Raw genomic sequence first — 1,104,824 nt, 5'->3', positions numbered from 1 at the left:
TTTGCTTCCCCTTTCCCTCTTCTCTCTTAGTTTTATTCTCCAGCTAAGCTGACAGAGGCAGCCTCTGAGGGGCATGAAGTCAGTCCTTTGGACCTTGCCCTGGAGAAGGAGGCTGAGGGGATGGGGAAGGAATGGCCTTTAGCCCCGCATGGGAAGGAGGGAGCCTGGTAGGGATGAAGGGATGGGAGTGGAAGCCGTCTTTCTGGGTCAGAATCCTTTTGCTGACCAGAGCTACCCATGTCATAGCTGCTCTTTTAAACCAATCGAGATGGCCAACAGTTTTCTGTAGGTGGCACCAAAAGTGCTCTATTACAAGAGAGTTTTTTTTTTTTTAAGGTTTTATTTATTCATGAGAGACGCAGAGAGAGAGAGAGAGAGGCAGGGACACAGGCAGAGGGAGAAGCGGGCTCCCTGCAGGGAGCCAGATGTGGGACTCGATCCCAGGAACAACTCAGGATCACACCTGAGCCAAAGGCAGACGCTCAGCCGCTGAACCACCCAGGCGTCCCTGAGAGGTGTCCTAAGCTTACGGATATGAAGGGCATTTCTCTGGGATCAAGTGTTAGCAGAGGAAGTGTGTCCCGGGGTCTGTTTCGTTTGTTTCTGAAGAATACGGAGTCATCCTGAAGCACTACACATATTCAACTTTAGGAAAGTCAGGGGTGGTCCAGACTATGCTGGCCTTGACTTAATGCACCGACTTCCAGATCTCATGGGAACCCTGGCCCCTCTGGGCACCTCTGTTTGCTTCTTTAACTCTTCGACTGGCGAGTGTGCATGTCCCACGCTGGATTGCCAAGAGAGTTTATATTTTCAAAAAAAAAAAAAAAATTTTTTTTTTGGTGGTAAAACACACCAATCCTTTAGATTTCAGGTAACAGCTTCTGCATGCGTCTATTACTCTAAATGTTTTATTTCAAGAAGAAACTTTCTATATAATGACTCACTCCTTTGACAGTGATCTGTTCTGGAGGCTTCAATGAGGCTTGAGAAAACCTCTAATTAGATCCACGGAGGCTGTGGTCAGAAAGACAGGCCCCAGCCCACACGAGACCCGTGGCCCCCGGCCTTCCTGTCCCCTGTCCCCCTTCCCCTCAGCTTGGGGCAAATGGGCTGCCTCTTGAGAGTCTGTGACTTCAGAAAACAACCCGAGGAAGAGGCTGACAGAAGCAACCGCCTGGGGCCGTCCGTGGAGCAGGGTTTTGGGCCTGAGGTGGGGGTCCAGGAGCTGGGCGCGCTGCCTTCCAGACGGCGGGGCCCGGTGGCGCAGACACGGACGCAGCCATCGCAGAGAGCCTGGCTTGGAGACCTAGTTTCCAGCATGTTCTTGTGGTGCATGGTTAGCCTCCGGGCGCCTCAGGCTTCTGTGCTGAGTAACACGGGGACATGACGGTATCAGGCTTCCGGGCTATTATGAAAACTACCTGAAGCGACAGATGAGAACCTAAGCTCCAAGAGGACAAGGACATTTGGTTCATTTGTGCTGTCACCCTAGTCCTCACGCTCACACCATCGTTCGTGGTGCTCAAGTATTTGCTGGATAAATGACGTAGGCAAACCACTTAGGCCAGGGCCTGCAGCGCGGCCAGTGCGTGTAGGGTCACAGGCGCGGTTCCTGTCCCGGGGTCCCTGCCCCCTGCTGCTTCCCCATCAGAGCATCTACCCGGAGCTCCTGGGCGCACTCGGGGGGGCGGCTGAGCTGAGGCCGCCCCCCCGCTTGGTCAGGGAGTGGGCTGTTTCCTTGTGTAGCTGCCCAAGACGGCGGACCCAGGCAGTGGGACGCGGGGGCCCTCGGCCTGCTGAGGACCAGGCCTAGCCTGGCTGGGGTGCCACACGGAGGCATTGCAAACAGCAGGGCCCTTGGAATGCTTGAGGCAAGGCTGTTAGGTGCTGAAGAAGGGGTACCGGGGGGAAGTGGCAGGAAGCCAAAGACACCATGGGCCTGGTTTGTTTGAGGAACTTTCCCAGGACCAGTCCTGTTCCCAGAAAAGCAGAAACATTTTTCTTTTCTTTTTTGTTTTCTCCTCCCTCCCGATTGTGTGGATTCCATTGTCAAAACACGGAACCCAGCCTAGTGCGGTTAGCTCTACAGCTGAGCCCTGGTTGGGATTCTGGGGGCTCTTTGCTATTTGGAGAGAAGTCTGAACCACCCATTGACACATTGTTTCCATGAGAAATTCATTCCCAATTCCAAACAGATGATTAATGGCGTAGGTCTCAGAATGAAACCCATTCTATAGCCTGTCCTGGAATCCTGACAAATCAGGGCTTGATGTTGGTGGGGGGATTGGGGAGTCCTGTTTGCATAAGAAAGACTTTGCAGACCCCCGGGGAGAGAGACCGCAGACTCTGGGGTATCCGCTCCAGACAGATAATTCTTGAATTAACTGGAAGGATCCAACGGAGGCCAAAGGCACTTCTGCTGCTTAACATACTAGAGAGTGTTCTAGAGAGTGTGGGGTAAGGACTCCACCTGAAGAGAGAGCGCAGATGCATCGGCTGGTCCCGAGGGTGGCTGAGTTTCTGCAGCAAGGACATCGGGACAGTGGCCCTCTAAGTGTTCATACTGTCTCCCAGCCAGGTTCCCTGAGGGAGCCTGAGGCCCGTCCCTGGGGCAAGAAGCTTAGTGAGTGCGCAGAGAAGGCCATGGAAGGTGTGCACCCTAGGAGTGGTATGCAACCGAGAGGGGAGTCCTTCTGGAGGTAACTTACCAAAGGTTATCATGCTGGATAGAGAGCAGTGAGGGGGGTGCGCCGGGGTTGGGAAGGGGGAAGAGGCCCGATCACTCTTTGGCAGCCAAGGACTGACCTGTCAACCAACGGGGTGCGGGGTGCTGGGAGAGAGGCCAGAGGAGTCCAAGTAGCTGGCAGGACGGTGGGTGCCCACAGCCCCCTGGCTGCCCAGGGTCCCTCCCCGCCCCACCTGGATGTGACCTTCTTGGCTCCTATCAGAACCAGAATTACATTGACAGAGACTTCTGGAAGACACAAGGTTTGAAATTAGGGGATTCAACCTATAGATTTCAGCTTGGGATTTCCTCCCATCTTCCGTCTAGGGAGAGAGTGAAAGAGGGGTCTGAGGAGCTGGCCAGAGAGGCGCCAATGTTAATGGACCAAACAGGTTACATCAGGTGTTTCCAGTTAGTTCTCTGCCCCCCGTATTAGCTACAGCCTAGTGATCTGACAAAGCTTGGCCCAAAGGGCAGCCAGATGGCGACCCACGGCCTCCTGCCCTCAGCCAGGAGGCTAGACCTGCTGCCAAAGGACCAGAGACCAAGAAATGGGCCGCAGCGGGTTGATCCGGTGCAGCGGGCTTTTCAGGAGCCACCCAGATGGGGTTTTTCTGGGGCACTGCCGCGCGTCCACCGCTAGAGGATTCCATGGCCTGGCCTGTTACACGCAGCAGGAGGGCCAAGGGGGGCTGAACCAGGGACGTGCAGGGGTACTGCGCCCCCCCAACTGGCTGCACCCCCACCCACCCCCGTGGAGGCTTCCAGGCCCCAGGTGACTGTCCCGATCTGCAGGGAGGGGACCGTGGCCACCGCGCTGGCGCAGGAGGGCCTCACCGGTCCAGCACCTCTGTCCCCTGCTGAACAATGCGGTTCCCCACACCTGTTTGCATCTCGATAAGGAGAGAATCCAAGCAAAGCTAAGAGGCCTTGAAGGCCCAGAGTGGATTTCCGCAGCAGGAGCGCCTTCCTAGCCTTTGTGTGTCATGCCACAGGCAAGGACAGTTGTCAAAAATAGGAGGGAAGTTAGGAGCTGGCGGCTGGGAAATGACAGGCCACCTCCTCCTGGTTCTGCAGGAGCCTGTGTTCAGTAGATAAAGCCTAGCGGGCCCGTCCCCATGCTCCAGCTCGTGTCGCCAGCCCTGTGGCCACAGCCTGAAGCCCCCGGATGACACCAGGCAAAGAAGTGTCCTCAACCGACTCCTCTCAAAGGAGGCCAGGAATTTTGAACACGGGTGTAGTGTTCAAATTCATCTTCTAAGATGAATAAGTTTTTTTTGTTGCTGTTGTTTCTTCACCATCCACCTCTTTGTCTTAGGTTTGGTATGACAGTTGTCCCAGGCTTTAGTTAAATTGCTCCCCCTCCAGCCCCCAGGCAGGTTGGGTCCGTCAATGGACACCTGCTGTGGGGCTGCCCTCCAGAGAGCCTGCCCCTCCCGCTCCTGTCTCAGAAAAGTGATGAAGAATGATGCAAAAAGTCTTTCCTATAATCATGTTTAGCCCGCGGATTCCCCACGCCCGTTGTCACATCCAGTTATAAGGACATGCGGGCCTCCGAGGTGCCTCCCTCCAGGCCCACCTCCAGGGAGCAGGCGAACAAAGAGAGAGGTATGGAAGCCAAAGTGATGATGGGGCCCCGAGTGACAGGATGGAGAGACTGTAAGGAAACCATCCGCACAATTAGAGGCCTGGCAAGTTTACAGACATTACTCAGCAGGCCCCCCCACGAGCTCCCTGAATACACTGATGGGGGCTTTGTAGCAAACATTAGCTTTTTCTACATCGCGGCAGCAATGAAAATAGAGCAAGTGCAGTTGATTGACGGAACCGAGTAGAGCCTATTTATCCATTCCCCGGCTTTTGTTAGACGGGGGAGGTGACAATGTCTTCAGCTCTCCGTGGTCCCTGCTCCTCGTTGAGACCCCAGCCATCTCTCTCTCCAGCTGAAAAGTGCCTTGGCTCCAGCACAGGGAGGTCAGTGGGAGAAACCAAGTGAAGGTCAAACTTTTTCTTTCTCCTTTATTTTTTGTTAGTCATGGTTAGTGGCTGAATTTTTAAAAAGATCCAAAAGCATGAAGTGGGCAACTTGAGTATTCTCATTTGCATATTCATGTCAAACCTGTGTTGCCAGCCCTCACTTATTTCAAAGGCTGTTGCCAAGGGCCTGGGCGTTGAAGGGCCTCTGCACTGGGCTTCGCAAAATGAGAGCACCCCGCCGCTCCCCTTCTTTCCGCTGCTCCCTGGGCTTCCCCCAGTGGAATGAACTGCAGCTTCTCCAAGTGGCTGACTTGCCCCATCCATGCTCCTTTCTCCAGGAAGGCACTGAAGCTCAGTGAGCTGTGGGTACAGGACGTTGGAGATGGGGGTGACTTTTCTGTGATGCCTGTGCTTGTGATCACCTGCTTGGTTTTATTATTATTATTATTATATTTATCATTGATTGCGTCCAGGGTTTTCTGGGTTATGCTGGAGGTTGACAATCGCAGAGCTAGCAGCAGCAGGGCTGGGGCGTGATGCTTTTCCACCGGACACAGGACACAGGGGACCTGTCCTTTACTCTGATCTCACAGCGACAACCTAGAGGAATGCCGGATTGAGATTGTCTGAAAGGAAGAAATCCAGAGTAAGAGGAAGCTATTGAACAGAGAAATAGTTTGTTTTGAAGCCTGGTAGATTTCAATCCATTAGAAGTGATGTCTCCTAGAGGTAGAGGGACAGCTTGTGGTCCTTCCCTGGAAGAGCAAACTGGCCTGCAGGACCCTCCCTGGGATCCCCTGGGTTTCATGAGCACCGGGTGCCCCCTAGTGTCCAAATGGCTCCACTGGGCTTTTATCTTGACAAAAATGGAGCACAGGTGAGGGAGTGAGGAGGGGAAATCTCACCCAATTTCCATTTGTTCCCTGGGTGTGGGGTGTTGCAGGGACAGGTTTCAGGAAGCAGCAGTGTCTTGCCCCCAGACCAGTCGGAGAAAGGACCCACCACGTCTAGGGCTTCCTTAACCAAGGATCACCATGAGAAGAACAGGTCCATGCAGGGGAAAGTGGCTGGATTTGGGAATGAAGACACTAGAGCTCAACTCCCAACTTAGCCACTGATCGACAGTGTGACCTTGGACTGAGTACTTAGTCCTTCTGATGGTGGCACCTTTTACTTGTTGGCAGGAAGAAGTGTATTTAAGGGTTAGGAGGAGAATGAGAAGTATTCGAGGCACATGCTGCCGCTCAGCGAACCCTGCCCCCCTTTGCCTCTTGCCTGTCCCTCCTGCCCAGTTTGAAACCGTTTCCCAGGTCCAATTCACTTGACATGCAGCCACATGGGCTGGCTTCATGACTCTGCTAATTCTATCTATAAAAATACTACAAGGTTTTGTGGGGTGTTTTTTTTTTGCCCGTTTTGCAGCTTTAATTGATTTTAAAAAATAAATCTCCCTTACACTTGACCCCAAAACAGCTCATGCAACCATTTTCAGGTGAGATGTAGCCATTGGCTCTTGGGGAATTTTAAGAAACTGCTGAGCCTTCCAGCCTGCGCCACCTGCCGGCCAAATGAGGAGATCCACTAACAGGTGGCGGTGGGGGGGTGGGGGGTTGGGGGCACCTCCAGGCAGTGAGAAGTCTCCTCTCCTGATGGACAGCTTCTGGCTTCCTTGAATGTCGTGAATACATTCTCCTAGCGACCCACTCCAATGTAATATCAAAATATTTTCCTAAGAAATCTCGGATCTTCTTAGCTTTTCTCTTTTAAAAAAGTCTTTGGGGAAGCTTTCTTTCTTTCTTTCTTTCTTTCTTTCTTTCTTTCTTTCTTTCTTTCTTTCTTTCTTTCTTTTTTAAATCACGGAAGAGTTTGGATTAATTAGAAAATACTCTCCCGCTTTCCATTTTTACTATGGAGGAAGAAAAGATTATGGGTAGTTTAGGTAGCATAGGGAAATGTGAAAATATTTTATAGACTAACTTCTCTTACCATAGGCTTAAGTCTTATTCACCTAGAAGAAAGGGCAATAAATTAGAACATGTGAATAAGTCATTTTGAAAATTTGCGTGTGAGGGGAAGGGCAGGAGGAGTGTAGACATCCATAAGTCATCCATAAGTGTCTGATGAGCCGGGAATGAGTTCCACATCAGTCCCGTCAGGTGTGTGTGTGTGTGTTTCCTTGGGCATGACTCTCAGATCTCTGGTTTTCTCATCTGTAGCATGACTCATCATAATAGCACCTGCTGCACGGTTGTTGAGAAGATCGTATCAGATAAGGCATTGTAGCACGCATTTGCATATACAAACATGGTGTATCTTTCTACTGTTATTCATTCACTTTCTTTCTGCACTAGTGTATTTTAGGTTCATAATGGACCTTTTGCAAGCTTCCTTGGCAATTTACAGAAGGAACAGGTGGTCTTCACTTCCTGCTGAAATGGAAGAGCAGTTGCTACTTTAACCATCTAGGGATGAGATGTAGAGGGAGACTTATGCAATCCTGCAAGAGGACATCTTGCCAGCCCTCAACTTGGCTCTGAAAACAGAAGACACTCAGGAAATGCTCATGGCCTAACTTAGAGCCAAAAACAATGCTAACCACTAGGAAACATGCCAGTAGTGACACATGCAGGTATCCTCCAATGTAGCCTCCTGTTAGCATACTGCTTCTGGAAATGAGGGGTATCCCAAGTGGAGTCCCCTGATTTGTTTCTCGTTTTGGCTTTAAATGGAGACATTTGGACTAAAGAGCCATAAGTCAGGTTCCCCAAATGATGTTTCTGTTGTTCAGCATCCCCAGGCTGCTTTGTCACTGAAAGAAGGAGCCAGACCTCCCAGTTATGTCACGCCCATTTTTCCATTTCACAGAATGCTTGTTGCAGTGTTCAGGTTGACTGTATGGCTCAAGTTCAAAACCCAACCACAATATTTCCTGCGGTTTCCACTGCATTTCACTACATGATGCTAAATAAGTACAAGGGGGAAATACTGCTGTGTCATTATCTAGGAGAAAAACAACGATTTCAGCTTATTTATGGTGGCACAAAGATATCAGACCTAATCTCATCAAAGACTTTGTTTTAAGAATCTGTTCTCACATCAAGATGATCATGGTAGTTCTTTTTGATGGTAGTTTCCATAGTTGACAACTCCATATGGAAGACCAAGTGAATCTACTTCACTCATAAAAGGTAAGACTTCTCATTGCTGTGGCTTAGATATTCTAAAAACATATACGCAGAAAGCAAGATGGACCCTCACTAGCATCTGTTGCTGGTGGCTACCTGGTGGCTGTCCAAAGTAGGAGCAGATTGTCCTGACTGCTGCCTCCTAGCTCTACATGCTGAGTGTCCTATCTGAGCTCTACTCTTCTTCATAAACAGAGTTGTTGTGTGAGGATTAAATGAGGTACTTATGCATGCAAAATAATTAACACAGTGCCGTGCATGTAGTAGTTGCTCAAATATTGGTAATATCGTCATCATCATCATCATCATCTCATTTCTGCAACTCTTCAGGGATGATGATGTTGGAGCTCTTAGATCTCTATGCATCACTGTCTACGGTCAGTCTTCCTTCTATATAACAGAAGTCTCTTATCCTTCTTGCAAAACAAGAGACCCATGTCTTATCTGAGCTTTGTTTTATTGTGAAAATAACAGATAATCTTGTTGCAGTCTTCCTATCTTTCAGGGCTTCTGTTCCTTTTTTTTTTTTTTTTTTTTTTTGAAATTAGAAGATGAGTCAGGGATCTGAAGGGCCTTGTAACTCTGCTACTCCAATTCTAACACATGTCTTAGCAACTGCAGGCCTTGTCAGGCCGGTCCTCCATCTTTGTCATAGTACCTTAGGCAGGACCGGGTCTGTATTGAGAGAATAGTGACCAAAGGATGTTTTGTGTGGTTGTTTTTCTCTCCCACAGATCTTGCTTCTTGTCCCTGTCATTCTGAATGCTCTTCTGTGAATCCACTCCTTTCTTATCACACTTAACTTATAAAATTGGGAAGAGCAAAAATCAGAATATTGCTCTCATCCTTGTCTTTGGCCAATCCATTCAAATAACAGACTGTGGTGGGGCTGGCCTACAGCTCAGTTCTGCCATGAACCTCAGCCAATTGGAGAAGGTGCCAACAAAATAAACAGAAACAACAGCTAACATTGATTGAGCACTGTGCTAAGTTTTGACTTGCACTTACTAATTTAATTCTTGTAACTGTCTGAGGTAGGTACTCTTGTTATCCCCAGTCTATAGATGAGGAAAGCAGGGTTTAGAGAAATTAAGTACCCACCGATGGTTAAGCCAGCGCTAAGGGCAGAACTGGGTTTTGACTCCAGTAGCTTGCCCCAAGAGTCTTTGTTCTTAACCACATATGAAACACTTCTAGGCAGATGTATCACAGTTTCTTTTTAAAGGTATTCATCTGGGAAAGATGCTTAGGAGCAAGAAGGTGGACTAGATGAGCTTGTAAGTATTGCTTTACTCCATGATTTTGCCCAACCAATGCCATGTTAATACCATTATATGGTTCTGTAACAGAGTAGCACAAAGTTTGGCTTAAACAACAGAAATTTATTGTCTCCCAGTTCTGGAAACTAGAATTCAGAAATCAAGACATCCGCAGGGTTGGTTCCCCTAAGATAGCTGTGAGGGAGCGCTCTGTTCCAGGCTTCTCTCATTAGCTTATAGATGGTTGTCTTCTTCCCCTATCACTTCACCTTGCCTGTGTGCTGGTCACTGTGTCCAAATTTTCCTCTTTATAAGGACACCAGTCATATTGGACTAGGATCTAACCTAATGACCTCACTTTAACTCAATCATCTCCGTAAAGACCCTATCTCCAGCTAAGGTCTGGGGCTCCAGCATACCTAGTATTGTGAAGGAACAAAATTTAATACAAGACTGCTCCCCTCTGTCATTTCAAAGTAATGATTAGCATTGTGACTCCATTTCCCCACAGCAAGGAAGTGGTTTACTCAACAGAGAACTGTCCAAGAGGGTTAGCTTTTGGAATTAAACAGGGCAACTGTGTTAGTGCCTCTTTTGCTACTTTTAGCCAATAGTCAAGTAAGTAGATCTCTGGGTCTCATCTACAAAAATAGAAAGGACAAGTTTAAGAACTAAAGAAAGGAAATGAAGGTTTTAGTCAGTGGCTAACATTTAGAAGCCCCTGACTGTTGATGACATGTAACAGACTCTCAGTGAATCAAATGCCATTCAAGAATCAGATATCTCAGTTTTCTAATTGGTTTCCTAAAAGAGTTTGTTAACCTCTCAGAGAAGAGCAACTTACCTTCAGGACCACTTATTAATGCATTCGAGATTCCACATGCAACCATTAGTGTCAATAAATAGTGCTATACTCTTAAGAACTGCATATAATCAATGCAAATATCTCCTTTTAAATTTTATCCAAGGTAAGGATCATTGCTGCACTCAATTAGAGAGGAAACAAGGGTGTAGGAAATACAAATTTTAAGATATATTTAATGAAAGGATAACAACACCATGATTTGATGACTTTATACGTTGGTTAAGTCAGGGGCTGACGAAGTAAAATAATGGAATCACAGCTGTGTATGCCTCAAGCTGGACCAGATTTAAAAAGGAAGCTGTCTTTGGGGTAAATACCTAGTAGTGCAATTGCTGGGTCATAAGGTAGCTCTGTTTTAACATTCTGAGGAACCTCCACACTGTTTTCCAGAATGGCTGCACCAGCTTGCATTCCTACCAACAGCGCAAGAGGGTTCTCCTTTCTCTACATCCTCGCCAACATTTGTCATTTCCTGTCTTGTTAATTTTAGCCATTCTGACTGGTATAGGGTGATATCTCATTGTGGTTTTGATTTGTATTGCCCTGATATGAGTGATGTGGAGCATATTTGCATGTGTCTGTTGGCCATTTGTATCTTGTCTTTGGAGAAATGTCTGTTCATGTCTTCTGCCCATTTCTTGATCAAATTATTTGTTTGGGGGGTGTTGAGTTTAATAAGTTCTTTATAGATACTATATATACTATATATAGATATAGATATAGATATAGATATAGATATAGATATAGATATAGATATAGTTATAGATATAGATATACTAGCCCTTTATCTGACATGTCATTTGCAATATCCCATTCTGTAGGTTATCTTTTAGTTTTGTTGACTGCTTTCTTTGCTGTGCAGAAGCTTTTTATCTTGAAGTTTCAATAGTTCATTTTTGCTTTTGTTTTCCTTGCCTTTAGAGATGTATCTAGCAAGAAGCTGCTACAGCCACGGTTGGAGAGGTTGCTATCTGTGTTCTCTAGGATTTTGATGGATTCTTGTCTCACATTTAGGTCTTCTACCCATTTTGAGTTTATCTTTGTGTATAGTGTAAGAAAATGATCCAATTTCATTCTTTTGCATGTGACTGTCCAATTTTCCCAGAACTATAGGTATTTACCCCAAAGATAAAAATGTAGTGATCTGAAGAGACCTCTGTACCCTTGGACAATGTTCATACTTAACAATGTCCACAATAGCCAAACTGTGGAAGTAGCTGAGATGTCCTTTGACAGATGAATGGATAAAGAAGACTATTACTCAGTGATAAGTTACCAAATATTGGGATATTATTCAGCCATCAAAAATGATGAATACTTGTTATTTACATTGATGTGGATGGAACTGGAAGGTATCATGAAATAAGCCAATTGGGGAAAGACCATTATCATATGGTTTCATTCATATGTGGAATATAAGAGACAGCCCAGAGGATCATAGGCAAAGGGAGGGAAAACTGAATGGGAAGAAATCAGAGAGGGAGACAAGCCATGAGAGACTCTTAACTCTGGGAAACAAACTTAGAGGTACTGGAGGGGTGGTAGGTAGGGAGATGGGGTAACTGGATTATGAGCATTAAGGAGGATGTGTGATGCAAAGAGCACTCAGTGTTATATGCAACTGATATATAATTGAACACTACATCTTAAACTAATGATGTACTATATGTTGGCGAATTGAATTTACACTTAAAAAAAAGGAAATTGTGAGCATTTGTTTTAAATATTGCTACTCTTTTGTTCATTGAAATTTGAACATATTATGGAGAAAAGTGGAAAAAATCTGTTGAGTCTAACATTGCTACCATTCATGTAAGAATGAGTGCAAGGAGAATATCTATGTGTTAATATTTATCAAAATGTCCCGAGAAAGACACACAAGAAGCTCCCATCTAGGACGAGACATTTAGTGGGAGGAGAGCTTTATTTATTTAAACCATATCTATTTTTACAAGTCAGTCCATGTTTTGAATAACTGCACACATACAACTGGTCAAGGACACACAGTTTCCAAGCTTCTTCCAGCCTCCCCTTCCCTGTGCTGACTCTGGGGCTGCCTCTGGCCACTGTCTGGAGTGTGGTCTAAGTTCATCTGGAAGTCTATAAATGTGACTTTGGGCACCTGTCTCCTTTATCCTTGTCAGGCTAAGGTGAGCTTTCAAGGCTTGAAGAAATGAAATTTCAGACCTTTTGAGAAGTGAGGTGAGAGGCATTTGGCTTGTTGCTCTGTCAGGCTTTAGGGACCAGAAGTTCTTAGTTCTCATATGTGTCATATCTGAGAAAAAACCCTTGCCCCAATAATAAAATCATAGGTTTGTCTTGAATGACAACCAAGTCGACCACCCTGGCTGCACCATTCTCCAGCATCTCCACTCCAATGGCTGTCTTTATTGTGATTGCCTACCAGCCAGGCTTGCTCTTCAGTCAACTCTTCCTGGCAAAAAATCTCCTTTTATGGTGCTGAACATGAACTCTATATAACTTCCACCCTTGACTCTGGCCTTACCATTCCATGCCTCCTGAAACAAGTTTAATTTCTGCTTCCCAGGGAGGACCCTTCAAGTGGCTGCCCTGTCTCCTATTTCACAGGCTCTTCTTTCAAATAACTCCAGTCTGCAACTCTCCTTCCACTAAACTGACCTCAGATAACCTTGATCTCTTGGCCATCCTCTTTGGAATGTCTGTGACTATGAGAAACTGGGGTTCCTAACAGTGAAGGCAACATTTTCCTGGTGCTTTGAGCAGTTGAGGGGGTATATAGCCATCACCAACATTACTCTATATGTTGCAGATTTAAAATTTAAACCAAGACCAAAAGATCATTTACTTATTTTTTCCTTGCGGGAGTGGTGGGCGGGGGTGGGCAGTTACATCATACCATTACAGCACATTGTTGACTGGCTTTGAGATGACTGTTGCATAATATGCCTCAGTATTTCTATAATGTGGCTCTGAATTCCATGCTTGTTTTTTTGGAACCACAGCAGAACCCTGCAACCTTCCCTATATCGTTTCATCTTATTAGCCCATGGTTAGAATTCAGATTTTAAACCCAGATTCTATCTTCTTAGGTATTCCCCTGGTGGGTTAATAAATTTGCCTCTGTGTCTTCATCTAAATCAGTGATAACAAGTGCTCCTCTCAGGGACAGAACTCAGATCAGATTCAATTCTACTTTGGAAGTGAAAGAGTGGCCAGTGTGGGGAGGGAGCCCACACAAGACTGGAGTACTTGGAGAGTTTCCTGACCAGATACTTATGTTTATCTCATTCAGAATGAGTACTGGAGTTTGTAAAGTATGGAGATAACTGCTTGTATTTTGCTCATGTTAAGAAAAGCCCTGTTTTTAGAAAGATGTTAGCAGCTAGGGGTGGAGAGTGTGTAGAAAAATGAGAAGAGCCTGCAGACCCTCACCAATCATTTCTCTCAAGGGCTTAAGAACATAGAGAAGGAGCCTAGGGATCACTGGCCAGGAGGTTTGTCTTATGCTTTCAGCACTCAGAAATTTAGTATCCTAATTTCACTTAGGATGGCTGTGGAGTTCCAGATAGACTTTAAGAAAGCATTTTAAGTTTTAAAATCTACTAACTTTGCTTTTCTTCTTTTATTTTTTTCTTGGGAGCTCATATTTTAGGGACTTAGGGAGAATTTAGGAATTATAGATTATTAGAGTTGAATGAATCTTGGCTATTAGGCTCCTCATTTGTGAAATGAGACAGTAAAAGTACATGTTGTGTAAAAGTTGTAAGGACTACATTAGAAAATACATGGACAGTACTGTGAGTGAATGCTGGCTCATTTTAAAGGTTCAGTGAACATGAACTGTTATTATCATGATGGTTACAGAACTGATGGCCCTTTCTCCCTTCTCTTTTCTCCACTGACAGATTTTGGCTCAAAAATAATAAAGAACATTCTATTAACTAGAGCTGATCAACAAGGTAATCAGGATGTGGTAATCTTATCATTTTTCAGTGGTATTGGGGCAGAAATTTGTCATACTGAGAATGTTGTTAGTGGAAACATCTCTTGAAACATACTAGGCTCCATGTCCTCTTCCAATCAAGTTGGAATGTTTGGCTACCTACAGTATTATCTTGCATCGCAGTGTGTTAGCACTGGAAGGCCCTGACCCCAGTCCAGCTAAGATCCCCTCCTTCCTCTCATTAGTATTTCCAGGGCTAGCAATAGCCATGGTGACTGGGACAGTCCACCCCAATACCTCCCTATGGCACTTTCAGCTTTAGGTCTCTGCATTGACAAAAATACAACTATAGGGAAACAGTATTTGTGAGATTCTGGTCCTCTGTCCTTTTTCCTTTTTTTGATCCTAAAAGCTTAAAGAATCAAAGAGTTGGTCTTGGGTCAAGACAGATGGTCTAAGGCCTTTATTGAAATTAGCAAAAGCTGATAACATATAAATTCTTGAAACAACTAACAATATGAACAATAAATAAATAAAATCAATAACAACAAAAAAGAAAACAAAGAAGGAAAGAAAGAAAATCTAGGAATTTAGGTAGAAAACTTCAAGGACCTGAAAAATGGTGTATAAATGCTTTTGTCATTTTTATCATGAGAAAATTTTTAAATTAGAATAGAGGGGAAAAAAAGAGTCTATATATATGCTCAAAATAGGCATCATTCTTATGCATAATATTATTGCCTTGGCAAGATTCATGTTAGATTAATTTAGTAACGTTATTTTTACAGGCCCATATAAAGGTTTAGAAAAGCAGTCTTTAAGATAGTTTCCATATAGTGGAGCACAGTAGTTCTGTGTGTGAGCTCTCGCATTAGATGGCCCAGGTTTGAACCCTGTCCCATACTTATTAACAGTATAAGTTTGGACACATTGCCCACCTCTCTAGTGGCTTCATTTCTCCATCTCTAAAGAAACGTATCTAATATCCAAAATATATAAGGAACTTCTTCACCTCAATAACCAAAAACAAATAACCTGATTAAAAAATGGGCAAAGGCCTTGAATAGATGTTTCTTCAAAGAAGATATCCAAATAGGCCACAGGTAAACAAAAAGATTCTCCACATCACTCATGACCAATGATCAAATAATGCAAGTCAAAATTACAGTGAGATATCAACTTATACTCATTAGGATGACTATTACCAAGAAAGGAAAAAGTAAGCATTGGTGAGGATGTGGAGAAATTGAGACTCTTGTGTATTGTTGGAAGGAAAACAAAATGGAGCAGCTGCCACAGACAACAGCATGGTGGGTCCTCAAAAAGCTAAAAAAAGAAATATATGATCAAACAATCTCACTTCTGGGTCTTTATCCAAAAGAATTAAAATCAGGATCTGAAAGAGGTATTTGTACTCCCACATTCATTGCAGCACTATTCACAATAGCCCAGATGTGGAAACAATCTAAATGTCTACGAACAGATAAATCAACAAAGGTGGTATACACCTACAATGGAATATGTTTTAGCACTAAAAAGTAGGTAATCCTTCCATATGTGACAACATGGATGAACGTGGAGGACATTATGCTAGATGAAGTAGGCCAGTCATAGGACAAATGCTGCATGATTCCTTCTACGTGAGGTATAGACAATAGTCAAAGTCATAAAAGCAAAGAGTAGGATGGTGGTTTCCAGGGACTGGGGGCAGGGGAAATGGGGAGTTGCTGTTCAACCAGTACAAAATTTCATTTATGCAAAATGATTAAGTTCTAGGGATCTACTGTACAACATTGTGCCTATACTTTATAATACTGTATTGTACACTTCATTTAACAGAGTGGATCCCATATGAAGTATTCTTACCACATTAAAAATAAATAAACAATAGTTACAACCACAAAATATACCTGAGATATGGTAAGGGTTAGATTAAATCATTTGTGCGATGTCCAAATGCATAGAGAACCTGATGTGCACTAAGTATTAAATAACCATTGATACTATTTTCTTATTATACCTGTGAGATTGCTTGGGTTACTAATCCATATCTCAGGCTCCACCACTCATTGGGTGGCTTCATACTCAAGTTCCAGCTGCCATATCTAAGAGGAAAAAACAGACCCAGATGGCTGAAAGCAATTGTACCAGCCCCACCACCTCCACCCAGCGTGGGACTAAATGGTCTTTCCTAGGGCTTATGCTACGTATCTAGAGTGGAACCCTTTCCATGTCCAGTTTCTCAAAAGAAACTGAAATGGAACTGTTCAGGGCTGTTGCTCATTGTAGAATGTGACAGATTGCTATGTTACCTTGCCTGACCTATTTCAGGCCAGAGTGATGTTTATTTCTAGGGACTAATCAGGCAAGAGCTGTAATCTGATTCTTTCTCAGGCAGGTGCAGTGTGCAAAGAGAGCTTGGAGATTTGGCTAAACTAGAATCTGCACTAGAGCCCTGGTTATTTTAGTGCCTCATATATATAGTAGGATGGAAATTGTTCATATTTTCTTTTTGAAAATGAGTCACAGAGTTGAGGAAGAATGTCAGTATTATGAATATCAACAGAATTGTCTTATTTTTTAACAGCCAAAAATTCACGAAACTGTTGACCAGCATTGTCCTTATAAACTGTGGCTTAGATTAGATTGTTACAAATAATTTCTAGATATTAAAAGCCTTTCCATTTGAGACTGTTTAGTCATTTCCTCAATACTGATGGGACTCTGATCTCTCATATTCCTGAAACTTATTGAGATTTTAATAGAGAGGAAAGCCAAAATTGGTCATTTTTCTTAGAAGTTCCTGGCAATTTTCCTTATTGAATATTAGCAGGGTTGCCCAAGGAAGTTATGGAGTTCCTGGAAAGATTTTATTTTATTTCATTACATTTCACCTCATTTCATTTCATTTTTTAGAGGAGGAAAGGGGCAGAGAGAGAATCTTAAGCAGGCTCCATGCCCAGAACATAGTCTGACCTCATAACCCTGAGATCATGACCTGAGCTGAAATCAAGAGTCAGATGCTTAACCAACTGAGCCACCCAGGTGCCCCTGGAGAGATTTTAAACTGAAGTGGTTTTCTTTAGTCTGGATGGCTTGCGTACATAGTGCCTATAGGTGGAGAAGTGGATGAAATGGTTCCTGATGCTCCCTGTTCTGTGACCACTGAGCCCAGAAAGACTCGACATGGACAGAGGTTCGTTCACAGTGTCACTGGACCATTGATCATGAGAAGTCACCATGGCAACTAGTTTCTGAAGGGAAGCTTACAGAAGAACCAGAAGTAGGGAGCCCTTGTGGAAGTAGTCAAAGGTTTAAGGAAGCTACAGGATTCTAATCGAACTGCTTTTTTGATAGCACAATTAATGGGATTGGCAAACCCTATCTTAAGTGATAGATTACCCCCTAGTTGGAAAGGCTCATAGAGGCTAATTTCTGAATTCACTCAATTAATATTTTTGAATAGTGGTCTGTGTGCCAGCAATGTGCTAGGTAAGGGAATAGAAAGATAAGCAAAGCATCATGGTTCCTGAATTCATGGAACTTAAAGTCTGGTTGGGGAGACCTATATTAACTAACTAACCACACAAATATGTGATTAAAGACTATGATAAGTGCCCTGTACAAGACAGAAACAGAAACCTGGGTGGGATACAAAGACTGGTCAGAATTTGGAACTGTATAGGTTTCCCTTAGGAAGCGGCTGAGATCTACAGGATGAGGAAACTAGATAAGCAGGTAAGATGGAAACGTTCTAGGCAAGAGCATGGGCAAGGGCTCTGAGGGGGCTAACCTCAGAATAACCTAAAATGAGGCTGATGAGGAGTGCTGGGGCAACATCATTTATGTTATGCGTTCTGGTCCTTAGCCAAAATGCAATGGGACACATTGAAGGGTTTAAGAAAGCAGCGGTGGGGAGAAGAGTAGAATAATCAGATCTGGATTTTGAACAATTCTGACTGCAGTGAGGAGAAATCATTGAAGGTATACAAGGGTAAATATGCTATCCTTGAGCTAAGAGATGATGAAAGCCTTAACAGATGATTGCACTGGAGATAAAAATGAGTAGACTTGTGGTATCTCCTTAGGGGATCAAATTGATAGTAGTTGGTGTTTGCCTGGGAAAGGGTAGGGGGGTGAGGAGATGGAAACTCTAGATTTGAATACCTTGTGGATGTCCAGATAGAGCTACAGAGGACATAGTGGGATTTTTAGATCAGATCAGAGGAAAAGTCTGAAAGGTTCTCCTGGTGCCTCCAAACGAAGTGAGGAAAGATCTCATAACCGAGAGGTGGTAGAAAGACAACATCTCAATTTATCTTGGCCATAGTTTCCTGGAGAAGTTCTTCTAAGGCATCCTGAGTAGTAACCTCCGCCTTTGGATTATACCAAGTTCTATGAAGGAAGGGACCATGTCATTCCTTACTGTAGGCTAGGACTTGCAGAATGCCCAGTAGATATGCCCAAATAGTATAGATAAAAATATGATATGTTCCCAAGAGCACAGAGAATATCAGAAGTGACAGCAAGATGGCGAGAAGTCTAGGCAGCCGTGCTCCAGACTCATGGTGCAGTGACCTTCTGATGTCCCTTCCTTCCTCTCTCCTTCCCTCTCTTCCAGGTCTTGTGCTTCTGTTGAGACAATACCTTTATATTCTGCTGTCTTCTCATTTAGTTAAAAAAGCTTTAAATATTGCTTCGGTGAATATACTTGGTTTTATTTTGAGATGGTACCATATTTGGGAGCATTCGTTAAGGTAGAATACTTTTGGATGGAGTGAAACAGGAATTTGCCAATTGTAGTTACTTGGAGAAATGAGCAAAGAATGGAGGTTTAGGTAAAATAAAGGAAAAAACACCTTTAGGAAGACCCAAGAACACAACTGGAATGGTTTGAAGTTCAGCAAAGCAGGTTCCTGAAGATTTTAAAAGCCTTGGCAGCCGCAGATGTCAAGAAGATCAGGGAACACCAGGCCAGACATTTTTAAAACAGCGAAACATTTTTTAAAACATCCAGGATCTGGGAGTTCAGGGTGTGAAGGAAGAGGCCCAGCAAACAACCCTGATGAACTTCAGCAACAAGGACAAGCTGTGCAAGGGGTCCCTACCCCACAGGTGGTTAATTGCAACAAGAAGAAATTAGAGATCTAAGGTGAGCCGTCTCTGGAGCTAGGGCCAAAATGGAGAGGACTTCATGGGTAGGAAGTGACAAGAGTTTAGATAACTTTACCTGAGAATTCTGATTCTTGCTGTTATTTTCTTCATTTTCATGTAATAAAGATGAGTGTATTTTCCCCTAAAATAATAACATTATGTCCAGGTGGACTGACACCATTGGAAATTTGTTTTTTCAAAGTCATTAATATGCTGTAAATGTGAAAGGTGGAAATTATCTCACAAACAGATGTTTCCAGAAAGGTGAATAAAAATGAATAGAATTACTGATATCTTCAAATAGGTATTGTTTTATGAAGCAGATATTAAGTATTTTCTTCACAATAAGCATGTGTGTGTGTGTGTGTGTGTGTGTGTGTGTACACTCTGTCATTTTCCTGGCTCTTTCATTCTATATTATTTAGCAACAAATACTGAATTTTGGCTCTTCGGGCCTTTTCACACAAATCTTCAACCAACCTAAGTGAGTGATACTGGGTGCTGGCATCTGGGAAGCATCCGTTTAGAGAACTTATTTTTGGAGGAGATGAGCCAGGGTCAGTCCAATTTAGGACCATGGATGTGAGCAAGGAGCAGACCTGCTGTCACAGTAACTGTAGGTCAAAGAGAGTCTTAATTTAGCTCTATATCTTCATGGGGCTTCAGAGACACATCAAATGGAAGATCTCCAACCATCTTGGGTGTAAGTTGTTTCAGATATTCTGGGTCTTGTTGTATTTACAATCTCCATAGTCAATATAAATACCCCACCTTTTTCTTCCTTAGAATGACTGGTTACTCTGCTGTTACCAGCTTTCCAAAGACAGCTGTGTAGGCCTCAGTGTTCACAGTGACTTTGAATAGACTGTTCACCCTCTAGAACAGGCAGGCTTGTCTTGGAATCCCACTCCATCCACTTCCATACTGGTTTCTTCTTTTCAGTCCTCTGTCCTTCTGCTCTTTTCCTACCTTCCTACTTGCGATCCTACCTACTGTTTCTCTGCTCCCCTTAATTTGTACCTGTCACATAATGCTTCCTCACCCTTCCTTCTCCTGACCTACCACAGCTTGCAAAACTGAGTTCCAGTCCTTCAAAGTCTTCTTTTCAGCAAAGTGACACATCCAATCCACATGAAAGTGTTCTAGTTATCTCTGAACATTTTGATATGGGACAAATAATTAACATTCTGGAGTTCAAGGGGTGGGGGCTAGAAACATGCGGCTGGTGGTGGTAGAGATCATTTTGGATGGGTAAGGCTTTCAATTTCCCTTACATTGTACTAAGCAGGCAAAGTCTAAATATTGGGCAGGTGCCATCCTGGCCCTTCTACGTGATAGGTCATCACCGCTTTTCTTTTCAAAGAAGGCTTAAAAAGGGACTCTGGGACATTCCTGGTGTTGATGGGACCCCTTCATTGATCAAAAGAAGCATGATTTAAACAAGTCCAGGTCGGATTAGGTAAGGAATGAGACCAAAAAGGAGATGTGTCTTTGAAAGCAGCCAATCTCATAGCCCGGGGGCAGGCATTTGTTGTCAGCTGCGTCAGACGGCTTTGGGATTAGCCAGCTCTACCTTCTGTTTCAACAATAGAAAGTCTTGCAAAACTGCTGGCATGTGAGACAGAGGAATCCAGAAGGTCTTGGCATCTCTTCCAGCAGCATAACGGGTCTTAGGGAAGAGACTTGTGAGAGCGTGGTCCATGCACTCCACCACCAGGGAGAGGTCCACGTTCACAAAGGAAGTAGTGTCTTTCAGTTTGTCTAGACCTGCAGAAGGAGACAAAAAATACATTTACTCTTTGGAAGAAGGGGAAAAGGAGTGTGTGAAGCCAGGGTGTAAAGGGGCGAATACGCATGTGGAAATTTATTTTGAATTTGCCATTATAAATGGAGGCCCCTTGTGGTGGGTTTCTATCTATTTCTCCCAAAAGGATGCAGCAGTGCTTTCGTTAGACCACTGGCTCTCGAACTTGAGTGGGCAGCAGAATCTCCTAGAGGGCTTTTAAAGCCCAATTGCTGGATCCCACTACCAGCTTCTGACCCAGGAGGTGTGAAGTGGCACCCAATAATTTGCATTTCTATCAAGTTTCCAGTTGATACTGACCGGTGCTGTTCCCAGGACCAAACTTTGAGAAGCACTACTTTAAAGCAATGAGGGAAAGATACTTTATTAAGTCTATGAGGCCCCTGAGCCCAGGAAGTTATGGGTTTGATTTCAAATTTATTTTAAGGATTACTAGATTTATAGGAAATGTGGATTGCATGTGTGCTTGTGCATGTGTGTGCATGCGTGCACTCACGTACCATGTGCCTCTTATTCAGTGAATAAAGAGGGAATCATCCCCCAAAGTCTTGACTCAGAAAGTTAAACATATCTGTGTTATCAGGCAGATGAAATGCTTGAGTAATGAGCTAGGATGGCTTTAAAGAGGCAGGTATTTTATCAGAAGATTGATAATGGCTTGGAGCATTCCTCTTGTGCTCTTAAAACATACCTGGGTTGTGTCTTCTCAAGAGAAAATCTATGATTTCAAATCTCCCTTTCAACTTCAGGCCCCAGTAGCCACAAGTTGCTCAAAGAACCTAATTGTGATTACCTAATAAATCTTAGTGACTATTTTAAACTCTTACAACCATAGCCTGGGAAATGACAGGTGAACTTAAATAAGTGGTCTGCTTTGGAACTGAGTCTGGCTGATGTCCAAATTGGAAAACTAATAAAAACAACTAGAGCAAAATTGGGCTCAAAGACTTTTGGTACTTCTGAGAGAGGACACCTGAGCCAGCAGCCAAGTCAAAAATAATTTTGAGATGCAGGTTGATGACATATTCATGGGCATTTAGAAAGTATCAATATCAATTATCAAACAGAGAAAGCTCTTTTAAACGAGGGATTTTGTTTCTGAACCTACTAAGAATCTTCAAAGTCAGTAATGAGTAAGAAACAGAGTATTTAATGGCAGTGATTCTCAGCATCTAGTGACATAGCACTGGGAGGTTTGTCAATGTTCTCATTGATGTATGTGTATCTGTGTGCGTGTGTGTGTGTGTGTGTGTGTGTGTGTGTAATGGGGTTGGATGGCTGAGGGAGTCTGTCATTCTAAAAACCTCCCTGGGTGGACCTGACTTGGATTTTGGCTCCACCTCAAAAACTCCCAGCTTTGAACTTTGCCACAGTTGGCTGTCTTACAAATCCCGCTGATGAAGAGGAGTTTTGAGGTTAGAATGACACCAAGTTAGGTGGGGCCCTGTTTGGCTTAAAGCAGGAGCTCAGTAAGTGTTTGAGGAATGTTGACTAAGCTTTTCACAGGACCAGGAAATTGAGGTGGAGGTGGAGCCCTGGTACAGGAAGTTCCACCAGCTTCTTAATGCCTTGCTCACCTTATAGTGCTGGACCCGAGAATAAAAGGCAAAGTCAGGCTGTCTGGGTTCAAATCTAGCTCCTCCACTTACTAATCGCAACACTGGGCAAGTTATTTCTCTGTGCCTCTGTTTCTATAAAACTCAGGTCATATCTACTTCTTAGGGTTTATCTGGGCATTTTAAATGAGACAGTCTATGTAAAGCACTTAGAACGGTGACAAGTACATAGTAAGTGTTCACTGTATGTTAGTCATACTCTATCTATTATTTCTCCATCCCTGACTCAATCTGACTTATGTTACTTCTCCTTCCGTCTCCACCCCTCATGCATTCCTGTTCTGGAGACCTTCCACCCAAATAATTCCTTCCTGTCCTTAAGGGCTTACTCAAAGGCCACTTGACCAGCAATGCTTTCAACCAGTTCTGAATTCCTTGGGCAATTAGAGACTGTACTATCTAGCACCCTATCTGGGCTGTTGGGTTCTGTCTAAGAAGTACAGGATCAGTTTGCTGGCATGCTGCACATCTCATTGCTTTACAATCTCACTTGGTTACTCTTTCTTGTCCACTAGACTGTAAGCTTGTTAAGGGTCAGAGTCCTTATATTTTGTAACCTCCATAAATCCTTGAACAATGTTTAGTGAGTGGTTGGTGTTTACCAAAAAAGAGGAGGCTTGTGTAGAGGTGAAGACTGTGAACTCTAATCTGGGCATGACCAGGAGGAGGTATATAGCTTTGGGTAGAACATTTACTTTTCTAAGCCTCTGCTCACTACTCCTATGGTTCTTTTAAGAAGGAAATAGTAGAATTCATAAGGTGTTTAGTATAGAATTTGTCATTTGGTAAATGCTCAGTAAATGTTTATAAACACTTGAAGTAAGAGATGGCACTGGAATTAATAAGGATCTCTGATCCATATCTAAAATTCCTATTGGTATATTATTATAAGAACCTTATTTCTTTAATTTTTAAAAAGATTTTATTTACTTATTTGAGAAAGAGAGAGAGAGAGAGAGAGAACATGAGCAGTAGGAGGGGCAAAGGGAGAAGAAACAGCAGACTCTGTGCTCAGCACAGAACCTGATGTGAAGCTTGATCCCAGGACCCTGAGATCATGACCTGAGCCAAAGGCAGACTTAACCAATAGAGCCACCCAGGTGCCCCTATTTTTTTGTTTATATTTGAGTCTCCAGGTTGCCTATGACAATAAATGCCAGAGGAACCCTGCGTCCTTCCAGAGACTTACTTTTTTCAATGTAACTTTCTCCATACTGTTGTTTGATATCAGGAGACAGGTGCTTCCAAATGGCAAGTTTTTTCTCAGTGGCTTTTATTGGATCTGATAATCCTGTCTTGAATAATCCTGGTTCGATACATGAAACGTGCACACCAAAAGCTTTCATGTCCCGCCTGTGAAAAGAATGTTTGATGATGTTTAATCCAAGTTTGTTTGGAGAATGTTTGCTATTTGGGTGATTATTTTCTTATGACTTTTTTTCATGCGATCACAGAATTGGGTGGGTTGGAAAGGAATATCTTGCTCTACACTTTCAGTTTGCAGTGAGGAGGTTGACATTCAGGGTGTGAAGGCTGCTTTAGTGGCAGAATGGGAAAAGGACAGACCCACTTCTAGTCTAGCGCTCCCCACTAAGCCATACTCTCTCATTAAATTGACAAGTAGTTGGGTTAAGGACAGATTTCCTCTCAGTAGGCAATGTACATTATGGGGAAATGGAGTAATGATTGGCCTGGATGGACAAGTTTACCTCCATCTTAGGAATGTGAGGAGATTGCGGCACAAATGAGGATAGGCTGAAAGACACAGTGTGACAATCTCTGATGTGGCTAACCTGCTCCCTATGCTGCTCAGCAAGCTCTTTCATCATGTGGCCTCAGAAAACCAAAGGTTTACTGATTTATTGGGCAGTAAAGTTTTAGGGGAACCATGATGCCCCCCCCCTTTAAAAGCAAAATGAAGAATTGCAAACAATTATATAAATAATTATTTCCTATATTTAATGTATATTTCCACCTAGAATATATAAGGAAGTAACTACTCACTTTATATAAACCTTTGTCATAAGATTTTTAAAGAACTCTACCAATGAACTTAAAATGTGATTTATCTTAGGTTCTGCCTTTAGCAACATACCTATTATTTAGTTTGCAGTGTATCTTACTGAAAATGCAAATTAGCTTGGTGTCGAAAGATTTTGAAAAGTACGTTGCTTGCATTAAAATTTTTTATTTCTTTATTTTTATTTTTTTAAAAGATTTTATTTATTTATTCATGAGAGACACAGAGACACAGGCAGAAGGAGAAGCAATCTCCATGTGGGGAGCCTGACGTGGGACTCGATCCTGGGTCTCCAGGATCACACCTCAGGCTGAAGGTGGCACTAAACGGCTGAGCCACCCAGGCTGCCCACATTAAAATTTTTTAAAGCTATTTTCCAACTTAATTTACTTTACTCACCTATCTTCTGAGTTTCTTTCGGTTTTTGGGAAATTTTGTCTCCTTATCCACTCAAGAAATAACATATAGTCTAGGGACAAATGGCTTTAAGTCACCCAACTAAGCTTACCAGGTAAGTCAAACCATATGAAACCAGTATGCTTGTTGGGCAAATAACTTTAAATAACCCCAGCCCTCTCCCAGTTGGACCACTCCTATGTATAGAAAGTCTGGAGCCACCACTGGACTGCGGCCTGCAGGCACAGTACCATTTCCAATACCAGTTCCATGATTTAGAAGAAAACCACCACCACAACAACCGCATATTTTACTGAGTAATTTCAGGCATGGTATATTTAGCTGCATGGCAAACACGCAAGCCCTTCAGTTAATTCCCTTTTTAAAAGTGGTAATTAGTCTCTAAGAAGGTGGGAAGAAATCCTGTTGCTTTTCATCTCCCTCTCTCCTCCCATGATGTGGCGCTGTATCCAGCACACATGTGGGAAGTAGTTGGCAGAATGGGGTAGCTTCTAGCTGGAGGGCAGTCCCAGGAAACAAGAGAGAATCGGAAAGATCAGAGAGAGAGGTGCTCAGGAAAGTGATGCCATAGCATTGTTTATGCACTGCACGCATGCATGTGTGGATCTGACTTAAAGAAGCAAGCTCTGGGACAGCCCTGTTCCACATCCCCAACTGGCCACTGTGTGATACATCTGCAGAACAAATCTGAATAGCACCATAAAGTCTTTAAAAATCAAGCAAACCTTGAAATATCAAAGTAAACAGAATGACAGTTAGCAGTCATGACCTAAACACAACCTCACCAATTGTTTGCTAAAACAAAAATATTGGGGTGCCTGGGTGGCTCAGTCAGGGAAGCATCTGCCTTCAGCTCAGGCCATGATTTCAGGGTCCTGGGATCAAGCCCCACATCAGGCTGCTGGCTCAGCCACTCCCTCGACCCCTCCCCCCAGCTCATGTGTGCTCTCTTTCTCTCTCTCAAATAAATAAATAAAATATTTTTTAAAAATAAAATAAAACAAAAATATCAATCTTATCCATAAGACTTAAATGAGACCCATAATCTCATATCATTCTAAATATTCAGCATAAAAAATAACTGGAAAATCTCAATTCACATGGGAAAAGACAGTGGCCGATGTTCATGCCAATGGATACAGATGTCGTAATTATCAAAGTCTTTAAGGCAGCTATTATAAAAATGCTTCAAATACAAAGGAAAATACTTTTGAAGTGAGTGGAAACTTAGAAAGTTAGAACGCTTCCCAGAAAAAGAAAAGACAAAGAACCTAATGAAAATTTTACACTTGAAAAATACGATAACCAAAATAAAATATTTCTTGGTTGGATTCAATAGCACAGTGGTGATGGAGGAAAGTTAGTGAGTTTGAAGGTAGATCATTGGAAATTTTCCAATCTGCATAACAGAGAGAAAAATGAGAAAGTGAACAGAACCTTAGGAATCTGTGGGACAAAACTGAAGGTCTAACATTTGTGTAATAGAGCCTCCGAAGAAGAGAAAGAATAGATTGCAGAAAAAAATGAAGAAATAACAGCTCATCAAAAGACATAAACCTATAGATTCAGGAAGCCCAAAAAACCCCAAATGTTATAAACCCAGAGAAATTCATGCTTGGGGGCATTGAGTTAGGGCCTTTGTTTGCTAAATAGGTCCTTTGTTTTGAGCTCTAGAGTTCTTTGATAACACACAGCAGAAAGTCAGTGCTTTTTTGTGGTCAGTGCTTTTTTTTTTTTTTTTTTTGTGGTCAGTGCTTTTTTGTGGGAGCAAAATTTTCATCTATGATTAGTAAATTTCTATTCTGATTTTTTTTGGAAATGGAAGCATCAGAGAAAAACTATTTTTTGCCCTTGGGGTGGGGGTGGGGATGGGAAAGTTATCCATTTAGCTGTAGTGTCTGAAATATATAGAAATTTGGGTCTGGAACTTGGAACAAAAGGGGGAAAAATGCAGCATAGCTGAGTCATTATTTTGTGATAATTACATTTACTTTACCAGATAATTTTCTACTGATGGTTTAAATAAGATGGTATTATTGTGTCTGCAAGCAACAGTTATACCAATGGAGAGATCTACCCTAATTTAGTCTCTCTATATGATTCCCTGACTATTTAACAAACTGACCTGTTGAATATAAATTCACCATCTCTGTCAGCATCATGCATTAATGCAAAAAGTGAAAAAAGACTTAAATAGACTTAAGTTCAAATCTCAATTGTACCACTTAACAGCTGGGTGACACTGGGCAAGTTACTTAATCTCTTTCTTTCAGTGGTTTTGTCTACAAATTGGGAATAATTTGGGGCACCTGGGTGACTCAGTGGTTGAGCATCTGCCTTTGGCTCAGGTTGTGATCCTGAGCTCCTGGGATCGAGTCCTGCTCCTGGGATCAAGTCCTGGGATCGAGTCCAGCATTCTCCCTCTGCCTATGTCTCTGCCTCTCTCTGTGTCTCTCATGAATAAATAAACAAAATCTTAAAAAAAAATCAAGTTGGGAATAATTTTGAGCAATAAATAGTGTCTAGTACATAATAAATATTCAGTAAGCATTAGCAGCTATTATTTCCTAACATGTCAATATTTGATTTACCTTAAGCTGTCATTGAAGCCTTCTACTGCGTATTTTGAGGGAGTATAGCCCCCTCCACTAATTGCAAGCCGACCTCCAATGCTGGAGACATTGATAATCCTTCCTCGAGCTTTTTTGACCAAGGGAAGCAAATTTAGTGTTACATTGATGAGTCCAAACAAGTTCACTTCAATAGGTTCTCTGTAGTCCTCCACTGTCAGCCAGTCGGTGGGAGCCAGCACACCGAGAACACCTGCATTGTTGATCAGACCCCAGAGACCTAGAATAGAGAGGAAAGAAAGGAAGCATGATAGAAGATGACACTTATATGAGCATCTTTGATGGAAGTACAGCCCCTGCTTTACACAACTGTGCCATTTCCTCCTTCTAACCACATTCTTGCTTTGAAATGCTTTATAGTTTTGGGAAGTAACTACTCTCAGAGAGGGTAGGAGGCTAAATTGAAATAGTTGAAGCTCTGTTACTGGAAGCCAATCTCACAGAAACTCTATTTCTGGTTCTGAATGTAAAATACTGACATTGTCTGAATGAGTCTTTTGCTTTTTCATCTTAGATGCAGAGTAAATTGGTCTATTTTTCCCACTGCTAGATCACAAAACCAGAGATTATTTATTTACAAAAGGCAATATCAATCGACTTCACATCTGTTTTTGGTGAAAAAAAAAATCTAGTCATCAACTATTTTATTTTATGATGGAAAACATTTAATATTGTTAACGTTTGGACTTCAAGCATTAACAATTGTCTGGAGCATTATTAAACTATTGCTTTTGAGCAATGGAGTCTCAACTGTATGATGAAGATGTGATAGAGAAAAATCACATACATTTGTTTATTTCTTTTTTGGATTCTGACATCTTCATTAATGAGAATATTTCAAACTTCATTCAAGCCAAGAAAAGTCCTCTAGTTTGGAATGATGCCATCTTAGCAGAAGCTGATGCAGAATGAGGTCCAGTGGCTTACTAGTCTGCCACTAGACTACTGCTAGTCTATTAAGACACCTTTACTCAGATTTTCAGGCTATTTTCGATTTTTTTCCATAGAAAATGTAAGAGTTATGGAATCATTTTATAGTGAGAAGTGGGTTCCAGGTGGCAATTTGGGGATTGTTTCCATGATCTCCTGAAGCTTTTAGTCCCAAGTTCCTTTGCTGTGAATTTGGTTAAACCAGAATTTCATGAGAGAAGAGCAGGAAAAGTCAAAACCTCCAACTCAGTTCTAAATTTGCCTACTGGGACGTATGACTGAGGATAACTTGGGCTGTGTCTCTTGTGCAAACCGGGAGCTTGCAACTTGAAACTATTGAGGGCTCTATCCTAAGATTTTTCCAATATTCTTCAGTACCATAGCTGGTATTTTGGAGACATTTTCTTGAAAGGCCATTTAAAATCCAAACACATTTTATTTAGCTATAGCTACTTCACAACACCCCCTCCATTCTTCCCACCCCCATATCACTCACCTTTTTCCCCAACTTGATTTTTCACCCACTGGGCAGTCCTCTTGACATTCTCTGGGTCAGTTACATCCAGAAGCACAGTATGAAGCCTTTCGGAGGTTTCCGCTTTTAAAGCTGTTGATTCTGATTCAGTCAGACAGGCAGCTATTACATGAAATCCTTTTTTATCAAAAGTTCTGGCTGCTAAATTTCCAAAGCCCGTGTCACACCCAGTAATGAAAATGTACTTATCAGTGATGTCTGCAATCTTTAGTTGTCTTTTATAATTCCATAGAAAACCACAAAGGATTAGGAGGGCTAACACCCAAAAGAACATTTTTTTTTTCCTGTATATGATAGGGACTCTTCTTTCTTGAACAATAAAAGAAGACAGTGACCTGAGTGTTCAAAATTAGAAAGAAAATTCAAATTAGAACCATTAAGGCACTATAGCCCAATATTGATGAACTACAGATATTTTAATGCATTTGAGTGAATTAATAGTTTTAAAAAATTACTATTATTTGGTTGGAAAAATGGCCATTTAAGTGCTAAACCATTCCTCTAAAGTAACGCAAAAACTAACCAAGTGATAGAGAAAGTAAACAGAAGAGAGGGTCCCATGACAAAGCTGACACTAGTAATTGGGTTGACGTGACAGTAATCTCATGTATGAATTCACCCATCTAAAACATGGGCTGTCATGGTAAAATCTTATCTCTTGCTACTTCATGAAATTCAAGGGTAGAATTAGGAAAATCTATTAGAAAATGTTCAATTCTAATTGATTGATTAGATCCTTAATTATTTTTACACCATCAAGCAAAGTAGTTGTCCTATGAAAATATTTCCAAGTGGCTTCCATTTTCTTATTTTCAATGGGCTATTATCATTCTTCAACCCAACTCTGAGACCATCAGAACTTTATTCAGAGAATATGCAAGTGCACAGTCACCAGAGAGTTCATGGAGAGAAGGGGAGATGAATGGGTAGAGACTGACGGATGATGCCTGAAGGCGCAGCATCCCAGAGAAAATCAAGAAGCCTCAGATTCTGTTCTCTTTGGATACTAGCTTTCTGTGAGAAAAAGAATCACAAGACCTAGGACTAAGAAAAGCAAATTCTTTCTGGAAAATCATGAGACTTTGACTGTAAGTATAGCAGAATGACTTGGCAAACTAATTTTTCAAGGCTAGAAGCAGGCTAGAACTTGAAATCAAACAGATGGAGGGCTTCCTTTTCCTTTCCTTAGGAGACTGCCACTTGTATTTTCCCTCAGCATTTATTATCTTTTTATCTTTTTCTAAATTAAAAAAATGTATAATTTCAGGTAGCCTTACTGTATCAATTTAGAAATATCACACTTGTTTTTGGATTAAAAGTAAGTGTTAGGATGGTTGAGTCTCTGCCTACAGCTCAGGGCATGATCCCAGGGTTCTGGGATTGAGTCCTGCATCAGGCTCCCCCGGGGAGCCTGTTTCTCCCTCTGCCTATGTCTCTGCCTCTCTCTCTCTGTGTCTCTCATGAATAAATAAATAAAATCTTTAAAAAAATTATTCATTTTTTTCTGCTTATAGAAGTAACTTATGCTTATGGTAAAAAAAAGTTGACAAATACAGAAAAAATTAAAGAACAAATTAATGATTATCATGTTTGACTCTTAATATTTTTGGTACATTTTCTTCCAGTTTTTTTCCTTTTTATGTAAATATTTCTTTCCCTAATAAGGAATATAAACATACACACAGATTGAATTATACACACACACTCATGTACACTCATGTGTACTGCTTTATAAGGAATAGATTATTTCAGATAAAAAAACAACTCAATGTAATATATCTTCTTCACTTCTCAAGGAAATTTTGGGCTTTCATCTTTCTTCCTGGCACAAGATCTATAACTAAAGAAAGAAGAACTGTCCATTGATAAAATTAAGTCAGACTTAAATATTCAAATATGGTTTGAGCAAACTGGTTGATTCTTTTGATATAGCTGTGCCTACTTCCAAAGCAGTCAAGTTTTAGACAATCGTGGCTTAATAATTTGGTATTGTTTACCAAATATTTCCTGTGTAGGAATTATTGATTTGTGGCAAATTAATGTCCATGTAGTAGAATTTTCCCTTTTCAAATATATAAATACATTTAAAAATGTATACTTTTGAGGTGAAGTGTTGGTATAACTACCTCTTGTGAAATTTCATGTTTAGACATTTTTAAGGAAATTTCATATTTATAAATTCAATTAGTGTAGTGTTTTGTTTAGATATGGCCTCAATAAATTGAATAATTGAGTAATTAAGTGTTGAATATTTTTTCTGAATGAATTCTATAGCTTTCACTGCGATTAAAATCTCATGGAGGGACACCTGAGTGGTTCAGTGGTTGAGCGTCTGCCTTTGGCTCAGGGCGTAATCCCGGAGTCCTGGAATCGAGTCCCATGTCCGGCTTCCTGCATGGAGACTGCTTCTCCCTCTGCCTATGTCTCTGCCTCTCTCTCTGTGTCTCTCATGAATAAATAAATAAAATCTTTAAAAAAAATCTCATGGAATTTTCTGAAAACGGTAAATGTTCGTGGGGCTTAATGTTTCTGAGATCAGAGAGTAGAAACTTTCTATGTCATCATATTTTGTTGGGGGCAAGCATAAGAGGAGTTATAGTAAAAGAGCAGTTTATTTGTGAAGCATTCTACACTGCACTTTTACATATAGATCTCATTTGATTTTCTTCACAGCCTTTTGAGTTAGAGAGGGCATATTATTTGCCTCATTTTATAGAAGAATTAATATGCCAACTAATAAATGGTAAAAGAAATGATGGAATTAGAAAATCACCTTTTGGCAACTATAATAGTAGCGATTATATCAGGCAAGAACAATCAATGTATGCTAAAACTAGTAGGTGAAATCCTGATAAGAAACTAATTAGGGATGCCTGGGGGGCTCAGTGGGTTGAGTGTCTGCCTTTGGTTTGGGGTGTGATCCTGGAGTCCCAGAATCAAGTCCCATATTGGGCTCCTACAGGGAGCCTGCTTCTCCCTCTGCCTATGTCTCTGCCTCTTTCTCTGTGTCTCTCATGAATAAATAAATAAAATCTTAAAAAAACCCCCATAATTATAGAATCTCAAAAAAATCTCCCCATGAGATACATACTAATTAAAAAGAGAGCAATAATAATTTCACAGTGGAGAAGCCTGAGAGATACCACCTTAATCAAGTGATACAAATTAATACCACTAGTTGTGGGACAAACCAACATCATGTGCCTCCTGGTATGGTACACTGGGAAGGACACAGCAGCACTTTTGTGCATAAATGGAAGTTAAGCCTGCATAGAGACAAATCTTCCAATTTCACACAATACATGGCCTATACTCTTTAAAAATGTCAAAGTCATGAAGGAAAAGAAAGATTGAAGACTGCTCCAGATAAATGGAGACTAAAGAGATGTGACAACTCAATGCAATATGTAATAGTGGACCAGGAAACTATTTTTTTCTTTGGCTAGAAACAATATTATTTGGTCAACTTGTGAAGCTTGAGTAAGATCTGTTGATCTGATAAATAATATTGGATTCTCAATAAATACTAATTTCTCAATTTTATTTTATTTTATTTTTTTAAATTTTTATTTATTTATGATAGTCACAGAGAGAGAGAGAGAGGCAGAGACACAGGCAGAGGGAGAAGCAGGCTCCATGCACCGGGAGCCCGACGTGGGACTCGATCCCGGGTCTCCAGGATCGCGCCCTGGGCCAAAGGCAGGCGCCAAACCGCTGCGCCACCCAGGGATCCCTAATTTCTCAATTTTATAATTTACCATGACTATTTAGAAAGTGTCCCACTTTTTAGGAAATACACACTGAAATATTTAAAGATTAAGTGCACTATGTCTTCAGCTTATTCTCAAAGTTAAGAAAATAATAATAATATTTATATAAATTAATTAGCATATTAAGAAAGCAACCTAAGTGTCCATTGATAGATGAATGGATAAGGAAGATGTGATTGCCAAACCACGAACAGGTGGTTGCCTGGGCAGTGATGGTGGTGGGGGAATGGACAAAATAGGTGAAGGGGATTAAGAAGTACAAATTTCCAGTTATGAAATAAATAAATCTCAGGGATAAAAAGTAGAACATAGGAAATATAGTCAATAATAATGTATGTATGGTGATAGATGATGAGCATTTTGTGATATATATATCATACACCTGAAACTAACATCATATCGTATACCAACAACACTTCAATTAAAAATAAAACAGCAGCAACAAAACCCCCACATACATATGGATGTAAAGAGAGAATGACAATGCAAGGGTGGTGAAATGTTAATATTTAAAGATTCCAGGTTGTACTATTCTTTTAACTTTCCCATAGTTTGAAATCATTTCAAAATAAAAGCATAAAAATTTGGCAAGGGAAAATATAACATTTTTTTTTTTTCTAAGAAAAGGCTTCAGTAGACCCAAAGGGGTTTCATGCACAAAATAGGTCAGAACTCCAGCACTTCAGGATTTAGTGACCTTGGAATCCTACTCTTTGGTAAGTTCACCTTCATAGCCACTGGAGAAAAATAAAAATTCAAACCAAAGCAGACTCCCTCCTCCCTCCTCATGGCCTCCACGTCCCCCTTACTTCCTCCATCCCTAGAGACAGAGAAGAGCTTCTTAGTTGTTAAGGATGGGCTCCCATTAAAATGTGTTGTCTTTATTAGGTATCCCTCTGGGCTGAGACCTCTCAGATGCTGGTGTCCCAGCCCACAGCCTGAAACCAGGGGACTACCAGCTTTGAGCTAGAGTTTTGCATACCCTGTTCTTACCCCAAATATTACTGTCCAAAAAATACTGGTTCTTCAATTCCTAAGGTTCACCTTCCTCAAGGTCATTTGATCGAGTCAGTCACAAATCAACACATGCATACCTTTGACCTCTAATCGTATTTGAGCCAAGGTTCCATGTGTTGTCATGTTTCCTAGCAGCAGCCTTTGGTCAGAGTTACTGGGAAAGCGACCTGTACACAGAAGCTGATTGATGGCCGATTGGTTCATTGACCGCCCAGAGGTAAATGAATGACTGCAACTAGTATGGCTGCCTCAACCATATTCCACTAGCCTGGCCACCTCCACATGGCTCCTCGGTCCCGAAAATTCAGAGACTCAGGGGCACTGACCTTAGTTGCTTGGGCTGTTTGCTTATTTGCTTTGTCTTCCAGGTTATCTCATAACAAAGTGCTTAGCAAGGGGTACACATCACTTGGTTCAAGGCAAGAGCACTTCATCTACACCAGTCCTCTTAGGATCCAGTGGCTGTGAGCCTGTGGTGTTGTCAACGCTGAGGACAGAGTAAGGGAAAGCCGATCTGCATTCCCCACACCCCAGTGCATGAGGACTGGTGCGACTCTAAGTGTACGTCCTCTGAACTGCGCCTGGAGATTTTTCCTAAGCCACAACAAACACTAGTCACTTGGCTAGTAAAAATAAATGTGGGAAGTGAGGACTGAGGACACACACACACCAGCAGGGCAGGGGTTAAGAGCCCAGGTCTCAGAATCAGGCACGTAGAGGTCCAGTCCCAGCTCTTTGATCATCAGAGGTCTTTGGGCAAATTATTTACAATTTCTTAGCCTCCATTTTCCTATCTGGAAAATGGAAATAATAACTTCACCATTGGAGAGTACCTGGTAAAATAAAGTGACCAATGCCTACCGCATAGGAAGATCCTTATGGTGGGATCAGTCACACTCAGTTATGAGCATCCTGCTCATACTACAGCATGGGTTTCTCACCCTTGGTACTTTTTGCTATTTGGAGTAAAATAATTATTTGTTGTGGGGTCTGTCCTGTTTACTAAAGGATGTTTAGCAGCACCCCCCGGCCTCTACCCCCTCGATGCCAGGAACACCTCCTCCCCAATTGTGACAACAGGAAATGTCTCCAGACATTGCCAGATGTTCCCTGGGGGACAGAACTGCTCCCAGTTGAGAACCACTGGTCTAGAGCCTCCTTGTCTTGGGAGTCCAGAACTTTACAGTATCAGAAGTTCTTTTCTGAAAACTCAGTCATTGGTTCAAGAACTAAGGATAGAGCCACATTGATGAGAGTTCATTTATTTATTTTCTTATGGCCTTACCAGAAAAGTTTTGTTACTTAGAAATATTTCTCCTATCCTGCTACTGTAAGCATTAGTTTCTGTGATTTGAAAAAAGTGCCTCTTTGTCATCAGGAGGATAGGAGGCAGGGAACAAAGTCAAATTTAGAAATTACCAAGTTAGCACTCACAGCATTTGTGAGGCTTAAGTTCTGGCTAAGACTTTTCCATTAGGGCCACTACAGGTTCCTCTGGGGAAGCCCATCTACTGGGTTGCCAGTTGATTCTACAGAATTCAGAATACATCCCAGGAAAACCATGGTACTCGGGATTCCCAGATCACCAGGTCAGGAAGGGACAGTCGTAACTGCTATGGTTTATTGAGTGCTTGCTGTATTCTAAGCCCTCTACTAGGGTCTATAAATATTTCTTACATAAGCCTTACGGTAAAATTATCTTCATTTCATAGAGAAAGAAACAATTTCAGAAATACAAGTTAATTGGCTCAAGAGACAATTGTAGTGCTGCTTTGGGGACTGATACTCAGGCCACTTTAATTTGACTGTTCATCCTTTCATCCTCTGCTCCGCTGCCACCTTCGTTCCCACTCAGCTCTGGGAGTCTGGGCTATATGTACACTTCTCTACAACCACCACTACTTACATATACTTGGCATTAGGTAAATAAATGCTGTGAAGGAAAGAAGGAAGAGAAGGAGGAAAAAGTTTCAACTCTAAGCCCAGGGTTCCGGTGATAATTGGATTAGTCTTTGAACCCTCTGAATCATCAGACAAAAGGATAATAATAGCAATATAATATTCATACTTCCAATTTAGAGAACTTTAGGAATTTTTGAAACGTGCTCAAGGAATATTTATCTCATTTAATTGTCAAAATATTTCTGTGAGCTAAGTGGAGTAGGTATCACACAGAAAGTCATTAGCCAGAGAATGCCTAGAGCTAAAATTCTCATCTTTGAACTCCCAAAGGAGTAGGAGAAGAAAGAACTGCAAAGAAATTGATGCATTATCAGGTAATAGGAGGAATGAAAATACTTGATCAAAAGCCTTGATCATGTCACAAAGATTCAAAAGGAACCAAGAAAGGGGAACTAATTGCCTCTTTCATTTACTATGCAAAATGCTTAAGTGTAAACATGTGTTTGCAGCTGTAGGAAAATATTGCAACTCGATTACCATCCTTTCTCACTTCTGCTTTTTTTGAATTGTCTATACCTGGGTTTCTTTTCCTACTAAAAAATCAAAAATAAGATCCTTTGATTTCACTTCTCTTATTCATGTTCCCCTGCCCTTTAAAAGTGAATGACAGACTTAAAAACAAACAAAAAGAACTGAGAATAATGTCTCCAATGTCTCAATGTCATTGTGAGCTCTACTTTTCATAAGAAAAACGGAATTCTTTCTAAATTCCTTCCTCCACGCAACTTGATTTTATTTCCACGTAACTCTCTGAAGGGCTTTGTTCAAGGACAAAATACTAAAGGTAGGCAATCACACTGATTGATAGGAATTTGTAGAATTTGTATTTACTTTCAATTTGTTGCAATCTTGGCCCAAGTTGAATCAACAACTAAGTAGTTTCTTTAAAAAACAAAACAAAACAAAAAAACATCAAATAACATTTAGCAGTAGTTTTCTCAAATATTTTCCTTTTGAAGTTCTCTTGCACGACTTAATATCGATGGCATTCTCGACATGTATGTCCTTAGTATATTTAATATTGTTAACCTAGCTAAGTTACACAGAATTCTTTTTTATTTTGGCTTTTTCACTGAAGTAAGAAATTCTATTTGTTTGGTTTTTTTTTAACTCAAGTGAGCTTTCACAGATTTCTGCTGCACTTTTAAGAAAAATAGTTTGACCTAATGACACAAACTAATTCATATAATGAATAAATACATTTCTCTGAAAAATATGTTCAAGTTGGGCACCCGGAAATCTAAGGACATTTTTTTCAGTGGAGCCAAGAGATCCTATATGAAATATGCTTACATGAAACCACAAATGCTTCTTTGAGGGTCTGATGAAAATAATAGTAATAATAATAATGATGCTGCTAATGATATAATCGAGGTGGTATTCCTCATTATGGAAACAGTAAGTTCCATCACTTGATGGAATGAAGAAGCTCCTCCACCAGTTACATTTTCCTTGAACCCTGCCTCCTCCGGGAGGGAGGTGGCCTGTAATACCCAGAGTGTCCTTTGCATGGTGAGACCAGTGAGGCGTGGAGGAGTGCGTGCTTCCTTTGCAGACTCAATCATTCAGAAAATCTCCTAGAAGAGGTATGGCAGCCATGTCTAACATGGGGAAGACCTGATGGATTTGTCTCACCTCTGATTTTCTTTTGCCTTCTCTCAAAGCTTTGAAATTATAATTCACCATTATATCCACAATTATTAATTAATGAATTATTCCCTGTTCCCCCTAGCTTGATTACTTTGCCAATATGCTTCCTGGTAGTATTGGCAGGTTAAGAATTATTGTTAAAACCGTGATCTCTTTACTCAAGAGAGCATATATTGTATATGATTATAGCTGCTTGTCATTACAAGGCTTCAAAGAAAGCTTAGACGGGTGCTCAGCTAGGTCAGTTGGAAGAGCATGCAACTCTAGATCTTGGGGTCATGAATTCAAGCCCCACATTGGGTATAGAGATCACTTTAAAAAAAAAAACTTAAAAAAACAAAGAAAACTTGGAATCTGGGGACAACATTATGTATAGATGCAGAAAGTACGTTCAACATTTCAGTGTATTTCTTTCATACATGGTTACCTTTGAGCAGATGGGAAGGTCTGAGTTTTTAGTCTGTACCTTAAGAACATTTGTTATAAGGGTTTTAAGACCACTTCCTGCTTTCCTCATGAAACATATAACATTTTTTTTCTTGTATTTAAATATTAGGATTTGTTCTAAAAATTGGACACCCTTTTCAAATCTCAAAAACCCAAGTTGATTTTTAATTTAGATATATGTTTTATTTAAACTTTTTCCCCAACTGCTAAAAATCAACCCACTGAGGGAGCACACCATGCCACCATTTAAATCATAAAGCCTTTAACAAGGGCTGCCAGGGTTAAGTGGCAGGGAAGCCATTGAACTACCCATTGTATTTTGGGAATCAAAGTGAAAACAGACTTGGACTTGAAGGAAAGCCCAATGTCTTCCAGGTAAAATGCCAACACAGTGATCATAAAATGCAGAGTAAATATCTGAAACAGGCTTATTGCTGTCATTTTAGTATCCAGGAATCAAATGTGCATTGTGAGGAAGTACCCTGCTTCCTTCTGACCTAGAAGGTGTTTTTCTCACTCACTTTGCTGAGCACGCGTGCATTCGCCTAAAGTGATGTCTGGTAATACTAGCAAAGCAGGTAGACAAACAGATCCGACCTACAGCTAGTTGGTAGCAAATCTGTTGCTCCAGTAAGAAACTTTTTGGAACCCCTCCCCCATCCAGTTTCCAGTTAATTATAAGATTTGCAGATGGTGTCAAAGAGGCACAGAGACAATAAATAGATATAAATTTGATTATAACTCTAGGATGTCAAAGAACATTCAAAGAGACACCTGGGGGAGTTCCAGGCAAGGATCCAGGCAACACTGGGATCACTTTTATGAGAGGATGGACTCAGTGCCCATCACAGCCTTCAAACATTATTATTATTATTACTATTATTATTTTATAGCATGAAAAACAACTTGACTAATTCTCCAAAAGTGAGGAAAATCAAAGGGAGTTTGAAGACTGACATGAGAAACGGAAGGATAAATGATAGAATTCGGTCACTGGTTACCTTACTGAAGATGCACTGGAGTTGGAGAAGCTGTTGGGGACCTGAGGCCGAGGGCGGTCTGCCCGCTGTGCTGAGGAAGGAAGGATTGAGCCACCTGACCACACCGTCCTCTGGAGGTGGAGATTTCCTGGGCTTCCGTCAAGCTCTGAGTACATGCATGTCTGAGGAGCCTGAGGTTCCCTCCTCATTCTGAGTCACTCTAGTGTGACACTAGCTGATGATTAAATCTCTCTTCAGTGCATGAATGGAGCCAAAAAGCCGTGGGCCATGTGTTTTTGAAGGAATTGGTAGTATCTTCAGTAAATTAAATTCAACAACTTTCATGAAGGAACTCAACAATGATTAATAACATTCCTACTCTGAGTGCAGTCTCTTGACCAAATTCAGCAGTTGAAATAATGTAATATGGAAGCATGTTGGAAACTGTCCAGTGCATTGTTCTAATCAATTAAGTTTGAATTATGATTACCTTTCATAGTGTCTAGGTTGGTTTTTTTCTCCCTGTTAATATATCTTTGCTGATTTAGTACTCCTTCCCTCCTAAGAGAGTAGGTAGGGCACATCTGTCTTCAAGGATTCTCTTTCTCATTTTTTTAAAAAGGATTTTATTTATTTATTCATGAGAGACATGCAGAGAGAGGCAGAGACACAGGCAGAGGGAGAAGCAAGCTCCTTGCAGGGAGCCCAATGTGGGACTAAATCCCAGGACCCCGGGATCACACCCTGAGCCCAAGGCAGATGCTCAACCGCTGAGCCACCCAGGCGCCCCTCATTTTTTAAACATTGATGAGCAAGGAGATGAAAACAATTTAATGACATGTGGTCCTCTACTTACTTATGAGTCTTAATTTGTATTTGAAGGTATGACAAGGAGAGCTTACTGAAGTGGTATCTGGAATGGAAAAGGATCCCCCTTCCCTCCCCAGAGCTGGTCTGTTCCAGAGTTGATCACAACCGACCTGCCGTATCTTGGGACCGCAATGGGAAACATTGAGGCTGCAGGTGGGGAAGAGGAAGAGACAATGCTAATATGTACACCTTCCAGGCTACCACCTCTCCTTTGGGCACACAACCAAGTACAAACTCCACTGATTGCTTACTTTCGGTTTCCTTTATATCAATTTATTGCTATATATTAATTTATTGCTGTATGTCTCAGATTTCCCAGCTTCTGTCTTCCCTCTTTGAAAATGCAACTTATTATGGTTTAGCTGGGATGAGTGAATGGGATGAGACTGTATCTGTCTAGGTAGAGTTTAGACACAGCTATCACGCTGTAAATGAAATGGGGATCTTTTTTCTCCAAAAGAATTAAAAACCTAGACTGAAATTTACAGGGGTAAAGATGTAGGAACCAAAAATATGCCACATTTACTTCTTTCCCTTCACATTCTGCAAATCAAAGTAAGGCTCAAATAGAGAAATTTTTTAGAGAAGTAATACATTGACTCAGATCCCCATGAATAAAGGTGTAGATGAGTAATATCAGACCCTTCCTGCAAGCAAGTTATTGTCACTCAGAGATGGAGAGAGTCATAGGCACCTGGGTGATCTAGGAGGAGAAAGGGAAAGGGGTAAAGAAAAGGCTATAAAGTTAGTTTCTCCCCTTGTCAGATGGTTCCACATAAGGGTTCAGTTAATGGAATCATTTGTCAGTAGTGCCTTATCTGAACTGTAACTATTTCTACATTCAAATTCACATCTTAAGAGCTATTTAGCTCTTTCTTTAAGGAAATTTTCCCTTTCATTCTATTCTTACTTTAACAAGGCAACCTGTGAAAGTGCTACTTGCTCAGAATTCTCCCTATGTTAGATTTCTGGTCATCAAAGGTAACATAAAAAATACAGAACCAAATTGCCATTCTATTTATTTCTTAGTTCCTTTTTGAAACAGAAGATTGCATTGTGGATTTTATTCAAATGTAAAAACAAAACACTAAACATATGACTCTCCTTTTCCTTTTAAATCTCTATATCGCTCATATTTTCCCCAGTTTCTCTCCAGGGATGCTTTTTCCACATTTCCAGACACCAAGCAGAATGTCCAGATTCAATTATCTCAGGCGACATGGATCAGGCTTCTTACAACTGCACTGTGCTGGGTTCCTAGCCAGAGATAACCCTGAAATTAGGTCAAATGAAGAAAAACACTTACCCCAGCACTGAGATCTGTGATGGGTCTAACTCCTGGAGTATGGCTGGTGTCACTCTTGTAAGGGTGGCTGGGTGGGTGTGGGTATGGGTGGGGCTGGGGCAAGGCTGTTTATGGAGAGTGCAGTGGAATGTATCTCTCTGAAAAACTATGAATTGGTATTATGACTTCCTATTTTTAAAAGTGTACATTGTAATTTGTATTTCTTCCTTTTGTCAACAGACTGCTCTTTTATTTTCAGTATAAAGATCCCTTTACTACACCAACAATGACTTTGACATTCGAGCAGCTTAATGATTCCCATAAATGCATAGCTAGGCTTGGTCAAAACTAGGAGCTTTGTTACTCATTTGGCATTTCCTAACTCTCCCAATTGTAAGATGAAGCTGGGCTAATCTTTTGTTCCCTTTACTGTAAAATCCTTAGGACTGAATTGTGAGAACATTTGGTAGATTCTTTGAAAAAAGATCTTTTTTATTTGCAGAACACACAACCTTTTACCTTATTCAAACAAAAGGTCTTGGCTTGAAAGATGAGGTGAGGAGTATCATATTAGGGAGCATTGTCCTGGAAAGGCAAAAGGAGCAAGAGAGATGAATGAAGGCTTAATAAGAAAAATGTGACTCTCACAGAGGAGGGGAGGTGGGTACTCCTTTTGGTGTGACCATCACATGTAGAGCACTAAAAAACCAGAATGTTCCATGACTTAGGAATGATTCTCTTGAGCCAAGTTTCCTGGTTTTTCCAATGCAAGACAACTTCTTTTTTCCCAGAATTTTAGCTGAGATGGATAAAGACTCAAATGAAATTAAGAACAGATGTTAAATACATTCTATTGTATAATTTGGAAGTACCACCCAGTAGGAAAGAACTCACTGGGATCCATGAAATGGAGATGCTTTAGAGGTAACTTTTAGCAGTCAGAGATAACTGTCTTCAGACCCTCTTTGGGGGATTCTGAATTGTTTGTTCTGTGCCAGGCCTCATCATGTTAGGCTCATGAGATATAAAGACGAATAGGGCATTTTCTTCTGAAGAACCACTTACCATTAGCTCACTGATTGCTGATTAGGGGATCCCACAGAACTTTTCCTCTCCTTGAATGACCCCTGCTCCTTGCTGGCTCCCAACATGTAACTCTCATTTATGAATGTTTCCCACCCCCACCCCCCGCCCGCTCCTTGAGACTGGGGTGGTGGATATGTGAACTGCTACAGCCTTTTTTGAAAGCTAACTGGAAACATCTACTAAAATAAAGTATACATAATACTTTTTGACCCAGCAATCTCACTCTTGGGAAACCCATCCTATAAAAACAAAAGCCAGGATATATGTATAGATGAACAAGATATGGCAACAAGGTCTAGGTACAAAGCACTTGCCAACTGAAATAGGATGGCTGAATAAATTGTGGTAGCTGTGCACATGGAGTATTACTTTGGAGCCATTAAATAGAACAAATTAGAGCTCTACTATTTGGCTTGGAAGGCTTTTCACGATCTCATTTTTGTAAAGCAAACAGAACCTTTGCACATGCGTAAAGATATTTAAGTGATCATGGAGAAAATATGGAGGGTTATGCATTGGATTGTGAATATGGGTCAAGGTAGTTAGATGGTATAGGTGAAACAAGAGAGGATAAGGCAAGAGAAAGGGAAAGGAATTTTTTTAAGATGACACAGAGAATGAAGTGATCCAACACAGTGGCAACTAGGGAGAAGTCCTACCCACCCCCACTACCCCCTAGAAAAGCACCCAAACCTAAGAAATGTGAATCTAATAGTCTTTACATCCAATCACCAATGTATAGGAAATACAGAGAATGGAGGAAACAAATTAAATTATACCCTGGAGATCCCATCAGCAAACCAATGGAGGGAATTCTAAGGACAAACAACTTGATTTATTCAATAGAAATAAATGACACACACAAAAATGGTGAGGAAATCTATTGATTAAAGGAGACTTGGGGATCCCTGGGTAGCTCAGCGATTTGGTGCCTGCCTTTGGCCTAGGGCATGATCCTGGAGTCCTGGGATTGAGTCTCACATCGGGCTCCCTGTGTGGAGCCTGCTTCACCCTCTGCCGGGTCTCTGCCTCTCTCTGTGTGTCTCTCATGAATAAATAAATAAATTTTTTAAAAAAAATAAAGGAGCCTTAAATAAGATATGATAACTGTGTGCAATATACAGAAATTATTTGGATCCTGATTCAAAGGAACATACTTTAAAACAACAATAAATCCATTTCTAGCAATTTTTATGATACGACTGGCAATTTAAATAATGGGTAGTTGATTCTGTTAAGTATTCTTAATTTTCCAAATATGATGATGATATTAGGGTCATCAAAAAAGAATTCTTGTGGTTTAGGTTAATTACTGAAATATTAATGGACGAAAGAATATGATATCTGGGAATTGTTTCAAAATACTGCAGTAGTGGGAGTAGCTTTAGAAAGACTTATTTATATATGTGTGTATACGCGCACACACACATAATCAATGTTCTTCTGAGCTAAAGTTCAAAATTGAATTAAAGCATTGTCGAGGAGGAGAGGGGCAAACTGAGATTAGCTTCTGGTTTCATAACCTGTGCCTGGAAAGAATACCTTATTAAGAACAGACGGCTCCCCTAATAGAAGATAAGGTTTTGCTGTAGGTTTTTTTTATACTTCTAAATATGCTTTCAAATTTTCCCTACTTCTTTGTCATGATGATATTTAAAAAGTAAGATACTTCATTGCTATTTTATGAAATGATCAGATGCTTCCCTTATGGTCGTGGAGTTGCGGCTGTATTTGCATGCACTCAAATGTCAATTCAAGTGCTTTGGTTATACATCAACAAAACCACGCAGGCCCCAAGTATTTCTTGTGCAAAATACTTTGCCAAGCCCTCTAAGAAATACAAATAATAAGGGAATAGACTTGGCCAGCAACAAGCTTGCAACGTCTGGAACAATTGTTGCTTTTAAACCTAAACATCTTTATCACCTAGATGCACCAGATTCATTTCGTTTTCAAGATACGTGGACACTATTATAGTCATTGAAATTTGTGGAATGCTATTAGTCTTTCTGATTTTCTGAATATAATGTTCTTGTCCTGCTTGAATATAATTAAGTAAACTTGGCTTTTTGGTGGTTGTTCATTTTGAAATGTGAATTATTAGTTTGAAAGCAAACTGCCTATAGGCTAATTTGAGCGCAAAACATCACATCCTGGGAATGGAAATGTTGTTATTAATGTTATTAGTGAAACCTACCAAAAATAACTATACGTTCTTGTTATAATAGCCTATTGAAGTTGATTGGCTGTAGACACAGTAAAAGATCCACAGTAAAAGATGAGGTTTATCTGGCCTAACATTGGTTAGCTTCCAGGGGCCCTCTGGTGTCTCTCTTAACATTTGTTAAATAATTGTCCCAACTGAACTTCGTTTCTTATCTTTACAATGTGCTGCCTGCCAGCTTCTTAAAGCAGGGGGCTGGCTTCTCCAGCTTTTCCCAGATCGAGAGCCTTTCCTTTGCTGAAGTGGGGCTACAGAACTTGGGTTTTGGCTCTGTTCTGTCCGTATGGAGGCTTGTTTAACATTTAAATGAAATCCCAATAATTCCAAGACAATTTTTTTTTTTACTACTCCCTTAGTGTTGTTATTAAATGAAAGTAATTTAATCTCATCGGAGAAGATAAACAGAAAAAACATTCTTTATTTAGCAAATCAGAGTAATACAAACAAAGTTCAATTTAGTTTGCTAAGCATTACACTGCAAGCATTAGCCTCTTTAATCCTCATAACAACCCTAATAGTTGTTAAACTGTAAACTAATTTATAGTTGAGAAAACTGAGACCAGAGAGGTTAAGTATTGATGCAATTTACTTACCTAGTTATGCAGACCTAGATCTTTCTTACTTCAGAGTCCATATTAGCATAGTCATAATTCCCACTATGATTTCTCATATGATGTTTGTGTGTCTCCGTGTTTTACCAAAACACAGTATCTCATATATATTATTTTTCTTTTTCTTTCTTTCTTTCTTTCTTTCTTTCTTTCTTTCTTTCTTTCTTTCTTTCTTTCTTTCTTCTTTCTTTCTTTCTTTCTCTTTCTTTCTTTCTTTCTTTCTTCTTTCTTTTTCTTTCTTTTTTTCTTTCTTCTTTCTTTCTTTCTTTCTTTCTTTCTTTCTTTCTTTCTTTCTTTCTTTCTTTCTTTCTTTCTTTCTTTCCTGTACCAGCAGTGGGAAGGGGCAGGGAGAGAGGGGTAAGAGGCTCCCCCTGAGCAGGGAGCCCCATGCTGGCTCAATCCCAGGACCCATAATCATAGCCTGAGCCAAAGGCAGTTGCTTAACCGACTGAACCACTCAAACATCCTTGTCAGCTGCTTTTAAAAAATTCACCATAAACTTATCTGCTATCAATAAATATACCTTTGTTCAGTAAAAAAAAAACCAAAAAGTTGTCTTGTAGTCCATCATATGGGCTTGCTTCCTAACCTCCTCATAAATTGGGCATTTAAAATCCTTCAATTTTTCATTATTATGAATAATCCTTCAAAGAACATGTTTTTTTAAGAATTTATTTATTTATTTATTTGAGCGCACACACAAGAGCCTGTGCTAGTGGGGGGAGGAAGAGGGACAAGCAGACTCCATCCTAACCCAGACCCGAATGTGGGGCTTGATCTCACCACCCTGAGATCATGACCTGGGCAGAAATCAAGAGTCTGCACTTAACCGACTGAGCCACTCAGGTACCCCTGAAGAACATCTTTGAATGAACATCTTCACACACCTCTGTTGTTAACTTAGAATAAATGCCTAAATATGTACATTTAAGCATGTGTATATGGTTGAAGTTTATGGTAGCCATTGCGAGAACAGACAAGCCTCCCCATATCCATTTCCATGTGTGTAGTCTCTTCCCATATTGACTCTGGGTTTGGCCATGTGACTTATTTTGGACAATGGGGCATCAGCAGAAGTGATACAAGGGCAGGGTTGAAACTGGTGCGTTGGAGCCTGCCTGTTTGTAGTGCTGTCACCATATAAAATCCGGGCTCAGTTGCTAGAGTCCTATGAGACAGCTGTCTGCGAACCCCCAACCATCAAACCCCTGAGCCCGTCTCAGCCCATCAGTCTTCTGTTAGTACTTGAGACCATCAGCCATCAGATGACTGCAGCCTGGTGCATGATCCCCCGGTGGGCGAGACCTCTCCACCACCCAGCACCACTCCCACCGCTCAAGCCAGCAGAGCCCGCCCCAATGCTTACCCCACAGAATTGTCGTTAAATAAAATGATGTTTTCAGCCATTAAGCTTTGGGGTAGTATGTTATTTAGCAAAAGCTAACTGATATATTTTGAATAGCAGATACTTATTTTAATGCAAGGTCATTTGCAAGTCCAAGATGGAGAGGACGCTGGGAGGGCTTGATAACATTACACCTGGTAGTAAGTGTTTTCTTAGTTTTTCTCATTATCAGGTCATCTAATATGATTTTTAAATATGCAAAGTATCTTTTAATTTCCTTGGCATTTCCATTAACTTTGCAGTAAGTTTATATGTTTACCTATTAAAAAAGCAAATTATTTGTGGTTTTCTGGACAATGTTCTATATTTGCAAAGAGTTAAAAATTATTTAATTATTTCTATAATAACACCGATAACTTTTAAAAATGACTGTCAGCCATGGAAAGTAATCTCACTCAATGAGAGTTTTAAAGCTTAACTTTTTTTTCAGCCTGGAAGCTTTCATGACTTTTCCCCCTTTGTCCTTATAATTTGATTTTTTTGGCCAGAAACTAACCAGATACGGTTTTGTTTTTGCTGATCTTCAATCTTTATACTTCAGAATTGTTCAACTCCACATGTTAATTTATTTCAATGATGACTGCTCCAGTTTTTTTGGCTGTTTCTTCCATGGGGAGACTTATAATTCTTATCTTGTCTCTATTTTCTATCACTCTTTATTTATAATCTCTATTTCATCATTTTCATATTTTTGTTTTCTTCCTTTACAGTCTGGAATAATTTCCACATTTATGTAATATGTCACTGATTCCATTTCCTATAGTGTTGGCTCATTGTTTATTGCTTGCAATAAAGATTTTAATTCTGATAATACATTTTTTTAGTTTCTAGTTTTTCTTCCTTATCTCGATCTATTATCTTTCCAATCATTGTTTTGTCTCCTCATATCTTTTACTTCTATTTCACTTAATCTGTGTCTTCCTATTTCTTTTCTTTCTGTTCAAATTGCTGAACAGTTCTCTCAATTTGTGTGTGTGTGTGTGTATTCTGTAGAAAGTCACTTTCAGATCTGTGTACCTGTATTAGTTTGCTAGGGCTGTCATCACAAAATACTACAAACTGGGTGACTTCAACAACAGAAATGTATTTTCTCACCATTCTGGAGGCTAGAGGTTCAAGATCAAGGAGTGGACAGGGTTCCTTTCTTATGAGGCCTCTCTCATTGGCTTGCAGATGGTCACCCTCTCTTTATGTCCTCACGTGGCCTTTCCTCTTTGCTTGCTTAGACATGATGTCTCTGTGGGTCCAAATCTCTTTTTTATAAGGACATCAGTCAAATTGGATCAGGGCCCACATTAACAGCTCCATTTTAACATAATCACTTCTTTAAAGGCCTTATCTCCAAATACAGTAACATTCTGAGATACTGGATATGAATTCTAGGGGGACACAATTCAACCTGTAACAGTACCTCAGTTGTAAAAATGATGTTCCTTTTTCCTCGATGCTTAGCCATGAAGCAAGAAAGCTAGGTTCTTGTTTCAAGTTGTTGAAGAATGAACCTCGCGGATAAAGGAGAGTGAGTAAAGCAACAGAGGTTTATTAAGCAAGGATACAGAAAAAGAATCTACTACTAGAGACTCTTCTGGGTTTTAATCCACATTTCTGACAGTCAGCTTTTAATCTCTTGTTGATAACCCCTTCTTTGGCCCAACCTTAAATGATGGAGTCCTTCAGGGAACAATTGCAGGATTTTTTTTTTTCTCATTTTATGCTCTTCTAGGGGGGTTTTAGATCCTTCCAAGCCTGTAAATACCACGAATGCTCCAATTATTCCAAAATTAACATCTCCAGTCCTGTTACATGTTGAATTCCAGACCCAATTGTTACTCAACATTTCTCTTACTATCTCACAATATACCAGAATAAACATATTAAAAACCAAATACTTAGTTCTCATTTTTACAGTAATTTTTCTCCTTAGTGCTTTTCTGTGTCACTAAATGACACTTCTATCCATCTAGTCATTTCCTCCAGGGATTTTGGAGTCATCCCTGACTTAATACTCCTGACCCCCCAAAACTGTTAGAGTTAATAATTAATAAATAATAATTAATCATATATATATATTTCTTGAAAGTGGCTAATTCTTGACAACTCTACTACTATCAGTACCATAGGCTGAGCTTCCATACCGTATTTTTGCTTGTATTACTCTAATAGCCTTCTACCTGTGTCTCTCCTTCTCAGCTTGCCACGCACAACTCACCCTGTCATTATCGTGAGTGTTTAAGAGCACAAGTCAGATCACATCACTCTTCTATTCAATCATAACTCATTAATGTGGCTTTTAAGGTCCTTACACAATCAGCCTTCCACATACCTGTCCAACCATAAGCCATGCCATGCTCTCCTTTTGTCGCCACTCTTTAGCCCTAGTGGTCTCTTTTTAGTTACTTTAATCTACAAGTTCTCTCCTGCCTTAGGATTTTGTATGAGCTATTTTCATACAACTCTTGTCTTCTTCCTCCCACTCTTTTCCTGGACAATTCCTTTGGCCTCCCTTACCTAGGCCTTCTCTAAATTCTCAATCTAAGTGAAAATGCTCTGACTCTCCCACAGCCTCCTGGACTCTTTCCTAATGGATCTTATGACCTTTTCTATGGTTATTTGTATGATTATCACTTATTATTGTTTCTCCTTAGGACTATAAACTTCATGAGACCATGTCTTTTTCTCATCTCTATCCATTGTGCCTATCAAGATGCCAAGTTAGTAGTCACTGATAAATATTTATTGCATGAATAAATTAAAGAATGGGTAGATTAGGGGCCAGAAGCAGTCTTATCCTGGTTGTTTCCAAGGAGTAACAAGCAATAAGTGTTTCCTTTGTGCCTGATTCCAGCAACGAGAATAAACCCATAATTTCCCTTGTTTTTCTCCCCCTCATATGTGTCAGGAATGTGGTTTGCTTTGTTCAAAAACTTTGCCCTGGGATGGTGGAACTTAACACCAAGATGAGCCAAGGGTGAAAGAGGACTCAAGATGAACTGGTAATGGCCAATGAAGAAGGAGAAAAGCCATTGGATTGCTTAGGAAGTTCAAAAAGCTATGGGTTTATAAAAATGATTTATCAGAAGTGTTATAATAATATAAATGAAACAAAAAGACAGAAAAGGACACTGGATTTAAGACAAAACTCAATAGCTGTGTCAAAAAAACGTAGCTGCAGATCCTTACAAGGGGCAATAAAGAAATGTGAATCCAGTGGGAGTGTGAAGAAAAGAGAAAGTAGTTTCTCAGAGTTGGAAGTTATCAATAGTTTCAGGGCTTAGAGATTTAAGGGTGACAACTGAGAAGCAATGCTGAAAATCATGAGAAAGGCTGTGCAAATTGCATTGTTGTGAATTTTGTCCCTATTATGACATTTACATGTGAATGTTTTAGAATTTATGATATAATGGAAGATACTAAAAGTTATAAATGGGGTTTCACGCATGAAAAAGAATAGGTATTTTTTATTACACTTTATTCAGATACCAGTTTGATCACACATGGTCCAAGAACACTCAAACAGTACACTGAATATGACCAGATGTTAACGATCGGTCCTCAGACATTATCACCAATGATGCCACGCTTGCCCGTGATCTCACTGATATAAAACCACAAACATACTTTAGTGGTCACCAAACCAGTCACCACTTCCTTACCTGTGAGCTGTTGTAGCTACCAGGTTGAGCACTATTGATGATTATTTTTATTTTTTTCTTTTTAAAGATTTTATTTATTTATTCATGATAGACATAGAGAGAGAGAGAAAGAGGCAGAGACACAGGCAGAGGGAGAAGCAGGCTCCATGCTGGGAGCCCAACGTGGGACTCGATCCAGGACTCCAGGATCACGTCGTGGGCCAAAGGCAGGCGCTAAACCACTGAGCCACCCAGGGATCCCCAATGATTATTTTTCAAGCTGTAAGTAGTTGCAGGAATCTCAGCAGGGTTTGGAGGAACTAGCTCAACCTTAAAGTTGTGCCAAAAGATGGCTAATCCAGGCTTTGAGTGAGTCACAGCAGCATTTACCAGCACCAGAGCCTTCTCAGTGAGGTTTAGGACAAATAACACTATGGTTCTAGGATGAAAAGTTTGTCACCCTGAGTGGCTGGCTGATTAGGTATAGATATATTCCAAGATTAGTTATTTTGCAAAACCAATAATAAGAAAGAGTTCCAGGAAACAGGTGTGGGGGAGAGAAAAGCTTAATGCTTCAATGGTAAACTTGAATTGGCAGTGACACACCAGGAAACAGGGTGAGGGATGAGGGGGAAGTCAATAATCATTTAGGTGGGGGCTCACTTGGAAAAGCCATGTTAAGTGACTGGAATGAAGATTTGAGATGAATCATCAAGGAACTGTTGTGCCCAAGATTGCGAATCCGAGAAACCACCAAGGAGCCGACACCGATGCAAGCACATGAGGGTTTATTAGCAAACTCGAGCTTGGGTCCAAGTATACCCGACACAGTGGAGCAGGGACTTGGACCCTGAGGGGGGTTCCAGCTGGGGATTTTGGGCTGGTCTAGGGGATTTCCAGAAGGGGTGGAGGAATTTCTTCATTCCTATATGGGGGAAAGGGTGGGGGAGTATCTTAAGCTCCGTTTTCATTCCAATATGGGACTTTCTGTCAAGGGCATTCGGTCAAGGGCATTCTGCGGTTTTCCCTGTAACTGAAGTAGGGTGAAGATCAGCTCTTGTCACAGGGGCCTGAGATGGCTGCCGAAGCTAAGATGGCTGTACTTGCGCTAACGCTAAACTTGAGGTGGAATGGCCTTAATTTTCTCGGCCTCCACATTTCCCCCTCTCAGAGGAACCTGAGGAAGGACCCAATCATGGGTCCAGGTTGGCTTCAGTAACAAGGTCCAGTGGTTGGTATTGCTGTCTGAGTACCATGAGCTGAACTGTACCGACTCTGTCTCCGACAGAAGTAACTAATCTATTGATAATGCAGGGCCCGAAGGTAAGGAGGAGAAGGAGGATAATGAGGGGTAAGTGAGAACGGCACAGTCTTAGCTTTAGGGGATTGTCCTTGTCCAGTTGGCTTTTCCATTCTGGAACAAAGTCCTTGAGAATGGCGTGTGGGTCAGCTGGCCGGACGTGGGTGTAGTGGACCCAGGGAGTGATCCTGGCGACCTTGAGAGCGGTGGGAGTGGTCAGGATCATGATGTAGGGTCCCTTCCAGCGAGGTTGAAGTGTCCGGTGTTGGTATCTCCGCACGTACACCCAGTCACCCGGCCGATAACGATGGGGGTCCGGGGGTGGCCCAGTCTTGTAGAGGGCCCTCAGCTTAGGCCACACCTGCTCATGGGTTCATTGTAACATTTGGAGGGAGAAAGGGAGTTGGTGATCATCAAACTCAGCAGTGCCTCAGGTTTTAAATTGGGGATAATAGGTGGAGGAAGGCCGAACATGATCTCGTAGGGGGTCGTTCCCATCTTATATGGGGAGTTCCTCACCCTATATAGGGCGAAGGGGAGGAGAGTCATCCAGTCCCCGCCAGTCTCCAGGGCTAATTTAGTTAAGGTCTCCTTTACTGTTCTGTTCATCCTCTCTACCTGTCCTGAGCTCTGGGGCCTATATGCACAATGTCATTTCCAATCTGCCCCAAGTACTAGTGCCACTCCCCGTGTTACCTTAGAGACGAGTCCTGGTCTGTTGTCTGATCCAGTCTTAACAGGAAAACCATACCTCGGTACGATGTCTTCCAGCAGTTAGTTTCTTGGTCACGGTCTGTGCCGTTTCATGTTTGTGGGAAATGCCTCTGTCCATCCTGAGAAAGTATCTACAAACACTAGTAAATACCTGTATCCGTATTTTCCAGGTTTTACCTTAGGGAAGTCCACTTCCCAGTAGGCTCCTGGGCAGTCCCCCCAGACTGGTGCCGGGGTTAGATCCATGGGCGGTGGCATTAGTTAACTGGCATGCGCGGCAGCTTGCCACAATCTGCTCCATCTTTGCTTGAGAGTCTTTAATAGTGATCTTTGCATGTCATATGAGGTCTTCCATTCTTCTTGTCCCCATGTGAGTACCCCGAAGCATCTTGGACAGGCCTCGCCATCCTGGTTCCTCTGGCAGGATGATGCTGGAGTCTGCGGCCCTCCACCAGCCTCACAAGCACTGGGTCATAGGCAAGCGTTTGATCCAGGGTAAGTCAGCATCAGTATAGTTGGGGGTGTCGGGCAGGGTGGGTGCCCCCGATCAGGTCTCCGTTTCAGTGGCTCCGGCTGCCCAAGCGTGTCTCACTCCTCGGAGGAAACTGCTGCGGTCCGTGTACCAGGTGACGACCGCGTTCTGCAGTGGCTGGGCGGAGAGACCAGCTCGGATCCCGTGCACCTGGCTGACCGGCTGCGGCTGTGGGATCCTCAGGACGGTTGCCTTCCACGCATCCGTCAACCATCTCTGTCCATCCTTTAATTTGTACCCTAGGTAGCTCACCTCTGCTCTGCAGACCTGGGGAAATGTCCCCGAGGTGTGGGCGTGGGGTTGGAGCAGTTAAATGCACTGGGGATGGGAACAGCCACCAGGGGGATTTGCCCAGGGCGGCCCAGAGGAAACAGTGGGACAGACTGCCCATGCCGCCAAGGCTGGCGAGGGAAGTCTCATCCAGGACAAGGGGGCCTGGTCCTGAGTTGGGTTAGTCTGTAGGTGGGTTTGGAGAAGTTGTTCCTGTGCGCCTATGGGGTGAGTTTGGTTACATAGGGTGGTTTGGAGAAGTTTGTTAAAACCTTAGAAAGTTTTTTTTAAATTATTTTTTTCCTGTATATTAATTTTGGTTTTTGTTTTATTTATTTATTCATTTGTTTATTTATTTTTAATAAATTTATTTTTTATTGGTGTTCAATTTGCCAACATATAGAATAACACTCAGTGCTCATCCCATCAAGTGCCCCCCTCAGTGCCCGTCACCCAGTCACCCCCCACCCCCGGCCCACCTCCCTTTCTACCACCCCTAGTTTGTTTCCCAGAGTTAGGAGTTTCTCATGTTCTGTCTTCCTTTCTGATATTTCCCACTCATTTTTTCTCCTTTCCCCTTTATTCCTTTTCACTATTTTTTATATTCCCCAAATGAATGAGACCATATAATGTTTGTCCTTAATGTTATATAATATATAATATTAATGTTATATAATATTATATAATGTTTGAAATAAGTCAATTTGCCGATTGACTTATTTCACTCAGCATCATACCCTCCAGTTCCATCCAGGTCGAAGCAAATGGTGGGTATTTGTCATTTCTAATGGCTGAGGAATATTCCATTGTATACATAGACCACAGCTTCTTTATCCATTCGTCTGTCGATGGACACTGAGGCTCTTTCCACAGTTTAGCTATTGTGGACATTGCTGCTATGAACATCAGGGTGCAGGTGTCCCGGCGTTTCACTGCATCTGTATCTTTGGAAGGTTTATTTTTTTAAAGATTTTATTTATTTATTCATAGAGATGCAGAGAGAGAGAGAGGCAGAGACACAGGGTCCATGCAAAGAGCCTGACGTGGGACTCGATCTAGGGTCTCCAGGATCATGCCGTGGGGCCGCAGGCGGCGCTAAACCGCTGCGCCACCGCCACCGGGGCTGCCCTGTATCTTTGGAAGTTTTAAAGCACACACCTAAATAGGATTAAAGACCCGATAAAGGAAAAACATACAAACTGGTTTTTCTGGGCAGGCAAAGAGAAAACAACTCTTTAGATTTTCTCATCAAGAGCAGACCAACAAATCAAGGAAACTTTTGAACAGAAAGCCGACTTTCAATCTTACACCCTTGTATTTTAAAATCCATTCACTTCGATCTTAGTCTGTCCTGACCACACCTAAAATTCCTTTCCAAGGATTTCCCTTCACCAACCTTCTATACCTTCCTTTGCATTCAGAATTTGTCCCTAGCCATTTCTTTCCAGTCAGTCTCATTTAGTACAAAATTGCTTTTTTACCTTGAACAAAAATATATTCCCATTCCTTATATTTTTCTTACACATCTCCTTTTCTACATACAGAGTTGCTTCCTTTATTGCCATCGGTCTTATTTTGGCAGAGGTGTTCACTCTTAGAAACCTTAGTCTCCAGTGAAAACTAAGGAGCAACCGATTTTGAACTGTTACACCAGAACTCTTTAAACGGCAAATTTATGAAACAGTTAAGTACAAAGCATGTTCTCCAACAGATTCAAATCAACGTTTCAGAACTTTTTCCTGTTTGGAAAAGACCTAGATGTCCAGTGAATTTAATCCCATTTATCATTAAAGTGTAACTAAGGTTTCAGGTTACCAAAGACTTTGAAAGGTATCTTAACAATTACCTATAAAACTTGGAAACAGACAATTAACCATAATTTTAGCCATTTTTTTACTAACAAATTGCAAAAAGATAACAGAGCTTATATGACCTTCAGTAAACCTCAATAGAATAAAAGTTTCAGGCTTAGTAGTGATAATTTTCAAGACCTATTTACTATGTCCCACCTGGATCCACTTAAAGTCAATCAATTTACTCCCTATCATCAATTTTTACCTGAGACACTGGTGGGGGAAATTGGAGGGGGCAGTGTTAAGTAATTGGTGGTCTTCTTGCTCCTGGCCGGGGAGGGGAGAAGGAGCCGCTATGGTCTGGAGCAAGTCCCTAGTGCCTCGCAGGCCTGTGTCCTGGTCCTCCACCACCAACAGGATATCATCTACATATTGCAATAAAGTCAAATAAGGGTGCTTGGAACAGAGCTCACCTAAATCTTCATGTAAGACCTCATCGAAGATGGTCGGTGAATTTTTGAATCCTTGTGGTAGTCGAGTCCAGGTGAGCTGGCCATTGTTGCCTTTCTCGGGGTCTGTCCATTCAAAGGCAAAAAGGTCTGGGCTCTTGGGTGCTAAAGGCAGGCTGAAAAAGGGGTCTTTTAAATCTAATACCGTACACCAAGTTTTGTCCGGAGGCAGGGTGGAGAGGAGGGTGTATGGGTTGGGGACCGTAGGGTGCATGTCCTCTACTCGCCGGTTGACTTCCCTTAAGTCCTGGACTGGCCTGTAATCATTAGTGTGGTTTCCACACCGGCAGCAAGGAGTGTTCTATGCCGATTGGCAAGGCCTCAATATACCCGAGTCCAGTAGTTGCCGTATGTGGGGTGTGGTTCCGCTATGAGAGGCATGGGTATTGGCGGGCCCTGACAGGGTCTGCCCTGGCTTTAGTTCTACGTATATGGCCGGTCGGTGGGGACCAGCCCAATTCCTCCAGTTTCTGCCCAAGCTTGGGGAAATTCCCGCAGCCAATGGTCAATTTTTTTTTTTTTAAGTTTTCAAGTTTTATTTATAATGGGAGAATAGTTCCAAGAGATGCCAAGCTTCCAGATGTATTATTGGCTATAAAAAAAAAAAAGGCTACATGGCTGGATTCAATCTGCTAATATTTGTTAAGGAGTCTGCATCTATTTTCATGAGACTGGCTTCTAGTTGCTTTTTTTCTTTCTTGTAATTTCTTTCTCAGGCTTTAGTATCACGATTATGCAAATAACTGTCAGGGTGACAGTTAATCTTGGGTGGGGGTAGAAACTGTCCAGAGATGCAAGGGGACTTGCTTGGCACTGGTAAGGCCTTTCCTTAATCTGTATGCTGCTGACCTGGGTGCGTTCTCCTGATGAAGTTTCATGATTTGTATGCCGATGAAATATGCACTCTTCCACATGCAGGTGTGGCTGGCCTGGTCTCTAGGAAGAAGACACTAAGAAGGAATGTGCAGGGTTTCTAGGGGGGGTGTCTGTGAGGGATGATGGGAGAGGGACCCCCCCGCAAGTGTGTGGGGCTTTCGGACTGCAGTACAGGCTGACGTCTGTGGAAGGGGCTGAGGACGTTTGATGGAGATGGTATTCGTCCTCTAAATTCAGGACAAGCACCTGAATCAGGTGACCCTCCTTGTTTAGGATTTTTGCCCCTTTGGGGTGGAAGCAAATTTGTGCCCCCATCTTGGTGAGCAAGTCCCAACCTAACAATGGGTAGGGACACGCAGGGATGACCATGAACGAGTGGGATACCTGGCCCATGCCGAGATCCCCAGTTCTTCGGGTAGTCCATGAGTACTATTTGGTGCCCGTGGCCCCTTGCACCCGTGATGTCTTGCCTGCCAATTTCCCTTGGGATTGTAATAAAACCGAGTGTTGTGCCCCAGTGTCCACTAGGAATTCAATGGGTTGCCCCTCCACTCTGAGATTTACCTTGGGCTTGGGGAGAGGTGCCGAACCCCGACTCCCCTAGTCGTGCAGCTCCTCCATTTCCAAGATCTTGGCAGGGGCCTTAGGTCTCTTGTTAGGGCAGCTTTTCACCCAGTGGCTTTTCACCCAGTGGCCCTCTTCTTTGCAATAAGCACATTGGTTTTTGTTCAGTTTAGGGCGTTCCCGATGGGGACCAGGGCCATCCTCCTTACCTGTCCCTGAAGCCAGCTTCTTCAGGTACCTCGTCTTTCCTGTGGGTCATCCGTGGTTGTGGCCAGCAGGATCTTGGCCAGGTTTCAGGTATTCCGGTTGCTTAGTTTAGTTTGTTGTTCTTCCGGACTTCCTCTATTATTATAAACTCTTTCTGCTACTATTACTAAGTCCTGCAGGCTCTTCTCTCCTAGTCTCTCTACTCTTTGCAATTTTCTTCTGATGTCTGGAGCGGCCTGGTTAACAAAGACCGTGATAATTGTGGCCTTTGTTTCTGGTGATTCTGGGTTCATGAGGATGCACTGCCTAAAAGCCTCTATGACTCTCTCTAGAAGGCTGCTGGACTGTCGTCCTTACCCTGTCTCACACCATAGACCTCGGCCAGATCGGTAGGCTTGCGCGGCAGCCTGGAGACCTGCCAGTAGAGTCTGGTGGTGGACCCGAGTCTCTCCTTACCTTCAGCTGAGTTGTGGTCCCAGGTGGGGCGGGATAAGGGGAAGGTGGTGTTTATGAGGTCTGGGTTTTGAGTTGGCTGTCTGTCCTCTCCCAGGACAGACTTCCAGGCTTCCACCTGAATTCGTTCTCTCTCTTCGGTGGTGAAGAGAACCTGCAAGAGCTGTCAGCAGTCCTCCCAAGCAGGCTGGTTGGTAAAGAGAACAGTATGTAAAAGTCCAATTAGATCTTTCGGACTATCCGAGAACTTGGCATTCTGGGTTCTCCAATTCTATAAATCACTGGTGGAGAATGGCCAGTATAACATCGGCTGTCCATGGGTCTCATCGGGGGCGTGGAGGGAAGGGCGGTGGAGTCGCCGCCCCGGCGTTAGGGGATGGGGGTGCCCGGTGGGTCCCTCCACGTGTCCCTGCTGCCACCGTCACACAGGGAGGGGGGCGTCCCTTCTGCAGCCCCCCCGGTGCCTCTGATGGGGGGTGCGAAGGGGCAGGGGGTGCCCAGTAGGGCGGCGGGAAAATCAGGTCCTCCGGGAAGGAATCCTGCAAGACCAGATAAAGGGGCGCTTGGGTCGTAGAGTCGGTCTCCTTCTTGGCCTTTTGTGGGGCTAGAATCTTGGGAGGTCCTGCTTTGGGGGGTAAAAATGGTTTTAGCCAAGGAGGAGGATTCTTGATCATGTCCTGCCAGGCCAGGATGTAGGGCACCTGGTCAGGGTGGCCGTTTGGTTTATCCCTGAATATCACAGCTTCAACCTGTAAGATAATAGGTAGGTGGAAAGTTCCTTCTCGGGGCCATCCCATGCCAAAGGTTGGCCATTCTGTCAGTAAGTTTGAAATTTCCCTCTCCGTATGTCTGTGCTCAGATTGTGAGCTCTTTCCCTAACATCAGAGAAGTGGGGGAGCATCAGAGACAGGGGGTGGTTTGTGTTTGTGTCTGCCCCATCATGTCCCCGTCCACACCAAGGCACAGTTAGGACAGTTAACACACAACAGTTAACACAGCAACTCAGACAAATGTTCCAGTGCGGCCGCGGAGACAAAACATAAAGTCAACCGAAGGGCTGGCTGTCGGCCCTCCTCACAGATGAGGACCCCGTCCTCCCTGCAGGGGCAAGGGACCCCTGGTCGTCACTGAGCCAGTGTCGACCTAATACAGATTGGAATTCCTACAAGTAGAAATACGGTAAGGAGCACTCAGAGAATATGCGCGCAACAGGTGGAAAAAGTTGAATGCTCACCATGCGTGGGACCCTCCGGGTGGGGTCCTGGGGGTCTCTCGGATCCCGGACGAGCCCCCAAATGTTGTGCCCAAGATTGCAAATACGAGAAACTACCAAGGAGCCCACACCGATGCAAGCACTCGAGGGTTTATTAGCAAACTCGAGCTTGGGTCCAAGTATACCCATCACAGTGGATCAGGGTCTTGGACCCTGAGGGGGGTTCCAGCTGGGGTTTTATGGGCTGGTCTAGGGGATTTCCAGAAGGGGTGGAGGAATTTCTTCATTCCTATATGGGGGAAAGGGTGGGGGAGTATCTTAAGCTCTGTTTTCTTTCCGATATGGGACTTTCTGTCAAGGGCATTTGGTCAAGGGCATTCTGCAGTTTTCCCTGTAATTGAAGTAGGGTGAAGATCAGCTCTTGTCACAGGGGCCTGAGATGGCTGCCGAAGCTAAGATGGCTGTACTTGCGCTAACGCTAAACTTGAGGTGGAATGGCCTTAATTTTCTCAGCCTCCACAGGAACCATTTAGTTGGATTGTTTTTTCCTTATTTACTCTTCTTACTTAATTTCTTATGTCATATTCTGAATTCTCTATGATAAAATCTGCAGAATGTATAAAATTATGTGTGTGTATGTGTGTGTGCCTATATTTCCTTGAGAAGTAATGATGCAGTGTAGTTTCTAGAATGATCTAGTAATGTTAGGAGAGAGATCAGTTAGCATATATCTAGCTGCATATCCTAGTAATTGGTGACATTAGTAATAAGAGCAATTATTTCACGTTATGCGAAATATGGAGGTATTTGGTTTCAGATTGGTTCAGTGGCCTAATCCTATCATAAAGGCCCAGGGTCTTTCTATCTTTTGCCCTATTATTCTCAGCATGTCGCTCTTCATTTTTTGGTATGTCACCTCATGGTCACCAGATATAATTCCTTGAGGTCTGATTTGGAGGGAAATACTATAACTTAGAATATAATGTGTAATGAGTTGTGCTTCTACTTGTTGCTCTTGCGAGTACACCTGTGCACACACACACACACTCCATACACATTTACTTATACTAAAAGACGAATACAACAGTCCAGAAGAAAAAAGAACTAGTAAGAGTGATTTGTACATGCCCATAAATGACATGCCCATAAATGACATGCACATATGTACATGCCCATAAATGACAAAGTCCCAAAATGAATTTCTGAGAACTTAGGCAGCCACCCTTCCATACTCAATAAGGAAGTGAGGACACCCCAAGTCAGTTAAAGTGGGATGGGCTGTGGTCTAAAGGGTAAGCATGCCTGACCACATCCTGGAAGAGATAAGTTATGGACTCTGCCATGAGGTCTACTGAAAGCCCTGGGCTGAACTGGAAGATTCCCTAGTGTTATGGCAGCAACTCAACATTTCTAGCAGAGTCAGATGTAGGTTTAATTTGGCTGCAGGTCCTTTATTTTATCCTACCTTAGTTTGAGGTTTGATGCTCATGACCCGGGTTCCCTAATTAATCACTCTTAATCATTGTTGTTTAAAGTTGGGGCATTTTAAAATGTGTGCCTAGACAAGTGTCAGTGAGAAACAATGAATTAGTGAATCAGGTGTAGATAGCTCCTCACTTTAAAGCAGTGTTTCACAAACTAAGTTTCCTGTGTATTAAGGAGTCACCCCGAGCTAGTAAGAGTGGAACAGGGGAACTCTGAACGGCCATTTGCAAGAGAACAATAAAAATAATGTGCCTTCAATTTTTTCTTCTTAAAGCTAAAAATATTAGGATACCAACATCCACTTGGATTGAAAAGCTTACTGAAAAGAGAAGTGGATTTTGGTTTTACGAGACTATTAGATAGTTGCCCAAAGATATGATTGACTAATTTAATAAAACTGGTTCCTTGTTGCCAAGGTATGTTGTCTTAAGAATGAATTGCCTTGCATTAAGCTAAGGAGTAGTAGAGACTCTCTTACACTCACACATTATTTGTAAACACTTGGAATAGATCATTATGACCTGCTTGACTGTGGTTTCTGAGACTGATATATATATATATATATATATATATATATATATATATATATATATATAATCACTTTAAGAAAGGGGGTGTCCTGGGTGATATTGAGACATGAAAATCCAATCTTCCCAGAACCTCAGCAAGCTTGTCCCTCTCCAGTGAGAAATGAATTCATTTTACAGTTCAAATGACTATTCGATGCCATAGATACAATCACTCAGTAACAAATGTTCTGTAGCAGGATTGTCTCTGATTTTCTTTCTCTCTCTCTTTCTTTCATCTATTCTTCTCCCTTCTCCAGTTACTAATGTTCCCTCATAATTCTTATAAGCCTTTAGGGAAAGATACGAATGAGCACGCTCAAAGGTATGAAAAGATTTGCTCATGAATGAAGTCTGCATTTTTGTATTAGTTTTCCTCATTAGAGAGGGAAACAAAAATAGAAATTCTGGCCAAGTACTGAGAGCTGAAGAAGATAAATAGTTGTGGATTTCAATGTATTCCATCAGAGAATTGTGCGCTACTACTTGCTGAGGGTGTGATGAAAAAGTCTCATTTGGTGTTGTTAATTCTATAGGGGGAGCATAAGACATCTGAAAGTATACTGAGGTGACCCAATTCACTATTTTTAATTCTTATCTCCACAGCCATCTTAAAGGAACATGACTTGAAGACCATCATGAAGTGTTTTATGTGCCAAATATTTTACTCTATATTGCTAAACAAGTGGGGGTCTGGAGGAGTCCCAGGAGCCAAAGCCAAATATGCCATAGTCTGTTGGCACAGACTGTACAAGGAGCCAAATGGGACCCCAAGGGCTGTTCAGATCAGAGCCAGCTTTTGGGAGAAGTGGGGCCAAGGGCACAGGTCTGGAGTAGAATGGGGCTGTCTCTTGATTTAGGACCATTGGGCCACACCACCGAGGAAGAGCTTCAAGCATGACCCCATGGGACTGTTCTGTGTTAGGACAAACTAGGTTGCAATGCAGAGACTTCGAATCCACAGAAATTTTGCCTGTGATATCCAAATGAGGAGTCCATATTTTTTGCAGACATTAGAGCCTTCATGGAGAAAAGCATTGACTGAACCCCAGCTAATATTTGGAGAGCTTTCAAAACCTCCAGATATATTAAAAAAATTTTTAGTAATATAAATTCTATTAAGCATCCTTATAGGGATTACTTTTTGTCATATACTTTATTCTTTTCATTTAATAAATTGTTTATTAAAAATAGTTTGCTTTTATTGTATACAGTTTAGAAGATGCGGGAAAGCACAAAGGAGAAGATAAAACTCATCCACACTGACGTTTTTATAACTTACATATTATCACATTTATATTCTCATGTTTTTTCTTCTTGTCTTCCTTAAATGGCTACAAAACAAAATTAGGAATATGCTGATTTTGGTTGACACAAAATATACAAAATTCACCTAACTGCCTGCCTGGAGAGGAATCACAGGATAAGGAAAGGGGAGGAGAAAAATGCACAGGTCATTGGTTTGCAGTGTTCCTACTACACTAACACTGAATCATCCCTGCATACTCAGAGGACCGATCTTTTTTGGATATCACTGACTTATTTGGAAGGGTTTCTGGGGAAATTGTGCTATGAATATCTAATCATGGATATCAATCATGGACCCCTTTGACTAGACAGAATGAGATTGACAAAGTTCACTTAAAAAAAATCTTACACCCGTATTTTTCAGGGCAGAGCCAGCGAGACTCATGGTGCAGTATGATTAATCATTAGCATGGGGCATGTTGGGTGTGGGGTGAATATCCCACATGCCATCCAGATAGACTGAAACAGACTGACATCTCGGACTCAAAAGGAAAACTTACCCATTCCAGGGCACACTCCTTGGAGGTCAGATCAACTGGCACTCCTGCTGGAGGAGAAACTGCTCTGCCCCACATCCAAAATTCTTTCCCACATGCAGCATGTTTGTCCAGGATCTGTGGCACAGGTGAGTTCAGGCAGACTTTATCACCCTGTAAAGATGGTATCACTACTTCCATTTTACTGATGAAGTAACTGAGGCTAGTGGAGATTAAGTAACTTGCCCGAAGTCAAATGACTGGAAAGTGAATATAAATCGTTGTGATTCCCAAGCCCATCTCCTGAGATTGGCTACCTTTTAACCAAACCTCCCGAGTACACAGCTAAATCTCACCTCCTAGTCTCTTTAGCAGTTAGATGTGACCATGTGACAAAATCCTGGCCAATGGTTTATGGATGCCACTTCTAGCTTTGGCCTGTGGAAACTGTCCATACGTAATACTCCATATTTTCTCCCTGGCTGTGTGATGGCTAGACACCAATGTCTAAGACCTAGAAAGTCACCCGTTGAGGAGAGCAGAGGCTCTGTCCGCCTGGGTCCTTGACTCGTGGAGCCGAGCACCTTCTCTGGCCATCAACTTCTCTTCACTCAAAGACTGTTGAACTTGATATGAGTGGGAAATGATTACTAGTATCATTACCTTAATTAAATCTCATCACAAGTAAGTGACAGAAGCAGGATATGAACCCACAGAGCTTGCTTCAAAAACAGAAAGCTACCCAAGGAAGTGCTAATTCAGACATTTTCTCTCTACTAGTCTTTATGCCATGAAAACAAACCCAGTTATATTATGCCAAGCTGGGTTTTCACAATTAATACTGATTTTTCAAGATGGTAATAACCAAGCAGAAGGGTCTGTCATTGGCGTACATGTGCAAGACTTCCTCGGGACTGAAGCTCCAGGCTTAGACTCTCTGCAACTTGTCTTACTGGCATTGAAAACTCTTCTTTGCCTGTCCTCACCTACCTCAGTGAACTTAGAAGCCACTGTTTGCCAACAAACAAAACCTCCCACGGTTGGTTTAATAGTCTCGTCTCTCATCTGGTTCTTCTTAATATTGTCTGTGTGTGTTCTACACCCATGCGCATACTGTGTTCCTGACCACACCCTCCTCATATTCTGAGACACAACTCAAATTCCCTCTCCTCAGGGACTCTTTTTCCTGACCCCAGTGATGTGTCATTTTTAAAAAAATATTTAAGAGATGCATTGAACATTCTGACTTTTGATGCTGTTCTGCTTTATTTTATTCTTAATTGTTTTTTATGTAAAGCTTTTTCTTCCCTTTAAGATTTGTATGTTTTCAAGGACACTGACTCAATATGTACAAGTTGGCAACCAATGAAACAATTGATGTGGTATCTTGCAAATAGAAGATGCTCAATAATTTGTGTTTGAATGATTCAAAAAATGAAAGTAATAGTGTTTTCTTTTGTTTCTTCCACTGTGCCCAGAATGGTTCTCAATACCATTTCTCCCCCACAGTACAATTGTTTTTGAACAATTGTTGGCTGAATTCTATCTTCAGCATTTGGGGCCTTCCCTGAGGCGTTTTTGGGTATGAGTTTGAAATATGGTCCAAATTGGTCTAAAGTGACCTCCAAGGTCCTATGATAGGGGTTCTCAAACTTCAGCATTCTGAGTGCTACTCCAAGAGTGTTTATTCAGGATATGAAGGATGGGCCCCAGAATTTATATTTCTAACAGCTAATGCTGATGCTGCTGGTCTAGTAATCACACTTTGAGAACCACTGCTCTACTGCCATTGCAATGATACCATTGACTACTGCTCCCTCTCTTTCTTACTCTGCTCCAGCTATACTGACTTCCTTGTGGTTCCTTAAACATAGCAGGTGCTCCCCTGCTCCAGGGCTTTTGTACTTACTGCTCCCGTAGATTCTCATGTACTTGGTCCCTCACCTCAGGTCATTTCTCATATATCACCTTCTCCAACCACCTGGTTTAAAATGGCAACGCTCCTGCTCACCTCACAAACACATGTTCGCACATACACATACTCCCTTATCATATTCCTTTCCTATAATGTTTTTCTCCATAGTATTTATCACCATCAGCACATATGTTGTGCTTGTTATTTACTATCTACCTCTCCGCCCACCCACACCAGGATATAGGATTCCTGAAGGCAGGAATTCTCATCTGTTTTGTTCATATTTGTATCCCAGAGGTTAGAACAGGGTTTGGCACACAGTAAGCACTCAAAAAGTGTTTCAGTTAATGTTTTAACTGGAGGACAGTAGGGACCATAGCCCTACCTATTTTTAGACCATAAACCATAAAGAAAGCTCACCTGCTGCTGAAACACCATAGGAATGATTAACTTGGCATTCAGCCTGTCCTGGTTGGTTGAGAGCCAGAGTTGAAGGAGCAGAAAAAGATGTTATTAAACCTCCAAGGGGCTCAGGACAGGTCATTGCTCTGTCCTCAGTTTTTGCATCTACAAGATGATGTGGTTGAACCAAATACCTGCAATATTGTTCCCAGCTCTAGAACTCTCTTTCTGTCTTTAATCTTCCTGTACATCTACATGTCACACCAAGGAAAGGCTTAGGTCACTAGGACCAGTGAGAAGCTCCTTTTCATCCTGTGGGTGTTATCAACAAATTCACCAGAACCAAGGACACAAAATTCTACTGAAAATCTCCTCCCAATCAAGGCTACAAACCCACAGTTGTGCTATCCTTTTGGTTTTATGTAGCGCAAATTTCTTTGTTCTGAGTCTTAACTGGTGCCAAACCCAATATTACTATATACATTTGTGTTGCCTCAGAGGTCAACCTGTCCCAGGGCTTCTCAAACCAGCAGACAGAGGAACATCTTAGAAATCTTTCCTATGTTTGCTAATCTTGATGTATGGGAATTTTATTATATATATATTTTATATTTATTAATATATATTCATATATTTAATATATAAATAAATAAATATTTATATATAAAACATATATAAAATATAAATATAAAGTATAAATTATATGTATAATACACAAAATTTAGAGCCAAATCATAAACCATCCTATATATATATAGATTCCAGTAGAGACAAATGGTAGTGGATTTTTAAAGTTCATGACTAAAAAATTTTAAGTTGTGAAAATCTGATCTTATCATTATTTGATTTTCTTTTCTGCAAACTGAGAAGCACTGGCCCATCACCTGCATTTTAGAGCCTGGGATAGGTTAGCATAGAGTGGTTAGGAGCACAGGCTCTACACCTATTAGTTGCAAGACGGTGGGTGGGTTATTTAACCTCTCTGTGCTTCAGTTCCCTCCACTATAAAATGGAGATGATGATGATGATAGCACCTAACTCCTATGGTTATTGAGAAATCCAAACAAGGGAATTTCAAGAAATTCAAATCAAGAAATACAAACTAAAACTCTCCAGCTGAACCAGACACCCAATAAGAGCTTGGCCAATGTTGGCTATTATTCTTATTTTTATTTTTAAGACTTTATTTACTTGTTCATGAGAGACACAGAGAGAAGCAGAGACATAGGCAGAGGGAGAAGCAGGCTCCAAGCAGGAGCTCGATGTGGGACTCGAACGTGGGACCCCGGGATCACGCCCTGAGCCAAAGGCAGATGCTCAGCCACAGAGCCACCCAGGCATCCTGGTGTTGGCTATTATTATTCATCGCTGCAGGCCAGACTGAGGTGCCCTTAGGAAGAGGTCAGCTCAGCCAGGGAGAGATTAAAAAAATAAGTGCATTTGAGAAAATAGAAGAATTAACAAGGGAGAGGAACAGATAACGGAGAGCAGAAAGCCACTGGAGAAGCTATATGTGTTTATTTCACTTGGATTTCTGTTCATTTAAGCCTTTTAAAAAATCATTTCTCTCTCCTTACACAAGGCTTCCTCTGGTGGGCAGAGCCTGAGGTCATTGACTGTGGAGGCCAGAGTGCAAGGGTCAGGTGAGTATTCAGTTTTGAGCAAAAGGCTGTTTCAGGTGTTGTTCCAAGTTATCTATCTCCATGCAACCCTGGGCCTGGGGCAGGAACACCGGGGGCCTGCAATGTAAGGATTTCCCAAAAGTAGTCTTTCAAATCAACGGGAAAAGTTTTGAGGGTTTTTTTTTGCTTTTGGTCTTGTTATGTTTTAAAGTAACTTCCTAAGACTAAGTCTATGGAAAGAAGAGCTGGACGTGGCCAGGATCAACACTCTCGCAGGCTGGGGGAGGAAGGGACGCCAGGGTCTGTGTCTTCTTTCAAGGGAATCTGCATTTTCCGAAGCCTGTTGGCGCCCTCACGCGGCTTCCCAGGCATACTTTGGGCTTGGGGTTATTGTTTCCAGTGTGTTCAACCTTTCCTCAGATGTCCCTGAACTGTGCGTAGGCTGGCCTTTGGGGCATTGACCTGTCAGCAAATAGATAATGTTTTCAAAAAAGCTTGAATTCTGTTCAGCGTTTTATAAGGATGAAAACTGAAGTGGGAAAAGGTTGTAAAACCCTTTGACTCTCCATGGTGGAGTGGCTCGTTTCTCCGGCTGCCTCAAGTTCATGTTCACAGGTAAGTGACTTCTACCCTCTACAAAGTTTGAGGACTACGTTCTGCAAGTCCACGTGCTCCAGGTTCTACTTGGTGGGGTGTTGTGTTTTGATCCACTAAAGGCTTGTCATGCGATAAACAATACAATGATGCTTCAATAGGAACTTGCCGAGTACGTCGATGATGTCACAATGTGATAGGTGATACAGATGGCTCTTGGTCACTGTCTCATTTATAGCAATACTACTTTATGCATCAATTCTCTCGAGAATGTGCGAGTGGGGGTGGTATATGGGGTGTGTGGTGCAAATGGGTGAATGGATTGAATAATCTGCCCAAAATAAAAATACTAGTGAGTGTTTAAATCTTGGTTGTATGAAAGCACAATTCTGTTTGCACAGAAAACAAATTCCTGTCCCAAAAGCTGGTGCTGGCTTAATATAGGATTATGCCGACTTGATCTTTTCTCCCACACCATGCTCATTTGCTCATTCTCCCAGTTTTCAATAATTTAGATACTAAAGAATATGGGCTCTGCATGCCTGGCTGGGGGGTGGGGAGTTGGTTTCTAGAATCTTAATTTCCCTCTTGTAGGTTTCCCTAGCTAGTAGAAATGTTGCTGCTGATTTGAACATATCAGTCAAATATCATTCACATTGAAGACTGGGAATAGAGTGTGGTATTTCCAAGTGTTTTGAGAAGAATAGCTTGCTAGACATATTAGAAATGACATGGACTGTACACAAAATTCTTAATATTGGGATCCAACAATGGTTATTATACTTGTGAGGTGTTAACTTATTTACAAGTTTTTGTTTAATAGAAGTTGTTTCTGTGTGTGCCCCCCTCCCCCACCTCAACCCCACACATCCCTCACCCCTGTAGACTTGGGTACCCTCCTCCTCTGCTCTGTAACCCTCTGCCATTATCTCTGGAGCCTCTGTTTCCCTGCCTGGGAGTTCCTGTTTACATGCCCTGCCCCCTACTTGATTGTAAGGCCCTTGAATAACATGTGTGTCCTTCTACTAAGGGTAATGGTGACAAATATTTGCTATGAATGTTGCAAATAGGTTAGGAAGTCACGTAGGAAAAAAACCCTGCTCACTCAGTGGTTTTAAAAGACACTGAAATTGAAAAAAAAAAAAAAAAAAAAGAAGAGAAAAAAAGCCCAGGTTCCATTGCAAGAATCAAGGGTCAGAGTTGTGTGTTGCTTTGCACAGATGGGAGAACTATGGGCGTGGAGATCAAGAAAAGCTGGGAGTAATGCTGACGTTAGACTTTCTTGTTTGAGTGCAATTCTTCAGTCTTCCATTTCCTTTCTTTCCCTTGTCCATCAGCTGCAGTCCTCGAGGCTAAAGGGGCCTCCTTTTTATCCTATCCTATCTTCCACTTTGTTGGAAGGCATAACCCGCTTACCTGCAAGACAGTATTTTCCTATTTTTCTACTTCTTAGCATAAACTAATATTTCTTTCCTCCTTTTAATGATCCTTGGGATAAACAAATCATTTGCTGGGTTTAATAATATCAAAAGTGTGCTACCTACATTTCTGCATGTCAGCGTGAAAGACATTTAAAGAGCTTTTTAAAAAAAATCAGAATTTGTGGCTTAGGAGGTAACTTTCAAATTCAAGGGAACCAGGAGCAGTTCTGCTTTTCTGAGAAGCCAAGGAAGGGGAGTATGTGGTGTTGGTGACCTTGAAAACTTTTATAAAAGGAGAAACCTCACAAGAGAAAAGCCAAGGAGAATATTCACCGTGTGATGTGGGGTGGGGTGAAGGCCACTCTACTCCTGAGCCTGGCCTAGTACTCCTCGCCGTCCCTCCAGCTTCTCAATGGCCATTAGTGCATTTAGATTCTCCTTATTATCTTGGCCTGGATGTAGAACAACCTCAGCCTCTTCCTCCTGAGTCCAGTCAAAGCAAGGCCAACATGTTTCAAAGATAGTAACTGGGGGGAAATGAAATGGAAAGCAGAACCAATCTCCCCAGAGACAACTGAAAACCTGGTACATGATATAATAGAGAAAGCATCTCCTAAAGTGACAAGAGCCTGGGCACCAATGGCTTGGCTCTGGGGCAACAGAAACCTATTTCTTTGGGTCACCTCCGGTCTATCTGCCCGAGAGTGAGGTGAACTGTCGGGTCTGTGCTCTACTAAACGAGGGTGCCTGCTTGCCTGGCCTGGAAGAATTTTTGTCCTTCCCAGCCAGATTTCCTAGTCCCTGTGCGTGTGGGCTCTCAAGTTCCAAGCCTTATCAGAGTGTTGGTGTTTTTTTTTTTAAGTGTAAAAATGATCCTATCTTTATTTTGCCTAAAACTCTTTATTAGTTTCCTTGCCACTGGGATAAGGTCCCAAGTCCTCACTGTTAGAGATGAGCCCCGAGGAATCCAGCAGCCACATCCTTCAGAGATGTGCATCCACTTTCCCTCACGCTCACTGGACATTCTTCTGTCCTAAACCTACGTGCTCTGTCTCGGGTCTGAGCCTTTTCATGTACTCCTCCCTGCCTGGGAAGCTGTTCTCTCTCCCGTTTCCTTGGCTAATTTATCACCCTCATCTCCTATGAGGAGATATCCCAGGATGAAAATGCTCTAGCTCCAAAGTCTCCTCCAGTTGCCCAGACAAGGGCAGGGCCTCCGCTTGAGGCTCGTGGAGCTACCCATGCTTCCCCTTCCCTCACAGTCACCACGCTTGTCCTTTCTCATATAGCACCTGTATTCCCTGCTGCACTGTAAGTTCCATGAGGACAGGGCACATTAGAGGGCTGGTGCCCTCCATATAGTTTTAGGTTGGGTAGGTCAGGTTCTCCAATATTTCTCCCCAGGCACCAGAACTGTCTGGAACTGACCTCATAATACAGGAATCGGCAAACATTTCTGCAGAAAGCTACACAGTAAATTTTTTTAAATTTTATTTATTTATTCATGAGAGACAGAGAGACAGAGACAGAGACAGAGACACAGGCAGAGGGAGAAGCAGGCTGCATGCAGGGAGCCCGACGTGGGACTCGATTCTGGGTCTCCAGGATCACACCCCGGGCTGAAGGCGGGCGCTAAACCGCTGCGCCATCCCGAATGCCCTAGAAAGTAAATGTTTTAAGCATTGGTGGGGGGTGGGGGATGTAAGTTTATCTCTGTCACAACTACTCAACTCTGCCATTGTAGCACAAGAACAGCCAAAGACAATATTAAAACTAATGGACATGATGGTGTTCCAATAAAGCTTTATTTACAAAAACAGGCAGTAGGCCAATGCTCCTATTATAGCTGTATCTTCAGCCTGGAAGGATTCCAGCCTCTGAGAGAATTATTCTTCCTGATGTGTTTCTTTTCTCTCCTCTTTTCCTTTCCTTCTTTCCTTTCTTTCCTTTTCTTTCTTTCCTCTCCTTTCCTCTCCTTCTCTTTCTTCTTTCTTTCTTTCTTTCTTTCTTTCTTTCTTTCTTTCTTTCTTTCTTTCTTTCTTTCTTTCTTTTTCCTTCCTTCCTTCCTTCCTTCCTTCCTTCCTTCCTTCCTTCCTTCCTTCCTTCCTTCCTTCCTTCTTTCTTCCTGTTTTCTTTTTCCGTTCTCCTGCAGCATCAATAGCCAGACTTTTGTCTTGAAGTTACACTTAGCAGCCTTGATGTATTGGCCCATGGTGGGCACTGACATTTTGTATTCATTGGATTTTTGGTTTAACCCTGACATGGTTTATAGAACTCTATCTCGACCAGTTTTGATAACCTCAGGCGCCCCATCCCCCATAGCACTTCTTATTTATCCCTCTTTCTGGGATTTGTCAATGTCCTCAGTTCTCTCAGGTGATCCATCCAGGATCTCCTCCCCTCAGTGGTCTTCCAGAATATTGTTGCTAGTGTTCTAAAGTAGAAATATCTGAGATGTGTCTACCAGGAAAGGTCAGGAGACTGTCCTCTATGTTGATAAGATTACACATTTAATCAAAGAAAAGAAAATGTCAACCCTGGATAGTTAAACAGAAGCACAGATAGTCTGCACATAGACCACATGCCATTTTAGTAGAGAGGGACAGTGATGCTGGTGTGGACATTTAAGAATTCTTGGGGTTTCCACAATTAGGTGGCCAAAGTCTGCCAGCCAGTGCTTAGAAATCTTGATTTCTGACTTTCAGCTAGACTTTCTGGGTTTATTGGAAGACCATCCTCCGGGAAGACTTGAAAATCCTCAATCTGTTTCCAAAGAGATTTTTTTAGAGATTAAAATTATTCAATTTATGAAAAGACAGAGTGAAAAGGAGATAGCATAGTACCTTATTTTCAATTCTGAGTTCTTTTGTGTTGGTTAAAGTGAAACTTTGTTATGGTAAATTGTTAGGAAACCTTAATTAAAGGTTCCTGCAATGTGTGATACCCAAGAACCCTTCACACACTTTAGGAAGCTCAAGAACAAAATTGTTAGCTTAGGGTACTATAGATAACAGCTGAGAGAGTAGAATTAGATGACATTATGTCTGCTGATTAGGGTGGGGAAATAATGTGTCAAAATACCAGAGCATGCTTAAATCATGGAATGTGCCAGGTGAGGGGACACACTCTCACAACCCTGTGAAACAAACCTGTTTATTACTGACAACTAGATTCTCACTATGTTTCCAGGGTTTCAGAAACTATCAGAGATATTCTCCAGCATCTGCTATGTTTCCCAGGATCTCACTTAATTAAAAAGTAACTAACCAGTAAAGAAAACATGGTCTACAGATATACCAGAATTTCATTCTGTGCTTATAATGATATGAGGCAATTCATCTAACATCTGATTCTGGAAACATTGCCTTTCCTGGAAAAATATCACAAGCAAGGCTTTTGTTTATTTGTCATAGAAATTTTGGTATCTCATTGCACTTTCCCAGACTTAGCATTATAAAATTGCCACTGCCTTTGTGGATGCATGCAAGTCATCAACTTTTTCAACACAATGGCCTTCAGAATTCATCACTGCCATTTCTGACCTGGGCAGAGATAAGGCAACTAGCTTCAATTTCTGACTGAGCAACCAATCAAAGGGCCAAGAACCAGCAGCAATGATGTCCAAGGCCAGGAAAGGATGGATGTCCCAGCTAAAGTAGAAGAGCAAATTCATCCTCTTCTGGCCTTCAAAAAATTAATTTATTTTTTACTCAGAAGTATTTGACATACAACATTGTATAAGTTGAAGGTATACAACTTGTTGCTTTGATACACTTATATATGGCAATTTGAATTACCACCATAGCTTTAGCTAACACCTCTATCATGTTACATAATTATCATTTCTTTTTTTGTGATGAGAACATTTAAGATATAGCCTCTTAGCAATTTTGAAGTATACAATACAGCTTTGTTGACTATAATCATTATGTTGTGCATTAGATCTTCAGAATATTCTCATCTTCTAGTTGCAAGTTTGTATCCTTTAACATCTCCCCAATCCCTCCACCCCTCAGTCTCTGGTAACCACCATTCTAGTCTCTGTTTCTACAAGTTCAGCTTTTTTAGATTTCACAGATAGACAAAATCATACAATATTTTTCTTTCTCTGTCTGGCTTATCTCATTAAACATAATGCCCTCAAGGTCCATCCATGTTGTCACAAGTGGCAGGATTTCCTTCTTTCTTATGGCTGAATAATATTTCATTATATGTATGTGTGTGCATATGTATGTGTGTGTATATGTATGTGTGTGTACATATGTACATACAAAGTTTTTTTATATATGCTATATACGTGTGTGCATATATACATATGTATATACCACATCTCTTTTAATCTATTCATCCATTGATGGGCACTTAGGGTTGTCTCTGTATCTTGGCTATATTGAATAATGCTACAGTAAACACAGGAGTGCAGGTATCTCTTCAATAACCTATTTTAATTTCCTTTGGGTATATACTCAGAAGTGGGATTGCTGGATCATATGATAGCTGTATTTTTAATTTCTTTTTTTGAAAGAGAAAGCACGCTCACGAGGGTGCACATGAGCGGAGGAGGGCCAGAGGGAGACAGAGAAGCAGACTCTTCACTGAGCAGGAGTGGGAATCCCCATACGGGGCTCCATCCCAGAACCCAAGATCAGGACCTGAGACAAAGGCAGATGCTTAAAACAAAACAAAACAAAACAAAAAACAAAAAAACAAAGGCAGATGCTTAACCATCTGAGCCACCCATGTGCCCCTGTATTTTTAATTTTTTAAGGAACCTCCATACTGATTTCCATGGTGACTAAACCAGTTTATTTTCCCATCAACAGGGCATGAGGGTTCCCTTTTCTCAAAATCGTTACCAACACTGGTTATTTAATGTCTTCTTGATGATAGTCATTCTAACAGATGTGAGGTGATATGTTATTATGGTTTTGATATGCATTTTCCTGATGATGGGTGATGTTGAGCATCTTTTCATGTATCTATTGGCCATTTGGATGTCTTCTTTAGAAAAATGTCTTTTAGTTTCTCTGCCATCAACTTCTCTGCCTTTTTGTTTTAGTCAGGCCTTCAGGGGATTGAATGAATAATGCCCATCTGCAGTGATCAGGGCAGTCTTCTACAGATTCGAATGCTAATCTCTTCTGGAAACACATTACAGACATACCCAGAAAAAATTCTTTACAGCTATGTGGGCATCCCTTAGTTCCCTCAAATTGATACGAAAAAATAACTATCCAACCAACCTCAGACAAATTCACTATGAATCAGGTTAAAAATGAAGCAAAGTAAAGCCAGTCCATAATTTTGCCCAAACACAGATAAAAACAAGGTCATTGTGCAACCCACAAAATACTAAACATCCTCTCTCATCCTCATCCCTCTCTCTTGCTATGAGTGATTGTTTCTGTACCCAGTCATGAAAATTGCTCTGGCTTTCTGGCAGCATCCAATCTGAAGCAAACCCCCATTTTCTTGGATCCTCTTCCAATAACCTAACTGAAGCCCAAGTCCTATAATAGGTTCTTTCTAACACTCTTTTACTGAGACATCCCATGGTTCCTACCGTGTGTTCCCCCTCACTGCAATTTAGTAATGAATCCAGACTGTTCGACTATAGTTGTGTTCCTGGTGGTCATTGGATGAAGGCAGTGTCAATGCTACGGGGATGGAGATCCATGATATGCATGAATTTTGTGTTTGAGAATGTTACTCTTTAATAGTAGAGATCACAAAAGTCACTGTATTCAGAAAGAAGCAAAATGTAAGCAAACTCAATATGAAAACAACTATAGAATTGCAGAGGGCACAGAGAGGGAAAATGAAGAGAGTAGGTTAGTTGATCATCATTCTCCTCCTTAGTACCACCATCACCACCACTGATCTGAAGGAGAATTCAGAGCCTGGAGAGAGGTTAAAAAATGTATCCAATAACATGGAGTGAAGCCATAGGATCTGTAAGACTGAAGTTCATGGACAAGACACGACACCACTAGCCTCTAAGTGCTGCCAAATATTTGCATGCCAGTGAAAAGAAACCTTTTTAAATGAAGAGCTAAGCCAGGAAAAAAATCATTGAACATTGATTTTTTTTAAAAAAGTCTTATTTTAAAATGAGGAGATGTAATATTACAACTATCATTGAAGTTTTCTTATTTTATCATGATCAAAGAATTTCTTTCTTTGCCTTTTAAAAAATAAGTTTTTGGTTAAAATTTCAAAAATGATATAATCTGTGAGCATTGCATTCTCTGGGTGTAATACTGCTATAGTAATAAACTGTTGTTGAATAAAGTAAGTTTGAATCTAGTTCATGTAGATTTTTTTATTTTACTGACCTCCTAAATTGATTAATAAAATAATGTTTCTCACTCTACTTCTTAATATTGAATTTATTTTTTAAAATTTATTTTTATAAATCATGTTGGTTGGTACTATTATGTCAGTAGTACTTTTGATATGATGTAATGAGGGTACTTCACCTAGGAATAAACCTAACAAAAGAGGCAAAGGATCTGTACTCAGAAAACTATAGAACACTCATAAAAGAAATTGAGGAAGACTTAAAGAAATGAACAATGTTGCATGCTCATGGATTGGAAGAACAAATACTGTTAATATGTCTATGCTACCTAGAGCAATCTATACATTCAATGCACTCTTTATCAAAATGCTATCAACTGGGCAGCCCGGGTGGCTCAGCGGTGCCTTCAGTCCAGGGCATGATCCTGGTGACCCAGGATCGAGTTCCACATCGGGCTCCCTGCATGGAGCCTGCTTCTCCCTCTACCTGTGTCTCTGCCTCTCTCTCTCTCTCTCTCTCTCTCTCATGAATAAATAAATAAAATCTTTAAAAAAATAAAAAAGAAAACCAAAACTGGTGGCACTACAATTCCAAATTTCAAGCTCTATTACAAAGCTGTAATCATCAAGACAGTATGGTACTGGCACAAAAACAGAGATAAATGGAATAGAATAGAGAAACCAGAAATGGACCCTCAACTCTATAGTCAACTCATCTTTAGTAAAGCAGGAAAGAATATATAATGGAAAAAAGACAGTCTCTTCAACAAATGCTCTTGGGTAAATTGGACAACCACATGCAGAAGAATAAAACTGGACCATTTCCTCACCCCATACACAAAAATAGACTCAAAAAGAATGAAAAACCTATATGTGAGACAGGAATCCATCAAAATCCTAGTGGAGAACACAGGCAGCGACTTCTTTGACCTCAGCCACAGCAATTTCTTACTAGACATATCTCCAAAGGCAAAAATGAACTATCTTGACTTCATCAAGATAAAAAGCTTTTGCACAGCAAAGGAAACAGTCGACAAAACCAAAAGATAATCAAAGAAGATATTTACAAATGACACATCAGATACAGGGCTAGTATCCAAGATATACAAAGAATTTATCAAGCTCAACACCCGAGGAACAAATAATCTTAGTCAAGAAATGGGCAGAGAAGACAGACATTTCTCCAAAGACGACATACAAATGGCCAACAGACACATGAAAAAATGTTCAACATCACTCAGCATCAGGGGAAAAGAAATAAAAACCACCTGACACAGGTCAGAAGGCTAAAATTAACAAGTCAGGAAATGACAGATGTTGGCGAGGATGCAGAGAATGGGGAACCTTCTTACACTATTGGTAGGAAGGTAAGCTGGTACAGGTATTCTGGAAAACAGTATGGAGGTTCCTCAAAATGTTGAAAATAGAGCTACCCTACAACCCAGAAATTGCACTACTGGGTATTTACCACAAAGATAAAAATGTACTGATCCAAAGGGGCATCTGTACCCAAGGTTTATAGCAGCAATGTCCCCAATAGCCAAACTATGCAAAGAGCCCAGATGAGCATCAACAAATGAATAGATAAATAAGATGTGGTATATATATATATATATATATATATATATATATATATATATATATATATTACTCAGCCATCAAAAATGAAATATTGCCATTTGCAAAGATATGGATGGAACTAGAAGACATTATGCTAAGTGAAATAAGTCAATCAGTGAAAGATAGTTATCGTATGATCTCACTCATATGTGGAATTTAAGAAACAAAACAGAGGATCATAGGTGAAGAGAAGAAAAAATAAAACAAGGCAAAATCAGAGAGAGAGACAAACCATAAAAGACCCTGAATCATTGGAAACAAACTGGGGGTTACTGGAAGGAAGAGGGGTAAGGGGATGGCGTAACTGGGAGATGGACCTTAAGGAGGGCACATGATGTAATGAGAACTGTTATATAAGACTGATGAATCACTGACCTCTACCTCTGAAACCAATAATACATTCTATGTTAATTAATTGAATTCAAATAAAAATTTAAAAATTTATTTTTTATAAACCATGTTGATCGGTACTATTATGTTGATAGTACCATTTATATGATGTAATGAAAAGAATACTTTACCCCTGTGGTTTTCCTCCCCCAAATATACAATCCTTGTCTAATCCTGAGAAAAATCCTAAGAAAAATATCAGACAAGTCCCATTTTAGAGGACATTCTACAAAATAACTGCTCAATACTCCTCAAAACTGTCAAGGTCATCAAAAACGAAGAAAGTATGAGAAACTGTGAGAGCCAAGAGGAGCTTAAGGAGATATAATGGCTTAATGTAATGTCTTCCCTCTACATCTTCGCAATACTTTGTACTACTAGATATTTAATCTTTGCCAATATTTCAGCTAATGGATCTAGTATTTGCTGCTGATCATTACCCAAAATCTATTCATTGGAGTTGCTGATAATGATTTCTTTAATCTTATAGGATTTTAGACGTCAGTAATGAATATTGATTTTTACTGAATACTTTTTCTGAGTCTATCAAAATGATCAGAATTTTTCATAAAACCATCATTGTATTCCTGGGATCAACATTGCTCATTACATTTTTTCATGAACTGCTAAATTCCACTTAACATATTTAGCAATTTTTAATCTATTTTCAAGAATAATTATATTTCTATTTTTTCTTATACCATTCTTGTTTGTTTTGATGTCAAGGTTACACTTGTTTTATGAAATGAATGGGTAGTTATTTCCCTGGTCCACACTGGACTCACCATATCCTCAAACTAGGAGTTGCATTTACATAGGAGCACTGAAGTCTATCCACCAGTATTAGGTACTGTCATTCCACTACATTAACCCAAGAATATCATCAGTTGGTTGTGCAGTTCTAGTGGTTTTAATTTTTACTCATGGAAGGGAGGAAGGAAGGAAGGAAGGAAGGAAAGAAAGAAATAAAGAAAGAAAGAAAGAAAGAAAGAAAGAAAGAACAAATAAAAAGTAACTATCCATTCATCAACTAGGGGAAAGCCACAATCAATGGTTTGCCTTTTCATTCCCAATAAGTAGAGTCTTTCATGGAGTTATTGATCAATTAAAAAATCTGCTTTTTAGTGAAGATTAAAATTGTTAGTGAAAGTGATTTCTTCTACCAAACTGTTCTTTCATTTGTCTACTTTGCTTAAAGAAAAATAATTGCAATGACTATTTTTATTTTATAGGGTTATTGACTGCAGATTGCAATTACCATGTCTGATGCAGTAATTCTTCGTAGTGTGAAGAAATTTGGAGAGGACAATTATGGTTTTGAGTCAAACACATTCTGTAAGTGGCCTTTTTCTCTTACTGTCACTTATATAAAAAGAGGTTAGAGCAAAAGTGGACAAGCTAGTGAAGTTTCGAAGGGCAGAGTCAAGCCACAATAATATGGAGAACCATTACGGGATGCACTTCTCACCCACAAATGGGTGGTTCTCTCCAGAATCCATATAATGGAATGTTTGAAAATGCTAGGTAAAAACACATGAACTGTACATTGAAGGATATAACCAGTGGAATTGGTATCTTTTGCAAGATTAAAATCATGACAAGTCCAGAAATGGATGCCCAAATCCATTTCACTGATATTAAAAAACATTTCAACTCTTACACTCTCACAGGTGGAATGAATTGGGTACTGACCACATATGAAGGCATTGCTTTGATGATCTTATACTTCAAGTTAAGGTCTACAAAAGCACCAACTGTGAAAGCCACATAAGTGGAATTTAAACTGTACCTCACCTGTTAAGTTCCCATGCCTGGAGAAGCTAATGTCAACTCATCATGTGATAGTTTGTACAATAAATTTTGATCCTGGGAAAAAACCCCACAAAGAGTGGGTGAATGAAAGTATGTTATCTATAAATATCTCTTTCCCAGTAAAGTAGTGTTGTTCCAGCATTGGTTATTATTATTGCCTTTATTCATCTATCATTATAATTGATTACAGTAGTGATTATTCAGTGAGAAACTACCGAGACTGCTGGCCAGAATGAGATGATGGGAAAGAGGACCCATAGCATTACTACTTAACATCTAGTGAGCACAAGTGATTCCAAGCAATTATTATTATTTTTAAAGACTTATTTACTTATTTGAGAGAGAGAGAGAGAGAGAGCCTGAGCAGGGGGAGGGGCAGAGAGAAACCATAGGGGAAGCAGACCCCCCGCTGAGGGGGAGCCATACTGAGGAGGGGTCTTAATCTCATGATCCCTGAGATCATGACCCGAACTGAAACTGAGAGTCAGTCACCTAACTGACTGAGCTGCCCAGGTACCCCTAAATTATTATTATTTTTTTAAAAATCCTATGATTTTACAATTTACAGAAGAAGAAAATGAGACTTAACTGTCTCTTTCTTTCTTTCTCTCTTTATATATATATATGTGTGTGTGTGTGTGTGTGTGTGTGTGTGTGTATATATATATACATATATATATATATATATTTAAACTTGGCAAAGATTACAGGAACAATAATTAATGGATCCATTATCCTAATCCAGTTCTGATTCCCAAACCCAAGATGTTATCTCTATCTATTCTATAATGCCTCTTTACTCTTACTTAAAGTACATAATTAAAATGCCAGAGAATCAGGATGTGCTGTCCCATGATGATGGTTGACATTAGCACCCTGAATTCCTTTCCCTGTTGTTTCCCTATACTCAATGACCTTGCATCCTCACTTTCACTTCCTACCCTTCATTTGCTAGCCTGGAGAAAATCACATCCAGCTCAATACTGTGATTTCTCCTGGCATGGGAGTGTCAACATCATCTTCTTGTTTAGTTAATTTGTGGTCTCAATTTTAAATAGATAAATTCTGATGTTTCCAAGGAACCAAACAATAAATATTCATTTTACTTGGTAGTTCAAAAAATTAGATTTTCTTTAGCTAATTTAAAAATGTTGGTCTCCAGTGGACATTCAGAAAATACAAATATCTCATAACTTGTAGAAATGTCGAAAAATGTAGTCAAGCCAGCAGTCCTGAACCTGACAGGGTATCTTCTTGTGTAATATTAAGGAGACAGAGAGAGAGAGAGAGAGAGAATGAAGTTAAAAAAAAGGAGAAAAAGGCGAATAGTCGTTTTGCAATGTTCCATGAATAAAGCTAATTTATGGGAATGTTTTTCCAGAGCAAAATTGTTAATGACTATGTCGTTGTGTCATTATTATTAACTGCTTTGTGCATTGTTTTTATCCTGACAGATAACAATGACAAGAATTCAAGGTAAGTGACTATTTCAACAATACATCACCTTTTCTGGAATAACTTCCTAATACTCCTTTTAAAGGCACAAAGCAGACATAATATTTTCATGCATATTGTACTTCCTATAAAATGGCATAGGTAATCCATTTCTTTTCTCTTTAAAACACTGCTGTAATTTGTTTTCAAAAACCTTTTAGAATACCCCTCTGGATTAAGTCCACATCTCCCCTATGTATCCAGCAACACCATAGAATTTCAAACCTAAATGGACAAAGGAAAAGTTGAATGAGTATGATTTCATGAGCACAGGGGAGATCCCTAAACCTCAAATTCTTCCCACAGGCAAATAATAGAAACCTGAAATTTAATTATTAGATATTTCTCTTTAGTTTAAGAGTTTACATTCTCATATAAAAAATGTCAGTTAATCATACATTGGTATAAGAGTAGGATTAGATTGAATTTAATTTAGAAGACACAAGGCAGGCACCAGGCAAGTTTCTGCAAAAGAGGTGGTGGAAAGGCAGAGGTTGAAGTTGTTAAGGAAATTTTAAGTAATTCGCAGTAGAGAGGAGTGTTGGATATGGTAACATTAGTGTCAGACTAGGAGTGCTAGGGTCAGCCTGGATCTAGAAGAATCACACTTTTCTTACTGGGTAGAAAAAAAGATGAAAATGAGCATAGATGTAGATGAATGGCAAGGAGAGAACGCACAGGAAGTTTGAGTTAATTTTTCAGTTTTTAGGGATGATTTTATCTTCTGATAGATGTGGTAATGTAGAATAAGAAGATCATGGTGAAGTTTGAGAAAGCTATGGAGAGAAATGGAACAATCTGTAGATAGATGAAGTACAGTGATGTAAATTGAGCTAAGGCTGGAGACCATACTCGTTTGTTCATTCATTTCACAAATATTAATTAAGTGCCTATTAGGTATCAGAAACTATTACAAGTGCTGAGGATACAGAAAAGAACAAAATGGGCAAAAATCTCTGTCCTTGGGGAGCTTACATTTTAGTAAGGGGGACATAATAAGCACCGTAAATAAATACAATAAATAGCATGGTAGCTTGTAATAATCTATCACTTTCTTTCTAAGAAAAAAGCAAACATGGAATGGAGATATGAAAAGGTGTGGAGAGGAAGTTGAAATTTTAAAGGTTTTGGCCAGGGAAGATCTCATTGAGAAGGTGACTTAGGAGGGAAAATCTGAAAGAGATGAGGGGGTTGGCCGTGCAGGTATCTGAAGAAAGAGTATTCTGGCAAGAGGAAATAGCAAGTGCAGATGGTCAGAAGTGAGAATAAATTTGATATGAACAAAGGTCAGCAAAGAGGCCAGATGCTTGGGTGCCGAGAGCTGGAGTGCAGTAGGAGGAGACAAGGTTGGAGAGCCAGTTGGCTAGACCATGGAGGCCCTTGGACATCTCATTAAGGACTTGGGATTCTACTCTGAGCCGGAGGGGAAGCTGACTTCCTCAGGCATGGCACGGGTTGGCATGAGTTCACAGGGTGAAGAGTTTGTCTCCAGCAGGCCCCACAGCTTGGCTTTAGGAGGAGAGGGGCAAACAGCTGGATGGATGCAGAGTTGAGTTTCCAAAGATAGAGGCAGAAAAGGATTAAGGAGGATGGTAAGAATGTAGTCCAAGTGGTTTGTGTGAGATCTGGGATGCCTGGGGAAGGAAGTACAACCTTGATGGGGTGTTGAGAGTTATATAGTAATGAGGGTTTAAGGGACTGCACATTTCAACTGGGATGACAAATAGGTGTATAATGAGGAAGGACGTGACAAAACAGGATACATAGGCAGTCCCAGAATGCCAATGGAGTAGAGCAGTTTCTGCTGAGAGAAAGGTCCAGGGGGTGTCCATGAATGGTGAAGTAGAAATCTCTGAAGTTGCAAAAGTCAAAGATGGTTAAATACAACTTTATGAGAGATGAAATGAGTAAGAAATACTAAGGAAATATGATTTTATGGGAAGTATGGGAGTTTTTAAAAACTTTCCATCATATTAATACTATTTAATGTAGTTGTAAAATTTTTAAGTGCTAAAAGGAAGCTTTAATCAGCTTATCCAACCACCTCAACTTATAAGGAAATATAAGTAGAAACAGGTTGAGGGTCAAGCCTGGGGTCCAATAGTTACATGTTAGTATAACTGGGAGTAGAGAGCACTTTTTATTTTCTTTCAATACCTCTCAGAAAAACTTCGCTGAATCTCTGCTGAATATGAAATATAGCTATACTGAAATCTCTGGAAGAAGTAAATCTGAACGATAAAAGCTTGTTTTTAGGATTCCAGGTTTGGCAAGAATTTCTCAGTCAGTGGGGACTTTATTTCTTACTAAAGGATGACTCATAAAATCATCACCTAAGGAGAATTTCTCTTTGTTTTGGAAAGGATGGTCTATAAATCCATATGTTTTTCTCCTCAGGTTACAAGATGAGAGGAAAGGTGACAGCAGCCAAGTTGGCTTCTTTCAATTGGTAATAAAACTGTGCTGATTTTTGACATAAATTTTACAACCGCAAATTGTTCAGCTCATGGAGGGAGTGTTAAATCTTCAGTCACTGGCAGGTTTTTAAGTACAGTGTTCACTTTTTCAATATCTTTTCAGTAATAAACTTTGCCTATGTAATAACATGCTAAATGGCAATTAGAAATATATTGGTAATTAACACATAAATCCTGGGGCGCCTGGATGTCTCAATCTGTTAAGCATCCAAGTCTTGATTTTAGCTCAGGTCCTGATCTCAGGGTAGTGAGATTGAGCCCTGTGTTGGCCTCTATGCTGGGCATGAAACTGCTTAAAATTCTTCCTCTCTCTCTCTCTCCTTGTGTCCCTCCCCACTCTCCCCCCCCCACATAAATAAATAAATTAATTAAAAAGTACATAAATCCTATCTGGTAGATCAGAAAAGTTTCCTGGAAAATAATCACTAAGCCCATAATTATTTTAGTAAGGAAAATCATTATAGTAATCATATGGTGTATATTTATCCTTATATGTCTTTAGAAATTCCATAGTTTAGGTCTTTTCTCCAAACTTTCACAAGGTAGAGGCATTTCTAGGCACTAATAGGCACTCGTTTGTCGATATCAGTTATGGGATAAAATTTATGCTATTGCTGAATGCTTCACACAGTATTTCTACAGGGCAATGGCATCAATGCTAATGATCACTTCTCACTGAAGTTGTGAATCAGTGGCAAAGAACTGAAGCCAGTTCTTGAGGTGAAGAATGAATTCAGAGACTAGGAAATAAGTAACATAAACCAACAATGTAAGAGTCTAGTGTTTTAGATAATTGAGATACCACTTATTTTGATATAATTAGTGAAAGCCCTACTGTTCAATTAAGATGATTCCCATAAAATTTGGTGCTGAATGCTATCTATCAGAATCTAGTAACTAAAATTAAATAGTCCTACTTCTCCTGCTTTTCACCCATAGATGATCTCTGAATCCTTTGTTTTTCAAGTTTCGATTTTCTTCAACGACTGACATTTGGCTGATGTTTGTGGGAAGTTTATGTGCGTTTCTCCATGGACTATCCCATCCAGGCGTGCTGCTCATTTTTGGCACGATGACAGATGTTTTTATTGCATATGACACTGAATTACAAGAACTCAAGATCCCTGGAAAAGCGTGTGTAAACAACACTATAGTCTGGATCAACAGCTCCCTTAACCAGAATGTGACAAATGGAACACAGTGTGGGTAGGCTGCTATTTCTTATTTTTTACTTTTTGTGGTTCACATATTAAATTATAATTCAAAATGTGTAAATGGGATTTTATTAGTTGAACTGAAATGATATCCAACACAGAGTGAACAGAAACATAAATTTAACCCATATTTCTACAAAATACTCTGCCTTGAGTGTCTTCCTATCTTACCAGGTTTTTAAATACTAACAAAAAAAGAATTGGAAATTGCTCATTAAATATATCACCCATATTTAAGCACCTGGTAGACTATAGGCTTAAGGACAAACATTACCATATACTAGGAAAGTAAGCCATGAATTTTACTTGAGTCTTTGTCATGTCCCATGTCTACTATGCAAGACTTCTTTGTATTAGTTCATAACACCTTTCTGTTTCTTAACTTCTGTGGTTGTGGCTAATGGTCCACTTGATCTTCAGCCTTCTTTCTATAATGGGAAATTCATTAGTGTACTACAGCACTTGGAGTAGGGGGCTGCTGGCCTTTGTAGTTGAGTTTCTATGGAAGAGTGGTACAGTGCTATAAAGAGAAGGGAGCCATTCAGAATTAGCCAGAACTCACTCTTGATAATTAACTCATTTTGTGATAAGTCCAATAGGTAGCTTTGTAATAAGTGAGTCTGTAGTATTCACAGTGTTGACTCGCTGTCACAGCATGGACTTTGTAGCCTTTCTTGCACTGCCTTGGGCCAGAACAAGCTCATTTGCATGTATGAACCCACACACTCTGGTTCAAGAGTCAAGGGCAGGACACACTCTAGCTGGAAAGAACTTGGAATAGCTTCCCTAGGCAAATTTATATTTTTCCACTTCACTTAAAAATTTTTCTACGTATTTGATTTAGATTATGAACAAATCCTCCTCAACCACTGATACTCTTCCATGATATTATCTACTGTTCGGGTTTTTCATCCATTCACTCATTCAACCAAAATTGTTTGAACACCAACTACATACCAGGAGCTTGTGTAAGTCTTAAGAATCAGTGGTTATCTTGAGTCATGGTCCTTATCTTCATGGTGTTTAGGTCTAGTCGATGTAATCATCATTAGATCAAAGACATTCAAATAAACATGTAGATACAGCTAGGTAGTACTTGACAGAAAAATACAGGACAACATACAATGTGCAGAATTACCCTTTAAAAAATAATAAGCTGGGCAGCCTGGGTGGCGCAACAGTTTAGTGCTGCCTTCAGCCCAGGGCATGATCCTAGAGACCCAGGATTGAGTCCTACATTGGGCTCCCTGCATGGAGCCTGCTTCTCCTTCTGCCTCTCTCTCTCTCTGTCTCTCATTAATAAATAAATAAAATCTTAAAAAAATAATAAGCCCACTCATTAGAAATAAATTTTCTAATGTCTAAATATATATGTTTCTTTTCTAAATGTGGAAGTAAGATTCAGAATAGTTGGTATAGAAGAGTTACTGTTGTCCACGACAGTCTTTTAAGTCTTTCATTTATCTTGGAGGACAAAAGTGAAATGCTTTTTACAGAATACTTTGACTACAAAATGTAATGTTAATTACTTCCCCCTTTGAAAAAAAAATGCATTCAGATTCATATATGATGTAAATTGACCCAAATCATTAATAACATTCAAGAAGGTAAAATTTTCTAGGGAAAATTCCTGAAAATATATCCTGTTATACCTTGAAGTTTGGAAATAAATGTTAGAGGACCAAAATTTGAGACATATCTGTGGTATCACATGCTCAAAAATATTTATTAAGTGATTTAAAGAATGAATCTACTATTAACTTCTGCATTACTAACATCCCATAGAAAAGAGTTTACTGTGGCTACCCATTACACTTTATTTATTCTTACTGGGTCATATACTTGAGGTGAACAGATAATGAAAAGCAAACAGGGGCTTTCAGAAGCTCATTGGCTTTTGCTGAATTCATATGATACAGAAGATGTAATAGATATATGTCCTTTCTAAAATTTCATATGGGTATCTGGAGTTGTGTAGACCACGTCTTTCTCAAGCCTTTTCTTTACCAGGAACTCCTTTGATGAGTTACACACTTTAATTGTGGACTATTACGGTCCCTGACATGACTACTGTTTTACCTCTAGGTAGATGTTTGTTTAGCTTTTATGTAGTTAAGATCACTGTGAAAGTGAATTTGGGTGGGACAAAAGAGAAGGGAGTGGACATTTTCCTACCATGTAAGTAGTTAACGTGCCTCCAGAATTACTCAACTCTTTTTTGCAACTTTCATTCCTGGAAAAGTGTATCATTAAAAGTGATAAAAGTGATAAAAGTGACTTTCTCCACCTATTAGTCTTGGACAAGGTTATGATCTTATCAACGTAAACATGCATGTGTAATGGTAGGAGTGGGTTTTTCTTTTTCATTTCACTGATTGGTTTCAATATCAATTGTAATCCATTGGATGGAATTTTTCAGCAAAGTCTTCCAAACTGCTCTCAGTGCATAATGCTGAAAAGTATTATGGAACATCAAGCTTCCTGATTAGTTTATCCGAATTTATTTGCTTAGAATAGTTGAAAAATAAAGCAAAATAATGAAAGATGACTGAAGGGGAAGTCTAAAGAGTCCAAATACCACAGTGCAGCTTCTTTTTATTTTCTTTTATCCAATTAATGTGTAAAAATTCAAATGGAAGCCACAGAGCCTTGTGACTTAATTGTGGAAGTGACATACCATAATTTCTGCCATTTTCTATTGGTCGCACCACCAACCCTGGTACAATCTGGGAAGGGACTATACAACAGTGTGAATACCAGGAGACAAGAAAGATTAGGGGCATGGAGGCTGACTACTGCTGCCATTGAGAAGGTGGATTCCTTATTTCCCCCGCATGTGAGTGCATCAAAGTAGAACTCAGCCTGCACTCTTTCTTAGATTTCAGTCTGTTTTCTTAGCAATGTACAGTTAGTGTACACATTCAAGCACTATGTTGAAGTTAGACATTGCAAAACTATACAGCTTTATTTTATTTTATTTTATTTTTGAACAGCTTTATTGAGATACGATTCACATACCATAAAATTTACCAATTTAAGTGTACAACTCAATAGTTTTCAGTATTTCAGTTGTGCATCTATCACTACAATCAATTTTAGAATATTTTTATTATGACAAAAAGAAATCCTATACCCCTCAGCTATCACTGCCCAATTCCCCATCCCCCTCAGCCCTAGACAACCATTGATCTACTTTCTAGCTCTGTATATATGCCTATTCTGGACATTTCACACAAATGGAATACCACAATATGTGGTCCTTGGCTTCTTTAACTTAGCATAATGTTTTCAAGGTTCATCATATTGTAGCATGAATTAGGACAGCCAAGCATCTGTCTATCTTGGAGGGTGCTCCAGGTACACTTGAGGGGAATATGTAGTCTGCTTTTATTTGACAGAATGTTCAAAAGATGTCTGTTAGATCTAATTGGTTTATGGTGTTATTCATATCCTCTATTCCTAATTGTTCTATCCAATACTGAAAGTATGGAGTTGTAATCTCTATTATTATTGAACTATTTCTACTCTTGAATCTGTCACATTTTGCTTCATGTGTTTGGGAACTATTTTTAAATGCATATATATTTAAAATTGCTATAATCTTCTGATTGAGCCTTTTATCATCACAAAATGATGATTTTTTAAAGTTTTTTTTTTTTTATATTAGTAGAGCCACTCCTGGCTTGTTATGGCTGCTCTTTGCCATGACATGTCTTTTTCCATATTACTTTCAACTTGTTCATATCTTTGAATCTAAAATGTGTCTCCTATAGACAGCCTACAATTGGAGTTTGTGTTTTTTAAAAATTTATCCAATCTGACAATGTCCGCCTTTTGACTGGATTAATTAATCCATTACATATAAAACCAACCTACCTAGTAGTCTGAAAGAGTGGATAAAAGAAGGTTAGAGATCTTAGGGCCCAAATAATGACATGGTTGAGTTCCTTGGGTTTTCTTTAGGCCTCATATGTACTAGATTGGGTGTTGCAAAAACTGCAACCTAGAAATACCAATGAGCACAGCCCACAAAGGACCTAATAAAATTCTGCCCTCTCTAGATAATAGACCACAAAGAGGCAGCCTAACAGAAGAATTTCAGGCAACAACTATTCTACTTTAGCCAACACCACAGAACAAAACAACATACATATAACCTTACTCTTACCCATGCCAGCAAAAGTTGAGTTGGGACTTAGGCTTCCATCTTTGCCAGGTATCAATGAGCCCCAGCCATGTCTCTTCCCCATCCAACTCCTGTGGTGTCACTGAAGAATATGTGGAGGCCTGAACCACCCCCACTGTAATGAGAAACCTCTCTCCCTACCTGCTTGGGTAAGATCAGAGAGTCAGGACATTTATCACCATTCCCATAGAAGAGAAAATCAAGACATTTTCAGATGAGGGAAATGAAGAGAATTTATTGCCAGCTGACTCACCTAAAAGAATGGCTAAGAGAAGTTCTTTGAACAGAAAGGAAACAATAAAAGAAACCTTGGACATTTAGAAGGAATAACATGGTAAGCAAAACCATGGGTAAATGTAGTAGACTTTCCTTCTCCTGAGTTTTCTAAATTATGTTTGATGGTAGAAACAAAAATGCTAACACTGTCTGATATGGTCCTATTGTAACATTGCCTGAGGTGAGTATGATTCAGAAATATTAAAGACAACTATATTATTAACAGGGGAGAGTAAAGGTATATAAAGGGAGGTGGTGTTTTTATATACCCTGTGCAAACTGGTAAAATGACAACACTAGCAGACTATAATAAGTGATATACCTATAATGTAATTCCTAGAGCAACCACTAAAAAACTATACAAAGAGATACACTCAAAAACACTACAGATAAATCAAAATTGAATTCTAAAAAAATGTTTAAGGGGTGCCTGGCTGGTTCAGTCAGTTAAGCATCTGACTCTTGATCTTAGCTCAGGTCTTGATCTCAAGGTTGTGGGTTCAAGCCCTGCATTGGGCTTTATTTATTTTAAAATAAAATAAAGTTAAATTAACTTATAATTTTAAAAATGTTTGAGTAGCTCATAGGAAAGCAGGGGAAAGGAAATTAAAAAAATAAAAACCGAGAGAAAAACCTGAAAACAAAAAATAAAATGTCACATTTGAGCCCTAATATACCAATAATTATATTACATTTAAATGATTTAAATTACCAAATAAGACAGAAATTGGCAGAATGGATTTTAAAACACCCAACTACATGCTATTTATGAGAAAATCACTTTAACCATAATAATATAGGCAAGTTGAGGAGCACTTGACCTGGCTCAGTCTGACTCTTGATTTCAGCTCAGGTCATGATCTCAGGGTTGTGAGATCAAGCCCCATATTGGGTTCTGTGCTCAGTGCTGAGTCTGCTTGAGATTCTTCTCTGCTTCTCCCTCTGCCCCTCCTCCTGCTCTCACTCTCTTTATATACAAATAAATAAAATCTCTAAAGAAAATAATATAGGCAAGTTGAAAGTAAAAGAATGGAAAAAGATGTATCGTTCAAGCATTAATCAAAAGAAAGCAGAAATGACTACACTGATAGGAGGTAAAATAGACTTTGGAACAAAGAAAATTACAGGGACAAAGAGGAACATTATACAATGATAAAAGGGTCAATCTGCCAGGAAGACGCAGCAATCTTAAATGTGTACTCACCAAACAACAGAGCTGTAAAACATGTGAAGCAACAATTGACAGAACAGAAAGGAAAAAGAGACAAATCAAAATTATAGTAGAACTCTTAAAAATCCATCTCTCACTGAACGATAGAACAGCTAGACATACAATTATCAAGTATATAGAAGAGCTCAACACCAGTAACAAACAGGATCTAATCAACATCTATAGAACATTCCATCCAACAACCACATACTACACATTCTTTTTAAGTCCCTACAGAGCATATACCAAGACAGACCATACCCTGAGCCACGAAACAAACCCCAACAACCTTATATACCTGAAATAATAGAGTGCGTTCTCTGACCACAGTGGAATCAAACGAGAAATCAGTAACAGAAAGATCATGGAAACCCCCCAGATTTTTGGGAATCAAACAATACACATCTAAATAGTCTATAGGTCAAAGATAAAGTCACAAGGGAAAAGTTTTAAACATTGAACTGAATGAAAAGGAAAACAGAAAATGTAAAGACCTATGGGACACAGCTCCTACAGTGCCGAGAGGAAAATTTATAGCACTGAGTGCATACATTACAAAAGAGGAAGCACCTCAAATTAAATATCTAAGCTCTCAACTCAAGAGCCTAGAAAAAGAGCAAAATAAGTCCCCAGAAAGCATGAGAGGATAAAATAAACCTAAAACAAGTAAATGCAGGAAATCAGTGAAGCAAAGAGTTGGTTCTTTGAAAAGATCAATGAAGTTGACAAAACTTTATCAAAATTGATAAAGAAAAAAGGGAGAAGACACAAATGACCAATATTGAGAATGAAAGATGAAATATTACTGCAGAATTTGTAAGCATCAAGAGGACAACAAGAAAAAAAAGAGGACAACAAAGAACTACTATAAGCAAGTCTATACACATAAACTTGACAACTTAAGAGAAATGAAACAATTGCTTGAAAAAATAAACTACCACAACTCACCCAATATGATATAAATAATTTGAATAGCCCTATCTAAGAAATTGAATTTATAATTTTAAAATTCTAAAAAGATAAATCTCCAGGCCAATGTGATTTTACTGGAGAATTTTATCTAGTGTTTAAAAAGAAATAACACCAGCTTTATATAATATTTTCTAGAGTATAGAAGGAACCACTTCCCAATTCATTTTAGGAAGCTGATATTACTGTGATACCCAGACTATACAAATATATTACAAAAAAGAAAATCACAGATAAATGTCCCTTATGAATACAGATGCAAAGTATTAACAAAATACTGGCAAATACAATTTTAGCAATATATAACAAAGAATTACACACCATGACCAAGTAGATTGTAGTCTAGAGAAGCATACATGATTCAGTATTAGAAAAACAGTCAATGTAATCTACCATGTTATCAGGCAAATATAGAAATCCACGTGATGTAAAAAAAGAAATCCTCCATCGATGTCAAAAAAGCATTTAAAATTTCAACATCCATCCATAATAAAAACTCTCAGAAAACTAGGAACAGAAAAGAAATTCTTTAACTTAAAAAAAAAATCTACAAAAAAGTCCTATGGCTAACGTTATACTTAAAGGTAGAAAACTGAATACTTCCCCCTAAGACTGGAAACAAGGCAAGGATATATGCGTTCACTTCTATTATTCAACACAGTACTCAATGTTCTAGCCTATACAATAAGGAAGGAAAAGAATACTGATTTAATACTTAACACTACTGAAATGTACACTTAAAAATGGTTAAGTTGGTAAATTTTATGTTATGTGTTTTTTACTACAATCAAAAAATTTAAAAGAAAAAAATACAGATCTAAAAGGAAGAAATATACCTGTTTATTTTGGAGATATTATTGTCAACATAGAAAATCCCAAAGAATCTACAAAAATATCCTAGAATCAATGAATGAGTTTAGCAAAGTCATAAAATACCAGATAAATATACAAAGTTTAGTGGTATTTCTACATACTAGCAATGAACATGTGAGCACCAATATTAAAAATATAATGTCAAAAAATAAAATAAAAATAATATCATTAACAATTGCTCAAAAAATTTATTTAGGTGTCAATCTAATCAAACATGTACAGGATTTATATGCTGAAAAGTGAAAAACGCTGATGAAAGAAATCAGAGACCAAAATAGATGGAGAGACATACCTTGTTAATGAATTGGAAAATTCATATAGTAAAGATGTCAGTTCCCCCAAACTAATTTGTAACTTTAATAAAATTCCTATCAAAATCTCAGCTAGACATTTTTGTGGATATAGACAAGATTGCTCTAAAGTTTATATAAAAAGGCAAAAGAACTAGAATATCTAAAGCAACTTTGAAAAAGAGGAATAAAATGTGAGGAAACAGTCTACCCGATTTCAAGACATATTATATAGCTATAGCAATCAAAGTTGTGTAGTATTGACAGAGGAACAGAACAGAGAATTCAAACATAGACCCATGCAAATTGATTATTGACATCCAGTTGATCATTGACAAAGGTGGAAAAGAAATTCAATGGAGAAAATATAAACTTTTTATCAAATAGTTGAATGACTAGTTGGATATCCATAGGCAGAAAAATGAACCCATACAAAAAATAGCTCCAAGTGGATTGTGGACTCAAATGTAAAAAGTAACCTGTAAATTTTTAGAAAGATATGTGGGTGACCATTTTCATGTCAAAGGCTAGACAAAGAGCTCTTAGACCTGACACTAAAGGTGCAATTCATAAAAAGAAAAATTGATGAATTAGACTTTATCAGAATGAAAAATGTTTGCTCTGCAAAAGATCCTGAAGAGGAAGAAAAGAAAAGGTACAGACTGGTACATCATATTTGCAAATTATATGTCTAACAAAGGACTAGGATCTCGAAAATATAAAGAACTCTCCAAACTCAATGGCTAGAAAAACACCAGTTCGAATAGGGAAAAACACACGAACAGACATTTCACTAAGGATATAAAGATGGCAAATGTGCACTTGAAAAGATATTCAGCAACATTAGTGGTTAGGGAATGCAAATTAAAATCAAGATGAGATATCAGTACAAATATATCAGAATGACTAACATAAAAATTGTGATAACACCAGAGCTGGTGAGGATACAGCGAGACTGGATCACTTATACTTTTCTGGTAGGAATGTAAAATGGTGCAGCCACTATGGAAAATAGTTTGGAAATTTAAAAAAAAAATAAATAAATAAATAAATAAATAAAAATAAAAATAAATCAAACATACAAGTGTTATACAATCCAGAAATCCTACTCTTGGGGATTTATTCCAGAGAAATGAAAACCTATGTTCACATAAAAACCTATACACAAAGGTTATAGAAGCTTTGTCTGTAACAGACAAAAACTGGAAACAACTCAGACTATCCTTCAATGGGTGAATGGTGAAATAAGCCATGATACATGTATACCACGGAATAATACTTAACAATAAAGAGGAACAAATAATTTATGGAATTTTAAAGAAATATGCTGAGTGGGAAAAAAAAAAGCCACCAACACCAAAAGGTTACATACTGTGTGATTCCACTTACATAATATTCTTCGAATGATAAAACTGTAGCAACAGAGAACAGATGGATGGTAGCCAGGGATTAATGGGGGAGTGCAGGCTGGATGGAAGCATGTGGAGATGTAAAAGGGTGACTTGAAGAATCACTGGGGTGATGAGAACATTCTGGTCTTGATTATATTAATGTCAACATCCTTGTTGTGATATTGTCCTTGTCGTTTTAAATACCAGAGGGTGTATATGTTTCTATATTATTCCTCACCAGCGCATGAGAATCTACACTTACCTCAAAATAAAAAGCTTTATGAAAAACAAACAAAAAATAGCTTCCTGGGTGAAAAAAATTGTCACAGATTCTCTGAAAGGTAATCCTAGCCATTCTGGTAGTAGGCTACCATAGTGTATGGGTATCCTGTAAAGCAGCTTTACCCAGCGATCAGCCATTTGTCTATAGGTTGATGTCCTTGCATTAAGAATTCAGAGCCTCCAACATTCTGAGAGTAGGACATAAGCACGTGTCTCACCTGTGATGCTCATTTAGGAGTTGACACTAATGTGACTCTAAAGTGTTACTGGGTGGATAGTGCATGAAAACCATGGAAAGGATAAGTCTGTGTTAAGCAATGCACCTTGTCATGAAGACCTCCTACATATTTAAAATGAAAACCCTATGGCTCTAGTAAATCGGAAATCCTGAGGTATAAATTGAGTACTTTGATTTTATGGTGCATTTCTTTTTCATAAAAAGCAAGGTAAGAATTCTCATATCTCAATAATTTGTAAAATATCTCTTACCGTTCCCTCTAATTGTCATCTTTCTGCCCCCTTCTCACTTCAACAAATGAGCCAGGGGAATCTTCATTTAGTCAAGTAGATGTACGTCAATGTTGCTGTTAAAAAGAAAGGCGCCCATTTGGTGAGCCAAATCACTTGCACACTTGAAAGAATCCTTTCTAGGATTTTATAAGCACAAGAAAACTTTCAATCGGATGATAAAAAAATTTGATGTGCAGTCGAAGGAGCCAAGCCAGCCTGCTCTTTTCCTTCCTGTCAGTTTTTCTGGTACGTTTCTGGAACAATATGTTGTTCCAGAAATATTCTCAAGTAGTTTCTAAAACCCTAATAACTTCTTATCCCAGAGAATAAAATAAAAATGAGTTAACCATTCATCTCTGGGGTGCCTCGGGAGTGAACAGAATCATAAACTACACATGTCCTTATCCACACCATCCAGCAATAATATAATTCTGAAGTTTTCCCCAATAAATTCTGGTGCTGGGTCAGTTCTCGGTACTTTCAATCTGAGTAGGTTTGTTTATAACTTAGGCAGCTGCGTCTTTCATGGCAGGCATTTTATCGCTTTTGCCTAGAGCGTGTGTAGAATGAATGCACCACAGGAAATCTAAGTAAAACTTTTTGAAAAATACTCATAGTCCTCTCTTTTTTGAACAGAGTTGTCAAATGACAATTGCCATTTCACAAACAAAAAAACTAAGAATGTGGCCTCATTTTCACATTAGAATTGTCTTACTCCATTATGCATCCTATAGAGAGATACTTAACTTTTGTGAGAACCTCTGATTGTGGATATTTACATATAAGTTTTCTAGGTCTTGTCCATTCTTGGGGTTCCCTTAAACCATCAGGAAAGACAGAAGTGTGGTGAACAGATGTATTCGTTGTTTTGGAAACTATCCATCCACAGAGGGGTTTACGGAGGCAATTATTTCCCCTTCCTTATAGGTATTTTAAAAGTCAGAGCAGAATATATAAACATTTATTGAGGTATTGTGTCTGCTACGTGTAAGGTATTGTATAAGGCTTCGGGCAGTGTGAGCAAGCAGCTTAAATCAAGCCCTTGCCCTCAAGTGGCTTGCAATCTAGCAAAACAAACATAACTATATTCAGTATAAATAAGTTCAATGAAGGTGTTGAATAATAGTGCAAGATGGCAATAGAATCTGTCATGGAATAATAGTTTGTTCTGAATTAAAGAAATTATACTTCAACACTTGACCTAAGGCTTGGGTCACAAAAGGAAGAGCTGATAGAAAGCAGAAAGCGTGTAGGATGAGAACACCTCTGCTGGAGGTGTTGCTTTCTGATTTTCTAAAGAAATAGACTCTATATCATTTAGAGTATCCTCAGGGGTCAGAATTGTTATCAACTGACATGTTAATTTTCTAAGTATAAAATTCTTTATTTTCTGACAGCAATCTCAGACTAATTTGTGCCTTCCCTCCCCACCCCTGCCAATCCCAAACCCTGTGCTGCTGCGTATAGTTGCGGCGAGAAAAAAAAAATGCTATAGAGTTTTCTTGCTCTTCCCCACGAATTCTTAGGCTTCATCTTAGAAAAATGTCCCAGAGAGTGAAACCCCTTGGGCTGCAGTCGGCAGAAGGACTGGGCTGATAAAGTATTTTTCTCCTTCTTTGGGATGATGACACACACATTTTTCAGTGTCTCCTTAAGATGGAAGAGTTGAAAATCTGGCTTAGATTCCTGGAGGAGGTAACAGTGAGCCTCCTGATATACAGCTCATGCTTCTCTACCAATGTCTTTGCAGACACCAATCTGGCTTTGTAAAATCTCTCCCTAGCAGTGATGGCTCCGTCACTACCTAAGGAGCATGAGTGACGGCCTCGGTAGACAGAGCACTGGGCTGCCATCTACTGCCCCTGGCTTCCAACAACTGCCAGTGAGTTATTCCTGCCTATAAAAATGAAGACGGTAGGCATCTTTGCTGAGTTTGGTACTGTGAGGTCTAGGTGGAAATTTGGTTGGATTGATTATAATTCTACATACAGAAGATGCTTACCCAAAGTTCATATTTTAATTTCTTCTGTACCCACAAATGTAATCTTTGGCAAGCTTGACCCTACTTCTGAATCTTAACATTTTCTCCCCTCTTTTGAAGGTTGCTGGACATTGAGAGTGAAATGATCAAATTTGCCAGTTACTATGCTGGAGTCGCTTTGTTAGTACTTATCACAGGATATATTCAAGTGAGTAGCGCCTCCATTTTATTGATAGATCAACATCTGGGTTCAGAGATATTACAATGAAATGCAAGCTTTTGAGCTGTTCAGAAGCCCTCAGGATACAGTTTTATTTGGAGGTGGAGTGGGGTGTGTGAGAGAATGGGGAAGGATTCTTCTTCTCAGATGAGGAGGAAAATACATGCAGTTATCTAGAGAGAAGGAGAATAGACTTTGAATTTCAATGCTCTGTCCTCCCCTTCTCCCTCTACTTCATCTTCTAAACTCAAAAATAGGCAGTTGTGGGAGTGTTTGTAAGGGGAGCATGAGCACCCTGGAGAAAGCCAGGCAGGAGGTGTTGGAGGAAAGCAATCTCTTTCTTTTTCACTTTCATTGCTAAAATCTCACCAGTCTGTGTTTCAAACCAAATTCTGTAAACTGAATCTAGAGTGTACTCTAGATTTAAGCCATGAAAAGGCTTAGAGTTACTTACCCCTTAATAAAGAAGTAGAATATTTCGTCTTTTACCCACTTCTCTAGAAAAAATAATGAAGCCCCTCAGCCCCCATTCATCCAAGAATTCCAGGAAGTTCGTGTTCACTTTAAAGAGAAAGGAATCAAATTTTCCCATGCTGGTACTGAGAGTTTTAATGACAGCCTGACTTTGCTTGGTTGGAGGCAGTTATCAGTAGATTTATTCCCTGCTTCTGTCATAATTTTTGTTTTACTTGCTCTGAAAATTATTGTCCAACAGTCTGAAAACTATGCATACATGCTTGTTGTCAGGCCTCTCAGGGGGAAAACAATACACCCAGAAGCATCATGCAAAAATAGGTACATATGAACAAGAATTTCTTTTTGGCTCTGTCATCCTTTACACATGTGGAAGGTGAAGCTCGGTAAGGTTAGATCTATCAGTGGCAAAGCCAAATTCACACCCAAACCTTCTGGCTCCCCTGGCCACAGCTGTTCTGTTCAGCCCACTTTCAGCAGCAGGTGCCAGAGCTCACCGTACCTCCCATGATGCAGCTTTCTGTGAATCACTTTCTTCTTTTCCTCAAGGCTTACATGGAAAGTATTTTCTTCTGCAAAGAGAAGGAATTAACAAACATTTTTTTAACATCACAGTGCCAAACATTCCTTGCTCCATTTTCAGATATGCTTTTGGGTGATTGCTGCAGCTCGTCAGATACAGAAAATGAGAAAAATTTCCTTTAGGAAAGTAATGCGAATGGAAATAGGATGGTTCGACTGCAATTCAGTGGGAGAGTTGAATACAAGATTTTCTGAGTAAGTGGCTGGTGGGCGGTTTTTATGTACGTGTGAGTTTTTGATGATAGAGCCCTTTTTTCTAAATTAAATAACAATTAGAAACACATTTTCAGTTATTTTGGATGTATTTTGTCTCTTAAATTGGTCTTTTACAGGCAGCATAGTTTTTTCATAGGTGACATTTTATCTGATATGATCATTAAAAATTGAAAGGCAGGATACTACAGTTTATTTTTTGTAGGACCTTAATTAAGATACTAGAAATGAAGTATTACAGAAGAGTGTTAAAAGAAGTAGGGCTATTTGGCCTCTAAAAGAAGACTGGGGGATGTCACAACCCATTGATCTGTAAGGAAAAACAATGCAATTAGAATGAATTATCTTGCCTTGTCTGTTAAGGCCATTTCTATGCATAAAAACAAAGACAAAAAATTCAAAGTAGTTCAAGAATGATTTGAACTAAACAACTAGATTTAAATCTAGTTTATAACTAAAGACCAGTTAGAGCCATTGATGGCCCTCCTTCCCTCCTCCTTCAGGTATTTTGAATGAGCCCTGAGTAATTAGAAGTACTTGAATCCTATTGAACAGAAATTTGGGGTCCTGTGAGGGCCCATGAGAGAGTGTGTAGTATAGGGAAGAGCAAAGACTGAATGTTGAGATACTTAGATTCTAGCACTCATTCTGCCCCTTACTTACTGTGGCCTTGCACAGATACTTAACCTTGCTGGGATACAATTGTCAGCTCTGTGGGTAATATCTTAGTCCTTTTTTTTTTTTTTTTTTTTTTTGCTATTGGGTCCTAAGCCCTGTTTGCTCCATCTGAGCAAGAGATTATGGGAATGTTCCTAGGAATATGAATTTTTTTAAAGATTTTATTTATTCATGAGAGACACTGGCAGAGACACTGGCAGACACTGGAGAAGCAGGCTCCCTGTGGGGAGCCCAAGCAGGACTCGATCCCCGGACCTTGGGATGACAACTTGAGCCAAAGGCAGAAGCTCAACCACAGAGCTACCCAGGCATCCCTCCAGGAATATGAATTTAATGTTACTATATTCAACTAATATTTTGGAGGGCTTACCCTAGGCAAGCCATAAAGATAAACCACACAACTCCTGACCTCAGGGAACTCACCATCTAGTAGGAGGGATAAAAGGTGCAAGCAAATAAATAATCAGAGCTGACACATGGATAGCTTACTATACTGTAGGCACTGTTCTACATACTTAACATACATTAGCTAATCCTCATTACGATCCATGAAGGCAGGTTCTGTCATTGTCCCCATTTTATAGATGAGGAAATTAAGGCACAGAAAAGTTAAGTAATCTGCCCAGGAAAAGCTCGTGTTGAAATTCAGAGTCTGGCCCCAGTCTGTGCTCTTAACCAACTCCTATTCCATACTGCCGGTAGGCTGAATGCAATAATCGCAGACACAGATTCATTACGTTGGTTATGCAAACACAGGGAGGAAGAGATTACCTTTTCCTCAAGAGTTTTTATGAATTTGGTGGTGTGTGGGTTGCAGCTCGAGGCTGAAAGGATTTAGCAGGAATAACGAAGGAAAGGACTCCACAGGACAGACCAAAGATATGAGCTATAAGAAAGAAAGAGACAGGGCAGCCTGGGTGGCTCAGTGGTTTAGCATCGCCTTCAGCCCAGGGCATGATCCTGGGGACCCGGGATCAATTCCCACATCAGGCTCCCTGCTTGGAGCCTGCTTCTCCCTCTGCCTGTGTCTCTGTGTTTTTTGTGAATAAATAAATAAAATCTTTTTTTTTTTTTTTTTAAGAAAGAAAGAAACAAATAAGATGGTTTCTGAAAGTCTTTGTCAACATTGAATGGACACCAGTTGGGAAAACTGGGCTGAGGACAAACTTACTTGGCTATGAGGGAAGGAGAGGCTCCATGACCTCACCAGCTGCAGCAAGTTTCTTCAAAAGTGAAAGGCTCTTATGTTTCACAGGCAATGGGATATGGCGATGCCAATAGAAGGGAAAGGCTGGGATTTCTCAACAAGACATTTGAATTGACCAAATTCAGTTTTAGTGATCAAAGCCTCTCCTGTTTCTAGCGATATTAACAGAGTCAATGATGCCATTGCCGACCAAATGCCCATTTTCATTCAGCGCATGACCACGAGCATCTGTGGCTTCCTATTGGGATTTTACCAAGGTTGGAAACTGACCTTGGTCATTATCTCTGTGAGCCCTCTCATCGGGATTGGAGCAGCCATCATTGGTCTGGTAAGAATGTCTTCTCACTTCTCTCCAAGATATCTGCACTGAGAAACAGCCAGAAATGTGAAACTTGATTCCTTTTTTCCTATTTATGTTTAGTCAGCATTATTGTCACTGTTTTGTTGTGTTTTGGTTGATTCTTCCGTAGTATCAAATAACATTCCATCAATCCAGGGATTGATGATATTTTAATAACGTAAATATTATTGCATTAATAACAATAGCAACTACGTTTGTTAAGGTTTTGCTATTTTGCCAGGCACTATTAGGAACTTCATATATATTATCTCTGATCTTTACAACGATCTTATAAAGTATTAATGTCATTTAAACATAAGAAATGGAGACTCAGAGAGGTAAGGGACTTGTCTGGGGTTGCACAGCTAGCGAGTGACAAAACTAGATTCAAATACAAGGGACCCTGACTCCAAATCCCCACCCACTCTCTCATATGCCTATTGCTTCCCATGGTCTCCCAAGCTCAGATATTTTCTTCAAAAAGGCCCAACAAATGTACCCAGATCAGTAACAAACACATAAACGGGATTTCTGCAGTCACAGCTGTGTTCTCCATGCAGTAGGATCAGTTTCAGAATGAAGTGACCTGGCCCATTCTGAGTAGTATCTTGGCATGCAGGCCAGGAAACATGTAGCAGTAGGAGTTTGGGGTCATCCCAGTTAAATCCCTAGGATTAATAAATTATTATATCATACTTTTAGAGCACCTGCTTTAGATAGCAGCAGATCATGAGATCTGGCTCACTAATAGTTTACTGTAAGTGAGCATAGATTTCGGGTGGAAAGCTGCACGCCCTCACATCATGGAGCAACAGGGAACCAATCTCCATAAAATTTTCTAGCAAAATATTCTCTACAATCCCTTGGCTATATTACTCAAACGTTTCCCAGGTCGTACAGAGTGACAATGGCAAAGAGTTCACTCCTCTCAACTGGCCACTAACCTGACTCTACCAACTGGCTCAAGAAAGATATATTTAGCCTGTCAAAACTTTTGTTTCCTCATCTTGAAGATAAGGATAATGCCTCCCAAAAGCCACTGTGATGACTTAAGGCATAATCCATGTTATCCACTCAGCATGGCATCTGGCACAGAATTAATTGCTAAAGAGATAATAGTTTTTACTTTTTCCAATCCACCATGTTGTGCAAGCTTTATAACAATCTTTCCTATCAAACACTTTCTAGCTTCACTCCAGAAAAGCCTCACTCTCCACAGGCGATCTTTGGGGATTCTGTGGAGAATTCCACAGCTTTTTTGATTCAGCTTTTTTCCGCTAAATACACTTAATCTCTTTTCTCAAACCTGTGATTATTTAATATTCATACTTAGATGGGCAATATGTTACATTTCAACATGGTGGAGATGTAGCCTGGGTAACCTGATTTGCACAGGCTTAGGGGATGGTTTCTCTTACTATCCCAGGGCCCGTATTTCAAGTTCTTGTTAATGTGTCACTGATTTGGAATGCTGTAGCTCTGCACTGGTTTCTTCCTGAATTCAAGTCTGTGCATGTTTGTGTAAAATGATACAAGCAACCTCACTAGGCCCAATTCAAAAGCAGGACCAAGAGAAAAAGCAGGAGGGGGCACCATATGACATGTTACATGTTAATGAGGGATTTGTATGCCTGTGTCGGACTTTAATATTTACCATGAGAAACATGAGCTATCATTAAATATTTTCCAATTTACATCTTTTAAGCTCCTGTGTCAATTTAACAGAAGTATCCTGAGATTATTTAATATGCAATAAATTACAATAAAATTATTAATATTCATAACTACTTAGTTTCCTCAATACGTAATTTAGAAATAAATTAGAAGAGGATTGTGGTAAAAACTACAATGTCCATAACATGTAAATTCAGATTTTAATGTTGATGAAAATAGCCCTACTTTCCTTGTTGTTGTCTTTTCAATTCACAACTTTTAGAAAATGTGGACTTGGGACATAAATATGTTGTAATAACATTTACTTATTTTATATCTTAGAATTATGTTTAAGACTGTGTTTGAGAAGAGTTCTGCTACTAAAAGTTTGGAAATTCTTGGAGGATAAACTTCTTTAGTCTGGATACTATATATATTTTAGATTTTTGAGTTGTTGATCTTCTATAATATTTGCTTGTATTCATTCCGGTGTCTTTATCTGTGCCAGGGATTTCTTTGGTGATTAATTATAATTACAACTCAATCTAAGTCCAATTTTAGAAAAAGTAACTTGTTATATATTAAGGGCAATGTCTTTTTTGTTCTTTTTGTAAGAAGTAAAGCTAGTTAGTTGAGCCCCTACATTTGAGTCAAAATGCTTTGATATTTATCTGGAGCTTTCTCTTGTGTGCAATTACCTCTGCAGCATCACGAGTCTCTGTATGGTCAGGACCTCTCTCTCATTCTATACTCTGAGTAACCTCCAGTCTCTGACTCTGGTGTTTGTCTGTAAGCTGTGCGAACATTCTGTAGTCAATAGCAATGAAATGTGACATGGTTTCATTTGAAAATTTCATTAGTATCATAAGTGAAACACTGTGGTCTCACAGAATCCCCTCTTTGGGACTCACTCTGTGAGAAGGTTCTTGGGGCTGACTTCTAAGGAAGTCATTTTGATATGCTAACAACCAAACACTCATGGGTGGGGCTTAACATGGGTCAGACTTGGACCAGATTCTTTCCTTGGTGAACCGTTATAGTGAGAATCCAGTATTAAATCGCACTACATGTTTACTCTGCTAAATGAATCACCAAATGGCAGGCTGACTTACTTCATTGCCTGGTCTTCATGTTTTGTTTTCTTCTTTTGGATTTTAGAGTGTGTCCAAGTTTACTGACTATGAATTGAAGGCCTATGCCAAAGCAGGGTCAGTGGCAGATGAAGTCATTTCATCTATGCGAACAGTGGCTGCTTTTGGTGGTGAGAAAAAAGAGGTTGAAAGGTTGGTTTATTGAAATGTCTACCATATTCCTGAATTTCATCGTTCAGCACATTACCCTAGATCCTCCCCATTTTGTACAAAGTGGCAGACGTACCTTGGTCTGTTTACCCTGAAAGAGCTTTTGTTCAAGAGTTAGCTGAGAGTGATTAGTTGGGCACAGTGCTGCAAGGACCCCTAAGTCTTTAGCTGTGTGTTTTTTAAAATGTTGTAGTTGGAGATTTTTAGAAAGCTATCTTAGGTTAGGTATGTATTTCAACTCTGGTGGTGTGTGTGTGCTCGCATGCTATACACATCATAGCGGTCGGTAACACTGTTTGCTCCATGATCTAAAATGCAGTTCCACACATTTTTATTCGGTGTCTTTTATTCAGCTACTGTACTACATGCTCTTTATAAAGTCTGATAAAATTTCCATTTAATCATTGTTTGATTAAATTTTGTTAATTTATCACTGGGTATATTACAGACCATCATTCTAGGAGATTAATTCTTAATGAAAATAAAAAACCTAAATGACCAAAACAATACAGCTGTCAAAATTTTGATTTTGTTTTTTTCTGCCTTTTATCTAGTATTTATTAAGTGCTTACCATGTGCCAGGTGCCGATTTTATAAAATAGCCACCAATTTAATTAAACTCTTATTTCATGAGTTGTAGATCTAGTATGATGATGCCATTCTCAGTTGCTACCAAATAAAAAAGAGAATAGAATTCATAATCTCTAATTATTCTCTTTTCCTCCCCCCCCCCCTTCTTTTGGTCTATAAAGTGAAGTTACCTTGTTTCTCACAAAAAAATTCAGTAGCATACTTCCTCCACCATAAAAGATGTTAATGTTAATAATAGCAGCATTGTAAATGTTTTGAAAATAGTACCAAACATAGGATAGACCTTTACTTTGTCCTATGAAATATTAAAAGTATGCCATGAATTTATGTTTTGAGATAAAGGCAGGTACAGAATGTCTGAACTTTAAGACGATGCTAGTTATTAATACCTAAATCATAGAATCACTGAAGGTTAGTGCTTTGATTGAATTTCTACGTAGTTATCCATGTCTCACAGCTCTGAACCCAACTGGTCGTGTTACAACATAGTATTCTTGGTTACAGGGCAGATGAGTGAGTGTATATGGAGATGAGTCAGCGCAAACACTGGTTTTAAACCTGGGGGAAAACAGTTGCATCATTTTCTGATAGAAAGCATGCTGTGTGACTTGATAAAAATAATGTAAGCACAAATAGTACTAAATCCCTCATGTTCAAACATTTGTGTTGAAAATTCTTTTCTCTTGGGATAAAGTTCTCACTTTTCTCACACTATTCTTTTTTTTTAAGATTTTATTTTATTATTAATATCACAGAGAGAGAGAGAGAGAGCACAAGCAGAGGAACAGCAGAAGCAGAGGGAGAAGCAGACTCCCCACTGGGCAGGGAGCCCAATGCAGGGCTCAATCTCAGAACCCTAAAATCATGACCTGAGCCAGTCAGCCACTTAATCAACTGAGCCACCCAGGCACCCTATCTCATACTATTCTTTTCCGAGAAGTAATCAAGTGTGAGGTTTTGTTAGACATTGTTCCTCTAACACATTTCATTGCCAGGTTGAAACAAACTAAATAACAACATGGAAGTTTTTGTCATTTTCTTTCCCGAAAGTTGCTGGGTGGCTTGGGTGATTTTATGATAATTGAGTGGGAGCACTGCATTGTGGACTGTTTTCAACATTCTAACTTGCACTGTTGCTGCTGCTGCTGCTGCTGCTGCTGTAGACACAAATGCTTTCTCTTCACAGGTACGAGAAAAATCTTGTGTTTGCCCAGCGTTGGGGAATTAGAAAAGGGATCGTGATGGGATTCTTTACTGGATTCATGTGGTGTCTCATCTTCCTCTGTTATGCATTGGCCTTCTGGTATGGCTCCAAACTTGTCTTAGAGGATGGAGAATATACAGCAGGAACCCTTGTCCAGGTACTTTGGTCTCAATGACCTATACATAACATTTCCTACTAGTATCTTGGAAAAGCCTACAGTTAAAGCATTTTGTTTATTCCTTTAGTGTCTGAGGGAGGAGAGCATCAATGACTTGACGGAGTCCATCTGCAGAAACAAGCAATACCTATACATTTTATAGTAAAGGAACACTGAGCATTTGAATTGACGAGGCCAGCGATTTAATGATTTCCAATTAACTGAAGATTTTATAGTTATAAAACTATGATTTTCTGACTGAGTCCAAAAGATAATATGCTGTGAAAATATAAGGTAGTGAGCTCTCAGCTAAAAATTAACAGCGCATGTAGTTAAGTTTAATAATAGTACAAGATATGTGCTAATGGACCTATTTGTGAAACATGATGAGGTACTAAAATACAAAACCAATAATATCCTCAACTGAACAGGTAATACAACCATGTTTTATTGTTCACTTGTGCTATAGCCATGCTATCACGGATGCCATGACTACCTTAATTTTCAGTATTTTTTCAGTTGTTCTTTCAAGAATTATTGAGCATCTACTATATGCCAGACCCATACAAAGCACAGAGGATTCAATAATGAACAAAAGATATGTGATCTTTTCCTGATGCAATTTATAGTTTAGTGGGGGAAAAGAAACAATAATTAAACAACCACATCAATGCCTAATGACAGATGAAAACATGTGCTATAGAAGACAAGGAATATTAACAGTGAATTGCAGGGTAATCAGGTGTGGCCAGAGTCAGAGAAAGCTCTTTCTCTTGCTCATTAACCCAATGTCCTTTCCTCCTTAGTTTACAGCTCCTCTCATTTAAGCTGGACTCTTGTCATTGTTCTCATTCTCAGCTGAATGGCCCCTCCCCAATAAGGCCTTCCATGCTCATTGAGTCTTTTATTCTCTTGTATGGCTTGCTGAACTTTTCCTTTAGAGCTCTTGAGTGAAATTGAACATTTGGGTTTATTTACATTTGTTCCTACCCTTTCCTGTCCTCACACCGGAGGTGTGTGCCCGTTACACATGAGATCAGTGAGATAAAACAAGAAATACATGTTTCATTTGGCCTATTAATTATTTAATTAAGTATATGAATTTTAAAAGATTCTATCTATCTATCTATCTATCTATCTATCTATCTATCTGAGAGTGCCTGTGTGTTAGCCAGGGGAGGGGAAGAGGGAGAGAGACAGAATCTCAAGCAGACTCTGTACTCAGCACAGAGGGTGAAGCAGGGCTCAGTCTCTTGACCCTGAGATCATGACCTCAGATGAAATCAAGAATCGGGTGCTTAACCAGACTGAGTCACCCAGGTGCCCTATAATTAATCATGTTAATATTAAAAGCACGGAGATAAGAAGCAGTTTCATATAAGATTCTTAAATAAAATATTTTGGCTCAAGATTCTAGGTGAGACAGCACCAATTAAACAATGAGAAATGCCAAAATCTGATATGCCTAAAATTTGCTAGCTGATAGCTTATAATTTGAAGTCTACTGCTTTAATATAAATACACTTGTAGGCAAAGTTGAATGGAATTTTATTTATTAATAGAGATGATTATCAGAGGTCAAATTATAGTCAATCTAAACTACTGACTTTATTTCATTAACAGTTTGAGAATACACTAAGAACAGCTTTTTAAAATTCAGTTCTTTGCAAGATGAACAGGCATCACTTGAACTTTGTTTTAAAAAATTAAGTATGATAAGACATGTTAAAGTGTCTTTTGAAACTATAGATGGAAAATGTTGCTATTATTGTAATTTAACCACTTTCTTAACAACTCTAATATAGCTGTGAACATTTGAAAAACCAGTGAAAATATTACAGATCTGAAACCTGACTATGAAGTCCCTTGTCTTTACTGATCTAATGGCTGTTAGGAACTTTCAACATTTAGTAGTTGACTTTAGTCCCAGCTGCTTATATCTGCTCATTCTGCAGAAAAAGATGTGCTGAGAAAAGACATCCTTCCTTTCATTCCATGCCTGCAAGGAGAGGACAGAGATGTGCACAAGTAACAGTTCAGAGGGAAAAATGGATTGACAAATTGGAAGTCAAATAATACACAATTCCAATTGTAAATGCTGAATTTAAAAACCCTTTGATTACTCTCTCTAGCAGGAATCCAATTTTATGGTTCTGTTAAAAGATAAACTGAGGCATATTAAAACTTTTAGAAGATTTTTTAAAAAGATTTTATTTATTTATTCATGAGAGACACAGAGAGAGAGTGTAGGAGATTTTTTTTAAGCAAAAATAATTCCAATCAGGCAGCACCAGGCCAGAAGTGATGAGAGGCCACTCTCTACCCACAGGAGCCGGGGAATTATTTTTATAGAGGAGAGGCAGAAGCAAAGCAAAAAGATTGTCTGATCTGTTCAGTTTAAGCAGTTGCCTTGCCTGGGGGAGCGTGATTGACCATTCGTGATCGCTTTTCCTCAGGTTTTTTTTTTTTAATTTCTTAATGGAGGCATTTGCGCTTAGATTTTGGTTTGCTCATAGAAGCTATTGAGGCAATAAATCAACCTCAGCCTAATGGCCTCCTCGTTTAACTAACTAGACACTCCTCAGCTTCAGGTGTCCACTCTTGTCTATGTCTTCTGTAAGTAATTTGGCTGAGAGAGTACTTAATATGTGCAGATGTGACATCCCGTGTGTCTCTAATATTTTAATCATCAATTATTAACCTTACCTCTTATTCCTAATGCCTTCCTGCAAGCCTCTGCTTACACCTTAAGAAATATGCCTTTGGGAAAATGAGAGATCTCCATTAACAGTATAACCATTGATTGTTCTTTCTCTTTCTCTCTCCCTTCCTCTGCCCCTTCATCTCTTTCTTTGTCTCGCTCATGTGTGCAAGCACATTTTTGGTCATACTTCTGAGTAGCAAACTATGAAGTCTGAGTGTACATGAGCCGAGTTGAGTGTATTAATCCACTAAACTAATTAATAATTAGGTTAATCAAATATATTTTTTTGGTACACAAAATCATTATTGGCTGTATGGTAACTGAGCATATATGGTAAATGGTTCATGTAAATGACTGTGATTAGTATCACTTGCACACAGACTAAAAAACAAACTCTGTGATCTATTAGGAGAGAAGATGAAAGGGAACTGAAGAGTGCAGAAGGCTGCTCTTTCATGCTTGCCAGGTTTCAGGACTCAATAATCAAAAATAATATCAGGAATAAAGTAACATGTATAAGGTACCAAGCGCTCAGTGACATATTTCATACAAATACTATATGTCATATCAAAATTTCATTCTGTATTGATGTCATTATACTACTAATTAAAAACAAAATGGAGCCATGAGGTTGAAAAATATGTGCTAAGGGGTTTGGAGTGGGATATAAACACACGTGCCTGTGCCTCTTGGGTCTGACTCATTAACCACTGTTTTCCTGCCTCTGGATCCTGCTTCCAAGGAGCCACTGAGCCCCTTTTCCTCAGCACAGCACACCCATAGATATATTGGTCCCCAGTGGTCTCTTTTGCCTTTCTTCGTTCCACATTGCTGTCCAAGGGGCTAGTGTACAACGTTTAGGGTGGGAAATGATGGTCTGGGATGGGTGCTAGCTTTTTTTTTTTTAAAGATTTTATTTATTTATTCATGAGAGATACAGAGAGAGAGACAGAGACATAGGCAGAGGGAGAAGCAGGCTCCTAAAAAAATAAAAAATAAAAAAATTAAATTAAATTAAACTAAATTAAATTAAGAAAGAAGAAGCAGGATTGTTGCAGGAAGCCTGATGCAGGACTCAATCCCAGGACCTCGGGACCCTGACCTGAGCCAAAGGCAGACACTCAACCACTAAGCCAGCCAGGTGCCCTGGGTGCTAGCTATTGTGATAATATTAGGTACATACTTCTGTCCTGTCTCACTCATTCTCCTGAAGTACCCTGAGGGAGACTTTTGCCAAGCCAGGCTGAGCAGGGTTTGACTGCCAACCTCAGCTTAGGTCCCTCATGATTCAATCTAGAATCTAGAGCAGAAGTCTGCAAACTATGGCCCGCCAGCCAAATCTAACTTGATGCCTGTTTTTGTGAATAAAGTTTTATTGGAACACAGCCACAACTATTTGTTCATTCTTGTCTCTGGCTGTTTTTATAGTATGTAGCAAAGTTGTGTAATTGCTTTGGAGCCCTTATGGCCTAAAAAATCTAAAATATCTATTATTGGCCCATTATAGAAAATGTTTGCTGATCCTTGATCTAGGACATGTGAAAGGTTTCCTTTGCTCAGGTGGTCTGATAAAGGTGGTCTTAACCCAATTTAGAGAAGGACTGTGCTGTCTATTCACCGTATCATTTCCTCGTGTGGAATCTTACTTCTTTCAGCATCATCACTATTATTTATGTGTCTAACACTGGATTAATCACCTTTCAACTGATCATTGCATTTAATGCTCATAAAAGTCCCATGGGTTATATGCTTTTAGAACTCCTGTGTTACGGATAAAGAAATTTAGGGCTTGAGAGATGAAGTAATCTGACCATGGGAAGAACTACCTGCTGTAATTAAGGAAAAGGAACAAGAATGATGAAGAGAGAATATCCCACACGTGCAGTGGGGAATTCAGGGAGAAGGCAAGAGGGGACTGGTGCACATCATCATGATATGTGGAATGCAGGTTACTGGAGAGGAAGGGAGGTAGCTGGGAGGCTCTGAGGAGTCTCGTGGTCCAGACACAAGACTGAAAGAAAGCAGGGAAGCCATTATAGGCTAGGTTCATTTGACTGCCTGAAGAAGACTACATTCAGGCAGCAGCCAATCTTCAGCTCAGCAAGTAACTCCTGTCCCTGACGGAGGGTGCCCAATGAAACATCCTCCGTGAGCTTCATGTGACTAGCATCCATTTGGTCAAAAGAGTCTTTTGCTCCTCCAAAGGCACGTGACAATTTGCCCCATTGCCTCTTCCTTTATAAAGAGCACTGATAAACACAGAGTGCTATTTGGTAGGAACATCTGCTCATGCTCAAGTTGCCTTCCCCTAATTTAATGAAATGACAGGGTTGGTGAGGTAAAGGACAGCTTCCTCAGCATTGCATAAGGACCTGGCCATAGCAACTGCATGTCATGAGCAGCAGAAGGGCCTATTTGTAGGACAGAATGTCAGTCAATAGCCTGGGTGCAAATACTGCTCTACCACTTAATATATGTTGTAATGTAGGGTCAGTTAGGGAACCTCCATACACCTTGGTTTTTTTCTTCTGTTGCATAGATTAGCTGAAGTAACACAGATAAAGAGCTTAGAAATATACCTTAGCAAAAGTAGTAGTAGTAGAAGTTATCCTAGTAATAGTCCACTAGTAGCAATAACACAGCAGTAGTAGCAAGCCTGTATTACAGGTACCAATCTCTAGGAAAATCAAGCTAATCATACTGTCTTTATTGAAGAAGGCTACATAAGGCTGTTTATATTACAAAGTGAATTATCCTATCACTACTCTAACTCACTTTGTGTCTATATGCTGCCTTGCTTAGACCTCTTACTCATTTCAAAATATGTTCTTTTTTGTAGAATAGTGATCTACACTCTTATAGTGTAGTGTTCTACACATAGGTGTTCAATTAAAAATAAATGTAGTCTCTTAAACCATAATAATAGAAAAAATGGAGATACTTTACAGCACCAAAACTATTCAGGTATTTCTAAAGAGCTATTTAGGTTTCAAACTCCCATGGAGGAATATTTCTGAGAAACATCTGAGCTCAAATGATAGCACTATTTACAAATTGACAAAAACACATGAAAACTGTGTTTATCTCTTTTCATTTCAGATTTTCCTCAGTATTCTATTAGGAGCTTTAAATCTTGGCAATGCATCTTCTTGTCTGGAAGCCTTTGCAACTGGGCGTGCAGCAGCCACCAGCATTTTTCACACAATAGACCGGGTATGTAAAAGCCAAAAAAAAGGCCATGAGCAGATTGAGCGTGGGGAGAAAAATGGATTTCTGAGGAATTTACCCTTAATATTAAAAAAATATGAGGGAATACCACAATGCTCTTAATTCAGCAATACTTAATAAGGGTAGTCATGAGCCAGATCCCATACTGAGTTGGGACTGCGGAAGTGAAATAGAATGAATAAGGCCCTTGCTCTCCTATCATACTGGAAAATAGGCAAAAAAGAAGGAAGCACATTTATGGATCTAGAGGGTGTTTTGCTTAGTGAAATAAGTCAGAGAGAGAAAGACAAATACCACATGATTTCACTTATATGGAGAATCCAAAAAGCAAAGCAAATGGACAAACAAAATACTAGAAACAGACTCATAAATACAGGGAACAAACTGGTGGTTGCCAGAGAGGAGGAGGCTAGGGGCATGGAGTGAAGGGGATAAACTTCTAGTTGTAAAATAAATAAGCCACAGGGATGAAAAGTACAGCATAGAGAACATAGCCAATAATATTGTAATAACTTTGTGTGATGGCAGAAGGTAATTACACTTACCTTGGCCAGCATTTGGTAGTGTGTGTCATTGTTGGATCACTATACTGTACACCTGAAACCCAACTTACTTCAGGGAAAAATGGAAGTTAAAAAAAGACATAAGTACACTCAAAGATGGGATAATGTTAGTACAATAAAGGAAATAAAATAGGGTGGTAACAGTTAGGGTGGGAGGAGGAGTCTTTAGGTGTCAATAATGTCATCTCTGAGGAGGTAGTATTTGCCCTGAGAAGCCCAGGAGAGTCAGCCAGGCACAGTGAGGTTTAGAGGAGGAGCAGTGCACGGGAAATGAGAGCAAGGAGGCTGTTCCTGCAAGAGATGCCCCCTGGTTGGAAGAGGATTGGTGAATCCGAGGACCTAAAATGAGGTCACTGTGTCTGAGCAGCGTGAATAGGAGCACAGAGGCTGGAGAAAGGAAAGGCCAGATCATGCAAGATTGTAAGGCCAAGTTCATAAGTTTGGATTATCTTCTAAACGTGACAGAAAGTCTCTACAAGCTCGTATAGGATTCTGGTAGCCTAGCTAGGATTTTCCTGGGTAATCTACTGAAGCACATTGGAAGTCTAGCCAGAAAGTCAAAATCCAAGAATAGAAGGTGGAAGAGGGCAAGATGTTCTTCTCTGGAAGCCCTGGAAATCCAGAGGTGTTTCTTTAGTCCCCTAAATCTGAAATATTTATGAAGCATATAACCTGCCCAGGGAAATAATTCATCACTTTGTTTTATATTAGAGAGTTTCACATATTGGAGTATAAACAGATTGTTGAAAACCACATAGACGCATTGAGCTATCCAAATTCTACCTCATTCTTAGGGTTGTTATATGCTCAGATAAGATGGTGAGTCTAAAAGGCCTTTGAAACTATTACAAAAAACTAAGCCGTTTAATAATTGCTTTATTATCTTTACTAGAAACCCAAAAGGAAGACAGCAGATTACACTCTTGTCCCAAATAGAGATATGGTCATGAATTTCTTTCCCGAGTGTAGAAGGGGAATGAAACTGACCTTGGAGTGTTCTGGTAGCAGGAGATGGCCCTCACTCTTTTCTGATTAACTAGAATGGTTAAATTCCAGATGAGGCTCACACTACTAACAACAACAGAGATGAAATTCAGCATAACAACTGAAGGTTGGTAGTATTTGAGGGACCCATTTAAGACATTCAGTTAGTTTTAATCATCATTTATGATAGGTACTCAGTTGTAGAGTACTATTGGACCCCAGCTTGGCTGACTAGTTGTGTGGCCTTAGGAAAGATATTTAACCTCTCTGAGAGTTCTCATCTTCCTCAATTGAAGAATTGAGCGTATCACCTGTCTAGTTAGGTTATAGTGACAATTACATAAATGACAAAACCACATTTAAATACCTTGTGAATTGTCTTCTATGGGATCTCAATAATATAATAATATATAATAATATGAATATATTATATACTAATATAATTGTAGATAAATATTGTATATTATATTATTATATTGTTATTATGTATTATATTATTAATATCATGTATTTCTAATATAAATATATTATGTCATAGTAGTATATCAACAAATAGTAAAATTAAATTAACTAAACGTAATTAATGTGAAGTTATATATAAATTATATATTGACATTACATATTGATAACTAATTATAAATTAATTATGTGTATATGTTTGATTACCTATTAATATATTATATATGTAATATAATATACCAATACTATTAATATCTAGTAATATAATACTTCACATTAATATCTCAGTAACTGTTAGTATTATTACTATTATTAATTAATAGTTAATGTGGAAGCAACTTTGATGTAGTGTTTTACCGAATTGTTTTTCTGTTTTATGAGTAAATTCAAACCAAGATGGACAATAAGTGCATATATATGTGTTGTTGCTGTATTCCTTTTATATTCTGCTCCAGAAACCCATCATTGACTGCATGTCAGAGGATGGCTACAAGCTGGATCGAATTAAGGGTGAAATTGAATTCCATAATGTGACTTTCCACTATCCTTCCAGACCAGAGGTGAAGGTAAGAGTTCATTGTTTTCCCAGGAACAGCAGCATTTTTTCTTCTTTGATGATTCATATCCAGGGCCACAGATTAATCATTTTTCTAAAGCATGACAATTTCCAGGAAGAAGGATCAGAAGCACGTTCCTCTGGAAGTATCCTTAGGCATCATGTCATTTCACAGTCAACAAGTCACATTCCTTTACAGCAACAACACTGTGCAGATTCCTCTGGTGAGGACATTCAGGTTAGGTCAGGTGAAGGAGGCTCCTCTGCTGAAGTGAGTGGCAGGGCCTGTCATTGTAAGTATAAGCTGAAAACAAACTACAAGGCAATCAGAACAATCAAGAAGTGCAGGTGTAGACGTCAGAACACTGCGTGGGCAGGGTACTTCTGGCAAAGAAAAGCTGGTGCCTTTGTAGTTTTTTACTTCCTGTGTATAACTTCACAAAGGTCATTAGATCAGTCATGGGAGGAAAGGTAATCTTGTGACCTCATGCTCATGTGTCTTGTGCTACGTGATTGCCAGGGCACATGATGAAGAAAATTTAGTTTTCCTACAACTACACAGCAAGTATCTTAAAAAAAAAAAAAAAAAAGATTTTATTTATTTATTCATGAGAGACACAGAGAGAGAGAGAGAGGCAGAGACATAGGCGGAGGGAGAAGCAGGCTCCACGCAGGGAGCCTGATGTGGGACTCGATCTCAGATCACACCCTGGGCCGAAGGCAGGCGCTAAACTGCTGAGCCACCCAGGAGTCCCCCACAGCAAGTATCTTTAAAAGCAATTAACTCTCCGGGAAAATCAGGATCTGCTCTCCTTGAATAGCTTGACTTCGAAATGAGAATTTTTCCTAATTTTTAACAGAATACCTCTAGCCATCCTTTCTTAATAATATTTCTGTTATGGGAACTAAATCCTATGCAACTTAATTCTGATGCTACATACCTAAAATGTAGGTAAACACAGACATATACACACACACAAACATACACTCATACATTAGACATATATATATATATATATATTAAATTGCTGAAATATATCTTCTGTTACTGTTACATATCACATACATATGGAAACATTAAATGTCACAACATATGTTAAAGTACCTTGTGAAAGGTAAACCACTAGGTAGTATTCACTCAGTAAAGATTTTTCAATGGATGCTTAAAAACTTGCTTTATAATATCTATTCAGAACCAGCTCATACTAGCTGTTTCACAAATACCAGTTGAATGAAAATACATTTATTTCATTCTGGTTTTACCGTCTATTCCCAACACCAGGAGTTTGTTTTAATAAGCTCTTATTTAGACCTGTGCGTGCTTAGCCCTGCTGGGTGCCACACTGTACTGGGCTGTAATGAGGAAAGGCACACATAGTGCCTACCCACCCTAAGAGGAAGATTACAGTCCAATACGGTCCAGTAGGTGAAGGTATATTTGCAAGCCTGACTCTCTAGTGTGAATTGAAATACGTGAGATTTTGTCACATGAAGGACCCCAAGCCCCCTTTACATGGTAAGGATAAAAATTACCACTGAATGGGTGAAAACATCCAACAGATGCTTATGAATTAGCTACTTGTTCTTCCCTTTCTAGATCTACCAGCAGTTGGTCTCTACCGTTAACAAAGCTTTAAATGTAACAAACACACCACAGATACTTGTTAGGGAAAGTTTTTCAGATATGTTCGCACGCAATACAAATGTATGATAGCTTAAAATTTATAAATTAGTTTATTGTTAATCCACAATCAGTAAATTAGTATTATATTTCTAACTTGATGGCTCCTGTTCCTAATTGGGACAATCTCCTTGAGGCATCCTAGTATATCAGAAATTATTTATTTATTTATTTTTATTTTTTTCAGAAATGTTTTAAATGTAGATTCTGGAACAAGCTTTTATTTATTTAATTTTTTTAAGATTTATTTATTTATTTATTCATTTGAGAGAGACAGAGAGCACAAGCCAGGGTGGGGGAGGCAGAGGGAGAGAGAAATAGACTCCCCACTGAGCTGAGAGCCCAATGTGGAGCTCAATTCCAGGACCTGGAGATCATGACCTGAGCCGAAGGCAGACGCCCAACCATCTGAGCCACCCAGATGCCCCTGGAGCATACTTTTAAAAGTTGGCATGGCTTATTTACAGTGTTACTACATATCATTTTATTTCTTGGACCCACCATTGGTTTATTAATGAGTCATGTGCTGAACGCTCAAACCTCATCCTAGGCACTGTTTACTAAGTTTCTGGTTATTTTTTTTTTTAATTAATTTTTATTGGTGTTCAATTTACCAACATACAGAAAAACACCCAGTGCTCATCCCGTCAAGTGTCCACCTCAGTGCCCGTCACCCATTCCCCTCCAACACCCGCCCTCCTCCCCCCTTCCACCACCCCTAGTTCGTTTCCCCGAGTTAGGAGTCTTTATGTTCTGTCTCCCTTCCTGATAAGTTTCTGGTTATTGATGGATATGGATAGTTATGGTTTTGAGGGCATAAGTAAACACAAAGGTGGTATCTTCACAAAGCATCCAAACTTACAAGTCTAATTGCTGACAATCCAAACATTGTTCTGTTCTTTCCTCTACAGATTTTAAATAACCTCAGCATGGTCATTAAGTCAGGGGAGATGACAGCTGTGGTAGGGTCCAGCGGATCTGGGAAGAGCACAGCCCTGCAGCTTATTCAGCGTTTCTATGACCCCAGTGAAGGCATGGTGTGTGTCTTCCAGAAACTTCTCTATACATGGGGATGGGAGAGTGCAAATGGAGATATCCTGGTCAAACACAAAGGCCTAGCACACACTGAGACTGTTCTGACCCTTGCAGAGTTGACTGAATGATTTTTGACTGAGTTGATTGGACTGATTTCCTGCATGGTGGCCATGTTTAATGAATGACCAGCCTGTTCATTCAGTGATGTAACTAAATGTGCAGATACATTCAAAATGGTATTGCTGCCTCTTCAGTGAACTCATATTTCCATTTCCTTCTTTGTGTTATAACAAAATCATTCTTGTCTCTTGAAGTTTTCCAAATGCTAAGTATAGGAAAGGTTGCATGGCCAGAATGAACAGAGTGATTGATTACTGCTTCAAGAATTTAGATTTTAAAGAAATCATGTAATCTCACAACCTGCTTGGTCTCTTTTTTCCCTTGTGTTTATTTCCCTATAAACATAGAAACTAAGAAAATAAATATACAAAATTGCCATTTGTTTATCACATATGTCAAGTACTTTATGAAAATGAGTACTTATTTCCAAAATGACCCCCAAGGTATATATGCTCATTTTATAAATAAGGAAGCAGAGTCACAAAGATTGAGACTTGCCTCTGAATTGAACCCAGGTTTATTAGATGCCAAAAGCTCTGTTTTTTCTAGACTCTCAATGTCATTCTTGTCAACTTCTCCTTGATCCCTTGAGATAGAATCATTTGACTATATATCAAGTGGCTTCAATGCAAAACGTTCTCTATGATGGATGCACTGTTACACTGACATGACAAACATAATGGAACTCTTCTTTGGGACACACATTTCATCCTCCGGGTATTCTTTATTACATACCAGCATAACTACACTCTGAATATATAAAAATCATGGTTTCCTGATGTAAGATTTTTGCTTTTTTTCTAATCGTAATTTTTGCTTATTCCACTTACAGTTTCAATTATTTTTGAACAGCAAAGTGCTATTTGATGAATCTGGCCAGAAAGTAAGAGTTACTGTAAAGCAGTGCATACAAGATAAGGATCATTTCTTATTTTCTCTGTAGCTTTTGAAGTCCATTTGAGGTCACAAGTCAAAAGATAATAAAAATATTCAAAGCATGGTGAATAACTGACTTGACTCTATTGAAGAATTAATTTCTTTTCCATTCCTGGGCCAATCATTTAAATTAAGTGACCTTTACGTTATTTGTATTTTTACAATGAATTATTTTATCATTATACTTGATTTCAACTATATATCGTCATTCCTATATAAAAACCTCTTTATAGGAGGAATTATTTCTGCTATCATCTTGTGGGTCTCTGTTATTTCTCCCCATAGTCAAGTACAACCTAACATTTTGATTCAGAACCCTGAAGGACTCCAAGAGATGTGATGTCATGCTTATGTTCTCTAGGTAACTTTGGATGGCCATGACATTCGCTCTCTTAATATTCAGTGGCTTAGAGCTCAGATTGGGATAGTGGAGCAAGAGCCCGTTTTGTTCTCCACCACCATTGCAGAGAACATTCGCTATGGCAGAGAAGATGCAACGATGGAAGATATAGTTCGAGCTGCCAAGGCAGCCAACGCCTACAACTTCATCATGGACCTGCCACAGGTACCCCTAGCCTCTCATCCCAGGGGGGGGACCCAGAAATTGTAAAAGGAAAAAAGAAAAAGTTACACAATATTATGCATTTCTTTTTCATTTGAATCCTAAATCATTAAATTCTTAATGCCATGTCAGGTTTCATTCCTGGAAAAGTACCATGAGTCTTCCTCTTTGCCTATAAACATATTGTTGTTGATACTTTAAAAATCTACCAAACAGGAAAACTTTCTTTTAAAATCTCCCTTTGACATAGACACAATCTTCTTACTCCATCTGTTAAGCATTTGTCTAAGCAGTTGATAAATTTGTTATGTGGCAATGACTTACACAATGCTCATTTGATGCCTACCAATGTCATTTTTTAAAATTTTTCTTGTGCTTAGGCAGCTAATACTATGCTTAGACAGCTAATACCTCAGTACTCTAACATATTCAAAAATTCCTCATTTATCTTCATTTTAAACAACAGTGACAACAAAAACCAACTCCGTATTATTATACATATTTTATGGCCATTGGTCTGCTAGGTCAAAAAAGAGCTGTTATTACCACTTAGCATATCTATAGTGCTTACTACCTACCTACCAGACACTGTTCTAAGCACTTCACATCTCATTTAACCCTTACAACCATCCTGTTGGCAGCTACGATTATTATTTCTGTCTATAAAGAGAGAACTAAGGTTCTAAGAGGTCAAATAATTTGCTCAAGGCAGAAGAGTCAAGGTTCACACCCACGTGGTCTGTCTCCAGAGTCATTTCCTATTCATCCTTCTAGATTACCTGTGTGAGTAGGATCACTGTTGTGAGCACAATATAGTCTAATGATAAAGAGTATAAAGCTTTGAAATCAGACTGCCTCCACACAAATCCCAGTTTCTCCATTTGCAAGCTCTAGAAACTAGGGCAAGTCACTTTAGTCCTTTATATCCCAGCATTTCCTTAGTCATTGATTTAGGAGAACAGCAGCACCTACCTCATGGGGCATCTGTGAGGACTAATGAGGTAGTAAGTGTAAAGAGCTCAACTTCCTACTTTATACATGGTAAATGCTCAACTCATGTTGGCTAATAATAAACAAGACAAGAGCTTGACACCATTGTGAGATTCCAATATAATGCTAGACATGAAAGATGCTCAGTAACTATTTGCTGTCAATGGTAAGGATTGTTCAGCTAGTTTGATCTTTCATTTGCAAAATAGAGACAGCTTAAGTGTTGTGTTTTTCTGTGTTGCTTACCTAGAGAAAAGAGGGAAGATTTGATAGGTGCCTTAACCCTTTAAAATGGGTTTTCAGGGCCCTGATAAACTTTTAGTTTGGTGGAAACTTTTTTTTTTTAAAGTAGGCTCCACACCCAGTGTGGTGCCCATCACAGACCTTGAATTCAGGACCCTGAGATTAAGATCTGAGCGGAGATCAAGAGTCGGATGCTCAACCAACTGAACCACTCTGGTGCCTCTACCTTGGTGTAAACATTTATTTGAAGTTGAGCTGGGGAGAGACATACAGCCCAGTGAATCTGGGAATGAAAGAATAAATCAGTTTCTTTTTTTTTTAAGATTTTATTTATTTGGCAGAGAGAGAGAGAACGCATAAGGTGGGGGAGCAGCAGAGGGAGAGGGACAAGCAGATCCTCTCCTAAGCAGGGAGCTTGACATGGGGTTCCATCTTAGGACCCTGAGATCATGACCTGAGCTGAAGGCAAACGCTTAACAGACTGAGCCACCAGGTGCCCCAAGAATAAAGTGATTATCTTACACACAAATATCGATCAGACAGTAACATGTTTCAGGAAAGGGTATTTCTTTCAGTGAAAGTTGGGCCTGTAAAAATTCATGCTTGAGAAGGAAACTAGAAAGGATCTTGTAATGATTACTGCCAGGAGCCACCAAGTTGTTCCTCTTCATTATCGGTGTCACCTTCTTCCTAGCAATTTGACACTCTTGTTGGAGAAGGAGGAGGCCAGATGAGTGGTGGCCAGAAACAAAGAGTAGCCATTGCCAGAGCCCTTGTCCGAAACCCCAAGATCCTGCTTTTGGACATGGCCACCTCAGCACTGGACAATGAGAGTGAAGCCATGGTACAAGAGGCGCTGAATAAGGTTTGTTGAAAAGCTGAGTTTGTTTTACAAGACCATGTGGAGATGTGTTGTAGGAAAGGCAGCTCACTGACAGAGGAGGGTGAGGGAAAAGGGAGGGATGGAGAGAGGGAGGGAGAGAGAAGGACTGTGCGGGTCAGCATATCCAATGTGACTGTTTAGAAAATCCTGACTGACTAGAATGTTCTTCACAGTCGAATAGAAGTCAGTAAGGTTTGTTTCCAAAAGCTACAAATGCAAAATTTTTAATCTTATTAAATCTTGTTAAACTTATAATATGTGATTTCAAAAATTCCCATTTTGTTTTTAGCTATTGATTGATAGCTAGCAACTGGACCAATGTACAGGGTGTTTGTGGCCTTGATAAAGTGTGCTGGTCTTTGCTAATGTCTGCAGAGTGCATTTGAGGGTTTTTCCAAGGACCAAGGCTCTGACTCACTTATGGATTCTGAGACCATCCAAAGGTCAACGTCAGCTCTGTCTTACTGTTTGGCTAACAGTGCACTGTACATTCTTGCAGATTCAGCAGGGACATACGATCATTTCGGTTGCTCATCGCCTGTCCACAGTCAGAGCTGCAGATGTCATTATTGGTTTTGAACACGGCACAGCAGTGGAAAGAGGCAGCCATGAGGAACTGTTGGAAAGGAAAGGAGTTTACTTCACTCTGGTGACTTTGCAGAGTCAAGGCGAACCGACTGCTAATGCAGAAGGCATAAGGGGCAAGTGTCTTTCCCTTTACATTTGTACACTCTATAAAGCATTATGTTTGTTAACTCTAATAGTTTCATGGATTTCTATGCATTTTAATATACACTGTCTTATTTGTTCTCCCAAAAGTCCTTGAAGGCATCATATAGAAAGAACAGAAGCTCATGAGGTTCCATTACTTGATCAAGTCAAAGAGCTAAAACCCAGGTTTTGTGTGGAAGACAATTTTAATTTCACCTCCCTAATTCCCTGCCCCCTACTTTGCAAGTAGGAGAGCCTTCCTAGAGTGTCTTGCACACAGTGGGACCTGTGTTCTTACTGACCGAGTAAATTAATCAATGACTAAAAACCGTGATGCTTATTTTCATTAAAGCAGAGGTACTTCAGTCCCTAGTGCTTCCTTTTTTTTTTAAGTCTGAATTTTCAGATTTAGTAACTTATCCCAACCTACATTAATCAACCACTCCAAGCTTTCTCTACCATATCATATCTCGATTTCTAAACTCCACTGGGTAAAACTACTGCATATATTTAATACATGTGATTTATTCTGAAAAGTTTTTTTTTTTTTTAATTTGGTGAATCTACCATAGAAATGGTCTCCAGTGGGCTTCCCTTGAGTTTTTTATGATTCATGCTATCAGATATCTATTTGTTGGAGATAACACCTAGGGTATCACACAGTTCAAGAGAGTCAATCCTACTGAGTATTTTTAAGTTTGTTTGTTTGTTTAAGTAATCTCTCTGCTCAGTGTAGGACTGGAACTCATGACCCTGAGACCAAGAGTTGCATGTTCTTTGGAATGAGCCAGCCAGGCACTTCCTACTGAGTATTTTGAATTTTTTTTGTTAGAGGGTGTTGGATAGGTGCTAAGTTTTACTTGTCACAATAAAGTTAATAAAATGTTTTAGCACCAGATATAATAATGATAGGCCAGGCAAGCACAGTAAGTAGTTTTACTTTGACATGGTTCTCCTTATTGTATACACTAAGGAATTGTTGATGTCGTATTAAATAGGAGAAGAAGAAACTGATGGGGTCTCACTTGACAACGAACAGACCTTTTGCAGAGGGAGCTACCAGTCTAGTTTAAGGTAAGCTGAAGCCATGGGACAGATTTTAAGGTTTTTAAATATTCTTAGGAGCCCTCTGCACCTATGATCCTCAGACAATATCTCAGTCAGCGGAGCCTTGAGCGTAGTCATGTCATATGAACATGCAAATGAGTCCTTGGTTGCTAGGTTGACATTTCTGTCTCCAATTCATGGGGATTTTTTGGTTTAACTTTGACTTCTTATCTTACTGTGGGTAGGGCCATGATAGAGGTGCTTTACAATCAAAATGTTGTCCATTGAACTGAGAAAGGGTATTTAAAAAAATCTGTTTGGTCTTGTCCACTACATCTAACCATGTATAAAGCACTGTTGTACATGGAGGTCAAGTTCATGACTTTAAGTACGTTCTTTCACCTACTGAGATACAATTGAATTACAAATATTCCCGCTTCCAGAGTGACCCAACGGAATTCAAATCATTTCTTAACTAGATAAAATAAAAATGTATTTTTTTAGCATTTGAAAAGAATTTCTTTAAACCCCAGCTATTTATTTATTTTTAATAAATAATGAATGAATGAATATTGGATGAATATAGGGGTATTGATTTTCAAACATATTTTTGGAATATGCTATTAGCAAGACTGTAAGTTTTAGTCTTTTGTCTTGACTTAAAAGTTTCAGTAAAGTAGTTCTTTTAATGTTAAAAGTCGCATATTAAGAAGAATTCTGCCCAAAATCTTTGTTTTTATTCATGAAAGATTTTTTCCCCCTAAGTTAGGAGGCTGTTCATAAACAATGGGTGACAGCAGATTTCCTTACTGTTGCCTTTACCATTTCTAGGATATTTAATTCAAGGCTGTACTCTTAGCAAAGGCTCAGTTATAAGACTTGCTTTTTCAAGGGAGTATATTGCTTATTGAAAACTGGTTTAAAGAGGCCTAAAATAAAACATGTAGGTAACAACTCCAAGTAATTCAAACACAGATTTATTTTTAATATTCAAAGAATCACATATGGAAAGAGGAAATGATGTATTTCATGGTCATGTCAACAAGAAAATAAATATTTTCTTAACTTTTCAATTGAACACAATTCTACTTGTTCTAAGTAGTTTACTTCCAGTTTATTGTTAGGACCAAATAACCATTTTTAATATAAACATTTCCTATTTGGCTATTAGTTCTCAAAAATTCTACATTTTGGTGAGTAGGTTGAGAAATCCAGACATACAATCTACACCCAGAAAGTAGCTATTAACCTCCTGCAGAGAAAGATTTTTAAGTTTGAGTAAGAAAGTCTGTTAAAAATATCTCATTGTGTATGCTGACAGATTTTTTTTTGTTAAAAGATGACTACATGAAATGTTAATTTGTATCTTATTTCCTTGGCTTTGGTCTTTCTGACAGCTCAGTTTTTCTTTAGTAATATATTTTAGATTCGAGAACAATTTAATGGATAAGAGTAACTAATTTCCTGAATAATAATGTTTAGAAAGAGAGAGAGACAAAGTGGGAGAGATATTTAGCCCCCAAATTAGCTGTTTTTATTTGTGGCAATAAGTGGTAGGCAGCTTCTGAGAAAGGGACTGGCCAACTTTTTCAGTTTCTAAAAAGACCTGCAGTAGAACTTTAACCCTGGTGTTTAGGGTGGACCAGAGGGAGCCGGCAGGTAGGCCCATGATTTCGGTGGGACAGCCTATGCTAGACAGGTGGAGTGGCCTGCGAAATAGGGAATGAGAGAGAGACTTAAGAAATAGAAGATTAAGCTAGTAGAAATCAGAAGGAACAAGGATATATGTTTTGCCATGCTCAAAACTGGGAGGATGTCAACCATATTTCCTTTTCCGCATACTCTACCATGGTTTCCAGTGCTCTGGGCTTCTCTGTAGGCCCATGACCTTGCATCTCAGCATTACCATGCACTCCACTCTGTCCAGTTGACACATGCCTGTTCCTCATGCATTTTGAAGAAGACTGCTTGACCAGTTAAGTAACCCAAAGAAGTGACTCTATTACTGAAGAGTCTCAGACCAGGTAGGAGGGAGTTGGGATGTTCCAGAGAGCAGTTTGGTAGGAGGGAGGCAGGGTGAGGAGTGGTTTCAGGTCTGACCATAATGAGATTTGGCAAGAGTGTGAATGTGCAAGGGCAGGAAGAGGTTAGACTTGAGATACATGCCCCTGTTGAACCTAGGTGACTAAGAGGGTGGCAGTGCCACTAACAGGACCTGGGAACAGAGTGATGAAGGTGGTGTGTTAGTGCCTTCTCAAGAAGGCCAGATGAGCGTGTATAATAGGCAAGCACCACCTGATGTTGTCTTCATCCACCTTCACCTGGATACAAATGAGGGAGAGAGATCATGGATGGGTCTCTCTTTCCACTTTCTTACTTTAGATTAGGTGCTTTGATAATGTACACACCCTGCTCTCAAGTCTTCAGCATTGCACCTATCCCTTAAGACTCCATTTGCAGGGCAGCCCTGGTGGCACAGCGGTTTGGCGCCGCCTGCAGCCCAGGGTGTGATCCTGGAGATCGAGTCCCATGTCAGGCTCCATGCAGGGAGCCTGCTTCTCCCTCTGCCTGTGTCTCTGCCTCTCTCTCTCTATGTGTCTCTCATGAATAAATAAATAAAATCTTAAAAAAGAGAGAGAGAGATTCCACTTACAGATGACCAAAAACTTAACCGGCTTTCACTTTTAAAGGGAGAGAATCAGCTTACCTAACCAAGTTGTCCAAGGATGGCTTGGCTTCAGGCAAGGCTGGAGCTTCAACCAGGTGTCTAACATACATGCAGTTTCTCTTTCTTTCTCAGCTCTGCTTTTTTCCCCCTTCATTTTGCTTCATTTTTTCAGGCTTCTTTCCTTAAAGATCTTGACATTATTCATTAAGGGTCTTGACATAATAATGCTGCCTCCTTTGATGTTTAACCTAGAGGCGAGTAGGAGTCTCCTCAGAAATCTCAGGAAAGAAACCAAAACCACCTGAACCAATCTCTTCTATCTGCACTGTACTAAGTATATGGACTAAGGAACCATGTTGTCTCCTGTCTCCATGCTTCTATCTATACTGTTCTCTCCATCAGAAATGCTTTTCTTGCAAAAACCCAAGTCCTACTGTAGCCACCTCTTCCAAGACACCTTTCATGGAAACACCTGCCACATATTTATTTTTCCTTTAAATTTTCATACTTTCTATTCAGACCTGCTTTACAGCAATTACTGCATTCTTTCTTCCATCAGAGTGGGGTACATGTTTTACTCTTCTGTGAGATTTGAAACTCCTTGAGGGAGGAGGCTGATTGACCAGTCTCTGTAATCCCACAGCACCAGGCATTGGTCTGCATGTCGTACATGCCCAACAAGCCTCTGTTAAATGAATAAATGAATGAACACATCACATAAATTTTATTTCAATAAGGTATTTGTTAACTATGTAAATTTTAAGGGCAGTACATAGCCTAAAGAAAATCTCACCAGGGACCCTATTTTCTTCCTACTAGCTTATTTATATCCAGGTGACCTTACACTACAGTAAACATCAGGTATAACTAGAGAGAGAAACAGGTATCAAGATTACAACCTATAACCAAAAGGGAGGTAAAGGCAGTGGGCCATTGCTATGATAGCAATTAATATACCATATGGATATGGAATGGATTTGAATTTTGGACTTTTTTTTTTTTTTGGTAGACTGGTAGGACAGCTTTCTTCTCCTTCTCTCCCTCCCTCCTTGAGCACATTCTGAATCAGAGGGCTAGCTTGGGGCCCAGAGTATCCAATTTAATTAGCAATGCCACAAGAATAGTTCTGTGGAACCTAACCAGGAAGCTCCCTTACTTGGTTACTATGTGACCTATCAACCATTTCTGTTTATTGGACACTTGTGACGTTAGCTGAAACACCAGTTAAGTCCTGTTCCAACCTGCCCATAATCTACAGTCTCTTTCATTCTTTCTGTTTATTTGCAGAGCTTCACTCCGACAACGCTCCAAGTCTCAGCTTTCTTACCTGGCACATGAACCTCCACTAGCTGTTGTAGATCATAAGTCTACTTATGAAGAAGACAGAAAGGTCAGGCACCAGTCGCTCTTGGGGATTGGAGGCAGTCTTTCCTGGGGACTACTGTATGACCTTTAAACCTGAGAAAATGAGTCTGCAAGGCATCCAGTAATGTTAATTAAGTCAGATTAAATGGGAGAACCCATGAGGACCTGATGAAAACTCTAAATTCTACAAAATATCTTAAAAGAAATGCAGATTAGTTAATAACGTTAAGAACGTCTCGTAACTGAAACTGGACTATAATGGTTAATCAGTAGTTTTTAGGTGAACCATTGAACAGACACAGGCAAATAATATGTACTTAGGTTATTTGATCATGTGTGTATAATTTTAAAAGCTTTTAAGAAAACAATTTCTTGAAAACAATTTCTCTCAAATTTTTAAATCTCCTCCTTAAATTATAATAACCTTGGCAAGTGCTTATTCAACAAAGGTACCTGGAAAAGTTAGCTCTTATGCAAGTTATCACAATTTTTGAAAGGATAGAAACTAATTAGGTTTTATGGACAGTTGTTTACTTCACATGGTTTTACCATAATTTTTTTAAAGATACATCTAAAATAACACTATTCATGTTAATATAATTCAAAAACCACAGAAACGAAAGTGATAGGAGAGGAATCAACAGATACAGCAATATTTCTTCTTCCTAAGGATGCAGGTCCTCAAAGCTGTTGTGGACACCCTACTTCCCCTTAGATGCCCCTCCTCAAAGCCTTTCTTAAAGTCTGCACTTCATTCTTCAGCCCAAGAGTGTCACTTTTAGTCTCCCACTACTCTTCATTTGAACCTTTTCATGACAGCTTTCTTATTGAGTCTCATTTGGAGTCATGTTGTCTTATTCTCTTACTAAATAATAAGCTTCTTAAAGTTAGTGACTATATATTATTTATGTTTGTATCACCTCGGGCACTTAAGTAAATGCCCTATACCTATTAGGATATTGGGAGATTTTAAAAGAGGATGATAAATTGAATTTCCACAATTAGATAAAGCCCAAATCACAAGATTTATCAAAGCAACTCAGTCAGAGGATATCTCAATTATGAGCACATCCATTAGACATGATGACATTTTAAACTGTCCTTAAATTTTTTTTAATGAGAATCCTTTTGGAAGTAATTATAAACCTTTGTTCACAGTGACAAATGTGGAATAAAGTACATCCTCCTTATGATCTTGCGACTATGACAGAAGGATTATTAAGGCTCTCTCTTGGTTCTAGTACATTAGGAATGAATAAATGTCTCCATATTCAATAGAGTTGGTTTAAATAAATTTCACAGAGAAACAATTTTTTCTCAGGAGCAGCAGGATGAATCACAGAGAGAGGAAACATATTTAGCAAGCATGATTGCTTACTGCATCTTGCCATTAAGGATTCAACTCTTCTTCTAGACCTAGAGATAGATACTTAATTTACGTACACGGTGCTGCCACTAATAATGACAAGATGCCTCCTATAAGGAGTCTGGTAAAGCTCCAAGGGGCAAAGAACCACATTGAAATTTCAAATGTAACAGTGCCAATCATATTTGACTTTTGCCTTTTTTATGTTTTTTTTTTTTCTAGTTTCTGTAACTATTTGGCAACAAAAGCAAGGGAGAAAGAAAGAAAAAGAAAGAAAGAAAGAAGAAAGAAAGAAAGAGAAAGAAAGAAAGAAAGAAAGAAAGAAAGAAAGAAAGAAAGAAAGAAAGAAAGAAAAAGGAAGGAAGGAAGGAAGGAAGGAAGGAAGGAAGGAAGGAAGGAAGGAAGGAAGGAAAAGAAAATCTGATTCTGCTGTTGCTGTTGAAACTGGCAGGTAGCCCAGCACAGCAGCAGAGATCAGATTCCTGGAGATCTGGAAATCAGATTCCCACAGGGTTCTCATAATGCTGAGGAAACTCAGAAGGGAACTATTTAAGATGAAAACTAAATCAAACATAAAGAGTAGTTTTAGAGAAATAAAAATGCTTCATATGATAGTCTACTTATCTAAAGTCTTGTAAATTAGAATGGAGTAATTAAACCCGATTGAATGTAAACCAGTATAATGTTTAAAAGATACCATTTTATATTCTCTCTCCAGTTAAGAGAGAAAAAGGAAGAGAGGGAAAAAATAACAGGGAAGCCAGTGTGATCTTGCTCAAGCTCCAAGAAAATAAGATCTTATGCTTATATTAATGCTGCTCATTTGTATGGTAACAATATGAGAGTTTTAAATTTTTATTTACTTTTAAAAAGATTTTATTTGACAGAGGGAGAGAGTGTGAGCAAGCACAAGCAGGGGGAGCAGAGGGAGAGGGAGAAGTAGGCTCCCTGTTGAGCAGGGAGCCTGACATGGGGCTTGATCCCAGGGCCCCAGGATCATGACATGAGCCAAAGGCAGCTTGTTAACTGACTGAGCAACACAGGTGCTCTGATATTAGAGTTTTTAAGATTTAAATTAATAACTTTTTATTTAAAATTTTTTTTTAAGATTTTATTTATTTATTTGAGGAGGGGGAAGGGGCAGAGGGAGAAGGAGAGAGAATCCTCAAGCAGACTCCGTGCTGAGCACAGAGCCCAATGTCGGGCTTGATCCTAGGACCCTGAGATCATGACCTGAGCCAAATCAAGAGTTGAATGCTCAAATGACTGAGCCACCCACGTGCCCCAACTCATTTTCTTAAAAAAACAAAACAAAACAAAAAAAACAGTGGAATTAGGGTCGATACCATTTAATTTATGAAATTTCTAATCCCAAATAATATTTTAAAGCACTTTAAATATATAATCCCAAGTAGATTTTAAAGCATTTTAAAAGTTAACTGAATTCCACAAGCCTAAACACTGGCAAAATCCTTTCTTTTTCTCATTCTATGGAGGAGTTCTAACCTCAATCTGTTATTTGGGAAGTGTTCTTCTACTGCAATGCAAAAGGTCTACTTATGTAAAGGAATTATCTCCACCTTGTGGTCTCTCAGAGTTTTGACTGAGCATATAGAAGAGATGGTTGCATGAGAAGCTTGTCCTTCCATATGCTAAGTGGGGTTACTGGAATCCCAGGTCTCCTAGTTATCTGGGAATAGAACTAAGACTCCAGTTTCTTTCTTCCCACTCCCCAGGCTGTGCTTTGGGCTTCCAGAAGTGGAGTCAGATCTTAGTTATAATGCTGATAAAATTCGGTGGAAGATGAGGGGAAACCTGTCAGTAGTCTCTGGTATCAAGACCTCTCTCTCAGGGAAACTAACAAAGTAGAATCTATAGGAATTCAAGTCAAGGTCAAAGGTTTGAAACCCATCATTTCATCACAGCTGACTTAGAAGATAGGGTTTGAGCATTGCTTATGAGGACAGAAACAGGATCCTTACAAATGACTTTCAGTATATGACCATTTGGAGAACATCTGCCCCTTTGTCATAGTTACCATCTATTATCATCAAATCTTAAAGTCATTATCGAGGCAGGAGACGCTTATGGATTAGCATGCAGAAACCAGTGCAACAAAGTATAGAAAGCAGGACAAAGATTTAAGTAGGAAGTTCTATGAAGGAAACTGAGGAAAGCCCAGTGTCTACCACTGAACCACATTCATAGTAGAGAACTCAGTATTTTTTTTTAAAATAAATGTTTTGTTGCATGTATGCACCATGGGCATAAAAGTTTCACTTATTCTTTCATCCAATAAATATTGATTGTACATCTATTGTGTGCCAGGTATTGTGTTATGGATGCAAAGATGAACAAGAACCACTGTCCCCTCCCTGCACTAGGGTTCCTAGCAGGATACTTCCTTACTTGTGCACATGTGCAAGGTGCCACTTGACATTGCTACAATAAAGGCAGGAACTCTACAGTAAGGGAACACATCAACTTTTATAATTTCTCCTCTCTCTGTGAGTTACTGGTTTGCCACAAATACAGGGAAGATGAATAAATCATCTTTAGCCTTTTTTAGATGACTAAATCTGTCTTCAGCTTTGCAAAAATCAAAGGAAAAAATCTTCTATACATTATGGCTTTATAGTTTGTTTTCTTCTTCTACTCTTCTCCTTTTTTAAAAAAATTCTCCTACAATTTTTTTAAACTATATCATATAAGTCAATCAGAAGTCAATTACTCAGGGACAGATTTTCTAGTTTTTGCATCATTCAGGCTTGATGGTGCACCTATGTAGGGGTCAGGGGACAGTTTCCCTTAAAGTCAAACATCTAGTGAAAGGGGACAAGAGAAAATTATTCATATCAATTACATTTGCCTCTTATTAGTTTATCTTGGAATGATAATTACTAGGGAAAAAATCACTTCATATTATTTTTAAATGTCTCAGGTATTGTTATTTAGGGCTAGGGAAACCTTCAAGAATCAGAAGGCCAGGGAAATTTCTGTCATGTCAAGGTTGTGAGTGGGCTGTTTCGTGGAGCAGTGGTTCTGGGAAATGTTGGAGTTTACTGTGTCTGGATGGTACAGCACAGCTGACATTTTCCAAATTCATAACCATGGATTCATGATTATGAATTTCAGCTCCAGAAAGAGTCTTGGAGATTACATACTCTTGGGAATCTCACAGACTGGGCTTTATTACTAGAATTACCTGAGGAGGAGGGGTGCCTGACAGGCTCTATTGGGTAAGCATCTGCCTTCGGCTCCGGTCATGAACTCCGGGTCCTGGGATCGAGCCCCATGTAATTTTATAACTCTTGGCCAGTGTAGTAACCAGAGTATATCATTTGCACTGGTTCCCAGCCCAACCCCCATATGTAAAGAGGGCTAGATGATACCAGCAAATGAAGGGGATGTGTTACAGGAGAGGAATTCTGATATGGGGGAGCTTGAGTCTTTTTTAATTGGCAGTAAACACATCTGGTCTTTTCTTGGGATGAAGATCTCATCTCTCTTCTCCAGGGCTATTTGCTATGCAAACATCCTTGAAAAAATAGTCTGGGGATCCCTGGGTGGCGCAGCGGTTTGGCGCCTGCCTTTGGCCCAGGGCGCGATCCTGGAGACCCGGGATCGAATCCCACGTCGGGTTCCCGGGGCATGGAGCCTGCTTCTCCCTCTGCCTGTGTCTCTGCCTCTCTCCCTCTCTCTCTGTGTGACTATCATAAATAAAGAAAAATTTGAAGAAAAAAAAAAGAAAAGAAAAAATAGTCTGAATAAATGCAGTCGATGCCACTGCATAAGATGTACAGAAACACAAGAGACCCACAGAGAGTTGTCTTCCCCAACTTAGTCCAACTATCTCATTTGGAGGATGAAGTAACTGAGCCCCGGAGAGCTAAATTGGTTGGCAGTGTATTCCACAGGTGGCTACATTGGGCTCATCCAAGAACCCTGTTCTTTCTATGCTTGTTCTACTCATGCTTGCCTAGGCACCCCGCTTCCTTCCTGGAATTGATTTCCTAGAGTTAGTAAGTTGTCAGAGGCGAAATTATTGAACAGAAGGATTTGCTGCATGAATGTATAGTGACAAGTGTAAATGTTGAGGGCAGGCCAAGAGAGAATTTGAAATGGAGGCAATAAGAAATCCAACACCAGCCAAGCTACCTTCCTCCACCCTATTTGGCTTGCAATGATAATGACATAACATGACACAAGACTTTCTTTAAACTGAATTAGTAATGTGGTCTTTGACTTTGGAAGCAAAGAGAAATTATTTGAATTTTCTTGCTGTTGTCTGTTCCTGACATTCTACTACCTAAAGGTTAAATTGCTATGCATTCATGCAAGAGAGCACTAATTAAATAGATTTGTAGTTAATTTGTTATAATACTTTTAGTATATTTTAATAGAAAAAGTAAAAAAATGCAAAAATCTATATAAGCCACCTAAAATCCTTTCTTAAGTGAAGTCAGTAATAAATTTAACAAACGATTGAACCATCAGTTTTAAAGATCAAGCACTGAATAATATCTGTAGTGAGGAAAAGTGATAGTGAACATGATAGGATTCTGAGTACAATATTTTCCTTCAAGAGGATAATAATTTGTTAGTTCAGACACTTCAATGACAGCTAAAGGGATCAAAATAGGGAAATATCAAAATAGTTTTCACTTCTTGCAAAGAATATGTAAAGCTTAGAAGCCCCAAATGGATTACTATTTACTTCTGGGCACTAATTAAGGAAAATTTTATAGAAAGCATGTAAATGATAACTGTTGACACCATTTAATACATTTTGATGATTACTGTGCCTTGTTTCAGATACACTGGCCTGCCTCAGAGCTTCAGTCAATTACTAGACTATAGAACTTTGCCATTTATGAAGGATATACCTTGAAAGTGTTACAAGTCCTCAAATATGTGAATACTACCATAGCACAAAAAACTTTTTTAAATTGGAGGGGTTACTTTTTTCAGAGATCCAACATATTTATTACGCCCTCAGAGTTAACATATATCTAATTGTGAAATGAAAACCAAATGCTCACCTTTAGATGAGTGCTCATCTTGTGTGTCCCTTCCAAGTCACAGCATGGTCTCAAACAATTCAAATCCATTTCTTACAAAACAATTATCACTACATCTCAGAGACCTTTGAGGTCACTTATAACCAGTCAAACCATGATTTTTGGATCTGTGAATACCAAAGAATCTGCTGTATCACTAAAGAACATGTGCAAAAATGTCTGAGTATACCCCAGGATGACTAGTATTACCCTTCTCTCCTCAAGGACAAGGACATTCCTGTGGAAGAAGAAATTGAACCTGCCCCCGTTAGGAGGATTCTGAAATTCAATGCTCCAGAGTGGCCCTACATGCTGTTTGGGGCTGTGGGTGCTGCTGTCAATGGGTCGGTCACACCACTTTATGCCTTTTTATTCAGCCAGATTCTTGGGGTAAGCAAACAACTGGATTAGCTTTATTCTTCTCATACTTTTTTTGTTTTTCTATCAGTGGATATTGTCATTTTTTATAGGTTGGCTCTGTATTTTAATGGATTTAGCTTTCTTTTCCTCATCTTTAAAGGATTCAAAGTGCCCAGAATCTCCATTACACAGAAGGTAAGAAAATGAAGCTGAGTGATCTCAGTTGGGCTGGCAGGGCGCGTCTCTAGTCATCGTGTCTGTAAAAAGCTGTACTGTGGCTGCAAATTTAGTGTAAGGAGAGGGCAATTTCCATATATGCAAACAAAATCATAATGCAAAGCAGGTTTGTTGAATAATACAAAAGGAATTTAGGACGTTTTGATCTTTTAAAAAATTTTTATTTAAATTCAATTAATTAACATATAACACATTATTAGTTTCAGAGGTAGAGGTCAGTAATTCACCAGTCTTATGTAACACCCAGTGTTCATTATGTCACGTGCCCTTCTTAATGCCCATCACCCAGTTACTCCATCCCTCCACCTCCCTCCCCTCTAGCAACCCTCAGTTTGTTTCCTATGATTAAGAGTCTCTTATGGTTTATCTCCCTTTCTGATTTCATCTTGTTTTATTTTTCCTCTCTTCCCCTATGATCCTGTTGGGGCATTTTGATGTTGCTGAAACAGCTGAGGTGCGAAGTTTGGCTTATATAAGCAGGTGCAAGTGCACGTTGTAGAATTGTCTGCTCTGCTGATTGCACCATTGAAACAGCAAAGTGGGAGAGGAAACAGGAAAAGGAAGAGAGAAGTAAAATAAGACATGGATAAAGGATAATAGCTTATTTCAATTTTTCACTTCCTAGGAGTTTTGATATTCTTCATCTGGCTTCACAGCTACAATAAAAAATAATAACTACAAGCATTTATTGACACTAAGCACTTTATTTATAATAGTTCACTAAATTTTCCTAGTAACCACCTGAGGTAGGTATTCTTATTGTTCCCGTTTTACAAAAAAGCGAACCAAGTTATACAGAACTTAGGTAGCAAATGATGGATCTGGGATTCAAATCCAGTGTGACTGGAGAGCCAGGTTCTAGTAAGACTCTCATTGCAAAATTCGTTATCAAAGTTCTGCCAAGTTCTTTAGTTGAAATTTACCTACACACACAAATCCCATGAGATAAACAGGGAGGCAAATCTAGAATCTAGATAACTTTATTAATTTGTTCATGGTGAAACAGGCATCAGGCAGTAGGGTCAGTGCTAGAACCCAGCTTTTCCCAAGCCTAGGCTAAAGGATTTGTCAGCACACCACACTGTCAGGGCTTACTAAGAGTCCTGAGTTTTAGTTTCCCCTCTACTTCTCTTTCTTTTGTGGCCTCTCTGGAAGAGGTTCTGACCAGAGAAATGTCCCCACAGGCATGATTTATACAGAAAGACTGTTACAGTTTACAAACAAAATCAAGTCAAATGTGTAGTAGGGAGGGCCTCAGCCACCGCTTAATTTCCATACTACCCCCTTGTGGTAAGTGAAGAAATCAGGTTAAGTTCAGATTGGAAATTGGAAACAGGGCCCTTCAACTCTGGTAAATTGAATTTCTGGTTTTGTGAAATCCTTTATGATGACAATCTTTTAAATAATTAAAATAATTAAAAGTAATAATTAAATTAATTAAAATACGCTAAATATTTTAGGATGTTTTATTTAAATTCAATCCAAACATTCAATTCAAGAACATTCAAGAAATGTTCTTTTATTCACTCAACAGATATTTGTTGATTACCTCCCATAGATACTGTGCTAGGGACTGGGGATTGCATTCAGTCATGCTGCCTTCTCTAATAGAGTTTCCAGTCTCTGAGAAAGACAGATATTAGACATAAAAATCTATTCATAATTCAACAAATATTTGTTAATCACTTATTATTTGTCAGACATCATTGCTGGGATTGAGGATAGTGTGAGGAATAAGAAAGCCCTCCCTGCTCTCATAAAGCTGACATTCTATTAGGAAAAGGCTCTGGAAATGCATCCCATTGAGCAGTGATGAGACGTAGAAGGTGTGGCGGATAGGGTTAAATTTTGTAAAGACCCAACTGTACCCTAGATCTTTGCTTTTGAAAGAAATCTGGGATACCAGTTTTTTTGCTGATCACCACTTTCTTATAAAAACACAGAAAAGAATATACTAACTCAGCTTTACCAAACCCTGTACATGAGCTGCTATGTAAAGAGTGCTGGATTCCCAACCAGGAAATCTTTATTTATTTATTTATTTATTTTTCCTGAATCTGGCTCTTCTAGATAGTTAGTAAGTAATACATGCCCTAGGATCACACCATGTCATTTCTCTTGGCCTTGGGTTCCTCAACTATAAAAGGAAGGATTGACAAAAATGGTTTCTAAGATACCTTCCAGCTCTGTTAGTCTATGAAATGGCCAAGTCAGAAAAAAAGTGATAATTCAGCCAAAAACCCTGCTCTCCTAGAGCACCCACCAGTTGTTGATAGTGAGACTAGTCTCTGTGATTGTTCTGGTCACAACCAGGAATCCTAGGAAAAACTGAGCTTGAGCAATTAGACTTTTCACTTGAGGGCTGCAGTACCAGAGTCATAGGATCTAGTTGGTGAAGTCCAAAGTCTGCTCATGGTTAATGTTCTCACAGGGTTGTATTTGCTAAGCAAATGATGCTAAAAGAAGTACTATTTTCCCTCTCTGATAAAGAAGATCATTTCTGTTAGTCTCTTAGCATAATTATCAAATATTCATCAGTAGATTCATGATACTTTCATCTCACAGGGTATAATCATGAGTCAGATAATACTCTGTTTGTAATTGCGCTATTTTCATCCTGACATACCTAAAGGGCATGATACTCACATTTGGTGTATTGAGACCACAGTTTGGAACATAGGCCCAGAAAATGATTGGACACTATTAGGAGCCTGGTTGCTAATCTACTGAAGCATCAGTACATACACAAAACATAATTTATCTGATTCGCTTTCCATGGCTCTATTTCACTTAGAAAGTGTACAAGTGTCCCAAACACAGCAATGTGGATGTAGCATGCTGGGGAAAGCATAATCTTTGGAGCCAGCCAGCCCTGGATCTGTAGTAGGTCTCTGTTCTGTATTCTCTGGGTGCATTTGAACAAGTGGCTTTTCCTTGATGAAGTCTTAGTTTCCTCGTCTGTAATGCAGGGTAAGAAAATGTTTTAAGAAGCCCAATTTAAGGAAATCTTAATTTAAGTTAAAGTAGGTTAAGCAACACATTTGGCATCTGGTAAATAGCAATAGTTTAGCGAATGTTTCTTTTCTCCTTAAACAGACTTACCATTACAAAAATGGCGGCGATGTATCATAGAGGAACCTATGGATGGGTAGCTTCTGGGGTTGCATTTCAACAAGAATATATAAAGAATAGAATTTTGTGAATAAAAAGGTTATGGATAGACAGATGCACAGTCTTGAACTGGGCAGTTGTGTGGATTTAACACTAGCCAAATACTTTAACACTGAGAAGATGAGTAATGCCAAGAGCCAAAAGAGCCTGCCAAGAAGAAAACCACTGGAATCACAAAAATAGACATTTCCTTGTCTAATGATAACCACTAGCTAAACGAACTGGGAATTGTGGCGTCACAGTTTGGGGCTTGGGGGATTTGTATAGTGATTTTTAAAACCAAACTGAAACAGGTCTTTAAATCCCTAAACTTGTAAACTCTGTAAAGTAAACATATGAGTTATTCTATGGTGGGAAGAATGACTGTAGAATCTTCTGAACCCACTTCCACCTGTATTAAGAAACATGAAGACCCTGGAAACTGTCCTTAAAACAGTAAATCTTATTAATCTAGAACCCCTCCCTCCATTTTGGAATTTGTGATTTTTGAATAGGTTATTTTGCTTTACAAAAAAGGGTTTGTTAACAGGGTAGTATACATTGTTTGCAAGATGTATGTGGCAGGCACTAAATAAATATTTATTGAATAAATGGTTTCTTTTGAGCATCTGCTTGTTAGCATTGTTCTAGTTACTTAAATTAATTTAGAATAATAAATAAGGCTGTCTAATGCATACTTTTTTGGAACTCAGAGTTCCCTCACTTAGCCCAAGTTAAGAAGTTTTGTTGTACCTGAAATCTATTTCATTATAGGGTAATGTCATTAGAATATGCAGCTGTTCTTCCCCTTGTCTTATTGCAACAGCTGAGTCCCCAATCGGTTACTGAGCATACGTCTGCAAGTTCAGAATATACTTATAAAGTATAGTTTACTTCTCATTGTAGACTCAAAAACCCCATTCACAACTTTCATAGTTTTCCTGGGGGCGGGGGGGAAGGCATGTTTTCAACTTCTTCTGATTTAGAAACAACTTCAGTCTCAGGTGGATGGAAAGTGTTTTTTCTCCTAAGGCAATTCCAGTTAATGCCTTGATAGCTAGTTACTTTTTTAATGATGCTATTATTCATCAATATGAATATATATATATTCACATATATAATTATATAATTCATATTATATAATATTATATATATATATATCCCCTGTGGCTCAGCGGTTTAGCGCCGCCTTCGGCCCAGGGTGTGATCCTGAAGACCTGGGATTGAGTCCCACATTGGGCTCCCTGCAGGGAGCCTGCTTCTCCCTCTGCCTGTGTCTCTGCCTCTCTCTGTCTCTGTGTGTGTGTGTGTGTGTTTCTCATGAACAAATAAATAAAATGTTTAAAAAAATAAAATAAAATAAAATAAAATAAAATAAAATAAAATAAAGTAAAATAAAGTAAAATAACAGGGTACCTGAGTGGGAAGATCATCTTTATTGCTTCTATTTTTTGAGAAGGACAGAAGTCATGATAATACTCATCTTCCTTCCTTCCTTCCTTCCTTCCTTCCTTCCTTCCTTCCTTCCTTCCATCTTTCCTTCCCTTTTTCTTTGCCTTATTACATAAAGGATTGGAGATATTTAATCATATTTCTCATCTGTATCAATGAAAAGCCGACACAATTGCCTACATCAGGTTAAAAAACAAGACGAAAATTCTGCAAATTGTTGCTATTGGTTTTCCTTTGCCAACCTTCCTTTCCCACGGGGAATTAAAGTACACATATTCATGGCTAACTTTGGTTAAATTTCTAGTATGTTTTCTTAGCCCAATGCTTAAGAAAATGTTCTTTTAAATATATCTTAAAATTTGAAATTTCTTTTACATATATTCTGTTTTTTTGCTATTGTTTATAATAACAAAGTAATATCTTTGCTTACAATCTTGCAAAGACTTTTTCGCTTCCTGATAAAGAAGAACAAAGGTCACAGATCAATGGTGTGTGCCTGCTGTTTGTAGCAGTGGGCTGTGTATCCCTTTGCACTCAGTTTCTACAGGTAAGGAATTTTATTTTTTAGCAAGTGATTTCACAATTATTTCCTCTCTTTTCGTGTTAAAATATCACTAAAGGCTCCTTTATGTTTCAGGGATATGCTTTTGCTAAATCTGGAGAACTCCTCACAAAAAGGCTGCGTAAATACGGTTTCAGAGCAATGTTAGGGCAAGACATTGGCTGGTTCGATGACCTCAGAAATAGCCCCGGGGCATTAACAACAAGGCTTGCTACGGATGCCTCCCAAGTTCAAGGGGTAAGCTATGGGGAGAAGTCAGGGGTGTTTTTAATGGAGGAAACATTCTTTCCTTTGAGCATTCTGGTAATCACCTGTATGTTTCCCGTGAAATAGGAACTCACGGGATTCAGATGTCCCAGAGCCACATTTCCCACCATTTCCAATGCTGACAAACAGCAGTGTCTCCCAGGCAATGTCCAGAATCGGTGCCATAAGTCCAAATCTGTCAGGGTTTCAGATTTACTGGAAGTCTAGCAAACTGAGAGCTTTCCTGAGACTCATTCTCAGATCCTTTTCAGGCCCAGAGACTCAGATTCTACAAGACTTCATAGCACCCCCTAGAGGGTGGAAGCAAAGCCTCCTTACACAGGTGCTCAGCTTGCAGGCAGTCTCAGGAAAAGAGAAGATCTTCTGGGTTGTCTCTGTAAAAGCCAGTCAGGAAACTGAAGAAAGGAAGTAAATGATTGCCATCTAGAATCCTGAGGCATTCGAAGAGCAAAGCTGTGGTTTCTGAACCTCAGGACCTGTAGCCTTGTTGAGGTGACTCATTCTTGTGTCACCTGAACAACGATGAGGCAATGGTTTTAGAAAACCAGGGGTTTGTATTAAAGTGAAGAGAGTTGACTGTGTTGTCTAGCACCTCTACTCACTTTCTGTGGGAATAAAAGAGAGAGAGAGACAAGGAAGGAAGGAAGGAAGGAAGGAAGGAAGGAAGGAAGGAAGGGGAAAACCACAATCTGTGAGGTTCTTGGAAGAACTCCCACCCCCACCCCAGACTGAAAAACTGAGTGCCATTTGTCTTGACTCCTAGCCAGTTCAGCCAAAAATATGGACAATGGTATGGGAGACTTTCAGAGGAACATGGGATCCTCTTCCTCAGAGCTTTTTTCTAAGTATACATGTGTTTCTCACAGACCTTGGGTCACACTCTACATGTTGTTTTGCAATCTTTCTGTTTTCCCCCCACAACAATCTGACATAAGCATATTTTGGTTATTATATATTCTTCTAGAGTAGATTTTTGATGGTTGTATAATTCATCATTTTAATGCATCATCATTAAAGAATTCCTTATTTAAATGTTCTTTTTGTTTTTCTCCCTTATAAGCAACTTATATCATTTTACATCAAGCTTGGCATATCCCTGATTATTTTTTTTTCTTGTTCTCAAAATATAATCACTGGATCAGAATGTATAATCATTTCGAAGGGTTTTAATGTGTGTTGTCTCACTGCTTGAAGAAAGTTTGTAGCAATTTCCCTTTTACCGTCTGAGTATTCTAGTGTCCAATTTACTTGACTCGAGCTTAGGTTAAATAAATAAGCTATCACCTTATTTCTTCTATTTTTGCATCCTTCAATCTGCAAAGGCTTTTCAAAGTTATTCACTCTCACTTGAATTCAGAGAGTAGCATCTATTCATCTTACAAGAATTTTTACTTATCCTTAAAAAAAGTTTCTAAGAGTTTCAGTAATATTTTCATTAACCTTTTTTTTTTTTTAAATAACATTGCTTACTCAGGTCAAATTTATTTTAATAGTAAAGTAAGGTAGAAATCTGGCTTTTTTTTCCTCCAAGCTGGATAGAAAATATTCCCCCACCAAATTTTAGTGTAGATTTCATTTTCCAGCTATTTGAAATCCTCCTGCCCATTGTGAATACCAATTTACCACAGATGCTTGGAGCTATGGGGATTCTCTATTCTTTTTCATTGATCAGCTTGATTTATTCTGTGCTGGGACCTTACTCTTTTAGTTATGTAACTTTATAAATTTTTATTATCTGGTAAGGTAGATCCTTGCACAATAATTTTTCCTTTTCAAAATTCTTTTATTTATTCCTAGACATTAATTATTCTAATGTACTTTAAAATCATCTTGACTTCTTTGAAAATTTTATTTTGATTCCAACTGAATACATCCATGCAGCGACACCCACCCCCCCACCATACACACAAGGATTACCATTGTGGGGATACCAAAAGTCCCCTCTTGAGAGACATACAAATAAGAATCTTTAGTTTTTAGCAAGATATATAGGACATAATATGCCATATACTATGTAGAGTATATATAATACACAGATATATTAATGCATCACTCTATCTCGTCCATTCTTTCTTATGTAGTTTTTCACTATTTTGAATGAATATTCTAGATTGAGATTTCAGCTACTAGTTTTTGTATATTTATCTTATGGACATCCATTTTTTCAAGTTTTCTTATTAACTAATTATTTAAAAATGTAATAGAGTCTTTGGGTTTTCTAGATATATAATCAAATTATATTCAAAGAAAGATTATTATATCTCTTTTTTCTTTTTCAATACTTATACAACATCAGGTATGCAAATTCTCTACTAAAATTCATATGAGTAAGTTCTCTCCTATTTTCTGACAATGTGCTTCCAAGGGTATTTTTATATTGATCAAAACATTAATAAAATTCCCTGGAAACTACCTAAATATTCACCAGTAAGAAAATAGTTGAATGAATACATCCATTCTAAGGAAAATTAGGAAGCTACTTTAAAGGTATTAATGTCATGATCTGGAGGGATGGTTGTTACACTGAAAAAAACGAAGTTCAAAGTAAAATCTAGTCTGATCCCTTTTTTGTGAAAATGTTTATAGTTACATATGTATATATATTTTATGTATCTTAAGCCATATTACTTTTTAAATTTTCTAAATTTGTTTGAATAAAATGTAAAAGAAAACAAAATAATGACATCCCAAAGAACTATGCGGCTATTTTCCAAATTCTCTATAATGCCTGACTGTCATTGTCAACTAGAAATTCTTTTATTCCTTTTAACTGTGGTAAAATATACAAAACATAAAATTTACCATTTTAACTATTTAAGTGTACAAGTCAGTGGCATTAAGTCTATTCACATTGTTAGGCAACCATCATGGCACTCTCCATATCTAGAACTTTTTATCATCCTAAATAGAAGCTCTGTACCCATTAAATACTAATTCTCCTCCCTGCCCCCATAAGCCTTGATAACCACCATTCCACGTTGGCTCTAAGAATTTGACTATTCCAGGAATCTCATATAAGCAGAATCATACAATATTTGTCCTTTCATGACTGGTATATTTCACTTGGCTTAATGTCCTCCAGGTTTATCCATGTTGTAGCATGTGTCAGAATTTCATTTCTAAGGCTTGAATAATATAACATTGTTTGTAGAGACCACATTTTGTTTATTCATTCATCCATCAGTGGACACTTGGGCTGCTTGTACCTTTTGGCTGTTGTGGGTAATGCAGCTATAAATATAGGTACACAAACAAATTCCTTTTTAAAATTTTATTTAAATTCAATTTGCCAGCATATAATATAACATCCAGAGCTCCTCTCATTATGTGCCCTCCCTAATGCACATCATCCAGTTACCCTATCCCCCTTATAAATAAATTCTTAATTTACCTTTTCATTTCTATCTTCGAGGAAGTTATTACCCATACAGGAATTTGGGGGACCACAGGGTTCATATTCCATTTGAGTCTTCAACACAGTATAACGGTGCAAATTATTCTTGCATAGCACTTCCTTAGTACCTGTAGTTACTTAATAACTTACCTGTGGTTGTTTTGCATTCTTTATCTTTTAAATAATGCTAAAGTCTCTACAATACTTACAAAAATCCTGCAGTTGTACCCATGCAAGTCTTTTCTACACAGAAGGCATCAACCTTTGGTCACATCTGCATAGTTGCAACTGAAAGAAGGGGTGGAACCATCAAACAGTTTTGGATATAGATAGTAATTACCACAAGTATCCACTCTCCACCTATATAAAGACTGAATCCATTTTGTCCATTTTGTGTTGACTGAACAGCTAGTTATTAAGTCAGCATGTGATTTTGTATCAATGAGAATCAAAGTGGTCTCCTATAATAATAGTCTTGTACAAATTTCAAAACTGTAATTATAGGACAAGCATCAATCCACTAAATAATCAGAAATATTACCATCAGACCAATGTATGGGTATTTTCAAGCAGACCAAATGCATAGCCACCAGACACACATGCCGTCCATGCTTAGGGCTGAATTAATCTCATACTGACTGCTCTAGCTCACCCATGAAATGAGATCTGTCAATAGATGAGCTTCCGAAAAAGTTGTGGATAAAATAGACTTTTATTAATCCAGGCTCCAAATGCATTAGAGAGCTCATTATTTTAAAAAATATTTTTAAACATAGAACTACCAAATGACCCAGTAATTCCACTCTTAGGTATATATATATATATATATATATCCAAAGGAATGAAAGCAGGGACACAAACAGATATTTGTATATCAGTGTTCATAGCAGCAGTATTCATATGGTCAAAAGGTGAAAACAACCCTAGTGTCCACAAGCAGATGAATGGATAGACACAATGGGATATATATATTTATAATGAAATATTATTCAGCTTTTAAAGGAATGGAATTCTGATATGTACTACAACAGGGATGGATCTTGAAAATGTTATGCTTAGTAAAATAAGCTAGATACAGAAGGATGTTGTATGATTCCACTTAGCTGCTTAGAAGAGGCAAATTTATAGAGACAGTAGAATAGAGGTTATCAGCAGCTGGGGAGAGGGAGGAAGGAGGATCATTATTTAATGGATACAGATTTCTTGTTGCAGATGACAGGAAAATTTTGTGTATAGATGGTGGTGATGATTACACAACAATGTGAATGTATTTAATGCCACTGAATTATATGCTTATGAATAGCTAAAATGATAAACATCGTGTCATGCATATTTTATCAGAATAATTTTTAAAAAATGATCCTTTTGTTATAAAATTGCCTTTTCACATAGTGGTACTTGGTAAAAGAGACTGCATGTCTCAGACCCAGTGATTGCTTTTGGTTTGCAGGCAGCCGGCTCTCAAATCGGGATGATGGTCAATTCCTTCACTAATGTCACTGTGGCCATGATCATTGCCTTCTTCTTTAGCTGGAAGCTAAGCCTGGTCATAATGTGCTTCTTCCCCTTCTTGGCTTTATCGGGAGCCTTACAGACCAGAATGTTGACAGGATTTGCCACCCAGGACAAGGAGGCTCTGGAGATCGCTGGCCAGGTAATCTTACAGACCCAATTTTCAAACTGCTTGCTGCTAAGTGGCTGTCAGACAAACCTAGAAGGATGAGTTAGTACAAAGAGACTTAAGGAAGCTGTTAGCCTACAAATGTTCATCCTTGGAAACGTCCCACTAGCCTTTTTATATGTGCCATTGCCTGAAGGCTATGATAATAAAACTCTGATGCTGTGTGAACAGGTATAGAGAAACGGCAGGGCCAACACAGAGGGTTACGTATTCAATTTCCTTTCCCTCCAATGGTTATTTTCTCCACATCCTGATTCAGTGTATTCTTATTCGCAAGAGTGGAGACTTTGGTTTTCTGTCTGCTTGGGTTTTTTAACTAAATGGTTGCCCCGGGTCACGCTGCCCGGGCAGAGAAGAGCTATCATTTTTTGAATGGCACAGACTTTTAATTTTCATACTTTAGCATCTGCTAGACTTAGATGTCTTTCTCAACTAGAACTGTGACATACAGTTTAGGTCTCAAATACTCTTAGGTTTCAGGGGTGCACTTTTAAAATCGTGTTCTAATGAAATATCTGGTTATCAGGGGTATATAAGGAGATGGTAGTGTAGACATTTATCAGGTGTAAGAAATCGTGCAGACACACACACACACACACACACACACACACACCTTTACTCTTTTAACAGATTTACTGTTATCTAGGTTTTGTATCTTAAAGGAGGGAATGTGAACATTGCCCATGTAGACAGAAGCCAAGAAGATTTCATATACCGGTGGGAGAAAGTAGCCCATCTTTGTGCTACTTTAGGATAGGATGCTAATTCAGAAACAGTGATTATTTACCCTAGTGTACAGATCGAAACAAGTGCAAATTCATAGTATAGACTAAAGATAAACTTTATATTTATAGAATATTTGGTCAGATTAATTTTTTAAAAAAAATAGAGTCATACTTTGAACACATATTATTAAATATCTTTTGTCTCAGAAGACATCTAAAGATATCATTTTAGACATTTCAAATAAGTTAACTAAAAAGCTAAAAAGTTTTCAAGGATAAGTGTGTGCACATTTTTTCCCTTCTCTCTTCTACAACAAGTGGAGGCAACAAAGCCATGTTAGTAGAACTTGAGTTTAACTGACTCATGATCCAGGTAAGTTGACTTCCAACACCTTGTTTGTGTTCCCAGATGATGCCTCCACCGTGGATTAGTACCACCTTCTGCCACAAGATCCAGTCCATGTAGTGGCTGAAATGTCACCGGAGTAGTTCTTTCTACTTTTTTATTCCTAAAACTCTTTTTCATTTTTCAGATTACAAATGAAGCTCTCAGTAATATCCGCACTGTTGCTGGAATTGGAAAAGAGAGGCAGTTTATTGAAGCATTTGAGGCTGAGCTGGAGAAGCCATTCAAGACAGCCTTTCGAAAAGCCAATGTTTATGGATTCTGCTTTGGTTTTTCCCAGTGCATAGTGTTTGTTGCCAATTCTGCTTCCTACAGATATGGAGGTTACTTAATTCCCAATGAGGGGCTCCATTTCAGCTATGTGTTCAGGTGAGGATTATCAGGCCAAGGTCATAAAAGATCCACACTCCAGGGAGGAATAGCCTGGCTCTAAGGTAGCTTTTGCTGCTTACCAAATCATACCAAACTTGGTGTCTTAAACAGTTGGGGTTTAGTATTTCTCAAGATTTTGTGGGTTGTCAGGATGATTCTTCTGGACTGGACTGATTTAGTCAGGCTTCTGCATGGCTTGTCTCCACCTGGCTTCTCTAGCAGGTGAGCTTGTTTTCTTCATATCATGGTCTCAGTGTTCGAAGTACGACAAAAGCGAGCAAGCCCCTTGCACTTTTCAAGTGTACTGTGTGCATTACATTTTCTATTATCTCTTTGGCCAAGGAAAGTCATACAACCAAGCCCAGATTTAAAGAAAAGAGAACAGAATCTACCTTTTGATGAGAGGAACTGATTGTGTTTCTCCTTTACTGTCACAGTACTGTCACACACACACTTCTGACCCCTGGTGTGTCAGAAGTTCAACTTAATTCTGATACCATCTACCTGGAGGTAGCATTGGATCCCACAGGTTAAGGGCTCAGCCCTGCAAGATTGCCTGTATCACCTCCCTAGACCCTCCAGATACCCTTCCTTTCCCTGGAGGTGGGGGGCAGGGATAGGTCTGAAAGTCCTACCCCTCTAATTGTATGGTTGCTTCACCTGGCAATCAGCTCCCAACGTTAGGTTACTAGGGACCATCCAAAGTCACTTCATTAACAACAAAGGAGACCTTGGTCACTCTCCAAATATAGGAACTTCCGAGGATTTAAGAGCTCTGTGCCAGGAATGAGAGCCAAAGACCAAATATATGTTTCTCACCCTGAATCACAATATCACAGAGGAGTAATAAAGTCCTATTGCAAAGGGATGTGTACAGAGTAAGAGGATGAATGAACCATTTACACAGTCTGCCATACTGGTTAATGCGGAAAAAATCTAGAGAACTTGGATCAGAAGATGCACAGAACCATCTTACTGGAACTCTTGCAGGAAGGGCATGTTTCCAGCTGAATCCTCCTAGGTGGAGACAGCAAAGGCCAGGACAGGGGAATTATTTCCTTTCTTTGCTGATAACATTAGCTTTGAATCCAGTTTTCTAGGGGTGAAAACCAAAGGGTGTCAGGGAAAAGGGCCTGGGAGTGCAGTATATGACTGTAGTAGAGTGGGGTGGGGGATGTTAGAGGGATGAGGGGGAGGTGGTCTGAGAAGGCCTTGGAAGACATTAGGAAAAGTGGTCCCAACAGAAATCTGTTCTTTTGAATTCATTCTCAAGCCATGAGCTCTGTCTTCTTGCCTTCTAGATTTCTTCTAGAAATACAGAGGAAATTTTTTCTCCTGCCCCACTATACCCATCTCAATCAGGAAAGCCTCTTTTCTGAATTTTGGCATATTGAGAGCTGTTAACCCCCAAAGCAAAAATTGCAAATTTCTGTTGACTTGTTAGTTTATGAGATATTTGAAGAATATATAATATTTTACATATTTCCTGTAAAAATTGGGTAACTATAGAAAATTCCCAGCTTCTAGCTTCTTTTTAAAAACTGAAAGATCACCTTCCACCATCTCCCATTTTATTCCAGGTGCTTTTCATTGCTTTACGCTCTGGGATGGGCCCCTAGAGATGTTTGAGTTTGCAAGTCTGGCCTAAAAGAATTCCTGCTTGTGAACTGAGCAGTAAAACACACAAACACACTGCCCTCCGCCACCCTGAGGCAGGCCTTCTGTGCATGGTGATGCAGGTGATCAACTAGAGGATGCCCCTCGCACCTTCACCTGTACAGCACCGGAGCTCTCTGTCACCACATTTATCACTCAATATCCACTCACCCATTAGCTCATTAGTTTTGCATATGTTGAATATAGATAGAGGATGTAGAAGCAAACAGACAATTGTATCTTTCTCACGGTGTCTGAAGCATGAGTGACATGCATGCTTGATACAGAATGATGTTTATATCACTAATCATTGCCTTTTACACTCTTATCATAGATCCAAAAAATGTTAGCTTTGCAAGAACTCAACCCAATCTGGTATCCTTTCAAGCCCCGCCCCCCTCCTCTTTGTTTCTTTTCAAGAAGTCTTTTTTCCCAAACAAGTTTTTGAAAAAGGGGATATTGTAGTTAAAGCAGGGTTTGGACTTGTGAACACCCCTGGTTCAATTCTCCCATCACCATTTTGACTTGACATACAACACACTTGAAAACTGTTGGTCTCTCCAAGCCCCCATTCCCAGGCAAATCAAGGCTGCTCTGTTCTTTACTAGCAGACTAGGGCTGCCCCCCCACCACACACATACACAATGCCTGTCTCCTAGGCTGTCATACCAACCACCCCACACTCCTGCTCTATCCGGGTGTCTACTCTATTGCAGGGTGATCTCTTCAGTTGTGTTGAGTGCGACAGCTCTTGGAAGAGCCTCCTCTTACACCCCCAGTTATGCCAAAGCTAAAATATCAGCTGCACGCTTTTTTCAACTGCTGGATCGACAACCCCCAATCAAGGTGTACAGTAGTGCAGGTGAAAAGTGGGTAAGTACTGAGGGGGGTGAGGGGTAGTGTGGGAGGGCTGTGCGTGCGTGTGTATGTGCATCCCATTGGGGATGTCCATAGGATACCACTTAGCTTTTAAATTCCTGCAGTCTATGGGTTCATTCATATGCACTCAGAAAGCACAGACAGTAGATTTATAAGTGTAAAGGAATGAAGTAAATTAGCATTAAAATTATTCATAAAACTGGCATTTGAATAAGGCAATGATATTCAGTGAATGCTAAATTCTGTGTAATGTAAAACACACTTAGTTCCAGAATGAATGAAATGTGGATGGATGAACGAATGGATGATGAATGAAGGCTGGATGTCTTTTGAGACCTACTTGACCACCATGTTTTCTACTAATGTTCTGGTACAGGATGTAGAAAAAACAGTTCTTCCTGTCCGATAATATTGATTTAGTTCATGTTTACCCAGGCTCAACTTTTAGCTCATGTGGACTCCCAGAAAACTAATTCAATCTCTACAAAATATCTTTTCTTCTGATAGTCCTCACAGGTGTTTTTTTAAAATCTTCCCTGCCTATTTTTTTAAATATCCCAGGGCCAAACAAAACTAAACCCTAGGAAAACTGAACGAAATTCAGAAATCTTTGTAAATTGATCAAGCGACCTGTTCCTCCTGTTGTTATTAAATACTATCCTCTTGATAATTCATAATTCAGATAGCACAACCTTTGCTATACAGGCTGCGAGTAACTTTCTGAATTATTTAAAGTGTAATGCTATTATTTGAAATCTTTAGGGGGAGCAGAACTATAGGGTTTTGGACAGTTACTGGCTTCTGTGATGGAACCATTTCTTCTAGTTGGTCTTTTCATTCAGAATGTCAAAGAATGGGTGACAAGGAAATCCCTCTAGGTGAGAATGAGAATAAGAGGTCACGTATCTTACATTTCACTGCTCAAACCTCCCTGTAGTCTACACCTGCCAGAACGGGGAACAGAATGCCATTTCATCAAGCAGCTGTCTTTAGACTTGCTCTATGGCAGTGTGCTGTTGAAGATATCTTAAGCAAGGACCTAAAACTCAGATTCAGGCGCGTTTTCAGTATTCTAGGTTCTAGTAGAACACTGTTCTACTGTTACATATAATAGGAACATATGTAAGCCCCATCTTCCCATCCACAGGACAACTTCCAGGGCCAGGTTGACTTTGTCGACTGTAAATTTACGTATCCTTCTCGACCTGATACGCAAGTTCTGAATGGTCTCTCGGTATCCGTTCGTCCAGGCCAAACGCTGGCCTTTGTGGGAAGCAGTGGATGTGGCAAAAGCACCAGTATTCAGCTGTTGGAACGTTTCTATGATCCTGACCAAGGGAAGGTGGTAAGCAGTGTGAATGCTCTGGAGAATTCTGCTTGCTGCAGAGTGTCTCCGGCCCTTTCAAAGTAGTTTCAAGATCACGCCTTGCCAGACTCACTGGAAAGTTCTTGCCTTGGACACTTACCCCTACGGGTATTGTCCAGTTCCAGTCATTTGCTGGTTGACCTGATTCTACCTCTCACTTTGTAATATCGTACTCTTCCCGGTTCCAGATGGTCTGCTGACCAGTTAAGGAAAACTGGGCACACTGCAAAGCTGAAGATGAGTGTGTTTAACAGGAGCGTTCACGTATCTGTAAATGGAGCAGAAAGTGCAAACTAATCAGGAAACTGATGACCTCGAATGGAAAAACTGAGTGGGGTGATAAGGAACGCAATGATAAATAAGCAAGAGAAGGGGTTTCGTACGACAAATCTGACACAATCCTGGTTCGAGAAGCTTAGGTCTAAATGATATAAAGAACTCAAATCAGTAGTTGTTGTGCCATAAAGCTTTGGCAGGGAGATTTGAAAAATTGGTGAATTGCTTATTTTCCAGAGCATTTTTTTCTCCTTTCTTTCCTTCTTCTTTTCTTTCTTTCCAAATAACATGCAGAGGAAAACAAAATAAAACAGGAAAGATTCGTAATAAAAAGCAACCTCTTATTCTTACCCTTACCCTTCTCACCGCTCCCCCATTTCTCTGCTCAAAGACAACTATTTTTACCTCCTTGATGTTTTTAGATCCTTCAATGATTACTTCAATGTCTCTAAATAATATGATTATGCTGCTGTTTCACGATTTAACAAATTTAGACTCTCTGTTGACTTATTCTCAAGAGATGGAGATTTAGCTTACCCTTCCCACTCCTCCTGTTTTTACGCACCTCCTCCCAGTATGGATGTATAACTTTAGAAAGTTTCTCTGTTTGTAAGTTTAATCAATATAATTCTGTTTCTGTTCCACCACCTACAGATAGCATCCCTTGAATTCTCATTTTCTAAGATGAGAATAGTAGCAATTCTATATTTATTTTCACCTCTTCTTCCTCCTTTTATTTCTCTGGTACTAATAACAGCACTTTTCTATTACCAAAATGCAAAACACGACCTTTCTGTTTATAACATTTATGATCTTTCATGTTTTCACTCTCGACTGACTCTAAAAGTTAAAAATCAACTGACAACTTTTGTTATGATTATGTAATATTGTTCGTCCCATAGCCAAGTGGTGAGGTATATCAGCATTGCATTTTCTTTCTGGAGGGGAAGGCTTTCTGAAAGACTTTCTTTTTTATCCCCTGGCTTTATAAAATCTCTACATTCTTCCAATGTCTCTATCCTGCTACCTTTTTCTGAGGGACCTGCTTCTGTCTCTCTTGCCTGTCACTGCCTGGACTAATTACAACCTGTGCCTGCTGAACACTTGTCACCCTGTGAGTTTCCTGCATGTTTTCTTGGATTAGATCCATTATTTCCTAGTTCCCATACCTTCCTCTTTTTTGGGTTTCACTTTCATTTTGTTGGAATGTGTGAACCAGTAGTTTTCTAAGAAATGATTCAGAGGCATAGGTCTGAGAATGTTTTATTCTGCTCCACACCTGACTGTTTAATCCTAATATTTTGAAAAAGGCCTTTTCGAATTCCCTGGGTAGTAGAATCTTCATTGCAATGAGGACAGGTCACATTATGATGAGAAAAGCTGAAAGAAACTCAAAGGAGGCAACTAAAGATTCCCTTGCCTAAGCCAAAGCAAAGAAACAAGTGAACGGATATTGGTAGAATCCAGGAAATTATGCAAATAAAGAGTAAGAGTTGATTATACATAGTTTATAATTACTTTGTTATTAATTTTAGGCACTTGTTTACAAGTATATAGTGATTGATGAATCTAGAAAGCACATTGCACTGGGCTCTGATTTCTGCAAAGGAGAGGGTCTGGTTTTCCAAAAGGTCAGATTATCCTGTTATCACCCCAGGTAGATTGTGAACCATGAGACATACAGGGACCGAATCCTCCACGTTTGACCTTTCCAACAATAACATATACATTAAGTATATTTCTCTCACTGTGCACAGTGCCTGTTCTGGTCATAGGGAGGAAGCAATGCCCATGAAGAAATCAGCATGATTCCTTAAATCTCATAAATGCAATATATTTTGTTATACCATTGTAAAACATTTCTAAACCTTTTTCAGGTAAGAAAAATACCACCTTTTATGCAATTTTAAAATATTGTCTTTGCTCTTAAGGAAGCTACCAAATGTAGCTTTCAACGGTGTCAACATTTCATTCCTGTGATATGCAGTACTGTGTTCAGTAGGCCCTGTGGTAGATTCTAAGGAGCATGAAGCATGTCTTCTGTCTTTTAGGAGCTTACAATACTAGCTCATGTACAATAATTAGCAAACAGCTCCAGTATTTAATGAGGTATTAAATTGTGCTTTGCAATCTATAAGTACTATGGAAAATGAGAAGAGGAAGATGAGCCAGGGCTAATTGTTGAGGAATGCCCTACTTTTTCTCCCTCTGGTGTTTGCTTTTTCCATTGCTGAGAATTTATCTAAAATATACTATGTTCACAGCATTTAACATCATCTTTTTCTGAAATCATATTTACAGTAGTATGTTAAACATACTGTACCTTTACTATTTTAAGGCTTTTAAGTGAAACAACTCAAATGGTAGATATTTGAATTCCTGTACTTGTGTCTAACTAGCCCACAGATAACTAGAACACAGAGATTATTTTTTTCCTTATATAGCAGACAAAAGACTGCCTAGCATGGTGCCCTTGTGGCAGAAAATTCAATATATGTTTGTTGACTAAGTGAATAGATGCACTCCTTTCTTAGTTGGGTCTATTATCTCATGTTAGTTCCAGTAAAATCAAGGAAATAGCTTTGATTATTATATTGTCCAATAGCTTTACATAGAAAAATTGTTTCATAACCTGTGAAGTCTCAAAATTGAGCAATTCTTCATACTTCTAAGGTCTGTGCTGCACCAAAGTATAAGGGGAAATTTTTTTTAACAAAATACTATCTCAAGTGCCTTTCTCATTTGGACTACCTATAAAGCTAGAATATGGGAAACAAATAAACAAAACCACAATCTGATTATAACTTTGACACCACTCCTGACATGCATTAACTCCAGAGGTCAAAGACAACATAACATATTTATAAGATTCCTGAGATTTTTATCTCGTAAGCAAAGCAAATGTCTTGTATAATACTGCCTCTAGAATATGAACTTTTCTCACGGCTGGAATTCTAAAACTTAACGCTCTGTTTGTCACCTCTATTGGCAGATGATAGATGGGCATGACAGCAGAAAAGTCAATGTCCAGTTTCTCCGCTCGAACATTGGGATTGTTTCCCAGGAACCAGTGTTGTTTGCCTGTAGCATAATGGACAATATCAAGTATGGGGACAACACCAGAGAAATTCCCATGGAAAAAGTCATAGAAGCCGCAAAGCAGGCACAGCTGCATGACTTTGTCATGTCACTCCCAGAGGTGAGGACTAGGTCAGAATCTTTCCCAATGGGAGATGGGGATGGATAGAGGTAGAATGGCCAAAAAAGGATTATGACTATGGCTCAAGGAAAGGGTCAAAGGCAACACAGGTTATTTCCTGGTGCCCTGAGATTGTCTCTGTCCTTTAAGCAAAATAAATGTCAGCATACTCTTTAGCTTTGGAAAGTATTGTATTATCCAGTGCAAAGGATGCCATGGAACTTATTGTACATAAAGCAGCACTACACTGAGCATTAGTGTAGCGTGGTGGGAAGCAATCCTGAGACGTGGAGCAGCTCTAGGTTTGAACCCAAACTCTGCCACTTACTGTGTAACTTTGGGACAATTACTTATCTTTTCTGATACTTGATCATCGGCAAAATGCAAAAAATAACATTAAAATGTAAGAATATGCATAATAGCCATACAAAGAAAGCTGCTGCTATTCTTATGGCCATCATCATGATTGCATTATTTGGCAGCATATCTTGTGCGTGGTGGGGGTAAGTTGCATCTGCTTTGGAGCTTCTCACTCCTCCAGAGCCAAGTCTGAACTTAGTACAATATCAACTCTGCGTTTTTCCATCCACCAAGAGCCTCTTAGTGGTTGATCACAAAGAAAATTAACACATGAAAACGAAATTTTAGGAACCAAACTTTTAATCTTTTCCTCTTCTTTTAAATACCACTGGAAAATTACTTTTCTTTGTAAGTGATTATGTTTATAAATTTTGTGCTGTTTGTGGTGGGCTTTAGATTCGCACCTAGATTCGCACCTAGGCTTGTGATCCAGAATGATGCCTCCTCAATAAGAGGATGGACCAGAAGATCTCTCAAAGGGCCCTTGCATTCGTACTGTCATTCCATCTTGGAAAGATCTTCCAGACAGTAATTTGGAAATCAGGGAATCTTAAATCAGAGAGCTCTCACAGACAGGGAGAAAGAAAAAAAAAATACAAACCTAAAATAAGTGCAGAGTAGGGGATATAAAATCCCCTAGTTTCCCAACAAACACTATATTTTTCCTATATTCCTAAATGGATTTGACATCCTTTAGAGAAGGATTTATTTATCTTTCCAAAGTTTAAAAGAGAAAAAAATTGTTTAAATCCATAGAGAGGTCATTGATGTGGGGTCTCCATACAGCATAGGGGAAATGACTGTTTCTGGGTCTCAAACTTACCATACTTTTTCCAGAAATATGAAACTAATGTTGGGTCCCAAGGGTCTCAACTATCTCGAGGAGAGAAACAACGTATTGCTATTGCTCGGGCCATTGTACGAAATCCTAAAATCTTGCTACTAGATGAAGCTACTTCTGCCCTAGACACAGAAAGTGAAAAGGTATGTATTGATTTTCTAATGTCTTAGATCATTATAAATGAATCTTTTGCTGTAATATATTCCCTTATAAAATGACACTATTTTGGGATCCCTGGGTGGCGCAGCGGTTTGGCGCCTGCCTTTGGCCCAGGGCGCGATCCTGGAGACCCGGGATCGAATCCCATATCAGGCTCCCGGTGCATGGAGCCTGCTTCTCCCTCCGCCTGTGTCTCTGCCTCTCTCTCTCTCTCTGTGACTATCATAAATAAATAAAAATTAAAAAAAAAATATGTTAGACTCATTTAAAAAAAATGACACTATTTTCAATTTTCTGATTCATTGACAGTATAAATGGCCACTATTAATGGAACAAAAAGACAATAATCTAGAGGACGTGAGTCAAAATAGGGTGTTTCAAATAAAAAATATATTTTAACTTTAAAATAAGAATTGCTTTTAAGATACACTTTTTAAGAGTATATTCCAAAGGTAGCTTTCTTAAGTGAAATAAAGTAATCTAGGTCATCTGTTAGGTGTTTCATATTTTATAATTTCAACGTTACATGGCAGAGCTTGTAGACAGCATACAACACTAAGTAAAAGGTGGTATCTGATGCACAGCTTGCGTGAAACGAAATGCAATTGTGCAAGACAAAATTATGAAATTTACCATTTATAATTAACACCTTAAAAATCAGGATTCATTTGGAGAAAACTAATATGTCCTCAATGAAGAACTGTATCAGTAATGACCCGTTAACTGCTACCTTACCTAACGGTTTCTCTGGTCTCATTTTTGCCAACTAGACCATCAAGCATTGTAAAATTACACAGTGACCTCTAGTTTGGTTCAGTCCTGCTTCACTAAAATTTCTCAGCCTGTAGAGGGTAATTGAAATCATTGATGCATTGCAGTCAGCAAATACTTATGTAATCCTCTCTCTCTTGTCAGGCTTTTGGGTTTAACCCCTGGATATAGTAATGTTACTCAAGTAGTGTTAAGCAGAATTCTTGCAATGCTGGACCAGGGAGCCAACATGTGTCTTTGCATCAACTTTCCACTTTGTCTTTACAGACGGTGCAGGTTGCCCTGGACAAAGCCAGAGAAGGTCGGACCTGCATTGTCATCGCTCATCGTTTGTCTACCATCCAAAACTCAGATATCATTGCTGTCATGTCACAGGGGATAGTGATTGAAAAGGGGACCCATGAAGAACTGATGGCCCAGAAAGGAGCCTACTACAAACTAGTTACCACAGGAGCCCCCATCAGTTGACCTGACTTAAGAATTTCATATACAAATGATACACCAATTACAGGAGTGCCATGGTTTTTTTTTTCTTCAAGGAGAAATGATATTTTGCTTTTACAGACATTATCATCTGTTGGGATCCAGGCTAATTTTTAATGACTTTCAATAATAATTTAGTTTTAAAAATCTGTATATAGAAAATGAAAGAAACTAGGGTTAGTGTGAGTGAAATTCCAATGTCAAGCAGACGCTCAGCCATTACCCAGTGGCTTTCTCTATCCAGAAGCTAGTCCCAATTACTATATGGGAATTAACAAGAAGTCATAGACTAAATGAGACTTTTAATTCCTCAAGGGCAGAGAATTATCCTTTGCCTATTTGAAACTTCAGTGTTCACAGAGCCTAGTGCACTTATAATAAGCACTCAATGAATGTTTATCAAACTGGACCAAGGTCATATGCAAAAAGACCAGGAGGACTGACAACCATCTATTTCTTGACTTAGGTTTTCTTGCAAGTGAAAGCAGATCCATTCATCTCTAAAGATGGGGATTGGAAAAGGAGGACTTTAATACTCTGGATGCTCTCAGGCTGGGAAAGGCAGAAAGGAGCAAGTATTTGTAAGGACTTACCAGTTAGGAATGTGGATTTATAGATTCAGGGTATAGAAGGTGAGTGGAGAAGTCACCACTTACAGGACTAGAATCTGCCAATGTGGCTTTTTTGTATAAAACCAAATGAAGCTACAAAAGGTAAAATGCACTATTTTCATTTCATGAATAGACTTTGGAGAAACAAAGGACAGCAGTCTGGGATAAAGGCTCTATCCCAGATCTTTAATCCTTGTCACCACCCTCCACTTCTATTGCCTGTATGAAAACAGAAGTACACACCCCGCTCCTGAAGCAGGATGGCTGGCCTTCTCTAAATGTCTAGCAAAAGACTGGATGGGGAAGCTCACTGAGAAGCTTGGACTTAGAGACACTAGTCACATTTGAACGGGTAGCTAACATACAAGAGGCAAGGAGATTGAATAGAAAGCTATATATGAACAGAAAAAAATTCCAGCCCCCTCCTTCTCTAGCAGGAGATTTTAGGAGTAGCCTCTGGGGAAACTGGCCAATTCAAGAAAAGAGACCAATCAGACCAATTCCTGAGATACTCCAAAGAAACTCCCCAACCAGATAACTCTACTGTGAAGCCCCACCAGCCAACATGTACCCACTGGCTTTCCAGTGTCTCATTTTCCATATGAATAGACTATCAAGAATCACCAGGCATTGAGGAAATATTGTAACACAAAAAGCAAAATGACAACAATAGAATGCCCAGAACAAGGGTGTTAGAGGTAACAGAGCCAATGCAAAGATTCAGAAAACATTCAAAGAATGCTAACAAATTTACATAATGAGATGAGAAGATATTCCTATCTATTTAAATAAAAACAAGAGTTCATAAAAACGAACATACCAAAAAAAAAAAAATACAAGAAAGAGCTCTTGATAACAGAAATGAAAAATTCAGTAGCAGTTCCTATCACATTGTCCTACTATCAAGATGTCTTTCCATTCTCTCTCTTTCTCAAATGCACTTAAAGCATAGATTTTTTTTTCCTCCTATGGCCAACAATTGAAATTCTGCCTACAAATTAAGCCTAAGCTCTTGCATATTGAGGTATGTTATTTATGTGTCTGTCCGGTGTTTCCTAGTAAATAACCATAAACATGGTTTAGCAAGTTAACTAGTTAGATCAGAAAAATTGATGGTTGCCAACTCAGGGAGGGAGAGGGTGGAGGACAGTACTCTAGGTAAGTCATAAAAAATGGCAGGGACAAGTACATTACAGAATAAAGATGCCTGCAAGAAGGAATTAAATTTTGCAGTATGCATGTGCTCATCCTGTAATATTGAAGAAAGAAGACCAAAATCCATTTGTGTAAGTGTGCATTTCAAAGAAGAACATAAGCTCTGTGCCGGGAGGCTGCCAGTTTCCTGGAGTGGAATGTGTGGGGTGTGAAAAATGAATGCATAAGAATTATTTTTCAAATAAGGTACTTGAGAGTTATTGATGAGTGGGAAAAGGTTGCTGACAGAGGGTTTGACAGAATGTGGGAAAACAATTGTCTCTTGAGGCTCAGTGACAAGGCGAAGGACTATAACCTTAAAAATATAGAAGTACATAAAGTTGCAAATTTATTTTACAACACCAGGGAGTACCAATGTTTCTGTATCTATCCCACATCCTATATCACTAGCAAGATTTGGTCTCTGCAAATTTTACATTATTAGTGTTTCTCAGATAACAAGGGTACTTGCATTCTCTGTTCTGTATGACACTTATCTCAAGTCTTTCTGTAATTTCTAATGTTTTCAGGATGGATTCATGCTATGATCAAACTAATCCCATAACCCCAAATAATAAAAAAGTTTACAGGAGAAAAAAAAATAGAAGGATTAGAAGATAAAGTTGGGGAAATTTCCCTGAAGGTAGGACAAAAATAGAGAGCCAAAAAGTAGAAAAAAAAGAAAAAGAGAAATTTTAGAGGAACAACCCAGGAGGTATAATAATTAGCTAATTGCTGTTCCAGAAAGATTAGAGGGGAGTAGATTATTAAAGAGCCCAAAGATAGTTCCTATAACTAAAGGATATGAATTTTCAACCTGAAAGGATTCAACAAGTATTGAATATAATAAATAAGTAAAGATCCTCTGTGGACACACTACTATGCAATTTTAGAAAACTGGCCAAAGAAGATACTCAAATTTTCCAGGAGAGGGGGGAACATGGTACATATAATAAAGAATCATAATGACATAGGATCTCTTGACAGTAACACTAAAAGTCAGAAGATGTAAACATTTGCCTTCAAAATTCTAGGGAAAATTATTCCATATCCAGAAAACTATTCCATATCCAGAAAACTATTCTGAAGAATGAGAGAAGTCTAAAGAAACTCTCAATCATGTAAGGTTTCAAAACTTTCCCTCCCCATACATCTTTTCTCAGGAAGCCGCAGGAGGGTTTTCCTAAAATAAAAGTGAATGAAGAGAGAGGAAGATATGGGACCTAGGAAACAGGTGATATAACTCAAGAATGAGGTGATGGGAATGTCCAGGATGATTAGGAGGAAAAATCCCAGGATAACTGGTCTGCTAGAGAGAGTGAGTGGCCAGCCCAGACTGAAACAAGGAACTCAGGTTCCATGATGGATGTCTTTAGGAAAAACATGATGCTGCTAGACTGTGTAACATTCCTCCTGCCAGAGTTTTCTGGTGAATTAGTGATGCGTATACAGAAAGACAAACAGATACGAAGAGAGACAGAGAAAGAGAGAGAGGATTATTAGCTATTAGCTCTGGAGTAAAAGAAAGCTTATACATGAAAGGAAATATATTCATATTACACTGCACGACCCACTGAGAATGTTATTTGCAAAGCCATGTCAATGTTAATGCTGAATGCTAATCTCAACCCAAATTAGAGACAGGTTATGGAAAGGGAGAGAAAAGACGTGGAGAAGATTTGCATAGGGGATAGGATATGGGTGTATTCCTCATATTCCCTGGTAGAAATTAAACAGTTAAAAATTTAAACAAATACCAATAAAACATATTACTTTAAGAGAGGAAGGTAAACATAATCTTATATGTCAATTATATCTTAATAAAGCTAGAAAAAATTACAATTTTTTTTCAAAAGATGAAAGTAAATACCAAAAGAAACAGCAGAAAGATTTATGCGCATGTATATCTTTAATTTTAAAATAAAGTTAAAAAAATTAAAACAAAAGGAGAAAAATGTAGCACAGAGACACAATAATTAAAACAGTAGATACCAAAACTGGATTTGAAAGCCACATAACAGGATAAGAGAGTCCAGAAATAGATTCACCAGGAATTCCATTTCTCATAGTTTATTTTAATTTTCTAATCACAAAAGTGTGCATGGTTGTCTCTTCCTGCGTTACCCAGAATTACTTGGAAACAATCTAAAAGTTCAAAAAAAGAGGATCCCAGAAAAGGTAAAATTAGTTGAGACATATATACAGTGATGTTTACCATGAAGCCAATAAAATGATATTGACCTATGTGTGTTGTTTTTGCGGAATGTTGTCCATTATATGTTGTGTAGAAGTGAGTTTCTAATCATTATAGGGGTATGATGCCATCTGTCCACCTCTCTCTCTCTCCTCTTTACATACACACACACACACACCCCTCACACCTGACACCTTACGAACCTGTTATGTGTATCGATGTCTGTGTTTATATGTACCTATATGTGTAAAGGTATACCTGGAAGGATATCTACCAAAATTTTGATAGCCTTTATTTCCAGCCATTCATCCTCTAAGTGGCCAGAGCTCCCTGCACGTACTAAATGTCTATGGTCCTTGAGGACAGGCACTGTGTAGTTCCTAATATTCCCAGTGCTTTACTCAGTACTTGGTGTATGGTGATGGCTCAATACATCTTGGTGGAATGATCATTTTAGATGTATACAAGTAGTCAACACTTTGTGAGCCCCAAGACAACTAATCCATGTTAGGGCAGTGTCTTCCAATAAAAATATGAGTCACAAATACAAATACATCTGTAATTTTAAATTTTCTAGTCACATCAAAGTAGAAAGAAACAGGTGAAATCAATGTTACTAATATGTTTCACTTAACCCAATATATACAAATATTATTATCACATATAATCAATATAAGAATTATTAATAAGAGTTTCTTTTTTCATATTAAATATTCAAAATCTGGTGTGTATTTATACTTACAGCATAGCTCTGACTAGCCACTTGTCAAGTTCTAGAAGCTACCTGTGACTAGAAGCTACTATATTAGAAAGACAGGGATAGAATATCCAGTTTCATGTATTTCCTGATCTGAGCCTCCATTGTCCCTATGTGATTTGAGTCTTATAAAAACATGAGTCCAGCTTCTCCCTTGGAACATGTTCTTATACTATACTCAGAAACTTTGTAAAACTTGTTAGATTAAAGATCATGACTCATTTAGACTAACAAGCATCATATCATGATAGAATCTGGTAAAATCAAACATTCTGATGTCAGAGTTATGAAGAGAATTACATTGGCCCTTATCAGAATGTTTAAAATTGTTTACATCATTTTTTTAGTTTTATTTATTTATTCATAGAGACAGAGAGAGAGAGTGTCCCGGGGTCACGCCCTGGGCTGCAGGTGACGCTAAACCACTGAGCCCCCAGGTGCCTCCCCTCAGGTGCACAGGTGTCCGTGCATGGGTGTTGGAGGAGGGGAGCTCTGCACCGGCGCTGCCTCCTCTGCGTGTGGCTGCACACGCAGGGGGTGTATCTGCGGTGGGAAGACACATGTCAGAGTGCAGAGCGTGCAGTTGGGAGACACGGGGCAGGGGTGAGGGAGAAGGGAAGTGAGCGGGCACTAATACTGACCATTATGTTGATGCCAATCCTACTGAGCGGCTCTGCCAACCCGACGTTGGAAGGGCAAGCAGAAAATCTACTAAAAAGTGTCCCGCAGGCACGAGTGATGGTCTGCCCGACAAGCCACATCTCCTCCCCGCTTGCAGGCAGAATTTGGCCCATCCTTGTTCTACATGGACCAGGAAAATTCTGATGAGGCCAGGCTCACCTCCGTGCTCTGTTTCCCAGTAAGACTAAGGCGTTTATAGGACCTACTAGGGTCCTCCTATATCAGAATCCCTAGGAAAATGGGGATCTTCCTGCCTATGATTTTGAGTTGTTTATATAGGTGGCTTTGTGAGCTGTGTTAGGACAGGGCTGCTTCAGGATGTCTGGAAAAGATAATTGGGGCCTCAGAAGAAGATGCATGGGAAGAAGCGGTCTCCCTGCAATGGGGGACGTTGGCGTGTGTGGTTTTGTTCTTGCCGCACACATGCACACGTACACACCCAAGACTTGCTGGGCATAGAGTCTGAGTGTGCTAAAACTGAACATGGAGAGCAACAGTGCCCTTGTTGTATGAGCTGATGGTTAATCAACTGTGGAGACTCCATATATACCAGCACACTTTATTAAGGGGCATGGCAAATTTATGTGAGCTAATACATTTTCCTTATAAATGACTTCTTCTGGACTTGAGTTTCCTGAAATTTAAAGCCACAGTTCTCTCAGTGTGTAATGGAATGGCATCGTAGACCTACCCAATTGAGAAATTACATTAAAAAGGGTAAAACAGGTGAACTGAAGGCTTGGTGACTTTGCCATGATTGGTTTCGGTGTTACTTATATGAATACAAGATAAATTGCTGTAGATTTAGGGGTGAATGGAAAGTGCAAAGGTAAAATGTGGAAATTTACACTTCTTGTTATTCCTCACACAAGTTTGGTTGTGAATGAAAAGATACTGGGGGCAAGCTAGAGAAAAGTTCTAGTCAAGGTATTTTGTTTTGCAGTCTAGATCATTTTGCCGTTATTTTTATTGTTGCAGGTTGTTAGTGGGATATCTAGTATGTCTGAGTGTTGGGAAAGATTCACTAAGAGCGGGAATGCTTGATGGGGATATAATCAGTGGAATAGAAAAGCAGGAAGGGATACTCTAGAAGGAGAGGTGGAGGGACTGACCTGCCCTCATAAATCTGCACCTTTGGATTATGTCCCTTTGATGCAAGGTTGTCATGGAACGACTCAAACTCTTCTCATTAGAACACTATTTTTTCCTCAAAGGGTTAGGGGTTTTGCCCCATTTAATTGTCTTCTGCAATCAACACCACTCTGGCCATTGGTGGACACCTGTGGAGGACCGTAAGCATCTCATGACAATATTCTGGAGCGTCAGTGACTGATGAACACTGATGGAGACACTGAAGGTAAGCCACCCTACAGTTCTTCTCTCACCATGTCCCCACCAGCTCAATCCACCAAACGTTGAAAGAGGACCCTCCGAATCTACATTAAGCCTTCTTTCAGGACTCATTCATGGATTTTCATGCTATCTTCCATTATTGGATACTGACCATTATGTTGATACCAATCCTACTGAACAACTCAAGGTGGAAACTGTGCATATGCATCAGAAAGGGTGGAGGGCAAGGGTTACGGGAACTTCCTGGGAATTTCATAGAAACTTTGGTCTGTGTATTCAGAGATAGATATCTTTGTTAAAGCGTTTTTTACACTCACCATATGTTTAAGGTGATCTGTGAACCAAAAGGTAATTATGAATGATTAAAGTAGAAAAGGATCATCTCTACTTTAAAAAAAAAATGACACGAAATAACTGCAAAAAATGTCATTTGATCTAATCTCCTTGAGTTCTCTTCTCAAGACAAGTTTTTGTCTAATTTATAAAAACCTATTATGATTTTTTCCTATAAACAGTTCTTATAAATAATTGGAGCAGCATGTTTCCAACTTATTTAGAGAAGAGATCCCGAGTCTCAAAATCGCATGAGAGATAACCGCCAACCAGATATGCTATTATTTGAGAAAAAAGTAGAATAGACCTTTAAATCACTTTGTCTAGAAACTCTTCCATATAGTCACTCTGAGTCTACTCTACATATGCTCTTAGGAAACTATTTCCATGAAAGGACACTTTGAATTTAGTAATGCATTCATGCATACAGTTTTTGGCAATTATACACTCACTTAAAAATGTATACCCTGGGATATTTTGATATTGTGTCCTGAAAGAGGAAAATACATGGGATCATAATTAGGTATAATTTGCCACATATTTATTCATGAATTAAATGTAAATTTCCTATTCTAAGAAAATACCAGAACATTCCCATCAGGTTAGTTTAGGATCCCACCTAATATTTCCAACTAAGGTCTGGAATTATAAATATCTCTTATGTATGCAGAATCTCTCTGTAATCAGGTCACATAAGTATGTTGGTGGAGATAAAAAAGTTTCAAATTTGGCTGCTGTTTCCAAACACATTTTGAGATAAATTTACACATGCGTGAGTATCATTATAAAATAAGCATTTAGTCCATTTGTATTTGCTCTAAATTTCTAGATTGAGTGAATAATCTCACCTGCCTATAAGAGATGGGAGGTGAAAATAACTTAAATAAACTTTAAAACTCAATTCCAATTTCTTTCACACTGTGTTCAATTAAATGCCCAATTAATTTAAATGGATAGACTGTAAATAAAGCAGTGCACATGATTATCATCTAATTAGCACTGGCCAGCATTATAATGTGCTCATTAGTGAGTTGTCTGGTATCCTAAGGCTCATAATGAGTAATCAGAGTACACGAGATTGGCATGTAGCTGTCTGGATGCAACTACTCAACCCGATAAATCAGCACCAAGACAGAATGTGCAGTAGAAAAAGGGAAAAGAATGCATGGTTGGTGAATTGGCAGTTCTCTCCTTTGTATGATTCAGGTACAGCTCCAACTCTCAGATACAAAAAGATAAACTCAAGAATAAGAGTTGGCTGGAGATAGGAAGGGAAATGTTCACTCCAGGTGACCAAGAACAAGTCATTACAAATGTTTACAGGAAAGAAAGAAACTACGCTGAATTTATTTGTCGAGAGTACGTATTTCTAATATACCAAGTACGGATTCAAAATAAGAGATGAGCGATGTTTTAATAAAATTTCTTGGAAGGTGAAAATTCAATCAATCATTTAAATCTACCCCGTGATAACATTCACAAAGCATTTTATAATTGAGAAAGTCTTTTGCTCTCATAATTTTTGTATGTTATTATGAAACCAGTTAGCAGGCTGCCAGATAAGGAATGCAGCTGTAAGTTGCACTAACTGTTAAATATGTGAGAAGTTGCTATGGTGAGTATCGTAGGCTGGCTTGCTTGACACCCGATTCTACATCCCTTTCCCCTGCTTGCCTCTGTTACGGAGGTTGGAAACTAGTCTTTACCTTTCCAGACTCGCTAGGAGAGGCCAGATGATACTGGTATGATTAGTGAAATACAAGCTCAAGTCTCTTTGGAGGCTGTTTCCAGAATAAAGCCTGGGTTGAAGAAAAGCTGTTTTCTTTCCTCATTTCTTCTCTCCTGGAGGCACAGCAGGCATGCTGGGGTCATCTGGTCGGAAGCCAAACACTGTGGATGGCAGAGCAAGAAGACAGACTGATCCTGATTCCTGGACATCCTTGAGCAGCTGCTCCAGCCTACCCACCTCCAGCCAGTCTGCCACATGTGAAGAAGACAGCTCTCATTTGTTTCAACCACTGAAGTATTTTGTGTAGTTGTATATGTTGCTGTTAACTATGGATGGACACCATCTTAATAGATAGCTATACCTCTGTTAATAAAAATATTGAAATGTGGGGGATCCCTGGGTGGCGCAGCGGTTTGGCGCCTGCCTTTGGCCCAGGGTGCGATCCTGGAGACCCGGGATCGAATCCCACGTCGGGCTCCCAGTGCATGGAGCCTGCTTCTCCTTCTGCCTATGTCTCTACCCCACTCTCTCTCTCTCTGTGACTATCATAAATAAATAAAAAAATTAAAATAAATAAATAAATAAATAAATAAAAATATTGAAATGTAAGTACAAGTGATGCCATGTTGAAATAGTAACACGTGCTTAAATAACTTCAAAATATGACCTTGATATCTAGAGGTATTCCAAAAATATCACTTGAAAGAAAGAATTAATCACAGTCTTTTTTCAGTGTCACTGCAATGAAAAGGAGATATCACTGGATGGAATTCCTTGCAGCTCATTCCAGGGGTTTCTGAGAAGATTTCAGGTACTCTGCTTTATTATGCTTCTAGTGAAGCAGGCTTTCACTTAGAGACTTGCTGTTTTGTGGCCATGCTTTCTTGTCCTCTCACATGATTAAATTGTTGTTAGTCACGGAATGATCTGGATGCTACTGGCAAAATATAGCCAGACTCGAAAAGACAGTGATTGAATAAAAGGATGAATCTGAAACAGGGTAGGTCGGAAGAGATGTGGAATAATGTTACCATATAATCTGTAGCTAGATATAGTCTCAACCCAATTCTTCCGAACCCATAGCCCAGTGACATCCCTGGTGTCCACCCAGAGCTACAATAGGCAAACCTAGAACCTGAAGATCTCTCACAGGGAAAGTTCTATGTTGAACTTACCCTTGCATCTCTGGCACATAATGGCACTTAATAAGTATTTGTCAGGTGGGTATGCAAGAGGATTCAAGAGAAAATATAAGCATGGACAGAAGAGGTCCTCTTTGAGCTTGAGAAGATCTTAGGAGGTATTTGAAATAGTATCTCTAATTTTTCTTTTAGCATCAGAAATCTTGGCACCATATAATTTGGTGTTGGAATTGTGTCACATTCAAGAAGTACATTTCAATAGCCATAACGAGTTAAAAACTAAATTTTGTCATTACATCTTTGGGAGATCCATAACTAATCCACAACTCAACCTACTAAAATACTATTTCAAGCTTCTAGCCACTTTCTTCACACAGCACAGTTGTTAAGCACTGCCCATCCCTCTGCCACAAAGCAAACTTCCCTTCTCCTTCCCATCTTCTCACTCAGCCTGTTATTATTATTACGTGTTAGATCCCCTTAGGATCTCTACCTGCAAGAAAAATTTCCTCATTAGGATGTTGAAGAAGGAGAAATGGAGCTGGTAATTTAATTATAGGATGTCTTTTGTAAGATAGGTAAGTGGGAAGTCTGAGTAGTCTCATGTTAATTTTGCCCAGTGACATCAGTTAGATTATTTCATGTCTCCATGGATCTCTTTTCATGGCTATAAAAATCGGATTCTAATTGGAATAGAATGTTTTAAAGATCAAAATGTATTACATGAATCTAAAATTGTTTATTAAAGTAGCAAATTAAAAATGGAGTATTTAAAAAAATTTACAGCCTTTTTCATTGCATCTGAGTAAAACTTAATATGCTCTGGCTCTTCTTCCTATTTGATTGAATGGGACCCTCAGGATTGCAGAATGTCAGAGCTGGAATGCATGAACCATCCATTCTAAGCATATTTTAAGCCTCCCACTTGAGAAATTACTGAACCGAGGCCTCCAACGTTAACTGGCCTCCCAGCATCAGAGTGGTTAGATGCGGAGACCCACTAGACTAGACTAGAACGCAGGTCCCATGACTCCAGTCCAAGGAGCTTGTGGCCAAATTCCTAAAAGTCTTTCAAACATCTCTATCTGTCTTAGAATTTGCTAGCACCTACCCCACTGTGTTCTGACACCCTTTGGGATCCACACAGGGATACGTGACACTGCCTCTTGATTGGCCAGAATAAGCAGGGCGTCAATATTTCGTCACTAAGAGAATAAGATGCACAATAACATCTCAAAAACGCAGACAGGAGTACTTAACTCTCCCTTTGTTAAGTCAATGCAACCTTCATATAGAAAGATAGCAACACATCTACCATTTCTTTCATTCAAAAAAATGTTTATTAAAAAAAGGTGGAATTTGGAATGATTCCATAGAAAACGAAATCTCAAGAACCAGGTGCTTTAAACGTGGAATTATTGAGCTTGAGGGCAAGGCTGGTATCTAGGAAAGGCAGTGATATGTAAATGCACCTTTAGAAAACCTTCCCATTAATGGCAGTATGTGTGAGCAAGGATGACAATCTGGCCACTACTGTTCATAAGACACAGAGTGAATCCAGGGAAAAGTCAGTTCTTGGAACAGAAGTTAGAGCGTGATTGGCCCAACTGATGTGCAAGGGCAGGTGACAGCTAGCCGAGGAAAGAAGCTCTTCATCTTAATGAGTTCTGGCTCTTTCCCAGGCACACATATGGCCTGCTGCTCCCGCAGAGTATGCAGATTGTCCCGGGGAAATGGTTTCTGCTCTCACCTGAGCCAGCCCTGGAAACGGGCCAAGATGCTGCCTGAATGAACGCTCCTCTTGGTGGGCCCTGATCTGGGCCCCAAACCCCACCCCGCAGGACCACAGCTGCCACCCTTTGCTCATTACCTTCCCCTGTCCTGGCAGCTTCTTCGGAACATAGTGATCTTTGGGGAAATGTCACAATTCTTGAGCTGAAGACAGATTCCTTTTCAGTATCATACGGTGAAATGTTAGAATAAAAGAAAAAAATCTAAGATATTTAAAAATTCAAAACAGAAAATAATTAATCGGCTTAGCACTAACCTTTATAACCTCAATCTTTGAATTTTCTCCCTCCTTGAGAGCAATCACTTCTCTGCTGCCAAAAGAAATGAGATGTAATTCCTCCCAAGTCATTACTGTGATCTCCATCAAAGACCAGCAAAAACAGTAATTAGTGCTCCACACCAAACCAGCCTCCAATTTGACAGACTGCACTTGTCCTTTGCACAGCTAACGTGAAGCACTTCTAACTCCTCAAATTTTCCCATCAATTGCTGTCACTTGACAGAAGTTTCCAGAATCGTTGCTTCTTGTAGACCTCTCCTGCTGTCAACACTTCTTTCTAAGGAAAAAAAAAGTCTTTTTTTTTTTTTTTAATTAACAAGTGGTACCACATGACTTCAGTGTGAAATCACTATCAGAAAGCATTAAAGGTGAGGGAAGAGGAAAAATTTAAAACGTCACCTTGGTTTCTTGGCAGCACTGAGGTTCACGTATTCATCGAGAAAACTGGTTTGCAATTTCCAGAGTGGCCAGGACAGTCATTCAACTAGGAAAAATCCACAGGTGCAACTGGACACTAGGGATCTTTTTTCTAACAGTTCCTGAATACACATGGGAGTGCTAGTGTCCAGCATACAGGTGCGGTAGACCCAGATAAGCAGGAAAACTCGGTCAGAAAGTCATCCAAACTTCTAGACTGTGGTCATGAATATTGGGTAAAACTCTTCCTAACTTTGTGGCCCTGAGAGGGTTCCAGGACACAGTGTAGGGAGAGGGAACCTAGCTGGACCCCCAGATTTGAGGCCACAGAGAGCTGAGAGTCCAGGGAAAACAGGGTGGCTAGAGTTTGCAGGACAGAGTGAGAGCAAAGGACACTGCACAGAGAGAGCGTCTTAGATCTGCAAGGGGTCTCCCTGGGAAATGCAGCAGAGTCTGCTCTTTAGTTTCTTTAGCCACATGTCAGTCCTTCCAGCCCCAGAAATGTTTAGGGTCAGTTACCACACAAAGTTGATTTTTAAATTTTATTTATTTATCTTTTTAAAGCTTTTTTTTTTAAAGATTTTATTTATTTATTCATGATAGACCCAGAGAGAGAGAGAGAGAGAGAGAGAGAGGCAGAGACACAGGCAGAGGGAGAAGCAGGCTCCATGCAAGAAGCCTGATGCGGGACTCGATCCTAGGACTCCAGGATCACACCTGGGGCAGAAGGAAGACACTCAACCACTGAGCCACCCAGGTGTCCCGACTTTTTTTTTTTTAATGGGTAAAGTTCACAATGGGATTTTCCCATCATCATACATGTCTTAGACTTTGTTAACAGTAAATTATTTTTTTCATCTGGAAAATAACATCCGGGGGTTAATTAAAGATTTCTGGCCAGGACACCTGGGTGGCTCAGTGGTTGAGCATCCACCTTCGGCTCAGGTCGTGATCCTGGAGTCCTGGGATCGTGTCCCACATCGGGCTCCCTGCATGGGACCTGCTTCTCCCTCTGCCTGTGTCTCTGCCTCTCTCTGTGTGTCTCTCATGAATAAATAAATAAAATCTTAAAAAAAAAAGAGAGAGATCTCTGGGCTGGGGTAAACATACCTTGTCCATGTTATATGAGCAAATCACTGATGCTTCACTTTCTTCATGTAAAATAAAGCAGTTAATACCATTCATGTTGTCTCACACAGGATCATGGTACAGGTAACACTATAAAAAATACTTTTTTTTTTTCAGGGAAGAGCACTATGAGACTTGATCTGTGCTGCCCAATTCAGTAGCCACCAGACATACATGACTATTTAAATTCAAATTAATTTAAAGTAATCTAAAACTTTAAAATGCAGAGGATCCCTGGGTGGCTCAGCAGTTTGGCACCTGACTTTGGCCCAGGGCGCAATCCTGGAGTCCCGGGATCGAGTCCTGCGTCAGGCTCCCGGCATGGAGCCTGCTTCTCCCTCCTCCTCTGTGTCTCTCTCTCTCTCTCTCTCTCTCTCTCTATGTCTATCATAAATAAATAAATATATATTTAAAAAAAAACAAACTTTAAAATGCAGTTCCTCAACTGCATTAGCTGCATTTCAACAGTCCAAGAGCCACATGTGACTAGTGGCCATCATATTAGACATCACAGATATAGAACATTTCCATCTTTGTCAAAAGTTCACTGAAGAGTGCTAGAATGTATGGTTTTATAATACTTAAGAAGTGAGACACATTTTAAAACCAAGTCTTTGGGGATCCCTGGGTGGCGCAGAGGTTTAGCGCCTGCCTTTGGCCCAGGGCGCGATCCTGGAGACCCGGGATAGAGTCCCACGTCGGGATCCCGGTGCATGGAGCCTGCTTCTCCCTCTGCCTATGTCTCTGCTTCTCTCTCTGTGTGTGTGTGACTATCATAAATAAATAAAAATTAAAAAAAAACAAATAAAACCAAGTCTTTGACTTTCTCTTACATGAAGGTTTTTTTATATATGCATGTACCAATTTGATCTTGAATTTATTTACAGATTATGAATAAATATAAAGCATTTAGAGATATAACTTTAAGGGCATCTTAATATATTTTTTAAATCTCCCTTCTGTTATACTGAAGTAGGTCTAGAGAAGGCACCAATTTAACCTAAAAGGCAGATGTCCAATCAATAGGTTGTTGGAGGAAAGGGATTCAACGCTCATCTTGAGAGCTAGTTTTGACAATAATAAATTACTTTGCTTTTCTATTCAAATGTACTTTTGATTGGACAGCTTTTCAAGTCGCTTGTCTTGATTTTCTCATTCTGAAAGCTCATGATATTGACATTTTTCTCCCAAATATATGTGTAGACATTTTGAATGTATGGATAGATTAACAGTGAGTCAAATGAGCTCAATTCCACTTACATTTAGCAAATAAATTGGAAGCAGAAGAGTCTTTTCCATCATTATTAAAGGGAGACATTTTCTCCAAGGCTGTGAGACGCTGTTCCTCTTGCTGCCTAAGCAGTTTCCATTGCAAAAGCAATTTGCCACCATATGGATCCCTCCAGGAAACTTCAACTAGAGTAAAAAGGGAAATCTCATCACTTGGGGACTTTCAGACTTTATGGCAGATAGGGGTGGAATTGTTGGGAATTAATTATAGAAAATGAATTCACATCCCATCCTATTTGCCTTCCAAGGACTACATGTCACCTGAAAGATAGCGCTTACTATGGGTGGCCGAAGAGAACTTCTCTCTGGGAACTGAGGAGGGATGTCTGATGGAGTGAGCATTGGAGCAGAGGCCCCTGGCTCTTAATGCTCCAGTTTTCTCACGCTTGGTGACAGCAGTCTGAGACTATATTGAGATGGAGGATTCCTCTAAACTAACATTATCAATCTCAAATAAAACTTTGACAAAGGGATCCTAGACAGCAATGAGCTCTCTGACAGGTGCAGAGGAGTATGAGATGAGACAAATGCATCATAAAGTGTGAAAAGATTGAAGTGAACTCCTGAGGACAACACTGGGGTAGGAGGCCTTGAACCAATGACCAAGAGTCACCAGCTCAAGAACCATTCTTTTCTCCTTTCCCCCAAATGTCCCATCAACACAAGACAAATTTCATTCTTAAGATAATCTGTTATCCCTCAGCTTCTTGCTTAAGGAATCACCTGACCACTGAAAGGTTTTAATTACCTTTAAAAACAAAGCTGTTACGTGTGTTTTATAAAAGCAACAGCATATGCTCTATAAATACATTTAGAAAGGAAACAATAATTAGTTTGATTTTTAGGGATTTTGTTATCAGCTAATATTTTGCCAAATAGTACTTGCTTTAAGTGTTATGTTTTCATAAGTATTTATGGAGAGTTTAATATATCATCACCTAAAACAATTCATGTATTGATATTCTTGAGAAGAGTTACATAAAACTTTGTGGTGGACCCTACGTAACTAAGATGTATAGCAAAATCTGACTCAAAATGTACTTGATTGAAATGACATAATTATCAACTTAAAGTCCAGAATTGCCAGATCCAATGAGGAAAAAAAGAAAAAAAAAAAAACCTTGGTGAGAAATTCTTAGTATAATATTAATATTCTTTCAATAATAATCTCTTAAGGTAGAGCTACAGATTTCCATCAGAGATTAACCCAATTAATGGTTTTCTTGAGTTGGAGCATGACCTTGAAGAAAGCACTTGATTTCCTTGGCTTTGAAAGACTGGTAAATAATGTTCTAAGCAGAGCATCTTCAGCAGCATTTATTTAAATATTGGAAAGCATACTGTAAAACAGATATCAAGAGTTAAGCAGAGGTTCAAGTCCAGACAATAACCTGACCTGTTTCCCCTGGATATGTAGCCATATCTAGAGGCTTGCTGGCCCCATCAACACCCTGCACGGTCTAAGTAAAACAGGATGTGGGATTTGAATGACATTTCTAGAAAAGCAGCGGATTTACATGGCAATCATCACAGAAGCATTCACTCTTAACAGATTTTTACTTCTTAAAAATGAAGAAACAAAGCAGTGTAATGGAAATGCACATCAGAAAACCTGGGTTCTAATTCCTGTTCTGACAATGGTGTGACAAAAGCGAGTTCTTTCATAGCCCAATGAACTCCCTTTCCTTCTCTGAAAACTGATGGGATTGGATTTGACTGGGGCTCCCACTAAAATGCCCACGGGAGCCATAAGTGGTCTGACCTTCCTATGGTGAAGGTAACTGATACTGAGGCTCCTGTTGGGACTGTGAGAAAATGGAGAATGCTGCTTCTTACTGGGGACAATCGGTGAGCAATGGTACATTGTTTCCAGGTGGGAAAGCAGGCCCTAAGGTACCATATTGTCAGATTTGTCAAGAAAATGCAGAAATTCAGATTTTTATGACAAGTATTCTAGTTTTCAAATGTTGGCAACTAATTTAAAATGGGGGTGGGGCAAGGACACCACGGTGAAGGCCAAACTAAACATAGATATGGTGGGATGGAGCCTGTGGCCACAATTTTGTGACCTCTGGAAGCCTCCCATCTGCCCCTGCTCTGTGGTTCTGCTGGAGGATGGAGGAGGAATGTCCTGCTGGGACCACAGAGCACTAACCCCCTGCACAGCTCTAATTAATCTTCTTTTCACTTGGTTTCATTAACATATGAATACAGTAGGGAATCAGAGCAACCACAGTCAGTGGGATGGATGCACTTTTACAGAAAGACAGGACATAAAATAAATGCTCTGCATGAGTAGGGATCTTGATGAAATGGTAGAGCTGCAGCGTCATCAATGAGGCCCCTGCACAGAGTAGCCGGAAACTCAGCTTGTAGCCATTTTCTCCTCGGCAGCTCCTAAGGAACATCTCTGAGTTGATTGCAAAGCCCAAGCCAAAGAGCACCCCAAGATTTCTCACGAGTCCGGCAAACGGTGTGGTGTCAATGTGGATCCAGTCAGGGTTGGCACACCATTTCTTGGCTATGGGCACAGACCACAGCAGGTCAATGTCAAGCAGTCTGAGGAGCAGGTAAAAGCCCAGTGCAAACAGAAAGAGGAAGAGGTTGGTCTTCAGATACGTGCTCAGGCTGGCTGTTTGGATGCCTGGAGTGTGTTCAAAGGCCTCTGCCACAAGCATGCCTGGGGATTGAAAAAAGACACTGAAGATGACCATGTGCCCTTCAGCCCCTCAGGAATCATTCCTCTCTGCATTAAAGAATTTACCATCGTGTGCGTGATAAAAGGCTTCAGACATCTAGGTTCTACTTCTTTTCCAAAGCTCTTTTCCTACACAATAACTAAAATACTTGTCCCATGGTCTTTTCACCATCCATGCTAGCACAAGCGAATCTGTCAGGAGTCCGTGGCACTGGGTGACAAACACTTTGTAGGCAGAGCACTGATCTAGGTGCTCACAATGAATATTTCAATGGCTGTAGCCAATTAACTGAAGAGCCTTTGAAAAGGTATGTGGGGCTGAATCGTGAAAACTCAATCATGGAGAACCCTTCTTCAGCTAAGTAAAGTCCGTGGTCATGTGATAATCACTTCAGGTGTATGGATGAAATGGTGTAGTGTGCGGCTAGAGGGCTGTTATGAAGTCCCCCAAACAAAGACATAAGCAGACTGTCTGAGCTGATAGCTTGGGAGTTGGACTTGGCTCTAGCCACACTTCAGAGAAACCCCATCTCACTGAGAGGTTTTGTATTTATGCCATCGAATGAGACTGTGCCATTGTGTACATGGAGGATTCGAGCAGTGTGTTGAACCGCTTATGCTCCCAGGGTAGCATTTGGTATTAGTGGCTTGACACAGTTACCTGAGACTGGGGTACTGACTACCGGGGAGAATCTGATGACATAAAACAAATAACACTAAAGCTTTCCAATGATACAACTAAAGGTAAGTGATCATATTTACCACCAAATACTCCAAGAATAACTTGATGAGGAAAATGTGTTGCTATGAATACTCTGGAGATGCAGACACTGATTTGAATCAACCAAAAAAGACTCCAAAGAAATGACCAGGTCAGTCTACGATGGAAGAATAGATATAAGCGTGAAAAGCAAAGAAATTCTATCACTCATAAAATTAAGGCGGGGTGGGGGCGGTGACACCAGATGATCTTTCTCAGAGGAATCCATCTAACTATGACATAACGTTATGATTTTAGAGTCTTTTTCCCCAAAAAATGTTTCCATGTGCTCCATAGGATTTGAAAAACTTTAATGGAGGTTTCTACATTTAGCAATGCATTAAGCTTAACCAGTGCAATACCCTGAGATTTTAGTAAGAGTTATAAAAGGAAGCCAGTTTGACATCCTGATAATTATTTTAATGGAGTATGGGCAATTCAAATTTGGGGGAATTACTAATATCCAGAATGACCTAGTATGGATCATATATATTTTTATTTTCTGTTGTGTGTGCTTCCTCTTTATCATCTCAACTTTATTTTTTTTTCTTTTTTTTTTTTTTGGTCTGGAGAAAACTCCCTGGAGAGGCATCTACCACTCTGATGAAAATCACATGAGCATTTCATCAAGGTAAAATCTTCATTGGGTTTTTTTTTTTTTCCTTTAGGTTTAATTTCACAGACTCTCAAGAGTCCTGACTCTTTGTTTTTTGACATATAGAAAATAAGAGACAAGGGAATTGATTTAGACATTGTATACTTTGGATTAGAAGCAGCAGTGTGCAAAAAGCTTACAAAAATATTAAAGTCCAAGCTCATTATTTTGATAAAGAATTAGCAATATTCAGTCATAGGAATCCTTGGGGTTCTGCTGTGAATGTTTGTTCCTGACAATTGAACCAAACTGGTTCTTAAAAAACTAAGAAATAGAATAAAATTTTCTAAGGGGAAGTAAGCAGAAGTTATCCGCAGGGAAGAAGAATAAATAGGGATTTGATAATATTAAGAAGATAAGGAGTAGGCACTCAATAAATAACGATGGACAAAGGAAATGTTGCAGCTGCAAAAATCTTAAGGGAATTTTAGAGTTCTTTTCAAAAGAAACAAATTTTTTTCAAGGTCTGGAAGTTGAGGAAGAAATGAACTACAGAGAAAAAGGCGAAGCTTGTTTAGATTCTTTTTTGAAAACTTGTCCGTGGATAGAAAATGTTAATTTCTTTCAATTAAAACTTTTTACTGGGCAGCCCGGGTGGCTCAGCGGTTTAGTGCCGCCTTCAGCCCAGGGTGTGATCCTGGAGACCCGGGATTGAATCCCACGTCGGGCTCCCTGCATGGAGCTTGCTTCTCTCTCTGCCTGTGTCTCTGCCTCTCTTTCTCTCTGTGTTTCTCATGAATAAATAAATAAAACATTAAAAAAATAAAATAAATAAAATAAAACTTTTTACTTGTTGTTTGGGGTTGGATAACAACACATTAGGGTGTACAAGTTGCCATCTTATTAGAATAAACCTTGAAAATACCCAAATTTCTTTGGTGGTTGGTTTCTTATATTGTCCAGTACTACTCTAAAAAGTGGAATATGTGATAGTTCTTGGAAATTTTTTATTTTAGAAAAACTTCTGTATAATGATATATGTTATAGTATTTTTTAATCAATTAATTGACAAATCTTATCTCAGTGGCCTAATAATGTGTGATTAATGTAGTGCTCAGAATTGTTTTAATAATAGTTAGGTATTTCAGGAGAAAAGAGAAGGAAACATCCCAATTCCTATAAGAATTATGAATAATCTTATATTAAAGTTCTAGGTCTTTCTCAACATTATGATTCTACTACTAACACTACATTTACTAATATTCAAGTTTAAGTTTGCCTTTAAAAATATTTTAATTAAAAAGGTTGTATAGTCTTTAAATCTAGCATATATGTTACTGATGTCAAAAACACTGGCTATTCAAAGAAGAACACATAATTTTTCTAAATTGATACATTTAAGGGCAACGTTGATTTCTAAAGCTTCTTGTGAATCTTAAAGCAAGGGATTGAGCGTGTAAAAATACGTGCTTATATAATTCTAGATGGCTTATTATGAGATGCCAAAGTGATTATTGTATTATGGAAACGTAAAGGCACTTCCAGCAACTCATTTATCAATTAAACATTTCCAATGTTATAATGTGGCAATAGCTCTGAGCTAATGAGGATATTATCTTAAAGGAAAATATTAACTTACTATTCATTTTGCTATTTTGGCTATGATAGAATAGAATAAGCACATTTCAACAACTAAAAATATACCAAAGTAAATTTTTTAAAAAGCCTTTCTGTATTCAATACTTTCTGAATTCACATTCCAGTGGTACAGAACCTAGAGCAAAGCTGACCTGTGCAGATAAGTGGTAAGTGACTTATCCATCCGACTGACAGTGTGGCTCAGGGCAGCTGTCACCATGACATACCAGACACACGATGAGCCCATTGCATGGCCAGATGGACTTCCTGCAACAACAAAGTGCTGATCCATTTGAAAGGTGGTTAATAAAGTATCCGTATCAGAACTGAATAGCATATTAGCCTTGAAAGTTACAAATAACTCAGAAAAAAAAAACTCACAGTCTACATGTAATGTTTAGAAATAGAAATAAAAGAAATAAAGTCAAATTGGGGCTCAAAACACTATTTCAAGAAAAAATTTTTTCAGATTTTTCAAGTTCATCAAATTCCAAAAATCACAATGTTCAAGGCTAATTAAAAACTTAGGCTATTGCACCAAAATATGCCACCTCCTTCTATATTTTTCACACCAAATTGTTTTTAATTGATGAGAAAGTACTTGCATTGGATCCTGTATCAGTTTATTTTGCTTGGGCTGAAAATTCAAACATCTGACATCATTACTAAGTTCTGCTTACCAATCGATTTACAAAGGACTGCTATGTACTAGCAGCTTCCTCTGTGCCTACCTGTGGCTGGCCGCTGCAATAGGGGTCTTGTCATTAAATAGACAAAGGAAGCTGTAAAGGGCATTAATCGTAACAGAAGCCTGGAACCCTTTCTACTTCCATGCTTTCCCATGCTGCTTGATTTTTTTTTTTTAATCATTTACTCTGATGTTCGCCACGAGTTTGTACCAAGTAGAAGTTTATTCAGATTAAACACCAATCTCTTTTTGAAAAACATTACATTAAACAAAGACAATCTGTTTCTTATAGATCTAGTTCTTTCAAAGATACATCTTACATAGTATTTTTCAGAGCCTATTATATGCTTACATGAGTTGTAAATCTTTAGAGCGAATGTAGAATACAATCTCTCTCCCTCTCTCTCTCTCTTTTCCAGAAAATGTCTTATGAGGTAGAACATTCTAGGATAAACCAAAGTAGCATTTCAATTGCATCAAAGGTTACCGATCCATCCGTCCACCCAATCCATCCACCCATCCATCCCACATTGGTTTCAAAAAGATAAATACACACCATCCCTGTCCTGATGGAATGCTCAGTCTATTGGAGGAGCCATGTATATGTAAAAAATTAATTATAGTACACCATGATAAATAATATAACAGATGGATGAATACTTTTATGGGAGCAAGAAAGAAATATATTCAGAGAACTCATTAGAAACTACACATTCACTATATTCAGGTGTTAGTTTCCGAATGTCAAATGGCAAGAATTTTTGCTATGTAACAAACTGTGGTAAGGTACACACATTCTTATAAATTAAAATAACATGTAATTTTACTTTATATACATATATAATTAAAAATATTTTCATAATCTTAAAGTCAGCTTTCACAGTAAAGGGTTTATACTCATACAGAATCTTACGTATAAAAGGAAGAGGACCAAGAAGTCTGCTTATATGCCATACACACAAAAGGAAAAAGAAGTTTGAAAGAAAAAATTCTAAGATTAGAAATAATCTCTATTGGCAATAATAAAACGAGGAAGTCCTTACCTCATTCATGAGCTTCTCAAAAAGATCCATAACAACTTTGAAAGTTGCTCAGCAACAGATAAATCAACATTTCTAGGATTTCAATATAATTCTTTTGGAATTTCTTCTAGCTACCTGTTTTTTGTTTGTTTTTAGAATCAAACCATTACATTCTTCCAAGAAATAAATGCAAAATATAAAATCATTTGGAAAGTAGCCAACTTACCCTTTTACAAAGAACAAAAGGACTGTTCATAAAACTTCTTTCCTTTTCATTAGCAATTTTTATGATTGTGAACTTTCAGCATCCTCACCCATGACATTTTCTCTAATGCCCTATATAATATCATATAGTAATTAGGTAATAATCATACATAATGATTCTCTGTTGGAGTCTCTTTAGTAACACGAGGCTGCTATAATTGCTTACCTGGACCAGTTTCACATGTAGTGGGGAACTGTTCAAGGCATGGACTTGAGTGATTTGGGTAAATCTGAGTTTCTTGGACCCACCAGTAAGGCCGATGACCAAACAATATCCTGTATTTAAAGAAATAGAAATATGCATACATACGTAAACACACAACTAGTGCGTAGCTGGAGGCTAGCTATCTCTCCTATGAAAATGACTCAAGCAGAGGATTAATGGGGAAAACTCATGATTAAGAGACTTTGGTTTGGGTTCTGGTCTGTCTCTTATTATAGAAGATGACACAGTCCTTTGGAATTTCGGCATCCTGGTTCCCAATAAAAACAGACTTTTTTCCTTGTAGGGAAACTTCCGTAGGTGCTGTGGATCCTTAGACTGGGAATATCTAAGTGGTCCCTGGAGTTACCAATCCATTCATTATGGTGCCGCTCATTTAACTAACTTCTTGTTGATTCACAGCATATGTGTTATAGCGTTTAGAATTTACTTACAAGTCAGATAAAATATACATTCCTATGCTTTCTGTAAGTTCTATTTATGAATAGGTGTTTCAAGTTAACTGACATGTTCGAAAGATTTTCCAAGTAAAACTACACACGTCTGAAATGTGATCATTAAGCCAAAGCTACAAATTTAAGAATAAGCTTTACGAAAAATAAAACAAACAGAAGGCTTACCATTTAAAAATAAGATTGAACCAGTCTCCAATGACTGCTACCCATATCATCTTGGTTCCAATTGTCTGATTAAGTTGAAACCAAAGTGGAAAATAAATAGAAAAGATATTCCGGGGATCACCAACATTGGACATAAAATTTAGAAAATTGTAGTAAGCTCGGTAGTCCTTCTGCAAATGCTGAATAGCAAGCACTCCATTCCTATGAAGGAAATCCATCTCAAAAGAGGGGCAATGCTAACCATAGAGCACTCGGAGCTGAAGTGCTCTGAGTCCCACTGCTTTTATACACTACCCTTAAGGCGGGTCCAGCCATTACTGCAACCTGTGACTGACCATCTGTGAGAGGGCATGTCACCCCTCCTCTGCCGAAAAGCTCATCTGTTGATGATTTTAATTGGTGCCAAAGTGGTGAAATACATGCTGAACTGTGGCAAGTCGAGGGGAAATTTAGATAGAGACACAATGAATTTCTTATGCAACCTCCCTTTTATGTGCACAGTTGGATCGTGTTTGCTTGAAATTTTTTGCACAGTTCATTTCCTTCAAGGGCAGAGACACTGGCAATTTCTATGCTTGGCTATAAGACTACGCAAATAATTACTGCATGTCAAATAGCCCTTAAAGCCATGCATTTTAATTTAAAATAGACTGTGGCTCTTTGACTATTTTTATTGGGTCTTTGAGAAAAATGGATGAGTAAACATCTGGACATGAAAAATTTATGCGATATGACAGGTTATTTCCAGAGTGCAGACTTTTAAATAAAATATTTTGATATTTCTTTATTAGCAGAGAGAATATGATATATACAGGGCAGAGAAGGAAATACATGAAATATATGAAATCTGCAAGGAAATCTATTGTTTTTTTACCATAGGGCAAGAACGTGGACACAGAGGTCACTTGGGTAATAGAACTGTGTTAGGAATGAGTCATCTTTTTATGGACAAGAGAATACAACTGAGAACACCAGAGAATCACTCATGTGGCAGGAAGATAAAAATCAACTGTAAAGGGCCTTTCACCAATTAGGAAAATGGTTTGTTGAAAACAGAGCATTCAGCAGAAGTATAAGGGAAGAACCCAAACAAATAGGTCATTTGGGAATAAACAGAAGGGCAGCTCAGAGAGACCCAGGGGGGCTCAGAGAGACTCTTTGTCAGCAGTGAGATGTTGGAGTTATAAGGCAAAGTCTACAAGGATTCCAGGGTCCCTGCAAAGCAAAGAAGCCCCACCCAGAGGCGACGGAGGGAGAAAGTAGATCACATGTTTGCTCTCCTACCGCTCAGGTCCTTATCTTCTCGCAGCATAGCCTCCTCACTGGGAACCTTCTTCACTGGCCTATGAATGGTACCTTGGATTTCTCTTGGAGTCCTGCCCCATCATTCCACAGCGCCATCGTCATAGGATCCAGTGTCTACAGGCACCTTCCCAGCCTCTGTTGACGCTCCTGGAGGAAATACTTTGACTGCCCATTAAAATCTTTTGGGATTTTTTTTTTTTTTTAATGCTGAATCTTTGTCCTACTCCAGACAAATTAAGTTTCTGGTGATGGGCCCCAAGCATTGGTAATTTAAAAAATACTTGCCAAGTGATCATTACTATAAAGAAATTGATACATTATCTCTTCTCCTTTCAACTCTGCCCAAAGTCAACCTGAAAGAAACTTCAATGACATTGAATATGTAAATTATTGTATATAACTGCATTTTCCGGTGAAGTTCAGTTTTTACACCGACTGATTATCTTCTCAAGACTTCAGAGAATCTCTCTAGAATGAAAGAAAAGCCTAATCTAGTGAGAAATTTGTGAAGCTGGTAACAGTTGTATGCACACTTGGTATTGTGGCCCAGAAGAGGTGAAGCAATGGTGACAACTGAAATGCATGCGTCCTAAAGCAGGGAGTGCTGATGGTAACCTCCTTCATCAAGTTTGCTCATCTGGAAGGAGGCTAAAAAACAGCCTGGTTTCTGTGGATGGGAATTCTGGTTTAACAGTAGAGTGGGATTGCAAGTGGCACCAGGTCATTTTTCAGAAAGTGACTTTATTTTTTTATGTTATTTATTTGCATGAGAGAGAGAGAGAGCATGAGCAGGAGGAAGAGAGACAGAGGGAGAGGAGAGGAGAAGAGAGGGGAGGAGAGGGGAGGAGAGGGGAGGAGAGGAGAGGAGAGGAGAGGAGAGGAGAGGAGAGGAGAGGAGAGGAGAGGAGAGGAGAGGAAAGGAGAGGAGAGAGGGAGAAGCAGACACCCTGCTGAGTGTGCTGAGGCAGGGCTCTCCATCCCAGGACCCAGAGATCATGACCTGAGCTGAAGTCAGATGCTTAACCAACTGAGCCATCAGGTACCCCCAGAAAGTGACTTTCAACGGCTACCAGGAAATGAATATTAATCTCTGTCCACAGTGAGAGACTTACCAATCTCCTTTATTATTCTTACCATTTCAGTAGGCGGAGAACCAGAAGACGTCAGCCTGTCCTGGCTCTCCCCAGGTGGAGAGTTTTGCTCTTCCCCCAGGTGGCCCAGAATTACACCCCTGGTTCTCCCCCTAGTGTTTAGTCTGACCTGAGTGATTTATGTGTTGGGATAAAATCAAATGTGCTGAAAATTTCTGTTGTGCTTGAGTATGCCTTGCATTCATACTCTTCCAGTTATTTGCCTTTAAAAATACTCTATTATCCAATTTTCACTTCACAGTAGTTCAGTAATCCTTGTTGTAGTGATGGAAAAATGTGAATCATCCAGGCCCAGGTCATTTCTTTAGTGTAGAGGCCCCATTTGGAAACAAAATTTTATGTCCAGACCAATCTAAGCTGTGTCCAGTTTGTTCAAAGCCAACATTGGTGAGATTCTAAGCAGTGGCAAAACAGACAAAAGTTCATGCTATGACCAGCTTATTTCTAATGTTTTCAACCACCCAGACCTCCAATTCACCTGTAACATCGTTCTTTCTCTGAAGCTTTTCTGCGTAGGCCTGAGGGAAAATCGGTTGACACAGAAGCACATCTGGCCAGCTGCCAGAGAGCTAGAAGAACTTCATAGATATAATCACCACCTGAACTTCTCTTGGATGGCTTTACCCATCATTGGACAGCAGGGCCACTGTGGTCATGAGGATTCCGTGGTTACTGTTACCTTCCCAGTCTCTACATCTTCTCTGAAAGAAGAATCAGGTAGCACCAAGATGGACACCTCAGAGCTTAAAGCTGATTCTGATTCCCATCCTTTGTGACAGCCTTGCCACCCAGCAGACATCTTCTTCTCTGGGAACAGACAAATATGCAAATAATGAAAGCCACTCAAATGAGAACAAACAGAGGCTATTTATTCTCAGTTTGTTATGGCAAGAGTCAGCTACCATCACTTGCATCTGACAAAGATTCAGAAGCAGGCGGGGAGTAGAAAAGCTCTACTGTAGAGCGGAAATAAGGGAGGCCTCACGTAAGCCCTGATTAGAGCACAAGCAAGCTGGAGACGAGTTAACTAGAAGCAGCACATTTTATGTGATTAGCTTGGGGAGCATATTTAGCATTCTCTGGTTGATCCTGAGTAGGAGGCTGGGGCAAAAAAATAGGGAAGCTGACAGTCGTTTACCAAATCCTGACCATTCTGGGCAAATTATTTCAGAGGTTTTGCATCAAAATTCTGTTGCCATATTCGGTTTGGCCATTGTCCATTTGGATATCCAGTCTCTCACAAAACGAATTGAATATGTACGTGTCAGAAGCAGTCGACGTGGCATCTCACCAAGAAATAAGGGAATCCCTTGTCTGTCCTCTAATTCTTATTATTCATTGGGTGCAAAAGAGAGCATCGACTTGCTTACCAAAGATAAATGAAGTTAGTCAGGTATGCACACTCTGTATGAGGCATTACCCTTGACTAATCAGAGTCGGTGCTTCCGGCTTTTTTGTTTTGCATATTCAGGTTCTATACTTTCCATCATCTCTTCAATGAGCCATGAGGAAGGACATTACTTCTCTTTATTCTGTTTCTGAGAAGTGTTTAAGCTACATATTTCATCATATTCATTTTCTCCAGAAATATTCCTAAACCAGAGTGTGAGTGATACCAAATACATTTTGTCTTACAATTAATAATTCAGCTTCCTGCTCATTCAATCCTTCAGAGTCTGTGGACTGTGATGAATTTAGCTGCACATTAGTTTTTCATCTTAGGTAGTTAATTTAGAGAGACCGACTGTCTCCTGAGGACTACCTCGTTCTACAGACCGTGGTATAATTAACTGAAGTAAAAGCACCTTGATTTCTTTTGCCTTTTCACAGGATCTACTAAGTCATTTATTCCCTACAATTCATCATTTTTAGTCTTTTCTCAGTTTATTTGCACTTCCTTAGAGATGCAGTCTCTAACCAGCATCTTTGCCATTCCCCTGACAATGATTTCTCTCAAAGACTCTTGTTTTAAGGGATTATATTAGTCTGCTAGGACTGACACACTGAGAAATTTATTTTCTCACAATTCTGGAGGCTGCAAGTCCAAGATGTCAGCAAGAATAGCTTCTTCTGAAACCTCTCTCCTTGGCTTGTAGATGCCATCTTCTTTCTGGGTCTTCACATGGTCATCCTTCTGTTGGGATGTCTGCCAGTCATATTGGATTAGGTCCCATCCTAATGACCTCATTTTGACTTAATTAACTCTTAAAAGATCCTCTCTCCAAATAGTCCCACTTTGAGGTACTGGGGGTTAGGACTTCAATATACAAATATACAAATTTTGGGGGATCAAATTCAGCCCATACCAGGGATTTAATTATAATTTTTAACTGAGGATTTGATTTGAGCTTATGTATTTAATCTCTCTTTCCTGAACCATAGTGCAAGCTCCATAAAATAAGGGATCATGTTTGCTTTGTGTGCCAGCCACTAGCATAGACTCCAGCACAAGCCCATGCAGGGGCTGATTTCCCAGGAAGCTTGCACAGGCCCCTGCCCTGGCAGGTTATTGCTGGGAGCTTCTGGGAGTTGTATAGCATATTAATCGTTTTATATTCTTTTTTATTAAAGAGAGGGTCCAATATTAGAAGAGCTTTATTTCTCGCAAAACCTGGACCTGCACCTGAGCCTTTCCTAGTTATTCCATACATGTCTCTTAAATGAATGAATCAATTATTAAACAAAACTTAAGGAGAGTGCTAACTTCTATTAAGAGGCTTTTAAAAAGTATGTGAGTTCTGTGAGTCTAAACTCAAATGCATTTTTTCCACAAAGATGTTATAAAGTGACTGGGTCAACAGTGCTTTTTTAAGATGGAGAAAATTATATATAATGTTTAAGAAAAAAGTAACATATGGGAACCTGGGTGGCTCAGTGGTTGGGCATCTGTCTTTGGCTCAGGGCGTGATCCTGGAGTCCTGGAATCGAGTCCCACATCGAGCTCCCTGCATGGAGCCTGCTTCTCCCTCTGCCTATGTCTCTGCCTCTCTCTGTGTGTGTCTCATGAATAAATAAATAAAATCTTTAAAAAGAAAAAAGTAAGATATGTACACATCTGCTTATGTTTAAAGAGAATAGAAGAATAAACAATTTTTTAAAGTTCTCTAAAAAGGAAAGAAGAGGATGGACTGGAGAGAATGGGAAAAGCTAGACTTCTTTAAATATACTTATTTTCTAAGATTTGACTTTGAAACCATGCAAATATTTTACATAATTATAAAACTAAATTAAATGTAAAAAGCAGTTAATGTAAAATTTTAAAAATGAAATGAATGAGAGGAATGAAAACGTTTACTTGACCCATCATATTTGTGAACTAGTCACTCCTAGCTCTACAGAACTTACACACATTTTATGATTTTTGTTCCCTGTGAGAAACTTTTTAAGCATTTCCTTAGTCCTCCTCAGTTTGCCATCTGCCACCAGAATTGTCATAGCTTGGGTAGGGATGCTCTCCAATACTTTTCCTATGTGGCTCATAGCAAGAGAGAGGCAGGAGTTGGTTCTTTTATGGTACTAATAATTTTCAAGAAGAGCTTTTCCCTTCAATAACAGAGTGTGCCTCATACACTGAGTCATTTCAAAGTCAAGGTTGTTAGGATTAAGGTCTGTTCCAAATCAGTTCATCAAATGATGGAACAAAGCCATGTCTAACTTATGCGACCCAAGGTCCAAAAAAGGGTAGATCTTTATCTCTTCTTCTCCTTTTGAAGTTGTGTTTCTCAAAGTGTGGTTTATGGACCACCTGCTTCCTGCCACCTGCATATAGATTCCCAGGCCCACTCCCGACTATGGAATCAGACTCTTTGGGATTGAAGTCCAGAAATGTGCATTTTAGTAAGCTTCCTGTGTGGTTTGTATACACATCAAATTGTAGAAGCTCCATCTTAATTCATCTCTGAATGAATGATGAATGATGATAGAAGGTGTCATACCCCTCTTGTGTGTCTTGTGTGTAGGAGACCTTTTCTTATATTACTGTCTCAACTTCTACCCTAAGGCATTTTTTTCTCAGCTCCCTTATTTGGAGTTTGTATTATTCCACCTTCATCCCCATAGAGGCAGATTTGATGTGTTTTTGTTTCCCTCCTTTGGAATCTCTTCTCCATTCTCTCAGTCTCTTTCTCTTTTATTAAAACCCATGGTAAACACTCCAAAAATATTAACTATAATTAACATTCATTATTCTTATTTTGCCAAATAGTTTGTAGAAGTGGAGTTGACCTCCAATCCTGAAATCCTTGAGCAGGGTAGAAGTAGGACAAAGTGAAAAAATTTCAATTTTATACACAAGTATTCTGTTACTTCTCCTTTGCACTCTGCCTTTTCCTCCCTCCCTCCCTTTACTCTCTCCTTCCTTTCTCTCCCCTTCTATCTCTTTCTCCTGCTAAATCCATCCTCCCACTTCTTTATGCTAAATACTTACCAAGTTCAGTCTAAGAATTAGTCACAGACTTCCCCGGTATCCTGAGAACAAAGACAACTTCAAGAGAGCAGAGCCAAATCTAACTGTTCACCACTGCATCTTTAGAATCAAGCCAGCTGTCCTCCACATAATAAAGGTCTTCAGAAAATTGCACAGCCACCATGCCCTTTAGGATCAAGACCTTTTCTTCCTGCTGTGATGAAACTCTCCGTTTAATTCCTCCATGTTCTGTTCAAGGACTAGAACTCTAGTGTGCCAGTTAAAGCACTTTTGAGTGGGAGAAATCTTTAAGAGTGTGTAGTTTGGTTTTAATATTAGTTGAATCTCTTTGGCCACAAGGCCAAGAGTCCATGACCTCAATTTGACCTATTTAGAGTCATCAAACTTTCTGAAATCATATGCAAAATATTAGTGCATGTGCACATTACTTGGAAGAAGGCCATGGTTTCATAAGATTCTCAGTGGAAGTCCTGACCCAAAGGAGTTAAGTACAGCATAAGGTTTACTGGAATCCCATCTAATTTCCATGATGCCTATGCCCAGGATCCTCTCATGTCCTGTTTCTTCAGAGGTATATTCAGTACTCCAATCTCCCCAGCATGATTTACTTGTCTGAATGACTTTTTAAAAATCTTTTAATACTATAGCCAGTTTCAAAGCTAGCTCTGTACTGTTGCCTTCTTTCAGCAAATTCCAATAGTTGAATAATTCCAGTTCTTTCCAAAACTTTCTTACTCTGATTCATTTAGGGTTTCCTGAGGTTTCCATTGGCAAACAGGCAGCAAATCCTGCCTGTTTTACTTAGATTGCAAACCTGTAGGATAGAGGCTAGAATTTCTTTAAATATGCTCTGCATGCCAAATATATAACCACAAGATATATTCTTATCATAAGATGAACCATTCATTCATCTCTGAGGTATAGTGCTCATTGCAGTTCAACATCATTTGGAGATATTTGACTTTAGCTGTGTCACTGGTGCAGTGGTAGTAAACAAAACCATATTTTGGAGTCATTGACCTTTATGTCTTTGTGCATGGTCATTATCCTTTTTACTACAAGCTTATCTGCCTGCTGTAAAACAACTTGTATTTGAAATCTCTCCAGTGTCACCTTGTAATGTAAAATGGATTTATTTCAGACTGAGTTGAGACCCTAGTGACTTTCAGAAAATAATTACTTCCATTCCGGCTAGGATTCTGGGGATATTGGCATTCCATGGTGACACTATTATAAGTGACCCGGCTATCAGTCTTCTAGGTGCCCCTTCCACTTGTCTCATTGTACATTCTTTTCTAGAAATGATCATGAATTATACATTCATAAATTTTTTCTTGGATCACCAAAGGATCCAACAGAGTGGCCCATGGGCAGTACTATTCATTTTCTTCATAGTAGAGTTAAGACACTTTGCACCTGGGTTCCCATTTTATAGATGACCTAAAGAATACCTCCTGTATGTATTCTCAAATTTACTGAATCTTTATCACCATGTGGAATGTCTTTTGTGTATTTGGAAAATGTACACTTTCTTTTCTTTGAAGTGCTGACATCCTTCATATTTTTTTATTTTAACAATTTTGACGGGGACACCTGGGTGGCTCAGCGGTTGGGCACCTGCCTTCAGGTCAGGTCGTGATCCCAGGATCTGGGATCGAGTCCCGCCTTGGGTTCCTTACAGGGAGCCTGCTTCTCCCTCTGCCTATGTCTTTGCTTCTCTCTCTCTCAGTTTGTATCTCTCATGAATAAATAAATAAGTCTTTAAAAAATTTTTTTGAGGTATAAACAGACAATTTGAGAGATAATTTATGTATCATAAAATTCACCATTGTAAAAATACAGTGTACAATTATTTTTAGTAAATTTATGGAGTTGGGCAGCCATCACCAGAAAGCAGTTTAGAATGTCTCCATCACTGTGGAATGTTCCCTTGTGCCCTCCTGCAGTTAATGTTTGCTTCTACTCTCAGCTCCAAGCAAAGACTAAATTGTCTCTGATTTTGCCTTATCTGGATATTTAATGCAAAGAGAGTTACATAACATGTAGCCTTTTGTCTCTGACTTCTTTCACTTAAAAAATGTTTTTGAGCATTTTTTTCCCTGAACAAATGCTTCTTAGTTTGCTGTAAGCCTGTGGTTAATTCCCAGGACACTAAAATGGTTGTTTTTGATCATTTTGCCCAGTTTTATAGTTACTTTTTGGGGGAAAGGATTTGATCACTTCTTCACTCCATCATACTGGAAGTCCTAGCCCTTTTTGAAATTTTAGGGAGGAAGTGAAAAGTCCCAGGTGGAATCTGGCACTAAAGGTTGACTCCAGTTTGAGTATACTGTGCTTTGATCATAGCAATCATCAGAAGAAGCATTTTCTTGAATCATCTTTTCCAGTGACTCCTGACATAGGCCATGCAGAGATCTAGAGAATTTAAAGTTTTTGTCCAAGAGTCTTTCAAATATAAGGATTTTCTCTTACCTGTTCTTAATCTGGAATCTTCCCAAAGAGTTTTCCTTGCTTCTGGATTCATAGTAACTTTTAATCATTTTTAATTTTCTCAGTGAACAGTTACTAAAAGTACAGGTACTAGTATTTTGGGAGTTCAGTATAAATGAATATGTCATAAAGGGATCCTTATATCCAGAAGAGTGGAAAACTTTTCATTTTAACCATTGTATTGCTCATTTTAATACTGAGCTCTGTCCCCACGATGGAAGGTATCTACTCAGCAAAGGTATGTGCCATAGGGGATGATGACCTTTCTTCTTATACCCCATGACCCTTTACCCACTGGATGAAGAAACAAGTTTTCAGAGAAGGAGCAATGAAATTTTCAATCAGTCTGACCAAGGCTCCTATAATTATGGCTCAGAAACACCTCTAAACTGGAAATACGTGGTTACTTCCTACTCCCCACCCTACCCATATATCCCAGATAATGGGTTAGAAGCTCAATAATGGCACATAATAGAGATCCCAAAACTCCTGGTTGGGTTGAAATGAAAGGCAGGTATGTATGATGATAGTGATGACAGTGGTGTTGTATGGGGATGTAATGGGGGAACTTCTGCTTTTCCCTTTTTAAAGCTGAGGAAGCGGTGCTAAGCAGAAAGAAAGCTGGTTGTTTCTAGCTATGATTGGTGGTATAGAGAGAAACCATTCACCTGTTCTAGAGAGGAGCATTTTGACAAGTGAGACAGAAGTTTCTCCCTCATTCCTTGGTTGGTGATGAGCCCCGAGAAAGAACAAAAGACAATGAACACCTAGGAGCTGCCCTAAAGTCTGTGCATAAGTGGGAAAACCATTTGCCCTAGTCCAAAGTCCAGTAAGTAATTCATCAAGCTGGTGGTCCAGACAGCACCCCTCCATGAATCTTGTTAAGTATTGTAAGTATCGGGGATCCCTGGGTGGCGCGGCGGTTTGGCGCTTGCCTTTGGCCCAGGGCGTGATCCTGGAGACCCCGGGATCAAGTCCCACATCGGGCTCCCGGTGCATGGAGCCTGCTTCTCCCTCTGCCTGTGTCTCTGCCTCTCTCTCTCTCTCTCTCTCTCTCTCTCTGTGACTATCATAAATAAATAAAAATTTTAAAAAAAGTATTGTAAGTATCTGGACCAGTGAAAACCCTAGAAATGAGCACCATTATACACTCAGCTCAAGTTATGAAATGTCAATAGATACAATTTTGCTTTAAGATAAATATTACCATAAAACAGATGTCCTTGGACAAATATCTGTGAAATGAGATATTATAGCAAACTATATGTCTGAGCTTATTGATAATAGTCCCTAGCCTGGAAGCTGACTTATGTTGTGATGTGTTAAATGTTGATGATAATTTGTCCTGATTTAGTTGATCTGAATTAGCTCTTAGGATAGAGCACCCGATATCATGTACCCCAGAACATGTTATTTACACATATGTTTTATTGTTGGTATTTGAACCCCTAATGATAATGAAAGAAAATAGTAGTAAAGACTTTTTGGCCTATAATCAAGGGCTTTTTCACAAACATGCTATGGTCAGAGATGAAAATAATAATTTTAACTCCATAATACAAGCCATATATATTTCCCATTCTTTAAAGTGCATATTCTCTGTGGGGTTTTTCCCTATTTTTCCTTTCTTCCTCAGCTTTATCAAGGTTGAAAATAGTGAACAATTTCATTTACTTGGAATTCCTGACCAGTACAACTTACCTGCTTCTTGTTCATCCTTTTTTTTTTTTTTTCTTTTTTCTTGTTCATCCTTTAGCAAATTTAAGTTGAATAGCGTGTGCCTCTTTCTGGTCCTCAAGGAATATAGCAGATGATTTTAATAGAATTCCAGTTCCTTCTAGTTTGAAGTTCTGCAAGATAGCAATGTATTGTTCTCATAGTCACTCCCCCCCCCCCCCCCCCCCGCAATATTGTTAGAGAAGCTGGAAGAGTTGAAAAGAAAAGATCTTCTGTAAACCATAAGAATCTATTCTGAGGACTACCAGGATGTTTCCACCCACTAATAATTGGAGTCAACATAGCAAGAGTAATCCACTAAAGAAGGCAGAAAATTGAGTCAGCTGCAAGATGTTCACCTTAGTCTAAGAGATATAGTTGTAGCCTTGTGTCAGTGGCAAATATCTCAAAGTCTTGCTAATAAACTCCCTTTTCCCCCATTTTGCTCATAGGTTGGTCGTGCTTTGCCAGATTCTATCAGGAATGCATTAGAGAAATGGTCCAAGCATTATTCCAAGCTGGGGAAATAATTTATTACCTTGAAATAGTTATGGCCTAAAGTAATTACTGAAACTGTTTTCAGACTATTGTTTGAAATTTAGTACCCATTGTGTTGAAAGTAAAGTTGTTATATTTGTGAAATACTGGCAAATTGCTTAATGGATAAATAACCACACCTAACTAATTCAAGTTGGATTGGGTGGAAGGGATGTATTCTGTTCTTATCCAGACAGCAGAGTGCATGTTTCCTCAAAATCATAATTCAACAAGTAGTGTGATTGTCTTATAATGGGAGCCATATGCATTGTTTAAGTAAAGTGAGTACTCAATTGCAAGAATTTCTCTATTTCTTTGCCAACTTAAGATTTTATTTTATTTTTATTTTATTTATTTTTATTTTTTATTATTTTATTTTATTTTATCTTATTTAAAGCTTTATTTATATGTGTTTTAATTTGACAATCTATTGCATACGAAGTAGGTAGGGTATAAAATCATACATACAAGAAATCATTTATAGACTTATGTTATAGGGGGACCTCTTCTAAGGCATTTACATTTATTATCTCTTTTAGTCTCCACATTGGGTATATGAAGGAAGGAGTTATTATTATTATTATTATTATTATTATTATTATTATTACCCTCACTTTACAGATGAGGAAACTGAGGTCCAATAGGCCAAGTAACTTTCCCAAGGTCAAATTTAGTAAACAATGGAGCCTGGATTTCAAACTCAGGCCATCTTACTGCAGATTTGGAGCAGTTAGCCACTGTTGAATTAACTAGAGAAGTAACACGTCTATGGGATATTAACACTTAAATCTCCCAACAATATCTTCTCTAACTGAGCACCCCAAAATCCACCTCCCTGCAACAACCCTCCCCCAACACACCAACACACCCAAGAAGATGTTTTCCATTCTGCCAACAGCATCACCCTTCTTACAAATATCATGGTTAAAAGCTTTGAATTACTTCTGGCTTCTTTTCACTTTTATCTGCAACAGAGACTAATCAGAGAGGGTAGGTACCAGGAAACTTGTCCACAAAAAGTTTGGTGTCATTGAGTTTCTACTGGGCTAAGGAACACCAGTACTAGGTACTGCGTTTTTGTTTTTTGTTTTTTGTTTGTTTGTTTCACCTGGTCAAAAACAGAGACTTAAATCTTGGAAATGTTCATATTAGAAGCCAATAAACAGTAATGTTCCAACCACTGCCCACTGAAAAGTCATTAAATGACAAGACAGATTAAACAATGGCATTTTTATTAGCTTCATTTTTTTAAATTAAGCTACAGGGAGTGTTAAAGAAGAGGGTAAATACTTGGCAACAGGATGAGATTAAAGTTAAATATTTATATTGCAGATTATTTGAAACTGATGAAAGACTTGTGCTGGGGGGAGCCCTCGGGGGAAGCAGAGCTGAGAGTCCGAATGTGCCTCTCAGAAGAAAACTACAAATCCCAGAATGCACTTTCCCCTATCTTTTCGCGAGAATGCCGGAGGGCCAGCTCAGCCAATCCCTTTGTGAGGAGCATAGCTATCAGCCAATCCGAAGGCGAATGGACGCCCGGGGGGCGGGACGAGCAAGGCGCCCTGAAATTTGAAAAAGGAAAGTCGGCGCGGTTGCAGGCCCTGGTTCTGGAGGCCTGGTTTTGGCTGGAATTGGCTGAGGTCCTGTGTGGGTACGTGGCGGGGCCTCCTGGAGAGGGCGAGGGAGGGAGGTGGGGGCCGCTTGTCGCGATCAGGGAACCGGGGCTGTGAACGCTCAGCTTGTTTGCACGGCTCAGCTTCGCGGGGTGGGCGGCGAGGAGGCCCAAGGCCCGCGGCCAGGGCAAGGTCTGTGGCCGGCCCGGGAGGCTCCAGGGGACTGGGATGGGTTTAGGTTACGGAAGACCGATGGGGCCCGCGGTCTTGCCGGACAGCAGAGGACGCGGAGGCCCAGAGCGTTCGGGTGGCCCGTGCCTGTCCTCGGCCGAGGGAGAGGCAGGCTTCATGTGAGAGGAGCCGTCCACCTGGGACCTGCACCTGGGACCTGGCAATCCAGGCCTGAGGTCATGTGCAATTACATGTTAGGTCCCCAGGAGGTGAAGGTGTCCACCCTTGCTTATTTTCTTATTTAAGAGAGACAGACGCACAGAGGGAGAAGCAGGCTCCTTGCAGGGAGCCCGACGTGGGTCTGGATCCCGGGTCTCCAGGGTCACGCCCTGGGGCTGAAGGCGGCCCTACACCGCTGAACCACCCGGGCTGCTTGGGAGAGGCTTGCTTCTTAACTGCAGTGAAGTGCGGTGGGAGCTTGATCTGCCCTGGAGTATCTGGAGTTAAACCGTTAAACCTAAGCTTGTATTTTCTAGCAAAGCTCAAACTGCCAAAATATGCTTGATTGGAATAAGAGCCTTATCCGATTTCAGTTAACTCGAAGATATACAACGTTCTATTTGTTTTCGTAGCATTTTTTCTTCCAGAATGATAGATGACGAACTGGCGCAGTTTGATAAAAGCATCAGTGAATTCTGGAGTAAATTCAAAGGCACCGTCAGCGACACTTCCTCTCAGATGGTGGGACTGAGAGAGACCTACAAAGACTCCATCAAAGCGTGTGCGGGTAACGGAAGTCAGCTTGTAACATGCTGTTTGGTTGTCCTTGTTTTGTTTTGTTTTGTTTTTATGTTATTGCAGCTGAACTGAAACTTCAATTCCAATTTCTCTTTCAGAAAAGTTGTCTGTGAAGTTAAAGGAAGAAGAACGAATGGTTGAGATGTTTCTGGAGTATCAGAATCGTAGGTGACAAACTGTAGATTTTTTAGAGGTTTTTTTTAGATGGAACATCTTTATGCAAACCCTCATCCAAGTAAAACAATGTTGTGTGTCTGTATATACACACACATACACATCTGTAAAAAGCTAATAGACACTTATGCACCTACAACCCAGCTTAAGAAATAGACCATCCCATGTATACTCTTTTCTTCTCTCACCTTCTCTCACCTTCCAGAGCTAACCTGTTAGTAGTTAGTACTGTGTTTTTGAACGTTATATAAATAAGCATTGTATTTTGTGTTTTCTGTCTCTTTTCTTATTCGTCAGTATGCTTGTGAGATGTGTGAATGCAAGTTATTTGAAAAACAAGTTTGTTTTCCCATTGGAAATCAGAAGCTGGGGTAGGGTTTTTCTCCATCTTTTTCTTGTTGTTCTTGCCCTCTCATTTATACCACCCCAGGGGTTTCATGGTGTATATTTAGGTTTTATTGAATTTTTTACACACGGATCACAGACTTGCCATCATAGGCCACAGGCTAAATTTCGTGGCACCATGTTTTAAGCACTATTAATGGAATGTGTTTACACGTGTGTTCTTTGCGATGATTCCCAGTAGTTTCTTTGGCCCTGTTTTGCCCACTTGACTCATTATCTGGCCCCTGAAGGCATTTGATCTTGGAACCCTGGTAGGCTCTTATGCTAGACTTTTACCCGTGTTTGCTTTCTAAGCTGCCTTGAAGCTTCCTTGCCCATGTACTGCTTCCCTCATTTCCTCTGTAACCACAAGCAGAAAGGAAAACCATGAGAGAGAGAGAGAGAGAGAGTGTGTGTGTGTGTGTGTGTGTGTGTAAACATCCTTAGTTTGTAGAATTGCTGGGATTAGAAATAGAAGTTTGAAACTCTCAGTTTTTACTATTGTGAGTCTCATTGTGCTCTCAAAGGTTACCCGTAGTGAAAATGTGCTCTAAATAGTCCGAAATCTAAAAGCATTATCAATTGTTTTTCTTTATTTTTAAAAAATTTATTTATTTATTCATGAGAAACACAGAGGCAGAGACACAGGCAGAGGGAGAAGCAGGCTCCCCCCAGGAAGCCTGATGTGGGACTGGATCCGAGGACCCTGGGATCACAACCTGAGCCAAAGGCAGACATTCAACCACTGAGCCACCCAAGCGTCCCAATTGTTTTCTTTTTTTTTTTTTTTATTTTTTTAAAAGATTTTATTTATTTACTAATGAGAGATACAGAGAGAGAGAGAGAGAGAGCGTGCAGCAGAGACACAGGCAGAGGGAGAAGCAGGCTCCCTGCAGGGAGACCACCGTAGGACTCCATCCTGGGTCTCCAGGATCACACCCTGGGCTGAAGGTGGTGCTAAACTGCTGAGCCACCTGGGCTGCCCTTGTTTTTCTTTTAAAAATCAGTTTATACTTGGACAGAAATATAATTTACTTAATTTTAATTAATTCAGTGAATATTTGGCTGATACTTGCTTAGCATGATACAGTTGAGGAGTAGGCAAGCTTGAGGGAACTCATTTACTCACCACATATTTGTTGGGCAGCTACTATGTGCCAGGTACCCTTCCAGGAAGATACTAGAGAGAACAAATTAGCCAAAAATTCTGGCCCACCTGGAGCATCTGTTCCTTCTATTTATCACAAGGAGGGAGATCATTGGTTCAAAGTGAGAGGCATTTACTATGGATCAGCCTCTAAAATCCTGAAATCCGGGCAGCCCCGGTGGCGCAGCAGTTTAGCGCTGCCTGCAGCCCAGGGCGTGATCCTGGAGACCCTGGATCAAGTCCCATGTCAGGCTCTCTGCATGGAGCCTGCTTCTCCCTCTGCCTATGTCTCTGCCTCTCATGCTCTGTGTTTCTATGAATAAATAAAATCTTAAAAAAAATGAAATCCTTAGAAGGATCCTTACAAGACAGAAATTATTCCTTTTTTTCAGATGAAGAAATTGAAGCTCACTGAGGTTAAGAAACATGGCTAAGGTCAGACATTTGATAGATACCAGGTCCAGGTTTGCAGCCAAAATTGTGTGTTCTTTCCAGTATATCATAAAACAACATTTCCATGTGGAAGGAAAATTCAAGGGAAGGTTTTTGTAATGAGTAGTAGTGAAAGTTTGAAATACCTGCCTTAGAGAATAAAAGAGACAGCTGACTCCATACACATAAAGTAATAGTTGATGCAACATCACGAGCCCTTACGTTTGTATTGGCACAAATCCATACAGTTCGTTCATTATTTCTTTCTTTCTCTCTCTTTAGTCCATTTTGTATACATATGTATGTGTGTATATACCACAATTTCTTTATCCACTCATCTGTCGTTGGACACATAGGTTGTTTCCTTATCGCTATTGTAAATACTAAACACGAGAGTACAGATATCTTTTTCAGTTAGTTTTCATTTTCCTCTGATAAACACCCAGAAGTGGAATTATGGGATCATATGGTAGTTTTATTTTTAATTTTTTGAGGAAACTCCATACTGTTTTACAGAATGGCTGCTATAGAAAAATGCTAGTGAAACAAAAATTAACTATGTTGTATGACAGAAGAGATGCATATTTAAAGTCCAAAGGTCCCAGTTACATTCTGACTCCCCAGTTGTCACCCAAGGATGTTGGTCAAATTACAACTTTGGCAACTGTTGTAAAATAAGGATAATAATGGCTGCCCCATTTATTTACTTTGCAGGGTTAGAGTATCCAATAATAATAATAATATGGAAACTTTTAAACTATTAAATGATACATAAATATCATATACCAGAACATATTGGGGGTTGCCAGAAGCGGAGGTTGGGGGAAGAAATGGCTGAATTGGTTTTGGTTTTAGTTTAAATTGAATTTCTTTTTAAAAGCATTTTTCTTTCTGGTAATTCTGATAAAATGTCTATTTTTAAATTATGCTTGACATCATATATGATCATGTCCAGATTCTTGGAAAATACAGAAATGTAAACAAATTATCAAACGTTGAGAACCACATTTAACAAAATGACATACTTTTTTTCTTTTTCATGTACTATGTATATTTGACATAATTTTGTTCATGGTGTCTATATAACTTTTTTTTCTTTAGAGTATTTTCCCATATTACTAAATTCTTTGAAAATATTCCACCTTATTAATATGCCATATTTATTTAAGAATTTATTTGTTAGCCATTTAGGATGTTTTCAGTTTTTCACCATTATAAATAGTACTGAAAATTTTTTGTGTATAAATACTTGCACACATCTTGTTTTCTTAAGGTGACTTGTAAAAATGAAATAATCAAAGGAGATGAATATCCTTAAGACTTGTTTTGCAATGTCAAAATATGCCACAAGGATTCTAGTATTTTGCATTCTCAACACTAGCTATTATTTTTGTAAACATTGTTGTAATAAATGAAAATTGATATGTTACTGCTTTATTTGCATTTCTGTGATTACTAGTTAGGTTAAATTGTCTTTCATATTTATCAACCATCTGCAGTCTACATTTCCTCTGTTTATTCCTTTGTCTGTTTTTGTCTTAGGGTTTTATATTTGTGTCTTCTCTAGATTAAGAACACTTGGAGAATATTTAATGCTCAAAAGCATGGCCTTTGAAGTTAAGTCCTGAGTTTGAATTCAGGTCTTACTATTTATTGCACCCCAGCAAATAAAGCTTTGGGCAAATTAGTCAACTGCTGAGCCCTTTTCCTCTTTTAAATTAGACCGACAAAATGTATTATAGTAAAATTAAAGTAAATTTATAGCAATATAAGGTGTTGAACAAAGTTCCTAGCATATGGTAGAATTTAATGCTTATTTGAATCAAAGGTGAGGTTTTTTTTGCCCACTTATTAACTTTTATGTAGCTGGTTTTATGTCTTTCTCTTTGATTTCTTTTTGCCTTTGAGTAAAAAGATCTTTCCTTGTAGAATTAATTTTATATTCAGATACTGCCCTTTAAGGTTTTGCAAGATTTCATTTTATATTTAAATATTTAATAAAATACGGATTTTTTTAAAGATTTATTTATTTATTTATGATAGAGAGAGAGAGAGAGAGGCAGAGACACAGGAGGAGGGAGAAGCAGGCTCCATACCAGGAGCCGGACGTGGGACTCGATCCCAGGACCCCAGGATTGCACCCTGGGCCAAAGGCAGGCGCTAAACCACTGAGCCACCCAGGGATCCCCTAAAATATGGATTTTGGATTTCAACACAGTTTGGGAACCATCTACCCACTTAATTTATGATATTGCATTTTTCATATTAATTTCCTAAATATACCAGTGTTTGGTAATGCCTTTTTGTTTAAGCTATGTGTCATTTCTTCAGCTGGTATCCCACTATTGTATTAAAAGTGTTCTAATCACAAATGTTAAATTTGATAGGACAAGCCCCTTGTTACTATTATTTTTAAAGATTTTATTTATTTATTTATTCATGAGAGACACACAGAGAGAGAGAGAGGCAGAGACACAGGCAGAGGGAGAAGCAGGCTCCATGCAGGGAGCCCAACATGGGACTCGATCCCAGGTCTCCAGGATCACGCCCTGGGCCAAAGGCGGCACTAAACCCCTGAGCCACCCAGGCTGCCGGACCCTTATTATTATTATTATTATTATACCATATTTCCTTAACAGTTCTCACCTGTGTATTCATCAGATAAATTTTATAATTACTTTTGTTAGACCCTCCCTATCCCTTCCCTCCAAATTCCATTGGGACTACTTTAAATATAGAAATGAATTTGGGAAACATTGACATCTTTATAGATGTCATTAGAAGCATAAAATGTCATTTCCATACATCCAGGTCAAATATATGTCTTGGAGAGGTTTTGCCCTTTTTTTGTACAGGGCCTACATATTTCTTGATCTAGATTATTTCTGGATGTTTTGTTTGTTACCAGTGTAAATAAGATTTCATCCTTCCTACTCCTCCATCTCCCAGCCTTTTTCCTTCACTTCTTTCTGTCTTTGGTATCTTCCAGAATCATTGACATAGCATTAGAATGAACTGTTTCTGTTTCTTTAAAGCACTGTGTAAAAACGTCCAGATTTTGGTTGTCTTTGGTGGTGAGCTTTATTTATATATTCATTTGAAGAACAGAGCTGCAATGGTCATGATCTAGTTTTCTTGATTTATTTTGGTATTCTCATTTAAAAATTTTTTGTCTGATCATTTTTATTTTCAAACACAAATAGAAAATAAAACGATTTTTTCTTCATAATTTTTGAACCATTAGAAAACACTTATCAATTAAAACATTATTAATCTTATGAATGTCAATATTTCTTACTGTGATAGATGTTAGAGAGCAAAGTATATTCTAGCTAATACTTTGTGCTTCTTACAGAAATCTGTAAGCAGAATAACCTCATTCAAGAAAAAAAAGAGAACTTGTTAAGGTTGGTTGCTGAAGTAAAAGACAAAAAGCAAGAACTGGACGTACTGACTGCAAATATTCAGGATCTTAAGGAAGAATATGCTAGGAAGAAGGAAAGTAAGTTTCTGATTGTACACATTTTAAAACATTAACCTAAATGTCAAAGTGGTGATGGGTCACAATTCTCTCTCTTGCCTTCTCTCTAGTTCATTACTAAATATGATAGCATACCTCAGGGGCATAGCCAGCCACTCATTTCTGCAAGGAAGCTGTGTGAAGTTAACTAAGTGGGTTTTATTTTCTTTTGTCTTACTTAAAGATCCTTTGGATTTCTAATATAACCAGAGTCATACTGCAATTGATATGGGAGCTTAATTAAGCAGAGTGGAAGACAGTTTCACTAAATGAGATTTATCTGGAGAAGCCATAGTATAATTTATGCAAATAAGTTATTGATCACATATTCTCTGCCAGGAACTATTAAGCGCATTCTTTATGATATAAAGTCTCTTTGTCTAAAAAAATTTTGTATTCAAATATGTGTTTTTTTGTTTTTTTTTAATCATAGCTATTTCTGCTGCCAACAAAGCTAATGAAGAGAGGTTGAAAAGACTACAGAAATCTGCAGACTTATATAAAGACCGACTTGGACTAGAAATTCGAAAAATTTATGGTACGTATATTAATGTAAATAAACATTGAGATTAGAAAGGTGTATCTTAAGTAGAGAATTTTAAAAGTATTTTCAAATAAAACAATGACAACATTATTAACTTTTTAGAAAATAAGAAAGAATTTAAAAATTTTTATCACCCTAACAATTACTGGTCCCTTGGTTATTTATCATCCATTATTTCAATAAATGTATTTTTGCCATGATTACCAACATGAAAATAATTTTTGTCCTTGTTCTAACTGATATTATATGATTAGCATTTTCCCAGTTGCTATAGTTTTCATATGGTAATTTTTAACTGGTGATGCAAGAATTCATTCCATTAATGTATCTTAATTTATCAAATATTTTATCATTTAATACTACAGGCCTGTTTCTAACTTAACATTTGGATTCTTCCTGTTTTCAGTTTTAGAAGTACTAAAGTGAATACAGACTTTTCCATTTCTTTTGTATAACTTCCATTGAAATTCCCAGAGAGCCATCACTGGGTTAAAGTATATATAAATATTTTGATGGCTATTATGTGTAGCATATGTGCCAATTTATAGCTCTATTCACTGTGTTGAATGTGAGTCCCTGTTGAATCTCAGTCCCTGAGATCACTGTCAGGTGTGGTGACTCCCTAGAAGGACTTGTTACAGGACTCTGCATACAGTCCTATTCATAGCTCAGATTTATTGCAGATAGGATACAAAACAAAATCAGCCCGAAAAAGGCACTGGGGCGATGTCAAAAAGAAACACTTCTTCAGGCATAATTTTTTAAGAATCTTAATCCAGCAGAGTCCCACAGGATGTGCCTAATTCTTTTAGCATTGAATGTGACACTACTTGTAAAGTGTTGTCTACCAGGGAAGCTCAGCAGAGTCTCTTGCAGCTTGTGCTGGTTTTTCCTGGACTTCACCCCAAGTGGTTTTCCCTTTGCTGATTTTGCCATAGCCTTTTGCTGTAATAAATCCTAGCCCTGAGTATGACCCTCTGGGGAGTCCTGGGAGTCCTCCTAGTGAGCCTGGGGTTCTCTGGGGGGGGCCCAACAAACCAGTCAAGGACCAGCTTGCAAGCAGGCCTTTCTAAGATTCTTAACGATAGCAGTGTTAGGCCTGCCATATTAATTCTTTTATGCACTGCAATGTAGAGAGTACCCATTTTATTGTATTCTTGCCAGAATTGTATTTTTTTTAGTTTTTTTAAGTTTGTGTTTGTTTTTTGTTTTGTTTTGTTTTGTTTTGTTTTGTTTTTTTGGCAGTTGACTAGATATAATTGGAGCATTTATTTATTTATTTTTTTAAAGTGACACTCTTTTTTTTTTTTTTTTTTAATTTTTATTTATTCATGATAGTCACACAGAGAGAGAGAGAGAGAGACAGAGGCAGAGACACAGGCAGAGGGAGAAGCAGGCTCCATGCACCGGGAGCCCGATGTGGGATTCGATCCCGGGTCTCCAGGATCGCGCCCTGGGCCAAAGGCAGGCGCCAAACCGCTGCGCCACCCAGGGATCCCTGGAGCATTTATTTTTAAGTCCATTTCATTTCATTATTAATGAAAAGGGAAACATTTTTCTGTTTACATAATTACATTTCATTGTCTGGGCTCTTCATACATCTTCTAGTCTTGTTTCTGCCCCACCCTGCCATCTGTTGGTATAAGCTTTTTTTTTTTTTTAAAGATTTTATTTATTTATTTTTTTTTTATTTTTTTTTAAGATTTTATTTATTTATTCATGAGAGAGAGGCAAAGACATAGGCAGAGGGAGAAGCAGGCTCCATGCAGGGAGCCCGACATGGGACTCAATCCCAGATCTCCAGGATCAGGCCCTGGGCCCAAGGTGGCGCTAAATCACTGAGCCACCCGGGCTGCCCTGAAATAAGCTTTTAATAAAAAGTATTAACCTTTTGATTAGAGGGAAATAAAAGGTCTGACCCTGCGTTTTTGATCCACTGGACTTACTGTTATCCTGAGGTACTTTTTTGAACCAGAAAGCTTTAAAATTATTTTAGATTTAAAAATAGATAGAACTTTCTCATAGCCCTCAAAGTCAGGGAATAATGTTTTTTAAAGAAGAGAACCCAGATCAAACCCTTCACTGTCTTATAAAGTCTTTTTTTTTTTTACTTGACATGCATCCCTCCCATTGTTATTAACACTTCAAAATATCTAGCTTAGTGGAGACACCTAGATGGCATAGTCAGTCAGTTAAGGGATGGACTTGTGGTTTTGGCTCAGGTCATGATCTTGAGGTTGTATGATAAACTCTACATTTTTTATTCTGGTAAAACCATATTACATATAATTTACCATTTTAACTATTTTCAATGATAGAATTCAATGACATTAATTACATTCACAATGCTGTGCAATCATTACATTTCCAGAATTCTTCATCACTTTAAACAAAAATTATGTACCCATTAAGCAATGACTTCTTACTCCTTCTCCCCAGCCCCTGTAATCTCTAATCTTCTTCCTGTCTCTCTAAATTCACCTAAGTATTACACATAGGTGGAATCATATAGTATTTGCTTTTTTGCATCTGAATTATTTTACTTAGCATGTTTTCAAGGTTCATTCATGTTGTAGCATGTATCAGAAGTTCATTCCTTTTTATGACCAAATAATATACCATATTTTGTTTATCTAGTCATCTGTCAGTGGACACGTTATTATCACTTTTTTGGCTGCTGTGAGGGATGCTGTATAAATATTGGCAAAGCTTTCTGAGTCCTCATTTTCAGTTCTTTGAGTATATACCTTGTAATGGAGTTACTGGGTCATATTGTAATTCTTTATGTAAACTTTTTGAGGAACTGCCAAACTGTTTTCCACAGCTGTGCCACCATTTTACATCCCCGCCAGCAGTGTTCTAATTTCTCCACGACTTCTTCCACACTCTTCTTTTCTTTGTTTTGATTTGTTTTGTTTTGTTATAGCTGTCCTGGTAGGTGTAAAATTATATCTTATTGTAGTTTTGGTTTGCATTTCCCCAGTGATTAGTGGTGGTGAGCATCTTTCCATGTGCTTATTGACCACTTTTATCTATTCTTTGGAGAAATACCTATTCAAGTCCTTTGTCCATTTTTGAGTTGGGTTGCTTTTCTTTTTAGTTCAGTTGTTTTAAAAAATATATCCTATATATTAAATCCATGTTAGAGATATGATTCCAAATATTTTTCTCCCATTCTGTGGTTATCTTTTCACTGTCACTAATACCCTTTGAAGGACAAAAGTTTTTAATTTTGATGAAGTCAAATTTATCAGTTCTTTTCTTTTGTTACACGTGCTTTTAAAAATCATATTTAAACTACAATTCATTCAAAACTAATTTGTAAAAAAAAACAAAACAAAACAAAACTAATTTGTAACTTGTGCGTTTGGAGGCTTGGTTAAGTGTGTATATATATTTATATACTTATTTATTTATTTATTTATTTATCAGTCTGGATATTAAGGATAGAGGTGAAAAAGCTCACCTCCACTGAGAGCCTTGACACAATAAAATGTCCTCATACCAAATAATTTTTAATCTCTCTTTTCAGGTGATAAACTGCAGTTCATATTCACTAATATTGACCCGAAGCATCCAGAGAACCCATTTATGTTTTCCCTCCACCTAAATGAAGCAAGGGAGTATGAAGGCATGTATTCCTATCTCTTAACTGGTATTTAAGATCAGCATCCCCAAATGTTACTAATTCCGCATATAAAGTAATATGAAGGAAAGTAATTCCCACAAGGTAGTGCTTTCTTTGCCAGTCTCACCTCATGGGATAGTGCCTTCTAAAGGCTGTGAGTGTCACTTTGATTTATAGTTATTAGGTGGGATCTTTCTCTTCAGGATGGCATAGTGCCACAGTGGCAGAAAAGTCTTAAAGACCACTGCATTTCATACACAAGTATGAATTATCCTTTTAGAGAACTTAAAGCTAAAGCTATAAAAGATAAAACTATGTAAATGTGAATATTATAATTTATTCAAGTAAGTGATTTTAAAAGCAAATGGTAAGTCATTAGAATGTGATAATTTATCTTCCCAAAAATCAATTTAAGAAATATTACCCTCTCCTGAAAAATCCCACACATTGATAATTTAGCTCACTTACTGATTCTCCAGCAGGCCAGGAGGTCATCAATTTATGGGGAATATATATGATTGATAGTAGGGAGAGCAAGAAGATAATGGAAATATATCTCTTTTTTATTCTTCTAATACCCCTTGTAAAGTAATTTTTCATTTACTGGAATTCAGGAAAATGGTTCTTAGCTCATTAGACCTGTGTTCTCATCTTAAGACATTTAGAGCATACACACACTCAGGAGAACTGCTGAGTTGGCTCCCTCATATGCCCTGGTGACTTGTTCCCCATCCTCATGGAATTTATATTTTAGGAATGTATTTTTTTTTAAAGACTTTATTTATTTATTCATCAGAGACACAGAGAGAGAAAGGCAGAGACACAGGCAGAGGGAGAAGTAGGCTTATGCAGGGAGCCCAATGTGGGACTCGATCCTGGGTCTCCAGGATCAGGCCCTGGGCTAAAGGCGGCGCTAAACTGCTGAGCCACCCGGGCTGCCCTATATTTTAGGAATCTAATTCACATACAGATTTTTTTTCCTCTCTCAGTAAATATCTTTTAATGACTACTAAATTTTAAAAAGCAAACTCAGGGCGCCTGGGTGGCTCAGTTGGTTAAGCGACCCCCGCGCAGGTCATGATCCCAGGGTCCTAGAATCAGGCCCCACATCTGGCTCCCTGCTCAGCGGGGAACCTGCTTCTCCCTCTACCCTTCCCCAGGGTTGTGCTCATTTTCTCTATCTCTCAAAAATAAATCTTTAAAAATAAAAAAAAAATAAAGAGTAAAACCCAAAAACCACATACCTAGATTTGTATTGTTCTCTAAATTGTATATAATCTCTCTTGCTACATAGTATCACAGTATTTGATAGTGTATTAAAATAGGATCTACTGTGTGATTTTGAACCAAGTGCTCCTTGCTATTCTTTCTCATGTGGTCATGGTCCTTGTTTCCTAAGCAGTCTTAGGCCAAGAGCTGGAAATCTAACATGATTGAATTTCTTCTCCTTGGACAAAGGACCAAATTGTTGGGAGAGAGAGCTGGATCATTCCTTTCCTTTGACCACCCTCACTGGAGATTTGCTCCCAAGATGTATCATTTTGTATAACTACATGTGAAAGCCGCCATACTGTTATTGTGACTTTGTGTCTCATTTGATTAGTAAACCCTATAAATACCACTTTTAGAATAGCAATTACATTTTTTTTAAAGATTTTATTTATTTGACAGAGAGCACAAGCAAGGGGAGTGGCAGGCAGCAAGAGAAGGAGAAGCAGAGCAGGGAGCCCAAAGTGGGGCTCCATTCCAGATCCCTGGGATCACAACCTGAGCCGAAGGCAGATGCTTAACCAACTGAGCCACCCAGGTGTCCCACAATAACATTTCCTAATGAAAAATTACAAAAGTCTAAATTTTTTTCCCATAATTCTAAATTACTAAAAGTTGGCATTGAAAGTTCTTTTTGTTTTGATCCAGTGAATGGAAACTAGAAGTCAAACCAAAGGTTTAGAGAGAAAACTGATTTAATGGTTTAAAAAAACAACTCACCTGTTAAAACACTTTAGGTAAAGCAAAACTTACAGAAAGATGTTGGGAAGTGGCATCCTGTTCTTCATTACTAAGCTCTTCAATCCCTTGACTACCATCTGTTTAAATTTAAAGTAAGATTGTAGTACTTAAGATTTTAATATTTAGAGATTAAACAAAGAACAGGTCCAAAAGATAGTTAGGATATGAAAATCTAGTGTATCTATTATTCTGTGCTCAAAGCATTTCAGTAAAATGGAATTGAAATGATTTGAATCAGATGAAAGCATCTAAATTAGAAACACTTCTCCATAAAAAAGTCTCATTCAAATTATCTTCTTTTTTATTCTAGTGTCAGATAGTTCTCCTCATCTTGAGTGCCTGGCACAATTTCAAGAGAATGTAAGGAAGACCAACAATTTCTCGGCTTTTCTTGCCAATGTTCGGAAAGCTTTTATGGCTATGGTTTATAATTAATGAATGTATGAATAGTGTATAAAAACTTTATTTTTCTTCCCTATTGCATATCTCTCTTTTTTTTTATCATCGTGTATCTCTTTTAAAAAGAATTCTCATTATCCATTGTTTGCTTATAATTTCTTTGTATTTTTGTAATTTCTTTAAATTATTTTAATTAAAATCTTAAGAAATAAAGTTTATAAAGTCAATTGTGTTCTTTTTAAAATGAAAGATAGTGTACTATGTATGTGTGTGTGTGTATGTATGCATGCATGTATATTTTTTTAATGGTAGGCATGGGTAGTGTAAAGGCTAGCCTGGGAATGGGAATTTATACAGCTGACCTGTGCCTCTGGTTTCCAAGCTTTCTAAGGTCATGGAGTAGTAATACCAAAAAATTCAGAATGTGGGCCCAACCCAAGGTTAGCAAGTTTTAAATGTACTTGGCAAAATAAATACTACTAAATACTACTATCTACTGTTATTCTAATATCCTAAAGGAGGGAGTATTTTTTTTTTCCTCACACCAAAAGGAATCTATAGGTAAAGTAAAGGGCAAACCTTAATATCAGGAGAAGGTTGGCAGGGCTCTACTAAGATACTCAAAAAAGGACATGTTTCTGAAAACCCAAATGTAGAACATTTACAATCCCATTTTCATTTTATAACATTTATACTGTTTAATTGTGGTCTGGATTTAAGTTGTACCATCTTGGAATCTTCAACACAGACTAGAGTTTATTTATTTATTATTTTTTAATTTTTTAATTTATTTATGATAGTCACACAGAGAGGCAGAGACACAGGCAGAGGGAGAAGCAGGCTCCATGCACCGGTAGCCCGACGTGGGACTCGATCCCGGGTCTCCAGGATCGTGCCCTGGGCCAAAGGCAGGCACTAAACCGCTGCACCACCCAGGGATCCCCAGACTAGAGTTTAAATGTCAACTTGTTATAAGATTCTCTTTTTGTCACTATCCTTTACTTGTGAATTTAGTTGTTTTGTTTAAAAATTTTATTTTATAAAGAGCAAAGCAGGAGGAGCAGCAGAGGGAGAGGGAGAAGCAGGTTTTCCACTGAGCAGGGTGCCCAATGCAGGGCTGGATCCCAGGACCCTGAATCATGACCTGAGCCAAAAGCAGATTCTTAACTGACTGAGCCATCAGGCACTCCATGAATTTGGTTGTATTTAGGTATGCTGTCTATAACGAAAGTCACATAATACTGGTTCAAGATATCTTGGACACAACTAGAAGCCATGGAACAATGGCCTCCATGCCTCCAGTTCCTTCTGCTACTCCCTAAAGTCGGATTTTTCCAGTCAGTTATCTGGAAGGAAGAGAGTTTCAGAGCACTTCCCCTCAGTTCCCTCTTGTGCCTAGTACTTGGCTCAGAGCTCTGCTCACTATGATATAGCAGAATTTATATGAGAAGAATGCTACAGGTTGGTGAGAATGTTGTCACTGACCCATCCCAGTGTGCGGACCAGCTTTTAGGAACCATTGGTGTTCTCTCTGCAGAGATAAAGGCTAATGAACTGCCCTAGAGATTGGAATGTGTGCTACTAACATTTTATTTCTTTAATATTAAAAAGTAGGTAAATATTAAACAACATACTAATATACCAATAAGAAATCAAATAAGAAATCAAACCTCAAATCAAAATATGTCAAAACAAAAAAGATGAGACCCCTGGGTTTCTCAGCGGTTGAGGATCTGCCTTTGGCTCAGGGTATGATCCTAGAGTCCCGGGATTGAGTCCTACATCAGGCTCCCTGCATGGAGCCTGCTCCTCCCTCTGCCTGTGTCTCTGCCTCTGTCTCTCATGAATAAATAAAATCTAAAAAAAAAACAAAAAAAAAAACACAATATTCCAAAACCAGTGAGATGAAGCAAAAGCAGATGATAGGTGAAATTTATCCTATAAATGCTTGTATTAAGGGAAAAAAGCTCAAATAAATGACATTATAATCCAAGGAACTAGATAAAGAAGAAATAGCAAATTTAGTAGAGGAAGCAAATAATAAAAATCAGAAATAAATAGAATAGAGACCAAAATAAGCAATAACATAACACTGGAAATAAGGACCAGTTTAAAAAAAAAAAAATTGGCAATGCTTTAAGCTAAGAAAAAAAAAAAACCCAAAATGAAAACTAAAAATAATATAGCAGATGCCACAGAAATACTTAGTGTGATAACAGATTACTATAAACAAACCAGTTAATTTAGGAGAAAAAAAGCAGATAATTCTTAAAGATGCACAAGTTACCAAGATTGAATCATGCATGAATCTTGAATCTAAGAAATAGGAAATCTTAGACCAAAAAAAAAGAATGAAAGTTAAATTAGGAATGAGAATCTCCTAGCACTGAAAAGCCCAAGACTACATGGTTTCACTGGTAAATTCTACCAAACATTAAAAAAATATTGAAACATTTATTAAAATATTTATTAGAATCTTACAAATAATGAAATACACATTCAAAGTCATTCTATAAGCCAGTATCACCCCAATACCAAAGCAGGATGAAAACAATACAAGAACAAAAAGGTCTAATTTGTCCCAGATAAGTATTGCTATTCTGGTTTCCTCTGAATATCCATTTGCATGATATATGTTTCTCCATCCCCTCATTTTCAATCTGCAGATGTCTTTAGGTCTAAAATACGTCTCTTGTAGGCGGCATATAGATGACTTTGTTTTGTTTTTATCCAATCTGATACCCTTTGTCTTTTAATTGGAGCATTTAGTCCATTTACAAAATAATTATTGATAGATACGTATTTATTCCCATTTTATTACTTGTTTCTGGAGATTTTCTCTGATCCTTTCTTGTCTTCATCACTTTTGGTCTCTCCCTTGCACTCACAGTCCCCTTTAATATTCCTGCAGGGCTTAGTGGTCATGAACTCATTTAGTTTTTGTCTGGGAAACTATCTCCTTCTATTCTGAATGATGGCCTTGCTGGATAGAGTGTTCTTGGCTGCAGATTTTCCCATTCATCACTTTGAATGTATCATGCCGCTCTCTTCTGGCTTGCCAAGTTTCTGTTAAGAAATGTCCAGTTAGCTTTATGGATTTCCCTTGCAAGTTAAAGACTTCTATTGTCTTGCTGCCATTTTTTTTCTTTAGATTTTATTTTTTTATTTATTTGACAGAAAAAGCACAAGCAGGGGGAGTGGCAGGCAGAGGGAGAGGGAGAAGCAGTCTCCCCACTGAGCAGAGAGAGCCCACTGCAGGACTTCAACCCAGGACCCTGGGATCATGACCTGAACCAAAGGCAGCTGCTCAACCAACTGAGCCACCCAGGCATCCCTATTGCTGCTTTTAAGATTTTTTCCTTTATTATTAAATTTTGAAGATTTAATGAGAATATGTCTAGGTGTTGGCTTGCTTTTGTTGATTTTTATGGGAATTCTCTGTGCCTCCTGGATATGGATGTCTGTTTCCTTCCCAGATTAGGGAGGTTTTCTACTATTATTTCTTGAAATACGTTTTCTGCCCCCCTTTCCTTTTCTTCTGGGGCTCCTATAATATAAATTTTATTACATTTGATTGAGTCACTAAATTACCGAAGTCTTTTCTTGTGTTGCATAATTCTTCTTTCTTTTGTTCAGCTTCATTATTTCCCATTATTTTGTCCTCTAGGCCACAGATTCATTCCTCTGCTTCTTCCAGCCTGCTGTTCATTGCATCAAGCCTGTTTCCAATCTCATTTATTGCATTCTTCATCTCTGATTCTTTTTAAAACTCTTTTATTTCTGTGGTAAGGGTATCATTGATGTCTTCTATTTTTTTCTCAGGCTCAGTGAGTATCCTTATGATTTAAATTCTCCATCAGCAAGTTACTTATACTTGTTTCACTTAGATCTCTGGCTGTGACCTTATCTTGTTCTTTCCTTTGGGATAACCTTTTCCATCTTGGCATTTTGTCTAAGTCTCTGCCTTCTTTTCTATGCTAGAAAAGCCAGTTATGTCTCCTGCTCCTGAAAGTGATGGCCTTATAAAGAAGAAGTCATGTAGTGCCCAGAGCCTGGCACTTTACAGAGTGTCTCCAGTATATGCTACGTGCACTCTGCTGTTGTGTTTTGGCTGCTCTGTCCTCAGGCCAGTGGTCTGCAGAGGTTCTCCTTGACCGCTGTGGGCAGTGTTTGATCCCTGGCCTGAATGTGGTGAACTTTAACTAGGTGTGCTCTAGTCTGCTTGTGAAATGAGACCTGACACTAATGCCACGGAACTCTCTGGACAGGGGATTTGGTGTGGGCATAGGTTTGTGCTAGTCTTCTGGAGGAGCAGCCGACCACACTGGGACTGAGACAAGCTTGTCTGAGAAGGTAGTCCCACCAGAGCATGGGGTGAGGTGGGGGACTTAGTATAAGCAAGTTAGTGTCCAGAATAACCTGCTTCTCTCAGGTGGCTCTGTGTTTATGCCGAGGAGTAGAGCAGGGAAATGGCACCAGTCAGCTCCCTTGTTCCTAGAAAAGCATCTGAGGCTTGTGCTTAAGAAAGTCCTATCCCATTTTACCATGGGCTTGGACCAAGGTAGTATTTTAACAGTGGCAGTATAATGAGCAAAAATACAGTTTTCCTAAGCAGATCTTCACATTTGGCCTTATTTCTTTTGATATAATGACATTTAAATGAATACATAAAATCACATCAAAACTCAATTTCAGTTTTTGTGGACCTAGCTTGATTTGGAGCTCAAATTATATTAGCAGGATCCATTACTTAGCTGTTTTTCTGGGTTAAGGCCCTAAAGGGTAGACGCCAGCAATTTCAAGCTTGTCCCAATCCCTGAACTAATCACTGGTGATCACAGGGTAAATAAAGTACATACTTTGGATTAGACTAGCTCCCTGCTGAAACCCAGAGGTGGAGGCAGATTGACCTCAACAACAGAGCCAAGTAGGAATGTTCTCTAAGGGAGAAATTAGATATTTGACATTAAAAAAAAAAAGCAGATAACTACTACAGTGAGCATATATTTACTGAATTCCCTACCTAAAATACATCTATAAGGAATAAACAACAAACTTGAAAGATCTTTATTCACTGAAACTAGAACTACAAACTCTTTTTTTTTTAAGACTTTATTTATTTATTTGACAGAGAGAGAGCACACAAGAGAGGTCAGAGAGAGGTTCAGGCAGAGGGTGAGGGAGAAGCAGGCTGGCTCCCTGCAGAGCAGGGAGCCCAAAGAGGGGGTTGATCCCAGGACTCTGGGATCATGACCTGAGCTGATAGCTGACACCTGACTGACTGAGCCACCCAGGCGTCTCTCATACCACAAACTCTTGATGATATAGTATTTTGAACCACACAGTGGAGAGGACATTGACCTGGCTCACCTTGGCAAGAAACTCTGGAGGATTCCTTTCACCTGAAAGTTATAGAAATGAAGATTGGGGATGAGAGAAGAAATGAGTTCTACTTAAGGCCCTTTTCTCTTCAAGGGCAGCCATGCTTCATTTCTAACTGGGGTGGAGGTAGGGCAAGATCCAGGGAACAAGACCAGGTAGTGGGAAAGTCCCAAAAGGACAGTGTAGGAACTAGCTTTACTCCTGGGATCCAAAGAAAGATGCACAAAGAAAAGTTCACTATCATAACAAAACAAAGAGCCTTAAGCCGTGGAACTTTAGGGTGATTTGTTTTCTCAGCTGGGAAGTTGATTCATTCTAAAATTGGAATTGGTTAGGGCTGGCCACCTTAGAATAATAGTGATTACTTTTTAAAAACCTTTATGCCCTCAGTACTGTTCTAAGCCATATATATCTACTCATTTATATTTCCGCATTAACCTGTGAGGTAGATCCTAACCATAACCTTGCTCTACAGATAAGGAATCCAAGGTACCGAAAGTTTAAGCAACTTCAGGTCACACAGCTGGTAAGCTTTAGAGCTGGATTTCATACCCAGGTGGAAGTCTGGCACCTAATCCATGAGCCTCACCTGGACAGCACCTTGCATTTCTGTGCTGTATTGCAGGGAAAGTATGTGAAGACAAATTCTTAATAAAGATTCTAAACAACTTTGAACTTCAATATAATAATATATAACTTAGCTTTTGTGCTTCTATAGAAGTATAATGATTAAGAGAAAAAAAGGTAAACTGTCTTAAAGGAAAAGAATATATTTTGTCTAGATGTTTAGGAGATAGCTTCACTAAAATGACAAAGCAGCCTCACATTTCAAGGAAACAATGAGCAGAGTATGTGGCCTTTGGGAGCTGGATGGCTCCCTGAGAGCAGTCTCTAGGCCTGTGGACTACAGTCATCAACCCAGGTCATTATGGAAATGTCAGAGGGAGGACTGTTGACTAATGCAGAAGTCTTTATCTGTTCAAACATAAAGATTTTAATTTTTGAGGGCCACTGTGTGCCAACCAGGAATATTCTGGAACTGATATTATTAATACATTAGTTTATATTATAAAGTTGAAAATTTCACTTTGAATAAAAATACACATGAAAGGCAAACCAACTATCTCATTCAGGTTCTTCTTTTTATACATTGTATTTATGATGGTATATTGCAAAACTAAAATAATTTTAACCATTTATAAAATCTTCCTGATAAAACACAAAATCCAAAAATAGATTTTTCTAAATTAAAAAAAATATGCACAAGCAGTAAAGTTGATTGAAATGGAATCCAAAAGGAGTAGACTAATCTAGTCCACATTTTTTAATAAAATGAATAAATGAGATCTTTAAAAGTTAAATTCATTTACTAAATTGTTTAAGAAAAGGAATTGGCACAAAATCTGCTAGAATGTTCTAATGGATAAAAAATTTCAATTTCCCACCTAAGGAGGATTACAAAGTATTTTCTTCCAATTCAGAACATTCCTGTACGGAGACAATTAGTTCTGTTTTGATTCGTGTACCGTGACAGTGAATTGCCTATTTTGCTATCACTAGCATAGTGTCTGGCACATAGTAGAAGCTTAATAAATATCTGTTAATGTTGAACACATTGTGCAGATTCAATAGAAAATTTAATAGGAAATCAAAATTATACCTCTGAAAAAGAGCTGACTTGTTCAACAATACCTGCAGGTGTGTTGCTGCAATGTTCAGCCATTTTTAGATGGTAAAGATGGCTCTACAGGGTTTTCCTTTTTTATTTTTTTTTTAAGATTTTATTTATTTATTCATGACAGACACAGAAAGAGAGAGAGGCAGAGACACAGGCTGAGGGAGAAGCAGGCTCCGTGCAGGGAGCCCGACGTGGGACTCGATCCCTAGTCTCCAGGATCAGGCCCTGGGCTGAAGGTGGCACTAAACCACTGGGCCACTGGGGCTGCCCGTTTTCCCTTTTCTTAAAGATCAATTTATTTATCTTAAAGAGAGAATGAGAGTGGGCAAGTGTGGGGAGGGACAGGGGTACAGAGAGAGAGAATCTTCAAGCAGACTCCCCACTGAGTCCAGAGCCTGACACTGGGCTTGATCCCAGGACCCTGAGATCATGACCTGAGCCAAAATCAAGAGTCAGACACTTAACCACCCAAGCCACCCAGGTGCCCCTGCGACCGGCAATTCTTGACTTAATGACGAGCTAATAGAGAACAAGATTCTTTCTGAATAAAGATAAGGGCTTTATCTAAGTAGAAATAGAGTCTACTTTTTAAGTAAACTGGAGGAAATATAAGCTATTTAAAATCATCTCCTTTCTTGGTATCGTTAAATATGTCATGGTGAGAAGTATAAACAACGTACAACACGGTACGACATGAAGAATGTTTAGACTTTAGACACATTATTCCTTTCTCTTAGCAACTAGCTGGAAGCAGCTGAGGATAAGGTCTTTAACTGGAAAGACGAAATATTTGAGACTCAAATAAATGTGGTCTGTGTAATGGTAAATCTTGAATACTCTAACTTGTTTTGTAAAAAGTTCCATTTTCCAGGATCAGAATGGTATTGCGGAAAAATCCGAGAATTAAGATGTGGTCTGGTCTACGGGACATGACCTTAGGCAAGTCATTTAACCTCTTTGAGCATCCGCCATCCGGTACTATGAGCAGTTTCCCAAACTTGCCAGTTTACTTTCTGTTGATCAGGCCAAGGAAGTTCGCTTCTCTTCTAGGTTAATTAAAATAATTACCATGAATGTTTGTTAATGTTATGTTTTTTCTGCATCTTTATAGCTTTTCATCTTCTGTAAACATGGTGATTTATATCAATAGATTGTTTAAAAATGTTGAAACAACCCTGCCTTCCTGGAATAACTCCAATTTAGCCATAATATGCAATTCTTTTTTTTTTTTAAATAGCATAAGATTCAGTGAATATTCTTTTTTAAATGTTTATATGTATAGCCAAAAAAATGAGATTGGCTTATAATTTTCCTTTATATGTTAACTTTGGTTTTGGCATCAAGTTATCCTAGGTCCTAGACCCTTGAAAATAGTTCAGGTGTGTTCCTTTTTCCTATTTCCTTAAAAAGTCTGAATGAGATTATCTGTTTTTGAACTCACATAAAACTATCTGGGCCTGTGCTTTCTTTGTAGGATTTTTTTTTTAACTACTCATTGAACTTCTTTTAGTAATTAAATTATTGAGTTATTCTATTTCTTGAGTGAGTTTTGATAATGCATATTTTTTGAGAAATTTGTCTTTTGGGCTTGCTTTCTTTGCAAATGAATTGGTGTAAAGTTGTTGATAATATATGTTTAGCTTTTTGGATATCAGCTACAGCTGTAGGCTGTCCACTCTTTCCTTATAAATAACATTATTATTTATGCTTTTTTCTCTTAATCTTGCAGAGGTTTGCTTAATTTATGAATCCTTTCAAAGAACCAAAAGATAGCTTTGTTCAATATTTTATTTTGCTCTATATTTCATTAACTTTTGCTGTTTCTTTTCATTTCTTTCCTTTCTTTGGGTTGATTCTGCTATTGTTTTAATAAATCCATAGTTAGGATGCTTCGTTCATTAATTTTAGCCTTTCTACCTTTCCATATAGCATTTTTTAAGCTGCTTTCCTAGAACTACAGGTTGTAATATGTAGTAGCTTTCTTATTTTTTATTTGTAATATTTTCTCATTTCCATTAAGATTTCTTCGTTGACCATGAGTTATTTAGACGTTTATGTGTGCGTTTTATGTGTACACACATACATGTGCTTATGTGCATGTAGGTGCACATATGTACGTGTTCTCCAAATGCAAGTGGTTTTTAAATTATCCTTTTCTTAACGATTTCTCACTTGTATCGTGGTCAGACAATTCTAGAGACTTGCTCTGTGGCCTAGTGCATGGTCAATTGTTGTACGTGTGTATTTTCCAGTGGTTAGGTGTGGTGCCTTCTTTCTCAGCTTCCAGTGGCTCTCCTCACCTTTTTCATTTGCTAAGTGCTCCTCAGCTGACTTTCCCCCACCTCCTCCATCCTGATTAATGCCCCTCCTAAATGTTCTTATAACCCTCTCGATGTGCCCCCATTATAGAATTTATCACATTGTATTGTGTTTGTTAACTGTTGTGTCTCCCTCACCAAAGTGAGACTGAGGGCTCTCTGAGGGAAAGGACTTGTTGTTAAGACCTAGTATTTAAGTGCCAGATCTATAATGTTCCAGCCACTCTGTACAGTAACTTCTTCTTACCTTTTCAAATTCAGCTGGAAGACCCTACTCTTGACAATGGTGATGTGAGAAGGCTGGACTATTCGGCCCCACAGAAACCATATGTAAACTGGCAAATTATTAAAATGACCATTTCAGGATAAGCAACAACCATTTCAAAGGCAAGGAACAACCTGGGAAATGTTTATTCATGAAAAACTGCTAATGAATTGGATGAGAATGGCGAATTCATAGTCAACAAGCACATGGAAAGATGATCAGCATCATTAATCACTAGGGAAATGCTAATTAGAACTACAGTGAAATTAAAATACACCTGCTAGAATGGCTATAATTTAAAAGAGTGATATTATCAAGTACAGACAAGGGGATGCAGCCTCTGGAATTCTCATACATTGCTGGTGGAAATGCAAAATAAAATAGCTACTTTGGACAACAATTTGTAGATTGTTTTTAAAGTTAAATACACAGTTAACAATTCTACTTCTAGATATCTACCCAAAAGACATGAAAACATTTCCCCAAAAAATTTGCTCATGAATGTTTGTAAAAACATTATTCATATGACCAACAAAATGTTGTAGTTGCCCCCTTATCCATGGGGATATGTTCCAAGACCCCCAGTGGATGCCAAAATTGTATGTAGTACCACACCCATGATAAAGTTAAATTTCTAAATTAGGCATAGTAAGAGATTAACAAAATAATAATAGAATAATCATAACAACATACTATAATGAAAGTTCTGTGAATGAAAGTTACAGTCTTTCTCTCTCAAAATATCTTACTGTGCTGTACTCACCTTCTTGTGATGATGTGGGGTGGTAACATGTCTGCGTGATGAGATGAAATGAGGTGAATGACATAGGCATTGGTGGCGTGGTGTTAGGTCACTATTGACCTTCTGATCACAGGTTAGGAGGAGGTTTATCTATCCGCTTCCAGACCATGGTTGGTGGAGTAGGGGGTACAGAGGAATGGAATGTGAGGAAAGAGCTGTTTGCTTCTCATTCTCTTGTATCAAGAGAGGCCCCATACCAGGCTTTCCTTTGCCAAGGAGATTATCAAGTGAGTGGCTGAGAAAGAGGAAGGAATCTCTTGGGAGAGAGTGTAATGTAGAGTCCAAAGTATTCCCTTCTCCCTGGGCCAAGGGTCAACATGAGAAAGAAGAAGAAAACAGGCCTTTAGGTGGAGCAGCCCCCGCAAGGGAGAAAGACTTCTTCGACAGCGTCCCCAACACCACTCATCTTTAAAAGCTTATTAGATCAGGAGCACCTGGGTGGCTCAGTGGTTGAGCATCTGCCTTTGGCTCAGGTCATGATCCCGGGGTCCTGGGATCAAGCCCTGCATCAAGCTCCCCGCAGGGAGCCTGCTTCTCCCTCTGCCTGTGTCTCTGCCTCTGTGTGTCTGTCATGAATAAATAAATAAAATTTTAAAAAATAAATAAATAAAAACTTACTGGATCAAAGGAGTTTTGATGTTTTGGGGTTTTTTGTTTGTTTTTGTTTTTGTTTTAGAGCTGACTCCCTGGGGATATGGTATTTCTCCACTTTCTCCTTCAGCAGTGCTCCTTCCCTGGAGTGTCTGCTGTAGTTTAGACAACTATTCTCAGGATTCACTCGAGTAAGCAGTGGTTCTCAAACTTGAGTTACAATCACCTGGAGCGCCTGCTAAGCCACAGATGGCTGCATTCCTGATGGAGTGTAAAGTGGGAGCTGAAAATTTGCACTTCTAACTTAGTCCAGGGTTCCATCAATGCTGCTGGTTCCAGCACCGCACCCGGAGATTGCATGGAGTGAGCATTCAGCCTTTTGCCCAGTGTCAGAAAAACTCAAGTAGCAAACCAGTGAAACTGAGATGAGCCACGCATTTGCCACGGCAAACCCCAGTCCCTCCTAGGCACTCCCTGGTGTGACTCCCTTTGTGTCCTCAGCTCTCCATGTGAGCCCTCAGCTGTGACACCCAGGCCTCTCTCCGGCCAGTTGAGCTTGCTTCCTCTCCCAGGTCAGCCTCTCCTTATCCCACGGTTCCTCTGAGAAAGAGTGTTTCCCTGGAATTCTGGGCAAGTCTCTTTAATCCAGTCCCAGGCCAAAGTTGCTTTCCCCCTATTCCCAGGCCCCCCGGGGGGGGGGGGTGGCCACTGGGCTCTCCCCCGAAGGCAGATCCCCCAGCTGCAGGCACCCACGTGCATCAGCTCAGTGCGATCTGGGCTCCCACCTGCATGAGCACAGCCTGGCTCCCCGGCTTGCTGATCTCTCATCCCTGGTGCTGCCCCGTGGAAGGCGTGGGACCCGGCCCCTGCTCTGGATCGCAGCTTGCTGGAATCTCTGACACTGTCCATGCAGCCCCATCCTTGTAGCTCCACTCCCTCTACAAAGGGTTCCTGCTCTTCCCTTCCCTTCCACCCTGGTCCAAGTTCAAGTACCACCTGATCTTGACCCTCCCACCCCCCACCCCCAAGCCCATCTTCCCAGGGTTATCCACTCTTCCTGTGTAACACTACAAAGGACAATAGGACATGTCATTTGATTCTAACACACTTTTCTTGTTCTAAGTCAGGCTGATTACCCGCTAAAGCCATCAAGACTCTTGGGGAGGAGGGGGCTTTTTTGGAGAGAGGAACAAAGTTACACTATACTCAAATTACTTATCAGTGAAAGCCTTATGATACTATGCAATAAAATTTACTTTACCCCAAACTGGATATTATATTACTTTTTGATAGATCAAAAGGCACTTTAAATGATTAACGGGGTTTTATTATAAGTGTTAATTATTATGGGTAATTGAAAATGAAAAAAATGAAATTAATAGATCTTTCTGGTTGATAGTATGATGGATATATCAGCTTGTATTCTATTAGAAAGAAGATAAAGTACAATAACGCCTTCTGATGTTTTCAGTGAAAATCTGGCTCAGACCTCCACTGCTTATATTTCAGGCTGTCACTGTTGCTAAAAATTTTCCTGACATATGGAACTGGATAGTGGAGTATAATTATGAAAGCCCAATTAAGAGTTTAAAAGTATTAATATTAAAAGTTATTTTATTCTCTGTGGAAGATCTGTGTACATCATTAATCTTCACAATCTTAATTTTTATCTCAATGTAAAGGATACCATTCCCACTTGTCCCATCAGAAAATTCTTGCCCTACTAAAAAGATATTCAGCAACTCTATCCTACCCAACTATATTTGTACATATACTTTGACACTATTTCCTTGAACATTAAAAATTATATGTCACGGATGCAAAAAGAAGTTGCAGCAATGTTACAAAACAGAAAAGCCATTTATATTTTCACAGCGTAAAATGGATTTACGAAAGTAGACGGGCATCTTTCTTTGAAAATTGCTTCCAATGAGTTTCAGGGCCCAGCCACCATTATCATCACTTTTTCTATACAAATGATCCGTTGTAGGCTGCAGTCAATTTCTACGCAATTTTTTATACATCAAGGCTTAATGGAAAGAAGGAAGATGAAGAGGAAATATAAATTCAAATTTTCTGTTCATGGTCTAATGGCCTATTATTCAGCCAACTTTCTACATGTAGAAAGCCTTCATTAGTACACCATTAAGGATGACATTAAAACTTCTGATCTGTTCTTCTAGGCTGTAAGTTATGTCTCACATAACAAATTTTACTTGAGCTCCTTCAGGTCTGGTATCTCTATCTATAAATACCTCTATGTGATCATTATATCCTGCTATAGGAGTGTAATGGCACAGAGTATAAAAAATATATGTACCTTGGCTTGAAAAACTCCTTTTTGAAAGTGTGAATTTTAATAAATAAATAAATTTAAAAAGAGGTAGGTGGCACAAGAGTAATGGAATGGATTTTAATTACTCTAATGTCACGCTATTTGGCACAAGAGTAAACATGCCTGGATGCTTCTATCAACACTTTAACCCTCCATTCAGCTGAGTGTGATCTCCAGGATGATTTAGGTCATTATCTGATAGATGCTGCTTGCACCACTTCTCTCCATTCTAAAATGTTCCCCTTTGGGAAAAATCTGAGACGTACCCTCTCTAGTCTCAATCTTTTCCCATTAAAGGGCATTTGGGGAAACAGCATGACACTGCTTCTCTCTAAGTATTCCATTTTAACAGTAAATGTTGGTTTCTAGAACTTTCTAACCAGAGAGACTCATTAGCATGTAAGGTTCCTCTCACTAAGAAATCGCTTAGGGTATTCCTTTCATAATGACCTACTAGGGAAGTGTAAATTTCTTATCTCGAAATTGGTATATGAAGTTTCCGAATGGACAAGGGTGCAAGAGATTTCAGGCACCATCTCCTTCCTAGCCATTTCCTATCCACTTTGCTCTTGCTCTCAGATCCTGGGCCCTCACTTGCTCACCCCTGACCTTACTTCTACGAGCAGTTCTGGTTGTGCGTAGGTGATAAATAAGAAGCCACCGCCTTGGAAGATTGTTGTTGGCTCAGAATGAAACTCCGTTCCACACTGAGCTCCTCCGCCCAGTCTCGAGACCTCTCATCTACCATGCCCTCATCTGATCACAGGGACTCTTGGCCTCGGCTCTCGATCCTTTATTGTCCCTCTCCTAACCTGGGTCTATCTCCCTGGGGTCTTACCTGGCAGGCTCTGCTGAGCTCTTCATCCCCAGTTCTTCCTTGCCTCCCAGGCCCTTCTGGGCACCCCCTGACCCCCGGCCCAGGCCTGCTCTGGCCCGTTGCCACACAACCCAGCTGAAAAGGACATCAACGTCCTCACCTCTGTTGTGCCCCCAGAAAACTACGTGAGTTCAGGCAAGGGGCTGAAGGATCTGAACTCTGCCTCTCTCCCTGTGTGACACCAGGGGCTGTGTCGGGGCATCTCTAGGGTCTCTTAGGAGTTGAAAACTCTAGTTGCTGCAGGGCCTCTTTCCTGCCTCCCTGTGCTCTCCGTCTTCTGACTCTGTTTCAAGCAAATACCCGGGAGTGCAAAGTGCGTGACGCGCAGGTAAGACTCCATGGTGTATTGTAAAGGTGACAGCTTTTATCTTTATTTTCAGTGCACTGTACGGGTTCCTGAGGGAGGCGGTGTGGTCGGATTCTTGTCTCAGGCCTGGGTGGCCGGGCTCCCGGCATCCCAAGGGAGCTCCTCCACATAAGCAGCAGGAAAGTGGCCCCTTTTTCCGTTCACAGATCCAAACCACCATCCTTCTTCTTGCTTCCTGTATATAGTCACAATGTCGCCTGTGAAAATGCACATTTAGTTAGACAAACGGGGCCCTGTCATTTAAGCACATCCCAGGGACGCCCGGGTGGCCCAGTGGTTGAGCGTCTGCCTTTGGCCCAGGGCCTGATCCTGGGGCCCTGGGATCGAGGCCCACGTCGGGCTCCCTGCATGGAGCCTGCTTCTCCCTCTGCCTGTGTCTCTGCCTCTCTCTGTGTGTGTCTCTCATGAATAAATGCATAAAATCTAAAAAAAAAAGAAAAAAGAAGCACATGCCTGAGCCCAGTCGGCAAGACAGTTTTAAGGAGATGCCGTGTTCAAGGACTTACTCGGCGGCACTCTCTGCACACGATCCAGATGAAGCAAAATGTACTGACCACCTCGGTACAGGCAGGCGGAATGCAGAGAATAAGGTAATGGGCAACCGACTTGTGGCATGAGGTAGTTTCATTAAAAACAGAATCCCATTTCCCTCTCGCGCCGGATGGCTTACTTTGGATACAGCCAACTTGTTACCAAACTCTTTCTCCGTGTCTGTGTTTTAAGGGTTTCTCATGTTTGTGACCGAGATAGTCTGGTAGGGTGACTATTATGAGTATGTCTCAGCTCCCAGACTTTTCTTTAGCTCAAGACAGCTTCTCTCCATTACATGTGCCAGTTGTACAGTCCAAAGTTCCAATGCACGGCTTTGCACAGGATCATAACTCTCCATTCAACGACTTAGATAACTCGAATCAAATATTGATTTGAAGACCCTACTTTTTAAAGCAAGGATTCAAATCCACAGAATTCCTAAGAAACACACGGCCCTTCTCTAATTCTCTCTCTTTTAAAAAATCCTATTATGATATTAATAACCCTAACGCTTAACCTATTGCCCCAAATCCTCTGGCTAAGTCCTTCTCTTGTGAAAAAAAAGTTCTTTCCCTCCGGCTGCTGCCTGCACATCAAAGCAGAAACTTCCTCGTCTTCCTTCAGGATCCAACAGCTCTTTTATCTTGAGCATCCTTCTGAGGTAACTTTTCAATCTTTCTTTCTTTCATTCTCCTCCCCAGTTATTTTCTTTCTCAAAGGAGACTGTCCACCCTCCTTTTTTCTCCTCTTACTCATAAGTCACTTTTTAGCCTTACAGGAGATCATTCTCAGCCTAAGGTCTACTCCAATGAGTCCTCTCAGGTCAGCAGATCTCAGGTCAGCATGTTGACACAGCCTACTGATAGGAATTCAAACAAATAATTTAAAGTCTTGTTGCCAGCTTCCCAAAGTCTCCAATGGCTCCTTTTACTTACAGAACCCACTTATATTATAAAGTATAAGTAGACTTTGCTGCCAACAGAGAACTGAAGACAAAGAAGATAATCAATTTATTGTGTAACTACGTAACTCAAACTCAGGCCCTCGGGTCTAGGTGGCATCTTGGAAATGCGTTTTTTATTCACAAAGAAAGTGGGAATACAGCGCTTCTCTTACTCACTGCTGCAGGTAACCCTAGGATGACATCATGAGGAACAGGGTGACTTCCGGAACACTTCCAACTTTTAAATAAAGGCAACGTTGATTTAAGATGAATGGAGGACAGGGTTTATTTCCTATTTCCTTTTCTCTTATCTTTATTTATTTCTGAGCTAGAAGGAAAAGTAGTTGCTGGAAGAAATCTGACTGGCAAACTGAAAAGGAAGCACCCATTAACCGATAGCAAATATGTGGTGTCCCTGTTGTACAGCTGCAAAATGCATCATGACTTCCTGTTGGCTCTGGGTGCCACTCCTGCTCGTAGGTAATGAGCTCCTTCCTACAAACACAACCCTTTCTCACTAACCTTTTGACTTCCGGATCTCTGCCTTAGCTCTAACATCCAAACATGGTTGCTAAGTGGACACACAAAGAAAGTTGAGGCTGGTGACTTTCTTATTTAATGTTGAGGTCTACATAACCATGACAGCGTACCCTTCCATGTTCAACAAAAATCTGTGGTACAGGGGGTCATTTCCTAGATTGGCCATAAAACACTTTTCTGAGAGGCGAGTGGGAGAAACATTAAGCTGGGAGTCCTCTGACCCTGCTTCTAGAACTCACGCTTACCCTAAGCCATGAAAGGAAACCATTTCACATTCCTGTGTGTTCAGCTTTCTGAAAAAGAAAAAGGTGGGGCTACCTTTCTAATAACTTTCCATTCCTGACACTCTACCCCAGGTTAGCACTGTGATAAGAAGCATGACTCTGGGTTTCTGAGTTCAAAGCCTGCACTATCACTTCCTGCAACTTCAGCCAAAGTACTTAAAACCTTTCTATGCCTCAGTCTCCTCAGCAATAAAATGGGGATAAACAATAAAACCTACCCCCCCCAAAGGGCTTTTATGAACATTAAATGGGGCAATGTGTTGGGATGCCTGGGTGGCTCAGTGGTTGTGCATCTGCCTTCAGCCCAGGGTGTGATCCTGGAGTCTCAGGATGGAGTCCCACATCAGGCTCCCTGCGAGGAGCCTGCTTCTCCCTCTGCCTATATCTCTGACTCTCTGTGTCTCTCATGAATAAATAAATAAAATCTTTAAAAAAATAATAAATGGGGCAATGTGCTTGCAGCAATGTCTAGCACTTAGTAAGCTTCGAATGAATGTTAGCTATTTTTATTGTGTAACTTTTATCTTCGATGAGCCTTATCTTTATAAGGATGATTATAAACCTGAGATGATTTGATGTTGTAGTCGCTTGTAAGGCTGTCATAACAAAGACAGAGTTTTATTCAAGTGAAAGATCTCAGCATGGTAAGGCAATCAAACTATTTGAAAATGATTCTTACCTTTCTCCAAGTTTAATTCATCATCTTGTCTGGCTTGAAAAGAATATAAAGCCTTGCAAAGACCACTGCCAATCTGGACCACACCGGAGGCTGAAAGTTGGATCCAGTTATAATTACTAACGCTGCATCAGTAGGCAAGATGAACATGATGGGAAGCTCTTGAGTTATTTAACAATGTGGTGCCCAGCCTAAATATACTGACATCTTCTCAAAAGGAAAATTTATAATTTCATGTAATATTCATTCGTTGGTGTAGGAACCATTTGTGACATACTACTATGTGTAAGGACCAGGTATATTATATATCAAAAACTATATGATAATGTGGAAAATAATAAGTCTGGAGAAAAAAAATAATAAAGATGATAATTTAAAACTGTTTCCCACATGAACTTCTTTATCAACATCTGCTAGCTAATATATGTGGTAGTTGATGCATGTTTTGGAAAACACACACCAGTTTTGCCATTCAGGTATAGTTAGGGGCCACTTAGAACCCATGCTTGTTTCTATCACCCTACGGTTCTGATGGGACTGTTTCTTAAACAATGTGATGATGATTATTTCCTACACCATGTGGACCATTATGTCCCATCCTGTGTTTTCTGGAAATTCTTTTTGCCAATTTCTCATCAAGAAACTCGAGAATGAAGGTTAATGAAACTATAGTTAAGCAAGGGACAATGACACGTGTGTGTGTGTGTGTGTGTGTGTGTGTTGAAAGGTGGGTGTAGGTTGGCAAATGGCTAAGGTCAGGGGGCTGAATAAAAAGAGTAGATAGGTCTTAGGATCACCACGTTTCTCACAGAAAGGACAGGATTTCCATGGAATTTTGGAAGAGACTGTGGAGATAGAGCTTCTCACCATGGTTCAGAGGTGAATGTACAGACAACAAATTGCAGACTGTCTGAATAACATGGATGCCAGTCACCTAGGGGACCTTCCCATAATGTATGATATCCTGCAACTTCAGCCAAAGTACTTAAAACCTTTCTCATACATTTTCCCCCCAACCCTCCACTTTTTGACTCCTTCCCACATTTTGGATTCCATCTGCACAGAAAGCTACAAATGCTAACAAATTAATCATTCCTAACTGAAATGCAAATTTCTTTGAGCTGATATATGCCCATGTGACTGTGAAAATAAAATGTAAATGTCACAATGCGCTTTACCCATAGAACCCAGCCCCGTCATTGTGGGTATGGGATTACCTGTCGATGAAGAACTTGGGAGTCTCTGCCCCCCAAAAGATATTTTGCTCACAACGTTCTCTAATCTCTTCATCAGAAAAGGCCGGGATATTTTTACATAACTATGTGTCTGTTGCTGTTTAAATAGTTAAAAAAAAAAAAAAAAAAGTCATTTTAACAGTCCCATCATCCAAAGTATTTGCGAGAAGTAACTCCTCTGCAACTGTTTTCCTCAGGAATTTGTTTTTTAATTTTTGGGAGGAGAGTCTATCTAAACTCTACTATAAATCTTTCTTGTTTCTGAAGCCATAATGTTTTCAGAATTGGACAATTACCGTATTTTATAGCCTGTGTTTGCAATCCTGACCTACAACTCAAGGTCAAATAATAACATTCATAGCTTTACTTCCTCAAATTCAACTTTAATTGGCTTTCATGCAAGTGAAATTGCTGTGACCGTCTAAATGATTGAGACGGTTTTAGAGTTGAGTCTCATGGAAAAAAAACCATCCCTTTATCACAAGATGGTGACAGCTCCCTCTTCTGACCGGAAATGGAGAACAGCTGCAAGCAGGAGCTACCCCTGTGTATTCACGTGCTCGTCATCAGTTCCTCTAGTGTATCACCGGCAAAAATACACAGGGGTGAAGTTTTTAAATTGTACTCACGCTTTACCCATCTCGTGTACCATGTTAAGTGGACGGGACTACTGCATATCACAAAATCTTACAATTTAGGTCTGTATGAAATTTTACTTTACAAGCATATTCAAAGAATAAAGGTATGAGGAGGAAGAAGGAATGCAACGTGTTCTGAGTTCCTCATATTTAGTCTACCAAGAATGTATTCATTTGTGATTAGCTCTTGTTACTGCACTCGAAAGGAATACAAATAAGTTTATCTTAAAATTCCACGGTTGGGATTTGGATATATGGCACATATGGTTCAGAATAGCTTTTTTTTTTTTTTTTTTTTTTTTTTGCCCTGGTACTACTTGAAGCCACTCCATACAACAAGCCCAGTCAAGAAATTACAAACAATCTTAAATTTTTACCTTTTCTTTCCACCTGAAGATGGAGTTACTACAGGGATGGCTGGGCTGAGGTCTTTGCTCAAGTTCTGCTAACACCGATGCCAGTTTGTAGGAGTTTGCTTGCAAAAGATCTAGTTTCAGATTGGTCTGTGGATACATCATTTGGCCATGTGAGTAAATTTCAAGAAAATGAAGCACAACTGGGTGGGTAAAGGGATATCAGGATAACTTCCAAGGTGACAAAGAGGTCTAGAAAGGTACACATTCAACTCATGCAGACAGGCGCAGAAAATGCTAAAGAGAACAAAAAGTGGAGTCTTTAAGCAGCTTAAAGAGAAGCCTTAGTTGTGGAGCGCCCCTTATTCTGCACTCTTCTGAACACAAACTGGAAACCTAGAGATCAGTGTTCTGTGGCAACAAACAGCATTTCTCATTTTCTGTTGAGGACTGAGAAAGGGAATAGTTAAGTGTTGATTATAGAAGGCAGGCTTTTGAGGGCTTCGAAGAGAGGCAGTTGAACATAGTGCCCAGCACTGGGAACATAACCAAACTGGTACTAAATAGGATCAAACTAAAATGGTGTGAGGTGGGCTTTGTTGCTGTTGCTGCTGATGTCACTGTTTTTCTTAAAAAGGTGAGGTCTTACATTACCCAAAACGTTTGTAGTTAACACTTCTGCAAACTGGAAACAATATTCTGAGGTATTTGGGTGTAAAAATAAATAAAGCTAAAGATACACTCCTAGTTCTCAATTTGACCTCCTGTTCCCCATTTGATCTTGTGCTAGAAACTTCATAATAGCTTCTTTTTTCAAGCTGTGTTCAGTCCGGGTAAATCAAATAATGGAATCTAACCAATGGAAGGGATCTACTTATCCCATCTCTTCCTCACCATTATTTCTTCCTTTTCCACACCTCCAGCATGGGGATTCCTAACCCTAACAGCCCTGCCGAGGGCCACAACCATAGACTGAACATCTCTGATCAATGGGGAACGATCCACTGCATGGTGGGGCAGGCTTACCTAAGATGATGAAATCAAAACCCACCGCAGACCGTCTACCATTAGACCTGGTCTGCACTGGAGGCCATCGTGGGGCAAGTCTCCTTCTCGTCTATGTGGTACGCTCCTTCCCATATCTGAAGACAGTGTCTACTCTAGATACATGCCATTTTTGCAAAAATTTCTCATAGAACATGCCTTGCCAACATTCTTGCTCTAAATATGGCACTTGAAGGACCAAGAGACAATGAATTAGGAAGAATTTCAATGAAACAGAGTTTCCTCCTGTAAGAGACCTTCCCTGGGTAACACAAAGTCTACCAGTAGTTGCCCTCCACCAGATGCAGGGTGTGTAATAACTGAGTTACATGCATGTTTGGCATCCACTACTTGAAGGTTCATGTTGGCTCCACTCACAAACACCATGAGTTCAGGGGTCAGTCCCTCTCCGACCTTGCACCCTCTGCTGTGTGAATCAGGCCAGAGTGTTCCCAGATGATCCCAAGACGTGTTCTATGCTGGTAATGACAAAATGCTATGCCAGAACCACCAAAGAAATCAACTTAGAACCTGACACCATCATAAAATGCTCCATATATGACTTTATTTTGGTAAATATTATTTGCATAGACCATGTAAACCAAACATTTCACACCGTCACAGAAAATGTCCGACTGCCCTGTAATTTCATATGAACTGCCGCCATGTTATGGGCCTCTGTTCCCAATTGAACAGAATTCAGGCCTTTCTTTTCATGAAGATTGTTAGGTTTGTTTTTACAACAGCTCCCGCACTAAAGGAGGCCTCTGCTGAAAAACAGATTAAACTGTACCTGGCTATACCGGCCTCCTTTCCTCCAAAGAACTAGTGGAATTGCCTGTTTGAACACAACTATTAGGTACCTGCTCTCGCAAAAGAATTGGTTAGGCTACAGTCAAGGTATGAACAGCTGGCCCAGCTTCCTGTGTCCTTCAAAACATTGCTAAAGATATTTTGTCTCTTCCTGAATTCTTCTCAGGTGAATCCCAGTCAACTTCCCCCTCTCTCTAATCACAGCAGAAGACCTATATCTAGCCACACGCAGCACCTGTTTGTTTTTGTTCCTATATAAAATCCACAGGCCTTTGCTGACCTTTCACAGTGGCTTCCTCTGGAGCATTGTCCACTGCTCCCCCCCCCCCGGGGGGGTGCTGCTGTGGTCCAGGCGCTCAGCAAACAGGCCCAGAGGTGCCTCTCCCTGGCCTCTCCTGACAGTACCTCCCCTCCCCTCAAAACCACCCCAGCCTCTAAACTTTTTTCCCCCTTTGCTCAAGAGTTTGCCGCACAACCTAGACTACCCTCTTCCTCCTGTGTGGCCAGTTTTCTTTTGTCCTGTTACTTTCAGAGGCTCCTAAAAGCGAGGGGATAAATGAACAATGGACTCTGAATAGTTTGCAGGATTTCAGCTCTCCTCTGTGCACGGCGCTGGCACTTTCTAACTCACACCGTATCATCACAACAACCCTTGGAGGTAGGTACCGAGAAAACTAAACTTGTCCCAAGTCCCTGTAAACGGCAGGGTGAGATCCAAATACCGGCCTTCCCGAATGCAGGCCCTGTGCTTTTGATCACTTTTCTTAACCGGGTTAAAGTACACAGGGTTTCCAGACCCGAATGGAATTATTCTATTTTGGGGAATTCTATTTCAGGCACAATTGGTTTCCTGGAAGGAGGCTAAAGCAAACATTTCTAAGTACAATTTTTCCAGATCCCTCAAACTGCCTGTCAAGGAGGCGACTATAGAAGCTCTGACCAGATTGTTCTGTATCATGAGAAAAGAAAAGCAAGCAGAGGTCAAATGCGCCCAGAAAACAAGCATTCTAAAAATAACTCTTTCATCATTAAATCTAGGAAAGCGGACTCTGCAAATATTTACCTCGTCCATCAAGGCTGCTGTGATTTTTTGGCTCTCTGCATCTGGGAAGGTGGAGTCCTTGGAGTAGGATTTCAGCATCCGTTCCAGGCCTGACAATGAAATCATCCTCTCAGTCACCGCTGTCCATCCTGTCCTGGAGGGACACAGCTGAGAGAGGGCACGTGCTGGGGGAGCCTGAGCCCAGAAGGGACACCGAGAGGATACCCCAATGGCTGACTCTCTTTCTCCTTGTAATTGTTACTGACTTTTACTGAAGCGGTGGCCTGTACCTTTGTTTAATGAAAGTTGAGAAATTCTGGTGCTTATAAAATCTTGATTCCCATTTTTGAAGATGAGCTTTCGAATCCTCTTTATGGACCCAGTCCATGGTCAATTCCCCAAACCATCACAGTGTTAGACTCTCACTCACTACAGAATTTATGTTTCTAAACATTTCACTCTCTTGGGTTTCCTATCAGGAATTACATTTCAATGTTTTGTTCCAGTCCATGTAAAATAAGCTCTACATATCAGAATCACAAGCACGGGGTAGTTTTTATTTTCCGTATCACTCCAGATCTGCTTCCCATTCTGACATCCCTAACTCATTTAGAAAGATAGCTTCAAAAGGAGTAAACAAGAAAACCAAAGGCTGTGTGCAAAGGAGGTTTACCATATATTAAGCCAAATGAGCTGTCCCTCATTCCAGCCAATTTCAGATACACGGCAAAATGCTATTATTTCTGGAAATGGAGACATAGTGCTTGCATAGCTCTCTCAAATGGACCAAAATGTCATTTTCAATCTGTTTGCACTTCCCTTTCTCCTTTCTCCTTTTTCTTTATTCACACAAATTAGGCTTGATATATGAGTCTTTAAATTAAGTGATCCCTGCCCCAGTTAGCAAAAATGGAATCACCCGAACTTTGAATGAAACCTCTAAGTAGAATACTTTCCCTTATCAGGCCATTCATAGATATAATTACACACCTTCCCGGTCTCTTAAGGCTTTTTCGATATCTTTTTGCAGTCTCAACAGTTTTGATTTCAGTGAAGACTCTTGTCGCTCTTTATTCATTGCATTGTTGCGATCTTCTTCCTTGAGGAGAAAAAAAAATGATGCTTAACAATTTAAGGAGAAAAAGTAAGGTTTGCTATTCCTAGTTGCACTGAGTTTTCACTGACAGCTGTTTTAGTAGTAACTTGAGGGAAGAAAAAAAGTAAAGCCAGGAAAATCTTTGGTTTTATACAGATTGCTCTATCTGTTCCAGACCCACTTAATAGGAAAACATCTTGTCCATAACTTGTAAGTACCCAGCTGAGCACTTTCTTTAGTAGAACACATCCTTGTTGGAGAAAGTCTTATTATAGTTATTTCATAGTTTCTTGATAAGTAAATCTATTGGTTGGATACTTTATGGTTTTATCTTGCTTCAAGTTAGAGTTCCTTATTTTTTTTAAAGATTTTATCTAATAATTCATAAGAGACATGCAAAGAGAGACAGAGACCTAGGCAGAGGGAGAAGCAGGCTCCCCGCAGTAAGCCTGATATGGGATTCGATCCCAGGACCCTGAACTGAAGGCAGATGCTCAACCATGGAGCCACCCAGGTGCCTCTAGTTAGAGTTCTTTAAAGGTCCAGATGTGGCCTCATGTGTTTGTCTGGAACTAGGAGTGGAACAAATGTTCATCGTGTTCTGTTCTGGATTAGCTGGCCATTGAGGACATATGAGCTCTTCCCAGAATGCGTCTGTAAGTTAGTCAGGCCTTGAGCACAACATTCAGACTCCTGGCCGTTCAAGGCCACGTTCATTTGTGAGTGGCACAGACAGGAGTGCCTGATTCAGCCGGGGCCAGGACATGAAGGTTTCCAGGGGGCTGGGAGACCGAACCAGAATTTTTCGGTCAGGGGTAAGGAGAGCAGAGGGTTCACTGAGTAGGGGAAGTGGTGCAGCAAAGGGCAGAGGGAGGACTGCAGGATAGGTACCGGGAAAAATAAAGGCCAGTTGCTTGAACAATCATGGTGGAAGGAAAAGTCATCTTAGTAGGTTAGGCCAGATTTTCAGGCTGAAGTAGGGATCTTATCATATGAAATGTGAGAAACTGTTAACAATATCCGAGCTTTCACATACATAATTTCAAGGGTCGAATGAAAAAAAATGAGGATGTCAGGGTTGGGTGGGGAGGTGACTGAATGTGAGTGTAGTAGACGGACAAGGAGCCCCTGGAGAAAGAGGGGACACTGGCGACCGAAGACAGAAGTAGAGGAGTCAGGACTCTGCTGATACAGAAGGAGAAAAACTAGGATCCTGAAAGCTGGGGGAGAGATTAGCTTTAGATCCACCGCCCTGAAGAAGGGGAAGCGTAAGGAATTAGGGCAAAGCCAATAGCCTTTATAGGAATAATTAAGGTATAGATTAAAATATTGTATTTACACATTGCGAATTACATATTATAAAAGTTGACATCTTAGAGCACCTGGGTGGCTCAGGGGTTGAGTGTCGGCCTTCGGCTCAGGGATCAGGGTATGATCCCGGGTTCCTGGGATCAAGTCCCACATTGGGCTCCCTGCAGGGAGCCTGCTTCTCCCTCTGCCTGTGTCTCTGCTTCTCTCTGTGTCTCATGAATAAATAAATAAAATATTTTAAAAAATAAAAGTCAGTATCTTTATTACATGTGATTCTTACAACAACTCTAGGATATTGGTTTTATTTTCCCCATTTTCGCTGTGACACTCCGAAAAATACATGAAGACCCAAATGAACCAGTTTGAAGCCCAGGTCCTCTGAATCCCAGGTCTCTTCCCAATCTGCTCCTGCACAGGCCCGGGCCCCTGGGGGCCAGCAGCCCCCACACCAGCCCCGGCTGACCTGCAGGCTGCCTAACTCCAGCCCTCAGGCCCTCCTTGCTGGAGAAATGCCCATCATAATCCGGCTCTGGCTCCGTGCCAGGCCCAGACTGCATCTGGGTTGTTTGGGGACACCTATTGTTTACAGATGTATTTCCAGAAGGGCATCACTACTGGCACAACTCTATACTGCTATCCTGTACGTTTCTTAAATTCATTCTTCTCTTCCAAAGATTTTCCAAAGATCAGTAGTGAAGGTGGCATATGAAACTGCAGATACAATCTCCTTTACAGTAACCTCACGAGTATTTTCACACTGGCCACCAGCCCCTCGGTATCTGCACTCGGATTGTTCTTCTGTTTTACCCTCGTCCATGTACATTTCTTGGCAACCAGATGTAAACCAGTCTACACTTATTGCCAATGTCTACAAAGTCAGATTTGGGGCATGTTTTGCTTTGAGGCTATTAAGGAAATTCCATTTACCCATTTGGAGATACAGTCCATTCTTTCAGACAACAGATACACAGTCATCAGCTCCAGAGCACCGATGTTCCACAGAAACCAAAAACCCCCATGGGCATGTCAATTCAAGATAAACTGTCATGGTTGCCTCCTTACATTTCACTAGAAGCCTAGTCAAATTTTCAAGGAGAATGATCCCTATTTTACTGACAGGTTAGTCAATAGGGGCACTTTCATAAAAAAGTAACAAACACATTTTATTGGACATTTTTCCCATCTCAGGGGTCACCTACAGTATTTGGAAGGGGGGAAAAAAAAGAAGAGCACTTTCCCTGTGTAATCAAATCTTCTTTTCCACTCCCATTGCTACCTTGCTTCTACTTCAAACAGACATTGCTATTGCTAATTAGCTTCACATTTGCCAGAGGAGGAAAAAAGATTTTTTTTTTTTAAGAATTAGGCCTTTTTTTTAAAGACGTTATTTATTTATTCATGAGAGACGACACAGAGACAAGCAGAGACACAGGCAGAGGGGAGAAGCAGGCTCCCTGCGGGGAGTCTGATGAGAGACTCAGTCCCAGGACCCCGGGATCACACCCTGAGCTGAATGAAGGCAGATGCTCAACCACGGAGCCACCCAGTGCCCCAGAAAAAAAGATTTAATTAAAGAAATAGGTGGCCACTTACTGCTGTTTGGAGGGTGGGGAAGGGAGAGCTGGGCAGGAGCCACTGCTGTGTCTAATCTAACTGCCTTTCCTCCTTCTCCTTCATCTCTTGTTCCCTGAGCAGGACCCCTGGGATGTTGACTTCAGCTACACTTTTAAGCCTATAGGAGGCCGTGACCAATAGGCTAGTTCTCTGGACCGGGGGGAGAGGGGGAATGAACCCTCCCAATATGGACCTCCAAAGTCTGGATGAAATACAGCAGAGGAATCCTTCCTGCAGATTCTGGTAATTAATGAGCAGCTCCTAGAACACTACAATTAAGACTAACAAGAGGGGAGCAGAGGACAAAAATCTTTGAGGCGTGGCCCAGGAAGACAAAGAACTTCCCCCAGATGTCAAAGGAGTGAGATGCCTGGGTTGTGACCAGGAACTCTGATTGGTTTTTAGCATGTTCCATATAATAGTAGAATCACCCAAATGCCTTGAAAATAAGCTTCTGTAAGAGGGTGTGAGGTTTTCAAAGGCGAGGATCATGAAGAACATTGATAATATTCCCACCTTCAAGGAGTCTTCCTTTCGTTTGATCCCCTCTACTTACACTTACTGACTTGTACTCACACTGTAGGGCTGCACTTATCGACTGGGTTCTAACAAATAGAATACGAAGAGATGTCACTTCTGAGGTCAGTTCGAAAGACTACAGTTCCATCTTGGACACTAGCTCCGTCTCTTTTGATCACTAGTTTCTGGGGGAAGCAGGCTGGCCTATTGTGAACTCCCTGCGGAGGAAGAGCCCCGCATGGCAAGGAGCTAGTATCTGCAGGCAGCGTTTCAGCAGGGGCCGGAGGCCTGCCATCAGCCACATGAATGAGTTCCAAAGCAGGCTGTCTCCCAGGAGAGTCCTGCCACATCCGCACTCCTGGCTGACACCTCGATGGCAGCCTTGTGAGGGACTCAGAGGCACCCAGGGAAGCCACACCTGGAATCCTGACCCACAGAGACTGTGAGATAGTAAGTGCTTGTTTAACCTGTTAAGTTTGGGTATAATTGTTATGCAGCAATAGACAACCAAGAGGATGTACATTGATTATTTATAGGTCATGAAACATGCCTGTCTGGCATTGCTCTAGAAGACCGAGCATAACGATTCAGTCTAGAACCCCTTTGGACTTTCTTCCCTTCTAGAGAACACCAGAGACATATTTCTATTGCCTAGTTTGTAAACCACATGCTGTTTTTTTTTTATTTATACAGACTATGAAGAAAATCTATTTTCATTACAAAACAAGATATCTCCTTTACAATTGCTTTCAATTTTCTTCCAAATGCATCCCTCAGAATATTACTATGGTTCCCCATCAGTGGAATTTTCTTCCACCCCATACTTACAAAGTAATCTGTTAATAGGAACTCAGATTTATTTTCTGTGGACGAAACTGCAGTTTCTTCCATGAGAGCCTGGATATCTTTTTCAACATCTATCTTGCTGATGGCACAGTGAATCTGCGTGTGGCACTGCAATGCCAAGAAAGCATAACAAGGTTGCTGGAGAATGTTTCCTGTGAGTTCTTACCATGCTTATCAGAAATAGAGAAATCTGTACTACTCACCGTGGTCAGGGTTTGGCCAAAAACAGAAATATGTTGAGTGTACTGGTTTAAGTTATTGTACAAAAGTTTAATTCTTTCCTTCTCCAGCTCCAGGATGCTCTGAAAAGGTCGGAAAAACCACATAAGATTTGCCAGTTGTCGAAAACTAAAGTCACCCACTGACATACCCCAAGTCTGAGTGAAGTGTCATGTTAGTGCCTTTCGATTATGTCATACCCAAGATGTCCAGGACAGGAATGTGATTTGGTATGTGTCGTGTTTGTTTTTATTTAGGGTTGGTCTAACTCACAAAATTTCCCCAGGCTGTTTTGTCCCAAAAGACATATAGGCTGATGTTATATGTTACCTGGCTTTCACAAAGAAAGGGGAGGAAAGAAATCATTTGAAAAGCTCCTCTGGGTTCTAGGGAAGGAGCACAATGCCCAGTAAAAGCCATGTCTACGTCTTGGAAATGCATTCAGATCCTAAATATTTTTAGAATTGTTTGTGGTGCATACAAAGCATTCTGCTAGTCTCTGCCAGGGAAAGATGATGAACTGCAAAATCTCTGCTTAAGGAAACTATTTGACAAGAGGAGAACCCCAGTCTCATCAACTCATAATCCCGGCCTAAAATTAGGCCTGGGGGGCGGTCAAAGACCACTGCATGAAGGTGGGAACATAACCTCTCCACTTGGTGTGAAATGATTAAAATTCCACTCTCAGAGTTTCACAACTGGTAAGTAAGAAAGTGAGGGATGTCACATTTCCCTTGTTAGTCATTGACATTTTAGAAAAAGTTAGTTATTAGACTTCGCCACTCTTTGCTGGCTGAGCTGCTGACTGGTTATTTTGAGGGTGTGCGGGGAAATTCAGCAGCTAAGCGGTGTGTGAAAGGGTTGGGCCAAGGGGCATTCCTAGGCCAAGTAGGGGTGGTGGGAGGCTGCTGGGTATGTGATCAGAGGACTTCGGGCTTTAACAGAGATGGCAGGTATCCAAGGAAACATGCTTTTCATCCCATTTTTGTGAGGACAAGGCCTGGGCATTCCTCCTTCATCCAGGCTGGTTGCTCTCATCATGCCTGCCATCCCACCCAATTCCATGCCACACAATAGAGAGGACTCAGCTATACTTTTTCATGAAGAAGGCTTTGGGGAAATTGGTGGGTAGCATTACCATAGGAAGTAAGAAGACTGACTACGTATCAAGGCCTTTGGTAGGGTGGGGGTGGTGGGGGCAGAGTCACAACGATCATTGGGTTCTCCCATCTGCCTCTCTAGCACATCTGCAGGACCTACTGGCCCGATACAGCATGGTGGCACCTTATATCTCTGTGGTAGACTGTATTCATATTCAGCCGCTATTTTATCAATGGCATATAGTCACTTTAAACTTTTTTTTGGATATATTTTACTTACATTAATTAACATATACTGATTATTGGTTTTAGAGGTAGAGGTCAGTGATTCACCGGTCTCATAGAAGACTCAGTGCTCATTACATCAAAGTGCCCTTCTTAATGCCCATCACCTAGTTACCCCCATTGCCCCACTCCTCCTCTCCAGGGGGCCTCAGTTTGTTTCATATGATTGAGAGACTCTTAATGGTTTGTCTCCCTCTCTGATTTTGTCTTGTTTTATTTTTTCCTCTCTTCCCCTATGATCCTGTTTTGTTTCCTAAATTCCACATATGAGTGAGATCATACGATAACTACCTTTCACTGATTGACTTATTTCACTTAGCATAATATCATCTCGTCCATCCATGTTGTTGCAAATGGCAAGATTTCATTTTTTTGATGGCTGAGTAGTTGCCCATTGTATATATTTACCACATCTTTATCCATTCATCTGTTGATGCACATCTGGGCTATTTCCATAGTTTGGCTATTGTGGACATTGCTGTTAATAAACATTGGGTGCAAATGCCCCTTCGGATCAATACATTTTTATCTTTGGGGTAAATACCCAGTAGTGCAATTGCTGGGTTGTAGGGTAGCTCTATTTTCAACTTTTTGAGGAATCTCCATACTGTTTTCCACAGTGGCTGCACCAGCTTGCATTCTCACCAACCCTGTAAGAGGGGTCCCCTTTCTCTGCACTCTGCATCCTCTCCAACATCTATCATTTCCGGACTTGTTAATTTTAGCCATTCTGACTGGTGTGAGGTGGGATCTCATTGTAGTTTTGATTTGTACTTCCTTAATGTTGAGTGATGTTGAGCACTTTTTTCATGTGTCAGTTGGCCATTTGTATGTCTTCTTGGGAGAAATGTTTATTCATGTCCTCTGCCCATTTCTTGACAGGATTATTTATTCTTTGGGTGTTGAGTTTGAAAAGTGCTTTATAGATTTTGGATACTAGCTCTTTATCTGATGTGTCATTTGCAAATATCTTCTACGATTCTGTCAGTTTTCTTTTGATTTTGTCAAGAGTTTCCTTTGCTGCGCAAAAGCTTTTTATCTTGAGGAAGTCCCAATAGTTCATTTTTGCCTTTTAAAATTTTATTTATATTTTTTAGTTGTGGTAAAACTTGCATAACATAGAATTTACCATTTTAACTATTTTTAAATGTATACGTCAGTGTCATTAAGTACATTCACATTGTTGTGCAACCTTAATTATCATCCATCTCCAGAACTTTCTTCATCTTGCAAAATGGAAACTCTGTACACATTAAACCAAATTCACCTAGGCCCCTTGGTAACCTCCATTCTACTTTATGTCTTCTATGAACTTGACTACCCTAGGCGTCTCATACAAGAAGAATTGTAGAATATTTGTCCACTGCTAATTTCACCTAGCATAATGTCTTCCAGGTTCATCCATGATGTAGCATATGTCAGAATGTCCTTCCTTTTTAAGGCTAAATAATATTTAACTCTACGCATATACTGCATTTTGTTTATTGGTCTACACTCATTTTAACACTGCTATTAAACGAAAGCAGTAAGAGGCTCAGGCAGTAACTATGAACATCTATGTCAATCACACGCAAATTTTAATTCTATGCCAAGTGTCCTGACACTCAAAGCAAAAGGTCAGAGCTCTGCTTCCCCATGATCACTTCTGTATTGGGTCAGAAGCTGTTCAACTTTTCTAAGTTGGTGGGTGCTAAAACTTTTGTTTCTGTTCTTGGTCCCTTGAGTCTTCAGTATTGCCAGGCACCAGCCATTGGAAAGTGGTTGTGTGCTCTCACGTAGTGAGTAAAGACATAGAAGAGTGGCCTAGCAAACGTGTTGCTTCTTCAAAGGACAGAGATAGACGCTTCCTAACTAATATATAAAACAAATTCTGCTCAGTTGCTTGAACTTCAACTGGAACCATCTTCAGAAAGAGACTTTACACCTTTGAGAAAGTTCTAGAAAGCAGCTGTTCTAGTTTAGCACCATGAACAAAGGACAGGAGAAATAAACGAAAGCTGGGTTTTAGGAACACATTGTATCCTAGTGAGCAGCTATGTCCTTATTTTGACAGGAGCTGAGCCACCAGTATCAATCTGCTACTAGAATATCCAGTATCCCTTGGAGGAGATGGTAATGGTTAAGAGGTTTTAATTACATTTCAGGGAAATCATTAAAATGATCTATGTTTGCTCATGAAAAGAGGCAGAGATAAATTCCACTGTGCAAAGGGGAAATCTATATCTCATTTAATGAATTATTGCTTTCTATTATCTTGTTCTTTTTGTATAAAATTGGCAGTAGAGAAGCAAAATACTCTGGAGAACATAAAACTGTTCTCTTGTGCCTTTATGATAGCACATATATGAGAGCGTGGTCAGAGTTAGCAGGGAACAGCAGATCTGGAGACTGGTCGGGGCCCAAGGACCGTGATCATTCATAGTTTTCATTCATTTTTTTTCCTGTCCTGCTGTTCTGTCCTTGGAAGGACTTCATTTTCATCTAAATTGCTTCCATAAAACTGATCAAAGAAATATCATGTTCTTTCTAGAGCAAGAACTCTCAAATTTCAGAATGCTTAGCAATCACCTAGACCCCTTCTGAAAATTATTCAGAGGTTCTGATTCATCCCTTTTAGGGAGGTGCTCAGGAATCGGAATTTTAACAAGCACGCTAATTGCTTTGAGACATTGTCCTGGGACTCTAAAGGGCCACAACAAAATTTAATTTGAAAAGTATTTATAATTCTTCCACCCAGAGATAACCCGTTAGCATTTTGATGTATTTCAGTCTATCTAGGTATGTGTGTATGTACTATTTTATTTTTCTAGTTACCTAGCAAATTATTCACATTGGTATCGTTTTTTCACTAAACAGTGTACAAAAGCGGTTTCTCATGTTGTTCATCTCCAGAAACATCATTTAAAATAGTCCACTGTGTGGGATTGCACACAGCACATTTGATTCATTTAGTCATCCCCTAAAGGTTAACCATTTGAATTGTTTCCTCCCTTTTGCTTTTAATGTATTTTGAATAGAAATTGTTTTTTTTTTTAGCTATTTCCTCAATATATATTTATAGAAAGAAAATTATGTTTTTCACCACAAGTGCTGGGAGAGAGTCAAGCCCTACTGTCCTGGGGAATCCGTTGTATGCCATACATGTCACCGTCTCCCCACTGCACCTAGAGAGGTTCGGTCACCAACACCCCTGGGGGAGCTGTGAAAACATTCACTCAGATTATTTTCTGTGTTATGTGGTTCAGATGAGGAACACTGTTGAGAAGGCGAATATTTTTAATGCTCTTGACACGTATTGCAAATGCCTCTCTAAAATAATTCCTTGAGTGCTTACTGTCGGAACCAAACACATGGCTCTTGGTAATTCTTAGTAGCAGGGCTATTATTTTTCAAAATATATTATAATTGCTTTCTACCAACTGAATGGTTTGTTCTTGGAAGGGAGGAAATGTGACTTGAGCATAGTATGATTACAAATAGTAAGACTGCCATGTGGTGTGTGGAATTGGTTTTATTACTTCATAACGACACTTGAAACTTGACATTTCTCAGTATCTAGTAAACTGCCTTGAAGGCAGCTCAATGAATGTTCTCTGAAAGAATTGGTAAATCCAATTTGGAGAGAAGAAGGGGTAAGAGGATGCATTATGGAGTGTTTAAATGAATTCTTATATCCCATTTTCCACAGAAGAATGGTGGGAGAAGAGAAGGAAAAATGAAACTGAACAACCCTTGTCACATTTCCACATCTCACACTTATAATAAAATCCCCCTCAAATTCAATTCAGCCCACTTTTGTTATGTCTTCATGAATATAATATTCTACTTCTGAGTTTGTAAACAATAGAAGATCTAGAACACACAGTGTAATATGTGAGTCAGTCACTTGGAGGGGGGGGGCAGACTGAGGGTACCCAAGCCAAGGGAACACAAAGTAAGGAATCGGTCTTGGTTAGGGCGAGGCGAGGATGTCTTGGCAGAAGTAGTCTCAAGTGGGTCTACAGGGCTGGGCTTGTGCTTGGGAGGCAGAAGGCAGCTCTGCGGGAGCCACAATAAGAGAAAGTACGAGAACGGAGAATGGAAAGGGAGAGGGGCCGGCATGGCCTCTGGCATGGTGGCAACAACAAACCAGGGCAAGAAGGGTGAAAGGAAATTTTTCTTTTCCTTAAGGAGATTCTGATTTTTAGTAGATTCTCCATGTGACTTCGATTCTAATAACAAAAAACAAACAAACAAACAAACAAAAACCCTAGGCTTTTAAATATTTTTAAAGCTAGTTGAAAGAGATTTTTAAAAAAAAACTTCAAGTATAATTAACATACAGTGCTATACTAGTATCAAGTATACAAGATTATGATTCAACATTTCTATATATTACTCAGTGCACGTCATGACCAGTGTCCTCTTAATCCCCTTTGTCTGTTTTCCCCATCCCCCACTCACCTCCCTTGGGGCAACCGCCAATTTGTCTCTGTGGTTAAGAATCTCTGTTTTTATTTGTCTGCAGAGACATCTTTTGAAATACAGATAAATATATATCTTGTCACCATCAGGGAGACTTTATAAACAAAAAAGATAACTTTCAGGATGTTTTGATATAAAACTTGGGGCTGCTGAAGGTGGGTTGGGAGGAAAAGTGTAGGAGGACCCTACCAGGAAAAAAGAAAACAGAAAAAGGAGAGACAGACCTAGTAAGCGCCTCTGAGAAGGGAGTTGGTAATAGCGGTACCTGAGCCGTTTTGAAGGTCAGCTGGAGGTCAGCTACGCCAGACATGCTGGCCGCCATACCAAGTAAGAACCATAATGATCCCCCATTGCTATGATGTGGAGAGATGAGGGGGGTGGAGACATGGAGGTTGAGTATTTCTCTCATAGCCCTTGAAGGGCATCTGGAAGATGGCCTGGGAGCAGCAATTTCTCTCCCATAATCTAACAGGGTTTCCAAGGAAGTCAGCCCCTGTGGAAAAGCCACAGGTCCACTGAGAAGTCCCAGGGGGTGAGGCAAGACCAGACAGAGGCCAGGTTGGAGAGCCAGGTTTCAGACGGACAAATGTGGAAATGAAATCCTTGGGCCCGGGCACCTGGGTGGCTCAGCGTTTGAGCATCTGCCTTTGGTTCAGGGCGCGATCCCACAGTCCTGGGATCAAGTCCCGCATCGCACTCCCTGTGGGGCCTGCTTCTCCCTCTGCCTGTGTCTCTGCCTCTCTCTCTCTCTCTCTGACTCTCACGAATAAATAAATAAAATCTTAAAAAAAAAAAAAAAAGAAAAAGAAATCCTTGGGCTTTTCTCATTTTCATCTAAAACCTATCCAAAATAAGAAAGGAGAGTACCAGGATCCTATGTTTGAGGGCATAAATTAAAGAAGGGTTTATTCTCATTTCGTTCTCTCCTTGACTAGTTTTCATCTCTTCTTTAATTTCCCTACTCTTCCCTAATTGCATCTATCCTACCTTGAGAGCCAACAGCAGCAGATTAAACATGCTCTTCAATTTCCACTTGCCTAGGTCCTATTAGCGCAGAAGCAGGGAGTAGAGGTCAAACCGGGGCATCAGCCTGCCTAGGCTAATCCTGTTGCCATCCTGGGCAAGATACTTCATGTCTCACTTCCTCACTATAAATTAGGAATAAAATTAAGGCCTCATCATGATGTTGTGATGGATACAAAATAGAATGCAGTGAACTGTCCATAAGCAGCACCTGTCTCACACTACTGTGCTTATCAAACTGCATCATGATTGCCTCTTTTTGCAATTGTACCTTGCTTTAAACTTTTTTTTTTAACTTAAAATGTGGAGGAAAATAAACCAAAACATTCATGTTCTTAGCACCCAGAACTGAAAATTATTTAAGTTGGACATATTTATGTTGACTTAAAAAACAGAGAGCTAAGCTATTCTGATTATGGTAGTTGGAGTAATTTCTGAGCCTGGGTTTGCTTTGTCCTTCGTCAGGTTGTCCACACACCGTGTGGCTGTATGTGGCAGCTCTGTTGAATTCTCACCATTTCCCTCACGCAACACAGATTCAATCTCTATGTATAAGTTTACAAACACACACGAAAACTCCCTGTAGTTTGGAATGTGAGTTTTTTAAAATGCTTTAATTTATATAGAGTGTATAAATAGCATGCTTTTCTTCAACATCATGTTTCCGAGGTTGATTTGTGTTTATATATAGTTTTAATTAATATTTATTGCTAGATATTGGTCTACTTTTTAAATTAGAGCACGTTTAAAGAGTAATTTCTCTATTGATAGGAAGATTGTGTACATTTTTTTCTCATCATGCAATTATAAACAATTCTGCAATAACCATTTTTATACATCACCCTCGGTGATGTATACATGCACATTTCAGTTTCACTAGATACTCAAGTTATTTTCACTCGAGAAGTATAAAAATTCTTGATTCCCAGCAATTCTTGTTGGACAACATGGGATATTGCCACTTTTTAATCTTTGCCGAATGATTGAGCATCTTTTCATATGTTTATTGGTGATTTTGATTTTCCCTTTTGTGATCTGCTTGTTCATACTCTTTAATTTTTATTGGATGATTTGCCACAATTCCTTCTTTATACATCTTCTTTGCTGCTAAACTGTACACCTCCCAAGTCGAGATGGGATCATTGCTCCAGCGGAACTCTGTAAGTTATTACCGTATAAATGAGCTCTCAGGCCTAAAACTCATTTCTAAGTATCGAATACTCAAGCCTTAATTTACACTTCACTTGGACAGCACTTTTGGAAGTTAGCTGAGTGCTATTGTGTACATTGAGGATTAGAATCTGGCCAATGATATTCAGTAAATATTCACTGGTTATTGGATCCACAGAGCAATGGAAACAATTGGAAGTTACATGGTCTCTCCAAAGTCACAGTAGGAGTGAGGGTCATCACCAAGGACAGAGATCATCAAGTCATGTAATTGTAGACCTGACCTTCATTTTCAAGGCGTCACAAAGCTCCACAGAAGAAGAGAAAATTGCCAGCAAACGACTCACCTGGTAGCAGTTTTCCAGGGTATTTTCCCACTTCAGTCTGGCAGCACAGCCAGCTAGGTTTTTTTGGTAGTAGCTTTCATCTTCTTTTGCCAATTTCTCTGTTGATTTTTTCAGTTTGCTGAGGAGCTGAAGGAAAATGTCATTGTTACATACTCATTAACACATGTGTCAAAGCCTTTGGTGATCCCAGGTAAAGGACTGCAAACATCCCAGTGATATGGTTCCCATCTCCCAGCTCAAGTCAGCAGCAGTAACTATAGATGACAAAATCAAAAATCTTTCTCAGAGAAAAGGTGTATTAGAGCTGAAAGTAGACCTACGGGTCTGTCAGTATGATTCCTTCCATTGTTCACATGAGGAAACTGAGGTCCTTAAGTGGGATGTGATGTGCCCACGTTTATCAAATCAAGGAGGAGGCCAAAAGACTGGGGAGGGAAAGCAAGCCCAGATTGGGAAACTCCAGATCAAGATTGTAACCCACTAATGATTCCTGTACTCTTTTTTGGTAAATCCTCTGTGTCCGAGCATCTCTTACCAGGACAGGAAGAGATTGCAAAAGTGCATAATTTTAGAACTGGCTCACTTACTGGTGAAAGGCCTGAGGCACAGGCCAATGTTCACTACAAGCTGTGGACTGCCCAACAGCTGCTTTCCCCTCATCCTGCTCCCCAGTGATCTGCTCCTTCACGAAGAACCCCCTCTTGCCAGCCACCAAAAGTGGCCATTCTGATTATGAAGCCCGATTATGAAGCCCTCCAGAAAATCAAAGTGATAATAAAACTCTCTGTACCGGGGTAGCTAAAACTGATTCTCAGAATGCTCAGACAAGTAATTTCACATCTTTGAGAACAAAGTAAGTTGTTGTACATGAATGATTCTCAAACTTGAATATGTTAAGGAAGGACGTGGGTGCTTATAAAATTGCAGATTTTCAGGGTCCCACAAGTAGCAATACTGATCTAGTAGTTCTATAATGGGATAAGGAATTTTGAATTTCACTACTTCTTTAGGTGATTCTGATGTAAATAGATTTCAAAGCACAGTTCAAGGAGCACCAAAGATCCCTCTGACTTAAGCAGTTTAGGAGTTTCAAGGACAGAGACAAAGGCTTTTAAAAATGACCTTCTTTATGCTTACGGACATTTTGACTAATGTTTTAGTAATGAAGGACGGTCATCCAAAATGGTGAATATTAACACCACTTACTTTATTTTTTTTTTTAATTTTTTTTTAATTTTTTATTTATTTATGATAGTCACAGAGAGAGAGAGAGAGGCAGAGACACAGGCGGAGGGAGAAGCAGGCTCCATGCACCGGGAGCCCGACGTGGGACTCGATCCCGGGTCTCCAGGATCGCGCCCTGGGCCAAAGGCAGGCGCCAAACCGCTGCGCCACCCAGGGATCCCCCACTTACTTTATTATTCCAATTGATATGCTAGCTGTTCAACTGTCCCTTGGCTCTGATGTATGACTTACACAGGACACATTTGGTTTTGTATATCAAGTGTAATGAACCACATTTATCTGGTTGAAACATGAGCTTGTAGGGATCCCTGGGTGGCGCAGCGGTTTGGCGCCTGCCTTTGGCCCAGGGCGTGGTCCTGGAGACCCGGGATCGAATCCCACGTCGGGCTCCCGGTGTGTGGAGCCTGCTTCTCCCTCTGCCTGTGTCTCTGCCTCTCTCTCTCTCTGTGTGACTATCATAAATAAATAAAGAAAAAAATTTTAAAAAAAGAAAAAGACCTTCTCTATTTAAAAAAAAAAAAGAAAAAAAAAAAAAAAAAAAGAAACATGAGCTTGTGAATTTTAACCTGATAATAATAGAGTGAAAAAGCTGAAAGTGTGCCATGGCTATCCTTTGCTAAATCATCATCCTTAGATTCAGACTTTATTTGAGGACATCAGGAAGCCTCTATGGCCTTTAAGAAGAGAATCATATGCTCATATTTGAGTTTCAGAAAAGTCAGAGGAGTCCATAGATGGGAAATAGATAGAAGGAGGCAATGCTGAAAGCCAGGAGACCAATCTGCCAAGTACTCCACACGATGGTGATGTGGGTGGGCCTGGAAGAGAACAGTGGCAAGGGAGAAAAGCACAAGCAGCAAAGTTCAAGAAGTGTTTGGTTCAGGAGGTGTAACCTCGAGGATATGTTAGATGGTAATATTCAAAGATATAGAAAACACAGGAATAAAAGAATTTTTTTGGTAGAGAGAAATTATGGTTCCAATCTTGGATGTTCAGTTTGAGATGCTAAGAGGCAGTTTAGAGACTTGTTGGGCTGGAGACATAAATTGGGATATTATCAGCCTGGATATGGTAGTGGAAGCCTTGAGAGTATATTTATTGAGTACTGGCTATTTAGTGAGTACCTGATTTGGAGAATACTGTGTCGGGCCTGGAAGTGCAACAATGAATAAAACAGAATGAGTCCCAGAAGAGAAATAATCAGGAAAAGCAATATATAAAGGTCGGGAAGAAAAAGAGAAGTCCATAAAACATTGCTAGAGAGAAAAACCAAAAGAATAAGGTGTTGCTGAAATCAAAAGACAAGAATTTTCTAGAAAGAGGAAGTCAATACTCCTTAATGCTTCCAAGAAGTTAAATAAGATAAGGGCTGGAAAGTACACATTGGCTTTAGCAACAAGGACGACATTGTTTTCCAAGCAATAACACTCTTCGTAGAATGGAGGAGGAAGCTTGGTTGGTGTGGATCGAGGAGTGAACAAGGATTTTCAATAAATCTTATTGAGAAAGGAAGGAGAGATGATAAAATCTGGAGAGGAACAGGAATAGGGCCATGGAAAGGTGTCTCCCTGACTCTTCCTACTCTCCCAAGATGGGATGGAGAGGGACATGTGGACTGACGAGAAGTGACTATTAGAGAGAGGTATGTCCAAGATACAGGCGAAAGGGAAACAATCAAGGGGAGCATCTCTGAGAGGCAGGATGGGCTGGGAATCCAAGCACACAATAAAGAATTGGCCTGTCCCACTGCACATAGGACTTTAGTAGCCAAGTGGCTGAGCCAACTTCTATTTACTCTGTGAGGAAGGAGGCAAGATAGTCAGTCTGCTGAGAGTGGGTGGTGAGGATGGAGGTGTGAGAAGAATGGAGGTCTAGATCCGCTTCTGCTGAGAACAGGAACACAGGAAGGACTGAACAGGGCAGAGTCAGCTCTGTTCAGGTTGGAGATGATGGGCACTTCTTCAAAAAAAAAAAAAAAAAAAAAGCTACCAGATAAAGCGATGAAGATGGTAGGGGTCTTGATATGATATAATGACAGTCAAAGTTCCATGGTTACAGGATCAGAGGAGGGCAGAGGAAGACCATGGGCTTCGACCTCCCAGGGAAGCTGCTAATGAGGGAAGGAAGAGGGAATCCACCATTTAGCCGCCTAGTGCTTTTCTCTTTGTTACTGCTTGACATCAATGAAGAATAGCTTCTAATGAGGGCTCCCAACGGCTGTGACAGGCCCCCGGTGCTCAGCACTCTAGCACACCCTGGTGCCGCCTCCTCAGAAGCTGCCTCATTATTCAATACTTGTTATGATCATTTCAAACTGTGAAGATTGACATGGAAAGAAATAAGAACGTTGTAAAATGTTGCTAACAATGAACTTAAGTTATTCAACTAATAGTTTGTTCAGACGAAATGGTAGCCTTACTTGCAATGATGATTTTCTTTTTCTTTAAGAATGTCTTGTGATGCTGTGGTCTGCATTTCCTTAGGGGGACTCCAGCTTTGGGGGAAGATACTGACCATTTCAGATGTTTCCAATTTGGAGCACATACCACAGTAGGTGGGCAAGGTAATCTATCGTATCTCCAACATTATTTGTGTTCCTTTTTGCCTAAACACAAGCTTACTCTTATTTGACATATGAGTCTACACTGGTGCCCATTCATGGACAATTGTGTGCTTCTTTGGGGGGTGGTGGATGTGAGTTTTACAACCTAAGGAACTGACATGGGCTCTCACAAATGTCTTCACTTTCGGTATCCTGGGACATGTGGCCATCCGCACGTGTCTGGGTGTGGGGATTTACAGATTTATTATCTAGCTTTAATCAGGTCACACACACAAAATTAACAAATATCTTTAAAAGATTTCTGCTAAGCTGTACATTGACATGAGTACTGCCAATGAAAGCACAGGAAAGCCACAAGAAACTGTGAGAGCTGATGCCTTCTCCTGCTCCCGGTTATGTGTACATAACAAAAACTGGGATGATCTGGTGAAATCTGGAAAGAAGTTAACCAAAAAAGTTTTAAAATTATCAAGAGGACTATTAGAAATATGAATTTACATTTACTACAGTCAAGGCTGAACCTTGCCCAAGTGCATATTTTGCCTGGAAATGTCACTCAGTGATCATATGAAGGCATCATGATTAGCTAATCGTTTAAAATATTATTTCATCTTCATCTCATCCTTCAAACACTTTTTTGTGTCTTATAATGTTCATAACACATTAGTATAACAAAGTACTACGTACGGTACACGATACTGGTAAAGTACATTATATAATTCATTATATATGTACATATATATTTTACTTACTTGGACTGAGAGTATTTAATAGGGTCCCTGTGGAAAAATTTGGACACCCTTGGTCTAATTTATCATCTGTCAATAATACCTTTTAAAAATATATGTGGACCAGGAAGGATTTAGGATCCCTCTCATAACTGCGCCACATGACAGCTCTGCAGAGACCCCACACAGAGCAGCGAATCAGCCAGTTCTCTTGTGTTCATAGCTCAGAGGAGGAAATCCATCTCTAAGCCACATGCATGCAGCCGACCATGACGGGTTACCTTCTGCTTCTCCTTCTTAGTCACAGTTTGCTTGGAGCTTTCTACAAGATGGGAGAGTGCCTCATGCTTCTTGGTACTAACCATTAATTTTTTTTTGGCCTAGAGTCAGAAACATACAAAAAAGCAAAAAGGGCTCAGAAACAGATATCAAGAGAAAACCCCTTCTGTCCTGGAACAAGTCATGTTCATGTGCTAGCTTAAATGACTGTGTAATTCTAGTTCTTTATTTCTGCCCTGACCTCAAAATCTGCCTGGAACATCACAGTGGCTAACATTTTGCCCTGAAACCACTGTATGTTTTTTCATTATATCGAGTACACTCAAGAGGGTTATACATTTCTCCAAATCACAAAGGCCCACAAGCCTCCAAAGCATTGTTCTAGCTAGCATCAGGAAGGGAACGGCTTTACCACAAAAACATCGCAGCAAACATGGAAGACCACCTGCATCATTCTTCTAAATCGGCCTGAGCCACAGTTGAGGTCATTTTAAGATGCTCTCTTGAAACTTAGAGCAAAGAGATTATTTCATTCCTGATACCCAGGCTTCAGGGCTGCATTGGCAGTGGGGGGCAGGCCTGGGGGGTTGTTAGGAAGGAAGAAGCATTCGAAGTCCTCCTACTCCAACCTCAAAGTGGGTTACGACCCAGGTGATCGTTTCCTATCCTAAAGAGTTCCAACTTGGCAGAAGCTGGTGCTCCAGAGATAAAATGAACAAACAGAACTTGGTTTGAGTTGGATCCAGCCTGTTCAGGAGCTGGATTGATTGAAAGTGTGTTCAGTTTTGCACATCAAGGTCGTAAGGACTGTAAAACCAGGTAACAAAGGAAAAAGTTCCCTCTCTCTTTAGGAATCAGAAGCAAAGCCTTCCAAATGTCTCTCGCCCCACGAAGCTTCTGCAAAAGTGAATTCAAGGGACAAGGAGCTCAGGGACCCTCTTTCTCTGCCTACAATCACATGGCCACAGAGAAAGGAGAGCATGAGGGAAGCTTTGGGAACTTTAGGGCTGCCATTTCTGTCTCCCAGATAGATCACACTTCATTACTGACATGCTGAAACCATTCAATTGTAACGGGGGAGAAAATCATTAGAGCTCAAGAATTTTATGTTCTCCAATTTCTCTGTCACTCTTCATAAAAAAATAAAATCATTGTAGTTAGAGAAATTACTTGGTGGCAACTGGGAGGCAATTATAGCTGCCGAGCATGGTTTCTCTCTTTCGGTCCATTATCTTGAATTTCCTGTGAAAGCTGAATATTTGGAGAATGTATTTTTAAAAACAAGTTCTGTTTGGGGTGCTTGGGTGGCTCAGTTAAGCATCTGATGCTTGATCTCAGCTCAGGTCTTGATCTCAGGGTTGTGAGTTCAAGCCCCATGCTGGGCTCCATACTGGGTGTGGAACCAACTTAAAAAATTTTTTTACACAAACTCTGTTTAAGAAAACTCATAAAATCAACCAAGAGCAAAACTAAAACTAAATGCCTGGACACTGATTATGGGACTTTTAAACGTTAATTATAAAAGTGATTCTCGTGAGCATTCTTTTACCAGTACTAATGTTGTGGGTATAGAAATCCATTTATCTCAAACATTTCTTATTAATGTCCTTGGTCTTATGGAGTCCTTGATTTCAGCAGGAGCTTCAAAGGCAACAGTGAGGGCTGAGTTGGGGCTGCCTATTTAATTTGAAGGTCTCTCTGGTTCTTGCCACTAGCAGCTGTCTGCTGGGGAAAGTTCTCTTTAGGCACCGACAGTCTGGAGATGAAAAGGGAGTTCAACTTTCGGAGCACAAGTTCTCTCAAAGGGGGATCAGTGGGTTTTCTTAGCAGAGTCCTTCTCTGCTGGCCTCTAGTTCTTTTAACTTGAATTCCTCCTAAACGGGATTGTTCTAGAATTATCTTCTGTACATATATATGGGTTCCATCTGTTATTCTCTCTGCATAAGAACCTGTAATGATATGCTCTAAATTCTCACACCAGATCATAATTCCTCTCCCTAGAATTCATTTACTGTTTCCTGCCCATATGTTATCTAGCCAACTACATTTTAAATTACTTGAAAATAGGAACCATGTCCTAGTACAGGGTGGAGTACAAGAAGTGGACCATACATATTTGTGGGATCAATATATGTATTCCCCTTTACATATGGCTACTCACCCTTCACAGTACTCCTCTCGCTAGCGAGACAGAGATCACGAACGCCCTTCTACAAATGATAAATCCAAAACTCAGAGAGCATTTATCACTTGCTCTAAGTTACAGATTATACAGAGAGGCGGTCAGTGTAGTGTAATGGGTAAGAGTAATGACTCTGGAACCCAACGACTCGTAACAATTCTTGGTTCAACAGTTAACCAGCTTTAGGCAAATTACTTATCTCTCAGTGTCTCAGTTTCCCCACCCATCTGTCAAATGCGACATGCCACATTGGGTTGGCTTTTTTTTTGGTGGCAGGGGGTGGATGGTGGTGGTGTGGCGGTTGTTGCAATGGTTGAATATATAAATATATAACATTTGGCACACAATAAATGCTGTCTGTTAGCTATGAATAATAACCATATTTAGAGCCCTGCTGTGCTATCAGTTTAGTTGAAAGATATATCTACATAATAATTCAGGTGAGGAAACATTTTTCTCTGCAGTTAGCACTCAGAAATACTAACACCAAAACACACAATCACATTTGTGCAAAAGCAAAAAGATTCAGTCCTAAAAACTGAGTTTACATAAATAGCATTCATATGTATACTTGCCTTGATCTGTTGATTCCAATTGCCAATGACAAGATTCGCTGCGTTTTCAACTTCGTTATCAAGCTAGGAACAGAAAAAAAATAAAGATGATTTCTTTTGCTGTCTTTCTGTTGAATCACGGTGCTGGCTTGTTTGTTAATTCTGGTACAATCATTATCACAATCCATAGGAATTCCAAAATCCTACAATGGACGTATATCCTGAGAAAAGTAGGCAAACTACCTTTCCCCCATGTCAAAAATCTCTGGACAGGATTTAGCTTGAATGCATTTGGTAAAATAACCCTTTCCATGTAAACCAGGTAACTATATAAAAACTTGTAAAAACAACATCAATGTGCAAAACTTGCGTGGAGGGAGTCTTGTGTGATTTGGGGTCATTTCCAGACCTACCACTTCTTCAGCATCATTCCATGTGGCCCAAACTTGAGCACTGTGACAATCCGTACGGTCCTGGCCATGCTAATTCTAAGTGTCTCATTACCCTTGAAGTGAATCCTGTTGTAATTGCAGAGATTGAATTCTTAATCATAATTAACTTTTCTCCTGCTTTTTTTTTTTTTAAGATTTATTTATTTATTCATGAGGGACACAGAGAGAGAGGGAGAAGCAGGCTCCTTGCAGGGAGCCCAGTGTGAGACTTGATCCCAGATTCCAAGATCCCGAGATCATGCCCTTAGCCGAAGGCAGATGCTCAACCACTGAGCCAACCAGGCGTCACGTTTTCTCCTGCTTTAAACAGCCAGAGGGATGGTAACAATAATAATAAAAATGTATCTAGGCAACCCCCTCAAGGAGATCAGACTTAAGTGAGAGCAAACCTTTTTTTCCTGGACCATAGATTTTTTTTCCAGGCCCACAGATCAGCAATCACTCAACCACATGGGATGCCTAGCAATGCCTCCCTTTTATTTTGTCCAACTGATTGAATTTGGAATATACAATTTATTTTAACAAGCACAATGAAAATAATTTTGGGCATTATGTCACTTTTGACTCTACGTAAAAGGCAGAACAAATTCCCTTAAAACAAATTCTCATCTTTCCTTTTTTAAAAATAGGCTTCATAACCAATGTGGGGCTTGAACTCATGACCGTGAGATCAAGAGTTGCATGCTCTACTGACCGAGTCAGCCAGGCATCCAGAAAAAAAAAAAATTCTCCTCTTTTATCTTCTGTGAGTGAGTGGACCAGGGTGGTAGGGGTGCAGCAGGGAGGGGTAGTGCTGAAATAAAGACTATGAAACTGGACCAGCAGTTTGAGGGATCACGACATTAATTATTCAAAGCACTATGATAATGATCGTGTCACTGGGCCTAATTTATGGTAAGTACTAAGGAAATGCTGGTGATAATCATATTATTATGGGATATGAAAAATACTTTGTAATTAATGAAATACATAGACTGGTGTTTGGTTTTTATTAAGTTGGTTTGCAAAGGTGGAAGATTATATTACTTAGTAATAATTACTATAAATTTCCCTCATCACCCCAGGCCTCAGTAGAACATCCATTCTGGTACAAACACACATATGTCCACACAAACATCAATTCCATTGCCTGACTCACTTTAATGAATTTGAATAAAAATGTTTTTATATCATTTCTCTTTCATCAGGGCTTTTACAGATTCCCTCATCTTACTAATTTATTACCTTAAGGAGCTCCTCTATCTGGCTGTGGTCACTTGAAACCGCCCCTAGCCACTGCCCCTTCCCTTCACAAAGTGCCACCAAGGGGTGACTGCTTCTGAACTTCTTACCTGGACCTGGCCTTGAGACAATTGGAACCATGACCTCACCCTATCGGAATTGAGTTGTGTTTATTAAACATCCCTTTATGTCAACTAAAAATATATTTTAAAGTGCTTAATGACAGTATAACACACAAATAAAAAGAACAATAAGTCTATCAGAGAAAGACAATTATCATATAATCTCACTCATATGTGGAATTTAATAAAGAAAACAGAGGAACATGGGGGAAGGGAGGGAAAAATAAAATAAGATGAACTCAGGGAAGGTGACAAACCAGAAGAGACTCTTAACTACAAGGAATAAACTGAGGGTCACTGGAAGGGAGGTGGGTAGGGGGATGGGGTAACTGGGTGATGGACATTAAGGAGGGAAGGTGATGTGATGAGCACTGGGTGTTACAGAGGACCCATGAGTCACTGACCTCTACCTCTGAAACCACTAATAATTTATATGTTAATTACCTGAATTTTAATTTTAAAAATCAATGTTAAAAAAATAATAGAAAAAAGATGAAATTGTCCTGGAAGGAAAGAGACACAGGAAGACTAGACAATATGCTAGACAAGAAGACCAGGTGCTCCCAAAAGAATTGCTTAATTTTTTTTCCCTTTTTTCCAATTGTAAGACAATTTGAGGACTATATCTATTATTGCCTTTACCTGATCTTAAACTGTTAAGCACAGAAAAACATGTCTTTTTAAATATTGCATTCTTCTGTTTACAAAAGGAATATCTATTTATTGAAAAACAATGGAAATACAAAAAGTGCCCTAAAAATAAGATGAAAATAAGCTCGAATTGCACTATCTAGAAATAATTCTTATTAACATTCTGGGGAGATTCCATATATTTACTTTACAAAATGGCGATCATTTTTATTTAACACTATATAGTGAAAAAATTTCCATGTCATTAAATTCTGCTGTCACAAGATTTTTACTGGTTGCCTAATATTCCATTGCTTGAATTTATCATAATTTATTTTTGGATGGTGAAGAGGTTTCTGGTCTTTCAGTATCATAAACAATGTTTTAACAAACATCTTTGTACATAAATCTTGAGTTTTTTTTTTAAGATTTTATCCATTTGTGTTTTATGAGAGACACAGAGAGAGAGAGGCAGAGACACGGCAGAGGGAGAAGCAGGCTCCATGCAGGGAGCCCCATGCGAGACTCGATCCCAGGACCCCGGGATCATAACTTGAGCCAAAGGCAGATGCACAACCACTGAGCCACCCAGGCATCCTGAATTTTTGTTTCTTTTTATGACCAATTCCTGAAAGCTAGCATCACACTCGATCACTGTTTATTCCTTGGGTTAAAGGCAGAAACTTGCTTTAAGATAGATTTAACTCACTGATTTTCTCTTCTTTTCATGTACACTCAGGACTTGATGAGTTGGTTTTATTGCTTCCAACTCAATTGCTTTGCCAAGTTTTCTGGAAATAGAACATAAAAGACACACAAGCATAGTATTAGGATTTATATCTACTTTCCAAATTATTTTCTGGGGAAATAAAACGGCGTGTTCTAGCCTATCTATTCAGGGCAAGTTTGGAGAGGAATATTTGTAGCGCCCACTGTAAATGTGCGTGCCTCCCCTTAGGGTTGCAGCGAGCCCGGGTGGAGCACTCACTGGTGTAGGTCCGCCGCTGACTTCATGCCCTCTGAGACCCAGGCCCAGGCACTGACGAGACAGCTGGAAGCAAAAAGGGGCGGGGGGGAGGGGACAAGAGTGGGTGTCATTTTTCCAGTAAAGTCTGAGAAATACAGCATCACCTTTGATTCACTACATACAGAAATTGCACTCATTTCCCTAGTCTTATTTCAATTTGTCCACAGGACTAAATCCTGCCAACTTATTGACTGCACTATAGTCGTTACATATACGGCTTTTTTTCTGTCGTTTTTCATTTCGATTTTCATTTTCCATTTCATGCCTGTAGGAAACCAGGGAAATAAAGTAGCCAAAGGTGATCAAACATGTGGTCTGGGTGGAAGCTGGTGTGCGAGGTAGGGGTAGGGAGGCCTAAAGACACCCTTAGCAAAAAAAAAAAAAAAAAAGACACCCTTAGCAGGCTCCTCATTTCACCAGCGAACAAGCCGAGCTGGGCTCAGAAGAGTCAAGTGGTAGAGGACCCAAGGGCCCTGGGATGTCCCACGTGCTGCTCTTGGGGCTGGGGCCCAGCTACCATTCCCTGCTGGCTCTTAGGACAACAGCTCAGATATTTTGTCGTCTCATAAGCAGGGTCTCCATTCAGCCAAAGGAGAACACCGCCCTCTCCTAGGGTCCCAGGGTGGGGATGAGGAAGACTGATGCTCTAGTCTCCCAGAGAAGGGGCATAGCTCGCAGCAGCCCACATCACTGGCCTTCAGAAGCCAGAAGGATCAGTTCAATTGCATCAATAAACCTCAGGAACAGAGGCCTGTGTAGACGTGGATGGAGGGGAGGGGACAGATCCGTGCCACTACTGAAATCAGGAGGGTGCAGAGGTTTTGCCTCCAAGTGGCTTAGCCTGCACCCTGCAGTCAGAGAATCGGAGAGCTAGACCAGAGGGTACCAGATTCTCTGCGCATCCAAAGCCAGACACAAGACAAGAGACGATAGACTACTTAGTATAGACTTCCTGTTATAGGAAATTGCAAAAAGCACAAAACAAATCTGTCTCGATAGGAAGTAGATCAGTGGTTGCCTAGGTGGGGAAAGGATTGCAAACAGGCACGAAGAATCTTTTGATGTGACGAAAATGTCTACCTTTTGATTTGGGTGGTGCTACATAGCATATACATCTATCAAAATTAACCAAACCATACACTTAAGAAGGGTGCTGGTTACTGCATGTAAATTAAACTTTAATAGAGTTGATTTTTAGAAAAGGAACCCAGGCACCCTTTTGGAGAAGAGAATCTGGCATTTGGTCCTCAGAGGAGCTGAGCAGCAGAGCAGAAAGCCTAGAGCTTCGGCCTCAGAGGTGTCTGCGTCTTTGTTTCCTGTGTGACCTTGGAAAGATCACTTGATTTCTCTGACTCTCTTTCAACTGATCTTTTAAAATAGGAATAAATCAGGTTATGTATACAACACAGATTTGGGTATAGATAAAAGCCAAAATTACTGTTTATTATTAAATATTATTGTAGTAATCCTGGTTAACTAAACTTTCTGGATATGTCAACTCTTTGGGAGCATCATGCCAGATGCTAGGATTGCAGCACAATTAGACACACGCCCCTGCATCCCTACACCTCTCATTCTTTAGCAAGTAATTAGAATCAAAGTCATAATGAACCCCATGCCAGGTGTTAAACACATTTGTTGTATTATCTCATTTAATCCTCGTGGCAATTACATGAGGTAGGTCCTATTTCCATTTTAAATACACACCAAGAGATAAAATAAATTGCCCTAATTCACCCACCTGATAAGGGGTAGAGGTAGAATTTAAATCAGGGCAGTGTCAATAAAGTCTATACTCAACCATTCTGCTATACTGGCTGCTTTGCAGTCTACTTACAGACTATCCTAAAAATCAAGCTCAAAGTCAAACAATTTCAAAGCCATTATTTGCTGTTACAGACGATGCCTAAGGAGGAGTAAGAATGTGAGATCCAGAAGGCTTCTTCTTTCTTTCCCTCTCTCTTTCACCAACAAAAGAGGTCTTTGCAATGGCACTGCCAGTTTGCGGTGACATCTGCGAGCATCGGTCAAGAAGCTTTGTAACAAATTATCGTTAATGGACCATTTATAGAATATCTTTTAGAATATCCAGTATCTTTCTTCTCTCCCTCAAAAGAAAAAAAATCAACTTCATTCTGAAATATAATAAGGAAAATGTGAAGCACCGGTTTTTCAGGACCTGATGTGCTAATCTCTACATATATGATCTCATATAATATACACCCCCACACACAGACATGCGCACATATATGCCCAATGAAACGCATAGCACTACTCCATCTAATGTATGAAGGAAATCAAGGCGCAGGGTGGCCCGGATACTTGTCAGAGGTCATGGAGTTGAGATAAAGCAGGATTCAGACTTCTTGACTCCAAGACCTTCCAACGAAATGGCACTGCTTCCAAAGTAACATATCATCACCGAGGCTTATTATGGATACAGGCTCAGGAGTCATAAGGGCACCAGATTAGTCCAGTTCTACCACTTATTATCTGTGTAATTGGGGCCATCTTCTTAAACTCTCCAATCCTCAAGACCTGGTCTGTAATGGGAACAATAATAAGACTTGCTAAGAGTTGCTGAGAGGATTAAAGGAGAGTATCTGTAAAAGCACTTAACGCAGGGCCTGGCACACAGTGAGTGCCCAAGAACTGTAAGCCAGGCTTCACATTACGCACCCCGTTTTATAAGAGGAAGCTGGAATCGAACATATGTCATTTTTCATAACTTTTTTTTCAAAGATTTTATTTATTTATTCATGAGAGGCAGAGACGTAGGCAGAGACATAGGCAGAAGGAGAAGCAGACTCCCCATGGGAAGTCTGATGCAGGACTTGATCCTAGGACCCCAGGATCACACCTGGAACCATAGACAGACGCTCAACCACTGAGCCACCCAGGCGTCCCACTTTTTATAACTTTTAGTCATCATTTTTGCCTTACCTGTTTCATATACTTACTTTTTTTGTGTGCTCTGTAATACTTTGCTGAACTTGACTGCCAGTTTCTGAAGTCCTTTGGCATAGCTAATCTCCAAGTTTGCCCTATTAGCAAAGGGATAATTGATAGATAGGATGCTGTGGCCAGATGTCAAACACACACACACACACACACACACACACACACACACACACACACACACAAATGAGTGAGGGCTCAGGCTGACGATGCAATATCTACACAAAGAAAAGAGATAATTTCTTTACTCTAAGGATCCTTTTGTGAAATCCTTAAGGATCTCCAAAAGAACCCTACAAAGGGAAAGTTTTTAATTTAACCTCCTTGGACACCTGTGTTATGGGTTGAATCGAATGCCCTTCCCACTCCCACAAAGATGTTAAAGACTTCACCCCCAGAGCCTGTGAATGTGGCCTTATTTGGAAATAGGGACTTTGCAGATGATCAAAGTAAGATGAGGTCCTCAGGGTGAGCCCCAATCCAAGATGGCCTTAAAAAGAGAGGAAAGTTGGACATAGAGACCAACATGTGGGGAGAATGCCATGTAAGAGATGAGGACAAGAGATGGGACGTCTTGTCTCAACAAGAGTTGGGACGTCCCAAAGATTGGCGGCAAACCACCAGAGGCGAGAGAGCGGCAGGGACCAGGTTCCTCCTCACAGCCCTCAGAAGCAACCAACCTGGCCAACGCCTGATCTCAGACATGGTCCAGTCTCCAGAACCATGAGACAATACACTGCTGTTATCTGACATGGCCAGTCTGCGGTACCTGTGATGGCAGCCCTAGCTAACCAATTCCCGGAGTAAGCAATGGAAGGCTTTCCTACTTGTTCTGGGACATCAGCACCATCGGGTTAGTTTTGGATGATAATAGCTGGCAATAAAGTGATAAATTATGATGAAGGAGTAGGGTTTTTTTCTTTCTTTTGTTTCTCACTGCCCTTGATCAAGTCTTTATTCAAAATTAGCTGTCTGAAATGACTCCACATTTACAGAAGAAACAAATGTAGATTTATGCAGCGGGCTTCTTGTCTTCGGGGTGGGTTTCTTTTCTGCAGGCCTCTCAGCTGCTGGTTTCTTGGTCGTGGCAGCCTTTTTCCCACCAAAGACTTCTGCTCCTTAACACCAACAGGCGTCTTTCCTTTCTTTCCTACCACAGGCTGCTTGCTGGGAAGCCCCTTCTCATCTGATTTGGCTTCTAGTGATGTTGCCGCCATACGCACCCAGAGTGTGTGGCGCCTGACCTGGCAGAGAACAGTGTTCAGGCACATGGTCCTGGCATATGGGTTTCCCATCAACGGGATTCTCAGGTTCTTCAGTGGATTGTTTTTCAGGACTCCAAGATGAATCTTCTTGCGGGGTGCTCGGAGGGCTCTTTGGATCTCTGGGCTTTTCAAGATTTGGCTAAGGTGTGTATCAAGCATCTTGTGCATGGGAAGGGTATAGTCACTCTTGAGACAGGAGGCCTTACACCAAGTGCCATACAGATCATCTAACTTGCAGAAAGTACTTTCAGTCCAAATCTGGAAACATCCCATATACCCACCATGAGGAAGTTTCAGAAGGTTCAGTTTGCTGACATTAAGTAGAGTAATTCCAGGGATGTTTCTGAAGGCCTTGGTGACACCATTGTCCTCATTATAGATAATGCAGGGTCGCCCACATTGGATATGATGATGGTTTCCCATTTTGCCATTTCCAGGTCTCATGTGTTAACACACATACTTTTTTGATATCATTCCAGACCTTAAGTTTCTGAAGAAGCAAAATAGCCTCCTTGGTCTCATTGTAGCCTTCAACTTAATTTTTAGCCATCAAAGGGAGTTTAGGAACTTCCTCATTACATCCTCCTTTAGACAGGAGCAGCTCTGGTAAGGCTGAGGCACCCAGGGCACAGCAGATGACATATCGCTTCTGGATTTGTTCACTCAGTGGTGCCAATGGTGCCAGATTTTGGATGGTGCAAACATGAGGACCCCATGACACATATTTCCAAAAGTACCCTGGCTGCAATAGTGAATCCCAGTGCCTCAGGATGTGGGCATTCAAGCCATAGCTCTGCCAGTACTCGGACACTCAACACTTGTTTGATGCCCTGCTAATTCACTAACAGTTGGGGCGCTGTCTGTTGTTTTGGCACAAGTTGGTGTGAACAAAGTTCACAGTCTCTGGCGGAATGGGGGCCTTGAACACAGTAGGCAATGTGGCATTTTTGCCAGATGACTCCCCCTTTTCAGAATGCACCAATGCCAAAGGACGAGCACACATCGTGGCAGGGAGAAGAGAGGGCCGAGCTCCTCTCAACCTGGCGGCTCTTCGAAAAGCAAGAAGTAGCATTTTAATGGAAAAGTGCAGCAGTGGACAAAACCAAATTTAGAAAATGAATTTCTGTTACTTTGTATGCAGGACAAGACCCAGTAGGGAATCTGGGCATGCCTCCAAAAGCAAACTCCTTGGTTCTTTTGAATAGATTGAATCACTGTTATCTTAAGCTGATTTTACCGTGTCCTACTTATAGGCCCATCTATAGATAACATAAAGACATACTCTTATTCATCTTCTCACTTTCACTAAAGATAACACAAATGTAGGAAATTAAGTTCAATTTGTATTGTTTTCCTTCTGAATTGGGGCCAGAGCAGGGTTTTTTTTGTTGTTGTTGTTTTTGTTGCATAGATTTTAGTCTTTGAATTCTTTTTTTATTATAACATATCTTTAGAATTATTTATGACTTCATTTCATTTGAAAAACAATCCCAGAGCTCCCTAGTAACTAACTTAATACCTGCATTTTTTTTAGTGCAGTGAAATTAGATTCAGTGTTATGGATTGAACAGAGAAAGATAGCTCTGTTTCATAAAATGGAATCCAGGGAACATGAGCTATTGATCTATTGCTAAACTTCTATTCAGCTGTCCCTATTAGTACAGCTGTGTTCTCCTTTTTTTAGTTTTTTACCACTTTTTGAAAGAAAGAAGGCCACTGTAGAGTGCATGTTAAGGCCTAGGTGCAGAAAATGACATTTGGAATCAGAACTTGCCCAAGAATGGAGTGGGTATGGCAAATACTTTAAAATAATGAAGCCAATAAATATCTCATTCCATTTAAAAATATTTTTTTCTGTGCTCTAGGAGTATGTTCCAGTTGATGGAGAGAGAGAATGCTGGTCAGCAGCAAGCTGGGAAAGACCATCACCTTGATGGAATCTAGATGCTCTAGAAGCCCAGACCTCCACCTCTGGAGTGGCTTTAGACACTGCTGAAAGGGAGTAATCACACCTACCTCAAGAGGTTTTATGATGATTAAAATTGTGATCGAAGCCTAGGAGGGGCTGAACGACTAGATCAATTGCTGGACTGACCTGCATAACCTGACTCCTGGCTCCCTCTCTGATTTCCCCTCATCCCCTTGCTCCTCCTTAGTGGCCAAAGGCCATCCTGCCTCAGGGCCTTTGCACTTGCTGTGGCTGGGTAGTTTTTCTGCTACATAACCACATGGCATCTTCATATAAACCCTAACAGGTCTTGTGCAAACAGCACTAGCTCAGAGGCTACGCTGTCACTCTCCCCTATGGCTTTATTTAACTCCTAGAATTTACCGCTCTCTTACATCACATGCTTTCAGTGTATTTCTATGAACAATTCCATGAACACCTCTGAAATGTAAGCTCCACGAGGGCTAGGATTTGTTATGCTCACTGCTATATCTCTAGACCTAGAACAGTGCCGGCACATAACAGGCACTCGGTGTGTATGTCTTGAATGAATAAATCAATGAACGGACTTCCCATCAGATCTTGGCTAGAATTCTTACCTGGTCTCTGCTATATTTGTTTTTCCCACCTTTGAAAACTTTAAACCATTTAGATATATTCCTGCCCTGATGCATCGCTCAGGGCTTTCTAGCCTTTACAGTAGCTAGACACAAACCCTGTCCTAGTCCATCGCTAACCAGAGGGCTTTCCAGGACTTTCTTTTCCAGCTTTCCATTCTTACTTGGAAGCAGCACAGAAAGCATCAATATGATGACGCATTCCTACTGCTCAGCTCCGTGCTAGGCACCAAACAAGTTCCTAATAAATAGTAATTTTTCTGATTATCACATACCAAAGTATCTCTAAACACTCTGAACACCCCAAATATACAGAGATGGGAGGTATGGGGGAAAGAATCCAGTTTGCTCATCCACCAGCTCCAGGACAATTCAGCATGGCTTCTAACAGGATAGGTAACGCCGTGGGGCACAGCCTTTTCCTCGGAATTTGGTTTCACTCTCAGAATGTTCTCGCAGGCTGGACAAGGAGTCCCAGGGGCCAAGCAGACAAAAAGAGGACAATTGCCAGAAGGAAGTGTTGCTTTCCTTAAAATTGTTAACTTAATCAGAGTCACCTGGGGGGTGGGGAGAAGCTGTCAAGAAAGGAAGAGGGTCCTGCTGGCTTTGCAGCCGTGGCCCCTGCGCGTTGAGCCCGGCCTCTGCTCCAGGCCCCAGGCCCCCCGGGGCTTGGCGGGAGCTCGGGGCACAGCAGCTAGAGGTGCGACTGCCATGCACAGCACCGGGCAGGGTTTGTAGTTTTTCAGTGTGGGGCGGTGCTTAAAAATTTCAGGTGTTTTTTTTTTTTTTTGTCTCTGGAAAAATGTGTTGCCATCCTTTGTGACACGTGGCTGACACTTGGCCTGCGTTCCGTCTGCGCCGAAGCAGCGACAGCCAAGGTTTCCCCGGGCACTGCAGCGCGCCAGGCACCGACCCAAGGGCTTCAGGTCCCTGTCCTCCTTAGGCCGTGACAACCCCCACCGGGCTGGCCCCTGTCCCCGACCTGTTGAGCGACACAAGAGCTCAGCCCGCGCACCTGCCTAGGGCCGCCCAGGGGACGGTGTGGGGGCTCCGGGTCCCTGCCTCTGCAGGTGGGGGGGGTGCTGCAGATGCAGACGGAGGCCGAGACCCCGGCGGCGGTGCCGGGGTCACCGCGGGGGACCTCCCTGCACCCCGAGCCCAGCTGAGCCTGTTTTCAGGCCTGGAGGCGGCTGGAAGCGGGGAGCCGGGCTATCAGCTGTCACCCCTGCAGCTCCCCGAGGCCAGGCCCAGAGGGACGGGGCACCACACCGTCCCCGCCTCTCCACCCGCAGCGTGACCGGGACCGTGACCATCCCCGGCGGGTTGTGTAGACCTAGCTTCCGAACCGACCTAGCAAGGCTACCAGCACCTGCTCTTGCATTTTCCACCCTAATGACCCGGTCAGAATCCTGAGCGGAGGCCCCTGCCAAGGGGAAGGAAGTGAAAGGCAACGGGTCAGGAGGATGGGTGTGGGGGGGTCAGGAGGATGGGCGTGGGTGCGGGGAGGGTGCCTGCGGCCTGCGGGAAAGGCCTGCATCTTAGCAGAGGTTAAGGCTCAATCCCTCCCCAGAGACACCTGCTCCAGGAAGCCGCTATCCAACTGGCCAGCACAGAGCTTTTGCTTTTACCAGTGGGAACATTTGTAAATCGAAACAAACACTGGCATGTGGCTCCTCTGAGCTTATGTCTAATAGTGTGTGTGTGTGTGTGTGTGTGTGTGTGTCTCCTTCCAGAATGCCTGCTAGACAGAAAGGAACTGACCCCGAGGTTTCCCCAAGGCCAAGGTGGCAAGGTGCCCCCCTACCTACGTTGGTGTCTTCTGGGTCCTGTGAAGGGAGCTGCTGTATCATGATGCCCGCGTGCAAGGGGAGCTGAGAGAGGCTGGGTGAGCCTCAGAACTGAGACAGAGAATCTCATTCTCTCATTAAGATCATCAGAAACAGGCTTGTAAGAACACCGCTGCGCTTGATGTTCTAGCCCTTTGGCTACCAGAGAGGACAGGAGTTGAGATTTCTTCTCCAAGCAATTGTCTTGGCACATGTAAAATTGATGATGTGTGTATATACGCATTTCGATGGGTAACTCAGGCTCAGAATAGTCCAGGGAGCCCTAAAGATCCCGAACCAGGGAAATGGCATGCACTGATTTTTAATCCATTTATATTCTGATTCCCTCTCAGCATGTGGAGCCAGGTCAATAAATTTTCATTAGTGATAATAAGGACCAACCAATAAGTCAAAGACCAACATTTGTCTTAGATTTTAAAATAGATAACACGTTTGAAAGAAAGGAGAGGGGGGGAAAATAGGATTTTAGATAGAGCACAAATTAAACTGTGAGAATATAAGTGACCCTGTCACCAATTTTAGCAGATCCTGCTCTAGTACAATTAAGATGATAAGAAGTGATACAAAAAGAAAGGAAGAAAGAAAGGCTGTGGCTGGCCCCTGTGTCTATGAGGAACTAATTAAAATTGAACGAAAGCTTTCTTGAGCTTGGAAGCAGCAGGTGACAGAGCCATCCCTTCATTAGGAATTAAGAAGGAATTTTAGTAATCTGCAATCTTTGTTCGTGAATCATCCCCATTTCTGGTTGCCTACTTTCCACCAGCAGCACCTTCCAGCGTGGGGGGCTGGTATGCTGAGATTTTCCACCCCAGGCTTAGCTGTCGGCCTTTTGAAAGACAGACCCAAGCCCATCATACAAATAGGCTATATTTAAAAGTTATTAGCCACTTAAAGGACACTATTACACGGAGGCCCTGTTATTTCAAGCTCAGGCTAGCCTGCTTTGCCCACTTCCTCAGACTGCCTTAATTCTGGCTGCTAAGAACGTTCTGAGAAGCTGAAATGAGAGAAGCAGACCTGGACGACCCCTCCTTGGGTGTCCAGGGTGAAAGTGCCGCTCAGTTGCCACCCATTTCCCACCCAGGGAGTGCATAGCTCTCCCTGGAACTTCAGATTCTCCATGCCTGGTAATTCCTGAACCAAGTGAGGTCAGTGGAGCCAGGTGCAAGTGCTATCTTGGCAGGAAAAATGGACAAGAAGGGCCCTATTCCAAACTTTTGAGCCCGAAAACAAAATTTTATACAGAATCTTAACACGTCATAGAAATGCTCTTCTGATATCATGGCAGTGGCAGGACAGGGGAGCTGAGCCCTGCCCATCTAACTTCTCCTCACTCCCTGAAGTGGCCCCTGAGGGCTCCCACTGAATCCTGTGTTACTAGGTTTAGAAGCTATTGGGCTTAGCAGCCACTGCTGTCCCTTCCCATGGAGGACCTTAAGAAGGGAGCTGGACCAGGACCCTTGCACATGTTGGAACACCGGCAGTGGTGTGCCCCACACTGCCTGCCCACTTGGCAGATGCCCTACACCAAGCCTGGGCAGAAATCAAAATGGATCGTCTTTCCCACATCCCCATTTGTATATTATGAGTGGATGACAGCACATTCACACTGCACTGGGTTGTGAGAATTAAAGAAATAAAAGAGGGATCCCTGGGTGGCGCAGCGGTTTGGCGCCTGCCTTTGGCCCAGGGCGCGATCCTGGAGACCCGGGATCAAATCCCACGTCGGGCTCCCTGCATGGAGCCTGCTTCTTCCCCTGCCTATGTCTCTGCCTCTCTCTCTCTCTCTCTCTCTGTATGACTATCATAAATAAATAATTAAAAAAAAATAAAAATAAAAAAATAAAAGAGACCAAGTATAAGGCACATGTAACACAGTGCCTAATCTGAAGATTGTGCTGGAGAAATGGTGTCTTCAGTGTTTTTGTCCTTCTTTTCTAGCTTTTGTTCAAAGTAATATTCTATTTACCATGGAAGTAAATTTCTTTGACACTTATCGCTCCTCAGAGATAGCCTAACTTGAACTTCTTAAAAGTGATGAGCGCCTGAAGTCATTCCTACATTAACACACTCATTCACTCAGTGAACATCCATGGAATGTCTGCTCTGTGCCAGGCTCTGTGCTGGTCATGTGGGATACAGAGACTCTCAAAGAGTTCAGCCTCCAGTGGAGGAGACAGGCAAGTGAACAGATTATAACAGTATAGGGAGGTAGGATCTAGAGCAGAGATGAGCACTAGTTCTATGCATCTCTGATGGGTGCCATTTTGAGATGGGAGGCTCACATGAGTGGGATAACCAAATCGTGAAGATGCATTGAATGGGGACTGGTAACCAAGGTGAAGAAGTGTCTACCAGACAGAGGATACAGCATGCACAAATTCAGGGACCCATGATGGTGGGTGGGAGTTGATGGGAGAAGTGGAAAGGACCCATGGTGGGGGGCAGGGGGTGGCAGTGACTGCCAGTGGTTGAATAGATGCAGAGGGGTGGGGCTCATGGATAGATGGAGAGAGACAAGCTGGATAAGAAGCCAGGGCCTGGATCTCAAAGGTCCTTTTATAAAATATCATGAGGGCTGAATTTTATACTGAAGGTCTGGAAGTCATTGAAGAGTCTGAAAGAGGGTCATGGCCACAGAGTGGAAGATGCATTAGAGACACAGGGACAGGGCCCTCGCCAGCTCCCTCGTCCAAATAACTTTGTTTGGATTAGAAAAAGGAGATCCCCTGAAAAGACACAGCTCGGAGCCAGGGTGCAAGGCTCCAGGGTGCAGAGTGGGTTAGATTTCTGCCTTCATGCAGCCCTTCAACCAGGTGCCTTTGTGCATATACAATCTATGCAACTTCAAGACAGTACTCCTAGACAGAAGAACAGGTTAAGAGATTTTTTTTTTTTCCAAAACAATGACAGAGGTCATGAAATGAGAAGAAAGCTATAGATATAAAAGGTGTTTAAAAGAGAGAAGCTTGATCTTGAGGTGTGATAGAAAAAGGAGTCATGGGTGGCTCCCAGGTATTGGGCTGATTGGGTGGGCAGAGGTCCCAGACATCATGGTGAAAAGCTTTGGAGAAAAGCTGCTAAGCTCTGTTTTGGATAGTTGACTTTGCCATTCCATGGGACACCCAGATGGAAATATCCAACAGAGTGTTGATATACGGCTTGGAGTACAGATAAGACATTTGGCCTAATAATACGCATGTGCAGGTCTTCAATAGGGAAAAAAGAGCTGAAGCTGCTGCAGAAGTTAAGATCACCCAGGTCAGTGGTGGGTTAGGATTTATCAAGGTTTCATTCCAATCATTTCTTCATCATTGTGGACAGCATCCACAATGAACCCTGGAGGGAACAACAACCAACTACACTTCCTTCCTTGTTTTATTCTTTTCTTTTTATTTATTTACTTTTTAATGTCCAGCACAGTGGTATTTGCCATTTGAAAAACCGATCTTAAGCTTCTTTACAGAGGAACAATTGATTTTCCCATGAAAGCCTCTTTAAAGCCTAGCGGTGAGGGTGCAGGGGACCAAACCTTCATAAACCGTTCCTGGGCATGTGCCTTTGTCCCTTAAATCCGATCTGTGATTGTGTTAAAGTGAACCCGATGACTGACATCAGGCATCCTAGGAGCTGCTGTGTGTTTCTGGCTACTACAAACAAAGGGAAACTGAAGCCCCTAAATGGATAAAAGAGGCTAAGCATGACCACGAATTGCAGAATTACCAGGCAAAATGATGTTTCGGTAACAACTGCGCTTTTCCATGGCCACCAATTAGAGCAGCTGAGCTCGGAGATGCAGCATTACCTGGACTTAAAGCTTGATTGTGAGGCTGTCTCTTGTAGCCAAGTGCTAATGCGGACCTGCCATGCAGAGCCACATTCCAGCGGATTCGTAAGCACCGTGTCTGGAGCTGTTGCTATCCAAGGACAGGAAAGACCTTGCTCTAGTAATGTAGGGGTGATAATAAGAATATAAACCCTTAACTATCTTTCATTTATTTATTCATTTAACCTACAAGTACTCACTGAATGTAGTTTATAAGACCGATACCCTTAGTTTCAAAGAAGCCCCGTATGCTCCCTCACTATATCTTTTATTACGCTGGCCACTGGATTTGTCCTCACAATTTTCGATGTCATAACCTTCGATGGAAATGCTCTACTCCATGTATTCCAAGAACACCCTTTACTTGCCTGATGGCAAGATTTTATTTATTGATTTGACACAGAGAGAAAGCGCACAAGCAGACAGAGCGAGGCAGGGAGAGGGAAAAATAGGCTCCCTACTGAGCAGGGAGCCAGATGCGGGGCTCGATCCCAGGTCCCCAAAATCATAACGTAAGCCGAAGGCAGATGCCCAGCTGACTGAGCCACCCAGGTGGCCCTAAGCAGGGACTTCTGTAACTTTCTTGACTGAGTTAAGGGCGCTCATTGTAGCCTAGTCACCACCTTGAGGCATGAACACACCCAGTATTGAGACAAGGTGATATTGCAAATGGTCACTTTTCATTCATCAGACATTTATGGAGAGTCAAAAGCCCAGACTCTAAACACTCAGGACACAAAGAAGAACAAGACGTAGCCCCTGCCCTTGCAGGGGTGACAGAAACGTCAACTCATACCTGCCATCGCTGTGGGAAGCACAATAGTGGCGTGCACATTAGGCACCGCGGAGCGCCCCAGGAGTGGGTGATAAACTCAGTCTGAGAACTCAGAAGAGACTTGACTGAGCCCTCCCAAGCAGAATTACTTCCTGTTGTTTCCTGATTTTTGTGGTACCCAAATGATAAATGTGCAATAGAGGAGAATCACCCTTCAAATCAGTCTCTCAAGTACCAGAATATAACACCGAGTTCTGGAAGGTAGGACAGCTTGTAATCACTCCTCCAGTCACATCGCTAGCTGCAACTAAAGAGGAAGAACTGTTTATTGCGAACACTTTGTACCTTTGCTGAAGAATGGATGTGACCTGCTTGCAGAAATTCTCTCCATTTTGAGAAAACTCCTTTAGGTTCTTGTACACCTTATTATACTGAAAGAGAAAAGATGTACACAAGGGTTATGAGCACCTCCAAAGATAGAACTCCTATGAATTCAGACTGCTCTGTGATGATGCCTGTCACTGTGAATGATCCTGCAGCTACGGGGATGCATACCTTTTGGAGGAGCTCCTAAAATAAAGATTAAGTCTCTTCTGCCTGGATATGAAATATCCTGGAGAACTTCTCAAAAATAAAGCTAGTCTGTCTGTTTCTCCCCAACGACTCAGCAGTGGGGTGATTTTGAAGTCTGATTTCCTGTCACTTCCATTGTTCCCAGAATGGTTAAAAGTACATTCTGAAACACGTACGCAGAGTAATAATTTTCTGCCTCCCCCCCCCAGCTTCACAATAATATTCCTCAGTGTCAGACCCCAAACTCACTCAAGTGAATGTATTTTGGGGCTGAGATACGAAGATGTAAGTGAATAGCTTTTAGTAAACTGTGTCCCGGTCCTCCTATATCTCATCTAACTCTAGTAATGAGAATGTTATAGCTATGAGTTGAACATTTTTGTTGCAGCAAACTTTTATATGTGTATGACTAAGCCTCTAGAAATTCATTTCTCTATGAATTTAGTCTACAGACACAAGAATTCCAAGGAGAAGATTTTGTCACTTGATGTAGCACTCCACAAGGTCACTCTCAAAGTTCTACTCGTAAAGGTAGCATTGATGACAATAAGTTTTAAGTGTTCAAATGGAGAGAGTAAATGTGAATGAATTCACAGCTTTCCTGACACAGAGCAGCCAAGTCAGGTGGTGGGACAGTCCCCAGCGCACTCCCTCAGAGTTTCCACCTGGGACATATGATATCTCATTGCATTTTTGAAAATGCAATTTTGCAGAAGAGGATGAAAGTTCCTATGAAACAAGTGCATGCCATAGCTCTCTGCTGGAGTGATGAGCCAGCGTGTTCCAGCACTCCAGGGGCACTCAGCTGGGCACGGCGCTGAGAGCTCACACTCAGTGAGCACGACTATGCAGCCTGCAGGGTCACACAGGAGAATCCTCAGGGCCGAGGTGACCTTTCAGCTGTCACAGCAGGACCCGGGGTGTGGTGCTAGCAGAGTAGCAAACAGAGGACATGGGGCCATGGAGGAGGAAAGGACGTCACGAAATGACCTGACCTGGTCCCTCCCTTCAGGGCTGGAAAGAACCGATACCTGGGATATTAGAAACACAGTCCTCTAGAGACCAAATTCTTTCATCTTTTTGCGGTGGTTTTACTCTCCTCTGAACTTAGCACAGAAGGCCGGGGCAGGTTCTGGTAGACACACAGGAGCAGTCAACAGCTTCTACGAAACTGCCTTGGGCTCAACTGTGGTCAGGGAGCAAAGCTCTTTATAAAGACATGGTTAACTCCTGAAGCGAGGTCTGCAACGTCGTGTGACTGCAGGCTCCTGTCAGCACCCGAGAGTGAGGGGGGTGTGGGGTGGGGTGGGGGCGGCCAGGTGGGGAGACGCTGTTCCAACAGCTCTGGGCCCACGAGGCCACACAGTAAGGGTTGTCCCAAAAAGCTGAAACAGGGATTGGCATCTGAAACATGAGTTTCTACAAACAATTGTAGCAAACAATTTGCGAAGTGTAAAGCTCTCTGCAGAGCGAGCAAAACATACCTAGAGTGAGGCTGTCATGAGGAAAGGATTCTCCTGAGTTATGAGAGTGAAATCACTATTTGACAACCAAGCCACACAGATAACTCGGCAGATGAATGAAAGGATGTTACAAGGCCTCCTTCCTCCCCTTTCAGGCACAATGGGAAAGTTTAAGCGAGCACCTTAAAATGGTTTAGCTTTTTTTGTTTGCTCCTCTGTTGCCCACACATTCTCCCTGGATGGAGTTCCTCCTGAAGCTTTTGTTGTCTTCCCACACCACCAAATAACGTCCCACAAGTCACACAGAGGTATCATGAGAAAAATACAGGTAAATGTGTAGCTGGGCACATGCCCCTGGAATAAAGTGATTTCTCAGTGTCTCTCCCTTAGGTGTAGCCATGGAACTAAATGCTTCCCAAAGAAACATGAGTGAGAGTTTTGTGTGGGATTTCAGTGAAGTCTCCTTCCTCCTCTTTCCTGACACCTGAACTTAGAAACGATGGCTGCCCCAGTGTGTATGGCAACAGTGTCCACAGCAGCCTAAACATGGAAAGAGCCCAGATGTCCATCGACGGATGGACGGATGAAGAAGATGTGGTGTATCTATGCCACGGACTACTACTCAGCCATCAGAAAGAATGAGCTCTTACCATTTGCAATGGTGTGGATGGAGCTAGGGGGTATTATGCTAAACAAAGTAAGTCTGTCAGAGAAAGACAATTATCCTATGATCTCACTCATATATGGGATTTAAGAAGCAAAGCAGATGAACATGGGGAACAGGAAGGAAAAAATAAAATAAGGCAAAAGCTTTCAGAAAGGGAGGCAAACCATAAGAGACTCTTAAGTATAAGAAACAAACTGAGGGTTGCTGGAGGGGCAGTGGGTAGGGGGATGGGGTGACCGGGTGATGGCATTAAGGAGGACGTTTGAAGTAATGAGCACTGGGTGTTATATGCAGCTGATGAACCACTGAACTCTACTTCTGAAACTAATAATGGTGTGTGCTAATTAAACTGAATTTAAATTTAAAAGAAGAAGAACAAGAACAAGAAGAAGAAGAAGAACAAGAACAAGAACAAGAAAGAAAGAAACAATGGCTGATGCTGATGCCATAAGGCGATCTTGAGGGTAGACGTCATGTGCTAAGACGGTAGAGCAGAAAGAGAAAAAGAGCCTGGGTCCCTGATGGCCCTGGGGACCACCACACAAGCCCCTCAGCTCTCTACTCTTAGACTTAACTTATGTGTGAGAGAAATACAGTAAGAGAGGTTTTTAAAAGCCACTCTTATTTTTGGATTTTAAAATGTGCAGCTGAACATAGCTCTAACTCATACACAGTCTTTTAACTTTTTATTTTAAATTATGAAACATTTTTATGTTTCATAAAACAATAATGATGCAGATAATAATAATGATACCCATTATGAACTCACTACCTGAGTTATAGAGATATTTAACACTTTGCTTCTGCTTTCTCTTTTAACGACTGTTTTTTCCTTTTCATAATTTCTTTGGCTATACTTGGGCACTTATTCTTCCCCATGAAGATTTATCTAATTACATTTTTTAAAAATCCCCGTTGGGATCCTAATTGGAATTGCATTACAAATATATCAGTTTGAGGAAATTGACTTTTTTATGGTATTTAGACTTCCATCCAAGGACATAGTAAGTCTTTTCATGTGTTCAAATCTTATTTTATGTTCAATAAAATTTTATGATGTTCTTCATAAGTCCTATAGCTTTCCTATTTGATTTATTCAGAAATATCTCACAGTATTAAATTGTGAGGTTTTTTTTTTTTTTAATGTAATGTCCTCTCTGCTTTGCTCTCCTATGTAATGTCCACATCAAAGCAGAAACAAAGACCCAACAAAAACACCAGGGGACCATGTCCCACAGAGAAAGATTCAAAAGCATGCTTGCAGAGTGAGCTCTCCTGCTCTGAAACACTATGAGGCTGGGGCTGGGGGAAGACAAAGCAGAGACATAGATTAGAGAGGATTCTGGAGGTTTCAGAGAGGAGTGAGAAGAACCTCCCATCAAGAGAGCCAGGAGCTCAGGGAAGAAACTCTGAGCTGAGCTGTCCTAGGGGATGGGCCCACACCAGCACCATCACCTGCAGAGTCTGCATCCAGAAGTCCTGGGAAAGAATAGGGTTTCTCAGACCCCATGTGTGAGAATGGGGTCTTGGAGGGGAAATCTTGCCCCTAGTGAATGAAGGTGGAAATGAGCAGAATCAGTCGAGAATTTTTCTATGTGCTCGGCTGCAGGGGCTGCTGCATTTCTCAAATTTATCAAGCCATCAAAACTCTCCAAGACATGTTTTTAAAATACTATATCCGGGGAACTTGCACTAGGAGGCCAGGCAGCCCTGAAAGTTTTTAAGCTATTGATCCAAAACTCAGTTGTTTTGGGGGAAGTTGGAGACCTTGGGAGAAAATGGAGAGTCCCTGACTTCTATGAGAAAATGGAGAGTCCCTGTCTTTCCCCTGTCATTCAAACTCAACTTTTTAAAGCAAGAGGCTGCTCAAACAAGGCACAGCTTATGCTTCAATCGACCCTGGCCCTGGAAGACGATTTCCTGTTACTTAACAGACTGGTACTTCCTAACGTTTTCACATCATGGCACACCTAGAAAATCATATTTGGGGGCACCTGGGTGGCTCAGTCAGTTAAGCATCAGACTCTTGGTTTTGGCTCAGGTTGTAATTTCAGGGTCCTGAGGTCAAGCCCCTCATTGGGCTCCATGCTCAGCATGGAGTCTGCTTAAGACTTTCTTCTTCTCCCTCTGCTCCTGCCCCTGCACACACACACTCTCTTTTTAGTTTAAAATTTTTTTAAAAGATCTTCTTTATTTATTCATGAGAGACACAGAAAGAGAGAGAGGCAGAGACATAAGCAGAGGGAGAAGCAGGCTCCATGCTGTGAGCCCGACAGGGGACTAGACCTCAGGACCCCAGGATCATGCCCTGGGCCGAAGGTGACGCTAAACTGCTGAGCCACCCGGGCTGCCCTCTCTCTCCTTTAAATAAATAAATAAATACATACTTTAAAAATATTATTTTATTATATATTTATGTATTTATTATAATAAATATTTAAATAAATAAATATTTTTAAAAATAAAATAATAATTAAAAATAATGATATTTGTACTGGTTCAGTATGTGGTAAATGGACAAAGTTGTTCAACGCAGAGGACCTGGCCTGTGATCTCTGCCCCCCAGCCATATCTTGCCAAGATTCATGTCTCAAGTACACCCATAACCCATCCACCAGGGTGCCCGAGCACACACTAGTCCAGGACTCCTCAATACATTATGTTGTTGTTAACTTAGTAATCGGATGACAGCAGGATGTTCTTATTACAGCAATGGAGAAAATCTTTATCTTTGACCCCATGTGCAGTGTACCAGACACTCCTCGACAAACCCTGATCTACCCTGAGATAAAGGTGACATTGGTAAATAAAAGAGTTGCCAAGAATACTCCCATTAGTGCAGCATAACCCTTTCTTTTTTTCTTTAAAGATTTTATTTATTTATTCATGAGAGACACAGAGAGAGAGGGAGAAGCAGAGACTCAGGCAGAGGGAGAAGCAGGCTCCATGCAGGGAGCCCGACATGGGACTCTATCCCAGGTCTCCAGGATCACGCCCTGGGCCAAAGGCGGCACTAAACCGCTGAGCCACCCGCTGGGCTGCCCGCATAATCCTTTCTTTACAAAGAGTGATTCTGTACCCTTCATCATGTCCCATCTACTCAGACTTAAAGACAAAATCTGTGGAAAGCAGACTTGCATAAATATCAAAGCAGAACCAGCGCAGTCTTGTGTGTCTGTGTGTGTGAACGTGCGCGTGGTGATCAGAAAATTTTGGAACATATCTACTTTGAGGTGATGAATCTCTTGACCTTGGCTTTGGCTTCCCCTTTGCTATCCTACCTCTCCTTCCCAACACATTCTCATTTACCAGAAAGGCCACTGAAGGGATTCCATGGATCACAGCTTGAAAGCCAATAAAGTCTAATCCCTTTATTTTATACTTAAGCAGCCAAAGAGCTGAAAGTAACTTCATTAATTAAGGACAGAACCGTGATTAGAAATATTAGGTTAGCCAATCAATGAGAGAAGCCATCAGAAATAAATATATTTAATTATTAATAAACATATAGCTATACATTTATTAATAATTAAATATTATAATATTAAATATATAGCTATACATTTATTAATAAAGTATAATAATGTATAGCTATAAATTAGCTATAAATAGCTAATCAGTATAATTGCACTAAGTATACTCAGAGTAATAGTTACCTTTAAGTGTTATAATCAATACAAATGGCTTCCTAATGTCATCAACCAGCACAAGAAGTGTTTTCTCTAGTCAAAATCCGATAGAAGGTGAATTTTTGGTGTTTTTTCCCCACCCATTGAATTTTCAAATTACCCATCCTTTACACATATTCATTCCAGGAAAAGAACCTACTATTGATCTTACATCTCCATATGCATTTTTATTAACACACCGTCTCTCCTGGGTCTCATTAATTACTAGGAAAAAAGTTAATGTATTTGGGGATCCCTGGGTGGTGCAGCGGTTTGGCGCCTGCCTTTGGCCCAGGGCGCAATCCTGGAGACCCGGGATCGAATCCGACGTCGGGCTCCCGGTGCATGGAGCCTGCTTCTCCCTCTGCCTGTGTCTCTGCCTCTCTTTCTCTCTCTGTGACTATCATAAGTAAATTAAAAAAAAAAAAAAAAGTTAATGTATTTTTTCCCTGATAAAGGGAGCTCAGGCTAGTGGTGGAATATTTGGGACATTTCTGAGCCCCTAAAAAAAACTCTTCACAAAGAAAACTGGTACACACAGGCATTTCCCATTCAGTCTTTAAAAAAATATTTCTGCCCAACATTTGTAAGCAAAATCTGTTGTATAAATGTTGTCATCACCAAAAATGTATCAATCAAAGTAACGGGCATGTGGAATAATTAGATAACTTCTAAACAATATAAAATGCACTGTATCAACCCTGGATTAGCTGTTCTTTCTGATTTTCTACAATTTGAATAATTAAAGTTAAATTCAGTTGTTCCAGAAAAGTTCATTTCTATTCTAGATGGCAGTATGGAGAGTTTTTGGACAGTGATATCCTCATAGTGTCGGTTTTTTTTTTTTTTTAAGATTTTATTTATTTATTCATGAGAGACACAGAGACAGAGGCAGAGAGAGATGCAGGCTTCCTGCAGGGAGCTTGATGCAGGACTCGATCCCAGGACCCCGGGGTCACAACCTGAGCCTAAGGTTGTGAATTAAATTAAAACCCATTTAAGCTAAAGCCATTTAAGTTAAAACCCATTAAAAACCAATTTATATTATATAAATAAATAAATAAATAAATAAATAAATAAATAGATATTCAGAATTGAAGTACATTCTAAATTTCTTTTTTACTTTTTTCTGATTGCAGGGGAGGTGGGGGCACAAGTGGAGGGACTGAGCATGGACTTAAGGCCCATCCCAGGACCCTGGGATCCCGACCTGAGCCTGAGGCAGATGCTTAACAGACTGAGCCTCCCAGGTGCCTCTGAAGTAAATTTTAACTTTCAGTTAGAAGTTAGTGGAAACAAAGAGGCCGTGTTTTTCCCATTGAATTTCAGGTAACCACGGATTTCCATACATGGATCCGTGGGGCCGACCAGCTTAAACACTGCAGCTAAGCTCGGCTTCACGAATGCTGTTCGTGCAGCCCCGGGGAGGGAATGGGACATCTTGCCGGTGGTTAAAGCTTGGGGTTCTTTGCGGTTTCCCCCCGAAACCCCCCAGGGTTCAGGAAGCATTCGTGGGCAGCCAATTCCTTGGTTTTATTCTGTTGCCAAACTGCAGCTTCATCTTCCTACATTATTCCCCAGCACAAGCTAGAACTGCCCCAGGAAATCAACGTGAACCCTTGAAAATGAAACAATCCCAAATAAACAAAGATTCCAGGAGTTTAGAGGATTTAGAAACCCTGGCTGAAGGGATATCCGCCTCCTCTGGACCCCCACACTACCTTTGATGGCTCTGGGCCCAGAGAGAGAACCTTCAAGCTGTGGGCAAGGAGCAGTCCTTGGGGAGATGCTCAGCTGAGGGGAAAGAACCCCTCAGAACCTTAGGGAGGCAGCATGAGGGGCACCTGGTGGCTCAGCGGTTGGGCGTCTGCCTTCGGCCCAGGGCATGATCCTGGGGTCCCGGGATCAAGTCCCATGTTGGGCTCCCCGCATGGAGCCTGCTTCTCCCTCTGCCTGGGTCTCTGCCTCTCTCTGTGTGTCTCTCATGATTAAATAAATAAAATCTTAAAAAAAAAAAAAAAAAAAGAGGGACCACAAGGCTGACCCATGATGTGGTGATGGGTTATCTTGGGGGCTGCTCAGATGGAATCATATCTGCTGACCCTGGTCTGAAGGCAGCCTTTGAAAAGGACATTAGGTGACTCGTTCTTTTATTGTTAACCGGATCCCAGTTTCTCTCTCTTCTATCTCACTCTTCACATGGTCTTGACTTTCTTCTTTGGTGCCGGTTGGAGCCCAGTTGTTGCCTCCACTTACCCCACCCCTGTCTCACTCAACCATCCTTATGCAAAAATATGTCATCAAAGTATCAGTGGGAAGAGAGCAGAGGGGTTAACACTTGGTAAGGCGGCAAATGCAAAGAGAGAAAAATAAACAGCAAATACACGAACAATAGAGACTTAAAAAAAATTATCTGTTCTTACCAGTGGAGAGAAGATTGGGATGGAGGAAATTAAAGGGGAGAATTTTCAGCCTTAAAATCTATATACAGCTATATTTTGGAATTTGTTTTTGCATCAGACACATATTTACTTTTGTATTTCAAAAAAGTAGACAGAACCTGCTATTATATCGTCATTATTAATAATAGTAGCCATTCTGCCTTCATCTCATTTAGCTCATGTGATTCATGAACTCCATTTTGTGGGGTGGCACTTACAGCTCCACCTTCTCTAAACCTGTGCTTTGTACATTATATACACAAAAATGAAACTAATAATTCTCTGTCGCTCTTCTTCTTTATGGCTTTATTGCAGCCCTCATTTATGTTTCTCCACAGTTTGTTATTGTTGGGTGTTTTTTGTTTTTTTTTTTTATAAAACACTTGAGGGATGAACGCAAATCCTTGCTTCCGATGTCACCGATTTTAGTTTTTTGCCACCCTTTCCTGGGCTAACACACTGACGATTCTCGACTATTTGATGTCTACAGTAGATACACCCCCACATGCCTTAATTGCTCCTTCTTTCCTAAATTTCATCTCTATATTGCTATTAACCTCACACACTATCTTTGGATTTTTGACCAATCTTCTGTTTTGGGTAACACCCCCAGGACTAAACAAACATGTTAGTAAACTTGTCTGAGAACCACTATATGCCAGGCAGAGTGGGGGACCCGTCCTTCCACTTACAGGCTTTGCAATTCTTCTTCTTTTTTTTTTTTTTTTTTTAAGATTTTATTTATTTATTCATGAGAATAGAGAGAGGCGGAGACACAGGCAGAGGGAGAAGCAGGCTCCATGCAGGGAGCCCGATGTGGGACTCGATCCCGGGACTCCAGGATCACACCCTGGGCCTAAGGCAGGCGCTAAACCGCTGAGGCACCCGGGCTGCCCAGGCTTTGCAATTCTTGACTCTAAATGACATGGGGAAATAAGCCAAAAGCTTCCACCCTCATTTCATTCTCAGAGCCCCAAATTGGCTGCAGGTTCTGAGTATTTGTGTCGCCACTCTACACACGATGTTGGCACCATTGGTGTATATCTTAAGAATGTTTTCCAAACAGCCACCATCTGCAAGCAAGTATGATGCTATACCCACTGGAAGTTTTTCCAACAACACGAGAATAAAAGATGACAATTAACCAGCCCTGTCATTTGCTAGAAAGGGTTGTTTTAAATCAAACCGAAGAAAAGCCACAAGACTTTTGTATCACAGCCAATGTCTAAACATGTTTGCCGAATGTCTCAAATTTCTTAAGTTAAAACCCATTAATATATAAACCTCCCCTCTGAGGCCACCCTCTCACCCACAGGCGCAAAACCACACTGAGCTACTCACCGAGCAATCTGCCAGTGGGTCCCTCATATTGGAACGTTTGTCCTTCTGTCCTTTTACTTACGTTCCAGCATTCAGCACTCAAGAAACTACAATCAAGGTTGGGTGTGTCCTGGGTTTCCCGTATGCAAAGGGCCTAGAGAACGTCAGTCCTTGTCAAACACCCCGAGGAGGAAGTCCCAGCCCTGGACTTTCATCCCGTTTGTTTCCTGAAAAAGCAAAGAACTGCTCTGGGTCAAGAGAGCTGGACTGAGATGCTGAGAGTGACTTCTGTAAATACTTAGAGCACAGAATATTTGAGTCCTACACTGTGTGACCTCTCGAGAAGGCCCAGAAGCCATCAAGTGTCCCAATAATTCGAGTGTTCGGGGTAGATATGGAGGAAGCATGCTTTCCTGGCCTGCTGTATTTACCACATTTTTTAATTTTCTGTATTTCACGACGCTTTGGCATGTGCGGGCCTTTCAGACCTGGGCAGGGACCGCCCTCCCTACAGTTAGCCAATTCCTGGAGATAGCAAACAACTGGCCTGTGAGCGTGACTTTGATATGCAAACTAACCAATCCTGAGCTCAGACCCCCAACCACCAACTTTATCTAACCCTCACACAGAGTCAATATTCCCCCGCCCCAAATCACCTCAGGGTCAGGTACTAAACAATTAGGGCCACACCCACAGAACTATGACTGGAGTGGGAAAATGTCTAGAAGAGTCTATCAGAGAGCCAGGTACACACTGACCACTTCACAGGGCCTAACTCAACTCAACCCTCACTCCCAGCCCAAGAGGCTAAACTATGAAGTTAGGAAGGATTTTCCTATGTTCACCTTTACCTTTTTTTTTAAATTATTACTCAAAAGGGTAAACAGAGCTAGAAATCAACAATCAGCAACTGGTCATTTATTGCTTTCTCTGCACCCAGCTGTCAATCCTCAGATTTCCAGCTGACGGCCTGTTGCCTTTCGGTGGCCATTTGCTGGAATGCAGGCAGCCTTCCTATGACCCCCAGGCCCCGGGTCTGAGAGGAGCTCCACCCGGAGAGCCCCGTGGAACCCGTCAGAGCTGCCTGGGGAGGGGGCAAAGTCTGATCATCTGCCCTAGGTATGCAGGCTCCATTCAAATCGGAACGAAGAGGAAGGGGTCACAGAGGGAAGAGAAGCTGCCCTGCAGTCAGAGAGGAGCGGTCCGTGGTCCGGTGCCACGACCCGCACACTGAGCAAGGCTCTCCTCTTAGCTTCTCCCAGGGAAGGTTACCACTGGAAGGTTACACTGAGCAGCAGCAGCCAGGGGCTAGAATCCGATAAGCAAGCCGGCATTCTGAAAGCCGCGTAGAGACAGGGTGTCCGCTGAAGTCAATGTGTCATTCGGATTCCCACGGGAGGGCTTCCCTGCCACCAGAGACTGTAGACAAACTGGGCTGGAGCTTGGTCCCAGGGCCTGGGGCAGCTCAGCATCTTCCTTCTGATTCCGGAGGCCCTCGGTCTCATTTCAGCTACCACTTGGTCCCAAATGGGGAGACTGGCCTCCCTTGCTGGTTTGCACAAGAAACGCCATCACACCGCACCTCCTGGGACCTCTGTGGCCCTTTCAAAGATGGGTAGGGGGTTGCGGCCCCCACACTGCTCACGTGTGTTTCTCCCCGCAGGCTGACCAGCGTTCCCTTCGGCTTCCTGGACACCAGCTAAGCTATCTTCTTGCCACAGTAGCCTTTTCAGGACTGTTGTAATGGCAGCATGGTGTTTGGGATGAATCTAGACTTAACTAGTTTGGCTATTTGTTGAGCTTTCCAGAGAGGTGTTTGAATCTGGAAAAAATAATAGATATAGATATAGATACAGATTTAGAGGGTAGAAAGGATTGTATCAGTTACCCGTTGTCACAATGATGCCGTGTAACAAACAGAAGACCCAGTGGCTTCAAACGGCAGAGACCTTCCTTAGTTTACAAGTCTGTGGTTTAGCTGAGCGGTTCTTCTGGTCTCCCTGGTAGCCCTCACGTGAAAGCAGGTCATCCACACGCCCTGTTGCTCTTGGCTGGGCCTGGCAGCGTATAGCTCCTCGGAGTTCCGCTGGGCAGGTAGTTGGCTGTGGGTTGAGGCAATTCTTCTTCAGCCAGTTGTTGAACCTGGACTGTTCACAGGGCCTGGTGAGGAGCCATGAGTGAGTGACAGCACCCAAGGCTTTGGGAGGCGCAGGCTTAGGACTGCCACATCATCCCTTGAGCCATACCCAGCTCTCCAAAGCCAGTCACAGGCACCCCAGAGGCATGGAAGTGGGGGAGGTCCACCCCTGGATATTGAAGAGGCAGCGAATTGGGATTAGGTTCACATTAAATTCACCAGGATGGTCAATCAACATTTATTCTTGAATGACTAAGAAGATAAAACAGAAAAGACAGTGGAGGACATGGCTGATATTGGTCATCCTCTCCCTTTCCCCAGTTCAGCCTCAGGGAACATGTTTGGGACTCCAGCAGGGCTTGAGTTGGAGAGAAATAAAGAGTTAATTCTCTAAGGACTCTGGACACAGACTTGGAGATTCATTCTTCCCTCCCACGCTCGCCCTGGGGCGAGCCCAGTAGCCCAGTAGGTTCTCTATCGTGTCTCCAGCACCGGAGGCTGTGACTGGTGAGGCACCTGGGAGTGAGGACATCTGTCTCTGCACCTCTGAGTGGGGCTCCTGCCCCCCAGAAATGGTCCAGGGAGACCGGGAGGAAGGAGCTGAGTTCCTGTGCGAGCAAGAGGGAGAAGAGCCTTGTAGTTTTGGAATTAATATTATGGGGGAGGAAGCATTCCTGCCCCCTTCAAAGTCCTTCTAGTTGCACTAAGAGGCACACTGACATGAAACAGGATAACAGGAGAAAATCAAATTTAATAGTAGGATACCTGGGATCCCTGGGTGGCTCAATGGTTGAGCGTCTGCCTTTGGCCCAGGGCGTAATCCTGGGGTCCCGGGTTCAAGTCCCACATCGGGCTCCCTGCATGGAGCCTGCTTCTCCCTCTGCCTGTGTCTCTGCCTCCTTCTCTCTGTGTCTCTCATGAATAAATAAATAAAATCATTTTTTTAAGAAAAAAAGAATAAAAAAGAGTAAATGTTTGGAGAATCAATGTTTGCTGGGCTGCTCAGGAACAGTGAAACAGAGAACACTTTGAACAAACAGGGCTTATTAGTCTCCTTCCTGTCTACCATCCCTTGTTCATATCATAATGCAGTCATCTATGGCGATGGCTTTCTTCCTGGAGCGGGTCCTCTACCTAGATTCTTTGAGGCAATTGTGGGGGAAGGTTAACGAGCTTTTCCTGAATCTGCTGGGTTTTGATTGCTTTTTAACTCAAAATCATCTTCCTGTCAAGTGGCTCATCCTGGGGTGGCCTGTCCTCGGCTCCCATCAAAATTAACATAACTCTGTATCTTTAGGTCCATGAGAACTATATACAGCAAAGCATCTCATGGAAGGTACTAAAATATTTGGTTCCCAAGGCATCCTTTTGAGTTCTTTGTCCTCAGGTTTGTCTCTGGATTACACATATTCTCCGGCTTCTTTCCAGCTCAGTCCTCCAGCCTGACTCCCTTCCTGACTGACACCTCAGATGCCAATCTTCCTGCTTCCTTTCCCATCTCCACTGAGCATTCACATGCCTGGCATGGCATCTCTGCAGAGAGAAAAACTGCAGTGGACTCCCTTGAGTCGAGCCTGGAAGCCACTCCACTGTACCCCACTCAACCCATTTTGCACTGTCTCCAAGGGGAGTCAACAACACGAGTAACATTTGTTTGTTTGTTTGTTTGTTTTTAAGATTTTTTTAATTTACTTATTCATGATAGAAATAGAGAGAGGCAGAGACACAAGAGGAGGGAGAAGCAGACTCTATGCCGGGAGCCCGACGTGGGACTCGATCCCGGGACTCCAGGATCACACCCTGGGCCAAAGGCAGGCGCCAAACTGCTGAGCCACCCAGGGATCCCACATTTGTTAACTGCTTATAAGCAGTGTTGGGCGTTGGTAATTCAGAAACAGGGGCTCAAATGTAATAGAGGGTAAGGGCAATTCATAACTTGCCTTAAAAGTTTCTTTAGAAGCCAAAGCATGTGGGCAGCCCCCATGGCTCGGCGGTTTAGTACTGCCTTTGGCCTGGGGCATGGTCCTGGGACCCAGGATCGAGTCCCACATCTGGCTCCTTGCAGGGAGCCTGCTTCTCCCTCTGCCTGTGTCTCTGCCTCTCTCTGTGTCTCTCATGAATAAATAAATAAAATCTTTAAAAAAATGCTTTGGCATGTAAAGAATTGGAAATGGCACAAACATCCATCAGGAGGGACCAGTGCAGCCACTGTGGTAAAAAGTATAAGGTTCCTCCAAAAATTAAAGATAGAAATACAAAGTGATCCAGTGATTTCCTACTAGGTGTTTACCCAAATCAAAACACTAATTCAAAAAGATATATGCTCCCCTATGCTCAATATAGCTTTATTTACAATAGCCAAAATATGAGAACAACCCGTGTCCATCAATAGATGAATCGATGAAGAAGATGTGGTGTGTACACACACACACACACACACACACACACACATGCACACACACACAGTGGAATATTAGCCATAAAAAAGAATGAGATCTTGCCATTTGCAATGACATGCTAAATGAAATAAGTCAGATTAAAAAGACAAATAGTATATGATTTCACCTATAGGTGGAACCTAAAGACAGAACAAATGAAAGAACAAACAAAAGGCAGAAGACCCATAAATACAGGAAGGGAAGGGGAATGGGAAGTACAGGCTTCCAGTTATGGCATGAATAGGTCACAAGGATGAAAGGCACAGCATAGGGAAGATAGATAATGGCATTATAATAGCCGTGTAGGGTGACAGCTGGTAGCTACACTTGTGGTGAGCAGGGCATATCATATAAACTTGTTGAATCAGTACGTTGTACACCTCAAACTAATGTAACATTGTGTGTGAACTGTACTTCAATAAAAAATTAATTAAACAATATCACAACCTGGTCAAATACTTTATGGTAATATGAGCTCACATTTAGAGGACTTACCATCTGTCAAGTGCTATTCTAACTGCTTTATCATATTAACTTATTTAATCACCATGACAATCATATGAGATAGATCTGTATTATTTTCATCCTTATAATACTTACATGGACACCGAGGCATAGATGTCACCAGCTAAACCCCAAGATCTGACCTTACTGCTGACCTGCTTATACCCACCCACCTTTGTCCCACATCTTCCCTTAAGCTCTTCCTTCCAGCTTATCTCTCTCTCTCTCTCTCTCTTTTTTTTTTAAGATTTTATTTATTTATTCATGATAGACACAGAGAGAGAGAGAGAGAGGCAGAGACACACACAGAGGGAGAAGCAGGCTCCATGCAGGGAGCCCAGTGTGGGACTCGATCCGGGTCTCCAGGATCACGCCCTGGGCAGAAGGCAGATGTTCAACTGGCTGAGCCACCCAGGCGTTCCTCCAGCTTATCTCTTAACTTGGAGAAAGGACCCTATAGGTGTAACATCCCATAAGGGAAACTGAAACTACCTCTTAAGCAATAACGACTGCGAGAGGAAGAGCTCTGGTGGCCCGGACCACCTGGACCAGTTTGAGCTAAACCCCCAATTCTTGGGTGTGCAGATGAACCATGGGGTGACCTCTGGGATGACCGGCAGTTACCTTTATCTCATTGTTATACTAAAAACTCTGCCCAAGGAGGAGCACAAGCCTCATTTACATAACGTACAATGTTCCTTAAGGCGCACGTGCTACCTTATGCCTGCTTGTGCATAGGAACCCATTCACCCTTGTTCAGGGAGTCATGGCTTTGGAAGTTATTCCCCTCATCTCCTTATTGGCTGCAAATAAAGTTTCCTGGGTGACAACTCACTTGGTATAGTTTCTCTCTATCACTCGTAAAAGAGAGAACACACTTTGGTTACACAGGATGGTTAAATGACCTACCCAAGGTCATCAGCCAGCAGTGGTATAGCTGCAATTCATCTGACTCTAACAGTTCCATGTTTAATTATTGCGCTCCACTGCAGGTCAACCCAAACAATGGGATACAAAATACCAAAAATTGAGCATAGAATATGAAATATTTAGTTATAGTACTGACTTAGAGACAGGTTGCAAAAGAATAAGTATGATTCTAGTTTGATACACAAATAATAACAAAAGGTCTAGACACATATATGCTAGACAGACAATAGCATATCCCTGAAAGTTGAGACTATGGAAGACTCTTACTTGGCATACTTTTCTGTATAATGTTAACATTTAAATCCAAAATGCACTGCTTTAGAGACAAAATAAGACAACACTAGGAGAATAACAGTTAGGCTAACTTTGATTTCTAAAAAAGGAAAAACTGGTAAGTGAAAATGCCTTGTTTTGTTGGCCTCGCTGACTTTTATTTCTCTCCAAAGTCCAGCTAGTGTTATTTTCCCCAGACACACTACACTCTTGCCTTTGTATACCATTATCCATCCCACATACCTCTTTTGATTCATTTATCCCATTGAATTGAAATGATTAGTATAATGCTCTGCTTCCCACATTCCTCAGCCAGCTTTTTATAACCAAGTGCCTGGAGCAAGGAAATGTTCAATAAATACTTGTTTTCATTTCACTGGATTCCATACTGAGAAACTGGCCTCATTAGCTAGTTCCTTTCCATTGACAAGATAGGGAACGTTGCTGATGGGCAGCCCTAGATCTTCAGTTCTCAGGAAGCAGAGTTCAAAACATTGAGGCTGAAGATAAGTGTGACCTTCTGGGCAGGAACTCTAAAACGGGAAATGGCCCCAGTGCACTTGGGAATCTCTGACACTCTTATTAAAAATGGCCTTGACAAACAGGAAACTGAGAAGGAATCAAAAGAATCCCCAGGGACCACTTAGAGAACTTTCTTGGAGATTTATTGGTTAAAAAGATATCAACAGATAAGAGTCTTAGAACCAAAGATAAAATCAGGGTGGCCCCATGCTAAGAATACATTCGAGAAACCTGAAGTCTAAAATGAGCTAAGTTTTGAAAACTTTGCTGAGAATGTTCACTATTTCCACAGCAAGGGGAATGTAGAGGGACAGCCCCTGAGCTTGGGACAGCTGACTCTGTGTCCCCAGTGACAGAGCGAGCAGGAAGGCTGAGCCAGGCTGCCAGGTTCTAGAGGTTACCAGGTCAGGCAGAGAGGCTGGCCGCCGAGCACCACATCTTCAAAGCACCTTGACATAGCTCGCCGCGGCCATCCCAATTCTGAGTCCTGGACGAAGCCTACTCCTTGGCCTGTCTGAGCCGACTGAGGACCAGTACTATCTTTGCTGCCGTACCAGGCACTTGAGAACCACGGACAGCATTTACGAGACATGACATCACTCCCACCCATCGGCCTCAGAGAGCAGCGTGGAAGCAATCTCATTCTGACTAAATTACTTTTTATTTTTAGTCTCTGGTTGCTTCAGTGATTAGTTTGCTTAATTTCCATATCTTCCCAAAGCTGAAAAATACATTTCTAAAGCCTTGCCTTAATGCATACATTAAAAAAAAAAAAAAAAAGTAACTTTGCCCAAACCCTCGGGATGGGAGAAAAAAAAAATCTAATTTAGAAGTGCTAATGAGTGTTTTACACTGTAACAGGAGCAGGGATGCACATAGAGATACTGTTATTGTTGACAGCCAGCCGGATTTGTAGCATCTCAGGTAACTCTTATGCTCAGTTTCTATTAATTATATCATATTTTAAAAATTGCAAAAATAGGCGTTTTACCACTTTCCACATCGTAAAAATACCTAATTTTCAATCAAAGTCCAAACGGTCATAAGTAACTTTATAAACACAAACTAGCCTTGCATTCAGTGTGCTAGGGTAAGTGGTCACTGTGCATGTCCGAGTTTCATATATATTCATTTAAAATCTCCAGGTGTTAATAGAGAATAAAGATGAAATTAAATAGACCAAATTGCCTAAAACAAATTAGCATACGTTTACTTTTCCTTAACAAGCCATAGGAAATGAAGACTAATGGACAACTAATTAATAGTCAAGTCATCCTACAACTATGATCAATGGCTTTAGCTTTAAAAAAAAAAAAGCATAAGAAGAATATTTTACAAGTGCAGATTCATCCAAATTATATTACAGCTTCATCTGATCACCTATGTTAATATTCATGTGACATTACTTACATTTTTCTAAGCTCACCTAGGGCCAGTCTTACAGATTTCAATTAATATGCACATCGGAATGGCCAATACAGGGCTGCTTTAATCTCCATTTGGCAGCTTTGCATATGTAAATAAAACACCACCTGCGGGATTTATTTGCCTTTCCCCCTTGGTTGCATATCCAGGCTATAAATCATCAATTTATAGTTATTTCCTATAAATCACTGCCAGATTATGAAGATAGAATCTCAGAAAGAAAACAAAAGTACTCCACATGGTTATTGTGATTACTTTTGTACCAGGAGCTGAGGAGCTGGAGATGGGCATGGAGAGCAGAGGGAGCATTACACATCTGGAATTTTATAGGATGTGCTTTTATAGGATGTGCATTATCTATTTCACGAGTATACACTAACTCCTTTTCTTTTCTTTTTTTTTTATACACTAATTTCTTTGTCAAAGCCACCGCATACCTCTGGGACTGAAGGCACACAGTGTTTGGGGCACGTTTACTCAGAATTTAGGATTTGGGCTGCTTGTTTAAAAAACTGCCCCTGCTGTCTTCCTACTCAATTTTTTTAACCCCTTAGTCAGCTTCTCCCACAACTCTTCTGAAATGGTTCTCCAGAAAAGTCACTATTTTTGTCATTTTGCATCTCTGTAGCATTTTATAAATTGATAATTCATAATTTTTTTTTTATGATAGTCATACAGAGAGAGAGAGAGAGAGGCAGAGACATAGGCAGAGGGAGAAGCAGGCTCCATGCACCAGGAGCCTGTCGTGGGATTCGATCCCGGGTCTCCAGGATCGCGCCCTGGGCCAAAGGCAGGCGCCAAACCGCTGCGCCACCCAGGGATCCCTAAATTGATAATTCATTGATGATTACTCACTCACTCACTCACTCACTCACTCACTCACTCACTCACTCAGTGAGGTCTTTCTGTAGCTCCCTGTGTACATTATGAGGTGTACAAAGATGAACAAGCTCTAATCCCTCTTTCAAGGAACTCAGTATGATGAAGGAAGGTTATATTACACTGTGATAGATTATTTTTTTAATGTTATTTATTCATTCATGAGAGACACAGAGAGAGAGGCAGAGACACAGGCAGAGGGAGAAGCAGGCTCCATGCAGGGAGCCCGATATGGGACTCGATCCCTGGACCTCGGGATCACACCCTTAGGCCCGGAGGTGAAGGCAAATACTCAGCCACTGAGCCATCCAGGTGCCCCCCACTGTGACAGATTATATAAAAGAGACACAGGCAGAGGGAGAAGCAGGCTCCATGCAGGGAGCCAGATGTGGGACTCGATCCCGGCACTCTGGGATCACGCCCTGGGCTGAAAGGAGGCGCTAAACCGCTGAGCCACCCAGGGATCCCAAGTTGAGGCATTATTAAAGATGATTGCTTATTACACGTATAAGGCATCGACGAATACAACTATTGTAACTCAAAAACTTGCAAAAGCTAACATGACTTCTCTACTCACCAAACAATTTAGAATTCTTGAGAAGTTTTAGCTAATGTATTTTCTTCTTTCACTTAAATTTCCCTTTAATAGGGCTGAGGGAGACATTTTATATTATTACTTCATTGCGCTTGGAACTCAAGGATAGTATTCTCATTTTTTAAAAAGTATCCTTACTGCATCTAATTATCTGAAAATTTCTCGAGATAGTATTAGGGTTTTGAAAACAAACAAATTGACTTTAAAAATTATCTCAAAGTTACAGGCAAGTTGCAAGTTCACAGAATTTTTTCCTTTTTTTTTTACATCTTAATATTTAGTATGTATTTACTACAAACAAGAACATTCTTCAACAAAACCACAACAAACCATCAAAGGCAGGAAATTAACATTGATTTATTACCACAATCTACTCCTCGGTTCCACCAATTGTCCTAATTACGTTCTCCATGGCAACAGGATCCAACTCGGAATCCTGCGTTGCGTTCAGTTGTCACGTCTCTTTAGTGTCTCCTTCACCCCGGAACGGTTTTCAGTCTTTGGTTGACTTTCATGCTATTGACACATTTGAAGATCGGCAGTTAATTATTCAGTAGAATGGCCCTCATTTTGCATTTGTCTGGTATGTGCCTCTTTGGCAGGAATGTCACAGAAGTGATGCTGCTCCCTTATTACATCCAATCAAGGGACTCATGATTTCATTTGTCCCATTACTGATGGCAGTCACTTGATTAAGATGGTGTCTGCCAGTAAAATCTGGCTGTAAAATCACTACTTTCACCTCTGCGGTTAATAAATATTTTGTAGGGAGTAACCACAAAACTATGCAAACATCTTGTTCCTCATCAAACTTTGGGTTCATTCATTTATTAATTTATATGAAGTCACAGTTTCCCTTTTTATTCGGTGCAGGATAATCAGTTGCTAGGATTAATTTTGGGGCACAAACGGCTCAGATTTGGCCAGTGAGGGGGCACTGCACCTTGGTTTTGTGTCCTTACACCATTTCCCCATCATTCTTGGAGCACTTTCTTGCTTTCTGATGCTTTCTTGCTTTCTGATCAAAAAAATCCCTTTCAGTCTGTGCTTTCCTGCCCTGTCCTCGATTCAGCCACTTCTTCAAGGAGGCCGGTTCCTTTTAGTGGAAAATGGACTTAGGATGGATTAGAAACCAAGACGGGGGTCCTCGGTGTGCTCCCTGGGGAGGCAGTGATGGCAGGCCCTGGGGTGGACAGCTAGGGAGCAGAGGGGGACACACTCCCATGTTCATCCGGACGTGCTTACATCAGCACCTCTATTGATAGCCACCTATATGTTGACAGCCATGACTTTACCTGGGTACTTATAATAATTTTAATCCAATACTAAATTTAGTCCGTTTTCTCCCCCTCCATGTATGTATTATTCCCTTTTCTAGGGGTGAGAAACTGACTTCGATTATCCTTAATATATTATGTGTTTGTTCAATTCCCCTGCACGCAGGGATTGTCCTACTGCAGCCACTCTGACTTTCCATGGTCTGACTCCCCATGCCAGGCCGCTCCTCGGCAGCAGGCCCACATCATCCTGCTTAGGCTCGATGACTCATGTTGGGCCTCCCTCTGTATGGACACCCTCTTCACCCCACCCTGATTCTCCATGCTCTACTATCCTCCTCTGCTGACACTTCCATAACCCCATCTGGCCCCCAGCACTCCACTCTGGGCCACCACGAGTCCCTCACCTGCCAGAAACAACAACTCTGCTTTGCCCCATCCCAAAGCTTTGCAACTGAACAGTTCAGGAAGAGGAGGGAGGGAGAAAGAGGCAGAGGGAGGCTGAGCATTATCATTAACATAGTGCGTTTCCTCCTATCTTTGTCATCACAGAGTTCGTTCCTGGCTTACCTTGTTCCTCTGTCCCTCTAGTGTAGACGTGTCCCGAGGTTCTGCTCTAGGAGGCAAGGGAGAAATGCCTCAAATTCAAAATGTAAAAATTAGCTCATTTTTTTTCCTCCCAAAACTTCTTTATCTTCCTGAAACTCCTATTTCTGTAAATATATATGTTCATTCTACTAGCACTTCTTGAGCGCTTACTATGTAGCAAATGTGTTGGCTAAGGATCCAGATAGAAAAAGCAAGTTCTTTGCCCTCAAGATGCTTATAATCAAGGGAGGGGGAGTGTGATAAACACTCTGATGGAGTCCAATGACTGTACCTTTTCTTCCTTAGGAAAAGCACCTCATTCCAAGTGACAAAGGCTTTCTGAGAGGAGGAATCCCTAAGTTAATCTTGAAGGCCATATGAGAGTTAGCTCAATGGAAAAGAGGACAAAGGTCTTTGAGGCAGAGTGAGGCTTATGTGCTGGAGATGTCACATGGCACAGCCCAGTTGAGACCACAGACTTGGAACCTGGGTTGAGGGCCGTGGGGAGGGATGAAGATAGAGTGAAGGGTTTCAGTGGTCAGGCCACAAAGAACCAGAGGCTATGCTATGGGACTTCCTGGTCCACACCATGCCCTCTGTCTGAAACACCCTTCCTCTTCCCATCTGACTCATCCAAATTCATTTTTTTAAAGATTTTATTTATTTATTCATGAGAGACATATATAGAGAGAGGCAGAGACACAGACAGAGGGAGAAGCAGGCTCCATGCAGGGAGCCCAATGTGGGACTCGATCCCAGGTCTCCAGGATCACACCCTGAGCTGAAGGCAGGCACTTAACCGCTGAGCCACCCGGGCTGCCCACCAAATTCATTTTTGGCTTTCTCCTTCCAATCTTTCTCATCTGATTCTGAAGCAACTTCTCTCTCCTTCTCTCTCCAAAATTTCCTGGCAATCACTATCCTAACAATAGATTTGATATGATGATGATAATAATGTTATGTCTGTAGAGTAATTATCATTTTCAAGAACCTTTTGCCTTCATCATGAAGTTTGATCTGCATAACCGAACAGGTATCATTTCCTTCAGAGCCACCTTGGCCTATTAGAGCTACCACCGCTCGTGCTCAGCCTCTGACTAGCTTGAGAGTCCCTTCGGTCCGCACCTCTGCCTCTGGCTTCCCTGCATCTCTCCCGACGCCTAACACAGCAATGTCTCGTGGACAGTTGGTGCTCGATACATGCGCCGGCTTCATCTGGATGTGCCTCCTATTGAATCCATTCGCATGGTGGTTGTGTGTGTTTTCAGCCGGCATGGTAGGAACTGTTCACACGTCCTCAGAAATGACTTATAAGTGAATAACGAAGAAATGGCAGCCCTGGGAGTTTAGCAAGTCAGAGCTCTGTTCTATAAACAGTCTAGTGCCTTCAACACAGAGAAAAAAACCACTATTTTTTAAAACTCCAGGGACTCTTTTGAGCTCCTCTTTAGGGATATGGCTCCAAATGGCCTAGCATCCTACACATTGCTGGCTGGCTGGCTAACTGGGTAGTTAGTAGCATCCTGCGTCAGCAAAACTAACCGCAGCCAAGAGTTTAATCCTGACGAATCTAATTAACTGCTATGACTCCAAAAGAGAAGAGTTGGTGGCCGCCCTTTTATTTCCAATATCTTTCTCATCTGTAGTACCCCATCCCTCACTCACCCCACCCCTAGGAGTTCTTCCCTGTGAGACTTCCAGCTCATTCTTAAAACCCAAAGCACTACTCTGGGAAACGAACTAGGGGTGGTGGAAGGGGAGGTGGGCGGGGGTGGGGGTGACTGGGTGACGGGCACTGAGGGGGGCACTTGATGGGATGAGCACTGGGTGTTATTCTATATGTTGGCAAATTGAACACCAATAAAAAATAAAATTTATTAAAAAATAAAATAAAATAAGATGCCTAAGTGCCAATTTTATTAAAAAAAAAAAAAAAACCCAAAGCACTAAAGGACTAGTTTCACAACCTACGTATCTTCTATCCTTCTCGTCTGCAATGCACTGAATTCTTGAACTGCTTGAATTGATGCCTTGTGTTCTGGGCTGTTCTTTGACCCTTGCAAGCTCCCTGGGTTAGGTTGGAGAAGAAGGTGTCTGTTTCTTGAACTGGACTAAGACGGTGAACTTTGGCAACTGAATTCAGTCACTGATGTATTAGATTTATTGAAGATCTTTTTTTTTCTAAGAAGGTCTCCTGGCATAGTTGAGAGGACTAAACATCGTAATCTCGAAGAGAGGGAAAATAGGGATGAAAACCACAGGGGTGGAAGTCTGAGATCTGTAAGGAAAATTAAAGGAGGTAGATAAGAAAAAAGCCAAAGACAATTCAAACGCAGTAGGAATCTAAGCAGCCTTCAGAGACAAATGCAAACAGTGGAAGAAGCATAATGTACTAGGAAGGTATGTATAAGTTTTGAGATCAATTGGGTTTGGGTCAAATCTCAACTCTACTGCTTGCGAGTAGCATGACAGACATGAGGTCACTTGACTTTTTTGAGCCATAGTCCCTGCGTCCATAGGTTACAGGTGGTGGCGGTGTGCAGGTAAATGTTTAATGACCGGCTTACCCAAATACATAAACCCATGAATAAAATCCTGATTTGCTGGGAAACCTGGGTGGCTCAGTGGTTAAGGGTCCACTTCCTGGGTCCTGGGATCAAGTCCTGATTCAGGCTCCCCATGGGGAGCCTGCTTCTCCCTCTGCCTGTGTCTCTGTCTCTCTCTCCCTCTGTGTCTCTCATGACTAAATAAATAAAATCTTACAAAAAAAAAACAAACCTGATTTGTAGCCTTTGCTGATTCCCATGGAATAAATACTCTCACCACGGCGGATCTCAAGTTACCAACGCTACGGCACTGAACACAGAATTAGGAAGAAATGCCTAGTAGCACATCACCTTGAGTATTTCCATCAAGCACACACCATATGTGTAAATACCTCAAGAGCATAAGCAGTGGGAAAATGTAGGAAAGTAATTAGATGGTTTTGAGTATTACCTAAATTTTTAGATATAATTAAAAATCATAAGTTTGTATAATTTCTAATAATGTTAGTGTAATAACCAGCTTGCAGAATTTCAGAATATTAAACAATAAGTTGATACAGCTTTGTTCGGGCCACTGTTACGGCGCTTTCAGCTGAGCTTCGATGTTAATGAATTAATAATATGTATTAAAACGTCTTTAAACAGGGCAGCCCGGGTGGCTCAGCGGTTCAGCGTCGCCTTCAGCCCAGGGTGTGACCCTGGAGACCCGGGATCGAGTCCCACGTCGGGCTCCCTGCGTGGAGCCTGCTTCTCCCTCTGCCTGTCTCTCTGCCCCTGTGTGTGTGTGTGTGTGTGTCTCATAAATAAATAAAATCTTTAAAATAAATAAATGAAATGTCTTTAAACAGAAGCTTGGATAAAACAAGGTTATATCTTGATTTTTTTGATAAAAATGTCATGACCACAGGGTTACAGGAACCTAAGCCTGTATTTCTCATGGAAGCGATGGCTCACGAAGGCTTTCTAGAAGGTCACCACTGCGAATAGCAAGAGTGAGGTGCATCTGCCTTTTCGGGGTCCGCTTGGTTGGGTGGCTGTGCTGGGCGGGATGCCCCGCAGGGGGTCGCCACTGCACTTCCCGTACCCAGGGGGGTGGTGGGGGTGGTGGGGTGAGGTGGAGGGTGGTGGGGTGGAGGGTTGGGGGGTGGTGGGGTAGGGGGGTGAGGGGGGGCTGTGCGCAGCCAGGCAGGCTGGCCCAGAGGCTGGGAGCCCTGCGAACAGTGAGCATTGTCCGAGGCTCGCCTCCTCCATGTGATCACCCACCAGCCCCCCCACCCTGGGGGGCCCAGGGCCACCCGGGAAGGGTGCTAAGCAGCAACAGGAAAGGACATTCAGCCGGGGAGTCCGGTCCTCCCTAGGGTCCCCCTGCCCACGACGGCCCATCTGTCAGCGGTTTTCCGACCACTTTCCTCCGAGGCCCCGGAAGCCTTTCCTCCCGGGGCTTGGCACCTCCTCAGCAGAAGCTTCCACCCCTTGTCCTCTGCTGGGACTTCGTTCATTGCCTGTGGGCTGAACCCTCAGGAGCCCTTAGTCCTTCCTGCTTCCAGTGGCCACCTGCCGCCCATGGCCCAGCCCGCTGTGTGGCCCCGACCCCCGCGCACCCCACCGACCGCCAAGAGGCTGGAGCCCTTCTTTCCATCGCGGTGGGGATGGGCCGATGTCTCTCTCCTTCAGGACGGCGACACCCCCGGCTATGCTGCTCCCTGCTTGGATTCCTGAAAGGACTCCCATTACTCTTATTCCTAGAACTTGCTCCCCTCCCGCGGAGACAGGCCTTATATGATCCGACCCTTCCTAACTCCCAACGTTGTCACCCACCCTCTCGCCTTTCTTTCTTTTGCTTCATCACATCGGCCCTCTTGCTGCTCTTTGAGCCTCCAGCGTGTCCCCATCTCGGAGCCTTTGTGTTCAGGGCCCCGCTGCCCGCCCCGAGACCGCCCAGGGCCCTGGCCCTCGCAGCAGGTGTAGGCCCAGCTCACCTGTCCCTGGGGGGTCAGAGGGCCCGTCTGAAGAGCCCTGGCAGTCACCATGCAACACTTTGTTGCTTCATTAATTTTGCTCTTGCTCCCAGTGCGATGGCCTGGCAGGCCGGGCTCTCCCGCCCAGGCCTCAGGGCCCAGCCCCACGGCCTGTACCCCGGGAGCTGGGATCGGGGCTTTTAGACGGGGAGGGGCCCCTTCCACCCAGGCTCTGTGTGGACACAGCCTGAGGGCCCCAGAAGGAGGCTGCATACATGAATCACTGCTTATGGCCGAAGATGGAGGATGTGGACTTTCTGCGATTAACAATACCCTTCAAACTTTGTTTTGTCCCTTTTTGTTGGAAAAATGAGACTAGCATAAAAATTACATCAGTGGTGAAAAAGAAAGAGGCTTGGGGGGGGCCCGATCCGGTCTGAGTGGCACCGAGAAAGGAGAGGTTGGGGCGGAGGCGGGGACGCGGAGCAGTGACCCTGACCCTGCAGCCCCGCCTCCAGCACCGGGGATCGGGAGGTCCTGGGTTCAAGGCTCCCGGTCTGTGGTCTGGGTTCCGCGGCCGAGCCAACTAGCCCTCACGCTTTTTTTTTTTTTTTGGTTTTTGCTTTCTTTCTCTTCCACACCGGTGCTCGCCACCTGGGTCTTCAGGGCCTGGAAGGATTCCCGGCGCCCTGGGGCCCCGCGGGGGCGTGCGGGCGGTGAGGGCGCAGGTGCGAGCCCAAGCCGGGCTGCTCGCTGTAGCCTTGGCCACAAACGGCCCCGCCGTGCACGCGGCCCCGTGGTGCACACGGCCCTGTGGTGCACGCGGCCCCGCCGTACAACATCCCCCCGCCGTGCACGCGGCCCCGCGTTCAAGTCAAACAGGCCAGGCCAAGCTCTTGCCTAACGAGCTGCTTCAAACTCACCGGCCGCGACTTGGCGCCTGGGGCTCGTCCCGCCGCCCCCCAGCAGCCCTGCGCTGTTTTCTCGGCTCTTGTGTTTCTAGGCGCTTCTGCAAGCCCAGCCCCCCCCCCCCCCCATGCACCTTCTCTGCGCTCAGGCGGTGGCCTCCCTGCCGGGCCCGCCGCAGCCCCCGGGCAATGCGGGGTTCGGGTTCGGGTTCAGGGCTGGGCCCGGGCGCTCTCTCCCGAGGGGGTGAGGGGGTGAGGGGGTGAGGGGTGCCGACGCCCGGGGCGCGCAGCTGCGTGGGGGCCCTGCGCTCCTCCAGCACCGGTGCGCCCGGCAGGCCAGGCCCGGGGCTGGGGGGAGCTCCGGGGTGGCTCAGGGGGCTCCGGGGGGGCTCTAGGGGGTTCCGGGGGGCCCAGGGAGCTCCGGGGGGCCTGGGGGTTCCAGGGGGCCTGGGGGTGTTCCAGGGGTGTTCCGGGGGACGTGGGGGTGTTCCAAGGGGTTCCAGGGGGCCTGGGGGTGTTCCAGGGGGTCCGGGGGCGCTCTGGGAGGTTCCAGGAGGCTCCGGGGGGCCTGGGGGTGTTCCAGGGGGTCCGGGGGCTACGCGGGCTGCTCTGCTTGCCCCCCCCAGCTCCCCCCAGCCCCCCCCAGCACCGGCAGCCTCCTGGGGGCCGAGAAAGCAGGGAGCGGTCGGGGTCTGCGCCCCGCAGGGCAGCCCCGGAGGTCGCAGCTCCCCCGCCTGCCGGCCCCCTTCCGTGTAGGGTCCCCGCTCTTGCCCACGCCTCTCACCGCTGTCCCCTTTTTTTTTTTTAAACACTGATTGATTCATGAGAGACGCACACAGAGCGCGGCAGGCCCAGGCCGAGGGAGGGCGGGCTCGGTGCGGGGCGCCCACGCGGGACTCGATCCCGGGTCGCAGGGTCACGGCCTGGGCTGCGGGCGGCGCTCACCGCTCACCGCTCACCGCCGGGCCCGGGCGCCGCGTAGTTTCCATTAACGCTCCTGTTGGCGCCGGCCCGGCTGCCCCGGCTCTGGAGACCTTAGCAGAAGAGCAGCCGGGGAAGAGGGTGACCCCGGGAGGAAGGGAAGCGGCCGCGGAGGGCTGGGGGGCGCGCGGGGAGCGAGGGATGCTTCCTGTTGCTGCGCCCTGGCCGCCTCAGTGCTGCTGCTTATACTTTGTAAAAATCCGTGCGGGCGGGTATATTAGAAGTGTTCTCTCTATAAATGATATTTAATATTTTTTCCAGAATGAAGCCCTGCAGGAAAGCTAACATTAAAGTTTTTAGGTCGGGCGCCTGGGGGGCTCAGCGGGGGAGCATGTGCCTCGGGCCCAGGGCATGACCCCAGGGTCCCGGGATCGAGTCCCGCATCGGGCTCCCTGCATGGAGCCTGCTTCTCCCTCTGCCTGTGTCTCTGTCTCTCTCTCTCTCTCTCTGTGACTATCATAAATAAAAAAATTAAAAAATAAATATAAAATGCAGAGGTTTATTATTCACGGGTCACAGGGGAGGTACACACAGCAAGCCCCAAGGGCCAGGCAGGCTGAAGGCAGAGACAGGACCTGGGCACCTGCCTTTATTAGGGTCCCACCTTCCTACTTCATCTTTGTCAGGGCTTTGGACTCCCTGGGCTAAGTGAGGCTGGATGGGTCAATTCAAAAGAGTGGGGTTTTGGCAAACCCCGTGGCGCTCTCACCTAAGGGGCAAGGAGGCATGGAGGCCCCAGGAGGTCGTGGAGACTGTTGACCCAAGGGCTGCTCTCCAGGACGTGCACCTGCTTGAGGGGCGAGGGTCAGTTCAAGGTCCCCACAGGCCACCTTGCAAACAGGATGGACGCTCCGGCAGCAATACTATGGAGCAGCTTGGCTAAGTTCCTGACAAAACAACATACATATGTAACATGTAAATATAATACAACCTGGGATTTAAGCGAAGTGAGCCGGAAACTGGCAGCATGATGTGTGCCCGGAAAGAACTGTTGTCCAGGATGACGTGACGTAGTACCAGCACAAGCGGAGTAGCGCTGACAAAAGGTCATTTACACGTTCCTCTTAATACTTATCTTTATTATGAAAGTGTTTCCAAAGTAAAATGATCCTCATAATAATGATTGCTTCCAGAGATCAAGAACAAATAATTATATTTTCATATAAAAATCAGCAAAACACAGTTAACAATACATAAAATAATTCTAATTGGCTAACAGTACATCATTCCACTTCTGACAGAGATGCTCAAGCACTGAATTGTCTCAAGAAAACATGTAAGAGTTTGTCACCTATCCTATTTCTCACTGCAAATTGAAAAAAAATCAAATCCCCAAACGAACCCTCTCCCCCTTGCTTGACAACGAATGGCTACAGAGGTGACCGATTCTGTGCACCCACCAAAAGATGATGAGAATCACAGGCTTAGAAGCTTCACGAAACTTTTGGAAATCAATCTTGGAGGGGGGGATTCCATCTTTAAATTAATGAATCTCTAAGTCAAAGTCCCAGAATTGCCACATAACTAACTGTTCCTATTACAGAGCTAATTTATCTTTGGCAACTAATCATTAAAAGCCTCTAATTTCTCAAGGGCAGTTTTACAACGACAGTTTAAAAAAATTACTAGAGATCCAAGAGAAAAAAGATGATCTGTATAAAATCTAATTTTTCACTTAACACAGAAATCATACCAATAGCTGTTGTCCCTGGTTTCCAGGCCATGCCACATATAGCAAAATAGGAAACCAAGCTTTCATGGGCACGAGACTTTTTAAGAAAAATGGAATCAGAGAAAGAAGAGTGGTAAAGCAACTGATCCAAAGTCTTTTGGGAAGTTGATAGCAGATAAGTGACAATATTTTGGTTTCCTCTTATCAAGAGTTCCAGGAGGCTGAGAGGAATGTGGGTGGATGAGATGAACAACACAGATCTTGGGCTAACCGTCCCCTCCCGTCAGTTCCTGGCAATCTTGATAAGAGTCTTGTGAAGACACTGTAAGATGTGCCATCTGGCTGCAGAGACTTTTACTTCTTGGATCTGATGGGGTCTTAGCTTGTGGCCATTTGCTAAGCCATTCCTTTCAAAGGCTTCAGGCTGAATGAACTTAAGTTAGAAATAGCTGGAAAAGGCTAAGGGTCTCCTTTGGGTGTCCACGGATCTTACAAACTGTTACTTATGATGCTTTATGTTTCCTAGGTAAGTTTTCTCCAAGAAAACCAGCATCAGGTATGCTCCCTCTGAGTACACTGTTAGACATTACAACAGCACAGAGTGGACACACGGGCCTCCTCGCATCTACTAGGCACCCCTTAGGGGAGGGGAGGGGACCGTGCACACAAAGGCAGACCACAGGGTCCTCTTCTGGCCTGCTACAATCAAAAACTACACAGTGTGGCCACAGTAAACCAGTACTATCTGCTGCATGTGCATGAATTCAAGAATTGCTTATGGTCACTGCGGGGTTTCCTTTCAGGAGCAGCATGCTAGACAGCAAGTGCAATAATCAGAGCTAACTGCATTTTCTCTTCCCATACAAGTTACTTAAAAACTAAGTGCCTTGTCATCACTTTTTCATCAGGCTGACTTTGATCTAATTTGGTTTTTTCTTACATTTCAGGGATACTAATACTTATCTACAAAGCAGGAAATCAGCCAAAGACAAAGAAAAAAAAAAAGTAAGCTAATTAGTATCTTAAGACCTCAAATATCCCAGAAAATGTAAACATTTAACCTTTTATTTCCAAAGGATTTCTTGAAGCCTCTCTGGACATAACGACAGCATCACATACACAAACAGAATCTCTTAACACCTTTGGAATTATTCTGTACACTGCAAATTAAGAATACTCAAATATTCAGGCAACTTTGGCATTAACATTTCTAAGAAAGCGACAAAAATAACTATCAATACAAAGTCATGAACAGAAGGAGAACAATCATGGGCGTCCACAAAGTTCTCTCTGAAGGGCTCTTTTGCAAAGATTCAGGAGAACTGAACCGAAATCTCATTTTTTATTTCAGCCTAAATAACAGTGAGGTTCAAATACACCAAGTGGGAGGTCCAGACCCTTTTTGCCTAAGGTTAAAGCATTCAGTTTGCTCAAATGCAACCTCAATCAAATACTCAGAATGGGATGTTGGCAACAGAACTGGACATTTTGAGGTTCACCCACGATTTTGGATAAATGTGGTCTGATTTTATCTCAGTGAAGAGTTATTTCTCTCACCCAACTGCTTGCTTTCTTTGGGGAGCCTACCCACCTTCCTACTTCATCTTTGTCAGTTACTTGTTCCATTATCTGATGGTACCTCGGGACACCATCTGTCTCGCAGCCTGGCAGGAGTTGGATGTTAATAAAATCTTGGGGTGAAACAGCAACCAAATTCCTTTTTTCTGACATTGACCTTAATCATCCCAAATACTGACAGTTACTCCTCTATTCTCCACATGTGCACCACTGAATTTGGAAATGTGAACTACATTTGGCTTATATGCTGACCTTAGGCCCTCTGTGATCTTAGCCTAAGGCAAGAGGCTGAAAGGATCCTACCAGTCTCAGCCGGGTGAGTGGCACAAACAGGAAGTTGAGAGGGAGGTGGGAAGTTTCTACTGTACATGGTGGATGGTTTTTAATGAAAAAAAAAAATATGGATAAGGATGAGTCAGTGCTATTTTGGTTTTATCATGTTTTTGGAGAAACATACATGTAACGTACATAGGTCACACATTTTCATGTCATCTATTGACCCAAGGTTCTACTTGACTTTCTACTTTTTTCTCCACTAAGAGATCTAGAAAAGCTATATAGCATTAGAGAATAAAATATTACTTTTTCTAGACTCCTTCCTACACACCCCTTGTTACCCTGGAAAGGTTTGAATACGACCAGGAGGAAGGAGATATCGACATGGGCTAAGTTAATTAATGGGAAACAACACTTTCAGTAACCTACAGTTGAATTTACAAAATACACTTCCAAAGCTATGGCCTGGCACAAGTAGAAGATAAGATAACTCACATATTTTTTTTCTCTCAGTCTTATCATGCCACCATGGGGGAGGAGTAGACAGAAATATATTATTTTTCATCCTAACAGGTCTACAAACACCACTTTGATTAATCAAAAAGAACTCTCTGCCCTAAAATGGAAAAATGAAATAAAAATCTATGGATACACTGGGGACTGTATTAATGTATCGGTCACTGAAGCTCTGAGTATTCTCAGTCCTCCTTGGAAGTGACTTTTGGGAAAAACAAAAGATTGCTTAGATTTGTATTTGCTGAGGACAGACTCAATTTACTTCATTTCATGCAACTCTGCTAAACCATTAATTTACAAGCCGATCTTCTGAAATTATTCTTCTGTGGTAGAGTATCAGATGATCCAAATGTGAACACACTGTGGTTCTCTGGTTTATTTCTCCCGTTGTGAGGACTTGCTCCAGACACTAAAGCAAGATACAATTCAGTCTTCTTTTCCATATTTTAGTTGATAAGAAAGGAAACTTTCACCTTCTTAACATTTTTCAGCTACATAACATGCTTGCTGCTACATTTTATATATCTGCCTTTTAGCAGATGTTCAGATGACGAACAAGTGTTTTTGATGTTTTATGACTGGTCTCAAGCCATCCACAAATTATACTCCTAGACACAGCCCTGTTTTGTGAAATAAAATAACAAGGCTTTATAAGAATAATTAGTTGCATCGTTTTCTCAATAAACAAGCAGATATATGTCTAAAGCTCTTCGATTATTACTATGGGCCTTACAGAAACAGACTCATATACAGGTGGGGAAAGATTTAATAGCCCGGTGTGAGGTTTTGTTTGGGAGTATTATTTTGACTATTAACTCACAGGTTGCAAATTGTGGGCACAAAGATTTATTTCAATGTTTTCAAAAATTTGAATGGCCATAAGAAGACACGCACTCCCTAGGATTTCTGCTCCTGTTGTCTTCACTATCATCTGACTCACAGATTTATGTTACTACCTTGTCGTTTTCGACTCTTGTTTTGTGTATGAAATAAGTGTTTGTAATACCTTTTTATTCCCTCTTACTGAAAGTTGGAAGAAAAGAGATAAAATCTTTGGCTTATGTGAATGGCTTTCTTATTTATACATACGTAACACTGCCAGGTAGGAGACTACAGCAACTTATTTTTTGGCAATCTTTCTCATTGCTGATATTGCCATAGTCCGGTATAATTTTTATCTTTTCTTTTTCTGGAAATAGCTCCGTTTGAATAAAAATTCCTGGAAACTGAACAAGTCTTCAAAGAAGCAAACCAAAGGACTTCAAGTGCAACACTGCTCAATTTCTAGCAACAGGAGAGTCACTATGGGTCATATTTAAGGAGAAAAGACAAACAGTAAAATCGTCCTTCTCCCATTGGCTTTATTTTGTTCGGAAAAATGAAAACATCAAGATCAAATACTAGATAGGCACTTCCTCGAATGCCGATTGCAATAAAGTGCTTTGCACTAGAGGTGACCTTTGCCAACTGTTCAAAGTCTCCTTTGCTGTGCCAAATTATACTTAGCTTCTCGACTATGGTAATTATAGGGGTAGTACTGAAACCTGGTTGAAATCAGCTATTCTCTTTCTGTTATTCTCAGATCACAGGACAAATTCCCAACAGTAAGAGTGACTTCACAGGTTTCAACGATGACCTTACGCAAATGTCTTCCTTCAGAGCCAGAGCACTGACCTCATAATAGGGAATAAACAAAGAAACGAAAAACCCCTACAAAGTTCACCTCCAACTAGTTACCATACTCATTGAAGACATCTTGGCCATGTGCACAAGAAATAACGTCTGTTCCAAAGCAATTCAATACAAAACAATTTTTTTCAAGTTCTCAAATAACCATACTGTTTAATTTGAAGTGCTAATTGACCATGAAGAGTGACAATTAAAAAGCCTAGCTCATTCTGTTTAAACTTTACACTGGGAAAATGGTCACTGAGACTATATAGGCAATTTCAAAACAGGCACTGTAACACAAAGAAAGCAAACCTGTTTGGAGCACTACGAGAATCTTGCGCTGGGTTTTGCTTGCTCTAAGTGACAAATAAAGCTGATGCTCCTATCGAACTGAGTTACAGCAATAGAAAGGGGTAGAAGCAGATGGCACATCTCCCTCACTGTCATGAACCCAGAGAGTAAAAGGAGTGAGGAAACCCTCTTTTGTCCGCAGATTTACAAACAAAAATGAAATATAAATAATATTCTAAGACAGTACAAATGCAAATACTGTTCCCTTGTGTCAATTACATACAGCATGCCTACATATAGAGAATGGTAATTCTTCTTCATTCACAGACAGGACATATGGCAGTGCACTATTCAAAATGCTTTGATAATCCTAATTTTTGTTTCTGGTGCTGAGATATAATGAAAGGAACTGCATTTGCAACTTATTAAATACTTCCAGGAACAAACAGTTCACTTTGTTCGGGACTTGTAGTTTTGAGTAATTAATCATCCACGGAGCAAGACCCAGTCAGGAGGTACCCATTGGTACCACTGGTCCCATTGGTGGTAGTCGCAGTGTGGGGGTTCTTCCCTGGAGGTTCTGAGTCTTCCTCATCTGAGCTAGACTCAATATCACTTCGATCATCCTTGGACACCTGTGGAATACAAGAAGATGAATGTAACCGACTCCTAAGGAATCATTAAGGTACAGCATGGTCAGAAGTACATGTACATGAAGGGACACAGAGCCAGATGTTAAAAATCGAAGAAGACAGGAACACTGCCATGATAGTTAGTTCTCCTTCAATGGATATATGCAATCTGAGTGACAAAGTCAGTTATCAAGGAATGGAATGGAGATGGATTTAGGCTTCACAGGAGCATGTCTAGACATGCTGACTTCTTTAAGGTACCTCTGGACAATGAGAATGTACTAGACCATTTTGGGAACCTGCTGGGTAAGGTCTAGTTTAAAATACTTCCCCCACAAAATCTATCGACCAGATCATCATGAATGGGCTTCCATTGTTCCAAAGTTCTTCAATCCTCTACCCAGTCTCATTATATAATGAAGATGGCAAGCTCAGGCACCAGCATATGCATTACCATAAGGGACTCCCCCCAAAAAAGTCACAGTCTAGCAAGGAAGTAATTTAGGGAGAGACTAAGAAAACACTCAACTACTTTTAAAATTAAAATAGTTTGAACCTCCTACTCTGTCTAAATGATGGTAAGCATTTTTACCAAATAGGCCTTAAGACCTCTGAGTAACTGAGCACCGTTTACTTATTTTCTGAGTGGGGTGGCAATAGGGACCTGGGCACCTGGGGGGCCTGGCTTCATAGAAGCTTTCCCAAATCTAGTTGCCTAGATTAGTTTCTCTAAGAAGTGCATCGGTAGTCTCCTGAGAGGTGTATCAGAATGAACTGGGGGCTTTTCCCCCTATCACATCCTCTCTGTGCCACCAGTGGCCCCAACTGGAGAAGCCACCTGTTGCTGCAGGACAACACCATCTCTGTCCAGTGGGTGGGGACAAGGTAAGAGCTCAGAACTGTTGCTACTTTCTAACCAGAAACAACCAATCAAATAAATATGGTAAAAATGGACTTCATGCCAATGCCCCTTGAGAGGAGACTGAACACACAAGAACCACCTCCAAGATGATTTAGATACAGAAAGACCAAAGGGACTGAATTATTTTCGATACTTGAACTTAAAAAAAAAAAAAAAGGCAAATGTGGGTCACCAAGACAGCATAATAGTAAAGCTTCACTATACTGAGAAATCCACTGGTCAAAAGCCACTAATAAGAAAGAAAATGCCAGTTTCAGAGAGTGACCGATTTATATTTGCATGCTTAGTAAGATTATTTGCAATTGCATTTGGAAAAAAGTCTATACTTATGTTACTTTCAAGGAAAGGAATAATTTAAAACGTCTCAAAATAACTCCTAGAAAAACAGAGTCCGTAACCCACGGCCAAGATGAATCTAACTGTCGTAGGTGAACTGCAAGGGCAGTTATGATATTCTGAAGCCTGACATCCGCAATGAAATTAACAATCGTCTCTCCTTAAGACTGAAGGAACAATCTGGAGAGAAGACCAGAGGTCTGGTGGAAACAGCAATGCAATAAGGATACAAGTAATCGAATCCACCTGCGTCCTCAGTTATTGGTACCATGCTGATAGCATTGTGTATGTTGATGTCATCTGTATCCAGAGGAGGAAAAGGAGTGTTTTTTTTTTAACAGAAACACACTGCTCATTTTAAAGAGTAAGAGGTCACAGAAAAAAAAAATCAACTTCCACCTCTAAACAATTAATTCATCAAAATATTTTGGATTTGTATAAGAGCTGATGCTGAGAACTGGCTGCACAGTACGTGATTGTGATGTCCTGAGCCCCATGGAAGGAGCCAGCTCCATTTACCTATTATGTCACCGAGGACAAGGTAGTCAGGGCAGACCAGGGAACAGCTGATGCACAGGCCTCCATTCTGGACCATGGGGATCCTCTCTGCAATTTAGTTCTGCTTCTACTTCACTTTTGTCTATTTCTGTTTTTTTTTTTTTTAAGCAAACATGTTAAACACTAATGAAAATATTCCTCTCCTTCTGTTGGAACATTGGAAAATTTAGCAGAGTGCAAGCTCACACAATGGGTCCTCACTGAGCTGTTTCTAGTATCCTTTGTACCTGGTGGGAGCTACACTTCAGTTAAAGCCTCTGGTCAGTGCCAGCTTATTAGCTAGAGCAATATGCAGGGAAACAAAAGCATCTAAGGGCCCCTCCAACAGGCTGAAGTGGCACCCAGAACAAGGACAGAGAGAGAGGTATGAGGAACTTACATGTAAAGGGTTCCACTTCCCAGCCTTCCACGGTAGCAGAAGGAAGAGAATAAACAATGAAAGTAAGAAAATGTCACAGAGAATGTTCTGGAAAAGTCACTGTTCCCAAGAAACATTATTTGAATCATGAGTCCACATTTAAACAAAGAGATTTAATTAAATTTTCTTGGAAAAATCATAAATGGGGATATTGCATCAAGCAACCCTTCTCATAAAAGGGAAGACGTTATTAAATTTCTGTTCGGTACAAGTTTAATCAGAGAAGGATCATAGGAGACAGAGGGAGAGAAAGAACACAACAAATAACATGGCATCATTAAACCTAAAATTATAAATGCAGATTGGTGGGGGTCATCAGCCAAGCAATGCTACAACTTAAAAAAATTAAACAGAAGAAAATGAAAATTTGGTTTGTGTTTCCAGGAGTTTATGATAAATTAATGAAGGAAAACATACAAGTTTTCACGAAATTTGAAATAACAATGTTATTGTTGATTAGGAAGAACCAAAACACATAATTTTCTGGGACATATCAGAAACAGTTAAGTTTGACCTTACCTTGCCTTTTGAAATAGCTTTGCAAGCTATTTTTACAATCAAGTAAGACCAGAAGCAGTTCAAGCCTTGGATTAGCAACAGCAGTAGATTAAAAACCCACCAGGAAGGGTAAGGTCCAACGATCTCCCAGCTTTCAAATAACGTGGTATTTAACACCCTAAGGAAAAAAGAGAAAGTGATCACGGAACACAGCTTTCACTCTGCTTTCAAAGGAACCTCATTTACTGCACAGAATCTCAAAGCCAATGATACCCACTAAGGGTCCCACCCTGCAAGGACGGTCTGAAGTCTGACCAGGTACCTAGGAGAGTTCTCATTGGAACGATTTCCCTGGTGTCCTAACATTCATTTAATTCTAGCCTGACCCACGTGCTTCCGCTCCTCTTTCACGGGCTGTCATTTCTTCTGTTAATTTCCATCATATATTTGGTCGTGATTCTCTCTCTTGCTACTTGTTAAAAGGCCTGTTCCGTCTTCAAAGTTACTTTTGGTCTTTAAGGGTGAGGAATACCATTCAACAACATAACAGTGCAAGAAAAAAAAAGGTTAAGTAATTCCAGAAACGCTCGTTAGTAAGTTTAAACTGTATGTGTAGCACAGTGGTGCTTAGACCTAATCCCTGTCCTCAAGTGGTTTACAGTCTAGTTGGCGAGACCCTACAACATACTTAGTTCTGTAAGCCTTCCTCTGGGAAAGTGACAATTGAAAGATACCATTTTGAATTGATGCTTGAGATGAGTATTGGAATGATTTTTTAAAAGATTTTTTATTTGAGAGAGAGAGTGTGTGTGTGTGAGCGAGTGAGCACACAAGCAAGGGGAGGGGCAGAGGGAGAAGCAGACCCCCCAGTGAGCAGGGAGCTGGACAGGGGCAGGTGGGCAGGGGCAGGTGGGGAGTGTGGGCTTGATCCCAGGACCCTGAGATCATGACCTGAGCAGAGGGCAGACACTTAACTGGCTGAGCCACCCAGGCACCTGGAATGATTTTTTAAAAAATTATTTGGATATAAATGGACGTCATTTTAAGAATGTATACATGAGGTAGGCAAATGTATTTGAAGTAGTTGGTTCTCTCAGTAATCTACCATCAGGCCAGGATGGAGGAGCGGCCACCTGGGGCAGGTATATGAGGGCTGGTTTCAGTGCTGTGCTCTTGTCTCTGCTCTGCTTTCTCCTATGCCTTTAGAAGTTGATTCATGCCTTCTGGACTCCGTTGCTGCCATAAGAGAAGTGCGGTACCCACAGAATTTCGCAATCACTCTGGCTTCCTTGCTTTCCTCCTTAGCTTACGGCAGGACTTTGGAGATCTAAGGATGTTGGCAGAACTCATCTAAGTGTATCTCTACCATCTGCCACTGCAGCGCTTGCTGGGACCCTGCTGGAGATGCTAGGTGGACAACACTTAGTGGCTAAGGGGTAGGGATGGAAACCTTGTAAGACACCGAGCACTCCTGCAAGAACAGAAGGCAGGTATACAGAAAATTTTAATATAAGAAAGAATGTGATGAGTGCTTTGAGAGAGGTTAAGAAAAGTACTTTGTCAGGTCACAAAAGGAAAAAACCTCCCTTGATGTGCAGTTGAGATAAGAGGAAAAGAGAAAAGGAGAGTGAACAGTAGACCCAAACAGGCTCCCCATCCCTAGTTTCAGCAACCCACGTTTACAGGCCAGAATGAGATGCACAGAGTGTGTCTGTAATCCTGTCACACTGGTTGTCTCTCAAGAACAATGAACAATAAACATGGATGCTAAAATCTCAAAATCAATAGTATGGCATTAAATTTGACAATTCATTACAAAGTACATTACTCTACATTATAGAATTCATTCTGGTGGAAGGGGACAATATTAGGAAATCTATTAATATAAATGTATTACACACCCATAGGCCAAATTGGGACAAACCTAATTATTTAAAAAACCCTGAAAGACATTTGGTAATGTTCAATTCCCCACTGCTGATGTTTAAAAACTAGAACGGAAAGGATTTCCTTAATATGATTTTTATTCAACTCAAGTCAGCCATTGTCATCATATTTAACAACACCGAATTACTGCCTTTGTAATCAGGTACAAACCACAGCCAGCCAGCATCACCAGTATTACTTAACACTGTTTGGAAAGTTCTGGCCTTGAGTATGGTAGAAAATCAAAGACTTCATTTCAAATACATAAACATTAAATTTCTATAACTGTTTTTGAAACAGCAATCAAAATTTCCAATAATAGGGAATGGTTAAGAAATTAGTTTTTATTCTTATTCCAGAAATTATGAACTCCCTCAAGAATTAAACATGTTTCAAGAGTTTCTTATGATAGACAAAAATATGTACTATCACCTCAACTTCATAAAATAAATACTGTTGACCCGTGAACAACATAGGTTAGGTATACCAGCTTTCTATGCAGTCAAAAATCTGTGTATAACTTTTGGCTCTCCTAAAACTTAGCTACTAATAGCCTTCTGTAGGCTGGAAACCTTACTAATAACAAAGAGTCAATATACATTTTGTATATTATATGTATTATATACTGTCTTATTACCATAAAGTTAGCTAGAGAAAAGAATTAAGAAAATAATAAGGAAGAGAACATTTATTTAAGTACTGTATTTATTGAAAAAAAAATCCATATATGAGTGGGCCCCTGCAGTTCAAACCTATGCTGTTCAAGGGTCTACTGCAATTGTACATATGTGCACATAGAGAAAAAAATTGTAATTCCTTGAAAGAAATTAAAGCCATTATAGACTTTCTTTGGTACATTAGGGAATTTTGCATTTTCTTTACATTCTTTTTTTCCCCCCCAAATCCATTACAAATAATTAGAAAGAGCCCCACAAGTTATTTGTAAGAAGGAGCACATTAGGATAAGTCTATATTCTAGCCTTATTATCCCAAGAGACAGCCATCTTTTTAAAAATTTATTTATTTATTTATTCATGAGAGACAGAGAGAGAGAGAGGCAGAGACACAGGCAGAGGGAGAAGCAGGCCCCATGCAGGGAGCTGGACATGGGACTGGATCTCGGGTCTCCAGGGTCAGGCCCTGGGCTGAAGGCGGCACTAAACCGCTGAGCCCCCCCGGCTGCCCACAGTCATCTTTTTAAACACCAGTTTGCAAGCCAGAGGACAACAGATCTAAACAGGGCTCAACTCCATGGCAGTAAGGGGAGGGCTCACACACCTTATGCTTTTCTATCTCCAGCACCTTGCAAAACACCCAGGAGTAACATGCTCACTAGACATGTTGGTTGATTGTGTGTTTGTTTAGTAATCAAGTAAATAGGCATGTACAAGACAGCTTTGGAATAAATCAGTTTTATTCCAGAACTAGCTCTGCTTCCTGATACAGTGTATGTTTTGACATTCAGAAGGGATCTAGTTTCATTTGAACAGAAAGAGGTCCTGTAGAAATGGCGACAATGACTGCATTATGCTATTCATTAGAAATTTGAAAATCCTTTGCTGGATTATAGGTTGAGAGCCTTTCTCACCATTATGATTTGCTTGGCTTAATTTGAACAGGTGTCATGCAGTCACTGGTGACATGGCATTCACATTAATTTCTGAAATACGACATCAGAATTCATAGGCTTTGCCATGACAGTCGGTGGCACCTCTGAGATACTGCTCCAAAGTAATGGGATTTCTTTGAAAATTGACTTGGATGCCTGCAGAGACACTTGGGAAAATACAATCAGTGCACCAAGTGGCTATGTCTCTCAGTGAGAGAAGCTTGGTAAGGAAAACAATATGTTAGGAATTTAGACTGGGGAGAGGGATATCATTTTGCCAACTCGACTCTGAAAAACAGCAAACCCAGGAAATGGGGCCTTTGTTTAGCTACAGAATATCTGATAAAGAAATTATTCCTTTTTGGGCAAATTGTTGAAATGGAGAGTGCAAGATTTTCTCCTTTCTCAGAGGTCAGGGTTAGGAGTATATATATACTTTAATGATGCTATTGCAAATTTATGGTGACAGAGTTCTAAAGAGGGGTTAGATAAGCACTGATAGAGGGAAGCTTCCGGGATGCAGGAAATGTTCTAGATCTTGATCTACATGGTAATTATGCAGATTATACCTGCATAAACTATAAATGTAAAAATGTATCAAGCTAAACACTGAACAGTTATGCACTATATTACATATGTGAATTATACCTCAATAAAATAAAATGGAAAAAGTCCTCTGCAGGCCAAATGCCACCAAATTGCAACCTCTGGCTTGCATAATTACCCTAATACGTACGGTATTTTCCCTCTACAGTAATTTGGGTTTGACATATGGCTTCTAAGAAAATAGATTTTTTTTTCCTTTCCCAAATAATAGCCTACAGCGTCAACCCTCCTGCTGCTGCTCAAATCATGTGGTGGAGAGGCTGGAGGCATTAAGGCACCAGAAAGGGCCATTTTTCCTTTTCATTAATTTAGGCTCACTTAGCCACTAGATGGCACATCACGCATGTACAAAACATGCTCAAATAGGTCTATTCTGCCAAAACTGTCTGCCAAGTGTGGATCCAAGGACAAAAAGCACTCGATCTTTGGGTTACACTTTGACACTCTCCTTTCTAAGAATCTTGCTGAACAATGGAATGAGGAAGCTTCAGTCTGCAGTTATTTCTTTCTGCATGATTCTTGATGCAAATGCATGCCTGCAGGGCCAAGAGGAGCTCCCTGCAATTCATTGGTGATGTGCAGATGCACCAGTTACCACCCCAACAGATTAGCCTTGATGAGTTATTTTAATGGATGTTTAACGAATCATAACAATTTAATTTGACTATGCCTTAGAGTTACTTGTATTCATACTTACCTTTTATGGATTCTTCATATTAAATTAATTATCACAGAAATACTATTTAGACTGGGGGCGGGGATAGATACATGCATGTAGAAGAGGGAAGTTTACAACCTTTTTGTTTTAGCAAAGAAAACACCATAGTCTCATTTTAATATGATATTTAAGGACTTATATTCTAAGCACTAATGTGACTTCTGCTTTCTCCTTAAGCCCCAGAGTTCTGATACACAGCGCAGTACAGAAAGACCTCCACTGTTTTCTCATTTGGAAAAGCTATAATCAATGTTTCTTCACTCTTCTTTTTTTTCTTGTTTTTTTTTTTTTTTTTGTTTTTTTTTTGTTTTGTTTTGTTTCTTCACTCTTATGACTGGCAACTCAAAGTTTAAGTTTGTTATCTTTAATATGTAAAGGGAATGAACATTTTCACTTTTCACTTTTGGCTCTAATCTTACTTTTAAAATATGCCAGTGGGCAGCCCCAGTGGCTCAGCGGTTTAGTGCCGCCTTCAGCCCAGGGCCTGATCCTGGGGTCCTGGTATCGAGTCCCACATCGGGCTCCCTGTATGGAGCCTGCTTCTCCCTCTCTCTGTCTCTCATGAATAAATAAATAGAATCTTTAAAAATAAAATAAAATAAAATATGCCAGTAATTTAGAGGTAGGACCATATAACGGTAATTGAGATGTTAAAGATGAGAGGCCCAGGTGCTCTCATCTTGTGGGTGAGTTACAGAGGGGTGTTAATGAGGAGCCCAAGCTCCTGGCCACTGCAAGCGACCACAGGCTTTGCCTCACTCCTTCCTTCACTCCCACCAAAGAGCTACATCTGAGCCCTGGGTTGGGGATTTCTGAAATGATCTATGTAAAAACCACAACAATAACTGGAACCATATCTAATATCCAAAGGGAGCCAAGACTGCTTTTCTAGGAGAATCAGGATCAGGGTTTCAGTTTGAGCAAACCTGTGTAATGCAAGAGAGGGTAGATTAGAAAGTAAAATTTGCTTTAGAGTCAAAGTTAAGGTGTTCTTTACTTCAGAGCAATTGAATAGTATTGGTTTTGCTTTCCCAGGAAGATTCTGGTATGTTTCATGATGTGTGTTTCTCTGGCATATGTTTTCATTTGAACCTATACAAAACATAAATAAAACGTAGATTTGACCTAAAGACAGTCTAATAATCTGCTGGCATGTTTCATTCATTTTAAAATAGACGCTGATAGGGACATCTGGGTGGCTCAGCGGTTGAGTGTCTGCCTTTGGCTCAAGTCATGATCCTGGGATCCGGGATCGAGTCCTGCATTGGGTTCCCTGCAGGGAGCCTGCTTCTCTCTGCCTGTGTCTCTGTCTCTCTCTGTGTGTCTCTCATGAATAAAATAAAATCTTAAAAAAAATAAAATTAAAAAAATAGATGCTGATAGATAAGCATTTAAAATTTACTCTGAACAGAAATACTGGGTACCTAACACCTGAAAAAAAGGAGTCTCATAATTAATTCACTGTGATAAGCAACCCCTCTCTGTCCTGGTCCTCCTAAGGTAATAGAAGTGCCTGGTCTCAACAATTATCTTCATCTAGTGTTGAGTAGTCAAGGCTGCAAAAGGCTTAAAATCATGCTTGTTATTTTCTTTTAACAAGGCAGTCCCACCAGCAGCACAGGTTTCTCCAAGACACCACTGTTTGTGGGCAAGCATCTTAGGAGGACAGCTCTGGGTAGCTTGTAGCCTGGGTACCTCATTATTTTGATCAAGAGACTTACAACGTCTGTATCAGAGAAGTAATTTCTCTCACAGGAAGCTACAGTTCAACACGGATGAACCATCTATCTTTCATTCAGCAATGGACATACCTGGTTCTGCCTATATTTCCATTCGAATGTGACACAGTGGGGCCAACTCATGTATTTTTACTTTTCGGTCCTAGCCTAGCTAGACTTGGGGAACTGGTCACGTAGACTCTTGCAGGTCGTGACTTCTTGGCTGTGGCAAATGTTTTTCTCAAAATTGGTCATTGCCCTCTGGGTGCTCCATTGCTGTTTGCCTGAATCCCCAACCCCTCCACCGCCTGGTCCGCTTATCTATCTTAATCATCTGCCAAACTGAGTCTCTAGCCAAGGCCATGTTCTTCGGGATGTATCCTGATTCCAACATGGTTGCTTTCAACCCTCTGCCTGGTTCTTTGTTGCCCTCATTCCCCCTAAAACAGACTTTTGCCTGGTCCTCTATAGCGGTTCTTTACTGAGTAATTACTCTGTGTTGAGTACTGTGCCAAACATATTTACATATTTTGTTTCATTTAGTCTTTTCAACATCCCTGTGAGATCACTGTAGAATAGTAATACTTACACTAGCTGGTATTTATTGAGCACTAATTATATGCCAGGAGATGGGGCTCAGGCTTTACATGGGCTCACACAATCCTAAATATTTTTTTGAATTGTCTATTTTATTTTATTATTTTTTAAAGATTTTATTTATTTATTCATGAGAGACACAGAGAAAGGCAGAGACATAGGCAGAGGAAGGAGAAGCAGGCTCCATGCAAGGAGCACGCCCTGAGCCAAAGGCAGACGCTTAACTGCTGAGCCACTCAGGCGTCCCTGATTTACCTATTATATAGATGAAGAAACTAAAACACAGGAATGTAAGTAATTACGCCAAGGTCAGATTTAGTAGGTGGGGGCCAGCTGGGATTTGAGCCTACCTGACAACTTGTCTAGGCCTTCAGGTCCTATCATTCCTATGGCCTTTATTCAGCAACCCCAGACCTTTCCATAGTCCTTGACCCTTGGCCCCGGCACGTCAACCACTGCCATGTTACAACAGAAAAAGTACACAAACACACCTGCTGTTCTAACATTTGTGCTTCCTGTGGCCTGTCATTCCCTGCTCTTTTATCCTGGAATTTTTATCTCTCGGGGTCACCACCTGCTTTCTGATAGCCATACCAGGCCCCTCTTGCTTAAATGACCCATTTAGCTTATTTAACTGTTTTTCCCATGTGACCCACCCCAATCAAATCTTCAATCCTGACAGAATGATCTCCCTTACTGAACATCGCATAATGCCTCTATTAGCTTGTCACGTATATGAAATATTTAAGATATAAAAGTGAAGATCTTGTTCTCAAAATGGGAGAAAGTGGGAGAGACAGCCTTGTGCCTGCTATCTCTTAGACATCTAAAAGAGTCTCAGATTCCAGGAAATGATTCTTCCAGTTTTCTAAAAGAGTATAAAACCAGGAGAACTCTGGGTGGCTCAACGGTTTAGCACCGCCTTTGGCCCAGGGTGTGACCCTGGAGACCCGGGATTGAGTCCTGCATCAGGCATCCCGCATTGGAGCCTGCTTCTCCCTCTGCCTGTGTCTCTGCCTCTCTCTGTGTCTCTTGTGAATAAATAAATAAATAAATAAATAAATAAATAAATAAATAAATCAATCTTAAAAAAAAAAAATAGTATAAACCCATCACCCCATCATGACAGGGTTAGGATGAACCAGGCTCTGAAACCTCCCCAAACTTGCCCACTCTTCCCCTTAACGGCTGCTTTTTGCTCACGCCCATGGTAGGGACCGTTCCTCAGAGAACCAGTGATGGGTAAGTGTGGAACAGGAGAACGTCACTGCTTGCCTTGGGTCTCCTGGCCCTTTCTTCCCAATTCCCTTCCTCTGGGGATCTGAACAGCATTTGTTGTAGCAGTGAAAGAAAACAAGGACCAAGCACCCACCCAGGTGGACTCGGCATGAGACATTCTGTCTTCCTTAGTTTCTGAGTCTAATCAATTAAGTCAAAACAGAAAAGCCTGACCATTCTTAGAGTTCATGAACTTGTTCCTGAAGGAACCCACCTGGGCTCTGGTGGCCTTGTAGGACGGCGTCACTTACCATGTGCTACTTAACAACAGAACATGGGCTGGTGTGGTTACTTGCTTCTTGGGAATGGGTGTCCTCCATTCTGGCTTTCCACTTCAAGTAGTGGCTGAGACCTGGGGCCATTTGTATTTTCTCATTAGCTTTTTAAATAGCAACATCTGTGTGGGAAGGGCTGTTAGGTCAGAGAGTCTGCAGCGTGGTGGGTCTGTGGTTACTCCCTTGACTGCAGCCCACGGGAGTGATGTGGTCTACACATTCCCTAGCGAATGAAATGAGGCACACAGCACCCACATTCACACCTATGTGCTGGGATTTCTACTTAGAGATTTAAAATGAGCATCTCCAAAGACAAACAGTGAGAAAGCATTAGTAAAATATGTCACCATCTAGTCAACTGAATGATTTAAGAGAGCTTGAGTAACAGTAATGCTTACATTGGAAAGATGTTCAAAGAATTTTCATGTTTATTAGACTTAATCTCATTAATAACCTATAAGGTTGGTAGGTCAGATACAATACTGACTTTTCGGTCAAGGGACCAGGATCTCAAAGGCTTATTTAATTAATCAAGGTCACAATACTGTAGTTGTTGTTTTTTTCAGATTTATTTATTTGAGAGCAAGAGAGTGAGAGCAAGCAAGTGGTGTGGAGGAGCAGAGGGAAACGGAGAGAGAATCCCAAGCAGACTCCTCGCTAAGTGCAGAGCCCAAGATCATAATCTGAGCCAAAACCAAGAGTGAGATGCTCAACCAATGGCACCACTCAGGTGCTCTGGTTTTCAACTTAAACATATTATCTCTTGGCCTCCTGTTTTTAAAAATTACATCAAAACAGAGGATGTGTACTCTTCATAAAACTTATGAAGCAAAAAAATAGCTAACAGGGAGGTTCAGAAGACATCATGTTTGGGATGGCAGGCTAACAAGACAGGAAGAATGCTGTCCCTCTGCCTCTTAAAAATCTCTTGAGAAGGTTCCAGTAGAGTTTTGGCTCAGGGATAATCTCCATATTTAATTATTCTGGGATCTAAATCCACCCATTTTGTTTAGAAGCTTGAAGAGAGTTCAGCAGTATCTAAGAAATTATGTGTGTACCACAGGTATCAGAACTTTGGTCAGCCCTACCTTCATTAGCCTAGAAGCCAAGTTGTAAGATCTCTCTGTCCTATCAAGAAATTTTCCTAGAGTAATGAGTCAGATAATAGGTTAATCTGAAATCACCAAAAAACCCCAAACAAACAAAAAACCCCCTCAAAACTGAGCAAATATTAATTCTATATTTTCAAGGAAAAAAATACATCCTCCCTAGTGTATGCATGTGTCCTCTGGCCCTTTAAGAAAAATAGACCACTCACCTAGTGTGTGCCAACTGGCTGATAGGTCCAAAGATAAGCTGAAGAGTATCTTGTTGCCAAAAAACAGACCCTCCTTCCCTCCTCCTCATTCCTGATTGACTTCCTTGTTCTCATATCTTAGGTCTTCTTAGCTCTGAGATTCTGACTATAATTACCACTTCTAACTTCCTGGACCACATATTTCATGTGTGTTTCCTTGGTGTTTGATGCCCGGTTTCCCAACCCTCTGGAATACTCTGGCTTCCATGATGCTCCCTGTTCTAGGTGTTCCTGTCCTGACTCTGACCTGCGTCTTCTCCACATTAAACCATGCCAACTGCTTCCCCTTGCCTGTAGGTAGAGAGAGAGGATACAGCAGTGCTTCTTGGGGGGGGGGGGGTGGCGGGGAGGAAAGAAGGGTGTGATCTCTGACTCCTATGTAGGTTGCATTAAATCTCACTTCTAGTAGCTCAGTGTGTGGGGATATGATTTGGTGTGTGGCATTGTGACATATGTAGTCAGTCACGTTGTACTGAATTCTAATGACCTCATCTCTGGGAAGTGTTATCAGTACCTTTATCATCTGTTTCTGTTTTTACGTAAATGTTTCTAGGATTCAATCTTTAATGTATCTTCAGAAAATATTCCTGAGAATTTTGAAAATGCTACTGCAAAGAGAAAATGTATCCTAGGCCTGCAGTCTTTTTTTTTTTTTTTAAAGATTTATTTATTTGTTTATGATAGACATAGAGAAAGAGAGAGAGGCAGAGACACAGGAGGAGGGAGAGGCAGGCTTCATGCCGGAAGCCCAACACGGGACTCGATCCCGGGACTCCAGGATCATGCCCTGGGCCAAAGGCAGGCGCCAAACTGCTGAGCCACCCAGGGATCCCTGAGGCCTGCAGTCTTAAGGGACACTACACCATATTATTTGGTTGGCAAAGAGATACAGTAAATGTATCTGAGTATGGTGAAATAAAGAATTGCCTCCCTAGAGTGAATCAGAGTTACTAAAACCAAGGTTTAAGGGGCTGAAAATCAAGGAAAACAAGCAAACAACTGCTCCCCTCCCCCCCCAATAAAAGGAGGAGGTAAGAAAATGGGGAAAAAAAAACTCTAGGAGAGTGAATGAAGAGATATAGTCAAGAAAAATTTGCTTTTGCAGGTTTCTGAAGTTTGAAGGAAAAATAGCAAATACAAAACTATGCATTGAACAATAATAGGGCAACTGATGAACAAAAACATTTATTATATGAATTAATGTTAACTATTGGACTTACTTCCACAGAAAAGACATGCTGGGGGGTGTGGGTGGGAAGCGAGCTTACTCAGAAAAGAATGGATGGTATTGAGTATGATGTCTGAACCGTAAGTCTGAACACTTGGATTCTATGCTCAGTCTTGCATTCACTGGTGCTATGATGTTGGGAGTCTCCCCTGCCCACCCAAACCTAAGATTCCTTGTCTACAAAATCAACCTAGGATAAGATGATAACTAAAGGTTCTTTAAACTTTAACATAAATATCCACCCAGATTCTTATTTTTTAGATTTAGCTATAATTTTACTTTTTCTGATTATTTTCTCCACGTATAAGAGAGCCCACATGCATAGGTGCATTTTTCTAAGTGAGTCACATTCATTTCTCTGAATTTAAAATTGAACAGCTAAGGCCAAAAAAACCAGGGAAAGCTTGGTTTTACTTGTAGAAATATGGGGAAAAGTAAGGAAGTAGAAAACAAGGCAAAATGTATAGTCTCATTTTATGCCCAATGAAGGGCATAAAACTTCAAGAAACTTATTGACAGCAAACTTGCATAATTGGCTCTAGTGCACTCTGAAACAGTGGGGACAGCCCTAGCTTTGGGAAAGCAGGGCTATTTATTTATTTAAAATATTTTATTCGTGAGAGAGACACAGAGAGAGGCAGAGACACAGGCAGAGGAAGAAGCAGGCTCCCTGCAAGGAGCTCGATGTGGGACTTGATCCCGGGACTCCTAGGATCTGAAGGCAGACTCTCGACCGCTGAGACACCCAGGTGTCCCACAGCAGGGCATTTTAATCAGAATACAATGGCTACAGGTGTTCCTTAGTAAGCACTCCACTGGGTTTTTGTTGGGGCTGCCAGCTAGGTGCCCAGATCCTTGCTCGCACACCATCAGCTGGTTCTCTGTATAACCAGGCAGTCAGGAACACACATGGCTGGTGACTGGTCATGGCAAGTATATCCACAGCCCTTGGCTCACACTCCAAGCCAGCAAAGCTGGAAGCTACCAACAACTGGTTTTACGAGGTTGCTCTCGTTAATTTTCAATCTGTGTGAAAGACTTGAGGCACAGACTATATAACTTGATGCCACTGGACACATAACACCATCAAAAACAGTATTCTTACAATTGTTCCCCCTAAGACCAGTATATACCTCTACCTTACGTTCAGTACAAAAAAATGAAATCTCCAAAATTAACCAGACATCTTGGGTCTTCCTTCACCAACCCATACAACTGTATCCCTGAGTGGGAGTTTAAGATAGAGAAGAAGAGCTTACAAAATAAGCACGGGAGAATAGACAAATACACTGATTGTTAGGGTTGAGTATCTTATTATAATAGGCATTTCAGGCAAAGGGAGTATTTTGAGCAAAGGCTACTATAGCCTGAAAAGCAGAGTGAACACAAGGAATCCTGAATAGCTAAACTGGGTACCTATAAGGCAGTCATGAGAGAAGGGACGTTTAGTCGGCATGACTGTGTGGAAGGCCTTTCTTGTTAGGAAGAGAAATTTGAACTTACAGTGGAAAACAAGGGAATGTTTTGGGCGATTTGGGGATGGGTAGTTGGGTGGAGCTGGATTAAGGTCTTGATTTAAGAAAAGCCTCATAAAAACTGGGATGGTTTCCATCAGGAGAGAGAGGGTGTCTGAGGGTGCTGGGTGGAGGCTACCACAGAGACTCTGGCAAGAAGACAGAGTCTCAGAAACAAGAGCAAGGGAGAGAAGAGTGTCTTTGAGAAACTCAGCTGCTCCTCAGAAATCATGCCCAGGGATTGTAGTTCATGGAAGCAAGTACTCCAGAATGGTGCAGAGCAGTGGCAAAGGGAAAAATAGGAAGAATGAGGTTTTTCATGTGAGAATAAAGCCCTGATTTATTTTTATTGAAACAGCACTGGCTCACATTGGATTTACACCCCATCAACCAGTAGTGCTCTGCATTCTAGCGGTGCCAGGCCACATCCTCAGCCACATCCTCAGTCCTCTTCTCTTTAGGAAGGTGATCAACTCATCTGTAGCAACAGGTTACTAGCATCATGGTAAATGGTAAGTTTCCCAGCCATATTCAAGGCCCCAGATTCTTTTAACCTGATACTTACTGCTGTAACCTCACATGGTGTGTGGGCCTATTAGTATCAGTTCTGAGGTAAAAGCATTTTTGATCAGGGTCATTGCTATTGTTGATATTTAGCTGAGTGACACACACCTGTCTTTTGCATAACATGGAGACAACCAAAGGGATCAAGAGAAGTTTGGTTAATTATTGGTAACCAGAAAGTTAAGTGGAATTAATTTTATTTTTATTAAGTTCGTGCTGGATGTCCAATACTGCCCCCACTGTGTGTGGGGTCCATATTAGTGTGCCTCACAGAACTCATAATCTAGTTGCGGAGCAGGGGCTGGAATATAAATTGGCATTCTGTATTTTGTGGGTAGTTTTACAATATGTATCGAAATGTGCACATCTACTGAATCTGTGATTCTGTTTCTAAACATTTATCCTAAGGAAGTAATCAGGGATTTGTGAAAAGATTAAGCCCCAAGGATGTTCACTTAAATATTATTTATAATAGCACACTGCTTGAAACATCCTAAATAATGTCCCAAAATAGGACACTCATAAATAAACAATGACCTTTTCCTTAGACGAAATACTCTGTAGCCAATAAAATTATGTAATAGAAGAACATTAATGAGACAGAAAAATGCTTATAGTAAGTACAACTGTTAAGTGAGAAAAGCAAAGCTATAAAACATTATGTGCAGAATGATCCCATTTTGGTCAAGAAACATAATTTTAAGCCCATGAAATGTTAGAAACAAAGATACAAATTATGAACAGTGGTTGTCTCAGAACTATGGGACTGGGATTTCTTTTCTTCTCTGTGGCTTTTCAGATCCCATACAATTTCTATAATGAATATTTAACTATAGTATGTATAGAATCACATAAATAAATTTAATGTAAGTTACCATTTTGAGTAAACCATATGAGAATGGTAATAGAAAGTTAAGTGCCAACAAAAGCCACTAAAGGTCTTAACGGGGGCAAAGAGTACATAGATTTTTCCAGAGCCACGTGGATTTCCCAAAAGCCACCTCCGCTAAGTCTTAGAGCAAAGGGAGGTGCGGGGGGCAGCCTGTCTTGGCCAGATGTGCTTCTGCTCTGAACTAGGAGATGGGAATGGGCAGCACTCGTCCTTGGTGGCACCAGCTGCTGCCCGCTGCCCCCTCAGCCTGGCACCCTTTATGTGAGTGGAGGACGTGGTGCTCTCTGGGAGTACTGAGGAGGAGGGAGGCCAGGGCAAAGCAGGGCACCCCAGCGGTGCCAGGGTCCCTGCTTATCTGGGACGGGCTGTTCACAGCACTCACTCCAATGACAGATGCTTTTATGACAACCGAACAAAGTAAGGAGCTCTCTGGAGTCATTCGTCATCATGGGTGGGGGGGGACTCTGAGTGGGTAGAGGGGTCAACATAAACACACCTCATTAGCCCATTTGATCACTCTTGTCCCTGCAGTATGGCTGTGTTGGTATGTCTGGAGCTGTTGTCGGGAGTTCCTGATATTTTGAGCTTAATAACTGGCCTAAGAACTATGAAACCTGCCTGGCCTCTGCACTCACCTTCTGTTATTTTCTTATTTCATGGTTTTGTGGAAAGATGGATTTTACAAGATACAAGAGAGCTTCTGGAAACCATGGGTACAACATCATTACAATCTTGTCTTGAGGGGCAGGGGGAAAGGGTCAAGGGAATGGAGAAAGAGGGAGAAGGGGGGATGATGGGGGTGAGGGGATGGCTGGGGAAGGGAGCCGGAGAGGAGTGAGAGAGCAGCCCTGCTCCCTGGAGGCGGAGGTGTTACGTGTGTCTGTACCTCGCAGGAGGCTAGGCCTTGCACAAACTCAGCTTGACATTTAATATCGCCGCATTTCTGGGATTAAATGTTACACTAATAAAAAGACAAACAGTCGGGCCTTCGAACTCAGGAGGGAGAAGGGCCTGTGCAAAGCTCCCTTCCACTGTAATTGCTAGGATGGGAATTTACCTGCTGTGACCTATTTGCTGGCAAACTCAGAGCGGGTGCGTATTCAAACAATTCACCGAGGAAGGAAGAAATAAAAACCCTTTGCCTTGGAGAGAGGGAAGGCGCAAGGAGCAAAGCCAGAGCCCTCGTCTGACTCCAGGGGCTCGCCTCTCAGCCCGGGGGTGTAGGCTCAGGAGCTGGAGAGCAAAGGGCTCTTTTGCAGAAATCCCCACTGCAAACACATCAAAGTAGTGGCCCTAGGGGCAGCGGTTTTATTTGGTAAAACTCCTCTTTGAATACTTAAAAGATGGTATACAGTGTTGGTGGTGGGGTGGGGGAGATGGGAGTTCATCTAAAAAGCAAAAAATCACCACCGGTGGCTCAGCGGTTTAGCATCGCCTTCCGCCCAGGGTGTGACCCTGGAGACCCAGGATCCAGTCCCACGTTGGGCTCCCTGCATGGAGCCTGTTCCTCCCTCTGCCTGGGTCTCTGTCTCTCTGTCTCTCAATAATAAATAAATAAAATCTTAAAAAAAAAATCATCTCGCTGAAAGAACAAGATAGTCTATCTGCTTCTACTGGTTACAGAGTTTAATTGGGCTTATCCATTCAACCCAATTACTTCTTCCCACAGTCCCCCACCAAGAACAGAGTCTGACAGTCAATGAGCCCGAGGAGGCTGCTGCTACTCTTACGGACAGGATGGCCACAGCCACACCTTACATCACAGAGGAGTTTCTTACAACCCCCGGCTACCTGGGTGTACAGGGCCTAGCACCCTGGCAGGAGGCTTTGGTGGCATTCAGGTAGCATCTGAGCATCACTCACACACATCACAGATGCTGATGAGACAAGCACTACATCCTGAGGGGAAAAGTCGGCAAAGGATATGAACAGACAGTTCACAAAGGAAATACAAACACAAGTGGCCTCTGAAAATGGGTGCAATGTTCCAGGGTGTTTATACTCCAACACATACAAAATTAAAGGAAGGGATACGTATGCTAAGCTTCGGGGCTGATGTGTGCAGCTGTCAGATGATTTGGCAAATGTAAGAGAAGTGCAGTGTGTGCGAAGGTAGGCAATGGGTCTCGCAAGTGCTAACAGCTGATGAATGCAGGTGAGGAGTACGTGAGTAGTCACTGCATTTTTTTCAGATGTTTTATGGGTTCGAACACATTCAAACTAACATGTTTATTAGAAAAGATAACATTTAAAATAGAAAATCATCTGATGTGTATAAAAGAGAAGACAAACCACTGTGTTTTCAAACATAAAGTGAAGCAACACCCGTATGTGGCCAGTCAGAATGTAAGTTGGTGAAATCTTTCTAGAAATTCTGGCTGTACATATAAAGGGTATTTTTAGACGATTCTTTATCCTCATAAATTTATACTTGTAATTGTCTATGTTTAAAGAAATACATTATCAACAAATTTAAAATCAAGAATGTCCATGGGCTACAGTTTTTAGTGGCAAAAAAAAAAAAAACCCTCCCACAAATAAATGGTTAAAAAGAGACATTTTCTATACTTTACAAATACAGAATAATTAGAGAAAATACTTCAAAGTTTTTTTTTAAAAAAAAAAACAGTTTTTTTCAAGGTGATTATGTAAGAAAATATCCTTTCAAGTCAGTTCAAAAACACCTATTTATGTTCTGCTGTCCGAGGGGGAGGAGGCAAAGCCGCATCCTCAGTGCCTTAGCAATGCCCGAGGTATGAAGACAGAGTGGAATGTGAATGTGAGCCATAGTGGTTTGTTTTAGGGTTCCATTCCTAGGAGCTAGTATCCTTTGCACGGCATTCTGATGCTACTGAAAGCACAAATCCAAGAAGGAAAATCCCAGGAGGCCAGAGGGGCCTCAGATTATTGTGCCCAGTTCTTCTTAGACTGAGCTCACATTTGCAACACAAAGATAGAGAGGTGAGCTTCCACATGCACTTCTGTCCTGGGGCCCCGAAGGTGAAGGCCAAGAGTCTGGGGGGATGCATGTAACATGTGCCCTACAAATACCTTTTTTTTTTAAACAGATACTTTTGGTTAATTGATAAACATGCATATGATTTCTGGAGTATGTATACTCCAGAGCTTGGGTAATGGGTAACATCGACTGAGAATGCTCAAAATCAGCTTTTAATTGGGATGGTGTTTTTCAAAGTAAAACTAATCCTCCTTAATAACTCAGAAACCTGGTTTCTCCATTTCCCACCCTGTGCCATGTGCTTCAAGGAGCCAGTTCTCCAGGCCAGCCATTCCCCAGTCTGGTGGCTCACTGGAATTCCCTGGGGTGGGGTGGGGGTGGGGGGGGCACATGAAGAATACTAATGGTTGTGACTAGCCCCCAGAGACTAATTTCAATGGCTTGAGGTTGGGCCTGGGAGTTGGAATCTTTAATAGGTTCCCCATGACTTCAAAGTGCAGACAAGTGTGGGAACCAATACAGGAGGGTTTTGTTTTGTTCTCTCTTTCCCTTCGGTACTCGTTTTTTAAATATCTACAAGCAATTCTGAATAATGTTTTACTCACCCATTTCTGCTGTCAGTAGACATGATGATTATGGCTCATTTGTGATTCTGCGGGGCTGAAGGATATTTACCAGGCCATGTGTGACATGTTGTAAATTTTGTTCTCCTCCTCCACTTTAATGAGGACAATAGAGTCCTAAGTATAAGAATTCTCAATGTTGGAGGTTTCCAACTGCCTCAATTTGAGATACTTGAGGACCTCACTCTTTGTAACTCCTTATTTCCCCCTCAAAAGTTATGTTTAAACTCCCAGGATTTTGTAGGAATTGCCCTTTGAAGAGAGCATGAATCCGTACACTCATTCAGACAATAAAGAGAGCCCAATGCAGGGGCACGAGAGTGTCTGTATGGACAGATGAAAAAGCCAGAAAAGATGATGGTGCCTTTATCCTTGCCCACATGTAATTCGTATCAAAAATGAGTCCCAGTCACAAACTACGTAAGAAAATTCCTAAGAATTCCTTTTCTTTTTTGGCATTGGGAATCAATGTCCTAAGCATACACTTCATCAGCATGTTAGGTGAATGTTTGTGATTCATCACCCAGTTGTGAGGACTTGGGTCACCTAACATCCATGCTGCTAAAGAGAATATGTTCACTACAGACTTTTACTTAATAAAAATATTCCCCTTTTGACCCAGTCAGTATCATCAAGTTGCCTAAGATATATCACTGGGCTTATTATGTTTCAAACACCAGAAGAAACTGGATAACGGGGTATTTTCATGTTGATTTTTGAGAAGCCACTCTTACAAGGCTCCAGCAAGTAATACAGAATCTCTTTGCCTTCTCTGAGCTGCCCTCTTATTGAAATGGCAAGTACCACCAGGATACAGAGCTGCCATTTCATTACCCTACTTCCTATTACTGGGAGGGTTGGGACTGACCCTAAGGAGTATGAGACCCTGTTGCGAACTCTGCCCTCCTGGCCTAAGATATAAACAGGGGAAAATCAGTCCACCTGGAAAGGTAACCAAAGTCCCAAACAAGCAACCATCCCGAGGAGACAGGTGTCAAAGGCAGCAAGGAGCTGTCCTACTTTTCTGTAGCAGTGATGCTAAGAGGTTTCAGGGACACTCATAGCTGTCAGAATGACTATCTTGCTTTTTTCTTGTTTTTTTAAGATTCTACCTATTTATTCATGAGAGACACAGAGAGAGGGAAGCAGAGACATAGGCAGAGGGAGAAGCAGGTTTCATGCAAGGAGCCCAATGTGGGACTCGATCCTGGATCCCAGGATCAGGCCTTGAGCCAAAGGCAGATGCCCAACCACTAAGCCACCCAGGCGTCCTGACTACCCTGCTTTAAACCTACTAATCACCACCCACTGCAATTAGAATAAAATCCCAAACCATCTAAAGGCCCACAAAAGTCCCTAATCTGGACCTCTTTCCTACCTCTCCAAACTCAACTTCTACCCCTCTTCCACATGTTCATCAAGCTTCTTTCTGTTCCAGGAAGTGGCCATGCTGTTCCCACCTCAAGGTGCTGGCACTGGTTTCCCGTGCCTGGCCTCTTCCTAGGACTTGTCCTGTTGATGTGTGTCCCTCATTTTAGAAATTTTCGCACAATCTCCTTGCCTCCTACTTTAAAGCATAAGCCCTAAGAGTGCAATGACAGTATTTCAGCTGCTTTGGATCTGCCAAGGCATTTATAAATCCTATAGTATACTAGGTGTTGATAATGGGGAATGCTTCATCAGTTCCCATTCCAAGAAAACTAGCAGCAGGCATGGCCCTCACTTCAGCAGCCCAGAGCATCCCTGCTGGATACACTGATTTACAAGCACAGACAAAACAGGGCTGCTCCTCACACTTGCCTTGCAGTATTTATACCCATAGGCATAACTTTTCAGTGCACTGTGCCTTGATAATTGTTTTTGGCCTGTTTACTGCTAAGGCTTTAGTTTTAGCAAAAGCATTAGATACGCAACAGAGAAAAGAATGGGAACATTAGGCCCTTGAAAATAAAATTATTAGAATGTTAGGCAATAAAGGGAATGAAATCTCACATTGAGGCTAATACGAAGTGACTTTGGAAGCTGTTTCAAGTGAACACCATAATAGGCAGAACTGAAGCAAACTGCAATACCAATGAAATGCTAACGCTGTGCATTTTTATCATTATCCACTGTGATTTGTTTTCCCCCCCCGCAGAGTAAGACAAATGACAGTCAAGTCAAAGCTCACATTTTTTTTTTCCTTAAACCCCTGACTGAAGATGGGCCCTCCACAAAACTGTGGAGCTGCCAAGCATGTGCTCATCCTTTGAAATAAATACAATGCTGAAATGGATGTTTTCAGATGCCAGCTGTATAACATTGGGACTTCTGTGTCATTTGCATACACCTGTACCAAACAGCTGATGCTTAGAACACTATTGCCGTGGCTCCCTGCAGCACAGTCACGTCCACGGGCTTTGGATACGGAAGGGGACATCCCTTTAAAGTGTGCCTGCCTGAGCTGGGGGCTGTGGTCCCCAAATCACAGTTTTCTATTTCTATGTAGACTTCGGTTTCATTACCACCTTACTCTAATGAAACAAATGAGCACACGGTCAAAATCATGCTTATGATTCTCCACTTTGGTTTTCCAGCTAAGTTTGTGTCATTTTGTTTTGAAGTGCTCCTACCCATACATACAATTGCCAACTTGGCACCTCCTCTTGGATATTTATGAGGCACTTCCAAAACCAAATTCATATTTTCCCCCTCAAACCTATTCCTATCGTAAATGACACCATTACCACCACTATGCCTATTAATAACCATCATAACTGCAGAGTCATAAAATTGTTTTTATTTCCAGTTCTTGCAGAAGAGGTTACAGTGAGTAGGTTATTCAGTCGGTCATACAGACAGAGAGAGCCAGGATTTGAACATACACCAGGTTTAACAAGAGTCCATCCTGCTAACCACCAACTCCTTACTTCAGCTAATGGCTTTAGGCCTCACTGGGTGACCTAAAAGTCAGAACTGTGGTATCATTCTTTTGTTATCATACTCCTATATCCTTTATCCATCCCTTAATAACCAGTGTGCATACATGCTCTATCTCCTAAATTCCACTGTAGCCCACTTACTTCTGGCTACTACTACTGCTGCTACTATTCTATTTGAAAACACCATCATCAACTCCTCTCTCACCAGTTGCTGTGACAAGCTTCTAACTAGTCCTCCAGTCAGACCCTGTTGCCAGATGACCACAAACAAAAAGACAATGTAAGCAATGAAATCATATGGCACTATTTGGTCAGAAAGTGGTCATTCGGATAATCCATATTATTTATACTTAAAAAATGTAGACTATTCTGTGAACAATTTTGAGACCCTTTAATTCCCAAGTAGGTGCACAAACCCCCAGTGGTGAAGCTGACTCGGACTCATTCTTCAGATAGTAGCTTCAGATTCATTCTTTGGGGATTTGTTCTGTTACTCTCAGAATATGCTCTCAGAATATGTTACATCCTCACTGCAGCCCATATATTTTCATAATCCCAATGTAATGGTGTGACTGATGTCTATCTTTCTGGGTTAAAAAGCTTCATAAGGGGGTGCCTGGGTTACTCAATAGGATAAGCATCTACCATTGGCTCAGGTCATGATCCTGGGTCCTAGGATTGAGCCCTGAATTGGGCTCCCGGCTTAGTGGGGAATCTGCTTCTCCCTCTCCCTCTGCCCCCCACCCCCCCGCCCATCTTGTACATGCTCTCTCTCTCACATAAGTAAAATCTTAAAAAAAAAAAAAAAAAGAATGTTTTATATGGGTAGGGACTGAAATATTTGCCTTTTCCTTACTAGTCTCAATTGTCTAGCCGAGTGTTTGGCAAATAGGAAGTTTGCAAGTATTTGTAGGATAAATAGAGTTTTTCCACAATTAGAATGGCTTTAATATTTCCTAATTCTGAAGGTACTATGTATCATGTAGAAATTACAAGATATCTAGGAGAAGTTAAGAACGTAAAGGTCAATTCCTTCCCATTTCTTCTTCAAACTGTGCTTGATCAATACTTATTTTTACCTGTTGTGAACCAACTTTGTGTGGCTTAGACAATGTGCAGGTGATTGAAAGTCCATGGGATTTTCCCTCGTTAGGCACCAAATATGCATAAATCCTGAAAAAGGAACAAGACTAATCTTTCTCTCGCTTTTTTTCTTTTCTCCACTGTGGGTTTCAGCGAGTTGTCCAATACCAGAACTGAGCACATGCTCCTTGTGGCAGGGGTATTGCATGCATTTTTATATCCCTGGTGGCTATCCCTGAGTCTGGGTAAGTTTTTGATAATTTATGCTTGGCTAGAAACAGAACCTTATGAAATTTTCCTTGACCCATAACCTATTAAAGCATCTGAGATGCAAATTCTAAGTTAAAATGTTCTGTTCTATGCTTATTTCAAAGTCCATCCCTCAATGGAGAGTTTGTTTAATTTAATATATTCAAATTCCCTTCTGAGGAATGATAGTTAACCTTAAAACTTAGTCTGCTTCTAAACTTCCCCAGTCTTAGCAGAGCACACCTGTCAAGGTGTTAAAAATACCAGTTACATAACAAAGGACAATTTAGATGCACTGCCAAGAACAAAAAGTAGCTATTTTCTCTTTGGTTCCTGATAAACTGCCATTGTTTATTGTTTAATAATCACCACCATCTGTCATTTAAAATTTTCACACCATCTGTCAATATGGCATCTCAGAGTAAAGCTGATTCACTGAGCTTCTCCTTGTTGGTCAGCTATAACGAGCCCACTGCACAGAGGACTTGGCACAAGTCATTTGACTTCCAACTCAACTTCCTTAAGTCAAACAATTCATAATCTGCGTCTCTCATCCTGTCTACAAACCAGAACTAAATTTCATATTTCGGTTTTTAATTTTTATTACAGAAAATGTCAAATATATACACAAGGGAAAATACAATAGTATAAAGATCCCACCACCTACACACACTTATCAGCAGCTACATCAATGACCAATTCATGGTCAGTGTGTTTTCATCTCTCTCCCTCCCTCCACCTACCCTGCCTTATTTTGAAACTAATCTCAGACATAGTATTATTTAGTCTATAAATATTTCTAACTCTTAAAAAAAAAAAACTAACCACAATGTCATTATCACACCTAAAGACATCAGCTATAATTCACATTCACCTGTTGAGTCTACTTTGCTCCTGCTGCAAAAATGGATCTTACTGAATATTTTCCTATAAACAGCTTAAAAGCCCTTTATAAACCATACACATGTTGATAAACTATTATGATCTACTTCTGGGGCAAAGAAAAAAAGCTTGTTTCCTGAATGCTGCTTAATACTGAATTTGGTTTTAGGAAAGAGGTTTGCACATTATATTCCTTTATTATTCACATGCAAGGTAAAGAACAGAGTTATTGGCACCCATACTATCGCTCTTCTTTTTGAACCTTACCTAGGGTTACAGGCAAAGATAATTTCATGCTGAATTTCCACCACACATCCAAACAATTGGCTTTAGACACTGTGACCATTCACTTTATAATCTCACATCTCCCCTAATGATTTTCCTATGAATATTGGTATTAAAGAATCTGTAAGAGGTAGATCTTTTTCAAAAACCAAATGCCACATTTTTCTAAAGGTTACTGCAGGTTTTCTTTTCCTTATACATAGAGAAAAAAGGACATTTATGAGATGAAGTGTCTTTCTATGAGCTCAATATTGAATTTTCCATTGTTGGTGCTCAGTCTCTCCTGGGAGGCTCTTAATTGAATCAGTCTTGAAAGGTTTTCATTGTGTTTTTCCTCGGGCTCTCTTATGGATTACAGAAGCATTCATAGTGAGTACAGCTCTAATGGAAGATGCTGTCACCCCATTACTCAGTCTGGTCTCTGTCACAATTGCTCATGGCTCTTAAGAGGCTGGCATGCTATCAGGTCAAAAAGAGGTCAAGGTAGACAGACAGGAAGCAATAGCTCTTCACAGGGAACAGGAAAACAGTGGTAGAGAGAAAGCAGTGGTGCAGCCACCAATAACCCCCTTAGCACAAATTCTAGATGAATTCGCCCAAGCACAGCGTCAGACCCAGACATTTATCCACAAGGACTACAGGCAAGGTAACAGGATAATGATGGCTTCTGTGGGTAAGGCAAGGCAAGAGTAAAGGAGCTCACGGGTGGGTCAGGCGCTAGTGGCATGGCCATCGGGCTGCCACCTGCACACCAGAGTGGTCTCTACACCATTTTAATAGGAAAGCCTCAAACGAAAATGCTAGCTATCAGGAGCTAATCCTCATCTCTAACAGACTAAATGCTGCAGCTTGTAATTTTTCCTGTTCTGCTTCACAGAGTCCGACTTTTTCTTGACTTGAGCCTTATTCCCTAAAAGAATCCTCCTCTGCCTCAGTACCCTCATCTAAAGCCGGCTGTCTGATAATGCCTTCATCTACATATGAACCACCATTTTCAAATAAGCTAGAAACAGTGCTATACAGCACTTTAAACATGTTGAGGCCCTTTTACATGCATTCCCATTTGATACACACCAAAACTCTTGCCAAGGAAAGCTTTGTTATCCTCACTTATGGTGCACCGTATAGCAAAAGTAGGGAGAAGGGTGGTGATTTCAAACTCACTAAGTAAATCTCCAAATGAAAACTTGAATAGGATTCTTAATTACCAGTCCAATATTATTTCCCTGTTACCTCATTTAAGAGGTTTTTTGTTTTTTGTTTTTGTTTTTTTTTTAAAACAGCCTCTAGAACTTTGGGAAAGAGCTTTCCAAGACCCTTGGCTGATGCGAGTTCAATAACACATTGTACACATGTATGCATACACTCATACATTTATACACACTGCTCTGTCATTATTATCTGATTCAATTGGGAGTAATATTTTTAGTAATTAAAAAAGTAGCTTAAAGAGGACAATAATTAAAATGATACATATGTACCTTAAAGGTGTGTGTGTGTATGTATATAGTGTGTGTATATATATATATAATGTGTGTGTGTGTGTATATATATATATATATATATATACATATATATATATATAGAAAGAGAGAGAGAGAGAGGTGTGTGTGTGTGTGTGTGTGCTGTCACTCACCAATTTTTTTAATATAGGGCCCAGGGTTTTCCTTTTGAATGTGGGCTCACTGGTGGACCTTTCTTGCATTTACTGTTTTTGAAATGCAAAGTCTATAATTTCCACTTTACAATGGAAAACTAGAGGGGTGCCTGGCTGGCTCAGTTGGTTAAGCATCTAATTCTTGATCTGGGCTCAGGTCATGACCTCAGGGTCATGAGATTGGGCCCCACATGGGGCTCTATGCTCAGTGGGGAGTCTGCTTGAGATTTTCCCACTCCTTCAGCCCCTCCTGCTTGTGTTCTCTCTCTCAAATAAATAAATACATCTAAAATGGAAAACTTAAAGCCACCTTGGGAGCAAGCAGGGTGCAGAAGCGTTCTGGATTTTTATGATCTGCCTCTCAGTCTTTGACCGTGTGCCACCTATACATAATTCAATAACAATTTTTAGATACTTGCTTCTTTGTTTTTACAATGCATTTAACTTGATTTTTATAGTTTCAGAAGAAGCCATTTTGGTTTTGCACTTAATAGTTAATATTTTATTATATTGAGTAGTAAAATCACACATTATATAACTGGCACAAAGAGGTCTGCGGACAACTGTTGGACTCTTGGGAAGCACATGACTCTTCCACTGGAAGAAGTTTGCAGGCATTTGCTGGAGGAGTAGGTGTACTGCGAGCTCTCTGGATGTCATGGGCATGCCTCCATGGGGGAAAAGAAGAGTGTCTCTTCACTTAGGGGAGAGGGGCAGGTAAGTAAGAAATGGCTATGTGTTTGTGTTATCTTTTCCTGGGAAGCAGTGCAGTTTGGTAGAAAGAATAGTTAGTAAGAAGACTATCAGAGGGGGCATCTGAGTGGCTCAGAGGTTGAGCATCTGCCTTTGGCTCAGGTTGTGATCCTGAGGTCCTGGGATCGGGTTCTGCATTTGGCTCCCTGTGGGGAGCCTGCTTCTCCCTCTTCCTAGGTCTCTGCTTCTCTCTCTCTGTGTCTCTCATGAATAAAAAAATAAAATCTTTTAAAAAAAATAAGACTATCAGAGTTGTGGCTTGAACTCTGAGAGACTTCAGGCAATGTAACTTTATCTAGGACTGAGTTTCCCATTAGAAAAGTAAGAGAATGGACCTAAGTACTGGTTTCTTAGAGCACTGGGAATGAGAAGGATTCTTGGGCCTGGATTTGGCCCAAAGGGAAATGAGGCCTTGACGGATTGGCAGTGTCTGCTATCTGTGGTTAAGGCTAAGTGGTAGAGCACACACACATCTTCCTGGAGCTAGATAATCACGATTCCTGTGTAACAAAAAGGGCACAGGCTTCAGGTTTGCATTTGTGCTCTCCTGACCTTCAGCAAGTTAGTTACTTCTCTGAGCCTCAGGAAAGCAGGAAAACTCTTTGGAAACCTAAGATATTTTGTATCTAAATGCTACCCCTGGACTCCCCTTCACCCCAGCCTCATCACATGTTCCTTAGTTTTTGATGACATCCTGTAGGATCCTGTCTTCATATTAATCGCATGGATATAAATTGTCCATCATATTACAATCCTATTGTAAGGGTTTATAATGAAATCATACTTTAAGGGTAAGAAGTGTGTCTTCTTTCTTAAACACTAACATAATACTTGGTACACAGTGTGCGCTCAGTAAATGTCAAATGGATAAACAGAACCGCTGTTGTGAGAATCAAGTATAGTGTGTTTAGCACAATGCAGACAACAGGTGCTCAGTAAGTGCTAATTTCCCTTCCTTCCTAAATCCTACCATCCTGGTTGACAAATTCCATGTGCATAAAGACAATATTTCTCTTTCTCTTTTGCTCTTGTATAGCACCTATGCTGTAATGTACTAGATACTTGAGAAATGCTGTAGAAAAAGCTTTGAATGAAGTGTTACAGCATTATTTGACCTTTCTTCTAGCCCCACATAAAATATTAATAGAATATAGGCACTTGACTAGTTCTCTGGTTTAAAGTATGGTGTGAAGATGATTTTAGTGTGAGATGAGTATTTATTAGTTATGTATTTATGTGAACATGTATTTCACAAAATACATTGATGTTATTAATCCTTTTTAAAAAATTTTCAGTAGTGATACAAGATACAATGATTTTTTTTAAAGATTTATTTATTTATTTATTTAAGAGTGAGCGCAAGAGCCCAAGAGAGGGGCAGGAGAGGGAGAGAATCTCAAGCAGACTCCCTGCTGAGTGTGGAGCCTGACTTGGGGTTCTATTTCATGCCTCTGAGATCCTGATCTGAGCTGAAACTGAGAGTTGGAGGCTTAACTGACATCTACTGAGGTACCTTAAGATATGTAATAACTCTTTCAAAGTAAACTGAACGTAAAAAGAAATGAGTCTATTAAAAAATAAGCAAGTAATAATAGTATGTGGTTCTGGTACAAATCATATTTTGTTAATAGTCAAGGTTTAGGAAACTTGAAAGCAGCTAAAAGCATGAGATTCTACAGCTAATCTGAACTTTGCCTTTGTAAAGAGAAAAATTCTCAAGTTTAAGTTATCTGTAAGCCTTTGTCATTTACTATAATTAAAATTAAAGGGATATACAAGAAAATGTAATCATGCTTGACATACCCTAGGCATGTATAGTGGAGGTTATAATTTTCTGTAGTCTATATATTGTAAAGCCATTTTCTGCTAGGAAAATCACTAAAAATTGGAATGATAGCATTTTAAAGATGATAAAATCTCATGATGTTTTACAAAACAGCATTGTTTCTAGGTCTTCACCCTCTAAACAACCACTTAATTCAGTGGTTCTCAACTGGTGATTTTCCTCCCAAGAGATATTTGGTTATTTGGCAACATCTAGAGAAATTTTTGGTTGTCATAACTCTGTGTGTGTGTGTGTGTGTGTGTGTGTGTGTGTGTGCATGCAGTGTACACGTGCTACTGGCATCTAATGAACCGAGGCCAAGGATGCTGCTGAACACCCCATCATGAATAGGACAGTCTTCCACAACAAATGTGGATGACTTATGAATACCCTGATCTAAAACCCATGAGTGAATGTCTAAAATGGTTCTGATGAAAGTTTTTAAATATCTACTTCCAGGTTTATTTTCAGAAAGCAATAGGGGAAAAAAAAAAAAAAGATCTCAGAATTTTAACATACATCCACCTCTCCATTTTTAAATTTTCTCCATTTAGTTTTTGAGAATAAGTGGGTTGGAAAAGCACCTCAGTCATGATGGTATAAATGCCTACCTTCAGTTTATAGGTCAGTTCAAGATATCAGCTTAGGTGTTCTAAGTGTTTTCTACTTTTTATGGCAAATGGCCTGGCATCCATGTCATGTGGGAGGAAGGAAGGGATATGTCCGTGAACCTAGTCTATATCCTCAGCAGTCCCCTGGCGCTATCTCAGGCATCTTATAGACAGTAAACAAATTCTTACTGTGCTTTATGAAATACTGGATGATGGTAGGCTATCCACAGGAAATCAATTTATTTAGGCTTCTTCCTAAGCCTCCCTTCCTTTCCTTCTGAGCTCTGTCAGTCTGGAAAAAACATTTCTTAAGTGCAATTGGTGACAAGGTCTCATTAGTATTTCATACTCTGTGCCCAGAAACCATTTTAGTCCAAGGATCAAACTCTTAGAGCCCCAAATCAGTCTGATTATACATATGTTCACATTTGATTTAAATAGAAGAAACAAATTAGGGTGTCATTTCCCCTTTTCCCCCACACACCTAAGGAGCAGACCATATTTGTATAGACTTTTAGGAAACAGAAATGACCTAGGTAGGTATATACTAATTTATAGGCCTAAGTCTATGATCCCCCCAACTGAGTTAGCTACTGATTTTATATACTTTTTTTGCAGGAGTAGGGGAGAAATTTGTCAAAGGTGTCAGATAACATTAAGTTGCATTAACACAGAGAGCTGTGAATGAGCCAGGCACAGAGCTGAATAGTCCTGTATTGACTGAATAATCAAAGTGCTGCACTGTTCCAATGAGGAGGCGTGAAATGTAAGGATCAGTCCTGCCAACCGAGAGAACACAAACTCAGTAAAGAACTGGTTGGTTTGGGCACAATGAATGTGCTTACTGCTTTGATCCATGGTTGGCTGATTTTTAAATCATAAGGCCTAATTTTTTTTTTTTTTTAAGATTTTTGTGCTTTATACTTAAGGAGCTGAAATTCTATAGCGTCATTTGCTAGGATACTGATTATGTATAAGTGGGAGATTTTTTTTTTTTATCAACAATAAATGTCTTACACTGTGAAAATAGCAGCTTGACTCCCACATTCATTTAGCAGCAGGAGGCATAAAATGGATTGGCCCTTTTGAATTATTCCAGAAATGTGCTCCAAATGCATATAGATAGATCACTAAATATAAAGCTAATTGCTTCTTTGTTTTGCTTTATCCTACTGCTAAGCAACTTTTTAAACCAAACTGTCTGATAAAGGATGGGCTCCTTCCCATCAGTGTTCTTCAGAATAAAATTAAGTCTGTAAGAAAGCAAAGCAATGTGCGTTCCCAAAATACAATCTGATGAATCCTTTTGACGACTGAAATTTATAAATGATGGACGGCCAAATGCTGCCATTTTGACGTGCATGGGTCTTTTGTTCCTAAAGGACCTATCAGCCGTGAGGAGGGCGGTTAGCTGGCTCTGGCAGCAGGGCCTTCAGAATCTGCCACTGAGCTGAGGCCTGGGGCCTCTCTCTCAGCCAATGACCGAAGATGCAGGGGCATTAGGGGCCCCTTTCTTTCCCACCCAGGGCTCCTCTCACATGCAATCAGTGTCCTGGAGCTCTCCATCGGGCTGGCCGAGGCTGTCAGGTCCCTATCACTGTTGGAAGTTCCGTCGGCCCCACTGATGCTACCTTCTCTTTATCTTCGACAGGTGTAACCACCTAATTAGCCTCTAGTGCTCCTAACTCCATCTCAGTAACTGCTTCTCAGGGGACCCAACTGACACGCATCATTTCAATGCTGCTACCAAAATTTGGAAGAGGGGAAAACTTCGATACTGCACTTTGAGCCAATGCCCAATGAGCTGCAAACTCTTCTTGAAAACCTTGACCATCAACATTAACAACTCAGTTTGTATACTGTTTCATGATTGCCCAAACTGCTATATCCGTTCTCCATGGGCAGTAGCAAAATCCCTCTGGTGTTCCAAGCCAGTAACCATAACCATCTCCTAGAACCCTTAGAATTAATTCTCACATGGCTAGTAAGAATTCCCAAAGAGGATTAGCTTTATTCTCTGTCAGGCAATGTAGAAATTGGTTAGAAAAAGACTTTCATCTGAACAGCAAGATGGGCTGCCTTGAAAGATATTAACTGCCACTTCCCCATGAGATTTGGGGGATTAAACTGATTAAAGGAAAAAGCTCTCACAGAACAGTGAATCAATGCAAACTCACTAATTTGAACCAATTGTTTACTTTCAAATTATGTTTTTCAGTTGTTCTGCCTCCATGGGCAGGAAAGCATGCATCTCTTGCACTGGGGTAAAATATTCTACTTTAAAGTATTTCCCCAATCCAAGCACTTGTCTGCCTGCTGAGGAAAGAATGGAATCGCTTAAACCCTTCCCAATAAGAGGAAAATGGAAGGATCTCTGTTTCCTTCTGTGATAAATAATGTGAAAACACAAGGTAAACTCAGAAATGAAAACAAAAATCAACACCATGAAGAAAATACAAAGCCTCCAAATACTGGATTCTTCCTTTTACTTGGTCCATCCTGAGAATCGCTGAACTTTCTCCACAGGTTGAATCTCATGGCCAATCATGTCAACTTAACTCCTTTTACCACTTGGCTGGAGGCTGGCCATTGATGCTGTAACAATCCCCACCTGTTCTACCCCACTCCTTTGCTTGTTTTATTCTATTCCCAGGTTATACAGACAGGATTTAGAAAGTCAGAGAACACTATACCTACTCTACATTCTGAGTACAGGAGGTCCTCCTATTTGAAGGCACACTGCCAATAAGAAAGGGCCATTTAAAGTGAATCCAACCAACAATCAACAAAACTAAGATGCAGCCTTTGTAATGGGAAAAGATATTTGCAAATGACATTTTGGACAAAGGTTAGTATTCAAAATCTATAAAGAGTTCATCAAACTCAACACCTAAATAATCCAGTTAAGAAATGGGCAGAAGACAGGAATAGACATTTTTCCAAAGAGGACATCCAACAGACACATGAAAAGATGCCCAGTGTCATCATCAGGAAAATACAAATCAAAACCAAATACCACCTCACACCTGTCAGAATGGCTAAAATGAAGAACACAAGAAACAACAGACGTTGGTGAGGATGTGGAGAAGGTGGGAACCCTCTTACACTGTGGGTGGGAATATGAACTGGTGCAGCCACTCTGGAAAATAGTATGGAGGTTCCTCAAAAAGTTGAAAATAGAACTACCTTATGATTTGGCAATTGTACTACTAGGTATTTACCCAAAGGATAAAAAATATTGATTCAAAAGGACACATGCACCCTGATGTTTATAGCAGCATTGTCACAATAGACACATGATATAAAGAGCCCAGATGTCCATCAGCTGATGAATAGATAAAAAAATGATACATACACACACACACTCAGGAATATTAGCCATCAGAAAGAATGAAATCTTGCTATTTGCAATGATGTGGATGGAGCTAGATGGTATTATGCTGAGTGAAATAAATCAGCCAGGAAGAGGCAAATACCATATGATTTCATTCATATGTGGAATTTAAGAAGCGAAACAGATGAACATGGGGCAAAAAAAAAAAAAGAGATAGGCAAACCATAAAGCATACTCTTAATTATAGAGAACTGAAGGTTGCTGGAGGGGAGGGAGATGGGGAGATGAGTTAAATGGATGATGGGGATTAAGGACGTCACTTGTGATGAGTGCTGGGTCTTGTATGTAAGTGATGAATCACAAAAGTCTACTACTGAAACTAATATTACACTATATGTTAACTGGAATTTATATAAAAACTTTAGAAAGGAAAAAAATTACACAGAATCCACTTAAAATGGAATGTAAATTTCATAGAAAAATAGGTCAATCAAGATTTTACTTTGAGAAATGAAATAAAATTCATGAAAATGAATCTATTTTATTTTCCATTTAATCAAACTTAGGTTATAATTGCGACTATGTTCTAATTCTTAGAACTAAAAATGAATGAAGAGTTGATTAGGAGGGTTGTGTAATTTTCTCCAAAACTAAGTTGTAGTAGACCATGACCATTTTACAGAAAATGCACAATTATTTGAGGGCTTCAGCATTTCCCCAAAGGTCCCTCACATCCCTTTGAAGTTTGTATCTTTCCTTTTTGAAGTACCTATCATGTTACCATCCCTGCTGATTTTCCCTTTTCTAATTGTCAAATGGTCTTGCCAACTCCTTCTTTGGCAATGGTTTTGGTTTGTTTTCAGCAGAGCTCTGACATCACTTTCATTGACTTCATGAAATCTTGCATATTGTATATTGAGTATAGTTTCACTTGGCAACTGACTTGCTTTGCTTTGGCACTAGTTTGGTGAGGAAGGCAGTAATGGCATAGACAGGAATATTTGAGAAGGGCACTAATTTTTTAATCGGTTAATTCATTACTAAGTGCTTCCTTGTTAGGATGAACTTTTCTTTCTTTTATAACCCCCTAACTGCTAGAAGCCAGTTAATAAGATCCCAGGTAGCCAGAACTTTTGGTACTTCACTTCGATTGATCCTTGAAGCTGCTGTACATTCTTTCAGACCTAAGTTTTAATTGGAAAATCTTTTTTTTTTTTTTTTAAGATTTTATTTATTTGAGAGAGAGAGAGAGAGCCTGAGTGGGGTAAGGGGGCAGAGGGAGAGGGAGAAGCAGACTCTCTAATGAGCAGGGAGCCTGACATGGGGCTCTATACCAGGACCCTGGGATCATGACCTGAACTGAAGGAAGACACTTAACCAACTAAGCCACCCTGGCACCCCTAAGTTGGAAAATCTTTATCAGTAAGTAATCTGAGGCCTAGAGATACTGAGTCATCCCAAGCTCAGTGGCAGAGCCAAGGCTAAAGCAAAAGTTAGCCTACTCCATGGCTTTATTCTTCAGACCACACTGCCTATTAATCCTCCATGTAAAATGAATTAAAGCAGAGAACCCTAGGAGAGAAAACAGAAGATGTATTTCTATTCCTGCCCATGATGAACACACTGTGGCCCTGGACAAGTTACTTAATTTTTCTGGCTTTCAGTTTTCTCTGAAGTCTTATATAACAGAAAATAGTATGGTTACTGGTTTGGGGTCCCAAAGATACCACGAGAATTTTGCTACCACCCATTCAGGAAAGTCATATACCAATCTGGGCAGTCACTACACAATACAAAGAACTGGGTCACTGATATTAAATGATCAAGGTCCCTGGGAAATGACTGCAGTTCATTGACCACTGACTCAAAGGGCATGACATCCTGTAATCGCTCTGTTCTCATTCCCCAGGACCTCTCACCCAAATCCCAGTGAAATCCTCATGTTATGATCAAGTATGACCATTGTTTTCTCATGAAGAAGAAACTGTATCAGACATCAGATGTATGTCTTTGTCATGTGCACACACCCTTCCATCCCAGTCTTGCACTCTCTTTTCTCTGTGCCTCATACTTCAGAAGGATAAACTTCCTACTTTCGGAAGGCGGTCCTTCCACCTGGCTGTTAATCCCTGAGACCCTGCTTGCTCAGTTTCTCCTGTTCTTTCTTCATCATCAGTATCCTCAATCTCTTCCTTTACACTGATACAAGGAGTCACAGAAGTCACCTAATTAGAACCAACGATGGATGCTTGCCTCCCTTCCTTTAGCTCTCGGAAAAGCACGAGTCTCTCCTTTAATTCATGGGTACTTCACAAACACCTACAAGTCCTCTCTTTTCTGTTTCTAAAAGGAAGCACAGATGTCCAGTATTCTATAAAAATCTTCATGTGATACTGTATTCAATCTAATGATCATCTTTCTATACACTGCAAACTTTTTAACAAATTGTCTGTGTCTACTATCTCTTCTTGCCCACCACCCACTTGTTATCTCCCACCCCCTTAGAATTCCTTGCACAGATCACTCTATGAAAATTTCTCACTGGAAAGTCACCTACTCACTTGTAATTGTGAAATCACAGAATCAAGGAATTTTAAGATACTAATAAAAATAAAAAGAAATTTTAGAGCTGGAAGATATCATTGGTATTTATTCCAAGTCTCTCATTTCACAGATGAAGAGCACACACACAATTCATGTGACTTCTTTCTCATTTGCCTTGATCTCCCTTGTAGTACTTGATATTGTGAATTTCTTTCTTCTGAACAACATAGGTTAAATAAATAAAATACAATCTGATTTTTTTTCTGATCAGTTCCAGAAGAAAACCTGAGAAACTTTCCTGAGGATAAACTACAATAGGCACGAGACAAAGGTGACCATCACATGTGCTTGTTTCCGTTTAGATTCTTGGGTGAGGCCCCTATCACTCTTCACCTCCCCCTCTAACTATCACCATGTTTTAATTTACTTTAAAGCTGTTTTCATAATCATCAGAGGCTTTATTTTTTACTGAAATAATTCAATATAAATGTGCTTTGTCTTTCTGCTCTGCTGGAGCTCAGCTGCTTATACCTTTAGAACAAATAACTTCATGTTTTGTTCTTCTACTACAATATACTCATTTGGTTTTATGATAACTCTGGTAACTAGTGTACCTTAACATCAAACATTTTTCTTCCTTTCCTGATAGGAAAGTGCACCGTTTTTTACTGCCAAGAAGTTCTCAGATGTAGAAACAAGAAGGAGCCAGTCATCACTGCTCACGAGAACAGGGACATGGTGTTAATTTGAAGAAGGAAAACTAAGCTCTCTTCCCACTCTGCTTAAAGGAACATAGTCTGGATCCATTCTCAAGTGCTTTGGAAATCTTCTGGCTATTTTCAAGGTGCTCAAGATACCAGCCCAGGGAAACATATCCTGACGATGGTTAGAAAGGACAGTGTGCCCATTTTAGACCTATTTGTAGCAACAAGACTCTCCAGGTACAGAGAGTGCCAGCAAAATACAGTTTTAATGAAATGGTTAGCTTTTCATGTAAATGTAATGGAATTGCCTTATCTGAAATCTCAAAGTCATTAGGGGCAATTTATGAAGAAAATATATCATTCAATCTTATTCCTTTTGCAGCAGGTAGCGATCAATAGTCTCACCACTTCCTAGTTACTAAAAAGAGAAGCCCCATAAACTCAAAGAAGCAGCTGTTGTGATATTTACTTGATGTTGATAAGAGTAAGCAAAATTTCATTATATGATATATATAAAAATAAAATATGTATCTATAAATATATTTACTTAGATATAAATATCTATAAATATTTATGATGCATATGTATTTATGGATATAAGTAGTTTATATGTACATATATATATAAAAGATGTACTTCTATATGATGGAGCACTCACTTTATTTCACCTTTTTGTGTGAGGAAAAGTAGGCCAAAAGATAAAAATATGCAATGATCCTAGTTGTGCATGCAGTTATTTTCAGAATAAGGCAACAATTTCATCGTCTTACCCTAACTATTGAAGGATGGATAGAAATCAAGTTAAAAAGAAAGAGTCACAAGTCAGTATGTCCAGTGTGGACCACTCCAAATCCATTTTCCTACATTTTACGCCTGAAATAGAACTTTTCCCAAACTCTTACTGTGAGAGAGCAGGTTGGGTTGGACAAATTATGGTAGGGGAATTAGGGAGGATATGTGGCCTCAAGAGAAGAAGGAATTTAAATAAACATTATTCTGGCATTCAGAATATTTCTTCTTGATTTGGGGAGAAAGAAGATACTCTATTATACTGAAATCCATAAACAAACTACCTGCCTAGGGCGAACACCTTTATGAAAGTGAATTCCAAATGAAGACCTAGCATAAATCATAGAGATGTGTTAGGGGATAAATCAACACACTTACAGCACACATACAGTGCAGCCCCGGGCACTGAGGAGGAGAATGAGACACGGTCTCAGCTGTTGGAGCTCACTCGGTCTCAGCTGTTGGAGCTCACTCTTGAGTGAAGGGTGGCAAGTAAATGATGGTTACCAAACAACATCAGAACAGTGCTTCAGGAAGACGTTATATGGTGGCTACTGAGAGTAGGGGACCCCAACATCTAATTAGATGTTTGAAGGGGATGAGGTGGACACAATGTGAAATGAATCGATCATATGGCTAGGAATAGGAAAGAGGGCCAAGCGCCATGAATAATTCACAACTGAGGGAGAGATTTAAGCTCTGCTTCTTCTGTACTTCGTTGCAGCAGCTTTAACCTATTTTGTGAAGCACCTAGCTTATTTGTGGAAGATATTCTAGATGTCATGGATAAGGAGAGGGTTCTGACTCTTTTAAATAAAGGGCTGGCTTTGCAAACTGTGCTTTTAATATAAGGTAGAATGTTAAGAGAATCTCTTCTCTGGGGAAGAGAGGTAATTTAAGAGACCGGGACCTAAAGAAAAATTCCTTCAGTGCTTCCTGGTGGCTCCTGAATTGACTGAATGGGCTGTGTTCACACAGTACTTTAATACTAACTTAAAATATACAATGCTTTACCAAGGTGCCCTTCCGTAGCAGACAGGAGATAAAACAACCCACGTCCAAGAGATTAGAACAGGAACAATTTGGTAGACTAAAATCTTGGTCAATGGAAATATTTTAGTTAATGACAACCAGCAAATTCTCTTTATTTTGTTTTGTTCACTTATTATTAGTCAAAAATCCCAGGAAAAAGTCACTGAAAAATATTTTACTATTATCGGATGGTTTATAACCTTGTACTGCTTCCAGTTAATATCCTTACCACCAGCTATGATGGCAGAGCACTGCAGGTGACAAGATAGGAGACTAAATTGGAACATCGGTGGCCCAAAGCACTCCCTGGAGAGTATTTTGGGAAATAATCCCCAGTATTTCCTTATTTGATTAGCACACGCTACTGTGCAGTAAAATTAGAGTTAACAGCCTATTGCACTTCATTACATACATTTTACTATATATACATTTCAATGAGGAAAACAAAATGTTAAGTAATTAAAATACTACTTCTTTATTTCTCAGAATTTTTAAAACATTTGGAATTGTTTCTATCTGGCCATTCAGAGAGGTATGGACAAAGTTCTGAGAATAAAAGGACACAGCCAGGATGGCCTTCACCAACAGTAGCATGGAGCCCTATACACCAGGATTCTGCAGGGAGGTTTCTGGAATGGTGCGTGTACTGGCCCAGACTGAGAAATAGGCAATGGGTGGTCCAGAGCTGAGCTGTTGAAAGGGACATAGCATGCACAGAGTGGCCAGTTGGCAGGAGAGATCCAGGGAACACAACGGGGAGCTGAGGGAAAGTGCTGGAGGAGAGAAGCAGCCTGGCACACAGCAGTACCTTATAATAACATAAGAGAATGGAAAGAGGGCAGCCCTGGTAGCTCAATGGTTTAGCACTGCCTTCGGCCTAGCTTGTGATCCTGGAGTCCCAGGATTGAGTCCCATGTTGGGTTCCCTGCATGGAGCTTGCTTTCTCCCTCTGCCTGTGTCTGTGCCTCTCTTTCTCTGTGTCTCTCATGAATAAATAAAATCTTAAAGAAAAGAGAGAGAATGGAAAGTGCTGATACAGGGCTCTTCATCTGTTACAGGATTTTCCACAAAGCATCACTCTCAACTAAGTGAGCTTCTTGATCAAATACAGAATTTGCAAATCTCTAGCCCTGGCGTTAGACTTTATTATTATAATACTCAGATATTTCTAAAACAAATGAGGTGGCCATACAGAATTTTATGAGACTTTGAACAAACATATATTTTTTAAAGGATGTATTTATTTATTTATTTATTTTTATTTTTTTAAAAATACACGTGTTTTTTTTTTTAAATAATTTTTATTTATTTATGATAGGCACACAGTGAGAGAGAGAGAGAGGCAGAGACACAGGCAGAGGGAGAAGCAGGCTGCGGGAGCCTGACATGGGACTCGATCCCGGTCTCCAGGATCGCGCCCTGGGCCAAAGGCAGGCGCTAAACCGCTGCGCCACCCAGGGATCCCGTATTTATTTATTTTAGAGAGAGAGCATGAGCAGGAGGGGCAGAGGGAGAGAGAAATTTCAAGCAGACTGACTCCATGCTGGGCGCAGAGCCTGAAGTGGGGCTCAATGTCACGAACCTGAGATCACGACCTGAGCCAAAACCAAGCTAGATACTTAACCCACTGCACCACCCAGATGCCCCAAACAATCATATTTTTTTTCTTCTTCTCCCAGCAAAGGGTTCCCTGCAGTGATTGGGAGGGAGGAAATAAACACTTAAGACATTAATTCTGCACAGAGAGCATTATTAGGATACTGCATTTTGTTGTTGTTGATTCAAGTCACAAAAGGAAAGCTTACTTAATTGGGAGCATAAATCTTCCCATCTCACATATAGTATTAAGAATACCTGTGTTTTTTGCTTAAGGTAGACAAAACTTCCAGAGAACATGCAAAGGCTTAATACATATAACACATCACTCCCCCAACTGTCTCTCTCTTTTTTTTTTTTTTCACTCATCAGACTAATTTGCAATGGCCTAGTCTAAGAGTTGCCAAACTTCTGTGAAGAAACAGCTGGTAAATATTTTAGGATTAACAGGCTATATATACTCTGTCCCAACTACTCGAGCCATTATAGTAGAAAGCAGCCAAACACAATATGCAACAGATGATCAAGGTTGTGCTCCAAAAAAACTTAATTTATAAAAACAGGCAATGGAGCTGATTTGTCCTATAAGCCATTTTTTTTTTTTTGACTCCTGGCTTAACCTTTCAATCTTGAAATTATATAAAAATTATTATGTTCACATGAAAAGAAGCAAAACATTTCAAACAGACTATTTCCATCCATCTCTACTCAACCTTATGAAGGTATTAATGCCAGTACACGTATTATTAAAAACATACTAAAGTATCTAATAGCTGGAAGATTTCAGATTTCATCCTTTATCTTTAAAATATATTTAATGCAGACCAGCACCAAGGAAAATGTCAGAGAAATCTTTCAACGGAGTCTAGAAGAACAAAAACAAAAGCAAAAACCCAGCTTCTCCAAATTTGTGAACTCTGAGACTAAGCTTCTCAGATATTCAGAAAAGCACATAAGCCACAGTATTTTGGTAATGTATGTCTTGGAAAATAAATCAGAGAAGATGATGATATTCCCACATGCATCTGGATGAATTTCAAATCTTATTATGGAAAATGGTTAAAGAATGATCTAGGCTCTTTTGTAACATTTTTTTCTTTTTAATTGCAGAAACTTTCAGAGAGTACAAATCAAATAATTCTCCTACTTTGCAGGACAGACATGCACAGAAAAATCCACCTTCTCAGATGTCACATGCTTCTGTTTGAATAACAGCAGACCACGAAAGATACATATTTGGCTCTAAACTTCCCATAGCCAACAGGTTAGCATTTGGTGGGACATGAATGGGAATTTGGAAGGTCATCATTAGGACACAGGGAGAGGTTCTGGCAACTGTGGTATGCCCATTCATTGCTGGATAAAGACCTGTCAATCTGTGACTTGTAGCAAAGAACTAATCTGATGTCTATATGCATTTTACAAAATTCTGTGAGATTCTGTGAACAGTAATGGTCACTTCTGGTGATCAGTATTGTCACTTGGAATTTGAGGTAATAATGCAACCTGGTGCATATCTCATGTATACTCACTGAGTACTGAAAAGAGAATTGATTCACACAAGATATTCTGAATCTCATAACTGGAGAGAGCATGTCATAATTTTATTTCAAAACTGCCTACGATTATGGCTCCTTAATCTAGACTAGTTGGAGGCTATAAAATGTAATAAAAATTTCTAGACACTTGGCCATAATGGGAATTTCCACTTTTAATAGTAATAGATTTTTAAAAATCCTTAAAATATTTACAAAGTACTCTAGTTACAGAACACCACTACAAGCAGCATTTCATTTAATACTTAACATTTTCTGGTAAGGTAGGTGGAACAATTCCTACTACTCTTATTTTTCTGATAGGGACATAGATGTAGAGAAATTAATACCTGGTCTTTAGACATACAGTGAGGGGGGAGAACCATGACCCAAAGCAAGTAGTCTTTCTACTGACTGCATCATGCTACTTCCCGGTCAGGATTTTTGTAGATTTGCCTTTTTTGTTATCCTATTCTAATGTACGGCTGGGGGATGATGATGCTTACAATATGGTGTCTTGGCTGGGCCAGAGTGATAAAGACAATCATTTTGAAATTCCTCTTTTTTTAATGTAACAACTACCAAAAACGTATCTCATCAACAGCTTTATGGTCTAATCCTTAAAGAAGATCATATTGTATTGTACTGTTGAACTGATGTCAGGAGAACAGAGTCCAGAGAGATGGGATCAATCATTGACTAAATGAAGTGGTTTTCTCTGTGTAATAAGGGAAAAATTGCCCCTATTTATTTCACAATAATTTAAGAAGCTCAACTAAGAAAACAGATGTGTGACTATTTAGAATGAAAGAGTACCTAATGTACCCAACTGAGTAGCCATTGTGGGCCAGGCGTTGTGATGCAGGCATGGCATAAGGATACTACTGGCCACAATCCACTATGTGCCAGTTGAAACCACAGCTTTGGGGATCCCTGGGTGGCGCAGCGGTTTGGCGCCTGCCTTTGGCCCAGGGCGCGATCCTGGAGACCCGGGATCGAATCCCACGTCGGGCTCCCGGCGCGTGGAGCCTGCTTCTCCCTCTGCCTGTGTCTCTGCCTCTCTCTTTCTCTCTGTATGACTATCATAAATAAATAAAATTAAAAAAAAAAAAAAAAAGAAACCACAGCTTTGTAAAATATGGGAAATTGTTAGGAATTTCAGGGATTACACAGAAATGGAGGTGAGAAAAGACAGATGCAGAGCAATGAAAATGGTAACAGCTTACAATGATGGGTTTAACCTCAAAAATGGTAAAAACACCAACTGTTCAACCACAACATAAAGGCTAAAAACACATAGACTTCTGAGTAAATGCAGCAACATGAAACACATAATTTGATTTCAAAGATTTGGTGTGCAACAAAAGAATGCAAATATCAGTAATTTTTAATACTGACTACATGTTAAAATGATATGATTTTGGATATACTGAGTTAAATAAAACATGTTTTACAAAAAGACGTCTTCTTACTTTTTTTTTTTTCTTCTTACTTTTTTAAAGTGGCTACTAGAGAATTTAAAATTACTGTGAATTATATTTTTGAATTATTTCTGTTGGACAGTGCTGCTCTAGAAGGATGTATTGTGGCCGAAAAAAAAATCTGGGCAGTGGATGATCATGAAAAGGCTAATCACGGTGGATGCTGTCTTGGTGATACATGGACTGAAGACACAAGAAAGAACAAGCTGAGTGTTATTAAGCACACAAATTACAAAAATTCTGATGGCTCATGTGGGAACACAAGTATAGTCAGGAGGAATCTGGAAGATATAGCTGGTGATTCCAAAGTAAATGGACTGAAAAGTAAACAAAGTCGAGGGCTCATAGAATGGTTTTGTTTCATCTTCCACTTGAAGCACAAGTAAATGAAGGAGAAAGAGGTTTATAAAATGCTTGTTAGAAGTGAAGTCCAATCCGCCTCCAGTACCTTCCCTCTGGTAGCCAGTGACTGTTTCACACACACAATCTCTAGGTAGTATAATGCTTTAGTTAGCTGACAAAGCTGCTTAGTACACTCTACTAAATTATTGAACATTGACAATCCAGTTATCTTATTTATCTCCAGAAAATGTTCAGAAAAAATTTATAATCTCTAGCCCTTTTCCCTGTCCCCAAATTATGAACCAGAATAATGAAAGGACCTGTTGGGATTCCACTGTAAGTGCCCCAAGGCAGGCCCTGTGTCTAAATGAATTCTCAGTACCCAGCCCTTACTGATGACACAGTAAGTACCCCGTAAGTATTTACTAAATACATTTTTAAAAATGGTGGTATACTGAAGGAAAAGTTCACACCTAAACAATATGGAAAGGCTAAGACTGGAAATTTTAGGCTGATAAGCTCACTACTGCAAATAGGTAATCAGATGGATGAGGGTGAGTACCTAGAAATAAAGAGCCAGAAACCAATAAGGGCCTCCTAAAATTAAGTCATGCAGGATAGACCTCATATTCTTTTTTTTTTTTTTTAACCCTCCTTCTACATGTCCAGAGGATGTCTTAAGCAGCACAGTAAAATTTTGATTTTCAAAAGGCCTTTGACAAAGTATTTGATTATATCTTTAAAAAATGTGGAAAAGTAGCAGACATGATGGTGGAGCAGTGATGAGACAGTAACAAGCAGAAAAACCATAAAGACTGGCAGTTGAGTGACTGAGGCCAACCCAAAGAGATTCTTCAGTAGTGTACCAGGAGTTCCTCTGGGTCAAGTTTTTTCTTCAGTGAGTTGGAGGAAGCATGAAAGGCATATACTTAGGTAGCAGAAAGATGGGAGGGATAAGTACGGCACTGGATGTAGTTCAGAAGACCCTAATTGGGCTAGAGTATTTGAAAACAGCATTATAAAAACTAACAGGAATAAATGAATGCAGTCTGTATAATTTGGTATACAAATAAATCATAATATAAATAAAAATACAGAAACATGAAATAAATTTAGGACAAAGGGGATCTAGTGTGGTAGGAGCTCAGACGTTTATCAGATCACCAACAATACAATGTCAAAGCTGCTTACAGCTAATGCAATGGCAAGCTCCATTAAAAAAAATGCAGTTCTAAATAAAACTTGCTTTTAGTTCTCTTATATTTTGTACGAGGCAGTCCACATTTAGAACATCATGACAAGAGGAATTCTCAGGAACAAACAAAGGAGAGCAAACAACAGGCAGGAATAATTGAAGGGATTAAAGATGCTTTCTGATGAAGAGAAAGCCTACAGATGATATGTTAGAGACCTTCACATTCTTAAGAGTTTTTAATTCAAAGTGGCAGGGTACTCTCAGTGTCTTCCCAGAAACCACTTTTTTGAGGAAGGGAGGGAATCACAGATCTCCTTGAGAATTTGATAAAGCCATACATCCTCCCCTCCAGGAAAAAAATACATACACAAACATGCTTTTTATACAATTTCAGGGGTTTCTGAATGGATTAAGAACCTTCAGCTTGTAAGTTATAAAGACCCAGGTTTCTGTTTCATTTAAGAAACCATTTCTCCTTCCACTTCTAAAGCAATACTCTTAGACTAGGGACATTGACAGAATTCCTATCCTGGGCACAGGGAGTAGAAGAGTCTTGAGCTGATGACCTGTAGTCCCTTCCCAATACCAGGATTTTCTAATCTAAAAGGATTTTTAAAAATAATTTCACAGTATTTAGGGAAATATTTAAAACACTATTTGCTATTGTTATTCACTCTATAATTTTAAATGCTAACAATTCTCATTATACTCTAGGAAACAAAGGTCGTTCAGGCACTAATGCAACTTATTAGGCATATCTGAAAAGGATTTCATTCACTAGATGTACAACTACAATGGGATTGGGTATAGAAATTATTTCTTGTATTACAAACAATAAAATATTTCTCTCCACAAGTTGCCTCTCGAAAAACTTGGCTCCATACGGGGTGTGTGTGTGGGGGGTGCTTGATAGTAGAAGTTCTACAACATTTGCAATGTAATTCTTTTGTATTTGGGTTACAAGGATTTTTCGAAGCAGCTAGTTTAAGGCATCATTAGAGGGGATAGCTATGAGTTATCTTATTGGTAGCATTGCATAATTTCTATATTCTGCAGTCTACGTTCTAGGCAACTCATTGTTGTCTAAACCTAAAGAGCTTTTTTACACATTAGCTAGAAGGAAGGAGAAGGGGTGCATCTAATTTTAATTCTACCCTCAAAGGGAAGTAAGCAAATCAAAGTACTTGAGCATAATGCTTATTTATTTAAAACTCAGGTTCTCCGAAGTCCTAGGTAAGAAAAACTTTGTATCATTCTCTTTAAGAAATATGTCCTGGACTTTACTCAAATTACTTCTATTTAAATGCTTACCACTAGTTCTGTTAATAATCTTGAAAGAGCCCCAATTCTGAAATAATTGCAGATACATTATAGGCAATATTACATGTGTTTCCTACCTACAAGCATATAGGACTATACTGAGGTTTTATAAATGCTTGTTGCTAACGCACAATGTTGCTTCTTGAAATGATTTTCATAATAAGTCTGAGAGCCTCAAGGAGAAGGGGTGTGTGTGTGTAATTTGTTTATGGAATTCCAGTGATAGACATACTCTCTTAAAAATCCCAACTTTATTACAGTTATTTTTCTATTGGGGCAAGTTATTACTGCATCCCTTAATTTCTCAGCTTTTTCCAATTTCCATTGCTTTAATTTCCCATTCAAATCAATTTCTTAAAATGGAAAAGAAAATCTGCCATCAGTGGTAGACTTTAAGTGATATAGAGGGCTCATTTCTTTTCTAGTTCAAGTAATAGCCTTCCAGAAAAAAGATTAATGACATTGGACCTGTTTGCTATAGAAAGAACTGTCAAATTCTATCAAAATCAGTCATATTGTTTCCTTAGCTCTGAGCAGAACAAAAGACATTCAGATATTAAGAGGCCATAGGGAATTTCAGGGGTTAGTTTTAGGTTGTACTTTCCATCTGTTTTAGCTATAAATACAGCTGATGAGGAGAATTACCGAGGACATGGTACTCAAATTTCAGTGTGGAGCAAAACCACCAAGAAGGCTTTATCAAAACAGATTGCCAAGACCCAACTCCAAAATCTGTGATTCAGTAGGCCTGGGTTGGGGCCCAGTAACATTGCTAACAAGTTCCCTGGTGATGCTGTTGCTACCAGTCTAGGGACAATGCTTTATAAGCCCCTCGTACAGGAGGATCTCTGATATATAACTGGTTGCAACATCATTTTTCCTTTATTTATTCAAACTTTCATAGCTAACGGTTTCTGATTCATACTCTAGCCTGGACCCCAAAATGGCACATGGCTTTCTGTGGTCTCCGAACCTCTGTAAGGCACATCCTTCTCTAACAATCCTGCAGAAAATATTAGTAAAGAGTACAATATTTCTGGAAGAGGATATCAAAGCCATTTCTCAAGTTCCTCCCCAACTTTCTTTAAAACTCTTACTAAATATTTGGAATGAAATTCAAAAGCAAAATAGTTCATAAAGTCTATCTGGAAGAGGGGACTCCATCAGAATGAAGATTTATACTCACCAGAGAGGAAATATACCCAGTCGTGTGGTGATAAAAACCATAGCAAACATAACAAACAGAAGATCACAAATTTTCTGAAATTTGGCATAATTTGCCATTTTGGCAGCCTGTGAAAGGAAGGAATGTGATATATTAATTTAGTTAAACTGGTAAATGAAAAGCTTCTTTCAATATGCATGAGTCTCCTATAAGATATAACTTACCAGATGCATAAAATTGCCTGCTACTTTGAAATGTCATGCATCATGCATCAGTATTTATAAATTACCCATAAGTTGACTGAAATGTAACATTAGCTAAAAGTAAAACTACTGACTGTCACAGATTTAATAAAACATTCAACAACCTGAAAAATTCAATTATATGGTTGATCTCAGGAAAACAGAAAAATACGAAAATTCTTGCATTATAGATGACATTAGCAAGCCAAAGACACCAACACAGGAATTTGGCATAACAGGTCAAAGTGCAAGTGCTAGGTAATCCTTTAAAACTCTCTAATGAGTCCCAAATACTGAGGCCACAAACTTTATATAAAATATACGGACGGAACCTTGTTTCATTGTCTTCTCCTTTCTACTTAGAAATAAAGGTTTTCCTTAAACAGGCAGGCACAAGGAATATTCTGGGGACACAGTTTCTTGGCTTATTCTTATAAATTTAGAAATAAAGAATATGTCAAGATCATGTTATTTCAATGAATCCATTTAGGTATAATTTTCAAAGTTATGTTAATGGGTCATCTTCTAGATGAAAGTCACTAATGTTCCAAATGTCTGTAAGAATTACTCTAATAATTTATGATAGTAAGTTAAGTGACCACTTTTTAAAATATAAATTAGGGAAGAAATTACATCCCTTTTCCTAATGTCTACACTTTTTACAGATGATTCTAAGTAACAACAGGTGACACTGAAAACATAATTTTGCTTGATCACCTTCTTTTTACATTTTCACATAGAATTCACACACACCCACATACACCATTATAAATTGAAGATGTCTTGCTGAATTCATAACATTATTTTCTACTTCTTAGAAAGTTAAATTAGCTGAGTCAAACTTGAAAGGACTGTTGATAATATCCACAGATGCTACAATTTTGTAGCTTTAAGTAAAACATAGAGCTATGAGAGCAATGGATTCCTAAGAAAAATATCTCTTAATTGAGCAGAAGCCAGAGTTCTCAACTTTTAATTTCATGAAGACTTTGAGTATGACATCATGAATTATAGTAAGAAAGAAAAAAAGCATCTTCTGCTTCCTTCTGCCTAAACAAAATGGTAAGCCATTTTCCCCTTACATTCATTCAACAGTATTCAATAAAAAAGCATCAAACATGGAATTTTTCTGAATGTCTAGGTGATAGATCCCACTTCAAAGAGTTGATGGATGACATATCTCATTACTTGAATATTCTCAAGCATTAGCATATAATGTAAAAAAAAAACATGTGATGAAGAATATTTGCTTTTAAGCCAAATGACTGGCATTTCTGGATTGTTTTTCTTTTCTGGATAAAGTGATAGACAAAGATTCAACCAGCTATTTCCAAAGACATTACAGTTGGCAGATTGTACAGGAGTGATTTCAAAACTGTAGACTGTATAAATCTCCACTTTCAAGCATACTCAGGGCTTAACCAAGTGACTACTGGTTTTCAGGAAACTGCCCTTATACACCTATAATACATGTATATTTCTCCTTTAAAAACTATGCTAAATAGAATTTAGCTTAAATCACTTAAAAAAAATCATAGTGTCACACTATCATCCGACATATCTAGTCCAGTAGGACTGTTTTTCTCTTTCACAGCCTTCTAAGGTACAGAGTTTTTATTTTTTATTTTTTTAAACATTTTATTTATTTATTCATGAGAGACACAGAGAGAGAGAGAAAGAGGGAGAGAGAGGCAGAGACACAGGCAGAGGGAAAAGCAGGCTCCATGCCAGGAGCCTGACATGGGACTAAATCCCGGGTCTCCAGGATCACGCCCTGGGCTGAAGGCAGTGCTAAACTGCTGAGCCACCTAGGCTGCCCGGTACAGGGTTTTTAATGAAGCGTTGTATTTATTTCAAATCGTGATTAATTATCTTTTTCGTAGATTCAATTTTATCATGTGGAATTTCTGTTTATCCTGTAATAATGAGAGCATCTCTATATTCACAGTGACAGTATATACTTCAAGGCGCAGAACTGTGGGCTGATAAGAATAAAAACTCAGAATACAGATACTAAATGAAATTTCTAGAAGAAATTTGTACTCTGGTAAGTTTATCTTTCACCAGTTACATAAATTTCTTAGCATAAAGTAAAAAATATTTTATCTGATTATATAACACTATTGGTTGTATCTCTTCATATGGGCCATAATCAAGAGGAAATACTACATCAAAATTTTCCTTGGGATTTTATCTTTTGAAATATGCTAGAAGCATTTTCCTTTCTTTTTTTTTTCTTTTTTGGTTACTTTGATAATCCTGAATGATAATGGTTTAGAAAGTTAATCAGAATACAACCAATATTTCCTCAAATACTCTTTATACTTATATTTGGAGAGAACATAGTTTTTATATTTAATTGATAATTCATATACATTTTCACTGTAAAAATATTAGGATATGATGTATATTGGCAGTAAGAACTATGACTAGTAATTAATTTCATCAGGATGTACAACTACCATTAATAACTAAATTGAGTTACATACACTTCCCAGATATATCAGTGTGAAACTTAAAACACCAGAAACACAACCTATTCAAGTAATGATTTTCCAATTGTAAAACATTCATTTCTTAAGTGTGGGACAGCAAAGGTTTTATTATTCCACTAATAAAGAATGCTAAGATGATGAACATTCTTTGCACAAAAATTAATGGACTAAAGTCTCATTTTACCAACTTAAAAAAAAAACAAAACACTTTGCAGTTTCAAATCCATCATATGCTATCTTTCCCCAGTGCCATCTAGCATAACATGGAAGAGCGGATGGTCTTGAATTCATGAATTCTGGATTTCAAACTCTTAAAGATGAAAGGAAACTTTTACCTCTAGAAGAACATCAGCTGAATCGTGAAGACAGAGGACCAGCGTCCCTACTCGGGCCATATTGTTGACATATGAAAAGGAAATCAAGAAAATAGCTACAAGGTGATGCAGGAACATAATGCCAAAGTCCTTGGGGAAGGAAAAACACAGCCATGTTAGTTCTTAGAGGACAGCAGTATTTCCATTCATCTCTTCCACTATTCAACAAATACTTCCTAAGGTTCTTAACGGACCTAGCACTGGGACTACTAAAATGAGTAAGATGTATTTCCTACCCTCAGGGAGCTCACTACAGAATGGCAGATACATACAGGGATCAGTGACTATGGAGGATGTGATAAATGCCAAGACTAACACCAGATATAAAGGGTGTTTTGTATGTAAACCAAGAAATTTGAAGCTATGGGAGAAAATGCCTCAGAATTTCAAGCAAAGACATTACTTGGATTTGTACTTTAGGAAACTCTTTTGGGCAGCATCACAGGTCCAACGGAACCACTTCTCTGACTATCGTGGCTAGGGATTCTTCATCCTTCTCCTGGAATATGTCCATTGGGGTGTTAAAATAATCCTAACATGGCTCTTCTGAAGAATCCTATACAAACAAACTCTAAATTTTAACCTTTACCTGTTCATAGTCATTAGAAAAAGTAATGATTGGCCACCTTTATTTTGGTCAGTTTCAATGGAGCTGGCTGTTGGCCCACAGGAGTTCATCTTTCTCTGACACTGATTTATCTCCTGACCATTTGGACATGGTTTCTTATGATATGGAATTTCTGTTGCTTAGAAATACAGACTATCATTTACTAATATTTTTATTCTGTTTATTTTTAAGATTTATTTACTTGAGAGAGAGAGTGTGCAAGTGTGTGAGTGGGGGGAGGAGCAGAGAGAAAGGGAGAGAGAGAATCTCAAGCAGACTCTTGCTGAGCTCAGAGCCCAATGTAGGGCTTGATTTTGTGACTTGGATCATGAATGGGCTGAAATTGAAAGTTGGATGCTTAAGTGAATGAGCCACCCAGGTGCCCCTTTGCTCATACTTAAATCTATTTCTTCCAAATCTATTACTTGGACTTCTCTGGGATTTAAATGCCAAGATTGGACCTAATGGTGGTGTACTTAAAGCCTTAGAAACATAAGGCTATTCATGTAAAGACAAATAAGTTAGCCAAAATGAAAAGCATATTATTACAGAGAGAGAGAGAGAGAGAGAGAGAGAGAGAGCAAGTGTATACACACACACACACACACACACACACACACACACACACACACACATTCTCTTTATTCAGTAGCTATTAATGTCATATAGTTTTGGATTTGAAAGGTCAAGCTCAGTGACTTTTAAACGTGTTTGAAACATTTAAGCAATGGCCTTTGTTTAGATCTTGCAAATAACTAATGATAATCTATAAGTAATGAAATATTGCTATTAGGTCTTTGCCACTTATTTCATTGTATAGTTCCTATACTGAAAATTCTTTTAATTATTTGGTTTTAATTTATATAACATGAACCTACAAAGCTATGGATATTTATACTGTTTAAATTCCTGTGATACAGAACCCTTAAAAATGTGTTTTTATGTTTTACAAAACCAAGGTTTAAACAATGATGAAATAAAATTAAATTTGTATGTTAAACCCAAAAAAAACCTTACAATGTTTCAGTGATTCTGCATATACTCTGGTAAGTTTATCCAGAGATTACTTTTCTGGTTGGAAAGTGCCAAACATTTACTGATAACCATACATATTGATTTATTACTAGGATAAACAATGGATTGGTGTCCTAAGTAAGGTCAAACGATTTTAAAAATGAATTCCAACTATTTCTCCTTTTCAACTAACCTAGTCTCCAAATTAAGCATGTTTAAATTGATGGTGGATACCACTTTTGAAAAAATCACCTCAACAGTCAATTGCAATTGCCCACAGCAGAACTACAGAATCAAGTCTTGCAAACTATTGACCTACCACTATGCTCCTTCCTTCAGAACCACATTCACTGTATGGTTTTCAGCTCACTGGCAGAAATAATGATCATGCTATTAAATGAGTTTCATGAGTGATCATGTACAGACTCAACAGTTTTACCTACTTCTGATTTTCTGATGTTCTTGTGGGATCTAGGATTTTCCTAAATCATTAAAGTTGGACTATACCAAAATGCCTCAGGCATACAATGAAAAAACTGCTCTGATAGTGTTTTCCACTGGAAGGTGAAATCTCTTCTCTCCAGGCTGTTATCAAAAATTTATTAGGTTCCATTAACCTGGAGTATAGTGTTCTACCAAACAATAGCTACTTCAAAACAAAGCATTCAGTGGAACTAACCCATCAACCAATATTTTAAACTGTTTCCTAAACATAATTAAACGAAAACATACCACACTAAATCCAATAGTTCAGTGAGTTTATGTTTGCCTACGCTCAATACACAGATTTAAAGTCTAACCAGCTGGGTACCTAACCAGAACGACATTTTCCACATTTCCTATTGTTCAGCCCTGAATGACTGCTCTGGATTACTGAAAGAAAACAAGAGTTTTTTCTCTATATAGTTTAAAAATGAATAAATATAAATTGATTAGAACCTTACGGGTGATTAGGACCATTTTATAAATTAAGTTTCCTAATTTGTATCTGATAAAAATGTCAATAAACAACACAAAGCTTCTGGCCATATAGCAGGCATCCCTTAAATACAAGAGACTTGTTTTTGAGACAAAGTTTGCTTTGTGAAGATGATTTCTGCATGTAAATCCCCTGGTCCTGGAAAACATTTATTACTGAGAGACTCAGAGTTATGCCCATGGCAGAAGACCAATTTTCATTATACAGTCATATCTGTATGAATATGAAAAAAGCATGAATAATGAATTTTGTCTTTTACATGTCTGCTTCAGAGAGCATTACAAATACCTTCAATGAAACCATAAATCATTATTTTCTGTGTTATATCTCCTTGCCTTGATACTTTTCTTGAAGTAGGCACTGAGTTTGGTCCAAATAACAGTTTTTAAATAAATTGTCAACTCGGACCTTATCAATGCAGGGTAGGGAACTCCCTCCTTAGGTCTGTTATTGCAGAAAATGACTGGTGTGTAGGTAGACACAGGCATGGCTGCAGGAACCTTAGCATCTTAGGTTGAAGAATGTTTTTCTGCATTTTTGGTGGCAGCAATTAGGTAGAAAGATGATGATTTCTTCTTGGCGTTCAGACTGAGGATTGATTCCAAAGACCTTACTGAAAACAGACCGGTCTGGCCACCTGTTTCACTGGTGTGCCCAGCCTCCTGCTGTTCCACCATATTGTTTCTGGGCATCTTCACAGCCAAGATTAAGGGCTCCTTCTATGTTTACTGCTAAATATAGACCCTGACCTCAACCCTCATTCCAGTGGCTGTTCCTATGTTAATTATCAGAGATGGAGGGGCAGGGGGGAATGTAGTCATGACTCGAAGTCAATTAGAATGAGTCTGTAATAAAAGAATTCAAGGAAGAGCCATCCATTTTAGAAACTGCTAAGATGATGCTGTTTTTTTCCTTATTACATATTGAATGGCATTTAGAGAACCTAGAATAGCCTCTTGCTCTGTTATGTGTAGCTTCTACAAAAGAAATTCCTGGATTCATGTAAAATTTCAGTTACTTAAGCTCCATTGCCAACTGTTAGAGTGGGAAATGGCATCCTTAATTCAGTTCTCCAGGGAATTTTTGCAAAATAAAATATTAGTGGTTAAAGGCCAGAGGGATCACTCTCACGAAAACATAAGTCTGTTGTTCTATATGATGGAATTCCCTCTGCAATAATGGGGATGCAAAGATTTGGAAATAATGCTCTGTCTACAGGAGGCACCAGAAATTCATCTTCATGTATAAATTTTTATGAAAGCAAAATTAACTCATTTCTCATTTGGGGGAAAAAATCCTCAAACAATAAGAAACTTATTCCCTAAATTCCCATTTGCTGGATAAAGTATTCATAATTTTATATAGTTTCTTTTGGGAATAATCTTTGCAACAAATAAAGGAAAACAGTGGTGAACCTTCTGAAAACAGAAATAAGACCACCAAGATTTTAAGTGATAGCTGATTGTGTATGGATAGTGAAGAATATGAAATATTTCTAAAATGCAGGCAAAGAAAAGGCTCTTCCTTCTCAGGTACAAATGACATGTATTAGCTTTCCTGAACTAAAGAAGTAAAATTAACAAATATAATAAACTTATAATAGAAAATTACCTGAATGGAAATCAGGTAATTAGCACCAGGTTACCCATTTAATAAATTTTCAGCTTCTCTAAGGAACAGAAGGACAACATCATAATTTATTTTTCAGAGAGCGAGAACAGAGAGGGAGAGGCCAAGGAAGAGGGGGAAAGAGACAGAATCTTAAGCAGGCTCCACACCCAGCAGAGCAAACAGAAGGACAGGGATTCAATCTCACAACTCTGAGATCATGACCTGAGCCAAAATCAAGAGGCAGATGCTTAACAGACTGAGCCACCCAAGTGACTCGGCAACATCATAATTTAAAACTGATTTCATTATACAGCAACTGCAAAACAACAGTTGAAAGCTCTCATGGCTGTTTTGTTTGGTTTTAAATAGTTGTTTTGTTTTTTTTTTTAATTTGAACCTTCAAGGTAGATAGAAAATTGTGTGACTTTTGACAAAGTAACATATTGTTTTTTATAGAGATCAATAACAAACTGTCTTCCCGTATCTTCACTGGGATTTTGCAACCTGAAGGTAAAACTCAGAAAGTTGGGGACAAGCACAGCTGTCCAGGAAGTGAACTACTAGCACATAAGTTGTCAATGTGCAGGAAAGAACGGCCACTCAGGCTCCATCTCCACTGTGGCACAGATGCACAGATGGAGGCGAGGAGGATTTCAGACAAAATTTACATATGGCAAGAATAATCATAGGTACTTTTTCCATTGAGGGGATAGGAAAATAGGTTCTCAACCTTTGGCTATAGCTAAAGTCCTGATTAAGAGCATGAAAAAAAAAATATATATATATTTAAATACATTTTAAAAAGCTAAGAAACAAGAGACTAAAAATCCGTGTAGGTCTTGAGATGATGACTAAAATAAAAATATATTCACAGTGATTTACAAAAATCAGTTGATTCTGATTTGCTCCGTATTAGGCAAGTTGAGGAAAATTATACCTTTCTCTTACCCATATGTCATGTGAAAAGTTCACATAATGTACTTAAAAGATATCAACCTTTGGGTACTTAGAGTCTCCGTCAATTTATTTGGGTATTTTATTTTTAGCTAGCCTTGAATGTTGGTATACTATAAAGAAAACTGGCTAATCGTGCCATTTAAAGAAAGATATTTCAAATAACAAAGCTCTTAAAAAATTGTAACTTGAATCCACTTTAGTTCTCATGGAAAGCCTATGCTTGCTAGGCTTCATGGGAAAATCTGGGAAGGGATAAAAAAAAGTATGATTGATTTGAGAAATATTTGTTCAGTTATAAAGTAGCTCTGGCAGAAATTATTCTGTTATCCCTTCTCTAAAATTCAATCCATGAATAAATCTTCATTTATACTAAATCTACAGTCAAGTCTATTTCAACAATTTTCAACAATAGACTAGATTTTTCCACCTTTGGACTAAATATATACAGACTGAGGTCTTTGCAGATGGTAACTAACTGTCACATACAAACATCATTCTAAAAACAGGTGCCAACACATTGATTAAAGACATCTGAATTTATCAGTTACTATGAAATTATTTTAAAAATATGTACTGATGTGACGTAAATACCTCTACCAGCCATTCTCAACTCTCAAATCCCCATTATTCAGCAAATAGTACATCTCGGCTACTCCACTTTAGAGCAGAGAAAGGTACAATATGGCCCTCATGCCAAATCTGGCTCTCCATTTATTTTCGCAAGTAAAGTTTTATTAGAACGCTGTCACGTTTGTTTGTTTAAACATCGTCTATGGCAGTGTTCTTCCTACAGTAGCAGAGTTGAGTGCTTGCAACAGAGACCGTGTGGTCTGCAAGTTTAACATGTTTACTATCTGGCCCTTCACAGACAAGTCTGATGGCCCCTACCTTAGAGCCACATCTAAGGACATATTATGGGAAACTTAAGTCATGGGAGCTGAGATGTGACAAATACATTGTCATGTCCAACTTCATCACATTTTCTTCCAAAAAAGGATGTGCAGGAGATTTAATTTTCATAGCTATTTTGAAGTAATTTGTAAAGTACTACTTTTAAGATTCAGATAAACTAAACTAAAATTCAGATAAACTATAAAAAAAGTTTTGGCAGATAGGTCTGTTGAAACTCTCATGATAAATTACAACTACAACTTCAATAAGATTTGAAAATCAAGAAGTTTCTTCACTGGTTTCTTAAAACAAAAGCTGTCTGTCTGGAGGCAATATGACTTTCCCTACTGCTAGATGTGCCATTACTTTATAGCTTCTGGGAACATATATAAAATTAAATAAAGAACCGCTGTCTAAGCAGTGTTTACCCAATCTTTCTCCTGTGTAACATTTATGGTACCATTTCAAGATCAAGAGCTCATAATCTTGTCTCCTATGAATTATTTAGTTAATATTTAATCTTTAATTGATTTTATTACTGTTGAAAGGGATACAATAAAATTTTATTTGTAGGGCAGAAAACAGTAAGATGGTGCTACGAATTCCCTTCCAAGGTGCCTGGCCAGAGAGAAGAACTTAATTTGCAACTCCCTGGAGTCCTCTTTTCATGCTTTCCTTTCCTTTCCCCATTAAGAGTACATTCTCCAAATACACTATGGTTTCAAATGACACAGATATTTTTCTTAATTATATACACATGTTTTTTTTCTCCTTGAACTTTGGGTTTTTGGAAATTTTCATCACTAGCAGGCTTGCCAAATTTCAGGTACCTGTAGTTGGAGGCCTTTTAGAGATGCCTTCTGGGCTCTGTTTAAATTACCAGTCATAGTAACTTGTACAGCTTTTAATGCTAGGAGGTCGCTTTTGAGACATTTTAAATATACCCGATATAATGGTCTTAAGTGGTGCACAGGTTTACAGACTTATTCTCTCTCTCTCAATATTCCTGAGGACAAAAAGCAATGGCAACACTTAAACCCATCTATGTTGAAAACATCCAGAATGATCAGTAGGGGGCAGACTGTGCTCAAGTAAAATCAGAAACATCCCAGGACCTGAAAGCCATCACCTTCATATTTACTACAAAGCCCTTGAGGCCCAAAATGACAATGGGCAATCAAGAACTCAATTTTGTGCTTTAGATGAAGATGAAAAATGTCTCCTTCAGGTCAACTTAGTTGGGACAATGCTGTAAGTTATCAGAAGGGGTTCAGAGGAACTCTGTTACCATAAGCCTTATCTCTAGTCTTCTAACTCCTCTTCCTTCAGCTGCCTGCACTCCCCACTCTTCACAAACAGCCAGAACTCTATCTGCAGAATTCACCTGTCAAGCTTCTTCTTGCCCCCATACAGGCCTCTGGCCATGCAGTTATTTATTTATTTATTTTTCTGGCTGGAACCCTGGTATTTTCTCTTGTCTTCTCCAAGCCTAACTCCATTCGGACTACCTGGTGAACTCCTTTCTATCTTCCAATAACGCCTACTAAACCCCATACTCCAAAGGCTCTGCTGACACTGTAATTTAGTCACATGAAGCAAGTATTACTAGAACTGCATTTTATAAAGAAACTGAGGCACAGAGATGTTATGCAATTATTCCAAAGTCACATAGTAAGAACAGGCTAGAGCCAGATCTGAAGTTGGTTGTGTGTGACTCCTAACTACACAGCAGGCTGCTGCTCAGAAACAAATGTGAAAAAAGATGACTGTGAGGAAGGAAGGGAATCACAGAGAGAGGATGCTTCTGAAAACACACAGAAGTGAGAGACTGACAAATAGAACATGGTCCATATCTGGAAAGCAGGAAGAGAAGGGGATCAAGAGCAAATGTGCAGGGTTGGTCATGAGTGGAAAGGGTGCCCTTTCTTAGGAGGGCAAAAGGAAGGAAATGGGAAGGGGTCTGTTTTATTTATGGAGATAGAAACAGAGGGGATTTATGAGTCAGGGAGAGAGCTAGAGCTACAATAAACCATCTTAGGATGACTTGAGAGAAACTCCCCAGAGGCAGCTGAACCACTGCACCTCCCAAATGAAAAGCAGAACCTTCCAAGTGCCAATGGCACTTCCTGCGAGAAGGGGGGTAGGGGCTCCAGAGGCCCTAGACTTAAAGACCCAGAGCCTAAACCAGCCTCCCTGTATAGATCCTGGGATGTGAGTCTCTCTGCAATGCAGCAATGCTGTGGCCCTTTGCACTGTACTGGAAGAAGAGGCTCTCAGCTGTCACCCTCCTGCACTGTGGACAGCAGTATGTACTGCTGCCATGCCCCAGGACTGTCCAGTGCCCAGGAGTCAGACTGTGACATCTTTTTTTTTTTTTTAAATTTTATTTATTTGAGAGGGACTGAGAGAGAGAGATATATATAGCAACAGAGACAGTGAGAGAGCAAGAGCCAGGAGGAGAAGGAGAAGCAGGCTCCCTGCTCACTCTGGGCTCCATCCCAGGACCCTGAGATCATGACCCGAGCCGAAGGCAGACGCTTAACCAACTGAGCCACTCAGGTGTCCCTTGGACTGTGACATCTAAAGATGCTTAAGAGCCCTCCTCTGGCAAGGCACTTGGGAATTTGATTGCCAGATTAAGCCACTAGTTAAGGCAGCCTTTCAACAAAACTCTATAAAATCACCCCATATAACATTTCTTTTCCAGAGAACACCGTTCCATTGTTCTCAGCCTGCACACAGCACTGAGTTGAAATGTCCTGATCACAGGTGGTATACCTTATTAAAATCAGCAGCCTATTCTTCCTTTCTTATATTCTGAAGACATAGTAGTGAGAAAGATACAGGCCAAGGCCTAAGCATCAGGGAGATCTGCCTCAGAACCTGGAAGGATCTACTCGAATCATAAATGGGAATATAAAAGAGCAACCCTGCACCTCTGTGAAGGAGGTGTTAAGTGGCCTGCCTGACTGTCTCCTAGTAGAAGCTCCGAGGTTGTTACACAGAGAGAATGCCACATCATGCTCCATCCCTCTCACGATCCCCAGGTACACAATGGCATGGTTTTAGTTTTTCAAACAAAGAAAGGATACACTGATACAAGCTGAGGTATTACCTTGGAAGTCCTATCTCTAGAAAATACTTAAATAACCTACACTAGCAGTTCTCTCATGTTTTGGTCTCAGAACACTTTTATATTTTTAAAAATCACCGAGGACACCAAACATATTTGTTGATATGGGTTATCTCTACTAGTATTCACCACATTAGACATTAAAACTGAGAAACTTGAAAAACACTTATTAACTAAAGTCTATTACATGTTAATTAACATAGTTTCATGAAAAATAACTACATTTTCCAAAATTTAAAAAAATGGTGAGGAGAGTGGCATGTTTTACATTATTGCAAATCTCTTTGATGTCTGGCTTAAGAGAGTTGGATTCTCATTAACTGCCTATACATTCAATCTGTTGCCCTAAGTTATTTTGGCTGAAGTACATAAAGAAAATCTAGTATCAAACAGTGGGGAAAGGGAGAGGTATCTTAATAGTCTTCTCAGGTAGTTAAGAATATTCTTCTTTGATATTGTACCAAAATTTGACAAGTGGGATATTGTTAAAGGTTAGGTACAATGTAGAATCTAAAACCATATAAATACCCTTTTCATATTTTTTTATATTAAAGTCCTTTGGTCTGTCTTGACCTTTGAATAGATCTTTTACTCATATATGACTTCGTAGCATCATACATTAGTCATTTGGAAAATACTGGTTCACTGAGTCAGTATTTTTATTTTTATTTTTTATTTTTAAAAAATCTTTTTTTTTAAGGTTTTATTTACTTATTCATGAAAGACACACACAGAGAGAGGCAGAGACACAGGCAGAGGGAGAAGCAGGCTCCATGCAGAGAGCCCCATGCGGGACTCGATCCCGGACTCCGGGATCACGCCCTGGGCCAAAGGCAGGCGCTAAACCACTGAGCCACCCAGGGACCCCTGAGTTAATATTTTTAAAAGTCACTTTTATTAATATCCCTACCAATCTCATTAGATAAGTCTTTATGGATTGAGATGCTATCAAACTCTCACTGGTGGATACAAGACTTCCAAAAATCTAATTTTGCTCGAAAGCTTGAATTTTATCATTGACAACAAATAATGTCAATTTTTTTTCCTGAAACTCAACAAAATCAGTTTATGTATTAAAAAAAAAAAAAAGACTCTGAAAAACACATAAGGTGGAGTAACCACAGCTTGTCAGTCATTCTTCCAAGTAAAAATGAGACTTACAGGAGAAAAAAGCTCAGAACACTTTTATATTTTTAAAAATCGCTGAGGACATCAAAAAGTGTTTGTTGATGTGGGTTATCTCTACTAGTATTCACCACGTTAGACATTAAAACTGAGAAATTTGAAAAACACTTATTAACTAAAGTCTGTTACATGTTAACATAATTTCATGAAAAGTAACTACATTTTCCAAAATTTAAAAAAATAGTGAGGAGAGTGGCAGCTTGTTCAGCTCTTAACACAAAGCACCACGTGCATAAGATTTTATTTATTTATTCATCAGAGAGAGAGAGAGAGAGAGAGACAGAGAGAGAGAGGCAGAGACACAGGCAGACATGGGACTCCATCCTGGGTCTCCAGGGTCACACCCTGGGCTGAAGGCAGCGCTAAACTGCTGAGCCACCTGGGCTGCCCACATTTTTTCTTTCTGCAAGCATGTGGCGGTGAAGAATACAATAACTACAAGTACCATTTGGGGCCACCGCCTGCAACTTTGCCCACTATTACTTCTGGACTATGAATACAGTTTCAACACAGTCAGGAAGGCAAATGTCATCTTAATATTATTATGAAAATAGTTTTCACCTTGCAGACCTCTATGGGCCACAGATTACACTTTGAGAAGAGCTGATCTAGAAAAATTATTTCCAAATATTGCTCAAGAAAATGATAATTAGCCAATATTATTAATAACAGCTATGCTAGGCAGGATATACTAGATTATGTGTCAAGAACAAAGCACTTCAAATTTCAGTGGTTAATTTATTTATTTTCTTTTAAGATTTTATTTATTCATGACAGACACAGAGAGAGGCAGAGACATAGGCAGAGGGAGAAGCAGGCTCCCAGCAGGGAGCCCAAGGCAGAACTCGATCCCAGGACCCCAGCATCACACCCTGAGCCCAAGGCAGACACTCAACCCCTGAGCCACCCAAGCGTCCCTAAAATTTCAGTGGTTTAAAACAAAAATGTGTTTCCTATTCACTGCATATGACCTGGGGGGTGGGGGTGGGGGGCTGGTACTCTGCTCACCATAGTCACTCAGGGACCCAGCTAATGGAGCAGCTTCCAACTCAAAAGTTACCAATCACGATACTACAGGGGAAAAGAGACACTAGAAGGTCTCACCAGTGATTAAATACCTCACAGTGACTCAAGTCAGTTCTGCTCACAGCGTACCCATCACAAGGGCCCATCCAACCATAAAATGGGGCTTGGCTGAGCAGGACAAGTGCCTGGGGGTAGAGAGGTGGCAATATTTGGTGAACCATGTTAATTACCACAGTAATAACTAACATCTATTGGGCATTTATTATGTGCCAGGCACTGATCAAAGAGCATGTATTATTTATTTATGCTCACAATACCCCCAGGAGTTAGTTCTATGAACTCCATTCTTTGGATCAGGAAATCAAGGCACAGAGAAGGAAAGTAGCTTGTTCAAGGTCATACCGCATTACCATTAGTGTTTTTTTTTTAATAATAAATTTATTTTTTATTGGTGTTCAATTTGCCAACATACAGAAGAACACCCAGTGCTCATCCCGTCAAGTGCCCCCCTCAGTGCCCATCACCCATTCACCCCCAACCCCCGCCCTCCTCCCCTTCCACCACCCCTAGTTCGTTTCCCAGAGTTAGGAGTCTTCATGTTCTGTGTCTCCCTTTCTGATATTCCCTACCCATTTCTTACCATTAGTGTTAAGCAGGCATATGGACTCCAGAGCCCATGCCTTTACCTTTTAATTGACCAAAATTACAATAATTTGTGACCAATGGCTTTGGGTGTTTTATTTTTTGGATGGATTTAGTGCCATGTGTTGGTTCAACCAAAGTTTGGTCATTATTTGCTAGGTAATGTTTTAAGCTCCATTTGTCAAGCATCATACCAGACAGTATTCATGGATATTATTTCATTTAATTCCATGCCAGCCTGCTTCCTTATAAAGGAGATTACTGCATGCTATTCTTTCACCTTAAAACTAATTGAAGCAGGGAAGATCTGGAGCATGGCAAGACCCTATTCACAGCACAGGTGCCAGGTATTCTCTGAAGAAGTTACCAGAGAGCAAACACAAGCCCGTCAACGAGTTTCTTGCTAAACGTAATCATCATACCTCTCTCTGTTAGGAATCTTTTACAGGATGTAGTTTTTCTCAGGTTAAAGACCAAAAGAGCAACAAGCTGCTTTCACCAGCTGGGCCCTGGAACCTGGCCATGGATGATTTCCTACAAAGGACTCTGAACACGAGCGGGGTTTATTGGCCAAGGGCCCAGGCTATCAAGCCAAACAGCAGCTTAGTTAAAAGGGACATAGGGCTTAGACATGAGCAAGCTGTTCTGGGCTCCAACACATTTATTAGTTTCCCTTGGAAAATTTAGATGTGCAGGAGAAATGCTCATTGTGAACAGGTGCTAAAGAACAGAATTTCAATAAAAATTAAGCCTTGGGATATAAATGATGTTTCAAATAATGTTGAGTACTGAGAATATACCTGATGTTCTAATAAGATCCCTTAACAATTTTGTTCTTACAGAAGGAAGGAAGGAAAACAGGTAGAGAGGGAAGGAGAAACAAATGGAGGGAAGAAAGAAGAAAAAGGTAAGTAAGGTAAAATCCTCAAAATATCTTGGTAGCACATAACAGAATATTTAAATTATAAGTCCAAGATACTAAATGACTACATCTGGGCTTGTCCCTTCACTCTGGGAAGGTTAATAATAATATATCCCATCACTGACTAAATAAGTACCAACCCCAGGAAGGATCAAGAGAAAGGCATTTTTAAATACCAGATTCTATTTAGAAACAGAGCAACTAAGAAAAAAAGTTGGCAATCCTAGGACACTTCCGGAGGAAAAGAGTTTATGAATAGAAAAGCCATTTTAGAAAGACTTATAAACTCAATGGGTCACAAAAAACGATTTCTAAACCTCACTTCAGTTATTGATCATTAACAGTTTGAGGCATGCATTTGGATTCAATGTTTATAAATCTTGGTTCCTATTTGAAATGGCCATTCAAGTTCATTGTCATTTAATAGGGAAACTAAAAGAACATTCTTTATAATGTTCTATTAACAACCCTAAGAAAAATCTTCGCTACTGGTCAATGGGTGTCTTCATATGGCTCTATTTCGTAATTAGGAAGTAGGCTGTTGTTATAGGGTTTAGTTAATAGTTGGTAGGGATAATGCAAGATAGGGAATGTATCTGGTTGCCAGGACATTCGATTGATCCTCGCTGATGGATGGAACAGCAGACTGTGCAAGCCCTGGAGCAGTACAGAGAACAACCAGGGACCCTCAGGGACAGTTCGCATGGTGCAAAGGAGAAAAGCAAATGCTACGATTCACTAATGAGAGATGGCAACAGAGAAGAAGGCTCTTCATATTAAAATGCATGCTGAGTTATACACAGGTCTGGCGGTGGCTAAATTCCCATTCTGTGCAAGACAGAAGAATAAACCAATGGCACCAGGAATGGACAGAGGTACTCTGACCACCTGAAGAAGGACTAGGTGCCAGATGTCTAAAGTAAGCTATTGGTGTTGATTAAGGAAAAAAAATGATGCTTCATTACTAAACATTGACAATATGTGCAGGCCTGAGATCTACTCCACGGACTTCACTGTAAAATTACCCTTTTTTTTATACATCAGTGGTTTCCACGCTGATGCAAGATATATTAAGATCTTACAAAATGATACTCTTCAACCCCTGAATATCATCCACTCAAGGTAACTATTAGGTAATGATCATTTGACTTAAAACAATGAAGACTTGAGGCATCCTCTTTGCTCAGTGAAAACATACATTAAATGCATGTTGAAGGGGACCTGGGTGGCTCAGTTGGTTGAGTGTCTGCCTTCAGCTCAGGTCATGATACTGGGGTCCTGGGGTGGAGCCTCACCTTATGCTCCCTGCTCAGCGGAGAGTCTACTTCTCCCTCTCCCTCTGCTTGTGTTGTCTAACTCTCTCTCAAATAAATAACATCTTAAAAAAATAAAATAAATGCACATTGAGAAAGTTCAAGCAAATGGAAGGGGGTTTGGTGACTTTTAGGATAGCAATGTCATGCGAGGACTAGGCTCCTGGGAGCCAAGTACAGTTATAGTCTTGCTTTTATTAATCTATTTGACTCTAGATGGCACACCTAATTCTCACTAAGCAAAAGAGAAACCAATAAATGGCAAAGGGCTGCAAAAGGCTTACTGCCTCTAATGTCGGGAGCATGGCAAGGAAAGATAATGCAAGAATAGTTTACATGTCTAATCTCAGAGTGAATCACAGAACCTTGCTGGATAAACTTGGGCTCGGATTCATTCCCACCTAGCACAACCTTGAAAAATATACTTAAACTCACTATATATCAATTTTCCCAGCTACAAGATGGGAAACTATTCAAACCTCCCTTTTTTATACATTTTTTTTTTTGGTAGCTACCTGGAAAAAGTGCTCCTCAAAAGAAAAGAAAATGCACACTACTCAGCTTTATAAAGTAAGGGCTTTCTGATACGTGCTACAGCTCAGACAATCCTGAGGACATTTCGCTAAGTGAAATAAGCCAGCCACAAAACGACAAACGTGGTATTATTCCACTTATATGAGGTACCTAAAGTAGTCAGAATCACTGAGACAGAGAGAAGAGTGGTGGTGGCCAGGGGCTGGGGAAGGGGACCACAGGAGTTACTGTTTAACGGGCACAGTTTCAGTTATGCAAGATGGAAAGACTTCTGGAAACTGGTTGCACAATAATGTGAACGTGTGTAATACTGCTGAAATGCACGCTCAAAATGGTTAAAGATGGTAAAATTTTGTTTTGTATTTTTACAATTAAAGGTTTAAAAAAAAGTAAGTAAAATGCACAAGAAGCCGAGCACAGAGGAAATAACCAGTCTACAAGTATTAAGCGTGTGAGTGAAGAAGACTCTTCATATAAGGCAGATAAGGTCCAATCTGATTGGCATACCATCACTGAAGAATCTTTAAACCTTTCCATAAAGGGATCCACTGTGACACAATGAGTAAGGAACCACAAATTATAGTTGTCAATGAGCTATCTGCTAAGCCAAGCATTAGCCTAACAGGGACCTTCCCCATCTGAGAATCAAACAACATACATATATCATTAAGGCTGTGCAGCCACATAAGGTAGGAGAGACAGCTTTTTGCCAGCCAAGAAAGCCACTGCTGTAGGCGAGTGGAAGGCATGTACCTGGGGAAAAGGCACGCAGGTACCAGGGCCAGGGACTCTGACATGTTCTTCCTCAGCCACTTGGATACCACTTTGCAATTTAGCAGGTTACTGATCTAACCAAGGATGTTATAGTGTTACAGGATTGTGCTCCTTGGCAACTCACAGTTCTGTTTGCAGAGGAGTTTGGAAGATCTTCATCAATAAGTCAGAAGACATTCTGATGAGTCCATTTATTCACTCACCCCAAACTTTCTGATCCTCATCACAAGCAGGTACATTGGGAGTCATGATATAAAAATAAACATATTTTGCTCTTTAGCCCTTTAAGTCTAGGGGAGGGACAGAGGCAAGCCACCTGATCCAGTTCATTTGGGGATGCTGTATTTTCATGATGTATTTTGATAGTAGATAACTCTAATTAAGGAAAAATTCATTCATGGGGCTGGACCATTGAGAGTTTACTCTTTCCCAAGGGTGACAACTACAGTTAAAAAATACAATATGAAAAAAAAAATTAAAAAAAAATACAATATGTAAACAGTGGGCACTTGTAAACTAAACCCAGAGGAAGGAGTGGCCAAAACTTTTGGGGGAATTGAATTAGCCTTCAAAGAAGAGATTACTAGGTCAGGTTTGGGAGGAGGGACAGAGGATGTGTTCTAGCCAAGGCAAGGCCTTATGAAAAAACAAAGGTCCATGAAAAAAATTATGTCTGAACAATGATGAAAAGATATTCAGAGCTAGGATGTGTGTGTGTGTGTGTGTGTGTGTGTGTGTGTGTGTGTGTGGAGGAGACAAGGAGGGGTGATGAGACTGGAGAACTGGCTTCAAATCATGCTGACAACCCTGAATATTACTCCAAGTAGTTTGGCTTTGTCTTGAGGGTTTTAGAAATATAACTCTTAGGTGGCAAATAGGCAAGAGTAACTATTTATTTATTTATTTTTATTTTTTTTTTTTTTAAATTTTTTTTTAAGATTTTATTTATTTATTCATGATAGTCACAGAGAGAGAGAGAGAGAGAGGCAGAGACAGGCAGAGGGAGAAACAGGCTCCATGCACCGGGAGCCCAACGTGGGATTCGATCCCGGGTCTCCAGGATCGCGCCCCGGGCCAAAGGCAGGCGCCAAACCGCTGCGCCACCCAGGGATCCCAAGAGTAACTATTTAGATAGGTGGATCATTAACTCTAATTAAGAAAAAATTCATTTGTGGGGCTAGAACACTGAGAATTTACTCTCTCCCAGGGGCAACAAAGACAATTTTTCTTCATTATTTAATTTGAAGAACAGAGGGCCTTGTGAACCAGACTGAAGAAATTAACTGCTGTTAAAGATTCATTGATATATTTTTTTTCTTTGAGAAAAGAACACTAGTTTGGAGGAAGGAGGAAAGAGAGACTATGAACAACATATAAAGCACCACAAACAAAATAAGGAACTTCCTTTAGAAATGCAGAAAGTAGTATGGCCAGAGAGCAGATGGAAGTGAGTGCCTCTGAGACTCTACACCCATCTGCCAAGCGCCATTAAGGACACATATCTGTAAGCACTTTACAACATAACCACTCTTACCTTTCTTTTGATATCAGTGAACTGGGAAAACATTAATGACCAATAAAACGACAGCTCCAGGATATAATAGTAGTGAAGGTCAGTTGTGAGTGGCTGAGGATCAAAGCAAAAAAGGAAAGATTAATAGTTAATAGGAAACCAATTTGTGTCCCAAATATCTTAAGCTCAGAGCTGAAAAGTGACATGGTCTTGTGCCTCTTCAAATTCCAGCCCCATTCTCTCTGTGGAGAAGAAGGGCTTTGAAGTATGTCTTTAATCCACAGCTTGATGGCATTAAGTTTTGTTTCATCACCAACCAAAAAAGTGTCAGTGAGTATGAACATTTGGTACCAAATTCACTATTTAACAATAGGATTTATGGTTCCTTGACATAAGTATCTGTAAGATTCCTTGGGCAACCTGAAACAAAACAAAATACATACACAAAAGGAATAATTCTGGAGAGTGCTATGAGATTCCACAGTACAGGAGCAAGGGAGGTAGGTGATAGAACTGGGGTACCAGAGGGTCACAGAGGCAGAGTTTCAAATTCTGCATTAATCAGAGCTTTCTTGTTATTAGGAAATGTGCTGTACATTGCAAATATCAAAAAAGACAATTAAAAAATATTTATTAAAAGACACAGGGATAAGGAAGCTGCCAAGAAATACCAGGCTAGGCCCTCAGCCAGGAAATTTGAGATCAAGTCTCAGCTCCATAGCTCAGTAGGTATAAAATTTGGGCCTTAGTTTACTTATTGTAGAATGGAGGTAAAACCTGCTCTATCTGCCTCAGAGGTCCAGGAATGCAGAGAGGCTCAGAGAGGCAGTAGAAGTCAGGAATATTTATTTTGTTTACGGTGCTATAATGAAATGTCTTACTTTGCCAGAATGAATGAAAGTCCTTTGAAATGCATCATCTCCATGCTACCCACAATGTGTAATAGCATATCCAGTAACTACGATTGAAATTTTAATGCTTTGTGAATCAATAGTAGCATAACAAATGACTTTCAGGAGAAAGCTGGCACACACTTTACTGATTCTACCGACTAATTTATGCATTGGCACCAAAGAAAAACAGTTGTCCCTCCCACTGATCTTTGGCAACAAAATACATGAGGGGACACGATACAGACCCATCAGCAATCCCAAGCTCTGAGTGACAATGAGCATCAGTGTGTTTATCAAGTTCAGCACACTCTGGAGATAATATATTTTCCACTGAATTGTCCTTTTAAAATTTGCAAGCATTAGCAATAATAAGGGATGGGTATTCAGGTCAGACATATGGCAGCAATGAAGTCTAAAATATAGGGCACTGGCTTCAGGACCCTTGAGCCAAGGTTAAATTCCAGTTTTAATGAGATTCTCTGCAACACCACCTGGGAAAAGCCATGGAGGGCTATGAAGACAAGTGAGAGTACATCAAGAAACCACAGGGTTCATAAGAGAGCATCACATTACAACACTATCATATTCATGCAGTGCTTTGCAGTTGACAAAGCTTACCCACTTGTTAATTTCTTTGACTCTCATAAAAATCCTATAAAATTAGTACCATCATTTTCTAGATGGTATATTTGACAGGAAATTGCTGTCAGTTAGTGTGGACTGAAAGGTCAATCATAGCTTGTGAGGCTCTGTGACCAACACACTAGGGCTTCTCATTCCCAACTCAGGCTCTTTATGACAAACTATACAAGCCCAACTAAAAACCACTTTCCATTGATTAAACTTAAAATATACACATGTATATAAAGATCATCATATAATAAATTATGTATTCACATATATAGTCTTATACAAGCAGCAGTGTGCCTTTAATAAAATTGCAACAGACCACTACTTTTATCTAAAAGACTGTTCAATTATTTAACATACATGCTAACTACATAATAAATATGCTTCATGAGCATGATCTGTCTTTAAAAGTACTTTTAAGGCTTGAGATTGACACTGAACTGCAATCTACATATTTATGGAAACAAAGCTACTGACAATGCACTTTAATTGCATGTGTAATAGTTACATGCTGTTTAATTTTTTCCTATACCTACGAAAAGAAAGAGCTGATTTTTTTTATTAGAGTATGGAGTTTATCTAAGATGACCACTCTTCCCATAAGAGATTGTGAATTAATTAGTCCTAGATTTTGAGGCTGTATGCCAAATTATTCATTTATGAGTGATGATGTGTTGTTAGCAGAAGATAATCTTGATCTGAATCCCCACACACAGTATCTTTCCTTCCATACTAATGATGTTTCTTATTTTTAGTTTTTATTTTATTATTTTTTAAGATTTATTTTATTTTTAAATAATCTCTATACCCAACGTGGGACTCGAATTTACAACTCTGAAATCAAGAGTCACATGCTCTACCAACTAAGTCAGGCAGGCACCCCAATGTTTCTTATTTTTAAACGTTAACTATCCACCAGACTCCAATTTTCATGTTAAATCTATCGTTTTATCTGTGTCACAGGCTGCAACGAAATTTTGAGCCACTGCCCCAGCAACTAATTATCTCAGAAAAAAGCAATTCCTTAGCTCCAGCCATAAATGTGAAAGTTATTTCAGACTATGCTATAGTTATAAAGAAGAGTGGGTATTAACATTTCACGTGACATTTGTCTTAACGTTGCTCATATGACAGAGTTTACCTCATAAATGCACCTGCTACATCAATGTATGAGTTACAGTTTCTAGAAGGCTTTGATGTTCTTTTATAAATAGAATTCTAGATATATTTGGATTTTTCCACTCAGTATGCCATTACAAGACACAAAGAGAGGTATAATCCCAAATACTTAAGGTAGGAAAACAAGAGAATTACAACTGTACACAGCAAGTGATTGGTTTCAATGTTGTTTCAGTCTCTATCAGAAAGCCCTGGAATGCTCAGCTTTCTCAGCCATATGGCTTGTTTACATTCTTTTCTAATCCGAATAAACTACATGAAAGAGATGGAAATGCAAACTGGAATTCCATTTCAGTGTGTCCCTAGCCCTTGCTGCAACACTGAATGTATCAGAGCAGATACAGAGCATGCTTGCTCCTCATTAATTTTATGCACATCAGAAAGACGAAATTCCTCTAAAAAGACAACCCAAAGAACTGCAGAGTCAAAAATCCAAGGTGCCTATTATAACGTATGTCTTCTTAATTTTATCACCAAAATGCCTAGTTGCATTTGATTCTCTTATATAACATATTTCAATTAAACTAGAAATTCTATAAAATTTTCAGTTAAGAAATTACTAGAAAAGACCCAGCTATGACATTCAAGTAGAAGCTGATCTGAGGAACAAAGCACATGCTAATATTGAATTCATGGACAGAGGCAAAGGTATGACGGGCGCAGGGATCTGAAATGTTCCCTTTCTGAGATATCATTTTAATTTCATTTTTGATGATGGTTTTAAGTCTAGTGTAATGATACGAGCCCATTTTTCTATGCTCAGAGAAATGGTGCTTGATTTACATACTTAGAGGCTGCTCTGAAGCCAGAAAGTGGCCTGAACTCCTCATGCTCCCTGCAGCCCTATACTTGAGGTTTGCCTGCTTGCTGTCCAGACAGACCCTTTCTGGTGTCAGGTCTTCAGGCCCTCTGCAGTGATTATACATAGATCAGCTGTTAGAAGCAGGAATAGCCCAACTATCGAATTGACTGCATCTTGCTCTCCAGCAAATGCACCCACCAGCTTATTCCATTTGGTAAAGCAAGTGAGCTTTGATTCTGAACTTCTGTGAGAACACAAGCTACTCTCCTTAACCAGGCTAAGTCTGCATCAAACAGCAGGGGTGTAGGCAGGGGCCTAAAACTATGAATCTGACCTAGGGAAGATATTCTGGATGTGTAAAGACCCAGAAGGTGGTATTTCCTTACCTGATAGGGGTAGTTGTACCAGCAATGCCTTGTATTCCACAACCAGGGGGTCTGAAAAAAATGACAAACACATTTTACAGGTTTTGGAAATGAAGCAGGATAAGAGATGTTTATGACAGATTCTTGCCCCCAATATTTTGGGATTTCAATAATATACCTGTAATGAGAACTGAAGGGCTTAGCTAGAATTAGGATATTAAAGCAATTAGTATTCCATTATACATTCTCTCTGGGTAATCTTCTAAACTCAATTGGTAGTATTTCTGTGATGGAGTCCCCACTGGTGTTTTTGTATTTAGTTGGTTACACAGACACCTTCCCACTATGTAACCAGTCTCTGCAGCAGAGCCTTAAAAGGTCTCACTTAGACCAGATGCAAATCATCAATCTCACTATTATCAATAAACAATGCTGACAGTTGGTGCAAACTACTTTGAAACTCCTCCAACCTAAGGCTGCAAAGCAACCTTATCAATCAATCCTTTCATGCTTTGATGACTAGTGGTTAAGTAACAGGCAGGTATACAGATTTCAGTAGAATGGACTAGACTAATTCCAGGCCCGAGGGAATTAACCTTCACAGCCCACTCCATCCCCCAACTCAAGGCCAAGGTCTTTTAAAGACAAAACAATCATTCTTAATTTGACAGCAATCACTAACCTTACAACACTATAAAATCAAATAGAACAGCTAAGTGTACACACAGATTCCAAACATTTATAGTAAGCACGGAGAGACTGGTATAAATTTAATCAGGCTGCTGAACAATCCAATGACACCAGCACAAACTTTCTCGTATTTTCGCATTAACTTTATAATTCTTTTGCATCTCTGACCTACAGTTATCAGCATCTTGCAGCATACATCTACATACATTTGGTCCACATCTGGATGTTTCTTATTAAGAAACATAATCTATCCTTAGCCCAGTCCATGTTTATGCATCTCAAAATGATAATATTATCATTAAAAGATTGTTAGATATATTTGTATGGACCTAACCTCCTTCCTTACCTTGTCCCAGATCCTATGAGATTAAAAGTTGCTGCTGTCTGCAGTAAGATAAGGTACTTGTCTCCCTGAGAGGTACAGATACCCTGTCACCCTATCATCAGCCTCATCAGCCTTGCATTGATGAGGATGATGATGATAACAATGTTAGTATTTGTTCAGTTATCCCTATATCCACACTTTTTTTTTTTAAAGGCTTTTTCTCCATAATCTGTTATTTACTGAACCAATTAAAAAGTTGTTCAGGTCCAAACTCCCATACACTTTTAAAGGCTCTCATACATGAACTCACTTTATCCTTACAATAGCTAGTAGTGTTCGGTTCATTTTATACTTAGGTCAAGTGAGGCCCTGAGTCTGGAAATAACTGTCCAGGTTAAATAGCTGTGTAGTCCCAGAGCCAGAAATCAAACTCAGGCTCTTTGGTCTCAAACCCAAATGTGACTACTATGCCCCCTGCCTCTCGATCTAATAAAAACTGAACCGGCCTCGGTACATGGAGCCAGACTGAAGTAAAAAGCCATTCTTGGCCCTAAACTATCCTCCTTTCATTAAAGCACTACTGATTTGCCTTTCTTTTTCCTGGCTTTGCCCCTGGCTACCTCTTCAGTGCCGTACTTGTCATGTAACCTCACTGCAATGTAACATCCTGGGTGCCTCAGTTGTTTGCCTATCTGTCTCCTCCATTTCTCTTACCTGTAACCTTGATGCGTATTATTGACCTCCCTCACAGAGCACTTGTGAGGATCAAATGAGAAAGCATGTATAAAAATACTTTGGAGGGGATCCCTGGGTGGCGCAGCGGTTTGGCGCCTGCCTTTGGCCCAGGGCGCGATCCTGGAGACCCGGGATCGAATCCCACGTCGGGCTCCCGGTGCATGGAGCCTGCTTCTCCCTCTGCCTGTGTCTCTGCCTCTCTCTCTCTCTGTGACTATCATAAATAAATAATAAAAAAAAAATTTAAAAAAATACTTTGGAGGCTTCAAAGTTTAATATGTTGTTGTCACATAGTTATATGAACACATGTCCATTGAGGAAGACACAGAAAATAATGAAAAATATTGTGTATTTTCATCACTGTTAACATTTCACGTACAGCCCACTTTTGGTCTTTTGTCTATATAATACAGATATAAACATAGATTTATTTTTAATAAATAAATCACATAATTTTAAAATGTGGGCATAATATACCAAAATCTATTTTAAAGTATAGTAGGAATGTTAGTTTTTGCCCTTTTGCTAATAAAGCTGTTTATTATTTCAACAATTAGTTGCAAGTCTTGGAGGGAAAGGTATGTCATATGCATATGTTTATGCCCCCAGCACCTACCCAAACTGACAGTTTAGCATTCATTTAGTGAAATGCCAATGAAAAGGAACACAGAGGGCAGCCCGGGTGGTTCAGTGGTTTAGCGCCACCTTCGGCCCGGGGCGTGATCCTGGAGACCCGGGATAGAGTCCCACATCGGGCTCCCTGCATGGAGCCTGCTTCTCCCTCTGCCTGTGTCTGTGCCTCTCTCTCTCTCTCTCTCTCTCTGTGTGTGTGTGTGTCTCTCATGAATAAATAAATAAAATCTTTAAAAAAAAAAAAAAAGAAAGAAAGAAAAGGAACACAGAGCTAAATGCAAGGTCTATGACAACCCCCCCCCCCCCCCCCCCAGCATTTTTCTTAATATACTAGTCTCAAGCCAATGGGGCAGGTGTGTGCTTGCCTCCAGATGTGGTGGGAATCTCTCCCTCTGCAGTCACTCCTAGTCACAGGAAGGAGAACAAAGGTCTGACTCCCAGTGACCTAGAAAAATCCATTATTTAGAGCTTTCCTTCCTCTGTTTCTTGGCTTCTCTGTTTTTTCCCTAACATGCATGCTTTTCCCTCTGTGCATCATAGACGTACACCACCTAGACCTCTGTTTCTATTACGTGCCGAAACTTGACCGACCTGCAGAAATACTGGATGAGTCTTTGTTTCCCAGTGGACCCTGCCCACTTGAAACAAGAACAAAAGGCCTAGATATCATGAATTCGATGGAGCTACCAGGGCCCTAGCACAGCCTGCAAACTTATTTGCCAAACAATTTAATGGTAAGTTTTTTCAAATGCACTGCATGTCACATATATCTCTCACTTTGACAATGGTAGATATGAATATCACCTTCTATACGTGTACCACATTTTTCTACGGTCTCAAGTGATGCACCTCCCCAACACTATGAGACACAGAACAAATATAAAGGTTATCTTTCTCAATTACGGATTAGAAAACTTAAGTTCATGAGAAGATGATTTTCCTAATTTTTGTAGCTCAACATTTGTGTATAAATCTGAATTAGCTGTTTATAATTTATTAGTTTTAACTTCTTTTATTAGTTATAATTTCTTTTATCTGAATTGATACCATGGACTATCTTTTCTTAAAATCAATTTTTCCATTTTCCATATTTCTAGGTATCTTTTTCAGAATCATTTCCACATTTGAGATTAAAATCTGCATATTCCAACATGCAAATTAAATAGTAACATAATTCAAAACATAAAAAGCTGAAATAGACATTAAAAGAGAACACTGGTAATTAAAAAAAAATACACTGAAAACCCTCCATTGAGAATTGTAAGCCTAGCATCTTCCTAAATAATAATAAGTCTGAGCTTAGAATAGTACACAGCAATTCAAGCACATTTTTCCAGAAATAAATATGCCTTTTTCATATGGTATTACAAAATCAAGTCATATTATCAAGATTGGAAAATCTAAAAACCCAAGGAGTCTCCAATCTTGTCATTCCAGTACTTTCAGATTCACATTATTCTGTTATACACATACACTTAAATAATGTCACAAAACACTTCACAGATTTCAAAGTAATTTATACATACTCTCTTATTTAATTCTCACAACAATACTATAAGCGCTCAAACTAACATAGCCAGCAGATACCATGAAACAACACGCTGGCCTGAAGCTTCTAAAACCATTAAAATATAGGTTCTGATTGAGTAGGTCTGGCTTGGGGCTGAGATTCTACATTTTTAACAAGCTTCCAAGCAGTGCAGATGTTAATGGGCCTTGGACCATGTTTTGAGTATTAAGGTGGATGGGGAAACTAAGGTGATACCATCTTCTCAGTATTTACCATGTGCAGGGCATCTTTGCTACGCCCTTTGTTCCAATATTCCACAATTTAACGTTGGGTAAATGAATGAATGATTTCTAATGTTAATAATAACAATTTGAGGCAGAAATGGCTAGTAAAACAATACTTAGCTAGAGACATTGCTTCTCAACCAACCTCCCTGTTTGATATAACCACAGATCTAAGCTCTGGTGGAAGGGATATGAGCAGAACTCAGGATGATGCCCCCAAAAGTTCATGTGAATGAGGTCCCCTCACCCTTTCTCCATTCCTACTGGAAGGAGGTCATGAAAACTGGAGCAGTCACCTGGGACCCTACATCTGTTTCTGTTGAGGCTGGTGTCAGAGGACTCCTACCAGGCCCAGTCTACTTACCTTTGGATTGTATGTGTGAAAGGGACAAATTCTTACCATTTTTCTCATATCTAAGCTACTGGGTTTTCTTTTAAAAATATATATACATATATTATACACATACACACACAAACAAAGCCTGTATTCTCACTAATATACGCATCAAGGCAAGTATTATTAACTGCTTTATAAACAAATAAGTGATCTCAAAGAGGTACCATAATTAATTGAAGACTACTCAGCTGATAACTAGAAAACCTAAGATTTAAACCCAGGCCAGCCAGATCCTTCCACTTCCCTTCCCTGTGGTACCCTGGGTACAAAGAATGGGTAAGGAAAGAGAAACAAGGATGCCTGGGTGGCTCAGTGGTTGAGCATCTGCCTTTGGCTCAGGGTGTAATCCTGGTACCAAGATTGAGTCCCACATCGGACTCCTTGTGGGGAGCCTGCTTCTCCCTCTGTCTATATCTCCATCTCTGTGTGTGTGTGTGTGTGTGTGTGTGTGTGTCTCATTAATAAATAAAATGTTAAAAAAAAAAAAAAAGGAAAGAGAAACACCATGGGCATTTGGAATTGATTACCCCCCCCCCCCCCCACTGAGTTATTACATTAAAAAAAAGAATTTCAGGTTAGAAAGGGCCTCCAAATCCTGTTTAACCTACAAAAGAACCCACATATAAATATGAGTAATCAGGCTTCTCACTTTTAAAAGAGTTCCACGTTTATCAATCACTGACAAGATCCCTCAAGCTTACTTCTAGTTTTTTTTCTTTGTCAACAGAAATTATATCAATTTTTGTTTGTTTTAGGATCTGCTATGAATTGAATTGTGTTTCCCCCAGAATTCATATGTCAAAGCCCTAAATACCTAAGGGCCTTCAGGAGGTAATTAAGGTTAAAGGATATCATAAGGAGATGATAATCCTATAGTGAAATGACTGGTGGCCTTATAAGAAGAGGTGAGAGATCTTTCTCCCACGTGTTCAGAAGAAAAGCCATGTGATGAGAGCAGTGAGAAGATGGCCACCAGGAAGACAGGCAAACCAGAAAGAAAGCGCCCTCACCAGATACCTAACCCTGCTAAACCTTGATCTGGAACTTCCAGCCTCCAAAAGTGTGAGAAATAAATATGTTTTGTTTAAGCTGCCTTGTCTATGGTATTCTGTTATGACAGCCAGAGCTAAGACAGCATCTTAAGACAATCCTTTATAAACGTGCTTAAACAGCTATTAAACTCCACGTCAACTCATTTCAATTTAAGACTTATGAAATGTCTGAACAAAACTGAGATGGACCATAATGCTGTGGATAAGAAATGATTTCTAACACTCTCAATCTAAACCACAATGTATAATGGGATTTTTCATTATATTATGCACATCTGCTCCCAGACACATCACTTGAGACACAACTCTGAGGCAAGCACATCCATCAATAAGGCTGTGTGTCCCATGAGACGCTTCTGTGGTTCTACTTCCCATGAGCAAACCCAACCCCAGCACCAGGATGGAAGTCAGAAGTGCCGTGTGCAGGGGGGTGCGAGGGGATATCATCCTATAGTCCTCATTTGCATTTTGACCATATGCCTTAGACTTGTGTATAACTTTTTCATATGGTATTACAAAATCATATGAAAGTTTTTCATTAGTTTTTAGGTTTTTTTTCTTAAGAAAAAAGTAGAGAAGCTCTTTTAAGGGTCAGGAAATGTGCACTTTTATCAGGTATCTTCTTTTATCTGCTGCTCTATAGAGGTTTCATTATGAACAGAATTAACAAAAATAGGTCAGATCTGATCATTTTACTTTACCATCTGAAATAAGATAGGTTTGGTCTTTGTTTGTTTTTTTTTTTTAAGTTCCATTTGACATACTCCTTAAAAATAATAGTTAACAACCCCCCACCAAATCTACCTTTCAGGTTCCATGCCACCTATCATGAGGATGGGTCAATCATCAAAAATCAAGGAGGCTTTGCCAAGCCCACAGAATGGACAACACTAAGAGTGAACTAAAATGTCAACTAGAAATTCTGTGTGATTATGTGTCTGTATAGGCTGATCAATTGTAGTACATGGACTACTCTGGTGGGAGATCTGATCATGGGACAGACTATGCATGTGTGGGGAAGGGGGGATATGGAAATCTCAGTATATGCTCCTCAATCTTATTGTGAACAAAAAATTGCTCTAAAAAATAACTGAAATCTTAAAAGAAATCAAGGCAAGTAGGCTACCTCAGATTACTCATGTTTATCACGTCACTATAAACCTAAAGTAACAATAGAATTTGAAGCAAAAGACCAGAGAAAAGAAAGCTAGTTAACAAGTGTTAAATGTAAATATAAATATATATATACACACACATATACACTTTTTTCCCCAAGAATCAGTAGGGACATATAGCTGAATGCATAGCAGTTCATTTGAATTCGTAACTATTTTGATGTAATAAAAGAAAAGGAATCACAAAAAGTATTAAAGAAATTTTGATTTATCAAGGATGTGAAAGGTGTATAGGTCTTTACCCAAGGACAGCATCTTAGAGGCAAAAATTTCACCTTTTCACTGATTTTATCCAAACTCCTATATGGCTTTCAGAAAGCCTGGCTCAGACAACTGACAGTCAAGGAATACATTCTAAGAGACACACTGGCCTCCACATAGTTCATGTACCAAATACACAGAGCCTAGGACTGTGTTTTATAATGCCAGGAACCTAGATTCCTGAACTACACTGAAACCAATTTCACTGAGTGACACTCAAATCTTACACCTTTGGCTTATTAAGGACTTACAGTAAGAAATAAACATGACATGCCTATAATGAATTTATATTAGAAAGGTTACCACTAGTCTACCCTAAGCTGAATGTATAAGTTCCATGACATTTTTCTTTAAAATTGAATTCAAGGGGAAATAAACACTTCCTCTTTGTGAATACTTAGCATGTTTCCTCTTACCAAATGAGAATTACATTATCGTATTATTATCTTTTTACCTTGGTTTTGGGAAGCTGAAATTGATTTCTAAAGTTTAGTCACAGCAATTATGATTGTCCCTTAACATCTTTGCTTACTTTTCCCTTTATGTGCAATTTTTGATGTTAATATCTTTATTAATGTTATTGTACAAACATTGCAAATTCTTTTCAGAAATCTTCAGTTATATGATTTAAATGTATATAAAATCAAATCTATTCAAAATAAGCTACACTTTTAATACATACTGTAAAATAACTCAGAATGCAAAGAAATATTTCATGCTTGATGAGTATAAATACTGATAAATTATGTTTGGGATGAAAAGAATGAAGCCAGAAGTTTGTCAGCATGAAGGTGCTGCGGGCCATGGGTGAGCAGTCTGGGGTGCTCCCCAGAATGCAAGACTGTACCTTTTCCTTCTTTCCTAGGTCAGTAGATATGGGACTATAAATCTGCAAGGCAGAGTGGTGACCGCTCCCTAGAAGCCCCTGGCATCTGCATTACTCTGAAAGCTCTCGTGGTGTGCAAATATAATTTAGACTTGACCTCCATGTCATTATATAAAGAAAGCAGCCTTCTGTATTGATCGGGCTTTAAAAAAGATACTGGGCTTCAAGACCTGGTCAAGCTGTGTCTTCAGCACATTCAGCAATCAATTTAGAAGGTAATTTGCAGATCTGCCAAGCGTACATAAATAGAAGGATTTCCTTGGAGATGAGCCCTGAGGTCACTGGGTCTCTATTAGAGTTTAATCATAGAAACAAAGAGAAGAGCAATGTGAGTAGCATTTCTATGCCTTCTACAACCTTCTAGCCAGTGGTTCTCACTTCTTCTGCCTCTGCTCAGCTGAGGGACTCCACACATACCCCACAGTAACTGTGGTTGTAATTCTCAAGAGTGGGGATCAGAAAGCTTTAAAGCCATCTATCCCATTGATTTGGATGTGGACTGTCTCCTATACCCAGTGAGGATCACTGCAAAGCAGAATGGACTGATTAATTCCATGTTAGGAAAAGAAACCAAGAATAAAAAAAAAAACCAGATGAAGGAAAAAGGAGATGAAAGAAAATGAGGTGGAAAAACTTAGAGGTAACTTGGTCTTTAAAATCAGCATATTCTTTGACCCAACCTTTGCTGAAAAAAATTTCATTAGATCCACATGTAGTCATTTGCACATGGACTTCCAGTATAATTCTTTTCCTAGAAATGATACACTGAAATAAATCTAATTGTTCAATAAAATAAAATAGTTCAAATAAAATAAATCTAATTGGTATGTTCTTAGCTGGGATTTTGTGGGAGCAGATTGAGACGAAAATGTGGGTAGAGGCTGTTTGAGAGGTGATCCCAGAACACAGAACTGGGAAAATAAGGAAGGTGAGATAGATCAGGAACAAGCTGGTTACTTACTGCTGCAGGCAACTGAATCTGAATTCCAGTGGGGGCTTTAGCAGAATGGATGTAGCATGGATCTCAAAACTGCCCCTACACAGGGCTGGGCACTAGGGCATTTATCCACCAACTTTCATTCCCCACTGCTTGAGCCTTCCATATGAACTACCCCATATTTCTAGGGTGTACTTGCCTGTGTCTAAAAGACCTTTGCAGCTTTGGAGAAAGCAGAGCACATAAAGCACAGCTTGCATTTCATGTGGAACACGGTGAAAGGGGGCATGGAACTGTGTACACAGCTGGGCTAAATCAGGTGGGCTAAGGGAATTTAACTGGCATATTTATATTTGAAGTTAAAATTAGATTATACTCAGAATATACACTATACCTTATGTTTAAAGTAGTTATATATTTAGACACAGAGACACAAACACACCTATATATACATGCAGTATGTCTGGCAGGATAGTTACCAAATTACTGATTATCTCTGAGTAATAATTTCTTTCTTCTTTCTTTCTTTCTTTCTTCTTTTTTTTGAGTAATGATTATCTCAGATGACTTTTACTTTGTTTTTGATGTTTGTATATTGGTACTAAATTACACAAGAAACTGTTGCTATATTTTTTTCTGCAATGAACAGGTCTTATTTGAATAATAAAAAGTAGCCAAGTCCATGTATTTTTAACAGGACTTAAAAAAAAAAGTCACACTTTTGCTTTATATTTACAAACAACATTAGGAGCATAGTAATATACTACAATCCTCAAATTATTCAGTAATTCAAATTAACTTTAAACTAAAACCTAGTATGTGAAATAGCTCCCTTCAGAATATTTACATGTTGATGGTGATATTTTGAGTATAAAAAATTATTAGTAATCTAATTATAAATTCTCAATTAAGAGAAAATAGAGGAAAATAATTAAATGAGCAAATAACATAAAATAAACTTTGCATTCATTACAATGTTGATCAATCACTTTGCTACTTACCCGCTTCCTCCCACTCTGAAGATCTCCATCAACCTTTTACCACATCTAAACCATTTTGCCTCTGGCCTAATATCTTTGTGCTAATATTACTGCACCCTCCTCACTCACTCTTTTAAATATTCAGTGAGTGGCCATATTCATTATACCATGAATTAGGCATTCTGTTAGTCACGAAGACACAACAGACAAGTTCTCCACTCTCAGGGAACTTACCATCTCCCAGATAAACAAAACAATTACAACAGGCTACAATAGGAGTAAACACAGGACGCAGAGGAAGGGTACATAAAAAGACACCCGGCCCCATCTTGGAGGTTAAAGTGGAAGAGGGTAGTTCCACTAGAAGGCACCAAAGTAGTTGAAGCCAGAAGGGCAAGCAGAAGATAGTCAGTAAACAGAAGAACGTAGACTTCATTATCCTTTAGGAACCATGTCATATTTCCAACATACACTGAAATTAGTCCCAAGAATCCAAAAACCATAGAGTTAAGTAAAGTTGAGTAGAGAAGATTCTTTTCATCAAGGTGGTGATATACGATATGTAATCAGATAATCCATAGATGTGGGAAGAGAATAAGGATTATTACCCTTTGAAACAATATAGAGACTTTCAGGATTTTCACAAGTCAATTTCTTTTTAATAAATCTGCCCTTAAGCAAGGGTCTATCTTCTTAAGAATCAGCATTTGAGAGATCCCTGGGTGGCTCAGTGGTTGAGTGTCTGCCTTTGGCTCAGGTTGTGATCCGGGGATGTCAAGTCCCACACCAGGCTCCCTGCAGGGAGCCAGCTTCTCCCTCTGTGTATGTCTCTGCCTCTCTCTCTGTGTGTCTCTCATTAATAAATAAATGAAATCTTTAAAAAAAAAAAAAGAATCAGCATTTGAGAACACTTTAAAGAAATTATATAAGAAAAGGGTGATAAGCCATAGCTTGTTTTCTTTCTCTCTTAAAAACATTGGCTTGATTTTTCAAAAAAATTTAGGCTTGATTTTTCTTATGCTTTTTAACATTATCTTGTGACCACGCCTACGCATTATATCTGAAAATCTACAAGTAACAGGCTAAATATGAATCATGAATCCAAACATGTTAAATATAACTAGTTCTATGCTTCCTAATCTTCTAAACTGCCAGTATTCTTCTATCTAGATATGGCCATATATGGCCATGAAAGACACATATTTTACATGAGTGAATGTTAGATCAAAAAATTGCATCACGCTATCATTACTGGAGAAAACTGTAGGGAAATCAGACACTTGCAAAACTGCTGAATACCTGCAATGTTCAATTACATTAATAGAGAACACTACTTTTATGAAAGGCAAGGTAATCCAGAAGTAGGGAAATAAAAATTCCTTAATTTCCCAATCCCTGAAAAATACATTATAGGGAAGAGAGACTCAGAAAGGACACAAAAGTTCCACTGTCAGGCTTTAGCCTGCCATTCACCAGCTAGGTGACAGTGGGTTAGTCAATTCATACATCTGCTTGCTCATCTGTGAAATTAGGAGTTGGACTAATTTTTATGAGCCCTTCAAACCCTACATGTCACCACTCCCTCTGCCACCTTTTATTTCTCGCAAGACAAAATCCTGGTTTGCCATGCTCTGATCATGTTGCAGCTTTCAACACCCCACAAATGGAAGCCCAACATCAGAGGGAAAGGCTTTTTTTTTTTTTTTTGAGGGAAAGGCTTTTTGTCTTCTTTGTGGAATGACTCCAATTATCCACTGCAATTCAGATTTTTTGAATTACTAACAAAATTAAGTCACTTTTATTAAACACAATCAGAGCATTATTAGTAATTGGTATAATAAAAAAGCTCATTTTGTCCAATTTTATGATCTTTGAGTGATAGTTATAAGTGAGTAACTGCTTTCTGATGTGTCCTGTATATGTGGGGCTGAAGTTTTATATTATGGATGGTATTGAAGATTTAAATTTTCTAAATTAAACAACAATGAAAATTTGATGATGATATTTTAATTCAGGAAAATAATTACTCCTCTTTCCTTACTGCTACTTCCATATATTAAAATTTAGAAGGGAACTCTCACAATTCAATTTACCATTACTCAATACTATTAGGCCAAGTTATTAAACTATACCCTTTAAATGAGTGATACATCCTTATATATTATTTATCTTTTAATTAGCATAGAGAAGTTATCCTCTGTATCTTTTGAGTTGCTGAGTTAATTACAGAGAAGAATTGATCTTTATGCAGCTAAGTTTTGATCATCAGTTTCTGATTTTAATTAAGCCTGTCTTCCTGTCCTCCTAGATTTTGATCTTCCAAAACTGGGTAATGATTTGGGAGGGGGGCAGAGAGGCTGCAAAATATAAGTACGATATATCAATGCAACTGAATTATATCAAAGGCCTAAGCCAGCAAAACAGTGGTGGCTTTCTGAATATGAGAAAAAAACTTTCCTCTTGAAAGAAGAACAAAGCTAGAGGAATCACAGTTCTAAATATCAAGATATACCAGAAAGCTACAGTAATCAAAACAGCATGGTACTGGCACAAAAAAAAAGAAAGAAAGAAAGAAAGAAAGAAAGAAACACAGATCATTAGAACAGAATAGAGAGTCCAAAAATAAACCTATGCTTACATGGTCAATTAATCTACAACAAAGGAAGCAAGAATATACAATGGAAAAAGAAATTCTCTTCAATAAATGATGGTGGGAAAACTGGACAGCAACATGTAAAAGAATGAAACTGGACCACTTTCTTACACCATACACAAAAACACAAAAAGGATTAAAGACCTAAATGTGACACCAGAAACTATAAAACTCCTAAAAAGAAAGGATAGGCAGTAATCTCTTGGGCATCCACCTTAGCAATATATTATAGACACATCTCTTTAGGCAAGGGAAACAAAGGCAGAAAACTATTGGATCTACACCACAACAAAAAGCTTTTGCATAGCAAAAGATACCAACAAAACAAAAAAAGGCAGCCTACTGAATGGGAGAAGATATTCACAAATGACATATCCAATAAGGGGTTAATAATCAAGATATATGAAGAACTCATACAACTCAATACAAAAACAATAACAACAACAAACAATCCAATTAAAAAATGGGCAGAGGACCCGAATAGACATTTTTCCAGAGAAGGCATATGGATGGCTAAGAGACACATGAAAGGATGTTCAGCATCACTAATCATCAGGAAAATGCAAATCAAAATCACAATGAGATATCATCTCATATCAGTCAGAATGGCTAATATCAAATAATAAGTCCTTGGCAAGGACGTACAGAAAAGGGAACTCTTATGTATTGTTGGTACGAATTTAAACTCTTACAGCGACTGTGGATAACAGTATGCAGTTTCTAAAAAAAATTAAAGATAGAGGGACATCGGGGTGGCTCACTGGTCAAGTGTCTGCCTTCAGCTCAGGTCGTGATTCTGGGATTCTGGGATCCTGGGATCGAGTCCCACATCAGGCTCCCTGTGGGGAGCCTGATTCTCCCTTTGCCTCTGTCTCTGCTTCTGTCTCTGTGTCTCTCATGAATAAATAAAGTAAAAATCTTTAAAAAAATTAAAAATAGAAATACCATACAATCCAGTAATTCCACTACTGGGTATTTACCCAAAGAAAACAAAAACCAGTAATCTGAAAAGATATACATATCTCTATGTTTGCTATAATTCTATAGTAAACATAGCCAAAATATGGAAGTAACCTAAGTATTCATCAATAGATAAATTGATAAAGATGATGCAGTACGTACACATACAAAGGGACACTACTCAGCCATATAAAAAAGAATGAGATCTTGCCATTTGCAACATGGATGGACCTAGAGGGTGTTATACTAAGTGAAATAAGTCAGAGAAAGAAAATTCCATATGATTTCCCTTATATGTGGAATCTAAAAAACAAAACAAATGAACAAAGAACCCAAAACAAAAAGACTCATAAATACAGAGAACAAATTGGTGATTGCCAGAGAGGGATGTGAGGGGATGAACAAAATTGATGAAGGGAATTAAGAGGTACAAACTTCCCGTTATTAAAAAAAAAAAAAAAGGCTATTTTTCTCCATGAATAAAGAAAGCTCTTAAAATCAATTAGATAGAAAGGCTGGGTGATTAATGAAACCGGCAGGATACTGAAAATGTAATCTTAAATTCTCTATTTACCTAGAAGCAAAAACAAGACTGCCAAGTAGCCCCCCTATATCACTGACCAACCTTGCTATCCAAATAGAACCAGATTCCTTTTTATCTTCTGTTGTATTTTTGAAACGCTTCTTTGTTTTGTTTACCTCAACACCTAATGAATTTCTGAGTTCACTGATGTCTACAATATTAACCCATCAATGTTTACTTTCTTATAGTTTGGTAAATGCTCTCATTGGGTTGTACTTATTACATGCCAAATAGCCAATTTTTAAAAAAAGATTTTATTTATTTATTCATGACAGACACACGGGGGGGGGGGGGGGGAGGGAGGGGAGAGGCAGAGACGCAGGCAGAGGAGAAGCAGGCCCCATGCAGGGAGCCTGACATGGGACTCGATCCCAGGTCTCCAGGATCATACCCCGAGAGGTGGGCCAAACTGCTGGGCCATTGGGGTTGCCCTAAATAGCTGATTCTTCAGGCTCATATACTATCAATCACAGAACTTGCCTGTGCAAACAAGTGAAAAACAAGGTTATTTATTGTACTAGAAAATGGCAATACTGACAAAGGCCATAAGGTTGAACCAAGCTGGAGCCACAGGCCTCCAGGCTAAGGTATACCAATAACCTGATGATTTCAGTCTACAGTTCTGGAGGCCACGACTCAGAAAATACGCGTGAGGTAATTTTTAAATGGGAAACAGTCACAGACAATGACATTTTACTTGTTTCAATACAAACAACTTTAGTAACTGAACTGAGATGACACACTCTTCTATATCATTGGGAAGTATTATCTCACATCAAGCTAAGAGATGAACTATTCTTTAATGGATGCATCAACTGAATTAAGTGACAATGGTGTTTTAGGTCTTCAATTAGAGTTTTTAAGATACTCTGAAGGGGTTTTGCCACTATAAATATATTTTCAAATCCATAGGAATATCTCAGTTTGGAGTGTTTAAACATTGCCAGTTACCAATCCTATAAAATATGTGCTTTATAACATAAACTGAGTGAGATTTCATCAATTTACCTTCTCCTTCTAGAACATCCTGAAAGAATTTTGCCCTGTTTTCCTAAGCCATTGGTTTCAAACAGAAATAACAGACATCTTTTACCAAATAGTATTAGAATTGTATTATATGTAGTTACTGTTCCAGTGATATTTAATCCAAGATAGAGACTGTAGCAGTAAATAATGCGACTGACTGATTCTGCCCCTGGAAAAACTAAGAGGACACCCAAGGAGAGGAGAATTAGTTAGTTCAAAGAGGAAGTAAGTAATCAAAAACTGCCTAAATATAGGGAAAATTGGCATCTGCAACAAGCTCCAATAACAACAAAATGGAAATTTAAAAATTAAAAAAATAACAAGATGGAACTAGAAGGTCAGCTGTACGTGGATTTCCTTAGTATAAGATTGTGTTTAGTGAAATGACAGCACTGGAGCAATGGTATAAAAATAAACTGAATGCTAGAACAATTAAGTTTCTAATATATTCTTATCATCAATCATGCAATAAAATTTATTTATCTAGCAAATGATCTGTGCCAGACCATGTTCTAGGCACTACACATTTAGGGATGAACAAAACAAATAGAAGATCACTGCTCTCACCGAATTTACTTTCTGGTGGAGGAGATTACCAAATAAACAAGATAAATGAGCAAAAACACACAGTATTTTATATATGATGAAGGCTTCGGAGAGAAAATCCAGCAGAAAAAGGGATGTAAAATGTCAGTGGGTGTGATGGGGAGATGATGACATTGACAGACTGGCCAGAGTGGGTGTCACTCAAATGGTGACTTTTGAGTAAGAACCCAAAGGAAATCATTCTATCCTTCTAGCTTTCACTATTCTGTTTTGCCTACATTACCTTCTAGTTCCTACCTTTATTTATATGTAAATAAAGTAAGCCAGTAACAGATGGAGGGAAAGGCATAGAAAAGAGAAGAGGGACATTAAGCTTTTAACTGGCAGTGACTTCACTGCTGTATTCTAAATCTCTGTTTGTGTGCCATTTGCGAGTATCAAGTTGCATCCTTGCTAATTCCTCGTATGACTTTCCTGGAAAGAACACTGAGATGAGGGGAAGTGAGAAGGGATGGGAGGAAGCTGGCCAACACTGGGACGCAGACCTTAACAATGCTGGCATACTCTGGCAAGCTGGAGAAGAAAAGGGAATAAAAATACTGCAGAAAAAAATCTGCTAGGTTTTTTGTTTTTGTTTTTGCATGGACCTGTTTCCCCATTTAAATTGACATGCTGTCAGCTGAAAAAATAGTGTGACTTTCTGTTTCAATTCTCTGAGCTCTAAAATGGCCATAACGATCATTGTACCAGGTTTTCTATAACTGAAGCAATAGAGAGAGGCAAGAATTTTAACATAAAAACATCTTAGGAATAGAAGTCATTGATTTTATTCCTTAGATTACCCCAGTCGCAACATATTGTGATTACGGAAGACAACAACAAAATGGGTAACAGAGAAATGAATTCATGAGAGACATTATACACATAATCAGAATTCTGAAGCTGTGTTTTTACATCAGAAACACCATATGATGAATACTTAATCCTTCAGTATGCTGAACCAGTAATCAAATCCTTGTAGTCTTTAAAAAAAAAAAAAACTGCTGTTCTATATTATACCTTCTTATATTATCACTAGGTTGATCCAAACCTCTTAGGACACTTTCCAAGTTTATGTCTCAGAATTACCCAGGAGCACATACTTTCATAAAATGACTGTTATTCCTAGGAAATACGTAAGGAGAATAATCATTTTTAATCAAGTGCGGTCAATTCTTGAAGGCAATGATCATAATCACTTTTATTTTTTAACTTGCAGATTCCTGGGAGCAACTCCAGACTTACTAAAATAGTACCTTTGAGGGGTTAGTGCCCAGTTAACATGTAAGGTTCACAAGCTCCCCAGGTGACTCATTTGCTACCAGGTTCAGAGCCTCTGCACTGAGGTAAGCTGCTGGAACCTACACTACCTACAATCCATCCTGAGACAAGTGAGGCATTCTATGAAAAAGCAGCTGGTCACTACCTAATATAGCTGCTCTGTATGTTCCTACCTTCCTGTGACAAACGATGCTTGGTTTCGAAGTATCTGAACCCACTTCATGTGACTTGACAAGTCAAGGAGTAGAAAGTGAAACTATAAAGGGAACATACCATTTATTTTAATAAACATACTTTCTGGAATAGCAGCCACACACAGCATTAATATCTGAGTCCTAAAAGAGACACCCAATAAGACCAGTAAGAATAGGCTTATTCTGCCCAGAAAAAGAGTTTTAATCGATCCTGAGCAGAGCCACTGTCCTCTACCAGTTGCCTATACCAACATCATTCTCTCTTTTCTCCTTAGAACCCCAATTTTCAGATGAGCATATTGTCTCCTGAAAATATAAAGAATACATTTCTCAACCTTCCTGCAGCTACATGGAGCTTTGTGTCTCAGTTCTGGAGTGAAAACGGTGTGTGGGATGTCTATAAAGGCTACTTAATAGGAGATGACTCAGCTAACAAGCAACTTTTTAACTGTTCTCTTTTCCTTCTTTTGGGGGTATTGTTTCATTGACATGACAGCTGGAGTTCTAGCAGCCATTTCATCCTGGAAATAATCTTCAAAACATAAGCTGAGCACTAGTGTAGTGGAGCAGAAAGACATAATATCCCTGCATGGAGCCATCATATCTGACTCTATCTCCTTCCAGACTTATTTTACACGAGAAATAAATCCTTTTTTTAATTTAAGCTGTTATTATTATTATTATTATTATTTTTTTGCTATATGCTCTAAACCTAATCCTAACTAAAATAATAAATAGAGAGGAATATCAGGGGACATATGAAGTCAAGAAGAGATTTCAATGGTATAGAGTACCCATCCTATGAATTCCTGATGTACTGATATTGCTTCCAGTATCCATAAAGAGCATGTTACATATGGACAACTTTAAGCTTTTAAGAAGACTTCATTGTATTCACCCTCATTTGCTGAAGCAAAAAAAGTAAAATAATTTACCTAATCTCTGTATACTGAAGAATAATTCCTGCAGTTTAATAGTGTGGAATCTGATAAAAGATCAGAGCTAAAAATGGAGGGAAGGAGATGAATGAGAGTTCCATGCCACAGAAAGTCACTGGTATATATGCTGACCATGGAGAAGGTGAAGAGCAGTGAAGACAAACCCAACATCCTCACTTCGTTGGCTTCTGCAGACGGTGATGTCTATAAATAAGATGGGGAATGCCAGAGGAAGAATAAAGGGGATAGAGATGCAAAGTCCAGGACAAAGTCAGAAAACAGGTTGGGAACCAGGTTAACTTGCTCTCTCTCTTTTAAAAACACTTGATGATCCCACACTAATTGCTCCATAAAGCCCAAGCTCCTTACTGTGATTTCAAGGCAACTGACAACCTGGCTTCAACCCACCTTTTCAGATTTGTCCTTTAACATCTCTGTCTCTTCGCCCACGAGGCCCCACCAAATACAAACCTACACTATAGTCACTTATGACTGCTCACCCCAAAAAAGCTTCACAGAAGCCTATGCGTATTTTTTTCATAACATGTATTTGCAAATATTTGTTTACTTGTCTGCTTCCCATACTCAACAGAACTATTTGAGGGCCTAGCCTATTATCTTGGATATAGCACATCAAAACAGATAAGTACTCCAATACCTGTTTAATTAACACAGAGGCTCCCACGCCAACCCTCTGTGTTTTTGCTTACTTTGTTTCCCTTATCTGGAACAAAGAAACCAATCGATGATGACCCTGGATTGTCAGGGCTGGGTGAATAATACAGTGGTGGTTTTTATCTGGAGAGACCAGATCAGAAAAGGAGAGAAAAAAATTGCCAAATAGTGATCAGAAAAAAGCAGAATTTTATACAAAGAGGTAACAAATACACCCAAGTCTCTGATAACTTTTTATTTCATGCAGCAAAATACATCAAGAGTGTGGAATCAATAGTTCATGTTTGATATAGGAAGGCAGGAGCAAGACAAGGAAGAAAGCACTGGGGTGCTCAAGAGGCAGGACGAGGCTGGATAAAGAAAAGCATGACAGGAAACCTCTCCGTGCAACCAGCACAGTCACATCACAAACAAAACAGCCCCATCAGGAGAAGTGGGAGGCAACCACAATATCAATGGGTCAATGGATAAACAAACTGTGGTACATCCACACAACAGAATAATATTCAGTGATAAAAGAAATGAGCTACCAAAAGCCATAAAAAGATATAGGAGGAACCTTACATGCATATTGCTTAAATGAAAGAAGCCAATGTGAGAAGGCCGGATACTGTAATTTACAGCTATATGACATTCTGGAAAAGGCAAAACGATGGAGATGATAAAGAAAAAAGCAGTGGTTATCTGGAGTTGGAAGGAGGAGGGAGGGATGAATGAGCAGAGGATTTGGGGGGCAAGTGAAGCTACTCTATAGGATCCTATAGTGGTAGATACACAGCATTAAGCATGTATCTAAAACCCATAGAATGTATGACACAAAGAGCAAAACCTAATGTAACTTTGGCTTATTAAACTGTAACAAAAGTAACACACTGTTGGTGGGAAATGTTAATAATAGAGGAAGCTGGTGGGGATGCTTCAAGGTTTCTCTAAATGTAAAACTGCTCAAAAAACACAACCTGTTACATTTTAAAGGATATTACCTTGGAAACTTCATGTCATTTAATAACTAACTCAGGGCAGCATTTTGTCAAATGTTAGAAAAAGCAAGCAGCTTGAAGGACAGGATAGCATATTTCAGAGTAAACTCTTTGAGCAAGGGACATAACTTCTCTATTTCTGTGAGAATTTGTTGAGTGACTACTGCATGGCAGTCCCTGCTGTGGGTGTGGGGCAGACAGCAATAAACACACAAAGATACTTGGTCTTGTCGAGCTTCTATTCTACTGTGCAGAGACAGACAACAAAAAATAAACCAACAGAGAAAGTGAATTATATAACATATGAGAAGTCAGTGAGTGTTAGAAAAAGAAGAGCAGGTAAGGGGAATCTGGGTTACCAGGGTAAGGGCTGGGGAGTCATTTCCTCGTTTGCTAAAGGGGATATAAGAGGCCCTACCATCTGTGGGTGCTGTGGGTTCCGTGAGACCTCCCAATGTGAAGTGCTTAATGGTGCCAAGCACATAGAAAGTGCTTAGTCAGTAAAGGTGACCTCTTACTACAAGTATTGCTAAGCAAGAACTTAGGTAAATGGCAGGAAATTTTTAAATAACCTTTATCATACCCATCATATTTTCAGTCCTGATTTTTTTTTCCAATTGCTGGAGTAAAAGCAATGATCATACTCTGAGTAAGAGATTCATAAACTTCAGGAGATATGAGCACTCACAGAATTCGTGTTTGTTTACTAGTAAAAACCATCTTTTCATTAGCCATTCTACTCACCTCTGCCAAGAAATCCCTTACATAATCATATGGACAGATCTTAGAAAAGATACTGGCAACTGTACGTTAGGTTTAGCTGCCTAGGAGAGAACAATTCAAAGCAACAGGGACTTAAGAAAAGGTCGAGGCATTCATTTGCTACATAAAATGTCTGAAAGTAAGCGAGTCAGGACTCGTATCATGTTTTCCCAGAGTCTTGAGGGACTTGCCTGCCTCCTGGCTCACTGCTCTGACCCCTGTAGAATGTGGATCTAGTCCCTGAGATCCAACAAAGCTGCCAGAGCCATCACATCCACGTGGTAGGCAGCAGGAAGAGATAAGGAAGGCCTCGTGTTTTTCTTTGATGAGATTCCCCAACAGGCACTTTCCAAAGCAATTCTTCCGTATGTTATTAACCAAACTGCTGTCCTGGCTCCCAGCTGCAAGAGAGGCAGGTGTTGTTTCACTGGCAGAATTGTGTCCAGCTAAGAGGCAGGGGGAATGGGCTCTGAGAGGTAGCAGCTGCTTTTCAGAGGAATGAAGCACAAAGACCATCCTACTTCTCCAGCTGGCAAAAGGGGAGCACCCACAGCTCCCACGTGAAGGGAGAAAGACCCTTTCTTTCCGCAGATGTGTGTGGTTGCTAAGAGAGAAGGGAATTTGGTGGTAGTAGCTTGTTACAAAACAGCACCCTTCTTTGTGTGTGAGTTTTGAAATAAACTGACCCAAACTCTATTAAACAGAAAAAGATTTCGATAAATTTTAAGACTGAAGAAAGATTGAGAGATTTTTTTTTTAAGTTTGCATTCTATATACCACTACAAGAATACTTAAGTAGCTTATGGTGAATCCACATAATGGTTCATTATCCAATTGTTGAAATAATATTTTCAAATGTTATTTAAAGCCATGGGGGAAATGCTTGCCATGTAAGAAGTGAAAAGGCAATGTACAATATGAACTCTGCAATATATGTATACGCATGAGAATAAAGAAGTCAATGTAAATTAACTGTATGTAGCTTCTAAAATCTCTCTATAGAAAATAAGTTGAATTTAAAATAATTGTTTTAAAAATTCTGCATTCCAATACCAGTCTGAACTCTAGACTGCCTTCATATTTTCCCATGATGTTTTGCAGTATTTTAAAATTATAATCCTTATATAGAATTTCAAAAGTCCAAAAGCCATGAATCACCAACCAAACTAACAAAGCATTTTAAAAAGTACAATCACATCTAACTTTGGGGAAAAAATATTCTGCAAGTATTTAAATGGTGAAATGGCAGCACTGATACATATAAGTAGCCCCCAAAGCATCAAGTTTTCAAAGAAAACCACACAGTGCTAAATAAATGTGAAATTATACCAACTTCCTAAAGATTTGAACTGAAGCCAGCCCTATCTTTACCAAGATACTAAAATCCTAACAATATGTATCATTCTCATCCAATTTCAGGCTTTCATTTATCATCAGGATTATTTTTTAGGTCCTCAACCTTATTTTGTTATTCTTGGCTATGTCTGACCAGTCACTACACATGGCCTATTTCAGAAGTTATCAAGTATCTACTATGTGTCAACATGTTTGGCAGGAGGCTCCAAAGACTTTAATAAACCATGTTCCCTGTTCAAGGGAGCCTACCTTTCTTTTCAGGATTTTGGCTACTTCAGCTGCTCCCTTCAGTCAGTGCCTTGTAGCCAGCCTTTCACTAGCTCTGTTCCTCCTGTTACAACACCCCTACCTCCCACTGTTTTATTTACTATTACTTAATAGTACAATTGTGCTAACCAGAAGAAATGACTGTGTAAAATCCAGAAATCATTTAATAGAATATAAAATATAAAGAAGTAGGGGAAATGCGGTGGCTCCAGAATGTCTTTTTTTAAGTTGGTAAGAAAAAAGCATATTCTAATTAGCAAAAATAAAAACAAAAGCCAGGGTAATAGAAATAAGAAAAACTATAGATAATTTAAAAATAGAGATACCATTGTATGGTACACCAGGACTCAAGGATCTCAGCTGCAAATAATTATTATTGAGCCCCCACCTATTGTTAACAGGCTGTCCTGATGCTTACGCCAGCTATTTTACTAGAGGGCCAAATACTTTTATTTGAAAGAAACAGCAATATATCTGTAAACCAATCTATCTGCATAAATATTGTGATAAAAATAATCTAAAAACTATCCTTTGATCCTAAGCAATATAATACAAAAAGACAGCCAGAAAAAAAGGAGCCTAAGCACACTGCCAGTGTAACATTTTTTTTTCCCCATCAAGTCCACCTGCACGTAGCTTTCTATGCAGACGTTCATACTGCATCCCTGTGGGAAGCCTGCGGTATTGATTCCTTTATATCTTGTTACGCTGTGTATTTGGCTCTCCTCGGGGATTCTGGTTTTCAAAGGTGCCAGTGATTCTAAGCTAAATACCCCTGATAACTTTACATTGCCTGCCCTAAATGCAAGAAAGACAAAATCTAATTCTCAATCTGAGGAGTGAAAATGTCAGGATTAAATTTGGTCTCAGGAAACAATAACCCTCCGAACTACTAATGAATAACTGGAGGGAATACAAGCAGAAGATAAGAAATGTAAAGTATCTTCCCAAATTCTTAAACTGAGAGAAAGGTTTTGTCAGTTAGAGATGAAAAATGTGGACCACTGTGCTCCTTTCTATTCATCGCCTACAACCTGTAAATTAGAACCTGTCTACCAATGGTACATTTGGTACTTGGGAACTTACTTATAATTAATAGACATCATAATTCTCCAGCTGATAGTCTAGCAGGTAATCTTATACGGTTAATTGAAATGATTTCTTAATCTTTATTTCACTTAAAAATGTAATTAAGGACATCAATAACAGCAAATTTAGCATTTTTCTAGCATAGTGTTATGATACGACTGCACTTGAATTTCATTTGGTTTCTCCTTTTCCTTTGTCTTTTCCTTTCTGCCTCCTCCCATGGCACAGATACCCCAGGACTGCTGATGCTAAGAAGCAACCCAGACAGCCCTGGCTGTACACAACCATGACCCCGACCTCTACTCCAGATAGGAATCCCCTGCATATTTACTGTCTGGACTCAAAATGCACCCTTCTTTGTTCTGTTACAGTAAAATTGGGAGATATTTTCTAATTATCATGCCTCTTTGTTTAAACACCAGATTTCAAGGGATCCAAAGCATGTACTCTGGGAGAGAGGTGGTCAATTTTGAAATTGCTCTAGGTCAAATATTTTCATTCCATAATGCAACAAACATACCTATTAAAAAAAAAAAAAAGAGGCACAGATAGGTTTTTCTTTCAAAAGAATCCTTTTGAATTGAAGCAAAAAGAAAACAATGAAAAAAGACAACATGAGAGTGACAGACTGTGGAATGTGGAATCTGGAGAAAGTGGACACACCAAGACGACGGCATTGCTATTACTTTTCTCGCAGAGAAGATGTGCTAGTCGAAGATTTCCAATTCCCATGAACAAATCAAAAAAGTCACAGACAGTGGTCAAAATTTTAGGAACACATTTTTTCTTACCATGTTTGCTTTATATTCCTTACAGAAGTTGGAACACAGTCTAAAAACATTTAGACAAACATTTTTAGACTGTGTATTAACCCCATCACTCAGAAGAAAAAAAGAAAGAGAAAGAAAAGCTTCACTGTGACAAGGCAATGCTAGTTACAAGAGAAAAAAACTACTAGGAACCTCATAAAAAAAAAGAGAGAAAGATTTTTAGAAATTGGGAAAAGAAGAAAACACCATTAGATCATAATCAGGTGCCGTGATAACTAACATAAAAAGAGTTTTTTCAAATCTCCTTTATTTGAGGCAGAGGAGAAAGGGCAGAGTATGAAGCTAGGTTCTAGAGTCTTTTATCTGTAATTGCCTTAAGGGCAGAAACACTAACTTGATTGTAGTGTCCCTAGACCCCAACTCAGTGCCTCATACACAGAGGCTGCTCAGTAGATGTGTGTTCAATGTTTTGCTGAGTGAATCTCCTGGCCAATCCTGTAAACATGTACGGGAATTTACATTTTTATTCCAAAGTCTTTAAGGACCCATATGCCCTTGCTGTTGTACTGGTAAGAGAGAAAGCATAGGTTCACTCCCAATAAGCCATTTCCATATTCTTATTCCATCTAATTTTCTCTTCTATTAAGTAGGAAATAATGTGTCTTCTTGGCTTTGCATCATAATGCCACACTCAGGCTCGATTTTGGCTCTTTTATAGAATGTTCTACACAAAGGAAACAGCATTCACTTCTTCATCTATATGTTCTCTCATTAGGTTGACTGCCTATTGAATGCTCATTCTATGCTAGTCATTGTCACAGGCACCAGAAACACTGTAATGGCCACCCCACAGTTCAGGATTGCAAAGAGATTCATAGCACAGGTGATTTAAAAACAAACAAACAAACAAACATGGAAAAATAGTATTTTAATTAAGGTAAGACATCATGAGGAATGTTAACACTGCATACCTTAGAGAGATGGTAAATGCTGGTTGGGGTTAGAATTAACTTTTATATACACATATTATGATAATTTCTCTAGTTAAAATAGAAATTTTAAAACAATGCGACGAACAATATATATTAGCATAATTTCATTATTTAAAATAATGCACATATATACTGTTCATGCATAAAATGTCTTCTACATGCTCAAGAAGTACTTTAAAAACTAGGGGTAGAAATTGGCATGGGACAGAAGGAAGGAGAGTTTTCATTTTTATGCTCTTCTATACCATTTGAGCTTATTTCCATGTGCATGTATAATTTGAATTTTAAAATGACTTTTTAAATGTGGATTTAAATAAAAAGAAAAGCAAAGGTAATGTGATAAATTAAAGGCAAGGCTGACAAAACCATAACAACACACCAAGGGAAGGCTATAAATACGATTAGCATTCAGTGATAAGCTTAAAATAGAAAGTTTATAATGTCCAGGAAATAAAAATAGCCTAATTTGCTCAGGCAATTTACCTATTCTCAACAAGAACCGAGAGAAATTTTTCATAGGATCCTTCACAAAGAAGATACTGGGTGACGTAGAATATCCTGATATTATTCTCATAACCTTCACAATGACAGGTTTTATAAGGCTGCTTCTCATTTTTATTGAGTACAAATTATAGACGAGGCATTGCTCATTTAATTTTTGTAATAAGGCTTTTAAGGTAGGTCTAGCTAATCTAATTTTACAGATAAGAAAAACAAACCGAGGCACAGAGAAGTAACTTGTATTGTGTCAGACATCCAAGTAAATGGTAGAACCAAGACTAGTTCAGCCAAATAGCTTAGCCCACTCCTAACTGTTGCATTGTATCATACCACATACTGTGTCAGTCAGTTCAAAGTTCCAATCTCTACTGCTTACTATAGAAGAGCTTTACAATATTTAGGTCTCTTCTAGATAATGAAATACTAATGTCATGTAAAAGAATGTTTATTCCCTATTTTTAGATTGCAGAGTGATGAGGTGACCAGGGGAGGGCTTATATCCAATAACTAATCACCTCATGTCAAGATGAAGAGGCATAAAAAAATGGCTCCTAAAAATGTAAATTGCTCTAAAAGGAGAACATTTCTATTGGTTCTGCCTCTCATGACCTGCTATGGTGTAAGTTCTAGATAAGAGCAAAAAACATGGTCTGTGTTCTGTTATGCAGCTTGGTCTGTAGCAGATCTCTGAACTCAGCCTCCCTGCAGAAGTTCTGTGGGACTTCTTCAAAAGGGGCTAAAACATCTAGAAGGGGTCTAGGGAATACACAGGGTCAAAGTCCAGTGGCACTTCCTATAGCTTGGTCTGAGAAATCCACATTTGTAATTTGTCAGGCAAGCAGATTATGTAACACTTAGATGTAATGTACAATATGCTAAAAGGAAAAAGTCCATAATTTGAAGTGAGTAGAAATGAACTGCCTTACAAACACATGCCACGCTGGATGTGCTGATCTATCTTATCAGACTTAAAGTAAATCCCTTGAGAACAGAGATGGTATCCTATTTATCTCCATATACCTAGCACCAGCAGAGTATTTGGCAAATAGCAATTCGATAGTTTAATGATCCAAATGAATTGAAGGCATCCTGATGTTTCTCTAGATTGGGGAGAAGAGATGGGGAAATCATATTCTCACCCCATTATTTGCTGTGTTCCAACTCAAAGCAGAGTATTTTTACTTCTCAAGCGAATATAAACATGATTACAATAGTATTTTTAGAGACTAAGGCACTGTTACTTTAAAACATAACCTATATGTGGTAGATTATCAATGGATTATTACTCAGCCATCAAAAAAATGAAATCTTGCCATTTGCAACAATGTGGATGGAACTGTAAAATATTATGCTAAGCAAAATAAGTCAATCAGAGAAAGACAATTATATGATTTCACTCATATGTGGAATTTAAGAAACAAAACAGAGGAGCTTAGGGGAAGGGAGAGAAAAATAAAAGAAGATGAAACCAGAGAGGGAGACAAACCATAAGAGGTTCTTAATCATAGGAAACAAACTGAGGGTTGCTGGAGGGGAGGGGGTAAGGGGGATTGGGTCACTGAGTGATGAGCATTAAGGAGGGCACGTGATGTAATGAGCACGACACTGGCAGAGGGGTGTTATATAAAACTGATTAATCACTGAACTCTACCTCTGAAACTAATAATACACTTTATGTTAATTAATGGAATTTAAATAAATTTTAGAAAACATAATCTATGCCAAAGGCAAGTTCCACACACATTCTTTGGTTAGTTCTCTAATAGTAACGATCATTTTGAAATTCTTCCTGAGATTTAAAAAAAAAAAAAAAAAAAAGGACAAAAACCAGTGAAGAGTGCTTTTAATTATGATAATTTATGTTATGGGCTTTTGCAGCATATGAGAAACTCCTAGCAGGGGAAATAGCTATGGCCTCATGGATTTTTTTCTGGCCAAATCTTGAACACCTCATCCAACAGATGGTCCTCCCAAAGACATCAGCCATTCAATGAGTCACTGCCTCCCACACAACTGGTTTTAAAAGAATGGTAGCCAACAGTATGAACAGTGTTTCCCATAGCTCATTGACCAAGTTGGAAAACCCCATTATTAAGGATCCATTCCTTAAGGACACCATCTACTTATTTAAAAAAAAGCCAATTGTCCTAGGAAGATTAATACAAACCTATTATCAGCCACCAACACAAGGATATTAGAGCCTTACTAAGGACAGTTGAAAGCAAGGCCCTTCAAGAATTTAAAAAAAAAAAAAAAAGTTTCAATGAAAGATTTAGGAAAGAAATAGGTGCCTAGTGGCAGAGATTATAGCCCCAGGGTTTTCTCTCTCTCTCTTTTTTAAAATTTTATTTATTTATTCATAAGAGACACAGAGAGAGAGGCAGAGACACAGGCAGAGGGAGAAGAAGGCTCCACGCAGGAAGCCTGACATGGGACTCAATCCCAGGTTTCCAGGATCACGCCCTAGGCTGAAGGCGGCGCTAAACCATTGAGCCACCCGGGCTGCCCTCCCCAGGGTTTTCTTAATTCATTTCAAGTGACCAAAAATTCTCCTATTATTTTATGAACTATCAAAATGTCTTCAAAATTCCAACATATTGATATTCAAATTATATCTCCCAGAATACTTTTGTTCTTAGGAAAAGCATATATATTTGATGTTATATTACATATATATTTTATATAATACACACACACACACACACACACAATACATTTTTTTGTTAAGTCATGTGTTCTTAGTTTTTGGTTAGAAAACCAAAAATGTTGTCCCCAGGAAGCTAGTATATGGTCAATACTCAGAAAAACAAAACAAAACAAGAGTGCAGAAAAGGGAGGTCATATGACTTTAAAAGCAAATTGTTATTCTGAGTGAAATAAGTCAATTGGAGAAGGACAATCATCCTATGGTTTCACTTACATGCAGATTATGAGAAACCGTGAAAGGGACTATAAGGGAAATTCGGAGGGAAACTGAGTGGGGAAAAATTAGAGAGGAAGCCAAACCATGAGAGACTCCTAACTCTCAAAGGAGTCTGAAACAAAGGGCTTCAGAAGGAGAGGAGAGTGGGGGGTTGGGGTAACTGGGTGATAGGCACTAAGGAGGGTACTTGATGGGATGAGCACTGGGTGCTATACTGTTTGTTGGCAAATTGAATTTAAATAATAGATAGATAGCAAATTGTTTATTTAGTCATTTTTCTCCAGGCAGTCCTGCTAACAATTCATGAAAACATTCATAGGGCAATTCTCTTCTTTTCTCATTGATTTCCAAACCTTTGTCCTCTATATCATGTTTATCAATTGGCTCTGTTTGAACACATCAGATATACCATACATACTCTTTAGGTACTCCAACATGAGCTGCTGAATCGATGAAATGAAAGGGTATTACCAAAATGTCCTTCCCCATTAGCATAAACCCTAGTTTATGACACAGCTTGCCCACTATGGTGAAGCTCAGAATAGTTTCTCGACAGAAATTACCAACTAGTCCATGCTTCTGCCAATGACCTGACATTTCCACTTAGAAAGTACATTCAGTTATCTTAAGGGATCAAGTGTAAACCAAGGAGTGATGAAAACTCTTTAATGAGAATAATTCTAAATTCTTCTTCAATTACCTTAATGTATGAAATATAAATATTACATTGACTTTTCTAGGAAGTTCATACTACTGCGATAAAACTGTGATAAACTAAACAAGCATATACAAGTAAGTACTGTCATCTGGTCAGCAAGAGTAAAATAGGTGAACAGGTGAAATAGCTGGCATTGTACACCTTAGAAAGAATTCTTGGGCCTCTAGAAGTTCTTGGAATTCTGACTCCTGAGTCTTATTTTTCCCAACTTTGACTCTGCATGCTTTTGATTTTTCTTTTCATTTTACATTTTATCAATTCTGAAGACTTAATGTTCATCCTGAGACAGGTTCCTATTTTTTTTAATGTATATATAATCATAGCTCCAGGGCTTTCACCTGCTACAAAAGGAGAACTACAAAGCCAGAGGAGTTAAGAGTCTATCATGAAAACATACCCTATGTAGGTAGAATAAACCACAGAGAATCCCAAACTCCTTGCTAAACCCAGGTGCCTGAGAATCTTCTTGGTTGGAAACTTCTAAGTGTGCATTTATCCCTTTAAAACTTTCACATACTTCTCACTCAGTACACGAGTCAATTCAGTATGAGTAGTATTATCTTTGGATCAGTGACCACTTTGGAGTAAGTGGCTGCCACCATCAAGATAGAATCTCTCTTTCTAATATTCTAGGATCTATTTAGAAGGAAAGGTCCATCAACCTTGATTAGACTAAAACCTAAGAAGCCCACAAGCAAACACAGTACTTTCTTCTCAGAGGCCAAAAGGCACACTGTCCTGATTATTAAGCGTGCATGGCAGCATGTAATACCTAACATAGGATATAACAGGCTTCAGTTAAAACCCTAGTTGTGCCCAGGAGGTGTGAAGAAAGAACCATGGTCACATCAACCTCCCTGGCCTTCAGACACTTCATCAACCACAGAGTTCTTGAGATTATCATTAAGAAAATATGGTCTGTGCTTTGTAAAAGTAAATGTGTTCTATAAAAGCATGAGCTAAGCATTAGGATCATTATTGAACTTCAGTTAACAAAAACTTAAATGTGATGACATAAAATATATTTCTACACAAAATTCTACCCCTAACTGATGGCCCGAGTGTTCTTAGAGCTGGTTTTGCACTGGCGTGGCCACCATGGTTCATCCGTATGCCTCTCTATAGGTCTTGCCTCGTGAGTTATGGCATACATTTTGAAAGTGTACAGCTCACAGACCATTACAATAGATTGCACCCATAACCCTGACTTTAGTGACATTTCATTTCAATAACAAAAACCAAAATCCAGTTAAATCATTTTTAACATTCTATACATTACCATATCACGTTGTAATTTCTTTCCCTGGGCTCTGATATCTTTTGATTCCTGAGATGCATAAAGAATCCGGGTTTATTCGTTTAAGTGCTTAATAATTTAAAACCAAAGGTTTCCAACTCTAAAATTCATTAGGAAGATATATTGAGGGAGACGCATTACAGAACAGCTGATAATGAGAGTCATCTCATCCCAGTATCCTTTCTTTCCAACATTAACACGGTGCCAAAAAAGGCCATCTAACAACCACTTCTAAGCAGATGATATTCTAACTATTTGTTAAAGAGAAAAATTTTGCATGTCCCAGGGCATATTACTAAGGCAGAGATTTGTAAGTTCCAATTCACTTATTGGTTTTGGCAGAATTTGACTGTCACAGTTGCTAGCTTTGTTGGCAGAAGACACCGCTTCTCTGCTGCAATAGTCTTCAGAAGAGATATTCTAGATTGGTGCTAAAACTAGGGATGCCAAGTAACAGTGAGGAGGATTTTAAAAGTCATGTGTAGTTGATAAACCTAAGGACGTAAGAAGTCATTGAAAACAATAACTCACAAATATTTAAGATAATTAAACTAGTGCAGCATACCACTAAAGGTCCTCAGGCCACATAATTTTAAGACAAGGTTTTTAAATATTTTCTTCCAAAGGAGAACTATAATCCTCTCCTTTGTACTGCAGGAAAAAAAATTCCACATGTACACGAATGGCCTTGTTTTATGAATAGTTCCCTGATGCTGTCAAGATGGCCGTTATCTGTGTCAGATCCATCTAGCTGAAAACGTAGCCCATCAATAAAGTGGGGCAGCCACTGGAAATGGTAGCTGTGGTGAGCCCTGTGGGGTGCATCCTAGGGTTTAAATCTCTTAGGGTTTTACTGGATAAAGAGTCATTTACAAGCAGAACATTTAGTATGCTTCATTATTTTTCTGAGGGACTCACAAACCTTTATATTATTTTCTTTCATTCTAATAAAAATATTATTAAAAATATTCTTTCATATTTCCCTTACTTCCAACAACCTGATTATGCTTTTGCACAACTACTTTTAAAGTAGTTAAGACTTCATGTCCATATAATTCACTCCAAGAATCTGAATAATCAACACATATAAAGGATGATTGTTGGCAAAAGATGTCTATGGATACTGTCAATATCAGGTGGAAAAAGACAACAGTTACCTGGCCACAGAATTAAAAAATGTATCCTAGTTATTTTTCCAACATGACTTTTCATTTAATTTTTAAGGGATGAAAATGAATGAATGTGAAGGAGTGTATATCTGTGTGTTGGTGAGACAGAGCAATAGGGAGAGTGTGATCCCTTTAAGACAAACCCAAGAGGCTCCCTGTGTGCTTAATGGGTTGGTAAGGAGGGAAGAGCCAGATTCCCTAGGATAAGTTTGCTTGCTTATGCAATAATAAATGGGGGGGGGGGGGTTGTTATTTTACTTATTTATTTGTTTGGTAATCTTAGCCATCATTTTATTTTTTTTTCTTTAATTTTTTTTCTTTTATTTATTTATGATAGTCACACACACACACAGAGAGAGAGAGAGAGGCAGAGACACAGGCAGAGGGAGAAGCAGGCTCCTTGCACCGGGAGCCTGACGTGGGATTCGATCCTGGATCTCCAGGATCGCGCCCTGGGCCAAAGGCAGGTGCCAAACCGCTGCGCCACCCAGGGATCCCTTAGCCATCATTTTAACTATTAGAAAATATTCAGGTCTATTTAAATTTGAAATACAACTAATTTAAGGATGACTAAAAAAAAAACAATTAGCAACTCATTTTTTTCTTTTTAATATCTCAACCTGTTCATTCAGTAGGTAAGGACTTGGGACCTAAAAACTATTAATGAGCTATGTGATTTATTAGACATGCTTGAGTTTCTGTTGAAAATAAGGGACCCAAGCCCAGATAATGGCTACATGACCCAACTCCTATACAAGCAATAAATCAGTTACTAAACTAACAGTTCTTTACATTTATTAGCATTATTTATAAATTTGCTCCTAATCATTAGATAGTACTCTGTTTTTAGAGGCAACATTTTGATTGTCAACCTGAACAGAAGCAAAAATCCAGAGGTCGACTGGCAGCAGAAGGTGACAATTTTCCTATTAATGAAGCTTCTGGCCACAGATCAACTGGTGACCCTAATGACTGGTTTCCTTGAACCAAGTTCTCTTATGTCATTAGCATCATCACTGCATGTTAGCAAATGTGACTGCAAATTGCAGTCACTTAGAGCCACTTTTTTATTTTAATTTTTTTAAGATTTTTAAAAATTATTTATTTATTTATCAGAGAGAGAGAGAGAGAGAGAGAGAGAGAGGCAGAGACACAGGCAGAGGGAGAAACAGGCTCCATGAAACAGGCTCCATGCCGGGAGCCCAACGTGGGACTTGATCCCAAGTCTCCAGGATCACACCCTGGGCTGAAGGCGGCGCTAAACCACTGAGCCACCCGGGCTGCCCTAGAGCCACTTTTTAAACAGGTCTTTCACAAGGTCTAATTATACGAGGCTTGTTGTGAAGCTACAGAAAAATAAATGAGATAATGTATAAGGAGACTTGGAAGCAATAACAAACCATACAAAAATACTTCACCAGCTAAGAAATTATCAATCCCTACAGGAGCAGGGCTTTGTTTCATGAACTGCCTGGTAACTGGGATATTAGCCATTCTTTCAAAAGATACTTATTTGTAAACAAGATCAGGGTATAGATACATTAGATTGAAATCACACTGAAGTCACTTATAAAACCCTATGCAAGTTCTTTCCTTCTTTCTTCTTCCCTCTAATTCACAGAACTAATTTCTTCTTGTCCCAAAGGTGATGGAGGAGATAGTTAACATGCATGTGAATGGCTACTGTGGAAGAGAAACAGATTGTATGGTCCTCATAGACAATCCTTAAGAGGAAGAAGAGAAAAGTGCTATCTTCATTAAGACTTGAAATCCTCATTGAGAATGGAGCTGGGATTGTAGAAACCTGCATTGTGGCAACAGGTCCTACTGTAAAGTATCACAAGCCCAACTTCTTTTTTAGCCATCTCAGCATTGCTAAAGGTAAGTCATTTTAGGGAGTCTGATTCTCAGCACCTTTGAGCTTAAGGAAATCTACCGCACAGATCACACACGCCTCCCAGAAAGACCACCTTGTCCTTCACAAACAAAAACCCTTCTCCCCAATATTCTCGCTTTCCTTTCTCTTACCACCCCAGCTCCTCCAGCCACACCTCACTACTCCCCACCCATACCACCTCTATCCAATCCACAGGGTTTCTACAATCCCCAAAGCAGAAGGAAATATTTACTTTTACCTATATTGTTCAAGAAGAATGATACTGATAAAAATGGGATATGAAGCAATGAACAATTGCTGATGTTCTTACAAAGTTGACCTTATTAGGTACCAGGAAATATAAAAACGCACCTTCAAAATTGTACGGAATTTCTGCGAAAGAAATTTTCGTGGTAACTGAAGGGTCATACTAATGTACCACAGAGCTACATTCAGCACAGATCCAGTAAGCGGATTTCCAGCAAACCCTCACTCAAAATTATCACTGGGAGTCAGATGAAGTAGGTAATAGCCACTGGCTACTCAGGAATGGAATAAATAGATAAAGGGGGAGAAGATATTTTAAGTTGCCCCAGGATCTCTCTATGAATTAATTTGGTGTTGATTTAAGTGCTTTGGGAATTAGGCTATTTCATTTAAGGATGGCATTGATATTTGTTGGTAGAGCCCAGGCAAGGCAAAGGAATTAACAACTGATGAGCCATTCTCAGTGTGCAGAGCAGGAGAGAAGACTATAGAAATAAACTAACCGGCTCTGCCAGTGATTTGCTGGTGAATAGACAGACGATATAATAGAGTGGAGAGCACTTTTCTCATTGGCTCTCTACTGGGACGACTGGACACTCCTTGACATTTGTGACTCCCGTACCCCTCTCCCTCCCTCTCATGAGACACCAATGCCAGCGCTTGCAGGAAAGAACGTGGAAAATCAAGACATATCCTATCCAAATGGACAGCTGTGTCTTTGGCTGTTACCATCTACTCCCCTAACGTCAGAATGAACTCCAGAACAAGCAAACAACTACACAGAAGACATTAGTATGTGCAACTGCAGCTTCTCTTTTAAAAACTAAAGAATTCGGGAAGCCCTGGTGGCTCAGTGGTTTAGTGCCGCTTTCAGCCCAGGGTGTGATCCTGGAGTCCCAGGATGGAGTCCCATGTTGGGCTCCCTGCATGGAGCCTGCTTCTCCCTCTGCCTGTGTCTCTGCCTCTCTCTCTCTCCCTGTGTCTCTCATGAATAAATAAATAAATAAAATCTTTAAAAAAATTAAAGAATGCTCCCTTTCCCATTTCTTTATTCCCTGCTCTATTTTTGAAATTTGTCTCATTTCTTAATACACTTTATGTAACATATAGCATGACCATCAACCTCCTGGACAAATAGCAGATCTGTTCAACAACTATTTGTTGAGTATTTGTTTTCAGGAACTAACCTGGAGGCACTTTACAGTGAGGCTGGGATAGCACATGGGGAACCATGTGACAAGTATGGCAATTGAACTCTTCAGTATCCACTGAGGGGGTAGAGGGTGTAATGGGTGGAGGAGGCAGAGACAGGATGGGTAGCCCAGAGGGAGCTGAGGCATGGGAAGAGGCAGGGAAAGGAAAGAGGGCTGAAGCTTGAACAAAGACTTCTGTGATCGGCAGGAGTTAGCCAGGTCAGGAAGAGGTGACATCATTTTTGTCTACCACTGGAAAACAAATGACTTGTCACCAGGGCGGAAAAGAAGATCTCTCCCGTTACAAAGTGAAATGTTCTACTTTCTAGTACAGTAAGAGAAAAGCTTTTATCTGTTGAAAAATATAAAAATAGGATTTCTGGAAACCATATGCTTATGCTTATATAATTTTAGTAGAAATTAAACACTTTAAAACTAAAAATATTCCTGCATCTTTTCATTTCTCTCCCATCTTTCCTTGCCATAAAATATCCACATTATGACATAATGTAATATCAGTGAATAGGTTTGCTTTTTAAGATCTGTCTGAACACTGGGATGGACTATTTTTACTAAGAGAGGACATTTAACAGTCACCAATGTGGGAGAACAATCACATGACCTGGGGCTGAATGCCAGCTCTCCCACTTAAAGTTACTTAACCTCTTTGAGATGGTTTCCTTTATCTTTTAAATGGGATAATAAAACAAACCTCAGAGGGCAGGAAGAAAAATCAATTAAATACCACAATACAGGGCTGAGCGCGGAACAGCACATGGCAGCAGGCTGAGGAAGTGTGTGGGTGCCATGGCTGAAATAGCCTTGTTTCTCATTCTCTAAAAGTCAGCTGCCTTCTCTAAATATCACACAACGAAGTATATGTTTTTTCTTCTTTGTATCTGTTCTGGTAGTAGCAAAACAAAGCATATTTTAAAATTTTTTGTATTATATACTAAGCATTACATTTTTCAAAAAGTAAGGAGTTTTTGTCTCTCAAAAAAAAAAAAAAAGTATTCACTATCTTCATTGAAATGTGTATATCCCTAGAATTCTCCCCCCCTCCCCTCCCCTTGCTAAGTTAGCGACTTTAAATGGAAAAAAACCCTGTGGAAAGCATATAACAACAAGAACAGCTATATTTTTTTCCAGGTAATAAGTAGTCATTCTTCTGGAAAACAGCAGAAATCTTTTTAAACTTTCACTTTTTCTTTTCTCTTTTAGAAGTAACTTTTAAATACACCAAAAACATGCTGCCTGTCTCCTCCTTTCTCTTTTAAAAAAATTCAACATTATCCCTTCAGTACTGGAGACGCCTTCACAACAGCAGGCATTACCTGTCTGAAATTGACCTCCTGCCAACTTCTTGGGGCGTACCTGACACCAAAATCCACAACTGATATGCAAGAACCAGTTTTCACCAGCGTATGGACCAAGGCCACCGACGGTGATGGATATCAGGACTGTTGCAGTGGCCAACACAGGGCCCCTTGCCTCCAGATTTTACTGCTTCTAATTCATTGCTCACACTGCTCCAACTCTAGGTCAATTGTCTGTCATCTCTATTCTTTCTTACTAAACAGGAGCCAAGTTCCTGAACTGGGGATCATGGCCTTCATCCACCTGCTCCATCTCTCTCTCATCATCGTCAGGCTTGCTGCCTCCTCTCCTCTCCTGCTCCCGAACACAAACATGTACACACACACACACACACACACACACACACACAGAGAGACACAGGTTCCAGCCTTACCACTTTCTATTCTTTCCCAACACTGCTCTTCCTTTCACTGCCTTTGCCCACTATCTCCATCAGCTGAAGCTTCCTTCATCTTTCATCCCCAAACCACATCCCTCATACAGTCCTCTCTGAGCATCTTGTCAGAGTTCTCCCTTCTTCCTTCTCTAATCTTAGGGGTCTGCTTGTACCACTATTACAGTACTTTTATCACGTGCTGCCTGACGCCAAATGTCCTTGTGAGCAGGTCAGATTTCCCATTAACCTGTAAGCTCTTTAAGGATGAGGAATATGTGGCCCTTCCAGAGAAAACCTTCAGATTGTGTGCTATCCAGTTCTCCATGAACATTTATTGCAGAAGCAGATGTATTACCACTTGCTAATCATCTCCAGGTTCATACGAGAGGCAACCACAAAGTGACTCCAACTTCAGATGTGGCAAATGGTATTTCTCTCTGGATATACTAGTGAATGTTGTCTGAGAGATCAAGAAAGACAGATTTTCACAGAATGGTAGGCTAAATAATGACTTCCAAAAATATCTAAGTCCTAATGCCTGAAATTTGTGAAAGTTACCTTATGTGGCAAAAGCAACTTGTCGATGTGATTAAGGTAAAGATCTTAGATTGGGGAAGTTATATCCTGGTTTATCTAGATGGCCCTAATCCAGGTGTCCTGATAGGAAGGAGACAGAGGGAGATATGACTACAGAAAGGGAGTAAGTGACATGATGACAGAATCAGAGACTGGAATGACAAGCTTTGAAGATGAAGGGAGAGGCCACCAGCCAAGGAACACAGCAGCCCCAGCACCTGGGAGCTGAAAACACAAGGAAACAAATTCTCCTCTACAGCCTCTTGATGGAACCCACTCTGCCAGTACCTTGACTTTAGCCCAATGAAACTGATTTTGCACTTCTGACCTCCACAAGTGTAAATTAATAAATCTGTGTTGATATAAGCCACTAAGTTTGTGGTTACAGCAGTCATGGAAAACTAACACACACATTAAGTGAGTGTTTAGCCTTTCTGGGCACCATACTGTGACACAGTAGCTCTCAAGGTGAGGTTCCTGCACCAGCAACACCATCATCACCATCTGGGTACAGGGTAGAAATGCAAATTTTCAGGCTTCATCCAAAATTACTGAACCAAAGCTCTGGGGGGAACACTCAGCTAAATCCATGATATAGTCTTCGGTTGATTCTGGGGTATGTTCAAGTATGAGGACCATTCCTGAAACATTTTCTCTTTGAACTTGGTAATTAACGTGATATCATACATTTTAGAAGGATGAAATACTCTACTAGAACACCACTTCCTTGAAACAAATGCTATGACAACACAATGTGGAAGTTGGCAAGGACATCCTAAATATATTGCAGCACAAATAACCAAAAAAGTCTTAAAATAACACAAGAAGCTACTACCAATATCTAAAGTCTATTTTAAGGTCAGGTATAACCGTTTACTGCTAAACTATTAATTACTAAACAAAATACTTTTCCTTAGGAGCCAAAAAGGATTTAAAATTAATGGAACCACAAACCAGTACTTTTTCTAACAATGCCAATTTCTCTAATATTATTCAGAGGAAGTCCATTTTGAACTTCTATCAAGTTCTTGGCCTATATAATTGCTACAGTCAGCACATGAAGATAAAATGTCCAATGTTATATTTAGTGTGATTTTTCCCCTTTAAATTCAAGTATATGTCAGGAGTAACTTATAAAGGGGAAAGAATAACATTCCCAACATGATATCTAAAAATGGTCATTAGGCAAAATTTCTGCATAATATTATTATACAATACCTATTTTTTTAGAAAGCCAGATCTCATACCACAGGCATCTATTTATGAAATGAATAAGTGAAGTCATATTTTAATAAGACATGATCATAACAATCAATTAGTATCAAAGCCTAAACTATTTTTAATTTCATTCCTCTAAAGGGCTATTTAAGTTACATAAATAATCTACAGTACTGTGTTTTTCTTTGTGGCATTATTTGGTAACCTGAATTTTGCCAGTCTCTGCTGACCACATTCCATGCTTATCAACACTTCTTGCACTGCACAGAAATCAACTAGAGGAGTCTGTTCTCTGGGATTAAAGGGCTGGTTAACCAGGAATAGCAAGTGGGGAATCATTTCCCTGCCTAGGATCATATAAATTAGGTCAACAGGACCCAAGTCAAATTACATCCACAGCATTTATTAGTTTTGTTTTTACATGGCCCTGTTTTCATAATTGACATGAAATGAAGATAATTAGTAAAAAGCACCACTTTATCAGATGCTTTACAGCTTCAACAACTAGTTTAAAGAAAAAAACTGAGGTTAGGTTGTGAGGAGCGATGATTAGAGACAAAGTGAAAAAAGGGCTGCTTCTTGATTCATGCTTCACATGCCAATGGTGCCTGTATACACACATACACAGTGCACTGCAGTCTAGTTATTACCTCCACCTTTTGTATTGGAAAGCTGGTGCCAAATATAATTTGTCTGTTTATGCTGAACACCATGCACCCTATTATGAAACCCTGTGTTATGATACTTTATCATTTGCTTTTAATCTCCTAATCAAGGATCTGCTATGGAGAGAAGTACACATCCACAAAGGAGAAGCTGATACTCACAACAGGGCTATTGCCTAAGAGAACACACTATGTTTACTTATGCTGTGGTTACTAAACGCCCCCCTAGTATCCAAGTCACTATAGAGATAATTCTTAGAATATTACCAGTTAATGGCCTTGAGCGATAGGGGCCTTAACTCTAGAAGTTAATATTTTATTTAATTTTACTGCCAACCCTATGTTGGTTAAGAGGGTAACTACAAATGAAAAAAATGATAAAAATTCTCAGCTAATCTCTATACTTGATTGGTCATTAATTTTGAAGTTCTTTTCCCAAAAAGTTTATTTTTATTTTTTTAAAAGATTTTATTTATTTGAGAGAGAGAGCCAGCATGAGGAAGCAGAAGAAGCAGGCTCTTGCTGAGCATGAAGCCAGACTTGGGGCTCGATCCCCTAGAAGCCTGAAATCATGACCTGAGCTGAAGTCAGGTACTTAACTGACGAGCCACCCAGATGCCCCTCCTCCAAACTTTTAAATACAATTATTACAAAATAGCAAAGTTTTCCATGGTGAGGGAGATATGTAAAGAATTAGGGCTGAAGAATCATCTTTGTGTAAAGATGAGGAAGACCGTTCTAAGTAAATCCAGTGATAATAATGTACCCGGTCTACTTAGGACAAGAATATTTGGAGCAGTGGAAAAGCATACAGGCTGGGGGACCGTTTTTTTTCCTACCTTTGTCTTTTGTCAGAAATGCTGATGATCAGAGGAAACGCTGGGGACCTGTTCAGTGAAGTTTCTATGGAAAGGTAGCGTAGAAGCCTCAAGAATAAATCAAGAGGGCAAATATACACAATGGAGGAAGAGTAGGCTCTTCAATAAATTGTGCTAGGAAAACTGGATATCCATATGGAAAAATATGAAACTGGACCCCTCACAAATATCAACTCAAAATGGATTAAATCTTTAAAAATAAGACCTAAAACTATAAAACTCCTAGAAGAAAATCTAGGGTAAAAGCTTCTTGGGGCAGCCCGGGTGGCTCGGCGGTTTAGCGCCGCCTTCGGCCCAGGGCCTGATCCTGGAGACCCGGGATCGAGTCCCACGTCAGGCTCCCTGCATGGAGCTTGCTTCTCCCTCTGCCTGTGTCTCTGCCTCTCTCTCTATGTGTGTCTCTCATGAATAAAAAAGTGAAAAAATCTAAATAAATAAGTAAGTAAATAAATAAATAAATAAATACCTCTTGATATTGCCCATGGCAATAATTTCTTGGTTAGGACACTAAAAGCACAGGCAACAAAAGCAAAAATGGACAAATGGGACTACATCAAACTAAAAAGCTTTTGTAGAGCAAAGGAAATTATTAGCAAAGTTAAAAGGTAACCTACAGAATGGAAGAAAATATTTAAAAATCATATACCTGAAAAAAGGTTAGTATCCAAGATATATTAAGGAACTCCAACAACTCAATAGCAAAAAAAAACAAAACAAACAAACAAAAAAACAGATTTTAAAAAGGGGAAAAAAAGACCTGAATAGACATTTTCCCCAGAGAAAAGGTAAATGAAAAGATGCTCAACATCATGAACCATCAGGAAAATGCAAATCCAAACCATAATGAGATACTACTTCATACCTGTTAGGATGGTTATTATCAAAAAAAGCAAAAGGTAAATGTTGGCAAGGATGTAGAGGAAAGAGAATCCTTGTGCATGGTTACTGAGAATGTCAGTTGATATTCCCACTATGGATAAAAGCATAGAGATTTCTGAAAAATAATATGACATAGCCATCCCACTTCTGGGTACAAGGGGCTCAGGAGAGGAGGAATTAGAGAAATATACGTAGTTTTACTTATGCAAAACAAATAATAGTAAAGATCTACTGTACAGCATAGTGCATATAGTTAAAAATACTGCATTATACTCAAGTTTTTTTTTTCTTTTTGAGAGAGAGAGAAAGCAGTGGGGGGGGGGGGGGGGAGAGGGAGAGAGAGAGAATCTCAAGCATGCTCCATGCCCAGTGTGGAGCCCAATGCAGGGCTCCATCTCACAAACCTGAGATCATGACCTGAGCCCAAATCAAGAGTCAGATGAATAACCAACTGAGCCACTTGAGCACCCTGTACACTTAAAACTTTTAAAGGGTAGATTTTATGTTAAATGTTCTTATTAAAAGGGGGGGGGTGCTTGGGAGGCTCAGATGGTTAAGCATCCTACTCTTGATTTCAGCTCAGATCTGGATCTCAGGGTCATGAGTTCAAGCCCTGTGCTGGGCTCCATGCTTGGTGTGGGGCCTACTTAAAAAAAATTTTTTTTAATAGAGAGAAAGGATAATTCTAGAGATGATAGGAGTTTAGAGTTTACAACACTGTTTATGGTGATGGTTTCATGTGTACACAGTTATCTTCAAACTCACCAAAACGTATATATTACATATGTCCAACTTTTTTATATGTCAATCACACTCCAATGAAAAGTAATTATATATAATTAATAAATAAGAATAAATTAGTTAGGGACATCTGGATGGCTCAGTGGTTGAGTGTCTGCCTTTGGCTCAGGGTATAATCACGGAGTCCTGGGATCAAGTCCCACATCAGACTCCCTACAGGGAGCCTGCTTCTCCCTCTGCCTGTGTTTCTGCCTCTCTCTCTCTGTGTCTCTCATGAATAAATAAATAAAATATTTAGAGAAAAAGAATAAATTAGTTAAATATCTAAATGTAGAGGACACTTTGATAGAGACAATACCTAACTGGAATTTGAAAGTGAGGATGTTGGGGCAGAGAAGGGTAAAGCAGGACTACTGGGGAAGGACAGTGGTTTGAGCAATCATGTTGCTTGCAGTGGGTTAACAGGAATAGTAATATAAATATCTGGTGGTCAGGGTCTGGGGGCAAGGATTGAGGACGTAACTTCATGGCAATTCATAGTTAGATGATGCTGGGAGGGTGGAGGTAATTAAAATGACTCTCCTTTATCCTTAGTTCCCAACTCCTAACCATTCACCACTTTGGGTATATGGAGAAAGTCAGGGAACACAGACAAGATATGGAGAAGAGTCAGAGCCATAAGTTAATAAGATGAAAGACTGTAGACTGGGGTCAGGGAGGAGGAGGGATGCCCGTTCTAAACAAATACCAGTTACCTTTACAATGAGGACATGCAGGGGAACTAAGCCATCTTTTCTTTAATGCAAGTCAAGTCCTTCCCAAACACATTTCCAGTTTTATTTTCTGATTTCCCTTTCTGTATTCTCAAATGGACCCCTTATTTTCCCAGTTCGCTCCATCTAAGAATGCTTTCACCAACCCCCCTATATCAATATCAACCTATTTATTAGGGTTCAAACTAAATACAAATACTACCTCTCTCCAGTTTTTGTCAACTCCCTCAACTGGACTCCTTTTCCATGCCCAGGAAGAACCCTGTACTTCTGTCATTTGTCACAAACTGTATTTATAGAGAAATCTTAGCCCCTCTGCCAAATTTTAAGATTCTTAAAGGAGAGAACCATGGGCTCCCTCATAGTCTACAACTATGTCTTGGTATAGTAGATATTTAATAAAAGTTAGTTAAACTCAATTAAATCCCTATGCTACTGATGATCCCAGGAAAGGGAAGCACAACACTAACATTAGCTCAAGGACTCAGACTGCCTTGCTAACTTCCTTTTCCATGATGCTTAGAATAGTCCCTATTCAAAGGACAGGTGCTCAATAGATACTGAATGGAAGAATGAACAAATGAACAGAGATCAGTATTTCCCAGTGGTGATACACAGAGGCTCTTAGAAGAGGCATGAATGGAATATTTTTGATCTTTAGCTGCCTGTGCCCACATTTCCACTCAGCAACACACAGCAACTGCTTATATGGCAGCTATAGGATTATCAGAAAGCACTAAGTTTTTTTACTTGAAGTATGAATTACATACAATAAGATCTAAGTACCAAGAAATTTGATGCATGTTTACATATGTGTACAATCAAGTCACCATGACCTGATCAAGATCTAGAATAGTTCCAACACTCTAGTACGCTCTTTCTTGCCCACTCCCTTCCCCTTATAAAACTACTTCTATCAATACAAATTAATTTTGATGGAAAAAAAGTTATCTTATCCTTTCCACTGTTTACTGCATGATGGAAGTGTGAATTCCTGGAGGACAAAATAGCCATCTTCTCTGTGCTTTAGAATAGTCATTTGAAGGCAAATGGTACCACAACACCTCTGCTCAAAAATCCTAAGCAATAACAGCAGTGGCCTCTAGCAGGCAGGCCTATTCTCGTGTGCATTAATAAAGGAGAAGGGCACAAAACTAAACACTAAACTGTATGTCCCACCTTACAGCAAACTGCAGTTGACCCAGTATGCAGATGCTCTCTGAACCAGTTTTCTGGAGACACATGCAGAGCTGTAATCAGAGCATGAGCTAGTCCGATTGGGATGCCCGCTGTTCTGCTCCACATCAGATTCTGTCCTAAGTACCCATCCTCCCATCCTCAATACACACAGACAAAACTGGTACTCCCTGAAGAGATAGAACACCAGTTTTAGAAGCAGAAGTAGAACATCTCATTACTTCTCCCAGAAAGCTATTGTTTTTAAGCAATGAACATCTGGTTTGTTTCATTACTGTTGATGAGGAAAATGCTGTATTATGATGACCATTGTATGTGAAAACCATGAGCTCTCAGATTTTATTAAAGCAAACCTTAGTAAGAATAATGCTTTTCTTGTTGAATTCAGTAAAGGATTTTTCTTCATGTCAGATGATGATTCAGCTAATGCAGAGTGAATGTGCAGGTACAGATTTTGATACATGGATCAATATTTCATATCAAATTACCTGAACTCTTCTGAGAGTGACTAGTTTTCTATTCCCCATGGAAACAGGACAGGAATACTAATGTGATCCAGTTCTCAGGCATTGCCCTCAGCCAGAGGAAGCCTGTAGCACTAGCTTTGTTACAGCATATAAATGAGGACCAATGTTTCTCACAGTTAGGCTCAGCCCTAAAGTTTTGAGAAGTATGAGTCTATGCCTTTAGAGAACTAATAATGAACATCTTATGTAAATGAGTGTTATTTTAGTAGCCTCTAAAATAGAAGCTAGCTTTTTATTTTTAGACTTTTTACAAAGTTGACATTTTGTTAAGTGAGCTAAAAAAAAAATAAGATTCATGGTTTGATCAAGCACCAAATCCACAAACCCTTGTATAAATAATTACATAAGAGCAAGAGTCATTTAGTAATACTTGTCATTCGTACTTAGGAATCGACACAAGCATTTTCTCCTCCTCCCACAAAAAATCCATTTCAACTTCATGAGCTCCTGCAAGTCCTGAAATCTTTCTATCTCACCACCTGCAGGAAGTCGTTGGTGTGAGATGTCATTCCTTCAACACAAAGCCTGAACACAAAGCGAAGACAACCTGGGTAAAAGGCTTCTCAATGCTCTTTAGAGAGAAAATTATACATACCCAAAATTAAACTTCTGCATCTCATTAAATTAAAAAAAAAAACTATAAGCTATAACCTCATTGCTGATGAAATGGTTTTATTATTTGAACCTTTTAATTTTTCTGAGGCAATGAACAATTTCACCTAATGCACATTCCCTTAACTGTAGAGCATACAGAGCTGTCCCAACCAGCTTCTTACTGTGAATAGTATATTAATGGTTTGCTAGTCACATTGTAGAAAGTAAATATCATAGAAGGGGAGAAAAAATTGCATTGCATAATTACATAGGCTTGTGTAAAAAGGGACAATCAATCCATACCCACTTTGAAAATTAGCAATTTCTGTTGAGATCCAAAAATACCAAGAATGCAGCAAGCCACAGATTCTCAGCTTTGCCGATGTGACTTCATTTGCAAGTAGATAAATAAAAGCAAGAATAATGCTTAATTTGGGCCTTTTGAATACAATAACTAAGTTTAACTCTGCAGTCTTCTTAAAATTTTATTTAAATTCAATTAATTAATATACAATGTATTATTAGTTTCAGAGGTAGATTCATTGGTCTTATAAAACACCAGTGCTCATTATACCACGTGCCCTCCTTATTGCCCATCACTCAGTTACTCCCTTCCCCCCTCCCCAATTCTGTAGTCTTAATATAAATATAGTCATAAGACACAGTCTTTGCTTTTTTTTTTTTTTTTTTTTTTTTTTTTAGTTTTATTTATTTATGATAGTCACAGAGAGAGAGAGAGAGGCAGAGACACAGGCAGAGGGAGAAGCAGGCTCCATGCACCGGGAGCCCGACGTGGGATTCGATCTTGGGTCTCCAGGATCGCGCCCTGGGCCAAAGGCAGGCGCCAAACCGCTGCGCCACCCAGGGATCCCCAGTCTTTGCTTTTTAAGTGGTCAGTCCTTCTCAGTCCAATAGATCCACTGAGTCAGTAAAGAAGCCTGGATATAAGTACGCCACAACATCAATGATATCCACATTTAAATTCCAGCCCTGTAACCTTGGGCAATTATTGATCTGTGGTTAGCCTTGGTTTCTTCATTTATAAGGATGAAAAGTTATGATTTACAACATACGAGAAATGAACACTATGTGATCAATATAATGCCTGGACCATATAATGCAGCATAGCTATCATGACTTTGATTATGATGTGATTATTTTCAGTGATGCAAACTTTTATCCTGGCTAGGTCCGAGGCCAATAGTGTTTCCAAGTCATTATCCCACACCAAAAGGGGTGGGACTTTCATTATGAGAGTGCTTACGGAAGGAGGAATTCCAAGTTATGATCTGACACGGGCCACATAAATCTGCTATGGAAACAGAGCTTGAATCTCACCAGAATTCCACCAGAGACTAAAAAAGCTCCTTCAAAAGTCAGTACTAAGACATTCTGGAGCATCTTGGTCAAGATGATCACATAAAAGGAGCCCCTGGGAGAAAGAATATTCAAGGACTTGGGCAGTGACAAAGGATCTTACCTGGCTAGGAAGCAACACATTTAAAAGTTTCATGTCAAAAAAAAAAAAATCAAAAATTAAAACATTTTAAGAAAATAATAAGTTTCATGTCAAGGGATTATAGGAGAACTAGGCATTCTAGCCCCCAACAGAGCCCACCCCCCAATCAGTAACAAGTGTTATGTCTTACATTTTCAAAGAACTTAAGAGCTTCCACAGCAATCCTACACAAAAGCTGAAGTCAGGGCAAGCATCATTTTCTCATTTTACAGATGAGAAAAATGAGGTCTCAGCAAAGGTGCGATTAAGCATAACTGGCAGCGCCAAAACTACCAACTCAATCCTGACTTCTCACTTAATATTCTCTTACAGTGATGCGTCTTTTATTTCTAAATAAGGTGTGTTTACTAATTAAAATAAATACACTTGAACTGCTAGATATTTGAAAGTTGTTTTCCAAGTCTTGTTATTGTTATTTTAACTTACTTAGAAATTCTAAAGACCACCTGTCTGGCTTCTCTTTTTGCCACAGGAAAGTCAATCCATCGTTCTGAAATTGTTTCTTCTTTTGTGAAATGAGAAATTTGAGATGGTTGATCCTTAGTCTATTCCCGCTGTTCATATTCCATTTCATCTGCAATTCTTACAAAATTATTTGATGGTGCTATTAGGTGAAAGTTAAAATCTAGGTAAAACTCCGAATGTCGAACCTCTTTCAACAAGGGGCATACTCCAAGCAATTTCAAAGTTTTTAAAACTACACAAAGAACAGAATTTAAGAGGGACACATATTCTAATGGCTAGACAAATTTTATTTTCACTGTCAAGATGGGCAAAATGGTAACAATTTTCAGAAAGAGTCCAAGCTAACCAATAAGTGAAAGAGTAAACTTTGAAGCCTCATACCATTGGAACACTTTGTGGCCTTGTGGAACCTGAGAAAGTATACCAAATGAATAATGAAAATATGAATAATGAAACATATAATGAAACAAATGAATAATGAACTATGCCTTCATTCTGAGCAGACTGAGACAGTCTATGAGAATGCGCAAAGTGCTCATTTGGCCAAGATACTACTTTTCAATGATGGCTTTTCACCCCCTAATCAGTCATGAAGTATGTGGCAACTTGCTTATTTAAAAAATGTAATAAAATAAATTGCAACAAGTTGTCAGAGTACATCAGAGAATGCAATACTATGGGAAGGCTGGGAGAGGCTGCTTATTAAGATACTGCCTCTCCTCTCAGAGCTGGCACTCTGCAAACTCCAATTCAGCTAGCTCTTGGTTGCTGGTCCTTTGTAGAGCTGAGCCTCTAAGAAGCTCTAGAGCTCTAAGAAGCTTCCAAGACTTGGAAAACAACTTTCAAATATCCTGGAAGCCTGCAAGAGGAAGATGGTAAGTGCTCCTGTCTCTTAGGCTTCCTGTTCTGGCCATCACTTCTCCCCTGCCCTTTCAACACCACCCCCCCCCCCCCAGCCCCCAAGCGATGCATCTTCACCCCAGCACTGGCAGTTCATTCCAATGGCAACAGCAGCTTGCAGTTTGCAGTCTGTCCTCATTCCCAGAACCAGCCTCACTGTGGTCTCTCAGACACTCTAGCTGGTGGAACTTCTTCCCCCTTTGATGTCCTGCTCCACGGCTCCTCCTTCAAGCTTCTAGGTTCTGATAACTCACGTGCTTCCATGAAGCCCCTGGTCCTCTGAGAGGTAGCTTCTTCCTGCCATAACTATCTCCATGATACCTGGAGTGCACTACGTATCCAAGTACTTAGAGAGAGTGCCAGTCCTTGAAACGTTTGTTAATGTTTCACCAGAATGTAAATTGACTGCATCACTAAGCATAGCGTTTAGTTCAGCAGACTTTTTCTTCATAGATAGACTTTCTCAAAAAAGAGGCAGTGAGCTGATTTACATTCAGGTCAAGTACCTTATCTCATTGCAGACTAGTAGGAAATAGTCAGCAGATCAATTACTTGGAGTAACACGCTCTTAGTGGCTCCCCCACTTAATGATCCTTTAAATTACAGTCACTCCTAAAAATAACTTCTGCACTTGGTGTCTCATAATGGGACCCTGACTGACATAGAAGTTAGGTATAGGTATATTTGAGCAACTTGTATTCTAATTATACACATGCATGTGTAAAAAATGGATTGTTATAAAATGTACCATATGATCACAACGTTGAATATACACTAGCCTCACATATAGATCATAAGAAAAAAATATTTACCTAAATCCCAGCTGTACATCTATCTCCACTGCCTTCCTATGACACTATATTTTTTAAAAAAAATAGAGAAACTCAAGGAAAAATATTCAAAGAATTCCACCCAGTACAAATTTCCATCTACAAAGGAGAAAAAAAGGTAAGTAAATGAGAGGTACTTACTCTATTTTGTAAGGTTTGAATGTGGTTTCTTTCAAGACTTAGGAAAATGTGTTAATTTGTGTAAGTACATTGTGTGGTAAGATTTCAGAGTGCCTGAACTAATTCTGGGTTTTCTTTTATTTTTTATAAAGTTCTTTTTTTTTTTTTTTTAATTTTTTTTTTTTTTTTTTTTTTTATGATAGTCACAGAGAGAGAGAGAGAGAGAGAGAGAGGCAGAGACACAGGCAGAGGGAGAAGCGGGCTCCATGCACCGGGAGCCCGACATGGGATTCGATCCCGGGTCTCCAGGATCGCGCCCTGGGCTAAAGGCAGGCGCTAAACCGCTGCGCCACCCAGGGATCCCTGGGTTTTCTTTTAAAAAGTACTTGCCCCTGCCAATTAAATTTTGGGCAGAATTGCTTGTGTCTGGCAATTACAGGAACAGACTATTGAGACAGGTTTATCTTTCAACTATTTAAATATTTCCTACTAAACTAGCATTAACTTTACCTAATAGTTCACTAACCTGTCTGTAAGGTCAATGCCTTCTAGAGTTGGCTTCATGATCAAAGGCAATGCTATCTATAAAGGGGGTTCTAAACTGAGAAAGCAGAAAACATATACGCATACCTGCACATTATCACCTCACTGTAAAATATGAGGTGCATTCTTTTATCTGTCATCATGAAACTACAGAAAACATTTTGTTGATTTCATAGCAACATATAGATGAACACACCATACTTTACAGGGCGTCTAGAAATTTTGAAAACACAGGGCCAATTATTTCATTATTTCTTTTTAATGTTTTATTTATTTATTCATGAGAGACAGAGAGACAGACAGACAGACAGACAGACACACAGGCAGAGGGAGAAGCAGGCTCCATGCAGGGAGCCTGACTTGAGACTCGATCCAGGGTCTCCAGGATCAGGCCCTGGGCTGAAGGCGGCGCTAAAGCACTAAGCCATCAGGGCTGCCCTATTTCATTATTTCTTATAGAGCTATTCCTAAGTGACCTACAGTTTATCACCCAAACTGGGTAGATTGTTTTTTTTTTTTAAGATTTTATTTATGTATTTATTTATGTATTTATTTATGTATTTATTTATTTATTTATTTGAGAGACAGAGAGAGAGAGAGACAGACAGAGCAAGTGAGCAGGAGCGTGAATGGAGGGAGGGGCAGAAGGAGAAGAAGACTCCTCACTGAGCAGGGAACCTGCCAAAGGGCTCCATCCGAGGACCCTGAGATCAGGACCTGAGCCAACGGCAGCCACTTAACCAACTGAGCCACGCAGGTGCCCCCAAACTGGGTCATTTTGAGTACAAGGGGGAGGTAACTGCCTAGGACCCTAAGATATAGATTGTCCGGTCACCCCACTCATGCAACTATAACATAAGGGAGATTAAGTCAACACATGTTAAGTAAAATGAAAAAAAAGTATGATAAATAGTACTCTATGCTTCTGAGTATCCTCATGTAAAAACATAATTTCTATGTCACACAGGATCTTATTCTATGATGTGTCCTTTGACATTACTCAGTATAGCTAGAATATTTGTAAAAATAAAGCACACGTAGCAATCGTGAGGACTGTGCTTCTTAGATCTTGGACTATTGGGAGGGTAAGTGGCCCAGGGCCCAGCTCCTGTGCCCTAAAATCCACAGCTGCATTTGCATGAAGGCTATATTGCCCATAGACTGCTTGTAGCCAATGACTGAGCATAACAGGAATACTAAAATATGGTCATTTCTCTCAGGTCGTGATTCTGGGGTCCTGGGATCGAGCTCCACAGCAGGCTCCCTGCTCAGCAGAAGTCTGCTTCTCCCTCTCCCTCTGCCCCTCCTCTTGCTCATGCTCATTCTCTCTCTCAAATAAAATCTTTTTAAAAAATAGATAAAATTTGCCATTTCAGGGAAACTTAGGTCTCCTCTGATGGCAACTATGGCTCTGGGATCTCCAACTGAACTTTCCCTAGAAAGGCATTGTAGTCTTGGAGATTCACCTAACCTTTTCTCCTTCTCTCTTTCCCACACTGGGGGTCAGTCTTACACTGTGATCTGAAGGCTCTTCCAGTCTCTCCAACACCCTCCCCATTTTTGGTCACAGGCATTTCCCTGAATCAATTTCTTGCACATTTAATCTCTTCTTGGCATCTCCTCATAGGACCCAAAATAAGCACAAATGTCTACTGGCATAAATCTAGTTTATATGTATTCTAAATACAAAGAATATTTTAAAACTGAGGGCATTTGAATCAGTCACGTTTACACACTGTAACTCTACTATAATGTGGTGAACCCAGAAAAATATGTATCTTCTCCCCATATGATTAAGCCAATTCAAATTGGAAAAGTTACAAGCATTCAATAAAGCTTCAGTACTCAGCCTGAATTTATTTCAACATGGCAGAGAAAACCAAAGCTATTCTTGCACTAGAGAATTGATACCTCCTTAGCCTCATCTATAAAAAGAGGTGTTCAGATGATACATATGACAATTTCTACATCTAACACTCTACGGTTTTCACAAAAATTATTTATTAATCAATTTATTTGTATTTTTTAAGATTATTATCGTAGGTACATGGTGCTTTGCATTTGATAAATGTCTCTTTAACTGAATCTTTAACAGAATTTCAGGGTAGAAAGGGTTCTAAAGTAACTTAATCTCCCCTAGGAGATGCATCAGGTTCATTTGACATAAAGGCAGAAAAAAATTGGGCAGTGCAAGCTTGCTCAGGTATTTTTCTAATAGCCCATGTAGGAATAAACATTTTAAATGCTGGGAGTAAGAAGCAGCTGTGGCCTCTCACCTCTTAAAATTGGTTCACTGCCCTGCTATTTTATTTAGAACACTTAGAGTGTTGTAAAAATTTGAATTACCTTATTTTGATTACTTCTGAGGCGGACAATACATATTTCTTCCTCTTGGGTGAGATGGGTAAACACACTGTCCATCCCAAGAAAGTTAATAGAAAATATATTTTAAATATCCATTAAAGAAAGTACTTAAGGTTCTATAAATGGTAACAATGACTACATGAGGTCAAGTCAGCTAACTTCACCAAAAAAGGAAGTCATTTGGAAATCATGCTGAAGTTAGGGCATGCTGGTCGAGCAGAGAAAGTACTGGATTAAGAGACAGCTAAGCATGTTTCATTTCAGATTCAGCTTTTAATAAACGAACTGTGTGACCTCTGTAATGCTACCTATCCTCTCAGGATTTCTGCTCCCCAGCTGTGCAATAAAAGAGGGTTGGACAAGATGGTTTATGAAGTCTCCACAGCTGGTTCGGTCCCTTTTGTGCATTTTTGTCCCACACATGATGACTAACATCAAACTACACACTCAACCAAAACTGAAAGCTTCTTAGTAGTAGAGGAAAAAACCCCGAATGCAAATAATCTGCCAAGAAGAACATCTAGTTTTCTTCCCACTTTTTAAGCATTTGTTGTAACTAATGCATTCTGAAAGGGAACCAGGACAGGGGCACCTGGGTGGCTTAGTCAGTTAAGCATCCGACTTTTGGTTTCGGTCAGGTCATGATCTCAGGGTTGTGAGATCGAGCCCCATGTCAGGCTCCCAGCTCAGCTCAGAGTCTGCTTGAGATTCTCTTTCTGCCCCTTCCCCTGCTTTCGCTCTCTCAAATAAATAAATAAGAAAGAAAGAAAGAAAGAAAGAAAGAAAGAAAGAAAGAGGAAGGGAGGGAGAGAGAGAACCAGGATAATTTAAGGAAAAAGCAATTTCCAAGCAAACATTCCACCAACAGGCCCTCTTACTGCCTTCTATAGAGTCACCCAGGCCTAGAGGATAAAAGCTGATCTTGTTCCCTTTGGTCCATTTAGGGACAGAGAGAAGCAGAGCTAAGTGTCAAAATGCTTCCTGTTCTGATGAGAGATGGCCAGGCTTGCTGTAGAAGGGCTAGAGACCATACCCTGTAGATGTAGGGAAGAGGGCAAAAAAAATGCTTCCGGCTCTCACCATCTCTCCTTGCTTACCGTAAAAGCCCTTCACCCACAGAACCCAACAATGAATTCCAAACCGTGACCTCTGTTAGCGACTCGCCATTCCCATGAAACACAACTTTCCCTCCACGGCTGACATTCCAACAAAAGCTATTTCCTTTTTCAGGACAGTGACGTTGTAAGCACAGGAGCCCTAAGTCATTCTTTCCATTTTCTCCCTATGTAAGTATATTTGAAAACTAGAACAGTTGGGTTCCAAAATAGGCAGATTCCACCACATTTATGTACCCCAGTTGAGAATTTGGTCATACTCAGCCTACAGAATGAAGTTCATCCTTTTAAATCTAGTCAAGTGGTCTCTGGGCCATGTAGCCTTATTAAGTGAAAAATCAGTGTAGTTTTTAAAGGAAAAAACAACAAGAAAAAAGAATAATCCTTCTAGGAAAATATGACTTTGGGAAACAACTATTTATGATAGAATTTGCCACAGGCAAACAATATCTTATAACTCCGACCTTAAAACTAAAAATGCATTTGCAAATTTTCACATCAATATTTACATGAAAATTTACTGGTAAGACATGACACTGGGCACAATGCCCTATTTTGAGAAAAATTTTCTACTAAAGATAACATTGATTTCACTTTAAAGCTTAATACTATAAATTTTTTAAAAAATAATTTCCAACTTTCTGCCAAATCAGTATAACTAAGAAGCTAAGTTTCCTGAGACTTGAATTTAACCAGTCTAACTTTTAATAATAGCATTCAGCATTGGAATAACCAGGAAAAAGGCTGAGGCAGCTGAGAAGAATTACTTTCATAGCTAAAAGTGCCTCAGTTTATGCAGGAATAGCAAAGTAGGGGATCCCTGGGTGGCTCGGTGGTTTGGCACCTGCCTTCGGCCCAGGGCGTAATCCTAGAGACCCAGGGTCGATTCTCACATCAGGCTCCTGGCATGGAGCCTGCTTCTCCCTCTGCCTGTGTCTCTGCCTCTCTTTCTTCTCTCTCTCTCTCTCTCTCTCTCTCTCTCTCTGTTTTTCATGAATAAATAAATAAAATCTTAAAAAAAAAAAAAAAAGGAATAGCAAAGTAGTAGCAGAGGAAACACAATCTATGAAAGGAACTCCATTTTCCACCAGCAGCTGGTGTTGCCTTGTTAATACCTACGCAATACACTAAAACAACAATTTCTGTTGGTGAGAATTACAGTGATAACACACATTACAACAACTGATTCTTTTAATTGTGGACATGGAAACTCTTAACTTCTTTCAAAGCATAATATGGATTTTATAAGGCTTCTAACGCCCATATAAGTAATAAGTAACCAACTACAGTGGTCAGAGGACTTGCAACATCTTTCACTGGCAAAATAAATTATTTTCAAAGATATTTTTGGTATATGCCTAAAAAATATTTACTACCAAAGATAAATTACAAATATTTTCTGAGCAAAAGAAAAATGCACAAATGTTCTTAGGAGGCCTGTTATGATTGTTTAAAATACTACTACTGTCACACATAAAAAATGAGACATAGGTTTACAGTTACATAAGAATTATATAAAGTAACTTGACAGATCCTACCTTTTTTAGGAACCGGACTCCATAGGTAAATACATAAAGGGAAAATGAAAATCTCCACCTGTAGAAGTTTAAAAAAACATTCTATGACAATCAGTTTATATCTTTCACAGCATAGTATTCTGAAACATGTGAGTGAAAAAAGTCTATTGAATTTGCCCCCCGCCCCCACACCACTCTAACCAGGCGTTAAGCTTAATAAGCAATTTCAGTGTTAGCTGAACACATTACACTCATGTGCATGGTTTACTGCAAAATCTTAAATATTAATGATTCATAACACATTTTCTTCCAGTTTCTGTATTTTCCCATTTGTTAACCTTCTCTTTCTCCAACATATAAATTTCCTCTTGTTAATTGCTCATGAAGGGATACAGTTCAACAATATAAAGATACATAAGATTGTTTTGAATTCTTTGTCTAATTCAGATATTAAGTAAACTTGACTTATCTGAAGTTCATATTCAGTTTAAAAATAAAAGTCTTGGTATGTTTAAATCAGGTTAAGATTTTTTTCTTCATCTTTCAACAAATACTGATTGACATCTTTGTGGATACTGCTAAAGGAACCCATTTGGAATCTAAATCATCCATCTGATGTACAGCTGTTAACAACAACCTTACATACCACCCCAAACTATACGTCTAGCTGTTAGTCTTTCAGGTTTTTAATGAGGAAAAACATTTTTGGTTCTCTTTCAATTTTAAATGATTCAACATTTAAGTCTTAAAATATAAGACTTTATGTAGACAGTGATCACGTGATGTTCAGGGGGGGAGAAAAGCTGAAGCCCTACTTTTTACCCTATACGAAGATAAACTGTACTTAGATGTAAGACATAAATTTGAAAGGTGAAACTGTAAAACTAACAGAGGAAACTGTTGGAAGGTATCTTTGCAATTTGGAGATAGCCAAAAACTTCTAAATAGGGCCTTCAAAACTGGTCCTTAGAAGAAAATGAATGCATTTGATATCAAAATTAAATATTTTGTAAAATGGACTTCATAGATAATAGATGAGGAGATGTTTTTTACAATATCAAAAATTATTGGGACAATGGAAAACACTGAATATGAATCTCAAATTAGACTTTAGTGTTATATAAATGTTAAATTTATTAAGTGGGGGGATTGTATTACAGTCCATGTAGGAGAATGTCTTTGTTTTTAGGGGATTTACAGCGAAATATTCAATGGTAAAGTACCTGAAATTTTAAAAACATACACATAAGACTTTGTATAAATATAAAGACTTTATATAAGTTATATATTATATGTATATATGGTTACTACAAAAAAACTCTTACCCTAGTACCCAATTCCCAATTTTATTTCTCATATCTTCTGAGTGTGAATAGCTATGCCTTTAAAAGCTGTTTACATTTCACCAAATAGCATTTCTGAGGCTATGTTGTTAGTAGCACTTTACAAGTTATAAACAATCACTAAGGAGAAAGGGACTAGTCAATTTCAATCTGTCAGGAGGCAAACTGCTTTATGTGTTTGCAAGCCAAGTAAAATTTTCAAATAAGGTTGAAAAAAAGAGGGGGAAGACAGGTGATTTTAGGAAATGATTCAAATTGTAGATAAAATATTTTAGAAAAGATGACAGCTTCTGCAGGTAAGAGGAAAAGAATATTGGTAGGGGGCCCCTGAGAGCTGAGTAAGGCTCAACAGCAGACACAAGTGTCCCTCAGTTTCATTTCTGGGCTGACTGACCTTTCAAACATCCTGGAATTCAAACCAGAACTAACATTTAGAGAAGAGCTTTGAACTTTATGGTTGAAAATCTTCGACTCATAATTCATAAAACCTGAAGTCAGGAAGAAACGATAAAAACGGACAGAAGCAATATAATAATTCAACAGAAACTTCCAAATGATATAGAAAGGCCCTCTTCTAAGTAAAAGTTCACTTACAACAGTAAGTCAAGGACTTAATTTTAACCACTTCTCCATTATTGATTTTTTGGTGGTTGTGGATGAGAGCATAAATTCTAGATCAGAAGTAAAAACCAGGAGCAAAATTAAGGCTGTGTGTGTAACTTGTGCAGTCACCAGAGGGTCCCATGATTGGTTTTAAAGTTTTGCTGTCACTATTTTGAAATTCTTAATAATTGTTGAACAAGGGCCCTACATTTTATTTTGTGCTGGGCACTGCAAACTATGTAGCTAGTTCTGGTTCAGACATGCAGAACCTCCTAACTTTGAGCATATCCATTATTTCTTGACTCCAGTTTCATCTCCATAATGAGAGAGTGGGTTTATATTACACTCCTTTGATATTATGGCCCAAAGATTTGGTGGCACAAGTAATCTCCACTTTTCTCCAGTTTCTTCCATTCCCCAAAGTATTAAACCAACTTGCTTCATGCATATACAGGTCACTTTTCTGGCCTCTGAAGGCAACTGAATTTGCAACTCTTCGATTAAATGATTTATAACAGCTGTTTCAGCTGTAAAACTCTCCTGTTAGTAAGCAGTGATCAGGCAATTTTTATGTATAATAAAAACTTTATGGAAGTCATTGGAATTCCTATAATCACTTAATATACCTACATTTTATTTCCTCACTAAATTGACCCAGTTTTCATAAGACCTAGGTTTTAATACAGGACACGGATGCCTCCATCATTTGAATAACAATTTGTGATGAATATTTACGAGACAGAATTTATTTGCACAAAATATCTGTAGGAAGCAAAATTTTCAAGCATACTGCTACATGCATAACTTTTTTTTATTTGTGTAGTTTCATAGAAGTTACAGTTTTAAATGGTGTCTAGCAAATTTCCTGATGTATATAGTTTTCCCCAACCTTCCACTAAAATATCTATAAAACAAGAGGTAAATAAAGGTACATGCAATTACAAAAAGAAATAATCACCTTCAACTTACTGCAAGAATCACAGAGCAGAAAACAAAGAATAAAATTAGATTTAAGAAACGCAATTCAAGGCAGAGAGAAACAAACTACAAGTCCTGAAGGAAGTAGGAAAATCTTAGCATATCTCCCTTTCTCCGCTTCTACCATCTTGGATACAAATGCAACAATCGGTATCAGTCAGACACCTGCTCTTGGACACGAATGGGGCTTTTTGAGGCAGAGGAGAGTCCCCTGACCTTAGCAGTTAGTTAAAAGGTGAGTAGGAAGATAGGGAAATATGTAACACCCTGGAGTTTCAGATGCAGAAAAGCAAATTTAGAGACAAGATGATCTATGGTGGTATGTATTCTGGAGGTTGGAGTTCTTAAGTAATCCATATAGAGAGTATGGAGAACAAGGCATTAGCAATTGCTGCTTTATATGGCCCCAGTGAAAAGGGGCCAGGGCCTGTAAACATCAACTACTGTAAGGTCTGAGTTCTAAAAGAGGACTTTTACTAGCAAACAAGAGGATGGGGAGGGGAGGATGCAGGGCATTCCATGTACCCTCTCTGTGACCAGGCCTGGATGGATATTGCCAAATTCAGGAATGAAAGTAAGAGCTAAATTTCAACACAGGTCTACCAAGAAGTGGTATATAAATATGGAAAGAAAAGAGCATGCTAAAAATTAAAAGGAAGACCTGTCTCCTCAAAACAACTCCCTAGAGGAACCAGATGTTAATTTTTAGAAAAGTATTTGGCATTGTTAATACGATACAAGAAGACATGTCCCTTAAAGACAAAAGTAGGAAAGCTATAAATCAATAAAGGACTACTGGGTATGATAAAAAGAGATTCTAAGCTAAATAAAGAAGCACTACAAAGATGTTAAAAATGGAGTGATAGAATATTACCCACATGGGGGGAGAGAGAAAAATGTAGATGTGTACTATGTAAAATTAAATCATTGATGTACAAGACAAACACCCTCTTATGGCCAGAGAAAAGAACCAATAGATGAAAGACTAGATCTGAAGGACCAGAAAAATCAAGGCTAATTATAGTTGTTTCTGAGAAAACACAAGTGCAGAACTGAAATAGAATAATTAAAGACCGTAAAAAAACAAAATCTGAACTGAAAAAAAGAGAACTCAATTATATTCCAAATAATATCAATTCAAAGCCAAATTCTGACAAAGCTATGAATCCTAGGGTTAAAAAAAAATTCTTCAGGTGCCTGGTGTCTCCAGTCAGTTAAGTGTCTGCCTTCAGCTCAGGGTCATGATCTCAGGGTCCTCAGATTTTTTTTTTTTAATTAATTTTTATTGGTGTTCAATTTACCAACATACAGAAAAACACCCAGTGCTCATCCCGTCAAGTGTCCACCTCAGTGCCCGTCACCCATTCCCCTCCAACACCCGCCCTCCTCCCCTTCCACCTCCCCTAGTTCGTTTCCCCGAGTTAGGAGTCTTTATGTTCTGTCTCCCTTCCTGATATTTCTCAGGGTCCTCAGATTGAGCCCCATGTCAAGCTCCCTGCTCAGAGAGGAGTCTGCTTCTCCTTTTCCCTTTGCCTCTCCCCCTGCTGTGCTCTCTCTCTCTCTCTTTCTCAAATAAATAAATAAAATCTTTTTAAAAAATTCTTTAGTACCAGGCATAAAAGCAAAAATAAGTCACCATCAAAGAAATAAATGTCCAATTGGTCATAAAATTTTCCTCTGTATTCCTAACCTACAAAAGAAAGGCAAGAGTCAATCAGAGGGAACCACTGCCAGCCAAACTGCCTTTCATTTGTGAAGGAGTAGGAAAAGCCGTCTCACATATTCAAAGGCTTTGAAAATATATTACTTATTAACCTTTACTAAAAAATTACTTATCTCGTTTCGAACCCGTCAAGATACACATAAAAATTAAGAATTCAAAAAGCCTAATTTTGGAATAAAAGGATTAGGGTTAGTAACATAAATAATTGCCCTAAATTTCATTGCCAGATTAAGTGCTACTGCCCTTCGGGGACAATGTAATTAATATAAAATATTTAACAATAACCAGGGGATAAATCCTTAGATCATACTAATGAAAGCAGGGGATGGAAGCATGAAAGGAAGCATGAAACTTATTCTTACAGAGAAATTTTAAAAGACACTGTTGTTACAGTAATATTAGAAATATAGTTGAACCTTGCCTTAAAAACTGAAAGCCTAGTTGAAGGTGGTTACCTCTGTACCTTTTAGGAATGTAGCACTAAACAGGCAGAAGAGGAATTTTGTTAAGTTCCCAAGGACACAGCCCCAGAACCACCACTCCATTTTAGAGTCTGGAAAGGAGAAAGTGTCAGCCTGACTGGCAGAACCAGTAAGTTGGATCCTAAGGTGTCAGCAGAGGAGCTCAGAAGCAGCACAGAGCACCAGAAAGACTCCAGGTGAGGAAATGACTGCAAGGCTGCAACCTCTACTGGACACAGAGGCCAAGGGATTAGCTTACCCAAGGCTGAGTCGCTATACTGTTGCTAAGTGGCAAAACCAAGACACCAACCTAGCTCAGCACTGACTCTGAAGCCCCTTTTCAAATCCCACAGAATTCGAGTCCATTTCTTTTGCCTAGAGAAGTCAATATGTTCCACTACATTTGTTTAGACATGGAAACCTTTTATATCCATCAAACCTGAAATTTAGAATGGAAAGCTAGCAAAAACTACCACCCACTGAATCTGGTTTATTGTCCTTATACAACAAGGCTGCTGAAAGGGTTCTTTGTTGAAATCAAGACTAATAAAATGTGCCATAAAAGTAAGGAATCAGAGTGTTGACATCTTGTGTCTTGCTGCCAGGTGTCACAAATGGCACCAGGATCCTTATCTCTAAGAGGATGAAGCAGGGAAAACATCCAGAGCAGCCCCCAGAGCTCAACTCAGCATACTGTCCTAGATGGAGCAAGGCAGGCATTTGGGGCCATTTTGCTTGCAACAATTATGGAGTACTTCCTCTATTTCATGAGCTGTTCTAAGCACTTTACAAACAGGAAGTCATTTAGTGAAACTATTCCAAACAACAAAGTAGGTACTATTATCATTATGCCCCCTTCTCCCTTTTTTTTAGATGAGGAAACAAGTACAGAGTGGTTTGCTAAATTGCTGAAGGTCACATAGCTCAGTAAGGGAGAGACTTCGCCATTAACCATTAGGCTATGTGCTACCTCTTCCTGAACTGTATACTCCTAAAAACTGAAGACAATGTGTTCAGCTAAAATACTGATTTTAACCAAGGAGACGTTAAGGGACACCACATAATGAGAATAGTCTCTGTCCTGATGAATAGAAATCGGCTGCTTGAAAGTTCGGAGACAGGGAAGGACTGTACTCGTGCTTTTATTCAATACGAGGGCAGCTAAAATAATATAGAGCTTGCCATGTAGGGTCAACGATAATGACCAGGGGGCCAGTCTCCATCTTAGCCATCCTTTCTACCGGCTAAGATACTATTCCCCCCTTAAGGATTTATGTCAAATGCTAGCCAGTCTATGAATCCACCTTTTCTGAATGTTGCAACACTGAAAGCACTGTGAGTCTCTCGTCTCTCTCTCTGATGGTGTGTTCTTTACCCGTCTACCTCATCTTTGATTACAGCCACAAACCTCTGACTTGCTTGGGAGTTCCAAGTAGGTAAAACCGAGTCTTAAGTATCTTTGTACTTCTGACAGCAAACATAGTGTCTTGCAAGGAACAGCTCCTAAACTGACGTCAGAATTTTTATTAAAGGTAAAGGTACTCCCTTTATTTATTTTACTTTCAAGTTTATTTCAACCAAAATAGCCCATAATCTAATAATGTTATCAACTACTTCTAGGAACTGTGCAAAAATATAAAAAAGAAAGGGGGGGATGACATGCCAAATATTGCTAATGCAATTTTTTAAATAATCAACATAATAGGAATTTGGGATCAAAGACAGCCAGTTCCAGAACAGTGTACATAATGAAAAATATTGTTATTGAGTGCAAAACTCGGATACAGAGCAAAAAAACAAAACAAAACAAAACAAAAACCAGCATATAGTTCCTTTAATTACGAAATGGAATTCATTACTTTTGAGACATTTCTCATTTTAGCTGTTCCATCATCTCAACAAACAAGGATTAACTCATTTCTTATCAAATACATGAAGAGAAGTGAGGTTGGGCTTGTATCTTTTCTTCCATAAAATTTAAGATTTAATATAAACCATGCCATTATATCTTGCAATTATTACAGATAAAGTAAAATTATGAGAAGTGAGAATAGATTTTGAAATAAATACTTTATTATATTGATAATTTAAAATACACAAACCTACCCTTTTACCTCTAAGCACAAAGTAGATTAAATTTTTGTTTCTCTACTAAAAACTCATAGCTGATGACTTTCCTAAGGTACAAAGCTACGGCATAAACATATTCATATTTTATCATTTCCCCAGTCAAGTACAACTGGATTTATAAAACCTTTCAAAGGGGTTTTTGTATTATATCTGACATATTCACTTCCACAAAGTTTTGAAGTGAATTATGGTTTCAAGCTTAATAGCAGAAAGTCTTCCTTACAAAGTAAACAGTATTTCTACTTACTAGATGATCTTTGAGGATCATCTATTTATTTTTAGAAAACAATATCCAGCATCTCTTGAGCACTTACTTTATGCCTGGTTACCATCATTCAGAATTTTGTATGTATTACCTCATTTATATTTTATGAGAACCATATGGGGCAGATGCTACTGTCGCTTCCATCTTGCAGATAAGGAGAGGCGACTTAGGTAATTTGCCTAAAAACACAGTTGAGCAAGTGGTGAATTTGGTATTTGCTTCCTGGCAGGCTGATTCCAGGGACCATGTTTCTCACTACTAAATACTGCCTCTTTAATACAAAAATAAAACATATTTTTTATGGCAACTTCTCTCCACAGCTTGCTCTCTTTCACCATATTAACACAAAATCAGTGGAATTACTCTGACACCTGCCCACCTCCATTTCAGCTCCTTTTCTATGCTAAGGCAAGAAGGCACATGAGACTTGCCCTGTTGTCTCTGCCTTTCTCTGCATAATGTAAAGCACATACTCAAAGCGCTATGACTTTAGAATCCTAGTTGGGGTTAGTGTTGTGAATGTAATGCTGCTTACCTTAGTGGGAAAACAGCTCACCAAAGGCAAGTGTTTGGTCTTACGGGTCTTACAGAATATCAGTGTATTTCTGTGCACACTAATCAGAGGTAACCATCCCCCATTTTTGTATTTCCTCGAAACTGGGGTTCTTCTTAACTAGGTAGGGTCCCCTAGGAGTCCATCCCCACCCTTGTTCTATAGATGAGAACACTGGGTCCAGAGAATGGTGCCACTCCCCTATACTCTCAGGTAACTTGGTGAAAAGAAAACAGGTCTCCTTCATCTATATCTTGTGGCCTTACCGTTAAGACTGGAAATGGATGGCCGCACTCTAAGTTTCAGAAAATACTCAACAGACACCGGATATTACTGTCTATTCTCTGAGGAAGCAGAGTAATGTTCATTAGTGTATAAATATGGAATTTCACGAATTAAACCAACACCTAAATTTTTTACAGACCCACAAATTTCAGAATTCTATTTGTCTGTTTAGGTGACTGGTTGATTGGCTGGATTTAGGGGTTTGTAGAACAAAATAAGGCCCTTGATTAATTGGCATTGATAGGACTGACAAAACCATCAGACATCACTGAATCATGTTAATGATGCAGACACATATTTCTTTCTGGCTCCACAGGCTTTTAGCCAAAGTGCCTCCCTCCAAGAATTAGTTTTTTTTTACCTACAGGGAGCAGTATCTGGTGAGTGAGGGATAGACCTCAGACTTCGTTAATGACAGGTTCATCTCAATATATTTTTCTAAGGCTGTAACATATTTTGGTCAGTATTTTCCTTTCAAGATGTTACTGGGATACTAACTTTATTACCTGCATGTTATAGAGATGTTCATCAACTAGGGGGATTAGAAAACATCCTCTGTATCTCAAAGACTAAAAAAAAGTTGAGATGAAAACTGCCATTTTTTGGAAACTCTGAGATACAATCTAAACTCCCAGAATAGCTTTCAAACTTTCATTAGTTTAGGAGTCCAAAAACAACAACAACAACAACAAAAACCCTTGTTAGGAGAAAAAGATGCTACTCATCCCATGGACTGATTGCACAGACTTGAGTTCTAGCCTCAAAGCAAACATTTCCTGAAATTATTGCTACTTCCAACAATAATTTACTCTGTGACTCCAAATGGTTTTCCTCATTTGCTGAAGGCTCAGCTGTTTCTGTTTGAGAAGCAACAGACTTATCAATGCAAAGTCACTGAGGTTGGAAGTAAGTCAAACCTATTCACTTTTCATTCTCAGGTCAAATGAGAACGTAATTTGAGCAGAAGAGTCTTCGCTAAATCACTGATTCAAAAAATAAATTAAGCCCAATGTAAAGTTTAGTAATTTGTAAATAATGCTATATATTTCAAGAATGTGTATATATATATTTATATATATTCATATACATATGCACACATACACATATATGCGCACCATAAAAACAAAGAAGGAAAAAACTCACCAAATTCAGGATAGAGATTATCTCTGGAAAGTGAAGGAGAACAGAAAAGGAGTATACAGGGAGCTTCAGCTGCTTCCGTAATATTTTAATCCTCTAAAACAGGATTAGAGAAGCTGAGTGGGTCCTTGTTATATTAGTCTCTGTATTTTAAAATATTTCATTATAAAAAAGATAGTGTGAATAAGAATTAGGCTCATTGAAAACATGAAATGACTCTATCTTTTCCTTCTCCCAAACCTGGAAACCATGAATGATTTGTTCTTTATGTCATCACCCCAAGCATCCTTTTCTCAGCATCATAATTAACTGTACTCTTTTCCTGTCATTACATTTGTAGTTTTAGGGCTAAACTGCCATTGGAAATATCATATGCATTTTACATTTAGTTCCAAATCTACTGCGTTCAATTTCTTAGATTTAACTACTTTGATTTGGATATTTTTTCTTATGCTTTATTTCAAGCTCTATTCACAGTTAAATTATATTGATTCTTTCTTCAGTTTTTTTTTTTTTTAATTGGGGTCCATCCTTTTCTCTCCAAGTTGGCTTCTTTGTCAAGCACCTAGCAAGGGAGAATTCGGCATTGCTGGCATCTGTCCCTTCTCAACATCAGTGCCCATCTCCTACAATCTGCACAAAACACATCTGCCAAAAATCAGTGTCTACATATTACACTTCTGTTAGGTCATTCTGCCTAAAAAATATCTCTCAATGCCCCCAGAATTCCCTCAAATATAGACTCAACTTATAATTGTGAGCTTAACATCCATTGGCACTCAAATTTGAACGGCCACAATTTGCAGAAATCAGGAAAAGATAAATAAGCATTTTCCAACTAATGCTTGTCTAGGACTAGGATTAAAAAAGGAATAAAACCAAGACTGCTCTGCTGTTGCCAAAAATAAACTCAGTCAATATGACTTTGGAGCATGCACTTGCAAACGTCACACTTCTTCAGCGTGTGGTTGAGGCAAAACAGCCAAATATTTATTATCATCTAGAGTAAAACTAATGTGATTTGTTCCCTGAACATCAAGTGCTTTCATAGTCTCTGTGTGATTTTTTTTTTTTTAATATGAAAGCAGACAGAAGACAAAGAGCCATTTGTTCAGCACTGATGCTGTGATTGCACGGGAAAGCAGAAAATAGGAACTAATGGTACTTAAGTTTTCGAAATGTACTTTTGAGTTTAAGAAAGGAATGAATCTGACCTTTTCTACCGACCTGTTTAGTGTTAGTTTTCTGCCACAGGCTCCAATACACATCTCATAACTGAATGCTGGTCTGAGCAGCACATATTTCTCATACATATCAGTGGAGCTCTTTGCTGATCCCTAAAGTCTTGCCTATGACTCCAGTATAAGATGTCTTTGGTTTACTCATCTGAAAATGGGGACTAAAATACTTACATATCAGAGTTCTTAGAATTCAGTGGGAAGGGGGGTGGATTAAAAACAGAGAGACCGACAGGAATGGATCCTAGGTCCCTGACTGGGCTCATTCGTAATTTATTTGCCCTGACATACCAGTCTCCTCTCCATGCAAACATTTAAAATATCTTACCTTCTGGATCTTTTTTTTTTTTAATCTTTTCTTTTCTGTCCATGCCCACCCCATCTCCCATCCCCCAACACCTTCAGCCTGTTCACTGCCACATCCTCCTTCTGGACTTTTAAACAGTCTGTGAAGACTATGTAGTTGTACATATAGATACAGGTGTTTAGGTATATTTGTACACATACATTCACACATGTATATTATGTAAATATATGTGTATATGCATACATGTCTATGTATGTATATACATACCGATGAATAAAAGTTAAATCCATGAAATGTCAAGGATCTTCCAATCAGAAACAAAAACAGGTATGTAAACTTCTGACCTACTGTCTTCTACTTGGGAGAAAGATGTGCTTGCTCCTTCCTCTTTTTTAGAGAAAAAGACATAATCAGATTAACAATCTGTCATCACTGAGGTTTTTCCCAAAAGAGTCAGTCAACCCACACTCCTGCATAGGAGAATAAGCCATTTCACAAAATTGAGCCCAGTTAACACATACAGCGACATTCTTGGCTGACTGGTTGGCACCATGTGAGTTGCGTGCTGATTGAAAGAGTAATGAGTGGGCCACACATCAGCTATGTTCACACGGCAGCACCTCATGTTTTAAATAACTAGGACCCTCTTTTCACTGTGAGCATGGGGATGCGATGAGAGTGAGCTGCCCACTTTCAAGCAGCAACATAATCTCTCGTACTGGCTAGCAGTACACAGCATCCCACACTAGCTGCTCAGCTCTATGAGACAATGGGATAAGCCTGAGATTGCCGCTCAGGAGACATGGTAATCACACCCCAATCCCTAAGGGGTGATCTTGGATAAGCTCAAGTCTCTCTTCTGGGGAAGCAAAGAGACCTTTAAGATCTTTTCGACTTCTTAAGCTTTGAGTCTAGGTCTACTATTTTGATCCTACAACCTTTGACAAATGGGCTCTCTGTTTTGCCTGAACCACCGCTGCTCTGCTCTTTCACTCTCTTTTCCCACTTTGCTGCCTCCCCTGCCTCCTGCACAGACTGCTTGTGCTCCTCTCTGACATCAGTGACACCCTGGCTTCCATCCCCAAACTCTTTTTAACTCCATACTCTCCCTGGAGCTGAACCCACCCACTCCCCATCTGCTGTGCAAGCATTGCATCGAACCAGCTTCATAACCCTGGACCCCCAAAAGGCAGAATGCTCAACCAACACAGGCACTATGGACTCAACCCTCAAAATCAAACATGGGTTCTCTTTCTTCCAGAAATCCAATCTGTTTCTGGCCTTCCATCTCTGTCAAGGACAGAGATGCTCCTCTCAGCTTCCTATCCTTTAATGCCTCCTCCTCTTTCAACCACTGTGTCCCATCGGTCATCAAATCTCAAAGGTCTAACTATGGCCCCCACAAGTGCCTGCCCCAGTCCAGCACATCTAGTTTTTCACTGAACTCCACAGACAGACATTGAAGCCAAGGTGTCAATTGATTGATTTAATCATGAGAAAGAGAATAGTCACACCATCTAGAATATTTCTTTTGGCATGAATGATAGTTTCTCTTCCTACAGGCAAATCTACGCAGAAATCTAGAGTACAATCAGCAGACTGATTACAAAACACAGAAACAAAACAAGAAAAGCTGGTGATCTTAAAATGGCTTAAGGCACTGTCACCAAAAGCAAGTCTTTCCAGAAGCCAACACTCTTTTCCCCCAGTGCTTTAGTATATCCAGCCAACCTGGATTTCAGAATGTCCTCTACAACTGGGAAATTATAAGCCTCTGGGCCCCTACCCTTTATTTCTTTTTATTTTTTAATTCATGAGAGTCACAGAGAGAGAGAGAGAGAGAGAGAGAGAGAGAGGCAGAGACACAGGCAGAGGGAGAAGCAGGCTCCATGCAGGGAGCCTGATGTGGGACTCAATCCTGGGTCTCCAGGGTAAGGCCCTGGGCTGAAGACAGGCACTTAAACCACTAAGCCACCCAGGGATCCCGCCCCTACTCTTTCTTTAGCTGAGTGACGCTAATCAAATGTTGCCCTAGCCAAGCCTGGAATCACCTCTTTAGGGTGACCTAACTAAATCTCATTCCTGATCCATCGTGTGAGAACTCTATCTTCTTGTTTGTTTTCATCTTAACTCTATTTTTGGAAATAATGAATACATAGTTTTCTCCATGTATTGCCTATAAATATTACATTTCCTGGGTAGCAGGGCTGCCTTTCATCTCATGAATAGGCCATTCACATTTATGCCTCAGTACCTTGTCTCCTACCTTTCTCCTCTCCAGGGACTGCTTTTCCTCTTTATCCAACTCAACTTTTACTGTGATCTTTCTGAAGTTTTCTCTGGTCTCCACCTACTAAGGCAGAAGTGTTTGTCTCCATTATATATGGTTCTAATATTAAAAGAATATATATATATTCTAGTTATCTTTTAAGTGACCAACAACCAGATGGATCTTCAGCTCTGAGGGAAAAATCTGTGTCTTAGATCTACCCAGGACCAACACCAGGAAGGTTGTGTTCACATGGCCCGGGTTGGAATTCTGTGTCCATAGTTTCACACAACCTGTGTGGTCTTGGATATGCCCTTTGCCTCTGTCACCTCATCAATAAAACGAGTACAATAATACCTACTTCAAAGGGTGGGGATGAAATGAGGTGATCCTTGTAAAGTACACAGAATAGCATTTCAACATAGAACACCTGTCCAATAGTTCTTAACTATCATTACTAGGTATATATAGCAGGCATATGACAGGCACTCAATAAATGATTTCTCAGTGAAGTGCTAGGATACCTGCAGGGGACTGTGCCCACGCTACGCAGACTACTAAACTATAATATGACTCTAGGAGACATTTCATACTACACTTGAAGAAAATATAGGTGTAGAGGAGGCTCTCATTCTACGACAGTGGTTGAGCAGTAGGTCATGTAAATGAGAGACTCTTTGTTGCTTCTTTATCAAATGTATGTGTCAGGATTTGGCTGACTTCTTACTTTTCCCTTGTTTGCAGTTTTAAAGTTATTTAATATTTAATGTTACAAAACCACTTGAGATTGCTACTACACTAAATCTGCACATTGTACAAGCAGCTCTGAAAATGTTAGAGGAGTAAAATTTAGTAGAGCTGGGAAGTGAAAAGTACAGCAGTGAATTTCCATGGCAATGTGGTGTTATAAATAAGATATGATATGGGCAGAAATCGACCACTGAAGACGTACAGATGAACAAAATGAGTTTATGTTTATTCATGGACTTCTAAACTCCATTGCACTCAAATATTTTATAGCCACAGAGAAAATATCTAAACTTCAAGGTCATCATCTGAGACCTTTAAACCTGAAGGCTCTAAACAAGGATCTGCAAGCTCAATCCTGTGGGGACCAGGCAGGTCAAGTAAATAAGGAGAAAGAAGGTCAGGCTTAGCTCTGGGTAGTAGGATGAATGGCTGCTGGTACTCTGTTTCTTGGCAATGTGACAGATGGGGCCAAGGGCTGTGGCAGTTTCAATATCCCATTGAAATAAGAGCCAGTCAAATGTCAAGAAAAAAATGCAAACTCAAGTATTGTCAGGTTTTTCCCATTTTTCAGAGAAATCTGGCAATCTGATATTTCAAATACTTTTTATGAAATCTGTTTTTTTTTTATAAACGCTGGCAATTAACTCATTTAAAAATAAAACACCATGCAGGCCAAACAAAATACATCTTGCAAGCTGGATTCCACTTGAGGTCACTAGTTCACATCTGATCTAAGTTTTTTACTTTTAAATTTTTTTTTAAATTTTTATTTATTTATGATAGTCACACACAGAGAGAGAGAGAGAGAGAGGCAGAGACACAGGCAGAGGGAGAAGCAGGCTCCATGCACCGGGAGCCCGATGTGGGATTCGATCCCGGGTCTCCAGGATCGCGCCCTGGGCCAAAGGCAGGCGCCAAACCGCTGCGCCACCCAGGGATCCCAGTTTTTTACTTTTATATGTGGCACAGATAGGTTGGATACGTTATTCCTAAGTATTATTCTCTAAACTATGTGAATACAGTATAATAGAATTCTCTGCTTCCCTGACACATGGAATTCTCATGGGTAAAATTTCATCCCCATTTTCTAGTGACCTAATGACCTATTGCTCAGTTCTTAAAAAATGTCCAGCTAGCAGAAATGCAGAGACATCAAATCTAAGAAATTCTACTCCAATTACACTAACAAACAGATACCTTTTCATTAAGGAAAATACACTGAAGATTCACTGAACTTCAAGATCTATTACAAGATGCTGGGAATATAAATACAAATAAGTAATGGTCCCTCCTCAAGGCGCTGACTCAAGGCACTGATGATCTACAAAGCTGTTTCCTGATGGGGCTACAGATGAAAATCTAAGGAAGCATTACCTATTCTGAGGAGTCATTCACATCCTTTGTCCATACTCCTGGTTTGTGACAGTATCCAGGTAGTAACCTTCATCTCAAGATTACTGTACCCATGTGTCACTAGGGAAACGTGCCTGGAGAACTGGGTCTCTCCATGTCAGATCTGGAATTCTTGTTAAGATGGAGATGGTTTAACACTTTGTCCCTTCTCTGGGTGAGCTGGGGTGAGAGACAGTGGGATAGAGATGCAGCAGAGGACCAACAGAATACAAATCTAAGAGAAAGTCCCGTTGGGTTCACTAGTATCCCCAATGTAATATGGAGGAGGGAGAAATGCACAGGGCATTATTTGGCTCTAACACAAGAGGAAAGGGGGCAGCCATTCAGAGTCTGGAGGTCCTTGTGCCATTTTAGTGGAATAGTAGAGGAAGAGCTCACGGGAATGGAAGCTAAGCTCAGCATGGCAGGGCCCATGCTGGAACCTTTTAAAATAAAAATGTTAGTAAAGGTATATTGATGTTCACACTTCGAAAAACAAGGAATAATTATGAGAAAAATATTTATCAGATGGTCAAAGTTTTAATCATAAGCATTTTTTGAGTTTGAAAATGTATAAAGAAAGAAGAAAGGCATGGGGCATGGGCCACTGGAGGTATGGGAGGTGAGATTGGTAGGAAATCACCTAGTTATTATAGCAAATCAATCACTCCAAGCATCCCAGCATCTCATAAATGATGGCACGTATTAATGAGAAAACAACTCAAATTACAAAAATAGAATATATTTACAGTTTTTCTAGAACACTGATACTGTGTAATTCAAGGCAGAGATTTACAATCATATGGCAAATTGATTCTCAAGTGGTTCCTTGTAATCAAATGTACATATTTGGGATGAAACGGCTAATGTAATAAATAAGACATTCTTTCTCTGCTCCACTACATGCTTTAGAGTAACATTATTTCCTGGTGTTCTTTCATGTAGAACTTCAGGCAGAATGGGGATAGCACTGCCAAGAAAGAGATAGAGAAGCAAGCATGTCTCTGGTGAAAGAATGGCGCGCAAATTTTCTCAGAACCAAACTTAGATACTAGGACTTCTTTCTAGAGGGGTAAATAATTTAAGCATACAGTGTCCCTAGAGTTGGTCTCTGCCTCCAAGATTTTGCCCATTTATAGCCAGACTGAAGTTCCTAAAAGAACAACTCTCAAGACACTGTTAAGAATAGAGTTTAGCCTTCGAGGCTTTCAGTAATCAAAGCCCACGTTCCGATTCCTGCCTTGCTCTCCACTAGTTCAAGATCTGTGTCTCCTGAAACATCAGATCTGGGCCCACTGCCTTGACTATCCTTTATCATCTGTCCAAAATCAGCCTCCTCTATAAGGCCCAATCTATCACTTCTCTGCAAAACTTTCCCTCTTTCTTCCCAATCATGCTGTGCTTTCTCCCTCTGCAGAAGATTACAGGATTCTTTTGCTCTGTTAATCACTGCCTCCTTAACATCAAAAACAAGCCAACAAACAACAAAAAATGTCTACTGACCACCTGCTATTCTCCAGCCACCGTTAAGTACAGCAGCATATGTAATTCCACTTTCTCTATCATAGCAACTTTTCTAGACACTTGGTATTTGCTCCTTAAACAACTCAGACTGTGGCACAGAACAAACATGGCTTGTGGGACAGGGCACAGCTGGTAAACAGAAGAGCTGGGAACTGAACTCAAGACGTCCCCCATGGTGTCTGATGCTGAAGCTTGCTTTTTTTATACAACAGGACTCCGCCGAACATTTAACAATAACAATGATACTAAAAATGACAGCTAACCATACTGGGCGGGTATGCAAAAAAGAAAAACCTCCCAAAGGTGTGACACTATCACAAACCCTACCACCAATTCATTGCAGGGGCTCCACAAGCTCCTACAAACATCAGTTTGGGGAAAATAATTAATATGAGAAAAAATATTGGAACCTACTTTCATGTCATGAATTCACAATTTATACTTCAAGATGCACTGCCCTTCAAATGACACCATTAAGAAAAGACATAAGCCATAGTCTGGGAAAAATGTTTGTAAGTCAAATATCTGGTAACAAATTTATATCCAGAATACATAAGGAACTCTTAAAACTCAAAAGAAGACAAACCCAATTTAAAAATGGCAAAAGATCTAAACAGCCATTTCACTAAAGAAAACATATGAAAATGTCCAATAAGTTTAAGAAAAGATACACATTATTCATGAGGGAAATAAAAATTAAAACCACAATGAGATACCAGTTAATATTCAGTAGAATGGCTGTAATCAAAGACACTACCAAGTGTTTTCTAGAACACTAAGAAACTTGAACCCTCATTTATTGCTGGTAGGAATCGGAGAATGGTGCAGCCGCTCTGGAAAACAGCTGGATAATATCTTAGAAAGTTAAACATAAATTTGCCATATAGCCCAGCAATTCCTCTTCTAGATATCTACTGAAGAGAAACACAAAGACTTATATGTAAATGTTCATAGCAGCATTATTCGTAATCGTCAAAAAAACAAACGGTCCAAATGTCAGTCTACTCAGTTGATGAATGGATAAACAAAATGGGATATATCCATTCAAATCAAGTATTAATACATCCTATGAGCTATATGAAACCCAAAAACGTTACACGAATTCAAAGAAGTCAGTTGCAAAAGAACATCCACTGTTAAGATTCCATTTATATGAAATGTCCAGAAAAGGGCAAATCTATTGAGACAGGAAATAGATTAATGGTTGCCTGGGGGCTGAGGGGAGGAAGAGGGTTGAGAGTGAGAGCAAATGGACACAAGTGTTCTTTGTGGGATGGTGGTTCTAAAATTGGATGGTAATCCTTGTACAACTCTGTAAATTTACCAAAAATAACTGTGTGGTACCCCTAAAATGGATGAATTTTACAGTATAGAATTTATACCTCAATAAAGCTGCTAAAATAAATAACAATGCCTCAGCTCTCAATAAATGCAGGACTGCCCACCCTAGCTGCCTATCATCATTCTGTCTTCTTCACAAGAGAATCAGCTCACAACTAGGTTCTCTCCCTAATGTATTTAAAAGCGCAGAACATTGAAGAAGAGAGAAATGGTACCCCAAGTATCTCATAATAGAAGCAAACACTTGGGGAATGTTCCATTCAGTGTGAGCTTAGAGCCAACTGCCTCATATGGTGGGCATTCTAGAATTCTCTTCTGTACATTTCCAATATTGTGAGGACCACTGGCTGATTTTTAAAAAAGTATTGTACCCCCTTCATTAGCTCCTGAAAAGATTACAAAAAACATGAGATGTTACTATTGAAATATATGTTTTAATACCTTAGAAAAAGAATTTAAAGGAGTAGAACCAACAGGTACGAATATCTGTTATAATCAAAATCAGGATAAATGCTTGATTTTCCTGGACTAGAGGTTGGCAAACTTTTTCTGGAAGGTTTAGATAGTAAATACTTAAGGATTTGTAGGCCAACAGGCAAAACGAAAGATATTACGTAAGTACTGATATAACCCCTTAAAGTGTAACCACTTAAAAATGGAAAAAAACCATTCTTATCATACAACATACAACATCTGGTAGTAGGCCAGATTCAACTGGCCATGGTTTGCCACCTTCTGGCCTAGACACACTCTATACACACAAACATGAATATCACACCACACCAATATTTTCAAATATATTATCCATGTAGAATTAGCACTGTGTAAAGCCATGTTCTTTGAACTCATACTGCTTACTTACCACTTTTCAGCTGGAAGGGAAACAGGACTAAGGGAAATACATTTGACATCTTTTTTACCAATTTTTTTCCATTTTCATTCCAAACCATATCTAATCATAGCTATCCACAATTCCACTGCACAAACCAGAAAAGCTTTTTGTTTCACTACTTATCTTGGGTCCTAGGTGAGTGTTGAGATCAAGATCTAGAGCCAGACATAGATACAGACTCTACACTCAACAGATCATAACCAAGCCAAAGACGAAGCTCACCTGCCTAAACAACATTTCTTAACCTTACCTGGCTCGAGGAGGCTCCTCATTGTGCATCTCTACTAATTCAGTCTCCTAATGGCCAAGGTTCTTTGGGAATGAGGCCAACAACTACAGACCAGCTTTGCTTCTAAAGATGCCACATCATAGAAGCTATAAATACAATCAGCCCTCTCACTGACATCTGTGACAGAATAGAACCTTAAGACACTACACTTGTAGAAAAACGTGGTAAAAGGGTGCTGAGAGGCTGCTGAGAGGGCTGCTGCCAGTGCATGGGAAAAATGGACTTCAGTGAATATGGCACATCCACAAACATTAAAATCACTGGTAAAATCAAGGCGTCATTTAGCTAAATTGTTGGATTTTTCTTAACTGTTCAGAATCGATGTCCAGATACTGATCTACCTACATGCTTATTGGTTATTATTTCTGTATTTGTCTTCCATAAATGTTACAATATTCACTGGGGTATCCAGAAGCTCTTTTGAATCCCTCACTTACCAAGAGAAAACACAAAAAGCCATCCATCTAAGTCACTCAACACGACTCTGTGAGGCTGATGGGAAGGGAAATTATCAAATACGGAAGGAAGGTCTGTACTCTTCCCACCTACAATGTTCCTTTGGATACATTTTACTTCTCTTTTCTCAAAATAATAAGATATTCAGCAAAACCACTATGGTGTTACAAACATCACCTGAATATCCAAAGGGGTCAGAAGATGAGTTCTGTGTCTCAGACCTTCAATAGAATAGATCACTGTTACCAGCTCACTATAGGAGGATGTTGAAGTGGAGGGACAGGACGGTTTTTCCAGTCCTTTTGAACTGCACAGAAGCAAATAATCTACACATTTCACAAAACGTAAGTTCACAGACTACATTAGCTGTAATGGCTTTCCTGCTGATTTAGAGATTATTCAGTGCCCTAAAGAGTTTCCCTGGAATTGCAGTGTTGTAGGAACCATTCTTCTTGAATGGTGACCTGCTCAGGTCTAAGAGGCTGTGTCTGGGAGTCAAATATTGTCCAGATCCCAAGGAGTGACTACCAAGGTCAAGCCCCAAATTCCATTCCCAGATGCACACACAAATAACACAATCTTTAACTTCACTAGATCAGATTTTACCCTGTTCTTCCTTGATGTTAACTTGTGAGATTAATGACTTCAAGTTAATTTATATCCATTGATGGTACTGCATATGTAGACATTATTTATTCTTCTCTGCTCCCAAGGAGCAAACAACCTATCTGAATTCTTAATGTAAACCCTCTAATTACTAACGTTGTATAACTGAGTACTGTGAAACGTTATTTAACTATACATTCCTCTGTAAAAAAAAAAAAAAAAAAAAAAGTCTATACATGTATGTAGGTTGATCTGGGTATTTTTTTTATTTATTAAAGCTATAAAGACTTGGGTTTATTTTTTTTTTTTTTAAGACTTGGGTTTAATTAAAGCTATTGCTTCTAGAAATGGGCTAATATTTTAGTACTCATACATTCAGTGATGATACTGAAATTATAGAGAGTAAAGTACTATAGCAGGCAGATAATTTATATCTTTTCTCGAGTAGCACTCAAATTTATCTATTAAATATATTCATGTTCTTTAATTTTTGCTAAACTAATTCTCAATATGCCCCCTGATCTGAAAAAAGTTCTGAAATCAATTTCCTTCTTAAATGAAGGGGGAAAAAAAAGAATCAAACAATGTTTATATTACACAATACTCTTGGTATTTGTGACCACCATGTTCTTTTGTCTCACTATTACTATCAAAGTATGTACACAGCATACTGACTGCCTCCTTGAAGCCTGTCTAAATCAACTTTGTTGGCTTAGCATTTCATTTAAGGTATTTATGACTTTATGGCTTAGAAGGGCAGTAAATTTTACTTCATCTGTGCCTCCTTTTCTGGAAGTCATTTAAAATATTCTATTTCCATATTTTAAACTTCAAACTTGCACACAAATATAAGACCTGTGAATTACATTTGTTTTTAAAAAGTACCAAGGTAAGGGCAAGAGATTGGCATCTACCTGAGAATTTTCTATTTCCTCCCCTACAAAATGAGATGGCTGGACTATATGTTCCCTAGTGCCAGCAAACTATTTAATCAGAATTCACCACTGGTCTTTGTCTTCAGAGAACAGAGGTCAATAAGCAACCAGCAAATGAGCATACAACGCTGCCAAAAAACCCACAAATTAACCATAATTTAAGTCATAAGTTAACATCAAGAAAAGACACAGAGACTCTTTATTGAGAAATAAAGATTTATTGAGAAATAGAGATTCTGTGTTGAGAGCCACATTGTACTGCAGGCTAGTTCAAAATTGTTTCCCAGATTAGGCCATGACCTTCTGTGGGAGACTGTGCTGACATCTTTTATGGAATTCTAGATGGTAAGAGAAAGCCACCTGTTCTGTCAGCTGACAATGGATATTTTTATCTACCTTTGTGAAGGGGAGTACATTTGGCCAATCTGCCTGGTTGAATCACAGGGCGTAGGCTGAAGTGTAATAAGTACTAGGTGGTGGGGAGTGTGAATAAACGGATAGACAAGCTTCACATGTCATGGTAATAATTCCACATTTCCTCTGGAGAGTGGAGGAAACCAATCCATGAGGTCTGTTTGGGTGGCATGTTTCTAGACACACTGAAGATATTTTGTAGGATATTGGTAAACAGATAGGTTAACTTTGCCCAGTACCATAGAAAAGTATGAATTGGACTCAACTACTATTTACATGTGAGCATTATACAGGCATAAGATCAACTTAATTCACCTTCCAAATTTAATGAGTATAGGACACTGAGCACAGGAAATGGAAAAATGCCTTTAAGGAATATACAGTCTAAAACCTCTAGTCAAAGGGGAAAATGGAACAAATATACAAATAATCACAATTCAGGAAGCCACATGAGATAAATACCAGTTACGTGCCTTCAGGTTTCAGATGATAACTGGCTGAACAGCAGAAACACAAAACTGAAGGGACATATGAAAAAAGCTTGGACGGGATCCCTGGGTGGTGCAGCGGTTTGGCGCCTGCCTTTGGCCCAGGGCACGATCCTGGAGACCTGGGATCGAATCCCACGTCGGGCTCCCGGTGCATGGAGCCTGCTTCTCTCTCTGCCTGTGTCTCTGCCTCTCTCTCTCTCTCTCTCTCTCTCTCTCTCTCTGTGACTATCATAAATTTAAAAAAATTAAAAAAAATAAAAATAAAAAAAAGAAAAAAGCTTGGACAACAACATAGACTTTGCGAGTCTCTCGCTTGAAGAGAAGTATGGATGTTTCGCAATCACAAGGTGAGAAGCTGGATAAGTCCATGATTAAATGGACCCCAGTGTCATTTATAATGCTTATGGAAAGAAGGGAGAAAAGGAAAGAGAAGCCTTCCATGTGCAAGTTACAGATATTATAACAACCCAATGAGGTTAGCATCACTATGTCATCAGTAAGTGGGTCTCAGAAAGGCTCCCATGAGGGGAGGCCAAATTTCAACCCAGATGAATCTGACTTCAAAGCCCACTCCGGTTCCAAATCCATACCAAATGCTATCAGTATATGAAAAGCCTACTAATAGAGACAAAAAGCTTTGGTTAAGAAGCGATTGACTATAAAAATGCAAATATCCTTGTGTCAAATTACACATTAAGGCATTATCAAGTATAAAAATTAATTTGTAAGGAAGCTAGAAGTATACCCTTGAAGGATAATAGAGAATTGGCTGGAGAGAAACAGGGCCCATTTAGAGATTTCTGTGTCCCTCTTGCATGCCAACTCCTTGGTAGCAAGAGAATTTTAGATAAAAGGAGAGACCCATCTGTCAAATCTAGTTTGACATAGTAGAAGCAAACTGTCAGTCACCAACATAGGTATTAAGTATTTTTTCACACGGCTAAAATAACTTTAAATTCAAAACACAGCTTGCTTTCTTCCCTCTTTCCTTCCTTCCTCTAAAAATCCTTCAAGGGCAAGGAATATTCTCCCTAATTCCATGACAAAGTCAAAATTCACTTAATGGTCACAATTATATTCATTCTTCTTTGGAAAGTGCCATGTCCACAATCACCTACTCTACTTTCTTTCCACCACTCTGAACTCAGTCCTTATACTTCCCTGCTTCCAGGCATTTACTCACACCATTTCCTCCAATGAAAACCTCAAAACCTCCATTTGTCACCATCAAAAGAGCACGCTTTCTCCAGAGTCCATCCCAAACTGCGAGGCTTGTCCTGATATCCCCAACCTGATGTGCACACTCCCCCCTAAACTCTGAAGAGCTTACTTGGAAATCTTATTTTGCATTTATTATTTCTTCTTTGCATTAGAGTCATTCTTATGCTTACTAGAAGTGTGCTAACCTCTTTTAAGGGAAAGAGCTTGTCTATATCACCACCTCTACTTCGTGCTTATATTCAGAATACCAGATTTGTGATACTTAAATTTATCCAAAATTGCCAAACAGGTTGTACATGTAAAGTTCAAAGCAATGTTCTTAATAAAGTGGGTGATCCAGAAGGGTTCACATGGTTCTCACACCATATCTAGAAACCTCTATACATGTCATACATAAAACTACATATAAGTCTCAAATAAATGTTACACAGATCTCAGATGAATACTAGCAAATTATGTCTTCCTAAAATTACTTCTAGAGAACAATGTTTTTTAATATAAAAAATATGGGAAGGGGAATTAGTAAACTACTTAAATTCAGAAGTCAGAGAGAGATAATAAACCCTGAGAGTTCACAGTTGTACTTACTCTGACAATGTTCATTTTAAAATATATTGATGTCTCCTTTGTTCTCAAGTGTGCTTGCATTCTTATTATTGGCGAAAGTAAAATGCAGAGAGGAAAATATAGAAAGGATAAGAATTTACTGCCTTTCTTCAACAAGCAATGACTCACGGGAAGCATCTCTAGGATAATCACCCTTAAAACACATTCACAACTATGCTTTACGTGTCCCTAGAAGGAATGGGAATGAGAAATAGGATTTGAGGGGATGGAAGAAACAAAAACCATGGTGCACCTGTACTATTATTTTTCCTCTACTCAGAGAAGCTGCCTGGTTCCTGTGTTTCCACCTTCTACAAGGTGACCACATCAATTTGCTTAACTCATAGAGCCTCAGTTTCCTTAAATGTTAACAACGAAGCAGAGGAGAAGAAAAGGAAAGGGAGGATGATATGGTGAGAATCCTTCTAACTCCTCAGTGTACATTCCAGGGCTGTTGAGACAAATTAGATAATGCCCACGAAAGTCCCTTGAAAATTACAGAGCAATACAAATGTCAAGTGACTGTTAGTACAAGATGCCCACTTACTCTCAATCTCTCCTGACACTTGCTTCTCTTGCTAGAGGAGCAAGAGAAGAGAATTATACCAAGAAAATGCTCAGATTTTATATTAATTTTTCTATGTCATATCACTGTAATACTGGACATACCATTTTAAATGGAAATGCTGGATCAAGAGATAGATACATCCATTCTGGAGAAGTAGAGATTAATGAAATCTTATAAGTAAAGTTGTTAGTTTTTCTTTCTGTACTGCTTAGGAATTGAGATCTATTTTTCCATTAAATTCTGTAGTCTCATTTTCTAGAATGGCATTGTATTCTTGGATTGTCACACATTAACTATCATGGTTATACAAGCACCATATGGGAACCACTGGCTTACTTAAATTCCCTCTTCTTCCAGTAAACCACATCTTTGCAACTATTTTTTCATCTTAAAAAATGTATAGCAACATGTAACAAGAAAATAGTCAAATTTGCCAGTTGATGTACAAAAAAAAGAAGAAAACCTTTGGTTAACTACTATGCCACATATACTGATGATTTCTTTTCTCTCCTCCCAAAAGAAAGAGTTGCCATATATTCAAGTCCTTGAACAGTTTCTAATTGACAGAGGACTCACGAGTGCTTTATTTTAAACAAAGAAGTATTCTTTGAATGAAGACATTCAAATCTGAAACAATCTCAATCAATGGTAGCTTGGGATGATTAAAAAGGTCAGCTGATGGAATCAGTTATTTTAAGAAAACAAAAAATTAAATAAAAAATTATGGTCATTATACGGTTATCACTTCACAATTATTCATATTAGATGCCATTATAAACAAGCCTTTTAAAGATCTCTTTTAAGATAGCATGGGGGTCCCTGGCCAGCTCTGCCAGTAGAGCATGCAACTCTCAATCTTGGGGTTGTAAGTTCAGATCCCATGTTAGGTATACAGATTACTTAAAATTATGGGGGACCCACCCCTTATATCTAAGGGTACCCACTGCCCATGTATAGTATCTGGCAGTTGAAAAAAAATAGAAGTCGATTTCCCAGTGGTGTGAAAGTGAGTCAGTGATTCGTTAGAACACAGAATTCAATGCTCAGTTACTAGAGCTCAAAAGACATGGGAACTGAGCATTGTATTATAAAGAAACCAGATAGACTATTTATTACGTTTGCTGTGGTTAAAAAAAAAAAAATCCTCACACTCAAATTTTCTACTAGAACAAAAAACGAACATACAAATAAAAAAGGTTGCCTTAACTCCAGAGCATTGCTATTAACTCCAAATTTTGTGTATTAACATGGCCAGGGTCCTAAAACAATAGTTTAATACATCAAGACAAAAAAGAAAGACACCGAAATAAACTTTGAGTTTTTCTTTTAACCTCACATTTTCCACTCCAGTTGTGTTCTTCAGGGGCCATCCATCTACATTTCCCTGGAGGAAGCATTCTTGAGGGAGGCCAGCAAGTTAGGTAACAACTAGCCCACGGGCCTAACCTCCCCATGGAACTTAGCCCCCAGCCTATCAAGGTCTCATTTCACATAACCCCGTGATCAACAGTGAACTGAATGCCCTCACTGAGATCGAAAACCAAACCCACTTAATTCACAACAAACTGAGTTTCTTCCTTTTGTGACTCACGAATAGAATCCAACCCTATTACCCAGATGTGTGAAAGCTTATCGATAAATACTGAGTTTTGGCAGCTCTCCTAAAAGTAATTTTATAAGTCTTTCCATTTAGGGCACCTTTCTCTTACATCTGGAAGAAAAAACGAAGCCCACTTAGGACTATTTACATGGACCAATAAAGTCTGCCAAAAAGAACACACATAAAAGTCTTCTCTTTCATCTCCTCCAGGAATCTTAAATAACTGTGTAAACAGCAGTATTACTGTTTTGCCAATTATAAGGCAACATTCATAGGACTCAAACATTAGATGTTATTTAATGTCTGTATTTAAAAAAAAAAGGTGAAGACGATAGCAATTCAAACCATTAAAATTCATTTGCTGTAATATATCTAAATGTGTAAGAATAATGTTTTATGAGAGACACTCTTCATAAGTGCCCCAGCTTTAGATTAAACTTGAGTTCATGTTGTAATGCTATGTCATTCACATCAGTGAGTTAAAGTTGGTATTATAAATAATCCAATGTCAGGAGACACAGGATTTAAAAAAAAAAAAAAAGAAGAAGTAAAAGGAGAAATGAATGACTGCAATTATGGCATTTACACCTTTGTCTTTCATTCAGTGATTCCGAGAGTGTCCAAAACCTCAACATTTAATTGAACCTTGGTCTAAGAACTCTCCAGCAGAAAGCAAGGGGAAGGGAAGTGTGGGCTAAAATCGCAGACGAAACAATAATTCCTCTCTTCACATTGAAAATGTTCTCCTAAATCTCAGCACCTGACAGGACTGAAGTGGAATTATTCTGAAGCACTGCATGTAAATACATCTGCTCCTCTTTCTCTGGTAGGATGCTTCCCCTGCTGAGAGCCAAAGAAACTGGATCCAGCAAACTTTCCTAAAAGCAACCATGAAATAAATGACTTGAAAGTAAGCGTGCTCATGCACGGGCAGCCTGCCCTCCTCGGCATCTTGACTCCTGGCATCCAGCCGTCCTACAACATACCCTGCAGGGCCCAGGCAACATCGGTCATTTGGGGCCCTGACCTAGAAGCCTCTTGCAAGAAGATGTTTACTTAGCAAGATACTCCTTTAAAAAAAAAAAGATTTTATTTATTTATTCATGAGAGACCCAGAGAGGGAGGCAGAGACATAGGCAGAGGGAGAAGCAGGCTCCCTGCAGGGAGCCCGAGGCAGGACCCCATCCCAGGACTCTGGGATCACGCACTGAGCCAAAGGCAGACGCTCAACTACTGAGCCACCCTCTCTCTCATGAATAAATAGATAAATCTTTAAAAAAAATAATTTTGAGTTTATATTGCTTTCTTCATTTGATGAATAAGGAAACCGAGGATCAGCAATGTGAAGTGACTTGGTGGGGAATCACGCAGGAGCTGAATCCTGGAGCCTGGATTTATGCCTGGAGACTACAACAGGGCCTGAGGCAGAACATGGACGCAGTTAAGTACTTTTGAGCAAATGAATCTTCACCATTCATGCTGCCTTGCTACATGATAAGTATACCGCTTACCAGTAAGTCACGAAATGAAGCAAGCCAACACAAAGGGATTTACATAAGATATTAACAAAAAGGGACTCAGCAACTTTTATAACCACTGCCTCAGAAATAACTCTTGTATAACAGCAGTATTTTCACAAAGCATACTTCTTTTTCTTTATTAAGGGGAAAAATATTCAGGAAGTCATCTTGGTATAGATACACAAGCCTAAAGGCACAGACTCTATAATGAGGTTGAGGGTTTTAAAATAAAACAAACATCTGATAATTGGTAATCCTGAAAGTACAACTAAAAGCAACTGGGCAGCACCATTCTTTTATTCCATTCCTTCTTCTTTTTTTTCTTTTTTTTAGATTTTATTTTATGTAGTCATTCATGAGAGACACACAGAGAGGCAGAGACACAGGCAGAGGGAGAAGCAGGCTCCCTGCAGGGAGCCCGAAGCGGGACTCGATCCCAGGGCCCCAGGATCATGACCTGAGCCGAAGGCAGACGCTGAACCAGTGAGCCTCCCAGGTGGGGCAGCACCATTTGGAGCTTGTTGACCCATAACGCAGAGTCCCAAGGCACACGTGAGAATGGTTAGGACTCACTCAAGTTGGCAGGGCAGCTGGAATTTCTGCACTACAGCAAAGAAGTCTGACTTCGTTTAGGATCTCATGAATCACTGGAAATTTTATGCAAAGTCAGGAGATACATACACATTTTTCTAGGAAAAAACTTTTTATCAGATTCTGAAAGGGAATAGAGACCTTTACAAAAATCAAGACATACTACAAAGTTCTGTAACATAAAAAGAGGAAGAAAATTCCTGATTGTAACAAATTGTTTACAGCCAAAAGGCTTATAACAAATGATAGGATATGGACTAATATCTTCTATATCTAAAAAGAAAAATACTACTATTCCAATATAAAAAAAAGATAAATAATTAAAGGGAAGAAATCCACATAATTAACTAAAAGTAAATAAAAATCAAAATTGTTTTTTTCATAACATAATGTAACTTTTTAAATATATCATATTGACAAGGAGATAGAAAAAATAATGCTTTCAAGCACTGCTTATTGGTATAAATATGGAGAGGATATGAATTTATATCACCTTTTTGTTGTTTGCTTGTTTTGCCTCTTATAGCTTTTTTTTCTTATATTACTTTAAAATTTCAAAATTTTCTATTGTGGCCATGTGAAAAAAAGGTTTGTTTATTTATTTATTTATTGAAAAAAGGTTTAAATTCAAAAGGCCTGTGGTCAAATCCAGATTGTAGTACTGATTTTATTTATTTTATTTTATTCAGTAGGCTCCAAACCCAGCATGGAGCCCAAAGCAGGGTTTGAACTCACAATCCTGAGATCAAGACCTGAGATGAGATTAGCGTTGGATGCTTATACAACTGAGCCATCCAGGTTCCCCTCCAGCCTATAGTACTGAAGGCAATTCTTTCAACCTCTCTTTTCTTCAGCACCATTTGTTAAATGGAAATATTACTTGTAACTAACTATACCAGTGGATTTTTGTGAAGATTCAATTAGATAACATTAAGAACTCAGCACAGCTCTTGGCAATTGTAGCCTCAGTAAAATTGCCAAAAGTCAAACACCCAGGCATCTACATATGCACAGAGCCCACATGCACACACATATACCCACAAACCATTACTTAAATTTCACTGACAAGTATCATCACCCTCCCTACAAGGCACCATCTGCCTCTCCAGCCTCACCTCCATTCCCACGGCCCGAGTTCCAACCAGCAGGCAGGTCCAGGATCTCCAGGCTGTGCCTTGGCTCATTTCTTTCCTCGCTAGAACACTCTTACCACCCTTTTCTACTTTTTGCCTGTCAAGATTCAATCCATTTTTCCTGGCCTATCTAAAACAACACTACATCATCATGTCTTTAAAAATATAGCTCTCAGGGTGCCTGAGTGGCTCAGTCGATTAAGTGTCTGACTCTGGGTTTCAGCTCAGGTCATGATCTCAGTCAGGGATCAAGCCCCACGTGGGGCTCTGGGCTCAGTGCAGGGTTGGGGGAGAGGGAGTCGGGGGTCTGCTTGAGATAGTCTCTCTCCCTCTGCCCCACACCCTGCTCTCTTCTCTCACTCTCTCTCAAATAAATCTTAAAAAAAAAAAAAAATAGAGCTCCCTCTGTTTGAAGCCCCAGGGCCTTTTATAAATACAGTACCTAGCACAATGCCTGGTACAATACACATTCTTTTCATTTGGGGCATTTATTTTATTCTCATCTCATCCCTTGTCTCCTAAATCTAAAGTTTCATCAGAATTGTCTCCCTTGGGGCAGCCCGGGTGGCTCAGCGGTTTAAGCACCTGCCTTCAGCCCAAGGCGTGATCCTGGAGTCCTGGGATTGAGTCCTGCATCGGGCTCCTTGCATGGAGCCTGCTTCTCCTTTTCCCTGTGTCTCTGCCTCTCTCTCTGTGCGTCTCTCATGAATAAATAAAGTCTTAAAAAAAAAAAAAAGAATCGTCTCCCCTATAGGGACACCTGGGTGCCTCAGCGGTTGAGCGTCTGCCTTTAGCTCAGGGAGTGACCTGGGAATCCTGGGATCAAGTCTCATGTCAGGCTCCCCGCATGGAGCCTGCTTCTCCCTCTGCCTAGGTCTCTGTCTCTCTCTCTGTGTCTCTCATGAATAAATAAATAAAATCTTAAAAAAAAAAAAAAAGAATTGTCTCCCTTACATGTGATGTGATACCCAGCTGACAAGTGCCAACACAAAGTGAAGAGTTGTGTGGCTTTACTCTTAAAAGAAGGAAAGAATACCTCAACCCTGGTATTACCTATTCTAATACCATTTTGTAGTCCAGCATTGGGGGATCCATGGGGAACACTTCATTCTAGAAATGTTTGTACTTCTCTCTCCATGGTCTCATCTAAAATCTAAGGATAGCTGGGAAAGTCTACATTACTATTCCTTTTGAATTATATTTCTCAGAATTCAGTGTTTCAACCTTTAAAAAATTTTTCTGGAATCTGCTTTTTTGTGTCTTTATAACCATAAAATTATGCCAACAAACACTCTCAACAAGGAAAAAATCGGTTGCTGGGGGCACTATGATAGCCAAGAGTTAAAATGATACAATTTAAGTGGCTATGAGAAAAAAAAAAAAAGAGGTCTAATAAGAAAAATAACAAATTTTCCTCAGTGAAGGTTTTACTGAGTAAACTATGTTGATTTTAAGATAATGTTAAGGATAGCAGTTGTAGGTGTGTCTGAGTGGCTTAGTTAAGTGTCTGCCTTCTGCTCACTATCCTGGGGTCCTGGGATCAGGCCCTGCATTGTGCTCCCTGCTCAGAAAGGAGTTTGCTTCTCCCTCTCCTTCTGCTGCTCCCCCTGCATGTGCTTTCTTGCCCTCTGTCTCAAATAATTAAATAAAATCTTAAAAAAAAAAAAAAAAGATAGTGGTTGCATAAGCATCAGTCACAGAATATTTCAATGATAAGCCACATGTATACTGGTAACACCAGTAACACAAAATTACTGACAAGTGTGATTTCATTTAAATGCCAATAATCTCAACGTGGGCATCAAACTCTCATGCTGTCAGTCAATTTTTCACAGCTACTAGTGAAGAAATTATTTTTCCTCTAGGGACAATGTGAAGTTTCATGCTGTGGACGATGAAGTCATTTGGGTTTTGCTTTCTTCTAGAGACAATGGAAAATAGCACCAACAATATTATGTAAAGATTTATGAATTATTTTTAAATCATCATGATCTTTTTAGAAGTTTAGTTATTTTGATTAAACAATTAAATTACTTGGACTCTTTTCCAAGGACATTTAAAATACAGGGGAAAAAATACACACAGAGATGCTCATAATTCAGAGATGAACCTGACACCTGAGTCATTATGAATGGTTTTAAGACATTTATAATAAGAAAAACTGAATTAAGAATGGTCCTAGATAATAACAGAATAACAAAAAAATTCTTAGGACGTCCATTAGATGCAATATTATATAGCTACTTAAGCAAACATTTAGCAAGAAAGGGTACTGCCAAGGGATGGTCATGACATGTGAAGCGGCATCATGCAAATCACATCTGTCCTTCTGTAGGTAGAGAATACAAACAAGTTATTTTGATTCATTCTTTTTCTAGATTCTCCTGGCTACAGATTTGCGGGAAGTTCCTCAGGTTCTCGAAGTCTCAATTTCTCTGACTATAAAATGAGAACAGCAACAACAACAAAAAAGACCCAGAACCTACCATAGATGAGCACTGTAAAACCTAAACAAGTTAATGAATATAGGATGCTTAGCTCAATGGTGGCCATTAACTCACAGTACACTTTCAAGTCCAGTGCTTTAAAAGAGTGAGAGATACAACTGTATATGCACTATGATACCACAACTATATTAAAAACAGAAAATTATACATTGAAAATTCTTTAATTATACTAAAATATTCCTCCCATTTTTACTTTTTTATGTTCCAAAATTCTATAATTTTTATATATTCTTACATAATGGGGACAAAAAGCAATCAATTTTACTTTAAAACCATCTTCAGGAGGCTCATATTAAAAAATATATGTGCATACACATATACATTCATACACATATGTGTATATATGTTTGATAGTTTAATTCAAATATTTTTATTTAGTAGTAATTTTTCTTTGATAACATTATTTATGTGATAACTTATTTAAACTAATTATTCAGCTTAAGTTAGTAATAACCAAAAGATCCAATTAATCTGTACTATTCCAACAAAAGGACAGGTTTTACTCTTCTATTCCTTTGAACCATGACCATGACCTCTTCCAGCTGCTCAGGTGAAAGAAATTTCAGAGCAAGAAAGCTCTTGGTAATTGGGACAAACGCAGAGGGTCACATATTTTAGCTGATGTGTTGGGCCCCCTGAAGCTAGGCTTGCCCACCTGATACTTCTCCCAGGCTGGGTCCCAGTCATCTACTCAGTTGCCAAGTCTTCTCCCAGGGACTGCACTTGTTTAACAAACCTGAAGCAATCAAGTTCTTTCTTCTGGCTCGGTCTTCTTTCAACTATGGGCTGTGTGAGTCAGCGTTAACTTGAGGACCACACATAAAACATATAGAGCCTTTAACGTATTAATTCCATTTTTATTTTTATTCTGCCAAAAAAACTAACATGAAATACATACATAAGAATATTCCTTGAAGGGCATCTGGGTGGCTCAATGGGTTAAGCATCTGCCTTCCACTTGGGTCATGATCCCAGGGTGCTGAGATCAAGCGAGTCACACTCCCTGGTTAGTGGGGGATCTGCTTGTCCCTCTCCCTCTTCCTCTGCCCCTCCCCTGCTTGTGCTCTTTCATATAAATAAATAAAATCTTTTTTTTTTTTAAAGAATGTTCCTTGAAGCTCTTTCTAATGGTTATCCCAATAATGAAATGATAAATAAATCGACTTTTTGCAAAATGCAGTCATTAGTGAAAATGAGGTACATCTATATGTACTGACCTAGAAATATATTTTTTTAAGATTTTATTTAATTATTTGAGAGAAAGAGAGCATGCACACAAGCACAAGTGAGGGGAAGGGCAGAGGGAGAAGCAGGCTCCCTGCTGAGCAGGGAGCCCAACTCAGGATGCATCCCAGGACCCTGGGATCATGACCTGAGCCAAACACAGATGCTTAACTGACTGAGCCACCCCGGTGCCCCAAAAGATATCTTTAATAAACAGGTGGGGAGAAAAAGAAGTACCAGAATGAAGTGTAAACCATGAACCCTTTAATAATTACACACACACACACACACACACACACACACACACACGTTTGGAAGGAAACACAAAACTTATCAGAGATCGATTCTCAGGCATACATGGGATTGGAAGTAGGGGAAAAGATCCAGTTGTTATCACAAGCACTTCTCTATTGTTTTAATTGGCTGTAATGCCTGTATAATGAAAGAGGCTGTGGTAGCAGGGAGGTAGGAGCTCCAGCTCCAGAACTACCCTGCCTAGACTCAATCCCAGTTCCACTGGGATGGGTGGTGATGATGGTGGTACAATATGAATATACTTAATGCCATGGAACTGCATGCTTTAAAATGGTTAAGAAGGTAAGTTTTATGTTATGCCTGTTTTACCACAACTACATTTTAAAAAATTGAATTAAAATAAAGCCGTTAGAATAGTACCTTGCCCAAAGTAAGTGGTCAGTAAATTTTAGCAGTAAGGGTATGATACTATCATTATATTCTACTTTTGCATTCTATTTTTTTTTTTAAGATTTTACTTGTTTTTTCATGAAAGAGACAGAGACAGAGAGAGACACACACAGGCAGAGACACAGGCAGAGGGAGAAGCAGGCTCCATGCACCGGGAGCCCAACGTGGGATTCGATCCCGGGTCTCCAGGATCCGGGATCGCGCCCTGGGCCAAAGGCAGGTGCCAAACCTCTGCGCCACCCAGGGATCCTTCACTAAAGCTTCTTTTCTCAAACTGCATCCCCTCCCGAAGGCAAAGAAGGATTTTCACAACCAGGAGCTGACACCAGCTACTACCAACAATGGCTAAAAGAAAATAGAGCATTTAACACAATCAACACTCTGCATGGAGGCAGAGGCCAAGGAAACGCTCACTATGCACAGGCCCTTGGCAAGGAACAGCACTATTCTGTTTTCCACTCCATCTCTATCACTTAAATTGGTGTGTTCCAGCCACCACCAAAATAATAGCATTATACTACCATACTCAAGTAGCCAACACAGAATATGATCTCTCTAGTTAACTGTTAACACAGTTAACACAGTATCATGAGAGCCATAGAGAATGGTAATATGCATCCCTGCATGGAGAAAGCAAAACCAAAAGATATATTGGTTCAGATTCAACTAAAATTTATCAAGCACCCTGTCTCCAAGAATATACACAGAAATCTGACCTACTGAATTCTTTAAAGTTCACAACTGCATCCTTTAATATGTAATATTATTCCCATTTTCTAAGTCAGGAAATTTGTTTGGAAAATTAAGTGATTTCCTCAGAGGCATGTACTACTAATTAGGAAGATAGAATTAAAACCTAGGTTTCACAACTTCAAGATCAATGATAATGTGCAAAAAACATATGGAAAATAAAACAAACAAAAAAAAAGGAATGGTTCCTAAATAGTAATTTTGACTACCCGTCTACTGATGGGTAGCTTCACAGTTAAACATTTTCAACAAATGTAGAAATGTTTTCCTTTTAAAACTTCCCCAAAGGGAGGGCCTGGGTGGCGCAGCGGTTTGGCGCCTGCCTTTGGCCCAGGGCGCAATCCTGGAGACCCGGGATCGAATCCCACGTCGGGCTCCTAGTGCATGGAGACTGCTTCTCCTTCTGCCTGTGTCTCTGCCTCTCTCTCTCTCTCTCTCTCTCTGTGTGTGTGTGTGTGACTATCATAAATAAATAAAAATTAAAAAAAAAATAGTAAAAAAAAAAAAAAAAAAAAAAACAAAACTTCCCCAAAGGTACATAAGTAAAGGAGGAAAAAAATACATGGATACCTCTTTTATATATTTACACAAAATCTGATTTGCAGTTATCTCAATCTTCCAAATTTCACTGAAATAAAATGACTTTCATCAAATGAATGAGGAATCCTTTACAAAATTTTTTAAATTTTTATTTTATTTTATTTTATTTTTTTAATTTTTTAAAATTTTATAATGGGCAAAGGTGGGGCACCTGGGTGGCTCAGCAGTTGAGCGTCTGCCTTTGGCTCAGGTCATGATCCTGGGTCCTGGGATGGAGTTCTGTATTCGGCTCCCTGCAAGGGGCCTGTTTCTCCTTCTACCTCTGTCTCTGCCTTTCTCTCTGTATCTCTCATGAATAAACAAAATCTTAAAAAAAAATAAATAATGGGAAAAAGAAAGCAATGGTGTTTCAGTTCTGATTTTCTTGAATTTTAAGTCGAAGTGTCATATTTGACTATCTAAAGGACAGAACTTATACATGGTAAGCTTTCTTTTCTTTTTGAAAATACCTTAACCTGCCACTAGCAAGTTATGCCATTCAAGATAACTTATATTAAAAGACCTAAATACCTTTCTGCAATTGTTCCATGAGGCTAAATATTTGGAAGGATCAACCAATACAGAGATATCTTCTACAAAGAGCCACTTCTATTTCTCCAGCTTTAGGTTCCCTGGCCCAGGCACAGCTGTGCTTAACATGGGAAAAGATCCTGGGTAAACCACACTGCATGTTTCCTTTTCTAACTACCCAGTATTTGAACCTAAAAAGAGTGGAATTAAAATAATGCCTGGACAGGGAGAGAAGTTATACCAGGAGACGTACAGTCCCAATTTGCAAAGGCTCAACCTCACCTTCTTCCTACATTGGCTGGAACTGTATTTTCATGAGCCCCTATTTCTTCTCTCTGACATACCTAACAACCATTCTTCCAATTTATTTTCTTTTTCCTTTTCCTCAAACCTGAGGCCAGAACATAATTATCACAATGACTACAAGAGCAGATATAGTTTATATCCATGGAGCCTTGTTACACCACAGGCACTGAGAAAAGCCCTTTACATGCATGATCTGCTTGATGCCCACAGTATATATGGAGAAAGGAAGTCTTATTGAAGCATAAGTGGTTTGGTCAACCTCACACATCTAGTAAGTAGTGTCTTTGAAGCCAGATCTGTCTGACTTCACAGACTGGCCACTTAACCATTAGGCCATACTTTTCAGTGGAGACACTGATTGGTGGAGAATGCAGAACACAGTGTTCTTAGAGGGTCAATACGCAGTTCCTTGAATGTGGTCCGTCACTCTCTCTCCTATACCTAGCACCCAGCAGGTACCTGATGAGTATTTATTAAAGGAATGAAATGACACGGTGATAAGGACAGTGACCGAGAATCTGGTCTTAATCTCACCACCCTGACTCAGGCAGGTACTTAGCATTCTACCAGCTTAGCATTCTACCAGCATGTTTCACCATTGTTATTAACAGCTGGGCCCCAGAGAAGCAGTGAGTCATGTATTTCCTGAAACAGGTCAAAGAACACAGATCACTTGCACACTCACTACCAATTCAACTGGAAGAATCAACCACTTTTTGTAGCACAGTAGAGATAGATTTGACCTTTGTTTTTGTTAAATTCTTAATATAGGAGTTAAAATCCTGGTATCTCTTTCTGTCAATTGCTTCCATTTTAGAGTATTCTGAAGACTGACAGGGAATGCAGCCATTGATCTGAGGATGTATATTTATCCTTACATATTTTCTAATTCCTTCAACGATTTCAAAGGAAAATCATCTAAGCTCTGCTTTTCACCACTTTATGCATAAAACAAAAAATAAACAAACCAAAAAATATTTCTAGCAGCTGTTTTCGTTTGTTAATGAGTAGGGTAGAAAAAAGGAAGACCGAGCCCCAAGTTCTCTATAGCAAATTGCCAATTAGCACCTCCCACGCCGATGAAATAATGTCTTGAAGTATGTGAATAGATTTGACCTGAAGAGTGTTATCCAACTCCAAGTGACTGATACCAGATCACTGTCTATTTTAACAGAGTTGTTGGTATAAACTGAAGAGTCCATAGGAGCCTATGATAAGGGAGAGATCCCCAGTGAAATTGGGAAATTGTGTAAAAAGAAAGTAGGAAATGTGGTCAAATTTAGTCTTGGTGAGATCCACAGAAGCTCTGCACATGTGCTTCTATGATTTGGTCATAGATAAGTTAATATGCCATTACTATGTTTCTCTCTCTTATATATGCCACACACACAGACTGTACTGTGATGCTTTTTTGTGAACATATGAAAACCATCCGCAAAGGGTCTGGTATTTTCTATATAACAGGCGTCAAAAACATGGGAGGTAAGAGACCTAAAAATTTTTTTTCTATTAAAGATAGAGTCTCATTGCAGCTCACTAGGAATACTCATTATGTCTGTCACTCCAAAATTTAAAAAAAAATTTTTTTATTAAAAAGAGCAATACCTTGAAGACAGCTTTAGAGAGAAGTCAACCCTAATGACAGCTTTGCTAGAAATTACTTAAGAATTGAACTCCATTAAAATTGACTTTTAAAGTTAGGATCTCAGTACACGGGAAGTATAGAGGAAGAAGCAAAGTATCAGAGTCCATCACATGCAGATTCTGACTCGTTTTCTATACATACACATACTACTTAACCTTTCTGAATTGTAATCAAATTATGTTCCCAGTGGGAGTGTTGTGAGGATTAAGTAAGATGACATAGGTAGAGATCCTGGCCCATAAAAGGTATTCGCTGAACGTTGAATTTATGGACTTTGATGGCAAAAGGCTGCTAAAATGATCACTACTACAAACTCCTCAGCACAGAGTCAGCATTAATTTGTTGAATCAGAGAATGCATTCCATATCCATGGATGACAAATTATGATTCATCTGGATGGCAAAGCAAATAATTATATTAATAAACTAATTTTGCAGCCTTTCAACTACAGATTCTGGGCAGTCCAGTCTCCTGAAGGTCCCACTTTGTGCTACTTATCCTAGTCTCGAACTTCAAACAACCCTATCAATATTAAGGGCTGGCATTTTGGGACTCTTCTCTGAAGGCCTAATGACCAGTGTGGTCTACAGCCTGGGGAGGCCACCCACAAGGTCTCAGCTCACTGCATCTGGTTCACCTGCAGCCCTTTCCTCAACGTTAGAAGAAAATGGAAATGGGAAGGAAGCCAGAGGCTAAAGAGATTCTGTGGTTGGCTGAAAAAAACAGCAGCAGCTGGGCCTTGCCCCCATCCAGACGGGCCCAGGATGTTTCTTAAATGACAGAACTAGAGTGTTTTCTTCTGCACCATTTTTAGTTGGCTCATTTCTCTACCACTTTTCTGGGGCTGTCTCTATCTTACCTGGACATGCTTGGCAGTCCCCATACGCTACTTGCTCATACCTGATTCTACTCCCTTCTCTATCAGCTCAGATGCCACACTGTCACTAATGTGTATTTCTAAGATGCAAAACTGTACCCAAGATTTCCATCCTCTAAGAGATTTTGTGCCTCACACTATAAACTGGATCAATCTGTGTGGCATGTAACCAGCATTTCCCAAACCAGCTAAACATGATTAAATTTACATTTTCCAGTGTTTTACTTTGTAAGAGCAAGGCTTATCTGCATTATTACCTGGTGAGTATCAGACAAAAATCTTTTTGTCAGGTTATGTTAGTACACAGCAGAAAACAATGTGGGCAGATTTCTATCTTCCATGTCTTTGAAAGGCCATGCCCCTCAAAACCTCTCTAATACCATAATTGTACCCCATGGGTGCTTGGCATAGATGGCTATTTCCCTGACTCATAGGAAAGTTGTTGTACACAGTTTTAGGAAATTGCTGTGGTTAAAACTGGAAGTCACATTGGATACAAGGCCAAACCAACCTTGTTTAACTTCACATCAATATTAAAATGATATATCACATAAAAGTATAGGAAAACTCTAGTTTTCTTTTTTTTTAAAGATTTTTTATTTATTTATTCATGAGAGACACACACACACACACACAGAGAGAGAGAGAGAGAGACAGAGACACAGGCAGAGGGAGAAGCAGGTTCCATGCAGGGAGCCCAATGTGGGACTCAATCCTGGGTCACCAGGATCATATCCTGGGCTGAAGGCGGCACTAAACTGCTGAGCCACCCGGGCTGCCTAGACTCTAGTTTTCAAAATGCTTTATCATATTCAAAACTTTTGTATGCATAGCACACATAATTTTTTTCTCAATAGATAATATTTTTTAGATTTAAGGTCTCACTAATACTTCCTTTTCCAGAAATAGCAGACTTGGCTATTCAGACCAATTCCTTGCTACCCTGACCAATTAAAAACAACTAAACTTCTCAATTTAAAAAAATCCCTAAAAGAAGCTTAGGTGACAAGATAGTAAGAAGCTATTAGGGAAAAAAAAAAAACTGAAAACAAAACAAAACAAAACAAAACAACTTTAGTAACCTAAAAGACCTAAATAGAATATCACAGTTCTTTTCACCTTGAGGGCATCTGCCATAGCCAGTAGTCTGGGTTTCTGTTTTGGCAGCTTTCTGGAGGAAAGGGAAGAGTCAAGGCCTGAGAGCCCACCCAAAGTGAGGTCTATTATAGAGGGCAATGTTCACATAAGTTGGAACCCAAAAGATTATATCCACAGGATGGGTATGAACCACACAGAACCCTCTTCCTATCCCTAACTCTGGGGAACTGCAGGGATGTAGCCTTGGCACTAAGAAAAAGAGGGGGGAAAAGAAATGGGAAAACAATCCCATGATAAATTATGGTCAAAGACCCACAACTGTCACTGCCTTGGTGGTCCTGCTTATCTTTAACCATGGACTCTGTTGAAGGTGATCCTGGACTGGTAGTATCTGAAAATGTCTCACTGAACCTAAGCAATAAAGTCTCCTTTCTAGGCCTCAAGAATCACACCAGCAATTTTAAAGAACAAAGAGTAGCACAAAATTAAAGCACACAGGGAAAATGTTACCATGACTCAGAATTAGTAACAGACCTGTTGATAATTGAACTGTCAAACACAGATTATAGAACAGCTATGTTTATTCTCTGGAAGAGAAGAAAGACCAGGTGAAATGTACCTGCCAAGAATAGAAAGTGGTAAAAAGTGACCAAGCAGGTTTTTAAAAGATCACTTCCACAAATAAAAAATGTAACCAGATTAAAAAGTAGGAGGAGAAGGAAATAATAAATTAGAAAGGATTAATAAGAGAAGGAGTGATTTAAAAACTAGGCTAGATGATATCTAATGTTCAGCCAGAGAAACAAAAAAATGGAAAACACGAAACAGAAATTAAGACACATTGAAGATGGTGTGAGATGGTCTAAAATATATTTAATTGTTGCAGAAGAAAAGAGATAGGATAGGGAAGAGGCAATATTTGAAGAGGTAATAGAATTTTCCAGAACTGATGAAAGATAGCAATCCACAGATTCAAGAAGCCTAGTGAGCTTTAAGAATAAATTTTTAAAAACAATACTTATAACACTGCATAGTGAAAGTACAGAAAAACAAAAAAGACTAAGAGAAAACCCTTAAATCCTAAGGGTATGGAGGAGAAGGCATTACCTTCAAATGAATGACAGATTTACCATCTATTTCTCCATAGCAACAAATCAACTTCTATATAGCAACAATGTAAGCAAGAAGACACCACACTGAAATCACCACTAAGCAGAAAGAAAGAACTACCTATCTACTATTCTCCACTCAGAGAAAAAACCTTCAAGAATGAGGGCAAAATATACTTCTTTTCAGACAAAACAACAACAACAAGAGATTTCATCTCTGGGAAGCTTCAAGGATCTTCAGACAAGAATTAAGTGATTCTAGATGGAAAGTCTGAGTACAAAAAAGAATAAACAGCAAACAAAGTGGCAAATATGTGTGCAAATTTAAAAAGAACACTGACTCTAGGTTCTTTATGGTGAATAACATCTCTAAGGCCAAAAGACAGAATAAAAGGCATGAAAACATACCACAAACCAGGAGTAGGTATATGGAGCTAAAAGCATTATACATATCTCAGATTTTCTGGGAAGCGGGTAAAAAGAATGAATTAACCTTCGATTTTGGTAACTTATATAAACCCATTGTAATTTCTAGAGTAACTACCAAATAATTAAAAACTGACCTTATAATTTCAAAACCAGGAGGGAAAACAGAATCATAAAAATTGTAAGTGCAGAAGTGAAGAAAGGAGAGAAAATGAAACATAAAATGGACAAATCAATAAAAAGCACAAACTAAGATGAAGGTTTAAAAGCATTTAAAAGTGATATTAAGTATATGTGAGTTAAGCTTCAGCAGAAAGACAACAAATATTTTCAGACAGAATTAAAACAAAATTCTACCATATGTTATCCACAGGAAACATATCTAAGACACAAGAATACAAAAGAGTTAAATAAAAATTTGGAAATAGATGTACTATGCAAATAATCATTAAAACAAAACTGATGTGGCTGTATTAACAAGACAAAATTGACTTTAATGTTAAAAGCATGATCAAATATGAGAATCACTTCACATTAATAAAACATTCAATTTACCAGGAAGTCATTATAACTTTAAATGTTTATATACCTAAAAGCATAGCCTAAAATATTTTTAATGTAATAACTGACAGAATGACTAGAAAAAACAGAAAAATCCATAATCATACCAGGTTTTAAAAATTTCTGTCAGCATTGAGAGAACAAGTAGACCAAACAAAACAAAACAAAAAACCAGTAAGAACACAGGAGATTTGAGGATCATGATTAAAATCTTTACAAAATAGAAATATATACAATACTGTAACTAGCAATTACGGAATTCACACTCTTTTTTAACCTACACAAAGGACCTTTATAAAAATACACCATACACTGGACTTTAAAACAATCTCAATCAATTTCTAAGGAGAAAAATCTTACAGAGCATCATTTACCATGAGCTAAAAATCATTTTAAAATAAGTTAAAAATGTCTGCATATTTCAAAATTGAAAACAGGGACGCCTGGGTGGCTCAGCAGTTGAGCATCTGCCTTTGGCTCAGGGCATGATCCCGGGAGTCACGGGATCGAGTCCCACATTGGGCTCCCTGCATGGAGCCTGCTTCTCCCTCTGCCTATGCCTCTGCCTCTCTCTGTGTCTCTCATGAATAAATAAATAAAATCTTTAAAAAAATGAAAATTGAAAACATATATCTAAATAATCGCTGTATCAAAAAATACTAAAAATAGAAAATAGTAATAAAATGCTATTTATTATTAAAATTGTGCATTATAGTTAAAGCCAAGCTAAAAAATAGGTTTATATTTTCAAATATATCTATTAAAAATATTTAAACATATGTCACAACTCAGTTTCATCAATGAGAAAAATGCAAATTAAAACCACAACAAGACTAGTAAATAATACAAAATGTAAGAACACCATGTTGGCGAGAATGTAGAGCAACAGAAATTCCTGCACACTTTGAGTAGGGATTTAAATGTGTACAATCCCTTTAGAAAACAGATTAACATTTTCTCTAAGTTTGAAGATATATAGCCACTTTTAATACAGGACTAAGTATCTCCGTTTGCCTGAGATAATCACTATTTTCACCTGTTTCCCTGATGTCAAGTTTAGCACTTAGTCCACACAAAATCGTCCCAGTTGGGGGAACATTTATTTATGGTTACCCTACCTACTCCAAAATTCTCCTATTTATTTATACAGTAGAGAATTCATGATGGTATGCCCAGATATTATGTTTACAAGAATGCTCACAGCATTATTTCTTAAAACAGGCCCAAACGGGAAACAGCCCAAATATCCAAAAATGACGGAAGAGAGAAATATATTGCAGTATGTTTATACCATGAAATACCACACAGTAGTGAAAACAGATGAAACACTGCCAATTGCACAAACACACAGCAGCCTGCATAGGCCTTAGAAGCACCCTGCAGAGCAAAACAGGCAAGGCACAAAAGAAGATAATATATGATTTTACTCATATTAAATTTAAAAATAGGCAAGAAATGAAACTATGTTGTTTTGGGATACATGTATAAATGATCAGACTGGAAGTAAAAGAAAATGAGTACCACAAAGTGATGTAGTATTTCTTTCTTGGAAAGAAAAGCAGTCCTGTGATCTAGAAGAGATTCCTTGGGGGGGGGGGGGGGGGGGACATCTAGTAGCAGCAGCCAAAGATGTGGGGCAAAATATGTCCAGAAAGACAGGACAAGAAGTGCAAAGACCTATAAGGTAGGCACGGGCCTGGCAGGCAGAGGGCACACCGATGTCACTGGAGCCTAGTAAGAGGGGATGAGGTCAGAGAGGTAGACAGCCAAGACCCAGACAATGCAGTCTTGCAGGCCAGGCCGACCATATAGACCAGGGCTCTTATGGGAACTCCAGGAGGTGTGCCACAGGGGGTGGCGTGATGAGCGGAAACCTCACAGAAGGCACCTGAGCTGGACTTGGAAGAAATGAAAAAGAGTTAAAAGCAGAGAAAAAAAGTGGTTGAGGGGGGAATAGTGGGACAGAATGTGTGAGAAAAAAGGGCGGGGATGCTGGGGCAAGATGTGCAGAGAACTTGCAGCAGTTACTTCTTACCAAAGCATAACATGCAAGCTCGGGGCTGAATAAAAACTGGTAAGCCCTGTGAACTTGAGGCCACTGGGAACTCATCAGGCCATTTTTAAACCTTTGCAGGCCCTAGTTTGGAGGCCTTACCCTAAAGCATATTAATAAAGCGTATTATCTTATACCTACATCCTGTATATTAATGTTTTGTCTGTTAAAGTTTTTAGTAACTTTTATGACTTCCAGCTTAAGGAGATGGCAAAATGTCTATCATAGTTGAAGCCAGATGATGGATATGTGAAAATTCATTACACTATTTTCTTTGGTGCATATGTTAAAATTTTGATAATAAAAAGTTGAAATTGGGATCCCTGAGTGGCGCAGCGGTTTGGCACCTGCCTTTGGCCCAGGGCGCGATCCTGGAGACCCAGGATCGAATCCCACGTCGGGCTCCCGGTGCATGGAGCCTGCTTCTCTCTCTGCCTGTGTCTCTGCCTCTCTCTCTCTCTCTCTCTCTCTCTCTCTCTCTGTGTGTGTGTGACTATCATAAACAAATAAAAATGTTAAAATAAATAAATAAAAAATAAAAAGTTGAAATTAACTGAGTTATTTTTTTGCTAGTGAGATTACAACTTTATTATATTTATACATTATTTTTTTATTCGAGTTGAGCCATTAAATCTGATCTTGCAGACATTTAACTAAACATTTAATACTATTAGGTAAAAAAAGGATTTTATTTTAAATAATTATCAGAGGCATAGATTACTTTTTAAGTATCAAAAAAGTTACACTCGTGGGCTTTTATGAAAATGCATCCCTTACAGTTTTTGATTTGCCTATTTGATTGTCTTCCCAGTGAATTTTTTTTTTAAAGGAGTAAACTTGGATCTAACACACATAATGGGGATATGATGTGTATATAATGAGAAAAAAAAAGGAGAAAGAAAAAAAACACTGCTTTATATTTCCCCTCTCTTCTCTCTTATTTATATGCAGATTTGGAAAAATGGCTAGCTAGCTGCAGGCATATCTGGAAGTGTTTCTTAAAATTAAAAGCAGAAATTAAATAAGAATACCTAATGCATCAAATCATCCAAAACTCAAGAGAAATCCATGTGGCAGCTTAAGAATCTCCAGCATGTGGTACAGAATTTCTTAGGACAGAAGGGAGTCTGGAATAGAACATCATCCAATTTGATAAGAATTTACTACCTCAGCAGCTCACAGGATAATGAACTAAAAGACACAACAGTGCTTGTTAAGATGGGGACATTTTTCTTAAAGGTAACCTTACAAAGAGTAGGCTCCATGGGTCCCTTTTGTCCCCTCAGTCTTTTCCAAAGCTGAGACTGACTGTAGGATATGACTTGCCCTCCCTCCCCTAGGAAACATCTCCCGTAAACACGAATGTGGAAATGATAAACGAGTAAGTGCGTATTAGTTGTCTTAGTACAAAGCCAGCTCTGGCTTGGCTATTCTAATAAAATATCATTGACTGGGTGGCTGAAACAACAGACATTTATTTCTCATAGTTCTGGAAGCTGGGAAGTCCCAGGTCAAATGCCAGCAGATTCAGTGTTCATTCAAGACGCCCTTCCTCATTTGCACGTGGCCACCTTCTAGCTGTGTGCGAGACAGACAGAGAGAGAGAGAGAGAGAGAGAGAGAGAGAGGACTCTGGTGTCTCCTTCTTCTTACCATCACACACGTACCACCCTCATAACCTCCAAATATCATCACACTTGAGCTTAGGGAGTCAACATAATGTATTTTGGAGAGACACAGTCATTCAGTCCCTAACACTAGTTAACACCAGTTGCAGTCTGGTCTGATAAATAAATGCCTGCGGCAAGGATCTAAAGCTTTGCTTTTAGCTTAGCTTTCCTGTAATGAGCCATTCCCTGCACTGTGAGGGCTGATCCCAAACCAGTACTTTTTCTTTTTTAAAGACTTCATTTATTCGCTTGTTTGAGAGAATATGAGAGAGAGAGAGAGCGAGTGAGCGAGCGCATACACACACCAGTGGGAGGAGGGGCAGAGAGAGAACGAGAAAGAGACTCTCCCCTGAGCAGGGAGCCCAATGCAGGGCTCAATGTGGGTTCTGATCCCAGGACCCTGAGATCACGAGCTGAGCCAAAGGCAGATGCTTAACTGACTGAACCACCCAGGTACCCCCCCAACCAGCAACTTTTTGATGAGAGAGGCTGATCTATGGGTGATCACACTCCACTGATACTTCATTCCTAATGCAATCTACTCATGCCCCTTACTGTCCTCACTGCCTGCCACGCCACACACAGATAAACACACTCCAACCAGAGAAATTAATAAATACACTTCAAGACAATTACTTCACACTTTCTCCTCTCTCCTCAAAATGGTAATACCTCCTACTCTCTAATTGCTCTCTGCTGATTACCCGGTTTCCTAATTCACTAAGATTAAAGAGGCAGTCTCTTGACTTGCCACAAGCTCTCAACATGACTCTACCTGTCTGCATCCGGTCCCACATACTCTGGCTTCCCTCCTGTGGCCACAGAGAGCTGTCTACACTCCCATCCAAGACAACTGGGACGCGTGCACTACTTCCCAGCTGCTGCTATCTAGGCAAGGATAGAGCTCTTACCTCTCCCCTCTCTCGCATCTTCAGTTTCTCCCTCTCCTCTGGATCATGAGTATACAAACAAACATGCTATAATGGCTCCCCTTAAAAAAATCTTTAGGGGTGCCTGGGTGGCTCAGTGGTGGAGCATCTGCCTTTGGCTCAGGTTGTGATCCCAGGGTTCTGGGATTGAGTCCCACATCGGGGTCCCCACAGGTAGCCTCCTTCTCCCTCTCTCTCCGCTCTCTCTGTGTCTCCCATGAATAAATAAAATCTTTAAAAAATAATAAGAATTTAAAAATTAAAAAAATCTTTGACTTCACATTCCTCCACCAATTACCACCCTTTCTCCAAACCACCCTTTTACAATACACTTCTCGAGAGTCCCATACTTCAATTACTTTCCTCCCATTTCCTTTTGACCCCTCTCAGATGGAGGTTTCACTACCACCACTCCACCCAAACTGCTCTTGTCAAAGAGACCAGGGACTTCTGTGACACCAATAACCACATCCACAGGTCACTTCACCGTCCTCAACTGCCATGACCTATCAGTAGCATTTGATATGGGGGATCATTAACAGGTTCTCTTGGTTCCTCCTACTCGCATGTCCCTCCTTCACAATCCCTTTATTGGCTCCTTTCAACTTTGCCATCCGAAACACCACAAGGCTCAGTTCTCTGTCATCCTCTCAACTTACCCTCATGCTCGCTCTTGCTGACCTCACATGCCACCTCTTCACTGAAAATTGCCACATTTATAGCTGCAGCCTCGTCTCTGAACTCCCTATTTATACACCCAGCTGCCTCTGGCACCCCTGTCGATGGACACCCAACAGACAGCTCAAGCTTGACGTGCCTAATATTCAGACCCCAGCCTTGTTCCCAGACCTGTCCCTCCCTCACCTTCCTCAACTCCGTAAACTGCAACACCTTCCTTCTAACTTCTCAAGCCAGAAGCCTGAAGGTCATCCTTAGAAACCTCACTTTCTCTCACACCAAACAACCTGCCTCTAAGCAAATTGTTTCCTCTATCTTTGAGGTAAATCCTATCTGAAACTTACACAGGAGGAATATTAAAGCAAGTCTGATGTAATGGCAGCAACGGACGAATCTGGGTGAAGTCTATACAGGATTTCTTCACACTGTTCTTGAAATTTGTCTGTAAGTTTAAAATTATTTCAGATTAATGAAGTGAAAGTGAAAGAGAAACATTTGAGAGACATAGCAACCAAATACAATGAATGAATCGTGACTGGATTCTATTCAGAAAGAAATACAGATATAAAAACCATCTCAGGGAAGGCAACAGGGGAAATCTGAATTTGGTATGATGATGGCATTCCACTTATGTAAGAGAACAACCTGATTTTCTGGAGATTTATGCTGAAGCCAAAGTCTCATAATATGTGTAATTTACTTTGAAATGGTTCCAAAAAAAAAAAAAAAGTATAGGTAAATACATCAGATGTTGATGACTAAGTGGGGGTTCACTAAACTGTTGTTTTCCTTTTTCATGGTAGAAATTTTTCAAAATGAAAAGTTGTTTGTTTGTTTGTTTGTTTGTTTTTAATCCTGAACCTAAACTCTTCTCATTACTTCCACCACCACCATCTTGGTTCAAGTCACCAAGAACTCTCCCCTGGATTATTTCAGGAGCTTTCTGCCTGGTTTCCCATGCCTGTTTCTACCTCCCCACAATCCAGTCTAAACATATCAGCTAGTGTGAACCCATTAGGATGTTACTCAGACCACATCACTTCTCAGTCCAAAACCCTCCTATAGTTTCCTTCTCAGAGTAAAACAGCCAAGTCTTTCCAGGGGTCTACAGGGCTCTGTACAATCTGTCACCCCCTTACCTCACCTTCCACTCTGCCCCCAACATTCTCCCTCAACCCCAGACACCTGAGACCTCCCGCAGGCCAGGTGCACTCTTCCTCAAGGTATTTGCAGTTGCTCAGCCTCTGCTGCATGGGGTTACCTCACCTCCTTCAGGCCTTGGTTCAAACACCATCTTCTCAGGAATGACTTCCCTGACAATCTGTAAATGCTCAAACCCACAGATACTCCTGATCTTGCTGTCAGCTGAATTTTCCTCCACAGTACTTCGAGCCAACTGCTATCTTATATATTTTATCTATTTGTCTACCATCTTCTCCCCATTGAAATGTAAACTATGTCTCAAAGACATAAAGGAGTGCTTGGCATATAGTAGATACTCAAAACACAGTTGGGCAATACATGAAACAAAGACATGGCAAACAATCCCTAAAAAGTCATCAGCCCTAAAATATGTGTTAATTCACTCTAAAAAACCTTTATTGGGTACCTTCCACATGCAGGGACAATATTATATGGTGGCTATTCAAAGGGAAGATGTTCTCTTTGCACTGAAGAACTTGATATGCTAGCAGATAAAAAGAAATAAAAGTGGGGTACCTGGGTGGCTCAGTTGGTTAAGCGTCTGACTCTTGACTGGCTCAGTTCATGATCTCAGGGTTGTGAGATTAAGCCCCACATTGGGCTTTGCACTGAGCATGGAGCCTGCTTAAGATTCTCTCTCTCTCAAATTGAACTCCAATAAATTTTTTTTAATTAAAAAAAAAAAAAAGATTCTCTCTCTGCCCCTCCCCCTGCTTATGCTCTTGCTAGCTCTCTCTCTCAAAAAAAAAAAAAAGAAATATAAGTAAGAGAGTTGTGAACTCTTCCTGTCATTATTAAAGGGGTACATAAACACGGGAATTGTCAGTTCTACTTGGAGAAAAAGAGATCAAACTACGTGCCTCCTTCATGGAGTAGGCGAGGTCACACAAGTTATAATGATCTGTTTCCAAGTCTGCTCTCCAGCAGACACTAAGCATGGCGCCTGGCATAAATTTGTCACTTAATAAATGCTTACAGTTTGCTGAATGAAGCTGAACAAAGTCTTAATGGCTGAGCAGATATCTGTCAAGTCAATAAGGCAGCAGGAAAAGTACTGGAGGTGGGGGTAGGGGATTTGCAGATGGTGACAACATGAGCATAGGCCAAGAGGCAAGAACAAGCATGGCACCACCACCTAGCAGTACAAGCCATTTCTGTAAATCCTCATGAAATTCTTTAAAAAAGCTAAAACTTGTTTAAAAGCAAAGGAGTTCCTTCTTTGCTTCAGTGATAATTATAGTGCCACTACTAATGATCATTAGTATAACAGCTAACATTTATTAAAGTGTGAGTGCCCTGTATGTTCAGAACAACATTATGGCTCCATTTTTCAACCTAAAGTACTATTTTGACTAGTTAAGTTTCAAGAATTGGAATCTGAGCAAGTTTGATTAGTGGTAGAAACAGGCAAGTTGGGCTGGGACCCTAGACTCCTACGTCAGCTGGGCCTTGTGTGCCCTGACTCCTTTTCCTAAGATATAAACCTCCTAGCTCCACCACAAGGGTCTTATCCTACTGTTCTAGACAAATAAGACCACGGTTTCAAACTACACCCTACTTTAAAAGTTGGAAAGCCAGAAAGCCATGTTCTTACTCCAACCACCAAGAAGCTTTCCTTTAAAGAAAGTCAAGAATTTGAAATTAAAATGAGCTTTAGTTCCTTCAACAAAAGCCATCACATCACACCTCCTAAGTAATTACATCTTCAGATATTTGGGGATTTAATAGAAATAAAGCCTTGGATAAAACACATGGTGGTAGTATGGTACTCCAGGGTATTAAGCAAACTTGGAATGGTATTATTTGACTAGTGGGGGAATTCAATTCATTTCCCCAGCCTCTAGCACACACAGATTCAAACTAATAATCTAAAGTAATTACTTTTCCTGAGTTCTTACAATGTGGTAGGCATATTCTAAGTGATTTATAAGAATTATTTTATTTAATTGTTATAACAACTCTATTAAGGTTTTTAAGATTTTTAGCTCTGTTTTACAGATAAGGAAACTGAGGTTTAAAGGGTGAAGCAAGGAGATACTGTCATTTATCCATCAAGGAAAGAGGTCCTGGGGCACCTGGTGGCTCAGTCGGTTAAGTGTCCAACTCTTGATTTTGGCTCAAGTTATGATTTCAGGGTCATGATATTGAGTCCTGCCCCAAGTTGGGAATCTGCTGGAGATTCTCTCCTTCTCCCTCTCCCTCTGCCCTCATGTGCTCTCTCCCTCTCTTCCTCTAAAGCAAACAAATAAATTTTTTTTCTTTAAAAAGGGAAAGAAGTCCTAATTTCCATCTAGCATCTGATACAGAACCCAGCATGTAGTAAATGCTCAAAAAAAAAAAAAAAGTTTACTGAACCACCTAAGTACTGGGAAGAAACAGAAATAAGAACACTTAAATTGATGAACAAGACATGCTTTTAGATTTTAGTACACCAGAGGTTTAACCAGGATTCATGTGAACCCTTCATAATTTAAGATACAACAATATTTTCTTTCGAATCAATTAAATTGAAATGAAATGATAACCAAAGAAAAACAAGAGTGTCTATTGAAAAATACATGTAAAGAACAACTTTGGAGGAAATTCTGTATTTGGCTACTTCTTGAGATCTGTATGTGCCTATCACCTAGTGCTAACGGTACAGACTGGAGCTTCTCAGATCTCAGAAGTCACAGCATGGACCACAATCCCCACACATTGAGAATGTCTTACTGCAGACAGTATCCCTGTCTTCAGATCACTGGGCTGGACCTGATGTTATCTGGAAAGCACTTAGACTCTCCCACCACTCCAGCCCCTCACCTAACCCAGTTCCCACCCTCCCACCCACAGAGAAGAAAGGATGACAGAAAAGAAAGATCACCAATGGCTCTGGATGAAAGCTGGTTTCACCAAATAACTCTACTTGGAGTCCCAACTAATGTTCCCCATTAGTAAGGAATTTGCATGCACAGTGACTCTCCAAGCACCCTGAACAGTAATAAACACAGTGAGGCTTAATGTAGGAAGTTCTGGCACAATCCCAGTACAAGATGGTCACTTTGTTATTCCACAGATATTACCAAACAAATACTATGCTTTTGAAAGATAAAAATTCTACAAATAAAATTCAGTATTTTTTATACTTGAATATTAATTCTGTCCCCAAATCCATCATGAAATGCATTCACAAGATGCTGTTTACATTGGCCAATTCTTATTTATCTCCACTTTGGTTTGCTAACCCACAAGTACTCATTACAATACAATGACTCAGCCCCATCCCCAGGGAGAGCTAGATGTGTCTGTGACTCTTTCTAAATTGTTGTGCCTTTTCCCCTCCTACACTCTGAGCATCAGAGAACACTTCTGTCTTTCCTGCCTTTAAATCCCCCAGCACCTAGCCCCTTCCCCATAAAGGTCCTCTGTAAACCATTTGGGAAATTGAGGTGAATTAAGTCTTGTGGGTGCATGAATTTTGCTGGATTTTCTGGGGGCAATCTTGATTTCTAATATTCAATTGCTCCAAATCATGTAAGCACATTCACACTCTTCTGACTGCATGTCCTGATCTGTTTTGTTTTTTTAATTTGAACCTTGACAGCAGCATGCCAAGTCAATGGCGTACTACCAGTTATCATGGGTCCCACACCGGATTTTTTTCTCTGTAAAATATGACATGGTTGATACAGCTAATAGTGAGGTGATAATGTAACCTGGTTTTCTTTCTTTTTCCTTTGGATGTTTAATTTTTGCATGTTTGCATGGGAGGTGGCAAAGAAAAAGGAAGAGGTCATTATGCTGGTTCCATGCACCACATTATCCTTTTCAGAAGACAAGACAGAGGCTAGAAGACCAACATCATATAGAACACAGGGGCCTGCTGAAAATCATGTCTATAACATATCTAATCAATGAGAGATTTATGTTTGATGAGCAAATTTTCTTTCAACAAGAAAATAAAAGAGTTCAAATTGAGTCATACACTGGTAAAACGCCATAGTAGTTAAGAGCCAACTCCATTCATCACTGAGCCACGCCCTTGGTAAACATGAGATTTTTGTGAAGGCAGGCCATTTTAGAGCAGAAGGTTGGAGGGTCCTAAATATGTAGTCAGGAGAGTGTAGAAAGAGATGCCCACAGCCTGCACTTGGTGTTATGGCTATAGCTGCCTCTTCGTTTCCCCTGTCCTGATATTCATTACTCAAGCTGAAGGGACTTCCTCCAGCCCACCTTGTTCTTCAGGCTATTTCCACTCCCTGGGGCAGCCTTTGGCACCCTTGTTCTCTTTCTGTACCTGGCCGATGGAATCATCCTTAAAAATTCAGCAGTGTCACCTCGGCCAGAAGGCCTTTCCTACTTCTTCCCTCCCACCTTGATCTTCCTAGGACTATTTGAAAGACATTAAACTTGAGCTGCTTCTTAATTAAATTCAACCCGTTAGGTTAGTCCCTAGAGGTTCAATGCAATCCCTAATCTAAATAATTGATTTATTCAGTAGACATTTATTGGGGCCTTACAAAGCACCAGGCATTGTGCTGACCCGAGGGGATGAAAAGATGAATGAGACAGTCCCAGCAGTCAAGGTGCTGGACAGTTTAATAGCAGAGAGAAATGCAAACAGTGAAAATAAAAAGTCTCCAAGTGAAGTGCTCAGGTATAACTAAAGGTGCAACTGGTGTGCCAACAAGATAGCAAGGGAATTTAATTACAGTCTTTTATAAACTGGAGGGGGAAAGGAAAGGAAACGATGATGAAAATACCCAGGTTCCCCCTTTCTACATTTGCTCTGAATATGGTAACATGTAATGTTCGTGAGCTTTCTCCCACAAGCCCCTGGATTGGGGCAAGCCTGGGTACAAATCCCAGTTCTGTCACTTACTAGCTGAGTGGCGCTGAGTCACCACTCTACCGTGCTTTGCTTCAGTTTCTTCAGGAGTTAAGAAGGGCATGTGACACCTAACATATTACAGAGGGTGGCTGTGAGGATTAACTGTAAAGGCCCCACTACAGTACCCAGAATATAACATAATCTCCCTAGACATTCCTTTTCCCTGCTTGGGTCTGGGTTGCTTACCAGCATTAGGTGCCCACTACATGTGCAAGAAAATTAGTTGTTACTTAATTGTATAGAAGATGAAGATATGCCATTTTATTACATCGGTAGCTAAATACAGGAGTTATCAGAACCCAGCAGGATTAAGTGATGTCTATGTCTTGTGCGCTAACCTTTAGTGCCAATTCTGCGGCTAGCCTTGACTGTGGGTCATGATACACCCTATGTATGAAGCTGCACCAGTGGCCTCACTCACACCACATACTCTGCAGAATGGTATTAATACCCTTCTACATAGCTGAGCCCTAAGAGCAATATCTAGCCTCCCATCAGTTGGCAACTGCTAAGAGTTGGTATAGAGGCAAAATAGGAAATATTAACCAAATTAAAGAGATTTTTTCTAAAATACTTAAATTCTCCCAAATCACGATAGCCCTCTAGGCAAAGCCAGCAGCTCAACTTGCATTTAAAAATGAAAGTATATAAGGGAAGGGAGAAGAAATGTGTGGGAAATATCAGGAAGGGAGACAGAACATAAAGACTCCTAACTCTGGGAAACGAACTAGGGGTGGTGGAAGGGAAGGAGGGTGGGGGGTGGGGGGGAATGGGTGACGGGCAGTGAGGGGGACACTTGATGGGATGAGCACTGGGTGTTTTTCTGTATGTTGGTAAATTGAACACCAATAAAAATTAATTTATTAAAAAAATGAAAGTAATTGGCCTTAACTGCTTTTAGTTAAGTTTCCAATTTCACAAAGGCCTCATTTATGAATTCAGATTTGGGAAGGTCCACACATACCTAAGACCTGCTTCTCCAAAAGGCACTTGGAATCTACCCAAATCTTCCAAAAGAGGAAATAGCTATGCTTCCCATTGATTGCTCTGTCCAAGTGCCTACCCCCACAGCTACATCTTTATACACAAACACCTTCGGCCCTCAACAGTAGGTGCTATATTCAAATATCTGGAGTCATGTGCAATGTACCAAGTTTTAAGACAATTATAGTCAAATTAGTAATGGTTGAGGGTTCTATTATGCCTCCTGTCCACCCCTGGACAAGGTCTGTGGCCCCCACAGAAGAGTAAGTAGCCAGGAGGAAGCAAAAGGCACCTGTCCCTAAAACACCAGGAGGTAGAAGGGAGAGAGGGAGGCAGGATATGCCAGGTAAAAGAAGAACAGAAAGAGAGGGCAAAGCAGACTGGACTTCCAAGAAGCTACAATGTGCTTCCTTCTCAAACAATCTAAAATATGGTTCTCCTGATGGCATATTAAGATACAAGACCAGAAATCCCCACAGCTGGGGCAATAAGGGAGAGGCTCTAGAAAAGAAACCTTATCACGCAAGTAACACAGGTTCTATCTCCCTGTTGAAGGTACTGAACACTACTAGTACGCTGAATCAATTGTCCCTGTGAGTCCCACAAGATCAGAAACTGTTACTTAACTTTGCAAACCCAGCTGAAAGGGAAGCGGGCACTACGGGATGCACATTATACCCATACCCTCTCATTTAATCCCCAGAATGACTCCATAAATAGTTCTTTCTCCTTTTACAGAAGACACACCCGGGACCTAGCAAGGTTAAATAGCTCATTAAGGGTTAAACAGTTTGAACCTGGACATGAACCAGGGACATCTGATTCCCAGCCTCAAATCTGCTCTAGATCAATACACCTTCACCTGCTCATGGGAGGTAACCAATAAATATTACATTTAACGGCAAACCTATACCCAGAAGCCATGCCGACCGCCTAGGGCCGACGGGGCTCTCCAGGCCCCAGCAGAGGTGCCTTCGCTAAAGCCAGCCCCGCTGTGCCCCAGGCTTTGTTCCTCTCTCCCCACCGGGAGAGGCAAGCTGTGTCTTCCTCAGAATCACCTGGGCAAGATTTTAAATCTCTGCGGTTCAAAGATATTCACCGTGTGTTCTGACATTTCTCATGCGGTGCTTCAAAAGCCTTGGCTTCTGGCGGCACAGCGGGCACCATTCCCTGCCGGTGTCGGACACCTTTCCCCAGCCACTTCTGTGACACTGCTACTCAGCAGGAAGCCAAAGGGTCTGCCTTCTGAGCTCAGATGGATTTTGCATCTTTCTGTGTGTGTAAGTCAGGCCGCGGCTGACAGTCCTGTGAATCCACATGATTCCGCTTCCTTGGAATTCCACAGAAATAAGAGGGTTTCGTTCTGAACGAAGACCCTGTTCTCCCTGCACCTTCCTGAAGCTCTCGTCCCGGAACAACAAACACCAGAGCTGCCTCTAGCAGGTAACGCGCCGACAGCTCTGCCGTTGCACGTTTTGACCGACTACTAGCTATTTGCTCCTGCTCGTGTTGCACCAGCTGCACTAACGACAGACAACACGGTGGCGTTGACGGTAGCTGGCATTTACCGCCCCCTCTGCGCAAGACACCTTTCTAGGCATCTCACGTGTTAACCCGCATGGTCCTCCCGGCGACCCTATGGCGTGAGCACTACCAATATGAAGAAACGGAAGCTTAGGGAGGTCAAACAGCTCTCCCAAATATCCCACAGACTTTTCTGAGAGGGAAGACCCGAACTCAGACTGCCTGGCTGGCTCCAGAGCTCACCCTGCTGTACCACCACCCTGTGCTGTCTGCCAGTCTTGCTGTAAGGCCAGTTGTGAAACCATGAATATCTCTCACTCTTGTGTGAGCACAGCACAAATTTTATATTGGCTTATGTGTGATTTCACTTGCCAGGAACACTGGGCGAATGCAGGAATGTGCTGAGTTGACCTGAGCGAAGAAGGAAATACCAAACATGCACACGCCCCTCTCAAACATCCCCATGTTACCTCAGTTCACATGTTATGGGACACATCCACCCAGTGTCACAGCTTTGTCTTAAATTTCAGAGCCCCTTCCTTGTACCACTTCACAGAAACTTCCGAGCTGTTAACTCTTCCAATGTTCCTGTGGGCTGAACTGTGTCACCCCAGAGTTCTTAAGTTGAAGCTCTAAGCCCTAAGCCCCACCATGATTATATCTGAAAATATATGGAGGCAATTCAGGTTAAATGAGGTTAGAGGAGTGGGGTACTATTCCGATATGACTGGTGTCCTTAGAAGAAGAGGAAGGGACACTGAGAATAAACAGGCACAGAGGAAAGACTCAGTGAGGACAAAAGGGATATTCCAACCCTGAGACACTTTGATCTTCAGCTGCCAGCCTCCAGCACTGTGAGAGAGAAATTTGTTTTGTAAGGTGCCTAGTATATGGTATTTTGTTATGGCAGTTCACCCAATACACCAACACTGACTTCCAAGTAAACTTCACGTCCTTTTCAAGATAAAATACCATATTCATTATAGTCTTTATGTATTTCTTAACTACTTATACTTAACAGCACAGTTTAAAACTGTGCTGTTCTTATTAGGTTCCCATCTCTTTTTTAATGCCTGTGATGTTTTTGACTGTTGTGCCCTGATTTTTCTCATAAATCCTAGGTTGTATTGTGTTGTACAATTTTGTACAGTGTGGCAATTTTTAACAATGTGTGTGTCATGCTACAGCACAACTGACTGTACTGCCACTAAGCGAATCATGATTTATAGATCCTAAAGGTAAAGCATGAAACATAATGTTCCCATAGCCTTCTTCGGGCCCTATGATGAGGCAGGTTTCATAAAGAAATCTCAAGAAGGGCACACACCAAGCTGAGATACACAGTATACAAGTATATTTGTGTGAGCACATGTATAGAATATAATCTTATATAAGTAGTAAAATCTAAAATATTTTTTTCTGGGTGGTAGGCTTTGGAGTATTTTTGCCCCAAACTTTTGGAACATTATGCGTACCTCTGCACATCCTCTATAAATCAAAGTTGATTGTAATGATTTTCATGATTTTGTTCTAAATCAGAAATAACTTTTAAAATAGATCAAAGAAATGGTATATAGATTCAAAAATGGCAGACAAGAATTAAGAACACAGGGCTTAATAAATTCAATTATTCCTCTATATACTCTAGTTCTTTTCATCTCCATCCAACTCCATGTTGAATAAAATTCTTGGAAAAATTATCAACAGAGCTTTGCAGAACTTAGGATTTAAAGAAAACTGATCAGCAGTACCTAATCTGTAGCCAGCTTGACCAAAGTTTGGCCTCTCTGATATTTTTAGCAAAAATCTGCTTTCTTTAATTAGCCAGTACACATGAATGAGAGGCCTCACCATATGCCATCAAGGACTGTGAGAGGCTTGATCTAAGTAGAAAACCTGAGTTCACATGCCACAGATGGCAGGGGTGGAGTAGAAAGAGGGAAAAGGTTTCAAAAGCTAACTTGAGGCAAAAGAGCAGACTGTCTCATAACACAGTTCATCAATCTTCAGAATTTTTGTAGGGGAAGTGATACTATCTTCAGAATACTAACAACTTCAAGAGGGCCTGATTGAGTTAAATGAAACTGCACAGCATCGAGGCACCACGTGCCAGGAATATTAGAGATAGGCATTACAGAACTGTTCTAATGGTTCTGTTTTATGGCAGTACTTTGCGCAATGGATGACTGTGTCTTGTGCTATAAGACCACATTCTCTTTCCTGAAACTTACAGAAACTATTCTAATGCTTCTGTTATATAACAATACTCTGTGCAATGGATGACTGTGCCTTATGCTAAAGACCATATTCTCTTTCCTGAAACTCTTGAAAGAACTGCTAATAGTACTGTAATCCCAAAGCAGGGTTTAGCAAACTATAGCTCGCTTGCCAAATCCAGCCTGCCATCTGTTTTTGTACAACCCATGAGTTAAGAATAGTTTTTAAATTTTTAAATGGTTGAAAAAAAATTTAAAGAATGCTTCATAACATATGAAAATGATAAATTCAAACTTCGGCATTCATTAATAAAGTTTTATTGGAACACAACCACATATATTTGCTTTGTCTATGGCTGTTTTTGTGCTACAACAGTGGAGTTATAATTGCGACAAGGTTTGTGTGGTCTAAGATATTTACTTTCTAGCCACTGACAGGAAAAGTCTGCTGATCTCTCTCTCTTCCTCTGCCTCTCCCCTCACTCATGCTCTCTCTACCAAAAGTTAATTAATTTTTTAAAAACCTAAGAGGTTGTATGATTATGATTATGGCTTTTATGATTTTATGATTAATTTCTTTCCAGACTCATAATCAGCATCAACTCATTGCTAATCATGTATCATAGTACTGAAAACATGAAGATGCCATTTTTCTACAAGATAATATTTTCTTACTCTCTCCTTCAAAAACTGCATCTGTCTTCAGCGGAACTTTGGTAGTAACTTTGGTAGTAAATAATGATCATGTCATGATCTGATGGTGAAAATAATCAAAACTGAATTTTCTCTTTGGCAAAAGTTTGCCCTTGGCCACGGTGTGGAGTATACAGAAGATACGACAGCAGTGTACAAATATTCAGTCAGTTTTCTTTTGCAAACCAGTGATGGGGTTATGACAACTTGTTGAATATATTCAGCATACAAATTTCCTCAGATTAAAGATTGATTTGAAATAAAGGGATATGAGACTCTGCTTGTTCTCCGCACAGCCTGTTCTCTTTTCCGCCTCAATCATTAGGCTTCACTTTTTTACTGAGGTCACAAGACAGCACTGCTGACTTGTCCGAGTAAAAAGCTACAAAATAAAAAAGCAGTGACTGAGTGATAGCCTGAGGACAACTGGTTAGACTCCTCGTTTCTCACTGCTAAGTTCAGTGGAATCACAAATTAGGATCATGGGGCTTCATTGCAGAAATAAAGTCACAATATCAAAAGGTTCCCAGATTTTGGTCAGTCTGCTGCCTCTGAACAGAAGCATCCAAATATGGCAGCATCTAAGGGTAGTTTTAATCAGCCTCAACTCTAAAATGAAATTCCTAAAGAAAAGACAATTTTGGGTCAGCATTTTACAAGGTTCCATATGAGTAAATGCCAATCCATGTAAATTAGTACTAATCTATAAAGAGTAACATTCCTTGCCCTATATCTTCAGGTTATGATATGGGAGATTTATCTGTTCAGTCAAGTGGAGATTGCTTAAATGAAAGCCATATATAATATTTACTCCCAGGCAGGTGCTATTAAACACACTGCACAATATTTAAAAATGATGAATGCACATCGGGCACAAAGTAGAGGGAAGCCATTCATTCTGAAAACTTATCTCTGCCCCTTTCTGTTTCATCCTGCGGATATTTTTTTATTGCAGATATTATTTACTTTCCTATTATCCTGATGCAACTGTTGGAGGGGGAGAGGCAAAACTTCAGCAGCTTCAAAGCATGTTCCCCCAGTTAAATGGCTCCCATTTAGAAACTGTTCCTCTGAAAATGTATCACAGGGTATCTCGTTTTTATAAATTCTTTACTCCCTCTTGAAAATCTCTATTTCAGTTGCCAGTAAAGATTTACATGATTTTGGAAGAACTATTCATCAAAACTAATACAGCGGTGAATGACTGACATCAAGCACGAAGGGGGGAAAAAAGCATGTCAATGTTTCAACATATTACTTGTTGAACAACTTCTACTCAGTTCATCTGCATTAAATGGGTGCGCCAAAAGTTGGACATGCCAGCAGATGGTTACAAGCATTGTTTGGCATGCATATTGCTGCCATTCCACACTGCTTAAAGATGAAACACCATTCATTCCCCTGAAGAGACTCTTTCCTAAAACTGTGATTTAGATAGAACAGAAAACCTACAGAAACTGTACATTTGGGCCTTAGACTTTCAAGTCCCAAATCTGTGTTATCTTGCTTGCAAATTTGATTTTTAGTATTTTTGAACAGCAGTCATCTCTTTTCAGAGATTTAATGCTTCTTAACCATGAATGTGTGTGTTTTAAGTACTACGGGTATTTCTTTTAAGATATCCATGTCCAGACCTCCCTGAGTCACCACACTAATTCATCCATCCCAGGGTGGAGCCTGGGTATGTATATTTTCAAAAGCTTACCAGGTGATTATGCAGTGCACCCCTGGTTAAGAACAACTACTCCAGATCATTTTTTATACTGATGAGCAAATAACTATGACATACAAATGTGCCTATGATGACCAATATAATTCTGCTTTATTCTTCATAGCTTTATCTAAATGTTCCCTTTTGCCATCCTATTCCTTCCTCTGAATCTCTTTCTTTGGACATAGTCTGGAGCTTTCCATAGTTTGATAATTTTCCTATACAAATTTAGGCTAAGTCAGTGTGTAATAGGCACTCTTCATTTGGAGAGGCAGAATGCCAACTTAGATCAGCAAATCCTTCCAAAACAATGCCACTATAACTTACGGTCATTTAACCAATATTTATTCAGCAGTATATATGTGGTGGTAAAGGCTAAGAACACAAGAAAAACAAAATGTGGTTCTTGCGCCCTCACAGAGCAAGTATTCTGTAATTAGGGTAAAAATATACGGACAAGTTAAGAAAAGTTAAATAACCACATAAGAAAGCATGTGATTCCATATTAAATTACTAGTACTTACAATGAGGACTCTAAAAATTTGAAAAACTAGTGTTTATTCCAGACATTCAACAGTCATGCCATGTTTCTGAGAGGGCCTAGGGTTTGAAGAATTACCCAGGTAGTGGAGAGATGGGCAGGGCAGAGGGTAGAGGTGTCCATGTTAGGAACACAGCATAAACCAAGGCAGGAATGAACAAAGAAAGTATGGACAGTGAAAAGACAACCTTCTGGTAGGAAGAGGTCATTGATACCAAATGCATGAAGGCCAGAATCTAGCAAACAGACTAAGGGGACTAATAATTTATCCTATAGTTGCAGAAGAATCATCGAGGTTTACAAGGAGCAGAATATGAAGATCGTACCATTTTAGGAAGTTTTTTGTAGCAAAATATATATGAATGGGATAAATAATGAGAGCTATGAGAGCAATTAAGATCTGTGCCACAGCAGTGGCTTTACAAAGAACTAATGGAACTCGGTAAATGACTGGTTTGAGCTGCTAGTCTGTAACAGAATGGAGGCATGCCAACAATAGAAGGGAATTCAGCAGGGGAAGCAAGTCAGAGTTGCCTGTTGGGAGAGAGCAAAACGATGCCTCAGAAGAAACTTCTTCATGGGACAAATGACTTCAAAAGACTTTGGCAAGAGGAAATAACTTCTGCAAAGAGGATGGAAGGTAAAGTGGGGGGAAATAAGAGGCTAAGACTGAATTTGGAGAAGAAGCCCAATCTAAAAAATGTAAAAATACAGAATAACCAATACAACAGAAGCCCTTGGAAGGGTAGGAGAATCTAGCGGCAATCCAGAGGTTAAGGAATAAGAGAGATCTACCCACAGTGGATCTTTCTCCTCTAATCTGTAGTTATTGACTGTCCATACCAATTGTTTAGCACCCACACCTGTCTGTTGTATGATACCACTGAGGTACACAGTCAGATATTTCTCATGTCTCCTTGAAACTATTATAATAAACTTCTTAAGGAAAGAGATCATAATCGATACTTCAGGTACCATCTCTCTCCTGGCCCCAGTTGTACCTTCACATTACCATGCCTTTAGCAACCATTCAGAAATATTTTTAAGGGCAGCCCAGGTGGTTCATTGGTGTAGTGCTGCCTTCAGCCCAGGGCGTGATCTTGGACCTGGGATCGAGTCCCGTGTCGGGCTTCCTGCATGGAGCCTGCTTCTCCCCCTGCCTGTGTCTCTGCCTCTCTCTCTCTCTCTCTCTCTGTTTCTCTCATGAATAAATAAATAAAATCTTTAAAAAAAATTTTTTTAACTGATTATAAGTGTGCAGATAAAGGCCAGCTGAACTCAGGGACAAGACATAGATACTGGTATAGTGTTGAGCCTTGCTATTCCAAGTGTGGTCTGTGGACTGGTGGCTTCACCTAAGAACTTGTTAAAAATGCCACCTCAGTTGCCATTTCATACCGATTGAATGACAATCTGCATTTTAACAAGATCCAGTGACCAATTCCTCTACCTACTGGTATGTAAACTGGTATAGACTCAGTATAGTATAGAAAGGGCTAGCACTGAGTTACCAAAGTTGTTAGTTGGAGGAGGGGAAGACACACATGAGTTTCAGCATGTGGTTCCTATGCCAAGACCCAGCTTCACCCCTGCTCAGACCTGGAGTCCAATGAAGGAGCCCAGGTCCTTTGCATATACAGTGGGCCAAGGCCAGAAAGCAATTCCACCTTTTGATCTGGAGCCCAGATGCATAAATCCTTCTTCCATAAACTGCCACCAAGTTCAATTATAGGAAGGGCTTTGCAGATTATATCTACTGCATTGTTTTTCAGGTTTTATAAATATTCTGACCTCCTCAAGATCCTGGTTGTGCTCCCCATATTTATTCAGCCCTACGAATTTATGATATTATTCTGCCTCTCACTCATGTCTCCCAGAACATTCAGTTTCCCTCTAAGGTTTAGACTGCAACTGCTAAAATACTTTTTTGGCATAATTGAAAGCTAAACCTGAAAATGCAACTTTAACCCCAAACAGAAAGAGCCAGCAACAAAAGGAGCAACATCGACAGCCCTATTGTTCAAATGACCAGGTGTCAGGAAAAAGCTCCCGAAGGACAGAGCTGTTAGACAAAGGCACACTCATATCCCAAAGGATGAAGACCAAGTGGACCAATGAGCTCAAGGCACAGCATCTTCTCTTTGTTGAAAATGTGCTCAATGCTTCAGCATTTCTTTTTCTAACTTTCCTATAGGTTAGTGTATTGAGTGTCACTATTTCAAAATAGCACTGTGCTGGTTCTCTGTGAGTCTTTTAGTTTTAACAGCTTTATTGATATATAATTTACACACCATAAAGTTCACATTTCAGAAATGGAAGAGATCTTTATTCCATCCCCCACCTTAAAGGAATGCTTCATTAAATTCAACCATGGAATATAATATAGTTATTTCTTCAATCTTCAGGAATATGGGGGCATCATCATGACTCTCTGATACTACATCTAACGTCTCAGCTTTTACCAGTGGAAAGAACATCTTGACAAAGTCCCCTCTATTAAAATTCAAACCATTAAATCATGACTTTTAGTGCCATATTTCAGAGGTGGCTGGCTGGCATCACTGCAGGCCCCTGTAATCTGCCTACTTTGTAGGAACTCCACGAGAACGTGAACTTCACTTACTGAATCCAAAGTGGAAATCACAAATCCTTACAAACTACTATTCCCCCAATTTTTTGTGGACTGTTTTTCTACCGGGTGGCATGCTTTTTTAATTTAGGGGCTGCTGGAGCCTGCAAGAAACTTTTATTTTTAACCTCGGGGACAGGATGAGTACTTAAGCAGTTTTTTTCTTTCAGAAAGAAAAATAGCAACTTACATGCTCTCGCAGAACTTCCTCAGTGTGCTTGGCTTCTCCTGGTTGCATCTTTGTCGAAACCAGCGTTGAATGCTGCGAACGTCCCAGTCCAGCTGCTTGGAGAGGCCTTCCAGTCTCTTTTCATCAGGATGCTATGAAACAAGGTACCAGCAAAATCATTTTCATCTTCACTATAAACACACCTGCCTTTGTCTAAATTGAGATTTTCTTCCCCCTATATTGACTACTTGCTACTACTGAGCACCTAGTCCTTCCACTAGTAGCATGAACATAAATAACCACTTAGGACAGAAAAAATCACTCATTAGGAAACAACACTGAAAAATACGAATCTTGTTCTGATGCTTGCACTTCCTATCAGCAACAGAGATGCAATGAAACAGCCAACTGGCTGGGTCAGCTCCATTAGCCTTTAAGGAAGGAGTTAGGTTAAGGTCAATTTGTGAAGAGGCATCTTTCAAAGTTTTTACTTTCTCAGGAAAAAAAATGCTATACCCAATTATCTCAGGATAAGTTAGGAGAGACAAAAGCATGGAATAATCTCAAGAGACCTCACTTTAGCCTACGGCACCAATTCTATTATAAAACATGTGTTCTCAAAAAACAAACAAGCATGTGTTCTCTTCCTTCCTCTTCTCTCTCTGCTCTGCTGTTCACACATTCCTCTTCTATCCCCCTTCTTGGCTATTCCTTTTGACTAGATCCCCATCAAATCTTTCCAACAACTATGCATGACTTTAAGACACAAACGTGGTGAACAGGGAAGAGAACCTACCTATGTCTCGCCATAGGATGGATGATACTATTCTCTCACTCATTTCTATAACACTATGAAGTGCCAGCCAGGTTCAATTCCTCGCTCTAATGACCTCTGAGCCTTGGTTCTCTCATCTGTTAGGGTTATTTATCCACCTAAAGAGGACTGTGGTGAAGACCAAATGTAAAAAATTGGTCTAAGACTTAGTAAGTGTTCATTTCTCCCTTTTTTTATCTCTACTCTCTGATATCTTAGGGACCATCCTGCCCACAATTATGTGAGCATGTCCCATCACACAACAAAACTAAGCTGAGTTAGTTCTATTCCTTTATTTATTCATCTTTCCTTTACTGTTAACGAGATGTTAGTGATCAGAGGAAATAACCAAAAATGGGGTAAGGGAAGGCAGGCTGACCAGCTTCAAGTTACGAAGGTGGGATGTACATATGACACGTTTTCAAAGAATCTCAAGTAATTGAAGATGTCAGATACACAGGGGATGCAGCAAGTGGCCTCAGTGTTGTGACTGAGGTCATAAAACATGCTAAACTTGTGTCTGTAAAAGTCCTTTGCCCACTTTCAGTGAGATGTGTACTGTAACGTGTTTTTGTTTTCAGTAGTCATGACACCATCTACCATCTACACTCTCCTTTTGTGTCTATCTTAATTAAAAAATAGGGAAGAAAAAAATTCACATCCTACTATACACCTTGGCTATACCATTTTCCTAGAGGAATTAATCATTAAATTCAATTTGTTTTCTCAGCTTATCGAATAGGTAAAGCATTCACATGGTTCACAAATTAAAACAAAAAAAGTTTTACCTTCCCATTTTATTCCTACTATGCTCCCTCTTCCTACCAGCTAATCAGTTATTAAATCAGTTTATTTTCCAGTTATTTTATGCAAATATAAGTAAATTTGAACATGTATTCTTATATCACTTTGCCAAACAAATGGTGGCATACTACATGTATTACTCTGAACTTTGGGCTTTTTACTTTACTATGTATTTTGGAATACTTCCATATTAAAATATAAAGAATGCCCTCCTTCTTTTGTAGAATTGTCAGGATATACTATAATTTACTTATCTACTCTCCTATTAATGGGCATTTAAGTACCTTCTAGACTTCCACTACTATAAACAATGCTGTAATAAATCATCTTGTCATAGAGCATTTTATACAGGCAGACATAGAGATAAATTCCTGGAAGCAAATGTAGATCAAAGGCCTATGCATTCGCAACCTTAGATATTGAAAAATTATCTTCACTAATGATTTTACCAATTTATACTTACACAAACAAGAGTGTGCATTTCCCAGTGCCTCACCAGGATCAGATTTCTCAACTTTCTCCCAGTCTGATAATAGTGTCTCAGTATAATAGTGTCTGAGAATAGTGTCTCAGTATATTTTTAACTTGATTCCTTTTTTTGAAAGAGGAAAAACCATTTTCTACTTCCTTTTAATGAACAATCTTTTCATATTGATTGCACATTTTTTCCCGATTTGAAGGTATTTTATGGATTGTAGAGTTTTTTTCATTTATTAATTAGGGTGATTAAACCTTTGTACCATAGGTTGCATAATTTGTACCAATGTCTTTGTGTTTTAGAATTCGCCATGGGTTTTCTGCTTGTTTTTTCTTGAAGTTTTTAAAAAGCATATATGAACTTATCAGTTTTTTCTGTTATAACTTCTGAATTTGGGGTCATAAGAAAAATTTTCCCTACTCCAAATGTTTGAGAAATTAATGTAGGGTGAACTACCATGTTTACCCAATTTGTCTTTTGTATTCTTCAAAATTACCTACTTATCTTGTACATCCTTGTTACATTTATCCCTAGGAATATTATCTTTTCTGGTTTTGTTCGTGGTAACTTTTCACTTGATTCTTTTACTTTTCCAAGTATGCGGTCATACTATAACATGTAATGAGAATGTAAGCTCTACAAACAAAGGAGATTTTTAGTATCTTTTTTCACCTAAAATATAGTAAGGACTCAGTGAATTCAAACAGCAATAGCTTCACCTCCTCATTTCTAATTTTTATGCCTTTATTTTCTTTCTCTTATCTATTCACTACTTCTGTGTAAAACTGAGCACAATGCAGAGCAGTGATTATAAGCATCTCCATTTGTTCCAGACTTGAGTGAGAATACCACTGTTTCTCATTAAGCAACAGGCCAGATTTGGAGCTGACACACAAATGTGTTTATCATGTTAAGAAAAAGGTAACTTGGTTTTAATCACAATCATGGTAGATTTCAGCATCCATGCAGATGATTACATACTTTTTCTCTTTTGATCAATTATGACGATGTATCATATAGATTTTTGTAATACTGAATATAGGGAAGGCCTTGCATTCCTAGAATAAATCCTCTCTGGTGATGATAAATAATTCTTTACTGTGCTGCTAAGTTCTGTTTACTAATTTTTATTTGGGATTTTTTTCATTGATATTAGTAAGTTCGGTTTCTAGTCTTATTTTTTTGATTTAATCTTTGTCAGACTTTATTGTTAATTAATGTTTTATTGCTACATAAAAAGAGAATTTTAATGACTTTCTTAATTATCTATGCTTTAATCTAGTTTAAAATAGCATTGGGATTATCTGCTCTTTAAGAGTGTGTTAGAATTTTTCTTTTGAGAACATCTGAGCCTGCTACCTTTTTGCGGTTTAGCTCTTTGATTTTGATCTTTATATATATATGCACACAAACATATATATATGGGGGGCGCGGAGGGAGAGAGAGATGGTAAATTTTATTTTCCTAGAATAATTTGCATTTTACCCAAGTTTTTATATTTATTTATCTTACATTTTATTTGCCACATTAATAGAAATATATCCTTTTTATTTTCCTCCATTTCTGTGATGTTATAATGCTGCTAATTATTATGTTGTAAATTTATGCTTTTTTATTGGATTAGCTGACTTTCTATAAAAACAAACAGATATTTTTTAATTGATCTTCAATTTTATAGTTTAAACACAATTTCTGCATTTATTGTTAACTTTTGCCTTCTGCTTGCCTTCATTTTGTTTTGTTGTTCTTTTTCTAAAGTTTAGAGTTTAGAGTTAGAATAGCAAACTCTATTCATCTGAGCACTGCTTTGGCAGTACAAATGAGTGAGGCTTTCATCATCTCTGTTACCAAATATTCTGAAATTCTATTTTTTATCCAAGAATGGATTAATATTAGGAAAGCAAGAGATTTTCTGTTTTCTGATTTCTAGTATTATTAAGTTGCACCTATTTTTAAAATTAGTGTTGTATTTATAATAAAGGTCAATTTTTGTAAATATTTAACAGGTACTTCTAAAGAAAGTATGGTCTCTACATTCAGAATATAAGGTTCTAAATGTACCACTTAGATCTCCCTCATTAATTATACCTCTTAGAATTTCTATCTTCTGTTTTACATTTTGTTCACTTAATCTGTCATGACTGAGAGGTAAATTAAAATCTCCCGCTATTAAGTTATTTCTTCTTTCATTCTTTTTTATGAGTATATGGATATACTGACATTCAATGCATATTAGTCATAACCACTTTATCTTTTTTATGAATTGTATCCTTTGGCAAGAAAAAGCCAATTTTTCATTTCACTTAATCCTTTTTGGCCTGGCTTCCACTTTTATGTAAAAATAAAAATCCTACTTTATTATTTGTATTTGTCTATATACTTTTACTCATACTTTTATTTTCAATATTTGTAATTACTTTATCTGAAGGTGTCTCTATCAGCTATGTGACCTAAATCTGTATTAGTTTTTATTAGATGAGTCAAACCCATTTACGTATATTGATATAACTGATAAGTTTGCTTACAGTTCTGTCACATGAACTGTTATGCTGTTTTAATTTAAAAAAAATTTAATCTTGGCAAGCAAATATGGCTTATTTTCCTTCCTTTTTGTGGGTAATTTTTGTTCTAGTGGTTTTCCATAACTGTAATTATGTTTGTTTCCAATCAATAATTCCATATGAGCAATATTCAAAATTAGTATATTTCCTCTTCCTCCCACTTAATACTAGACGATAATTTTATCTCTTTTACAGTTTACTCTTTTATCGTTTAATATGCTTGTACTTTTATTACCCAATTTGGCTGCTTAAACTGATTGGCTTTGACTCCCACCTTCTAGAGATTATGCAATCAGTGAATTTATTCTACCTCCTGCCTTCCTTCCCCTCCCCATCTCAAATACTGTCAGTTGTATCACTTCTACAATGTGAGAACATAGAATATTTACATTCTGTTCTGTCATCCTAATCCTCACATTTAACGGTTTAAATGTATTCAAACCTTAACGACACTCCAGCAACATCTTTATTGGCTGAAATCAATGATTATAATAGTTTTTCAAAAAGGACTCAGGAGAACAATTCCCCCATTTTTGCATGTTCAAATCTGTTTGTCTTTAACTGTTACAGAACAAAAACAATTTGCCTAAATATAAAATTCTTAGTTCACATTTTCCTTAAAAATGTTGGAAATAGTGACGCCTGGGTAGCTCAGCAGTTGAACATCTGCCTTAGGCTCAGGGCGTGAACCCGGGATCCAGGATTGAGTCCCACATGAGCTTCTTGCAAGGAGCCTGTTTCTCCTTCTGCCTGTGTCTCTGCCTCTCTCTCTCTCTCTCTCATGAATAAATAAATAAGATCTTTTTAAAAAATGTTGGAAATGTTTCTATAAAGAAGGCTAAAGTCATGCCGATATTTTTTCCTAAAGAAATGATTAGATATTTTTGGTTGTCTGCTCAAAGAATTCTTTTAATTTTCAAGTCCAGTAATGAAAGCTTCTTGGGTCAATTTTTACTATATTTTCATTAACATATTAAAATAAATCTCTTGGTATGCCTGGGTGGCTCAGCAGTTGAGCATCTGCCTTTGGCACAGGGTGTGATCCCAGGAGTTCTGGGATCAAGTCCCACATCGGGTTCCCTGCATGGAGCCTGCTTCTCCCTCTGCCTCTGTCTCTGCCTCTCTCTGTGTGTCTCTCATGAATAAATAAATAAAATTTACTTTAAAAATAATAAATAAATAAATAAATAAATAAATAAATAAATAATAAAAATAATAAATAAATAAATAAATAAATAAATAAATCTCCCATTTATTTTAGAAAAATTTTCTTGAATCATATCTTTCAATATTCTACTTTACTTTTCCTTGAGGGATTCTAATAATGCAGATGTTGGATATCTAATTTTACTTGATATATATATCTACATATATATATCTTGAGCTATATATCTATTTTTAGCTCTTTTTTGTTTCATTTAATTCAGTTTTATTATTTCCATCTCCCACACTCCTTGCTGAATCTTCGGCAATGTCTAGTGTTTCCTGTGTTCTTTCCGATTTTGTCTTCATTTCTGTGCTAGTGTTGGTACATTTTCCTGACCCTCCAGCTCACACTGCATCTTTCTCTGTTGACCAACTATTTTTTTCTTAGGTCTTACATTTCCTTTTTGCAGTCTTCCTTCACAGAGTTATTGCTTTTTTAGTGGTTTGTGTTTTTTTTTTTTTTTTTTAAGATTTATCTATTTATTTGAGAGAGTGTATGAGTGGGGGGAGGGACAGAGGGAGATGGGGAGAGAGAATCAATCTCAATCAGACTCCTCGCTGAGTACAGAGCCTACTCAGGGTTTGATCCCATGACACTGAGATCATGATGTGAGCCAAAATTGAGTCAGACACCCAACTGAGTGAGCCAGTTAGGCACTTCTATTTTTTTTTAAGTTTATAGTAAAAATATTTTTTTATTTATTTATTTTTAAAGATTGTATTTATTTATTCATGAGAGACACAGAAAGAGGCAGAGACATAGGCAGAGGGAGAAAAAGGCTCCCCATGGAGAGCCTGATGTGGGACTCTGTCCTAGGACTCTGGGATCACGACCTGAGCCACAGGCAGATGCTAAACTATTGAGCCACCCAGGTGCCCCTATAGTAAAATATTTAATCACAATTTTCATTTGCCCTGTGGCCTCATTTTTCTAGTGACAATTTTTGTTAATAAACATTGCTTTACATTCTTTTTTTGTCTTTGATGCTATGTGTTCCTTATTATTCATCATTGAGTGAACTGGATTTCTTTGACCAGCTCCTCCTGGTAGTATGTGGAGCAGGGTGAGTGCTCTTGCAGTTCAGCTGCCACAGAGATAGACTGTCTCCTGAAAACGTGCCATCCATATAGTTTTCTGTGTACTTATTCCAGTTATCTGAATTAAACTGAGTCCAGGAGGACATTTGCTGGCCTTGCTCCTATACCTAGTGTTACAAACAGTGATTAGGGCTTTTGTCTCCCTCTCATTCAAGAGTTGTGTTTTTGCTGGCTTTACTGACAGCTACCCCCACTGGGCCCTCCATTCACACTTCTTGTTCTTTACTTCCTCCTACTTGGCTTCTGCCCAACCCTCAACTATTCTTTGTTAGCCTTTATATACATTTTGAAATTTAGAGGTATGTATCTACTAGTTTACCAAAAATAAAATTTGGGTGATTTTCTTTCTTCTTTGTGTGTTTTTTAACTGTTTTGCATTTTTTAATTGTTTTCCTTAGTTTATTTTCTTTTTTAAGATTTCCAAGGTGACTGGGTCAGTTAAGGACCAGACTCTTGATTTCAGCTAGGGTCATGATCTCAGGGTCCTGGGATTGAGCCCCCCTGTTGGGACGGTCCCTTGCCACTTCCTCCACTTGTGTTTTTTTTCTCTCTCTCCCTGCTGCTGCTCTCTCTCTAAAATAAATAAATCTTAAAAAAAAAAAAAAAAAAGATTTCCAAGGGAAGAAATGAACAATGCTATATAGACATTTTTATTCCAGAAATACCTAGGTTGATTTTAATATTCATAACAAATACTGGAAGGGAAAAGGAAAGTAAAAAGGAAAGAAAGAGATGGGCATAGGAGGATAGTAAGAGAGAAATTACAGGAAATTTGCCTATAATTTTAAAAATACAGAGTAACATACCAAAAGTGGATGATGATATGATTTCTCTGGATCATAAAATCTGGTCTTACAGCTGACATATATATTTTTCCCTCAGTGGCTCAAGAATTGATTTGATTAGAAAAGTGAAGCTGTGGGGATTATACATATGTGCCAATAATATGGCAGGACAATTCCCAAAATGTAAATAAACATACATAAGTAAACAACTCTACACACACTCTAATTTATTTATACCAAGTATACAGAAAAATAGACAGACATTACCTCAAAAAGAAAGACTGTTAACACAAAGGGGTGCAAATTCATCAGATAATTACATAGATGAAAACTACACAGTCAGGGCTAAAGATAAAGAGATCCACATTCAGAAAGGTCCATGCTTTGGGGTTTCAAGCTCTATGGCTGCTATCCAAATTCTTAATAATTTTGTCATGGAATTGGTATTTTGTATATTAAGTCCAATGAGACAGAAGAACATGTGTCAGGGGCTCAGTCTTGGCTCACACACAGTCAGTCCTACCACTCCCCCTAGACAAGTTCTGGGGAACTTAGTTCTCTGTCCTGACTCCCCGAGCTCCTGAAGCCTCCTCCCCCTTCCCACTCTGCCTAGTGACTACTGCTGCCTCAGGTGCAAGCATGGAAAACACTAGAGTCAGGTGCGCGTACCCCACAGTGTCTCAGTGTGGGACATGGAGGCAGCCACCTGCACCCTAGGTTGGGTATTGTATTTGATGGGTGAATCAATGGGGAGGAGCCTCTTGCTCACACCAATCCAGGTACCAAGTATGTCCTGATGTAGAGATTGCAATACCCTTGGGAGTTAATTGTCCACTGTGGGTTAGGGCAATAGGCTCATGGAAAGGGAAGAAACCTGTCTTAATTTCTCCACCTCTGGCCAGAGAAGGGCAGGCATGTCAGCCTAATGACTGGCAAGAGACAGTACTCAGCAGGTGGTGGGCTCTGTGTACACAAAGTCAGAGGACTGGGTCCCAGGTACCCGTGAGGTTCTGTACTTGCTTTTCCTAAGTATCCCCATGCCTGAGGGAGCAAGACATTGAACAGCAAATACCAAAATACCTTGACCTTGACAAGTCAAGAAAAAGAACCTATGGAAGAAAAGAAAAAGCTTTTGTATTTTTATGCCTTGAAGGGTATTTTTTTTTTTCATACTTTTTAAAAAAGGAGGCCCCGCAAAAAAAAAAAAAAAGGAGGCCCTGCATTTTCATTCTGCACTGACTCCACAAATTATGTAGCCAATCCTATATATACAGAGCAGATTTTAAGGGTTTTGAGAGTGCATCCCTACACATTTGAAAGATGATAACCATGCCCTACTCCAAAGGTGATCTGGAACCACAGTCAAGGCCAGGTTGGTGGATGATCACTCAAACACATACAAATACTCTGAGACTCTCCAAGTCCTGCTACTCCTATTCTGGTCAACTGACCTGTTACTTTCTTATATCATAAATAACACTGGACAACTATAAAGAATTCAAGGAAATAATGTTCCAACTTTTGCTACATTTATATTTAACACATGAGGCTTCTCCTCTAATCATGTAAAAATGTCCAGAGAATCACCTTGGAAACTAAGAGAATATGATTAAAATTAGCTAGAAGCAAATATTCTCTAGAGCTGTCAACCTCAGTGCAAAATCCTTTTATTATCTTTATGGGGCAAATTTCTCCAGTAACCATAATAAACATAAGGCAAGGGAATAAAATGTCCACTGCAGAGTTTCTAAAGGGAGATATAACATTTGGGTAGAAAACTCATTTCATTATGCATTTTGAGTAGTTCACAAGGTGAATACAAATATATTATAATCTCATTTTTTAAAAACCTGATAACTTCCTACCCTTCTGCCGTTTCAGAGGGAAAGAAGTGTCTCTTACAGTAAATTGGTAGGTTAAATGAAAATACAAGTTTTTTTCTTAATATTTTCTCCCTTAAGTACTGTATTGTGCCCCTTCAGGTTAAAACTTTGTAATTTAAAATCTTCCTATATTACTAGCAGAAGAGCTTTTTGTAAAATCTCATACATTCTTCTCTTCTTCCTAGCAGAGGTATAAAAAAATACCTAGTGTTTTCTTCTACCACTCCAGGAAAAATACCATTTGGTGGGGGGGAGGGGAATCTTAGAGAATCTTAACAGAAATAAAGACGATAAAATAAACAAAAATGCTTGAATATTTGAATTAACAGGTTTCAGACAAGAAACAAGGAATGCAAATGGTTAACAATACAAATACCAGAACAGGAATAAAAGTTAATACTGTCAAATCACATTTTAGAAGCCTGAGCAATTGTCCCAGAAACATGAAAAAGGGGAAATGAATCATTTAATATACAGACAACAACACTTCTCCTAGAATGTTACACTTTTCCTGCTCTTCTTTCTTATCCACACCAGAGGACAAGATAGAGAAACGTGTAAAAAGATACTTGGATGCTATGATGTGCTTTCTCGTGGCCTGAGATGGAGGGTTTGTGGCTTCCATCTTTCTCCTCCCTCCTTTTTATTTTTTTTTTAAGATTTTATTTATTTATTCATGAGAGACACAGAAAGAGGCAGAAACATAGGCAGAGGGAGAAGTAGGCTCCCTGTGGGAAGCCCAATGTGGAACTCGATCCCAGGACCCTGGGATCACGACCTGAGACAAAGGCAGATGCTCAACCACTAAACCACCAACCTTAGTCCCAAGCCTTCTTTGTTCTTAAGTGTTATCTATCAGCTGAGGAGCAACTATCTGCACCCTGCCCTGCTCTGCTCCCCCAGATCCTACTTTGGACTTTAACTCACCACAACGATTATCTCTTTTCCTATTTTCTCTACAGTGAATCTGTGACTTAAAACTCTCCAGACCCTTGTCCTTCATTCTTTCAAGTTGCAACTCTGCTGTTCTTCAATTGTTCCCTCTTTTGTTTACATCTGCCTATGAACCATAACTGCAGAAACTGAAAGACAATGCTATAAGCATATGGGCACTTTTTCTCACACCTGCAGGCGTACCACATTTTATTGCACTTCATTTATTGCACTTTGCAAATCACTGCATTTTTTACATATTGAAAGTGTGTGGCAACCCTGCGTCGAATAAGTCTATCATTGCCATTTTTTTTTTTAATTTTTATTTATTTATTTATTTATTATAGTCACAGAGAGAGAGAGAGGCAGAGACACAGGCAGAGGGAGAGAAGCAGGCTCCATGCACCGGGAGCCCGACGTGGGACTCGATCCTGGGTTTCCAGGATCGCGCCCTGGGCCAAAGGCAGGCGCCAAACCGCTGTGCCACCCAGGGATCCCTCATTGCCATTTTTTTTAATCGTATTTGCTCATTATGTGTTTCTGTCTCATGGTTTGGTAACTCTTCAATATTTCCAACCTTTTGATTAGTATTATATTTGAATTGCTGCCATCTCTTGATAACACCTTAATGGATAAGAAGTTGCTTCTTATGAATGAACAAAGAAAGTGGTTTCTTAAGATGAAATTTCCCCTTGGTGAGATGCTGCAAAGATTATTGAAATGACAAGAAAAGATTTAGAATATTATGTAAACTTAGTTGATAAAGCAGCGGTGGGGCCTGAGAGGATAGATTCCACTTTTGAAAGAAAGGTAAAATGGCATCAAACAGCATTGCTATTCATGCTATCCATGCTACAGAGAAATTTTTCACAAAGGAAGAGTCAACCAATGCAGCAAACTTTATTACTGTCTTATTTTAGGAAGTTGCCACAATCACCCCAAACTTCAGCAACCACCACCCTGATCGCTCAGCAACCGTCAACATGCAGACAAGAACTTCTACCAACAAAAACATTACAACTTGCTGAAAGCTTAGATGATGGTTGGCATTATTTTAGCAATAAAATATTTTTAAATTTAAGTATCTACATTTTTTTTAGACATAATTCTATTGATCCCTTAACAGACTACTATACAGTGTAAGCATGACTTTTATATGTACTGGGAAACCAAAAAATTCATTTGCCTCACCTTATTGTAATATTTGCATTATTGCAGTGGTCTCAAACCAAACCCACAATATTTCTAAGGTGCGTCTGTACATTAATTATATTCCTCAGGTCTACCTTGTCATCTCCGCAAAATCCTATCCAACTGTTATACATGCTGTTTCATGTCATGTGAGATTAAGAGAGGCACAGAATTAGACTAATCAGTATCTAATCTAGACTGTTCTTTACAGACAAGCATCTAAAATCAATGTTAGAGTAAACAAACAGGTCTCAAACATGCCCACTATTATTCAGCTTCTACCCAGCTTCTTTCAAGCATGAGGATGGGCAATTAGTTCTCAAACTCAGGAGAGAAGGGATCAAATACAGATTAAGAATGGTGGTCATGATAATTCAAACCATACAAAAAGATAATCATACCTTCGTAATTGCAGTGAAGACCTTTTCCAGAATGGCATTTGGCTGGGCAATTTGTGGTCCATTGGCCTGGATGTTGAGGGCGATGGCACATGGTTTGGCTACAAATCTTTAAAAAAAAAAAAAAAAGAAAAAGGTCAGAGGAAGTCATTCTTTCTATAACTGCTCTTAATGTCACCAATTAACTACGTATTACTCAACTGTCCCAACAAAGTGCTGAGCGGACACTACTAATACTCATACGTTGGTCACTGTAAAGCCAGTTTAACTTTCTTTCTTTTAGTCCTCCAGCAGTAACAGTAAAAAAGAAATCCTTTTAAAACATTTAAATCTCCTGATCCTTAAGTTCTCATAAGACTGAACAGGTAAAAAGACTACCAAATCATATATGTAAATAAAGAAGTGAAACAGATAAAAATCGTTTTAAAATGATTTAAGTTTTTCTTACTAACATCCGGCTAACAATTGTCATTGCTCATGTATTTTTGCTGTGAAAAAGTATTTGTGAGAAAGTATTTACTAACCATCTGATTATAGATGGAAAATGTACCTTTGATCACCTCTACACCATAAAATTGGCCATTTTTGTCTCTATAATCAAAGCACACTATATTCAGTCCCAATTTCTTATGGCTTCTCAAAATTCCTGCTTTATGGTTATTTGTGTCTTTCTCATACAGAGTAATGAACGATGTCAGACAGTATGATGTCCCAGACAAGTTGAAAAGTCTGCAAAAATTACAAACATCTGCTACACTGTTTTATCCTAAGCAAATGACTATGTCAAGAAGAATGCAAAGACATAGCTTCATTTCTGGTCATGTGTGATATGTGAATGAGGCACTGAAGGAATAGGAGAGGGAGGGCATGGGGCGCCAAAGGTATGGTGACATCTCTAAAGCTTTTTTTTTAAGTACTTACAACCTTAAGAGCTGTTTTAGACTAAATGTTCAAGAAATAAGATTTTGTGATCGTTTCTCTTTAGTAATGACATCTAACATTTATTTTTTATTTAAATTCAATTTGCCAACGTATAGTATGACACCTAGGGCTCATCCCATCAAGTGCCCTCCTCAGTGCCTGTCACCCAGTTACCCATCCCCTCACCCTCCCACCCTCTAACATTTTCTGCTAATACAGTATAATATAATATCCGAAGAAAGCATTACCCAAATTAATTTAATGTTGGCCGAAGGCAACAACTGATAAATGTACAAAACAGATCAGGAAGCCTCTTTAATATTAGTTGATGAGATTAAAGGATAGTAGACAAAGGAATTTTTTTAAGTAGGACTAATGAAGTTTACATATATACACCACATAATACCCTACTGGATCCTATTTCAAGTTAAAGAGAAGACATTTATTCAAACAGGAAAATGAAGTGCTGTACATGCAAGCCTAAACCAGAAAGATATATACAGAAAATGTGATATAATAACCGTTTCATTGGAAAAAAAAAAAAAAAAACAAACCTGTTTCACTGGGCTCTCTGAGACAAAGTTAGGAAGAAGGACTAACCACCCCTCCCTAGTATGTAAGTGTTCTAGAATCTGAAGTTTTCCCCAACTTGCGTTCTCAGTTCTTTTTAATGTAAAGTGTTCTAAGATATATTACCTATTCCCGCACCTTCTTAAAGAGAAATGTAATCTTTTTCATTCTGGGTCTTTACTATGAATAATCATGAAACTATGGCCAGAGCTAGTGGGGGGGGGGGGGGGGGATGAAGTGTGATGGGTAATGCCCATGGAAGAGAGTCCAGAACTTGTTTTCTTTTCTTTTTTTTTTTTTAGATTTTATTTATTCATGAGACAGAGAGGCGCAGAGGGAGAAGCAGGCTCCATGCAGGGAGCCCAACACGAGACGAGACTTGATGCGGGGTCTCCAGGATCAGGCCCTGGGCTAAAGGCGGTGCTAAACCGCTAAGCCACCAGGGCTGCCCTAGAACTTGTTTTCTTGACAAAGTTTCCTGCTTTGTGGTTTTTTGCCTCCTCTTTGATAGAAGTGTGAAAAGATCCATTACAAGGTCCAGCAAGAGTGGGGAAAAAAGGTAAAATAGCAAGATTAAATTGGTATAAGGGCCAACATCAATTCATCATGGGTTGCCTTTATCTTCCCTGCTGGATTTCTCCCCAGCCTTCTCTCTTCTTCCCCATCCCCACAACTTCTAAAACAATGTTCAAATTTCCTTTCTGAATTTGCCATCATCCTTGTAATATCCTTCTATTCTAGTAGATGGTCTTTTTTCTATCTTCTAAAGAGTTAAGAGTCTAAATGCAGAGGATGATAGTTTCACCTCTGCATACACCATGACAACGCCTAGGCTTACACATAAGGAGGTTAAGAAACGTGATCAACTGGTTATCTTTAGTAAATATGTCTCATTGTTGCTACCACTGTTTTGAGTGCTGTTTACAAGTTAACAGACCTTCTCTGTGAGGCCCATAATGAGTGGGCAAGCAGTAAGAGAGTCAAGAAATTCAGTCAACAAAATTTATTCAAAAGCCACTTCTTCACCGTTGCTATCATCCTGCAGTAACTCAGAAAACACATTCCAAAAGGTTTTTTTAATATCTATTATGCAATACAATGCCTTACACATTTCTCCTCTTAAGCTTCAAACCACTTCTTAAAAACTCTTCTCTAAATTTCAAGAACAAATGCAACAGCATCTTGAAGAAGGCATATTCCATGATCACCAAACTTATCAAATTTTGGTAATCAAAATTATCAAGTAAATATGTTGCTCTGTAAACAGATTTTTAAAGTGAATTCCAAAGGATAGGGTGGAAATAATCTCTACCACTATCTGGCTGTGCCATCGTAGCTGCAGAAATCTCTCTGTGCCTCAATCTACCCATATACATGGAAATTTAATAATAGCTACATATGTGTATATAAATTGCATGTACAAATACACATATATGTTAAAACATGATGTCACATGGTTTCTTTGTCCAAAACTTTTGATGTGCGACATCTGTATGGTTTCAGATCATATAGTATTTACACATCGTGACTTCTCTGGGCCCAGAGAAGCTTCAGCTACACTGTGCCATACCATGTCTACCCCACACATTCTAACAGTACCAAGCAAACAAGCACAGAAACCTAAACAGGCAATTGAAAAAGACAAGGGTCATCAGATAGAGTAATCACTTGCCTCAGTCGAAGCTATACACATTGTACTGGTGTTAGCTCTATTACCCCTCACTAGGCATTCCCATTTCAATTTATCTAGTATGCACAGCCAGACACTTAATTTCCAAGATTTAAAAAACTTCACAAGATAGGCAGAAAACATCTAATTTGAAGTCTCAAATAAGAGAAGATATGTTTTTTTATATTCCTAATAGTATCCCTAATTATATGAAAATACAAAAATTTTATTTGTGCTTATTCTCCAAACAATTTGTGAATCAAAAAAAAAAAAAAAAAAAAAAGAATTTGTGAATCACTCCTGGGCATTTTGTTTTTTCAGAGACAGTATTAAACAACAAATGAAACCCATGACACAACTACTGTCATTTTGTTACCTGGTGCTATAGTCCATCAGAGAAAAGCTGGATTTTTTTTTTTCTTCAATGCTGGCTCTAACAGAAATAAGTTCACCAAAGTTGTCTTTCACAGGTTTGTAGCGACACAGAGATAGATGGGGAACAGGGGGAGGGGGCCTACCTCCAAATACAATAGTTAAAAGGAAACATGTACTTCCAAACTTTGATGATTACCTTTACCAGGAAATGCTCACCTAATTACTTTTTTATCAAAGGTAGCAACACTGCCTTCACAAGATCAAACATTCATAAAGTCCTTTCATGTAGTAGAACATATGTGCAAGGAAACATAATAAGGATGTGAGCTTTGAAAAATACTATTCTCAATTTAAAAGAGAAAATACCTAAGACATTTCTACTTTTTAATTCCGTTTAACAACATGTATTTGTATTTTTTAATTTTTTATTTTTTTAGATTTATTTATTCACGAGAGAGACAAAGAAAGACAGAGGGAGAAGCAGGCTCCGCATGGGGAGTCTGATGCAGGACTCGATTCCAGGACCCTGGGATCACGACCTGAGCCAAAGGCAGACACTCAACTGCTAAGCCACCCAGGCATCCCTATATTTGTATTTCAAACATGAATTAAACATCTTTGCACAGAGTACCAAAGTAAGCTCTGGGCTGGGATGTGGATAAAGGTACAACAAAACACAAAGTGATTACTGTACTCAAAATGTTTATAATATGTTAAAGGAAATTAATTTTAAAAATAAATACATGTTTAGAGGGTAAATATTAGTTCCAATCACTTAATACCATATACTCTTCAGTGGGGAACACGGCCAGAAACTTTCAGTTCTTTCCAACTCTAGCATTTCCTGCACTTTTCAAAATAGTTGTAAGACTACAATGGAGTATACAGAAACCTACACATGACATTGAATGTATAGAATTAAATCACACACGCACACACACACACGCACGCACAAATGAGCATAAGTACATCTGGAGAAATCTGAATAAGTTCAGCAGATTTTATAACTGTAAACATCCTGGTTGTAATATTATACTATAATTTTGTAAAATGTTACTATTGGAGGAAACTGGATAAAGAGTACATGAACTTTCAGTGTGTTACTTCTTATAATTGCATGTGAATTTCCAACAATCTCAAGAAAGATTTCAATTAAAAAATAATTAGAAAAATTCTGTTTTTGCAGTATGGAGCTCCTCAAAAAGTTAAAAATAGAACTACTCTATGACCCAGTAATTACACTACCAGGTATTTACCCAAAGAACATAAAAATACTAATTCAAAGGTATACACGCACCCCAATGTTTATAAGAGAACTATCTATAATAGCCAAATTATGGAAACAGCCCAAGTATCCATCAAGTAATGAATGGATAGAGAAGATGTGGTATATTTACACAATGGAATATTCCTCAGCCATAAAAAAAGAATGAAATCTTGCTATTTGCAACAATAAGGATGGAGCTAGAGACAGCATAATGCTAAGTGAAACAAGCCAGTCAGAGAAATACAAATACCACATGATTTCACTCATATGTGGAATTCAAGAAACAAAATAAATGATCAAAGTAATAAAAGAGAGAGAGAGGCAAGCCAAGGAAACAGACCCTTAATTATAGAGAACACATTGATGGTTACTAGGGGGGAGGTGGTTGGGGATACGTATGGATGAAATAGGGGATGAGGATTAAGGAGGACACTTGCTGTGATGTGTGAATGGGATGTACAGAAGTGCTGAATCATTATACTGTACACCTGAAACTAATATAACACTGTATATTCGCTAACTGGAATTTAAATAAAAAATATAAAAAAGAAAAAGTGATGGAGCACAGAAAAAATGTGAAACTGGATTATCTCTATTACTAAAAAAGACAACTTTAAAAAGATTATAAGTAGAATTTATTTCATTAGCTTTAGTGCTTCATTGTGGGATTTGTCTATACCTTTAAGTATCTTTGACTTGCTATAATAAATCCACAATTAGGACTAAAATAGTTTTTATGTGAAGAATGAGGTTCTAGGGATCCCTGGGTGGCGCAGCGGTTTGGCGCCTGCCTTTGGCCCAGGGCGCGATCCTGGAGACCCGGGATCGGATCCCACGTCGGGCTCCCGGTGCATGGGAGCCTGCTTCTCCCTCTGCCTGTGTCTCTGCCTCTCTCTCTCTCTCTCTCTCTGTGACTATCATAAATAAATAAAAAATAAAAAATAAAAGAATGAGGTTCTAATACACTGATTTTTTTCATCTTTAAAAACTCTGTATACCATACTAATCCCCCTTAAACTAAACTACCTAGGGACTTAGGAGAATGAATAAAAAGCAAGTAGACTTTGGAGAGGAGTTAAAGGTAGGAGCGGGATCCCTGGGTGGCTCAGCGGTTTAGTGCCTGGCATCCGCCCAGGGCATGATCCTGGAGTCCTGGGATCAAGTCCCACATCAGGCTCCTTGCATGGAGCCTGCTTCTCCCTCTGCCTGTGTCTCTGTCTGTGTGTGTGTGTGTGTGTGTGTGTGTGTGTGTGTGTGTCATGAATAAATAAAATCTTTAAAAAAAAAAAAAAAAGGTAGGCGAAGCTACCAGCAGAGAGTAAGTTCCCTGTCGATTTATTTATGTTTATTTTGCAGCTCTGCCCTGAGAATAGACACAGTCACAGTAGTAGATGAAACACTGATAGAAAAACACACTCTCTAGCTGCAGGAACCACAGGAAGGAGCCTGGGAAAAATCAGAGTGTCTAGGGAACCATGAAAGGGGAAAAGCCAGAGAAGCCACTCCCTAATTCTGTATATAAACAAGCCAAGTTCTGGCTGACCTGTGAACTATGTATGTACAAGGTAAACTGAAAGCAACCAGGAGCTAAGATTTAAAGAACTGAACTGAGGCCAAAGCCACTATTCACTGCAGGCATGATAGGCTACAATTTGAATCCAACTAAGTAAATCACCTGTTAACACAAAATATCAACACTTTTGAGGGCAATATTAAAATAAAAACCTGAAAATCTCCAAAATTTAACCTTCAAACTCCAGGATCAATCTAATACACTGATTAAGAGCAAAGGAAAATATGACCCACACTTATGGGAAAAGACATACAAAGATATTCAGTGAACTTGAAGGTAAGTCAATAGAAACCATGCAATCTGAAAAAGAGGAGAAAAAAAAAAACAATGGAAAAACAAACAGACTTTGAGGGCCTATGGGAAAATTTCAAAAGGTTAATGTATGGGTAATTTGGGTTTCAAGAAAAGGAGACAGAGTGGGGAAGAAAAAGAAGATATTAGAAAAAAAAATACAGGGCAGCCGGGGTGGCTCAGCAGTTTAGCACTGCCTTCAGCCCAGGGTGTGATCCTGGGGTCCTGGGATCAAGTCCCACATCGGGCTCCATGCATGGAGCCTGCTTATCCTTCTGCCTGTGTGTCTGCCTCTCTCTCTCTCTCTCTCTCTCTCTCTCTCTCTCTCTGTCAATCATGAATAAATAAATCTTTTAAAAAAAGAAAAAAGAAAAAAATATAGTTTGTGACTTCCCAAATGTGATAAAGATAAACAGATTCAAGAAGCTCAAGAACCCCAAAAGAATAAGTCTGAAGTGAAGAAAACCAAATATAAAGAGAAAATATTGAAAATCACCAAATGGGGCACCTGGGTGGCTCAGTCAATTAGGCATCTGCCTTTGGCTCAGGTCATGACCCCAGAGTTCCAAGATTGCCCCACATCGGGCTCCTTGCTCAGTGGAGAGTCTGCTTCTCCCTCCCCCTTGGTCCCTCCCTCTGCTTATGCACACATACTCTCTCTCTCTCAAATAAATAAAATTAAAAAGAAAAGAAAAGAAAAAAGAAAAGAAAAGAAGAAAAGAAAAGAAAAAGAAAAAGAAAGAAAAAGAAAAAGAAAAAAAGAAAAAGAAAAAGAAAAAGAAAAAGAAAAAGAAAAAGAAAAAGAAAAAGAAAGGTCACCAGACAAAAATGGCACATTATATACAGGAAACAATGATTTGAAAGACAATGGACTTCTCACCAGACCTTATGGTGTCTCAGTGATAATGAAACAACATCTTTAAAGTGATGGGAGGAAGGGAAACTGGTCACCCCAAAATCCTATGTTGAGCAAAATTATCCTTCAAAGAATGGTGAAAGGAAAACTAAGGCAATTTGTCTGGCACCAGACCCCTACTTCAACAATACTAAAGGAAGTTCTTTAGGCTGAAAGGAAGCACAACCACAGGAAAACTTATATCTTTAGGAGTGAATGGAGAACATCAGAAATGACAAATATGATAGCAAATACAAAGGTACTTGGTACTGCAACCAATTAATAATTGATGAAATAACATATATTCCACCCAGACAGTGCTGGAAAGGAATCTGATTATAGACAAGTAAGCATTCCAAGAAAGGACAACTCTGGAGAGGTGATTGCTTCAATCCATTGCTTGACTACCAACACTTCCATAGACTCCAATATTCATCAATAATGGTATACTGTGGCTAGAATCACAGTATTAAAAATTTAAAACTTCTAAGACCGGTATGGATCAAATTTTGAAAGTTAGTATGTAGGTACACGTTCAGACATACAAGTACACCTGTGTCTATACAAGCAGGCATGTATGTATGACTGTGTTCCATAATCCTAAAATAAAATGTTTCAAGAAAACAAATATTTACTGGAAAGATCAATATGGAGACAGGAGACTAATGCTTATTGACAGTTACTATGCGCCAAGTGTTTTGCAGGTTTTATGTTTTTTAAGCCCAATAAAAACTTTCTGAACTAAATTTTAGTCTCATTTTATAGAAATATAAAGTATATCTCAAAGATATACAGGATCTGCCCAAGGTCTTAAAACTTAAAGTAAATGGCTTAGATAAGATTTAACCCCAGCTAATCCTAGCATAACCTATTCATAAAAACAGTATTTCCCTTTCCTTAAATAAAAAAAGGTAAGTTGATTAAAGACACCTCATTAAAATTTTGTGATATTATATACTTTTACTCAGTAATCCCACTTTAAGGTATTTATCTAAGAAAATCTGTCAAAAAAAAGAAAAAGAGCCATAAGCATAATGACTTCCATGCATTTTATTTATAATAGGGAAAAATAGTAAAGACATAATGATTCACTAACAAATGACTCACTGAGCACCTTCGATGTGTCAGTTTTGCTCTAAGTGGTGGGAATGTAGCAGTAAACAAAGTCCCTTTTATGGAGCTTACATTCTAGTGGGGGAAGGGAGATAAAAAATAAATACAGCAGTGTATATTATACCAGACAGTAAAAAGTACTAGAGAGGAAACTAAAGCCTGCTTATTAAAAGGATGGGATGGGGCTGCAATGTTTAATAGACTGGTCAGGGAAGGCTGCTGAGAAGGTGAATAGATTCCTGATGGAGGTAAGGGAATAAACCAGGAAGATAAATGGGGAACAGCATTATGGACGGAAGAACAGTCAAGGGCAAAGGTCCTGAGGAAGGAATATAACTTAGGTGCTGAAGGACTATGAGGTCAGAGCATGTCAGGTAGGCAGCTGGATAGAGTAGTCCGAAGTTCAGGAATGGTTTGGGCTCAAGATACAAATTCGGTGTCGTCAACATACAGAAGCCATATAAAGCCTTAAGACTAACTAAATCACCTGGGAAGTGAGTATAAGTATATGAAAGAGGAGGTTCAAGAAATAAGCCCCCCCCGGGGGGGGGGTGTGGCACCTGGGTGGCTCAGTTGGTTAAGTGTCTGATTCTTGATTTCAGCTCAGGTCATCATCTCAGGATCATGAGATCAAGCTCCATGCTCAGCAGAGTCTGCTGGAGATTGTCTCTCTCCCTCACCCTCTGTTCACCACCCCCACCCCCCAACCCCTGTTCACATGCTCTCTCTAAAAATAAAAAAAAATATTTAAAGAAGGAAAGAACAAATGAATGAACCCTAGGATAAGATGACCTCAATGTTTCATGTTTAAGTAAATGAGAGTACAAAACCTCCATGTAACAATACTAGCTATTTAAAAGAATACATAAACTATGTGGACCATGAAAATTTATAATACAAAAGTAATTTTAGAAAGCAAGCTATAGGGGTGCCTGGGTAGTTCAGTCGGTTAAACATCTGACTCTTGATTTTGGCTCATGATTTTGGGGTCGTGAGACAGAGTTCCATGTTAGGCTCCATGCTGGGCAGGGAGCCTGCTTGGGATTCTCTCTCTCTTTCTCCCTCTGCCCCTCCCATCCCAGCTTGTGCATGCATGTGTACTCTCTCTCTTTCTAAAAAAAATAAATAATAAAAATATAAATAAATAATAATAAATTAGATTTAACATAAATTAAATAATAAAATAAAGCAAGCTATACATTTACAACAAGAATGGATTTAGAAGGCATAATGTTAAGTGAAATCAGTCAGCCAGAGAAAGTCAAATACAGTATGATTTCACTCATATGTGGAATTTAAGAATCAAAACAAAGAAAAAAAGAGACAAACCAAAAAACAGACTCTTAACTATAGAGAACAAACAGATGATTACCAGAGGGGAAGTGGGTGGGAGGATGGATGAAATTGGTGATGGGGATTAAAGAGTACAGTTATGATGAGCAGTGAGTGATGTATAGAAATGTTGAATCATTATAATGTAGACCTGAAATGAATATAACACTGTACGTTAATTATACTGCAATTTAAAAAATAAGTTTAGAGGCTCCTGGGTGGCTCAGTTATTAAGCATCTGACTCTTGATTTTGGCTCAGGTCATGACCTCAGCGTTCTGAGATGAAGCCCCACCTCATAGGCTCGGTGCTGGGCATGTAGAGCCTGCTATGATTCTCTCTTTCCCTCTCCCTCTGCCCCTCCCTTACCTCTCTAAAAATAATAAAAAATTTTAAATAAATAAAATTTTAAAAATAATAAAAAAATAAAAATCAGGCTACATATACTAAAAGGACAACTATAAAACAAAACACGTAACAGAACAAAATCTGAATAAAAAATGGTCACATTTTAGCAGAAGAATTTAGCACTGTATTTCTTCTGTGTTTTCTTTGTTGTTGGGCAACAAAACCCAGGTGGAGAAAGGTGGTGTAGTTCATAAAAATACAATGAACTTAAGGGTAAAAGAGAATTATGGATAGGGCCAAGGCAATTGCCAACTATACAACAGTCATGTTCTCCAAGAGCTCAAAAATGCTTATTAACTATTAAAATTCTACTGAGCCTTCATTTTTGTAACTCTTGATTTTAAATGTGGTATACACTATAGAAAGTGTAAAAGTAACAAAAAACACCTAATAATATTAAACATCACCAGGAATGCCATCACCCAAAGATAAACATTTATTGCCATTTGAGCATTCTTTTGCTACTGCTACCCCATACACTTCAAACATGTTTATCCTTTGTTTACTGTATTTTTATTAAAAATTAAGTCACACCATATATATTCAGAATCTTCATTTCCCCATTCTAAATATTTCTCCCAAGAAATTACATACCCTTGTAAAACGTGGTACTTAATGGTTACACAGACCTAAGTGTTCTCACATTTTGCTATTGTGAAGACTCTCTCATGAAATAGCCATTAAACCCTTTCTGACAGTACAAAACTCTGGTCAAGTCCAATTACCACAATACAGATTCAAGCAAAGATGAATATTGAAGATTAAATTCTTCAAAATGATTTGAAATAACTGTCATCTCAGGATAATTTTCCATTGTTCCATGTGCTTGATCTTTACTACTTGTAATTATGGATCACCCCTGCAAATATTTCCAAAGCTTCAAAGAAATCAGTCATAAAGTTTTGAATAGGAAAATCTCTAGACTCCTCTACATTCTGAATTTTTATATTTTTAAAGATTTTTGATGATCAGTAGAAAAATGGGCAATCACAGAAAATAGAAATACCAATAAACATAGAGAGTGATATTCAACCTCACAAGGAAAATGCAACAATACCACTTTACAACCTTCAGGCTGGGTCTGACAATATAAAATATAGCTGAGGATTTGGAGAAACAAGAATGCCAATAAACTGCTTATGGTAAATGAGGTAAATAAATACAAAATTCGTTAACAACCAATAAACATATTAAAAGATGATCCTTCACACTTAATTTTTAAAAATTGGTATCAAAACACTGTATCATTTTCACCTGTAACATCCATAAATTTTTTTAATTTGGATAAATTTCAAAACTAGTAGGAGTAAAGAAAAACAGGTACTCTGATAAACTGTTGATGCGTCTCCAAACTGGTACTATCTGAGAAATGCAATTTACCAGAACTTAACAAATTATTAAAATGCCTAAACTCTTGTGTGCTTTACTAGTTATATATCCTACTAGGAATTTACCCTACAGATATACTGGCATTTTTTTTATATGAAATTTTTTAAAATATTGCTTGAAATAACAAAAAAGGCAGGAAACAAATACTTATCTGAAGGATACACAGGAAATATGGCACATCTATACAATGGAATTCTATAGGGTTATTAAAATGAGGTAGATTTGTTGTGCTTCAAGACATAATAGTCAAATATAAAATACAAGATACAGAACAAGTATTACCATACTTGTTTACTTAAAAAACTTTTAGGGGCATCTGGGTGGCTCAGTGGTTGAGCATCTGCCTTCAGCTCAGGTCGTGATCCCGGGGTCCTGGGATCGAGGCCCGCATCAGGCTCCACAAGGGGAGCCTGCTTCTCCCCCTGCCTGGGTCTCTGCCTCTCTCTGTGTCTCTCATGAATAAATAAATAAAACCTTTAAAAAATTTTTATTAGGAAGAGTAGTAGTGACAAACTATTAATGATGATAATCTTTTAGATTAATAAGACTGATTTGCATTTTATACCTTTCTGTATTGTTTAGGTTTGTATGTATGTATGCTTTATATCTGAGGGTAAATAATATTTAAATGCCTTCAATCAATATTTAATAATGTAAAAAATGCTCAGAGGCAAAAGGTAAGGCAATGTTTATATGATAACTACTCACAAATATGTAGAAGTTTTTAAAAATTTTGCTTAAATTCAATTAATTAACATATAATGTATTATTGGGGTTTCAGAGGTAGAGGTCAGTGATTCATCAGTCTTATATAACACCCATGTTACATCACATACCCTCCTTAATGCCCATCACTCAGTTACCTCATCCCTTAATCTCCCCCCACCCCACAAGGGTTTTGTTTCCTAGATTGAGTCTCTTACAGCTTGTGTCTCTCCCTGACTTTGTCGTTTTATTTTTTTCCTCTCTTCCCCTATGATCCTGTTTTGTTTCTTAAATTCCACATATGAGTTAGATCATTAGACACATAAATTTCTGACATATAAAAGAAATTGAAAATATGCTAAAAGGTTAACCATGCCTACTGCCAGGTAAAAAGATTGTGGCTTACTTTAACATTCTTTTTTATTTTATGCTTTCCTATATTTTCAACATCTTAAAATGAGATTTCAAATACCAAAAGTAAAAAATAAGCATCTTTAAAAATAGAGATGAAAAAAAAATGGAGATGAACAGAACCGTTTCTATGCCAGGTAAGATGCAAAACCTTAATGACACAAAAACTGAATATGGAAAGCCCTGAGGCAGCTGCATTTCAGCTAATTCCATAGAGCTCTTTAAGCAAAGGGCCCCATTGTGAATGAGACAAGGAAGAGAAACAGTAGGTGGAATAAAAATAAAATGCCATTTCAGTACCTTGTCAAGTCGACAAAGGATGAAATTTAAGTCAACGGGAGCACCAAAAGATACGAAACTATGAAACTGCTTGAAATTACTTCAAGAAAAATGTTACCAACACTAAATAAATACACTGGGAATTTTTAGATGCCACCAGGAAATAAACTGCTTCTGCCCATGCCTGCAGACACCACAGAACTTCTCTATTTCCTCATCTATATAATGAAAACCATAATTACAATCTATCTCATGCTGGGAAATATTTCTAAATCATTGGCATCTTGAGACCAATTGGAAAAGGGATAGAGATGGGGGACGATGGCACACAGAGTGGTGTACATGCAGAAGACAATTTTATAGCATCATACAGTAGAAAGACAAATTCCTTTAGAACAAACCCACATCCCCAATGAATTTGCTCTGAGCCTGAATCTTGGAAAGCTGCTTAATATTTCTGAACCTTAGTTATGACATTTATAAAATGGGAGACAATAAAACCTACTTTGCAAATTTTATATGAACACTTAAAGAATGATTATAAACCTCATACCACGGTGTTCAATTGGCTAGTCTTAAATGTTCACATTCTAAGAAGCATTCATTTTGCATATTAGGAGGACCTCTGGTCTGTGCTAACTGGTAACCTGCCATGAGAAATGTGTCACATGAAGAACATAAAGATGGCAAAAACTCATAAAAGAGACAGAAAACTTGAAAGCTTCTTACGTCACATGCTTTAGCCTTCTTCCTCCAAGCCAGATTTTTTCTCTAAAGACATCATTCAAAAACTTCCTTTGGGTATGAAACCCTCCTGTACATTTCTTTGCAATTTCCTGTGAATCTATAATTATTTCAAAAGAAAAAGAGAAAAAAGAAAAATCTTCCTTTGGTATCCTATTTTAGTTTTTCATCATGTTTGACTCGAAATATTCTTCCTGCATAATTTTTTCTTGCTGAAATGTAAACCCATTTCCTCTTTTCTCAGCCCTCTGGAGAGATTGGTACAGTCAATAACCTCTCCAAATACCCGAAAACACTGATTAAGTGTTTAACACTGCATTCTTCTCTCTTCAAGAATCAACAGCCTGGATCCTATAAATCTTTCCTTGTCCATCTTTTCCTGACTTTAAATTTTTGTTCTTTTTAGACTTTAAGGATTCTTTTCGGAATCTAACTTTATCCTATTCCTTATGGTAGTGGAAGAGACCCTCAGATAATGGCTGCTTTTATTCATAAAAAATCATTGGCAGATACTTTGTTGTTGTCAAAAAAATTCACAAGAAGCATTCTAAAAATTACAGCTAAATCATAAATACCTGGAGTAAAGGGACTTGTCAATCTAGTCCACACCAGCCTTGTCAGAGTTGCAGATCAGAAACTGGAAGGCCATCAAGTGCCATCAGCTATGAGATGAAATCCTTGGAAAGCCCAAGTTGACCTGAGAAATGTCAAAACTTCCTCTCCTTGTTTTGCATTTCCAGAATTCTAAAAACAAAAACTTTGGACTTCAGACATTTCATCATGAGCTCACTGCAACTACTCAAGAAGCAAAGAATCTAGCCTTTACAGATATAGTTCATAAAAAGAAACTGTGTCTTAACTAAAAATATGCCTCTATATTTTGCATAAAATAAGAAATAAAAGGCATTAGAAATATTTATAAGAAAAATCATATAGTGTTTATTTATGTATGAAAATACCCTTGTAGTTAGGAAAGCCTTTAACACATTACCACTAAGCTGGTATTTTCATTATGATACTGATAAAATTACCATAATTGTCAATCCCCCCTTTGGAATATTGCACATGTATGATGAGTAAGGTATTATATCCAATCCCTCTTTTGGGATCGAATGTAAAGTAAGTAAGGCATTATTTTTAATCTGCTCGTCTTTGTGCATTAAGAATGATGCCATCTAGACCTCTCATTCAGGGATACAACTGCACCTCACAGAATCTGTCACTGTCAGCTCTGCCTCTTTACCTCATTGACTGCAATTTCGGCAATTCCATCTCTAACTGCTGATTCCAGCCTAGTCTGTCAGCTTTTGACACTTCTCACAAATCAAGAGCTGGGCCAGAGAGCCTCGGAACTCCTTGCAACTGTACCCCTCAGCACTCTTACAGATAACCTTCCATGTCACTGTCCTCATGCTCTCTCTGTGACGGGATTTAAGTGCCCCTGATCACTCATCTTCCTTAGCTGACCAGTTGAGGAAAACAGAGCTGCAAGAAACAGACCTTCAAGGCCTGCAGACAGACTGTCTTACAGGACCTTGTTATTGGCAGATCTGTCTCAAGGTTGGCTCCAAAGCAAAATGCGAGATTTTGAAGAGTTCCAAGCCTTCCTTGTATGCATTAAATCCTTTCATTCTACATTTGCCAGGTGCCTTACAGTTCACCATGCATTTTCATCACATTTCATCTCAGTCAATATTCCAAATATCTCTAAGGGATAAGCAAACTCATTTTATCACTGTTCTACAGAAGAAGACTTCAGTGTTTCCATGACTTGAAATACACACTTAGGGGTTAGAGATGCATGCCGATACACACCCCTCTCATTCTATTCCAACAACTGCACTCATTCAACATTTCTGCCTGGTTGCTGCTATTTACACATGCTCGCAGGTCTGTGAACAGTTCTTCTGGCCCACATATCAATGCCATAGGGATTGTCCTCTGGTGCCTCAAAACCACAAAATTTGATCATCAATAAATGATGCCTGGTTTTACTTCTGATCTACCACTGAAGATTTCTGGGACTGTGCAGAGGTAAAGGATAGTGCCCTTTAGTTTGATGGTGGATCACTAGGAACACAACGACTTTACAGAATTTGAAAACAGACTTAGCAATTCATGAAGGAGAGTTTCCTAAAGGTCTTCATTTAAACTCATGATCGACCAATATGCTAAAATCTCCTCCAGAAGAATTTGAAGCCTAACACAAATTTTAACACCAATTACATCATGTGCCTATTTCACCAGCCAAAGATAACTGTGAAAAACAGAATGAGACAGAATGAAGGGTAGTATCATTCACACAATGACAGTAATAGAGAATGATTAAGAAAGCTGACTTCTGGGGCACCTGGATGGCACAGTCAATTAAGCATCTGACCCTTGGTTTCAGCTCAGGTGGTGATCTCTGAGTGGTGAGATCAGGCCCCGCATCAGGCTCTGCTTTCAGCATGGAGTCTGCTTGAGATGGTCTCCCTCTGCCCCCCTCGCTGCATGTGTGCACTCTCTCACTCTCTTAAAGAAATCTTCAAAAAGAAGAAAGTAAGCAAGCTGACTCTCGACATCAGCAGAATCAGTCTACTATAACATGGTAAAGGTTGAATGGGAGCATATGTATCACACTGAGCACGATGCCAGGGCAAAGCAGGTACTCAGTGACTGGTCTCCATCACCTCTCAGAGCCCCTGCCCATTGTCACTTACAGGGACTACTATGGTTTCAGCAAACTCCTTCATACATAGACCAAGTCTAACAACAGCATTACAGTATTTATTTAATCATCTTAATAGTTCAATTCAAGGCCTTTTTAAAAAATTACTCCTAATTCCCTTTTCATTTGACCTTGTAATTAGTATTCTCTACAATTTAGAAGTGAGAAAACTGAGACCCAGAGCGTCGTTCCCAAACCTAGAGTCAGAAATGATGCTAGAGCACACGGCTTCCCTTAGGTGGCCACCATTTCCTGTTCTTTTCTCATACAAACCAGGACTGAACTGTGCTATGAAAACATGAACCTAACAAATCTGCTTGCCATTCTCTCAAGTTCTTTTCTGACTTCTGCCCACCTGCCTGATGTCAGCAACGGACAGTGTGTGTTCACGTCACACTCAGCATAGCTTAGCAGTTCTCCCTAAGACAGTGTATATCTGTGAGGATCTCGTCAGGAAAACAGAAACCACAAGTTATTTTAACAGAGAAAGCTTCATGTAAGGAACTACTTATACTGGTACAGGAGTACTAAAAGACACAACTGCAAACCCTGAGATGTGACAGAGGAAGCAACAACAGCCAGCAGCCCTAGAGGTGTGGGAACAAAGAACACAGGTTGAGGGGCAGGGGTTACCGCAAGGCTTGACCCAGAGCCTTAAGGAAGGGGCAGCTTCCAACTAGGGATGATGTCCTGGGATGGGGGCGTGGGGGGCATGATGCAACTGCTTCCGGGAATGCCGTGGAAAGTCCGAAGCCACAATCAATGGCTGAAAACAAACCACCTCTACTGGGGGAAGAACTGCTGCTGAGGTGACAGTGTCAGGAAAGGAGGTAAACAGGATAAGCACGTCTGGTCTCCCTCCTCCAGCCACGCTGCCTCCCTCCAGCGTATTGGCAGAAATTATAGGGAGAAAGCTGGCAAGGGAGAAAAGGTGGTTTTTAGAGTCTCAGTCGCAACACCATAAATAAAATGAGAAGGGTGGACTGGTAGCTGAGAGATGATGGCTCAATTATCAGCACAGTGTTCTTCACATGTTCAAAATCTTCAGTCTGGGGATGCTCCTGCCAAGTGGACATCATTGTCATTTGATTTTTTAGCACAGCTGATACAAGGTCTGTTGGTGGCTGCTGATTAAGAAGCTAAAAAGATGGTGATTGGCCAGGACATTTTTTTCTTGCTCTCCTACTCAAAACTCTCTGCTGTCACACCACTGGTACATGATGCGGAAACATCTGCATTCCAAAGAATTTGCTGTTTATTTTAAGAAGCCTCATCATATAGAAAGAAGCTAAGTGGCTCTGGAGCTAGGCTATCCTGATTTGACCACTTACCAGCTGTGAGATTATGAGGTTAGTTGTTCCACCACCCTGAGCCAGTTATCCTGTGATGAAATTATACTATCCTGGACCACATGACTTATGTAAGAATTAAAGAAAACGTTAATGTAATGTGCCTGGAACATAGGTGAGCAAATGCTGGTTTCATTCCTTTTGTATGAGAAAAACACACATCAAAAGGTTAAAGAGCTATTACTCATCTGCTTTTCTTTTTTGAGGTCTTCACCTTGTCATTTCAGTTGGTCTAAGATCTGCATGTGATTCTAGGAGAGCAACCCCTTACTGCCAGAAAACCTAAACCTAAAAAGCAACGTAAGCTCACAAGATGAAAACAAAGCTCAAATAAGAGGTAGAGAGACAACTCTGAAGACAGAAAAAGCAAAACACAGCTTACTCATATGGAGTAAACAGGAGAAAACAGAATAAAATATGTACTCGGCTCTTGATTAGGAAACAAGCATTTCCCATGAGAGACGTTTCCATTTTCTTAATGCAACCTTCTATTATGAAAGCAATGGATACAGATCCATGTTATTTTTAAAAAGATTTGTAATCTCTTGATGTACTATAAGCCTTCCATGGCCACAACCCCAGTGGCATCATGAGAAAGCACAGTCAGTGAGCATAATGGTATTAAACCTTCAAAATTCTTCGATGGGAGCATTTATGAGAAATAACCAAATCTGCAAGTAAACATCAGAGCTCAATTAAATAAAAGAACATGAAGGTCATTTCCATTTAAAGTTTGGTAGTAGATTCAATCAATGAAGTGTTTTCCTGAGGGGCAAAAGCTTATAGAGTGAGTTAGATGAGTTCTTATTTAAAGACCTGCAAAGAAGGGTCATAAAATGTTAGTAACTATGCTATAAAAATTGTAAGAAAAGGGTATTTTATCATGAAAAAAAATTTAAGCAAAAGTAACTTTTTCTTTGTATCCTTTGGGGATTTACAAAATAAAATTATTTCAGGGGAGCTCAGAGTGACATCCTCTGCTCTAATTGCCCCCCTGGATGTTTAAATTTCCTCAGGCCTCAGCATTCCCAATGAGCTCTTTAGCCCCGTTATTCATGCACCATGCACCAGTCATTGGTGTCGCCTGGGAAACACTTTCATGCAGAATCCCAAGCCCAACCCCAGACTAACTGTACCAGATTTTGTTTTAACAAAAATTCCCAAATGATTCCTAGTTTGATAAGCATGTTTTAGCCCAGGGCTTCTCAAACTGTGGACTAGCAGCATCAGCATCGCTTGAGAAATTGTTAAAAATGCAAATTATCGGGCCCCACCCCAGCCCTACGAAATGAACAACTCTGGGGGTGGGATCTAGCAATCTGGGTTTTAACAGACCCTCCAGGTAATTCTGATGCCTGCTGAAGCCTGAGAACCACAGCATTAGCTTAGACTTGAACAGACTGGTCTCAAGGAATGAAGGATTCTCTTGCACCTAAAGCAGCCCATTTCACCTATGGGCAGCGCAATCAGAAAATTATTCCTTAGATATGAGCCCAAGTGCACCCCCTCCCCAATAACTCTATCAGCTGGACTTTTCCTACCAAGACGAAAAAGACAACAAATCTCAAACTTTCTTCCACCTGTCAACCTGACAACATTCACAATCAGGTCAAGTTCTGAATCTTCTTTTCTACAGGTAAATGTCTACATAGATAGAGAGGTAGATATAGTTCATTTATATGATATAAATGTACACAATATGGTAAAGTATTTTGCCAAGAGTGAATAAAAACATGTTGCAATTAATTTTGCTGGGTGTGATGTTATTTTAACTATGTTAAAATAAATCCTTTTTGCAGAGAAATGCATAAAAGATAGCTTTTATATACCTATAGTATACATACATAAAATCTCATAGTAACTCAGAGAATAATAAAAGTATCATCTTTCTCATTCTAGAATCAAATGTCAACAATCAGCAGCTCTATTAACATGGAGTTTTTGGCAGCCCCTTCATTCACCCGGCAATGGTCAATCCAATCCCCTGGGTGCTGTATCAATACTACTGTTTTTTATCTTTTTATTACACAGGTGTTTTTTCCTTCTGCAAATACAATTCTTTGAGAGGTCACTTGGCCCTCTGTTCTTTCTCCAACTGTCTCCAGTCCCACCTGTTTGGCCGCAGTATGGGGTGGCATTGTGCAACTTGGATGGATGCTTCAGGGAACTCTTGAGACTTTGCTCCATTTATTTCACAATCTCCACTGCTTTTCATTAATTTCTTTCCATACAGAAAAATTAACTCGATGATTGCTCTAACTGTACCAAAAATAACTTGGTAGGGTTTATTAAACATCATTCAAAACAAAGCTAATGTAAATCATCAGTATTATAAGGCCTACCACAGCTCATTGAGCTTCATGATATTATCACATCCCATTAAGCTGGACTTGTGATTCGAGGTCCTTTGGGACTTCCTTTAACTTAAAAAATACTACCTGCACCTACAGATTACAAACAGACCTCAAAAACACACATGAGTTCAAAGTTCAATTTTATTTTTTTATTTTTTATAACATTTATTTATTCATTTGAGAGAGTATATGCACGGGCATGTGCATGTGAGCACGAGTGGAGGGAGGGGCAGAGGGAAAGTCTTTAAGCAGACTCTCCACTAAGCACGGAGCCCACCATGAGGCTCGATCTCATGATCCATGAGATCAGGACCTGAGCCAAAACCAAGAGTCAGATGCTTAACCAACTGAGCTATGCAGGTGCCCCCAATGTTCAATTTTAAATGTTGTTGGGAATGGCCCCTGGGTGAGCAGAACACAAGCACACTACCCAGGAAGATAGTCTTTGGAGAAACACCGAGTACTGTACCTGGCATTTAACAGGCAGGTATCCAGAACACACTACGTTACTCTTTCATTTGTCTGCTACCATCAATGCAGCAATGCAGCCACCACCATGATGTGTGTGGGCTTCAAACACTTTCCACCATTACCACTGGTTCCTCTCCTCATACACCTGCTATACAAACCCAAGTTTTTTTATTTTGTAGGTCTGAAGGCCACTGGCTGCCCACCTGGTGAAAACTCAGTGCCCATCTCCACTGCTATCTTTTCCCAAGATTTTCTTGAACTTCTCCATTCCTCTCCAAACCTTGCCACAGTATTGCATTTGTACTCCTTTGACACTGTTCATATTCCACAGGTCACTATGCCCATTTGGTCACTTATTTTCTCCCCACCATCAGGCAGTGAGATCCTTGATGACACTGGCTCACCTGTTCTCTTCTCCAAAAGCCTGGCACATGCTACCACATACACAGTGTTGGACGTGTACCTGACAACCACCCCTCCTTCCTTGCAAACAAAACACCTCTTTTATTTTGAAACACACCCATGAACTCTGACTGATCTTAGACAGTCATGAAGATCAGGTTTTTTTATTCTCCAAATACCTGCTTTCTGTTTCACTAGCAGCTACTGGGGTGTGGAAGAGACTGAGAAAGTTTCCTCCCTGATAAAAGGTTTCTTTGTCTACTCAACCTCTTTCTTCCTCTTCCTTCCTGGTTGTGAAAGGTAGTGTTTGGAGCAGTGGCAACCCTTACGGGATCAAGAGGTGATAATCTTGAAGACAAAAACCAAACATTGACAATGGCAGAACAGAAAAGTAAAGCAGAAAGGGCCTGGGTTTCCACTGGTATTGTCAAGCTATTACATCTAAACGAGAAACCCCGACCTACCATGCCTTTTGTTATAGAAGGTCATCAAATGACTTTTTCATTTTAGCCAATGTCAATCAGGCATTATTACTTTATAGGCAAAACATTTCTAATATAGCTATTATTCCTAATATATAATAAACATTTAATATTTACTGAGATGTTCTGGAGTTTAGTCATTCAAGTAGTTGGAAAATACACAAAAGCTCATGGTCTCCCACTGCTACCATTTTCTCCCACTTCATTCAAAATCTCACTTAGATTACTGGAGAAAACCACTTCCTAACTGCTACTGAATGCTGACACTTCAAGCATACTAATAAAATTATTTTTAAAAATATGACAGGAAAATGTTTGCTCAGAAGGGATTAGGCTCACAGTTACAGAAAGGAAAAATCCGTAAATGTGCAGTTCGAAATGACACCTGCTTTAGAAGATAATTCTTAATTTCAAAATTGCCAATACTTTGCCCCAGATAAAGTAGCTGGGCTGTCTTGAACACTCCACAAAAACCTGCTCATCCAGCTCTTGGCCACCCATGCCTGTTACACAGATCTCAAAATCCAGAATTTTAATTGCCATAGGGTTGTGGCCCCTTTCAGTGCTCAAGAACAATGCTATGCAACTATGTCAGAACACATAGCTACAAAATTTTCAATTTGTCAACAGGGCTCCAAACTAGGGAAAGTCAGTCTCTCTCTCTCTCTCTCTCTCATTCTCTCTCTCAAACGTACATACATACACACACACACACACATTCTCATAATAAATTCCCCAACTGTCTCAAATCAATCACTGCCCAGCACAGAAACCTTAGAGATAACACACTTACTAAAACTGGCTTTTGTTGAAGGAGCTGGAAAGGCAGGAACAACCACTACATGCCTTTTTCTTTTTTTTCACCTTTGAAAAACTGCCTCTCAGAAATTATAAACTATTTCCATTCAAAGAAAATTATGCTCAGGGAAGCAAAGCCCCTTAGGGCCTGAAGGTTTCTGAAGGCTGCCCCATTTTTAATTTAGATCCTTCCATTGTTTCTGTCAGACATGAGTGATGTCTTAGCTCCCAGACCTTGGAAACCTTCAGTGGGGGAGCCCACAAGCTGCAGGCCGAATTCTTTCCAACTTCTGGCCTTACTAAGATCATTTATTAGCTTAACATGACAACGCCTCATCTTTCACCTCTGACTTAGTGAGAACCCAAGAAATGTTGTCTGGAAGTGCCTCCGTTCAAACGCACTCAAGAAGTCCCATTAGTAACTCTCCCTCAAAGCTCTGTTATCATCATCTCTTCCTCCTCCTTGTCCTCCTCCTCCTGCACCTGGGGCTTGTCAGTGCATCAAAGCCACTATTGTACTCTATTTCATGGGATCCTTATGATAAATCTATCAGGTCTTTGGAGGAGGCATTCTCTCTCTGTTAGAAAAGAGAAAAACACGGCCCAATTTTGAACCAAATCAATGAGGAATAAATAAAAGTTTCAGTTTCCCCTCTGCCCCACACTGTTACGTTTAGCTTATCAATTACCACTCTATCAGGCAGTATTAGCATCCATCCAGGCTGGCCCTTACAAGCTTTAGGAAACTATCTGGATCTCCTCTGCTGCTTTCCAATGTTATGACTGTATAGCTTTATCATTCTTAAATTTTGTCTATCAGATCAAATCTATTTCCCTGAAGAGCTAAGCTTGAACCAATTCTGTCAAACTTAATTTAGTAATCAGCAGAAAATGGAAACAGAAAGTATCTATAGGAAATAGAAAATATTTTAATGCTTTCATAAACATAAACAAATGGTACTCATGTAGCAAAAAGAAAAAACATTTTGAATGTCTTCCCAAAATGTATCCACAGTATGTATTTGAAAGTGTACCATAAATGTCCATTTCTTATTTTAAAATTTTAAGACAACCTCCCTTTGAAAAGAAATCTCCCTACCTCTCAACATATTTTTCTCTATATGGCAGAGTATTGCCAAGACTCTGTAATTTCAGATGTCTGGTCACTACGACTATTTGAAAAATGTTGTCCAGGCCAGCATTCTAGTGAATACCAACCAATGCCAAAACATTTACCCATATTTGTGATGCACATAAAATTATTCTTTAATTAGTTAACAAATATTCATTGAACATCTACTATGGGTGCCCAGATTTAAGCCCTGAGACCTGCCAGTCACAAAAGGGCAGGAAAGGATAAAGAGTGGGAAAAGGGGGGAGGCAAGAGGCAGGGAGAGAGAGACAAATACATACACAGAGTTTTCCCACAAAGTGTATAGTAAGTCATGGGGCACCTGGGTGGCTCAGTGGTTGGGCGTCTGCCTTCAGCTCAGGTCGTGATCCCAGGATCCTGGAATCGAGTCCCAAATCGAGCTCCCCAAGAGAAACCTGCTTCTCCCTCTGCCTATGTCTCTGCCTCTCTCTGTGTGTCCCTCATGAATAAATAAATAAAATCTTAAAAAAAAAAAAAAAAAGGTGTGTAGTAAGTCATTTAGGTGTTCACTATGAAATGATAAGAAATCCCAAAGATTTCAATAATCATTTCTCACACACAAAGGTTATTTTTATATTCTTAGAGGAAGAGTCTTAATGATGATCTTACTACACAATTAATCAGTCACAATTTCATAAGACCCCGAGCCCTACGTTATTGCTAAGAAGGGGAACCAAGAGCAAGACTCCCCATCCTCCAGGACTCAATTGTATCCCAGGTCCAAACAACCAAAGATGAGATGATTAGATTATCTAGTAGAGGCTGCCTTACAGCACAGAGATGGGAAAATAAAGCCAAATTCTCAGATTTGGGCCCAAAACTAGATTTCCAATTGAGAATAAACCAACAATGACTAAATTATGATGCATCCTTTGATGTCCTTTAAAATGGTTATGTGTTGGGGCACCCAAGTGGCTCAGCAGTTGAGCATCTGCCTTTGGCTCAGGTCATTTTCCTGGGGTCCTGGGATCAAGTCCCACATCAGGCTCCCCAAGGGGAGCCTGCTTCTCCCTCTGCCTATGTCTCTGCCTCTCTCTCTGTGCCTCTCATGAATAAGTAAAATCTTTAAAAAACTAATAAATAAAATGGTTATGTGTTTTTAACACACAAAACAATCATCCACTGAAGAATTATTCGTAATTATAATTTCTGCTGTTTCGCTGTCATACATTAACATGCCACTTCAATGCATTAAAAACATGCATCTTGGGGTTCCTGGGTGGCTCAGTCCTAGGTAGCTGACTCCTCATTTTGGCTCAGGTCATGACCTCAGGGTCCTAGGATCCAGCCCTGGGCTTAGTGGGGAGTCTGCTTCAGGATTCTCTCTCCCAGACTGCCCTCAACCCCCCGTCCCCTCTACCCGTTGCTTACTCTCTAAAATCAATCTTTTTTTTTTTTTTAAATGACATGCATCTTAATTTTTTCTTTAGTCTGGAAGGAACTTATGGCAACACTATTTCATATATACCTGCCAAATAAAAAGTGGAAAGAACACTTTCCCCCCAAAATTAGAGGTTATCTTCCAACAGATAATCAAGAAGGGAGTGATCTCTTGTACCTCCACATTCCCTGTGGTTTATTAGTATGAGTTGCTTAAGTTAATCCCAGTTCCAAAGGAAAATTTTGCAAGATCTTTAATAGCAGCAACAACAACAACGAAAAAAAAAAAGATACATGTGTCTCTTCCTTTCCATGACACTGAGGCTATTTTTGCCCTAATAGCCAAACAAGAGGTATTAAAACGCCTCAACATCCTCCTTAAAACCGTAGCTAGCACTTTGCTTCCACAACCACCATTCCCATCCCACATATTTCTCAGCGTGCTCCTAAACCTCAGCAGGCATCCTCCTGAACTTGACCTTTAACCAGAAAAAGAATTGAACAAGAGACCCAGTTCTGGTTCCTTTGGGCTAACGGGAAATTTCCAAATGAGGTGTTCCTCCTTTCGTAAAATTTCCAGAGTCCAAACAACACCCATCAAACATTAAACCCATTACCTAACAGTAATGAGGGACAGAACAGGCACATGCTTACACTTCCTCTTCTCTTCATCTTTTAGGACAAAGTACTATATTTTGATAGACCTGAGATCATGACTGCAAAGCTAAAAGAAGCCAGAATTCAATCCACAAGAATTGCTCATAAATGAAATGGGCTGCCATAACACAGGAGAAGCAGTATGTTTATAAAGAACCCGTATGGGTTTCACAGGTGGGTGACTTGGCTTTGAGTCCCAGCCTCTTCCAGTCTAAGGTCACACATCAAATAATAACTTAATCTCAGTTTCTTCATTTTGAAAATAAGAACAGTTCCCCCAATAGCTCTGGGCCAGGCACTCGTCTGAGCTCTTACACAAACTAATTCATTTAATCCTCAAAACTATCCTTACCAATGAAGAAACTGAAGTACAGAGATTAAGGAACTTCCCCCCAAGGTCACATGACAAACAAGTATGGAGCTCAGATTCATTTAGATGGCCTCAGTCCAGAATCTGTGCCAACTGCTACACAGTTACTATATCACACAGCTATTAGAGGATTAAATGAAAGAATGTACATGGTACATGAACAGAACACAGCTACTCAAAAACATTATAGCTGCTACTACAGTTAATTATTGACATTAAAGTAACAATATTGCTTATTATATAATATTTCATAGTATATAGTATATATGATGGTACTATTAGTATTTAGCTACCTAATGTTAGACATATTCAAGCAGAAGCTAGATATCTCTCCTGAGTGATCTCTAGAATTCTTTTCCATTCTGACTTTATTCCATGATGGGTCACAGTCTGGTTCCTTAAACTTTCTTTTTTTTTTTAAGATTTTATTTATTTATTCATGAAAGACACAGAGGAAGAAAGGTAGAGACGTAGGCAGAGGGAGAAGCAGGCTCCAGGCAAGGAGCCTGATGTGGTACTCGATCCTGAGACCGCACGGGATCACACCCTGAGCCAGGGGCAGTTACTCAACCGCTGAGCCACCCAGGCATCCCTAAACTTCCAAGTAAAATGTTATGACCTCTCAGATCCATATTCATCCCATGGAACAGTCCTCACAACCCCCTTAGCACCTGGAAAACCTCTAGTCAAAGAAAATATAGGTGGTTATGAATATTCTGGAAACTACACCTGCAAAGGAGTCTTGACTACTAAAAACAACTTGGCCACTGTTGCAAATTTCAAAATACAGTATTAGCAGTCAATAAAAACATGCTCTAGATGAAGTTCCAGCTCCACCTGAAGATGATCCAACAAAATGAGTTTGAGTTTCTTATTTCTTTTCCCTTATTTTAATTGCAAGAGACAGACATCTCCGTGAGCTGGTGTTTCTCCAAAAAAAGTCACCAGGGATGAGATCCCTGAAAGCTAGAGAGTAATGTCAGCTACAATACAAGTTCTCCAACAAAACTGCCTCATTACAGATTCTCTTCTTGGCACAACTTGTACTCTTAAAAATAGTAGCCCAATTTCACAAGCAAATTGGAACCTACTGATCCTGACTTCTACAGTATTGCTTTCCTTCTGCTGCTAGCCATGTTCAAAGTATGTTTCTTAAAATTACTTGTCAAATCGTCCTTTTAACAGGGCCAATTACTTTCCTCCTGAGACAAAAGCATGAAAACGAGGAGTCTTGGAAAACAAGAGAATCGTCATTTTACTGACATGTTTGCATGAACATCAACTTAGAGTGGTTCCTACTTTCCACATCAACTCCCCTCCCCTCCATTCCATTATTTTGAAAGATGGTAGAGCAAGGTCATCTGTAAATTTATATATATATATATATATATGTGTATATATATATATATATATACACACTTATATATAATATGTGTGTATATATATTTATATAATGTGTGTGACACACATTTTTTTTTGACAGAGAGAGAATGCATGAGAGGGGGTGGGGGAACGAGGGATGGGAATGGGAGAGGGAAAGAATCTTAAGCAGACTCTGCACTGAGCATGAAGCCCTACATATGTACAGCTTAATCTCACAGCCCTGAAATCGTGACCTGAGCCAAAATCAAGAGTGAGACAGTTAACCATCTGAGCTACCCAGGAGCCCCATCATCTATAAATTTAAAGAGAATGTTCATATTAGAAAGTTTTTTACCACAGTGACCACATGGTTCAATAATCAAAAATTACTTTATTAGTTTATACTTGGACTTGGACAGACATTATAATTTAAGCAATACAATTATGTTTTTGTGTGTTTAGAAATATAAATGTCAAAAATACGTAACTGTCATTTCTCAATTACAAAGTTATGATTTACACTCTCCTGCAATACTTAAGTACAGACAACTGAACTATTCAGTAAAACAATTAAATGAATTCATGTTCATGACAATGATCATTTTAAAGGTTATTCATGGAAAAAGTCTGAAGTACTAAATTTCCATTGTATTCCTATTTTCCAGCTTCCAGTGTCAGAAATCAATCAGAAAGAAGTTTAAATTATGTTTCCACTACACATACCTGCATGGGAAGACACACATTCATTCATGGACTCCGTGCACAGCGGTAAAAGGAGTAAGAATTGAAACTCAGGTGTGCTTCACTCTGGTTCTGATGATGCTGCAAAGTCAGCCTGGATATTTTGGCCAACTGATTCACTTCACTATGACACAGTTTTTTCAACTGTGAAACTAAGGTACCAGATGATCCCAACATGTCCCCCTAGTTATATAACTGTTCTAGAAGGTTCTCATTTATTCTCTTTCTTATTAATAACTAAATTAATTTCTACTAGAAACAGACTCATTTTCACTTTCCACTACCTACTGTTCTTCTTTAATTGAAGAGTTCTTTCCTTAAAACAAAAAAAGTATTACTAAACCAAGAAGCAGATTCTTCTTTTCCATTCAATAGCATTTGTTTCAGTGGCTTTGAAGAACACATTGGCAAAGCAATCAACTTTTGTCCAATAAATAAATCTCCCCAAAGTCACTTTAATTTGTAATTGTATATCATATTCTCAGGGTGTGTGTGTGTGTGTGTGTGTGTGTGTGTGTGTGTGTAGTCCTCCAGGACTAAAGGGTATGTATCTCCCCCTATGCCTTTTTCCTTTAGCCCAATCCTGAACTTCCTTTTTTTTTTTTTTTAAAGATTTTATTTATTCATGAGACACACACAGAGAGGCAGAGACACAGGCAGAGGGAGAAGCAGGCTCCCCTTAGGGAGCCCGATGTGGAACTCGATCCCAGAACCCTGGGGTCACAACCTGAGCCAATGGCAGATGTCAACCAGTGAGCTGCCCAGGTGCTCCCAATCCTGACATTTCTATCAACAAAGGAGAGAGCTATTACCAATGGTTTTATCCAATTAAATATAGGAAAAACAAGCCATATCAGAGGTGAAGAGTATCTCGGAATAGTTGGCAGCAATGGGAAAAGTAAAGGAAACATCCCAAGAAAAAGAGATAGCACAAAGGAGCAGGTCTGTCTTTCCAGGAGTGGAAACTGGAAAGTGGATGACTACACTTCTTGGAAAATTTTTAAGGCGAGAGGGAGCAAATATTGGTTTAGAAAACCGGCCTGGTAGACTATGACTGTTTGTAACTAAAATATCAAAAAGTTTTTAGAACAGCATTTAAATTTTTTCAAAACTCCTGTAAGGACATGGTCAAACTGAAAAGGACAAATGACAACACTGTAAATTGCTGTCCTTTTCCTTCTCCATTGTCCTTAGATACAACCCTCGAGATTAACAACGCAGCATAAAGCACAGACTGCTTCTACTTTGTGTTTTCGGCCTCACTCTTCATACGAGGAGGAAGGGAACACAAGGGACGGTGGCAAGATGATCTCTAATTGAACCACTGCCTTACTCCTCAGTGATGGTTTAGCTCCACTTCAAGCTAAAGTCCCAAGGCATCAAAAGCAAAAAGAAAAGGGTGAATAGGGGTAAGGAAGTAGGAAACAAAGGAGAGGGAAGAAAAAAAAAAAGGAGAGGGAAGGAAAGAAAGCTAACAGAGAAAGTGTGTTATTAAGAAAGAAGGACGGTCTGTGGGCTTGTTACCTGGTTCTTGGGCTAGGTCATTCTCCTATATTACATCACAAAGCTTCTCACCACCACCGAGAGGTATGTATACCTATGTCCATTTTACAGATTGGAAAACCGCAGCTCAGAGAGATTAAAAGCCTTGCTGAAGTTCACACTGCTTGGGTGGGATTTCAGCTGAGTTGTGGCTAAAGTCAGAGCTCATCCTCTACGAAGCAAGGGAGGGAAGAAATGACTTCAGAGTAGAACCACTGCATGTCTACAATACACTGGATTCTGTACATTCATCATCTGGACAATGATCACGAGGTAAAAAATCAAATGCTATTAGTTTCATTTTCCAAATGAGAAAAGGTGGGCCTGGAAAGGCTAATTGGCTCAAGGTGGTGACAACTGGCAAGTGGCAGAGAGGGCATTCCAAGGCCCAAGTGGGTTTTGTGCTGTGTTTCTTAAGGAAAAGATCACAAAAATTACAGGGGGGAGCTGCTGCCTACCCAGGATAGGCAGAAAAGTGCTGTGTCCACGTTGCGACTATTTCTTCTGGTCCTCTGGAGAGGGCTGACAGCAGCAGCTACAGACCCTCCAGAGCCACCTTCAATACTCATGAGGCAGAAATCATAAAAAGTGATATCCACACAGAATGCTACCACCCTGTGCAAGCTCATCACCACTATATCAAACTCTTTGGGGGCAATAGGCCTGGAGGTAGGCATAGTCTGCTCAACAATTCATGGAACCCCCCATTCCAAGAAAACATCTCAACCCTGACACATCACCAAGTAACAGGTGTTCTTAGCTATTGAGTCACATAAAAACATGGGCAGAAATGTGAAAAAAACATAGTCTCTCCCTAGCAAGGTGGGAATAAATTCTTACCTGTTCTAATATAAAGAAGTTTTAGGAGGAATGGCTGAACTATGACTTATTAACATTACTGAGACTAGTAAGCTCAGAAGTCTTTCTAATGATGCAGCAACAGGAAGCAAAGTCTGTCCAGAGAGCTACAAAATTAATATTTCCAGAGAGCTGCACACAATGAATATTTTTCCCCTTCCAAATACGGTTTTTACCTTTTGCCATGTATTTTGCTGGGGTTTTTTTTCTATCAATGTGAAAGAATGCTCTAAAAGTCCCTAGTCTTTTAATTACAGAAGTAGAAACATGTATTAATTTTAAGTGACTTTAAATATCTCCAAACAGGGGATCCCTGGGTGGCTCAGCAGTTTAGCACCTGCCTTCGGCCCAGAGCATGATCCTGGAGTCCCTGGATTGATCGGGCTCCCGGCATGGAGCCTGCTTCTCCTCCTGCCTGTGTCTCTGCCTCTCTCTCTCTCTGTCTCTCATGAATAAATAAATAAAATATTAAAAAAAAAAACCTCCGAACAATTTTCCAGGTATCAATAAGAGAAGCCACAGTAAAATATAAGAGATGTTGTTACCCTGAAGCAACATCTATAAATTGAAACCTATACTTAGAGGGTACAGAAAGAAGACAGATGAATGTCTTCAATTTTTTTACTTGACATTTCAGAAATCCACTTAAAAGTTTATAACGGGGGGAAACAAAGCAAGGAATACATAGGTATGTTCAAGTTCTACTGTTTCTCAGTGGTATTCTACAGTCATTTCTTCCCAAAAGACAGGAGAGAATCAGGAAACTGCCATCTACAAAAGGTAACAGCAACAAGTGCTGTAGACACTGTTTGCAAAGACCAAGTACTCAACCACCAAGAAGCAATAACTGCAAATCTCAGGTGCAAAGAGCAAGAATGCAAGTACCTCCAGCAAAATAGCAGCAGCAACAGCAGAAACAAAAGCCAGGACCATAGAGACCGGTCCTCAGACAGTGTGCCAGGCACCTCAGCAGGGACTCACCTTTGTTAACCTGGTGTTCCAGTGCCTCAGATTCCCGCAACCCCTCTCTGCTGGCCCTTTGCCAACTTGGAAATCCCCACAACAGAATTTACTTCCTCTAAAAATAACCAGACCTGGGAGATTAAACACAAAAATCCCAGCCATTGTCTCTAACAACCTTCTGGTCCAGGTTTGGCCCCACATCGTGTGACTATCCACAGAGCTTTATCCCTGACGCTCCCCAGGGGCCCCTCGGATAAATAAATAGGTTGCTGCCATTTGCCTCTTGCCCAGCCAGGAGATTTCCTCTGGACCAGGCCTAAGCACGGTGTTCTGGCCAAAACATTAGAACCCTCATCACAAAGAGGAGCTAGGAATTACAGAAGCCCTTAGGTAGGGCTGCTTCTCTAGACATCAATGATTGTGGAATCTGAAATCAAGGAAAACACTGAACCTGTCTATTGATCCTTGAAAGCACCATGAGAAGACATAGGAAAACTATATATTTTTGTGAAATTTATCCATGTGGTTTGTACTAGAGTAAATTCATTTTCAGTGCTGTTGATGGGTTTCAGGGCAGGCCACTCCACAATGTGCCACTTTGGCATATGGATTATTTCTACCTGGAGACAATCAAGGCCCCATAGGCTCAAGATGAGTCTTTTACCTCCCCATAAATGCCTAAAGGAATTTAGATAGGGGCTCTGTACCAGAAAGAGAGCTATTACCAGAGAAAACTGTTTACATCAGAAAGACTTATCTGCATCGCATGGCAAACATCTGTTTACCAAACATTTACTCTTCCCAGCTTTCTGTGAATTGTCTTCCTTCTCTTTGAAGTCTCAGACTCCTCCCTACTGCTGCTCAGCTCAGGGTGGCATATAAGCCACAACTGCCTATCAGGGAGCCTCGTACCTTTGGGGTTCCCGTATATACAAAATTAGATTTGTCTTCTCCTGCGAATCTGTCTTATGCCAATTTAATCATTAGACCAGCCAAAGAACCTAGAAAAAGGAAAAAAAATCTTCTCTTCCCCATATTTTACATAGTATTCCATTGTATAAATAACCCCCCAAAATATTAAGCATTCTACTATTGGTGGAAAAAAATTTAAAAGGCAGCAATGAGCACATGTGGTATGCAAGTACGTGGACTTACAAGTGTGCAAGGACAAATACATGTGTTCGTTATTGATAAAATGTAAATGAATTTCAGGGTAATAAAGATCATAAATCTCTTTTTCTTTAAGATCATAAATCTCTTGATCATAATCCCTTACTCGCTTCCTGTTGCCCCTTCGTAATACTTAGGAACATTGTAATTTCTCCTTCTTTAGCATAATGAGTAGATGGTCAAGAATTCATTTCCTGCTCTACAATGCATGTTCAGAGTGCCCAGGGCTGGACCATGGTAGAGACACGATCATATGTCCAATGGAAGGAAAGAAGGGAAAACAGTAGGAAACAATGAAGTCTTCAGAAATATCTCCTAAAAAAGAAAGACCTTAGACAGGGCCTCAAGAGAAGGATTATAAAAAGCATTAAGGAAAGTGAAGACATTTCTGGTAATTTTAGCAGCATTTTTAAAGCAATGGAAGATGCGTTTAAGTATGCTTGGCAGGGGGTTGGTTAGGGAGAAAGGAATAAGCTCTGGCAGTTAAGAGCAGTGTCTGGAGTCCTCACTCTGTGCATTAACCCTTTCCTGGAGAGCCTGTCATCCCCATCGGCTACTTCCTTGGGGCTACAATGCCTAGAGCAGAATCCCTGCCACTTATGAGCTGTGTGGCCTCAGGGAAGTGACTTACTTTACTTCCTCAGTTTCCTCTACTGTAAAGTGAGGATGATGTAATGCTTACCTCACAGGGTCATTGGGAACATTCAGAGTTAATATACATACAATTCTTAGAATGGCATTGGCACACCATGCTTAACTAATGTGGTATACTTTACTATTCTTGCTATCTTTTAAAACTGGCTAAGAGTTTCACTTCTCCCTGAAACGTTTCCTAACTCATGCCTAGCAATACTGCACCCCCCCATGTGCCCTACTTAACTGATCACAGCACTTACATATAAATTTAATGCACTTTATATTTGATTCTAGTTAGTGATAAGGGCAGTACTTTACCTGTATGTGAACCCTCAGTGCTATAATTTAAGGAATCAGCTTTATCACCAAGGCAGCTAATTTAACGTTTGTGTGTCATCTGGGGCGGGGGGGGGGGGGGGGGGGGGACGACAGTAGAATCTGGGGAAAAGGAGGTTCCTAGAGAAAAGTACATATGCTTGGTCCCTTTGGGCCTAACCCAGCTAGGGTGTCCGGAGGGGTATATGTTAAGAAATAGGCTTCTAGGGACCCCTGGCTGGCTCATTGGTTGAGTGTCTGCCTTCAGCTCAGAGCATGATCCCAGATCAAGTCCCACATCTGACTCCCCACGAGGAGCCTGCTTCTCCCTCTGCCTATGTCTCTGCCTCTCTCTCTCTCTCTCTGTCTTTAAAAAAAAGAGAGGCTCTAAGGAAGAGTATGGGGTAATTCAACAGGTCTATATCACCTGTAACATCTATAACTTCTCATATGAGAAGCAGATGTCATCTTGTCCAAACATCTTAAGCTCTCCACAAATGCAATATACTTCTCAATAGGCAGTGAATTTCTCATTGTGATAGGTGAACTAATGATGGCCACAAAGTCTCTGGTTCTCCTCCCTTCAAGACATGTGGGTCTGTGGTCCCTCTGCTCAGATATGGGAGACTCTGAGACTGCTCTGGTCAATGAGATGCATCAGAAGTGATGCTGTGCCAGTGTCTGGGCCCAAGACTTAACAGACTATCTACTTCTTATCAAGTCACCAAGGGATAAACCACCAAGTGCAACACCTACCTATTATGAAACTATCATGCTGTGATGATGCCTTAGCTACCCATTTGGAAACCACAAGGAGAGTTGCCTCAATGGCTCATAGCTGCCAGCTTTCCCAGCCCAGGTGTCAAATGTGTGACTCAAAGAAGCCTTCTGCTACCCCCAGCCTTGGCTCTCTGACTCCAACTGCATGAGGAACCCCAGCCAAGAATCACTGAACAGAGTCTTTCAAGCTCAGGACCCTGAGAAATAACGACAAATTTTTGAGTTAAGCCACTAAGTTTTGATGTGGTTCATTATACGGCAATAGATAACTGGATAACCAGATCACTCATCACTGGAAGTGTTCAACAAAAATTTATCTAGTCACAGGTATTCTGGAGAGATTTAAATATAAGATCAAGGCTGGGACTATGCCACCTGTGAGTTCCAGCCCAGAGCTAACACAACTCTTGATATTTCTTGATTTACATATTAGTGCTCAACAATATGTGGCAGATCTGGGACTTAGAAACAGATTTCCTGACTCCCAAGGAGCCTTAATGTACATTGTTCCATCTCTAGCTTTTTTATTTACTGAGCTCTGCCTTTCACAAATGAGAGCGCCATGAAGCATAATACATTGATAGAGTACCACTATGTACTCGTCCTTATATATACCCACATGCTATAAATAAAATGCATTATTTGAAAAATTAAAATTAAAACATAACTTTTTAACCAGAATTTTTAAAAATAAGGTTGAAGTACTCCTTTCCAATGTTAGAAAACTCACTTTGAGGATGCTCACCCAAAGCTTATATTCAGAATCAGTGACTTATAAACTAACAGCAATCATTATTCACATAAAGGAACATCTGAAAGAGAAAATTCAGGAGATGAACTTATGTATGCTATATGTTGCTAAATGACAGGCATATGGCTCAAAAATTTTCTGACTTAAAAATAAATTGTGTAATGTAGTATTCTAGATTGTTTCCTTGATTAAAAAAGAATGCCAGTGGAAACAATGGTGAATTCCAAATATAGTTTAGTTAATAGTATTATAGTAACATTAATTTCTTAGTTTTGACAAATGCATTATGAATATGTAAAATGTTAATTAACATTGGAGAAGGTAGGGAAGGGTATATATCATTGTAACTCTTCAGTATAATTCAAAATAAATTATTTTTAAAAATAGAAAAAACAAACCTTACTCTGTACAGGCCATAAGACTAATAAACAGGAGATATTTTCATATCTGACCAGTAATCACTTAACTTCATGCTTCTATTATTCCTTTCTCTTAATCTATGCCAGTCAAGACTTAGAAAACCCTTCCTCAATGCAATTGTTCCATTCAGCCTTACCTGTCATCTTAAATTCTTTCCAAAATTCTTTTTCAGAGTGACTAGATGGCTCAATCAGTTAACTGTCTGACTCTTGATTTCAGTTCAGATCATGATCTTAGGGTCATGAGATTGAACCCCATGTCAGGCTCTGTGCTGGACATGGAGCCTGCTTAAGATTCTCTCTCTCCCTCCTGCTACCCCTCCCAGCTGGCCCCACATGTGTGCTCGCATTCTATCAAAAAATAAATAAAAAACAAAATTCTCTTTTTCTTGACACACAACCCCTTAGACAATTTAAAACCAACATAGACTAGGCTAGTTTCAATTTCCATAATACTTTCTACCTTATTTTTCCTGTTTCAATCTAGAAGATCAGGACAATATTTTATACCACTGGCAGGAAACTGTTATATATTTTTTATTCCTAAAACAAATTACAAATATTAAATAATGAAAGGTAGTAATTATACCACCTTATATTTTTAAGTCACAGCTTTAAAAGACGACTTTATACTCAGGGGCACCTGGGTGGCTCAGCCAGCTAAGCATCTGCCTTTGGCTCAGATCATGATCTTAGGGTCCTAGAATTGAGCCCCACGTTGAATTCCCTGCTCAGTGGAATGTCTGTTTCTCCCTCTTCCTCTGCCACTCCCCCTGCTTGTGATCTCTCTCTCTCTCTCTCTCTCACCCTGCCCCTCAAATAAATAACATTTCTAAAAATGAAAAAAAAATTAAAGACTTTAAATTCAAAATAGTGGGTTAATCTCTTATTTTCATGTCTTCTGACATCCATGATTAAAATGATAGGAAAGAGAGGTACCTGGGTTGCCCAGTCAATTAAGTACTGACTTGATTTTGGGTCCAGGTCATGATCTCAGGGTTTTGGGATTGAGCCCCATGTTCAGTTCCACACTCAACACGGAGTCTGCTGGAGATTTTGCCCCTGTCCCTGCTCTCTCTCTCTAAAAAATAAATAAATCTTAAAAAGTAAAAATAAAATAATAAAATGATAGGAATGGCACATACAGACCAACAAAAATAACAATTAGATTAGGAGACAAGAATCTATAAGCAGAAATTTTCAACAGCAAATTTCTGGATGACAAATTTAAGAGAGCTACTCACTGGGAGCAGGCAAAAGAAACCACAGCCTGGAGCACTCCAAGGGAGATGGCAGTGGGGTAGACAGGAGCTAATCAGCCTCACATAAGCTTATTCTCAGGACTTGGCAAAGGCAGGTACAAAAGGACACAGCATAGGTATGGGGTAGTCTGTGATGTTCTTGTATTCAAAACAGTCTGTGATGTTCTTGTATTCAAAACAGAAGCTCTTTTTCTACCCAACCCTTTAAGTAAAATGACCTGAAAATGACTAAAACTTGTTGTTTCCCTCCGGGGCGGGGCGGGGGGGTGGAGGGGAGAAGAGAGAGAGAGAAAAAAAAAGAGAAGTTACAGCATTTAGGGAGTCAAATGTCAATACATCCTCCCCATTCCTTAAGTGTGAGCTGAGCATGGTGACTTCTTTTCGAAGAATAAACTATGGAAAGCAAGACTAACTTCACAGCAGAGAAACCTGCAGACGCTATTTAAGCCAAATGATCAAGATTAACTCAACAGTGGAATGAACTCTTGATATAATGGGATGAGAATAGCTCTTTACCTCTGTGTCCTCCTCCCCAAAACTCATAGCCCCAGTCTAATGATGAGAAAAACATCAGACAAACCCTTAACTCCAGGACATTCTACAAAATACCTAACCAATCCACTCCTCAAAACTGTCATCAAGAACAAGAAAAGTCTGAGAAATTGTCACAGCCAAGAGGAGCCTAAGGAGGCCTAATAGCTAATTGTAGTATGATATCCCGAATGGGATTCCTGGAAAAGAAAAATGACATTAGGAAAAAAAAGCTAAAGAATTCTGGATAAAGTACGGATGTCATTTAATAACAATGTATCGATATTAATTCATTAATTGGAACAAATATACCATACTAATGTAAGATGTTAACAAGGGGGGGAACCACTCAGCCCAGGGAGGTGTACTGACTACCTGCATCTGTGTCTACATGTGCCTGTGCAATGGCTCCTGGGAGCATTGCCTCCAGCAACACCTCAACTCCTCAACTTCCTTAAGCTCCACAGAGGGGTCACCTGGGTTGTCTGGGTATGTGCATGGGTCTGGAAATGCTGCACATGTGAGAGCAAGCACCAGGGCTACTTGGTGGTGGCCACCAAAGTTTACATCCTGTAGAAGTACCATATGGTGGCCATCATCTGGCTCAAGGACCTACTGAAGCAGAACCTAGCTACAGGCATGCACCACAGCCTCCCTGTCAGGCCTACCAATGCCAAGGTCAAGGGGGCTCCTGGCAGCTTCAAATTAGTTTCCAAGCACAAAAGCAAAGTCCAACCCAGGAAGACATCCACCATGACAGCCCCCAGGAGACCCCATGAGGCCAGGGAGAAGGGACCCAAGAAACCCAGCAAGGCAAAGAAGGATCCTCCCAACCCAGGCAAAGTCAAAAGTGGGCGAGAAAGAAAAGGCAAGGGAGAAAAAAAAAAAAAACAGGGGAACAGTCACTGGGATATATGGGAATTCTCTCTACTATCTTTGCATTTTTCTATAAATCTAAAACTATTCTTAAATAAAAAGTTTATTTTTGAAAAAGTCAACAGACTTCATTCTTGTACACACAGCTGCCAATTAACTTTATTGTGCCAATCTCACATATGCGGGACAACCAAGGAGAACTAAATATTTGAGGGAAGACTGCAAAACTGAAGGGAAAGAAAAACATAAACCAAAAAATCTAACTTCCTGAAAGAAGCAGAAGAAAATAAGAGAACTATAAAAAATTTTTAAGTAGCACTCTCATAGAAATTCAAGAAGACATGCTATGCATAATATATAAAATAATATATAAGGTTATATATAAGGTTCTTTGAAAAAAAAATCAGAAAATATGAAAATACCTTTAAATTTAAAATATTATAATTGCTGAAATTTTATAAGAATCCAATAGATTTTAGGGGGAAAATTCAAAGAAATATTCCAGAATGCTGACCAAAAAGGTGAAGTAATTTTTAAAAAATAAGAGAAGGGTTATTGGGATACCTGGGTGGCTCAGCAGTTGAGCATCTGCCTTCGGCTCAGGTCATGATCCTGGAGTCCTGGGACCGAGTCCCACATCCGTCTCCCTGCATGGAGCCTGCTTCTCCCTCTGCCTATGTCTCTGCCTTTCTCTTTGTGTCTCTCATGAACAAATAAATAAAATCTTAAAACAAGAAAAAAAAAGGGAGAGAGAGAAGGAACTGGGGAAAGGGAGACTAAGACAGTCCTGAGTCTTTTTTTTTTTTTAATAAAATACAAATAACAAAATTTTACCATTTAACTATTTTTAAAGTGTAAAATTCTGTGACATTATTAAGTCATCCACATCATTAAACAGCCATCACCACCATCCAACTATAGAACTCTTTTCAACTTAGAAAACTGAAACTCTATACCCATTAAAAACAAAAGCTTTCTGGCTGTATGAATTTGCTACTTGAGGTACCTCATATAAATGCAATCATATAGTGTTTGTCCTTTTTGACCACTTTATTTCACTTAGGAAAACATCTTAAAGTTTCATCCATGCTGTGGCTTATATTAGAATTTCCTTCCTTACAGGAAACAACAGGTGTTGGCAAGGAAGTGGAGAAAGGGAATCCTCTTGCATTATTGGTGGGAATACCAGCTGGTGCAGCCACTATGGAAAACAGTATGGAGTTCCCTCAAAAAGTTAAAAATAGGACAGCCCGGGTGGCTGAGTGGTTTAGCTCTGCCTTCAAGCCCAGGGCATGATCCTGGAGACCCAGGATCGAGTCCCACGTCAGGCTCCCTGCATAGAGCCTGCTTCTCCCTCTGCCTGTGTCTCTGCGTCTCTCTCTCTCTCTCTCTCTCTGTGAATAAATAAAATCTTTAAAAAAAAAAAAAAAGTTAAAAATAGAGCTACCCTACAACCCAGCAATTGTACTAGGCATTTTCACCCAAAAAATACAGTAATTCTTATTTATTTATTTATTTTTTTAAAGATTTTATTTATTTATTCATGAGAAAGAGAAAGGCAGAGACGCAGGCAAAAGGAAAAGCAGGCTCCATGCAGGAAGCCCAATGTGACTCGATCCCAGGACTCCAGGATCATGCCCTGGGCTGAAGGCAGGCGCTAAGCCGCTGAGGATCCCCAGTAATACTAATTTAAAGAGATACATGCACCCCAATGTTTATAGCGTCATTATCAGCTCTAGACAAATTATGGAAAGAGCCCAGATGTCCACTGACTGATGAACAAAGAAGATGCTGGTACATATACACAATGAAATATTCAGTCATCCAAAAGAAAAAAATCTTACCATTTGCAATGACATGAAGGTAGGAGCTAAAGTATATAATGCTAAGTGAAGTCAGAGAAAGACAAACACTGTATGATTTCACTCATCTGTGGAATTCAGGGGACAAAACAAATGAACACAGGAGAGAAAAAAAAAAAAAAGAGGGGAAATCCAAAAATCAGACTCGTAAAGTAGAGAAAACACACATGACGATTATCAGAGGGGAGAAAGGCAGGGGGGTGGGTTAAATAGGTAATGGGGATGAAGGAGGACAATTGTGATGAGCACTGGGTATTATATGTAAATGTTGAACCACAAGTCTACTCCTGAAACTAATATTATACTGTATGTTAACTACCTAGAATTTAAATAACAACTTGGAAAGGAAGGGGAAAAAAAGAATCTCCTTCCTTTTTATGGTTAAATAATATCCCATTGTTCTAAGGTAGATAGATAAATAGATATAGATATATATACCACATTTTTCTATCTATTTATCCATCAAGGGACACATGAGTTGCTTCCACCTTTTGGCTAATGTGGAGACTGTATCTTAATTGTGATAGTGGTTATACTACTGTATGCATTTGTCAAAACTTATGGAACTGTACAATAAAAGGAATTATTTTTGCAGTATGTAGGTTATACTCCAATAAAATAAAACTTTGAATATGAAAGAAAAAATAAGGGGCACCTGAGTGGCTCAGTGGTTGAGTGTATGCCTTCAGCTCAAGGCGTGATCCTGGAGTCTGGGATCAAGTCCCGCATCAGGTTCCCCACAGGGAGCCTGCTTCTCCCTCTGCCTGTGTCTCTGCCCCTCTCTCTGTCTCTCATGAATAAATAAATAAAATCTTGAATGAATGAATGAATGAATGAAAGAAAGAAAGAAAGAAAGAAAGAAAGAGGGATCCCTGGGTGGCGCAGCGGTTTAGCGCCTGCCTTTGGCCCAGGGCGTGATCCTGGAGACCCGGGATCGAATCCCACATCGGCCTCCCGGTGCATGGAGCCTGCTTCTCCCTCTGCCTATGTCTCTGCCTCTCCTTCTCTCTCTGTGTACTATCGTAAATTAAAAATAAATGAAAGAAAGAAAGAAAGAAAGAAAGAAAGAAAGAAAGAAAGAAAGAAAAAGAAAAGAAAGAAAGAGAGAGAGAGAGAGAGAGAGATTGGAGAAGCTCTAGCAAACTAGAAAGCTTCACTTCTAGAAAAAAAGAACAAGGACTACCATTATTTAGTAGTAACACCAGAAGCTGTAGCAAGTAAAATTTCTAAGTCCTTGGACTGGCAGGACCCACAAATGGTCAGCATGATGGAAAACCAACTCTTGTCCAAGCAAACCATCAGAATAGCAGTAAGATGTACAAAGGACACAGAATCAGACTGTAAGAAGACTTCTCATCAGCCACATTGTAAGCAAAAAGACAATGAAACAATGCACTCAAAATTTCAAAGGAAAAGGATTTTCAGCTCAGAAACTTTCAGTTAGCCAAACTATCAACTCAATGAGAGATGACAAGTAGATAGCTAAAAAAACAAATAAAAGGAAAGGGGCACCTGTCTGGCTCCATCAGGGAAGCATGCATCTCTTGCTCTTGGGGTTTGAGTTTGAGCCCTGTACTGAGTGTAGAGACTACTTAAAAATTTAAAAAATGTTTGTTTGTTTGTTGTTTGTTTAAAGCAAGTAAAAGGAAGAAACACAAGAACCCAGACATTTACTTTTTAAACATCCTTCTGTAAAAAGTTAATTATTGATGTGATAGCAAAATGTAGACATAAAGCATGAAAGAGGAAGGTAAAGGATCCAGGAAATAGTGGATCTGACCAGGAGAAAAATACTCAATAATTAATATCTAAAAATATATATATATATCTAAAGGAAATAGCTGTGTAGCAGACCTATTAAATCAATTAGTCCAGACTGGGACAGGAAGGTGAAGAAAGGCAGGAAGAGCAAAGGAAACTTGAGAAATTTAGTACTCTGGCTCAATCTGTGGAGAGAGAGAACAGTAGAATGACTAAGAACATGGCCTCTATGTCCAAGTGGCCTATGTTCAAACCTCTGTTTCAGCTCTTAGCACTGTATGACTTTGAATGATTTACTTAGCTTATCTTTATTCCTCGGTCTCACCTGTAATAATTCCCATGTCATACGTTGTTGTGAGGATCAGATTAATCAATGCATGTAAAACACTTAGAAATGACTTGGTGCTTTAATCTCTTACTAAAAGCTGGCCATACTGATGGTAGAAAAAAAAAGTAAGCAATACAAATTTTAAAATCATAAACTTCAGGAAAAAGGGAAATAGCTAAACAAGGAGGGAAATGTAATCATAGTTCCTGGTTTTATAGAACAACACTTCCATATTGATGAAAATATATACAGTGATTATTGATTTAATTACAAACAGTGATAAAACACACAAGCAGGTAGGGGGGAGGAATGAACACAGTTCCCCGGTCATTACTGTTCTAAATGTTATCTGGTTCATAGAGTCAGTCTTTAAAGAAGACAACTCTACCAAGAGTGAATTAGTCTGAACCCTTATAGCCAGTTTAATTACCATCTGAAAAAATAAACTCTGAAATCAGCCCAAGACAGGTAAGAGACATATAAAGTAACCTAAAGGAGCAAAATGGCCCCTAAATCTAAAACCACTTAACAGCAACCTGATCTGAGACACTAAGGTATCTAAAGGGTATGTGGATGATGCTTAGAGAATAGAAGCTTAGACAGAAAGGAGGTAGGTCAGAGCCAGAGTGGAAGTGTCCATTCATGCCTTGTCCAGGGAGAAAGTGAATTTGACTTGAATGAATGTGCTGTCCTAAGGATGCAGGAAACCCAACCTTTTATATATTATTTGCCAATTTTAACTTAGCAAAACCCAATTGTTTCAATTCAGGAGATTGCTATTTTACACAGATTTTGCTGATTCTCCTACAGATGCCATACTATGTACCCTGAAGTTATGAATCTGTTCTAACTGATGTCACAAGCCTATTGTAAATCAATACTTCCCAAAGCCATCAGCTATTGGAAAAGGATTTATCAGCTCTTGTGTTTTCTCAGGCACAGGGCATATTCCTTTTGCTGCCATGTACCTGGGACACAGCAGCTCAGGGTCAATCAGAGAAAATGGATGAAAGCCAGGAGGAAAATCAAGAAGTAAGTGCCTTCAGGCTTAGTGATATGATTTTAAATAGGCAACTGTCTAAAATACAGGGCACAACCTCTATGTCACCTCATTTATTACATATGTGTTAAATTTATCTAGTACCTATTCTCCAGAGTGCTTAAGGCACGGCATCAGGAATATCAAATTTGAAATACCTAATAGTTATGAATATGAGCGGACTCTCTCAGGCAAGGAAAGTAGGAGGAAAGAAGAGAGAGGGAAAGAAGAGGGGAGAGAGAGGGAGAAAAAGATCTTTCTTAGAGCAGAATGCCAGCTGAACAATGTAGAATGGATCGCGGAAATAGAAAGTAACTGCCATAGAGGTGGTTGGTTCAGGCGGGAGTTGTCAATGGATACCGATCGGTGGAGATCTGATAAGGAACGAGATGTTTGGCAAAATTCTGGGGAAATCTGCCGACAAAATGCTAATCCACTACAAAGAAAAGAAAATAGTAAACTTCATATGAAAATAATCTGGCATGCACCAACACGACCAGGTTGGTTAGGCTGACATCACCAGTGGCAGGACAGGGCAGCGTCTAGTGCCTCTGATGTGATGCTCAAGGACAAGCCCAGCATCATTTTTTGTGGCATTCCACCCCGAATGCGTTAACGGAGTCTGGTCAGGTGGAAAGATCAGAAAGATCTCAATGCTACAATATTAAAGGCGTGTGCTTTTTAAAACCGTCAAGGATACAAAAGATAGGGAAAGACTAAGGAAAGTTTCCAGATTGAAGGAGTCTAAAGAGCCGTGAGAATGCAAGGCAATACATATTCCTGGACAGGATCTTGGACCAGAAAGGAAAAGAGCCACTGTTGAGTTTATCATGTTGGCACTGCAAAGTGAAAAGCCCGTTTCCTCATGCGGAGTGCCATGTGCTAGCTGTGTAGAAGAAGAGCCCTGTTTGGAGGAAACATGCACTAAAAGTGCTTGGGGGTTGGGGGAGAGGAGGGAAGTACATCAGGTCAACCTGTAGCTTGTTCTTATAAGGTTAAGAAGAAAACTAATGATCTCTTTCTCTTTCTCTCACACACACACAGAGAAAGAGAGAGAGAGAGAGAGAGAGAACACACACAGTGGAGTAAATCCAGTAAAATTATTAACAATTGAGGAATCTGAAGGTAAAGGAGTTCTTTGTTCCATTTGGCAATTTTTCTACAAGTCTGAAATCATTTCAAAATTAATAATTTGAAAATTAATCCCTTGGGTAAAATATATTATTATACCCTAGATAATACATGCAATTGGAGACAAGAATGTCAATAATGAAAATGAGACTAATTTTTTAGGCACTGAAACTTTACAAGAGGAAAAGTTAGCATTCTAATTGGCTCAAATCTGCTTTAAGTGGAAAAGTGCCTTATTCCTTGTGAAAGTTACTATATTTTTGGCTTTCTAGTCAGAGCTTTTTTGAAGACTCTGAACTAACACAGAAAGAATCAGCTGGTGAATAGCATCAGAAGGAGCAAAAGTGGGAGTAAATGATCTTGTGAAGTCTATTCCATGAATCTAGCAAGTCTGACTCATCAGTTGGATTCAGCGCTTTCCAAAGGCAGCAACTGGACCTTGGGCTCTGCTGCCTCCCTCAACGACTGGGACTGCTGCTCCCCATCTGTTATGTCCTGAGGTGGACCACTCAGTTGTGAGATGCTCCGTAAGTAATGGCCAATAGCCAAGGGGTACTCTTCCTTAAATGGAGTCCTTACTACACACTCAGAGATTAAAAAAAAAAAAAAAATTATTCATTCATCAATTAGTAAATGAATAAATAAAACACTATAGTCATAAAACAGAATTGCCACACAGTAGCTAAAACAAATAACCCAGATCCCTATCAAAGAATACTTCAGAAAAGGAGGTTATATCATGATAATCATATCACCTGTATTGATTCTCACTCTCTCTGTATTTGAGCTGGGACATGGGTCTTCCCCTGCCTCTGGACTCAAACTCAGACTGCAACTTACACCATCAGCTTGCCTGGGTCTCCAGCTTGCCAACTGTAGATCTTGGGAATTCCCAGGCTCCAGAATCACATGAGCCAAATCCTTATAATAAATCTCTTTAGATAGACTGATAGAGATCTTTTTATAAATATCTTTTTATAGATATCCTATGGGTTCTGTTTCTCTGGAGATAACTATATTAACACTGAGATAAAATTTTTAAAATGCTAATAAACCTCAATTTAATTTGTGAGTATATACTTTAATACGCAAAAGTATAAGAAACAGATTAGGAAAAGAGGTACTAAATTCACGATAGTGCGGAACTGGAGGATGCCAGTGGGTCTGAGACTAAAGACAAAGGCAAATTTTATCTGTAGTGTTCTACTTCCCTTATGACAAAGAGATGACCTCAAGTGGCAAAATGTTCACCATTTTTTATTCTCAGTGGTGCCTGCTAGATACTTGTTGCTAATTATAATTATAATTATATAATTATGTTGCTACAGAAGGACTTGCTCCTGGTAACAGCTCGCCAAATCATTTCCGGGCCATATATTGTAACACAAAATAATGGCACATACCTAGAGTCCAAAGTTAGTCCTGGCTATCCAGTTAGACCATGAACTGACATGAGCTAAGCAGAAAACTCACATTGAGTAGAATTCAATTTCTGTAGTATGTGATGTGACTTTTAAATGAATGTTCTTATCTTAAATGCTTCAAAGCTTTGCGAATTTTTTGTTATATTTTTTAAGTAACTCAAAAATCAAAATAAGGAATTCTTGATCCACTGCTTTTCTCAGAAGCTCTAAGACTTAACTGGCAAGTTTCAGTTTCCATGATGGCAAGCTATTTTTTTTTTTAATAATAGTACAGCAAATATAAAGATAGTACTACACTGGAAATAAAATTTTAAATCATTTAATTTTTAAAAAATAGTACATTAGATTTTAGCTTTAAAATGCTAACTTAAGGACACATGGGTGGCTCAGCAGGTTAAGCATCTGACTTGATTTCAGTTCAGGTCATAATCTCAGGGTGATGAGATGGATCCCTGCATCATGTTCCATGCTGAGCACAGAGCCTGCTTGAGATTCTCTCTCTTCCTCTGCATCTGCTCCTCCCCCATCGCTCCCTCTAAAATAAATAGAATAGAATAGAATAGAATAGAATAGAATAGAATAGAATAGAAAATGCTAATTTAGATACCTAGTGAAACAGGCATCATTGGCACTTATTTAATTTTATCACCTGTATAAACTACCATAATATGCTCACCAGCAAGTATAGAATCAACATATTCTCAAGCATTTATTGTACAAGTGCTATGTGGCCACCCCAGCTTATCCTTTTTGGGATGGAGGAGATATAGGAGATCTCTGATGTTTACATATATAAATAATAATTGTTCTCACTATCCTATCACTGCAGGAGACCTAAATCACTATAATAAATGACCCTTGATAGAGTCTCTTATCACCTAATTGGAGATAAAAACACAAAACAAAACATCTCGTACTAAATGACAACAGTGACTATCAGGACAACCAGCACTTGAATGACAAAAAGCCCGCAGAGGAAATGTGATGTGATGGAACTAGGGGAGAAGACAGTTAGGAAGCTCCACAGAGAAGGAAGCATGTGAGCCATACAAGGCACAACTGAAAATAACTAGTGGAAGGCAGGATGTAAGCCTGAGTGTACACATGAACAAGCTTATGGGAAGCTATGATATATATGGTTGCACAGGTGGAATTACAATAATTTGGACTGGATGCTAAGTGAATGGGAAGGCTTGCTGATTTTTAAGATAGAGTTTGCCCATGATGACGGTAGGATTTAAGAAAGACTAATATGATACAATCCTCTGAGGGTTCTCTATATCTCTGAGGTTGCAAAGTCTTTACTTGGCCCTACCAGGTGCTATATAATTTGGACACCTGTCCCATACCTGACTTCAGTTTCTATGTCTTCCACCTTCCCTCATTTTCAGTCACCTTGGCCTCCCTACCAAACTTCACACATGGCAGCCACGCTGTCACCGCAGGGCCGTGTGGAGCTGCCTCCACCCAAGATGTTCTCCTCATCCTCCTGGCTTGCTCCCTGACCACGTCTTCACTCAAAAGTTACCGTCTTGGGAATGTAAAATGGTGCAGCCACTGTGGAAAATAATATGGCCATTCTTCAAGAAATTTAAAATAAAATTATCATATGATCCAGCAAATCCACTTCTAGATATATACCCAAAATCATTGAAAGCGGGGACTCGAGATATCTACCTGTACACCCAAGTTCACAGCAGCATTATTCATAAGAGTGGAAAGGTAGTAACAGCCAAATGTCCATCAGCACTTGGATGGATAAACAAAAGGTGTTACATACATACAAACACATTAGTTAGCCTTAAAAAGTAACACAATTCTGACACACACTACAGCATGAATGAACCTTGAACAACTGCTAAGTGAAACGAACCAGGCAGAAAAAGGCAAATATGCCTGATTCCACCCATACAAGGTACCGAAAATCATCAATTTTATATTGAAGAAAGCAAAATGGTGGTTACCAGGGGCTGGAGGGGAGGGGTGAATAGAAAGCTAGTATTTAATGCATACAGAGTTTCAGTTGGGGATGATGAAAGAGTTCTGGAGATGGATAGCGGTGCTGGCTACACAACAATGTGAATGTACTTCACACTCTGAATGATACACTCAGAAAAGATTCAAACAGTAAAAAGTTGTGTTAAACCTATTCTACCTTGATTTTAAAAATAAATGTAGGTACACCTGGGTAGCTCAGTGGCTGAATGTCTACCTTTGGCTCAGGGTGTGATCCCAAGGTCCTGGGATCGAGTCCTGCATCAGGTTCCCCACAGGGAGCCTGCTTCTCCCTCTGCCTGTGTCTCTGCCTCCTTCTGTGTGTCTCTCATGAATAAATACACAAAATCTCAAAAAAAATCAAAATAAAAAGTAAAAGTAAAAATAAGTCACCTTCTCTGTGAGCCCGTCCTTACCACCTCATTTTACACTACAAACTTCTTCCCAGTCTGACATTCTTTCCCTCTACCCCTCCTCTGCCTGTCTTTCTCTCCCCTTAGCACCACCACCACAACCATACATATTTCTCTACATATTTAGCTGACGGTCTTCTCCAAATCCTTGAATGTAAGCTCCTGAGGGCAGGACTATTGCTTGTTTTATATCCCCAGGGCCTCCAACAGTGCCTGGCATATAATAAACGTTCAATTAATATTCAGTAAGTATTTGCTAAATGAATTATGACTATTATGCCAGAAGGACTCCAGCTCAGGGAAGCTGGAAGCACAACTAGCCACTCATGGGCTGTGGATGGAATTCACGAGTAAGACGGTAAGGCTGGGGCTGTAGAGCGTCTAATATGAGAGAAGAAAATATAAACCTGAAAGACACTCCAGGAAAAGGATCTATAAGATTTGAAAACAGATTGGAAAAGAAATGGAGCAGAAAAATGTATCAGGATGGGCTCTATTTTGAGACAAGAAGAGATGCACCAATAAGAGAAATGGGGACAGGAAGCCAGTTTTAATAAAATATAGTCCAACACAGAGCTGACAAATCAGAGCTGGAGGAGGGACTCTGTGAGCCCTGCCAAAGGATGGTTAAAACTACAGAAATAATGAACTCACCAAAAGAGTGCTTAAAAAGAGGAACAGCAAAGGGTGAAGGACATGGCTTGGGTGGACACACACGTCAAGGGTCGGGGGGGGGGGGGGGAGAAAAGGAATGAAAACAGCATTAGGATGACGTGAAAAGCTACAGAATCATGGAAGCCAGAAGAGCAGTTCTGAGGGTGGAGGGAGGGGGATTAGAAAGAAGTAAATGCCACTAGGTTCAGCAAGGAAGTTAATGATAATCTTAGAAAACGGTTTTAAACACTGGCAAGCCTTTCAAGCAATAAGATTATTTTCAGAATTGTGATGTGTATTTATAAAACTGGAGTTTGCAAATCAAATTTAAATGTTGTCTGGAGGTTAACCTCTGGCAGGGAAGAAATGGGGACATGAAGACACTGGCCAGAACACTGGGAAGTGCTCAGGATGCAGGGCAGGGGGATACCACGAACCTTCTGTTTAAGCTCCATTGCACTTTGCCATCATTATTCATAAGGGCCTCCCTAACTATCTCTTCCACTTACCCAGGCATCCTTAGAGTATTTCAAAGCCACTGTCATCTATTGGTTTCACATGTGTCCCTCTTAACTGCTTTCCCGTATCTAACTAAGCTCCCTTAATGCAGCCAGTCAGTAGGCTCATGTCATTGCTACTCAATACTCCTCTCAGAACCTAGCAATGGCTTCCCATGTCACTCAGAACAAAAGCCAGTGGTCTTGCAGGGGTCTCTAAGGCCCTACACACTTAGTTGCTGCCACACACACACCTCCTCCTGCTCTCCAAAGGGCTCACCTGGCACAGCCACAATGACCCCCTCCTTTTTGTGGATGGCTCAGAGGTTACTGCCTCAAGGCCTCTGCACTTGTTTTTGCTGCCCCCCACATCCACCTCCTTTAGGTCTCTGCTCAAAGGTCACCTTCTTAGAGAGTCCTTCTGACTACTTGTATAAAAATTCATCTGTAGTACTCCCAACTCCCTACGTATGTATTTACATATCTGTCCTTTTTTCTTTTTTCTTTTCCTTTTCTTTTTTCTTTCTTTACTTCCTTATTTATTTATTTTTAAGGTACTTATCAGAACCTGACACACTGTATTTGTTCAAGGTTTGCTAACTGCCCTACATAAAGCATGAGTACATGAAAGGTATTCCCTCAATGTTTGTTGAATTGTTAAATCCAAGTTAATGACGTCTACTGTGACTAGAAAAAACTGTTTCCAACATACAACTCAGTCACCATCTTCATACTTAGAATAGCCTCTCTGTCTGCCATACGTTCTTTTCTCTAAAAGAGCATTCTAACTGGGCTCTCTTCAGAGAAAGCTTTTCCAGGCTACCTACATGGCCTTCAGACTCTGTGATTCATCGCAGTTTACTTTTACGTTAGCCACAATTATGAAATATCCAGGTCTGATTTCTCTGCCTACACTGGATTAGAAATAGGCTGGATAGAAGACTTATGGAGGCAGGTGTATCACTGGATGAATCAACAACTCTCAGCCTGAGAAGCAATAAGAAAACTATAGATAGCAGCAATTAGGTCAACACACACACCCACACCCACATGTACATATAAGCGCATATATGTTTCTGGTTTCTTAGAATAGGGAGACACCTAAGAGTTTTTAAAATCTCACTGTTCAATGAACACTAAACAATGTTGATAATAATAGTTCCATATTGTCAGAAAAAGATTAGATTGGCTCCATCAACATCCACTTAGTAGCAATGAAGCTGAAAGTAAAGTTTTCCTTTTAGAATTTAAATGGAAACCTCCAACTAATCCAGAAAATTCTGATGTGAAATATGTTTTCTGATCATGTTTGCTGGATTCCTCTAGAATCTAAGGCTGCTACTAGAAATAATTAAGAAACACGACATAACTAAGTATTCTAACAACATCTCATATGCAGTATTTTCAAGTTTTCAAAGAAATGTTTTTATATATGCTATAAGACACTCTGTGACTAGGCATGCAAGCAGCAGAGAAATAAAGAGATGTGCCCACTATCAATTCAACACATCTTATGGAGTGGTGTTCCAGTGCTGGCAATAGCGTGGGGACCTTACAGACAAGCCCCCCTCCCCCTCTCTGAGAATCAAGGGCTTTCTTACCTTTTTTTAAAAATCTCTTACTTAGCTAGCTAGTTATTTAGTTGTTTGAGAGAGAAAGCACGTGAGCAACAGTGGCAGGGAGGAAGACAGAGGGACAAGCAGACTCCATGTTCAACACAGAGCCCAACTGGGGCTCGATCTGACAACCCTGAGATCATGGCCTGAGCCAAAACTGAGTCAGAAACTTAACCAACTGAGCCACCCAGGCGCCCCTTACCATTTTTTTTTAAGTAGGCTCCACATTCAAAGTGGGGTTTAACTCATGTCCTTGAGATCAAGAGTTGCATGCTCTACTGATTGAGCCAGCCAGGCACCCCTTTCTTACCATTTTTTATCTTAAACCTGATGAAGCACCTGCTACCATTCCACTCTAGGAGTCTATGATAAGATAATCCCTACTACAGCACAAATCTTATTTTATATAATATCTTACTATTTTATGATGCTGTTCTGCAAAGAACATTATGACTTTCAAGGCTTCCATCAACTAAAAATTTTTAAAAACGATTATACTAATACCATTGCACATGTGTCAAATCATCTATGTACAAGATTATCCACAGCAGCAGTTCTGTACAGCAAGAGAATGGAAACAATCTAGGCGTTCCCTAGTGGGAGATTTCTTAAGTAAGCGGCATATTAAGCAACTGGTATAAAGAATGTGGCAGGTGTCTGTGCCTCAACATGGGACAATCTTTACAATACCCAGTAAGTGAAAAGAGCATAGTTTTGAACATCGAATGTAGTGCTAGCTTTCACGGAGAGCAGCGGAGATGGGAGGAAGGACGGGTAGGTTTCTAAAGGCAAAGCTAACAATTGAAGGATCCGGATAAACGGTGATGGCCTGGTGAGTGGTTTGGGGACAGGGCAGGAATGGAGACTTATGTTTTGGCAAATACCCTATCGTACCATTGAATTTTTGTAGTAGGTGAATACAAATAAATAAGATTATTATAAAGTCAAAATGACATTAATACACTCCCCTGAAAGAACTGTGGGGTGGATTAAGAGACTGGGAAACACATTGGGAACGACAAAGCACTAAGCACCTATTAGTTGCAATTACTTTGGGGAAAGATCTGCTTTGTAATTTTCTCAATTTCAAATTCCAGTGTTCTTGACATCATGTCCAAAACACAAAAATATCTTCAGAGGCCGTAACCAGATTCAAGACCTATAAGGAAGGACTGGCCTCTGGCCTTCTTGTGAGATTTTGTTTTGTTATCTTTGTTGTTTGATGGCTTTAACAGATATGCTTTTGCCTCTATACACAGACCCTGAAGCAAAGACTGAGCACAGCAGGCAGGTACAACCTGAAAGCAGAAAAGTAGCCTGCATTTTTTACTAGCCTTTCTGACCTCTGTTGGGTTATAAGCATTGAGATATTGAAAACCCAGGAGATCTTTTCCTGTTTTGTCTTAAAACACTGACTCTAAGTAGAGAGGGTTAGAGTAGAAGGGGTGCATTGTATTGTTCTGTCAGTGAAACACTGGGATTGACTTTACCTGAATAAAATCCAAAAATCTGTGAGCCAAACTATAACAAGCAAAAAGCTCTATTTCTTGGTTAGTTTGTTCCAAATACATGCATTTTACTCATGAGAGTTCAGTCCTCCCCGTGAAACACTACATGTCAAAGCACAAGATGACAATATTCCAGGGGAACTTAGCATCTGCCAATGCATCTCCCACCCAGCTTCCCAGAGATACCTGATAACGACTCACCCATTCTCTCACTTAACAGATATAGAGAAACTGCTATTTTTTATTTAACACACATTTATTTCCGGCATGTCCAATACATGTGCTAATTTCAATATTAACATATTTGGTCTGCAAAATAATCCAAAGAGATAGACACTATTTTTGTCTTCATTTTACAGATGTAGAAACCGAGGGATGGAGAAGTTTAGTAGTAGGCCAGGGTCAAAGAGCTAAAAGTATGGGGGCTGAGGCAGTCTGAGTCTAGAGTGCAGGCTCTTCATCACTGAGCTCTACAAAAGCATAAAGGTAAATACTGGGAATTGAAGGGGAACAGACTATATCACCCCATAATATGCCACTTTGATATATTGATTATTCTGAATTAAAGTTACTTAAGAAGCAGCAGGTGCAAGGAGAATACTCTAACCTCCTCTGTTCCCCTGAAAGTAGGCAATAAATCTTCCACATGAAAGGTACCCTCCCTGTCCCAGGAGGAAAAGACTCATCCTTATCATGAGAGAGAATTTAGGGCAGACAAGGTTGTATAAACAAACTTTGGTACTTCACTAATTTACTACCCCCAGCCTAAACCCCTCTGTCTTACTAATTCTTCACAGGCGTATTGTTTCTTTGCCTAAAAGCTACAAAAACTGCCTGCTTGAGTCACTTCTTTGAGTCTCATATTTTTATGACCTCCTCTAAGTACAAAATTACATGTTTCTCTCCTGCTGGTCTACCTTATGTCAATGTAATTATTAGGCTAGTCAAAAAATCTGGAAAGGTAGAAAAGTATTTCTTTCCTACAGAATCTACTGGGAAACAGGACAGACCAGTCTCTGCCTTCTAGGGAGCTGACCACTTAGCCAGAAAAGACTGGTAAAGACCAAACAATAGGTAACAAAAATTACAATGGCTGAAATGCGACACAATGGAAAAGTTGATGAAGTGTCACAGCACAGAAGGGTAAAGGATGATGGAAAACATTCATAGAACTCTCACTGATTCCTCACAAAACCCTGGGAAATTACTAATAATATTCTCATTGTAGAGATGATGCCACTGTGGCTCGGGGAGGGGTGGCACAGGCCAAGGCAGGAGTTACCTAAGGTTTGAGCAGTCTCTGCACTAAGCTTGTCGTCAGGATCAAACTACTTGATTTTCTTCCATCCCTTCCACAGTTGTGTTCTTTTCACACTACGGTAACTGAATCTCCTCTACATTTTACACTATGGGGTTTAGTGGGGTTTAAGTACTTATCATGGGTGTCTTGCCAGATGGAAAAGCCTAACGCAATGACAACAGTCACTTGATACCAAGCTCTCTGCTCACAGTAAGACTGGAATGCATACTGGTTAATGGCATTCACCTAGAATTGATTCCTCTCACTGGTTCCCTGCAGCTGCCCTGTGCTGGTCGTTGAGGAGCTAAAGAGTAAAGGAAGGATACAAAGAGTAAAAATAACTAATGACTTCATTCCAAGGGCCAGGCCAGGTGTTTTCACAAGTTATCTTATTAAAATGGCTAGAAGGGATCAGATGTTTCAGAGAAGATGGATCTGAGGCGCTTGCTGGGGTTGATGGAAAAACAAACTATTCCTTTATAGTACTGTAATAGTGACGTATGGTGACAGATGGAAGCTACCCTGGTGGTAAACATAACAAAATGTATAAACTTATGCAATTGCTATGTTGTACGCCTGAAACTAATGTAATACTGGGTGTCAACTATATTCAAATTTAAAAATCTAAAAATAAGTATCCCTATAAAAAAACCTATTCCTTTATTTTAAAAGCACTAGAAGGAAAATAGAATGCAACCAAAACACCCAATTTTAAGAGAACAGAAATTTTGCAGTCATTAAAAATTATGTTTGCAAGGAATTTCTGACAAATGGAGAAATATTTATGTTCTAATAATATTTACCCATTCAGAAAAGGAACAAAAAGTAAAGTGTACGCTCCTTTATAGAGTAATGCATATACATTTTATGCATAAAACATTTGTGAACCACAAAGAGGGAATAGTATTACTCCTGACTCCCACCAAGGAGTGAAAATGAGAAGATGGTATGACAAAATTTTAACATTCAGTTTACACCCTTCAAAATGCATAATTTACACCCTTCCAATACAGAATTTTTTTAAATTAAAACAAAATTAAATTTAGGAAGAGTTTTTAGATTATGTGCAAAAATGATGAAAATGCTTAGGTTCTAAAGTTATCTTAAGTGACAGAACTAAAGTTTTTTAATATGAAATAATTTCAACTATGTCCCCTTCCCAATAAAAGAAGTGAGATGGGGTGCCTGCCTGGCTCAGTCGGTGAAGCGTGTGACTGTTTGATCCCTATGCTGGGCACAGAGATTACTTAAAAATAAAAATCTTTTAAAAAAGAAGGAGGAAATAAACTAGAAAATTCCTGAAATGTTATCAAGAATACTTAGCCTGGGAGGCAGTTGTTGCTTTTTTACTTTGTATACTTTCTTATTGTTTGAAATATTTACAATAAGCATTTACCACTTTCATGATTAAAAAAAAAAAAGATTAAATAAGAACAGAGTATAGGAAATATATGTAAGTGATAGATTACAGGAGTTGCTTTTGCCGTTTTCTAAAGTCAAAGATAAAGAAACCAAAACTATCACTCTAAAATGAGTAAATTCAAAGCAAGCAAACACTAAAAGACTACCTTCTTGCTGAAATACAGCCAAATGTGGTCTTAAAGTCCTAGTTCAAGGAGCAGAATTACACCTTAATTTTAAATACTTTTGACCTAATCTTCTTTTCCTCCTTGTAATCTTCTTTGATACATGTGTCAACTCTGCTTTCTTTCAGTCACTTGAGAAAATTAGGTGATAGTGGCAATTAGCTAGCGTCAAGTCACAGGCTCCAACCACAGTGTGACTAGCAACTATCCACAGCCTATGTGCCTCTTCACACACCTCATTGGCACCGTGTGGTTCTACATCTCCCAATTTCTTCTGGACTTCAGTTTTTCCTCTCAGAAAATGTTACCTGTTTTACAAAGTATTGATACATCCTGCACCTTACAAAATAGTGAAAGGAAGGAAATCGGTACTTTAAGTTACCTTGATGCCAAACTTTCGTTCATTAGCAAAATATGAATCTTCTTTCCCTTTTTGGAAAATGTATCAGCACCACGTTCACTATCATCATGTATTCTCTCCTCTGAAGTAAGAGACTCTTTGCAGGGCAGAAACAAAACAGAAGAGTTCTACCTCCTCCATGGGGGGCTGAACACACTACAACCTCACTCTCTTACTTTTTCCCAGTAAAAACTCTGGACACAACACAAAAAAACATCTAGTTGAGGACTCTGAAAAGTAAACAAAAAAGGTGAATGGTGGAAGAGAGTCAAAACTTAGAGAAAGGACCTAAGAGGAGGTAAATTTCCCAGGTTATTATTATTATTATTATATTCTGGAGGCTTTGCCCGGGAGCAGGACACAAATCAGAGAGTTCCACAGCAGTGCAACTGTATAAAAAGAGAATACTCTAAATGAAACTCCCTTCCAGTCAGAGAAGCTTGGCAAAGAACCCTTACAGGCCAGAGTACGGAAGGAATCATGGAGAGAAAGAAGATAAGAGAGCGGAATTCCCTAATTTTACACAAAAACTTGCACGATTCCCGGCCTTACCCTGAGCTATGCATTCATGAGACAGTCCACAAGTGGTATAGCAAAGGTTTTGGAAACTGAACCAAGATTAGAGCCACTACTCATAGAAGGTGAGACACAAATGCAGTTCCAATCTAACTGAGTTCATTGCCTGCAAAAAACAAATAAAAAACAACATTGTTCAGAAGATTAGAATAGGACCCAGAATCTACATAGCATAACATGCATGATGTCTGGGCTACAATCCAAAATCATCCCACATATAAAGAACTAGGAGAACATGACCAGTTCTCAAGGGAAAAAATAATCAGATTCTAACCCTGGGATGACCCAGAGGACAGCTATCATAACATCCTCCATGAGGATATAGAATAAATGAAAAGACAGAAGTTCTCAGCAGGAAACTGTAAACTACAAAAAAAAAAAAAAAAAGGTGGAAATTAGAGAAATAAAAAATATATCTGAAATAAAAATTCACCGAATGACTTAAAAGAGGAAGAGAACAGAAGAAGTAAGTGAGCTTGAAGAGTCAGTGAAATTTCCAATCTGAAGAAAAAAGAGAAGATTTTCAAAAAGAAAAAAAAAAAAAAAAAAAAAAAAGCAGAGACTCAGGGACCTAAGAAAAAAGTATTAGAACTTTAGTATTCTTGTCACCAACGTTCTAGAAAAAAAGGAGAAAACGCCTGGTGGAGAAACTATCTGAAGATATAATGGCCCAAACCTCCCAATTATTAAAAGACATAAATTTACAAATGCAAGAGGTTTATACACTCTAAACTGAATAAGCTCAAAATTAGTCACCCTTAGACACATCACAAATAGCTACTTAGAAGCAGATATAAAGAAAAAAAAAATTTACAGCAACTAGAGAAAAAGTACACATTATCTACAGGAGGACGATGACTTGGAAGGACTCAAGATTTCTAATCAGAAATAACAGAGACTAGCAGGCCGCGGAACAACATCTTTAAAGTGCTAAAAGAAGAAAACTGGCAAGCAAAATTTCTATATTCATTAATAATATTTCAGGTGCTCAATAGGAGCACCTGGCTGGCTCAATCCGTGGAGCATGTGGCTCTCAATCTCAAAGTTGTGGGTTTACACTTCACGTTGAGGGTAGAAATAACTTAAAAATAAAATCATAAGTGGTGCCTAGGTGGCTCAGTTGGTTGGGCATCTGCCTTCATCTCAGGTCATGATCCTAAGGTCCTGGGGTCAAGATGTGTGCATCATGCTCCCTCCCTGCTCAGTGGGGAGCCTGCTTCTCCCTCTGCCTCTCCTCCCCCACTCATGCTTGCACTCTCTCTCTGAAATAAATAAATAAAATCTTTTTTAAGAAATTTAAAAAATAAAATCAAAAAAAGAAAGAAAGCTAAATAATGATATTTTTAGACAAAGCAAAACTAACAGAATTCATTTTTGGCAGACATACTCTAAAAGAAATGCTAATGGAAGTGCTTCAGGCTAGAGGGAAATGAGACCAAGAGAAATGGGGGTTTTCACCAATTAAAGAATAGAAATAATAAATACGAGGGTAAATATAAACAGCTATTTCCCCAAAACTCTTTAACATGTGTATGATTGTTGGAAGTAAAAATTATACCATTGTTTGGTGGGGTCTTTAATATATATAGGTGTAATACATATATGATTATAACATAAAGAAAGGAGAGAGGGAGATAAAGGCACCTACATGGTTTTAAGTTTTTTACATTTTACTCTAAGTAGTTCAATATTTACTCTATGTAAATTGTGAAGGTTTAGGTATATATATAGTAACCCTCAAGCATCCACTGAAAAAATTTTTTTCAAAGAGATACAGCCAAAAGAACAGTAAATAAAAATGGAATACTAAAAAGATTCAAGTTATCCAAGAAAAGACAGGAAGGAAGGGAAAAAGGAACATACAGCAGAAGAGACACACAGAAAACAATAAATGGTATATCAAAACCCACTCATATCAATAATTATATTAAATGTAAATTATCTAAAACACCCACATAAAGACAGAGATTGTCAGAATTTTTCTTTCTTTTTTTTTTTTTTTAGAATTTTTCAAAATAAGAAGGAACTAAAGCAACTTTCTTGCCTACAAGAAACTCATTTTAAATATAAAGACCTAGGCTTTATAAGTAAAGGATGAAAACATATATCCTGTATACTATAAGCAAAAGAAAAACAGAATGGCTATGTTTATTTCAACCAAACTCTTATTCTTGCCTCTCCTAATCTTTAATCTCTCTATATTAACATATTTATTTACAGAGGCTATTCCCTCATTACTTGTGAAACCATTTCCAGACTATTAAGCTATGTTTGTCAATAATTTATAAAATATATCAGCATACTCCTGGCTCTTTATTAACTTACCATCTAAGATAGACAACATCAATGAAAAACTTTATTAATATATTTGACATATTAATGTATATTAAATTCCCTAGGTACACAGAAAATTTCATAGTCTTTATGAGTGACACGGACTTCTCACTACAGCTTAGGTGGTTTAGAGAATAATGCTGGGGAAGAGAAAAACAATGTAAAAACCTTGAGAAAAAATATTTTTTCAGAAGCAGCTAAATGTAGATTTTAAGTAATCAAACCTAAAGCAAGAATAAGGATGTACAGTACATAGACAGATAAGCCGCTTAAAGTTTTATTAGACTCATAATGATTAGCAACAGTATTAAGCAGATCATGTCTATCACTGCATCTTACATGATAATGATGAAATTATGTTTTGGGGGCTTATACCTGATAGATGTCCTTCCAATCAATATCTTGTACCCAAACATTCTCACTATGAAATTACAGGCTTACAGGCCCCTCATCTCCTTTCCACTAGTCAAATTCTTACGGTGATGAGGAGAGAAGAGGAGAATGAGGGGAAGGGAGGGAGAAGGAGAAGAAGATACATACAGATGATTATGTAAGAGGCTGGAACCTTCTGCAATGGAAATTCATCAACTGTCTACAACACACAGATCAGGGTCTTTGATGCAAAGTTTTCAGGTAGAATTAAAACCAGGGGACCAGACTGTTTTAGGAGAAAGTATAAAATGAAGACGAAGAGTGAAAAACTGAACCCTGTAATACATATGGATCATCACTGCCCTCCCTCTTCATGTGTTTTCACATATTTTGTGATTTGATTTTTTTAAAAAAACCACTCTGCTGTATGTAAGAGTATTATTTCTATTTTACAAATGAGGCAACAGACAGACAAAAAGTACTTTATCCGGATAGGCATCCCTTACTTTTAAGACGCAGTTCATTCTTTGAACCATACTATAAAAATCATTAAGGGGACTGTGTGGAATGTATTAAATTCATTTACAAGAATAGGTATGACTTTAGCAATGAAAGCTACTGACAAATAAATGGATAAAAACAAGGAGAAGTGAAATACTGGTGTCTTCTTTCACTAGATCACAAGGAATGTTTGGAGGAGTGAAACACTAGCTACACATCAAGCAGGAGCCATCAAGAGTCATGGGTATAAATGCTGACCTACACTACAAGAAGAATCAACAAGAGAGATGCAAGGCAAATACTACAAATTTGCAGTTAAAAAGCAAGGCAGTAAAGAGTCTAGAAATAAGCCCACACAAATACAATCAACTGATCTTTGACAAGCAAAGGGGATGCAATAAAGAAAAGATAGTCTTTTGAACAAATGGCACTAGAACAGGACTTCCACATGCAAGGTAAAAAAAAAAAAAAAAGTAACACAGATCTACATCTTTAACAAAAATTAACTTGAAATGGATCATGGACCTAAATGTAAAACACAAAACCTATAAAACTTCAAGAAGATAACATAGAAAAACCTAGGTGACATTTAATTCAGCAGTGCCTTTTTAGATATAAGATTGAAAGCACAATCCAAAGGGCAAAACTGGTAAACTGCACTTCATTAAAATTAAAAATCCCTGCTCTGCACAAAAAAACACTGTTAAGAGAATGAAATGACAAGCCACAGACAGAGATAAAAATCTTTGCAAAACACGAATGTGATAAAAGACTGGCATCCAAGATGTACAACGAACTCTTAACAACACAGCAAAAGAAAACAACCCAATAAAAGAATGAGCTAAAGATCTAAACAGACTCCTCACTAAAAGATATACAGATGTCAAATAAGCATATTAAAAGATGCTCCACATCATATGTCATTAAGGAATTGGGAATTAAAACAATGAGATACCACTACACATCTTTTAGAATGGCTAAAACCCAAAATGCTAACAACACAGAATTTGAGTGAGGATGTAGACATAAACTCTCATCGGCTGCTGGTGGGAATTCAAAATGGTACAGCCACTTGGGAAGACATTCTGGCAGTTTCTTATAAAACTAGACATGCTCTTATATAATCCAGCAATCATGGTCCTATGTAGCATTTGCCCAAAGGAGTTGAAAATTTACATTTACACAAAAAATTACACAAGAATGCTTATATAGCTTTATATAGCTTATAAAAATACACAAGAATGCAATTCATAACTGCCAAACTTGGAAGAAATCAAGATGTTCCTCAATGGCTGAAAAGATACACAAATTGTGGTAAATCCAGACAATGAAATATTATTCAAAGGTAAAAGAACTATCAAGCCACAAAAAAGCACGGGAGTGAATGGTGTTTACTAACACTGTGGTAATCATTTCATAATCTATTCATATATCAAATTGTTACAATGTATATAATAAACTTACACAATTTATATGTTAACAGTATCACAAAAAAGCCAGGAAAAGTAAACAAAATCAGTACATGATCCTAGACTGGATACTATACTAGAAAAAAAAGAATGTTACATACATTAAAGTGAGAACGGGGTCAATCCATAGCCTGGAATACAGACAGTAGACTGAATACAGATGAGGTTTTTTTTTAATTATTTGATAATTGTACTCTGTATAGAGACTGTCCTTCATCTTAGGAGGTGACTGGGTTAGAAAAAAACATGAACACTGAGGGGGGAACTTGACGGGATGAGCACTGGGTGTTATTCTGTATGTTGGCAAATTGAACACCAAAAAAAATAAATTTATTATTAAAAAAAATAAAAGAAAAACATGAATAATATGAATATATGTGAAGAAAGAACAAGAGATGAAGCAAATGGAAAAAATCATCATTGAACCTGGGTGAGGAGCAGTATTACAGGTATTCTTTGTGTTGTTCTCTTTTCTTGTCTTGAAATTCCTTCCAAAGCAGAAGTTTTTAAAAGCTTACCCCCCAAAAAGGGCATAGAGAAACCTTGAATACATATTGCTAAGTGAAAGATGGCTACAAACTATATGATTTCCAACTACATGACATTCTGAAAAAGGCAAACCTATAAAGACAGATCAGTGAGTCCAGGGATTCAGGGGGAAGGAGGGGTGAAGGGGTGGACACGCACAAGATTTTTAAGGCAATGGCACTATTCTGTATGATACTGTAATGATGGACATATATCACTATACATTTATCAAAATGCACAGAATGGATGAAATGAAGAGCGAACCCTAATAAAGACTATGGACTTTAGTTAAAATAATGTATTGATACTGGCTCATCGGTTGCAACAAAAGTACTCTAAGATGTTAATCAGAAGGAAAACTGCAGAGGGTCAGAGGCAGAGATGAGAAAGTATACGGGAACTCTCAATACTTTCTATTCAGTTTTCTGAAAATGTAAAACTGCTCAAAAAAATAAAATCTATTAACTTTTGTAAAGCAAGGCAGTGTGTCATTTTTTTATATTTGTGTTTCATGCTTATGGGTTAAGGTTTTTTTTGAGAGGGAGAGAAAAGGAGAGAGAGCATGTGTGAATGAGTAGAGAGAGGGATACAGGGAGAGAACCCCATGCAGGTTCCACACCCAGCACAGAGCCCAATATGGGGCTCAATCTCACAACCCCAAGATCATGACCTGAGCTAAATTAAGAGTCAGACCCTTAACTGACCAAACCACCCAGGTGGCCCTATGGGTTAAGATTTTTAAATGGCACCAAAGGATATTTTAATTTCCTCCAATTTCATAAGCCAGAACTGTAGTATGAGGCAACAAGTTGACATAGAAATCACCTAAAGAGAGCCTAACACTTTCTATATCATCTTTTCTCACTGACTTCAAAAGTACCTAGTTGTTCATTTATTTTCATAAAGAAAATGCATTCCACTTCACTGTGAGGGATCTTAAAACATTATTTCAGCCCTCAAGGATTATCTGTAGAAAACAGCCCTCTTCACAACCCTTAAAGCCAGAGGCGGGCATCTTTGATGACTCTTCCTATGGCACGAATACCAACGTGTGAGGCCATATATGCTGAATGCCTCTAATGAGAGAAACTTTGAGTGAAAAGACACTGAAGCCCCTGTTCTCTGAAGAAAAAACCCACACATACTTACCTTGAAAATAGGTGACTATAAATTCTCCCCCAAATGCCATCATCAAGTAGTTAAGGATCTCAGCTGTTAAGGCGGAGTGCTTAACTTAGGACGATGTATGATTATGTGTCTGCAAAGGAACCTATCATCTCACTGGTGTGGTTAAAGTGGAGAGTTGTTTGCTTCCCTACTTAAAATTTATGAAAAACCTAGTATTAAAAACAACAGCACTCCCATAGTGTTAAATGACACGCAGAATTTTCTCCTGATTGTGCTTTTAATAAGCAGGGTCTAACTTTTAGCTTTGAACATAGGTGGTACAATATTTTGAGAGCACAGAGTTCATTCTAGAGTAGTAGTTCTCCAGTGTGGTATCTGGACAAGCAGCATCAGCATTACCTGGGAACCTATTGCAATAAAATTCTAATGCTGACCTATTATTAATGAGAAATTCCAGGACACCTGGGTGGCTCAGTCGGTTAAGCAACTGCCTTTGGCTCAGATTATGACATCAGTGTCCTGGGATGGAGCCCGAGTCTAGAGCCTGCTTTCTCCCTCTCCCCCTGCCCTGAACCACTTGCACCCTACCCCCTGGCTTGTGCTTGCACGCATACTCTCTCTCTCAAATAATAAGTAAAATCTTTCTTTAAAAATGAGAAATTCTAGCCATCTGTTCTCACAAGTCCTTCAGGTGATGCTGGTGCCCAGGAAAGTTCTAGAAGCCCAAAAATTTATAAACAAGTCTTAGTTTCCTTTCTCTGACTATAACCAATTATGTTGGCAAGACTGGCTCAGGGAGCTCCTCATGCTCATAATGCTAGAATAGCTGGTTAAGAATTTCAACTTTTGATCCTTGCCTCTCTACCACGCAACGATAGGACCTTCATGTGTTCCATGAAGGAAGGAGGAAGACTCATACCCAGTGCCAACTCTAAACCAACAAAGAAAGAAATGTTTGCTCAGTGGGGAAAAAAAAAATCAAAATCTCCTTTTCAAAGGGTTTATTAGTCTTTATTATTCATCACAATACCTTATTTGGATAATTTTTATTGGATAATAATTTTTAGCTTACAAAGCACTTCCAGACTGGCACAAAAACAGACACATAGATCAATGGAACAAAACAGAGAAACCAGAAATGGACCCTCAACTCTACGGTCAACTAATCTTCGACAAAGCAGAAAAGAAGATTCAATCAAAAAAGTCTCTTCAAAAAAAAAAAAAAAAGTCTCTTCAATAAATGGTGTTGGAGGGGATCCCTGGGTGGCGCAGAGGTTTGGCGCCTGCCTTTGGCCCAGGGTGTGATCCTGGAGACCCGGGATCGAATCCCACGTCGGGCTCCTGGTGCATGGAGCCTGCTTCTCCCTCCGCCTGTGTCTCTGCCTCTCTCTCTCTGTGACTATCATAAATAAATAAAAAATAAAAAATAAAAAATAAATGGTGTTGGAAAAATTGGACAGCCACATGCAGAAGAATGAAACTAGACCATTCTCTTACACCAGACACAAAGATAAACTCAAAATGGTTCAAAGATGCAAATGTGAGACAAGAATCCATTAAAATCCTAGAGGAGAACACAGGCAGCAATATTTTTGAACTTGGCCGACAGCAACTTCTTCCAAGACATATCTAAAAAGACAAGGAAAATAAAAGCTACTGGGACATCATCAAGCTTTGCAGTCCCTGCAAAAAGCTTCTGCACAGCAAAGGAAACAGTCAACAAAACTAAAAGTCAACCTACAGAATGGGAGACAATATTTTCAAATGACGTATCAGATAAAGGGCTAGTATCCAAGATCTATAAAGAACTTATCAAACTTAATATCCTAGAAACAAACAATCCAGTCAAGAAATGGGCAGAAGATATGAACAGACATTTCTCCAAAGACATACACATGGCCAACAAGCATACAAGAAAATGTTCCACATCATTGCCATCTGGGAAATACAAATCAAAATCACAATGAAATACCACTAAATTAGAATGGCTCTCTGAGAATAGCTAAAATTAACAAGACAGGAAACAACAAATGTTGGCAAGGTTGCAAAGAAAGGGGAACCTCTTGCACCACTGGTGGGAATGCAAGCTGGTGCAGGCATTCTGGAAAACAGTAGGGAAGTTCATCAAGAAGTTAAAAATAGAGCTACCCTGCGACCCAGCAATTGTGCTACTGGGTATTTACCCCAAAGATACAGATGTAGTGAAACACCGGGACACTTGCACTCCAATGTTCATAACAGCAATGTCCACAATAGCCAAACTGTGGAAGGAGCCACGATGTTCTTCAACAGATGAATGGATAAAGAAGATGTGGTCTTTATATACAGTGGAATATTACTCAGCCATCAGAAAAGATGAATATCTACCATTTACATCAACATGGATGGAACTGGAGGGTATTATGCTGAATGAAATAAGCCAACTGGAGAAAAACAATTATCATATGGTTTTATGCATATGTGGAATATAAGAAATAGTGAAAGAGACTGTAAGGGAAGGTGGGGGCAACTGAGTCTGGAAAAATTAGAAAGACAAACCATGAAAGACTCCTAGCTCTGGGAAACAAACAAAGCATTGTAGAAGGGGGGGAGGATGGGGGGATCGGGTAACTTAGTGATGGGCATTAAGGAGGGCATTGAATTTAAATAAAATTTAAAAATAAAAAAAACACACACACACACACAACAAAGCATCTCCAGATACATTATGAAATTCAGCTGCCACAAAAACCCTGTAAGGCAAATTCTCCATTTTCTCTAATATTTTGAAAAAGAAGAAGCTGAACCTCAAAGAACCCTGAGTAATTAGTAACCAGTCCGAGATCAGCCAACCAGTACGAGTACAGAGCTTCCACTGTTCATGCCAAACACAATGCTCTAAGCAGTCTCCAAAAAAGAAACATTAGCTACATGATCATGGACAAATTACTGAACCTTCATAAGCCTCATTCTGACATCCGTTAAAAAAAGAGGCAAAAGTAGTACTTACTTTACAGAGTTTACGTGAGGATTAAATGAGATAATCCACAGAAGTCTCTAGGAACAGTGCCTGGCACCTAGAATGGCTCTAATAAATGTTACCCATAATTACTGATCCTCAGAGCATCACTGCTCCAGTTAGTACAATACTGCAGCTACCACTTCTGTTCCAGAGAACTGCATGTTTTTTTAACCTATTACTGCTTTTCTTTACCTCTGCTTTCAGACTTCTAATGGTGTCCAAACCATCGTATGTTGAGTGTTTATGCAACAGACACAATCCCACCATTTACTGGGTGATGGTAGAGCTCACAATAGATTAAACCATCAAAAACTTCCTAACAGGGCAGCCCCAGGTGCAGCGGTTTAGCACCACCTGCAGCCCGGAGTATGATTCTGGAGACCCGGGATCGGGTCCCACATCGGGCTCCCTGAATGGAGCCTGCTTCTCCCTCTGCCTGTGTCTCTGCCTCTCTCTCTCTCTGTGTGTGTGTCTCTCTTGAATAAATAAATAAAATCTTAAAAAAAAAAACTTCATAACAAATGAATATTTTTGTTAGCAACTCTTCCAATCATCACACACTTTTATATTTATTTTAATTTAAAGATTAGCTCTTACAAAGATATACCAGATAGTTATGTCAAATTTACACAGCCTTCATCCCAGAGAGCTTCTTGAGATTCAAGGAAAACAAAAGGCTTAATTAAATAAGGCTGGCAAATTGAAAAGCTGGCTTCGGCTCCTTGGCACTAAATTGATCAAAGATAGTCTGAATCTCTAGTTGTATAATGAAAAACAGAAACTCTTCTCTGAACAAATCCTTCCAGATTTATACCCGATTGCAACCCTTTGAAGTTGACACAGCTGAAATCAGATTTTTTGCATGAATTATGCACTAGAGTGGAACAGAAGGTAGACCACTAAGAATATGACTCATCGCACCAAAAAAAACCTAAAGGCACAACTGGTACTGCATATTTTCTGGGAATCCAACATTCCTGAACTAGGTGAGGGTAGGACAGCAGCAAAGTGCACTGGGCTAATGACTTCAACAATTGCACAGACGTACTCAATTGTCTTTTGGTGCCTTTTATCCCACTGACTTCCAAGTCCATTGATCCAATCCACCATAACTAATTGCTTAAATCCAGTGAGCAAATGGTATGTTAACATTCATTTTAATTCATCTCAATTAAGTCACTATAAACCCAACAAAAGATTCCCTAAGTCTAAACTTAAAACCTCATTTAATTTTTTCCCTAAAATACCATGATTCAAGTTAAAATGCCACAATATTTCAACACAGTATGCTCCATCTATGAATTTTACAAATCAAAATGATTCATATTTATTGAATTTCTAAGGCCTTCGTCACAGAATTTTTGAGTGTCTTTGAAAAATGTTTTTAATGATTTCTCTAAGCCTATTCAACCTAAGCTTAGCTTGTTGTTTCCTGAAGAGAAATAACTTTTAAACTTGAACTTACTTCTTAATCAAATGTATTCATGCTGGTACTATTTCAAATTCATCAAGACCCAAGATAATAGATGTTCACATTTACATATGAATGGCTTATTAACTCAGAAAGTAAATCGATATTTGGGGGAAACAACTGGTCTTTCAGCCTGGCCATGATTTCAGTGTTATTCCTACTTAATTTATAAAAGAGATTAAGCATTTATTTCTCAACAGTAAAATCAAAAGCAAAATGAGTCTGTAGGATTACAAAGCAAAGCAGTGGGAGCCGTATGATTTCCTAAAGGCCAGCTTCAGACCTGGAGCTAATGATGAGTCAGGAACTGCCTATAAATTGCTTTATTTGCTCTATTCAATGTTGATACCGAGGAACACCGACCAGCTACAGTTGACCCCAACTGACTCGTATATAAAAAACTTTTGAGCAAAGGCAAAAGAGTTGCTCAAGCACACAGTTGGCTCACTGTTGATGGCTTGTAACTGCCCTTCTCAAACCACAAGCTCTCCAGGACAGGATCCCCCCTGCAGGCACCTCTAAGTGTGGGGCTCAGCTTCTGCAGAAGTGATGTTTCCTCCCTACCTGCTTTGTGCTGCATTCCACCTGGCTTTCTAAGCACTTGCTTTTGCCCATGATATACATTTAGGCTTTATCCTTGTCTTTTCAACATGGAATCCACACCATGCCTGGAACTTGTATGCAGGTACTTATGTCCCCAACCAACTCTGGCTTATCTCAGGGTCCCGACTTTCCCTTTCATTCTGACTTCAATATATACCTACTCTTCCTCCAGTCCTACTTCTCACTCAAAATTTACTGGCCCATAACGCAGTATCACACAGTTGAATCTGCACCTGTGAGTCAGAGGAGAGTATCTGGCTCTGAAAACATTAGAGAGAGAAAGAAAAAGTTCAATAGTGTTTCCATTCCTTCAAGCTTATGCACCCTAAACCTACACTTGACTAGGGTCCTAGATATCAGTTTCTCAGGCACATCAGAAGCTTTAGATATGGACATAAGCAAATATAATCATAAAAAGTAAATAAAAAACACAGAACTAAGAGTTAACATACCTGTTTTCTGATTCTAACTTTACCACTAAGCTCACACCACTGTGTGATCTTGAGTGAGTCACTGTGCCTCCAGATCTATTTTCTCATCTGTGAAGTTAAAGGGTTTTGTAATCTCAAAGTTCTCTTCCAGCTATGAAATTCTGTATTGTATTTGTCAAAGATAATTGTCAAATGAATTCTCAGTCATGCTTAAAGGCTTAAGATATTATCTACTGTTGTTAGCTCATATCATTTCCCCTCCTAACACGGACAACTGAGACTCAATTATGTACTCTAAGGCAAAGACACTGGGGAAGATTCCCATATAAACTTTATTCTACTAACATATCTGAATGAGCAATCCAATGTCCCTGTTGATTAAAATACTCTGAAAGACTCATCCACATCTACTTCTCTCACAAATTTCAAGAAGCAGAATCCATTGGCTGAGTACCCACCATGGGCCAAGGATTTGGTTAAGTATTTTATTGCAATTATCTCCCATCCTCCCTATCTGAGAGGTTAATATGATCTCCATCTCACAGAATCAGAGAGATTCTTTAACTTACTCAGCTCCAATAAGTGGTGGTAGAAATCAAATGTGAGAGGCTTCAGGCAGGCCCAGTAGTGAAGGTCTCAGTGAGCAGTTAACATGTTAGTCCTGGGTAAAGGTAGTCAGAGCACACTAGCTGCCTGTGACACATATCCATGCAGTACAACTTTCTATTGCATTTAAGTGTTTGCACTGTACCCTTCTCAGAAGACAGAAAGAAACAGATTCTCCTAGGAATCAAATTATACTAAGTTTCACATTTGTGGTATCTGAGAAAAGAAAATAAAATCTATATGATAAAGTTATATACATATATATATGTATGTTTGAGTATATATGAAAAGGCATATCTGCCTTGTGTAAGTCAAAAATCTAGTTAGAAATTAAAACATGTTGATGATCCTCTCATTTTCAATAAGTAAACATAAAAATGAACTGAATAAAAATGAAGACTAAATAAATGGGAAATAAAGAAGTCATTTATTTTAACTCAGAGATAATAATAACTCATTATCAATTTATAATTCTGTCTTCTAAAAATGGACAGGAATTAGTACTACCAGGCAGTAAGAGATATTATAAAATGACAATAAAAAATAGCCAAAATGCAATGGAAATTTAGTATATAACAGAAGACTTCAAATCAGAGGAAAATATGGATTATTTAATAAATCACATTAAGACACTGACTAGCCAATTGGGAGGAAAAACTAAAGCATTCAAAAGGAACAAAGATTCAGACATTTTTAAAAAACATAATAGAGGAGAGAATTTTTGTTAAACAAGGTAAATGTTTTTTTTAAATCTCTAAGCCTTCTTGAAACCCCAATAAAACCACCATAAAGAATAAACAAGGTGGGGCACATGGGTGGCTCAGTGGTTGAGAGTCTGCCTTTGGCTCAGGTCATAATCCCAGGGTCCTGGGATCAAGTCCTGCATCAGGTTCGGAGCCTGCTTCTCCCTCTGCCTATGTCTCTGCCTCTCTATCTTTCTTTTTTTTATTATTTTTATTTTTATTTTTATTTATGATAGTCACACAGAGAGAGAGAGAGAGGCAGAGACACAGGCAGAGGGAGAAGCAGGCTCCATGCACCGGGAGCCCGACGTGAGACTCGATCCCGGGTCTCCAGGATCGTGCCCTGGGCCAAAGGCAGGCGCCAAACTGCTGCGCCACCCAGGGATCCCCTCTATCTTTCATGAATAAATAAATAATCTAAAAAAAAAAAAAGAATAAACAAGGTAAACTTCCAAAAGGACAAAAGACAACAGTGACAGGTAAGAGATCACCCCAAATTTTGGAAGACGGCAAGCCGACAAGTGAAAGGTAACTGACCCAGCCAATCAGAAACAGCCGAAGCCTACCTGCCTGCCTGCCTGCCAAAGGTGCGAGTCAAAGAAAGACATCCCACTCTTTCACATGCACAAGAACCACCTGGCGATCCTAAGCAGGTAGATTCGATTTGTAGATTCGGAGTCAGCAGTAGTGGGCTAATGCCCTAAGTGCTGCCTGGCTAACAAACTCTCTGGTGACAGGGATGAAGACTGCTAGTGTCTGCAGTCTGTACTTTGAGCAGTGAGTCTTTAGAGTAGAGAATGCCAGACATACTCAAAAACTGTAGGCAAGGGATACCTCTGGAGGTTGTGGAACAGAAGGACTAGTCCAAAGTCTGTAAAAGGAACGGGTCAATCTCTAGATTTAGACCTCAATGCAAGGTGACCGGTCTCCCCAGCCCCAGCAGAGGAGGAGTGGTTTACGCCAGGAAAGTCTAAGTCACAGAGGATCTGACCTTTGGGACATTAAGCACACAGTGACCAAAACAAGATCACTTAAATCCAGTGGAGAGTCTGCCTTTGGCTCAGGTCATGATCCCAGGGTCATGGGATCGAGTCCTGCATCAGGTTCCTTGCAGGGAGCCTGCTTCTCCCTCTGCCTATGTCTCTGCCTCTCTATCTTTCATGAATAAATAAAAGTGGATTAAGTGAAAATCTGCAAACCAAATAGGACCATCAGTTCCATCTTATTGCTCAGCTCTCCACACGTGGGTCGCAGACTCACCACCTTCAGACAGGTGGGAGAAGGGCTGTTTCCTGGGGAAACTGACAAGCGCAAGAGGAAGTACTCTAAAGGGAAGACAGTAATTACAATCCCCAGAAAAAACTAAAATCTTCAGCCTGAAAAAAAAATCATAAAGTTAAAAGACATACTAAAAAAACATAAGAAATGTTTACAGTATACATGAAAGACAGCTAATTTATTTTTGCATAGAAAGACTGTATAAATCAACAAACAGCCCCTCCACAAGACAAAAATATCACATAATTCATAGAAAACTAAAAACAAACAGCTTTAAACATATGAAAATGTGCTTAATTTCACTTAAAAATAAGGATAAATTCAAATACCATATTTCACATAGTCAATTGGCAAACATTTGAAAACTCAATCACACATATTAGAAATTTTCCTTAATTAGCAGGAATATGAACAGATGCAACCACCTAGGAGAACTTGACAATACATATCAAAATTCAAAATAACCCAACAACTCCACACTAATAATACATCCTTAAGTAATTCATAAGTAAACAAACACATGGGTACAAAAATAGCCATTGTAGTACTGCTTTTAACACTGTATAACTGGAAATGACCTAAAGATATAATGATAGGGGACAGGTTAAATAAATTATAAAAAATATATTTTGTGTATCATATGTTTTTTATGTATATATCTTAAAAGTCCACAAAATCGCTGAATTGAAAAAGTATGAAAGTATATAGTTTGCATTAAATAACATTTATAGAATGATACAGATGTTTGGATATGCATAGAAAATTGTCCAGAAAATATATGCAAATGGTCTTTTGTGAGGAGGGAATTTTAGTTTTCACCTGATGCCATATTTTACCATTTGACAGTTCTTCCAAAAATAAGCATGTATTGACTTTTTAGCATCAGTTTCCTTCCCAAGAATTATACAGGGCAAGATGATGATAATAGAATGATAAGAAAAAGAAAATTCTTAAGGGTGCCTGGGTGCCTCAGTTTGTTAAGCCTCCGACTCTTGATTTTTGCTCAGGTCATGATCTCAGGGTGGTGAGATGGAGCCCTACATTGGCTTCGTGTTCAGTATGGAGTCTGGTTGAGATTCTCTTCCCCCGTTTCTGCCCCTCTCCCCACTCAACTCACATGTACTTTTTCTCTCTCAAAATAAATAGATAAATAAAATCTTTAAAAAAAAAAGAAGATTCTAGAGAGGAGCACAGTTAATACAGCAGCTTGAAGCTGAAAGTCCTTCTGTTCAAGAATTGGTTTGGGGGAGATGAGCTAACTTCTTTTGCTACTTTCCTTCTGTACCTGAGAAATGGGAAATATAATAATTATAAAATACAAACTTACTTTAGTTTATAATTTTAACCTTGCAACATCTACTGTGACCTTTATTTAACAAATGTATATGTTATATATTCAAATCCTTTCCAACTCAATGCCTTGTGCTCACTTAGCCAGGAGCAACAATGAGTCTGAACGTGCATTCTGAGGGGGTAACCATACCCTGCTTGTCTGATGTGGAGACTTGAAGCTACCATGCTGCAAAACCAAACATGACCCACAGAACTGTAAACACTACACCAGGGGCAGGAGCCAGTAATCTTCAGAAATGTTTGATGTAAATGAGTCCAACAACTTGATTTATAAGTCAATGTGCTTTACATTGATTTTTTTTTAAAGCCAAGAAACATTATTCAGGAATAATTACTTAGCTACTTCTTATAAACGTATGGTTTCCCAGCTCAAGCCCTTGGACACAACTTCCATGAAATACCAAGCAAAATACTGCATATAATCACCTACACATATTTCAATAAAGTATCACTTCTAGCCTTATTTTTTATATATTCATTAAATTTAGTCATTGAATCGAAATTTATGGTCTTCCTTTACCTTATAATTTAACCAAATCCATAAATAACTTTCCTACAGCTTTGAAGCTATATATTTCAAAGATTTTCAAAAATACATAAATTCTACAATATATAATTCATTCTCAAAGAGCTACTTTTATAAAGCTATCCTGGAATGTCTTTATCCTTAGACAAAGGATGTATGTTCAAGTACTTAAGTGTGATGTGTCATAATATCTGCAATTTACATTGCATGTACGGGAAAAAAAAGAAAAAATACAGTAAAATACATTAATTACTGAATTTCAGGTGGTGAGCAAAAGAATGTTCATACCATTATTTCTTTAGCTTTTTGTATATTTGAATATTACAAACAGTTAAAAAATTTTAACAATTGCCATTCTGCAGGTGTAAGAACACACCTTTTCCCTAAACAGAAAGCCATAATGAGATAACATGGTAACTAGGAGGTAGGATGCTATGGACAGTTGGCTACAATAAAGAATATAATCAAGTTTTGTTTTCTTTTTAAGATTTTATTTATTTATTCATGAGAGACACAGAGAGAGAGAGGCAGAGATACAGGCAGAAGGAGAAGCAGGCTCCATGCAGGCAGCCCGATGTGGGACTCGATCCGGAGACTCCAGGATCACGCCCTGAGCTGGAAGGCAGGCACTCAACCGCTGAGCCACCCAGGCGTCCCTATAATCAATTTTAATTTAATCAATTTATTTAATCAATTTATTGATTAAATCTTCTCTTGAGTTCTAGATTCCTAGTTTACTTGTTGAATCTTATTATTTGTTGACTGAAAGTTTTTCTGTCAGAGGAGATGAATCATAAAGTAACTACTTAGATAATAAATTATTAGCAAACTTCATACAAGAGATTTTCCTGCTTCATGATTTCTTGCACAAGATAGTAACATTTAATAAACCAGTAACTGCCTTTTATTTGTTGTAAAGAATGTAACAATACATTCACCAGTCTTATTACCTAAATAAGCCAAAGGCAATGAGTTGGAAAGGGTGTAAATACAAGAGAAAGAGGTTTGTTAAAGAAATGGTTGTAGCAGATGCCACAAAGTTCAAAACTACAAACTTAAGTTCTCATTGTATCTTATGATTATTATTCCCATTTCTCTAATTAAAAAAAAATAAAGTAAAAATGTCTTCATGGCAGATACTATAAATTTCCTTCCCAGCCAGAGTCCCAACCTGCTGTTCCTTGGATATATCATCATGTTAAAACAGCTGTTTTCTGTATAGATTAGGGCAGTCTGACAAAATTACTTCATATTTGCAGCAAGTTACATCAGGATGGAGAGATTTTCTCTTTTGGTGTTGCAAGGGTACTGGGAAACACGATTTTTCTCAAAGGTTTTGGTAGCATTAAATAAATTTTAACTTTGTATATCATATGACCTAGAAATTCTGCTTCCATGTTTACTTATGAAAATACACCTAAGTAAAAATAATTCTCTACAAGAATGATGTTATAGAATTGTTTCCAACAGCATTCAGAGTAAAACAGTTAAATGAACTATGAAACACCCAAACAATGGGATACCATGCAATTATAATAAAAAGAATAAAGTGGCTCTACATCCACCAACCATGGAAATTCTTCAAGATGCAATATTAAGTGAAAAAAAGAGTTTCAGGACAGAACTTAGAGTATACCATTAATGTTTTAAACAAACTGTATTTCCATGTGTATAGGTAGGTAGGTAGGTAGGCAAATGCATTGAGAAGGTTCTGGGGACAGCCCAGGTGGCTCAGCGGTTTAGCGCCACCTTCAGCCCAGGGCTTGATCCTGGAGACCTGGGATCCAGTCCCACGTTGGGCTCTCTGCATGGAGCCTGCTTCTCCTTCTGCCTTTGTCTCTGTCTCTCTCTTCTCTGTCTCTCTCTGTCTCTCTGTCTCTCTGTCTCTCTCTCATGAATAAATAAATAAAATCTTAAAAAAAAAAAGAAAGGTTCTGAAAAAATATACATATCAACTGCTAATACTAGTCACATCTAGGGAAGAGAGCTGAATTGAGAAAATAGTGAAAATGAAATTTTTTTGGTTTTTTTCCGCCATGGGAGTTTACTTCTGAAATTATAGACATACAACACTAGGAAATTCTTTAAGTAATTTTTAAAATGGAATAAGAGGTTTTATATGTTTAAATGTTCAAAATGTTTCAAATACTAGTTGATTTGTAGCATAATTAATCATATTAAATACTGAACATTTAAAAATCCACAAATTAAAATTAATAGATTAGAAATTACAAAGTTACCCCCAGGATAATAGTACAGCAAGAGATTCACTGTACATTGTGTTTTACATTTCCAAAACACAAAAGGAAAAATTCAGAAGTCCCATTCAAAAGTAGTGTGAAAACCCCATTATCTCTAGCATGCATAATTTGGAAAAAATACAGTTCTACCACAGATCTCAAAAAGGCTCTGAAAACTTTGTACATAACTGCCATGCTATGGCCATTTGAACATTTCAGACTCAGGAAATGGTAATTACAAAATACTGAAGGTTTCAACAATAAAAAAAAAAATTTTTTTTAAAGGTTTATTTATTTATTTTCAGAGAGAGTGATGGGGAGGCCAGGGCAGGGAGGGGCGGGGGGTGGGGGGGGGAGAGAATCCCTGCAGACTTTCCACTGAGCAAGGAGCCTAATGCCGGGGCTCGATCTCACACCCAGGAGATCATGACCTGAGACTAAACCAAGAGTCAGCCACTGAACCAATGGAGTTACCCAGTCACCCTCATATTATTTTTATAGAAAACCATTCAGAGGCACCGGGGTGGCTCAGTTGGTTAAGCATCTGCCTTCGCTCAGGTCATGATCCAGGAGTCCTGGGATCAAGCCCCCCATCAGGCTCCCTGGTCAGTGGGGAGCTGCTTTCTCCCTTGCCCACTTGCCCTGCTTGTGCGCTTTCTCTCTCTGTGTGTCAAATAAATAAACAAAATCTTAAAGAAAAATAAAGCCATTCAATTATGCTGTAAGTCCAAATGCAATAAGAAATGTTAACAAGCTGACTTTACAGTATCTCCTCCTTTATAGCAATAAGAAAAAAATGATATGGTATTTTCTGTGATTTGGACTAAAGGACATATGTAGGACCCTGAACAATGTAGGCATAAAAATCACTAAATAATAACAAGTAGAAAGCAAATGAAAATACCCACAGGAACATAGGAGATCTTCAAATAAAAATTTGAAAGCAATTGCAGGTTACATGATCACTTTTCAAAAAAAAAAAAAATAAAAGTCAAAAAAGAGATACTAGAGTTCAGAAAAGTGATTATAAAAGTACAAAAAACATTACAAATGGACATAGCCTTAGAAGAGAAGGTAAAGATTAAGAAAAGATTAAACAACATGAAAAGCAACAGGAAAAAAAAAAAAGATAAACATGAATGAAAGAGAAACCTGTTATATAGGTGAGAGAAAAATTAATAAAACCACATGGAAAAACTATTTAAATGATAATAGAGAACAGGTGGATATGAAAGGCAGACTAAGGAAATCTAACATTATAACTGGTATTCCTGAAGAAGAAAGATGAACAAATGGAATAGAATATATAATCAAACATGGGCTTAACTAAGGAAAATGTACATCAGAAGTCATGCTTTTGGGATGCTTGGGTGGCCCAGGGGTTGAGCGTCAACCTTGGGCTCAGGTCATGATCCCAGAGTCCTGGGATCAACACCCACATTGGACTCCCTGCAGGGAGCCTACTTCTCCCTTTGCCATGTCTCTGCCTCTTTCTGTGTGTTTCTCATGAATAAATAAAATCTTTTTTAAAAAAAAGTAAGTTACATGCTTTTAGGGTGCGTATAATTTTAAAAATACAAACATAGCAAGTCTTAAAGATATTATTTTCAGGGCCCCTGGGTGGCTCAGTAGGTTAAGTGCCCGACTCTTCATTTCAGCTCAAGTCATAATCTCAGGGTTGGGCACTGAGCATGGAGCCTATTCTTTCTCCCCCTCTCCTTCTGCCCCTCCCCCGCTTAAAAAAATGTATATTCAAAACAAATACAGTTTCTCTAGATCATAACTACTTAGTATTCAAAATACTTGGCTTTTTTAAAATCCCAAGTATATGATAGCTCTGATTTCATTGTCTCAAACCACAAATCTTCAAACTTTCCACATTCAAGGAACAGAATACAGAAGCATTTCAACTAACTTATTCACTTATCCCCTGCTTAATATCCTTGTTTTTTAAAAAGATGTAAAGATACCATATTTTTGTCCCTTTGTTAATGCCTATTCTTAGAAAACATTCTAAGTTACTACATAATGTGAGAAAGAAAAGGGGTGTTTTGATTTTGGTTCTCTCTCTCTCTCACTTTCTCACATGTTCTTCTCATTCCTTTCCAAATAATTGCTTTAATTTATTCAATTGTATAACCAAATACTAATCAGATTTTGTACATAAACACATTTATCCCAGCATGTGCACAACCTTACGAGAAAGATGGCATTGCATGTGGTGGTAAGTATCAAAGTTCCTTCATAAGGAACCAATAACCTTAAAGTCAATATTGGACTTTGGTGCATAGATTAGGAATTAAGGTCGCCTCTTATCTTCCCACTACAAAAAAGAAAAAGTTTGTTTCAGGAAAAATAAAATACTTCTCTAGAAATACTATATGAATGTTTGCTACCCAAGTGATGATGGCACGTGTGAGTGCTGAGTTTACTAATGGATGTATTTGCTGAACTAGGGTTCCACCAAGACAGGATTTTAAGCCAAAGTCAGAGTCCTATGCTCCCTTTTGGTATATACACATGGCAGAGTGTTTCTCTCTCTCTCTCTCTCTCTCTCTCTCTTTCTCTCTCTGTCTCACTCTCTCCACAAATCTAAACACTGAGCCTCAAAGCCAAAAAAAAAACCTGTGGTTAGCTTCACCTGCAAATATTAAGTATAATCCGTGTCAACTCCCAAAATGTATCCTCATACACTACGTACTTTAGCAGTTCCCATTCAGAGCAGCTTCCTGGCTCTTTTAGGTTGGCTTTTAAAACAGGGCTCAAGAAGTTTCTAGTAGTTAAATGCATCCAATTCAGAAAAGCTTTAGACAATGTCAAAGAACTGACATTCCAAAGATTTGACCCCTGAGTAAAGAATTAGACATTGGCTGGAAAATAAAATGGATATTGATTGAGAGAAAGGCCAACCAGGTTTGGTTCTGCTTTTTATGGAACATAATTATCATCTTCAACTCTTGCCAAACAATAATTCACAATCAACAACTGTGGAACTTAACCAGTTCTATTTCTTTCTTTTTCTAATCAGAAAAAAAAAAAAAAAAAGTCTAAAACCATGAAGTTAGTTTTGAAAACAAAAAAGAACATTTATGATATATTATTTTTAACACAAAAAAATTAAATAAGCTGAGGGGAAGCTGATAGCCCTTATTAACTATCCTTTTATATGGATTTGGCCCAAACTTGCTAGTGCCCTGGGAAATGGGAGGAATAGCAGAAGGGCTGGTAACTCCAGGGCTCGGGACCAAATGGTATAAGGTGGTCAACCAATCAGGAGATTCAGTTTGCTCAAGCTATCACCTTGGATTTGAACACAGAGGAGGCTCTGAGCAAGAGGAAGAGGTAAACAGAAGATTATGGAAGTGCTAAGCAAAAAGGAGCTAGCAGTTCAAAGGAGGGATAAGCTGCGGTCATAAATCTTATGTGGCTGACTCTAGCCCAAGGCGGAGGCCGACCAGGGGGCACGCACACTGTCACTGCAAGCCGTTTGCCGGTCTCAAGCCGAAGCCTACCTCTGAGCAAAGCAATGTCTGAGCCCTGAAATGTCTAAACGCTTCCCTCGTTCAACCCTTAAGATACAGTTCACTGCACTCGTTATTGCAGGAGCCCAGTTACTTCAAATGCACCACAGGTACCTACCACGAGCGAAGGAAGCATTACACGGTGTAACGCTCAACAGAACCATGAACATCAGAAAACCACTTGACGGCAAGAATGCTCCTTAGAAAGAACTGCCTGATAAAAACCACCCCTCTCTTCCCCCAGTCCCCGGACAATCCTGCAGGCAGCCACCGAAGTAGGGGTGGAGGTGGGAGCAAAACACCACGGTGCGTGTGATGCAGCGATACAGGATCCACGTGCCCGGGAGGAGACCCCCCGGGCCTGGTCCTGGCTGTCCACGCCCTGAGGTCTGCCCCCCAGAGTGCCAACCCACACTTCACCAAGAGCCCTTCCATTCCCTTTATCAAAAAAAAAAAAAAAAGAAAAAAAAAGGCCACGGAATGTGGTGCACTTCAGGGGGCAGACAGCACCTGCATCCCCAGGGAAGCTTCCTCCTACCCACCCTCACTCGCCCTTGGGGAGACGCAGAGCTGTCATTTTCACTGGAACACCCCTGGCTGAGGAGCAGAGCAAGCACGGGCCTGACAGGGCCAACAGGCAGGTGAGGCGAACAACTGTTCCAGTTTTTTCTGGACTGAGGCCTTCCCAGGCCAGCCCCAGATTAACTGAAACCAACTGAGCGCAGGCTGGGCCAGGCCCCGGGGGGTGGAACGGGACGAGTCACTTCATCTCCATGGGCTTCGGAATCCTAAAATATAAAATGGGAGGTAAAGATTCTTAACTCGGCCAGTATTTCTCCAAAGGGTGGCTTTCAGAACACCTGTGCCCTAAACCAGCCTCTGGCAGTGGTGTTCCAAGAGGCTGGGAGCACGGCCAGTGGTAGAAGCAGTGTGCCCTGGTGAGGACGGGTAATTTTTTTTAAGATATTATTTATTTATTTTAGACAGAGAGAGCACAAGCAGGGTGGGCAGAGAGAGGGAGGGAGGAGAGAATCTTCAGCAGACTCTGCACTGAGCCGGGAACTCGACAACCGGGCTCAAGTCACAACCCTAAGATCATGACCTGAGCTGAAACCAAGACCGGGATGCTTATCCAACTGAGCCATCCAGGCACCCCAAAGAGGGGTATTTTTACACGCTACCATTCTATGTTTAGAATTAGCTTTCCATGGTGCTAATAAAGAGCAGATCAACTTTTAGTCGATTTTATTTTATTTTTTAATCTAAAGGTAATGCCCCCCTTATTGCATACACCCTGTCTCCCAACACCATCCCCCCAATTTGGCTGATCTCTGGTGTCTGACATACGACAGACTCATACATTTTTAAGTGAGTGAGTTTTCAATTCCCTTTCTAAGTAGAAACACTTTGACTCTATTAAACTACTACTGAATTAAAATAGCAGTTTTGGGTAATTTGTCATTCTACAGCACTGTGGTTTCATTTTTGCCTTACTTCCTCATTCAAAATACAATCCAAGACAAATGTCATATTTGATCATCCTACGATACTCTCTATCAATGCCTCTCTATCAATGCCTAAAAAAATTAACAGGCTTGTTAAATTATTTACACAGCAAACTACAGCAAATTATTTTTAAGTGGTTTAGAGCCAGAAAAAGTGCCTATACTAGAAAGCAGCTGCAACCACCTTCTAAACTAACTTGGTGAGGGAAGGTTAGTCATATTCACACCAATGCAAGTTCAAATTTGAGGTGCTTTGTTTCTCATACAGAAAAAAATAAGTACATTTGTTATTTTCAGCAAATTTTGAATGTCTGCATTTTCGTAAAGATAATCCCAGGGATGCTAGACTGAATTTTTTTCTTAATAACGATCAAATCAAGACAATCCACTAGGGTTACAATTCTGAAAGAAATTGACAAATATTCTCAAGGCTTTCCTTTTTCTGCGAGACTCTTATTAGAAAAAAATATTTCTGAGCCATCTAAATGTAATATACAATCTCAGCAAAGTGCTTTACATGAGCGTGAGGTGGACACGGCCCAGTTCTTTACCAAACGGCTAACGGTTGTTTTCTGCCCACAATTGGAAGATTCAGAATATTCCTTGGAAGGAAAGAAAGAGACAGGGAGAGAGACAGAGAATATAATAGGGAAGGAAAAACCCAAACCCAATCAGTAAAAAGCAAGAATGGGGTCTATTGTTCTATACATGTTCATGACACAAAGGTAATGCCAGTAAAGGCTTTCAGAATCTAATGGCAAAGCCTGGAAATTTCTGGAGATCAGGGCTCCAACAATCACTCAGAAAGCGATTTAGGGGCAGGGGGAGACACATGTGTGCACTGTGACTAAACTTGAAGAACTAGAAGAAACTACTTCCATCACTAGGCATTGCTCTAAACACAATACATGCATTATCTCATTTAATTCTTGCAACAACCCTCTGAGTTGGAAACTAAACATGGAGAGATTCAGTAATTTGCCCCTAGATCTGTAGCTGTAAGTGGCATAGCTAGAATTCAGCCCAAGTCCTTATATCAATAAAAATGGCCAACTTGATCTTTGTCATTACCAGTAACTGAACACCCAACCAATTTTCCCTTGAGTCAACATGCAATAAAACAAGGACGTTGGGGCCAGATAGGGCAGTGGGAGACTGGAATACTTGCCTAAGACATCCCTCCACTAAATGGCAGCTTCCCAAGCAAAGTCCAGCCACAGAAAGACCATCTCCCTGGGCCCACTCCAAAGGCACAGCCCCCCTGACAGAGCTTCAGGCTCCAAGTGGTACACAGCTGCCCATCGCTTGTCCAAAATCCCACCATTAGAAATAGTTTTCTGCCACCAAACACAAGCAAATCTCTGCCCTAAAATCCACATCAATATTAACAATTGAGAAGAAAAGGCTAAGGAAGCATTCCCTAAATAGGCAGAGTGCTGAAAGGATTAGGGCTTCGATGCCTGCCTAAAACTCTAAATATTTACGCTTCAACAGAAGTAAATCTCCAGTTTCAGGATCAAATATATAAACAGGTCCTTCTGCCCCTACAAACTGCACCCTCTCTCCACCCCCTCCACACACCTAACACATTAAATCACATTACAGAATGTTAATTCTCAAGGACTAAATACTGTACTATGGTATCAATCGTTTTTGATACAATGTGTATTTTTAAGAACCAGTTTTTACTGAGTCCTGCTTAAATAGATTTTCACAGAGAGACTTCCAATATCACATTCCCCATTTTACAAACGAGGACATCAAATTTCAGAGAATCTGCTGCCCACTACTATATAGCTGATCAAGGGCAGTGTTTGTTTGGATTTTAACCCAAGTTCCATAATCTTTGTGATATCCCACCCATTTTCTTTTAGATTCTAGGAATTAGGAATGTACTACATTTGTAATTAGTTGCAATAAATGTATGAAACAGTAACAGTTTGAACATATGGTCACCCTTGAATCTACCCACATACTCAAAGATATACACACCCACTGAGAATAAAGCCCTTCTATTCTCTTAATCCCCTAATGGCTAAACAACTGATTGCTTGGTTCTCAATTTCCCTTTACTCAAGCTATTGTGTCCGAAACTGCTACTCTGCTTAAACCACCAAGTCACTTTATTCTACTTTGAAACGGTGATCTATGAAGACAAGATCTACAGAGCCACTTAGACTAGCTGGCAGCTTTTACTATGATACTTGCCAAAGTGCCATAGACTAAGACTTTAGATGGTTTTCTCCATCGCCACCCCCCAACTCTTACCGCTACGCTGTTCCTCTGCTCTCAAGATCTTCTTGTGTTTTTAAAGGTACCAGTGGTGAGAAGAAAGGAAGGGGAGGAGAGAGGGAGAAAGAAAGGGGAAGGAGAAAATGGGGGAGAGACAGCATCCCAATCACAGCTTCAGCACAGCAACAATACCTTTGTAACCTGAAAAACCTCAACGATAAGATGTGACATTTATATAGACACTGACAAGTCACAAACAAACGTTATTTCGAGGTCACTGTGTGAACAAAGCTTACCTAGTAAAGGAATGCATTTTCCGGTATTGAAAGACCATTTGTGTTATCTCTAACCCCACCCCCACCAAAACAGCCCCCACAATCCAATTCTGAGGTAATAAAAGCAAAAGCAGGAATGGGAGGCAGGAGTGGGGTTCAAGAGAAGTCCATTTTGTTTTTAAAGATTTTATTTATTTATTCACGAGACACACACAGAGAGGTAGAGACACGGGCAGAGGGAGAAGCAGGCTCCATGCAGGGAGCCCGACATGGGACTCGATCCCAAGTCTCCAGGATCAGGCCCTGGGCTGAAGGCAGCGCTAAATCGCTGAGCCACCCGGGCTGCCCAAGAGAAGTCCATTTGAAGGCTAGTAGTGAGAAAAAGAAAGTTCTCCTTAAAACAAAAAGAACTGCCCCCAAATATTCTCATAGATGAGTTATAGAAAGCAATGTTTTGGACAATGAACAAACATTAGCATAAACTTTGAATACTACTTTTCAATAATATGTGCCTGCCTGTGCTTACTACCAATTACCTTATAGTATGCAGCATTTGAGTAAAATCATATTCACATTTTCAAGTATTTAAATTATTTGCTTATAAAAACAAATGTAAATTTAAACTGAAAGAGAAAAGGGTCAGATCTGATCTTCTTCCCCAGAAGAGCTTCCAATGGATCTATCTGTGGCCTAGGCCACCTGCCTTACTAGAATTGTATCCTATCATCCTGGTTTGTTTTAAATGGATTATGAACTCACTGGGATGCCTTTACTTTAATCCTAGAGCTGGATTCTCTACTTTTCTAAAGACACTGTATTCCCTTCTGTACCTGCCTATTTACAGATTATTAAGTTGTCATATTAATGCATAGACTGAAGGAAGTCATTTGGCTGAAGTACCTTCCCAAAAGGCCCAGGGTACTTAAGTGTTCTCTGGACTTTAACCTTCCTTCCATCACTCCTCACCTCCCACCAAACCATGCCAGGTGATTCTGAGAGAAGGGCTCTCCTGGTCCACAAGAGGCTTGTGCATTTTACAAGAAAACCAACACAGAAGCAAAATAGTACCTGATGAAATTGAGATCAAGAGGACTGGGATGTTTGTTCCTACCTAGAAAATTGTCAAGCCTAGAAAATGAAACCAGTTATTTCAAGTAAGTGACTCTTTATAAAGTCAGTGAATCTTATTTTTTTTATTATTATTTTTAGTTGTGGTAAAGATGCGGTAAGACAGTAAAATTAAAATTAAGACTATCTTAATTTTTAAGTGTACAGCTGCATTAAGTACATTCACATGGAGCAACCAATTAAATCCATCTCCAGAACCCTTCCAGCAAAAATGAAATATACCCATGAAACATATATACCCATGAAACAATAACTCACCACTGCCGCCTTTCTTTAGCCCCTGGCAACCTTTCTACTTTCCAGCTCTATGAATCCGACTACACTAGGTACCTCATATAAGTGTAATCATACAGTGTCTTTTTACAACTGGCTTATTCAACTGAGCATAATGTCCTCATGGTTCATCCATGCTTTAGCATGTGTCAGAATTCCTTCCTTTTTAAGGCTGAATGGTATTTTATTGAATGTACATAGCACATTTTGTTTGTCCATTCATCTACCGATGGACACTAGGGTTGCTTCAACCTTTTGGCTATCATGAATAATGTTGCTAAGAATATTAAGTGCGCAAATATCTCTTTGAGACTCTTGCTTTCAATTCTTTTGGGCATATACCAAAAGTGGAATTGCTCATTATGTGGTAATTCTATTTTTAATTTTTTGAAGATATTCCAAATTATTTTCTACAGTGGCTATATGCTTTATACTCCCACCACCAATGCACAGGGTTCCAATTTCTTCACATCCTCACCAACATTTGTTTGTTCGTTCCTTCCTTCTTCCCTTCCTTCCTTCCTTTCTCTCTCTCTCTCTAATGAGTGTGGGGTGGTATGTTACTGTGGTTTTGAATTCTATTTCCCTAATGATTAATGTCTAATAAGTCACTTTTAACCAAACATTCAGAGAAACAATATAAGAGTTTAGGCTCTGTCTCTGAGTTTTCCATCATAAAAATCCATTCAATCTTAATCCCTCAAACTTCCTCCCAGCGCTTTCTCTCTGCCTCATTCTACATAATAAAGTCAGGATATTATACTACTTCATCCTCTTGACTGCATCCCTTCCACCGTATAGAATCTGAGAAGCTTTCTGCCTGGTGATGATGACTCAGGTTGTGGGAGGGAGGCTGAAAGCAGAAAGAAATATAAAGTGCAAACACAGGACCCAAGAAACTGACTAAAACATGACCATTCTGCATTTAAAAAAAAAAAATTCAAAGGTCACCACTTTCTTATCAAAAAGATGCTGGAAGCTCTTCCAATTAGAAAACATACATGAATTCACAGAAAGTAAAATACAGATGATTAGTAAATATTTGAAACAAGTTCATCGTGAATAATAATAAAAACATATATTACAACAGTAACTTTTTTCCAACTTGCAAAGCAAAAATTTCCTCAAACGATAATAATCTGCATGCTGATAAGGAAGTACAAATGGATATAATCTTTCTAGACACAAATCTGGCAATTTGTATCTCCCAGGAATGCTAAAATATTTACCATTTTGGGCTTAGAAATGCCACTTCTTTTTTTTTTTTAAAGATTTATTTATGTATTTATTTATTCATGATAGACATAGAAAGAGAGAGAGAGAGAGAGAGAGAGAGAGGGGCAGAGACCCAGGCAGAGGGAGAAGCAGGCTCCATGCAGGGAGCCCGACGTGGGACTCCATTCTGGGTCTCCAGGATCGCGCCCTGGGCCGAAGGCAGGCGCCAAACCGCTGTGCCACCCAGGGATCCCCAGAAATGCCACTTCTAAAAAACATTCTTTAGGAAGTCATCAGGAGGGATCCCTGGGTGGTGCAGCGGTTTGGCACCTGCCTTTGGCCCAGGGCGCGATCCTGGAGACCCGGGATCGAATCCCACATTGGGCTCCCGGTGCATGGAGCCTGCTTCTCCCTCTGCCTATGTCTCTGCCTCTCTCTCTCTCTCTCTCTCTTTGACTATCATAAATAAATAAAAATTTAAAAAAAAAAAAGGAAGTCATCAGGATTTAAAAGAATTATACACATAAACTGTAAACAGCCTAAATGTCCAACAACAATATGGAGATGGTTAAAGGAATTATGGTAGATATACAACATGATGTCACGATACCTACTTTAAAATAGATCACCAAAATTACTAGGAGATCAACAAAACTGGTTCCAAATGCCTACCTTTCTATTTTAAGCTGTGTCAAGCTAGGCACATCTCCTAAATTCTCAATCCTTAGTGTCAGCTGTAAAATATTGGGAAAATTAATATCTACCTCAAAGGGCTTAGGGGAGGATTAAATGAAGTAGACCATGTAAAGTAACAAACTTATATTAGGAAACATATTAGTTGCTATTATTACTTTCAAAGTTAAGATCAGAAAGTCATTCATTAAAACTACAGTCATTTACAATTGTCAAACATCAGAAAAAAAATTTGGTGAGCACCAGGTCAGAGGCTTCAGACTGTGTACCCTGGCACTCAATCATCCAGAGCAGTACCAATGAGCCACCCCAAAAAGACATTATGAGAATCACCATTTTGTATTCAATCAAGCCAAAACATAGGTGTATGAAGTCAACGAATATTATGATAGTAGGTAAGAGTTACTACAAAAGAGTTTATGAAATTGTTTAAGGGGGTAGGGACAGCAAAGAATAAAATTAGGAATAAGGGTTCTCAGGGCCTCGCTAGTATAGAAGGATCCTGTGCTAAAAGAAACAATCTTTTTTTTTTTTTACAAGAGACAATCTTGTTTACTTTTTTTTATTAAGAAAGAAGAAAGAAAGAAAGAAAGAGAAAGAAAGAAAAAGAAAGAAAAGAAAAAAGAAAAGAAAAGAAAAGAAAGAAAAGAAAAGAAAAGAAAAGAAAAGAAAAGAAAAGAAAAGAAAGAGAAAAAGAGAAAGAAACTCCTTAGAAACATTAAACGACACAACTCATTACTGGCATACAAAATCTGGGATCCCGATATCCTGACTCAAAAGCACCTAAGAAATGAACTGATCAAATGAAGACGGGAGGGAGGAAAAACAGTAAAATTTTGAGAGTCATGACTTTGTAAGAAATAGATGACCAAAGGCTTTAGAAAATTTAGTTTGGCCTAGAGATAGAAGAAGGAATTTGAGCACATGAAATAAACATTTAGAATCTTCTGTGTGCCAGGTGGGCCTAGATTCTCATGCTCACCAACAAAATGTGAACAGGTAAAGTAAAAGAAGTGAACAGAGGGATCCCTAGGTGCAGCGGCTGAGCATCTGCCTTCAGCCCAGGGCGTGATCCTGGAGTCCCAGGATCCAGTCCCACATCAGGCTCCCTGCGTGGAGCCTGCTTCTCTCTCTGCCTATGTCTCTGCATCTCTCTCTCTCTCTCTCTCTCTTTCTCTCTCATGAATAAATAAAATCTTAAAAAATAAAATAAAGAAGTGAACAGAGCCCAAGGACAGTGCAGTAATCTCTGATTAGCCTTGGGGCACTGATGGAAGAAAGAAATTTGCTGATGGAAGAAATTCACCTTAAAACCTATTTCCTTTCCACTGACACCTGCCTTTCTCCATAACAGAAGAGAAACCACTTACAAACTAGAATCCAACAGAAACAAACCTACCCAGTCCAGGAAGGATTCAGATACTTTCAACAGCAAAGTCTTAAGTGAATTCAAAGTGCTAGTACCACTAAATCCTTGATGACATGAAATCATTTGTGATAATTTAAAATTCTCTTACCTGCCTTCCTCACCATTCTAAGGAATTGTGCATTAGGAGTAACATGATGCCCTTTATCCATAAACCAATCTACTACAAGTAGCTAAACTACAGCACCCTGTAATTGCAGACCTTTTATTTTGCAAGATGAGAAAAAAGCTGTACCAAAGCTCTGCAAAGAATACCATCCCTTTGATTTTAGGTTGTTTTCCAACAAAGCATCCAATGTAACCCAACTTTCCTTCCCCTGTCAGAAACTACAGGAGCAACCTATTGTGTCTGACCCCAACTCCTGCCTCTAACACTAGTCTGGCAAAGCAGGTGTCCATAGTTTTAATCTGAATTCATACCATATTTAACAAGTGAAACAGGTACATTTGTAGAGTTAAATATCCAAGGTTGATTGAATGAGAAAAAAAACATTTTCATACACAAATTGTTATCAAATACTCTGTCTTGGTCTATTTAGGCTATTACAACAAAATATTAGAGGCTGGGTGGCTTATAAACAACAGAAATTTATTTTTCATAGTTCTGGAGACTGGAAAGTCCAAAATCAAGGCAGTAGCAGATTTGGGGTCTGGTGAGAACACGCTTCCGGGTTCATAGACAGCCATCTTTTTATTGTGTCCTCATGTGGTGGAAGAGGCAGGAGCTCCCTGGGGCCTTTTTTTTTTTTTTTTTTATATAAGGACAGAATCTTATTCACAAAGCGCCCCCCCCCCCCCCCCCCCCCCCCGCCCAACGTAGCCTAATCACCTCTCAAAGTGCCCACCTCCTGATACCATCACCTTGACGCTTAGGATTGCAACTTACAAAGTTTGAGGAGACAGAAACATTCAGTCCATCGCAATCCCTTCCAAAATACATCCGATGACACCAGTGTCTTCATTACAAGGTACATTATAGGAATACCCTTCAGAAATCAAACTCACCTGATACTTGGCTTTTTCATGGCAGACGTTCACACCTACCTCTCCCCACCTCAACCATCAGGAATACCTTCACATCCCTTTCCCCTCCCCTCCCTTCCCCTCTTCCATCTTCCTTCTCCAGGGCCTCCCCAAGGCTGCTAGCAAGGCAAAGAAACTAAGTAAATCCCTAAGAAAAAGCTCACTGGAAAGACATCCCCTGAGACAATCTTGTTCCTTGAAGGTTTGAGGGCAGCAGGTCATTTGACAGAATGAGCCAGGCAACATGGTATCCGCCTCCTGAAAAATGATACTTCTCACATAGCTAGGAACTCTGAGAGCCAGGAATGAGTTTCTCATTTCATCCTCGGTCATCACAAGAGGTGCCAGGTCTCTTCTAGGATCCATCTAAATACGGTCTAAGGAAAGAGAGCAACTGCTTTCTCTGCAGAATCTTCTTTGTTAATTACTCCGAAATATTGTAGCTTTTCGGAGCACAAATGATAATAGGCCAAATGATTCTTTTAATTCAGATCATAACTGAAAGATACAAGAAACAAAGCCAAATGGCTAAAATACTCGTATGAAAAATATTTCTTTATTCATAGATGACTTATTTCTACCTGCAAAAAAATGACATTGAACCTGCTCTAAGTTTCATGAGATAATAATTAACAAGCTTCAAATATACAGACTACCTACAGGAATCAAATAATTGAGGGGGTGAAAGCAACCTTATATTACAAAGGACATCTGCTTCACTGCTTAGATAAGAAAAAAAGGCAGAGAGATATTAGGTGGCTGCCCCCGTGTGAGGTAAGTTTGACCAGAATTCGAATGTTCCGGTTCTCAATCAATACTTCCTGCAGCTCTCTCCTAGACCCACAGGAAGAAAATGCATTAACATTACCTGTTATAACAACAACTCACAGAATTTTTGGTCCCAAACAGAAATCCAGTACAACTTTAATCCCACATTTATGAACACTATAGCAATATATTATTTTCAAGATTTTATTTATTTGAGAGATTTGAAAACACATGAGTGCACAAGCAGGGGGGAGGGGAAGAGGGAGAGGACGGGCCGAGGTAGAAGCAGACTCTTTGCTCCCACTGAGCACAGATGGAGCTCCAGTTGGGGCTCAATCCCAGGAGCGTGAGATCATGACCTGAGACGAAGTCAGATGCTTAACCAACCAAGCTACCCTGGTGCCTTACAGCAACACATTCTAAAAAGTGAATTTGGAAGAAGCATTTATTATAATTCCAGAGAATGGCTTATTAAGCCTAAACAAGTGTTAAATCAAGAAAATTCATCAAATAGATGATAATGCTACAATATTAAACAATTAAACAATATGATCATAATGAGCACTGAATAATGTATGGAACGATTGAATCACTGCATTGTACACCTAAAACCAACATAACACTGTACGCTCACTCTACTGAAATTAAAGTTCTTTAAAAATGTAAAATAATAAACAAATAATACTTTGTTGGTCATCAGGCTAACTACATAACGGTATACCCTACAATTATCTTTCTAGGAGAAACTAGGAAGTTTTGTTTTTGGTTTTTGGTTTTCGGTTTTTGTTTTTAACAACAGACATTTCACTTTGTCAATCAATATCTATAGTGGCCTTTCCCATCCCACCCAGAGTTAAATACAGTATAAAGGCTACGCTACAAACCACCAAGCTTTGGGCTGTTCACAAACTCAGCCAAAAGTCACTGAATTTAGACTGCTCCATTTTTAACCAACCATGCTGGGCGTCCATATTGTTGCCCATATGGTACTATAACACAGCATCATTCTGGCCACCAATGCCTCCACTGTCAACACCCCAACAGTGGAGTGCAAACAAAAAAATAAGCCTGTTCAATGGAGCAAAGCTCAATCCAGTCCGTTCTTTAATGTTCCTCTTTTTTTTTTTTTTTAAGATTTTTATTTATTTGACACAGAGAGAGTATGTGTACAAGTAGGCAGAGCAGCAGGCAAAGCGAGAGGGAGAAGCAGGCTCCCCGCTGAGCAGAGAGAGTTCGATGCAGGGCTCAATCCCACCCTGGGATCATGACCCCAGCCGAAAGCAGAGGCCAATTGAGCCATGCAGGCGCCCCTTAGTTCCTCTCTTTATAAACAGAAAAACAAGACTAAGAAGGTATTCAAATTCACAATTTGAGCCTCAACAAAGGCATTATAGACTTCATTTAATGGAAATAAAGATCTTGGATAATGAGGTATTTCGTAGATATGTTCTCAGCTTTGAAACAAATGACAACAGAACTACAGAAAAAATAGAATCCTAAAAAGTAAAAATAAAAAATACATTTTTAAAATATCTATTTAAGTGATCACTACACCCAACGTGGGCTCAAACTCAGAACCCCAAGATCAAGACTTGCATGCTTCTCCAACGGAGCCAGCCACGTATCCCAAAAATGAAAAAAAAATATATATATATATATACATATATATATATATGTTTTTTTTTTTAGAAAAAGAACAGAGGGAATTATTTCTATCACAAAAGCATTTCAGTTTACAAAGGGACTCAAAACAGGCTTCTTGAAGTCATCCTCTACATTACAGACTATCACAAAAGAAAGATTTAAGAGCAACATTTAAAAGGGTTCCAAGAGGGAGTGGTATCAATAACAGTATCAGCTGATTCAAGCTCAGGCCCTTGATGGATGCTGAGATGAAGGCCACAGGTTGGATGCCAGAATGTGTTGTTTAGGTGTGAGAAGAGGAGAAACATGCAGAACTCGTAATTCCGGATACAACTGTACACTTGGATTTTCAGACTCCAGGGAGTCTGAATGGTTCAAGACGGAGGTGTCACTACGGCAAGAAGAAACAAAGTAGACACCCTTCCAAAAGTCAGTAGCATCCTGTGGTATATGGGCCATAGTGGATTATCATTCTGAACATTAATCACAAACTTGGAGTTTCCACACAGGCCATTAAATTCACTTCTACTTGAATCCATGGCCTGAAAGAAACTGAAAATCTGTCCATTGGACCACGAGGACATTCATGTAACTGAGAGTTGAAAAAGCAGCTGACCCTTTGTATGAACTCTAAGTCATGGGATTGCGCGAAGGAAGGGAAAAAAATGTTCAGGAAGAGAAATGACAAACTTCCAGTTTTCAGCTTAAATGACATTCGTTTTTAAGGTTTTTTTGTTTTGTTTTGTTTTGTTTGTTTTTTATGGCAGAGAAAGTCTAACTACAAAGGTAAGTTTACCTTTTTTTCAACCTAATGAATAGCTTGGAGTCAGCTTTTTGCATGCTTTTGTTATCCAAAACGTAAGGCTACACACCTTTTCAAGTGCATTAGCTGACTGCAAGCGAGCCCAGCCAGAATTGATCACTTGTCCTTAGGCAACTGTGTGTGGAGTCCCCCACCAAGTATCAACACAACAACCTGCTGTTCCTGAGAGGCTGTTTTTTTGGGGGGGGATTGCAAAATTAGATAACGTATTCCTATTTTCTGTAAGTCAACATTTGCTCCAGAAGCAAGTGTAAGCTGCAAACACACCCACTTTTCCACAATAAGAGTCAGCACTAGTGAGGATCAATGAAGTACCCGCGCTGCATTTCAATCGTTTTTAAAATAGGTCCTTAAGTCTGTTTCCTTTGTGCACTTCAATCTCTGCATGGGAACAGCTTAGTTCGGAAGCATCAACACTGCCCCTTGAAAAACACACCTTCCTTGACCAAAAAAAAAAAAAAAAAAAGAATAGTTTATGCTCCCATGAAGCTTTTTTCTGTTGCCATTTCCAGCAACAAATGCCACGAAAGGCAAATTCCGGCCTCCGCGACCGCGGTTTTGGGCAAACAGAGACAGCAAACAAAATAACAGCAAAAGCTTAAGAAACAAAACCAAGGTGCGTTGGGGGCAGGGCAAGGGAGGTGGAGCAGGCGTGGTAAACGGGAGTCTAAACTCTGCGATCTAAGAAATTCAGCCTCCCCCGATGGGGGGCGGGGGGCTGGAGGAGGAGGGGAAGGGGCAGGACAGGTCTTCAGCTGAGGGGCAGACGGAAGCACGTGCCGCGTCCCGGCTTTGCTCCAGCAGCTCCCGGGGAGCGCATGGCACGAAAAATCTAGTTTTGCGACTGAGACTGCTTTAGTGGAGAGTTCACACAAGTTTGGCCAGGACGCGGTGGAGCTGCTCATCCCGAGTCCGGAAACCCTACGGCACGAACAATAGACAGCAGTTCCGCGGAGCGTTTGCAGGGCGTCAGGTACAGCCCCGGAGTTCACGGTTATTCATGGGAAGCATCTCTCCGTCCAACGCCAGCGGGCTGCCGGCGGCCGGACGCCCGCAAAGTCCCCGCCCTCCCCGGGCCGCGGGCCCCGCACAGGGCCTCGGCGTCTCCGGCGCGAGCGAGCAGCCCCCGGCAGCCCCCGGCCCCCCGCGGCCGCCGAGCGAGCTCCCCGGTGCGCGCCCTCCCGCGCGCGTCCGCAGCGCTCCGGGCCGGCGGGGGGGGGGGGGAGGGGCGGGGGCTCGGCGGCGCGGGCGACCCCCGGCTCCGCGCCCTCGCCCCGGGCGCCCCCCGCAGGACGTCCGCGGGCGACGAGCACAAAGGTGGGGAGCGGCGAGCGTGCGAGTGCGCGTGTGCGCGTGTCGGGGGGAGGGGAGGGGAGGGGAGGAGGAGGAGGAGGGAGGCGCGCTCCGGCCCCGCTTACCTCTCGAAGAGGAGCCGCACCATGAAGATGCAGAAGGCCAGCGGGAAGGCGAGGTACAGGTCCTCAGCCTGCGGGAAGGTGGCCTCCTCCGTGCTCTTCAGGTCCGCCCAGGTGACGTTGTGCGGGAGCCAGAACCTCTCGTTCCAGAACCAGGCGAGGATCCCTGCCATCTTGCTTTGTCCGCCCCGCTCGTGGGCGCCCGCGGCCCCGAGCCTGCCGCCGCGCCGGGCGCCGGGGATGCGCGCGGCCGGCCGAGCCTGTGCCGCCGCCTTCGCCGCCGCCGCCGCCGCGCCCGCTGCTCTCGGAGGCTCGCGGCGAGCCCCGGCGCTCCCCCCTCGGGCCGCGCGGGAAGGCGCCGCCCCGCCCGTCACGTGGCAGCCGGCGGCCGCGCTGATTGGCCCGCCCCGCGCCGGGCAGGAGGCCCACGCGGCCGGCTCGCCCACGCCCCGGGCGCGCGGCGCACGAGCTCGGCTCCCCCGCGGCCGCCCGGCCTGCGCCCGCCGCGCTCCGCTCCGCGCGGGGACCCGCGACCCGGGCAGCCCCCCCCCCGCCCCGCCCCCGCCCCCGCCGCCGCCGCCGCCGCCGCCGCCGCCGCCGCCGCCCGCACATGCTCAGAGCGCCGCCTCCTGCCCCCGCCGGACCCTCGGGACTCGGCTTCCCGCGCGCCCGCGGGCGCTGCTGCGGAGGCAGGTGCGGGTCGGGGCCGGGGACCCGGCAGCCCGGGGGGAAGAGGTGGCGGAGAAAGTCCTGCGCTCCCGCGCTCGGGCAGGCGGGCTGCAGATCAGACACTGGGGCGGGATGCTGGGCGAGCCAGAGGCATCCCTGCCTTTTCCCCATCCCTGACCGGCCCCATCTTTTTAAAAGATTTATTGATTCATGAGGGACAGAGAGAGGGGCCCCTGGTACTACTGCGCATCACTACACCAGTCCCCCCAGGGGACAAGGCCCTCTAAGGTACGAGGGGTACGTGGAATTAGGCACTTAGGTGCTGTTCGCTAATGAGGAGGAGGAGGATAGCAACTCACATTTCTGTAAAGCTGCCACTCTAAAGGGACCTCTCTCACTAAATGCCACCAGACCGCACGTTGGCTTCACGTGCATCAGTACAGACCCAACACTCTGCTGTCCCACAGGCTGATTCTTTCCACCTTTTGAATCTGAGACCTTGAGGGTGTTAGGTCTACACGGCCTGGCCCAGGCACCTTCCCTCGCCCAGTACCTATTCTCCTTGACACGGTAAACCGTGTGGGTCAGTTCAGTGGCCCATGCAGACCCGGTGCTAGGGGTATTTTGTTCATTTTTCGCACACTCATTCCTTTTCTGCCTGGTTCTGCCAGTAAGTCGCAGTGCACACTTCCAAGAGGCACGTAAACAGGCCCTGAACACGCACTTCATTCTCCCTACCCCACCAACCAACACCCTCTTTTCACCCCTTCCTTTTGAAGCAAAACTCTAAAGAATTGCCTGTAATTTATTCCTTCCAATTTCTCTCCCCGCCATTCTCTTTTGAACTTCCGTGTGGGCATTCGCCCCCTCTCTACTGTGCTGAACTGCTTGAGCTCAGCAATGACCTTCGTGCTGCTACACCCAAAAGTCACTTCTCGACACCACTATCAGCAACATTTCGCCAAGGGGTTCCGTCCCGGCCTCTTGAAACACCTCCGTGTCTTGGCTTCCAGAAACCACATTCTTCTGGTTTTCCTCCTACTTCATGGCCAGGTATGCTGAGTAGGCTTTTTGGTCCTCCTCACCTTCCTAATCCATTGGAGTGGAGTGGTCTCAGAGTCAGTCTTTTGTCCCCTTCTCTTTGCTATCTACGTTCATTCACTTGGTGATCTTATCCAGTCCCATGGCCTTCAGCATCATACTGATGGCTCCCTATTCATCTCTCTAACCATGAACTCCTTGAATTTCAGTCTCCTAAATCCACTGTCAATTCAACAGCTCCACTTGGATGTCTGGGGGCCACTTCCTCTCCAAACTACTAATCCTCCTTCTAAAATCTTTTCCTCTTGTCATCTTGGCTCAGGCCAAAAACCTGGAATCATCTTCCTAATGATTGAGTAATGATCTAATCTCCTCTGGTGTCTTTCCTTATCCATAATAAATCCTATCGGCTCCATCTTTAAAGTGGAATCACACCACCTCTCATCACCTCTTCTGCGGCCATCGTGGTCCAAACAATCAACACTGCCCACCTGAGTTAGACCAGTAGCCGCCTAACTCCCAGCTTCAGCTCGCGTCCCTGTACAATCTACTCAGCCAGAGTGATCCTGTTGAAATGGAAGTCAGCTCATGTCTGTGCTTTAAGCCCTACTGCTTCCCCATCCCTCTCTAAGTGAAAGCTAAAGATATTTCAATGCCCCAAGATATTAGGCTCCATATTAATTCTCTGACCTCATCTACTCTCTTCCCTCTCATTTGCCTCTCCCTTGCTCTGCTTTGGTTACCCTGGTCTCCCTGGCCCGGGAGTACATCCAGCATGTCTCAGTGCTTATGCACTTGATTTTCTCTCTCTCTCTGCAATTCACTCCACCCCCCACCGCCCAGATATCCATACGTACTCTTGCCATAGTGTTACTCCATGAAGCCTTCCCTGGCCACACTAGTTAACGCCCAACCCTCACTCCCCAACTCTGTTCTTCCTTAATCTAACTTTCCTCTTTGTTTTCATCCAATGTATGTGTCACTAACACAACATATATTTTACCTATTTCTTTCTTAGTCTCAAATATACAGATGCAGGCTAAAATGTAAGCTTCAAAAAGTCAAAGATTTGTGTCTATCACTATTCTATCCCTAGCCCTTAAAATAGTGCCCAGCACATAGTAGGTATTCAGTACACTATTGAATAAATGAATAAACATTATTCAATTGCATAAAAATCCTTTCTAGGAGAAAAAAATATGAATAAATAATTTTTTTAAAGATTTTATTTATTTATCCATAGAGACACACACACACACACACACACACACAGAGAGAGAGAGAGGCAGAGACACAGGCAGAGGGTAGAAACACGCTCTATGCAGGGAGCCCGACATGGGACTCGATCCCAGGACTCCAGGATCAAGCCCTGGACTGAAAGCGGCGCTAAACCGCTGAGCCCCCCAGGCTGCCCTGAATAAATAATTATATTAAATATGTGTATACTCATGTGAGGAATAGTGTGGACATAAAGATGGAATCTATCAAATCTGGAGTCGTGCAGGAGAGGTGTCCTTGAAGTGAGTCTTCATCAAGGAGTAGGTCTCACCATTCCCACGTGAGACCGTGCTGCCAGCTGCTCAGGTGTTACTGATGGTCCCCCAGGATGATGCCTTGGCATCAACTGCATTCTTGTAGGCCACAGAGAGGAGGTTACCAAGGTCACTTGACACCTTTGTGGCAGAAGATCAGGTCATGGTGGAACCTGGTCTGCTGAGCCAGAGCGACTCCCTCCATCGCTGCCTCTTATCCTTCCTGTCACTTTCACATATGACCTGATAGTATCTTTCCTTCTACCCTAGGACTTCTTTGCATCCAGCAGATTCTGCTGTGTCCCCAAGCATACAACAGGAAGTGTTGGTAAGTTAGCGCCCTGGAACCTGAACTTTGACCAAAGGTAGTAGATCTAGTGGATGAACTTTTATTTGTTTCTGTCCTCTGCCCATGGGATACATATGGTAGCTTCACACAGCCTCTCTGAAAATATCCTGCGATACACAATCAGCTTATTTCAAAACTGTGGGCGACTCGCTAATTCACTCCCTTCTGTTTCCTTTTTTTCTCTTACTCTTCTTTTCCCTCATTCCTACTTCCCTGAAATTATACTTCCCTGGAACTGCTCTTTTTTTCTAGAGAAGACAAGCTAAGTTAGTGTTATTCTCCTATTTGTAACCTTTGAGAAAGTGCTGGGATTTGAGGAACATTTAGAAAGATAAGTTTGTTGAACAGTGGAAAGATAATTTACTACTTATTTGTGAACCTTGCACAAGTCACTTAGTTTCTAAAAAGCATGATAATGCCCTTAGAATGTAAAATGTTAATTGTCTACGTTGTGTACCAATAGTGGCTGTCTTGCCTGTGTTACTCTACTGTCTTGAGGCTCACATGAGATAACAAGGGGCTTGTAAACCCTTCACCTCTCTGTACATGTGCAGTGTAGCAAACCTCTACTCTTTTATCTGTCTAGTTTATCTCCTTTGGGCATGAGGCACATCCTACCACCCTCTATCCAAATGATCACCCTAGAAATACAATAAAGTAAAATGCTGTTGCATGTCTGACCATATTTTATTGGTCCAGAGATGAACTCTTCGCCCAAGATTATAATTAGACTCCTTCTTCAGGTATTGGGGCGTGGAGCAAGGCAGGCAGTTTGTTTCTGTAACTTGAACTCTAGGATTTCAAACTCAGAAGTTGCAAGCCCTGTGTTTTATCATATGAATTCAAAAAAATGGAAGCTAGTGGGCACCAAGAAAAAGGAATAAAGCAGACCTGTAGAATTAACTAAGGGTAAGAGACGTATTTCCATGTGGTACCTGAAGCCAACTATTTTCTCATCTTTAGGTTCTATGAGGCAGTCTCGTACCTTCATGGTGAATTCCCCTTTTTGATTGGCTTGCTGTGACTTTAATCCTCCGAAACATTATTCTAACAGTACATGTCTTTAACACAGTGGTGACCTCAGTTCAGCCCCCAGGGGAAGGTTAGTCTCAAGAAAGACACCTCCCAAGGCGGCTACTTTACCTGTGCAGAAAAGACTTCTAATTGTTGCCCCAGGAAACTAAGATACAATTTATTTATCAGACATGTTTGTAGTTCAATGAAAAAGCCAATCGTCAGTCTGTAAATAAAAGAGATAAGGAAATAGAAAAGGTGGAAAAGTTTTTGGGGGCTGCAGGAGGGTAACACTGCCTACATTACATGTTAGGCAAGTGTACTTCAGGTCCTGAATATGAAACATCATATGAGATTAACCCTCTTTTTTCCAGGCAACTGGGAAATATCAACAAAGCTAGGCATTACTTCTCATTCTTAGGCACACACCCAGGTCTTAACCCTTCTACATATATTTGATTCCCCTCTTAGATGCAGGAGAATAGCCAGTTTAGTTGAATTTCCATCGTAAATAGTTTAACACAAAACTATAGGACTTGCTCTACAAAAAGAATGTAAAATCTACTTGGGTAGCAGGATGTACTTACATGAAAACCCAGATAGCTTACACACCAACACTATTCATTAAGGCAGTGGATGATATATGATTAAGTACCCATGTATTGCAGATAACAAGGACTTCCAGCTCAAGGGAGCAAGGAAACATTCTGTGTTGAAGAGGTCAAGGAAAGCTTTGAGGAAGAGGCATAAATGGAACCAGACTTCAAAGAATGAGGAGGTTTTAAAAAGGTATGACCACAAGAAAAAAGTGAGGAGGATTTGCTGACACACAAAATATAGCTGAGAAGCTAGATTACAAATGGCCTTCAGTATGAGGCCAAGGAATAGTCCTACTTAATTTAGTAAGAATCTATTTTTTCTGGGATCATATCATATAAGTATTTAGTATGATGCCTAGTACATAATACATGTTCAATTACTGTAGGTTTTTTAAAAGATACAGAAAAATTCATTTATTGCTAAAAACACAAAATAATGCTAAAGGTAGGCATTCAGTCAAACACTCAACTCATTAATTTTAAAGAAGGCTGGTTTTCATTGGGAATAATATGGAAATATTGCCAGATTTTATTACTGCAATCATTTCTCATGAATATATAACCTTCTTGCTGTGGTTGACAAAACTATCCTAAATCTACACTCATTTTCTGCTGTCCAGAGAGAAGTCTCCTGGGTTTTCATTTACATCGTATTTGGGGAGAGGGTTGGGCAAGAAGCAGTAGGATTCATCCCCATGGTGTGCAAGTCACCCGTAGCAATGCAGAAAACTCAGCATCCCTGAGGATCTTAAGAAAAGGATAAGAGTGTTTACCTCACAACATGGGAGGTATTAGTTAGGGTAAGTAAGCTGGACAGGAATTAAATATACTTTATTTTCTAGAAGGTTTCCTGTAAGACTGCTCCCTCACATGTTCACAGTCTTTTTACAAGCATGTCAAGTACTACAAGTCTGAAGATCTTTCTCCTCCCTCCCTACCTTGACAGTTCCTATCTCTGGAAAACCTTTTCCGATACTGACAAGCATCAATTAGCCTTGTATTCCTAGCTAAACCAAATCGCTGGCTGGATTTTCTGTCTTCTCTGTAATAATCAAAATCCATTTAAATGTTAATTTTCCCTCTTGAAAATTTTCTTTAAGTTACTAGTGTTATGTCAGCATCCCACTAACATTTTAAGCATGACAAATGTGCTGTGAAACTAACAAAAGAAAAGTGAGAAACAACCAGGTTTTCTGACTCTGAACTTCTACTTAGGAATTATATTCACCTTAGTTATATGTCTATACCTTCATCGATGTTGTCTACTAGGTATAGTCAACCATTTTCTAAGTGTACATACAGACAAACAGCATTAGGGGGCAAGGCTTCCAATTTACTTGCCAGAAACTCTGACTTCTGCTTTCTACTATACAAAGGTTTTTGTAATCGAGGAGAAACATAGACCTCAACCAGTCGTCTCAATTTGTGAGAGGAACAAGCAACCTAAAATATTGCTTGAAATTATTGACTTTATACGGAAACAGAAATTCAGAGTTGGAAGTGGCTTCATATGCCAATGAATACAGTTCACTCTCTGTGCCCATCCAAACCATGATTAAACATCTTTAATGATAGGAAGCTCGCTATTTAACAAACAGACACATACCATTTTCGCAAACCTATGACTATTAGAAAATCCTTTAATGAAGACATTATCTTGAAGAAAGTAGCAAAATCTCCTTAGGTTTAAAATTTGTAAAATAGGGATAGTATTTTTTCTGTTGGTTAGATGAACCTTAACTCAGGGACAAGACTCGTATCTAGTTATATCACCTTGAACAAAACACAGCACTCTACTTAACTCATCACATAGAAAGGCATTAGGAAAACCTCTGAGAGAAAAAAAAAAAAAAAAAGGAAAACCTCTGAGTGAAATTCCGTGTCACCCAGGCATTTCTGGCCTCTGGGAACAACAACAATTAAAAAAATAATTAACTTGCCTACAGAATGATCAAACACTTGCCTAGTGATTTATGGAGAATTTGGTGCTTTTTCCATTTAGACATATAAAGAGTGACCAGATATCCCTGAAAAAAATTTTTAACAGTAGGCATCATAGGAATTATTTGTCAGCTGTGTACACACAGGAAAAATTAAAACTCTTGAAGTTTAAATCCTACAATCTTCATGAATTCTACAGAACATGAATAGCCTTATAGCATATAGCTTCTTGAATAAAATTTAAAAAGTAAAGACAAGCAGAGAATAGAATGGCCATGTTAGATGGAGAGGCTGAGTGGTTAGCTAGATGCACTTATTACCTAAATTACTTCCTGTCAAACAGTAGTTTTAGAGGGCAAGCCTCTAATTAATATTCATTCCACAGCAGGGTTAGGAGTTAGCATGAACTATATACATAGTCCCATTGAGTAGCTTTGAGAAGCATTACAGCTATAACTATGAAATCCACAGTGTAAGGCAAGACTATACAATTTTATTTAAAAAAAAATAGGAAAAAAAATAAAAATAAAAATAAAAAAATAGGGATTACAAATGCAAATGTCTTTAGGGGCCAGATAGGTAACAAAATGGAAGGAACAGTCCAGATGAAAGAAAAAAGGGTAGACCAGAGATGGTACAGGCTTTCAAATTCTCATTTTCCTTCTTATTTTTTGCTTTTATGTTGTGCTATTTGTTTTGTTAAAAACAATGAATTTAAGTTACTTCCTTATCTTCACATCTGGAGGACTAAATGTATTTTAGGAGGCCATATTTTAAAAGGAATGACTTTTTTTTTTTTTTTTATAAAAATTAGAATTTATCCAGAGACTAATAATCAGGATGATAATGGGTATGGAAATCTTGAAGAGTCATTTAATATATATTTAAGGTATACTAACTTTGGGGTTGAAAGAAAAGTAAGCTTAAATGCTAGCTTGGCCAATAATAGCCACGTTTTCCTTAGAAAAATTACTTGACCTCTTGAAACCTTAGATTCTTCACACAAGCCAAGGGAATAATACTTGAGGATCTACCACATGGGGTTAATATAAAATTGAAATGAGAACATGTAAAGTGTTCAACATTTCAATAGAGGCAGTTAATATTATTATGTACTGTAACAACAGTGAAAACTTCACTGTTTCAAGGAAGGAACAGACTCTCTTGAGATAATCTACCTTCAAGGGAGGCTAAGTTTTTTGCATTCCGGATTAGTAGAATTGACTGTCACTCAGCAGACCAGCAGATGAGGGGGAGGACAACATAAAAACTGGAAGGACAGGGGAATAGAGGGAGGGTTCAGAAGCCCATGCCCCCTGCTATGTGACCCCTCAGGATGTTTTTGCTGCTGCCATAAACATATGAGACCCAAACTGCTTAAAACTGGTGACATTTTGTGGAAACTTGTAAGGAGACTAGGTTTTGGTCCAAGAAGCTTCTACAAACAAGGAAGCCAAAGGATATAAACTGAAGAGAATTTGAAAAATTGTGGAGATGGATTTTAAATCTCTAGAGATCAAGAAACTGGAATTTTAGTCGAGTGTGTGGAGCAGGTATAGGCATCTCTATTCCAGTCACTGTGGGGTGGCGTTGGGGGCGGGGGGGGGGGTTATTGACAGACCTAATATGTGTGTTCCAGTAGTGGAAGGGCTGTCGGGGGTGGGGGGAGGTGATTTGACTTGACCTGTGCAGATCCATAGGACAGAACTTGGGACAATATGCTAAGATACCTGTAAAGCTGATTTCATCTCCACAGAAGAAATGCTGCAAAGCTGAAGAAAAAGATGAACCAGCAGCTTCATCAAGCAGTGAACTTCCTGTCTTGGGAAGTGCTCACGCGGAAGTCTACTTGTTACAAATGTTGGAAGACTTCTCCCTCTCTGAAACTGACTTGGAAATTAATGTCCTCTAGCTTCCCTTTAACATTTCGGAATTCGCGTAAAGCGCTATGGAGACAGGGGCAAGGATGAAACCAGAATCTGCCTTGCCCTAAGAAGTTTCTTCAGTTAGGAAAAGACGCTAGTCGGTGCATTAATATTTTAGGACCCTTTTTGGTCTTAAACACCTACACTCTTGAGGAGTGGAAGGAAGAAGGAATGAAGAGAAAAAATGAAGAAAAGGAAAAAGCAGGAGGTGATTACTGTTGGGAGAAGCACGTTCAAATGTTAGAAAGAGAAATTTAGAAGTTTAAAGAAATTAATCACTTCTTGCTTCATCCTGTAAGTCCTGAAGTGTTCAGAGGACCATGTGGGAAGATGTTGCTAGCTGCCTGCAGGATCCTATCAGAAAATAAAATCAAAGAACTTAGGCCGCATGGTTAAATTGGCAGTATATGTTAGTTATCAGTTAGTTTTCCTCCCTAGTGTTTTGTGAACATTATTCTCTGATATTTTTACTAGTGAGAAATTAGACATTAGAAATCACTCCATTGGGCAGCCTGGGTGGCTCAGTGGTTTAGCGCCTGCCTTTGGCCCAGGCTGTGATCCCGGGGTCCCAGGATCGAGTTCCACATCTGCTCCAGGAGGGGAGCCTGCTTCTCCCTCTGCCTGTGTCTCTGCCTCTCTCTCTGTGTCTCTCATAAATAAATAAATAAAAATCTTTTAGAAAAAGAAATCACTCCATTATATACTATTTGAGAACTGATACTACCTAAAATGATTGTTCTTCCTTTCTCTCATTAGTTGTTCGAGTTTGAGTTCATTCCCATGTGCAGATCTAAGAAATAGGATAGAATTTCAAAGGTAACTTTCACTTGCAGTCCTTGTTCATTATTTAGCTTTGCCTTTAGAAGTTCATCTAAAGCAAATGTTCATGTCCACGTCTGAAATAATCATTACCAGGACGCCTGGTTGGCTCAGTGGTTGAGTGTCTACCTCAGGCCAGGATGTGATCCTGCGGTGCTGGGATCAAGGCCTGCATCAGGCTCCCTGCATGGAGCCTGCTTCTCCCTCTGCCTGTGTCTCTGCCTCTCTGTGTCTCTCAAAAATAAATAAGTAAAATATTTTTTAAAAAATGAAAATAAAATAAAATAATCATTACCTAGCGATCATTAACATACATTAAACTCTACAATGCTCATATTTGGAAAGTACGTGTATTTTAAAAGTCTTCCCCCTAAAATTAAAAATGTGTATATATAAACCTACATAATAATAAAACAGATCAGTCCTCTTTTATTGTTAAATTAAATTTGGTGTAGCACTGATGTCTAGATAAGAGAAGCATGTCGTAAATATCCCAAAGAATTAATCGATCTCATCTAATTGAATTTGAGACCAATAAACTGCAATACCTTCTGCTGCCCTAATTGCTTGTTATGTTGTAAGGAATCAGCTCCATGTGATTGATGTGTCTAGGCTGAGATGTTTCTATTTGTCTTGAATTTTTATGATCTCTAAATTCACTTAAACTTTAAAATGCAATTAAAATATAGCAGAGTCAGAATTCAGGGAGAAAAAAAAAACAAGCTTCAAAATTCTGCCCAAAAAAAAAAAAAAAAAAAAAAACCAAACCAAAAACAAAACCCTCTGCACAAATGTGAGTTATTAGAAGATTTAGGTACTCTGAATTTACCAGTTATGTATTTTTTAGAAGGCCTTCCCAGTGGTTGCCGCAGAATTATTCACAAAATCCAAGGCCCTGGAACCTAAATGCTTAGGAATGATTTGGCTTAAAAGATTTGTGCAGTCCTCATTTGCATTGTAAAATGGACTTCAGCTCTAAGTTTTGGGAGAAGTTTTAGAAGCTTTGACATGGCAAGTTGCCATGAGAATATTTTCCCTGTGGGGAAACGAAACTCAAATGTGCTAATTAAGGGTGCTTAATATCCCTCAAAATTAATTCTTTGTTACCTGCAGTGATTTAATTATTCCCTTATGGAAAGCTCAGAAATGCCCTGCATCTTTAAATAGCAGTGGGGCACTCATTGCTACTGAGTCAACATCCACTTTGTGGGTATTTCTCCTACTCATAGGCTATAGCAGTGGACAAAGAAGACTTTAGATGTCACAGTAAAGCAGATTTTCATGGTGGTTTGTGAAATCAGTTTCATTGATGGCATCATCCCTCAAACAAAAGAACCTTCCAGGAAAAAAAAAATCATTAAAACAATAAAAAATGAAGGAGGAGAAGGGTTGTAATTAACACGGGATAATTCTAGCTAGCTCTCAACCACCAGGAGCAGTCAGCCTGCCCTTTCCAGAAAAATGAAAGTCAATGTCCTCAGAGAATGTTGGTTGAACTGAGAAATAACTAACTGTATACAAGACTGGCTATGTTAAGCAAAATACTTGAGTGTTATCCAGGTAATTAGCATTCCTCTTGGAATTCTTCTTGAATCTAGTAGCTCCATATAGCTACGGGGCACAATTACAGCTCTCAGTGTAGGTACATATCTTCAGCTCAAGTGTCATTTCCTCTGGTAGCCAGCTCTGACCACACAATCTGAAATAGCTACCCAATCCCTGTATCAAATGCCCCTGGCCCCACTTTATTGCCGTCACATCACTTGGGACCATCTGAAATCATCTTGTGGGTTTACTTATTTACTAAGTTGTTACTGTCTTCTCACCTCAAGCACGTGGGCTCTGGGAGAGGAGGGCCTTGGCTCCCTTACAGCTCTGCCCCATGCCTTGAGCAGCCCTTTGGCACCATAAGGCTGGGCAGTAAATCATTATGGAAGATTTTTTTTTTAATGCCCAACTAACTTCTCTCTAACAATCAAAAGAAGATTTATTCTGGAGCCTCGGCCAGGAAAGGAGCTGGAAATCCTGTGTGGGCAACGCAGAATTCACGTATTTAATCAAGGTAATTGTGTGTGGACCTAGAGTCACCTGAACACACAAACCTTTGCACTGAAGCTGTCTGCTCAGGCAAGTTTGACCAGAATCAAAGAAAACTTAGTCCAAGTTGAGCACTTGGCAGGACTTGCAGTGTTATTCATTCTCCTGGGCTAGAATGTTCTCAGTTCAACCCTCACCTGTAGTGTCTCTACCACATAGAGCTCATTTTTAGTAGATTTCCTGAATACTCGTGGACCAACCCTTAAATACTATGGGAATGAGAACATGCTACGGAGTGCTTCAGGGAAGATGGACAGCTCAGTGATGACAACAGGACCTGAAATGGCAGGCTTACGTACTGACACTAAGTCCTGTTCATGTGTGCTGATCTGTGGACCCCTGCAGGTATTTTCTTCTATGACTGGGACCAAGGGAACAAATAGGGGAACCTCCTTAGGTTCCCCATACTCAGGGCCCAGGGGGCTCAGGTGAGGTTCTGCTCACTTCAATACCTTGAGGCTCCCAATACATTAAAATAAGTAACAATAACAAAATGGCTCTACACAATTACAGCATTGACATTGTTAGAAACTTTCAAATTAGCATTATTAACATGCACAAACACCATGCAATATAATATTACCATCATAAGATAATTGTAGAATTTGTTTAAAACCCATGAATTCAGGGGCTTTAGCATCTGACTCAGGGTCCTGAGATCGAGCCCCACATCAGCCCCAAGTTCAGTGAGGAGTCTGTTTAGGTTTTTCTCTCCCCATCGTTATCCCCCTCCCTGCACTCACTCTCTTGCTCTCTCTCTCTTTAAAATAAGTAAGTAGGGGCAGCCCTGGTGGTGCAGCGGTTTAGCGCCGCCTGCAGCCAAGGGCATGATTCTGGAGACCCTGGATCGAGTCCCACGTCTGGCTCTCTGAGTGGAGCCTGCTTCTCCCTCTGCCTGTGTCTCTGCCTCTCTCTCTCTCTCTCTCTCTGCATCTCTATGAGTAAATAAATAAATAAATCTTTAAAAAAATAAATAAAATAAGTAAATAAATCTTTAAAAAAATTCTCAAAAAAACGTGAGCCATATAGTCTGGCACATATGCTAAAGGCCAAAAAGGAATGTCTCTTCTCTTCACTGTCAGTGAAACTTTAGAACTCTAGATATTATGCTATTTTGACCTGTATTTGATGAAGTTAAATGTCTAAATTTGAGTCACTTCTTAAATAGGAAGTCTAGGTCTCCTGGGTAGATCACCATCCCCTGGCCCTTAGGCCCACCTGTGTCCTAATGTAACCTGTACTTCTGCTGCTTCTCCTCTTCTCTTGACTTTGTTTGGGCTGCAAAACCAAGAAGTTTATCCTGTTGGTTGGTGAACAGCTTGCACAGGTATGCATGTATGTATTATGTCCTCAATTAGTCTTAACTTACTTAAATTTTTGGATATGGTTTTCTTCGCCTTCTATACCACTCTAATTCAGGGGCCAACCAAAAAAATCTTTTGACCTATGGACTAACTTTCAAGCTTCATGCTAGAGCTACTCAAGGGGAAACATAGCAGCTCAAGTAGAATTAGACCACTTGTCAATTGTAGTGAATTTGAAAAAAATTTTCATGCAGTAGAATGCTTGTGTTATCTCCTTGTGAGATCTGATTTCAACTATTCTATCCTAGCAGGAAGCACAAATAGAGTCATTTGCTCAGGCTTTCTAAGATTTGCCAAGGTAAAAAGATAATGTGGTCATTGCAGACATCAATTTTCTGGACTCCACACCATTCTGAGAAATGGTGATTAACTAGGCCTCAACTCTTCATAGAGCTCAGTGAGGAAAATCTCCTCAGCATCAAAAAAGAATAACAAATCATTTAGAAAAACTTTGCAGCTTATGCTTCAAATAAAGGGAATTCATTTCAATTCTTTAAGACTAAAAAAGATGAACAAATGCTATTGCAAAGGCCAAGGGATAAGGCCATACATACCTTTGTGAAGTAACCTACTTCCACCCCCATCCTTCCCAAGGTCCCCTTCAGGCAAGGGGCAGATTTACTCTCCTCCCACACATGTCCTTCCACCTTGCAAACCTTTGTCCCTTCCAGAAATGACTGCCAATGGTCAACATTTGGCCTCTGGTTGAGAATTTTAGTGCAAATCTCAGCCTTTCCTGTGCCATTAGTGAGAGCCCTCTGAAAGACAAAGCCACAAAAATCTAACTCAAGGAAACAGAATAAAAACCTGGAGATGAAAGACAAGTTTTCCATGGATTTCTGCCCAATGCATGTAGCCTTCCCTATAGGCTATCCCAACCAGCGTGGCAGTTTGCAAGGTGCATCCAGAAGTCTTACCCATCAGAGAAGTTACAGAAGCTGCCTGGTATCTGAAACACCCATATAATTCTTCCAGTCCTCTGTACAAAAGGCTCTGCATGATTCTCTTTGGCTGTAGGAAAAATCCAGCCTCTTTTGTAGGCAACCAGGGCCCATCACAACCGCTTCTCATCTCTCTTTTCCTTTTTTTTTTTTTCATCTCTCTTTTCCTAATCCATCTTTGAGGGTCTCACCCAAACCATCTAACTTTGTACCCATTCCCTGATGACCCAGTCATCTTCTCTCATGCCATGTATTTGTACAAGCCCTTCTTTTATTTATTTATTTTTAAAGATTTTATTTATTTATTCATGAGAGACACAGAGAGAGGCAGAGACATAGACAGAGAGAGAAGCAGGCTCCATGCAGGCAGCCCAATGCAGGACTAGATCCCAGGGCCCCAGGATCACAACCTTAGCTGAAGGCAGACGCTCAACCACTGAGCCACCCAGGTGCCCCTAGCCCTTCTTTTTATTTTTATTTTTATTTTTATTTATTTATTTATTTTTTTTTTTAGCCCTTCTTTTTAAATTATTCTTCCTTATATCATTTCTCCTGTTTAGAATGCCTTTCCCTTTCTTGTTTATTTTTTTTAAGATTTTATTTATTTGACACAGAGAGAGGGAGTATGGCAGGCAGAGGGAGAGAGAGAGGGAGAAGCAGGCTCCCCACTGAGCAAGGAGCCCCACATGGGGCTTGATCCCAGGACCCTGGCATCATGACCTAAGCTGAAGGCAGACGCTTAACTGACTAAGCCACCCAGGTGCTGCTTCTGTTCCTCCTTCTCCCCCTTTTTTTCTTCTTCTTCTTCTTCTTCTTCTTCTTCTTCTTCTTCTTCTTCTTCTTCTCCTTCTCCTTCTCCTTCTCCTTCTCCTTCTCCTTCTTTTCTTCTTCCTCTTCCTCTTCCTCTTTCTCTTCCTCTTCCTCTTCCTCTTCTTCTTCTTCTTTCTCCTTCTCCTTCATCTTCCTCCTCCCCCGCCTCTTCCCCCTCCTCCTCCTCCTCCTCCTCCCCCTCCTTCTACTCCTCCTCCTCCTCCTCTTCCTTCTTCTAAAAAAGCCCAGCATGGGACTTGATCTCACAACACACAACTGTGAGATCAAGATCTAACCTGAGATCAAGATTTGGATGCTTTACCAACTGAGCCACCCAGGCACCCCATCCATTTCTTCTTTATCTGTCAAAATTGTATACGTAAGCTAATTCCCATCTCAAAAATCACCTTCTGGAATTTTTCAAAGATTCCATCAGAGTTAGAACAAATCCTTCTCTAGTTGATGTTACCATAAGACCCTGAGAGCCCTCTCCATGGATATTGTTTCTTTTTTAAACCACTGGTTCCCTCAACACAGGGACTAGTTCTTCTTTCATCTCTATCATCCCAAGGCCTAGTGAAGATTTATGCACATGATGGGTATTTAATAAAGTTTGGTCTAATTAGGCTTCTTAGAAAAACAATAGCTAACAGCTAATTTGGGGTAGGAGACAATTGATAAGAATAGTGTAAGAATTCAGGAGTAATAATGCCTGAGTAAGAATCTCAGCTTCAACTCTTTACAAGTTATATGGCCTTAGACAATTCACTTTATCTGTAAGCCTGAGCTTCCTCATCTGAAAAAAAAAAAAAGGGGGATATTTTTACAAAGGGGTATTTCACAGAGCGATTGGGGGAAATCTATGAATGCATTTAGCAAAGTGCCAGGTATTTGGTAAGAATTCAATATGTTACTTCTCCCCTCCTGCCTACCATCCTCCCCAGTTCCCTCCTCCTCCTCTTCGTTACTACTACTGCTACTGCTGTCTTAATACCCTAAAGGGAGGGCCAGCTGTGGAACGTAAAGCCTTCTGCTACCTCTCCCACAGCTGAGCTCCCATTTCTGGCCTATGTCTAAGACAGAATTTCCCTTCATGCAAAGAGAACTATAGCTGTGACCAGATTGTGGCAGAGTGCAGAGAAGCCTGGGAAAACTTTTTTTCACAGCTCTGATTAGAGAATTTGTCTTTGGATACACCTCTCTCTTGTTTTGGGAAAACTGTTTCACTAGTTCTTTGAGAGATATATGTAAAAAGTAAATGTCTACCAGACATTTTTTGGTTATGTTTGACATGTTTTTGCAGGAAACCATCAAGTCCCCTATAATTGGATGACTTCTGTTTAGCCCTTGAAGAGTTTATGTTCAATGTGTAAATTATTTTATCATTGAGTTGTGCTTCTTCCTATAGGATTTGTTTGTTTGTTTGTTTCAGTTTTTTCATGGAAAAGAAAAAGGTGAATGTTTCTAACCCTTGCAGGAGTGAGTTTGGAGATCCAGGCTGAATTATTGTTTGCCCTTAGAAAGCACTAGGCTTGGGAGTGGCTGAGGGCAGTTGTTTTGCTTTGTTTTACTAACATCAGTGACAGAAGAATGAGAAGGATGTGGGGGCTAAGTTGAAAGGAAGGCTTTCATGTGACCCTGCAACTGGGAAAGGCAGTACTGCTCTTCTGCCCAGGTAACATGACAAAGTGGGACCCAGAGCTGGAACAAGGTCATTGTTCCCAACTCTGTGCAAAACCAGCTCCCCTCTGTCTCCATCAGCAGCTAGTGAAGGGAGAAGACGCAGCTCCCTTGTCACTGATGTTCTCAGAAGTCCCACCATTGGCAGAGGAAACAACTTGGTAGCTGTGACATAGTGGCTTGGAGGAAAGATGAGTTGGTGGGCATATTTAGGAACTATAGAAATAGTAAGGAGAAAAGGAAATATTTCTAAGAAAAGAGAGAGGCCTTAAGGTCTTGTAACTTGGACTTTAAAATTATTGTGAATTCATATTACCATCCACTCCAGTTTTATGAAATTTGTGGCACACTGTTTAAATAAATAAGTATTTGTGTATTTGAAGTAGACTTTTTATTTTTTAAAGTTTAAAGCTAGAAAGAATTTGGGGTAGGAAATATATTACCATAGTGATTTTTTTTTTTAAAAAAGAATAGATTCTGGAAACCAGCAGATTTCTCCCTTGGCTTTTCTTTTTACTAGTTGTATTATCACAAGCAATTTACTCTCCTTAAGCCTCCATTTTTCATGTATGAAATACAGATGTGTAGCAGGTTGTATTTCCCAAAAGCCATCCAAAGACAGCTGCATTAATATATATTCCGTCCCATGTGCTGTTCTTACGAACTGACATTGATATTCCTTTTTTCTAGAGATTGAATATTCCCTTCCCTTGAATCTGGGCTGAACTTTGAAATTGCCTCAACCAAAAGAATTTGGCAGAAGTGAGTGAGGGCCAGTAAAGTCATAATCGGCAGTAAGGTCTGCCTCATGCCCACGTGTTCTCTTTGCCTGTCTCCTCTCTTTTGTGGGACACTTACCTTTGCAACCCAGTCACCATGAAGCCCAGGCCACATGTGGGTGCCCTAGTCAACATCTTTGCAGATAGCCAACATCAACCACTGGACATGTCAGTGAACGTGTCTTTGGATGATTCCAGGGCCTAGCCTTCAAGTCCTCCAGTTGAGACCCCAGACTTCACGGTGTAGAGATATATCAAACTCAGTATGCTTTATCTGAATGCCAGACCCACAGAAACCGTTAAGAGATCATAAGGGATTATTGTTTTTGTAAGCCCTTAAATTTTGTGGTAATTTGTAAAGCAACAACAGATACTAGAGTAAGGAGTAATAGTAAGTGATTTATTGTGGTGTTATGAAAATTAAAAGAAATAGATTGTACAATGCTTAGCATAATAATGAGTGCTCAATAATACTGACTGCTAATTATTATAATAATAAAGATAGTTACTAAGCACAACTTTGAGGTGATTGAAGGTTCTCAATGGACACCCTTTTCTGGCTCTCTTAACAGATAGCCAAAGGGGGGAAAAACAGTTGAAATGTACCAGGAACCCACTGTAGAAGTCAGAGGTCTGTAGAGTTTGACTTGAATTGAGTCATGTATAGACTTTGATTTTACCCCTCTAGAAGAGGTCCTCTTAAAATTCCTAAAGCTGAAAACTCAGGGTGGGAGAGAGAATATATTTGTCAGAGTCAATGTCATTTCTGGGATACTTATAACTATTAACCCAGCATCCTGTGGTAAGCCCCAGTCTTTAAGAGAAGCTAGCTTCTATATGCAATTGAAGTGACCTCTAGTCAATTACTCTCTATGTAACCTGCCACATGGTGGTCTAACATTAGGTTCCCAGAATAGCGCAGTAAGGTATCAGACTGTAATAAAGCCCTTCTAAGGATTACTTTAATGGGAACGTGGGGGATATGCTGATTTTCTCTTGCATCCTAAGGTAATGGCAACCTCATCATTCTTAGAATTTGCTCTAGTTTCCATTCATAACTTTGATGAAGCAAGATGTGGGCCACTGAGTATTGCCCAATGACCAAAAATACCAACAGGGAAAAGAAAGAAAATAGCCTACTAATACTTCTAACCCTCTCCTTTGTACAAAAAAAAATTATAAAGTATTATGAAGTCAGTAATGAAATAAGGACAGTGAAGATCAACTGGAAAATGTATCTTTTTTTTTCTCTGTTCCTGAATATGCGTTGTATAGAATTTGGGATTCACTCAAATTATAGGCAATGATTTAAAATGGGAGATAAGACTTTAATGGTGGCATCTCTGGCTCAGTAGCTGAGTAAATGGCTTTTATGTTAAATGTCACTTTAACATCCTTTAAATCATCCTATAACCCTGCTGATATTCCATATACTAGTGAATGTAGGTACCATTTATTAAGTGCTTTTTCTTGTTCTATGCACTATACTAAACTCTTTGTATACATTATCTCATTATAATCCTCATGATTAATCTTATGAGATAGGCATCACTAGCTCCAATTTTTTCATGTGGAAATTGAGAGTTAGAGAGGTCAACAGCTTCTAAGAGGAGCTGAGATATGAGCCAGAGATTATGCCTTGCCCTTTACACAGCATTGCCTCTCTATTGACTGAGGTCTCTGCTCCACTTTGCACATGCCAAAGCTTATTCAAGTGTGGGCTCCTCTTGGGTGGTTTTCTGCTCACCATCTTCCCCTCTATGTACTCCCGACACCCCCCACACACAAAGTACTCTTCTACTTCTCTCTAAACTTCGGTATCAATGCTAGCCACCTATGTAATTATAGATTTTCTAGAAGCCACATAGAAAAAGTGCAAATAAACAGATTAAATTAATTATATATTTTATTTAACTCAGTATATCCAAAATATTGTCACCTCAACATATAATCAATATAAAAATATTAGTGAAATGCTTTGCATTTTCTTTGCACTGAATCTTCAAAATCCAGTGTGTATTTTATACTTACAGTACATCTCAAATCAAACTACCCACATTCAAATGCCAGTAATCAGTAACTAGTGGCTATTCTATTGGACCGTGCAGTTCTATGGCATTTAGCACGTTTCCTTCCTACATAACATGATGTAAGTTTCTTGAGGTCTGGAAATGAGGCGAATTCATCTTTCTATTTCCCAACATCCCCAGAATATCATGCATAATAAATATTTGAGTCAGTGTGTGAGTCAAGAAAACAAATTATCACGCCTTACTGAATTCCTGGCAGGGAAGCATCTGTGCCACAGCAAGTCATAGGTAGTTCTCACAAAGTGAAAGTCAGTTTTGCACAGTCTTGGAGCTGCAAGTTCCTCAGAGAAACTAATGAGAATGAAAAAGAAAGAGAGGTTGTTATGGGGGCTACATAAATAAGAAGACAAAGCAACAGATCATTTCCTGGTTAACATTTGAACAAAGACAATGAGGTAACCAGACGATGATGAGGGGCTACCAAGTGACTCAACCATCTGAAAATAATAGAGCAATAGTTGATGTTGAGTATAAACGGATTCTTTGAGTCTCTCTAGTGTGGCTTACAGGCTTGAAAAATGTCATGAGGGCAGCCCCGGTGGCACAGCGGTTTAGCGCCGCCTACAGCCCGGGGCGTGATCCTGGAGACCCTGGATCGAGTCCCACGTCAGGCTCTCTGTATGATGCCTGCTTCTTCCTCGCCTGTGTGTCTGCCTCTCCCTCTCTCTGTCTCTATGAATAAATTTTTAAAAAATCTTTAAAAAAAAAGGAAAGAAAAATGTCATGAGCAAATATTTCTAGCATATAAAGGTGACGTATTTGAAAAAAGGACTTTTTTTTTTTGGTCACTCATGTTGCATCTGATTGATTCAACATAAAATGGGTAAAATCCATTAAAAAAATCAGTCATTAATGAGTGTCCTGAGATATTGCCTAGCTTTTTCAGTTTTCCTTTTTTCAGCGAGTAGCTTGTTACACTATAAAAATATAGCTTCACGGTGTATTTATTGTATTATTTGTTAACTTGTACTAAATGATTTCCTAAGTGGCTGTGACAATTAGGAGCATATTCTAAAATACTTTTCATCTTTGTAGGACTTTACAGTTCACTTCAGTATGATTAAAATCTCCAGGACATTTGTGTCACTCCCATGGACCATCTGTTGAGGATTTATTTCTTGAGTGATAAAATCAAAGTCTTAGGCTGTTGATTTTGGAAATCATGTTAATTCATACAGTTTCCAAGTGATTAAAAATCAGTCCTCTTTAAAAATCACAGCTCCCCTCTTAAGTACATACAGGTTGATTCAATTCAGAAAATCCTCAGATGCTGCTTCTGCATGTCAATATGATAAGATTTTGAAAGGCATTTTTCTGATGCCCTTTGGCAAAACATATAAGACTAAGACCATCACCAACAAGGCGGCTACTAATAAAAAAATATGATGAGGCTCAGATGTTATGGGTTTTTTTAATATCAAGAAATATTCTCTCTAGAATCTCATCCTCGTAGTTATTATCATTCAAAAGGAGTCCTGAAGCAGGTAAGAAAGCCTCTGGGCACTGTTGGCTGGAGCAGGGCTCCGTCTGCGATCTGTGCTCAAGCTAACTGAGGACCCCTTGTCCCAAGGAGTCTCTCTGGTCTCACTATGAGGTAACTGCCAAGTAGTCATTCTGCTCAGATGTTCACCAACTGGAATTTGATGGTTGGAAACAGAAAAGTGGGATATAATGAGACTTTTTTCTTTTTCAAATCTCATGCTAATTCATATTCAAATTCTTTTAAGCATCTAGGATCGAAGGGAAGGTTTGTTCCCTCACATGGTCATTAAGGGCAGCACTAGGATGGGTCTCCATTCAGTAAAGTTCCCACAGATGCGAGCTCCCAGGAGTCTGCTAGCTTTAAAGCCTATTGCACCCCCTTTTATCAGCATTTAAAATGGACCATTAGATCTTTAATCAATATCAACCAAGATGTTATAGTTGTAACTTAGCAAGAATAGAGCTGTTTTCTAAAGCTATTTATGTATATAGCGGGAAGAAAAATATGCTATCTAAAAAAAATAAATAACATCCTAAATTCTACACCAGTGGATCTTTATTTATTTATTTTAAAGATTTTATTTACCCATTCATGAGACAGAGAGAGAGAGAGGCAGAGACACAGGCAGAGGGAGAAGCAGGCTCCATGCCAGGAGCCAACGTGGGACTTGATCCCAGGTCTCCAGGATCACAAGCTGGAGGCGCTAAACCCCTGAGCTGAAGGCGGTGCTAAACCCCTGAGCCACCCAGGCTGCCCACCAGTGGATCTTTAGTAACATACTGGTGGGAGGGGGTAGGCTAGAAGATTGTGGGAAAATAGGAGAGGGCTTTAGGGCCATGGTTTGCAACCCTATTAGATCAAACATCGTATTTGTATAATAAGTAATTTAGAGTGTTACATTGACTGTCATGAAATGAAATTATAAAAATCTTTTATAAAAACCCGATATATTTCTGTAACAATAGAATAAATAATAAAAAGGAAATAATTTATGAAATACATAAAAATATGTATTCAATATGCAAATGCTTGGCCAGGAGGACACTAGAGGATCATAATGAGGGAGTCAGATGTTTGCACTAATCACAGAAGCCAGGAAATACAGCATGAAATTACACTCTGAACCTTTGTGTGTGGCATTGAGTAATGTTGCCATCTTTAATGTGATATCCCTAAATAGTGAAGGACTCTTGGGGAAGTTCCAAACCAAATGCAATCTTCTCTCAAAAAGTCTAAGATTTTTTTGTTTTGTTTTCATATATAAAACGAAGTCAGTTTCTAGGTTCAGATAATTATGAACAGGATTTATTTTTACCTACACGAATGCCCAAGAGATATTTGAAAGTAGCATGAGATGCTAGACAATTTTTCATTGTATGAGACTATTTTGGCATCTCTTCTTCCCTCCCAAATGTCAGCATTTTCCTTAAGCACTGCAACATCCAGGGGTGCCTGGGTGGCTCAGTCAGTTAAGCCTCTGACTCTGGATTTCAGCTCAGGTCATGATCTCAGGGTCCTAGGATTGAGCCCCACATTGGCTCCACGCTCAGTGAGGAGTCTGCTTGAGCTCTCTCTCTCTCTCTCTCTGTCTCTCCTTCTGCCCATACCCCCCTCTAAAATAAATAAATAAATCTTTTTTAAAAAATCCATAACACTGTAACATCCAGAAATGTCACCACAAGTCCTCCTGTAGAAAGAGACCTAACGAGAAAGAAGGCCTATGAATATTGCTGGTGGCAAGATTCTAAGGAGAAAGACAAGCAGTGAACAATTCTTGGAGGGGTCTTGAATACATTTAAAGCTGTTTCCTGTTTTATACTATGCTGAAATCTGTTTCAGGCCCAGACCTCCAGCAAAACTGGAGAATCAGATTTAGAGATGATTAACCACAAACTGCCCAAATCATCCCGTGGAGCTAGTTTGGTGAAGACCCTGCCACTGCCACCACAGAGCATAGACAACAAAACATGCAGTGGCCACCACTGTTAGAATTGCTGCCATCACTGACCTGGGAAATAGAACACAGCTTTCTCCACAGGCGTCACCTTCCACTGCTTCTTCACATCACTGGCTTCTACTTCAGAGTACCATTAATAGATCTGATTGGCTTGGCCTCTATCATGAGTCCTAAGCTTCTGGAGTAGGTGATGGCTCTGCTTCCTCCAAACATAAAAAAAAAAAAAAGGGTTCAGAGCCTGAACAACCCAAAAGAAAGACAAATGCCCACATCTGTCTGGACTACTTAGTTCTATAGAATAGAAATGTCGGGCAGCCAGCGTGGCTCAGCGGTTTAGCGCCGCCTTCAGCCCAGGGCCTGATCCTGGGGAACAGGGATCGAGTCCCACATCGGGCTCCCTGCATGGAGCCTGCTTCTCCCTCTGCCTGTGTCTCTGCCTCTCTCTCTCTCTCTCTGTATGTCCCTCATGAATAAATAAATAAAATCTTAAAACAAACAAAAAAAAAAGAATAGAAATGTCCTGGACTTTTGGAGCAGAGAATGGTTGCTCTGAGGATATGCACAAGGAAGGCTTTACACAGTAGGTGAGGTTTGATCAAGTCTTGAAGGACGAGAAAATTGGTAGTGTTGTGCAAAGGGATGGGAAGGGGAATTCTAGATGAATGGAATGACATGAGCAAGAATGCAGAACTGGGAAAACAGGATGAGTAATCCAAGTTCACTGGAGCCAAGTGTCATGGGGAGTCACTAATGAAAGAAAAGTATAAAGGACAGGAATGGCATTGAGGTAGGAAGTTTTGTTAACAGTGGTTCAATGCAGTCAGTGTGGTGTTTGATGGGAACATTTGCATATGTTTTGTATTTATTTTCATTGCTTTATCAAAAAATCATGTCCTTGTCAATTTGAATCTCAATCTAGTCTTTAGGAGAATAGACTTGTTTTTATGAATTGCTAGGAGCCTGTTGGTTTTTTGTTTATTTCTTTGTCATTTGTGATTTTTGTTGCTGCTGCTGCTGTATTTTTCTGAGAGGCTAACCTTTATACCTTGAATTTGTATTACATTGTATCCACAGAGGAATTTAGCAGGAATCTTTTAGTTGATTCTAAGAGTGACCCCTACTTGCAACTTTTAATCAAACTAGGTATCATAATCCATTTTTACAAACACTTCTTATGCGTATAGCATGTGCCAAATTCACTACATAATGCTTTCATCCACATATTTAATTTAATCATAAAATCACTCCTTTAATTATGAAGAAATAGGATCTGAGAGAAAAAGTTATTTGCCCAATGGCCCACAGGAGGTACTGGGACAGGGGTTCTAACTCAGGTCTGTCTAATCTAATTTCTGTGTCATCTAATAGCTTCTCCCATCAGAGTGCAATTTGAAATCATGCTTTTTTTGGCTGTGCTGTCTAGAAGGTCTGTGGTGTTTTTATTCTAGTCATTCTGAAGCCAGGAGTGGAGACTCAGTTTTAAAGGACTCAAAGGGGGCAGATCTTGTTTGACATCTCATACAGACAGGATCACCTGGCCTTAAATCAATAGCTCTTTTGTTTTGCCAAGGATGTCCTTTGCAGGTATAGAAGATGAGTATTGGGGATCCCTGGGTGGCTCAGTGGTTTAGCGCCTGCTTTTGGCCCAGGGTGTGATCCTGGAGTCCCAGGATCGAGTCCCACTTTGGGCTCCTGACATGGATCCTGCTTCTCCCTCCTCCTGTGTCTCTGCCTCTCTCTCTCTCTCTCTCATAAATAAATAAATAAATAAATAAATAAATAAATAAATAAATAAATAAAAAGATAAGTATTGTCTTTATGCCATTTTTGTTTGGCTGCTATGGCAACTCTACTTTGAAGTGTTATAAACTGCCTTCCTTCGTACTTCCTTTGCAGTACCAGGTACTTAATTAAGTACTGCCAAGCTGGTATACCCTTGTGTGATAAAGTTACCTCTGAAGGGATGTCCCATATTCTTGTCACATCCTCTGAACCAGGGGCTCTAAGTCCCAGGAAGTGGTAAGACAAACCAGCATCCATGGACTAGGCATTATGATAGAGAAGCATGAATGATGGAGGGCCAATGATAACCTAATAAGCTATTGCTGTCCCCATCCTGTCTTCTAACCCCACCAAAATGTAAAGAGAAATTTTAAGGTATGGCCATCCATGGTGACAGGGTGACTTGCAACATTTGGCTTCCCATTTCTCTTTTCTTTGTTTGTTTACCCTTTGGGAGAGTGACCCATATGCATTAGAATGTCCAAAAAAAGCAGGCAATGGGAGACTTGTTCTGCTGACTTAGTGAACCGGACCCTATAGCAAGTGTCAGACATTCACCACCTGCGTTAAGTCCTTACTCCTAGACCTCTCAATCTGCAGATTGCTTCATCTTGTATTTCACTAAGAAACAGAGGCCATCAGAAAAATTTTCCTTTCACCTCACCCTACAAACTTCTATTTGGAAAAGTGTTTCAAAGCTAAGCTCCTACTTTTAAAAGCTAAGCTCCCCTCCTGTGCTTCTAATATCACCAGTCTTACCTACCTTCTTCTGTAACTTGCTTCATTAGCGATCTTTATTTTTGTCTCCCAAGTCACTCAGCCCACAAAGATGTTCAAGGGCACCATATCCTGAATAAAAAAAGCCTTTCCTACCCCTACACCCACGCACGGTCAGTTTACATCTTGCTCCCTTTGCACAGACTTGTTGAAATGGTAAGGCCCACATGTTTTCTGTATTTTCTCACCTCCCACGCACTCCCTGATGCAATATAGCATTTCACTAAAACTGTTTCCCCCAGGCCAACAGGGTGTTGGACTTCTGGGTTTTTGTTATTGTTTGTTAGTTGGTTGGTTTTTCCTGACTAACACCCCTGAACATAGGTCTCCTAATGGTTGCAGTTTGGGGATTACACATGTATATACTCAGTTAGAGGGAGGCCAATCTAGACCATTTTGTTTTCTTCTCTGGCACTTGATACCTAAGTGGAGACACACAGGGAAGACGTGAATGCTGAGCCATCAGTTGACATCACTGTGAAGAAAAAGTCTTTCCACTCTTCCTCCTCAGATTCCCAGGGGTCCTTTATTTCCTGCCTTTCCTGAGGCTTGGTTGTTCAGCTTTACATGAGACTCTGTAAGCTATACTGTATCCTGGTAGCTCTCTTTCCTTCCTTTTTTTTTTTTTTTTTTAGATTTTTGTTTATTTATTCATGAGAGACAGAGAGGAAGGCAGAAACCTAGGCAGAGAGAGAAGCAGGCTCCCTGTGGGGAGTCCAACGTGGGACTCCATCCAGGATCCCAAGATCACGCCCTGAGCCCAAAAGCAGATGCTCAATCACTGAGCCACCCAGGCATCCCCACTCTCTTTCCTTCTTAAATTAGAGGGGAGGGAGAGGGGAATGACGGCTAATGGACACAGATTTCTTTGTTTCATGAGGTGTCTTCCCTCACCTACATTCTAAGATTATGGGAATATGGAGAATAAATTTTTTTTAATTTTATTTATGATAGTTACCCAGAGAGAGAGACAGGCAGAGACACAAGCAGAGGGAGAAGCAGGCTCCATGCACCGGAAGCCCGACATGGGATTCGATCCCGGATCTCCAGGATCGCGCCCTGGGCCAAAGGCAGGCGCTAAACCACTGCGCCACCCAGGGATCCCTGGAGAATAAATTTCTGACATCAAAATTCTCTAAAAGCCTAGGATTATCAAGCAAAATTGTTTGCATGAATCCATTAGGCTCTACTTTCCCTGAGTTGCCTTGCTCAGATTTTCCCTGCTATAAGCAGCATTCAAAGGTAGAGTGGTGATGGTTGAAAAAACAAAAGTGGTGTCATAGGGATGATTATTATTATTGTTTTTAAGATTCATTAATTTATTCATGAGAGACACAAAGAGAGAGGCAGAGACCCAGGCAGAGGGAGAAGCAGGCTCCATGCAAGAAGCCCGACGTGGGACTGAATCCCGGGTCTCCAGGCCCTGAGCCGAAGGCGGCGCTAAACCACTGAGCCACCCGGGGATCCCCCTCTTTCTTTATTTTTAAAGGTTTTATTTATTTATTTGACACAGAGAGAGGGAGCATGGCAGGCAGAGGGAGAGGGAGAAGCAGGCTCCCTGAGCAAGGAGCCCCACATGGGGCTTGATCCCAGGACCATGACCTAAGCTGAAGGCAGACACTTAACTAAGCCACCCAGGCATCCCAGGATGCTTATTATTAAGGATTTAGAATCAGATTGACTTATTCTCAAGCCCAAGAAGCCTGAAGATGCTGTATTCTGGCAGCAATAAATGCCAGCTTTATTGCTTATTCTGAAGTTAGGCTTTGAACTTCTCTAAGCTTCAGTTTCTTTACCTAGAAAATACAGGTAATAAAGTTATCTATGACTTTTCAAGAAGATGGTGTCACAATCAAAGAAGGAAACCCACATGCCTCTCACAGCTAACGGAAAAGCAAAGGCCTTGAAGGCCAAGAAAGTGGTGCTGAAAGATGTCCACAGCCACACTTGACACACATGGCACCCATCTTCAGGCAGCCTAGTATCCTCATGAGAGTGCTCCCCAGGAGAAACAGGTTTGGCCACTTGCCATCAAGCTCTCCTGACCACAAACACACATCTCTGTTCATTATACTTGTAAAGGCCAACAAGCCCCAGATCAAATAGGTTATCAAGAAGGCCTATGATTTTTTTTCTAAAGATTTTCTTCATTCATGAGAGAGAGGCAGAGACATAGGCAGAGGGAGAAGCCAGCTTCCTATGGGGAGCATGAGGAGGCAGGACTTGATCCCAGGACCTTGGGATCACAACCTGAGCCAAAGGCAGACACTCAACCACTGAGCCACCCAGGCACCCCAAGAAGGTCTATGATACTGATATAGCCAGGGTCAATACCCTGATTAGGCCTGATGGAGGGAAGAAAGTATGTTTTAGTAGCCTCTAACTATGGTGCTTTGGAGGATTCCGGCAAAATTGGGATCTCCTAAACTCAGTCCAGCTGGCTAATTCTAAGCATAATTTTTTTCACCATGAAAAAATAATAAAGTTACCTACTGTGTAAAGTTCTTATGAAGATGAAATGAGCTGCAAAAAATTTTTAAATGGTTGGCAGTGTCTATAAGCCTGTGAGTGATCAATAAACAAAAATTGCTATAACTATGATTTTTTTTAAATGCATTTATAATCTTACTGGCTTGCCATGAGTTAATCTATGAGTAGATGGTTATAAGGAAATCACATTTTAACTACTTTTAAAATTTATGTTTTTTTAAAGATTTTATTTATTTGAGGGCAGCCTGGGCGGCTCAGTGGTTTAGCACCACCTTCAGCCCAGGGCCTGATCCTGGAGACCTGGGATCAAGTCCCACATTGGGCTCCCTGCGTGGAGCCTGCTTCTCCCTCTGCCTGTGTCTCTGCCTCTCTCTCTCTCTCTCTGTCTCCCATGAATAAATAAATAAAATCTTAAAAAAAAAAAGATTTTATTTATTTGAGAGAAAGCACAAATGGGGTGAAGGGCAAAGGGAGAAGATGAAGCAGACTCCCTGCTGAGCAGAGTCCAATGTGGGGCTCCATCCCAGGACCCTGGGATCATGACCTGAACTGAAGGCAGACGCTTAACCGACTGAGCCACCAGGGTACCCCAAAATTTATTTTAAAATCATCATAAAATTCCTTATAAGGAAAATATTGGCTTTTGGATCCTTTAAGAAGAAAAGCTAGATCTGAGTATTCCCTGACAATAGCTGAGCTTCCTAAGAGAACATAGCAACTTAGTTACTAGGGATTTTTTTTCCTGACTGAGGAAGAAACAATCATGTGTTAACATTTCATTTGAGATATGTGTCATGTTTAGGGATCCTTATTATTCAAGAAAATAAAAGAAGAGGGACAGCCTTTCATTGCACAAAATAAGGCAAAAAGAAAGAGTATTGAACATAGAGGGAAACTGAAGATTACAAACGGCAATTAACATTTACTGTAAAGCTGCAAAGTAGACAGGTGAATGCTCTGTGGGTCTCAGGCATAGACTGCATGGAAAAATATAGATGCCACACCCAGAATATACCCTCAACAGTTTCCTAAAAGCAATAAGGGGATGATAATTTTGTGGAGCTGTATAATACTGGGGCTTTAAAACCTGTAACTGGTTTTCCTCCTTTATTTGTGTCATTAAAGCGCAGCGTTGAACAAGTTGCTTGGATTGACTCAGTCAGGCCTTACTGCTTAGTAACTGTGTGACTTTGGCCCATATAACCCACCCTTTCTGTCATCTGGCAAGGTCTGGCAAATGAAAATATCTGCCTTATTGCCTTAAAGATCTATCAGACACACGAAAGGAAAGAATGTGAACACACTTTGCCAGTGATAGAGCATGATACAAATGTGTGTTGTGATTATCCAAGATCTGGTGGCCAATTAATGGTTAAACACTTTACATTCTATATCAAGGGTATATTTTTATGGTGAAAGCAAAACTGACGTCTTCCCAGACTTATGTAAAATAAAAATAACATGTGAACTATGGGATCCAGCATTGGACACCACCTGGTGGCAGTTAGGAGTAACGCAAGTACATTGCCCAGTGACCACAAATGTCACAGAAAAGTAAGGTGGGAGGGATCCTGAAAAACTCAAAGAGAGACTCAGACTAAAATAAGCAGAAATGAGACGTGGCCTACCTAGGATTGAAGCTCTAAATGGCTTCAGGGTTCAGTGTGCTATAAGCTGCAGCAAAGCCGTTGCTTCGCTCAAATGTAGCTAAATTAGAGGGGGGAAATTAAGGAAAGGAGGGTCCTGGAATCAAGTCCCCTATCGGCTTCTCATCAGGGAGCCTGCTTCTCCCCTTCCCTCTGCTCCTCCAGGCTCCCCTCCTCGGCTCCTGCTAGCTCTCTCAAATAAATAAATAAAATCTTTGAAAGAAGACACATTATTTCTTTCCATCTATGTCAAGTCAGCCCTATTTAACTTCGTTCAGTTAGCATAGGGTTGGAATTTCTCGAAAGAAACTTGAATGGGCAACGAGAAGAAAAAAAAAACACAAAATAAAATCAAATAGAATGGGCTGGTTTATAGAGTTTCTTTTAAGATTTTCTCTTCCCCTCTACCTCCTTTCCTCCTTTCCTTAGTAATAGAATATAGAGTCCAGAAAAAGTCATAAAACAGTTATTGGAATTCTAATGGGATACACAAAGTCATTGCTATTATGACAAAGGAGCAGAAATGTATAAAGGAAAGCCAGAGATGCAAATTGAGATGGCTGACTTTTTTTTTTTCCTTTGGTAACTAATGCTAGCTCGGTTTTGGAAATTAATGTAAAGACTTCTGATACATATTGTCAAATTGTATTCCAAAGTGTGGTAATAATCTACAGTCCTAAACCAAACTCCCAAGAATGCGTATTTCATTAAGCGTCAGACATTTAAGAGTCTTTTCTACTTTGATAACACAAGAAAACAATATTTAGATAATTTTGCATATCGCTGAACATTTTTCCTATGTGTGTCCTTTTCTGTGTATTGAGTATTTATAGTTTTTATATTTTTAATTATTTTATAATAATAATAACAACAACAACACATGGGCTCATGGCCTCATAGAAACAAATGTGTGACCTGATAAAAGATCAGATGATCTCATGAATTTTTTTTTTTAATTTTTTTTTCTTTATTTATGATAGTCACAGAGAGAGAGAGAAGCAGAGACACAGGCGGAGGGAGAAGCAGGCTCCATGCACCAGGAGCCCGATGTGGGATTCGATCCCGGGTCTCCAGGATCGCGCCCTGGGCCAAAGGCAGGCGCCAAACCACTGCGCCACCCAGGGATCCCTCATGAATTTTTTTTTAAACAAAGCTCTTTGAAACATTTTTCCTATTAAAAAAACCTGTCATCTTAGGGGAAAAAATTAAATCTTTTACTATTTTAGGGCTTTAATTTTTTGTTGATGAGGTGTAAAAAAAATAGAAATGAATAAATTAATGGACAGGAATGGTCCCAAATCTTCTCACATTGATTAACCTGGAAAGTCGCTCTCAGCCAATTTAAACACTTGCCTGGAAGCCATCTCCCCAGTCAACATGTGCTTTCATGCTGAAGCCCTGTGCACAGAGCCCTCTGCCCATGGCACTAGGGAGAAGCCACAGAAACTACCTCCACCGGACTCCTCTGCGCATGGCTGGGTGTGTGGCCAAGTGCTATCCTGTCTGGAGCACCATGGAAGTCAATGTTCAAAGCCATGTTCAAGCGCCTTTGGGTCTTTTGTTGTGAACATGGGGATCTTTTGTAGCACTGAATTGTTGAAAATGCCAACCAGATTCTAAAACTGTGGTTAAACTAGTTCTTCCCAATACTAGGTGAGTGTTTGGGGGTGATTTCATTTTTACTGATCCTTTAAATTGAACTCTCAACTCCCCAGTTGAAGAGGGACTTTTGTTTGTTTGTTTCAAATTTTTTATTTAAATTACAGTTAGTTAACATATGGTGTAATATTCATTTCAGGAGTAGAAGTTAGTGATTCATCAATTCCCTGTAACACTCAGTGCTCATCACAAGTGGCCTCCTTATTTTTTTTTAAATTTTTATTTATTTATGATAGTCACAGAGAGAGAGAGAGAGAGAGAGAGAGAGAGAGGCAGAGACATAGACAGAGGGAGAAGCAGGCTCCATGCACCGGGAGCCCAACGTGGGATTTGATCCTGGGTCTCCAGGATCACGCCCTGGGCCAAAGGCAGACGCTAAAACCGCTGTGCCACCCAGGGATCCCCCACAAGTGCCCTCCTTAATCCCTATCACCCATTTAGCCCATCTCCCACCCACTTTCCCTCTGGTAACCATTAGTACCATTAGTCTGTTCTCTATAGTTAAGAGTCTGTTGTATGGTTTGCCTTTCTCTTTTTGTCCCCCCTTGGTTCATCTGTTTGGTTTCTTAAATTCCATATATGAGTGAAACCATTTGGTATTTGTCTTTCTTGGACTTAATTCACTTAGCATAATACTCTCTAGCTCCATCCATGTCATTGTGAATGGCAAGATTTCATTCTTTTTTATGGCTGAGCAATATTCCATTATATATATCACATCTTCTTTATCCATTCATCAGTTGGTGAACATTTGGGCTCTTTAAATAATTTGGCTATTATTGATAATGCTGCTATAAACATCGAGATGCAAGTGTCCCTTTGAATCAGTATTTTCGTGTCTTTGTTAAATACCTAGTAATGCAACTGCTGGATCATAGGGTTGTTCTGTTTTTCACTTTTTGAGGAACTAGAGGGAATTGTTTAAAGTACTTTTTCTAAATGAAAATTGTTTGTAGTTATTGTATAGGTACCAAGAAAGCTATAACTTAGGTTTGGTTGTGTTTGATGAGAGCAACCCAAAATAACACTGAGGGAGAAACTTTAGAAATTTCAGGGGATTTTTCTGTTAAAATCTGACTAGCAACCAACTCTTCACAGAAACTTTCCCTGCAAAATACCCTTCCTTTTGGGCTGCCCTTCCTTTTCTTAAAGGATTTTTTAGCCAAAGGTCAAGGGAGATTTCTTTTCTTACTAGTGTCCAAATTAAATAGTTTGCTTTTTGTTTTGCTTTGATTAAAGTTGCTTTATTCTCTTTTTAAGATTATATTAAATTATAAGCAGATACAATTCACATTCGTTTCCACTTTCGCAGATGAACATTACCTCTCCCAGACTCCTAGAGAGTTTTCCCTCTATTCTCTCTCCTACTTTTCTCTTCTGTTCCATCTCCCAAAGTTACAAAGAGCTTACAACAAAAGGTTCATCAAATTGAATTGTTGGCAACATAACTAGATTGCTTTTCTCTTCCTCGATGTTATAGGCCTCCCAACACAGGGATGGCATCTAGTTGCAACTTTCTCTTTCACACTTGGGGGAATTGGAAGGAGAATGTTCTCCACTTTCTAATAATAGAGTAGCAAGCATGCAACAATTCTCATGACCTTGTAGAAAGCCAAGACTGAAAAACATCTTACGCTTTCATTCTCTTTCTTTTTGTTACAACTCGTGTAAGTTATCTCCTGGGAATAGGATGCCTTGGGCCTTTCTCTTCCATTCTTAATAATAGTGTGCCATTCTGGGTTTCCAAGTGGGGAAAATATTGTCAGATGGTAATGGCCATGAAGACCCTTTGGCCAGATTATTTCACAGTCTAACTCATACACAGTCCCTGTAGGCTCTGACATTTTAGAGTTTTATTATATTTTTAATAATACTTTAAAAAATAGAGCACCTTTAATCGGCCTGGTGATGAATTTTCTGCTTTGAATGAGTTCATAAGAATTGTGTACACTATGGGAATTGTATGGTTCCTCCACGCACGTTAGGTCCATAGCATCCAGACCACCTCTGGACTTAACCTACAGGGATATAGGGAAACTCTGGTGAATATCAAGCTCTACCCTCACCTGCTGTTGCCCTACACCTAGATCCCCACAGTTCACTGTGGCTTGGGATTTTGTCTCTGTCCAAAGCTCACGATTCTTTAATTTTTTCTTCTTTTTTTGTCCTTCTTTAATTAATCTAACTGCTTGATCCTTCCTGCTTCGTCCCCCAGACTTTAAGTTAGAGGCTTAGTTTGATGGCACTGTATGTATTCTCATGGCTTATAAGGCTTCCAGGGGAAGCCACCATTGTGTTTGAGCACATTTTCAACAATTTCTCAAAGTAAATGTGAACCTGACCATTACTAAGACTTCAAGTAAAGCCTTTAGAAAAGTGAAATATGAGAATAAAACACGGTGATTAGACCACGATTTGCAGAGAGAAGGGGCTTAAAGTTCAGCCCACGCACACATTATGCATCCCACCATCATTCCATGAGCCACCAGGCTCTGTGCAGGGCTGTTTAGATCAGGCACACATCTCTGCTCTGAGTATCCTATCTGCCTGGACTTATGGCACCTTCCTGCCCCTCCATGCTTTATGCCATCCTTTCTGAACTTGACCTTTCCATCCATTTGACTTGCAATATGTGCCAGTTTTCCTCTGGTCTAGCCAAAGTCCTGCTGTGGTTCTCTTCATCCTTTCAACTAAATAAGACAGTCATTCTTCTCAAGTGGTCCCCCAGGAGCAGAACTTAAAACAAGGAGAGAGAGGGGAGGGATGCCAAAGGAAGGCCACTTAGGCTTGATCCCTTGTTCATGAAGGGACTCAATTAGAGATTTTTGGCATTGTCTTCTCCTCAAGTATTACATACAGCCATAGAGCTACTAACAGGATTAAACGACAAAGACATTCATTATAGACCTTCACATTTTTTTGTCCCATCATTGGAACAGACTTCCATAGTGCACTATGAATTGATATATTTTCATAATTTATAGTCATCATGACTAGCATACTCACATTTTATTATAATTTGTATTAACAACATTATTGTCAATTATGAACACTTGTTATAGAATACAATTATGTACGTTTATTTTTTAATGTTATTATTTTTAGTGTGCTGGAGCCTAAAAAAAATAGAAGTAGCACAATCTCTCTTGGCCTATGAGAGGCTCTGTAATCCTATAACAATAGGTGGTGGATGCTGGGTGGAGTAGTCTACTATTGTTGCCCATAGTTTAAAGTTAGCATGGATGGGCATACACAAGAAGACTTTCTGGAGAGGTGGACTTTAGTCTTTCTCTCTTCTACATTACCATACCTTACCAGAGCTTTTTTACCTTTTTGGCTTTTTACACAGAAAGAGTGTGATATTTCCTATCAGTGACATTTTGCCTAACCTTCAAGGGAGCTGACATCTCCTGCTTCATTTCTTATTTACTCTCTCTGCTCACTAATGCATCATGTCTATGCATCATGTCTATGCTCTGCCAGATGGAGGAGTCTTCATTCAGGGATATAGGGAGAAAGCTCTAGGGATAACTTTTTTCCCACCTCTCTCCTACTCCACCCCCACACCCCCACGCCATGGAGATTAGGTCTCTAGAAAGTACTCAGATAATTTCCATAATGAACTTGGCCTTTGAACTTTCTCTTCTATTTCCCTTTCCATACCTAACCAGAAATATGCCCGATTATTCTGATCAGATTATTCTCATCGGAGACCTTTATGTATTTATTTTTAAAGATTTTATTTACTTATTCATGAGAGACTCAGAGAGAGGCAGAGGCAATATGTAGAGGGAGAGAAGCAGGCTCCCCACATAGGGAACCTGGTGTGGGACTTGATCCCAGGATCCTGAAATCATGCCCTGAGCCAAAGGCAAGCACTCAACCACTGTGCCACCCAGGCATCCCTAATCAGAGACCTTTAGAAAAGAATTCCAGACACTTTGAGGATTTGAACTGCATGTTTACATTGTGTGAAAAGGAATTATAAGTATATTTTTAAAATTGTGCTTACTTTTGAGAGTCAAAGGAGGAAAAATTACAAAGAGTAATATAGAAAATATCTTATTCAGCCATCCTGAATTAAACATTGTTAATATTTTGTCTCACTGACTCTGTCTTTGGCTTGCTAATTAAGAAATAATACACTATAGATATAGGTCAGTCTCCTTTAAATGCGGTCTCCAGAGTTACTCTCTCCCTGTTCCCCACACCCCTCTCTTCTGATGTGTTTGAGGTGCTATTTCCTTCCAGTCTATTCTCAAATAGATTTACATTTAGCTTTACATATTGCTGCATAAAATATGTATACATATGTTTCTGCACACATATAATATGCCTATGCTTTTAAATGCTATGCATATATAAGAGGTAAGCATAAAAACACACGTAGGATTGTTTTCTTTTTTACACATAAATAGTATTAATATCTTGCTTTTCTCTTTCAGCATTGCTTTTGATATATATTTATATTGGTATTTACAGGTTTAAAGACCATTTTAACTGCCACTGAGTTTTGAATTGCATAGAAATAATACATTTCATTCATTTATTTTCTCACCGATGGGCGTTAAGGTTTTTCCACTTCTTTACTAATATATATGTATTTTTTAATTAATGAGAGACACACAGAGAGAGAGGCAGAGACACAGGCAGAGGGAGAAGTAGGCTCCATGCAGGGAGCCCAACGTGGGTCTCCAGGATCACGCCCTGGGCTGAAGGTGGCGCTAAACCACTGAGCCACCTGGCCTGCCCTTATTTACTAATATTAACAGTGCTTCTGTGAACATTCTTGATGTTTCTCCTTTTTAAGCACATGATTCTTTTTCTAGAGTGTGTCTGAGACACATAATGAGTATACATTTTCTTTTTTTATTAAAGTATAATTAACATGCAGTTTTATGTTAGTTTCAGGTGTACAATATAATGACTCAACAATTTTATACAATATTCAGTGTTTATCAAGATAAGTGTACTCCTAATCCCCTTTATTCCACTCATCCTCCCACTCCCCCACCTTCCTGCCAGTTTTTTCTCTATATTTTCAAGTCTTCTTTTGTTTGTCTTTTTTACTTTGTTCATTTGTTTCTGAAATTCCTCATATGAGTGAAATCATATAGTATTTGTCTTTCTCTGACTTATTTCATTTAGCGTTATATCCTCTAGTTCAATGCATATTGTTGCAAATGCAGATCTTATTTTTTATGGCTGAGTGATGTTCCATTGTATACATATACCACCTCATCTTTATCCATTCACCTATTGATGGACATTCAGTTGCTTCCATATCTTGGGCTTGTAACTAATGCTATAATAAACATGAGAGTGCATATGACTTTTTGAATTAGTGTTTTCATTCTCTTTGGGTAAATACCCAGTAGTAGACTTATTGAATCATATGGTATTTCTATTTTTTATTTTTTATTTTTTGAAAACCTCCATACTGTTTTCCACAGTGGCTGCACCTATTTGCAATCCCACCAAAAGTATATGAGGGTTTCCCTTTTTCCATATCCTCAAATTGTTGTTACTTCTTGCCTTTGTGATTTTAGCCATTCTGTGTGGCATGAGGTGATATCTCATTGTGGTTTTGATTTGTGTTTCCCTGATGATGAGTGATGTTGAACACCTTTCTATGGGGCTATTGGCCATTTGTAAGTCTTCTTTGGAAAAATGGTCCTCTGCCCATTTTTAATTGGATTATTTGGGGTTTTTTGGTGTTGAGTTGTATAAGTTCTTTATATATATTTTGGATATTAGCCATATATATATAAATCATATACATGTAATCTTCAAATATCTTCTATTCAACAGGTTGCCTTTTTGTTATGTTAGTTTTCTTCACTATGCAAAAGCTTTTTATTTTGATGTAGTCCCAATAGTTTATTTTTGCTTTTGTTTCCCTTGCCAAAGGAGACATATCTAGAAAAATGTTTCTAGGGCTATGTCAAAGAAATTACTATCTGTTTTCTTCTAGGAGTTTTATGATTTCAGGTCTCACGTTTTTGTCTTTAAGCCATTTTGAGTTTATTTTTATGTATGATGTAAGGAAGTGGTCCAGGTTCATTATTTTGCCTGTAGCTGTCCAGTTTTCCCAAAGCCATTTGTTGAAAAGACTCTTTTTTCCATTGCATATTCTTGCCTCCCTTTTTGAAGATTAATTGACCATATAATTGTGGGCTCATTTCTGGGCTCTCTATTCTGTTCCATTGATCTGCGTATCTGTTTTTGTGGCAGTACCATACTGTTTTGATTACTGCTATAACTTTGTAGTATATCTTGAAATATGGGATTGTGAAACTTCCAGCTTTCTCATTCTTTCTCAAGATTGCTTTGGCTGTTCAGGTTCCATACAACTTTTAGGATTATTTGTTCTAGTTATATGAAAAATATTGTTCATATTTTGATAGAGATTGCATTAAATCTATAGATTGTCTTGGGTAGTTATGGCCATTTTAACAGTATTGGTTTTTCCAATCCATAAGCAGGGACTATCTGGCCATTTGTTCATCTCATCTTCAGTGTCTCTCATCAGTATTTTATAGTTTCCAGAGTACAAGTCTTTCACCTCCTTGGTTAAGTTTATTCTAAGTATTTTATTCTTTTTGGTGCAATTGTAAACAAGATTTTTTTCATTTCTCTTTCTGCTACTCCATTACCAGTGTACAGAACTGTAACAGATTTCTGTATATTAATTTTGTATCTTGTGACTTTACTAAATTCATTTATCAGTTTTAGTGTTTTTTTGTGGAGTCTTTAGAGTTTTCTATACACAGCATCTTGTCTTCTGCAAACAGTGAAAGTTTTCCTTTGTACTTACCAATTTGGATACTTTTTATTTCTTTTTTTTCCAAATTATTTATTTATGAGAGACATAGAGAGGCAGAGACATAAGCAGTGGGAGAAGTAGGCTCCCTGTGGGGAACCCGATGTGGGACTCAATCCAAGGACCCTGGGATCACAACCTGAGCCAAAGGCAGATGCTCAACTGCTGAGCCACCCAGGTGCCTCTTATTTCTTTATCTTGTCTGATTGCTGTGGCTAAGACTTCTAGTACTATGGTTAATAAAAGTAGTGAGAGTGCATATCCTTATCTTATTCCTGATCTTAGAGGAAAAGCTCTCAGTTTTCCACCATTGAGTATTATGTTAGCTGTTAACTTAAATATTAATCCTTAGTTATTATTATTATTATTATTACCAAAAAGATTTTCCCAGTTACCTCTCTTTTAATGTTGTTTGTAGTGTCTTTAACTATGTAGACATTGTCTCCTCAATCACTACACTAGCACATCATAAAAAATTAGGGGAGTTTCCTAAAATTAAAAACTAAATGTTAACTAAAATAAACACATCACCTAGTAGTATTTTCTTCAGTTTTCATCAATGGCAAATTGTATATTCACAGACCTCAATGTGTCCTATAAACAAAGCACAATTAAGTAATGATTATTATCCAAGAGTTGTCAAACATCGACTTTTCAAGACCAAAATAAGTTGCCAAAGGCCAGCTCTGGGTGGAGATCTCCAGATTCTCCATGGGATCCCTGGGTGACGCAGCGGTTTAGCACCTGCCTTTGGCCTGGGGCGCAATCCTGGAGACCCGGGATCGAATCCCACGTCGGGCTCCAGGTGCATGGAGCCCCTCTGCCTATGTCTCTGCCTCTCTCTCTCTCTGTGACTATCATAAATAAATAAAAATTTTAAAAAAATAGTCAGATTGACAGAGGCAGTTAGCCTTTCATATCTCAGCTCCTTGGAAGGTGCTAGAAGATCTGTGAATAGAAGTGGCCAGTGGCCAGTTTTTGGTTCTCTGATCCCCTTTCCCACCAAAGTTTCCTAACTTTCAACACAATTGTTGAAGTTTAGGCCTCATTTCAAACAAAGTGTTAAACAGTTGACAACAGGTATTCTCATTCTTTGCCATAGATTACATCTTGTGAAGATTTAAGGAATTGTCTTTTTTTTTCTGATTTCTTAAAAGTATAAACATCATAATTAAGACAAGAATTAACCACCTTTTGCCTATAGTGACATAATAAAATAAATTAATTTTATTTTCCTATATTTATATCCAAAAATAACTTGGGGTAGTTACAAATTTGTTTGCACCAATTATTAGGCTACCATCAGTGGTTAAATTTATTAAATGCACTGCTAAAATAGTATCATAGTCAAAGTTTGCTAATTTCACAATTATAATTACAATTTATAACCCAAGATTAAATTCTAAATAAGTTTTAATTCATTTTTTTAAAGATTTATTTATTTATTTATTTATGATAGACAGAGAGAGAGAGAGAGAGAGAGAGAGAGAGAGGCAGAGACACAGGAGGAGGGAGAAGCAGGTTCCATGCTGGGAGCCCGATGTGGACTCGATTCCAGGACTCCAGGATCACGCCCTGGGCCAAAGGCAGGTGCTAAACTGCTGAGCCACGCAGGGATGCCCTAAATAAGTTTTAATTCAAAGGATGATTCATTTTGTTCACAGACAAGAATAAAATTTGTTCATTAAAAATTTTATCCTTTGATTTACAGCTTATTTAGGACTTACTGTGTTTTAAAAGGTATTCTAAGTGCTGGGCACAAAATATATTCCCTGGTATCATGGAACTTAAAGACTAATAAGGGATTAGGTAGTTTTGTACTGTGTCAACTTAGTTAAACAGAAACTATGCTTTTCAGAATCCTCCTTTTGTGCGTGGTTTTGGTTTAGTGTTGGGCACAAGAAACATCATCTCATAATTTGGAAGAGAAGAGGAAAGGAAAGTAGTAACTCTAAAAGGTGGTGTAATGCCAGGCATTGCTGCACTCATACATATTATCACTGATCTGCTGGTTCACCTTGTTGTCATGGGGCAGCAAGCCTGCAACTCCTGCTGTTCTTGCCTGATATTCTTCTTCATCTTCTCTGAGTCCTGGGCCAGACATATGTGCATCTCCACAGCAGAGTACCAGGTTCTTCTGCACGTTTCCCTCATTCGAGGTTGCTATAGACTGAATGTTTGTGTCCCATCAAAATTCATATGTTGAACCTTAATCTCCTCCATGATGGTTTTTGAAGATGAAGCTTTTGGGAGATAATTAGTAGAAAAGACCCCAGAGAGCTTTCTCATCCCTTCCAACATGTGAAGTTACAGAGATAAACAGCATCTTGTGAACCAGGAAGTAAGCTTTCACTAGGCAGTGATTCTGCTGGTGTTTTATATATCTTGGGTTTTCCAACATCCAGAACTGTGAGAAATAAATTTCCATTGCTCATAGCCACCCAGTCTATGGCATTTTATTATAGCAGCCTGAATAGACTACAACCAAGGTAGAATGAGATGAATATGGCTTCTAGTCATCCTCATGGGTTCTTGTTTGTCTTTGCTCTCCCCATTGCATATGTAGAATTTCTTCCTTGTACAATGAGTCATACAATTCACTACAATTTGTGTTAAAGGATTTGAAGGAAGAGTAGCAACAATGAGACAATATAAATACAGTGCCTTACTTTAGATTAGAGAAGGAGGTGTCAGGAAAGAGTCCTTTGAAGAAGTAATATTTTAGCTGAGACCTGAAGTTTGAGTAAACATTGGCCAGGTCAAGAGTTAGACAAGAGGAATCAGTGTGCAAGATCTCTGAGGTCTGTCTCATTGGAAGAACTGAAAGAAGATCAGGGTATCTAGAGCAGAGGGAAAGAGGCAGAGTGGTAGAGAGGGCCCCATATTCCAGTTCACAGTCTTGAGCTTCATTCAAAGGGGGTATGACAGGAACATATTTTTGTTTTTAAGAGATTACTCTGTCTGCTTTGTAAAGGAAATGGTTATCTATATATTTGAAGATAATCATCTGATTGTTGAGAAATACGCATTTTCTATAATGGGATTCAAAGGTTAGCACGGTTGCTTTTTGAAATAGAAATTTAAAAAAAAAACTGAGCATGCAAAAAAATAAAGAGCAGGCCCCAGAGTGCTCCAAATATGTGGAGGGTGGTTTAATTGCTATTTTTGATGAATCATATTGTAGTATCATAGATGTCTTTTGCCTTCGTATGGTTAGCAAAGTCTTGAAGACTCTGAAGTCAGTAAGAAAAATTGAAATAAGTCAAGATTGTGACTGCAGCAATGAATCAGTAAGAGATTATTTGAATAATAATTTGAATTGAACCCAGGTTTAAAGACATATAGACCTTATTCTGACACAAAGGTCTTAAATATCACTGAATCATGTCTTTTCATTAGATCTTGAGTTAGCTACATGCTGACAGTTTTGCCTGCAAAAACTATCTTGTTCTAGCAATGTAGATGCTTTCTACCACCTCTGTTGCACTAGATTTTTGTTATACATTTTTATTTCTTCTCAGAAGAAAGGTTTTGGATGAATGACCATAATTCCTCCATATCAAATTTGAAAATTACATTCCCAAATTGACTACTTGTTAGCTTAAGTAGCCCAAATCTGAGTCACATGAAAAAAAAATTAATAGCAGAGGTAATGATAATGTTGATGATAATATCAGTGATGGAATATGGAAGAGGCAAGAGAAGACTGGTTTAATAATAAGCTTTAGGAACGCCTGGGTGGCTCAGCGGCTGAGCATCCACCTTTGGCTCAGGTTGTGATCCCTTGGTCCTGGGATCGAGTCCCATGTCGGGCTCCCTGCATGGAGCCTGCTTCTCCCTCTGCCTCTGTCTCTGCCTCTCTGTCTGTGTCTCTCATGAATAAATGAATAAATTCTTTAAAAAAAAAAAAAGAACAAGCTTTAAAAGTGGAAAGACAATGAAAATCCAATTATAGGTTTAGATTGGTAGCTTTTCCCAAGGAAAGAAAACTAATAATGAAGAAGTCTGATAAATACTGAAAAATAATGAGGTGAGAAACAGGAGGTTATTATAATGGGTCTGGTGATGAAGGGGATTTAGCAATGGAAAAAAATGAGAGCAGATGCAAGAATGTTTTAAAAAGTAAGGGCAACAAGATTTGCAGTCTGATAGGACATGAACAGTATAGGAGAAATGGTCACTCAGTAATGCTGATAAGGTTGAAATTGAGGGTCCTGTGGAATGGTAGAGATAATCTTTATTACAAAAAAAAATTGAGACTTAACAGTACTAATGAAGAAAGTGGTAACTCAGGGCATTTTCTGTAGGTAAACAGAACAATTGAAACTCCTTTTAAAATGTAACAGAAGGGATGCTTGGGTGGCTCAGCAGTTGGGCACCTGCCTTTGGCTCAGGGTGTGATTCTGGAGTCCCAGGATCGAGTCCCACATTGAGTTCCCTGCATGGAGCCTGCCTGTCTCTCTGCCTATGTCTCTCATGAGTAAATAAATAAAATCTTAAAAAAAAAAAAAAGCAACAGAATTTCCATCTTCCTCAGGCATTCAAATGCAATCAAATTACTTCACCCTAGAGATTATCCAGTCCTCAGGTACCTGAGAAGGGAAGGCTTTATTTTTTTGGAATAGCACAACTTGTGAACACAGTCTCTGAAGCCATTATGGATATGGACCATAATTACCTCTGGCCTTTCATTTTTTGTTAAGTTTGTAGCCTTGGCTCAATTAATGCAGAAGGAAAATATTTCAGAACGAAGTTGTCATAATCACATAATTGGTATCTTGATTCTTTGTATTCATATGAATGAATGTGTAGTTGTACCTAAGACAAACAATATTACAAGAATGTGATCAGGCACTTGGTTCTTCCCTCTCTTCACACTGCAGGCTGCCCTTGGTATTCACTATAATTAGGTTTCCCCTAAAAGCACATGTTCTGGAGGGACGGGTGTGAGAGGAGGATGGTGTTTGCTGCGAAGGCCACCTAGTTCTGCCCACCCCCTCTTCTACTTGGCATCTCTAGTCCCAGTTTGAGTGATCTTTTCTCTTGCACCTCCTGGAATTCTCATTAGCCTCTTCCATGGCTGGGTATTTCTCTGCTCCTAGACTGTAAGAAGGAGAGAAGATTCCATCCTTTATGTGGTTGGCAAAAGAAAAACAGCGATTATTATCTGTGATGAAAACTCCTCAGACTGGGCAGGGGGAGGGGGATTGTGAACATTCCATTCCTTCATTCAGAGCAATAAAATGTTGAAAATCTGGGGCCAAGAGTTAGGTTTTTAAGTTGTAAAATATATTTTGCTGTAGTTTGTTTGAAGGTGGTTACTAAGGGACTCTGGTTCTAACTTAGTGCCCAAAAGGGAAGCCTTACTTGTGAGTAGAGTATGTTGTGCAGTGTATGCTATGATTCTTGAGAGCTCCTGAAAAAGGATTTTATTGGCACATCCCAGTGTGAGGCATTTGGATTCTTTTCTCTTTTTTTCAACATAAAAACAGTATCAGTTTCAGTCTTAATTGTCTTTCAAGGTTACCACAGATATTCAAAATCCTCTAACTACAAAAACAGCCTCAAGCAGCTTCAAATTTTCTACTCCCACATTTCTCCCTTCAGATGATAAGTGCACAAATCCCTGTGTTGCTTTAAAACCTTTTTATCTTTGGAAAGACTAGAGCTCCAGAAAACTTGAGAAATTCTTAATCAAGACTATCCGAAGTGTTATTGTTTAAAGGGTACACAGTTTTCAGTTTGGGATGATGAAAAAGCTATGGACATGGATGGTGATGCTGGTTGCAGAACAATGTGAATATACCTAATGTTACTGAGTTGTACACTTAAATATAGTTAAAAGAGTAAATTTTATGTTACATATATTTACCACAATTTTAAAAAGTCAGATTAATGGTTGCCTGAGGAAGGAGGTATGAGGTTGTACTTGAGAAGGGCTGGGTGTTGTTCCATTTTTGTTCTAGTGATTACATTCTGTTCAGTAACTATTACACTTACCTTTGCTTTACATTTCAGCATATAATTTAATGTTTCCAATAAGGAGATAAATTAGGAAGTTAAAAAAAACTATCCCAAGTGGTAAGAATTATGAGGTCTTAGGAAGTCCATTCCCCTGTGTTGGGCCTTTTTTTTTCTTAATGTAAAATGAATAAATTAGACCAAATGATCTTGGAAGACTTCCGAGTGCTAACATGCTATAATTGTACAAAATAACTGCTTGTGAATGACCTAACTACAAAAAGCAAAAATCCTAGAGATTTTATTTATTTCGGCTGTTTGTTCCCTCAAAGAAATTGGAAAATCAAAAGAAAAAAAATTTAGGACAACAAGACCCACCAACTAAGATGGAGATATAAACTGTCTAAAACCCAGCCTGAGTAAAGTTGGCTGCTCAGAGATACAACATGAAGAGAAAGGAATGTTTGTCACTTAATCTAAGGGAGGAAGGAAAAGAAGGCTCCATAAGAAGTCAGGTGGGATGTCAACAAGGAAGTTGTATGCACCTGAGTTGGAGAGATAGAAAAGACCTTCCACCATCTTGGAGGAGAAAGGGGCTAGCATCTACATTTGCCCTCAACTTTTTCAAACGCAGGCTCTCCAGAGCCAGTTTTGGTTCCATACAACATTACATTCTTCCCCATAAATCTTTATTTTCCAGAATCATCCAAAAAAGGTTCAGTGGGCAACCATACCTAACTGATGCCTTCCTTGTGATGTTTCCATTTTCCAAAAATCCTACTCATGACTCAGGCCTACTTGAAGTCTTCACCCTCCTTGAAATCATAATGAATCACACCATCCTCTTCTGTAGGTTTCTATGACACTACTATCTCCTAATTCTCCTCCTCCTTCTCTGTCTCCTCCTGTTTACATCTTCCTTGACTCTACTTTTTCTCCTGTATCTGAACTTCCTAGAACTCCTAATATCCCAAAATATTCGTTTTTCAGAATATTTGTTCATTCAGAAAAGTACATATATTGTTTCAGGAATTTTACTAACAAAAGCCATGTGACCCTAAAGGAGTCATTGAAGCTCTCTAGGCTTCACCTCCTCATATGTAAAATTGTGATAACCATAGTAGTTCATCATAAGGCTGATGTGAGAAATTTTAAGTAAAATAATGTATTTTAGTTATAGCTTTGGTTCCTGGGACATAGTAAACAATCAAAAAATGGTTGGCAGCTGTTACTGCCTTATTGCAATTGTATCTTATTCCCTTCCATCCCCTTTCTCAACCTAATACAAAGTCCTTTAAAAAGGATATGTTGGAGGGGTGCCTAGGTGGCTCAATGGTTGAGCATCTGTCTGCCATTAGCTCAGGGAGTGATCCCAGGGTCCTGGAAGCATCTGTCTTTGGCTCAGGTGGGATTGCTCCAGGGAGCCTACTTCTTCTTCTGCCTAAGTCTCTGCCTCTCTCTATGTCCCTCATGAATAAATAAATAAAATCTTTAAAAAAAAAAAAAAGGATATGTTGACGTTCTCTTAGAAGTAAAAGAAGGGTGGCAATGGACAGATAGATGAGTTCCTGTTGATTTGTCTTTTCTCTTGCCATAGAAAATCAACAATGATTTCTGCCTAGTAATCAATTCAAAAACTCAGAAATGCAGTAAATGTTTTTTGGAAAATGGTAGCCTACTAGAGGAGTGGATGAGGCATGGTATTTACATTCTGGTTTCTTTTTCTTTTTTTAAGAGAGCTTCACACCCAGTGTAGAGCTCCATGTGGGGCATGAACTCATGACCCTGAGATCAAGACCTAACCTGAGATCAAGAGTTGGCTGCCCAACCTGCTGAACCATCCAGGCTTCCTGAGTCATGGTCATTTAGAGGATTGAATAGCATTTTATACGCTAGATTTCTGATAAAGATAAAAGTGCAACATAGCTAAAATTAACATCAAGGGCAAACTTGAAGGAAAATTATGTCCCCCCAAGCCAATGAATGGAATAGAAAAAGATAATGGTATAGTATTCTACTTTGAGGATAGCACTGTTTGACAAAGTTGATCACTCTTTGTCTTAAAAGTAATCTATGAAGCCCCTTCTATGTTCCACCTTTGTTTTGGATACTAGGTATACATCAATAAAAATAATCAACTGCCCTTGTGGACTTACATTTTAGTGAGGGGAAAATAACTTATAGATAATAAGATGAATGGATGGATGGATGAACAATGGAGGGATAGATAGATGATAGATAGATAAATAGATTTTATAGGGGGATCCCTGGGTGGCCCAGCAGTTTCGTGCCTGCCTTTGGCCCACGGCGTGATCCTGGAGTCCCGGGATTGAGTCCCACATTGGGCTCCCGGGCTCCCGGCATGGAACTTGCTTCTCCCTCTGCCTGTGTCTCTGCCTCTTTCTCTCTCTCCCTCTCTCTCTCTCTCTATGTCTATCATAAATAAATAAAAATAAATCTTTAAAAAAATAGATTTTATAGCATTAGAGGTGATAATTGCTATGGAGAAAAAGGTAGAGTAAGATAAGAATCAGAATGAGAAAAGAGCATGGAATGTTGTTTGCATTTTTAAATAAGATAGATGACATTTATACAAAATTGTGAAAGATTTGGTGAGTCACCTACAGGGATATCTGGAGGTTAAAATTACAAGCAGAGAAAACATACTGTGCAAATGCCCCAAGGCACAAGTATACCGGCTTGGGCTGAAAACAGTAAGGAGGCCAATGTAGAGACCAGAAATAATGATAATAGAAATAAAGTAGCCAACTTCTGTTGAGACCTTATTATTCTCTGAGTATTCTTCTAAGCATTAATTATTACCTATAATCTTCAAAACAGCCACATAGTGTAGGCAAAGTTATTCTTCCCATTTTATAAATAAGTAAATTGAGATTTTTAAAAGATTGAACAAGTTGCACAAGATTTTATTGCCAACACCTGCTGGAGTCAAGATGCGTCTGATTCCAATGCTCATGTTCTTGGCCACTGCATTTATTACCATGTCGTCGTCTGTCTTGGAGATCAAGATTGGATTAGCTCTATTCTATCCCCCACCTGTCTAAACTGCATAATTCTTTATGACCATTTTTGACTGGTTAATTTGTCCTTTACATGCACTTTAACTTAAATGGAGAGTTTTAAATGTTAGCTGAGGTTTTCCATGGGCCCTTTGTCACCTTGTGACATTTCCAGATTTTCTCCCCTTCTTTCCCATTCTATCTTCCATCATTTTACTAACTCTGCATACAAACCAGTTCAGCCTCAGGGGAAAATCTACACACCAGGGGGCAGCGATATCCTTTCTGGACTTCTTTCTCAAGAGATCAACTGATATATGGGGGAGCCTCTTCAAAATACTTTTTGCTTGGTAAATAGGACTGTGAACATTCATACATGGAAACATTTTTGCAAGTTATTTTGGTATATTGTTTTTTCTTTTCTTTCCTCCTTTTTTTTTGTTAGAGGTTTGAAGATTCACAAGCCTTTGACAGAATTGCTGTAAAAAATCCTAAATTCTCAAACTTGCCTATCACTTTCTTAATAAAATGCACAATATACTAATAATAAGGCCAGGAAATAGTATCAAAATTTTTAAAGTCCGTTCACTTCTCTGTCCACTGATAAATATTTTTTGTCAGAATTGCTATGAGCATCATCCTTGTCCAAATTAATTTTTTTCTCTCCTCAAAGAAAACACAAGAGGATTAAATGACTTCTTTTCCTTCTTCAATATATTTAAAATATTTCTTCTGGTAAAAGTCTGTGTCAAATTTCAAGCCAGAATGAAAAAGACAGATGTTCATTTCTCTATTACGTTATAAAATCCCTGAGCTAAAAAGACAATGACCATGACAAGGAAGAAATTGATCCTTTTGCAATACTATCTGATGAGAAATGGAGAAAAGAGTAGAAAACTTGGATATTTTTCCCATAAAGAATACTTAAAATTGCTGAGGTACTGGTATTTCTGGGATGGGTGTTAGAATAGATATGGGTAGAGGAAAATTAATTTTGTGGATTTTTTTTAAAGAATTTATATATTTATTCATGAGAGACACACAGAGAGAGGCAGAGACACAGTCAGAGAGAGAGGCAGGCTCCCCATAGGGAGCCCAGTGCAGGACTCAATCCTGGGACCCTGGGATCACGTCCTGAGCAGAAGGCAGATGATCAACTGCTGAGCCACCCAGGTGTCCCGAATACTGTTCTTTAAAGAAAGCTCTGTTTTTTTTTTTTTTTAAATGGGAAGACTTAAGTATGTTGAGAAAAGTTGGGGGGCTTATAGCATAATTGAATGGCAGAAAACCAATATGCTTCCTTGAAAAGCTAAGGGTACATTTGCTTTTTTAAGTATATGGAAAAATGAGGTTTGGGAGTAACCAAGCCCATCTTATCATATTCCCAGTGAAAGCCAAATGGTTCTTAGATCATGACAGATGATACCCATAGACATGATCTGGCTAAACTCTTCAATGGAAAACAACTCAAGGTTCCTTGCCCTCCTAAAATGGTTGAAATTAATTTACACCTGGGGGTGCCAGCATGGCTCCATTGGTTAAGGATCCAACTCTTGATTTCAGCTCAGATCATGATTTCAGAGTTGTGAAATCAAGCCTTGTGGTGGGCTCTGTGCTCCGCAGGGAGTCTGCTCGAGATTCTCTCCCTCTTCCTCTGTCCCTCCCCTCCATGTGCATGCTCTCTCTGTTTCTCTCTCTCTCTCAAAATAAATAATTCTTTAAGTATATACATATGCCTGAATAAATATAACTTTACACAATTTTTTTTTCTTAATTCTTTCATGGAAATTTTTTCTTTCTTTTTTTTTTTTTTAAGTTTTTCTTTATTTATTTATGAGTGACACAGAGAGAGAGAGAGAGGCAGAGACACAGGCAAAGGGAGAAGCAGGCTCCATGCAGGGAGCCTGTTGTGGGACTTGATCCTGGGACTCTAGGATCATGATCTGAGTGAAAGGCAGACGCCCAACCACTGAGCCACCCAGACATCCCAAGAAATTTTCAAATAGATATAAAATAAGGATATTTTAATGAATCCTCAGTGCTCATCACCCAGCTTCAACTGCTATCAACACATGGCCAGTCTTGTTTCATCTATACTTCATCCTCTTGACATCCTTGCATACAATTTTGAAGTATATTTAAAACAGTCTATCATTTCATCTGTAAATACACATATTTTCTTACATTCAAAGGGTTGTAATCTGAAACATGCAATAAATCAAGGTCAAAAAAAAAGTGCTGAAAGTCTCTTCTGTGTTTAAATATGCTTCCTAGTTCCCTTGGCCTACCATCGCTTCTAATTTTAGCCAGAGAAGAATAAAAACACAGTTTCCACCAAGTAAGTCTAGTAGTCCATTAGAAAAAAAGTCAAGCCAAAGATCCACTGTCATACGCAGCAGACCTACAGAATTATTTTTTGTCTACCTAGCATCTAAATAGCCTTTTCTGTCTTTGGATTGATGCTTAGCCATGAGAAACACCTACTACAGATTTTAAAAGAGGAGTGGGTGACCCAAAAAACAGGGACAGAAAGGGCATCTGGGTGGCTCAGTCGCTGGGCGTCTGCCTTTGGCTCAAGTGGTGATCCTGGGGTCCTGGGATCGAGTCCCAAATCTGGCTCCCTGCAGGGAGCCTGCTTCTCCCTCTGCCTATGTCTCTGCCTCTCTCTCTGTGTCTCTTATGAATAAATAAACTTTTTTTAAAAACTAATAGAAACATACCACAGTAGCAGTTTGAGTAATCATGGAGCTTGATGGTGTGGTGGTTAGAGTTTTTTATTTTTAATTTTTATTTATTTATGATAGTCACAAAGAGAGAGAGAGAGAGAGAGAGGCAGAGACATAGGCAGAGGGAGAAGCAGGCTCCATGCACCGGGAGCCCGATGTGGGATTCAATCCTGGGTCTCCAGGATCGTGCCCTGGGCCAAAGGCAGGCGCTAAACTGCTGCGCCACCCAGGCATCCCTGGTTAGAGTTTTTTTTACTGTATTCTATTTGAACTTTTTAGTTTGGTTGTTATTGGTGATTAAGGATGTTCACCAAATAGTGCCTAATAGTGGTAAAAAAAAAAAATGAGGAAAAAGTCACCTTAAATATCCACCAGTTGGACTGGCTACATGAAGACGGACTATACTGTAGCACCTGTCCCATCCTATTGCTCACCCATCCCTCCTTCTACCAAAAGCTAATGGTGACAATTCATATGTGGGCTTTAGAAAAATGTCAGTGGCAAAATTTGAGGTAAAAAAAAATCCTCAAGGGATGCCTGAGTGGCTTGGCGGTTGAGCGCCTGCCTTTGGCCCAGGGCGTGATCCCAGGGTCCTGGGATCCAGTCCCACTTCAGGCTCCCTGCATGGAGCCTGCTTCTCTCTCTGCCTATGTCTCTGCCTCTCTCTGTGTGTGTCTGTCATGAATAAATAAATAAAATCTTAAAAAAAAATCTTCAAAACCCTAACATCAAACCAGATAGAACAGCAGCCCCAAGAATGGCCCCATTTTTACAAAGTACACATTTGTGAAGATGTATGTAAATATAACACAGAAGAACACCATGATGGCTCTCAGTGGGAAGTAGAAATACAGAGATAATTTTTGTTTTTTCATAGGCCTTGTGTATTCATTTCTAGTTGGGGCTATAACAAATGACCACAAATTGAGTGGCTTAAAACGACACAAATTTATTTTACAATTTTGGAGAACAGAAGTTGGAAATGAAACTTACTGTGGTGATGTCAGAAGGACTGTGTGTCTTCTAGAGGCTGCAGGGGAGGAGCTGTTTCCTGGCCTTTCCCATCTTGTGTGCCACCTGCAGTCCCTGCATCATGACCTCTTCTTCCATCTTCCACTGTACCCCTCCAGCTTCTGGATCCCTTGTCACATCTCCCTTTCTGAATTTGATCTTCCTGCTTCCCTCTTTCAAGATCTGTTGTGATTACATTGAGCTCACCTGTATAATCAGGATACTCTCCCCATCTCATAAACCTTAACTTAATCGTGTCTGCAAAGTCCCTTTTGCCCTGAAAGATAATATATTCATAGGTTCCAGAGACTAGGACGTGAACATCTTTGGGAGAATGTTATTCTATCAAACTTTCTAAAAGCAATTTAAGGGCAGCCCGGGTGGCTCAGCGGTTTAGTGCCGCCTTTGGCCCAGGGCAGATCCTGGAGACCCGGGATGGAGTCCCATCTTGGGCTCCCTGCATAGAGCCTGCTTCTCCCTCTGCCTATGTCTCTGCCTCTCTCTCTGTGTGTCTCTAATGAATAAATAAATAAAATCTTTTAAAAAAAGCAATTTAATATTATTAAGAACTATTTTTTCCCTAGAATCCTATTCTCATTAGTTTAATAGTTTATAGTATAATTGTAAATTTCCTATAAAATCTCAACTAGAGTGTAATATTTATGCCAAATAGATTAAGTGATTAGGTTTTGGTTTTGTTCTTTTCTCCCCCCCCCCCTTTTTTTTTCACAAAAATCATTTTTATTTCAAACCAAATATATTTTTTGGGAATTAATGAATTTATAGTTCTTCCTATTTCCTTTCTTTTCACTCATCAAGGATTTATTTTTTGCCATAGTTACATTTCTTTTACTTGACAAAAAGTCTTGAAAGTATTGTTCAAGATTGTTAGTGTTGATGTTGAATCTATTTTTTCACCTTTTAAAGATAAATATTGCACAAAGTGTCAATGACTATATGTCAACAAAGGCCATTAGCAATAAAATAAGTAATAAAGGTGTTAAATTGTAAATGATAATTCATCAAAATTTACTATTTGTAGTAAAGATACACGGCTTTTGATATATCCATAAAATTTGTTCCAAATGGTAGATAATAGTAGAATAATCTCCAGTTCAAGTGTGCCTTGTGTTTAACAACAGAACTTCATGATCAATGTATTTTTGTTTAACTACTTGTGAATGTTAATGATCAGGAAAGCAATGTTTCTTCCATTGTGAAAGGACCCTCAGTTTTTGTTGCTGTTATATAAAGTAATATCAAATCTGCACTTTCTGATTTATAGAATACATGGTGGAAAAATACCTGATGGTGGAAAAATATCACTGATGATAACCTGTACAGTCAGGGATGCTCTCTCCAAGGATGAATGTGGTTAACAGGGCTGGGAAATAACCCTGCCAGAAAGAACAAAAACAAAAAACAACAACAGAAACCCCAGACAACATCACTTTCGTTTGTCAACCATCTTAAAAGCAAATGACAGGAGCAATTTCTCTTATTCTTTTACTAGCGCAACATGAATTCATACTCATTAGAGGGTTGAGTGTGCAGTGCGTTGCAGGTGCTCTTTTGTAACATGGGAATATTAATTAAGTCTTTGTACAATATCCAGTCACTAATTACTATTTAGCTCCACCAGTTCATGTCTCGCGGTCTTTCTGTGTTGCTGTTTTTTTCCAGCTCAGCCACCCTCCTTTGCTTGGCACTGTTTTGCCTTTGCCTTCGCCTTGCATGCTTGAAACCATTTCTCTGGTGTAAGGTATTCTCCAGCCTTCACAGAACCTCAGCAGCATAGTGGATATTGTTTTGACTGCATTGAAATTCTGTTACAAAATTCTCTCTCCACCTCCTCCCACCGCCTACCATTTTCATGTTGTTTCCAATGATATCTTGCCAACATTCTAGTTTCCTGGGAAACTTTATGAAGACATTTTTTTTGAGCTATATAATCTTAGTGAAAACAATCATAATATTAATAGATGGGTCTCTTATCGTTAGAAAAATGTAAGGAATGATTTCATTCATAGGAAGGAATGTAATTGTGCAAAAGATTTCTGATTATAACATTTTTCTCCCAAGGGTAGAGAGGTCAGAGGTCTGATATATAGAGAGGTTTAATTCTTCTAAGATTGCTGCTTTATGGTTTAGGCTAGCCAGGCACACTCTGGGCAACTGACCAACTGGAATGATTTCAGGGCTTTAAAAAGCTACTTGGCCCCAAATATTTATCTGACCCACGTTCAGAAGAACCACTTATTAAGGGCTTTCTGGTAAAGATGTTTTCTTAGGATTAGTAACAAATCTATTGGGACTAGTGAAATCTATTACCATTCATAGTTACCTAATGGAAAACAGACACTTAAGGAATGTGAACTGGCAGGTTATTTTTTGATGGGAAGGACAAATCAGAAGTGATAGAGAGAAATCTAGGAAAGGCCTAGAAGACAGCACAGTACAAGGAGATATTTGATCATTCAATGTTCATCAAAGCAAAGGAGAAGTAGGAAAGTTCTAGGGAATATTATACAATTTTTCCATATAGATGTACTTATTCTATTCATCATTATTTCACACAGTTCTTAGTAAATGTCTATTTGCTCATGGCCCACTTAAGCCATTCAATGTCAGCTATATAAAGCAGTAGTTTCTCACATATTAAATATAGTGGTTAAAATTTTGCCAAATAAACATTACACAGATTCCCCATGTGTAAATCAAATTAAAAGAGAACTCTTATGATTGAAATGGGTTGGAGTTCTTAGGGATTGCTCTTCCCCACAGCACCTGGCCTGTTCTTTGTCCCCCCAGCAATCCTGAGGCAGCCTCTGATTAAAGGCTGGTTGAGTAGTCAACATCCTTTGAAATGAGGGGCATTTATGTATTCAATAGATTTGGGATTCAAACCACCATTTTGGGGAAGAAAAATCACTCTGTTAAAGTTGGTAAACTTGAGAAATTGCTGATACCTCTGCTTCATTAATTCATCTGTTCACTTTTTTCAACAAATATTATTTATAACCTACTATGTACCAGACACTGACAAGCTCTGCAGATACAAGAGTGACCAATGTAGACATGGTCTGTGCCTCATGGAACTTACATTTTAATAAGAGTCAACTGTGTACTGCCACATGTACTCTGAACAAATCATTTGCCCAAGATATTCTCCATGCATCCAACTACATGTTGCTCAAAGCATATTTTCCTAGAATGATCGGAGCCATGTCTTATGACAATTTACCATGCTGTATAAAGTTCAAAAGTTTATCTTGGGGATAATACAGAAATTGGGAAGATAATTTACAATATGCTAAAAGATTGCCAAAGCATTACCCAATTCCCAAAGACATTATGCTGTGGTCAAAATGTTAGGAATTAAAAGGAAAGCCTTCATCCAATGCTAACATTTCTCACTTTCCCCCACCAGTGAAGTTCTTTGAGACATTTAAAATTCATTCTCAGAACAAGCTCAAATATCAACAGCTCATTTCTTTTAGGCTTTTCTCCTCTCTGTCACCAACAAATCATAGAAAAGTAGAAGCCCAGGTTTCTATATTCTATGATCTCAGCAAGTTGTCCAGAGGAGACATGCAGTCAGTTTTATGGAAGCCTTTGGGTGTGTTCCCCCAGAGTCTTTCCTTCCAGAGGCCCAAACTTTCTAGAGTTGCCCGAATCAGCACTTTATGTCTTACCATTTCTCCTCCCTGTGTACGTTCCAAACTATGTACGTTACATCTTTCCTTTTACAACTATTTGTTGATTTTATTTTGATAACTCTCGAGATAGCTAGAACCAATCTAAAGCGAGGCAAGACAGGGCCAGAAAATGAATAACATAATAATAACTAATGTTTAAATAACACTAGTTTATAACTGGTTATTCATAATTAATTTGATCTGCACAAAAACATTGTAAGGAAGGTGTTTTAATGAATCTCCTCTGACAGAGGGAGAAACTGAGTATCAGACCTGTGAATCTATTACCTGTCAACTAAAGGTCACAAAGAAAGCCTCTGAGCCTAAACTCAAAACTGAGTCAAATTGGTACCTGCTACCTGCCCGTACTCTGGACATTTGGGATCATTCCTACCTTTAGGCCTCCACATTTTACCACCTTTAGACTCTTGAGAAAACTTATTAGAGGGATCCCTGGGTGGCGCAGCGGTTTGGCACCTGCCTTTGGCCCAGGGCATGATCCTGGAGACCCGGGATCAAATCCCACATCGGGCTCCCGGTGCATGGAGCCTGCTTCTCCCTCTGCCTGTGTCTCTGCCTCTCTCTCTCTCTCTCTCTCTCTCTCTCTCTCTCTCTGTGTGTGTGACTATCATAAATAAATAAATAAAAAAGAAAGAAAACTTATTAGAAAGAAATTTTAATCTTGGTTATTATAGAAGAAGGATATAGAGTAATAGAAGTAATTAGAACCCCTCTATAAGAAGGGGATAGATAGCATGGTCGGTTAACAGTGTTGACCTGCTGAATTAGACTGTGCGGCTACACCTGTACAAGACCTGCCCTGCCTCCCTCTTGCCTTCTTTCTGCCCTTTCTCATCTGGTATTCACACTGCTGCTCCTCTGCCTGCTTTCCTGCCCAAGACCTCGTCCTGGCTAGCCCATTTCCATCGTTCCTGTCTCATTCAGATGCCAACTCCTCAGGGAGGCCTCTTTGGACCATTCTGTGTAACCGACCCCACTACCTCCTCTACTGTCACCTTATTTTATTTTCCTCACACTGCTTGCACTCTCTGAAATTAGATTTTACTTTTCAGAAATTGTGGTAAAGCACACACAACATGAAATTTATTGTCGTAACCAATATTAAACATGCAGTTCCGTGGCAGTAAGTACTGTTGTGCAACCATCACCACCATCCACGTCCACAACTCTTTCATCTTGTGAAACTGAAACTCTGCACCAAGTAAATGATAACTCCCATTCCCCCACCCTCCCAGTGCCTGGCAACCACTGTTCTACTTTCTGTCTCTATAAAGATGACTGCTTGTGTACCTCATGTAAATGGAATCATACGGTGGTTTGTCTTTTTGTGTCTGGCTTATTTCACGTGGCCTAATGTTCTCAAGGTTCTTCCATGATATAGCATGTGTCAGAGTTTCTTTTTTTGAGGCTGAATAATATTTCATTGTATGCGTGTACCATATTTTGTTTATCCATTCATCTACTGATTGACACTTGAGTGGCTTTCACCCTCTGGCTGTTATGATTACTCCTAATTGCTACTAGGAACACAGTCTATAAATGTGTCTTAGAGTCCTTGTCTTCAATTCTTTTGGTTATATACCCAGAAGTGGAATTGATGGGTCATATGGTAATCCTATTTCTACTTATTCAGTAGTGTCTGACGTATAGTAATTGCTCAATTATTTTTTGACTGGACAAAGAGTGACCATTTGACAACAGGGTACATAATTTTTCATTTAATTTAAAAGTGCATAATACATGTAATGGTAGAAGAAAAAGAAGGAGGAGGAGAATAAAAACTTAAAATCTATAATAAGGTTTAATTGACAAGTAAGTCTCTTTCCTTGTCCCAACTACCTAATTTCTCTACTTAAATGCAACAACTTTTACCTCTGTCTCATATGTTCTAATAGAAATATCGGGATTCCTGGGTGGCTCAGCGGTTTAGCGCCTGCCTCCAGGCCCAGGGTGTGATCCTGGAGCCCCAAGATCGGGTCCCACATCAGACTCTGCAGAGAGCCTGCTTCTTCCTCTGCCTGTGTCTCTGCCTCTCTCCCTTTCTGTCTCTCTCTGTCTCTCATGAATAAATTTTTAAATAATCTAAAAAAAAATTTAAAAAGAAAAAATATTCTGTGAATATACAAATATATATAATATATTCTCTTTCTTTATTTAATGGTAGCATACTGACTTGTGAGCACAGTGAAGAATTAACAGGCAGGATCAGACTAATCAGTTGGTTCTAGGGAGTTTTAAAACCTCAAAGTAAAAGAAGCAATCTACCAGGTCAGAGCCACAAGGAAGAAATAGCACCAAGACTCAGGATCAGAGGCCAGAACTGGCAGTCTTCAAGCAGAGAGGAACATTCTTGCATCTGTCATTTAAGTCCCTATCTGAACGTAGCAGTATATGCTATCTGCCTTTTGCTTACCAATTAAGTTCCCAGTGACTTCCCTATGTGCCAAAGGAAAAGCTCACGCAGCAGGATGGAGAGACGTGATGTGAGTTTGACTGAAGAGTTTGAGGTCACAGCATGAAATGTGAAAGTGGGAAATATCCAATAACACAGTTATGAAGATGGAAGTAGTGGGTATGAGTCTGGACTAGAAATAAAGACTTGGGTGTCACTTTGGTGGGGGGGGTGATGAAATTTGTGGGCAACAAAGAGACCCCCAAGAAAGTTCAGCAGGAAGGAAGAGCCAGAGCCAAAGACTGAGCTCTGCCAATGCCTATGGACATCATGTTGGGAAAGAAAATTGTTGAGACAGGAATAATCAGACTATGTCGTCATTAGTAGATGAAATCTACTCATGGGCACAATGATTATGTTTCTTTGTTTAAGAACTTGAAAGTTCATTCTGAATCATATAAGTATTTCCGGTAATTTATTTGCTCTGAGACCAAATGCTTTCCCAGAAAATTGGTCTCTAAAAATATGTAACTCTAAAAGATACTGTTCAGTGATAAGGAACAAGAAAAAAAAAAAAACAGCGTCCTGGCCACAAACAGTATTCTTAACATGATCCTCTGACCAAATACTTGCCATATTTACAATGTTCCTTTCAGTCCTTCTTCCCTTCTTCAATTTATCTTCAAATATCATGTTTCCTCTCTGACTTATTCTTTTCAAACCTAAAATGATAGCTGTTCTATTCTGCATTGCAATGTCATTTTTCTTTATCTAGGTGGGAACAATCAACTCTTCTTGAATCTTCAATTGCGTTTTTGTTGATTTTCCTATAAAAGTTGTTTGTAGCTTTCTCTTAGGAACCCTGTCCACAGTGACTTATTTATATTTTAGAAGAAAACCTCTGAGTCTTCATTCTTTTCTTTCTCCTCTTCCTTCCTGTTTCTTTCAGGCCCAAATATGTAAGACAGCCTCCTGAAAAGCAAGCACATCTCTCATGCGATAATGCAAAGAATGATCTTTGTCTTCAAAGAATCATGGGAAACTGATTCTTTGTTTTATAATGAAATGTCACCATGGCTTTCTCTCTAGTGCTCTCTGAATTTCAATGCTATATTGTTCTTTGAGGGGGAGCAAGAAGATAATTCGGAGTCCTAGTAACATCATAGGCACATATTAGGACTGCAAACTCAAGCTCTCCAACCAATAAACTCTTAAAATGTAAGCCCATGATAGAGAGAGAAAAGAATAATAGCAAAGAAAGAGCCCAATTATTATCCAGAAAAATATAGCTGGGGAAAGAGTCTAAATATTATTTAAGGCTTCGTATGTGTCTATACCTGTTTGTTTCTATTCAACTTTCCTTTATTGACAATTTATCATGTGTCAGGCACTCTGATTGATGCTGATAATGTATAGGTAAGTAAGTTTCATTGAACATAGGCAGCATAATGCATATGATCTTTCACAGAGAACAGTAAATATAATCCCTTTGGTTACAAAGTCCAAATTGGATTTTGGAATAAGGTGTTAGAAGAGATTTCTTTTTTTCTAGCTCAAAAAAACCTCCAATAAAACAGATTTGTCAAGAAAATATAAAATCCTGTACGGGGCGCCTGGGTGGCTCAATTGGTTAAGCATCTGCCTTCAGCTCAGGTCATGATCCTGGGGTCCTGGGATCAAGTCTTGCGTCAGGCTCACTGCTCAGCAGGGAGTCTGCTTCTCCCTCTTCCACACCCCCTGCTTGTGCTTCCCCTCTCTTGTTCTGTCAAATAAATAAATAAAATCTAAAAAAAAATCCTTTATGAAATTCAGAATGTAGTGGCTATCTTTAGTAATGGAAGGCTGGAAAGTATCATACTTCTTCTAAACATGCTATTCTGCCCAAAGAGGAGCATCTCATAAGTCCTTGGCTAGCTTGCTGACAATTTCTCCTCTGGTAGGATAGAGAAAGCAAAGAGGAAAACAGCTACACTGGCTGTACTTTTAGCCAACTTGGAAGACCGGTCAAGGATAGGGAAGTGACAGGAGTCATGAGGGAAAGTGGCCCAATCACATAATGGTAAGGAAGTGGGAGAAGGTGTGAGTGGCTAAGCATGCCCCTAGACTTTGAGAAAGCAGCTTGTAGAATGTTCAAGGGAAATGTATGCATGGTCCATTGTCTGAGCCTATGAAGGAATATGACTGAAGAGAGATGGGAGGCTATACAAGGCAAAACGCTGACAAAGTAATCAGAAATTATTTCAGGTAGAAAGAAAATGGGGAAGCAGGGGTGCCTGGGTGGCTCAGTCGGTTAAGTGTCCCACTCTTGGTTTCAGCTCAGGTCATGAGACTGAACTGGGTGTCAAGTGCCCTACTCAGGAGTCTGCTTGAGTTTCTCTGGCTCTCCATCTGCCCCCCACCCCCATCTCTCTCTCTCTCAAATAAATGAATAAATAAAATCTTTGAAGAAAAAAATCTCCTTTGAGATTATCTGTCATTGTACCCTCCCTAGTCTTCTATCCAGAGTGGTCCAGGGACTAATGTGATTTATGTGTTTGAGGGTCAAGAGTTTTACATCTTTGTTATGAAGGGCTATAAAGTGTGGGCTTGGGGCAGCCAGCTACCTACTTTCTAGCCATAAGGAGTCTGTTGCCAGAAGAAGAGGGTGAGGTCAATATGCCAAAAGAAGCAGATAATGGTGTGCTGGAACCAGTTCAGACTGGCTTGTGAGAGCCAATTTAGTTTCATGAAGTTTGTGAGCCATTCATTAAAGATAGCAATTATTTAAAAATAAATTATATGAACTTACCATTAAGTGAAAGCAATACATAATATTGCATACATATCTAAAACTCACCATTTCCTAGGGTGCCTCGGTGGCTGAGTCAATTGAACGTCTGCCTTCCGCTCAGGTTATGATCCCAGGGTCCTAGGACAGAACTCCACATCAGGTTCCCTGCTCAGCAGGGTTCTGCTTCTCCCCCTGCCTCTCCCTCTGTCTGCTGTTTCCCCTGCTTGTACTCTGTCTGTCAAATAAATTAATTAAATTAAATTAAAATAAAAAAAATAAAACTCACCATTTCCTAATTGTTTTCTTACATTTTATTATTATCTATGCTCTCAGAGTTATTTATGGGTATTGTTTCCTAAATGATGGAAATACTACATAATGGTGTGTCACTGCACATTTCCTCCTGATTCTGTGGTCAATGGTATTTACACCAGGAGGTTGAAATCAGCCATAGTGGGAATATTTACACCACAGAAATTGATGAACACTACAAATCAAGGCTTAATTTATTATTTTGTTGATTTCCTAGACCAGAAGTTAGCAAACATTTTCTGTAAAGGAGAAAATGGTAAACATTTCAGGCTTTGCAGACCATATCGTCTATCATAACTACTTACTTAATTAAGCCAGTTCAGTGCAAAAGCAGTTATAGGCAATACATAAACAAATGTGGCTGTGCTCCAATAAAACTTTGTTAAAAAAAAACAAGCAGCAGGCCAGATTAGGACCATAGTTTGCTAATTCTGTCTCTAGATTTAGCAAAGTTACAGAGAAAATGTTATGCAGAGTAAACATAAAAGTATGTCACGTCTAAAGATGTTATATTATACATAGCACAAAGAAATGAGGAAATATTCTAGTATTCAATAACTATAATTTGATTCAGCAAAGAAGTCACTCTCTGCAGAAAAAGTGAAGTTTCCACATATGTATTTATTGTTTCACTTTCATCTTTCTTCTGTGGATTAGTTGGTTTGAGCTGCCAAACAAAATACCAGAGACTGGGCAGTTAAAACAACAGAAATTTATTTCTCTTGGTTCTGGAGGCTGGGAAGTCCAGATCAATGTGCTGGCAACATATATTTTATTCTAAGGCTTCTTCTCTTGGTTTCTAGGCCGCCTCCATTTTGCTAAGAACAATCCTTTGTTTACACACAGAAAAAGATCTCTCTCCTATATCTCATAAAGCCACCAATTCTATATGACCTCATTTAACCTTAATTACCTCCTTATAGACCGAATCTCAAATATAGTCATGTTAGTGATTAGGGGTTTGTCTTAATCTGTTAAGGCTTCTAAGACAAAACACCTTAGACTGGTGACAGACTTTTTTTTTTTCTCAGAGTTCTGGAAGCTGGAAATCTGAAATCCCAGTGCCAGCATAATGAAGGTCCCCTTCCCGTCTTGCAGATGACCACCTTCCCATCGTTTCCTCACAGTCAGTCCATAACAGGCTTCAATGCATGGGTTTGTGGGGAACGCAATTTAGTTTACAGCATTACCTTTCCTGTAAATGAAAATATCAATTAACATTCATGTCAGAACTATATGAATGCTTAAAAACAACCACATTTGGCTACAAGTGCAAAAATTTGGCAAAAACCAACAACAGCATTCTATGAGAAAAAATTAGCTATAGCAAATCTATGTAAAGAGTATCTATATTTTATTATCTGTAAGTCCTTTGTATTAATAAAATTTATAATAAGCTTATGTATGTATGTACATACATAATTTTCTTTTTTCTTCAGAGCTTTATTTGCTAAAACATCTATCCACCCATCACTAGATAGAGACAAGTAGAAGTGAAAGATTGGAGAAGAATCTGAGGGAGTATTTAAACCCCTGGATTCAGCAGTGTTTATAGCCTGCTCTATCCTTATACTTTCTAGATACATGAAACAATAAATTCCTTTTGGTGGGGTTGCTTAAAGCTCATTTTAATTGGATTTCTGTCACTTCCCTTCAAGAATCCTAACATTAAGTGTCATAGACAAGGTCCGAAAATGGAATTTTTTTTTAAGCCCTGGGAAAGAAGTTTCTGAAGGTCTGAAAATATTGCCTTCCCTTTTAGAATCAAATCAGACTTTAGGTAGAAGGAAATAAGGAGTCCTACTGTGAAACCCTGAAATGTGCATTGCCAGCTTTCTTGCTTCTCTTACTCTGCCTTCATGTCCCACTTTGATGACAAGATCCGTTTCTGTGCTCTAACTCTCATCTTTTACCCAGTTCTGCAAATAGGTCTCTTCTGGCTCTTGTACCTGGTATCAGTACCTTGAGGACTGGCCCTGTCTTTTTCTTACCAGATGCTCGAGGACCCAGTATCCTCTGCTCCCAGCCTGGTATGCAGCTTTGTGAAATTTGTTCCTTCCCGATTTCCTATAGCTGTGTTCTTGTGGCGACATGCTCTGCTAGCCCGCTCTGGTGTGAATTGCTATGCTCGACAACTACCTCCGATCTGTAATGTGATCCATTGGATGCAGTGTCCTGTGTTTTGCCTGCTTCACTAGACCCTTCCCAGAGGTTGCTGCTCAGTGGAGCCCACCTAGCTGGCCTTCCCTAGCCAGAGCCTTCCTCACGGAGTGGGGTCTTCCCAGGACTCCGCTGCAGCCAGTCAAGCCAGGCCCTAACAGTCCCTTTCAGGACTGTACTGCCTGATGTCCTCTTGTGGAGAAAACAAAACCACACACTCAGGTTTGGAAACCATTTGCATGAATGCTTTTCGACTTAATACTTGGAGGTTCCTCTTGAATATCAAGGAGAAGAACAGCTCTACCTGTGAAAATGAAACATTTAATAGTCTCTAAATTTATCATTTAAAAACAAATTAATTATAGGTGGTGAGTTGACATGTACTTAGGTAATTATGCAAAAATAAGGCCAAACACATTTTCAACTTGCTGGTTTGTAACTTTTCCTTCACCCATTCCTTTACTCCTCTACTTGTTCTTTTGAGATGTCAAAGCCACTAAAATCAAGGAAGGAGAGAGAAGCATTAATCTAAGAGTTCAAAGAGCACCTGGGTGGCTTAATCAGTTAAGCATCTGACTTCAGCTCAAGTCATGATCCCAAGGCCCTGGATCAGGATGGAACCCTGTCCTCAGCATTGAGTTTGTCTCCTTCCTCTGCCCCTCCTCCCCGCTGCTGCACACGTGCGCTCTCTCTCTCTCTCATATAAATAAATAGAATCTTAAAAAAAAAAAAAATCTAAGAGCTCAAATAACAAAACACTCAGTTCCCCAGTCCACAGGAGAAGAACCATATGTATCTCTAGTCTTGATTAGTATGTTCCTTGGCACAGTGGGTGCAGACATAGGCTAGTATCTTAATATTGGGTCCCATCGAATTGCATTTTACTTTGTGCTTAAAAAATGAATGTAAGCATATACATTATGTTCTAACAATTGTATGTCAACACCAGAAAGTCTGGACTGATTAATTCAAAAGACTGAAAATAGGATGGGGTGCCTGTCTGGCTCAGTCAGTAGAGCATGTGCCTTTTGATCTCAGGGTCCTCAGTTTGAGCCCCATGTTGGGGGTAGAAATTGCTTTTAAATAGGGTGATTTGCTTTGTCTCACTTGAGAAATGGGGGTAATGGGGCTAGTTAAACAACCTTAGCCTGTATGGAATTTTTTCAGATGCTATAGGAAAAAAAAATGGCTTTAAAAAACATGCTGAAGGGGGAAGGAGGGGGAAATGATCTTTAGCAGGTAAGACAGGATCCATTCAAGATCATGCATATAGTAATGAATTTTTGCAATAGAGAATTTCTTTCTCAAGTTGTACCAAGGCCTCCACCAGGGATTTCCTACAGTAATGGGATTTGTCTTACTTGTTCCTTGGAGCAGCTGTGTTTAACCTTTTTTTGTACTACAACTCACTTGATGGATGACATTTAAATATGTGACACTCCCACAGGCATGCCCAGATTTTAATGAATCAAAAACAATTTCTGTGTGTGCAGAAATAAAGCACTACAATTATTTGTAATGGCCAGGGCTATTAAATGTAGATCAGTAATTGATAGACGAGACTGCCCATGACGCTCAATTCCTAATACATTAGTGGTAATTCCACATTTTTTTCTTTTCTTCCCACTCAAGCAAGCATTATGGATTTTAGATGATGGAGAGTTACATTATTTGAGGGAGTAACCTTGAATTCACTCAAAAATGTTTTTTTAAATTAAAATATTTGCAAACTTGAGAATCTTTTGCTCCCATTAGTTACACATTTCTGTTACTCACTGGCATCCAGGTGGTTGAGACTTAGGGCCTTGGAATTTTGGTTTTCGAGTGACAAGAGGTAAGGGGGAAGGGAAAAGACAAGTCATTCTGATAAGAAATGGAAATGAGGGGATCCCTGGGTGGCTCAGCAGTTTGGCGCCTGCCTTTGGCCCAGGGCGCGATCCTGGAGTCCTGGGATCGAGTCCCACGTCAGGCTCCTGGCATGGAGCCTGCTTCTCCTTCCTCCTGTGTCTCTGCCTCTCTCTCTCTCTGTCTATCATAAATAAATAAATAAATCTTAAAAAAAAAAAAAAGAAATGGAAATGAGTAGGCAAGAGAATAGGGGGCGAAATAGAAAAAAAAAAAAAAGAGTTGGAAGGGGATGTGGAGTGTGAGAGCACCACCTCCTCTGAGTTGTTCCAGTTTAGCAGATGTGGTTCAGAAACAGTGAAGCAAATGGATTGTCCTTTATCCAGAGGAGTTGCAAGCCTGGGTAGGGTGAGAAGATGGCCTGGATTGGGGCCAGCATGTCCTATAACTTTTTGTGAGCACGCATTGTAAGGTCAGGAGACAAGATACACTTTTGACAACCTAAGTGACTAAAACGCTTTCCCAAAACACACCGAGAAAGTTAGGATTCACCATTTTAGTATGAAATGACTTCATTCATGTTAAATGTGTACGTTTTTTAAAAATTCCCCTTTCAAAACAGCACATCTAATTTGAAAGACTTTCATATCATAACTTTTAAGGATAACATGATTTTTTTTTAGAGAGAGAGAAAAAGAGAGCATGAGAGTATACACAAGGGGGCATGACAAGAGTTGAAGGAGAAGGAGAGAGAGGATCCCAAGTAGGTTCCATGCCCAGCTTGGAGCCCATCACTGGGCTCCATGCAGGACTTGATCTCATGACCCTAAGATCATGTCCTGAGTCAAAATCAAGAGGTGGCTGCTTGACCAACTGAGCCACCTGGGCATCCCTAAGCGTAACATAATAATAGGGTATTTAGTAGGAATTTTAATATCGGAACAGGAGTATGTGTCAGAATATAGACGGGAAACAGTTGGCACATCCAAAGGTATAACTGGTGAACCTTAATAAAGGGACTATTGGAAGTAGGATCGGGGTCAAGAGAAAAAAATAAGGTCTACGGAGGCACCCTAGGAGGAGCAACACTGGGAAGCCACTGCCATCCCAAGCCTGGAGGAGTGAGGGGAGGGGAATTGAACAGAGCTGCAGAGCTGCAGGACAGTGGTCACCTGACAGGAGCATGGTGAAGGGAAAGGAGGAAACCCCAGCCGGAGCACAGCCAGGAAAGAGGGTGCACAGGGACGGCAGAAAGGGTCCGGCATGTAGTATCTTGGTGATGTTCCCCATTGGCTGATCAGAAGCCAGAAGGAGAGGAAACAGGAGTGATGCAGCCCATGGAAGTCAACCTCTATGGGCAGCAAGCAGGCAGGAGAGCATGGAGGACGGATCCACAGGGGCGAATGGAGAATCACCTGTACAGAGGGTTTCTTTCTACACAGCCTTCTGCCATCCTGCTGCCCAGTTCACCATCGCTCCGTAAGGTCCCTGGCCGTGTAGGTAGACAGGAAAAATTGGGAAACGGACTTTCTGGATGCTGCAATGCTCTCTATTTTGAATTGGGGAAAATTCTTTTAATGAAGAAAAGTCAGTGTCAAAACAAGGAGTGGCATTTTCCTGGGCAATTTGGGCAGTCTAAATCAAAATTTGGTACCTTGTTCCTATAACAAAAATTCGCCTGGAATATAGTTTTAAGTAGAATTTGGTTCCTGCAGAGAAAAGGCTGTGGAAGTCAACAAATTGTTCTTAACTTTCCACTTTGCTTAATTGCATGCAGCCCTATATTTTGCAAGACCCAAGAGAAGACCTGTCCTTATAGTTTGGACAGATTGTTCATCAACTCTGAAGTGGCTTAGATGTAAAAATCTTCTTTGCTTAGGGAAGTTCAAAATGTCAAAGAATAACTACTTGGCTTGAAATTAAAAAGCCTCAATAGATTTTGATTCCATATAAAAATAAAAATTTTAAATTCTGATGTCTAGGCAATCACTGCAAAAACATCACTTTGATGCCTGGGTGAAGGAGTTTTACTTCTCCAAGAATTGTGGCTCTACTTGTTTCTTTCATGATGCCTGAAAGGCCAGGTAAAAGAGACTGTATTATTATTCCTACTGGCACATCCTAACTCTAATTTTGTTAAAGTTCATTACATCTCTAACACAGTCCTATTATTACGAAGTTTATAATATCCTGTTAAAAGTTAGAAGCTCTAGCTGTTAAAAGTCATGGGCAAAAAAGAAAGAGTTCTGTGTTCAAAAATAATTAGAAAATACTTGATTAAACAAATATAAACAGTTTTTATTAGTACAGAATTTCACATATCCTTCGTATTCCAGTGTAAATGATGAATTACATGAGGGGGTGGCTAATGGGTTCCGCCTTCCCAAAATTCCTCGACCATGGAACCCTTGTGTCACACATCATCTTGTAGACTGAAGTTTCATGGAATAAATTTTTGAAGCATGGTCTTCACAGCAGGTCTCCAAGCTCCTAGTTGTCATGTAAGAATGTATCAATCCTGGTAAGATGAGTGGTGAGATTTTAGGTTTTAGGAATGTGTATGGACTAGTGGAAGCCTCTCTAAGTGTAGAGTTGGGAGAACGAAGTTTATTTTTGATTTTACCACTCCCTGGTTGAGTGTCATATAGGAATGTCCACAGCAGTTTTATGTGTAATAGCTAAAAAGTGAAGCAACTCAGTGTCCATGTACAAAAAAATGGATAAAGAAATTGTGGTAAATTCATAAAATGGAGTACTACTCAGTGATGAAAAGGAATGAACTAGTCACTCATGCAACAACATGGAAAAATCTGAAAAAATTATGCCCAGCGAAGTAAGTCAGGAAAAAAATTATATGTACTGTACAATTACATTCATATAAAATTCTAGAAAGTGCAAACTAATCTGTAGTGACGGAGAAAGGATCAATGATTGCCTGGGAAGTCAGAGGGAGGGAGTAGCAGGGATTGTCAGGAAGCAGGATTTATAAGGAATCATGTATGAATAAACTTTTGGGAATCATAGGTATGTTCACTATATTTTTGCTGCAATATGGAATTCTAAGTTCAGTTTTTTTCTTTCAGTACTTTAAAGATACTTCTCCACTGTCCTTGTTGGCCTTGTTTCCAATGAGAAAATTGCATAGACTAGGGGTATATGAAAGACGTATCTTTTTCCTCACTATATAACATGCACCGCCACCCCCAATCTCTGACTGTTTTACATTTTCTTCTTTAACACTGGTTTGGGGCAATCTGACTCTATGCTGTGGTGTAGTTGTTTTTCTTGTGCTTGTAATTTATTGAACTTTTTAGAACGATAGCTTATAGTTTTCATCAAATTTGGAAAATTTCTGGCCATGATTTCTTCAAATATTTCTTCTTTTCCGCACCTCACTCTTCTCATTCAAGGACTCCAGTTATACCTGTATTAGCCCATTTGAAATTGTCCACAGATCACTGATGTTCGTTTTTTTTTTTTTTTTTTTTAATTCCTGCATTGGGCTCTGCACTCAGTAGGGAGTCTGCCTGAGATTCTCTCCCTCTCCCTCTGCCCCTCCCCCTGCTCACACATGCTCTCTCTATCTTTCTGTCTCCTGAGATAACTTTTCTTTCAGTTGTTATGGCAGCTAAATAATGTATATTTGATAAGTTTGTTTATTTCAGTTTGTTTTTTGTTTTTATTATTATTCTTTTAAAATGTACTTTTAATTTTAAATTCTGTAAAATATTGGGGCACTTGGGTGGCCCATTTGGTGTTAAGCAGCCACCTTTGGCTCAGGTCATGATTCCAGGGTTCTGGGATCAAGCCCCCTATCAAGCTCCCTGCTCTGTGGAGAGTGCTTCTCCCTCTCTTTCTATCTGCCACTTCCCCTGCTTGTGCTCTCTCTATGTCTGTCAAATAAAAAAATAATAATAATAAAATCAAATAATTATGTAAAATATTAAATGGTTCCAAAGCAACAATGTGCTGATAAATATTTAACAACTGGCTTCCTGGAATAAAAGCCCTGATTCTGCCAATTTCTATGGTATAAATGTTACCACTATGACAGATTTTAATCTACCAATGTCACATCACTGAATGCAGAGTTTGGGAGGTAAACAATAGCACACCATGCAGATACAATCATCTCAGTAGCATAAATAATAGTAAAATGTAGTAAAATAATTAGAGATTGATGAGTTGTTAGTGTTTATCTTTATTTTAATATAATTTATTTAATATTAAGTTCATGTAATTTATTTTTTAATAATGACTATTGTATAAAATTCTTTTTTAAAAATATGTATTTATTTATTTATTCATGAGAGACACAGAGAGAAAGGCAGACACAGGCAGAGGGAGAAGCAGGTTCTATGCAGGGAGCCCGATGTGGGACTTGATCCTGGGACTCGATCCTGGGACTTGATCCTGGGACTTCAGGATCACATCCTGGGCCAAAGGCAGGCACTAAACTGCTGAGCCACCCAGGGGTCCCCTATTTTATAAAATTCTTGCAAACTTAATAATTAGCTCTTGCTAGCTGGTGTGACCTGGCTCTTGCACACCTCTGTTCCAAAGTCAAAACCACATAACAAAGGATTCAGAAAAGGATTGGCTTCATACCATTCTTTCTACCCAGTATCCTCCTTTGGTGTCTAGGTAACCACTTTTATTAGATTTGTCTCATCTTTTCACTGTTTATTTTTGAAAATATAAGTAGATTATTACATTATTACATTTTCTTACACAAAAGGTAGCACAACTAGATACTGTTCTGCTCCATGTTTAGCGTAGAATTTGTATTCCTGTTGAATAGCAACTTCCCTAGGACAGGTTAAAATGATACTTAAGTTATTACCAACATCACACTCTGGTAGAAATTAGTTTTCTTTGGAGATGAGATGTGTTTGAGTAGGGCTAGAGGGTTTGATTGAAAATAAAGATGAAACCAGGAATCTGGGAGCTTCCTACACAAACTTCACAAATTCATTCAGGATCAAGGCAATGAAAAGCCAGGCTTTGGCAAGCACTGAGGTGGTGAGTTTGTAAGGATGAATGCCCAAGTGGTGGCTGAGCTTCTTCCATATAAATATAACTGTTTTCATTGAAGTCATCCTCCCTTCCTGTTGTAAAACTTTTGGCCATCAGAGGGAGTAATTGGTGTTTTAATGTTTTAGTTGGATTTTTCAGCTGACTTAAATATAATAGGGCTGTACTTATCATCCTTGTGACAGTCACTTTTACAATATTTACACATGTATACTGTATAAGACCAAAATATTTTATCAGTATTTTGTTTCTGATAACTTTCCACTGAGAGGAAATGACTGAGATCTTAGAATTCACATTGTTATCACATGACTGCTTCCAAAGTCATAAGATTTTATACCACTTTATTTCCTGCAATGGTACATCCACATCTGGCATTCATCTTAATAGATGATATCATTAGTGATTATTAGTACTTTCTAACACAATCATACTTGCACAATGAATTTGGCATGATTTATTTGCTGTTGTTAACCAGAATGGGCTCTTTTATTCTGTATAACCTCTCATTATTTCTGGCTATTATTGTGTTTTTCTGTGAATTATAAGGGAAGATATGCAATGATGTTTATAAAAAGAACAAATGTGATCAACTAGTAAAAAGATAGACTGATATGGTGTTTTCAATGAATGTTTCCATTAGCCAAGCTGAGGTTAGTGATCCTGGAGCACACAGAGACTTTATGTGACATGAACAGGGAAGAAATGAGTCCAAGTCATTGTATTGCAGTGCTGGGCCAGCACTTTCTATGCTAGAAAGTGGCTGGCTGGCTGGATAATGGATGAGCAGTTACCTGAGATTGAAGATAGAAAAGAGGGTGGAAAAGAATTGATATACTTTCACTGAATGCTGCTTTACAAACCTACACTTGTAGGAACTCAAAACTTTGGCCTGCTGTGATTATGGCTGCTCTAGTCTAATTGGTTGGTCATTAAAATTTGTTCCCTACTCTGTTTACGTTAGTAACAATAGTTGAAAGAGTGGGCCCAACCTCCAATTTGTCTCTCTCATAGCTACTATTTTCCACAATATTCTTGTTCTGAGTTAGTCCAGTGATTCAAATGTAAATGATTGTGGTTATAATCTAGCACCAAAATACCAAAGGTATAGTGTTTGAGCCATGGAGTGGAATAAAGATCTACCAGACTCCTTACACTAGTCTTCTTCTCTAAGGTGAGTTAGACACACCCAGTAAGAGCAGAAATTCTATATTAGAGATGTATAGCATACAAAAGAGACAACCAAAGAATTTAGTGTACTGATATTGAAGGCAGTGTGGCAGACACTCGAGAATGAATATAATTCACATTAAAGAATTGGCATGATTGAGCCTAAAACATTAATTCCAGTCCTGTCTTGTCTACTTATGCCTTAGACAAATTGCTCTGTATTTCACAGAGCTCTGGTGACAATCAAAGAAAATGTTCACATAAGAGAAAGTCTTTAACCTATAAAATATTAGAGCTGTAGAAAGGCTATCATAAGCTTCATGATCAGAATTTTAAGCAAGGACCATACTCACAGTGAAAGGGTGAATCAGGAAAAATACACCCACTGACTCAAGTTGGCAATAAGGATGCTTCTCTATCTTGGCTGGGCTCTGGGGAAAGAAGTTTCCCTTGAGAATTTGAACCATGGCTCTGTCATTACATTTGTTCCAAGAACACCCAAGCTGAGAAATAACATACCGAGGTGGGGTGATAATTCCCATGAGGCAGTTAACAGAAACAAATGCAAAACCACTTGTTCTGGAAGATTAGGCTCTTGTCCAGGCCTCTCAGTCAGGATTTCCTTCAGCCATTCTGTGAAAGATAGTTCTTATGTTCCACATAAATCTTATACTCTCAAGTTTACATAGCCCCAACTCTTTCAACTAATTTTCATATGGTAATTTCCAGAAACATCTCCATCCATTTCCTTTTGTCTTCTTTCTAATATGTCAATATTCCATTTAAAATGTGCCCCCTTCCTCCAGTTCAGACATAAAGGCAACACTCCAGAAATTGTCCAACATGTGTGGGAAAAAAAATGGGACCATTAATTATGAAAATATAGTAATAAGGTAATATAGCATCTTATCAATATAATAATTTGTTAATATAATGGCACTGTGATAAAACTTTTATTTTGGGAGCACCCAAATACATAAAACAGTTAATAACAAACATAAAGGAATTAATCCATAGCAATACAATAATAGTAGGGGATGTTAACACTCCACTTACAACAATGGACAGATCATCCAAACAGAAAATCAACAAGGAAATGGTAGCTTTGAATGACACAAAGGACCAGATGGACCCAACAGATATATTCAGAACATTCCATCCTAAAGCATCTTTTCAAGTGCATGTGGAACATTATCCAGAATAGATCACATATTAGGCCACAAAACAAGTCTCAGCAAATTCAAAAAGATCAAAGTCATACCATGTATCTTTTCTTAACACAATGCTGTGAAACTAGAAATCAACACAAGAAACAACCTGGAAAGACCTCAAACAAATGGAGGTTAAATAACATGCTACTAAATAATGAATGGATCAACCAAGAAATAAAAAGTACATAGGAACAAACAAAAGAAAACACAAAGGTCCAAAACCTTTGAGATGCAGCAAAAGTGGTTCTAAGAGGGAAATTTATAGCAATACCTTAAGAAGCAAGAAAAGTTACAAAAAACAACCTAAACTTATACCTAAAGGAGCTAGAAAAAAAAAACAAACAAAACCCAAAACCAACAGAATGAAGGAAATAATAAAGATTAGCACACAAATAAATGATAGAAAAATTAACAAAATAATAGAAGAGATCAATGAAACCAGGAGGTTCTCCGAAAAGATCCACAAAATTTATTAACCAATAGCCAGAATCAATGAGAGAGAGAGAGAGAGAAGACTCAAAGAAAGTTCCAAATGAAAGAAGAGGAATAAACACAGAAATATAAACAATTTTAAGAGAATATTTTGAAAAACTATATGCGAATAAATTGAACCTAGAAAAAATGGGTAAATTCCTAGAAACATATAACCTACCAAAACTGAAGCAGGAAGAAACAGGAAATTTGAACAGATTGATTACCAGCCAGGAGATTGAATCAGTAATCAAAAAACTCCCAACAAACCAAAGTCCAGGACTGGATGGCTTCAGAGGCAAATTCTACAAGCATTTAAAGAAGAGTCAATACCTAATCTTCTCAAACTATTCCAAAAGTAGATACTAAACCGGATAAAGATACCACAAAAAGGAGAATTATAGTCCAGTTTCTCTGATGAACATAAATGCAAAAAATCCTCAACAAAATACTAGCAAACTGAATCCAACAATGCATCAATACATAATATTACAACCAATACATAACAATGCAATGACACACTAAAAAAAATCATTTACAACAATCAAATGGGATTTATTCCGGATGCAGGGGTGGTTCAGTATTTGCAAATCATTCAGTGTGATACATCACATCAATAAGAAAGGATAAAAACCATATGATCATCTCAATAGGTGCAGAAAAAGCATTTGACAAAGTGCAACATCTATTCACAATGAAAGCCCTCAATAAAGTAAGTTTAGAGGGAACGTACCTCAGCATAATAAAGGCTGTCTATGAAAAACCCACAGTAACATCATACTCATTGGGTGGAAAAAGAACACTTGTACGTATTGGTGGGAATGCCAACTTGGGCAGCCACTCTGGAAAATAGTATGGAGAGGTTCCTTAAAAAGTTAAAAATAAAACTACCCTATGATCCAGCAATCACACTATTGGGTATTTACCCTCAAAATACAGAAACAGTAATTCAAAAGGATATATGCATTCCTACACTTATAGTAGTAGTATTTTCAGTAGCCAAATTATGGAAGCAGCCCACATGTTCATTGATAGATGAATGGATAAAGAAGATGTGGTATATATATACAATGGAATATTATTCAGCATTAAAAAAAGAATGAAATCTTGCCATTTGCCACAACATGGATGGAGCTAAAGAGTAAAATGTCAAGCAAAATATGATTTCACTCATATGTGGAATTTAAGAAACAAAAGAAATGGGGCACAGGGTGGCTCAGTCAGTTGAGCCTCTGCCTTTGGCTCAGGGTGTGATCCCAGGGTCCTGGGATTACCTCGTGTTGGGCTCTTTGGTCAGCAAGGAATCTGCTTCTGCCACTCTACCTGCTTGTGCACGCATGCTCTCTCTCTCTGTCATTAAATAAATAAATAAAATCTTAAAAAAAGAAAGGACAAACAAACCATAGAGAACAAAACTGATGGGTTAGCAGAGGGAAGATAGGTACAGGGATTAAGGGAGGACTTGTGATGAGCACAGAGTAATGTAGGAATTGTTGAATCACTAGTACCTCTGAAACTAATATAACATTGTATGTTAATTATACTGGAATAAAAATTTTAAAAATTTAAAAGGGGTGTCCTAGCTGGCTTAGCCAGAAGAGCATGCAACTTTTGATATTGAGATCATAATTTCAAGCCCCATGTTGGGTGTTGAGATTACTAAAAAAGAATAAACTAACTTTAAAAAAATGTTTTTAAAGATAAAACTTTTATTATAATAACAACTATTATTAAATGTGTTTTATGTCCTAAACACTCTATTCGCTACATGCATTATCCTTTTAAATAATCCCATAACCCTAAGATAGGTTCTATTATTATCCCCATTTTACAGACGAGGAGAAAGCTTAGTAACTTGGTCAAGGTTACAGAGCTAGTAACTGGGCGCAGGGATAGTAATGTGTAAATAACCAAAGCCAGGATGTAAATCCAGATCTATCTGCCTTCAGTGTCTTTGTTTTAAACCACTAATCCGGGCAGCCCCCGTGGTGCAGCAGTTTAGCACCGCCTGCAGCCTGGGCTGTGGTCCTGGAGACCCGGGATGGAGTCCCACATCGGGCTCCCTGCGTGGAGCCTGCTTCTCCCTCCGCCTGTGTCTCTGCCTCTCTCTTCGCTCTCTCTGAATGAATGAATAAATAAAATCTTAAAAAAATATATTAAAAAAAATAAACCACTAATCCTCCACCTCTTGTAATGTGAGTCCTGGTGGGCATCTGAAAATTCAAATGCCATTTTTAGTAACAGTTCACTTTTTAAATTTTTTTAGAGAGAGAGAGTGCAGAGGGAACAGGATGGAGGAGAGCAGAGGGAGAGAGAGAGGGAGAGAAAATCTCAAGAAGACTCTCAGCTGAGCACAGAGCCTGATGCGTAGCTCCATCTCACAACCCTAAGTTCATGACCTGAGTGAAAATCAAGAGACTGACATTCAACCAACTGAACCACCCAGGAGCCCCACATTTTTAAAAAAAGATTTTATTTACTTATTTATTTATGATAGTCACACACACACACAGAGAGAGAGAGAGAGAGAGAGAGAGGCAGAGACACAGGCAGAGGGAGAAGCAGGCTCCATGCACCGGGAGCCCGATGTGGGATTCGATCCCGGGTCTCCAGGATAGCGCCCTGGGCCAAAGGCAGGCACTAAACCGCTGTGCCACCCAGGGATCCCCTACTTATTTATTTAGAGAGAGCATGAGCAGGGGAAAGGGCAGAGGGAGAGGGAGAGAATCTCAAACAGGCTCCACGCTGAGGTGTGCAATTCAGGGCTTTGATCTCACAATTCTGAGATCATATCATAACCTGAGGAGAAATCAAGAGTTGGACATCTGGGATGCCTGGTTGGCTCAGCAGTTAAGCGTTTGCCTTCAGCTCAGGTCATGATCCTGGAGTCCCTGGATCGAGTCCCACATCAGGCTCCCTGCAGGGAGCCTGCTTCTCCCTCTACCTATGTCTCTGCCTCTCCCTGTGTGTGTCTCTCATGAATAAATAAATAAAATATATTAAAAAAAGAGTTGGACATCTAATTGACTGAGCCCCCCTGACCTCCCAGTAACAGTCATATTTTTTTATTGCGTTTGTAGTGAACTAAAATTCTTAGGATTTTAAATTTCTTTAAAATTTAGTCACAGATAGCTTTCCTGAAGGTGTTGTCATAAGAAAGGGTGACAATAAGAGGAAAACACAAAGATAAGGGTGGTTAGGGCCACGGGTCAGGTCTTTTGTTTATTTCCCAAGCTGTGTGACAAGAAGCTATGTGGTCACAGCCAGAATTCTTTTGGGTCTTAAAAATGTTTTGATGCGTTTTCTTTCTTATATTTCTTGAAGGTGATAGTACTATTGCATTTCTGAAAGCCAACAGTCTGCTTTCACTGGATTCACCTTTGTTTTTTGGAAGGAGCCATGTGTCTGCAACAAAGCCTTTACCTTTGGGAAGCCTGCTCTCTGCTGGATAACAGAAATATTACATGCTATCTTTTCAGTGCTCTCCGAAATTGGATCTAATTTGTGAAGATTCCTAAGCTGCTATTCAGAGGGTTTTGTTTTGTTTTGTTTTGGAAAAAATAAACACAGCTTTTTGAGATGATTTCAGAGGTTCCTGGGTTATTTGTATAAATTTTTGGGTGGAGTTTATGGATTCAAAAAAATATATCTTTCCCCAAACCTCGAAATAAATGGTTTAAGAACCCAAAGAGATAACAACAATAATGATAAATATTATATTCAGTGCTTTCTATATGCCAGGAATGTGCAAACGTTGCCTCTTGCAACACTCACCAAACCCTCTAAGAGACAGATTCTCTGCATTAACTCCCACATTATCTCCCACATATTCTCTGCATTATCATCCCAATTTGGGGGAGGGCTTGAGGAAGTTGAGCTCACTTCCATCTCCATGCTTATCCACCCAGCCACAGGCTGGGAGCCTTTGAAGCTCTTCTTAAAGTACTTCACCCCAACAATTGGCCACAGCTGCTTGGACCAGACATAGGTAACCAGGCTTGATTACCCTGGCTCCTTCTCCTAGGAATTTGGAACTGGACTTCAAAGAGAGCCATCAGTTGAGGCTGGTCACTTGAACGGAGGTCATAAGAACTCAGGAACCCCCTGTGAAAAAGGATCTACCTTATGTATGGAGAAATAGAAGAAGATGATCAGGAGAAAGGGAAAAGAATAAGAGGATTGCGCAGAGAGAGAAGACAACGCTCTACTCTGTCTCAGTGCCTCGTGAGGCTCCCTGCTGATTTCATGGATTTGGCTTATTGATAGATGTCTTATTCTTCATTTTTAAAAATGTGTAAATAACCCAACCACGGGCGCAGTCGTATGTAAAAATAAACCAAGTCTAATGTTGTAATGAAATAAAGTCTGAAGTTAATATGGCACATTGAATGATGTGCATAATTTTTATTGTGCATCATGGCAATTAGGCTCAAATAGGGAGCAATTAATGAAAATGACTGTAATTATTGTCATGTTAACAAAGCCAAACCAAGCAATTCCAGAGTCAGCTGTAGGGAAGAAAATTTAGAGACTGCAGGAAGTTGTCCTGTAGCTCCTCTCAAGGACCTAGATTTAAAAACCAGTTGGTCAGGGACGCCTTGGTGGCTTGGTTAAGTGGTTAAGTGTGTGGTTTCAGCTGGGATCATGATCTTAAGGTCCTGGGATGGAGCCCTGCAATGGGCTCCCCACTCAGCAGGGAATCTTCTTGTCCCTCTGCCCTTACCCCTGCTCATGCGCTCTCTCCTTCTCTCAAATAAATAAAATAAAATATAAAATAAAATAAAATAAATTTAATTTAAAAAAAACAGGACGTCAAGTCTTAGGAAGAAGCTGCCAGGCTACTTCTATATCTACCATTGGCACAGAGTATCTCCAATGCAGTCCAGTCTAGCTCACCTGGGTTCTGTATTGGGGATAGGGTTAAAATCCTCATGGCAGTGAAAAGTGAAATTGTCTGACTTTGCTCTCTGTGCAGATAGATATCTTCCTCAGGTACCCAGGGTAGGCAGTATGACACACTGTTAAAGTAGGATTGGATTTTGGTTGTTGAGGTTGCGGGGTCCCAACCATCATCCTCTTGATCTCTTTTCCAAAGAGGTAAGACTAACAAGGAACGCTCAAAACAATTACCAAAAGCCAGAAACCTAGAGTCCTAGGAGTGGTTGGGCTTAAGTAGGCAGTACTTATGGGAAGAGAAATTCAGTGAGTTGGAAATATTTCACTTTCCTCCTTCCACACATGGTTAAGCCCCAGTCTGAGCTTGGACCAGTTAGAGGCACGTTTGTATTAATAAGCAAATATGTCGCAGATGTTTTAGATGTATAGCTTTCTTGAAAATGTTTTTTGTCATAATTAGGGTATGGTCCTGGCACAGGAAAAGGAGGAATATTATGGAAAGGACCAAGAAAGAAAGGTTTTTCTGGGAGTCATTCAACTACCATGTGTCAGGCATGGTGTCAGGCACTAGAGAAAAGTTATAAAGTAAAGGCTATACTCCAGAAGCTTCATGGGTCAAGTAGTCACCATTAACTAACGGGATGACTTAGGGGAGCATCAAAAAGGGGCTATTCCATCTCGGAATGTTTTATTTTATTTATTTATTTATTTTTAAATATTTTATTTATTTATTTATTTGAGAGAGAGAGCGCGTGCACGTAGAGAGACAGCAGGAGCAGCAGACTCCCCACCGAGCAGGGAGCCCGATGCGGCTCGATTCCCAGGGCCCTGAGATCATGACCTGAGCTGAAGGCAGACACTTAACTGACTGAGCCACTCCGGCGCCCCCCATCTTAGAACACTTTAAAAACGACTGTTAATTTTATACAAATAAAATGGGGTTAAAATAAATACAAAGAAGAGTCTAGGAGAGAATGGATGGTGGTGGGAGTGGGAAGAAAATTGCAGGAAAGGGGAAGGTTGTTATCTGGGAGTGATGACTGCGTACATGTGCATCTGAGGGCTGTTTTTAAACACTGTCTGAATCATCCCTCCACCCTTCAACCCCCACTTCCCACCCCCTAACTCACCCCTCTTCCTGGCCCAGATTGCCATTTCTCACTTGGGAAGAAGAAAAAGGAAAGGAACGCAATTTGTATAGAATGCCTATGAGCTGCTAGGATAGTTTGTGCCTTTCATCTGCACCCACTGCTGGGCAGTGGGTGGAAGTTCTGCGTAAAGATGGGCAAACCAAAGTGCAAAGAGGTTGCATGACTTCTCCGTATTACCCCATTTGTAAGAGACAATGCCACAATATGAACTCACACTTAAAAATTATAATAGGACATATATATTGCCTTTTTAAAAAAAGTAAAAAAAAAGAGAGAAGTGTGAAATACAAAAAATAGAGGTCTTCTCTTTTCTACATTCCAAACTGTTTGAGGTATAGTCCATAGACTTTTTGTCTTATATGCACAAAGGTGTCTTTGCACACATGACCTACAACTGTGTGTGTGTGTACATGTGTAATTTTTATATAAACAGGCATCCTAACTCCATTGTTCTATAACTCACTTTGTCACCTAACTCTACATCATGGATGCCCCTACTTGTCAGAATCTATACATTTACTTCATTTTTATCTCGAAGGTGGATATTTGAGTTAGTAAATATATTTTAGTTAAGCATCTCCTTATTGATGAGGATTCCTGTTTTATTTTGAAATTCAAAAATAGAGTTTTCTCAATGAAGTATTATCTGCATGGGAGTTTTCAAACTTCAGCCATGCAGAGGCATTCTGAAATGGAAAGATTCTTTTTTCTCTTACCCTCCATTGCAATTTCCAGTCGCCAAAGTTTGTTGTTGCTGCTTTTGTGTTTGTTTGTCGGGTACTTTACATTATAACCAAACTAAATACAGATACTTCAAGTTCTTGATTTTTCTGTTTTAGAATATGCTGTTGTCTTGCCTCAGTGATGGCTAAGAACTTTCACATATTTTTGCTCTCTACTTCCCTCTTAAAATTGTTGGCTATATCCTATTTTTAAGTTATTCAGTTTAATTGCCTTTATGTATTTTTCTACATATGTCTTTTGTGCTTTGTTAGAGATTTAAAAAGAATTAAGCCCATCTCAATGAAAAAAATAAGGTATTCTGATTATGTAAATATTATACGCTTAGTGTCAAGAGACAAGATAGGATCCACAGAGAAGGAGGTATTGTCCTCTGTGATAAGTCATGCTGACAGCTCAAAGGAGGGGATTATCTTCCTATTTCTTTTCAGTTTCCTTCTGGGCCATACTGGGCTCCTAAAGCTTTTTGTAGCTTATGTGCAACCTAATGGATCCAAGCCAAAGGGAACCATATTCTCCAAATCCTACAAGAAGCACCAAGGGCTGGGGTCTGGGGAAGGTAGATGTTCCACTGTGTCCCTACCAAGGGGACATGGAAGTCCTAAGAGAGACAGTGAACTGCGGGCATCCATGGGTTTTATCCAAGAGGTTGCCAAAGGCAGAGACAGGCTAAACCATTAATTTGAGCTCTGAAGTGAAGAGCATAACATCCATAAATGCCAAACAGGACTAGACTGTGTGTGCAAGATCAGGTTCTAGATGCAAAACAGGTATTCTCTCTAGAACCCATATGGGCTGATCTGAGGCTTCCTTGTCCCAAGCCACAAGGTTATGTAGGTAACCCGTTTTCCAGCCCCAAACACCCAGATATCATTTTGGTGAGGATCAGGAGAAGGAAAAATAAATACAATATGACAGGACTGTTGAACCAGAAGACCCTAATATATTGATATTTGTCTCGTTTAGTTATTTGTACCCCCATACCAAAGAGAAAGAGACTCACAAGGGACAGTTCATGAGACAGAGACTGACTAGCTGGTCATTAAACCCATTTCCTTTCCTCATGGACCATCTTTCCCAGCTTCCTTGCAGTTAGGTGTAGCCGTGTGAGTGAGTTCTGGCCCCAAAAATGTGGATGGAGGGGACATATCCCATTTCCAGGGCTGGTCCATGAAGATCTCTCTTTTCTTATTCTTTCTCCTCTTTTCTTTTCCGCAGTGATCTTGGCAACATGTAATAAAAATGGTAGAGTCACATAAGCAAGGCATCTGGGTCCATGGGGATTTAAGAGAACTGGATGCCAGTTGGAAACTGAGGTTGTATGTTATCAATTGTTACATAACAAACCACTCCCAAATTTAGTGGATTAAAACAATACTTTATTGTAATGTATCAGTTTTGTGGATTGACTGAGTTCAGTCAGTAGTTTCATTTGGGGTATTTCACATAGTTGAGGTCAGATGGAGGCATCTTTCTTTTCATTCTGACTCATTCACTGTTACAGATCCTTTACTGGTCCCTAGGAAGTGTGTTAAGAATTCAATTTCCCAGACCCTGTTTCCAGGGACTCTGATTCCATAGGACTGGAATAGAGCTTGGAGATTTGCATTTTAACCATCACTATTTAAGGAGTCCCCTTGTTGGGTCTTCCCCTTTCCTAAGTCCCTGATTGCCTAGAGAGTAGAGGTCAGTCTCTGCGGACCTGATGGGCTTTGCTCTACCCAACTCTGGATTTCAGGGCACACTTGGAAGACATGCCATTTTATGAGTCACTAGGAACTGGAGGCATCATTGAGTCCTTTCAGCCCTACCTTCCAGAGGAGAGAAAAGTGAAACTGCTTTATTCAGAGGAACGTGGGTCCCATTTGTAAAGACCACTGAGGAAAAGTGTGACAAATTAGACTGTTCAAACCCTAGAATTATCGTCAGTTGTGACTGGATTGGTTGACTGATTGACCTCTATGTGTTTCAGAATCAGAATCCTGATCACAGAACAAGCCCCGCCCTTTGCCTTTTCTTTTCTTTTTTCTTGCTTCTTCTCCTTCCTCTTCCTCTCCCCCTTCTCCTCCTCCTCTTCCCTTCCCCCTCCTCTTCCTCCTTCTTCAACTGCACTTTCTCTAAGCTCTCCACAGGAACTCAGGTTCCTTACTCAAAATTCTCAACTCATGCTTTCTGCAGCTCCAGGCTTTCTTGCCTAGAACGTAGGTTTCCCACCCTGGCTGTGCTACATTTTTAGCCTCCTTGAACACACGGCAGAAACTGATCTGTCTCAAATAGCAAGCCAGAGGGGAGGAATAGCAGCTGAGGAATGAGAACAGCTCCGTTCCAGGTCTGGCTTCGCCACTTCCTGCCTGGCTATATTATTAGCCTGGCCTTCATTTTCCTTATCTGTAAAGTGGGATTAGTATTAATCCTACTCCATCGGGTTTGTGCTCTAGGCACACTAGCTTTCTTTCGGTTCTTGGAAGAAATCCCCCTTCCCCTACTATAGGGCTTTTGCAAAAGCTATTCCCTCCTTCTGGAACATGGGCTCCTTCCCATCCTTAACCCTGGTAAATGCCTATTCTTTCCTCCGGTATCAGATCAGATGTCATAACCTCAGGGCCTAGGCCACATGTTGCTCTCAAACCACCATGGACTTCCCCTTTAGGACAGGGATCACAGTTCTAGATTTATACTGACTTGTGAGATTATTAATAGACTGTAGGCTTACTGAGAACAGACACATCTGTTTTCTTTCACCGTTTTATCTCCAGTGCCCAGCGCTCAATAAATATTTATGAAATAAATAAGTATGAATGAATAATAGCTGTGAAAATAAAGGAGACCATGCATGTCAGCCACTTACTGTTATTATTAATAATATCTTCTCCAAAGGAGGTGGTTTCTTTTTTTTAAGATTTATTTATGTATTTTAGAGACAGTGTATGTGTGTGCCCACAAGCCAGGAGATGGGTACAGGGAAAGAGAGAGGGAGAGAAGATTCCCCATTGAGCATGGAGCCCGACATGGGGCTTGATCCCATGACCCTGAGATCATGACCTGAGCCTAAATCGAGAGCCAGATGTCCAACCACTAAGACACCCAGGTGCCCCCAAAAGAGGGTTTGTTTTGTTTTGTTTTTTAATGGTAATACCAATTGTCAAAATCATGAGAACTGCAAATGGAATGGAACTGCAAAAAAAAAAAGTTGTTTGTAAATTGTAAAGCTCTAGACAAATATTATTGTTACATGATCATTGATATCCCTTAGTTCTTTTTCCTGCAAACACCTGAGTAATCCCCAGCACAGCCCTCTCATGCGTATGTACACACAGAGACAATTGTGCTTCAGTAACCTGATAAATACCTGGTTTGACTTTTTTTTTTTAAAGATTTTATTTATTTATTCATGATAGACACACACACAGAGAGAGAGAGAGAGAGAGAGAGAGAGAGAGAGAGGCAGAGACACAGGCAGAGGGAGAAGCAGGCTCCATGCAGGGAGGCCGATGTGGGACTGGATCCCGGGTCTCCAGGATCGGGCCCTGGGCTGAAGGTGGCGCTAAACCGCTGAGTCACCCGGGCTGCCCCCGGTTTGACTATTAAGTGATTGTCCTGGTAAACAAATCACAAGCATCGCAATGGCACCATTCATGGAAGAAGTGATGCGTTTTAAGGAAATGTTTCTCTTAAATCTCAGACACAGAGGTGGTGGTTAGGATGGAGCAGGCTTTGTCACAGAGAGTGAGGCAAGGGCAGAGAAGGTGGAGACTGCAGGCTGGGGACACTGTCCATGGTGGCTGCTTCCAGCAAGAGCATTTATGTAGCCGGAGCACTGTGCCCAAGACGGTGCAGCACGCTCATGAGAAAGTGCTGAGTCCTCAGCACTGTTGCATGATCTGTTGGATGAAGCATGGACACAAATGGGGTCAAGCACATCTCTATTAAGTTGCTCACAGTGTTCTAGTCAAACACAGCAGGACTCCTACCAGTGGTTAAAGCCATGGGGACTTCAGGGAAGGGGAGTCATGGCAGATTAAAGATGGCCTCACACTTTTTGTCAATCTGAGAGATGGAGTCTATGTCCTCTCCCTTGAATCTGGGTAGACTCTGTGACTGCTGTGGCCAACAGAATTTGCCAGAAGTGGTGCTGTGGCAAGTTTCTGAGCCCAGTCCTTAAGAGATTAGCAGCGTCCAAGTCCTGTCCTCTTGGAATACTCTCTGAGAAAGCCAGAGGCTATGTAAGAAACCCACCTACTCTGAAATCTTGCAAGAGAAGCCCAAGCCCTGAAGGATGAGCCTAGGTGAGGGAGCAGGGGAACTGCTGGGAGGGAGAGTTAGAGAGAGGGAAAGAGACGGAGTGGAGGGGGGAAGGACCAGGAGCATGGAGGCACCTCACCGTGAAGAAACTGTGATTATCGGACATGACTGCATTTTGAGAAAGTTGGTTATACAGCAGTAGATAACTAAAAGGGACCTCCTGGCAAAAGACAGAGACTCCAAGCTCCAACAGGTGAGGTTGGGGAAGTGCTGTAGTCCTAAAGGGAAACTGGACTATTAGGTAACTCATCGGACCAAATCCTAAGGAGGAGAGAATTAGGGAGATGGTTCAAGTTTGCCTGGCACTCAGCATGTCCTAAAACACCGGATGCAGTTAACACAAGCCCACCAGCAGTTGGGGCTAAGCCACTTACCACACTTCCCTACCAACAGGTGACTAGATGAGACTGAGCTGAAGGTAGGACCAGTCAGGGTGCCAGGAAGAGAAAGACAAAGAGAGAAGCATGAAGAGTTGTAGAAAGTAAAGATAAGGTAAAACAATGCAAGAGTTGTGGATTCCAGTAAGTGTATTGAAACACATTCTTCATCTTTATAAGACTTGGAATATTTATATATATATTACTACTCCTTATTCTTTTAAATTACAAGCTTACCAAAAGCAAGAGGCTTCTGCTCTATCCCTTTTTTTTTGGAGATTTTATTTATTTATTCATGGGAGACACAGAGAGAGGCAGAGACACAGGCAGAGGGAGAAGCAGGCTCCACGCAAGGAGCCCAGTGTGGGACTTGAGCCCAGGAATCCGGGATCACACCCTGAGCCAAAGGCAGACACTCAACCACTGAGCCACTCGGATGTCCCTGCTCTATCCCTCTTTTTTTTTTTTTTTTTTTTTGGTGTATCTACCCCTCTTTTTAAAATTTATTTTGTGATGAAGAATTCATATGTTATAGGGGCTAATTTGTTTTTTGTTACGAAAATACAGCTTTCTTTTGCCTTCTTTGGGGACACCCCGTGCTTCTGGAAATCACAGCAGTGAGACATGAAACAGAGAATTGCAGACTACTGAGATCCTAAGGGAGATGGAATTCCCAGGACCAAGTTATTTATATGAAGAGTAGGCATAAAGAAAGGCTAGTTTACTTCACAGTATTAAATAGAATTAAGGAAAAAAAAAACACAAAACAAATTTCTGTATAGCCTGGACTATTTTGCTTACTAATCTACTGCAGTCGTTTTCATAAAATTTTTTTTAATTATAGCAAGAGACAAATTCAGTAACATTTTAAAATAATACAAAATTATCCAGTCTAAGATTCCAGATCCAAAATATGCCAGTTCTGTGGGGAGTTTATTTTTGTTTTGAATTGCTTTTCCTCATTTTGTGACCAACCAAGCTGAAAACACAGAAAGGACCTTGTCAAATTTAAACTATTAAGATGCCTTAGAAAAAGAAGTGAGAGCATGCATTTCCCATCACTTGGGGAAGAATTTCCTTTATGTCTGACTCCGAGGTCATTCTCCTAGATTCTCACATGAATGTACATTTCCACCAAGCACTATTGAGTAGTTGTTTCAAGTGAGCAGATCTTACTGTGCTCATTAGAGTAGAAGATTCACAAGGTCAGTTTCTATAAATTTACTTTTAAGTGTTCATCAGATGACCCAATAAAGTATCAGACACACTATAAAAACATTACGAATGTGGTTGAATTAACTTAAAGGAACTCTTACAAACCATTGATGCTTGTTATGTAACTACACTTCTTTAACAAGTCATTTATTTGAGAGAGAGAAAGCGAGAGGGAGAAATGGGAAGGACAAAGAGGGAGAGAGTCTTAGGCAGACTCCTCAATGAGTGCAGAGCCCGACGTGGAGCTCAATCCCACAACCCTGAGATCATGAGCTCAGCCAAAACCAAGAGTTGGATGCTTAACTGACTGCACCACCCAATGCACCCCTGTCCCTACACTTTTAAGGATAATAAAATATTTACTTTATCATAGTAGTTAATATGTGTTTTTAAAGATTTATTTTTCTCTTAATTATTTTAAGCCCAAATTTGCCTATTATAGGGCTTAGTATTTCTTACACTGAATAAGATTGATGATCTTTGTAACTGAAAGTGCTAAGATCACTTGGATTTGTAAAACCCACTATAAATCCATGCTCACCTCTTCCAGATAGATAGGCAACAAGATGGTACTTTCAAATGTAAGTAGGGTCCACACCAGATCAGCTAGATCCCCTTAGTAGTAATCGCATGAATTTTTAAAATTCCATGTTTTGAACACCTGGGTGGCTCAGTGTTTAAGCGTCTGCCTTTGGCCCAGGGCATGATCCCGGGGTACTGGGATCAAGTCCTGCATCTCCTCTAGGAGGGGAGCCTGCTTCTCCCTCTGCCTGTGTCTCTGCCTCTCTCTGTGTGTCTCTCATGAATAAATAAATAAAATATTTTAAAGATCATATCCTTAAAGTTTCCTAAGGTATAAAATGTGACTAAAAATAATTTAAGTACAAATTTGATTAGGGGGCTAAGGTTAGGAGTATACCTAGAAAATCTTTATAAACTCCTAATGTTCACTAAAATAAAGCAATATATTCTATAGCTATGTAATGGAGAAATCTTTGACATTTATACATCTTACAATAGTAGTGTCATTGTTCCAATGATCTCTTACTACCTAACAAACCACCCCAAAACCTAGTGGCATAATCCATTTTATTAAGTTCATGGACTCTGCAGATCAAGAATTCAGAGCTCAGCAGGATGACTTGTCTTGCATCACAGTGTCTGAGGCCTCGGAAAGACTTTACTAAGTGGGAGCTTTGTTAGTCTCATGTCTGGCACCTGGGCCAAGATGACTTGAAAGCTAGGCTCGGTTGAGGCGGTCACTGGAAAGCCAAGGCAGGGCATCTTGTCATGGCTTGGGCTTAACTCATATGGCAGCCTCAGGGTGTTCAGAATTCTTACATGGCCTCATAGAGCTCGAAGAACATGTGTTCATTGAACAAGGAAAAAGCCACATGGCTTTTATGACCAGACACTGCATAGTACACTTCTTCTATGATTTCTGGCCAAAGCAGTCACAAGCCTACCCAGATTCAAGGGGACTTGTACCTCACCTCTAGATGGTAAGAATGTCAAAAAATTTGTGACTATTTAAAAACCAGCACAACCATACATTTTACATCTCCTAACTCGCTAGAAACATTCAGGGGTCTTACCTACCACCTCTATTAGTCAGAGTTCTCCAGAGAAACAGACCAATAGCATCTGCATATCTATGTGTGAATGTATGGACATATGTATGTATATATGTAGATTCATTGTAAGGAATTGGCTCAAATGATTATGGGGGTTCAGAATTCCAAAACTCCTATTCCTGCAGGAGAGGCTGGCAGGCCAGAGACCCAGAAGTTTTTGCTCAAAGGCTGGCAGGGTGCTGTAGGACCAAGAAAAGCTAACATGGTGGGTGAAGTCCAAACATAATCTGTGGGAGAATTCTCTCTAGCTGGAGAGAGGCCTGTCTTTGTTCTAATCAGGCCTTCACATGATTGGATGAGGCCCACCCACATTATGAAGGACAATATGCTTTATTCAAATCACTGATATAAATTTTAACTTCTTCTACACATTTTCATAGAAACACCCAGAAAGTTTGACCAAGTATTTGGGCATCCTGTGGCCCAGCCAACTTGACACATAACATTAACCATCATATCACCCCATCTATCAAATACTCAGTTATGAATAATACTTAAAAATTCCTTTTACTTTATTGCCAGATCCTTTACCTACTAAAACATCTTTCTTCTTTTTTTGGTTCCTGCCTTTCTGCTTCCATCAGAGCTCAGAATTATTCTCACTAAAACACTAATTGGCATGACTAGAGAATCACATATATTTGATCCAATAATTCTCAGTTCATAAAGAGACTCATGGAAGAAATCTGCGTTACACAAGAATTAGGTAATGCACAAGTTCAGGCTGGGCAGGGATAATCTTTGTGTCTCCAGGCTTAAATCATCAAAGAGTAGCTGAGGTGGTAGCTCCATTTTGGTCCTAATGCAGATCCCAGTTCATATTTATTATCCTGTTTCTGTGTCTCTAACCTCCATTATCCTCATCTATATTCCATCTGTTTCCTGCTAGACTGTTTCCTGCCTCACATTAATTAATACTCATTGTAGAGAGCTCTCAGACAGTCAATAATCGTACAAAGTTCAAGCCATAAAATCCAGGCATTCTGCAGCAAGTACACAAAATCCATCATCTGTGTTTATGTTGCTCTTTCTATTTCTGTTTCTGTAGTTATTATAGAAAACATGCAACACAAGAACTGCAGGAGGGGTGACTCTTCCACGTGGCTGCCTTCTAATGGGGAGCAGAGCCTTGGATGAAGGCTTCTATTCAGATTTCTTACAGTCAGAGACATGTTACGGACATCTATAGCCTCAGGCAGGAAAAAGATTCTTCTGGTCTAAGTGGTACCTGGAGAACTCTCCCATGAAGCAGAACCCTACCCCTTACTCACAAAAGACTTTACTTCAAGGAGCTGTATTTTCCTAGAGCTGAGATGGAGGTTATCTTCCCACACCTGCTTTGGGATACCATGGGCCAAGTGTTCGAGCATAGACTCCTGGGTCCCACCCAGACCAGTTGAGTCACAATGTCTAGAGGCACCTACATGGCTCAGTTGGTTAAGCATCTGCCTTCAGCGTAGGTCATGATCTCTGGGTCCTGGGATGGAGCCTTACATCAGGCTCTTTTTTCAACAAGGAGTCTGCTTCTCCCTCTGCTTCTCTCTACCACTAGTGCTCTCTCTCCCTCCCAAATAAATAAATAAAATCTTTAAAACAAACAAACAACAAACCAATCTCCAGTTGGAGGGCTGCCTCAGGCATTTGAATTGTGTGTGTAAAATATGTGATGTGTATGTATATGTATATAGATGTGTGTGTTTGTGTATACTGGAGCTGGAGATTGTGATTATACAGACACGTGTGTGCGTATGAAATTTACCATTTTAACACTTTTTAAGTGTACATGTCAGTGGCATTAAATACATTCACATTGATATGCAACCATCACCACCACCCATCTCCAGAACTTTTTCATCATCTCAAACTAAAAGTCCATACCCATTAAACAGTAACATCCCATTTCCCCATTCCCCAGCCCCTCGTGGCCTCTATTCTACTTTCTATCTCCAAGAATTGGACTATTCTGGATACTTCACGTAAGTGGAAGCGCACAATACTTTGACCTAATGTGTCTGACTCATTTCACTTAACATAATCTCTTCAAGGTTCATTCATGTTGCAGCATGTGTCAACATTTTTTCCTTGTTAAGGCCAAATAATATTTCATTAAATGTAATGCCACATTTTGATTTTGCCCTCACTCATTGTTAGACATTTGGATTATTTCCATCCTTTGACTACTATGATAATGCTGCTATGAACATGGGTGTACAAATACCTCATCAAGCCCCTTTGAGTTCTTTTGAGTATGTGGGGGAAAGTATTTGTGTTTTTTATGAGCTTCTCTGGTGAGCCTTTTGCTCTAAATTTTGATAGCCACTAGCTTAGAGGCTTTACTAGTAAAGTATTTTGTCAAATCTTATGCAAACATCTAAAATTCAGTTTAGTGGAAGTGTGGATGAATGAGTAGGTTTTTGCACCATCTCTTGTCTTTTGCTATTCCATCATCCACATCGTGTTAGGGTCTTTTTTTTTTTTTTTTTTTTAAATTTTATTTATTTATGATAGGCACACAGTGAGAGAGAGAGAAGCAGAGACACAGGCAGAGGGAGAAGCAGGCTCCATGCACCGGGAGCCCGACGTGGGATTCGATCCCGGGTCTCCAGGATTGCGCCCCGGGCCAAAGGCAGGCGCCAAACCGCTGCGCCACCCAGGGATCCCTCGTGTTAGGGTCTTAAAACCGTGGGCCTCACCTCCTGGAAGGATCTCCTGTGACCAAGCTTTTTTTTTTTTTTTTTTCAGCAGAGTGGTCAGGTGTTCTCCTAAAATACCTCTCTTGTTTCTCACGTTCATCTCAACTTCTTCCAAAACCATTCAGCAGTTCCAGTGGCCTACACAATAAAATCCAAACTCTTTACTTAGCCTGACTGTGGAGCCATTCACAGCCAGGGTCCGTTCTTGCTGAGGGTTTTCAGAGTCCGATTTCTAACATACCAGTATCCTCCTTCTCTGGGAACCTGTTAGAAGTGTAACTTCTCAGTCTGCTTCAGACTCTTCCATCAGGAAGGGTGGGGAGGTGTGGAACTCAGCCACGTGTGTTCTTTTAAGTTCTTACAAGCCTTTGGGGGTGATTCCGAGTATCAGAACCACTGTGGTAATGGAGCGTCTTCCCAAAAATACTTCTCATATTGCCAGCTGTGAATTTGTCCTCATATGATCCCACCTGCCAGAAATCATCCTCTCCTTCTGGCCATTCAAATCCTATGTGGCCTCCAAACCCCGAGTCATTTGCTACCTTCTTCACATGGCCTCCGTTGAATCCCCTGTAGGGAGTCCTGCCTTTAGTTCTACACTTGGATGGGCCCTTTTCTATGAGCCACTTGGCAGTTCATCCTGTACTGGCTTACGTCCTCTGTCTTGCACTTGGCAGGTAGTGACTTAATTTTATTGATTCAAGTAGATTCGCTTTATCCCTAGTGAACTTAAAAGGTAGCTGAGGAACTTCTCCAGCTATAGCCCCCTTCTTTTCAAACCAGCTTGAACACCATGTTGTTAGTTCCAGACTATTGATGTCGATAATCAGACACCTCGACAGAAATCCAACCGTGGTGTCCTGGCCCCAAACCAAAGGTGGGTACTATGAGCTGCTGTGAAAGTCAATCAGGTGACACCCTGATAAACATTTCTTTCAGGAAATGACTGGGGCTCAGCTGTAGCAACAGATGGGTAGTGGGGGTGGGGAATCAGATCCCAGCCACATCCACCAGAGGGAAAGAGCTGGAGCAAAGCACAGGTGCAAGGCTTTTGTTCTCTCTCCTGCTCCCTGTGGGTTTATGGAGATGTCTGAGAGCACTTCCCTTTTCTTTCTAGCTTTATGGCACATGCAGTCTACAGGATGCATTAGCTTTCTTGTAATTACTCAAAAAGGAATAAATAGTGAGTTTTGTGTAGAAAATCTAGGAGGGTGTGCCAGGTTCAATTAAGTCTTCTACAAAGCCTGTGAGAAGGAACAGTGGGAAGGCGAGACTTAATTTTCCCCCCAGATGCTGAAGAGTCTCCATAGTCCATGGGGAATGCTATAATGTGTTCATGACGGGAGTATCTATCTTTTGTTCAAGGGCTGCCTAATTCGCTAGAAAATGGTGAGGGAAATGCTTTTCTACACATAACCTGATAAGAGGATTCATTAGAAATACTGTTATAGAATTAATAAAACGTTGAATGATTTTTCCATCGTTTCCCTTCCTAATAGTTTGTTAATGAGGATGAAAAGCAATTATTTTTATAATACATTTTCATGTAATTGGTAGCTAGGTGTACTCAATAGAGAATAATGAATGTACTGGTTTGAGATGGACTTCATTGAAAGGAAAGAATAGACTTTGAAAGATTCTAGGGGAGTTTACCCTTTGGGCTACAATCACAAATTCTCTGTCAATCATTACCCATAATTTACAATATTTTTAACAGCGAAGATGGTATTATTTTTTTTAAAGGCATAACTTTTTGAGAGTTCTACGTTTGGAATGAGTTCATACTGTTGCTTCAAATTTGCAAGCTATATACAGCGACAGGAAAAAACATGTTTGTTTTTTTAAGTTGGCCATTTTTAGTTATATAGGCTAAATGAAAAAAACACCTTAATTAAAATTAGGCCACAATTTCTTGGTATATGAAAGGAAGCCATTTTCACTAAATGAAATTCTAAACTACTCAGTGCCTGTGGGGGATGGAGGCAGGAAGTTCCTAAGTCTTTCTAAGAATTTTTTTTTTAATCCTCTGCCCAGGAAGCTCCTGAAGAGAATACTCTCCCAATATTTATAGATTGTGATCACAATAACCAGTAACCATTTAGAACCTTCTAGGAAATTGCTCTGGTTGGTGTCTCTGAAGACTCAATAATTTCTAGGTCCTAGGAAATGTTTCAAATACCCATGAGAATAGAATGTTTGGAGCACTTACTAGTTTCTGTTTATCTCTTCAACATGATTATTTTCACTATTATTTTACAAATACAGCTCTGGGGCTCTTCCTTCACTCCCTCCAGTATTTCCTTAAAGTTCTTTCTGCTCTTGATGGAGAGCACTCTTCTGGGGGAGCTGTATGAATCTAGGCCAGATTTGGAGTTAAATAAAGGCATGTCTGTGTGTATGCATTGCAGGTGATGACAGAAGGGCACTGGCACATTGTTTCTATTCTTTCTAGAGGGGAAAATCCTTTGAAGACTGAGAAAGGTTGGAATGCTGGATTGGCCTTTGGAGATAGCAGAGCTTGCAAGGTCTCAATTTTTATTCATTCTTTCTGCAGTTTTGCAAAAGAGAAGTTAATTTGTTAGCTTTACGAATTCATTATAATCATATTGCTTCATTTGTTTTCTTCTTCCTATTTCAGAAATGCATTTGAATTTCTTTTTCTCCTGAACTTTTTTCCTACTTGGTTCTTGTCTGCTTTTCTCCTGAGACATGGCCATCTTCAATGACAAGTGGTTTTTAATAAATCCTTGGACGACCATCAGATAGATCTCCAAAAGAATCTCACCAGGCCAGGTGTCAGTTTGATGGGAAATTACTTTACTGCACTCAGAAGCCTGAGAATCAAAATTCCAGTTTGTGGAGTAAAACTTGACAGGGACATTGTGAAATCTTGTATTACTGATGACTGTATTCATGATTCATTTGGTTCCACCAAGCCCTGCACTCATAAGGCCATGCTTTATTTATGCAAATGTATTTTCCATAACAATACACTTACTTCTTTCCTTCATAAAAAGGCATCTGGTCCCTTTTGTCTGTCTCTACCTTTGTTTTGTTTTTAAGATTTTATTCATCCATTCACAAGAGACACACAGAGAGACAGAGACACAGGCAGAGTGAGAAGCAGGCTCCATGCAGGGAGCCTGACGTGGGACTCGATCTCAGGTCTCCAGGATCACACCCCTGGCTGAAGGCGGCGCTAAACCACTGAGCCATCCGGGCTGCCCTTGTCTCTACCTTTAAATCACTATTATCCTAATTCACACCTTATTCATTTTTTTCCTGTGTATTGTCCCCATCTCCCCACACTATTCTATGTTACATACTCTCATTGAATTGATCTTCTAAAACCGAAGCTTTGTCGTATTTTTTCTCACTTGCAAACTTTCAATTTTTCTTTATTGCTTGATGAACTGGCCTCCTTATATTGGCCTCCAAGGCTCTGCAGATGAACCAGTTTCCACTCCTATCTCCCACTCTACCCTGCACCCCAAGCTTCCTTAACCTTCAGCCATAGGAAACACGTTATAGCTTCCTGTGTCCGTTATAGCTTCCTTTGCTCATGCTGCCTACAACAAGGGTTGGCAAACTATGCCCCGTGGGATTTGGTCTGCAGGCGGTTTTTGTGCAGCCCTGTAAGCTAAGAATGGTTTTTACATGTTTAAAAGGCAGAGAAGGAAAAGAGTAAGAATATGCAATAGAGACAGGATGTGACCTGCAAACCTTAAAATATTTATTACCTGGCCCTTTACAGAACAGGTTTGCCAACCCCTGGCTTAGAGAACACCCTTCTCTCTCTTGTTGCTGCCATTACCATCGCATTTATCATTGCCTGCCTGTGCTAAATGCAGCTTCGCAGACCCCCTTTCTGTGCCATTGCCCAAATGTCTCCCTCTATGAACTCCCTTGGGGTCTTTTGGGGCTCTCTCAGAGCTCTCACCTTTCTCTGGAATACAATAATTATGTGTGTAAATTTTTATTAAGCTGGAAACACCTTGAGAATGAGGGACTATTTCTTACTTTTGAAATTTTATTTTTTTATTATTATTTTTTTTACTTTTGAAAATTTAAAAAAAGTTTTACAAATTCTTCCCAGCATTACAGCATCTAGTAAAATGAATTATTGACCAAATAAACTTTGTAAATATTTGTAACTGAATCAAATTAGGGTCAAATGAATATAAACCATTTCCTGGGTTCCTAAAAAATGAATGAGAGATTTCCTCTTTGCTTGGGCCTCAGTTTTTGCTGATCTAAGTAGCAATATTCACTGGAGTGTGGGGTTCCAGAATACAGTGTAAGGATGAACCTGGAATTGAGTAAGCCCACAGGAGCTGCTTGAAATTCTCTCTGGCCAAAGAACTAGTGCAAGTTGCCAATACAGCTCATAAAGATGTCACTGCTTACTCCACAATGCTCTCATGTTCTCTGAGTTTACTATTTATTTATTTTTAAAGATTTTATTTATTTATTCATGAGAGAGACACACACACACACAGAGAGAGAGAGTGGGGTGGGGGGGAGGCAGAGACACAGGCAGAGGGAGCAGCAGGCTCCATGCAGGGAGCCCGATGTGGGACTCCATCCTGGGTCTCCAGGATCACACCCTGGGCTGAAGGCGGCGCTAAACCGCTGAGCCACCCGGGCTGCCCTCTGAGTTTACTATTTAATAGTTAGGTGAAGCGTTTGCTACTCTCATTGTAATTGATCTGGATCATTCCTTCTATGAGTTTGTGTGTTGGGATTTGGAAGTATAAGTTCTGGAGTATGAGGGTCAAAAGTTTGCCAAGCCAGCTATTCCATGAAGCACTCACTGCTGTTCAGTAAACTACTACAAACAGGTGATAGACGTTATGCTAAGTTGTTGAAGAAACAAGTGGAGCTGATCTTACAAGCACGGTTAAGTTTGGTCACTCAGTAGATTCAACATGTGCCAGTCATTTTTGCTGAATCAATAAGTATAAAAAGCATTCTTCAGACAGGAAACAAAACTAGTGGGTGGTCCAAGGAGAGACATGGACTTTAAAACACCAAGAAGAGCCAGTGTATTTCAGACAGATTTCAAAGAAGGCCACATGGTCATCTATGTGAAGATCTTATCTCATATTCATGACAAATCCAACAAGGACAACACACACACACACAGGAGAAGCAGAGGAGAAGGGAAAGAGAATCTGAAGCAGATTCTGTGCTGAGCATGGAGCCCAACACAGAGGGGATCCCAAGACCACAAGATCATGACCTGAGCCGAAACCAGGAGTTGGACACTTAACCACCTGAACCACCCAGGTGCCCCTACACATTTCTTATGATGACATATTTTCAAAGAGTAGGATAGAGCCTAATGTTTATTGATTTTGTGTTCTATCTGTGGGAGTTGCAAATAAATATTTTCAGAACCCCATGTGACAGAAACAGTAGCAGCATGATGTCATATGAAGACTCCAGCAGGGTCAGGAGCTGGGCCCAGTTTGTATCAAGGGAAATGCAAGGGAGAAACCAGCCCAGGGTGAGTAGTCAACTGCCTGCACAGCGAGGATGTCAAGGTAAAAACAATCCTCTTCTAAATCTCCTAAAAACTACTCCACCTATCCTATCCTAACTCTTAGCCCCTCCCTATTACCCGGGTGAGACAAACACAGGCATGGGGCAGCAGAAGACCCAAATCAGAATGCTTTGGCTGGAACTTTCCAGTCTAGTTTCTTTTCTCACCAGCTAATCTACCTTCCTGCCTTCTTTGATCCAAGTCGTGTACTATCCATTTGCTGTTTGGCTCTTGCAAGAGCAGGACCTCTTGCTCTTCCTCATTCTACTTGGACACTCTGACTCCTCCTTGCTCTTCCTTACATGGTTTCATTTCCTCTGGCCTAATCCCAAGTACCTCTAAATTTGGGATCTCTATCCATTTCTTCAGTGTGATTGCCTCATGTTCCTTTACAATTGCACCTTTGGCTTCCAAACTCTCTGTCTCTCTTTTTTTATAAGATTTTATTTATTTCATTTTTTTAGAGAGAGGAGTGAGCAAGAAAGAGAGCACAAGCAAGGGGGAGGAGCAAAGAGAGAGGGAGAAGCAGGTTGCCCACTGAGCAGGAAGGCCACACAGGGCTCTGTTCCGGGACCCTGGGATCAGAACTTGAGCCAAAAAGCAGACACTTAACCACTTAACCAACTGAGCTACCCAGGCGCCCCTGGCTTCCAAACTCTTAGAGTAGAGAGAACCTTAATATCTGCTTCCACAGCCCAGACAACCTCTTTACGATACCTTCATGAGAGACCTTGAGCTGGAACCACCTAGCTAAGCCACTCCTGAATTCTTGATTCACACAAACTGTGAGATAATAAATATTTGTGTTTTAATCTGCCAAATACAGGATATTTTTGTTATATAGCAGTAGGTAATTTCATTTCTCTCTACATTTATCCATTTGATCCAACAAAAATTATTGAGCTCTCTTGGCTCAGTTGCAAAGCAGTCTGTTTCAGGGAACAGAGGGATAGAAGCACCCAGGGATAGAAGAAGACAGTTACATCTCAAGACTTATTGCCACACATGGGCAACTTCCAACCTGAATTGCAGAACAGCCCCTATTTCCAAAGAAGCTGCATTTTAATAAGGCACTCCTACCAAAGGGGGAGTATCCTATTTTTTGAAATATTTTAGGGACAGAGATTGTACCAATTCTCTGAGAGTTGTTCTCATATCTTATTACTTCATTGAGGAAGTTTATTACATTCCTTAGGCAAAGTTCGTGCCATGATTTGAGTCCCTTTATTCCTGTCACTTTGGTGAAGACAGAGAGCATGCTCAGTATAACCCTTCACTGACTCCAGATTACCCAGCTCAGCGACTAAGTAGTTAATTTTTAAAGGGCACAGATCCCACTGTGCTAAGCACAACAGAAATAAATAATGTATATCTATGTGTTTCTTATGCGCTTGTCCCCAGCCATATTGTGTGGATGAGAGATTTAATCAATCCCAATTTGGGCTCAAAGACCATCCCAGTGATGCAGTGTTATTGCTTTTGGTACAAGTATACTTCCTCCAGTATGTAATTCTCTTTAATGCTCAGACCCACAGGAGAAAACTTCTAAGGCATCAGCCTGAATTTCCTGGCATTTGTTTGCTCACATATCCCTGTTGGTACATTTTTGATGCCAACTCTGATGTATGATTCTTCTTTTTCAGTAGCAGGCATTTTAAATTAACCATGATCTTACATGATACTGCATAGACTGTGCAGTCTATGCTTTGAAGTCTCGAATAAATTATTATAGCCATGGCACATCTCTCAGGCCTCTCTATTAGACAGTCAAGGGGACAACATATTCTTTAAATCAGCTGTAATTTTTCATTCCAGTAGAAAATAATTTGTGACTCTATGCAAATAGTTTCTTCCAGAGCCAGCTCTTAAAGCAAGTTTACTGAAGACTCAGGTATACCAACTGCTTCTTAAAAGACCTACTGACTACAAGTTGCACAAATCACACTCCCTAAATATAGATAGATAGCTTTTCCAAGTGAAATTCTTTAGCCTTTTTGTCACAGAGGCAGAAGTGAATTGTTTTCTTTGTGGATTCACTTTTCAGCTACCCAAAAATGTATAATGTTTGAACACTGGAATTATTCCTGAGTGGTCAGACATTTAAAAAATAATTTTAGAGAGTGGGGGCCCAGCAGTATGAGAGAAGATAAATGGATCTCTGGCAACTAACTTTAGCCCCTGTGGCAGAGGATACAATTGTCCAATATGAACATGCTTCTAAAAATAACCTTGGGCAAAACTGTGGCCTTGTGGTAAATTAAAGTACCTCCTACTGAAGACAATCAAGCTCCATATATATTTAGCTTTTTGGGTGGGACAGAAATCCGAGTCAGCCAAACTCAGTCCTGTTTTACTTGAAGGCAAGTTGTCAAAGAGATAGTAAGTCCAAAGAAATAACATAGGTTCACATCTATTTTTAATTTTCAATTTCTCTACACAGTAGGGTCTTATTCTTATGAGGCAAAAAAAAAATCACATTTCATAAATGAATCAATTCATAGACCAGCTATGTGAGACAGGTTATGTTGACAGAAAGATGGGTTGGGGAGGGTGGGGAATGTCTCTCTGCACTCAAAATTCAGTGTGTGTTAATTTTGGAGGGAAATTATTTATGTTACCACTGCAAATGTTTAACTTATAAAAGCCATGCTGTGGAAGAGGGAAAAGGCCGATGGGTAAGGCTTATCCAGCAAAAATATCTGGTTCTAAAGTTTATAATACGCTTTTGTTTTGATAAGAGAACAAAAATACATATTTTCAACATTTAAAAAAATGCCAGATGAAGTATTTTGTTTTGTTTAAAGAAGAATCTATTTAAACTCCGAATTTAAGAAAAAACTCACTTTGGAAATGAATTTTGTTTTTTGTTGTTGTTTTTAAAGATTTTATTTATTTATTCATGAGAGACATAGAGAGAGAGGCAGAGACTTGGCAGAGGGAGAAGCAGGCTCTATGCAGGGAGCCTGTTGAGGGACTCGATCACAGGACCCCGAGATCACGACCTGAGCTGAGGGCAGACACTGAGCCACCCAGGTGACCCTGGAAATGAATTTTGATTAATTCATTCTATAACGAGTAATTAAGGTAAATAAATATTCTTTCTGTCTAATGTTTTAGCTAAAATTTAAAATAAACTTAAAATTTCAGTTTTTCAGTTGCATGTGCCACATTTCAAGTGCTCAGTGTAACTAGCGGCTACCATATGAAACAGCTGACATACAGAACAGTTCCATCATCACAGAAAGTTCTACTGAACAGCATAGCTCTATACCCTACATGGAGAATAGCCAACAATAGGTCACATCTAAAACTATTACCTAAATTCATTACCTAAGAGAAGCTATAGGTAGTTTATTGTGAACAATAGAGATTTTCAAACACAAAGAGGCACCTAAAGATTGTTCTACTACATAATGCTATCAAAGTAGTGGGGCGACCCACTAAAGATTTAACTTCTGTTTTGAATCGTGTTATTGTTGCTAGTACTGGTAGTTATATATTTGTTGCTTCAGCAAGATAGATGCCAGAGTTCCTTTGAATTATCATGGGTAGGATGAATGATCAAGGCAGCAGAGAAAGTATTTCCCACTAAAAATAATCTGGGCCCTTCTCAAAGACAAGCGGGCTCTGTTTTCTGAAGAAGGGTATGGAATGAGCTCTCTGTGTCTTGTTAGGAAAGAACAGAGGCTAGCCAACTCCTCCTCCGGCTTCCTTGAATTTCTGAGACTGGAGAATGGGACAGTTGTTGCGTATTTTGCGTTGGAGTGACCCTCTAATCAGCTCAAGCATAGCACCTCTGGGCAGAAGACTTAGCTGCATGGGCACTTGTATGATTTCCAGGGATCCCAGTGAAGACGCCTTGGGTCAAGGGGAGCCACCTACCTATGTGGCCTCCTTTGGAAACTTAGGCTGACCTAGAAGCTTGGCAGAAATTGGTTGGTGGTAAGTTGGTTGATGCAGCTCTAGACGGTCAAGTGGACCCTTAAAAGGGACAGAGTGCAGAAGCAAGGAACAATGACCACAAGGCAACAACAGATCTTAAAACAGAAAGTTCTTCCCCAGGTAGAAGTGAAAGCAAGTGGACCTCTTTTTTGGATGTAAAGCTACCACTGTTTTTGGATGAGCAAAGAGTTTGAGGGACCCCCAGGAATATATTGTAGGATTTCCTTCTCATCTGACATATAAGGGGTTAAGCAATTTTAATTCAACCTGAGAAAAAGAAAACAGACTTCATGTTACTTGTATCCTTGGTGTGGCAGAGCAGTTGAAACTTATTTCATGAAGACCCTGGCAGCTGTAGTCTAACAGCTCACCCCTGAATAATTTGTATAAATATTCTACACTTAGAAATACTCCAGTTGGGATCCCAGGGTGGTCCAGTGGTTGAGCGTCTGCCTTGGGCTCAGGTCGTCATCCTAGGGTCCCGGGATCAAGTCCCACATCGGGCTCCCTGCCTGGAGCCTGCTTCTCCCTCTGCCTGTGTCTCTGCCTCTCTCTCTCTCTCTCTCTCTCTCTCTGTCTGTCTCTCGTGAATAAATAAATAAAATAAAATAAAATAAAATAAAATAAAATAAAATAAAATAAAATACTCCAATTGGGAGGAGGCCCAAATAATGAGTAAATTATCAATTGGGGTGTGCTTACCTGCTGGGAAAACTTAATTCAAGGATTAAAACAATAAAAATTAATTTTAAGACACTTTTTAATTAAATAAAAATTTAAAGATATATTTAAATTCCAATAAGTTAGAATTTTTATTGACAATTTTCAAGCTCATAATATCTCAACAAATAGCATACTTGCAAATATTGGCTTTTTTGTTTACTAAGTTCTAAATGAAGTTTTTCAGTTCATTTGGGCAGGTTTGATCTGCATTACAACTAATTGCTTTCTGTACCTGGTTCTGTACATAACAGACTTTGTATTCGTATTAAAATTCACAGAATAATTGCTCTATTTTCCGAAAAGTCAATCCATCTTCAAAATTGCAGTGGGGGAATTTATTGACTTAGATTTTGGAAAATAGCTCTATTAATTTAAAATATATTTTTATGATTGTCATAATATGCCTTTTTAAATAATAGTGATCTAAAATATTGGACTCTTTTTAATTCAAATTCCTTTCTTAGAAATTTAATTCCTTTATTTTATAATTATTTTTATAATTATTTTATAATTATATAATTATATTTACTTTTGTACACAGAAGTACAATGGGGTGCCTGGGGGGCTCAGTTGCTTAAGTGTTAGAGTCTTCTTTTCTGCTTGGGTGGTGATCTCAGGATCATGGGATCAAGCCCCACATTAGGCTACATACTCAGAGCACAACCTGTTTGGGATTCTCTCTCCCCCTGAACCTCCCGCCACTTGCACGTGCGTGCATGCATGTGTGGGTGCTCTCTTTCTCTCCCTCTCAAATAAATAAATAAAGATTTAAAAAGTAAAGTATTGAACTCATTTTAATTCACATGCCTTTCTTAGAAATTTAACTTTTTTATTTTGTAATTATATAACTATATTTACTTTTGTACATAGATAATTAATGTCACAAAGTTACACTTGCATCAGGTTGACATTAAAGTGCATCACGGCTCCATGGTTTTTCATTCTTCCACTGTTTTCCAATTCTCTGTAACCTGTTGATTGCCTGTAGCTTTTAGACATTTCCCTACCTAGTACCATATGAAAGTTTTTAATTATTCAATTCCTTTGTTTACCAGAAGAAATGTTTATCAAAATATGTTTTCAGTTCGACTGTGTAAACCTTACTCAGTCTCATACTATCTCCAACATCTCCTGCTACCACTTCTAAATCCTGATTTCAATTACAGGATATTTATGATGATAAAAGGAAAAAAGCTACTGTAATTCTTTTTTTAGCTTTGTTCTAAAAGCTTACAAAAGTAAGCATTATTGTGTTAGCTATAGTTACTTATTCATGCAACAACCCAAAAACAATTTTGTGTATTGTGGAGAATGACTGGCAAGTAAACTCAAAACTAAAATAAAGATGGGTGGGCAGCCCCGGTGGCCCAGCGGTTTAGCGCCTGCCTTCAGCCCAGGGCATAATCCTGGAGACCCAGGATCGAGTCCCACGTCGGGCTCCCTGCATGGAGCCTACTTCTCCCTCTGCCTGTGTCTCTGCCTCTCTTTCTCTCTGTCTCTCTCATGAATAAATACATAAAATCTTTAAAAAAAATAAAATAAAATAAAGATGGGTTATGAAAACTTTCACACTAGAGTTGGCCAGTGGGCTATGCTGAGTTGCTAAATGAGCAGACTAACAAACTTGGGCATTAAAAAAATGAGTAAGAAAAAAAAAAAGTTCAGCTTCAATGAATTTATCCAGAACATTGTAATATGAAAATCCAAGGGAAAAATCTATTTTAATTCCTCTTTAATGTAAATTGTGTAGAAGCTGGCTTAATTTGGTTTTTATTTCTGATCATATGTGTTGAAAAAGGGACACCAGTTTTGGGTTTTTTTTTTTCTCAAGTGCTTAGAGGCTCTAAAAGCGACAGCTTTAATAAGTGTCAGTGTCCTGAGGAGATGTGTTCGTACCATCAAGTCAGGCCATAGTAGTCAGGCAATAGTGCATTTCAGGTCAGATATAATCCATACATGTCGCCAGCCATGCCAACCAGGGACTCAGATGGTGGGAAATCCCTGAGGAAGTATTGCTGACTGTCTTACATGTGCCCTTGGGTTTCAGGCCCCTATAGAGATGCTTCAGGTATTACTGGCAAATCTACGTCTATAGTGTCTCTGCTATTGCTAAAATTCATAGATTTTCCTGATCTACCATAACTTGGCATTTGGGAGATTTTATCCTCCAAAGTGGCGTTTCTTTCTGGTTTAGTTGTGCATGAATCCAACATGCCCTAGGTGGAGTGGGGCCACAGAAAATACTTCCTTCTTTTTTGAAGAAGGTGTGACTATTCCCAGGTTGCCCCTTCCCCAAACTTGAATCTCTATCATTGCCAGGGGCACCTTCTTTTTCTCTTCTTTTAGCTACTACTTTCTGCCTCTGTCAGTAGATGACCAAATAAGATGAGCAAGTCTCTTCTGGGAGCTTTTAACACACACAATTCAATCATTAAGATTTTATGTGCCGAAAGAAAGATTTGTCTCCTACGAAGAGTTCAAAAAGGAATGACCTTCCAAATCTCTGAACCTCCAACCCTATAAGAAAAGATGAAATTTCTTTCAGTGAACCGACCCAGAATATTATTTCCATTTAAATAGACATGAACAATGTCGATTGTGGTGCTAATAAAGAAACCCCCAATTTTTTCAATCTAAGTAACACTGCTGATGTGAATGACCACTTTTCTCCTAACAGTTTCTGGCCTCAGTTACAGGATGTTTATGATATGAGTCTTATACAATGAATGCAGGCAACACTCCAGTTGATTTAATCTGACAAGAGCTTCCTTAGGTATGAGTATAAGTTTGGGCTTTGAGCCCAGTCAAAAGGGATTGTAAATTTAAATGATTACATCATCCAGTGAAGTCTGCTTTTTGGCCAGGACAGAGGCACCTTCTCCAAAATTTATTCAGAATACATTTGAATCATTCTAGTTATGTGACCATGGAAAAATTATTTAATCTCTCTGTAGCTCTGTTTCTTCATCTGTAGGGTGAGTAATTATAACACTTAACTTGTAGGTTTCTTTTTTTTTTTTAATAAAGATTTATTTATTTATAATAGACACAGAGAGAGAGAGGCAGAGACACACAGTAGGAGGAAGAAGCAGGCTCCATGCCGGGAGCCCGACGCAGGACTCAATGCCGGGACTCCAGGATCGCGCCCTGGGCCAAAGGCAGGCACCAAACTGTTGAGCCACCCAGGGATCCCCAACTTGTAGGTTTCTTAAACACATTAATGTATGTAAAGCATTTAGATTACCTGGCACATTATAAATCTATATAAGTATTAGCTATTATTCATATTAACATTATTATTGGATTGAGAGGGAAGCTGCAAAGACTATTCTGAACCTATGTAACTACTTAACAATTTTCCCTTAGAGAATATTTTAAGACATATTTTATATACTTCGATATTTTCTAAATAATTATCTTAAATCAAATATGAACCCCTCTGCAAATAATTTCTTTTTAGAAGAAAAATAATTTGCAAATTAATGGCTTATTTTTGGAGACTGAAGGTAAAGATAAAAATGGAAGAGTTGTACACTGACAAATCTTGACTGAACTCATAATTACCACTTGGGTCTTAATGTTTTGTTTTTCATTGACCTGAATAAATACCTTGGAGATTTCTTACAATGGTCTCACTGGCTAGGAAGACAGATCAGAGATAAGGGAGGCTGAGGCAGTTAGAATTTGTGGCACACAAAGTGAAAGAATGGAAATTACACAGAATAAGAAATCCAGAAATCTTCATCAGAGTCCCTTAACTCTTCGAATAAATAATAATCTATATATGCATAGGGGGACACTCAATGAGGGCAGGCAAAGACAACTACCAGGGAACTATAAACTGAAAAGCCCCTACAGCTTCCACAGAACTAGAAGACATTGAAGCTTTGTACTTGAACCATAGTAGAAACATTCTTGAACAACTGAACATTTAGTAAGAGCTCTAGGAAGGTTCTTCTATAGATTAGAGCTAAATTACCACTATAATATAGGTTACGCTACAAATGCCCTATCAAAGCTTTAAAACAAGCCTCAAAAAGATCCAGGAGAACTTCAATAGATTAACTGCTCACAAGTATAAAACCCAAACCTCTTCAGAGAAAGGTAACAAAATCCATACACTCAATAAGGCAACATTCACAATAGAAGGCATACAATAAAAATTTACTGGAACTGCAAGGAAACAGGACAATGTGACCTATAACTAGGAGAAAATCAGTCAATAGGAGCAGGCCTAGAAATGACAGAGACAATTAAATTAACAGATAAGAACTGTGAATCATCTATAATGAATATAATTAAGAATTTAAGGAAGACATGTTCACAATGAAGAAAGAAATGAACACTATAAAAAATACCCAAGTAAAACTTCAAGAGCTGAAAATTAAGTTTTGAAATGAAAAATTCACTGGACTTAATATATTAGACACTGCACAGGAAAAGAATAAGTGAACTTACAGACCAAGCAATGGAAACTATCAAAATTGAGGTAGAGATAAAAAAGGGATAAAAAGTAAACAAATTTCAGATATGTTAGGCTCAGTGAAAGAAGCCAGACACAAAAGAACACATATTGTATGATTCCATTTATTTTAAATGTCAAAAAAAGACAAATCATATAGATAGAGAGTAGATTAATGGTTGCTTGGTGCTAAGGGTAGGAACAGGGAGTAACTGTAAATAGGCACAGAGTTCTTTTTTGGATGTTGGAAATGTTCTAAAATTAAATCATGGTAATGGTATATATCTTTGTAAATCTACAAAATCATATGATTGAATTATATACTTAAATGAATTTTATGATATGTACATTAGAACACAAGCTGTTTTTTAAAAATCAACAACAAAGCATAAATTGCCCAAGCAACAATATCTAGTACTTTAACATATGCATAATTACTCAGAAAAGAGAAGAGTCAAAAAATGTTTTTTATACTTTAAAAATTAAAAAAAAAAAAAAACATTTAATGCATACAACAAATGAGTTTGGAGATAATTTACATCCATGAAACCATCCCCATAATCTTTGCCGTAAACATATCTATTACTTCCAAGAGAAAAAAATCTTTTAAACATAACTGAAATTTTTAAGATTTAATTAAAAATATTAACCCAGTAATCTAAAGAGCTCAACATATTCCAAGATGGGAAACCAAGACGTGGCACATCATGATAAAATTGTTTAAAAAAACTATTATGAAGAAAAATTCTTAAAAATAGCTAAAGAAATAAAGACATGTTACGTACAGGGGTATGAAGTTAGAAATATAACTGACTTTTCATAAGAAAGAATGCAAGCCAGAAGATAATAGAAAACCATTTTTAAAATGCCAAAAGAAAATTAAGTCTGTCAAACTAGAAATTTATATCTAGTCAAAAGATCTCTCAAATAAAAGTAAAGTAAAGATGTCCTCAGACAAACAAATCTGGAATAAGTTTTGGTCAACAAACTTATCTACAAAAAATAATGATCAAAGAAGTTCTTCAATCCAGGAATGCCTGGGTGGCTGAGTGGTTGAGTGTCTGCCTCAGGTCATGACCCTGGGGTACTGGGGTCGAGTACCACATTGTGCTTCCTGTGGGGTGCCTGCTTCTCCCTCTGCCTATGTCTCTGCCTCTCTGTCAGCATCTCTCATGAATAAATAAATAAAATCTTTTTAAAAAAAATGTTTTCAGGCTAAAGAAAAATAATACTAAGTAAAAATTCAAACACAAAATAATAAAAAATGTCATAAATAATTAATATATGGGGCAATATAAGACACATTTTACTATTTCTAAATTGTGTAAAAAATGATTGATTTTCTGAACCCAAACAATAACAACTTCTGTGATTAATCACATTTTTAGAAATAAAATTTCTAAAAGAAATTAATAAGAAGAAAAAGGATGGGGAGGGGAAATGAGAAATATACTTTTGCAAATTGGGTTCCTATAATATGCATGAAATAATATAATAGTAGGTAATGATAGGCTATGATAAGTTAAATATGGATAGTGTAAGCCTTAGAGTAATCAGTGGAAAAAAATAGAATGTGGAGGTAGAGATAACAATCTAACAGAGAAGACTGAATAGAATTCTAAGATAACCTATAACAAGGCATAGAATTAGGGGGGGGAAAGAAACAAATTAAAATGGGAGAGAGACAAAACAAGAAACATGGTATTATTAAACCAGTGGTGTGCTGGAGCTGATTGAAGCCACTTCATGAGTGTGAATGATGTATACCTTTCCCAATTTTCCATCTAGTGATAACATGTTGGTAGTTTCAAACCAACACTGGTGGAAATATTTACATAATGGAAATCAGCGAAAGCTGAAACTTGTAATTTTATCCTCATACCATCCATAAAATATAACTTAAAATTTATTACAGACCTAGTATCACCCAACTCTAAAAAGGAATAAAGTACCAATACATGTTACAACATGAATGAACTTTGAAAACCTGCTAAATGATAGAACCAGTCAAGCTAGGCCACATTTTGTATGATTCTATTTATAGGAATTTTCCAGAATAGACAAATCTATAAAGACAGAAAGTAAATTAGTGGTTGCCAAGAGCCAGGTGGAAAGAATAGTGATTGCTAATGGGTACAGGGTTTCTTTTTGGGGTTGCAAAAATATTCTAAACCTAAATGGTGATGCTAGTTGCACAATATTTAAAAACAACTTGTACACTTTAAAGGAGTTAATTTCACAGTGTGTAAATTATAGCTCAATAAAGCTGTTTTTAAAAAATAATGAAAAAACATATTATGTAAACTCTAATCTTAAGCAAGATGAAGTAGCTTTATTAATATTGGACAAAGTGATTGTAGTACAAGAAATATTGCCAAAAATATATTTTACATGAAGAATAAAAGATCAATTTCTCTAAAAGACAAACAATCCTAAATATGTATGTACCTTATAACAGAGCTCCATAATCCATACAGCTCAGTGACAGAACTGAAATGAGAAATAGACAAATTTGAATTACAATTGGCAATGTCAGCTTTCCTCTCTTAGTAATATATAAGGAAGTAGACAGAAAATCATTAAAAGTAGAAATGACTTTACCACACTATCAAACAATTTGATCCCATTGATATTTATAGAACACTCTACCTAACAAATATACATTCTTTTGAAATGTGTATGGAACATTTATCAACATAAGTTATATGCTAGGACATAGAACACATTTCAATAAATTTATAGGATTGGGAGCTTGGGTGGCTCAGTCAGTTAAGCATCTGCCTTTGGCCCAGGGCGTGATCCTGGGATCGGGGATCAAGTCCTGCATCGGGCTGGGCTCCCTGCATGGAGCCTGCTTCTCCCTCTGCCTGTGTCTCTACCTCTCTCTCTGTGTCTCTCATGAATAAATAAATACATCTTAAAAAAAAAAAAAGAAAGAAAGAAACCACCCTCAGGCCCTTACAGACTCCTAACCAATTGAGCCATCCAGGCACCCCAGAACACCTGTCTTAAAGAGGTTTCTCCTTTTGTCTTGACCAATTTGAACAAAATAAATGATGACAATAATGGACCAAAATCCATAAAATAAAATAAATATATTAATTTATACTGATCTACATGACTAATATACATGTACATATTACATACGTTGAAATATATCTATATATTATATATATATAGCATTCTATGTATATAAACAAATAAATGAGTGACAAAGGATAGCTTTTTGTGTTGCAGAATCCAAGATGCGCTGTTCAATATAGAAGGCATAATAGAAATAGAAAATCACTGTCGGGGCACCTGGGTGGCTCAGTCTGCTGAGCATCTGACTCTTGATTTCTGCTGGGGTCGTGATCTCAGGGTCATGGGATCAGCCCTGGGTCAAGTTCTGTGCCCAGCGTGGAGTCTGCTTGTTTCTCTCCCTCTGCTTCCCTCCCCTCTCCCTCACTCAGACACTCACTGCTCAAGCTCTCTCCCCCTTTCTTTCAAATACAAATATAAGTAAATAAAATCTTTTTTAAAAAGAAAGAAAGGGGGATCCCTGGGTGGTTCAGGGGTTTGGCACCTGCCTTCAGCCCAGGGCGTGATCCTGGAGACCCAGGATTGAGTCCCACGTCCGGCTCCCTGCATGGGGCCTGCTTCTCCCTCTGCCTGTGTCTCTGCCTCTCTCTCCCTCTTTGTGTCTTTCATGAATAAATAAATGAAATCTTAAAAAAATAATATAAATAAATAAATAGAAAGAAAGAAAGAAAGAAAGAAAGAAAGAAAGAAAGAAAGAAAGAAAGAAAAAGAAAGAAAGAAAATCACTATTTGGTAACCAACCTTGACAGTAGTAATTGTTTCAGCCAAGAATCATCAATGGATGATGAAATTAGTGGACAAAAGAATGTTGAAAAACCGGTTATTTGTGAAGTCTCTGAGTATCTCCCCTCTGAGATGCAGATTAATTACCTGGGAGAAAATAGCAACTTTATAGGGCAGGAACGGAGCAATCCTTCCATCACCAGTAATAGGACAAAGTAGCACCATGTTCCTGCTGCAGTGCTGACTAAGGCATAATATCCCCTCCTTCACATTCTTCCCAAAATGTATGACCTGATCCAATCATGAAGAAACATCAGAACCCAAACTGAGGGACACTGTAAAAAATTGCTCATCAATACTCTCCAAAAATGTCAGACAATGAAAAAGACTACAGGATGGTTAGAAAGTAAAGGAAACTGAAGAGATACAATTCATGCAAAATATGATTATATATCAAATCCTGAACCCCCCAAAATGACAATAGTGGAACAATGAGAGAATTTTAAGAAGATCTGTAAATTGGATATCATGGTATCAATAGTTTTTTTTTTTTTAATTCGGGTAAGTGTACTCTATAGTTATATAAGAGAATGCCCTGGTTTTAAGGAAATATATATTTTAGTATTTAGAGGTCATGAAAATGCAGTCACTTTAGGCCACCATATTAAGACTAAAGGAGAAAAATTATATGTTTATATTAACTTATGAAGAAAAGTACTTGATAAAATTAAGTATGAAACTATGATAAGACAACAACAAAACTTTCAAACTTATGGCAAACCAGAATAAAACTTCTTCCTCAAGAAGTTTTATTTACCTTTACCTTGACTAAAGGTATCTATGAAAACTCTATAGTTGCTATGTTTATTGGTGAAATACAAAATATTCCCCCCCGAGGATTAGGAACAAGACTAAGACATCAGTCCACTCATTCCTAGTCAACATTGTACTGAAGGCAAGAGAAAAATAAAGGACATACAGTTAAAAGGAAGAAGTAAGGCTGCCTTTATCACAGACAACATGATCGTATATACAAAACCCCTAAATAATATGCCAGTAAACTGCTAGAGCTAATAAATGAATTTAGCATTGTTGCAAGACAAAGATCAATGTGTGCAAATCAACTATATTTCTATATACTAGCAACTAAAAATTTAAAAATGAAATTAAAAAATATCATTTACAATAGGACCAAAAACTTGAAATACTTAGGATCAAAAACTTGAAATACTTGGGATACACTTAATAGGAATATGCAGTGTCTCTGTACTAAAAGCTCTAAGTTACTGACAAGAGAAATTAAGGAAGACTAAAGAAAATAGAAACCTGTGTTTATGGATTGGAGGGACTGGTGTTATTAAGATGTCAATTCTCTTCAATTAACAAGCTGATGCTAATATCTATATGGAAATTAAAAGTACGTATACTAGTCAATATTTGTTTTAAGAACTGACAGAGAACTTTCAGTACCTGATTTTAAGATTTATAAAAAGCTGCAGTAATCAAAGTGTGGTATTGGTGTAAGAATAGACATAATTCAATCCACACATATGTGTCAAATGATTTTTGACAAGGTTGCATTGTACACCTTCCTGGTCAATGACTTCTCACTGCCCTGGCAGCCACTGATCTGATTCCTATCACTATGAATGAGATGTGCCTGTTTTAGAACTGCTTGTAAATGGAATCAAAGCACAAGGGTTTTATAACTGAAAAGTTAAGGGGATAGTTATGAATTCGGGCAGTGTTCAAATAATTTAATCAGGAATCAGTCTATTCCTTGGCTCTACCTTCTTCTAACTGACGTTATTCACAGCATATTTTCTTTAAATGGTGGCAAATATGGCCATCAGAAGCTCCAGTACTATGTTCTGTTACACAAACTCAGCAGAAATACTTCCTTCTCTTTTTTTTTTTGTAATTGCTACAGAAGTCTAATTCTTCTTGTATTTACCTGGAAAACATGCTTATCCCTGAACTGTGGCCAAGAACATGAGATGTGCTGCTTTGCTCAGCCAGGGCACCTGCCTATCTGGATCCTAGAGGGGGTGACTCCAGCCTCATGGGACCCCATGGACTGGCAGAAAGGAGTAATGGTTTCCCCCAGGTAATCTCTCAGGATCCAAATGTCCACTGCAGGTTGACAAGCCAAGCATCCTAGATTCTAGTCCAGCATCCATTAGACCACAATACAGTAATTCAGTACTTGAGACAATGCATAGTATCCCAGCGGGCCATTTGGTCGTATTTAGCCAAGATGTGATAACCGACATCCTATGGCCCTTCTTCCAAATAAAGTCAGGACGGTGGGGCTTGGGCCCTGTGGATTAGGGTTACCAGTGGCAGAGCTGATTATGTAAGACAGTGTCATCACTGTGAGGACCAGGAAGCAAAGTAGTAGCATCTCTTGCATCATTTTATAAAAATTGAATTTACAAAACTAAGCAAAGCATAAACGAACTTATTAGAGGGAAGAGAGGGACACCTGGGTGGCTGAGCGGTTGAGCTTCTGCCTTTGGGATCCCCGGGTACTGGATTGAGTCCCGCATTGGGCTCCTTGCAGGGAGTCTGCTTCTCCCTCTGCCTATGTCTCTGCCTCTCTCTTTGTGTCTCTCATGAATAAATAAATAAAATCTTTAAAAAAATAGAGGGATGAGAGACAATTCCTAGACATTTGCTGTTGTTCCAACTGAATAAGAACAATAACTATGAAAAGGAAAAGAATAAGAAAACTGGGAGACTGGAGAACTACATAGAATGGTTTCTTACTCAACATGTCATTGACAATGTTGGCAAGCAGTCGTTTTCAGCTGTCAAAAATGTAAGTAGAACAGCTCACTTAGAAAAGGGGAAGGCAATATTAGGATGTCTCACCTGTCAATCAATGCTGACTTGATTACTTGTAGAGGAATGTTGGAAGAAAGCTTTTCAAGTAGAAAAATATATTTATATTTGTAATAAAATTTAAAAACCCAGACTTTAAGAATATTCTACTTTTATATTTTCATGGAAATGTAAAGGATACTACATTTTGGGCTTTTAAAGAAAACCTGTATTTTATCATGGAAATGTAAAGTCTGTCACTAAATGAGTAACTTTCCACTAAAGAGTGCTCTGAGTAATATCAGCTTTACACTTAGTAAACACAGATATCAGCACCCTTATCTCAGGCAAGAAATACCAGAGGAAAAACATAGATCATAGAATTGTAAAGTCTACCATAAGCGAATTTAAAGCCAAAGGATTTCACAGAACTGAACCATTTCTGGAATAAGAAAAGAGCAAAAATATTGTAGCTGTTCAAGGAGGGGATAGAGGAAAGCCTCTGAAAGTAAGGTTCGGTAGTTTCGAAACCTGACTGCGAATTCTTGAACGTTCTTCGCATAGAGCGATGTGAGGTTATAGAGTGTGTGTTCCCTCTACTTGAATTGGAGTGAGCTTGTAAGTACTTCAACCAGTAGGAGGTGGGGGTGTGAGGCTGTATAACTTTCAAAGCCAGGGCAGAGGAGCCCTGGAGCTTCTTCTGCCTTGATCACTGGAACACTAGCTCTCAGAGCGGTCATGAAGGAAGGCCAACTGCACTGAGACCATCATGTTGACAAGGCTAATGGTAGGTACCAGTCCATAGTCCCAAGTGCGCCCAGCCCTGCAGCTGTCCCCACCAAGACATTAGTTACAGAAGTGAAGCTGTCTTGGGTCCTCCAGATCACTGTGTGACCTCCACTGACACCATGTGCTACAGAAGAATCACCCAGCCAAACCCTGCCCAATTCGTGACTCACCAAATCATGATATTAAACAGTTTTTGTTTTTAGCCACAAAATTTTGGAGTAATTTGTTACGCCAAAAAAAGAAGAAAAAGAAAAAGAAAAAAAGAACAAAGGGGAAGCCACTCTAGAATAAGTGATATATATTTTTCTTTCTTTTCTTTGTTTTTTGTTTTTTGTTTTTTGTAGTCCCTACACCCATCATGGGGCTCAAACTCATGACCCTGAGATCAAGACTTGAATGCTCTTCAACCAAGTCAACCAGCCTCCCCTAATTACTTTTTTTTTTAAAGAGAAAATATATTTCTTAATAATGATTAAGGACAAATGGTCCAGCAACATATTATAACAATGAACTCATATTGAATGTTCTTTCTTTGTTTTTAGGATGTTTGAGGCCCTAAGGGACAGTCAATAAGAAAAGTAAGTTGAAAGGAAATAGGAGGATAAATGCAATAGAATTTCTTAGTATAACACACAATTAAATGAAACTTATATGCATCAAAAATTCAAGTAATCAAAATGCTCAAACAGCAGATAGTGAGTTTTCTGTATCTTCTTTTCCTTTTTATGAAAAAGAGACAAGTAATAAGTAAACAAGCTGATATTATCATTTTATTGGAAAAAAAATCAAGCAATGTCAGGCCTTATCACTGTGACACAGATTTTTAGAATCCTCATTTTAGGCAAAAGATACCTGAAACTTATTTATGAATAACTGAAGAAGCAACAAAAACCTAAAATTATATCTGTAAAAAAGATGTTTATGTCCTTGAAGATCTGTAAGATTCTGGGGGTCAAAATGAACCAATAATTAGAATAATCTCCAAACTCTCTTAACATAAAACATATTTTTCCTAATTTTTTTGAACTTTAGTTACTCATTTCTCACAGACTATCAGTTTGTTTGTTTTTCAACTCCAATATTACGTCAAATCCACTGAAACCTAATTTTTATTTGTTGAACTTGGCTTCTTAATGTGAAATGCAATACTTTCAGAAACGCACAAGTGAAACCCTCTGATGTCCTTCAATGAAAGCATAACAAGTTAACTAAACACAGGAACACATAGAAGGAAAAACCAAAAGATAGTACTTGTATCTTTTGTTAATCAGAAAATCGAAAACAACAGAACACACAGGATTCACTTATGTTTTGGTTAAGTGTAACACTGTGGATCAAACCAGTTCTATACCACAAACTACCTTACATGCAGAAGAGATGCTATAAATAATTGTAACATTGAAATGACTAATAGTAACATGCACTAAAATCTTGATTAAAAAGAGACCAATATAGGGGCACTTGGGTGCTCAGCTGATTTGAACCTGACTCATGATTTTGCCTTAAGTCCTTATTTCAAGGTCGTGAGATGAAGCCCCGAGTTAGGGGTAAGCCTCCTTAAGATTCTCTCTTTCCCTCTGCCTCTCTCCACTGCTCAGTCTCTCTCTCTCTGTAAAAAAAGAGAGAGAGAGAGAGAGAGAGAGAGAGAGAGAAACCAATGTACAAATACTATAATTCTCATCTCCAAAACAGTAGTAAATTTTACTGATTGAAAGTTAAGGGATGCCTGGCTGGCTTAGTTGGTAGAACATGTGACTCAGGAGTCATGGCGAACCCTGTACTGGGCGTAGAAATCGCTTAAAAATAAAATATTTTTTAAAAAGTTAAGAAAATTATGACCTATCACATTTTATGTTTAGATTAAATCTATTTAGATGGTCATAACCAAAATTTCTTAATTTTTAAAAATTTTTTTTTGCCTTTCAACATGATTTTCTCCAATTCTGATTTAACATTAGGTCTCTAATAGGAATGCTTCCTTAGCAATTTTTCTCATTTAAATTAGTTTATTAGTTTAACTTATTTCTTTATAAGTTTATTCTGTACTCAGTGTCAAAAATTTGGATCTTACCAGCATTTTTAGAAAAGTTCTGGCAAAAACTGGCTGGCCCAGGACCGTGGCAGAAATCCTAAGAATCTTCCTCATTCTTGGCTGGAGTTGATCCAGAGCCAGCCTGAGAAATTGTTCTTTTTGTGCTACCCCCTCATTTTACAAGTACTCTCACCATTTATGATCTTCTCTGGTCACTGCAATGAAGAAGACACACAGAAAGGGAAAGGGAACTCCATCCATCACTCATAATAAATTAGCTTTCAAGTACCTGAGACTGAGAAGTTAGTGTATAGAAATCTGTTTTGTTTTACACAAAGGGTATGTCTTCCTGAACTCTATAAACTGGATTCGAACATTGTTATTTTTCACAGACAACACACTCAAAATTTTGTAAACACTTCCTTATATACCAAAGTAATATCCTGCTAGGAGGTCTTCTTCACAAAGTCACATTATCTCACCAAGCCAATAATAGGGGGAAAAAAGCAAATAATAGAGAGAGAAATATTTCATCATAGATGCCCTCTAGAGTGAATATTTATTCTTCATAGATAAGATATTCTGACACAAAAGACATTCCGGTAGGAAAGCCTGACATGAAGTGTTGGCAACACTGTTTCATAAACCACCTTATCCGTGTTTCCATGGTACGTGTGTGTCGCTGCACATCCTCTGAATCTCTTAGGGTGGGAAACTTCAATGTCTTAAGCTACTTCACTATTTGGTTTTTAAATTTCCAGTACATGTTTTGTTTTGTTTTGTTTTTTAGCTTTTTTCATGAGTACTGTAGCCATTTGTTTATTAGAAATAGCATTTAATTTAAAGATAGGGAGCACCTGGGTGGCTCAGTAGTTGAGCGTCTGCCTTCGCTCAGGTCATGATCCTGGGGTCCTGGGATCGAGTCCCACATTGGCCTCCTTCCGGGGAGCCTGTTTCTCCCCCTGCCTGTGTCTCTGCCTCTCTCTGTGTGTCTCTCATGAATAAATAAATAAAATCTTAAAAACACACACACAAGAAAAATCCCAAGGTATTTGTCCTTCCCTCTCATACTTGCCCAGAGGTTCTAAGTTATAAAGTGGAAATGGAGTCTTCAACAGTGTAGCCTCAGAGCCCCATGAGAAGGACCAAAGCATCCAAAGATAAACCTAACCTCTGGGTACTGGCTCCTGAGCTGACAATACTTAGACGGCTTTCAGACTGTACCTGAGGACTGCACTGAGATTTCCAAGACTTTTTTTTTGTTCAGAAGCAGGTGACTTTATGAAAACAGACTGGTGATCCAAAATCCAGTGATACAAGAATTAATTACATAGAACCAAATGAACTGATGAGGGCATTTAATGTCTTGTGTTTTTTTTTAATATTGGTATTATTTTTCTATTTTCTGTATATATATTCTTTTATGTATATTCTGTATATATGTATTTACATATATAAATACACATTTATATATTATTTATATATATTTATTTTCTGTATATATATATATTCTCTTCTTTTTGGTTTATCTCTAACCTTCAGTTTAGCTGAATCAGAAAGCATATTCAAAAGAATCAAATACTCTGAGTATTCTTATTTTCTATCTTATATTACATTTCTACAATACAGTTATCTGCATAAGTTCAATAAGAATCTCTCTTCCTTTTATCAGATAAAATTAGACAAATAATTTGTGGCACTAAGGCTATAGGTGGGATGTCATACTTGAGACTAGTTCTTAGGCAGTCAGGTGTAACTGGTTCCCATGAAGGAACAAGGGATGTATTTTGGAATCAAGAATTAAGTCCGGTTCAGGAAGACTGGCTGGTCTTTTCCTATGGCTGTCAGATGTCAGGATCCCAGCCTCGCTGTGCTAAGCAAAGTCACTTCTCAGCAGGCTGGGGACATTGGCAAATTTGGTGATACTTGAGCAAAGAGGAATTCACCCAGACTTAGGTAGTGTAGTTGAAGAAAGTTCCATGAATTTGGTATTATAACCTTGGGATTGAAAAGCAAATAATAGAGGACTTCTACAACTTCTTATAGAAATTTCTGGCAGAAATTCTCTGGCTTCAGGAGTTGCTTAATACTGTATGGCTCTAGGTTTGCCAAGCAAACACAAGGGAGGAGGCTTTTTGGTTCATTAACACCCTTGCTGCTCCTAGCTAAATAATAAGCTCAAAACATAATGAGACCAGGCTTTTTTCTTTAATTGAGAATTATTTTAGAACATAATTGGAAAAAAAAAGAGGAGAGTGTTAATAAAATTATTTAAAAGATGCATATTCAATTTTTAAATGTCTTTGCTGGGATCCTTGGGTGGCTCAGCGGTTAAGCGCAGCCTTCGGCCCAGGGCGAGATCCTGGAGTCCCGGGATCAAGTCCTGTGTCGGGCTCCGGCATGGAGCCTGCTTCTCCCTCTGCCTGTGTCTCTGGCTCTCTCTCTCATGCTCTGTGTCTCTCATGAATACATAAATAAAATCATAAATAAATAAATAAATAAATAAATAAATAAATAAATAAATATCTTTGCTGTTGAAAGGTTTTATTGAAAAATATAAAGGGTATGAAACCATAAAACAAATTAGCTGTAAATTAATACTAGCAGAAAAGCTGTTCAGATTCTCTGTTACGCTCTACAGTAGAATGCTCAGTCCCAGTTTCCCACATTTAATTTCTCACATTTCCTCCTGTCCCCTTCAAGTGGCCCTTTGCTGGCTTTAAGCACCTGTCAAGTGGCAGACCGAGCACAATTGGCTGGAACACCAGGTGACCAACCAACGGAGGCTGCAGTTTGGGTATTTCTCCTACCCCTACTAGAGACAAGGAGCAGTTAGCCTGTTCTAGATACCTGTGTCAAGGTAAGCCTCATTTTAACAAAAGCCCAACATGTTGCTTAAAGAGGATGGTTATGGGGATACCTGGGTGTTTCCATTAGTTAAGCGTCTGCCTTCAGCTCAGGTCATGATCCAGAGTCCTGGGGTGAGCCTTGCATTGGGCTCCCTGCTTAGTGGGGAGTCTGCTTCTGCTTGCCGCTCCCCCTGTTGTGCTTTCTGTCAAATAAATAAATAAAATTTCAAAAAAAAAAAAAAGGGGATGGTTGTTACATTGCTCAGGGAAGAAACTGGAAGGCTGTCATTGGTCATCTTTCACCACATGATGAAGTGAGAAGTCGGCTTGCTGTCCATGTGTCTCACATATAGAAGCCAGATGTACATGGTGGGGGCCTACCAACCTCATTTTGGTTTATTGTCGTGCAACTTTAGTAAGAATGCTTCACTGAAAACAAAAAATCAGAGATAAATGATGAACTGCTCTCCAGAATATGGCTCTCCAGGGGAAATGAGGTAGAGGATGCCTCTAACTATTCTACCCTTATGATAGCCTTCCAATAGCATTTTCAAAACTCAACCCCAGGCTTTGGATGTACTAAGGTGGACCCAGCACCTACCTTGGGGACAGCGGGGTGGGGGGTGCGGGGGGAGAAATTGCAGAGAGCTGAAACACACACCTACACCTATACTCCCCCTCCTACAGGTGAGAACTAGCAGAGGCAGGGTGGTAGATTTTTATTTTATCTTTTTAATCCTGTAAGGAGTGGGACAAAATAAAGATGAACAGAAAGAGAATAGGGGCACCTGAGTGACTCAGTGGTTGAGCGTCTGCCTTTGGCCCACGGCGTGATCCCGGGGTCCTGGGAGCAAGTCCCGCATCTGGCTGCCTGCGAGGAGCCTGCTTCTCCCTCTGCCTGTGTTTCCACCTTTCTCTATGTGTCTCTCATGAATAAAGAAACAAAATCTTTAAAAAAAAAAAGAAAGAAAGAAAGAGGGACGCCCAGGTGGCTCAGCAGTTGAGCATCTGCCTTTGACTCAGGGCATGATCTCGGGTTCCTGGGACCAAGTCCCACATTAGGCTCCCTGCATGGAGCCTGCTTCTCCTCCCTCTGCCTGTGTCTCTGCCTCTCTTTCTCTGTCTCTCATTAATAAATAAATAAAATCTTTAAAAAAAAAAAGAAAAAAAAAGAATAGAGAGATAAAGGTTGGATCAGAAGGAGATAGGAGCCCAATATCTGCAGAAATAACAGTGGGATCTTTTTTAACACAAGATTTTCTAATATTCACTTTACAATTGTATTAGTCTAAGGCAAATTTCTTTGTTCTTGTAAGTCTTCATGGAATCGGATACACTCACAAATGCCTTGCATGTTTTCTTTTTCATTTTGTTTTGTTTAATGGAAATTAAGAGAATTTTTATCTGGGTCAAGAAGAATGGCACATTTAGTAGGCTGAGATGATCCCTCAACCTAACAAATCCAGTGGGAGGGGAGTTCAAAGCCATACAAGTCTCCTGGGGATTCGCAGACACATTGGGATTTTTAGAGTGCATGAAGTGGGGAGAGGAGGCCTGTCGGCCCTGGGCCCATTGTCCACAGATCCTTCCCTTTCCTGCCCTTGCTCTCTGGCGCAGAGGGAGGCTGGCTGTGAACTCAATTTCCCAGACTCCTGTGGCTGCGGCTAATAGCTGGGCTCTGTGGATTGGTGTGCTGGAGGGGCTCAGAGGATTGAAAGAAGGAGAGGCCAGGCTCTCTCTCCCCTTCACCCCCCGCCTTGTGCTGCTTTCTTCCAGCACCTGCTCGTAGGGTAGGGGGGATTCCAGGCCGGCAGGCCCAGCAGGATCCCGATTTCCCTTAGGTGACCTTGCACCCTGCCTTGTAACACTGCCTCTTCCCTCTGTCCTTCCAGCCTGCACAGGGTAGAGACTCCCTTCTGTTGCTAATCTCCAGGTTGCTCTAAGATCCCCATTTTGGCTTCCCAGCTTTTTTTTTTTATTTCTGTGGATCACCAATGGTCGGCACTAGAGACTCTCTGTCTAAATATTCAGGTGGTCTCTGTTTCCAGGTTAGACTTTGGCTGAAACACCATGTGGATTACATACCCAGACAAAAATGCTACTTATGGACTTCGAGAAAATTCAAGACTATCTCGATAGTCTTCTTCCATTTAATATTGTACAAGTATCTGATATAAGTCTTGCTTTCGTTCTTTAATTGATCATCTTCCTCTAACCTGACTTGGTGTACTTTTAGGGCTTTTTCTCTTTAATTTTTTAAGTAATCTCTATGGCCAATGTGGAACTGAACTCACAACCCGAGATCAAGAGTTGCACAATCCACTGACTGAGCCAGCCAGCCACCCCTCCCTTTAATTTTTACATTTAAGTTTCTTTATGATTCATCTAAGCACCTGTGGCCCTTAATTAATTTGTGAATGATACTTGCTGAATTCTATTTCTAGACTTACATGCTTTTCCCCACCAGGTTACAAACATTTTCCCTTATTTTTCTTTGTTGTTTTTCTTCTATCTGCTCTTTTCTTTCTAGAATTCCTATTAAGCAGATGTTAAATCTTTGAATTCTATATTTAACCTGTTCTTTCAAGACTTTGAATTTATCTTTTCCCTTTTAAATTCCAGGAACTTTTCTTGAACATGTTTCCTAATTCCCTGAATCATTACTCTAACACCTTCAGTTTGCTTTTTATCTCCTCTTATTGTTTATAATTCAGCAATTGTGATTTGCATTTCCAAGAGCACTTTCCTCTCTCAGTTCTTTTCTTTTTTTTCTCAATTATTTTCTTTTTCATGACCTGTTACAGTTTCCTCAATGTACTGCCTCTATGAAACTTGTGGCAAGAATACAATTTTTCAAATATTCTCCTTTCTCAGGAAAAGCTTAATGTGATGATTCAGATTGGTTCTTGCTTTTGAAAAATGTTACAGCATTTTCTATAGTTGATGATATTCTCTATTCGATCATTCTAACTGAAGTGGGGGTCTACTCATACTGCTGATAATAATGGTTACTGTTTGTTGTGCACTTATTACGAGGTAGGATTTGCACTAAATAATCTACACACACCATTTTGTTTAATTTTCACAACTCGGAGCTAAATATTATCATGTTCATAACCCATGACCATTGCAAGTTCTCTGCCTCTCCACGTGAATAAAGCTGCTTCACACAGAACTCTGCTCACAGGCCAATCTAGCCGTTTGCAAGGAAAGAATTCTTAACTACAAAATAGTGAATTTCCTTCACTTGTGTGGGAGACTGAGTTTCCCAGTCACTGCCTCTGAGTTGAAAGTTTTCTATCATCCACAGCTGCATTCCAGGTTATTTTAGGTTCTCAGGTCACTAGCTGAGCTGTTCCGCTTTGCTCTTCTAGCCAATCCCCATCATAGTAGGTAAGACTTCACACACCCTTTAGACCTTTAGGTAAAGACACATACTACATGTTTACCAAGCTTCCAGAAACTCTATAAACAATTCATAGCACTGGGGCATTGGAACCAATTCTGGTTCATCAAACTGTGTAGGTTCCTGTTCCAAAGTCTCAGATCCAACACAAGTAATACTCCGGTACTGAACGCCCATTCAGCTTAGGCGTCCAGCATTTTGTGGGAACACAGAGTGATAGAGGGGAAAATATGGTGGGATGCTTGCATTTCATGTCACCTGTAGCTGTGTGAGAATACCTGGGGTCTGATCCCAATTTGTTGCCTCACTATTACCCTCATCGTCGGTAAGCCATGATCTGATCCCTGCTCGTTTTCTGACACTGCCACGCTTGCCATATGAAGGCTAAATCCAAGCCAGATTAATGAGTGAACCAGCTGCATAGGTATTTGGCTGCCAAGAATGTGGGGGGCCATACTGGTCAGCTCCTGCTGCACAATAAATCTCAAAATTTAGTGGCTACAAATGACAATTATTTACTTTCACTTGTGTGTCTGCAGGCTGGTTGGGCATTGGCTTATCTATGCTAGGTTAGTTTAATGATTCCATTAATTTTGGCTGGGTTTGCTCTTAAGTCTGTGGGTCAACCAATAGGGCAGCTCTGCTCTACTCATTTCTCATTCTCTTTGGGCCAGTGGGGGGTAAGGCTGAAGGCCGAGATGCAAGAGGAAATGCAGAAATATGCACAGGCTTCTTTGGCCTATGCTCACCTTCAGATCTCGGGTTGTGAGTTCAGTTCCACATTGGCCATAGAGATTACTTAAAAAATTAAAGAGAAAAAGCCCTAAAAGTACACCAAGTCAGGTTAGAGGAAGATTATCAATTAAAGAACAAAAGTAAGACTTATATCAGATACTTGTACAATATTAAATGGAAGAAGACTATCGAGAGTCTTGATTATTTCAAAGGGATATGATTTTCAACCAAGAATTGTAAAATATTTGCAATTTTGCAAATCTGACAGGTAATAAACTACATCTCGGTTTAGTTTTATTTTATTTTATTTTAAGATTTTATTTATTTATTCATGAGAGACACAGAGAGAGAGAGAGACAGAGACAGAGACACAGGCAGAGGGAGAAGCAGTCTCCATGCTGGGAGCCCAACGCGGGACTCCATCCCAGGACTCCAGGATCGCGCCCTGGGCCAAAGGCAGACGCCAAACCTCTGAGCCACCCAGGGATCCCCCTCAGTTTAGTTTTAATTTGCATTTTTCTTAGTATAAAAAAAGAAAAGCATCTTTTCATATGTATTTCCTTTTCTGTGAACTGTCTGTTCTTATCCTATGCCCATTTGTTACTTGGGCTCTGTTTTGCTTCTTAACTGTTAGAGACTTTTAAATATTGGGGAGATAAGCACACTTTGTAGTATTAGCTGGAAATATTTTTCTAGTTTATTACATATACTTCTTAAAACTATTCCAGGCAATCAAAGATTGGCCAAAAGTATGAAGAAAATAAAATATGGCAAGTACAGTTCAAATAATTAGTAGCAATTAATAAAACCTGCAGTTGTGATCCAAATAATTGACAAGAAAGTATGGTTATAAAATTTAATATACATTTTAAACATAATTATTTAATAATAATACACATGAAGTGCCTGGCTGGCTCAGTTGGTGGAACATGAAATTCTTGATCTCAGGGTTGTGAATTCAAGCCCACGTTGGGCATAGAGCTTACTTTTAAAAAATTGAAAAAAAAAACACATAAAAAATAAAACTTGGAGCTTAAAGGCCTGAGTAATCCCACCAAAAAGGCAATGGAAATGGGAGGAAAGAATAAAATATCTAAATCATCAAACTTTATGGATATATGTTGATATTGGTAGTAAAATATATGTTCAAATTTATTTTCCTAAAATTAATTAATTAATTAAGATAAAGATTTATTTATTTTGGAGAGAGAGAGCATAAGCAGGAGGGGCAGAGGAAGAGAGAATCTCAAGCAGACCTGACACTGAGCAAGGAGCCTGATGCAGGGCTTGATCTTAGGACCTGAGCGAAAACAGTCAGATGCTTAAATGACTGTACCACCCAAGTGCCCCTATTTTCCTAAAAAAAAAAAATTAAGGATTTTATTTATTTATTTGACATAGAGATGGAAGAGCCAGAGAGCACAGGCAGGAGGAATGGTAGAGAGAGAAGAAGAAGCAAGCTCCCTGTTCCTCAGGGAGCCAGATGCAGGGACTCAATCCCAGAACCCTGTGATCATGACCTGAGCCCAAGGCAGATGCCCAATCAACTGAGCCACCCAGGCACCCCTATTTCCCTAAAATTTAAAGGTAACTCTTACAAGTTTCCTAGACTGTTGTAACAAATTATTACAAATGTGATGGTTTAAAACAACTGTGAGTTTAGTCACTCACAGTTTTGGGGGCCATTTTCACTAGGCAGAAATCATGGTATTGGCAGGGCTGCACACCCTCCAGAGGCTCTAGGGGAGAATCTGTTTCTCTTCAAAGCTTCTGGTAAAAGCCAGCATGCCTTGAGTTGTGGCCGCATCATCCCAATTTCTGCCTCAGTGGCTACATTGTCTTTGTGTGCTCTCTCTCTCTCTCTGTCTCCTTCTGTGAAATCTTTCTCTTGTAAGGACTCTTCTGATTGTATTTAGAGCTAACTCATATAATACAGGATAATCTCTCCATCTCAAAATCCTTAACATTATACCTGCAAATATCCCTTTTCTTTACAGGGTAACATTTACAGCTTCCAGGGGATTTTGGGAGGGTGGGGGTATTATTTTGTCTATCACCATAACCATTAAGAAAATGAACATTTCATATCACCAAATGAGGAAAAAAGAAAAGCAAGGATACTAACCCAAAATAGCAAATGATTTTGAAAAAAATAACAGGAAGTATAATGTAAATTAAAAGTTAAGGAGAACCAAATATATCCATTTTCAAAGTATATGCAAATAGCTTGAATTCTATTATAAAATGAAAAATATCCTTGGATAGGATCAGAAAACCATCTCCAAGTATAAGCTAATAATGAGAGGCCCAATTAAAATAACAAAAAGAAATAAAAAATAAAGTTATGGGCAAGAGATAAAACAAAGAAAGAAAAAGTGGCATAATTCATGTGAAAAGAGAACTCAAAACAAAAATAATTAAATGAATGGGGCACCTGGCTAGCTCAGTCAATAGAGCATGTAACTCTTGATCTAGAGGTCATGGATGCCAGCCCCATGTTAGGGGTAGAGTTTACTTTTAAAATAAAAAAAAAATAATTAAATGGAGCAAAGAATCATTTTATATTGATTACAAGTAAAATCCACAACAAAAATACAGTATTTAATAATGTCTGTATGCCAAATGACATACTTTAACAATATATAAATGATTGGCAAATACAACTAAAACCCTAGTGAGAATATTTTAAATACCTCCAGCTGTTTTTATAGATCAATTAGACAACAAATAATCAATGAAATAGAGAAATTGAAAAAGCCAGTATAATTACAAAGATACACAGAAATTTCTTTGAGTCAGTTCTGCCAGATGCCACTTAAGGCTCTCATTTGTAGTATTTGCCCATTTCTGTGGTGTAAATACTCCCAACCATGGCTGATTTCAACCATTGTTAGCTTACCATTGTTAGCAACCAGTGTGAAGACACTGAAGGCAAAGTTGGGAAGGTGTACACAATCGACTCCCACAGCAAGTATGAGTTGGCTCCAGCATATGATTGATGCATTTCATTACTTAGATAACAAGCATATTTTGTTTAATGAAGAAGGTTAACAAGCTTTCTGTGTTACACAAGCCTCATGGATAAACAGTGCATTCTTCGGAGACATTAACTAAAACTTTAAAGATAAACAGCTGAATATCACAAAAATCCAATTGTTCCTGTCATCAAACATGAAACATTATCATCAGTCCCTGATAATAATGCTAATGGGAACAGAGCACATATAGACGTAAGCTTGTTGCTCCTTCCGGCTCATTTCCTTGCTTATTATATTTTTGTGGCCACCAGAATATAAATAAATGTAAAAAGAATAATTTCAACCTAGAAGTTCAGTACTTATGTCTACAGATTATTTTCTTCACAAAGCTTCTTACCAGATAAAATTCTCATCAGATAAAACTTAGTCTATATTTTAAAAAATTTATATGCACATACTCACACATTAAAGATTTACACCCTACTGAGTATACATTTCCTTTGAATATTCATTGTTGGTCAGTGTGCAGTTTGACAATCACAAATGGTGAAAAAATTTAGGGAGGACATGATGGTATTGAACTTGAAATATAGAGGAATGTCCCTACAAATGTAGAAACTATTGCTCGTTAGTTTTATGGTGGGGGAATATTGATCCAAGGGAAGAGGAGAGAAACAGAAGCAGACCTTTTATGGGAAGAGAAGAAATTTAGATTGGAAAATGGTCAGAAGAAAAATGTTCTAGGCTAATGATGAGTATATAAATGTATTTGCTTACAGGGTTTATAAGCATATAATTATGTAATTATGTATGCTCAGATGTATTATGTATTACATGGCAATGGAAACAGAATATAGTAAATGAGTGGATTTATGAGAACACGTCTTGGTCAATTAGATGTACAAAGACACTGGCAGGACAAGGAAGAAGCAACTACTTGTTTATTATCCTGCAACCACAGCTGGCACTCCATGAAATTGGAGCAAAGGGTACAGCTGAGAGTGAACTATTTAGACACCATTCTAACTGCCCAAACAATTAAGGTTAGATCCAAATGAAAACCCAAACTAACAGTCACTTATACAAGACTGAAATGAATACTTCTTTCTTACAGAGTCTGGACAGGTGGTCCCGGGCAAGACATGCTTTTGTGACAAAGACCTGAGCTCCTTCTACTTACTCCTCTGGATGTGGCCTTAACTTTATGATTCTAGGTGGTAGTAACTTGTGCTAAGCCACCAAATGAAGGAAAGGATGAAAGAGAGACAAAGAATGTTTAGGAGTTGTCTCTTAAGGAAGGTTACCGGAAGCTGCCATACTGTATTTCCTTCTGTCTCATTGCCTACATGACTAAATTTAGAAGAAAGGGAGACTTAGAAATGTCTTCTTTGCTCCTGACTGCCATGGACTCAGCCAGATATTTTATTATTGTGGAAGAGGAGAAGGCCTATTGAGGGGCACCTAGGGTTACTGATGAATACTGCCTTTGAAACTACCAAGAACATTCTACTACAGATTTTTTTGGTATATTTTTAAATCGGAGCTCGATTTGCCAACATATAGTATAACGCCCAGTGCTCATCCCGTCAAGTGCCCCACTCAGTGCCTGTCACCCAGTCATCCCATCCCCCCACTTACTACAGTAGATTAAGGGACTTTCTCCCATGTTACATTTTAAAATGAAAAATAGTGAAATGTGGAAGCTGGTGAGGTGAGATGAAGAACATTCCAGATGAGGGAACATTCTGGGTCAGCTTGATCAAGAACATCCTGGACTAGTTACCTGACTTATTTTTATTTAATTTTAATTCCAGTTAGCTGACGTACAATGTTATATTAGTTTCAGGTGTACAGTATAGTGAGTCAACACTTCCAAACATCACCCGGTGCTCATTACAAGTGCCCTCCTAAATCCCATGACCTAGTTAACACACTCCCACCTCCCCCGGGTAAGCAACAGTTTGTTCTTTGTAGCTAAGAGTCTGTTTCTTGGTTTCTCTCTCTCTCTTTCTTTCCCCTTTTGCTTGCTTGTTTTATTTCTTAAATTCCACATATGAGTGAAATCATATGGTAGTTGTTTTTCTCTGACTAACTTATTTTGCTTAGCATTATATTCTCTAGCTCCATTCATGTCATGGCAAATGGCAAGACTTCACTCCTTTTTTTGGCTAATACTCCATTGTGTATATATGTCTTCTTTACCTGTTCATCTGTCAGTGCACTCTTGAGTTGCTTCCATATCTTGGCTGTTTTAAATAATGCTGTTGTACACACAGGGATATATGTATCCGTATGAATTTGTGTCTTTGTATTCTTTGGGTAGATACCAAGTGTTGTGATTGCTGGATCATGGGGTAGTTCTCTTTTAACTTTTTGAGGAGTTTTCATATTGTTTCCCACAGTGGCTACACCACTTGGCATTCCCACCAGCAGTGCAAGAGGGTTCCTTTTTCTTCACATCCTCGCCAACACCTGTTGTCTTTTGTGTTTTTGATTTTAGCCATTCTGACAGGTGTGCAGTGATATCCCATTGTTTTGGTTTGCATTTCCCTGATGATAAATGATGATGAGAATCTTTTCTTATGTCTAGTAGCCATTTAGATGTCTTCTTTGGAGAAATGTCTGTTTATGTCTACTGTCCATTTTTTAATTGGGTTATTTGATTTTGGATGTTGAGATGTATAAGTTCTTTATTATTTTGAACACTAACCGTTTATTGGATATGTCATTTGCAAGTATCTTCTCCCATTCAGTAGCTTGCCTTTTAGTTTTGTTGTTGCCTTCACTGTGCAGAAGCTTTTTATTTTGATGTAGTTCCAATAGTTAATTTTGCTTTTATTTCCCTTACCTCAGGAGACATATCCAGAAAGAAGTTGCTACAGCCCATATCAGAGACGTTACTACCTGTACTCTCTTTAAGGATTGTTATGGTTTCAGATCTCACATTTAAGTCTTTAGTCTATTTTGAGTTTGTGTATGGTGTAATGAAGGGGTCTAGTTTCATTCTTTTGCATGTAGCTGACCAGTTTTCCCAGCACCATTTGTTGAAGAGACCATCTTTTTCCCATCTGATATTCTTTCCTGTTTTGTCAAGGATTAATCGACCATATACTTGTGGGTTTGTTTCTGGGTTTTCTGTTCTGTTCCATTAATCAACATGCCTATTTTTGTTCCGTGCCATACTGTTTTGATTACTATTACTTTATAATGTAACTTGAAGTCTGGATTTCTGATGCCTCTAATTTTGCTTTTCTTTTTCAAGATTGCTTTGGCTAGTCAGGATCTTTTGTGATACCATTCAAATTTTAAGGTTGCTTGTCCTAGTTCTGTGGAAAATGCTGTTGGTATTTTGAAAGGGACTGCATTCAATCTGTAGATTATTTTGGGTAGTTACTTGACTTTTAATTAATGTAGTGTATTTGAAGTGTGGTCCATAGACCAATAGGGGCAGCAGCAATCTGAAAGATTGGCAAAAATGCAAATCTTGGGCCTCACTCCAGACCTAATGAATCAGAATTTCTGGAGAGGGGGTGGGACACAGGAATTGATGTTATATTAAGCACCCCCGGAGACTTTTAAGCACTAAAAGAAGCATCGTGTTAGTAGATGGACTTGAATAATGTGACTAAACCAATTGTTTTTTAATCCAACTTCTTCCCTGATCTTGTCACTATCCTTGCATAAAATATTAGGTGGAACTGGAAACAGATTTATTTATTTATTTAGTAAATTTAGTAAAATAAAAATAGAATATTTATATATTTATAAAAATAAGAATAAATTCTCCCACATATATAGTATATATAGTATTATATATAGTAGCATTTAGTGTGTATATATATATATATATATAGTAGTATTTCTGTATATGTATGTATCTATCAATAGATATATCTATTTACTGGTGTTACGCTTTTTTAAAAAATGTTTTTAAACACCTTTTAAAAAAAGATTTTTAATTTATTTATTCATAGAGATAGAGAGAGAGAGAGAGAGAGAGAGGCAGAGACGCAGGCATCATACAGACAGCCTGACATGGGACTCGATCCCGGGTCTCCAGGATCACACCCTGAGCTGCAGGCGGCGCTAAACCGCTGCGCCACCGGGGCTGCCCTGGTGTTATTCTTGATGTGGAAAAATTAGACACTTTCAGTGCAACCGGTTCTTACTATTATTTACTATTTTTTTCAGATTTATCCAATAAAATTAATCCCAAAATAAAAATAGACTGATAAATACAGGAAGGGGTGGTACAAATTTATCATTATTTATAAATATGATTGCCTTTTTAGAGAAATAACTTGCTTGAAAGAATTATGTAAAAACCTAGCATTATAAATATGCCAGATGTTTCCACAGTCTAATTTAGTTAATTAATGATATTAAGGTAAAATCTCAAAGCAATTTTTAAGAAAAATAAAACAGAATTATCCTAATCTCTGAGCAAAGATAGCTATGAAAATTCTGAAAAAAAAAAATAGAACCTTGGTTTTCCTTTTATGCACAAAGAAGAGAAAATACAGTATTACAGTAGCCATGCCAGACTAGGAAGGCAAAACAGCAGAGCCAAATGAAAAATAGAAAATCAGGGGCACCTGGGTGGCTCAGTGGTTGAGCATCTGCTTTTGGCTCAGGTCTTGATCTCAGGGTGCATTGGGCTCCCTGCATGGAGCCTGCTTCTCCCTTTGCCTATGTCTCTGCCTCTCTCTGTGTGTGTCTCGTGAATAAATAAATAAAATCTTTAAAAAAAATAGAAAATCAGACATATACATAATAAATGTGTGATAAAAAGAACATTTTAAGCTAGTAAAGAATGAAGGACTTAGACAATAAATAAAGTTCATACCCTTGACACTATTCATATGCTTTTGACTCAGAGATATGTATATGAATAGGTATCCCAAATATTTATAAATATGTTTTTAATACATGACAACAGTGGCAATTTATAGTGAGAGAAGGTATAGTTTATTGAATTCATGGCACCAGGATTATTGATTATATGGGAAAATTGTGTTCATACTTCTTGTCAAACAAATAGCATATTCTGGAAGGATTGAAACATTAACATTTAATGGAGAGAAATACAAATACAAATTAAAATGAGATATTTTCTTACACCTACCAGATAGAAAGTTTGAAATCACACTATGTTGATGAAGAGGTAAGGTCAAGAGGCATTCTTAAATGTTGTATGTGGGTATATAAATTGTTATAAACCCTTTAGAGGACTACTTGACAATATCCACAAAACTTACAAATACCCTCCTTGACTCACTGTATCAGTGTTCTCCAGGGAAACAGCCAGGAGAACATATGTAAAGAGATTTATTTTGAGGAATTAGTGCAATGATTGTGGGGACTAGCAAATCAAAATATGTAGGACATGCTAGCAGGCTAGAAACTCAGCAGGAGTTAAACCTGCAGTCTTGAGCTAGAATTCTTCCTTTTTCAGAAAACCTCAGTATTTCCCTTTGAGGCCCATCATATTATTGAAGGTAATAGTTTCTTAAAATTACTTAAAGTTAACTCGTTTACAAAATATCTGCACAGCAACACCTAGATTAGTGTTTGGCTCAGTACTATAGCTCATCCAGGTGATACATAAAACTAACCATCACCATCACCAATTTCACCTATAAGAGTTTACTTTAAAAATATATTTGTACAGGCATGCCTCACTGGCTTTGTCAGAAGAGCGCATGAATCTTGATCTCAGGGTTGTGAATTTGAGCCCCACGTTGGGTGTAGAAATGACTTAAAAATAAAATCTTTAAAATATATATATATCCTTGCACATGTAAAATTTCATACATACAAACACACAGAAAATCACTGTAGCATTTTTTATGATAACAATAGACTAAGAACAATGTAAATGTACAGAAAAAAAGAGAACTAGTTAAATATTATATTTACTGAGAGGAAATATTGTTAACTTTAAAAAAAACCAAAATGCCATTTTGTGTGAAAATATCTTTAACAAGAAGTCATGTTCAAATGCACAGTGATATGCAAAGACTATCTCTGCAAGAATATACAAGAAACTGCATAGGTAAGGTAAAGACTAGAACAGAGACTTACCTTTTCTCATGTAATCTTTAGTATCTTTTGAATTCGATAGCTATATTAATTATTCCCAAAATCAAATAGTTAAGAGGTGGACTGGTAATATATCACCACAATGACTAAATTTAAAAAGACTGACACACCGAATGGCAAAGATATGGAGTAACCATAATTGTTATACTTGTTGGTTGGATGCTTTGGAAAAAGTTCTGGCAATTTCTTATAAAATTAGTCTAATAATTTCACACCTGGTATTTACCTAAGAGAAATGAAGCCTATGTCCATAAAAAAATTCAATTATAGAAGAATGTTCATACAGCATTATTCTCAAGAGCCAAAAACCAGAGACAGCTCAGATGTTCATCAACAAGAATGGCTAAAGCTACTGTGGTATAGGCATATGATGGAATATTAGTCGGTAAGAAAATGGTAGAAACTACATGTTATAGACTGAATGTGTGTGTCCTCTCAAAATTGTATGTTAAAACCTGTCTCCCAAGGTGTTGGTATTTGGAAGTAGGGCCTTTGGGAGGCAATTAGATCATGAAGGTAGAGCCTTCATGAATGGGATTAGTGCCTTTATGAGTAAGACTTCAGAGAGCTTCCTCTCTCCTTTTACCACATGAGGATACAATAAGACAAGAGTACAGGAATTAGGAAGCAAACTTTCGCCAGGCCCCAAGTATGCCAATGACTTAATCTTGAACTTCCCAGTCTCCAGAACTATGAAAAATAAATTTCTGTTGTTATAGCAGCCTGAATGGACTAAGATATTACTCAGAGATATAACAGTATAGGTATATTTTAAAAGCATTATGCTGAATTAAATATGTTTTGAACAAAAGACAACATATGATATCATTTTGCTTGTATAAACTTATAGAACAGGCAAGAAATCTATGGTGGAAAAATTAGAATAGTGGTTTCCTCAGAAGGGTAAGAGTGTTTACTAAGAAACAAATGAAGGAGCTTTCTTGTATTAATGGTAACATCCTATATCTTTTTTTTTTTTTTAAGATTTATTTATTTATTTGAGAGAGAGGGTGTGTGCACGTATGCATGGGTGGGAGGGGTGGAGGGAGGGGCAGAGGGAGACATAGAGAATCTTAAGCAGACTTCCCCCACCCTCCCACTGAGCACAGAGCCTGACAGGGAGCTCAATCTCACAACCATGAGATCGGGACCTGAGCCAAAGTCAAGTCGGATGCTTAACTGACGAGCCACGCAGATCTCCCAAGTCCTGTCCTGTATCATGATAGGGGTTTTGGGTTACACGGGTCAAAGCATAGAATGGTACACTAAACATTTAGATATTTCATGTATATAAATTTTACTTTAAAAAGAATCTTAAATAAATATTGAATTCTAATTATATGCATGCACAGTTCACATATTAATTATAAATTAAAAATAAATATTAAATTTACATTTAATTTAAATAGTAAATATATTTTTACCTACCAAAGCAGCAAAAGTTTACGTTTATTTTCAATGTAAATATGCAGTATTGACTGGGGTTCAGTGAAATGGACACTTTTATACACAATTGAAAGGAATGTTAATGTGTAAATAATGTTTATCATATTATTATTTATAAATCTAATTAAAATATTGCCAATTTAAAATATTAGTTCTAGTTAAAGTTAATTGTTATATTAAGATGGAATATTAAACAAACATTTAAAATTATAAAATATCAATTGCATGGGGAAAGTTTTCATAAATGTTTTAAGATAAAGGTTTTATTAGGGACGCCTGGGTGGCTCAGTGATTGAACATCTGCCTTCTGCCCAGGGCATGATCCTGGAGTCCTGGGATCGAGTCCCACATCAGGCTCCCACATGGGGCCTACTTCTCCCTCTGCCTGTGTCTCTGCCTCTCTGTCTCTCATGAATAAATAAATAAAATATTTAAAAATAAATAAAAATAAATTAAAAAAGAATAAGTCAAATTATATAAACTTTTATGTCTATATTTAGAAGGTGGACCAGAAACATACACTAAAATTTTTCAGGTGCTATCTTGCAGTAGTATACCAGATATTATTTTTATTCCATCTCCTGCGTGTCAGTATTTTTCAAATTTTCTACAAATAACATATGTTAAATTTGAAAAGAAAGAAAAAAGTAAGTGCTATTCTTGAAAGGAAATTCTAAGTCGGGAAATTTAAATAAGGTTAACTGAGAATAATAGTTAGCTTTGGCTGCGTAACAAATTTCCCCAAAAGTCTTTTAAACAATAACCATTTATTTAATAAGTGGTTCTGCGGGTCAGCAATGTAGCCTGGGCTCAGCTAGGTGGCTCTTCTTGTCTCAGCTTGGCTAGCCCATTGACTGGGACCAGCTGCCAGGTTGGTTGGGGGTAGCTGGTGGTTGGCCAAGGTGTCTTGGCACTCTTCCATGTTGTTTCTTAACACCCCCCACCCCACCCAGCAGACTAGCCTGGGCTTCTGCACATAGTTACTTGGTAAGTTTCTAACAGAGGTAGTGGAAGTGTCCAAAGACTCTTGAGGTTCTGATGAAACTGTCACACATTGCTTCCATAGCAGTCCATTGGCCAAAGCAAGTCACAAAACCAGCCCAGACTCCGGAGGTAGGAAGAAAGACTCCAACCTGTTAATGGAAGGAGCTGAAAAGTCACACCATGAAGGGATTTGGATACAGGGTGTGAAATAATTTGTGATCCTTTTGCAAATCTATAATATACTGAATGTTAAGGATAAGAATATTATGTAAGATCTCCATCTAGTGTAAAAATAAATTAGCAATAAAATAATAAGCAATCAGCCAATTCATATGTAATTAATTATAAGGTTAATAAAAATTTTAATTTTATGATAGTTATTCAACATGATAAATCAGACCTACAACTTATTATTTCTTTTTTAAGATCTGGAAAACCTTACTCATGCAAAGTTTCATGGGCTTGATTCATTTTAGAAAAAAAGAAAATAGGAAGCAAATATAAGAATTCAAAACCAGACAAAAATATCAAGCAAAGTCCAATTTGTTGTCAATATCAACTATTTTATTGAATTTTTGCCGGTTTGCTTTTACCTTGTTGCAGGAAATTTTAGTCATGAGAAAATTTAGTTGACTTGAGTTTAGGTGAGCAGTACATTCATACATGTATGCACAAGCGTTCACACACAAACACACACACATCCTTATGCAAATTCTTCTCCTCCAAAGAGTAAATCTAACCTAGGCACCCCTTTGAACTTTAGTCAATTGAAAGTTTACATGATGTTAGCATAGCAATGCTGTAGAGCTCTATTTTGTCAAAAAAGTCTAGGAAACTATGTGAATATATACATGTAGAAGTGTATTTTTTGGTACAGATTAACATGTGGTTTAAAAATTCAGAATTTTTTAAATAAATTTATTTTTTATTGGTGTTCAATTTGTCAACATACAGAATAACACCCAGTGCTCATCCCGTCAAGTGCCCACCTCAGTGCCCCAGAATTTTTTTTTAAAGATTTTATTTATTTACTCATGAGACACACACACAGAGAGAGAGAGAGAGAGAGAGAGAGAGAGAGAGGCAGAGACACAGGCAGAGGGAGAAGCAGGCTCCACGCAGGGAGCCCCATGTGGGACCCAATCCCAGGACTCCAGGATCATGCCCTGGGCCGAAGGCAGGTGCTAAACTGCTGAGCCACCCAGGGATCCCCAAAAATTCAGAATTTTAAAATCTGGAGTGTACCTTGAAAATTACCTCTGATCTTAGTCTTATACAGATGAAATAACTGAGGTTCAGGAAATTAAATGATTTAATAACTCTAATGCGGGTAATTTCTGAATCCAATGAAGAATTTAATGAACCTCTGTAGTAGATACAGTGGATTGATGCCTAACATCTATCCCATTTTCCTGTACTGTGGAGACTAAAAAACTAACTGTACTTCCCAGACTCCCTTGCATCTAGGTTCTGGATGTGCTGTAGAATCAACTAATCAGATGCACTTGCCACTGTGAGGCATAGGCTGTGGTTCTGATGCATTTTTTCCCTCTATCATTGCCAAAAACAATGATAGAGGTATTTGCTTTCTTTGTGGGAGTTTTTGCTAAGGTTCCACTGTTCAAAGCCCATGCTACAATGTCTTTTTTAAAAAGATTTTATTTATTAATTTTGAGAGAGAGAGAAAATGGGTAGGGGAGGCAGAGGGAGAGAGAGAATCTCAAGCATACTCCACGCTGAGTGCAGAGCCCACTCAGAGCTCGATTCCACAACTTTGAGATCATGACCTGAGTGGAAATCAAGAGTCAGACACTGATACTGAGCCACCCAGGTGCCCCTCCATGAGGTTTTAATGCAAGATGTAGATTGTTCTTAGCAAGTGTGGCACAATTCTGGAGCCAGCAGCAGTTATGACAACTTCCTGAATATGGTAGGTTCTAATCCTATTGGTTTGCTCACCTTGAAGGCTTATTAGCTACAGAAGTGGAAGAGTGGTTCTGGAACTAGAGGATCCCTGACTATGGAAGATTCAGGAGCTACCCTGGTGCCTATCTTAGTTTGCTACAGCTGCCAGAACAAAAAAAACACAAAACTGGGGTGACTTAAAACAACAAAAATTTATTCTTTTACAGAGGCTAGGAATCTGAAGTCAGTCAGGCCATGCATGCTCCCTCTGAAGGCTCTAGGGGCACCCTTTCCCTACTTCTAGTTTTTTAGTGTTTCAGGCAATTCTTGGCATTCCTTGGCTTACAGATGCATCCCTGCCCTTCTCTGCCTCCAGTTTCACATGTCCTCTCATGTGTCTGTGTCTCTTCTGTTTACTGTTCTTTCAGGACACCAGCCATTCCATTAAGGCCAACCCTAATCCAGAACATCTTAACTTGACTGTATCTGCAAGGTCTCATTTCCAAGTCAGGTCACGTTGACAGGTTTCAGGTAGACATGAATTGTGAGGGGATACTATTCAATGCAATATAGTGCCCCAATACTACAATGTAACTGTGGAATTTTTTCTGAAAGTTCAACCCAGACTCAGTCCTTTTATTCCTTCCCCAAGATCTGAAAGTCTTTTAATATCCTGCAATAAATACCTTACTTTCTAACTAGCTAGAATGTATTCCATTCTTTGTGAATAAACTCTGACAATAAATCTTTATACATATTTTTCCTTAAGTGTTTGGTCATGGTGCTGGTAAAAGGAAATGCTTCCTAATTTGAAACCTAAATTTTTCATAACCAGCTTTTGAAATCTCAAGAGTTTCGTTTTTATTTTATTTTATTTATTTATTTTAAAGATTTTATTTATTCATTCATGAGAGACATATATAGAGAGAGGCAGAGACACAGGCAGAGGGAGAAGCAGGCTCCTTGCAGGGAGCCCGACGTGGGACTCGATCCCGGGTCTCCAGGATCAGGCCCTGGGCCGAAGTCAGTGCTAAACCGCTGAGCTACCTGGGCTGCCCAAGAAATTTGTTTTTAATGGCTATTTCTCAGTCTATCAATAATTACATTCAGAGGAGGTGGAAGAGAACTTTATCAGTTAATTGGGCAAGTAAATTTGTTATCTGAACTTAACAGAAAAGAAAACTAAGGCCCCCCAGAAAGAAATGACTTAATATTTTGCAACTAAAAAGTGAGAGTCTAATAAATTCAACAATAATGTTCTTTCTGTTGCTCTGGTGTTCCAGAGGTACTGTACTGGAGGGGGTGAGGGTAGTTGCAGGATTTTAAGTCTCTGACTGATAGATTAAGATGGCGAAAATGATGTAATGAACCAGCAATGGAACCAATTTAAAAGAAGAACTTCTAAATCTAAGGGAGTATTGTTCCCTTCAAATAAATCACATGGGGAGCTGCAGTGTTGTTTCAAGTATTACCCCAAGTATTTTGAGTCTTTTCTGTTGAAATTGCCATTAGAACTGGAATCACACCCTTTTGAATATCCTCAGTGGCAAGTTTTCTTTTCTTTTAGAAAGTTGCTCTGATTAGAGTTGCTCTGATGTTAAAAACCGGCCAAAAGTTGTTCAGAGCAAAATGTGAATAAAATGGATGATCAAGCAATGATATGTGCAGCACACAATCCCACAAATGTTTTAGACTTTCTGCATAATAAGCTTGCCTGACTGTTTGACCTTGAAGATTAATTCAGCATGGACAATACCATTTATGTTGAAGAAACAAATTAGCATTGTGTTCATTTGTGATTCGGTCAAGCATACTTTCTTAGATGTTTGGTTTCTTGGAGTTCCCCATTTAAGATTTTGGCATCGTCTTTTCAGATCATACTGAAAATATCAAGTTTTATCAAGTTTCTATTGTCCTCACAAAAACATTACTTTGTCCAGCTTCTCTTGAAAGGTCAGAGTAAATGTCAGGTCTTCTCTGTTACTGTTCATCACCTCAGATGCATGGCCCAGTCTTTACAGCATCTTTGCTTTCACTCACATTTTCTTTTGGAATGAAGCTGTTTCCTGGCTCTTAAACATAGAAAAAAGATGCTCATCATCCCTCCAGATGAGAGGAAAAAAAACTAAAATCACACATTTTTTTCACCTACCAGATGGACCCAAATCAGACAGTTCTGTAACCATAGTATACAGCAAAGGGAATCTTCATACATTGTTAGCAGGAGTGTAAATTGGTACAGCCCCTATGGTAGGTTTACAGTATCCTTTTTTTAAAAATGTTTATTTGTTTATGATAGTCACACAGGGAGAGAGAGAGAGAGAGGCAGAGACACAGGCAGAGGGAGAAGCAGGCTCCATGCATCGGGAGCCCGAGGTGGGATTTGATCCCAGGTCTCCAGGGTCGCGCCCTGGGCCAAAGGCAGGTGCCAAACCGGTGCGCCACCCAGGGATCCCTACAGTATCCTTTGAAATTAAAAATGCACATACCCCTTCGTACAGCAATCCTACTTTTAGGAATTTTCCTACAGGTACACTTGTACACATGCAATATCGTATGTGTGCATATTATTCACTGCAGTCGTGTTTGTAACAGTGGAAGAGTTCATTGATAAAAGTCTGGTTAAATCAATCAGGGCACATCCATGTAATGGAATATTAATTAGCTTTTAGGAGGAATACTTATGAAATGTTCTATATCTTGCTTTGGGAAGTGATTATTCTCCTGTATTCAGTTCTCAAAATTGAATCAGTATCAAATTGAATCTTGCATCTTCATGAACGCAAATTATAACTTAGTTAAAAAGTAAAAAGAAAAGATGGATGGCATAGAGTCAGGTCTGAAAAAAAAAAAGGCTCATGACACCTTTTCCAAAACATTTGGTAAGTAAAATAGTGGGTGCGGCTAAGGATCAGTAGGAATTGCCATTTATAAAGAAAATAATATGTTAATATAGTTGCATATGCACGGAGTATCTCTTGAAGGATGCAAGGACAAGGTAATAGTAACTGCTTCTAGGAAAGAAAACCACATGGATGGAAGATGAGGGCAGGAAGGAGTAGTGTTCACTCTGCATACTTTCTATCTCTAACTTTTTATAACTTGTAATGTATATTCAAAAGGAAAGTAATTTTTTTAAATGAAGCTCTTTTGTAATTTTGTCATCAGCCATTATTCCCAATGTTAATTGCTTATTGGAAAAAGCAAGTGCTCTAATTCTGTCAACAGATATATGAGCCTTTGGGTTACGGGATTGCTGCTTTTCACCTCACAAAAATATTCTTGTTATCTTTTAAGAAAATATTTGTGCCAATATAATAATATTCTATTATTTTATGATGTTATTTCCATATGCTCTTTCTTTCCGTATGGAGAGTATTTCACTTGCTGAATTAAATCAGTATGATATCTATGTGAAATACAAAATAGGCCACACATTTTCACAGAAGAGGAAAAAGATAGTGCCTTTTCTTTATGCACACAGTTGGTTAAGGTAGGGACTGACCTGTTTGAGAGCACAGCCACAAGGAGACAAGATGATAAGCTTGCTATGATTCCCAATATCCAAATAATGTGTGGATTAAATGACTCGACAGTAACACAAGAAATTGTGATTCCTTTTTCAAAAATTTCTTTTATGTTTTAATGAAATTTTTAAAGATTTAAACTAATAAAAATGAAAAAGAATTATTGGGTTATCTACTGAAAAGTGTTTCAAAGTTCTATAATAATACTCGACCTTTTCTAGTCTCTTGAATTGCTTATATATACGACTATCTTTTGTATTTGAGGAACAATTGATTTGAAAATTATTTGCTACTTGACTGAATTAACCATGCCATTTAGGTAATGGACCATGAAACACTGTCATACAGCTTTTACTTCATTTGAAGACCAAACTAATAAATTATTGATATTGATTATTCAAACTAATGGTTACTTCAGCATTTTAAAAACAAAGATTAACAATAGCCGTTGTTCACAGAGTATTATTTATGGTGCACAAAGGTAGTTTTAGAAGTAATATTTATAATATTTGGATGGAGGTATAGAGGCACATATGGAATATTTGTCTCTAAACTCAAAATTGCCAAAAGTTATTGTTTTAAGAAGGAATACTCCATTCTTGACTATCTACCCTTCTGGCTTTAAGTATCATTAAACTGCATCACATATCAGTAGTCACTTTAAAATTAAATTGTAATTTAATTTAGTTAATAAAATTTTGTTTAAAAGTTTTAATGTAGTAATAGCAAATATATCTTGTCAAGGGATAGAGGGATAGAGTACAAAGTTTAACTTTCTGACTTTGGAGTTGCACCGAGCAGATTTGAATCCTGGCTCTGCTACAGATAAACTGGATTAGGGTTCAGTTTAAGTTACTCAGCCATTATAACCTTCAGCTTCTCCATCTATAAAAATGCATAAAATGTGGTCTACATCATCAAGTTGTAGGTGAAGAGCGACTGATAGAATGTAAGTAAAATGCTTGGTACACTGTCTCCATAAACTGTAGTCGTTGATATTATTGTGAAAGGAATTACAGACATTACTGAAAATTACCCTAAAGCAATATATTATGATCCAAAGTTATCTTTGTTATGAGGGTTAAAGTTTCATTCATTTTCTCAGTGATTGATTCACATGTGGGCTTCTAAAACAGTCACACAGAAGTCTTCTATCAAAGAAAAAAAAATCTCTTTAAATCAAGGTAAAAGGGGCACCTGAGTGGTTCAGTTGCTTAAGCCTCTGCCTTCAGCTCAGGTCATGATCTCAGGGTGCTGGAATTGAGCCTCAGGTCAGGTTCCCGGCTCAGTGGGGAGTCTGCTTCTCCCTCTCCCTCTCCTTCTGCCTCTCCCCTCTGCTCATGCTCGCTCTCAATAAATAAATAATCTTAAAAAAATTAAATAACTGTATGTAAAAGCTTAATTTTTGTGGGTAAGCCTGATTATGACAAGAACATTCTTTCAAGACTCCTCAGTTTTGAACCTTTCATGTATTAATACCATCTGCAGTCTAAAATTGTCTTGAATGCCTCTTCTTCTCCATTCTGTTCTCTCCCAGCTTCAGGGCTCTCCATCAAACCCAGGCCACCAGAGAGAATGGTTAAAATAGGACCCTGTGGCCCAATAACTTCATGGTCTAGTTTTGGAGTTTTTGGGGCAAAACTACAGTCTTGTACATGTGACCAATCTCCCTGTCCCCGAGGGATATATTATTTGTTTACATGTCTGTCCCATTAGATGTTAAACTTTGAGAGCAAGGTCATGCCTCATTCATCTTTCTGTCATTCCACAGTCCTATGCCCAAAGCTCACACATGGTAGATACATAGTTTGTTTCTTTAAAATAAAGCACTGAATAGTATTTTATTCTAACCATTTCAATGAAAATATTTTCAAAAATAGTTATTATTTCAAAAAGACTCATCCATTTTTAATTGGTATTTTGCTTTGAATGTTGTCTGTTACATCTAATTCAGGAAAGCCATCAGGGACCATTGAGTCTTTTAAGGTTGTCCCCTTGCCGGGAACCACCTGGATCTGGTGCTTTAAGCTATTGTGGCTTTCCTGTATCATAGTGATAGTCTCAGGGCCTTCACAGTTATTTGCAATTTGGACTGACAATTAGAATCCTCTCGAAGCCCAGTTACTACTGGCCGGGTATGGCTTAGTAGAATTAGGTGACACCCAGGCCTGAAGAGTTTTAACAAGATGCTCAGGTGATTCTGATGCCCACCCAGCCTGAAAAACACCTGGATCACCTGTACTTTACTCCCTAGCCTAATCCGAGCGTGGGTTCTATGTTTGTTTTTTGTTTTTTGAAATATGCTATGCAAAGGCTGTAAAATGGTGCTCCATTGGTCTGATTCAGACTAGAAATGTTTGGCATGCACGTATCACTGTTTCATAATTGTGAAGTATTTCAAAGATACAGCACAGTAGGGATACTAATACAATAAAAATTCATGGACTTGTCATCCAGTCTAACAAATCTTACCACTTTACTGTATTTATTACAGATTTTTATTAAAGTGATAAAACATTACAGATGCCATAGAAGCCCTTTGTGTGTCTTTCCCCTGCCTGTCCTCTCCAGATAATGACTACCTTCAATTTAGACTTTATCATTCTGATTCATGTTTCACTAAGTAGGTCCTTATTCAAAGACTCTGCTTAGTGTTTTCTTGTTTTAACACACTATATATATGGTATCAGATTCCGTGCAGCATTGTATAACGTTGGGCCAATATTTAAAAACTGAAAAATTTCACATGAAATCAGATTTGTTGGCTTCTCTTGAAACAACCGGAAGATCTGGCAACATTGGGCTAGCTTTCTGGCATGACAACGTGCCGTGCTGGGCCAGCGCTGTTCAGCGTGACATGGTCCCACTGCTCACACTGTGTAGGCATATGCGCTTGCACCTGGACTGCGTCTCCTTTGATGCAGGTCTGGCCCCGATACTGAACTTCCTTCCATCCTAATTCTTTTCCTTCTTCAAGGCCATTTCTGCTGTCCTCTTCTGCTTGATTTCAAAGGCATCTACCTCTCAAAGTATCTCTGCCTACCTCTAATATCCACCTCTCCTTCTGCTCTTTTTTTGTCTGAAATTCACTTTAATTTTCTTGCCATTTCCTGCTATTTCTCTTAAGATCCTTGACTTTACCACCCAGAAGGGCATGGTTTTGCTTTGTTGTTGTTGTTTAGACTTTGCCGGTCAATAACAAAGGAAGTTATTTATTTCGAGCAGCGAACTGACCCATCATATGACATCTCTACGATCTCTAGCTGTTCACATGTTTTGGTAACTTTAGGAGGTGGCTGGGTCCCTGGAAGATTGGACACTGGATAAAGTGGGGTATTATGGGTCATACCATTCTTAAGGGTGGAGGTAGTTCAGTCTTTTATTTTCTTACAGCATTTGGCAAAGTGCCATGCAAATTATAGTCCCTAGAAATGTATTTTCTGAATGAAAGAATATTAATAGGTTAAATTACAAGTTTTTTATTACATAGCCCTCCCTACAAGCTAGGCCAGCTCCTGGTCCTCCTTTGTCTCAGAATGCATGTAACCCAAGATACTGTTCCTGATAAAGATTTGAGTTTGTCAGGGAAACCAGAGAGGCAGAGATGGAAACGTGTTTAGGGTTTGTGAACACTTTTGGTGGGAGGAGATTTTTTATTTTACTTTATTTTATTTTTTTATTTTTTAAAGATTTTATTTATTCATCACACACACACACACACACACACACACACACACACACACACACAGAGGCAGAGACACAGGCAGAGGGAGAAGCAGGTTCCATGCAGGGAGCCCGATGTGGGACTCGATCCTGGGACTCCAGGATCACACCCTGGGCCGAAGGCAGGCGCCAAACTGTTGAGCCACCCAGGGATCCCCAAGGGAGGAGATTTTTTAATAGAGAGAGGCATTGAGATATCTTTGGTGTTTGGAAAAATCTGAAGGTGAGAGGGATGAACAAAGTATTTTCCGGAAAGTACTGTTTTTGTATAATGAATGGGATTCCTATTTGAGATTCTTCAATGGAGTTAGCACTAAAGAAACAAATTGCTTTTAATTACATTTTAATGTCATTCTACCTGGGACAGGAGTATCAGGTCTTAGATAGATTACATCATGAAAGAAATATGTGTGCCACACAGATTTACCATAATGCCTTTGGATGTTTTAGAAAATGGGCAAACCTTGCCAAATATGGAGGTCTTCCCCTATTGGTACAGAGATTAGGGCTTCCAGTAAGACCTCTTTCTATCAGAACCAGAGACCTTTCTATCACGGTCAGAAACCTCTGAGATTAATGAAGAGGCATTAACTGTCACCACAGAAATTTTGCCTGTAATAACAAATGCAATAGAAAGTCAATTTCAAGAGCTGGTTGGGAAATAAATGAAAACACATGTCCGCAAGTTCTAATTCATATAAGTTTAATTCCTTAATCACATGTGATAAATTTAAGAAGCAGTGTCTTTGCAATAATTCAACTTAAAATAGATTTAAGCCTTTTTTTTTTTTCCATTTCTGGTGGGGAAATAAGCACTAATGACACCTTAACACTGAATTGTGTTAAGCCTAATAAAATAGAATCACACCAGTTCTGGACTTTAGACGACAGATAGCATCAGCTGTGCTGGTGGAAAGCACATGACATCTCTATCATTAAGTATGCTAAGTGGGTTTTTAAAGCTGAAAAGGTTCATATATTCTTGAATGCATTTTTCAGATGGACATTTGACATCTCTGCCAAGAATTCATTCAGATATTTATTCTGCAGGGTTTTTTTTTTTTAAATAATATTAAAAACAAGTTGTAAAAGCCAGGGTTTTGGTAGTGTGGTGGCTCCAAAGGAGTGGCTAATTTCCATTAGTGCTCTTTGCTAAAGTTGGTCCGAATAAAATGCAGTTGGCTAAAGAACAAATCCTGTAATCCTGCTATATTAGTTCCCTAGGGCTCCTGTAACAAAGTACCACAAACTGAGTGGCTTAAAATAACAGAATTGTATTTGCTCACAGTCTGAAGTCTAGAAATCCAAAATCAAGGTATTGGCAGGGTTGGTTCCTACTGGAGATTCTAAGGGAGAATCTGTTTCATTCCTCTCCCTTAGCTTCTGGTTGCTGTTGTCAGCCTTTGGCATTCTTTGGTTTATAGGCTTATCACTGCAATCTTTGCCTCCTTGGTCACCTGGCATTCTCCCTGTGTGTGTCTGTGTCTCTGGATCCAAATTTCCTTTCCTTAGAAGGGTATCAGTCATTGGAATAGGGCCCAACCTAATTCAGTATGACCTAATCTTAACTTGATTACATTTGCCAAGACCCTATTTCCAAATAAGGTCATATTCACAAGTATTGGGGTTTAGGACTTCAATATATCTTTTTAGGGGACACAATTCAACCTATAATACGTACCTTCCCCTGAGGCCACCACCCCTGAGTCCCTCCTAGTCCAAAATTTTGGAGGCACTAGTGTGTGGGGTGGTTCAGCTGTTTGCACATACCAGCTCATTTCGCCCTTCCAGCATCCCAGTCATCCTGGGGTGATTGTCCTTATTTTAAGAAAACAGGCTCAGAGAGTTTAAGCTACCAGCTAGTAAGTGCAGAGCAACTATTTCAATCCAGCTATTACTGACTTAAACCCATCCCTTTTTTTTACTATGCCTTGCCATCACCCTCACTCAAAAATATTGGATCCTTGTCTTTGGAAGCAATTGCTTAAAAGAAAATCCAGCTCCTTCACAATTTTACCCTCAAACACATTTACTAAAAGAGTCAGTATGAGAGAGTTGGAGATGGAAGATATGGTGATAGATTTTCTTCACACCCAAGAACATTTGGCCTTTTCCCACCACGCAATGGCAGTGAGTTTGCAGTAGATTACAGGTTAGCCAGGGGAGAAAGACCATCTGTCAATCAAGAGCCTCCCATTCCTTCAAAAGATGGATTTTTAAAACATTTTATAAATTGTACTTGTGTACATCTACTTTTTTAACGCATTGGGGCAATTTGATCTTCAAAGGACTCTCATCTGTCATCAAGTTCTATTTCTCTGCTCCTTAAATAATTCTTAAACCTACCCCCTCATCATTATCTTCAATATCATGAGTTTTATTCACATGCACATTTCTCTAACTTGACTCTAGCAGTGGCTTTCAAATAGGTCTCTCCGCCTCCAGTTTCCTCCCGTGTAATCCACCCTTGACATAGCTGACTCATTCTGATGTTTAAAAGCATGTTTTTATACATTTAAAAAGTGTTATATTCATTCAACAAATATTTACTGAGTATATTCCGTGCTAGATATTATTCCAGGCACTGAGAAACAGCAGTGAACCAGAGGAACAAAAATTTTTGCCCTTGGGGAGCTTACATTCAGTACACTTTGCCATTATTATGTATCTTTCCTCTGTATATTTTGTTATGAATCTTGGCAGATAACGATCATAATGATGACATTGATGAGGGTTTTCATTTTATTGAACATTTACTATGTGTCAGCCATATGCTAACCACTCCACCACACATCTTTTTTTTTTTTAAAGATTTTATTTTTTCATGAGAGACACAGAGAGAGAGAGAGAGAGAGAAAGAGAGAGAGAGAGAAAGAGAGGCAGAGACACAGGCAGAGGGAGAAGCAGGCTCCGTGCAGGGAGCCCAATGTGGGACTCGATCCCAGGACTCCAGGATCAGGCCCCGGGCCGAAGGCAGGCACCAGACTGCTGAGCCACCCGGGCTGCCCTCCACCACACATCTTCTCTTAGATGTTCAAAGAGTTGTAGAGGAGGAAAAAACTCCCTCTAACCTCCCAAATTTAGTAACCGGAGGCCTGAAAATTGAACTGATGAAAGACAGGTTAACAAAGGAGAGAACAAAGTTTGTTTGCAGATGGCAATGACCATCTATGTGGGAGTACTCAGTGATGAAGAACTCAAAGAGGCAGGTGGAATCGGGGGCTTATATACCATTTTAACAAAGGGTGATAAATTGTGGAGTAGTGGTTAGACAAGGGAAGAAGGGGGTTGGCTTCTAGCAGGGGTAAATCATGGGATGGTGACTGGGAACTATGTAAGGTAAACTACTGATAGATAGAGATTGTTCATGCAGACTCATTTCAGTGCCATTTCCTGATAAGAGTCATTCTCCTCTTTCTGGTATGGGAGAGGGGGCACCTTTACAAATGGAAATTTCCTTTATGAATGGAAATTCCATTTACAAAAGGGAAATTTATGCCCTGCTTTTAGGCAGATAGGGGAGAGCAGAGAGCTTTTCCTGTGTCTGTTGTTTCTTAATTGCCTTCAGCTCAAAATAGCTCTTATGCCAAAGTGGCATATTTTGGGGTGGCAGATTCTGATCCCTTCAGGATTTGTGAATAACTGACTGAACCCTATATAAGCTCTTTGTAAAACAAATAACTACTGCAAGACTCTGTTTATAAGATGACAGTTTTGTATAAATAGTTTATCTAAGGCAGCGGTTTGCTCTTCAGAGGACATGTGGCAATGTCTGGAGATATTTTTGATAGTCATGACTGAGAGTGGGGCTGCTACTGGCATCTAGTGAGTAGAGGTCAGGAAAATAGACCTCTACAACACAGAGAATTATTTGGCAAAAAATATCAGAAGTGCTGAACTAGAGAGACCGTGACATATAATGAGGCAGTTGTAAAAGCTTAACAAAATTGAGACTCATTTTTTCTGTTTTAAATCTCTAACTGGATGTATTCTTTATGTATTGAAGTAAACCTTGTTTATATTTTAAAGGCTTCCTCCCCTGCCATCTTTCAGTTTAAATTCAGTAATGGGCTTTCAGGGAAAATTGCCTGTCAGTTAAAAACTTTACACATTTCTATTTTTTTTTTTTAAGATTTTACTTATTTATTTGAGAGAGAGAGAGAGAGAGAGAGACAGAGAGAGAGCGAGTAAGCACACAAGCAGGTGTTGGGGGAAGGGCAGAGGGAGAAGCAGACACTCCACTGAACAGGGAGTCTGATGCTGGGCTCTATCCCATGCCCCGCAGGATCCTGATCTGAGCCTAAGGCAGACCCTTAACTGACTGAGCTACCCAGGTGCCCCAGTGTATTTTTTTAAAATTTTTTAAAAGATTTTATTTGTTCATGAGAGACACACAGAGAGAGGCAGAGACATAGGCAGAGGGAGAAGCAGGCTCCCTGTGGAGAGCCCGATGTGGGTCTTGATCCCAGGACCCTGGAATCACAACCCAAACCAAAGGCAGATGCTCAACCACTGAGCCACCCAGGTGTCCCTCCCTCCCCCCCAAACATATTTCTAAGGTTTAAGTACCACTTTATTCAAGTGTTTATGAAAACATTAACTTAAAATTCTCATCTAGTGCTTATAATTTAAAAATATAATTCATGTTCTTTTCTTTAGATATAAAAATGATTCCGAAGGCCACCGATAGTAAACATTCTTCTTTAAACAGACTTACAGGTAGTAGTGATGGGTCTGCACTGAGTCATCACCGTTTGCCAGGCGTCATTGTGGTAGCCATTTGGAAAGTGGTGGGCTGGGTACAGGTATCTGGTATGTGACTATGGAACAGTTGTTCTTTGTAGGAAACTAAGTGATCTGTGTTTGATTCAAATCCGTGCTATTGGTGCTGACAACATCATATTTTCCAATTAAGTTCCAAGAACTTTCCTGGCCTTCATGGTCTCACTTCATGATTTGAAATTCAAAATATAAATTCACGTGACGAAATGGAGGTCATATTCCTGTAATCATTTTTCTTTTCCCTTAAAAACAGTCCTTAAAAGTTCTTTGGGATGGGGAGCAGCCCTTGAAAAAGAGAGTTCCCCTCTTCCCTATTCCTCCCCACTGAACACATCAGAGGCCTAGAATTTATTTGTTCATCAAGTTGTATTTCTTAATTAAAATCAATATGCGGTTTTTGAGCACCCATGCATAAAAGATGTATACTTTCTTAGTTCAGCATAAATTTCTGCTTATAGACCAGAGCACCGTAGTTGCTGAACCCCATCTGTTCCGTAATGCTATGAGATTAAGCACACCCGGTTTAGTTTAGATCACTGTTTGATTAGACATATAACATTTCTCCTAATGAATTTCTGACTTTCCTCTTGTCTTCCAAAAAAATATTGAGATTTTTGTGTTTAAACGCAGAAGACAAAGCATTAGTCTTTCTTAGAGCTTTTTTTTTTTTTTTTTTTTTTAAGATTTTATTTATTTATTTGTGATAGAGAGGCAGAGGCGCAGGCAGAGGGAGAAGCAGGCTCCATGCAGGGAGCCTGATGTGGGACTTGATCTGGGGTCTCCAGGATCACACCCTGGGCTGGAGGCAGGTGCTAAACCGCTGAGCCACCCACGAATCCTCCCCACCCCCCTTTTTAAAATTGGAGTTCAATTTGCCAACATATAGCATATCACCCAGTTCTTAGAGCCTTTTTTTTTTTTTTTTTTTTTTTTTTTAAATAATGCTCATTACTCTAATGCATTTCTTCAGTGGTTGTCATGAAAATCACACAAGAAAATTTGGGCAAAATGACCCAATGACCATTGGTTCCCTGCACCGTTTCTGCCTAAGCGGTGTGGTCTGGGTCATCAGTACCAAGGGAACCCGGGGGCATCAGTGTGGAATACGACACCCATAATCAGGGGGACCTGAGGTCCGACCACAGCAGCGGTAAAGATGAGGTAATTTTTTGGGGGGGGGGGGGAGTTGGGAAAAGAAAGCAGCAACGGATCCAAAGTTTTCGGCAGCTCGTGTAGGACGCAGCGCGCGCTGCAAAGGAAATGCCTTCCCCGTGGGTCGTCGGGGGCCGCTGCGGCCTGCGCTGGAGGCCACGGAGTTTGCAACGGGGCGTGCGGGCCCCTCCATTGGCACCTTCACGACCTGGGGGCCCGGCGTCGCGCCTGGGGGCCGGGCGGCTGCGGCCACGAGGGGAGCCTGCGACCCGCCGGGACCTGAGGGATCGCGCTGCGCCGGGCGGGGGCGGGGCGGGGGCCCGGGCACCGAGGCTGCGAGGGGGATGCGGGCGGTGAGGCGCCGCCGAGTCCCGGCCTGCGCTGCGGTCGGCCGCGTCGTGCGAGCCCGCCCCGGGGGCCCGGGCGCCGCGGGAGGCCGGGCCGAGCGGACCGAGCCCGCCTGGCTCGCCGGCGCGGGGGGGGGGGGGGGGCGGTTCCCGCGGAGGCGGCAGCGGCAGCGGCAGCGGCGCGCGCGAGGCTCGGGGCCGCGGCCCCCCCCGCGCGGCCCCCCCGCGCTGCCTCCGCCCTCCGCGCGGCCCGGCCTCCCTGCTCCCTCCCCTCGGGGCTCCGGCGGCGGCGGCGGCGCGGCGGGGAGGGCGTGCGCCGGCGGGAGGCGGCGGCCAGGCCGGGGAAGTTTCGAGCGGAAGGTCGTCCGCCGGCCGCGCGTCCTCCCGCCGCCCGGCAGCATCATGGCGGAGCCCGGCGGCTCGCCCGTGCACGTCCAGCCGCCCCAGCACGCGGCCCCGGCGACGGCGGCGGCCCCCGCGGCCCCCGCGGCCCCCGCAGCGCCGGCCCCGGCCCCGGCCCCGGCCCCGGCCCCCGGCCCCGCGGCGCAGGCGTCCGGCTGGCCCATCTGCAGGGACGCGTACGAGCTGCAGGAGGTGATCGGTCAGTGCGGCGGGCCCGGGGCCCGGGGGGCGGCTCGCCGGCGTGCTCGCCCGGAGGCTGGCGCACGGCCTCGGGCCTACCGGCTCCAACAGTTTTTTTTTTTTTTTTTTTTTTTTCAATGTATTTGTTCGTTCTCTGAGCGCTGCTGCTGCGGGCGGCGGCGCGGCGGATGTGACTCGCACTGCGGACGAGCCGCCTGCTGCAAACTTTTATCTCCCGGATCGCCGGGGCGGCGGGGGGCGGGCGGGGCGGGCGGGGAGCCGCGGAGCCGCGGAGCCGGGGATGGGGGGTCGGGGAGCCGGGGAGCCGCGGAGCCGCGGATGGGGGAGCCGCGGAGCCGGGGATGGGGGAGCCGGGGAGCCGGGGACGGGGGAGCCGCGGAGCCGGGGACGGGGGAGCCGCGGAGCCGGGGATGGGGGAGCGGCGGATGGGGGAGCGGCGGATGGGGGAGCCGAGGATGGGGGCCGGAGAGCGGAGCCGGGGAGCCGGGGAGCCGGGGCGGCTGATGGGGGAGCCGGGGATGGGGTCCGGGGAGCGGGAGAGGCAGGGCGGCTGGGCCGGGCAGCCGCGGAGCCGCGGAGCCGGGGAGCCGCCGCGTCAGCCTCCAGCCGAGCGGCGGGGCCGCAGCCGGTGTGGGCGGGCGGGGCGGGCGGGGCTGCGGGGGCGCCGCCCTGGGCTTCCAGCGCCGCCGCGCTGCTCCGGGGGGCCGCGTCCCGGGGGCCTCGGCGGGCGCCCCTGCGCCCCTGCGCCCCGCGAGCAGCCTCTCGCCGTGGGTCCCGGGGCCCCTCCCGAGGCCGCGGAGGATGCCGCTGCCCCGCGCCCGCCTCGCCGCCCGGTGCGCCCCGGTCCCCGCCCCTCGGAGCCCCGGCCCCAGCCCCGGTCCCCAGCCCCGGTCCCCGCCCCGGGCTCCCGCGCCCGCCGCCCGCCGCCCCCCGGTCGGCTCGCAGCCGCCTTCTCTGCGGTCCCCAACACCGTGGCCGGGTCCGCGGCGGGAGGGCGGCGTGACTCCTCCTCGGGCCTCGCACGGGAAAGGCCGGGGGCTGTGCGCCGACCCGCGGCCCAGAACCTCTCCCTCGAGGCCCTTCTTCGGAGCCGGGTCGGGGAGCCCGGGGGCCCGGGGGCAGGCGGCCTTCGCGGGGCCTGGTGTGCGTGCGCCGTGATGGAAAAGGAATTCAGGATATTTATGTTAGGTCTGTGTTTTGCTTTTCCTAAAAAAAGAAAAAAAAAATCTCCAGACTCCCGCCCCCCCTTTAAAAAATTAAAACAGGAGAAATTTCATAGGCGTGCAAATGAGTCTTTATCACCTGCTGCTTGGGAATGAAACCGCGTGGCCTGAAATACACGCATAGCTCATCTACAGGAGAAGGTGATGGGCAGAACGGTAACCAAGGATACCAAAACTTCAGATAATCTAAAATAGGCATCTCTATATAACATTCTTTGGAAACCCAGACTTTTCACAAGTTTGGGCCAGAGATTCTCAGGGAATGTGTCTTTGTGTCACTTTCTGGATTAAATGGCTTTAAGGGCTTCTCAAATCCTTTTCAATGAAAACTGCTTGAAGGTGGCATATAAGCCCCCTTCAGTTTTTCAGTTTTACTGCCTGCCCTCAACAGGCTTGCCCTTTCTCCGGGTCTGCGCCTGTTGGTTGCACCCTGAGCATTGTGCTGTCCTTTGACACAGCTGGTCTTCCAGTCCTCCTTGTCTGGGTACAGACTCTTCTCTCGTCCGAGTGCCCACTTTGTTAGGGGATCTCACTCAGCTCCCAAGGCCAGAGGGAATTTTCTTTGAGAAGCCTATTGCTTTTCCTGAGCCAGAGCACATTGGCTTCCTCCACCCCTCTTTTTACACACTATAGCATGTAACCCCCTGTTTTTTGACTCGTGCCACAACATCTAAGAGTCTGTTATGTCCTAAGCATTGTGCTGCGTGTTAGCAGTATACAATTTCATAAAAATGGTTCTTGCCCTCAAGGACCTGGCAACTTTATGTAAATGATTGTATAAGAGGTGATGGGTGAACACTGGGAGAGCACAAAGGGGGGGGGGATCATGAGAACACCAGAATTTAGTTATAACCAATTTATATGATTATTTTTGTCCGTTATTACGTTAAAATGTAAGCTTTGCTTATTGAAAACACAGTATTTTGGGCCGACTAGTTTTGTGAGCTAATGAATAAAAATCTTTTAAGTGATGGGCTTAATTGCAGGGCTTCTTTCTGCTTTCAGTGACAGCATTGTTCATTATGGTTGGTCAGTTTACCTAAGGCATTTGAGAACAGAAATACCTGCTTCTTACTTCTCCTGTTTTTGCACATTCACCCTGTGGAAAGGGCTTTTCTACATTTTAAATGTATCTTCTGTTCTCCAGCTAAGAGATGGTCCATGGGCCATGTTATTGACCAATCAGATTGCTGGCATAGGGGTTTTGCAAGGGCTTAATGTTTATAGGGAATTATAAACCCATTTCCATTTAGTGTTTAATGCTAGTTGAGTGATTACAAGTGAACTTGTGGTTAAGCACTTTTACTTAAATATTACTCACAGAAGTTAGTAGTTCAGACACTGAACTAGTTTCTACACGAATGCCGGTGAAGAGCCTCTGCCTCCCCCTCCGCCCGGCAGGTGTCATATGATAGGGCTCCAGCAGTGTGAACGGCCACCAGCAGGAGGCTCGGGTGTGCCTGAGCAGAAGACCAAGGGAGGCACCGCGTGTTGTGTTTTAACTTTGCAGCGTGGCACAGAGCACTTTTGCTTCATTTCCTTCTGGGCAGAGATTGGGGCCTCAGGATTATGAGAGAATAGGTTTACTAAAGTTCAAACAAGACAGGTTCAGTTGTTTGACTTCTATTTTAGAAAAATAAACACAGGATTTTGCAAGTGTAAAAAATAAAGTTTTCTTTGTTGTATCACTCACTGTTCTTGTGCCGTGAACAGATCAATGGAGAATTTGTAATGCTCTTACGGGTAATCTGGTTCAGAAGTCTATGCATGACCTGGAAAGGATGTAAAGTCTATTTGGGGAGAGCTTTATACTTAGGGGTTGAAAATGTGAAAATGTTGTGAAGTTATTAAACTCCTTTTAGCCATCGATATTCTTGTCTTAGTAGACTTCAGATATTTCTGTCTCCCACGCAAGTAACTGCTCTTGCCAGGTTTTCTTTCCTCTATACTTTTCAGCCTCATGAATCTTTGTTCCTCACCTCTCCCCTCCATCCCCGCTCCCCATCAGATTCCTTCTTTAGAAGTGTAAGGGGTACCCAAAGGTAGGCCAATTGAAAAATTATTTGTTGGTGATATGATAGTTGAACTTCTTTGTTGAACAGAATGAACAGTGAGTCACGTAAATACCGTCTTTGGCATCTGTAGTAATATTGAACAACCTTGAGGAACTTCTGTGGTCTCTGCCATCTGAGTTTCTGTATTTGAGTCCGATAATTGTGGCAGGAGCTGTGATCTTTGCTGATTTTCCTCAGAGAAGCCCTAAATAGACTTGTGCCTCAGAAGATGTTTGATTTTCTTAGTTTTTTTTTTTTTCTTTCAGGACAAGCTTTTCTTTAGTTTTGTATTTGATTTCTCAGTGTCAATTTATTTTGTCCTGAGTGGTCATTTAGAATGATTTGAAAGGAATACATTTAGGGGCGCCTGGCTGGCTTAGCTGGCGGAGCGTGGGATTCTTGATCTTGGAGTTGTGAGCTCAAGCTCCACATTGGGTGTTGAGATTACTTAAAAATAAAATCTTAAAAAAATTAATACATATAATTTTTGGTCCTAGTCAACAAAAATAATTTAGTTCCTAGAATCCTAGCGATAGTTTGACCAAGGGCTACGCGGAACACTTTATTATTCTCCTGTGATGCTTTTTTTTTTTTTTAACTATTCAGATGCATTTTCCCCAAGCTCAGGTAATGGGGCATAAGGCCAGGTTTTCGAGGAGCAACAGCTTTTCCTGCAAGCAGCCCAGGGTACTCCCCGTTTGCTCTGTGCTCTGAGTTTGTGCAGAGTTCTGTGATTTGGGGATTAGAACTGGTTTTATGGATGTTCTAGAGGGATCTTGAGGACGTTGAGAGCTACACTGGCCCTCAGTCGTTTTTGGAGGACCTCAGAGGGCCGGGGCACTGAGTGTGCATCTCCTAGACCTTTAGATGGGGCTGCTTTGCTACTGCTGTTGGCTTGCTAGTTTGGCCTTTTTTTGTTTTTCCTACAATATTTTATTTATTTATTTATTTGTTTGTTTTTAAAGATTTATTTATTTATTCACGAGAGACAGAGAGAGAGAGGCAGAGACACAAGCAGAGGGAGAAGCAGGGAGGGAGCCTGATTCAGGACTCGATCCTGGATCCCAGGATCATGACCCAAGCTGAAGGCAGGTGCCCAATCTCTGAGCCACCCAGGCGTCCATTATAAGATTTTATTTGAGAGAGAGAGAGAGAGAGCCCCTAAGAGTGTATTATTTGGAGTGGGGCAGAGGGAGAGGCATAGACTCTGTGCTGAGTGTGGAGCCTCAGATGGGGCTCCATCCCATGGCCCTGAGAGCACGAACTGAGCTGAAATCAGGAGTCAGAGGTTCAGTCAACTGAGCCACCCAGGTGCCCCTGGCCTTTTTTTTTTTTTTTTAAACTAAAAGAGGCCTTAGATGCATAGCCTAAAACAGGGCTTCGGCTTTCATTAACATTTCACTTGAGAAAGAGAAAATGCATGTAGAAATACTCTTTTTGTACTTCTTTATTGTGGTAAAACATACACATATAGATCACATAATATTTATATTTTAACTGTTTTTTAAGTGTATAATTGGCAGCAGGTACATGTATAACAGAAATGCTCTTTTATTTATTTATTTTATAGAATCCACCCGTGAAGCCATCCACACCTAAAGTTTGTATTTACTATTTGGATTTCGTGTTCTCTTAGTTTTGGTCATTTATGTCTCTCATGAAATTTTTGTCTTTATCAAATTTCTCAGTATGCCTTTCTTCATCATGTTCACTTATGTTTGCATCATTTTCACTTACTCTCCCATTTGAATAACAGCTTTAAGAGGTATAGTTCACCTGCCATGCAGTTCATCCCTATATACTGTACAATCCAGCATGGATTTTTTTTTTTTAATATATCTGCTGAGCTTAACAAGGATAATAATTAGTTTTAGAGCACAGAAATGCTCTTTTACTTTTTTTTTTTTTAAAAGAAAAGTTCTTTTAAATGTGCTGTTCAAAGTGCCATGTGGGAAAATGTCTCTAGGTGAAAAGAAGCTTTTGGGAGTATTATCACAATACTTTATTTACACTTTTGATTTGTGAGCGATCACATCATGCATTTCTCCCTGTCTGTCTGACAGTCTGTCATGCACTATGTTTTTGATGATGTTTGAGAATGAATTAAAACACTGCAGGCTCCGGGGTCGGACGGCGGGGTCTGTTTCATATCCTGGCCAAGCAGTCACTGGCCTTGTGACCTTGAGCAAATTACTTAGATGTGTCTGCACTCAGTTTCCTCATCTGTAACACGCAGATGATAAAGATAAGGTTGTGAGGACTGAGAGAGCGGAGAGCACTTGGAAGGGTGCCTGGCACGGGGCCTGCTCTCAATCAATCTCCGCCGTGACTCCTAAAAATGACGTTTGCTAATCCGTGGCAGGTTATCAGGAGGGCACACAGCCCTGTCTCAGGCAAGAGTCTAGTGGCTTGAAGGGTTTCTCTGCTTGGTCCTAGCACGGAGGGAGCAGGGGGGAAGGCTTGCCTGCCAGGGCCCTCCTCGCGGTGCACGGCTAGAGGGGAGCTCGCAGGCCCCCCACCTGGGCCTCAGGAGGAGGCTGAGGCCTGTGGAGCGCCCGGCGGTTTGGAGAGCTCAGGGTTTCGGTGCCAGGCGGCCCTCTGACAGGTGGGGAGAGCATCCTGGGGGAGGTCGTGGGGGGGCATCTGTGGTGAGGGGGGCACACGGAGCAACCCGAGCAACCTGCCCAGGGCAGGTGCTGCTGCCTGGGAGGTGCCCGTGGGTCGCACTGGGTCCCGCGCCAGAGGACCAGAGGACCAGAGGACCCAGAGGACCAGAGGACCCAGAGGACGGCAGCGCGTGGTCTCAGATCGAGGCCTCACCGCTGCTCCCCATCCACCCTTCCCCGGCTGCTTTCCCTCGGTTTAAAAATACTCCCAGGTCTGTCTTATCTGAGCGAAACAAGAGGCTCACGACCCCGCTCCTCTAGCCACCAGCCTGCCTCCTTCCTTCCTTTCCTGCTGAGCTGTTGGAAAGCGCCACTCGCCCAGCCGCTGCCACCGCCTGTGTCCGGGAGCCAAAGTGCCCGCGCGGCCCCCTCTCTCCGGGCTGCGGGACTTGGCACTGCCGGGCGCCCCCTGCCCCGCGTGGCTCCGTTCAGATGCCCCCCAGAGCTGCGTACCCCCATTTAACCTCCTTGTCCCTCTACCAGTGCTCCGATTGCTTGAATCCCCATGAGCTTCGTCCACACCCTCCCGTCTTCCTTAAGACCCTCGAGTGCGAAACAAACAGGCCGGTCACCCCGCTTTCCCATCTTGCACCTCCCTCCACTCGGTCATCAGTCCTGGGTGCTCGGCTTGGTCATCAGTCCTGGGTGCTCCGCTCGGTCATCAATCCTGGGTGCTTGGCTCGGTCATCAGTCCTGGGTGCTCCGCTCGGTCATCAATCCTGGGTGCTTGGCTCAGTCATCAGTCCTGGATGCTCCGCTCAGTCATTAGTCCTGGGTGCTCCGGCTCCATCATCGGTCCTGGGTGCTCTGGCTTGGTCATCAGTCCTGAGTGCCCCACATACTTGTTACCTTCCTGCTGTGTCTCTAAATCTTCCCCTCGGCCATCACCCATGTGGTTCAGGCCTTATCAGCTCCCCCTGGATTACTAGAAGTTCTAAGAGGTTCCCCGTCTCCGTTCTTGCTCCCAGCTACGGGAGGCATTGTTAGGATGGCCGCGCTATCCCAGCTTTTGTCAGGAGTGGCTCTTCTGTCATCCTTCAGGTTCACTCTAAGGCCTTTTGGGAATGGTCTCTTGCCTCCCTTTTCAGACAGACCTTCCTTGGCATTTCCATTCTCAGACCCCCAGCGAACCTTTTGCAGTTGCTGAAATGATCCATTCATGCTTTCCTACCCTTGCGAGGCAAGTTTTTCACTCTGCTTGGAACACCATTCCACACCTGTTTTCGTGTATTGAACAGAGACCACTGTCCTTTTACATTTTATTGAGGTCTATACACGTGGACAAGTGGACATGTCATAAATGTATAGCTTGATGCACGTCCATAAGCTGAACACACCCGGATCTGGCCTCCCTGTTAAGACCTGGAACAAATGATTTCTCTTCACAGAAACACTCTCTGCCCCTGCGCCTCCTTTCCCTTTTGCCCCTTGTTCTGTTGGGTATTTCACCTCCTGGCAGTCCTCACACTCTATCCTCTCACTCTATGCAGATTATTTGCTGCTTTGCCCATCATGGTGCTAGATGTTAACTCCTCCTTCTTGACATGTCTCGATACCCCACACCTCGTATTAAGTATTTGATAAATGTTTTCTGGATTAAAATCTGAACACTGGGGATAGACACTCTTTCCCTTCTTGTGCAAGGAGAACATTGCCTGACTTCTAAAAATTTACCTCCCTGGATCCTGAAAATTTGATTTTGCCTACACTTGATGATGACACTTATTTAGTTGTGTTTGGGCCAATCAGCTTAAAGGGCTCTGTAGAAATTAGCTCATTAATCCTTTCAGATGAAGAGTAAGCACTTGAGTGCTTCCACTTGCCTGTAGTGTGCAGGTAGGCAGCATGCAGAGGCCCAGCTTTCCTGAGGTCGCTGGACTGTGAGGTAGTCTCTCTGGATTAGGACCCCGAGCTCCCTATCACAGTTGTGGCATCCTTATACTTAGTGGCATGCTTTTACTTAGGCACTGTAGAGCAGGGCGGGGGAGGTCCTGGTATTGGTCTCTTCTTCTCTATAGAGCTTTCCTTTCTTGGGTATACCCATGACCCTTCTCTTGTTGTTTATGTATTTATATATAACCCAACCTTGAAGTTCAGTGGGACCTCTTGCTGGGTAGAAATCAGGACTGTTGGGAGAAGATCAAAGATACAGGTGAAACACAGGAACACAGTATCAGGACAGGTGGTTTCAAAGGTTGTTATGATGGCAGGGTTGTATTTTTATAAATAATAAGGGACCAAGGGTAACAGGATTGGTGTGGATAGGATATGGCTAAGACCATAGACCATCATTCCTTTTAAGTCAAAATTAATCTAATAGGCATTATAATTCTTCACAGTGTATTCATTGGGAAAAAAAAGCCTCTTTTTTTCTGTCTAAATAGAATTCTTGTAATCCTGTAAGGTTTTGTTTTTTGTTTTTTTTTCCAGGACAGATTTTTTAAATTATACCAAAACAATTCCAAGATGGTTGAAGTGATTCAAGTGTTTTGAGAGTTTCTGTAAATCTGCCATTCATTGGTCAAGTTTTTGATACTAGAGAAGAATTCAGTATGTTAATTAAAAAGGCCTTTTAGATGTGACTTAACTGGGAAGCAGAGGAGAAATAGCAAATCTTAAGAGAATGGGTTGGCAGTGCTTTATTTCTAGAATTGATTTAGATACACTTTGGAATCTAAATCATCTGATGTGAGTAAATGCTGATGTAACCCGTTCACGTTTCTTTCCACTTGCCAGTTGCTTGGGAATAAGCTCTGGTTTAGTTTTAAGAAACTTCTTGGACACTGAGGAATTAGCTGAATTGCCTTTTAAAACTGATTGTTTATTTAAATATATATGAAAACATCATTTTAAGTAGACTATTTTATTTTTGAATTTCTTTCAATAAGTGACATTGAGTATAACTCTCAGAGGCCAAGTAGTGATGGTGCTCATTTGGCTCTTCCCTTAGTTCATTCCTTAGGTGAAAGTATATGTTTTGGTGACATTTGAGGGGTTAGATTTCCAACTGTTAGTCACTACTAGGGTTATTTACTGGAAAAACTGGTGTGGTAAGTGAAGATTGAGGATTTTTCTGCCATATGGATGATAGATCTTCATTTGGGGAGTATTTTTTAAAATTTAATTTTATTTATGTATTTTTAAAGTAAACTCTTCACCCAACATGGCGCTTGAACTCAGGACCCCGAGATCAAGAGTCACATGCTTTACCACCCGAGCCAGCTAGGTGCCCTCATTTGGGGAGTATTTTGAAAGCCAGTGACCTGTCACAATTCAGAAACTTCTCATAATCTATTGATGGTTGAGGTCTTACAAGAATCTGTGCTCTTGTTTTGAACTGGTAGCATCAGTTTTTACCAGGGTTTGTAACAAGGGGCATTCCCATTGCTTTTTCACTTGCCCTATTTAGTTTGGAGATTGATAAAAAGATGATTATTTCCTGGATTGGTGCCTATTGGCCTGTCTTGTATTACTTGCATTTTAATTTCAATCCTCCCTCCCTCACTCACTCACTCCTTTCCTTCCTTCCTTCCTTCCTAATTGGCAATGTCACCATCCCTTTGCTTAATTATGGGGTGACTCAAGAAAGCAGGGAAAGAATGTGCTCAGGGGAAGGAATGATAGGTCATTGTTCGGTTTTATAAGTTAATTCCTAAGTGAGGAATGGCATAAGAATACAGAATCAGGAAGTTTAATTTTGGGACAGACTGAAGAGAAAATCCATTCCTGCTCCTTTGTTTTACAGATCAAGACTCTAGTGGCTTAAGTCCTTCAGTTTTTTTTTTTTTCTTTTTTGTTTAAGCTGTTGGTCCAGAAGTTCTTAGAATCTTAGGCTTGTGATTCCTGCCTAGTTTAGCATTTTTTTTTTCTCTATTAGATCACGTTGGTTCCTCATTAGTGAGAAGGAAGAAGTTAGAAATATTATTGACTCAATGAATTTTATAACTCCCATTTTAACAGAATAAATATCTATCTGGGAACATATTTACCATGTAACTATCATAGTAAAAATCTTATTTCCTTAGAGGTGTTAAAAGTATATATATTTCTTTCATCATGGGGGTGTTTTATTTAACATGTAAGTGTGGTAATGTGTAAACATAAAGTCGCTTCATTTCCATCATCATCCTTTGCCTGTTGTCACCAGTGCGATGGAGTTGGGGGCGTGCATGGGTGTGTTGGAAAGTGAAAGATTGAGGAGCAGCAAGGTGATGGGTGGAGAGAGCACGTGAAGTGGATGAACTTCAGGGCTGATCATTAGCTGGAGCCCTTTCTGCGCTAGAGCCAAGGCCCTCCTGCCAAGCTGATGCTTTGTCGTGGTCAGAGCAGCAACAGCCTTCCTTACAGGGTGTCTGGCTCTAGGCTGCCTAGTCCACAGTCACTAGCCACATGTGGCTATTTACATTTAAATTAATGAAAACGAAGTAATTTTGGTGGGGGTGAGGCAGCAATAGGCAGAGTACAGAGCGTGTCTAGGCGGTGACACCACTCTGGGATAGCCTTCTGATGGCTGTGTGACATTATCCTTTTCCCCCAAATCCCTAGAAGGTGCAGCATCCGGAGAGAAGCCTGATGTCAGCTGTGGACTCCAGGTGATAAGGACATGCCACGTAGGTTCATCATTTGGACAAGTGTAGCAGCCCCCTGTTGGGGGTGTTGATAATGGGGGAGGCTGTGCTTGTGTGGGGGCAGAGGGTATGTGGGAAATCTCTGCATTTCTCTCAGTCTTGCTATAAACTTAAAACTGCTCTAAAAGAAAGAAATCTTAAAAAAAATAAAATAACCGTTCCTCAGTTTCACTAGCCACGTTTCAGATGCTCGGTAGCTAATTGTGGCTAGTGCAGCTGCAGAACTGGATTTTGTTTCCTTAACGTCAAGTCTATAATCCGCACTATCCAATAAGCCTATTGGGTAGCTCACATACAGACTATTTGCATCACCGCAAAACGTTTTATTGGACAGCAGCGGATGATAATTTCTCCAAAATGTTCAGAAAAATGACTAAATCTTGTGATGGCTGTAAATAGCGTGAGGCCACCTCCTGATAACATGCTAAGACGTTGCCACTGACTTAGCAGAACAGAAAGAAGACAGGCAATGCTAACCTTATTATTATTTTTTTTAAAAAAACCTTTTGTTTTCTTTCTCTGCTCTATTTGAAAGCTAAATGATTCGTATTTTCAGAAGAACAGTTATTCTGTGTGTGTGGTGAAACAGATACCCCTGTTGACGTAGGAAGATAGTTTTGAAGTGTGACTTTTTATCTTACCCACTTAACTCGTTCTGAGATGTTCTGAGATGTTCTTGTGATTATTGTGCACTCGGGAGAATCCTCCCGAATGAAATCCAGTCTTTTCAGAAGTATCAAAATGTTACATTTCCTTAAGAAATCACTTTGGGGTCTTGGGGTTGGATGTATCACTTTGGTTTATTTTCTTTTATTTTTGAAGAGAGAACTAACTGGGTATTTTTTTTTGTTTCTGTTTGGCTTATTTTGGGTGAAATTACAAAAGAGTTGTGAAATTAACTCTACTTAGAAAAAATAAAACCTATATCAATTTTAGTCCCTTAAATGGTGAGCTTGAATCATGGACCCTTCTTTTCTCTTAAGTTTAAAACAGTTTGGTGTCTCAGTCATGAAAAGATTAACAGTTTAACCTAAGTTACGTATCACAAAGCAAATGAAACCTCCAGTATTTAAGTCAGTACCTTAACAGAAATTCATGCTCCCTTATCACTGTTTAGGTAGGATACCTGCTTTGTTGGGAGAGAGAATTAATGACTGAGGGATGGGAAAAAAAAAAAAAAAGTCTGTGTAGGGAGATTAACTGGGTTTAATTTTGGGCAAATTCAGGAACACTCTGTACTTTCTCATGTTTGGTGTCCCTTGGGTAACTGGGGCTGTAACAGAATATTTTACTATGTAATCCTTTAAAATTTTTCCTTGTGTATACCCTTTCAAGTTTCTGGAGCTCTTAGTCCAGTGCCTGACCTTCAGGGAGGCTTGTTGTGGGAACAGGTTTAGCATGGCCCCTTTTCTGGGCACTTGGGAAGCTGAAATAGGGCGAGGAGAAAGGTCTCTGTGTAGGTTCAAATTATGATCATTAGGACTCACTTAAGAAGAGTATTTCTGGCATAAGTCAAGATCAGAGGCTAGGCTGTTTATCTTTACTAAAATAAATACTCATCAGTTGTTTAAAAAGTGACCATCTCTAAGGCTAAGAGATAATGAGCCTCTGAGTTCATTTATAGCCATCTTTCCGATTGTTTCCATAGAAGCAGCAAGACTTTTTAAGGGCTATAATTTCATGTCCTGCTCTTTAAAGCCCATTAGAAATAGACAATAGAGGCATCTTTGATGCTTCTATATTTGCTTAAATAGCCTTGAAGGCAGGTAACTGATGTGCAGTCACCAGGGTGGGTAAAAGTTCCAGCCACCTGTTTAGCCCATACTTGCTGATAGCTTATGTCCCGTTTCATGTACTGTATGAGGGGTGAATTGTTTTTAGCTGTATACAGTTGTTTTATTTATTTATTTATTTATTTATTTATTTATTTATTTATTTATTTATTTTTGTTTTATACAGTTGTTTAACTATTCCCTTGTCTCTTGGAGAAGGAGTGTCAAATATATGAAAGATGATCTTTATAGGATGTGACTGACTTTTCAATTGATCACATCAGAATTTACCTACAACAAGAGGTATTGTTTCCTCTAAGGGGACATGGTAGGAGGGTGTTCACTTACACTTTATAGCTACATTTTATTTTAAATTAAAAAAAAATTCCCCATTTCTCTCAGCATCCTATGAAGAAACGAGACCGGTTTCTAATGTGACATTAATTTGCTCTTAAGATATTTCCAGAAACTGTTTTAAGCAGTTGTAGCTTTATTGGAATAATCATTTAATCTTGCAGAACGACTGTAGCCTGAACAGTGCTGGTGGTTGTTTCAAGTCGTTGTTTTTAAAAGATCCAGCATCACTGCTTCATAGAAGTAATGAGATGATCCAGGACTGTGGTTTCAGATTACAATGAGTTGTTTGTCTCGAGGAGGGCTAGCAAAAGCAAAAGCTGATGGTGGACTGAAGAGGATGCACGGTAGGCGGAGGGGGGCCAGGGGGAAGGATTCCAAGATCCCATCTGTAAAGCCAGAGACTAGCACCAGGCAGCAAAAGACCTCAGACCTGAGCAGGAGTAAGAGAGAGAGAGAGAGAGAGAGAGAAAAAGAACTCAGGCGCCTACCCAAGTTTAAAATTTGCAGGGGCTCAGCAAGGGGCCAAAGCAAGTAGGGACAGTGTAGTTCCCCAGAAGATTTCAGCGGCAACATCTTGTTGAGATGCACACCTCCTTTAAAGCTTTGCCTTCAGGGGTGCCTGACAAACTGAAAGGCCCAGTGTCAAGGATTCTGACAGTCTTTTTTTTTTTTTTTTTAAGATGTTATTTATTCATGAAAGACACATAGGGAGAGGGAGAAGCAGGCTCCCTGTGGGGAGCCCAGTGTGGGACTCGATCCCAGGACCCCAGGATCATGCCCTGAGCCAAAGGCAGAGGCTCAACCTCTGAGCCAGCCAGCCAGGTGCCCCATTATGCCACCCGGTGCCCCCTGATAGTCTTTTTTTATCAGCTATGCATAGTTGTGTGACTGACCACCCCAAAACTTCGCGGCTTAGAACAATGTCCATTTTATTTGCTTAAGGTTCTTTGGGTTGATGGTTTGGGCTGGCCTGGGTGGGGCAGGCCTGCTGGTTCTTGCCTAGGGCCCGTCCTCAAGTAGCTGGGCTAAGGCTACCTCTTTTAAGGTGATCTCACATGTGTGTGTGTGGTGGTCGGTGCTGGTTGTTGGCTGGCCCTCTGTCCATTGATGTCTCATTCTCAAGGAGGCTCTCCTGTACTTTATCCCTTGGCTGCAGGTAGCTGGGGTGGAGCTGCAAGGGCTCTGAGAGGCTGAGGGAGGCATGGCACTCACTCCGTGCCACTCTGTCTCATTCGCATCACAAATTCCCTTCCCTGCTTGTTGGGCCTCAGAGTGGTAAAATCACATGGTAGGGAGACATGTATACAGAAATGGGAGGAATTCTTATTGCCATCTTTGCAAAGTCTCTACCACAGTAGCTTTATTTAGCTCAAGAGTGATGAATAGACAATGTTTGATATTCATTTAACTTTCCTTTTTAACTTGTGGTAGGGGACCTCATTGCTCAACTCCCTTCATCTTGGTTGGTAGAGTGCGGTTGATTATAGGTTTCATAAACTAATGTGCTACGTGAACTATCCATCAGAGTGAGTTTTGCTAGAAAAGTGGCTTTAGAAATATATAACTTGCTAAATAATCTAAAGATGTTGATGCCAATGTGACATTTGAAAGGTGAAGGGGTGCACGTGTGTGTGTGTGTATAATGCTGATCCTTTTTAGTCCTGAGATGTTTTATTCCAGACTGACCTTCTTAAAACTCAACACCACATTAAAAATATAGATTGTTTGCATGCGTATGTACTTATTTCTTCTGCCATGTAGAAGTCAGTGAACCAGATCTATCATAGCCCCAAAAATAACATGTTGTCTCTGCATCACTCAGTTTTAAGTGTAGATTGTTGCTTACATAATTATGGAAGTTTCTTTACTTTGAAGTCAGTCCAGCAGTATTTTACTGCCAGTTTTATAATCAGTTTTCAAAAAAGGATTGCCATCCTATTAGGATAAAAAGTGAGAAACTTAGTAATAGTTATTGGCAGAATTTGCCCATTTTCTTTATCATATACAAATGGCAGAAATAGTAGATGGATGAGAGATGGGTGAGTATACCATTTATTAAATTGCAGTCTTTCTGGTAAAAGCACTTATGAAATATTGTATGCTTTCAGGTGTGGGAAGAGGGCTGAGTGTTATCGTTACAAATTTAAACGTGACTTCTGTTTTTTTCTTCCAAAGGAGGAGACAGGTGTGTGTGTGTGGATTAGATACGTGGAATGTCCTTCCTGTGATTGGCCCACACCCCTTTCTCACAAAGGGAAGTATTGAGAAAAGGATTTACCTAGACCTCTGGGTTACTGAAATCTCCAAGCTTGTTTATCTGAAACTTTCCAAGATTATATGGGAAATTTGGTAATATAGATGAGTAAAAGGGGAAAATTCACCAGTTACCTCATTGTCCAGGGCTAGATAGTGTTTGAATTTTGGTGTAGGAGTATAAGTTGAGATGGGATAGGACTTAAAAAAAGCTATAAATTGATATTTTTGGAGATTGATACATTTTAGTATTGTTAGTGCCTTCACATTTCATTTGTTTTGAGAAAGAGAAATAAACCAGTGGTAGATTAATCTTGGCAAAAGTGATTTGTTTCTCAAAAATTTGATACATGCTGAAAGTCAAGCATACTTTATGATTGCTAGACAGATAGTATATATGTATTTATCTCACACTTTACATGTTTTCAGAATACATTTACAGCCTAATCTTAATGTCTGTGTTGCAATTTAGTATTTCTTAGAAGTGTCTATTATTTGCCTTTGGCCTCTGGGTGCTATGGATCCCACCTTATTTGGTATTTTGGAAGTGAAAACATTTTACAGAAAGTTCTGGGATGGAGGGAACTTAAGAGTAAGTAACTTTCTCATTGTGGATGTGCTGGAATAACAGCAATGACTTTTAGATCTAACCTTGACCTTTCGTATCAAACCTAAAGTTGACAGCATGGGAATTTTTTTTGATTGGCTAAATATATGCCATCTTTTTGTAGAACTAGCTATTTGGTTTCATAGGCACACAGGAGAAATGAATCTTTAGGAATTTATTTATTTATTTATTTATTTATTTATTTATTAGAGAGAGAGAGAGAGAGAGAGAGAGCGAGCGCTCGTGCTAGAGCACATCAGGGGGAGGTGCAGAGGGAGAAGCAGACTTCCTGCTGAGCAGGGACAAAGAGCTAAAGGCAGATGCTTAACTGACTGAGCCACCCAGGCATCCTCAAAATGTAATTATTATATGTGTAATGTGGTGACTGTGCATAGTAGTCTACACTTAATGATTTTACTTCTGCAGAGTAGTAATATATATTACATGTATATTTTACTTCTGTGTAATTTCTGTATATATTTGTAGTAAAATATACACATCATAGATATTCACAGCTATCATTCTAGGTCATTTCTCATAGATCCATCTCATTTAAAAATATTGTTTTATTATTTATATTTAAATATTTAAATACTCTTATTTCTATTCCAGGGTCCATGTCTATTCTGTGGATGTACTTTATTTAACCAGTCTTTCATTGATTGACTCTTACTGGTTGTCTCTAGGTCTCTGTACTTCTGTGTGACAGATATCCAAGAGTGGGATTGCAGGCACAAATGGTATTGCATTTGTACTTTTTTTTTTTTTTTTAAATTCATGAGAGACACACAGAGAGAGAGAGAGAGAGAAGCAGAGACAGACAGAGGGAGAAGCAGGCTCCATGCAGGGAGCCTGATGCGGGACTCAATCCCGGGTCTCCAGGATCAGGCCCTGGACTGAAGGCAGCGCTAAACTGCTGAGCCACCCGGGCTGCCCGCATTTGTACTTTTGATAGAGACTGTGGAAATGTCCTTCAGTTGTTGTGTTAATTAGCTGCTCCCCTTTCTAACTTAAGGGGGTTAGTCTGAGAAGGCACCTTGCCTTATCCCCTGCTTAACCCAGACCTGAGATATCTAAGACCAGGGGGAGAAATGGTGGATGGGATGGAGTGGTCATGGATTGGAAAAGGAGGAAAATTATCATCCAAGTGCATGTTACACACTCAAGAAATGAACCATCATGACGCCTATTACTGTAAACAAACTTAGGGAAAGATTTTTCTGAATTGGTGGAAAGTCTAGATTATAGAATGTAACAAAATTGATTTACTCTTTTGGTTACAAGGTCCAGCGACTCACTGAAGTTACCCCTGAGTAAGAGGGCATTCTCTATAAAGACAGATGGGGGAATCGGGGGACAGTAATGTCCTCCCAAATCCCAGGGCCCTGCACCACCTGGAAACGATGAGCACCTGGCTGCTTTCTCATGAGCCTGGTATAAGACCCCGGGGGAATTTTGGGGTCTTCACTTGAGAATCCTTTACCGTGGGTGTCATTTAGCCAATCAGGGTGAGTCTGCTCTTGCCCTGGTTCACCTGCTCCTCTCTTCTGTACCCGGTGGTTACTGCAGGGTCAGAATTGTGGTTCATTCATAGCCGTCCTGGCCCTTACGGCTTCTCTCTTCCTCTTTTCCTTTTAGGCATAGCTTTGGCTGCTAATTGCTAGCTTCTCTCTTTATTTACCAATTTTAATGCCAAAGATTGAGAATCCAGTTTTTACCAGTTTCTGCATAGGACACCTGCCTGCCTATGAACTGCTGCCCAAAGGTCAGGTGCCCTTTTCAGATAAGGGTGAAACATGGGAAGCTCCTACCTGGGAAGGGATCTCGTGGGTGGCAGACACCGCGAGTCAGTGTTTACATATAACATTGCTCTTAGGTAAGTGACCTATGCAGAATGAGATCCCAGTTAATGTACTTTTGTGTGTGTGTGTGTGTGTGTGTGTGTATGCACGCTTGTGCCCCCACCCACCCACGCATATACCCTTTGTTATATAAATGTGTATACTTGGGATGAGCTTAAAAAGCAGTTTATTCTTTTATGTCAGGAAATAATTCCCTCAGATGCAGCCTCCCTTCCTCCCTTGGAGTAAATTGGGAAAACTTGAGTCCCGTCTCAGTTGTAGATTGTCTTCAGTTCTGAAATACTGATGCCTGGATCATGAGATACGGTCTTGCCTTTTCTGCTGGCCTTGGAAGTACCATGAAATAGTTCATCCTGTTTATGACGGTGCAGTTCTGAAAAACAGACCTGGAACCCGGTACTGTCTGCACAGCTCACTTTTCCTATGTGAGTAGTTTTATCTAAGCTGTATACCTTCTCCCAGCTATAATTAGGAAGAGTATCTGGTCCTCCCTAATTTTATTAGGGCACACCAGTGTTTCAGAGGTGAAGGATCGTCTGTATTTCTCTGAGCTGCTTTGTTTTCTTCCTGAGGGTCACAATCAAGTACCCCCCCCCCCCACCTTCTTTGCTTTCTGGTCATCCCTCCTCAACCCCAGTCTGCTGCTCCTTCAAAGTAACGGCTAGTGGGTTGAATATGTCAGTGACTCTTCAACTCCTGAGCCCTTAAAACCCTGGTACCCATGCCTCTCAGCATCTCAAAGGGCACTTTTTAAAATGAGAACCATGCTCATGAAATGCTGTCCTAGTTTGGTTTCAGATCACTTGAAATGTAATCTGATTTGAGAGGCAGCATTTAAGCTCCTGTTTACCAAAGGTTTTGATTATCTCTCATTTGGTAGAAATTTTTGTTGGGAAAAAGAAAGACGAACAATGTATTTGCCTATGGAAAAGACAATCAAATGGTCTTCATTTTAGAAAGTTTCTTCTGGTGGTCTTGAATTCAGTGTTTTAATCTATTTCAAAAGTGCCTCTTTCCACAGAAGCAAAATTAAACATTAAAGTCTGTGCAACGCTCTTCATTTTTTAGGGGGAAAATCTTTTAAGTGCTTTTTGGTAAAGACATATAATTTAACGCTTCCATCTTGACCGCTTGGTTTTAGCTGATAGGCATGTTAATCTCTATTTGATTGCTTTGGTGGAGAGTTGAAAATCACCTAGTGCCTGGCTTAGAGTGCATTTAGAAGTATACTTTTGGTTTTCATTTTGTGAAATAATTAAGTGAATTTTCCTGTATGTGACTTTGTTATAGATCTGACGGTTTGATTACTGGATTTATTTATTTTTCCTAAAGATTTTATTTATTTATTAGAGAGCATGTGCACATGTATGAACATGGGGAGAAGTAGAGGGGGAAGGAGAAAGAGAGGGAAAGAATCTCAAGCAGATTCTGCGCTGAGCATGGAGCTTGACTTGGTCCCATGACCCTGAGATCATGACCTCAGCAAAACCAAGAGTCAGATGCTCAACCAACTGGGCCACCTAGTAGGCACCCTTGATTATCAGATTTAAATAAAGAGTTTAACCATTTTTCCTTTTGACTCTATGTCCTTTTATCCTTTTCTTAATGGTGGTGTGCTGGTGTATGGGTAGCTGCCTTTTTCTCATTTATTTTATAGCATGATAGGAAAGTGGTTTTTTTTGTTTTTTTAAGCATTTCCCATTCTTTTCAATTTTGGCCTAATTTCATTATGTTCTTTCTCCCTTTGGAAGTGTCAAAGTATATGTAAATATGATTATATATATATAGAATGTGTGACTATTACATCATTTTTTTTTCTCTGCATTAGAGGCAAAAGATAATGTGTGTAAAATTATATATGACCAAAGGAAAATTATGGGTAATAAAATCATTTGACTCTTGGGGAGAATTTTAATATATCTTTTGAGATATAATAATCTTTGGGTTTTTTTTTTTTTTTTTGAGATACAATAATCTTTGAAGAAAAGTGTTGGCAATTAAAATTCTGGGAGGGATTTTTCCTCTCTACCTGCATGACTTGACACGATAACACGATTCCAGCTGACTGGATCGTTCTGATACAGACTTCTGGAGTACCTGCTGTGTGTCTCCAGGCTGAGTACTTTACATCCTTTTTTGTCACCCTTACCTCATTCTTGCCAGGATTGGTATGATTATCCCAGTTTTACAAATTAGGAAGCAGAGACTTTGGCAATCACATAATCTGTTGAAGGTCACACAGCTGGTTGTGAACCCAGTGAGCTCTGGTTGGAAAGCACCCATCCTTTCCAGGGTCCTCTGCTTCCTCTGGTTTTGCTATTTTATCTGCCTTTAGGATTCTCAAGCTATCAGGATAGAGTTAATTTCTCACAGGGAGGTCCCTATTTGTAAACAGCATCATCACATGGTAGTTGAGCTGAAACTTGCACATCAGGCCATCCCAGGCTTAGATTCTATTGGCATCGTTTACCAGCTTTGTGAGCCGGTTCCTTGGCGTCATTGTACTTCGCGGTGTTTCATCATTACAATCGGGACCATCATATCGGTCTTGCCGGATAGTATAATGCATAATAAATAACGGTGATGATGATTGTAATTCTAGCAGTTAGCACTGAGGAGCTATTATGTATCAACCCCTGGGCTAAAAGCTTTTTGAAGTTCAGTTAATCCTCACAGTAACACCAGTGAGGAAGGTTCAGTTATCTCTGTTTTATGTAGAAAAGTCCTTAGTAAGTGAAGTCTTTTTTTTTTTTTTAAGATTTTATTTTTATGAGATAGTGCATGGGGGAGGGCGAGGACCTGAGGGAGAGGGGTAAGCAGACTGCTGAGCGAGGAGCTGCACGTGGGCCCCTTCTCAGGACCCTGAGGTCATGACCTGAGCCAAAACCAAGAGTTGGAAGCTTAACCCATTCAGCCACCCATGCATTCCTGTGAAGTCTTTTTAAATTATTTGTATTATTCATACTAGTGTACCTTTCCATTGGAATGGATAATTGAGGATTCACTAATTTAGAGAATTCACTGTCGTTCGATAAACTTGAACACTTATTATATGGTTATCAAGATAAAATTTCTTGGGACACTTGGGTGGCTCAGCGGTTGAGCATTTGCCTTTGGCTCAGGTCATGATCCCGGGGTCCTGGGATCGAATCCTGCATCGGGCTCCCTACAGGGAGCCTGCTTCTCCCTCTGCCTATGTCTCCGCCTTTCTCTCTGTGTGTCTCTCATGAATAAATAAATCTTAAAAAAAAAAGATAAAATTTCTCTCTCCTAAGTGTTTTATTGGTAACTTTTTAGTTATATAACTAATACTTTAACAGGTTGTGTTGTTAAAGGTCAATTTTATGGTAACTCGGGCACTAATGTAAACAATCACAAATAGGAAAAGCATAGACAGAAGTGCCTACATTCCAAGCCAATTTTTATGTGTCTTCCAAATAAGTTAATGCTACCATGTTGGTAGAAAGGGCTCTGATGATTATGTGAGAGGACTAGGAATCCTTTAAAAATGCCCTCTATTTGTCCTCTCATCTTTTCTTCTCTATCATACAAAGTACCTAAAAATTCAGTCAATAAAGTTACATAAAGCAGCAATCCTCATGGCCTGTCGTCTGTCTGAATCAATGATGGGGTTGCTGGGGGGTTTGAAACCGTTATTAGCATTAATGCTAAAGCGTTGACATGTATAAAGAACACAGTTCCGGCATTGAACTCAAATACATTTCATTATAAAAGAGAGAGAATGGTAGTAGGCCTTTTGTTCTTGTACTTCCCGACATTAAAGCCAGACTAAAAATTCAGTCAAAACAGCAGACTTTTAAACATTTAAAAGGAAAAAAAAAAAAAAGACCCACAGAAACCCACCCCTGTCGAATGATCCTGTAATATCCTGGAATCTCTTGTCAGGTAGTGCAAGGCTTTGTGTTGGTTAAGAAGGTTCTTCCTCATGTTGGAGAAGGTGGAACCATTCCTCTCAGAACATGAAACAGAGGGTGGGGGGAGTGATGAAGTCTATTCTTTAGAAAGACCCGAGCAACCGTGAGCTGGCCAAAGGTCAGAATTTCTACCTCCCTGCTTTTATCTGATCACAAGGTGGGATGATGATCCAACATCTTTTTGGTGTTTGTTGAGCTCTAGCGCGTGCCAGGCATTGCTGCATCCTGGTGATACCGAGGCAGCTCCCTTTGGGATCTGACCTCGAGGAACTTGGTCTACAGAGGATTACCTCTGGTGGAGGCGTGTCACCAGAATTTAGAGCTAATCACTCCATCCCCAAAGTCATCCTTTTTTCATCAGCAGCATGTCACATGTAGTTATTGTCAGAATCTTACAGGAAGGCATTTCCAATCCACTTTGTTAAATTCCCACCACCCACTGTGTGTTGTAAAGTTTGTTCCAAGACAGAATTGTAGCAAGAGATCGACAGGGCCAATGTTTTGATAAAAACTCGGTAATCCTCATCATAAAAACAATTTCTGAAGTTTAGTGCTGTCTCTACAAACATGGGTTAAATACCAGCATTAGTTGAATATATATGTAAACATGCATCTACGTATAAGTGTGTGGCTTTTTGATGTGCGTGTATTAACATGCTTTTATCTTGTATGTAAACTGTGGACTCTGACATAATCAGTTTAAACTTTCGACACGGAAGAGAAAGAATGAAAAGGAACAATGGTTTCTTTGTTTTCCCAGCAACTACATTTACCATTGTTCTGAGAAGTCAGCAAATGACCACAGGATGTGAATTTAATCAAGTTGTGTCTTTGAACAAAGGTATTCTGGTTCTAGTGGAATTTTTTTTACTTCTCATCATCCTGTTCAGATGTTCGCTTGCCTCCCTGAAATCAACAGTTCACTATGATTTAACCAAGTTAACAGATAATAATTTCAATACAAAAGAAATGGACTCGGGAAACAAAAGAAAGTATTATTTTTGACTCTGTCTTACAGAAGAGCACTCAAAATCAAAGATTTTTACCTTTTACTAGAAAAATATTTTTCTATGTAAGAATTGTCTGTGAAGGTATCTATGATTTAAAATATAACTCCTGTATAGCCTACATTTAAGTGGAGGTGCTGTTTGATTAGCAGTGAGTCAGGATGTAAAAATCTTAAAATTGTACACATGTATTATCTTTGACTATTTTTTTAAAAAGATTTTATTTATTTATTCATGAGAGACACAGAGAGAGGCAGAGACACAGGCAGAGGGAGAAGCAGGCTCCCTGCAGGGAGCCTGACGTGGGACTCGATCCCGGGACTCCAGGATCACGTCCTGAGCCAAAGACAGGTGCTAAACCCCTGAGCCACCCAGGGATCCCCTATCTTTGACAGTTTAAATAGTTTTTTGTTTGTCTGTTTTCTTTTTTATGCATCCAAAAGGAACTAAAACATTTAGTGGAGAACTTTTTAGAACCAGAACCTGCCCTAGAAATCCTGGGTTTCATATTATGGACTGTTTTTTCTTGATCCAGTTGAAAGAGATTTTAACATCTCTTTTGGCATGGCCTGTACATGTCGTCTCTGTGAGAGAAAGGCTCTGCCATGTTGGTCATCTCTTACACTTCATCAGTGCGGTATTAATAGCTACTTTGCCAGCTACTTTACATGCACATCTCATTTAATATCCTATCGAGCCAGTGAGGAAATTGGAGCCCAAAGATTAAAAAAAATCGCCAGGGTCAGATTCAGTTTCCCTCTCTTTGAAGTCCACTCTCTAACCCATGACTGCGCCACAGCTTGGCGTGGTTTACTCCTTGTCCCAGGAGACCCCTCCCAGGTAAGCCAAAAGCATGTTCCCTGCATCACTGTCAAAAGGCTTTATTTGGCATTTACTGCTGCTGCTAATTGAACCGTTTAGTTTCATTCCATTACTTTTTCTCCCATTGAAGGTTGCTAACAAAGAGCAATCTTGATTACCATGATTATTCAGGTACACAAGGAAATGAATGACGACGACTCATCTCTTTTCTGTGCGAATGCTCCATAGCGCGACATTATGTTTTCAGGCGCCTTCCACACTAGGAAAAATGAATGATGCTTACATAGTAAAGTTTAACAGAGTTTAATTTTGTGAATGAAAATTATTTTTTAAATATGTATATATCTTTATACGTATAAATACATATATAAAGATATATATGATATATATATCTAGATGAAAGCAAAAAAAAAAAAAAAAACGGGTTAAAGAACCTCAACTTGTCCTCCATCCTAACATCAAGGTATCAAGGTGAGTGAGAGCTTGGATGGTATCTGTGAAGTTGTGAACACAGTCTCATCTTTTTTTTTTAAAGGTCGATTCTAGCCTAACATTTAGGAATTCCCGTCACGGTAGTCATGTTCTGCAGGTGCCCAGCCCTCGATCTGGTGAGCCCACCTTGGTTGAGCATTGGCCGTGACCTGGGAGAGTAGAGGATTTCCCACCCCTGCCCTTACCTTGGGCCGTGGGGTGTGTCTGTACCCCACAATCACTATCTTTGGTGGTCAGACTTTGTCCAGTCTGCTTCCTGGAGATGATGATACGTGCAGACACTGTGAAAGTGAACTTTCCCTGGGCATTCTTCTGGGAATTTCCTCTGCTTTCGTGGCTGTTGGACCCTGTGAATGGTGTGAAGTCTGGTGGGACTTCACTGAGTGACAGCAGCAGTGCCCATGTCCTGAAGAGAGAGGCTTTGTAGGGCAGAGCACAGGGTGAGTCCGTGGCCCCTTCTTCCAACTCATGTGGTCTGTTGCTGTTTAAATCTTTTGTCAGGATTCCCATCAGCAAGATTCACACCAGTAATTTCCATTTATTGCCTCCTTAATGATGACACAGTATTAGAAGATGTTTATGTGATCCCTATATATCCTAGTATTTTTGAAGCAGAATGTAAGTGATTTGCCGCTGGTAAGCTGCATCTGTCTAAATCATGATGCTAAATCATAGACTTGACTTTGAAATTAATAGTCATACTTTTTTTTTTCTTTTAAGAACACATTGGTTTTCAGGACTGGCTTTGGTCTAAATCTGGACCTATACCTGATTCTTCTGTGGCAATGAAAATTGATAGGAAATTGGACAAGGTAGCTCTATAATGGAATGCATTCCCTGTGTGACATCAGGATTTCCAGGCACGCTATTGTGGATATTCTTGGGAGAGTAGGTTGCTTTTGAAGATACTGGTAGGGCTTCATCGAAACACATGATCACCTCTTTGGGTTTGGGGAGTTTGTTCAGATTCATCAGGAAATGCCTTGTGGCAACATAGCGCTCGCAGGCCTGAGAGAAGTCTGCTTGACCTGTCATGGCACACCTGCTGCTGCTAAGAACTCAGGGCTGGAGCTGACGTTAGCCCAGCCAGCTCCCCCCTAGTGTCTAGGCTGAGTTTTTAGAGACTTTTGTCTCCAGACATTGTTGGGGAAAGCATCCTGGACCTGAGAAGGGGTGAGTATGCAGCTATTCACCAAGCTGGGGAGCGCCTGGTACAGACGTGTTGAGACCACCTTGGTTGATCAAAGTCCTCTCCTGATCACGAGATCACCCATGGATAAGAGGTATCATGGTGGAATCAGCTTCGTCTTTAGAAGTTTGAAAGCTTATGGATAATTTCTTCTTTTCAAGGTGGCTTCTAACAAAGTTTTGTAAAGTTTGCTCAAGCTAAGCATGGCGTCTCGCTACCTCATTAGATGACTCATCTCCCTGAAGAAAGACATTTAGCCCTTTCTCCTGGACTGCCCCCAACCCAGGAATTTCTTGCAGGAGTTCCAAAGACCTTTAAACAGCCAAACACAACTTTTACTTCGGTGTGTAGGCACACTTCTGTTTCTGTCAAAATAAATTAGGCCATTAAGTCATAAAATTAGGAAAATATTGTGTGACTTGTGTTTATTATTTAACAAGTAGAATCAATAGCTGGCTTCAAAAAGACAAAACAAAAACAAAAATCCAAACCAGTCCCAGGTCGGCTGAGAGAACATCACTTTACTCTTTGCCAGCAGTGAGGATGTCCCTTCGCTGGTACAGGATGGCAGGCCTTTCCTGTGTCACTCCCCCTGACGTCATTCATTCTTCCCCATCCGTCTTTGTTTGGTCACCTTGCTCTTTTCTGCCTCTGCCCTGTGGCTTGGGAGGGCAGGTGAAAGCCTAGAGGGAAGTGCCGGGTGTTCCTTCTACATCTCTGCGGTGTATTTCCTGTCTTTCCTTCATGTTACAAAGTTTCTCCTTACTTGGCTTTTATCAAGTCTATGAATGACTCCCTTTGTGGAGTTTATTGGAATGCCCTGTGGGAGGGATGCTATGCAAAAAAATAATTGTATTGCATAACTGCTCAGTCCTCAGAGATGCCAGATCTCACTTGGCACTGGAACAGACCCTCCTCTCCAGCAGGTCCTATGAGGGCAGGGCGCAGTGCAGCTGAGAGGTGGCTCTGTCCTCCACCCTGGTACCACGGGGATGACCTTTATCCCAGCTCTGGGAAAAGGCTTATTTTATTTTTCTAAAATGCTTGTGTTTCCTTAGCCTAGAAGAGGATGTTTCCGTGTGTGTGTGTGTGTGTGTGTTCCGTGTATGATTCTTTCCAGCTGGCGTTCTTCACAAATGTCACGTTTGTCTCCTGTGTCACCTTGAGGCAACTGACATTCGTGACTAATTATTAAGAAAGGGCAGCCTTTTCGTTTATTTTGATGAAAACAAAATCCCAGAGAAGTCTCTTAGATACAGTGTAATTGAGCAGGTGACATGTTGATGTTTGGGGTTTGGTAAACATCCAGAAAGCACAGCGTTTTTGGCATGGTAGTTGACGGAGCCAGAAGCTCCAAGGTGAACTTCATGGACTTGTTACAACACTGTGTGTATCCTCTGAACTAATTCCAGGCCTTTCAACTTAATACCAAACAGCCAGGCCAGGTGGTCACCAGGCTTAGGGAAGGGTCATCTTGGAGCAAGGAATCATGCAATGAACTTCTGTCTTTTTCCTGTAAAAATCAAAGTAAATCCACCTCAGTCCGGAGGGCGTTGCAATGGAAGAAGGGGTCATCGCACTCTTTCATCTGTTGGGTGGTGGCAGTGGTGATGAGTGGGTGATGCATATAAAATAGCTCTAGAACTTAAATTTCTTTCAGAATAGGGTTTTATTTTGGTGTAGGCCGTTGCATACCATGCTGACTCTTCATTGTGAAATCTTCATTAATTGGCATATTATGTATGATCAAGTACAAAAGACCAAGCAAGCTGAAAACATGTGAATCGTGGTACATTCTTAGAACTTCAAAACAGTGATAAAGCACGGTGTGTGCTGACGTGAAGAGAGCTCCAAGAGATTTACCAGAGGGTAAGAAATGAAGAAGCAAGGTGGATACCATTTCTTTGGGAAAGGAAGAAAGGCAGCCAACCAAGACGGTGTTCGGGCCCCCGGTGTAGAGGGTTTCAGCAAGCCTGCTTTGCAGTTCCCGGCACCCTGTCATCGACAGGCCGGGCTAGGGCCCCTTGCGAACTGATGCTGTGTTGCATTCGCTTTGCCATCCGCCTTACTCAGTCCTTGTCCCCTTTTCAACCTTTTTGATTGTGTACGTTATCCTTTCACTTGTATATATGTTCTTGTAAAACACATTGTGGTGCCTCTGTTTTTTTTTTTTCCCCAGAGGTGAAATTCATATGGCATAAAATTAATCCTTTTAAAGTGAACAATTCAGTTGCTTTTAGTGTATTGACAATGTTACATAACCATTCCATTTAGTTCCAAAACTTCAGTGATCCCACGATGAAGCCCTAGACCTGTTCAGCGGTCACTCTTTTGTTTTCTTCTCTGCGTCTGGCAACCACTAGCCTGCTTTCAATGTCTTTTTTGGGGGGTGGGGTACAGTATACTTTATTGATGGTACATGACAATGTAGGGCTCCCCAAGCCCCTTCCCTTCTTCAGGGGGTCTGGGATGTAAACTGGCGGTCAGGAGATTCTCAATGTGTTAGTGGATTAAGTCAGGGCAGGGACTCCCCAGCAGCTGAGGAGCTCTCTTTTGCTCTTGTTCTCACTGGGGCTGGTGGTCCAGGAGGCTCTTACTCCTTGGAGGCCATGTGGATCATGAGGTCCACCACCTGGTTGCTGTAGCCGAATTCATTATCATATCAGGAAATGAGCTTGATGAAGTGGTCATTGAGGCAATGGCAGCCCCGGTGTCGAAGGTGGAAGGGTGGGTGTCACTGTTGAAGTCGCAGGAGACAACCTGGTCCTCAGTGTAACCCAGGATGCCCTTGAGGGGGCCCTCCGATACCTGCTTCACTACCTTCTTGATGTCGTCATATTTGGCAGCTTTCTCCAGGCGGCAGGTCAGATTCACAACTGACACGTTGGGGGTGGGGACACGGAAGGCCATGCCAGTGAGCTCCCGTTGAACTCGGGGATGACCTTGCCCACAGCCTTGGCGGCACCACTGGAAGCAGGGAGGATGTTCTGGGCACCCCCTCGGCTGTCACGCTGCAGCTTCCTGGAGGGGCCGTCCATGGTCCTCTGCGTGGCAGTGATGGTGTGGACGGTGGTCATGAGACCCTCCACGATGCCGAAGTGGTTATGGATGACTTTGGCCAGAGGAGCCAAGCAGTTGGTGGTGCAGGAGGCATTGCTGACAATCTTGAGGGAATTGTCCTACTTCTCGTGGTTCATGCCCATCACAAACGGGGGCATCAGCAGAAAGAGCAGAGATGATGACCCTCTTGGCCCCATGCTTCACGTGAGCCCCAGCCTTCTCCATGGTGCTGAAGACCCCGGTGGACTCCACGACACACTCAGCACCAGCATCACCCCATTTGATGGTGGCGGGATCTCACTCCTGGAAGATGGAGACAGACTTCCCATGGATGACAAGTCTCCCGTTCTCAGCCTTGACCGTGCCGTGGGATTTGCCATGGGTGGAATCCTACTGGACATGTACACCATGGAGTTGTGGAGGTGAGGTCAGTGAAGGGGTCATTGATGGTGACAGTATCCACTTTGCCAGAGTTAAAAGCAGCCCTGGTGACCAGGCGGCCGATACGGCCAAATCCGTTCGCTGCAACCTTTGCCATCGTGTCTTGGGCCGCGGCGGGCACTGCACCGGAGGAGGCGGCTGTCTGTCCAACGGGGAGCAGCAGGGAGCCTGCTTTCAATTTCTAAGGATTTCCCTATTCTGGGCATTTCATATAAGTGGAAGTATACAATATGTGACCTTTGGTGTGCATGCGTGTATTTTTCAGCGAAATACAGACATCTGTTAGTGGACCTTATGCATGTTTGTTTTTTGCATCTTTTGCATGTATTGACTGCAGCAGTATGAGGGGGCCCTTTCACCACCCTCATTTTGCACATGGGGCCCGAGACTCAGGGAGGCTGATTTGCCTTAGGTTGCACAGCTTCTGAGTGGCAGGTGGGATGTGAATGTGGGTAGACTGGCTCCAGAATCCGTGCTGACCATTACTGGCCGTGGCCTCTCGGATCTCTGTATGGTTCCAGAGCCCGCTCTTTCACAAGCAGCTGTATGCTATTGCCCCACGTTTGACAAAAAGTGGTTGTGAAATACTTGTATGCACCATAATTGAATTATTTCCTCATTGTTGTAGTTTTAGATTGTGTCTATATTTTTTCTGGTCATGAATCGAGAGTAAGATTAAGGACCAAAGAAAAGTATAAAATAATATGTATTTGTTGAAGAAATATGACCCAGTAAGGAAAATAATCCAAGGACCCTGCATAATTTCTCTCCTAAGTACTACAAGCATTTTGAACATTTTTCAATCTTTTTTATGTATGTATTTTTTTAATAGGGGAAAAGAAAGCTCTCTAGGAGCAAGAATGATACTGTAAATGAGGTTTTGTCATAGAAAATTTACAATATACTGAGGACATCTTTTTATTTAGTTAATAATAGTGAATTTTTGCAAAGTTCGTAAGATGTGGCAGGGGCTATTTTAAGTGTTTTATTCCACTTCACAGGAATCATGTAAGGTGTGTGGATATTGTAGCAAATGAGGGTATTTATGTCTGTTTTAAACATACATGAGTGGTTTTGTGCTCTAGTTCATACTATTTTTTAAAATTTAGAACTATGTTCTTATGATTAATCTATTTAGCTTGATGTGTTTACCTAGACGTATGTTCCCCTATTGGTTTTTACATTTTTTCCTCCATCTCTGAGTCCACAGCAGTGCAGAGAATATCCCTATACATGCTGTCATAGATCTATGAGAGAACTTGCTGGAATATATCCAAGAACAGGATACAAGGAGTATGGAAACCTATATATACTTAGGACTGAATATTGACAGAGGCAGATTCTTTTCCTGAATAGCTATGTTAGAGTCTACACAATTTTGCTATATGTCCTCTGGTTTCAAAAATATGTGTATAAAATGCCTAGAGAAAGGACCAGAAGGATATACACATAAAAACCAGCAATACTAGGAACAAGGGAAATTAGGAGGGAGATAAGCCTTATCAGTCATTATTTGATACAGGTTTTTTTTTTTTTTTTAAAGATTGATTGGTTGATTGATTTTTAGCAATCTCTACAGCCAGTGTGGAGCTTGAACTCACAACCCTGAGATGAAGAGTTGCATGCTCTTCCGACTGAGCCAGCCAGGCGCCCCAATGACTTGATATAAGGAGAATGTCTTCATGTGTAACTTGTCATTATAATTTACTGTTTAAAAATACGGCCTGAAAACATGACCTTTAGCTAAAATTTACTATTTTATGCTATGAACACTTTTGGAATTCTCAGTGTGGGGTTAAGATTAGTCATGGCACATTGAATGAGTTCTTTTGCAGCTTGGTGCTTTTAGAAGCATGCTCTAAACAGTTTTCCTAGTGCGAGCTGTACGCCTTCCTCAGACATTTAACCCAGGTCCCCCCCATCTCAGGGTGGCTCAGGGAGGGCGCAGGGTCAGGAGAGTTGGGTTGGGCAGGTTCCTTGTGGAGGAGTGGTTCCGGAGTGGTGGGCCAGAGTAGAAGACTTCTTTCTGAAGGGCTTAGTGATTGGAAATCAAGGTTGGGAGGAAGGTGGGTGCTGTTTTCTGGCAGGTGAGGTCGGGAGGAGACATTCTCAGGAAAAGTAAGTTTGAGTAACTACCTTGTATAAACACTTAACTGAATAAATGTGTTTGCTGTGTTTACTGAGCACAAGGTATTAAGATAATCTTTGCCTTACAAGCTGCTTCTCTCTGTAAAATGAAGGTGTGTGTGGTCTTTGAGTCAAGCCTCTCAAGCTTCCTTCTTTTCACTTCTTGTGAAGTGAGAGACCAGCAAAGGTTCTGGATGACAGAAGAGATACTTTTTTTTTAAAGGTACCATTTCTGTTCCTCTTGCATGTTAGTTTCAACTGGATTGCCTCCTTCTTTCAATAAGCCCAAGTGAATAATGATCAGTAAGTCACTTTTTTTTTTAAAGGTTTTGTGTATTTATTCATGAGAGACACACAGAGAGAGGCAGAGACATAGGGAGAGGGAGAAGCAGGCTTCCTGTGGGAAGCCTGATGTGGGTCTCGATCCCAGGACCCTGGGATCATGACCTGAGCCGAAGGCAGAGGCTCAACCACTGAGCCACCCAGGTGCCCCAGTAAGTCACTTTTTAAGTAACTGTGACAGAGCGGGGCTATTATCTGCAAGGAGCCCTCCCACCTCAGGCCCTGTCACCTTGACCCACACCCCGACAACAGGTACAGCTTGTTTTATGATGGAATCAGCTGGTCTGTGTCTGAATTTTCCTTTCAGGACCAGGGATAAGAACATTTACATGAATGCCCTGTGCTGAAAGAGGTGTTAGCACACGGCTACGGTGAAGGTTTCCTCCGATGAGCTACTTGGAGCCAGAAGACAGGGAGTTCATGATGCTTTATGAAGTAGACCTATGTTTACTACTTACACTTAGGTAAAATTAAAAAAAAAAGAATACGTTGGAAGGCATATGAAGGTATAAGGTTGTAACTTTATGACAGGAATGTTTCCTACCCTCAAATATTACCCGGAAGTCACTGGTTTTGGGGGTGAAAGGCACAAAGCATGGCTGAGAACATAGAACTTCCGGCTTTTCTGGTGTTCCCAGGGTTGGTGAGCTTTGGAAACTCTAGAACAGCAGTGACGCTTATGAGCAGGTGCACATGGGTGGTAAGTCTTTGGTGGATGTGCTAACCAATAAATAATTAATTCTACTTCCTCTTGACTCATTTGGTTGAAATGAAGGATAGTCCGTCTCATTGCAGTATATACTTCTGTTGAGCAGGGAAGTTGAGCAATCCTGCCCTGGTCAGTGATACTCTTAAAATGAAACAGGTGGGGTGGGAGAGAAAACAGTCATGCTTTGCCTTTTGGGTGAAATTTTTTTTTTATCGTCTTGGCTGATAGTTACTGGTCCCTTTTGTCCTAGCTTATTGAAGGTACAAGATTTTTCAGTTGAGTTGAGAGGAACTGAAGTTTCCATTTCTTCAGTGGGATTGCATGGCCATTGGGAAGATGGGCTGATTAGGTATCTTTCCTTTTTAAACGATACAATGCCCACTTGTGACTGAAATTTTGTTGAGTGTATTTTTGCCTTATTTCAGAGAAAGGCAGATGGAATAATAATCAAATTGCATATCGTTTTGTGTAGATTGCCCTTCAGATAAAAAGAAAACCTTCCCTGCTTTCTCAGAGAGAGCAAAAAAGAGGCTAAAGATTTTTCTGAGTGTGGATTTTAGATCCATTTTTCAAAGAGTGACAGTTTGCTTAACTAGTAGATAAACCTCCAGGCTTGTGTGTGTGGCTTGCTGTTTCTGTGTAGCTTGTATGCTCTGGGAGCTGGTAATGAAATTTGCAGTACGTCTAAGCTAGACATTGGTGTGGAACCACAACCTGTATTTCCTTTCATAGCAATTCTCTTGGCCTTCATGTGTGGGCCCTTTTCAAGAAGGGGTGGGAAAAAATGGTGGGAAGTGACCTTTGAAGTGAACTTCTGATATTTGCATTACAATTCTGTGGGTTTAAGCTTTTAATTTTTACAATTGTGGGTAGTATTTGTGAAGAGTATCAGTTTCTAGTATGTTCTGAGTAGTGGTGATCTAATCCTTGCAAAAATATCGGCACATTTATATGCCTCTTTTATCCGCTTTGATGTCTTACAATTGTCATGCCCTTGCAGCATGGGTGGGAATTGAGATTTTTTTCAATTATGTTAGTATGTTATAGCAAGTGAAATGGTATGTATCTAAGTAGACACTGAGCTTCATGATTGAGCCTTTATTCCCCCCAAATAAACGTGTTTTCTGTGATCTCTCAAGAATTTCCATCATTCTTTTTAAAGTCTAACTTATTAAAATTCATTTGACTTTGCTTAAGATTTTCATCACCATCAATAAAAATTTATTAAACTGCCTCTGCAATTTCTTCACCCAGGTCTGGGGATGCAAAGGAGAGGAGCAGATTTTTAGAGGTTAACCAAAATAGAAGGTATGTAGGCTTCTCTGGATTCAGGTGGAAAAAGGTGGAGAATTTGATTTCAGGTGGATTTTTGGTGCCCTTTGGTGTCCCGAAGCTTGTTTTCTCAGGCGAGGCTGGGCTATGGTGTAGTAACATATGGTGCGGTAACAAACAGGCCCCAAATCACAACCGAGGTGCACTTCTGAGAATCTGGGAGATGCCCCACGTCAGCTCTCCTTCCTGCAGCAGCTTAGTGTTCCCTGGGCCGTTGTGGGCCGTGGTCTGATTGCTGACGGAGCACAGGAGCTGCTGGAGCTTTCCCCCGCCTCTGTGATTGGCAGTCACTCAGCACTGCTCCCATTTCACGGCCCAGGCATCCATCTGCCCTGTCTATTGCAAGGCAACACAGTGCTTTTGTGCTGAGGAAGGAGATAGAGATGGTGGGTCTGTCACACGTGTGTGATTGCAGATTGGTACTGTCAGGAAAGGCAGAAAGGTTCTGTTGTTGATTTTCATGCCGTGTTGACATCTGTTTCTGAAAGTGTACTTGCACTTGGTCGATTGGTCATTTTAGGGTGATGTGATCTTGTAAGTTAGGACATCCTTAAATGTCGATGACAGGTTGTCTTGGCCAGAGCCTAGGTGGTGAGGTGTAAAAAATGCATATTAATACTGTTTTTTAAATCTCAGGATTAGGAGACTGTACTCATGCGTATTAGACATGATGAGGACACTGGCTTTCTATGATCTTTTTTCCAAGAGTGTTCATTACTTGACACTGACATTAGAATGTGTGACCATACTTCTGCTACTATACCCAGGACATCCACAGAGAAGGGACCTACTGGCTCAGACCAGGAGCCAGGTGTGAGTGTTTACTGTTCTGGTTCATCTCTAGATCTTGCCTTTCCCATCCTTATTTTTTCTTCTCAGCCATTCATTCATTCATTCATTCATTCATTCTTTCTTTTTTTCTCTCTTTATCTTTTTAAAGATTTTATTTATTTATTTGAGAGAGAGATAGCAAGAGAGAGCACAAGTGGGGGCAGGGAGAAGGAAAAGCAGGCTCTCTGCTGAGCAGGAAGCCCAGCTTGGGACTCTATCCCAAGACCCCAGAATCATGATCTGAGCCGAAGGCAGATACTTAACAGACTGAGCCACCCCCTCAGGGACCCCTCAACAGTTTTTTCTGTTTTCCCTTCATGGTTTTGGGAAGTAGGCAGACCTGGATTTGAAGCCTATACCTGTGACCATCTGTTTTGGCATTGGACAAGTCACTTTCCAAGTCTCAGTGACCTTATCTGAAACATGGAGCTACATTGCTGCCTCCTGAGATTCTTAGTGTTTAGTCATGTATGCAAAATACTGCAGCACCTGGTGCATTTTAATTGCTCCATAAATGATAAGTTATGTTCAGTATTATTGACATTTCCCACCTTTCAAGGCAATTATTTAAAATAATTCTTTCACAAAGACTTTTTCTTTATTTCACCAAGCAGTGGATACAATTTACAGATCTTTCTCAATTTATGAGGGGGTTACATCCCAATAAACCCACCATAAATTGAAAATACTGCAAGCTGAAAATGCATTTAATACACCTAACCTACCAAACACCATAGCTTAGCGTACCCTACCTCAAATGTGTTCAGAATGCACACAATAGCCTACAGTTGGGCAAGATCAAAACAAAGCCTATTTATAACAAAGTGTTAAACATCTCCTGTAATTTACTGAATACTGTACAGTGAAGCACAGAATGGGTGTGAGTGTATTGGTTGTTTCCTCTCATGATGGCATGGCTGCCAGGAGCTGCAGCTGCCACTGCCCAGCATCATGAGAGAGTATCCTGCTACATAACCCTAGCTCTGGAAAAGATCCAAATTTAGAATTCAAAGTATGGATTCTCCTGAATGCATACTGCTTTTACACCATTGTAATGTTGAAAAATGGTTAAGCAGAACCGTCGTAAGTTGGGGACTGTCTACACTCCCCTGAGCTGCCAAAACACTTTTGATCTCTGTTGGCATTTGTATTATTTGTGTGTGTGTGTGTGTGTTTGTGTGTGTGTGTGTACATATATGTATGTACTGAGACTCAACATCCCCCAGGACAGTAGGTATTCTTCACTCATTGCTGTGTCTGCTGCCTTGCTTCATTGTGTAATAGGCAAGTAATAGGTGCTTAATTAAGGGTTAAATTGAGTAAAAATGAGATGTAAGAAGAGAGGGCTCTAATGTGTTTATAAAATAGTCCACCTATTTGGGTAAATTCTCCTACATTGGAAACTATAAGTACTCTTGAAATAGTACTCAGTTACTTCCCCAGTTAGGGTATATAGATGATTCTCACTGTTTATGTAATTGAAATTTTTTTTAAAGATTTATTTATTTATTCATGATAGAGATTGAGAGAGGCAGAGACACAGGCAGAAGGAGAAGCAGGCCCCATGTCAGGAGCCCAGCCCGGGACTCGATCCCGGGACCCCAGGATCGCGCTCTGGGCCAAAGGCAGGCGCCAAACCGCTGAGCCACACAGGGATCCCCGTAATTGAAATTTTAATGCAATAACAACAAAGAAAATTAAAGAAATAATGAAAGCAATGCAAATGGCATAAAAGATTACCAGTAGCAGTTCGTGAGTACTAAGAGGAGTGCTTAATCCAACCTCGGTCATTTATATAGCCGAGCAGGTGGCTTTCACTTCCCTGTGCTCAGCTGCTTGCAAGGCTCACAGCTTTCTGACTGGTTTTGCACATAGGAAGTTGTACCGGGTAAGGTAAAAGGGTATTAAATGAGTCTCTCCGGAAGTTGGAATCTGATAAAGTCAGTGAATTTACTTAGGATTATGCTCATATTGTGGATCCCAATTCATGTTAATGGAGTTGGTGTTTCCATTCCCTTGGAACGGCATCATGAGAAGCTTGGAGATGTGTGTGAATTCTCTCTTCCCTCCGTACCCACCTTGGATTGATCACTGTCTTTGAACGTTGGATCCTCAAATATATCCTTGAGAAAACTCTTGGTTTTTTTGATTCCTTTATTCTCTTGTAGAACTGAGTGGAATGTGAGGTGTCTGTTCCATAGATCTGTAACACTGTAAAATGTTAAAGAATGCAGAGAGACTTCAGTATGGGAGGCAAGTACTCTCGTTTTAGAGTTAGGGGTCATGTAGTTTGTTCAGAGTCGGCCCAGCAGCAAGTCTTGATCTCATTTCTGCTACAACACTTAGCTCATCAGGTGTATCTTTGTGTTTGTGCTGGGAAGTGTGCCCTGGACAAAAACATGGGTAGATGTGCCAGCTGTGGACTTTTCTGGAGACTGAAGGAGGCCCTCATGAGAACATTGCTGTCAGGGAGTGTGCTTTGCGTTGGTGGTAAACCAGATGGATGTTATAGGGCAGGTCGGATTTATTTGAATTGGGAGCTTTGACTTGAAAATGTGCTTGAAAGGAACTGAGTGCTAAAACCCATTTCCCTGTTGTCTTCATTGTCAAGAGCAGGATTGTCTTCTGCTGAGTTGCTTTTCTAAAATCTGCTACTGTGGGAAGTGAACCTGTATATATAAAAAAAAACCCCACTGTAACAAAACTTCCCATCTATATAATTCTCAATAGTAAGTAATTTAAATTTGGCTTTAGAGATCTTGTTTTTTTAAATTTAATATTACCAAGTAATTCCTTTAATTGTAACATGATACATGCTCATTGAAGAAAAAATGGAAAATGTACGAAGAGCACAAGAAGCAGAGAAAAGTCACTCATAATTCCATCTCCAAAAGAGAAAATAGTATTTTGGTGTTTGCTATATATTCACAAAATTGGTATTATATTGTACATGATGTTTTATAATCTGTTATTTCTATTAAATATATTATTGATTTTCCCCCTGTCATTACATATTCTTCCAAGATAAATGCTGCAGGTTTATGTAAGAATAGCTTTCATCCAGGGATGCCTGGATGGTGGTGTCAGCTGGGCATCTGACTCTTGGTGTCAGTTCGGGTTGTGATCTCAGGGTCATGGGACTGAGCCCCAGGTAGGTCTGGCTCCATGCTCAGCGTGGGAGTCTGTTTAAGACCCTCTCTTTCTCTGCCCCTACTCCTGGCACACACATGCATGCTGTCTGTCTCTCTCTCTCTCTTAAAAATACATATATCTTAAAAATTGCTTTCAGTATTTTCTTATGAAAAATTTTCAAACATGCAGCAAAGTTAGAAAAATTTACAGTGAATACTCACAAATCCATCACCTATAATCCACCATTAATGCTTTACCATACTTGCTTTATCACTCATCCATCTGTCCACCTCCTCTGTCCACCCATCAATCCATCTTAGTGCTTTTTCCATGCATTTCAAAGTAAACTTCCGTGCAGTATATTGCTTAATGATGTTTGGTTTACACCATTATTCAAAGAATTTGTATTTCCTGAGCACACACAAAGGAAAGCCTAGAAAACTTGCCAAAGAAATTTGTTGGATGTAGTGAGAAAGGACATCCAGGGATTTAAAATTTGCCTTGGAGCAAAGTATGTATGCATCATTAGCATCTGAAGTGGCAAATAAAGAACCAGGAAGAATGATCTCCTTCTCTCTCAACTGCTTTTATGTCTAATCAGATTTAAGTGTGGGGACAGTGAAAATCTGTCGAAGGGCTAGCATTTCTCTCTTTTGTTGACCTGAACGGCTCTTGTGCTTGGTGATTAGTGAATGGTGGAGTGACCCTGCTGGTAGGAGAAGCACTGCTGGCCTCCAGGTGGGGTGGTGGACTCCCAGACGCCCAGCTGCCCTCTAGACCCAGGATCGTGCTTTCCATGCATCTTCCACCTCGGATTCCCTGGCGGGAGATTGGGTCGCTCTTGCTTCTGCTCTGGATAGATTTCCTGTCGGTTTACCTGGCCTTCCTATTTGAGTGACAGATTCTTTCATTTTGGTGATGATGGTGAAATGTTGAGGGGTCAGCAAGGGACAACCTTGGCAGGCACAGACCACACCTCTCGTTGGCATGTTTTCAGCGCCCACTTATAGAGTTGCCTTAAGCTGTATGCCCCACGGTGCAAGGCCTGGTGTGGTGACCTTGGCTTTCTGTAGGGTTCTGTTGTAGCACCTTGTGTACTTGCCGATTGACAAGTCGCCTGTCCCTGTTAGACCTCCTGGAACTCCTGTAGTTGTTCTGCTGTGCAAGCACGCGGTGCCTTTCACAAGCATTTCAAGAACACACATTGATTCTCCGAATCTTATAACCTTTTCTTTGGTTTCAAGTGGCTGTGGGCCTCGAAGGGAGAGAAGGCTCTGTGTTCTCCCTTCTTTTTCTCTTCCCATGTTTCACATTCCAGAGTGTTCAGTCTCAGTGTCACGTCAACACCATTTAAAACGATAAGAGGCCTCAGCTCTGACATTGGTGATGGCTGTGACATGTCCTTTCTTGTAAACCCAACCTCGACTAGAAGGCCATCCTAGGAACTGAGGTCTGTGGAGCCCTGGTTTTACATAACTGGGCCCCGTAAGACAAAGTGATTCCTCTTCCGTTCTTTTATCTCCATTTCTTCCTTTTTATTGTTTTCCTGAAAGAGGGCAGTGGATCATCCGGTTTCTGGGTAATCTGGGTTCCTCGATTTTTCCCTCAGTTTCACTTGTCAATGACTGGGTTGGCCACGACCTTGATACTTGGGAAAGGACATCTGGTTTCTTCCCCACCTCACTTGGCTTTCTTCCCTCTTGTAGGCAGAAACCTTCTGACTCTTTAGAGCTATGGTTGTCAAATGAGGGAGATTTTGGCCTTCTCTTCCTGTATCTTCTGGGATGTTCAATGTCCAAAGTTTGAAAAACCCTGCCCTAGATAGATGGATTCTTTTTTTAAATCTTCCCATCCATGGCATTATCTAACCTTCATGCCATTATTATAATGTTCTCCATCAGAAAGTTCATTGCTCATCTAACTTGTCCCTTAGGCTTCAGTTAGTTGCTCTGAAGTGGAGATGAAAGTGTGTACTCACCATCTTCTGCATATGTTCTAATTCTCCCAGCCTAATCTCAGCTGTTAAAATTGTCTTATGGCCTCGTTTCTCTCTTTTTAATCTCTCCAGATGTTTTCCAAAATTTTGTATGAGTCTGTTAAATTGTAGTAACCTGATTCAGAGAGAACGTTCTAGCAGTTTGGATGCTGCTGCATATGATGGATGTGGTTATCTTTGGGGTGGAATTTGGGGGGGAAGGCTATGTAAATGACCAGTAGGAGAACAAGAAAATGGTTAGTTACTTCCCCCTCTTATCAGAGAGAGTCACATGGAAGGAAAACATTTCCACTTCAGAAGAGACCTGGATACAAATCTTTACTCTGTTACTTAGGGAGTTTGACCCAAGTCTTTGTTTCCTCAGGCAGAAAATGGGGGTGAAATACTTCCTAGGGTTATTCAGAGTAAAAGTGAAGGGTACTATATATGAATGATCATTAGTGTTTGTGAGTCAGTTGAGGGACGTGGTGATTTAATTTACTCTGCCCATGGTTTGTGTTGGAAAAGAGAGTCAGAACTTTGGGAGATCTGCAGAGGTTAGTTTTGAGTTTGTTGGTGGTTTTCAGACTTGATTTTGCAGAAGAGTTCCTGGGGAGCCTGTTGAAGAATGTGGGTCCTCAGGCTGCACCCCCAGAGATTCCATTTGGGAAGTTTGACCAAATCCCAGCATTTTTCTTATTCACAGTAACTCAGGTGGTTCTGATAACAGGCGGTTTGCAGGTGGACACGGGCTGGATCCTGGCTGTGTGCTGCTGGGCGAGCACCGAGGAGGGCCCTCTGTCTTCCCGGGAAGCCCTTCTCAGGCTCTTTTCTGTTCTCTGGGGCCATTGGTAGAGGGTAATCTGTTAGAGCTCTTTGAAGCAGGACAAAACTGTTCTTTGTTCTTGCTTTAATGGCAACTAGAGATATCTTTTTATTGGATGGTCTCCTTGAAGATTGTTTTGATTCAGTCCTAAGTCTTTTGGGAACCAATTCAGGAACCCAGGCTGGGAAAATCTCTTTGTTCATTGGCTGCTAGACTTGTGATCTGCGGGGTGAGAGGGGCAGGTTGGAGGATAGGTGGTGTTTATTCTCAACGAGGGTTTTAGGCAGCTTTGGGGAAAAAGAAGTGTAAGGTGGATGGGATTTCTCCCACCTTCAAACTGCATTCCTTTAAGAACGAGATAGAATCGACCAGATTCGGTCCACTTGCAAATTATTCTGGTTTCTCTCTTTTTTCACTGAATTGTGCCTGGCAACCTAGAATAGTCCCTGTACTAGTATTTTAAGGAATCTCTTCCTACAACTCTTTAAAAGGTTGGAGGGTGGGAGGCTGGCTCACTGGTCCCTGAGTGGGCCTGTGGTGACCAGAGCTTGCTAAGTCCTGAAATGAGTGTTTGTAATTTCTTGACAGAAGGACCAAATAAACATCCCTGGTTTGCCCAGAGATACATCTCGGTGCTTCTCCTGGGCTGCATGTGTCTGCAGAGAAAGCCCTCCGTGCTGGGTGTGCGTCCCCCGCACCTTCCCACTGGGCAGTGTCCTGCTGCCAGCCTGAGGCCTGGCCTCTGCGGGTGGCTGCGAATCCAAAATATTTAAAAAGAAAATCTCAGAAGGAATTTCCGTCATTTACTTAATAAATGAAAGTGTGAGGTAAAAATTAAAAGTCAACTGGGGAGTGTCCTTGGGAAATGTAAACCATGTGAACGTGCCTTTAAAGTTTTAACTCCTTGTTGGCATCTCTCCTTCCCCCTCGCAGCCAAACCAACTCTTTAAAGTCCTGTCACATGAATTTATTGAGTTTGAAACTGAATGTGAATCTTACATCAAAAGCGTGCAGACCAAAGAGTCAGGTTGTCCTGGGCTGGTCTCAGTGCCACAGATAAGATGCTAGTTGGTATGTCCTGGTCTCCCGAGCAGCAGGATGTCATTGTTCTGTCCCATAACGTTGGGTCCTCGAGCCCACGGCAGGTAGATGTTTCTGTCGACTTCATCATCATGAAACCAAGTAGGGAAAATATGATTACTTATAAGCTGGTGCAAAAATAAAAGGTGAATGTGTACTGCTTAAATGGTGATAGAAGATGAGAAAGAAAGACTTTTCTTAAGTGAATGGGGTTTCTTTAATTCCAACTTTATTTATTTTTTATTTATTTTATTTACTCATGAGAGACCCAGAGAGAGGCAGAGACACAGGCAGAGGGAGAAGCAGGCTCCCTATGGGGAGCCCGATGTGGGACTCGATCCCAGGACCCCGGGATCACAAGCTGAACTGAAGGCAGATGCTCAACCACTGAGCCACCCAGGCGTCCCTTTAATTCCAATTATAACTCGTGTTATCCTTTAAATACATTTGTTTCAGGGTTGAGGGTAAGATGGTAGTTGGGTATGGTCGTGTCCTGTAGATTTAGAGTGTGCTGAGTTCTGAGACCAGTGGCATACCATTTAATATTTCCATGGCTTTTTTTTTTCGTTTTTGTATTTAACCACTTCTTAAATATTATGCTATAGAATTTTTGATACACAGATTTTTAAAAAAGCCAGGGGAGTGTTAACTTTAATGATCAAGAGAGAAACTGAGGTGAATGGAAATAAAACATTATTTCATTGGCCCTTTTTGCTCGTTTTGCTTTTTGCTGGAGAATATGAGGAATTGTAATGCAGGTCAGATACTATCGTGAAACATAATATGACAGCCACATACTCTCACAGTCCAAACATTTCCAAGACCCTGCTGACAGCTTAATTTTTTCAAGCAATACTGGATATGGCCGGATACCAGCTGTCCAAAGAATTTGGATGTCCTATCAGAGTTTTTGTTCAGTGTAAGTCTTGGCAGAAGATGTGAAAGTCTTCCTTGACACGATGTTAAAATACAGGGAATCGTCGTAGAATTCCTTAAAGGGGTGCCTTTTCACCAGTGCCTTTGAAAAATGAAACCGTTTGCAAAACTGAACAACTTCCTTAGTTTTCCCGGATGGAGTTAAGGGGTCCTGATGGGACCTGTGGATAGCCATCTCCTGTTCTCCTGCACACGTTCCCCTGAAATGGTGGGGACTCACAAGTTGAGGACAGTGTGTAAAATACATGGAAAAGGCGACATTCTGGTGTCCAAGGCATTTGAGAATCTTCACAGAGAGGCTGCTGGTGGCTTCCCTTTAAAGCCGAGAGCAAACTTCAGTGGTGTCGGCCTCGTGGCTGCTGCAAGCGTAACCCTTCAAGTGTCAGGGTATCAAGGGATGTATGAAATACCTTCTGAAGCTAAAGCCCCTGAAAGCTCCCCTTGCCCCTCTGCTACTTTTAGCGTTGCCTAAAATACAATGCCGAGGTGAAGAATCCGGAGGACAGCTGGGAAAGTGGCAATTGCAGAGCATATGACACTTTGTGGCCATGCCTTGAGGGGTTAGGAAGCCTTAAAGGAAAGACACCTTTAGGGTACAGGATGGTATTTTCTCTATGACATTTATTGGTGTTACATATTTATGTGGTTCTAAATTACGCACATGTGTCTAAATACAGTGAACTCTGTCAGCGTAGAACTATACTTAAAGCATTCAGAGTCGTCTCCTGCAGTGTTTCATCTGTGGACTCTTACTGGATGAAGACTGAGACTTCGGCAGAATCACAGCGCAGGGAAGGTGATGGTCCTCCAAGTCCGTATTCCGTTCACTCAATAAAAAAATCAGTACACGCTCTCTGGTGCAGGTTCAGCTGATTTCCTGTTCTGCTTTGTGACTTATTCTGGTATCCTGGGTAATTAATCCCTGAATGAAATTGATGGATTTCTTTTTACTCACTTGGTTTGGCAAATCATTGACAGATAAATGATTTTATAAGCAATTTAATGAGTGACTAAATATAGTGACTTTAATCAGAGTCTTGAAGCTTTTGCATTTGGCATTGTTTTGGCTTTTATTTGCACCCAAAGGTGGGTTATCCCTTGGAAATTATACAAAACCAAGAGAAAGGAGGATTCAGATGTCTAATCTTAGGTTAAAGGCGAGAGTTTATGGCTCAATAACGTGGAGGGGTGTTGTGTTGCAACTAATTCAATTACAAACATGAAAAATGTTTATAGTCTAATTCACAATGCAAACAGCAGAACATGGAGCCATAATTATTGTGACTATACTATGTGATTGTGTGTGTGTGTGTGTGTGTGTGTGTGTAAGGATTAGAGTGTATTATGCGGTCATGAAAATAGTTGTGTTTGGGTAATGGGATTTTAAAAAATTTATTCAGAGCACTCTTTGCCATTGCTATTTAGCATGGTTTAATTTTAAGGAAAAAAGAAGCTTTCATTGGCCTGGTTAATTAGTTCTTTTGAGCCTCCAAAAGAAAAAGAGTGGGATGAACAGGAAAAAAAAAAAAGCCTCCAAATACCAAATATTTATATTTCTGTTTTTGGTTTTAAAACCTGTTTCTTCTTAGAAGGCAGTGCACACAAACACTCATTTGTAGGAAATGACTGAACACTTCATTCTTCCCTGAGAACATCTCTCGAATGTGCCGAAGCACCCACCCTGCTCTTGGGGCCCGGGCAGCAGCCTGGTTTCCATGTCTTCGTCCTCTGCATCCTCACCCCTCTGTTCCCGACCTGGGAGATTGGCTGAACAAATACATGGTAGCTCAGGCTTTTTAAATTGTCGGGGGGGGGGGGGGGGGGGGGGGGGGGCGGGGTGAGCAGCACGTGCTCTGCTGGAGGGATAGCTCTGGTGCAGAGTTTTAGAAAGGGTGAAGGTGAAGAAGGAATCAAGCCTATTTATTATAAAATACACTGATGATTATAGTGGAGGCGAACATGCATTTAGTTTGATCACCTAAATGGCCCCCCTCCCCCTCTAGTTAACATCCAGTCAATCAGCAAATCCTGTGGCTCTACCTCCAAATACATCCCTAATCCAGCCACTCTCCTCCCTCCTCTCTTCTGTCACTCTGGCTTTGGCCATCACTAATTTGTGCCTGCCCATCTCTGGCAACTCCCTGGCCAGTCACATTGCATTTGCTCTTGCTTCTCAGTATAACCTTATGTCCACAGAGCAGCTGGAATGAGCAGTTTAAAATATATGTCAGTAGTTCTTGTCAGAATTCTCCAAAGCACTTATTTTGACCAACAGGGCTCTCTCTCTGTCTGCCTGTCCGACTGTCTCTTTCCCCACCTACCCTTTCTGTCAGCAAGCTCCAACCACACTACCTTTGTCTCTCCCTCAAGCTCTCCAAGCTCATTTCTGCCTCAGGCCCTTTGCATATGCTGCATCTTTTCTTAGTATGTTCTACGCCACAGATCTTTTGTGGCTCCTTCTCATCAGCCCAGATGTCACCACTTCAGAGAGGCCACCCTGACCATCATAGCTCAAGTTATCTTACCACAAAATGAGAAAATATTTGCTTTATTTTGTCATAACATTTACCACAAAATCAAATTCTTACTTATGATTTTTAAAGAATCTATGCATGATATCCCAATTAAAATGTAAACTCTTGGAGGGCACGCACTTTTTTGCTCTCTGCCTCCTTCCCAGCACCTTAAGTAGTGCCTGGCACATTCTTAGAGGCTCAATAAAGTCTTTGGAAACAATAAACAAACTTAGAGTCTCAGTCATATGATTGTATGAACTGTAAATTGAAGGTTTTTTTTTTCAACTTTGAGATGCTATTGTCCTGTGTTGAAGGCATTGTTAACAGTTATTATGCATGGTAGATCATGTGCTTTGGTTCTTCTTCCCACTCTGTCCCCATTAATCTTAGCTATCCGTCTTGGTCTCCTGACTGGGATTGGAGTGGCTGAAGAGTAACAAAGTGGAACTGATCGACACATGAGAAGACTGAATCCGAAACCCTGGCATTTTCAGGATTTTGGTCCATACAGTATAGGAAGTGGGGTAACCGCTCGGAGCCTAGACCTGGGGGCCTGGCCGACAGACAGGTTTTTATTGAATTATGTGCAGGAGGGGTCATCTTGGCAGTGAACACAGTACACCGAGAGTGTAGGTCACTGCCTTCTGGGAGCTTAGAATTGAAGGTAGAAGCATTGGTTAACCGGCAACTGGACAACAAATACATAAACCTAAATGCCTCTATCATTTGGTCAGTAAATGAAACAGAGGAGATAAAGGAGTTTCTCTCTTAAAAGATTGCTTTAACAAGTACATGACAATCAAATCAGCCTAGCTATTTAAAAAAGAAGAAAAAATAATAAAAAATAAAAATAAAATTAAAAAGAAGTAATAAATGAGTGACTCCACGTCACGTTGCAACTCCTCGCAGCCCTCCGTAGAATACACGTCTGCTTCCAGGTAGAGGCGGGACTCAGATCTGGGGAGCTAGGCCTCACGCTACAGGAAAGGGGTTTCAATGAACAAAATTACTATTCGTAATAATTCTTTTTCTTGAAATGCTGTACGAGGTAATCTGTGTATGTTGAATTTCGACACAGTATTGCTGTTATAAAGTTGAATTGTTTAATGTGTGTTGAATAAAAGCGTTTACGGTGATCTGGTGGTCACTTTTGTTTGCTGTGTGTACCCTTAGTTACCTATAATATTTGAGGAATCATGTTTTCTGGATTAATGGAATACATTTCCAGGTAATTGGAGCCCAAGTTAATTTAAGCCGTAGTTGCTGGAAATAATTTTGACGTTAAATTACACTCTGTCTCCTGAGGCAGGAAAGCAGAGTTGGCCTCATCTTTCATTTGTAGCCAGTTTCTGAAAATGTACCTGAAAAATCCAATAATAAACATTAAGGGGAAGAGTGTTGAATCTTCATTTTTGAAGAACTAAATGCACATAAAATTACTAAATGTGGTTTCCTGTAGAGGGAGTTGCTGCCTCGGGACTCCTGCAGGCCAGGGAACCCCTTCCCCAGGCTGGTCAGTGCCTCTTATCCCAGGCTCCCCAGGCATCTGCTTTCTATGGCTCAGGCCACCCTCCCCAGTCAGCCATCGGGGACGAGGAGGTGGGTCAAGAGGTTTCTGAACTTTCTACTCCTTTGTTAGGAGGTGGGCACCTGGAACCTCTGTGGGCAATTTGGGTCAGTTCCCTCCCCATCCTCTAGCAATTCAAAGTGGGGTCCATGGACCTGGGAGCCCTGACCCCACACCTACTGAGTCAGCATCTGCATATCTATGTGATACCCTGGTGACCCGTTGCACTATCTGCACTTGTTCCAATTCCTACGTAGTCCTCTAACATTTGGGCCCCAGCCTCAAGACCACGGGAGGGAGAGTTCTGATGTCCTGCAGGCTCCCCGCTGAGGGCACCGTGAGGTCTGGCAGGTGCTTCCATCAGGGCCCTAGTGGCAAGGAGGGTCCTTTGTGGCTTCGTCGTCGTCTTTCTGACTCAGCTGCGCTCTGGGCCCGCTCAGATCGCCGAGGCGCTGCTCTCCACCGCACTGGACCTTTGTGTTCCTGTAAGTGGCTCTCCCTTGCACCTCGACTTTTCTGCTGTCCTTCCAGCCTGGGGCTTCACCACCCTGCTTCTGGGTGAGAGTGTGTCAAAAGAGAGGGGCAGGAAGACCCCTACCCTTTAGGTTGTCCCTTACCCCTTGTCGTAGAGGTGTTACGTGGGGGAGAACCTCAGGTTGCCAGGGGGGACCAGATAGGCAGCACTGGGATCGTGAGCAAAGTCAAAAGGGGGGGAGAGGTCGGGGGGGAGGTGGCTGGTATGACCACCAGTGCACATTTCCCCCTCTGTCCTTGAGCTAGGGGAATTGTTTTAGTTACCTGCTGCTTCATGGATGTGGTAGCCGAGGATAATTACCAGAGAAGTGGGTCTTGAAGAGGGGATCATTTCCCTGCATACTTTTCTGGACACCCAGTCATTGTCGTATAAAAATTAGCTGTCAGTGCTGGCCTCCGGGGAGTAGGGTTGGAAGAGGTGGACTTCACGGGAACTAAGAAGTGGGGCTGTGTGGGAGCAGAGGTGATCCCAGGGCAGAAGGATAAAAAAAGCATTTTTTTTTAAAGAAACTTCTAGTAGACCTAGTTCTAGTTTTTGCCCAGGTGTCTGGGATAATCATACTGTTGATAATAAAGTCAGAACATAGTTAACCACTTATGTGCCCGGCATGCTCATTTGTATTGCTGTATTTGTGTGTATTATGTAATATTTACAGCCATCCGGTGAGGTAGCTACAATTGCCATTTCCTTTTTATAATTAAGGAAACCAAGGCATCGAGGTGCAAAGCAACCTGCCCAAGGTCACATTGCTAGGAGGGCTGCCTGGCCCTAGACCCCCCACTCATAACTACTACGTGACCAAAAGGAAGTCGAATGGGGCTGGACTGGGGTTGTACGTGCAGAATAAACATTTTGGGAGTGTTAGATATTAAAAGGGGTCATTTTAGGAACTTGTGTTTGAAAAGAGAGTGAAGAAAAAAAAAAAACAGAGTGAAGGAGAATGAAAAGAGCTAGGCTGGCCCTCGCTAGGTGGAGCTTGGGATAGACAGCAACCCCTTGTTAGAGCTGATGGACATCATACTCCCTTGGCTCTTTATTAAGTGGTTGTCTCGAGGCACCAGACAGACTCTCTAGACTGCCTTGTGTTTTGGGCTGTTGCTCGGCAAACCACGTTCCTCCTCTGCCTGCTGCTTCCCTGTTAAACTCTGCTGATGGGGCTGCTAGAGGGCTTCTGGGGGGCTGGAGGAGGCAGAAAGGACACGATTCGCTCCATTTGCTTGCTGTGCTTTTCAGCCTCATTCCAGAAAGGGTCTTTCACTCTGCTAGCAGCCGTTGGTTCCTGTCTCCAGCTCCTTGCTACTCCTAGAACCAGCCTCCTGGCACCCCTCAGAGAGTCCATCGCCTGGCCATCCTCATGAGGTTGAGTCCCAGCCCCACGTGGGCCCTCATGGAGGGTCCCAAGGTGCCATCACCTGCTCCTCAAGAGGTCTGCTCCCAGCTCTGTGGGTCTCCTCTCTGCCGTTGGGTTCCCATAACCCCAGCTCCTCCCTTTGATTCCCCTGCCCCTGCCCCGGGGGTGGGAGCTGCTCCCACAGTTTCACCCTATTACTTAACCTTTTCAGCTCTCTGACACTGAACTACTTCTCTATATCCAATAATACCTGTTGTGGTAGCTAGTGTTGTTTTGATTTTCCCAACTAGCCCCTAACTGATAAATCTTCCTGTGTCCTGGCAGGGGAAGGGAGAGGCAAGCTGACACTCAGAGACTGTGGTTTTCAAACTTGAGAGTATAGGGGGAATCACTGGGGAGGCCTATTAAAACTACACAGTATCGGTGGGGTGCCTGAGTCGTTCAGTTGGGTGATCCGTCCAGTCGGATGAGCATCCGGCTCTTTATTTTGGCTCAGGTCATGATCCTCAGGGTTGTGAGACTGAGCCCCATGTTGGGCTCCGAGCTGAGTGTGGAGCCTGCTTAAGATTCTCTCTCTCTCTGCCCTTCCTGTCTGCTTGTGCTCATGTGCATGCTCTCTCTCTTTCTCTCTCTCTAAAAAACCAACAAGCAACCATACATCAGGCCTCCAGTTTTAGTAATTCTGATTCAGTAGGTTGGATATGGGCCCAAGAATCTGTTTTTGAAACAGACACTGTAGGTGTTTCTGATGTAGGTACTCTGTCTCAGAGACTTTGAGAAAATCTACCCCAATCCAGGGCCTTCTCCTGGGGCTGTTTCTTAGGTCTGTGGTTGTTGTCCTGGGGCTTGGAAGCAAATTTATTTTGGTTTTTACAGGAGGGGTGCTTTGGGTATGCTAATCTTGGTTGCACCGAGGCTGTACGTTTCCCCTAGAGGCTGACCAGCCAGCCCTCGTGCAGCCCAGTGAGCTGTGATGCAGTTAATGGGGAGAAAGGTGCTTTCCCCCCAGTCATGCGTCACCCCCTTGTCAGGCTTCCCACATCCGGGTTCCTGTCCATTCGGAGGGATACCTTTTTCTTATTCATACAGAGGTAATATGCATGTGGCATGAGATGGGATGAATGGGAACGGACCTCGGGGTAGAGACAGGCTCTCCTTCTTGTATCTGCGGCCTTTCCCAGGGTGGCTTAAGGTTGGGGTGGTGAGGAGCAGGAGGCGCCATGTTAGAACCCCCTGCTAGAACCAGGACACTTGTGTCTTTTGGCCTTCACCAGTGGGTGTATCTGTTTATCTGTATGAATAGCAATGGACATTCCTCTGTGGAATGTTGGCTTCTGTTTGGTTGATTTAATCAGCAGAACGAGTGGGTTTTGCTGGGAGGGATTGAACTGCCCCCCTCAGAGCAGAACAGGAAGTTTTTCAGTCCTGCCAGGTCATGGGTTTGGAGTTTGCGAGGGGGCAAGGCCTTGAATACGACCTTTGAATAAATATCAAATTCAAAATTTGCTCTGTAGGAACATGTGCCTCCTGCAGCCCAGGGCCTGACGCAGTGGTTCCTGCGATGGATTCAGAGGGCGGCCGATGGCTCCTGTCACCTCTTCACGCTGTTAGATTGTTTTGTGTCCCTGCTTTACACTCAGGTGGAACCATCAGAGGCCCTACTATATCAGCCCGCCTCATTTTGCGTGGCTGCTACATGCCAAGCGGTGGCCAGAGGATTCGGGTTTTAAAAGCTCAGGTTCCCAACCCATTCTGGTGGAACACAGCTCTTCCTTTCCTTCCACAGTATGACCTTTCCTGTGACATTTGACTGTAAAATTAAAACAGATGTTCCACAGATCAGAAACGCCTTCAGGCAGATGGCCTCCCTAGGCCTGTTCTTGAAGTTCACTGCCACGTCCACCAACTACCTACCTAAAACCACGCAGCAGCATGGCAGAGAGAACATGTGGAGGAAGGTTGCTCTTCCTCCTTGCTTCTAGATTGCAGCGCCTGCCAGGGCCTCCTGCTCCTCGCGTAGAACACAGCTTCACCTCCCCGTGTGTAGGGAGCCTCCCCTGGGGATGGGTTGACGTGAGTTTTATTTTTCACTTAGCAAACACTGATTCCGGGAGTAGTAAGGCCGGGGCAGGACGGCTCCGTGATCCTGGTGCAAGTGCCCGACTGAGGCTGCAGCGGGTCCTTGGGAGCAGAGAGGAAATGACTGACCCTGCTCGGGGTTGTTGGAGGAGGAAGCAGCGTCTCAGGGGAGTCCTCGCCAGTCCCTGGGCCTAGTCGTCAAACACCCCTGCCCCATCAATATAGGATGTTCTTTTTTTTTTTTTTTTCTTTTTTAAAGATTTTATTTATTGATTCATGAGAGACTCAGAGAGAGAGGCAGAGACACAGGCAGAGGGAGAAGCAGGCTCCATGCAGGGAGCCCCATGCGAGACTTGATCTTGGACCCTGGGATCGCAGCGTGAACCAAAGGCAAATGCTCAACCGCTGAGCCACCCAGGTGTCCCAGGATGTTCTTATTCTTAGCAAATAAATGCACGTTCACAGACAGAGCTGTTTCCTCCAAGTTTCACGTTGGTTAGTGTCAGCATTAGGACTAGGATCCTAGAGCACAGTTTCAGCTTCTAGGGGTCTAATGCTCTGCGGACTAATGAAGTATTTTTTTTTTTAACTGGCAAGTAATCATATTTGCAAAGCAATTTTTTGACCTGTATATCCTTAAGAAAACAAAAATGGGAATAAATCCCAATATTAATCACGTTGAATTTGATGGAAATTAGAATCTGTTTTTAAGAATTCCTTATCAAAAAAAAAAAAAAAAAAGAATTCCTTATCACGTATTTACCAGTACCCCCTAACCAGGTGCCTAGAATTTATGTGTACTCCTGCAATATTCATTATTGGTTTTATTTATATCAGATAATCCTAATCCGTGTACCTTCTGGATTCAGTAAGTGTAATGTAGGGTTTTGGGTTTTTTTAATGTTTGTTTTGGTTTTTTTTTTAAATTGTTGCTTTAGATGTAGCTTGAGGTCCAAGGTGAATTTATTGACGTTCATTTCAATTTGATTCCACATCGTGGTTCCCCTCTATCTCTCTTACAATCAGATCCCCAGGCTACTTTTTGTTTTTCTGTGGCATTATCAGATGGTTTTTGCTGAGTTACATACAAGTGCTGCTTTCCTTTGGTGACATCTGTGACCTCTAAAGGTTTCAACAAGCCGGGGTCTCCCAGGTAAGGGAGTTTGTGCAGGTCAGTGGTGAAATGTGAGCATATATGCTCAGTGGCCATTTCTCTACCTCACCCTCATCTTCATTTACTTATTTCGTATGAGCTCTGACTCTGCTCCAGCAAATCCCAGAAGGTGGGGCCACCGACTGGTTCTTTTGATGGAGGCAGAAGGACATAACTCTGCCAGCTTGGTTGTAACAGAAACCAGGTCACTCAGGGGGACCTCAAGAAACGTGGCCTTGCTGTGCCCTGTCCCGTGTGCACACACAGTCTGTGTGCCATTTATCCAGAAGGGATAGGCAGGAGGGTCTGTTTTGTTAGGGAATCCATACAGTGAATTGCATATAACACCTATCTCCCTGTTTCTGTTCCTTGTGTTTGACTTGAGAGTTTATTGTGCTGTTCCTTTCACGTAGAACGTACCAAATGACAGGAAAATAGCCCTGATAGTTTTCTCTTTGTGGGAAATAGTGGGATAAGGTGGATGGCAACATGGCAATGTGTCGTAAATCAGTTTGGGCCCATGTCCTGAGAGGGTACGTATATTATGTTGAATTGTAGGAAATGTGATCACTTTTGATCTAAAAGAATGGCAACGCCTTATGTGTAAGCTAATAAATAGTTCAAAAATTGGACCATCACGTAAGGAGGGTACACCTTTGAAGCCAAATAGTGGTTATACAGGGAGGCAAAATACAGCCTGTGGCAACTTTTATGTGGCTCACAGTGCTTTTTATTTAAAAATAAGTAATTGCTAATCTTTTCATATTAGATTACAAACAAAATTCTGAGTTTTCTGTTTTTCTGCAAAAATCAGAATCTTGCTATACTAGGTGAGCAATCTTACATGGCGACATTAGCAGAGGCAGAGTGGCAGCTGTGTCCCTACAGAGCTCACAGATGTGTTCATTCCCACACTGGCCAGCTTCTGGCTCTCATGTGACCTTGACTGGCCTTATGGGCTTGAGGTTGGACACATGTTATAGGTACAACACATATGGTAAGTTGGGTAAAGAGAGAATTGGAAGAAGTCATTGGCTGGACAGAGCCATTTATTTTGTTAATTATCCACCACCAACCAACACATCCAAAAAAGCTCTGGACACTCTGCACTGAGAAAGGACAGATAAGCATAATTAAGGAATCCTTTCATGTGCTAAGAGATGGGCAAACTCTTATTAAAAGTTTTGGCTTGGTGCTCCTCAATTAAGTAGGATGTGATGACAGCTTTCTTCCACTGGCCACCATTCATGTTATAGGCTAATATCTATTTTGTTTTTAAATTCCTGACATTTATGAGAAGAGGTCACTGGACAGTGACCGTGTCCTAACTTTAACATAAAGGAAAGTTCTTATGGACAAATATATATATTTTAAAGTATCAGATGTTTATTGCTACATTATCTGTATTGGAGGGAAAACTGGAAATAAAGAGAAGACTGATCAACAGAAGAAGGACTGTGTAAGTTATGGTACACCAACATCATGAAATATGTAGCATTAAAACAACAAATTGGCAGGACACCAGTTGACTTGGAGGGATTTCACTGAGAAGTAATACTAACTTAAGATTTAATTAGTGCTTCCTATGTATTAGGCACAGTTCCAAGGGCTTTCCACGTATTAACTCATTTGATCCTTGTAGCTACCCTGTGAGCTCTGTGCTATTCTCTCCATCGGACAAATGAAGAGATTGAGGCATGGAGCAGTTAAGTCAATCGTTGAAGAATAAGCATTTAGTATGTGGCAGGGCTAGGTTATGAACTCATACAATCCAGGTAGACAGATTTTTAAAAGTAATTTTGAGGTTAGATATCAAAGGACATTACCAATAAGAAATTTAGCTATAGAATATTAATTCATGGCTATTCTAGAATTCTCTGGATTCTTATTTATTTATTTATTTATTTATTTATTTATTTATTTATTTATTTATAAATATTTTAGCAATTTATTCATGAGAGGAACAGAGAGAGAGAGGCAGAAACATAGGCAGAAGGAAAAGCATGCTCCATGCAGGGAGCCCGATGAGGGACTCCATCCCAGGACCCCGGGTATCACAGCCTGAGCCGAAGGCAGACTCTCAACCACTGAGCCACCCAAGCGTCTCTCTTCTCTTATATTTTAGACTCAGACTCCTTATGCTGTCTCTGACCTCGGGAATCATGTAGTCTTCTGGTTTTCAAACTTAACCCTCCTTTTCCCTCCTTAAACCTACTGTCTTCCTGTGAGCAGAATGATACTTAGTACTGACCTGGAGCTCCTCTGCCTTCTTTTTCCCCTGGGCGGTCGTGCAAATGACAGATCCAGTCCACCTCCTTTATATTGCAGGTGCAGAGATGCGTTCCAGAGACAGAGCCTAACATGTACTGAGTGCATGTTTCCAGGGATATTATTAGGTCTCACACGTAGGTTTTACTATGCCCATGAAGGAAACTGAGATTTATAGGGAAATTGGACCCAATGTCACAGAGGAAGTTGTGGCCAGGGGTGGGTTGAATCCTGTTGAACCTTCTCTTCTAGGGTCCTACTAAGCTAACATTGGGAGCTCCAGTGGCCAGCCCGAGGCCCTTCAGTTGAATGTCACCTTATCTTGATGTTGACTTAATCAGGCAGTTGTTGAGAACTTCTCATTTCCATGGCATTATTTGCCATGGGTGATAGTGGAGCAGTGCCTTAGAATGGGTACGGAAGGGCTTTTGTATTAGTCGGCTTGAGCTGTCATCACTGAACACTGGGGGCTGGGTGCCTCAAACAACGGGAACTTCTTTGGCATAGTTTTGGAGGCTGGAAGTCTGTCCAGGTCCAGGTGCTTTCTGGGGACAGTGCTCTTCCCTTGTCTTCCTCATCCATAAAGCTAGGGATTGGACTTGATGGTCCATAAACCTTCCCGCCCTTCTCTCATTGTTTTTGATCTCCCTTGTAGTTGAGGGAAATCTTTGGGGTCCAAGTGGTGTCTCCTAAATGTCCAGTGAGTGGCTAAGTGCATTCATGCTGTGACAGTAATCCCAGGATTATTCCCTTGAGAGATAGGAAGCTGCCAGTTGTTCTTTACTCAGTTATAGTTGTTAAGTAATGACAATTCTCTAGTTGTAAAGCCCTAAGAAAAGATTTTCTCTACTGCTACCTCTTTGTTTTTGTCCGTGTTCTTGCATGTGTCTGTGGAAGTCAGGAGACTTTATAGTCAAGGATTTGCCTGGCTATGGGAGGCAGCCCCATCTTATACAGGCACTTGTGTTATGGGAATTTGTTTTCATCTTTCCTGTTTTTTTTTTTTTAAGAGATTTTATTTATTTATTTATTGGTGATTGACATACAGAGAGAGAGAGAGGCAGAGACATAGGCAGAGGGAGAAGCAGGCTCCATGCAGGGAGCCCGATGTGGGACTCGATCCCAGAACCCTGGGATCACGACCTGAGCCGAAGGCAGAGGCTCAACTACTGAACCACCCAGGGATCCCTCATCTTTTCTGCTTTTTATTTCCACTGCTTTGAAAATGTTCAGGGATGTGGATTAAGGATGGAGTGGGGGGGTTGGAATTGGAAGATTTACAACAGGTAGAGCTGAGAATGACTTCCCATCAGCAGCTCCTCAAAGATGGGTGTTGATTTCTCTGCTGGGTACCAGGCCCAGCGCTAACCAGCTACTTATCACTTTCTCTGTGACTAAGTCAGTGATGGCCTCTCGTTCTGGAGACCTTGACTGGAAAGTACACTTTGCTATCAGCAGGGCTCTTTGTAGTATTTGGCTCTGTTATCTAGAGCATTTTGGATTGAACCCAGCATGCTCTGATCTGCAGGGCCAAGACTGATATGGTGGGACTTGGAATAGTAGCCGCGGAGCAGGCAGTGAGATTAAGGACGGGGAGGCCCCTTTAACAACCCCTGCCAATAGCACTCTCTCCTTGAACTAGAGAGTAAGGCTCACTTGACTCTTTCCTCTAGGTGGTTTCTCTTTTGTTCAAGCATGTAGGAGGTTTTTTTTCTTTTTCTTTTCTTTTTTTTTTTCTGTCCTCTAAGGCCAGGTCATGTGAAGAAAGGAAGCGTGGCCTCTGGCATATGGGAAGCAGGGAAAAGCTTAGAGTCCGGCAGACCTGACTCAGACCCCAGCCCAGGCACTTAGCCGCGGGGGCAAGTTTTCCAAGTCCCAGTGTTCTCCTATATAAAATGAGGTTAGGAATAAAATCAATGTACGGGCTTGTAATGAGGATTGCATGAGTAAAGCGCCCACTGCACAGGGGGCAGTTAGCGCATGTGGCTTTTCTTTCTCCAGAAAGGTTGGACTTTCTGGAATGGGAGTCTTGAAGTTGGAGACCTGGTTTCAGAGCAGAGGGGGATCTGCTTGGGACACCAGGTCAGAGGGCCAGAGCTGGTGTTGAGACCATGGGACGGAAGAAAGGACAGACACCCACTCGGGCCCTTCCTTGGTGTGGGAAAGGATTGATTTGCACCAGAAATTTCATGCCTGTCTGTCACATCTGTAAGGAAAGCTAATATTGATCTCCCTTCTGTATTGCCCAAAGCTGTCCCCTCCCTCATTTGATGATATTTGGTGACTCATTTGAGAAGTAGTCGTCGAAGAAAAGCTTTAAGGAGAAAGGTACATGGTCACATCTGGGCCCCCTTTTGCACCATCCTGGGCACAGGCGGTTCTCCTCTTGGCCTCTTGCAGTGGCAGAGGATTTACATGATCCTAAGAAGGTTTTTGGTGTTCTTTACAGAAGTGAGATGCCTTAACCTAGAGGTCTTTTCGCCCCTGTGGAATATAAATCGGATTAGGAGCTCTGTGTGCTCTGCCGCAAATCATTACACGTCTACATTTTGCTCTTATAAAATATGGATAATGACACGACTCTGTCTCCTAGGAGTTCGAGTGCATTAGCTAATGATCATGAAACCTTAGAAATAGGAAATTCGTATGAATGCCGAGAGCTGTTGTAATTACACATTTGCATCAGTTGCTTGGCATCTGTGCTTTCAACATGGGCATAGTCGGGTTGATTCCTGTTCTTCTAACTGTAGAGCAAGCTTAGCAGAAAGAAGCTCAGAGACCCCGAGAGCGGCTAAGTTGTCACGGCGCCTCGTGGAAACCCTCAAGTAGCTCGGGCTGGACGGGCTTGGTCTGGGCTGAACTGAAAGAAGAGCCCAAGACATTTTAAGGGCCCTGAAGTTAAAGGACCCTGGGAGCCAGGGATGGGAAGGGCCCCGAGCTCGTGTCCCCTGTCCCTGTGACCTCAGACCCGTCGCTTTATCAGCCTTGGTTCTGGGCGCCAGTCAACATGCTGCACAGCAGCGGGGCTTCTTGGGTGTGGCCCGAAGCTTCTAGAGCACGGGTACTGTATTTGTGTCCCGCAGAACAGTCCGCTTTTCCCTTTTTCTCGCACAGGTAATTATTCTCAGACTTAGAGACCCTTTAAAACTATGTTAAAAGGTAACGTTTTGAATGCCTTGAGTGGAAGACTTAAAAAAAAAAAAATAGGTGTGTGTTTCTGGAGGGGGTCACGACTAGTGAGCAGGCGTCGGGCCCGCCCGTGGCTGATGCGGTTTTTCTTTGGTCTCAGGCAGCGGAGCTACCGCCGTGGTTCAGGCTGCCCTGTGCAAGCCCCGGCAAGAGCGCGTGGCAATTAAGCGGATCAACCTGGAGAAATGCCAGACCAGCATGGATGAGCTCCTGGTAAGTAGATCGGGGGCCACCTGCCGGGTGCGCCCCCCGCGTCCGGCCACAGACCCGGCGGGCAGCAGGGGAGCCGAGGGCCAGGCGGCCGCGCGCCCTCCAGGCCGGACTCTCGGTCCCCGGCTCCTGCTGTTGTACCCGACGATCGTGTGCGGGGTCCCCGCCTTCCTCTGCTCTGACGAGCAGGTTGGGGTTCGGGCCTCATCATTCCAGGGGGGATGGCCTTGGCGCGGACACCGATGACCTCAAAGGTCAGGTGATGCTGAGCGCAGAGGGGCTGGAGCGCTCCCGGCCCTCCGTCTGAGCCGGACGCGAATAGGGACAACTCCCCGAACCCTTGGTCCGCGCTTTGCCCTTCAGACATTAGGAAAGGACCTGCAGACCTCAGTCCTTCAAAATGCTGCAGGGTAGCTTGCATTTGGCCAATACGAGGAGTTTGGTTTTTCTACGTGGCAACTTGTACCTAGGCTGACTGCAGTACGTACGTTACATAAATAATTGGAGCTCTGACTGCGGCTATGACCATAGTAGCATTGGTTGGTTGAAGGAACATTTGCTCTTGGCTTAACTGACTCATTATTAAATGAACAGCTTGGCAAATGGTTATTAGTTGCCCGGCAAACTGTGAAGGGTTTGAGAGTTTAATCTCATAAATATAGTTGTCGTTATGCCTGCCAATTTACTTTTTTTTTTTTTTTTCCTTTTGGCCATTTATTTGAGGATAATAGGAAACTGCAGTGGAGGAGTTAACTGATTGGTTATCCCAGCCCTAATCCCAGTACAAATATTAGTCCAGTAGCTCCACACAAGCTACAAAGTATAATGACATTTGGCTCCAAATGAAGAAGCCTTTTGTTGTATTCTACATTGGGAATGGAATGTCATTAACAAGAGCTTTTTGTCTTTACTCAGAATATAGCTTTTATTTCAGGCTTAATTACAGCACACTATAGTATAAATTAAGTAGGATAAAGCTGTACTTTTCCAGAGCTGTTTGGCCTCACATTTTAAAGTAGGCTACACAAGGCATAGATTTCGAGGGGACTGAAGCAACAGATTGCCAGCTAAGACTCAGATTGATATAAGGGCTTCCATGATTTAATGTTCATTTCAAGACAAAAAACAAAAACAAAACAAAGCAAAAATCTCCAAAAACCCTACAAAATCTGTACGTATATAAGGCTTTGACCTTCTTCAAAATTTCGGCTATGCTTTGCTCTTACTGAAATTACTGTTGCATCCTGTTGTTGCTTGTGATCACACTGACCAATAAAACTGTGCTTTTGTCATCCGGCCAGCTTTTTGAAGGTCACTTTCCCCAAGTGGAAAAAGCACTAAACAAACCGTGGGGAGAGTCAGCTCTGACCTCTGCCACCAACTTGTTTTCTACCTTTGGTCAAGTCACTGTTTAGAAAGAGACTTGGGTGGGAAAATCTCTAAGATCCCTTTAGGGGTCCTCAAATTCTGTGGCTGTACTGAGTATACACTAATTTTTGTTTTTAATTGGAATTTACAGTATGGGCTGCCTCATGTTGCCAGGCTTTTGTGGCCCAGCTATGGGCGCATGAGATTGTGTGGAGCAAAGTTGCTGTCATCCTTTCAATTTCTAATACTGCTGTTGCTCGCACTTTCATTATCTCTCTGGGTTCACATTTTGGCAGTGTTTGGACATCCGGTATCCTAATAATCCTTTAATTCCGTGTGTGTGTATGTGTGTGTGTGTGCATTATGTATAGGTCAGTGCCCTGCATCATTTCACAAACTGTGCCATGTGTTAACTGGAAGCTATTGTTCTTGTGAGAAACAATGGCCACTGGAGTCCTTATCTTGTGAGAGTTTATGTCATAGAAGTCACAGTTATCAACTATTTGCTGCTTGTTGGAACATCTGCCTCCCCTGCTGAAAGGGTATCACCTCCCGCTTCCTACTCGCTGCCGTGTCCCTGCCCCCTTGCCTCAGCTCCCACAGTAAGGTAGGATTTCCACTCACGAGTCAGATGTGGTGGCATGGAGCAGTTTGGACAACTGGCCCCAGACTCTGCTTCTTTGTACAGTAGAGGCTGTTAGATTCTGTGGTCATGTGGATGGAGTTTCCTTCAGGTCTGGCTGAAGGAGGACTCAAGTGGTCATGAAAGCAAAGTGATAATTACAGTATTAGCTTCTCTGAGAATGAAGGGAGGAAAGAAATACTAGGTGAAATCACTGGTGCTAAATAATTGGTGATTTACATAAGATTTATTTTCTGTTGAAATGAGTACTGTAATACTCCTCAACGGTAATTTGGTTCTAGATCTAATACACATTTAGTAATTTATTTGGTAAATATTTAATGAGTCTCTACAGTGTGCTTAGGCCCAGAAGGAGGGTGAGTTTTGGGTGTATCAGAGGACAAAGCAGTATGCTCGCTAAAAATTCATCTTAACAGCAATTAATTAGAAAACCCTAGGATGGATGTTTTTCTTGGCATTTGGTGGTTATTAATCTAATTCTTTTTCTAGGCATTTTTAAAGTTTTCATGTATGTGTTGGAGTTTGGCCTTTAACTATATCCTAATCTCTCTAGGTATGATTTGGTGGTTAATTTTCTAGGAGCCAAGGGATGTTACTGGTCTGTTCAGTGTTCCTGACCATTCCAACCTAGATACTTTGATAATTTCTGAGATTTGTTAATCCCACATGTTTTAATCCCACAGTGGAGTAAATGACTATAATAGGCCTAACACTCTTTGGGAGACATTTATAGTTTCAGAGCAGAACTTGCTAACCACATAATTATTAAACCTACTAGATGCTCAACACTGAGCTAGGCAATGGGAAAAAGAGATGATTCCTGGTTTGGGGGGAGTCTGGGGACTGGCAAGTGAGTTTCTTTATTTTTATATTGAGTTGGTGAGCTTTTTTGAGCTAGGGATATCTTTTTGCCCCTTTTCCCTCTATTTATCCAGAAATAGCTCAACAGATTCTCTAACGTGCATTTCGTGGAGGGAGTTCTTGCTTCTCAATGGGAATTTCAGGCTTGCTAAGTGGGTCTGACCCACTGTCATGCAGGCTAGTGTATTCTATGTGAAGATGGCCTTGAGGTCTCTTGAAAGAGCTTAGTTCTCTGGTTTGTGGCCAACCACAAAGGTTAGGGATGCTGCTCAAGGGCCCACTTGCCTTAAAATTCCATTTCATGAGTGAAGAATTAACCTCTCTTTTGAAGTTGTCTTTCAGTCTCTATCACCAGGTGTCAGTGATTTCTATAAAGGTGACATAGTCATCCTTCCCTTTATCCTAAAACCCACTTTTTCCAGCCTTCAGGAGACTCTTATTAAATTTTTTACCCAGAGACTGATGGACATTTTGGCTCATCACCTTACTTGACTTTACGATTTTTAAACTTTAACCATCTCCTTGAAAAGTGTTCTTTCTCTAGACTTGAGTCTAGACTTGAAAAGTGTTCTTTCTGTAGACTCGAGTCCTCACGTTTTAGTCTTTGGTTCCTAGTCACAGAGAACTCTGTAGCATTTTCTTGCTCCTTCACAAACGTTCGTGCCATCAAAACTTACAGTTTAATTCTTAGGGGCAGGAGTACTGTGTATAGGAGAAACCATGGCCCTGGGGCCAGGCAAAGAGCTTGTTTCTTCAAGGAGAAAAAAAAATGAAAGGAAAAAAAGTCTAGTGAAGGGGCACCTGGGTAGCTCAGTGGTTAAGCGTCTGCCTTTGGCTCAGGTCATGATCCTGGGGTCCTGGGATTGAGTCCCGCATCAGGCTCCTAACAGGGAGCCTGCTTCTCCCTCTGCCTGTGTCTCTGCCTCTCTCTGTTGTCTCTCATGAATAAATAAATAAAATCTTTTAAAAAAAAGATCTACTGAAGGGATTCCATTATGGAATAATATGCACTGATCATTATAATGTTTTATCATACAGTGAGTGACAAATGTGAGCAGAATCCTTTCAAAGAACAATGGCTACACATGGTCGCTGAAACTTGTGTGGAGGAGAAGTGGCTTCCTGGTCAGAGGGTCTGTGCTCCTCACTTGGATCGCAGACTTGAGAGGAATCGCTTTCACCTCTGGCCCTCAGTCTCCTCATTTGTTCAGTAAGGAATTCTATTAGATGACAAAACGTATTTTCATCACCAAAGTGATGGTTCTGCGTATTGAAAAATTAATCCTTTTAATGAAATTCCTTTTGATAATCACTTGAACAGAAACACTGAACACTAGCAAATTATGCCCTATAAGTCAGGATAGAATCAAGTCACTCCAATATTATAGGATAGCAAAAACGATCCACTGTAAAGGCATAGATTTGGGTACACAGTGTGCCATCTGCCTCTCTCATGTACATAATGAGTTTCTGTCTTTGGCTGGAAAGAAATCTGGCATCTGCCATTCTCTTCCTATATCATCTCGATAAGGATATTTTGCTGTGTTTCACGGATGGTATTCATAGATAAATCAAGAGCTTACTTCCCTCAGAACAAAGCCACTGCCCTCATTTTGCTTTTTGCTAGAATGTTATTTTATTCTTTCTTCTCTTGATCTGCTGTTCCCTCTCTAGTCATCTCTCCCTTTCTTCCTACTCTCCTTCTTTGTGTTTAAAGGAATGAATGAGCTATGATTTGTAGGTTATTCTGGATACTTACTTTGCCTAATGGTCATTTAAGAGAATAGTTTAATTATCCCCTAATAGTTTAGTTATCCGACCTAGGCTTCTCCTATACTTTTAAGATTAAATTATATGGGACCTATGAATAGTTCTTCTAACTTGATGAGTTCACCTTTTAATTGAGGCTTAACAAATTAAAAAACAAATTTAAAAAACATTTTTGTAATTATGTCAATACTTTTGTAAGCCTTGTTTGTTATAGAAAAAAATTACACCGGTTTGAGGACGTCGACTTAAAAAGCTGGAAGTTATACTATATGTTGGCAAATCAAACTCCAATAAAAAAAATATACAAAAAAATAAATAAATGAAGAGCTGGAAGCTATAATGTGTGTTCTCTTTATTATATAAACAAAAGTATTTTTCCATGCTTTTTGAACGAAAGAATTTTCTAATTAGTGAATTAATTATTCATATCCCAGCTCATTCCTCATCATATGTGGTAATAAATTGCATTTGGCTGTTTCTTGTAGAATCTTTTCTACCAAGCGTATAGCATTAAAATACAAGCCAGCTTCACTGAATATAGTACCATTTTGAGCATTTCAGGTCTCAAACATTGAATTTTGTACTGCTATTTGTCCCTTGCCACTTATTTTTTGTAAACATTTTCATACAATTTGGTGTTTGTGTTTACTAAAATATAGTCCAAATGAAGGCAGGATTAAGAATGGGAAATTTTTGGACATTTTGAAGATAAACATTTTTAAGAAATTAGAGAATATCTATTATATATGCAAAACTATTTTTACAGCTCTGAAGTTACATTAGCTGGGAATACGTATGATTTGGTTGCAGAAAACATTTTTCATTTTGGAACATCAAATTTAAAAGTCATAGTTGATTCGGATAATAAATATACTAATTGAATTTACTTTTAAGTGTTTTTCTACACTTGTTAGGAATGGCTTGCTAAAATATTTAACGTTTTAATGTTTAAAAAAATTAATGTTTTTCATGTTTAAAAAAATGAGATCATTTTTTTGCCCATAGAGTAAGCAGAAATGAATATTTCAAGGACACATGTTTCTGGATTTACATGTGCTCAGTCACAAAGAGACCCAGCACACTACTGATTTTCAGAGGAGGAGAAAGTGGGGAAAACATGCCTAGATTGGATACGACTTTAGTTATACATTGTTTTTTTTTTTTTATAACTCACTTTTGCCGTCCTCGTAGACTTCTGGAAAATGTTGTTGGCTTGGGTTGAGACAGATGATTTTTTTCTCTCCTCTGTTATCTTTATTTTGGTTTGGTTATTTCCACAATTAATTAGCTGCCGTGGAAACAGAAGGACTGTGGGATACTCAGAGAGAAGGTTGGCGAGTGTTGGGCAGGGCTCTGCCTGCTTCTGCAGGAGGGCTGTTTCCTGGCACAGCCCCAGGCTGCAGACTGTAGTCCTCCCCACACCCCCACCCCCTCCAACCCGAGTGTGGGCCAGGGGGCACCACAGAAAAGACACATTTGACCTCATATTCTCATCATTTGGTGATGAAGCCAAATAGAGCAGCTGTGCTAAAAGTTGGCCTGGAGGTTTCCAGCAACGTCAGTTGGCTGACAAGAAAAAGTCTTCCTGTTTCTGTTTTTAATGAAATCTTCAACTTTACTTTTTCCAGGACTCCCAATCGTAGTCAATTAAATGACCATGCAGCGGTTATTGATAGCTGAATCTGATTCAGATCCCATGAGGGCCAACTTAAGAGCTTCCAGAACCCATAGGGCATCCTTATTACTGTTTGCTGAAGAACTCTTCAGCCAACTCTGGAAGAAATTGGCTTCCCCCCATTGGGTTCTCTGATAGTATTTCAACACCACATTTTTATTCTTTTAGTTCTTTCCCCCTCCTTATTTCTTTTGAAGAAAAATACTGTACCAGTGGCTTCTTATGTTTTTGAGCAAAATTCTTCCTTTTCTTTTTTTTTTTTTTGGACATTTTTTGCAGAGTGCCCAACTTTGTGACATCATCACCCAAGCCGTAGGCCCTGGGATGTACATTCTATGCTGTCAGCAAGCAGACATTTACCCATTGTGATTGCCCTGCTGATTTTGAGAGATTTTCCTGCCCTCCATCGCCCATGACAGTCTACCTCTCTAGTTTTAAATACTTCTCTACAAATGCTGATTAAGGCTAGCACAGAATTCATGCTCCCCTCGTCCTATTTTTTTTAAACGATATTTCCCCATCTTTAAAATACCTAAACTTTTCCCATTTCTGATCTTGCCTTCAGTGGACGGTACTTGCATAAACACAGATACCAAGTCATATGGAAGTAACTACAAGACTAAATGGCAAGGAGCATTGCTTGATCCGCTTGGAAAGGGTGCAAGTCGAAATATTTGACTTACTCTTTCTTGAGGAGGTTTCTCCCTGTTGATGTTCTTACTCCAAAAGAGGCAAGAGTTTTTGCCGCACAGGTGATATATATAATTTTTTTATGGTTAGAAATACCTCCTACTGACATTTTCGTGATTGAAAATGGCAATCCAAAAAATACATTGCTCTTATAAGAGCTTTGTCAATCTTTTCCTCCCATTTTGTGGCAGACGTTTGAGATCACTGTGAGGTTTATGGGTTTTGCCTTTGTTTTAATTCTGCTACTTACAATATTGGGGTATTTATGAACAGGGGTTAGGTTACCCTTCATTATGATGCTGATGGTAGGGAATTGCAAGCTGGAGAACCACTTTCTGAAAAGTCGTTTAAGGAATCATTTGGTAGAAGGTTCTCATCATCATTTAAAGAATTCTTTAAAAGCTTGCAGGATGTTACATACATTTTAAAGAGGTGTCTGGTTATCTCTTGCATTTAGAAATGTATGTTTCATTTGATAGTATTTATAAATCACACATGCTTTTTCCTTTTAAGATTAAGTTGCAGTGTGGAAATGTGCCTGGAAGGTAGATGTTTCAGCGTTTCATTGAAGGAATGATGCATCTCAGTGCTTAGCTCGAAAGCAGTGGTTCTCAACTTTGGCTGAACATTAGAATCACCTGGGAGCTTTTGAAAAATTTTATTCCCAGCTTATTATCCTAAACCAATTTACATCAGCATCTCTGGCGCTAGGATCTGGGCACTGGTATTTATTTTTTTAAAGCTCCCCAGGTGATTTCAATGTGCAACCAATGTTGAAAACCACTGCTTGAGAATAAAGTTAGAAATAGCATCTTCTCAGATTTAACTGCACATATTGGAGGTTGAGAGATTTGATTGCTAACTAAGGCTGAGTAGGATATTTTGCCACCAATATCAGATAAAGAAGAATCTATTTAGGATTTACATAAGCTGCGAAAATATGCTAATTTGGTTAAGTATAGTTTAATATTGCGAATTCAGAATCCGTTTAAACTCTTCCCTTTCCCTAATGAAATTTCTTTCCTTTCAGTGCTTTTTGAATTTCCTGGTTTTAGGGACAAAAGAAACAAAGTTTTAACTTTTCCTAATTCTTAGAACTGCAAACTGTTTTCTATGCTTGGTGTTTTATTTTATTTTTAAAAGATGATATTTTTCAAGTAATCTCTACACCCAGTGTGGGGCTTGAACTTATAACCCTGAGATCAAGAATAGCACACTCTACCGACCCATCCAGGTAGGCACCCCTGTGTTTTGAACCCCTTACATCATAAATATATGCTTAGACTCCTTTTTTAAAAGATATTATTTATTTATTTGTGAGAGACACAGAAAGAGGCAGAGACATAGGCAGATGGACAAGCAGGCTCCCTGCAGGGAGCCCGATGTGGGACTGGATCCCAGGACCCTGGGATCATGCCCTGAGCCAAAGGCAGATGTTCAACCACTGAGCCACCCAGGCGCCCCCTATGCTTAGACTCCTTATCCCAAAAGGGTTTGAGGCAGTGTACCATCATACATGAAATAAGACCGGGCGGTATAAATTAAACACAGGGTGAAATACAGAGGAAAACCCCAGGTGGAGGCAATGTAGAGTCAGAAATAAAGCTACGAATTCATGGCCCAGTGACCTGTACACACGTTATGGACATTCCTAGAGCCAGCAGGACACACGGGTGTGTTATGTGATGTTTCTGCAGGAAAAGGTGGGCACTGCTGCCTGCATCTCTCTCTGTGCCTTCAAGGCTCAGTCAGTAACTTAGGACACTCGAGAAGTGATCAGCGTCACCCGAAAAGAGGGCACTGAGACATTTAGACTGGCTTTTAGCATTTGTGTTAAGTGCTGGCATCCTGCAAGGGATTTTCTAGCTCTCATTTCGCTTATTTCACAAAAATCCTATGTAGAGGGCATTAATAATCTCCTTTTACAAAAGGAGGCTGAAGTTCAAGGTCACAGGATAACCTGCCCAGGTAATCGAGCTGGGCCTTGGCTCAGCCAAGCTTCCAAGGCAGCTGTGTCTTAGAGTGGAGCCCTTCCTAAGTGGCTTCTGCAGGGTCCTACTCCTGCTAATCACAGTTCTTGTTTGTACTCTACCATTTATAGGAGAAACTTTCTTCTTTTGGTGGTGGTGGCTGGGGAACAAAGGCCATATAGAAGTATTAGGATATCCACATACATATTTTAAACACATTTTTTCCCCATTTTTTTTTTTTTCAGTTTTTGGTTTTTTGGTAGTTTTATTCCTCCCAAGCAATCATATTTCCAGGACATTGTGTGGTAGGATACTTTGTGTTTTTTGTGTTCCCTACCAAACCTGGAATATCCCACCCGAGAGGCCTATGTCATGCCCCGGGAGTGCAAACTTGGCAGCACTGGCACAGCCACAGTGCCTGGGTGTCCCTCTGGGTCTGTATTCCGCCCACTTCGTGCCCGCAGAGGGATGCTGCTGTGGCTGTCACTTCAGTGCCAGCAGATGGGAAGGCCTTTCTCTTGCTATCCCATTTTAGGCCGGTTTTCCCACTCCTGTGAAATTTCATTCGTGATGTGTTTCAGATGAAGCTTCACGAAGCAGATCCAGCTCTTCGATCCACAGGGAAGGGTAAATCCTGTGTCATAGCTTGGTTTGGCACCTGATGACAATGTCTGGCTATGCTTCCAAGGGAGCCACTGTGTTCTGTTCCTTGACTGTAGTTTCGGCAGATGTGTTGCCTGGACTTCAGAGTTCTCTTAAGTCCTTCCAACTTTGACCTCATGTCTTTCTCTCCCTTTGACTTTTTTACCCCTTCCCATAGTTGTGAAATTCAAACCACTTTAATAGTAATCTCCCTTTTTTTCTGTCTTTGCTTTCTTACCCTTTTCTTTGGTCACATGCAGCCAGCGGTGCCTCTGGGCTTGCTCCCCGCCTCGGGCTGTGACCCTGTCACCCTCACTTTCACACGCCCTCCAGCCACGTGCCTGGCTGCCTTCTACCACTTTGCCACTCATAGTCTGGTGTTTGGGACCAAAGGGTCAGCATCATTTGGAAGCCTGGTAGAAATGCGGAATCTCAGGCCCCACCCCAGACCGACTGGGTCAGAATCTGCATTTTTACACAGTCCCTAGGTGATCTGTGCAGACATTCACGTTTGAGAAGCATTGCTCCAAATCACACATCTAGGGATTGTGACCTAGTTAGGGGAGTATTAGAGCCCATTTATCCTGTAGGGAGAATTGGAGAAATATATATATATATTTTAAATCATACTCATTCATCATTGGGCAATATTTTTGTCACTTTTAGAGATAAGAAGAAATGAATATGTTTGGGAATAAATGGCTCTGCCTCTCTTGTTGAGTGAAGTTAAGGCATTGGGAAAAGCTTGGATAATTTAGCTGATAGGCTGTTACCAAGGAAGGATTCAAATAGCAGCTATCATCATTGTTTGGAAAAGAAATGGAGAACGTAGTTCTGTGGAAAGAACATTTGATTCAAGAAATACTTGTATTTTCGGGCACCTGGGTGGCTCAGTGGTTGAGCATGATCCTGGGGTTCCAGGATCGAGTCCCACATCGGGTTCCCCCCAGGGAGCCTGCTTCTCCCTCTGCCTGTGTGTCTCTCTCTGTGTCTCTCATGAATAAATAAATAAACTCTTTGTTTTTTAAAAAAGAAATATTTATATTTTCAAAATATAAGATATGAAAAATAATATACAATCGTCTTAATCAGTTCAGGCTGCTGTTAGAAAATTCCACAGATTTGGTAGCTTATAAACAACAGAAATTTATTCCTCAGAGTTCTGGAGACTGGAAGCCCAAGATCAGGGTGCTGGCAGGGTGGGGTCGAGTGAGGGCCTTCATCCAGGTCACAGACTTCTCATGGCTTTTTCATGTGGCAGAAAGGGGGGTACTCATTGGGGTCTCTGTTGTAAGGCACAAATCTCCATCAGGGCTCTGTCCTCAAGACTCAGTCACCCCCAGGAGCCCCATCTCCTAATACTGCCAGCTTATGAACCTTGCAGGGGGCACAAATATTCAGACTGTAGTAGAAATAGAAGTTACATAGATATAAGTGTGGAGCCCAGGACCCCGGGATCTTGACCCGAGCCCTAGGTAGGCGATTAACCGACTGAGCCACCCAGGCGCCCCTGTGTCCTCCCTCCTTTTTCTTTTAAATCCTCAGGACCTTTACATGTCCAGTTGGTACCTCTTAGACCCCAAATTTCAAAGTATTAGGATTTGATAAGTTCTATCCACAGGTTATTTAAAGGAGTTTTTCCCTAGGTTAATTAAAGGTTTCCTCTCCCTCCCTCCCTCTCTCCATCTCCTGTTCCCCTCTTTCCTTCTCTCTGGTTCTCCCTCCACCACACCGACACACCCATGCATGCACACAACAGCCCCCTCTGCCCCCTCTTCCAGTATGGTTTGCTCACTGCAATGTTGGAGAACCTGATACTCTGGGTAGGAAGTGATACTGGCCATCTAAAGGGAAAGCAAGAAAAAACGTGTTTTTCCAGACTCTGGCCCAATTTTGCTTCAGTGCGGAAGAATTTCCTTTCATATGGGCATTGCTTATTTATTGTTCATTTTCAGTAGTGGTATTAAAGTTTGGAGTTAGGGCAACCCCGGTGGCTCAGCAGTTTAGTGCCCGCTTTCAGCCCAGGGCCTGATCCTGGAGACCCGGGATCGAGTCCCATGTTGGGCTCCTTGCATGGAGCCTACTTCTCTCTGTCTGTGCCTCTGCTTCTCTCTCTCTGTCCTTCATGAGTAAATAAATAAAATCTTTAAAAAAATTTTTTTTGGAGTTATAAAGCTAGACAAGCATGCATTTGCATTCAATATAAAATGGTGAGAATGTAGGGCACCCATACTTTCCAAGCAAAATTATTCTCATTCGTTTCTATGAGCAGTGTGGGCATCTCTTTAGAGGGGACCCTGCCTAATGCTGCAGGCCTCCAAAGTGGGCCATCCCTCCCCACAATGAGCAGACACGAGTGACTTGAGATAGGACTGGTCCGGGCAGTGTTCCATTTCTCCTTCAGAGGCATCTTGTGGTATCAAAACCTAACACCAGAGACAGATGGAAACTAGACCTCAGGTTTCGGATCTTGTTCAAAGGACAGGAGTAGCCGAATTGAAAAGTGTCAGATTTAGAAAACCTGTAATTAGTTAAATGGATGAAGGGAATGCTGAAGGGAAGGTGTTGCTATATAATGAAGATGGAAAAATTTGTGATTTTCTTCTATACTTATCTTTGGTCAAAAGCACTTGTGACACACATACAAACCTTACTATATATGTTTCTATATGTCATAGTATTTTGGCCAAGTTATCCGACATACAGGGTCTTGGCAATTTGAGGATCAAGTAGTACTGGATGTGCAAAGATTGCTGCTCAAATTGGAATATTCTGGCCAGGAAATTAGAAGCTAATTCAAAGTTAACTAGATGCTCATTATTATTGAAAATATTTATAAGATGCATAAATTATACTTTTCTTTCATCATAAATACATAATAGCATAAATGAGGTTTCTTTGATGACTTACGCTATTTTTTGTGGCTTTTGGACAGCACCTTGAAAGCGGTTTATACTGGTTTGGTGCCTTTGACTGAGGGTTAGCATTTGACTGAAGCTTTAGGGGAGTCATCTGGCAATCACTTAAAACGGCACGTCAAAACCGAGGGGAACTTGAGTATTGGAAGAAAATGTGGTTTATTGAAGTAGCCTATTTGTTTGATTTCAGAACTTTATTTATTTTTTTTTAAATTTTTAAAATTTTTATTTATTTATGATAGTCAGAGAGAGAGAGGCAGAGACACAGGCAGAGGGAGAAGCAGGCTCCATGCACCGGGAGCCCGACGTGGGATTTGATCCCGGGTCTCCAGGATCGCGCCCTGGGCCAAAGGCAGGCGCTAAACTGCTGCGCCACCCAGGGATCCCCTGATTTCAGAACTTTATTGTTTTATGTCTCTATGAAAGCTTATTTCTCTTCAGTAGTAGTTTCCTATATGGTGATGCAAAGCATTATTTACAATACAAAGCATTATTTAACTACATTGCTAATATGGGTTCAACAATGACTTTATCTACCGCGGGACTTCTCAGAGCCTTTAACAGTACTAATAACTCCCTGTGATCCTTTTATTTATCTAAGATTTTATTTATTTCTTTGAGAGGGAGAGAGCACAAGCGGGGGGAACAGCAGAGGGAGAGGGAGAAGCAAACTCCTCACTGAGCAGGGAGCCGGACGTGGGACTTGATCCCAGGACCCTGGGATCACGACTTGAGCTGAACACGGACGCTTAACTGACTGAGCCACCCAGGCGTCCCCTGTGACCCTTTTAGAGTGAGGTGTAGGGCATGTTTATCACTAGCCTCCCTCCCTCCCTCTGTTTTCTTTTCTTTCTTTTTATTTTTTTCCCCTTGATGGACTGTCTACCCTGAAATACTTTGGGAAATTATACTCTAGCATTTTCATATGTATTTGCTCATTACAACATCACAGCAGTCCTGAGAGACCGAAACTGTTTTGCATGAGGGAGTAGCTAAGGCCACCGAGTGGAGGCTGCCTGTGGGACCCTGTCCTCTGAGGACTCAGGTGGTCTTCCCTCTCCCGGGGAGGCCTTCAGTGCCCGTCGAGGCACTCCGCCCCGTGTGGCAGGGCTGTGGGCTGCAGAGCAGGGGCTGAGCTGGGTGATAGGCCTGCCCCAAGTTGCTCTGTCCTGTGCCTGGTCCCCAGGGCTCTGTGGTCTCCTGAAGAGGCCTTTCTCATTTGAGGATGAGGGTGAAGTAAGTAGTTCCCTGGACCTTCTTTGGGCTAATGGTTTAGGCAGCCCCCCGCAGGCATGCTTCCAAGTAGCAGAGGTGCCCCGGTACTCAATTGTGGCTCCTTGTGCTTTGTTCCCTGATTTTTACCCCATGGTACTATGTCGTTTTTGTTGTTGTTTTTTTTTATAGAAAGAAATTCAAGCCATGAGTCAGTGCAGCCATCCCAATGTAGTGACCTATTACACCTCTTTTGTGGTAAAAGATGAACTTTGGCTGGTCATGAAATTACTAAGTGGAGGTAAGTAGGTTCTGTTGTTTGCCGTTGCTGTTGTTTTTTGTCCTTTTGTGCGAGCCAGCATATTCAGTAAGACTTTACATTTGGCCGCCTCACTTTTGTATTTATAAGTTTTGCTTGTTTATTATTCACATAGAGAATAAAGCCCAGATTACGTTGCCTAGAATATCTGTGCCCACTGATGGCCTGGCCTGCCTGGTGGGGGGAGGCTCCCTAAGTACCTGTGCGCTCCTCGGTCTTCCGCACCTCACCTGGCCTGCTCCTCGGCCCTCCCTGTCTGTCTTCCTTCTCCATGTGCTGCCATCCAGAACAGGTCACATCCACCCTGCAGCCACCCCTACTCTCGTCGAAAAAGTTAACCAGTCCTTCCTCTTTGAAACTCTTTGTTTTTAATATTATTCAGGTCCTTAACACATTGCAATATAATGAATTCTTTCAGCGCCGGTCCGGGTTCTGTGATGATGGAAATGTTCTAGAGCTGTGCTCTCCAGTTTCTAATAGGTACACGTGGCCCTTGAGTACTTGACATGTGGCTGGTGTTACTGAGGAACTGAATTTCTATTCAATATTTATTAGCTTATATTTAAATAACCGCAGAGGGCTAGTGGCTACCGGGTCGGACAGCGCAGGGTTAGATGAGATTGCGGGCTTGCGGAGGAGAGCACGGCCTGATGTCCTCCTCACTTACTGAACCTGGCACCCAGTGGGTGCTCAGTAAATATTATTTCAATTAAAACGGAGAAAAGCTTTCTGTATGCTAAAATATTTACTTGCAGTGTTGATCAGAAGTGGCACTATTTTCTTTCTATATTTGCATTTGAAAAGGCAGCAGAACTTTCCCTCTGGCCTCCATCACTGAAGCTAGGAAAGCCATTGACGATTTAACTTAGGAGGCATTTCAACTGCCCATAGTTTTTTTCTTTTAATCTTTTAACATCACTATTTGATAGAGAATGGTAATAATAACCATTAGCTTTACTGGACACTTACTCTGGCTAGAGTAACGACTAGGTCATTGACGGACCTTGTTTCATCAGGACGGTGTCTTTGAATGGCAGGTGTCACTGTCCCTGCTTTTCCTTTTTTTTTTTTTTTAATAATAAATTTATTTTTTATTGGTGTTCAATTTGCCAACATACAGAATAACACCTAGTGCTCATCCCGTCAAGTGCCCCCCTCAGTGCCCATCACCCATTCACCCCCACCCCCCGCCCTCCTCCCCTTCTACCACCCCTAGTTCGTTTCCCAGAGTTAGGAGTCTTTATGTTCTGTCTCCCTTTCTGATATTTCCTACCCATTTCTTCTCCCTTCCCTTCTATTCCCTTTCACTATTATTTATATTCCCCAAATGAATGAGAACATATAATGTTTGTCCCTGCTTTTCTGAAAGTTCACCAAAGCTCAGGAGCGTGAGGCGGCTTCCCCAAGGTCACCTACACAGTCGCTGTTAGCGCTGGAATTCGCGGCACTGGCACCTGTTGACTTGAAAGCTATGCTACACCACAAGAATTACCACCTTCGTTTTACAGACACGAAAATCGAAGTTTAGAAAGCCCAAGTGTTTTCCTTTGTAACACCCAGCATACCCCCATCTCTCACTCCTGTTTCTTTCCCAGACATGAAGTATGGTTTAGGAGCAGAGGAGAACATTCTGCAGGGCCTGGACGAAGCCAAAACGGGCACAGCAGAATTTATATCGTAGAGCCCATTTTCATCTACAGACCTAGTTCCAGTGAAGGCTGAACCAGGGAGGCATCTTAATTTTTTTTTCTTTTTTTCAAGAAACTCTTGGATCTAGCAGAGGTCCAGGACTGAGAGGACAAATAAGCTGTAATTGCCTTGGGTCAGCTTGTACAGGTCTCAGCGGGGAGCCTGGGAGAGCTGGGTCCCCTTCTGTTCCCAGTCTTGTCAATCCTATTAGTCATTGTTTCCTTGAGTGCCTACTTGGGTTTTAATTAAACACGAAAAGAAAGAAATGAGGGGAAAAAAGAAAAAAAGGCAGCCTGCTGGAGCCAGACCGCAGTGTTTGAGTGTTGGGACTGCTCCTTGGCTCTGAGGAGGAGGCCCGTGCTTTGTCACCAAAGGGACTCTTTTCTCCGGGTTCCACTGGCTCTGCCGAGACTGAGAAATTCTGGTGACCTGGGACCCTGGGCAGCCCCAAATACTCGGCTCCAGTGGAGGACTTTATTTCCTCTCTTGATTCTGATCCCAATTAACCTTTTATAAGCTGGAAAATATCCCCTATCCCCTTGCTTGAGGACTTGAAAGAAAATGTCATTGTCTTATTTTTAAAAGAATCCAATTTAGTCGCTCTCCCTAGGCTTTAGGTAAGAACAGGTTTTAAACGGGTTTCCACAGGTCCGGGAGACCTGGGCAGATGTGGACTCTTGCTCATTTTTCTTTCAGCAGGCCAGAAATGCATACGTGCCTGGTATGGTTTGTTCGTACAGGATAAAAAAATGAAACATTTGTGCAAGTACCGTTTTTTAGGTTATTAACAAATTTAAGAGTCTACGAATAAATAGACGTTTTGTTTCCTTGAGGAGGAAATATGCATTTGTTTTCTTTTATGATATTTTATCACATTAAATCTCTTAATGAGGGGCAAGCAGCTAGTCTGGTGTAGTAATAACCTGATGGGGAAACTCAGTTCTCCTAGTTAATCATACAGAGCCTGGAGCCAAATTCAGGTCCTGAGGTAAGCCATTTGTTAACTCTTCAGAAATGTTGAACCCCGGGGTAATTATAGCTTTTAAAATGACCAGGAGGTCTGGAATATTAATTAATATGTGTTGAAACATGAACTCACAGTGAGGAGGATAGTAACCTGTTTATGGTAACAAAGTACTGTGTATATATTTCATTATGAAAGTCAGCACATTATATGTCAAGTAAAGGAAAAATAAAGATTGCCTAGAGTCGCAGAAAGGAATCTTCTGGTTATAGGCCGGGGTCTGGTGGCGACATAATTTTTCTTTTTTTTCCCTCCCACCTGTGTTCTAGATGTTCAGGAAGATCTGTGCTTCTGTCTCTCTTCGCTGCTGTCCATTCCCCTGGCCTCTGCCTCCTTTGTTTTTCAGTTCAGACACCTTGAACCCCCTTTTGAGTCTGAAACCAGATCTCAATGTGTGGGAGAAAGGCACTAACCCCCAAGTGACCCTGAACAATCCCACAGTTCCTGACCCAGGATTCTTCACACGCCAAAAATGCTCTTGCAGGCTTGGATCTAGAGTTTCTGGTTGTGGGCTGCGGCCATGCACATGTATGCATTGCGTTAAATAAACAGGCGTCTTGTGACATTTCCACTTAATTTTCTCAATAGTGGAGCTCGATCTGGAAAGGTAATGGAAATGCTTACACAAAGTTCTCACTTCTCCTGTCTGTCCACTCAGGTTCCATGTTGGATATCATAAAATACATTGTCAACCGAGGGGAACACAAGAATGGAGTTCTGGAGGAGGCAATAATAGCAACAATTCTTAAAGAGGTTTTGGAAGGCTTAGACTATCTACACAGAAACGGTCAGATTCACAGGTAGGATTTCCGCAAAAATGTTTAAACTCAGCTGTTTGTATCTTCTGCTCTAATTTGTAAAGAATATTAAAGAAACACGTTATAGGCATTATTTCCCAGCTAGGCCGAATAGATGTGAAAAAAGTGTTTAAGAAAGAGGCAAGAGAATAAATTTTGATGAAATATATTCATATCCTCTGGATTGGTTTATCTGCTTTCACTGAAATAGAAGCAGAACATAAAAAGTACCGAGTGAACTCATTAAAAAAAAAAAAAAAGTCAGTTAACATGCTCCTCTTGAAATGGGCTCAGTTGAACAGGATAACATCTCTGCCTTTCTCATGTAGGCAGAACTGTTCCAGACATTGTAATATGTTCGTTACTTTTGGCATAGTGGAATGAAGAAGGGAGGGGGAACTAATTTCATCTTCTTTTGTGACCTGAAATGCTAATTCCTTCACTAGCCAAATAGCCTAGAATATGAGTATTTAATGTTTCAAAAGGGTTGGCGTTACTTGGACCTTTAGGAATAGCTGTAAGTAAATAACCATTTATTAGTAATACTGATATTGTAATTCCCCTGCCTTGAGCTACCCATATGGCCTGTATATTTAAGGATATCTGTCACGATAGGATGGTGAGTTAACGGACAGTCTCTAACTCTGTAACACAAAGAATATACTCACTAGTGATTTAATTGAATCTGGATAATGATTCCATATGAAATATTTGTTACTAAAATCCTAACCATCCCCCAGGAGCAAACTATACAATCACAATTTATCCCTGTAACTTTTAGAATGTGTGACATAATTTTAATATTTATAAAATGATAATTATGTTAAACGGCTACATTATGTGATATATTTTTAAATATTTCAGTGAATTAATGTAATATAATGTCTCTCTTCCATAATTCATTCTCTATTTTTTTTTTTTCTAACAGGGATTTGAAAGCTGGTAATATTCTTCTGGGTGAGGATGGTTCGGTACAAATAGCAGGTAAAGCGGATAAAAATAATTCTTTTGAAAGAAGCGTTACAGTTTCGAGGAATATCATTATTAACATATCAAGGAATATCACTCATTATCATTCCAAATAAATAATGAATGAATAAATGAATGAATGAATGAGTGCATGTAATCTGTTTTAAGACTATATCTGGGGTGCCCTGTTCTAGAACATTTGGGTCTGAGATTATTTTTCCTAGTATTGTTATTTTTTAAGATTTATTTATTTATTTATCTATTTATTTATTTGGGAGAGAGAGCGCGCACTCGAGCAGCAGGAAGGGCAGAGGGAAATGGAGACAGAAACTCAAGCAGACTCCCTGCTGAGTATGGAGCCCAGTGTGGGGCTCAGTCTCACAGCCCTGAGATCATGACCTGAGCTGAAACCGAGAGTCAGATGCGTTACCCACTGAGCCACCCAGGCACCCCCCTCGTTTTTTACCCTATTGTTTTGATGAATTTTTGTTAGATCATCGTATAAACAATGTTACTTGAGAACATAGTCTTTTGATAAAGACAATTTTACTTTCAAATTTACTTTTTCTACCTTTCAGGTTGAATAAAGGTGATATTTATATGACTGCAAGAAAAGCACTTTTGAGAGTTTTTTTTGATGAGTTTGAAAGTTTAAAACACTGTACCTTTTTATTAATTTAAGCCCTTCTGTTTCTGAAGAAGTGGCTGAAAGCACTGTGAACTCTTAAAGTCTATGTGTTGTTTTGGCCTTAAATCTGACCCTGTTTGGTTAATCTTGGCAGTAGATATGCAGGTGCAGTGCATGTCTCATTTTGACTTCTTGCAGAACTGCTCATTTTCTTATCTCACCTAGAGTAACTGGAAAGGTCTGGGATAAAATGTAGCCATATCTGTATTGACTCTTGTCTGTCCCCCCCTCCACCCCCGCCACGAAGGTCTTTCTCTGCAATCCCCTTAGCCATCTCTGCTTTTTGCATTTTTGACTAGACAGTCTTTCCTTCTACTGCACTGTCCCTGTCATCACAGGGTGTTCAGCCCTCTGGCTTCCGGGCACTGAACATGTGCCAGCAGCACGTCCATCCTAGCAGCATCCTTGGCGAGAATCACTGATGTGGATTCTAACTCTGTAACACAAAGAATATATGTGGATTTTGTTGTCGAAGGGTGCTCAAGTTCACCTCAAATGTTTAATCGGCTTGGGCTGCTGTTGAAGTAGAAGAGGCCTCTCTTCCCCTATTTAGGGTTTAGGGTCTTGGCATATTCAGTTATTAGAGCAGAGTTGATCACAGTCCTTGGTTCTAGTCTCGTTTCTAGACAAATGCGAGGATCTGGGGTATTATTAGAAATGTGAGAGCTCAGCAGAAAACAAACACACCCCAACACAAAGGATAAGCCTTGAGTCATCTCTTTGATTCATTGTTTTCCCTCTCTAGGTTCCAGAGAACCTGTCAGGTGATGCCTGGCCTGTAGGACAAGCACAGTGCTGACCTTGGGCTCTGCATTTAGTTGGGTGCATTCAAGGGGACTTTCATTTATTTCCTTTTAGAGGAGAGAAAAGATATTTTGAAAATACAAAGGGGAAACTGAGAATTTGTTTCACATTTAGTGTTTCTTCCCTGGAGAACTAATAGTGAAAGCATTATCTTTTATTAGTCCTCTCTTTGAAAAGGTAGATGTAGTCAAATACAGTCATTGGCTTGAGACCGCTGTGGAGGCCTCTGTGTATTAGTTGCGAAACACAAGGCCTTGGGATCCAGTAGGCCTGCTTTCAGACCCACTGAGCAGTGCGGGGCAGGTTGGTGCCTCACCAAGTCTTAGTTTCCCCATCTGGGACCTGGTGATGATAATGCCTATCATTTGAGAGGACACAGATATCCCGTGCACCTGTTGAAACTTAAGATTCAGGGACGTGTAAGTGCTGTGTGTTTCTGGCTGTTGCAGAGTGTCCTGGGTGGAGAGGAGATGCCAGGTGTGTTTCTATGTAGGCATTTTTGTTAAGTTGTCTAAAATTATTTCAGAAGAAAGGAACTTAATCTTTAGGACTCTAGCGAATTGGCATGACTTTTTAATTTTAAAGAAGTAGATATATTTATACTTTGTATTTTTAATTTTGTGCTATTTTCTTTTTTTCTCTTTTAAGATTTTATTTACTTATTCATGAGACACACAGAGAGAGGCAGAGACATAGGCAGAGGGAGAAGCAGGCTCCCTGCAGGGAGCCTGATACAAGACTCAATCCAGGACCCGGGGATCACGACCTGAGCCAGAGGCAGACACTCAACCACTGAGCTACCCAGGCGTCCCTTGTAGAGTCTGTTTTAAAGAGGATTTTCCAAATTGTATAAGCTTCATGTCCCATGAAACAACTGCTCATGCAGTTGTTAGAATAAGTAAATAAATGTAAGAAATGCTTAGTACACCCAAAAAAATTGTGCAGTAGGCAGGGAAATGTATTATAAGCTTATCACTTTGTGATTGCAATAGTTTGGGAACAACTTAGGTGTCCCAGTTAAATATGGTATTTGGTCTGTCTGTGTTAGGAGAGACCCACCAGCTGTAATGGACAATGAAAAGTTTTCACTGACATGAAGGAAAAGATCTCCAGGCTACATGGTTAAATGAATACAACAAGCTGAGATAGAGTGCATTTATGTCACCTATTGTGAAAGAAATGGGAAGAATTAAGAATTTCTCTATATATTTATACAAAGAAACAGAAGGACAATGGGGAGGGGGACTGTCTAGTGCATACCTTTTATAACATTTTGAATTTTGAACTGTGTGAAAGTATGGCCTGGTAAATGACAGGAAATGACTTAATAAACCGTCAATAAGTCAAAGTCCTTTTTAAACCTTTATTATAAAAATTTTCATACATATCCTGAAATAGGAAAGGGTAGGAAGGACCTGATGTACCCATCACCTGGCATCAGTAATGATCATTGATTCATGTATTTTTCTCCTCTCTATGCTGGTGGCTCTTACTACTAACACTGAATTTTGTTCTTGGGGCATCTAAGTTAGTGCCTTATGTATACATACCTTGTTCTGCCTCTAGAGAGTGGCCCTTTCCCCACAGGCTAGGGACATTGAGGAAAAAAAATACTTCAGTGAAACAAGTGACAACTGAAAATATTTGTAGACAGAAGCTTCAAACTGTCTCACCTCAGGTTAAGGGTACGAGGTCTCGGAGGAACTGGCATGGTTGAAATTCCCAGGTCACCCTTCAAGCTCTGTGACAGTGGTCAGGCTACTCAACTTCTTTAAGTCTATTTCCTTAAAGAGGGACACAAATAGAACAAATAGAACCCTCATCTGTTTTTGTGGAATCAAATGAGGCTCTTCACATCCAGCAATCTTTTTATTTTTTTAAGGTTTTATTTGTTTGAGAGAGACAAGGGGAGAAAGAGAGAGTATGAGCAGAGGGAGAAGCAGGCTCTCTGCTGAGCAAGGGAGCCCGAGGTGGGGCTCCATCCCAGGACCCGGGATCATGACCCGAGCAGGAGGCAGCCGCTTAAGCAACTGAGCCGTCTAGGTGCCTGACACGTCCGGCGATCTTAACAGTGGCTGGCACACAACAGCTGCTGTTGAACTTCTGCTGCTCTTCTTACTCTCTGTGCCATTGCTGCTTCTCCCGCGACCAGCAGGCTCATGCTGACCCTCCCTTGCACTGCCTGGAGAGCACATGTACCTCAAATTAGTCTTGCAAGGGGTTCAGCTCTTGTGAGTTATAAAAAGCTAATGCTTATTAATTATGGAACTTGGAAGTTAACTGGTCATTAATCTTGCTCTAAACTGATAAGGAAGTACAACTAATTTTCTCTCTTTGGTGATGAAATGATCATTTCTCACTAAGAGGGTCAAAATAGCAGTGAACTGCCTTTGAAATGCGAAGGCGGGTCAACCCTTGCCTTATCCTGCCACTTGGTACTTTGCCAGTCACTTCATCTATTATTCTTGTCAGGTTAATGACCTGACCTCTTTCTCTGGGCCTTCTGTAGCCCATTGGCCGTTTCCTTTTCTCAGTTGGGATCCCCTGGATTAGTAAGAGTTCCTGACTTTTTCTCTCCCCCTGGGCCTTGGGTATTTTCCCCTCACTGTGGGTGGTGGTGTTGAGTGTCACCCTGTATGGACTTGTACTGGGGGAGCTGCTGGGTTCAGAAGGGCACATGCCGAAAGCCACCCCCTGGCTTGTTGTGAGGATTAGATGGGTCAGGGTGTAAGGTGCTAAGAACAGTGCCTGGCACACAGTGGAAGATTTTATGTACAGCCATTCTGGGCTCTCGGTGGTATCCTTTTCGTGTGTGTGACTTTGTGCTTGTGCCATACCACGAGCTGGAATTGCCATTTCCTGGAAGTATAATGGTGGGTTAACAGGCTTTTATTTATCTGTTTGTTTATTTTTTGAGAGAGAGAGAGTGTGAGCATGAGTCAGAGGAGGGGAAGGGGCAAAGAGAGAGAGGGAGAGAGAAAATCTTAAGCAGGCTCCACGCCCAGCACAGAACCTAACGTGGGGCTCGATCTCACATCCTGAGGTCATGACCTGAGCCGAAATCAAGAGTGGGTCACTTAACCAGCTGAGCCACCCAGGTGCCCCCGGCTAACAGGCATTTAAGTTGTACAGTTTCCACATCTCTGGGGCTGTGGCTTTCTAGAATTCATATTTAATTTTTTCCATATTCTCCCACCTTGAGCACAACATTGAATTCCTCTGGTACTGAAAATTATTATTGTTTTGTTTTTAACTATAAAAGATTATCGCTTTAAGAAAACGTTTGTAATGCTTCCTTGGAACACACAGATGCTGCTGTTGTCCCCGTTTCTTAGGACTTTGGCTCTCTTGGCCAGGCAGTTGGTTACTGCCTGAACAGAACCTGGGACCAGGAGTCTTTGGGTCTTGTGCTACCATCTTTGTCCAGTGGGTGAAGTAGAGAAGGTGGGTGGGGGAGTTGAAAGCTACCTATTATGTTTAGATTGATAATACATTGTTTTTGTTCAGGCTTTCTGTGCCCTTTGTCCTTACATCTTTGTGTTTGTTAAGGCCAATTTTTTTGAAGTAAAATATAAGCAGGGGAGAAGTTTGCACTTATTTCCTTGACTGTAAGAGAGTGTTATTCTGAGCATTGTTTTTAAAAAGAGCATTTGTGCTTTTCTCATAGAACACATAACAATTTTGATTTAAATCACTCTACTATTTATATATTTCCTTCCTCAGAACTTTTTATTAGAAAAGGGGAAATTAAGGTTCTGTGTTCAGACCACGAGAAACTCTTCTCAAGGAGCCGACAAGTGTGGTGAATAAGGCAAATATGCTTCGTTCTGTCTCTAAAAATGCAAATTCTATGGGAATTCTGTACATTTCTTTTGACTGTGGTTATAAAATCAGTAACTAATTGTACTGAGGCTGGGTTCCGTGTGCTGAGCCTGTTGTGACTCGTTTACCGCGGCCCTGGAAATGTGCCCATTTTACAGGCGAGAAACTAAGGTACAGAGAGGGGAAGTGAGTTGCCCGGGTCACAAGTAGGTTTCAGATTTGGGGAGTCTGGCTCCAGAGCCTGTGACCCCATGTCTGTGGGATTTCTGGAATACAGCCCTAAATTTGTGTATAAATGATCTCAGTTTTGGATGGAAGGCCGATAGCAACCAGCAGCTCTTCTACACGTCTGCGTGACGGTGGCATTGTGAAGCCAGGGACCATTTTCTGCACCTTTTCGCTCTTGCTCCTTCAATTTGAGACACAAGTCTTGGTAAGGTTTCAGGGCATAGAAGAAGCAATAATCTCGGGTGTCATTTGGTGTCGAATTAAGCATAGTAGTGACACCACGCTCTTTTTTAGACCGGAAAATGCCAGGTTTGATGTAATCAATTAAAACTTGAGGGCTGACTACTCATGGTTTAAAAGAAAACGCTTTGCTTCTTATTATATATTCTGTGCTCAGAGAACTTCAACGTGTGACTTCCTGATAATGAATCTGGATAGGATGTGAAGGTTCTGGCCACCGTATGTGATAGCAGGAGTGGCTATTTGAAAGGCATACTCCTCCCACGGCCTAGCATTTTATTTTCCAGTCTGCTGTTCTGTCTTATTGTCAGGAAGAGCTCAGAGCTTCGACTGGCAAGTGACTAAGCCTGTTTGTCTGGAATTATGCGAGGCACTATTCTAAGCAGAAATTCATATAATACAGGTCATCTGGGTGGTCACTGCAAATATACTTATCCTAGGATTCTTTTAAATAGTGACCACTTTTTTTTTTTTTTTTTAAGATTTTATTTATTTATTTTGAGAGACACACACACACAGAGAGGCAGAGACACAGGCAGAGGGAGAAGCAGGCTCCGTGCAGGGAGCCTGATGTGGGACTCGATCCCAGGTCTCCAGGATCACACCCTGGGCCGAAGGCAGGTGCTCAACCACTGAGCAACCTGGGCGTCCCAAATGGTGACTGCTCTTAATGCACTATTAAAATACTGATGTCAGAACATTTGCTTTCTGAAGAACTTTCTAGAAGCTTACTACTGGATTATATTAGGTACATCTTATTCTCATTCTCTTACTTTTGCCTTTTAACTGTGAGTGAGTGTGTGTGTGAATGTGAATTTCCCATCCCTGGTTTTTCATAATGAATCTGGTACTGAGCTAAGTCAGCCTGATACTCTAGAAGTCTAGAAAGTTATCATTACATCTCTCAATGTGTCTGAGACCATCCAGATCAAGCTTATTTATGTAAGCCTTAGTTTTTGTTTTTACCATGCAAGGCACATTGGTATGACTTTGGGTAGTGTCTCTGTTTTCTGGGAGGGAAATTATATCCTTAGTCAGCCTTCGAATACATCTTGAACTTCAGCCTGTGTCTTGAACAATTATGACTAAAACTTTTGCCAGGAAAACATGCAACTAGATTTAACTTGCTTCCAGTACTTTGGTATTTATTCTCAAGGAGCCAGAGGAAGGTGTGTATGGTGGTGGAGTTGTGCTTTTTGTTTTTGTTTTTTGTTTTTGGTGGTAGAGTTTTTATTCCCATAGCCCCTAGGTTCTTTTGTTTTTCCTTCTGTGTTCTGGCTCTGGTGAAATGGATTTCGATGGGGGAAGGGGGGGTAGGGTGGAGGGAGTATTTCTTTTGCTAGGAGGGGCTACTGCTTCATGCAAGGTAATATGGGCCTCCTGTGCACAAGAGAGGCAGCAGCCTCTGATTCATATCAGAAAGGTGTGAAGGCCCCTGAAGCATCTGAACCAGGAAATGACCATGTCATTGTATTTGTGGGTGCCTTGGTCTGCAGCAGGGCTCTGACATCAGACTGCTGTGGTTTCACTCCTTTTAGCCCTGTCACCAAGTTATTTAGGTACTCTGTGCCTCAATTTCCACATCTGAACAACGGAAAAATACTAGAGGATTAAAGGAATTAACACACATTCCATTTAGAATTAGCTCCCAGGGCTTTTGTATTGACATGGGGGTGGGTCCCTTTAATTTATTTAGGACTTTGTAAGATCATAAGGAAGAGGCTAGGGAGGCGAGGCTGTAGGCCCTCTGTCTGGCCTGCCTTCTCATTTTGCTGTCCCTTTTTCTTTACCCCATCAATTTTCCACATATCACCAGAGTGAAAAATCTGCAATGCAGATCTGACCGTATGATTCCTTTGCATGAAGTTTAAAACTGTTGCTGGTGGGATAAAGCCCTAGCTCCCTAATATGGCATACGAAGGCCCTGCCTGTTTTTCTTTTTTTCTTTCTTTCTTTCTTTCTTTCTTTCTTTCTTTCTTTCTTTCTTTCTTTCTTTCTTCTTTCTTTCTTTCTTTTTCTTTCTTTCTTTCTTTCTTTCTTTCTTTCTTTCTTTCTTTCTTTCAAAAAGATTTTACTTATTTATTCATGAGAGACAAAGAGGCAGAGACACAGACAGAGGGAGAAGCAGGCTCCATGCAGGGAGCCCGATGTGGGACTCGATCCTGGGACTCCAGGATCACACCCTGGGCTGAAGGTGGGCGCTAAACCGCTGAGCCACCGGGGCTGCCCCCTGCCTGTTTTTCTAGTCTCCTCCGGTGCTTTTCTGCGTCCTGCTGTAAGGCAAGCTCTGCGTTAGCCAGCTACAAATGAAATGATTAATACCGTCAAGGAAGTGTGAAGCACAGCACACGCATTAAGAACAGTGGCGTACTCAGAATATAGAGCACAAGTGCAAATTAAGATCTTTGGAGGGTATAAAGTGCTTTTAGAGTGAACCAAAATGTATGTTTTGGCCTTCAGGAACTTTATAATTATGTGAATTATGCTTAAATGAATTATGCCCAAACTGTCATATGTCCATTTTTTGTTTCAAGAACTAGGGACAGCCACATTGATGTAGCTCCCTGGATTTGGGGATCTTGACAAATCAAATGGTATCATTTGGTGCGCCCCCTAGCATGAAGTAAGAATGCATTCAATTCTGGAAACCTCATTCTCCATTCCTTATGTACGTCATCAGCAAGAAATGCTTGGGGGGATTTTAAGCAGCTTCCCATCCTTTAACAGCTGCTAGCAGTTGTTTGAGCAACAACTTAAGGACGTCTTACTGGGTGAACGCGATGGGGGGAGTCCTTTGCTTTGCACGTCTGCTGGAATATTTCCCCAGCTGTGCACATTTAGCGGCATGGGGCACAAGGCTGAGTCTCAAGGAGGAGCGTCTAGGAGCACAGGGGGCAGATGGAACTTGGGCTTCCTTCTTCCCCTTCATTCCTTCCTTCTCTTCCTTTCTCCCTTCCTGCCTCTGAGGGCCTGTCGTGTCCTTATTAAATTACATTTTATATATTACCACAAACCGAGGTCTGGGAAAAACAAGAGTTGTTAGACTAAGAGCAAAGCAGCCCACCGCAGTTCTTGGTATGATCATTTCTTTATCTGTTTATCTGCTTCCCAGAACCTGCATTTGCTATAACCAAAAACAGCCCTTCTCTGGTGAAAACGTGAACGTCAGTTGTTTGGGTCTAATTGCACCTGAAGTGGCTGGTTGGCACATCCTGGCCGAGGGTTTGCTGTGCTGCAGGCCGAGCCCTCCGGGCGGATAGGGTGCTCAGCAATAGAGACACCGCGTCTACTGTCCGAGGTTTACCGGTCAGGTGAAACCTGTTCAACAGTCAACTATCGAATTTAGTTTTAAAAATTTGTAAGAGGAGGGAAATGCATATCCCTGGGGAATCAAGGAAATTGTAAGAGATTGTCATGGGGATAAATCTTAAAAGTATACGGTAAATATGAATGATTTGGGGAAAGGTGTTTGATCAGTAACAAAAGTTACATCTGAATGGAGTTTACATGTATTTATACTCCGTGGAACATAAATCTAACACTTGATTACACACTCGAAGACACAGTAGCCAAGGACCATCTAGCTTTCCTGGTCACTAACTTAGCCTGTGACCCCAGCCAAGTCCTTTGCTGGCCATGGTTTGTATCACCTATAAAATGAGGTTCTTAGCCTCTCAAGTTTCCTTTTAACTCTAAAGCTTGTATGATTTCAGTACAGAAAAGCTCTGTAACCCCCGTCCCCCAAACAGAATGCCCTTCTCACAGTCTTCTTGCTGCTTTTAATGGCAGTTCCATCCTTCTATGGAATAAGCCAGGAATTGGTGTTCCCTGCCTTCTCTTTCTCTCATACCCATCCTGTTCAATTTGTCAGAAAATCTTGTTAACCGCGTCTCACCACCTCCCCTGTCATCCCTCATCCTGGTCTGGGCCAACATCAGCTCTTGCCTGGCTTATCGTGGTAGTCTCCTAAGAGATCCCCTTCTGCCCTTGCCCCTCTCTTCTCTACAGGGAGGCCAGCCAGAGTGATGCTGTTAAACCAAGCTTGTGTCATGCCTTTACTCAAAGCCTGCCAATGCCTTCCCATGTCAGAGTGACTCATAGCTCTTACAGTGGCTCACCCAGCCTTACAAGATCTGGCCCCTAACATTATCTTGTTGACCTCATCTCTTCCTTCATCTTCCCCCTCACTCCATTTCAGTCAAATGGGCCTCTTTGCCATGCATGCTCCTGCCTCAGGACCTTTGCCCTGGCTGCTTCAGCCAGAATAGTCTTTTCAGTACCCTCTTCAGGTCTTAGCTCAAATGTCACATCAGTGAGGCTTCCGGGGCCATTCTCTGGTAAATTGCAACCTCCTCTACCCCGTACTCCCTATCCCTGATCTCTTTTGCTTTATTGCCTACATCTGTGTACACCACCTTTGTATTTTCAAGGTGTGACCCTAGACCAGCAGTAGCACCTTCACCTTGGGAACTTGATAAAAATGCAAATTCTTGTGCTCTTCCTCCCTGGACCTGCTGAATCTGAAACTTTAGAGGTGGAGCCCAGCAGTGTGGGTGTGAAGAAGCCCTCAGGTGATTCTGATGCTCACTGAAGTCTGAGAAGCACTGCTGTGTTTTGCACTTAGTCATTTTGCTTATTGACCATTTTTACCTCTCCTTCCTGCTACTGCCCCAGCTTAAAGGTCAGCCTCATGAAAAAGTGGCTTCTGTTCTATAGTCCCAGTGATTAAAACTGGAAATGGCACTTAGTAAAAGCTCAGTAAATAGTCCTTGAATGAATTAATGAAAATGTGACTATTTAGTAAGTGTAGATTAAAAGAATACTGAGCACCAGAGTTGAATAATATGATCCTCGCATTTCAGTGACTCTTCAGTGTTAAGAGTTTTAAAGGTGAGGTTTTCTTTATCGCAGGTTTAAAAATCTGTAGGTTCTTTGGAGATTGTGTTAGCTTCAACTAAGCCTTCTCCAGACTTTGTGGAAATGATGTAAATTGTTGCTTTAAATACTTGTGGCAACTGAAATTGTGCTATTTTAATCATCTCCCATAGGGACCATCCCTCATAGAATGTACAGATGGGTCATTCTGGTTTATTGAAAGCTTCTGATATTCAAGCTAGTTAAGTGGAGGTTTGTATGAAAAAGACCACCTGCAGGTATATGAATATTGCATTGGAAATTTAGACTTATTAATATTTGATCTAAGTTGCTTGTGCCCGTCTTTGCAAATATGGCCAGCCAGGAGCCCCTGTTGACTTCAGAGCATGCCTTTGGCTCAGAAATGATGATACCTGTCTACTACGCTTACCTAGTACTCTCCTTACAACAGCTCTGTCAGTTCAGTGGAGTAGGGCCTGGAGATGGGGGTTCCAGAGGGCTGCCGAGCAATTGTGGACACCTCTAAGGTCACCTTGAAGGTCATAAAAGTCAATCACTCTCAGACCTCCTGACTTCTCTTTCAGTGTTTGGCTCATTCCCTTACCGTCGGGCTCCCCTCACCCCCTCCTCTTCACTCTCTACCTCTGGACAGTTCAGCCACCCCGGGCCTCAGTTTTTTTCAGCTGCAGAAAATGGAAGGTTGACAGGACTTTGCCCAGGACCTGTCTTACATCAGAATGTCTGGCCCTTCGTGAGCCTCAGTCACAAAAGAAATTTCTCAGTCGTATTTGAAAGCATTCAGATCAGAGGATGGTCTTGGGTATGGGGGGGAGAGAGAGCCCACACCCCCACATCTGTCCTGTGACTGCTCTTACCAGAGCATCTTTACAGATATCCTACCCTCACTGGGAGCCAGGGAAGAATAGATTTGTGATTTGGGGATTCTCTGTGGTTTTCCTTTGTTCACCATAATTATCGCATTTGATAGAAAGCTGACCACTAGTGAGTTCTTGGTCCTATCACTGGACTTGAGAAAGCTGGCTCTTGCCTGGCTCCTCCGGCACAGCTGGGAGTGCTGCTCCCGTCTTCCTGGACCCCTGCCTCTGCTGGCTCCACTTGTCACTGGAAAGTCACCTGCTTTGGTGGAGGGTTCTGTGCCTCTGACATAGATGGGCAGATTATCTGTGGGTTTGCTGTCATCGTAAACTAGTGTTCTCCTTCACGCTTTGGTTCATCGGTTGCATTAGTCCACTGAACTGTGAACCAGATGTGCATTGACATCAGCTATCCCTTAGCCTCCTATCTTTTTGTCCCTTTTAAGCCTGTGTGTCCCGAGCGTGAGAATGGGGAGAATGAGGAATTAGGGAGTGAGCAGCAGCTTGTGTAGCCTCGGCCCTTTTACGAATAATTCTCCTGTTGAAATTTTCTTGTTGTCTATGGCATCATGAATGGATGTTGATTCCACGGACAAAATACAAACAAGTGGCTAAGAACTTCTCCTTTATGAGTTATTAATAGCACATTTGAAGAACCCTGCCGTTGGCAATTTTGAGAGTTGACCCACACGAGAGGCCAATCGGGAAGGTTTGCTTCTGTGTGTTTCTTTTATTTTGAAAGGAAAGTCTATCTTTAGGGAACACAGATATGTCTCTGATTTCTTCTTTTGTTGTCAGAAGCTGTCATTTTCTAATGTTTCAAAAAAGACCATGACTGCCTTTCCCTCCCTCATTCATAGATGGGAAACAGGGGTTTGTTCAGAACACCTGGGGTTCAGACTAGGTACAGACTCAGGAAATACAACAGATTATGTTTTCTGTGAGTGGCTGCTTGGGACACCATGTTGTGGTCAGGGGCTGTGGCCTATGGGCCAAAGAAGGCCATGGAGCACCATTTGTGTACAAGAATAAAGAGTTGAAACTAGAAGTCTGATTAGAGGAAAGGAGATTGGGTGGAGAGGAGGGTTTCAGAGAATTCTTTGGTTCTCTCTGGTCCCTCTTGGGGTGCCAGCTTTCCTTCTGAGCAGGACAGGAGGTGTGTCCCAATCTGTAATGAAGTGAGTAATTGATTCTTAATAGTAGATAAGGTGCCAAGATGTTTATCATTTGCTTAAAGATGAGCAGATTCAAGGTTATCACTCTAATAATATATCACATTCACACAATTGCATATCAGAGGTTGAGAAAGGAATAATAGTGTCATAAACATCTGTGCTGAGAATGATACTTGTCTGCAGCCTGTCTTCTCTGTGTCCTGGCGCTCTACTGAGCAGCTGTTACTGATAGACTGTTAATAAGCATTGTGATCATAAAATATCTTCATGTATTTTTAAAAAAAGATTTTGTACAAATTGGAGTGTGCCATGTGTGTGAGTTGGTTTGTCCCGCTTGACACACCCTTGAGAATCACTGGGTCAGTATTTTGTGGGACATGATTTGGGTTTCTAGTATTGCCCTCGTGCTTACTGTGTCATAAAATACATGAATGTGCACACATAATACCTTTTTCCTGCTCTTCTCTTTCCTCTGCTGAAGTTCTCTGCATTTGAGAGGTGAAAGAGGGAAGCCATGGGGTTGGCCATACTTTGAGATCATCCAGTCGTGCTGAATGATGCAGTAGCACCTGCTCGGAAGACCATAGTCTTGAGTGGTGCTTCTCCAACCTCACTCAGCATCAGATCAGCTAGGGATCTTGCTACAGTGCAGATGCTGACTCAATAAGTCTGGCGTGGGACCCAAGAGTCTGCATTTTCTCTAAGGCTCCTCAGAGGTGCTGGTGATTCTGGTCTGTGGATCCCACTTTTGAGTAGCAAAAGTTGAAGATCCTTCCTTCTCTTATTTTCTTACAAGTGTATTTTGTTCTGTCTCTGGAAGGTTTATGTAAGTGTAGCCCCAAACAGAAACTATTGGCAAAAAAAAAAGTGAATTAAACTCTTCTTGCAGTGTTTTTTTTTTTCCCCTCTTGAGATGCCTGTGCATTTATTTGATCTGTGCCCCTGGCATTAAAAGCCATGCTTAATACTAGAGCTGTTTAAAACTCCAGAATTGCACTGTGTACTAAATTGTTTTCTTGCTGATTTTACTCAGTCCTTTTGGGGATTGCAGGGACTTTAGGCTCTGATGCAATGGTTAACCCTTAGTGGTCAGGAAGCATGAATATACTGGCGGGCCTGGGAAAAGACAGGTGGCTGTAGACTTAGGAAGCCTTGGGGTATCAATGCCAGAGTGCTTGATGGGCAGATGATTAAGCAGTAAGGACATTTAATTATCTCAGAAGTCAGAGGCATTTGGTTCCAGGGTTGGTGCAGAAGCCCAGCGACATCACAGAGGTCATGGGCTCCATCCTGCGTTCTGTTCTGCATCCCAGTATGTCGGCCAGAGCCTGTCCCCACAGGCCACTTACTCCCAGCATCTCAGCCTCAATGACAGCGCTTGAAACAGACTGGGGAGCGGGCAGTAAGGGAGCCTTGTATGGTGGTTCTTTTTTTTTTTTTAATAAATTAATTTTTATTGGTGTTCAATTTACCAACATACAGAAAAACACCCAGTGCTCATCCCGTCAAGTGCCCCCTCAGTGCCTGCCACCCAGTCACTCTGTATGGTGGTTCTTTTACACAGGCAAAGAATTTCCCTGCAGGAGCTTGCACCGTACTCCCTTTGGGTGTTATGGGCCAGCACTAGGGTGGACCCCCAGATCCTTCACTGGTAAGAGGCACCAAACACCATGATTGGCTTAGAGCAGTACAGTTCGTCCCTTGAGGCCTGGCAAACAAAATCCGGATTCTGGTAGAGAAGAATGGATGGGTGTGGATGGTGTGAGCTCTCAAGGACTGTTAGTGAGAATCTGCTGTATATATTCTGAGCTCCACCCGCTGTATAGCTTGGGAAACCGTTGCTTGAAGAAGTAGATGATCAGGGAGGGTAGTTGGGATCGCACGCAGACCTGTTTGATTCCCGACGCCTTCCTGGGAGAGAAGTGTGGCTTCTTTGTACTCACCGTGTCCTTCTTCCTTGGTGCCTCTTCTCATCCCTTTGGTTTCAAGGACTCACTAGGAATGGTCAGGACCTCATGGTAAGCCTCTGGGTGGGGGGGGGCTGCGTCGCCCAGGCCGGGAGTGTCACGTCGTAATAGTTGTGTTCACATTCATGATGCCCTAAAACACTGCTATTAGAAGGGCGAGAAAACTATTCGCAGGAGCCAGGTGGGGTTCTCTCAAGGGGAGGAGCCCGGCGAGTGGTGGCAGCCACAGGGTCGTAGGTCTTGCCACATGTTCGGTTGGCCCCCTGGGATCTGCGCTCTGCTTCCTGCCCTGGGCTGGCTGCGTTCTGCTGAGCATGGCACGGCTACCCAGCCACGTCCGGGTCGGCGCTTCCCGTGCTTTCTCCCGCCGGGTTTGCAGGGATTCCCAGCAGGCAGGCGGTCGGCCCTCCCTCTTTCTCCGTGCCCGGAGATCGGCTGGCACCCTGAAGACGGCGAGGCCAGGAGAGGGAGAAGTTACTCCTGCTTAATTTATAAACAAAAATCCGACAAACAGAAAAACTGGTGGAAAGGCTGGATGTAATCATACATGAGAAAAATAAAGATGCAAAACAGCGATTTGGTCCGTTAAAGAAAAGCTAAAAGCACTCTGCCGGAGTCCGGGATAACTGGGGAGACACTGCAGTCCCCAGGAAGGACCTGATGGCTCCACACAAGGGGGCGGGGGGGGGTGGGGCGGGCGCCCTGCTCTTCTTGCCTCGTCGGGAGAGAGATTGTGACCGGAGTGCGCAGTGGTCAGAGCTGCACTCAGCAGGACGAGGAATCGAGGAATCGCGCCGAGCCAGCGGCCGGACTGGTTGGAGGAGGCGGGCTTTGGGCCCCGCAGCTGCCAAAGCCGGGCCTTGCCCTGGGCTGTATTTCCCTTCCTTTCTCACCCGGAGAGTCAGCGGGAGAAGGGCGCCTAGGAATTGCCAGCAAGCAGAAGGGACGCCTTTAGTTCCGAGGATCCTAGGTGGGGCACACTAATGTTATTGCCCCTATCCACATTGTTTAGGTCCTTAACATCGCTATTTAAGCTACTATCACAGGATCCCTGGGTGGCTCAGCGGATGAGCGTCTGCCTTCAGCCCAGGGCGTGATCCTGGAGTCCTGGGATCGAGTCCCACGTCGGGCTCCCTGCATGGAGCCTGCTGCTCCCTCTGCCTCTCTCTCTCTCTCTCTCTCTCTCTCTCTGTGTGTCTCATAAATAAATAAATCTTTAAAAAATTTAATTAATTATATCACATGTTCCCACGTTAGCTCTCACCAGGAGGCCGGAGGTGTGTCTAATTCAAAGCTCTGGAAGGCCTGTGGCATCCAAACGCACATGGGTTGCAGGTCACTGGGAACACCTCTTGCTGCTTGAACCGTGAGCGGGGTGCCGTACCACCAGCACACCTTTTATAAAAACAACATAATAAGAACTCGAAGCGTTAATTTTTTTAAAAAAGATTTTACTTATTTTTTTTGACCGAGAGAAAGAGAGAGAGAGGGAGCAGAAGCAGGTAGAGGGGCAGGCAGAGGAGAGGGAGGAGCAGACTCCCCCCCGAGCAGAGCCCCCAACCCTGGGCTCCATCCAGGACCCCGGAATCCTGATCGGAGCCAAAGGCAGAGGCTCAACCACTGAGCCACCCTGGTGCCCCTCAAAATGTTTAAAACGAAACAACTTTCCCTAGGTCTGTTAAGGAAATATTTGCTTCTGTTTTATACCCAGGGTTATATAGTTGGCATTATTATTTAAGTCATAATGGGCTTCTTTATATGCTGCTTTATTCGTCCAACATTGGTGGCCTGGCATTTAAGGAAACCTGTGGGACTCAGGAAGGCCGGCTGCTGGCAGCCCTGAAAATGTTCCTGGGTGTTTAGAAGCACACTTCGGTTGTGCCAGGAGAGTCTTAAGAGTCTCTTGTGGGAAACAAAACAAAACCCCAAAACCTGGGAGTCGAACCAGATTGTGAAGGGATTGTTTTTGATGATACAAATATGACATTTTGGATTAACGAGGGAATCTCAAATGAGTTTTTCTATGTTGGGTAATCACAGCTTGATCTTTACTCAGGGAAGAGCTCGAGAGTTGTGGGGTATTAACCCCATTATTCCATCTTGCGTTTCCTTTTCAGTACAGAAAAGTACGCTGAATTCTCTCATAAGAGAAAACCGGAGCCAGCCGGCTGACTCCTCCATGAAGGGCTGTGGATTTTATCCAGACCCTCTTCAGAAAACTTGCTATGTGGTCTTCAGCGAGTCATTTGATCTTTTTAATTCCTCCTTCCTCTTCAGTTCCAGTAGCCACTAAATCATTGTATTTTCCTAAGAATTTGTCTAATCTTTTCCATTTCCAGAGTCTCCCTTCAGATACAGGCCCTGTTGATTTTGCTCCTGAACATCCTTGCGTCACTCCTTTCCCCAGATTTCCTCTTGGGCTAGAGAGAGTGCAGCAGTGGCCCAGGGGGTGCTGAGTGGATGGGGCTCAGCTTCCCTTACCTGGTTCCTAGACTCCGGCTGGGTTCCTCCACAGTCTCAGTGCTTCTCTGCTTTTCTAGACCATGGCCACTGGGGAAAAGAGACTGATTCAAGCAAGGAGCTACCAGGGGCCCCTGCAGCTGTGGTGGCTCCCGCTCCCCCAGAACCCCCCAGACTCCCCAGCCAGCCACCTGCAGGCCTGAAGGGATCTGATCTGTTGTAACCTGTTTTGAATGCGTCTTAGGAAGCTCTGGGCCATCAAATGTAGATGCCATTATTCTCTAGCCAGGTGCTGAATTAACCTGAGCCAATTTCTCATGTGCAGCTCTGGTTCCTCCTCAGAGGTATTAGTAGCAGTTGTGGGGGGTGGCGGTGGGGGGGCAGGTTGGGGTTGGCTGTTCACCTGCAACGCCACTCCCAGGTTTTAAGGAAATCAAATTTCAGACCAAATTTTGCCACGCATCAGCAAACGAGCCCTAAAGAGTTCTCAGTTTGCTCTGTAGGCTCAAGGAAGTTCCTGCTCTCTGTTCCTCTAGGTGAATGAAAAATCCACCCGAAGCAGACTTAACTAGAATTCCAGATGCAGTTTTCTTGTGCACATATACTCGGCATCTAGAATGGAACCAGACCTAGAACTGGGGAGGGATTTAGCTTACTCTTGGGCCTGGCTGGATTCTTCTTATTCATGCAAGAGTGGGGAATATAGCTAAGATGTTTTAGCCATTCTCTGTGCTGACCACCTTTACTTTCATCAGTGAAAGCTTGTTTCTCACATGTGTCATGCCTGCCAACAGGTGACTGGCATTATTATTCTCCAGTAATAGCCCCTTTTGGGATTCACCTGGCTCATACTTATTTATACTTACAGTCAACAGAAATACTTTGAGCAGCTGCCTCTGGCATCTTTAATCAAATGCTACCAGAACCTTCCAGCACTGGGCATCCAGGGTCAGAATGCCAAGTGACCACCTGGGTCCCGCAGATACACTAGTGCGTGGTGTATGTTAAAGTATTTTAGGTAAATTTTAGGCATCATAGCAGCTTAGCAGATGAGTTTTACAGGCTAAACCAGGCAGGCGTAATTGCTTTATTTTGCCTTTCCAACTTTTTTTTTTTTTTTTAAGTGCATTTGTTGCCAATAACAACAGAAAAGAGATTTTATCCATACAGATCTTGATGTTTGGCTTGCTCTGGGAAAGTTGGGAGATCGGTCACACCAGGGCCTGTTCCTCTGTGGTGACTTTCTTTTGCAGTGGAATCGAAGCAGCCTGCTTTCGAGCGGAATGGGAGGCACGGAGATGGGGCCCCTGGAGGGGGCCTCCTGGTGGGGGGCAGCACTGCCTAGCATCCCCCCTGGTGCTGACACTAAGCTTCACGTGCCCTTTAGTTGTTGAGATTGTGCTGACGGCACGCAGGACCCTCCTCCCTCCTTTATTCCTGCCTGGCCCCTGTGTGTATTTGGGGGTGCGACCCTTGCAGCTGTCAGACGCTTTTTCTTCTTGGCTCAACACTTGTGCTTTGCTCGGGCGGTTTCTTTGTCTGGAATGGCATGTCCTCTTAGGCCTGCCCGTCCAGGTCTTAACCTCTTCTTGAAGGCCAGGTCTGAGGCCCTGGTGGGTATGCAATCTGTCATAGCTGTCGCAGCCCCTAGCTCTTCTGTGTCTACACAGACAGCACCGGGGAGCTCTTGTTCATTATTATCCGGCCTCCCTCTCTTTACTTGTCATAGTCTTAAAGGTCTGCCCTCTGTCCATATCAGGTGGCTCTACCGCAAACGCTGCACGTCTGCCCTAGGCATTCACCTGCATAAAAATAAGACAATTCCCCAAGTTACTTAATCATGCACCACAAATTAGAGGTGTTGGATGCACATCAGAGTAACCACACCCTAACACAAAGGTGGCTGTGAAAAAGCCGCAAGGTGCCAAGAGTCAGGGTGCCAAAGATGCTTCGGTTAGGACTAGGGCCGTGCAGAGCGTCCTCTGCCGATGGCCTCCCACTTGGTGGAGCCAAGTGTACCTGGACGGTGATAGAGCACCGGGTGACAGGCCGCAGCGGTGCTGGAGGTCGGGGCGAGGGCGAGGCTGGTGATGGATCTGGGGAATAGACGGTGAGAAGTTCGGCGGCAGGAGCTCAAGGTCCGTATTTGGGAGCAGGGGCAGCTGAGGCGGGAGAGGCCAAGGGGAGTCAGATGTGCGTGTTGTGCTGGGGGCTTGTGACTTTATCTTGGGGAGCAGAAGGCCCTTCAAGCCCTTGGAGGGAGAAGTCAGGTGTGTGACAGAGAAAGGCCCGGGTGCCAGGGCCTGGCCCTGAGGACAGCAGGAGGCAGCTGGGGGCTTAGCAGGCTGCCGCCAAGTGGGTGGATTCAGAAGATGTGAGAGAGCCTTTCAGTTCCTAGGATGACAGCATTCTTTCTGGTTTGAGATGCAGCTATTCCTGGAGGCAGGAAGATGGGCTGGCTAACTCTGTGTGTAGCCTTTGATTCCGTGTTTCCAGAGAAGTAGTCATGGTTTCTGACCCTAGTGTATCTGGTTGCACTCCCTTCGGCTGCATAGACGTACCTCTTAGCAAACAAGGACTCTTTTCAGCATTTCTGCTTTACCACCTCACTCTCTGTGGCACGCATGCCGTCTTGACGGAATATGCCAGTTTTCCTTGTTACCCAGGTACCCTGTGTACTTTGGTCAAAGTGTCATTTCTTGGTACATATAAATCTTTCTGTATACACGTAGGCCATACATAGGAGCACACTGTGTATCTACTGTGTAGTCGTAAGGGTGAGTAGATGTTAGGATCGGCGTTTTCTGCTTCTGCTTCTGGAATTTTTATTCTGAGCTTTAAAGACATTTAACCATCTGTTTATGGCTTGAAAGTGAGTGTTCTAAGTGGAGGCTATGAATAAATATGTGAATCATGAAGGATATATTGAAGGGGTATTGTCAATAATAAGTTGCTACTATACATCTCTTTCAGCTGTTTTTGCAGCTTTAAAAAGGTCTAATGTAATCATATGGTGTTTTTAAGGAACTTAAAAACTTTAATGTTAAAGTTTTTATGGATTTTTATCTGGATTCTATCTTTTAGGAGAGACTGGGTATACAGTTCAACTGCATTTAAAGAAATACATTTTTCCTTAGAGCAACTTCTACCCATATTCTTAATTATTTACAAATGATATGTACTTAGTGTTTCTTGTTACAAAAATTTTTTTTTTCAGGATTTTATTTATTTGAGGGAGAGAGGGAGAGAGAGAGAAAGAAAAGAGCACAAGCAAGGGGAGGGACAGAGGGAGAAGAAGAAGCAGACTCCCCGCTGAGCAGGGAGCCTACCGCGGGGCTGGATCTCAGGACCCTGAGATCATGACCTGACCTGAAGGTAGACACTTAACCTACTGAGCCACCCAGGCACCCCTTGTTACAAAATTATTTTAATATAAGTGGAATGTTGGGTTCATTGTTAAACTTTTCAGAATATAAATTAAGTTGAAATTACTACTTTTCAAAGCCAATCATGTTGTGTTTTCCTCTAGCCAAATATAGTAGATGCTTACAAATGATTTAATTCACCTAGCTCTTTTCTAAGAATATGAATTTTATTTGCTCCTACCTACAGGAGACTGACTGGTTCACTGATTCTAGAGATTTCTTTTCACAAGGCTTTATTTTTCTGACCAAAAAAATAAGAATTCAGAGAGTTTTTAGAGTTTGGTACATATGAGCAAATTAAATTATATAGCATTTTCAAAATATGCTCTTGCTCAGTTATTATCATGAGTGTAGCAGTTGGAACAAAGACTCCATTTGTAAATTTTTATTCCTTTTACTTGTAGTTGAAATCCTGTGGGGAGTTGAGTAAATTTAAATGTAAATAAAATGAAACAGTCAACATATTTCAACGTAGGGAACTGGTTACAGTGTTACTGCATAACTTAATATCGAAGACCTAAGGCAAATGCTAATACATTTTGACCTTGGTTTGTGCTTGATGTTGTTCTTTGGTAATTGCTGTCATCCTGGCAAGTCATCAAAGCAGACCAGCAAAGGAGAATTATATGAGAGCAGTTTGAAAGGGCCCATGCTACATAGTCCATTGCAGCATTTTGAGGTGTTGACTACGTTTTTAATTACAATTTACCAGCTTACTATTGAGCTGTCCTTGAGTTGGCTTTTGCTGGTAGGTCTAGGCTAGCCCTGAGTAGTTGGTACTTTATTAACTAGTTTTAGCTTCTAATGAAAATCTACGCAGAAATGCGTGCATTAATAATCACCGGGTGTTCCCTTCTCTGTGGTCACATATGAACATTGTTTTTGCATAAATGCATGTGTGTATGTATGTGCAGTATGCCTAATTCATCTTCCCACAAAAATAATTTCTAGTATGTAATGAATGTTAAGAAGAGTAGCGTTTCATTTTACAAACCATGGTACCTATACCTATGAAAATTATCCAGGAAGCAAACATTGGGGGGAAAAAAAGGCAATCTTTGCTGACTGAGCTTTTCCTTTGTGTTGATTGCTACATATGTACAAACCTGGGCATGTTGGCTTTATGTACCTGGGTTTGTGGATTTGCTGTTATTATTTCTCCTAAGGTGTCAGCACTATTTAAACAAGGCCATGAGAATGTGGAAGATGAGTGTTATTTATCCTTTATTTATTTTTTTAATTGAATTATGATTAACATACAGTGTTATGTCAGTTTCGGGTATTCAATATAATGATTCAGCAATCCCCTACATTACTCGGTGCTCATCACCATAAATGCACTCTTAATCCCCTCTGTTTCACCCTCCCCCAAGCCACCTTAAAAAGAAAAACCTATTCCCCAAACATTGATGATATGGAATTAGAGAGGCTGGAAAATAATCATAATAAAAGAAACACATAGAAAGAAACTACATCATATACTAGTTTTTCTGCTTCCATGCTATTCTTATAACTGAGTTTTTGAAATGAATCTTAGCTAAAAGCTAAGATCCTTTATACTTAGAGCTCTGAGAATGCATTTTTATTTATATTGATGTAACCCTATATGGTTAGTTACAACTTTTGATACCTTTTTGGTAGAAAATATAATTTGGTATGCTGAGGTTTCTGGACTCTTGCTGACCCATTACCCATGATGGTGTTCTCTCTGAAGTGTAGGCTGGGGACCCCTGGGTGGCTCAGTGGTTGAGTGTCTGCCTTTGGCTCAGGGCGTGATTTGGTAATTGCTGTCCTGGAGTCCTGGGATTGAGTCCCACATCGGGCTCCCTGCATGGAGCCTGCTTCTCCCTCTGTCTGGGTCTCTGCCTCTCTCTCTCTCTCTGTGTCTCTCATGAATAAATAAATAAAATCTTAAAAATAAATGAAGTTTAGGCTGGCAGGTGGCAGGATTGCCTTGGGGTGCCCCAAGAGAACTCCATGGTACTTGGAACAATTCAGCATCATTGGAAAGGTCACTAGGAAACGAGAGATTCATAAAGTTGGAATTTGTAAGCAATAATGTCTTATATAAAATAAGGATGATTTTTGTTTTTCTTTTAGATTTTGGGGTAAGTGCATTCTTAGCAACAGGGGGTGATGTTACCCGGAATAAAGTAAGAAAAACATTTGTTGGTACTCCGTGTTGGATGGCCCCTGAAGTCATGGAACAGGTAAAAAAAAAAGTGATGTTTTGTATCATTAAATGTATTAACATTTCATTCAAATCACTTTCCTAGAATGCATCATGTAACTGAGATTTAGCTGGGCTTTAGCAAAGTAATATCAAAGTTGTGCATACACGCTGTAGACTTCCAACATAATATGGACTTCATGGTGTGTGACATGCCTATTTTATAATTGTGTTTTTCCCTCGTTCTTTTCTTAGGTGAGAGGCTATGACTTCAAGGCTGACATGTGGAGTTTTGGAATAACTGCCATTGAGTTAGCAACAGGAGCAGCGCCTTATCACAAATATCCTCCTATGAAAGTAATTACTATTGGAAATAATATATTGGGCTTGAAATAGAATTTAACGGAATCTGTTCTGTAATTCTTAAACATAGTCATTTTTCTCTTAGACCTGAGGAAAATTAATGGAGGAATGCAGTCAAGTTCAATGTTGTCTGATGTGGACAGAATAAGACAAAAGTGGTACAGTTCCCAGCTTTGAAGCTCTCTTTACATTCTTAGCACAGAGCTATCTGAAGAATGAGATGGAGGTTGAGAACTGTGACAAATGCTGGTCATTACTCTTTTGATAGCAGAAGACCCCAGACTCCCAAGGAAAATCTAGAAATAGATTATAGTGATATCTTTGCAGATGGATTTCCCCAATTTTTTTTTTTTTTAATGATCTGTAACATTTCACCCTCTGTGCTCATAATGTCATATTGGTGACTCATCTGAAATAAGTGAGGCCAGTGTTTTTAGGCAATAACCTACATTTGGATACTGTGTCCAGATTTTTGTTTTTCCCTTAACTGGCCTACATTATTATTTCACTTATTCTGAGGTGGTGGTATCAGAGCTGATTTACCCAATTAGAATTTGTTTGGGGGCTGAAATAATTGGTGGAAATTGTGAAAGTATTTTACAGAGAATACAGTCTTTGTTTCAGTGTTTTCCTAGGAAAATACTGGAAAAACTTAGGAGGATTAAGAAAAACCAGAGGATAAAAAAAAAAAAAAAGAAAAACCAGAGGATAAATAAAGTTAAATAATTTCACGGATTAAAAAGTTAATACATTCTTATGCGAAAAAATTTGGAGTCCAAACAAGAACAGAGAAGAATATAATCACTCACAATCTCATCAACCACAGACAATCCCTGTTAAGGTTTTAGTGTAGTTCATTACACTGTTGTTTTCTCACTATATTTATATACATATTTTCAACATACTTAAGAGTGTGTGTGTATATAGACATACCTGCTTTTGTTAGCAGAAAATTCAAATTTGAGGTGGAAACAATTGAATTGACCTTTCAGAGAAAAAGCACTGAAGCAACTGTGAGGATTTTTCCTTCCATTGGTTTTTCTGTATTACTTTTTCTTCTCATTTTCTTTCTTCCCCCAAACCTTCATGTTGCCCACCCGAATCCACAGTCACATTGCTAACCCCAGCCTGGCATCCTGCGAGGCCCTGCTAGGACTTAACAGCTCTCCCACTTTCTTCTATTTGCTATTATCCTCCACAAACAATAAACTGTCACTTTAATCCTTCATCTATTCACACATCTGAAAGTGTTTGAAAGGAGTCTTGGCATGTATAACTTTTGCATAAATTAAGGCCAACTAATGCATTAATGAGGTTTATTCCTTTTATAGGTCAATAGTTTACTACAAATTCTCTTTTTTTAAACAAGTAATTTTGATGTTGTGAATGAATGGAATTTTTACCTTTTTGATTGGAAGCAGTGTTTTGCATTTATATTGTCCCCCTCCCAAAGCAACGTGGCCTTATGCCACAGTTATGGTCTTCAGTAACTCGCATTTTGGCTAACTTTCAGTGTCTTACTGTCTCCATTTTAAGTAATATTCTGTAGGTTTTCTCATTTAAAAAAGGGGGAAATCATGTGTTACATTCTGGGATGTTGTGGATTTATTTTTAGGGTTGGCAGTGTGTTAACAGAAGCCTGGAGTTCCGGGTGGGGGGGCTCCCTATTTATGAATGACCTGTACGCAGGACCGTTCTCTGTCGCTCTGGGCCAAGCCCCCCTCGCTACCCCCCACTTTCCCAGCCAGAGCCCCAGCCTTCACTAAGCCTGTGTTGGAGCTACGTGCTCCTCCAGGAGGCTGTGTGCGAGCGAGCCAGTTCCCAGACGTCTGTCCTGGCTGCTTTGGGACATCCTTCTTAACACACAGAACAGATTTTATAAGTTCTGTCAATGGAATAACAAAGAGGTAAAAGGGCACGTGAACAGATTTGCAAAGGGAAATAATACTTTTCAGCTCACGCTTTCTGGAAGGTTAAAATCACGGGAAAGCACCTCCTCAAGGATGGTCTTTATTAACGCTTTTGTGAAAAATTAAAAACTCGACCGTAGCGGTGGCTGTACTGATTCTGTCTTGGTGCTTGTTTCTGCTGCAGGTGTTAATGTTGACTTTGCAAAATGATCCACCCACTTTAGAAACAGGAGTGGAGGATAAGGAAATGATGAAAAAGTACGGCAAGTCCTTTAGGAAATTACTTTCACTGTGTCTTCAGAAAGATCCTTCTAAAAGGTATGTCAAACGTGGTGGATGAGTTAGTGACCTGGTTTGAATCACGACAAAGCTCTGTTTGTGGCTGGGAAAAGGCTGTGTGAGGACACCTGAAAGGTACTTCGAGTTCAAGGGAAATCCTGCTCTGGCCCCTGGTTTCCAACCTGTTAGTGGAAGACAGGGTGGATCCAAGACGGAGAGGGGTGAGGATGAGGGAGAGAGGTGGAGGAAAATTTTTAGTGCTAATGAGATTCACTGTGTTTGTTAGGTGTGGGCTCTGTCATCAAAGGAAATGAAGGAAAACAGAAATCAAAAGAAATTGGCAGTGGTGCACTCAGAAGCCGAGCTCCTATTCTGTACTGTGTAGGTTGAGCTGACCTCTCAGGATTTGAATATCCTGCTAGCTCCAGTCTAAACCGGGCAGAGCTATTGAATTTTGCATGAGCTTCCTTTTAGTTGCAGAACAAGTTGTGCTGTTTAAAAGATTATCAGTAAAGAAGATTAAGATTTTTGCATTAGAAACATTAATCATATAAACAGAAGCAAATGGTTTGAAGTTAACATGCGTGTCACTCCTCTTTATTCTTGGGCTACTACCCTGCTCTGTAGTGTCCCTGTTTTCTGAGTTTGTTTCTTCCTTCTTTATTTCTGTGACTTTGAAATACCCTGGCTGGTGATAATATAGCCGTGTGTGTCTTTTATCACCTAAAGAAGAATGTTAATGACGTGAGCCACTCAGGCCTTGCCTGGCTAGAGTCCCTTGGCAGAGCTTGCTCATGTGTGGCACGGCCCTAGCGTACTGTCCGCAGAGACCACAGATCTGGAGAGGCCTCTGGGCTCACCGGCCACCTCATCCACCCAACGGTTCGATTTGATACTTAAATTTGAAGACGTAAAAACTGGCTTCTCTTTTGAAGCTTTCTTTCTCTGCGAAGTACCCTGCTTTCGGAGGGATTCCAGTATCCTTATATCCTTTATGAAACTTAAGCCTTTTATCTTTACATAGTAATCTGCTGTTTGAGTAGGCAACCCTTCTCTAGATTAAACACAATTTCCATTATTTTACCCCATTCTTTGTAGCTACTCTCTGGGTTCCTTTACATTTTACTGCATTTGCCTTGAATCTTTTCTGTATCACTGAGCACCATTTTCGTGGAGCTAGGTCTAAGGACTGTTTGCTATCAAGCACCTTGACGTTATTTCTGTAAAAGGGATAATTGTTTTGTCACACCAACAGGCTATTTCTGCTTAAACATTTTAGTTGCCTTTTATGTTTGATTTGTAGGGCTTGTTTTTCTTCTGAAGTTACAGCGATCTTTCATTGAGGTTACTTCTTCACACTCCTGTTGGGGGGAAAGTGCTTTTAGATTCTGATTGTGTTCTGCAACACTTCCTTGTCTTACCTTTGTTTTTTGGTGATTTTTGGCATCATCAAGGAAATAGTTCCATCCTCCAGAGCGCGATGAGAGAGGTACCTGTCTTCCCAGTTAGCACTGGGTTAATGCTGATGGTCTCTGGGATTCTCAAACTAGTTGAGGTCCCACCTAGTGGTGGTGATGTGTAATGTCACACGATTCTAGCCCTTTTGGAAAAAAGATCCTGTAGGATAGAATTGCCGGTGTACTTTAATAATACAGCAGTAGATTTCTTTAGGAATTTGTAGTTTAGTCAGAATAAATTAGGTTGTCATACATTATATTTAACAAACTGTCCTTATTTCTTAATAATCTTGAAAGTCTTCCCAGGAGTTATTTATTATATGAGCTCAAATATCAGGTTCCCACCACCCTAAAAAAAAAAAAAAAATTCTCCAAAAGATCCTTGCACCATATATTTGAATTCTTACAAAGTCTTCCCCTCAGATTACTCTTTTAGTAACTTATTGGTTTACAAAGTACTAATAGTTTCGGGTTTTTTTTTTTTTAAAGATTTTATTTATTTATTCATGAAAGACACACACAGAAAGAGAGGCAGAGACACAGGCAGAGGGAGGAGCAGGCTCCATGCAGGGAGCCCGACTTGGGACTTGACCCTGGGACTCCAAGATCACGACCTGGGCTGCAGGCAGATACTCAACCGCTGGGCCACCGGGGCTGCCCAGTATTAATAGTTTAAGGACTTATTTTAGATATTTTTGTTATAATCTAATCTAATCTCACTATTGTGCAATTGTCCCCTATAACAAACAGTATTGGTGCACCAAATTCCTGGGGACTCTCTCTTTAAAAAATTGAAGTATAATTAACAGCCAGTGTTACAGCAGTTTCAGGTGTACAGTATAATGATTCAAAACCTCTATACATTACTTGGTGCTTATCACGGTAAGTGTACTCTTAATCCCCATCACCTATTGACCCATCCTCCCCACCCACCTTTCCTCTGGCAACCATCATTTTGCTCTCTATATTTAAGAGTCTGTTTTGTTTGTTTGTTTGGTTTGTTTCTTGGATTCTACATATGAGTGAAATCATACGGTATTTGTCATTCTCTAACTTATTTCACTTAGCATTATATCTGCTAGGTCCATCCATGTTGTTGCAAATGGCAAATCTCATTTCTTTTTAAGGCTGAATAGTGTTCCATTGTATATATGTACCACATTTTCTTTATCCATTCATCTATCAATAGACTCTTGAGTTGCTTCCATATTGTGGCTATTGCTAATAATGCTACAATAAACATAGGTTGTGCATTTATCTTTTTGGATTAGTGTTTTCTTTGATTTTCCTTGGGTAAATCCCCAGTAATGGAATTACTAGATCATATGGTAATTCTATTTTTCATTTTTTGAGGAACCTCCATACTGTTTTCCACTGTGGCTGTACCAATTTGCATTCCCACTAATAGAGCACAAAGTTTCCTTTTTCTCCACATCCTCACCAACATTTGTCTCTTATCTTCTTGACTAGCCAATTCTGACTGGTGTAAGGTGATATTTCATTGTGGTTTTTTCTCAATTAAGTTAAATTCATTTTTTCAAGTAAACTCTCCCCTAGCATGTGGTTCAAACTCACAACCCTGAGATCAAGCATCGTATTGTTCTACAGGCTGAGCCAGCCCAGTTCCCCTTGTGATTTTGATTTGCATTTCTCTGATGATGAGTGATGTTGAGTATCTTGTCATGTGTCTGTTGGCCATTTATATTTCTTCTTTAAAAGAAAAAAAAATCATGACACATGAGAATGGGAAAAAACCCAATATCGTTGAACTATTTATTATATAGGATGCAGTTTTAAGATATGTATTCATTACTTAAATAAGTAAACATTTAATTGCTACACAAATCTGAAAGAAACCATGAATATTTCCTGTCTTCTCTGCCTTTATTTATGTTGTTTAAAGGTTCTTCCTCTTCCTCTGTCCCCCTTCTACCCTCTTTTAATGCTTACATGAAAGACCCCATGTCCTTAGAGTTAGATAAATCTGGGTGAGATTCCTAGCTCTACTTTCTCATCAGCTACATGACTTAGTTTCCTAAGTCTGTAAATGGGTCTAATAGCACCTACTTCATTGGATTGTCATGAAGATGGAATACAGTAATGCACCAAAAGAGGATAGCATAGGGGCTTCTGGGTAGCTCAGTTGGTTGAGCATCTGGCTCTTGGTTTTGGCTCAGGTCATAATCTTGAGGTAGTATGATCGAGCCCCATGTCAGGCACTATCCTCAGCCCCATGTCAGGTACTGTCCTCGCTGTCTGCTTGAGAGTCCCTCTCCCCTTGTCCCCCACCCCTTTTGCATGTGTGCTCTCTCTCAAAATAAATAAATACATCTTATTAAAAAATATGTGGGTAGCACAGTGCCTATGAGTTCTTAAATATTCAGGGAATTGGGCTTGCTGTTCGTTATTTGCTGTTTTCTTCCTTACCGAGTGGAATTACTGCAACTCTTAGTTTTTCTATAGTATGTTGAGGAGATGTCTCCTGTAACACTTACCATACTCTGTGCATTTATTGACTTACACATCCGATCTCCTCTTAAGTTTGTAAGTCTTTTAGAAGGAGAACCTGTGTCATTCATCTTTATATCTTTCTATCCATGGTGTCAGATCTGTATTACATATTTGATATTTCTTGAGCAACTGGAGACAATTGGGAGCTTGCAGTTTGGGGGTGATTTGGACTTATTGAAGAGTGTTTCAGAAACAAACCAGATTCAAATGGGTTGAGGAGTAAATGCAAGATTTTTCATAATTTTTGTTTAGTTTCCATATAGATCATCAGCTTATAATCTGAAAGCAACTGACAGGTACCAAAATCCAGGTCTAGCTGAGTACCTTTTTAGCAATGAACAGAAACATATCACAGTGACCAGAACAGATCCAGTCCTGTGCAGGAGCCCTCAGGCTAGCTGAGAAGGAGCTGTGTTTTCTGTCAATCCTGAGAACTCATTGAACTTTCCTAATAAAAGAGAGCTGGGGTGTTAGAGCTATTTGCCTCATCCAAGTCTGTCTCTGCATTGGCATAGACTGAGAGGTGCTTATATTTGCAGAGCAGAACGTTTAGTTATTTCTTAAAAAAATGAGCCATAATCCTGTAGATTATGTACTTCATGTGGATGGCAACTATAAAAGGAGCCAGCATTTTCTTTGAGCAACAAGAGGGTGGCTAGCGCAATGATAAATTCATTATATGTGAAGTAAACTTGAATATTTCCTTTAAAGGGAGGATAGGGTGAGAGATGCAACTCTGCTTGAGGTCAGTGAGATTTTAAAAATTATAATACGATTGTTAGAACTACTTAAACTGTATCCTGTTCATCCTGAATCCTTTGAAAATTATTTTAAGTCTCAGTGGACTTTGGTTCATCCATATGTATTAATTGAATTCTTTAAGAGATTTTCTTCTGAGAATGTTGGTACTTACAGACTACTGCGTTGTTTTTAAGGATTTTAAAATGAATTCATCATTCATAGCCTATACCATTATTTGGGTTGCTGGTATAGCATTTTAGCTTTCCTTGTACAACAGTGTCTGTATTTATATTATGTTGCATTATTTGAAAATGTTATCAGCCACGTAAGACATAACTGTGCTTCCAGGATTCCTTCTCTTATGTGCTACTCACTCAGAGGCCGGCCCCACTGATGGCTCCATATTAACCCTGTACTGGTAGTTGCTATAGCATAAAACTAAAACAAACAAGTGAACAAAACACAAAACCCCCAAATTCAGATGGGCAGCATGTACTTCACTTTCTCTCGTGCCTTCTATTACTTTCTTCCTCCTTCATTTTCCTCATTCTTTTCAGTTCCACTTCCCCATACTTTCTTTTTTTTTTTTTTTAAGATTTATTTATTTATTTATGATAGACGTAGAGAGAGAGAGAGGCAGAGACACAGACAGAGGGAGAAGCAGGCTCCATGCAGGGAGCCCGATGTGGGACTCGATCCCGGGACTCCAGGATCGCGCCCTGGACCAAAGGCAGGTGCTAAACCGCTGAGCCACCCAGGGATCCCCTTCCCCATACTTTCTTATGGAGATAGCTCGGCACTTGTAGGGATCTACCTCTAAAGCTATAGACGCTTGATGGCATTTGAGCTCACAGAGGATCTACTGTTTAGTTCTTCTCTGTATAGAGTAGACCTATTATTTTGTATGACATGTATAACCTATGAATGTAAATATTGAGCCTATAGAGGAAGGAATGTAGCTCCTGTAAACCATTTCTCATTTCTTATGTGATTGTTTGTATTTATTGATGAAGGCTCCGAGTGGAGAGTGCAGAGAAGGGGGTTTTCTCTGTAGCATGCTTTTCCCCTTTATAGATTTGGCCACCGTAGAAATGACCTTGTTGGGGAAGGGAAGGCATCTCCCCAGCTCTGTATCTTGAGGTATGTCTGGCATTTCCCAGCTCTCTCTCGGTTTTGGTCCTACCCCTGACCCTTAGTGTGTGGAAGGAGGAGGCCGGGTACAGAGGAGCGAGGGAAGCTTGTGTTGTGGCTCTCTACTTCAGGACCTCGTGGACTTAGCCCTTTCCTCTCTCTTTTTTTTTTTCCTGTTTCTTTTCTTTTTTCCTTTCTTTTTCTTTTGTTAGCATGAATATTATTTTCATTACATCGTTATCCTGTTCCCTACTATCTTGAACAGATGCTTAGAATTTGGTGTTGACTAAATTTGGCTCAGAGAATTGTGGTTCTGTGTCCGAATGTCTGGTAGCATCACTTCTACCCCGTATTTGGTTATGGTATGGAAATTGAGCTATGATAATTTTCTGGTCTGTGTTGGGCATTGGGGATATAAAAGAATGAATACTGTGTGGTCCCTGTCTTGAAAGGGCTTATAACCTAGTGGGGTGTGGAGGCGGGAAGGCATAGGAACAGATAATTCCAGAACAGGAGTGTGGGTAGAAGGGTGTGTGAGCACCGAGTAGGGAGCAATGGGAATTCTACTTGGAGGAGCCGAACAAAGTAGCTCTGAAGATGATGACATGTAAATTGGTTCTTGACTGATGAGCAAGGCTGTGCCAGTCAGTTACAAAGTTTTTTGAAGAAATGTAGTGTGTGCTTTGTCATAAGGAGCAGGAGAAGGGTGAGAATGTCAGTGTAGCTGGAGGACAGAGTTCGCAAGGGTTGCCATGGAAAATGAAGATGGAGGAGCCAGCATCTCTCTGGCCACTGAAATCTGTTAGGATGGATAAGAATCGGGTTTTTATAGAGCCAGCTCTGGAGCAAGGTAGACGATGGGTTAGAATGAAGAAGAGAGATGTAGCAGAGTCTGGCTGGGGGGCTGTGATGACTGTACGTCATGACCAAGGGTGATGAGGGATTTAACCGAATCAGTGGCCTCAAGTCTTGATTTTCTTAGGTTCCTTTTCACTTAAAAGAGTTAAGTGTAAGTTATTTGGTGTGCCTCTTGGGTTTTAGAATTCTGTTTCATGTTATGAGGTGCCAAACATGACCCCAGGTCTCGCTCAGTACGGCGTGACTGTTGTCCTGTGTGTTTTCTCTGCAGTCTTCCCCTTTCCCTGGAGCTCCAGTCCTGTGTTTGATGTTCTGACCAGCCTCATCCCATCTAACCACACACGCTAACTCTTGTCTGCTAGATTCTAAGTTGTTGGAGGTAGTGTCAGTGTCTGTCGTGTTCACTACTGTAGGCCTGGCACCTAGTACAAATCCTGACACATAGTAGATGCTTACTAAATATTTACAGAGGGAATGAAGGATGAGTTTGGAGTAGTGGGAGGCCAAAAACATTGCCCACGATCAGTAAGAGTGTACATTAAGTGAACAACCAAAGTTAAATCATGTAAAATAGCAGCATCATTTTTAGTTCTAGGGAGCCCATTTAACAAGGTACGAATTCATTGAATTTGAACAAGCTCGCTGAGGGGATATGGCACGCAAAATGTAAATCGTGGCCCACCTGTTGTTTAGACCTTTATTTACTCAAAGCAGTTAGCAATTAACAGCTGTTTATTGCCGTGGCTATGGTGATTGGGGTTCTTTGTCAGGTCCCTCTAGCCAGTGTTCCACATGAAGCTGAGAAAAAGAGCAATAACAATTTAAATAGAAAACTTCTTTGCACCGAAATGCAGTTTATGGCCCCTGTAGACTCACATGGTTTCGACAGCCATGCACTTAACGACTTTTCCTAATTTTTCCGTATGCTTGGGTTCAGTCCCTGGACACATTTTAATGGAGTTGCCTGGTTGCCAAGCGGTGGTTTCCAGTCTTTTCACATCTGAGGACTCCTTTTAAACTTGTACCCCTCTCAACATAATAATGTGTGTACCTTTGGTAACCATCGCCTGAGAGAAGACTTCCTGGTATTCAATAATGCTCCCCAATTTTTTCATTATGAAAAAATTTAAATACACAGAAAAGGGTGAAAAAACAGTACAGTGTTTCCTTCTATGGTACCAGCTAGATGCAACAATCATGAACATTTTTCATATCTGCTGTATCTACTTACCCAGATTTTATTTGCTGAACAGTTTGAAAGTAACAGACTTAATGTTCCAGCTTGCTTTCCCTACAACTAAAAACATGTTCCTGTATAACCACAATACCTTTCCACACCTAAGAAAATAACCAGTAATTCCTTAAAATGTCCTTCATACCCAGCATATTCACCTATATCTAGTTATTTCCGAATGTCTTTTATAGCTCCTCCCCTTTCCCCTTCCAATGGCAGGATTTAGACAAGGGTCACTTACGGCATTTGGTTTTGTTTCTTTAAGTCTGTTTTAATCTGCAACAGTCCTCTTACTTCTCTCCTCTTCCTCTATGACACTGACTTTTTGAAGAGAGCAGGACGGTTGTCTTGATGATTATCTTCTAGTCTAGAGGTATCTGATTCTATCTGCTTGGCTGTTTGTTTTAGAAGGAAAACTATTGAGGAAGGAAGCTGTCCTATATGGAAGAATGCTAGTTAATAGATGTGGAAGGAATAATAGAAGTAGAAAATCAGCATTGTACTATCTGCTCTGAAATAATTATTTAAGACAAAGAGGCTGAAACCCTTAGGGAATAGAATACTCCTACAAGGCCACAGTGTTACCCCACAGGATACCTTTACAGTGGAGAGGTCTCAGGGCAGGGGATCATTGGTTAAAACTTGGCATCACTCCCAGTGAGATAACCTAACATATGTGCTTCTGATACACAGTAGGAGGAGTGCATGGTGTCCAATCTATGAAGCATTCCTTGCCCCACATGCTTCATGCAGCCTGGTCAGGTTTTTATTTTTTTTTAAATTTATTTTTATTTTTATTTTATTTTATTTTATTTTATTTTATTTTATTTTATTTTATTTTATTTATTTTTTACTTTTATTTTTAAAAGATTTTATTTATTCACAAGAGACACAGAGGGCAGCCCTGGTGGCTCAGCGGTTTAGCACCTGCCTTCAAGCCCAGGGCGTGATCCTGGAGACCCGGGATTGAGTCCCACGTCAGGATCCCTGCATGGGGCCTGCTTCTCCCTCTGCCTGTGTCTCTGCCCCCCCCCCTCTCTGTGTCCCTCATGAATAAATAAATAAATAAAATATTTAAAAAAAAAAAAAACAGACACAGAGTGAGGCAGAGACACAGGCAGAGGGAGAAGCAGGCTTCCCGAGGGAAACCCGACATGGAACTTGATCCCAGGACCTCGGGATCTCGACCAGAGCCGAAGGCAGACGCTCATCTGCTGAGCCCCCCACGTGCCTCCTAGTCAAGTGTTTAGACCTAATTTTTAGTTTATAGGAAATCCAGGGTAGAAAAACAAGATAAATGGCACCAGGAGGAGACAATCAGACCAGTCCAGTAATGCTTTTACAGGAGTTTGCATTTTATGAATCACCATCGCATTTACCTCCGCCTGAAAACAAGTGGGGCATATACAATTGAGACAGGATCCCTCAGTGGGCAGACAGAGCTTGTCCACATGATGTGGACACCTTGCAGTAACTGCTGTTCTTGGGGAATCATAGAACTCTGTAGACTATAATTTCTTTGACAGGGTCATATTGCACCTTGCAAAGCTTCTTAATAAATACAGGAATTTAGCTCACAGACATGTCAGTCTGCCACCTTTCAGAAAGACTGAATTCACTTAGTGAGGTGTAAAGATGAAGGGTGGAAAATTGATCATGCCCCAAATATTTAACTTACAGGAGTTTATGTGTTTTGCAGTAGGGGTATTTGGAAAGAACTGGAAAATCAGCCCTGGTTTTATTTAGAGCCCGTTTATGATTTAATTTAGTTTCTGGTTTTGCTATTCCTGAAACTGGTTATCCAGAAATACTCTGGAACTTGGTTGTTTCGTCAAGGCAGTGTATTTATTGAGTGGTCATTGTTTCAACTCTAATTTATTATTGATCTTTCAGGCCCACAGCCGCAGAACTTTTAAAATGCAAATTCTTCCAGAAAGCCAAGGTAACATGCTTAAAAAACCCACATAAATCTGCTATTTTGAAATCACTATGAATTTCTGCGTATGATATTTGGTGTTGAACTGTTGGGAACATTTGTTTTTCAGAACAGAGAGTACCTGATTGAGAAGCTGCTTACAAGAACCCCAGACATAGCCCAAAGAGCCAAAAAGGTAAGCACCACTAGCCTTTGTGACCCAGCAAGGGCTGCTCCCCACCGCCCCCCACCCAGGGAAATGAGACCCACAGAAACACTGGAAAAAGAATGCCACATACTCAGGATGCGTTATTCAGAGGTTATCTGATTAGTGATTCCTCAGAGAGATGAATTTTGCCTTTCAGGTATCTCCGGCTTGCTGTTATGTGTTGGTGGAAACAGCTTGAATGATTTCATTTTTCCATTTATCAGCTTTGCTCAAAGAGGGTCAGAGGGGAGAGGGGATTGTGATGAGGCTGGGACACTGGAGAGGAAAGAGCCTTGAGTATCTTTCCTTTGGAAATTTCACAGAAGAGGAGCAAGTCATTTTTAAACAGTTTGAAATGACGAAACAAAAACCCCAATTTGTTTTTAATGGTCATTTTTTCAACTCTGATTTCATTTACAGATTTATTGGTTATCTTTTTTTTTTAATTTTTTTTTTTAAATTTATTTATGATAGTAACATAGAGAGAGAGAGAGAGAGAGAGAGAGAGAGGCAGAGACATAGGCAGAGGGAGAAGCAGGCTCCATGCACCGGGAGCCCGATGTGGGATTCGATCCTGGGTCTCCAGGATCGCGCCCTGGGCCAAAGGCAGGCGCCAAACCGCTGCGCCACCCAGGGATCCCGATTTATTGGTTATCTTGAGTATCTGTGGGATGTCCATCTTTTCCTTATAACAGACCCTGGCCCCTCTTGTAATTTACCGTATGTTAACTAAATTATGTTAATGATTATCTGAAAAACTTTCCATTCTTGGTTTTAGATTCTTTAGATGGTGTGTGACTGTATTTGTTTATGTATTTATCCAGAGTTTTATTTATTTGTAGTTACTGATTTCATTATGGTGTGAAACCTAACAGTTTAACCTCTGGTTTGGTTTCATTTGGTTTTAAAATTATGCTAGATATTTAAAATAAAAAATATTTATGTAATCACAGATTTAGACAGGTTAAGGTTCTCTTCCTCCCCTTCCCCCTTTTATATTTAATAGTTATGGGGAAAGCTGATATAAATCTGAGTTGTATGCTCTGAAATAAAGCTGGCAGAGAAATATGCATCAGAGATTGCATCTCATGATGCCTTGGTTAAGTAATAACTCTGAATGTTAATTCCAGACATTGCCTTTTCTAAAACATTCTGTATGGAGTTCATTTAGCAGGTGTCTTCACATTGTTTGAAGCGAATTTGGAAGTAGTTTTTAAGAAATGACCCTCTCTGTCCCGGTGTCCGAGGGCCCTCCTGGGGCCCAGCAGAGTTTTTTGGGCTGTGGGCCCGTGTGGCGGCTGGGGGATTGCTGTGTTGACTGCGTAGACCAGAGCCAGGGCTGGTCTGCGGGATGTTTCTGAGGGAAAAGGGAAAGTTTGGCGGACGGTCCATCAGAGTGGCACATCTCAAGGGGCGGCCCAGGAAAGCTAAAGCTTCAGTCTGAGGCAACAGAAAGTACCAGGGCCCGACCACAGTCTGAGGGCTCTGCACAGAAGGCCCAAGGAGGACCCAGGAGAGACTCCCTGGGCTGGGCGAGCCTGGCATGGGGCTTCGCTCAGGCACCTAAAGTGTTAGCCAGAGTTGGAAAATGCTGTTAGGAAGCGTTGCCTTGTTCTGTTTGTGTCATCCCCAGAGAACAGTTTTGTTGGTCTCGACTTGTTCTGCTAGTTTTGTCTGGTCTCGTCTGGTAGCTCTTCCCCTGGAGGGGGTGTGCAAGGCCTGTTTTCTCCCCAGAGCTGCAGCCCCCCACCCCCACCCCACCAGCCCTGTCAAGCGGCCTGGCGGCCTCTGAGGTGTAGTTTCCAAGGGGGTTCCCTGCCCTCCCAAACCTAATCTTCCTGTGTTCTGTGTTTCTGGCTGAGTCACCCGACCTCAGGGCGCTGGGATTATTTTTGTGTTTGAGGCCTCGTTGCCCCTGTGTCCTTCCCGTCTAGCCCCTCTCCGAGTCCTCTAGCACAGTGCTTGGAACCTTCTCCTCCTGGCTTTGGCCAGACAGTTGCAATCCCTCCATTCTGCTCCCCCTTTCTGATCTGTTGTAGGTGTTGTTGCCAGATTAACTCTCTGGTCATGTCACTTCATTGTTTAAAAGTAGTTCCCAAAATTAAACGAAAGCAACCCCAAGAACACATAAATGAAAAAATAAAGTTCCTATCAAATAAAGGGCAACCTCCTTAGCCTTGAATTCCTGGCACCATTTCAACTTCCAGCCTGATGCTGTGCACTCCAGCTCAAGTGAACCACCTATACTTTCCTCACCAGCGTGTACTTTTCCTTGAAACTCTATCATTTTGAGAAAATGAAGAAGCTCTTCATGTTCCAGCTTTATTTTCTTTCTTTTAAAAAAAGATATTTAAATTATTTCTTGCACATTAGTGTGCTCGGCGCTCCAAACCCCATTTTGCACGTATCTTAAACAATAAGTATCTAGAATTTGGAGAGATGTGATTTTTCAAGCATGTCTTTTGCCGTTTACTTGCTCCTGGATTTTAGACTTAAACCTCTGGGCTTGTTTTGTCGTCCATCCCTTTGAATGGAAAATGTCTACACATCTCAGTCACAGAGAAGAGTAAAGGGAGAATATAAATTAATTCCTTAGGGGCGCCTGGGTGACTCAGTGGTTGAGCGTCTGCCTTCGGCTCAGGGCATGACCCCGGGTCCTGGGTTCGAGTCCCGAATCGGGCTCCCTGCATGGAGCCTGCTTCTTCCTCTGCCTGTGTCTCTGCCTCTCTCTCTGTATCTCTCGGGAATAAATAAATAATATCTTTTTTAAAAATTAATTAATTCTTTAAATGTCTTCTAGGAAAGAGGAGCCAATGGTAATATCATTCTTGCTCTATAGCTGTAGCTTGCTTCATTAAGTTCCGCTGTTTTCCTGTTCTCATTCTCGTTTCCAAGCGCGCTTAGGCTCTCAGCCTCACCCCATTCCTTGCCCATCGGTTCCATGGGAGGTATGCTGACCAGAATATCGGTCACAGCGCATGTCTCTCTCATAGCAAGTGCCCACAAATGTTTGCTAACCCAGTGAACTCTTCGGCTTGCGTATACCAAGGAACGGCCATCCTAAGCTCTGGTTTTTACGCACCCAAAATGCTGGGTGTACACCTGTTCCTAGGATTCCTGTTAACAGCAGACCTTTCTCCCCGTGTGGGGTGCATGATGTTGGGAAGCTGTTCCTTGCTTGAAACTTCTCTGGCAGGCTTGGCCACGTGGAAGTAAATATTATTTCAGTCACCATGAGCATTGGAAACCTTTGTCATAGGATGTCTTTGCTTGTCTTGGGCTCTTACAGCACGTAAGTAAATTCAACTTGCAAGTTGGTACAGGGGAGTCTTTGTGTTATTTGTGTCATCCATTTTTGGACTTTTCTTTATTGATACCTACTATTGACATCTACTCAGCTGCTTACTTTCCTGTTTGCTGTGGCGCCTCCTGGTTGGTCACACTCTGGTTTCCTGGTGTACATCTGTTCTTCAGATGCTACTTGTTGCTTCCGGTCCCTTGATTTTTGTCTCCTTGGTTTGTTGTTTTAAAAGTCAAAACAGACAGTCTATTGATATACTGTTGTTTACATGACAGCTGGGCCTGTTGATCAGCTCTCTGTACATTTAGGCAACTTGTGTCGATTGGAAATTTGTTGTCATAAGCAACAGTGTCTGCTTCTCCTCCCGTATGGTAACAAAAATTAAGAGATAATTTTTCAATATGTGTGTTTTTTAAAATATGAATATTTCTCATCTTTAAAAGAGAAAGGGGCCAGTTATAGCTGCTTTCAAGAAGCCCCAGGGAGCCCGCCAGTGCTGTCCTTTGGCGTGTGAGGTAGACGCCTGTCAGATTCATGTTTGGCCAGAATGTGAAGCACTGTTTGGGGGCCATGGAATTCCATGTGGGTAGGTGATCTTGTCTTCATCCAGATTGATTCTTCTAAATCAGGAAAGAAAAATAGACCAGTGTGGCTTTCCTGGTAATTTAGCGGCATACAATGATTATGTACGTGTGTGTGTATGTGTGTGGTCATTGCAGAAATCAGAGATATTTGTCTTCTTTCTGAAAGCAGAGTATCTGGTCCTTTTGGGTTTTCTCCCCCTGACAGACAGTGTTGCTTGGGGATCAAATTGATTTTCTTTTGCCCTAATTTTTCTGTCTGTGAAATGGAAATGCTGTTGGACCTCAGGCATGTGGTGACAGGTAAAGAGATTTGATTTTCTTGGGCCACAAGACATTCTGGGAGTTCTAAATGAGAACGTGCAGATCATGACCCTTGAGAACAAGGTTAAGTATAGCTATCATTTCTTTTCGACTTTTCACTTATCCTCGTGCATGAGAAAAGGCTTCGTAGCCATCACTCCGCCTCACATGACTTTTTAGGGGCCTGTCCCCAGCCATCTTTAGGGGTTTGAGAGCTTGAGCATGTGCTGTTCCACTACTGGGTTCACTGAATGGGGCAGAGTATAAAGCATTCTGCTAAACTTGCATGCGGATGCTTAGGGCTGTGTGCATTTTCCCTAGGAGCATCTAAGTGTCAGAGTCGGCTGGTGTCTCTGCTTTCGGTTAATGATGTGCATCTTGAGTCACCACGTTCACACTCCTGTTGATACACTTTCTGTAGCTAAAACTCACCGATGCCAGGAAAGGGGCCAAGGGCATCCACAGATATCCAAATGCTGACTGCTTAGCCAAAAAGCATATTGGCCAGAGAAGGGATGAAGTGGGGGAAATGCAATACGCAGTTCTTTTTATGGTGGTGGTTATGTTTTCATGGGAAGAGGGATCACTGGAGGATTTTTGTTTGAATTTTCTCAATTTTGAAGTTGAGAAGTTCGAAACTGATTAGTCACTATCAGAAAGAGTTGGGTGCCTGGGTGGCTTAGTTGGTTAAGCGTCTGACTCTCGATCTCAGCTGCGGTCTTGATCTCAGGGTCGTGAGTTCAAGCCCCATGTTGGGCTCCACGTGGGGTGTGGAACCTATTTAAAAAGAAAGAGGGAGGGATCCCTGGGTGGCGCAGCGGTTTGGCGCCTGCCTTTGGCCCAGGGCATGATCCTGGAGACCCGGGATCGAGTCCCACGTCGGGCTCCCGGTGCATGGAGCCTGCTTCTCCGTCTGCCTATGTCTCTGCCTCTCTCTCTCTCTCTGTGTGACTATCATAAATAAATAAAAATTAAAAAAAAAAAAAGAGGGAAAGAAAGAAGGAAGGAAGCAAAGAATGAAAGAGCTACTGTATCACTGCTGCAATTCGATGGAACCACTGTGAACTGGAAAAAGCAGGGTAGTAGTATTTGTGGGCCTCCGAATTTCTCGTATCAGGCTTATAAGATTGACTTCACATTAAGGACCCAGGGAGTCGGCTTCATTTGATTCTCTTATGTGCTTAGGAATAAGTGGGGAGGGATATAGGGATATTACAGTTCATATTTCTTTGATACTTTTTTTAAAAAAATTTTTTAATAAGTATTTTTTAAAATTTATTTATTCAGAGAGAGAGAGAGAGACTGAGAGGCAGAGACAGGCAGAGGGAGAAGCGGGAGCCTGACGCGGGACTTGATCCAGGGTCTCCAGGATCAGACCCTGGGCTGCAGGCGGCGTTAAACCGCTGCGTCACCGGGGGTGCCCTTCTTTGATACTTAATGTATGTTCATGATTTGTCCTTTTTCTTTTTACTTTTTATTTTGAAATAATTTTAAGCTTCAAAAGTTTACAGAAATAGCACAAAAAATTTCTCACTGTCTTTGAAAACATTTCAAATCTATTGACATGATGTACTTTGTCTTTAAATATACTTCAGTAAAAAAAATATATATATATATATTTCAGTGCATATTTCCTAAAAACCAAGGGCATTCTTTTACCTAACAGTATAATTATCAAAATCAGGAAGTTAACGTCGCCATAATACTATTATTCAAGTTCAGATCTTACGCAGGTTTTGCCAGTTTGTCATTTGTCTGGCCCAGAATCCAATTCAGAATCACTTAGTTGTTGTCTTCATTAGTCTTCTTTAATCTGGAATCGTTTTTATTTTTCTTTTATAGAAATAGTCACATTTTTGAAGACTGTAGGCCACTTATTTTATAGGATGGTGCTCCAGTTTGGGTTTGTCTGATATTTCTTTGTGATTAGATTTAGTTTATGCATTTTCTGACGGGAATACCTTGGGATGGTGCTGTGTTCTTCGTGTATCATGTTGAGAGGCACGTGATGTTGATTGATGCCTTTACTGGTGATGTTAACTTTGATCACACACTTAAGGTGGCACCTGCCAGCCTCTTAGCTGTGATAAACACAATTACTTCCTAATGCGAGGAATTCATTAATATTACATTCTCTCATTATATTATATTAAACATTAAAAGATAAAGTGAATGTATTTACTGCACAGGGTCATTAGTCTTTTTTCAAGGAAAACATTTGTGCTTTATGTCACTGTGGTTGAACATGCATAGGATATTAACGATAGGATTTCCCTCTGTTTTCTAAGCAGTCTTTCAGACAGGGAACCCTTGGCCAGTATATAATGTTTAGATTTAGGGAGGAAGTGGGAATGGTGTTGCTCGTGCTGCTCCAGCCTCCGTACCTGGTCTGGAAGCAGCAGTAGCTGGATCTGTGTCCTTCACTGGGTGAGCTGGCTAATCTCTCTGAGCCTGGTCTTGTCCAATGGAGCCAAGGACACCCGACGGTGCGTTGCCATGACGGTGAGAGATGATCTCTGCAGCTCGTCTAGCGCCGTGTTTGACACATTGTGAGCTCAGCCCAGCACAGGCTGCTCTATCGTGTAAGTAAGGGAATGATTAGAATAAGGCTCAGTGGTTGAACATCTGCCTTCGGCTCAGGTCGTGATCCTGGGGTCTGGGATCGAGTCCCGCAACGGGCTCCCTGCAAGAAGCCTGCTTCTCCCTCTGCCTGCATCTCTGTCTCTGTCTCTGTCTCTCTCTATCTCTCATGAATAAATAAATAATCTTTACAAAAATAAGGGAATGATTATTGTGGCTGCAGAAAGGACATGTTTGAGGTACGTGGTGAGATAGGGAGTGAGGAAAGAGTCCTGGTAGCAGGACAGGTGGGGTGGGTGGTGAACATTATTTCCCTCTTGCTGTTGCTTTGGACGAGATGCAGAAGCCCGTGGAAGCCTACAGAGGGGGAGGGAGAACGATGACAACCATGATTTCATGGCAATCGCCCCTTCGCACGTCTTCCCGGGGTTTTTCCGGCCCCGTCACGGTGCGGGCTGCGGGCTGCGGGCTCTCCCACGAGGAAGCAGCACCGGGCCTGTTTGCCGAGGCCAAAGCGCAGTCAGAATCCGATCCGCATCAGCTGGTACCCACGTAGGGCCTGGAGCTCAGCGTCACGTCTGCGCCCTTGTTCGTTCTAAACAGCCGTGTTCGAAGACAGGCCGGGCAGATGTTGCCCTTACACTTGACAGGTCAGTGTGGGGTCACCTGCCTGACAAGTCGCACGGTGCCTTGGAGGCCGTTCTTACCTCTGCTTCTGTGCTCTTTTCCAGCCCATCATACCTCAGAAGGAAGCAAAGAGGGAGAGAGCATGGGAAGGAAATTTGGATGGCTGGGCAGCGTGAGGTAGCCGACGTAGGGAGAGGGGGTACCTTTGTCATCCTCCGCGACTGGCCTGTCACTCCACGCGTGCCATCATGGGCACTAGGAGGTGCCATGAGCGTCTCTGTAGGCCCGCAGGTGTGCTGGGGTCCCAGCCGGGGATGGAAAGGCCTGGACGTTCAGAAGGGAAGGGACGTGGCCAGCGGGAGTCGGGGAGCGTGGGCAGTTGCCGCGACTCGCCGGGAGCTCGGGAGCTCGGGAGCTCCTTCGAGAAATGAGGAGAAAGGACAGCTTCCTGCGCTTTTGGGGACGGAATTCGGGAAAGCCCGGGAGGCGGTGCCACGGTGGTTGGTTGGTACAAAATGACAAACGGCCCTAGTTATGATCATGATCCTAGTGAGTTTTTATTACTCTAACCACACCTATTGCTCTGTATACTAGAGTTTTATTTTATTTTATTTATTTTATTTTATTTTATTTTATTTTATTATTTATTTATTTATTTTATTATCTTTATACTAGAGTTTTAATGTCATTATTGCTTTTGTAACGGTTTCATGGCCGGGCTGCGGCTGCGCTCGGTGCCCCCGAGAAGGGCCTGCCGTGACTGTGGCCGTGACCGTGGCCGTGTACAGCCAGGGCCGAAGGGTGGATGGGGCTCGGTGGGCACAGGAGAGCTGTGTACGGCCGTGCACCCTGCTGGACACTTGGTGCACGTCCCTGGCTGTGAAGGCCTGAGTAATAGGACAGCCAGGGTATCAAGACCGGCTTTTTGCAAAGAACACCTCTTTTGAAGCACGAGTGGGAAAGAGCACGAACAGCTCGTGGTTCGGGGGCCTTGGGGTTGCAGACCCGGGGTGGCCCCCAGCACCCTGCCGTGTGGAGGCAGCCTGAAGCCAGCTCACCTCCCAGTTTACTACCGTTTAGACTCTTCCTCTAGTCCATGAAGAGGGAGAGTGACTTTGAATTTCCACACAGTTGCTTCCACCCCCCTCCTGGAATCCTATAACTAGTTTACAAGTTATTGAAGGTTATAGGTTATCAAGAAACCAGAGAATAAATGAAGTGGTTTCACATGCTGGCTGCCGGATTTTAGCGGTGTTCCCAGGCTGACCAGTAGAGGGCGGTGAAGGGCTTCATATCCGCGTGGCTGTGGCCCGCGACCTGAGCCAGAGTTTTTGGCTTTGTGGAAGCTCTCAGACTTGGAGAAGAAGAATCAAAGCATGTTAGGTACCTACCGAGCCAGGAGTGCCAGGTGCCCGCCAGGTGCCGTGGTCAGCCAGGGTGCCTTTTTTTTTTTTTACTGGGCAGGGAGTGAAGGGCGAAGGTCTCCTTATTATTCTTCCTTCAAATTGCATTTTCTATTAACCAAAGTAATCTAACATATGTATTTTCCAGAATTCATGTCAAAAACAAAAATCTCAATTGTGAAAACGAGATTAAAGATCTCCTGGTATTTTAGTTCAAATTAATACGGTCCTGGGTGGTTGCAGGCTGTTTCTAGAAGGTTCCTGGGTTGCCACAGTTCTCCGTAAAGCCGGGGAAACAGGAAAGAGGGAGTCAAAGCATATGATAACAATGAAGAAGTGAACAGACCTTTATAGTCTGGATTTAACATAAAGTACTCCTCGTGGTTCAGGTAGGCCTGATGCTGCATGTTCTCCTATTACTGTGTCCCCCCTTCCTCTTGTTTGGAAACAGGTGCACCTGTTGGTAACCTGTCTTACGGAGGAGCTCACAGGCTCAAAGGGAGACGCACTCTGGTGGTTGAGGAGGTTATTTTTCCTATGTTAATGCTGAGAAAAGTTGTCCAGAGAGGTTGAAATTATGGCTTTTAACTGGGACAGATGTTCCCAGGGTGTAAACTCATTAATGTTTGCATTAGTTTACATTAGTTTTACATTTTAAATGTTCGGTTTAGCCCTTTGAGAATGTAGAGTTCATCTGTTCAGAAAAGTGCTTTTGGTCACTAGGGGGTGCTGTCGGAATAGTTGGTGGAGGAGCCCGTGGCCTGGGATTGCCTGCTCGGCCGCCCGCCCGTAGAATCACTGCGGTCACAAGTTTCTTCCTTTCGCATCTTGCCTGCTGTGCCTGTGCTGGGGGTGAACCAGGCAGAGGTGAGGGTAGAGGAAAGAACAAGGGGAAGAAGCATCATAATTTACTTTCAATTCGATTGGTGAATTGAGTTGTAGATATTTTGTATCTGCTGCATGTATTTTGGGGCCCCTGGGTGGCCCAGTGGGTCAAGCGACGACTTTGATTTCGACTCAGGTTGTGAGCTCACAGCTCCTGGGATCGAGCCCTTGTCAGGTTCCAAGCTCAGCATGGAGTCTGCTTGTCCCTCTTCCTCTGCTCCTCCCACGCACTCTCTTCTCTCTCAAATAAATAAAACTTAAGTTTTTAAGTTTTTTTTTTTTTTTAAAAAACCCAAAACCTGTATCTATTTTGGGTAAGTGGCCTCTTTCTGGTGACATTGGCTAGAGCAGAAAGGATCCACGGTAGAGTAGTGATTCGCTCATCCCGGCGGCCCCCCTTCGGGGAATGTCTGTGTTCTGAGATCGAGGTATCTTTGAAAGGTACCAGTTGCTCAAGAGAGTTGAAGACTTTTACAGATCTTGGAGACCCAGTTTTGGGAATTTAAAAATAATGACATACATTCTGAAAATACTGCGAAGACCCCGTTTGCACAACTTTAGTGTGCGGAGAATTGATTGTTTTCCTTTTACTGGAAAGGCTTTGGCAGAACCAGTGGCCTTATTTCACATCCAGTTAGATTTTGTTCAAATGCTTTCCATGCTTCGTTTTTGCCTTGGGGAAATTTGCTAACTTTTTCGAAGGCTTGTGTGCATCAAGCTCTAATTGGCGTACACGTGCCGAGGGCAGTCCCCGAGCCTGCTTGCCTGCTCGATCGAGGGCTCGCTGAGCATCACCGACGACGTACCAGGTACTGACTCCCATCAAGGCGGTTTGCCTTTAGCACCTTTCCAGCTCGCTCTCCCATACCATGGCTTTTAAAAGTAGATGAACCAAAAAATAAAAAAATAAAAAAATAATAAAAGTAGATGAACCAGAAAGAATGGAATGGAATTTGGAATTTGGCTGCAGTTGCAGCATCACTAGCATAAAAGCTAGTTGATTCTTTTTTGATCTTGTCAAAGCTCCGACGTGATGGATCGATCGTACCCTTCTTTCTGGTTCAAAGCCATTCAGTGTCTTCTTGCCAATTATAGGCAAGTTCCAGGTTCCTGCCACTGATAGGATGAGGTCCATGCACTTGTAGGATGCGGACCAGGCAAGGCTCCCACGTCGTGTGTTTGGGGCAGTCCTCCAGCCTTGCCTTCGGCTACTCACCACCTCACCCTTGATGCACCCTTGCAGAATACCATCCCCCCTGAATCCAGATGCTTCCTCAGTCTTCCATCAGTAGTGCTTCGTACCTGGGGCATAATTCCCGTGTTGTACTTACTGTCATTTGCAATTACCCCCCCCAACAATTTTGCTTTCCGTACCAGACTGAGCTCCCTAGGTGCAGGGACAGTGCCATAGTATTCCCATGTTCCCAGTGCCCAGGCCAGTATCTTGGTCCATCTGGAATTGAAGTTTAGGAAGTGAGATTGCAAAGTCATGATGATGGCTTTCACGGGAGTTGATGCGAGAGCGTGAGGGGAGGCAAAGCAAATCTTGTAGTGTGAAAGGAGAGGAGTTGAGAAGTCTTTTCAGTTAGTGTTATTTTCTTGTATTTCAGGTCTGGGACTCAGAGACTGTCACCTTTTAGTTTAACATCCTTTGTCATCTCACATTTGCTGAGAGTCTTGGATGAACCACTCAGCTTGACTCACCTTTGCCACCTTATCACGAAGTGGAATGGTTAGATTTTATTACCTAACACGCACTCCGCATGTTGGATTATCTGACAGCAGAAAAGCTTAGTCCCTGGCACTCAGCATATTCTGTGTTGTCATTTTCTTTTCCCAGACAGGATTGTACATAAGTTTTCCTATCAGCGGAAGCCACATCTAATTAGGAAGATATTTTGAAACTAGATTTAAATTAGTTTTCACTACTCTCTAATTTTGGATTGCCTCTTACATATCCCCTCGTTTAAGGGGAACAATTTAAGCTTAACTCTTTAGATCATGATCCCGTAAGTCTTTAAAGTGAGTATGACATTTTGGAGCAGGGGATGTGCGGAGATAGAAAGTAATGGAACTTTTGCACACAATTGGGAAAGGAAGTCCATGCCGGTGGAAGGGATCCAGGACTTTTACTTTTCTTCCTCCCTGCCCTGTTACACTGTGGCCATTCAGGAGGTGTGGTGAGGCCAGCAGAGGGCATGGTATACATGCTTTAAAAATCAAGTGTCGTGGTGGGGGGGCTGTGCTTGTTCTATGTTTATCAAATTTGATTGATGTAATAATGATGCATTGTTTTACTGTGCTCTTTTTTTTTTTTTTTAAAGAAAGGCCAGTGTGTGTGTGTGTGTGTGTGTGTGTGTGTGTGTGTGTGTGTGTTTAATATATATATTTTATAATTTCTTTTTACTTTGAAATTAAATTAGTTTTAAAACAAATTAAAATTCAAGAAGTGCAGTTAAAGTTGTACTTTGGTATAGGATTTTCTAGGCTTCCCGTTAAATTACTTCTCACAAATTCAAATACTCATTTAGAAGAGCATGTAATAACTTTTAATTTTTTTTCTCACATACAGTAAGGAAAGGAGTCCTTGTATAACTTACAAAGTAGTCACAGAGCTAAGAAATTAAAATAACAGTCTTTATCCAAATTTAAAAGGCCATGTGAATTTGTTTTGGCTGTTTTGCAACTACTTTGTTGGTTGATAGAATTTGGTTGGGGAGGAACTGGAAAGGTCCTGTCTTAATGAGTCTGGAAGGGTTCCCTTAGGGGATAAGGACAGAGTATTAAGAGGTGAGCTTTCTCTGCGACTCTGTAGAAAGTAGGAGGAGGTGGGAAGAGGAAAGTGAGATTCTAAGCCTAGAAAGAGGTAGAAAAGGCCCAAAAGGAGGAGCTTGGGGTCGGGAAGTTGGGATCCACAAGGGTCTGGTGCTAGAAGGTAAGTCCAAGCTTGGCGACCTCAGGCCCCAGGCAGACCCTGGCTCCACCACTTGCTGACGGGGTAACCCTGAGCCTCAGCCAACCACCCCCACCCTGCCCTGGCTCAACTGTGAAGTGCTTCTCATTGATCCTCTAGGGTGAAAAGCGAATCCTGAATTGGGCCTCCAGTGCTTGCCATGAATCTAGTCGCTTCCTCATCCTTAAGACTTTTGTTCTCCACCCCCCATTCTCCATGTGTCCGTTTGCCCAAGGCTCCTGCGCTGAAGTGTTAGTCTGCTCCTTCTTCAGCCGACCTCACTTTCAGGTCAAAGAGTCACTTCTCCAGAAAGCAGAATTGGAACCGTGCTGTGTTCCTTGTTCTGTGATCCACCTGCATTTTCATTTAAGATACCTGTGGGCATCTCTTTGTGTCAGGAAACATAAACATACGAAGGGATGTTTAGTGGCTGCATAATGTTCTACTACAAGAGTGACCATAACTGATAATCAGCTCTTTCTTGACGAATTTAGATTGTTTCCATTTTTTTTAAAGACTTTTATTTATTTATTCATGAGAGACACAGAGAGAGGCAGAGACTCAGACAGAGGGAGAAGCAGGCTCCCTGGGGGGAGCCCGATGCGGGGCTCAATCCTGGGACAATGGGATCACGCCCCGAGCAGAGGCAGACGCACCACCACTGAGCCACCCAGGTGTTCCAGATTGTTTCCCGTTTTTTACTGTTAACCATACTGGGTTGAACATGTTGCATACGACGTAGCTGATTTTGTTGGGATGTGTTCCTGACCTGAGTCTCAGGTCTGTCATCTGTGTAAGAATATATTACTCACACATACTCACACATGCACACACACATGCATATTTTTAGCTGCCTAACATACAGTATTTAATATTATTATCCAATTTTTGGTATTGAAATGTTATCCATGTACGTTTATTTTATTTCACTTTTTTCCTAGCTCTTCAGTTAACTCTTGTGGAGAGCATCCTGGGTCTTCTGGTAGGTTTGCGACCTTGAGACTTTCAGTAACTGTAGGAGAGACTAGAATGAACCATGTACTAAAAGCTGATCAATAGGGAGCCCATTATGGAGGTCCCAGCTTGGGGTCCTGAACCCATAGGGCCATTAAATGCCGTTAGGAGAGAGCCATCGGTGGTGAAGATTGCGGGGAGCCCTACCATTCTGCAGCTGGCTCTGAGAGAAGGACTTCTTTTCAGTGTGAAGACTGGGCTAAGTGTGCCGCGTGATGAGGTATTTTTGCCCATTTTCCTGGCACTGCAATCTCTGTGTCCAGAGCAAACAAATGATAAACAGCTGCCAGCCTGAGAAGTGGTCCAGCCGTTTTCACCATCCCTTGGTTTATGGTGTTTGAGTGTTTGCGTGGAGGTCCAGGGTTGGGTGTTGGTGCTGTGGCCAGTGTTGGTAATGTCAGGCATCCACAGGCAAAGGACAGCACCAGCATTTTGGATGGTGAGCTTTTCTTTTTTTCTTTTTTCTTTTTGTATTTTTATATTTTATTCTTATTTATTTTGATACATACTAGTGTCCTGGTTCAGATCCTTTATGATCTTAACCAGTTACAGCTTTTAGAGTTTGAAGCCTCATTTTTCTTTTTTTCCTGAATCATTGCAGAGGATGTTCAAGAAGTATAACCTTCATTGGCCCTTGGCTGGCTTTGGACCTTGGGTGAGAGTCACCCACCTTCTCTGAGACTCGATTTCCTCACCTTCCCAACTGCTGAGGGTTTTTGTGGTGTTCAGATGGGACAGTTGAGGGCCGCCTGGGTGGCTCGGTCAGTTGAGTGTCTGCCTTCGGCTCAGGTCATGATTCCAGGGCCCTGGGTTGGAGCCTCGCATGGGGCTCCCTGCTCGGTGGGGAATCTGCTTCTCCCTCTCCCTCTGCTGCTTCCCCTGCTCGTACTTTCTCTCTCAAATAAATAAAATCTTAAAAAAAAAAAATACACGTGACAGTAGATATCAGATGCTTATGCAGCATCTGTAGTATCACAGGGAGTCCATGAATGCTTTCGCCTTTTCCTTTCCCTCACTGTGCATCGGGAAGTGTTCGATAAGGAAGGAGTGATGTGTTATACTAGCAAGCATAAGAAGTATTTAAATATCATGGGAGGATTGTCTTTTATTTTCTTAAGGAAATTAACGTCTAAGGTTAGTGATTTTCACCTTGTGCTTTCCTCCCGGCTCCACAGAGCCCCAGAAGCTAACCCTTGTTCTTCAAATAAAACTGTTTGTTCTTGCTCTTCCACCAGCACACGCAGACTTACTTGTTTCCTTAAGGACTTCAATTTACTGAAGTTTATTTAGAACTGGGTTGTTCACTTCATTTTAATTGTAGGATTTCCGTCTTCCTTTATTTATGGGTTTTAAAGTTATAATTAGAGCGGCTCCCCCATTTAATGTATTTTTGAACAGATATCATTAATTAATCTGTTAGAACTGTTAAAAAACAAAATTTAGCCCAGTACATTTGAAGACCTAATTGGCCTTATTAAGCAATTCATGAGTTGGGCAGCTTCCCATCCAGCAAGTACAGAGATGCTCAGGAGTTGTGCAAAATGGAAGATTTTTATGGGAAGGAGGGTGGGGCAAGTAGTTACTGGCAAAAGGCAAGGAAGGATTGTTTCAGGCAAGGTCACCTTCCCTTAGAGGCAGGGGGTCTCACTAGGTGGGTTATCTCATCTTCAATTGGGAGATGGAGAGGAGCCATGTGACAGGTGACCTCATCGGTGCTGACCAGAAAATTCCTGACTGGCCAGGTAAGACTACATTTTTGAGGGAGTTTGGAACTGCAGTTAGGGAGGGCAGTAAGCTAAGCTTTGGTGACTTGGGAACTTGGCAGTTCATTAGGCAGTAAGCCCTGGCTTGGTGACTTGGTCCACTTTGGGTCTGTGGTTTTCAGCAATTGCAGTACTATGTATTTACCTAAAGGATACCAAAATACAGATTTGAAGGTGTACACACACCTCGATGTTTATAGTTGCATTATTTTTTTTAAGATTTTATTTATTTATTCATGAGATACAGAGGCAGAGACACAGGCAGAGGAAGAAGTTGGTTACCTGCGAGGAGCCTGATGCAGAACTCAATCCTAGGACCCCAGGATCACTACCTGAGTGGAAGGCAGATGCTCAACCACTGAGTCACCCAGGCGTCCCTATAGCCTCATTATTAACAATAGCCAAACCATGGAAAGAGCCCACATGTCTATCGATTGATGAATATTATTTAATAGTCCTGCCTTATAATTACATAGACAGTGAAAATGTTTGTATTTCATCTGCTGCTTTTCTCTATTTTTCAACCAACTTTTATTTATATATATAATATATAAATATATATATAAAATTTATTTATTATATATAAATATTATATAAATTTACCTACATACACACACATATATAGAATGGAATATATATGTGTGTACACGTACACACACATAGGTATGGAATATTACTCAGCCATCAAAAGAATGAAATCTTGCTGTTTGCAATGATGTGGATGAAGCTAGAGTGTATTAATGCTAAGCAAAGTCAGTCAGAGAAAGACAAAATACCGTATGATTTCATTCGTATGTAGGAATTTAAGAAACAAAACAGATGAACATATGGAAGGGGGAAAAAAACGAGTGGGAGGGAAACAAGCCATAAGTGACTTAACGATAGAGAACAAAGTGAGGTGTGATGGAGGGATGTGGGTGGGGACCGGGCTAGATGGGTGAGGGGTAGTAAGGAGGGCACTTACTGGGATGAGCACTGGGTATTGTGTGTAAGTGATGAACCACTGATTTCTGCTCCTGAAACCAACATTGCATTGTATGTTAGCTAACTAGAATTTAAATAAATATTTGGAAAAAAAAAGAAAAGTAAGACTTTAGTGAAGATCACTATATTCTACTCTACCTGCTGGAAGAACGATGCAGAAAAAACTGTGTCATCTTGGATGCACTGGGAACTACCTGCATCTTGGGGTGTAAGCAGCTTTGGCACATGTACCACTTTCTTAATGATTGCGCCATACCAAATGGTCTGGAATTAATTATGTCACTAATATAAATTCTAGAAATTCAGGTTTCTAAGAGCCAGCAATATTTGGAAAAATTGCATGAATTTCTTTCAATATTATCAGTAACCTTGCTATAATAAAGATATGGCTAAATTAAAAAAAAAAAAGGAATGGATTATTTCACTTTCTCTTAGGGAAAAGCAGAGAGATTACCTCACTGGTGTTGATCAGCAAACTCCAGACTGATTGGTTTAAAATTTCACTCCAAGGAGTAGCTGAAACTGCAGTTAGTTTAGGTACATCTTGGTGGGGTTTAGCAGAAGTGACTTCATTTTGGGCCTACTGTTTCTTTTTAACACTACTTTCTTTGATGTGTGGTATAGGAGGATAGTGTATGGCAGACTCACATTTGAGAGAGGCAAGCTGGGTGAATGAGCCTTTTTCAAATCCTAGTGCTGAGTGAGAGAGGTAAGGTGAGGAGGAGAGTTTCTAATGATGGAAACTATCCAAAGATTAAATAGACTGGAATTGGGACACCTGGGTAGCTCAGCGGTTGAGTGTCTGCGTTTGGCTCAGGGTGTGACCCCGGGTCCGGGGATCGAGTCCCACATCAGGCTCCCTGTGAGGAACCTGCTTCTCTCTCTCTAATGAATAAATAAATAAGTCTTTTAAAAAAAATAGACTGGAATTAAGATCATGAAGGACCAAAAGGACTAGAAGAGATCCTAGCTGTCATCTCAACCAGAGCTTCCCAACCAGTGGCCAGAGCACAGGGGTAGAAAGTGAGTGGGTTACAGGTGAGCCACAATATTGATCTCATTCCTCAGGGCACCCGAGCAGGGCTTGAGATGACTGGAATTTTGCAGCCAGTTGCTGTGAATCGCTTTAGTAGATTATCCCAGTGTGCTGTATAAATATTATTGTTTTCTGTGTGTGCCATGAGGTGTACAGGTTTGTGAAATAAATCATCCAAATCCCCTAGTATTAAGATTCTACAAACCATAAAAAAAATCTCATCTGGAAGTCCAAAAATTTGGATACAGGAGATTTAAGAAAGTTTAGAAGTTCAAAGAATTCAGTTTGAAGACTACTGCTCTGAACCTGTCTGTCCTTCTGGTATAGAGGGCAAATACGGAGTCCTGTGGAGATTGAATGGATTTTTGATCAGTGACTAAGACCTGGATCACTGCTTTTGGCTCCTACTTCAGTACTAATTTTTTACATTGCTTAAGCTGAAGATAGGTGAGAAGAAGAATTGTTAATGGATTGTACGTTCATTGAAGAGCAGGGACCATCCTATGTGGTTAACTTCAGTGTTTACTGTGTTCTGTGATAAGATAGGTGCCTAGTAGGTGTTGGTCAAATGAATGAATGTGATGGAGTTTATTTTTGTCTCTACTGGGAAGTTGGGTCAGATGTCTTTCAACCCTTTTCCATTAAAGATCTAATGAGGTTCTTATTTCTTGTCACTATTTGCAGGGAAAGAGGAGAGGAATTTTTCTTTCGGAATTGAGGGTAATGAAAGCTTTTACGTTCCATGTCATATTTAAATTCCAAGAGCCTTAGAAGAATTTAAAAGTGGAATTCAAATCTTAAAAACTTGTTTTTGAATTTAAAAGGAGAAAATAGCTCATTTTGGGGAATGAATTTTGCTTAGCTAAGGGTATTTTTCCCCTCAATGTGTGCATGTGATAAATAAAATGAGTTTCCCAATAACTAGATCCTGCTTTAAACATTGATTATATTCCATTCCTGGGTTCACAGAAAGCAGAGTCAGTATGTAAGGATCTCAGGTAAAAGAAAAAAAGCTGGAAGTTGAAATACGATTGATGCGAAGGTGAATGTGCATATCAGCACTTGAGCAGCAAAGGGAAGAGAGTTGTGTCTAATCTGTTCTTTAACCCATGTGTTGATATTTTACATTTGAAAATTAAAAGTTGAGTCTGAGATTCTTTTTTTTTTTTTTAAGATTTTAAAATTTATGACAGAGAGAGAGCAGCAGAGACACACAGGCAGAGGGAGAAGCAGGCTCCTTGCAGGGAGCCCAATGCGGACTCGATCCCGGGACTCCAGGATCAGGCCCTGGGCTGAAGGTGGCACTAAACCGCTGAGCCACTGGGGCTGCCTTGAGTCTGAGATTCTTGAGTTACGCTGATAATACTGAGATTTGAAAGATGGCTAAAAAGTCCCCAAGAGGATTTTGTCTCTTGGTCTCCGGCAGAAAGAAACACAAATATTCTTTGAAGGAATGCTTTCTTCCAAAGATAAATGATACATTAGAAATTAATAACTAATTTAGGTAATCTCTCAAGTTCATATATTAGAATCATTTGTGTTAGGCATTTTATATAATCATATATGAAATGTGTAAAGAAAGAAAGGACAGAATGATAGAAATGAGTGAACAACAAAAAATAAAAAATGACCAGGTAGACTTGAAAAAGAAACAGCTTTTTGGAATGAATCTTATAACTGTTAAAATAATAAGGGTTAAAAGAAATCAAAGCCCTCCCTGAAAGGATTAGGTAAAAACATATTTGGTGTTTCGACAGAAATAGATACAGAAGAAAAGAGAATTGGTCAACTGAAGAAATTACCAAGGTTGCAGCACAGAGAGACAGGGGGATGAAAATTATGAGAGAGGTTAATAGATGTAGAGGACAGAATGAGAAACTGTGACATAAATCTAATCAAAGTCCTGGAGAGGGATCCCTGGGTGGTGCAGCGGTTTGGCGCCTGCCTTTGGCCCAGGGCGCGATCCTGAAGACCTGGGATCGAATCCCACATCGGGCTCCCAGTGCATGGAGCCTACTTCTCCCTCTGCCTATGTCTCTGCCTCTCTCTCTCTCTGTGTGACTATCATAAATAAAAATTTTAAAAAAATTATAAAAAAAAAAGTCCTGGAGAACATAGAGAAAATGCAGAAAAGGTAATATTTGAATAATTTTTCAGAATTTATGAAATATAGCAGTCCACAGCAACAGGAAAAATACTGTGAACAAGCAAGATAAATAAAAAGAAATCAGCACTTTGGTATTTTCAAGTATAACTTAAAAAGGAAGATCTTCAAATCTGCTAGAGAAGTAGAACAGATCACCTGTAAGGGAATAGTAAGTAGGCTAACAGACATTTTCTTTAGCAACAATCACAGTCTGAAGATGGGAATAACTATCTTCAAAATATTGAGAAAAAATGAAGAATTTCAAGACTAGGATGAAATAAAGACATTTTAAAATTAACATAAACTGAGGAAATTTATACTGTAATGTACCTACATTAAAGGCACCTTCAGGTGGCACCTGGGTGGCTCAGTCATTTGGTTGTCTGATTCTTGGTTTTGACTTGGATCATGATCTCAGGGTTGTGAGATTGAGCCCTGCATTGGGCTCAGTGCGCAGCAGGGGAATCTGCTTGAGATTCTTTCCCTCTCCCTCTGCCCCTCCTTGCTCACTGTCTCTTAGTGTCCCTCTCTCTCTGGCATAAATAGGTTGTTTGTTTGTTGTTTTTTTTTTTTAAAGGAACTTTCAGAAAGAAGGAAAAGTGAAAAAATAAGCTTGGCATCTAACTTCATTTAGAAAAAGTACAATATTAATCTGAAGACAATGGGAAGAAGGTTTTGATAAAGATATGAGCAAAATTAGTGAAATTTGGAACACCAAAAATATCACAAATAGTTAAACTACAGTTTCAGCAGAGATTAATAAGGAACTGTAACAGTGCAGTGAATTACTTATGCCATATATCTAGAGGAGATGGATAAATTCTCAGAAAGACATGTCTTACCAAAACCGAGTCAAGAAAAAAAAAAGACTGAGTAGTCCTGTGGGTTAACAAGCAGAACAAGGTATGATTATTTCAAGTACCTTGTTAAATATGTCTAGCAAGGTGTATAAAAATTTTAGGTGGAAAAATATATAACTTATTAGAAAATATTGAAGAGAACATAATAAAAAAGCCATGTCATCAGTTAGACTCAGTATAATACAGAAGTCAGTTATCCTAAAATTAGTGGATAGAGTCCATGCTGTTCTAAATCAGACTTCCTACAAAAATCTTTGAGAACTTGACAAGTTGATCGCAACATTTATTCGAAGAGCAAAAACGTAATATACAAAGAGTGTATGTAGCTCAAGACAGTGTGATATTGGGGATAGACAAAAAAGATCAATGGTATAAAGTTAGGAACCCCTAAACATACCCTTGATTTATAATGGATGTGTTACAGATCTGGGTAGAAAGAGGGACTGTTGTATTAAGTAAATAATTCTGGGACGAGAAACACAGCCATATGGAAAAAAATTCTTATTCTATACCATAGAATAATTTCTTTCCTAACTGATTAAAACGTTAATAAAAAGGCAAATCTAAAACTTTTAGGAAAAAAACCCCAAAACCTCCACATTACTTTGGAGCAGGGAAGGTTTTCTTAAACAAGTTCTAAAAAGTCTAACCCTAAAAGAGAAGGCTATTAAAGTCACCTGCATTAAAGTTAAGGACAGTTGGGATGCCTGGGTGGCTCAGCAGTTGAGCATCTGCCTTCGGCTCAGGGCATGATCCCGGGGTCCAGGACCAAGTCCCATATTGGGCTTCTTGCAGGGGGGCTGCTTCTCCCTCTGCCTGTGTCTCTCTGCCCCCTCCCCTGTCTCTCGGGAATAAATAAATAAAGTCTTTAAAAAAAAAGGTAAATTGCAAACAGGATTTTGGCAGTGAGCAGGACTGCAGCAGAGAGGGGCACATGGGTCAGTGCAGCAGCACTTTAAATTCTATATTATTCTTGTTATGCTTCATGACTTGCACGTATGGTAGGTATGTTCATTTGTAGGTGTCCAGTATCATATACCGAGAGCATGAGGAGCCACACTGCCTAGAGTTCCAATCACGGCAGCTCTGTTCGCTAAAGGTTCAACCATGGACAAGTTAATAATTCCATAATTCCTTCAAAGCTCAGTTTCCTTATCTGTAAAATGGGATGCTAGCAATGATGTATCTACATCACTGAGTTGTTGTGGTTACTAAACGAGACACTGTAAGACTGAAGTTAGTTGCCTAACACAAAGGAAGTGTGCAGTATATTTAGCTTTTGTCATTTCATATATTTTTCTTAAAACATGACATGTGCTGCTCCATACTTCACTTAGAATTAAAGTAAATCTTGCTTCCATGGAGAATGCACTTCCGTTGTGAGAGTATGATAGAATGAGATGTTTACAATATGCTTTTATTTTTTTTATTTTTTATTTATTTATGATAGTCACACAGAGAGAGAGAGAGAGGCAGAGACACAGGCAGAGGGAGAAGCAGGCTCCATGCACCGGGAGCCCGATGTGGGATTCAATCCCGGGTCTCCAGGATCGCGCCCTGGGCCAAAGGCAGGCGCCAAACCGCTGCGCCACCCAGGGATCCCCCACAATATGCTTTTAAATATGCCTAAGTCCTACATACTGATTTCTTCAAATTCCCAGCCTCTCACTAAAGAAGAGGAACTCTGGAGGGAGAAGCAACCTTTACGCCCTCTAAGTCTTTTAAATTCTGGAATATTAGTGGAAGTGTCCCATCGTTTTTTGACTAGAGTCAAAGAACACTGGAGAAAGGCAGTTTTCCAAAAGCAGGTCGCAGATTGCTACACAGTGGGGCCGTGACATCTCCAAACTCTTTGTGCTCTTGACTTAGAGGCAGTGACATGTGAGTCCAGCAGTTACGAGTGGGGCTCAGTAATGCCACAAGAAAGTGCAGTTCCCGTGGGTAATTTGAAGCAGCATGTATGTTCTCTAGGAGGTAGGATTTTGTCAGCTTTGTTGAAACAGTTGTGTTGGAATTAGGAAGGGGATGTTTAAAATTTTGGTTTGAAAATGTTTTGGCTGTGCACGTTAGGAAAAGCTAAGCTGGATTTGTAATAATGGTTTTCTTGGTGCAAGGGCAGGAGTCGCTGTAAAGTAAATGATGCTTGTACCCTTTACCCAAAGCTTAGGAAAGCGTGATGCTTTTTATTATGTGGTCACAGGACATAGTCATTGTGAACAGTGTTGAAGTAGCTATTACACTTGTTGGATTAATAAGGAATGTGAAAGTGAGCAAAATTCCCAGGAACATCCCGGATTTTGGGTTATGTTCAATGTAACTGTGAGGCAAAGAACAGAAAGATGTTTCACAGAGCCATCTGTGTGTCACGAACTTGAACATAGGTACATAGATGTGAAGTGATTTGTTTTAAGGTCGAGTAGTGTAAGTCAAGGAGTCCAGATTTCTTTAATTTTGTGGCAGCTCCCTGCTAAGAAATGTTCAAGCTAATTCCACATTTAAGGGCTTTCTATAGGGGCTGACAAACAGAGGTGGTGCATGCCATACACTAAGGATAATTACCCTAATGCCTTTTAGGACATGCTTTCTTCTTTCAAGTTGGCATGTGGTAACTAAGGTGATACATCATTCTGGAAAGCTCCAGATTCGCAAAACCTTTCAAAAAGGCCTCTCTGGGGATCCCTGGGTGGCGCAGTGGTTTGGCGCTTGCCTTTAGCCCAGGGCGCGATCCTGGAGACCTGGGATCGAATCCCACATCAGGCTCCCGGTGCATGGAGCCTGCTTCTCCCTCTGCCTATGTCTCTGCCTCTCTCTCTCTCTGTCTCTCTGTGACTATCATAAATAAATAAAAATTAAAAAAAAAATTAAAAAAAAAAAAAGGCCTCTCTGTAGTAAGCTGTATTACAGACAAACCCCCCAACTTCAAGACGTGTGTGGGCTTTTAAAAGACCAATTCATCATGTTGTGAGGTTATTCATCTGGGAATTAGAATCAGAAAAAAGTTTAGAATATTTGAGAATAAGGCCTGAGGATACAATCACAGTTACCCTCTGATTTTCAGTTTCATAGCCATGAAGTTAACTAATGATTATTTTTAAAGTATTTTAGAAGCAGAGCCACTAATGCTAAATAGATAGTTACGGCAAAATAGCCGAGATAATCTTTAAGATGTAAAGCTGTATCATTTGAAGCAGCTGCCATCCTCCAGGTGACTCACCTGTGGTAAACATAGCAGTCATCAAACACAATGCCACCTCGCCCCCCCCCCCCCACCCCTTTGAGTGAGTTTTATACAATCATGAGTTCCACGTTGATTCCATGATTCTGGATTATTGTTTAATTTTTATCCCAGGTGCAACTTCCTTTGGGGCATAATCTGTTCCTTTGATTTAGTTCTAACACATGTATGTATGGTTAATAGGGGAGAAAGTGTTAACAACGATAACAGCAACAAGAATCATAACGGTAATAATCTTTTTTGACCTTGAACTGGGCCAAATACTGTGCTAAGTGCTTGGCTGACATTTTCTCATTGAATCATCATCAACTCCTTGTGAAGCAGCTGCCATGAGATCTTTGTATCACAGACAAGGAAACTGAGGTTCACAGAATGTTAAGTAATTTATCCGGAGTCTCCCAGCTGGTAAGAGCTAGCATGGGGGTCTGTTCAGAGGCAGTCTGACTGTGAAGCTAATTTTTTTTTTAATATTTTATTTATTTGTTTGAGAGAGAAGCACGAACTGGAGGGGAAGGAGCAGAGGGAGAGGGAGAAGCAGACTCCCCACTGAGTGGGGAGCCTGACGCGGGCTCCATCCCAGGACCTTGGGATCATGACCTGAGCCGAAGGCAGCTGCGCATGACTGACTGAGCCACCCGGGCGCCCCTGAAGCTAATGTTATTAAAGTATTAGGCAATCCTGACTTTACTCTGGGTATCCTTACTTTTAAAATGTATTAGAGTCTTGATATATTAACTGTTCTCAAGGCCTCTACCCTAGGAGTGGGAGACAAGCCTACCTTCACTTGAAACCCTTACTGTTCTTTAAAGGAAAATAGAATCCTTATCTTGGATGTTTCAGTGCTCAAGTGAGGTTCTGGAATAAATATAGCCCTTCTGTAGAACACAGCTGAATTAATTTCTCCCAGAATTGGAGTCATCACTCACATAAGGTCTTGCCCTTTCGGTTATGAATCCTGCAAACCCTGGCCTTAAAAAAAAAATCTCAATTAAATGTGTACAACTCCACATAGTCCTTCCAAAGACACCACTGGTCTTTCCAGTCTGTGGAAGCTCCTCTAAGAAATGGTTTTTGCTTATTGAAAACTTTCCCTGTCATTTCCAGGTTTCCTGGTTACACTTTGTCAGCCCAAGCTTGCATTCAGAATTGACTTACAAGCCCAGACCCTTGCCCAAGACCCATTATTTTTATGCCAGTTAGATAACGTCTCATAGTGGGGATTTTCGGAAGCATGTGTGCTGAACCGAGGGACTAGTCTGCCTTTTGCAGACCTGATCTGCTGACTTTATTGTTTTAAGCAATGACTTCACAGTACCTGTTCAGCCTAGAGCTGGTTTGCAGTTTGCTGAATCGTTGGGTGGCATTATCCCTAATGGAGCACAGGCCTTGTTTTGTTCCCAGTGGATATTGGGTGGGAGGAGAGCGTGTGGAAGCTGTGAAATTTGTCAGAAGGAGTGGGGTGAACTAACTTCTCTTCCATTCTCAAGATAACAAATTTTCTGTCCAGTAACTAGGGGTTATAATGAAGAAGCACTTTGAAAATCCAGCCTGTCTACCGCTGCAAGGATCACCTTTGTGAAATTGCTTTTTACATGTTTATCTGCCCAATGTGAATATACAGCCTTCGTTTTCTTTGCCTTGTGTTTTCTCACTGGATACATTGCCACGTCTGTATGCAACTTCCTCAATTTTTTTTATTGCTACCTAATATTCTGTTGTAGGGCATAATTTATTATTTCCTGTTGTTAGACATCTGAGTGTTTCCAGACTTTTGCAGTCACAGTGTTCCATTAATTATTCTTGTATAGTGTTGTTTTGCATGTGTTTAAGTTTTTCTGTAGGTTAAATACTTAAGAGTAGAAATGCAGAATCAAAGGGTGGATGCGTATGAAATTTGAGTAGGTTTTACGAAATTGTCTTCCAAAATATCATGGTTTTTAGAACCCTCACCTCCCTGTACTCTTAGGTCAGATTGCTGAGCTTCAGCTAAAGGAATTTGGAGCTCTAATTAGCGGCCCTGAAAAATAGGATATAGATTTCCACCACTGCATGTGTTTTCTGAATTTCTGGAAACATTACTTTCTTCCGTTTCATTCCTCACCTTCCCAAATCCCACCCAGAGGCACAGGAACCGCCCTTTGTCCTCTTTGGGGCTCCCATCTTCATAGTTCAAGTTGCTTTGCTTTTCTGAATGTTGATGGTGTGTACACATGCAGTGTGTACTAACTCACACTGAACTAATTTGAAACTCCCATCTTACACTGCTTGCAACTTAACTTGTTTCTTTCCCACTGTCTGGCCTTCCCAGGAGGATTATCAGCTGTTTGAGAGCTCTTAGCTTTCTCTTTCTCATCTTGTATTCCTTTTTATTTTTATTTTATTTATTTATTAAAGATTTTATTTATTATCCATGATAGAGAGAGAGAGGCAGAGACACAGGCAGAGGGAGAAGCAGGCCCCATGTAGGGAGCCCGACATGGGACTCGATCCCAGGACCCCAGGATCATACCCTGGGATGAAGGCAGGCGCTTAAACCACCGAGCCACCCAGGCTGCCCTTGTATTCCTTTTTAATGCCTAGGACAATGCTTTGCACATTGTGGGATTCTTTTTTAATCTTCTGAGGAAAATAGATTTATTGTTTGGCAAAATTAATATGTGCCTATTATGAAGAAAAGATGATTCAGAAAAGTGCCAGGTAGGTATATTTAAAACTCCCTGAAATACCCCTATCTAGAGATAGCTACTATTGGGATTTTGTTACACATCCTTCCGGGAACCTATGAATATAGATACATATGTACAGATAGATGTTTTACACAGGGCCTCATACTGTTTTACCTGTTGGATACCTTACAACAGGAAGATTTAGACCTTTTCCCATGTCAACTGCCGTGGTTCTATGTGATTTCTAATGGCTACATAGTAGTTGTTTCTATATACACACCATGGTTTAACTAGCACTGATTAACTTTCGTGGTTTGTAGGGTTGTTTTTTTTTTTTTTTGAGTCAGTTCCTCTGTCCATACTAATACAATTATCTCTAAAATCTCAGAAAAGAATGAGCTGCGTTAAAGCACAGGTAGACATTGTAGGGTCTACATAAGTACTTTAAAAAAGAAGAAAGTGTACTGGAACGTTGAGTGCTTTTTTTCTAGGCAGCTGTCAGACTCTAATAGTGGTAGCCCTCAGTAGCAGCATTCAGTCATAAAAAACTATCAAAACATTTTATACATAAATAAAAGGAAAAAAATCTCAGATTCTCTAGGAGAAATAACCTTTGGGTATATTTATGAGTCTACAAATGAATCACTGCTTTCTTCCTTTTATCCTGCTGGGCAGTGACTACCTGTCTTTCCCTTCCCCAAACTATTTGGAAAGCTTGTCTAATTTAGAATATTATGAAAGCGTTTTCCCTCCTGCCAAGATACAGAGAAGGGCAATGTTTTCTGTTTCTTGGAGAGTAGTTTGCTTAGGAAAGTACACAATCTAATGAAAGGACCTGCAGCTGTAGGCTATTTTAAAACCTACTTGAAAACATTTTGGTGTGTTTATTTCTTTACCACCCCACTTTATTTTGGAAAAGATATGAGATGGTTTACAAAGATGGAAACAAAGGGCTAGATAAAATTTATTTGATAGTTGGGAAAATAAACGAGGTAGGGGAATACAAGGAGGGAAGGAAACAGCTGGGAGTAAGGTTAGTTCATGAAGTGCACATGAAGTGTGAGTTTGTTGTGTTTGGGTATGGGCAATTATGGAGGTTTCAACCACAATATTAAGTCCTGTGTCTTTGCTTGAGGTGGACCTCAGATTTGGCCCCGAGCCCGTGTGGTGGGCTCTGTAGCCTTATCCTTGTTGTGGACTAGAACACAAACCTCCTACTCAGAAGTCCAAATATTCCTGATACTGAGGCCAAAGAAAAGTCACCCAGAGAAGAGATTTTTAAACAGTATGTGTATGAGCCCAGATAATCACAGCTAGAAGGGTCTTGAGGGGCCTTCCTAGTCAACATTCTTAGGGTCATGGGGTGCTGGTGGGGGGCGGGGAGGGTGCAACTGCCTGTGACTCTGACTTGAGTTGGGTGCTTAACTTCTCCAGTCTCGTTCCTTGAATACGAGATTGGGGTAAGGATCACTCCCTGAGGTGGCCATGAGGCGTAGATCAGATAATGCAGAGGAGTGAAAGGCAGGTGGAAGGCACAGCCAGCTACCACTTCATACCTACTAGGCTGCCACAGGCGGAGGAACAGACAGGCCTGGCAACGATGTGGAGCGGTTGGAACCCTTGGGTCACGATGCTGGCCGGAGTTAGGACGGTGCCGCCGCTCTGTAGGGAAGTCACAGAGTTCCTGGAAGGTTAGCCTATGGCCTGCAACTTCCACCCTAGGGACCTGCTGGAGAGAAAGCACCAGAACCTGTATGTGGGTGTCTACGGCAGCTGTACTTAGAAGAGCCAAACTGGAACCACTCCAAATACTGTCAACTAATGAGTGGGGGTAAAAGGGCACCATGTTGCATGGGTCCACTCACTGAAATACCCAGAACAGGCAAATCCCCTGGGGCTGCAGGTAGGTTATTATCTGCCTCCGGCTGGGGGGCCAGGGGATTACGGGGAGCAATTGCTGATCGGCATGGGGTTTCTTTTGTATGTGTGTGTGTGGATCATAACATTTCTTCTAAAATTGACTACGGTGATGGTTGTGCAAATCTGTGGCTATATGAAACACCATTGACTTGCACACTTTAAATAGGTGAATTGTACAGTGGGTGGATTATATTTCAAATAAAGCCGTACATCCAAAAAAGATATAGCGCTCAGCAAAGTTCTTAGTGGAGTGCAGGAAGCGGCGTGATACGTGAACACTCGATAAATGGTAGACTTTTTCTTTTTTTTAAACAAACGATGAAACCGAGGCCCAGGGAGGTGAGATGCCTCATCCTGCTCACACGAGCTCCTTGGTCTAGACAAGACCCCACTTCCCTGTGAACAGGAACACTCAGCATGCTCTGCCCCTGTAGGAGAACAGTGCAGAGGCCCACAGGGGGCTCGCTGTCTCTTCTAATGTGGTTCTTGATTTTTTTTTTAAGATTTATTTATTTATTCAAGAGAGACAGACAACAGGAGCAGAGGGAGAGGGAGACAAGCAGAGTCCCTGCTGAGCACGGAGCCGGACGCGTAGCTCCATCTCATGACCCTGAGATCATGACCTGAGCCAAAATCAAGAGTCGGAGGCTTAACTAAGCCACCCAGGCGTTCCTTATGTGGTTCTTAAATTTTTTTCCTTTTTGTTACTTCAGTTGACCTTTGTGTGGTCTTGAACCTTTCCACTGTAAAGATTTTGAAGTCTCCCAATTGTAGATGCAATATAGACCTTGAAATAGCAAAATTTTCAATTAACTGTGATAAACTGTTTGAAAAATTGATTCATGGTCCCGCCTAGTATTGACTTTTCAGAGACTGATTAGCCCATCTCAGAATTACTCAGGCGCTTTGCTTTTTTCCCTTTTTCTCTGTGTGGCCCGTCTTTTTGGCCATTCCATTTTCCAAACCTTTCTGTTTGAAATAGGTCGGGCAATTGAAAGAAAGCAATGGGGACTTCTGTGTCGTAAGTTTTCTCAGAACAAATTTGGGATAACTTGAATTTGTAGTGTTGATGTGAAGTGACATTTGGCTTTCCTATTACAGGGTTTTTTTTGGTAAATTTATGTTATGGTATTAAAAACAAAACCTTTCTTTGGCTATTACCACATCATGTGACATAAGGAAATTAGGAAGGTCAGTATCAGCTTGGCATTCTTAATTCAGTGAAATTGGCAGGGTTTTAGATCATTTGAATTATATGAGTTTGCTATAGATTGGTGTTTAAAAGCTTAAATGATGAAGAACTGAGCAGTGTGTCTAACTTTGCATAAAGCTTAGTGCCTTAAAAGGGAACAACTGGGGGTTTGACAAATAGTACAGTAAAATGGAAGCTTTCTGAAAATTAGTTTTCAGGAATACTCAGTTTTCCACAATAGCTGTCTCTCTGGCAGTGTTTGGGGAATAACGTATTACGACCCCTCTTTGGAGCATAAGAGTAGCCCACAAAATAATAAAATAAACATTAATGCAAAGTTATTGGAGATTAACTCTTCAATGGGGTTAGCAGCCCCACCCATGTTTGGATTGATAATTTCACTCTGTTAGATGTTAAGGCCCACACCGATGTGTTAGGTTATTGATTTAGCTACTGGTTATCGATTGCTGTGTAGTGAATCACCCCAAAACTTAGTGGCTTAGTTCAGCAACAGTCATTTTATTATTATGTCTTATGGTTCTGGGGTATGACTGGGCTTAGGTAGGCAGATCCTGGGTCCTGTCACGTAGCTGCAGCTGTGAGTGGCCGGTGCTTTTTGAGCCTAGCCCACTCATGTGGCTGGAAACAATTGAAGATAGGTGTTATCCAGGACCTCAGCTATCTAAATACCTGTACAGGGGCTCCCCACGTGGTGTTCTTTTTACAGCATAGTGACTGGGTTCCAAGAGTGGGCTTCCCACATGAACCAGGCAGAAATCCTATGGCCTTTTGTGACCCTGCTTTGGCAGCCACATGCCATCCTCTCTTCTGTGGTTACAGGGGACATAGGCTCTACACCGTCATGGGATGAGTGTCATGACACATTGTAAAAACAGAGCATGATGTGGGACAGGAAATCTTGTGATCCTGTTGGAAAACACCATCTGTGCAGTCACTTTTTTATAAAAAGCAATGGTAGGAAAAGGAGACCAAAAGAAGGTGAAAGAGCAGAAGAGAAATAAGAAGGAAAGGAACCTCAGGATTGGTAAGAGAGTGAACAGTGAGGAGCAACAGCAAAAATGAGAGCAGGAGATAAAGGCAGGGCACTCTGGGCCAGATGGAGGTGTGGGGGAGGCAGGACAGACAGCTCCTGGTGAATAGGGGTCCCTGACACTTACTGGGCCTGTAGCCACAGGAGCTACATCTGAGGGTGTGTCCTTGACAGTGTCTGGGTCAGGAGTATAAGGCCAGTAGTGTTCAGCAGGTGGGCGACAGCAGAGCCGCTCCCTGTTTGGCCCTGTAGGCTGGCCAGGGTAACGTATGGTAAAGTACAAGAGGGTGTAGTATCAAAATTACTAGATGATTGACAGGGATTTCTAGTCTCACTATAAGGGGAAGTAGAAGATACTAGTATAAAACAATTATGCTGGGACAGCCTGATGGCTCAGCGGTTTAGTGCCACCTTCAGCCCAAGGCGTGATCCTGGAGACCCGGGATCGAATTCCATGTCGGGCTCCCTGCATGGAGCCTGCTTCTCCCTCTGCCTGTGTCTCTGCTTCTGTGTGTGTGTATGTGTGTGTGTCATGAACAAATAAAATCTTAAAAAAAGAAATAAAATGGTTATGCAGACCTTGAGTGAGAAATGGACACTTATATTCTTTCTCACCCTTTCTTCCCCTGCAACAAATATTTATTTTGATTATTAAAATGTGTGCACTTAGGGCGCCTGGGTGGCTCAGTTGGTTAAGTGTACGACTCTTGATTTTGGCTCAGGTCATGATCATAGGATCCTGAGATGGAGCTCCTTGCTGGGCTTGGAGGCTGCTTAGGAGTCTCTCTCTCGGGGTCCCTGGGTGGCTCAGCGGTTTAGCACCTGCCTTCAGCCGAGGGCCTGATCCTAGAGACCCGGGATCGAGTCCCACGTCAGGCTCCCTGCATGGAGCCTGCTTCTCCCTCTGCCTGTGTCTCTGCTTCTCTCTCTATATATCTCTCATGAATAAATAAATAAAATCTTAAAAAAAAAGAGTCTCTCTCTCTCTCTCTCTCTCTCTCTCTCTCCTTCTGCCCTTCCCGACATTCTCTCTTGTCCCCTGCTTGTGCACATCTCTCTCTAAAAATATATATATAAAATAAAATATGTGTGCTTGATTTAAAAAAGTCAAATATTTATTGGGTGCTTACAGTGTGCTAGGCACATTCTAGGTTGGGGTGTTTGACTAAAGAAGAATGAAAGAGAATAAATCAAGTAATTACTTCATACTGTTTTTTGGTTTGTGTTGTGTTTTTAAAGATTTATTTATTTATTTTAAGAGAGAGAGAGCTCGGTGGGGAAGGGTAGAGGGAGAGGGAGAATCGTAAGCTGAATCCCTGCTGGGCGAAGAGCCCAGTACAGGGCTTGATCTCATGACTCTGAGACCATGACCTGAGCTGAAATCAAGAGTCAGAGCCACCCAGTGCCCTACTTAGTACTGTTTTACACAATTGTTTCATTTACCCTGTATGTATTCTGAGAAAAGTTAGTGCTAGCTTGCTATGAGGCCTATGGGAAATCATTTAGCTTCCATGAGACTCCATTTTTCAGACTCTGTGATACCCGTTTCTCAAGCTCTTGCAGGTATTGGAGACATGTTTGTAAAATGAAAAGCATACAAGGAAGCGCTTAATAAAAGCTAAATTTTTGTACCATTATAGAATGTGATCCAGTCAGATGTTTTAAAGCAAAATCATGTGACTGGTATACACTCATACTGGTATACACTCATGTATTAGTGATTGTGTGTATTTATTCATGCTACTAATCTAATCTTGGCCAAACACTTAGAATGTACCAGTTAGGGTACCGGGCTCCGGGATTCAGTGAGGAACAAGCCAGACAATCTTCATCCTGTGGAACTTACATGAGGAGGGGTCCTTTGTGGAAAAGATCTGAAAATGGGTAAGACCTAGTGAAAAGGTGAACTTTGCCCATTCAGGAGGGGGCTTCTATTTCAGATAGATGTGGCATGGAAAGGGGCTCAAGTAGCTAAAAAGCCATCAGCAATGATGCAGTTAGAACTCTGGCATTTTCAAAGCCATCCTCTCTGAGTGCAGTATGTTGCTTGAAGAGTTTCAGAGTGCTGGTGAAAATGGTCTACTTGGTGGCACTTGTCAACTCTAACTCAGGCTGGTGTTAGGAGATCTAGCTTAGCGGGACAAGGACACACAGTAGCATGTGGTAGAAAAGGGTCCTAGAATAGTAAGTTCTTCCCTCCACCCTGTGGTATTTTGGGCACAGTTCTATCTCTTGCAAGACTTTTTTCCTATGCTCACTGATTTGACATATATATTTATAAGAATATAATTCAGAATATAAATATGGAAAAGGTCTCATAAGGAAGTTTATCTTTATCTCAGACATTATATCATTAATACTTTAAATCTCATTAGAACATTGTAACCTGAGTGCCACATCGTTCTTCCTGTATGGAGACCTTAGAGAAAAATTGTGGCCTGATGCCACCTTCATCCATTTATTATCGATGTTCATAATGATGATCTCACATATCCAAAAATAGTGATATTAGGCCACATAGTTCTAAGGAAATAGGTAGGTCTTAAACTCCATGCATTTGGGTATAGTCCACAGTAGTTCACTGAGTTAGTCCTCAGTCACTGGTATAGTCCTCAGAGTTCTTGAAGCTGAGGACATACCTACATTTCAGTTTATCTAGAGTAGAAGTCAATACAAACCAACATTTTTGAACACATACTAAGTTTTGGGCAGTGGACTAAATGTTTACTCACATTATCTCATTTGTCCTTATAATAACCCAACAGGGTAAATATTACCAGTCAGGGTGACGGGTGAAGAGGCCGAGACCTGGGATAAGTAATGACATCTACTGAGTGGTCAGGTTGTAACTTGGGTCCTCTCTGTCTGATGCAAAAGCCCTTGTGTTGGTAACCTCTCTGTTACAGGGTCACCTTGTGGAAGCAGTCTCACCTCATCCTTGTCGTTTTCTTAATTTCCTAAATTTTCAATAATAAACGTGAATCTATTTTATATTGTAAAAATCTCAACCAATAAGGTTTCAAATGTGTTGTAATCCAATTAGATTAAAAGACATCTCCTTTCGTGTATGGTGTAAAAAACAGAAAACTATCTGACCCTGAACTATAAAACCCATTATTTAGCAATTAAATAGATACTAATAATTAATGCTTAAAATGCAATGGACATGTAAAGATTGATATTTCTGCTTCAGTTATTTCTCTTGGGAAAGTAACACCTATTGACATAAGATCTTTAGTCCCAGATCTAAATTGATTTTGTTTCATTGTGAACATGATTAGTGAATTGTCTTTTGACAAGGACAAGGAAAGCACACCCTTTGTCTTTGTAGGCATCTGTTAATAGAAGGGTTAGTGGGTGATTTTTGAGGAAGTTTGGTGACTAAAGGAAGAGAGCTACCCTGAGTGGCTAGTAATCTCAGTAAAGGTTTCTGACAATAGTGGGGATTTTAGCATTTTTCCCCTCTTTCTCTTACTGCAGGACCATTATTTGGTTTCAGAAGTAGCTGCCAGTGTAGTAGGTGAAAAATTAATTTAGATAATTAAATCAGCTAATTTTAGGCTGTTTCTTTAGTTTTCTCCCTACCCACCCCCCAACCTGCTCCTGAAAACTCCTTCCTTTTTTTGGCATTGAGCTTGTCCCAGAGAGCCCTTGGAACTTTTGCCTCGGTGGGTCTTGAGCAGGGCCTGGAAATTTAACAAATGACGGAAGTAAGGTATATGATCAGCCATCTTTCTGGGCAAGGGTAAAGCCTGACTGACAAGAACCAGGAGGGAATGAGATCCTAAAGCTGGATTGAATCCAGAATGTGAAAATCATAAGCCATGGGTTTGGGACATGGTGCTCTAAGCTATGGGGAGCCAATGATGGGTACTATGTCAGGAGGGAAGCTGCTGGAATAGTTGGGTTGGAAGTGGTGGAGAGTAGGGGGTAATCTGAAGGAGGAGACATGGGCTGGCAGAGCTGTTAAAAACATGTAGGCATGAGATCCTGAGCGTCTGAGGTAGGACTGTGGCAAAGGTGTAGGGAAGGAAAGAACGCAAGTACATAGTGTTGAAGGCTGGACTTGAAGGAGCCAGGTGAGTGACTAGATGTGGAAGGGAAAGGTACAGAAGGGAGGCAGCAGAAAGCATTTGAGGCCATAGGGACAGGAGGATGGTTGTGGGAGTCTCTTCAAGCGTGGAAGATAGATGTCACGTTTGTTGGCATCTATTTGAGTTTGAAGTTCCACTGGGACCTCCATTTGAAAATGTCCTATTGACTGAAGGAAATGTGTAGCTCAGGAGAGACTGTGCCTGAAGAGAGGTCTGTTTAGCAGTTTTCTCCATGGTGGTGATTGTGGACACCATGTGACTGGATCAGCTTGCCAAGGAGGACATTACAAAGAGGATAGGGAAGTCCTGCGGGAACAGTTACGGGCCAGGTGGGGGATGGAGAGAGCTGTTAGACGGGAAGGAGAAATGCTGTCACAGGAACCAGGGCAGTGGAGGTGGTCAGCAATTCTGAATTTTGCAGAGGGTAAGGACAGTGAGGTCTTCTAAAAGGACATTGGATTTAGCTCAGTTTTAATAGTAAGGGGAGAAGCTGGACAGGCAGATTTAATAAGTAACGAGATAATGAGGAAGGAGAAATGGGTAATTGTTCAAAGTTTGATGCTAGAGGGCAGGAAGAGACTTTCATAGCTCAGGATGTGAGAAGGTTTTCAAGGTCAGTAGAGACTCATGTATATTCAAAAGCTCAGCGCGGAAGAAGAAAAAGAGGAGTGAGGTAGGCGCGTCATGGGATTCTTTTCGTGTATCAAGTTCCAGGACTGGTAGGGCTGCAGAGAGAAGACTCCATCTCTTTCTGTGAGTAACCTAAGAGAAGAATGAAAGTTGACAGGATGGATTTGAGCCTGGATGACTTGGGGGTGGAGGCTCCACAGACTAGGAGAGGACTTGATCAGGAGACAGTAATCAAGCAGGAGAGATACTGTGGTGAAACGGTGCAGAACGCTGGATGCAGGTAGAGGAGGGCAGAGGGTGAGGTGGACGAGAGCTTCCTCAAGGACATGTGCTTTAGTTGTCCTGCATGGAATATGTAGCAATCATCCTCCTTCTCCAGAAAGCAAGGGTGCTTATCTCGAGTGGGGGGACCAGCAGGGGCAATACATGGAAATGTATTGGAAGAGCAGTTGTTTGTATGATTGAAGTAGAGGGAAGATAGTCAGAGGGTGAGGCTGGAGGAGTGGGCAGGACCAGGGACAAAAAATGTCTTATGTGTCCTGATAAGTTTAGCTTTTTGTTTGTTTGTTTTTGTTTTTGTTTTTGTTTTTTTTTCCTAAAAGCTCTGGGGGAACTGTGATAAGAATTTAAGCAGAGATGTGTAATGATCTAGTTTGCTTTTACAAGGGCCTCCTTGGCGGAAGTGGGGTTTAGAGGGACGAGACTGGAAGCAGCAGCCAGGCGGGTATAGGCCGATGTTCAGTCCAGGAGAGGACAGATAGGGACCCCAGGCAAAGCAGCCAGAGAACAGGTAGAAAAGATATTTAGGAAGTAGAGTTGACATGACTTAGATTTGGAAAGGTTTTCCGGGGCCTGGGAGGTTGAGGGGATAGCGAGGGATATGAAGATTTTGGGAAAAGCTGAGGTTGACTTGCTTTCTGACGTAGAGACTTTGGAAGGTAGGAGGAAACGTTCTACTGGGGCAGATACCGGATGGTTTGAATGTGTTGATATTGATGCACTTGTGGGACCCCTCATCCCAATGGGAGTTGTAGGATAGACCAACACACAGGTGGGTGTGGCCTGGAGGGAGAAACATGGACGTCCTTAACACAAGAGTGATAGCTGAGACCAGTGTGTGTGCAAGATATCCTAGGGGTGTGCAGGCTACACATACATGGTCTCTTGACTCAAGAACTCATGATCCGTTTTGCCTCTTAGTTCTTAGCTATTAACAAGTTATTAGCCATTGGATTCTTGTTACGATTAGGCAAAAAACAAAAACAAAACAAAAAAATGATGGCACTCAAATATACTGAGTTTTCTACTGATTAGCAGATGTGATGAGAAGATTAGATTCTCAGAAGAAGAGAATCAGACTGTACGGGGAGACTTGAATTACTTGTGAAGCTCATTTATGTGTCTACACTTGCTCTCTCCCGTCCCTTACCAAGGACTCAGGAGCTTTGATTTAAAAAAAAAAAAAAAAAAAATTGGCCCCATGAGAATATCCAACTGTTTCATTTCTTGGTTTCTTTTTAAAACCAGTGGTTGATACTGTCTTTGTTTGGAAACTACATGATTAGAATATATGATTTTTCAGGATCTTTTACAGGGAAATCTATGTTACTTATTTTGCTGCTCTGGCAATCTCTTTTTAGTACTAAACTAACAAAAATAGAATTTATGGCCCTTTTCAGGATTGAATGCAAGCAGAGTTGAGGCATTACCCCAGAAATAAAACTCCTGTCTGGAGCCATTTTTACACTGGAGCCTTCATCCTAGCTTTTATTTATTACTGAGAATTAATTTTCCCAGTGATATGAAGGACGCAAGTGTTATCCCTGTGGAGGTGGGTGTTTCCTGTAAGGAATGGGAAAATAATGAAGCTCTTACACTGTCCTTTTAGTTGAAAAAAGTGGCATCTGGAGCAGAGCTTGCTGCAGCACGTGTGATGGCCAGCTTCTTAGGACAGGCCCTAAAAACTGTTACAGACTTAAGAGTGTGGGTTCCACGTGGGTCTTTTTAGATCCTGTTTTGGAAAAACAAACTGAAAAGGCATTTTTGCAACAGTGGGACAAGCTTGAACATAGACTGATACTAAATTCTACTCAGGAATTATTGATGATTTTGTTGTTTGTGAAAATGATACCGTGATCATGTTTCAAAATGTCCTTATGTGTGAGATAGTGTGCTGAGGCAGGTAAAATGATACAACTAAGAGTTGCTTGAAAAATACAGAAGCAACCAGAGTGGAGGTATCGAGATCTCAATGGCAAAATGTTGATAATTGTCAGAGGTGGGTAAATAAGGTTCATTTTACTATTCTCACCTTACATACATGTATGAGTAGTCCCACTGAAATAAAGCCTCAGTGAAAGTAAATATAGTAAAATGTAATAGGCCAGAACGGGAGGGAGTCGAAGGTCTGTTTCTCACCTGTTTCTGGCACCTCTGCGGCATGTGTGCTGCTCTTTTTGCACATGGGGTGATACTCTTTCTGCCACCCTGGCCCACGTATCCGGGAAGACAGCAGCACGGCTGGATCGTGTCTCTATGATGATAATGCTGTAGCCCAGGGTGTGGGCAGTGGTCGGGGCAGTTCCTGTCTCATCCTCCTCGGAGGCTTGAGCCTCCTGTGGAAATGACCATATAGCGGATTCCTTGTCCCCATACCTTTTGTGACTTTTGAATGGGTGAGACTTGGGACGCCAGCATGGGTAGAGTGCTCTATAAAAAGAGACAGGGTGGGGGGGCGGGTAAGTGGCTCAGTCATTTAAGTGCCTTCTGCTCAGGTCATGATCATAGGGTCCTGGGATCGAGCCCTGCGTTGGGCTCCTTGCTCAGTGGAGAGTCTGCTTCTCCCTCTCCTCCCCGCTCATGCTCTCTCTTCTTAGATAAATAAAATCTTTGAAAAATAAATAAAAAATAAAAACGGATGGAATGGGAGAGAGTAGAAATTTAAATATGAGGCATGTTTCTGCATAGAGACCCTATAATGTAATCATTGGCTCTTCTTAGCGGTTCAAACTTGTGCTGGAATGAGACCCTTTACTCTTTCAAACCCAAGGGTAAGTCAGTTTTGTGTGTGTTTTTCCAACTAAAATCCATCTGAAGTTTCTACCTTTTGCAGACAGTGGGATAGCAAAATGAGTCAGTTATAAAGGAAATATGATTTCAGCAAACCAACATGGGCTTGTTTGCTTCTTTGAATTATTCCCAGCATGGTAGGATATTAACGGGTCGTTTCAGAGGCAGATGGGCCCGTCCATTTTGATCATCAGCTTTGGTGTTATTTGGTATTTGGAACTCTGCCTTTCCTCGCAGGATTTTCAGATGCTTAGAGGATGGCCTAGAGTTTTCTTGACACCAGCTGTTGTTTTGCGTAAAGAGGTAGAGTAAAGTAGGCCTGTTAGCTTCCCTGTATGCTGTTTGCCACGTCACCACAATGACAAGGTCCGTGATGGCAAAGGGTAGTAGTTGTCTGAGGATATGAAAAAATGCTTGGGGTTGCTGGTTGAAGTAGCTCGGCCCAGAACTTTCCTGTGTCTGTATGTTCCAGCCTAGGGTGATGTATTTATCCAACTAACACTGCTTAAGTATCTGTTATGCACTAGTAGTCTGCATTGGGTGCTGGTTCACAGAGCAAGGTTTTTGTTCAATGCTGCAAAGTCCAGTTATGTTCTAGATCTGGGGATTGTGCAGACATGAGGAGTGGAAAGGGCTTCAGAAAGTAATAGGGTGTTAACTTGCCTTTCCCCTCATGTCCCTTCTGCAACTCTGTAATGCTGTGTCTCCAGCCCCTGACATCCCTCTCAATGGGGAATGGCTGGAGAAGGATGTGGAGAAGTTCTCTCCTGGCTACAAGGTTTGCTTTGGCAAAGCTCTTCTTTACAGCAGAAAAATGTTATTTATTCATTCATCGTATGTATATTTGGTACGTACTAAATACAAGGTACTCTAAATAAAATTATAAAGACAGAACAGATTTAACTGTGTGTGACCCCCAGGGTGTGTGTTTTCCAAGCTCCAGATTTCCTTATATGCTGGAACATTTTCTCAGTATCTTTGGAATTTTGTAGCAAACATCAGATGAAGAAAAGCAACAGAATCCATTTTTCTGTAGACATAATCTAGAACAACACAAACTCAACTCACCTACCCAGCGGAGAGAGAAATATAAAGGCAGAGCATCAATAAGCACAAACTCCTATCTTTACGTTTCCTATGAGTTAAAAAATTTGGTGAGCGGTTCACTGACGAGGCCAATGGTTTATTGTGATGGTGAGTCCTCATTCCAGATTCTGTTGCATAGAAATCAACTATTAAAAATGTTGGAAATCTTAAATTGTCACAGTTACTGTAATAAATGCAGATGAATATAAGTTGGTGTTCTTTTTCTGACCCCATTGTCATATCAAAGTTTCAGAAGGTTTTTTTTTTTTCTTTCCTCCTTCTCCTCCTCCCCCACCCCCTCCTTCTTTTTTTAATTTGTTAATCAACTCGTCTTTTCATCACTTCCTTCCATCCTGGGAAAAGTCACAATCTTTGAACATGGTTTAGAAGTAGAAAGTGGTTACCCTTACTTTCTGTGTTATACACTGCAGTGTTATTTGAAAATCTTCAAGGACAGCTTTCATTTCTAAATATTTGGGTTTTGACTGACAGCATCACACAGAATGATAAAAACTCAAATGCTGCCAAAGTATACCGTGGGTGACAGGCGGAGGGAATAGGTCTTTCTTCTTCACTGCCTATATTTCTTTCTCGAAGTATTCTTGGCCTCTCTGCCCAGTGACTTACTGATTGGTGAGTTTGGAGGGTGCAGTCAGCTGCCTGGCCCAGCCCCTTCCCCTCCCTTTCTCCTGGTCAGCTCACAGAGAGAGGTGCTCGGGGAGGTCAGTGTGGCCCTGCTGTGCGCGGGAGGAATGTGCTGGTCATCCTTGCTGCCCATCAGATAGGTAAGTCTTGTCTGAATCCAGGGTCAGTTTGTCAGGGAAGGCGGCTGGCTCAGCGTTTAAGCCACATTCTCAGGTGTCACCTTCATAAGGAGTAAGGGCAATGTTTTGTCCTCTCTCTGCTTATTGGTCGTATTTCTAAATTAGTTCAGAACTAGAGAGGGAGAGAGGGATTTGGGGTTCTTAAGGTATACAAGTTAGCAGAAAAAAGTCCCCCTCTCAACCTAGAAGCCATCACTAAATCCTGTTAACTCTTTCAGAAATGCTCTGTGCATGTACAGATGTACCTAGAAATGTGTATGTGTATCTCTTATTTTTTCCTAAATCCCTTTTCTTTTTTTTTTTTTTTAAAGATTTATTTATTTATTTATGAGAGAGAAAGAGAGAGAGAGAGAGAGAGAGAGGCAGAGACACAGGCAGAGAGAGAAGCAGGCCCCATGTTGGGAGCCTGACATGGGACTCGATCCCGGACTCCAGGATCGTGCGCTGGGCCAGGCACTCAACCGCTGAGCCACCCAGGGATCCCCCCTAAATCCCTTTTCAAAAGATTTTATTTATTAATTAGAGAGAGTGTGGGTGTGTGAGCAGGGAGAGGAGCAGAGGGAGAGGGACAAGCGGACTTGCCGCTGAGCACAAGCCCACTGAGGGGCTCGATCTCACGGTCCTGAGATCATGACCTGAGCCCAAACCAAGAGTTGGACACTTGACCAACTGACCCACCCAGGCGCCCCTGCACCTTCCTTCCTTTTACACTGAACAGCGACAAATAGTTTTGGTTCCCTGCTAGCTTTTTCCACTTTGTCTATTTTGATGATCTATTCGATACTTATTATTAGCTGCATACTATTCTGTAAAACAGATGTTGTGTCGATTTTACAACCAAAGAGAATAAACATGATTCCATGAGAACTTCATGCTGTGATAAGCTGAAACTGTAAGGCTCTGCTGCTGGCCAGCAGGGATACCAGCTCTTTGTCATCCTTTGGTTTTCACAGCGAAGAGCCATATGTGACGGGACCTGGTTTTTGGCAATGGAGAGCACACTGCAAATCACCTATGCGGGGACCTGCTTTTTCAGAGAACCCGGTGCTGACATATAAGTAGGAATTATAAGCTGAGTAATAGCTAAAACGTATCTTTAGGGCAGTTAGTAATCATTTTTATGAAGGAACTCTTTGGTACTGACATCTGAAAGTTATCCTAAAATATTTGTATGAATGTGCATATTTTAAAAACCAGATATATTTGTGAAATTGTAATATTACAACCATTCTCTGCATTACATTCTCTGTAAGAGATACTGAATCTATAGAACCTCAGCCCATTTGGATGTCTTCCCTACGCGGATGTAATTGTTGCCAGGACATCTCCAAGATAGTGGTGTTGATTGTAGTACTCAGAGTTAACACAGAGGATGTTTAACCAGTAACTAGACCCTAATCTTTACGTTGGGGTTTTTTTTTATGAGGCAGGAGTCTAGTCTGTATTAAGTTATAGTAGTTTGTATCATTAGCTATTCTTCATTTTACTGTTCTCTTGGTTCAACTTGTTTTATTTCATTTGGAGACATTAACCTATTCCGGTACCAAAAATCAGTGGATGCTGTTATGGGTTATGCTGTCCTGCCAGCTAACTTGTCTTTTGTTTTTCAGTACCAGTAGGCTGCTGGATTTAGTGTGTGTGTGAGGTAGGCTTCAAGCAGAGAAACAGAACCAGTAGGAGATAAGTAAAGAGATTTCCTGCGAGGATGTGGCTTTAGTGATTAGAGGGGCAGGTGAGGCAAGCGAGGTGTCCGTGGGGCAGGCCATCAAGAAGGGCAGACCCCGAGTTTCAGGCCTGGTGGAAGCTGTTCCGGACAAGTGGAATTTCTTCTCAGAGGAGCCTCAGCTCAGCTCTGAAGGCCTTTCAGTGGATTATCAAAGCCCACCTAGATTATCAAAGAAAATTTCCCTTGTATGAAGTCAATTATGGGTTTTAATCATATCTGCTAAATGCCTTCACAGCAGTGCCTAGGTTAGCATTTGATTGAATAGCTGTGGACTGTCGCCTCGACAAGCTGACACTTAAAATTGGCCATGACAGTGATTCTCTGTTGCTTGTTAGAATTCTTCTGCTTCTAGTGGTCAGTTACGCTGCCTGCCTGGAGCTACGGTCAGTTGGCCACCGGCTCTCCTTTCTCATTCCCACCCCTCCTGCAATTAAGTTAACTTCGGTAACTTTACTGCTGTGTCCCGAGCAGCCTTGCCTCTGCTCCAGTGCCAGACATTTATTTTCTCTTTTTACCCCCCTTTGGTTTTACATGAAGTGTATTTTCTCATCTGTGTTATTTGTCTTACCAGGACAGAACATTCCCATTGTTTTCTTTATTAGCTAAAGTTACAGATCAGCTTGGCACCCATTCCAGCAGGAGCTTAATTCTCAAAGACAATAGTTGCAAAATTGGATGCTGCTTTCCTGGCTCCTAGCGATTGTCATTGTTCTTTGTCACCCTGACTTGGGGAAATGCCATATTGGAGGTTTGATAGGACTAACAGAGACTAAAAAAAATCTAATTGCTTCTCTGTGTTTTGTGCTCATTCCTCAGAATAGCTCCCTCCCAGCTTCCAGAACATTCTCTTTCAAGACATTACCCTTTCATGTTGTATGTCCGAAGTTACAAAATTCCATTATCATTATCTGAAGAGTAACATTTATCAAATTTGATTCTTTTCACATTAGAAAATGTTAAAGCATTGTAAGAAAGTTGCTACAAGTGTGTCCTTCACCAACTAACCCAGTGTTTTGAATTTGTTATTATTGAATTATTAAGGTCTTTGTTTCTCTAGAACTTTTTCTAATTGCCTGCAGAACATTTCAATATCCTCATTCCTTTATTCTGTCCTTTTACATTCTAGAAAAAGGGGATGCCAAATTTTAGCAGTACTAGATAAGCATTGAATTCCAAGAGGTCAAAAAAAATGTTAATGTGAGTCACTGGCAAAAAGGTCCAAGATTTAGCTGTAGCTACTTATCTATGATTAATGGAAAAGGACTTTTTTCTTTTTGGTGTTTTAATGAGTAATAGCATGGTCTGATGGAAAAAAAATTGTAAGTATGAATTTAAATCCGAGTGTGCAGAGGCCCAGAATGTCCAGAATCCAAAAGCACAGACCGAGAAGCAAAGTACAGCAGAGTCTGTTATCTGTCCCAGTAAGGGGTATCAAATATGACCTACTAATCTTCAAAAATTTGTAAGTATACAAAAATGAAAATTAAATAAATTACCTTGTCACCATCTGCATTCTGATTATCCATTGCTGTGTAACAAATCACCCTAAATTTAGTAGCTTAAGACAACAACAGCCGTTTAATGCAGTTTCTATGGGTCAGCGCTTCAGGAGAGCCTTAGCAGGCTGGTTTCTGGTCTCATGTAGCTGCAATCAGAGAGTCAGGTGTTCGCCTCATGAGGCCAGTCTGGGCTGCCTGACAGCATGGAGGCCCCACAGCACTCAGACTGCCTACGTGATGGCCAAAGGCATCAGCTACAAGTATTCCAGTGAGCAAGAGGGAAGTTGCATCACTTTTCCCAACCTGGCCCTGGAAGCCACATCGCTTAGTTCTTTTGGCTACAGGTGAGGCACAAACCCACTCAGATTTAATTGGAGGGTACTGGACTCCATCACTTGTTAGTGGAATGACAAGATTCTAGAAGAATACGTGGGGGCAGAAGCTATTATTGTGGGCATTTTTGGAAAAAAACCATTCCGCCATGGTCTGCCCCCTGGCTGCAGTAATTCACATCTCTCCTACATGCAGATATGCTCTAGCATTTCCAAGACCCTCGGAAGCATCTGCCCATCATGGCTTCAGGCTCAGGTTCAAAGTCAAGGAGCTGGTCATCTGAATTGGGTCTGGGTAAACAAATAAGGCTCCTCAGGGCCAGTTTTCTTGGGTGTAGTTCCTTGAGGACTGTTCTCTGTTCTCTGCCCAAGACACACCCAAAACACAGTAGGAGGACAGGCATTTGAAAGGCCTGCCCCAAAGGAGAAGAATCAGAGACACACAGGTCCCACAGCGATACTAGGATTGATTGGCCAGGTCCAGATTACCAGTTTCTGTCCTCCTGTTCTCTGTGACTCTTGGTTCCAGTCTGTGAGCTCTTGGTTCTGCTCTTTAAGTCAGCCTTCCTTTTTCTTTTTTTCTTTTTTTAAATGATTTTATTTATCTATTCATGAGAGACAGAGAGAGAGGCAGAGACACAGGCAGAGGGAGAAGCAGGCTCCAGAAGCAGGGAGCCCGACGTGGGACTTGATCCTGGGTCTCCAGGATCACACCCTGGACGAAAAGACGCTCAACCACTGAGCCACCCAGGGATCCCCATCCTTCCTTTTTCATAAGAGAAGTTAGCATTTGCAGCTAAGAAGCCTCAGACTGCTTTCTGCCCATAAATTTTGGGGATCTGAAGGCTCTTCTCATTTTGTAATCTCTGTTTCTTTTAGTCTAACTTGGTAATAATTTCATAGTATAATTATGGGTCCTGTGGGTCCTGTGAATCTTGATGGGTTCATGGCATGAGCCAAGAAGACCCAAAGATGCGTTGTCTGCCTTGGAGTCCCCCTGAGACTACTGAGGGACAACCCCCATAAGGTTCTCAGAATCCTTGTTATTTAGTGCAGAGTTTCTGTAAGGTACGCTCTTGTTAGATCCTTAGAAGGCCGTAGGTCTGTTTGTCTCAACAAAGTGTCAGGCAGTCACACTCTGGATTTGATCCTTGCTGGGAAACCATTTCTTACTTTGAGAATTGCTTGACATCAGGAGAGGCTGGGAGTGAGGAACGGTTTCATATGTACCCGTGTGTTCCTTAGCTCATCTCTCTGCTCACATTTTATCAGGCTGCAAGCAGAAGCCAGGTGTCACTTTAAGTGTGCTGCCTGGAAATCTCCGTCGCTAGATCACTGACTTCATTTGGGACGTTTCTGTTTCCCACGTTACCGTAGATAGCAGCATTGCCAAACCCTGTCCCTGTAGAGCGGGGTCCTCTCGCCCTCTAGCTTCCAGTAACACTGTCCTCACTTTCCTCTGACCCCTCACTGACAGCCTTCCTAAAACAGCAGACTTTTCATGATCTTGCGCCTTTTTTTGTGCATCAGGAATATGGGAAGGGCTCATTGTGACTCCGGGTCCTTGAGCATTTACAGAAGCACCTGTGCCGGGGCCAGGCCACCAAGGAGGCTGAGCAGCGCCCCCCAGGGCCTGAAGTCACTCACTCTCACAGGGATTCGTTGCCTGCCACTAGGGGCCGGAACAATTAATGATATTATTTTCTTTTTGGCCTTGGTCACCCTCCCGTCCCAGTCCCTCTCCTGCTCCGCTCTCAGGAGTCCAGATTTGATCATTCTGCCTCCCCCGTGCCCACTTGAAAGCCTGCTGTGTTTTTCCATCGCGTGAATTCCAAGCCCTCTGACTTGCTGTTCAACAGAGGGTGCAGACGCACAAGCCAAATTTATCCCACAGACACATCGCTTTTAGGCTTTGCAGCGGGATTTTTTTTTTTTTACTTGACATACTTGTTAACATTTTAAAAAATCAAGAGCTTTCACCTAAAAATCCAAATTATCTGCTTCTCTGGAAGAATCCAAAGATCTGGCTGCACGGGGGCTGCTTCCCTCAGCAGCATTCCGCTGATGCCTGGCACCCCCTTTAGGTGGGACGGGTCCTCCCCAGACCACCAGGCCTCACTGGGTCCCCCTTCCCTTCCCCGCCTGCCTTCTCTAGGCCTTCGGATTTGCCGCTCCTACTATACGGGTTCTTCACACAACTTTTCCAGCTTTAATTCTTAGCCATTTCCTTAAAGCCAACCCCTAGGCCCCAGGACTTCATGACCCAGACACATCACATGAGTGGGGAGACCTCGGTAACTTCTTACCTTTCTCCAGGTAGAGAGAGGTCTCTGCTTCTCTGTTTGGTGAGCTCTTAACTCGCCTTCACCAACAGGTCTCTGTGCCATCCCTCTCAGCAGACACCATCCTCTCTTCTGCAGCCCCACGGTGCTTGTATCTTTCTTGGGGCAGGCACATTTTATTGACATCATTGGCTTTAAATGTCTGTCCACCTGTCTGGATCGTGGACTACTCCATGGTGTAGAGTTTTATACAGTTTATCTTTTGTCTCGAGCTTGCCATCTAAGGAAGTATTGAATAAAACTTTGCCGACTGAATGAATACATTAGTGATGCTTTTTTAAAAAAAAGGGCTAAGGCTGGGTCTCTGTCCTGAAGGAGTATAAGGTTTGGTATGTCGTCCACTGGATGTAGTACAGAGTAGGACAATATATATATTTTTTTAAGTTTATTTATTCATGAGAGACACAGGCAGAGGGAGAGGCGGGCTTTAAGCAGGGAGCCTGGTGTGGGACTCGATCCCAGGACCCTGGGATCACGCCCTGGGCCAAAGGCAGATGCTCAACCACTGAGCCACCCAGGCATCCCAGAGTAGGACAATATAAAGTTGCGGGCACAAATACCACTTGGGGAGAATTGGCTAAAGCTCCTTGGATTCGAAGAAAGGAATAAGAGAACGTAGAAGGGCAGATCAGGCCAGGGTTTGTATGTAATGACATGTAAGATGGTGGAGTCCTGCAAGTATGCAATTTGTATGTAACTGGATTGTGGGGTGTCTTAAAGGACATGGTGGGAAAGAAGTCTTGGAAGGGTCTTTTGGAGCTTGGGTATGGAGAGACTTGAATACTTAGGAATCTGGACTCGTTCTATAGGCAGTAGTGAACTCTTGTCGGTATCTTTGAGAGAGCACTCATGTGTGACTAGTGGCAATATGAAGGATAAAATAGGCAGGAGGTTAGTGGCCAGGAGGTTGATAAGCAGCTTGTTTTAACAGGAAAGACAACAAAACCAACTGGAAGTATAAAAAAAAAAAACCAGCATTGAAGGAGGGACCTGGTCAAGCCCAATGGCAGTGGAGGAAGTATAATTTGTAGAATAGAACGTTGGATAGATTTGGGTTGTGAGAAAGATGAAATCTGTTAGTGATACCACACCTGTCACGTCTTGAGCTTGTGTTATATGCCAGACATCATGTTAAGAACTTTATATGACTGTGCCCCTTGGCCAAGGCGATGGGGAGGGGGAAGGGGAAGGAATTTCAGAAGCGCTATTTCATTTTAACTCAAAATGGAATTATTTTAAATTCTTTGTATTTGAAACAATTTATAGGAAACATGGGCCTTATGAAGCCACAATCTAGTGACTGCTACATGCAGATAGTTTCTATACACAATTTCTAGAGCGAGATGCTTAGTAGAAATAATATTTATCTATTACTGCTCTGGGGTTAGAATGTGCAAACAGAAATGTAAAGTAGACCAGTACTTTTCTATCTTTCACATGTTACTTTTCTCACATTCTGTCAAATAATGAAGGTTCCAAATCGTTATAAACAAAGTGAATGATTTTTCAATGACATGTGTTTACTATCGATCTACTGTCATATTAGTATTTACAAAAGTTTGAGAACTTCATTCCATGCTTTAACTGGCAAGGATGTATATTTCCACTTTACAGAAAAGCAATCAGGTGTGAAATTCTTGATCCTGTCTACAGGATTTATCATACATTCCTAATTGTAAAGGTAACTTGAAAATAAGGGAATGCTTTATTTTCCAGATCTAAAGATTAGAAAAACAAGGGTTCAGGTGCCTTTGAACATATTGAACACTTAGGGACATAGATGAAATAAAAAAAATCTATAGACAAAACTTATATGTATGTAGCTATGTTAAATAACACATTATACAAAACATTTTTATTTGTAAATACATCACTTGTTTTCCTTTCTTACTTTGTATTAAACGATATTATTTAGTCTCTTGGCTTGCAGTATTGGTATCAATCATCATGGATCCAATGTTTGCATTGCCTGACATGATTTTTCAGAGGTTACTCTTCTCACTTTTGTGTTAAAAAAAAAATAGAGCACTGTGTTTCCTTATGATGCTTTTATAATAAATATTATCCCAAGCTGTGTCAGTCTGAGTAATATGAAGATAGTTGCCTCTCTTACCTTTACCTCGGTTGGCATGAGTTTGGTATATAAAAATCAATGTGTGTATTTTAAAGATGTGTTGTTTTTAAAAATGAAACTTAAGAGGCCTGGGTGTAGAATGGAGATGTTTGCCATTGTAAAATAGCTATTCCCAGGAATGACTACTAAGCTCACATGAAATGTCTTGGTCAAATTTTATAACATTCCCCTAAGATGAGGCTTACCACCTGTGGTGTGCTGTAGACATGGACAACATTTCGGCAGTGAAGCTGGGGAGGGTGCAAATCCTAATTTGTACTATTTTCCAGTAGCCGTTGTGTAAATACCCCTACGGGAGCCAATTTTACGTGACCAGTGCCAAGTCGATTGTCTTGCAAACTTTCTGAAATGTTACCGGTGGACTCTCATCAGCCGCTGTGAGCTCCATGGCTCCCTGGAGATCGAGCGGACGTTCTTACTCCCGAGAACACTTGGAAGACAAGACCGAGGGACGACGTTTCCAGGGTCATCAGCTTAGATGACAGCGGGAGGCCGTGCCCCCTCGAGGGCACAGAGCAAGGAGCAGCGGGGCGGGGAAGGACTGAGAACAGGAGCAGGAGCAGCAGCCCAGAGTCGGCTGTGGCTACAGGGAAGCACTGGGGCAACAGGGAGGAGCCCTGCCTGACGCAGGTGTGAAGTCACGGTCCTTGGGGGAGAGGCAGGAGAGTTTTGAATGTGTTCCTGGGGGGTGTAGAGGAGCAGGGCCTGGCTGGAAGGGTCTGGGGGCAGTGAGCGAGTGTGGAGATCCACGAGGAGCACGCACGCAGGAGGCCTGGGCTTCTCGAGGAGCAGGGATCCACTTTCCCATGCACGGGAGGGAAGGAGGCCACGGCTGGGGGTGGGGGGAGCGTGAAGGAGCGGCGCAGAATCGTGAAGAGCTGGGTACAGGCTGGAGGGCCTTGGCGCTCAGGTGGCCGGTGGGGCAGTTCGAGATGACCCCTGTGAGCCACAGCCACAGAGCCCGGCTCTGCAAAGCTGGGGTCAGGCCCTGCTTCCCCCGCTGCGTGGCTGGGGCCAGGTGTTTCACTTCCCTGCACTGGAGCCTTCCCTCAGAAGAACGGGGAGTAGGAGGGCTCTCGGCTCACGAGGCTGCCCTGAAGATGAGGTCAGTTAGGGGGTTAAAGTGCTCAGAGCACAGTCCTACCTGATATAAATAACGGCTGGTGTTCCGGCCTGGGGAGAGGGAAGGGCTCAGCACGGCGCTTCTCCATCCTGGAAGACAGTAGGAATCACCTGAAGCTCTTGCTAAAAGGAATATTCTGACTTGGTGGGTTTGGAGCGGGGCCCAAGATCCAGCATCTCTAATAAGCTCCCCGGTGAGGCTGTTGTTGGTGGTCCAGGGACCAGGCCTTGAGTGGCAGGGTCGTGGCAGGACTGATACCCCACCTAGGAGTGGCCAGCCGCCCTCTGTAGTGGCACCGGGCAGCATCGCTAGCCCCCATTCACTCAGGAACGAAGGATGGGTATTTGGACTGAGCCCCACCCCCGGCTTTCCTCCCACGTGTGACTTGTCCAGGAAGGGGGTGGGGGTGGAGTATAATAAGTGCTGCATCAGCGAAGTCAGCTGTGGGCTCCAGACCCTATAAGATAGGTGTGAAGCCTGGAGGGGCTGACGGAAGAGGCAGGGGAGGGCCAGGGCCGGAGAGCACAGTGATGCCAGATAGTAGGTGTGGGATGGAGGTGTCAGGTCATAGGACACCTCTATCAGAGTATGGGGGGGAGGGCAGTACTACTGCTGAAACCTTAGTCTAATTTTATTTTATTTTTTAAAAGATTTAATTTATTTTAGAGATAGAGAACACAAGCAGGGAGGGAGGAGGTGAGGGAGAGGGACAAGCAGACTCTGCCACATCAGAGCTCGATGGGCGGCTTGATCCCATGCCCCTGAGATCCTGAGCTGAAATCAAGAGTCAGATGTTTAACCTACTGAGCTACTCAGGTGCCTCTAATTTTATTTTTGATGATTTCTCAGCACCTCGAAGACCTCGTAAACAGCGATTAATTACAAACATTTTTAATACTTCTGGTCAGTAGGATTCCTGATAAGGGAAAGGTTACTGGGGACTGCTTTCTACCGTGTTGGGGTCACTCAGGTTCAGGCTGTGGTGAGGCTGTATGTTCAACAGGTGGAGGAGAAGTGGAATGCAGGTTTCCCACTGGCGGAGAAATCATTCCAAGGAGACGCTGAAATCCCCCCTGCAGGGAGAAGTTAATGTAGCAGTGGAAGCAGCTGGTAGGGGCCCTGGGAAGAGGGGCCAGGCAGGATTGGACAAACGCTGCTAAATTTTGGGTTTTCTTTGGGTCACATTCATCCTCCGTTAGAGAAACCCGCTTTAATTTCTAACCTGTGCAGCACCCTGTCTTAATACCTTATCTGCTGATGGTCTTCATCTGTCCTTCATACCTTCTTTGCTGTTCTGGTGTCAGAGGCCAGGTGGCCACGTGAGAGGTTATAGAGACCCTGGGTCCTGATTGTTTATACAAAGCTCCTGTTCAGAGGGGCACGGCTGGGAACACTGGTCAGACTGCTCCAGTGACTTCCCCTTGTTGCTGCCATTCCCTGTTGCAGGCTGCTGCAGTCCAGCTCTGCCTCCCACGTGGGATCCTGTGGCCACCAGAAGTAGCCCAGGAGCCACACGGTTTTTCTGTCTGAATCTGACTTCTTTTCTGGTGGGAATCAGAACTTTGGTTCATTTTTTTTTTAATGGATTTTTCAGGGGTGCCCCGGTGGCTCAGCGGTTGAGCATCTACCTTCAGCTCAGGTCATGGTCCTGGGGTCCTGGGATCGAGTCCCACATCAAGCTTCCCACAGGGAGCCTGCTTCTCCCTCTGCCTGTGGCTCTGCCTCTCTCTCTGCGCTTCTCATGAATAAATAAAATCTTTTAAAAAATGGATTTTCATAAATACAGGGTTTCAAGAAAGGGAAAGAAAAATAACTTTCTTTTCAGAGGCATGACGTATCAGTAGAACTGCTCAACTATATGTTGTTCCCAGTCTTGGGAATAAGTGTTACCATAGGTAAAACCTTGTCTAATCTCACTGTTGGACCTGAGGAATTTGTGGGCTTATGACTGAGCTCATTTCTCTGAGAATCATTGCATTCTTTTTTTTTTTTTTAAACCCCCTACCACCCCTTGGCTTTACTAAGTGATTAATTTAACAGTGAAAGCAGTGCCACCATAACTGCCATCCTTGTCATTGCAGGAGATGGGGAAGGACAGAAGCCTTCACACGTCTTTTTTTGGAAAAAAAATTTTTTAAGGTTTTTATTTATTCATGCAGAGAGAGAGAGAGAGAGAGAGAGAGAGAGAGAGAGGCAGAGACACAGGCAGAGGGAGAAGCAGGCTCCATGCAGGGAGCCTGATGTGGGACTCGATCCCAGGTCTCCAGGATAAGGCCCTGGGCTGAAGGCGGCGCTAAACCGCTGAGCCACCCGGGCTGCCCCCCCTCCCCCATTTTTTTATTTTGGAAAATACTCATTAGTTCCTAAATAACAACCCCATTTGTTAAACTATGTGAAACTTAGTTGCTTTGGCTCTGGAAGGTTGAAGTTGTTTCCTGGAGTCCCTGCAAGGATGTACCTTTGTGGAATCGCTTTCTGGTCTTTTCTGTGGAGGTCAGTGTCCTATAAATAGACCATGAAACCAGGGTTTCAGATTATGCTGCAAGTTCTTTTCCTTCCAGTGAAGCAAGAGGATGCTCTTAACAGATCTGTATTCTTATTCCCGCTGCTCCTATACCAGTATTTTCTGCTACATAGATTTTATAATATTTTTGTCTTAATTTCTACATTTATTTGTTCAGTATTTATTACTTAAAGGCCCAAGCCACCATTTCTTTCAGTGTCTGAGGCTATAATCTTAGACATTTTGCTTTATCTTTCTCTCCTCCAGCAAATAAAACTAGGAGGGAGACAGCCAGGGTTCTAAAATAAAATAGAAGGTGGCCGTTTTATTGTCTGTGGTTGGCTCCTGCTTGTAGAAACAAAACTGGCAGATCTTGTAAACAGAGGAAAAAGGGCATAAATGAAATTTTAGGGTGTGAAGCTGCACTATCTCTGTTGTGAGAGAATTTCCTTAGTGTGATCTCTTTGTTAGTACTGAATACTAATTCGTCAACCATGCTTGTTTTTTGTGGTTTCAGTAAAGGTAGAGTTCTGTTTCTGATATATAATTTTCCTTGTTTTCTCACCTCTTAGTTGAAAGTATGTTTTATAATAGATGTGGCTTTAAATTCTTCTAATGCAGTCATTAAACACAGATTTCCCTCTTTTGCTATAGTCACGAATACAGATTTTTTTCCTCCATGTTGCTATCATCCTGAATTGTTAGGAAACAATTGTATTGTTAGGAAAATAATTTTATCGTATTTGTCAACAGAAAATTATTTTCCCTAGGGGCACCTGGGTGGCCCAGTTCATTGAGCGCCCCAGCCCTGGGTTTCTGCTCAGTCTGTGACCTCAGGGTGGTGGGATCCAGCCCTGTGTTGGGCTCTGCACTCAGAGTCTGCTTGGGATTCTCTCTCCCCTCCCTCTACCCCTTCTGCTTGTGTGTGTGTGCGCTCTTGCTCTTCTCTCAAATCTTAAAAAAAAAAAAAATTATTTTCTCTTCCTCTATCCGTTTCTTTGTAGTTTTAAAGAGCAGTCTGTTCTGAAAGTCTTGAAGTGCATTTCAGCATTTTTTTTTCCCTACGTTACTTTGCCAGCATCTGTTAGCACATTAAAATCACTATCATTAGGTCTTTTCCAATGTTTCAAAAAATGTAAATGGGAAAAATATCTTATGTCAAGCACAGAAGGGGTTGTTTCAAAGGTGAATTAGTTTTCTTGGAGTGGAGAGAAGCTTTTTTTTTTTTTTTTTTTTTTTAACTGAGCATAACTGTTTGCAGTTATGAAAAAGAACTTTTTATTTTTTAACTTTCCCTGTTGGAGCTCAGATCTTCTAGACCAAGTGGTCAGGCTTGGTTTTACAGGTTTCACGTGATAATGTCTTTAAGTCAAGCCCAACCCCGAGCCTGCATTGATTGTGAATGGACTCTGACTGAACACGTGTATAAATACTTACTTTACCCTTAAGGCCTTGGTACTTCCCTCAGGATTAATGAAGCTCCCATGATATAACTAGTTTCTATTATGGAAAATAGTGTTTTCTTCACTCTGTAGTCTTTCCAAATCTTCACAGGATGTTTTGATACAACTTCAGTTTTACAGTGATCGTTCAATGGGGTAGGTCTTACATTTGGGAATTGGAAGGCCTTTTTTCTTGCCTTAATTTTGTCCTTAGAGCTGAATGTTCTCAGTCACATTCTGGGCCTTCATTTCCTCATCTGTAACATGAGGGGGTCAGACTAGACAGTCTCCCAAGGTCCTTTTCCCCTTGAAATTTCTCTGAATCAGTGGATCATTGGCCGTTATGTTCACATGTTCATCTGCTGCATTGCTTTAATTACGTCGAAGTCTTTTTTTTTTTTTTAAGGCAAATTATTTTGGTTAGAGGCCTGTCCTTTTAAAAGTTTTGCTTTTCCAACCACACCAGGCATTTGGAAAGCATACCCCTGAATCACATCTCTATCTTAGTTCAAAGAAACTTTGAAATCCTCGAGGAAGACTGATATAATCTGTTCAGATTATCTGGCATAGCTGCTGATTATCTTGCTGTGTTTCTAGCAATCCCCCAAGTCTCTCAAGTGTTACAAGGTGGGTTAAGAATAGTCTGATGCTGTTTTGTTTTGCTCAAGTAGTTTAAGCAGAATCCTAGGAAAAGAAATGCGATGTCAGGTTCTGAAAAAGAGCAAGGTGGCCACTGAAGGGTGTTTGCTTTTTTTTTTTTTCTCCCTGACGTAGGTTTTAGATCGCTGATACACCCCTAGACTTGTATGCCTCATTAGGCTGCCTGATGCCCCTGCCTTCCCTCTGTCAGCAGTCTGTTGCTCGCTTGCATTTCCTTAGGCAGTCTTGAAGCCGACCACATGGCCTTTCATGTGTAGTAATTAATGAAGTGTTAACGTTAACTGAAGCAAAAGTGAAGGATGGGTTTGATCCCGATGGCTGATGTGCCTGGTGTTCTTCCAAAATATTTTGTTCATGTGTGTAGTAATGCACTTCAGGAATACCGTATCTTTAGAAAGAGGAAGTGTATGGGAGTTTGCGAGCCGTGTGGTCTTTTTGGGTACTAACTGCTATCCCCGAATTCATAACCAGTCAGGGTATTTTCAGGATAGGCGTGTGCTGTGTAATCCACGTAGCAGTGCCAGCGAGCACTGTTTGTGTTCAACTAGTGAAGAGTTGGGCGGGTGTGTTTTGATTCAGGTGAGAAGAGTTCCTGGGTCGAGTGGTCACCTTCATAAAACCGAGGACGGTGACTGGGAGTGGAGTGACGACGAGATGGATGAGAAAAGTGAAGAAGGGAAGGCAGCCTTTTCTCAAGAAAAGGTAGGTGACCTTGATGATGGTGAGCTAACCTGTGCACGTTTTATTGTTTTACTGGTGTGTGCATGTATTAATGGATATGCAATTGTTTTACAGTCACGAAGAGTAAAAGAAGAAAATCCAGAGGTGAGTGGTGGTTATTTATTTTAAAATATTTGGACCAACTGACCCCCCCTGACCCCCCTCCACTGCCCCTTGTGATGTCAGAGTGTGATCCATTTGGGGAAGAGACTTCAAAATTTTATTCTCATGGAGTAGCAGAAGAGAAAAGGCATGTAGACTTGCAGGTCCTGATTCTGAGTAACTTTTGGGCTTTATAAATTGGGACAGATGATTTTATTCTCTGAGCCTCAGTTTCCTTCTCTTGTCAGATGGTGATGATCATACTCCTTTTAAGTTGCTGTGAGGTTTACCACAATTATGCACATATAAAGCGCTCGCTGGGTGCTCAACTTAGTACTCGATTGATCTCAATTCTTCATATTACTGTCATTTAGAAAACACAGTAGGCGTACAGGCAAAATCTCTTCTAGATTCTTAGTTTACAATAAGGCAGATATAAAATGGTTGGAAACTTCACATTGACTCTGGTCTTGGCTTTACCATCTCCTGGGTAATTTTGTAGGCAAGGAACACTCCTTAGCTTCCCTTTGAGAACTGGTCATCTTTTGATTAACTTTATTTCTTTCATCTGGTTAATTATCCTAATGACTAATGATGACTATAGTTCAAAAGCCTTGCTAATTCTTTTAGAGAAAATTTGAATATATTTAAACGTTCCAAATATTTTATAGACCTAGCAATTAATGTGTGCCTTGATAAATTCTCATTAAGAAAACAGAAGACTTTGGGTTACAAAATGATATCCATCCCAATTTTTTTTTTTTTAATTAGCAGACATTTCTTTTTGATGAAGTGAAGTAAATCTTCCATTCCACACTAAGGGGCAGTAGCCAACTGGACCTTCTGAAAAGAGCGCATTGGAGCCAGAGCCACTGTTTCTGTTACTCCGCCCTCCTTCTGGTCTCTTCATCTTTCCTTTCCCACCCATAGGCCTTCCCTAGGGATTGTTCAGTCGGCCTGCCTCCCATTATTAACGGTCCTTCAGTTCCTCTTTCTTCCTGTGTTTATCACAAGAATTAACCTTTTCATTTTATACATAAAATATGTTTCATCAAGGAAGTGGTCCCTCTCTGTTACAAATGGTGGTGATGAGCTCCACAGTAGGACCCAGGGGCTCCACACATGTGCTGGTCTTTAGAATGATCTTAGCCAGGTATCCTGATCTCTGCCCTCTTCCTGCCCACTTTCCAATTTTACTTTCAGTGAAGTGCAGAGTCCAAGTTTTTTCATCTGCTTCCTAGAGTGTCTCTCACTAAAAGTGTCCATCCTGCTTAGAGAACAGAATAATGGGATTCAGGTAGCAGCATGATGCAGAAAGCATTCGTATTGGTTCACTACGGGATGTCTTTATTGGAACGTATTCACTGAATCCTGCCTCACCTGGTACAGACCTTGATGGGTGTGGGTCTTTCCTCTTGAGGATTTAAGTTTATTCTGACAGTATCTTTCTATGTGCTTTTTGAAATTGCTCTGCTAACTGATCTGTTATTTGGATATGAACGGCATCTTTTTGGCAAGAGTATTTTCTGCATAGACAGGAAAAAGTAATGGATAGCATGCTGGCAGTTAATTATCATCACTATCGACCTTCTCAGGTGGGATTTGTCTTAGGCTCTTCACTGTCTCAACTCATTTGATTTCCCAGAGGTGCATGTCTGTTCCCAAGCTGGTTTATAATTAAGGAAACACATAGATAGCCTTATTTTTGTGAAAGGGTTAATGTCTTCGAACGTAAACACTTTGACGAAATTTTAGGAATAATCAGCCCCACCTGCTATTGCATAGCTCCTCAGGGCAGTTTTTTTGCTTTGTTATCTTTTTCCTTTTCTTCCCCCTAGTTTTGTTTGTTTTTCAGGGCTGGCATTTCAACATCCTGAGCTGTGTTAAGAGCAGCTACAATGATGGTTCGTCTGTCCTTTCAGCTTTTAATAAAAGTAGCTCCCTGACCTGCCAACCACCTAAGTTCACTTTTTGTGAGGCAAAAAACTATTTATCTGTTACAAAAAGAATTACAACTGTTGACTATGTAAATAGGCAACACACACACACACACGCATACACGCATACATGCATACTCTGCGTACTGTTTTAGTAGGTTTTGGGGATTCATCAGTGAGGAAAAAAAACATGAAATCCATGTGCCTGTGGCTCTTCCATTTTGATGGGAGCAGATAAACAAGCAACAGCTTTCCTAAATCAGTAAATTATGTGGTTTGTTACCATGGAGTAGGAGCAATGGGGAAAAACGGGGTGGAAAGTACAGGGGATGTGCTAGGGGATTTTAATTTTAAATGGGTTGGTCAGGGTGAAAGAGATACTGAAAGATCTTGAAAAGATACTAAAAGATACTGAAAGAGACACAAAGACTTATAAAAGGTATGGAACGATTAGGAAAAAAAAAAAAAAAACCCTGAAGAGCCACTTTTATTTTACGACCCCTCTCACCCCTAGTGTTCTTTCCGTAGAGGTGCCCCTGCCTCTATTTTTAACTGCCAAGTAATGTTACCCTGGGTGGATTTACATGGCTTATTTAACCATTAACTTCTTGGTGAGCATTGAGGTTACTGTTATAAACTGCATTCCATTAACATTTTGTGTATGCATTTTCAGGGGCACATAGTCAAGTAAAATAATTTTAAAGAATTTAAAGAACTGTGACAAAAATCTGATTTTGAATTTATAATAGCTATCAAAAGCTGAACCACTTTTAATTATCTTAATTTTTTTTAACATTTTATTTATTTATTCATGAGAGAGAGAGAGCGAGAGAGAGGCAGAGACACAGGCAGAGGGAGAAGCAGGCTCCGTGCAGGGAGCCCGACGTGGGACTCGATCTCGGGTCTCCAGGATCAGGCCCCGGGCTGAAGGTGGTGCTAAACCGCTGAGCCACCCGGGCTGCCACTATCTCACGTTTTTGTGAATTGTATCACAACAAAGCTGAGAATAAAAAAGCAGTACCAATTTATATAGCCTTCTGACAGTGTACCTTATACTTTAAAAATATGTTTTGAAAAATATTTTATTTATTTATTTGACAGAGGGCTAGAGAGAGCCAGAGAGCACAAGCCAGGTTGGGGGGAGGGGAGGAATGGCAGAGGGAGAGGGAGAAGCAGGCTTCCTGCTAAGCAGGGAGCCCCTTGTGGGGCTGATCCCATGACCCTGGGATCATGACCTGAGCCCAAGGCAGACACCTAACAGGCATAGCCACCCAGGTGCCGCCTCCCCACTCTTAAACATCTTTGAGGGTGAAAATGCTTATCTGTGCCAACTGGCACATTTAAATGTCAGAGTTTACATTTTAATAAGCTTTTCTAGAATGCTCATCATTTAAATTGCAGTTTATTGACTTGACTAGAAGCCACTAGAAGAGTGGGCTAGTATTCATATTTGTGTTGCTTTTGCATTTAGTGGACACTATACATGTTCATTGGTGACCTGAATATCCACATGCTGAAATAGATATAAAACAAGTGCCTGAAGAGGCATATCATATTTATGAGTAGGTCAGAAGAGAGTGGGGGAAAAATCAGAAGATGTTACGTAATTGAGCTGAAGTTCAGAGAAGGTAGCCTTACTTAGTACTTCCATGTTCAGACAGAGTAAGATGCTCCGATGAAGGAAGTGGTGTTTTTAGAAATCCTTAATTTGTAAAGGGCTCTTTGACTTCCCTAGGATAATGTACAAGGCAGATTGTCCAGGTATTACAGCAGTTGTTGGAGAAGATCAAGGAAGTCAAGGTGGGGTGTTTGTTAGGGGGGCCTTGGGAAGATATACCTGGTGTGGCATGTTTGGAGATCTCCTAAATCCGGGAAAAATTCCAGTGTAACGTGTAAAGGGCCAGAGTTACACCACCTGTCTTGGGATTTTTACTCAAGAAAATTGGTCCTCCTGTTTTTCTTTCTTTTTTTTTTTTTTAAAGGGTTTTTTTTTTTTTTAAGATTTTTTATTCATTCATAGAGATACACACAGAGAGAGAGAGGCAGAGACACAGGCAGAGGGAGCAGGCTCCATGCAGGGAGCCCGACATGGGACTCGATCCTGGGTCTCCAGGATCCCGCCCTGGGCTGAAGGCAGCACTAAACCGCTGTGCCACAGGGGCTGCCCGGTCCTCCTGTTTTCCTAATCTGACGTTTTAGGAATAGTTTTGTGAAGTATTAGTTAAGACCTACTGGTAATTCAGTTTGTCGTAAATAGATAATTTATGCTCATTTCGTTTATTTATGATTATATTCTACTTGGATGGCAGAAGCCAGTGGTGATTTAAAGGTAACTATATTAATAATATAACAATAGTATTAATAATGAAGTTAATTAAGCAGATACTTAATCTGTGCCTGATTTTTACATGAAGCAGTATTATTAGGTCTGTGGCATTGTGGGAATTCTACAAAAGCAAAGCAGAGAGCCTGCTTTCTGGAATCTTCTCATCTCTTTGGAGATGTGGGGGTCTGGGGTGGTATTTGCAAGACTGGCTTCCTTAGGTGGGGTTTCCTAGCCTATATGCCATCCTAGCTTATAGAAAACCTGTCAGCTCTTATCTCATTATTGATCTTCTTCTTTGACCAGTGATTTGGGAATCTGTTTTTGTCAGATTATGAAAATAATCAAAACATGTTTTATGATTTTAAAAATCCGTTTTGCTTTATTTCCTAATTTTCTATATAAATGTAAAATTGCCTTAATCTTTACATTCATGCTTTCTCTGGGTTTCCTTTAACTGAGGGAGACCTTTGCTAAGGCTTCCACTGAAAGAAGCATTCTTTTTACAGCAGCCCCTCTGTTAGGTGGCATGAAAACAAATGATTTGCAACCCTGACACCACATCAGAGAAACTGAAAGCTTTAACAATGCAGATGCCCAGAACCGCCCCTCAGATTGTGATTTGGTAGCTGGGAGTGATGTTCAGGCAACTGGGATTTTTAGAAAGTGGCTTACACGATTCTGATGCATGGCTAGGATCAAGAACACTGGCTAGCGGCACCTGGGTGGCTCAGTGGTTGAGCGTCTGCCTTTGGCTCAGGTTGGGATCCTGGGTTCGAGTCCCGCATCAGGGCTCCCCGTGGAGAGCCTGCTTCTCCCTCTGCCTATGTTTCTGCCTCTCATGAATAAACAAATAAAATCTTAAAAAAAATACTGGCTAGGAAAACCACAACAGTCATTCTGAATCCAAAAGTCCACACTAAAATCCAGGAAGATTGCTTGAAATTTCTGAGGATTTATTATAAATATCTGTCTGAAATCCAAGAAGAAAAAAGAAGGAGAGTAGGGAGAAAAAAAAGATGTTTCAGAACCCCCCAGGAGACGTGGTCCTTATTTAACCACATGTAATGAAGCCAGGTGGTAAGGTTTGTTGGCTGAGGCCTCAAAAGCCCATAAGAGCTACATCGAAGAATTTTATTACATAATCTAGGCTAGGTTAATGGTGCAAATGTTCTGTTTCCTGACTCTGATAGTTTGTTCTAAGGAGAAAATAAATTGGGTGTGGATTTAGGTTGAGTTAATTTTACTAGAGATTAGTCACAATGCAAAAGCTAAATTTATTGCTTATGTTTACTCATTGCTGTTGCCTGATTGTTAGAACTGCTGTTAGCTTTGTTAGTGTATTTCCGGTGATATCGTATACATGTTGTGTTATCGTATACATTTGTGGATGGAGGCAAATATTTGATTTCTCCCTCCAAATTTATTGGGCTTAGCTTTGTCATCACAGATGGCTTTGACTTGATACTTTTCTGCCACCATTTTCTAAAAGACGTTCTTATTTCAGGTGACTGGCTTTCTGACTTTCTGTGATTAATGTTAGATTTGTCATCAGAAATCTTCTGTATTTCTGAAAATAAGCCTTCTATTTTGTAACAATTTTAGATTTTGAGAAAAGTTGCAAAAATAGTACAAAGTTCCTGTACACCCTTCACCCACCGTTACATTCTTATGGGACCCTGGTATATTTTTCACGACTAAGAAACGGAAGTGCTATATCACTATCACCTAAACTGCACGCTGTGTTCGTATTTTACTAGTTTGTCCACTAATCCCCCCCCCCCTTTTTTTTGGTCCTGCAATCTGATCCAGGATAACACACTGCATTTAGCCTAGTAATTTTAAAAATAGAAAAGGAGAAGATTAGGAGAAAAAGATTTCTCTATTTTGGGATCTTTGCCCCCTCTTTCACCCAGTCTCAGAGGGCTCTTTCCAGGGTGGGATCCACCCGTAATCTGTTCTTCTCTTCCCCTTCTTTTTTTTTTTTTTTATTTATGATAGCCACAGAGAGAGAGAGAGGCAGAGACACAGGCAGAGGGAGAAGCAGGCTCCATGCACCGGGAGCCCGATGTGGGATTCGATCCCGGGTCTCCAGGATCGCGCCCTGGGCCAAAGGCAGGCGCCAAACCGCTGCGCCACCCAGGGATCCCCTTCTCTTCCCCTTCAATCAAACATCCATTCTGTCAAATGTGCTTCTTATAGCAAACTGCTTAAAGCCCCCCGCCCCCCCGCCATTCTAGTAAGCAAATTTATATTACACTCTGATGAATAACACCTGCTTAATATGTTAGCTTTCTTGTAAGTTTTTTAATATTTAAAAATATATAGATCCTGAACTGATAGAATGAGGTCCACAGGGTAACATGTGGGTGATCGGTCATCAAGGAAGATGTTTTGCACAGGAAACTTTCCTCTCCACCACTCCTGTGCACCTCTGGATATTTTCCTGAGAAATTACCTGTTTTGCTTGTGTACCGGCAAGAAGCAGAGGCTAGTCCCTTTGTTAGGTGCAGGGTTGCTCCTACAGAGTGGGGTGGCACCAGGGAACTTAGGGATCCAGCCCCCAGTCTGGTTAGCCATCCTGATGATGGCCTAGTAAGGGAGCAGGGCAGAAAATGGGACCTTCCTAGGAGGTGGAGACGTTTTCATATCTAGTAAACGCCATTAAGGATTTTCAGTTTAGAGTAGTCTTTTGACTAGAAGTTAGAATATTCTGTAAGTGCTGATGTGGCTTTTGGTTGTACCTCAAGCCTTAATGGAGATTGTGGGATCAGTCAGCATGAAGGGTTCTTTACAAGGGATCCCTTTGGTGTAGGCCCAGGTCCTCTGGCTGATTAAAGAATACAGGTTATTTCTTCTTATATAGTCATTTTCCCCCAACATTTTACTATGAAAATTTTCAAATATATAGCAACATTAAAAGTGTTGTATAGTGAACAGCCACGTACCTCCCCCTATATCCTACCATTACTATGCTTTATCACGTGCACATCTGTTTATCCGAGTCCATCTTCATTTTTTTAGATGCATTTCAAGGTAAACTGCAGACATTAGTACACTTCCCCCTCTTACTTCATTACTAACATAGCTATTTTGAGGAAGCCCAGACAGTAAGAATTTTACGTCTTCAACTTTAGAAAACTTGTGAAAAATTTCTGATGACTTCTGATTATTTTTTTTTACTTCCGATTATTTTTAGAATTGATAGTAGTTTTAGAAAATAATATATATTTTTCATTATCATTGCTGTTCCTCTTCTAGTTTTTTTCTCTTTTTGGTCTTTCAAGTTTTGTTTGAGAGCACAGAGTTCACAAAAGTAAGGATTGAGGCAAAAATACTTTTGGTACCACGTTAGGGTTGGATTTCCAACTCGAGAGAAAAAATAACCTATCAGTTTGGCGTTTCTTTGGGGGAAATGTGCTTTAAAAGTCCAGCTATCCTTATATATTTTTTAAATCCAGTGAATAAATTGTTCAAAGTAATGATTAAAGGTCAAGTAATGATTAAAGGTTGCTAATCCTAACATCCTTTCATTGAAGACCTTTAACTTTAGATGAAATTCTTTGACAAGAACAAATGGTCCTAGAGCATCTTCCTGTTACCAAATTTAAAATATCAAATAGTCCATGCCTTTTCACTTTAGCTCAGTGGCTCTCTGAAAGCATTAGGATCACCCAGGGCACTTGTTAAAGATATGCATTCTTTTTCATCTCCATGAAATTCTGAATCATAGGCTAGTGGGGCCCAGGAATCTTTACTGTGTCCTAGGTGATTCCAATGAAGGTAGTCAAAGGGCCACACTTTGGGAAAAACTGCTTTAAAATTACTTCTGTAAAATTGTCTCTGATAATTGGGACTTAGTGTAACCGCACTGACCTTAATGTCTCATTTTGGTTTCCTTAAGTACTGTAATGATGGCTCTCTTAACAGATGGCGGTGAATGCCAGCAGTATACCCGAGCAAATACAGTCCCTCTCTGTGCAGGACTCTCAGGTATGTTTTTCCACTAGTTATTTACGTTTGAGATGATTTGACCTATTATTAGAAAAAAAACAACATTTTCAGAAGATAGACAGTTTCAGGGCAGTCCATCAGATTTGGGGCTTGTAAACTTTTTTTTTTTTTTTTTTTTTAAATAGGTATGGAAAAAAGAGTACTGTTACTCTTGACCATGATTTTCAGGACCTCCAACCTTTAAATGATAGGTTCAAAACCAAGGATTGATTACCAGACTGCTTCTGAAATTGTTGGTACTGTGTGAAATAAGGAAAGAAAATGACTCCCCATTCTGTTAGATTCTAGCCACAAAACTGTAGAGTTAATTGATAGTCTTTTCTTTTTGGCTCCCTGTTGGATTTCTACAACCTGTTTTCATAATTCTTTTATCATTGAATTTATGGGCCAATTTATCTCTACAACTTGCCTTGTAAAAGTAAAAGTCCAGGGACTGTGGAATGCATTTATATTAAAAGTCATATGATGGAAAGCATATGCCATGAGTTATGTTGGATGCTGATGCAGGGTGCTGAGCAATTCAGGGGAGGGACACGGGCATAGTACCAGAGTTCAGGCCCTTGTTCTGGTTTTGTTGTATAATTAATAGGCAAGCCCTTTTGTTCTCAAAGTCATAATACTATCAAGCATCACCAGCCTTGGGATCACATCTTTGTCCTTCAGATCTGCATATCCATTGATAAATTCATTTTCATCCTACCTGTTGTGTGCTGATGAAAGCAGCTGTAAACTGCGGAGAGAATGATGAGATTTCATGGTTACAGGAAGCCTGGAGTCAGACATCTAGTCCTTGTCCCTTATTTTGTAGCTGAGGAAACATAGACTTGCAGAGGTTAAGTGGCTCATGCAAGGTTGTATAACTGGTTGGAGGCAGAGCCAGGATTCGGTTCAGGTCTTTTTACTCTAACAGGCAACTCCGTAAAACAACTTGAGGTAAACTGAGGGGACTGGTTGAATGACAAATGGCAAGTTAGGAATGATAATTTGTCAGAAGGCCAATAGAATGAGGGAAACAGGAAAGAGGATTAGGACAATTTATATCAATTATAGTTGCTAAATCATTGTCATATACATTATTTATTCTTCCAGCAAACTTTTGAGACTGGTAATATCCCCATGTCATAAGTGGGGAAAAGAGGTTCAGAGAATGACTTGCTCATGGTTGCATATCTGGTCAGTGGCAGAACCAAGTCTTGACCTAAAATCTGTCTTCTACTCCCGAGGGAAGGTCTACTGTCCAGGGATTTGTAGGAGTAGGGAGGGGCTGTGGAGTAGAGGCATTTGAGGTTTATGATCTATTTTTAAGGAAAGAGGTTCTAGGTGAGAAAGACAGGGAAGATGAACAGTGACCTAATCGACTGGATCTCACCTCCCTCTGCCCCCTCTGGGGTTAAGGTGCTCGACCTTTGTACATCCCCAGGCCCCAGCGGGATGCCCCTTTAAGATAGCTGACCCTTCTTCATTGGACTTACTGCAGCTTATACCACTTGTTCATAGGACCCACCCTACAACTGAGGTTTTCTGCTTGAAACATTTGGCTCTCCAGCTGGGATGGGAATTAGGCATCATTCCAACCTTCACTTTGAGGTGTTATGTGGCCACACAGGACCTGCCATGCATAAAGACCTGGTTTGGAAATTTCCAGAAAGGGTCGTATGAATCAAGGGATAAACGATTGTATTCATTTGTTTTTCTGAGTTTATAACAGTGTTTGCGGTTTTGTTTTTTAAAGGGCCTACCCAATGCTAGTGAAGACTATAGAGAAGCTTCTTGTGCTGTGAACCTCGTTTTAAGATTAAGGTAAATAATACTGTTTATTTTATATTGCTTTTGCTATAGTACAATATTCTTATCTCCTTCATTAACTTTTCATAATATTAGCATAAAATAAAATTGTTAACTTACTTGATTTCGCCAAACAGCTAGTGTATGCGGTATTATTCCCAGGGCTAATTGTTCTATTCTAATTGCTTACTAAAGAAGAATAAGAACGAAAGCATCAGATGAGTGTGTCTGCAGGCTCAGTGTACCCTTCATTAAGTTTTTTCCTTGCCTTTTCTTTCTTGGGCTTTTTTTCCCGTTTTAAAATTTTTTTTTACAATGTAAGATCACAGTAAGAGATTTTTAATGAGTTTCTTTCACACTTCAGCAGTCAGTGTGACAGAAATAAACCATGCTTGTACTACAAGTTGCCTGTTCAGAACATTTCTCAGTGGCAGGTTTGATCAGCTACTGTGGAGAAATGACAGATGTATTTTGAAAGAACCCTCAGTCTTCTAGGAAATGGATACAAGTATGGTGCCTGACAGTGCAGACTCTGTATCTAGTGAACGAAAGTTCTTTCTGTTTCATGGACTTCTAAATTGTAAAGTTCGTCTTGATGTGGATTCTTTGTTGAGAATATGGTGTCTGAAGACACACTTGCTTCCACTTAAACAGCTTAAGTCGCCAGGTTAGTCAGGATACCATCACATTTTTGAAGGTGTTTTAAAGTAAGTTACACATATGTTCTCCTTTGACAATTCAACAAATAAAACATATGGCTGATGGACCATTTTCAGAGCCGCGGCTATAAACAAGGGGCTTCGTCTTCAAGGTCGGTTTCCAGCCATCTGAGTGCTCCTGGTCTGTCAGGGTGGATAATCGTGACCGTAATCACCCCTTCCTTCTGATGGTCATTTACAATCTGCCGTGTGTTTTCACACGCTTACCAGGGGAGCTGCACAGCAAGCCTCGGCGTGATTTAATTCAGAGATGAGTTTCCAGTCAAGAAGTAAAATTATTATGAGAGACTCCTTTCCTTATATTTGAAAGTAGCCTTGATTACGATTTGCAATTATGCGAATTTAGTGATCCCCAAAGAATGAAGTAGCCCATTCCTTTCTTGTTGGACTTTGGAACCAGGTGCTACTTTCACTTACTTTTCACATGTTCATTTATTCATTCCACCAATATGTATGATAAAATCACTGGGCCGAGCCCTGTGTTCCTGAGATAGAGCTGTGAGTGAGATTGGAGGTTACCGTCCAGCCCACTCGAGCGTGAGGTGTTGGGAGTGACCCTCAGAGTCCTGTCATCCAGCCTCCTACTTTATGTAAGCAGGATTTTTTTTCTTCTGTGGTGTGCTGGGTATCTACTCAGCCTCTGTGTGTACTTGAGCTCTTCTTGCGTGAATCGCTCCTGTGATTCTAAAACACTTCGTCAGGCAGCCCTGGTGGCCAATTGGTTTAGCGCCACCTTCAGCCCAGGGCGTGATCCTGGAGACCTGGGATTGAGTCCCGCGTCGGGCTCCCTGCATGGAGCCTGCTTCCCTCTGCCTATCTCTCTCTCTCTCTCTCTCTCTCTCTCTCTCTGTGTGTGTGTGTGTGTGTGTGTGTGTGTGTGTGTCATGAATAAATAAGTAAAATCTTAAAAAAAAAATAAAACACTTTGTCATGGTTCACTTCTTCCTTGAGAGATTCAAACAATCTTCCTATTCTGGGCTCTCATGCTTGAGAGCAGATACCGAGTTCTCTGGATAAAAGTCTTCTGGAGAGTGTTTTAAAACACATAGATGTTCCTGAGCCTTACCTCCAGGTACTGTTTTGCTTTTGCTTTAGGTACTAGAACAGTATCGAACAAGCGCATCCCCTTGTTTTTCTGAGAGCCATTTGTATTTTTTTTTTTTTTTTTTTATGATAGTCATACAGAGAGAGAGAGAGAGAGACAGAGAGACAGAGACACAGGCAGAGGGAGAAGCAGGCTCCATGCACCAGGAGCCCGACATGGGATTCAATCCCGGGTCTCCAGGATGGCGCCCTGGGCCAAAGGCAGGCGCCAAACCGCTGCACCACCCAGGGATCCCCATTTGTAGTTTTATAAGACTTATTCCTTTTTTTCTAGGCAAAACAGTACAAGTAAGCCTTGCTTCTCATAACATGCTTCTATATCCTGCTTACAATCCTGGCTGTTCACCTTTATTGACAAGTAGTCTGTACTGGCTTTTGTTACCTGGTTCCTCACGGGCCTGGATGGTTTCTTCCTGAGTTTGTGGCTTAGATCCCTAGTCCTACATATCTTCCTACAGAAAGGGTCCACCTTCAAATAAGCTAAGGAACAGTGCATAGTGTCCATCTACCTGTACACACACATACGTACACACTTCATTTTGGAGCTCACAAGGGATATTAACATACTAAAGGTTCTAAGACTTTCTGCAGGGAAGGAATGTAAGTTGGTGTACTCTAAGACCTATTTGACCTCAGAACTTTCTTCATGGAGTCACTTTCCAGTGTAATGTTGTTGCACCCGCATTTAAATGCCGACCTCCAGATAAGGCCTTAGCAGGCTAGAATACAATGGTAAGATTATGTGATTTTTTTTTTCTTCCCTGTTCACAATCTGTATTTCTCCTAAATCAGCCTAAATTTCCATTGCCTTTTGAAATAGCCATGCATCTTGGAGACCGATCTAGCATGACCTAACAGCCAAACAAAACCTCTGACTTTGTTATTTCCACTTGAAGGGCTATCAAGCCTAATTTGAACTACAACTTATGTTTTAAAACTCACTCTGGGGATCCCTGGGTGGTGCAGCGGTTTGGCGCCTGCCTTTGGCCCAGGGTGGGATCCTGGAGACCCGGGATCGAGTCCCACGTCGGGCTCCCTGCATGGAGCCTGCTTCTCTCTCTGCCTGTGTCTCTGCCTCTCTCTCTCTTTATGTCTATCATGAATAAATAAATAAAATCTTAAAAAAAAAACTCACTCTGTATGTCTTAGCATTTGTCACTATAATAGTGAACCTGTTGGTTTTGACCCATTGCCTGCCGTCCCCCCATCCCATCCATGTTTCACTCATGATTGTCAGGGTTGCATATTAGTTATGTTTGGATATGTGTCTGTTGCCCATCTGACGAGCCTGTCTTTTACATCTTTATCCACAACATTTATTTTACATGTTCAACACTTCAACAGAGGCTTCTGACATCTTTTGGATACCACTCACTTTCTACATGGCTTTCAAAAATTAGTGAGTTTTTTTTTTTTTTTTTTGGTATAGTTGCTCAACCAGAAACAAATCCTATTGACTTTACTGCTTTTTAGTGGATATTTAGCTAACTACTCAGAGGGATATCTATAAAAGGATCCCTTTAAATTATGACTGAAATTAAGACCTACCAATGATTTTTTTCTGAATCTAACTACCTGGAAATACTTCCAAAAAAATAAAGATGAATTTTTATTTTTAGAAATTTAGCATGACTTTTGGTAAGTATATGTTCATGCCTAATTATATACATTTTTTCCCCTAAATGTTTTCAAGGTATTCATTTAAACCAATTTTTTTTTTCATATTTGATAACTCTCGAATCTCTCAAGATACATACTTGGTTTCCTCTAAGGGCAGTCCTGGTACTTTGAGAAATAACCTTTTAAAATTATGAGTTAAATGCTGTTAAGTTTTTGTGGTCACCCTGTGCTGACATAAATGTAAGCAGCGAATCTAGTCATTCGTTCTGTAAGTATTAAGTACCTGCTATGTGCATTGCACTGTCTAGGGGCTATGATGCAACAGTGGGAGGAAAAAGACAAATTTAAATTTCTTGCCTTCTAGGAATGTACGCTCTGGAGGCAGGGAGAGGAAATACTCAAGTATTCATATTAGTTACATGATAAACCAAGTACTCTGCAGGAATATCTACATCAGTCAGGAGGAAAGAAAGTCTGGGAGGGCTAGTCTGTATTAAGGCATAACAGCTTTCTCCTGTTGTATAATAAGTTACCACAAATTGAGTGGCTTAAAACAACACCCATTATCTCCGTTTTAGTAGCTCAGAATTCTGGGCACAGCTTAAACGGTCTCTCGGCTGTGTCTCACAACACTGCAATGAAAGCATGCTCATCTGGAGCTTGAGGTCTTCTTCCAACTAATTTGGGTGTTGGCAGAACTCAGTTTCTGGCAGTTGTGGACTGAGGCCTTTGGCTCCTATAGACCACCCGTTAACGCACACAGTTCACAGCATAGCTTTGCCTTTTTCAAGGGCAGAAGGAGGAAGCCATCTCCCTCCCTTCAAGGGCTCAGTCCCTCTGTTAAAGGTTTTTCACTGGATTAGGCCAGTCCCATCTACATTAATCAAAATCACCTGCTTTGGAACTTGAATTACATCTACAAAATCGCTTTACCTTTGCTGTATCACATTAACTTAGGCATGGGAGTGACAGCAAAGGTCTTGTTCACACCCAGGGGGAGAGGATTATGCTGGGCACGTACACCAGGGGACAGCGGTACTGGAGACCATCAAAGAATCCTGCCTACCACAAAAGGTCTCTCAAAGTAGTATTTGAGCAGACACCTGACAGATGTGAAGAATTAAGCCATGAGATTGTTTGCAGCAAAGGAGTTCCAGGCAGAGCAAATGGTGATTGCAAAGATTCTGAGCAGGGAGCATGTTACAAGCAACTATAAAAACAGCCAGGGAAACACTGTGACCAAAGGGGTTACGGGATCAGGCCAGAGAGTTAGCAAAGGCTGAATCATGTAGGGACATGTAGCCTGTGGTGAAGACTGAGGACTTCACTGTTAGTGGGTGGGAAACCGTTAGAGATTTGTGAGCCTATCTGAGTTACATTTTAAAACAAGCAGTGTGATTGAATTATGGAGACTGGACCATACAGAGACCATTTAGGGTGGAAGCGCAGAGCCCATTGGCAGGCTGTTGCAGCCTTGCAGAGAGCTATGATGTGACCTGGACCAGGGCAGGGAGCAATGGAATTGGCAAATAATTGTTGAATTCTGGATGGAGAGAGAACTCAAAGATTACTACTCAAGGTTTTGGGCCTGAAAATATGGGTGAATGGAGGGGAAGAGAGTTGGGACTGCAGGTTTGTGTGTAATCACGAATTCAATTCCAGAAGTACTGAGCTTAGATTATTTAGTGGACATGTATGTGATGTCAAGTAGGCATTTGGGTGCATGAGTCTAGATTTCACGGGAGATTTAATTCTGGGCTAGAGATAATTTGAGAATTGTTGGTGCTTATGGTATTTAAAGCTATGAAATTAGATGGAAATCACCTAGGAGCGAATGAAGATAAGACAGGTTTTCTAGCACACTCTCAGGTGGTACATGGATGAGGAGCAGTCAACAGATTGGGAAGAAGAGGCTGATGAGGTAGAGGAGAGAAGGCGGTCCTGCAGACCGAACAGAGGAAATGTCTCAAGACAGGCAAGAGGCAAGAGCTGCAGCAGTTGGTATTCATAGGTGAAGGACAATGGGAACTGAGAATTCACATCATATTTGGCAAAATGCAGTGCATTCTTGACCTTGGCAAGAGTTGTTTTGGTGGAGTGTTGGGGACAAAAGCCTAAGTGAACTGGATTCAGGACAGAGTGGCAGGTGAGGACACGAGACAGCATGAATAGATTACTTGTTAGTACAGGTAACTCTTAACAGTTACTGTTCCAGGGGAGCAGAGAAATGGGGTAATAGCCCAATGAAAATATGGAGTACAGAGAGTCATTTTTAAAAAGGCATTGTTTATAAGTTAATGGGAAAGACACACGGAATGAGGGAGGGGACATTGTAAGACTTGTGTCCTCAGATAGATGGGACAGGATGATATCCAGACATCCACCTAGGTGAGCCTTAGAGGAATGGAGAAGTCCCCTGTCGGACAGCGAGCGCAGCCACCACATGGAAGGGCAGGCAGATGTGCAAGGAGATGGAGGAGAGTGGCTATGTGAAGCCAGAAGTCCTCTTCCATTGTTTATATTTTCTCCATAAGATAAGGAGTGTGATCAGTTGAAAGTGAGGAAGGGAAAGAAGTTTGAGGTTTGAGAGATGAAAGAGAGAATTGTGTAGGAGAGCTGGAGAATCAGTTTACAGGGAGATGTGGTGGGATGAGCAGGTTACACCAGCGATCACTTGAGGCTAGTGAGTGTGACTTTAAAGTGGAACTGGTAGCTTGATCCCTGAAATGGACTTAACCTGATGTCCCAGAATACAAATCTGTGTGTGTGTGTGTGTGTGTGTGTGTGTGTGTGTGTGTGTGTGAGAGAGAGAGAGAGAGAGAGAGAACGATATTGATTATAATTAACACAGAAACACAACATTTGAAAACATTCATAGAGGAGTCTGTGAGCATACCCATGGGCCCCAGTTTTAGAATCACTAAGTCGTCAGCAAATGTGCGTGATGGAATGCCCTCAGTGATCTCCTGTGTGCAACTTGATAGTCACCTGCCCCTTCTCTCACCACGAGCACTCCCTCATAGGTCCAATGTCCTTCTCTGAGAAACCTCCAAAGTTACATGCTCTTCAAGAATCAAAGCCCTGCCACCAACAACCTGTTGTTGATCCTTGCCATACGATTTCTTCATTCTCCATTCCCTGTTTGGGAATTCCCTATTTCCTTGAGGTCATGTGATCCCTGTCTGGGCCCAGATAAACTGCCTCCCATAGAGCAGCCCACATGAGAGGGAGCTGGAGGATTGTTCTGGCCAGTGTCTATCAGATTAGAAACTCCGTGCTGCCTCGTTTTGTACCCTTCTCATTTCTTTACACATCAAGATTCTGATATATGTGTACACACATAGGTAAATAAACACACATACATACAAAAATATACTCCCTGTCTTTGGCTAGACCAGTGATTCCGAAGTGTGGGCTATCTTATTGAGAAATAGTATGCTTGTCTTTATTCCCTGTGGCTATCTGGGCATAACATGTATGTGTATTGTGTTCCACCAGCTAGTGGGTAGAGACTTGCATTTAAGCCAGCCTTTCATCAATCCTTAACTAATGCCATATGGGTAGCTGCCTTCTTACCTCTTGGAAAAGGTCATTCTGACTTCTTTTTGACATAGCATTTTATAGACTTACCTGCAAGGAATATGGCTTCCTTCTCCCTCCTACCCCCAGCTCCAGATGCCAGGTAAGCTTCCCCTTCATTTTGTAAGCAGGAAAGTGGGAAATGTTTTACTGCTCAAAAGGTCACATTCTGTAAGAGAAGACAAATACATGGTAGCTACAATAATATATTTGTTTTTCCGTTCATTTCTGGCAACCCTAGGCAAAAGACTGAAAGCTAATTTCTTCCTTGAAAAAAAAAAAAATACTGTTGCTTTACCTTGTTCTTAAAACTGACCTGCTGTGTTTAAAGCTAGAGCAAAAGGGTTAGACGTTGGGTCTCAGTGTTAAATGCTGGAGATAGTTTAAAAAGTAGATTTTCCTTTTTTTCTTTTGGGTACTTTTATGTAAATGTTTTCTTGCCAATTGTAGATATGGTAGTGTCAATCTGTGTTATCAAAAAACTTGAGTAGCAAGGCGCAACATAAGGAAATCCCCTTAAACACATCTAGGAGAAAGATCTTAAGTAGGCCATCTCATAATTTATATACTGTCAGTAGATGGTACTATAATTTCTGATCTGAGTTGAACATTGTACAAATATTTTGCCATTAGTATATTTTTCATAAAACAAAATAGTCATGTATTTGATGTAAAACATATGTTTTTGAGAACCAGGCTCAGTGATTTGGAAAAAATGATAAACTTATCAGTTAAATTGTTAATTCCTTTGTGTAGATGCTGTTCATGCTTTGACAGCTCAGCCCTATGGATTACAGTTAAAGTTTTGCTGAAAGCAACCATGACAGTTGCCACATACAGATGCTCTGGGAGGGCATAGCCCATCAATTTGCTCATAACAAATGTACCTCATTATTAGGTAGCATTATTATTACACCTTGAAGGGCCAATTAAAGACCCTAACAAAACTATTTTCCTGCTTGTAGGAAAAGATCTCTAGAATAATTTATTTTGATAAAAATCCTTTAGTATGACAATATTGCCTAATCTGACTTATTATTTTAATTTCTCTATTAAGAGGTGAATTTAGCTATTGGTATAGACTTAGAAAATCATAATTTCATAAAGAAAGCTGAAGCTAATAAAAACAATGTTGATCACTATTTTAGCATCACTACGAACTCTAATTTTACATTATCATCATTCAAGGGGAATTAGAATTCTTAAATGGTTCTCTAGCATGTAAAATTGGGTTAATTGCATAATTTTTACTAGTCAAGTGGTTGGGAGGCTTGATTAATTTTTCCCCAAAAGGTTAAATAGTGTGGGTATAGTGTTCAATTGTGGCAGTACTTTCAGGCACATTTTCCCCCCCAACAAACTGCTTATTTATGGCTTTCTTTGTGCAAGGCTTTGTTGAAAATCCAGAGATGAATAAGACAGGGTTTCTACACTCAAAGAGCTTACTGTGTAGGCGGAGAGATCAGACCCCGCTGAAATGACTCTAACACAAGGTAGAAAGTGATAAAGGCTATAAGGAAACAAACAAAAGAAGAGCTATGGGTAGTTAAAGGAAGGTGAGAACCCTTTTGTCTGAATGTTATCTTTGGTTACTTGTTCCTGCAGTAACCTGTGTTTATTTATTTATTTTTTTAACATCCAAATTCAAGAAGAGTAATGGTTAGGTTGTATCCAGGGGCAGTGTTAGGCTGTGGTCTTTGGAAACTGCCTTATCAGACTTAAATTATTTCTGACAAGACCACATTTGTGGTATAGTAGAGTCGTATGCATTATTATGTGGGTACCAAGTTATTTAGAAAAACAGTTGTTTAATGTTAAGAATATTTTGGCATCGTACTTAATTTTTTGGAATTTTTTTTTTTTGTAAATTCCTTTCCTCTGAGAATTGGAGTCATAGCTGCACATCTTGGCTTTGAAGTGAGATCCTTCAAAAAGGTGAAGATCCTACATATGTACCAGGCACTGAGATAAGCACTGTTTATGCTTTATCTTTATCATCATAGAACCTCCACAACATCAATTCTGTCGTTACTGACATTTTACAGATAAGGAGATTGAGGTGCAAAGTCATAGGGGTAGTTTGTCCAATACTACACAGCACAGAAGTAGCAGACCAGGTGTTGAACTTCAGACTGTTTAACGCGCTGGTCTTCGCTCTTCCCCACTTGACTCTCTGGCCATGCTCTCTATTCAGTTCCATTTTGGGTGCAGTAAGAAACTCTTAGGATGGTTACATTCAGCTGACCTCTTACTAAATATCATGTAAATATGTATTTTTTTAAAGATTTATTTATTTCAGAGAAAGTGAGCATGGAAAGGGGCAGAGGCAGAGGGAGAGGGAGGAAGAGACTTTAGCAGACTCCTCGCTGAGCTTAGAGCCCAATGTGAGGCTCCATCTCACAACCCTGAGCTGAAACCAAGAGTCTGATGCTTAACTGCCTGTACCACCCAGGGGCCCCTCATGTAAATATTTTTTAAACAATATTTCCTGATAAATTCATCATTAAATATTGTGATGGGAATACCTGAAAATATTTTACAGATATTGCAAATAGCAGCTTTATAATTTTGTGGGTTTTTTAAGATTTTATTTATTAGATAGAAGAGGGGAGAGTATAAGCAGAGGCAGAGGCATAAGGAGAAGCAGCAGACTCCCCACTGTGCAGGGAGCCTAACTTGGGGGCTCGATCTCAGGATCCTGGGATCATGACCTGAGCTAGGGCAGACGCTTAACCAACCGAGCCATCCAGGAGCCCCACAGTTTTCTAATTTTAAAAGCACTGTCACATCACATGCCTGATTTCATTTTTCCTTTCGTCCTATGTTTGCTGCCCACAGATGAAAAAGAGAGATGGGAGATGTTAAGTAACGGTTTTCTGTGGTTACAGAGCTAGTACACACGGACTGGAGACTGGGTCTTCCAGTGTTAATCCAGTGGTATATGGATGGGGAGTTGGGATAAGGGTAGGTGATAGAGTGGTGGAGGGTGTAGGCCTTAGGCATATATGAAACCCTTCTGCTGGTAAACATGCTAAAGGAAGGGGGATTTATATTAAGAAGAATTTGATAATACGGAAAGCAAAATGGGAGAAGGAAAAACCATTCATGGGGGGATAAAGTCCCTTTAAAAAAAATTTTTTTTTGTAGGGGGGCAGCCCGGGTGGCTCAGCGGTTTAGCTCCACCTTCGGCCTGGGGCCTGATCCTGGAGCCCTGGGATCCAGTCCCACATCGGGTCCCCTGCATGGAGCCTGCTTCTCCCTCTGCCTGTGTCTCTGCCTCTCTCTCTCTCTCTCTCTCTCTCTCTCTCTCTCTCTCTTTGTCTCTCATGAATAAATAAATAAAAGCTTAAAAATTTTTTTTTGACAGTGAAGCAAGAAGACATTTGTGAGTACAATGACTTTCAGCAATAGGGAATGTAAAGAATCCTTTGTTTTTGAGTGGTAAATGGTTGTCTTAGAAGTTTAGGAAATCAAAAGAAAAGGAAAAAATGAAATCATTCACTATCTTACTACACAGGGATGTGTCATTATGAGCTTCTTCATGAATATTCTGGGTTTTTTTTCTACATTTACATTAATATAGACTTCAAATACTTCTACAATAACATTTTTAATATTTATAAAACACAATGTTTTATATGAAGGTAGATCTACACAATCCTTTTAAGTGGCTGCCTTATATTTTGATTGTGCCGAAATGTAGTACTTAAAATGTATTATTTGACATTCACAGAGTTCTCAGTTTTTCTGTATGGCAGCTTATAAAAGCTTCTGTGTGCAAAAATGATGTTTGAAAAGTGCCCAGTAGAAAAAGTCTCTTCCAGCATTGAATTTTGACCTCGGCGGTACCCTCAGACTTTGAGAAACCTTGAGATACATAGTGGAGGAAGCCTGGTGTCAAAGCACATGGAGATCGGAGGGGCTGGTTGTGGCTCTCGGTTCAGCAGAGGGTGTCACTATCCATGTAGCCCCTCACGCTGCCTTCTCTCTGTGTTAGGGTTGAGTTCTTAGGACCGGGTTTTAACAAAGACACTGCACTGAGCAGCCACACGAATGAATGATTCCTGAGTAGGATCGGACACAAATGTAGGTTTCCATTTTGCAGCTGTTCTTTTGGGTTCTTCCTTCTAGTGCGTATTCCTTAAGAGCTGCTCTCTAGGCTGTCAGCTGTGAGCACCCTGGAGTTGGAGTGACACCTGTGGGACGTGACAGTTGGAAGAGATGAGAGAGAGGGAGAGCGCCTTTCTGCTTTTAGAGCCTTACATAACGTCCAGCCTGTGATAGACCCTTAATGCGTGTGTGCTTCACAAGTGCCAACTGACCGACTCTTAACTAAAGGCAGGTCTCACAAAATTTTTATCAAGATGCTTCACAACAGAGTTTGTTTTTGTTTTGTTTTCTGGGGGCAGCTCTTTATTTTTGACGTTATAGTAGCAATGGGTACAAAAGTACTCCTTTACTAGGTTCTCTCTGTAAAAGTTCTCAAGCAAGGTAATACCTTGAATATAACCTCTGTATTTTATTTTTAAAATATAGGTAGGCTCCAAGCTCTAAGAACTGCAAGGCAGTTTCTGTGGCAGGGGTACAAAGGAAGCCCTGCTGGGTGAGGATCCTTACAGGAGCACGCGCTGCCCTTCCTACACACCCAGTCTGGATTCCTTCTGGGGTTGCCACCAGGATCCATTGGCCATGCCTGCCTCTGGGTCTCAGGGCCAAGTCTCAATGTGTGAGATTTGGAGTGTCCATATGATATGCTGCTGCTTCCAGACCCCTCTCGGGTACAACTTTCCCTGATTTAAAAAAAAAAAAAAATAGAGCCTTCCTGGCCCCTATAGACAGCCTACAGGGAGAAGCTGCACACCTCTGTGGAGCTTACCGGTAACTCTAGCTCCAATGCAGGATGCTTTCGGGGAGCTGTCCTCTCGCTCAGAGAAGTGCAGTGAATCATGCCATGTCCCGTGCCCCATCAATGTCAGGAGAAGAACCCCACGACCAGCCTGCCATGGCTGGGGGCTTCCTTCCTCTCCTCTCTCTCCTCTCTCCTCATTTCTCTAGCCAGCAGTGGGTCCTCCCTGCTGGGCCAATGGCTTGGTCACGTTTCGGGGACTTTCACACCTTTCCTGAACTCTTCTTTCTCTTGAGCTTTTTAATGTCGTTGTGCAGAGAGGCAAGGAGAGAAAGATGTCTCAAAGGTAGTGGGTACCTTGAAAAGCTTTGGTGGCATTTAAGTCGATGTTAATTACCTGATCTCCTGGCTGAAATTTTATTTTATTTTATTTTATTATTTTTTTTCCTGGCTGAAATTTTAACAAACGCCTTAGTATTTTAAGTTATCCTCTCTGTCACTATGCAGAGGCTGTCGTCCTTCTCCTTTTTTATATTCCTCCTTTCCTAGCTGCTGATGAGGTAACCTGCTGCTCCTTCAAATTCTAAAAATTCTCATCTCTAGCCTTCTCAGAGAAGGTTGTCTCTTAGGACTTGTCCTCTTGATCAGAGCTGAATAATTCTGAAGATGGTTTGCGAAGTTATTTCAGTTCTCAGTTACCATATCCCTGGAGATAATGAGTGGTAAGGCTTCTTCCTGGAAATCTTGAGTCTTGGAAAGGTAACAAGCATATTTCAGTTTGGGAGCTTTCTTCATGTTAACTTTTCTCTCCCCATTGAAACTAGGCTCCCTAGAATATACTTTCAACTTTATTTTGCAGTTCCCAGAGTGCTGGAAAACTTTGTTCTCCTTGGTAAAATTCATACAGTTGCTAACTGGTGGTGTAGTGGGAAATCTCTGCTGCCAGTGAGTTTCATCGGTTGGTCTTTGTATTAGTTCTCTATTGCCGCTGTAACTACCACCACCTAGTGTTTAAAACAGCACCAATTTATGATTTTGTAGTTCAGTAATGAGCAGTCTAATACGGGTCTCAGCCTGAAATCAAGGTGTTCTCAGGGCTCAGAAAGGCTCTAGAAGACAGTCTGATTTTTTTTTTTCTAAGAATTTTTTTTTTTTTTTGGAGCCGTTTTAGGTTCATAGTAAAATTAGGAGGAAGATAAAGAAGTTTGCTTTACCACCTGAGCCCACATATACTTCGCCTCCTCCATTATCAGCATCCTCCAGCAGAGTGATGCATCTGTGACAGTCTGGGAACCTGCGTTGACACATCCTTATCACCCCAAAATCCACAGTTTACATTATGGTTCACTTTTGGCAGTGTACATTCTGGGGTTGAACAAATTTATATAAATTTATTTTTTATTGGTGTTCAATTTGCCAACATACAGGATAACACCCAGTGCTCATCCCATCTAATGTCCCCCTCAGTGCCCGTCACCCAGTCACCCCACCCCCCGCCCACCTCCCCTTCCCCCACCCCTAGTTTGTTTCCCAGAGTTAGGAGTCTCTCATGGGTTGAACAAATTTATAATGACATGTATCTACATTGTGTTATCATACAGAGTATTTTCACTGCCCTAAAATCCTCTGGGCTCCACCTGTCTCCCCTTCCACACATCTTTCAACCACTCATCTTGTTGCTGTCTCCATAGTTTTGCATTTCCCAGGATGCCCTGTGTTTGGCACCATACAGGACATAGCCTTTTCAGATTGAATTCTTTTTAGCTGTGAATAATACACATTGTATGTTCTGCAGTTTATCTATTCACCTACTGGAAGACATTTTGGTTGCTTTCAAGTTTTGGCTCTTATGAATAGTGCTATATAAATATCCGTGTGCGGGCTTTTGTGTAGACATAAATTTTCAATTCTTTTGGATACAAGAAGTGTAATTGCTGGATTTTAAGGTAAAATTAGGGTTAATTTTATATTTACATATATACATATATATAATTATATACATATATAAATATATATAATTATATATAAAATATATAATTATTATATATAATTTATAATATATAATTATTTATATATATATATATATATCTCCAAACTGCTTTCCAGAGTGGCTGTACCATTTTGCATTCCTACCAGCAATGAATGAGAGTTTCCGTTGTCCCATATTTTCAACAGCATTTTGCCCATTTTAACAGGTATATAGTTGTATCTTGTTTTAATTTTCATTTCCCTGATGGTCTTTGTTGTGGGATGTCTTTTCATATGCTATTTGCTATCAGTATATCTTCTTTGGTGAAGTTTTTTTGGCCCATTTTTCTTTTTTTTTTTTTCTTGTTATTGTTGAATTTCCGGAGTTCTTCGTATATTTTGGACAATAGTCCTTATCAGTTATGTCTTTTGCAAATGTTTCATTCTCTTGACATTGCCTTTCACAGAGCAGATATTATTGAGTTTAGTAAAGTCTCATTTATCAATTATTTCTTTCATGAATTGTACCTTTGCTGTTGTATCTAAAAAGGCATCATTGTATCCAAGATCATGTATATTTTCTCCTAGGAATTTTATAGTTTTTCATTTTGCATTCAGGTCTGTGAACCATTTTAAGTTCATTTTTGTGAAAGATGTAAAGTCATATGTCTAGATTCACTTTTTTGCATATGGATGCCCAGTTGTCCCAGCACTATTTGTTGAAAAGATCCATTCTGTTGCTCCTTTGGCAAAAATCAGTTGACCATATTTATAGAGTATATTTCTGGGCTCTCTATTCTGTTGCATTAGTTTATTTTTCTGTTTTGCAAAAGTACCACAATGTCTTGATTACTGTAGTTTTCTGGGGGTTTTTTGTTTGTTTTCTTTTTTTTTTTTAATTTGAGGGGGGTGGAGGGGACAGAGGGAGAGGAAAACTCTTAAGCAGCCTCTGTGCTGAGCATGAAGCCTGACACATAAGGCTCAGTCTCACAGCCTGAGAATACTACCTGAGCCAAAGTGAAGAGTCAAACACTTAACCTGCTGCACCAACCATGCACCCCTTGAGTACTGTAGTTTTGTTTTGTTTTTAAGATTTTATTTATTTGACAGAGAGCACAAGTAGTGGGAGCAGCAGGCAGAGGGAGAAGCAGGCACCCCACCCCATTGAACAGGGATTTCGATGTGAGGATCATGACTGTCCTAAAGACAGTCACTTAACCCGCTGAGCCACCTGGATGCCCCTGAGTACTATAGTTTTACAGGAAGTCTTGAAGTTAGGTAGTGTCAGTCCCTCAACTTTGTTGTTCTTCAATTTTGTATTGACTGTTCTGAGTCTTTTGCCTCCATATAAATTTTAGAATCAGTTTGCAGATATCTACAAAATAATTTCCTGGGGTTTTGATTGGGATTACAGACAAGTTGAGAAGAACTGAATCTTGAAAATATTGAGTCTTCAGGGATCCCTGGGTGGCTCAGCGGTTTAGGGCCTGCCTTTGGCCCAGAGCGCGACCCTGGGGTCCCAGGATCAAGTCCCGCATCGGGCTCCCAGCATGGAGCCTGCTTCTCCCTCTGCCTGTGTCTCTGCGCCTCTCTTTATCTCTCTCTCTCTCTCTCTGTCTATCATGAATAAATAAATAAATAATCTTTAAAAGAAAAAGAAAATACTGAGTCTTCATATCCATGAACATTGGATATTTTTCATTTAGTTAGTTCTTTGATTTCTTCTACCAGAGTATTGTACTTCCCCTCATATGGGTCTTGTATGTATTTTGCTAGATTTATACCTGAGTATCCTATTTTTAGGGGGTGCTACTGTAAATAATATTTTTAATATCCAGTTTTCTCTTATTGCTGGGATATGGAAAAGCAATTGACTTTTGTATATTAACCTTGTATCCTATAACTTTGCTATAGTTACTTATTAGTTGTCTAGTCTTTTGGATTTTCTACATAGATGATCATGTCATCTGTGAAGAAAAGTAGTTTTGTTTTTGTTTTTTTAAGAGTAAGTTTTATTCTTTCCCAATCTGTATACCTTTTATTTCCTTTTCTTATTGAATTAGCACTTCCAGTATGATTTTTCTTTAAGATTTTATTTATTTATTCAAGGGAGACAACAGAGAGAGAGGCAGAGACAGGCAGAGGGAGAAGCAGGCTTCCTGCAGAGAGCCCATTGTGGGACTTGATCCCGGGACTCCAGGATCATGCCCTGAGCCAAACTCAGATGCTCAACCACTGAGCCACCCAGGTGTCCCACTTCCAGTATGATCTTGAAAAGAAGTGATGAGAAGGGACATCCTTGCCTTGTACCTGACCTTAGTGAGAAAGCTTTGAGTTTCTCACCATTAAGTATGATTTAGCTCTAAGCTTTCCGTAGATATTCTTTATCAAGTTCAGGGAGTTCCTCTCAATTCCTAGTGTACTGCAAGTTTTTATCACAAATAGGAGTTGGATTTTGTCAAATGGTTTTTCTGCATCTATTGATATGATCAGTAGATGATCTAACTGTGATTTTTCTTCTTAGCTTCTTGATTTGATGGGCTATATTAGTTGATTTTCTAATGTAGAACCAACCTTGCATACCTAGGATAAATTCCACTTGGCCATGGTATATAATTATTTTTGTACATTGTTAGATTTACTTTGCTAATATTTTGTTGAGAATTTTTGCTTCTTTGTTAATCAGAGATGGTAGTCTGTAGTTTTCTTGTAAGGTCTTTGGTTTGGGTGTTAGGGTAATGCTGGTCTTATATAATGAGTTAGTATCCAGCCACTAAAAGTGGTTGTAGAGAATTGATAGAATTTCTTCTTTGACTGTTTGGTAGAATTCATTAGTGAACTCCTCTGGGACTGGTATTTTCTGTTAGGGAAATTAATTATTCAGCTTCTTTAATAGATACAAGGCTATTCAAATTTCCTATTTCTTCTTGTGTAAGTTTTGGCAGATTGTATCTTTCAAGGAATTGGTCCATCTCCTCTAGGTTATTAAATTCATGGACATAGTTTCCACATTATTCCTAGGTTATCCTTTTAATGTCTGTGGGCTCTATAGTGATAGCCCTTCTTTCATATCTGATATTAGTAAAATTTATGTCCTCTTTTTTTTTTCTTAGCCTGGCTAGAAGCCTATTAATTTTGATCTTTTCAAACAACCAGCTTTTGGTTTTGTTGATTTTTCTCTATTGATTTGCCATTTTCAATTTCATGTCTGGTTCTAATATTTGCTCCATCTCTTCAAATTATGGGGTTTTTTTGTTTTGTTTTTTGGTGTGCCTTCTAATTTTTCTCTTGAATGCCAGACATGATGTACTAGATAAAGGGAAATGCTGTAAATACGCCTTTATAGTGTGGTCGTGAGGTGATTAGGTCTCAGTCTTTTAGTGAGTTTGTGTCTCTGGACTGTGAACTCCACAAGAGTTTCTGGTTTTGGTTTTGGTTTTGTTTTTCTACTCCTTAGGTGGGACAGGATCGCTAGAGTGTGGCGTTGGCTATTTCCCTTGTCCCAGGTCAGCGAGGCTCTGATAACCCCAGCAGGTTAAGCTCTGGATAATAACTAGCTTCCCCTGAGGACAAGCTTTGTTGAGAAGAACAGAATGCTCTGGTGCGTTTCGTAATGGCTCCTTTTCATCTCCCCCTGCTGAAGCCCGAGAGGATTTTTCTCTGATATTTATTGTGGGGAACTGGTTAAAATTCCTGGAGCTCTCTAATCTTATAATATTGTGGGCCCTCTTATGATTGTATTCCCCTGGGGTTTTTAACTCTCATACTTGTCTACACTGAACCTCTAGCCACTTGTCAATTGCAGCTAAGATTTTCCTATCCCAGCACTGGTTCTCACTGTGGTTTCTACTCCTGAGTCTTTGCTTCAGTAAGCCATGATTCCCTCTCGTTGCCTCTTTCTCCAGTGTTGGGGGCAGTGTTTCTTCTGTGTCTTCTCCTGTCTTACAGATCCAAAGAGACTTGATTTTGTAGCCTGTTCAGCTTTTTACTTTGTTATGATGGAGTGGTGACTTCTAAGCTCATTGCATTGTAGAACTAGAAACTGAAAATACTCCCTTGCCTTTTCCATCTTCTAAAGGCTGGCCACATTCCTCAGCTCCTGGCCCCCTTAGCCCATGTGCAGAACTAGCAACTTTATATGCCTTTGACCTTGCTTCTGTCATGTCTTTCTGTGACCACAGTGAGCAAAATTCTCTACTTACATATACATGTGATTGAGAATGGGTCCACTTGCGTAATTCAGAATACTCTCCCATTTTGGCCCTTATTATAATTACATCTGCAAAGCCCCTTTGGCATGTAAGCTAACATATTCATGGGTTCCTGAGGTTAGGCCATGGGCATCATTGGGTGGTGGTGGTTCTGTCTACTGCATTATTTTTTTTTGTAAGATATTGTAATTGTATTCTTTCTATTCTTTCAAGACCTTCCAGTAGAATAGATCCATTGATGGGTAAATTATTAGCAAGTAGAATATGTGAGAAAGCACCAAGCACATCTATGTGACATTGCTTATCAAAGTTCCAGAATCTTGAATGAGTCCAGGGAAGTTCATTCCCAGGGGATTCCAATGATGCCACGCTAGTCAGGTGATGTCCCAGGACCTGCATGCAGTTCAGCGTTGCCTATGAGCATCTTTTTTTTTTTTTAATTAATTTTTATTGGTGTTCATCAAGATAAGAAGCTTTTGTCTACTGCATTATTGAATGGTAGTGACAGTAGGGGAAGATTTTAAGTGTCTCTCTGTAGCTCATGGTGTATAATTTCTAACTTTTGTTGTGCTTTCTTTCTGGTCCCATATTTCTTAGCATTACAGGGCCTAATTTGGTGCCTGCCACATTACTAACATTTAGCCTCCCAGAAGTTGGGCAGTGAATTAATTATTATGATGGAATGCTTGTTTTGGTCCCTGGTACTTAACCAAATGCTACAAAGAAGATGTATGTGTATATGAATCTTACTTTTAATATCTTCATAAATATCAGAGACAATTATATGGAAATGTGTAGTTGCTGTTAGGAGGGATTGTTTGAACATATAAGGTAATTTGTGAAGGTAAGCCTTCCTTACAGTATCCCTGAGATTAAGGGATAATATCCCTGATATTAAGGTCTGAATCCACAGTTCCCATATAGCTCCTTCCTTTAGGATCTAACACCCGGGTCTCTTGGGTATATGTGTAGAGTTTTTCCAACCCTTCATTATTGTAACACCCTACACATATCTGATTATTTCCCATGGAAGAGCGGTTCTGGTTTCGCACCACTTCTCTTTGTGCATCAGCTGACAGTTCAGAGAGCGTCTGGCAAGGGCTTGATGGTTTATAAGACACTCAGTAACCATCCATTGCCAGGACTGCCACTTGTCTTTCATTTTGCAAATGGTGATGAAAACCATTTTCTCCATTGCGTGATGGATTAGTCATTTGCTAGAGTTGACAGCGGTTCATCTAGGGGCTGCTGTTGAGGATGTTACACAGGGAGGTCTGTGCCTAGGGACTGGCAATGACCTCTTATAGATGGCAAAGCCTGGCCTAATGCTTATGAAAGACAATGAAAAACATTAACTTACCCAGACTTAAAAGAGGCTGAGCAAGAGGTATAATATATCCTCTATATTTTAGAGAACCATGGCAAAATAAATCCCATCACTTGATAAGGATCTTAATTTAATGAGCATTTGGTTGCACGGAATAACCAGAGATTATATTCTGAGTTCCCAGCCACTGGCCCAAGTGGAAATCAGACTCTCACACAAATAGGAGAACTACTCTTTTTTAAATTTTTCAGAAAATAAAACCTTACCCTCTCTTCTGGTAATGTACTTGTCTCAGTGAGTTTCTCCAGTGAGGTAAGTGGCTAAGTAACCATAATCTCCAAGAGAGTTAAGAATTTTGGTGGAAATTTTAATGAATTCTGATAGTGGAGAACATATAAAGCATACCTGGCCACAAAATATTTGTTAGGTCTTTCTTCTTCAAAATCCTTTGGCTCAGGTTTTTTTTGCTTTGTTTCGTTTTGTTTTTTGTTTGTTTTTTTGTTTTTTGTTTGTTTGTTTGTTTTTGCTTCTGCCCTGGGTAAGCAAGCAAACCACTTTCTCGGACACAAGAAGGCCCTGGGTGTTGCTCTCCCACACTTAGAACACGCTGTGGTAGGTACTTTAAGATGATTTTTCAATTCTGTAGGTGGAAAATTTGCCAGTGTACCAGCCATTTGCCTCTGTTGTCATAATGGAGAAGCTCCACACATTTGTCTGGAGTTGGTTCTAGATTTTCTTGCAATAGAGGTCAGGTCAGTGAAAAAGTTGTTGTGGTTTTTGTACTTTGATCCATTCTCTTTTTATGGCTTGATTGCACCATTATGCTCCCTCCCTAAAAGAGAGAGCTTTCTCTGAGAATGTTCAGATGAAGTATTAGTCCTTTAAATGGCTTAAAAAGAATGTTTATTACCACAGCATGGGCTATACCATTTTAAACTCTCACGTTGTAAATCACACCAAGGATCCTTGTCAGGTTGGCCTTTTGACTGCATTAGACTAACTGCTCTGTTGCAGGGAAGTATAGTGTTTGCTTAGAGTATTTTTAGCAATATCCAAGTAGCTAAGATGAATCTTTTTTGTTTCTCAAAATATTCTGTCTCCTTCTCCCAGAAGATCTAAAAGAAAATGAGAAACTGAAAAAAAGGGCTAGAAGATATTTAATAATCCTTCATTCATTCTTTTGTAATCAGTTTATTGAATAATCTATACTTTCTAGGGTGAAAAAATGAAAGTTTTATTTTTCTTTAGCAACTGTATTTAAAGAGCTGTGTCAAATCTTCCTTTCCCATCTTTCAGTGGCATCCAGGGCATTAGGCCATAATTCTCCAGGCAGTTAAGATATTAAAGATTCGAGTCTAGTCTAAACCTTAATCTTATATTCAGTTTAACCTTTATCCCCTTCTTTTCCACGTTGATCCCTTCTGGCTGAGGAGGGGGCACAATCAGCTCTTTTATCCTTTTCCCCCTTCTCTTTCTGTGCTACTTTCTCCTCATGGTTGTCACTGTCTCTCACAGACCAGCCGGCTGCCAGTGTCCTCTTAGGCAAGGAGCAAATGTAGGAGCCCTGGTGGGACGCTCTGAAGAGTTCTGAGCCTGCTCCACTTCTTCCCTTCACCCAGGGAGGTGGGCAAGCACCAGGGTGGGCTAATGGCAAGAAAACTTGATTTTGGCCACCTCTCAGTTGACTCCTTTGGCATAACAAGCCACGAGTGTGTATACAGGCCCTACAGCTGCTCCTTCTCTCTATTCTGCTTTTACTAGTTCTCTTTTCCTCACTCAGGCAGTCAGGGGGAGGGCTAATTGATAAATTTGTACCCTAAGCAGATAAACATTTGCTGAGATGCCAACCTTCCTTCCTCACAAGCACCTCAGATATACCAAGTGACTCCTGGAGTAGACTTGGTAGTGGGAGTCCCAGCACACTCCTTGGACTGATAACTAATGACTGAAGATCCTTTGTTGTTCTGCACCCCCACCTCCAAATTTTATTTATATAAAGGTTGAAGGACTCTGGGGTCGTGGTTGAGGCTAACATAGCCATTTGGGCCGGTTATTAATAAGCTTTAGAATGACTGATCTAGAATATGAGGTATCCTGTGGCTGTTTATCCTTAGCGTAGCATCCTGGGAACCAATTCTGGAGCAACAGGAAAAGATTCACTCAATAGTTACTGATAGAGTCATTCATCCCCATGTAAACTTGAACTACTCTGGGCAGGTTACCATAGGGAATATCATGACCCATAACCTTTGCCTTTAAGGATCATATTACATTTTAGTTTAAGGAAATAAAGATATAAACATAGAAAATATTAAATAACCATCAGGCTGCATGTGATGATGTGCTCAAATATCATTGAGAATAAATGGTGTGGTTTTTCATGTGTAAGTGTCCCATGGAGTAGCCCACCAAGGCTGCCTCTTTGATGTGTCCTGAAGGCTGTGGGAGTGGGTGAGTTAGGAGGTGATTGAGCATGGTGTCCTTCAGCTGTGCTGCACAGCTTCTAGCTAGACTCTACAGATAAAGAGAGGAGGGATGGAGGAAGAAATATGAAAAGGTGCCAGTGCAGTTTTAGGACTAACTTTTTTTTTTCTTACTAGACTGAATTTTGAAATATCATGATATTCCTATTTATACCCTTTTTTGCGGAGGGGGTGGTAGGATCTGTATCATAGTTTCAAAATGTAAATGAGCAATGAACGTTTAAAAATTATGCCTTTACTTTTTAAGTGTTAAATAGAAGTTGTAAAGAGCTTGCTGTTTACTGACTGCTTTTTTTTTTTATCTCTATTATGAGATTTATTTCTCTTCAGTGTATTCAATTACTTTTTCCTGTATTTCCTTGAAAGGAGAATTTAAAGTAACCACCCTCCTTGGCAGTGGTGCTGTTAGAATTGTTACTCTGTTTGAGCTTTGACATGTGGTTGGTTGGTTGCTGGTCTGCAGTATGCTGCATTCTCAGTCTTATTTGTCTTCTGCCGCTCTTGTGCTTATTACCTTTCCTTTCACTTGGGACTGTGTTCACTCAATTTCCCCAAAACCTGTCACTGGTCTGTCCCCCTACAATACAGCAGAGACAGTATGTACAGTAGGGTGTTGGTAGATCTGGTGTTATGTACATTTCAATCTTCTGCTTGTGTCTCTTTTTTTTTGTAAATTCCTGGTCTTTCTATACTTTGTTATTTAGAGAACTATTAGAGGCTACTCTGTTCAGTGTTTTCATCTTTTGTATAAACAGACTTTTGGTCCTATTCCAGCATTTTTTCAAGATTACTTAATGACAGATTGTCTGATGCTCAGTAATCTCTCTAAGGCTAGAATTTGCTTTATGATGTTCATTAAATCATCACGTTTAAGAACTCTAAATTTATCATAGTGGCCTTGGACTTCAAGTTGCATATTGAATGATAAGAAAAAGATGTATATTTTCTATTTTATTGTATACTATATTGTTAGTGTTAAAACTGTGGAAAGGCCTATAAGTCTAAGGTTACCTTAATGGGAGGCTATCTCTGCCATTAAACTGACAGTACCTTTGATATACACAATAGTTTCTAGGACCTTTCCCCTGTCCCTCAAAAGTCAGCTGTTGTTATTTACTTATGCCCTTGAATCACTCAGAAAAAAAGGAGCCATGTAGAAATGATACATTTTAAATGGCCTACAGATACATTTAGTGATCTGCTCTCAGGGACATAAGCCATGAATACCATCTTGGTGCTTTCCTTCTGCCTTGCTCTAAGTCCCCATTATCCCCCAGAAAGGAGCCCTGACTTTTGTGGTTGCCACCCAGAGGAACTTCTAGATTGCTCAGATCTGGTGGCCGACAGGATTTAAATATGCTTCTCCTTAGGACTTGTAGATATTTGCATGCTTTTAGAAGCTGCTGAGAGTCTGGCTGCCAGTCAGCCTGAATCTAGGTGCTAAGAGGTTCACCTTTGGAACACTGGCAGGTCTTGGCACATCCTCAACTATTGGGAGCTATTAAAAAATAATAGTTTGCTTGGATAAGCACAGAAATTTGAGAGATGATCAACAGCTGGGTCAAGGCTGAACACAAAGGTTCATCTCCTATACAGGGTCACTCCTTCAAGAGTGGACTGTCTCATCTACTGTATAGAAATCAACAGAGTCCAGTAACATGAAAAAAAGAGTAATACATTCCAAATGAAAGAAGACAGAACCTCAGGGGGAAAAAAAAAACCTTAATGAAATGGAAGTAAATAATTTGCCTTATAAAGGGTTCAAAGTAGTGGTCATAAAGATGCTCACTTAACTGGGGTGAAGAATGGATGAACAAAGAACTTCAGCAAAGAGATGAGAAGTATAAGAAAATAGCAAATAGAAGTCACAGAGCTGAAGAATACAATAACTGAAAAATACACTGGAGGGATTCAACAGTAGGCTAGATGAAGGAGAAGTAAAAAATCAGTCAACTTGACAAAGCCATGCAGCTCACCCAATCAGAGCAACAAAGAGAAAAAATGAAAAAAAGTGAAAATAGCTTAAGGGACTTATTAGACAACATCAAATGGACTAACATTTGCATCATAGGGCACCCAGAAAGAGGACAGAAAGGAAGGGGTAGAAGTCTTATTTGAAGAGATAATGGCTGAAAGCCTCCCTAGCTTAGGGAAGGAAACAGACATCTAGATTTAGGAAGCCCAGAGAGTTCCAAACAGGAGGAAAATCAAGACACCTATACCAAAACACATTATAATTAAATTGCCAAAAGTTGAAGACAAGAAGAGATTATTGAAAGCAGCAAAAGAAAAACAACTTGTTACATATAAGAGAGCCTCCACCTTATGAACACATTATGTTTTTCAGCACAGACTGTGCAGTAGAAGGAAATGGCATGATATACTTGAAATTCTGAAAGGAAAAAAAAAACTTCTAACCAAGAATACTCTACTCAGCAGTTATCATTTGAAATTGAAGGGGACATAAAGAGTTTCCAGACAAGCTAAAGGTAAAGAAGTTCATCATTACTGAACTGCCTTTACAAGTAATGTTAAAGGGACTTCTTTAAGCTGAAAAGAAATAGTATTAGATAGTAACAAGAACACTTATGAAAGAATCTCAGTGGCAAAGAAAATATATAGGATAAAAAAAAAAGTATCCCATGCAAATAGAAACCTAAAGAAGTCTGGAGTGGTTATCATAAGTGAAAGAAATGTTGGATCTGATACCACAGAAATGCAAAGAACCATAATGCCAGTAAATTCGACAACCTAGAAGAAATTTATTTCTAGAAATAAATTCTTGGAAATATACAACCTACCAAGACTGAATCATGATGAAAATGAAAATCTCATCAGACCAGTTACTAGTCAGGAAGTTCAGAACCTTCCAACAAATGAAAGTAGAGGATCAGATGGTTTCACTGGTGAATTCTACCAAATACACAAAGAGTTAGTATTAATCTTTCTCAGAGTCTTCCAAAGTATAGAATAGGGGGTTCTCTTCCAGATACATTTTATGACGCCTTCACTACCCTGGTATCAAAACCAGATAAAGATGCCATAAAAAAAGAAAATTATGAACCAATATCCCTGATGAACTTAGATGCAAAAATCCTCAATATATTGGCAAATCGAATTCAACAGTATACTAGAAGATCATATACCGTGATCAAGTGGGATTTTTTCCAAGGATGATTCAGAATCTGCAAATCAGTTAATGTGATACACTACATTAACAAAATGAAGGTTAAAAAAATCATATGATTATCTCAATAGATGTAGAAAGGACATTGACAAAATTCAGCAACCCTTTATGATAAAAAGCCTCAACAAATTAGAGATAGAGAGAATGTACCTAATAAAGAGGATGTACATGATAAATGCTATTTATGAAAGTCTACACATAATATATTTAACAACAAAAACCTAAAAGCTTTTCCTTGAAGATCAAGAATAAGACAAAGACGTCCACTTTTGTCACTTTTGTTCAACATAGTATTGGAAGCCCTAGCTAACACAGGCAAGAAAAAGAAATAAAAGGTATCCAATTTGGAAGAGAAGAATCAAAACTGCCACTATCTACAGATGACATATTCTAAACAGAAAACCCTAGATGCCATCAAAAACTGTTAGAATAAATTCAGTAAAGTTGTGGGATACAAAATCAGTACAGAAATAACTGTTGCATTGTTTTATACTAATGAACTATCGAAGAGAAATTAAGAAAACAATTTCATTCAAAATGTATCAAAAAGAATAAAATACCTAGGAAAAAATTTAACCAAGAAGGTTAAAGACCTGGATATTGAAAACTATGACATTAAAGAAAGGAATTCAAGACAGAAATAAAAGGAAAACTATTCCAAGCCCAGAGACTGGATAAAGCTAGCGTTGTTAAAATGTCCATACTTCCCAAAGCAATCTATGGATTGCCATCTCTATCAAAATCCAATGGTATTTTTCATAGAAATCATAAACAGTTGTAAAATTTGTTTGAACCCCCAAAGACCCAAAGCACTCTTGAAAAGAACAGAGCCTGTGGTATCAGACTTCCTGATTTCAAACTAAGTTACAAAACTGTACTCAATCAAAACAACACAATTTTGTATTGGCATAAAAATACAGATCAGAGCAGACTAGAGGGCCCAGAAATAAAGCCATGTGTATATGCTCAATTTACAACAAAGGAGCCAAGGATATATATTGGAGAGTCTCTTTAATAAATGGTACTGCAAAAATTAGACAACCATGTGCAAAAGAATGGAAGTGGACCACTACTTTTCACCATACACAAACATTAACTGAAAATGGATTAAAGACCTAAATGTAAGACCTGAAACCATACAACTCTTAGAAGGAAACATAGGTGATTAAGCTCTTTGATGTAGGTCTTGGTGATGATATTTTTTTAAATCTGACACCAAAAAAGCTAAAGCAACAAAAGCAAAAATAAGTGACATTACATCAAACTAAAGCCTCTGCACAGCAAAGGAAATGTTCAACAAGATGAAAAGGCAACCTATGCAATGGGAAAAAATATTTGCAAGTTGTACATATCCAAAATATACAAAAAACCCATGTAACTCAGTAGCTAAAAAACCAATCTGACTTTAAAAATGAGCAGAAGATCTGAATAGATGTTTTCCCAAAGAAGACCTACTTATGATCAACAGGTACGTGAAAACATTATTAATTGTTCCTGAAATGCAAATCAAAACCACACACTAGTCAGAATGGCTATTGTCAAAAAGACGAGAAATAAGAAGTATTGGCAACGGTGTGGAGAAAAGGGAACCTACATGCACTGTTGGTTGAAATGTAAATTAGAACAGCCACTATGAAAAACAATATGGAAGTTCTACAAAAAATTAAAAACAAAACTGTATGATCCAGCAATTCCACTTTTTGGGTATTCATCTGAGGAAAACAAAACACTAATTTGGAAAAATACCTGCACCCTCATGTTCATTGCAGCATCATTTACAATAGCGAAGGTATGGAAACAACCAAAGTCTCCATGGATGGGTGAATGGATAAAGAAAATGTGGTATATGTATACTATAGAATACCGTTCAGCCATATGAAAGAATGAGGCCTTGCTATTTTCGACAACATGGATGAACCTTGAGGGCATTACACTAAATGAAATAAATCAGAAAATAACAAATACCAGATGATCGCTTGTACATGGAATCTAAAAGGACAACAAAAAAGCAAATGAAAAACAGACTGGCTCATAGATACAGAGGAAAGATAGGTGGTTGCAAGAGATTGTGGGGTCTGAGGTGGGAGAAACGGGTGAGCTGTTTTTTGTTTTTGTGAATTGAATAAAAAGTTTTTAAAAATGAGGCAAAGAAAAAAATGATACTTTTTACATGCTGCAAGTGTGAGCAAGAGCTTTAAAATAACCTCTACAAAGAAAAGAATAACTATTTTTATAAAGTACTGTCTTCTCCCCCAGTTTGGGAGGTTGCTTTCCAGTAGCTAAATCCTCAGTAATAATGCCCGTGTCCATTGTTGTTCTGATAAAGAATTGCGAGTGTGGGAAATAGTTTTATGTAGAGGGACCCGTATCTAGAGGATTTTTCTTGTACTGGGTAATCTGCAGCTGCCTGAGCTCAAATAAAACGTGGAAGTTAGAATCCTCTAGCTTCCAAGTGTACATAATCATGCTATTGAAAGTACAAAGTCAGAAATTATGAGAAGAGAAAAATCTTCACAAAGTAGTATGCTTTTGACAAAGTTCAGAGGAGAAACCAAGGAAAGGGTTGAAATAGGACTGGTGGTGTTGGCAGTGGCACGCATCTTTGGCAGTGGTCACTGGTCAACAGTTATGCCTGTTGTACACTTTTGACTTCATTGCAAGCTGATGTACCCCTTCCTGCTATGTCACTCCTGCAAGGAGAATTTGCAAAGAAAATTCACATTTGCATTGCTTCCGTGTTTTTAAGGTTTAGAAGCAGCTGCATGATTTAATCAAGCAGGGAAATATTGTTTACCTATATTTGGGGGGTTGTTTGTTTGCTTTTTTCTGTACATACACACTTAATTGCTCCTATTACTGCAATTTATATTTATTTTCAATTAAAAATTTAGGAATTATCAACCTCCAGACTTGTCGCTATTAGTTATTGGTGAGAGGTTGTTTTTGCTAGCAATGGCTGATAAATAGAACTCCTCAGATTAATTAATTATATTTGTTCAATGATTTTTTTTTTAGTGCCTACCATATGTCAAGCACTGTGCTTGGGGTGCAAAATGAATAAAAACAAGTTAAAGGAGGGAAAGGTACTCTGGTTTCTGGGTAAAAAGTGACCTACAATTGTGTTTTGTATTTGTGGTCAAGATTTTGGTAGTTGAAGATTCTGTGGAGTCAAGCAGGGGGGACAGATGGATGGAAAAAGTAAAAGTTGTTAACCATCATGGGGGGTGATTATAGGCTTTAGAAAATCGGATTAAAGCTATGGCCTGCCCATCCCTCCCCCCCCCCCCCCACACACACACAAGTGCAAATTTCACAATTACACAGCATTTTGCATGCAGTTTAGGTGGGCCTGCTGACCCTCAGGAACTATCCACAGACTCCACAGAGCTCCTGGATTAGAGGGAGCTTAGACCTAAAACTCTTATAACCTGTTGTCTTTCCATAAATGTCCAGACAGCATCATAAGCTCTACTTTTGAACTGTGTTAACCTAACTCAAAATATGAGTTGTGTCCTACCTTATTTGTTTGCTGTTTTGACAACGTGTAAGGGAGAGTGTAGGCTCTGTGCAAAGATAATTTCTAACAGCACTTTCTCAGGTGGATTACGTGGAGGTAAAGCTAACGCAGTGACAGAGGAGAAGAATGGGAACAGTCATAAACGTGTATAAAAATAATTTCTACTTATTTGACCCCTTGGTATTTTAACTTCTTATTTCTTATTAAAAGAATTAAATATGGGGATCCCTGGGTGGCGCAGCCGTTTAGCGCCTGCCTTTGGCCCAGGGCACAATCCTGGAGACCCGGGATGGAATCTCATGTTGGGCTCCCGGTGCATGGAGCCTGCTTCTCCCTCTGCCTATGTCTCTGCCTCTCTCTCTCTCTCTCTCTCTCTCTGTGTGACTATCATAAATTAAAAAAAAAATGGCAAGGGTAGGAGGTAGGCCCTGATTCAAGCCAGGAGACACCAAGAGAGAAAAAAAATCTCCAAGAAAACCGATGCATTTAAACACAAGCATCAAGGCGCCCACCGAAGCCTCACAAGCTTCAATCCGTGTCCTCCTCTGTAGGCGCTTTGCTCAGCTCCCAGGCCCATTGGATCTTCACCTATTTCCTGCTTCCCCACCCCTCCCAGCATCCTAGGGACTGTTCTGGCTTCTTAATGTCTTTTTAGCTGATCTGGATTAGCGGCCCCCTTGGATTTCTTTTCTGTGTTCCTTTTGGTTCCCACCTAATTCTTAGCTCTACTTTCCTCTCTGGATTTGAATCTGTGTGCTCCTTAGTCAGAGACCAGAAACATCCCACATGGACTCATCCCAGGCCCTCCATGAAGGGGTGCTGGTGGACTTGGCCATACAACTCGTGCAAAATTATGTCTGGGTCCATATGTTCCACACAGTATGTTTTGAGCTTATGCCACCTGTTGAAAACGGAAGAGTAAACATTGTGATAAAACATTTTTAAAAAAATTATGTTGTTTTACACTAAGCAAAAGTTACTTAACTAGAGGAGCTTTGTGATGTGCATGGGAAACAGCATATTGAATACCAACTTGGGAAAAGGAAGTTGATGTGACATACCGCAGAGCTGTTTAGATCTGCCAGGGGTTAAGGAAGCATTGATTTAACCACATGTTATACATGAATGATGTTATTTATTTCTACCTTGCCCTTTTCCAGAGAAGATTTGAGATAACCTACATATGAAAACATAAAGCAGAATAAATAAAAGGAAGCTAAAATGAGATTTTAAAACTATTTAGAGAGTGGAAAGAGGATTGAATCAAGAATCCGAAGTGATATAATTACAGTCCCTAAGAAGTAAATGTAGCGTTCAGCTTCTTAGCAACCAGGAAATTACAGTTGTGTATGTAATTCTCCTTTCATGATAAAAGTAAGCCTATATGATTAAAGATGATATAGAGAGGTAAGATTTTCCTTGGAACTAAATTCAAGGGAAATTTATCTTCTGGTTCTTTCCATAATGAACCTTGGATAAGATAGCAAAAAACTTGACCTATAATATTTTTGCAAAAAGTGCAAAAATGTTCTTGTGAATTGTGTTTTCTTAGATTGTCCTTAGAGGTCAGGGGCTTGTCCTCATTAAATTACAGCATAAAGTTATTTCTCCAGGGGCTAAGCCAGTTTTGGATCTGTTTTCTTCTGATCAACTCTGAAAGAAGAGCCCTGAATTCAGAGAATCTAAGGAAACCTGGAGAGGATAGCGCTTAGTCCAAGTTAGGAGTTTGACAGCCAGGGACCACCTGGATGGTGAAGTCAGTTAAGTGTTGGACTCTGGGGATCCCTGGGTGGCGCAGCGGTTTAGCGCCTGCCTTTAGCCCAGGGCGCGATCCTGGAGACCCGGGATCGAATCCCATGTCGGGCTCCCGGTGCATGGAGCCCACTTCTCCCTCTGCCTGTGTCTCTGCCTCTCTCTCTCTCTCTGTGACTATCATAAATAAATAAAAATTTAAAAAAAAAATTAAAAAAAAAAAAGTGTTGGACTCTGGGTTTGGACTCAGGTAGTGATCTCAGGTTGTGAGATCAAGCCCTGCGTCAGACTCTGCACCCAGCACGGAGCCTACTTAAGACACTCTCCCTCTGCCCCTCCATGCTGTTCTCTCTCACTCTCTCTCAAATAATTAAAAGAAAAACAAAAGAGAGTCTGACAGCCAAAGTGGCCCTTTGCATTTTGTTGATCAAAGAAAATTCTTAGGTGTAGATACTAGATGAGCAAGTAGCGATGTTGCCATTCTCCTAGGAATATTCAAAAACTGATTTGTGTGTCACCCAGATGGAGGCCTTATTTGCAAACCTGCTGCAGAGAGGGAACTGTGGGTATAGATGATGTAATTTTTGTAATGAGCCTCTAATATTTTTACCCAGCTATTCCATTTATACCTCATAATTCTGAACCATACAATGTAGGAGAATTGCTTTTAGCTTGAGCAAATCACTTTTCAAGTAGATGTGATCAATAGCTTTCTCTTTCAAAAGCCTAAAGTATATCCTTTAGAACTTTGATTATGTTAAATGTTGCATTTTAACTACATCTCCAAGAGTTTTGCCTTAAGATTTGAAAGGATTGCATCTTTTTTCATTTTATGCTAGCAAACATTTATCATAAACAATAATGTTGACTTTAGCATGCTAATATTGTTAAAAACAAAGTCAAAAAGATTAGGAACTCTGGGAGACTCCTAGCGAGAGTCCTATCTTCTTCCAGTTGGGCAATAAATTCCTGATAGGCAAGGACCAGGTCTGGTTTTTCAATTAAATTTTTATTTATTAAAAGTTTATTAAATTTTAGCCTTTTCTTTATTCACCTGTGTGTATAATCACCATTCGTTTAATTTCTTTTTATCGGGATATGAGTGACATACAGCATATTAGTTATAGGTGTACAACATTGATTTGTTATTTGTATGTATTGTGAAATGATCACCAGAGAAAGTCCAGTTAACATCCATCACCAACACCAGGTACAACTTTTTTTTCTTGTGATGAGGACTTTTAAGATTTACTCACTTAGCATCTTTCAAATATATAATACAGTATTGTTAACTGTAGTCAACATGACTATAGGTCTTCTGTTTTATTCACCTCTGTATGTTCTGTGTCTAGCACAGTTCCTGCCACAAAAGAGCTTATTAAACACTTCTTAGAAAAAAAAAATGAAGCCTATTCTTACCTTCCCCTATGTTATGTTAGATAAGCATAATACTAACTAATTTAAAAACCAAGATGTTATTTAGATGTACCAATGAAAGAGAAATTGTGAAAAAGCCCTTTGAAAGTGCAACTGGCATGTTAAGATATATTAGATGTATTACGTCTTCTTGCCCTGTAACGCATCAACCTGAAGAGGGCAAGTGCATGGGCCTGGTGCATATTAACTTTTTAACAATGTTCATGTTGTACTGAGAGACCTCTTTTCATTCAGCTTAATTATTTTGAGATTCATCCGTTTTGTTGCATGTATATACATTGATTTATTTATTGCTGAGTAATATTTTATTATATGGATTGACCATTTTTTTGTTCATTCACCTGCCCCCCCCCCCTTGTTTTTACTACTATGAATCCTACTATGAGCATTCATGTGCAAGTCTTTGTGTGGACTATATTTTTATTTCTCTTGAGAGAATACCTAGTTGTGGAATAGCTGGGTCAGATGGTAGGTGTGTGTTGAACCATTTAAGAAACTGCCAGTTTTCAAAAGTGGTTTTTCCATTTTATACTCCCATCAGCAGTGCATGAAAGTTCTGGCTCCACCCCATTCCTGCCAGTACTTGGTGTGGTCCATCTTCTCCAGCTTAGCCATTCTAAGAGGTGTGTAGCATGGTATCCCTTTGTGGTTTCAATTTGCATTCTCTAATTAGTCACATTGGGCATTTTCTAGTGTGTTTAATAACCATTTAAATATCTTCTGTTTAAATATTATGTTGACATTTTATTGAATTATTTTTATTACTAAGTTGTAGTAATTCTTTATATATTCTGAATATCAATCCTCTGTCAGATGTATGTGTTGTGAATATTTCCTGCCATACTGTGGTTTGCATTTTGGTTTCTTAGTGATAGCCTTTGAGAAAAAAAATTTAAATCTATATTTAGAGTTGAATTTATTAACCTTTGGGTTCTACTTTTATATGCTATTTAAGAAATATTTACCTACTTCTAGGTTGCAAAGATTTTTCTATTCTCCCCCATGTTTTCTTTTAGAAATTTTTATCATTTTAGCTTTTACATCTAAGTCTGTACATATTTTAAGTGCATGACATAAAGTCATGGTCAGTGTTCTTTTTTTTCCCCTTACAGATACTTAGTTGTTCCAGCCACATTTGTTCAGTGAGCTGAATATTTGTGATAAGTTTGGCATGATAAAAATAATGTGGGGTTTTATAGGGGGGTCTGGGGATGGCAAGTTCAGAATAAGCTCTGAGATGGTCTCCCACCTGAGCCGTATACCTGTTAACATTTTAGTGACTGATTCACTTCCTCCATGCTTGCACACATGTGCTCCTGTGTGTGTGTGTGTAATTATACCGTAGACAAGGCTTTGTAACCTGATCTAGCTAACTTCAGGTAACATCCCTGTTTTAGATTATCATCTCAACCTCACCCTATTTCGCTGCTGCCCCCCCGCCCCCCACCCAGTGGTGACCAAAAACAATTACCTGGTGTTGCTTTTGGTTTTTAAGGTTTAGCTAAGTTCTCTGCTAAGTTTTCTTTTAAGGGTTCACCACCACCACCACCAACGCCGAATGATGATGAGTCATTATAGCACAGATTCTTTTTCAAATCCTAGTGAATCTTTTTAAAGGAACTTTCTCCCTGCATTATAAAAGTAATGTTCATTAGAGGAAATTTGAAAAATACAGGAAGTTCTAAAGAAAATGATTACCCATCGAACCGTCACTCAGGGATAAGCATAATTAACGTTTTGGTGTATTTCCATCTGGTTTTGTTTTGTTTTCTCTTTTTTTATTCTGCATATATTTTTATTGTCCCAATTATACTACATATGCAGTTCTCTGGCCTGTTTTTTACACTTGGTATTACATTTTCTTATGTCATTAAAAATCCTTTATAAACAGCATTTTAATAGCTACATAATATTGCATGCTGTGGTTATTCCACTGCAATTTATTTAACTGTTTGACTATCATTGAATATTTAATTTGTTTCCAGATTTTTGCTATAGATGTTCTCTAAAGACTGGTATTAAACAGAAAACTCAGGACGCCTGGGTGGCTTAGCAGTTGAGCATCTGCCTTTGGCTCAGGGCTTGATCCCGGAGTCCAGGGATCAAGTCCTGTATTGGGCTCCTAGCATGGAGCCTGTTTCTCCCTCTGCCTGTGTCTCTGCCATTCTCTGTGTCTCTCATGAATAAGTAAATAAAATCTTTAAAAATAAATAAATAAATAGAAAACTCAGATTTCTAATATATTTTATATGTCAGATTTAGAGCTGTAGAATTTGTAAATCAAAGAGCATATAGTAACTCTTCTAAAATTATGGAAACATGGGCAGCCTGGGTGGCTCAGGGGTTTAGCTCTGCCTTCAGCCCAGGGTGTGATCCTGGAGACCTGGGATCGAGTCCCACATCAGGCTCCCTGCATGGAGCCTGCTTCTCCCTCTGCCTGTGTGTCTGCCTCTCTCTCTCTCTCTGTCTCTCTCTCTCTCTGTCTCTCTCTCTCTCTGTCTCTCTGTCTCTCATGAATAAATAAATAAAAATCTTAAAAATAAAATAAAATTATGGAAACATGTTGCCAAATAACCTTCTCAAAAGCTAGTATTAATATATACTCCTAGCAGGGGCAGCCCAGGTGGCTCAGCGGTTTAGCGCTGCCTTTAGCTCAGGGTGTGATCCTGGAGACCTGGGATCGAGTCCCACATCGGGCTCCCTCCATGGAGCTTGCTTCTCCCTCTGCTTGTGTCTCTGTCTCTCTCTGTCTCTCTCTCTCTCTCTCATTCTCTCTGTCTCTCATGAATAAAATAAATAAATAAATACACACACACACACACACACACACACACACACATATATATTCCCAGCAGTAAAGGAAGGTCTCATGGATTACATCCCTGCCAGTGTTCCATGTTTTTTATTATCATTTTGTAATCTTTGCTCATTTTATTTGGCAGATTAAAAAGTAATGATTGGATTTTGTAGTTTGCATTCCAGTGAGCCAAATCTCAAAATCCCCAGGTGAACAAAGCCAGAAAGGGCTTAAAAAAACCTTTTAATTGTTACTGGGTTTCTAAGCCCAGTAAAATGACTTATCCCTGTATGGGAAGACATGGATATTTCTATTGCTATTCTAAACGAATTCACACCATGTCTCAAAATGTGCATTAGTCTTAACTAAGCAAGCCTAAGGCTTTCCTTTGAAATTGAAAAGTTCATTATAATAGCAAAGAAAGAAATGAGGTTATTCTGAACTTATTTGTTCTTCCCGATTACCTGCTGAAGTCTAGTGATTATTTCCTCTTTTGAGTGTGCTCTCAAATTACCCTTCCAACACTGAGATGCTTAGGAGCAGCCTCTTTGTATCAGTGTCTTTGCTTTTTTCCCTTCCCTAACCTTTCCCTAAAAAGGCTGTGTGCATGCTCTTGCTCTTGCCCTTACTCCCATCAGTGGGCAGCAGGAATCCTGTTGTTGGGTTTCCTACTTGCTAATAGATAGCAGGTGCAGAACATCTGTGAGAAGCCCTGGACTTATGAGACCCAGTCTTAGAGCTCGACCAGCCAGAGGTGCCCAGATAAGCCCAGAATAGGTCACCTTCTCCCCTTAAAACTTCTGCTCCTGATCCTGTTGTCTAATTATATGGGTAACCATTTTTGCCCCCCTCAGGAAGAGTAAGCCCAGTTTCAGAGAGCCTTTAGCAGAGCTGTTGGACCAGCTATTTTATCAACTCTGGGGCCAGATCATTTGGCTTGCTAGGAGGAAATCAATAATATGGCACTGTTTTCACCCAAAGGCACATAGTGATATGTTTCTAACTCTGAGTCCTGCAGTATAACCTCCTAATGATTAAAAATTACTACGTTGGGTGATGATGGGGAGCCCACTCTTCTTCAGCTTTATCATCTTTTGACCAAAACAGCAAGTCCTTTTCCCATACAGCCTCACAGTACTGTGGCTTGGGTGTTGGCAGAATAGCCACAGGATTTGGGCTAATCACAGACACAAATAATCTGAATTACGCACTGTTCCTTGGTGAACCTGTCCTCATCCATCTTAATGTAAGAAACCTACAAAGTGATGTTGAAATTCCTCATTTTTTCCCCAAGCTTGATAGACCTGAACTTTCTCTGTGCTAGGCATTTATCTGCTGGTTCGTCTTAGGAAATGTGAAGTCTGGGAATGGCCTTGGTTCTGTTACCACTTCCTTCACAGTATTAGGAGTTCCCTTGATTTTTAAATGAGTGTGTTTAAGGAGAGAATGATGGGAAAGGTGAAGGGAGTAGCAGAGTAGCAGGGGTGATGGGGTAGACATTTTGAAGGTAAAGAAAGAGGGTTGTTCATGGTTCCAATGTCTCAGATGAGAACTCTCTTAAGATGAGATGATACCAAACACCTTTGATACATCCCAGCTTGCTCACCGACGGAGTTTGTTTTCATCTGTGAATGCTGATTGGTCATAAGCTCATCGAGCACAGTCTGTACATTATCTCATCTCTGTGTATCCTGTCCTCCCAGGCCTCACATGTTCCCTCTATGTGTCCTACACATGTATCTGAGCTAAGTGAGTGAGTTTCTCTGCCCACCTCATTTTCCACTCACCCATCATTGCAACCTGTCTTAGTTCCCAGATAGATTTGGTCACATGGTCACATAGACACAGTTAGATGGCCTGTTAGATACTTTGTGTGAAGTTTGAAAATTGTATTTGGTGCATATTTTTACTTGTTATTTGTGTCAGAAGAAAGGGAAGGCAAAGTAAGAAAGGCTCAAATTCTCCAAGCTTCAAGAATAGCCCACTAGGCTATTTTAGAATTGCAAGAGTAGTAATATTTTTATTTTAAATTATTATTCTAAATTTATAAGAACAGATGTGAGTAATCACATGTCAGATACTGAAGTGAAATTAAAGTCTTCATGGATCCCAAGCAAAAGCAAGACCATCATCACAGGCATCCTTATTTCTGGCCTTTAAAACTCCTCAGGAGTGGAAATCTGTTTTTCATTTGTAACCAGTCGAAAGCTTGAACAACATTCTGGATACAGGAGGTTCCCAGAACAAGCTTGAATCATCAACAGTCAACTTTGATACCAGCTCCAAGTCTTTCAAATACACAGCTGTTTGGCAGCCAGATTCTAGTTCATTAAAAAAAAAAAAAAAGCGTTTTTCAGATCATGTAAAAATGTTTTATTAATGGCCACATCAACAGGCTGAAGGAGGTCAGTATGCTGAGGCGCAGATAAAAATGAGTATTGTGTTTTTTCCTCCCAGTTGGCTCGGTGGGAGATCCTTTTTGTGCTCTAAAAAGTTATATAATTAGCATGGCACCCGCTGCTCATTGGGTAAGCCAAACTGGTTTTTAATGTTCAGAATACAAAACATGGAAATGTCATCTTCATAACACTCCATGCTGTCACTGATAGCCGAGAGCATTTCTGAATGACAGATCTGTAATAACAGTGATGATGAGAGTCACAATTAAATAGCACTCTGAGCTCAGAGCAGTGTTCCTTCAGGCCTTCTAAATCCAAAGAGGCCCTGGATGGAGGCAAGTGTGTAATTTGAATGACATTGTGTGCCGTCTTCTAGTGCAAGGAGGAAAACTGCCAGAAGTGCTGGCCAAAGCACTGACGAACAGGGTGCTTTTCCTGTGTCTCTTTTCTTAGAGAATCCCCCAATCTGGCTGGCTGGCAGGCAGGATCACATACCTTAGGCACGTTTCAATCTTCTGTTGTACCTTTCTGCCTTCACATAAACTAGGATCTTTGATTTGACCAGACAAAGCAGGGAATTTAAATTATTCATAAGGGAAAGAGGCATGGGATGGATTATCAGGAGAATTCTCAGATCCTCCTGGGTTTATTTTGCTCTCTGGGGATTATCAAGGACTCAAAAGCAGCCCCATTACTAGTCTGTTTCCTTCCTTCAAACCCTGAGTTGGAAAGTACTCTTCTCCAGCTCCCAGTGATCAGGCCCCATTTATTCAAGCATTACTGAGATTCTTTTTTTTTTTTCTTTAAGATTTTATTTATTTATTCATGAGAGACAGAGAGAGAGACAGGCAGAGGGAGAAGAAGCAGGGTCCATGCAGGGAGCCTGATGTAGGACTCGATCCCAGGACTCCAGGATCATGCCCTGGGCTGAAGGCAGCACTGAGCCACCCAGGGATCCCATTACTGGGATTCTTTTTTTTTTTTTTTTTTTTTTAATTTATTTATGATAGTCACACAGATCGAGAGAGTGGCAGAGACACAGGCAGAGGGAGAAGCAGGCTCCATGCAGGGAGCCCGATATGGGATTCGATCCCGGGTCTCCAGGATCACGCCCTGGGCCAAAGGCAGGTGCCAAACCGCTGTGCCACCCAGGGATCCCCCATTACTGGGATTCTTAAAGAATTAAGAGACTCATACCACCACCACCTCCCTCCCAACTGAAACCTTGTCACACGTGTTCGGGTTTGTGGTTAGAAGCTATTAGAGGACTCAGTGGACGATTGGACTCCTGCACTCCCGGTGGGTTGGGTGAAGGGTGTGAGAAAGAATCCATCTCCAGGCGGGGGCCCAATAGCTGACATGGAGAACTCAGTGGCAATTATTACTGTTGTTGCTGTGCAATCACTGAATGTTTGCGGTGTGCCAGGCACTATCCTTGGCTGCCTTCTCTCTGAGCTCTCTCTGAGGTAGTTACTGTTACTTCCTCATTTTACAGCTGGAGATAGTAAGACTTGGGACGTTAATTGCCCAAGGTCCCAGGGCTCGTCAGTGTTACAAATTTTATTTAAACTCAAGACTGTTGTCTTCAGAAACCTAGCTATAATAAGGCCAAGTGAACCTAGCAAAAAAAGCATTTCGTGTTCTCCCCATAAAACCAAATCAAAGATATGGAGTTAGAGGGTGGAAGAGGAGAGGAGGTAGAGAAGTCTGGTGTAATTGGTATAAGATGTGCTCCCTTGCCTTCTATACTTAAATAAAAATAAGTATGCTGTAGACAGAACAGCCTGGAGCTCAGAGCACAGGTGGTGCAGCAGCAGCACTTCCCAATCATAGATGTGATGCTTTTCCAGTCACCCAGAGCCTTGGTGTCAGGCCGACTGTCCACAGTTTATATTTCCTGTGAGTCTTGGCCAGGTCAATCCCACCACCCTGGACGTTGACTGTTAGCTCACTGCTTGTGAAGAAATAGCTTTTTGGCCAGAAATCTCTTCGGTGTAACAGGCCTCATTTATTCTCACAGATCCATTCCTTTTTTTTTTTTTCTTTTTTAAAATTTTATTTATTCATGAGAGCTGCAGAGAGAGAGGCAGAGACACAGGCAGAGGGAGAAGCAGGCTTCCTTGGTGGGGACCCCAATGTGTGGGACTCAATCCTGGGACCGGGGATCACACCCTAAGCTGAAGGCAGATGTTCAACCACTGAGCCACCCAGGCGTCCCTCCCAGATCCATTCCTAATGTTAAATCTCCTCTACTGATCATGGCTCTGGCCTGCATTGCAACTGAAAAAATGCCTTCAGCCCAGAAACCTTTTTTTGGGGGGTGGGGGTGGGGTTATTTGGGTATTTATATAGGATTGGTTACCTCCATATGCAGGAGTTTTGACTAGTGTAATTACATGTGACTTAATGCCATGCAGCAGTGTCCTGCTTGATGCAGTTAGATTTCTTGAATATTTCTTGAGAGCTTACTTATGTGCCAGACTCTGTGCCAGGCACTCTGTGGAGGGACATGACATAGCACCATAGCTCCTCTGGCCCATCTTTTGAATTCTGTATATTTACTAAAATGTTCTTAATTGTTGACCTTTACCATCCCTTTATCTTTGTTATGGATATTCACTGTCTTGCTCATTTTTAAAAAATCATCTAGTTCTCTTAAACTTGACAAATAATCCATGTTTATTTTGCCTCAAACCAGCGGAGAAAGGCTCTACTGTCATGCTGATCATTTTGGAAGGGCCCCCTTGACTTTTCCTTCTGAACCTTTTCCTGACTTCCCTATCTGGTGGCACTGTTTTTTGTACTTCTTTATGAAAAGCACACTTACCAATTTACAGTAAAGAAGCAGGGTGTGCTGCATAAATGTAGACTAAGAATTGTTTATCCAGCCTGACCTCCTTTATTAAATTTTCACTGAAATCAAGAGATCTAAGAAGCTAAGTTAGTCTTAAAACCTTGTCAGAGATCAACAGACTAGGTATAAAGGTCAGTCACTGAAGAAACCATCCTGAAGGAAATTGTTGGGTACATCTTTTTTATTAGTGACTCTTAGATAAGAAAAATGCATGACCCCCACAGTCTTGGTAAGTTCTGTGCTTGATGGTGAAGTCACACATGTGGGAGTTGCTATTGGACATTCTCAGCGTGTTTTTCAATGTCATCAAATTTTTGAGTATGGCTCTAAAAGATGGATTCCATGACCTACGCATGAAAATCATTTTCGTTATTTGACAGTCCTACAGCATGTGTTTGAACACAGGCCAAAAGTTGTTTTGAGCATTTGGGACATGATTCTGTATTCCACTAGTCTCCTTTTGAGGCTTGTCCTAGGTACGCCCTTTGTGGTGGAGGTGGTGTTGCACCATTGCAGACTGAGCTTCATGGCTAAGTCGAGGGTCTTTCCAGTTTTGGTGAGCTATAAATACTTGGAATTTTTCAATTAGGATGGTTTGATTTCTATGCCAGGTGATGAATGCCATTTACCTTATTGAGTCTGTTGAAGGGAGGGTTCCTTCCTGAAACAGTGTGGTAATGAGCACCATAAATCAATGCTCTAGACCCAGAAAATGAACAAAGTGGTTGCTAAAAGTATGAATGTTGACTTTAAAAAATCTGCCAGGATCAGATGAGAAGGAATCACGTAGCAGTTGCATTGTAAGGACCATCTTACAGCCATAGGAAGAGTTGTGCATTCAGATCAGCTGTGGGGTTTTCGAAAAGGCATCCCTGGGAAACAGATAAAGATAAGACTGAATTTCAGATTTCCCGTCTTGCTTGTGGCCATCTTCAGGTTGAAAAATCAATTTTGTAGAAATACATAGAAACATTTTTAGCCCTCATTTTAAATATCATGCGACTAATGAATGCTTTCACATACTGTTGCCTTTTCAGGATGTGGTAATCCAAAGGAAGCTTCTCGCACTCACTCTCAGTGCGAGTCTTCTTTTTTTCTTTTTTTTCCCTTAAGATTATTTATTTGAGAGAGAGAGAGTACATGCAAGCACACTCAAGTGGGGGGAGGTGCAGAGGGAGACACTCACAGCAGACCCTCTACCCCCACCCCCCTGCCCCGGAGCATGGAGGGCTATGCAGGGCTCAACCTTACAACCCTGAGATTATGACCTGAGCTGAAACCAAGAGTGGGGTGTTTGACTGAGCCACCCAGGTACCCCTCTTCATGCTTTTTCAACCCTGTTAGTGTCAGTACTTGGGAGAATCATACAACTCCAAGCCTCAAAAGCAAATGGATGCTTTTTTGGTGGGTGGGTGTGGGGGGTGGAGGTGGGGCTAGGGTTTTTTAATTTTTTGTTTTTACATTATTCTGAATAAAAACCCTGTCCCCAATCTAGCATCCTGGCAAGTGCTGCCTGATGTGCTCTAATAAATGTATATTTCTTTCTGATGCCCATCAACAACCTATCAAATGCCTAGTAACAAGGTTTATTTTCTGTGCAGCTGTGTATTTTATAAATAGCCATTTGCTGAAGTAATTTCAGGAAAGTCCAATTTGAGAATTTATGATGCCTTTGCCAAAGACAAAGGGTCACCCACACTAGACTGTAAATACGTTTACTTATAGGCCATTTCTCTGAAATGGATCAAAAGAGAAAATATGTGCTCAATCTCATTTATCATTAAATTTAATTGTCTTAAGGCACTACCTGTGGAAAAAGCCAGGGAAGATTCTGTTCTCGTGTCTCACCGAGAGGACGCCGGTATTAACATTTAGTGCTCATTAGTCCTTCACAGTTTTCTTCTTCATTGGGCGGGTATTTTAAACCAAGTTAAAAGTGATCATGTTCCCTTTAAATTTGCTAATTTTTAACATAGCTTCCCCTGGAGATGACGATACATACAAATTGATAGGAACGTTAAAGCATAATTCTTGCTGCTTTTGTGATCACCTCGCTAACGTTTAAAGAATTCTGTGGTTATCTGCTCACCTTATATCCTTGTAGCTGTACTAGCCATGGCTAGCTCTCTTGATTAGGAGCAGGCGTCCTTTAAAACTTATAAGCAGGGATCCCTGGGTGGCGCAGCGGTTTAGCACCTGCCTTTGGCCCAGGGCGTGATCCTGGAGACCCGGGATCGAATCCCACGTCGGGCTCCCAGTGCATGGAGCCTGCTTCTCCCTCTGCCTATGTCTTTGCCTCTCTCTCTCTCTCTCTCTCTCTGTGACTATCATAAATAAATAAAAATTTAAAAAAATAATAAAACTTGTAAGCAAACAATTATCCTTTCTCACTTCTGAGGCAGCGCATTTGGGTGTGTTGAGCTGAACAACATGTTCAATTTGTTGGCCGGACTCAGAGCTTCCTTTTGAAGTGGAGCCACCCTGCAGCCTGCCCATGTTAGCAGTTGGCCACCTCCCCAGGGCAGGACATAACCTGAGTCAGTCTACGGTACGTTCACAGCAGAATGTTACCTCTGCACTGGGGTTTTAGCTGAAGTGAGAGATCTGTGTTTAATCAACACCTGTACAAGGCTATCAGATGCTTCCCAGGGCCAGTCAGAGTTCAGTCACAGAATCACCCATCCTAACACTTGACAAAGACACCTTTAGGGCATCAGGAAGCAGTCTGTATAGGCCATTCATTTCTCCAGGTTCTCTGGGCTCCTTCTATTGAGGTAAATCATCAGGAAACAATGTACCTCGGCTATATTATTTCAGCTCCCAGCAGAAATGCTATCACTTAGGTAAGATTTAATATGGTGCCTTCAGCACATAGGAGAACAAATCTTCATTTTTGCACCACGTAGTTGGAAGACATTTATATGAAAAAAAAAGTTTCTGCCCTTTACAACATAGAGTTGTTGTAGAAATTACTCAGTGTCCCTTATAAAGGGACTTCCATACAGAATTTCTCCTTAATATAAATGCCAAGGGAAAAACATCTGCCTTGCATGTTTCTTTTTTGATAAAGAACCGTATCAGGCAATACTTTCCTTTTTTTTTTTTTGCCTGAGCTGCAAGCAAACAAAGCTAAATTCAGTGCTCAGTGGGAGTAACTGACATCTCACATATGTATAGTATCTTTTTCTCTGTTCCCTTTAATTTCTGTTATTTTTGATAATCAAATGTTCGGTTGTATAGTTTAGCTTTGAACGACTTACCGTCCTTTTTTGCAAGAATTAATGCAAATGGCAAGGAAAATGATAGTTGCCCATAATGATTAGAGATTGTAACAATGTGTGCCTTGAAGTGAACTGTCATTATCTTGAAACTCGACCCATCCAGGAACGCTGCAGGTATGTGCGCCACCCCCACTTCCCCACGGTTGTCTGTTGATCTGCGTAAATACACCTACCATGACGTGAGATCAAGAGCCCAACTGGACATTGATCGAATCCATATCTTAGAGGTGCCCTTTGCATTTTTAGTATAACTTGCTTGGCATGTTGATTTGGGAACCCGATGCACCGAAGAGTGGTATCTGTCACAGAAACGTTGAGTCTGGGTTTTCCACAGGAAACCCTGACGCACGCCAGACTTTCAAACACGAGTGACGTTAATGAAGACTGCTTCTGTACTTCTATCAGTGGATTTCAATCAAGACGCATACACAGAAACCCCTAACTAGCAAGAATGCTTAGTAGTTTTTCCTGCTGCTAAAGAACAGGAACTTTGAATAGGCTGTAATGTTTCTGCTTCTACCAGCTGGAGTCCTGGCTCTAGTTTTTATGTGGTCACTCCATTTCCCTCTTGGCCTATCAGTAAAAATCAATTCCTTAAATATGTCCACTGGACACTCTAAATACTGAAAAGGACTGCCACCCGTGAAAATACAGTTCCCCAAACGTGACAGGAAGCAGAGCCCTTACACAATAATCTGTTCACTCATGATTTACCACAGTTAGGACATAACAATCGATTTCGTACTGTGTGGGCAAAAGAGTATTAAAATTTTATGTATTAAGCTCTGAAGTAAATATGACAAAATGTTGCCATTTTAAAAGTTCTGGGCGGTAGGTACATGTGACTTTGTTTTATTACTCTTTGAACTTTCCTGTATATTGAAGTGTTTTTCATGATTTTCCAAAGTATGCACTAGAAAAAAAGAAACATGTTTGTTTAGGGGGAAAGTGGGCAGAGTGGGTGAGAAGAAACAATCATGTTCTCTATTTGGGCAGCATGTAGATTTTCAAGAGGTTTTTGTTAAAGGAACTTTGTTAGGATTGTTTCCAGGTGAAAACTTTTTTTGTAGACAACAAAGGCAGTTATTTATGATAATATTTTTGCCTATGATTTATTCAAAGGTGTAAGCATTGTACAGAGTATGAGAAATTTCTTTGCAAGGCTCTGCACATGCATCTCTAATTTAGGTGTCAGCTGTGTGAAACCCTGTGCAGTCAGAATGCTTGTTCCCTATGAGCTGTAAATCTGAAAGGTCCTTCAGGCTGCTCAGTAACCAGTGGGATGCGTCAGAGTCCTTAACCTGAGGTTCCGCTGCAGAAAAACCTGTAGACACCAGTGTAAAGGTCAAATTCTTGAAGATATATCAAGATATTTTATTTCAAGAAATTGCGTGTGTGTGTGTGTGTTCATGCATGTGCACGTGTGTTCGTGCATGTGCGTGTGTGTTCATGCACATGTGTGTTCATTATATGAACACAACTATATTAGTCACTGCCCATGTTTTCTTGTTAAAGACAACTGTATGGCTTCGTGATCTATTTATTTGACATCGACCGTAAGCTATGTGATGCTGCATGGCTTGGTAGAGACTAGAATTCTGGATGCTGTCAGCTTATACTTTGCCAGGCCATAGGTATATTTCTGGGTGTCTGAAGGTGCAATCCTGAAAGGAATTTTCACTTTCACCTTTTAGGAGACTCACTGATCCAAAAGGCTCTTTTGAGGCAAGTTAAAGGCAGGGCCAGGGTGTAGGGGCGACGGGCTAGGTATATGACTCACAGTCCTGGAGCATGACACAGGGTGTGTGGAAATCTGTACTTTGAAGAGAGCTTCCATTTCAAGCAGGGCCTTGGGGCACAGTGCTGAGGGATACAGCAGTGGCTCTTAACCTTTATTCCTGCCATCATCACACAAATCCTATATGAGCCACACCCCCATCTATAACATCTCCCACTGCACACAGCGCTTAAGTAGTAGGGGCAGGCACGTCACTGGGGGAAAGAAGTCTTCCTTGAGAAGAGTGCACCTCAGCTCACCCTGCAGTTTGAGAACCGCCAGTCTAGAATGAAAAGCAGTCGTCTAGAAGCGTCAGCTCCAGGTTTGGGTGTCATTTCTGCCATCAAAGGCTCCTAGGACAGGCCTGGCGCCTAGTAGGTGATCAATAAGTATTTATGGAGTGCTGAGTGAATTAGCCAGCTGTGTAATCCTAAGCAAGCCGCTTAATCTTTTTGGCTTCAGTTTCTTCACCTGAGGAAGGAGGGAAATGGATTAGGTGACCCCCGGGGCCCCTGTCAGTTGTAAAATTATATGATTCTGTGATTGGGCCTTTACCTCAGAGAAGGCGAATTTGACAGGAGCGTGAACGATGGAGAGTGGGAACCAAGAGAGGGGAAATGCTCCTTCCTGTGAGTTAGGCCACTGTTTCTTGTCCTCCTCCTACTTTTTAAGCACTTTATTGACGCTGGGGCTCCCCGGTCCTTTTACCTCCTGTCAGCTGTCATTCTCTGGGAAGACGGTAGACTCTTGAAGGACTGGAACCCTGACTTTCCCCTCTGCTTTGCTGCGCCCCAGAACCTCGGGCGTCGGAGCCGCGACACGGCGAGGGGCTCACGGTGTCTGCGCGCAGCTCCCGGAATCCGGGAGGGCACCGTTGACCCCTGTCCCCCTGCACAGGCAGCTGAAGCGGAGCTGCAGAGCCCAGAGGAAGCTCCCGTGGTCCAGGGGGTCGGTGTGGTTCGCTGACCTAAGACTGAGCCCTAGTGAGACGTGCGTGAACCCCGCGTGCGGGCAGCCTCGGGCCTGGACGCAAGAGGCCTCCTCATTGTCCTCCCGGTGCTTTCGCTCGCGGCCTTCCTTGGTGTCCTTCAGCTTATCGTTGCTTCGGCATCGTTTTCCACATCTCATTAAATACGATGATTTTCTCTCTGAGCAACACATTCATCTGCCAGGGATTACACCCCGAGTAATAGCGCTGCCCCCCTCTTGCGGCCTTGTCCTCTTCCGCGTGTCCGTGGCTCTGGCCGCGCCGTTCTCCGTGCCCAGTGTGTGGTGTGGGCATAAAACCCCCGTGTTCATCAGGCCGTTTGTTCTCCTGCGGCAGATGACGGGACGTGCCTTTGGTCAGCGATGGCAGAGCCGTAGAGAAGTGGGCGGTCTGAGGAGACAGCAGGCCGAGCCCACAGGTCGTGGCGGTGGCTGTCACGGCCACCTGCCGCCGTAGGGGGCAGAGAGACAAGTGAATCTGAGGAGGAAAGGGATGTGTTCCGTTTTGCCCGTGCTGGGTTTTCCGGTGTCTGCACATTGCATGGAGAGATGCTGTGTAGACAGTTGGATGGTGGGTTTAAACCTCTGCGGGGCACGTACCTGGGTTTGGGGTCCGCACTTGGAATTACTCCTCAAGAAGGAGAAGGGACGATGAGGGGGGCCGCAGATTGGGACGCAGGGCCGGGCAGACGGGAGTGGCTGGCGCACAGAGAAAGGGCAGCCCGGGAGCTGGGGTGACGGGGTCTCGGAAGCCTGGACGGAGCCAGACTTGCAGAATTTTCACTCCTTTGTGTCTTCAGTCACGCCGGCGTGCATTCACTCGCTCGCGTGCCAGGTGCTGTGCTGGCAAGCTGCAGGTCTTTGCTCCTCGGGAGCCTTGTGGCTGGTAGACGGGATGGACACTCAAGTAACTACACTACGTTTGTACGGAACGTGACGTACTGGGTGTAGGGCTAGAGGCCAGGAGGCTGCTCTGGAAAGCGGCCTGCCCTCGGCTGGCTGCCTTTCCCCTTCTTTCCTGGCCTCCCGCAAAAGAGCAAGTCAAGTGAGGGAGGGGGGAGTGGAGATTCGCCAGCAGCGAGGGAAGCTGGCTCCCCAACACGCTGCAGCGCCCCAGGAGCACCTCTCTGTTCCCTCCCTCCCTGTTTCCCTCTTTACCAGGCCTGGCCCACCAGCACACAAACGTTTCTCTTCACCCGTCTTATAAAGCCCTCTCTTTCCCCACCTCCGATTACAGCGGCTTCTCTCCAGGCCCTACAGCTGAACTCCTCAGAAGTGCCCCCAGCTGCAGTCCCTTTCTTCCCTCTGTCTCCTGAGCCCGCTGCTGACAGGCCTGTGACAGACCCCCTCCGCCCACACTGCGCCTTTGCAAAGCCACCCCTGGGCAGGGAGGGCAGGCCCAAGACAACAAGGAGAGCAGCAGACAGTGTGGGACACTTGAAGGGGGGAGGCAGGTAGAAGCAGGTCTTCAGGGGATCATGCTAAGGATTTAAATTTTTAAGAATTCTGGGGGAGGGACTCTTGGGTGGCACAGTGGTTGAGCATCTGCCTTTGGCTCAGGTTGTGATCCCGGGCTCTTCCCTCCTGCCTTCTTCCCTCTCTCCCCTCCTTTCCTCCCCACTTCCCTCTGGCTGGCCCACCCCTGCACCCCTTCTCATCGCTGCTACCACCACCATCACCTGTCTCTTCGCCAGCTGGCGTGCCCTGTTGCCCCCTGCACAGCACCATCCCTGCATTCCACAGGGGACTTGGGCAAGGGTGCCGAAGGTGCATGAGAGGCACCCAGAAACAACCAACTGGCAGCCTGAGGAGAGACATTCAGACAGAAGAAAGTCTCTCTGCCCCCCCATTCCTTCCAAGATCAGGAAAACTTGTCACCCCGCCTCTACAGTGATGCTCCCTCTGCCTGTCTCTGCCTCTCTCTCTCTCTCTTTCATGAACAAATAAATCTTTAAAAAAAAAAAAAAAGAAAGAATTCCAGGGGAAGGTGCCAGAGTGGCTCAATTAAGCATCCGACTGTTGATCTCAGGGCTCAGGTCTTGATCTCAGGGTGGTGAGTTCAAGCCTTGCATTGAGCTCCATACTGGGTGAGGAACCTACTTAAAAAAAGGGGGGGGGGGGACAAAATGGAGTCTTTGAGCAAGGGAGTGGGATGATCAGATTTCCAGATAACAAGCTGGCTGGCTCCTGAGCAGATCATGACCTTGAATGTGGCGAGACCAGTTAGAAGCATCTACAGACTCAGACTAGGACTCACAGTGGTTCGGGTAAGGACTGGGCCCTGGAGAAGACAAGGGTAACATTCCTTCAGTTCTAGATTTAGTTCAGATCCACTAATCAGCTGTATGATTTTTGGGTATGTCCCTTACCCTCTCTGAGCCTCAGTTTCCCTCTCTGGGAAATAATAGGGCATAAGAGCCATCCCCACATCACGTGTTATTTTGAGCATGGCATGAGATAACATAAGTGAAGCATCAAGCACGTACTGGCAGACAGTAAATGCCATTAATTATTACTTTGCCCATCTCACAGTTAAGGAAACAGATGACAGATGCCAGACAAGTAGTGAGTGGATTTGGATGGAGACCTCTGTCCCCACAGCTCCAGTACCTCCTCAGGCTGTGCCAGGCTCTCTGCTGGTGTGGACAGAGATGCCCAGCAAGCTTAGTGGGCGCCATAGTCCCTTTCTCTCCTAAGTCTGTGGGAAGAGACTCCAGTTCAGTGCCAAGAGCAGGAAAGGAGCAAGCTGAACTGGAAATGATGACCTGATAGCCCAGCCTGTTTGAAAGTCTCCATCCTGCTCCCAATAAAGAAAAGGTTCCAGGAGGAACATTCCCCCTGGACTTCCTCGGATACTGACTGGCAGCTTCACCCTGACCTGAAATCCTAGGTTCAAAGAAGGGCAAAGGGGGCTTGGGAGGGAGAGGCCACCTCTGGGCTAGTGTTACCTCAGCTGTGTCCTGCAACCTCAGAGCGTGGGAAATTGGCTGGCAGTCAGCCTCACTCCAGAGTATCCCTGTGGTGGAGGGTATGCAGTGCCAGTGGCACTACAGTCGCTGATGCTCTTTGAGAACCAGTGGTCCCTGGGCTTCTGAGCACTTTGATCGCATCTGGTTCTTGGAGGGTGTGTGCCCCCAGTTTTTGGCGTGAGCTAAAAGACACGAATGTGAAGCTAAGGAACACACCTAGTCCTGAGTTGGCATTTTGGCTCTGGAGCCCTCCAGGAGCAACAACTTGATCAGACTGTCCTGACGTGGTACAGTAAGAAGTGCAGAAAAATGCTACATCCTATCAGATGCATACTTCATCTGCGCAGGCCTGCTGCAGCTCAGTCACCAAGAACGCTTAAGCGTTTGCTCATGTGATCGTCATCACCACCCTCAGAGCCAGCTGCTTCATTTCAGTGTCCACTGTGTCCCTTGCAGATGAATTCAATGAGCAAGAAGGAAGATGTTACACATGACAATCTAGATCTCTGGATTTGTCACTTTGAATGGATATAGCAAATGTACATATATTTGTATATGACATATAGCATATATGCATTTTATTTATAACATTTATATCTGTGTGTGTGTGTGTGTGTGTTTGTTTATTTATTTATTTATTTATAAACAAAATTGAGCCCAAATTCCTGCCTGGCTTAACCAGCTGGTGCAGAGCAGTAGTTGCCTTCTTTAAATAGGGAAGAAGCTTTCCAGCTGGGAGAACACATCTCCCTGTTTTTTCCATATATTTCCTGCTTTACTCATTGAGAGTTCCTGCAATGGTGCTTACAAATTGCTTGTGAGAGTATAAATTGGTATGACTTGAATGAAGGGGAATTTGACAATATCTATAAAATTGCAAATGCGTTTATCCTTTGACCAAGCAATTTGCTTCTAGAAATTTATTTTCATACCCACGTATTTGCGAAATGACATAAGAACAAGGTTATTCACTGAGCATTGTTTATACCAGTGGAAGACTGAAAACAGTCTGTTCATTGAATGGGAAGGATATAGCAGACAACGGAATACTATGTAGCTATTAAAAAAAAAAAAAAAGAATGAGAAAGCTCTCTCTGTGAGCCACTATGCAGAAATTCCAAGGTATGTTATTAAAAGAAGAGGCAAGGTGCAGAGCAACGGATATAATATGCTACGTTTGTATTAAACAGGCTAGAAGGAACTGTGTATGTATATTTGCTAATATATGCATGAAACATCTCAGGAAGGGATGTACAAAAAGCCTATACCATTAAGGGGGACCAGGTAGTTGATTAATAAGAGTAGGAGGCCTAGATTTTAGAGAGCACCTTGTTGTACCTTTTGGGTTTTAACCCATGTGGTGGTATCACCTATTTTAAAAAATAAATACTCTGCGTGAACCCTGTAGACATTTGCCTTTGTGATGCAATATTTACCTACAATGAAAAATAAGGGTTTGTGCTTACCGAATTTAGGAGTATGTTTTTTGATGGGGTGTTTTTTTTTCTTTTTGGTTATTTTTAGGATTAAAAGTAGTTTTTGTTGTTGTTGTTTTTAAGGATTTTATTTATTTTAGAGAGAAAGTGAGAGCCAGGGGTCAGGGAGGGGCACAAGGCGAGGGAGGGAGAAAACCAAGCGGACTCCTCACTGGATATGGAGCTCAGCATAAGGTTCAATCTCAGGACCCTGAGATGATGACCTGAGCTGAAATCGAGAATTGGATCCTCAACCGACTGAGCCACCCGAGCACCCCAGGATTAATAGGGTTTTTAATAAGAGTTATTACTGGTAGCCTGGGTCTTGAAGCTGTTAATTTCAAGTTTCAAACATTTCCTCTATAAAGTTGCACAGACTTAGTTTCTGGCCTTAAATCATACCTATTTTCAGCTTCTCTGAAATCAAGAATATCCTGTGCCATATCAATTAAAGTAAATGTACTTTCAATTAAAGGTGTTAAGTATGAGTCTGAAAAGATTAATTCTTTATAAAAGGATGACCTTCAGTAGTTAGATCCAATTAGGCATTTTTCCAACTATATTTCAACCTGATGAGACAAGTCTACTACTCACAATCAATCACTGTGATCTTTTCAAAGGCAAGTATTTTAGGTTCAGAGTCATAAAAGAATGACTTGACTAGGCAACCTCCATAACTCGAACCATAGCTGATGTAGAAATTATGATATTAGATATTACTTCCATAGTCTTAATGAAGAATCAGGATGTGTGTGATGATATTTTGGGTACAGTTCCTATACCTCTCTTCTTATGGCCTTAGTAGGACAAACTAATTTATACAGGACTGACCAAAAGAAAGAGAGGAAAGGAATTGACAGTGGCCTAAATTAACATCAAATCAGATTCCTTTTTCTTTTTCCCTCCTTTTGTCATTTCATTATTAAATATAGTATAAATACTTGCTTTCCTAGTGATCATTTTTCTTTTCTTGTTGGGCTGTTTTAGTTCTAATCCAACCTTTGTTGATATACAACACCTAAAACCAAGGCTATTAAATAAAAGCATGCTTGCTGATCTTTTTATGGTGATATGCAGAATATTGAGGAAGATTGTTTTTCTCTCAGAAGTGAAAGGAAGCCACTGAATTTGTAAACCTGGAAAGGCCACTGAATGTGCTTGTCTAAAAAATGAAAAACAAATAATACCTACTTTGCATATCTTAAAGGTTGATTGCTGGAATCAAATGAGATTTGATTCATGAAATTTGCTATCAGTGTTTCTCAAAGTGTGGTCCTGTGACCATAGAAGGTGTGTGTGGGGGGAGGTGGTCCTTGAGTCTCAGGGAGCCCATGAGGTCAAACTATTTTCATAATAACATTGAGAAATTATGTGCCTTTTTCACTCATTATTTCAACACACTTAGAGTAGAATTTTCCAGTGGCTGGCGCTATGATATGTGATCTTGCAGCAGATTGAACATAGAAGCAAAAATAAGAATCCACTTATTTATCTTAAGCCAAACATTATAGAGGCTTACCAAAAATAAAAAAATTGAGAGCCGCTGATATATATGAAAGTGCTGTGTAAACGTGCAGTGACATTGGTAGACAGTGCCATAGTCAAGCAGCTCATCTGCTGCAGATACTGATTGTGCATGATCTACTCCATCTCCAGGACAGAGTCCTTAGTCTGGGGTCCAAGCTGACATCTGAACCATCTTCAATTGTCTCCAATTTCATGTATTGGTCATAGGTTTACTTTTTTAGAGTGAGAATCCACAATTTGCAGTCCTAGGTCCTAAAAAGCAATCAAAGCTTTAGCCATTTCTGTTATCCCCTCATCCCGTTCTATCTCTAAGAAGAATAGTGAGTGACAGTCAAGATGAGAACACCTGCGAATAGTGGTTCAAGGCTCTTAGGACTGTGGCCTGGGCTTGAGCATCTCTTGAACTCTTGACCCTTACTTCCCTGCTTGTGGGAGAGTATAGACTTAGGCTGGCTTGTCTAGGCATGGGAGAAAGGCTTTCTCTAAGTTAATACCATGCCTTTGTCATTTTTCTGGGCCTCCTGCATTTAGTGCGGTAGGAGGTCCTAGGACCTGAAGAAGCGGCCTCAGGCTGTGGACCAGAAAGGGCCCAGAGACTGGTGGCATCATGATGTGGGCACTGAACATAGAGACCAGGAGTTATTACCTCAAGTTTATTTGGAGTCCCAAACTGGAGAATTAAACAGGATTATATCAGACTCTCCTGGCACCAGACCAAGACTGTTTGGGATGGGTATTCATGCCATCTCTGTCTCTATCTCGGACCTTTGGAAGCTGAACAAATAGTTGGGTGTCTGTAGAAATTATTATTTCATGTTTCCTATTGCAGTTTCTTATGGTATTTTTATTAACGTTAATGGTAGCATCTGTTGAGAGTTTCTCATAATATTTTAGTATTCTTGTGAGAATTTAAAACCATTCTAATTATAGCTCACTGCCCCATATCATTTCTTGAAATTAATATTAATGGAAAACTCATATCTTAAGTATCTACTTGTTTCATATTTCCCTAGTATCAGTTTTTGGATCAGATATACATACAAATGTATATATTACTGTTTCATGTAAGCATTTTATATTTATTTTTTAAAAGTTTATATATTCAATGGATAACTTCACAACATTCAGGGGTCCTACTGTGTAGATAAAATTTTTAATAACAAAATATATATCCTTTTTTGAGCATTTTGTTGCATGATTCAATGTGTAGTGTTGTCATAAACTTTACCACTGAGACCATCTTTCCTATTTGTTTCACTTTTAAAAATAATTGATAAAATACTATTTTTAGGAAAAATATGAAAAATGTGCCAAGTCATTTATTTTAGACTAAAATCTTCTGAAATTTTTAACTATAGAATTATATGTAAGGTTATTGGTTTAGTGTAGATTTTAGAAAAGAACACTTTATTTTTGAATTTTTGTGAAATACACGTTTATATAATGTAAATTCAATCAGTTCTCCCTTTGTTATTATCATAACTCTCTCTTCTGTTTGAGGAATTACTCAGAGGCGACCCAAAGCTGTAAATGCTGTCTACATGTTAGTAGCATCTTGTAAAAATTAGAATACATTTAGTTTGATTAAGCTGTAGTTCATTGGATTTTAATGTGCTATATGTTATGTATTTCAGAAACTCCAGAAAGGAACTTAATGACATACGGTTTGAGTTTACTCCAGGAAGAGGTAAGTTTTAATTGAAATTATTATTTTATTGCTGCAAAGAGCATTGAAGAAATTGATTACAAGCGTGTGGTTATAATTTGCTATTCAAAAATGCTTTCTCTGAAAGTGAAGAAAGGAGGATGGAAGGAAGGTAGGGAGAGAGGAAGGATTTGCAGTAATTGGGGGTAATCCAAACCGAACCTGTACTGACTACAAGAATTCCTGTGACATGCTGTATGGTTTATATACACATACAAATGAAATACATTAGCTCAACCATGAAAATAAACTCTGGCGTGGTGACACAGGGCCTAGAGGATATTGTGATGAGTGTAGTGAGTAACATAGAGCAGTCCTAGTGAGAGGTGAGCAACAAACAAGACATCACACAAGTGCTATACTTTTGCCCCTCTGCTCTCATACCTACCGCTTGGTCAGAACCCTGCCATTCTTACAGCTTCAAGGCCAAACTGGTTGCTCTCTTAGCTCCTGGATGCCTAGAGTTCACAGAACCGTGTCTCATTTCTTGTATCTTTAGCACTTGACTAAGTGCCTGCTATTCAGGAGGCACTTATTTTGGTTAATTAGTGGATAAATAACACATATGAACAGGCTTTGGAGACCACAGGATTAGTTGTTAAGCAAAAATTGCTATTTCCACTCTTTAGTTCATAACCAGAAGATTCCAAAAAGGTGAAAATCAGATGCTAATGCTGAGACTTCCTGTTCTCCCTGACCTGGATTCCGATTTTTAAGTACGTGAAAGCAGCTTCAATGTGTTTATTGAAAATCTTCTAAAATACCTTCTATTATTAAAATAAAATACACTAGGCTCATACATTTGAATATATTAATATACATTAAGCTAATAATACTCTGTAATTATTTTATGTAGTAGAGCTCTATGTGAATTTTGATTTGATTAAATACATCATATTAGCTAAAATTTTGAAAATCTGAACCTTCCTAGTGTTATATCTGGTCAATGAGTTAACTGCTTTGACCTCCCTGCTGTTAGAACCTGTAAGAAGGCACCAACTCAGACATGGACAGGAGCCAGAGCAAACTGGGGGGATTTCAGGAAACCATGTCTATTCATGTTCGGTTTAAAAAAAAAAAAAAAACCACTATTGGCCAAGCAGAACATGTTCCTGGGCCAAATGTGGGCATAGACTCGCTGACCTTCATGTCTAGTCCCCTGTCAACATCAAGATTTAATGACTCCTAGTATGTTTAAATTAAAGTAACATAGGAAGTATTTGTTACAAAATATATGCAAATAGGGCCCCAGTAAATTTGCGAATTGATCTTTCTTTCTGGGAACATCCCCGTCTTGGGAGTTTAGAGTCAGTCTGTGAAATTGTACAGCACTAATTTCTATTACCCAGAAGCATTTTGTTTTGTCATAACATAAGAATATTGACCAGTCAGTGGTATGATAAAGTCGGTAACTATATGCTAAATGCTTTCAAGTACAGTAAATAAAAGAATAGATTCTTCGTTCAAGGTTTTTTTTTTAATTTAATTATTTAAAATTGGCAGCAGCAAAATAAAAGTTAACTTGAATTTCGAGAGATGACAAATGAATTTCTAAGTTGAGGATTTTAGAGGAGAAGATGGCCCTCTCAACATTACTGGACTTCCTTGCTGGCTTTAGCAGCCTTGTTTGACATTGTAGGCTGAATCTGCTTTTGTTTCCCGGATAGAAATTGTAGTGTTGGCTTCCTGATGATAGCTGCTGGCCTTCCCTGGCCAGCTAATAAGGGAAACACCATGGATGTGTCACCGTACTTCTGTGACTACTGAAGCTGTCTGCATTCAGGTGGTGTCTGCACTGGGCATGCATTGTACTGTGTCTGAGCTGTATGCACACATAAATATGTAATATGGCATAGAGTGAATAACATAAACATACTGAATATTCTCTGCCTTCACATGAGAGCAAGCCCTTTGCACTTATTGTGTTGCCATATATTCTGCAAACCAGAGCAAATATGATTATTTATGATGATTTTAACCTGTTTACTATTAGGCATGTTAAGCAGCTTAAAAAAATGTTACCAATTACCTTCTAGTTTCTGTTCTAAACCATTGCTGATCTCTTACTCACATGCATACAAATAACTAGTTAATGGTATACAAACATGGGATATTTCTCTTTTGGGCCAAAAATGGCCAGCATGACCCTTGTGCTATTTTAACATGACTGATCTGGTGTTTAGGAGTCCTGAAAATCATAGGCAGTGCTATAAACTTTAATCATTTGGGAAAGTCCATTGCTTTGGTACTGTTTTAGTGCTAGCCCTCAATGAGGATTTGCTTGATTATTCCATTTTTAACTACATTCTGTGAGCATAGCTCCTTACTCAGGTGTAAAATCTTATTGATACTTTCGAGGTGGTAGTAACACATCCAGATGCTTTAATAGATGATCAGTCCATAGAAATGTAATCACTGCCTACTGTGTGCACTGTGCCTACTAGGTAAGCACTGGAATTCAGTACACTTTTTGTAGAGAAGTTTCTAGTGGCATCCAGGAGGATGAGATTATGAGGCTGAGTTTTCTAATCCACTTTATAAAGCTAAATCGTATGCAGAGTAGAGGGAGCCTCTCACCCTAGATTCCATGCTATGGGATCATTTTATCCCTCAGAGAATTTTATAAGGTGTTTTTTTTTTTTTTTTTTGTACTTCTAGTAAGAACAAGACCCAAGATAAGCCTGCCTTATATGGTATCTCATAGTTGAGAAAGATTCCTTTATTTTTCTTTTCCATTTCTTTCATGTTATTTCCATGTCTGTCTGTTATTCATCATAATGTGGAATGAGTAAAATGATGGAATGCCACAATTTCTCTACATACAACGAATGTACAGTGGCGTTCAGATTTTTTTTTTTTATTGGAGATCCTGGAAATTTCACTGTGTATGAAAGGAAGAAAGAGTGCACTAGAGAATGAGGTACATTTTAGATGATCCTTGGCCAATCATCCTTATCACAGCTACCATTGATTGAGTAATTACTATGTGTCAGACACTGGGCAAAGCACATTAAAGCCCACAATGTGAAAGACAATTTTACCTTCAGCAACACACTCAAGTGGGTGCTCACAGGTGTGCATGCACACAGACCATGGGGGCAGCCTTAGGCATGCAAACTGCAGTGCAATTTAGATGCTTGTTTGGTTCAGCAGCAATACTTTGAGGTGCTCCCTGACTTTGGGACACTCAATCACTCAAGTCAAACCTTCTTTTAGGTTGTTGCCAGCTGCTGAGCCAGTTTTCTTCTCGCCCAGCTGTGGTTCTGGACATTTGCGATAATGTCAGAAGGCCGTGGGGACCGTGTCCTCTCCCTTGTAAAAACACAAGAGTTCATAATGGTTCTTTTGAGCACATTGCCATTTATCAGTTTCTCTTCACAGAGTCTTCAGACAGACTTCTCACTTATTACCATGTTCATTCATAACCTTTCAATTAAGTAATTTTGGTTATATTCACTTGCTACAGCCTGTTCAGTCCCATCTTTATGAGATTTCTAACTCCTGTCAGTTATCATCGAGAAACCACATTCTTTTATTCAGCCACATTTTCAGAGGATGAATCTGTTGCTATCAAATGATCAATGTCATGCTAAAGGAGTTTCTTAATAGCATAAATTTAAATAGCTCATCTTAATAGTCTGACAGGCTCAAAGGCTGTTTGTACCAAATATAAGGCTGTGTCAAGTGCTACCTGTTCAACCTTTGCCATAAATTCTGACTCAGTAGCTACTAATGATAGAAAAGGATTGATGATGGCTGGAATTAACCTTGGCAGGAAAGAAAAGCAGTGTCATTGGGACCTGTTAGGAGCTAATTTATAGAGGTACATTTGAGGATTAATTCAGGTGGTAGCCAAAAGGGCGAATGTTTTTTGGTTCACCAAAAATGAAATAATAATTTTGCAGGACCTCCGTTGAATAAATATCAAGATGCAAGTTCTATATGGCAAAATATATTTCACATTGCTTCTGATTTTTCCTTCTGATAGAATCTGAATTGTTGAATTAAAACACATGTGGGTGATTTTCGTAAATGAAAAATATCTTTTACATTGTACTGGGTTGTTGATTTTTATTTTATGGTTACTAATACATATTCATTTCACATTTGGACAGATACGGCAGATGGTGTATCTCAGGAGCTCTTCTCTGCTGGCTTGGTTGATGGTCATGATGTAGTTATAGGTAAATCACTTTTTAGTATACGGTGTCATTTTGTTGATCTATCAAATAGAAATGCATTTGGAAACAAGTTTTCATAAAGGAATAATTTACTCTGGATTTTTGAAAATTTCTTGAATTATTTTATGTGGAAGAAGTATATATGAGTCGTATTTAATTTTCTATTTTTAAAAACTCATAATTCTGCCCCATTTAATAAGAACCTCACTTATTGGAAATATAACAAAGAGCCGAGAAAGACCCAAAAGTTCACAACATAACAAAAATATGATACTATAAATTCCATGCACCAGAAGTACGGGAACCTCTGAGGTCCTTTGTCAGAGTTTCTCTGTTCTTTCTTTGGGCACAGTTCTAATGAACTTAGATATTAATTTTCCTAGCCATTAACAGGATTCATCACAAAGTCTGAAGGTTGGATGGGACTTAGGGATCATTCAGGCCTGTTCTTTAATTGTGTGCACAGGGACACGAATTCCTAAAAGGGTTCCTTCCATGTGTTGTCTGGGGCCATGCAGCTGGGTTGGGGCAGAGGTGCTTCCCTTTGGACATGGGGCTCTTTTTACTGCTTTGAGAATGAACAGATAACTGCATGGAGATAGAAGAGCCAGCTAGACACAGATTTGCTGTCAGGAGCAGGAGGTGACTGGCGGCCTCTGCAGAGTGTATGGGAGGCAGAGACGCTCTAAGAGGCCAAAGCTGTCATCTAAGAAAAAGTGTAGCCTGGTTCTACCCAGGGGGAGGGTGAGAAGCTCCACACTCCTTAGATAATCCTAAATTTGTGAAAATTATATATAGTCAGTCCATTGCTGGGTATTCATCAAGGTCAACATGACCCTTGATGACCCTAAGTAATTAAGATTAGTTATTAACTTCTTAATGTTAACTATGGCATTAATTAATTATATTGTTAATAATTACCATAACATGGTATTAGGATAATATGCGTATGATAAAACTTTCTTTAGCAATAATCAAATGAAAATTGATGCTTAACATGACTTGGGCCCCTTAAAATGATGTGTTTTAACTTAAAAAAAAATTCAGGTGCTCAAAATAAATCCCTTCCCCAATAATGCTGAAGTTTGTGACTGAGGGAGCTTGGGGTGGATATGCTTACCCATCAGAGTAATCTGTTCTTATCAATTCGATAATATAGGTCGTTATAAAGTGAAATTTTTTAGTGAGTAACTGAGGTTTTAGTGGGAGATTAGGATTCTAAGTAAAGCATCAGTATCTTAATTTGTTACAAATAATATGTCATTAAATGTGAAAATACCTTTATAATTAGAAATAACTGAGCTCTTTTTCCTATTATATATGGTGTACATACTGATTTCCTAGGAAGCTCTGATTCCTCTGCCAAGTGATGAATATATAATGAGATAGACATAGTTTAAAGAAAAGTAGCATATACAGTTATAGACAGGTGTGTGTGTATTTCCTTGTCCATTCTACCTCTCACACTTTGCTGTAAAATCTACTAAGATCTCATGGCCAGCTAAATTCTTACCAAAATGTTCTGCTCAAATGCAAGGGGGAGCTTGAGCAACGAGGTCAGCTCAGCTTTGGTGTCTACTCTAAGTTCCCTCTCAAAGTTCTTTACGTTAATGGTTCTTTGATAAACTTTTTCTCATTAGAAAAAATGAGCACACATGCTTGTGTGGTAGATGACCTGACAAAATGAGGAGAAAACTTAATGGCTTGATCAAGATGCCTTGTAAGATAGGTTTTCCTTGATAAGAACTATGGTCCATACACGAAGCAGCCTGAATTAAAAATTAATAAAATAATAATTTTTTAAAAAACTTCTTTTAAACATCAACTAATGTCTGTTACTGGGTGAGCAGTTAAGGATGAACTAGTCTTTTGAGTTGAGTTGATCCTGGCAGGTGATTGGGAATGTGGAGGCTAGAAGAGATTCTTGGAAAGACACTAGATGACATCTTTTTGCGAGCATGGGCTGACTTCAGGCCTTCAGTCAACTGTAATGCACTGGGTTTTTTTTTTTAGCCCCAGGCTCAGCTGAATCTATCTAAAGGATTTTTGACTGTTAAGCTTTATAAAAGTAGAAATCAAGGCCTACTTCCTATACAACTTATTGAGTGTATCTTAAATACAATAAGAAAGCTTCCATTTTTTTCATACTTTAATGCCCCAGATTTTTCATTTTGCCTTTGCTCCCCTCCTTGGAGCTAAAATGGAAGGTGTTGGAATTAGACCAAGCACATACAATTCCTCCTTCTCTGATAGTGCTAAAAATGCCTTATGGGGATATAGCACTACTAAGAGTTACCGTGTTTGTGTATTTCATTTGATTATCTCATCAATTTCATGAGGTAGAAAGGACAGGTTGTTTTTAATCCATCTTAATGGATGTAAATGGGGAGGTCAAAAGAAGTTTCTGGGATGTTGTATCTTGTCATGGTCTTTGAACTTGGCTCTTATGACTCCAAGCCCAGAGCCTAACCCTGCCTGACCCTGACACTCTGTGTACAGTCAGTTCAGTATCTTCAGCCTTGAAAAGTAGATCCAGATCCTTTTAAATGATGTTTTTTGTGTCTCCTAGCGGGAAAAAATAGCATATCCTTACTTGTTTTTCATACATCAGTGGATGATTTATATTTTAATTGCAGACTGTTTGACAAATGATAAAGTGTGTTTATTTTTTAAACTAAAGATTTTATTTATTGATTGATTCATGAGAGACCCAGAGCCATAGGCAGAAGAAGCAGGCTCCTTCCGGGGAGCCTGATGCAGGACTTGATCCCAGGACCCCAGGATCACGAACTGAGCCACCCAGGTGCCTCGATAGTGTTCTGAATTCTGTCTCCCTTGAACCTGTCCCAGCAGTTCTCTGTCTTCTCCATTATCATCTGCTTCCCTCTTTACATTTTTATTTCTTGAATCTCACAAAAAGCCCCCTCGCCCCCTGTGCTCCTGCTATTCCTCTCCATGGCTTTACAGCTAAACTCCTCAGAAGAACCACCCCCCGACTGTAATCCCTTTCCTCTCTCTGTCTCCTGGCACAAGATGTGTCAAAGCAGAGGTGGCTGTGGTTGGAGCAGATTGAGCCAGAGGAGTGGAGGGAGGATTCGTGGTCTATGAATGATGCTTGCCACGTTCCTGGTTCCTCAACCCAGTGGTCTGTTCTCCGTCCTCGCCCTAAGAGGTACAGCAGCCCCACTGGGCAGTTGACAGTGCCTTTGCCCATGATAACTTTTTTCCTTTGGGTTCCAAGATTCCAGTCTTGGCTCTGCTACCTTATTGATGTTTCTTTCTCAGTCTTTTTCACTGGTTGCTCCTCATCCCTCTCAGCTGTAAATATTAATATGCCGAAGGACTTTTTCATTGGGTTTTTTGTCTTTTCTATAATAATCACTCACTCCCTTGGTGTTCGCTTTCATAGTATTAACGTCTTCATTCTCCTATTCCCAAATGGGCTTCATTCTCCAGCCCAGTGAAGAATTCCAGACTGCAGTCCAGCTCCCCCCTGTGCCATCTTCCCATGGAAAGCTGGTAGCACCCGGGGTTTACTTAGCATCACAATCCAGCACCTGCTGTTTCCTCCCAGGCAGTTCCCCGCCCCCCAAACTCTCCCCTGGCCCTAATCCCTGGGTTGATGTCAGCTCCATTCAGGTGCTCCAGCCAAAGATGTGCCTTATCCTTGTCTTTTTTTTTTTTTTTTCGTCTCATACCTGACCTCCAGTCTACCCAAACATACCCAAAATCTGGCCATAATTCCCATCTTGCTTCCCATCCTGTTTCAGACTTCTTTCATCTCTCACTTGGAATTACTGCATTCATCTCTCCGCTGGTCTCCCTGCTTCTGTCTTTACCTCCTTCCAGCCTGTACCCATCACAGTAGCCAGAGACATCCGTGGAAATAGTAAGCCAGATACAAAAGGCCCCATGTAGGATAATTCTTTTGATATGAAATGACCAGAATACGCAAATCCATAGAGTCTGAAAGTAGATTACCAGGGCCTACTGGGGGGAGGGGGTGAAGAAGGGGAATGACTGCTAATGGGTATGGGGTTACTTTTTCGGGTGGTGCAGTTGTTCTGGAGTTAGAAATAGTAATGATTGCACAACCTAGTACTATACTAAAAACAGCTCAGTTGTGCACTTTAAAAGGGTGATTTTTATGATATGTGTGACTTATATCTCAATAAAAAAAGTAAGCCAGATCACATTAATACTTTAAATAAAAACTCTCTCATGGCTTTCCATCCCACGTCTCAGTGGCTTACAGTCCCCAGCCTGATCTGTCCCCTCACTTCTCAGACTTCATGCCTCACTTCTGTTCTCCCCGTTGCCCATTTCAGCCCAGCCATACTGGGTTTTGTACTAGGAGGGATGCTCCTTCCCTGAGTACACCTGTCTGGCTCCTAGAGCTTAAATGCTGCCTCTCAGAGGGACCTACTTTGACCAGCCTACTTAAAATTGCAACCCATCCGCCGCCCTCCAACTCCTTCCTGATTTAATCATTTTACCAAGTCTCTCCCTGTGTAATAGGCTGTCTGTTTCATTTATTTAGTTAACTACACAAGATTTTCCCTAGGGTGTAAGTTTCCTAAAGGCCAAGATTTTTATCTGTTTTGTTAACTGCTATGCTCCCACTGTCCCTGACTTCGTACCTCACATGGTTGGCACTCTGTAAACACTTGTCAGGGAAAAACAAACACTATATTATTTATTTATTTATTTATTTATTTATTTATTTATTTATTTATTTATTTATTTAAGACACACAGAGAGAGAGAGGCAGAGACACAAGCAGAGGGAGAAGCAGGTTCCATGCAGGGAGCCCAATGTGGGACTCGATCCCAGGACTCCAGGATCATGCCCTGGGCCGAAGGCGGCACTAAACCGCTGAGCCATCCGGGCTGCCCAACAAACACTATTTTTAAATATACAGGTATCTCATAAACATTTACTTTAGGAAAAAAGGGATATTTTGAGTATAAGATCCTCGTATTTTAAGAATATTTTTTGTTTTTAGGAATCTTTTAATTTTTTTATTTTTTTCTTAAAGATTTTATTTATTTATTCATGAGAGACACAGAGAGAGGCAAAGAGAGACGCAGAGACACAGGCAGAGGGAGAAGCAGGCTCCATGCAAGGAGCCTGACGTGGGACTCAATCCTGGGACTCCAGGACCACACCCTGGGCTGAAGGCAGCGCTAAACCACTGAGCCACCTGGGCTGCCCGAAATCTTTTTTTAGACTGCAGAATTCAAGTACCATTGTATAAACATGAAATATGTTCAACTTGACAATTGTACAAAAAAAAAAAAACATAGTCCAGTTCAGCTTAGAGCTTTGGCATCTAGAGGTTTGAATGATTTCTTAGTGTGTATTTTTCCATCTTCCATAATAGAAACTAGCAGCTAACATTTAAAGAGGTTAAAAAAAATCTCCCCCCACCCCCATCAGAATATTCTCTTGAATTTGAGTAAATGCTGAGGGCAACATAAAAAAAACAAAAACCCAAAAGAAGCAATAGTATATGTTATGGAGCAGTGAATGTTATGACTTTTACTATAATGTAACAAACGTGTTAGAACGGCACCTAGCTTCAGGCAATCTGCCTTCAGTGGGGGAACCTTTACAAACCACACTTTGGATTAAGAAGGAATGGTACAGTGACATGGAGTGATGGCTTTTGTGCAAAAGCACAGCCGTGCGGAGATTAAATGCACTGTTTTTCTATTGAAATCATAAACCTACTTGAGTTGTGCTCAAATGCAGCACTACCATGAGGCAAGAAACAGGAGACATTTTAGGCCCCCGTGGAAGTAGAAACTGCTAGGAGTGTCAAGGCCTCCTGGACGAGTGTTGGTCTAAAAAGATAATTTCGTAAGATGCCACAGTTGGTGTCATGCATGTATAAATTTGCGTGTCTCACCTGGCCGGGAGGACTGCTAAATCCTAACAGACCCACCAGATCTGAGTCCTTATTTCAGTTGTTTCAGAGAGGGATCCCAAGGATCACGGATGTTGTAAGGCAGCAGAAAAAAACTTGTTTCCTTTGCCTTCTAGTTGAAAAACAGCCAATCAGAAGTTTTCTCTGCAGTAGTAGCACAGGGATAAACAAAACAAAACCCCAACTCATGTATGAAAGACAACAGAAGTTCTGAATTTTGTCAGACCTTGTGAGAAGTGGTACTTTTGCATCTGTCACTTTTTTTTTTTGGCTTTTCAAGAAGATATTTATTTCTCAAAGGAGAATAAACATTTTATATAGTTGTATAGCCTGTATTTTTTACTGAGTATATTATCATTTTCTTATTTATTTTTTAACATTTAAATTCAATTTGCCAACATAGAGTATAAGACCCAGTGCTCATCCCATCAAGTGCCCTCCTCAGTGCTCATCACCCAGTCACTCCATCCCCTCACCCACCTCCCCTTCTGCAACCCTTTGTTGTTTGCCAGAGTTAGGAGTCTCTCATGGTTTGTCTTTCTAATTTTTCCTACTCAGTTTCCCTCTTTTCCCTTATAGTCCCTTTCACCATTTCTTATATTCCCCATCTGAGTGAAACTATAGGATAATTGTCTTTCTCCAATTGATTTATTTCACTCAGCATCATACCCTCCAGTTCCATCCATATCAATGTAAATGGTGTATTCATCCTTTCTGATGGTTGAGTAATATTCCACTATGTATATAGACCACATCTTCTTTATCCATTCATCTGTTGAAGGACATCGTGGCTCCTTCCACAGTTTGGCTATGGTGGACATTGCTGCTATGAACATTGGGATGTAGGTGTCCCGTTGTTTCAGTACATCTGTATCTTTGGGGTAAATACCCAATAGTGCAATTGTGAGTCATAAGATAGCTCTATTTTTAACTTTTTGAGGAACCTCCATACTATTTTTCAGAATGCCTGCACCAGCTTGCATTCCCACCAACAGTGCAGGAGGGTTCCCCTTTCTCCACATCCTTGCCAACATTTGTTGTTTCCCGTCTTATTTTCGCCATTCTCACCAGTGTAAAGTAGTATCTCATTGTGGTTTTGATTTGTATTTCCCTTATGCCCAGTGACGTGGAGCGTTTTGTCATGTGCCTGTTGGCCATGTGTACATCATCTTTGGAGAAATGTCTGTTCATGTCTTCTGCCCATTTCATGACCAGGTTGTTTGTTTCTTGGGTGTGTTGAGTATGGTAAGTTCTTTATAGATCTTGGATACTCTTTTGAATGAGTATTAGGAGGAGGAACACGGCTGGGCATCTGAAGCTAGCCAGTTGTCCATCCTACTCAGCAGCTCCTGCGGAGATCCAGTCCAGGGGCCCAGATTCCACAGTGAGTGATCACTGGGAGAGGTAGCTGCTTGGCAGCTGCCTTCTGAAACAGTGCCTGCTGCCTGTTCTTTGCTGGGTTTTTATACCACCACTTCCTGGCTTTTAACAACCTATGTGTGTATCTTTTTCCTTTAAGTGGAGTTTAGAACCAGATGTTGGAATTTCTGTTTCCTGAGAAGGGAGCTGTGTTTCTGCATTCATTTACACAATTTTCTTTGGTAGCATTTGAACCTAGCTGAGTAGTTTTTACTGCCCTGGAAGCAAATATTAGCTATATATATTCTCAAAGCTGTCTCGGTGGACTTCTGGACATACTCTTCATTGCCCTGGAATGCTCTTATCCTGCACATGAGAATCCTGCTTACAACCTGTCTGCCCTTCGAGATGCACCATAAATGCCGTCTCCGTGAAGGCTTCTCTGATGCTTGCCACCTCCATAGCAGATTCAGGAGGACAGCTTTCCCTTGTCGTGAATGCCAGAGGAACTGTATTTTACCACATTTAGGGACATGTAGCTTTCATCCTGCTGTCCCTCCTGGTGCCTGCCTTCTCTTTGTCTGGAGTTTGAGAGTGCCCTTAGGGCGAGACCTGTCTTCTATTTTATTGAATCCCTGCCATTCTTGCCACACTTGGTAAATATGCCTATGGATAAATATCCATTTAATTCATTCAATTCCATTTGGCAAACTTAATGTTGGAATTGATTGATCATTGCAACAATACAGATATTATTGTACCTCCTCAAGAATGAAGAGTAATTCACCATAATTGATGTTTTCCTATCGCTCTGCCCCTGTCATCTTTTTCTCTCTCCTAAGAATTGACTTCTTGGGACGCGTGGGTGGTTCAGTGGTTGAGTGTCTGCCTTCGGCTCAGGGCATGATCCTGGGGTCCTGGGATTGAGTCCCCTCATTGGGCTTCCTGCAGGGAGCCTGCTTCTCCCTCCGCCTGTTTCTGCCTCTCTGTGTGTTTCTCATGAATAAATAAATAAAATCTTAATAAAAAAAAAAAAGAATTGACTTCTCCTGTGACTTTCGAGTCTTGGGAAAGAAACACGTTTGGTCTAGAAGGCCTTTTTTCCCTCTTGGACCTGTTGAGGCCAGTGTCTGTCTCAAAGCACGCACCCTGAGCTGTGTGTGTCACTTTTATCTTAGATGCTTATTAAGAATGCACATTTCTGGGCTCCAGTCTAGAGCCACAGAATCTAGAGTCTTGGGCTTAGGAGTGTAGAAATGTGTATTTCTAAGAAGCATCCCAGGTCATTGCCACTTCTTTACTTTCCGCTTGCAGGAGCCTTTGGAGACTGTTTTAGCTTACTTGCATCATCTGTATCTTTTCCAGTCTCACTGATCTCTGTTGCTCTTCTGTCTCATTTTATTCTCTCCTCCCTTCTAAAAGTCTATTTTAAAACCGTGCCAGTTAACTTTTTTAAATTGAGTGTGTGTAAACGGTATAGATGTGTGGAGATACCTTGTTGGTATAAATTTTTACCATAATGAGTCAGTGGGGTTTTTCTTAAAACCCTTGCTGCTCAGGATGCAATGCAGCCTCCTGGTGGCCTTCAGCTTTTCTACATCTATTTAATGGCAAGCTTCAAAGTGCGCAAGCAACCAAACCTTTGCTCATTCAGAAGCATATAGTTGGGTGTGTAAAGTGCTTTGTTTCCCTGGCTTTAGCCAGGGATAGTACAATCTGCTACAAGTTATCTGGAATTTCTTGGGCAGCAGTATGCTTTTACAATGAAAGTCTTGGGAAAGCTGTGAACATATCTCTTATATTTGCTTCAGTGATTATGCTGTGATGTTTACTGATGTTGAAATTCAGTAAAGGAAAACTTCCATTAAAAAATATTGTCTCTATTATACAACTGGACCATGATTTCAAAGTGGTGACAGATAATAAAAAAAGGAAGAAAACTCCTTAAGCTCTTTCTGGGTTTTAGACAGGCTTGGGGTTAGTTGAATGATGTCAATAAATACAGCTGAGTGATTCCTGATTAAAAGTTGTCTGTATGTTAAGTTTAATAGTCTAGGGAATTAAGGATTGTGAGTGGCTTGGGAGAACTATACTGATTGCTTTCCTTATATATACTTAACCAGAAATAAATGTTGACCAGTTTAGTATGGCACAGGGTTATCATTTTCAGAAATGCACCACACTACAAATTTGATTGTAGCTCATTGCTCCTGGCTTCCCAATTATCTTTTTTTTTCCTTTTAAAAAAACTGTATTGAGGAATACAATAGAGGAAAAGTTATTTTAACATGAAAAATTAGTATACAAAAATTATTTAAATATACTTAGAAGTGTTAAACTGGACTATCTAATATAAAACTATTGTGCATTCAGATGAAGGACTATCATTTTTAGCTGAATTAAAATACTCAGAAATTGAGCTCTTTGGAAAGGGCTGTTTGCTCTGTGCAGCGCTGGAGATAGGTCTGTATAAATGTGTAGAGTGCATACGTACACACTTTCAAATTAATTTAGTCACAGACCTAAGTTAATGTATTTTTAAGTTTATTTGATTACAGCAGAAAGACAGACTGAAGTAAAATGTAATTCTTATTTTAACAGAGTATAATTTTTATAGTCCGGTGACCATCCTCCTCCTGCCCCCAGAAATTCAGAGGAATTAAACAGAAGAAACATTTTCATAGGAAACCAAGTCAGAAACTAAAAATAAGCTGCGTAATCTGTGGTGAAATTCACCGTCAGCCCCATCCAGCCCCTCTGCTTGCTTATCTGCAAATTCTAATGGGAAGTGATTGACTATCAGAGAGAAAGGTTGGCAGACTTCTTGTTTTAAGGACATTCTGATTTAGGAGGGAGGGGGGCAATTTAAAATTACCTTTCAAAATAATAGGCCAACGTTATTTCCAGGAACTTTTAGAAAAGCATAAAATAGCACTTGTAGTTTCCTCAAAGGTGTTCTCAGTTTCTGTATTACAGGATTATGAATTAGCGCAGCAGTAAACCACACCGTAAGCCCTAATTTTCTAATTAACTTTGTCACTCTTTATTTGGTTAGGAGTTGTGGATCCTTTTTAAAACCACTGATATAGATTCCAGTTAAGATCTGCACTTAATTTCACTTAAATGAACCAAGAGCCTGCAAGTGGATTAGTCTTAGATATTCACTAAGTTAGCAGTCTTGCTCTTTTCAATTACTTTAAATTGTCTTACTTTAATTTATGTTAATCTAGATTTTAACTCTAGAATCAGATATGCCCGAGGATTACATTCAGTCTAGCCAAACTTTCTGACTGTAGAATTACAATAAACTCCCAAATAACCAGTCCCTACTTGTAGTGAGAATATCTTTCTGGTGAAAGTAAAGTAGGTTTATCCTGGTGCAAGAAACCTAGTCTTTCTAATATGCCTTTTTTGTGTGTTTTTTAACACTAGCAGGTACGTAAGATTTAAATTAGATCGCTTTTTTCCTAACAGTCTGCCCTATTAGTAAATTGATTTGTCTTTGGCTAGAGTGAATGAGTGAGTGAGTGAGTGTGTGTGTGTGTGTGTGTGTGTGTTTGTGTGTGTGTGCGTGTGTGTGTGTATTTACCCACTTCAGAAATCTCTGAGCCCACATGAATTTTAACTATTCCATCAATAGTATAGTATTGTAGATACATGTACATGCCCAGTTGTGCTTGTTAATAGACTGACAGGCAAATCTCCTAATCCCAAACCAAATCTTGCTTTTTTTTTTTCAGTCCACTAATAGAGATGAAAGAGAAGATATTGGCTCCTAATTTCTTATATAACAGAAAATAGAACTCCTTGTTTACCCAATCAAAACAATTTTAAACCAAGAAAGAAAATTAGGTCAACATTTTAGACGCAATATGGATTTGTCATCACTATTTTCAGCTTCATGTCTAATTATAATCTTAAATTTGATCCTGTAGCTTGCATTTGCTTACCATTTTTTAAAAACAAAGAAGACCAGCTTGCCAAATCTAAGAAAATTTTTCTTCTTGTACTCCTTGAGTATCCAAAAGGCACATAAGAATGTTTTCACCCCAGATTCATTTTAAGATCAGGAGAGACCTTGACCCACCACATTGACACTTTCCCCATTGACATTTGAGCCCAGTCATGTTCCTGAGCTAATGTTCATTGAAAGTAAACACTGTCCTGGGTAAGCCATGGCAAGCATTCCATAAATTCAGGTCTTCCTGGAGGATTTCATGTCTGGGGAGACATAGAACCACCCAGTAGGAATTTGTAGCTGGGAAGCATTTGAATAACCACGGGTGCATGCTCACAGGCCTGGCTCTACAGTCCTTCCACCCAAGTACCCTGTGGCACACCACAAAAAGGAGCTGCCCATTAGACTGGGGAGGAAGATTTTTTTTTTTTTTTTTTTTTGGCCTAACTTTTTAATAGCAAAATGCCTTCGTCTTTACCCTTAGGGAGCCTGGTCAGCCTTAAAAGGTTTATTACTGGAAATGAGAACATCCCATTCAGAGTATCTTTTCAGTAATAGACCCCCAGGAGGACCAATTTATAACAAATCTTGAGACTTCTTATCCGTTTGTGATTGTTAGCTAGATCCTTAGAAACTCAATATGTTCATGACTCTTCACTGGGTGAATGGATCTGGGGTCATCATGCTGCCAGCTCTCTTCACTTTTCTCATCTGCCTGTGATATGCAAGGTCAGAAGGACAGGAAAGGGCTTCCAAATTGCCTAGGCTCTAACCTTGGTTTCCTTCCCTATGAGCTCTCAGTTCCTCACATTTTTCTTAATGTTTTGCTGCTTGTAGTTGTCAGTGGAACTGAGTGGGAAGTTGAGAATGGTATGCACTGAAAACTTAACATCTAGTAGAAAAATGGAATACAGATTAGGGGATGTGATTTGGACAACACTATACTTGGGAAACATAAAAATGTTATAGATTGTTCTGACAAATGGGCTTCTCAGCCCCTGACATGGTAGGCTTGCTGGAGCTCTCAGGATTTCTTTAAAAAAAAAAATTGGCTTTTTTACTTAGTGCTCACGAAAATTGTTATCAGGTAAGGAATGAATATGAGATAATCTTGATATATTTTTAGGATAGATTTTTTTTGGTAATGTCAAAAACACAAAACTTTATACAAAATGAGCAATTCTTTTTATAGTTCATTACCAATAATTAAATACAACAGTTCAGGTGGCTTGGCATAATCTGAAATATCCATGAACATCAAATGTCTTCAGACTAAATAGTTGTTAGCCAATAAGAACAGATACTCCCCTGGGCTAATACTGAGAGTCCCCAAAGGGCTGTGTCCCAGAGGCCCATAAGTCACCGTGTCAGTGCTGGTTACCATGTAGTGGGCTCACTCTCTTCCCCTCCCCTGGCCAAGAGACTGAAGCATCCTCACTGGTATCACCAGCCAGCATGAGGGACCTGGTGCCTGTAACAGGGTCCAGCTTTCTGAAGGTCCTGGGATGCTTCCTGTTACTGGGCCAGAGTGGTACCTGCTTCCATGCAAAAGTGGGGACAGGAGCCTTCTATCCCACTTTGTCATCCAGGTCCAGAAGCTGCCCTACTCCATTTGTTCAATAAGTAGGGCATCTGATCTACTCTGTGCCAGGTATACCAGGTGAGCAAAACAGAGTTCTTATCTCCAGAAAGCCCCCAGTCTAATAGGAGAGGAAGACAGACACAGGTCTGAGTAAAATTACAAACTGTGAGAAGAAAAAAGTGCTCTTTTGTGCTATAAAGAAAGTAATAAACAGGGGTCCTCATTTAGATTCAAGAGCAGAGTAAGCCCCTCTGAAGAGGAACCGTGTGAGTGAAGTCTTCGATTTCAGCCTGGCCACGCAGGGCAGAGAGGCACAGCTTGTGCAGAGATAATGAACTTGGTAAAAGATGGCCAGTGTGACTAGATCAGGTGAATGAGGAGAGGGTGACATGAAATAAGGCAGAGCAGGAGGCAGGGGCCAGAGAGTGCAGGACCTTGTAAAAGGCCATTCACCGCAGTGCCTTGTTAGAACCAAATCCTAGCCTTTCCACTTGAATTGAATCACTTTGTAGGTAATATATAAAACTTAGCCTTTTTCCTATCAAAAAGGGCAAGTAAATGCTTTCCTCTAGCCTCATTCATTCTGCAGGGAGTCTACGTACATAGTTTACGTGGGCTCAGATCCTTTGCTGCCTGGACTTGATTCCCATCTGACTGAGGTGAGTAGGACAAGACAAGACCCCTGGAGGACTTGAGAAAACAAAACTGAATGGTGTTTCAGCACTCTGTGTTCATTTACGTTTGAGGGCATTGAAAAGTGAGGTGTAACTTAATGTTTGGGGACCAGGAGAACTTCAGAGATGCCTTCTGGTGATTCCGAGTCCAATTATTCTATCAAAGGGAAGATAGAAGTTCTAGAAGGGGAGAAAACTTGGGCATTAATTGCAGATACCTGCTTCCATGTGTATTCCCAAGGAGAATGAAGTATATTTTTCATTTCATATTGCCTTAATTTCACACAAATTATGATGTGGGCTAAGGTAGCCTTAAATATACAGTAGGACTATTATCATTATAGTAGAGTACAGAAGACATAAAATATTCATGTTCTTTGGGTTAAAGCTTAACTTGCCATTTTGAGTCCACTAATTGTGGGTGAATTTAGCAAATTTTCTTTCAGGGACCAATACTCTAATTACCTAAATTAAAGTAGGCATTCCAGTTAGCCTTATGTTCAGAATGCAGGCATAGTAAAATAAGTTCTTGTCTAGCTGACCTTTATCTTGGTGAACTGGATGTGGAGCTGAGACCATGTTTTCTCACAGTGGTGATTTCTAGAGTGTTTATAAACTAGTAAAGCCATCTGATAGTCCTGGTCATTCCTTTTTTTACCCTCTGTTTACAGGCTTTATTCTCTATGCAATACTTTCTTTCCAGGAAAAAAAAGCTTTCCAAATTTCTGGAGTAGGGGAGAGTAGAGACAATAAAAACACTGAATGGCATAGAAATTACTATACAGAACTCTGTCCAGGCTCCATTATCATACAGGCTCCATTAACTAACATCTCCTGTAATTATTTAAATAACCGATTGTGGATTGATTGGTTATTGTCTCTGGAGTGGCCTTCTGGCTTTCCGCATTGTTTACTGATTTTTGTGATTTAACTGAGCAAACATCCCCATCCTGTTAGACTCTCACCAGCTGAGACACACAGAGAAGGGTGGTATAGGCAGAGAGCACCAGCTTTCAAATTAGATGCAGGTTCGGATCCCAGCTCTGTCGGTTAGTAGATGTGACTTTGGGAGGTTGCTTCATCTCTTATCCTCCATTTGTTCTTACCCACAGAGGGACTCACTTAACCCACAGAGCTGTGATGAGTCGTATTTTGATTACATGGAAAGGTTAGTGTGATAGCAAGCCTGTAAGAGGCACTGGGTACATGGTGGTTCTTTCCTCTTAATACTTGGGAGTCTGTTCATCTGGCCCTCACATAAGACTTCTTTAGTGAGATACCAGCAAGAGATGGAAGGCAGCCCTATGTGTTCCCCGAGGGAAGGGAGTGGAGATAGAAACTCTACGTGAGGAGGAATGACTGAAGCCCTACAGTCTACAAAGAATCCATGAGAGGCACCAGATTTACCTCTGCTGCCTTGGTGCCGGGAGTGGGAGTTCCTGCTCTGGCCCACACAGCACAGGACAGTGGTAAACGGACACTCAGGAAGAGGCAACAGGATGATCGGTCCTACCAAATGGCTTACTTGTGGTCAGCCTGGAGGTGACTCTGGGGACACTTCGTTTAATTTTCTACATGTTTCCCTGTGACTGAGGTTACCCTGTCCTCCTGCCAGGGAGGACATCACATGTATGTACTGCTTGACCCCAGCAGGAGCAGTCAGGAAAGAAATGTGAATCTGCCACCGCCCCCCCTCCGCCCCCATCCCTATGAGGCCTGCCTTTTGAGCTCTGCTTCTATAGCCTAGGATCTGGCTCCTTCTCTCTCAGGTTTTGGGTTCTTTTTTTTTTTTTTTTTTTTTTTTGAGTTCTAGTTCTTTCCCCCACTTACCTCTTCCTCTGATACTTGGCAACAGGAATGCCCATCAATCAAAGGGAGTTTATATCCTTGTCTCAAGGAAGCCCATGTTTCTTTTTCCAAGGGAGTGGAACCATGCCCGTCACCTTGACAGGACAACTCAGACAGAAGACGGTGCAACAGGCCTAATATTTTTACAAACGAGTGGCCGACCTCTGTGAACTTGACCCATTGAATTAAGTAATGCTCTCGGTTCCCTTGCTAAAATGCACTGGTGATACCTAATATCCTAGGCATCTCCTGCTCCCCACTAGGAGATAGAAATAATACTCAAGTATTCCCCCCACCTCAGCTCCATATCTGCTCCCACCAGGTAAATTCTAGGGTTTTTTGGTTTTGTTTTGTTTTGTTGCTTTTTGTTTTTTCAAGATTTTATTTATTTATGAGATAGAGACAGGCAGACACAGGCAGAGGGAGAAGCAGGCTCCTTGCAGGGAGCCCAATGCAAGACTCGATCCCAGGACCCCAGGATCACAACCTGAGCCGAAGGCAGATGTTCAACCACTGAGCCACCCAGGTGTCCAGATAAATTTTAGTTTTAACAAGCATCTTAAACCTGTCTTCATAGATTTCTTAACGATTACTTAAATGATATAATTTTAATAAGATAGGAGTTCAAAAAGTGCATCGTTTCTTTAAAAAACAAATGGGATGCTTTGGGAAATGTGATAAAGGCACATTGTTAAATTAAGTCGGGAACAGATAACTAGAAAGGTTTGTTTTTTTTTAATATAGGATGTTTTTTTTTTTAAATAACCGTGGCCCCGTGTCACAAGATTGGTACATTGCTACAATGAATGTACATTGATATGATTTCAGTGAAAGCATTAAATTTGAAATCTCTTTGTATCATAGTTTTATGTTTCCCTGTTCAAACTGTCATTTTAGATTAACCAGTTAACCCATACCACTGCCAACATTATCAGATAAGAATATTTCTTCTGTACCCACACACAAGACTGACAATGCAATTTGCAGGGCAAAATGAAAATGTAGAGCCCCTTGTTCTAAAATCAGAGAGAAATTCAGAATGGTCTCAACAGAGGATCATGGCCAGCACAGAGCCCCTCTATGCCTGGGGCCCCATGTGTCTGCACAGCCTGAACTCCCTGACAAAGGGGCTGAGAAGGAGCAGTGGCGTTTGAGGATGTCCCTTGGCCCTCTGTTTCCAGTGCCAAGGAGCTGCGCACCTGCCCGTTGCTGAGTTACGGGTTGGGAGGTCTTTATACTGAGCCAGATCCATTCTACTTTAATCTCTGCCCAAGGCAGAACATATCTAATCCCCTTTTCAAATATTGATTCAAAACCCACCTTAATTTCATCTTCTTAATGAACTTTCTTCAGTGGCTGTGTGGTTTTATTTTTTTTTTTTTTAAACCTCCTCCATCTCCTCTCTCTTGCTACACTCTCTGGTTTTTCTGTATCCTGAAGGGCAGTGCCCATCCTTATCCTGTACAGATGCCAAACTCCTAATGTGATATGGGGATTTGGAGCTTAAATGCGACTGGAATACCTCATTTTCACTAATGGCATCAAATGTTATATTAGAATTTTAGGTAATATAAATACCATTACTTATACTGAACTTGATAGCAAAGAAACCTACTTACTTTGTTAAAAAATTGTTAAATGTTTTATTATGAAATAATTCAAATTTGCAGTGAAGTATGTAAAAGACTACTGATTTAACATACTTCTCATTGAGGTTTGTTATTGAGGGAATTGCAGCATAATTGCTCCGTGACGCATCCCCATTTACAATCTTTTTTCAACTGGCTGCTACTTACCCAACATACTCTTCCTCTGTATTAGTATAGTTGAGTTTTACAACCCGAAGGCCTCAACTCTGTCTAATATAACTTTTCTTCATTTGGGCCCGTATACATGGAGTGCCTATAGCTGTACTGGAGACCTCCTCCAGGGAGTTCTAAAACCAACATTCTTTCCAGCATAATTTTTAAGTTTATTAAAATTCTATGAAATGAACCTTGAAAGCATTATGCTAAGTGAAAGCAGCTAGACACAAAAGGTCACGTATTATATGATTCCATTTATATGAAATATCCAGAATAGATAAATCCGTAGAGACAGAAAATGGATCAGTAGCTGCTGGGAGCTAGAGGGGAGGCAGGAATGGGGAGTGATGGCTTAAGGATATGGGGTTGTCTTTTGGAGTGATGAGAACATCTTGGAACTAGATAGAAGTGGTTTCATATTTCCAATGTACTAAATCACAGAATTGTTCATTTTTAAAAGAATTACTTTTGTGTTATGTGACTTTTGTCTCAAAAACGCTCTATGAAATGATATTTAAATATTTGGAATTCAGCATTGTATATAGTATGGAACTCAATAATGTTGATATTTCTTTACTAGTAACTGATGAGTATTGTTTACTATATACCCAGTCTGACGTGCTCCTTTTCCTGGTAGGCATGAAGATGGTTATTGACAGTATAGCAATTCTTGCAGATACATAGTGTTTTAAGAGCAAATTAAATTCCTATAATATTTGAGACTGTCGTTTCATTGTGCTCCTAGCAAATGGAAAGTTCTATAACTCTCTAGTAATGTCTTAGGTGCTAGTATATTCTCTCTGGCCATTCACTTGAGCAGTTCACTGCTTGGTGTAAGACTATAATATTCCACACTGGCAAATGAAAGTGTTTGGGTCAAACCTAGAAAATTTTCCTCTGGGGAGACTCCAAAGGGGAATGTCTTTTGAATTGAGTCATAAAAATGGCATCATTTGTATTTACTACTAACATTCATTTCCAAATAAAATATATCATTCTTAACAGATAATGGTATTTTAAGAAACGGGTAAGAGATCGATTTTTTTTTTTGTAGTTCTGTGTTTTTGTATGGATACAATCAATACCTATTAGAAAACCACACAAGATAAAAGTTGGCTCTTAGTGTTTTGAAGAATTTGAATGATTCTCCAGGAGAAAGTGCTTTTTCAGTTGGTGTCATTTTAGCTAAACATAATAAAATGATTAAAATGATTTAAATAAGAACTGTAGCTCCCAGAACCAGAAATCCAGAGGACAGGGAGGGTTTAAAGTTAGTGTGCTTTTGGTGCTTCTTTGCTGATTGTGTTGTTTTGTTCCATTTCCCTAACCACATTTGGTAGGCGAAATTCAACCTTAATTATGTATTATAGACTTTCCCCTGACTTTAAGCCATGGCTCCTTTTGTTTGAATAGGTTTAAAGAAATAGATCCCAAACTGTGAAAAACTGATTTTTAAAATTACTCTAGTCCACATTTTCTATCTCAACTCTTAATTTAATCACAGTTCTTGAGGAAATGAACCTAGGCAGTCTTAATTGAAAGTCTCTATGCCTGTGGAATTCTTTTCCTCTGTTGGCATACCAAAATTGAAATCTGTTGAGCTTTGAGTTTTTGCCGCAAAGCCTCTGAACCACATTTTAGTCAATAACTCCTCCCACACCTTTTTTTTTTTCCCCCTGTTCTGACTCCCAATTCCCAACTGTTCTTCAGCATTTTGCTATCGTGCAGAGGTGCATCCCACTGGCCCAAGGCTGGGATCTTGCCGACAAATGTATTTTTGTTTGGCTTGGACATTGTTTTTAAATTTTGGAATTAGCTGCCAACATTTTTTTTTAATGGGAAGATTGACATAAGACTCCAGTTTTACCTTGTCTTAGAAAAACCAGATCTGAAAACAACTGGACATGAAATCCTCCAAGGCAAAAATTCTGGCCCATCCTCTCTGACTGTTTTATATTCTCTCCCTGGCCCCTGAAAACATTTGAGTTTCCACCCCCGTAGCGTGCATTAGTGCGAACTGGTGCCGTCCTGTTTTCTAACTTCATATATAGCGTGCCATCTCCTGCAGACCCAGATAAAGTTAAAGATGATTTTCTAAGCAAAACACAAGCCTGATTGTTCCTGCTTTGATGAGGCCATCAACATATAAGGCTCTACAGCTTTTTGAAGACTCCCATATCGCTTTTAACTCTTTGGAAATCATCAACATCCTTAAACAAGATTTTGGATCAGAAGAATTCAATGTGCACTTCATAGTCCAGTCTTGGAAAAGGTTTACGACCATTAGGCCAGTAAAAACGTAAAGTCCCACACCATTTCCTGTGATGGAGGAGGAGTTGCGTCATCCATGAGGACTGACCCTAGGTAGCTGAGGAGACACAGAATCCTCAGGGAGCCACGCCGTTTAGTCAGTTGTGGTTTGGGTGCCTGCAGGAGCACCCCCTCCAGAACACCCACTGTGAGTGTCACTCCTGCTGATACTCTGTCTATGCAGATTCCCTGGTCATTTATTAATACTTCATCACTCCAGCTCATTAAGGCCAAACCCAATCAGTTTGTGGTCCCCACCTCACATGTAGAACTGCAGCATCAACATGCATACCATATTCGTATGAGTAGATAATAACGCAGCAGCAGCAAGGCATGGTGTTCTTGCTCAAAGAGGAGTACAGTGTCAGTCTCACATTTCCTTATTGCTCTTGAGGGTTATAGTTTTGACCTAGCTCCAAGACCTTTTCCACCCCCATCAGACAAACTCATTTTAAAACCCAAATGTACATCCAGCAGACTGTCACCCTCTCCTTTCCCCCCCGACCCCCTCTGACCTGCCTGTCCCACACACCAGGGTGATGCCTGGGGCCTGAGTATACCAACACTAATAACAATCTCAGACCACACAACTTAATGTTCCATTCTTGGTTTAGTGTTTCTGGTCTGATTTAGATCTTTATCATGGAAAGTCTCATCATTGGGGAAGCATGTAAGTTGGAAGAAACCCTCATGTTCTCTTAGTAGTGACTTAGCTGGCCTTTATAACATTTTTATGATTAATAGGATTTTGCAGACAGACAAGTTTTGAAAAGTATTTATAACTACTAAGCATTCCCATATAGTCAGTGTTTGTTACTTTACCCATCTAGGTAATCTGGATTGTCCTTAAAATTGAAACTGCTTTGCACTATTTCACCATGGCAACCATTTGAAATCCAAGTTCTCAATAGGTCATTGCCACTTTGGACTCTATTTAAGCTCTGCGGGTAGTAATGCCTGGTAAAATGTAATTTCTGGAAGATGCTGGTCGTTCAGTGCCTTTGTTGAGCGAGTTCACTAATAACTAAACTAAACTCCATGCACACAGGTTTTTTGTCCGCTTTGTTGACTGGTATATCCCAGAACACTCAAATAGAAAAACAGAATAATACTGAGTGCCTTGTAGATACCTGATAAATATTTGTCGAATGAATGATTGACTTAAGACCTACCACTCTGCATACTTAACACTGATCATTCTGCATAAAAATGTACGAGGTTCTTTGTGCTATTAGCTTTCATAGGTCTTTCTCACATCACTAGCATGTGTTAGCAGCAAAAAGTGGGGGGGGGGGTCTGCATTTGTACCATTCAGATTTATAGACTAAGCAGGATGAGCATTCCAGAGGTTTCTGTCTTCCAGAATTGTTTCAGAAACCAGAAGCTGGAATGTGGTCATTTCTTACTACATTACCCAGGCAAGAATAAATTCATCATTTTTATCTCACCATTTCTCATTAAAAGCCCAATGCCAATATCTCGTCCAGAACAGTGCCAAATTTCACATTTGGCTAACCTAAGAGTTGAATGTATGTTTGAATAGCACGCTGTAGGCCTATGGCAGATTAACTCTCTGGAAATGAAAAAATATATGTATTTAACTGACCTCCAGCCAGTTAGAAATAAATCCTCTGCATAATCTGCCAAAATGTCATTTGGTTGTGAACAGGGCATCTCATTTGTCCTGTGAGATCCTGCATCTCAAATGTCAGGCCACTGCGGTATTTTCTGCTTCTGTTTTGTTCTTTCAAGCAGCTGTATCTATGATAAGGTGGATCTGTGACGAAATACAATTATCATCCTTGTGTCATTAGCTACATTTTTACTTTATTGAACTATCTGTGGGATGAGGAATTTTTTTTTAATGTAGTTTCTAACCATTTAGTTGGAGTTTATGTTTCTGATTTCTTCTTAAACTTTCAACCTATGGCTTCCTTTCAGTTAGCCCTGGTATTATCTCTCACATCAAGTTCTATTCAAGCAGCAACTGGAAATTTTAATCTATTACCACGTTTAAAAATAAGGTCTTGGGGCACCTGGGTGGCTCAGTGGTTGAGCACCTGCCTTTGGCTCAGGTCATGATTCCAGAATCCTGGGATCGAGTCCCGTATCAGTCTCCCCGCAGGCAGTCTGCTTCTCCTTCTGCCTATATCTCTGCCTCTCTCTGTGTCTCTCATGAATAAATAAATAAAATTGCTTTAAAAAAATAAAAAATAAAAATAAGGTCTCATGCATCTTGCTGGATGCCTTTAATCATGATTTTCTCATTGCTTAACACCTTATGTTTTGACCTATACTTCTGATGGATGATTGATGCATTTCCCTTTTTTAGTTCAGAAATTTCGTACAATTCAAAAAATTCTCTAATATGTGGGATCGAAATAACACTTAACAGGACGAAGTCACTGTTTCATTTTTGCTCTTCTAGAAGAACATACCTGTTTCTGGATATATAAATAGGGTTTAAAGTTTACAAACAATATCCTTTTTAAATTTCTTGAATAATTGTACACTTAGAATCCAATTGACATCTTGGTCTCATTAACTCCCATCACCCACTGCTGTCTGGCCATCCTCACCAGGACCTCCTAGGTGTCATATTTACCACCGCTCTTCCAGCATTGGTTGAATGTTTAGCATCTCGATTTTGTTTTTTTCTTGTTCTTGCATAAAAATCAAATGAATTCTCTGGTACTGTAGGTTCTTTAACAATGGATAGGAATGTACTGGGTAGCAGAGGGAATTTCGCCTGAGAAGAGCTACTTTAGTGAGGACAATCTATGTGATGATTCACCCATAAGGATCAATTCCCTGACAATGTTACTTTTAAAACCACATGTATGGGGCACCTGGGTGGCTTAGTCAGTTTAGTGTCTGCCTTTGGCTTGGGTCATGATCTCAGGGTCTTGGGATCGAGCCCTGCATTGGTCTCGCTGGTCGGTGGAGAGCCTGCTTCTCCCTCTGTGCTCTCTCTTTCTAATAAATAAATAAAATCTTAAAACACACACACACACACACACACATGTATGGTCTATTCACCACATTCACCACAGATTTTTTTTTTTTAAGATTTTATTTATTCATGAGAGACACATACACACAGAGAGAGGGAGGCTCCATGCAGGAAGCCCAATATGGAACTCGATCTCGGGACTCCAGGATCATGCCCTGAGCCAAAGGCAGATGCTCAACTGCTGAGCCACCCGGGTGTCCCTCACAGATTTTTTTTTTTTTTTTATTCCTTATTTTGGTGACGACTAGCTTTGTTGCTGAGAGGATGATCCAGGTGGCGGTTCCTTATGCTGGCTTGGAGTGGGTTTAGAGCCCTGAAGCACCCGATGAGTGATGGAACATTGATCATACTATTCAGCCCTCGCTAGCCCAGTCTCAGCTGTACCAGCTAACAGATGTCACTACTGAGGGAAAAAATAACAGCCCAGAGTGCTGCTCCCCTTGACCTGTGGGGGGCTAAGCGCTCTGGGCAGATAGTGTCTTCAGTGCTGCTCTTGGTTAAAGCTGTAGGTTGTCGATTGTTCCCTCTTATCACTGTAGCTACCCATTACACAAAGCATAAAGCATAAGCAGACAGTTAAGCTGCTTAGACTGCTGGGGGTGGTATTCGAGTATCCCTAAATACCAGAGTTCTTTAGGTGGTTTTATTTATTTTTTTAAGATTTTTTTTTTTTCATCAGAGAGACAAAAAGAGAGGCAGAGATAGGCAGAGGGAAAAGCAGGCTCCTTGCAGGCAGCCTGATACGAGACTCGACCCCAGAACCCCAGGATCACACCCTGAGCCAAAGGCAGACGCTCAACCACTGAGCCACCCAGGTGCCCCTTTTAGGTGGTTTTAAACGGTTCATTCCCTCTAAAGAATTTTACGTGTGAACTTCTAAAGTTGTCATTTAGTGTAAACTAAATCAGCTCTGTCACCATGTTCTATGCTGGCAATGCGTTTTTGGTTTGGTTCTGTTTTTCCCCCTCTCCTTATATTAATATGGTGAAGCCTTCATCCAGGGAAGAAAGTGGTGGTGGTTTTTTTCCCTTAAGGCAGGAAATAAGATGTAGAAGTTTCAACGACAAGGTAGTCCTCAAAGCAGCTTTACCTTTCCGTAGCTTTAACTGGGACTAGCCGTCAAGTTTTTGAGTAGTTGAGGTGTTTGAAAACCTTAGCTAAAAGGCATGAAGATCTGAAAGGTGATAGTATTGTATGTTGGAAAATATCACCATAATTCTTTCTAAAATGGTTGTGCTGGAGAACAAGGAGGGCATTTTGATAGTGCTTCACTTCCTCTTTTGGTTTACTATTCAGGTGCCCAAGGAGACCTTCATATAGGCCTCACGACTGCTTTGCAGGAGCAACATCAGCTTTTAGACAGAATGGAAGCTACCCTGGTGCCTGGGGAGGGGGGGGGTGGTTGGTGCTTGTGAGGGGCACCAATAGTGCCTCTTAAATCCTGATTTTTATCTTAAATACCTGCCTTAAAACAATAAGTCTGTTTTAAGATGGTAGCTATCTGGGTAGCATTCACTGTGGTTATGCATACAAGTTCTGGTGAGCCGTTCAGATCCTACATCAGCCCCTCCCGAGGTATGTGACCTTGAGCAAGGTACTTCCCTCTGTGCCTCAGATTCCTCTGTAAATATGTTATCATTAATGTTTTTTAAAGGTTGTATTTATTTATTTGAGAGAGAGAGAGAGAGCACACAAGTAGGGGGAGAGGCAGATGGAGAGGGGAAGTCTTAAGCAGATTCCCCACTGAGCAAGGAGCCTGACACGGGGCATGATCCCTTAACCCTGAGATCTTGACCTGAGCTGAAATCAAGAGTCGGATGCTTAACCTACTGAGCCACCCAGGTGCCCCAATATCATTAATTATTAAGACTAGTTTTATTTATCCAGAGTAGCAATATCACTATTCTCATTTGCAGAATTCCTCAAAGTCAAGATGAGGAACTGTCAACCCAAGGACTTGCTCAGCCAGAGGTCATTAGCAGTCAATGAAATTAAAATCTTACAAAAAGGAACTACAACAATATGATTGTTTGGGGGTTCCAGTATCCTTGGGTGACTTAGTGCAAACTGGTCTTTGTGAAAACATCAGGACCTCCCCCACCTGGTGCCGTGCCATGCTAGGATCTGATTGTAATTCCGGGTATCATCTCCTTAGTGGTTTGTTTTATGAAATGATTGGACAGCGATGAACACAGTACATCCGTAAAAGAGAAACATTATTTACCTTTTGTTTCAAGATTAGCATATCTTCAGATTTCTCATAAATGCTCTGCTACCCTCCATAGTTAATGAACTCTACTACCACAGATGTATCTATGATGAGGAGGGATGTTATCAAGAAGTTTACATCCCTGCTCCTTGCTCGTCTCACACTTGGCTAATCTACATCTGCTAACACTCTTCTTAGCACCCTGGAAGTATAGGATTATGATAAGTCTGGGGGGGGGGGCATTAGTTTTGTAGTAGAGCTGTAGTTGGGCCAGGAACTGCATTGTCATCGCTTGTGCCCTGTCTTTTGAATCAGGGATCGACTTTCAGTTGCAACTCGCAGCTTTTCACTGGATTTCTTCCACTGGGTAGGAAGAGCCAGATCTTTCCAGAGCTAATGAGATCTCGCTGCTTTAAATAGCAGTGGAATAAGCAGTACTGCCTTGTTCTCTCTGAGGCTACACATTACAGCCCACAGTCTTGTTTGCCCTTTTCACTGCTGTCAAACATTCTTCTGATTTTTATTTCTCAGTGCATTATTGATGATCATCCCCAAGTCAGCATCTCTTTCCCAGCTCCTCTTCTGTATTTTGATTGCTTGTGACTCCTCTTAGTCCTCGATCTCATTACTGCCCACGCCATGAGCCCCTTTTCCACATCCTCCTAAGAACAACTCCCTTCCCTGAGATCATCAACCGCTTTGTTTACATGGATAGCAGACTACATGTGCCTCATGATGACCTCACGGTGTTCCTTTCTTGTCTCGTCCCTTGCCAGAAGTGTTTTGTCTGTCTCCTTCTGTTCTTTATTCCTTGAATCAATGTGACACCTATTCCACTTATTTTTCTTTTTTTATCTGCTACCTGTCGTAAAAAGTCTAAATCCATTTGTTGTGCTCAGCTCTCTAAGGCTGAAAGACAGCAAATTGGTATCTTCTCTTTTTATTAAAGGAGGGAATGGAAATCTGAAATTCAAATAGTTCTACTGTGTTTCATGTACTTGTGAGGAACTTGTGATATCTGACCCTTTCGTAAGTACAGAACATTTCTGCAAGTTTGGTAATCTTCTCATTCAGAAACTCCAATATCATTGCAAAGGACTAAAACAGAAATTGCAATCATTGTTCCCTGGATTACCTTGGTTGCTATTTTTAAGCATAAGAATGATTTGGTCTCCCTGCAGTCCTTAGAGACCCAGCACATCCTCACTGCTGGCTATCACATTTCCCCAGCCATTCTTCTAGTAACTTCTGATAACAGCAAAAACCTTTTTGATAATTATCTTGACTGTGTCTGGCATTAAGGGCAAGGTTCTTGAAGCATACATTCAAGATTGTCTCTGCTTTCCCCATCCCAAAGAAGATTGGAATTTCTAATAACTCCATTTATTGTTCAAGGAGGTGGTGCTAGTCAAGCACATATAACTGGTGAATTCGAATCTAGAGAAACAGAAGTGAGATGAAGACTTAGAAAAGCTGTGCCAAGTACCTAAGTACTTGGCAAACTCGATATTTCCTTCCATCCCAAAATACTGTGTTTTATTTAATGAATAATATAGAAGTGCAGGTCCATTACAACAGTGAATCTTAGGCTGCTAAGAGTTTAAAGGTAAGGTGGTTTGAAAGCTACTAAGTTTCTAGGATATTCATTTCTTGATAGTACCTTCTTATTGACTTGTAGGAGGTGCTGAATGACTATCTTGATACCCTAAAGCATGTAAGTTAGTATTTATTATTAATAGTAATGCATACATGGAGTCTTTGGGGCTGTGTCTTACTATTTGGGTGACTCCTTTTCCTCCGAAGTTAATGTCACATTTTCACCAAGAGTTCAGCAAGGCTAGTGGTTTCATTACAGTGTACTAGCAAGTAATAAAGTTGTAACAGGGCAGCCCTGGTGGCTCAGCGGGTTTAGCGCCACCTCCAGCCCAGGGCGTGATCCCAGAGACCTGGGATCGAGTCCCACATCAGGCTCCCTGCACAGAGCCTGCGTCTCCCTCTGCCTGTGTCTTTGCCTCTCTCTCTCTCTCTCTCTCTCTGTGTGTCTCTATGAATAAATAAATAAAATGTTAAAAAATAAAGTTGTAACAGTGTGTGCTGTGGAAATGGGTCACAAGGAGATGAGAACTGCTTCTGTAAATACTCTCAAATGTAAGACACACAACGTCCTTGGGTCTGATGGAAAGATGTACAGACCGTTGTGCCCGAAGAAGGAAGGCTGAAGTCAGTAGCCCTGGGATGTCCCTTCTTTTTTTTTTTTTTTAAGATTTTATTTATTTATTCATGAGACACAGAGAGAGAGAGAGAGAGAGGCAGAGACACAGACAGAGGGAGAAGCAGGCTCCATGCTGGGAGCCCGTTGTGGGACTTGATCCCTGGATTCCAGGATCATGCACTGGGCTGAAGGCAAATGCTCAACCACTGAGCCACCCGGGCATCCCCCCTTCTAACCTCAAGACCCATTATAAGCTGCTTTTCTGCTGCTAACTTTATTCATAGCGCTTTGGTAAAACAAATGTACAAACAAAAAAATCAATTTGGAATTTCTTGCACTGAAGTTGATTTTTTTTTTTTTTTGCCAGTGTCGTTTTTATCTTCTTTGCAGTAATGGCTCTTCCTTCTCCATTACCCTGGTGGTAAGAGAACAATGTCAGGAGAGAAAAATGAATTTGCTGATAGAGGGTTTCTTATCTGTTCAATTAGGATAACTAATATAGTAAGATACAGTGATTTCTCCATTAACGAATCTTCTGGGGAAAAGAGCTCCTCTACATAAGGTTGGTTGCCTTAAACCCACTCCCCATGTACAGCAACATCTTAGACTAGCTGAGACTGCCTGCATGAGAGTACTCAAGTCAGGTATTTTAATTCCTCCTTTAATTTATCTTAATCCAGGCAATGTACTGTATTAATTTTTTTTTTCACAGTCTCCATGAGAATGTCATTTTACATGGGCAGTAAACATGAAGACTGGCTGTACACGTATAAAGCTTTTCATTTTAAAGCATATACAAAAGTCAACATATTTAATATGTTCAATTCTAATCAGCACATCGCATGACTATTAAAATCTTTTCACTTTTCCAAAGCCCCAAACCAGAATTTTAGATATTTTTGTCTAGACTTTAGTCCACATCACTAACTGGTGCCATACTAAAAACTCCTTTCCTGGAAGATAAAGCCTATCCTCGAGAGAGGACAAGGTCCAGACAGTCAGCCCCCGCCAGCTTTCTCACCTGTGTCTCCCGCGGTCCCTCTGTTTGAGGCTCGCTGCAGCACGCTGGGCCCTCAGTGGCACTCTCACACTTGCTCTGCTCTCCTTTTTTCACGTGCTCTTCCTCTACCTGGAATGTTCCCATTCAACTGGCAAATGCCTATTCTTCTTTGTAGACGTAGATTAAATATCACTCTTCCTGGAGTCTTACCCAGAACTACCCTCCAGGCAGTTTGCCTTTGCTGTATTTACACCTTATTCCTACCTGCCAACAACACTTATGGGATCTTGCCATACCATTAAGGTATGAATTGCCCACGCACTAGACATGGCAAGTGTGTTTGTGTCACTTGTGTTTGTATCTCCCCAACATCCGGGAACACCAGCTAGATGGTACACACTTTCATAGGAATTTGTTTAATAACTGAACGTTGTACATGATTGGAACACACATCTGCTTTTAAAAAGTCATGGATCTTAACAGGCCACAGCTTTTCTTGTACACTTCTCAATACGCCATCCCCTCCCTCCGTATCCCCAGCCATTGGGTCACAACATGGAGGGTTCAAGTTCTCTGGTCTCCTCATGAGCTACTTTCTCATGATAAAACATATGTGTGAAGGATCTTTGAAAAGTACTCCTTCCCACCCCCTTTTGAGTCTTGGAAGGGTTGGAAACAGTAGGTTAGAATCCAGAAGGCTTTGAGTTTTCAAGTTGGGATGAAGGCAGGCACAGGAAAGTAGGAAAACATAGTCTAAATCCCAGTTGTATTGAGGGAGAAAAGACCCAGGGCATGTTGTCATGGCGAAAGGATAATCTTATAAGAGTGAGTGCTATGTACCCAGCTTCTAGCATCTGGAAGACCTAGTGCAGAAGGGAGGGATGAGGATATCTGATGTTCACTATACTATAATCAGAAAGTACATGTAAATGCCTGAATTCCTCATAGGTTTCATTGAATTTTTAGGACAAAGAGAGGCTATATACCCTTCCTTCCACCATAAAGGAGAATAATTTCATCTCTACTACTTTCTAATTACCTAAAATTTGTTTTCCATGAAATCTGTCCTTCTATCCATAATGAGAGATCAAACTCAATTTTAATTGTAGGTTCCTGGAAGAGTTAACATAATACCCTTGACAAAATGTGCTGCTAGTTTATTTTCATTCATTCAATCCATGATTATTTACGTGCACCTTCTGTGAGCCAGACCCTGTGCTGGGCATTGGGTGTAGGAACAGTGAGCTGAGTAGACCTTGCCTCTGTCTTTGTGCTGCCTTGGCCAGCTGGAGAGGGGGAAGAGTTTCTCAAGCATTTAACAAGGTCAAGGAGTTACTTCTATATCATGGGGTAGGTAATGTAGAGTAAAAGCTAGAGATCTGAAAGGACCAGCCTTATGTCACTCTGATCAGCTCTAGTTCATTTTATCTTTGTAGGCTTCTGAGAAACTACGTCCTAATCCTGTTAACCAGGTACTTGTAGATCTTGATTTTGTTAATTCATTTAGCACCTCCCAGATGCCAGGTTCAGTGTTGGGTACTGGCTGGAAGTGATAGCTGGTATCGGTTTTTAAGGAGCCTCAGTCTAGATCCCTCGTAAGCAGGATGACCATTCCACCATATCACATAAACCAAGACATTTTGAGGATGCAAGGCGAGAAGGATCCCTAGCAGGGTGATAATGTAAACATACCTCCTGCATTTGTGGCCGTCAAGTCACTTTCTTCTGGGAACAGCCTTTGAAAAGTAATGGCTGCCTCTCGACAGAGGTTCTGATGCTTTGTCAGGCAACTTGTGTCTCCTTGGGAATCTACAGCCCCAGGATGGGTGGTAAACTTTGACAAACGTTATGTGCAGGTTCCTTGGCTCTATGGAAAAAGAAAATCAGGACCTAACTTTTTATTAAACAGGTACTTTTTAAAAGCTTATGATGGGCAGCCCGGGTGGCTCAGCAGTTTAGCGCCGCCTTCTGTTCAGGTTGTGATCCTGGAGGCCCGGGATCAAGTCCCACATCCCTGCATGGAGCTGCTTCTCCCTCTGCCTGTGTCTCTGCCTCTCTCTCTCTCTCTCTCTCTCTCTTTCTGTCTCTCATGAATAAATAAATAAAATCTTTAAAAAAAATTTAAAAAGCTAATGATAGGGTCAAAAGAGTTTAACAAAACATTTTTAAAAAATAACTAAATAAGAAAAGTAGTTATAGACCGACCCCATACACTAAATCTCAGAACCAGTATAATAGGCATCATGTTCAAACTATCATCTCTGTTGCATGTTAACCTTTAATATCTGCATGTGGGTCCCTAAACTCTAATTTCACAGTGACTCTACCAACTGTGCTTTCAATTGTGCACACTGCCCAGTGGCACAACTAGCCAGTACCTCAGATTTCTAGCAGGAGCATCAGCATTGACTATTACTCCTACTAGCACCCCAATCAGAGCAGTTAGCTGCCCCCGGCCCCTCCGTTTGTGTTATCAAGCTCTGCATGCTCTCCTTCAAAGACAGGTACAGTTACCTTGCATGGGGAAAGGGGAATTGGTCAGGGGGTAAGGGAAAAGATTATGGAGATGGTCTTTCAGATTTAATCGTGTGTAAAAATGAGACCTTTGTTCAGTGCAATTAATGTCTCACATTTACTAGATAAAATCAAAGCTGTAGGTACAAAGTAAAAGTCTGCCAAACTCATGCCAGCTTATTTTCATGCAACAATTAACAATAAATTGTTAAAAATTAAGAATAAAGAACAAATGTTAAATTGAATATGACACTATGACGAGAAGTTGCTTTATGAAGTGTTTAAATTTATTTCATAAGCGTTTTTTCCACATTCCTATTCTCTCTCCATATTTTATTCTATCTATCATTGATTGTGAAGTTTCTGCAAAAAGTTCCATTTAAGTATCTTACCTGTTGTTGGAGATACTATATAAAACAGCCAGTTTTCTTAGACTTAATCCAAACCAATCTATCAAGAATGGTGGAGGAAGGAAGGGGCCAGGTCAGTATTATTCATGGAATAGTCCAAAGTAGTCCTGTTTAGTGTGATTCATGTACTGGCTTGTGCCACAATAGCAACCAACATTATTAAGTACATCATGAAGTTCAACTAACTTTTGAGACTTGGGTTGAGGGGGGAGCGGAAGTAACAAGACTCTCTCAATGAAGGGAGCAATGATTGATTGCCATGTAGTGCACACTCCATACCTCGCATGGACCTGTAAACATTTTGGCAGCTGACTACTTTGAGTTTCATTGGTCTAAGGCACAGGGAAAGTGATTTTCCAAGGTTTATATTATGTACTATAAATAGCATTAGATTTTAGGTCCTTTATTGTTTAGGCTATATCCTGATCTAGAGTGAAGTCCCAGTCAACCCTTGAATCAGTTGAATTTCATGTTATTAAAGAGGTGAACTGGGGCACCTGAGAGATTCAGTCAGTTAAGCATCTGCATTTGGTTCAGGTCATGATCCCTGCTCAGCAAGGAGCCTGGTTCTCCTCCTCCTACTTCTCCCCTCTGCTTGTGCTCTTTCTTTCTTTCAAATAAACAAAAATCTTTAAAAAAAAAAAATTGTTCTGCCTTGGTCTGTACCTTTCACTGGCTACTAAACTCTTCAAATGCTTTGGAATGTACCACAAAGAAAAAAATAACTCCAGGAATGAAGATAAAATAGGTGTTCTCCTCTGGGGCAGTGCCACATTAATGTATGAGGAACCCCAGCTCTCCTCCGTGTAGGATGGCCGCATACATGTGTGAGAAATGTTTGTGTTTGAAAGGTGGCTGCCACGTGCTGGGCAAGGAGTCCTTCAGGTTTCTTCAAGCTTTGTGCTTACACCAGATGGCTCTGCCTCAGTTGGCTGCATTGGCCCATAATTTAAATAGCATTCCTTTTATCGGTGTGTTTACTATCTCATTGATTTTAACTTTTCCAAAGCTCTTCCCAGTCCAGAAGCCACTAGGTTAAATCTCAAGCTGTGTGTCCTTAAATTAGTATGTGGCTACTGAAAAACCTTGTTATAAAATAAATCAAGATAAAGGAAGAGTGACAATAAGTTGATTCTATGAATTATTTCATTTCCCTTTGGTGTATTTCCTCTGACTGATTAGAACTTTTCTAGAATTCATATGATTTGACAAGGTCATAGACCTTAAAGCTTATTTCTCTGTTTTTGTTTTCAATCAAGTGACTATAGGCACTGAGGAAGACACAAAGTGTCCTTAGTCTTATGCATAGAGGACAGTGGAGAGCAGCTTTCCTGTTGTCTTACTTTGTAGTATTTGGTACAAATAAGTCGTCTTTTAACAGTATTTGTGAGATTGACATTAAAATCCTGGAGTATATCTTGCTTTCATGCCTTATATACATATAGTCTTATTAATACTTCCAGAATGTGCTCTTGGGTATGAGACTCTTCTCTCGGAATCTAAACATCAATTAAGTAAGACCTATTTCTGTAAACAGGGAAGACTTGGACACACTTTTCTTTTTTTACTTCTAGAAATCAAAATCGGGTGGATTTCCTGTGTCTTATTTCTTTTGCCCTCCATGGTATGATGATTTCCTTCTCTTAATTCTGCTCAAACTTGTGACCTACACATTTAAAAATCTGTAGTAGGGTTGAGGTTTTGAACTCTATAGGAAGCTCTTGGAGATTTTCCAAGATGTAGACTGATGCTACTTGAGCTCTGAGATCTTTGTTTGTGTTTTTATCATTTACCAGATGAGCTAGAAGATCTGAAAAGTTTACCTCTTGGGTGAAGACCAACCTATAGTTCCTTAACAAAGGCTTCTGGTTCTTTTTAGAAAAAAAGCCTTCTACTTAACCGAGATAAACCACACGTGCATTTATGGAAACTCTTAATTGTTAGAAAGTGACCTTAAGAGACTACATGAAACATGCACATGGAAGGATGCTCTATCAGGGAAATCCAAGTTAAAATTACAATCAAGTGTTGGCAGGTGTGTAAGAAACTGGAACTCCTTCACACTGCTGGTAGGAATGTGAAAATGGTACAGTTGCCCTAGAAAACATTTCAGTAATTTCTTTAAAAATCACACACAAATCTGCATGAGCCAACCATCCTAGGCATCTACAAGTGAAAAGACAATGTGTGTCTACACAAAGACTTAAACAAGAATGCTGATAACAGCTTTATTTTGTAAAGTCAAAATTTGGAAACAACCCAATTGTCCATCAAGAGATGAATATGTAAACAGACTGTGGTATATCCATACAATGGACTACTGCTAAAAAATCAGAAGGAATGAATTACTAATACATGGTAGAACATGGATGAATTTCAAAATAATTATGGTGTAAGAAAGAAGCCAGACTCATAAGTATGCCCTATATGGCTCCATCACTATGAACTTTTAGAAATGCCAATTATAAAAAAAAAAATGCAAATTATAGTGACAGTAAACAGATCCGTGGTTTCCAGGATAGAGTGGAAGGAGCAGCAGAGTGTCAGGGAGGTGGAGGGAATTACATAGGATTTGATGAAATGTTTGTGTATTTTGGATATGTTCATTATCTTATTTGTGGTGGTTTCATTGGTGTATATGTATATCAGAACTTATCAAATGATACGCTTTAAGTACGCACCACCTATTATATGTCGCTTGTACTTCAGTAAGGCTGTTCCAAAAATAAACAAAAGGCCCCACCTCTAAGTTGCTTGTGTTAGAATGGGAAGATGTTAGTAACCATTCGGGATAGCAGTTTAAGGATATCCAGGGCATGATCCCAGTGAGTGTCTGGTAAAAGCCAAACACCCTCCCCCAAGAAATTTGCACACAAACTTTTACCTACAATATAGAGGGTTTCAAAACTAAACGCTCCAGGTTAAGGCACCTGTTTTTTGAAGAATCCAAGCACATTTTAACAGCTGTGTCTCCCAAAACAGTAATCCTCTTTGATTTTCCAAAGCAAACACATTCTTACTATCATCTCAGGTGAATTTTGGGTGTGTGTAGCAAGCCCAGACTTTAAAGTTTAGTCATTCTTCATACACTATTTTTAGTTTTTTACTGTTTTCATCCTCATTCTGAAGAGGAGGTAAGCCATAAACATACTGGTATATCATCTCCACCAGCTAAATGAAGCTACAATTTCATTGATTATACCATTCCATTGCTTTCAAAATGAGCAATAATAACATAATGATTATTGGACACTTCCATTACCACACTGTGGTCCAGTTCATAAAACTCCATCTTAAACACAATAAAGGAAATTCAGGACCAACAGTAATTTTACAATTATATTTTAAGGGACAGATTCAATACCTGCCAGTTTAGCTATTCCGGACTGTTTCCGGCTTTCCCATTATGCCAAGATAATAGTAAAAAACTGGGATTTACCCAAACCTTAAGGCGAATGGCAAATGTATTTATTTCTTTTATTTCTCATAATCGTTTTCCAATATAAATAATGCTAATACTCAAGTCTTTTTGATATTTTTGTCTCAAAGGCTGGTTGCTTATGATAACTGTAACATTCCTAAAATCTCTTGTATTGCTTTTTCTCACCATCCACAAATCTAATGCAGAGAAAGGGCAAATAATATACTCATCCCCCCTTTTCCTCAAATATTTTCTTGATCATTTGTACTCTTTTTAACATGTTAGAAAGACTACTGTTTTATTATTTTAATTCTATTATAGTTAACATACAGTATACAATATAGTGATTAAACAATTCTGTACATCACCTGCTACTCATCACAAGTGTACTCCTTAATCCCCCATCATCTGTTTCACTCCCTCCGACTTCCCCTCTGGTCACCATCAGTTCTCTATACTTAAGAACTTGTTTCTTGGTTTTTCTCTCTTTTCCTTTGCTTATTTGTTTTGTTGTTTCTTAAATTCCACAGATGAGTGAAATCATAAAGTATTTGCCTTTCTCAGACTTATTCCTCTTAGCATTATACTCTCTAGCTCCATCCATGTTGTTGCAAATGGCAAGATTTCATGCTTTTTATGGCTGAGTAATAATCCATTGCATATATTTACCACATATTTTTTAAAGGATTTTATTTATTTTAGACAGAAAGAGCAAACGGGGAGGAGCAGAGGGAAGGGAGAGGAGATAATCTCCAGCAGACTCTGCACTGAGTGCAGGGCCTGGTGTGGGGCTTGATCCCACAACTCTGAGATCATTACCCGAGCTAAAACCAAGTCAGATACTTATCCAGTTGAGCCACCCAGGTGCCCCTGTACTACATCTTCTTTATCCATTCATCAAGCAACAGACACTGAATTAGGGTATTTTGTATTCTTTGGGTAAATACCCAGTAGGGTGATTACTGGATCATTGGGTAGTTCTGTTTTTAACTTTTTGAGAAATCTCCATACAGTTTTTCCACAGTGGCTGCACAAGTTTGCATTCCCACCAACAGAACAGATCTACTTTGTCAAATGATTTTTCTGTCTATGTTGAATAAGTAGTGAGAGTGGACATCTTTTGTTCTTGACCTTAGCAAGAGTGCTCTCAGTTTTTCCCCCATTGAGCATGAATTTCACTGTGTGTCTTTCATACATGGTCTTATTATATTGCCCTACTTTGTTGAGGGCTTTTATCATGAATGGATATTGTACTTTGGCAAATATTTTCTCTGTGTCTATTGAAATGATCATATGGTCTTCTTCTTTTCTCTTATTGATGGTGATGTATCTTGTTATTTGATTTGTGAATATTGAGCCACCCTTGCATCCTGGGAATAAATTCCATTTGCTCCTGGTGAATGATTTTGTTAATGTGTTATTGGATTTGGTTTGCTAGAATTTTGTTGAGGATTTTTTGCATTGACCTGTAGTTCTCTTTTTTTTATCTGGTTGGTATCAGAGTAATACTGGCCTCATAGAATGAATTTGGAAGCTTTCCTTCTATTTTTTGGAATAGCGTGAGAAGAATAGGTATTAAGTCTTTTTTAAATGTTTGGTAGATTTGCATTTGAAGCCATGTGGTCCTAAACTTTGGTTTGTTGGGGGTTTTTCAATTACTGATTCAGTCTCTCTCCCTGCTGGTAATCAGTCTGTTCAAGTTTTTATTTCTTCCTGCTTCAGTTGTGGTAGTTTATATGTTTCTAGGAATTTATCCATGTCTTCTAGGTTGTCCTATTAGTTGGCATATAGTTTTTCATAATATTCTCTTACAATTGTTTGTATTTCTATGGTGTTAGTTGTTATCTCTCTTCTTTCATTGGTGGTTTTGTTTGAGTCCTGTTCTCCCCCTCCCTTTCCCTCCCTTTCTCTCTCTCTCTCTTTCTCTCTGGCTAGTGGCTTATCAGTCTTTTTTTTCCCCAGTCTTGTTGATCTTTTCAAAAAACAGCTTCTGGTTTCATTGAACTATTCTATTGTATTTTTTTTTTTTCATTTCTATATAATTTATTTCTGCTTTAATCTTTATTATTTCCTTCTTCTAGTTTTAGGTTTTGTTATTCTTTTGCTAGCTCCATTAGGTATAAGGTTAGGCTGTTTATTCACGGTTTTTCTTCTCAAGGTAGGCATCTACGACTATAAACTTCCCTCAGAGAACTGTTTTTGCTGCATCCCAAAGGCTTTAGACCATTTGTTTTCATTTTCATTTGTTTCCATGTACTTTTCGATTTCTTCTTTGATTTCTTGGTTGACTCATTCATTGTTTAGTAGCATGTTATTTAACCTTCATGTATTTGTGGTCTTTCCAGTTGGTTTCTTGCAGTTGATTTCCAGTTTTGTAGCATTGTGATCAGAAAAGATACATGGTGTGACTTTGATCTTTCTGAATTTGTTGAGACTTGTTTTGTAGCCTAATGTGATCCATTCTGGAGAATGTTCTGTGAGCTTGAAAAGAGTTTGTATTCTTCTGTTTTAGGATGGAATGTTCTGAATATATCTGTAAACTCCAGCTGGTTCAGTGTATCATTCAAAGCCATTGTTGCCTTATTGATTTTCTATTTGGATGATCTGTCCATTAATGTAAGTGGGGCGTTAAAGTCCCCTACTATTATTGTATTACTATCGATCAGTTCCTTTATGTTTGTTATTAAGTGTTTTATGTATTTGGGTGCTCCCATGTTGGGTGCATAAATATTTACAATTGTGATATCTTCTTGTTGGATTATCTCCCTTACTATTATATAGTTTCCTCTGTCTCTAATTTTTAGAGATTTTGTTTTAAAGTCTATTTTGTCCAATATTGATATTGCTACTCTGGCTTTATTTGACATCCATTTGCATAATAAAGGTTTCTCTGTCCCCTTGCTTTTAAATGCACATGTTATTAGATCTGAAATCAGTCAAGTAGTAGAGATGAAGAAAAGTAATCAATTTCAAATAGAGTAAAAGCAAACCTGTTTGAGGAGGCTCCTCTGACTGCTGGGTGGAGGCTGAGCCATTGAGGGACAAGGATTATCCTTTTTTCTCTTTCTTTCATGGTTTGCTGGTTTTAGATGTATATTTGGATTCCTCTTTATTTTTTGCATATCTGAAACTATTTTTTGATTTGTGGTTACCATTCAGTTTATATATAACATCTTCTGTGTATGGCAGTCTACATTAAGCTGATGGTCACTTAATTTTGAACTCAGTCTTGAATCGTCTCCCCTCTGCATTTCAGATACTTGGTATCATATTTTACATCCTTTTGTGTTTCTCTTTCATTTGCACCGTCTTACAAATTTGCTAGTAGAAATGCCTTCGAAGGCATCAGGTTTCCAAGGGGATTTCCCAGTGACGGACAAAGCTAAGAGTCCTCAGTCAACAATAATCCCAGCAGATGGGAGAACATTTGCCTCATTCCTAAAGTCTGGGCTGCACACCAAAGTATCCACAATAGTCCACCCCTTGGACTGCTTGGATCCACCTGGGAGTAGTTCCTCTAGCAATGGTTGATTTCTTTTCCTAGGGAAAGTTCTAAGTGGGAAGGTTAATAGTATGACTTAGTCCTCATTGCTGTAGGTAATCTTGAGGCCAGTTGATGCTCATCATGTCTATCTTCTACTTACCATTGTAGATTCCCTTTGTTGGGGCTATGACCTATGCTAGTCTGGATGGTTTATCTGCAAAGTGACCTAGACTCTCATCTCTTGAAAAACCATGACAAGTAGCCAATTTTGCTGGTTCCTTATAGATGAAATGGATTGGAAGTAGTAGAGATGAAGAAAAGTAATCAATTTCAAATAGAGTAAAAGCAAACCTGTTTGAGGAGGCTCCTCTGACTGCTGGGTGGAGGCTGAGCCATTGAGGGACAAGGACGGAAGCAGGGAGACAGTAGACTATTGCATGAGTCTAGACAAGAGATAGTGGCAGCTGTACTTGGGTAGTAGCAGTGAAAGTGGTAAGATGTCATTGGTCGCTGTAGATGTGGGTATATTTCAAAGATAAACCTTTTTGCAGAGGTGAATAATATTTTGTCTGGGTTATCAAAGAATTTGAATCGAGTGGGGAAATGAGCTCTGTAATTGGTTGTTTCAGCACATAATGATAAAGAGTCATGGTAGATATCTTGAGGAGGGGAGTGGTTATAGAGCCCTTCCTGGGAAAATCTAGGGTAGGACTTGGCAGAAAAGGACCTGGAAACATAGGTTGGGCCAGACTATGAAGGGGTATCATAGACCACATTAAAAACTTAATCTTGGGACACCTGGGTGGCTCAGTGGTTGAGCCTCTGCCTTTGGTTCAGGGCATGATCCCAGGGTCCGGGATAGAGTCCTACATCAGGCTCCCTGCAAGGAGCCTGCTTCTCCCTCTGCCTAGGTCTCTGTCGCTCTCTGTCTCTCATGAATAAATAAAATCTTAAAAAAAAACACCTTAATCCTGAAGTTGATATGAATGATTACCTGGTATTATCTAAGGAAGCAACACATCCCAGCATATGACTTGGATTCTGCAAGTAACTCTGGTGAGTGTAAGAGGATTCATGAGTTAAGTAACACTGAAGGGAGGGAAAGCAATTATGATATGCCATTGTCCAGGGTAGAGATAACAAGCCAACATTTGTTACATACTTGCAGCACATCAAGCACCAGTCTGAACTCTGTAGATGTGTTAACTCAGTCCCCAAGAGAACTCAATCAGGGAGGCACTGTTAATATCCACGTTTTACAGGTACGTGGACTGAAGCACAAATAGGCTAGAAGTTAGCCAACTTCACAGGGCCACATGGCTCTAAGTGGGAAGCAGGATTTTAACCCAGGCACTCTGACTGGAGAATTCGTGCACTTACACACTGTGCTACACTCCTCTCCTGAAGGTGAGAGCCCGGAGATTTAGGGAACATAATAGAGCAAAACTCTTGTATTTTGTTCCAAATATCATAATTAACTGTAATTTTGCATTAGCATTACCACAGTACCCATAAGGAGACTCACCCTCCTATCATTTCCTCTTTTAGTACATGTGTCCCTTTCTTGCTTTGCAATCTTATGTGGCCTTTTCTGCAGCAAATGTTCAGGATGTGTCTTTGGATCAAACAGTATTGTGACATCACCTTAGCAGGCAACCCAAGTCTGTGCTTTTGTCTTCTCTCAGCATTTCCTCTCTGGGAAGTGGGTTGGACTTGGTGTTCACTAGGGTGCTTTTCTTCACAGCTTTTGTTTGGGAATAGCTCAAATTAGATAAATTCACTCACAGTCCCCAAAAACATCAGTACTATATGAGATTGTTGTGAAATATGTTGGTATCTAGGGAGAAAAGTGTATCTTTCCACTAATCACTTATAATGCCAAAACAGACTCTAAATAATCATTATGTTACCTGTTCCTTTTCTTACTGTCCAAATGTGGAGAATATTACGGAGAAAACAGTGTCTGGAGAATACCTGACTTAGTTTGCCAAAGAAATGTCGGCTCTGCTGCCCTTGCCTCTGATAGATTATGCCCAGGACAATCTTACTTCCTTCTCTGTTTGGATTCAGGGAGGTACTGAGCATCAGCGTCTTTTTCATGTGGTTGTTAATGATACTGTCATAGTTTCATAAAGCACAATACCTACCATATCTTAGGTCAATATTATCCAAAAAGAGCACATAGAACTGATAGGGATTCAAGCCTAAGTGTAACACAGAGACACAAAAATCGCCGAGAAATAGATGGTTCACACAAAGGTATCATGTAGTCACAGCTGTAGAGCAGGAAGGTGACAACCCCTGGTACCTCGGTACGTGTTTACCATTTCCTGTGTAGTCAAGAACCAGTGAGAGCACTTGTGACTGAAGAGAGTGGCCTGGGGAGGCCAGAAGGGACCAGCTCAAAGAAGAAAAAGTCTACATCAGAAACTAGGAGAATGGGTTCTATTTGGGAAAGCCAGGAAGGTTTGGAAATAAGTCGATGGCCACTGAGTAGGGTTTAGAAGTGCCATAAGTGGGGGAAACCTATAACACCTTAAAGCATGAAGTTCAGTGTTACCAGCATGTACTTGAGAAGCTCTAAAGTTAACCAGCCCTATCCAACCCTTCCTTCTCAGCTCACGTCCCAGGTAAGGAACACTTATTTTTGAAATCCAGGTGCACAGTCAGGAGAAGGGAGAAAACCGTTGACACCCATCTTTTTAATGAGCATTGCTAGTGGAAGATAAATTAGCATCACCTTGAATTTTATGTGATGTCAGTTAAATGAAGGTATTTTATAGCACTTTACAACAAATTAGAATCAACGAAATTGAAAATAAGCCTAGCAGCTGGGATAAGTAATCAGGTAAGTGGCCAGTTTTGCTATTTTTGCTTTGAGTTGAAGACAGAATTTGAATTTCTAATATCCCTGAGGTGTAGGGCTCACAATTGAGGAGTGTGGTTTCCGGGATGATTGTTTGAGATGCTAGCATTTCAGCTTTGCCCTCCCAAGTCTGCAACTTGCCGAGCCATGTCCCTTGGAGATCGGCCCTAGCACATATGTGTGCACACCAGAGAGCAGGCTGTGAAGTAGTGTAGGACAGAGCTCAGCTTTTGGCGGAACGTTACAGAGCAGACTGGAAATAGATGACCCAGAACAGGGCAGTAAATCATCCACAATAACCGAGAGCCTCTAATGAAAGGACTGAAATTCCTATGAAAACTTTATGGCCACTCATGAAATCAGCCCACATCAGGGGAACTATTACAACACTTTTATGTTTTAAGAAAATAGTGACTGTGTGCACTTGCTGCAATTTGCATCCAGTCAGAGTGCCCTGACATCATCAATCCTGGCCCTAGTGGACAGAATTTCATGGCAGAGCTTCTCACTCCCAAGAGCCAGTGTTTCTTGTGTGGGTTACCTGATGATTTTTAGGATGGGGAATATGCTCAGGAAACTGCTGAGGCGGCTGAGGTGCTTGGCGATGATAACGATATGGAGGTGGATGTGGCCCAGGATATACCTGACATGTGTGCAAAAGGAAGAGATGATGATGCGGCGGGCGGGGTATGGGGAAGGTTACCATAAGCAAAACTTTGCAGATCACTCAGAGTGGAAGTATCAAGGGCAACGAATAAAGATAAAATGATGCCTGTAATTATGGTTTATAAAGAGAAATAGGCCATATTGAGTATATAATTTTCATTTTTTTCTTCCTCTGCAGCTGATGGTTTCAATGAAATAAACTGATCTGCAGAAAATTCATGTCTCTAAGGTGGTTTTTAGTCAACCTCAGAGAAACATGAGATACGCAGATTTCTTTCTACTTTCTTGCTTTCTGAAACACCTTTCTCAAAATATTAACTTTTTAAGTCTTAAAATAGTCACTTGACTTCTCAGATACCTAGTTACTGAAGCAGCAGGTAACTTTCCACGTGAAAAATAAAAATGATAAACAGAACTTTACTTCCATAGTCCTCTCTTTTTCCCTAACCAGCAGCGCTTACTTGGCTTTCGAGACTTTACGTTTTAGATTTGGTTGTGGAAAGAGTGAGACTTCTGTCACCATTGCCTTCTGATAATTCTGTAGCCTAAACCAGGGGATTGAGCAGGGAAAACAGACTTCTCTGCGAGAGAATCCAGTATATCATGACACCATGGAAAATGGGACAGGTCTCTGATGAATCCTGCTAATACTGTGAAACATATCTTCACAATTGAGCTCCAAACTGACAGCCTCTAGTGCTTGACCCTGTTCAGCCACCTTGGGTATTGTTCAAGGTGGCACTCCCCTGGTTTGACGGATCATCGCACTCTGAAAGCATTAACACACATGCCCGAGCCGTAGGGGTTATCCGCTGTGTTTGGTGCTTTGTTAAAAATGGGTGCAGAGAATTGAGTGGATTTATTAGGAGAGGGGTTCAAACATACTCAGAAAAAACCACTGTTTGCAATACCTCGCCTCTATTTTGTGCTGCCCTCTGCTGGCAAATAAATTTCATAGTAACGGGTGTTGAGAAAAACCAAGGGGTAAAAAAACAAAAACAAAACAAAAAAAAACACGGGGAGTGGGTAGGGGCTGCTGTCCCTTCTCCTTTCCATTAGAAAGCAATTTCCCATTTTATTTTCTGAAAGGGGGCCCAATGTATAGTGATTAATTCAGATGCACTGAAGATATAAATTGTAGAAAAATGTAGGAGACTAATTTGGTTGTTTATATGGACTTTGTAATGTCTGTGAAAGAAATAATTTTGCAGCTTATTGCATGATTAGTCAGATTTTCCAAATCATTGATGTGAAAATCCAGTGTTACTGTACATGATTTGGACGCCTTTTCTCCACGTTTGTATTTTTCAGTGGCTGCTAATTTACAGAAGATTGTAGATGATCCCAAAGCTTTAAAGACATTGACGTTTAAGTTGGTAAGTTGAAAGTTCTGGAAAGAAGGTAAATATTTCGCCATGCTCTACCGGCAAGGAGTGATAACAGTTTAATACCCTGCTCTGTAATTCTGTTGCTGTTTGTCGCTTTCTTTGGGGATCCGTTTTTTGCATTTGTCATTGGCCGGTTTAACCTTTGGGAATGTTTTCTGACCATGACCGGGAATTTCCTCTTCCATGAGCGTAGCTCATTTCCCAGTACATCTTGAAGAGCAGCCATCTGAGAAATCTTGGAGCCTGTACCATTTTGCTTCCAGTTTGTATGGCACCCTGACCATATAGACAAAATTAAACCTAATTCCAACCAACACTCTTAATAAAGCTTTCCTAGAATGAAAGCCAGGTGGTTCTAACTTTTAAAAATTGAGGCTGATTGTTGTAGAAATGGTTTAGGTAATTGGAAGCGATTGTGGAACTACTCACTAAAGGCTAGTGAACAAAGACATAACATTTTAACTCCACATTTCAAATCACAGTAATAGATTCTTGTAGAGAAGAGGTGTTCCAGCAGTTTTTCTGCACTAGTCGACTTTAATTTTAAGAACTAGAGCGGCCTCAGAGATACAGATACTGAGCCTTCCGGCCTCATTATGAAGCCAAGAGATAGGGTGACCACGGCTGGAAATGGAAAGCAGGCCAAACCGTCAAAAGGGACTATTCTGAAAGTTTTAGCAAACAGTGCATTAAGTGACTCATTTTAAAATTACCAATCTTATCAAGAGCCAGTCGGAATGCTGCAAGCAGTTTAAGATACAGATGACTAACACTTTGCTGTGCACAATATATATTGGTGATCTGTCGTTTTTAGTTCTTGTGAGAATTTAATGGAAAATGTGCGCGGCCGAAGATGTGAAATGATTAGTTACAGTAAACCACAGCCCTTGGCTAATTAACTCTCTGGGTCTTGCCTCACATCTAATGTCAGATGACTAGGCTGTGTGGTGGAAGAAAAACCCAAAGATTCTCACAGAAAGAATTTACCTGAAGAAATTTGTCTTGTTTTCAAGAACAAAAAGAACATTTTGCGCAGGCAGAGAATGATAAATTAACAAATTGAAAGGTTCGGCTTCTGCTTTAGGTCTCGTCTGTCACTTCTATTATGTTTCCAATTCACCTACATCTTAGTAAACATATTTCATTTGTATGAGAATATATTGATGAGAAGATGGTACCCTGTGTCAGGATTTCAAGCCTGTTAATATTTCTTTACTCATTTTTATACCCTAAGAAAGAAATTATAATAACACACCACCTCCAGAAGATTGGCCTAAGGCGAACAGGGATAAGAGGTTAAAGCTTTCCTGCTGGCTCATCCCCACACACGCCAAACTTGCTGCCTGTGAAACAGGAATGGCAAACTTGGCCCCTTCCTATTACTCAAGGTCTTACAGAAACACCTACTGTGTCCTCTCTAAACAGAAGGGATAAGGTCAGACTCCCATCTCCTGCTCGAATCAATTTATTCCTTCTGGGGATTCTCTGCTTGACTCTGTCCTCTTCTCTCCATCCCCATTTCCAGTGAGATCCTCTCATCCTCTCATCTTCCCAACCCGATCTTCCTGCCTACAGTTTACCAGTGCCCTGCTCCATTCACCACACTGTGGCTGTAGCCAGAGTACTTTCTACGTTGCAGAATGCTCCAGATACTTGAGTCATTCTCCATGGCCCTCTCCTAAAACTCAGCCCCCTGACCTTTCGGGCTCCTGCTTTATTACCCTTCTATATCTCGCCTCATTCTCTCCGCTCTCATTGTCCGTCTCCTCCCACTTCTGTCTGCTGGCCCTTTGTAAGTGCTTCACTCTCTTCCTGAAATATCCTTCCAACTTCTCCAGGCTGCTGCTTTGGCCCCTTAACACCTAGGCATGTTCCAACTTTCTGCTTACCTTTCACTTTCTCCAGGAAGCCTTCTGTGACGTCCTCTGTTCTCCCCACCACAAATTCACGTCTCTAAGGAGCCTAGAGGCTTCAGGGGTCAGAGGCTTCTGTCTTGGACTCCCAATGCCTAGCACACAGCAGGGGCTTGATAATTAAAATACACCAGACTAATACAAACCTCGTTTAGAAAAGCTTCAGCCATCATTTTTTTTCCTTGACATTTATTTTACTCCCTGTAAAATAATTAGGATGGTGACTTGTGCTTCATGCCCTCTTTTTACAGTCCCTTAAAATTCCTTGGCCTTGCCTGCAGAAATAACAAGGATTACTTTCCCAGGCATCCACTGTTTGCTAGACAGTGCACAAGGGGCTTTACACACTTCATCTCAGTTAATTTAAGCCTTAGGATCCCACAAGATGGTGATGTCATTAGGTTTATTTTATGTCCTGGGAATCCGAGACTCTGTGGGGCTAACTTGCCCAGGATCCTACACTGTAGATGCTGCAAATTCAACTCCGGTCTAGCATCACAGCCCATATTCGCAGTAACCGTTCATTCTGAGAGGCAGGGCCCTGCAGCTCTGTGGTTTTATGGTTTTCTGGTTCCTTGTGGATTCTTCCTTTTGGATGACTGGATCCGTGGACAGTGGTTGAGATGGCTTCTCTCCTGTACTTTAAGCAGACTGAATAGTATTGGCCCATCTGGCACAGGAGTCCTGAGGAGAACCCATGCAAGTCCATCGTGCCTCTGATAGCTTGAGAATGTAGTAATGTGGCGTTCCCAGAAGAAGGAAATTAATGGCCTTTTCCCAAAAGATAGCTAAAGATATTAAAGCCAGACTCAAGAGTGACCTCCTGTTTCTGTAACTTCACTCTCTTTCCAGCCCTCGTTAAACCTGAGGGGGTTTCTTTGTTGTTACCTGTTGCCAGCCAGCTTGAGATCCACTTGATAGAGCTCATTTGAACTGCTTCTTGGCCTAATCTTCTTTAGAACACCGACATCCTGGTTGAACCACAGAGATTTAAATGCATTTGCCTTTGTTCTTGAGTTTGGCTATTTTCTTGAAGAATAAAAGAAAGTATTTCAGAAGCATTTTTTTCCTCACAAACTACTGCTTCTCCTGGTCCTTTTATCTCTCAGCTGTTTATCATTTTTATCTCAGAGTTTGCTTTGCTTCCTAAAGGAGAATGGCACGGGCCTGAAAATTGTCTGAAGAACACAATTGTATCTTGGTACTGTGGTTCTTTTCTCACAGAAGAGTGGTTTACTCCAGGGGATGGTTGAGGCACTTTACAAAATTACTGCTGTCTGGGTCCTATACCAGATATCCTCATGTAATTGCTCGTGGGACCACCTGGGCTTTGGGCATGTTAAGTGTCCCCTGGTGCTTCCAGTATTTAGCCACGGCTGAGAAACGTGCTGTCTGTAGATAGCTCAGTCTCCAGCCTCTCCACTCTCCCACCGCTATTCGAAACACTGGGCTCAAGTTTGAAAGGTACGCGTCCCTATAGATCTGCTTATATAAGACAAACAGTGGCCCAGGGAGCCAAGGATCTTGGTTATATCAAGAGTGCATTTACATTTTTTCCCTGCCAATGAGATCTTTAACTTCGTTTGACCTATAATAAGTGAAGTATGATTTCCATTGTTGGCCTGGCCAGAGGCAGGGCGACCAGAAACCTTTTTTTATAGATAGCACTTCTAACAAAGTGGTTCAAGCTTAAAGGGCATTTCAGCTCAAATGTAACATGCTTTGACTTCAACATCTCAGTACCGTTTATTGTCGATTGTTGTAAGCCTTGCCTTGAGACAAGTCTTCTTAAATGTGTAAGGCTTTTTTTTTTAAATTTGCTACCTTGCAGTTTTTATAAAGTAATTGAGTCTTGCTGTTTTCGATGCGAAGTTTTTGAAATTGCATTAGGAAAAATACGAAATAAGATAATTCGCCCTTTAGAGATAGAATACAGATTGTAAGTGCGTCTAATTAACATCCAGTTGGTACACATTTACATGAGCATTACAGATTTTAGCTACTGAAGTTAAATAACATGCATTACATATAGCAATTTCGTAAGCATTTTGGCAATTCATGACTAACGGGCCTTATTTTTAGAGGCTTTCGTCTTAGGCATAGTTGGAGGCTGCATAACTGAGGCAACATGTCCTGAAGTCCAGGTAAAGCAGAGACTAAAATGAGATTAAAACTACTTCACAACCCCTCTCCCCCCACTGAAAGGAGAGGGAGGCTAAGGCAGAAACCTTAAGGGAACCTATCAGTTTGAGAAGATCCAGGTAGTAGCTCTGGGTCTCCTGCTCCAGTCTGAGACCGTGGTATCCTCATACTGATGGTTTCAGCTTCATCTGGAAACTATCTGATAAAAATGTTATGTTAGCCTACGGAATCAGTCTCTGGGAGGTGGGGCACTGGGATCGGAATCTGAGAGCCACTGCTTGATAGGAAGCTTACTTGGTGCTTCACACTTTGGGAAGCATGCAGGTAGCACAGTGGTTCTCAAGCTCTAACCTTTGAGTCACTCTAGGGAGCTCAAAAATCCCAGTACCCTGGCCACATCCCAGACCAATTCCATCACAACTTCTGTAGATTTTCAAATTTCCAGTGGTTCCAAAGCACACCCAGGCTTGGCGTGGAATATACTAAATCCTTTGTTGTCATTATGGCAATCTTCATAGCATCCTTACCAGAAGTAGGTTCTATCTCAAAAGACCACTTTGCTCATCCTTAAAAAGCCAACTCCTAATCTGTTCAAGTTTTATTCAGTCTCATCCTCAGGTTCTCCTTCTAATTCTAGTTCTCTTGCTGTTTCCACCACATCTGCAGTTACTTCCTCCATTGAAGTGTTGAACCCCCGAAAGTCATCCAGGAGGGCTGGAAGCAATTTCTTCCAAACTCCTGTTCATGTAAGACATTTTGACCCCTTTCCAAGAAACCCTCATGTTCTTAATGGCATCTAGAAAGGTGAATTTTTCCAAAAGGTTTTCAAATTTCTTTGCCTGGACCCATCAGAGAAATCACTGTCTGTGGCAGCTAGAGCCTCATAAAATGTATTTCTTAAATAATAGGACTTGAAAGTTGAAATTACTCCTTGACCCATGAGCTGTAGAATGGATGCTGTGTTAGCAGGCATGAAAATCACATCAATCTCATTGTCCCATCTCCGTCAGATCTCTTGAGGAGTACATTGTCAATGAGCAGTAATATTCCGAAGGGAATCTTTTCTGAGCAGTTCTCAACAATGGGCTTCAAATATTCAGTAAATCATTTTGTAAGCAAAGGTGCTATCTATTATTCCATTTATAGACCACAGATTCTATAAATAGATCTAGCATAATTCCTAAGGGCCCTAGGAATTTTGGAATGGTAAATGAGCATTGGCTTCAACTCAGTCACCAGCTGCATTTACCCCTAACAAGAGTCAGCCTGTCCCCTTTAAAGCTTTGAATACAGGCACTGACTTCTCTATGAAAGTCCTGGGCAACATCTTATAATAGAAGGTTGTTTTGTGTACATTGAAAATCTGTTGTTTAGGGTAGCCACCTTCTGTAATTCCCTTAGCTTCTCTCCTTAAGCCTCAGGAACCAACCTCCACCAGCTTCCAACTTGTCATCTGTAGCCTCCTCACTTCTCTCAGCCTTCAGAGAATTGAGGAGAGTTAGGGCCTTGCTCTGGACTAGGCTTTGACTTATAGGAATGTGGTGGCTGGTTTGATCCTCTCTCTAGACCACTAAAACGTTCTCCGTATCAGCAATAAGACTGTTTTGCTTTCTCATCAATCATGTGTACACTGGACTAGCCCTGTTTGTTTCCTTCAAGAACTTCTCTTTTACATTCACAGTTTGGCCTGACTGGTGCTAGAGGCCTAGCTTTTGGCCTGCCTTGACTTTCAACCTGCCTCACTAAGTTTAATCATCTCTAGCTTTTGATTTAAAGTGAGAGACCCGCAACTCTTCCTATCACTTGAACACTTAGAGACCATCGTAGGGTCATTAATTGGCCTAATTTCAATATTGTTGAGTCTCAGGGAAACAGGAGGCTTGAGACAAGGGAGATGAGACAGGGGAATAGCCAGTGAGTGGAACAGTTAGAACACATATTTATGGGTTTAAGTTCACCATCTTATTTGGCCATGGTTTGTGGGCCCCAAAAGAATTGCAAAAGTAACATCAGAGATCACTGATGTCATATTACCATAACAAATACAATGAAAAACTTTTAAAAATTGTGAGAATTACTAAAATGTTACACAGACATGAAGCGAGCCAATGCTGTTGGGAAAATGACACCAATAGACTTACTTGGTACAGGATTGCCACAAACCTTCAGTTTGGGAGAAAAAAAATCCAGGAAAAGCAATAAAGTGCAATAAAGCAAGGTATGCTTATATGCTGAAGTACAGTGATTGTCTCCAGGAAAAGCTCTTGTGAGATTAACTTATAGCCTGAACTAGCCACTTTTCCCCCCATGGAACACCATTTTTGTTTGGAAGAATAACTGACAAACTGGTTTTTCAGACTAAGGATTTGGCAGGTATGTTTTCAAAATGAACCAAGTAAGCCTGACACTTCAAGGAAAACAACTGACAATATTTGTCATCAGTAATAAATCGCAGCACCCGAGCAGAAAAAGGGTTTTAGAAAACTTGCATCTGCCACTGTAAGCTTGACAACATTCCACTACTTACTTTTTCTGATGAGATTAGTCATGTGTGATAGGAATGAATACGATTGGTTGACACAGTATATTGAAACACTGAGATTATATAACAAACTGTGTCAATAGTAGAAGATCTGCATAATTCAGTGATGCTGAAAAATTATATTTGGGTAAAAGATCAATTCAAAATGCAAGATAGACCAATGGTTCCAATATAACAGAGTATGAAAGTCCAATACTGTGGTGTCAGGTTCCACAATGCAACTAACTCTTAAGAAACTCCAGTTGGCAAATCTTGGTATGGTAACAATATCTACAATTACCGGAAAGACTTTTAAAATACTATTTATTCCCTTTTTCAACTATGTATTTATATGAGGCTGGATTTTCTTTATATACTCCAAGAAAAACAGCATAATATTTTGAATGCGAAAGCAAATAGGAAAATCTAGCCATCTTCTCTTAAGCAAGACATTAAAGAGATTTGCAAAACATAAAGCAGTGCCACTCTTCTCAAATTTTTGTTTTGGTAAACCGTGATTATTTTTTGGTAAGATCTTAAACTCATTACATGCTACCATGTATATTATTAGATTTAATGAATTAGTAAATGAATAATTTAGAAATTTCTCAGTTTTAATTTCTCATTCAGTATCATATAACCTACATAAGCATGTTTGTTTTTAATTATTTCAATACTTTAAATATTTTAAACGTGGTTTTAATATTAAATTTTTGTTTTAATTTTTTAAATAGTCAACACAATAAATATAACCTGCAGAAACATAAGCTTTTCAAGTTTTAATTTAAGCATGGTTAATAGTGTTATATCGGTTTCAGGTGTACAATATAGTGATTCAGCAGTTCTGTACATCACAAGGAGTGCACTTGTTGTGATGAGCACCGTAATTCCCATCACCCTTCCCCCCACCCACCTCCCCTCTGGTAATCATCACTTTGTTCTCTATAATTAGTCTGTTTCTTGATTTGTCTTTTTTTTCTCCCCCAGATTTATCTTTTTGTTTCTTGTCTTTGACTCATTTTACTTAATATTATACACTCTAGCTCCATCCATGTTGTTGCAAACGGCAAGATTTCATTCTTTTTTTAGGGCTGGATAATACTCCATTGAATATACATACGATATCTTCATCTGTCAGTAAATACTTGGGCTGCTTCCATATCTTGGCTGTTGCGAATAATGGTGCTATAAACATTAGAGAGTATATGTATCCTTTGGAATTAGTGTTTTTGTATATTTTGGGTAAATACCCAGTAGTATGATTACTGAATTGTAGGGAGCCCCCATACTGTTTTTCACAGTGGCCGCACAAGTTTGCATTCCCATCAACAGTGCACAAGCACTTCCCTTTCTCTACATCCTCACCAACATATGTTGTTTCTTGTGGTGTTGATTTTAGCCATTCTGACAGATATGAGGTCATATCCCATTGTAGTTTTGATTTGCATTTCCCTGATGGTAAGTGATGATGAATATCTATCTTTTCATGTGTGTGTTGGCCATCTGTAGGTCTTTTCATGTCTTCTGCCCATTTTTTATTTGGATTATTTGGTTTTTGCATGTTGAGTTTTATACTTTTTAAAAATATGTTCTAGATATTAACCCTTTATTGGATATATTATCTGCAAATATCCCCATTTAGTAAGTTGCCTTTTACTCTTGTTTCCTTTGCTGTGCAGAAGCTTATCTTGATGAAGTCCCAATAGTTTCCTTTGCTTTTATTTTTCAGGAGACAAATTTAGAAAAAAGTTGCTATGGCTGATGTCAAAGAGGTTACTGCCTGTGTTCTCTTCTAGGATATTTATGGTTTGAGATCTCACATTTAGGTATTTAATCCATTTTGAATTTTTGTGTATGGCATAAGAAAGTGGCCCATTTTCTTCTTTGCATGTGGCTGTCCAGTTTATGTTCAAAAGCATAAGCTTTTGAAGTCCTCGATAATTTTTAAGAGTCAAAAGGCTACCTGAGACCAAGAAGTTTGAGAATGTCTGCTTTAAGGGTCTCTGGTCCCTTTGCTCTAGAATCCAGAATCCTTTGCAAATTGCCCTGAGTGTTTTGCAGGCCACAGTGAGCAAGACAAGGACTCAGCCTTGGTTAAAATAGAGTCAGCTGGGTAGTGAGGGAAGAAAGAGCCTGAATGAAAGCCAGAGAACCTGGCCTGTGCCTCTGCCAGGAAACCAAATGTTCCAGTGTAGCTGCAGGAGCCAATGGCACAGAGGGTGAGAGATGGATTCCCTGTGTGATATACCCACAGTAACCACTGTTTGATCACCCACTCACATTGTAAATCCTCACTTCCATTACTCTTCACAAGAAGGACTTCAGATTTTTCTTTTAGCTCTCATTGGCTTAACCACTAGTGGATATTTTATTTCTAGTCCTTTCAACCTCCTGCCATCTCCATTGCCAAATTCCTGATGTATCCTTGACATGCACTGATGTGGTTCACATTGGCTAGTCCCTCCTTGGCACTGCCAGGAACCATCAGTGCTCCTACGGTGTTTGTCATTTGCCTGTTAATTAAATACATTGTGTCTATTGATTTTCTTATATAAGCATAAGTACAGACACCATTACTTTATAAAGATAAAGATACTCAAGTAGTATGTTCTAATTAGCTGCTTATTGTAAAGAAAAGCATTGGGGTTGACAAAGACCAAGTTTATGTACTGGTTTTTGGAGCAATGTAAAAGCAGGTTCATTGTGATGATTGGAAAGGGTTTTTTAAAAAAATAAAATAAAACCTAAAAAAAAAACCTGGGAAACTAATCGTTTTGACAATAATTTAGCAGGAATTAGGCCAAGAAAAGGTTTGTATGGTCCTTTGCTGATTAATTGCCCATTCCCAGTCACTTATCAAACTTTTCTCTCCCCACTTGTACTTACCCAATACCTGTTCTGATTTATGCACTCTGAAGAGACAGCCTGTGAGGACGATCTGGGTCCTGTGTGAGTGCCTGCCTGCGTATGTGGAAAAGAGAGGGAGGGGAAAAAAATGACTTTTGAATGAGGACAAATGAGAGTTTTGATGAGCAATGACTTGTTTCTAGTTCTTTTTAATTTTGAAGAAATATCAAAGTATTTGACACACTATAAGTTAGGCAATAAATGCCCTAAAATAATCAAAATTCTATTACGGAAAAACAAGTTATCTATAATGAGCTCTTCTACTTCGAAGCCACTTTTTTTCTTGCCAGCTTTATAAAGGACACTTTTTGGTAATAACCATATCACCCTCAGTGACTTGGCTAAATTGCTTACAATTTTTTTTAACTGAAAATTTGTACATCTTAATTCCTTTCACCTATTTTACCGATTCCCCCTGCCCCTTCCCTTCTGGCAACCACCAGTTGTTTGTTTGTTTTCTGTATTTAAGAGTGTTTCATTCTTATTCATTTATTTTGTGTTTTAGATTCCACATAGAAATGAAGTCATATGTTATTTGTCTTTTTTTGGCTAACTTTTCTTATTTAGCATAGTATCCTTTAGGTCCATCCTTGTTGCAGATGGCAAGATCTTACTCCTTTTTGTGGATGTGTAATAATTCCATTGTATATATATTCCACATCATCTTTATCCACTGATCTGTAGTGGACACTTAGGTTGGTTTGATAGATATCTTGGCTACTATAAATACTGCAATAAACATAGGAGTGCACATATCCTTTCAAATTAGTGTTTTCATTTGCCTTGGGTAAATACCTAGTAGTAGAACTACTGGATCATATGCTATTTCTATTTTTAGTTTTTTGAGAACCCTCCATCCTCTTTCCCACAGTGGGTATACCAACTTGGATTCCCACCCAGCAGTGCACCATATCTGTTATTTCTTGTCTTTTGATGTTAGCCATTCTGACAAGTGTGAGGTGATACCTTGTTTTTTATTTACATTTCCCTAATAATTAGTGGCATTGAACATCTTTCCATGCATATGTTGGCCGTCTGTATGTCGTCTTTGGAAAAATGTTCAGGTCCTCTGCTCATTTTTTTATTGGGTTATGTGTGTGGGGTTTTGTTGTTACTGAGTTGGAGTCATTTTGGATTACTAACCCCTTATCAGGTAGAGGGTTTGGAAGTATCTTCTTCCATGCAATAGGTTGCCTTTTCATTCTGGTGTAGTGCCAGTAGTTTATTTTTCTTTTGTTTCCCTTACCTGAGGAGACCGACATCAGCCTTAGAGTTTTCTGGACCTAAGAGATTACTGCCTGTGTTTTTTCCTAGAATTTTTGTGGTTTTGGCCTTCAATTCACTTTGAGTTTATTTTTGCATGTTATAAGAAAGTTGCCTAGTTTCATTCTTTGCATGTAGCTGTCCAGTTTTCCAAGCACCATTTATTGAAGATACCGTCTTTTCCTCATTGTTTGCTCTTCCCTCTTTGTTGTAGATTAACTGACCATATAAGTATGGACTTGTTTCTGAGCTGTCATGTTCCATTGATTGATGGGTCTGTTGTTGTGCCAGTACCATACCATTTTGATTACTATAGCTCTTAGTCATCTTGAAATCTGCTATGTCCTTCTTTTTCAAGACTGCTGTTTGGAGCCAAACTATGATTATTTGTTCTAATTCTGTGAAAAATACTGTTGGTCTTTTGACAGGGATTGTACTGAGTAATATGGATAGTGTAGTAACTAACTCTTCCAGTCCATGAGCATGGTATATCCATTTGTGCCTCAGCTTCTTTCATTCGTGTCTTCTTGTTTTCAGAATACAGGTCTTTCACCTTTTTGGCTAAATTTATTCCTAGATATTTTCAAATTAGTGCTCCTTAATCAGTTTAAAGTAGATTTAAAATCACTTCCTTGGCAGTCATTGGCAGTTTCAGAGCTTTAAGCCTGGAGCCTCTGGTGTTTTAACAGGAAATTTTTTGCACTTGATAGCATGATGACCAGATATGTATTCCAGTAGTCATTCAAGAGGGTGATTCCTTCTCCTGGAAGAGATGGGACACTGGCGCCGTACAAGACTGTGCCTTTGCTTGAATCAACTGGCCCTGAAGGTATCTTTTTTTTGTCCCCCCTCCTTTTTCAGGCTTCAGGCTGTGATGGGTCGGAGATTCCTGATGAAGTGAAGCTGATCGGGTTTGCTCAGTTGAGTGTCAGCTGATGTATGTTCCTTGACATCTCCCTGATTTGTCATGCCCCCCACCTCACAACATGCCCCTCAATCTTCCTTCCCCACCCTGCCTCCCACCCCCTCACTCCCACAAAATCAGAAGATTGTGAAGAGTCTGGCTTCAATGAAATGGGATAAAAAAAGAATTTTTTTAAACTTAACAACACTCCGAGTTCTGCTTTATTCTCTAGCAATCCACAGTATGAGAACAAGCAAATGCCACAGCTGCACGACTGTTGCTAATTTTTCCAAAAGCTATTTAATATTCTTAGCCATCAATTCGGATATCCCTTAAGTGAAAAGAATCTGAAATACACTCAGGTGGTCCTATTTATTGGCAACAAAAGGAATTTTTTCTATCAGAAGCCTATTTCTTCTTTCATTGTTGTTCTTTCTGTTCTACTTTAATTGTACATCTGACAATACTGCCTCTTTTATGTTGTATTTAGAAATTAATATACTTATAAAATTAAGATTTATTAGCCAAACTTGAATTCTAGTTTTAAAACTGACTGTGAATTTTATTTTTCATATATTTATGCATTACACACCTTAGCTATAAGAAGAAAAGTTTTTGATTATATGCTTCTTGCAGTTAATCTCTTGTTATTTAAAACAAAAAAATTTCAGGTCTATCTTTGGAGTATTTATAACTTTTGATTTTTGAAATGACTGAATTAGGAACTAGGATGCTTATTCTTTTGGTTTGTTTGCCTAAAAACCAATCCACAATCTGATTGTCTCTTGGGAGAGGGAGGTGCCTTGCAAACTTTCATATTAAGAATGTGCCTGAGGCTGCTTTATTCTGGAATAGTCTCAGATCTAAAATTTCTTCTACATCAAGTGGCATATGTAAGTTTTGCTTCATTGGAACGTATAGAATGCTATAGAAAATGTTGCCCTTCTATTAGACTGCTAATTATGTACCCACCTCTGATTTGACTTCTCCTTAAGGGACAGGATTTGTTGTTCCAAAGGTGATACACTTGAAGATTTTACTTGAAATTCCGACGAATACCCAGATGGAGTGAAAAATAGAAAGGGTTTTGTGCAATGACTAAAAAGCTAAAATGCTGTTAAGTTTCAAGAATAAATACTTTCAACCCAAGTAGCCCTCTGCTTGACTATATATTATGGAATAGTAATAACCCTTAGGATTTTCAAAATTGGAGTCTAAACTTTCAGGGGAGGTGGGCTCCCAGGATGGTACCATTGCTCTTTCCTAGCTAACCCTAGATATGGCAGCTCTTTAATGTACTTTAAAAAGCAAATATATATTACTAAGGAAAGAAAAAGTTATTTATAATTGCCTTGTCATAATTGTTAAGGTGTTCTAGAGCCATTTGCATACAATTTAATGTAATTTCATTCCATTCTATTGTTTACACAACGATTACTCAAAGATGACTGCAAAGGTAAAAAGGAAAATAAACGTGTATTGCACAAAGCCACTGTGTCACCTTGTTTCCTTCCTCCTCCAGGTGTTACCCGCATGACTGTGGTGCTAGTTAGCACTTTCAGGCCTCCTAAGAACTAACAAGTGAAAAGTGCCCTAAAGGGAACAAGGCCTCCCATTCAGTCAGAGGATCTGGTTTGACAAATATTCACACTCCATGGAGACTGACTGTTTGAATTAAAACTATACGGCTGCAGGGAACAAGAGAAAAATAATTCCTTACAACCCCTTCCTTTGAGCCCGGAGGCTTTTCCAGGGCTCTGGTTCTGACATCCAGAGCAGATTCTTATAGTGGTTTTGTCTTTTATTTACACTGTACAACTTGGGGACAAGACCCTCATCTTTACTGATATTATATGAATATATATCAACTCCCTCAAATAATTTTAAAATGAAATTAGGCTGAAGGGACCAGAAGAACTGGTTACAGGTATGGACATGAGGGTCAGGTCCATTCACAGAGACCACACACGAGGTCCTTGCAGAACTGCTGGAGGAGCACAAAGCTTGGATCAGAGCATCCAACCCACTGGTAGCGAAGAGGTGTCTGACCGGATACAGCCCACTTCGTAACATGTTTCTTTTTAAGGTTAGGAGGGATACATTTTTTCCTAGTACTAAAGCCTGAAATGAAATTTCTCTAGGAAATTGAATTCAGAAACTTCAAAACTCTCAAAACAATCCTACCGTACACGCATAGTAAGTTTTGAACCCATAGCTTTTCTAGTACTTCCAGCAGATGCCCAGAGGTAGGTTATAGGATAGGAAGTGTCTGTCAGCAAGAAGCTGAGAGCCTGGGCCAAGCAGTTAGGGTAATGGGACAGTTGAAAGGCAGGAGTGCACTATATATCCTTTAGGCCATCCTCCACGACTGTTTCTCTTAAGCCAAGCTTTTGATTAAAGAGGACATGCAGCAATGCAGTGTTGTGATTCTGTCCACTGGCAAGGACCTAAACTTCACTGAATATATATTTGGTATTATCTATTTGGACAGATTCATATGCCTTGACCAATGGGTGGATTCACAACCTGTAAGTAAAATATCTGTATCTAAATACATTAAAAAACTGTTCTGCATCAAGTGTGCTTCTATAGTGGTAAGTTTAACAATATATTGTCCTTATGTGAACAAAATGGTTTTCTGTATTTGTGCCTGGGTGGCTCAGTTAGCTAAGCATCCAACTCTTGATCTCAGGTCAGGTCTTGATCTCAGGGTCGTGAGTTTAAGCCCCATGCTGGGCATGGAGCCTACTTAAAATTAAACAACTTTTAGAGACACCTATAAATTGTATGTGGTGAAATTTTACTTTTCTACAAAAAGCATCCTTGTAAAGTTCCCTCTATGTTCCATATCATGTGCTAGTGGTACACACAGTGGATGGCCACCTCATCTTCATGTCTGAGCAGGGTGAGGTGGTAGTCCTTAGTGGAAGACCCAAGAATTCCCTTAAAAAAATAGTCCTATATACAATGATCGTAGCATGTAAAAATTTCACACTAGTATTTTTCAATCACTCATTTCAATAATTCACCCATGGTCTATTTAGTTTTAAGCAGTATACCTCCCGGGTGAACTCTCCAAGTTAAATTACAGAGATGGTGAATATGAGCCCATTCACATTGGAGGACTTCTGCCAAAAATTAGGATTTGCATTTGATACTAAATGATCTTAGGTCGTCTTTTTTTCTTGGACGTATATTTGGTAACAGAAGCTTTTGCTTAGTGAAGCCCATTTACATTGTGATGGTAAGATCATATGATCAATTTAAGAGAAAATTGTTCTCGATTCCCTAAGAGCTGAGAACATGCTTCTAGCTCATCCAAACATGGCTTTATACAATTAAGATTCCACTTAAAGGGAACTCAGATACACCTCGGTTTTTCTGAGGCACATATTTATTGTCAAATATGTTAGGCAATCCTAACTAACAACTCTGACTCTCACCAGGATATTAAAGGGGCAGGTTGAGTGTATGTGGTGTGCCATGGTGGGTGATACTAGAACATTCCCCCTCGGGGCCAGAATGTCCCAGCCTAGAACCACAGCAATGCTTTCCAGGGTTCTAAGATTCAAGAGGCCTATTACTAAGCCTAACAGCCATAAACAAGTGGCTTTGTAGTGATAATTTCCATTGTGTATCTGCATGAGCTAGAAATTTGAGTGTCATGATGAGTTTGATTATAAGCGAGTAGTTTTTTGTTTTGTTTTGTTTTTAAGATTTATTTGTTCATGAGAGACACACAGAGAGAGGCAGAGACAGGTAGAGGGAGAAGCAGGTTCCTGTGGGGAGGCTGAGATGAGATTCCATCCCAGGACCATGACCTGAGCTAAAGGCAGATGCTTAGCCACTGAGCCACCCAGGTGCCTGTGAGTATAATCTTTAAGCTGATGCAGTCTGCCTGGAGTTTGGGCTTGGGCTGTGCACTCTCAGGAATAATAACATTTTAGTGCATATAACTGGTGCAGACAGTGAGAACACACGTTGAAAATGATGAAGTGGCTGACGTCCTCAGCATATCAGTTAATACCCAAACCACCACAAAAAGGAGTGGAGGCTACACTCCACTGAAAAAGACAAGGCATAATAAATAGTCAAAAATATGTTTGCAAAATGTCCCAGGGGTTGCCTCGATGACATTTTGCAAAGGGAAAAAAATGCACGGTCAGAGGACAGCGATGTCCTTTTAGCTGCTGTCTTGTACATTGCCTACCAAACCTAGCCAGGGAGGTTGGGAATCTAAGAACAGCGAAGAAAAATTCACACAATTAGGTTATCAGCCACTGTGCATCGTGTGCCAAACCAGCGGATGTGGTTTTTAATCGAGCATCCCCAGGTGAAAAAGCTAAGAGAGACACATAAAGATTGCCCCTACATGAGTTATAGCATACAAAACATCATTAGCTGAAGTTTATTGAGCCCATATAATTTAGCTCATAACTCATCAAAGGGCAGGGAATGTTATTAAAAGTTACAATCTTCTGCTATTGTTATTTGAATTTGCTACAGAATGATAAAGGGCAGTAATGGAACAATCATTCCTACAGTGTGTTTATGCCTCCTGTAGAAAACTGGCTTGAGAAGCCAAGACTTGTAATTTGTCACAGAGGAAGCTGGCCTATTGTCTACATAGAAATATTCAGTAAAATAGCAAGCACATAATCTGGGAGGAGGAGGAGGCTAGAGTGCTTCTTTACAAAACGGTCTAGACAGTACTCTGGGCCACCCTTCACCCTGATGAACAATTTGCTACCGAACAATTCTGGCACCACTTACATGTTTTAAGTCACAAAGTTCAAAATGAACAGTGATCAGGGTAAGGAGGCACACACTCAGATTTTCCACACACCTCAGTCTTTTTTCTCCTTTCTCCAAACTCTGTGGGATTCTGAAAAAGGAAACGAGATCAGAACAAAGGGAGGACGAAGAGGCACACTGAAATGCCAGCACTGTTCATGCATGTTATCAGGAAAGCCTGAATTCAGATCCAGCGTTATTTTCCTGTGCTCTAGAACACTGTATGAAGCTTGGCCACCTTTGTCATCCAGTCTGACTCACACAGATCTGTGGTGATGTTTATACGTACACGGAGTAACAAGGTAAGATCTAATCCTTACTGTGGGTTGTAGCCAGTAAGTTTGAAAGCCACCGCTTTAAGCCCTTTTGAATGTTTTTTTTTTTATTGGTCTTGCAGCCAAAAGCAGTCACTTTGCTAAGCATTTTTCATCAACTCATTTAATCTTAAACAGCTCTGTTGGTTGGGTTTTAACGCCCCACATTAAACATGAGAACACTAAGCCTTGGAAGGCCGAAGGTGCCCAAGGTAGCAAAGTGTCAACCATGAGGCAGGAACTTGAATGAAGGTAAACCTCGTTCTAAAGCCCACACTCACAATCACAGACGACCTCCCTATGTGATATAGGACACATGTTACCTGGACCAGGTGCTCAACCAAAGACTTCCTACCTCACTTTGCTGAAGCCTCTCAACACCTCTGGGAAATTGGTTTCATTATCTGCAGGTTACAGATGAGGAAATAGTGGTACAGAGATATGAAGTAACTTCTCCAAGGTAGGCCAGCTAGCAGGTAATAGAGGGGAACTGAACCCAATTGGGGGGTGTGGGGTGCACGAGACTCCAGAGCATTTCCACGTTACCTGAGAGAGCTGCCCCTCTCGGCAAATCCAGATTTTGTGGGGCCTGAAATTAATACAGTTTGGAGTAGGAAACTGGGCACAAAGTTATTCCTGACAAGTTAGGTACTGAGTCTTGCAAGGGTCCCTGCCCCTTATTCCTGGTAACTCTGCCACTAAGTGACAGATGTTGCACTTGCTTTTCATTTTGTGATTTGTATTACAAATTCTGTGTTCGTCAGTCTTTTGTGATGTGGCTTCCAAATCCAGGAAAGTAAGTAATTTTTCCAAGATCAAAGAATGAAAGAGTTGTTTGAGAAGGGATGGTTTCAGTCGGATATCCTTTAACAAAATAAAGGAATCCAAACAAAAAAATAAACCAATTACATTCCTTAGTAATAAAATATAAAACCAAAATAGCTTCTGCTCAGGCTTTGTTGCTGTCTGTGTGACCTCACCCAGGTTGTATTTCACTCTGTGACTCATTTTTACGTTGAGGGGGATTAATTAGTTGATCATTAACTGCCTTCCAATGTGAACATTCTAGGGGCCTAATTGAGAGGAGGAATGAATAAAGCGGTTGCTACTTGGCTGTACTGGTCCATCCATTCAGCTGTAACAGTTGAGCTGTTGGTGAATTGGGTTTTAGAAATTCTAATCAGTTAATTAGGATCCTTTGTTCTAGCAAAGAGTTGTACAGGGAGAGTCAGGACCAATCTACTTGAAGTTAAAAAGATGGATATGTTCATTAGCTTGACGGTAGTGATTATTGCACAATCTATATGTATATTGAAACACCAGGTTGTAAACCTTAAAATATTTAAAATATTTTTGGGGCTACACCCTAACCACACAGTACTTCAACAGGAGCCATTCCACCAAGCTCGCTCTTTTCCCATAGAGCTCCTGTTGGAGAGGCAGGAAGTGTGTCCAGGAAAGGAAAGGCAAGGAGGGAGACACCTGACCAACTATCCTACCCATTCACACTGCCATAGGTGGGTAAAAGCAGGCACAGCATCCCTGTTGACTCCAAAGATCTAAATCAAAACCAAAATCTTAGAAATTACATATTCCTATCATTTCTAGCATTTCTGTTTTATAAATAGTTAATAATTAAAACTATTAAAAATAGTTGACATTATTAAAAATAGTAAACAGAGTAACTACCTTATTCTAAGTGCTTTTCATATGTATTACCTCTTAGTCTTATTAGAACTATGCAAAGCAGGGATGCCTGTATTCAAAATACAGATAAAGGAAATGAAGTTCAGAGTTCAAAAACGTATCCAAGATCAACAGCTAGTAAAAGGCAGTACTGTAATTTGAATCCACGTGTATCTGCCTGCTATGCCAATTGTCTCCCAGTTAAATCTGCATTTTCCCTATATTATACTGTTTTTTTTTTTATTGCCTTCTAACCAGCCAATAGGATATAAGCTGTTTACAGGAGTAGTTGTAAAGGAAACTTGGTAATGTCTGGTACAGACTCATATTCAACATGTGTTGGAAAATAAAATATAACTGGCAAGAAAAAATATCCATTAGGAGACATACATTGTTAAAAACCAATGACTGCAATCAGACCAGCAAAGAATCCAGACATAAAAATTGCAAATGGTAGTCACAGGATGATCAAGAAAAGGACAGTCTGGCAGGGTAGTAGCATTTTCAGCTGTTTCTGTGTTGGCAGCCTTTCAAACCCACACAGCTACTAAATGCATTAGTATAACGAAGACTGTGATAACAGTACAGTCAGCTGTGTAAGATGAATTTAAAAGTGACAGATAAGTAGACTTGAAGTAGCAAATTGCTGAAAAGATCAGTTGAGAACCGTGAAACAGAATGATGCTTCAGTGTGGGTTAAAAGAGAAAGGGTTGACATGTCCATCACTAGAGTCACCTTGGGGATCAGTCAATTATTTCTTCCACTTCTCAGTACCAGCATGGCATAGAATAAGGTTCAGTAGTTGAACCTTACCTTGTTGAAGTATCACCTGGACAATGCTCACTTCCATAAAATTCATCTTTGCATCTAAATCCTTTCTGTTCTCATTCTGTATAGCTCTTTGCCCTCCATCAGGAAGACAGGAGACTTGTAATGTTAAACACTGATATAATGCTGGCCTCTATCTGGTAAACCCTGTACATTTCAGGAAGTAGGTTGGTGTTGCCTCTTAAAAAGAGTATCCTCAAAGTCTGTTCCATTAGTGCAAGGAGACTTAGCGATTGGTCGCTGAGCTTCAGAATATTTTACAGCACAGCAATCTAGACAACCAAATCAATTAGACACTGAGAAAGCTAAACCATGGAAATAAGAGCCCTGTGACTATTCTATTAACAGCCATATTTGTAAGACTTAGAGAACTTGTGCAATAATTGAATGCTATCATTATACAATTCCCTCAAATTTAGACTTATTGAACATGTTTTTTAAAATCACAGGATTTCAGAGGTCAGCTGTTCTAATCTCCTGGCAATCTTTCTTAGGACATAGGCTTCCTAACTCCCAGCCTTGTGTTTTTTTGTACTATGCATAGAAAGAAATTCCCTTACTTTTTAAAAAAGAAATATCATACATATAGGAGAACAGTTTTTTGAGTGAGACCAATGTTTATGTTTCTGAAGATTTTAATCTTAGAATATATTCAATGTAGATGATCCCAAAGATACCATCCAGAGAGACAATAGGTCAGGAATAACCATATTAAGTACACAGGAGGTATTTGATATGTAAACAAGGTTTCATCAAATCACCTTGAAACCCTTAGCTGCAGAAAAATGATTAATTTTCTGACAATGACTGATCCAGGGAAGCTTATCTACTCCTGTGTTCTCTGCAGAAGACAGGTAAGGCTCCATATTCATTCTTTTTCCTTGAGTTTGCAGTTGATGTCTATGTGGTGGCAACTTTAATTTGTATTTGGAAAGTCAACCTCAATCGAGCCCTCTGACCAAAGCCCATTCACAATAAGGAAGGAGAAAGAGGCACTCAACGATGAGGACTTTGTCTTCAAATACATTCTTAAAAGAGCACATTTTCTCCACCTAGCTCAAAACACAAGAGGATAGGGGTGTAGTTTAATAATTATTATAGCTTCTTATGTGAATATGGAACCTTATAATACCTGTATTGGTCTTAAGAAAATACAAACAGTCCCTGGTCTCCAAAAAAAAAAAAAGAAAAGAAAAGAAAAGAAAGAAAGAAATCTTATGTACAGATTGAATTCTGTCTCCGTTCCCAATGCTACCTTCTACCAAAGACCCACTTGCTGTCCTGGGACTAGAGTTAGAGTGCTATGGGTCTGGTCTCTAAGTTGTCTGGTTCCCCAGCACCTCCATGATCTCTTTTCTTTGACTCAACTTCAGCCATACCCAACTTCCTTGTTGCTCTTTTAACCAGCAGGCACTGCTTTAGTTATTTCTTTGCAGACAGGCTTCTCCCAGTTCTCCTTGGCTGATTCCCTAATTAATGAGTCAACCAAGAAATCAAAAAATGAAATCCAAAAACACATGGAGACAAATGAAAATGAAAATACAAAGTTCCAAAATCTTTGAGATGTAGCAAAAGTGGTTCTAAGAGGGATGTTTACAAGCCCTACCTCCAGAAGTAAAAAAAATTCAAACAACCTGGCCTTATACTGAAAGGAGCTCGAAAAAAAAAAAAAAAATCAAGAGAAACCAAAACCAGTAGAGGAAGGACATAGTAAAGATTAGAGCAGAAATAAACGACATAAAAACTAAAAAAATAGATAAGATCAATGAAACAAGGAGTTCATTCTTTGAAAAGATCAACAAAACTAATACACTTTTAGCTGAACTCCTAGAGTGAGAGGACTCAAAATCAGAAATGAAAGAGAATAACAACTGACACCAGAGAAATACAAAGAATTATAAAATAAAAGAGTATTCTGAAAAATTACATGCCAACAAATTAGACAACCTAGAAGTGGGTTCATCCCTAGAAAATATAACCTACCAAAACTGAAGCAGGAAGAAATAGAACATTTGAATGGAGCAATTTCCAGCAAGGAAATTGAATTAGTAATTTTAAAAACTCCCAGTAAAAGTCCAGGACCAAATGGCTTCACAGGTGAATTATACCGAGCATTTAAAGAAGAGTTAATACCCATTTTTCTCAGACTATTCCAAACAATCGAAGCAGAAGGAAAGCTTCCAAATTCATTCTCTGAGGACAGCGTTACCCTGGTACCAAAACCAGATAAAGACTACAAAGAAAGAAAAAAAAAAAGAGAGAGAACTACAGGCCACTATCTTTGATGAACATAAATGCAAAAATCCTCAACAAAATAGTAAACCAAACCAAAGCCTTAAAAAAAAAAAAATCATTCACCACAATCAAGTTGAATGATTTCTGGGATGCAACAGTGATTCAGTTTTTGCAAATCAATCAGTGTGGTTCATCACATCAATGAAAGGATAAACCATATAATCATTTCAATAGATGCAGGAAAAGCTTTTGACAAAGTGCAACATATATTCATGACAAACACCCTGAAAAAATAGGTTTAGAGGGAACATATCTCAATATAATAAAGGCTATATGTGAAAAACCCACGGATAAAATCATACTCAATGATGAAAAACTGAAAGCTTTTTCAGTTGTCCACTTTTTCAGAATGGCCACTCTTACCAGTTCTATAACATAGTACTGGGAGTCCTAGCCACAGTAATCAGGCAACAAAAAGAAATAATAGGCATCCAAATTGGCAAGGAAGAAGTAAAACTTTAAATATTTGAAGATGCTATGATGTTATATTTTTAAATTTTTAAAGAAGATTTTACTTTATTTATTCATGAGAGACACAGAGACACAGGCAGAGGGAGAAGCAGCCTCCTGCAGGGAGCCCAATAAGGAACTCAATCCTGGCACCCCAGTATCACACCCTGAGTCGAATGCAGATGCTCAACCACTGAGCCACTCAGGCATCCCACTATGATGCTCTATTTAGAAACCCTAAAGACTCCACCAAAATATTACTAGAACTGATAAGTGAATTCAGTAAAGTTACAGGATACAAAAATCAATATATAGAAATCCATTGCATTTCTATATACTAATAAAGCAGCAGTAGAAAAAGAAATTATGAAAACAATCTTATTTACAACTGCACCAAAATAAAATACCTAGGAATAAACTTAACCTCTTGGAAATGAACTAGGGGTGGTGGAAGGGGAGGAGGGCGGGGGGTGGGGGTGACTGGGTGGCAAGCACTGAGGTGGGCACTTGACGGGATGAGCACTGGGTGTTATTCTGTATGTTGGCAAATTGAACACCAATAAAAAATAAATTTATTATTAAAAAAAGGAATAAACTTAACCAAAGGGGTAAAAGACTGGTATTCTGAAAACTATAAAACATTAATGAAAGAAATTGAAGATGACACAAATAAATGTAAAAATATTCCACGGTCATGGGTTAGGAGAACAAAAATAGTTAAAATGACCATACTACCCAAAACAATCTACAGATTTAATGCAATATATGTCAAAATACCAGCAGCATTTTTCACAGAACTAGAACAAAAAAAAAATCCTAAAATTGGTATGGAACCATAAAAGACCCCAAATAGCCAAAGAAAGCTTAAGAAAAAAGAACAAAACTGGAGGTATCATAATTACAGACTTCAAGTTGTAGTACAAAGGTGTAATAATCAAAATAGTATGATAATAGCACAAAAATAGATCAATGGAGAATAGAGAGGTTATTTACAAATAAATATTTAATTGACCATATAATCAAATAAGTATGATTATATGGTCAAATTATCTTTAACAAAGGAAGCAAGGATATGCAAGGGGAAAAAGTCTCTTCAATGAACAGTGTGGGCAAAACTGGACAGCTACAATGCTAAAGGATAAAATTGGACTTCTTACACCATACAAAAACAATGAACTCAAAATGGATTAAATACCTAAATGTGAGACCTGAAACCATAAAAATCCTAGAAGAGAGCACAGGAGTAATTTTTTTGACCTCAGCAGTGACAACATTTTTCTAAATGTTTCCTAAGGCGAGGGAAGCAAAAGCAAAAATAAACCATTGAGGTTACATCAAAATTAATAGTTTCTTTTTTTTTTTTTATTTACTTATGATAGTCACAGAGAGAGAGAGAGAGACTGGCAGAGACACAGGCAGAGGGAGAAGCAGGCTCCATGCACCGGGAGCCCGATGTGGGACTCGATCCCCGGTCTCCAGGATCGCGCCCTGGGCCAAAGGCAGGCGCCAAACCGCTGCGCCACCCAGGGATCCCAAAATTAATAATTTCTATACAGAAAAGGGAACAATCAACAAAACAGTTTATTAGATGGGAGAAGACTTTTGCAATGGACAAATCCAATGAAGTGTGAGTAAACATTTATAAAGAATTTATACAACACCCAAAAATCCCCAAACAATCCAATTTAAAAATGGTTGAAGATATGAACAAACCTTTCTCCAAAGATGACATACAGATGGCCAACAGACATGAAAAAGTTCTCAACATCATTCATCAGAGAAACGCAAATCACAACCACAAAGAGATATCACCTCATACCTGTCAGAATGGCCAAAATAAAAAACCAAGAAACCACAAGTGTTGGCAGGGAGCCCTCAAGCTCTGTTGATGGGAATGCAAACCACTGTAGTCACTGTGGAAGACAGTCTGGAGATTTGTCAAAAAAAAAAACTACCTTATGATCCAATGATTCTACTGGGTATTTACCCAAAGAAAATGAAAACACTCATTTGAAGATATATGTACCCCTATGTTTATAACAGCATTATTTACAATAGCCAAGTTAAGGAAGCAGCCCAAATACACATTGATTAGCGAATGATAAAGAAGATGTGGTATCTGTGTGTGCGTGTGTGTGTGTGTGTGCATATATATATATATAATGAAATACTACTTAGTAAATATTACTCAAAAATAATGAAATCTTGTCATTTGCAACAACATGGATAGATCTAGAGCATAACACTAAATGAAATAAGGCGGTCAGAGAAATACTGTATGATTTCACTCATGTGGGATTTAAGAAAACAAGTGAACAAGGAAAAAAGAATAGACAAATATAGAGAACAAGCTTATGGTTATGAGAGAGGAGGTGGGTGGAAAGATGGGTGAAATATGTGAGGAGTACACTTATGATAAACACTGAGCGATGTATAACACACACACACACACACACACACACACACACACACACACACACAAGAGGGACCAGATAGAAAAGAGGAGATGGAGATGTGCCAAAAACAGGAACCCGCCCCTGATGTGGCGTCCTTCCTCCTTCGTAAGGAGAGTCTCATCTGCCCAGGTGCCCATTAACATCTGGCTTTGAAAATCAATGTGGCTTAACTCTGGGAGAGCCGGAGAGCTACAGGAAGCTGAGACTCTGCTCTTAAAGCACCACTGCCCTATATCACTCATACTGAGACCAAACACAGAGGAAGCAGTTTGAAAAGCACTTAAGTTCTACATGAGGGAGATCTATTGACTAACATTAGGGCATGTTCTGAAAGAGCAGAAGTTGGTTTTATCTGAGAATGGAAGTGCTGGCAGGTGCTAGCTTGGCTGACAAAGGGCAGGCTATTTTCCTGCCCTTTGTCAGCCAAGCTAGCACTTCTCAACCTGCCCTACAGACCCCCAAAGAAGCGCCTGTCTTGCCACACCTGGTGGGCAGACTCAGATGTGAGTGGCATCACCCCAAAGCAAATACACCTGCCACATCGGTCAGGCAGCCCCAGCAGGGTTGGCAAGCTTCCAAAGTGACTCCAGTCCTTGGGAGAAGGGGAGCCAGCCTCACCCAGCAGCACCCCTGCAGTAGCTACAGCAGGACCTCTCAGCTATAGCTGAGATAGCTGCCCTGGGAGCTAACTTCTCTGACCCACCAGCAAGCTCAAAGGAACTAAGAGCCAGGCCTCTCAGCCAACTGCTCTGGGGGCCGGCACTACCAACCACTACACCCAAGGAAGCTGTGACCAGTCATTGCAGGCAGCAAGAGCTGATGGCCATGCCTACCCATCAGCATACCCCCAGCAGCTACAGCTTTGCATCTCAGTAGGCCACACTGAGGTGCAAGCTCCATCCACTAATATGCCTTTAGTAGTCACAACTGGTCATATAGCCCCACCCACCAGTGCACTGCAGCATACCTGTCCCAGTCATAACAAAAGGGCCCATTGCAAAGGCACCTGATGGCTCAGTGGTTGAGCATCTGCCTTTGGCTCAGGGATCAAATTCCACATCAGGCTCCCTGCAGGGAGCCTGCTTCTCCCTCTCCCTGGGTCTGCCTCCCTCTGTGTGTCTCATGAATAAATCTTAAAAAAGGGAGGGCATGCAACTCACACAGGAAGCGCCCTTAGACCACCTGAATCTGATGATCAGGAGGGATTATGCTACTGGGTCCCACAGGACACCTTCTTCGTAAGACCACTGCTTTCAAGACTAGGAATAGTAGCTTACCTACCCAATACATAGAAACAAACAGAGAATCTGACAACATGAAAATACAGAGCCATATGTTCCAAATCAAACAAGAGAAAATCCCAGAAAAAAATTAAATGAAACAGAGCTAAGCAATCACCTTAAAAGAATTTAAAGCAATGGTCATCAAGATTCTCACCAGACTTGAGAAAAATGGATGAACTCAGGGAGAACTTGAAAAAAAAGATAGGAAATATAAAAAAAGAACCAAGGATGAAGAATACAATAAGTGAAATGAAAAATACACTGTAGGGCATAAATAGCAGATTAGAGGATATAGAATATAAGAGTCAGTGGTCTGGAAAGAGGATAGTGAAAAGCAACCAAGCTGAACAGCAAAAAGAAACAATTTTAAAAATAAGGTTAGAAAAAAAAATAAGGATAGATTAAGGGACCACTAGGACAACAAATGTACTAACATTCTATTATTTCTCCCAGAAGGAGAAAAGAGAGAAAGGGGCAGAAAACTTATTTGAAGAAATAATGCCTGAAAACTTTCCCAACCTGGACAAGAAAACAGACATCCAGGACAAAAAAAAAAAAAATCACAGAGAACCCCAAACCCAAGAAGATCCACACCAAGACACATAATAAAGTATCAGAAATTAAAGATAAGGTTAGAATCTTGAAAAGCAAATAGTTACATACAAAGGAAACCCTATAAACCCTATCAGCGGATTTTTGAACAGAAACTTTGCAGGCCAGAATAGAGTAGAATATAATCAAAGTGCTGCAGAAAAAACCTACAACAAAGAATACTCTCCCTGGCAAGGTTATCACTCAGGATTGAAAGAGATATAGAGTTTCCCAGACAAGCAGAAGTTAAAGGAGTTCATCACCATTAAACTAGCCTCATAAAATTTTTTAAGTGACTTCTTTAGGCAGAAAACGAAAGGCCGTAACAAGAAGTAAGGAAAATTATGGCAGAAAAATATTTCAGTTCTAAAAGCAAACAGAGTAAAGGTAGTAGGTCAATCACTTACAAAGCTAGTATGCATATTAAAAGCCAAAAGTAGTAAAAATAAATTAAATCTAAAAATTTAGTTAAAGGATACGCCAAATGAAAACATGTAAAATAGGAAACCATAAACATTAAATGTGGAGAGGGAAGAATAAAAATGTAATTATTTTTTTAAATTTTTTTTTAAATATTTTATTTATTTATTCATTAGAAGGAGAGAGAGAGAGAGAGAGAGAGAGAGAGGCAGAGACACAGGCAGAGGGAGAAGCAGGCTCCATGCAGGGAGCCTGATGCAGGACTTGATCCCAGGACTCCAGGATCATGCCCTGAGCCAAAGGCAGGTGCTAAACTGCTGAGCCACCCAGGGATCCCCTAAAAATGTAATTCTTTTAGAATACATTTGAACTTAAGTAACCATCAACTTAATATAGACTGCTATATACATAGAATTTTACCTAGGAACATCATGGTGACCACAAAACAAAACCTATACTAGATACAGAAAAAAGAAAAAAAATCCAAGTATAACACTAAAAAAAGTCACCAATCACAAGGGCAAGAGAGCAAGAGACAGAAAGGAACAGAGAACTAGAAAACAAGTCACAATGGCAATAAGAATATACCTGTCAATAATTACTTTAAATGTAAATGGTCTAAATGCTCCAATTGAAAGACACAGGGTGACTGCATGAATAAACAAACAAAAACCATTTTCATGCTATTTACAAGGGAGTCACTTCAGACCTAAAGACACATGGGCACAAACGAAAGAGATGGAAAAAAATACATTTCACAAAAATGGAAGCAAAAAACCCACTGGGGTAGCAATATTTACATTAAACAAAATAGACTTTAAAACAAAGACCGTGGGGAGCCCCGGTGGCTCAGCAGTTTAGTGTGCCTTCCGCCGGGGGAGTGATCCTGGAGACCCTAGATCAAGTCCTACGTTGGGCTCCCTGCATGGAGCCTGCTTCTTCCTCTGCCTGTGTTTCTGCCTCTCTCTCCTTCTGTGTCTCTCATGAATAAATAAATAAAATCTTTAAAAATAAATAAATAAAGACCATAACAAGACATAAAGAAGGACATTACATAACTATAAAGGGACCAATCCAACAAAAGGATATAACAATATTTGTATTATGCACCCAACATGGAAGCACTTAATTATATAGAGTAAATATTAACAGACATATAGGGGGACATTGACAGTGATGCAATAATAGTAGGGAATTTTAACACACCGCTTACATCAATGGATACATCATCCAGACAGAAAATCAATGAGGAAAGAGTGGCTTTAAATGACACATTAGACCACACAGGTTTAACAAATATATATTGAACATTCCATCTCAAAACAGCAGAACCCACATTCTTTTCAAGTGTACAAGGAATTTCTCCAAGACAGATCACATTAGGCCACAAAACAAGTCTCAGGAAATTTAAGAAGATTGAAATAATTTCAAGCATCTTTTCTGGTCACACCAGTATAAAACTAGAAATCAATTACAAGAAGGAAACTGGAAAAAACACAGAGAAGTTAAATAACTTGCTACCAAATACCAATGGGTCAATAAAGAAATCAAAGACGAAATAAAAAAGACCTCAAGACAAATAAAAATGGAAAAAATAGTTCAAAATCTTTGGGATGCAGTAAGAACAGTTCTATAAGAGAAATTTATTAACAATACAGGCTGACCTCAAGAAACAAGAAAACTCTCAAACAACCTCATCTTACCCCTAAAGGAATTAGATAAAAAGAATAAATAAAACCCAAAGTGGATAGGAGAAAGACATAATAAAGAGTAGAATGGAAATAAAATAGTTTCATTGATCTTTTCTATTTTATAGTCTCTAAGATCTTGTGTGAAAATGAAATTGTTAAACGTTTAGTCAGACTCATCAAGGAAAAAAGAGAAAGGACTCAAAATCAGAAATGAAAGGGGAGAAGTTACTACTGACACCACAAAAATGCAAAGAATTATAAGAGATTACTAAGAAAAATTATATGCCAGACGATTTATCAGAAATGGATAAATTCCTAGAAACATACAATCTTCCAAACTGAATCGAGAATAGAAAATCTGAACAGACTAATTATTAGTAACAACACTAAGTCATTCATCAAAAACCTCCCAGCATGGGACACCTGGGTGACTCAATGATTGAGCATCTGCATTCTGCTCAGGGCATGATCCCAGGGTCCTGGGATTAAGCCCCTCATCAGGCTCCCCCCAGGGAGCCTGCTTCTCCCTCTGCGTACGTCTCTGCCTCTCTCTCTCTCTCTCTCATGAATAAATAAATAAGATCTTAAAAAAAAAAAAAAACCTCCCAGGAAAAAGTCCAGGACCAGATGGCTTCACAGGTATATTAATCAAATATATAAAGAGCTAATACATATACTTATCAAACTGTTCCAAAATGTAGAAGAGGAAGGAAATCTTCCAAATTTTAAGAGGCCAAATTACCCAATTACCCTAATTCTAAAATCACACAAGGACATCACAAAGAAAGCAAATACATATTAATATTCCAGATGAACACTATTAAATGCAAAAATCCTCAACAAAATATTAGCAAACAAATTCAAAAATACCTTAAAAGAATCATTCACCACAATCAAGTGGGATTTTTTCCCCAGGGAATCAAGGGTGGATCAATATCCACAAATCTGTCAATATAATACACCACATTAACAAATTGAAAGATAAATATCATATGGGCATCACAAGGTATGCAGCAAAAGCACTTGATGAAGTATAACATCTATTTATGAAAATAACAGTCAACACAGTGGGTTTAGAGGATATATATCAAAACATAAGAAAGGCCATATATGACAAACACACAACTAACACATACCCAAGATAAAAAATTTCCTGACTTTTCTCTAAAACCAGGAATGAACAAGGATGTCCACTCTTGCCAGACTTTTCCAGCACTGGAAGTCCTGGCCACAGAAATCAGACAAGTAAGAGACAAAATCCACCTAAATTGGTAAGGAAAAAGTAAAACTTCACTATTTCCAGATGACATGATACTGTATGTAGAAAACCCTAAAATTCCATCAAAATCTTGGTAGAACAAATAACTATATTAAGGATAAATCACAGGATACAGGATCCAAAATTAATATACATAAACCTATTAATGTTTCTATATATTAATAACAAACTAGAAGAGAACTTAAGAAAATCCCATTTACGAATGCATAAAAAATAATATCTAGGACCAAACTGAACCAAGATGCTGAAAGACCTATACTGTGAAAACTATAAAATACTGATGAAAGAAACTGAAGATGACACAAATAAATTGAAAGATATATTACGCTCATGGATTGGAACCATTAATAGTGTTAATGACCATACTATCCGAAGCAATCTACAGATTCAATGGAATCTCTATCAAAATACCAATGATATTTTTCACAAAACGAGAACGAATTATCATAAAGCTTGGATAGAACCACAAAAGACCCCAAATAGCAGAAGCAATCTTAAGAAGAACAAAGTAGGAAGTGACACAATCCCAAACTTCAAACTACACACAAAGTTATAGTAATCAAAATAGTATGGTACTGGCACAAAAAATAGGCATGTAGACCAATGGAACAGAAGAGAGAACGTAGAAATAAACCCACACTTCTATGATCAATTTATAATAAAAAGGCAAGAGTATACAATGGGGGCATAGATAGTCTCTTCAACAAATGGTGCTGGGATAGCTACATGCAAAAGAATGAAACTGGACCACTTTCTTACATCATACACAAAAATAAACTCCAAATGGATTAAAGAACTAAATGTAAGACCCCAGATCATAAAACTCCTTTTAAAAAAACATAACCAGCAAACTCCCGGACCTTTGCCCGGCAAAAGTTTTCCAGGTCAGTCTCCTAAGGCAAGGGTAGCAAAAGCTGGACAGGCAAATAACTACTGGAGCTACATGAAACCAAAAAGCTTTTTTGCATAATGAGGGAAACCAACAAAACACAAAGGTAACCTACGAGTGGAAGAAAATGTTTGCAAATGATATATCTAAAAAATGGTAAATATCCAAAATATATTTAAAACTCTTACAACTCAACACCAAACACTCAAATTTAAAAATGGGCAGAGAACTGAATAGACATTTTTCCAAAGAAGACATACGGATGACCAATAGATATATAAAAAGGTACTCAACATCACTAATCACTGAAATGCAAAACCACGATATTACTTTGCAGCAGTCAGAATGGTTAGTATCAAAAAGACAAAAAATAACATGTGTTAGCATTGATAAAGACAAAAGGGAACCCTTGTACACTATTGGTGGCAATATAAATTGGTACAGTAGATATGAAAAAAAAAACAGTATGGAGCTTCTTCAACAAATTAAAAATAGAAATACCAAAGGAACAAATATTTCCACATCTTAGTATTTACTTGAAGGAAACAAAAGCACTAATTCAAAAAGAGGATTAGAAGAATAAATATTGCGCAAATGCCTATGCTTCCCAGAGTAATTTACACATTCAATGCAATCCCTATAAAAATACCATGGACTTTCTTCACAGAGTTGGAACAAATAATCCTAATATGTGTATGGAACCAGAGAAGACCTCAAAGAACCAGAGGAAAGTTGAAAAAGAAAACCAAAGCTGGGGCATCACAATGCTGACTTCAAGTTGTATTACAAAGCTGTGATCATCAAGACAACATGGTACTGGCACAAAAACAGACACATTGATCAATGGAACAGAACAGAGAAACCAGAAATGGACCCTCAACTCTATGGTCAACTCATCTTCAACAAAGCAGGAAAGAAGATCCAATGGAAAAAGGATAATCTCTTCAATAAATGGTGTTGGGAAAATTGGACAGCCACATGCAGAAAAATGAAACTGGACTATTCTCTTACATCATACCCAAAGAAAAACTCCGAATGGTCGAAAGGTTTAAATGTGAGACAAGAATCCATCAAAATCCTAGAGGAGAACACAGGCAACACCCTTTTTGAACTAGGCCACAGCAACTTCTTGCAAGACCGATCTATGAAGGCAAGGAAAACAAAAGCAAAAATTAACTATTGGGACTTCATCTAGATAAAAAGCTTCTGCACAGCAAAGGAAACAGTCATCAAAACTTAAAAAACAACCTACTGAATGGGAGAAGATATTTGCAAGTGACATATCATATAAAGGGCTAGTATCCAAGATCTATAAAGAACTTGTCAAATTCAATATCCTAGAAACAAATAATCTAGTCAGGAAATGGGCAGAAAACATGAACAGACATTTCTCTAAAGAAGACATACACATGGCCAACAAGCACATAAGAAAACGCTCCGCGTCGCTTGGCATCAGGGAAATACAAATCAAAACCACAATGAGATATCACTTTACACCAGTGAGAATGGAGAAAATTAACAAGACAGGAAACAACAAATGTTGGCGAGAATGTAGAGAAGGGGAAACCCTCTTGCACTGTTGGTGGGAATGTGAACTGGTGCAGCCACTCTGGAAAACATTATGGAGGTTCCTCAAGAAGTTAAAAATAGAGCTACCCTACAACCCAGCAATTGCACTACTGGGTATTCACCCCAAAGATACAGATGTAGTGAAACAATGGGACACCTGCACCCCAATGTTCAGCGCAGCAATGTCCACAATAGCCAAACTGTGGAAGGAGCCACGATGTCCTTCAACAGATGATTGAAAAAAGAAGATGTGGTCTATATATACAATGGAATATTACTCAACCATCAGAAAGGACGAATACCTACCATTTACATTGACGTGGATGGAACTGGAAGGTATGATGCTGAGTGAAGTAAGTCAATCAGAGAAAGACAATTATCATATGGTTTCATTCATATGTGGAATATAAGAAATAGTGAAAGGGACCATAAGGGAAAGGGAGAAACTGAATGGCAAAAAATTAGAGAGGAGATAAACCATGATAGACTCCTAACTCTGGGAAACAAAGGGTTGTAGAAGGGGAGATGGGGGGCGGATATGGTAACTAGGTGACAGGCATTAAGGAGGGCACATGATGAGAGGAGCACTGGGTGTTATACTATATGCTGGCAAATCGAATTTAAATAAAATTTAAAACCCCACTAATTCAAAAAGATATATGGAGCCTATGTTTATTGCAGCATTATTTACAATAGCCAAGATTTCAAGTCAACCTAAGAGTTCATCAATAGATGAATAAAGAAGGTATGATACACACAGGACTATTAATCGGCCATAAAAAATAACATCTTGCCATTTGCAGCCATATAGATGGACCTAGAGAGTTATCATGCTAGGTAAAATAAGTCAGACTAAGAAAGACAAATGCCATATGATTTCAGCTATATGTGAAATCTAAAAAAACAAAACAAAACAAAACAAACCGGAAACAGTCTCATAAATGCAAGAAGAAAATGGTGGTTTCCAGGTGGAAGGGTGGTGAGAGTTTAGATGAAACAGGTGAAGGAGATAAGAGGTACAAACTTCCAGTTACAAAATAAAGAAGTCACAGAGATGAAATGTACAATATAATGTAATAAATATTTTAGTAACTTTTTACGGTGAATAGATGGTAACTGCACTTATATAGGTGAGCACTGTGTAGTATATAGAATTGTTGATCACGGTGTTGTATGCCTGAAACTAGTATATTATTGTATGCCAACTGTACTTCAATAAAAGTAAAATAAACCAGTCTACTTGAAGAATAAAAAAACTTGTAACATTTTGAAATCCAAAAGTTCACTACAATTTTTTAAAAAAGAAATTAGTTTCAAAGAATAATAGGGAATCAGCTATTTGTGTTCAAAACTAGAAAATGAAGGGAAAAAAATCAAGCATTTATTGTGCATTTTTTTAAAATTTATTTTTATTTATTTATGTTAGAGAGAGAGAGAGAGGCAGAGACACAGGGAGAGGGAGAAGCAGGCTCCATGCCGGGATCCCCACACGGGACTTGATCCCAGGACTCCAGGATCGTGCCCGGGGCCAAAGGCAGGCCGAACCCGCTGAGCCACCCAGGGATCCCTTATTGTGCATCTCTTATATGAACTGTACTACTGGATAGCCAGTAGAGGAAGGATCTCTTTATAAACCTATTCCAATAAATAAAAGAAAAAATTGCAACTTCTAATAAATTAGTGGATCTAGGGCATGTGTATCAATGGCTGCTGACATCTCAAAAAGAGAGATAACAGATATTATGTTTCCTTTGAGAAAACATAAAGCTGCCTACAGTTTTGCCAAAGAGATCAAATAGGAGTTTGATCAAGCCCTTGGATCTAGCTGACAATTTCAGGAAATATCAAGGACACGAAAATACATGGAGCCACACCAGGAATATGAAATCAGAAAAATCCAGACTGCATGAAACTTTGTATGTCACATGGCCTGAATTCCTCAACAGATAAGTTATCAGCAAATGAAAGGGATAGAAGAGGAGCCTATAATTTAAGAGCCATTTAAAAGAAATATCAAAGTTTTTTTTTGTTTGTTTGTTTTTTAAGAGGCAAAGCTAAAATACAAATGTTTAGGTTAGGTAAGTATGTCGGAACAATATTATTTTCAAAAATATATTAAAAATAAAACCTAGAGGTTTGAAAGGCAACTGGATTATAAAGAAAATCCATGTATTAACCCTAGAACATCCACCAAATGGTGGGAAACTTCTGGAAATCTAACTAGGATGAGTGGTACCAGTCAGCACTTTTTTTTTTTTTTTTTTTTTTTAACATTCCCCCTCCATCTTGATAGTGCAGATGGGAGCAGAGTCCAAGCACTTCAGTTAGCCTGCTAGGGCCACTCCAGCAAGTCCCAGGCCTCTAGCCCACATCATGCTCCATCCATCCCACCAAGGCTGCCCAGCATGGTGCACTCTGAAGCTTCCCTGGATTGCACCCAACCCAACCATTTTGCCAAGCATGGCATGCCCCAATAACTCCTGGCCCACACCTAATGCAACTCCAGTTGTCCTGCCAGTGGCTCCAGGGCAATGCACACTGGGACAACTCCAGCCCATACCTGCTTCAGTCCCAGCTGTCCTCCCAAGATAACTCTGATGTGGCACAGCATGGCCCAAGAGCCCCGGTTCTTCACTAACCCAGCTTCCTAGCCATAGTAGCCAAGGTATAGCACACTGGGATCTCTACACCTGCTCCAGCCACCCTGCCAGTGTTGCCCTGAAGAAGTGCACCCTGGGAATCCTGGCCTGTGCTACAGCCATCCATCAAGGAGTCCCTGGCACAACACATACCGGGACACCCCCGCTGATGTACACCCTACTCCAAGTTGTCCCATTAAGGTGGTTCTGGTGCAATGCACACCAGAACCATTGGCCCACATACACTCCAGCCACAGCTATCCTGACAAATTGGCTGTGACACAACAAGTCCTGGGAACTCCATGACCTATACTCCTGTTACTCCAGTCAGCCTGCAAAAGCTGTCAATCACATGCAGTCTACACAGGATACACTACTACACAAGGCCACTCCTTCAAGATCGGGAGAGCTAGCTTTTCTGCCTAATTTATAGAAAAAAAAAACACACACACACACACAAAGTCAAACAAACTGAGTAGACAGAGGAATATGTTCCAAGAGAAAAAAGAACAAGATAAAACCCCGGGGGAAAAAAAGAAAACCCTAATGGAAATAAGTAATTTATCTGGTAGAGTTCAAAGTAAGAATCATAAAAATGTTTATCAAACTCAGGAAAAGAATGGAGAAGCACAGTTGAGAACTTCAACAAAGAGTTGAAAGAAAGAACCAATGAAGGGATGTAAGTTGATGCAGCCACTGTGGAAAATAGAATGGAAGTTTCTAAAAAAATTAAAAATAGAAATACCATATGAGGGCAGCCCCGGCGGCGCAGCGGTTTAGAGCTGCTTGCATCCCAGGGCATGATCCTGGAGACCCTGGATCGAGTCCCACGTTGGGCTCTCTGTATGATGCCTGCTTCTCCTAACCTCTGCCTGTGTCTCTGCCTCTCTGTCTCTGTCTCTATGAATAAATAAATAAAATATTTTAAAAAAAGAAATACCATATGAGCCAGTCATTCCATGACTGGATATTTATCCCCCACCCCAAATGAAACACTAATTCAGAAAGACATTTGCATTCCTATGTTTATGGCAGCATTATTTGCAATAGCCAAGGAATGGAAGCAAACAGTGTTCACTGATAGATGAGTGAATAAAGAAAATGTGACACACACACACACACACACACACACACTGAACTATTACTTGGCCGTAAAAAAGAATGAGATCTCACCATTTACAACAATATGGGATGGACCTAGAGGGTATTAAGTTAAATAAGTCAGACAGGGAAAGACAAATATGATTTCACTTAAATGCACAATCTAAAAAAACCAAACTAATGAAAAGCAGAAACCCATAAATACAGAACTTATGGTTGCCAGAGGGGAGGGGTATAGGGGATAGGAAACATGGATGAAAAGGAGTGGGAGGTACAGGCTTCCAGTTATGGAATGAACAAGTTACAGGAATCTGATAGGGCAGTCGTGAATATCTTCTCCCATAGATTGCCTTTCAGTTCTGTTGCGGTTTCCTTTGCTGTGCAAAAGTTTTTTATCCTAATGATGTCCCAGTCACTCTTTTGCTTTTGTTTTCCTGGTTTTTGGAGTCATGTCTAGCAAGAAGTTGCTATGGCTGAGGTCTAAGAGGTTGCTGCCTATGATCTCCTCTAGCATTTTGCTGGATTCCTGTTGCAGAGTTAGGTCTTTTATCCATTTTGAGTTTATTTTTGTGTATCGTGTAAGAAAGTGATCCAGTTTCTTTCTTCTGCATGTGGCTGTTCAATTTTTCCAAACACCATTTGTTGAAGAGGCTGTCTTTTTTCCATTGGATCTTCTTTCCTACTTTGTCAAATATTAGTTGACCATAGAGTTGAGGGTCTATTTCTGGGTTCTCTATTCTGTTCCATTGACCTTTGTGTTTTTGGCCAGTGCCATACTGTCTTGATCATTACAGCTTTGTAATACAGCTTGAAGTCTGGAATTGTGACATCTCTAGCTTTAGTTTTCTTTTTAAACACAGAATACACTTTTTCTGCTGTCCATGGAATGTTCTCCAGGGTAGATCATATGTTAGACTGTAAAGCAAGTCTCTATAAATCCAGAAAGACTGAAATCATATCAAGCGGCTTTTCCAACCAAACAATATGAAACTAGAAACCAATTTTTTAAAAAAACATAGAAAAACATGAACATGTGGAAACTACACATATATTTCTAAACAACCAATGGGTCCATGAAGAAATAAAAGAATTAAAAATATCTTGACAAATAAAAATGAAAACACAAAGAATATGTGATATACATATGTACAATGGAACATTATCCACCCATAAAAAAGAATAAAATCTTGCCATTTGCAACATGGATAGAGTTAGAGGACATAATGCTAAGGGAAATAAGTCAGAGAAATAAACACTATCATCTCACTCATATGTGGAATTTAAGAAACAAAATAAAAGAGTGAAAGAAAAGAGACACAACCACAAAAACAGACTCTTAACTACAGAGAGCAAATGGATGGTTACTGGGGTAGAAGGGGGATGTGGGTTGAAGGATGCATAGAATAGGGGATTGGAATTAAACAGCACATTTATCATGAAGAAATGAAATAAAATAACAAAATAAGGAGAAAACTTGCACTTGCATTACTTACAACCAATGCAAATATTTTGACAAAAGAAGCATGAAGTCAAATTTTAATTAATTCAGAATATATTTAGAATTTCTTCAGATAGGGGCACTTGGGTGGCTCAGTTAGTTAAGTGGCTGCCTTTGGTTCAAGTCACGGTCTCGGGATCCTACGATCCACCCCTGCATTGGGGTCCCTGCTCAGCAGGGAATCTGCTTTTCCTTCTCCCTATGTGCACACATACTCTCTCTTTCAAATAAATAAATAAATAAATATTAAATAAAATATTAAAAAAGTTTTTCAGATAGAGAAATATTTATGTAGTTGATGGAATGATTAGGAGCTCTGCATAGCACAATTTCAAAGAAGTTTCTGAGAATTAAATAGAGATATGATCTATGCACAGTTTAATACATGATAAATGTAATTTGTGAAAAAATATACTTGGCACTAATAAGTTTACTGGAGTCCCCAAATAAGCATGTATGTGTTATTTAAAAAAAAAACACAAACTCCCAAAAATCAATGGGACATAGGAAAAGCAATGTATAAGAGGAAAGTGTATAGTGATAATTAGATAGATCTAATTAAAGAATTGTGAAAAATCCCAAGTAAACAATCTAACTTTACACCTAAAGGAACTAGAAAAAGAGCAAACAAAGCCCAAAGTTAAAAGAAAGAAGGAAATCGTACAGATTAGATTGGAAATTAATGTAATAGAGACTAAACAACAATAGAAAAGACCAACTCTTAGTAAAGATAAATGAAATTGAAAAATCTTTAGGTGGGTTCATAAACAAAGAGCAAGGACAGCCTGGGTGGCTCAGCAGTTTAGCGCTGCCTTCAGTCCAGGGCGTGATCCTGGAGTCCCGGGATGGAGTCCCACATCAGGCTCCCTGCATGGAGCCTGCTTCTCCCTCTGCCTGTGTCTCTGCTTCTCTCTGTGTGTTTCTCATGAATAAATAAAATCTTTTTAAAAAATGAAGAGCAAAGGCCCAAATAGAATCATAATGAAAGAAATCTTACAACTGATACCACAGAAATACCGAGAATCATTAAAGATTACCAAGAGCAATAACCTGCCAACAAATTGGATAGCCCAGAGGAAATGGAAGTCTTCGGAGGTGAATTCCACCAAACATTAAAGAAGAGTTACTCCCTATGCTCAAATTACAATGGACAATGGACTCTTAATAATGTGAGGGTAAGGGGCACAAAGCCCTTATCTTTTGACACTCTAAAAACTTTACTAATAGTCTACTGTTGACTGGAAGCCTTACTGATACCATAAAGTCAACATTTTGTATGTTATATGTATTATCTATTATACTCTTACAGTACTAGAGAAAAGAGAATATTAAAATCTTAAGGAAGAGAAAATACATTTACTGTACAATACAGTGCAAGGAAGCACCACACACACCCTTATCCCCACATGGTTAGGAAAGCGGGATCCTGGAGTGACCTCTACTTCTGACTTCTCTATCCAGAGGAATGAGGCAGATTTCCTTGCAAGCAAAGTCTGGGAGAAAGGCAGAGAACAGGGGAAGGAAGAATGCCTTTGTCCATCTCTCTGGGTCACTGATTCCACCTGCCCTCCTTTCTGTGGCTCTAACAGTTTTTGCTTATGGAAATGCTGGTGAGCGGTGAGCAGCTAGTTCCCCAGCAGTATTAGCTCCCTGCAGAGAGGACTTTCAGCACCACTGACAGCACCCCTGCCCCTGTCCGCTCTGTGGCTCAGGCTCCTGCCTGGTGCTGTCTTGACCCCAGTATTGTCTTGGACCTCCCACCTTGGGGGCAAGTTTCTCATTCTGTGGTCCTTGACCAGCCAGTGACTGGCCCTGACACTTCGGCAAAAATCCTCCTCAGAGCCAGTTTCCTTGCATCTCTCAGTTCAAGATCTCAATTAACCAAGCTTTGCACACCTGTGAGTACCCTGCTCTTCCAAACTTCCCCACATCTTTCTTCCACCTCTTCCTTAATAGGTCTAGTTATTCAGCAATTTCTATCTGTTCAATCGTAATGTAAAACGTGTTAAAAACAAAAATCCACATGTAAGTGGATTAATGCAGGTTAAACCCATGTTGTTCAAGGGTCAACTATACTCCAAAAAATTGAAGAGGAAGGAATGCTTCTGAACTCATTTTTATACAGTGAACACTATACAGATGCTAAACTCAGACAAGAGCACACCACACAAAAACAACAACAACAACAAAAAAAAAAAAACAAAGAAAACTACAGGCCAATATCTCTGATAAACATAAAGGCAAAAATCTTTAGCAATATCAGCAAACTGGATTCACAGCACATAAAAGGATGATCAACTGGGATTTATCCCATGGATGCAAGGACAATCTGACATCAGCAAATCAATCAACAAGATTTACCACATTAACATAATGAAGGTTAAAAACTCATGATCATCTCAATGGATGCAGAAAAAGTATATGAAAAAATTCAACATCCTTTTATGACATAAACTCATCGGGTCAGTGCAGCACTATTAACATAATAAAGTCCACTATGACAAACTCACAGCTAACATCAGACTCAGTGGTGAAAAGCTGCAAACTTTTCCTCTAAGATAAGAACAGAACAGTGAAAAGGAACAGTGCCCACTTTTGTGACTTTTATTCAAAACAATATTAGAAGTCCTAGCCAGACCAATTAAACAAGAAAAGACATCCAAATTGGAAAGGAAGAAGTAAAACTCTTCCTGTTTACACAGGACATGATCCTACACATAAAAATCCCTAAGGACTCCACCAAAATGCTGTTAGCATAAATGAATTCTGTATAGTTGCAAGATACAAAATTTACATACAGAAATAAGTTGCATTTCTATAAACTAATAATGAACGATTAGAAAGAAATTAAAATAATTCCATTTATAATTATATCAAAAATAAAATATGTAAGGAAGTGAAAGATCTACACTTTGAAATCTAGAAGACAAATAAATGGAAAAATATTACATTCTCATGGATTGAATGAATTAATATCATCACAAAATCCACACTCAAAATCCACACTACCCAAAACAACCTACAAATTCAATGTAATCTCTGTCAAAACACCAGTTTTTTTTGTTTGTTTTTTGTTTTTTGTTTTTTTGTTTTTTTGTTTTTTACACAAAACTGGAACAAATAATTTTTAAATTTGTATGGAGCCACAAAAGACTCTAAATAGCCATAGGAATCTTGAAAAAAAAAAAAAAAAAAAAAAAAGGAAAGAGCTGGGCTATCACATTCCCTGATTTCAAAACTATATTACAAAGCTATAGTAATAAAAAAACAGTATGGTACTGGTACAAAAACAGCCACATAGATGGATGGAAACTGGAAATAAACTCACACTTATTTGGTCAATTAATCTATAACAAAGGAGGCAAGAATATACAATGATGAAAACAGTATTTTCAACCAATAGTGCTGGGAAAACTCGACAATTATATGCAACAGAATAAAACTGGACCATTATCTTACACCATATACACAAATAAATCCAAAATGGATTAAAGGCTCTGAATGTAAGACAAGCGATTAAACTCCTAGATGAAAACATAGGCAGTAAGCTGTTTGACATTAGTCTTAGCAGGATTTTTTTTTTAACCAGTCCCCTCAGGCAAGGGCAATAAAAGTTAAAACAAATGAATTATATCAGTCTAAAAAGCTTTTGCACAGCAAAGGAAACCATCAACAAAACAAAAATGCAACCTATTGAATTGGTAGGATATTTGCAAATCCTACCAAAATAAGGGGTAATATCCAAATTACAAAAAGAACACATGCAACTCAAGAGTTAAAACACAAACAACCCAATTTTTAAAAAATGGGCAGAAAACTTAGACTTTTTTTTAAAGATTTTATTTATTTATTCATGAGAGACAGAGACAGAGAGAGGCAGAGACACAGGCAGAGGGAGAAGAAGGGTCCATGCAGGGAGCCCAATGTGGAACTCAATCCCAGGACTCCAGGATCACACCCTGAGCGGAAGGCAGATGCTTAACCACTGAGCCACCCAGGCATCCCTTAAATAGACTTTTTATAAAAAATTTTGTTTATTTGACAGAGAGCACAAGCAGAGGGAGTAGCAGGCAGAGGGAGAGGGAGAAACAAACTCCCCACTAGCTGAGAGCCTGATGTGAAGCATCAATCCCAAGACCCTGGGATCATGACCTGAGCCAAAGGCAGACGCTTAACTGACTGAGCTACCAAGTCACCCCAAATTGACGTTTTTCAAAAAAAGACATACAAAGGCCAAGAGGCAAATGAAAAGATGCTCGACATCACTAATCATCAGGAAAATGCAAATCAAAACCACAACGAGATATTTCCTCATTTCTGTGAGCATGGCTAGTATCAAAACAACAAAAATACCAAGTTTCAGTGAGGTTGTGGGAGAGAGGGAATGCTTATATCTTGGTGGGAATATAAATTAGTGTAGCCAGTATGGAAAACCATATGGAAGTTGAGGTTGGGCAAGATAAATAAAGGTGATTAAGAGGTATAAACTTCCATTTATAAAATAAGTAATTATGGGGTTGTAATAGACAGCTTAAGGAATATAGTCAATAACAATATAACTTCGTATGAGGATAGTAACTAGACCTACTGTGGAGATTATTTTATAATGTATAAAAATATCTAATTACTGGGCAGCCCTGGTGGCTCAGGGGTTTAGCACTGCCTTCAATCCAGGATGTGATCCTGGAGACCCAGGATTGAGTCCCACATTGGGCTCCCTGCATGGAGCCTGCTTCTCCCTCTGCCTGCCTCTCTCTCTCTCTCTCTCTCTCTCTCTCCCTCCCTCCCTCTCTCTCTGTCTCTCATGAATAAATAAATAAAATCTTTTTTAAAAATATCTAATTACTAGGATAAGGAGATATTATGTCAATTATACTTTAATTTTAAAAACAAATTTGCAAATCAACCCATCTACCCAGCACTCCTAATTTCCCTTACTCTGCTACTTTTTTCTTTTCCCAAAGCAGGTATCAACTTTCTAATACTTTATAAAATATACTTATGTCTGGTATGTAGTCTCTCATTCTGTTCCCTAGGTTTAGAGATCTTTGTTTTGTTTACTGATGTATCTAAACTCCCAGCATAGTGATCACAATATTTTAGTGTCTTAGTAAATACCAGTTGAAGAATAAATGAATTCTTAAGGAAAAACATGTAAAAAGCTATGAAACAACAGCAATAGTTCAGAAAAATCTGACCAAGAGACCTGCCTTCTGAAACTTTATTTTTCTTTTTTACTCAGCCTGAAATCTCACCAATTATGAGTTTGACTTAAGTGATGTCTTCTTTTAAAATGCGAATATTATAGTAGTGGTGCTAAGAACTCAGTTACTAATGCATTATTGTGAATTGATTTGAGTTCATCACTCCCTTTCAATCTCTAATGGAGAACAGCTTCCTGATGACACACAGAAAGAGTAGAGGAAGCTAGGACATTTTGGAACATAGACCACACTAGGGAGTGTGGAAATCCTGGGTTAGAGTCAGAGTAGGGTGGCTTACAGCATCATAATATGGCTCAGCCTGAGGTATGGGAATGGTAATGCCACATTTACATAGTAATGCTTAGTTCTGTAATGATCTTTTCAAAATTCCTCCAAAAAAGCTTGTTTAGATCAATAACTGCCTCATTAAATTGATTACATCTGTTGGCCAAGTATAACCTTATTCCCAAAATGCCCATCAGAAACTTGTTTAAAGGAGTAAATGGGAACAGGGATGGGCCTTTGGTTTCCCAGATCTCTCAACATGACTTTTGCCAGGAAACTGAAAACGCTTATCAGATTTGCTTCATCTAGAAAGAATGGTTCTATGTTTCCCTTTGCAAGTCTCTACAGGCCAGTCAATCTGATAAACTATCCAGATTTCACCGCCCAACACTGTGACAGTTCCATGATTTATTGGCCACCATGAATAATGCCAGTATTACAACACACACAAACATCACTTTATAGCTATTTTATGATTGTTGGATTGTTGATGGTCAAGCTGTTTTCATCCCTTGGTGTCCAGAGATTTCAGGCCCATTCAAAGACCTGAACCAAACAACTTTGGGATAATGATGAGATGCTGTGTAGGGTTGGCATGAGCAGTGGTTCATTGAAGAGCTCAAGCTTAAAAGTTTTTGGCCATTAAAGTTATTCATAATCTATATGGCAGCAGAAGCTTAATGATATCATTTTCCTCCTATCCTTCCTGGAACCCAAATGACTATCTGTAGCATCATTTGAGGTGTGTGAGAAAACAAGGGAAAGAGAATAGGATGAGAATGATTCCAAATAACCTCCTTCTCCATCTTAAGGAACTAGAAAAAGAACTAAGCCCAAAGTTAGCATAAGAGAGGAAAAAATAAAAGTTAGAGTAGAAATAAATGAAATAAACAAAAGAAACATAATAAAAGATTGACCAAACTAAGGGCTGGTTCTTTGGAAAGAAATATAAAATTGACACACACTTAGGCTAACCATAGAAAAAATAGAGGAAACAAATCAATAAAATTATAAATGAAAAAGGGATGAAATAAAAGACACCACAGAATTAAGGATCATAAGAGGGTACTATGCACAATTTCATCCCTACAAACTGGGCAACCTAGTAGAAATGGAAAATATATAATCTATTAAGATTAAAACAGGAAGAAATAGAAAATTTGAAGACATCACTTACTAGTAATAAGATTGAATGAATAATAAAAAAAAAATCTCCCAGCAGGGGCACCTGGGTAGCTCAGCTGGTTAAGTGTCCAACACTTGATCTCAGCTCAGGTATTAATCTCAGGGTCATGAGTTCAAGCCCCACATCGCGCTCCACATGGGGCATGGACCCTACTTAAAAAAAAAATCTCCCAGCAAAGAGAAGCCCAGAGTAGATGGTTTCACTAGTACATTTCCCCAAATATTTAATTAAAAAATTAACACCATCCTTCTCAAACTCTTTTAAAAAAATCTTAGAGAAGGGAAGAGTCCTCAATTCACTTTACAAAACCAGCATTATCCTGATACCAAACCCAGATAAACATACTACTACAAAAGAAAATTAGAGGCCAATATCATTGATGAATATAGATGCAAAAATTCCCCCCAAAATACTAGGAAGCCAAATTTGGCAGCATATTTAAAGGATCATTTACCATGATTAAGTGGAATTTATCCCTGAGATGCAGGAATGGTTCAACATATGCAATATGCAAAAATCAATGTGATTCATCATATTAATAGAATGAAAGAACCATATAATCATCTCAATAGATGCAGAAAAAACATTTGACAAAATTCAACATCCATTCATGATAAAACACTTAACAAATTAAGCGTAGAAGGAACATATCTCAACATAATAATGGCCACATATGACAAGCCTGTAGCTAACGTCACACTCATTTATGACAGTTTGAAAGCATTTTCTCTTAGATCAGGAATAAGAGAAGGGTGACTTCTCTCACCACTCCTATTCAACACTGTATTGTAAGTCCTAGCTTGCACAATAGGGAAAGGATAAAAAAAAAAAAGCATCAAAATTGAAAAGGAAGTAGCAAAATTGTTTTTGTTTGCTGATGACATGATTTTATATGTAGAAAATACTCAAGACTCAACCAAAAAACTGTTAGAACTAATCAATAAAATCAGTAATGTTGCAGGATATAAAATTAAAACACAAAAGTCAAGAGTGTTTCTATAACAATAAATTTTCTGAAAAGAGGGGTGCCTGGGTATCTCAGTCATTTAAGTGGCTGCCTTCAGCTCAGGTCACGATCCCAGGGTCCTGGGATCGAGCCGTGTATGGGAATCCCTGCCCTATGAGGAGTCTGCTTGTCCCACTCCCTCTGCTGCTGACCCTGCTTGCGGACGCGCTCTCTCTCAAATAAATAAAATCTTTTTAAAAATTTCTGAAAAGTAAAGAAATCAATTCCATTTACAATAGCATAAAAACAGTAAGATACTTAGGAATAATTTTAACCAAGGAAGTGAAAGATCTCTACTTTGAAAACCACAAGATATTGATGAAAGAAATTGAAGATGATACAAATAACTGGAAATGTATCATATGTTTACAAATCAGAAGAGTATTATTAAGACACACCCAAAGCCATCTATAGAATCGATGCAACACTCATCAAGATTTAAATGGCATTTTTACAGAAATTGAAAAAATACACCTAAAGTTTATATGGAATTTTAGGAAAAGATTCTGAAAAGCTAAAGAAATTCTGAGAGAGAAGAACAAACATCATAATTCTTTTTTCATGCTATACTGTAAAGCTATAGGAATTAAAACAGTATAGTATTAGCAAAACAAACAAATGACCCAAAACAGAAAGGCCAACAGAACAGAATTTAGAACCCAGAAATAAACCCTAGCATATAGATCAACTAATATATGACAAAGGAGCCAAGAATACTCAATGGAGAAGACAATCTCTTTAATAAATGGTGCTGGGAAAATTGGATATTCACATATAAAATAGTGAAACTTGACTTACCGCTCACAAAAATTACCTACAACTGGATTAAAAAGTTAAACATAAGACCAAAGTCATGAAATGCCTAGAAGAAAACAAAAGGAAAGAGCTCCCTGAGTTTTTAAAGTAAGTTTTTGAAAATAACCCCTAAAGCCCAACCAGAAAAAATAGAAAATTATTAAAGTGGGACTACATCAAACTACAAAGCTCTGTACAGCAAAAGAAGTGATCAACAAAGTAAAAAGACAACATACAGAATGGGAAAACATATTTGCAAATCCTATATCTGATAAAGGGTTAATATCCAAAACACATAAAGAACTCATACACTAGATTACAAAAAAAATAATAAATTAGAAAATGGGCAAAGTGAGGGAGGATCAAGGTGGCAGAGTAGGAAGATCCTGAGCTCACGTCCTTGTGTGAACATACCAAAGCCACAATTATACACAGAGCAATTCTAAGAATGACCTAAAGACTAGCAGAATAACTCTTCCACAGCTACAGATATATAGAAAAATCCATATGAAAAGAGTAAGAGGGGTAAAGATTCCGTCTTTCAGGACTCATACTACCCATGTGGTGACTCATGAATGGGAGGGATAGCTCAGGTGTGGAGGTCCCTTCTAAGGAGTGATGATTTTAAGCCCCACATAAGGCACACCAGCTTTGGGGACCTATACCAGGAAGATAAGCCCCATAACATCTTGCTTTGAAAACTAGTGGGGCTTACCTCCAGGAGAGCTGAAGGCCTATAGGAGAAAGACTCCACTCTTGAGGAGCCTGACAAATTCACTCCTTCAGAGATCCAACACAGAGGCATCAGTTTGGAAAGTATCTAACCCATACATGAAAGAGATATATTGGATAATTTAACAGAATGTGCCAGAGGGGCAGATATCTGTAGGAAATTTCTCTGGGAATGGAGATTCTGCTGGCTTCCATTTTTTAAACACTTCTTCTACTTGCTGGCCTGGCACTGGGGGGGTGGGCATCATTTCTAACACCCTCCATCTACCTTGCTACCACCACTTGCCCCTCTCTGGCATTCCTCTGTGGACCGTCCCAGTCTAACACATCTGCCCCAGCAGGCAGCTATCCAAAGCAGCTCCCACCCTCCTGTACCTGGCAGATAGCCTTGGTCTGGATTAAGGCCCTGCCATAGAGGCTCCTGAGGATTAGGCCAGCTTTGTCCACTAGCACACCTAGAATGGTGACAGCCAACCACACTCATGACTATCATTGCCCACCAGTGCTCTTGCAGCAGAGCCAGCTGGGCCTCTTAGCCAGCTGTACCAGGGGCCAGCTTCACACACCAATGCACCTACAATAGTCATGGCTGGGCATACAGCCAGCTAAGATGGGGGCTGTCCCACCCACCAGTATACCTGCAGTAGTCATGGCCCAGTCACAACAGGATGGCGCACACAGTCCACATCTCGCACATCCCTGGAGTTCCTGGTCCCTTGACCAGGGGACATTGTGCTTCTGTGCTATGGGACACAATCTGTATAAGACCACTCCTTCAAGATTAGGAGATGTAGCTGATATACCTAATACATAGAAACAAATATAGAGATTCAGACACAAAGAAAAGAGAAAGGAATATGTACCAAACAAAAGAATAAGACAAAACCTCAGTAAAAAACTCAATGAAGTAGGAATAAGCAATTTACCTGATAAGAAGTTCAAAATAATGGTCATAAAGATGATCACTGAACTTAATGGAAAAATGTAGTGAGATCCTCAATAAACAAATAGAAAATATGAAAAAGAACAAATCAGAGCAGAAGAATACAATAACTTAAATGAAAAATATATCAGAAAGAATCAAAATAGATCAGAAAATACAGAAGAATGGATCAACAGTCTGGAAGACAGGGTCATGAAAATTACCCAAGCTGAGAAGCAAAAATAATAATAGTTTTAAAAAAATTAAAGGGATCCATGGGAAAAAATTAAGCATATAAGCATTAGTAACATAAGGGTCCCAGAAGGAGAAAAGAGAGAGAAAGGAGCAAGAGACATATTTGAAGAAATAATAGCTGAAAACTTATCTAACCTGGGGAAAGAAACAGACACCAGGTCCAGGAAGAACACAGAACTACAAACAAGAATTCCATGAGGTCCATACCAGGAGAATAAGTAAAATGTCAAAAATTAAAGATCTTAATCTTAAGAGTAGCAAGAGAAAAGCAAATAGTTACATACAAGGGAACACTCATAAGGGTATCAGACAATTCTTCAGCAGAAACTGCAGGCCTGGAGAGTGTGGCATGATATATTCAAAATGCTGAAAGGAAAAACCTGAAACCCAGAACTATACCTAGCAAAATTATCATTCAGAATTGAAGAAAAGATAGTTTCCCAGACAAGTGGAAGTTAAGGAGTTCATCATCACTAAACAAGTCTCATAAGAAATGCTAAAAGGATTTCTTTAAGCAAAAAAGAGAGTCATTATGAGAAAAATAATTATGAAAGAAAAATTTCACTTGTAAAATAAAAGTTTTGGTAAAGGTAGTTGATCAACCACTTATAGAGCTAGTATAAAGGTTAAATTACAAAAGTAGTAAAAATCAACTAAATCTACAATAATCAATTAAAAGAGACAAAATAAAGAAATGTAAAATATGTCAAAAATATAAAATGTAAAAATATATATATATAAAATGTAGGGTGGCAGAAGTAAAAATATAGTGCTTTTAGAATGTATTTGAACTTAAGCATCAACATAAAATAGTCTACTATATACATAGGATGTTAAATATGAACTGCATAGCAACCACAAACCAAATGTCTACAATATATGCATGAAACAAAAAAGAGGAAAGAATTTAAACATAACACCAAAGGAAGTCATCATTTCACAAGGGTGGAGATCAAGAAGAGAAAGGAACAGAGAAGAGCTATAAACAGCCAGAAAACAATTAACAAAATCACAGTAAGTATATACCTAAATAAATGTACATGGACTAGACATATTTGCTGCATATAAGAGACTCACTTTAGATCTAAAGACACCTACAGACTGAAAGTGAGGAGATGGAAAAATATATCTTATGCAAATGGAAAGAAAAGCTGGGGTAGTAACATTAAACAAAATTTATTTTTATTTTTAAAAATATTTTATTTAATTTCAATTTGCCAACCTATAGTGTAACACCCCATGCTCATCCCATCATGTAACAAAATGTATTTTAAAACACTGTAACAAGACACAAAGAAGGAATTATATAATGATAAAGGGATCAATCCAACAAGAGGCTATAACAACTGTAAATATCTATGCACCCCTTAAGAGCAGCTAAATACTTAAAGCAAATATTAACAGACATAAAAGGATAAATTTATAGTAATAATAGCAGGAAATTATAATACTTTACTTCTATCAATGCATATAGATAGATCATCTATATAGAAAACCAACAAGAAATTGGGACCTTAAATAACACATTAGACCAGGGAGTCATTAAGAAATATATAGAACATTCCATCTGAAAACAGCACAATGCACATTCTTTACAAATGCACATAGAACATTCTCCAGGACAGTTCACATGGTAGGTCATAAAATATGTTTTAATAAATTCAAGGAGAATGAACTCCTATCAAGCATCTTTTCCAACCCCACCCATATGAAACTAGAAATCAATTATAAGAAACAACAACAACAACAATAACCTGGAAAACAGCCCCCCCCCGCCCCCCGACCAAAACATGTGGAAGCCAAACAGCATGCTACTAAACAACGAATGGTCAATGAAGAAATCAAAGAGAAAATTTTTAAAAATACCTTGGGACAAGTGAAAATGGAAACTAACTTTCCAAAATGTATAGGATACAGCAAAAGTAGTTCTAGTTTCCAGTGATATAGGCCTGCTTCAAGAAATAAGAAAAATCTCAGGCAATCTAAAGGTATACCTAAAGGAACCAGAAAAAGCAGAACAAAGTCCAAAGTTAGTACTGTGAAGGAAATAATAAAGATCAGAGCAGAAACAAATGAAATAGAGACTAAAACAACAATTGAAAAGATCAATCAAAAGCTGGTTCTTTGAAAGATAAATAAATTAGATAAACCTTTAGCCAGACTCATCAAGAAAAAAAGAGAGGGGTTGGGGGCTCAAAATCAGAAAAGAAATGGGAAGTTACAACCAACACAACAATATAAGAGATTATGAGATTATTACGAAAAATTAGATGATAAAAAATTGGACAATCTAGAAGAAATAGGTAAATTTGTTTAAAAATACTATCTTCTAGACTGAATCATGAACAATCTGAAAATTTGAGCAGACATTAATGGGATTGAGTCAATGATCAAAAGTTTCTCAGCAAAAGTCCAGAGCCGGATGGCCTCAGAAGTGAATTCTACCAAACATTTAAAAAAGAGTTAATGGGATGCCTAGGTGGTGCGGTGGTTTAGCGCCTGCCTTCAGCCCAGGGCATGATCCGGGAGTCCCGGGATCAAGTCCCACATCGGTCTCCCTGCATGGAGCCTGCTTCTCCCTCTGCCTGTGTCTCTGCCTCTCTCTCTGTCTCTCATGAATAAATAAATAAATAAAATCTTTAAAAAATAAAAAAAAGAGTTAATATCTATCCTTCCCTATTCCAAAAAATGGAAAAGGAAAAAATGCTTCCAAATTTTAGGAGGTCAGCATTATCCTGATACCAAAACCAGACAAAGACGCTACCAAAAAAAAAGGGGGGGGGGAATTACAGGCCAATATCCCTGATGAACATACATAAACCAAAACCCAACAAAAAAATCCCCCAAAACCAAACTCATCAACAAGATTAGATTGCTTACTACCAGAGGCAAAGGGTGGAGAGAGAGAACTGGAAGGAGGTGGTCAAAAGCTACAAACCTCTGGGTAGAAGATAAATAAGTACTAGGGACATAACATACAACATGATGAGTATAGCTAATGTTGCTGTATGATACGCAGGGAAATTAAGAGGAGATCCTAAGGGTGCTCATCACAAAGAAAATTTCTGTTCTTTTCTTTTTATTGTATCTAGAGGAGAGGATCATAAAAACCAGTGCTGTAATCATTGCACGGTATATGTGAATCATCATGCTATACAATTTGAGCCTTATGCAGGGTGGGAGGTCAATTATTTTTCAGTAAAAGTGGAAAACAGCTGAAGGAATTAAAGAAAAGTAGTGTGTTTTTGGTGGGGGGACAAAGTGGTTCATATTAAAAATATTGAATTCACTGAGATGAATAACATAGGAAGAAGATTTTTTTTTTTTAAGATTTTATTTATTTATTCATGAGAGACACAGGGAGGCGGGGAGGCAGAGACACAGGCAGAGGGAGAAACAGGCTCCATGCAGGGAGCCCGATGTGGGACTCGATCCCGGGTCTCCAGGATCAGGCCCTGGGCTGAAGGCGGCGCTAAATCCCTAAGCCACCCGGGCTGCCCCGGAAGAAGATTTTTTTTTAAATAAAAAAGGTTTACTCTTCATCTGAGATAGACTATTCATGATCAGGAAGGTTTGTCCAGACCCCCACCCCCACCCCATCTAGAAATGAAATTCTTTTGTGCATTCCCAGAGCTGCCTTTCTACTCTCATTTAGCAAAGCACCTTCATCATTCATCCCTGCGAGCTTTAAAGAAAGGACGACAAAGCAGATGAGGCAAGGTCTCAGTTTCCTTCACAAAATGAACCAAATGTTTTCTCTTCTGAAGCAAGAACCCAATGAGTTGTCATTAGTTGGTAGCACTGATGTGGGGATTAGGCGACTTTGCATAGTCTCAAGCGTTTACAAAATGGGTTAATGTGAATGAACATTACATTTCTCTGTTGCCAAATGCCTTCAGGGATGTGAAAATGAATAGTCTGGGTGAAAATTGGGAAAATATCTAAGATGAATACTTCTCTTTGATTGAACAGGGACAGGATGTAAGAGCCCTAATGTGCTATAGTTTGGAAGGGCTTCTGGAGAAGAGCCAGGTCTTTAAAAATTAAGTATATGTTCAGCTTTTATGGTAAACTTTGTAAGTACTTATGCCACCGGGTATCACAGAAGGAAAGTTGAATTAGAAGGCCTAGTAAACAACACATGAGCAAAAAAAAAAAAAAAAGAGTAAAGTTTTCTCTTAATTTTTCTGACCCATAAAATGCCCTGGGTTCATCAGACTATTTCCTGAAGAATTTCTTTATTCCATATGCTTTTTTAAATTTTTAAAATTTATTTATGATGATAGTCACACACACACACACACACACACACACACACAGAGAGAGAGAGAGAGAGAGAGAGAGAGAGGCAGAGACACAGGCAGAGGGAGAAGCAGGCTCCATGCACCAGGAGCCTAATGTGGGATTTGATCCCGGGTCTCCAGGATCGCACCCAGGGCCAAAGGCAGGCGCTAAACCGCTGAGCCACCCAAGGATCCCTCCATACACTTTTCTTGATACTACTTACATGGTATAGCTGCTGTGCAATGGTTTTGTACTACTAAAAAGTCACAAAACCCAATCTATAATGAAAACCACAAAAGCCCACAACTCAGAAAGGAAGCATATAGATTTCCCAATATAGTAGTTTTTCTGAAAAGTGAACACAAATAGCACATTTCTAAACTCCATCAAATGGTAAACTAACTGGATGATAGTGAAATGTTGCTTTTTAGTGAGGACATTAAGCCTTTTGTCTTGGACAATCCTAAACAGGGAACTTCATTCATTTCTATCTTATGCCTGCAATTGTAGCTTAGAAGTAGGGTTTTTTTTTTTAAAGGTTTTATTTATTTATTCATGAGACAAAGAGAAAGAGAGAGAGAGAGAGGCAGAGGCGTAGGCAGAAGGAGAGGCAGGCTCCATGCAGGGAGCCCGACGTGGGACTTGATCCCGGGTCTCCAGGATCAGGCCCTGGACTGAAGGCAAACGCTCAACCACTGAGCCACCTGGGGCTGCCCGAGAAGTAGGTTTATGTATCTACCCTACTCTATATGTATATATATTTTTTGCTTATTACAAAGTGTGTAGCCAGTAATTATTTTTATAATGGCACCCAAACTGAGTGCCAAGAATCCCTGATGCTTAAAAAGAAACTAATATAGAGAACATTAGGAAATACAGAACATCTAGCCAGCCAGCCTCTCCATTTAACTAAGAACATATACTCTGGATTTTTGGATTCGACTAAAAGAGGAGGAAAAGAGAAAATTTGAAACTGGACACGCTGCACTATTGACCTGCTTATCTGTTCAAGGTGTCCTGCTGGAATTCCACACGAACAGAAGCCAGACACCTGCTTTCTCGTCCACAACCTCAATTACCAACACAGAACTGGAGCAAACTTTGAATAGGGTATAGATTCTGTGCATAGTCAGCAATCACGTTTTTCTCGAGCACACTATGGGCTACCCTACACAAGCTGGCACCCAACAAAGATGTGTGCGGAAGAGAAGGAATGGAAAAAGCAGAGTGATTGTCAAACTAAGTTCTTAAAAAAAATCTGTCTTTTCCCCTCATTTCTTCACTCTTGAAATTAACGGACACATTATAATACTTGAAAGCTTAGACTCGGGAGAACATTCGGAGTGAAGTAATACATTTAAGGAATGGGATGTTCCAGTCACACCTGTTTATATTTGAAGAGGGCTGGGCCCAGCGAGATGAGGCTCACTGCCCATGTGCCACACAGCTGGGAGGACAGACCCAAGCCTAGAACTCAAAGAAGTTTACCCCCAGGCTCATGCTCTTCCCCACCCCCCCGTGAAGCTGCCCAAGGCCAGGGTGGCTGTCTTAACTAGATGGTTCCTCCCCTAGTGCTAGTGTCGCAATGACTTGCTGGCCTCCTGTAAATGCTAAGTCACCTGAGGCATTAGTAAAGGGAACACCTCAATTCTAAGATGTGTAGCCATACGTCCTGTGAGCCTGGATTCTTCCAGAGTCTTCAACTGCCAGGCCGCTGAGTGGACCCAACTCGAACACTAGACCCTCATCAGTTTATGTTGGGCCTGCTTTTTTGTCGCGGATTACATGGTAAACTTTTTTTTCTGCTTTTCCAGCTTCGCTGAAATATAGTTGGCAAATAAAAATTGTATATACTTAAGGTGTGCAGCTTCACGTTTTGATAGATGTATGCACTGTGAAATAATCAACACAGCAAGTTTTTATGGTGGCTTATAATTTAATAAGGTTCAACCCCAAAAAAGAAAATACCTTGTTAATTACCATTGATTCCAAGAGGACAGCGCTAAAGTAGCAAAAGAAAGAAACCATTTACTAGGCACATTTTCATATGGAGGAAGTTTATTTTTTTCCTGTGGAAGCTCAGGTATGCCTATTTAGCATACTAGGTTTTTGAGGCAGCAGTTAATATAGTAGCATGTGTCAGCCATTGTATGTGCGACAGAGAATGGAACACATGTAAATGGGACCTTAAGGAAGTTTCTAATTCCAAGTCCAATAAATGGACTTCTAAGTTCTAAGTCCATTTATGTATGGACTGGGATCCAGAGAAAAGGCAAAGCAATGCACCTAAGTCTAAATATGCATGACCGGGATCCCTGGGTGGCGCAGCGGTTTAGCGCCTGCCTTTGGCCCAGGGCGCGATCCTGAAGACCCGGGATCGAATCCCACGTCGGGCTCCCGGTGCATGGAGCCTGCTTCTCCCTCTGCCTGTGTCTCTGCCTCTCTCTCTCTCTCTGTGTGACTATCATAGATAAATAAAAAAAATAAATAAATAAATAAATAAATAAATATGCATGACCGGTGGCAGAGTGATGTTCAGCTGTCTTTTTGGTATCCATGCAGCCAGTTGAACCATGTAGATATTTCACACAACTTTTAAAAAAACAAAACAAAACATGGAAGGTATCCATTTCCTCTAAAGCCTGTCACTTCTGGTAATTTTCATTTGCTGAGTGGGTAGGATTCTTTTTTTGGGAGGGGGGGTAGGATTCTTAAGCAGCTTTACCTTCTGAATTAGTTTGGTAGGGTGGCCATAAACCACAAACTGGTAGCTTAAACAGAAGAAACCCATTTCCTCACAGTTCTGGAAGTCCTAGATTAAGGGGGCATCAGGGTGGGTGCCTTCTGAGGGCTACGGGCAATGTCTGTTCCATGCTGCTCTCCTAGCTGCTGGTGGCTCGCTGGCAATAGTTGCCATTCCTTGGCTGCTGCTCAACACTCCACTCTTCTTCACAGCTTACAGCCATGTAAGGATATTCTGGTAGATGACACTTGAGTATTGACAATGAGGGCAGGTTCTGGGTGACATCCTTGTGAAAGCTGCTTTCCTTCCATTTCCTGTACCCCTGCCCTCTCCTGGAACATGGACGTGGCTGTGAGCCAGCCTCCACCTACACAGGAGGGCAATCCTTTGGGCAGTGGTTCTCAAACTTTATACTTTCTTATACTTTCTTGTGTACGCTCTTAAAAATTATGGAGGACTCCAAGGAGCTTTTATTTATGTGAGTCATATCTATTAATAATTATCATTTGAAATGAAAAGAGCCTTTAAAAAACATTTCCAAACAATGAACCCATTACATGTTACCATAAAGAACATTTTTAAAGATAAAGTTAAAAGAACTCTGAGAAGTATTGCATTGTTTCATATTTTTGTAAAGCTCTTTAAAGTTTGACAATAGAAGACAGACTCTCAGGTCTGCTTTTGCATTTGATTTGCTGTAATATTACATACATGTCATGTAACCTGTGGAATACTTCACTATAGCCTCATGACAAAAATGAAAAAAAGACAAAACCACCTCAATATTCTCCTAAAAAATTATTTTAATCTTGTCAACTCTTGAAAGGGTCTCAGAGACTGCTTAGGAGGCCTTGGCCCGGACATTGACAATGACTCACTACTGAGGACAAAAATGGAGGACGAGGGTCCCAGTGTGACCACATGGAACAGAGCCCTGTAATCCCACACACCCTAACCACCTACCCACATAGATCTTTGTGCAAAGGACAAATAAGTCTTCTATCTTAAGCCACTGTGCTTCCATCTCCAATGAAGCCAGCACACTACTAAGACAATCATTTGATTGGCAGGATTGTTTTCCTTAAAACAGAGTTAACAGTGAAGTGATATTTCTCGTACCAAGTGTGAACTAAAAGTGGGAAACAAACTGTAGACTCAGAGAGCCTCTACTTTCAAGATAAATGGGAGAAAGTGCATCTCCCTACAGAGCTTACAAAGATTTCCAGGTTTTCAGATCCAAAATGTGTCTGTTTTACTTTGTCTGACCCGCTTTGTTCACTTAGGACACTTGCTGGCCCCAGCAGGTAATGAGGTGGTAGAGAGCCAGTGGGAACTTTGTGGTAGGAAAGTGATCAGAACAATGCTTCAGGAACATCGATCTGAAGGTCCTGGGAAAAATGAACTGGAAAGGAGAGAGGCTAGCAATGGGAGAGCCAGGTGGCCCACTGAAGGCTACTATAAGATTCCAGGAGAATTAATGAGCAGTCTGGATTAGGTCCAGGGAGGAGGGTCGGAGGAAGGGGGTGCATTAAATGTATTCACGCCTGAACCTCGGTTACCTACACTGTACTGGTTATAGAGAACCATGGACCAGAGCACAGCCGGACTCTCCACCGAGACTATTCTTTATTACGGCTTGTTTTCAGAACACTGCCTGCTGGTCTGCACCTGGCAGAAACATGAAGTGTCCCTCTAAGTCTTTTCCAAGGCTGCCCAAAGCTAGACCCCATAATTCATTCCCCAGAGCCTAATGACGCACTACGGCAACCCATTCCCCCATGTCAAGGAAATCTGAAGCAGAGAGCATGTCTGGCCACGTTTCACCTGTCAGCAGGTGGCAGAAGAAAAAGTCGCTCCCTCCAGGCTGTCTGCGTTATAATCCCACCAAAAGGTTTTGCTGACCAGTCCTGGGGAAGGAGCAAGGGGATCACCGCCCTGGGGGTGGCCCTTAACTGTATCCAGGATGGCTTTTAGAACTTATCCTACCTACTCTTTCCTGAAAGCTAGAATGAAATAGGAGAAAGGTTATGTGCCCAACAATAGCAAGAATAGCAACAGCCTACATACATAGATCGTTTATAAATGTGCCAGGTACACATTTCTGGTTTTGGGATACATTAAGTTGTTTAATTCTTATAACAATTTAAGACCGGTCCTAATATCATCCCGTGTTACCAATGAAGAAACAGAGGCACAGAATGTTGAATAACTTGCCAAGCTCATAGGTCTAATGACTTGAGAAGCTTGCATTCAAACCAGGTCGTCTGTCTCCAAAAGCCTGTAGCCTTAACCATATGTTGGTTTGCACACAGCAGCCCTCTTGAGAGCTTCCCTGGATATAATCTGGAACCAGCTCCCATATGCAAGAGGTCAGGGAGCAACCAAAGAGGCAGGCCACCCCAGGTTGGTAGGTAGCAGTTTTAATAAAGAGAGGGCAGCCTGGGTGGCTCAGCAGTTTAACACCTGCCTTCAGCCCAGGGCCTGATCCTAAAGACCCACGTCCGGCTCCCTGCATGGAGCCTGCTTCTCCCTCTGCCTGTGTCTCTGCCTCTCTCGCCCCCCACCCCCGCCCCGTGTGTGTGTGTGTCTCTCATGAATAAATAAAATCTTTAAAAAAAATAATAAGCAAAGAGAACCTACATAGAAGGCTTATCTTGGGAAGCCACAAAATGAAGGGCTCTCCACACCCGCCTGCTAAATCTTAGAAGTTACCTTAACTGGGTTCAGTCAAGCATACCATGCAGGTGTTTTTAATACCACGTCACTATCTCTAAGGTATGTCCTGGGAGCAGCCTCTGAGAACAGGAAAGGCAAGCAGAATGCATGTTCCAAGGACAGGGGAGGGAGAAGCACCTTTAGCTCACATGTCAACTGGCGGTCACATCTTTGATGACCTTCTCCAACACCGTAGCATTTTACCATCTCAAATACAGTGCCAAGGGCTCAAGCCTGAGTTGTGGAGGATGGCAGTTCCCAAGAATATGAGCAAAAGAGAAGGCAAGGAGGGCTCGATATTCAAAGCACTTGATATCCAAGCAAACAGAACTGGAGGGGAAAAAAAAATCAATTGGATTCAATCCATTGTGCCAAGGAGAGAATGGAATAAAAAACAAGTCTAGAGTGATGAGTCTGGAGCACTGGATAATCGGTTTGGAATCCATCAAGAGCTTTCATTTATAACCTACTGAAGAGCAGAGAGATGTGACCCTGGTTCTAGGTTACCACGGAGCTTCTAATCACACATCAGTCAAAGAAAAATTTGTCAGCGGGGCCAACGTCTTGGCGCATTCACAGTCCTACCTGCGCGTCTGAGGAAGCCGGCAAAGCCCTCTACTCTCCCGCCGTCAGGGCGCTGACTGATGGCCAAGGTCCTGGAGTCTCCAGGTTTTATCAGTTGATAGGGTCGCATTTGGCACAGCTGGCCAAGGGCCATCCATGTGTTTTCCTTCTGGAATGACTGTGGGTTCCTATTTGCTGCATCCAAGGTTATGCCCTTTGCAATCAGGCCAATTTTCTACTTCTTTTGAAAATAGCAACTCAAATCTTACTATGTGATGCCTTTTCTCCTGCAATAGGCAGAGTGTCCTTCCTGGGGTTTTCATAGCACCTTGACCATAGCTTTACTTACTAAACTGCTTTGTAATTGATTGTCTATATTTTTTCTTCCATCAGATTATGAGCCTAAGACAGTAACTGTGCTTCTTCCATCTTTGGGCCTCTGCATTGAGTAGAGTGGCCTGACACATGGCAGGCTCTATGGTTGATGAAGGAAAACAAAAGGATGGAAAGTGAGAAAGAGGCAGAGAATGATGAGAGCACCTTTATAATATGATTCAAGGTGTCCTGAGAATAACACTCCTATCGCCCCAGATCTCCTTTCTGGTCCTGCCTCCGTATGTGACGTTCCACTATAATCAAGGGGTTGGAAAAATGCAAATAGCTTTGGGAAAATAATTAATTCTTCATCAGCCCACAGCTATTAGTATGGGATGGGATGATTTTTAAGAAGGTGAGTTTCAGGGAAGAAAGAGCCTGGGGAAGCTGAGGTTGTTGATGGGACCCACAACGGGTCATCCCAAGCAGAAAGGAAAAAGCCAGAGATATTGAGCGTCTCTGCTGGTAAAAGAGGGAAGGGTAAAGGTAGGGGGGTAGGGAGACATCAGAAAAATGTCCTTACATAATTGTCCCCAGAACTAGTAGCCCAGAAGGGGAAATTATGATTATCCTGCATATCTCCTTGATGTATTTTGGAATCCTGGTGCTTATTTCAGTATCAAGCTTATGTGTAGATATCACAGTTATATCAACTAGTCTAATTTCTCTTGGCAACGTGGAACTCAATGAGCCAAACTGTTCAAGTATATAATTCAGTGCTTTCAAGGCCAAAGCAAATGCTGCATATTTAGCATTCTTTTTTTTTTTTCTGAATAAACTAACTGATCAAGCCACTGGATGAACCACATTTCCTTTTCACAGCCAATCCCACATAATGTGATGATGTTCCAGCCCCCCAATGGTAGTTTAATCTGGAATTGGTTGTGCTGATTTGGTGGCTTCTTAAGCATTTTAAGAGACCTCCATGACTGTATTAGACCCAGGAAAACAAGCCACGCTGAGCTGCTGTGAACTGTGGATGTGAGGCTCATTTCTGCAGGGACTCTAGTCGTCCTGCTCCTAACCACCAGCTCCCTTCCTCTGTCATTTGCTCCCCCCTGCCTACCTTTGGGGTCATTTACTCTTCTAAAGCCACCTGCTCCTCCTTGCCTTTGAGTCCCCAGGTGCCAGCTCTCTAAGATTTGACCTTGGGAACTGCCAACTCAGAGCTGGGATGCCTTTTCCCAGCTGCAGCAAAGGCCATTTCAAAAAGCAGGGAGAGAGCTGGGCTTCTCATATTTTCCTTGCTGGATGTGTTTGTGGCTGCAAAAACCAATTACGGAAGCTCAGCTGTAAGAAATGAAATGTATTTAGTCACAGGTAAAGTTCATGAACACGTTATTAGCTGCAGAATGTGTGTGGTGGCATCTTTTACAAATGAATGCATATCCTAGATCCTGCTCCTTTTACAAATAAGCCATCTCCAGAGCTATATTGATGGCAAAAACAGAAGCAAGTCTAATGGCCAGGCAGCCTCAAAGCTGCTCAGAATAACGAGCTATGGCACACAGCACTTTATCTTCATCAGATTTCCCCCCCTGCTTGTTTAAAGCATCTGAAATGCCCATATGCCTCTGGGATCAAAGAGGCTTGCAAGTCCTGCAGGACAAACTCTTCCCTCCACACTTTTTTGTTAACATTTGAGGCTGTTTCACCAAGAGAAATTGTTGCATAGAGAGAAGTCAGGAGGCAGATGAAGGCACATATGGATGGCATTTTGGCTCTACCAGCACCATTTTTGAGAATGACTATACCCTCCCTTCCAACTGGCCAAAAACCATTTGGGAAACAAAGGACAAACCAACAGATTTAGTTGGCCTGTTCCCACTACATAAGACCTTTGGTGAAAATGAATTTTTAATTGAGAGAGCAATTTGCGTTTGGTGGTTTGTGGTTCCATAGAGATCTTAAACCTGGAAGACCACCCAGTATCAGATGTTATTCTAGGTGAAAAGGGAAAGCTTTCTAGAACCACAGATCTGAAAGGACCCTGGAGAGGCCTTGAGAAGTCAGGCTTTCCAGGCTGTTGGTTTATTGTTCAAGCCATTAGATGAAAGGTATTTGTGTGGTTCACTTGGATCTTTGATTGATCCGTGGACTCTGCTGTAGTTGGTTTGCTTCCCAACAGGAGGACTGACTTCCAGGCAAGGCACTGGCTTCCACTGCCAGCTCCCTTATCAATACTGCTGGCTGGGTGGCACCAGGTTAATCCTACAATATTTCCTAACTGCTTATAATGCTCCTTTGTTCTTTACTTTCCACTTGGAGCCACAAAGGGGTAAAAAAAAAAAGAGTCTGAAGGAGGTCTAAACTTGAAGAAAACAGAATTTGTTATGAAACCTTGCAAATGCTTTGAGATCTCTGTCCCTCTCAGCTCTTCTCCCTTTTGGCCAATGACCTAATTGCTTCTTTTACTGAGGGGGGGGGGGGGGGGAGAAGTCCTTAGTGTCTGTTTTCTTGTTTTCCTCCTGGTTTTTTCAAAATTCCATCTCTGTATGAATCCTCTTCTCCTTTTTTTATGGTCTCAGATGGTGTCTTGCTTTCCCAGGCTAATTAGCCAACTTGAATTCATAAACCCATACACTCCTCTTCTTCTCCTCAGTAACTGTTCTTTTACAGTTCCCCTTCCCCAAGCATCTTCAATTTTGATTTCTGCCTTGGCTCCCTTTCTCAGCTGCCTGCAGATAGGCACACACCTGTGCCTGGGAAGATTTCCTAAGCCACTCTGCTAATCTGCTTCTGCTTCTCCCTACCAAGACTCTTGGCCAAATGCCACCCAGTGTCTAGTAATAGGAACTCTAATAACAAGAAATGATAAATGACATTTGAGTGCCTACACTGTATCAATCGATTTACATACACTATCTTCTAGCCTCACAAAAACCCAATAAGGTGGCTATTGTTACCACAATTATCTCTGTTTTAAAGATGGGGAAATTGGGATGTCTGGGTGGTTCAGTGGCTGAGCGCCTCCCTTTGGCCCAGGGTGTGATCCTGGAGTCCCAGGATCGAGTCCCACATCGGGCTCCCTACATGGAGCCTGCTTCTCCCTCTGCCTGTGTCTCTACCTCTCTCCTCTCTCCGTCTCTCATGAATAAATAAATAATATTTAAAAAATAAAATAAAGATAGGAAAATGGAGGCAGAAAGGAGTTAAGCAGCTTCCACAAGATCCCACAGTAAACTTAGAGCAGAGATAGGATTGAAATCTGGGGCGTCTGGTCCCAGAGCCCACAGGTTACCCCACTGTCTCATACTGCTTTTCTCTCTTGTTCTGCAGTCAGGCCTCCCAGCATTCTGGATCCATATGCAAGAAGTGCATGACCCCCAAAGAGAGGAGTCCACTGACATTATCAATTTTTCATATTCATCGACCTTTCTGAAGTATCTGATAGGGTTGATCTTTGGTACCTGTCTTCCTTCTCATCATTAACCTCTCCTTTGGCTCTTATAGCACCATACTCTTGTGGTTCTTATCCATTCTCTCTCATCACTCTTTCTGTCTTCTTTGCCAGCTGCATTTTCTTCTCTTAATGCATATGAGTGTGGCCCGAGTTTCAGTCACTGAGACGTTGCCTCTCTCAATATATAGTCTCTCATATCGTGCCTGATTCAGTTGTATCATCTGCCATTGAGCTTACTCCTATAGTTCCGGCCCCACTGTCTGTCCTGGCTCCAGGCTTGCATCTCCAACTGCATTGTGAACTTTTTTTTTCTAGATTACTTCACTTACACTTCAAATTCAGTATGAGTTAGTATACATGAATCATATCTTCCCCAGATTGCTAGAATATTGTTCTCCTCTGTCCTCCATCTCTGCTTTAGTTCAATGGTACTTGTCCAGTAAGCTAGCTTAAAATGTGAATGGCAAGCCTGAAGACTCCCTCATTGTCACCATTCAGCATGATCTAATCAAAATTAGAGTCTCTTTAGTTCTTTCCTGATTCTCAGAACTTTCTTCGCTATTCCACTCCCTGTCCACTGCCAGCACCTAAGTAGAGGCCCTTATTAGCTAATGCTTGGCCTACAGCTGAAGTCACTATCTGACCTTTTTGCCTCTCTTGCTGACCCCAATCTATATGGCTGGCTGCCAAAATATCATCAGTCTAAAACATTACTTCCATCACCATATTACCCTGCTCATAAATCTGAAGGAGCTTCCTATGAGCAAAACCCAAACTCATTAGCCTGGCATCTAATGCCCTCTCTATCTGACCACAATTTATCTTTCCAGCTCTCTGTCCTCTAGTCCAGGTGGGCTCTTGCCCATACCTAAACATTTAAGCTCACTCTTCTGTCCACACCATTGCTCTCTGTGCGTGGGATAACACCCTGGTCTTCTCCACAGACTACTTACTTTTTAGGATCTAGCTTCAGTTCTCATTTCTTCAATCAATATGTTATGACCACATCCCCTAGATATGATCTCCTTTCTCTGAATTCTATAATAATGATCATCTATACCATCAATTTAGTACTTAGCATTTCCTGCCTATATTTTCATTTGATATGTATTTCCTCTTCAACTATATATATATACACATATATATTAAAAATATATATATATACATGTATATTAAAAAAATATATATATACATATTTAAACACACTGAGCAGTTGTTAAAGTCTGGGCACTATATTAAGGTGTTTTAAAGTTGCCACATTTTAACAACAGTCTTGAGAAGTAGGTATTTTATCTGTATTTTATAGATAAGGCAATTGAGTCTCTGAGAGGTTAATTGGCTAAGGATGTTGCTAACACAAATCCAAACAGAGATATTATCCAGGGAGCGTGACCCTAGGGCTTATTCTTTTTCTGCTGTTCCACATCATGTCCTTTCAACTGCTTGATGGCAACAATCCAATTTTATATCTCCCAGTCCACCCCCTGGTATCCAGCACAGCCCTTGAATCATAGCGTTCAAAACATTGTTATTTGAAAGATGTGCTGCCAAAAAATAATAATTTCTTAACATAAAAAGACATTAATAAAATTTGTAGGAAAATTATAAAGTGGAAATTTTATTGTCATACTGCAAAGAATAAGTTACTGCAGGAATATAGGGGGGAAACAAAATTTAATTAATTAATTAATTAATTAATTTCAATGTGGGACTTGAACTCACTACCCTGAGATCAAAAGTCAGATGCTTAACCTATTGAGGTACCCAGGAGTCTCCCCAGTTTTTTAAATTTAAAATTTACTTAGTTATATATAAATTCATTTATATAAATGCCCCCAAAAAATATTTTAAAAATTTCAAAAGAGCACTGTCTGGGTTGGGTTTTAGGGAAACAGATTCTTAGAGATTTAAGAAAGCAAATCTACTGGGAAGAGCCCTGGTTGTCTACATCAGTGGGAGAATGAAGGAAACCAGGTTGGGCAGGGGGAAAAGCTGAACAGGGATGCAGAGAGCAGTGTTATCAGCTGAACAGCACATCAGCTTAGCTGCAAACACAATCCCATGGCCATGAGGAGTCTTGGAGCTGAGGTCTTGTTTCAAATTTGTCCTGCCTTGAGGTAAGGGGGCCGGTGTTTATAACGCTCTCTCCCCACCAGTTTCATTAAAGCAGGCTGTCCAGACCAGCTGAGGCAATTTCCAGAATGGGACTCAACACTGCTGGCAGTTGGGGACATGAGAGCCTCTCATATGAAGAGGAATCTGGTGGCACATCACAGCATCCACTACAGATACATAAGGATAGATAGATAGATAGACAGATAGATGATAGATAGATAGATATACCCATGTTCCCCAGGCACCAAGTTACCTCCTACAGAGGTAACCAATGTTAATCACTTCCTTTTGTATCTTTCAAGAGATGTTTCATAATATTTAAGCAAACACAGATATTATTTTTTTTAATGATTTTATTTACTTGAGAGAGCGAGAGACAGTGAGAGAGATCATGAAAGGGGGGAGGTGGGTACAGAGGGAGAAGGAGAAGCAGACTCCCCACTCAGCAGGGAGCCCAACCTGTGGCAGGATCTCGGGACCCTGGGATAATGACTTCAGCCAAAGGCTGACGCTTAACTGACTGAGCCACCCAGGTGCTCAACAAATAGGTAAAATTTTTCTCCCTTTTACAAAAACAAATGGTAGCATACTATATGGGTTATTCTGCTCTTGCTCTTTTCACTTAAAATACATTGGCTTTCATTTATGCCAGTTTTTAAAGGAAGCTTCTTCATTGTTTTAAGGCAGCATTTCATGTGGATGCATAATGATTTATTTAACCCATTTCCTACTGATAAATACATAGGTTGTTTCCAATCACTTGTTATTACAAACACTGCTGTAATGAATAACTTTGTATTTGTCTTACTTCATTCACTGGTGAGTATATAGGTACAATAAATTCCTAAAGGTAAGATTGCTGGTTCACAAGAGTCGTAGACCCTACAATTTTGATCTGTCTGGCCAAATTGCCTTCCATGGAGTTTGGCACTGTATGAGAATGCCTATTTCCTCATACCCTCATCGACACAAAGCATTATCAAATTCCTTAACCTTTGCATATCTGATAGGCAAAACAATGGCACATCACCATAAGTTTGCATTTATTTAATTTTTATAGCATTTAGATGGCTCTTAGTATGTGCCAGATATTATCAGCATTTTACAAATGTCATCATATAGAATATCATCACTTCCCTAAGAGGTAGGTTATACTATTCCCAATTTATTGATATGAAAACGGAGACACACTGAAGTTAGGTAATTGCACATGGTCATACAACTAGTAAGAGGTGGAACCAGAATTAGAAACACCATTAGAAATTTTGGCTCTAGAGTTCTTTTATTATGAGCGTGGTTGAGGAGCGTCTGGGTGGCTCAGTCAGTTAAGCATCCTACTCTTGATTTTGGCTCAGGTCATGATCTCAGAGACATGAGATCGAGTCCCAGGGTCGGGCACTGGGGATGGAGCTTGCTAAAGATTCTCTCTGTCCCTCACCCTTTGTCTCCCCCCCACTACCATGCTCTCTTTCTGAAAAAACAAACAAACAAACAAACAAACAGTGAGGTTGAATATCTTGTCATATGCTTAATTTGGATTTTTTTTTTTTCTGTGAATTCTCTATGTCTTTGTTCAGTCTTTTAAAAAAACAATGAATTCATTATTCATTCCCAAATATGTAAATTAATTAAATTAGTTAATTTATTAGTAATAAATTAGCTATTCACCCCCAAAGATGAAATACCATAAAAAACACTATGATCAGATTGAATAAAAATATTTAATGGCTTAACAAAATATTTAAAATACAAGGATATTTTATATGCTTTATCAACTATATTCTGATAAAGCCAGTTACCATATAGATGGCGTAGTTTGATCCCCAAATCTCCATACTCTCCCATATTTTGATACCTGTGTATCAATAGAATAAAGCTATGTAAGTACTGGAAGATGTGTCTAAAATATTAACAGTCATTATCCCTACATGGTAGTATTGTCACTGGTTTTATTTTTCTATTTTTATTTTTTAAAGATATTATTTATTTATTCATGAGAGACACAGAGAGAGAGAGGCAGAGACACAGGCAGAGGGAGAAGCAGGCTCCATGCAGGGAGCCCGTCGTGGGACTCGATCCCGGGACTCCAGGATCAGGCCCTGGGCAGAAGGTGGCACTAAACTGCTGAGCCACCCGGGCTGCCCTTGTCACTGGTTTTAATTTTCTACTGTGTGCGTCTGTACACTGTGTGTTTTAACATTTATACACATTATTTTTGTAAAGTCTGAAACTTGATTTTTTTTTTTACCGAAAAATGAAATATGAAAAAAAAAAGCCGACAGTCTAATTATTTGGCACCCAAATCCTGGCAGCAGTTATACAGCAGGCCTCCTCATTACCTGTCACACTCACCCAGCTTTCTGGCAGATTCTAGAAAATATATGGTTTTCCTTGAGTAGAGTCCTCCAGACTCTGGCAGCTGAAGGATCTCTGTCACTGTCCTGTCTTCTGGAGGCTTCTGTCTAATTGCCTGGAGCAGGGTGGGGTGGCTTATTCCCCATCTAGGGTCCCCGTTTGCCATCAGGCCCAGGGTGAAATCTACTCTCAGCCTCATTTCCCCTATAGGTTTCTGCAGCTCCTCATTTCCAAGAATTCCTCACAGAACAGTTCTTAGGAGAACAGGATATTCTTTTTCTTCCCTGTTTTCCCCTCACTGGTCTTTGTCTACTTGAGAGACAGGAACATTTCTTTGACTAAAAACCTGTCAATTTTGCTTTTCAGCTCCTTCAAAGGGTAATTTTTTACCCATTAGTTTTTTTATGCGTGGATTTTAAGAGAATTCCTTTGAGTTTTTGTTGTCCTTTTACCAGTTGATGTGGAGACACAAGCTATCATTATAAAGCCTCTTAAGAAATTAAAACCATTTCTCTGAAACAATCTCTATAAACAACCCCCAAGACTTGTGTTTTGCATCTCAGGCAGGAATTCTCTTTGATTAAATACTTCATTTGTCAGCTTCTGAGGCTGAAGAGAAGTTTGCTGGTGTTTTGGTTATATTTCAAATTTTGGGAGGAGTGGCATGAAAGCGCTTGGAGTGTGCATTTTTTTTTTTTTTTGGTTTGATTTTTGCTTCAGTTTTGTGTTATTCTTTATTGATGATCCTACAGATGCGGCTATTTCCATAAAGGTTTGGGCAATTGTAGCACCACTAAAAGAAAAGAACTGTCTAAAAAAGAAACTAGACAAAACAAAATGCAATCCCTCAAACCATTAATTTCAACTTCTCTCAATAATTTGGGGTTGAGGTGATATTCAGAGTCAAAGCCTATCATTTTGTTCTAAGTGTATTATGCTCCTTCCTCCTGTTAAGTTTCTATATCCAATTCCCCAGCGAGTTCTTAAAGCAAGTGCTGTATTGATTAGGTTTTTATACCAAGTCCACCACTAGTCTGAGATAAAGCTGACCTCGCTGATAAAACCAGATACTTCTTTTTGTTTCAGAACCAGGGTCAGTCCTAGAAAAAAAATATCAAGCAGGCAGATTGTTATTTTCTTGTCTCCACTTTTGGCCCTTGCTTGGGGTCCCCAGCAATAAATCTCAAACATCGTGTTGCCTTGGAAGACTCCTAAAGCAAACACTGCTGACAGGCTGCATTTTGTCTGGCAGAAATATTTTGTGAAGCCTGTATGTTTAATAATTGGTAAATGTCATACCTTTCGTGTGTGTAGTGAGAACACTTGAAATCTACTCTCAGCAAATTTCAAATATACTATATATTATTATTATCTATAGACACTATGCTACACAATTAGGTCTCTAGAACATATTCATCTTGAAACTGAAATGATCAATGTCACTATTTTTCACATTCTACCTCTGTTCCTAGGAGTGTCATCTTTTTCTTTCTTCTTCTTTCTTCTTCTTTGTTTCTTCTTTGTTTCTTTCTTTTTTTTTTTTTTAAGATTCCATGTATAAATGAGACCATGCTGTGTTTGCCTTTCTATGTCCAGCTTATTTCACTTAGAATCTGTCTTCCATGTTCATCTACATTGTTGAAAATGACAGAATTTGGGCAGCCCCGGTGGCACAGCGGTTTAGCGCCGCCTGAAGCCCAGGGCGTGATCCTGGAGACCCTGGATCGAGTCCCACGTCAGGCTTTCTGCATGGAGCCTGCTTCTGTCTCTGCCTCTCTTTCTCTCTCTGCATCTCTATGAATAAATAAACAAAATCTAAAAAAATAATAATAATAATTAAAAAAATAAAAATTGTTTAAAAAAAAAGAAAATGACAGAATTTCCTTCTTTTTTTAGACGAAATAATAATCCATTGTGTACTTTCTTCATTTATCTGTTGAGGGACCCAGATTATTTCTGTATCTTGGTTTCTGGGACTAACGCTGCATTGAATATGGGGGTGCAAATATCTCTTCAAATAGTAATTTCATTTCCCTCAGATACACACCCACAGGTGGGATTGCTGGATTCAATTTTTAATTTTCAATTTTTAATGTTTTGGGGGAACCTCAATAATGTTTTCCGTAACTGCTACACAAATTTACATTTCCACCAAGAGCGCACACATGTTCCTTTTCTCCACACTCTTGTCAACACAAGTTATCTTTCAACTTTTTGATGATAGCGATCCTAACAGGTGTGATATGAAACCTCGTTGTGGTTTTTATATGTATTTGCCTATTAGTGATGTTGAGTGACTTTTTATAAACTGGTTGACCATTTATAAGTCTTCTTTGGAAAAATGTATATTCAAGTCCTTTGCCTATTTTTGAATCTGATTGTTTTTGTGCTTATTGAGTTGTATGTTACTTACGTGTTTTGAATACTAACTCCTTATCAGATATATGATTTGCAAATATTTTCTCTGATTCCATAGGTTTCCATTCCATTCATTCATTATTTCCTTTGCTGATCAGAAACATTTTAGTTTGATGTACCCCCACTTATTTATTTTTGCGTGGCCTGTGACCTGTGCTGCAAGCCTGTGCTTTTGGTGCCAATCCCAAAAAATTATTGCAAGGCTAATGTCAAGGAGCTTTTCCCCTATGTTTTGTTTTAGGATTTTTATGGTTTCAGGTAATTAAGTCTTTAATCCATTTTGAGTTGACTTTTGCATATGGTATAAGACAACGGTCCGGTTTCATTCTTTTGCATGTGACTATCCAGTTTTCCCAACGCCATTTATTGAAGACACCTTTGGTGTATTTGTGGAGAATTCATCATATACACTTGGATTTATTTCTAGGCTATTTTGTTTCATTGGTATGTGTGGCTGTTTTTATGCCAGTACTATATTGTTCTGATTATTATAGTTTGTAATATAATTTGAAGTCAGGAAGTGTAACGACTCTAGCTGTGTTCTTTCTCAAGATTGCTTTAGGTATTTGGGGTCTTTTGTGGTTCCTTATGGATTTTAGGATTGTTTGTTCTGGTTTTTAAAATATTTTATTTATTTATTTATTTATTTATTTATTTATTTATTTGTGTGAGCAGGGGTGGTGGGAGGAGCAGAGAGGGAGGGGAAAAGAATATCAAGCAGACTCCACCTTGAGTGCAGAGCCTGAGATGGGGCTCAAAGTGGGGCTCCATCTCAGGTGCATGAGATCATGACCTGAGCCAAAACCAAGAGTTGGGTGCTCAATGGCTGAGCCATCTAGATGCCCCAGTTTGTTCTGTTCCTGTGAAAAATATCACTGGAATTTTGACAGGGATTGCAATGAATATTTAGATCCCTTTGGGAAGAATGGATGTTTCAACAACTTAGTTCTTCCATTCCGTGAATGTGGGCTATCTTTCCATTTATTTGTGTCGTCTTCAATTTCTTTCATCAGTGTTTTATAGTTTTCAGTGTATAGATCTTTCATTTCCTTGGTTAAATTTATTCCTAAGTATTTTATTTTATTTTTTTTGATCCTATTGTAAATGGGATTGTTTTCTTAACCTATTTTTTGGATATTTCACTGCTACTGTAGCGAAATGTAACTGTTTTTGCATGTTGTGTTTGTATCTTGCAACTTTATGGGATTCATTTATTAATAGTTTCATTTATTATTTATGAATAAATGTTACATTTATTAACATTTTAACATTTTAACGTTTTAACAGGGTTTTTTTGGTAGAGTCTTTAGAGAATGCTATATATAAGGTCATGCCACCTGCAAAAAGACAGTTTTATATCTTTTTTTTAAAAGATTTTTATTTATTTATTTTAAGATTTATTTGTTTATTTATTCAGAGAGAGAGAGAGAGGGAGAGACACAGGCAGAGGGAGAAGCAGGCTCCCTGCAGGGAGCCCGACGTGGGACTCGATCCCAGGTCTCTAGCATCACACCCCGGGCTGCAGGCGGCACTAAACCGCTGTGCCACCGGGGCTGCCCTATATCTTCCTTTTTGAGAAGGATAACTTTTATTCCTTTATGTTGTCTAATAGCCCTGACTAGCACTTCTAGTACAATGTTGAATAGGAGTGGGCACACATGTCTTGTTCCTGATCTTGAAGGAAAAGCTTTTAACATTTCACCATTCAGTATGGTGTCAGATGTTGGCTTGTCATGTATCATCATTATTATTTGAGGTCTGTTCTATATCCATTTCGTTGGGAATTTTTTTTATCATGAAAGGATGTTGTATTTTGTTAAATGCTTTTACTGTATTTATTAAAATAATCATATGAGTTTTATCTTTTATTCTATTAAGGTGGTGTATCATATTTACTGAGTTGCATACATTGAACCATCGTTGCATCTTAAGAATAAATTCCACTTATCATGGTATATGATCCTTTTATTGTGCTGTTGAATTCAGTTTGCTGATATTTTGCTAAAGATTTTTGCCTCTGTGTTCATCAAGGATATTGGGCTATAATTTTTTTTCTTACAGGGTCCCTGTCTGGCTTTAGTATCAGAGTAATGTTGGCCTTATAAAATGAGTTTGGAAGTGTCTCCCTCCTCTTAAATTTTTAAGAAGAGTTCAAACTAAATACTAAATAAATACTAAATACTAAAGGATTAGTATTAATTCTTCTTTAAATGTTTGATAGATTTCCCCATGAAATGATCTGGCCTAGAATTTTCTTTGTTGGGAGATTTTGATTACTAATTCAATCTTTTTACTTGTTATTAGTTTATAGTCCAAATTTGTGTTTCTTCATGATTCAGTCCTGTTTGGTTGGTATGTTTCTAGGAATTTATCCATCTCTTTTAGGTTTTCCAATATGTTGGAACTAAGTACTGACTTATGATCTTAGTGTTTCTGTGGTATAGTTGTAATGTCTTCTGTTTTATTTCTGATTTTGTCTTCTCTCCTTTTTTATGGTTAGTCTAGCTAAAGGTTTGTCAGTTTTATTTATCTTTTCAAAACCCAACTCTTAGTTTTATTGATATTTTCTATTGTCTTTCTAATCTTTATTTCATTTATTTCTCATTTTTGTTATTTCCTTCCTTCTACTTACTAACTTTGGGCTTAGATTGTTCTTATTTTTCTCCTAAAGGTGCCATGTTAGGTTGTTTGAGATCTTTCTTTTTTCTTATTTTAAGCATTTATCACTATAAACTTCTCTCTTAGAACTGCTTTTGCTGCATCTCTTAAGTTTCGGTACATTGTGTTTCCATTTTTGTTTGTCTCAAGATATTTTTAAATATCCCCTCCAATATCTTCTTTGACCCATTGGTTGTTTGGAAATGTATTGTTCAATATCCACATATTTGTGACTTTTCCATGTTTCTTCTTGTTATTGATTTCTAGTTTCATAGTATTGTGGTGGGAAAAGATATGTGATATGATTTCAATTGAGTTTCTTAAATTTGTAATGAGGCCTAATGTGTGTTCTATCCTGAAGAATATTCCATGTGCACTTGAAAAAAACCTATATTCTGCTGCTGGTCTGCAGGGTATGTGCTAAGAAATCTGCTAATAGTCTTATGAGGGGTTCTCTTTTATATGATAAGCTTCTCCTCTCTCACTTTCAAATTCTTTGATTTTTTTTTTTTAAAAGGGGTTTTATTTATTTATTCATGAGAGACACACATAGAGAGAGGCAGGGACATGGGCAGAGGGAAAGGCAGGTTTCCTGAGGGGAGCCCGATGTGGGACTTGATCCCAAGACACTGGGATCATGACCTGAGCTGAAGGTAGACATTCAACCACTGAGCCACCCAGGTACCCCTGTCTTTGATTTTTGACAGTGCTATTATAAGTATCGTGATGAAGTCTTTTGGTTTAACTTGATCGGAGACTTTTGAGCTTCACATACCTGGCTGTTGACATCTTTCCTCAGATCTTGGAAGTTCTGAGTCATTATTTTGTTAAACAAGCTATCTTTCCCTCTCTGTCTCTCTTCTCCTTATGAGACTTCCATAATGTGACTATGGTTTGGTTTGATTGTCCTGGAAGTCATACAGGGTTTCTTCATTCCTTTTCATTCTTTTTCTTTTTTGCTCCCCCGACTAGATAATCTTAAATGACCTGTTTTAGAGCTCACTGATTCTTTCTTCTGCCTGACTGGGTTTCCTACTAAAGCTCTCAATTGCTTTTTTTTTTTTTTTTTTTTTTAGCTCACTCATTGTATTCTCCAGCTCCAAAATTTCTATTTGGTTCTTTTTTTTTTTTTTTTCTGTTTGTTGAACTTCTCATTTGTTCTTATATTGTTTTTCTGATTTTGTTACATTGTTTATCCATGTTCCTTTGTGGTTCTCTGAGCTTCTTTAGAATAATTATTTTGAATTCTTGGTTGGGAAATTCATAGATCTCCATTTTTTTTGTGGTTACTGGAAGTTTACCTTTGGGTGATGTCACATTTTTCTGATTCTTTGTAACTCTGCTTAGGAGTTGGCACATTTGAAGCAGCCGTCACCTTTTCTAAACTTTATAAGTGACTTTGGTAAGGAAAGATCTTCATTTGTAAGTAGGGACATGCTGGAACATGCTATAGCTCTCTACTGGGGTGGGGTATCAAGTGTTGGGGCCTGTGGTTGGTCTGGATCTGCAGGGAAATGGTGGGTTGTTGGCTCAGGCAGCTAGGATCCATTATATCAACAAATGCAGTCCTTCTTGGCAAGAGCTGTAGGGTGTTCCCAGTGGATGCAAGAACTGTTGGGGTCCTCAGCAGCACCTCCAGGTTTCATGCCATGGAACCAGAGTTGGTGGTGCCAGTTGGTGGTAGCCAGAGCTGGTGGTGCATAGAATGAACTGTGGGAGCTGGTTTCAGGTGCTTGTGGGGTGGCAGGGTGGCAACAGGCACATGCACAGTAGCAAGGGCAGTGGCCAGTGGCAGGGACTGAAGCCAAGTATGGATGCAGCAGGGCCCTAGCCTGTTGTATACTCAAGTGGCTGCAAGCACTAACCATGTGTGCATGCATGGCAGTGAGGGCCAGTGATGGGAGTTGGGCTGGTGGCATGCAGGTGGGAGGCTTCATTGTTTAGCTGCAGGCACCTGCGGCAGTACAGGCTAGTGACAAGAGTCTGGGCTGGCTCCAGCTACCAAAGAACCTTCATGGTCCCAACCCGGCATTGTGTACACACATAGTTGCAGAAGCCATGGCTAGTAGTGGGTAGGGTTGCTGTGCTGGATCCTGTGCCTAGACTGTCCAGAGTGGTGTTGACTGGGGTGGAGAGCAAGGAGGAACTCAGGCAGCAAGAGTCTGCAAACACAAAAGGCTATGGGGCCTTCAGCAGTGAAAGCTGCAAGGAGTCTGCAGCAGCTGTGTTGATTGTTGGTTTCCTCAGCAGCAGAAGCTGTTGGGATCCTCTGTAGAGCAGTCTGCTGAGCTCTCTGACAGGATCCTCTGTGATGAAAGCTGGGAGTCACAGCATCCCTGAGTGCTGTAGGGAATCACAGCAGTGAAGGCTGCGGGGTCCTTGGCAAAGCCAGCCACTTGGGGCTGTGGTTGCTCTCGCCAAGTGGTTGACATTGGTAGCTCCTGCTCTTCCTCTTTGTTCCTAGACATTTCTAGATGTCTCAGCTATGCCAATCTCCAGATGGGGTGAGACCAAAGCGGGTCCTTCCTTATAGTGCTTCAAATGCTGGGCAAGTGGTTGCTCACCCTACTTTTCTTTTCCCAGTGAGAGGAGTTCTGTCTTGGTGCTAAGCTGTGCCAGCCTAGAGGATGGGCAGATGCAGGCAAAATGACTTTTACCCCTTTTAAGTGACTGTTGGAGGAACCAGGGTGGGGTCTCCTACTGTGCCACATCAGTGATGTCACTTGGGGCTCACCTCTGTAGGGAGAGCATGTGCTCTTACTCTCTATTTTACTACATCTCCACCACTCCTTATTGTATCATACTTGTTCCTTTTATGTCACTCATTTATGCAGCTTTCACCATTTTTGTAGGCATTTGAGTCTTTGTTTCCTTCCTTGAAGCAAAAAACTGATGAAGACTTAAACTTTAACATGTATCAAAATCATCTGAAGAATTTGTAAAAGCACTGGTGGCTGGGATCCAGCCTCATTTTGTAAGTCTGAGGCAGGTCTGAGAATTTGCATTTCAATAAATTCTTAGATGATGCAGATACTGGGACCACACTTGGAGAACCACGGCTTTAAAGTGTTATTTCTCTGAGTGGTATCTATATCTTCATTCATTCCCTCATTCATTTGCGTATTCAATATTTATTACAAAGTGCTTTGCTTTATATTGAAGATTCATTAGTGATCAAATATATATAGTTCTCATTTTGATAATCCGGCAAAATTTTAAATTTTTATTCATATTGTACACAGGTATATAATTACAGACGTGACAGTGCTTTGATGAGTATTCAGAATGGCTTCCTTAAGGAATGACAAGAAGCTAATCTATAGAGGACAAGTAGGACTTGGCCAGACAGATTAGGGAGGAGAGAGGAGCTTTCTAGGTCATTGGAAGAGCATGTGTAAAGCCAGGCAAAGCCGCCTTGCAGATCTAAATGATGAACCTCTGATGGGGGTTTCAGAGACTGTGGGAAATATTTCAGGTTGGGATACTTCCCAGTCATCATTCCAAGGAACCAGGTGCCTATTCTGATGACTTCTGAGGCTGATTGTTTCCAAAACTGCAGAGTATGGAGCCAGGAGAGAGGGAGATGTCCATCCTGGCAATCTCACCTGTCAGCTCTAATGAAGTGGGCCGCATAAAGGAGCAGTGGCAAAAGTTATTTTGAAATCCTGTACTGGGGGGAAGTCCCAGTGGCATGTTGGCAACTCATTCCAATTTCTCTCTATTCCAATTTCTGGGCCTGTGAGCATTGCTAGATAAAAAAAGTTAAAAAGATACCAACTGGAAACTCAGATCATCAAAATTTCAGGCTCAGTCACCTGTGCCTCTGCCTTGGCTAATCAGTCCTTTTATTCCTCATTGCATAAGCTGTCCATGCCACAGTTGTCCCTCATACCTCCAGGTTTTATCCCGGCCCACTTACCTGTGGCTGCTGACCTCCCACATCACCTGTGGCTTCTCCTTCTGTGCCACTTGAAAGCATTTGGTTTTATTTCCTTGGCTTTATAATTCTTTCTTCTTATTCTCAGATGTCGAAATATAAAAGCATTTGTTTTTGTTTGCCTTCTGTCTTTCCTTTTCTCTTTTTGCCAAAATCTACAAACAAGAATGCCTTCTATTTAAAAAAATATTTTCCTCTGTATTTCTTCTCAAATTTCTTCATTTTTTTCTATTTATACCATTCACTTCATCTACAAATAAGAATATCTAATTCAGCTCTCCAAGCCTTTGTTTTCACTTTTTCCTTTGAGAAAGTGGAAGGTTTTCGATGTTGGCAACCACTGTTGTCAAAAGGCTGATTTGCTTTCTGCCTCTTCATTATTCCTTAAGGATTGTCTTACGTATTTGTTTTCTAATACAGCAGTAGCATGTAATGTTCTCTGAGGTTGCTTTTAGTTCTGAAATATTATAATTGCAAGAAATTTGCTCCTCTTCCATATAAATTGTAATTGAATTCCCAGCTTTTAATAAATTAGTTTTGATTATTTTCATAGCATCGTTAAAAAAAGAATATGCCTTTCACTCACATTTTATGGCTTCTCTCCTACCTTGCAAATTATTTGCATCAATGCTACTAGCCAACTTCTTTTTATGTGACTTTATTTTGGACTCTTTTAAAAAATATATTTATTTATTCATGAGAGACACACACACACACACACACACACACAGAGGCAGAGACACAGGCAGAGAGAAACAGGCTCCATGCAGGGAGCCCGATGCAGGACTTGATCCTGGGACTCCAGGATCACGCCCTGGGCTGAAGGCAGGTGCTCAACTGCTGAGCCACCCAGGCATCCCTCTTTTGGACTCTTTAAGTGGGTATCTAATAATATGTCCTTTCCTAAATGCGTATCATACACACTGATTTTATTGATTGATTGATTTTAATTTAGAAAGATTTTATTTGAGAGAGACAGCATGTACACACAAGTGGGGGGAAGGACGGGAGAGGGATAAGCAGACTCCCTGCTAAGCAGAGAGCCCCACGTGGTGCTCCATCCCAGGATCCCGAGATCATGACCTGAGCTGAAGACAGACACATAGCTGTAGCTGGCTGAGCCACCCAAGAGCCCCCACACTATTTTACATATTTAAATTTGGAGGTTATTTTGTTCCCATTTTTCTCAAAGTGGTGGAATCTTTATGCTATCTTTCTTGTATGCAGAAAGCCTAATCGAGTTTCAAATTACTTCCTTCTTACACATCTTTCGGGTATGTGAATGCATTTTGCAAATACAATCTTGTGCCCTTCCCAGTTCATACCTCTGCAATCTCTTTCCAATACGGATTTCTTGGATCTTCTGGTATCTGACTGATAATCCAAAACTTTACCCAGGAACAAATTCCCTAGATTCTTCTTTTCCTAATATACCATTTGGTGTAGATGCAAATCTGTCTCTAGTTTCCTTGTATTCAATAAACCTTTTTCTCTCTGGTCAAATATGACATTTGCCATTTTCTTTGTATTGAATAGCATTGGCAATTTTGAACTTCCTTACCCTGTTTGTAATATTTTTTCCAATTTAGTTATTTTTATTTATTTGGTCAAGATTTCCTTTGACCTCACTCATTTCTTTTGCCTCCTTGGTTTCAACTTCAAGTTCTGAGGGTGCCCTTATTCCCTTCTCTTATATTTGAATTTCTTTTATAGTTTGTCTTATTATTTTCATTTACTTTGATATATTTCTCAATATTCTTGCCTTTTCTTCTCCCTCTGCCCAAGGATTTCAAGGATTGCCCAATGGCAAAGGTGTCATTATTCTCTGATAACTTATAATGCACTCATATAATTTTAAATTCTATTGCTGTAATTTTTATGTTGAACATGTTTTAATTCCTATTTCTTGAATTACTAAAAACACACAAAAAATAAAGATCTTTGACACTTGTCTAGATAGGCTAAGGAATTTAGCAAATTTTAATTTCCCCTCATCTTTTTAAAAAAATACATTGTGGTGTTATAATACCTGACTTTCATTCAGATTATTTTCAAATCATTTTTAACTTAGTAATGCATCTTAATTTTTATTTTTAAAATATGTGTTTAGTTATAACAATTATCTTACTTAATCCTTTGTTTAAATTCTTTCAATGCTAACTGTTTGGATTTTTCCAGTCCTGAGTTCAATATTTGTATTCATCTCTAGATCAACTCAAATATATCTTTAATTTTATCAGAGAAATTCAGTCAAAATACCTAGGAATCTCGTATTGTTGATGATTTTTTCTAAGAAAGACAACTTGAATATGAATAGATTTTTGAAGGTAGACTTTTTCACCTTGACATCTCTGCTAAGTAGAAAGGGCACAGATGTTCACCAATATGTTAACTCTATAGAGATCCATCAATATAATAAAATTTTATGACATTATTTTTTAAAAAAGAAAGAAATGAAAAGCTCTTCATACATAATGTGAAAAGATCTCCAAGTTATACACTGATAAAATGAAAACGTCATGGTATATTCTATGTCCATGTTCACGATAGCACTATTCACAATAGCTAATAGGTGGAAGCAACCCAAGTATCCATCCCGGGATAAATGGATAAACAAAATGTGGCATATACATACAACAGAATATTATTCATCCTTAAAAGGAAGAAAATTCTGACATATTCTACAGCATGGATGAACCTTGAGGAACAGTATGCTAAATGAAATAAGCCAGTCACAAAGAAACAAATACTGATTCTATTTAGTTAGAGTAGTCAAATTCATAGAAACAGAAAGTACGATGGTAGTTACTGGGGCCTAGAGAAAGGGGAAATGAGAAGTTGTTGTTTAATGGGTCCAGAGTTTCAGTTTTACAAGATGAAAAGTTCTGGAGAGTGGTCACACAATAATGAGAATGCACCTAACACTATTAAACTATATACTTAGAAATTGGCTAAGATGGTAAATGTTATGTCATATGTTTTTACCACAATAAAGAAAATATGGTACAGATCATAGAACCTTTGAGGTTAAAAAAATAGGTTAGAAAATTTAGATACATTAGTAATTGCCTATGTACAAACAATATAGTATACATAGGAATGTGCCAATAGAGTTATAAGTGGGTAGAGGTTTGGAACAGACAGACGTGGGAATCAGCCTTAAGGGGGCTATTTTTCACTAGATACTTTTAAAAATCTTCTCTTTTTCAACTATGAGAATGTATTACAGATTCACTGAAAACAAACCAAACCAAAACAGTGAAAAGGTAACATTGACATTTATGGTCCCCAAATCAATCTCCCACTTTTTAGTAGAAAAGCCTGTGTATCTGATGAAGAAGGAAACCCACCCGCCTCCCCCTGCCTTGGAAGCCCCATTCTCAGTGTTCAAAATGTTTATTTTTACTGATAAAGCCTGTTTACTGGCTGTGGTATTTAGAATAATGGCACCCACTCCCCGCAAAGACATCCTCATCCTGATATCTGGAACCTGTGAATATGTTACTGTACATGGCAAAGGAGAATTAAGGTTACTAATCAGCTGACTTTAAGATAGGGAAATTATTATGGATTATCTGGTGGGTTCAGCATTATCACAAAGGCTCTCAAAGGGGGAAGGGAAAGGCAGGAGAGGAAATTAGAGTGATGCAATGCAATGTCAGAAAGACTCTACCTACTGTTGCTGGCTTTGAAGAAGGAGGCAGGAGGCCATAGTCCAAGGATGCAGGGAGTCTCTAGAAGCTGGAAGAGGCAAAGAGACAAATGCTGAAGAAATGCAGACTTTCCAACACCTTGATTTTAGCCCAATGAGACCTGGGTAGGACTTCTGATCTACAGATCTGTGATGTAATAAATTTGTATTGTTTTCTCTGCTAAGTTTCTGATCATTTGATCATTAGTGGGATATAGTGATTATGGAGTGGGCTGAGGCAGCAACTGGGAACAAAATAATCAAACTTGAATAGTTTCTCTAAAACTCTCAGTATTTTTTCATTTTCTGAATTAAATTTGAATAAAGATGGAAAAGAAAATACCCCATGGATATTGGCACATCATCATCTCTTTAATTAGGAAAGGACCAAAATCAGAATGATTCTTACTTTGAAAGTAACATATTTTTTATTTTCCTAATTGTGGGATCCCTCTTTTCCTTCAACCATCAAATTAAAAAAAAAAAAACCCAAAACTATCACTACTAATCAGAAAATAGAAAATACAAAAAAAACACAAAAACCACTCTTGAAATTAAACACGAATCAAGACATGCCTATGCAGGGATTTTTTTTCCCCACAAATGTAGCTATTTTGGAGTTTTTCCTTGGTGTCTGGCACAAAGCTTTAACTCCAAAAATGACCATATCAAGTAGGAATGATGAATGTCCTCATTTCATAGATGATAATCTCGAGATTAAAATAGCTGAATATTTTTTTCAAGCTAGTCAGTCTGAATCTATGCCTGTTGACACAAGGGCCCATGTTCTTCAATCACCAAGGTTCCCTGCTCTCATGTTGTGCTTCCATTCCTCCTGGTTATCCTCAGGAGCCCTGCCCTTTATGCATTCCTCTGTAGCCCTTGACCTCTCCCTAGGAAATACTCCTTATCCATAGACTTCATATTATCCTTTTCCCTCACACTCTGTCTTTCAAATAATTGAACCCTATTTTTCTAGTATCATCTCTGCTCTTTACTACTTTCATTGTAGATTCTAATATACTACTATACTTTTAGTGTCCGTGTGTGTATGTGTGTGTGTGTGCATTATATGGCCTTTTTTAAGGCTAATCGTTTCAAATAATTCTGTGTTTGAGCTTCTTCTATCTAATCTCTTGATTCATAGAAACACGTAAGAAAACACGAAGTACAGGCACACCTAGGACATATTGCAGATTTACTTCCATCCACTGCAATAAAGTGAATATTGCAATAAAGCAAGTCAAATAGATGTTTTGGCTTCCCAGTACGTATAAAAGTTATGCATATACTGTATTGTAGGCTATCTTCCTTTCATGATTTCTCTGTAGCATGTAATGCTGTTTGATAGCATTTTACCCATAGTAGAATTCTTCCAAACTTAGAATCAATCCTCTCAAACTCTGACACTGCTTTATCAACTAAGTTTGTGTAATATTCTAAGTCCTTTGTTGTAATTTCTACAATCTTCGCAGCATCTTCACCAGGAGTACATTCCATCTCAAGAAATCGCTCTCTTTGCTCATCCATAAGAAGCAAGTCCTTGTCTGTTCAAGATTTATCATGACCTTGCAGCAATCCTGTCCATCCTCAGGCTATACTTCTAGTTCTCTTGCTATTACTACCACATCTGCAGTTACTTCCTTCACGGAAGTCTTGAATCTGTCAAAGTCATCCACGGGGGTCGGAATAAACTTCTTCCAAACTCTTGTAAATGTTGATATTTTTGACTGTTTCCTGTGAATCCTTCATACACTTCACGACATCTAGAATGGTAAAGTTTCCCAGAAGGGTTTTAATTTACTTTGCCCAGATCCATCAGAGGAATCACTATATATGGAAGCCACAGCTTATGAAATGTATTTCTCATATTATTATTTCTTACAAATAATAAAACTCAATAGTTGAATTAACTCCTTGACCCTTGGGCCGTAGAACGGATGTCATCTTAATAGGTATGAAAAGCACACTAATCTCATTGTCTTTCTCCTTTAGAGCTCGTGGATGACCAAGTACCTTGTCAGATCAATAATATTTTGAAAAGCTTCTTCTTTTCTTAACAGTAGTTCTCAATTGTAGGCTTAAAATATTCAGTAAACCATGTTGTAAATGGATGCGCTGTCATCTAGGCTTTGTTATTCTAGCTGCAGAGCACAGGCAAAGTCGATTTAGCATAATTCTTAAGAGCCCTCAGATTTTCCAACTGGTAAGTGAGCACTGGCTTTAATGTAATGTCACCAGGTGCTAACAAGAGAGTCAACATATCCTTTGAAGCTTTGAATCCAGGCCTTGGCTTTCCCTCTCTAGCTATGGAAAGTCCTAGATGGCATCTTCTAACAGAAGGCTGTTTTGTCTACATTGAAAATCTGTTGTTTGGTGTAGCTAGTTTCTTTAATTATCTCAGGTGGATCTCCTGGAATACTCGCTGCAGCTTCTATATTAGCACTTGCTGCTTCACATTGCAGTTATGTTATAGAGCTGGCTCATGAACCAACTCTTCTAGCTTCTAACTTTTCTTCTGCAGGTGGCCCACCTCTCTCAGCCTTGAGAGAATTGAAGAGAGTTAGGGCCTTGCTCTGGATTAGGCCTGGCTTATGGGAATGTGGTGGCTGGTTTGCTCCTCTATCCAAGCCGCTAACACTTCTTCCATATCAGCAATAAGGCTGTTTCACTTTCTTATCATTCATGTGTTCACTGGAGTAGCCCTTTTAATTTCCTTCAAGAACTTTTCCTTTGCATTCACAACTCGGTATAAGAGGCTTAGCTTTGGGCCTGTGACTGCTTTCAACGTGCCTTCCTTACCAAGCGTAATCATTTCTAACTTTTGATTTAAAGTGTGAGACACAGAACTCTTCCTTTCACTTGAACACTTAGAGGCCCCTGTAGGGATATCAACTGGCCTAATTTCAATATTGCTGTGTTTCAGGGACCAGAGAAGCCTGAGGACAGGGAGAGAGACAGGGGACTTCCCAGTGCATGGGGCACTCACAACACACAAAACATCTAGCAATCAGATTGGCTGTCCTCTAAGGGTGTGGTTTGCAGCGCCTCCAAACCAATACAGCAGTAACATCACTGACCACACATCACCATACCAAATCCAATGATAATGGAAAAGCTTGAAAAATTGTGAGAATTACCAAAATGTGACACAGAGATACGAAATGAGCAAATGCTGTTGGAAAAGTGGTGCCGTAGGGTTGACTTGATCTATACAGGGCTGCCACGCACCTTCAATGTGTAAAACAAGGCAATATCTGCAAAGCACAGTAAAGCAAGGAATTTCCACAAGTGCTTTCGAATTTTTTTTGTTTTCTATGAAAGATTTCCCTTCCCTCCTTCAAATCCATGACACCTTTTCACTTCTTCTAGGTTTTACATTCTATGGAAGACCGCTCTGTCAGTGCAGCAGGTTGGGAAGGGTTGGCTCCCTGGCCTTCTAGAAGCATGGAGACTCTCTGGCAGACCTTGACTTGCAAGGACTATTCAGTGCTGACTCTGACAGATGTGATCTAACACAGCTCTCCTGGACCTACCAAGGGTCGTCTCCTGCTTCCTCCTCTTCTCATTCATAGAAGACCACTCGTCCTTTCATATTAGAAGTTGTCTGAACATTTACTCTTGAATTTTCTCTGACAGTTCAAGTGGAAGCATGACAAATACAATCTCCAGAGTGCATTATGCCACGAAGCTTCCTGTTTCTACCCCTGTTTGAAGCCTGATCACATGTGACAATGTCATCTACCACAAGTCTGCGTTTACCACGTTCTCATTGCACGATAGGGCATCTCTCCCTGTATGGGGAAAGAAGTGTCCCCGAGGATCCTATCAACGTGCACACACGTGTGCGCTGCTTCACTCTCCATAATAGGACTTACGTCCTTGAGGTCAGGAGCCACGCAGGACAAGAGGGGTGGGGAATAGTGTCTCTCACTCCCTCTGCTGCCCTCTCACCCTCCTGTACAGACCAGCCACTCTGTCTCACATGGTGAAGCCCCTCACCTGGGCTTTGTCTAGCAGAAAAACCTTTCAGTGTTGGATTGTTGATATTTGTTTCCAGTTTTCAGGGCTGCCACAATGCATTGTGACCTTTTATGGCTACTGCAGGGGGAAATGGGAGGGTGCTTCGGTGCCACCATCACGACCCCGAGGTTGGCACAACAGAGGTGTCTTTGCTGTTTGATGCTTCTGGTTTCTGTCCTCAGCTGGAGCCCTCGTCTTCATGGACTGCATTTCCATCCCTAGCTTCCTGCTCTATTTTCCTTTGCTTTCCTCTTCTTCACTTCTCTCCTTTTCTTTTTGAACCTCACCCACGCGATGTGCTCCCACAGCGCTGGAGACTGTGTGTTCCGTTAGGTAAATGTGTTCGGTCACTGCTTGTCCTCTTTAATTGCAAGCCTTTGAGGCTGGCGCTGCTTGCCCGTCCCCTGTTTGGGGCCTTGAGCACTTTGCTTATATATGGTCCCCCTTTCATCCTAAAGGCTGCACGTGATGCTCCTCCCAGGAGGCCCTGCTCAGCCTTTTCTCCATCCTACCATGCTTTTCCTGACTATAGCTTGTACTCAGATGATTTATTGAGCCTCATCTGTAATATGTCTTTGATTCCCTTCTACTCACTGAGAACCTTCTGTGTCCCTAAATGAAAAGCACTTGGCAGGCAGTTAACCTTATCTTCCTTTGCCACAGTTCTATTTCATGCTTGTATCAATGAAACCAACTCCTAAACTGTCTGCTATTTTTACTGAAACCATCCATATGTCACAATCTCTTCTTAACAAGTCATAGAATCATTGATCCTTAGGGTTGAAAAGGGCCTTAAAAGTAACTCTGTTATATATGATGACATGAGGATAGCACGACAGAAAATTAAACAGTCATGACGTGAAACCATATACACAATGTGGCCTTTGTGTGTGTGTACACAGGTGTGCTGTGTGTGTGTCCTGGGAAGGTACATATCACAGTGTGAACAGGGTTATCTTTGGGTAGTAGGATTACCATTGCTTTTAATCTTTCTTACACTAACCCACATTTTCCAAATTTTCTTTATTCAGCAATGCTAGATGTGATGGGAAATACTAGAGAATTGCCTTAAAAATTCCAAGGGGAAAAATCTTCAGACTCAAATTCTATACTGATGCTATTAATCATCAATAGTAAGCTACAATAGCAACATTTTAGAAATGAAAATACTAAAAAATTTAGCTTCGATTTGTCCTTTCTAGGAAGCTCAGTGAAAATGACTAATTACAAAACAAGGGAATAAGATAATGAAGCAGAAGACGTGGATGCAGGAAACAAAACACCCCCCCAATCCCCCCCCCCCCCCAAATTTGAAGAAATTCCTAGGATAACAGACATTCTAACAGTCAGAGGAAGTAATCCCCTTAGAAAGGAACAGGCTGAGAGAGCTCTTTTGCCTTTAGGAGAAATAAAGAAGAAATTAGCTCTCACAGGTCCCTAGAGGTCAGTTTCAGAAGATGGTGTTATCCACACATTCATTCACTCAATACCTATTTATTTAGCACCTATTACGTGCCATTGCTATGCTAAGTGCTGAGGACACAATGGTGAAGCAAAAAATCTTGTTTTTATGTAGCCATTAAGAAGACAAGGGCGGGGTGCCTTGGTGAGCCTCTGCCTTTGGCCCAGGTTGCGATCCAGGGGTCCCAGGATGGAGTCCCACATCAGGTGCCCGCAGGGAACCTGCTTCTCTCCCTCTGTCTCTCTCCCTGTGTCTCTCATGAATAAATAAACAAAATCTTAAAAAAAAAAAAAAAAAGACAATGGCTACCATCTCCTTTAATTTCCCCCTCCAGCCCCATTTTATAAATGACATCTCTGCCCTCGTAAATTAGGAAGCCAAGTTTGCAGGGTTTGCATACCTTGCTCCTGGCTGCCGATTAGCAAGTGCCAGGGCTGGGATTCAGATGTGGACTTGAAGATTGCGCTTTCTTTGCTCAAAGCAGAGTTTTTTTCCTTCAGAGGGAGAAAACGTCTTTGCCAAGAAACCTGCTTTCTTAGAATTGTATGCTTAGCAACACTGGTGAGGAAAATAATTTTGAAAACTCTCCTGGCTGGCCATGTGGCGGATGATGTGTCTGGCTACACCCGCACCTGATGGTCTGTGACAACCCACCCCGTGCAGATGGACGCTGAGCAGATGATGCTGCAGCAGGCCTCCCGCCTCCCGGCCTGCAGCGCACTTCCCAAAGTGTCTGCTCAGCATAACTGCAAATTGAAAATAAACTTGTAAGCCATTGTCAGTGATGTAGCTCAAAGACTTTATGTGCTGAAGTGTCTTTAAAGTTGTTTTTCATTACAGCCTGCCCTTTTTCGATGGGCAGGATTCATTTTCTCCTCTTTAAGTGTGCTCGGTGAAGGGAAAGCGGATCTTGAAAGGGAGACGTGGGTCTGATTTCCTGGTGCCGTGTGTGAAATGCATCCTATTCTTGAGAGCTGGGACCATTTATTTCTCTCCCCTCCTGGTTTCACAAAGCTTCTCCAAAAGTCTATCACGCTCAGGCAAGCTGCTCCAAGGTACTCAAACTCTGTGCTCACCAGGGGACAGTTGCTGGGACCCCACGGCCACAGCCTAGGCAGGTTACGGAACCTAGGTTATGAGCCCCTAAGCCCTCCTCAGCTCTGGCTGACCCAGTGGTTTTAGGTTCTGACTCTGAAACCAGGACTTCCTGGGTTCTAATCCTAGCTCATCTCTAACTAGCTCTGGGACCTTAGATAAGCTACGTAATCTCCCTGTGCTTTGGCTTTCTGTGGAGTAGGAAATATTATTAACAGTCTCTTCTTTTATAGGATTTTAACAGGAACTAAGTGAGGCATTCTATGTATAGATTGTATACATAAATATACTATATCAATGCCTGGCAAAAGGTGTGAGCAATTGGAAATGATTTCCTCCCCAATGACTTCTTTTCACCATGCCTTCCTGTCCTTAAAATAATTTGCTCCAAGATCTCAACACAAGATCCCCTCCCAGAGGCCAGTATGATCTGTTTGCTTTTTGAATCCAGAATCAAGGACCTGTAATCAGTTTTCCTCCCCAGTCTGTTCTCCCTAGGTCAGACCCTGTGTCCGGTCAGGGGGCAGGAATTCCTGTCCCCTCAAAGTCCTTGGAGCCGGACTAAGACTCAAATTGACAGAAGACAGAGTCACAGGAGAAAATAAGATGTAATCGCTTATGTACGAGGAATCCACACAGACATGGAATTTCTAAGGACCATCAGGCACATGAGGTATCTGTGTCATCCTGAGCCAAGGGAAAGGGGGTCGGAGTCTGGGACTTTAAGGAAAGGAACGCACTTCACAGGGTGCTAAGAGCAGCAGGTGTTTGGCAATGGGATGTTTGCCCTGCATCCCGATGGGCCACTCAGATCAAAGCATCCCTGCTAATAACCCTTCTGAGAAGGACACTCTCTTGAGTCTTCTATGTGAAGGCAGGAGCAAAGGTTTCCCTTGAGCCCGGAGGGTCTTGGTTGCCTGTGGCCCAGAATAATCTTCATGCCAAAGAGGCCCATCGTGGGGTGGCCTGGCCTGGGCTTCTCGAGTCTGCAGGGCAGGCAGGCAGTACAGGTGCCTCGCCTCAGGTAGGCCTCCTCTCGGGTCGTGCACATCCTTAGCCACCCCTGGCCCACCCGAGCCTGGTGCCTGCCTCTGTCTCCCCACAGCTACTCTCCCTCCAGCACTGTGCCTGCAACCTTCAAACACCCGTGTCAAGGGGTCCGGCAAGAACTGGTGACTTTCTCAAAGTTTGACACTCTTAAGAGGTGTGAAAAGGCTAAACCAGGTTTCAAACAGGAAAATACTTGCTCTGAAACCCAGAATATGTAACGAGGGCTCTGTACCAGCCGTAAAGGCTCTTCCATCTCCAGCCTCACCCCTCACCAACCTGCTGGGGCGCCTCCAGGGCGAGCTCAGGACCCCGGGGCTCCCCCATCGGGAAATGAGACGAGCCTCCCTCTGTCCTGCCTGCCGCTACCCTTCAAAGGCTCTGAGAACCAAAGCCCACGCAACGTGTGGAGGAAAAGAAAGCCTACCCTTTCCGTCAAGATTGGCGCTCCCCCACCCGCACCCCGATGT

At 40.2% G+C, this 1,104,824-nt stretch overlaps 7 protein-coding genes and 3 pseudogenes across 25 annotated transcripts; 4 read left to right on the top strand and 6 right to left on the bottom strand.

Annotated features, from left to right (window-relative positions):
- Positions 1-14,376: 14,376 nt before the first annotated feature.
- On the bottom strand, positions 14,377-39,014 carry DHRS9 (dehydrogenase/reductase 9). Its single transcript, XM_025994261.2, has 5 exons — positions 38,893-39,014; positions 29,007-29,380; positions 27,542-27,800; positions 23,703-23,866; positions 14,377-20,860 (listed from the first exon to the last, which is right to left on the bottom strand). The coding sequence occupies exons 2-5, from the start codon at positions 29,317-29,319 to the stop codon at positions 20,637-20,639; spliced, it is 960 nt and encodes a 319-aa protein (XP_025850046.1). The 5' UTR covers positions 29,320-29,380; positions 38,893-39,014; the 3' UTR covers positions 14,377-20,636.
- A 27,189-nt stretch (positions 39,015-66,203) lies between these two features.
- On the top strand, positions 66,204-153,878 carry ABCB11 (ATP binding cassette subfamily B member 11). Of its 4 annotated transcripts, none has more exons than XM_025994104.2 (28): positions 66,204-66,804; positions 77,747-77,849; positions 79,781-79,802; positions 82,218-82,269; positions 83,265-83,503; positions 95,600-95,687; positions 96,817-96,950; positions 99,010-99,181; positions 102,005-102,129; positions 103,925-104,099; positions 109,903-110,016; positions 112,493-112,603; positions 115,186-115,311; positions 116,727-116,930; positions 118,855-119,025; positions 119,543-119,744; positions 120,753-120,828; positions 124,757-124,859; positions 131,486-131,650; positions 136,902-137,006; positions 137,097-137,258; positions 142,133-142,336; positions 143,622-143,863; positions 146,239-146,395; positions 147,549-147,746; positions 151,036-151,242; positions 152,440-152,586; positions 153,641-153,878. In XM_025994104.2, the coding sequence occupies exons 2-28, from the start codon at positions 77,774-77,776 to the stop codon at positions 153,839-153,841; spliced, it is 3,978 nt and encodes a 1,325-aa protein (XP_025849889.1). In that variant the 5' UTR covers positions 66,204-66,804; positions 77,747-77,773; the 3' UTR covers positions 153,842-153,878. The 4 variants fall into 4 exon arrangements, 3 of the variants coding, with proteins under 3 accessions (XP_025849889.1, XP_072607960.1, XP_072607961.1); XM_072751859.1 differs by having other exon boundaries at positions 66,227-66,804; positions 83,237-83,503; XR_012000306.1 differs by having other exon boundaries at positions 66,677-66,804; positions 147,549-149,529.
- On the top strand, positions 78,109-78,285 carry LOC112916436 (ATP synthase membrane subunit K, mitochondrial pseudogene; annotated as a pseudogene).
- A 16,177-nt stretch (positions 153,879-170,055) lies between the features above and the next one.
- On the bottom strand, positions 170,056-177,523 carry G6PC2 (glucose-6-phosphatase catalytic subunit 2). The gene is made up of 5 exons (XM_025994262.2): positions 177,265-177,523; positions 176,588-176,697; positions 174,600-174,714; positions 172,217-172,332; positions 170,056-171,436 (listed from the first exon to the last, which is right to left on the bottom strand). Exons 1-5 carry the CDS (start codon positions 177,480-177,482, stop codon positions 170,925-170,927), a joined length of 1,071 nt encoding a protein of 356 aa, XP_025850047.1. The 5' UTR covers positions 177,483-177,523; the 3' UTR covers positions 170,056-170,924.
- Positions 177,524-190,447: 12,924 nt separating this feature from the next.
- On the top strand, positions 190,448-203,936 carry SPC25 (SPC25 component of NDC80 kinetochore complex). The gene is made up of 7 exons (XM_025994263.2): positions 190,448-190,540; positions 191,306-191,460; positions 191,570-191,635; positions 196,964-197,110; positions 197,562-197,666; positions 201,205-201,303; positions 203,621-203,936. The coding sequence occupies exons 2-7, from the start codon at positions 191,322-191,324 to the stop codon at positions 203,743-203,745; spliced, it is 681 nt and encodes a 226-aa protein (XP_025850048.1). The 5' UTR covers positions 190,448-190,540; positions 191,306-191,321; the 3' UTR covers positions 203,746-203,936.
- Positions 203,937-218,303: 14,367 nt separating this feature from the next.
- NOSTRIN (nitric oxide synthase trafficking) lies at positions 218,304-274,961 on the bottom strand. 5 transcript variants are annotated; one of them, XM_025994105.2, is made up of 16 exons: positions 274,810-274,940; positions 265,002-265,087; positions 254,381-254,464; positions 251,382-251,444; positions 251,103-251,184; positions 247,990-248,052; positions 245,235-245,333; positions 240,418-240,543; positions 232,013-232,111; positions 231,792-231,917; positions 227,414-227,522; positions 226,445-226,533; positions 223,549-223,674; positions 222,516-222,630; positions 221,302-221,391; positions 218,304-218,521 (listed from the first exon to the last, which is right to left on the bottom strand). In XM_025994105.2, exons 1-16 carry the CDS (start codon positions 274,834-274,836, stop codon positions 218,385-218,387), a joined length of 1,521 nt encoding a protein of 506 aa, XP_025849890.1. In that variant the 5' UTR covers positions 274,837-274,940; the 3' UTR covers positions 218,304-218,384. The 5 variants fall into 5 exon arrangements, with proteins under 5 accessions (XP_025849890.1, XP_072607966.1, XP_072607968.1 ...); XM_072751865.1 differs by lacking the exon at positions 251,382-251,444 and having other exon boundaries at positions 274,810-274,961; XM_072751867.1 differs by lacking the exon at positions 265,002-265,087 and having other exon boundaries at positions 274,810-274,933.
- LOC140598182 (large ribosomal subunit protein uL4 pseudogene) lies at positions 255,229-256,847 on the bottom strand (annotated as a pseudogene).
- Positions 274,962-293,811: 18,850 nt separating the features above from the next.
- CERS6 (ceramide synthase 6) lies at positions 293,812-594,610 on the bottom strand. 2 transcript variants are annotated; one of them, XM_025994106.2, is made up of 11 exons: positions 594,313-594,610; positions 501,425-501,530; positions 489,292-489,422; positions 425,481-425,538; positions 371,387-371,437; positions 367,518-367,610; positions 350,357-350,485; positions 347,306-347,412; positions 302,139-302,295; positions 301,581-301,604; positions 293,812-299,388 (listed from the first exon to the last, which is right to left on the bottom strand). In XM_025994106.2, the coding sequence occupies exons 1-11, from the start codon at positions 594,480-594,482 to the stop codon at positions 299,236-299,238; spliced, it is 1,179 nt and encodes a 392-aa protein (XP_025849891.1). In that variant the 5' UTR covers positions 594,483-594,610; the 3' UTR covers positions 293,812-299,235. The 2 variants fall into 2 exon arrangements, with proteins under 2 accessions (XP_025849891.1, XP_025849892.1); XM_025994107.2 differs by lacking the exon at positions 301,581-301,604.
- Positions 593,396-1,030,788, top strand: STK39 (serine/threonine kinase 39). Of its 11 annotated transcripts, XM_072751852.1 has the most exons (22): positions 594,260-594,413; positions 597,822-597,879; positions 599,583-599,703; positions 685,840-685,912; positions 710,211-710,367; positions 798,463-798,575; positions 812,514-812,622; positions 816,012-816,153; positions 817,079-817,134; positions 839,779-839,888; positions 840,104-840,205; positions 842,306-842,439; positions 852,226-852,274; positions 852,378-852,443; positions 906,999-907,121; positions 907,215-907,244; positions 915,432-915,494; positions 917,248-917,315; positions 970,751-970,803; positions 974,937-975,005; positions 1,017,574-1,017,638; positions 1,029,258-1,030,788. In XM_072751852.1, the coding sequence occupies exons 6-22, from the start codon at positions 798,561-798,563 to the stop codon at positions 1,029,330-1,029,332; spliced, it is 1,329 nt and encodes a 442-aa protein (XP_072607953.1). In that variant the 5' UTR covers positions 594,260-594,413; positions 597,822-597,879; positions 599,583-599,703; positions 685,840-685,912; positions 710,211-710,367; positions 798,463-798,560; the 3' UTR covers positions 1,029,333-1,030,788. The 11 variants fall into 11 exon arrangements, with proteins under 11 accessions (XP_072607955.1, XP_072607957.1, XP_072607956.1 ...); XM_072751854.1 differs by lacking the exons at positions 594,260-594,413; positions 685,840-685,912 and adding an exon at positions 593,396-593,510; XM_072751855.1 differs by lacking the exons at positions 594,260-594,413; positions 599,583-599,703; positions 685,840-685,912 and adding an exon at positions 593,752-593,867.
- Positions 769,576-770,186, bottom strand: LOC140598155 (glyceraldehyde-3-phosphate dehydrogenase pseudogene; annotated as a pseudogene).
- Positions 1,030,789-1,104,824: the final 74,036 nt, after the last annotated feature.

This window comes from Vulpes vulpes, chromosome 3 (assembly GCF_048418805.1).
Source record: "Vulpes vulpes isolate BD-2025 chromosome 3, VulVul3, whole genome shotgun sequence".
Taxonomy (NCBI): domain Eukaryota; kingdom Metazoa; phylum Chordata; class Mammalia; order Carnivora; family Canidae; genus Vulpes; species Vulpes vulpes.
The sequence above is the reverse complement of the archived record's forward strand: the minus strand, read 5'-3'. Positions and strand labels throughout refer to the sequence as shown.

Excerpts from the sequence above, each read along its gene's own strand:
- DHRS9 (XM_025994261.2), bottom strand. The coding sequence starts at position 29,319 with ATGTTCTTTTGGGTGTTAGCCCTCCTAATCCTTTGTGGTTTTCTATGG. Across the intron at positions 27,801-29,006 it reads AAATCAAGTTGGGGAAAAAG|GTCTCTGGGGTCTGATCAAC; the intron begins GTGAGTGATATG and ends TCTCTATTCTAG. Across the intron at positions 20,861-23,702 it reads AGAAAGTTACATTGAAAAAA|GTCTAGACAAACTGAAAGAC; the intron begins GTAAGTCTCTGG and ends CTCCTTCTGCAG.
- ABCB11 (XM_025994104.2), top strand. The coding sequence starts at position 77,774 with ATGTCTGATGCAGTAATTCTTCGTAGTGTGAAGAAATTTGGAGAGGAC. Across the intron at positions 77,850-79,780 it reads TTTTGAGTCAAACACATTCT|ATAACAATGACAAGAATTCA; the intron begins GTAAGTGGCCTT and ends TTATCCTGACAG. Across the intron at positions 124,860-131,485 it reads CTTATGAAGAAGACAGAAAG|GACAAGGACATTCCTGTGGA; the intron begins GTCAGGCACCAG and ends TCTCTCCTCAAG.
- G6PC2 (XM_025994262.2), bottom strand. The coding sequence starts at position 177,482 with ATGGATTTCCTTCATAGGAATGGAGTGCTTGCTATTCAGCATTTGCAG. Across the intron at positions 174,715-176,587 it reads TACATGTGAAACTGGTCCAG|GAAGTCCATCTGGCCATGCA; the intron begins GTAAGCAATTAT and ends TTGTTGTTGCAG. Across the intron at positions 171,437-172,216 it reads TATTCTTGGAGTATTTGGTG|GCATGCTTGTGGCAGAGGCC; the intron begins GTAAATATGATC and ends TTCAATCCCCAG.
- SPC25 (XM_025994263.2), top strand. The coding sequence starts at position 191,322 with ATGATAGATGACGAACTGGCGCAGTTTGATAAAAGCATCAGTGAATTC. Across the intron at positions 191,636-196,963 it reads GTTTCTGGAGTATCAGAATC|AAATCTGTAAGCAGAATAAC; the intron begins GTAGGTGACAAA and ends TGCTTCTTACAG. Across the intron at positions 201,304-203,620 it reads TGAAGCAAGGGAGTATGAAG|TGTCAGATAGTTCTCCTCAT; the intron begins GCATGTATTCCT and ends TTTTTATTCTAG.
- NOSTRIN (XM_025994105.2), bottom strand. The coding sequence starts at position 274,836 with ATGAGGGACCCACTGGCAGATTGCTCG. Across the intron at positions 226,534-227,413 it reads AGCCTTAAGAGACCGGGAAG|GCCTGGAACGGATGCTGAAA; the intron begins GTGTGTAATTAT and ends TTTCATTGTCAG. Across the intron at positions 222,631-223,548 it reads TCTTCAGGTGGAAAGAAAAG|CAACAGACACATAGTTATGT; the intron begins GTAAAAATTTAA and ends CTATTTAAACAG.
- CERS6 (XM_025994106.2), bottom strand. The coding sequence starts at position 594,482 with ATGGCAGGGATCCTCGCCTGGTTCTGGAACGAGAGGTTCTGGCTCCCG. Across the intron at positions 425,539-489,291 it reads AGGAAGTTCTGCGAGAGCAT|GTGGAGATTTTCATTTTCCC; the intron begins GTAAGTTGCTAT and ends AAACTTCTACAG. Across the intron at positions 302,296-347,305 it reads CTGGGTATATTTCCTCTCTG|GGTGTTAAATACCACGTTAT; the intron begins GTGAGTATAAAT and ends TTTTTTCCTTAG.
- STK39 (XM_072751848.1), top strand. The coding sequence starts at position 742,550 with ATGGGGGAGCCGGGGATGGGGTCCGGGGAGCGGGAGAGGCAGGGCGGC. Across the intron at positions 798,576-812,513 it reads CCAGCATGGATGAGCTCCTG|AAAGAAATTCAAGCCATGAG; the intron begins GTAAGTAGATCG and ends TTTTTTTTATAG. Across the intron at positions 917,316-970,750 it reads AACCTCGTTTTAAGATTAAG|AAACTCCAGAAAGGAACTTA; the intron begins GTAAATAATACT and ends TATGTATTTCAG.